The sequence below is a fragment of the Schistocerca serialis genome, chromosome 4 (genome assembly GCF_023864345.2).
Source record: "Schistocerca serialis cubense isolate TAMUIC-IGC-003099 chromosome 4, iqSchSeri2.2, whole genome shotgun sequence".
NCBI lineage: Eukaryota > Metazoa > Arthropoda > Insecta > Orthoptera > Acrididae > Schistocerca > Schistocerca serialis.
The window spans coordinates 741,681,782-742,827,662 of record NC_064641.1 but is presented as its reverse complement, the minus strand read 5'-3'; the positions used below and the strand labels follow the sequence as shown (position 1 = coordinate 742,827,662).

General features: G+C 42.7%; 3 protein-coding genes, 3 non-coding genes and 2 pseudogenes across 9 annotated transcripts; 4 read left to right on the top strand and 4 right to left on the bottom strand.

Annotated features, from left to right (window-relative positions):
• The first annotated feature begins 175,100 nt into the window (after nt 1–175,100).
• On the top strand, nt 175,101–175,218 carry LOC126476186 (5S ribosomal RNA; annotated as a pseudogene).
• Nucleotides 175,219–253,675: 78,457 nt separating this feature from the next.
• Nucleotides 253,676–289,737, top strand: LOC126473267 (small ubiquitin-related modifier-like). The gene is made up of 4 exons (XM_050100219.1): nt 253,676–253,784; nt 253,892–253,960; nt 264,577–264,654; nt 288,986–289,737. The coding sequence occupies exons 1-4, from the start codon at nt 253,770–253,772 to the stop codon at nt 289,118–289,120; spliced, it is 297 nt and encodes a 98-aa protein (XP_049956176.1). The 5' UTR covers nt 253,676–253,769; the 3' UTR covers nt 289,121–289,737.
• A 23,513-nt stretch (nt 289,738–313,250) lies between these two features.
• Trnat-cgu (transfer RNA threonine (anticodon CGU)) lies at nt 313,251–313,324 on the top strand. The gene has a single exon. It is a non-coding gene; the product is annotated as a tRNA-Thr (tRNA).
• Nucleotides 313,325–472,308: 158,984 nt separating this feature from the next.
• On the top strand, nt 472,309–1,068,207 carry LOC126473263 (integrin alpha-PS1). Of its 4 annotated transcripts, none has more exons than XM_050100212.1 (20): nt 472,309–472,571; nt 938,619–938,746; nt 942,295–942,318; nt 955,383–955,486; nt 964,851–964,978; nt 968,002–968,228; nt 985,814–986,021; nt 988,680–988,817; nt 990,207–990,348; nt 997,111–997,367; nt 997,495–997,744; nt 1,002,402–1,002,636; nt 1,010,612–1,010,760; nt 1,010,850–1,011,091; nt 1,022,357–1,022,586; nt 1,037,062–1,037,285; nt 1,044,708–1,044,802; nt 1,047,844–1,047,970; nt 1,051,998–1,052,222; nt 1,067,322–1,068,207. In XM_050100212.1, exons 1-19 carry the CDS (start codon nt 472,384–472,386, stop codon nt 1,052,214–1,052,216), a joined length of 3,315 nt encoding a protein of 1,104 aa, XP_049956169.1. In that variant the 5' UTR covers nt 472,309–472,383; the 3' UTR covers nt 1,052,217–1,052,222; nt 1,067,322–1,068,207. The 4 variants fall into 4 exon arrangements, with proteins under 4 accessions (XP_049956169.1, XP_049956168.1, XP_049956170.1 ...); XM_050100211.1 differs by having other exon boundaries at nt 1,067,235–1,068,207; XM_050100214.1 differs by having other exon boundaries at nt 472,435–472,571; nt 942,295–942,367; nt 1,067,235–1,068,207.
• LOC126476037 (5S ribosomal RNA) lies at nt 540,367–540,485 on the bottom strand (annotated as a pseudogene).
• Nucleotides 866,855–866,929, bottom strand: Trnas-cga (transfer RNA serine (anticodon CGA)). The gene has a single exon. It is a non-coding gene; the product is annotated as a tRNA-Ser (tRNA).
• Trnas-cga (transfer RNA serine (anticodon CGA)) lies at nt 868,661–868,735 on the bottom strand. The gene has a single exon. It is a non-coding gene; the product is annotated as a tRNA-Ser (tRNA).
• Nucleotides 1,068,208–1,107,879: 39,672 nt separating the features above from the next.
• Nucleotides 1,107,880–1,145,642, bottom strand: LOC126473266 (nucleolin-like). Its single transcript, XM_050100218.1, has 6 exons — nt 1,145,505–1,145,642; nt 1,145,089–1,145,200; nt 1,117,860–1,118,264; nt 1,115,149–1,115,289; nt 1,112,242–1,112,354; nt 1,107,880–1,109,311 (listed from the first exon to the last, which is right to left on the bottom strand). Exons 2-6 carry the CDS (start codon nt 1,145,191–1,145,193, stop codon nt 1,109,296–1,109,298), a joined length of 780 nt encoding a protein of 259 aa, XP_049956175.1. The 5' UTR covers nt 1,145,194–1,145,200; nt 1,145,505–1,145,642; the 3' UTR covers nt 1,107,880–1,109,295.
• Nucleotides 1,145,643–1,145,881: the final 239 nt, after the last annotated feature.

The window sequence follows — 1,145,881 nt, the reverse complement described above, 5'->3', positions numbered from 1 at the left end:
CTCGCCTCTCCCTTCACTGTCAAAATTACCTCAAAACCTACTCAATAAAATAATTTCCTGCATATGCGTAGCCATCTATAGTACTCCACATTCCTCTCCAAACAGCTAAGAAGTGCACCTCATTATTCAAACTTCTTTGGTAGGTTTTGATTTTCTGAAGTGACATGCAGTCTATTATTCTCTCCACACCACAAAGCTAAGATAATAGGAAACCTAATTCTGGACAGCTGGAGGGGACTTTGAACCCCCACTCCTCAAAAAAGGAAGCTTAGTGTATTTAATCATTATCCTATATTGCTGGGTTATCTATGAAGCCATGTTGAAAAGTAATTTCTCTGATTTTTTTTTTATGTGAAAACTCCTAAAGCTTTTTAAATAAAATGAATGTTATTAACATTCTACATTTTTATTAGTCATATCTACATATTTATTTCTCAATATAATAGAGGGAAACATTCCACGTGGGAAAAATTATATATAAAAACAAAGATGAGGTGACTTACCGAACGAAAGCGCTGGCAGGTTGATAGACACACAAACATACACACAAAATTCAAGCTTTCGCAACAAACTGTTGCCTCATCAGGAAAGAGGGAAGGAGAGGGAAAGACGAAAGGATGTGGGTTTTAAGGGAGAGGGTAAGGAGTCATTCCAATCCCGGGAGAGGCTTTGTCTTTAAATATGTCTGCTTGTGCCTGTATATGAGTGGATGGATATGTATGTGTGTGCGAGTGTATACCCGTCCTTTTTTCCCCCAAGGTAAGTCTTTCCTCTCCCGGGATTGGAATGACTCCTTACCCTCTCCCTTAAAACCACATCCTTTCGTCTTTCCCTCTCCTTCCCTCTTTCCTGATGAGGCAACAGTTTGTTGCGAAAGCTTGAATTTTGTGTGTATGTTTGTGTTTGTTTGTGTGTCTATCAACCTGCCAGCGCTTTCGTTCGGTAAGTCACCTCATCTTTGTTTTTATATATTATTTATTTCTCAACATAGTCACACTGGCCACAAACACACATCTCCCCATGAGAGATCAGTTTGTGATACTGTCACTGTAGAATTTTTAGTTTTGTTGATGGAGCGACAACCTCGCCCCTGCTTACACCACTTTATCAGTGTTGAAGTTAAGTCCTCAAAGGTGTTCTTTAAGTTTTGGAAACAGATGAAAACTGGATGGAGCCAATTTGGGACTATATGGAGGAGGATGGATAACTGTGAACCCAAAGCATCTGATTATACTGAATTCGAAACTCGATTATAGCACACTGTTTCTCTCACACCAGCATAGTTGGTTTACACACCCAACTGCTAATATGTAGATATGAAGAATAAAGATTTAAACTGCCAATAATATTTGTTTTTATGTAAAAAGCTTTGAGTTTTCACATAAAAAATTCAGATGCATTACTTTTCAGCACACCCTCGTAAAGTGTTGTAAATTAACATTAGGAAGACTCCTATAAAAGAAATATTATGCACTCTGTTCATTCTCCAGTGCACAGTGTATGTGGCATATTACATCTCTTACAGTTTTTACATAATTTTTCTAGGAGTAATGCTTCAGGAAATTTTGTTGTTCAACAATTACTGCTACGGACCCAAAATGACATAATACAAGATAATGAAAACCACAGTTTCAGACATAGGTATGCTGCTAAACCCGCTGGGCAGAACAGGTAATAGGATTGTGGAAAGGGCCAAAGGTTGAGGTCAGTCTCTCCTTCTAATTTACCATTTATTGTAATTCAATAACCTTTACAACCAAAGTGGCACACAGCTGGACCTTTACCAAAGCAACTCTTTCACAGCTCAAGGCCTCCAAACAATAAATCTTAACAAATCAATAAGATAAAAATCCAATTAAGATAGCAATAAAATAATTTTAAAAATGACCAGCAAACATATGCAAAGTGCAATACAAATGGCTGAGGGCCACAATTAAATTTCAAAATTTTAGACTATATTACCATAGACTTTTAAAGGCAGAAGGCCAGAATGTTTAGCAACAAGAAATCTTAAAAAATCAACAAGATTAAAATGTAATTAAAAGGCAAATCAAATAAATAAAAAAATGTATCACAGCTACGTGGAAAGCCTTAAGGCTAAGCAGATAGAATATACATATGCAAGGTGCAATAACAATGACTGAAGGTCACAATTAAGTTTCAAAATTTTAAAATATATTACCATAATCTTTTATAGGCAGAAGGCCGAAATGTTTAAGCTTGAAAGATAAATTTAAAAATTAATTTTGCAAAAATTTTTAAGAAGAAAAAATAAATAACCATAAGCCTAGAATTTAAAGCAGCTGACAACAGATAATTATACACTGGTGGCACTCGGAAGCCTCCAGAGAGGTCAGTCTGCCCTCATTCACTTAGGCAAGACAGGTGGTGAGCCCAATCGGAACCCAACCAGGGGACAGTCACAGACCGACCAACACGACTTCCTTCCCGTCAATCAGTACATGAGAACTCGGACCAGAAAGGTAACAAATGTGATAATCCACATTGGAGTATGTATTAGCTGTCAAAATTACACACCATGTTGGACAGTGACAATAGGTGAGGAAAGGACACTGCCTGAAATTACGTTAGTGGCCAGGGCAGGTAACTGGAACACTAACGGCCAATAGGCAGAAAATTCCGCTGGTACACTTTAATTTGAAACCCGGTAATACAGTTAACTTTACTCACAAGAAAACTGCCTGAATTTTATGTCGGTGCCCAGGGCATGTAACCAGAACACGAACAGCCACAAGATAGAAAATTCCACTGGTACACTCAAATTGTAGTCGACCAAAATAGTTAATTGCACTGCATGGCGGCTAAATTTCAGCAGTAGAAACACGCGGTGTTGCTCACAGGAAAACCTCCCCAACAGCAAACCACCGAAAAGAACCACCACAACATGAATGGACGTGGCTTGGGTAGTTGAAACCACTACTCAACTTTGATGTCCTGGGTCAGTGAACCATGAAGCTCGTAGCGATCAGACAGCTGCACCGCGCGGAGATAACTTGCCTTGTCCGCAACAACCGACCGACTCAGCTGGTCCATCCGCGACTACTGCTCCGTCGCAACTGCACTGCTGGTGCGTCTCCTACTCACTTCCAGACACACGACGGCAGAAATACTGGCTCGGACCCAACCATGCAGAGAAAAAAATGCTCACTGGCTAAACGACATCCCTGCACCAGGAACGGTGGTGGTGGTGGTGGTGGTGGTGATTGGATTCTGGGGTGCCCAACTGCGCGGTTATCAGCGCCTGTACAAATTCCCAACCTTTCCTCAGTCCAATCTTGTCACTTGCATGAATGATGATGAAATGACGAGGACAACACAAACATCCAGTCATCTCAAGGCAGGTGAAAATCCCTGACCCCGCCGGGAATCAAACCCAGGACCCCGTGCTCAGGAAGCGAGAACGCGACCGCAAGACCACGAGCTGTGGACTGCACCAAGAAAGGACCGACCCAAGTTCCGCAAGATGGTAATTGAAAGGGCCCAGAAGCACTCGGAGAACCAATTACATGTCACCCGATGAGACGACCGACTTCTCAGAGGCAGTACGCCGACAACATTTAAAACGACTTGTCAAAAGAAATAATGTCAACTGCACACACAACCTGACAACACTTGCACTGATCCCTGAATGATACCCAACAGTAACTAAGCACACACAAACACAGAGCCAACTCATGCATGATCAGCGAGCCAAAACGCGTCGTCCGTTAGGACGACCGACCGATGATCCACCAAGACCGCGGCCCGGCTCAAGTGATGCGTGGCAGCAATGGTCGGGTGAGCCATGTCGACGCAGACCACACTGCTCCAACCCGACTGCACTAGTGCCACATTGCCACTCCCCAACTGGCAGGTCCAGTCTGTGCTCCAGACACGTTCCAACTCACTGGCCGACCCGAACCCATGTCCTGAACTGCGACCAACTAACTTCCAACAGACAATGAGCAGGAAGTAATAGCAGTCGAGCAAAGATACTCTGAGAGGGGATATATCGATATACGCTGCTCACGGTCAGGCAAAGCAGCAACTCACTGACAGTAGTAATTTAATTTAACGTAGTGAGATGGAAGTACGTTAAAAATGGGGTGTAAAATACATTATGGTGGGAACAAAAGCTACGCATGGCTCAGTATGCCACAACTGAAAGCACTCCTAGGGATACTAGTCCTTAAAGCCATTCCAGAATACTACCATTACTGATAGTGACTTTCTATGAATGAACTCTATACCAGAAAAGAGTTGATGTTTGTAATTTAACAAATTTGAAATCTGAGATACCTTCATTGGAACAGGTGCAGCAATGTACATACCAGAACACACCAAATAAACTAGCTACAGGTGGTGAAAAATTGTCATTCTTCGTGACAGACAAAAAATGCACTTTGAATGAATACTACTGCTTATTCATGGAAAGCATCACAGAATGGAGAAAATCCAATGGCTGATTATTTTGTGCTGAAACTGGCAAGCATTACTTCCACTTCAAACAGTAAACCAGCTGTGCTTTTTTTCTATCATTCCACTTCACAATAAAACTCTTGCCTTTTATGAGTAGATAGTGACTGAATATTTTGGAAAAAAAATGGAGAAGAGCATTCATAATTAAACTTTGAAAATAAGTTTTTTGTGCCAAATTCATCTATTTTTGTATACTACAGGAACACTGGACCCTTTCAAAGTAAGTACAGACAAAAAAGTCATATTATGCTTCCAATAATGCACATTTCAAGAACAGAAAATTGTGTGTTACAGATATTCCCTTTGTCAGAAAAGTTCCAGGATAGTTTTTCTTTATTCCTGATTTTGCAATAGTAAAAAGGAACAAATGTTTTCATGTTAGCTGGTATTTCTGTATCATAGATTTGACGTTGGCCATGTCTCCAGCATAAACTCACTAGGTGGCAGGGCTGTGCTAAGAAGTACACTGTTTTGGCTCTTGCTGCAAGACCCGATACTGCTTTATCCATTACCAAGTATCTGGCCAGAAATTCTGTTATTGTCATGCCACATCCACCATACCTGTCCGACCTCTCGCCTTACGAATTTTTTCTTGTTTCTGTGAGTGAAAAGGGATTGAAGGGAAAGTTTCATCAAGATATCACAGACATCCAATGGGCAGTGACAAATGAGCTTACGAGCATCATAGCTGAAAATTTCCCTGCTTGCTTCCAAGACATCCAGAAACATTGGCAACTGTGTATAGATAACCAAGGGCTACTTGAATAGGAGATAGGATCATTACTTGTTAAGTGAAATTTTCTATTTTTCAAAAAGGATTGTCCTTGAACTTTTAAGACAAATGGAGTATTTCCAGTTACAGATTGAAGCAGTGGAAAACGTGAGCTGATGATGGTATTCATTCATTTATTCTTTATTGTACTGACATGGAGCTCATACATTACAGTTACTCATGATAAAATAAAGGTTATACACTGAAGTGCCAAAGAAACTGGTATAGGCATGCATATTCAAATACAGAGAGATGTAAAAAAGGCAGAATATGGCACTGTGGTCAGCAGTGCCTACAAAGGACAACATGTGTCTGGCACAGTTGTTGGACTGGATACTGCTGCTACAACGGCTAATTACCAAGATTTAATTTTCCCACACGACCATTTCACGAGTGTACTGTGAATATCAGGAATCCAGAAAACATCAAATCTCTGACATCACTGTGGCCAGAAAAAGATCCTGCAAGAACGGGACCAACAACAACTGGAGAGAATCGTTCAATGTTACAGAAGTGCAACCTTCCTGCAAACTGCTGCAGATTTCAATGCTGGGCCATCAACAAGTGTTAGTATGCAAAAAAATTCAATGAAACAACACTGATATGGACTTTCGGAGCCGAAGGCCCACTTGTGTGCCCTTGATGACTGCACGACACAAAGCATTACACCTAGCCTGGGCCTGTTAACACCGACATTCAACTGTTTATGACTGGAAACATGTTGCCTGGTCAGATGAATCTAATTTCAAATTGAATCAAGCGGATGGACGTGTATCGGTATGGAGACAGCCTCATGAATCCATGGATCCTTCATGTCAGCAGGGGACTGTTCAAGCTGGTGGAGGCTCTTTAATGGTGTGGAACATGTGTGTGCAGTTGGAGTGGTATGAGACCCCTGATACGTCTAGATATGACTCTGACAGGTGACATGTATGTAAGCATCCTGTCTGATTACCTGCATCCACTCAGTCACGTTCATTGTGCATTTTGACAGACTTGGGAAATCCCAACAGGACAAAGCAACACCCCACATGTCCAGAAATGCTACAGAGTGGCTCCAGGAACACTCTTCTGAGTTTAAACATTTCCGCTGGCCACCAAACTCAAGAGTTTCTTTGATTCTTCAGAGTAAGTTGAATCTTATTATAAGATAAATAAGAGGTCAATCAAGGATCAAGTAAAAACTAATAACATTACTTATAATTAGAAGTCATCGAGGCAACAGCGACATTTTAATTTAAGCCAGTTCTAGAACTTGGTTTTAAATTTTGAACCTTCAATACCTTCAGGTATCTTGGTAATTTATAATAAAATATTGATTCTTTTGCATATGAACTGTCTGCAGTACGGGTAACATTTCTTTACATGAGCTTCTTGTATCCACCTTGGCAACCAGCCTTATTGCTCGTTTTTGCAACAAGAAAACTCTTATTTGTGTGATTGTGAAAAGTGCCTCTTCACAATACCAAACCATTTCTTTTCACGCAAAATTTTGATGTTGGCTTGGTCAAAGGCCTTTGACAAATCAAGGTACAGACCCATTACCTTGCAACAACCAACGTCAAGCTTGTCAAGTACTACTTGCACAAACTCCAAGGCAGTTTGTACCCCAACTCACACAAAAGCTATGTTTAGATCACCCATGAATCCTCTAGATACAAAATGACCATCTATTTTGAGGACTAAAAATTTTTCAATTAATTTACTGAAGACAGATGTGTCATCGACCCATAGATTTGAACATCTGTTTTAGGTCCCTTTTGTAAATAGGTTTCACTATAGTAAACTTGTACATCTGGGAATATATCACTTACAAAGACCAAGTGAATAAGGTGAGGTAAAACAGGAAGCAATCCAGTTTTATATTTTTTCCATCAGATTTGGGAAAAATTGTCCCTCCCTGATGAGGATTTATTCTTAAGTATGTCAATGACCTCAAAAACATTTTCAGTAGTAATACCAAGTGGCATACCTATATCGATCATACTGAGGTCTATGTCATCATCTATAGTAGGCCTAAATGCTATGGGATCATTTTTTACCACATCAATAAAGAAGTCATTAAATTTGTCACAAATAATGTTGGGGCCATAAATGATATCATCATCATCATCATCATTTAAGACTGATTATGCCTTTCAGCGTTCAGTCTGGAGCATAGCCCCCCTTATACAGTTCCTCCATGATCCCCTATTCAGTGCTAACATTGGTGCATCTTCTGATGTTAAACCTATTACTTCAAAATCATTCTTAACCGAATCCAGGTACCTTCTCCTCGGTCTGCCCCGACTCCTCCTACCCTCTACTGCTGAATCCATGAGTCTCTTGGGTAACCTTGCTTCTCCCATGCGTGTAACATGACCCCACCACCTAAGCCTGTTCGCCCTGACTGCTACATCTATAGAGTTCATTCCCAGTTTTTCTTTGATTTCCTCATTGTGGACACCCTCCTGCCATTGTTCCCATCTACTAGTACCTGCAATCATCCTAGCTACTTTCATATCCGTAACCTCAACCTTGTTGATAAGGTAACCTGAATCCACCCAGCTTTCGCTCCCATACAACAAAGTTGGTCGAAAGATTGAACGGTGCACAGATAACTTAGTCTTGGTACTGACTTCCTTCTTGCAGAAGAGAGTAGATCGTAGCTGAGCGCTCACTGCATTAGCTTTGCTACACCTCGCTTCCAGTTCTTTCACTATGTTGCCATCCTGTGAGAATATGCATCCTAAGTACTTGAAACCGTCCACCTGTTCTAACTTTGTTCCTCCTATTTGGCACTCAATCCGTTTATATTTCTTTCCCACTGACATTACTCTGAAATATTACTTTGCAAACTTTCAATCGAATCTGCCATCACAACTAAGTCATCCGCATATGCAAGACTGCTTATTTTGTGTTCACATATCTTAATCTCACCCAGCCAGTCTATTGTTTTCAACATATGATCCATAAATAATATGAACAACAGTGGAGACAGGTTGCAGCCTTGTCTTACCCCTGAAACTACTCTGAACCATGAATTCAATTTACCGTCAACTCTAACTGCTGCCTGACTATCCACGTAAAGACCTTTAATTGCTTGCAAAAGTTTGCCTCCTATTCCATAATCTTGTAGAACAGATAATAACTTCCTCCTAGGAACCCAGTCATATGCCTTTTCTAGATCTATAAAGCATAGATACAATTCCCTGTTCCACTCATAACACTTCTCCATTATTTGCCGTAAGCTAAAGATCTGGTCCTGACAATCTCTAAGAGGCCTAAACCCACACTGATTTTCATCCAATTGGCCCTCAACTAATACTTGCACTTTCCTTTCAACAATACCTGCGATTATAATTAAAGAAATATTTCCCTTAGGCTGGTTTACACTATCACGGCCTCTAATGTTATTTACAAACGCCCATGAAGACTTAGGCATATTGTCAGATGAAGCAATCTTAGACTGTATACACTTAGTTTTTGCTCTTTTTACCTATTTGCAAAATAATGATTTATATCTTTTTGCAGCTAATTTCCAGTATTAAAGAGAGATCATACAAGTTACACATGTCAGATCGCAAACTAAGCGCGTAACCATCCGAAAGAATCTTACCACTTTTACTGTTATTCTTCTACAAATCCCTGTAACAGGACTATTCGTATCTAAATGCCACGTGAGAATATTAAAATAAATCCTTACAGTGACTGCCCCCCCCCCCCCCCCCCCACACACACACACACCTTGATTAGATAAAACAGTGCCCCAAATTTCTGTGGATACGCTACATTTAATAAGTGCAACTTTTGTGTCTGAAAATTTTCCCTTACCTTCAACTGACTTAAAATAATATTGAGTTGTTAAATTATTGGATTCTGTCAACTGAGCCAAGTGGTCAGCTACAAAACCATGTAGTACTGTAGCCGTAAAACAATCTATATCGGTATTGGTAATTACATGATCAATAGAAGAGGTACTACTATGGGTAATTCTAACTGGCAGATGACCAAGACAGTCAACCCGGTGTCGTACCATTGTCGTCCCTAAGAGCACATTTAAATCTCCTAATATACATACATAAACATTTTCATTTAAGACAACTTCTAGGTTATCATTAAAGACAGAAAAAGTTCCATTTGGGGTGATGCAAACCCTCGAAATGTAGAATAAAAATTTGTAAACCGTTAATTTAATCACAGCTATTTCAAAGTCAGAAATGTGGTACAGAAGACTGGCAGGAATCAACATAAAAGGCCAGGGCTGGTGTTTGTACAAGATGATAAATACCGTTAACCCAAATGCGTTCGTGGTTAACGGCCGTAACGTAATAATCATGGATGCTGCGTGCCAAGGATTGGTGAGCAACTGACGAAACTGACAAATGATTTACTCCATAAATCTGCAAAGCATCAAAAAGGAAATCACGACAGAAACTGCCGAGAAAAGTAAATCTGGGCAAATCAACTAATACAAAAGAACCCTATGCTTTGGCCAGTGCCGCTAGGCAAGGAAGACGAAGAAACGTTTTGCGAATCTTGCCATTAAGTAGCCTACATAATATGTGATTAAAGCAGGTAAAAACCGGAAGGATTGTTAACAACTTCAGTACCGAAAATGCGTAACATTATCAAAGATTCTTTTAAAATGTTATTTGTAGCAAGTACTACTCAGTGTACAAAAAGTATTTAGGTTATGCGTGTATAATTCTATTCAACACAAACATCGCCATTTCTCTATTGTGAGTTAAAATTATCTTTTATCTGTTCCAAACAACATTTATAAATACGAAGAACAGATTTTAGAAAATAAATCGTATTGCTTTTTCATCTGGTGCTTCGTCTCATCTGTTTTTAATTTTAAAATAATCCCAAAACACTAAACTCTTCTTATTCCTTCCCCCACCCATTGGCAGTAACACTGTTGCTACTAGACATGAGCAAACTGAAACACGTAACTGTTTCAAAATAAATGAGACACTACAATATAATGTTTCGAAAACAGTTTGTTTCCTGATTGTATAGGCCTACACATTATATCATATTGAGTGTCTACTGTATAAATATTGTCATATAAACACAAATTAGGTGCGAGAGCGTCAATCGCATCGCAGAAAGTATGAAAATTTCACTTAGGTGTCTTGGCAGTTTCGTATTTCCTGCAGTAAATGCGCTGCTTTCATGTCATGTGACATTCATAGTTCCCAATTGGCTGAGGTCAGAGTTTGTATGTTTGACATAGCAGATTTTGCCTAGTTTTAATAGGTTTTATGAATGATCATCTGTATGTGCTCTTGAAAGGCATATCATGGGATATAACTTATTGACATAGCATTCTGGGAAGCGAGGCTCTGGATTAACATTTATGAATGTGCTACTCACACTTTTCTTACTCACAGTTAAATTTTCCATTGTTTTCGGTATGTTTCCCGGAAGTATAAAATCCATACTAAAATTTAAAGCAATTCATACAGTGTAATGCCTTTGTGATACCTATATCATGGCAGATCTGCCTCTACACCACTTACAATTCTTGTTAAGGAAGTTTGGTGATGTACAGGTATGTGGAGTTCCCTCAAGTAGGCACAGCAAGTAGATATATTATCATTTTATTACAAACTTCCCCAGGAAATCAGAGATAAAGTTAAATTGCTATTGAAATGCAATTTTTATCATAGTATTTGGAAGCCAAAAACAAAAGTGTCAAAGTACCGTTATTAATTTGCCTGAGAATTATCTATGATACACAAGTGTGTAATAACCAAACATAACACATTTACAACACACACACACATAAATCTCTCGAACACAAATAAATAAACGTACTCAAAAAAATTAAACTCATTGAATGGTGGGCAAAAACGTAAGTGTCTTCTGCATGCAACAAATCTGAGAAAAATGTTCTTGTAAGGTAGCTACATGCAAGATTTAGTGGGCCGAACAAAATACAGTCAAATACAAATTCAGTGCACATTGGCCAGAGAAGAACAAAACCATCTGAAATTTTACTGTTTCATTTCTGAATAGATCTATTGTACCTATTCTAAGTTGTAGTTAAGAAATATCATTTTTGATACTTTTTAGCTTGAAAGACGGGATCGTCTGTTATAGTTTGCCCCTACTTTGAAAATATGCGATCACATGGAACAGAGGTGGCAATAACACAAAGAAGACGTTTCATTATTTCAAACAGCGTAGGAAACAACACAAGATTTTCTTTCCACCATAGCAATGGATCTTGTGATATGTGTATCAGTGGTATCTTCATATACTTATCAAGCTCGACTATAGTTGCAGCACGTGTATGTTATATGAGATGATTTATTTGACTGAATGTTTTTCGCACTTTTATTATTTTGAATGCGAATAGTGTGCGTTCTTTTATTGTTTGTTGGTGTTTATAAAGCGTATATTACGCTATTAGGGCAGTCAATTAGAAACGAAGCTTTATTTTCAGAAACCTTAAGCTTCGTGCTGTTGTGCCACAAAAAGATTTCGACACACTTGAAAGTGTTTCATGAAGCGAGATGTTAAAATGTGTTTCAGTATCTCTGTACTGTGCTCGGACTTCGTCCGAAACAGAGCGGAATGAAAAGTCACTGTTTAGATACAATTAGTTCGTTCCAAGCATAAGTGGACTGAAACAACGTTATTTTGAAACAGCGATACAGTTTCTGTGTCTGGCAAAAGATCGCATCTGGTCCCGGTATCCGAGACACCACTGTTTCGAAACAGTGAAACATAGCCGTTTTGATACACTGAAACAGTTCCACGTATCGATACACTGTATCGAAAAACAGAACAGTGGCCAAGTCCAGTTGCTACAATATTTATGAAGAAATATTTCGAGTTCCAGGGCGTGTTATACATCAATTATAAAATTTAAATATCTTCTTGATAATATTTATCTAAAGGTATGTCCACATGATATCTCTTTCCTAACGCTCAATCGCTGACGCGCTGAAATAAACCTCATGAAAGAAAATTGTGGAAAGAACGCACTTATTCGTGCGTGTTGTCGTGTCACGCCGTTGCCTATTGTGTAAGCGGTCTGCTATGCGGTTCCTTTGATCGGCTGTTATGTGCTGCGTTTATTGTGATGAAAAGTCACTGTGGTTAAAAAAGTATCGAAGTAACAGAGATACAAGAAATACAAAGTGACGGCGACGTTTCGTTTGCAAATTGCGGGAGGTCGCAGTGAGTTGCCTGGGAAATCGCAGCATTAAAGAGTCGCGATAACTTTTCGTTTGCTTATAACAGGCGACTTATACACCAGTTTGAACTATTTATTTAACATTTCAAAACAAAGAAATGTCAGCGATTATTCGTGGAGCTGAGAAGTACTTAACGGAGATTCTTAGTCGATATGTGAATGTCAATTGATTTTCAATACGCCATTTGTATTTTAATGTGCAAAAAAACTCATTTACAATACTTTAGTCATTAAAGAGTGTGTACAGATTAACATAAATTCGAGAATGTGACATATCTTACAATCCACTAGGGCGGAGGATGTTTTTTCTAATTCTGTATTTTTTGCATCAATGCCCTTCGTTTACATTTCTAGCAGTTTTTTGAACAGCTATACATATTCCATCGATTCTTTTTTTTTCAAATGTCAGGACCTTCAATTATTCTGTGGTGCTAAGTAGTCACAGCATGAATATTCGTCCATAGTTTTCATGTAAGCTACCCTTTCCATATAGGCTACCCTTTTCATAAATCAGTAGGATGCTGCTTCTCTGTTTTCCTATGCCGAAACTTATCTTTTTCTTTACATTAGTATAAGAGGAGACTAGTACTTGACACTAAGGGCATCACATCAAAATTTTCTATTCAGATACAGTCATGGAAATAAGTATTCATACAGTAGGTGATGACAAACTACGATGGTGTGTTGGGATAGTAAATCACCCACAGCGCCGATAAGAATAAGTACGATGATGTAGCGTCAGATAACCATGTTCTTGGTAATGAAATTTCCCGTATGCCATGAATCTATTCTGGGAAAATAAAATATGTTACACTCCGCACGGTCTACGACAGGGCAAAATGTATTCATACAGCGGACTACTTTCATCCGAACAAACGGCTGACGCAGACACGGAGTGCATGCCACACTTGTGTGGCGGCTGTGAAGCAACAGCACGTCGGACGTGGGTACCGTGGAACAGCAGAATGGGCCGCAAGGGGAAGAAACCGACCATTGAGGAACGAAACATCGTTGTCGCCCAATATCTTCAACATAAGTCGTATGCCGAAATTGCGAACATCATAGGACGAAGCCAAGCGACTGTGCAATCTGTCATTAAGCGATATAAGGACAGACATGTAGTAATAAACAGTGAACGACACGGTCGTCCGCAGACGCTTGCAACAAGAGAGACCAGAATGCTACTAAGAATCATCAAGAAAAACCCGAAAACGACAACGTCGGCACTATCCGCATATGTACATGACCACTTCCGAAAGGACATCACTCCAAGGGCAGTTCGTACCATTCTCAATCGTTCGGACTACAGAGCTAAGGTCCCGAGACGAAAGCCCTACATCAGCAAAAAGAACAGGAAGTGTCGGATGGAATTCGCGAAACACGAGCGAGAAAACACGACATCCGTAGTAAGGCCTCTTTGAAAGAGGCTCTCCTTCGAGAATGGGAAGGTATCACGTCGGAAACTACAAGAAAATTTGTCCATTCCATGGTTGCGAGAAGTAATACATCGGAAGGGTATGCATACGAATTATTAAACAGGCTTTGTTAGAAGTGTCATTTCCTGTTGGTGTATGAATACTTAATTCCCAGCGCAGTAGAGAAATTGGCAGACGTTTTTATATTTTGTTTTGTAAAGGCTTGTTCATTCTCGTTCCATATACCAGCATAGCTGCATTGGCGACTGGCCAATGTGTATAGTGCATATCCAATTAGTGTTTTTGGTTTCGTATTATCAATAAAGGCAGTTTACTTTTCCACGCTCTAGTCTATGATTTCTCTGCTTCGTGATGACTGGATGTTGTGTGATGTCCTTAGGTTAGTTAGGTTTAAGTAGTTCTAAGTTCTAGGGGACTGATGACCATAGCTGTTAAGTCCCATAGTGCTCAGAGCCATTTGAACTATTTTCCTAGTCTATGAATACTTATTTCCATTACTGTATCTTCAGAGGTGGCGTTCCAGATGAATTCTCTTTAACTGTAATCATCTGCAAATCTCTGAGTGCTTTATTTCGAATCAGAAGACATTTTTGCACATAAATCACCTAAAACATAACCCTGACATACTATTCAATTAAACATACATGTACACCCAGCTAAGTTGTCGTCGTCTGCTAAACAGCGCGAGAGATACCCCTTCTGGGCCGAGAAGCAATGCGCAATTACGCACGGCCTCATTTCGAGAAAAATTACGCATGTATGCGCCGCTAGAAATGTAAACACGTGCGCAAAGTTGAACAGAAAAAGGAATCGCGTGTATGTACCTTAACAGGTATTGAAGGTTTTTCGAAGGAAAGATAATACTGTTTTGCACATCAGTCTCACAAGACTCACGAAGGACAATTTTTTTAAAAAAAAAAGAAGTACATGCTGCAAGAACAAATTGTATCAGAGAAAAGTGTATCAACGCAAAGGATCGGTCACGCTCGCTATCCGTATTCAGTAGATCTTGCGTGTGTGGGCAGGTCGCAGCGATCAATCGCTGATCGCTCGGAATTCTCATGCAGTCAGATCAATCGCATGCAACCATAGGCGATCGCAACAGGGAGCGCTTGCCCGCTCCTGAAATATGAATACAATCTTCTTATCCATTAAAGCATTGTCGTCAAACTGCGATCCGAACGGTGCGGGCCGCGGTTATCATCAGACGTTGTCCTAACATCGCTATCTGTAAATGACATGATGTATTAATTTAGGCCAGAGGCTGATTTTTGCTTGGCAGCCACAGGACACACAGAGCATAACCAAAAGGTAAAGTACATATGTAATTTAAACAACAACAAAATCTAATGAAATACAGGGTGATTCAAAAAGAATACCACAACTTTAGGAATTTAAAACTCTGCAACGACAAAAGGCAGAGCTAAGCACTATCTGTCAGCGAATTAAGAGAGCTATAAAGTTTCATTTAGTTGTACATTTGTTCGCTTGAGGCGCTGTTGACTAGGCGTCAGCGTCAGTTGATGCTAAGATGGCGACCGCTCAACAGAAAGCTTTTTGTGTTATTGAGTACGGCAGAAGTGAATCGACGACAGTTGTTCAGCATGCATTTCGAACGAAGTATGGTGTTAAACCTCCTGATAGGTGGTGTATTAAACGTTGGTATAAACAGTTTACAGAGAATGGGTGTTTGTGCAAAGGGAAAAGTTCTGGACGGCCGAGAACGAGTGATGAAAATGTAGCACGCATCCAGAAAGCATTTGTTCACAGCCCAGGAAAATCGACTCGCAGAGCTAGCAGAGAGCTGCAAATTCCACAATCAACTGTATGGAGAGTCCTACGAAAAAGGTTAGTTATGAAACCTGAACGTCAACTACCCGAGGCGATGGATCGGCCACCAGACAGCCCGTGACAGAGCACTTCATCACTGGCCCCCAAGAAGCCCTGATCTTACCCCCTGCGATTTTTTCTTATGGGGGTATGTTAAGGATATGGTGTTTCGGCCACCTCTCCCAGCCACCATTAATGATTTGAAACGAGAAATAACAGCAGCTATCCAAACTGTTACGTCTGATATGCTACAGAGAGTGTGGAACGAGTTGGAGTATCGGGTTGATATTGCTCGTGTGTCTGGAGGGGGCCATATTGAACATCTCTGAACTTGTTTTTGAGTGAAAAAAAACCTTTTTAAATACTCTTTGTAATGATGTATAACAGAAGGTTATATTATGTTTCTTTCATTAAATACACATTTTTAAAGTTGTGGTATTCTTTTTGAATCACCCTGTATTTCCTAATGTGAATGAAATCTGTAAGTACGTATTTCAAGGAATCCCACTGAGGACGCCACATTTGAGTATTAAAAACAGAACAATAATCGTGTAGTTGCTAAACGGAGGACTGTCTGTAATTCATTTTTGTAGTTACAATTACCGTTACTAATCACTTAAATCATCCAGTCGCCCAGACAACACAAAAACACTTAAGAAGGCAATTACGTCACAACTTTGAGGTCGCTCAGGGGGCAGAAATATGAAACAGAAAAATTAACACCAAGATCTCCGAATGTTGCCGATTTTCGACGTGGTACTTGGAGGCCAGCAGCCGGCTTATGTGCCCTTACTACAGCTTGTCTATTAGGGTTCATAACATACTAATTTATGTATGTTACCAATTAAGAACAAGGTCGGTGCATATACAGCCTGAAGTGCCGCCACACAATGGCAATATTGGCTCTTGAACAAAAAGTTGCACGACCACTGCATTACAGAATTCTCTCAAATTTCTAGCAATCATTGTATGCGACTCCACTAAACTGCAGATTAAATGTTGCCAACGAAAAATGAAACTGATTCTGCTAGATAATTTGAGGATGGTATTGGGTGGTTTTCCACATTCATATACAGTGGCCATGGGCTACACTTAATCTAACCAACCTAAAACAAAGTGGCATCCACTATATATTTTGGATTTTCTTAGTTGTCACTCTGTTCATGGGAAATTATGTTAATTCCTTGGTGTGATTGCAGTGCTGATGTGCTCTCAAGATGGATATGAAACTTAAAGTAACCCGTTCTACCACCCTGGGGCACGGATTTCGTCCTAACTCAATAAACATGACCAGAGGATATAAGATGAACATCAATAAAAGCAAAACGAGGATAATGGAATGTAGTCGAATTAAGTCAGGTGATGCTGAGGGAATTAGATTAGGAAATGAGACACTTAACGTAGTAAAGGAGTTTTGCTATTTGGGGAGCAAAATAACTGATGATGGTCGAAGTAGGGAGGATATAAAATGTAGACTGGCAATGGCAAGGAAAGCGTTTCTGAAGAAGAGAAATTTGTTAACATCAAGTATAGATTTAAGTGTCAGGAAGTTGTTTCTGAAAGTATTTGTATGGAGTGTAGCCATGTATGGAAGTGAAACATGGACGATAAATAGATTGGACAAGAAGAGAATAGAAGCTTTCGAAATGTGGTGCTACAGAAGAATGCTGAAGATTAGATGGATAGATCACATAACTAATGAGGAGATACTGAATAGAATTGGGGAGAAGAGGAGTTTGTGGCACAACTTGACTAGAAGAAGGGATCGGTTGGTAGGACATGTTCTGAGGCATCAAGGGATCACCAATTTAGTATTGGAGGGCAGAGTGGAGGGTAAAAATCGTAGAGGGAGACCAAGAGATGAATACACTAAGCAGATTCAGAAGGATGTAGGCTGCAGGATGTACTGGGAGATGAAGAAGCTTGCACAGGATAGAGTAGCGTGAAGAGCTGCATCAAACCAGTCTCTGGACTGAAGATCACAACAACAGTATACGTTCCAGTCATTTGCCTCCAATTCCCACAAGAACGCCTTCACTCCTTCATTCAGAACGAAATCACAACCGTAGTTTATCAATTATCTATGGAAAAGCAACGCCCTGATGTGTTGCTGATTCTCCATTCAGTTTTACACGCCGGTGTCATTATTTTACAATTGGAAGGACACAGCAGTTCTGCATTTTGGGTAATTATACATTTTTATACCTCTAAGCCTTTTTTAAATAAACACTTCAGTCGGAAAAGGAAAATATTGTTTTCTGCGCTAGAGGAGATAGGGAAAGTAGTTTTAAATTTCAAGGGCAAAAAAGAAAAGTCTGCTCTTCAGATCTGGGACTTTCTCAAAGTCTATGGGAGCAACGCAGTGCCACGTACAATCACAGAGCTACGAATTCTGCATGCTGCACAATGATGTGATGAACGGTAGAGACGAAAATTAATTTTGTACGGCCCCCAGGTTGTTTCATCTTCGAGAATTTGAGGATTGTTTTGGAAGGTTTCCCACATTAATCTGGTCATATGGTGCCCCTGGGCTACACTTTTTCTAACCAACGTAAAACAACATAGCTTTCAAAATACTTTTTTTTTTCAGCTTTAAGCCTAGTTTACACGACGACATTGGGTTGCGCCACTCGTTGCGTGGAATGAGTTGCACGCAAATGGTTTCATACACTCCTGGAAATTGAAATAAGAACACCGTGAATTCATTGTCCCAGGAAGGGGAAACTTTATTGACACATTCCTGGGGTCAGATACATCACATGATCACACTGACAGAACCACAGGCACATAGACACAGGCAACAGAGCATGCACAATGTCGGCACTAGTACAGTGTATATCCACCTTTCGCAGCAATGCAGGCTGCTATTCTCCCATGGAGACGATCGTAGAGATGCTGGATATAGTCCTGTGGAACGGCTTGCCATGCCATTTCCACCTGGCGCCTCAGTTGGACCAGCGTTCGTGCTGGACGTGCAGACCGCGTGAGACGACGCTTCATCCAGTCCCAAACATGCTCAATGGGGGACAGATCCGGAGATCTTGCTGGCCAGGGTAGTTGACTTACACCTTCTAGAGCACGTTGGGTGGCACGGGATACATGCGGACGTGCATTGTCCTGTTGGAACAGCAAGTTCCCTTGCCGGTCTAGGAATGGTAGAACGATGGGTTCGATGACAGTTTGGATGTACCGTGCGCTATTCAGTGTCCCCTCGACGATCACCAGTGGTGTACGGCCAGTGTAGGAGATCGCTCCCCACACCATGATGCCGGGTGTTGGCCCTGTGTGCCTCGGTCGTATGCAGTCCTGATTGTGGCGCTCACCTGCACGGCGCCAAACACGCATACGACCATCATTGGCACCAAGGCAGAAGCGACTCTCATCGCTGAAGACGACACGACTCCATTCGTCCCTCCATTCACGCCTGTCGCGACACCACTGGAGGCGGGCTGCACGATGTTGGGGCGTGAGCGGAAGACGGCCTAACGGTGTGCGGGACCGTAGCCCAGCTTCATGGAGACGGTTGCGAATGGTCCTCGCCGATACTCCAGGAGCAACAGTGTCCCTAATTTGCTGGGAAGTGGTGGTGCGGTCCCCTACGGCACTGCGTAGGATCCTACGGTCTTGGCGTGCATCCGTGCGTCGCTGCGGTCCGGTCCCAGGTCGACGGGTACGTGCACCTTCCGCCGACCACTGGCGACGACATCGATGTACTGTGGAGACCTCACGCCCCGCGTGTTGAGCAATTCGGCGGTACGTCCACCCGGCCTCCCCCATGCCCACTATACGCCCTCGCTCAAAGTCCGTCAACTGCACATACGGTTCATGTCCACGCTGTCGCGGCATGCTACCAGTGTTAAAGACTGCGATGGAGCTCCGTATGCCACGGCAAACTGGCTGACACTGACGGCGGCGGTGCACAAATGCTGCGCAGCTAGCGCCTTTCGACGGCCAACACCGCGGTTCCTGGTGTGTCCGCTGTGCCGTGCGTGTGATCATTGCTTGTACAGCCCTCTCGCAGTGTCCGGAGCAAGTATGGTGGGTCTGACACACCGGTGTCAATGTGTTCTTTTTTCCATTTCCTGGAGTGTATTTGACTGTCGATACGGCGAAACCAGTATACACTTCAGTTTCGCCGTTTTGTGGGTTGCCTGAATCGTGTCTGAAATGAAAGTTTTGACAGGTGCACGTCGCAAGGATTGTGATGGAGTTAAAAATTGTCGAGTGGAATCGCTGCATAAGAGAAAAACAAGAAACGTGTTTCGATTCGTGACTGGATGTACAAAAGACGCCACCTCGGTTGCTGAACATTCTCGCTGAAGTAATTTGTAATGGAAGACCCAATAAGTTCTTTTAATTATCTTAGAATGTCACCAGAACTGTTAATGTTTTTTCTAAATAGAGTTAATTTTCCGTTCAGGAATATAGATACTGTAATGCATGAAGCACTTCGGCAGAACTGAAATTACATATCACATTACGTGCATTACAATCGATAACACTCGACATGCTATAAGATGCGGATTTAGTTGGCGATGACACTTGTTTATTAACACAAATAATTATTAACATTAACAGAAATATCTATTAACATTAACAGCAGTAATTATTCGAACAGGCTGCATTAAGAAGAGAGTGATTTGCAAACTACTGTCTTGAAGAAAGATCTGTACAGTGGCAGCATTCCAAAATTCAAACATATGTGAATGGGGAGCACTGATGCGACGTTTTAAATAGATGAATATTGAGTAAAGAATGCAGCTTCTTGATTTGTGTAGCCTTCCCTCCCGTCAACAACATTCCTTAAAAAACAAAAAAAAAAAAAAAAGTCGGCCAGCTCGAGCGATGGGATTTTAGTCTTGTAGATGAGAGAATTTCCACAGCTAGAATTATATTTGCTTGTATTTTTCTTAATTCAGGTGTGTATGTGCTTCTAATTCAATAAATTTGTCCTGTAGCTCTGATATGTTCAAACTTTCTGTGTTCTGATCGCATGTGAAGGTCTCATGAGCAGCAATATATTATTTATTTTTGTAATCAGCATCATTGAAATCGCACAAACACCTACGCTAAGCATAGATATCCAAAAAGCGAATATTCTCCGTTCCTCACTGCATATTTCAATTTGTCTACACTCTACGAACACACATAACCTCAAAACTCATTCAACTAGTGTCGCCAAAGTTGGAACACGCCGACAGTGTTTAGTTTCACCGACGAGTTGCGCAAACGCGCGGCGCGCATGCGCAGTGGCCGGTAGCGCAGTTTCCTGCAACCTAGTGTCGTCGTGTAAACTAGGCTTTAGTTATGCCAATCGATACTAAAAAATATAAATCTTGAAAATAATTTTAAAAAACCATTAAAGTGAACACATGTGAAGTTCTATTGTGCTATGGATGGCATCAAAGTTGAATAAGCCTTTTTGAAAGTTTATTTCCTGTTTCTCCACTTTGAGTGGTAATAACGTGACACCAGAGGGTCCATGCAAAACTTTCGCACTTTTATGGTTCTAAATAATAACAGTACTTGAAATAAGTGTAGTCTTGGGTGAAGAGTATTTGTGGGAAAGAAGAGAAAACATCTTTAACAGCGAACCAAACAATATGAAAAAATAATCATGAATTTATGATCCATCCTTGTACATACATTTACATGTGTCCAAAAATGTGCTATGCATTCAGAGTGTTTGTCCCAGCTTGTACGATGGCAGAGATCTGGAACTGTCAGTAGGGCCATACAACCTATAACTTTAACTCAATTATCATTTTCATGTACAGTATGCATGTTAGGCTGTAGTAGCCAGAGGTAAATCGCAATTCAATTCGACAATTACAAATACGTATGTCATTTTACTAAAAGTATATTTCTTTAGAAAAGTCAACTAGTACAACAGGCAGAGTTAATGAACTACCACAGTGGTCACAGTTATAATCTGTGACAGTGCTGTATACTAATTATCCAGTTAATAAGCACTTGAAATAAATAAAATGGAATTTATAAATAAGATAATATGGAAAGACAGTCTCTTATCCATGATTAATAAGTAAGCTTCGTAAAATATAGGTATGGAGGTTTGCATCCATGACACCCTTTTGCTGTGATAGTTAAAAATCTCTTTTATGTTTAAATTTCACACAATTAGCAAGTTTTAGGGCAAAAATGATATGCAGTGTCAGAAGCTGGTTAAAAAACTTTTCTAACAATACCGCATTCAGCCCAGTTCGATTAGTATGTGTTGAGAAAAAGGAAAATTGACTTGAGAAATGAAATGTATGATTGTTGTTGATATTGAGCAGGATTTTCCCAATCATTCTGACTTCATTCCCTATTTCAGATTTTTAACTTTCAGTTCTGAATAAATTACTTTTGTGAATATTTTCTTGCTTTATTTTGCAACTCATTGGGTATCCTCAATTAAGTCATCCAAAGATGTCATTTCAGATCACTGAAAAGAACAGCTGGCATCTATATTCACGTTGCTAACTGAAAAAGATGTACTTGTCATAAAAGACTGAAATATGCTTTCAGTATAGGAACCAAAATAAACTACTTTAAAAATAGTAAGTAGATAACTGTCACTCATATGATAAGCAATTAGTTTTGTGTACTTCTTGTCAAATTTAGTCCTTGATGCACGACATGTTTCCAAACTCACTGAATCAGGTATATAAAAAATTGTAAGTTTTGAATCGTGCCCCTCCTGGGAAAATTTCTGCAGACGCCCATGCATGGGATGTGTGACCATATGGCTGATTGGCTTTGAGTCATGTGTGTAGATATTAAGTGTGGTTGTGTAGTTTTGTTTCATTTCGCTATGTCCATATGGAGCAAGGACTCTATGCTAGAATTTATAGTTATTGACAGAACATGAACAACTGTAGAAACTGACGTTGAAGCCAGGATTGCCACTTATATTAAGAAGGCATACAAATATAAAGACATTGACACTTCCAGATTTTGCAGTGACACCCATTTTGAGACTTACAGGGTCGCCATATCCTTTCATGTCAGTAGATGCAAAACATTTTCCCCATAAATGTAGTTTAGAAAATTCTCCTCATCATTTTATCTTGTTGGTTTCTATGGCGCAATTTTAGTACCTCATCAATGTTACAAACATGAACAAGCTAACAGTATAGTCATATTAAAACCTGTATTTACATTCCCAGATTTTACGATTTCGCGCTATTTGCGTTATTTTCTGTCGGTCCCATCATAAGCTCTTTACTTTCAATTAATTATTTTCTTGCCATTAAAAATTACATATTACCCTTTTGAACAATACCAGAAGCTTCAATATCGATTTTCAAATTGATTTATGTGAAAACTACATCGTGATTCCACTCACACAGGACCTGAATGACAAAGGCGCGTATACCCATCGGCAAGAGGTGACTGTACCCCCCTCCCCTAGCTATCGGGGTAAAGGAAGAAAATACTCCATATCTCCAGGTCTAGTTCCCCCCCCCCCTCTGCCTCCCCCCCTCCCCCACCCTCAGGCGCCGTTGTGTAGAGTCTGCACAGGGTACGGTGCTCGACGCACAGCGACCAATTTTCGTCCGAAGTACTGCGCGAGTTCCTTCGTTTGTTCAGGAGAGGCCGACAGTGTTTGCCATCTTTCGGCCAGTCCGAGATGACAGAATCGAGGCGCACGCCCTACAGTCTTTCTCAAACAGTCTTTACAGAAACTATTCGGTAAAAAAATAATTTTCGCATTACTTATACCTTTATATCCCCCCCCCTCCCCCCCTCCCATGAACTATGGACCTTACCGTTGGTGGGCAGGCTTGCGTGCCTCAGCGATACAGATAACCGTACCGTAAGTGCAACCACAACGGAGGGGTATCTGTTGACAGGCCAGACAAATGTGTGGTTCCTGAAGAAGGGCAGCAGCCTTTTCAGTAGTTGCAGGGGCAACAGTCTGGATGATTGATTGATCTGGCCTTGTAACACTAACCAAAACGGCCTTGCTGTGCTGGTACTGTGAACGGCTGAACGCAAGAGGAAACTACAGCCGTAACTTTTCCCGAGGGCATGCAGCTTTACTGTATGGCATGGAGAGATGCATCAAACCAGTCTCTGGAGTGAAGACCACACACACACATACACACACACACACACACACACACACACACACACACACACACACATATACCTTTATATGTCAGACTCATGATGATGTGCTCATCATTTCGTTAATGGCCATAATTACTGTGGTAGTAACATGGAAGTAAGACACTGTGTGAAATTCTAAAAAGTTTGCAATGTAAAATAGGGATCGCTATGATTTTGCGTTTGGTGCATATTAAGCCTACATAATACGTTCTGCCTATGAAAATTAGCTACCACACTGAATTTTTCTTTAGATTTGGGCGGAGGTCTGCATCTGTCACCAGTCCCAGAAAAAAGACCTGACGTAGCACACTCATATTAGATCGCTCCATGCCAGCAATAAGGCCAGAGTGAAACATTCATAATTGTTCTCGTATTTCATAAATAGTTTGAGATCTCGAAATGACTTTGTGGCAAATGATATCACACAAAGAGGGGAGTGTTTTGCCATATGATTATTATTCAGAACTCCATTATTTATAGTGTTATTCCAGTAACTACAGACTTTGTCGATGAAAGAATGTAATTTTTAAGGGTCATCGATATCTGGTGAAACGAGATATGCTATGGGTTTTTGAACAACCTAAGTGAAGACACTACACGTTTAGTTTGTACTGGGGATGTGCTTTTTCATAAACTACTAATCTTCCTTTCCCTCACTTCCTCACTTTGTAAAATTGATAAATATTTTTTCAGAATTCTCTCGCAAACGAGTCTGCGCAACATGTTAATGAGGTGATACTGTGTAAAGTTCGCCTTGTTCTGACGGAAGGAGCGAATTTTAAATCGCAAAAAGAGAAATGTGTAGCTTTTACTCAAAATTCGGCGCTCATGATGTTACAAATGGTTAACAAGCCAAGCGAAAATAACTCGCTGCATTTCAGTGGAATCTTCTGTAGAAACTAACCAAAGCAAAGGTGACAGCTATTTTTAACTAGTCACCACGCAATTGTGGGTGTGGAAGGGCTCCATTTAGTATTTATAGAAAATGTAAACGTAAGCTTCAGTTTAAAACAACACTTTTCCCCCAGTACTCGTCCTTCCCCCTACAGCCCCAGCTGGTAACCCTCACCACTATCGCTCTCCCCATACGTGCCGTGCCGACTGCACATCTGCTGTCCACGTTATTCTGTGCGAACTCTAGGATAATGCATAACATAAAACTGTTCAGTTTGTTTCAGAATCTACACCAATTTTTACTGTATGAGAAATGTAGGTGGTATTTTTTAGGGCGCTTTCCAAATGTTCCTACAATGATTCGTCACCTGGCTGCCCTCTTCACTGCAATAAGTCATGAAAAACAGCCTTTGAATTTGAAACTACCTGGCAGATTAAAACTGTGTGCCGGACCGAGACTCGAACTCCCGAGTTCGAGTCTCGGTCTGGCACACAGTTTTAATCTGCCAGGAAGTTTCATATCAGTGCAAACTCCGCTGCAGAGTGAAAATCTCATTCTGGAGCCTTTGAATTTGTTTTTCCTCTTGAAGGCAAGTCATATAATGCACAAAACAATATGGAAGAACAACTAATTTCTGCTGAGTGCAATTAGTTTGTACTAATTTCACAGTATTCTCATTGATGAGCCCTTCTACACTCTTTGTTATGTTTATCATCACATTAACAAAATTACTTGACTTTTCAACTGCATCTTTATGACAGTCGTAATTCATTTACTTTTTTGCAATTTTGAAACTTTTTGAAATTGGTTGACAGCTTATGAATGCTCCTTGATGACTGCCTTGTGTCATACGTGGCCTGAAAAGCACACACAACTCACAAAGTGCTCCTTTAAGTGCTACAGAGTAAACCACCCATGGATATGATGACAGCCAGTCCAGCTGAAATGGGATCCATGTCAATCGTGAAATAATAATTTTTCAGGTTACTGTGGATTCAGTAACATCTTAAACTTTAGGAAAACGGAAGTGTCCTGTTTTTCAATGTAAATTCCGAAATGGGAAATGTTGTCCGGGAGCCTACTATTCTTTTATCAAAGCACATGAAGCCAACTGAGGTACTCACCACGCCTATATTTTCTCCACTGGTACAATTACTGGGATTTTTAATAGAGGTATTTGAGTTTGTGATATTCCGTCACTTCTGTTTTCGATTTTTATTCATTTAGGAGGTACAAAAAACTTACAAATATCGGCATTTTCCCACTCTGTTCACTATGCTTTTATACCTCACAATGCACAAAATTCCAAAGAAATCGCATTCATCCACCGCTATTCACTTACAACTCATTGTTGATTGTGGAAAGATTGAGAGAAAAATGGTTCAAATGGCTCTGAGCACTATGGGACTTAACAGCTGTGGTCATCAGTCCCCTAGAACTTAGAACTACTTAAACCTAACTGACCTAAGGACATCACACACATCCATGCCCGAGGCAGGATTCGAACCTGCGACCGTAGCAGTCAAAGATTGAGAGAGAACATCATTCATTCCCAACAGCACTAACACCGTACCGGTCAGTTGTGCGTTGTAGAGATGTTCATGCTCAAATGGAGTGCTTATTTCGAGTAATGATTATGAATTCATTGAATAAAGGCTGTTGTATAATAATTACTCAACAAGTACCATGCACTGTTATACTGTATAGGGTGGCAGTAGTTTCACTGATGACGAATCCCTGCTTCTAATGACAAGTACCAATATGCGGTTATGCAGTGCAGACAAACCCTCTTTCACCAAATGAAAGAAATATAACACAATACGCTTCTTTAAGTTAGCACCTGACCGTTGTTAACCATCATTTGAATTTTGAAGTACATCATCCCGTGAACCATGGACCTTGCCGTTGGTGGGGAGGCTTGCGTACCTCAGCGATACAGATAGTCGTACCGTAGGTGCAACCACAACGGAGGGGTATCTGTTGAGAGGCCAGACACACACATGTTTCCTTAAGACGGGTAGCAGCCTTTTCAGTAGTTGCAGGGGCAACAGTCTGGATGATTGACTGATCTGGCCTTGTAACACTAACCAAAACGGCCTTGCTGTGCTGGTACTGCGAACAGCTGAAAGCAAGGGGAAACTACAGCCGTAATTTTTCCCGAGGTCATGCAGCTTTACTTTATGATTAAATGATGATGGCGTCCTCTTGGGTAAAATATTCCGGAGATAAAATAGTCCCCCATTCGGATCTCCTGGCGGGGACTACTCAAGAGGACGTCGTTATCAGGAGAAAGAAAACTGGCGTTCTACGGATCGGAGCGTGGAATGTCAGATCCCTTAATCGGACAGGTAGGTTAGAAAATTTAAAAAGGAAATGGATTGGTTAAAGTTAGATATAGTGGGAATTAGTGAAGTTCGGTGGCAGGAGGAACAAGACTTTTGGTCAGGCGAATAACGGATCATAAATACAAAATCAAATAGGGGCAATGCAGGAGTAGCTTTAATAATGAATAGGAAAAAAGGAGTGCGGGTAAGCTACTACAAACAGCATAGTGAACGCATTATTGTGGCCAAGATAGACACGAAACCCATGCCTACTACAGTGGTACAAGTTTATATGCCAACTAGCTCTGCAGATGACGAAGAAATTGAAGAAATGTATGATGAAATCAAAGAAATTATTCAGATAGTGAAGGGACACGAAAATTTAATTGTGATGGGCGACTGGAATTCGGTAGTAGGAAAAGGGAGAGAAGGAAACGTAGTAGGTGAATATGGATTGGGGCTAAGAAATGAAAGAGGAAGCCGCCTGATAGAATTTTGCGCAGAGCACAACTTAATCATAGCTAACACTTGGTTCAAGAATCATAAAAGAAGGCTGCATACATGGAAGAAGCCAGGAGATACTGACAGGTTTCAGATAGATTATGTAATGGTAAGACAGAGATTTAGGAACTAGGTTTTAAATTGTAAGACATTTCCAGGGGCAGATGTGGACTCTGAACACAATCTATTGATTATAAACTGTAGATTAAAACTGAAGATACTGCAAAAAGGTGGGAATTTCAGGAGATGGGACCTCGATAAACTGAAAGAACCAGAGGTTATACAGAGTTTCAGGGAGGGCATAAGGGAACAATTGACGGGAATGGGGGAAAGAAATACAGTAGAAGAAGAATGGGTAGCTTTGAGGGATAAAGTAGTGAAGGTAGCAGAGGATCAAGTAGGTAAAAAGACAAGGGCTAGTAGAACTCCTTGGGTAACAGAGGAAATATTGAATTTAATTGATGAAAGGAGAAAATATAAAAATGCAGTAAATGCAGCAGGCAAAAAGGAATACAAACGTCTCAAAAATGATATCGACAGGAAGTGCAAAATGGCTAAGCAGGCATGGCTAGAGGACAAATGTAAGGATGTAGAGGCTTATCTCACTAGGTGTAAGATACATACTGCCTACAGGAAAATTAAAGATACCTTTGGAGAAAAGAGAACCACTTGTATGAATATCAAGAGCTCAGATGGAAACCCAGTTCTAAGCAAAGAAGGGAAAGCAGAAAGGTGGACGGAGTATATAGAGGGTCTATACAAGGGCGATGTACTTGAGGACAATATTATGGAAATTGAAGAGGATGTAAATGAAGATGAAATGGTAGTATGATATTGCGTGAAGAGTTTGACAGAGCACTGGAAGACCTGAGTCGAAACAACGCCCCGGGAGTAGACAACATTCCATTAGAACTACTGACGGCCTTGGGAGAGCCAGTCCTGACAAAACTCTACCATATGGTGAGCTAGATGTATGAGACAGGTGAAATACCATCAGACTTCAAGAAGACTATAATAAATCCAATCCCAAAGAAAGCAGGTGTTGACAGATGTGAAAATTACCGAACAATCTGTTTAATAAGCCACAGCTGCAAAATACTAACGCGAATTCTTTACAGACGAATGGAAAAACTAGTAGAAGCCGACCTCGGGGAAGATCAGTTTGGAACACGTGAGGCAATACTGACCCTGCGACTTATCTTAGAAGCTAGATTAAGAAAAGGCAAACCTACGTTTGTAGCATTTGTAGACATAGAGAAAGCTTTTGACAATGTTGAGTGGAATACTCTCTTTCAAATTCTGAAGGTGGCCGGGGTAAAATACAGGGAGCGAAACGCTATTTACAGTTTGTGCAGAAACCAGATGTCAGGTATAAGAGTCGAGGGACATGAAAGGGAAGCAGTGGTTGGGAAGGGAGTGAACCAGGGTTGTAGCCTATCCCCGATGTTATTCAATCTTTATGTTGAGCCAGCAGTGAAGGAAACAAAAGAAAAATTCGGAGTAGGTATTAAAATCCATGGAGAAGAAATAAAAACTTTGAGGTTTGCCGATGACATTGTAATTCTGTCAGAGACAGCAAAGGACTTGGAAGAGCAGTTGAACGGAATGGATAGTGTCTTGAAAGGAGGATATAAGATGAACATCAACAGAAGGAAAACGAGGATAATGGAATGTAGTCGAATTAAGTCGGGTGATGCTGAGGGAATTAGATTAGGAAATGAGACACTTAAAGTAGTAAAGGATTTGCTATTTGGGGAGCAAAATAACTGATGATGGTCGAAGTAGAGAGGGTATAAAATGTAGATTGGCAATGGCAAGGAAAGTGTTTCTGAAGAAGAGAAATTTGTTAACATCGAATATAGATATGTGTCAGGAAGTCATTTCTGAAAGTATTTGTATGAAGTGTGGCCATGTATGGAAGTGAAACATGGACGATAAATAGTTTGGACAAGAAAAGAATAGAAGCTTTCGAAATGTGGCGCTACAAAAGAATGCTGAAGATTAGATGGGTAGATCACATAATTAATGAGGAGGTATTGAATAGGATTGGGGAGAAGAGAAGTTTGTGGCACAACGTGACTAGAAGAAGGGATCGGTTGGTAGGACATGTTGTGAGGCATCAAGGGATCACCAATTTAGTATTGGAGGGCAGAGTGGAGGGTAAAAATCGTAGAGGGAGACCAAGAAATGAATAAACTAAGCAGATTCAAAAGGATGTAGGTTGCAGTAGGTTCTGGGAGATGAAGAAGCTTGCACAGGATAGAGTAGCATGGAGAGCTGCATCAAACCAGTCTCAGGACTGAAGACCACAACAACAACAACAACGCTTCTTTAAGTTAGCACCTGACCATTGTTAACCATCATTTGAATATTGAAGTACATCATCTGATGAAAAGTACCTGGACACTATTATCCAATCTGGAATTGATCACTAGATGACACGAGTGGTGAACCCCATCATAAAAGGAGACAAGGTTGCCAGGAGGAAAGCAGGACTTGCAGAATGGGTTGGTCAGGCTAAGTGACTTCAAATGTGAACTGCTCATTGGATGTCACCTAATAATAAATCCATGAGGATCATTTCCACCCTTCTAAAGTCGACTGTTGGTGATGTGACTGTGAAGTGGAAATGCAAAGGGACATCCACAGATAAACCAAGACCAGCAAACCTCATGCACTGATGGACAGGGAAGGTTCGCAGGAGAGCTTCTGTAAAGTTTGGAAGGTAGGAGACGAGGTACTGGCAGAAGTAAAGCTGTGAGTACCGGGCGTAAGTCGTGCTTCGGTAGCTCAGATGGTAGAGCACTTGCCCGCGAAAGGCGAAGGTCCCGAGTGCGAGTCTCGGTCGGGCATACAGTTTTAATCTGCCAGGAAGTTTCATATCAGAGCACACTCCGCTGCAGAGTGAAAATCTCATTTTGTGGAAAGTGTTTGTAAAAAATAGCATGAAATCGGTATAAAGAATCACTCTTGAGTTCCAAAATCCTACCAGCAGTCCAGCTAGCAAAACGATTGTGCATAGTAAGTTAAAAAGAATGGAGTGCAGAGTGCAATGGTTGAGCACTTCCTCATGAGCCAAACATTTCTGTAGTATCTGCACAGGGCATGATGGTCGGTGCAAAGTAAACTGTTTACATCTGCTGCACTGAGCGAGTTCATTCGTTTGCTCGGAAGAGGAGGCTGACATAATATGCCCGCTTTTGGCCGGCTGCGATGACAGAACTGAGGCACATGCCCTGCAATCTTTCTCAGACGATTTCACACAAACTACTCGGTAAAAAAATAATGTTTGCATTACTCTTAGCTTTATTGTCAGCTCCATGATGAAGAGCCCATCATTTCGTTAATGGTCACAGTTACTGAGATATTTGCATATGCATAAGGCACTGTGCGAAATCAGAAAAATTCAAAGAAAAACAGGGATCGCTATGATTTTGCGTTTCTAGTATGATATATACACTACTGGCCATTAAAACTGTTACATCAAGAAGAAATGCAGATGATAAATGGGTATTCATTGGACAAATATAGTATACTAGAACTGACATGTGATTTTCACGCAATTTGGGTGCATAGATCGTGACAATCAGTATCCAGAACAACCACCTCTGCCCGTAATAACGGCCTTGATACGCCTGGGCATTGAGCTAAACAGAGCTAGGATGGCGTGTACAGGTACAGCTGCCCATGCAGCTTCAACACGATACCACAGTTCATCAAGAGTAGTGACTGGCGTATTGTGACGAGCCAGTTGCTCGGCCACCATCGACCAGACGTTTTCAGTTGGTGAGAGACCTGGAGAATGTGCTGGCCAGGGCAGCAGTCGAACATTTCCTGTATCCAGAAAGGCCCATACAGGACCTGCAACATGCGGTCGTGCATTATCCTGCTGAAATGTAGGATTTCGCAGGGATCGAATGAATGGTAGAGCCACGGGTCGTAACACATCTGAAATGTAACGTCCACTGTTCAAAGTGCCGTCAGTACGAACAAGAGGTGACCGAGACGTGTAACCAATGGCACCCCATACCATCACGCCGGGTGATACGCCAGTATGGCGATGACAAATACACGCTTCCAATGTGCGTTCGCCGCGATGTCACCAAACACGGATGCGATCGTTATGATGCTGTAAACAGAACCTGGATTCATCCGAAAAAATGACGTATTGCCATTCGTGCACCCAGGTTCGTCGTTGAGTACATCATCGCAGGCGCTCCTGTCTTTGATGTAGCGTCAAGGGTAACCGCAGCCACGGTTTCCGAGCTGATAGTCCATGCTGCTGCAAACGTCATCGAACTGTTCGTGTAAATGGTTGTTGTCTTGCAAACGTCCCTATCTGTTAACTCAGGGATCGAGACGTGTCTGCACGATCCGTTACAGCCATGCGGATAAGATGCCTGTCATCTCGACTGCTAGTGATACGAGGCCGTTGGGATCCAGAACGGCGTTCCGTATTACCCTCCTGAACCCACAGATTCCATATTCTGCTAACAGTCATTGGATATCGACCAACTCGAGCAGCAATGTCGTGATACGATAAACCGCAATCGCGAAAGGCTACAATCCGACCTTTATCAAAGTTGGAAACGTGATGGTACGCATTTCTACTCCTTACACGAGGCATCACAACAACGTTTCACCAGGCAACGCCGGTCAACTGCTGTTTGTGTATGAGAAATCAGTTGGAAACTTTCCTCGTATCAGCACGTAGTAGGTGTCGCCACCGGCGCCAACCTTGTGTGAATGCTCTGAAAAGCTTAACATTTGCGTATCACAGCATCTTCTTCCTGTCGGTTAAATTTCACGTCTATAGCGCGTCATCTTCGTGGTGTAGCAATTTTAATGGCCAGTAGCGTAATATGTTGCTGCATATGAAATTTAGCTAACTTATTGAACTTTTCTTAAGACTTGGGTCGAGGTCTCATCTGCTACCAATCTCGAGAAAATTGATCTTACGTAGTTCACCCATTTGCCATCGTTATAAAGGCAGGTTGAAATATACATAACATTCCTCATATGTCAGAAACGGTTTGAGATATAGAAACGAGACTTTGGCGCATGATAGCATGCAAATATTTTACCATATGGTTATTATCCAGATTTCATTATCTACTGTGTTATTCAAGTAACTACAGACTTTTTCGATGACAGAACGTAATTTTTATAGGCCATCGATAGCTGGTCAAGGAAGAAATGCTGTGAGTTTTGGTACAACATTAGTGAAGACCTTAAACGTTTATTTTTGTTCCTAGGATGTGATTTTTAGCCGGCCGCCTTGGCCGAGCGGTCCTAGGTACTTCAGTCGGCAACCGCGCTGCTGCTGCGGTCGCAGGTTCGAATCCTGCCTCGAGCATGGATGTGTGATGTCCTTAGGTTAATTACGTTTAAGCAGTTCTAAGTCTAGGGGACTGATGACCTCATATGTTAAGTCCCATAGTGGTTAGAGCCATTTGCACCATTTGTGATTTTTATTGTCCCCAGTTCCTCACTTCATAAACCGCTATTTCAGAATTCTCTAGCAACTGCGGCTGCACAACATGTTAGTGAGGTGACATTATGTAAACTCCGCTGTGTTTTGGCAAAAGAAGCAACTTTTATCATGGCAATAGGAGAAACGTATGTTTTATTGAAAATTCTCAACTCATGACGCTTTTCTGAAAGTTAAAAATGGTTAACAAGTCAGGCGAAAGTAAATCGAGGCTTTTGTTGCAGTTTCAGCACAATTCTCTTTAGATGCTCAGCATAGCAGAGGTGACTAGATCCTTTTGGATGGTCACCATGGAAGTGTGAGCGCGGATTTTCTCCGCTTAAAATGAAAAAAAAAAAGAAAAAGTTGAGAGTAGGCGTCAGCTTTAACGGCACTACCCCTCCAGTACTCCGCATTTTTCCCCACAGCGCGCCGGGCGTCTGCCTGTAACCCCCACCACTACCAGTCACCTGATTCTACCCCTACCAACTGCGCCTCAATTGGTCATGTCATTCTACGTGCACTATAGTCAATGCTATGTAACACTTACAAGAGGATGAGTGGAGACGACTGATTTGAAATGATGAATCCCACTATACCCTGTGACAATCCAATGGACGGGTTTAGGTTTCGCAAATGTATGGAGAACATTGCCTGTCACCATGTGTGGTGCAAACAATGAAGCAGTGAGGTGGTGGTATTAGAGTATGGAGGTATTTTTGGTGGTTAGGGTCAGGTCCCCCTACCACTCTTAAGAAAACGCTAAACATTGAACGATATGAACACATTTTACAACACTGCGTTCTGCATGCAGTAGAGACACGTTTCGGAGACGATGGTTGTTTGAATGAGAATGACAATGCATCCTGTCATAATGCAGCATCAGTGAGGCAGTGGTTGGTGGAGAATAACATTCCTGAAACTGAAATCGACAGATCGATAGCCGCCCCAAGCGGATACGCGTCTGTTGTGCTCTATCTCATGTAGTTTCTGTGAGATATACTGATACTGCAGCGTTTTTCCCTGCGCGCTAGTGTAAAATGAGACGCAAAAACAGCCAAGTGGCAAATCCGTGCACTTCGCACGTTTAGTTACTTATACTTACATATACGGGGTAGTCCATTGATGGTAACCGGGCCAAATATCTCACGAAATAAGCATCAAACGAAAAAACTACAGATAACGAAACTCGTCTAGCTTGATGGGGGAAACCAAATGGCGCTATGGTTGGCCCACTAGATGGCGCTGTCATAGGTCAAACGGATATCAACTGCGTTTTTTAAAAATAGGAACCCCCATTTTTTATTACATATTCGTGTAGTACGTAAAGAAATATGAATATTTTAGTTGGACCACTTGTTTCGCTTTGTGATAGATGGCGCTGTAATACCCACAAACGTATAAGTACGTGGTATCACGTAACATTCCGCCAGTGCGGACGGTATTTGCTTCGTGATACATTACCCGTCTTAAAATGGACCGTTTACCAATTGCGGAAAAGGTCGATATCGTGTTGATGTATGGCTATTGTGATCAAAATGCCCAACGGGCGTGCGCTATGTATGCTGCTCGGTATCCTGGACCGTTTGCCGGATAGTTACGTTATTTAAGGAAACAGGAAGTGTTCAGCCACATGTGAAACGTCAACCACGACCTGCAACACGACCTGAAACAAATGATGATGCCCATGTAGGTGTTTTAGCTGCTGTCGCGGCTAATCCGCTCATCAGTAGCAGACAAACTGCGCGAGAATCGGGAATCTCAAAAACGTCGGTGTTGAGAATGCTACATCAACATCGATTGCACCCGTACCATATTTCTATGCACCAGGAATTGCATGGCGACGACTTTGAACGTCGTGTACAGTTCTGCCACTGGACACAAGAGAAATTACGGTACGATGACAGATTTTTTGCACGCGTTCTATTTAGCTGCGAAGCGTCATTCACCAACAGCGGTAACGTAAACCGGCATAATATGCGCTATTGGGCAACGGAAAATCCACGATGGCTGCGACAAGTGGAACATCAGCGGGTTAATGTATGTTGCAGCATTATGAGAGGAAGGATAATTGGCCCCCATTTTATCGATAGCAATCTAAATGGTGCAATGTATGTTGATTTCCTACGTAATGTTCTACCGATGTTAGTACAAGATGTTTCACTGCATGACAGAATGGCGATGTACTTCCAACATGATGGATGTCCGGCACACAGATCGCGTGCGGTTGAAGCGGTATCGAGTAGCATATTTCATGACAGGTGGATTGGTCGTCGAACACCATACTATGGCCCGCACGTTCACCGGATCTGACGTCCCCGGATATCATTCTGTGGGGAAAGTTGAAGGATATTTGCAATCGTGATCCACCGACAACGCCTGACAACATGCGTCCGCGCATTGTCAATGCATGTGCGAACATTACGGAAGGCGAACTACTCGCTGTTGAGAGGAATGTCGTTACACGTATTGCCAAATGCATTGAGGTTGACGGACATCATTTTGAGCATTTATTGCATTAATGTAGTATTTACAGGAAATCACGTTGTAACAGAATGCGTTCTCAGAAATGATAAGTTCACAAAGGTACATGTATCACATTGGAAAAACCGAAATAAAATGTTCAAACGTACCTACGTTCTGTATTTTAATTTAAAAAACCTACCTGTTACCGACTGTTCGTCTAAAATAGGGAGCCATATGTTTGTGACTGTTACAGCACCGTCTATCACAAAGCCAAAAAAGTGGTCCAACTAAAACATTCATATTTCTTTACGTACTACTCGAACATGTAATAAAAAAGGGGGGTTCCTATTTTTAAAAAAGCAGTTGATATCCGTTTGACCTATGGTAGCGCCATCTAGCGGGCCAACCAAGGCGCCATCTGGTTTACCCCTTCAAGCTAGACAAGTTTCGTTCTTTGTAGTTTTTTCGTTTGACGCTTATTTCGTGAGATATTTGGCCCGGTCACGATCAATGGACCACCCTGTATAAGCCGACTGCTGGCATTACTTAGAGTAAAAATCACGTATATTACACAAATTCATTTCGAAAACTTAGGTACAAAAACATGATGTGACATTTAAGCGTGTGTTCATGCTGATTTTATCAAAACTCGTGCGGATGTCGACATTTATTGTGTAGTATTCAATCGCCAGTTGTAAACATAACTCGTGGTTTTTAGGAACGTGTTATAATGTGTAGTGTTGTATCGTCAGCTGTAAGGTTATCTGCGCTTCTCAGAAATCTTGTCCATAGTATCCTTGTTCACAACCAAAAGATCCCTAATTTCGTTTCATATTTACGTGAAAAAGGTAAAGTTTGAGAAATTTCGAAAGCTTGCAAAGATTTTCACAATTTACGAATGTTTTGTGAAACCTATTTCGTAATAAATCCGTGTTTGTGATTTGCAGTTACAATGAATAAGTAACATATCGTGTCATATTAGTTCTCTCTTTTTAATGTTGTTGTTGTGGTCTTCAGTCCAGAGACTGGTTTGATGCAGATCTCCATGCTACTCTATCCTGTGCAAGTTTCTTCATCTCCCAGTACATACCGCAACCTACATCGTTCTGAATCTGTTTAATGTATTCATCTCTTGGTCTCCCTCTACGATTTTTACCCTCCACGCTGCCCTCCAATACTAAATTGGTGATCCCTTGATGCCTCAGAATATGTCCTACCAACCGATCCCTTCTTCGGCCGGCCGCGGTGGCCGTGCGGTTCTAGGCGCTTCAGTCCGGAACCGCGAGACTGCTACGGTCGCAGGTTCGAAACCTGCCTCGGGCATGGATGTGTGTGATGTCCTTAGGTTAGTTAGGTTTAAGTAGTTCTAAGTTCTAGGGGAGTGATGACCTCAGATGTTAAGTCCCAAAGTGCTCAGAACCATTTTCAGCCATTTTGATCCCTGTTATAGTACAAATTGTAAATAGCCTTTCGCTCCCTGTATTTTACCCCTTCCACCTTCAGAATATGAAAGAGAGTATTCCAATCAACATTGTCAAAAGCTTTCTCTAAGTCTACTAATGCTAGAAACGTAGGTTTGCCTTTCCTTAATCTATTCTCTAAGATAAGTCGTAGGGTCAGTATTGCCTCACGTGTTCCAATATTTCTAAGGAATCCAAACTGATCTTCCCCGAGGTCGGGTTCTACCAGTTTTACCATTCGTCTGTAAGGAATTCGTGTTAGTATTTTGCAGCCGTGGCTTATTAAACTGATTGTTCGGTAATTTTCACATCTATCAGCACCTGCTTCCTTTGGGATTGGAATTATTATATTTTTCTTGAAGTCTGAGGGTATTTCGCCTGTCTCATACATCTTGCTCACCAGGTGGTAGAGTTTTGTCAGGGCTGGCTCTCCCAAGGCTATAAGTAGTTCTAATGGAATGTTGTCTACTCCCGGGGCCTTGTTTCGACTCAGGTCTTTCAGTGCTCTGTCAGACTCTTCACGCAGTATCTTATCTCCCATTTCATCTTCTTCTACCTCCTCTTCCATTTCCATAGTATTGTCCTCAAGAACATCGCCCTTGTATAGACCCTCTATATACTCCTTCCACCTTTCTGCTTTCCTTTCTTTGCTTAGAACTGGGTTTCCATCTGAGCTCTTGATATTCATGCAAGTGGTTCTCTTTTCTCCAAAGGTCTCTTTAATTTTCCTGTAGGCAGTATCTATCTTACTCCTAGTGGTTGGTTGGTTGGTTTGGGGAAGGAGACCAGACAGCGTGGTCATCGGTCTCATCGGATTAGGGAAGGATCGGGAAGGAAGTCGGCCGTGCCCTTTCAGAGGAACCATCCCGGCATTTGCCTGGAGTGATGTAGGGAAATCACGGAAAACCTAAATCAGGATGGCCGGACGCGGGATTGAACCGTCGTCCTCCCGAATGCGAGTCCTGTATCTAACCACTGCGCCACCCCACTCGGTCTTACTCCTAGTGATACATGCTTCTACATCCTTACATTTGTCCTCGAGTCAACCCTGCTTAGCCATTTTGCACTTCCTGTCAATCTCATTTTTGAGACGTTTGTATTCCTTTTTGCCTGCTTCATTTACTGCATTTTTATATTTTCTCCTTTCATCAATTAAATTCAATATCTCTTCTGTTACCCAAGGATTTCTATTAGCCCTCGTCTTTTTACCTACTTGATCCTCTGGTGCCTTCACTACTTCATCCCTCAAAGCTACCTATTCTTCTTCTTCTGTATTTGTTTCCGCCATTCTTGTCAACCGTGCCTAATGGTCTCCCTGAAACTCTCTACAACCTCCGATTCTTTCAATTTATCCAGGTCCCATCTCCTTAAATTCCCACCTTTTTGAAGTTTCTTCAGTTTTAATCTACAGTTCATAACCAATAGATTGTGGTCAGAGTCCACATCTGCCCCTGGAAATGTCTTACAATTTAAAATCTGGTTCCTAAATCTCTGTCTTACCATTATATAATCTATCTGACACCTTCCAGTATCTCCAGGCTTCTTCCATGTATACAACCTTCTTTTATGATTCTTGAACCAAGTGTTAGCTGTGATTAAGTCATGCTCTGTGCAAAATTCTACTAGGTAGCTTCCTCTTTCATTCCTTAACCCCATTCCATATTCACCTACTACGTTTCCTTCTATTCCTTTTCCTACTATCAAATTCCAGTCACCCATGACTATTAAATTTTCGTCTCCCTTCACTCTTTTTAATAGGAGTGCATATTGTCTACATTTATCGTAAAATAACGCTGTGCTCCAACTTTCTTAAAAACATAGCCTGAAAATATTTCAGAGAAGTAACAAAACTTCTATCAAGCATTCTGTTGTCGTATAGATATCTCGTTTTTGTCTATAATTTACTTAAATTCCAAAAGACTGCTGTTAATAATTGCAGCATATCAAATTCACCAATTAAAAGAAAATCAGCAAGTTTAGTATAAAGTTACTTGTTTACTATTCTGTAAAATGCTGCACCAGGCATAAATTGCTAACTGTCAGGGGCGATTCTAGAAGTCGGTCAAGGGGGGGGGGGGGGTCTAAACGGGGGGGGGGGGGGGGGGGTTGGAGGAGTTTGAGGGAATGGAATATGTCTTAACAAAAGGAGAGTTGGGGTTCTCTACCGACAAATTGGTAAAATTTGGTGTAGCTTTAAGTAGTTCTTGGTAACTGTTTTGTTCAGGGTAAAAAATGTGTATTAATAAATAATAAGACGCCTATTTTAAGTTAAATGATATTTATTGGTTTAGGTAGCAAGCTATTTGCCGCTCTTTTGTTAAAATGTGTTTGGAATACATTGCAGCCTATAAAGTTACATAAATATAAAAAAAGATTGAATCTGTTGGAGTAGTATATTCGCTGATTTCTGAAGTCATTTTATCCAGTGTAATATGATACTCCATAGAGGGAGGGGGGGGGCTATAGCCACCATAGCTTCCCCCCCCCCCCCACCTCCCATGCCACCACCCTCGCTCAAAAGAGGAAAGGCTGCTGGTCTTGATGGGATACCAGTTCAATTTTACGCAGAGTACGCGAAGGAACTTGCCCCCATTCTTGCAGCGGTGTACCGTAGGTCTCTAGAAGAGCGTAGCGTTCCAAAGGGTTGGAAAAGGGCACAGGGCATCCCCGTTTCCAAGAAGGAACGTCGAACAGATGTGCAGAACTATAGGCCTATATCTCTAACGTCGATCAGTTGTAGAATTTTGGAACACGTATTATGTTCGAGTGTAATGACTTTTCTGGAGACTATAAATCTACTCTGTAGGAATCAGCATGGGTTTCGAAAAAGATCGTGTGAAATCAAGCTCGTGCTATTCGTCCACGAGACTCAGAGGGCCGTAGACACGGGTTCCCAGGTAGATGCCGTGCTTGTTGACTTCCGCAAGGCGTTCGATACAGTTCCCCACAGTCGTTTAATGAACAAAGTAAGAGATCAATTGTGTGATTGGATTGAAGAGTTCCTAGATAACAGAAGGCAGCATGTCATTCTCAATGGAGAGAAGTCTTCCGAAGTAAGAGTGATTTCAGGTGTGCCGCAGGGGAGTGTCTAGGACCCTTGCTATTCACAATATACATAAAAGACCTTGTGGATAACATCGGGAGTTCACTGAGGCTTTTTGCGGATGATGCTGTGGTATATCGAGAGGTTGTAACAATGGAAAATTGTACTGAAATGCAGGAGGATCTGCAACGAATTGACGCATGGTGCAGGGAATGGCAATTGAATCTCAATGTAGACAAGTGTAATGTGCTGCGAATGCATAGAAAGAAAGATCCTTTATCATTTAGCTACAATATAGCAGGTCAGCAACTGGAAGCAGTTAATTCCATAAATTATCTGAGAGTACGCATTAGGAGTGATTTAAAATGGAATGATCATATAAAGTTGATCGTTGCTAAAGCAAATGCCAGACTGAGATTCATGGGAAGAATCCTAAGGAAATGCAATTAGAAAACAAAGGAAGTAGGTTACAGTACACTTGTTCGCCCACTGCTTGAATATTGATCACCGCACCACATAGGGTTGATAGAAGAGATAGAGAAGATCCAACGGAGAGCAGCGCGCTTCGTTACAGGATCATTTAGTAATCGCGAAAGCCTTACGGAGATGACAGATAAACTCCAGTGGAAGACTCTGCAGGAGAGACGCTCAGTAGCCCGATTCGGGCTTTTGTTGAAGTTACGAGAACATACCTTCACCGAGGAATCAAGAAGTATATTGCTCCCTCCTAAGTATATCTCGCGAAGAGACCATGAGGATAAAATCAGAGAGATTAGAGCCCACACAGAGGCATACCGACGATCTTTCTTTACACGTACAATACGAGACTGGAATAGAAGGGAGAACAGATAGAGGTACTCAAAGTGCCCTCCGCCACACACCGTCGGGTGGCTTGCGGAGTATGGACGTAGATGTAGATGTAGATGTTCTGTAAAATATTGCAGTAGGCATAATGCAGTCACACCGTGTTTGCTGTTTTCAGGCGGGGGAAACTTGGTTACTATTCGTAAGCAGCTGGAAATCGCCCTGGCTGCTTCCAGGTGGCTGGAAGCTGCTGCGGTCGTTTGTGTTGGGAGGGCTACCAAGAGTTTTGTACCAGAGGTACCAAAGATACCTTAAGTACTGTAGACCCTGCCTCTCCCGCAATACACGCCACATCGTTATCGGTCCACTTGACAGTGAGTGGTGTTGTGCCGGCGATGCGGCAGAAACTCGTGAACGGCGGAAATGCGGTCACAGCCGGTACATGAAAACAGCGCCCGAGCATTGCCGGTCCGCGCGCGCAGATTTACCGTTGCGCCAAGTTCTGGCAACTGTGCGACGCGCACCACACCACACGAGACAAAGCAGGTAGACAGGGCGATTTGGACAATGCAAGACGACACTCGTTTCCGATCTTTCTTGCCGCTGACCACGTGGGTCGAGTCAACGCGACTCCCCACAAACACGTACGCAAAGTTCCGCTCATTCGTTCGTTTTGCTGTGTCTCATCCGTCCGCAAAAAGGCGACGCTCCGTGGGTTGTAGAGATGGGTAGTTCGTGAACGAACGGGCGCAAAGGAACGGTTCATCAAGATGAACGAAAGGACCGAGGAACGAATTCCAAGGAACGATCGGTTTATAGTTCACTTCGGTCGTGGCGTTCTACTTATAGTTCCCGGAAACGAGGAACGATCGGTTCATAGTTCACTTCGGTCGCGGCGGTCTACTTATAGTTCCCGGGAACGAGGAACCATCGGTTCATAGTTCACTAGTTCACTTCGATCGCGGCGGCCACTTCGGCAGTTCTCGTTCCAACCTCGATCCCGTGCTCGTCTCAGTCTCGGTCTCCCTCGGCCGCACTCGTCGTTCTTCGCATGACAACCTGTCTCATTTCCACTGCCAACTGCTCCTAGTTAGTTCAGTATCCAGTTGTTCGTTTCGTTCACTGCGCTCGCCCATTTTACATGTGTTCCAAACTGTTCTTGCACTTTGTTCTGGCTATTCAGCGTCCATGACCGGTAATCAAAAAGTATTTTTTAGTTACATGAATTACATAAAAATTACGTTGTATGTAATAGGTACCTTTTCAGGTAACAAAAGGGCATATCAGCTCACTTCATTATATCGATGAAAAGCAGAAGACATACTTATAACAAGGCAATTTTTTTTTGTTATTCGTATATTTTTTGGTTTCATCGACTTGATTTAGCAGCTAACTTTCAATAATTTGGTTAATTTTTAGTGTAAGATAATTCGTATAAAACGATTTTCGTGTATCTTTCATATACAAAACATTACATTTAGGAAGGCTCTAAGTATTTTTAAATTTGGTTGTTTCCAATTTGCATTACCTGCTAGTTAGGTTCCTTTGAAAAAAAAAAAGTAGTAAAAGCGGTGCCTCTCCATTTGAAAAGACATAGATTGCCAAAAATCGTATTTACTTATTATCTCAAAAACATTTGTTCAGAAGGAGCTCTCAAACCAAAACCTTTATTACTGCGAACTTAATTATTACTATTATTGCTACATTAACTTTAATAATTCAACATAAAAACTTAATTTTTACTAAGTGTGTGATGCAAGTATGAGAAAACCACATTTTATTTTATACTTCCATGAAGTCTCTACTTCGCCTGTGAACTCAGAGACAACGTGAAGTATATATAGGTTGTAAACGATTATTATTTACAACGTAGCATAGCTATGTAGTGGAAGGCGAAACGAAGAATTGTATACAAGACACTTGTGGTCTAAGTTGGGAAGCAGCCACCAACAGGTTTACAAGAGTACATGAGCTATAGCTCATGCGTTTCGCGTGAGGTTTTCATGTTCTCTTCTCCAGCTCTCTACACATCGTCATCGATTGTTTCTTAATTGTTGCTTGCATTAGATTGTTATTTCTTCACTGCCTAATTATTACATGTTTGTCTGTTTGTTGTATCTGCTCGTAACGGGCAACACATCGTCCGTAATTGGCGAGCAGTCTGTATTCGGGCCCGGTTTTCCGTGCGCCACCCTATATTATTTCCCTGCGATCAGCCACACAAGGCTACGGTTGGCCAAACGAGAGGTTCTGCAGAATCACAGAAATTACTTCTAAAAGTGTGTTAAGAATTCTGTAATAAATAAAAACTCTATACTCCAGGGGGGAGGCAAGTGCCCCCTCTTGGTGCCCTCCATCCTTCAGTCACCTACACTACTAGTTTTCAGTTTTTCATAAGAACCATATACCAAGCACAAATGAACGGTGAACGAGTAAAAAATGAACGGTTCCCAAAAAAGAACGATCAGCAGTGGACTAGTTCCCAAGGATGAACGAGTTTGCCCATCTCTAGTAGGTTGCGCCAGAAAACGTTCGTCCGGAGACGCGACCTTAGTTTCGCGCGGTTCACACGATCGCGCAACGTGCTTATCACTGGAGTGTACACCTTCCAAAATCGGTGTTCAAGCCGTACCACCAGTGCAACGCGCCAGTTCGGATATTAAAGATAAGAGTTTGTCTGTAGGATCTAGCGAGGTATGGCATATATATGTCCACTGGCAAAACAACTCTCATCAATTCCCGTCACGTTCCCTGTCACCAACTCTCTTCCTTGAACATAGTGCGTGGGTGCGGCAGTAAAGCCAGTTCACTGCACGTGTAGGACCATACAACACACTTCCACACTTCACTAGCGACCCCGACGTGATCTGAGAGTAACACGTGGAGACGAACGTTTGTCAGTACTGACTGACATGGAACTACATACAGGAGGACTGGCACTTACACTACCCCCTCTGCACAGTGATTCATAGAGACAAACTATCGATTTTTTTGAGCAAACATGCAGATATATATATTTTTTTCTTTTTTTGTGTTTATGTCTCACTCGCGAACTTTCTAATGTTTTTTGTGTTGTTTTATTTCCATTGTGTGCTTTCCACTTGTATGAGAATTTGACTCTAAGCCAAGATGGCGAATTTAGAAGAACTAGGAAAAGAGGAGAAGAGAAATTTGTGCCACAACATGACTAGAAGAAGGGATCGGTTGGTAGGACATGTTCTGAGGCATCAGGGGATCACCAATTTAGTACTGGAGGGCAGGGTCGAGGGTAAAAATCGTAGAGGGAGACCAAGAGATGAATACACCAAGCAGATTGAGAAGGATGTAGGTTGCAGTAGGTACTGGGAGATGAAGAAGCTTGCACAGGATAGAGTAGCATGGAGAGCTGCATCAAACCAGTCTCAGGACTGAAGACCACAACAACAACAATATAGGAAAAAATACAGAAGATCTTCTCACATGAAACCAGAGGCTCCACCAATGCTCCCTACTGGACAAGTGGTGGTCAGACTGCCTCCCTTTTGGCCCTGTGACCTAGTCATGTGGTTCAGCCAAGTGGAGGCGATCTTCATGAGTAACAACGTAACCCACAATCTCGCAAAATTAAGACATGTAGAGTCAGCTCGACCAAAATTACGCAGCCAAATCATGGGACATAACCACCATCCTGCTGACACAGTCCTCTTACAAATGACTCAAGGAAGGACTAATCCATCAGATGTTGTCGTCCGAGGAACAATGAATGCACCAATTACTGTGTCAGAGACTGTCTCAGTTCCTGCGCAAATTGCAGCACCTTGTGCAGTCCAGATTTGTTCTGCACTCGCTGTTAGGCTTTTTCTGGATGTGCATCCTAACTGTATAGGTAAATGCGGTGATAGCAGTGCAAGCAGAGATGCAGTTTGATGCTGTTGCAAGCTTGGCCAATGGGGTACAAGACACACTAGCGATGGCACCCAAATGGCGGCCCCAACTCCTCAGCAGCATGCACCTTCTGCAGCCTCCGCCATGGATGCCAACCTGCGCCAGCTGGTTCACAACCTGGCCACACAGCTGGCATCTCTCATCACACAGGTCGACCAGTTGGTGCACTCTCGATCAGAGGGCAGGACGCACGGTAGTTGCAGGCGATCCAGCCACCACCAAACCGACTCACACAACCACCGACACAGTTCCAGCGGTTCTGACGGTATTCCACTGACAGCAGAGCAGCCACTGAGCGACTTCTGCTGGTACCAAACACGATTCAGCAACAAAGTGTTATCCTTCCTGCATGTGCCCAAACGCCAGCTGCAGCTGGGCCTAGATGCAACCAGCTGCAGTTCAGTATCCAGGCATCTCTTCATAGCAGAATGAGCGGTAGGTAAGATACCAAATTGACACAGATTCAGAGCTCTCAATATTCCCCAAATCTATGCTAAGACATTGCAGGCTGGCCAAGGCACTCTCTCTCACTGCGGTGAACAATTCAGCCATTGAAATGTGTGTCACACACAACCGCAATTTAGATCTTGGACGACACCGCACATTCTCATGGGCATTTACTGTTGCCAGTGTAATGAGCCGATCCTGGGGGTGGAGTTTCTCCGCCACAAAAGGCTGCTTGCTGACATCGCAAAGGGCCAGCTCACTGGTGCGACAACAACTTTAAAGATAGTAGGACAGTGCTGGCAGTCTACGTTCTGCAGTGTAAAATCTGTGAAGCAACCTGGACCTTATGCTGACATTCTGGAGAAATTTCCTGAACTTGCCCACCCAGCTAGCACGCTGAAGAACACCAAGCATTCAACAGTGCACCACATAATAACTACACCCAGCCCATCCACATCGTGCCTCTGCACTGATTCACGCCCAATAGATTCATGGTTGCAAAGGCTGAGTTCGAGACCATGGTGCAGCAAAGCATTGTTTGGCAATCAAGCAGCCATGGTCATCTGCATTGCATTTAGTTCCAAAAAATGACAATTCATGGCACCTGTGTGGGGAATAGCGTGCCCTTAATTGATGAACGGTGCGAGATCAATATCTAGTACAGGACCTTAAAGATTTTAATCACACCTTGGCAGGCTGTGTTGTATTTAGTATGATAGATTGTGCAGCGTCATACACATTCAGCAAACGGCTATCGTCACACCCTTTGGGCTTTTTGAAAGTCTGTTTATGATGTTTGGTATTTGGAATGTTTCCCACTCTTGGCAGTGGTTCCTGGACGGCCTCCTGCAAGGGTTGGTTGCCATGTTGTTCCATGTACGTCATTGATGTCCTGGTGTTCTCAAAACCCTCCTAATCTCCACTGCCACCACCTAACGACTGTCTTTCAGCACCTGACTGAAGCCAGAATCATCAACCCAGTGAAGTGCACATTCAGCGTGACGGAAATCGAGTTCCTTGGCCATTTAATCACCCCCAATGGATCGACGCCACTACCGGAGAAAGTACAAGCGATTCTGAGCATGCTTTGTTCAAGGATGGACGAAGAATTACGCCATTACCTTACGATGTAGAGCTTTTATCACCGCCATCTGGCCAACGCTGCCGCCTGCAAGAACCTGTTACTAAGACACTACACAGTCCCAACTCGAGAGGGAAGACTCCTGTGTGTTGGACGGACACACTGGAGCAGAGTTTCACAGAGTTAAAACAGAATCTTGCAGGAGCAACACTGTTTGTGCACCTGGTACGCGGCCCAGACTTAACTGTAGTGGTAGACGCCAGCAGACTGCCATCGGCATGGCGCTACACACAATGTTGGCAGGAGATGACATCTACTCGGGTTTTTTTCTCAAAGAAGCTATCGGAATCCTGACGTACTTTGAGCACCTATGACTGGGAGTTGCTTGCAGTATACGTGGCAATGAAATACTTCCAACCGTCAGTAGAAGCTGACATTTTGTCATGTTCACCAACCATAAACTGACAGCTCATGCATTTCCAAACAATGACTCACTCGAACTGTTCACTGCGCCAACTCCAGCAATTAGAATATGTGTTACAATTTACGACAGACATCCACCGTATTTTGGGGCTGGAAATATAGTCGCTGATTGCTTGTCCCATTAGCTTGCCCCGTGTGAACTTTGAAGACATCACCCAAGTACAGGAGAGTGATGAAGAAGTGCACAGTTCCCATCATGACACCGCCACAGCCCTGCATCTGAGCTAGTGCCTATCCCTTACTCTACACAGAAGATCTGGTGCTACATTTCCACTGGCACACAACGACCGTTCCTTCTGGAGAAATTCTGGTGCAGTGCCTTCAACTGCGTCCATGGAATATCACACTCCAGCACCAACACCACTGTGATGCTCTTGGTTGTCTGTTTCTTCTAGCCCAAGCATCACAAGGACTGTCATGAATGGGTATGCACTTGCACCACATTCCAGCATGCCAAAGTTGGGCGGCACAGCCACACACCCATGGGCACCTTTCCCGACATGACACACTGACTTGCGTGTGTCCAATTAGGTCTCATCAGCCCTCTGCCCCTCTACCAGGGCAAGCGGTATCTACTAATTGTGGTGGAACACTTCACTTGCTAGTTAGAGGCGACGCCCATTAAGGACGTCACTGCCGAGACCATTGCCACAACCTTTATCAGCACCTGAGTGGCACACTTTGGATGCGGCAGCCATGTGACAAAAGACCATGGCCACCAGTTTGACAGTGTGCTGTTTACACACATCAGACTGTGTGGTGTCAGAGTATACCAACCACAAGCCACCACCCAGCATCAAACAGCGTCGTCGAATGGCTCCATAGGACTCTGAAAGCTGCCCTCATGTGCCACAGCACTGCCTGGCTGGAGACACTCCTAGTGGTACTGCTGGGCCTGGAAGTAATGCCAAAGACGGAGATTGTCAAATCACCTACTGACCGCATTTATAGACAACCTCTCGTTCTCAGGTGATTTCCCAGAGGAAGCACCACTGACACATGATGCTGCAGTATGCACCCTGGCAGAACATCTGTGCACTCACGTGGCTGGCCTTCCAGCACATGCACCGACACAGCACAGCACAGGGGAAATATTCGTCCATGCCGACCTGCAAACACTGCATGTATGTCATGTTGCATACCGACACAGAATAGTCACCTATCTGACCACCCTACTCTGGACCACAACGCATTGTCCCCTCCAGAGAAAAAACACTAGATATTAAGCACTGCGGGAAGCCGTCTAGAGTCTCAATAGACTGTGTCAAGCTGGCTTGTGTCTTGCCTGCTCCAGCAGCCACCCACTTCTTCGACCTGGCCCGCATCTCGTGGTCGTGCGGTAGCGTTCTCGCTTCCCACGCCCGGGTTCCCGGGTTCGATTCCCGGCGGGGTCAGGGATTTTCTCTGCCTCGTGATGGCTGGGTGTTGTGTGATGTCCTTAGGTTAGTTAGGTTTAAGTAGTTTTAAGTTCTAGGGGACTGATGACCATAGATGTTAAGTCCCATAGTGCTCAGAGCCATTTGAACATTTTTTCTTCGACCTGGCAGAAAATCTGACAACAGGCCACACTCCCTCTACCAGCAGTCAGACACAGCCAGCACTCATAGCCACCAGTAACAGACAGCTGCAGCCAGCTGCCATTGCACTGCCATGTGCTCCTTCCACCACCTCGTCCAGGCAACTGGCACTGCCACCTGGCTTGCACGACCACATGCAACACATTCACCCCCACCACAAACGCCAGTGAGCTATGTCAAGGGGGCCGACCACCGCATCCACTTCGAACGCCTTTGCTACATCATCAAAATGCCATACCACATAATGTAGCAAGCATACACCCCAGCTGCTGTTATGTCTTTAGAATCTGGCACCCCCCCCCCAGCCACCCTCTGCTGTAGAGACCCTGTCTCCAGCTGGCCACACCTGCAATTGGTACCTCTTGTCGAGCTCCAGACATCACCTCCCATGTTAACAAATGATTGTCCGTTTCAGCTCTTGGATTCACGTTCACGTCCCTGTGCCTAGACTGCATGGGGTATTGAGGCTGGGTTGGTGTCTACATCGGTTTTCATAATCACGTTCATTTCAAGCTCAGTCATCACCCTTCATGCTGCTGCGTTTGTCCATCACAGTTCCGGGACCTGCATTCAAGTCGCAACAACACCATACTCGCACAAGTTTATACTTATCGTGCAACCTCTATACCCTCTATACCTCTGCTGTCTCTAACGCTGAGGCTGCATCAAGTGCTGTGCCAACTGAGTCCATTGGCTAACTTGTAGGACAGTGGAACTTGTGAATGTTGGATTTGTTATTCTGAACAATTCAAATAGTGAACTTCATTCTATTGTAATGTATTAACTGGAGCACTAGTGAATGCTTTGTGTCATTATTAAGATATCAGTGCATCATCAGTCTTCGAAATGTCTTTCCAAGTGACTCACTGCTGCACACATACACCACACATAGCTATGGACAGTTTGTCGCCAGCACCAGCCGCCACTGCTGTCACTAGCCAACCATGCGAGATCACATTCACTGCATGCTCGCCAGCCCTGGGAACTGACATCATGGGTCGTCACCCTTCCACTGCTGACTGACCTACTGCCATTGCACTCACACTGATGTCATCAGGCAGCACACGAACTCTAAACACACTTGCACCACAGACTGGTTGCCGTCCTTTGTTGCAGCTATAGAGATCCACTCTCCAAGGGGGATCTTTGTGGCAGCCATACAGCAGAAGGACATGAACAACAGAACTGTGGCCATAGCTGACACAAGCAAACAGTGCCCAGCATTTGCCAGTCCAGGCACACAGATTTCCCGTTATGCCAAATTTTGGCAATGGCGCAACACTCACCAGTCCACATGAGACAAAGCAGGCAGACAGTGAGAGCTAGACAACACAATGCGACACACGTCTCTGACCTTTCTTATTGTGGACTGCGGGGGTCGAGTTAACACGACTCCCCACGAATGTGTATGTGAAGTTTTGCTCATTCCTTTATTTTGTTGTGTCTTTTGTCTGTCTGCGAAAGACTGGATGCTCCACAGGTTGCGCCAGAAACTGATCATTTGGAGACGCGACCTTCGTCTTGCGCATATCACATGGTCAAGCAATATGCTTATCACTGGAATGCGTACCCTCCAGGATCACTGATTGAGTCGCAACACGCCAGAGCAGACATTAAAAATATGAGTTTGTCTGTAACATCTAGCGAGGTATGGCAAAATAAATGTAGGTCACTGACAAAACAACTCATCAGTTCGTGTCACATTCCGTCTCACCAAGCCTCTTCCTTGGACATAGCACGTGGGTGCAGCAGTAAAGCTGCTTCACTACACATCTAGGACTGTAAGTGGCGATAACACATGTCCATGCTTCAGCATGTCAGTGTCTCTTGTAGGCGTTCTTACAGGTTAGACAAGGACCAAAGAGGACCCAGGTTGTTTTACCGTTGCCTCTAACAAACAAGTTTGAGGTGTTGTCCTTCACTGGAACTGAAATTGAGCCAGTGGTACTCACTTCAACTGTTATGGGGGAACTTGTTTTGTACCATGTCAAGAGGAGGCAAAAACAAAAGAGTAGGGGTCTACTAATCAGTTCAAATGTATGGTGAATATTGATCCCAGTTAGGGAAATGGCAGCAAGGGATGGGAAGGAACAGATGGACTACTCAGTATGTATGCCTGGAGGACTGATTCAGCATGTTGAAAAGGCTATTCCAGCAGCCATTGAGGGAACAGGGCGCAACCAGCTACAGTCTGCAGGACCTATTTGGATAAATGATGTCTGTCGTCTGGGCTCTGAGATCATGCTTGGATCATTCCAGCCACTATCAGAAAGGTTTAGGAATACTAGGCTTGCTCATGGAGTTCCAACAAAGCTCATAATCTGTAGCATTGTCGACAGAACAGATCGTTGCCCTCTGGTTCTTAGTCGAGTGAAAGGCTTAACAAGAGACTCTGACCTGTGACAAGCTAGATTGTGATTTCCAAGACTTGAACCATAGGGCCAAGAGTTGTAGGATCCACCTAAATAGTTGAGGTGTGCACTATGCATCATAGGCAACTACCCAAGTAACTGAATGTGTGTGGAGAGCACACAAGGATTTTTTAGATTAGGCGACTCTCCATCCAATCCAGATAACGATAGCTGTGGTAAACTCAAAAGTATCAGTGCAAGATTCAAAGAAACGCTTCTCATAGATGCGAATATCAAAATCCTAATGAAGCATTGTAAACAATTTGCCAGTGTTCGAAGCGCTCTCAATTAGCACCCCAAAGCCCATATAATTTTAGGCATAAAAATCCGATTAAAACATGAAGATGACAGCAGTGAGATTCTTGGGAAAAATTAGAACATATACCGAAAGGATAGGAAAATGGGAAGTAGAGATGTGTATTTGTTGCAGTAGACAAGGAACTCAAATCCTCCGAAATAGAAGTTGAAATTGCACTTGAGATTGTTTGCACAAGACTTAGTATCAAGGGTGGGCAAAAAATTGTAATACGGTTCGTCTGTCAACCACCAGATTTTCTTCCCGATGTAACCGAAAACTTTAGAGTAAACTTCAGCTCCCGTGTACATAAGTTACCGAATGATATTGTAATCATTAGAGGAGACTTCAATTATCCAACAATCAACTAAAATAATTATAATTTTGTTAGTGGTGGGCGTGACCAGACATCCTGTGGAACGTTACTACTTACAGCAGATGGTTGAGAACCCCACTAATGGTGGAAATATTCTAGTTCTAATGGCAACAAACATACCTGATCTCTTTGAGCAAGTCCACATCTAAATTGGTATCAGTGACCATGAGGCAGTTATAGCAACAATAAATGCCAAACACAAAGGGCTACTAAAAAAAGCAGAAATTTTTATAATATAGAAACAATAATGTCATACCTAAATGAGGAACTTGAAACTTTTAGTTTAGGACAGGATAATGTAGAGGAACTATAGCTCAAGTTTAAAAGAATAGTTCACCATGCACTGGACAGGTATCTACCCAGTGCGGCAACTCATAATGGGAGAGACCCTCCATGCAATGCAGTCACTGTAAAGAAGCTTCTAAAGAAACAGGGACTACTGTGTAATAGGTATAAAACAAAACATAGGGTTATGGACAGAGAGATGCTGAAAGAAACGCCTTTGGCAGTCAAGAGAGCAAGCGTGAAGCCTTAAGTGATCACTGTAGAAGAATATTGTCAAATGACCTTTCACAAAACACAAAGGAATTCTGGTCGTATGTAGAGGCTGTTATGGGCACCAAAGTTAGTGTCCAGGCACTCAAGAACGAGACTGGAATTGAGGCTGACAGTAGCAAAGCAAAACCAGAAATGCTTAATTCTCGTACCACTAAAAAGATTACAGAAATATATATTAGTGTCAGTGGCTTTGAGAAACAACTGAAATCATTAAAATTGAACACAGGCTCAATGTTCGATCGAATGTCTATCAGGTACTATACCTAATTCGCAGCTGAATTAGCTACTCTGTTAACTACAACCAGTTGTAGGTCCCTCTAACAAAAGACTGTGCCTTGTAATTGTCTACAAGGAGGGTAGTAGAGGTGATCCAGTATCCTTGACATCCATTTGTTGTAGAATCTTAGAAGAAATTCTGACCTCAAACATTATGAGGTGTCTCGAACAGAACGATCTTCTCTATGCCAACCAACATGGATTTCGAAAACATAGATCATATGAAAACCAACTAGCACTTTTCTCACATGATATGCTGAAAGCTATGGATCAAGGCGATAAGATAGCTGCAGGATTTCTCTATTTCCGAAAAGCATTTGACTATCATACTTATCTGCGACTGGATTGAGGATTTCATGGCAGGGAGGACACAGATGTAGAGTCATCGACAGATGTAGAAGTAACTTCTAGAATACCCCAGGGATTTGTATTGGGTCCATTGCTGTTCGTATTGTATATTAATGATCTTGCAGACAATATTAATAGTAACCTCAGACTATTTGCAGATGTTCCAGTCATCTGAAATAAAGTACTGTCTGAAAGCAGCTGCATAAACATTCCATCGGATCTTGATAAGATATCAAAGTGGTGCAAAGAATGGCAACTTGCTTTAAATATTCAGAAATGTAAAATTGTGCACTTCACTAAATGAAGAAACGCAGTATCCTTTTAATATAATATTGGCGAATCATAGTTGGAATCTGTAAACTCATACAAAGGTTTTGGTGTAAGATTTTGTAGGGACAGGAAATGGAACGGTCACATAGGCTTAGTCATGGGTGAAGCAGGTAGCGGAATTCAGTTTGTTGTGGAATATGAGGTAAATGCAATCAGTCTACAAAGGAGGTTGCTTAAAAATCACTTGTGTGGTCCATCCTAGAATACTGCTTAAATGTGTGGGACCTGTACAAAACAGGACTAGCAGGGGATAATGAACGTATACAGAGAAGAGCAGCATCAGAGAGTGTGATTAAGATGCTGAAAGAACTAAACTGGCAGACTATTGAAGATAGACAGAAACTTCCTGAGGAACTTTACTAACAAAGTTTTAAGAACCAGTTTTAAATGATGACTCAGGGAATATACTACAACCACCTACATAGGATTGTGAGGATAAGATTAGATTAATTACAGTACTCCATACATGAATGGAATGGAACATACCCTCAGCCATCCACTTTACAGTGGTTTGCAGAGTATAGATGTACATGTAGATGTTGAAATGGACTGGCGTGTCGTGAATTCTGATGTGAATCCAACTGAACACCCGTGGGATGACTTAGAACGTTGACTTTGCTCCAGAACCCAGAATCCAACATCACCACCTTCCCCGGTTTCAGATCTTGAGGAAGAATGAGATTCTGTTCATTCACAAACACTCAGACATCTGATTGGAAGTGCTCTCAGCAGAGTTTAAACCATCACAAAGGACAAAAGACGCACATACTCCATATCTGTGTCAAGTAATAGAAGTCTGGATACTTTTGGTATGGTAGTGTATAAGCTCCTATCGAGTGTTCACTATTATGCAACGATTTTCTTGCATCAAGAGCCAGTTGAGGTTTATGAAGATGTGCACACATAGTGACATGGGATATGGGAAGGAGACAGAGCTCTCATTGTGGATATCCTTTTTAATGGGAGCATGTACACTTGTAGTAGTCGATCAGCAGCTTCATTAAAATTTCATACAGCTTATTAGTAATTTCTTAAGTTTGTCATCATATAATCTTTCTTCCCTTATGGGCTACACATTGTCCACAAGCAATTAAACCGCTTAATATTCTGCCTTAGGAATGGAAATTTAATTTTCTGTTTTCCATTTTTAGGTGCTATACTGTACTTAATTGTTGAAGAATGATGCTATTTTTAAGATTTCACTTCATTTTTTACATGTTTGATGTTCATTTGTGGCACAACAATTCATTCTTTAAATATTGGCAAGAATGAGCAATGTATGTGCCTCTTGGAAAAATACAATAATGTTGCTCAAGAATTTACATGTACATGTTGAGAATAAAGTGAGGTTCATTGCTTATTGCCTTTGCACGTCACTTACTATTGTTAACTTGTGCCAGGTATGGGCATTGGAACAAAAATGTCGATATCTTGCATCAATATTGTACCAAACCTAATGTCCACTTGCGAAATATCATTATTCAAATGTCGATGTTTTAGATTCGCTTTTGGAACTAAAGGAAAATACCAAAGTAAACGCTTTAATTGTTTCAGAAATTGTTGAAAGAGATTCGAATTACAAGCACATGTTGTCCAACAACAGACGTTCCTTCTTTTTTGGAGAACCTCTCCATGCGGACTGTTAATACACTGCAATAGCTCTCATGTACTTATAGGGCACTTTTCGTACATCTTCAAAGAATGAGACTTATTAAGGAAAAAAGTTATGGTTTTAAATTAATTATCCTACTTGTAAATTGAGTCCCAAACCCCTATAAGGTTTTACATTACTTTTAGGTCACTTTAATTTTTTACATTTTATTGATTTTTAGGTCATATTAGTGAAAAATATTGCAGGTATTTTAGGTAGGCCTTATAAAAATCCAGGCCCTGCAGTTATAGGTCCGTTTTATATATTTGTACACAAATGAATTCTCACTAGTGGCAGTTGCCCCATTGCCCCTCACCCCCCCCCCCCCCCCCCCCCCCGCCATCCCGCACTTTGGACACACCAGGAAGCTACTGCTGCAGAAGTAGATATTCATGAGAAGTGCATAGTACTGTAATAGTCACGATACACTGGCTCCAGATAGTGATTTTAAGTTATTTTATCTTCTAAACAGAATGATGTAATAATAAGTAGCTATTTAACTGATTAGGGCAAAACCATACCAGAGTGTTAATTAAATGTCTTGTCGTTTCATGTAATTTAACTCTCCCTCATACATTTTACAACAGGATTTATGGAAACCAACACTGCTGCTATAAGATGGCCGGCCGGGGTGGCCGTGCGGTTCTAGGCGCTACAGTCTGGAACCGCGCGATCGCTACGGTCGCAGGTTCGAATCCTGCCTCGGGCATGGATGTGTGTGATGTCCTTAGGTTAGTTAGGTTTAAGTAGTTCTAAGTTCAAGGGGACTGATGACCTTAGAAGTTAAGTCCCATAGTGCTCAGAGCCATTTTTTGCTATAAGATGTCCATAGACAAACAGAGGTTTCAAAACCGTTGTGCAAATGTGTAGACTTCAGAAAAAAAGTGACATATGTCATCCCATTGCTCAACACACGTGGCACACTCTCACAACAGAGTACATGTTACGGATTTTATGCAGAGGGGTTCTTCATCTGCATCTATATGGATACTTTGCAAATCATAGTTAAGTGCCTGGCAGAGAGCCCATCGAACCACCTGCACAATAATTCTCTATTATTCCACTCTTGAACATGGTGCGGAAAAAAAACTAACACCGCCGGCCGTTGTGGCCGAGCGGTTCTAGGCACTTCAGTCCGGAACCGCGCTGCTGCTACAGTCGCAGGTCCGAATCCTGCCTCGGGCATGGATGTGTGTGACGTTTAGTTAGGTTTAAGTAATTCTAAGTCAAGAGGACTGTTGACCTCAGATGTTAAGTCCCATAGTGCTTAGCGCCATTTGAACCATTTGAAAACGAACACCTATATCTCTCCGAGCGAACTCTGATTTCCCTTATTTTATTATGATGATCGTTTCTCCCTATGTACGTTGGCGTCAACAAAATATTTTCGCATTCGGAGGAGAAAGTTGGTGACATAACTTCGTTTTAATGGTGTCCATCCCAAATCCTGTATCATGTCTATGGCACTCTCTCCCCTATTTAACGACAATACAAAACGTGCTGCTCTTCGTTGCGCTTTCTCGATGTACTCCGTTAATGGTATCTGGTAAGGATCCCAGACTGTGGAGCAGTTTTCCAAAAGAGCACGGACAAGCGTAGTGTAGACAGTCTCTTTACTAGATCTGTTACTTTTTCTAAGTGTTTTGCCAATAAAACGTAGTCTTTGGTTTGCCTTCGCCACATCATTTTCTACGTATTCTTTTCCGTTTAAACTGTTTGCAATTCTAATTCCTAGATATTTCGTTGAATTTACAGCCTTTGGATTAGACCGATTTGTCACGTAACCGAAGTTTAGCGCATTCCTTTTAGCTAGCATGTGAATGACCTCACACTTTTCATTATTTAGGATCAATTGCCAATTTTCACACCATTCATATATCTTTTCTAAATCGTTTTGCAATTTGCTTTTATCTTCTGATGAGTCTACTAGACGATAAACGACAACATCATCTGCAAATAACCTTAGACATCTGCCCAGATTGTCTCCTAAATCGTTTATATAGATATGGGATAACAGAGAGCCTGTAACACGTCCTCGGGGAACGCCAGAAATCACTTCTGTTTTACTCGAGGACTTTCCGCAGGTTACTATGAAGTGTGACCTCTCTGACAGGAAATCAGGAATCCAATCACATAACTGAGACGATATTCCATAAGAACACAATTTCACTACAAGTCGCTTGTGTGCAGTTCATATAACAGATGCGTCACAGAGTGGAAATGAAATGATGTGACAACTGGGGATGTAATTCAAAGTTGAAGTATATGGGGCAGTACGATTCTTGTTGGCAAAATGTCTATAGTGCACACAAATTTTCGATGGAATTCTGGCAGTATATGGATCAAATGGCATGTCGAGTGCAAGCAACAATTTGACAAAGGCTGCACAGATGTAATGCTGATTGGGAAGGTCATTGACATTGACCACAGACCACAATGTTGAGGAAACCGAGGAAGAACATCTGGAGGGGGAGGGAAGAGATTTTCCAACAATGAGATCGTTCTCACGGCGGTTATCGAATGGCTCCATAACCAAAGAGCAAATTTATATTGTTGAGGAACTGAATGATTCTAGAATGTTCCAGCTGTTATTGACAGAGACATGGTGACTTTGTCGAAGAATAGTGTCTTGTATCCGCCCCAGTTTGAAATACAGGGTGATTCAAAAAGAATACCACAACTTTAAAAATGTGTATTTAATCAAAGAAACATAATATAACCTTCTGTTATACATCATTACAAAGAGTATTTAAAAAGGTTTTTTTTTCACTCAAAAACAAGTTCAGAGATTTTCAATATGGCCCCCTCCAGACACTCGAGCAATATCAACCCGATACTCCAACTCGTTCCACACTCTCTGTAGCATATCAGGCGTAACAGTTTGGATAGCTGCTGCTATTTCTCGTTTCAAATCATCAATGGTGGCTGGGAGAGGTGGCCGAAACACCATATCCTTAACATACCCCCATAAGAAAAAATCGCAGGGGGTAAGATCAGGGCTTCTTGGGGGCCAGTGATGAAGTGCTCTGTCACGGGCTGCCTGGCGGCCGATCCATCGCCTCGGGTAGTTGACGTTCAGGTAGTTACGGACAGATAAGTGCCAATGTGGTGGCGCTCCATCCTGCTGAAATATGAATTGTTGTGCTTCTTGTTCGAGCCAGCTCTGCGAGTCGATTTTCCTGGGCTGCGAACAAATGCTTGCTGGATGCGTGCTACATTTTCATCACTCGTTCTCGGCCGTCCAGAACTTTTCCCTTTGCACAAACACCCATTCTCTGTAAACTGTTTATACCAACGTTTAATACACCACCTATCAGGAGGTTTAACACCATACTTCGTTCGAAATGCATGCTGAACAACTGTCGTCGATTCACTTCTGCCGTACTCAATAACACAAGAAGCTTTCTGTTGAGCGGTCGCCATCTTAGCATCAACTGACGCTGACGCTTAGTCAACAGCGCCTCAAGCGAACAAATGTACAACTAAATGAAACTTCATAGCTCCCTTAATTCGCCGACAGATAGTGCTTAGCTCTGCCTTTTGTCGTTGCAGAGTTTTAAATTCCTAAAGTTGTGGTATTCTTTTTGAATCTTTTGAATCACCCTGTATAGTGCAGCATTGAATATAAGTTACAAGACCAGCCGTAATAATATGTAACTTACTTTCTCAACTCCCCTCATACTTTTAGTTGAGCTAAAAGACTAGTAAATGAAAAAGAAATTCAGGACTTTAACAATTATTTGCAAAATTTAGTCTGGAAACATGTACACAGCACACTTGGCATCAACGAAAAATATACTGCATTTTATAATACAGCTACGATTCCCTAGAAAAGCGTTTAAAAGAAGTTCAGTAAATTCAGATTACCATTCCTTAAAAATCTATTGTTTTGCAGGCATTAATGACACACAGAGATCAGTTGCCACTTATATTAAACACAGCAGCTCATTTTACATAGCAGAACTCACGACACTGTGGCATTCGAAATACTGATAGAAATTGCTTGGCAAATAGCTTATGTGTGATGGGATAGAAAAACAAGCAACCTACCAGTGATCCGTCACCCGTGTGCATGGCGGAGGGGGAGGGGTGGGAGGTGCATTAGTATGAGAATCAAATGATAACAAAACGTCAAATTCCTGAAACAACTTGTCGTCTTTACCTGTCAACAAACTGAACAAACATTCCCTAAGAATGGTGTAGTGACTGACACCATTTATATGAAAGATTTCAATGTTTAGTTTTCGCATGATAGATTGTGTTGGTTGAAAAATGAATTAATGCTTTTTAAATAAAAATAAATCACGATTTTAGAAAACAAATTTCGCAATACATGAACAACAAAAAGCTCTACATTCCTTCGCCGTAAAAGGAAAGTAAAAGTCCTGAATCAAAAACTGTTCCATAAAATTTTCCTATCAGTCAACACTAACGAGGAAAATTTAAGTATACACACATGTAAAAAGATATTATGCATGCATCCACTCACACAATATGCATCAAGTTTTACAATATGACCAGAGTTTGTATACTGAGTAGTAAACGAATTATACAGAACAAAGAGTACAGTGCTAGAGCTGCAATAGTTTAATATTGGGTCTGCATGAATTCACGTTTACAAGGTAGTAGCTTACTAGTATTTCACTAAGAAAATAAATACAAGAAACATACAGTAACTTTTCACTTTATTAATTCAACTATATAATAGAAATAAAACTTTTCTCTGCATGGTGCCACAAAAAACTGAATACTATCATTAAATTAAGCAGTGATCTTGATTTTTCACAATATTAAAAATAAAATCCTTGGAAATAACATCTTGTATCTACAGGGAGAAACACATATACAGACTTCCGATAACACGACCTAGATTCACTACCAGTCTACCTGGAGCATTTACAAGTTTACCAATCCTATTGGCTCTCTAATCAACCCTTCATCATTTCGTTTTATTGTTGGGTGATTTAAGGTCTTCGATACTCGTTTTCTTTTCGTAGTAAACAGAAAGTGGTTTCATTGCATTCTGTTCTTGATGACGAATTCTTGTGTGCACTGTGCTCTTTGAGTTTCATTCAAAATATGTTGCTCATATCGTAAATGATTCCATATTTGTTTTTGTTTCGTATAAAACGAAACTGTTTTCATTGCATGGTGTTCTGTGGAATCACATATCTTTGTTTCTACTAATGAATCCGTGTGTCAACTGCTTGATTTAACTGCATTGTAAGTATATTTCTTCTATTTTACTTTCTTCTTGTTTTTATCCTTTTTCATACTTTCTCGAATTTAATGGAGAACTCCAAGTTAGCAACTTATGACAGAATTAGTATTCAACTTTATTACATCTCGTCACAGAATGCAAATGAGTGCGTAATTCTGCTTTGAATGCTATTGCTTCTTACCACTGAGCATGCTATGTTGTCTTAGCACTCTTCCTTGCAAATGCAAAAATTGCAACACCAGTAATGCAAATGTGACCACAAGTTACTAGGAGATACTACAAGCAATACATTTTACCAGAAACCAATGTAGAAGAATCATCCTCACAATCCGATGAAAATTTCATAGCAAATAACACACATGTCCATACTTTCATCATTGGATGTGGAAGAAACTTTTGTGTAACTAGAGTTTACTACACAGTTCAGTCATACTAATGTGATCACCGCCTATGTTTAACGTCGACATGCAATAACCACTCACACATGGCAGATGGCAGCATCAGCAGTGGATGGTACATAGAGCATGTAGAGAGGATGTGGAAAACAGTGCAATCGTATTCATAATTCAGAAACACAGTGATTTATCTGACGTTCATAAGGACATGATCATTGGTTTTCGGTCTGAGGGTGGAAGCATTATTGAAATGGCTAAGTTTCTAAACTGTCTGCATGCCACCTGGTTAAAGTGTACAGTAAATGGCAAAACCATGCTTCCCAAAACCTGGCGCCAATGCAGTTGTAGTCTACCACAGACCATAGATGACAGAGGTGAACAACAGCTGCGAAGTTGTGTATGAGAGAACAGACGTTCACCTGTTGAGCTTCTGACCGCCCAGATGAACCAAGATGCTACCAACAGCGTCAGCGAATATTACTACATATGGGCCTCCTCAGCAGATGCCCGATTCAAGCACTCTTGTTGACTGTGGCTCATTGGAGATGAAGGCTGGAATTTGCAGGCCAATACAGCAACTGGACGTTCATTGAATGACGTCAGGCGGCCTTTTGAGATTAATCACGTTTTTTGCTCCATCTGACAGATGTCAACGGGCATGTAAGGCCTGAAACATATGAAATCAAAGGATCCAGGCTGGAAGAGGGAGAGTTATGGTCTGGGGTATGTTTTCATGGTACTCCCTTGTGTCATCTCGTCATTGTGGAAGGTACAATCGAACGACACAATTATGCATCTATCCTTGTAGACCATGTCCACTCCTGTGTGCAGCTCGAAGTGTACGTGCATGGTTCAAAGAGCATGAGGATGGGTTTACCATACCCCCAGGCCACCTGACACCTCTGATTTAAACCCAGTCGACAATCTGTAGGACCACCTTGGTCAGGCTGTTTGCACAACGGATCTTTAATCGAGAAACCTAGTGCAGTTGGCCACAACATAGGAGACAGTATGACTCCACATCCCTGTCGGCTGCTTCCAGAAACTCATGGAGTCTCGCCCTGCATGTTCACACTCCGAGATGTGGTTATTCAAGCTTTTGACAAGTGATCACGTTAATGTGACTGGACTGTGTAAATGCAGTAGCGTTCAGCATGGTGGAAATATGTCCACATTGCACCGTACAATCCCATTTACAAATATGCACTTTGACAAAGAATATTTTTGCTGTGAAACAGTAGCTGACATAATCACTACGTATTTTGTCACTAAGTAAGGCTACAAAACATACCCTGTGGCACGAAAAACACCACTAAAAGCAGAATTACATACTGGTTCCGTGAGAAGATGTACAAAATTTGAATAGCAATTCTGTCAAAAACTGCTAACATGAAGTTCTCCATTAAATGCGAGAAAATACGGAAAACAGATGAAAACAAAATTAAAGTACAATACAAGTAGTATACTTACAACATAAATGCCACTCAGAATGCATTGTAGTATTGTGACAATGATAATTCAAAATTTGTTATATTAATCTGGGTCTTGCGGAATATGAAGGAATAATAAGCAACATTATCCTTTCTCTTATATCACTCAATAAGTCTGACACACTAAAAATATTGTTACTACAACGAACTGCTCGCACTGCTGGACAACAGGTGTGGCAAGTCATCTACGACGAGAAGCTCACCGAGGGAACCCCTTCATAATTATGGCGTCGTCTGGGTTTGCTAGTGAACCTAACCCTTTGGGTATTACGGATTGTCAAACTGCTGTCTCAGCTACAGTTTGCAATGATTGTACACGAGGAGGAACTGGTAGACAGGAAGTTGGTCCTAGCAGAGAGATTATTTTCAGTGGTTCAAAACAGGCAGAATACCAATTTGGGCACCCCTGCCTCCTCTGCACAGTCGGCCGACATGCATCCCGAACGCTCTCGGCGTCAGGCTACTTCACGCAAAGCTGATGTCACAAGGTCCCCTCCAGACACAGAACTGCCGATTGAACACGGCACCACTACGACTGCCATGAACATACGCCAGTTGACTGTGTCCCCTCTCACCCACAGCAATGCTGATATCAACTGCAGTATGCAGCATCCACAAGCAATTGTTGCCAGCGTTGCATATACTCAAACAACAAAAGTGGTCACCATAGGTCCACTGGCCCACACGACAACGCCAAGTCGCCTCTGTTCTACTACAGTGACTTTGTACGAGGAATGCATATACATTCAAGACCATGCCATAAGTCTATACTTCCACAATGACTCAGAGTCGGATGTGTGCGCAGTGTTTCACCTACTATCTGACCAACACACCGCAAACCTAAGAGTGCAACTACATGCAGCAACGATGCAGACATCCATGTACATGACATGTAGAATCTAGCAGTATGTCTTTCTGATGAGTTATGCTGCATTTGAACCTCCTACATCGCTGAACCGATGACAGCAGTGATCTCTACTGTGGTGCCTTATACTATAATGTCTCACAGCAGCTCATTCCAGGTATGTTTGCCCTGACGTCACATAGGTCAAAAAATGGTTCAAATGGCTCTGACCACTGTGGGACTTAACTTCTGAGGTCATCAGTCCCCTAGAACTTAGAACTACTTAAACCTAACTAACCTAAGGACATCAAACACATCCATGCCCAAGGCAGGATTCGAACCTGCGACCGTATCGGTTGCGTGGTTCCAGACTGTAGCGTCTAGAACCGCTCAGCCACCCCGGCCGGCTACATAGGTCACAAATCTTAGTTTGTCCCCACCAATGACCCACATCATGGCCTTTGCCAAAAGTGGCCCTGTACATGTGCATTACCGCATTACAAGCAACAAATACAGTTCAGCTGTATGAGACTCACATCAACTTGCAATGATTACACTCTGCCAAAGATGACCTGTGCCAATGCATGCATATGAAATGTCCCTCACACTCTCACATACATTTGACACAATACAGTGTCTCTCACACAAGAATGCAGCAGAAGCATACACGGCAGCAGTGCACGCATCCACATCCCCACCGAAAGGCAACACCTCGCTGCCACAGTCCGCCAACACCACAACACACAATGCGGCTCACAGCCTAACGATACAGGTTAGTACAGTGCTATCTTCCTCGCTTACTACTCTGCAATAAATCCATTCCAGTCCCTTGCACGACACACTAAAGGAAAGAGTTTATCAGTGCACAATTAGAAATGGCACTTTGTACCATATCAACATAACCACTGATCCACCTGTTCACCACAAGGCACACTGCCTCGCACCAGCTCTTCTTCAGGTAGCCAAGACAGCGATAGAAGATATGTTGCAAGTGGGTTTCGTCTGTCCTTCGGATAGCGCCTGACTTCGCCCATCATACAGGTACTTAAGAAAGACGATTCTGTGAGACTCTGTGGGGACTACAAGTCACTTAGTTTTCGCACGATTCACAATAACTACCTTGTGCTAAACATTTAAGATTTCACAAATCCACTCGAAGGAGCCACAAGCTTCAGTGTAATTGACTGTTCAAAATCCTGTTATCAGATTCCCATGCACCCAGATGATACCAGTAAAACACCCATCATCTGCATTCTTGGTGATACTATACTGACTGAAAAAGTGGTAAAGACGTTGAAACGTTTCATTGATCGAGTATTATTCAAGACTGATTGCTGATGATATCTTAATTTCTTCTACCGACGTCCACAGTTATGAGCAGCGCCTTGCTGCCCTCAGTGGTGCAGATGTCATCATCAATGACAACTAATTGCAGTTGTCAAAACACAAAGTTACTTTTTCTTGGCCATATCCTCGAGGCAGATGAGTCAAACCGACTCCAGACCGAGCTGAAATCGTCCACCTTCTGCCTCCACTGTAAAATTAATATGATCTTCGTTTTTATTAGTATCTTGTAATTTTATTTAATCCATTTACTTCCTGCAGCAGGAGTACAGGCCCCCTTGACCAATGCCCTCGTGGGGCCTCATGCACGTGGAAATGAAAAGTAGTGTGGGCCAAAGAAATGAAAAACGCATTCGACCACTGTAAAGAATCTCTGGTGACAGCAATGTCCATTGCACACCAAATACCAGACTTCCAGATTGCACTTACAAATGATGCCAGTGACTCATTTATTGGCGCTGTATTCCAGCAAGAGTGGGTATTATACAGCCTTTCAGGTTTTTCTCTAAGAAATGTACGATATATCAATCAAAATGTCAGCATTCAACTGGGAGTGACTTGCAATGTATGAAGTCAAATGGCACTTTCGCGGAGATATAGAGGGGATTTACGCCGACTACAAGACGTTAGCAGGAGCAATATGACACCTATAACCCCAGGCAATACCGTCATCTGGATTTAAGAGTTCAGTCCTCAACCACCGTCCGGCACTTGCACAGGGCAGAAAATATTGTTGCTGACTATCTTTTTTGAGTGCATACCATCTCCCTCGCCTTAGATTATATCGGGTTGGCAGAAGAACAAGAAGAGTACATATCAGTTCCAGCCTAGCTTAAGGATACGTTATCCAATGTCGCAATTAGATGATGGCTGATCCCTGGATCAGAGGTCATTGTCTCTTGTATCACAACATAGGATCCATCTGATCCTGCCCAGCGGCGTATGATGAACAATCTTCGATCACCTACACAACCTTGTGCACCCAGGTGTCCAAACCATGACATGGCTGGTCATCAAGTGATTTGTTTGGCCATATGTTAGATGTGATAGCCATGGCTGGATGTGCATATGCCTGACTGTCAATGAAGCAATGTGGACTGACACATCGAGCCATCACTGAGCAGTTTGAAAATACCACATGCCATGTACATCTAGACCTCATGGGACCTCTACCAGAGTCAGAGGGCTACAGATATCTACTATCCATGATAAACTGGGTTTCAAGGTTAGTAGAAGCTGTTCCTGTAACGTACATCACAGTGGAATACATGGCCAAGACTCTTATTACAGCTTGGATATTGTATTTTGATTGCCCGGATAATGTCACTATGTACTGGGAACGCCATTTCTAATCGGCACTCTTCATAGGTATTTGTAGCTTCCTTGGGATCTCTTGATATTGCAGCATCACGTATCACCCCCAAAGCAATTGTCTAGTAGAGCGATGGCACAGCAGGATGAACTCAGCTCTTATTTATCACTGGAGTGCATGGACCAAAGCTCTTCCATGGATGTTCCTCATTATCCACATGGTGTGTAAAGACAATTCTCAAACCTCACTTGCAAAGATACTCTGTGAGACGTTAGTGGTGCCAGCTGAATCTGCATTGCCAACACCCGCTCCCAATCCAATGGAACTTCCCTCGATGGTGAAACATATCAGGAACCACATTCACAATTCTCTGGTGCCTCATCCACCCTCACATATGGCCCCAAAATTGTTCATACATAAGAAACTCGCGAACTGCACGCACGTCATACTCAATGACAATACTGTACGAAACACGTTTAAACTGCCCTAAAATGGCCCATTCTAAGTGGGCAAATGGGGAACTCACGCTTTTGACATTGATGTCAGCAGAAACATCACAATGGTCTTAGTCAACAAAGTGAAACCAGCGCAGACACTTATCACAGAAGATGTGACACATAACCTACAGAATTATGACGACATGGATATGTGGCCATCCACAGGAAATCACAGTCAAGTTAGTCGAAAATCACTTATGCATAAAAAGCAAAACATACAGCTCTGCAAATCATGATCAAGGCGATGACTACCAGGCTTCTTCGGAAATTCTACCTGCAGACGACTGTGTATTTCACAGCGGTGTCGTCATAACTCTCAATTCTGAGTGAACTAACGACCACTCCTCCCTTTAACACCATAACCAGCTCATCTACCTCGAATATGCACCCCATTCACACCACAACAACTGAAAATTCAATACAGCTGTGAGTAGCAGAAGAGCAACTCGCACTTCAGTTGGTCGCATCGCCCTCTTCCTCAGTTTGCGCCTACTAGATGTACGACACCTCCTCTGTACAGTGCAGTTGATTAACACCTCGCATGCCTCACAGACGATGGTGTTCCACCACACCCTCCAGTGCCCCATCCCCACACTCTATGGGTGGGGATGGAGGGACTTGAGAAAAGAGAACCTCTCACCAGCACTGCAGAATGGGAGTATGGAGCCTCTGTGCCCTGAATACCAGTTCACACTGAGCTGTGTTAGATGGTGGATGCCTCTAGTATTATCCAAAGTTTAATAAATGTTTATTTAGACGTATTGGTGTTTGCACATAAATACACTGGTGTCCAAAATTAAACAAATGGAAATGTTGCAAGATTCTGTTTATTTTGAGACAAACCAGTATAAAAAGGTGATAGTAAACTAGAAACCATGTAAAGAATACATAACTGTAGACAAAAATGTTCTTCGTTTTTTCCAACTTAACGGATTTGCACACACATTCCTATAATTGGTTAATGTGCTCAGTAAGGGGTGCGACCATCTCTGGCAGCAATACAGACCTGACAACGTTGGGGTATGTTGTGAACGATATCGCCAATCTCATATTGAGGCAATAGCGCCCACTGCTTTCGCAAGCTTTGGAAAGTGGTTGGTGGATTCTGACATGATGTAACCTGTCTCCCTACTGCACCCCAGACATCCTCTATGGAATTCAAATCGGGAGAGCGAGTATGCCACGCCAGGCGTGCAATACCTTCCATTTCCAAGAAAACATCATCTGCCCTTGCTCTATGAGGTCGATCATTATCATCCACCAATATGAAGTCTGGGCCTGCACCACCTCGCAACAACTGCACATGAGGTCCCAAGATCTCGTCACGTTACGTGACAGCAGTTAAACCTTGCCGATTCATCCACACAACTTCAAGAGAAGGTGTTTCTTGTGGTCAACATAGTCCTTGTCCACGACTTAGGGATCCTCCTCGGTATTGGTCTCTTTCCATAATTTTTGGGTTCCGAAATCGTGTTCTGCGTTCCCTCCAGATCCTACTGCGTCGAGAATCTCTCTCCAGACCAAACTGGGACTCATCTGTGGAAAAAACATTGGCCCACTGTTCGACTGCCCAGGCGGCATGTTGACGACTCCACTCTAGACGTTCCCTTCTGTGAAGACGTGTCAGAGGTACACATACAGCAGGTCTGCAACAATAAAGGCCACTCTGCCGAAGCCTTCAGTGCATCGTTTGTCTCAACACGTCCAATGGATGTCAAATGCCAGGTGCTATGCAGTACTAAGGGGGTACTGTCGTCACCTTAGATCCAAATAACGGTTCTCTCTTTCTGAGATCACCTATGGCTGGCCCTGCCCTGGTCTTTGGGGTACTGTTTCGGTCTCTATAAATTGTTGCCACATTCAAGAAAGAACGGAACGATTCACATTAAGCCATTGGGCCACATCTGTTTGCAACTGTCCTGCGTCCATTCTTCTTTTGGCCCTCCAGTGCAGTGAGTCTGGTAGGCGTCTTCTTTGTGCCGTACTGGACCGTCAGTAACTGTATACACAGCGATTGTGGATGTGGGACTACCTGGCAAACACAACTGCATTTGGTAGGTGTCCCGACGTCATCTGTTCATGTGGTTATCCATTGACCAGAATGCCATTTTCCGGCAGAACACGATTGTACAGTGGAAGGAGTATATAGAGGGTTTATACAAGGGCGATGTACTAGAGGATAATATTATGGAAATGGAAGAGGATGTAGATGAAGATAAAATGGGAGATACGATACTGCGTGGAGAGTTTTACAGAGCACTGAAAGACCTGAGTCGAAACAAGGCCCCCGGAGTAGACAACATTCCATTAGAACTACTGACGGCCTTGGGAGAGCCAGTCCTGACAAAACTCTACCATCTGGTGAGCAAGATGTATGAAACAGGCGAAATACCCTCAGACTTCAAGAAGAATATAATAATTCCAATCCCAAAGAGAGCAGGTGTTGACAGATGTGAAAATTACCGAACTATCAGTTTAATAAGCCACAGCTGCAAAATACTAACACGAATTCTTTACAGACGAATAGAAAAACTAGTAGAAGCCGACCTCGGAGAAGATCAGTTTGGATTCCGTAGAAATACTGGAACACGTGAGGCAATACTGACCTTACGACTTGTCTTAGAAGAAATATTAAGGAAAGGCAAACCTACGTTTTTAGCATTTGTAGACTTAGAGAAAGCTTTTGACAATGTTGACTGGAATGCTCTCTTTCAAATTCTGAAGGTGGCAGGGGTAAAATACAGGGAGCGGAAGGCTATTTACAATTTGTACAGAAACCAGATGGCAGTTATAAGAGTCGAGGGACATGAAAGGGAAGCAGTGGTTGGGAAGGGAGTAAGACAGGGTTGTAGCCTCTCCCCGATGTTGTTCAATCTGTATATTGAGCAAGCAGTAAAGGAAACAAAAGAAAAATTCGGAGTAGGTATTAAAATCCATGGAGAAGAAATAAAAACTTTGAGGTTCGCCGATGACATTGTAATTCTGTCACAGACAGCAAAGGATTTGGAAGAGCAGTTAAATGGAATGGATAGCGTCTTGAAAGGAGGATATAAGATGGACATCAACAAAAACAAAACGAGGATAATGGAATGTAGTCGAATTAAGTCGGATGATGCTGAGGGAATTAGATTAGGAAATGAGACACTTAAAGTAGTAAAGGAGTTTTGCTATTTGGGGAGCAAAATAACTGATGATGGTCGAAGTAGAGAGGATATAAAATGTAGACGCAATGGCAAGGAAAGCGTTTCTGAAGAAGAGGAATTTGTTAACATCGAGTATAGATTTAAGTGTCAGGAAGTCATTTCTGAAAGTATTTGTATGGAGTGTAGCCATGTATGGAAGTGAAACATGGACGATAAATAGTTTGGACAAGAAGAGAATAGAAGCTTTCGAAATGTGGTGCTACAGAAGAATGCTGAAGATTAGATGGGTAGATCACACAACTAATGAGGAAGTATTGAATAGGATTGGGGAGAAGAGAAGTTTGTGGCACAACTTGACCAGAAGAAGGGATCGGTTGGTAGGACATGTTCTGAGGCATCAAGGGATCACCAATTTAGTATTGGAGGGCAGCGTAGAGGGTAAAAATCGTAGAGGGAGACCAAGAGATGAATACACTAAGCAGATTCAGGATGATGTAGGTTGCAGTAGGTACTGGGAGATGAAGATGCTTGTACAGGATAGAGTAGCATGGAGAGCTGCATCAAACCAGTCTCAGGACTGAAGACAACAACAACCATTATTTGATAAACTAATGGGGTTAGAAACATGAAATTTGGTCAATTTGTACTGCAGATGGTAATAAGTTATTATAAGTAAATTGAGAACCACCAAACAATCAGAAACTCTTAATGTGCAACAGAAAGTTAGATTTGACTAGTGAAATTATAAATTTTGTCTTCAAAACCATAAGAGGTATTATGTTCATTTTACTTGTAAATTGAGGCATATATATATATATATATATGCAGTAAAAATTTCATAGTTTTATCACTCATAGTTCTTTTGAAAAGTGTACCTATTCAAGGGGTAAAATAGCATTGGCAGAATAGGGATAAAAATTGCCTTCCGTCTCCCCTTAAAGACAACAGATAACATAGCAGAGACTTCAGTCGTCAACAATATATTCTCCTTCACTATTTACAACAGTATGCCAACGCGACTGTAGAAATCGTGTGATTTTTAGGCAAAGAAGCCGTCGAGTCATATTCGAAGCGCATTTTCATTCAGAAAGAAATCCCTTGAAGATTGTTTGATAGAGAGCGGAGAAGGTGAAAATATGAGGGCGCAAGATTAGGTAAATAAGGTGGGTGCGGAATGACTTCCTTAACCAACTCCTGGAAAGTGTTTTTTTGTCAGTCTAGCAGAATACAGGCGGGCGTTATCGTGGAGTACCATCACTTAATACAATCTTCCTGGTCATTGTTCCTGGACTGCGTCTACAAGACGTCTCAGTTGTTGACAATAAATGTCGGCAGTACTGGTTAAACCTCAGGGAAGCAGTTCGTAGTACATCCACCATCACTGTTCCACTAAATGCTTAACGTTGTCTTTTGTGGATGTACGCAAGTCTTTATATAGAGAGTTGTTGCTTTGTTTGGGCTCAACCATTCCTTTCTTTTCCTTATAATTAGCATAAAGACACCACTTCTCTTCACCAGTAACGATACAGAATAGGTATGGTCGGTGTTGTTCGTCATCCAGTTGATGAGGGGCAACCTGCTGATTTTTGAGATTTTTGCTTAGAGCATGTGATACCCATATACCCGATTTTTGTACCTTCCCCACTGCATGCAAATGTCGAACGATGGTGGAACGATCAAAGCTCATCACATATGCCAGTTCTCGAGTACACAGACTTGTATCATCACGGATTAATGCGTTTAAACGATCTTCGTCAAACTTTGAATGCTTCTTAAACGTAGAGAGTCACTATTATCAAAACGATATTCCTTAAAACGAGAGAACCATTTCCTTGCCGTGCTCTTTCCAATGGCGTTGTCCCTATACACGTCGCAAAGGTCACCCCTCCATCGAAAACAGAAGAGTGCGCCGGAAATTTTCCGATTTCTCTACTTGGCAGTCCATTTTCTAGCGTTCACTTACTATCCCGAAATGACAATATGTAGACTCAAATAGCAACAGTGAACTACAAATAAAAAATGACAATCGATAAATAAAAACATAGCAACACATACCAACATGGAAAACAAAATCGTTACGAACTAACGTACCGACCTAATACAATGCATTGAAATCGAACAGCTCACACACGAAATCGTAAGCAGCGAATATACATGGGTCCTCAGAATACCATCCTGTTAAGCCAACTTCCGTGTTATATGAAATAAGAAGAAATATGGAATAATTTGCTCCACTCAATATTATGGATACGAGCAAAAATAAAGTAGAATACGGGTAACACACTTTCAACGCAGCTCAAAGAGTGTAATGCACGCAAAAAATCGTAACCAAGAACACAAAATGAAAGCAGCCTCAGTTTTATCTAATGTCAGATGATTTTTTTAAGTTCTGACATGTGCTGAAGCACAAATATATCCACTTAATAATGCCACACAGTCAATATTGGGATTTACACAGAAATATTTTTATAGCCATTAGGCAACCGAAGTGTCATTTACAAAATTATAGATGACTGTGAACTCTAGCTACGAGAAGATAATCTTAGTTTTTGATTGAGATTTCTCGAATATATCAATTTTCAAGTCCACATAAACGTTTTGCAGTCACGCACTTTACCACTAGACAACTAGAAAGGTATAAATTAAAAGTACTGTCATCCAGTACTCCTCTGACCTAAAGGAAGATTAAGAATTTTCTCACCATATTTTTTGATGTGTTCGAAGTTCATCGCCAGGCTATGAGGAGTGCTGTTGTCGTACCCTGTTTCCATACTGTGACATAGGAAGTACAATGCTTATATTGTGGTGTTCTGTGCTTGTATCTTCCATATCTGTGTTGAGTGAACATTGTGGGGCGGTTTCAAGCGATTGAAAATGCTGCACCCTTCATTCCTCAGCAAATTCAAATGCTTTGTAGTAAGTAACAGTAAATCCATATCAAAATGGTCATATGACATGGTGACCACATTTTCTCCATGAAAAAAACGCGACATTTGCAAAAAAAAAAAAAAAACTAGAATTAAAAAACGGGTCAAAATGGGACATTAGACAAAAAGAAAATATTCTGCATATATGACTGCATCGCTTTATGCATACTAAAACAAATAAAAACTAACTTTATACACATAAATAGGTCTATATTTTAACAAGACACTTCAAAACATGCTTGTAATGGCACTGCATAATATGATAATTCATTGTTTCTCCAAGAACTGATTATAATTCAGTATACTCAGAAATTAATAGAATGATTTCTGACAAATGAACACTAATGTAGACATCAGAAATCTGTAGACGATTTAGCTACTGGATCAGTAACACTGCGACTAACTTTGTACTTATCAGAAAACCTCATTCAGAAGCTTTGAATTGGTAAATAGTAGTGTGTAGAGCTCCTTGACGTAAGGTCTTGATAATGAGATTTAGTTATTACAATTGCTTCAATAGTTTCAGTGGTAGAATGAGTTTTCTCATCAATCCAAAGAGAAATCACAATTGAAAATACCCTTTCCACTAGAGCATGCTTGTGCTTGGTACAGCATGAGCAAACCTTCACAAGCATCTCTAATTTTTACATTAGTTACCTGTACTTTTAAGTGTATGGAATACATTATGCCATCTCTTATCTGTTTCCAAATTAGCTTTTTCCATTCCTCAAGCTTCTTGCATGCAATGTTGTTCACACACTCTGTCTCATCAAACAATACATCTTCAATTATATGAAATGGCGCACCCGATCTGCTGTCCTAAGGATTTTCAGACAGTTTAAAAATTCAGCCCAAGAAACAGAATTTTTCAGTGTTATCCAATGAAATGATTTCAGAGGTTGAAACGGAGAAATTTACTTTTCTAAATAAGCCACAAAAGTGTCATAAAATAAATTGGTTATCGTCTCGTATTTTGACTGAAAACACCTTCCCTTTCCAAGTTGATTGGAATTGGAGACATTACTGAAGTTTACTAAACTTACTGTTACTGATTCTTTTCCTTTAAGCAGCTCTAACTCCTCTGCCGATTCTGTACCTGAAATCGTGGTTCTTTCCAACTTCTGGATTAAATGTGAAAACATTTTCAATTGGCTTTATCATCTGAAGGCTTATTTCAATAGTGGTACAAGTCCATTTTTGTTCATTCTGAGATACAGAGTCCTAAAGTTAAATGAGCGCTGAAAAATCTGCAGTTGAGATACCAGAAATGTTCAAGTGAGCGCTGAAAAATCTGCAGTTGAGATACCAGAAATATTCAGGTATATACACTTGAATATTTATTATATATATAATAGAGGGAAACTTTCCACGTGGGAAAAATATACATAAAAACGAAGATGCTGTAACTTACCAAACGAGGAAGCGTTGGTAAATTGATAGAGACAATAAAAAACACACAATTTGTGTGTGTGTGTTTGTGTGTTTTTTATTGTCTCTATCAACATACCAACGCTTCCTCGTTTGGTAAGTTACATATATATATATATATATATATATATATATATATATATATATATATATATATATATATATATACTTAATTATGGAGTCGCCGCCAGCTTGTCCAATGCCTTTTTGACAACTTGGGTCCATGGTTTCGTGGGGTCTGCGTCACATTCGAACCTTGCCATCGGTTCTTACCAGCTGAAATCGGGACTCATATGACCAGGCCATGGTTTTCCAGTCGTCTAGGGTCAACCAGTATGGATACGAGCCCAGCAGAAGCGCTGCAGGCGATGTCGTTGAGTTAGCAAAGGCACTAGCGTCAGTCATCTGCTGACATAGCCCATTAACGTCAGATTTCGCCGCACCGAGCTAACGGAAACGTTTGTCGCACGCCGCGCGTTGTTTCCTACCGTTATTTCACACAATATTGCTTTTCTGTTAGTACTGACATCTCTACGCAAATGCAGGTGCTCTTGGTCGCTAAATGAACACCACTGCATTGTCCATGGTGAGGAGTAATGTCTGAAATTGGGGATTCTCGGTACACTGTTGGCACTGTGCATTTCGGAATATTGAATACCCTAACGATTTCCGAAATGGAATGTCCCAAGTTTTTAGCTCCAACTACTATTCTGCGTTCAAAGTCTGTTAATTCCCGCAGTGCGGCCTTAATCACATCGGAAACCTTTTCACATGAATCACCTGTGTACAAATGATAGCCCCGCCAGTGCGCTGCCATTTTATACTTCGTGTACGCGGTACTACCGCAAACTGTATGTGTGCAAAACGCCATTCCTTGACTTCTGTTACCTCAGTGTCTTATCACAGTTCGTATTTAACACAATGAACAACACACCAGAAGGTAACGGGTAATCAAAAAGTCAGTATAAATTTGAAAGCTGAATAAATCACGGAATAATGTATATGGAGAGGTACAAATTGACACAAATGCTTGGAATGGTTCAAATGGCTCTGAGCACTATGGGACTCAACTTCTAAGGTCATCAGTCCCCTAGAACTTAGAACTACTTAAACCTAACTAACCTAAGGACATCACACACATCCATGCCCGAGGCAGGATTCGAACCTGCGACCGTAGCGGTCGCGCGGTTCCAGACTGTAGCCCCTAGAATGACTCGGCCACCCTGGCCGGCTGCTTGGAATGACATGGGGTTTTATTAGAACCAAAAAAATGTCCGACAGATGGCGCTTCATCTGATCAGAATAGCAATTATTAGCTTAACAAGTAAGACAAAGCAAAGATGATGTTATTTACATGAAATGCTCAATATGTCCACCGTCATTCCTCAACAATAGCTGTAGTCGAGGAATAATGTTGTGAACAGCACTGTAAAGCATGTCCTGAGTTATGGTGGGGCATTGGCGTCAGATGTTGACTTTCAGCATCCCTAGAGATGTCGGCCGATCACGATACACTTGCGACTTCAGGTAACCCCAAAGCTAATAATCGCACGGACTGAGGTCTGGGGACCTGGGAGGCCAAGCAAGACGAAAGTGGCGGCTGAGGACACGATCGTCACCAAACGACGCGCGCAAGAGATCTTTTAACGCGTCTAGCAATATGGGATGGAGCGCCATCCTGCATAAACATCGTACGTTCCAGCAGGTGTTTATCAGCCAGGCTGGGGATGATGCGCTTCTGTAACATATCGGCGTACCTCTCACCCGTCACGGTAGCAATTACGTTTTGCTGTCCAGCGCCATCTGTAGGACATTCTGCGAACTTTGTTTTTTTTTTTTTTTTTTTTGGTTCTAATAAAACCCCTGTGTCAATTTTTACCTCTCTATCTGCATTATTCCGTGGTTTATTAAGTTTTCAAATTTATACTGACTTTATGATCACCCGGTATTTCACAGTGTATTAAGTTTTTAATCAATCCTTTCATTTGGTAATACCCCTGAAATTTTTTACAGCTGAGTTGTCCACCTCTTTGTTGACTTGTCAGTCACCTATCGTGTACCGTAGTGTGCTCATAGTGTAAGCTGCTGATTGACATCTAGGTAAGGAAATTAAAAGTCGTTTAACTTTCTTGTGTGAAGAAGCTTCCTCCATCTCTCTTCCATGATTTCCGTCTTGTGGTTGCAGTTAAAAACACAGCCAACGCATTTCAACTTTCGAACGTTTCATTGGATTAATCTATTCTCCCAGAAACGTATTCATTAAACCAATACATATATTTTATAGCCCCTTTTACGCCCAAGCGAACACAAGCCGGGGTAACTTTCATTTCACACTACTTCCTGCGAACTTGAAACGTGGTGTCACATATCGACGACCGCATTGATACGGTATCGACTTTGTGACAAGAAAGAGTATGAATATTGTTCCTCGATTCACTCGCTTTGTCGAACGCTAACGAATGTCGGTAGCAGTTCAAATGGCTCTGAGCACTATGGGACTTAACATCTGTGGTCATCAGTCCCCTAGAACTTAGAACTACTTAAACCTAACTAACCTAAGGACATCACACACATCCATGCCCGAGGTAGGATTCGAACCTGCGACCGTAGCAGTCCCGCGGTTCCGGACTGAGCGCCTAGAACCGCTAGACCACCGCGGGTAGCAGTTCCTACGGTCGTACATTTTGCGTTTGCAGGACGTAGTGTGAAACGAGTGTTAAAACACAGGTCAGCGTGCCATGGAGGTATTACATCTCCATGGAACGTGAAACAGCGGACGAGAGTTCTCTCCGGAGCAAGCGGGAAGCGCGCATGCGCGGTTTGCATTCTCAGTTGTTCGGTTGGGTTCCGCTAGTAATCGATTTTTCAGCAAACCTCAAAGGAAGGCCGCGCCCTCTGCGCTTTGGACCCAGCAGTAAGAAAGCTACCGTCCGGTTTCTTGTCTACTTTTGTTGTTGTTGACATGAGTTACGTGAGCATTGGAGTGGTCCGAAGAGGATGTAATGTTTCTGACAGAAGAAATATATTTTATGTGCTTCTGGAATCCAAGAGATGCACAATGCAAATGCCGAAGGGGACGACATATGACTGGTAGAAAATAGCTGAGGCATTGAAAGGTCCTATTGGGGACGTGAGGACGATATACCGGCTGGTTGCAATTAAACTTTCCCTATTTAAACGTTATAGCGCAGAAACTAATTACCGCACGAATACCAAAGTTGGTAGCATTAATGTCCATGATTTCCACGCGTCACAGCGCCACTGTCCAGTTCCGAGTATGGCCACCATGTGCCGTGATCAGTCATCGTGATTCATAGTCTCACACACTTGACCAGTCGCAGTGCAGTTGTTGACGTGTCAACATGAGATTGGACAAAAGGAACACGGCATTATTCGTGAAGCTGTATTATCAAAACAACAGTAATGCTGCAGCTACACTTCGAGAACATCGCCGATTGAAAATGTATCGGGACGGTCTTCTTTCTCCACCTGCTGTGAGGAGCATGATCAAGAAGTTCGAATCTACTGGGGAACTGGGTGTCGCTCCAGGAAGAGCTGACGACCAGTTGCACCACAGGTAGTTGATGAAATGGCTGTTGCTATGGCAGACAACGCAGCGCGCAATTCCCGATCGTCAGGCAGTGCGTGTGCTGTGCCACAACAGTTGAACATCCTATGGTCCACTGTACGGAAGGTGCTTCGAACCATTCTCAAATGGTATCCGTACAAGATCCACATCGTACAGCAGCTTGCATCACAGGACGTACAACGACACGTTGACTTCGCTCTCCACTTTCTCGCAAGGACGGAAATTGACGAGGCTTGCCCTGGACCATCCTGTGGACAGACGAAGCTCATTTTTCTCTGACGGGTGAGGTGAACACACAGAATTGCCGAGTGTGGGGATCTTCACCTCCAGTTACTGTGTATGAAGTTCCTCTGCATGATGAACATGTCACCGCATGGTGTGACTTCACGGCTACGTTCATCATTGGTCCATTATTTTTTGAAGAGGTTGGCGCTCAAGGACCAAAAATGTACATTATGACTGGCCAGCGTTGCGCTATGCTTGGCCAGAATGCCACACCCACCCTACTGGGAGGAGACGCCTTGAACTCAACAGTTTTCATGTAAGATGGACCCCACTGCACATCGCTCGTGAAGTTCACCTGCTTCTTCGAAACAAATTTGGAAACGATCGAATTATCAGCCGATCGTTTCCAGATGTTGGCCGTAACGATCACCTGATCTCACTCCCCGTGATTTCCGGTTGTGGGGCTACCTGAAGGACAGGGTTTATCAGGGCAACATTCACACATGTGCTGATCTGAAGCGCAGCATATCAAGAGAGGTAACCAGCATATCTACGGACATGCTTCGTTCTGCTGTGCAGAATGCAATCCTGCGCTTTCAGACTCTTCTGGACACAGATGGGCGCCATATTGAGCCCCTTTTGTAGCAATAATGGTACCGGTATGAAATGGTATGATGTACCGTAGCAGCGCATTAAAAGTGTTTCAATTGAACTGATTCTGCATTATTTCTCTTCCCCATATCCTTGACATAAATGCTACCAAGTTTGGCACTCTTCCGTAATTAGTTTTCGCGTTATAACGTCTTAAATAGAGAGAGTTTAATAATTATAACCACCCGGTATTCGTTAGACGCTTGCGTCTGGCGGGAACTGAGAGAATAAGCGCAAACTTCGTAATTCTTTTTGTTAAAAGGAAAAAGCACAATAAATTTTCTTGAAAATGAATGACTAGGAATACATTTCTATTGTTGTTGTTGTGGTCTTCAGTCCAAAGGCTGGTTTGATGCAGCTCTCCATGCTGCTCTATCCTGAACAAGCCTTCTCATCTCCGAGAAACTATGCAACCTACATGCTTCTGAATCATCTCTTGGTCTCTCTCTTCGATTTTTACCCCCCACCCTCACGCTTCCATCCAATACTAAACTGGTGATCCCTTGACACCTCAGAATGTGTCCCATATCATGCACATTAAAATTAAAAACATCTGGTGTAGCACTGTTATGTAAAAGATTTTTAATGATAAACAAAAATGCTTTGACCAATATCACACTACCTGCTTTCTAACAAACAATATAACAGCTTCTATCAAGTAGTCCATGTAACAGGTTGTATGTATGTTTCACGTTTCTATGATCATTTATTAGGGATATTATCTTCCTTAAACGTTCTTTGATAAAATCCTTGAATACTTCGCGAAGGTCACTGCAGACATCGGCAACTGTCTGATACAAAGCAGCAATTGAAGAGCGAAAAAATCACTAATGTAAATGTCTTCGACTGATAATTGCCAGAGTGTAAATGTCTTTATTCAGGTTAACTTTGTCATCGGTAATTAGTATTCTGCTTTTAAATTTCCTTCTCAGTTTTAATGAGAAATCCGTGGAAAGCGTCACCTGATATATGTGCAAAATTTTGGACTAATGTAAACAAGGCTAGCTGAAGCTGCAGTTTATTGTTAACTATACTTTTTCCAGACATTTCACGTTTGCGTGCAAATTGAGACACCTTAATTCATTCTTTCCTACGGCAAACTGTACGTTTCTGTTCTGCTTAGTGACTACAATGCACTGTACGGAATATAAGTTAACCCTTCATGGTTAAAATTTATTTAGTATATATTTTAAAAACAAATAGGTCAAAACCTCTCTTCCTTTGTGATAAATGATACACTTTCATTACCAAATAAATTATAAGCCTACCGATTTTGAACATTGACGAAATGGGTGGGACACATGTGACCACTGAGCCTAACTAGATCCATGGTGTCAAGTGCACGTAGCATTTTGAGAGTTAAATATTTAATTTCAGAATGATTTTATCAGGATGACGGTTACGGAAAAAAGTATAAAAAATCTGTACCAAAACGTATATTTCTCCTGCCAATGAAAATATGAAAAATCACACAAGTTTCAAACACAATATTTGAAGATGGCTTTGACATATCACACGCCTGTGTTTTCTACATTCGATGAAGGTTTCTGGGGCACACATATCCCACTATATACAAATTATCTACAGATCAACAGAATTACTAATGTGGGTAGTAATATTTCAAAACAATGTCTATGGCGTATAAGAAAACACAATTAGTTACTTCAGACATACTTGGAATGTAAAAGATGGTGATGTGAACTAAGTTTCGTGAAACAGACACACTATAAACACACACCACACCATTTGATCGCTACACCCTTCTACGAGTATATATCAATCCCATAGCCTGTGTTTTTTTTTCTCCAAGTTCCGGAAGCATCTCGCTACATGCTAGTACTAGACAGATATGACATATTAATGTCCCAACGCTCAAAACTTCATATTACTTTAGAGGGAGATATGTGCCCCAACAATCACGAAAGGGTTAGGCAACGGTAAACTAACGTATATCCCGCTGCGTTCTTCTTTCCCTTGCGTTCTCTCCCATGTGTTCCAGTGTGAATGCTTATTCCCGGGTACAAGTCAATAATGGTGTGCACAAGCGAACCTCTGTCTGCAGTTTTCCAATGCGCATTTGAACATGTTCGCTTCATTTTAAAGTGGGATTTATGAGATACAAGAACGGTTTATTCTAAAGAAGAGAAAGTTTCATCGTTGCTTGAAAATGACGGACAAATTTATCTTCAAATGTACTGTGGTCGATTCAAGGAATGAAGGGTATGTTCTTTCCCGATTCACATGCTGTTATTCGTTCTTCTTCCTTGTGTTGCCAGTCACGTTGTGCAATGTCCAGAAATCTCAGTGAGATATACATCACGAGAACAAATATTGTGCAGTTACCCGAATCACTATGTTAGCTTGTTCTCACCACGTTTGCAGAAATATTGAGGGGTTCTGTGAGATGAGCTCTTGCTCGCGAAAGGGATGCAATATAAGAGAGTCATTGAATATTACACTGAAGCGCCAAAGAAACTGGTATAGGCATGTGTATTCAAATACAGAGATATGTAAACAGGCAGAAAAGGGGGCTGAGGTCGGCAACGCCTATGTAAGGCCGGTATTACACTATCAAATTTCTTTGTCAAAGATTTGATCAAAGATGTGATCAAATATTCTGTCAAATATATTTGACAAAGATCTTTGACGTAGCGCTAGAAGGGGTATTACACTGTCATCAAATTTTTCGTCAAAGTTCAAGATGGCCGACAACAACTTGTTATTAACCGCAGCAGTTGTACGTACCCCAATTGCATTGTGTGCACATGCGGAAAAGAAGTGGGGGAAAAAATGGAACCATACATATGAGGTTGACAGTCTTAAAAGTTCTGCGATTACAACTTGATAATAAATTCAGTTGGGAGGAGCACATCCCAGAACTGCAGAAACGCCTTAACAAATCTGTTTGCAATTCGAGTGTTGGCAGACATAGGCAACATAAAAATGAAAAAGCTTGCATACTTTCATTCCATAATGTCATATGGTATAATATTTTGGGGTAAATCTTCAAGTCAAACAAAAGTTTTCAGAGTCCAAAAGCATGTAATACGTATTATTTGTGGAGTAAATTCACGGACGTCCTGTAGAAACCTCTTCAAAGAACTGGGTATACTAACTACTGCCTTTCAATATATTTACTTCTTAATGAAATTTGTCGTAAATAATATATCTCTTTTTCCAACAAACAACTCAGTTCATACACACAATACCAGGAACAAAAATGATCTACACAAGGACTTAAAAGCACTTACTTTAGTTCAAAAAGAGGTCCATTACTCAGGAACACTCATCTTCAATAATTTGCCAGCAAACATAAAAAATTTAGTTACAAATAAAGATCAGTTTAAAAGGAGCCTGAAAGACTTACTAGTGACCAACTCCTACTCCATTGACGAAATTTTTGATAGAAACAAATAATGTATTGTATTTATTCGTACTATTAGTATCGTTATTTCAGCTTAAAAAATTGACATGTTCCACATCCACGAGGTTCTCCTCAGCACGGATCTATGGAACGAAAAACTAATCTAATCTGGGTGAAGCCGTGGGTTTTACGACGACACGATAAAAGCATTCAACAAAACTTCTTACTTGAGCTTACAGTGGAAGACGTCAAGTGGTACATCAATTACTTAAGAATAGATGAGCATACATTCCTGTATGTGCTCAGTGAAGTGTATCCTCATATCACAAAGCACAATATTCACTTAAGAACTGCTACATCTTCAGAAGACAGGCTCACTGTAACACTCCGATTCCTTGCTACAGGAGAGGGTTATGTCATGTTAGGTTAGGTTAGGTTAGGTTAGGTTAGGTCAGGTCAGGTCAGGTCAGGTCTCGTCTCCAATCTTCTTATTTTATTTTTGTATTCAGGGTGCCTCACGTTGTGAAGCGCCTCATCAGCTTCATACATCTCTATTAATTTTGTAGTTGTTGGCACACACCAATTGTATTTACCAGCAATGTTTATAAAAACACTACAGACGACAGAACGCTGCAGCGATGCTAGCGCTCCATGTGGTAACATGTCACATTGCAGTGAACAGAAGACAAGCGATTTCTTTGATAAAATCTACAGCGAGGCCCTAGATTTGATCAAATATTGGACGACATTTGACAAAGATCTTATTACTTCATCAAATATCTTTGACAAAGATTTTGGACAAAGATATTTGACAAAGAAATTTGATAGTGTAATACCGGCCTAAGACAACAGGTGTCTGGAGCAGTTGTTAGATCGGTTACTACTGCTGCAATGGTAGGTTATCAAGAGTTAAGTGAGTCTGAAAGTGGTGTTATAGTCGGTGCACGAGCGATGGGACACAGCATCTCCGAAGTAGCGAAGAAGTGGGGATTTTCCTTTCCCGACGACCATTTCACGAGCGTACCGAGAGTATCAGGAATCCCGTAAAACATCAAATCTCCGACATCACTGCGGCCGGAAAAAGATCCTGCAAGAACGGGACTTACGACGACTGAAGAGAATCGTTCAACGTGACATAAGTGCAACCCTTCCGCAAATTATTGCAGATTTCAATGTTGGGCCATCAACAAATGTCAGCGTACGACCGATTCAACGAAACATCATCGATATCGGCTTTCGGAGTCCATGCCACGTTGTGTTGCTGTATTTCTACTTGCTCGCGGAGGCCCTACACGATATTAGGCAGGTGTACCAATTTCTTTGTCTCTTCAGTGTATTTAGGTTTTCACAATATGGACGACGAAAACGTCTCCACTGCATGTACAAGGTGTTTATAAATTATTGGTGCTGTTTTAAAAATTAATAATAAATCGATTTATTACTTTATATGGACAAACCTTACAGCTCAACAACAGCAACTATCTAAGTTTTTGAAGCATTAATCACAATTCTTCAATATGTGAACCCTTTATCACAAGACAGACATCTACTCAGTAACCGAGTACTTCACATACTGAGTTTAGCATGTCCTCCTGCAGTGCATGCTTTATCCAATCACAAGCTCCTCAAGTGACAAAGGCATTGACGGTACATATGAGGTGGAATCCAAAATTTTCGGGACTAGTGCTGCTATCTGAAAAGTAAGAGTAGTAGATCTTTGCACCACTAGGTGGCGAGAGCTGCATATCTGATGAGTGCAGAGTGGCATTCAGCTGGGAAGGCGTGTTGCGTGCCTCTGGTGTGTGGCGATTTTACAATGGATCCGTGAACAGAACAGCGCGTGTGTATCAAATTCTGTGTGAATCTCGGGAAAAGTGTCACGGGTTATCACCGGCGACGAGGGCTGGATTTACGGTTATAACCCAAAGACAAATCAACAATCGTCCCATTGGAAGAGCCCGGGCTCTCCAAGACCCAAAAAAGCGAGACAGGTGAAGAGCAAAGTGAAGAATATGATCATCGTTTTCTTTGATACCAAGGGAATTGTGCACAAAGAATTCGTCGCACTCAACCAAACAGTGAAGTCCGCGTACTACTGTGACATTTTGCGACGGATCTGTGAAAACGTGCGGCGACGACCGCCCGAACTTTGGCGTCAAGGGAACTGGCTGCTGCATCACGACAACGCGCTGCCACACGTCCTTGCTCCCCAGGACCTTTTTGGCAAAAAACAACATGGCAGTTGTACCCCACCCACCGTACTCGCCAGATTTGGCACCTTGCGACTTCGCGCTATTCCCAAAACTGAAACTCAAATTGAAAGGCCGTCGGTTCAACACTCTAGAGAGGATGCAAGAAGCATCGCTGGTGGTGATAAACACCCTCAAAGACCATGGCCTCCAGAAAACGTTTGACCAGTGGCAGAAGCGCTGGGAGTGGTGTGTACGTGCAGATGGCAACTACGTCGAGGCTGATGGTGACCATTAGTCCAAAGGTAAGGTTTTCAACAGATGGCAGCACCAGTACCGAAAATTCTGGATAGCACCTTTTAAACTCAGTCTTTTACAAGCCCCGGAAAACGAAATCGCAGGATGTTAAATCCAGCAAATGGGTAACGTGTGGAGAAAGTTATCGTCCGCTATTGCGGTACAGCCATCCAGCGTTTGTGAAGAACATGATGACGAAGCTCTCGTACATTCCTGTGAAAATGGGGTAGAGCACCATCCAATTACAAAATATGATCCTCATAACTGGTGTTCAGCTGGGGTAACATCCAGGTTTCCAAGACGTCTAGAAATGCGTTACGCATCACCGTTTGTTGTTCGAAGAAAAATGGGCCATGCTCTTTATCGTGCAACATCACATGGAAAATGATCACTTTGATGCTCTGCCAATGTATGTGGTTTCTCACTTCCCCAGACACAGACATAGTGTGTGTTCATTTTGCCATTTATATCTAAAGTAGCTTCATCGCAGAACACGAGTCTTTCTTCAAAATCTGCGTCCTCCATTTTTAACAGCTGCTCGGCACAAAAGTCACATCTTTTCACTTTGTCTGCTGGCGTAAGGGCTTGCACTAATCCCACTTTGTATGGTTTGAAACATAGCTCTTAAGCAACATCTTCCACATCACAATCTTTGTCATGAATATTCCCTGCTTGCTTCACTAAGTGACTTGCGAAAACTTTGGTGAAATACCTCGCGCTCTCTTTCAGTGTTTGCATCATACGCACAAGGTCGACTAGAACTCTCCCCATTATAAATGCATCCGGTATCTACAAACTGTCAGTACCGCCTACCTATGTTATTCTGGTGTGGTGGATCTTCCCAAAACCGTGGACGAAACTCAGCTGCACTGTAACCACATATCTGAACACCTCAAAATGGAACACATGGAAAGCCTTTCCCTGTTGTGACGCCATCTTGAAAACACTCTACACCTGCTCAGTAAGCCAGGCGCGCACCCGGAAGCGCGCGACTGCTACGGTCGCAGGTTCGAATCCTGCCTCGGGCATGGATGTGTGTGATGTCCTTAGGTTAGCTAGGTTTAAGTAGTTCTAAGTTCTAAGGGACTGATGACCACAGATGTTAAGTCCCATAGTGCTCAGAGCCATTTGAACCATCTGCTCAGTAAGCAAGACAGGCGAACAGCGAGTAGCACTTCAAAAATTTGGACAGTGGCCACTGCTTTTGCTGTAAGATTTGCCCATGTAAAGCTATAAATCAATTTATTATTAATTTTAAATATGCACCATTCATTTATAAATACCCTACATATTACCAGAAAGGCAAAACAGGTAAGGCCCCCATGGGATGGGGCTGTAAATTGCAGATTTTTGCAAGCCATAAGAAAATGAGATACAAACGACGAGATAAATGGGCGATGTGATTGCTAAATTTTATTTTATAATCCTATACATCCTCCCCCCCCCCCCCCATGAACCATGGACCTTGCCATTGGTGGGGAGGCTTGCGTGCCTCAGTGATACAGATAGCCGTACCGTAGGTACAACCACAACGGAGGGGTATCTGTTGAGAGGCCAGACAAATGTGTGGTTCCTGAAGAGGGGCAGCAGCCTTTTCAGTAGTTGCAAGGGCAACTGTCTGGATGACTGACTGATCTGGCCTAGTAGCAATAACCAAAACGGCCTTGCTGTGCTGGTACTGTGAACGGCTGAAAGCAAGGGGAAACTACGGCCGTAATTTTTCCCGAGGGCATGCAGATTTACTGTATGATTAAATGATGATGGCGTCCTCTTGGGTAAAATATTCCGGAGGTAAAATAGTCCCCCAGTCGGATCTCCGGGCGGGGACTACTCAAGAGGATGTCGTTATCAGGAGAAAGAAAACTGGCATTCTACGGATCGGAGTGTGGAATGTCAGATCCCTTAATCGTGCAGGTAGGTTAGAAAATTTAAAAAGGGCAATGGATAGGTTAAAGTTAGATATAGTGGGAATTAGTGAAGTTCGGTGGCAGGAGGAACAAGACTTCTGCTCAGGTGAATACAGGGTTATAAACACAAAATCAAATAGGTGTAATGCAGGTTTAATAATGAATAGGAAAATAGGAATGCGGTAAGCTACTACAAACAGCATAGTGAACGCATTATTGTGGCCAAGATAGATACGAAGCCCACACCTACTACAGTAGTACAAGTTTATGTGCCAACTAGCTCTGCAGATAACGAAGAAATTAATGAAATGTATGATGAAATCAAAGAAATTATTCAGATAGTGAAGGAAGACGAAAATTTAATAGTCATGGGTGACTGGAATTCGAGTGTAGGAAAAGGGAGAGAAGGAAACGTAATAGGTGAATATGGATTGGGGCTAAGAAATGAAAGAGGAAGCCGCTTGGTAGAATTTTGCACAGAGCACAAATTAATCATAGCTAACACTTGGTTTAAGAATCATGAAAGAAGGTTGTATACATGGAAGAACCATGGAGATACTAAAAGGTTGAGAGGTGGCATGAGCCCCCTCTCATATTTCTATCTTACGATTCTCCTCTCTAATTGAATGCGGTGAAAAGTTGCTATTCCTTCACACGCGGACTTCCCATGCAGCGTCTCTTGTCACCCGAGTGGTCCGGTGACAGGCGGGCTCTGCTAAGCCGACGGGTGTGAGGAAGTCGAGTGAATGCTTTGCAGACGCCGACATTGTCAAAAGACACGCCCGGAGGGGTCTGAAGTAGCGGCTGGGCTAGAGGTTCCGTTACTTCGCAGTATCTTAGCGAAAACACTTTCTGGCGGGCTACCAGCGAGGCGTGGGAATGACTTGTGTACCCAGGCAGTTGTGGCGGGAAAATTCCCGCACTTTCTGCAAGATAGTAACTGTGATTGGCTTGCTCAGGGCATAGCTCCGTGACGTAGCAAAATCAGCGCAGAAATTGGCGCCAACAATCTCCATTGGTGGAATGGTAGTGCTCCGGCAATGGGGTGGAATTTTCCGCCGGTTTTCGAGTTGCTGATTGGAACGTTTAACCACGGCCACAGTCGTGGGGGCGGGAATGTTCTGTGTTCGGCCTGTACGGGTGCTCTTGTGGGGAGTCGGCTCTCGCCTTTCGGTCGAGGACGTCGAAGCAACCAGCCATCGCCTGCGGTACGCCAGATCGTGTTCTTGCAGTTAAGAAGACAGTTTGGTAATGTAAGTCCGCAGCACCGGCAGATAGGGATTTTCCTAGGTGATAATCAGAGCTCAGCAGAGCGCGCCTGTTCGTCTTTTTCTAACTTTGTTCTGTCTTGAGTAGCAGCAATTAATGTTGGGTTGGCTGTGTGTTTTCTTTTAAGATTTGAGTTGCAAGGAATTGGCTCCACATACCACTTCGTCATAATCCTCACAATCTAATTTACGGACAACTTCACATTCACAGCGTTTGTTTGAGTATCTAATTTGAGTCAATTTGATGTATTGTAAAGGTTTCAAGTGTTTTTGTTTATTATTTTGTGTTTAGTCTTAATAAATCATATTGTTATTTTGGACAAAACTTTCATTCTGTTAATCGGTAGAGCAACCCTATCATTCCTCACTATGTTAATGAAACCTTCGTTTATTTAACTTATTTATCAAATTAAATTATTGCAGGTGCCAAACTCTCTTCTACTCCACTGGCAGGGTTGATTAGAGTCAGTTCGCGTATTTTTTTTATCCTTGTGCAACAGCAAAAGTCGGAGTTAGAATAAGGGGGCTTAGAGCATCATTTACATATGTGGATTCTAGAAGAATTTAGTGTTAAATACACTTCTACCCCTGGCACCTCGCAAGGTATCAGATAGATTATATAATGGTAAGACAGAGATTTAGGTACCAGGATTTAAATTGTAAGACATTTCCAGGGGCAGATGTGGACTCTGACCACAATCTATTGGTTATGACCTGTAGATTAAAACTGAAGAAACTGCAAAAAGGTAGGAATTTAAGGAGATGGGACCTGGATAAACTGAAAGAACCAGAGGTTGTACAGAGTTTCAGGGAGAGCATAAGGGAACAATTGACAGGAATGGGGGAAATAAATACAGTAGAAGAAGAATGGGTAGCTTTGAGGGATGAAGTAGTGAAGGCAGCAGAGGATCTAGTAGGTAAAAAGACGAGGGCTAGTAGAAATCCTTGGGTAACAGAAGAAATATTGAATTTAATTGATGAAAGGAGAAAATATAAAAATGCAGTAAATGAAGCAGGTAAAAAGGAATACAAACGTCTCAAAAATGAGATCGACAGGAAGTGCAAAATGACTAAGCAGGGATGGCTAGAGCACAAATGTAAGGATGTAGAGGTTTATCTCACTAGGGGTAAGATAGATACTGCCAACAGGAAAATTAAAGAGACCTTTGGAGAAAAGAGAACCACTTGTATGAATATCAAGAGCTCAGATGGAAACCCAGTTCTAAGCAAAGAAGGGATAGCAGAAAGGTGGAAGGAGTATATAGCGGGTCTATACAAGAGCGATGTACTTGAGGACAATATTATGGAAATGCGAGAGGATGTAGATGAAGATGAAATGGGAGATACGATTCTGCGTGAAGAGTTTGACAGAGCACTGAAAGACCTTAGTCAATACAAGGCCCCCGGAGTAGACAACATTCCATTGGAACTACTGACGGCCTTGGGAGAGCCAATCCTGACAAAACTCTACCATCTGGTGAGCAAGATGTATGAGACAGGCGAAATACCCTCAGACTTCAAGAAGAATATAATAATTCCAATCACAAAGAAAGCAGGTGTTGACAGATGTGAAAATTACCGAACTATCAGTTTAATAAGCCACAGCTGCAAAATACTAACACGAATTCTTTACAGACGAATGGAAAAACTAGTAGAAGCCGACCTCGGGAAAGATCAGTTTGGATTCTGTAGAAATACTGGAACACATGTGACAATACTGACCTTACGACTTACCTTAGAAGAAAGATTAAGGAAAGGCAAACCTACGTTTTTAGCATTTGTAGACTTAGAGAAAGCTTTTGACAATGTTGACTGGAATACCCTCTTTCAAATTCTAGAGGTGGCAGGGGTAAAATACAGGGAGCGAAAGGCTATTTACAATTTGTACAGAAACCAGAGGGCAGTTATAAGAGTCGAGGGACATGAAAGGGAAGCAGTGGTTGGGAAGGGAGTAAGACAGGGTTGTAGCCTCTCCCCGATGTTATTCAATCTGTATATTGAGGAAGCAGTAAAGGAAACAAAAGAAAAATTCGGAGTAGGTATTAAAATCCATGGAGAAGAAATAAAAACATTGAGGTTCGCCGATGACATTGTAGTTCTGTCAGAGACAGCAAAGGATTAGAAGAGCAGTTGAATGGAATGGACAGTGTCTTGAAAGGAGGATATAAGATGAACATCAACAAAAGCAAAACGAGGATAATGGAGTGTAGTCGAATTAAGTCGGATGATGCTGAGGGAATTAGATTAGGAAATGACACTTAAAGTAGTAAAGGAGTTTTGCTATTTGGGGAGCAAAATAACTGATGATGGTCGAAGTAGAGAAGATATAAAATGTAGACTGGCAATGGCAAGGAAAGCGTTTCTGAAGAAGAGAAATTTGTTAACATCGAGTATAGATTTAACTGTCAGGAAGTCATTTCTGAAAGTATTTGTATGGTGTGTAGCCATGTATGGAAGTGAAACATGGACAATAAATAACTTGGACAAGAAGAGAATAGAAGCTTTCGAAATGTGGTGCCACAGAAGAATGCTGAAGATTAGATGGGTAGATCACATAACTAATGAGGAAGTATTGAATAGGATTGGGGAGAAGAGACGTTTGTGGCACAACTTGACCAGAAGAAGGGATCGGTTGGTAGGACATGTTCTGAGGCATCAAGGGATCACCAATTTAGTATTGGAGGGTAGCGTGGAGGGTAAAAATCGTAGAGGGAGACCAAGAGATGTATACACTAAGCAGATTCAGGATGATGTAGGTTGCAGTAGGTACTGGGAGATGTAGCAGCTTGCACAGGATAGAGTAGCATGGAGAGCTGCATCAAACCAGTCTCAGGACTGAATACCACAACAACAACAACATCCTACATATTGACCTTTTGATGTTGTGAAATCTATGAATGGGCTTTTCCTCTTTCATTTCTATGCAGTGTTTGTAATTTATTATGAAGACTTTGTCAGTATATCCATTGTACGTTTTGGTATGAGTGTTACTATAGCACCGCCATTATTTTTTGTGCATTACTGCAGAAACTAGCCATTCAGCCACAGTAGGTAAGTCATATGCAACCAGCGGGTGATACGGTGTCAGCATGCCGCCTGCAGCAACAGGGCTGCTCATGCATTGCGAAGCCAGCCAGGCTAACACGGCAAGCCTGCCAAAGTAGCAGTGACCTGGGGCTTTTGCAGGACAGGCCAAGCAGTTTTTAAATTGCCAGACAATGTACACTGCCAGGAAAACGATTTAGTGTAGCCTTTTAGAGGTTTCCAGTTCACTCAAGATTTATTGTTGCAAGGATGCATAAGGAATACATGAAATGATTAAATTTACAGATCAACAACTCAAGTGGTTCTGAGGTATCAGATATCAACCCATCATGAAACACCCATAACGTATGTGGTGTTGTCTACTAGCAGCAGTGCAGTCGCTGCATGCCGAGTTTAATGGGCAGTGTGTGGGCGAGCATTATCCAGTTGGATAACCTTCTTCTTGCAAGAACAGCAGGAGAATGGGCCTAACAACTTTCTGTGTGTACCAGGCACTGGTTAGCGTCCTACCAAGAAACACCAAAGTTGAATGAGAGATGTAGCTTATCGCAACCCAGACCATAAGGCCTGGGGTGGGGCCAGTATGTCTTGCACGAATGCAATCTACGAGACAGTACTCACCAGGTCTATGTTGTACGCACAGACGACCATCGCTTGTGTGCAGTCAGAGTACGCTTTCATCGCTAAGACTATGGCACACCATTCCATCTTTCACGTGGTACTCTGACAGCACCTGTCAAGGCGTGTGTGTCGATTGTGTGGTGTAGTCCCACTGCTAATAATTGGTTTGCAACAGTTCATGTTGACACATCTGGACTCACAAGCTCCCTTATCTGTGCTGAGGTAGCTGTACGATCCGCCACTGCTAGCCTTACAATACGACGAGCCTGGTGGGCATCTGTGCGGCATAGACCTCATCTACAAGTGTGAGAACGTTCACATGACTGCTGGTACCAACATTGTTGCACAACTGATGCAGCACATCCAACTTGTGTGACAATTCTCCAAAAGGACCATCCCACCACTCGGAAGGCTACAATTTGATACCTTTCAAACTTGCTCAGTGGGCTGTAGAAAGCACAACTGCATCTCCATGGCGTGGTTGCTTGCTTGCTTCATACTTTTGCACCTCACTGAGCCATCTGGCTGTGAGCATTCGTTATTAAATGGTACACACAGCTCTCAAAAAAAATAGTTCAAATGGCTCTGAGCACTATGGGACTCAACATCTGAGGTCACCAGTCCCCTAGAACTTAGAACTACTTAAACCTAACTAACCTAAGGACACCACACACATCCATGCCCGAGGCAGGATCTGAACCTGCGACCGTAGTGGTCGTGCGGTTCCAGACAGAAGCGCCTAGAACCGTTCGGCCACACTGGCCGGCCACACAGCTCTCAAAATCGATGTTGCCTATCCAGGTATACTAATTTTTCCCGCAATGTGTTTTTTATTCTGAACATGGCTGGAAGCAGCCTGTTGGCACAAGAAGTGAGTTCTTAACCTGTACATCTACCATCAGTATTGTAGCAGAGGTATCATCAGTCTGATCACGCTCTGATATGACGAGAGGGCTACGCCAGGTGCCGGACTGATATGGGACAACAAGCAGTTGCCACAAGTTTGGGCCTCCACCACTGCAGCATCTTCTAGCACCAAGTCCTCCTTCCTGGACTTCGTGCCTCTCAGCTGGTGGACAGCCTCCAGGCTTACTCCAGTGAGAACCAGACTGCTACCCTGGATGCCAACGGATTGAGATCAGAGCAGCACAGTCGCTCACCCTTCTGCACTGGTACAGCCACCCTGGCGCCAAGTGCCATCACTCGCAGGAGACAGATCCACCACTGGGGGCTGTCTCCCATGCAGATTTTCTGGGAGTCTTCTGCACCACTGACACCTCTCACAAGCAACTGTGTAGCGTCCAGTGCTGTCGAATGAGTTCCTGCCATCAGCATTACAATGTGCAAACGTCACGACCTATTGGACGACAGTGGCCATGCACCATGCGTCGTCCTCGTCGTGCTGAGAGGAGGTGTGACCACTTAAGTGCAACGCTACAAATGTAGTCGCACCAGTCTTAGTGAAATATTTGACTTTGATGTTTTCTGAGCTGTCAATGGCTTTGCCATATTCGTAATGCCAGTTCCCATCACATCACCAAAGTAAAGTGCTGTCGGTCTTGGCTAGCACTTTGACGTGTCATCATCCGAACCAGCCGAGTGCTGTTGGCAAGCGAGTGCACTCAGCCCTTTTGAGGTCAATTGGTGAGTTACTTGATTAAGAAGTAGTGGCTCCAGTCTCGAAACTGACGACAGCCAGGAGAGCAATGTGCTGACCTCATGCCCCTTAATATCCACATCCAATGATACCTAGCAGATGAGGATGACACCTCAGTCACTCAGTACTACTGGGCTTTCCGAGGCCTGTCAGGACTGAGAGGTTTATCCGAGCTGGGCTGTGAACTCTACTTGGTAATTTTACTCTTTCCTTTCATAACAGTTCATAAACTTTTGATGTCCGCCCTGATAGCTGAGTGGTTAGTGTGCCGGATTGCCATCCTACGGGCCCAGGTTAGAATCTCTGCTGGGTCAGGGATTTTCTCCAGTGGGTGTTGTGTTGTCTTCGTCATCATTTCATCCCATTCCGGCGCGCAGGTCGCCCAATGCGGCGTCAAATGTATTAAGTCCTGCACCAAGGCAGCTGGACCTGCCCTGTAAGGCGCCTCCCAGCTACTGACGCCAAACGCTGATTTCCATTTCCATAAACTTTTGATACAACACATGACAAGACTATTTGACAAAACGGGATGACAAGGGTTGGGAGAGTGTTAAACCTGGAGGATAGTTTAACTAGGAACACATGATGTTCCCAGGTTATTGTTTCAATCTAGTGATTTTTTTAGAATCACATTAAGGAATACACACTAGAAACCACCATAAACAGTTTTTGGAATTTTCTGTTTTGATTGTTGTGAGACATGTGGCTGTGTTTTGAGCAGCATTAATAAGTATTACGACTTCTACATACTTACGTGCTGTATAAAACAGAATGTAACGTGTATAAGTGCAGATATCTCTTTTGGTCACCATGTACAGTGTACTGAACAACATTACATCAGTTTTTACATCATTTGCAGAATAATAATTAAAGATATTACAAGTCGGATGTTTTTAGATTGGGTAGTACCTCCAAGCACATGTGACAAGAGCAAGCCATTAATGCTTACATTCCACTGGGCAGCAGGTTTACGTGTTGAAATTTTCATACGTGAACATAAAATTGTCAGTCTATACTGACAGGTGTTGGTTACTTAGTGGTACATTATGGCCATGCTAAAAACATCTGATCGTAAAGCTTGTGACATATTTGTAGAAAGACTGTTCAACACAGAAAAAAACGGACACACTGATGTGTATACATATTATGGTACCTCATATAAAAATATCTGCACTTATGCCTGTTACACCCTGTATATGAAAGCTATTACGAAGGTACTATTAATTCTTCAGTTAGAGATTTTTATGATGAGCAAAATACTGTATATTTTTAATAACAGTTACATAATGTGTGGACAGTAATGCCCAACTTCCTTCCTCATGCTCCATCTTGTACCTTGAAACAGAAGGTCTTCTACCATGGACCACAAGATATTTTAAATGAACTTACATTTTTTAATGTCTAAACAATTTTCCTTGCCATGAAAACGGAAATTTGCGTTGGTTGCTAATAGCATCTACTTCAAATTATTTTTAAATTCTAAAATGGTTTTTGGTAATATTTCTTCTTAATTTGATTTCACTTACTGATTATTGGTGTGTAGTAGAGCAATAATGTAACATATACACTATTAAATACGCTACTGACAAGATTTCTCGGCTCCAGTACTTTTAAATTCGAATAGCTTAGTTGTTTTTAGCTCCATGACCACATTGTATTAATAGTCAATTTTTCACGTTCGGAGAACTTTACTCTTATGTAGTAGTTTTTACGATTTCAGAAAAGACTGAAGTACACATAAAGTAAGTGCTCTCATTTCAGAGTGGAATAAGAAAATATATTGAACTTGTACTACATGCTGGCTGTGTCGTTTAGTAAGTGACACAACTACTGGTTTTTGGAAGCAAGCCAACACTTCATCTGAGAATCATGAAAGAAAACTGTATACATGCAAGAGACCAGAATAGTTCAGATAAATTATATAATGGTAAACAGAGAGTTCAAAACTGTATCTTAAAGTGCCATACATTTCCAGGAGCAGATATTGACTCGGACCATAATTTATTGATTATGAATTACAGACTAAAACTGAAGAAATTGAAGAAAAGTAAGAAATTAAGGAGAAGGGACCTATATATACTTAAAGTATCAGAGGCTATAAAGACTTTTATAAGGAGCATTAGGTAAATAATGACTGAAACCGGGAAAAGAACTATAACACAAGGTGAATGGGTAGCTTTGATAGATGAAATAGTGAAGACATAAAATCAAATAGGTAAAAAGAAAAGACCTAGCAAAAATCCTTTGATATCACAGGAAATACTGAAAGAGAAAACATAAAAATGCAGCAAATGATGTAGGCAAAAGAGAACACAGACGCCCAAAACAATGAGACTGACAGGAAATGCAAAATGGTCAAGCATAAATGGCTGGGGTGCAAATGTAAGGATGTAGAAGCATACATAACCAAAGGAAAGATGGATATGGCTTACAGTAAACTTGAAGATGTGGAGAAAAGGGAAGCAGCTGTATGAATATCAAGAGCTCAGCTGAGAAGCCAGTACTCACCAAAGATCGCCAGCCATGACGATACTATTCCACCAAGTGTGGTAGATACATGAGACAGGCGAAGTACCTTCAGACTTCAAGAAGAACGTAATAATTCGAATTCCAAAGAAGAAAGGTGCTGAAGATGTGGATGTTACCGAAGCATCACTTTAAAACGTCATAGTTGCAAAATACCAACACTAATTATGTACAGAAGAATGGAAAAACTGGTAGAAGGTGGCCTCAGGAAAGATAAGTTTTGATTAAAGAGAAATGTTAGAACAAGCGAGGCAATACCCACCCTGTGACTTCTCTTACAAGGTAGATTAAGGAAAGGCAAACATACGTTTGGAGCATTTTCTATATTTGGAGAAAGCTTTTGACATTGTTGACTGGAATACATTTGAAATTCTGAAGTTAGAAGGGGTAAAATACAGGGAGTAAAAGGTTATTTACGGTTTGTAGAGGAATTAGGTGGAAGTTATAAGAGCTGAAGAGCATGTAAGGCAAGCAATGGTTGAGAAGGGAGTGAGAGAGGTTCTAGCCTACCCCAATGTTATTCAGTCTCTGTGATGAGCAAACTGTGTAGGAAAGCAAAGACACAGTTGGAAAGGGAATTACAAGAGAAGTTTATGGAGAAGAAATGACATTGTAACTCTGTTACAGACACCAAAGGTCCTGAAAATGCAGTTGAACTGAATGGACAGTGTCTTGAAAGGAGGATACGAGATGAACATTGACAAAACACAGGTAATAGAATGTAATCGAATTAAACTGGGCAATGCCGAGGGAATTAGATTAGGAAATGAAACACTAAAAAGTAAGAATTGAGTTCTGCTACTTGGGCAATAAAGTATGGTGGCTGAAGTAGAGACGATACAAAATGTAAAATGGTAATGGCAAGAAAAGCGTTTCTGAAGAGAAGAAATTTGTTAACACTGAATATAAATTGAAGTGTTAGGTAGTCTTTTCTGAAGAGATTTGTCCAGAGTTTCACTGAAATGAAACGTGGATGGTAAGCAGTTCAGACAAGAAGGGAATAGAAACTTATGGAATGTGGCACTACAGACGAATTCTGAAGATTAGCGGGTAGATTGCCTAACTAATGTGGAAGTAGTGAACAGAATTGGGGGAAAAAGAAGTCTGTGGCATAAATTGACTAAAAGAAGGGATCAGTTGATAGGACATCAAGGAATCATCAATTTAGTAGAAGTTTAGGGTGTAAAAATTGCATAAGGAGAACATGAGATGTGTGCAGTAGGCAGGTTCAGTTGTATGTGTGTTGCATTCGTTACCAGGACATGATGGGACTTGTACAGGATAGAGTAGCATTGTGACCTGAATCAGACCAGTCTTTGGACTGAAGACCACCACCTAACAACAACAACCACAACGCTCACTTGACACACTAATTTCACTGGCAGACTACAATTCAGATCTCATCGGAAAACCAAGATGAAAAGGAAAGCAGAGCCATAAGATTAGTCTCTTGTGTGTGAATACAAGAGTGTGGTTAAATGAAGATTTATTATTATTGCTATGCAATGAAGTGATGGAATAAACGAGTTGACATTAGTATCCTATTTATGTACTTCATGTCTCATTTCTGTCATTAACTGTAATACTCTTCGGCCACTACAGTTGTCGCTGTCTCTGAATGACATGACAGGAGTGAAAGTAACATTGTTCCCCTAACACTGTTAAAAAAAAAAGAGTAAAGATAATCAGTGGCAGCTGAACCTGTCAGAGGGCCAGAGCAGTGGAACTAAATGAGGCCACTTTTCTGCTTAGAAATTGATGTATTCAAAATGCACATTTTGTAAAAAATGAATCATGTAGATGTAATGTCTCACAAAAAAATCCAGTTTTTATGATGTGTGTATTCTATGCTCTAGTAATTGTAATGTATGAGGTGAAAAATTTAGGATAGAAAGTAGCATTAAGCACACCTGCTATCAGGTAGACAGTACAGAAACAATATTAGACAGAATAAGAAAATTATGACTTGTTTTATATCTTTGGAAACAATGTTTGTGCAGTCATAATGTCAGAATACAGGATAGTAGTTGTTATTGATACTATTATAGTACATGTTTCTGAGCCTTTGTTTTACTAAAATTCTCAAGTATGTTGTTGGATCTACTTCATTTGAAACTTTTCATGCTATTGATAAAATGGTCAGTTTGTCTGGTCGTTCTTGTTTCATTGTAGACTAAAGATAATTTTTTTATTAGTTTCAGTTAAAAAACTCTCACATCATGTGACTAACACATAAATGGTAAAGAAGTATTGTATTATAAGTGATGAACAGAGCAATGATTCAGTGAAGTTCCATTTAATTATAAATGGAAGGATTTCTTGGGTTGTCCGTGTAGTAGAAAAGTTCACACTTGCATCAGTTGCACTTAGATGCCCATGACGTCTTTTTATTTCTTGCAGCACGTGCTTCTTATCAAACTCATCTTAAATTTCTACCAGATTCTCCAGCACTAGAGCCAGGGTGTCATCATAAGCTTCAAGCATAAGTTTTGTTCCAACAATTTGTAGAATTTCTGTGATTTCCTTCATGGCTATCTATTGCTGTGGCAGTTCATGTGTAAATCGGTCTATGCATTCAAACATTTAACGACAAACTTCTTTTGAGTCGATAATCCATTCTCATGAGCAGTTCACCTGGCATTGTTTTATTTAACCTCATCCTTCCTCGTCGATCTACCAGGTACGTTAATGTCCACATCATTGCATTTTAGTTTAAAAAAAAACAGCATCTTCTGTAACTGTAGTTCGTTCTGTCACTAAAAACTCATTCAGGGTTTTTAATTTGGTGAGTCCTTTATCCCAAGTAATTTTGGAGACTGTTAATACTGTCAGAGTAAATTCCCTATCTCCAGTATCGTGTGCCAAAAGGTGATATAGTTCACAAAGGTAAAATCATGTATAGCTGGAAGTAGCAAGCTTGCTGCAGACCTAGTATAAAATTTGCATTGGATGGATCTTGCATGTCTTCCAAAGTGCTAGTAATTGTCTCCATGTTTTCTTTTGTAAGTTTAACTTAATTGTAATGAACACTCCAGCGAGTATCGGACAATCATTTTCAACAGTTTTCAGGTTTTCCTACAAGTAATTCCCATCTATAAGTCAAAATGAGAAGAATGAATATAACTTTTCTACAGTTCCAAAACAGGTCACACTTGAGGGAACATATGAGAATGCATGAACTCCACAAAGATTTAAGGAATGATTAGCACAGGGAATGAACAGAGCTATTGGATTGACTTTTCGAATTTTTCGTTGTATGCCTCCATGTACACCTGTCATTCATGCGGTATTGTCATAACTTTGTTCCTTGTACAACTAAATATCCAGTCCATCTGTCTCCAACTGCTGTTGAATATCTATTGACATATCATCTGCAGTCTTTCCTCACATAAAAAGACCTAAGAAGGATTCTCGAATTTGCACAATGTTGTCTTAGTATCGATGTATCTAATTATTTGACTCATTTGGTGAGTTCTGCTTTCATTGGAATTGCTGTCAAAAATTCCGTAATATTTAGCTCTTTTTATATCTGCACTAATTTTTTCTTAGCATGTTTATCCAACATAAAAACAATTTCATTTTGTATGCTTTTTGACAAATTTGAAGGCATTCTCTTTGACCTACCAGCGGTCTCTTCAAGTTTAAACAATGCTCTTTCAATACTGTATCATATTTCGCCATCAGATCACCACTTTTAAGAAACTTACACTGTTTTATGGTGAAAAGTGTTCACGATGACCACGAAAAACAAGGTTTTTCTGTGGTATAAATGTTATGACATTTAAAAGGTGATGTAAAATATTTCTCCATGTCTTGGTCTCAGCGTTAACAATCTTCTCATTATCTGTGTCAGTGGTTTTTTTTAGATTCATCGCCATAAAGAATTTCTTTTAATTTTTCTGAATTTGATAGTTGTTCAAGCAAGGATTCAAGTTTTGATATCTTTGGATTCAGTTTCCATCACTGGTAGACTCTAAAAATAAATTTATTTTTCTTGGCGTCGCTCTCAGAGACAAATGATGGGAAGCAAAAACAGTGCAGTTTCCTTGATAGTAGCGAGTGTTGTGTTATATTTCCTTAAATATTTATTCTTATTCATATGTGAGTAAAGCTATGACGAAGTTAACAACATTGGGTTCCTTTAGTGCATTATCTGGTCTTTCTAAAGATTCAGAAGGTCCATTCTTGTTTTGATGTACTGTACCACACTTTTCAATAATAACATTTCTGATATGCTGGAGCAGGTATTGGCCAATGTGTAGTATCATTGGATGAAGAGAAGCTGAAGTTAGATGCGTCAGAAACGGATTCAGTTTCAGTAATTTTTTATCATTATTATTTTGATCATCCTTTCTCATTGTCACTTGCGTCAGTAAAATCACACACAATAGGCTTTTCATCTCTGATTGTAGTCTGAACATCAATAATTATCTATATGCTGACGCTAGACTGAACAGTTTGTTTACTCTTTCCTTCGCCATCTTTATTTCCTTCATGAGTGGAAAGGTGTTTGGATAAAGATCCAGTGAGTGATTTGACTTCTTCAGTCTTTGCTTTCCTTGGCTATCCTTTATGAGAGTCAGATGGCTGCATGCTTTTTTCTAAAAAAGGATTTGCAGGTTTATTTTGGTGACAGATGACGCCTAAAAGTCCATTTACCAATAATTTTTTCTCTCTTCATAGCATGCAGAATCATAGTAGAGAATAAACAGGTACCATCATGATTATAAATGCATTCTCATTTGCAAAGTAATGTGTCTAGCGTTTATATTGTGGCTGAGGATAAAGCCAATTTCTTTAGTGAATAAAAAGATTACTTTTATTTTACCGTATGATAAACCATTGTTTGTTTGCTAAAGGCCATGATTCTGTTATGTGTAACACATTCCTATATTACAACAAAGTATTATTTGGTGTAAAACAGAGCAAAGAAAGACTCTAATGTTTGTAAATAATTAGAGAACTTTACGTGTCCATACGTTTCTGACTTTGGTAGTATGCAGTAGAAAATTTCGAGATAATAGTAAACTAATTAGAAATGTTGGTACTTACTTTATGGGGTCTTCTTAGATCAGGGTGTCCATTCGTGCTGTTTTTGCCTGGACAGACCCTTTTCTTCCCAAAATGTTCTGAAAGATTTTTTGGAACACTCAAATGACCCCTTTTTTTAAATTCCCCTTAGCTAAAGTATTTTACGCTATTGGATGTATCTTTCACAGTTAATTACTGTGCATTGCACAAGTATATACGTTAGGAAAGTCCACTAGCACAACAGTGAGTTCACTTTTATCACTGGTAGTGGAGAAGCTGTAGTATGTAAGAGTATGTTGTGCAAATCACACATTACTGTTGACATTGTGGAAGGTCTGACGTTGTGACTCGAGTTAAGAAGAAGAAACATCACATGAGTGTTCAAACGAAAACGAACCTCTTGATGAAGTACATAAAAGTGAAAAATGTTGGTTACAGTGCCGCAGAATAATTGTAAGACGTCGTTTGGAATCACCTGATTCATGAAGCAAAGGTAAACTTCCATGTCCAGTAAATTTCGTCAGTACAATATTTTTGTCTTTCTTTTCTTTAATTGTTCCAGGTGTTTTTATAAACATTTTAAAATGTACCGCTTTTTTAATAAAAATGAAATGAACACCCCATCTTAGATACATGTCAATACAATCACTGTTTAAACTCACTTAACCATTAACCCAAAATGTGTGTTTTCTGTAACATCTACTATGAGGTGGGGTCTCTGAGAACCCTGTTTTTAAACCGAGATTTAAGGCCACAAATCATCTGAAAATTTTAGTTTAAGTTATGTAACATTAATTTTTACAATTATTTAAGTGTTGTTTAAATACTCCTTGTTAGTTTATTGCACTAAATAAGTCGTGCAGTAATTTACTTTATATAACACAAAATCACATACTTTTGTGCCTGTTTTTAAAAATAATACACATAAACGAACTGTTAGAGAACTTTATTTTACATTTTGAAAAATTGTAATGTCTCTGTAGCAAGTAAACTTTCACATAAAACTAAATTCCAGCGTTTAAACTTGCACATAAAAATTGTTCTCGACAGGTTTTTCTTTGTAACCACTCAGATCACATTTGATTTTAACTAACACTTACGTATTTTATTGGAGTAACAGAAAGGTCCATATCACAATTGTCCTCAAGTTCTTCCTCTGAATGATCCTCCGCTAGCAGAAGTGTGATCATTCTCTACTATAAAATCGTCTTTTCATCTATTTTTCTGAATTATATTACTGACATCTTCCTCCATTCACCGACTAACTATTTGATAAAACTTAGGATCGTTAAAACTGACACGTTCCTGTGAACACATTTTGTACTCTGCTGAAGAAAACAGGTACATAGTTCACTAGGCGCAGTCTAGGAGGCCTCAACACATGTAAGTAACATGTGCTGGTAACGAACGAAGAAGGCGATGATGCAACCAACAAAAAAACGTTGCAGAGCGGGCAATTTAAGTAGGCTAGGGGGAATATAATAGTATTCCGCCAGAACTGGCCTTGGAGAACGAGTTCGAAAATTTTCGTGCTGTCTGAGGGGCTGCACCTCGTGAGTTAAGGGTTAATATGCCACAACAAAAGTCAAATAACAAATTACGTTAATTAGGATTTCTAATCGAGCAATATGAAGACTGAAATGAAATGAAGTTATCACAAAACTCAAGTTATTCTAAAATGCATGCGTGAGCAGACTGTGTGGGTTTTCCCTGTTGTGGTGAGTATTCCCTGAAAGTTTCAAATGGAAGTCAAAGGGAAGTCCTGCAGCGTGAACAGGGGCCCTGTCGTCTTGGAACAGAGCATCTCTATTGGGGAACAAAAATTGTACCATGGGATGGACCTGATCAGCCAAAATGATCACATAATCCTTGGCAGTAATACGATCTTGCGGAGTGACCGTGGTACCCTTGTAACACCACGATATAGCTGCCCAAATCATAACAGAGCCCTCGCCATGTTTAGGGACGTAAACTTGGCAACAGGTTGGAGACAATGTGAAACAAGACTCATCCGACCAAGTGACTTTCTTCCATTGCTCCATAGCTCGGGTTTTATAACTTCGGCGCCACGTTTTCCTGTTACGGTCAATGACACCACTGATGGGTGGTTTTGGAATTTCAGCTTTCTTTGACTTTTGCAGTTATCATCCTCATATTTTTCCCACAATCCTCTTCACTGGATGTCTGTCACGATCACTCAACACACACATTCGTCCGCATTGTCACTTAGCGGACGATATTTTTCCTCCTTCCCTGTATGCAGTATATGTCTTCAGCTGGTGCCTCTTGAAACACCAAACACTTCAGCTAGAATGGTTATGAACCATCCACATTACGAGCTCCAATAATTTGCCCACATTCAATGCACTGAGCTCCGACATAATACTGGGTGTTTCAGAAAGGACTTTACAATTTTGAAAATTAATATAAATTAGTTCATAATACCTATAGAGGTGATTGTAGGGTAAATCTGTAGGCAAATACATCAAGTTTTGTCTCGCTTAGTTCGCTAGTGCCGAATCGCACCGTAAGGAGCGCTAGAGGCAGTTGCGTTAAAGATGGCTGCCTTCACTTGAGCTGAGCTTGCTAGCTGCGTGTTTTGGTTTGAAGAATGTAAGTCAGTGACAACAGTTCAGCGTAATTTCAGTACCAAAAAGCTAAAGATCCTCCTAGTAGGCTACAATTTATGAGTGGCATAAATGTTTTGTAGAAACAGGGTGCTCGGTAAGACTTGGGAAATCATGAGGTCGTCCAAGCTCGTCTGACGACGTCATTGAGCGAGTGAGACAACGTTTTGTCAAGAGCCCTACTTCATGCAAGACGGTGGACCACCCCACTACCTGGCTGACGTCTGGGATTTCGGTATTTTTTCAGTGACCGTTTTCCAGGTCCATGGATTGGCTATGATGCGCCAATTGCATGGCCCTCACATTCCCCAAACCTGACACCACTCGATTTTTTTATGGTGATTCATTCAAGAATATCGTGTTTATACCTCCTGTGCTGGCTTCTCTAACTGAACTTCGAGCAAGAATTTGCGCCGCCACTGAGTAAGTTACACCTGCAATGCTATAGCGAGTTTGGGAAGAAACTGATTTCCAATGGGATGTGTGCGGGATAACCAACGGAAGCCACATACAACATCTTTAGTTTAAGGTAAAAAAAAATATATATTTGTTTCCCTACAAAATAACACAAAACCCAGCTCTATATCTTCTTTCAATAAATTTATATGAATTTTTAAAATTGTAAAGTCCTTTTTGAAACACCCTGTGCACACACCGCTTCACAGAACACTGTTCTGACTGTGACTGATATATAGAAAACATACTGAGGACAGTGTACAGACGTCGTTCGTGGTCAAATATAACAGTGAAACCTGCAGGCTTGGCGAGCATCTGCGTTTACGTTCAGGCATGCGTCTCTTGTGGTGTTTCAATTCATTTGTCCAACCCCTGTATGTCGTTCCTCTTACGAAGGAAATTATCACAAAATGTCTGTTGTTCAGATGTATTATTTATGTTTCGCGCTGAATATGCCCTAGAGCAAGTGAGGTGCACCCCTTTAGGGTGCTGACTGTAACTAGATTAAGATATACGCAATATTGGATATGTTCAGCAGAAAAAAGGTTACAAAACGTTATTCTGTAATCAGTTCCGGTGTATAAAGTCTAGATTACTCTAGTGTTGATCTTCGCATCTTCTGTTGGTGAAAACCTTTGCGTAAATTTAGATGATTCTGCTCTAGTTCATCTACTGGGATTCTCAAATTCATAACATAAACTATGTAATAGTTATGTATAACCTATGAAAAAGTAATTTTAAAAAATATAATACTTCAGTTAAAAGATTAATAAATCACTTGCAAGCACTTTGCTGCAGTTACGCACATATTTTTAAATAGTACTGGGTTGGTAAACGAGTTTGTTTTTGATAAGTTTAATAAACACAACAGATACACATAACAGAGACTGTAGTCATCAATAATACACACATCAAAAAAGTTTTGCATCACCCCAGTTCCCAGAACTGAAGACAGACACTGAATGTGGATATTGTATCACAGACCAGTGCCTTTGACTGTTCAGAGATGTCACAATACCCACCCAAAGATGTAAACAACAATGCATGAGCAGTGGCTATTAGATGGAGGCGGTCCGACAGCTGATCGGTCCACCAGGAAGGAGATACACGGCTCGTGTTGTCTACAGTGCAAACCATGCCTGGACGGTCAATAACGGGGTTCGATCGTGTCCGCATTGTTACTTTGGGCCAGGAAGGGTTCTCAACAAGGGAAGCGTCCAGGTGTCTCGGAGTGAACAAAAGCGATGTTCTGTCGATGACATGCCTCGCTCAGGCCGTCCAAGGGCTACTACTGCAGTGAAATGAAATGATCGTACGGCGGGGCGTTCGGCCGCCCAAATTGCAAGTCCTTTTTAGCTGACGCCACTTCGGCGACTTGCAAGTCAATGATGATGAAAGACACACAACACCCAGTCATCACGAGGCAGAGAAAATCCCTGACCCCGACGGGAATCGTACCTGGGACCCCGTGCGCAGGAAGCTAGAACGCTATCGCAAGACCACGAGCTGCGGACACTACTGCAGTGGATGACCGCTACGTACGGATTATGGCTAAGAGGAACCCTGACGGCGACGCCACCATGAGGAATAATGCTTTTTGTGCAGCCACAGGACCTCGTGTTACGACTCAAACTGTGCTCAATAGGCTGCATTATGTGCCACTTCACTCCCGACGTCCATGGCGAGGTCCGTCTTTGCAACCATGACACCATGCAGCGCGGTACAGATGGGCCCAACAAAATGCCGAATGGACCTCTCAGGACTGGCATCACGTTCTCTTCACCGATGAGTGTCGCATATGCGTTCAACCAGACAATCGTCGGAGACGTGCTTGTAGGCAACCCGATCAGTCTGAACGCCTTAGACACACTGTCCAGCAAGTGCAGCAAGGTGGAGGTTCCCCTGCTGTTTCGGGGTGGCATTATGTGGGGCCGACGTACGCCGCTGGTGGTCATGGAAGGCGCCGTAACTGCTGTATGATATGTGAATGCCATATTCCGACCGACAGTGCAACCATATCCGCAGCATATTGGCGAGGCATTCGTCTACATGGACGACAATAATAAGTAAAGTGTGCCTAAGATTTTATTGGTACATTGTATGTTCCTCCCATGTACTAAAAATCTATATTAAGCACTTTTGTAACAAAAGACTTCGCTGTCAATTATTGTAACCACAATAAACTCATTTTGAATTATTCAGTTGATTAAAATACCACTTTGTTCGCTTTCTTGATAATGTTAATGTGTTATAAATGTCAAATTTTAAAAAAATTCTTCATTGTTATGAAACAAGTCATTTAGTTTCAAACTTTAAAAATAAAAAAAAAACAAAATTTATCTGTTTACATGTATAAAAATTTTCCCACTTTTTCCAACTAAGTTATCATCTTGCGAGAATGCATTATGAGGGTTTATTAGACAGAAGGTTGCTGTCACACCTTGTGAGACATTTGATGAACTTACGGATGCTATTCGACGTGTATTTACTGCTATCACGCCAAAAATGTTGCGGAGAATTTCACATCTTTCGCGTCTCTGTGTGAATACATTCATTTGTTAATTTGGAGGTGGCGCGAAACAGCGTCACGTCCCTACCAGACGACTGCGCTACGTCATTGGTGTGTGAATTTGGGCTTTATAAGTACCAGCAGCCGTCAACGGCAAGGAGCGAATAACTATTTCAGACGAATTTAATAATTGTTGACTGCGCGTTCAAATGCACGCAAGCTCTCGGTAGCACACAACAAAGGTTAAGACCGTTAGCGGGTACCTTTCCAATTACGTATTGATTTTCCGTCGCCCTGGACGGAGCCGAATGTTCACGAAGTGTGGCGGACAAGCCGCCTAGTGTGACGATACAAGTTCGTTGCGGAGGCTGGGCCAACACAGAAGGTGGGGCCCACTCCACCCCGGGGCCCACTCCACCCCGAAGAAAACGTGAGGCCTGCAGAAAGCAAGATGCAATTTTGTACTTGTCTTGTTCAGTAGAAGCCCATATTCGGTGGATTTTATGTTATACTTTACTTCCCATGAATATACAGTCATTTCCACAAGAAAGTGTACGCCGTTATCTCTATGAAATAAAAGACACTATTATAAATATATGTTTGCATGAAGATACGTGTTATTACTAATTGCGCAACTGCCTAATACTTAATCCAGTCGCAGCCATTATCGTTTGTAGCTTGGCACCATATTGGCATGTTTTCACGAGATTTTCTGTATATTTTCTTGGTAACGGTCTCCATATCGTCCTGATTTTACATGACACCTGCTTCAAAGTATATAATGGCTTTCCTTTAAGCTTCATATTAGTATACGACCAAACATTTCGATCGGATTTGCATCCGATGACATCGCAAGCCAATCCATGGTGAACACCCCATCGTCTTGTTTACACACTGCACATAGGCGGCTGCGATATTTCGGATCATCATCATCTTAAAGCACCCAGTTTGCCTCGTTCGAATCAAACAGCCTAAGAAGGCATTTTTGATAAACACTGCACATTTTTTCATCGTTTAAATTGACTATAAATAAGTGCAAATAGCCAACACTGCAACCGACAAAAGAAAACATTCATTTCTAACACTGTTTATGTGCAAAAGTGCACTGAGTACAGATTCGAGACCGCTACCACAGATGTCGCTGCGGACGTTACATTTTTAAATTATGCCGTACTCTTTAATTATTGGAACGCTTTGTTGTAAAAAAACCGACGGGAAACGTCATATGGGGTGTTAAAGGATTTTCGTAGTTAGTATCGTTTTATAGCTTGCTTCTTATGAGAGTAAGCCATTTTAAGGCAGTACTACATCCAAAATTGATGAAAACCGTGTCGATCTTGTTAGGGTTTACATTAATAACATTTGGCGACTATCAAGCCTATAAAGACGAGAAGACAAAACACAGAGTCAGTTGTAACAAACCTAGAGCCTTAAACCGATGACTTTGTTAAATTTGTTTCCATGTGCTACTGTTAAACACGGAATATCGTTCCTCGTTCTATGAACGCTGTAATTTATGACTGTAATTAGCTGTCACCTTATTTAAGTCATTTCGTTGTAAACTAGTCATTTTTGTTTTTGTCTTTGTGGAATAAAGAAAGAAGTAAAAAAAGAGTGGTAAGAAAAGGCACTGTGTTATAGAACCGATATTAGCACTGTAAATGATTGGAGTCCTGTTTTTTTTTCGTCTTTGGGTTTTGCAAAAGGTTGTGGGAATTTCTTATGAAATTAATACAAACAATTTCTGTAATACTTGATATTATGTTAATATACTGAAGAGCCAAAGAAACTGAGAAACTGGTACACCTACCTAATAACGTGTAGGCCCCTCGCGAGCACGTAGAAGTGCCGCAACACGACGTGGCATGGACTCGATTAATGTCTGAAGTAGTGTTGGAGGAAACTGACACTATGAATCAGTAAAAGTAAGAGGGGGTGGAGATCTCTTCTGAACAGCATGTTGCAAGGCATCCCAGATACGTTCAATTATTTTCGTGTCTGGGGAGTTTGGTGGCCAGCGGAAGTGTTTAAACTCAGAAGAGTATTCCTGGAGTCACCCTGTTCTAGACTTGTGCGGTGTCGCATTGTCCTGCCGTAATTGGCCAAGTCCGACGGAATGCACAACGGACATGAACAGATGCAGCTCATCAGACAGCATACTTACGTACATGTCACCTGTCACAGTCGTATCTACACGAACCAAGGGCCCATATCACTCCAACTGCACACGCCCCACACCATTACAGAGTCTCCACCAGCTTGAACAGTCCCTTGCTGACATGCAAGGTCTATGGATTCATGATGTTCTCTCCATACCCGTACACGTCCAACCGCTCGACACAATTTGAGACGAGACTCGTCCGACCAGGCAACATGTTTCCAGTCAGCAACAGTCCAATGTCAGTGTTGACAGGCCCAGGCTAGGCGTAAAGCTTTGTGACGTGAATGGATGCAGTTGATCAGACAGGATACTTACATACATGTTACCAGTCATAGTCGTATCAAGACGTAGTGTATCAAGGGTCCCATATCACTCCAACTGCACACGGCCTACATCATTGCAGAGCTTGCAACAGCTTGAACAGTCTCCTGCTGACATGCAGGGTCCATGGATTCATCCGCTCGATACAATATGAAACGAGATTCGTCAGATCAGGCAACGTATTGCCAGTCATCAATAGTCCAATGTCGGTGTTGACGAGTCCAGGCGAAGCGTAAAGCATTGTATCAAGCAGTCATCAAGAGTACACGAGTGGGCCTTCGGCTCCGTAAGCCAATATCAATGATATTTCATTGAATGGTTCATATGCTGACACTTTTTGATGGCCGAGCAGTTAAATCTGCAGCAATTTGCGGAAGGATTGGACTTCTGTCACATTGAACTATACTCTTCAGTTGTCACTGATCCCGTTCTTTCCGACCGCAGCAATGTCGGATCCAGATATTCACGGTACACTTGTGAAATGGTCGTACGGAAAATCCCCACTTCATCGCTACCTCGGAGATGCTGTATTCCATCGCTCGTGCACCGACTATAACACCCGTTCAAACTCACTCAAATGGTATTAACTTGACATTGTAGCAGCAGTAACCGATCTAACAACTGCACGAGACACTTGCTGTCCCATATAGGCGTTGCAGATAGCAGTGCCGTAGTCTGCCTGTTTACATATCTCTGTATTTGAATATGCAGGCCTATGCCAGTTTCTTTGGCACTTCAGTTTATGTACAGTACTGTTTCGACTACAGCTATCATATTCACTAGTTATGTGTAAAATGACGGTGAATGGTTGTTTATGGATTGCTTAGTCTATTGGCAAACTTATTGGCTAACTTAGGTATTAAGATGACCGTGAGTGTCCTTTTACTCGTAACAGCGATCATTTTTGCTGTTTTCTGGGTGAAATGGTGGTGACTGATACGATTTAGTTGTTGGATTGTTTAGTCTGTTGATGGTCTTATAAAGTAACTTAAGTGCTACAGTCAATTTGAGAGGTGGTTCAAGTATCGATCAATGTGCGTCGGTTTCCTGTATACTGAATGATCAAGCCGGCCTCCTGCCTTCAGCTCAACAAAAACATTCAAAGGATGGTAGTTTGCCATCCTTCTCCATCTCGATGGTACATTTAATGTTGGCACAGTCACCGTTCAAGTGATCGACAAACTGTTGCAGTGTGTTTGGTGAGGCCATAGCAGGAAGGTGTCATTAACGTACCTTACGAAGCAAGACGGACGCAAGTAGTGGGAGAGAGTATCTTTCACTGCATTTTGTTAGTGCAGGTTGCCTGCATCAGGGGCAGGTATGCACTCAGTGGCAAACCTACTGTACTCCTTTCATTGACAGGTACTTAATCTATTGTTCTCCTTTGATTGACAGGTACTTAAGCTATTGTTCTGTTAACTGGTTTTCCATGTCACCCCATTTCCTTTTGATTGACAGGGACTTAAGCTATTGTTCTGTTAACTGGTTTTCCATGTCACCCCATTTCCTTTTGATTGACAGGCACTTATCCTTTTGTCCCCCCACTACCTCCCCCTCAACCAACCCCCATCCCCCCCTTTACTGCTACAGGTACACTTTGAGGTCTGAGTTATTGGAATAACTCCTCTCACTCCTATCAATTTGATTGACTACTTAATTAAATTCATTAGCCTCTCACCCACTGGTAAACCCCCTCCTCCTAGAAAATGGTGGTAAGTTCAAATTTCATCAGGACAGTGCAACACACCACGTCTACCTCTACCAACCTAAGAAAATGGCGGGAAAGATATGGCAGTGCGCTACCTTCACTAACATAAGTCATCCGGCTGCCACCTCATACTAGGAAATGGTGGGAAGAGGACTTGACCTGTGCTGAATGTAAGTCTTTATTTTCAGTCTTTATTTAAACAATTAGAGGCAGTACAACCATCAAGTGTGTTCACCCCAAGGTCCAGAGTCAAACTACCGAGCGAGGTGGCGCAGTGGTTAGCACACTGGACTCGCATTCGGGAGGACGACGGTTCAATCCCGTCTCCGGCCATCCTGATTTAGGTTTTCTGTGATTTCCCTAAATCGCTTCAGGCAAATGCCGGGATGGTTCCTTTGAAAGGGCACGGCCGATTTCCTTCCCCATCCTTCCCTCACCCGAGCTTGCGCTCCGTCTCTAATGACCTCGTTGTCGACGGGACGTTAAACACTAATCTCCTCCTCCTCCTCCAGAGTCAAACTGACCTAATACACAGTACTGCCAACAGAGGGTACTGTCATCCCTTCCATGATGTAATCCAAGATGGCGGTCTGGTGGTGGTGGAGAGGAGGGATCTCATAACAGGACATTCAAGGGTACATTGTTTATTTATAAAAAATTCAGTTTGTGGGGTTTGATTTCTCTTGTTCATCATTCTCTGCTGTTTGGAAACATGTAGTTCATGTAAAAAGTAATTACATGCAGCAAACATGTTGCATAACCTAATGTTTGGCACTGTACTCTGGGTGTCTTAACCTTATGTTTGGGCCTTTGTCAGCACTTACCCTGTTGTTCTGGTTTTCCATGTCACCCTCATTTCCTTAAACTATTGTACTTCCTTTGATATCAAATTAAATAATTAGTTATGTCCTCCCACCATTTTCTGGTACATTTTTCGAATTTCACATGCTTTTGAACTCCATTTCTGGCGCTTCTTCTTCGTCAACCATCCCCTTAAAGTATTGTATTGCATTTTACATAAAAATTATGCAAATTTACGTATTGTTCTGCACTTAACCTGCTGTCCTGCTCATGTCAGTCACTCACACACACTCTCCCCTTAACTATTGTACCACTAACACCAAGTTGATAAAAAAATTATGCAAATTATTTAAATTTGTATTCTTCACATGTATGGGGTAGTTTTTCTTAATTCACAGCATCCTATTGGTCGTTGAAATCGATGGAATATAATTTAAACAAAAGAGTGTTAATGAAAAACACATGCGGCCACCCGATACCCGATGCCAACGCTGGAGTCCAGGTGCATTGGTGAGTCCTGCAAACTGGTGATGTGGCTGTCAGCTGTTTAATGTGTGTTCCAGACCTGCAATCATGATGCGGTGGCATCCCGTTCATACTTGACACCTGAGAAATTCCTCTCGAAATACACGGTCACCTAGGCACCATCTGAAGCGTCTGGACATGAGCGAAGAAATATTTACAGAGCCCAGACACTCCAAGGGCGTGCGCACGTCGATGCTTCCATGAGCCACTGCCGGATGAAGTCCAGCAAGAGCCATCGGCACAAATGCATTACTGTTTCTGGTCCGGACCTGCTTGCTTGCTTGCTTTTTCTACACCCATCACCAGACTCTAGGATTACAAGAACACATGTATTTTCGCATGTTTTGCCATAATATTATTCCATTTTCGCGGTACTTCTCGATATCAAGCACTCAGCAGTATCCTTCCAATCGCTCGCGCAACATAATTCTGAAGATACGGACCGGAAACTATTTCTCTACAAACCAGAAACTGTAGCTAGGTGGATCGTGCTGTAAACAACTGACTAACTGGAAACTTGTCACGTCTGCGAAGACATTTACATTTAGATTAGCGTCCCTTGAGATAAATGCGTTACTGTTTCTGGTTCGGACCTGCTTGCTTGTTTATACCATTTTCGTGGTACTTCTCGATATGAATCACACAGCAGTATCCTACCTATCGCTCGCGCAACGTAATTCCGAAGATATAGACTGGAAATTATTTCTCTACAAAGCCGAAACTTTAGCTAGGTGTGGTGTACTGTAAACCACAGCCTAACTAGAAACTTGTCACATCTGCAAAGACATTTACGCGGAAACTCGAAAAAATTAGAGAAAACTGGTATTTCCACTCGCGAATTCCGATGTCGGTATTCTATTGAGGTACCAGTGATACACACGACTTGACTACTGTATTTGACGCCTTTCAGGAAGACAGAGAAGCATCCGGCTCTAAACTTACATGCATCTGCGTTAAAGGATGACAGAGAGTGGACAGGATGATCGATTGAGAGGGAGCTGTAACGATGTACTATTTAATGGTACACTGATGATGCATTCTAGAGAGGGAGAAGTTGCTGTAGGTCAGTTTTTCCACTGTTCTGTCAGGATGCACCAGTGCGTGACATAGCCTGCATTTGACTCATATATAGCCATGTGTTTAGTATGTAATTTACAAACCTGTTGGTCATCGGAGGACTTCCATCTAATGTGTGATGAAACTTGACACATTCCTCTAAATGATATGATTTATGCGATGTACTCCATCCCCCTGTCGCATCTTGGCTGTAAAATCAAGACATCAGCTTCATAACTAAAATAGCGATAGATGCCTGTGTGGCACTGCAATCCCCTTTTATCTATATGCATGACAGATGTGCTGTTTACAGAGTTTGTGGCGGAATGACTTGTAATTTTCACATGTCAGACGCTGCTGCTATGTGTTTATCTGTTTCCCTGTAAGGGCTGATGCATGCATTGTATAATTTCTGAAGTGTGATCGGATGTGAACAGTGGATGCTATACATCTCTGGAAAGCTATATTGTGCTTGTATCACACAGAGCCAACGTTTTAAGGAAGTAGTTTTCTCGTTTTATGGTTCGATAACATAGTTTATCGTAGAGAAATATGGAAGAAGGATGTATGTCACATGCTTGAAATGTATTTCTTACATTGGAATATTAACAGAACTACATTCCAAGCGACCTAACATTATAGCCCGTTTTAAGTGCGGAATATTGTAGCCTTAGAAGTTCAAATGGCTCTGAGCACTATGGGACTCAACTGCTGAGGTCATTAGTCCCCTAGAACTTAGAACTAGTTAAACCTAACTAACCTAAGGACATCACAAACATCCACGCCCGAGGCAGGATTCGAACCTGTGACCGTAGCGATCTTGCGGTTCCAGACTGCAGCGCCTTTAACCGCACGGCCACTTCGGCCGGCAGCCTTAGAAGTGTATGTGTTTATGTTCTCTCTTACCAATACCTTACAGGTACTGATCCCAGACTCTGGAATAATACTTTAAAATTGATAGTTGTGATGATTTATGTAAAAATGAACGAAACTATCAATTTTAAAGTAATATTGTTGATTTACGTAAAAATGCCCCCCATGAACCATGGACCTTGCCGTTGATGGGGAGGCTTGCGTGCCTCAACGATACAGATAGCCGTACCGTAGGTACAACCACAACGGAGGGGTATCTGTTGAGAGGCCAGACAAACGTGTGGTTCCTGAAGAGGGGCAGCAGCCTTTTCAGTAGTTTCAGGGGTAACAGTCTGGATGATTGACTGATCTGGCCTTGAAACATTAACCAAAACGGCCTTGCTGTTGTGGTACTGCGAACGGCTGAAAGCAAGGGGAAACTACGGCCGTAATTTTTCCCGAGGGCATGCAGCTTTACTGTATGGTTAAATGATGATGGCGTCCTCTTGGGTAAAATATTCTGGAGGTAAAATAGTCCCCCATTCGGATCTCCGGGCGAGGACTACTCAAGAGGACGTCGTTATCAGGAGAAAGAAAACTGGCATTCTACGGATCGGAGCATGGAATGTCAGATCCCTTAATCGGGCAGGCAGGTTAGAAAATTTGAAAACGGAAATGGATAGGTTAAAGTTAGATATAGTGGGAATTAGTGAAGTTCGGTGGCAGGAGGAACAAGATTTCTGGTCAGGTGAATACAGGGTTATAAATACAAAATCAAATAGGGGTAATGCAGGAGTAGGTTTAATAATGAATAAAAAAATAGGGGTGCTGGTAAGCTACTACAAACAGCATAGTGAACGTATTATAGTGGCCAAGATAGACACGAAGCCCATGCCTACAACAGTAGTACAAGTTTATATGCCAACTAGCTCTGCAGATGACGAAGAAATTGAAGAAATGTATGAAGAGATAAAAGAAATTATTTAAGTAATGAAGGGAGACGAAAATTTAATAGTCATGGGTGACTGGAATTCGACAGTAGGAAAAGGGAGAGAAGGAAACATAGTAGGTGAATATGGATTGGGGCTAAGAAATGAAAGAGGAAGCCGTCTGTTAGAATTTTGCACAGAGCATAACTTAATCATAGCTAACACCTGGTTCAAGAATCATAAAAGAAGTTTGTATACATGGAAGAATCCTGGAGATACTAAAAGGTATCAGACAGATTATATAATGGTAAGACAGAGATTTAGGAACCAGGTTTTAAATTGTAGGACATTTCCAGGGACAGATGTGGACTCTGACCACAATCTATTGGTTATGAACTGTAGATTAAAACTGAAGAAATTGCAAAAAGGTGGGAATTTAAGGAGATGGGACCTGGATAAACTGAAAGAACCAGAGGTTGTACAGAGTTTCAGGGAGAGCATAAGGGAACAACTGACAGGAATGGGGGAAAGAGATACAGTAGAAGAAGAATGGGTAGCTCTGAGGGATGAAGTAGTGAAGGCAGCAGAGGATCAAGTAGGTAAAAAGACGAGAGCTGGTAGAAAACCTTGGGTAACAGAAGAAATATTGAATTTAACTGATGAAAGGAGAAAATACAAAAATGCAGTAAATGAAGCGGGCAAAAAGAAATACAAACGTCTCAAAAATGAGATCGACAGGAAGTGCAAAATGGCTAAGCAGGCATGGCTAGAGGACAAATGTAAAGATGTAGAGGCTTATCTCACTAGGGGTAAGATAGATACAGCCTACAGGATAATTAAAGAGACCTTTGGAGAAAAGAGAGCCACTTGTATGAATATCAAGAGCTCAGATGGAAACTCAGTTCTAAGCAAAGAAGGGATAGCAGAAAGGTGGAAGGAGTATATAGCGGGTCTATACAAGAGCGATGTACTTGAGGACAATATTATGGAAATGCGAGAGGATGTAGATGAAGATGAAATGGGAGATACGATACTGCGTGAAGAGTTTGACAGAGCACTGAAATACCTGAGTCGAAACAAAGCCCCGGGAGTACACAACATTCCATTGGAACTACTGACGGCCTTGGGAGAGCCAGTCCTGACAAAACTCTACCATCTGGTGAGCACGATGTACGAGACAGGCGAAATACCCTCAGACTTCAAGAAGAATATAATAATTCCAATCCCAAAGAAAGCAGGTGTTGTTGACAAATGTGAAAATTACCGAACTATCAGTTTAATAAGTCACAGCTGCAAAATACTAACGCGAATTATTTACAGACGAATGGAAAAACTGGTAGAAGCCGACCTCGAGCAAGATCAGTTTGGATTCCGTAGAAATGTTGGAACACGTGAGGCAATACTGACCTTACGACTTATCTTAGAAGAAAGATTAAGGAAAGGTAAACCTACGTTTCTAGCATTTGTAGACGTAGAGAAAGCTTTTGAAAATATTGATTGGAATACTCTCTTTCAAATTCTAAAGGTGGCAGGGGTAAAATACAGGGAGAGAAAGGCTATTTACAATTTGTACAGAAACCAGAGGGCAGTTATGAGAGTTGAGGGACATGAAAGGGAAGCAGTGGTTGGGAAGGGTGTGAGACAGGGTTGTAGCCTGTCCCTGATGTTATTCAATCTGTATATTGAGCAAGCAGTAAAGGAAACAAAAGAAAAATTTGGAGTAGGTATTAAAATGCAGGGAGAAGAAATAAAAAGTTTGACGTTCGCCGATGACATTGTAATTCTGTCAGAGACAGCAAAGGACTTGGAAGAGCAGTTGAACGGAATGGACAGTGTCTTGAAAGTAGGATGTAAGATGAAAATCAAGAAAAGCAAAACGAGGATAATGGAATGTAGTCGAATTAAGTCGGGTGATGCTGAGGGAATTAGATTAGGAAATGGGACACTTAAAGTAGTAAAGGAGTTTTGCTATTTGGGGAGCAAAATAACTGATGATGGTCGAAGTAGAGAGGATATAAAATGTAGACTGGCAATGGCAAGGAAAGCGTTTCTGAAGAAGAGAAATTTGTTAACATCGAGTATAGATTTAAGTGTCAGGAAGTCGTTTCTGAAAGTATTTGTATGGTGTGTAGCCATGTATGGAAGTGAAACATGGACAATAAATAACTTGGACAAGAAGAGAAGCTTTCGAAATGTGGTGGTACAAAATAATGTTGAAGATTATGTGGGTAGATCACGTAACTAATGAAGAGGTATTGAATAGGATTGGGGAGAAGAGAAGTTTGTGGCACAACTTGACTAGAAGAAGGGATCGGTTGGTAGGACATGTCCTGAGGCATCAAGGGATCACAAATTTAGCATTGGAGGGCAGCGTGGAGGGTAAAAATCTAAGAGAGAGACCAAGAGATGAATACACTAACCAGATTCAGAAGGATGTAGGTTGCAGTAGGTACTGGGAGATGAAGGAGCTTGCACAGGATAGATTAGCATGGAGACCTGCTTCAAACCAGTCTCAGGACTGAAGACCACAACAACAACATGTAAAAATACTTTGAACTCCATCTGTCTGAAGCTCCATCATGTATAAAAATCACCCGTTCCTTGTTGTTCTTCACCGCCTGGTTTTACATCACAACACTTTCAAATCTGTTACCATACATCGATAAGGAGTGCTAACCTCCGCGGCATAGCCACATCTCGAGAAATCTTGTGCACTTGGATGGGCGAGGACTCGTCGTGTACCATTCATTCACGAGACGTGGTATGTAGCAATCTACTTCTAGTCGATTACAGATTAAATCTGTAACGGTGCCGCAGGGCGGATTGGTCAATTACAGTGTGAGGGGGGGTCTTTCAGTCTCTAATTTTACCTTAAGGCTGCAAGAATGCTCTGTGCCCCCAATCGAATAGAGATAGATCGTAAATTAAGCAGTATGCTCGAAGTGTTACACATATGTAGCGCGCTGTCTGATATACTTTGATGATGTATGTGTTCGAGAATTAACAATGCATGGACGTACTGCACAGACATCTATCCACATTTGTAATGATACTTGCAAAGTGGGGAGGAGGTGGTTCAGCTATGATACTGAAATTGGGAAACATGCTGCCACATCATTGGTCGGTGTTGAAATTACTGTAAAAGTGGTAAAATTGTTCACACAATCACCTGTAATGCTTATTATTTCAGTACATTGAGGGTGTCTTTTCCATCCCATCCGTCCACTGGTATGCTGTTGGTTACCACATAATGACTGACTGACATCACTTGTTTGAGTTGGAGAAAGAGTTTTGGTGGAGGGACAACACCTTCTGGAGATGGATGGCACTGAAATAGTGATCGTGTACACGACTGCAATATGAGGAATCAGTCGAAACGGAATGTGGAGTCATCAGCTATTTCGTCACTGTGACAGATGAGTTTAAATGTAGAGGTTGTCAATCACTTTCGGACAGCAGTTTGGAAACTCTCCACAACGCTGCCAAACTCTTACAGTTTCCTTATGTTGCAACTGTCTTTTATTTAAAATCATCCAGTGTGTGCGGCGTGTTACGGTAGCCGGAATAACAGCATGATTTACACCGTGCGACATCTACTTCTCTGCGAGAGGCAATAGATCAGAAGGTGTTAATGTCAGTTTAGAACTTGACACAGACCTCGAAGTTGTGCCAGAGAAACAAAATGTATGGAAGTGTACAAAGCGTGTTACAGCAGAAAAAAAAGACGATGTTTCAGACAACGACGCAGGGTCACAGTGAGCGTCTCTTGCGACTTATAGTATAGTCTGCAGGATACAGTCATCCTTCTACAGTACAGGTGACGAAACTTTAAGCTGGTCTGTGCAGTGGATCATTACCTGTATATTTATAGGATCGTCACATGCGCTCGATGCCGGCATGCATGCGGTATTTGTTTTCGATATATGGGAGGAGAGAGATGCAGTATAAATCTTATCGAGTTCTCTAGCGTATGAAGTTAGAGGAGCTTTAATAATTCGTTATTTTTCTCTGGTGGATGGAATAGAATAACGATGACAGAATGTTGGGATGATAGATGTGAGTGGGCCCTGAGTAACATGGATCTATAGTACCTGCTTGTAGTTTGGAGAAGAACCACAATGCAGTAGCAAAATCCACGTCCGTTCCCCAGTTCCCGTACTGTCTTTTGTACTACCTCGTGTTGCAGGACCAGGCTTCATTTCCGTCGAATTATTAAAACACAGTTCTGTCGCAGTAACTCAGCTTCGCCTGTTTCTACACGGGTTGCAGAAGGTGGTAGATATAGTTTTCCTCTGGCCCCTTCTCAGTTCCGACTTACATTGGAATGATCACGTACGCAAAGCTGCAGGGATGGTAGCGCAGAGTCTGAGGGGGCAGTTGCAGGATGCATAGGGGCTACCAAAACGAGGCGGGAATTTTACTGTAGCAGATACGTTCGAGAAAGGTGACTCGTTTTGAGATATGAGAGTGCCAGAAATATGATTCACTTGTGGCTGTAATCATTAAAAGACTCCTCCATAGGATCCAACATATGTATGTGGTTGAATGGAAAGACTTGATTCCAAATCATAGACATCATTTCTAGCGGATAGCGTAGCACTAGAGATCTGAAAGGCTAGTATACATTTCTTATGACCTCAATTTCTATTTCCAGAGCCAGAGCCATCAACTGAGTGTATTTCCTATACTTTGCTCATATTCGAATGTTGTTCAACTGAGACGACCATCGTAACATTTAGTTGTAAGTACAGGGATAAAATATATATATGACCGATTTCATAGGATGATGATTCTACCTGTGTGTGCTTGGCGTGCAGCGCCAATGACCTATGCAGGGATGATTCACGTTAACGGTAGGAGCTGTCCGAATGGTGAGGCCGGTTGGAGTGTAGGAATGTACCACAGATGACATAACCATGTTGTTCTCTAGACGACCGAATTGCGAACTAATACTTAGTATGTGTTGGACAGCTTTCGTGATAACGTGGAAATTTGAGAAGATTGAATATGGAGGTCTGTTTGCACTGGACCGTTATTCCCTCCCATGTAAATGCTTCTGCACATTTCGCGCCTTTATTTAATTGAGAGAAGATCGATTGTGGTGTGTGAATCTAGCATGTGGAAGAAACGTTAGTCGGTTCTCTAGACACCTTAACTGACCTTGTAAATTATAGGGATGACTTGGCATCTGCTACATCACCGACATCGGTATTTGCGAGTTGAAATGTTAGTTTTCTCTATTTCTTTCGAATTTCCACGTAAATGTCTTCATAGACGTGACAAGTTTCCAGTTAGTCAGTGGTTTAAGCATGCCCCACCTAGCTTAAGTTTCCGGTTTGTGGAGAAATCTTCGGAATTATGTTGCGCAAACGATAGGTAGGATACTGCTGTGTGCTTGATATCGAGAAGTATAGCGAAAATGGTATAATATTATGGCAAACCATGCGTTTTTGTAATCCTAGAGTCTGGAGATGGGTGTAGAAAAAGCAAATAAAGTTTTAACAAAATGTCAGTTTGGTTTCCAGATAGGTTTTTCAACGGAAAATGCTATATATACTTTCACTAATGAAATATTAAATGCTCTGAGTAACCGGAAGTCACATGTTGGGGTTTTTCATCATCTCTCGAAGGCTTTTGACTGTGTAAATCATGGAATACTTCCAGATAAGCTCAAGTACTGTGGTATGAATGGGACTGTGCTCAGATGGTTTAAATCATACCTAACTGGAAGAGTGCAGAAAGTTGAAATAAGCAGTTCACATAATATGCAAAAAAACTGGTGATTTCTCAGACTGAGGAACAATCAAGAATGGGGTTCCGCAAGGTTCGGTCTTGGGTCCTCTTCTGTTCTTAATATACACTCCTGGAAATGGAAAAAAGAACACATTGACACCGGTGTGTCAGACCCACCATACTTGCTCCGGACACTGCGAGAGGGCTGTACAAGCAATGATCACACGCACGGCACAGCGGACACACCAGGAACCGCGGTGTTGGCCGTCGAATGGCGCTAGCTGCGCAGCATTTGTGCACCGCCACCGTCAGTGTCAGCCACTTTGCCGTGGCATACGGAGCTCCATCGCAGTCTTTAACACTGGTAGCATGCCGCGACAGCGTGGACGTGAACCGTATGTGCAGTTGACGGACTTTGAGCGAGGGCGTATAGTGGGCATGTGGGAGGCCGGGTGGACGTACCGCCGAATTGCTCAACACGGGGGGCGTGAGGTCTCCACAGTACATCGATGTTGTCGCCAGTGGTCGGCGGAAGGTGCACGTGCCCGTCGACCTGGGACCGGACCGCAGCGATGGACGGATGCACGCCAAGACCGTAGGATCCTACGCAGTGCCGTAGGGGACCGCACCGCCACTTCCCAGCAAATTAGGGACACTGTTGCTCCTGGGGTATCGGCGAGGACCATTCGCAACCGTCTCCATGAAGCTGGGCTACGGTCCCGCACACTGTTAGGCCGTCTTCCGCTCACGCCCCAACATCGTGCAGCCCGCCTCCAGTGGCGTCGCGACAGGCGTGAATGGAGGGACGAATGGAGACGTGTCGTCTTCAGCGATGAGAGTCGCTTCTGCCTTGGTGCCAATGATGGTCGTATGCGTGTTTGGCGCCGTGCAGGTGAGCGCCACAATCAGGACTGCATACGACCGAGGCACACAGGGCCAACACCCGGCATCATGGTGTGGGGAGCGATCTCCTACACTGGCCGTACACCACTAGTGATCGTCGAGGGGACACTGAATAGTGCACGGTACATCCAAACCATCATCGAACCCATCGTTCTACCATTCCTAGACCGGCAAGGGAACTTGCTGTTCCAACAGGACAATGCACGTCCGCATGTATCCCGTGCCACCCAACGTGCTCTAGAAGGTGTAAGTCAACTACCCTGGCCAGCAAGATCTCCGGATCTGTCCCCCATTGAGCATGTTTGGGACTGGATGAAGCGTCGTCTCACGCGGTCTGCACGTCCAGCACGAACGCTGGTCCAACTGAGGCGCCGGGTGGAAATGGCATGGCAAGCCGTTCCACAGGACTACATCCAGCATCTCTACGATCGTCTCCATGGGAGAATAGCAGCCTGCATTGCTGCGAAAGGTGGATATACACTGTACTAGTGCCGACATTGTGCATGCTCTGTTGCCTGTGTCTATGTGCCTGTGGTTCTGTCAGTGTGATCATGTGATGTATCTGACCCCAGGAATGTGTCAATAAAGTTTCCCCTTCCTGGGACAATGAATTCACAGTGTTCTTATTTCAATTTCCAGGAGTGTATATTAATGACTTGCCTTTCTATATTCATGAAGATGCAAAGCTGGTACTTTTCGCCGATGATAGCTGTATAGCTATCACAACAGACAAGAATTAACTGGTGAAATTATAAATGATATTTTTCAGAAAGCCATTAAGTGGTTCTCTGAAAATGGGCTCTCAGTAAACTTTGACCAAACACAATTCATACAGTTCCACACAGTAAATGGAATGACACCATTAATAAATATAGACTTCGATCAGAAATCGGTAGCTAAGGTAGAATACTCAAAATTTCTAGGTGTATGCATTGATGAGGGGTTGAACTGGAAAAAACACACTGAAGATCTGCTGAAACGTTTGAGTTAAGCTACTTATGCTATTAGGGTCATTGCAAATTTTGGCGATATACATCTCAGTAAATTAGCTTACGACACCTATTTTCATTCTCTGCTTTCGTATGGCATCATATTCTGGGGTAGCTCATCATTGAGTAAAAGAGTGTTCATTGCACAAAAGCGTGTAATCAGAAAATTGCTGGAGCTCATCCAAGATCATCCTGCAGACACTTGTTTAAAGAGCTAGAGCTCGTCACTGTAGCCTCACAATATATATATATTCACTTATGAAATTTGTTATTAATAATCCGAACGAATTCAAAAGTAATAGCAGTGTACATGGCTACAACACGAGGAGAAAGGATGATCTTCACTACTCAAGGTTAAATCTAACTTTGGCTCAGAAGGGGGTAAATTATGCTGCCACGAAAGTCTTTGGTCACTTACCTAATAGCATCAGAAGTCTGACAGATAGCCATACAGCATTTAAAAGGAAAGGAAAAGAATTTCTTAATGGCAACTCATTTTACTCATTAGATGCATTTTTCGATATAGTAAGTGGGTAATTTCCCCAACACCCACAAAAAATTAAAATTATTAAGTGTCATGTAATATTTTGTGTAATGTAATATCTTGTATAGACACCTTTTATTAACCTGACACATTCCATATCATTACGAAGTGTCATATTGATGATCTATGGAAAAAGTACTAATCTAATCAAGCAACCAAGCAGGTCTGGACCAGAAACCGTAACACGATTGTGGCGTGGGGGAACTGGGCCGAATTTGTAGAACAGTTCTGACAGTGACTTCAGTCCACTGAGGGCGCTCTGGTCACCTGTCGTGGGTGGATGACGGACGACCTCACAGGGAAATATCTAGTGCTTTGAGGAGTGTGTATGGTGCTGTCTTCTCAGTATATGTACGAATGATGTATGGTGCAAGATACGAATTGTATGTTTACTACATCGACATGGTACGTGGTGATATATTACTGGGTTGGAGATCTGTTTCGCTCTCCTTATATTCAATCCCCTGTCCTCAGTGGGAGAGCAGTGTAACTGAGTAAGAGTCTTCCCATATTTGACGATCTTTAGGCCACTTTGCAGGGTTTAATCGTCGGTGCAATATGGTGATCTGTACAAAACACAATCATAATGCTCTAGTGATTCACAAGACATCCTTTGTGCCGGGACATAGGAGTGTCTACAAACTGATTCGAGCAACATGGAGGCAAGGTATGTGTGGAAAGTTCTGAGAAAGCAAATGTTCAAAGACAACTTGAAGCAGACCATCCATCATTGGCAGGGATGCCATCTCTCATCTGCCACTGTGGCATTAGGATATCTCCACATCTGTAGCTGTAGGATACCGAAAATTGAGGCCATTTTTTCTCTTCTGTAAGACAGTGCTTCGAATTTTGTTTGAGTAATTGTTCTGATCCCCCCCACTTTCCCTGTCTCTGCTTAGAGAGAGCTCTCTTTCCAAACAACAAGAATGCTTTTATGATTATCAGCGAGCATGCACAGGCTTTTAGCAGTGAGAACGTTTAACATGTTTAAGATGTATATTGATAGCAGGATGAACATTTCGTGTGATGCTTCAGCCACGCTGGGTATGTGTGCATGGCTAGACGCAGCTCACATGTCCCGTTAGGTTCGCTAGGAACAATGCAGCCTGTGCCGTTCTGTGACATCAGTATCTGCAGGTATCACATCTCTAACGGTAAACACGTGCTGCCCAGAGGGGTCTCATGTATGGGACTGGCGTGAGCGCGCCTTGGAGTTCTGTGACGTCAGTATAATACTCAAAGAACCCTAACGGTATACCCGAAAACAGACCCCACTTTTACCTGCTCGCAGCGTGAGAGTGATGGCTCATGCCGGCAGTGGCTCGCGGTGGAGTCGACGCGTCTGCGCCCTCGAAGCATCTGTGCTCTGCAAATAGGTCTTTGCTCCCATCTGGTCGCGTCAGCAACGGTGCCTAGATGATCACGTATTTCGAGAGGAATTTCTCAGGTGTCAAAGGGGTGCCGCCACCCCATGCTTGTGGGTCCCGAACAGACACCTGTGCGTCGTTGGGCAGCTGATGGCCGCGTCTCCATTTCACGTGTCCTGTCTATGCACCCAGACTCCAGTGTCAGCCCTGGGAGTTGGGTGGCTGGATGTGTTTTTTATTAGCAATCTTTAGTTTAAGGTATATTCCATCGATTTCACCAACCATTAGGATGCAGCAAATTTAATAAAACCACCCCATACATGTGAAGAATACCGATTTAATTCATTTGCATAAATTTTTTATACCAACATGGTGTTAGCGATGCCATAGTTAAGGGGAGAGTATGTGTGAGGGGGTGACATGGAGCAGAACAGCAGGTTAAATGCAGAACAATAGATTAATTTGCATAATTCTTATGTAAAATGCAGTACAATACTTTAAAGGGGTGGGTGACAAAGAATAATGCGCCAGAAATGGCGTTCAAAAGCATGTGACATTCGAAAAGTGTACCAGAAAATGGTGGGAGGACATAACTAATTACATAATTTGGTATTGAAGGTGGTACAATAGTTTAAGGAAATGTGGGTGACATGGAAAACCACTTAACAGAACATTAGGTTAAGTGCCGAGAGAGACCCAAAAATTAGGTTAAGACACCCAGAGTACAGTGCCGAACATTAGGTTATGCAACATGTTTGCCACATGTAATTGCTTCTTACAAGACCTACATGTTTGCAATCAGCAGAGAATGATGAGCAAGAGAAATCAAACCCCACAAACCGAAATTTTTATAAATAAACAATATACCCTTGAATTTCCTGTTATGAGGTCCTTCCTCTCCACCACCACCAGACCGCCATCTTGGTTTACGTCACTGTAGGGACGATAGCGCCCTGTGGCGGCAGTACTGTGTACTAGGTTAGCTGGACCCTGGACCTTGGGGTGAACACACTTGATGGTGATACTGCCTCTAATTGTTTAAATAAGGACTGAAAATAAAGACTTATGTCCAGCACAGGTTGAGTCCTCTTCCTGCCATTTCGTAGGTTGAGGTGGCAGTCGGATTGCTTAGGTTAGTGGAAGTAGCCAAACTGCCCTTTCTTTCCCGCCATTTTCTTAGGTTAGTAGAGGTAGCCATGGTGTGTTGCATTCTCCTGATGGAATTTAAACGTAGCACCATTTTCTGAGGGGGGAGGGGGTTTATCAGTGGGTGAGAGGTTAATAAATTGATCAATTTAATTCAGTAGTCAATAAAATCGACAAGAGTGAGAGGAGCTATTCCAATAACTCAGACCTGAGAGTGTACCTATAGCAGCGAGGGGGAGAGGGGGTTGGTTTGGGGGGAGAGGGAGGGGGTGGGGGACAGTAGGATAAGTGCCTGTCAATCAAAAGGAAATGGGGTGGCATGGAAAACCACTTAACAGGCCAATAGGTTAAGTACCTTTCAATCAAATGAGAACAATAGGTTAAGTACCCGTCAATCAAAGGAGAACAATAGGTTTGCCCCTGAGTGCACACCTGCCCCTGATGCAGGCAACCTGCACCAACAAAATGCACTGAAACATACTCTGTCCCACTACAGACGCAAACCCGCCGAGTTTAGAGGCTGCTTTTTAATGTGCGCCGTGGAGAAATTCGCAACTGAACGCTGATACTTTTCACCACCCTCTAAACAAGAAAGCGGTTCTGAATGCATTAATATGTAGAGCAAAAGTTATTTCTGTTGATGACCACCTACAGTCTGACTTGGAGCACCTGAGACCAGTGTTTGCGTGGAATGGATACAGAAAGAAAGACATTGTAAACGCTTTCAGGTGCCAGTGAAGAAGGACACCTTGTGAATCAGCGGAAGAGGTCAAGCCAGCTGCTTTCCTGCCATACTGCGGCATAACGAGCAGCAAGTTAGGACGTGTGTTATAGAAACATGGACTGAGACCAGTGTTCCGGCCCACCCCCAGGATACAAGATACGTTGGACCGTGTTGAAGACAACACAGCTCTTTGTGTGCTGGTGTATATGGTGTTCTTTGCAAATGTGGCAGTAGCTATATAGATCAGACAATTCACACAGTTGCAGAGCGTTATACCAAGCACAAGCAACATATTAAACAGACGGAGCTTGACAAGTCGGCCATAGCTAAGCATTGCCTGGAAAACGGACTCGAAGTGCAGTTTGAAAACACAAGTTTTAGCTCATGCGACAATATACTGGGGTTCCATTATAAAAGAGGCGACTGAGATTGGAGTGAACAATAACAATTTTAACAGAGACCAGGGGTGTACACTTCGCAGGGTGTGGGGGCGGGCTTTGAATGTCAAAAGGAAGCAATGACGAATGATTGGCAGGGATTAAAAAACTAAGGATATGAGCATCTTGTTTGTTTAGAAGATCTAGAAACTGAAGGTGGAATAGATGTACTGTGTCTGTCTAAATATCACGTAGTCACTGACATAGAAATGGTGAATGTAAGCTTCCAGCACATGTAAGTAGAGACACTATGGAGAGAGGAGGAGTTGCAATATATGTTAATATTTAGCGTAGTGTGAAAGATTTAGAAACCAAAAAAACTTAGTGTAGAACAACATATAGAAACATGTGCGTGTGAGCATAAACGAAATACTGGTACTTTTATAATTGTAGCTGTGTATAGGTCGCTATTGGGAAATTTTCAGCTGCTTCAGAAAAGCCTGGAATCTTTGTTTTGCTGCCTGTCAGACAGATGGAAGCAAATTATAGTTTGTCGGGATTTCAATGTTAATTTTCTGAAATAGTCTGATAGAAAGCATGACCCTGAAGTATTACTAGATTTTTTCAATTTGACATCAGTTATTGATTTTCCTACTTGTGTAGTATGGGAACACAGTACACTGATAGATACTGTTTTCATAGACCAAGATAAATTTAATCAAATAAAAACTTTTCTTGTTAAGAATGGTCTTTCTGATCATGATGCACAACTAGTTACAGTATATGACATAGCTCTGTACAGTAATGCAAAGCAGTACTCCAAAATAGTGCATTCAAATAACGATTTAACAACTGCAAATTGTAGGGAAAGTTTTCAACACTTAGACTGGGAAGAGATGTACAGGGAACCTGATGCTAATTTAAAACTTAACCTATTTCATGACATCTTTCTGAGTATATTTGAAAACAGCTTCCCTAAGAAAATAGTTAAACACAATTATAAGAAACCATCTAAAAAGCCATGGCTTACTATAGGAATAAAAGTATCTAGTAAATTTAAAAGGGAAATGTATCTTATAGCTACAAGGAGTAATGATCCAGAAACAGTCAAACATTATAAAAACCTTTGCACTGTATTAAGAAAAGCTATTAAAAAGTCCAGAAGTATGTGCATTATGTCCTCAATTAGCACCTCTGATAATAAAATTAGAACAATTTGGAATATTGTTAAAAGGGAAACAGGGCAACCGAGAACACAGGAACATTGCATTTTTCTATCAGACTCAATGGAAAGTTTGTTAACAAAAGTCAGAAGTAGAAAATATTTTTAATAATCATTTTTAAGTTTTGTAGAGAAAACAGGGTCCAGTTGTTCATTAGAAAATGCAAGGCTGTGTATGGAGAGGCAATACCTACGCAGTTTGATAAAATTGAAATTCAGCCCACATCTCCTACTGCAATCAGGAAAATAATAAATTCACTCAAACGTAAAAGCTCACATGGAATTGATGGCATTTCCAACAGAGTACTAAAAGCTTGTTCCCAACAGATAAGTAGGATTCTCAGCCATATATGTAGTAGCTCGCTGAAACAGGGCATTTTTCCGGATAGACTGAAGTATGCTATTGTCAAACAATTGCATAAAATAGGGGATAGATCTGATGCCAACAACTACAACCCAATCTCACTTCTGACAGCGGTATCCAAAATTCTTGAAAAAATAATTTATTTAAAAGTAGCTTCACATATTTGTAAAAATGATGTACTAACAAAATGTCAGTTTGGTTTTCAGAAAAGCTTTTTAACAGAAAATGTTATATAAGCTTACACTGCTTTGAATAACCGAAGATCACCCACTGGGATATTTGGAAATCTCTCAAAGACCTTTGACTGTGTAAATCATGAAATTCTTCCAGAAAAACGTAAATATTGTGGAATATTTGGGATAGTTCACAAAAATGGTTTAATTCATATTTAGATGGACGAGTGTAGAGGGCTGAAATTAACATTACAGATGCAAAAATCAAATAGTTTATAAAATCAAACATATTAAAACTACCAATTAGATTAATTAAAGACAATAAAATCAAAGCTAAGTCCTCTAACTGAGGAGGTATCAAGAATGATGTCTTTGGTCCCTTATTATTCATAATATATATTAATGACTTGCCACTCTATATTCATGAAGAAGCAAAGCTAGTTCTTATTGCTGATGATACAAGTATAGTAATCATACCCAACAAACAAGAATTAGCTGATGAAATTGTAAATAATGTTTTTTCTCTGCAAGTGTACTCTCACTAAATTTTGAGAAAACACAGTATGTATAATTCTGTACACTAAATGGAATAACACCATTGATAAATATAGACTCTGAACAAGAGTCTGTTGCTAAGGTAGAATATGCAAAATTTCTGGGTGTGTGCACTGATGTGAAATTGAATTGGAAGAAATACATTGATGATCTGCTGAAACGTTTAGATACTTATACTATTATGGTTACTGTAAATTTTGGTGCTAAACATATCAGTTAATTAATCTACTATACCTATTTTCATTCATTGCTTTCACATGACATCGTATTTTGGAGTATTTCATAATTAAGAGAAAAAACATTCATTGCACAAAAGCGTGTAATCAGAATAATAGCTGTAGCCCATCCAAGATCACCTTGCAGATATTTATTTAAGGAACAAGGTATTTTCAAAGTACCTTCGCAATATATACACTACTGGCCATTAAAATTGCTACACCAAGAAGAAATGCAGATGATAAATGGGTATTCATTGGACAAATATATTATACTAGAACTAACATGTGATTACATTTTCACGCAATTTGGGTGCATAGATCCTGAGAAATCAGTACCCAGAACAACGACCTCTGGCCGTAATAACGGCCTTGATACGCCTGGGCATTGAGTCAAACAGAGCTTGGATGGCGTCTACTGGTACAGCTGCCCATGCAGCTTGAACACGATACCACAGTTCATCAAGAGTAGTGACTGGCGTATTCTGACGAGCCAGTTGCTAGGCCACCATTGACCAGACGTTTTCAATTGGTGAGAGATCTGGAGAATGTGCTGGCCAGTGCAGCAGTCGAACATTTTCTGTATCCAGAAAGGCCCGTACAAGACGTGCAACATGCGGTCGTGCATTATCCTGCTGAAATGTAGGGTTTCGCAGGGACCGAATGGAGGGTAGAGCCACGGGTCGTAAAACATCTGAAATGTAACGTCCACTGTTCAAAGTGCCGTCAATGCGAACAAGAGGTGACCGAGACGTGTAACCAGTGGCACCCCATACCATTACGCCGGGTGATACGCCAGTATGGCGATGACGAATACACGCTTCCATGTGCGTTCACCGCCATGTCGCCAAACACGAATGCGACTATCATGATGCTGTAAAAATAGCCTGGATTCATCTGAAAAAATGCCTTTTTGCCATTCGTGCACCCAGGTTCGTCGTTGAGTACACCATCACAGGCGTTCCTGACTGTGATGCAGCGTCAAGAGTAACTGCAGCCATGGCCTCCTAGCTGATAGTCCATGTTGCTGCGCCGGCCGGAGTAGCCGTGTGGTTCTAGGCGCTACAGTCTGGAACCGAGCGACCGCTACGGTCGCGGGTTCGAATCCCTCGGGCATGGATGTGTGTGATGTCCTTAGGTTAGTTAGGTTTAATTAGGTCTAAGTTCTAGGCGACTGATGACCTCAGAAGTTAAGTCGCATATAAGCTCAGAGCCATTTGAACCATGCTGCTGCAAACGTCGTCGAACTGTTCGCGCAGATGGTTGTTGTCTTGCAAACGTCCCCATCTGTTGAGTTAGGGATCGAGACGTGGCTGCACGATCCGTTACAGCCACGCGGATAAGTTGCCTGTCATCTCCACTGCTGGTGATACGAGGCCGTTGGGATCCAGCACGGCGTTCCGTATTACCCTCCTGAACCCGTAATCGTGGCTATATAAGCGGAGAACCGAGCCAGCCCTCGCAGTTAGTGGCTTTACTCTTGACGACGATGGCGAAGACAGCCATCGAAAGCACCAGAATTTTATTCGAATTTACACGCGGCTTGAAAATCGAGAAGATTTTATTCAGTGCAACATATTCTTCTTCTCGGTCAATTTCCGCTGAGAAAATGAAGAATATTCCTGCATCAGCAGTAGAGTGGTACCATGCTGGCAAACAGGCCCTCTCAGCAAGGTGGCATAAGGACATCAGATTGGCTGGAGCTTATGTTGAAAAACAGAGTTTTGTAGCCAAAGTAGTGGGCAATAATAGGGTGTATTGGAATCATCAATAAAGCCACACTGCTTTTACAAAAAATGTGTTGCATTACTTATTGAACGCTCCGCGTATTATGACGACCATGATCTGTCAGGTTGCGTTTCTGAGCAGGATAGTATAGTATAAGACGCAAGTGTAATGGTTTGGAGAACCATTTGATACAAAATTCAGACTCTTCTCCGACATATTGAGGACAGTCTGAGCAGCAATAGAAGAGTCAGGGACGTTTTAAGACGTGAAGTACAACACCTTTCGACAATGTCACATGTCGTAATTAATATTGATAACGCCTGGTCAATGCCGCAGAACGCCTGGTTACGTGAGGTGAAGGCCGCGCACTGCAGTACTTCTGTCAACAGATGGCAGCACTGCTTACTTGGCTTGTACATTCACCTGAAATGTCACCACGTGATCATATCTAGCACGTGTTGTGTTGGCAACTTGTTAGTCAAGCTGCTCCAGATCCACTAATGGCGCTTTGTGGACAGAGGTCCATTAGAAACGTTCACTACTTACACTGGGCGTCTTCGCTTGCAAGCCACATCGTTCACATGCTCTAACTACAGAATGTGGGAACTTCAGACGATAATGAATCCTCAGAGTCATAAATCACGAACAGTTCTGCGATTATAACCATTTGTGTATTGTCATATACCTAATCAAAATGGCTCTGAGCACTATGGGACTTAGCCGGCCGAAGTGGCCGTGCGGTTAAAGGCGCTGCAGTCTGGAACCGCAAGACCGCTACGGTCGCAGGTTCGAATCCTGCCTCGGGCATGGCTGTTTGTGATGTCCTTAGGTTAGTTAGGTTTAACTAGTTCTAAGTTCTAGGGGACTAATGACCTCAGCAGTTGAGTCCCATAGTGCTCAGAGCCATTTGAACCATTTGAACTATGGGACTTAACATCTAAGGTCATCAGTCCCCTAGAACTTAGAACTACTTAAACCTAACTAACCTAGGGACATCACACATATCCATGCCCGAGGCAGGATTCGAACCTGCGACCGTAGCGGTCGCGCGGTTCCAGACTGTAGCGCCTAGAACCGCTCGGCCACTTCGGCCGGCTATACCTAATCTGTGGAATAAAGTATATCGACGTCTATGTTTCTAAATTTTCACAATTACATGTGTACATTAGTATGTCTCATATTTAATACTAAAGTTACATTTTGTTAGGGATGTTACTGTAAAATACAAGCCGATGAAGAACAGCAGCAACAATACATGTCTCTTTTCAATACAGTTTCCCAAAAAATCAGTCCCTCACTAAAAATTCAGAGAGATTTTCACTCGTAAACAGGATGTCCCAGAATAAAGTATATACTTTTTGAAAGTGAACTTCTCATTAATTAAAGCTGATGTAAATAATGTTCTTGTGGATAATGACTCAGAAGACAATGAAAATCTAGGCATCAGTTGTGTTGCAGAATTGGAAATAAACATAGTGACGTTTGAAACACGGAAATGGACCCTAAAAGTTTACTGGAAAATAAAAAATGCGAGTGCCGTTCGACAACGTTGGACCTTAAAGGTTAAATATCACATGAATACGGGACAATCCTGAATTCCATGAAACGTGCGTGGTATGAATGAGGAACGTAGTGGGAGAAAGAGACGTTCAAATGGTTCAAATGGCTCTAAGCACTATGAGACTTAACATCTGAGGTCATCAGTCCCCTAGAACTTAGAACTACTTAAACCTAACTAACCTAAGGACATCACACACATCCATGCCCGAGGCAGGATTCGAACCTGCGAACGCAGTAGCAGCACGGTTCCGGACTGAAGCACCCAGAACCGCTCGGTCACAGCGGCCGGCTGACCCTGTCAGATTGCAACAGTATCGAGAATCTTCTTCTTAGCGCTATTCCTGTCTGTACGGGGTCTGCTATACAAGATTTGGCAAATTTATTTTTATTTAGCTTTGCGGCCGGATGCTCTTCCTATCGCCGCAGCCCTCATGTGCCTGTGGGAAGGAAGTCGTGTGTCCCACCTGTCTACGAATTGTGTTAAGCTCGTTCTGTGCGTTATAGTAATTTAACTGTTTCTTTACCGCATATTCTGAGGCGGAAATTGGGAATCAGGCCAGCATCTGCTTTAAACGAGCGTGGGAATACACAGGAAAACAATACTGGGCTGTCGGGTGAACTAGCCACGCCGTTAATCCACCTCGCGTATTCGATTGAAATCTGACTAACCTTCACATCAAACTCTGCGCGTTACGTTATACGAAGACGTCACAAGAATTTCGAGAATACATTTTCATGTAATTCATGAGAGCTTGTTCGATGAACGTGAAAAGCACAGGACAGCAAGTGTAACTGTTCATACATTCATTCAATCAATCATTCACACACGCCATGTATAATTAAATCCTCACACAAAAACTCCGAGTACGTGGAACATTAACAAGCAGAAACAGCCAATGCAGACTATCTCTATAAAGTACATTAACAACAAACTCACGACGGTTTATATATTATCATTGACAATTGTGGAAATTACTTCTAGATTCCCTTATCTACATGTACGAGGTATGTAAGAAAAGTAATGAGATTGACAACAATGCGAGCGATCTGGCAACGCTGTGTTGAAACTTCCTGGCAGATTAAAACTGTGTGCCCGACCGAGACTCGAACACGGGACCTTTGCCTTTCGCGGGCAAGTGCTCTACCAACTGAGCTACCGAAGCACGACTCACGGCCGGTACTCACAGCTTTACTTCTGCCAGTACCTCGTCTCCTACCATCCAAACTTTACAGAAGCTCTCCTGCGAAACTTGCAGAACTAGCACTCCTGAAAGGAAGGATATTGCGGAGACATGGCTTAGCCACAGCCTGGGGGATGTTTGCAGAATGAGATTTTCACTCTGCAGCGGAGTGTGCGCTGATATGAAACTTCTTGGCAGATTAAAACTGTGTGCCCGACCGAGACTCGAACTCGGGACCTTTGCCTTTTGTTCTGCTTCTATAGACCGGTGTGTTCATCCCTTCCAGATGCTCAGTCCGAGTTTCAGCTCCGTACAATGATCACGTCATCTTTAAGAGCGCCACCAGTGAAGTTGTATTTTCATTGTGTGTTACGTAATTGGAACAGCGGAATTGTAGAGCAGTTATGCAATCAAGTTTTGTGTTAATCTTGGGAATCCGCGAGTGTTGAAACTGGCCCATGGGGAACATTCCTCATCAAGAGCACAGGTTTTCCGCTGGCACAGATCGGGACGGAGAACACGGTGGAGACGAACCTCTCTCAGGCAGACTTTCACCTTAAAAAATCGACGAAAACGTCAAATCTGTGCACGTTCTTGTGAGACCAGGCCGACGTTTAACAGTAAGGACGACGGGTGACTTGTTAAATATTTTCACCATACATCAAATTTTGACCGAAGGTTTGCATGTGCGAAAGGTTTGTGCCAAAATGGTGCCGAAAAACCACACAGCTATGCGAAAGGACAATCCAAGAAACGTATGAGTTGATCTTTTTGAGAGTATTGTCAATGAGCACGAAAGGTCCACTCGTGTGATCAGTGCTTGATTTCTGATAGGGACTGAGGTCTTGGGGCTTGGGAAGCCAAGTATGACGGACGTGGCAGCGCAGTACACGATCCTCACCAAACGATGTGCGCAAGAGATCTTTCACACGTGTAGCTATATGGGGTGGAGCGCCTTCCCGTATAAAAGTCGTACCTTGCAGCAGGCGTTTATCATCCAGGCTGATGCTGTTCTGTAAAATATCGGCGCACCTCGCATCCATCACGCTGACAATCTGAAAAGCAAAACCCCGCATTTCGTCCAAGAAAACGCCACCTGTTGGCCGGTTTTTGCACTCGTTTTTGGTTTCAATAAAACCCCATGTCGTTTTATTCACGTATATCAGGTTTTATCTCTCTACCTACATTATCACGTGAATTAGTGCATTTTCAAATATTAACAGGCTTCTGCGTCGCCCTGTGTATAATTTTATATATAACGCTATCAACTGCATGTGTACTGGCGAAGTTAAGACCTGTTTAGTACGAACGTAAGGATTCAGCTCATTCTGGACTTGCAGACCCTTTTGATGTACAACGCTGAAACAGCGTACTGCAGCAAGCAATCAAAAACTTCCGGTACGTGAAAGACGAGATTGGAATAAGTCAGTAATGTTGTTCAACTTCATGTCGAAGTAGCAATGGTGAAACCGAAATCATCCTCCATGCTACACTGAAGCGCCAAAGAAACTGGTGTAGTCGTGCATATTGAAATAGAGACATGTAAACAGGCAGAATACGGTGCTTCGGTCGGCAGCGCCTATATAAGACAAGTGTTTGGCGCGGTTGTTGGATCGGTTACTGCTGCTACAATGGCAGGTTATCTAGGTTTAAGTGAGTCTGAACGTAGTGTTATAGTCGGCGCACGAGCGATGGAGCCTAGCATCTCTCAGGTAGCGATGAAGTGGGGACTTTCCCATACGACCATTTCACGAGTGTACCGTGAATATCAGAAATCCGGTAACACATCGCTGCGGCCGGAAAAAGATCCTGCAAGAACGGGACCAACGACGAATGAAGAGAATCGTTCAACGTGACAGAAATGTAATCCTGCAGATTTCAATGCCGGATCATCAACAAGTATCAGCGTACGAACCATTCAACGAAACATCATCGATATGGGCTTTCGGAGCCGAAGGCCCACTCGTGTACCCTTGATGACTGCACGAAACAAAGCTTTACGCCTCGCCTGGGCCAGTCAACACCGACATTGGACTGTTGCTGACTGGAAACATGTTGTCTGGTCGGAAGAGTCTCGTCTCAAATTGTGTCGAGTGGTTGGACGTGTACGGGTATGGAGACAACATCATGAATCCATGGTCCTTGCATGTCAGCAGGGGACTGTTCAAGATGGTGGAGGCTCTGTAACGGTGTGGGGCGTGTGCAGTTGGAGTGATATGGGCCCCTGATACGTCTAGATACGACTCTGACAGGTGAGACGTACGTAAGTATCCTGTCTGATCACCTGCATCCGTTCATGTCCGTTGTGCACTCCTACGGACTTTGGCATTTCCAGCAGGACAATGCGACACCACACACATCCAGAATTGCTGCAGAGTGGCTCCAGGAACACTTCTCTGAGTTTAAACACTTCCGCCGACCACCAGACTCTCCAGAAATATCTGGGATGCCTTGCAACGTGCTGTTCAGAAAAGATCTCCACCCCTTGTACTCTTACGGATCTATGGACAGCCCAGTAGGACTCATGGTGTCAGTTCCCTCCACCACTACTTCTGACATTGATCGAGTCCATACTATCTCATGTTGCGGCACTTCTCCGTGCTCGTGGGGGTCCTATACGATATTGGGCAGGTGTTCCAGTTTCTTTGGCTCTTCAGTGTAGTAATGAATGTGTAAGTGAAACGTCTACATCTAGAACTGCATTCTGCAAACCGATGCAAAGTGCTCATCAGAGGGTCCCTCCCTGTGTAGCATTCACTACTTTTTATTCTCATTTCCGACGGATGTAGAACAGGAGATGAATGACACTCCAGTCAGTATCTTCATTGTGCCATGTTCGTGTGCAGTGTGTACTACAGGATGCAGGAATTTTGAGTTGAGCAGTACATCAAGTGCTCGGCAAAGCGCGTTATCCTCTCAACAGTGACGGAATAGTGAAGGTGTTCTCCGACAGAGGGGAATGCATAGTGCGCCAGCGCTTTAGGTCAGGCGTGACAGACCAACATCGAGTATAGATTTAAGTGTCAGTAAGCCTTTTTCTGAAAGTATTTGTATGGAGTGTAACCATGTATGGAAGTGAAACATGGAAGATAAACAGTTTAGACAAGAAGAGAATAGAATCTTTTGAATTGTGGTGCTACAGAAGAATACTGAAGATTAGTTGGGTACATGACGTAACTAATAAAGAGATACTGAATAGAATTGGGAAGAAGAGAAAATTGAGGCACAACTTGACTAGAAGAAGGGATCGGTTGGTGGGGATCGTTCTGGGGCATCGAGGGATCACCAGTTTAGTGTTGGAGGGAAGTGCGGAGGATAAAAATCGTAGAGGAAGACCAAGAGATGAATACACTAAGCAGATCAGAAGGATGTAGATTTCAGTAGCTACTCGGGGATGAAGAGGCTTGCACAGGATAGAGTGGCATGCAGACCTGCATCAAACAAGTCTTTAGACTGAAGACCACAACAACAATAACAGTTTAGTTTCATATTCCTTGCTACAAATTTGTACCACATTTGAATATGACCGTTCTGCGAGGTATACTGTGAATTCACGAATCCGTGTTACTTCCGTTTGAAATTTATGCCACAGCAGTTGATCAGTGCAAACAAGAAAACATCCTCCTTACCCCACAATGAGAAATCTGGCCGTCACCGCACCCAATTTCGCCGCTGAACCGTCTGGCCGGCCGAAGTGGCCGTGCGGTTAAAGGCGCTGCAGTCTGGAAAAGCAAGACCGCTACGGTCGCAGGTTCGAATCCTGCCTCGGGCCTGGATGTTTGTGATGTCCTTAGGTTAGTTAGGTTTAACTAGTTCTAAGTTCTAGGGGACTAATGACCTCAGCAGTTGAGTCCCATAGTGCTCAGAGCCATTTGAACCATTTCTTTGAACCGTCTGGTCAATTTTTTGCGCCCCTACTGCGCTGCTCAGTAAAATTTTGGAATAAAATCGTAAAATGTTGTCTACGGTGCTAGAGGTCTCACTGACCTAGGCACTTCATGCATTATCCAGTTAGAGGCTATATATGACGGTAATATATGTTCCCGAAAGAACAGTTACCGTGGATGACCATGCAGCTTTGCTAGAAATGAAATGATAATTAAATGGACACCCTAGCTGCAAACAGGCGTTGATGTACTTCATTGGGGACATGTTGAAAATGTGTGCCGCGACCGGGACTCGAACCCGGGATCTCCCCGGTCGGGGCACACATTTTCAACATGTCCCCAATGAAGTACATCAACGCCTGTTAGCAGCTAGGGTGTCCATTTAATTATCATTTCATTTCTAGCAAAGCTGCATGGTCATCCACGGTAACTGTTCTTTCGGGAACAGATACTACCGTCATATATACACTCCTGGAAATTGAAATGAGAACACCGTGAATTCATTGTTCCAGGAAGGGGAAACTTTATTGACACATTCATGGGGTCAGATACATCACATGATCACACTGACAGAACCACAGGCACATAGACACAGGCAACAGAGCATGCACAATGTCGGCACTAGTACAGTGTATATCCACCTTTCGCAGCAATGCAGGCTGCTATTCTCCCATGGAGACGATCGTAGAGATGCTGGATGTAGTCCTGTGGAACGGCTTGCCATGCCATTTCCACCTGGCGCCTCAGTTGGACCAGCGTTCGTGCTGGACGTGCAGACCGCGTGAGACGACGCTTCATCCAATCCCAAACATGCTCAATGGGGGACAGATCCGGAGATCTTGCTGGCCAGGGTAGTTGACTTACACCTTCTAGAGCACGTTGGGTGGCACGGGATACATGCGGACGTGCATTGTCCTGTTGGAACAGCAAGTTCCCTTGCCGGTCTAGGAATGGTAGAACGATGGGTTCGATGACGGTTTGGATGTACCGTGCACTATTCAGTGTCCCCTCGACGATCACCAGTGGTGTACGGCCAGTGTAGGAGATCGCTCCCCACACCATGATGCCGGGTGTTGGCCCTGTGTGCCTCGGTCGTATGCAGTCCTGATTGTGGCGCTCACCTGCACGGCGCCAAACACGCATACGACCATCATTGGCACCAAGGCAGAAGCGACTCTCATCGCTGAAGACGACACGTCTCCATTCGTCCCTCCATTCACGCCTGTCGCTACACCACTGGAGGCGGGCTGCACGATGTTGGGGCGTGAGCGGAAGACGGCCTAACGGTGTGCGGGACCGTAGCCCAGCTTCATGGAGACGGTTGCGAATGGTCCTCGCCGATACCCCAGGAGCAACAGTGTCCCTAATTTGCTGGGAAGTGGCGGTGCGGTCCCCTACGGCACTGCGTAGGATCCTACGGTCTTGGCGTGCATCCGTGCGTCGCTGCGCTCCGGTCCCAGGTCGACGGGCACGTGCACCTTCCGCCGACCACTGGCGACAACATCGATGTACTGTGGAGACCTCACGCCCCTCGTGTTGAGCAATTCGGCGGTACGTCCACCCGGCCTCCCGCATGCCCACTATACGCCCTCGCTCAAAGTCCGTCAACTGCACATACGGTTCACGTCCACGCTGTCGCGGCATGCTACCAGTGTTAAAGACTGCGATGGAGCTCCGTATGCCACGGCAAACTGGCTGATACTGACGGTGGCGGTGCACAAATGCTGCGCAGCTAGCGCCATTCGACGGCCAACACCGCGGTTCCTTGTGTGCCCGCTGTGCCGTGCGTGTGATCATTGCTTGTACAGCCCTCTCGCAGAGTCCGGAGCAAGTATGGTGGGTCTGACACACCGGTGTCAATGTGTTCTTTTTTCCATTTCCAGGAGTGTAGTTAAAATATGGCTTCCCGGCCATTGACCATCTTGTGCGAACGCATACGCTATGCCCGAACTCGTACGGGACTTGGTAGATTAATCTGCCACGAGTAATGAGTATGATGGGCAAACATCTATTAGGCGCACTACGAATGTAGTGGTGTGGACATGTTGGGAATGTGGATCTCACGGGGAGCGTGCAAGGGATAAGTCCCTGCAGACGCACTATCCTCTGTGCCCGCGGTGGCTCAGATGGATAGAGCGTCTGCCATGTAAGCAGGAGATCCCGGGTTCGAGTCCCGGACGGCGCACACATTTTCAACATGTCCCCAATGAAGTACATCAACGCCTGTTTGCAGCTAGAGTGTCCATTTAATTATCATTCCAGTTAGAGGCTATATACTGAACGGTACTTATGACTGGCACGCCGGCCGGTTTGGCCGAGCGGTTCTAGGCGCTTCAGTCTGGAGCCGCGCGACAGCTACGGTCGCAGGTTCGAATCCTGACTCGGGCATGGATGTGTGTGATGTCCTTAGGTTAGTTATGTTTAAGTAGTTCTATGACTGGGTTACTAATGAACTCAGATGTTAAGTCCCATAGTGGTTAGAGCCATTTTTGAAGAAGGGAGTAACGTCATGTTTGCTGACGAGACCAGGATTGGTTTTCGACCGGACACTAAAAGTGTTAGGGTTTGTAGGCTAGACGACACCAGCATCTACATCTGCATCTAAATTTATACTCCGCAAGCCACCCAACGGTGTGTGGCGGAGGGTACTTTACGTGCGACTGTCATTTTCTCCCTTTCCTGTTCCAGTCGCGTATGGTTCGCGGGAAGAACGACTGCCGGAAAGCCTCTGTGCGCGCCTGAATCTCTCTAATTTTACATTCGTGATCCCCTCGTAAGGTACAAGTAGGGGGAAGCAATATATTCGATACCTCATCCAGAAACGCACCCTCTCGAAACCTGGCGAGCAAGCTACACCGCGATGCACAGCGCCTCTCTGGCAGAGTCTGCCACTTGAGTTTGCTAAATATCTCCGTAACGCTATCACGCTTACCAAATAACCCTGTGACGAAAACGCGGCGCTCTTCTTTGGACCTCCTCTATCTCCTCCGTCAACCCGACCTGGTACGGATCCCACACTGATGAGCAATACTTAAATATAGGTAGAACAAATGTTTTGTAAGCCACCTCTTTTGTTGATGGACTACATTTTCTAAGGACTCTCCCATTGAATCTCAACCTGGTACCCGCCTTACCAACAATTAATTTTATATGATCATTCCACTTCAAATCGTTCCGCACGCATACTCCCAGATATTTTACAGAAGTAACTGCTACCAGTGTTTGTTCCGCTATCATATAATCATACAATAAAGGGTCCTTCTTTCTATGTATTCGCAATACATTACATTTGTTTATGTTAAGGGTCAGTTCAGGAAGTCCATCAGTTTGCTGGCAGAAGTGTAATGTTCTGAGCGGCAATGAAGACGGAACGACAGACCTCTCCGATTCCCATCTACGGCAGTTTGACTGGTCCCCAATAGCTCTAGGAGGTCCTACAAACGATTGCACCGCTCTACAGACATGGTCGATGACCACTTCAGCCTAGTCGATGACAAGACCACACCGTACTCTAGTAGTGTCTCTGTATCCTCGAAGGCGCAATGTCAACGGAACGCATTGGGCAGCACAGTCCCCAGACGTGAATGCAAATGAGCATGCATGGGACCTGTCGAAGTTGGCCATTGCACGTTGTCCGAATCCACCTGATAATCTTCAGGACCTCACTAAAGCTGCCATTGAGGAGTTGAACCTCATATCGTAAGATAAAGTTGATGGTCTCATCCAGAGCATGCCTCGCAGAGTGGAAGAACTCATCTGTGTGTGGGGAGGACATGCTCACTACTAAATACTGATAATCATCATCATGAGATAAAGATTTTCACTTTATTTGTTTTCAATAAGTTCTCTTAGGAGACAGCCAGCTTTGTTTTGTAATGATTTTTTGTTAGGAACCTAAATCGTTTTTATTTTCAGAAGCAATTGTGTTTGTTTTCTTAATAAGGTATTGTGCAAACCTCAGTGGATGTTCTATAAGAAGTCACTGTAGTAAATCCTGTGATATCACAAATTTTTGTTGAGGTGTGTATAATTCCTCCAGTATATTTCTGATTCGACGAAGAAGTCAGGTACAACCAACAGTGGTGCACGTCGTTAAACTTCAATTAAAATCAGGTACATCTTAAAAATACTAAATGATGACGAACTGAAACCCTCAGCTGCCGACAGGTGTTGTTGATATACCTCGATGTGGACAGCTGAAAATGTGTGCCCCGACCGGGACCCGAACCCAGGATCTCCTACTTACATGGCAGACGCTCTATCCATCTCAGCCACCGAAGACACAGATGAATAGCGCGACTGCAGGGACTTATCCCTTGCACGCTTCCCGTGAGACTCACATTCCCAACTGTCCACAAGTCTACAAATGTAATGTACCTTATAGACAATTGCCCATGCACTCATTACTCGCGCATGCTTTGGCGATTCCCGTAAGAGTTTGGGCAATCTGTGCGCATTCGCACAGACGAAGGTCAATGGCTGGGTAGCCTTTAACTGTATATATATATATATATATATATATATATATATATATATATATATATATATATATATATATATGAAGACAGTAACTGTTCTCGAAAGAACACATTACTGTTGTTGACCGTGCAGCTTTTCCCTGGAATAAATGATGACGAACTGAAACCCTCAGCTGCCTCGATGTGGGCAGCTGAAAATGTGTGCCCCGAGCGTGCGCGAGTAATGAGTGAATGGACAATTGTCTATAAGGTACATTACATTTGTAGAATTGTGGACAGTTGGGAATGTGAGTCTCACGGGAAGCGTGCAAGGCATAAGTCCCTGCAGTCGCGCTATTCATCTGTGTCCTCGGTGGCTCAGATGGATAGAGCCTCTGCCATGTAAGCAGGAGATCCTGGGTTCGAGTCCCGGTCGAGGCACACATTTCAGCTGTCCACATCGTCGTGAAGAAGTTTCGTGATCATACTATTGTAATAGGGGGAGACTTCAATCTACCAGGTATAGAATGGGATAGTCACACAATCAGAACTGGAGCCAGGGACAGAGACTCTTGTGACATTATCCTGACTGCCTTGTCCGAGAATTACTTCGAGCAGATAGTTAGAGAACCAACTCGTGAAGCTAACGTTTTAGACCTCATAGCAACAAATAGACCGGAACTTTTCGACTCCGTGAATGTAGAAGAGGGTATCAGTGATCATAAGTCAGTGGTTGCATCAATGACTACAAGTGTAATAAGAAATGCCAAGAAAGGAAGGAAAATATATTTGCTTAACAAGAGTGATAGGGCACAAATCGCAGAATATCTGAGTGACCACCATCAAACGTTCATTTCTGAGGAAGAGGATGTGGAAAAAAAATGGAAAAAATTCAGAAACATCGTCCAGTACGCCTTAGATAAGTTCGTACCGACTAAGGTCCAAAGCGAGGGGAAAGATCCACCGTGGTATAACAATCATGTACGAAAGGTACTACGGAAACAAAGAAAGCTTCATCATAGGTTTAAGAGTAGTCGAATCATAGCTGATAAGGAAAAGCTGAACGAAGCGAAAAAGAGCGTAAAGAGAGCAATGAGAGAAGCATTCAACGAATTCGAACATAAAACATTGGCAAACAATCTAAACAAGAACCCTAAAAAGTTTTGGTCATATGTAAAATCGGTAAGCGGATCTAAATCCCCTATTCAGTCACTCGTTGACCACGATGGCACCGAAACAGAGGACGACCGAAGAAAGGCAGAAATACTGAATTCAGTGTTCCGAAACTGTTTCACTGCGGAAAATCGTAACACGGTCCCTGACTTCAGCCGTCGCACGGACGCCAAAATGGAAAATATTGAAATAAACGATATCGGAATTGAAAAACAACTGCTATCACTTAGTAGCGGAAAAGCATCCGGACCAGACGAGATACCCTTAAGATTCTACAGTGATTATGCTAAAGAACTTGCCCCCTTTCTATCAGCAATTTATCGTAGATCGCTGGAAGAACGTAAAGTACCTAGCGACTGGAAGAAAGCGCAGGTCATTCCCATTTTCAAGAAGGGTCATAAATCAGATGCGAATAATTATAGGCCTATTTCGCTTACGTCAATCTGTTGTAGAATAATGGAACATGTTTTGTGTTCTCGTATTATGACGTTCTTAGATAATACAAATCTCCTTCATCATAACCAACATGGATTCCGCAAACAGAGATCATGTGAAACTCAGCTCGCCCTATTTGCCCAAGAAATTCACAGTGCCGTAGACACTGGCGAGCAGATTGATGCCGTATTCCTGGACTTCAGGAAGGCATTTGATACGGTTCCGCACTTACGTTTAGTGAAAAAAATACGAGCTTACGGAATATCGGACCAGGTTTGTGATTGGATTCAGGATTTCCTAGAAGAAAGAACACAACATGTCATTCTTAACGGTTCAAAATCTGCAGATGTAGAGGTAATTTCGGGAGTACCGCAGGGAAGCGTGATAGGACCTTTATTGTTTGCAATATACATAAATGACTTAGTTGACAACATCGGTAGCTCCGTGAGGCTATTTGCAGATGACACGGTTGTCTACAAGAAAGTAGCAACATCAGAAGACTCGTACGTACTCCAGGAGGACCTGCAGAGGATTAATGCATGGTGCGACAGCTGGCAGCTTTCCCTAAACGTAGATAAATGTAATATAATGCGCATACATAGGGGCAGAAATCCATTCCAGTACGATTATGCCATAGGTGGTAAATCATTGGAAGCGGTAACGACCGTAAAATACTTAGGAGTTACTATCCGGAGCGATCTGAAGTGGAATGATCACATAAAACAAATAGTGGGAAAAGCAGGCGCCAGGTTGAGATTCATAGGAAGAATTCTAAGAAAATGTGACTCATCGACGAAAGAAGTAGCTTACAAAACGCTTGTTCGTCCGATTCTTGAGTATTGCTCATCAGTATGGGACCCTTACCAGGTTGGATTAATAGAAGAGATAGACATGATCCAGCGAAAAGCAGCGCGATTCGTCATGGGGACATTTAGTCAGCGCGAGAGCGTTACGGAGATGCTGAACAAGCTCCAATGGCGGACACTTCAAGAAAGGCGTTACGCAATACGGAGAGGTTTATTATCGAAATTACGAGAGAGCACATTCCGGGAAGAGATGGGAAACATATTACTACCGCCCACATATATCTCGCGTAATGATCACAACGAAAAGATCCGAGAAATTAGAGCAAATACGGAGACTTACAAGCAGTCGTTCTTTCCACGCACAATTCGTGAATGGAACAGGGAAGGGGGGATCAGATAGTGGTACAATAAGTACCCTCCGCCACACACCGTAAGGTGGCTCGCGGAGTATAGATGTAGATGTAGATGTAGATGTAGAGGTATATCAACAACACCTGTCGGCAGCTGAGGGTTTTTAGTTCGTCATCATTTATTCCAGGGAAAAGCTGCACGGTCAACAACAGTAATGTGTTCTTTCGAGAACAGTTACTGTCTTCATATATATATATTAAAAATATTGTTAGTTTTTATTTGTTACTGACCGGGAACACTACTCTCTTAAAGTATTACTCTCTTAAAAATGTTACCCTCTTTGTTAGTTTTTGTTTGTTACTGACCGGTTCTCTTCAGAAGCTCTTAACGTTAGTTTACGTCTTCGAATTCCGCTGTTAGTTGCTAGATACATGTTATTATAAAATACAGCTGAGAACCTCGAGCCGCACGAATACTTGATTCGGGCCGCAGTTTGACGACCGTGGTCTAACGCGTTGTAATAGGGGGACCCTAGAGAAATGTTTCTGCGCATTTTGATATTCATTTGTCGTTTATCAGCTCACTGTGTACTTTAAAGTCGTGCCAAAGGCTGTTTAAAGTTATAGTGACCTGTTTGCTCGTAAATAATGAAATACTGATTTTTCTTTTTTCTTTTTGCAGTTTATGGTGAAATGGCCAGCGAAATAACGGTATATATCCGGCGTGGTGTGTTTTTGAGTTTCACGTGTGTAGCAACTTAACAGCTGCTATGAAAAACATTTGCGATGTTTGTCTAAGTGCATTAGACGTTCGTAAATGCCAAAGGTGATTTTCTAAGTTCAAATCCTGTACTTTTGATCTTTCTGGCTCGTAGGAGCTTATGGGTTATTCCACCTTTCCGACTCGTATCGATCAGGAAGACCAACCAGTTTAGACAATGACATATTAAGGGCGGAATCCGTGCCAGACAATCGAGGAACTGTCGAACACGCTTAACCAATCTTGGTCGACCGCCCAAGAAAATTTGCAGCAGATTTGTAAAGACAAACAAAGCTAACCGAACCACCCCATACAATTTAATGCTTCAACAGCGGAATACTGGGGCGTTTTCAGATCACTTGATTACCGGAGATAAAAATATGTCCTCTATAATAATCGAAAACGCAAAAGGGAGTGGCTCTCTCCGAATGAATCGCCACGATACAGCTAAGCCAGGTTTACACTCCAAAAAGGCGCTTTTGTGTGTTTGGTAGAGTATTCACGGTGCTGTTCATTTTCAAGTGGTGGAACCAGGGCAAACTGTGAATTCAGACCTTTAGTGTGAATAATTGAATCGAATGAATCAATGTACAATTGAAAAACGTCCAGCGATCGTCAACAGAAAAGGCGTCATTCTGTAACACGACAGAGTAAGGCCGCACTGTGCAAGCTGACCTCCGGTAAAAAATAACAAACTGGGATGGGAAGTATTGCCTGGGGTTGGAACGTTTGCAGGGAGTGACACTTGCACGGAAGCCGGGGCTGTTACCGAGCTAACTGGCTTTTCACAGATCCAGGCAAACTACGAGGGTGAGTCAAATGAAAACATTAAATATATTTTTAAATATTATTTATTGTGCGGAGTGGTACAAAGCTGTATCACTTTTCAACATAATCTCCCCCACGCTCAATGTCCTCCAGCGCCTACAAAGTGCATAAATTCCTTATGAAAAAAATTCTTTTGATAGTTCGTGCAACCACTCATGCACCGCGTGGCGTACCTCTTCATCAAAACGGAACTTCTCTCCTCCCATTGCGTTCAAATGGCTCTGAGCACTATGGGACTCAACTGCTGAGGTCATTAGTCCCCTAGAACTTAGAACTAGTTAAACCTAACTAACCTAAGGACATCACAAACATCCATGCCCGAGGCAGGATTCGAACCTGCGACCGTACCGGTCTTGCGGTTCCAGACTGCAGCGCCTTTAACCGCACGTCCACTTCGGCCGGCTCCCATTGCGTCGTTGAGTGGTCCAGACATATTGAAATCACTTGGAGCAAGGTCTGGTGAGTATGGTGAATGAGGAAGACACTCACAATGCAGGTCTGTGATTGTTGCAACTGTTGTACGGGCAGTGTGGGGCTTGCATTGTCATGTTGCAAAAGGACACCTGCTGACAGCAATCCACGTCGCTTTGATTTGATTGCAGGCCGCAGATGATTTTATAGGAGATCTGAGTATGATGCACTGGTGACAGTGGTCCCTCTAGGCATGTAATGCTCCAAAATGACGCCTTTTTCGCCCAAAAGAGAGTCAGCATAACCTTCCCTGCTGATGGTTCTGTTCGAAACTTCTTTGGTTTTGGTGATGAGGAATGGCGCCATTCCTTGCTCGCTCTCTTCGTTTCCGGTTGGTGTAAGTGAACCCAGGTTTCGTCCCCAGTAACGATTCTTGCAAAGAAGCCATCACCTTCTCGTTCAAAGCGCGGAAGAGGTTCTTCACAAGCATCAACACGTCGTTCTCTCATTTCAGGAGTCAGCTGCCGTGGCACCCATCTTACAGACACTTTGTGGAACTCTAGCACATCCTGCACAATGTGGTGTGCTGACCCATGACTAATCTGTAAACATGCGTCACTCGACGGTTTTCCTTCACTATGGCTTCAACTGCTGCAATGTTCTGTGGAGTCACAACTCGTTGTGCCTGACCTGGGCGAGGAGCATCTTCCACTGAAGCCACACCATTTGCGAACTTCGTACTCCATTCGTAGACTTGCTGCTGTGGCAAACATGCATCACCGTACTGACCCTTCATTCGTCGATGTGGTTAGCACACTGGACTCTTATTCGGGAGGACGACGGTTCAATCCCACGTCCAGCCATCATGATTTAGGTTTTCAGTGATTTCCCTAGATCACTTCAGGCGAATGCCAGATTGGTTCCTTTGAAAGGTCGCTGCCGCTTTCCTTCCCCATCCTTTCCTAATCCGACCTTGTGCTCCGTCTTTAATGACCTCGTTCTCGACGGGACGTTAAACACTAATCACTTCCTCCTCCTCCTCACTCATCGATGAATTTCAATAGGTTTCTCACCTTCACTGCGCAAAAACCGAATAACAGAACGCTGTTCTCCCCAGGTGCAAGTCTCAAGTGGGGCTGCCGTCTTTATACTGATACTGCGACGGTGTGTGTGCATCTGCACTATGCTGCCACCTACAGCCATTCTGCACGCTGTTTGTAGCACGCTTACCAACTTACAGGATAACGGCGCGAAATTTCGATTTGTTATTACAGATTTAAGGTTTTCATTTGACTCACCCTCGTAGCAAATCTGGCGCAGTTAAGTGCAGCTACTCTTTCGAGCTGGCTCGCGCTCACACCACAGCAGTGAGCAACCATGTATCGCTCCGGGGTGGCTTATTAACACGTCTCGTGTCAAATTTATTTTCAAGACTGTTGTATTAATGTGAAATTGCAATGAAATTCAACATAATGAGAAATGGCAATGAAATTCAACATCTTTTTTAATATTTTGATGATGCACAGTACGGGGTGAGAAACAAGATAATTCTTACGATTACCGCAGCCTGATGATGACTGCCATCTTAGGACGATATTTAAATTAACAAACTTATATTTCATGACCATTTTATTTAAACGCTAAACGTAAAAACACAGTGTCAATGAGTATTACTTACTTTACTCTTCACCAAAGGATCTACGTCTGGTACCATGTTCTGAGTAATGCTAATTCGAAGCCAAGCTCTTAAGTCTGCCAGTGAGCTTCTGTTGCCGGTTTTCGTTCTCTTCATTACATAAAAAAGCATCATGTCCATGTAACTCTAAATGTCGACATGATCTTAGCTGCAGACTTTTACAGTCGTAAAAATTTATATTGAAGAAACAGAAGTCGACGAGACTAATTTCCCTATAAAACTACACTACTGACCATTAACATTGCTACACCATGAAGATGACGTGCTACAGACGCGAAATTTAACCGACAGGAAGAAGATGCTGTGATATGCAAATGATTAGCTTTTCAGAGCATTCACACAAGATTGGCGCCGGTGGCGACACCTACAACGTGCTGACATGAGGAAAGTTTCCAACCGATTTCTCATACACAAACAGCAGTTGACCGGCGTTGCCTGGTGAAACGTTGTTGTGATGCCTCGCGTAAGGAGGAGAAATGCGTACCATCACGTTTCCGACTTTGATAAAGGTCAGATTGTAGCCTATCGCGATTGCGGTGTATCGTATCTCGATATTGCTGCTCGCGTTGGTCGAGATCCAATGAAAGTTAGCAGAATATGGAATCGGTGGGTTCAGGAGGGTAATACGCAACGCCGTGCTGGATCCCAACGGCCTCGTATCACTAGCAGTCGTGATGACAGGCATCTTATCCGCCTGGCTGTAACGGATCGTGAAACCACGTCTCGGTCCCTGAGTCAATAGATGGGGATGTTTGCAAGACAACAACCATCCGCACGAACAGTTCGACGAAGTTTATAGCGCATGGACTATCAGCTCGGAGACCATGGCTGTGGTTACCCTTGACGCTGCATCACAGACAGGAGCGCCTGCGATGGTGTACTCAGCGACGAACCTGGGTGTACGAATGGCAAAACGTCATTTTTTCGGATGAATCCGGGTTCTGTTTACAGCATCATGATGGTCGCAATCGTATTTGGCGACATCGCGGTGAACACACATTGGAAGCGTGTATTCGTCATCGCCATAATGGCGTATCACCCAGCGTTATGGTATGGGTTGCCATTGGTTACATGTCTCGGTCACCTCTTGTTCGCACTGACGGCACTTTGAACAGTGGACGTTACATTTCAGATGTGTAACGACCCATGGCTCTACCCTTCATTTGATCCCTGCGTAACCCTACACTTCAGTAGGATAATGCACGACTGCATTTTGCAGGTCCTGTACGGGCCTATCTGGATATAGAAAATGTTCGACTGCTGCCCTGGCCAGCTCATTCTCCAGATCTCTCACCAACTGATAATGTCTGGTCAATGGTGGCCGAGCAACTGGCTCTTCACAATACGCCAGTCACTACTCTTGATGAACTGTGGTATCGTATTGAAGCTGCATGGGCAGCTGTACCTGTACACGCCATTCAAACTCTGCTTGACTCAATGCCCAGGCGTATCAAGGCCGTTATTACGGTCAGAGGTGGTTGCTCTGGGTACTGATTTCTCAGGATCTATGCACCCAAATTGCGTGAAAATGTAATCACATGTCAGTTCCAGTACAATATATTTGTCCGATGAATACCCGTTTATCATCTGCAATTCTTCTTGTTGTAGCAATTTTAATGGCCAGTAGTGTAATTCACCCAATCGCCATATTGTATGTGTACAAACTTTAACTGCAGCCGAGCTTCCACACTGTCAGCATAACCCGAAAATCAGTGAAAGTGCGCGACCCTCTGCAACATGAAAAGCAGTTTATGGTAACTTGATCTTGAAAGGAGTCTGCTGGGGCACGTTTGTACATGGCACCAGAATATGATAAGAATATTAATATAAAATAAACTAGTGTACTATAAACGATGTATGTCTCTGATAGGTTAGATGATGCGGATCATTAACTGTGCACGACTGCAGAGCCGAAATTACTGTTTTTGGTCTGAGATTGTAGTGTCGGAGTAAGAGCTGTCTGTGAGGGAAAGACGATGGAGTAGGCAGTTTCTGTGGTGTGCTGTGTGAAGCCACCAAGTGTTAGGTTAATCTAGGTATGTCAGTATTGTTGAACTTGGAAGCAGAAGTTTTCATGCAAGCAAGGTAAAGATGTTCAATAATTACGATTTTTGTTTTTGCCATCACGTTAGCATAGATGAGTTGGCTGATAATTAGTAACTGTTGAGTACCCCAGAATGTACGTAACCCGTTTCGACAAAAAGACTCGTTACAAATTTCACTTTTGTAATGTTTTTAAGATATGTTAACAGAGCTATGTGTAATTTGATGATTTGCATTTATGTTGGGTTAGTGAAGTTAGATAATACCTGCTGTTTAAATCTCATTGTTTATGAATCAATTGTTAGTAATGTATTTCGGTTGTCAGATTTTTTGAAAAGACAAACTTAACGTGCAATATAATTGTGCCAAAAAAAAAACAAAAAAACTGAGCGTTAGTAATTCACCATCATCAGTACCGCCTCCCTGGCCAGGTCATATACTTTTTTAAAGAAGTTGGATTCTTCTCAAATGTTCTCGTTTATCAGCCAAAACAATTTCATGTGCATAAGTATTATGGCCTGTATTGCACACTGCTGAGCCTGTAGCTAGCATATTTATAATTTCTTTCATGAGAGACTAGAATATATCGCGTTACTCCATTGCTACTTTAGAGGCAAGACAGTTTAATTTGTTTGTTATGTGCACAGGGACCAAAGTTATCAGTTGTGAACAGGGCCAGAGGATTCAGTGCCAAAGGGGCTGAATGTATTTTGCAGTGACTGCATTTCTTTATTGGTATTGAGAGTTGCATTGCCCAATCAATTAGTGTAAATTTTTGCCAACAATAACACAAAGTACACCACTTGCAGTTACAACACGCTACACGATAATTCTAGTTCAGTATCCATTCCGCATTCAACGTAATCGTAAAGTTTTCTCATTATTTATTAAAAGAACGTTACAATCTAACTGTAGATTCATTCGTTGAGTGTTTCTTCACAAAAAACTGTATTTTCGTAGTGAAATTGTTGAGAAGGTTACTGAGATCTTTATTTCTCTGCTCCTGTATGATGAATTCCAAGTGTCCATAATATTTTGCATGGAAGCTATTGTAATGTTGCTTTAAACTGAATTTTTTGCTGTGTTCAAAGTTTTGAAGCACTTTTATAAAACACCAAGCGTAGCAAGTTACCATTAAATAAAACAAACATATAAATTAGGCATCCTGCACTGATACACTGATTTTGATGTGTCTGACTGCTCTGAAGTTCCTAACTCGACCATTTTGCTACTTTTCATTCCTTTAAAAACAACTACATTCTCTTTTATGGGGAGTCTCCACCCTAAAACTTCAATTTCTTTGAAAAGAAATTTAATGACAATTTCACATCTTTGGAGTGTTTGGTCTTGGATTCCGAAACGATTTTGCTGTGTTCGAATTACAAGTACGTCTAAGAAATGTTTGAAATACGGTCTGTATAAGGGGGTATGGCATACTGAAAGATGCCAAAGATAATTTTTGATTCTACCACCATCAAACAGAACCAAACTTGGCATTAACTCAAAATGAGAAAAAAAAAGTCGCAAGATTTCCAAGAAAACCGAAGAGAAACAGTTGGTAGTCAGTCGTTAGAAATCAGTTCTCTTGCCTGTTGACTGTATAAATCAGAGAATACAATGAAATCCTTTGCAGTAAAATCAACAAGATCCAAGGAAACAGCCATTGGCTTACGATCAAATATCCCTACCACTGTATCTCCTCAAGAAGGCTGTAAGTGGGTTTTTATTCAGAATATTCGAGAAAAATGCTACCTTGATCTTGAAATTAAAAGAAGACGCTTCGCATATGCAAGAAGGAAAAACATTATTGTGCCGGTGAATTTTAATGGGTGTGTGTCTTGTAGCAAATTTTTTTTAAACAAAATGTTAAAACCCGTTTTACGGTAAGTTTGTTGTCCTAAGCTCAGGGCTAACTTTTTTATTATAAATATTAACCAATCTGAATGAAATTTTTGGAGGAAGTAGTCTTGATGTGTTTGCTTACTTCTATGCATTAATATTATCGACAATGTAATTTGTTTATTATATCATCACAATTACGTACCGACAATTAAAGAAAATTTAAGGCTGAAATTTGAAATAAATACTGAAACAAAACTATTAATATTTCCCATAAAATGAATGCACGGAACCGTTGAACTAAGTCTTGAGAATGTACATACAGAATCTGCCAAGTGAAGATTGTTCTGTGAGTACCAAAAGTTGGATTTCAAGTGTACCATTACAATCACATTAAAAATTCAAAACTCGTAAACCAGTGAAGTTATGTACATCTAAACTTTGGTATTGTTACATCTTTACATCGCAGACACGATTATAAAATTTGCTTGCTACCAGCAAAGCAGAACAAAATGTAAATTTTCGGGTGGTTAAGCACTACGCCATATGTACTGTGTGTTAGTATCTAAGGCTACGTCAAACCTTAACTGTGGTCATACCTCTGACGCCATTGTTTGCATTTCTCCTGCGCCACCAATCGGCCGTGCTGGGCTACGTAACGACGCCTGACCGTCCTGTTTTACCGCGAGCACTCATAGCACAGGTTCAAAATGGTTCAAATGGCTCTGAGCACTATGGGACTTAACATCTTAGGTCATCAGTCCCCTAGAACTTACAACTACTTAAACCTAACTAACCTAAGGACATCACACACATCCATGCCCGAGGCAGGATTCGAACCTGCGACCGTAGCAGCCCCGCGGTTCCGGACTGCAGCGCCTAGAACCGGACGGCCCATAGCACAGGTGGCGAGCGAGGGGTGACCGCTCTAGGCGTGCTGTAGTCTACGACACGTGTCACTAGAAATTAGTTTTAACATACAGTATGTTCAAAGCTTGCAAAAGTGCGACCAGTTAGATTTTTATGATAATTTATTTTGCCTTTGCTAGTTCCATGCTGGTTTACTCATCTTCTAACGGAGGGAGAAAGTATGGATTTCATCGTACGGCATTTGCCTGCGGTTACGCTGCAAATTTCTTGCATTCGGTGTCCGCCCACACAGATTTTGATTCTAAGAACCTCTCAGGGCGAATGCTGCGATTATTCCCTAGAAAAAGTTTGGTCTTTGAGATAGTCTTCCGGCCGGTGTGGTCGTGCGGTTCTAGGCGCTTCAGTTTGGAACCGCGTGACCGCTACGGTCGCAGGTGTCGAATCCTGCCTCGGGCATGGATGTGTGTGATGTCATTAGGTTAGTTAGGTTTAAGTAGTTCTAAGTTCTAGGGGACTGATGACCAAAGATGTTAAGTCCCATAGTGCTCAGAGCCATTTGAACCATTTTGTTTTCAGATAGTCTTGTCGGTCTTCATTAGGAAATATTGTACAAATTTCGAGAGACATTTAGCCGACTTTTTGCCGCTTCCATGGAACACCACGAGGAGGTAGTCTCTCTTCACCCCCAATTAAATTTATTTATAATATTTTCAAGATTGCCAACGATTACATTAAACTGCCTTTCAATATTTACAAATGTTTCAATGATCCTGATGTTTTCTTCATCATTGTAATTTCTGTGAGTAGGCCACACAAGTCAAAAATGATTTTAAGTTCCCGTCAGTTTGGAATTTCTTTGAAGCCTTTGCAATCGTTTCATCAGTCTCCATTGCTGACTTCTTTCTTCTGTTCCTATCAAGGTTTAAAATTAATCAGTCAATCTGGTTGCCATGGTATTCTGCATCTTCTCGAAGGTTTTTCACTAAAGAGTACACATTCAGATATACTTTTGGTATTATTCTTCGGTTCCATCCTTCTGAGACGTTATTAGTGCGATGGCGCCTTACATTGCAGTTCCACATCTCTCTTGGCATATCTTCGTTATCGAGCCTCGCCGGCCGGTGTGGCCGTGCGGTTCTAGGCGCTTCAGTCCGGAACCACGTGGCCGCTACGGTCGCAGGTGTCGAATCCTGCCTCGGGCATGGATGTGTGTGATGTCCTTAGGTTAGTGAGGTTTAAGTAGCTCTAAGTTCTAGGGGACTGATGACCACAGATGTTAAGTCCCATAGTGCTCAGAACCATTTGTTATCGATCCTCTGGTCCACAAAATAGTCATAAAAGTCCTGAAGCTTTTGGTTTTCAGGGAAGCTCTCCTGAATACAAGGCCAACCATCATCCAGCATTTCCAAGGCAAGATGTGCTAGAACGGAACACATTCTTATGTAGCGGCGTATTTCCTCGTTTTCCTTGTAGGCTGGAACTAGGCCGTAACGCATCTACGTCTACATCTACATGGATACTCAGCAAATTACGTTCAAGGGGCTGGTAGAGGGTTCATCGAACCATTTTCACAATTCTCCATTATTCCAATCTCGTATAGCGCGCGAAAAGAACGGACACCTATATCTTTCCGTACGAGCTCTGATTTCCCTTATTTCATCGTGTTGATCGTTCCTCCCTATGTAGTTAAGTGTCAACAAAATATTTTCGCATTCGGAGAAGAAAGTTGGTGATTGGAATTTCGTGGGAAGATTCCGTCGTAACTAAAAACGGCCGGCCGAAGTGGCCTTGCGGTTAAAGGCGCTGCAGTCTGGAACCGCAAGACCGCTACGGTCGCAGGTTCGAATCCTGCCTCGGGCATGGATGTTTGTGATGTCCTTAGGTTAGTTAGGTTTAACTAGTTCTAAGTTCTAGGGGACTAATGACCTCAGCAGTTGAGTCCCATAGTGCTCAGAACCATTTGAACCATTTTTGAACTAAAAACGCCTTTCTTTTAATGATTTCCAGCCCAAATCCTGTATCATTTCTGTGACATTCTATACCATATTTCGCTATAGTACAAAACGTGCTGCCTTTCTTTGAACTTTTTCGATGTACTGCGTCCGTCCTATCTGGTAAGGATCACACACCGCGCAGTATTATTCTAGAAGAGGACGGACAAGCGTAGTGTTGGATGTCACCTTAGTAGATCTGTTACATTTTCTAAGCGTCATGCCAATAAAACACAGTCTTTGGTTAGCCTTCCCCACAACATTTTCTATGTGTTCATCCCAATTTAAGTTGTTCATAATTGTAATATCTAGGTATTTACTTGAATTTACGGCTTTTAAATTGGACTGACTGATCGTGTAACCGAAGTTTAACGAGTTCCTTTTAGCACTCATATGGATGACCTCACACTTTTCGTTATTTATGGTCAAGTGCCACTTTTCGCACCTTTCAGACATCTTTCCTAAATCGTTTTGCAGTTTGTTTTGATCTTCTGGTGACTTTATTAGTCGACAAACGACAGCGTCATCTGCAAACAACCGAAGACGGGTTCTCAGTTTGTCTTCCAAATCGTTTATATAGATAAGGAACAGCAGAAGTCCTACAACACCACCTTGCGGAACGCCAAAAATCACTTCTATTTTACTCGATGACTTTCCGTCAAATACTACGAACTGTGACCTCTCTGACAGGAAATCACAAATCCAGTCACATAACTGAGACGATATTTCATAAGCACGCAATTTCACTATGAGTTGCTTGTGTGGTACAGCGTCAAAAACCTTCCGGAAATCCCGAAATACACTGAACTTGTTTCCACAAACATTGATTAAAATGATAACTGCAACCAGCAATCTCTGTTCCAGGAAACAAACCTTTAGCTGCTTGGACGATGGCAATTTCGAAGTCCATCATCAGAGATGCAGGGTTCCATTCAGGCACGTTCATTTTAATAGCTTAAAAAAACGTTCGCATGTGTCCCATGTTTTATTTGTCAACAAAGCGTAAACAACTGGAATGATGTTACTTTTCTCCCAGGAACTATTAAGGTCTGCGTGGATTACAAAAAACTGTCCAAACCGCTTACTCGAAATCTTGAACGTTCTATCCACAAAGAACTATTCGTAGTTTGATAAACATGTTTTCCCTATTCGCTGGAAAACACTAGTATTCTGTCGTTCGGTCCCCTGTTATCATCTGCAAGTAAAAAATTGCTACCATCGTTCATCAGCAAATTATTTTCTTGGAAGAATATTCCTCCAGAATCGGTGGGATCTTGCGTAGTGCCCATATATTTTCGCTTAATGAAAAGGCAAACCTACGTTTCTAGCATTTGTAGACTTAGAGAAAGCGTTTGACAATGTTGACTGGAATACTTTCTTTCAAATTCTGAAGATGGCAGGGGTAAAATACAGGGAGCGAAAGGCTGTTTACAATTTGTACAGAAACCAGATGGCAGTTATAAGAGTCGAGGACGCGGAGGAGATTAGTGTTTAACGTCCCGTCGACAACGAGGTCATTAGAGACGGAGCTCAAGCTCGGGTGAGGGAAGGATGGGGAAGGAAATCGGCCGTGCCCTTTCAAAGGAACCATCCCGGCATTTGCCTGAAGCGATTTAGGGAAATCACGGAAAACCTAAATCAGGGTGGCCGGAGACGGGGTGTGCTAACCACTGCGCCACCTCGAGAGTCGAGGGACATGAAAGGGAAGCAGTGGTTGGGAAGGGAGTGAGGGTTGTAGCCTCTCCCCGATGTTATTCAATCTGTATATTGAGCAAGCAGTAAAAGAAACAAAAGAAAAATTCGGAGTAGGTATGAAAATCCATGGAGAAGAAATAAAAACTTTGAGGTTCGCCGATGACATTGTAATTCTGTCAGAGACAGCAAAGGACTTGGAAGAGTAGTTGAACGGAATGGACAGTGTCTTGAAGGGAGGATATAAGATGAACATCAACAAAAGCAAAACGAGGCTAATGGAATGTAGTCGAATTAAGTCGGGTGATGCTGAGGGAATTCGATTAGGAAATGAGACACTTAAAGTAGTAAAGGAGTTTTGCTATTTGGGGAGCAAAATAACTGATGATGGTCGAAGTAGAGAGGATATAAAATGTAGACTGGCAATGGCAAGGAAAGCGTTTCTGAAGAGAAATTTGTTAACATCGAGTATAGATTTAAGTGTCAGGAAGTCGTTTCTGAAAGTATTTGTATGGAGTGTAGCCATGTATGGAAGTGAAACGTGGACGATATATAGCTTGGACAAGAAGAGAATAGAAGTTTTTGAAATATGGTGCTACAGAAGAATGCTGATGATTAGATGGGTAGATCACATAACTAATAAGGAGGTATAGAATAGGATTGGGGAGAAGAGGAGTTTGTGGCACAACTTGACAAGAAGAAGGGATCGGTTGGTAGGACATGTTCTGAGGCATCAAGGGATAACCAACTTAGTATTGGAGGGCAGCGTGGAGGGTAAAAATTGTAGAGGGAGACCAAGAGATGAATACACTAAACAGATTCAGAAGGATGTAGGCCGCAGTACGTATTGGGAGATGAAGAAGCTTGCACAGGATAGAGTAGAATGGAGAGCTGCATCAAACCAGTCTCAAGACTGAAGACCACAACAACAACAATATGATGTAACATTTGTTTCGCACTTCTGTAACGATGTTACTAAGTCGTAGACTCGACTGAAGAGCTGCCCTACTTCTTTAACGTAAACTGATAAAATTGTAGCGTCTGTTTCTTTCGCCCGCTTCTTTGCGCTGACAAAATGTTTTCGCATTTCGCTTGGTGCTTCATCTGGAATACGAACATGGCTGCCTTCTCCTCATACTGTGTTACTTTTTTGGATAGTCTTCCTTTGCGTTTATTCTTTTTTAAAGCTTACGCAACGCCGGTAAATCACTTCTTGTTTGTTTGTATATACTGATGCCCGTTGTAAATCAGTAAAGGCTTCCCTTTCGTGATCTCGGTGAACACCTTTGTCTCAGCGCTAAAACACGGAACACTATTTGCCAGTCATAGGTCAAATGGAGTACTGAATTCGGGTAGAAAGCCACGCACAATACGAACTGGCGCTGGGACAGGGAACTTTGCGCAGGAAATGGGCTTTCGGCTTTCCGAGAGAACGTCGCAGGTAGCGGCCGACAGGCCGTTGTAACCTATTTCTGGAACACCCTGTCCACTACATGCAGTGTACTAGTCACCTGCAATGTCAACACATTTCCTCTCCTTACAAGTGTGTCTCCGTGAAAGTGCCACAGACACGTATTGCCTCCCCCTCCACCCTAGTCCAGTATTGCGCCATCCGATTTCTATTTACTCCGATCGCTAGAATATTTTCTAAGCTGCAAAAAATTTGAAAATGTTACAGATGTACGAAATTCCGTCGCCGGATATTTTATTCAATAACCAACTGATCTATATCGATTCGGTAGTGAAAATTTACTCAGTACATTACAAAAGGGGGGTGATAACGAGGTTGATTAAGGTACATAATCGAAAAAAAACGGAAAAGTTAAATGATGCGATTAATTTACCTAAAACCATAGCAGTCAATAATGAATATACGCCTAACATAGTGGACGATATCCTCAAATAGAAAACTGCAAGAACTACTACGCTCAACACCTCATGCGCTGAAATTAACCCAAAAACGTTTTTCTATTCCTTTCGTAGGACCCATTTCCTATCAGATTCAGCGCATGCTTCGCAACAAATACAACTGCAATGTTGCCTTCTCTACTAATAATAATCTGAAGAGAAACTTCATTCGTAATTTGAAATCCATTCGCGCTCCTACAGAAAGTTCTGGCGTCTATAAGATCATCTGTGATACCTACTCCTCCTATTATATAGGGCAAACTGGACGTGCTTTCACCATCAGGTATAAAGAACATCTTTTGAGAAAGAACGGCACCAGTCCCCTAAACTCATCCTTTGCCGATCATCTCTTAATTACTGGACACGTACCTAAAGCCTTTGGCGATAGCAATATTCTGCATACCGAAAAGAAGGGGTGTAGGTCAGATGTTTCAGAGGAATTGGAGATTTTCAAACATTTATCTGGTCATGATGGCCTCATTCTCAACGAATAGCTGCAGCTGGGAAATAAAAACTTTTTCGACTCTATAAAGCCATTGCTTGATCTTTGATTCATATTTCCTCATGTAGTTTGCCGAAATGTTGTTTTCCTGTTACGTCTTTGCTGTTTTCTTGTATGTCATAACTGACTTTTTTTTACGTTACAAAATGTATCTGTTTAATGCAGATAAATATGTAACTTCATCTTATTATTATTAGTTCTTACGTTATGCCTGAATCAGCTTCATTACTATTTCATGTGTCTAATTTTGAATGTACAGTAGCCTAGTTGTTTCTGCGGCTACTAGATGGCGCTCGTAGCAACACCATGTTTACTTGCCCACACTTTCTAACGTGGGCACCACAGTTTTGTTGCAACCTTTGTTCACTCAGGTACGAGCAGTCGTTAGCGGCTCGCCATCTTAACTTATTTACAACTACTCATGACGTCGCCTTTGCGGCTTAGATTTTTAAAATGTGACTTGTAAGTACTGAATCTCTTTCCAGTCAGTACACACTTTAATTTATTAATGTCTTATATACCTATTATGTTTTAGAACAGTTAGTTTAATTCTGAAGAAGACGCTCATTGTAGCGTCGAAACCTGGTCAATTTTGACTTAATATTTGTGACCGAGGGCTTATTTGTTCTAATATAGTACGTAACTGATTAAAAATAAAAACCTTGTTAACAAATTACGTTACTTTTCAATCCCTCTAATACGTTGCATTTGAGCGAAGCAGTTGCTGCAAGTCACAAAAAGGCAACAAAGCGTGCTAAAATGCAGTGGCCTCTACAGAAATGGTGACGATAACTGTTCCTGTTTTCCATGCTTGATCTGTGTTCAGTTTTTGGCGGATTATACACTGGGCCATCTTACAATTATATCTGAGGGGGTTTCCCTTGTTAATAATATTACTCAAACTTCTGATCTAAAATCATCTTCAACATAATTCATAATCGTCGCAAACTGATGGAGAGTGGATCTGAGATACATCTCGAACCTCTATTCGACGTCGACTAAGTCGTTGTTAACCAAAGTGTTCAACACACCCTCGTTCTCTCGGTACAAAAACATATTGACAACTGTTTTTCTGCGCTTCACTTAGGTATGGAGCAAAAAATTCTCTTCTCCATCGTTCATGTGTTGTTGTTGTGGTCTTCAGTCCTGAGACTGGTTTGATGCAGCTCTCCATGCCACTGTATCCCGTGCAAGCTTCTTCATCTCCCAGTGCCTACTGCAGCCTACATCCTTCTGAATCTGCTTAGTGTATTCATCTCTTGGTCTCCCTCTGCGATTTTTACCCTCCATGCTGCCCTCCAATATTATGTTGGTTATCCCTTGATGCCTCAGAACAAGTCCTACCAACCGATCCCTTCTTCTAGTCAAGTTGTGCCACATGCTCCTCTTCTCCCCAATTCTATTCAATACCTCCTCATTAGTTATGTGATCTACCCATCTAATCTTCAGCATTCTTCTGTAGCACCACATTTCGAACGCTTCTATTCTCTTCTTGTCTAAACTATTTATCTTCCACGTTTCACTTCCATACATGGCTGCACTCCGTACAAATACTTTCAGAAACGACTTCCTGACACTTAAATCTATACTCGATGTTAACAAATTTCTCTTCAGAAACGCTTTCCTTGCCATTGCCAGTCTACATTTTGTATCCTCTCTACTTCGACCATCATCGGTTATTTTACTCCCTAAATAGCAAAACTCCTTTACTACTTTAAGTGTCTCATTTCCTAATCTAATTCCCTCAGCATCACCCGACTTAATTCGACTACATTCCATTATCCTCGTTTTGATTTTGTTGATGTCCAACTTATACCCACCTTTCAAGACACTGTCCATTCTGTTGAACTGCTTCCAAGTCCTTTGCTGTCTCTGATAGAATTACAATGTCATCGGCGAACCTTAAAGTTCTTATTTCTTCTCCATGGATTTTAATACCTACTCCGAACTTTTCTTTTGTTTCCTTTACTGCTTGCTCAATATACAGATTGAATAACATCGGGGAGAGGCTACAACCCTGACTCACTTCCTTCCCAACCACTGCTTCCCTTTCATATCCCTCGACTCGTATGACTGCCATCTGCTTTCTGTACAAATTGTATACAGCCTTTTGCTCCCTGTATTTTATCCCTGCCACCTTCAGAATTTGAAAGAGAGTATTCAACATTGTCAAACGCTTTCTCTAAGTCTACAAATGCTAGAAACGCAGGTTTGCCTTCCCTTAATCTATTTTCTAAGGTAAGTCGTAGGGTCAGTATTGCCTCACTTGGTCCAACATTTCTACGGAATCCAAACGTATCTTCCCCGAAGTCGGCTTCTATCAGTTTTTCCATTCGTCTATAAAGTATTCGCGTTAGTATTTTGCAGCTGCCATTGTTCATACTTATTAGCAAACCGAGGAGTTTACTGTTTTTCTTCCACGCGATCCCTCAATACCGTAGAGTATTTCAGAAGTTAGGTTGAAGTAAAAACGCTGTGAACTCTGTTCCCAGACAGCACTCGTGGACTGAATAGTTAACACACCTGCGCTTTGCTTTACTGGGAAAACCCAGAATCCCTGACGACGCAAAACGCAATGTCCTGTCGTGCGACGCAGAATTCCTCCCCCTAGGAAAACCCGGGTTTAAGGCTTAAAGTTGCGATGCTGTCGCGACATGTACTGCTTGTCAGTGGTCACCACACCATTTCGCTCTTCACGGCGACAGAAAATCACTTTCAAACCTTTGTCTCCCTACAAAAGTAACGTAAACAATCTGATATTTTCGTATGTTTAGATCTCTATTGCGTCTTTAAGCATGTCAAAAATCTACTATTAATTATGATTAGAGCCAGAGTTAAATTTTTTTTTTTTGGAACAGGTGAAATTATCATGTCCGAGAAACAACTTCAAAATTATCATGTCATATTTCGAAAATTATTGTAATTTTGTCAATATATAACTTTTAGCTAGTATTAAGCCTCCATCACCTAGAGACTTCACGTCTAAATTCTGGAATTCACGCGTGGTATGGATCTTTACAATACACTGAACCGCCAAAGGAACTTCACTACTGGCCATTAAAATTGCTACACCAAGAAGAAAAGCAGATGATAAACGAGTATTCATTGGACAAATATATTATACTAGAACTGACATGTGATTACATTTTCACCCAATTTTGGTGCACTGATCCTGAGAAATCAGTACCCAGAACAACCACTTCTGGCCGTAATAACGGCCTTCACACGCCTGGGCATTGAGTCAAACAGAGCTTGGATAGCCTGTACAGGTGCAGCTGCCCACGCAGCCTCAATACGATACCACAGTTCATCAAGAGTAGTGGCTGGCGTATTGTGACGAGCCAGTTGCTCGGCCACCATTGACCAAACGTTTTCAATTGGTGAGAGATATGGAGAATGTGCTGGCCAGGGCAGCAGTCGAACATTTTCTGTATCCAGAAAGGCCCGTACAGGACCTGCAACATGCGGTCGTGCATTATCCTGCTGAAATGTAGGGTTTCGCAGGGGTCGAATGAAGGGTAGAGCCATGGGACGTAACACATCTGAAATGTAACGTCTACTGTTCACAGTGCCGTCAATGCGAACAAGAGGTGACCGAGACGTGTAACCAATGGCACCCCATACCATAGCGCCGGGTGTACGCCAGTATGGCGATGACGAATACACACTTCCAATGTGCGTTCACCGCGATGTCGCCAAACACGGATGCGACCATCATGATGTTGTAAACAGAACCTGGATTCATCCGAAAAAATGACGTTTTGCCATTCGTGCACGGAGGTTCGTCGTTGAGTACACCATCGCAGTGCTCCTGTCTGTGATGCAGCGTCAAGGGTAACCGCAGCCAAGGTCTCCGAGCTGATAGTCCATGCTGCTGCAAACGTCGTCGAACTGTTCGTGCAGATGGTTGTTGTTTTGCAAACGTCCCCGTCTGTCGACTCAGGGATCGAGACGTGGCTGCACGATCCGTTACAGCTATGCGGATAAGATGCCTGTCATCTCGACTGCTAGTGATACGAAGACGCTGGGATCCAGCACGGCGTTGTGTATTACCCTCCTGAACGCACTAATTCCATATTTTGCCAACAGTCATTGGATCTCGATCAACGCGAGCAGCAATGTCGCGATACGACAAACCGCAATCGCGATAGGCTACAATCCGACCTTTATCAAAGTCGGAAACGTGATGGCACGCATTTCTCCTCCTTACACGAAGCAACGCCGGTCAAATCATGAGAAATCGGTCGGAAACTTTCCTCATGTCAGCACTTTTTAGGTGTCGTCACCGGCGCCCACCTTGTGTGAATGCTCTGAAAAGCTAATCTAAAATGGTTCAAATGGCTCTGAGCACTATGGGACTTAATATCTGAGGTCATCAATCCCCTAGAACTTAGAACAACTTAAACCTAACGAACCTAAGGACATCACACACATCCATGCCCGAGGCAGGATTCGAACCTGAGACCGTAGCGGTCGCGCGGGTCCAGACTGAAGCGCCTAGAACCGCTCGGCTACACCGGCCGGCCAAAAGCTAATCATTTGCATATCACAGCATCTTCCTCCTGTCGGTTAAATTTCGCGTCTGTAACACGTCATCTTAGTGGTGTAGCAATTTTAATGGGCAGTAGTGTAGTATAGGCATGCGTATTCAAATACTGAGTTGCGCGGGGTAGCCGCGTGGTCTCAGGCGCCTTGCCATGATTCGTGCAGCTCATTCCGTCGGAGGTTCGAGTCCTCCCTCGGGCATGGTTGTGTGTGTTGTCCTTAGCGTAAGTTAGTTTAAGCTAGATTAAGTAGTGTCTAAGCCAAGGAACCGATGACATCAACAATTCGCTCTCATAGGAACTTACCACCACCACCAACAAATACAGACATACGTAAACAGGCAGAATGCGGCACTGCGGTCGACAACTCTTATGTATGACAAGTGTCTGGCGCAGTTGTTAGATAGGTTACTGCTGCTTCAACGGCAGGTTACCAAGATTTAAGTGAGTTTGAACGTGGCGTTATAGTCGGTGCTCGAGCGATGGGACACAGCATCTCCAAGGTGGCGATGAAGAGGGGATTTTCCCGTACGATCATTTCACGAATGTACCGTGAATATCAAAAATCCGGTAAAACATCAAACCTCCTACATCGCTCCGGCCGGAAGAAGATCCTGCAAGAACGGGACCAACGATGACTGAAAAGAATCGTTCAGTGTGACAGAAGTGCAGCCTTTTTGCAAATTGCTGCAGATTTCAATGCTGGGCCATCAACAAGTGTCAGCGTGCGAACCATTCAGCGAAATGTAATTGATATGGGCTTTCGGAGCCGAAGGCCCGCTCGTGTGCCCTTGATGGCTGCACGTCGCAAAACTTTACGCCTCGCCTGGGCCCGTCAGCACCGACATTCGACTGTTTATGACTGGAAACATGTTGCCTAGTCGGATGTATCTGATTTCAAATTGTGTCGAGAGGATGGTCGTATACGGGTATGAAGACAACCTCATGAACCCATGGAACCTCCGTGTCCGCAAGGGACTGTTCAAGTTGGTGGAGGCTCTGTAATGGTGTGGGGCGTGTGCAGTTGGAGTGATATGTGACCCCTGACACGTGTAGATACGACTCCGACATGTGAATTCAAAGAAATTCCAAAATGACAGGAACTTAAAATCATTTTTTACTTGTGTCGCCTACTCACACAAATTTCAATGATGAAGCATTCTGTTTGATCACCTGCATCCATTCATGCCAATTGTGCATTACGACGAATTTGGGTAATTACAGTAGGACAATGCGACACCCCACACGTCCAGAATTGGTACAGAGTGGCTCCAGGAACACTCTTCTGAGTTTAAACACCTCCCCTGGCCACCGAACTCCCCAGACATGAATATTATTGAGCATATCTGGGATGTCTTGCAACGTGCTGTTCAGATGATATCTTCATCCCATCGTACTCTTACGGATTTATGGACAGCCCAGCAGGATTCGTGGTGTCAAATCCCCTACTGGAGTACTTCAGACATTCGTCGTGTTCATGCCACGTCGTGTTGCGGCTCTTCTGCATGCTCACGGGGGCCCTACACGATATTAGGCAGGTGTACCATTTTCTTTGGCTATTCAGTGTACATTGCTGTGTATGAAATGTAGCTAACATTCTGAATTTTTCTATTGACCTTCACATATATCTGGATTTTATGTAGTGCACTCACTTCCAGCGCTACAGTACAATGGTCATTAATAGCTCATAAAATCCATCACATTTCATAAACAGTTCAAGGTATCAAATCGAGTATTTGGCAAATAAAAGCAAGTAAATAGGAGAGAACTGGGCCATTTGGTTGGAATGCTAATCTTTCGTCCATATAGACAGAAATAGCTACTGATTTTTCTGTGTAGTAATTTGTTTCATGGCAATTTATAGCTGATGAAAGGACGAATTGTGTGGGCTTGCAGCAACATAAGTGAAGAACTTAGTTTTTTTGTACTGGCAATGAACCTTTTACAATCTGTTGACCAGTCTTGCACTCATTTTTTGTTTAATAAGAGTTTATGATCACGGTTACATACAGACTGCAACAGTGTTTATATCTTAATTAAGTTAATTTGTGTAAAGTCAACTATGTTTTGCCGGCCGTGGTGGCCGTGCGGTTCTAGGCGCTTCAGTCCGGAAACGCGGGACTGCTACGGTCCCAGGTTCGAATCCTGCCTCGGGCATGGATGTGTGTGATGTCCTTAGGTTAGTTAGGTTTAAGTAGTTCTAAGTTCTAGGGGACTGATAACCTTAGAAGTTAAGTCCCATAGTGCTCAGAGCCATTTGAACCATTTGAACTTATGTTGTTACACACACACACACACACACACACACACACACACACACACACACACACAATTTCTTCTTTCACCAGCTATTAACAGTTCTTAATTATTGCTACTGCTGTAGCGATGTATATGAAAGTTTTGCGCATGAGCAGAAGTGAGTATGCTACATAAAATCCATTTTCTCAGGATTGGAGATAGATATAGAACTCCTCCCAAGTTTAAAGAAAAATTCAATATGGTAGCTGCATTTCATGCACAGCATTGTATGACTTAACATCAACCAATCGAAAACACATATTGACTCCTTCTTCTCATTACGTTTCCAAAATTTCACAGCAACTATGCCCATTAACGAAAAGATAGACAGTTGATTATGAACCTGATATATGAGGCTAAAGTAAAGAAAGAATCAAAATTACTCACAGAATATTTTCTGTAAAATCTTTTGACGAAGACTGCAGAGTAACAGATGTGTGTGGGCCTTCGTTTGGTCAGTGTGGCGTGTCTGCCATCTGACGCAACAAAGCAGGCAAAGAATTTCGTTCATTCCGGCAACGTACCGTGGAGCGTGTCCGCTGTGGCACTGTTTTATGACAAAATAACGAAAGCATTTGATAAATATCTAGGACAACTATCATTATGAAACTGTTTAACATAAACACGGTATGACTGTAGAGTGATCTTTTTGATGTTAGATTTGTCTGAACGATCATAGTGTATTGTGTTGCAGGTAATGCCATGACACGCATCACAGAAGCAGGTAAAAAGTGGAATTCCCATACCACGCATAGAAAGTTAAGACCGCCAGTCGAACATTTACGTTTTTGCACAGTCAATTCTGCAGAGAAACAGACCTGATAAAAGTTGCAGAGGATTTTTGTTTCTTGACTTCTGGCACAAGTTTCAATGCAAACCATGCAGATTTCATCATACCTATGAAATGTCAGTGCTGTTAACTGATAATGACATACTGTAATTTTATAACGTCCTTGCAGTCTGTTACTTTCCTGTTTTGGGCAACTAACTCGAACCGCTAGTGGGAAACGACTACAATTTTGTAGACACATTGAGTTCACAGGATCCTCCCTACATGTGGTGTGGTTGCGCACATAAAAAGCCAAGGTCCTAGGTGGAGACTGACCACGGTAGTTAGTAGCAACTGTTTGGCTCTAGTTAGGGGTCAAATCTGTTCGCTTCCACAGCAGAATGCTACACGTGCTCCCTGAGTAATGCTGAATGAACAGGAACAACGAACCGCTACAACTGTCTAAGGGTCTCTTAGCGAACACATTGCAATGCTAAATCCAAAACAAAGTGGTTATTAGCTTTTAAACGACGCCATTCCTCAGATCCATTTGACGACTGGTGCAGCCGGCCGCTGTGACCGAGAGGTTGGAGGCGCTTCAGTCCGGAACCGCACTGCTGCTACGGTCGCAGGTTCGAATCCTGCCTTGGACATGGATGTGTGTGATGTCCTTAGGTTAGTTAGGTTTAAGTAGTTCGAAGTCTTGGGGACTGATGACCTCAGATGTTAAGTCCCATAGTGCTTACAGCCATTTGAACCATCTGACAACCGGTGCAAATATTGGAGTATACCAAATAAATATAGAAGGCGTAAGTCGTAGTAAAAATAAACACTTGGCGAGCGTCTAGAAGATCACGAAATTGACGTTGTCACAATTCGGGGCGCCCACACCTGACCAACAGCTCTTATTCAGAGGCAAAATATCAGGGTATAAAATTTTAGCGTCAGTCTACCACACACAGTATGTAATCGCTACAGATTCTAGAGCCGAGGCCGTAAATGCTTAGCCGGCCAGTGTGGCCGAGCGGTTCCAGGCGCTACAGTCTGGAACCGTGACACCGCTACGGTCGCAGGTTCGAATCCTGCCTCGGGCATGGCTGTGTGTGATGTCCTTAGGTTAGTTAGATTTAAGTAGTTCTAAGTTCTAGGGGACTGATGACCTGAGCAGTTAAGTCCCATAGTGCTCAGAGCCATTTGAACCATTTGAACCGTAAATGCTTCTCTTACTCATTTCCTCTCAGCCCAAGGAATTTTCCTTTTGTCTGTGAAGAAGTAACTATTGCCTCCGAACACCAGATGCTAAAGACATGCTTCCCACTTTCCCACACCCATGTATTTGTACTGGAGACGTTGACTCCCGTCATATGCTTTGGGGCTGCAAAGAAAACGATGAAGACTGAGAGAGATTAGTAGAATGGGCAGAAAGCAATACCTTAAGCCTCCTCTACTATGCCAAACGAAAGGCCACCTTCAACTTTGCGAGTTGGAATACGGGATACAATCCGAATCTTTTCATATCTACAAACCCCAGCAGATACGACGCTCATATTCCTTTACGACTTACTTAAATCAAAGCATAGACCATTGATCAGCATGATAGGTACAACTGTTCCTATAACCCACACATTACTTTTCCCCAGATGGAATTTTTTGAAAAGCCAGATGGCAACAATTTATAACACAGTTAGGACATGATATAAAGCATATACAACCTGAAGTAAAAAACTATTTCAGGGTCGCTGCAATAGTTATTAGCAGAGCAAAAAGCACTTACCCGGTGGTGTTAGAAAATCTTACACATAATGTTGGAGCGAGGAATGTAAGGAGCTGTACGCCGAACATAAAAGAACGGGAGACCTGGATGACGGTGAAGAAGTCATAGAGATACTAAGCAACAACATAACACTCAGATGGAAGGAAACACTCGTGAATCTGAACTTCACATAGCAGCCGAACAGCCTGGATCTTACTGAGAAAATTAGATTCGGGATGTGCAACCGGGACAAAGCACTGCTGCATTCCCAAACCGGAAGCCATAGCCAAACGAATAATACGGGTCTTAAAGCCGACGACCGATAAGAAGCACAAAAGGCACGTCACTTACGAACTCAACAAAATACGACGAAGCCGCCAACAAGCCGTACCAATTAAGCGCCCTATCGAAGCCAAAGAACTGGACGATGCCCTGCAACAGGTGAAGTGCCGGAAAGCAGCTGATATGGACAACATATTCCCAGAACTGGTAAAGAATACTAATCTAACAACTTGGCAGTGGCTTTTTAATTTCGACATTACAGCGACACAACAACCTCTATCTCTGTTTTAAAAAAAGCAAAGTTGCAGCTATTGCCAAACCAAGAACACATGTTACACTCCTTGAAGGCTACAGATCAGTCACTTTCTTGAGCTTATGTTACAAGATATTGAAAAGAATAATCTACACGAGACTCCTCCCATTATTGAAAAGTGCATATCCATCACCTGTCCTCTAGGAGGATGATCGCATCCCGCGGACTATACTGTAAGTCGCAAGAGACGCCCCCTGTGGCTCTGTCTTGTTGTTTGAAACATTATTTTGTTCTGCTCTAACACGCTTTGTACAGTGCCAAACACGTTGTTTTTGTGCCACGGCTTCGGGGTCTGTCAGGTTCTAAACTGATCCACTGCCTCTCGCAGACATCACCACCCCAAAGTACCGTTATCCAAGACGTCGCACTGCGACGCGATTGACGTCATTCAAGATGGCTGCCGTGACGTCAGCTGGTGACGCGAGTACCATTACCCAAGGAGTCTGGGAAGTGCCACACTCCCCTGCCAAGCCCCCCCCCCCCCCCCCCTGGCAGGAAGTTTGAATCTTGGAGGGAAGATAGGCCAACTGGGATACCTCTAGACGTCGCACTGTGTAAATCATATTGTTACAGCTGTTACCATAACACATCACACACACTGGATGATTTTAAATAAAAGTCATTTACAACATAAGGAAATTGGAAGAATTTTATGGCGTTGGCGTGGGTTTCCAAACTACATTTAAAGTCATCAGACACATTGATCGAATAGCTGATGGCTCTGTGTTTAGTTTCGAGTGATTCCTCATATTGCAGTCATGTACACGATCACTGTTTCGGTGCTAGCCATCCCCAGAAGGTGTCACCCCTCCACAAAACTCCTTCTCCAACTCAAACAAGCGCTGTCAGTCAATCATTATGTCGTAAACATCAGGCTGCCAGTGGACAGATGGGATGGCAAAGACACTGCCGATGTACTGAAATAATAAGCATCACAGTTGATACTGTGAACAATTTTAGCAATTTTACACTAATTTCAACACCGACAAATGATGTGACACCTTGTTTCCCAATTTCGGTATCATAGCTGAACCACCCTTTCTCCACTTTACAAGTATCATTACGAATGTGGATAGATGACTATGCATCGTTGTTAATTCTCAAACAAATACATCATCAAAGTTTATCAGATAGCGCTCTACGTACTTCTAACACCTCGAGCACCGTGCTTAATTTACAATCTATCTCTATGCTGATGGGAGTCACAGAGCACTCTCGCAGTCTTAGGGTAAAATTAGAGACGGAAGGGTCCTCCTCACACTGTCACTGACCAACCCGCCTCGCAGCTCTGTTATCAATTTAATCTGCAACCGACCAGAAGTAGACCGCTACATTCCTCATCTCGTGAATGAGTGGAACTTACCGATTCCTCACCCATCCAAGTGCACAAGATTTCTCGAGATACACCCATGTCGAGGAGCTTAGCACTCCTTATCGATGTATAGTAACAGATCTGAAAGTGTTGTGATGTAATAGCAGACAGTTAAGAAGAACAAGAAACGGATGATTTTTATGTCCGATGGAGCTCCAGGCGCATTTTTACGTAAATCAATCAAGTTATTAATTTTAAAGTATTATTCCAGAGTCTAGGATCAGTACCTGGAAGGTATTGGTAAGAGAGAACATAAACACATGCACTCCTAAGGGTACAGCGTTCTGCACTTAAAACGGGCTATAATATTAGATCGCTTGCGTTTCCCAACTATCAGTCGTATGGAATGTAGTGCTGTCAATATTCCAATGTAAAAAAATATATTTCAAGAGCAGTACATACATCCTTCTTCCCGGTTTCTCTACGATAAACTATATTACCGAACAGTAAAACGAAAAAACTACTGCCTTAGAACATTGGCTCTGTGTGATACGAGCACAATATAGCTTTCCGGAAATGTAGAGCGTCAACTGTTCACATCCGATCACTGTTCAGAAGTTATACTATGCCTGCATCAGTCCTATATAAAACGATCGTTAGTAACGGGGAATACCTCTTACAAGGAAACAGACAAACGCATAACAGCAGCGTCTGACATGTAAAATTACAAGTCATTCCGCCACTAACTCTGTAAACAGCACATCTGTCAGGTAAATGTATACACAGGGATTGCAGTGCCTTACCAGCACCTATCGCTAACTTAGTTCTGAAGCTGAAGTCTCAATTTTACACCCAAGATGCTACAGGGGGATGGAGTACATCGCATAAATCATAGTTCGTTTAGAGGAATGTGTCACATTTCATCACACATGAGAAGGAAGTCCTCTGATGATCAACAGGTTTACCGTTAACGATCCCAGGAAGACAGTGCTTTAAACCACATACAGAACAGATGGCTGTATATGAGCAGAACACAGGCTATGTCACGCGACTGATGCATCCTGACAGAACAGTGGAAAAACTGACCTGCAGCAACTTTTCCCTCTGTAGAATGCTTCATCAGTCTACCATTAAATCGTACCTCATTACAGCTCCATCTCAATCGATCACCCCGTCCACTCTCTGTTATCCTTTAATGCAGATGCATGTAAGTTTAGAGGCGGATGGTTCTGTCTTCCTGAAAAGCGTCAAATACAGTAGTCAACTCGGGTGTATCACTGGTACCTCAATAGACACACAGTATAATGCTGCCCCGATGCAGAAAAAATTAACTGCTTCCCTGATTCCCTTCGCTTCCATGTCGACGATTTCTCAGATTCCTCCTGCTGCCGCATACTTGTTCCCATGTACAAATTGTTCTGCACGAACCAGAAGATACGAAAGTACTTCCACAATTTCCCCGCATTTTGGTGTATATTCCGTCAATTTATACATATTCCCCTATCATTTTTCGCAATTCTATCGATTTTATGTCAGATCTATCCATGCGATCATGACATAACCTCTCGTTCTGTGTTCTAAAATTGCTTGTAAATGTAACACAGCTGCCAACACCTAGCCCACATGCACTGGTCGGGAGGTGTAGTACAGCACTGTACTCGATTGTGTCCAGTCACCTTCACATTTGGAGAGCGTTTGCTCTGTTTTCTGTATAATGTTTCAAACATCGAGACAGAGCCACAGGGGGCGTCTCTTGAGACTTACAGTGGAGTCTGCGGGATATGATCATCCTCCATGGAACTTTAAACTGGTCTGTGTAGTTGATCAATACCTGTATATTTAATAGGATCGTCACATGTGCTCGATGCCTGCACGCATGCAGTATTTGTTTTCGATACATGGGAGGAGGGAGATGCGGTAAAATTCTTAATTCTCTATCGGATGAAGTTAGTTGAGCGTTTATAGTTCGTAATTTTTCTCTAATTGATGGTACAGAATAATGAAGATAGCATTTTGGGGAGATAGATATGAATGGATTGGATCTGTAGTACTTGTATGTAGTTTGGGGGTGCACCACAGTGCAGTAGCAAAAATTATCGTCCTTCTCTCAGTTCCCGTTTCCATCGAATGGTCAAAACACAGTCCTGTCAGAGCTTAGCCTGTTTCTACACGGTATGAAGAAGGTGGTAGATACGATAGTTTCCTCCGACTTCTACTCATTTCCGACTTACGTTGGAACGATCACATGGGCAAAGCTGCAGGGATGGTAGTGCAGTCTGAGAGGGCTCTGGCAGGATGTATAGGCTGGAATTTTACTGTAGCAGACAGGTTCCAGCAATGTGACTCGGTTTGAGAAGTGAGAGTGCCAGAAATATGATTCAGTAGTGGATGTAATCATTAAAAGACTCTTCCATAGGATCAATCGCAGGTATGTGCTTGAATGGAGGGACTTGATTCCAAATCCCAGACAGGATTTCTAGCAGATAGCGTGGCATTAGAGATCTGAAAAGCTAGTGTACATTTCTTACGACCTCAATCACCACACCATCTACTGTTTGTGATCCTTCTCAATCAACCATTGCCTATAGCTCAGTGGATATATCACCGGCCCTCTGACACTGTATCGAGACAGAATGCGTTACAAATACTGGAGAAATATCTAGCGACGGCGGCGTGAGGGAGTTGCAAATACCTGTTTCATACGACGCTCCTTAGCCGAATCACTTTCAAAATTTAGCGATTTTATGACGAGGTTGCATCGTGGGCTACGTGTAACCGGACTGCTGGTCTGATAATATGCGATCACCGTCTCGGTATTTATCTGGAAGAACCACGTGATTCGTAGAAGAAAAAGAAGTATGTCAGACAAAAGATAGAGATTGTCTCGCAAATGTAATGTAGTTGCGACTTATCGTTCGAAATTTTAAAAAAATATGGATTCATGTTTTCATATAACACTCTTTTCTTGATCACCAATGGCACAGATCACAATTAGTTTTACATTTTTTCTTAGAAACAAGTAATTTTGATAACACAGGAAAAACGAGAAAAATACTAATTTGTCATTGTAGGTACGGCAGATTTCTTCCGTATGATCTTGATGTTAGTATCTACTGATTACGAATACAGTACCGAGAAAGAGTAGGAAATGGAAAAAAACTTATAAGTTACAGACAAAGCAATAATAATAATAATAATAATAATTCACATCTAACTAAATTAACAGTTACAATGCAGACCCATACACATTCCCTGATACACTTACACATGGAATAACCTATCTGAAAGCTAAAGATCAAGCAGACACAGCAAACCCAGCTAAATATCGCCCCATAACATGCCTACCAACAATATACAAAATATTAACTTCAGTCATTACACAGAAATTAATGACACATACAACACAGAACAAAATTATAAATGAAGAACAAAAAGGCTGTTGCAAAGGAGCACGAGGATGTAAAGAGCAACTGATAATAGATGCAGAAGTGACATATCAAGCTAAAACTAAACAAAAGTCGCTACACTATGCATACATTGATTACCAAAAAGCTTTTGATAGTGTACCCCATTCATGGTTGCTACAAATATTGGAAATATACAAACTAGATTCTAAACTGATACAGTTCCTAAACATAGTAATGAAAAATCGGAAAACCACACTTAATATCCAAACAAATTCAAATAATATCACATCACAGCCAATACAGATTAAGCGTGGAATATACCAAGGAGACTCATTAAGTCCTTTCTGGTTCTGCCTTGCTCTGAACCCACTATCCAACATGCTAAACAATACAAATTATGGATACAATATTACTGGAACATACCCACACAAAATCACACATTTGCTATACATGGGCGATCTAAAACTACTGGCAGCAACAAATCAACAAGTCAACCAATTACTAAAGATAACAGAAGTATTCAGCAATGATATAAATATGGCTTTTGGAACAGACAAATGTAAGAAAAATAGCATAGTCAAGGGAAAACACACTAAACAGGAAGATTACATATTGGATAACCACAGCGACTGCATGGAAGCGATGGAAAAAACAGGTACCTATAAATATCTAGGATACAGACAAAAAATAGGAATAGATAATACAAATATTAAAGAAGAACTAAAAGAAAAATATAGACAAAGACTAACAAAAATACTGAAAATAGAATTGACGGCAAGAAACAAGACAAAAGCTATAAATACTTATGCTATACCAATATTGACCTACTCATTTGGAATAGTGAAATGGAGTAACACAGACCTAGAAGCACTCAATACACTTACACGATCACAATGCCACAAATATAGAATACATCACATACAATCAGCAACAGAAAGATTCACATTAAGCAGAAAGGAAGGAGGAAGGGGATTTATCCTAGCAAAATACACAAAGCAATCACTCATATAAATACATCGGCTACACCTCTGCAATTTCATAACCACTTCTACAACCCTTTAGATCACATAACATCAACAGATACGAAGAAAGTAAATTGGAAAAAGAAAACACTACATGGCAAGCACCTGTATCATCTAACACAGCCACACATCGATCAAGACGCATCCAGCACTCGGCTAACAAAAGGCAATATATACAGTGAGACGGAAGGATTCATGATTGCAATACAGGATCAAACAATAAACACCAGATATTACAGCAAGCACATTATTAAAGATCCCAATACCACAACAGATAAATGCAGACTTTGCAAACAACAAATAGAAACAGTAGATCACATAACAAGCGGATGTACAATACTAGCAAATACAGAATACCCAAGAAGACATGACAATGTAGCAAAAATAATACATCAGCAACTTGCCATACAACACAAACTAATAAAACAATATGTTCCCACATACAAGTATGCACCACAAAATGTACTGGAGAATGATGAATACAAATTATACTGGAACAGAACCATTATAACAGATAAAACAACACCACATAACAAACCTGACATCATACTCATCAATAAAAAGAAGAAATCAACACAACTAATCGAAATATCCATAACCAATACAACAAATATACAGAGGAAAACAGGAGAAAAAATTGAAAAATACATCCAACTGGCTGAAGAAGTCAAGGACATGTGGCATCAGGATAAAGTTGACATTATACCAATTATACTATCAACTACAGGAGTCATACCACACAATATCCACCAGTACATCAACGCAATACAGCTACATCCAAACTTATATATACAACTACAGAAATCTGTAATTATTGATACATGTTCAATTACCCGAAAGTTCCTAAATGCAATGTAACATATACCGTACAGTTAAAAGGAAGTCACGCTTGATCAAGGTCCGCGTCACTTTCCATTTTTAACCAGTCCTAAGGTCTGAGGAAGGAAAGAAGATAATAATAATAATAATTTAGAGGAGTGAGGCAAGAAGAACAGTAATGTAAATGGTATAAATGGTAGGTCCAAAGGAGAGGGAATGGTTGGGGAAGAATAACATGCATCTTTCCACGTCTACCAGTAAACGCCGGTAAATCACAGTGTCTTAATTGAAAAGAGTGTGTCATATTACACCGCTGTAGGTGTTTAACGTTGCTGTACTTGTACTGTTAGGCCATCGTATGCTGACATTTATCTTTATTTCTTAATTTTAAAGGCTTTCGCTTCTAAAGGGGCTTTCAAGCTGACTCAGGTACATTTTAAGTATTGTGTTATGCAAAACTTTCATGTCTTATTTGATTAATCCTTTTGGAACATATTAAAATCTGAGACAGTCGCGCCCGCAAATACTTGCCGCCCTGGGCAATGACACAGGTCGTCCTCCTCTAGATCCGGTCCTAGTGTTGCATGAGATCTAGCGGCGTAGGCCAACTTCTTGACGCGTCTCATGCATGGAGGGAACTCAGGAAATATTAATATAAGGCGTAACAAAAAATACTTTGCCACATACTACTCGGCAACGGCCTTGCCGCAGTGGTTACACTGGTTCCCGTGAGATCACCGAAGTTAAGCGCTGTCGGGCGCGGTCGGCACTTGGATGGGTGACCATCCAGGCCGCCATGCGCTGTTGCCATTCTTTGAGGTGCACTCAGCCTCGTGATGCCAATTGAGGAGCTACTCGACCGAATAGTAGCGGCTTTGGTCAAGGATACCATCAAGAGCAGTGTGCTGACCGCACGCCTCTCCTAACCGCATCCTCCCCTGAGGATGACACGGCGGTCGGATGGTCCCGATAAGCCACTCGGGGCTTGAAGACGGAGTGCTTTTCACATACCACTCAGTAGACGTAGATTATCCATCACACAGCTAAACGAAGTAACACACTAGTTTTTTTCACCATCTAATTCATTTACAAAATAACTCACTGGACAAACCCTTTTATACAAGTAGAATTATAATTTACATATTTTAGTATGAATACTACACATTTTTCTTTAATAATAGGTAGGTAACATACAGGCAAATAGAAACTCTACAAACATGGTAAAATATGGATAGAAAGAGAAATTTAAAATTAAAGAAAATCAGTATAAAAATATCGCCAAGAAAGGTTATAGTTTTTCAACCAATCCAGTGACGCAGGCGTAAGATGGCAGATCGCTTTCAGCGACTCTGCAAAGCAGAGTATTAGAGCATTCGAAGGCTATGTGGAAGATTGTGTGTCATTTGGATTCACACTTTCCACATGAAGGATTTTCGGTCATTCTCTATTGAAACAGTAATTTACTGCAAATTCCCTGTTAAGTGCAGTCTGCGGAAGTTGCACCATACCCTTCTACTTTGTTCGAAACCGGTGACTCTGATTGTCGGGTCTTTTATGAGGTTACAGTTCCCGACTTCTTGTCTCCATTGTGATCGCCAGTGCTCCTCTGTACTCAAGTTCCGAAGTTGTGTTGCTGTACCCACTTCGGTGTTTCTTGATTTCAGTGTTAATTACATATATTCGTCGGTAAGTTGGACAGAATCAGCGTGAATATGCAATGCTGGCTAATTAGACCATCTCTGAAGCTGAGATTTTTAGAGCACCAAGACGTCTAGTCTGGGGTGATGCTATGTTGCTCAGAACGGGTAGCGACTGAGTTGTCCAGATCGTTCCCGTAGCGAATTTCATTGTTTGGTAGAGTTGCACGTCAACAAGACTTGTATGGTGGCTATTGATCCAAAAAGGTTCGCAGTACTCAGTAGCAGAATAAACCAAAGAGATGCTGCTAGTTCTCAGAGTGTTGGTATCAGCTCGCCAAGACGTATTTGCTAATTTCTGGATTGTGTTTGCTCTTGTTTTTATTAGGTGAGACATTTTCGAGAAGCTGTTTGTAGGGCAAAGTCTTTGGTTTGTTGAACGTGGACCTGATGGTTATTTACATGGTGACAATTATTGAACTATATGGAAAGAAACGTAAATTACTTCCAAACTACGGTGTGCACACTCTTTATTCAAGATGTAAACGTCACTACACATATTCGGATTTAGGTTATGACATGTTAGATATGACTGCCATTATTGGCGATGATGTAGCGCAGACGCGAAATACTGCGTGACCCGCTGAAGTGTCGGAACATCGATGCTGTCGATGACTTCCTGAATGGCTGTTTTCAGCTCAACAATGGTTTTGGGTTTATTGCTGTACGCCTTGTCTTTAATACTGCCCCACAAAAAGGAGTCGCAAGTGTTCAGATCCGGAGAATATGGCGGCCAATCGAGGCCCATGCCAGTGTCCTCTGGGTATCCCAGAGCCAGAGTGCGGTCCCCAAAGTGCTCCTCCATGGCATCAAACACTCTCCTGCTTCGATAGGGTCGAGCTCGTGTCGAAAGCAGGATAATGGGAGTGAAATCATCTTCCAAAACCTTCATGCACCGTTCGGTAGTCACCGTGCCATCGAGGAATAGCGTACCGATTATTCAGTGACTGGACATTGCACATCACACAGTCACCCATTGAGGGTCAAGAAACTTCTCGATCGTGCCAGTTTTGCTTATTGACGAACCCATCAGAACGAAAGTAGGCTTCGTCGCTGAAGCAAACGTTCCATACGCATACTGTTTCCCATCATGTCTTGTAGCCTACCGTGCAGTTTGAACGTCTTAACGCAAACTGTTCAGAAGTTATGACGAATTTATTTCATATAGTTCAATAATTGTCAGCCTGTAGATGGAAGCCTGAAAGTCCTGTTTCATTCGCATTTGGCCTAAGTCCTCATTTTTAAAAATATTTATTGTTTTGAGGTCTCGAGTGAGTGTATGCTTTGTTTGGGTTAAGTTCGCGCTTTGTGTGGCTATGGCTATATCATCTGTATATATATGATCTTTCGAGACGTTGTGGTTGGGACATCCGAAGTGTGGATGTTGAGCAAAGAGGGGCCAGATCGTAACCGTGAGGAAGGCCGTTCTGCAAGCTTCGCAGATTTTTTTTTTTTTAACTTTATTGATACAACAACTTCAACATTATGAAACAATCGAAAGAAGGTATTATGATACAAATTATTTATGAAATCAACAAACATTGTGAGATACACATTGACCCACCACCTTATGTAATTAGTGGGTCCAATTATTATGCTTGAGAAAAAGAAGCAGCTTATTCTAGTTACTAACTGGCACTTGCTATGGACAGGGTTAATCTAACTACTTGACTACTCTTGATTATTCTAAGACTAGCTACTCTGCAGCGTTACATGTGTGCCAGACAGAATACAGACCTACTAAAAACCGGCCTGCTCACTGAGCTAACCCCAGTGAGCGTGCCCCTGGCACTGGGCTGGCCTACTACTTTTAGAATCGCTGCAGTCCCTATCTATGTTAGTGATGTTAGTATTCTTATTTTACGTTATTCTGGTATAACTACTTCCTATCAAATGTGAGTGCATGTGTCAAGTCCGGGAATGGTGTTCCTGCTCCCCTGATCCGACAGCGCGGCGGATTCCAGTTGTGAGGCAACTGGCCAGTTCCGCGCTCGGCGGAATTGCAGGTGCACCTGAGTCTTCATCGGGTTATATATCTTCTAACCGTATTGGTTACTAATGAATTCCCTCAAGATCTAATGGATATTGCATTTGCCAAATTGTTGAGGACATCGAAGGTCTCGGCACGTCGCAGTAATATGTATGTATCTCTAGTTGGTAGCTGATTCCTAAACTCGAGTGCCACATCGTCATATAACATGCAGTCATAGACGACATGTTCGGGTGTTCCATCCGGAGCACCACAGTCGCACGCTGGTGTCGCCCGTTTTCCAAATCGACATAAATATGTCGGATATGGCCCGTGACCTGTAAGAAAGTGCAGCAGACCTCTACTTGGCTCAAAGTGGCTCATTTGAAGCCTTTCTCTGATGTTCGGTAGTAGCTGGAATACCCTTCTTCCTGTTTCCTCAGTTTCCCATTGCTGTTGCCATAACTCTTCGCCCCTTCTCTTTATTGCGTATCTATCGCCAACTTGTACCCCCATGATTTCCCTGGTCCTATCTATCTTTCCTTTGGAGACCCAGTACCACGCTCCCTGTTCTCTAATTTTTATGTCTAAGGGGCTCAGGAGCTTCGCAGTTTGCATTACCTTCCGTATAACATTGCTTGAAAGGTTCTGCTGCTAGGTTTTGCAATCATAAGCCGGAAAAAAGCTTTGGAGAGTGGGGTGGTGACCGCCTTGTTCCACTACTCACGTTTGCCGTAATTCTGCACAAATAAGTAAATGAACAAGTGACAAAAACTGATTCCGACTACAGTGCCTATTAGCCGGCGGTCGTAATAATGGCGTTGAATAGCAGTTCCACTCGAACACCGGTCACGAACGTAGTACACTCCTCGGAAACGAGCGCATAGTCTGACCACGTGAGCGAGGATGAACGTGTATCCGGAACGAGCGAAATTTCTGCGCAGTCGTGAGGCACCGTGTATTTCGCGTACGCAATAGAAACGAACGGAGAGCGCCAAACAAACTTCCGGACGCATCGGTAGGGCATCGCGTTAAGCTCTACCCATGTGGTCTGCTGCTTGCACAAACGGAATCCAGATAATGCTTCTGTGCTGTACGGTGACTCAGCTCGCACTGGTGTCGCTTTTTGCTGACCCGCGCCCGCGGGCGCATCACGTTGCCAGAATTTTGCCTATCGCCACGAATGCGCGCCGACAGATACCAGTCGCAGCTGAGTCGGCCGTGAGCGGCTCTGGTGCACTCTCGCATATCTGCGGCGCGGCTGCCACAATACCATCAATCTCATTAACACGTTAGTGACAGGTTTCCAAGTGGGTGAATCGTGTTGTGTGAACGGAAATAACCGGCTTGGGCGATCTCTGTCTAGCCGATATTGCGGCCATCTCACCGAGGTAACTACGGATTGTAGTAATTACTTGAGCCTGTTTGTCATTAAATTGTCGAAGTCCAATTGCTCACTGCGAATAAAACTGCCGCTCTTAAAATATTCCACACTTCTACGGTCGCGAAAATACGAAGTCAATTTCGAGATTGAGAGAGCAATATTTTGGGTCTTGTAAAATTTCAACCTGTAGGCTTGTCAGTTTAAGAATCTTATTTTGGAGCTGAAGCAACTACATTGCACTGCACGCGCTGTTTACTCAGTTTCGTCGTATTTCATACTGTTGGAGTTCCAACGATTTAATTCAGGGTTTAATTGTTAGTTTTCGCTACAGTAAGTGACAGTGACTGGAATACTCTCTTTCAAATTATGAAGGTGACAGGGGTAAAATACAGGGAGCGAAAGGCTATTTACAATTTCTACAATAACCAGATGGCAGTTACAAGAGTCGAGAGGCATGAAAGGGAAAGTAGTTGTTGAGAAGGAAGGGAGATAGGGTTGTAGCCTATCCCCGATGTAATTCAATCTGTATATTCAGCAAGGAGTAAAGGAAACAAAAGAAAAGAAGTAGGAATGGATAAGGAATAAGAACTTTGAGGTTTGCCGACGACATTGTAATTCTGTCTGAGACAGCAAAGGACCTGGAAGAGCAGTTGAACGGAATACACAGTGTCTTGAAAGGAGGATATAAGATGAACATCAACAAAAAAACGAGGATAATGGAATGTAGTCGAATTAAATCGGGTGCTGCTGAGGAAATTAGATTAGGAAATGATACATTTAAAGTAGTAAATGAGTTTTGCTATTTGGGGAGCAGAATAACTGATAATAGTTGAAGTAGAGAGAAAATAAAATGTAGACGGGTTATCGCAAGAAAAGCGTTTCTGAAAAATAGAAATTTGTTAATATCGGGCATAGATTTAAGTGCCAGGAACTCTTTTCTGAAAGTATTTATTTTGAGTGTAGCCATGTATGGAAGTGAAACATGGACGATAAATGGTTTAGACAGGAAGAGAGTAGAAGCTTTAGAAATGTGGTGCTACAGAAGAATGCTGAAGATTAGGTGGGTAGATCACGTAACTATCGAGGAGGCACTGGATAGAATTGGAGAGAAGAGGAAAGTGTGGCACAACTTGACTAGAAGAAGGGATCGATTGGTAGGAGACATTCTGAGGCATCAAGCGATCACCAGTTTAGTACTAGAGGGAAGTGTGGAGGGTAAAAATCGTGGAGACCAAGTGATGAATATGGTACACTAAGGAGATTCAGAAGGATTTAGGTTGCAGTAGTTACTCAGAGATGAAGAGGTTTGCACGGGATAGAGTAGCATGGTGATCTGCATCAAATCAGTCTCTGGATTGAAGACCACAACAACAACAAGTGGTTCAAATGTTCAAATGTGTGTGAAATCTTACGGGGCGTAACTGCTGAGGTCATCAGTCCCTAAGCTTACACACTACTTAACCTAAATTATTCTAAGGACAAACACATACACCCATACCCGAGGGAGGACTCGAACCTCCGCCGGGACCAGCCGCAGAGTCCATGACTGCAGCGCCCTTGACCACTCGGCCAATCCCGCGCGGCCAACAAGTGGTAGTGCTTTAAGAACTGCCTGTTTTGAGGCGTAAATTATGGTCGTCGCAGATCGGAAAGAACGAATTCTCGATATCTGAACACAGAAATTTTTCCTTTATGTACTATGGACACATAAAATACACTGACGCTTTATACATTTTTTCAACAAATATGTTAAGTCACTAGCTGTTCTACACTGACGTAAAAAATCCCAACACCAAGAAATAATTAATGTAACGTAATGAAATTTCGGGAACACATTTGTCTAGGTAGCAACGTTGTAAAATCCCAGCTTACTGTAAATGCAAGAAAAGCCATTGCAAACGTAAAATGTTGGTACATTTATAACCGGTGTAACTGCCGGATGTTGCTTGCAAGCATGCAAACGTGCATGCATTCTATGGTACAGGTGCCGGATGTCAGTTTGTGGGATGGAGTTCCAGTCCCGCTGCACTTGGTAGATCAGTACAGGGCTGGTTAATGCTGCTGGTGGATGACGCTGGAGTTGTCGTCCAATGATACGTGCTCGATTGGAGACAGAAGCCTCGTGGGATTAGCCGAGCGGTCTAGGGAAGCAGTCATGGACTGTGCGGCTGGTCCGACGGGGGTTCGAGTCCTCCCTCGGGTATGGGTGTGTGTGTTTGTCCTTAGGATAATTTAGGTTACGTACTGTAAGCTTAGGGACTGATGACCTTAGCAGTTAAGTCCCATAAGATTTCACACACATTTGAACATTTTTTGGAGACAGAACTGGTGATCGAGCAGGCCAAGGCAACATAGCGACACGCTGGGTTACAACAGCGGTTCCTGACCGAGCGTTATTCTGTTGGGAAACAGGCCGTGGAAAGCTGTTCATAGATGGCAGCAGAACAGGTGGAATCACCATATAAATTTACAGTCAGGTTGCGTGGGATAACCACGAGAGTGTTCCTGCTCTCATACGAAATCTGACTCCAGACCATAACTCAAGGAGTGGGTCCAGTGTATCAAGCAGGCAGACAGTTTGGGTGCAGGCGTTCAACTGGTCTACTTCGAACCAAAACACGGCCATCACCGGCATCGACGGGCAACCGGCTTCCATCAGAACACGCAACAGACCTCCATTCCCTTGCTGGCTACCACTGAAGTCGCCAGCGGTGTGGTTATGCACGCTACAGGGCGTGGCTCCGAGCTGTCCTTGAAGTAACCAATTTGTAACAGTTCGTTGTGTCGCTGTGGTGCCAACTGCTGCTCAGACGGCTGATGCAGATGCAGTACGATACGTCACAGCCATACGCCGAACACGATTGTCTTCCCTCTCGGTAGTGCCATGCTAGCCATCCGGAGCGCGGTCTTCTTGCTACCGTACACTCCTGTGACCAAAGTGTACAGTGGCTACATTCCTGCCAAGTCTTTCTACAATATGGCAGAAGGAACATCCAGCTTCTTGTAGCCCTATTACACTGCCTCATTGAAACTCAGTGAGCTGTTGATAACGGCGTCTTCGTCGTCTTAAAGGCATTCTTGACTAACATCAGCACACCACGTCCAATCTCAAAGGTAACTAACGCTCAGTAACCTTACAGCACATATTTAAAGTAGACCTGATGTGCATCCATTCTCATTATCGCAATACTAGCGCCACTCTTATGTGACTGGTGCGAAATTGGAATAGACGTCATCTTTTAGATGTAGCAATACACCTCCACACTTCGGTGCATCTCCCACAACTCCTTGGTGTTCAGATTTTTTTACGTCATTTTATTAACTTCCATACCGGAGGCATCGTACCACACGAAAACGAGGGGCGCAAAGCAGCACAAATCGGCTCGGAGAGACTCAAAATAGAGCACAAAGCTCGTAGGTGTGCAGCAGAGTTCGAGAGTGTGAGTGTGTCTACATCTACATCTACATGGATACTCTGCAAATCACATTTAAGTGCCTGGCAGAAGGTTCATCGAACCTGTAGTGTTGGCAGAAGAGCCAACACCGTGTTGCTAGAGGAGGCCGAAATGCACGCTTTTAAGCTCACGCAGATTGACGTGAGGTCTGGAACAGTTAAAGGATTTGAGTCTAGCAAATAAAGTACGTAGCTGTTGGAATACTTAACTTTAATCCACAATTGGTGTACATCTCTCGTTACTGTACAAGCTTCACAATATTAATTATCAAATGCTATGGCGCCTTGCTAGGTCGTAGCAAATGACGTAGCTGAAGGCTATGCTAACTATCGTCTCGGCAAATGAGAGCGTAATTGTCAGTGATCCATCTCTGGCAAACTCTGCTGTACAACTGGGGCGAGTGCTAGTCAGTCTCTCTAGACCTGCCGTGTGGTGGCGCTCGGTATGCAATCACTGACAGTGGCGACACGCGGGTCCGACGTATACTACCGGACCGCGGCCGATTTAAAGGCTACCACCTAGCAAGTGTGGTGTCTGGCGGTGACACCACAGAACCACCTTCACAATTCTCTATTATTCCAATCTCGTATAGCCCGCAGAAAGAATGAACACCTACACCTTGCCGTACGAGCTCTGATTTCCCTTATTTTATCGTGGTGATCGCTATATAGGTCGGTGGCAACAAAATATTTTCTCATTCGGAGGAGAAAGTTGGTGATTGGAATTTCGTGAGAAGATTCCGTCGCGACGAAAAACGCCTTTCTTTTAATGATGTCCAGCCCAAATCCTGTATCATTTCTGTGACACTCTCTACCATATTTCGCGATAATACAAAACGGGCTGCCTTTCTCTGAACTTTTTCGATGTACTCCGTCAGTCCTATCTGGTTAAGGATCCCATACCGCACAGCAGTATTCTAAAAGAGGACGGACAAGCGTAGTGTACGCAGTCTCCTTAGTAGGTCTGTTACATTTTCTAAGTGTCCTACCAATAAAACGCAGTCGGCTGGAGTGGCCGAGCGGTTCTAGGCGCTACAATCTGGTACCGCACAACCGCTACGGTCGCAGGTTCGAATCCTGCCTCGGGCATGGATGTGTGTGATGTTCTTGGGTTAGTTAGGTTTAAGTAGTTCTAAGTTCTAGGCGACTGATGACCTCAGATGTTAAGTCCCACAGTGCTCAGAGCCACTCTTTTTGAACCAATAAATCGCAGTCTTTGGATAGCCTTCCCCACAACATTTTCTGTGTGTACCTTCCGATTTAAGTTGTTCGTAATTGTAATACCTAGGTATTTAGTTGAATTTACGGCTTTTAGATTAGACTGATTTATCGTGTAACCGAAGTTTAACGAGTTCCTTTTAGCACTCATGTGAATGAACTCACACTTATCGTTATTTAGGGCCAAGTGCCTCTTTTCGCACTATTCAGGTACCTTTTCTAAATCGTTTTGCAGTTTGTTTTGATCTTCTGATGACTTTATTAGTCGATAAACGACAGCGTCATCTGCAAACAACCGAAGACGGCTGCTCAGATTGTCTCCCAAATCGTTTATATAGATAAGGAAGAGAAAAGGTCCTATAACACCACCTTGGGTAACGCCTGAAATCACTTCTGTTTTACTCGATGACTTTTCGTCAATTACTACGAACTGTGACCTCCCTGACACGAAATAAAAAATCCAGTCACATAACTTTCCATAAGCACGTAATTTCACTACGAGCCGCATGTGTTGTACAGTGTCATAAGTGTGTGTGTCTGTATGTGTGCGCGCTCGCGCGTCAAAAAAATGGAACGCCACGCCATCCAAACAGAGCAGCGCTTGAACGAACCATTTCGTTTTATGTACCTACACTGTGGAGCTCGTTCGTATTAGTGCAGGACGGCGCAATTTGACCTCCGCACGGACCGACCCGCGCTACGCTGAACCTTTATCCTCGGTTTTGCTCTGCTGCTCTGTGACGCAGGGCGGCGCGGCCGGTGTGGACACGGCTTGTGGATTTCAACGAAGTCCCGCAGGAGTATGCTGATGCCAAGCCGGTCCGGCTAGCCGTGCGGTCTAACGCACTGCTTCCCGGGCGGGAAGGCTTGCCGGTCCCCGGCACGAATCCGCCCGGCGGATTAGTGTCGAGATTCGGTGTGCCGGCCAGTCTGTGGATGGTTTTTAAGGCGGCATTCCATCTGCCTCGGCCAATGCGGGCTGGTTCCCCTTATTCCGCCTCAGTTACACTATGTCGGCGATTGCTGCGCAAACACTGTCTCTACGTACATGTACACCATAATTACTCTACCACGCAAACATTGGGATTAGACTCGTCTGGAATGAGACGTTCCCGGAGGGGAAGGGGGGGGGGTCCACTGGGAGCCGAACCGCCAATAACCCTGGGTTCGGTGTGGGGCGGCGGTGGGGTGAGTGGACTGCTATAGTCTGTTGTGGGGTTGTGTGTACCACTGAGGGCTTCCGCGGGGACGAAGCCTCTCCGTCGTTTATAGGTCCCCAATTCAATACATACATACGTGCTGATGCCAAGGCAAAGAAAATAGCTGTATTATAAAGTAAGTGTGTAAACATGTTTATGATTCTACATCTACATTTACATCTACGTGATTACTTTGCTACTCACAATAAAGTGCCTGGCAGAGGGTTCAATGACCCACCTTCATGCTGTCTCTCTAACGTTCCACTCTCGAACGGGACGCGGGAAAAACGAGCACTTAAATTTTTCCGTGCGAGCCCTGATTTCTCTTATTTTATCGTGATGATCATTTCTCCGTATGTAGGCGGGTGCCAACAGAATGGTTCAAATGGCTCTGAGCACTATGGAACTTAACTTCTGAGGTCATCAGTCCCCTAGAACTTAGAACTACTTAAACCTAACTAACCTAAGGACATCACACACATCCATGCCCGAGGCAGGATTCGAACCTGAGACCGTAGCAGTCGCGCGGTTCCAGACTGCAGCGCCTAGAACCGCTCGGCCACTCCGGCCGGCGGATGCCAACAGAATGTTTTCGCAATCGGAGGAGAAAACTGATGATTGAAATTTCATGAGAAGATCCCATCGCAACGAAAAACGCCTTTGTTTTAATGATTGCCACTCCAATTCACGTATCATGTCTGTGACACTATCTCCCCTATTTCACGATAATACAAAACGATCTGCCCCTCTTTTTACTTTTCCGATGTCATCCGTCAGTCTCACCAGACGTGGATCCCACACCGCACAGCAATACTCCAGAATAGGGAGGACAAGCGTAATGTAAGCAGTCTCTTTAGTAGACCTGTTGCACCTTCTAAGTGTTCTGCCAATAAATCGCAGTCTTTGGTTTGCTCTACCCACAATATTATCTATGTGATCGTTCCAATTTAAGTTATTTGTAATTGTAATCCCTAAGTATTTAATTGAATTTACAGCCCTCAGATTTGTCTGACTCATCGCGTAATCGAAATTTAGCTGATTTCTTCTAGTACTCAATGTGAATAACTTAACACTTTTCTTTTTTCAGGGTCAACTGCCACTTTTCGCATCATACAGGTGATTAAGTTTAGTTTTAATTTATTTATGTGTGTTATGCTTTTTCTTTTATTTACGTCATAAAGATTTGTTGTAGGGTAGGCTTATATTTGTTTTTTTCTAACGGCGAAATAGGTTAACAAATGTCACCCGCCTGTGCAACTCATTGTTGGAGGTGCTATTTCACATTCTATAGCGTACCTGTGCTTGTTGCCTGAGACCCATAGTTCTAGCCCTGCTCGGAACTCATTGACATAATTCTGAACGTTTCGTGCGTTATCTGACTTCTGCCAGTGTATGCGATCTACCACGCAGTGAACAGTCGTTCAGAGCATACAGGTGTGAGTTTGTTTCTGTGTCTTGGAGGTGTGCTACGAATATGTACTGCATGTGAAGATAAACGTGTACGCGCTTCCATGAAAATTGTCGCTCCGGCTCGTCATTTACAGCAAAGCAAGCAATCGATACGAAGCGCAGACCGGGAACGCAGGATAAGGTGGGCGGTGCGCTGTGACCAATTTTCGCCCAGAGCGCAGGGCGAGTTCATCCGTTTAAGTCAGGAAGGGGAGGCCAATAACGTTTGTCGCCTTTCGGCCGGTCAGTCATGACAGAATCGAAGCGCACGTCTGGCAGTCTTTCTAAAACGATTTTACATAAACTATTCTGTAAAAAAAAACCTCCATTTTTGCGTTACTTATAGCTTTATATGTCAGCTTCATAATGATGTGGTCATCATTTCGTTAATGGTCATAGTTATTGTGATATTTTCATGGAAACAAGACGCTGCGCGAAATTCGAAAAAGTTTGCAGTGAAAAATATGAGTCACTCTGATTTTGAGTTTCGTGCATATTACATTACATATTGTTTCGTATGAAATTTAGTTAACATATTGAATTTTTCTTTAGACTTGGGTGGAGGTCTTTAGCTGTCATCAGTCTCGAGAAAACTGAAATGATGTAGCATGCTCATTTGCGATCGCGATCGCAAGCGACAAAGCCAGAGTGTAATATCCATAACATTGCTCATATTTCATAAACGGTTTCTACAGCTGCATCTACATCTATACTCCGCAAGCCACCTGACGGTGTGTGGCGGAGGGTACCTTGAGTACCTCTATCGTTTCTCCCTTCTATTCCGGTCTCGTCTTGTTCGTGGAAAGAAAGATTGTCGGTATGCCTCTGTGTGGACTCTAATCTCTCTGATTTTATCCTCATGGTCTCTTCGCGAGATATACGTAGGACGGAGCAATATACTGCTTGACTCCTCGGTGAAGGTATGTTCTCGAAACTTCAACAAAAGCCCGTACCGAGCTACTGAGCGTATCTCTCGCAGAGTCTTCCACTGGAATTTATCTGTCATTTCCGTAACGCTTTCGCGATTACTAAATGATCCTGTAAGGAAGCGCGTTGCCCGCATCTCGTGGTCGTGCGGTAGCGTTCTCGCTTCCCACGCCCGGGTTCGATTCCCGGCGGGGTCAGGGATTTTCTCTGCCTCGTGATGGCTGGGTGTTGTGTGCTGTCCTTAGGTTAGTTAGGTTTAAGTAGTTCTAAGTTCTAGGGGACTGATGACCATAGATGTTAAGTCCCATAGTGCTCAGAGCCATTTTGAAGCGCGCTACTCTCCGTTCGATTTTCTCTCTTTCTTCTATCAACCCTATCTGGTACGGATCCCACACCGGTGAGCAGTATTCAAGCAGTGGGCGAACAAGTGTACTGTAACCTACTTCCTTTGTTTTCGGACTGCATTTCCATAGGATTCTTCCAATGAATCTCAGTCTGGCATCTACTTTACCGACGATTAATTTTATATGGCCATTCCATTTTAAATCACTCCTAGTGCCTACTCTCATATAATTTATGTAATTAACTGTTTCCAGTTGCTGACCTGCCATATTGTAGCTAAATGATAAAGGAATTGCTTTCTATGTATTCGCAGCACATTACACTTGTCTACATTGAGATTCAATTGCCATTCCCTGCACCATGCGTCAATTCGTTGCAGATCCTCCTGCGTTTCAGTGCAATTTTCCATTGTTACAACTTCTCGATATACTACAGCATCATCCGCAAAAAGCCTCAGTGAACTTCCGATGTCATCCACAAAGCCATTTATATATATTGTGAATAGCAACGGTCCTACGACACTTCCCTGCGGCACACCTGAAATCACTCTTACTTCAGAAGACTTCTCTCCATTGAGAATGACATGCTGCGCTCTGTTATTTAGGAACTCTTCAATCCAATCACACAATTGGTCTGATAGTCCATATTCTCTTACTTTGTTCATTAAACGACTGTGGGGAACTGTATCGAACGCCTTGCGGAAGTCAAGAAACACGGCATCTACCTGGGAACCCGTGTCTATGGCCCTTTGAGTCTCGTGGACGAATAGCACGAACTGCGTGTCACACGATTTTTTTCGAAACCTGTGCTGATACATAGTAGATTTCTAGTCTCCAGAAAAGTCATTATACCTGAACATAATACGTGTTCCAGAATTCTACAACTGATCGACGTTAGAGATATAGGTCTATAGTTCTGCACATCTGTTCGACGTTGAGATACTGAAATGAGATTTTGGAAAATGATAGCACACAAAGAGAAGAGTATTTTGCAATATGGTTAGTATGCAATACTTCATTATCTACTGTGTTATTCTACTAACTACAAACTTTTTTGATAAATAATGTAATTTTTAAGGACCATCTACAGCTGGTGAAGCGAGAAATGCTATGGCTTTAGGAACAACATAAGTGATGACATTACACGTTTATTTTTGTACTGACGACGTGCTTTTTCATGAGTTACTGACTTTCCTTTTGCTCAGTTCCTCACTTAAAGAACTTAATAAACCGCTATTTCAAAACTGTCTCGCAACTGCATCTGCACAACATGTTATTGACGTGTAAACACCACTATGTTTTGGCAAAAGAAGCAAATTTTAACATGGCAACAAGAGAAAAGTGTAGATTTTATCAAAATTCGTCGCTTATGACGCTCCTCTGAAATTTACGAATGGTAACAAACCAGGCAAAAATAAATTGTTGCTTTTGTTGCATTTTAAGTTTCCATTCTTTTTAGATACTAACCAAGCAGACGTGACAGATATTTTTGAATGCTCACCATCTAAGTGTTGGCACTTAATATTTACAAAAAATGTGAGCGTAGGCTTCAGTTCAGAAAGTCACTTCCCCTCTAGCGATCGACATTTCCCCTACGGCGTCTGACCATAGCTCCCACCACTATCGCTCTCCCCATTCGTGCGCTGCCGATTAGGCGTCTACCGGCTACATTATTCTACGTGGACTGTACTGGGAGACCTCTCTCTACCCAGATCCCTACTTCCCACTTGTTACACTCCTCGCGGCGGCCACGATATTCCTCCCTTCTACCGCGCACCCCAGTTTGGTCAGAGAACGAGAGAAACTGAACAGATTTTAGTTATACACTCTGCGAATGACATAACATAATTCTGATTGACATAGTTTATCTTGGAGCTAACTGAAAATGTAAGTGTTTCAGTTCTGTTTCACTGATTGGAACCCTATTCCTGACTGGTTTTTTAGACATATTCATGTCAAAAGGATGTATGAGTGAATGTGATATGTGAAAATAAAATGTCATGTACAGGGCTATTACAAATGATTGAAGCGATTTCATAAATTCACTGTAGCTCCATTCACTGACATATGGTCACGACACACTACAGATACGTAGAAAAACTCATAAAGTTTTGTTCGGCTGAAGCCGCACTTCAGGTTTCTGCCACCAGAGCGCTCGAGAGCGCAGTGAGACAAAATGGCGACAGGAACCGAGAAAGGGTATGTCGTGCTTGAAATGCACTCACATCAGTCAGTCATAACAGTGCAACGACACTTCAGGACGAAGTTCAACAAAGATCCACCAACTGCCAACTCCATTCGGCGATGGTATGAGCAGTTTAAAGCTTCTGGATGCCTCTGTAAGGGGAAATCAACGGGTCGGCCTGCAGCGAGCGAAGAAACGGTTGAATGCGTGCGGGCAAGTTTCAAAAAATGGCTCTGAGCACTATGGGACTCAACTGCTGAGGCCATTAGTCCCCTAGAACTTAGAACTAGTTAAACCTAACTAACCTAAGGACATCAGAAACATCCATGCCCGAGGCAGGAGTCGAACCTGCGACCGTAGCGGTCTTGCGGTTCCAGACTGCAGCGCCTTTAACCGCACGGCCACTTCGGCCGGCGCGGGCAAGTTTCACGCATAGTGATGTGAAAGATTCAGTGTTTAAACCTCCTCTACCAAGAAACGTGCCAGAACTGCGAGCTCGCATCAACAATGCTTTCGAACTTATTGATGGGGACATGCTGCGCCGAGTGTGGGAGGAACTTGATTATCGGCTTGATGTCTGCCGAATCACTAAAGGGGCACATATCGAACATTTGTGAATGCCTAAAAAAACTTTTTGAGTTTTTGTATGTGTGTGCAAAGCATTATGAAAATATCTCAAATAATAAAGTTATTGTAGAGCTGTGAAATCGCTCCAATCATTTGTAATAACCCTGTATTAAAGACACAGTGAAAAAGGTCGACTTTGTCTGATAATGCAACAAGACACGGGGGGGGGGGGGGGGGGGTGAGGAAAGGCGGCGTTTGAAATTTTCGCATGGAACAGCAAAATCCCTGGAGTCGACCCTGTGCAACACCACTTCCACAAGACGAAAACTGATTGTCGGGATCTGATTTTCGATGATGACTTTCCGTGTTAAGTGTTGCATCTATTGTGGCAGCCCATTCACGTGTAGGTTTGCCAGTTTTTTACGCTAATGGCTTCTGAAAATGGGTTGCCCTGATTACCTGTTACATCAGCTTGATGGCTGTTTCTCTTCACTTAAATGTAGGAGGTGGGTAACCAAACACAAACATGCAGTCCCATAACGACAAGACAGGATAATCAGAAAAAGATTAAAGAAAACACAAGATGGTACACAGTGACATACAAACACAGACTCACCCATAACATCACCAACATTTTAAGTGACAGAGAATAAACATAGCATACACAACAGACAATTCTACACAAAAACACATCCCAAAACTAACAAAAAACAGAGACATATACCAGAAAGCAGGTATATATCAACTACAGCGTAACACTTGTGAAGGCATGTACATAGTACAAACAGGTAGAACATTTGACTTCAGACAGAAAGAACACATGAGAACCTGGAAATATGGGACAAACCAGTCCACATTTGCGGAACACCTAAGAGAAATGACCATAAACCAACCACTAGAGAAGATGACATGAAAATAATTACAATCAGCAGTAAAAAACACCTCCTAACCATGCAAGAAAATTACCACATACAGAAAACCAAAGCTGAAGGGAAAATCCTGTTGAATGACCAAGTACACATCACAAGCAATTCATTATTTACACTAATAGGTAAAATAATAGAATAACGCTCCCAGAAAGGACTAATATGATAATACTGTCCAATATAATAATAATAGCACCCAACATCTTTACACTCACTCATCCATGAACCCCACCACAGAATATTGAAACGAAAAGTCCAATCAGCTGTCACCTAAGTTAAAAAAAAAAAAAAAAAAAGTCGTCGGCTCTATCCCCCCCCCCTCTCTCTTTCTCTCTGTCTCTCTCGCCCATACACCCACGCAGTATAAACAGCATGAATAGAAGATAGTCTCGAACATATACTTCGTCAGGTTGGCCACAAATACGTAAACATACCTAAGAGAAGGAATCACGTAGTGGAGTCACCGGATGGGGTGGCCGAGCGGTTCTAGGCGCTACAGTCTGGAACTGCGCGACCGCTACGGTCGCAGGTTCGAATCCTGCCTCGGGCATGGATGTGTGTGATGTCCTTAGGTTAGTTAGGTTTAAGTAGTTCTAAGTTCTAGGGGACTGATGACCTCAGAAGTTAAAAGTCCCATAGTGCTCAGAGCCATTTTGAACCTAATGGAGTCGCAATATTTACGTTTTGAAAAGCAGTGTCCGGCGAAATTGTTGTATCGAGTGACATTACTCCACAAAAAAGAGTGAGAAACGTGGTGAACAGTGTGAGGAAGGTCAGAACACAAAGTTGTGATTATATGGCAGTAATAAAAGTGATAGTGCGACCTCCAGACCAGATGTGAGGAAACGCAGACCAGCAAATCGTAAGTAGTTACTTTTATACAAAAAATCACGACGTGTACTGCTTTATAATCTAAAATTAACAAAACTGTATCGTTGTAGATCCCACTGATGATGCCTTAGAACAGGAGAAGGCGAAACGCGTATGGGATAAAAAAACTAGCAGCAGGAAAAGGCAGTTTTATTTACAAAACAAGTATGGGTTCTTGTTCGTCTAATATTTCTGCTCTTCCTTCACTGCAGAAACAAAAAATTATTTTATTCAGATTAGTCGACAGTTTTAAGAGAAAGTACAAACATGCTAATCTAAGCGCATTTCAAAAATGGTAGTCTGTTTACATGAGAGGAAGAGATCTTGCAGCTAGAGCTGCATTTCCAGAAGCGATACTGGAGTCTTTAAACGCCGAAGCAGTAGCTGTACTAGGAAATCGATTTACGAAATGCGGGTTTTGGAACCAATGCTAACTGCTGTTATCAATGTTGTCTGGAAACCCCTATGTGATGCGGAATTGACCACTAGATGTCACGAGAGACGGACCTACCATAACAAAATAAGGTGGGGAGTATCGTGTTGTCAATAGAGAAGCAGTAACTGCACAATGGATTGGCCCCCCTCCAGATCCTTGAGCGTCATGCACTCCGCCTCGCCTTCCGTATACGCCTCCCGCCCCCACGCAGATCCTCTATGACCTCATTCCTTTCCCCCATCTGCTCCTATTCCTCAAACATACCCGCATACTCTACACCTCCCACCGCCTTGGTCCCCCTCACTCCCTGGTTGCTCCTCACATCTCCCATCCCCGCCCCCTGCCACGCCTTCACTGTTGTGTCCCCCCTACCCCCCATCTCTACACCCTTCATCTCCTTTCCCCAGGTGGCTTCCATTAACTCCCCCTCCCGGATGATGCCCTCTTTCCCTCCCTCTATCCCTCCTATCAACTCTGATCCTCACCCCCCTCCTTTCCTCCATCCTTTCCCTGGGCTCCCTCTTCCCCCCCTTCCATCCAGTTTTCTCCCTGCCAAACCTCTCCCTACCTCCTTTCTCCCCCCCCCCCTGAGTCTTTTGTATTCCCCTCCTCTGCCTTCCCCATTCCCTGGCGCATCTGCCTAGCACCCCCCACCCCTCTTATGGGTCCTCATCCTCTATCGGCTCCTTTCCCCCCTCCCCCCTTCGCTTTTCCTCTCCTTACCCCTTTTTTACTTTTCCATCATCTGTCCAGTTTCCCCCCACCTGCTCTCAGCTGTGGTATCACATTTGCCAACTTTTTAGTGCAGTGTTCCAGTGAATGTTCAGTGTTGTTCGTCTTTCTAGTGTTGTGAACAGAAACCATGCTGTCGCTGGGTGTGACTTTTATGTCTTTTGCAAACAGAAACCAGACTGTGCCCGTGTGTTTTTTAATTGTCTCTCTATTATAATACCTGTCTGCTTTGTATGTATTTTATTAGCATCATCACCCCTTTGTTCTATGTTTTAAGTTCCACAATTTTTTATCCCTGTTGCTATTTAAGTCTCCAATTTTATCGCCTGTTTTTATTACTTATTCTCTTCATCTTATTCAAACAAAGTCTGTAGGCTGAAGAGGGGCATACTAAGCTGCTGCCAGCCCGCCCCCTTTGGGGGGAATCGAAATTCAATAAAGGAAAAAAAATGGGTCGGTCAGGACAGCTCAGTGACTCGAACATGGACCAGTCATTGGGTATCATCTGAGTGACAGTTCCTTTGTGGACATTGCAACACTTCTAAAGCTGCCCAACTCGACTGTCGGTGATGTGGCTGTGAAGTGGAAATGCTAAGAAACAACTACAGTTGAACCAAGATCAGTCTGACATTATGTACTGATGGACAGGAACCGTCGACATTGCGGAGGGAGATTGGAAAAAATCGCCAGATATCAGCGGAAGGAAGCACGCGTTTCTTACAAACTGTTACCACCAGTCCAGCTAGCACAATGACTGTGTAGAGGGAGTTAACAAGAATGGGTACAATGGCTGCACAGCTCCTTATAAGCCACACATTTCTGCTGTCATTGCTAAGTGACACTTGAGGTGGTGTAAAGGGCGACGCTACTAGACCGTGGATGACTGGAAAGAAGTGATCTGGAGTGTCAAAAATGTTCAAATGTGTGTGATATCTTATGGGACTTAACTGCTAAGGTCATCAGTCCCTAAGCTTACACAAAAATGGTTGAAATGGCTCTGAGCACTATGGGACTGGACTCGCATTCGGGAGGACGACGGTTCAATCCCGCGTCTGGCCATCCTGATATAGGTTTTCCGTGATTTCCCTAAATCGCTCCAGGCAAATACCAGGATGGTTCCTTTGAAAGGGCACGGCCGACTTCCTTCCCCATCCTTCCCTAATCCGATGAGACCGATGACCTCGCTGTCTGGTCTCCTTCCCCAAACAACCCAACCCACTATGGGACTTAACTTCTGAAGTCATCAGTCCCCTAGAACTTAGAATTACTTAAACCTAACTAAACTAAGGACATCACACACACCCATGCCCGAGGCAGGATTCGAACCTGCGACCGTACCAGTCGCGCGGTTCTGGACTGTAGCGCCTAGAACCGCTCAGCCACCCCGGCCGGCAAGCTTACACACTACTTAACCTAAATTATCCTAAGGACAAACACGCACACCCATGCCCAAGGGAGGACTCGAACCTCCGCCAGGATCAGCCGCACAGTCCATGATTGTAGCGCCTAAGACCGCTCGGCTAATCCCACGCGGCAAATCACACTACATTCTGTGGCAATCCGATGGAAGGCTTGAATTTGGCGAATGCCTATAGCACCTTACCCACTGTCATGTATAGTGCCATCAGTGAAATATGGAATAAGTGATATTGTGGTGGGTGTGCTTCTCACGATTAGAGCGTGATCCTCTTTTTGCGCTTAAGAAAACACTAAATGTACAAGTACATCAGCGCATTTTAAGGCATTGTGTACCCCTTACAGTAGAGGAACAGCTCGGAGACGATGGCTGTAGCAGCATGACACTGCACCCCTTTATAAAAACAGTATCTGTGAGGCAAAGTTTTGTGGACAGTAACATTCCTTAAATGGACTGCTCTGTCCAGACTCCCAACTTGAACCCAATGGGGCACCTTTGGGGTGAGCTAGGACGTCGACTTCACCCCAGATCCCAGCGTCCATCACTACCATCTTTAGTTTCGGCTCCTAAGAAAGAATGGGACTCTGGTCTTCCACAGACATTTAGGCACCTCACTGAAAGTGTCCCCAGTTGAGCTCAAGCCGCCATACAGGGGATGGGTAGATACACCCAATATTAGTGTCCACTAATTGGTATCCAGACGAGCTGTACGACAGTGTGTTGATTCACTTTCGGATCACAGCAACGGTTGTATTCGACATGGGCTTGACACACCCTTGGTAGATTTCTAGAGGTATGTGCCACCAGATGTCCATGCAGAAGTCACACAATTCCCTTACATAATGGGACATTGGTTCAAGGGCGCTTCAGGCTGTTTTCCATCAGCTTCAGATCAGCTGAATTAGGTGGCCATGTCACCAGCATGACCTCTCCCGAGAGAAGTTTGAGGGAGGCCTCGGGCATGGGTGTGTGTGTGTTGTTCTTAGCATAGGTTAGTTTAACTAGTGTGTAAGTCTAGGGACCGATGACCTAAGCAGTTTGGTCCCTTAGGAATTCATACACATCTGAACATTTTTTCACCAATGTGACTACATTTTCATGCTCCCCAAACCTCTGTAGCACGACTCCGGCCTTGTGCCAAGGACAGTTATCCTTCTGGAAGGTATTATCACCATTGGAGAACACATCAAACACGCAGGGATGGTCCGCAAGTAGCATAATGCTGCCGCCTCTCACCCCCTCCCCCCCACCCTGTCTACGTTCTTGGGTCAGCGCATGGTTCAAGCAGCCATTCGTCTGGATGGCGGCATATCTGGATGCGACTATTGGCCTGTTGAGTGAGAAGTATACGCGATCAGGTGACACGATCCATGGTCCTCTCTCGATAATCCTGTGCCCACTGTAGTCGTAACTGTCGATGTCGTTGGGTCAACAAGGGTCGTCTGCTGTGGATTCCTGCATTCAACAATGTTCGCTGAACGGTGTGCACCGAAATAATTGAGCCTGCACGAGAATGTGCTCTGTCGCCAGATCTACCACAGATCACCGAGTATCCTGCTTTAAAGAGTACACAAGTCTCCAATCTCCACGTTCTGTGATGTGGTGTGGATGTCCAACAGTTTTCACGTATTGTAGTTGAGTCGGCGTAAGTTGATCCCAGACAGTTGCAATGTTAGGCGTGGCAGCTTCGTGCGCCTTTCTCAGTCGATAACGTAACACAATTTTGTGAACATCTCTATGGCAACGCCTCAGTGTTGTCACGGCTGTATGGAAGCTGGCAACAGTGCTACAAGCTGTTAGAGATTTTCGTACACTGTCTTGACTATAGGCGTTTCACCATACTTCAGCTATTTTCGATAGACGCTTATGACAATATTATGCACTACCCCTTGTATTTACTACATTATAAACTAAATGTCGCTCTTCACAGTGGGTTCGTATTTTGTCAAGAAATTACTGTGTTTTTTATCAGATATAATTTCTTCGTAGATAATTGCATCGTCTTCAAAAATCCTGAGACCGCAGTTAATACTATTTGCTAAATAATGTGTAACATGAACAGTGATGGTTCTTTTACGCTCCTGTCGGTGGTCGCTGAACATTGTTTGTCGGAAAATCACGCCATGGAGTATGACCGCACGAGGATTCTGGTACAGACGTCGAGATACTGGGACAGCGTTGTTAGAGAGGCCATCGAAATTCGCACCAATGACGACCTCATAAACCGTGACTGTGGCTATAATCTTAGCAAGGCTTGGGAACCAGCGATCGGGTTAATCAAGAGTAAATCGAGCAAACGTATAGTTGTGACGACCACGGCGGACAGAACCATCACACCGACGTCATCTCAGACGCCGTCGCAATCTGTTCCACCGCGCGACCGTGGCGCGGGACGCGGACGGCGGAGGGAGCGCGCCGCAGGCGGAGGGTATTTAAATCGGCCGCCGCCGCGACCGAACCCAGTTCCCTCTGAGCAGCCATAGCGTACGGATCTCCGTGCCGGCACGTTCACAGGAGCTGAGTCCGTCAGTTCACCTGATGATGGCGACATGTATGATCACCGAAATATTGTGCCCGTTGGCCACTATAGACCGGCAGCATACCCGTGGATATTTTGATTACTTAAACCTAACTTACCTAAGGACATCACGCACACCCATGCCCGAGGCAGGATTCGAACCTGCGACCGGAGCGGTTGCGCGGTTCCAGACTGTAGCGCCTAGAATCACTCCGTCGCCGCTGTTATCCGTGCCAAAGTTGGACATACTGGCTCTTAGATAAGTGGTCACAATGTTCTGACTGGTCAGCGTATATCATCGTCCATCAGATGTTTTCATTGTTTTGAAAGTTTTTGTAAAGGGAATCCGTCTCGTACGCTGTTTGATACAATCGTGAATAGTAAACAGAAGATAAGGCAGGCTAATTTTTGTCATAAGGAAGAAGAACTTCTACTTAAAGTCACAGAGGAGAAACGTCACGTCATTGTAAATAAAAATGTCGATGCTGTAACGTGGGAGCGGAAAAGCAAAACGTGGCATGAAGTAGATGAATTGTTTGAAGCTCTGAGTGGCACCAAAAGACCTGTAAAAAAAAATTAAGCGATAAGTATCATAACGTGAACAAAAATGTTAAAAAGGAAGTAGCGTCCGCAGCTCGTGGTCGTGCGGCAGCGTTCTCGCTTCCCGCGCCCGGGTTCCCGGGTTCGATTCCCGGCGGGGTCAGGGATTTTCTCTGCCTCGTGATGACTGGGTGTTGTGTGATGTCCTTCGGTTAGTTAGGTTTAAGTAGTTCTAAGTTCTAGGGGACTGATGACCATAGATGTTAAGTCCCATAGTGCTCAGAGCCATTTGAAGGAAGTAGCGAATGAAAAGAAATAAATTTTCTTAGCAGAGATAGTGAGGGGGGGGGGGGGGGTTAGTAAGCCAACCATCAAACATGACAAGACTACAGAAACGTAACTGAGCCTCTGAGCCTAATGGGTACTTGCGCTGTTTGTACACGCTGTTGGACTGGATAATCCATATGATGGAGATGAAGTAGGTGAATTTATTGTCACAATTTAATTCGCTATGGCCGGTAATTTATATTTTTGTCGTTTTCTGTCACTTTAAAGAACTGATGCCTCTTTTCACCTTTGTCTTTTAAATATTCGTATGAATTGTTAGCTAATTTTGTATCTTAATTTCAGATACTGAGAATGGGACGAGCGGTGGATATGCAAAAACCTGCAACGTCGCTGAGGTCAATAACCAGCCTATAACTGAAGCTGTTGTTACTGAAATGATAGAGCAGCAGAATGAAGAACATATGTGGCCACCCTGGTCACCTGTGCACTTCATAGTCCCCAACTAATGTTTCAGGGTAGCTCTAAAAAAAATAAAAAATAAAAAAGGTAATAACGACACTTGTAACGGCAGAAATGTGTTTTATACAGAAGAACAGCGCGCTACAGAGGCATGAATAGGAAAGGGAAAGCCGGCCGGACTGACCGAGCGGTTCTAGGCGCTTCAATCTGGAACCGCTTGACCGCTACGGTCGCAGGTCCGAATCCTGCCTCGGGCATGGATGTGTGTGATGTCCTTAGGTTAGTTATGTTTAAGTAGTTCTAAGTTCTAGGGGACTGATGACCTCAGATGTTAAGTCCCACAGTGCTCAGAGCCATTTTGGAAAGAGAAAGACATGAGTGCTGGCTGTTGGACAGCGAACGGAAAATAGAACTACTGGAGAAGAAAATAAATTTGAAAATAAGACAATGATTTGTAATTGAATAATATATTTTATATTGTAATAGTATATTATTGCGTTTAATATTTTGAATAAAATGTGTAAGCACAGATGTCAAGCAATTTTTTCTGTTGTAGCAAGGTATCATTTCACAGTTGCGTGAAATAGTCTTTAGTCAGCACAGATCTCGCTGTAGCTTGCTGGATGTCTTCTGCAGTGGCTGAAGCGTGATCTGTGTAAGTTTCTGACGTAGTATTTGGCTGTAGATGAGGCTTATCCTCGCCTTGTTTTTGAGCTATATTGTGTAAGACAGCATAAACAACAATAATAATCGTGGTTGTTTGTAATTTATCTCTCAAACCTGGGTATAACACTGGAAATCTACGCTTCCAATCGCCGAATCACCTTTCTATAAGTTTCTTGTACGAATGTGAGATTCATCACAGAGTCTCTCTGTTTTTTTGCTGGGTGCATCAAGTGGCGACGATAAACAGGTTTTGAAGGGATATGCACTGTCGCCTAATATCCATGAACCCTCCATAGTTAAACTACCATTCATGAAAATGTTATCACGCGTCGAAAAGACCCACCTTGCAACAATGTTAGTGATAAGTAGCTCCGCATTGACCGGTGGTTTTACATTTATGGAAAAATAACCTTTTCTTTTCCTAAACATTTCGCCACGGTTGCCTCTAGGTGACTGAACTCTTACATGGGTGCAGCCTAATGCACCCAAAACTTTAGGAAATTTTGCTGTGCGAAAGAAATTGAATTTAGTATTTTCCATTTCTTCTTCAGTTTCTGGAAGTTTTATTAGTCGTTACCCAATCTTGCAATAGCATTGCTTAGTGTTTTTGTTGTTGAGAAGCAAGTGCTGTGCTAAACCCCATGAAATCATCAAATGCAATTAGCTTGCTTTCTAGAGAGTAAAATCGAAGGCTGAAGGTAGTTGGTTCATCGACGATACAGCATTATTACTGAAATGTAACACAAAGTCTTAGGTTTATCAAGTATTTATTAACGTTTAAAGAAGCATTGTAAAATAAATTAAAAGAACAATTAAAATCATAATAATACAGAACAAGAATTTACCTACATGTTTTGAGCTAAATTTGATCACATATGAGGCCAGGGAATAAGTATACTGTAGGACTTTTTAGCCGGAGCTGCTTAAAAAATTCCCGGTTTTCTCACGTTTCATAATATTCGTTCGGGTTTTCGCTATTTAGATCTCCCTGTTGTATCATAATTTGCCGATCATTGCTGTCTTCAGAGCCACTTTCAAAGAACTGATTGTAATTCCTTTTTTTGCCATTTGGCAAGAATCTTAAAATATGCCTCGTTTAACAGAATACTGGAAAAGTAAGTACACACTAGTATACAAAATCGAGCGGTTGTCTATAGACTTTGCAGAGGCCTGTCTGTGGATGAATAGCTAGACTATGTGTATAGACAGTCTGGATACCTGGTCTCATTTACACACTTGGTCCTCGATATTTGGTAAGCATGGCTGACCTTGGGATCGCAACTTGTGCAGTGACAATAATGGACAGTAAGAGCAATCGAAAAAGGGGATCAAACAGCGAGGTCATCGGACTAGGGAAGAATGGGGAAAGGAAGTCAGCCGTACCTTCAAAGGAACCATCCATTTGCCTGGAGCGGTTTAGGGAAATCACGAGAAACCTGAATCAGCATGGCCGGACACGCGTTCAAACCGTCGTCCACCCGAATGCTAGTCCAGTGTGCTAACCACTGAACTGTTTTGAGTAGGGGCCTCGTTTCGGCAATAAATTACTTCCGATTTTCAAAGTTGAAGATAGCATTTTTTTTCCCCAACATCTCTTACTACATATTTTTTGGCCAGCACTTTCATAGCTAACCTCTTGTTGTTGCGATTTTTATATTTGGAACTACTAACTTCCCGCCACAAATTTGAAGCCCCGTAAAAATCTTCAGTCTGGTGCAACGCCTTTTCCGTTGGCCACATCTTGATAAGTGACGTTTAACAACAAGAAAAACAAAAACAATAATTTAAAGTGTTTTCCACGTTGCGAGCACGGAAACGACATTGAGTTTTGCACTATCCCCACCACGTCGCTCACAGCTCAAACCAAGCGACCGGTGAAAAATCAGAAACGGAAGGCCAATGTGGAAGCACAATGTTTCAACAGCGTGCACGCAAACTAAGTTTCCAGGTTGGAAACAGATGATTTTTGTCGACCATCTAAAGCATTGCTGCTTCTTTGAAAATTTGCATGCTTATGTGCGAAAAATGTTTCCTCTGAGAATTACGTTTAATTTCGTAATGCTTGATACAGCATACACATACGCCATATCTATAGTACTTTGGCGCATTTGTTGTATAAAAAGGTTTTTACGTTTTGATGTAGATGTTTGGTAAAAAAATTATTCTGTTACCAAATGCAGAATGTAGTCACGTAAACTGGACCTCTGAAAGTTGCTTAAACTGAATGAACCCTATACTTCTTTACGTTTGAAGTCTTCCTGTATTAGTACACACTCTTATTCTTTTGCTGATTCCAATTGGATAATAGGAAGGGTTGATCGAAGAAAGTGGAGTCTGTCTAAAATGACTAAGGCTATTGATGTTATTCAAAAACAGGCGAGTTGAAAGGAAGTCCAGTACGCAGATTCGTATTCCAGAAACGACTTTTATGAGGTGTACAACAAGAATTACAGTACACCAGAGGAAGCAGAAAATACAAAAAGAGCCAGACCTATACTTTTGGGTGAAGATTTTGAAGAAGAGCTGGTATAGGATAATAATGTCTTGCTACGAAAACCTCTTTCTTCGCGCTTATTCGCAATGACTTGTGAAGGATAGCTATAGAACTGGCAGAGAGAAATAACACTGAACCCAGTTTCAAAGACGAAATTCCTGGGAAGATGTGGGTAGCTCTGAAATGACATAAAAACTAAACTCTCATAAATAAATTCTATAGGAATAGGGCTCTTTAATTCAGCAAAGAAAACACACAGCAATTCTATAACTCTCTGGTAAATGTTATATTACACCTACTTTGCAACTAGACAATGTTTTCTCCGATTTAACTCGTCTCCTAATTTTGTTTAGTGCTATTCGATTATTTGTACTTGGGATCCGAGCTTAGCAGCTATTTTTGGAACTAGCTAATTATTTCTTAATAACTGTTCGTTTATTTCCTACTACTAAAATGTAAATGGTGCATAACATTATAAGTAAATATTATATGCGTTTAAAAAACATTTTTTTCCTCTTTTCCGTTTGTTAAATATAAAGGAAACAGGGGTCCGCTTTTAGGCACTTTTCTTTCTGAATGTTATTGCTGCCTGTTCACTCACACCAATTTGAAATCTTGGATTCCTGGCTAACCACATCCAAGGAAATCGCGACATAATCGAAAAAGATCGTCAAATATTTGCGACAGGTTACAATACAAATATCACTGCTGGTTTCAGAATCCGTTACAAACGCAGAGACGGAAAAAAAATTGTTTTTGTTCGCCGAGTGGTGAACCTGTGATCATTCACACACTACCTTGATGTCTTCAACAACATGGCCAAACTATATGCTGACTTTGAAATACAAAGCTATTGATAATGTCGGAATCTCAGGATGTCTTTCTGTTGCTGCGTCGTTATGTTTGAATCTTCTGATGACTTTTTCCGTTGCTGTGTCGTTAACTGAGAGTTAATTACAAGAAATATTACCAAAGATTATACGTTTGTGATGAATCTTCGATGAGCCAGAAACAACTTGAGTGAGAAACTGAATATAATCATGCACGCGGGTGAAACATAACGCTTTCCGATTGGCCTTTCAGTTCTGACTTTTCATTGGTCGCTTGGTTAGAGCTGTGACGACGTGGCGGGGATAGCAGAAAGCGCTGTGTCATATCCGTTCTCGCTTTCCCCGGCGCAAAGGGAATAACTGGAAGCTTTGCCTACCAGCACGTCCACACTACGAAATGTTACACAACATTGTTGAAGAATTGTCTCAATGTCTTCCATTTCGAACGAGTCAAAAGTTATCGATTTTGTTAGTAAAGCGTGTCTCTAGACAAGAAATGTCTCTCAATTGTCTACCTGCAGAATAGCTGGATTGTGTGTAGGCACTGTCTAGATACAAAAATCGCTCGACTTTGTATACTAGTGTGTGCAAGGGCTTAGACAATGCTGCGGCAAAGAAAATTGCCCGTTATCGAATACTTTACGGGCAGATGTCTCTTAATTAGACATCATAAAATCCAACTCTTGATGAAGTTCCCGCAAAAGTTCCTGTAAAAGGTTGTACTGGGCACTTAGTCTTAGGCTAGTACTGATTACCATGTTACTCGTTTTAGTAGGGGTGCACCTGCTGAGTGGCGACAGCATGTGAAGAAGCAACTGTGTTGCACAGCTAGCGACAGATGCGAGTTAGCATCGGTTGCCGCAGTGTGTGTCTTCCCCTCAACTACTCTGCTGGGCCAGGCATTCATATTGCTTGTCCATGCGTAGCGCCTATTGCGCAACAGCATATTAAAGTTTTGATGATTTAAAACATTTAAGTCTTTACTAAAGTGATTCAGAGTAATGTACAAGTATTTAAACCAGAGTTTGAACTTCGTCGTATCAATAATTTCCACAAAAATCGATGTTTCACAAAAATTTGACATCCGCCGAAATTTTTAAATTACAAAGTTGAGATTGTATAGTAAATATGTTTTGGTGTAAAAAAGTAATACAGAAGTTTCTGTGGCGTTATGTGCAATGTTTTTCAGTTTTCTAATGAACTGTAAATTTTAGCCTAGAATGAAGTAAAATAACGCTGTTTATCAACCCAAACATAAATTTGGACCTAGGCAGTTCAGTAACACATTATGAGATAAAATAATGAAGATGAACCAAATGTCAAGGATTTGATACATCATTAAATGATACAGCGATGACAGAAAGTGCAGTTCGGAGGACACTGACTGATCGAAGTTCTATTTAGAAATTGTACTAGCCGTTTTCATTAGAAAATTAACATTTAAATAGTAGTGTTCTTTAAACACTTTTCTACTGTAGAAAAAACAGGAAGTGGGAATAATCCCAATTTAATGTGGCAAATTGGTGTTTTTCAAGCCCAGAGCTGGGTGCGTTGGCGGTCTAAGAAGCGAACGTCCCATCTGCTGTCGGCACTGAGGGCTTATAAGCCACCTTGTTTACAGCAGTCATAGTATCACGTTACTCTACAGTTGGATTTAGTTGGTCCAGTAGACCTCCGCAGTGTATTAGCTCGTGACAATAGCGACGACCTTGAGCAAGAGGCTCGGATGGCAGTATGCGGAGAAACTATTACGTGAGAAGCTGTGATTTCAAAATGAATATCGGGGTTTTAAGGCTATGTGGCATTGACTAGATTCAACTCACAATTGTAAATAAAACATCAAATGAAAGAGCAACTCCAACAGATATGTTAACTTTGCACAGGGAAGAGTACGGAATGCTCTAAAGGACCCCGTAAACGATCAAACATGATTCACAAAATCACTGTTATCTAGCCACGGAGTTGACAAGCAGGCCTGTACACGTCCAAACAATGTTCACCAGTCTGACCTCACTTTGAATCAGACGCTATTCTGTTTGTGTGTATTTTGAGCGTAGTGTGTACGGCCACAAATTTAGACAAAGCAGTCCTGACATTGATATTGGCGTTGTGTTTAAAGAAGAAGAAGAAAACAAGACTCTGGTCCAGTGAAAGGCTTAAAATGAGAGATTTACCCATGAAAATATGCTAAAGGAAACATTACTCTCAGAACCTGATAATTACATCAACTTTCTTCGAATGGACAATAAAACTTTTTAAAACTCATTAAATCCCTCCTAAAAAGCAAACTTGGCTGTCAAGTTCGCTCTTGTCTAGCCACGGATGTGTCAAACAAGCCCTTACACGTACTATGAAAGCTTGTCAATTTAATCTTCATTTTGATGCAGACACATCTCGTATTATGCTGTATTTTGGCACTGGTGGGAAAACAAGACGCTGGTCCAGGGAATGATTTAAAATGAGAAATATGCAACTGGAATCATGTTAATGGAAATGTTGCACTCAGAACGCGATGATTGCATCAACTTTCCGTGCATGGAGATTGAAACGTTTAATAACTCGTTTAGCATTACTTCACCCTCACATTGCAAAACAAGACACAAGTATGCGAAAATTTATTTTCTTCAGCTTGGTCCTCTAATGACACCTCATTAAAATACCGCAACACGGGAACATATAGACTACATTGTCCGGGGAAGAACAGGTGCACTTCGATAACTTTTATTTCATTCCATTCAACTTGTACGCCAACGTTTGCGTAAAATATTTATTTTTTTCATAACCTCTTCATGCGCAATATATGGCTGTGGAAGATGTGGTAACTCTACCATTTTCATAACTGTCAGTGCTATTTTGTTTCTATACTGGATTATAGTTTCCATGGTAATGGAAACTCACGATATAGTAAGATAAATCGTAATGAAACAGTTTTTCACTATACATATGCGACAAAAAACATTAACACAAACAACGTCCGCCATCTTGTCATACTTTCTATCGATCAAACTTTCTCTCAAACACGATCTATGCGTGACAAACCCGTCAAATGCACCGTACACACTACAAGAAATTAGAACGGAGGACTAGTTATGAATTAGACACTTTTAAGGAGACGCTGACAACTACGTTCTTATCGGCTGCAGTTGTTATGGCCTCTAAAGCCTACAGACTACAGTTAGTGCCAGCTTTAGAAACGAAACGTTGCTGTATGAGAATCATGATTTACTGAGTTGTGTTGTCGTCAGTTATGAGTCGACACTTCGCCTCAGTGGAAATGTGTGCATCTGGGAGCCAGAAAATCCCCACGAGTTGGTACAGCTGCAACGAGACTCCCTTAAATTCAACATTTTTGTGCCAAATCCCAGCGGAAAGTTTATGAGACTTTATTTGTCAGTGAACCAGCTGTAACTGGTGTTTTTTATCTTGATGCGCGAGAACTTCGGCGATTTCCTCAATTGGAAGACGCAGAATCACAAACGTGTGGCAGCAAGATGGTGCACCACCCCAGTGTCGTAACTCAGTCTGCGATTAGCGAAGCGAAGTTGTACCCGACCGCTGGATTAGTCACAAGAGACTGCATGACACTGCTGGTTTCGCATGGCCTCCACGCTGTCTCGTTTAGACACCATGTGATTTTTACTTTCGGGGGATAGTGAAGGATCACTGCATGTGCCAGCTGAGCTACCCGACTTAAGAAACAGGATTGAATCTGTTATTGCAACAATTACTCCAGACACAAACTGATCAAGGTTTGGGAAGAAAACTCCTATCGACTTGATGTGTGGCATTTGAAGAACAGTGCTCACAATAATCACCTGTAAGAAAAACTGTTTAAGATGCTCTTTCGTTTGATGCGTTATTTATAATTGTAAGTTGAATGTAATAAATGCTGCAAAGCCTTAAAATCCTGATATTCATTTTGGAGCTCCTGGTACATCATTCGCATTGTACGGAATTGAATTTTCGTGCGAACATCACTTATTTGCCTCTTCCATTTCTTTTCAGGAGTTTTTGTGTACCGCCCTTATTCAGAATCCGTGTGACGAATGGCTTATTAGTTTATCCAATTTTAGGCGAGTAAAGCTGTCTCTGACTAGTCCGCCGACTTATAATGTAGACAAAAACAGATGTTAATGGAGGTTTGAATAGAATTTTGTATCCGATATGTGCCAGGTGCTGGGGAAACAACACAATTCGTGAGGACTGTTAATATTTTGTTTAATGTAGACAAAAACAGTAGTTATTGGAGCTTTGAATAGGATTTCGAATCTGAACTATCTCTGACTCGGCTGGTCGACATGTATGGTAGAGAAAAGCAGTATTTAATAGAGGTTTGAGTAGAATTTTGAATCTGAACTTGCCAGGTGCTCGGGGAAGAACACAACTTATGTGGAATGTTAATATTTTGTTTGTGTGAAGCAAAGGAAATTTGAATACATGCATTTTCTCTTAAAACAGCGGTTAGATAATTTCAGGAACTATTTTCTCGTTACTTCACATTATCGAGTAAAAGCTCTTTCTCAGCTATGGGCAGCTGGAAAAGTCAGCATACTACAGTAATGCGTTTATAACTATTTCTAGTTAGCTACCTTAGTAGTTCACAGACCCTTGTTCCATGGATTGCCAATATACATTGCCTGACAAAAAAAGTGAAATACTCATGATTAGAATTGAAATTGACTGTAATAGACAGAACAGCCACTAGAGTGCATTAGTGTTGTTTGTGTTTAGAGTTGCTACCAGGCCTGATAGGGTGTACAGAGGCCGTGAACCATGTCAGATGTTGAGAAACCGCTGTGAAGGACACAAGGATGCCACACAATGGTGTGACATAGCGTAATCAGCTCCTAACTGAATTTGAAAGGGGCCTCACTACAAATCTCCATTTGGACAGCTGGTAGAATTTTAAATATCCCGTTTTTTGTGGCATTCAGTTTTGACAGTGGCCTGGGAACATGAAGGCAGGCATACTAGTTGTTAAGATTCTGGTAGACCAGGTCCGACCATCACATGAAAGGATCGCCATATTGTATTCCGAGCACATCATAACTCCTTCACATCTGCGACTGCCATCTGAGAAAAAGTAATGGACAGCCCACAACATTGTGTCATTATGTACCATTGGTCAGAGACTAGCAGCACGTTACGTAATTACTGTACCGGTGAATGATGTGTCATAGTGAGCAACGATGAATTGTAGTTAAGCACTACCTCGGATAACCGGCCGAAGTGGCCGTGCGGTTAAAGGCGCTGCAGTCTGGAACCGCAAGACCGCTACGGTCGCAGGTTCGAATCCTTCCTCGGGCATGGGTGTTTGTGATGTCCTTAGGTTAGTTAGGTTTAACTAGTTCTAAGTTCTAGGGGACTAATGACCTCAGCAGTTGAGTCCCATAGTGCTCAGAGCCATTTGAACCATTTTGAACTACCTCGGATTAACATCGACGGCCAATACGGCAGTGACCTAGTGTGAGGTACCACTCTTTCAATGTTTTGGAGATTCTCAGTAGTATTTTCCTGTCCTCATGGTGTAGGCAGGCATCGAGTGTAGCTTCAGGTTCTGCGTTGTATTGACTAATGGAACTCCATTGGCACAGCAGTACATCTCAGGCATCCTGCATCCTCATGCGTTACCTCTCATGTGATTTTATTGTGATGTCATTTTGCAACAGGACAATGACCATCCCCACATTGCACGTGTCTCTATGAACTGTCTGCATTATGTTGAAGTATTTTTCAGCAGGACTATGTTCATTCACTCGTTGCACTTGTCTCTATGAACTGCCTGCATGATGTTGAAGTACTTCATTAGCCAGCAAGATCCCTAGATCCACCCTCGATAGATCATGTGTGGGATCAGCTCAGATGTCAACTCCTTCCCACTGCAATATTCAGGAATCAGAGACTGCTTACAACTGTTGTGGGCCAGTTTGCCTCACGAGAGGTTACAATGGCTTTATGACACCTTTCTTAACCGAATCAGTGCATGCACACAAGCCAAATTCTTTATAAATTTGATTTGACATTGTAATCACTGTCATAACATCATGTACCATCTCAAAAGGTGAAGTTCGTAATATGGCTAAGACTGTTCTTCCGCAGTATGCGTTCTTGTCTGATCTCCATCTCCCCATCACCCCTTTGACATCGTGCACAATTGCAATATTTCTCCGTTCCCCTCCCCCTACTCCCCTGATGTAGGCAAATTACCCCATGAATGAAATAACAAGTCATTAAAAAATTTGTGTGAAATTCAAAATTAAGCAATATTACCAGAGGGCTTCCTCCAGCCTTCTGCTGTCACTGTGGAAGTAAGGTGCTTCTCTGATGTGTAACTGCTGGGAAATTAAAAAAATCGAAGGTGGGGTGCATTGTCCTATTGACTGAAAATCTAAAATGGCAGGTTTCAAATAGTAGCACAGCCCTATAACGTCATAATCCAAGATGTCGAATCTGAGGATACCAACACAGCCATACGACATCAGAATCCAAGTGCCAGAGGTAATTTGATGCTCACAATAGTGAGTGTCAGATGGTGTGATGTGAAATGACAGAAGGTCTCACTGAACTTTTCTCAACCCGTGACAGATACTGTTTTAGTGACAACAAGATGAGACTCAAGTGCTCATGTTGCGCATGATGAATAGCCTCTTACAATCTTATCATTTCCCCTCTCTTGTCCCAGATGCAGTCTGCTAGTGATTGCAGTGCTCTTGTCATGGTGACTCTTGCATATGTTACTTCTGCTTGTGCTTGAATGACCCTAAGTCTCAGTTCATAGTGGTGTCTGCTGCCTTTCCATAGTCCCAGAGTGTATGCAAGTTATTTAATACTCTGCTCTCCAAGCTCTCTATCCGCTTAGTATGCTACTTCGCCACCTCAGCCAACTGCTTCTCGCTTCCATGGTCCCGTTTAGTCCCCTTATGTCCCAAGCATTTGGTATTCCAAACACAGCCTTCAAAATGTTTTCCCCAGCATCGATCCAAACTCTCTTCTGCTGTCATAGTGAAAGCATCACCGCCTCCTCTATTTGCTGTATCTGTCCTCGCAACTGCCCATTTGTTCTACACAATTTCTCGCACTTCCCCCAAATTACCCCAAATACTTCCCTGTTTTTGGCTACTGGTCGCAACCCGAAAAGTACCTCCTCCAGCCTCCTCATTTAATCTCGGAATTTCCACCTCTTAAATACTAAACTCAGTGTCCATTGATGGCTAGTAATCACCATGTCGTTGGGTCTGGCCACAGAACTCCTTCCTTCATATGTTGGTTTCACAGCGCTCCATTCTGTCCCAGGCGAAGTGGTACAGCACCAACATTACCAGCCACCTTCCTGCTTAATGCGTCTGCATATCCATGTTTCATTCCTGGCTTGTGAATTACTTTGTAGTAGCATTCACTGAGTCTTAACGCCCGCCTCGTTAATTGGTTGGATGGGTCTTTTGACCCTAAGAAGCATTTCCGATCAGCACGATGGGTCACCACTTTAAAATTTTTCTCATACAGATAACATCAAACATACGTCACTCCACATATATGAAGCTAAGCACTTCTCTCCGTCATTGAATAGCCTCTTTTGGTTCTGTCAAGTTGTCTCAAAGCAAAAGCAATTGGGTGCTTCTCACCGTTGATCTCCTGATGCCCAAGAGCATGATTAGATGTATCACAGGACAATACAAACTCCCTGTTGTAATCTGGAAACACCAAAACTGAACTCGACGTCAAAACTCGCTTCAGCTCTTCGAACACCCCTATGCATTCCTTTATCCACACAATTTCTTCACCCTTTTCCAATAGTTGCGTGAGTAGTTGAACTACACTCATGCTCATAAATTAAGGACAATTGCAGAGTGTGGTGCCACCCAACGTGGCACTACACACAAATAGCGCTGATAGCATAGGCACATAGGAAACACACACGACACAGATCTGTAAGTCCACGGTATTGGTGATGAGTTGAGAAAATCGTCCCAAAACACTTGTGCTACAAAACGCCACTGTTTCCTGCGCAAGTACCCCAACATCAATATGGGATATGATCACCATGCACATGTACACAGGCCGCACAACGTGTGGGCATACTCTGGATCAAGTGGTCGCCTCCCATTCTTGCAACATGCATGTCGGAGCTCCTGAAGTGTCGTAGGGGTTTGAAGACGTGCAGTGATACGTCGAACGAGAGAATCCCAGACGTGCTCGATGGGGTTTGGGTCTGGAGAACAGTCAGGCCACTCAATTCGCCTAATATCTTCTGTTTCAAGGTATTCCTCCACGATGGAAGCTCGGTGGGGCCGTTTGTTATCATCCATCAGGAGGAAGGTGGGACCCATTGCACCACTGAAAAGGCGGGCATACTGGTGCAAAATGACATCCCGATACACCTGACCTGTTACAGTTCCTCTGTCAAAGACATGCAAGGGCGTACGTGCACCAATCATAATCCCACCCCACACCATCAACCCACGACCTCCATACACATCCCTTTCAAGGACATTAAGGGATTGGTATCTGGCTCCTCGTTCACGTCAGATGAAAACCCAGCGAGAATCACTGTTCAGACTATATCTGGACTTGTCCGTGAACGTAACCTGGGACCACTGTTCCAATGACCATGTACTGTGTTCTAGACACCAGGCTTTACGGGCTCTCCTGTGACCAGGGGTCAGTGGAATGCACCTTGCAGGTCTTCAGGTGAATAAACCATGTCTGTTCAGTCGTCTGTAGACTGTGTGTCTGGAGACAACTGTTCCAGTGGCCGCGGTAAGGTCCCGAGCAAGGCTACCTGCAGCACTCCATGGCCATTCGCGGGCACTGTTGGTGAGATATCGGTCTTCTTGTGGTGTTGTACACTGTGGACGTCCTGTACTGTAGCGCCTGGACACGTTTCCTGTCTGCTGCAATCGTTGCCATAATCGTGTGATCACACTTTGTGGCACATGGAGGGACCGTGCTACGACCTGCTGTGTTTGACCAGCCTCCAGTCGCCCTAGTATTGTACCTCTCATAACGTCATGAATATGTGTTATTTGAGCCATTTTCAACACACAGTCACCATTAGTACGTCTGGAAACGTCTGCACACTTACTCGCTGCACCATACTTTGACATGCACCAACACTACTCTGCTTATGTGGACTGCTGCCAGCGCCACCGTGCAACGACTGCATGTCAAGTGCACCACATGGTCATACCCCGAGGTGATTCAAACCCGCAAACCGCCCACCAGAGCGTTGTTTCACCATGTATCAGCATTATCCTTAATTTATGAGCATAAGTGTATATCAGTAAATCCTCTTACGAACTTTCTATAACAGTTCGAGATTTCCGGGAACAATTGTAGTTCTTTGCTCGTCTTTGAAACTGGAAAATTCTCCACTGCGTATACTGATCTTGGATCTGCTCTCACCCCATTTTTCCTAATCACATGCTCTAAGTAACTTACTTCCTACAATGACAATAACATTTCTCCATCCTCAACGTCAGATGTGGAGCCCACAACCTCTTAAATACCTCTCTCAAATGATATCTACGTTTCTCTATGTCCCCTGAGAACACGGTTATATTGTCCAGGTAAACTAGACACTGGCAAGAATCCAAACCCTTCAGCTCTGACCAACAAATATTGAAACGTCGCAGGAGCATTCTTAGCCCCAACATGATGAAAAAGTTGTCTTCGATTAGTTCTCCAAAAGGATCCCCAGCTGATGAGATTCACTTCTTAAATCCATGTTAGAGAAATACCAACACTGTCCCAAGCTATCAAGTTATCAACGGTCTCTTGAGATATTGAGTATGCATCTGTTACAGTCTTACAATTAAGAAGGCGGTAATTACAGCAAAATCTATGTTCCTTGGAACTGCCTGATCACAATTCCTGCTCCCCATGGACTATTTCTTCTACCGTCCCATCAGTCGACTGCTGGTTAATAAACTCGCCATGAATCGGTTGCAAACACTGAGGTATTCTATATGCTTAGTAGCACAATGGTACTTCATTCCCTGTCAGAATTCTGAGTTGTGTAGTGTGGCCCATAGGCGACAGATTCCAAGGAAACAGCAAATCCTAAAATTCCAACAATAGTCCCTCCATCCATGTTCTCTCCACTCCCTTTAGATCCTCCACCTTCTTAGATAACGCAAAGTAAGTGGCGTTCAGTGGCTATTTATGATTTATGCTTAACACCAGCGATGCAGCTATCCTCCTCTGCCAGAATGTCTAATCTTGCTGCCAACATCGCCTTTGTCCACTTCCTCAGCGCCAAAACTGTCAAGAGTGACGAGTACCACTTTCCCACCGTCCATGTCCCATATGTATATGATACGCCTATTAACTAGACAAATCACTAAATCGAATACATCGTTTCATTCGAGCAGTTCTATTATGCATATCACATTGACAGGTAAACCTGACTCCAGGCTTGACCAAAGCGACTTCCCATTGCCACATGGTACACAATCACATGAATCAAGCCTTAATGCATATTATGCTGTTTAATCGTATCGCCCACTATGATGGATGCATCTTGTGACAGATCTGCATTGGCAACAGCTTCCTCTAGCTGGAATGTCGTCCAGCTTAGCTCCACCACACTTCGCTGAAGGTCAACTGTGACATTATATTAATGCAAAAAGTGTAGCTCCATAATCATGCTGAGCTCTTGCTTACATGAGGCACTACTTCCACACATTGCTTAAATCTGACTGCCTGCACCCGAAAATCTGTTTTCAGTGGCCCCAATGGCCTTATGTCATTATCCCTCATCCCATGCATTCTATAACATGGTGGCTTCCATCTCCTCTGACTAGATCCCTACTGGATGCTGCCACATGCACCCCTGTATGTATTAAAAATTTATACTTCCTTCCATTTACAGCAACCACTTTTACGGATTTCAACTCTGTATACGTACTGTTGCATTTCATTTTAACAGGAACGCCTTTTGCAGGGCTTCAGATTCCCTCTTGCATTTAAGAGCTGCTTGTTTCCTCCTTGTCCACCACTGTTACCATTACCATAATCTGTTGATGATTCACACCACCCCTATTCCACGGAGACCGGCGTCATTGCTTTTGTACATGCCCTGTACACCCACTATTGTAACACTTCATATTTTCAGAAAATATGCCACACCTATCCCTCACCCCCATCGACACATCAATCTCCTCACACTCCATCACTAATCTCACACACGAATTGAGATCCTTAGGCACCCCTGTGCACACCCTCCCCAACATATCCAGAAGCGAGCCCCTTAGGGTATCATCGAGGACTCTTTGCTCGGCCTCCTGCAGCAAAACTTTATTTGTTTCGTCATTCTGGGTCGGTTCATATGTTCCATACATTCACTTTTCGTATTCTGCAAGCCAAATCTTCCACAGTTTCCTCTTGCCTCTTCGTAATAATGCTCAACTGCTCCCAAAAGACTGTCATGCTGTTCTTCTTCTTGTACTTCTGTAGAAGCCACAGTTTCAACTTCCCAAGTGTCTCCACCTTATGCACCATGTTCGTGCATCTCATAAAATTCTTCACCTCTCAGACCTACCCCCAATACTCGGTGACGTTTGAAGGTCATCCACCAACGACATCATATCCTCAGACGACCTTCCAGAAAAGAGACTGGCTAAGTTAGCGAAAAAAGAAAAAAGACAAAGAAACCCCATGATCAGGCCCTGACGACCACACAACAGTCGAACGACCGTCGTGTTAGCAGCAGCTGGATCTCTTTTAAGGGTCGGTACCCTGAACAACACTAACTCCCCATCTCCAGCAGTTAGCTTGTTGACTCTGCCATTGCTACACCTTTATCCTTCATTCATATATAAAACAAACACGCAATAATTATCAACTAATAAAAAGAAAACAATTAGACCTTGCGCCATATCATCAACCATCAATACTCCTTACATTGCTTCGGAATATGACCAAAACAATGGCGCATTAAAACAAATTACAGATACATATTCAGCACACAGTGTGGAAAACTCAAGCAAATTACACTGCAAACATCTCAACAGCTCTAAACACTGTTTTTATTGCTGGTATGAACATCAGACACGTTATCCAGTTCTTCTGGTCTAAACAAAGTAACTGTCAAGTTTGATAACACACTGTCTTAGATCCCATGCCTGTCATACACATAAAAAATAACAAACAGTTTCTACATGAACCCCACCACGTCGATACCACAGATCGCTGTGCACCATCTGCTGCTCACTGAAAACGACATTAGTACTATTGATACCGCTTTGTAACCGAAACTGAGGTCATCTACAGGGTAAGGTGGTGGAGTTGCCTAGGGTTGAGACTGGATGGCAGGCCAATGAGGCCCAGGAAAAAGTGGATTAACACTTTGTTTCCAATTTATACATCGGTTCTGCGGAATCTTGAGGATGCCTCCATGCCTCTGACACCCGAGAATGGGCTTGTAGTCGCTCAGCCAGATCTAGTGTTCATCGAGCTGGCTGCAAAACGTGCTGGCTCTGCGCCTGGCTGGTGGCTATCTCGCATGAGTCACACCACCGACGTCAGTGGCAAGTACTGGAGTCTTGCAGAGGTAGCCTCTCTTCAGTGAATGACCACACCCAGGTGGCCAAGGCGAGTGGCAAGGCATGCACCCACACCCACTGCATTTTGGAATGTGACCTGCTGCCTCCTGGTAGGAGCCTTGGTGACGCTGGAGTGGTCTGGGAGGCCCGCTGCACTGTGACGCCAAGTCTAGTTGACGGACTTAGTGCAGGAAGCAGACAGGGACTCAAAACTCCGACTGCAGCTGGTGGCTCCAAGTCGTCTCCTCATCTGGCATAGATCTTGCGTCCTGGCGGTACTGCTGGACAGTGAAATAATCTGCTACAAAATCAATGGTTATTTGTACTGGATGACAGAGCGTTTGTGCTCATACACCACTCCTGGATATGTACTCCACAACACCACCAAAACTCTGATGATGGAGACCTTGTATCTGCTTTGCATTACCACTGTACTAGCAAGTTACACTGTGTGAGGCTAGCCCATCTTACAGTAATTTCACATGCTTGCTGTCTTAACCCAAACTGTGACACACCACTTAAGCCGGTCATTGATGGCTAATACAGTGTACTATCACACCTTCCCACAAATTATACTCTTAACCTGGATGTGACAGTGAGATTATGTGGCGTGATTAGGGCAGTCTCACTCCATCCTACAGGCATCTTTATGCGTCACCTATACATACTTTAACTCTAATCTGTTTGATACAAATAATTCCAGTTATGCACGACTGTGATTTGTCTTATCACAAGGTACAGGAATGTGTTAGGTGAGAATACATAGGATAAACTTTTTGCCACACGAGATCTTACCATCTTGGATTTTTGAGTATGTGTAAAAATCCTTAGCTCATGAATATAAATTTTACTTTGTCTACCAATGAGAAGAAGAAGAAAGTGCATTTTGCAGGGAAAATGTTAGTCAATTCACAAAATAGATGCTTGAGATTTAGCCTCTTGTGCCACATGTATTACTCCGTGGGAACAGGCCTTTCATGATCATTGTCACTTCCATAGACATATAGGAACCCTGTGCAAAACTTTATCACATGTTCTGAATGAATGCCATATAGTTCACAGACGGAGGAAATTTCATGAAAAAAATACTTTATGGGTATTAATTACAGGAAATTTTAGGAAGCTGTCATAGCTGTTGGTCCTAATGCATCATTCACATTGTCATCTGAATGGAATGTGAATATGACAGTTATCAACAATGTTCACCTGTGTCAAATCTGTTTCCTTGAATAGATGGTAGTATTATTCCTTCCATGCCGATACATAGAGGTTAGCATTAAATGTGTAGCTTCCATTTCATCGTGTTCTGTGTGCTAGAATCCTGTTTTAGCTAGGGTAAGATCATTTTGTCGTAATAAATCCGGTATAACAAACAGTTTTCACATATAAAATGTTAAATTGCGTTACTATTAAGTTGAAAAAACTGAAAAATGTCTTACATTGCTAAAGCTGAGTTGTTGAGTTTCATCTCATGTAAAAGTATGCAAAGTCAGCTTAAAATTGCAACAAATAGGCTGTATATATATATATATATATATATATATATATATATATATATATATATATATATATATATGGTGTGTATTAGATGGCTATGGGAAATACCATTTTATTGTTAAAACATGTGTTTCTCTTTTTTCAGTATCACCCCTATTCATCATTCTGCACTATTGTCCAATTACCTGGTTTAAATATGCTTTAAATTCAGCTTGTGTTGCGCTCAAACCAACTGGAGCACTAATAGATTAATATACCATCCATAAACTCAGATTGTATGGAATTTCTGTTTATAACAGCAGTACTGGTTGACTTGAGTGTAGGACACATACATTAATTTATACATTTATCTACCTCCACTTCCTCATCATGAACTTTTATGATCCAAAACATGCTTCACAGCATTATTGAGGAGCAGTTTAACATACATCTGCCATAGTTTGAATCCATATTGCAGTGTACAAGCTGCACAAGATCACAACACTTGGACACTTTCAGTACAACCATTGTGCAGGGACTTGAGTTGTTAACTTCATTGTATCATATCCAAATATGTCGACAATGGTTGCACTGTTCCTGCCAAAGATATAAATGTCTCACATTAGTGGGCTGTAGTCGTTTGTCATTCAGTTCTCGAGTATATTTCCGCTTGCTGCACAGTTTATGCTACTCCACATCACTAAGCGGCAACTTTGTACTCCACCAGATAATCTCTTTTTCTACTATGTATTCAAAGTCTATGTCAGATATTAAACCGACATTTCGATCCATTGGCGGTCAACTGGTAACCAAAATTGAGCAGTAGCGTTTTGAAACTGCTTAGATGATGTGCAACAAGTGATGCACATGTTGGATGTAGTGGAAACTCAAAATCTGGGAAGAATACTGTGTCCTGCTACAACATGTGGGACACTGCATCAGAGAGTTTTGCTGCATGTTGACTTAGTGATATAGGTGATGGATATAGTGGAAACTCAAAATTTGGAAACTGTTCTGCATACTGATTTCCACACCAACATGTCAGATCTGCATCATGTATTGTGTCTGCATTCTTACTTGGTTACTGTCACAGCTACTCAAATGTATCTGGCACTGTGTTGTCTACATCACAGAGCTGTTGTGCTGAGGTATAAATAAAGCAAAACCACGAGAACACACATCACACATCATGAATAATAATAACGAACATTAATAGATAAATCAGTTAGTACTGACACCTGAAAGTGTGAGTCAGTTTTGTCCATCTGGAAGTAGTAAATCTCTGATCACACTTCAAGATGATGATCAGTCTTTCGCTGTAGTGTACAGAGCACATGTGATGATTCTTTTTGATGGTTAGTAAGCCTGGGCGCTGTGGATGAGTGGTGAGGTTAAGCAACTGCAGTACGACTGAAATTGGAACAACTGTTTCAGGCTAGTTAAGTTGTTGGGTGCAGTCATATATGCGGGTTAGCCACATTGATTCGGCATCTTAGATTCTGACGTCATAGGTGACATCCTGGATCACCATCTTGAATTGCGACCTCGTAGACGCGCTGTCTAGGATTTCCATCTTGGATTTTATACTTAATGGCCAACTTGGATTCCATACTTAACACAATCGACCTACTTCCACATTGGCATCACTGAAAACTTCATTAGGATGCAAGTATGTTGGAACTATCTTCAGTAACAGCATCGAACACTTGCAAGTTACAACATTGCATCTATTAAAAGCCTCCATATCAGTGTAATCTGTTTGTTTGTAATGCAGTATTTGTACCAAGATCTTGTGCTGGATCTTTATTCTGTCCTAAATCTCACAGTACTGGTGCCATAAGGTCAGTTTTACTTGTTTGACATCGCATATGTGAGTTTCTGAAAGATTAATGCTCAAACTCTTTGCTCCCATATGGCTGTATGCTTGTTCAGCTATTACCCGTCTTGCTTCTGGTATGGTTGGAGTTATGTGCAGATCATTATAGAGAACAAAGTGCGTAAAACAAATACCACACTTTCGATAATGTTGGATTCCTGTCAATGAGATCGAATTGGACAAAGTAAATTGACTTATAATACAAGTATGACATAAGAATAACTGCATTTTTACACAAGTACATTTTCCGATTGTTAGGTGTATAGTTTTGACCTCAGCTTCATATAGAATAAAGGTGTTTGTTTTGCAACTATCATAAGTGAAAAGTTGAAAAAAAAAAAACATTTCTTTATGGTTGAAGGATTTTTTTTTATTTTGTTGTTGTAAAGTTTAAGAGTTCACAACAACATGGTCGTAAAATCCTTACATCATTAAAGTACCTGCACTACAGTGGTAGAAGATAAATATTTTTGGGCTGCACATTATATACTTAATACTAACAATAACCTCTGAGGGAAAAAAATACTGGAATGGAACAATGACAGAATAGCATCGTGTGGTGGGAGTTTCAGGCTGAGAATATTCAGTTTACCATATCATTACATTAATGGAGTTGTATTTGTTTTTACCCATCATGTGATAGATGGTCACTTCTTAGGCCACGAGTAGGCTATAGAATGGGTATCCCTACTATAAGTGAAATAAACAGAAATTGTATTACTAAAAGCATTGCACTGTAAGAACAATTGGGATTTAATACCTTTTGTTGAGCAGTAGTCTGCATATAAAACAGAAATTCTATAAATAAATATTAAATATATAAAGATATCCAAAACAAATATATGAAAGCGAATGAGTTCCTATCCCTCTCTAAGGTATCGAAAATAAATTTATAACTTTTCTGACGCTTACTGCCCTCACCAGATATAAGAGGGCAAGTTTGCAGTCCAATCCTAAACAGTAATATCAATAACAAACATTGTTCATCAAGTAAATGATAGTGATATCCCAAAAGCATAGTACACTGATGAGTTTTCCTGGTGGAGAAGAAATGCGTACATCAGACTCCAGTCTCCATTTCTGATCTATATTATGAGCACCTTGTCTCGGCAGTGGACAATGGGAGGAACACCATGGTCAAATAGCATTACTGACTGTAACTACACTGCTTGCCAGTAAAACTGCAAAACCAGAAAGACTAGTAAAGATCGAAATTTTACTTATTTTGCGCACACAGCACAGTTGCAAAAAAACATGATAAAATCTGTAGGTGGTTTAGGGATATACAGACAATATAATTTAGAAAGCTCAGCTTCCATCTCTAGTAGCCACAATGACTGTGACCCATCTTCGCAGTGAGTTGAACTAAGCGTGGTCCATGCTGTTTCAACTGTATGTTTGAGTTCATCTGCCATAATGGCTGACATGTGATGGTGTTTCACTGTCTCAGCATTCCATAACCAAATATTTTTTGGAGCACATGCTGTCCAGGACAAACGTTGAATGCATCCATATGCAGGTGCGGTCAGGGGGAACCTGGACCAGTTTATCTATAAATCACAAAGTTTTAATTCGTTTAAATTTGTGACATTAAAAGCCATGAACCTTGCTTGTGATGTCAACATGATAATGTCACAAACCATACCCCTTTTTCAGTCACGTGATGTTGGTGGGGAATTTAAAAATTAGGTATAGTAGACAATGGAAAATTTTACAAATTAAAGAAGGTGGATGGCAGGAAATTTGAAAATTAAAGATGGAAGATGGTGGGAAATTTAAAAATTAAGGATGACAGATCCTGGGAAATTCAAAAATTAAAGATGGCAAGGGTGGAAAATTTAAAAATCCAAGAAGGCAATAGTAGTAAATTTCAAAATTGCAAGATGACGCTGGCGGGAAATTTTTTTAGCTCCTGTTAAAAATGAAATGCCCATTACAGTACTTAAAATTCTAGATGACACTGGTGGGGAAATTTTAAAACAATACTTTTAGCATCATTAAAATGAAACAATGTGTGACAGTGCAGTACTTTTGTCAAACATTAAAACGAAACAAAGATGTTGCTGGTGGAAAAATTATAAAAATTTGTTTTTAGTATTTGTGAAAAATGAAACTGCCAATAACAATGCAGCGTATTTTTTAATTAAAATGGAAGAGCCAATGAGTAGTAGCCTACCATATCTAAACATGTGTGATTATACTTTAGTTTTTCCACACGCAACTTCACCTGAATTTTGCACTATATTCAAAAATATTCGACTATTTATCAAAATTAAGTTTAGCGTGGACATGCATACTCATAAGCGTCTTCACCTGAATTTTGACTCATGTTCCAAATTATTTATCAAAATAATCATGAGCACAGACGTGCGCAGCCAAGTATGAATGCATGCACATACACAAACACACACACACACACACACACACACATCTGAATTTCTTTGTCATGTTCAAAAATCATTTGACACTATGGTGTCACAGAGTGGAATCATAAAAATTTGCTTCGCATACTCATTCACCTATACCACTTTCCTGTTGCAAATAGTAGACTGTTGCGTGAATATATGTTCAACTGCTAAGCTTTCACCTTCTGTGATGCTCAGTTTGTAATTTTGGTGCTATAATTCGATCTATATTTTCAATTCTCCTCTAAAAACAAATATGATCCCATGCAGTTTCCAAAGATCCAATGGATGAAGTTCGATATACAAAATCCCTACCAATAATTGTGTGAACTGTTTCTAAACCTTTCGAATTTACGAAATAAACCTTTTATATATTTCTATCATCTCACGTAATGTTCTCATATACAATATCCCTCTCTACATCAGTATTTTGGTGTATAATTTGGGACAGCTGTCATAAACTTCAAACAATGATCGATGCTTGTTGAAGTTCCTCTTCAATAGATATTATTTCATATGGATAGAAACTGAGAATTACTATGCTTTCAACTACCTAGTTCAAACTACTTTTCCTTGCAACACAAGTACCTGTTTTCATCTAGTCTGCAAGACTGTTACCCAAAAGACATATAAATATGGTGCGGGGGCTCATATTGGTGTGGTTCCTGTTGATTATCTCAGTAGGATTATCTCAGTAGGTGGGACTATACCAGGCACGGCCTACATCTCAACAGGAAAGGGAAGGGGAAACTGGCTGGGGTAATAGCAGGAAATTTAAGGGGGGGAGGCACTGCCATGAATGGTAAAATACCAGTGGTTACAGGTGTTGGAGCAGCACCTTTTTTAGGATAGGTAAGACAGAAAGATGTCAAGTTCTACGAGAGGTCAAGATTGAAACAAATCTTCAGTTTAGGAAAGAAATTAAACAGCACAATTCTAGCACATTGGATCACCAATCACAGCTATCAATTATAAATTTTCACCAATCACCAGAAATTTTATCTCCACCAAGTTGTATCTCAGTCCTAGGTAATTGCATTGATGAATTAAAGTCACCCAACCCAGTTGACATAATCTGCCTCTCTGAACACCATGTGACCACTGGTATAGGAACTAGGCCTAAGCACAATGAGAAACTCAGACAGGAGAGTAATGCAAATGTTAGAATAAGGAAAGGTTCTCATAAAAGTATAATTAAAAATAATGTAAGTATATTTCATCAAAATATTGGGAGTTTAAAGAATAAAGTAGATGAGCTTCTGGTTTGTTTAGAAGATTTAGAAGCTGAGAATGAAATAGATATACTATGCCTGTCTGAGAATCACATTGTTACTGATATGGATAAGGTAAATGTAAGTGGTTATAAGCTCTCTGCACATGTAATGAGAGAAAATATGGAGAGAGGAGGAGTTGCCATATATGTCAAAAGTTATCATTGTGCAAAAAGTATAGAAACAAAAAAGTTTTGTGTAGAGAAACATATAGAAGCATGTGCCTGTGAGCTTAAATTAAATAAAGACACATTTATAATTGTAACTGTATATAGGTCCCCATCAGGAAATTTTCATCTATTTCTGAAAAATTTGGACTCCTTGTTGTGCTATCTGTCAGACAGGGGGAAGCAAATTATTATTTGTGGGGACTTCAATGTAGATTCTCTGAAAGAGGGTAATACGAAAAATGACCTTGAAGTATTACTCGGTTCTTTCAATTTGACACCCGTTATTGATTTTCCTACTCGGGTGGTAAAGGATAGCAGCTCACTGATAGATAACTTCTTTACAGACCAAGATAAGTTTAACCAGATAAATGCTCAGCCTGTTGAGAATGGTCTTTCTGATCATGGTGCACAGCTAGTTACAATATATGACATAGCTCCATTCAGCAATACTAAACAGTCCTCCAAAGTAGTACGTTCAGTCAACAATTTAACAATTGCAAATTTCAGGGAAAGCCTACAGCAGTTAGACTGGGATGAGGTGTACCGTGAACCTGATGCCAATTTAAAATATAATTTATTTCATGACATTTTTGTAAATGCATTTGAAAACTGCTTCCCCAAGAAAATAGTTAAATATACTCGTAAGAAACCTTGTAACAAACCATGGCTTACTAAGGGTATAAAAATATCTTGTAACCGGAAAAGGGAAATGTATCTGACAGCAAGAAAGAGTAGTGACCCAGAAACCATCAAAAATTATAAAAACTACTGTGTTATATTAAGAAAAGTTATTAAAAAATCCAGGAGTATGTGTATCATGTCTGAAATCAGCAACTCTGATAATAAAATTAAAACAATTTGGAATATTATTAAAAGAGAAACAGGTCAACCAAGAGCAGAGGAAGACAGTATTACCATCAAATTGAATGAAAACTTTACGAACAAAAAGTCAGAAATTGAAAATATTTTTAATAATCATTTTCTAAATGTTGTGGATATAATAGGATCCAGGTGTTCATTAGAAGATGCTAGGCTGTTAATGGAAGAGGCCATACCTATGCAATTTGATACAATTGAAATCTCACCCACTTCTCCCTCTGAAATTAGGAAAATAATAAACTTGCTTAAAAGCAAAAACTCACATGGAATTGATGGCATTTCCAGCAAAATACTAAAAGCTTGTTCTCAACAGATAAGTAAGATTCTCAGCCACCTGTGTAATAGCTCTCTGGAACAGGGCATTTTCCCTGATAGACTGAAATATGCTATTGTTATACCTTTGCATAAAAAGGGGGATAGATCTGATGTCAACAATTACTGTCCAATCTCCCTTCTAACAGCTTTATCCAAAATTTTTGAGAAAGTAATGTATTCAAGAGTAGCTTCACATATCTGTAAAAATGAAGTACTAACAAAATGTCAGTTTGGTTTCCAGAAAGGTTTTTCAACAGAAAATGCCATATATGCTTTCACCAGTCAAATTTTGAATGATCTGAATAACCGAACACCACCCATTGGGATTTTTTGTGATCTCTCAAAGGCTTTTGATTGTGTAAATCATGAAATTCTGCTAGACAAGCTCAAGTATTGTGGCATGAGTGGGACAGTGCACAAATGGTTTAATTCGTACCTAACTGGAAGAGTGCAGAAAGTTGAAATAAGTAGTTCTCGTAACATGCAAAGATCAGCACATTCCTCAAACTGGGGAACTATCAAGAATGGGGTTCCACAAGGGTCAGTCTTGGGTCCTTTGTTGTTCTTATTATATATTAATGACTTGCCATTCTATATTCATGAAGAGGCAAAGTTAGTTCTCTTCGCTGATGATACAAGTATAGTAATCACACCTGAGAAACAAGAATTAACTGATGAAATTGTCAATACTGTCTTTCAGAAAATTACTAAGTGGTTCCTTGTAAACGGACTCTCACTGAATTTTGCTAAGACACAGTACATACAGTTCCGTACAGTGAATGGTATGACGCCATTAATAAATATAGACCTTAATCAGAAGCATATAGCTAAGGTAGAATATTCCAAATTTTTAGGTATGTCCATTGATGAGAGATTAAATTGGAAGAAACACATTGATGATCTGCTGAAACGTTTGAGTTCAGCTACTTATGCAATAAGGGTCATTGCAAATTTTGGTGATAAACATCTTAGTAAATTAGCTTACTACGCCTATTTTCACTCATTGCTTTCATATGGCATCATATTTTGGGGTAATTCATCACTGAGGAATAAAGTATTTATTGCACAAAAGCGTGTAATCAGAATAATAGCTGGAGTCCACCCAAGATCATCCTGCAGACATTTATTTAAGGATCTAGGGATATTCACAGTAGCTTCTCAGTATATATACTCTCTTATGAAATTTGTTATTAACAACCAAACCCAATTCAAAAGTAATAGCAGTGTGCATAACTACAATACTAGGAGAAAGGACGATCTTCACTATTCAAGATTAAATCTAACTTTGGCACAGAAAGGGGTGAATTATACTGGCACTAAAGTCTTTGGTCACTTACCAAATAGTATCAAAAGTCTGACAGATAACCAACAAGTATTTAAGAAGAAATTAAAAGAATTTCTGAATGACAACTCCTTCTACTCCATAGAGGAATTTTTAGATATAAATTAAGAAAAAAACAAAAATATTAAAAAAAATATAAAAAAAATAAAAAATAAAGAAAAACAAAAAAACACAAAAAAAAATAAAGTTGTTATATTAACTTAAGTATGTTGTTAAATTAACCTAATTATGTCATGTATTGGAAAATTCGACTCGTTCCACATCATTACGAAATATCGTATTCATGATCCATGGAACTAGTATTAATCTAATCTAATCTATCATCATAGAGAGGAGATGTTTTAGGATTTTTGGTAAGGAAACAAATATTCTTGTACAAAATTTTTATTTATTTATGCATATACATATGGAAAACAACTTTCTTTATTTTTGTTACGTTTAGTTTTAATAACATCTACCTAATTTTTAACTTCTAATTTAAATCTGCATCTGTGTCATCTAATTCTTTTGACAAATAGAGAAATAGTATATTCTTATTTCTAATACATATCTATGTTTCCCATAAACTATCTCCTTTATAGTTTTAGCAGTTAACTAGGTCCGTTCTTGCAATTCTTTAAGCTGAGAGCATTCAGAGATTTTAATTTTGAATTTTATTTCCTGCATTACACTATTGTTAAAGCATTCCACATGTGTTTTGGTGTCTACTGTCAACTCTTTTCCATCACATTCTTGTGGAATTTCCTTATGAAATTTAAAGTTTACAATTTTTCCAAATGAATACTTGTTGATTGTAGATATTCCATAGGTTTTTAATTCTATGAATGGTTTTTCTGTTGTCAGATGTACAATGACCAGTACAATGACCAACCCACCACGTTTAGATACAATGTAACCATCCTTGTTAACAGAAATGTTTATAAACAGATTTTTCGTGTGTCCTTTAACGTAGTAAACATTCCCGAATCCATCATTTTCTATGAGTACTCCTATACAATGCCACTTTCCATTGGAATTTACACTAAAATTAAATGCTTGCTTTTGTATTCCCCTGTTGTATCCAGATTTTTCCACATACTGTGTTTAAAGTAATCTGTAAGCCTTACTTCTACATCTACATTAGCTTTTTATTTTTCCTGTAGTTGTTTACAGGCTCCCTTCACAGCAATTTTTTCGTTTAATACTACTATTTTTTTTACTCCAATGTCCTTTATTTCCAGTTTTTTCATATATCTCATGCTCATCTATGCTTAAGGGAGTAATTTCTTTAATAGGAGATGGTTGTAACTTTGTGTGTAATACATTAATTTTTTCTTCGGACCCATGAATATCATTATTCATGGGAACCAATCCTAAATTCGCAATATCTCCATTTTATGGTACTCAGGAGGACAAGGTCCTGTACTAAGAAATGGAAATGTGTGGTTACTTAACATCAAATGACAACTTCTGTGTGCAAGGAGATGACTAAGAAAAGTACACTGTAATTGTGAAAAACGATATGACTGCTGAAATAGATTCTTTAACATGGCAGAGCTGTAGCTGTGAAATAAAAACATATAACAAATTCATATGTTATATCACAAGCCCAGGAGTGAACAACAATTTCGATAACCAACTCATTGGTTTTATAAAGTGTCCAGACATGTTGTTGTTGTGGTCTTCAGTCCTGAGACTGGTTTGATGCAGCTCTCCATGCTACTCTATCTTGTGCAAGCAACTTCATCTCCCAGTACCTACTGCAGCCCACATCCTTCTGAATCTGCTTAGTGTATTCATCTCTTGATCTCCCACCACGATTTTTACCCTCTACCCTGCCCTCCAATACTAAATTGGTGATCCCTCGATGTCTCAGAACATGTCCTACCAACCGATCCCTTCTTCTAGTCAAGTTGTGCCACAAACTCCTCTTCTCCCCAGTTCTATTCAATACCTCCTCATTAGTTATGTGATCTACCCATCTGATCTTCAGCATTCTTCTATAGCACCACATTTCGTCCAGACATACATCTATGAAAAACTCTTATATGTTACATGGTATTACCAGACTGGAAGCTATAATATTCAACTACAGAATGCAATCATCTACTGACAATGGGGAAGACTAAGATTAAAACCAATGAAGTAGCAACATTTAACAACTACTTTTTGCTAAAATTTGAGACTTAAAGTTTTATATGGTAATTCTACAAAAATGTGGTCAACAACAGATTTAAATCTATAGTGTGTGGAGAATCGCTTGTGCAGATATTGAGTTAGATCATAATGACACAAACATCTCAATATGAGTGTGCACTATGTGTATCTTTATCATTTCCATTTAATGATAGTAGGAGAATAACATTAATATCAGATGCCTGTATGGAGGTAGAACACATCTTTGATAATATTGCATACACTTATTAGGCTAAAGATATAAACAAGAACTTAAATTGTACCTATATTTGACCTTTACTCACTGGTCCTCAGTGAGAGCATGGGAGAAGACAGTTACAGTTTTTTTGTATTGAGATGTCGAGAAATAAAGACGTCTTTTTTAAGAAAACCAGAGTGATGTTATGGTGATTACTAACAAAATAATAACAAAGTTGAACATTATTATAAAAGGGGCTAACCTGTTATATAAAAAATGAGCTGTTTATAATATCTACTATTAATTTGTTTGAACTATAATTTGTTACAAGAGGAGGAAATGCCTGATTTTTGAGATAGAGGAAATACACAGGTAGCTTGTATTTTCATTGTGCTATTTCCTTTGTAAAAATTAAGTTGTTATTGTGCCAATGATTATTATTATTGACAATTTAAAATTCATAATTTGGTTGGTTGTAATTTATTTGGTCTATGTTTCTCAATATTGCAAGAGACTTTAACCTATGTAACTATGCTTTTAATTCATGAAAGGAGATGACATAATAGAAACGTCCTCCATTAGTTGTAATCCCAACCTGGATGTCTTTCAAGTGGAGAATTCCGTTGGTGTTGTCAGAAAGTGTGCTACTTACGTCATTTATCCCTCACTTTGCATCTGCTGAGATGGGCATGCACTACTTTTATTTGAATGAGATTGCTTTGAATACTGTTCCAGTAGTTGGAATGGTACAGTACCTTTTTGTTACTGTGACCCATTAGATCATCAGTAGCAGAAGAGCACTGAATTCCAAGTAGCAGGGGAGTACCGAATTCCATTGCTTCTCTCACGGTGTGTACTGTTTATTTTCTTTGCAGCTTACTTGGATATTTCTGGAGGCTTATGTCACGTTTCAACTATGGCGAATGTAACATTTTCATTTCAAAGTATCCTTAATGTATCCTAGTATCTGGCAGATGTCCAAATACATAATTGTTTGCTTATTGTTGCAGCATGAGCTTCAGGCAGGCCTCCAGTCAAGGGATATCTGGGCTGTTCACTAATGTAATTCTACAGCTGGACAGTGTAGTGCAGCGATCTGCTGTCAGTCGTTGGTTGGGCTTCTGCGTGATGCAGCAATGCATATTGTTCCACAACCAAACATTTGTCACACTACATCTGGTTGGAGGGAATATAAATACTCCCAGCAAACGCAGTAACAGCATTCATTTGGCATTATGCATTCGACCAGCTCAGTCTTTGTGGCAGTTATTGGTCAATTATGAGTCACATATTAAGATCAACCCCCATCTAATAGTTTCCATACTGAGCCACATTCCGCCCAGTGGTCTTCGACGGAAAGCAGTGCTTTGTATTTTATCTAATATTGTACTTAAAAAACCCACAATAAATAAATTGGTCAAATGCATATCTAAGCAGCATCAACTACTAGATGAAGCCGCTAAGCTACAATCCATTAGCTAGCTCTGTTATTATCAGGCTTTGAAGTAGATCTGTGTAGGCAGTGGCGCTCAGTGGGTGCCATCGCCTGACTCCAGCCAGTCTATAAGGGTACTGGGTTTGACATGGGGCCTGTGCATTTGCCGCCATCCCTGAACAAAGAAGATTATGTTAGTTATTTATATGTGTGGTGCCTGTTCTTTTGGACATGTCCAAAAGAACAGACACCATTTTGATTCTGTAGCCACTATGAATCAAGACACAAAGTAATTAAAGACAATAGCTACCAGAGGGCAAGTTGAAAATGTGTATTGGATCAGGATTCGAACCGGGCTCTCCTGCTTACTAGGCAGATGTGCTGGCTACTACACCAATTGGACATGGTGGTTAGCACAACCGCATGGACTACCCTTGCTAGCTCCCAATGGACCCAAATTCTCACCTTATACCACATATAAATGACATGGTAACCCTGCTCATTAACCTCATTACATCTAATGTCTTTAATTCCTTTGTGCCTGTAGTTACATTGGGTAAGAACTCTAATATGTTAATTATAACAGAAGGTCTCTGACATGTAAAATGCAACTGTTCCTTGGGGGAACACACATGGGCACATGCCCATGGGACATCCTTGCAATGTAGCCATATATTCAGAAAGTCGTCCTCACTGGGTGTACTCAGTGTAGAGGTATTGCCACCAGCAATAAATGGGGATGCTCAAGGGTAGCAGACCAACTGAAATTACAGAACAGTGGGGTACTAATAGACAGTGAGCATGTGACATCTCATATTCCATGGTTCATATATATGACTCAAGTAATGATGTGAAATGAGTCATTTTACATCTCATCACACATTTATTTGTAAATATAGCTACATGCTGGCAATTTACAAGCTTTTTTTTAAAAAATACAGATGTGGGTTTGTAATTCCTAAACAACTACGAAACTAGGACTGATGTTCTGGGTACAAGCAAAGTACTAGGGACTATGACTGAAAATAATGTACCATCTACTGTATACGCATGATAATCTTTCGAAATCCTGCCAATCAAGTACCCAACCTACTTGAATTTTGTCCTTGATCCCATCATACTTAATTTCCTTGATGAGTTGCTGTCAGCACAAGTGGACGCATTAGTGGAGAACAGTTTTTCAGCATATTCAGAAATACTGCATAGGATACAAGCTCTGCGTCATGGTAATGGAAATTTCGTCCTCAGAAACTTTGTTAATCTTGATTTTCACTCCTGTAGCTTAAGCTCAGTCCACCATTGACAGAGAACCATCCGTCTATCCAATCTCCTAGTACATTACCTGCCAACCCAACGGGTTCACCACAAAGTCTGACCAACCTAAGAGAACATTCTAGGGGTACTGGTCGCCAGATGCCATGTGATGAACTGTGGAGGGAAGAATAACAAACAATATGTAAAGTGTGCATAATGCTGTGTGAAAGAGGGCAGTGCTGAGGCACAGGGAAACTGTATACACAGTAGTTTCGTACTGCTTTAGTAGTTCACAGGTTCAGCAGATATGGAATTCGTAGGACTAAATTCTCCTAAGAGGAGAGGAAATAGGTTTTGGGCCTGCCTTTGTAACCAGCCAAGGAATATCTGGACCATCCACAAATATAATTCTGAAGTTGGGTTTTATAATAGTTCTGGAACAGCACCCTGCAGTGTGACATTCTGCCAGCAGTGGTTGACTAGGTTGCTACAGGTTGTTGCACAGTGCAGCGATTCCATGGCTGACTTCTTGTGAGAACCATACCTCCTGTTATAATACACCCGACAGGAAAGAGTATAAATGCTCCTAGCTCAGGTGGTAGCAGCATTCCTTCGGTGTTATGCATCTGATGAGTGTACTCTCCTTGCCAATCAATGGCTAGACATATGACGAATCTGTTGCAACAAAAGCCTCATCAAACAGCTTAAACAACTACAGTAAACCACTGCTCTACAAGCTGTCAGTAAATCCTGATGGTACTGGGCTTCAAACTGGATCTGTCTAGGTGAGGCCATCCAGTTACTGCCATCAACTGACACTCCAGCCAATCTTAAAAAGTCCTGGGTTTGATATTTAATTCTGGCACCGCTGTTTCCATATCAACTCCCTTGTGTAAATCTTCGAAGCACACATCGACTCTACTGCGAACAGAGATTTCTTACAGTCGATCTTCCTGTCGATACAAGTAGATTACTTGAGTTTATTTATCTTTTCTGCAGGTGTTCAAGTTGTTAAAATGTTATTAGTAGTAGGGAAAGGAGGGTATCGCCCCATGTTGCATTGTTGCCAAATTTATTCAAGATGGGGGATCCAAAATGGCAGCTGTAGATGTGGCCATGTTTCAATGACAACATGGCAGGACGTTCAAACTTTAGTAGGAAAATAGATCAGTTGGGCTACCTCCACTAACTAACCCTATCCCATCCCCACCTCTCCTCCCTTCCTCCCCAAACCTTCCCACCTGGAAATTAGCGAAAAAGGACTCAGTTTTTATTTATTTATTTATTTACACATCAAGTTCCGTAGGACCAAACGGAGAAGCAAATCTCCAAGGTCATGGAACGTGTCAGTACATGAAATTAAGACATAAAAGTAATAACAGATAAAAACAAAATGTTTTTGAATCCGAAAAAAGTCAATCCATAATTTTAAGCAAACGCAATCAGCAATATGAGTAGAATCAGCTTAATTTTTCAAGGAGCTCCTTGACAGATTAGAAAGAGTGGCCCATGAGGAAACTCTTCAGTTTCGATTTGAAAGCATGTCGATTACTGCTAAGATTTTTGAATTCGAGTGGTAGCTTATTGAAAGTGGATGCAGCAGTATACTGCACACCTTTCTGCACAAGAGTTAAGGAAGTCCAATTTAAATGCAGGTTTGATTTCTGCCGAGTATTAACTGAGTGAAAGCTGCTTATTCTTGGGAAGAAGCTAATACTATTAACAAGAAATTACAGCAAGGAATATATATATATTGAGAGGCCAACATCAAAATACACAGACTCGTGAACAGGGATCGACAAGAGGTTTGTGAACTTACACCACTTATTGCCTGAACTGCCCTTTTCCAAGCCAAAAATATCCTTTTAGAATGGGAAGAGTTACTCCAAAATATAATACCATACGACATAAGCGAATGAAAATAAGCAAAGTAGACTAATTTTCGTGTCGAACGATCTATCACTTCAGATACCATTCAAATAGTAAAAATGGCAGCATTAAATGTTTGGACAAGATCCTGAATATGTACTTTCCATGACAGTCTGTGCTGAGCTGCCGGATAGGACAGACTTAATACTGTATTTTGTATGTATTGTTCCCCACCTGTCCCCCATTTAGAAATTGGCAGAAAAAGGAGTCAGTCTCTGCTGTATAGGATGGATGTAAGTCTTTATTTTGCAAACATTGTTTACATAAACAATTTCAGTTGTCATAGGCAGTAGCTCCACCCAGTGTGTTCACTATGAGGTCTGGAGTTCAACTGACCTTGTTCACAGTACCGCCACCAGATGGCGCAGTCGACCTCCTCCTCTCCCCTCCCAAGACGTAATCCAAGATGGCGGTCTGGGGGAAAAATTACAGGAAAAGGACTCAGTCTGTTTCTAGCTACTGGACTGGGACGACGAACATAATTCTTTAATGCGTTCAATGGATGAGATGCCTGTGCAGGAGTAGGAGGTGTATATTAGCATCTGAGGACTGTGTCAACATTGATATTTGGTGACGACTGATATGGGATAATTTACGCTACGCAACTCATACTGATGAATGCATGTGCTGTAAATGAAGATCATTCGATAAAAGTGCAGTCAGTCTTCTGATGTGCAAGAGGGAAGATGTTCACCCACTCCAGTGCATGGCCTCTTCCAAAGGACCCAGGGACTCGGCCAGGCAACTCATCAGGCTACCTGACCCAAGTCTGCATGATAGCTTACAACATGGTCACACAGCAGGTGCTAGGCACTAACTGTCACGTAGGAAATACCTGCGGCCACCTCCCTTCCCGTTCCTGGCTAACAGGTACCATTTGTCATTGAGCACGAACTGTTTCAAGAAAGATGGGCGGAAGATGGGTGGAAGACACCTTTGCCGGTTCTCTATACATGAGATACACATTAGCTGACTTTGTAAATTAGAAGGATGATTCGGAATCACTTATATCACCGACATCGGTATTCGTAACTGGAACTATCAGTTAACTCTATTTTTTCGAGTTTTAACGTAAAGATCTTCCCGGAATAGTCAAGTTTCTACTTCTCAGAGGTTTACAGCACTCTCCACCTCGCTACACCTCGCTAAAGTTTTGGGTTTCTAGAGAAATAATTTCCAGTCTTTATTTTTGGAATCATACTGTGCAAGCGATCGGGGGCTTACTGCTAGGTGCTTGATATCGAGAAGTATCACATAAATGGTATGGTATCCTGGCAAACCATGTGAAAATACATGTGTTCTTGTAACCGCAGAGTCTTGATATGGGTGAGAAAGCAAGCAAGTTGGGGCCAGAAACAGTAATATCTTTGTGCCGAGGGAAACCAGCCCAGCCTTTGTACAACAGTTCGGAGAGTGGCTGCGGTCTACTGAGGGCGCTCTGGTCCCACTTCGGGCCAATGTGTGTGTGGGAGCTGATGACTCGTGACTGTTGGCTGCAATGGGTCACTGAGCAACCTCTCGGGAAATCTATATCTACTGCTGAGAGGACTATTTACAGTGTATGTGTTCATGTCTGTCTTTGTGGTAAATGTACCAGTGTTGGGTGGTCGATAGCTATATGAGGGATGCAGAAGCAATGCTTTTGTATGGTGCAGGATACGAATTGTTTTTACTACTGCATCGATGTAGTATGTGCTGATATAGCCAGGTTGGAGATTGGTTGCACACTGCCGGCCACTGTGGCCGAGCGGTTCTAGACGCTTTGCTGCAAAGGTCGCATGTTCGAATCCTGCCTCGAGCATGGATGTGTGTAATGTCCTTAGGTTAGTTAGGTTTAAGTAATTCTAAGTCTAGCGGACTGATGACCTCAGACGTAAAGTCCCATCGTGCTTAGAGCCAATTTTTGTTGGCTCCACGCCGAAATGTCCAAGCTTTCCTCTACAGTGCCAGAGCAGCGTAATTGAGGAAGTGTCATTCCGTATTTCATGATCTGTAGACCACTTTTGCATTTTTAGCTGTCAGTGCAATATGGCTGCTGTATGTTTTTTTCGATCTCTACTAAACAGTTGTGCCACTGAAAGTCTCGTAGTTTGTGTGTCTGCAAAAAATATATATATATATGGCGGATAGTGCTCCCACTCCGGCAGCAGCGGCAGTTTGGCAGGTAAATTAAGTAAGAGCCAATCAGAATGCTCCATTCATTCACAAGAAATCCTTTGTGCGGGGCATAGGGGCCTCTACAGACTGGGTCAAACAAGACAGGGAAATGTATCTACGGAGAAGTCTTAGAGTAACGTGATGTCTTCTTTGTTCGAGTCTTCAGAGACAAGTTCAAGCAGACCATCTAGGTCTAGCGGGAATTTGTCCCTCAACCGCCATTATGACTTTAGAACATCTTGAGGACAGCAACTGTAGTACACCGAAAATTCCAGCCATTTTTCTCGTCAGCAGGACACTGCTTCGAATTTGTTTGTGCAATGTTTTGATTTTCCCGTCTGTGCTTAAACACCAGTGTGTGCTTCGAGAAGTGAGGAAAAAATAATGTCTCTGACTCCAACAGCAGCAAATATAAACTAAGCCCACCGTTTCAGAAAAGTGAAAAACACCACAGCAGCTGTAGGGCTTAAAAGCTTTCTCTATCTCTGGCAGCGCCTTCAAACAAGCAGCTAAAACTCGGCAAGTGGTGAGCGTCCTGTTTAGAGTCAGAGAGATATTTATTTCGACTTCAAATACCATCGTTTTGGTGTGTAAAATCAGATATTGCATCTGATATAGGTTTCGGGATCTGTTTCCCACAGAAGCATGTGAAGTATCTCAGGGTAGTTTCACGACTATATAGTGATCTGTTTGCAGAGTCCGTGATCGAGTGTGGCAGTATATATCGCAAAACTGGTGCAAACTACCGTGCAGCAATCTTTTTGAAAGCGCGTGTAGAGACATATTCAATTGGATTTAGTAACTGCTGAAACAGCTCCCGCCCAAAGATAAGTGTATTTCCCACAAAAGTATGTGAAGTGTCTCTGGGACAGTTTCACAAGTGTGCCGCAGTCTGATTTTAGAATCTGCGCTAAAATATGTCGGTATACACCGCAAAACTGAGGTAATCTACTCTGCATCGATCTTTTTGAAAGTGTGTGTAGAGGCACATTCAGTTGTATCTAGTAACCCCTGAAGCAACTCGTGCTCAAAGGCAAGTGTTTTTCCCACAAAAGCGCGCGAAGTGTCTCTTGGATGGTTCCACAACTGTGTCGCGATCTTTTTATTTTAGAGTCCATGTTCAAGTGTGGTGGTGGCGGTATTCCTCGGACTAAAACATGTAATTGTTTAAATATTCTCGCGTTATCTGCAAACTGTTCTCTCTCTCTCTCTTTGTGCAATGATACTTTTAGTTGGTGCATCTTCAAGCCATGTATGAGACAATATTCCACAACACCAGACGTAGTAACTCCTGAAGAAGTTCATGTTCAATGGCAAAGGGTATCCGTGCAACGGAAATGGGAAGGGAGGAGACCGCAGATATTTCCAACGTGACAGGAAGTGCTTAGCAGCTATCGTGAAACTGTGCCATAAGCTTGTGAGAAGACCTTGGGCAAATACTCCTACTTCTCCAGCATATACATCTCGTCCACTGAACACAGTAAACAGTTATGCATTCGTCCTCCCAGCCCAGTAGCTAGAAACAGACTGAGTCCTTTTCCTGTCATTTTCCCCCAGACCGCCATCTTGGATAATGTCACAGGAGGGGAGAGGAGGAGGTACTACAGCGCCCTATGGTGGCGGTATTGTGAACTAGGTCAGTTGAGCTCTGGGCCTTATGGTGAACACGCTGGATGAAGCTACTGCCTATGACAACACAAATTGTTTATATAAACAATGCATGCAAAATAAAGACTTTCGCCCATCCTATCCAGCAGACCAGCACAGGCTGAGTCCTTTTCCTGACAATTTCTAGATGGGGGAGGGGAGGGGAGCAGTACATAAAAATACAGTATTACGTCTGTGCTATCCAGCAGCTCAGCACAAACTGAGTCGCCACACAGGATTAGCCGAGCGGTTAAGGTGCTGCAGTCATGGACTGTGCGGCTGGTCCCAGCGGAGGTTCGAGTCCTCCCACGGGCATGGGTGTGTGTGTTTGTCCTTACGATACTTTAGGTTAAGTAGTGTGTAAGCTTAGGGACTGATGACCTTAGCAGTTAAGTCCCATAGGATTTCACACACATTTGAACATTTGAACAAACTGAGTCCTTTTTCTCGCTAGCTTCCAGATGGGGAGGTGCAGGAGGTGGAGAGGTGAGGTGGGAACGGGAAGGGGTTGGTTAGTGGTGGTAGCCCAATTGACCTATTTTCCCACCAAAATTTGAACTTCCCACCATGTTGTCACTACGACATTGCCACATATGGCGCCATCTGGGATCCACCATCATGAAGAAATTTGGCCACAGTGCAACGTGGGGCGATCCCCCCCTTGCCCTACTATTATTGTTGTGTCTGCAAACTTGAATAATTTTATATCTTAAAATGTCAAAAATGAAGAATTTTAATTGCAGTTGTAAATTTTATTGTAATCAACACAAGCATGTTTTTTAAAATCGTAAAAATGAAGAAAATGTTACGCTACTGTGAAGTGAGGTTGGGTCTTAAAGTTCAGAGGGAAGTGCTTCAGAATGCACGTTGAAACCTCTTACCGAAAATGAAAACTGTGTTGGTTTTGTAAATAGTGAAAAAAGGGTTACATTTTAATCAGTAAGTGCAAGCTTTCAGAAATGCTTTTGTTTGTTGCTAAATGTAAATACCATACAGTGAAAAATTCCTTACATGTAGGTAGGACATAAGTAAGAAAACAGACCTATCCAACAAAACTAGTGGAATATCAAGTGTGTAAAGTACAATGACATCTCCTGTAACATGCACAAAATATAATGAACGTTTGTCCTACTTAAGCCCTGAGGTATACTGGGAAAGGAAGAAAAGCAGCCCGGATATTTTATGCGATGATAAATCTCCCACCAGAATCTCTCAAATTTAAGATGTATTATAAACATTTGTATAACACTCTAGCAGAAGTCAGTCAAACATCTACATAGAGGGCAGCGAAAGGAACCGTAGATATTTATTAATCTACTGATATTGTTGCTCCACTGGACAGTACCTGGCGAAAGAGAGACCATACATGGCTGAATAGAGATGTCACAGTTATCACTATAGGTACAGGCAAGGTGCGGGACTAGTTAAAAATCAATTTCTGATGATGTGGTAACTGAAGTTGAGTTCAAATAAGAAAGCAGAATTAATAGAGTTATCAGATAATGAAACTAATCTCAATATTTCTGAAATTCAACTACGTCAGGGAATGCTAGGAACACCTTTAAAAACGGTGGAAATACCAAGTGGCAAGGTAGAGGCTCCAAACTAAATACAGTTACTGTTTTTTAAACTAGTATCATATCATAAAGAACTAAACAGTAAGATTGAATCCAATAGTGAATAGTTATGCAGTCACATTGAGTCTGGTAATAAAGAACTAAACAGAAAGACTGAATCTACCACTTAAAGAGCTAATGGATGAAATGATCTCAAAAATGAATAACTTAAATTATAAAATTGATTGTAACCACCATCCAAAGCCAAAGTACGGCAAAAGCTAACTAAATTGCATAGTATTTTCAAAACCGAAATTGATAAAGTTCGCAAAGATTTCAAACATGCAGATATCTTGTGGAAGGGAGGTTGTCAGAAAGAATAGGCAATGAGTCCAAACTTTATTCTAATTGATTTGAGGAAATAAGTAATAGAGTAAATGCTTGTCGGGAGGATATTAAGAAAGTAAAATCTGACATTGTGAAATTATATGAGGATGTTGACAAAAACTTTTCTGACTGGGTGGAGGCAATAGAACTACAAGGAGAGGAACTAAATACTAGTACTACTACCAGAGAAAATAGAGTAACTTCTGGTAGCTCTTGTACTACTACCATACAGCATGCTGCTTCAGTTGACACCTTTTTCATTGGATGTTGTCACTTTTTACATTTTGATCCAGGCAAACAAATTCACCCATTAGAGTTCTGGACTGATTTTGAGGATGTTTTGTGAAATGCATGGTCAGAACGAGAGAAAATTTCTTTCATAAGAAGTCATTTGTCGGGAGATGCTTCGCGATGGTAATGGTAATGATTAGATGCAAAACTCTTTCTGAATTTAAAACTGCAGTTTTTAATAAGTAAAGGTCACACAACAAACAAAACGACGTTTTGAGAGAATTTTGGAGTGGTAAAAGGTTTACTCCAGGTCGTGAATCAGTAAAAGAGTTCTCTAGAAAGTGGGCTTCACAGGTATCACATCCGAGAGAAAAGATGAAGCCAGAAATGATTAATATGGGACTAGAAGGTAAGCTACCTTGGTATCAGCAGAAATAACCATTTCTGCTCCTAGAGATAATGTGGATAGGTTCATTGAGTACCTGGATGGAGTGGAAAGAGTAGCTGCTGTTGAGGAGCAGGTGCAGAATAATAATAGGTCCTCTAACAGGCCTGTAAACAACCAAAAGACAGGGGAAATGTGAATGTTAGAAGTATAGAGGTTCAGACTACACAACCTAATTATTGTGGTCAAGAGCATACGAGAGGAAGAGGAGGTGTGGGACAAAGTGATTAACACCTAACTCTGCATTGTTACCAAATTTATTCAAGATGGCAGATCCAAGATGACGGCCATAGATGTGGCAACTTTGCATTGAGATCATGGCGGGAAATTCAAATTTTGGCGGGAAAACCTAACTTCACCCACCCCTACCCATGAAAATGGCGGGAAATTAAAAAAACGGTGAGAAAATCAAATTCATTGGCGGTAATATAAAATTTTGTGTGTTCATCTAGAGGTTTGGAGACCACCTGAGATAGTTCACTGCGCCACCACCAGAAGGCGCTGTTTGCCCTTCTCCACATACCCCTGCCCCTTTCCTCTACTCCCACATCTTCGCACAGTTTGTGTCAAATTACTGGACAGGGATGACCCCACAACAGTATCTTAATATACTGTGTACAAGGCGTTGTTTAAACAACTTGTTTTAGAATATTGTTTATTTATTTCTGAAAATTCAGTACGCCTCGAAACAGACGCTGGTGTTGAAAAAATTTAGGCAATGTTAAACAATAGCGGTACTCTTTTTATTCCGATAGCGATAGGAAACACTTAATTACACTGTCACAGATCACACTAAACATATCTGCAAAACTTTCTCACACATGCTCCATGTACTAGTGTCGCGACCACTGGAAGAAGCCTTGCGCTGGGCCGTTCTACACTACCGACCGGCCACTGGCAACTGCAGCCCCACGCTAAGCACTCTTGCCACGCGCAGAAATACCGCAGCCTTCCTCCTCCACCCTGGCACATTTTCTTCGTGGCACACTGGTACCCCCTGTCGTTGAACACGAACTGCTTCAGGGGCTATAATACTGCGAAATATTGTCACATATCTTCAAGATGTCACAGGAACTAAATGAACCACTGCACAAAGACAGAAAGCTTTGCAGATGACGAAAAAAATATTTAAACAATTTGAATACTGGCACGCTTGAACACGGGCTCTAAAAAGATCGGGCAGGTTCTGGCACACTTGTGAAACCTCTCAGTCTTCGTCCAGTCTTCCTCCCTGGGGCACTTCGGTCGCTTTTGTTGGAAATACCACAGCCTACCCTTGTCTTTGAGCATGAGCAGCTTCAGGAGTTATTAAAGTGAAATCGTCTCTAAATGCACTTTCAAAGAGACCATTGCACAGTAGTTTGCTTCAGTTTTGCGATGTAATTACGCTTCTTATTCCGAGGTGTACATCGACACTTGAACACTGACCATAAAAAGATCGCGGTGGGTTCAGGCACACTTGTGAAATCTCCTGCTCTTCATCCAGTCTTCCTCCCTGAGACACTTCAAGCGCTTTTGTGGGAAATAGATCCCGAGACCAATACCAGCCGCAATATCCGATTTTACACCCCAAAACGGTGATATTTGGAAGTCGAAATAAATATCTCTGTATCCCTAAACAGGACGCTCACCACTTTTAGAGCTCTAGCTGCTTGTTTGAAGGCATTGCCATAGAGAGAAAAATTTCTGAGTCCTACAGCTGCTGTGATGTTTATCACTTTCTTGAAACACTTAGTGGGTTTGGTTTATGTTTGCAGCTGGCATCAGGGATGTTAAGCACTCCGTCGTCAGGCCACGAGTGGCCTACCGGGACCATCCGACGGCCGTGTCATCATCGGTGGAGGACGCGGATAGGAGGGGCGTGGGGTCAGCACACCGCTCTCCCGGTCGTTATGATGGTGTTCTTGACCAAAGCCGCTACTATTCGGTCGAGTAGCTCCTCAATTGGCATCACGAGGCTGAGTGCACCCCGAAAAATGGCAACAGCGCATGGCGGCCCGACAGCGCTTAACTTCGGTGATCTCACGGGGACCGGCGTATCCACTGCGGCAAGGCCGTTGCCAGGAATGTTAAGGATCTTATTTTTTATTTTCCTCAGTTTCAGAAGCACATTTGTGTCTAAGCACAAACGGGAAAATTAGAACAATTACATATGTATAAGTTCATGACATATTTCGAATCCCACAACTGATCGTGAAAGAAAAACAAACACGAACAGAATTCGAAGCACTGTACTACAGACGAGAAAAATGGCTGGAATTTTCGGTGAATTTTCTATGTCCTCCAGCTGCTGGTCTGGATATGCTCCATAGCCACAATGGCGGGTGGGGACAGCATTCTACCTATCTGAACCAGATGAGGATGGTCTGCTTGGACATATCTCTGAACAGTCGAATGAAGAAGACATCGCATGATTCCCAGAGGTCACAGAGCTTTCTGTAGCTATCTTGTCCCTATCTTGTTCGAACCAGTCTGTAGAGGCTCCTATGCCCCGCACAAAGGATGTCTTGTAACTCTCTGACGCCATGGAACTTCCTGTAAATAGAGCATTCTGATTGCTTCTTAATGAATTTATCCAGCAATTTGCTGCTCCCAGTGTGGGAGCACTGTCAGCCACTTTCTGCGCATGGACAAATTACGAGACTTTCAGTGGCAAACTATTTTGTACAGATCGAAAAACATACAACAGTCATATTGCACTGACAGTTAAACCCTGCAAAAGTGACATCTTCAACTTTTGTAGTCCTGTCTTCCTCAGTTGCGTGTAATATTACGGTATATTGATAATTTTTACTTGTGGACCGTCTGACAGCAACGGAATAAAATAAAATTTTAGTGTCATACGCGTTTCGCCTTTATTTTCTGCAAGGCATCATCAGTGGCAGGTTGCGTGGATAATTTCTTACATATCACGCTCCTGCTGCATTTTTGGTGTTCTTCTTCTTATGAATGTGTTCATAGTGCTGTGGAATGTGGGGAAAAAACCGCAAATTGACACCTTTATTGAATCTTCTCAAATTTCCACAGAGGATACTCACAACACAGGCGATCACGAAGGCTGCCCAATACATATTATTATTTCACTGTCTGCAACTCGTGGTCTTGCGGTAGCGTTCTCGCTTCCTGCGCACGGGGTCCCGGGTTCGATTCCCAGCGGGGTCGAGGATTTTCTCTGCCTCGTGATGACTGGGTGTTGTGTGTTATTCATCATCATTGACTCGCAAGTCGCCGAAGTGGCGACAACTAAAAAGAACTTGCAATACGGTGGCCGAACTTCCCCGCGTGGAGCCTCCCGGCCAACAATGCCATACGATCATCATCATGTTATTCACTCACCTAGATGGCAATATGGTTAGGTCAGCTACATAATTGTGCCCCACCTGCCCAGTCTGGGCGGCTTAGCAACGGCTCCCGCTGTAAGCCGCCAATGCCATTCGTTCCGTCCACAGGCTACCTCTGCCACGTAACCGTACATCATCAGGCATAATCGTCCTAGGAAACCAGCCGTACAATTATCACTGTAATTACAATTAAATATTACCATTGCAGCCGGAATCTGATGGCATTTAACAATGAGTGAAGTATCGGAAATATCTTCTCCTGACGCCTGTGGCTCCGGAAATATCAATAACTGTACCATTCTTATGACTGGACACAATTTTCCACGTAAAACTTTACACCTCAACACTGATCACAGCGAATCTATCACGCATCCCCTATTTAGTATAATTCTTTGCCAGTAACTGAATGCTGGTGACACCACATAATCTTGAGCGAAAATCCGGATGGATGGACAAGTATCATTTGTTTTTCTTGAGAGTGGTGCCGGTGTATCTTAGAAAGAGAGATGTAATCGTTTTATACGCGACCAGTAATTAAAAACACGATCGCAACGGCTATGTTAATGTCACCCTGCATAAAAAGCGGTCTTGGTTAAACAGGCACACAAAAGTATTGCTAACGATATTCAGTTAAAAACCATACAAGTTTTATAAATCAAGGTATGGTATTGCTTCCAAATGAAGTGGTCTTTCACACAAATATCGTGACATTGAATACAAATGGTGATCGCTGGGGTGGGTATTAACAGACCGAAAGCGCGGGTGCACGTCGCCGGCGGTGTAGGCTCCTAATAAATTCACCATTCTCACCGAATACAGAAAGTGATTCGGCTAATGAACGTGGTATGAAGCCGCTATTTGCAACTTCCTCTTGCCGCCGCTAGATATTTCTCAGGCTAACAAACAGTATCTGTAATGCATTCTATCTTGATTCTTTGTGGGGTTCTGCAATATATCCACTGTGCTACAGGCGAGGGAGGATTGAGAATGATAATATACAGTAGAGAGTGTGCTATGTAACGAATCATTTAAAAAATGCATCGCTAGATTGAAGTTATAAGAAATGAACAAAATCCTACGACCAGTACACCGACTTTTCATATCTATAGTGTTACGCTTTCTGGTACATATGTTTTCTGTGATTTGAAATCAATTCTATCCATTGAACCCCATACTTGCGTTGGATCCTGTGAAGATGTCTTTTAATGGCTACAGCCACTAGTGAATCACATCTGTGGCACTCTCATATCTCGAAACGAGCCACCTTTTTTTCACGTATCTGCTAAGGACACTGTACAGCAAAACTCCATTGTGGCATTAGACAATCCCTCTGCATCTTGTAAGGTTTCTCAGTCTCTGCCATGTGATCATCCCCACTTAGTCGGAACTGGGCAGAAGTCGGAGATCGCTATATCTACCACTTTCTGCAGCCCATTGAGAAACAAGGTTAGCTGGTATAGTGTGGCAGGGCCCATGTTCTGACCATTCAGTGGAAATGGGAACACGTCTTAGCTCCACCAACCATGCACAGTGTATAAGGCCAGTGCCAAACGAAACTTTCTGCTGCAACACTAGGTAGTAGAAAAGGCAATACGAGCAAGTATGGTGGTGTTTCTTATTGGGAAAATTAGGAAGAATCCAAATGATATGGGAACTGGAAGAAGGACGAGGATTTTGTTACTGCAGTGTAGTGTGTTTCCAAACAGTCTAATGAAGATGTGCATCCCTCAAGGTGCATTCATGTCTGTCACTCAAACATTCTCTCTGTCATCATTATTTTGTACCATCAAACAGAAAAGAACTATGAACTGTAAAAACCCTGCTAACATCATCCAGTAGACCACTTGATAAGATTTTACCGCATTCTCACTTTCGATATATCAGGAAACAAATACCGTCTGTGTGTTGACATTGACCATATGTGGTGATCCCATTAAATATACATGCACTGGTCCGCTGGAGCAGGTGCCCAGTAATCAACGTCGTTTGTGCAACCAGTGCAAAGTTTCATTGCCTGTACTGTAGGAGGACCATATCCAACAGACTATCAGTTACAAGATACGGTCCCTATGTTGTTGTTTGGTACATTATTTTTCTGCTGTAACATATTCATGCAGTGTAAGACTACAGCTGTGTACACAGCTATACATTTTGTTTTCCACCATGACTTCGAGGTCCGTGTCAGGCACAAAACCAACATTAGCACATTTCGATCCATTGGCTCTCACAGAAAACTGAACAATGCACAGTGTAAATTATGCTGCTGCTCCCACAGTACACAGGATAATTGAAATAAAAGACAGAGGCGGTGTTTATTACTGACGAAAATGCAGAAGATATCATAACATATGGAAACTGGAAGACTTTGAGGCATTGCAGAGCATTTGCAGACAGCTGTCCGAAGGTGATAACCTCTACATTTAATCTTATCTTAGCAGACTTCTTGGTTTTTCATTTTGATTGATTCTTCATACTGCAGTCATGCACACGATCATTGATTTGGTGCTGGCTGGAAGGTGTTGCTCCCACCAAGACTCTCTCCATCTGAAACAAGTGGTCTGAGTCAATCATATGTTGTAATCAACAGCGTACCATTGAGTGGATGGGATGAACAAGACACCATCAATATGGGACAATGTACTGTAAAAAGCACCACAGATGGTAGTGCGATCAAGTTTATCAATTTTATCGGTTTTTCCGTAATTTCAACGCCGACCAATGACATAGCAGTACGCTACCCAATTTCTGCATTATCGCTAAACGCCCCTACACTACTTTCCAAGTACCATTGGTAGAGCACTTGCCCGCGAAAGGCAAAGGTCCCGAGTTTGAGTCTCGGTCGGGCACACAGTTTCAATCTGCCAGGAAGTTTCATGTCAGCACACACTCCGCTGCAGAGTGAAAATCTCATTCTGGTACCATATACTAGATTGCGAATGTAGAAAGATGACTATGCAGTACATCCATTCAATATTAATTCTCGAACATATGTACCAAAGTATACCAGACAATGTCCTACTCCGATGCAGTTAGTTTATCTACATACGAGGGCAGTTCAATAAGTAATGCAACACATTTTTTTCTGAAACAGGGGTTGTTTTATTCAGCATTTAAATACACCAGGTTATTCCCCAATCTTTTAGCTACACAACACTATTTTTCAACGTAATCTCCATTCAATGCTACGGCCTTACGCCACCTTGAAATGAGGGCCTGTATGCCTGCACGGTACCACTCCACTGGTCGATGTCGGAGCCAACGTCGTACTGCATCAATAACTTCTTCATCATCCGCGTAATGCCTCCCACGGATTGCGTCCTTCATTGGGCCAAACATATGGAAATCCGACGGTGCGAGATCGGGGCTGTAGGGTGCATGAGGAAGAACAGTCCACTGAAGTTTTGTGAGCTCCTCTCGGGTGCGAAGACTTGTGTGAGGTCTTGCGTTGTCATGAAGAAGGAGAAGTTCGTTCAGATTTTTGTGCCTACGAACACGCTGAAGTCGTTTCTTCAATTTCTGAAGAGTAGCACAATACACTTCAGAGTTGATCGTTTGACCGTGGGGAAGGACATCGAACAGAATAACCCCTTCAGCGTCCCAGAAGACTGTAACCATGACTTTACCGGCTGAGGGTATGGCTTTAAACTTTTTCTTGGTAGGGGAGTGGGTGTGGCGCCACTCCATTGATTGCCGTTTTGTTTCAGGTTCGAAGTGATGAACCCATGTTTCATCGCCTGTAACAATCTTTGACAAGAAATTGTCACCCTCAGCCACATGACGAGCAAGCAATTCCGCACAGATGGTGTTCGGTTAGACAACGAGGGACCCAGCGGGAACAAACCTTTGAATATCCCAACTGTTGAACAATTGTGACAGCACTACCAACAGAGATGTCAAGTTGAGCACTGAGTTGTTTGATGGTGATCCGTCGATCATCTCGAACGAGTGTGTTCGCACGCTCTGCCATTGCAGGAGTCACAGCTGTGCACGGCCGGCCCGCACGCGGGAGATCAGACAGTCTTGGTTGACCTTGCGGCGATGATGACACACGCTTTGCCCAACGACTCACCGTGCTTTTGTCCACTGCCAGATCACCGTAGACATTCTGCAAGCGCCTATGAATATCTGAAATGCCCTGGTTTTCCGCCAAAAGAAACTCGATCACTGCCCGTTGTTTGCAACGCACATCCGTTACAGACGCCATTTTAACAGCTCCGTACAGCGCTGCCACCTGTCGGAAGTCAATGAAACTATACGAGACGAAGCGGGAATGTTTGAAAATATTCCACAAGAAATTTCCGGTTTTTTCAACCAAAATTGGCCGAGAAAAAAAATGTGTTGCATTACTTATTGAACTGCCCTCGTATTTCTAGCACTTCGATCATAGTGTGTAATTTACGATTATGATTGCCTCTATGTGGATGGGAGTCACAGACCATTGTCGCATTTTTAGGATAAAGTTGGAGACTGAAAGGCCTTCTTTCATTGTCTTTGACCGAACCTCCCTGCAACACTGTTGCCAATTTAATTTAAGCTGACCAGAAGTAGGAAGGTACTGTACCTACTACACTCCACATCTCGTTAAGGAGCAGAGTGAGCTGAGTCCATAACTGCTGTTCACTGAAGACTGTTCTGCACGAACCTTACTCACAGCACCCATCCAAGCGCACAAGATCTCTCCAGATACGCCCATGTCGATGAAGTTAACACCCCTCATCGATGTATACTAGATATGAGAGTATTGTAATGATATAACAGATGGTTGGGAAGAAACATGTGGTTTATGCATAATGGAGCTCGAGATGAACAGAGTTTGAGGCATTTTATGTAAATCAACCTAAAGTATTGTCCTAGCATCTGGGGTCAGTACCAAAAAGGCATTGGTAAGAGAGAAATGGTCCTAGAACATAAACACATGCACTCCTAAGGCAATGTATTCCTGCACTTAAACACACTATAACGTTAAAGCCAGATGGTTTCCAAAGTATTAGTCATGCGGAGTGCAACACTCTTAATACTCTAATGCAGGACATGTATGTCCAACATCTGACATACATGCACTCATTACAGTGACAAACATTAAGATGATAAAACTACTTTCTTCTACACCAAAGAAAAAAACGTAGATTCTTTGTGATACACGCACAATGTAGCTTTCTGTAGGTGTATAGCACTCACTCTTCATCTCCGATCGCAGTTCAGAAATTATACTGTGCTCTCATCAGTCTGATAAAAGCAATGGGGAATATATACTGTGACGAAAGAGACAAAGATATAGCAGCGATGTTTGACAAGTGAAATTACATGCCAGGCTGCCACTAACTCAGTAAATAGAACATCTGTCAAATAGATGTATACACAGGGATTGCAAATTGTTTAATTATTCTTTCATCATCTGCAAAGCTCTCTCTCTCTTTGGGCAGTGGTACATTTAGTTCCTGTGACATCTTCAAGACATGTATGTGACAAAATTCTGCACATTGCTTGCACAACAGACTTAATAAGTCCTGAAGCAGTTTGTGTTCAACAACAACAGGTACCCAGTTGCCATGAAGGCTGCAGTAATTCCCAGCATTGAAGGAAGTGCTTAGGTGGCCCTGGCTGGTGGCTGGTGTGGTGTGGCCTAGCATGTGGCTTCTTCCAGCAGCCATGGCTCTGGTGCATGGAGTGCCCACAACAAAGCTTTTCACATTTATTTAGCACGATATGTGACAGTATAATTACATTGTTCATTTCACTATCAGAATAAAAAAAATCTGTAATTGTTTAATATTGTGTAAAGTGTTTAAACACCAATCTCAATTTTGAGGTGCATTGCTATTTCAGAAATAAATAAACAATATTCTTAAACAAATTGGTTAAACAAAACCTCGTGCACAGTATACTAGCCTACCAATGTGAGATCCTCTCAGTCCAGCAACTCGACACAGACTAAACGTATTTCCCAGCAGTTTCCAACTAGGGGAAGGGGGGGGAGGAGATGGGGGAGGGACTGGGGACCGCCAACAGCGCCCTCTGGTGGTGGTGTTGTGTACTAGGTCATTTGTTCCCCAGACCTCAAGGTGTAGACACAAAATTTGATATTCTCGTCAATAAATGTAAATTTCGGGCCATTTTTGAATTCCTGCCATTTCCAGGGATAGAGGAGGGTGGAGTTAGGTTATTGGAGGTAGCCCAATCGTCCTATTACCTACCAAAATTTGAATTTCCCTCCATGACGTCAGTGCCAAGATGCCACACCTATAGCCGCCATCTTGAATAAATTTGGCACCATTGGATAATGGAGTGATGCCCATTTGTCCCACTATTGAGACAGACAAGACAGAAATGTGAATAATATCCCAGTGAGACAAGACGAACACTACCCGATCTGAGTCGAATGAACACAATAGAATGTGGAAAATTTACTCCCATCTATGGGGAAACTGTCGCTCACCAGTCAGAAACATTAACACAGCCAGTAACAAAAATGCAGCTCACACTCAGTAAGCATACGCAAAATGACAATAGGGATGATGTAACAGGAGCAGACAGTACCAGTGACCTGCTAAACCACTCTTGTTATGTAATTGACAGTATGTTGGACACATTAGCAAAATGGGTAAAGAAGGAAAAGGAAAATGCTACATGCAACAGGAAGGAACAAATCAGACAAGGATGAAGATGATGCAAAGGCTTACACCTTTGACAATAATGACAGTCTGAAGGCTAAAGTTTCAGCAAAGGAAGTAGAGTCAGTTTTGCTAAGTTTTGAAGAGGAGGAATTGTTGAAATAAGGGGATAGCAATAATAACGCGGTCAAGGTCAAGGAACCTATTAGCTGTGTTTACTTGCCACAAACTGTGAAATTTCAGGACAGCGTTATAGATAACAATGTTGTGTGGGGACGCAGTTGCTCAGAGACAGAGAGTTGTGTAGCTGACTTGCAACGAACGAAAGTAGAGAACATCATCAAGTGCTTTGATTTAAAATTGGTGGACCGATTGGAAAAGGCAGCTGGGAATGTAGAGATCGATGACCCTATGAATCAAAGTATAAATGTACTTGGAACTGAACAAAACTATTTAACCTGGAAACAGACCGAAAAAAAATTTATTAGATGACTTTTATGAGGAACCTGTTCAGACACGAGTAACTAATCCTATTATAAAAACTAACTTCTCAAGAGTAACAGTGCATTATTTTCTTGATAGTTTGATTCTATTTCTAACAAGAATGAGTGAACAGTCATGAAAGTTACTGGTGTAAGACTACTAGATGGTACAGGAAAACTTCCTAGTGCAATACAGCATCAAGCTTTGACATCAACTGGTATAGGTGACGTACTAATAGATCATTCTTGTTCAATCGTTCTCAGTTTGAGTACTGAGATGTTAATTGGCACAGATTTTTTAATGAACTATCAAAGAAAGATCGTCTTTGACCAGAACCACTTAGCATTAACTTTATCGGATTCTCGAGTGATTACAGAGCCTTTCATTGGAAATTATGTAGGCAGTAATAATGAAGCATGGGAACTACCTATCAGAGTAATGAGGAGTGAGAGATATTTTCGGCAAGATACTGAATTTAGGAATAATGTGCAAAATGCTAATGTGGAAGAGAACTATATCCTCAAAGAAATAGGAGCTAAAGGACAATCGACAGATCAACGTTGGACAGAAAATGACAGCATATCGCCAAATCTTCCCCCACTAGCTTCAACATTGGTGAACTAGTGTTAGTCAAAACTAAAGAAAAATCTAAGAAAATTTCAGTGGAAACAAAGAAGATTACACATGTTTATCAAGGGCCATTGAGGACAATAATAGGTAGGCCTCATGCAAACGCAGAGTGTTTGAAGTACCTGAAAAGTAAGAAAAAGCTAGGTCTATGAAACACAGTAGATCTGAAGCCCTTCAAATTGATACTGCAGGATTCTGTAGGGAGTCTCCCACTCTTTGGTGGGTACGCAGTTTGGCATACTGTGGAGTTCCAGCTGAATGAAACTTTATTGCCCTTCCAGGTTTCATTATCTTCTTTTGTCCTATCTCTACTAAGTTCTGTAGGGAGTCAAGAACTATTTGGCAGATACACAGTTTGGTGTACTGTGGGGTCCCAGCTGAGTGAAACCTTATTTCAATTTTCATTCTCTTCTTCTGTCCTATCTATACTATATTTTGTAGGAAGTCTGCCACTTAGTGGGTAGACAGTCTGGCATACTGGGTGGTGCCATCTGGATGAAACTTTTCTTCCTTTCCAAGTTTCAGTCTCTTCTTCTGTTCTACCTTGAGGAAGTAAGGAATATAATCCTTCATATTGTGCATATGCTGTTAGTTAACAAAAGCTTTCTAGTAAACAAGAACGATTCACAAAAATGACAATACCTAAATGATGACTTATAAAAGAAAATGAGAGTTATTTTGCAACAGTAAATTCTAAATGTTAAAATAGCAGTGAGTAAATTATGAGTGCCCATGATAGAAAAATAATGACTAAAGCCCATAAATAATAAATGAGATCCACAAAAAGGATTAGTAACAGTAAAATACCGACACTTTGCGTTAAGAGAAGTAATTGAATCTGGTAATTCGTAAATTCTGAAACAATAAACTCTGCATACATTAATAATTTTCAGTTGGGAGTAAGATTGTCTGTAGGTAAGAGATGGTAATAAAATGATGCCATTAGAGGCAAGCCAGAGCGTTTTGATATGAATTAAAGTAGATGTATGGAAGTAATTTGAGGATCACACCAAAATTATAAGTACAAATTAGGTCAGTAAGCTGATTAAGATGGAGAAAGAAGTCTCGAAAAATATGGATAAATGAAAACAGGGAGAAACAGGGAAATGAAGTCAGTAGGCTGATATATATGATAAAATGCTGGAAAACTGGTGAGTAATTCCCTCACATCACGTAAAAGGGTTGAGAAATGCGTAATCTTAGTTAAGGCTGATGGTCAATATAAATATTGCCACATACAGACAACAGTAGAAGTAAACAAATTTGTTAAAAATGTAGACTGTAGAGTATTGGTATGTTATAATAAAAAGCTTTTTGTTTATGTGTGTGATAAAGCAAAGTAACCGCTATCAAACAAATAACTTCTTTAGCATACTAATCATGCAATAACATGTTTTGGAAAATGAGCATAAAATTGCATTTCACTATATCTCCGAAAGTGTGAGGGATAATGGTTTTGGAAGCTATAAAGATCAAAATATCTAAGAATATGCCCATTGATAATGGTGGCTTGAAGCTGGGTACAATATGAACCTGACAATTTTGACAGGCAGACACAGACTGAAGATGTTATGACAACTGAGTGGGCATCTGTAACATTACAGCCAGCATTATACTATTTAGGAATGAGGGTAGCAACCTCCTGGTAGGCAGTTGACACTTTACCATAACCAGAGTACCAGCATCTGAATTTATAACTATTCGAAGAAGGTATAAGGGCAAAAAGAAGTAATTCAGCTTAAGAATTACTTTGAATGTAACAAACAATTAGACAGGAGAAATGAGGAAATTTATTTACTGAACTAAAACTAAACTCCATCCAAACAGGTCTTGGAAGACCCTAATGGTAATGACTGACTGCTGTGTCACCCTCAACCTATACGCATCACTGGATGCAGATATGGAGGGGCATGAAGTCAGGACACCGCTCTCCCAGCCATTGTTAGTTTTCGTGATTGGAGCTACTCCTTCTTAATGAAGTAGCTCCTCAATTTGCCTGACAATGGGTGAGTGCAACCTGCTTGCCAACAGCATTCAACAGACCCAGTGGTCATCCATCCAAGTGTTAGTCAAGTCCAACAGCGTTTAAATTCAGTAATCTGACAGGAACTGATGTTACTACTCCAGCAAGAGAATTGGTGGAAAATTTATTTAAAGGTAAATAATAAAATGATCAGTTAATAGCTTTTTCTTTAAGCAGCAAATAATTTAGGTCTGAACACTTGATTAATAGATAGCCTTCAGTTTATGGAAACAGTAGTCCTCAGAAAGTTTGATGAAATTCAGCTACTTGTTATGTCTTCAAAAGCAGTTTTGAGTGATATTGACTCTCTTAAGAATAAATATTTGAATATTTCTGATAAAACCAGTGACAAAGCAATAAAATGTTTTTGAGTTGAATTGTGCATATAATATTATATATATTTTCAAGATGGTATTTCCCCAAACAAATTTAAGCATACTGTTTCGAGACACTCACAGAAAATGAAAGAAAACATGAATGAAGAATTACTATCCCATCTCATTATCCCCAATGTTTTCAAAAAACTGAGATGATAATGGACAATACGCTTTTGAACACTTAGTAACAGTTTTAACTAAACAGGTCATATTTACCTTGTTCGGTGTTACATTACAACTAGCAGCAATCAGATATAGTGTGCTGCATGATCCTCTCTTATGTCTACTGTTGTTTACAATACATATAAATGACCTTCCACATGTTAAAAGGTGTAATTGTTCTCCTTCCAAGAATGAAATAAATGAAAACATCAAGAGCTGGTTTCATTTAAATGAATTGTCATTAAATTTTGGACAAGGCTCGTTTTATGTGATTCAGTACTTCACGAAGAAGTTCGTTATCTTCATTACCAATAAAGGTCTTACACTGGAACAGTGTAAATGAAGAAATTGGCAACTTAATAGTTTAAAGACTGTAAATAAATTACTACCTAGGTGGCATAATCCATATCCTAGAATTAATGAAGAGCCATTTTTCGCCTGTATTTGCAGTAGTTATGATGAACAGTACAGGTGATATAAAAATGAAGAGACTAGTTTATACTATATGTTTACTTTCATTAATAAGATATGTAATATTTTCATGGCGAATTCAACTTAGAGGAATAGTATTTTGATAATTCTAGAAGTGTGTAAGAATACTAAAATGTATAAGAATTTCATGAGGTATTAGACATAGAATATCCTGTTGACTGCCTCCACTCTCTCTTCCTCATTAATGTTTTTTAATGATATAACCCTAGCATCAAAGAATACCTCTAGAAAGACCTCAATAGGGTCACGTAATTTGGTTAAGTATCAGATATATAGGCTGATATGTACTTTAGATCCTAGATCCTGCTAGGCAACTCCTACCTCATTGAAGAGCAATTTCGTAGAACCTTGTAAGATTATTGTTTTCGACTGTTTTATGATTAATAGTCGCACTGTAATGCAGTTATGTTTCATCATGTCCATCCATTCGGTTATATTACGCCTAAATAAAACATATATCTTTGACTTTTTTCCACGTCTTAAGAGGCCCCACATGGGGGGGAGTAGACAGTGACTTATGTAGACTAATATGATGTTATGTTAAACAATATTTTACGTCAATGTATTGTGAAAGTATTATCATACGCTGCCTATAATTATTTTTTTGTTAACTTTCAATGCAATTTTTGTATAGTATTTCATTCTTATGGAAGAATAAATTCGATTATTTCGATGTAATAGTTTTGAGTTTTTTGTGAAACGTTTACGAGAATTATCAAGATGATGATGAGTCTGTTATGAGGAGCGGATTTTTATAATGAATTTTTCCATCTGAATTATGTACTCATTACATCATCAGTTTAACTTTAGTGTTTTAAACTGATACTCAGTTCTGTACCGTTGACGTTTATCATTTCGTTTCGATATATCGTTAATATTTATTGGCTACTGAACGCACTTCGATAACGTTGTAGAACTTACAAATACTGGCTGGGTCTTTGACAAAGCTTGGCGCCATATTGTGGGTTGAAGTTTTCTGGCGCGTGGATAGTAACGTTTGTGGAAGATGTCGGAAAATCAGGTATTTGATGTAGTCATGTGATTATTACATAATTTGTAAGTTAATGAGATGCTTTCTTGGATATATAGTTGTGGGTGTGGTAATGATCTCTGGGATCGCGTTTTTAGGAACAAAAACCTGACGCCGGGCCTGGAGACGGCAACTCAGAATACATAAAGTTGAAGGTTGTGGGAAACGTAAGTGTTGACTCTGTGGTACTATCCACATTTTTATACCAGAGACTTTAGTTTCGTAACTTCCATTTTGTGTTTGTAGTACACAAGATGCAATTCATGTGTAGGCTTTTGCAGCAACATGGTAATAAACGTTGCCAATCACTGTAATTGCATTGAGCAGGTGTGCTTATGTGTTAGCTACATTGCTTGTACTTTTATTTTTGAAGTAGTTTACTGTTGAGTTCTACGAAGTTCTCCTTAAAGGTGTACGTTATGTGTGCATTAATATCAAACAGATTTTGTGTCGTGGTTTAACTATGATGCGTTGTTTGAACGTATATAGACCCAACGACAAATTCAACTTAACCTGTTCAGTGCTGCATTGAATTTGTGAACAAAAGAGTTAAGAATCTTGCAGTTTATTGGAGTATTAACCATGCTCTGCGGATATTGCGCGGATTTAATTGTTTTGTCTTTGATAGTACCCTCCCTTTGTTTACTACCGAGTCGGTGTTAACAGGCCAATCATCATTATTGCAGTGCTAAGGTTAGCGTTGTTAAAAAATGTACGGATTGGCAATGTTGATTTGAATTAAGAAGCTATTTTGCTACAGTTGTTCGTCATGCTGAAAAGCAGTACTATCTACCTTCATGGGGCTTGGAATATATGCTAATGATGGAAAAGAATTTGATGGGTGAAATTGTTTCGTGGCCTGCGATCATTGTTGAGGTGAGGTGGAGTTAAACGAATGGTAGGTAGACCAGTGTACCTAGGGTCACCTTGTACCTAGTCACATTATTTAGGAAAACATTATGGACATGGGAGTTTTTTGATATTCATTTGGTTGACAGTTCTTTGAACTATTGGAGGGAATTTGACTGCTATTACGATAGAGCTTTTCCCCCTGTTAAATTATTTTCTTTTCTGCATTTTTTCCTAATGATGTAGCTACTCAGTTTTTACAGTGTGTACATACAACTTTAGTCATGTTTTGTACTTTAAGGTTGTCTAGTAAATGGAAGTTATTTGTCACGTTCACATATTGTAAAGATCAGAGGGTCACTTCCAAACCCTGTGACTAGATGCATGGATCTAGGTGGGGATCACTGTAAAACTTTGAGGCAGTTCGTAATCTTTGTAGCAAATACAAAATATATAAATTAACTTTCAGTTGATGAAATTGTAGTCCAAAAATCTTGTCTAAAATGCTTTTAAAAAGTTGATGGCGTATACATTTGTCATGATTTGCTTGGGATATGTCGATCTATCTAATATTGCAGAGAACTTTTGCAAAGCTTACCAGAACAAAAGGAAAGGCATCTGGTCAACTCATAGAAACGTATTCACTTCTTTATGCTTAACCTCTGGTGTAAATTTTACTGTAAATATATTGTACTTCATTGACTCAGCTGTACTGCAGCATGAGGTGGAAATTGTAAATTTATACACAAAATAAATCACAGAACTGATGATGTACCAGTCCTTTCCATTAGTTTTAAGCTAATTTCCAAAAGCTCTAATAAGTTTTCTTTTGACTCTTTCAGGATAAAGTTTTTTGGAAAATGTTTGTCTCGTGAACTGTTTGCTTGACAAATTGTTAAGCTACATTAATTAAATCAATCGCAATAGAAGTGGCCCTAGGTACATTGGTCTCACCATTATGCAACAATTACTCTCCCACCCTTTGTAGTCAGAGCAGTATGAACATTTGACAGTCAAATCATGCTGTTCAGCTTGTGATTTGTAATGGTGCACTTGGGAATTAAAATTTATGGTATTTTGTTACTCATGTTACAGAAGAATCTATTGTAGGTTTTGAATTTTATTTAAATTTGATTAAACACTAATGTCCTTCATGTTTTCTTTTATAATTTGCTCCCAAATTGTGATGTAGAATAGTCCGTATCAACTTAGGCAGGATAAGAAAAAATCTTACCTTAATAGTCTTGAATGTTAGTAAATTTAGCATCTTTTCAAATGAAGGACTAAGTAAGGATCACAGATTTGATTTGTTTAGTTTTCTGCAATGAAGTTTCTGCTCAGAGATACAGCCCTCCAAAGATGGCACTGCACATACTGTGTTGAAGATGGGAATTTTGGGGAAAAAATGTAAATGCTGTATCTCAGAATCAGTTCTAGATTATTTTAAAGCGAATTGTTTTATTATTACAAAGAAATCCTCCATTTGGATTTATGTCATTTTACTATAGTCTTCTGAATTTTTTTATTCTATTTATTTTTTATTTTTATTTTTTTTTCTCCCTCTCTGGTGATTAGTACCATGTAGTTCTACATTCCCTGAAAAGGAGATCTTTCACTTTTGGGTTGAATAGGTTTTATAAACAATTGAAATTTTTTGCCGTACATAAAGCCTGTTATATTACCACATTATCACATAACAGGCTCATAAAAATCAAAACCTAGCCTTATTTAACATAATTTTAGTTTCGAAAGATGAGTAAGACTTGTTTCTCAAGCATTTTAAATGGTTCCAACATGTATGTGAAAGGTCCAAAGACTTCAAGGTTTCAGTTTATGCAACTTCTGTGGACTCTGTTTTGTACTTAAATTAGCCAGTTAATGAACTAAAAATGTGTTCCACTACTTCGGTATCTTTCTTTGATACAGTGATGCATTCCTGTTGAACCAATAGGAAATGGAGCACTTAAGTCTTCAAAACATTGTGAACAGGAAGTAAGCACTGATGGCATTGCTGCTGTCATTCAGCGTGAAACTTATATCTAGCAGCTGGTCCATGTGGTAGCATAAAGTTCATTACAGTTTCGTTTAACTCCTAACCACTGTCTGTAATCTCTGCAATTCAACAGTCACAGCAGTACACACTTGCCACAAATGGCCCCCTTCTCAGCTTGTGAATCTGAATATTAGCCTGCTATTTCTAAGGTGCTTTCCAGACAAATTGAGATGACTTCTTTCTTGCTCTTTAAAGTCGGGGCAATATGAGTTTGCCCATCATTTGAAATCCAAAAATGTCTTCTGAATTCCTTTAACATGTGTAGTTTATTTGGCCTGTTCTTTTTCTGCTCACAGAATTCTTTCCTCTTGGGACAAAAAATGAGGGCGGTGTATGTGTAAGATTTCAAATTTCTTGTAAAATCCTCAGCATTCTGAATTGCAGCTGTATTTGGTCCAGAGAGATTGTTTTATAGCATGGTGCTTACACCATCACAAGGCCCCTTCCTGTGACCAGTAGCACAGTATGCCCAGTCAGTTGACACAAGTGACTTAATCAGTTGCTGGTAATGATTTTAAGATGACTAGGAACACCATTAGAAATGATCTTCTCTGCCCCTGTTAGCAGTTGAATCTTGTGCATCACTAGCAAAGCATGTGCTGAGTCATGTCCTGTGCCACCACTTAAAAATGCAACACTTGTGGTCTTGTTTTGAAAATGTCACTCCTGTAAAAATTGAAATGTGGGCATTACTCCAATGATACTCTTGTATTTCTTGTGGGAGAATTACAGACCAGTTCTCAGCAAAATCACATTGAAGCACTAAACATAGTTCTTCAGCCTGTACACACCCTTTCACTTCTCCAATGTGGTGGTGGTGTTTAAATTGCTTCAGATGCTGGTGTGTTACTGCTTTCACTGACCGTTTACAAAGTCCATCAATGAAGCTGTCTAAGGCAACAGTTTTTTTAATTAGTTTATTTTCCTCCTATGTCGAATATGTAATTTCTGCAGTGTTATCTGCTACGTCTTCCAGGCCAAGTGTCTGTAAAGACACTCCTGCGTTTCCGGGGCAGTCATCACATTTTTAATAGAAACAAGTCTCTTGCTTTACATTACAGACTTCTAATGACTACACATGCCCAACCGAGGTGTCTTATGTCACGTGCTCCAGGAAGTTCTTCAAAGTTACCACACAAAGTTCAAAATTTGCGCAGCACACATATAAACAGACATCTCTAGGCGGGTGTGGAACTACCCACTTAGGTTGCAGTGCATAAAATTTTGACCTTCCAATATGTGAAGTTGTTTAGTTGCTCTTATAAATTGCAAAAGTTTCTTTAATACTGCGAGTCGTGTACCTCTTCACTTTCACAACTTTTTTACATTTAACTGTTATAGTGTCTTTTGTTGGCACTCTGATGAGAACAGTCCCATTTATCCTCCAGATAAGACTGCACTATTCGAACTTACACTGCTTCTACAGGATGACCATAATAGGGATCTGGTCTTCCAAAGACTCCTTTTACAGACCTCATATTTCTTGATTTGTCTAAGATGTGCGTTGATGCTGATGGAACGTGATTCTGAATTTTCTTTGAAAATCGCTCTGGAATTATAGTTAAAACTTGCACCTTTTCACTGTGGGGTGTACACAGCTAAATTGATATTTGTGAAAAATTCCTGGCAAATAGTGCAAAAGTGCTTTCTCTTCTGAAGATGGGATGTTGACTGGTTTGGGGTATTTAATTCTTCCTCTATTGATGCAAAATCTGCATCTGCCCCATTGGGGGGCTTCACCTTGTTCAGATATGATCATTGTTATTCTGTCAAACCATAAAGAACACAAAAAGTGATCACTGGAAACATCTTCAAATGAGAACACTTATTCCCAACCGGAACAGTCTGTTTTTTGTCTTACATGGGGGTTGAATTAAAACTAATGCCTCCACCTTTTGTTAATTGGGTTTGGATGGGAATATTTTAATAAATAAAGTGCAGAAATAATCCTTAGAATGTAATCTTTAATTGCCAATATTCACTTTTCCACATAATCATCAGTTAGTTGGACACATTTCTGCCAACAAAGAAGTTCTCTAAAGCTGTCATGGGAAAGTCGACACTGTTTACGCAACCAGTCTTGCAGTTCTCTCAACATCACCAGAAGCATAAAGATGTCCCCGCAGATGGAGAAATGTCGTCTTCATTCTCATAATGCGAGAGCAAAGCAATAATGTGACACACGTGTTCTTGTGAAAAAGCCAATTGTGCTTGCAATTTCTAAGTGATAAAACGATTGTACTTAGACAGTCAAGATTTTGCTTGTGAAATTCTGGTTGCCGTCACAGGATGTCCAACACTGTCACGCAGGGCAGATGTTCCTGCCTCAACATCTTTAAACATACTTGCCCAATGATGTACAGTACTCACATCAACACAATCACCATAAACTGCTTTCGTTCTGTGATGAATCTCCTGTGGGGTGACACCTTCTGCTGTCAAGAATTCAATGACTGCGCGTTGCTTAAATTGCATTGACTGACCGTCTGTGTAGGGTTCTATACTTCACACTGTAACAACACAATTGTTAAGTCCAAAGGCTTCCACCAACTGGAGCTGTAGAGAAGAGGCTGCAGAACAAGCCAGTACCTGCCACATACCAATGCTGCCAACTGTTGAAAGTTACGAAGGTGAAGGCATTAGTTTTATCAGGCAACTCTCGTATATCACTCTTTTTATGGATATGCAAATAGTCAGCACAGTTCTCGCCCGTAGCCCCAGTCAGAAGACATTTCAGACAGTCCTTTCCACAAAACTCGCTGCAACTGTTTCATCTGGCAAATTCCTCACGAAAACACAGAGCTTGTTGGATGGTTCACATTTCTTAGAAGCCTCTTAACTGAACAAATAAGCACTGAAGAACTACAATAGATAAACCTGCAATGAATGAACAAAGAAACAGACAAGAAAGTACAACAAAGTGAAGAGAAATAACTGCAACAAAGAAAGTGAAAAGAAATAACTGCAACAGACAGTAGAAATAAACCTGTAACGAAGGAATTAGTAAGAAAAACTTCAGTGAAAGTTAGATTTTTAAAATAAAACCATGGTACTAATCAACAGAAAATTTCTGTGAATTATAAAAAAAATTTCAAAAGGTGACACTAAAAGACCTTTCACGGATATGTCCAAACTGAGGGTACTATTGTGATCATACAGCAGTTATCTTTCAAATAAAAAACTTTTATAAAATATCTAGAACTGTTAGATATTCAGCATTTTTAATCCAAAATTGGCATCTTCAAAATGTTCAGTGTCATCTTTGGAGGCCTGTATCTTGGGGCATGAATTTTTTTGGAGAAAACAAAAATACATGTTTCTTATTTCTGAATTTTAACGTGTTAAATTCAATAACATCAGATACTATGAAGGTACCCTCCCTGCCTGAAGTGATAGGAATTATGCTTGAATGAATTTTAAGCTATTAACATAATCGGGTCATTCCACGTGAAATCTACAAATGAAACCATCGTCTTCTACCTTACCCTCTTGGATTTAAATGAAATTAAATATGCCTGTAGTGCTCATAAATAGTACCACAAATTAATTTTTTCACATTTTTCTGATAAGAAGTTACTGAGTAATGGACTTTCAAAATTTGAAATTACTTACAAATTTTTTGACTCTTGGAACAATGTTGTTTTCTTTATAACTTGTGTTCTAATTAAGCTAGAACAATAAAATTTACTTCATTGGAAAGCTCTTCTAAAGAGCTTTCCAATGAAGTAATTAAGTTATCGAATTTTGAAAAACTGTATTTTTAAAATTCTCAAAGTATATGTGAAAGATACACTTTACATCTACATATTCTGAAAGTTTCAACTTGGGATGAGCATGGGATCACTATCAAAAGCAATTTTATGTTTACCACTGATTCTCCAAAATCAGTCAGATAGGTGAATTTCTATTTTGCTACACATGAAAATATTAGTGTTAGATTTTGTTACATGGCCCACAAATTGTACTTTTGAAACGAATAACTGCTTATCAAACTTTAGTGCTAACTATTTATTAATAGCTGTAAAACCACGAGGAAAAAAAGAAAAAAAGGAAGCTCTCATTTTAAGGATTATATATAAAATGATTCTTTGGTGTTACTATCTGCAATCTATTCAGTATTTTATCTCTGGTTAATATTGTCAGCAATTTTCACCTATTGTTGAAAGTGACCCCACACATTCTTTTGTTGTGAGGCAGCTGTAGTGAAATGTGTTTTTGAATCTAGCTTAAAGCTACTTTTGTACCAGCCTCACAAGAGTCTGTAAGTTTGTATGCCTACAACCAGTTAATGTTTTCATACTATTAACATAACGAAATATTTTTTTTTTTTACAGGAAGTGAAAGAATAGATAAGTAATATTGTGTAGTATTGAATATAGAAAGCTGGGGCATTCAAATTCAAAAACATTTTTTAAATTAGTTTGTTCGCTTGAGAAATATAAAATGCCTAAAATTTCAGCTTTGTGCTGTAATCCATTTAATGAAAGGGCCACAAGAAAAACTTACAGCCTGTTTCACAATGGATGATAGCAAGAAAACTTTCTTAACTTTAAACAGAGAAGTGTGTGACAACTGCCGTAAAAGAAATAGTAGAAATTTGTGATACGTCTAGCACAGAAAATGATGATGATGATCTACTGTATTCTGTGGTGAAACAAGAAAGCAAAAAGGTTTTATGTGATAGTGACGTACAAGACATTGTAGCAAGTGAGGCATTAGAAAGGTTGTATGCTTCTTTGCAGTCCGTTGGTGAATCGCCAATTAAGAAGAAACGACTGTGTGAAGCAAAATATCCTAAGTAAAAACTAATTAAATTTACCTCAACAATTCAAACAAAGGTGTTATTGCTTCCTTCTGAAAAAAGAAGAGGTAAATGATCCTGCAGAATCTGAGATGATCAGTCAGCTAAAAGATAAATTTCGTATATGTACATCATGATCAGTCAGCTAAATTTCGTACGTGTACATCTCGAAAAACAGATGGAAATTCTTACCATTTTGCCTAAAAGCTGGAGAGTTAAGAAGCTTCAAGATGACTTTAACATAACAAATTACATGGCTCGAAGAGTAAAAGATTTGGTGAAGGCAAAGGGAATTTTGTCTTCACCAAACCCAAAACCTGGCAAGACTCTTGATCAAACAACTGCTGATTTTGTTAGAAACTTTTATTGTTCTGATGAGATAAAGCAGGGCAGTGCCTGGGAAAAAAGATTGTGCTTGTGAGAGATAACGGAGAAAAACTGCAAGTACAAAAACGGCTAGTTTTAAGTAATTTGAAAGAAATTTACGCGAACTTTAAGGACAACCATCCAGAGCTCCACATTGGTTTTTGAAGTTTGCAGACTTATGTCCTAATAACTATTTTAGCTGGAAGTAGAGGTACACACAGTATCTGTGTGTGTACTGCCCATCAAAACTTCACTCATGCTGACTGGATGTAACATTCCTCAGCTGACAAAGGATGAAGATAATCCAATAAAAACTTAGACTGCATTGCAAGAGTTGTATGTAATCAGTCATTACCTGCTTGTCATTTTGATGAATGTAAATTCTGCCCTGGCCCAGAAACATTTAAGACATATTTACAAGATTTGTTGAATACTAATGATATTGATAATATAACTTATCAGCAATGGGTTTCCGTTGATCACACATCTCTAGAAACAATCATAAAATCATGTGACAACTTTTTTTTTAACATAAATTAAAATCACTTAAACAACATTCATTTGTTGCTAGTCAACCTTCCAAAAGAGACTGAGAAATGAACTTAAAGAAGGCGAGGTCTTAGCGATCTGTGACTTCTGAGAATTACTCCTTTGCCATCCAGGATGAAGTTCAAGGCTATCACTAGACAAACATGCAAGCAACGATTCATCCCACTGTTGCTTATTACAAGGATGGGAGCAAATTCGAGCACACAAGTCTTGTAATCATATCAGAATGCCTACACATGACACTGTTGCTGTCCATTTGTTCGTCGTACTTGATGGGCTTCCTGACTGTTAAATTCGGTAGAAAACCAAGAAAAATATATTATTTCTCTGATGGTGCAGCAGCTCATTATAAAAATAGGAAGAACTTTATCAACCTGTGCCATCATGAATATTTCCAAACTGAAGATGAATGGCATTTTTCAGCCACCTCGCATGGGAAGGGAGCTAGCGATTGTGTTGGTGGAACAGTTAAACGACTTGCAGCTCGAGCTAGTCTGCAACGGCCATACAGTGATCAAAGAATGACACCAAAACAACTTTATATGTTTGCCAAGGATAACATAGACGGAATGAACTTCAAGTATGCTACTAAAGATCACCAAAATGTAGAAATGAAACTTATGGAGAGATTTGAGAAATGCTGCAAAATTGTAGGGACACAAAAACTTCACACTTTTATTCCTTTCAGCAAGGACAAAATAAGAGTATTCAAACTCTGATGATAATAAAATTGAACTGGTGACAGTTTCTGACAGTGATAAAATACCGTTCAGACATAAAAGGATATGTTGCTTGTGATTATAATGGACACTGGTGGTTAACCTGTGTGCTTGAAAAAAGTCAGGAGAAGGATGAAATCTCAGTTTCTTACATCCACATGGACGGTCACCATCTTTCACATTTGAGTCATCCAGACATTCTTTCCATAAGCAGTAGGGAAGTAGTGGCAATTGTGAACCCTCAAACTGCTAGAGGGCGAACATATGATATCCAGTGCAGAAATGTTGATGTGCAACAGACTGATTAGTTCGAAGTATGAAGAAGTGCACTAACAGGACTACTATTTGTAAATAATAGTAATTACTAACTGAATTTAGGTCTGATCTCAGGTATTCACCTTTCTGTGTTTTTTATTTATTTTTTAAGTTTTCATTTTGTATTTATTAATTGCAGAAGCATAAAACATACGTTCTTTTGTCATTTATAAGTTATTTTTAATTTCCACATTTTACAGCAACATACAGCTAGTGAGAATTAGGCCTAATATCTAAAATAAATTAGTTTTTACGAATTTTTAAAGCACCACCCTTAACGTAAAATTGCTTTTGATAGTGATCCCATGCTCATCCCAAGTTGAAAATTTCAAAATATGTAGATGTAAAGTGTATCTTTCACAAATATTTTTTTGAGAATTTTAAAAATACACTTTGTCAAAATTCAGTTAATTCAACGTTTTTTAACAATTTGTGTATATATATTAAACTAATGATGTTTGGTATTATATAAAAGCTCTTTAAAAGAGCTTTCCAATGAAGTAAGTTTTATTGTTCTAGCTTAATTAGAACACAAGTTGTAAAGAAAACATGGTTCCGCGGGTCAAAAATTTGTCATCTTTTAAATTTTTGAAGCTCCATTACTCGGTAACTTTTCATCAGAAAAATGTGAAAAATTAATTTGTCATGATTTATGAGTAATATATGCATATTTCAAAAAAATCTGAGGGGGTCAGGTTGTAGCACTTGTTGATTTGACGTGGAATTGCCCAATCAGAAAGTTTTCGTCAGTCTTTTGATCTGTGCATCTGAGATCAGGCAGTTAAATGCTAGGCATGTGATTGTCACCTGATTATTTTATAATCATCTTTATGATTTTTGTAAAACATGTTTAATAATCCTTGGAAATGCTTTTGCCACTGTAATGTAGTACATGTAATCATCAAATTGTATTTCTTGCCCAAAATAGCACTACTATGTATAAACCCCAAGTTAAGTTGAAGAGGGTATACACAATAAAAACAGATACTGTCAGTAAAGAAGTTGTGGGTGGCAATTGAATGGTCTTTTGGAGTGCAGTAAGTTCAGCCCCAAATGTTAGATTAGGAAAAATGTAAGATATTTCATAAAATACTTTAAAGGATTTTTATAAACAGAAAAAATGTGTTACAGGATTCCAATGAAATTCACTTCCGTGTGAAGATGACAACACAAATGGGGAAGCTGAAGAAAAGCTACAGTGAGAGAGTGGTATGTGTTGTATAATTAACTGTGGAAAATTTGATTCTTTGTGAACTCAAGACTTCCATTGTATTTTGAGTACTATGTATGGTATAGTATAGTTCTTTTCAGTTTGCAAAAGAAATATGGCTTTTATTAATCTTTTCTGCTGAGGCCATAAATTTATTTGAAATGAAGTGTTTCTTTCCACACAATTGGTCAGTTTCAACTGTTCGCTGAATTTAAAGTGCAAATTTTCATCTTCTGGCACGTATACCATTATAATGAACCAAAAGGAGACAACACAGTAATGGTACTCCAGGAAAAATTGGCTCCCCAAAAACCATGCTGAAAAGCTTTTGCAGAATTTTGCACATCTGCCTTCCATGAAATGCAATGTTTTTCCATCCAAAGACATGTTTCTACTCTTGTCTAGTACCAGCTGTGGGCTTGACATTATTTCTTATGTAGTGTTGTTCCTGTCTTAAATTTACAGAATGCAATTTTTCAGTAACTTATAGCCTGTTAGCCTGTGTTTTATCATTCCAACTTCCCACATGGGTTTATATGGACAGTACTTCTCTAGTAGAATATAAATTGCCAATCATAGTTTTCTTGGCTTAACTAGTAACCTTGTTATGTTTTATACTGTTTGAAAAGTCATGAAAAGCTTGTCCTTAGTTCTGATGCATACAAACAACTGTTTTTCATATTTTTGGAAGAAATTTGTTGCTTTGTATTAGCTTTTTGCAGTGCAGTGTGGATGTAAACTTGATTGGAAGCTCATGACACTAGAGCATAAATAAAACAAATTGTTAGTCACATAGCAAAATATTAGGTGCTTTGAATTGTCAAATTTTTGCATTCCTTATCTGGAGCAAACACACAGCACGGGCTTGCTACATCATCGTTGCTGCATATGTGCAATAATGATGGTCCTCTGGCAACTCAAAACGAACCTATTTCTAAAAATTCAAGGGAAATATTGCGAATGGTGGTTTGAGAAGCATTACATTCAAAGTAAATGTCCTTTTATGCAAGATAAATTGTGATGAGTGAGAATATGTGATTAATGTTTAAAATCACAGTGTTGGATTTTAATTAAACTTAAGTTTGAGAACCATCCGCTTAAAGAAATTTTGGGTTCAGAAGACTTGTAGTTAAGCTACGTTTATTAATTTAAACAATGAACAATCACAATATTGCTCTCGGTGCATCTTCGTAATATGGAAGTATGCAGGGTACATGTTGCTGCGCATTCAAAGATGTTTACAAAATGTGGTTTTTTGCTGAGTTTAGTTTCCTAAAGTGTCTGGAAGTTCTGTGCCAGTGTATGAAACTTTACCACTCACAGGATTGATACATTTTGCAGTTCTGAGGCAAATTACAGTGTTATTTAATGCAGGAAAAAGTGTGTTTTTAACTGGGAAATACAGGAAGAATCTGGTGTGTGCACAGAATACTGTGGCCAAGTGGTGTATGGTCACTTAGGCTTTGGTTAGTATCGAAGGAATTCAGCTGAAAATTCAGTAATTTATTTTCAGCTGGCCTTTTAACCATTAGAGAAGTGTCAAAGAGTGGTGAATTTTAAGTAAAACTTGCATATTTCTCTCATTGCCATGTTACAATTTGATTATTTTGCTGAAACTCTGCAGAGCTTACACAGTCTCACCTTACTAGTATGTTTTGCAGAAGCAATTGCAAGAGAATTCTGAAACATTGGTTTATTAAACTTCACCAAGTGGGGAACTGAGGAAAGGATTATTCCACGATAAATCACGCAGATTGTCACCCATCATCTCCGGTGTTCATGAAACTTTGCATATTTGCTTATACTTATAATGTAAGAACTTCCGCAAGATCTTTTTGTTCTCAGACTAAAACTTTTTTCATATAAAAGTTCAAATGTGACATTCTGATAATTAGGATCTGCAAGAATGTCAAAGCAAAATAGTACTTATCTACATAAATGCCCACAATTCAGTTGTCTATGAAGCTGTTGATTTGGAATTTTTTTCACATAACAAATATGTAATTATTTAAGCAGTGAAGTGACAGAGAACAATACAAAAAAATTAATGGCTCTCTTCCCAAGGTCTGGAAACAGTACACACACATTGAAAAAATGCTGATAAAATTTCCCCAACCTAGTGGGAACTTAATAATTCGTCTAAAGTAATTCCCAAGATTTTACACATTATTATAAAATAAAATTATTGATAGGTTTTCTAAAAATGGACACACCAATCTGAAATCACAGTACTTCGTGTATATCACTTCATTGTTCAGAATATCATTCATATCAGATTATGAAAGTGCAGAGCTGGAAAAAAAAGTTAGCACAATTATTCTAGCCTCACTAGTGTTAATTTAAGATCCCTGAAACAATCATTGAAACTTTTTTAGAGCATCTGTTTTTAATCCACTGTCGCAAATTGTATTCTGTTAACTTCACATCTTTTTCATTAAAGTAATACATTCTGCCTAATGATGTTTATTTAGGTACACCAACAGCACATAAGTCTTCCTTCTCAGGCCAAAAAAATGACACTGGTGGTCCAGGTGGGTGGAGAAAAAGTAGTTAAACATCTTCTGCTCCTGGCGAAGGCAAAGTACCACCTGTCATCATATACAGCTGCTAAAAAGAATTTTGTTGAGGACGAGGGCATGTCCAGTATGGATTTTTTTTACAGAATGAAAAAATCAAGGAAAGCTTTTCAGAAGAAGTTAATTTTCTAATCTCTAAAGAAAGACAAAGTGGGTTGTAAAGGTGAAAATTCCCGGTATCAGGCATTGTGCGGGTGGTCGATAATCTCTTCTAGGTTCTTGTGTAGGAAATCTATTTTGACTTTCTCTAGGAAGTAAAAAAAAAAACTTCGACAATTTTAGCTTTGCAGAAATAGTACACACCTGATGCAGTTACTTGTGCATCATCTGCTAGTTGAAGACTAGCTCTTCTCAGTATAAGTTTTCTAGTTCCTCCCAAACAATCACAGTTTTAGCATGACTGGTAGCAAAAAGGAATACATCAATAGAAAAATCATTTTTGTGCTCACACAAATTTTTAAAGCTTTTTATGTTCTTATAATGAGCAGCACATCCGTCAGTGAAATAATACCCTTTCTTGGGTAGTGCTCTGCCAGCCACTTAACCAGTTATTAATGGACAGCATTTAAAAATCCTAATCATGTTCCATATCATCACTTATAAAGCAGTGGTTCATTATTACCAATTTACTTTCTTCATTTACCACATACAAGCAATCACAAAGGTGGATTGTATAATTGCTTCTTGTTCAGTGGTAACTGGTGGTTCTTTCTGAATTACAAAACTGTAGTTATCAGCTAAGTCCATCAACAGAATTGCTTTTTCCAGAATTACTTACTTTCAATTTTTTTCAGTGGTTGTGATTGACACAATGGTTGTGAGTGTGGTTTAAGTGCCTGTAATTTTGTTACAGACAAGTCTTATGTATTCACCAATGGTTGCAAATAGCTTTACCAATTTTTCCTGATCATCTGTGTTTATATCCACTGACTGAACCCAATTTAATCATCAGCATCTTTACAATTTCTGTTTTAATAATTCTGGCCATTTGTCATCACCAGGATAGTTACCACAGTGACTCAGTTGTAGTTTTCAAAGTCACATGCAAGAAAGTAAGTTCTTTGTGTTTTTCTTCAATGTGTCCACATCCAAAAGCAGTTATACATTTTGGTATCTCTCTCTCTCTCTCTCTCTCTCTCTCTCTCTCTCTCTCTCTCTCTCTCTCTCTCTGTCTCTGTGCTGGCGGCAGCATCAGCTAACATACACCACTTTGGTAAGTGAACAAAATTGAAAAAGGCCAATGTTAATATTTGGATTCTTTCATTATGTTGCAAAGGATGAGTCTTTTCTGCATATACATATTCTTCTGAATGCTAACTTTCTTTTGCTCCTGGTAACATTCAAGTATATTCATCATTTTGGTAGAAGTCAGTGACTAACTTTACCACTTCATCAGTGATAATTTCCTCCTTTTTGGTTTAGGAACTGATAAAATACCCATTTCTGTTCTGTTTCCTTGCTTGTTGAACCACATACATACTAACATTGAACTCTGACATTGTTTTCTCTTTGCCAATAGGATGGAGCTAAAGATAAAATTTGAATTTTTTTCAGGTACTCCTACAATTAGCCAATTTTTCTTTCATTGACAATATCGTGGCATCAAAGTCTTTGGATTTCTTAACAATTTCATCATCAAATTCTTCTTATCTATTTTCAGAATCTTCAGCACTGCAATCTAATGCCTGACACACTTCTCTTTCCAAAACATTCCTCACTTTTTCTAGCTTCTTTTTGCCATATGAAGCCTTTCTGTGATTTGGAATAGTGAAGTTTTAAGGGAGAGCACCCCAAATCATTAAAAGTTTGTTTGCATCCCCAGTACTTTGACTTTTTAGTACTGATTCGTGAAATGTCACCTTTAGGTCATCTGCATTACTTGTAATTTCTATCACTGATGTCAGTTTTTTATGTTATGCATGTTTTTGGCCTGGTATTGCATAGCTTCTTTTAGCACTTAATGTTTCAGACAAATACAAGCAAACTGATCCCAAAGATTTGTTAACTGTTTGTGTTTTTTGAAAGGATCACAAGAAGTTCAGAGACTTTCAAAAATTGTAAGTACTAGTATCTACAGGTGATGTTCCCATATAGTAGCACTAGCTTGATCTTCTGGAAAGCTTGTATTGGATCGTAGAAATATCAAATTTCTTTGGTCTTCAGTCAGCTCTTCTATTTTTTGTAGAGTTTTTACAAAGGTATAGGTTGTCAAATGGCATGGGGTCTTTAGTAATTTTCCAATAGTGCAAAAATTCACATTGCAATTAAAACATAGTTGATTAAAGTGGAATGTTGGGGCCACACCACAGATAGATATGAACTGTCTCATCACAGAAAGATTAAGAGCAACTGAGGCCTAATAGACTAATTGTTGCATGCTATTTATTTTCAACAATGTATTTCAGAAATTGTTGCATTGTTTTCTTGCCTACAATGGTTGCAAACAAGCTACTGCTGTCTAAGAACACTTTATCACTGTGAGCAGGTGATTGGCTGAAACTCACAAATCATATAATATAGTCTATAAAAAATTACTGAATAAGTGTAACTTGCATGCCTAGAATGAGTTATACTTAAATATGCTAATTTGGTACCCTTGCATCTGAGGCAGTGAGACAATGAGTGGATGAACTTACTTAAAATGACCCTTTTCCATCACAGCAAAAGTATTCAGATTTCAGATGTGTATATCAGTTAGCAGAAGACCCAGAAAAATTCTTTTATTAGAAAGCTTACAATCTAGGGAATTATTTAAGACCAAAATCAGGTCCCCAGCAGTTTAGAGAGATGTGATATAAACATTTTTTCCACATCCTCAAAATTTCACTGAAATCGAAAATTGACTTACATTAATGTTTTTTAAAAGTGTCTTTGTAACTTTAGTGCTTCAATTACTGGATAGCTGTTAACGTGTACCTTAGTTAACTTAAATTCCAAATCAAAAGCTTTGTAAACACCAGAGTTATGGGCATCTAGGTAGATATGTACCATTTAACATTGACATTCTTGCAGAGCCCAGGTATCAGAATATCACATCAGTTAAGACTCAATATAAAATAAAATATAGTCTCAGACCAAAAAGATTTTTCGTAAGTTCCTATGTTATTCGCATAAGGAAATGTGCAAAATTTTGTGAAAATTTGAGATAGAGGGTTACAAATCCTTGAGTTATTGTGATTTGACGTGGAATGATCTGAAAAGTAAGATCAGCATCTTATGAAAAACACATCAGTACAAAATAAATGTGTAATGACTTCAATTCTGTTGTTCAAAAACCTATAGCATTTCTCATTTCATCGGCTATCAGTAATGGCCCTTAAAAATTATTCTTTCATCGAGAAAGTGTGTGGCCCACTGTTAAGTGTTGTGCTAACCCTTTTAAACCACAGTGTGTTCCATTTATCTGATGGCCGCCTGTGTGGTGCAGTATGTGCAAATAAACTCAGTGTTTTATCAGAAGATAGCAGCAACTTTGTAAACATTGAAAATGAACATTACATCCAACAGGAAAATCAAATTAAAATGGCAAACAGTGAAATCAGTCACTGGGAATCGTAGGCAGCAGGCAAAGAAATGCAATGTGCTTTTTCTAGTGGACAATCATGGGAGAAAGCTAGCTACTATTTTACAGGAAGTGAATAGATTTGTGTGCAACTGGCATTGTGAAACCCGGCGTGACTACCAAGAATGTTATTGAAGGTCTCAGAACACAGGAATACGCTGAAGAACAGTGACATTGTTTGTGGGATGAGTACCAATGATGTAGCTCATAATGAAGCCGGAAAGTGCATAAAAGGTTTGAGGGACTTTTTAAACATAAATATTATGGAAAAACACTGTTGTTGCGACAATACCTCATAGACATGACCCCTTGTATAATGCGTGTCTGAATAAAGAAATCCGCAAAACCAACACTAGAATAAAACAATTATGCTCTACTTACGCAAAATGCAATGCAGTAGATATTAACAGACTGGCAGAAAAATCTGCACACTGAACACAGTGAGCAAATTTGTCAAGAAATAAGAAAAATTACAAATGGAAATAAAAGAACGCAACATTGGTGAAAATAAATGAACATGCAAGACCTTGTGACATCAAAACACCTTTCTGTGCTGATAACAATGCCCTCTTTCTACATATAAATATACAATCACTTCGCAGCAAAATCAATGAACTGCAGTACTGGCTTGATAAAATTAACTGCAGTATATTGTGTCAATGAACATTGGAGTAAACAGTCTGAAATAGACTTGGTGTGTTCCTCAGAGATATTTGCTAGTTGCGAGCTATTGCAGAAGGAGCATTTCACATAGTGCAGTCTCAATCTGTTAGAAGCAAATTAGGTTTAGATTATTCAGTAGTAGACCTTAGCAAAATGTGCCTTGAAGGCATATTTGAAGTTGCCGGTAATACAGGCACAAAAAAATTTTAATTGTCAGTATATCGAACTCAAAGATCTGATGATTAAATAATATTTATAGAAAAAAATTAACGCACTAATTTTGCAGTTGTCCAAATATAAAAAACATAAAATTATAGTTGTAGGTGATATTAACGTAGATATAAGGGCAAAGAAGAAAAATGTTATCTATGTGGTTAAGTCTTTGAAGTCATTGAACTATTGTTGTCTTAATGAAAAGCCATGATACAGGGGACATCCAGGAAAAACCTGGGAATTTTTTCATCCGGAAGAAAACCTGGGATATTTTTAGAATTCTGGGAATTTTTCTTTGTTTCAGTTTCCAGTTAAATTTTTGCAATTGACTGGTAAGAACTGATACTCTAACAAAGGATATTACTGTATCCCGCTACTGCAGAATAACGCTTCAACAATAAAACATAAACGAGAGAAAAAAACGAAAATAACTTAAATTGCAAAGGAAATGTGCCATATACGACGACACACAGTGCCCATGCAAACGTCTGCCAATTGAAAATTTTTCAAAGGCTTTAGGAAGACTATGCAGTGCTTCATAACAACAAATTGCCTCCAATGAGCATGAAGTCGCAACTGTTTACATTCGATTTGTTTTAGCAGTTAAAAGCGGGTGCATGCGCAGATGAGTCACGTTTGAGTAGTAGATGCTACCGGGAAAAGGGGGTGCCAAGTTCATATTCTTGAGGGGGAAAATAGACTTTGTTTCACAAAGCAACTAGCATCCAGCGCACATTTGTCAATCTATTATTGTGCCCAAACTCTTTGCCTCTGTGTGTGTGTGTGTGTGTGTGTGTGTGTGTGTGTGTGTGTGTGTGTGTGTGTGTGTGTGTGCGCGAGTGTATACCCGTCCTTTTTTCCCCCTAAGATAAGTCTTTCCGCTCCCAGGATTGGAATGACTCCTTACCCTCTCCCTTAAAACCCAAATCCTTCGTCTTTCCCTCTCCTTCCCACTTTCCTGACGAAGCAACCGTTGGTTGCGAAAGCAGTATTTTGTGTGTATGTTTGTGTGTCTATCGACGTGCCAGCGCTTTAGTTTGGTAAGTCATATTATTCATATGATTTTTGAAATGCTTCCCTGTTGGTTTTTGTACATCTTTGAACACATTTTAATTGGGTTTGTGAATGATCAACATTGTTATAATTACTAGCGAAATCCATAGATTCAGACTAACACAATGGAAATAAACAACTGACAGAAATAATGGGTGAGAAAGAATTTTAGGCCAGATCGCTACACTTGTAAGGACCAGTAGTACAGTCCCCAGCTAGCAGCCACGTAAGTTCTATTCTGGAAGTAATGCGGAAAACGTTTCGTCGAACACTTAATAACGCCTAACCGGAAAATAATTGCGGGATAACTAAAACTGACATTCTGGCAGGGTTAGTAAAGTTAATCGGCGAACAAATTTTGACAGTGGCAGCAGTAGCTACGGAATTGATGATAAGATTGTTTGTTAGAACGAGGAAGGAGAAGAAACGGGGACATCACACAAATTATGGAAGAATAAGACCATTCCAAATTTATAAAAAAATTCGTAATATTACTTTTCGATCTCGTGCTTGAGAAGCTGGTGCGTACGAATGAAATATGAAATTATTTCCTAACAAAGCTTTTTGCGGCGACTCAAAAGATTGACTGAACCAGCTGATCCACACAGCAAAGAAGCAAATGCAGTTATCTTTTCTCGCTCCATTGCAGAACAAGTATTCAGGCGAATTAAATTCGCACCACCATAAGGTCAGACAAAACCATTGTCTACATATCTGGTTAAAACAAGCCAGTTTTATTAAAAGTTTCCAGTAAAACTAATTACTTATGAAATTGGCACATTCAAAATCCTGAATAGCATACTTAAGTGAGACAATTTGATTAAAGTTTCAATATTTGAGTGTACATACACACTTTATGGATACTTCAATGAAAATTGGAAAATGAATAGGAACAGTTATTTGCAGGGGTGCGATAAGAGCAAATGTAAGAACCCAGCTTGGTCTATATCATTTGGTAAGCATGTGCCACCTTTGCCATGACAGCGATTTGAACCTAGGCCTTCAGTGGTTAACTTCATTCTGTTTTGTTTAGTGCTGAATTCTAATTTTCCTTGTCCACTGACATCTTCCTCCCACCCTAACTTCGGATTCTGTTTCCTTTAAGCACAGCATTGAATATTTTCATTATTATTCCCTTACTAGATCTTCATGCATATAATGCCTGTTGTATGCAAGTGAACATCTCCGGTAAATTATATAGATTAGGCTATTATGTAATTCATAATGTAATCTCAACTCAAATTCTTCCAGTAGCTCAAAAAATTAAGATCTTTCTTTCAAATATGCAAACTTCTCGTTCATTGCATTTCATTGATGTCCATGTTTCAGCACAGTCTGTTAGCTCTGCCCTCGCTAGAATTTCAAACATCATAACTTTTAGTTTTCCTGAACAGCAGCTTAGACTTGAGTTTCTTTAAACAAGGTTCATTAGGATAACCTTAGTTTGTTATATACTCAGTTTCCTATTCATTTATCTGTAGGTTCATATTTCTAGCAGCTCTTTAGAGGCTGCTCTTGGTTTTGGCTTTACATTGTCATACAGCCATGTACAGGAGGTTCCCCTTGTATTGATGTCCACATTTCCTATATTTTCCAAAGCAGTGAATCTCCCTTTTGTACTATAGTTCTTGTGGTCAAGGTACTTGATAAAATAGTCCATATCTTAATGTGACTTTGGTGTTCTCAGAGAAGTTTCCACAAGGATGATAAATTTATTAGGAATATCTAAAACTTCTGTTAGATACAGCACTGTCAGTATTGTCAAGTGATTATCTGAAGTGTATCAAAGCATGTGCCTCTAAACTGGATTATTCCTGTGACAGTTTTCATATCTGAATATTCTCTCCAGCAGAGCTTCTAAAGTGTCTTTGCCCATTCAAGAACTTAGCTTCCCCCATTACCAGTGGAACACTGCAAAAACATGTTCAGGTATGTCACTGGCAGTAGGAGTGAGAAGTTGTGTACAGTGGGTGAACAGAGTAGTTAAATTTGTTAGATATATCCTTGTGTTGTACATAACTATATTTATGAAATTTCTGAATAGGAGGAAATGAATGGTATTAGTGTTAGTCGTAGAAATCGAAATGCATTTAATCTTGGAATTGTGATCTTAAGAAATTTGCTTAAACTGAAAGCCACTATTCTAATTAGTCTTTGGAGATCTGGGGGATTGTTGCAATTTTGGTATAGCTGAAGTAGGTTATTAATATCCTAATAATAAAATTTATGTATATGTTCTTTGTCCATTGACTAATAGTGAAAATATGCCTTGTGGTACTGCGTGTATTGGGTGTTGAATTAATAATAAACTATTCTTAGCCACCTTCACAGTGCTAATGCTCTGTGCAGAACTGTTAATTTACTTAAGAGTTTAAAGGTTTGCGTATAACTTAACGTTGACTGCTGTAGTGCTTAAAGAGGTTAGCTATAGCCCATAAAGGTCTTCTTGTTGTCCTACAGCATTGTCAGTTTGACAATGTCAGATGTTAGTAAAAATTATGAAATAAATATTTAACATAATTATTTTAGTGTGGAACAGTATGCAGCATTTGCAATAGAAAATTATTGCCAGCTCCTACAAAAAGCAAAATAAAAACTAAAATTATGAGAAACATTGACAAAAATCTTTTCGTCGGCTGGTGGAAAAAAGGAACTCTTGACATTTCTTATAACATTGGTTACAATGACAAACTATCAATAACGTCATGATTTCTGCGCACGACCATATTCCTCGTGAGGAACATATTTCTGATCCTTGCTTAATACGTCAAATGTATATGCTTGTGCCTTGTACATAAAATCATTTTCAGCCTTAGTTAGCTACAAGATTTTCTGAGAGTCAGTATACTATAAAAGGAAGTGTGTTGTAATGTGGCAACCTGGCATATTCTTCTCTGTCCTTCCATGACCAAAAGGTGTAGTAAAGACGCCTCACCTCTTCGTCAACCTAGCACATTCGTACTACAGTAGTGGTGACAATAACAGAATTTGTCAACAGTGCACTTGTCAGTTTCCATATCAATTTGTTACAAAGTGCACACATTTTAGAACAGCATGAAAAACAAGTTTTAACTGTGGAAGAAGGAGTGAGTCAGGGAGTAGAGAATGAAGCTAAAAAGTGACTTTCATCGTCAATTTTGCCTCATAAACATAAATTCCACAGTTCAGGCGATGTGGAAGAACAAGGATAAAATTGTTACTATGTTTGAACAAAATGGATCTAAAACTTAGTAGTTCCGAAAAGCTAAATGGGGGCAATGTGGATGAAGTGCTACTCAAGTGGTTTAAGTGACAGGGAAGCATAAGTGTAGCAATTAATAGGTCCTATCCTTATAGTGAAAGCAAAATAATTTTCTTAGAAATTAAAAGATGAATTTGTGTGCAGCAGTGGCTGGATTGACAGATTCAAACAAAATCATGGCATTACTTTTCACAAAGTGAGCAGTGAAGGGAACAATGTGAATACTGAAACAATCCAACAATAGCTCACTGCAGTGTGGTGAATTCCTGAGGGATATAGACTGTGACATCGTTAGCATAGGCAAGACTGGCATTTTCTTTAAATTGACGCTTGATAAATCAGAACTGAGAAGAAAAATTGCCTGTGGTACGTAAACAAACACCTAGTGCACTACAGTGCTAATAAAATTGTGTGACCTATCTCTTGGAAGCTGAAATAAGATGTTGAGATCTGGAGCTTAGAAGACAGTGGTTTCTTGTTGACAACTGTCCAGCACATCCTGCACTTTGTTCTGCAAAATATTACGCTTGTCCATGGACCAAGGGATAATTGGGAGTCTTCAATGCCATGAAGTTGAGTAAAACTTTTTAATGCAGTTTTGTGAAGGCAAAGTTTTCTTGAAATACACAAGACTATTCTCCTCAGCACACATTCTTGCTGCTGCAGTGTCACTTCATTACATGAAAAATGTATGCCCATTATCCTTCCAGACTCAAATAAGGTTGAGGAGGAGGTCTCTGGGCCAGAATAATTAATTTTTTTCACAGAGATCACTGTATTTATCTAGCCATCGGGATACTCTACTGTTGTTGTATTGAAGTACAGTTCTACACACTAACATTTTCTCAAAAATTGTCAAGTTCTGTTATCTTAATTTGTATCCTGTTCTTGGAGAATCAATGCACCCATCTAGAGATTCTGCCAATGTTACTAACCCTTTAATATGGAATGCAGTCTATTCGGAAAAACAGGATTTTGTCATTTTATGAACTTATGTAAAATTACAATTTTCCTCTCTTCTTCACTATTGACCAGATTAGCAAAAAATCTTCAGTAAGTTAGATACAAAATGTCTTCATGCACACAGCTCGGAGTAACACTACACACTTGCACTTGCTCACAACCAAATGCACAACACAGCACCATTCCACAGAAGACTGAAACCATGTATGAACATTTGATATTGCATGGAAACGCACAGCTTTAGCTGGCACTGCCATAGTGAACTGGTAAGGGAGCATGCAGCAGCAAAGATCAGTCACGAGTGAGTCTGTGTTTAGTGCGGGTGGGTGGCAGGGAGTGGGTACGACTTTGAGGTATCAAATTTTGTAATTGCCTCTCCAGTAAGGTGAGGCCATTCATGATTGAAATATGGTAAATGAGGGTGCCAGGTTTTTCATTTAATAATATTGCAGAAAGCATTGCAGCAGGTAGTTTTCCTCAACTTGCACCAGCACATTAATACAGTTACAAATGGGTGCATTATTCCTGCGTAAGTGGCTACATTGCATAGGTTTTGGATGATGTGGGATTTGATAAATTGCTGTCCCTTGTTAGGGCATTTCTTTGCTTTAATAATTTCATGCATCAGTTATTTCAGAATATTAAGTAGATTGTTGGTATTCCTCATGGTACACCTAAATAACAAATAATGCAGTTACACCATTATTTTCAAGATAGTGTTCATTGTTGAAGTCACATTTACATTGACATTGCAGATAAACGGAAACATGAAATTGTCTGCTGTGAACAAACCTAAGAATGCTCAGTATTGTGTTGTTGTTAACATTAGTATTGCAATCTCTCCCATTTTCTCAAGGGGCTATCCAAAGTGGTAAATAGTGCACAATTACTGAACTACGTAATTGAGTAATGCTAGATGGAAGAAAGGTTCTGTAGATCACTAGTGTTGAAAATAAGGGATCAGTCCATATCGGAACAAAAGTTTTGTTTTAACACTTAACAATACGTGTGCTCACGCACACCTACTAACGGATAGTGCAGATACTAACTTTTGTCTGTGCCATTTTTAATTTTTAGATTTCAAAATGTGGAAAATTGTTAGCTCTTCAAAATTTAACTTTAATCAGAATTAGTTGATTCAGGTGGCAATTTATTTTTGACCTATGTATTGATAAAAAATATTAGGTAATTGAGAGATCAATCTTACATTTTAAAAATTGAAGGTTTCTTTTCAAAAACCAGTTTCCTTTTTTATTTGTTATTCTGAAGATAAAAGGTGGCTTTAAAAAGAAAAGAAATTGTAAATATAGTATTTTGTATGTCCCAAGTCACATTATGTTCTCTGTATATGCCTGTTTACACATAGTATTTTAAAAACTATTTATGTTGCAGTATTTCTTTACATTGTATGAGATTTTCTCCAGGGTTAGGATTCTGTTCATATAAAAACATGCTGTGGGGACTTCAAGTAAAAGTTCTAAACAACTACAGAGCTATGAAGTAAATGGAGATGAAGCTGATGATTTAAAATAATTATTCCACCCAATGCAGATGAAATAAAATGAAGGCATTGAAGAAAACACTGAAAAGACTGTACTGTAAAATGTGTAGCAGGGCTTTAACTAAAAGCGATGAAACTAATGTTACTGATCTGATAACATGGTGTGAAAACTGGTACACCCACAGACCTCAATTGTGAGTGATATACATGAGCAGTGAACATTTTTGCAGAATGTCTAGCAAATAAGTGCCCTTGGTATTCAAGAAAATTTTATGAGGAAGTAGTGACTACTATTACAGATCAAAGCCAAATCTGTTTGCCAGAAAAACTCCAAAATACAGAAGTGACAAGTTGTAAAAACAGAGGCTGTATACCGAAGGAGGAATTTTGTAAATTAGGTATATGTGATTCAGACCTGTCAATTGATGACATGTTAGTATGGCAGATGTTTAGGTACAGATGTTCTGTGAGGGGAAAGCCTATCAAATTGGGATATAAAAATTCGTGTAAGATTCCAGTTGTTTTCTTTGATTTTTTTGATTTTTCACCATACTGTGACTAGACAGCAAACTGAACCTTTAGCTGCAATGGTAATAAACAAGCTAATCTGCAGTATTCCTGAAGTACCTGAATCACATGCTTTTCTTTGACATCAGTATCGGCACATTCATTACTTTGGGAAAGAGCAAAATAAAAGAACTAATGCATGCCATTTGCTTGATACAAAAAGCTAAAGAAAATGAAAAAGCTTATGTAACTACATGTTTGACAAAGATTATGAAGTTCTAGTAGTGAAATGGATAGACCACAAACCAGTATGTGTAGCCACATGTTAAACTAGTGTTAGTTGTATGAGTGGTGCTAAAAGATACTCGCGGGCAAAGAAAAAAGAAATCGTGCAATGCGACATATCATAAGCTAAAGAAGTGGTGATGGCAGCTGTTATTCACACAGTTCATTGACATCTGTGTGGTAAACCAAATTGCTAACCAAATGAGCTCTTCTTATTTTTGTATGTCTGAAGGAGAATAGTTATGAGATACCTTTCGAAGGAAACGGGATCAGCACTAAAATGTAGAGGTCCACAAGGAAGCAAACCAATTGGGGATTAGGTGAGCACAGATGTGAGACTAGAGCCAGGAAACTGCTTTGTGCCAAATAAAATGGAGATGTGCATATTATAAGCAAAATATAAACATGGCAGTTAACAATGTTGGTGTACATGACAACTTGTTTTTATGATGACTAGACAATATCACAACGTTTTTATTTTGTTCGTGATGATATAGTTTTGCATTGATGGTAATATTGCATATTTTGATATCAAGTTTTTCCAGTGTCACAAATTTCTATAGTAATACACTGATACTTTTAAAAACAACTATTCTTACTTTTCAGACATTAAATTTAAAAAAAAAATTGGCTGATAATGGGTTAAGCAGTAAAATATGGCCATTGGTGAACACTTCATTGTTTGCAGTGTACTACAATAAGGATAGCAGAATTCAAATATCTGATCATCTGTTCTGACTGCTTAATTGTTTATTGCAGTGCTGACTGGGGGTTGTGGGGGTTGTTCCAGGAGGAATGGTCAGGAGTCAGGAATATGACAGGAACAATAATTTGAAACAAAAAAGTTGCACTGTGCTTTTTTATATAAAAGTACAATTAAAATTCAATGTATGTAACTCTGTATAAACAGGTATAAGTTTGTCACTATATGGTACACTTGTCATGCCTGTTAGTGTTACTCTACAGTTTAATTGGTCCCTGTTTGCTATTGCACCTGAATGAGTTTTCCAGCACAAAATATTTAGTATACCCATAAGCACTTTGTTGTAACTCGTGACTTCAAAGATTCCTTACCTGTTAATGGCTTGCTAATACGTATTTGTGAATTTTGAAAGTCATAATAGTATATGGGAGTAATAAGTTACTTGTTTTTCTGCGTAAGTGCAGTTAACAGAAATTGAGCCTAACAATACTTTCACCGACCTAATAGTTTCTTTAACTGTGGTAACCTAATTTCTTTTAAAACTGGATACGTAGTGTGAACAATATCACAGACTGGTGCCGGTGTATTATCGGAAAATCTATTTGGGTTATGGCCATTAAAAAAGGTTTTATTTTTAATGCCCATTTTTGTTTCTATCAGGTCAATATCGGTAACAAAAACTAAAGTATCTTGTGAACTTTCTTCCAGTGAAAATTATTCTTTTGGCCTGCAAAATTCTTATCAAAGACACAGCAATTAAGCTACATGCCTAGTAGACGATATATTTTATTACCTACATTAGCTGTCTCTTATTTTTTGTCTGTTATGACAAGCGAGATAGTGATATCCTTTGCTATTTATCTTTGCCAAATACAATTACTTTTTCATCTTCAACTTTTGTAGTCCTGTCTTCCTCAGTTGCGTGTAATATTACGGTATATTGATAATTTTTACTTTCATAATATCCATAATGTTCAAAATACAGTAAAACTCCTTTGTAACAAATCTGTGGTGGCCCATACATTTTTTCTTAAGTCAGAGGGTTCCCTTAAATGGTGTTTTGCCAGACTACATGGAAGGTGTTACCCAGAATCAAACTAAAGCAGGTTTAGGTCATATAAGTGCTGTTTGATTACAAATATTATATGTTCAAATTTAAATGCTGTAAATATAAATTATTAAACTTTTCACAGAACATATCCTTTATTTTTCTTAAAAATTGGGTCTTGTTTATCCTCTAACATTCTAGTGAGAGCATTGTCACTCAGCTTTTTGATAAGTTAGAACTGATTCATCTACATTAAAAGAGAAAAAGAAATTCATACAGTGTTCTCTCTGTGCACAGCAGCAGTGAAACTTGATGCAATGTCCTGTGTTCCTTTACAAGTATTTAACTTGCACCATTCAGGTTTGGAAGTCAGTGCAGGGCATTTATCATCATAGAAATGTCCTGGAATCTTAAATTTTCAGAAGTATTGGTTTTGCTAGTCCATCCTACTTCTAGAACAATGTTTCTTCAACTGCAAATAATATACCACAGCTGTCCTTTGTGAAATGATTTAACAGTGCATGTTGTGTTACAAAATTCCAGGCACCAGTAAACATATGCACAGCCTGTACAGGGCTTAGTATCACTTCCTTCCTCTCAAAGAATGACATTGACTTCTGAACAACTGCTATTCCGTATTTGGCAAAATGTACATTCCTCAGAAATTGTGTGTGTGTGTGTGTGTGTGTGTGTGTGTGTGTGTGTGTGTGTGTGTGTGTGTGGTATATATGGGTCATAGGTCAATAAGCCAAGTTCGTTCCTGCTGTACCCATTTACCCATTGTGGCATCTAAATGCCTGAATGTTGTACAGATTTGACATCTCCAGGGTTTGCTGTTGTACTCGTATGTCTAAAGTAGTGTTTTTATGTTTTGGGACTTCATTGTAGAGGCAAGGCTTCCTTCCATCACTATTTACACACAATAGCCTTGCTACCCTTCTTTAATTTTATCTTCAGCTTTTTTTTAATTTTACAGGATGTAAATTATAAGACACCAGTTTCATCAGTGTTGAAAATGTTTCTGTACAGTAGATTCTCGATAGTTTGTTTTTCCAATAATCCTAGCCTCTTTTATAAAAAGGTTGCAACGATCTACTTTCTTTTTTTACTGACATGATAAATAATGAAAACATCATTGCAAAAGATACTACAGCTCAGTGACAAAGCAGACAACAATGCAATCAACACCGATTAGCTCGCTGCCTTGTTGCGTGAACATCTGTTGTCAGTATGGCACGAAATACCCTGGCTGCTACCGATCAAAACTGGGGTAGTTCCCACTGCTGTAGTTCCCAGTACCTGTACTGTACAGTGTTGTGTGCCGTTTTGTTTGTTGACTGTGTGTTCTGTTGTACACCTTACAAGGATGAGTGCTGTAACAAAAAAGAGGAATTTGTGCCTTTGCATCTAAAATTAGAAGCACTGAGATGACTTGACAAAGGATAAACAATAAATAAAAACTCGCTCTCGAATATGGTGTCGGTGAAGTTACTGTTGGTGACTGGCGAAGAAGCGGACTTGAATTGGAACAGTTTTCTTCAGATATACTCACACGAATCTGTCGCAGTAGTCTAAAGAATTCAGATTTCGAAAAGTGAGGCTTTGTTCATGTGGTTTACTCAACAGACAAAAGGGTGCTAAGATTTCTGGCCCAATCTTGCAAGAAAAAGCTTTGTTTTTCAGAAACCAGCTGCAGGAAGGAGATGACAATTTCGCCGCTAGTGTGGGCTGGCTCGACAAGTGGAAGAAGAGGTATGGAGTCCGTCAACTAGACGTATGTGGAAAAAAACTCTCTGGTGACGCTTGGGCCGTTTCAAAATTTATTGTCGAGTTTAAAAGAATCATAACTGACGAAAATTTGTCTAATGAACAAATATATAACTGTGACAAAACTGGGCTAAACTTTAAAATGTTACCAGTGAAAACACTTGCTTATTGTGAAGAAAAAAGTGCTCCTGGGCACAAAAAAGCAAAGAGCGGCTCACAGTTATGGCAGCTTCAAATGCAACTGGAAACAACAAACTAAAACTAGTTGAGTGGGAAGTCTGCCAAGAAAAGAGCATTCAAGATTTTATCCATCTCAGCTCTTCCGGTTGTCTATATACATCAGAATAATGCCTGGATGAATCAGGAAATCTTCAAGAACTGGTTTTTAACTCATTTGAACCTGACTGCAAGAATTTTTTAAAAGAAGGGGGACTGCTATGTAAAGCAATTTTGCTCATGGATAATGCGTCCTCACATCAAAGTGCAGGAGAACTGCAGTGCATCGGTACCTGCGTCTTGTTTTTCCCACCAAATGTGACCCATCTCGTGCAGCCCATGGATCAGGGCGTTCTGGAATGTCTAAAAAAAAAAGTATCGACGGCGGTTGATAGACTCAATCCTGCATTCCGAAGACAACGAAAGCATTGTAGGAGCTTTCAAGAAAGTGACTTTGAAGGACGTCGTGTACTGGATTAGAGAATCTTGGAGCGAAATAGTCGCACAATTTCTAAGTCATGAAGGAAAATTCTACAGGAAAGTGTGCCAGACACAGAAACTGAAGATTTAACAGATGAGGATGATCAACCATTGTATAATTTAATCAGAAGATTGCCGAGGTGTGAAGAGATGGAAGTAGCGAGTGGCTAAATTCGGATGAACAGTTGGAAGTGCTAGAATCTTCTGTAATTGACGTCTGTAATTGACATGGTTAACATTCCATCGCAGTGTGAGAGTGACGAGGCAGAGGTTGCACCGATGAGTCACACCAATGGCTACGCTGTTCTCGAGGCCGCCATATGCTATGTGGAACAACAGCCTGAGGCGACACCAACTGACCTCCTGCTCCTGAGATGGTGGCGTGACATTGCCACGAGGAAACGTTGCAGCTTCGCCGAACACTTCGCTATTACTTGTCTAAATAATTATTGTTATTCTGCCAATGCAAATGCATATGTAAATACTTTTATTTTAATAAAGTTCATATTTTGACCTGTATTACTTACAATATCATAATATTTCTTTTTCCCATTTAAATTTTGACACTCAGTTTTCGATAGTTCAAGGTGGTTCCGGTCCTGTTCACCTCGAACTATCAAGACTCTACTGTAATGTTAAGTTCTTCCAATTATTTGTTTCCTCCGACCAGTTCCACTTTCTATATTTACATTTTGAAATGATAGATTGTGATTTTCTTAAGGAAGATTCAACTAGGCATTCAATGAATTCAAATTTCCATTGTCTTATCTTCAGAGTGATTTCACGAACCTTCTCTTGCAGTATGTTTACACTTACAGGAGTGCATCATCTTCTCAGTCCTTGAAACTAAATTTCAGTATTTTCACATCATTGAATGTTGGCATACAAATATTTCTCCTTTAAGGATACATAGGAATTAATTTTTTCACCATGTCAGACGTATTTGTCATTCATGTCGCGGATGATAGGTTTTGCTGGGCTGCAGACTTCAGCATTTGCAGGCTATAACTCCACAAAAGTGAAATTGATAACTTTGACAATTAAGTACACTACCTACTGCGCTTCATAGTCGGTGGCTGTGACATCACATCAAATAACCATAGCCTCGTGGAAAGAGTCTTTAAAGTGGTATCACAACAAGAGAAGTAAAGTTATTGACTACAATCTACTTACATGTCAACCATTGAGTACAATTCACTGCATTATACGACCTGTGTGAAATGAAAGGCAGAAGCACTCACTTGAACGTGTTAAGAATAATGTAAAAACGTATTTCAATGTGCAAGATTTTTAAACCATGAAATAGGACTTCAAGAAAGTGTGGAGAAGTATTATCATTATGGGAGCTGTGCCCGGACCGATGGAAAAGGTTTCTTGAAAATTGGGTTTGTTAGTTTGCTGCTTCGATTTTTTAAGACCATTAGTGTAGTAAACACTTCAGTGTGCTTGAGAATTGGCAAATTTGATGAAATGCAATCATTTCACCATCATGTGACATTTGCATGCAATGGGGAAGGTTTTTTAACAACAGGGTCCTTTTGCAATAGTTAATATTTCTAATCTGTGTGTGCTGTATGTTGAAGATAAAAGGAGAGGATGAATCCCAGTGCCAGCACATAGCTTATTCTTGACAGATAACACCAACTGGGCTGCCAAGCTTAATGTCCTCATTTGACGGACAGATCACAATAAAGCGTCACATTCCCTCACATCGTGACACTGTGGGGAGGTTTGGTACTTAAACCAGGACATTGGCATAATGTCTGATTAGGAATTTACACCACCTCTCCACTCCTTGCTGGCTAAATACTGGCAGTGAAATTTTCTGCCTCCAACTAGAACCGACTTACCCCGGGTCAAACATCACTGCACAAGCATGCATTTGTGACCTCAGCCACTGAGGTGGGTAATAGGGAAGGCTAAAATATCAGGTGTATAGGTATTGTGTGCACTAAGCCAAAATTGCAAAAATCAGTGGGTAGCTGTACATCCATCTCCCCTTGCTAGGGGTAGCCATACATGCATCTCTGCTTGCTAGTCGTCAGTTGACTCATGAAAAAGACCAACCATTCCTATTCTGTATTGTTACTGGTGACGAGAAATGGTCTGTCTGCTAACGTCAGGAAAAGAAAGGAATGGTTGAGCCCAAACAAAGCAGCAGCTCTCTGTAAAAAGGTCGCACATGTCCACGAAAGATAATGTTAAGCATCTGGTGGAACAGCTGGGTGTGGTGTACTATGAATTGCTCCTTGATGTGTAACCGTCCTGCTGACATTTATTGCCATCAACTGAGATGTCTTGTAGATACAAGCAAAGAACAACCAAGAAGACTGAAGTTATGCTACTCACAATAACTCCTGCCATATTTTGCTAGAGTGACAAACTATAAGGGTTGGATTGGTAAGTCATTCCACACCCACCTTATTCACCTGATCTTGGCCCCCTCAGGTTTTTAGCTTCTCTGCTCCCTAGGGAAGGACATTCAAGGAACTTACTTCCTGGAAGGCTTTCGGTTTTGCTGCCAAGACTTGTTGTGCACTTCTGTTGGTGTACCATTCACCAAGAACCAGAACTTTATCTCAACAGCCGACTACTCAGTGTGATGGGGACTCACTTTCTCAGACTAGTTTTAGATGTTCAGTTGACATGGATTCCCCATCTTCACCAGCTTAACTGAAACTGCTGGCTGCACATTAATACACCTTGCTGCCTGAGTAACATCACCTGGGGTGCTGATTGCACTACCCTTCTGCAGCTTTACAAAGCCCTACAGTATTATGGCAGTCTGGCATATGGTTTGACATCTCCATCAACATTGCAGATACTGTATCCAGTACACCAATGCAAGGTTTGAACTTGACAGGAGTCTTTTGAACTAGCACTGTAAACAGCTTACTCGTGGAGGATGGAGTCCTTCCATTGCAGATCAGACACCAGCAGCAGCTTGTCAGTTATGCTGCACACATTCACAGCTCCCCTAAGCATCCAAACTTCAAACTTGTCTCCTCTTTTGAAACAAAGAAATCCATCTTCTACAACAGTGGCCCAGACCAAGTATTATGTTCATAGTTTGCATCTGGTCCCTCCTCTCTGAACTCCAGTTGTTTCCTCTACCATCCCTCCTCTCTGAACTCCAGTTGTTTCCTCTACCATCCCTCCTCTCTGAACTCCAGTTGTTTCCTCTACCATCCCTCCTCTGGGCCCACTCATGAACACTTCCATGGTGCCTCCCTTGGCCACAACTTTGTCTTGATGTATCACAAGGTACAGAAGACTCGGTTCAGCTGTAGGTCATCTTGTGCCAATTTTTTGTAATCCTTAGCCCAGCCCAGGGATTCAGAAGTCGTCTATACTGATGGCTGTAAGGTCGCTGGTCATGTAGGCTTTGCTTATACTCTTGTGGACCATACTGAACTAAGTTGTTTGCCAGATGGCTGGAGTGTTCACTGCGGAGTTAGTAGCCATCTCTCGTGTTTTGAACGTATCCGCACCTGCAGTGGTGAGTCCTTTCTCATCTGCAGTGACTCCTTGAGCAGTTTGCAAGTTGTTGACCAATGTTACCCCCACCATCCCTTCATCATGACTGTCCAGGATTCCTTATATCCTTTGAACAGTGTAGATGCTCAGTGACCTTTGTCTGGAGGCAGGGCCACATTGGGATCCCAGGGAATGAACTTGGTGATAGCTTAGCCAAGCTGGCTACCAGTAAGCAGACTTTTGGGATCAGTATTATGGAAACAGACATCCAGTTGGTATTACACCATCAAGTTTTAGGGATCTGGAACATGGAATGGCTCATCCTGGCTTCAACAAACTAACTACAGGTGATAAGAGATTCAGAATCTGTGGAGGTCCTCTATGCATACCTGTCACAAGGACTCTATCCTCTTTGCCAGCTCTGCAGTAGGCACACTTAGCTGACTCGTGGTCATCTCCATTGCAAGAACCCACCTCACTGTTGTTGTGGTTCCTGTTAGCCACCCTCATGCGGATTGTTTTTCTTAGTGACTTAGTGGCTGACTGTGTTAAGTTTTTTTCATGGTGGAATAATGACCACTCTTTGAGGGAGGGCCATTTAACCCGATCAGTGATCCACCCTGGCCCTCACCTTACCTGCTCTTTTACTGTTCATTGCCCACTCTTGTGTGGTCCATTTGACTTCATCTGATGTGTATCTGTTCTTCTCTTGCCTTGTGTGTGGTGGTAATATCTCCTAAGGACTTGAGTTTGGTACCTCTGGTCCCCTCATTGCATTCTTTCGGAGCCTTCTGGCTGCTCCCTAGATGGAGCACCTTTCCTGTTTTCTCCTTATATCGTCTTTTTTCCCCCACCCTTATTTAGTTTTTTTTTTACCTTTGATAGACCTTGGAGTTTTCTTCCCCTGGGGTTTTTGCAGTGGGCCATCTCTTACTACATACAATCGTGCACACCTGTCTGTTAGTGTAAAAAGGTACTAGTTTGGTCTCTCTAATCATCCAACTAACCACAAGACTGGTTACAATGTTACAAAATGGCCCTTTTTTGCCACAGCCAGTCATTTTTTTTGACACAAGTCACAACTGTAAGATTTTGCTCAAGAAACCATTGTGGCATACATTTTGAACTGTTCACAACATAAGAATACTAGCAGAATAAAGATGCCCCAATTCAGTTACTCACCTTCCAGGGGAACAACTCTACACATCATTCCAGTGTCTGAATTTCGCAATGTAATTAAACCATAATCCTTGAATTTTAAAAATATGTAGTCATTTCAGATGATTAGACTCACTGAAACTAGATTAATACATTAACCATTGTCATCAAAATTTGGTAGTAGATAGCTTACATTTTTGAAAATACTGTTATAAGAAGTAGCCAGCTGTTTCTTTTTTATCCTTATGTAAAACCTAAAAATCTGAAACCTAACTACTTGTATCTTCAGAAAGATTAAGCTCAGGAAGATTGATTATTGATCATGACTGACAGAAATTCTATAAAAAGTAATTGAAAAGTATCCTACAGGTAAGACTTGATGCATCATTAACAAAGATTGTCGATCAGCTTTATTTGTCCATTGGAACAACTGCTGCGAACACATACAGTGAAGATAGGTATTGTTTGTTAGTCATTCTTATGTAGATGGTTCTGTTTCAGGTCTCTGTCTTCAAATTGGACATACATGAAAAACATTTTTAGAAAAATTTTTAGATATTTTCTGAATAATATTTGGTTTCCAGTAAAACCAAGCAATGTGCAAACATTGTTATGTATCAATGGCCAACCCAAAACCTTTATACTGACATTGTTTTGTTTCATGGCACTCTCTGAAAAACTAGCAATTTTAATGTTTAAAAACAAATCCTGTATGCATTGAAAGTGCAAGAATTTTTCTGCTTTGTGAATTATGTGGATAAAAAAAACTAAATCTGATGCAGTGAAGTCCAAACCTTTGTGTTAATTGATAAGGTAGCCGCTAAGGTACAATTATCCCCCTAAAGGTTATTTATTTATTTTTTAGATTTAATGTAGAATTAGTGCTTAGCTGATTCCTTGCATATTTTATTTTTCAGGGGGTTCCTGTTACATCACTAAGGTTTCTTTTTGATGGTCGGAGGATAAATGATGATGAAACTCCAAAACAGTTGGAGATGGAGAATGATGATGTGATTGAAGTGTACCAAGAACAGACAGGTGGAATGTTTTGAACTGTGCTATTCAACTTAAATGTTGAAGCCTTTTTATAAAGTAAAACAAGCAATGGGGAAATGGACACTGAAGGCTTTCCCATTTGCACTCTTCCATCAATGAAGCAGCACATTCCTTGTAGTGAAATTTTTGTTTTTCATCAGTTTAGCTTTACAAAATTACTTATTTTCTGTGGAGCATGGCAGAAAACAAATTATGTAAGAAAAGCATCTCTTGCACAGAGGTTTTGCCTCTGACAATCCACATAATGTTCTGCTAAATTTAGTGTACATTGAGAAGTGACAAGGGAAGAACCTTAGTTTCAGATTAATTCACCTCATGGTTTGAAGTGCTGCGTGTTAAGAAATGTGAATTGTGGACTTTTTAAAGCTTTGTAAAGATGCTGCAGGAGACTTAATATGTAATATTTGATATCTTGTGTGTTCCGTTAATTATACATTAAGTTTTCTGTATTTGAAGTATGTATTTAATACTCTTGATGTTTTAATGTAAGGTGTCAACTTTCTCAACAATTTTGTTTATGAAGTGACTGGAAACTATTCTCAAGAAGTGATAATATGTATGATTGTAAAAGAACATAGAATCTTAATCTAAATAATAAAATCATTTAAAATTTTTTGTAGTTACAGTTTTAATCCATATCCAGGTACATGAAAGCGGGCAGCAGAATTAACTATTACAATCCATTAGTGATTTGCTTAGTTGCATGTCTGTAATGGTATCAACATAAATGGCATTTGATGCTGTTAAAATGAACGTCATCAAGAATATCAGCTGATGGTTTTAACAAAGCTAACTTAAATAGCTGCTGTTGCAGAAGAAAAGGTATTAGATCAGGAAAGAATACGATGGGTATACTTCTAATCACTTCACATCTATTGGGTCAGTAAATCATTAGCCATGAAAGGGAGGATGCTTAGCCAAAGAAATTTAAGTACTAGTCCCTCATATGGAAGTATTACTAACCACTTGATCAATGTCTTACACAGCCAATGCACTGGCTATTTGTGAGAAGTTTTGTATAGTGTAATTTGAAGTAGGTGCATCCCTTTGTATGTGTGTGTGTGTGTGTGTGTGTGTGTGTGTGTGTGTGGTGTACAGTGAGCTAGCATTTGAATGCTAAATTTCTGTTTTGAGAAATTACAGTAGGATAAGTTTTGCATTGTTGATGATTCGCTTGTTACATACGGAAGAGATCAGGAGTGCAAAGCTTTGCTTTCTTGTGTTGAGGACTGTGTAGTACCAAAGAACACTATTTTGAAAGAATTATGCCTAACAGTAGGATCTGGAGAAATGTTTGTAGAACAGTTACATTGAATGGTGAGAGGGGGAGGGAGACTAGTGCAGATTCCTACATTCTTCAGTTGTTAGAGACAATGGGGTTGTTCTCTGAAAGCTAGTTGTGGATCTAATTGGAAATGAACTTTCCAGGCAAACATCTTATAAAGTGCTGATAAAATTCCAAATGAGGCAGTTTCTTCAAACACACATCTTAGTGGGACATAAATTGTCAAACAATAATGCATAATTTTGATGTAATTCATAAATAATTGGAAACATAATCACATTTGAGAAATGGTTACTTTGTTTTAACCCATTACTCGCCACGAGTCCCCCACCCCTGTCCTTCTCAGTGGGCCCAGGGGCTAGAATAGACTCGAGGTATTCCTGCCTGTCTTAAGAGGCAACTAAAAGGAGTCACTCTCCTTTCGGCCTTCGTGATGGTCCCCTTTACGGTTGGACCTCCATTTTCAAAATTTGCCCAAAGAGTGAGCCAGTTGGAGAAGGGCACATTCCCCATCGGTCCATCGTGCATCGAGATCCTTAGCCCACTTTCTTCGTGTGGTATTGCAGTCCCGCGCATCATCAATCTCTTCAGCGAGGACGCCTTCCTGGGTGCATTTTCCTCCTCCCACTATGCAGTGTCATTTTATGTGCCGACGATGGCCATGGAATTCTTTGCACCTCATATCCAGCACGGTAGCTGGTCCGTTATGGTGGAGCTGCCCTGTACCCTTTTGGTTGTAGCCCCCCCCCCCCCCTCATTACACAGGGATGGCACTGGTGATGCCTGCACCGTTAACTCCCCATGTATGCCAAGGAGTAGATGCCCATCACCCTGGAGCATCGGGACTCCCGGCAATGGCCATCCTGCCCTTTGCTGTGACTGGGTGGCATCTGTGGGGAGGGCCCCTGGTCGGAGCGGGTGGCAGCAAGGCAGATTAAGTGCGATGAAGTGTACTGTATCATCACTTGCTGATGATCAAATTCTAGTAGCTCCAAGTCTCAGTACAATGTAAGGAAGTTTGATTGTATATTTTTCCTCTCCTGGCCACACCATGGGAGAAACACCAGGCTAAGGATGGCAGTGAACCTTATTCGCCCCGGTACCTCATATGTACGAGAGCTCATGGGGACGCCTTTGTCTCAAAGCTTCAGATTTTTGCAGAGCATTTAGAGGACAAGTTTGGGTAGGTGGAGGGCTTGTCCAAAATGTGGTCAGGGTCAGTCTTGATAAAAACTGCATCCTCTGCCTAGTTATGAGCATTACTTGCTTGCGACAAGCTGGGGAATGTTTCAGTTACTGTCACTCCTCATAAGAGCATAAATATGGTCCAGGGCAGGGGTTGGCAACCTTTTAGGTAGTTTTTAAAGAGCCACAAGAATTTTTCTTGCCAACGATAAATAGTACTTTCAAAAATAGTTTTTATGAAAAACTAAATATTCATTCATAAGAAAAATATTTATTCATATACTATAAGTAGTGTTTTTTCACAACAAATTAGATAATGGTATTATTACATAATCACTTATTAAAGTAAAATATTAAAACAATTAAACATTCACTTACAACACTAACTTGTACTTCAGTAACAAACAATTGAGCAAACAAATTCATTGGGAGCAATGGCTTTGCATGGTTATTAAAGTAGAAAATTTGAACTTTACTACACAATGTAACATGTACTTACAAATGAAAAAAATAACATACATTCGAGTGAACAAATTCAGCTTTGCATGGTTTCAGAAAGTTTGGATAAATTTGGCTCGTAACTTGTTTTGGGTTTCAAACAAGACTATAAATTTTCATTTGTTAGTTGGCTCCTTACTTTTCTTTTAAAGCTGTCCACTTCTGTTGCATTAAGTACATACATTTCTGGACTTCCAATTTGCTTTTCAACTCTGTGTATTTTAGACTCCACAAAGCTTTACTTTTTAAATCGATCAATTGCATCTGTAGAGATCCACTATAAACTCCAAATGGCTAAATGTGGATTTTGTTACTAGGGAGAATTTACTATGAATGCTAGAGTGGATTTGTTGGCTTTGAATTGCTGAATTGTCAGCAAATTCATCTTTCATTTTTTTAAAACTGCGAGTCAACAGTTGCACTAGTATTATCACGATATTGCTTTAGAAATTGAAAATGAAGTAATTAACCGCTCTGAATATCTTCTACAAAAATAATTAATTTTTATTTGAAACAAACCAATTTACCAAAACAGGTTGGGTTTCCTTTTCATTGCAGTTTCAGATTTAGCTCATTTTTCGTCATATCCGCCATAAAGTAAAATTTTTGCAGCCATTTGCCGTTATCTAATTCAGGGTGATTAATGCCTTCTTTGAGGAATGTATTTACTTCATTCAAGCACAAAGCAAAATGTTTCAACACCTTACCCTTGGAAAGCCATAGCACTTCATTGTGAAGGAGGAGATCCGAATACTGAGTCAACATTTCGTTTAAGAATTTTTTAAACTGATGATGGTAGAGTGCTTTTGACAAGATGCTGTTAACAATCTTGATTACAAAATTCATGACCTCAACTATTTCGGCCAGAAATGTGTGCACACAAAGCGCTTCTTTGTGCATTATGCAGTGAAACGCAAGAATTTCGTGGCTTATTTTGCTCTGAAGAATTGTTGTCACTTTATTTTTTCCTGTCAAACTTTTGGCTCCGTCAGTTGCTATTGAAACGATTTTATTTGAATTGATCTTATTATTGTAGAGGCATTTCTGCACAGCAGTCGCTATGTCTCCCCGTCTAGTTTGTCCCAAGAGCGGTAGCAATCCTAGAAGTTCTTCTTTCGGACATTGGGAAGACATATACCTCACAAAAAGGGCAACTTGTGCCGTATCTTTTATATCGCAAGGCTCATCCATAGCAAGCAATAAGGCAGAAGCCAGTTGAATGTCTTCCACCTGCAAATGTGTTATATTTGAAGGCATTTTACTTTATCTTGTACTGTTTTAGTGGGTAGTGGCAAATCTTTGATTTTTCAAGATTTCTGGTTTGTTTTTGAAATCATGAAATAGTTCAGATGCACGTATGAAGCAATTTTTGAGATACTCGTCATCTGTGAATGGTTTGCCTTTTCTAGCAATTCCTAGTGACACCACGAAGCTTGCCAGATTAACATTACTTGTAGATTGCGACCAGTTACTTAATGTGGGACTTGATTGCTGTACTTGTTCTGGAGCTCGACACTTCCCCCCCCCCCCCCCCCCCCCCCCTCCCTTCCCCCTTCCCCCCCGCTGCATATTTACTAGCAAACTGTGTGTGTTTTGTAGTGAAGTCTCTCTCTAAATTTGATTTCTTATTAGGAGTTTTTCGTTGCAAATGACAGTGGAAGGCCATCTGAGTTGCATGTGAAAGCAAAAGATTGAATTCTTGATGCTCTTCTTCAGTTTTTTGTCACGCTTGTGGTGAGCTGTGGTAAAGAACTTGTAATCATTATTCAGGTATCCAAAACAGCAGATGACAAGTTTTGCAATTATTTATGATGTCAACGTATACCTACGTAAATGCATACAAAAAGCTGGGATTTAAAATATAATCTATAAAAAACATATTTCCCAATTAAAAATACCTTGATAGAATAATCTTCCAATTATTTGATTGTTAAAATGAATAATTCAGACACAAAACAGTCTCACTCTGTGGTCGCCACCGTGTGCGGTGACCGTTGACTGGCATGAACGGAGTTGTCAGAATTCAGAACGTGCTTATTGCGGTGCGACAGTGACGAGTGTCACGGGGGAGAGGTGCAGTGAAAAGTGAAAACAATGGGCTGATTGTGAGGGATAGAAATGGTGCCTAATCCTCGTTAACACTTTCGCTGCGGCTAACGATTGTCACAACAAGCCACGAGCCAGTGCAGCTGACTCTTATAAGCGTCCACACTCACTATTGGATTACTCTAGTTTAGTTGCAGTGTCTAAGCTAGCATCATAGCGTGTAAACTTTTGTTATGTGTGGTCAGTTATCAAACTTATATTGTTCGTAATGGTGGCTAATGAACATTTGAATGATGCCTGTGTGACTCCTATAGGTGTCAGGAGGCAAACAGACTTTAGAACATGAGCACAATACAGTCGAAGCTTATTTGAAGTAATGCATCTAAGGTGTCATCAAGTCAGTATAGAACATGATCCTACAGATCTTACAAGGTCTTGACGTCAGCCTGTAGCTCAGGTGTGCTTAGGAGCGTCGGTTACGAGTGGTACCTGCCGTTTCAGAGTGTTACCGGCCCGCACTTGCACGTTGCCGGGCCGCACTGGAGTGTTGTGCGCTTGCACCGATGCCGCAGCGAAAGTATTAATTGATTCAGAATGATTGAAAATTTTTTCGTATAAAATAAATAATATCTGCGTATGGAACTAGTCGCGGTGTCACATCCAAAGAGCCGCTTGTGGCTTGTGAGCTGCAGGCTGCCAACCTCGGGACCAGGATATTATATTCCACAGGTACCTTCTCCTGCAGTCTGATGATGAGCTACATGCCAACTTAGAGCAGCGAGAAGTTCATTTTGTCCGGTGTGTCTATTGGGGTCAGAGGGATAATCAGGTTGCCCCTGGTGCCTTTATCTTGGCCTTAGAAGGTGACACATACCCGAGATCAAGGTGATGGTCTACTGCTGTGATGTCAAGCCATGTATACCTCCCCCAATGCGGTGCTGGAAGTTTGGGCATTTCTTCCTGTTGTGCTTCCAGCATCAAATGTTGAGTTTTTGGACATCCGTCCCATCGCAATACTCAATGTGCCACACCTCCCATCTGTGTCCATTGCAGAGAGCATCATTCCCCTTGCTCACCAGACTGCAGGATTTTACAGGGAGAAAGGAAAATCATAGAATACAAGACCCTGGACCGACCTACACTGAGGCCAAGAGGAAATTTGAGCTCCTGCATCCTGTGGCTATGGCCTCTTATGCTGCCGCTACGAGAACAGTTGTAGCCCCATCAGTTTCGCAAGTTTGTCGGCTTTCAGTGCCGGAAGACTACACCTGCCCCCTTGATAGTGGGGGGCACTTCCCTCTCTATTGCTCCTTCACCAACTAACTCGGGAGCATTGTCCCCCAACCATTGGGGACACCAGTCTCCTTTTCTCAGACAGAGAAGTGTAAGTCTTCTTCGGCTCCTCTCACCAGGAAGGGGTCCCTTGGGTCACTCCATTCCCAGGTTTCTGTTAGTGGGAAAGATGACACCCACCAGTGGCTGAAGTGCCCAAAAGCAGCTGGTTGTAGGGCTTCATGATACTCCTCCGTCCCAGAGACTGAATCAGTGAAGCCCTCCCAGCCATAGAAACCCAAGGATCAGTGAGAGAAGTCCAGAAAGAAGACCCCCAAGACCAAGGGAATTTTGGTGGCACCCACACTACTGCTGCCTACAAGATCTGCATCTGTGGATGAGGTGAAGATTCTGGCACTCGCTGAGGACCTAGATCTCGCCAGAACCTCAGACTCAATGGATATAGCCTGTTCAGGAAATAAGTATGTGGCAGCAGGGGACTCCGAGGTGTAAACTGCCTCTTTGAGTATTTCATGCCTTCCCAGTCTAAAGATCACGTCATCCTCCAGTGGAATTGTATCTGATTTTTTTTTTTTTCTTCCCCCACCACCCGGCAACTGTTAAGCTTTACACCTGCTTTCTGCATTGCCCTCCAGGAAACCTGGTTCCCAGCAATGTGGACCCTTGCCTTTTGCGGCTACAGGGGATATTACAAGAACTGTACTGAATATAATAGTGTCAGGTGGAGTCCGTGTCCTGAAGTTGATACGTAGTGAACCTGTGCCCCTTCAAACTCCTCTTGGAGCTGTGGCTGTCAGGATACGGACGACACAGGAAATGACTGTGTGCAACGTGTATCTCCCTCCAGATGGTGCGGTACCCCTGAATGTTTTGGCTGCACTGATCAATAAACTCCCTAAACCTTTCCTATGTTTGGGAGATTTTAACCCTTTGACTGCTGGAGGCGCACGATCCGCTTGTCACGCTTCATCCATATACCTGCGCTAATGTGCCTGACCCTCGAGCTGCCGCCCCTCTATGCCCCACCTGCCCTGTTCTGAATATTTCTGCAGTGACTGTGAATCCACACGAAATATTGTGTCCTCTTACGGCTGATACAGAATACTCGTAAATGCTCTCACTACGTAGTTCCCCTGCAGGTGAATTACCACAGAATCTGTCTGGTAAAACTATTTTCCGTCACCAAGAATGATATCTTACTTGTAGTTTTCTTGCACTATTTTTGTAGATTATGCCGAAAGCGACGTGATTCGTTAGCAGCTTTACATCAACAGTATATTGCTCTTTCTTGGATACCCGTTTATAATTTCTGCATTTATCTGTGTGTCCCTCACTGTACTAACTCAAGAACGAATAAAATAAGCCATAGATTATAGATTACTGTACGTTATTTTTGTTGTTCAGAACATCGTATTACGTCGTTTATAGGAGAAAGCGACATAAAGATCCTTTCATATCGCACTACAACCTCGGAAATTACTGTGAGCAACTGTAAGAACGATTTTACTTCATGTCGTTAAATTCGTATTCTGGTGTCATGAGAAATTTAACATGGCCTATTGTTTGTATCGCTAAATTGCCCGAATATTTGTTGCGCTTTGTAATTACCCGATTTTGCGTAATTTTCTTTGACGAAATTTGTACAATACTTGATTGTTGCACTTAAGTATTCAACAGATTTTCGAACATTTGATAGCTGTGAAATCTCTTCTTTTATTAACACATTAAATTCACTTACAGAGAAAATTCAAAGTCATGAACTGTAAATTTAGGCGTTACTTTTAAACTTTGTGAATATGTTTCCCATACTTCTTTTTGATCCGGGCTTTGCACCGGCACTGGCGAAGTTAAAAACATTTTTATTTTGTTTTCCCTTTTTATAATTTTTCGTTTTCGAAGTTTTTTCTAATAGCATTATTGTATTCGTTCTATGCTGCAATTAGTAATTCTGTTTTGTGTGGTATTTTTCAAAACAGCGTACGACACACAGTGGTACCTTGCAAGCTTTACATTCGTACCTGCTTTCTCGACGCACTTTCTGTTCCCAGCAAACAATGTATCTACGCTTTAATGCACTTTTCTTGGATTGCTCACTTGTTATGTCTGGAAAATGCCTTCCCACAAATCTTAGAGGGTTATCATCGGAACACCTTCCTCTGCCAGCTTTCCTGCGACAGATGAAACTCTGCTATCGTCATTTTACGACCTGTTAGTGATCTGTGTAGGACTTGAGCATTTAAAAAAAAAACCGATCTAGAACGTGAAAAAATAACTTTTTATACCACTTCTTTGTTTTCCGTATACATCCGACAGATCTAAGCAGCATATCAGAACGGTCAACTGCTCCCATATTCGCGTTATAATCTACAATGCTTTGTGGTTTCTTAATTTTTTCTCCAGTATTCCTGTCAATCTTTCCTGTGTCAACCATTTCTGTGGTGTTACATGTGGTCAACATCCACACTTCCCTTTTGTCACACCACTTTATAGCAAGCATAGTATCAGTACACATAAATTGAATATCTCCATGTTCCAGTTTCTGTTGCATCTGTTCTTACAGATAGTACCACATGCGTTCGTCCCATGACTGTGAAGCCAGGCAAACAAGTCTGGGCTTGAATGAGATTTTCACTCTGCAGCGGAGTGTGCACTGATATGAAACTTCCTGGCAGATTAAAACTGTGTGCCGGACCAAGACTCGAACTCGGGACCTTTGCCTTTCTCGGGCAAGTGCTCTACCAACTGAGCTACCCAAGCACGACTCACACCCCGTCCCCACAGCTTTACTTCTGCCAGTACCTCGTCTCCTACCTTCCAAACTTTACAGAAGCTCTCCTGCGAACCTTGCAGAACTAGCACTCCTAAAAGAAAGGATATTGCGGTGACATGGCTTAGCCACAGCCTGGGGGAAGTTTCCAGAATGAGATTGTCACTCTGCAGCGGAGTGTGCGCTGATATGAAACTTCCTGGCAGATTAAAACTGTGTGCCGGTTCGACAGGACTAAAGAACGCTGATGTAAATTCCGATGAACAGTGAACTGTAGTGCGAAGCCTAGGCTCACAACGGACAAGCCAGTGGCCAGAACTGCAAAAGGCTACTGAGACATGGGAGGGGAAGTCTGCTGTCCGAGTTATCTCGTTATCAGCACTCAGGTAGCGGCACACCTATACTCATCAGCGCTCAGGGGAAAACCAGCGGCCGTGACTATACTAGTCATTAGCACCCAGGGAGCGGCACACAGCACGACGAGTAAACTCGTCAACAGCAGTCAAAGGGTTAATGCCCATAACCCCTTGTGGGGTAGCACCATGCTTAGTGGTTGTGGCCGAGATGTCCCAACTCGACCTGTGCCTCTTAAATACTGGGGCCGCCACATTTCAGTGTGACTCATGGTAGTTACTCAGCCATGATTTATCAATTTGCAGCCCAGGATTTCTCCCATCTCCACTGGAGAGCACATGATGACCTGTGTGATATTGACCACTTTCCCATCTTCCTGTCACTGCCCCGGTGTCATGCCCACGGACACCTATCCAAATGGGCTTTAAGCAGAGCAGACTGGGCAGCTTTCACCTTTGCTGTCTCCGTTGAAAATCCCCCATGTGGTGCCATCGTTGTTGTGATTGAGCAGATCACTACAACGATAATTTGTGCAGTGGAAAATATGATCTCTCATTCTCTTGGGTGGCCTCAGGCGAAAGAGTCCCTTCGTGGTCGCTGAGGCGATTACAGTGTCTCTCTGCGAGCTCTACAGTGACATAAGCTGCACCCTTCCCTAGAGCACCTAATAGCCTTTAAGTGGCTCCATGCCCACGTTCACCTGTGTACAAAACTGCGGAAATAGGAGTGTTGGGAGAGGTACATGTCGACCATTGGGTGCCATGTCACCTTCCCGTCTGGACAAAGATCAGACGTCTGTTTGGGTACCCCAACAAGTGTCCCTGATGTTAACACTAATGGTGTGCTCTCTATCGACACAAATGCAATTGCTGAGCACTATGCTCGAGCCTCTGTGTCGGAGAACGACACACACACACACACACACACACACGGCCTTTTGCAGTGCGTATTGGATATCCACAGTCAGATGATTAAACATCTCTCATCTGACTAAAAGTGATATCTCCTCGTCATCTTCAACCGGATGTGGTGTGATGGCGTCTTTCCACACAATGGTGGGAGAGCACCATCATTCCAGTGCTAATCCCCGGTAAAAATCCACTTGATGTGGATAGCTATCGGTTCATCAGCCTCACCACTGTTCTCTGTAGAGCATACGGTGTGTCAGCAGTTGGGTTGGGTCCTGGAGTTATGTGGCCTACTGGCTCCATGTCAGGGCAACTTCTGTCAGGTCGCTCTACCACTGATAATCTTGTGTTCCTCGAGTCTGCCATCCGAAAAGCCTTTTCCAAACGCCAACACCTGGTTGCCGTCTTTTGACTTGCGTAAAGCATACGAAATGACCCGGCGACATCATATCCTTGCCACATTGTATAAGTGGGGTCTCTGGGGCCCACTCCTGATTTTTATCCAAAACTTCCTGTCGCTCCGTACTGTCCGTGTCCTAGTTGGTGTCTCCCATAGTTCTCCCCATATTCAGGAGAATGACGTTCCACAGGGCTCCATATTGTCTCCCTTTTTAGTGGCCATTAACAGCCTAGCAGCAGCTGTAGGGTTGTCGGTCTCCCCATCTCTGTGTGCGGATGACTTGGAAGCCATCCAAGAGGCACTGTCTTGGGCTCAAGCCCACAGCTTCCAGTTTCCAGTTGCGAAGTCATGTATCGTGCACTTGTCAGCATCGTACTGTTCATCCGGAAGTTGAACTTTATCCTAATGACAATCCACTCACTGTGGTGGAGACGTATTGATTCCTAAGACTGGTTTTCGACACCTGATTGACTTCGCTACCTCACCTTCGTCAGCTTCAGTGGGAGTGCTGACAGCACCTCAGTGGCCCCTGCTGCCTGAGCAACACCAATTGGGGTGCATATTGCTCTATGCTGCTGCAGTTCTACAGTGCCCTTGTTCAATCCCACCTTGACTATGGGAGTCTGGTTTACAGTTCAGTGGTGCCCTCAGCATTGCATTTACTTGGCCCAGTGCACCATGGGGGCGGTTTGCCTAGTGACGAGAGATTTTAGAACGAGACCAGTGTTCTGGTGGAGGCCGGAGTCCCTCCTTTGTGGATATGACGTGTACAACTGCTTGCCAGTTCTGTTGCACACATTCATAGTTCTGAGCATCCGAAATAGTCACGTTTTCCCACCCGCAGCAGTTCGTCTCCCACATCGGCGGCCCAGGTCAGGGCTCAAGATTGCAGTTCGTGTACGATTCCTTCTCTCTGAACTTGAGTCCTTCCCGTTACCACCTCTACTTTAGGTTCATTCACGTACACCTCGGCCAAAGCTTCGTCTGGACCTTTTGCACGGCCTTAAGGACTCTGTTAACCCCCAGCTCTCAGCTGTCACTTGATCTCGATTCTTGATGTGTTCCGGGGCTCTGAAGTTGTTTACACTGACTGCTCAATGGCTGATGATAATGTTGGTTTTGCCATATTGAACAGCATTCCTTGCCCGCTGGCTGCAGTGCATTCACTGCACAGCTTGTGTCCATGTCTCATGTACTTCAGTACATTCGTTCCTGTTCTGGTGAGTCGTTTCTTCTCTGTTCTGACTCCCTGAGCATCTTACAAGCTATCGACCAGTGCTACTCTCGCCATACTTTCGTAGCGAACATCCAGGATTTCATCTCTGCCCTGGAATGGTCCAGTTGTTCAGTGGTGTTTGTGTGGACCCCAGGACATGTCAGAATCTCAGGCAATGAACTTGCTGACAGGCTGACCAAACAGGCTACGTGGAAACTGCTCCTGGAGGTGGGCATCTCTGAAACTGACCTGTGTTGTCTTATGCCGCAAGGTTTTTCAGCTTTGGGAGACAGAGTGGCATAACAATATGCACAACAAACTGCATGTCATTAAGGAGACTGCGAATGTAAGTAAGTCTTCCCTGTGGGCTTCTTGCAGGGAATCAGTTGTCCTTTGTCGGCTCTGCTATGGCCATACATGGCTCTCACATGGTTACCTCCTCCGTCGTGAGGACCCACCTAAGTGTTGCTGTGACTCCCAAGTGACAGTCGGCCACCTCTTGCTGGACTGCCCACTTTCTACCGCTCTGCAGTAGACTTCTTTCCCAGCACCCTACCTTTGGTGTTGGGTGACAATGCCTCAACAGCAGCTTTAGTTGTATATTTTATTCGTGAGGGCAGGATTTATCATTCGATCTGAGTTTTAGCACATGTCTGTTGTTCACCCTAGAGCTTTTAGGGTGGAGGTTTTCATGTGTTGCAGAGTGGCTGGCTTCTCCTATTTTACTCTCATGGTCAGCCAGCCATGCTCATCTTTCTTGTCTCTCTCAGGTTTTCTTTACCTGTTTTGTCCGTTGTAGTGTGTTGTCCTCCTGTCTTTTTTTCTGGTTCTTCCTTTGTCTTCTTATTGTGCCGTACGTTGTCTTTTTCTTCTTTCACTTGGGTAATTGTTCTACTGGGAACAGGGGACCGATGACCTCGCAGTTTGGTCCCTTACACCCCCCCCCCCCCCGCCCCCCCTTTAAACCAACCTGCTGTGATCCCCAATTGGGGATTTGTCTTAATATTTTGCATTGTTGTAGAGACATTTAAGCTTGTGCATTGTTAGTAGGATGTTGTTAAACGAGATAACTGCACAGGTTTATTTATGTGAAATAATACAGAGTTAGTTGGACATTATGAAAACAGCATAAGTTATATTAATAAATGTAAATAGCTTCCAGCAGCTATGTATAGCCCATGCAGATACAGTGGCCAATGCGCAGGGGCAGGGGTGCATATTTATATTCCATGTTGGTTTTTGTCCGCCCCTCGTGGTCTTGCGGTAGCGTTCTTGCTTCCCGAGCACGGGGTCCCGGGTTCGATTCCCGGCGGGGTCAGGTATTTTTCCTGCCTCGAGTTGACTGGGTGTTGTTGTGTTGTCTTCATCATCATCATTCATCCCCATTACGGTCGGAGGAAGGCAACGGCAAACCATCTCCATTACGACCTTGCCTAGTAAGGCGGTGCAGGTCTCCCGCATCGTTCCCCTACGCTCTGTAAAGAAGCATGGGACTTCATTTCACATTCCATGTTGGTTTTTAACATTTTTGAGAACCTTTTAAGTTGATTTCTGAATGAATGACTCAAGGTGATTTTTGAATGCGTACATAGTGTACGTGATGTCTGTCAGGGAAGTAATCGTCGTATCTAGAAATAAACTTTCCTGCAGACAAAAGGGGACGGGGCTATGCGAGCTGAGCGGAATAAAGCCGAACGGATGAACGCCAATCGCTGTCTGATTACGCTGTTGACTGGGTATGCGAATAATCATCGTTGTTACATTTATTAGCGGAAAACATAGATTCAGACAACCAGAGGGAAAATAAACGACTAACAGGTAAGAAAGATTACGTATTATCTTCTCGTTGTATCCAAGAAAATGAAATGTTGACAGAAAATTTTTGGCCAGATCGCTACACTATAAGGGCCAGCTGTACAGTCCCAGGCTAGCAGCAGCTTAACTTCTGGTCTGGAAGCAGTGCGGGAAACGTGTTCTACGAACATTTAACAACATCTGACCGGAGAATAATAGCGGGATAACAAAACCGATGATTCTGACAGGATTAGTGAAGTTAACAGGCGAATAAGTTTTGACAGTAGCAGGAATAGTTAGAAATTAGTGATAAGATTGTTTGTTAGAACATGGACGGAGAAGAAAGGGGGACATCACACATTATGGAAGAATATCACGATTCCAAATTTATATAAAAATTTCGTACAACTACTTTTCGATCTCATGCTTGAAACTGGAGCGTATGAATGAAATGTGAAACTATTTCCTAACAAAGTTTTTTGCTTGTAGTAGGCCTAACAGACATTAGATATTGATACTTCGTGAAACGTATTCTGTTATAATAATGAATATTTGTGTCAAAACAGTTTCGTTTATTTGGTGTATGTTAAAATTGCTGCATATTACGAAGGCCTATTTCGTTTTATCGAGCAGATGGTGACATGGACGTCATCAGATTGAGAAACCACACAAATCTTAGATGCTATTTGTATTAACAGTTTTGGAAGTATTAGACATTTCGATTTTTCATGTAGCAAAACATTTGACGAACTTTGATGAGGTAATAGATCCTTTAGCAGAAAGGAAAGCACGCCGTGTAAAGCTGTAGCACGATTAGAGAGAATAAATGTGTAATGTCTTGTTTGTCTCTTAACTGGTTTTATGTATCCTACATGTAATTTTGTCACACAAAACAGCAAGTTATTAGCTAATTGGCAACAAAGAGTGCAAATTTTTTGAAGATTTTTTTTTTTTTTTTTTAAGAAAGAGAAGAGGGGGTCAGGATGTCGGACCAGCCGACTGGGAGCAAGAGAGGCACCACTGGGCATTTTAATTTCCACTATCCTGAATATAGTTTGATGGCATCCATTACAAAATATACATGTTTCGATTCCACAGAGCGAAATACAGTGACGTGATAGAAGAATGCTGTCTGAAGAGGCGTGGCACTGCACTTTAGCGCACTTAAGATCAAATAACGTGTCTTACATATCCTCGAACACACGTTTTATGTATCAGATTCTTCAGAAAGATGTGCGCTACAAAATGAACATATTTTTGAAAACTTGATTTTTAAAATTTTTGACCTATCTCAAATTGCTCGTCGGAGGACGGTGGCAGCTATCAAGTATTGTCCCGGTTCTCTCTGGCAAGTGTTGAAACGCTCCTATTTATAACAGGTCGCGGGAAAATATTGCAAATGGTGATTTGAAAAGTGATACTTTGAATGTAAATTTCCTTTCACGCAAGTTGAACTATGTTCGAGAATGTACGATGAATTTCTTAAATCACACAGTGTTTGACTCGCATTTAAAAATCAACTCTTTGATGACGAGCCATTCAGAAGAATTTCGAGCCCAGAAGATCAGACATTTATCTCGTTGTTAAAAATTTTACCGGCGCATTTGTGTGATATATCTTGAAGTGTAACATGGGGAGATTAACATAATATGTTGAAGCTTGGCTTATCTTGCAGCTTATTAACCTTAGAGACCAATATTATATGTGAAAGCTGTGCTTTTCTTGTAGTAACACTATGTATATCAATTTAAACCATTAACTTTGCTTCTTTGTGTGTTCACGCTACTTAACGCTGATGTTGCTAATTGGCTGACTACATCACGTGTCCTATGCTCTGAATATCCGATGTCATCGGATGGTGCGATCACGTGACATGGGCTATGTCTGGCTTACAAAAGTGCATCGCAATCTCGATTACAATGCTTGGGAAAGTGACATGCAGTGTTTGATGGAATTAGAATTTATACTTTTGTATTACGAAAGTATGGAGGGTACATATTGCTTCACATCAAAGATCTTTCCAAAAAATGTTTTTTTTTTTTCTTTTTTTTTCTTTTCCTCCTGAAATCCGTTTTCTAAAGTGCCGGGAAATTATACGCCCGTGTATAAAACGATAAACCCATAAAATATAAATTTTACATTTCCGACGGAAAAGTCAATAACACAGAAAAAGTGTATTTTTAGTCAGGAAACTTGGGAATTATTTTCCCTTGTCTGCATATACACCCTGAAACAAAACAAAAAAAAGTTAGAGTAGGCTTCAGTTTAGGATGGCACGTCCTCTTCAGTGCTCAGCATTTCCCCCACGCCTGCCCGTAAGCCCCATTACAAGCAGGTCTCCTCATGTGTGCGCTGCTGTTTGCTCATTTGCCGGCCATAACGTTCTGTGTGGACTGTACTAGCATGTTCGATAATGGTTTTAGATTGTGTTTGTCGATCTTCTCTCGCACCTCCCCCATCTGCCCCTCCCCCCTCATTGTTGTTGTTGTTGTTGTTGTTGTTGTTGTTGTTGTCTTCAGTCCTGAGACTGGTTTGATGCAGCTCTCCAGGATACTCTATCCTGTGCAAGCTTCTTCATCTCCCAGTACTTACTGCAACCTACATCCTTCTGAATCTGCCTAGTGTATTCATCTCTTGGTCTCCCTCTACGATTTTTACCCTCCACGCTGCCCTCCAATGCTAAATTTGTGATCCCTTGATGCCTCAGAACGGTCCCTTCTTCTTGTCAAGTTGTGCCACAAACTCCTCTTCTCCCCAATTCTATTCAATACCTCCTCATTAGTTATGTGATCTACCCATCTAATCTTCAGCATTCTTCTGTAGCACCACATTTCAAAAGTTTCTATTCTCTTCTTGTCCAAACTATTTATCGTCCATGTTTCACTTCCATACATGGCTACACTCCATACAAATACTTTCAAAAACGACTTCCTGACACTTAAATCTATACTTGTTGTTAACAAATTTCTCTTCTTCAGAAACACTTTCCTTTCCATTGCCAGTCTACATTTTATATCCTCTCTACTTCGACCATCATCAGTTATTTTGCTCCCTAAATAGCAAAACTCCTTTACTACTTTAAGCGTCTCATTTCCTAATCTAATTTCCTCAGCATCACCCAACTTAATTCGACTACATTCCATTATCATCGTTTTGCTTTTGTTGATGTTCATCTTATATCCTCCTTTCAAGACACTATCCATTCCGTTCAGCTGCTCTTCCAGGTCCTTTGCTGTCTCTGACAGAATTACAATGTCATCGGCGAACCTCAAAGTTTTCATTTCTTCTCCATGGACTTTAATACCCACTCTGAATTTTTCTTTTATTTCCTTTACTACTTGCTCAATATACAGATTGAATAACATCGGGGAGAGGCTACAACCCTGTCTCACTCCCTTCCCAACCGCTGCTTCCCTTTCATGCCCCTCGACTCTTATAACTGCCATCTGGTTTCTGTACAAATTGTAAATAGCCTTTCGCTCCCTGTATTTTACCCCTGCCACCTTCAGAATTTGAAAGAGACTATTCCAGTCAACAGTGTCAAAAGCTTTCTCTAAGTCTACAAATGCTAGAAATGTAGGTTTGCCTTTCCTTAATCTATTTTCTAAGATAAGTCGTAGGGTGAGTATTGCCTCACGTGTTCCAACATTTCTGCGGAATCCCCCCCACTTGAAGGTTTATTTTATTTTTCCATGATGGCTCTCCAAATTTTTATCTCCAATTGGGGCTCATGGCAGGTCCCACCTAAAACATCTGGTTTTCTTTTCTCTCCAGCAACTTATATAAGGGAAGTTCAAGAAATTGTAAATGTGACCCAGTTTCATGGTTGCTTTTGAAGATGAGGGTGAAGTGAATGACACCTTTGACATTATTGAGCTCCCTCCAGAATAGAATCCCACCCTCCAGAATAGTATCCCAGCTGACAAGAGAGAAACTTTTCAAAAATGGTCCCTTAATGAACCTACTGAATAAGAATGTCATGAAATTTGTAGTTCCTTTCCTGACAGCCTGAGCATTGATGGGTAAATAGATAATACAGGCTCCATTATCTGAAACAGTTCATTAATAGGAATCAAGTGAGTCGGATTCATTGTACTGTGTGCTCTATCTGAAGTGGTTACTGCTATCATATATCAGCCTATGAAGAAAAATTGAAGATTTCAAGTGATGTTTCAGTTTTAGGAGTTGGCGGATCAGTGTAGTGATTGATTTCTTTTCAGCAATATCCTGAACTCCACAGAATCCATTTTGATAACCAACTGTTTCACGAATTTGTTTGATGAGAGCGCTCTGAAATGAAAAGGTGAATGGTACTGACTGAATGAATAACTATTTTGTTGAAAATTAGATCAGCATGAAAAAGGAACATGGATACAACGGCAGTAATGTGGAAATATAAGTTGTGTAAAACTCCATCAAATGAGACATTTCATCCAGTTTTCAAAGAGATGGAAACAAAGCTGAGAATCATAAAATAAGTCTGGACAATACGAGTGAAATGTGCAAAAGTACCTTGTGAGAATTGGAGGGAAGAAATATTACTTTCCATTGTTCACCAGTGCAGTAGATGCAGCTCTGATAAAGGTCCATGTCAACTAATATTCCAGGAATGGAAAATGTTCTGCTTCAGTGGAGAAGGGTGGTAAGGACATATCTTGCTTCTGATCCAGAAATGGCAGGATATTTGTCATACTTGAGAGCATCTACTTCTGAATGCATGACAGTGGGTTAACAAAGAGAACGTGGAATTAGCATGACAGCTGTGACCTGTGTGCAATATGGGACTCAATATTTGAATGCATTCTCTGGCACAAAAATAAAACAGAAAAGGAGTGGCACGTGCCATGATCCCCATTTAGGGATCGACTAAAATATTGCATTTATTTCAATGTTGTTCATTTTTCTTCAACATTATTTTTCCCAATCTCTTTGTCAGTAAGGCAATCAAGAAATAAATGTAGATTCAAGAAAAAAATTGTTAGTAAATGGGTTCAATAAAAGATTGTACAGGTTTTGGAGCAGCAAACTACAAACAAAGTACTTAGAAATATAATGGCCAATCAAATGAAGAAAGATGGGGAAAAGTAAACAATTTTGTTACCTAAAAAGTAGTTGCCAAAACTGATTATACATTTATCCTGCTGTGAGAAGAGCTGGTCAGTGTGTGCTCCTATTTCTGCAAACAAATAGATGTCCATGAATGTCTTCCTTCAGGGCTCCAAAAATATAGGGTTTGTAGTCCATGAAACAAAATGTCATGGTTCCGTAGACAACCACAAACATTTTCCTGTGAAGGCATTGACCTATTGGTCTTACAGTGGGATAAATATATAAATAGTTAATGGCTTTTACTTCTCAGATGATAAACAGTTTACTTTTTTTTTTCATCTATCTTGTTTTCATATGGCTGCTCCTTTTTCATATGTTTAAGATAGTGATAATTCAGTTTACTCATTTATTAGGAGTACAACACATTGCGTATGAACAATAATAAATCTACATAATTATTCATCATGTGAAATTCTAATAACTGTATACGAAGTTCTCTTGAGTTTCACAATATTTATTGATTGGCTCCAGTGGAGCCATTTGTTCCTCCAGTATTAGATGCAAACATATTCCTGTAAAAAGCCAGTTGTTGATTCAGCTTTGACTCCAATCCAAAATGTTTTTCTAGTAAATGCCCTAAGTCCTGAATCTCAGCTGAGATCAAGGATAGTCTCCATGATATAAATTTAGAACAACTGTAGCTAGGCTTAACTGTTGGAATACCACGGCCAAGTCTTCAGTGTTTGCAAATTCCATCTTTATTGCTGCAAACTGACTGTTGATGTATAAGGGGCAGTCAAATCAAGATAGACCCTCCAGAAATGCAATCTATTTTACAATATGGTTCTCCTATTCTGTCATGTTTCCTTCAGAAGTTTGTGCAAAATGAAGTGCTTAGCTGAGACAAATTTAAACTGACAGCTACATGGTTTCTTCCTTTCTTCTGCAGCCTCCTTGGAGTCGCTAACTGCACAGTCTACTAGAAACTTAAGCATGTGATCAACAATGTCTTGGTACTCTTCCAGACCACAAATTACTGGCTTGAACCCTAATGTCGTCTGGTATTTGCCCGAATACTCTGTCCAATGGCGGAAAGGAGTATCCTAAGATGGGAAACAGTTCAATACACTTTACATGTGACGTTGTAGAGCTTAGATTGTGCATTACGAAACCACCTACACAATGTCGCAAAGCCGAGTAGTTAGACAAATCACATATAGAAAGCCTTTCAGATACTGCTGAAGAATCTCATTTGATCTGTTTCCACATCTGCATTCTAGAAACCACTATAAAGTGCATGGCAGAGGGTACATCCATTGTACATTTATACTGGTCATAAGATATTTTTTTTATGTTCCATTCACGTGTGGAGTATGGACAGAATGATTGAGTCTCTACATGCTGTAATTAATGTATTCTTGTCCTCACAATCTCTACGGGAGCAATATGTAGGGGGTAGTACTATATTCCTAGTCATCATTTAAAGCTGGCTCTTGAAACTTTGTAAGTAGGTTTCCTTGGGACAGTTTGTCTATCTTCAAGGGTCTGCCAATTCAGTCCCATCATCATCTCTGTGATAACTTTCCCACAGGTCAGATAGTCCTGTCATCTTTGTACCCCTATTAGTCCTACTTGGTATGGATCCCATACAATTTAGCAATGCTCTAGGATGGGCTGCAAAATTGATTTGTAGTTGCATTACAGTCTCCCCAGTATTCTATCAATGAACCATTGTCACACCTGCTTTAAAAGTGACAGTGTATGTGATTGTACCATTTCATATCCCATTTAACTTGACATATTTCAATTGTTAGTAATAAGATACAGGTTTTCATTCTTTGAAGTGCACAGTTTTACATTTCTTAACATTTAAAGCAAGTTAGCAGTCTTTGCACCACTTTGAAATATTATCAAGGGCTGACGAATATTTATGAAACGTCTTTCAGACAGTACTTCATTACAGATGACAGCACCATCTGCCGAAAGTCTGAGGTTACTGCTATTGTCTGCAAGGTATTTAACACTATGGCTTCCGAATACCTAATCGGGATTCTTTTGTTTTGCGCTGGTAGGACTCACTCCAATCACGTCACTTCTCGCCGGCGTATTGTGAAGGTCCTCAGGAGATGATATATCCTCAAGTTTTACTGATCCCATTTTCAGTTCCCAAGAGGTCTCAATACTGTCTCTCTTATTTCCCCGAAGTTTTGGGAATAAACAGTCGAACCTGTTTTTATGTGGTCCCTTTTTGTGCAATTTTCTTTGCACTAATTGTTTTGTGCTATTCTTTTTATGCAGTCTCTCTCCAGTGCATTACAAATTCCTTTACTATGTTTTAAACAATTATTTGTTATAACTATTTGTGCAGTTTCTGAATAGTTTTTTTTACCATTTGTTTATGCGATCCCAATCTACAGCACAGAAACTTAAATTTGTTTTTGTAATTTTTTTTTTTTTTTTTTTTTTTTTTTTTTTTTTTTTTTTTTTTTTCGTACATGGCACCTTTGTTATCTTTGTTCGCTATTTTCGGAAATCTGTGTGCCAGGAAAATGTGTTGACTGCATTATGACTGGAAGCACGCGATGTAGTAGTGACAAAGTTCTCTTCAGTAGCAGGTAAATGATCCTTGATCAAAGATTTGCATAACTGCAACAAAAAATCATGATACTGGAGACTCTTGAATCCTGGACTGTGTGAATGCGTTATATAAAGTGCAATTAAACACTTTTTGTAGTTTGCTTGTATACAGGATAGTAACCAGGATTGGTATGCCCTATCCACTCATTCTTCATATATTTTTTATAATCCAATGCAATTTCACATTATTGAGTTGTGTGATTGTTTTTCTACATATTTTTTGTGTGTCAACCAAATTGGCATTACGTATGGTGGAAATTATTCATATTATTTTGGTTTTCGATGTTGTCTATAATTGTGTGAGTACTTCACCTTTTTGTTGATATTTAGTTTTATGTTCTTTAATTTTGCCGGAAATTCTCTATTTTATCACAGCATTCCATTAACCCGAATTTTCTTCATAAGCAAATGCTCCACAAGTTCTAAAGAGTTGCAGTACATATCCATTTACAGATAATGCCATTTTCACAAACATGTGAATAGTTCCAACATTTTAACCTTAAAGGCTGTCCAATGCCCGAGTATATTTTGAATGAGGAAGTATCCCATTATGGAATCTTCTAACGTCCAGATGAGTATACCACATTTTATAATTTTCAATAGATTATAAACTTTAAAACGTAATCTTCCACACCACAGTATCATTCCTTCATTGATCAAAATATTTTTACCTAGATTAACATTTTCTTGAAACTTTTTAGAGAAATATCAGTTATAGTTTGCACCTTGAAGAGTCTGTCTGCATTATCCAGTTTACTGTTGTTATCCAAAAATATGTAAAAATGATATTTGTTGAAATCTATTACGGGATATTGTTTTGCGAAATTTGGTCTTTCCAATAACCAATTCGTCAACCAATAATTGTCCATCCATGGTTCTTATGATTCCCATAAGAATAACAAACCCAAACCATTTTCTAAGTGTGGACGCCTTCATGCCAACAAATTTGGGACTTTTTTTTCTCTGTCCCTGGTATCCTCCAGTTTGAATTAAGATTGTAGCACTTATTCATTTCAGTACTAATAAGTTGAAACTAATTTTTCCCTATAAACTATTCAACAACATCCTTGATGTTCTGCGTATCCTGGGAAATGCATTAGGACCCGGAAGTCCTTCAGATTGGTTATTGGTCCCTGGTAAATCAACATCTGACCACTCTACACTGTGATCCTCATATGATTCTTCCACATCACTTGACAGTGGCAACGTTTGCCGATTTCTCCATCAACTTATTTCAGAGTCATCTGAAGATTCTGCTTCACTTTGTTTTTCTCATGATGTTAGTCTTCCGTTTCTTTGCAATCCTCAAGTATGACAGAAAACCTGTCAGCACAACATCACCCATAACTATATCATCTCCTTTGTTTGCTATTGTCAAAGGGCAAGAGTTTTTATAAAAACATATAATGTGCTAGTGTGTCTGTACCTTACTGTTCCTTGACAGAGAACTACTTCTTCTACTTCTTCTTCTTTTCTTCTTCTTCTTGTGTTACGACCTCTTTAGGACCACAGGTAGCCCCTTCGTGGATTGCATTTTCCTCTTCTTCTCCCAGAACCTCTTCATTCTTTCTCTTCTCCTCTCCCACTCTTCTTCCGAGATCTTCAGTTTCCGTTTCTCCTGGCGGCTCCACTGGTGACATTCTAATCTTTTCCTGTATTCTTCTCTGTCATTGGCCAGCCGGTGTGGCCGTGCGGTTCTAGGCGCTACAGTCTGGAACAGTGCGACCGCTACGGTCACAGGTTCAAATCCTGCCTCGGGCATGGATGTGTGTGATGTCCTTAGGTTAGTTAGGTTTAAGTAGTTCTAAGTTCTACGGGACTGATGACCTCAGATGTTAAGTCCCATAGTGCTCAGAGCCATTTCTCTGTCATTGATCTCCGGCATATTGGTCGGTGTATATTTGTTCCTCCAATTTTCCTTTCCTTCGACCTTGATTCCCAATTCCAACCAGTCCTTCCGAAGTTCAACAATCCACTTGGTTCCTGTCTTTCCCCTTGTCCTCCCTGTTGTTTCCTACACTCTCTTCATCATTCTGTCCATCGTCATTCTTCCTAACTACATGCCCAGCAAACCTTGCCCTTTCGAGTCTGGTTTCCCCGGATATTGTTCTCATGTTCCGGTACAATTCTTCCCGAGGTCTTCGCATCCACCTCTCTCCACCTCTTTTGGGACCTAGTATTTTTCTTAGTATTTTCCTCTCTTCTTTCTCTAGTTGCTCTGCCCCATTTCTTCCTAGTGTCATCGTCTCAGCAGCATATAATACTGCATTCCTCACTGTAGTGGCTTATCTTTGCCTCTGTGGATATATTCTTTTTATTGTATACCTCTCTCATCATGCAGAAGGCTGACCTCATCTTCTTTATCCTCTCTGTTATTCCCTCCTTGCTCCTGTTCCTTCCTGTTATTTCATTGTAATTTCATTCTAACGAGCTGCATGGTCACCGATGGCATGTCCAAAAGAACAGATACCATCTTAGTATATATAGTTAAGGCTCACCGGCCACTTGACCATCTTCTTCTTCTGGGCGAATGCACAAACAGTGCCCGAACTCTTGGGAATTGGCAACGCGCCGCGAGTAATGACTATAATGGGTGGGGGCACTACGAATGTAGTGCGGGACAATACATTGAGAATGTGGGTTTCGCGGAAGGCGTGCCAGAGATAAACCCCTGCAGTCACGCTATCCTCTGTGTCCTCGGTGGCTCAGATGGATAGAGCGTCTGCCACGTAAGCAGGAGATCCCGGGTTCGAGTCCCGGTCGGGGCACACATTTTCATCTGTCCCCGTTGACGTATGTCAATGCCTGAAAGAATTGGTACCTAGCTGCCACCACATTCACTTCTTGGTCATAATACTTAGTTAGCGAATCTACAACCTGATTGTAGGAAAGTTCATTCGGAGTGGCATTAGAGAACAGTTTCTGAATGAGGCGAATGACTGCACTTCCTAACCATTGACAAAAGGTAATGGAGTTCCACAGTACCTGACACGTTGTGGGTGATTACTTGGGCTTCGTACTGTTGCGACCAATCGAGCCATTCCTCTTCTTTTTTTGTTAAACTGGTGAAAAGGCGGTATGGCACTCGGGGCTACAGTTGTTGCAGTTGTGCAGCATTGGTAGACTGGTTTGTTAGCAACTGCTGTAGTGTGTTTAGTAGGATGGCTGTCTGCTACATCTGAAACTGAAACATCTGTGTTCACTGCATTGCATCTATTGCTTGCAGCTGTGGTGCCTGAGCGGCGGGTAAAAGATGTGGGTTCCTCTTCTTGGAACAGGCAAACGCAATTAACAGACAATGCAAGCAATAAAAATAAGCATGCAAGCAAAGAAAATTTTTGCAATGCCCCCCCTGAAAACACTGGATAGAAAAACACTATAAGAAACACTGTTAAAAGATGTAAACACACCCCTGTAAAGAAAAAAAAAAAAAACAAGGTAGAATTAAGGCGCAAAAACACAAAAGCCCATGACAAACAAAACTGTGGCTGCCAGGCTCTGGGCTCTTTTTACACCTTCTTGCCAAATATTATGTCCAGCCTCGTTGTCAAATATGTGGTGTGTAGAATCCTCCATACTTGGTTCGCTAGACAAACGTTCAAACAATTTGTATTAATGAGTTTTATTACAAAAATAAAATCATAATACTTAACTTTGGTAACTACACAGATGTGTTGCAAGCAAAGGGTGACATACAAAATAGTAAATCTTCTTCAGTATAGACAATTCCAAGTCTGTGCTACATAGAGAATACAAGCGAAGTGATGTAGCGTTGACGCTGCTATGCAAGTCACTAGTCTTGAAGCTGTCACCAGTCGGTCACAGCGCTTATGTCCTCTTTGCATTGGGACCGCTGCTGTTTTGCTGTCATCCTGGAGGGAGGTCCAGTGAGCTTGCGATTGACTGATGTCTTCTCACAGCCATCTCTTCCCTATCGTTCCCGACTGGCGTGCCAGCACTTGACTTTGCGTCGCAACAGTAGCAGTCTCTTGTTTCCTAATACTGGTGACAAGACTGTAAAAGTTAGATTTACGTTAAAGATAATAGGATAGAAAAAGTAAAACAAACTGCTTTAGGGAAAATGAAATATGGAAGTCTAAAGCAGCTGTCTCGAAACCTGCTGGTTGTCAGTCCGCCGCATCTGCGAGGATGGCAGGTTCTCCTCATAGTATGAACTTCTTTAACATGTCGCTATTGTATAATCCCTTCTCCTGACTATCTCTGGGTCTGCTAGGAATACCACTTTTGGATGAGGCAGACCCAACACCAGGAACGATTCTCTATAGCATGGAAAAAATTTTCTTGTTTCCTTTTTCAAATTAGGAATAGGATGAAAATCTCTTACTGTTACAAGTCATCAATCTGGGATTGTGGTGTAATTGCTTTTTTTGTGGTTCAATATCCTGCTGTGCACTTATTTTTGCAATTTTTTTCACAAAATTGTATAATTATACTGCAGGGAGCCATTTAAATAACTTTATTAGTGGTTCTCCAATGAAAGTTTTATTCATAATCTCTACTGGTGATAAGCCATTAGACATATGTGGTAATTCATTCAAGATAACCTGAAAAGTTCGGAGTAAGTATTAAAATCCGTGGAGAAGAAATAAAAACTTTGAGGTTCGCCGATGACATTGTAATTCTGTCAGAGACAGCAAAGGACTTGGAAGAGCAGCTGAACGGAATGGACAGTGTCTTGAAAGAAGGATATAAGATGAACATCAACAAAAGCAAAAGGAGGACAATGGAATGTAGTCGAATTAAGTTGGGTGATGCTGAGGGAATTAGATTAGGAAATGAGACACTTAAAGGAGATTTGCTCTTTGGGGAGCAAAATAACTGATGATGGTCAAAGTAGAGAGGATATAAAATGTAGACTGGCAATGGCAAGGAAAGCGTTACTGAAGAAGAAAAATTTGTTAACATCGAGTATAGATTTAAATGTCAGGAAGTCGTTTCTGAAAGTATTTGTATGGAGTGTAGCCATGTATGGAAGTGAAACGTGGACGATAAATAATTTAGACAAGAAGAGAATAGAAGCTTTCGAAATGTGGTGCTACAGAAGAATGCTGAAGATTAGATGGGTAGGTCACATAACTAATGAGGAGGTATTGAATAGAATTGGGGAGAAGAGGAGCTTGTGGCACAACTTGACTAGAAGAAGGGATCGGTTGGCAGGACATGTTCTGAGACATCGAGGGATCACCAATTTAGTATTGGAGGGCAGCGTGTAGGGTAAAAATCATAGAGGGAGACCAAGAGATGAATACACTAAGCAGTTTCAGAAGGATGTAGGTTGCAGTAGGTACTGGGAGATGAAGAAGCTTGCACAGGATAGAGTAGCATGGAGAGCTGCATCAAACCAGTCTCAGGACTGAAGACAACAACAACAACAACAACAACAACAACAACAACAACAACCTGGAACTCTGAAATCATTTGAGACCATGTGGTCTGTCCGAAAAGTATATTCTATACAGCTGTCGCATCTCTTTCATCACTCGTTCATGATGGTTGGATTGTGGGTGATATTTCAAAATGGCTATGTGTTTTATCTCTTCCCAATCTAGAAATTCTTTGAAGTTATTACTTGTAAATTGTGATCTGTTATTCATGAGGAGTTGATAAGGCTTACCTACATCTTTAGAATAGCCTCTCAAGCACAGTATTACTTTAACTGTGTTGGCTTGTTTGATAGGACAGAGTTTTATATACTTTGACCAATATTCTATTGGTACAAAGGTATTGTGACACCATCATGACTTACAGACAGTTGTACAAGGGAAAAACAGTCAGCAGCTGTTAAATCATGTAATCTTTTGGGTATTATTGGATGTAACTTATATTGTAGCTGGTTGTTATCATCTATAAGCCTTAGGCGTAGTTCATAAGATCAAAGTAGCTTCACTTTTTATCGACTTTGGGGTTTTAAAGCAATAAAATTTATTCATATGCCTAATGCACTTGTGAACACCGAAATATCTGTATCACTTAGCAATAAACCATATTAGATCTTCCTCCACACTTCACGGTATGCACAATTTTCAATTCGATGCTTTATTCTTTATTGGCCATAACGAAATGCCATCAATAATTGTCCACAACTCCTCCTCAGCTTGTAAAAACTTTGCTTCTTCACATTACTGAATTTCAGTCTAAAATATTCATCTGTCTATATTCCCTGCTTTATTCTTAAGGCTCGAGAGTCCTTATCTCATTATTGGTATAGCCTGTGGTCACGAAATTGATTGCGAAATGGCACTGGGTCCCTGGGCTTGTTTCATTTCATTCAGACCTAAAAATGTAATCTTGACAACACATCTGGAATTTGGTTCTGAGAACCTTCTATGTAGTTAATTTCTATTTGGAACTCTTGTAATGATCTACTTACCATCAAGAGCCCTAACACTTGATGGTCGGTATAAACAATTATTTTTGATTCCTAAATCAATGCTGGAATTTTTGAAACAATAACTAGTAACTCTTTCTATGTAGCTGTGTAATTTAATGCATGCTTGTTCAGGCTTACACCTGGGAAAATGATAGTCTTTTGTTCCGTGGAATGGATTCCAGTCCCCATGTAACAACTCTGCAGCAATACTGTCTTCTGAAGCGTCTTTCACTAATTTAAATGGCTCATGTATTACAGATTGTTTTGGTGAAGATGCCTTTACAAATGTCCGTTTAATATTTTTAAAAGCTACTGATGCTCCCTCATTCCTAATCCATTTTGATCTTTGTTTTAATGATGTTAACAATCAAGGATGGTTCAGCACTTGGTCATGCACGTAGTGACAATAAAAGCCCACTAATCTGATAAAAGGACATAACTATTTCATACTCTATGGTGCCAGACAGTCTTTTATAAATCCTATTCTTTCAGGATTGGGTCTGATTCCATGGACCCATACCAAATGTCCTAAAAATGTTAGTTTCTCCATGCCAAAATAACATCTGGATAGTTTAATACTTTTTCATGAAACCTCTGCAGAGTGTTTGTTAGAAAGGTGCTATGCTCTTCCCAGGTTATGGACACTAGTAAAATGCCATCTAGCCTACATAGATATTCATTTCCTGTAATAATTATTTCCCCAAGGCTTCATCTAAGGCATCTGGTTTCAACAAAACTCCATGTCATTCCAGTCATGTGTCAAGTTTTACCTCTCTACCTACATTATTCCATAAATTAGTGCATCTTCAAATATTAACAGTCTTTTGGGTCACTCTGTGTATGTGATCACAATAGTCTGCATACCAATTTTAGGTTCTTCCTTGCTTAGCAATTTCACATTTACAATTAAGTGTTAATTTTTTACCAATACATTTCATTTATTTGTTGCCGGACTCATTTTAAAAGGTACTACTACTCGATAATGGTCAGTTTTCCAGAACAAAAATTGTGCTTTAAAATCTAAATTCACTTTATACTCAAGTAATCAACCTATTGCAAATAGCACTTGTAAATTAACATTGGGAATTATTAACAAAGTTTTATATAAATTGAAAATTTCCTACACTTATAGGTATGCTGATTTCTTGTTTAATTAATTTCCCTATGTTTCCAGTAATCGCTACAATGTTTACAACAGGCGGTATAGGACACAGGTCTTTATTTCTCATTGTCTGTAAAAAATGTTGTGAGGTCAGTGAAATCCCACTACCTGAGTCGATATAAATATCCACTTTCTTTTCATATATTTCCCCAACTATTATGGATTTTTGTTGGCTTTCTTCAATTTTGTCACTCTTGTCTAGTGACCATTCTCATGTAGGTATCTCAAGTGTAAAAGTAATGAATTTTTCTATGTACAAGACTGTTGTTGGAATGCCACATCCTAGATCTGTCCCGTCCCAGGACATTCCTCATTTTTCGCTGTAATTACTGGATAATTCCCTTTTATTACCCCGTTATGTGATGCAGATGTATTTATAGGTACTGTATTATCTGTACCGTTGTTGACTCTGTTTGGTACAAACACCTATGACCGTCTTTTGAATTACTCCAATTGGTACTTTGGATGTGACCACGAAATAAATCAGTCTTTCGTCTCATCACAAATTAGTTGGGAAAATGCTTACTCTCTGAGCTACTATTTCGCTTGGTTTCCCCTTCAGCATTTTCACTGTACTCCCTATTTTAAGCATCTAGTCCTTCCACAAAGTCAACAAGTCATTAACAGTTGTTCGCCCTCTATACCAAATTTTCTTTCACACACAAAATGGTAATCTACCCATAGTTTCACAAGGTGTGACTCTTCTAATGGGATATTTAAATATTTAGATCATGCTTAGATGTCAATCCGTATCTGCATCCAGTGACATCTGTGGGCTGAGGGTGACACGGCGGCCAGTCGGTACCATTGGACCTTCCAAGGCCTGTTTGGTTGGAGTTTAGTTTAGTTACATGTCACTCAGTATATTTCTTATAAATTCCCCAAGAACTGTTATAATATATTGGGTCTATTAATTCCAAGCTTATCATTACCTGTGTGCTGGAGAACCAATACTTCCTCTTGAACTTTTGCTGATTAGTCATCCCAAGATGTAAAATTCTCTGAATGAGCAGTTCCCTGTTCTGCCACATTCTCTAGCAAACAACTATTTTCTTATGGTCTTTCTATTTCCTGGGTAATGATCTAGAAAATACTCATAAAAATGTTTTTGATGTACCTCCCCAATAGATACTTGAAATCTGGAAATTGTTTTGGTAAATTCATACCATTTCATGGTTGCAGTTCTTTTATTAAATCACTTGACACACCAGTAGTACTGACATTCGTTTTCTTACTAAGTTCTCGCTGGGTATTGTCTAATACTTTCTGATTTTTTTCTGATATCCTACAGCATCACACAAAGAATTAATGGTATTGCTTGTAGACTCAATTTCATCTTGCGCTTTTTGGTCAGCTAACTCCAAATTAGTTAAAGTATTTTGGACATGAATTATTTCACCAGATTCTCTACCTTGTTTTGGCACAATTATTCTGCTTTGTGTTTCTCAGATTTGACTGCATATACTTTCCAATCCCTGATTTGACAATTCCTATGTTGGTCACATTTCTCATTTACATCTTCAAACTGTTCTTGAACCTCCTTCCTTTCTTTGTCAACCTGTAACTCCTTATGTAAATTTCGTAAGGTCTCTGTCCCAGTAGAGGTGTTATCTACTTTCATAGTTACCTCTTCCCCTTGTTTTTTAAATCTGATAAGACTTGTCCTTGGATTGTAATACTATTAGACAACCAGACTAATTTTCTTAATTCCTCCTCTTGTTTTTTTTTATGTCTTTCCCTCGTGTTTTTAGTTTCTCCTCTTGAGCCTTCATGAGAACCATTAATTCTTGTTTTGCGGGTAGTAAAAATCATACAGAATAGACAACAGTATATACAATTAATAGTCCTTAAATAACCTTACGGTGTTTTAAAAAAGTCGATGCTGTTTACAGCTCACGTAACCAGCAGCAATATGCTGCCAATGTAAAATGTGTGTACTAAGTAATGCAGCAATGAGTTGCTGCATAATCGTTGGGTAACCACCTGACCATCCCTTGCACTGCAAAGTGAAGATATGCTGCTGTCATACTAGTTGTCAGCTGCAGGGATGACATCAGAGATCGCTGCTGCAATCGCCATCCCGAGATCACCACGTGAAATTCTTCCATGTTGTCAAATCTTCATACTTACATAGCAAAATGTACTTAAGAACACAAATATTCTTGCTTGTTGATCCTGTTTCTATGGTCAACTCATCTCCTTTGTCCAACACGTTGTAATAGTTAACACTTCTTTAGTCTGTCAACTTAAAATTGTTTTTTCTTAAATATTTAATTTAATTCAGACAACACCACTACAAGTGTCTGTTCTGTGTGTTATTGAGTTTCTGTTGCTCTAAGTAGTGCCATGCCTTTTTCACATTTCTTCAGTAAAATTATAATTGTTGTTATTATCATTATTATTATTATTATTGTTATTAAGGTTTTCTCTTGTCAGCACCTCTAACTTGCATCCTGCACTGGGGCATCGGAATGGAGTGCAACTGATGTTGTGATGTGTTTTAACACTATCTGTCAGCCGGTTGCATGTGTGTCAACTTTACCTTCCAAGTAATTTTTGGTCATCGTTCTCAAAGTTAATTGGTCTAATGGCCCTACTATGCAATGCCATTAAACTGAAGAGAACTCTGGTCTATTTAAGCTACTGAAATAACATAATCAGGTTTGCGATAACTCCTCTGTGTTATAACAGTGTTTCATTTATATTATTGCTGGTGCCTCTTTTCCCCTATACTTCCATGGCACTGCCAAGTCACAATGCCAAAGTGTAAGTGAGCCTTCACAGCAGCTTCTGATTGGTCGGATTATGATTGGTCGGCGATTACGTACTGGTGTCTCAGACGGTGTCACCGTGTGTGCCGGTGGCATCACCGCTTCCGTTTGAACGTAAACCTTGGAAGGAACGTCTCTGCCGACCAATCAGAAGCCGTCTTCAGGCTATATAGAGGCTACCATAGCAGAAGTGGAGACAGTCAGCTCCTGACGATGACGATGGAGGCAATCGTCAAAAGCTCGAGATTTTATCCAGAACTGACGCGGCAAGAATACCGAGAATGTTTTATACATAAGTGCCACCACGAAAAACTTCATTCCCATATTACTTTCCACTACAGGGAGAACGTCGCACACCAGGTTCGTCAACTGGAGAAGCTGCGCGTCAAATATGCACGGTAATTTGGCATTTCTGCAATGCTGTCGCGATAAGGAGATTGTGCCCAAGTTTGCTGTGGTTAAACACCATATCAAGTCGGTTGGAATGAAGAATATATTACAGAAGACAAGCCGGGCGATCGTCAGAGAAAGATTACAACACACAAGGTATGAACTGGATCTTAATGCACGAAGCTTATACAGTTGCCATCTTTTGTTATCTACAGTTCTCTCGCCGTTTGACTGGGAGTGGGTCAATATGATGACGGCTGTTCATCAAAGAGCTCATCTTAGCAATACATCTGCTAGACAAGTAAAGAAATTGGAGCGTCTTGTAGCTGTGCAAAGATCAGAGTCATCGTATGAAACAGCACGCACTGTTGTCAACCTGTTGGGCAAGAACCTGGACAAAGGAGCCATCTCGGCCCTTAATAAAGGTTTGAACTTTGCTCCTACACCACGTACTATACCCATCGTGGATCTTATCAGTGGAGTAGAACAGGCTGTGCGGCATCTTGCACAGGACGATGCCGACAAAGTGAGACTTGTTACCAGTCGCTTTTTGGCCTCAGCTAAGCCTCCGAGGTCTAATATCAGTAGAGAGGAGAGGGAGGGGCTCCATTTACTTCGGAAGGATGAAGATCTTGTCATATTACCAGCTGACAAAGGAAATGCCACCGTGGTCCTTAATACTACCAAATATCATAGAAAAATGACTTCACTGTTGGAGGACAGTGTCTTAAACGGGACCCAACTTTGACGTACAACAGGAAAACCATGAAGTTACTGAAGAATTCTGGGCTGCCAGACGGTATTACAAAAAATCTCAGAGTCCGAGCTCCTAGACTGCCCAGATTGTATGGACTACCGAAGCTCCATAAGGATAATGTTCCTATGAGACCTATTGTCAGTGCAATTGGTTCTCCTACTGATAAGCTGGCCAAATACCTAACAAAGTTGATGACTCCTATAGTTGGCCGGTGTGAACATCACATCAAAAACTCCCAGATGTTCATTGAGAAAATCAAAGATATTAGAGTTGGTCCAAATGACATTTTAGTCAGCCTGGATGTGGTGTCGCTGTTCACAAAAGTTCCTATGGAGGACACTTTGAAAATGCTGGCAGATCTTTTTCCTCCTGAAACTATAAAGTTGTTCCAGCACGTGATGATGACCACCTACTTCTTGTATGGTAATAAATTTTATGAAATGACAGACGGTATGGCAATGGGCTCTCCGTTGTCTCCATCACTGGCTAACTTTTTATGGAGAATTTTGAAGGACTTGCACTAAATTCGGCTCCCCTCTGTCCATCCTTATTTTATCGTTACGTTGACGATACATTTATGATCTGGCCACACGGGAAAGAAGCTCTCAAATTATTCATGGAACACATGAACAGCATCCATTTGAACATCCAGTTCACTGTCGAGATGGAGAAGGAAGGGAGACTGCCTTTCTTAGACGTTTTAGTGCAGCAACAGGCGGACGGGCGTCTTGGCCACTCTGTATACCATAAGCCGACGTATACCGATTTATACCTGAATGCACAGAGTTTCCATGATCCTGCTCAGAAGAGAGCCGTTTTGAACACGTTGGTATATAGAGCCAAAACTGTTTCTGTCGAGGACCACTTAAGGTCCGAGATTAATCACCTGAAGAACGTGTTCCGAAAGAATGGCTATGGTGCACACGATATAACGGCAGCGTTCTCCAAAAGAAGGAAATGTGGAAATGCTGCCACCTCACAGGATGAAACACCGATTGCGGTTCTTCCTTTTTGTGGTGCAGTTTCCAGCAAAATAGGAAGAGTCCTGCGTAGACGTGGTATAAGACCGATTTTTCGTCCTCCTAAGAAAATTAAGGAGTTGATGCGACCTGTTAAGGACAATCTCGGCCTCAGGGTCCCTGGAGTTTATAATATACCCTGTGAGTGTGGAAGCAATTATATAGGTCAGACTATTCGTACCGTTTCCGACCGCTGTGCAGAACACCAACACCATATTAAAAATAGAGAGCTGGAGAAATCGGCAATTGCAGAGCACAGCCTCACGTACAAACATAAAATATTGTTCGATGAAACTAAAATTCTGTCCCATGCCTCCACGTACTGGGATTCTGTTATTAAGGAGGCTGTTGAAACAAGAATGAGCCAAAAGAACTTTAACCGCGATAGCGGATAGCATCTGAGCTGTGCGTGGAAACGAGCGCTTGATCTAGAGAAGCAGCAGAGACGTTCCTTCCAAGGTTTACATTCAAACGGAAGCGGTGGCACCACCGGTGCACACAGTGACACCGTCTGAGACAGCAGCATGTAATCGCTGACCAATCATAACCCGACCAATCAGAAGCCGTCTTCGGGCTATATAGAGGCTACCATAGCAGCAGTGGAGACAGTCAGCTCCTGACGATGACGATGGAGGCAATCGTCGAAAGCTCGAGATTTTATCTACAACTGACGCGGCAATAATACCGAGAATGTTTTATACATACTAATTTCATTATGCCTCGCAGCCAACTGTGCAGTTTGTATGTCCTAACGCAAACCATTCAGAAGTTATGATGATTTTATTTCACATAGTTCTATAATTGTCACTGTGCAAATGCTGATAAATCGTTTCTGGCACACTTTAGCTTGAAACTTATTGACATTGGCAAGTTTCACAAAATACTAAATAACAGCACTCTTCCTACTGCTACCTTCTTTTGCAGTTTTATTTCTTTTAGGCTTTTCTGCTCCCAGATAATACAGGATGATAGCGTGTTGCTCAATTTCATTGGGAGAGCTGTATAAGTTCTTATGGAACTGTTGAATATCGCACATCCTTAGTTTGCTGCAGTTGTGTGTTGGCTCCTTATGCCTGCTTGGTGGATACAATGGTGATTCCATAGGCCCATGCCTGTAACAATACAGTCATAGCCTGACAGTTATTCTCGACATAAATGGGAATTGAAAAGGAAGCTAATAATAAGTGCCGAATGCGGTATTTGATTAAATCAGAATAATGTAATTATTAATGTATGTTTAAATGCCAACTTTTATTCATTCATTGTAGTGAACACCATGCAAGTATTAGTTTTTCTGAATTAGCATTGACCCCACAGCCTAAACTAATCACATAAGCTGCGAGTGGTCCCATCATGCTTAAAATTTCTTGAAGTTTGACAATGGCATAAGTCAGACAAAATCTTCACAGATAGCAGAAAATCTTCATAGACTAAAATTCTAAGTACAAAGTGAAAGCCCAAATACCAAACAGTGACTGTATTTATTAGCTACAGAACAAGACAATAACAGTATTACATTGAATTTTGGTAGTTTTGTAGAGATTATTTCTTATAGCATTAACCAATTCATAACATTAACCAATTAAAAAAATGCTGATTATTGTTGGGAAGCCCAAACCAGGGAACTTTGTGAGGAGGGTGCAGCGCATGGCATTGCAGACTCCAAGGAAATATTGGGGATGATGCAGGCACATCAAATGAAGACCTTGTGTCGCTGCACGACACCCCAGGAATACCTCAAACATAAAAAATCTGACCAACCAAAAACGGTATCATACTCCTATTTCAACTAATAAACACTAACTTCATTTTTGATTAACCATAAATTTAAATGATCACCATTTGCTCAATTTTGAAAGACATTCAGGGTAGTACTGCCGCCCTAACTCATTTATTTCATAAAATGTCCTTATGCCCTCACATCTGCCAGCCTATAATTGAGTAAGCACGAGAAATCTTAAAGTAATTACTTGCTTACCTAATTTATTACAAAACATCCAATTGAACTTCCATTTTGGACTAGCTGACAACTGGTACAGCATTACAACATGCTATATCGCATTACAGCCATGTAATCTAGATAACTGCTAATTAACTAAAGTAATATTCAAGTTTCTCCCTTTTTGGGCTGGATGCAATTACAGGTTAAAATTCAGATAATGTTATCATTCATCTTATTTCTAAATACTGTTATTTACAACTTTCAGTATTCAATCTTTAAAGTCAGAGTTAGCTGTATAAACTACTCTGGATGATGATATCAGTATAGATATGAAATAAAATGCAACACTTCCAGAGGGTCATTAGTCGATTACTAATAGACACGTCCTTCCACGATTATATTTCATCGCAGGTAGATATGCAGTGCTCTTTTATTAATAAAGAGGTTGATTCTCTCTCTCTCTCTCTCTCTCTCTCCCTCTCTCTCTCTCTCTCTCTCTCTCTCTCTCTCTCTCTCTCTCTACTATGAATGTCAACTTGTTGGTTTAGTGATAGTCAATGTAAACTAGTTACCAAAATTCATCAATCTATAAATACAATACAACACATTACACTAATATTGTTGGAAGCTTGCTTTATTGGCATCACCTCAGACAATCCGTCGATAACTGGTTAAGATAAACAGAGAAAAGATGGGCTCTCTCAATAGAGCTATTATATAGTGGACTGAGAAAAAGATAGAATGGTATCCCTCATAGGGGAAATGAAAAAGGAAATGGAGATTAGGAATGCTGGGACTAAAAAAAAGAAAACAACAGCTGAAGGCAGATACCGTTCCCACACCAGAATCCCAGACTGGTTGACGGAGAATAGTGATGACCTTTGATTCTGCAGAGAGGTCCCCTCTAGCTTCAATCCCACATGCCCCAAAAAGGTTGATTCTAGCACCCTACTATGGAGAGCATAGTGGATAAACCTAAAACTTCTGACTACTTAATACTATTCTACTGGGAATATTTTGATCTTGTTGATGCTAAAATAAGAAAATTTAAGTTTGTTTCCCAGTTACCAACTAATACCAGCAAATATAACCAATTATTCTACGAACTACCACCTTCCCACAGAGAAAAAATCATGCAAACCCAAACGCAGAAATCTGACTCATTCAAAAAGATAGAAACTCTTTACGCCATAAAAAAATAACTCACTACTAAGTAGATAATGATTGTAGCTCTTTGTCTATTCATTATTGTTACTACTTTGTCACAATAGCCGTTGAAATTTTTCTTAGGTGATTAGTGCCTTAAGTACAAACTTGCCTCATAGTGTACATTCAGTGCAATACAGTGAACCTTACGAGCATGTAGAGTCCTCAGTAAAAATAATTACGTCTCTTCCACACCAAAGTTCCAACTTGGAAGAGGAAATCTTCATCATCAGGAGCAACCCTGTGCTCTACATAGAGAGCAAAACAAATTACTATATTCAATAAGAGAATCACCATGCAGTAGAACCAATAATGTCCTACTGTACACACTTCCACTAATGACCATGAACTATTTCTTCTTTGTACTAATATTCAACAAAATTTCTTTCTAGATTCTCTCTCTGAGGTCAACCTCTTGCCATTGGCTGACTACCAAATTCATATTGCTTCCTCAATATGCTGCCTCTTAGGTAGGGCACCCAGTTACTCAGAGGGAGAGGGGGGAAGGACCATATCAGGGTTATTTTAAATTAGTTACATAAAAGTAATGGTAAATAAGCTTGAAACCATTGACTTATTATTTTCTTGGAGCACTTCATACCTTGCTGTGTTGTCAAATTTTGATCCTGCGCCTTTAGTGTTGCTCCGTTCACTCTTTATGTGGAAACAGTACGTAGCTACAGTAAGAATGGAGACACATAATAGTGTGGAACATGGTAAGTACTGCTTGTGGCACCATAAAATGCAAAGCAGTGGCTACGTACACCACAAATTTATTTGACAATAATGCTGTGCCACATTTTCGCCAAGTCTTCAAGTGTCAGCAAAAATGGATTACTATAGATAGTTTCCTAGTGAAAAAGAATTAGCTGTGTATCATGAATAATAAAGTACATAATACTGTATCTACTACTACTACTACTACTACTACTACTACTACTATTACCTCTCCAACTCTGTCTAGACCTCTTATTTCTCTCCTCAGTATTTCCCGGTCTTGTGTTCCTTGGTCTTATAGTTGTTACCATTCCTATTTTTGTTACCACTTTGTACCATGCTGCCATTCGAATGCCATCTTTCTGACTGATTTTCTACAGTATCTATTTGCCCAATGTAATTGTTAATTTTCTCCTGTCTTTACCCAGAAGTTTCTCTCTTGCTTTCGAAGACAGTTGACTGCTCACTTCCAGTAAATGTTCCTCATGGATTGGATCATCTAGATTCTTGGTCTTGTCTAATTGGTGCTCCAAAAAGTTTCTATACCATTTGATTTATTACTGTTATGAGGTTTGAACCATGATAATTCTAAATATAATTTTTTCTGAGCTCTTTCACTCCAGTATTTTGATTTGGAGTCAAGTTCTCAAAATTAATGCTTGTTTTAAATTTATCAATCTTCAGGATAGCCCATTGTGCTGCATTACCTGTTAAATTACTAACAAAACCCTTATTTTACTACCATCTGTCAAAGTGTACAGTAAGCTTTTAAGAAAATATTGGGGTGTATGTAACCAGATGGTGATAATTTGGGAAATTTATGATTTAATCCTCTGCTTAACACTGCCATAAATCATCTCTGTTATAACAACTTACTTCTAATTAACTCACTGTCATGTTTTTTTCCTTCTCCTCTTGACCTGTATAGTCTGACATCCCATTTGTTATATGAGTTGTCTGCATGTTATCATTAGTATCTTGTCTCATTGCTGTTTCACTTACTGGTGTTGTGCCAAATGGTGAAACTGAAGTGGGTTTCAAAATATTCTTATTCTGACTATGGACATTGTTATTCACAAGTTCTTTCCCACATTCTACTTTTTGAATTCTAGGTTCTAAATCATTAATAATTGTCATTATTGTATCTATGTTCTTCTTGGACTCTTTTTGTGAGCTGTTTTTTGTTTCTAATAGTTATTTTTCTAAAATTCCTGTTCTTACAATGAAATTGTTTTGAACTGATTTTATAGTATGTACACTCATGCTCATAAATTAAGGATAATTGCAGAATGTGATGCCACACAACGTGACACTACACAAAACTGGCACTAATACCATAGGCACATAGGGAACACACATGACACAGATCTGTAAGTCCACAGTATTGGTGATAAGGTGAGAAAACCATCCCGATACACATGTACTACAAAACGCCACTGTTTCCTGCGCATGTTCTCTGACATCAATATGGGATATGATCACCATGCACAGATAGACAGGCCACACAATGGGTTGGTATGCTCTGGATCAGGTGGTTGAGCAGCTGCTGGGGTATAGCCTCCCATTCTTGCACCAGTGCCTGATGGAGCTCCGGAAGTGTCTTAGGGGTTTGAAGATGTGCAGTGATACGTCGACCAAGAGTATCCCAAACATGCTCGATGGGGTTTAGGTCTGGAGAACAGGCAGGCCACTCCATTCGCCTGATATCTTCTGTTTCAAGGTACTCCTCCACGATGCCATCTGGAAAGGCAGACATACTGGTGCAAAGTGATATCCTGATACACCTGACCTGTTACAGTTCCTCTGTCAAAGACATGCAAGGGCGTACATGCACCAATCATAATCCCATCCCACACCATCAAACCACAACCTCCATACAAGGACATTAAGGGGTTGGTATCTGGTTCCTGGTTCACGCCAGATGAAAACCCGGCGAGAATCACTGTTCAGACTATACTTGGACTCGTCCGTGAACATAAACTGGGACCACTGTTCCAATGACCATGTACTGTGTTCTTGACATCAGGCTTTGCGGGCTCTCCTGTGACCAGGGGTCAGTGGAATGCACCTTGCAGATCTCCGCGTGAATAAACCATGTCTGTTCAGTCATCTGTAGACTGTGTGTCTGGCTGTCTGCGGGCACTGATGGTGAGATATCGGTCTTCTTGTGGTATTGTACACTGTGGACATCCCATGCTGTACTGCCTGGACACGTTTCCTGTCTGCTGGAACTGTTGCCATATTGAGATCACACTTTGTGGCACACGGAGGGCCCGTGCTACGACCTGCTGTGTTTGACCAGCCTCCAGTCGCCCTAGTATTCTACCCCTCATAACGTCATCAATATGTGTTCTTTGAGCCATTTTCAACACACAATCACCATTAGCATGTCTGAAATCATCTGCACACTTACTTGCTGCACCGTCCTATGACATGCACACCTCTGCGTATGTGCACTGCTGCCAGCACCACTGTGCAAAGACTGCAGGTCAAATGCACCGCATGGTGATACCCCGAGGTGATTTAAACCTACAAACCACCCACAAGAGCATTGTTTCACCATGTATGAGCATTATCCTTAATTTATGAGCATGAATGTATATGTTCTAATTTGTTGCCATGCTTGTTATCTACTAGTTCAAGTTGTATATCTATTTTTTTCTGTGTTTAAATTACTTGACTAATTTTTGTTGTAAATGATCCATTCTACCATTTATCTGAGATGTGTAACCAGACATTATGTCTATTTGCGTTTCCAAATTCATGGATTTGTTATTTGTGAAAATTGCTCAAATTCTGCTTACATGATTACCTCCATTGCCATACTTTCTTCTGTGAAAGGAATGTTTGCTCAGTAAATTGCCAACACTAGTGATTTCAACCAAACTTGGTACACCCATCACTTACTGTCTAAAAGTATTCATTGTGGGGTTAAGAACCATCTACCCATAAAAGGTGTGGCAGTGGGAGAGAAAAAGAAGTAAAGCCCACAATGCCGTAATACCTAGACTTTATTCATCTAGAGTTTGAGAATGGAAACATTTAGTGACTTGCAACAAACTTAACACATAATTTCAAACATTTAGGAAACGTTTTCTCACTGAAAGCCCCACAAAAGGATGAAAACAAAAGTTTGTCACATACTACTGTATATTTTTGCTGTTCATGCAGTAAAACTGCCACATCAGGCTTTACATTTAAATTTATTACTTCTTTGCTGCTGACACTGTCCACATATACTGCTGAAAGTACCAACAAAATAACTTGATTGTATGGCACATAGTTCAATACATGATGTCATAAACTTTGAGCTGCGTGAAAACAAAACTGCAGGGTGAAACTCGCTAGATGTACTAATGAAACATGTTAAATATATGTGAAATGTATATGCATGCAAAGTTGCAAGGAAAAAAAAAACTGGGGGTCAATTTCAACCAAACTTAATACATATGTAACAAACTGTCTGGAAAGAAATACCTGGGAGTAAGTACCAGCAACTTCCTACTGAAGTGGTTGTGATAATGTGGAGTGAAGACGGGGAGGAAGGGATGAAGAGAGGGAGAAGAAGAAAATAGGCAGAGAGAGAGGAGACGAAATGGACATGGAGAGGGTGGAAGAGGAGATGCACAGAGGAAGGAAAGAGGAGGAGATGGATAGAGAGGGAGAGAACAGGAGATAGATTGGGAAGAGAAGATCGGCCGTGGGTCAGGGAGGAGAAAATTGACAGAGAAAGGGAGGAGGAGATGGACAGAGATGGGGGCAGATGGACAGAGAGAGGGGGGGGGGAGGAGATGGACAAAGAGTGGGGAGTAAAGGAGGTGGACAGAGAGAGGGGAATAAGGAGATGTACATAGAGGGAAGAGGAAGAGGAGGACAGAGAGAGGGGGAAGGAGACGATGAACTAATAGAACCAAAATAAATATATACTCGAACAATGCTGGGAACTCAATTAGTATTAATACAAAATTATTTGTAGTAGCTATTAGCCAATGTGTTTTATGATTTGTGTACACTTTTCTTAATCAAGTGTCTACTAAAGATGCAGCTAGTCAAATACACCAAGCAATGTACTGCATGTTACTGTTCACAGAGCAATCTAATTGACCCACTGGATAGCTTTATGTGAATTATTCTGATTGCTTTATCAGCTAAGCACTTTATTCTGTGTTGAGGTGTTGGACACTCCAGCATGGCATTGTGGAATGAGGTACTGGATATCATGGAACATTTACCAATAATAGTTGAGATATTCACTGACAGTAGCGGCATGTGGTTGTATTCAGAGTTACTGAATCATCTTAATCAAAATCAATCTCGATGTTATAGTGCAGAACAACTTTGTAGATACTAATTGGCTGTATTAGCAACTGTTGAATGAAATTAAAGCATGTAATATCAAATAATTATCTCCAAAATTGTGTTGTGATGGCTTGTTTAATTTTGTTGATATACTTGGTAACCACTTATTTACTGATGTTGTCAAGCTCAAATCCCTCATATTTTGTGGCAAATGAATTGCACTCAGCAGGTGGAGGGGGAGGGGGGGGGAGGGCGGGGGGGGGGGGGGGGGGGGTGGAAGAGCAACACTTGAAATTCGTATTAAATAATATCACAAGTCACACCACTTCCTTAGAGGAGTTGTTCATAGTAAATTTTCTCAATATTATTTCATGCTCCTCTGCTAAGTAATTTGCAAATATTTTTCTTGTATAGCGGTTGCCACCTGCAAGGCTGCAACAGTGTGACTTATTATCTTCTACTTGTTGTATTGTAATTATGGTGTCAGCTTGTATATTTAGCGTTGGTTGACAGCAGTTGTACATTCTTCCAGTTCAAAAGCAGTGTCACCACTTGTGAGGGATCTCATCATGCTGAAAATTTCTTGAAGCTTCACTTTGGCATCAATCAGACAGGATATTGGTAAATACCAGAAAATCTTTGCAGAATAAAAGTATGACTATGAAGTGAAAGCCCATAGGCTAAACATTGACTAGATTAATCCACAGAATAACTCACTAACAATTTTACATAGCTCTTAATGGTTTGTTGGCTTTGTACATACTCTGAATGCAGACTATCTCATTTCTTGTGATGTACAATGATGTGTTGATTGTTGTTGGGAAGCCCAAGCCACAGACCATCACTTGGAGGGGCACCATAGCATGGTGCATCACATTGCAGACTCTGAGGAAATACTAGTGATGACGCAAGCATGTCAAATAGAGCCTTGCATTCTACAGGATGCCCTTGAGAACTGAAAAAAAATGCCCAACGAAAACCAGAATCATACTACTTTTTCAACTAATAAACACTGACTTCATTTTTGGTGAACCCTAATTTGAACTGATCACACTTGCTAATAACTTAAAAATCCATTGAGGCTACAAATCCCACCCAAACCCTCATTTATTTCATGAAATACCCTTGTACCCTCACAAATCACAAAAATGACATTTCCTTGCCTTTTATATTTTTACTTTGTTTTCTTCCATAACGCAGGATCACTTTAGTGACACCTTTCTGTACCTTGTGGAGCTGGAGTAACACTTTTTCCATCATAATCATATAATTTCACAAACTTGCATACATCTTCAGACCTCATTGGCAACAGCTGTAAAAAATGGGGAAATATGATGTGTTTCCTTTGAAAGGAAAGTGATGCATTTCATTGACTGGTAAAATAAGGCAACTATTGGAATGACACTTCGAGTAAATAGTTCTTTCCAGTTCCACAAGGATGCTGTATACATTAATACAATATCGTGCTAAAAAGCAGTGCCTCCAAATAGTTTATGCAAAAGCTCTTAAACCTTTTTAAATAAAACAAATGTTATGTGTGTTCTTCATGTCTACATATTTATTTCTCAACTTAGTCACCCTGGTGACGACCACATTTCTCCCAATGACAGACCAGTTTGTTGTACCATTACTGTAGGATGTTTGACCTTGTTTACAGAGCCACAACCTCACCTCTGCACTGCTTCATCACTACCAAAATGAAGTCCACGAAGGTGCTTTATAAGTCCAGGGAACAGATGAAAATTTTATGGGGCCAAATCAGGACTATATGGAGGACAAACGATGACACTGAACCCAAGGTGTCGAATTGTTGCAGATGTCACAGCACTTGTGTGTGGTCTGGCAGTGCCATGTAGGAATGGACTTTTTGAATGCAAAACTTGATTACAGCCCACTGTTTCTCACACACCGACATAGATATGTTACACACAGCTGTACAGCTGTGTTACATGCTACAATTCAGAGTCCTCTAGTGACAGTAAAGAATAAAGATGTAGAATGTTTATAACATTGGTTTTATTTTAAAAGCTTCAATAGTTTTCACATAAAAAATTTGGAGGCATTACTTTTGGCGCACCCTCATATTACAGTTTTTACTCTAATAGACAATAAGACACGTGACTTAAGGGAACATGAAACTGAAATTTTCAGTCACACAGACTACTCTAGGTATTAGACAAGTGTGTGTTAGACTGGGATTCAAGCCAATATATCTGCCTTTTGGACAGATGGTGCTTCAGCTTTTCACTCACCTTTTCCCTATCTTTCCACAGCACTGTTGGAAAGCTGCAATGTTTAGAAAAGCTTGGGGAGGGAGGCGCCAGTGACAAGTTTAAACTGTCTGTTGGTGTGTAGCATGCTCATATACTACAATCAGTGCGGTATTGTCTGTGAAAAGCAGGCACCAGCAATTAACTCCCTTTCTGACACATACAACCACGGCAGCAAATACTCCCAGCTGCAGCAAGTCTTGCTGTACCCCATCCACCTCTCTCGGTCTTGACCTTCCAAATGCTCTGCTGCCTGATGAGATCCAACCCATTACAATTTTGGGTCATCTCATTCTTCCCGTTCTCAGTATATGTTCAGTTCATTGAAGTTTTTTTCATTTTCATCACTCCAGTGATGTTAGGGTCCTCATATAGTGCTCCTAGTTTTGTATTGTGGTGCCTTCTCCATTCTCTGGTAATTGGGTCTCAAGACTGGTCCACGTATTTTTCTAAAGACCTCTCTCTCAAATACAAGGAGTCACTTAAGATCTTGTTTTTGTGTGCTCCAGGTTTGACAACCGTATAGTACTGATGTCGTTATTAACATTTTATTTAGTCTCAGTTTTAGTTGTTGTGATATATTTCTACATTTTAAGACCAGGTTTAGTGACTAATAGCATCTGTTTCCCACATGCCACCTTGCCTTAATCTCTGCTTCAGTTGATGTTGCTTCAGTAGAAATCAATCCAAGATATTTATTTTCTTTCTCTGTTAAATTTTGGGAGTTATGGAGTTTTCTTCCTGTGGTCATGTACTTGGTCTTTTCAGTACTAATTTGTAGCCCAAATTTTGATGCCACTGATTCCAGGATCTGAATACTTCTTTCCAGTTCTTCTTGTGTGCATGTAATCAGGGCAATGTCATCTGTGTAAGTCAAATAGGTACCATTTTCATTGTTAATTTGAATGCCCTGACAATTCTTTGTTGAACTCCTGCCTTACCTTTTCAAGTGCCAGTTGAAAAGGACAAATGATAATCCATCTCCTTGTCATAATCCTGTATCCACTTGGAAACTCTGCAATTTTATTGCCTCTCTCCACCTTAAGTTTTGTGTCATTTAATCATATTGGCACAAGTCTCACCAATTTCGTCGGTATGCCAAATCCCGTCGTGGTTTTAATTGAATTCAATAAACAGATACTATCATAAGCCTTCCCAAAGTCTACGATGAAAAGATGAATTCTGTAGATAGTTGGAGAAGGTCTCATGTCAGTTGTTTAGTTGCACTATATCCCTGTAGTTGTCACATACTGATTTATCTTTCTTTTTGTGTCTGGGGCATATCACAGACTCCATCCAGTTCTGTGGTATTGCTGTTTTCAACTAGCTTATTGATGTTGGAGCAGAGAGATTTGTCTCCAGCTTTGAGAAGTTCAGTGAGATTTCCTTCCTCTCTTGGACTCAGGCCATTCTTAAGATTTTTAATCTATTTTCTCGTCTCCTTGATGGAGGGTGGAGAATTTTGTGGATCTCCTGTTGAGGCCCCTGAAATATTCCACCCATTGTCTCCAAGCCATTTGTTCTTAAGTTAGCATCCTTCCATGGGCATTTTTTTAATGGATTTTCATTGGTGGTTTGGTCCTCCTTTAAACCTCTTCACTTTCCTATATAGTTCTTTAAATCATATTCCCTAAAAGTCATGCTGAGCTTCCTCCATAATGTTTCTTAGGTATTTTCTCTTTGTTTTCATTAGTGTGGCATGTATTCACTCTCATATTTCTTCAAACTTGTATTTTCTGTCTTATTGCATAGTAGTTTGTGTCCATAATAATTGGCCTGATTTCTGTCTCAGATAGCTTGCTCGCAGTCCTCATCAAACCATCTTTGTTTTACCTTAGTTTGCTTTGGAAATACTTCTTAGGCTGTTTCTTTAATGGCATCAGCAATAATCTTTCAATTCTGATCCATCTCAGTATTTCTGACCTCTTCATTCTCCAGTGCTTCAACATTGTTAGTCAGTTTGATCTTGATAGTGCCTCTTATATAATCTTTGTTCAGATCATATTGAGTGATTTTTTTCCCCACTCCTTTGCTCTTTTTGGGTATCCAGATTGCTTTCATCACTAATCTTACAATGAAGTGGTCCAATCCATATGCAGCAACTCCTGCCATCTTGATGTTTTGTATCCACTTCTTTATTCTTGTCCATACCAATACATGGTCAATTGGTTCACTATCTTCCCATCCAGAGATACCCAAATTCCTTTACATATTCTTTTCCTGCTAAATTCAATACTACTTATGAATTCCCTTTTGAAATTAGGCAACTTTATGTTGTTATCATTGCTCACATCATGTAAGCTGTGTTTTCCAGTGGTTCCCTTGAAGGTTGCTTGTTTCCCTACTTTTGCATTACGACCGCTCAAGATTATTTTGTACAGTTCATTTTGTACATCATAAAAGAAGGCCTCTAGTTCCTTGTAAAATGTGTCCATCCATATAGGCTCATCTACCAGATGGGCCACAGATGGCAGATATCATGTGGCACTCAGATATCGGGGTTAGCTGAATGAGTATTGCTGGACTGAGGCAGCAGGATCAGGAGATGCAGGAGAGTATTTTATGGTGGAGCTACACTCCGTAAACACCAACAGAGGCTCAATGCTGTGGAAGAGAGGGAGGGAGGGAGAGAGGGAGAGAGAGAGAGAGAGAGAGAGAGAGAGAGAGAGAGAGAGAGAGAGTACATGATAAAGTGATGTGGGCTGAAGGAGATGAGATTGAAGATGAAGGCTGCAGAGAGTATGAGAATAGATTAATGGGATGAAGTGAGACATGCGGATGATTTAGAAGTAGAGATGAGAAATGAGATCTGTATACTCATTTTAAACTCTCCAGCAGGTTGTATGACATCTGTGAACTCTCCTTGTCCATATGCTTGGAGACTCAAAAACTATCCCACCTCCACCATGTCCATTACACTAAGAACCCATGTTGTCATGCACAAGCGGATTATATAAGGAGAACAAGTATAAAAGTTTGTAAGTATAAATGAGGACACATGACTTGCTGCTAGATACACACCTGTTTTGGTCACTTAAGATTATTATAATGGGCGATCGAAAAGTTTCTGTTCAAAGGACTTTCACTCCAGAATTGGTAAGCCAGTCAGAAAAATTGCCATGAGCATTGAAGCAATCATCCCACCTGGTTGAAGATAACTGTTCGGCAAAATGTTATGTCCTGCTCTGTGAAGAACTTTATAACTGTCTCCTGCACATCCAACAGGAATTGCTGATCCTTTGAGACCATTTTTTAAGAGGCTGAAGGCATGACAATCACTTGGGGAGAGGTCAAGGGCCTCCCGCTTGAGTTGGCATAACTTCTGTATTACAACATTTGTGATATAAGGATGTGCACTGTCTTGAAGTAATAGCACCCCTCAGTGCACCATTCCACAACAATGGTTTTTGACAGATATGCTGCCCCATACACGTTCTTCATTCTCCAGTGGATGTCTTCCAGTGTTTGTCCTTTGAAATATAATGTAACTGGATAGATAAAAAAATCTACTCTCCAAGCAGTGTCAGGATAACATGCATATAAAAGGTATAAAATATTGGTCATGTTTGAACACATTTGATAATAAAGTCGCCATATTTCACATTTCTGCATTTACTGCATGCACATCAGAAAGACGTGAATGTCACTGTAATCCCTGGCCTACATGTCATTGCTTATATAATCACATTGGAGTTACATTACCTTGCATATACACTGCAGCAGGGCCCTCAAATGGAAACTTTCTGGTTGTCCTTATATTTAACAATACAGTGGCAGAATGAAAAGCATTGAATATTGTTCTGTTTATAAATATCTGTCATTTCTGAAGAATGCTGTAAATTTACTTTAATATTTAATTACTATTCGGGGAATGTATAACAACTGGACAGTCTGTGATGCCATTACAGGAAAAAATGCAATACATAGGATTCTACGAGTACTTTGCACACCATCAAGACTGCTATAAAATGCCTGTTCCTAGGTGTCTAGGATAAAAACCAGCCATGCATCGTTCAAGGCATTGGTTGCTATGAGGCTTCAGCAGAGCCTCAAGCCTGATGCCATGGCCTGGGCTGATGGTCAAACATCCATCCCTTTGAATGTGTCAGTTGATGTATTATGGAGCATACAAGTAATTCAGACACTCTGCATCATTGGTTATTGATATGTTAAGAAACTTCTGAGAGAAAATGGTCCATTAGCTGGATGTTTCTAAGCAACATGTCTTAATAGTACTGAATAATATTGGCATTAATTAACCTAAGGCACAAGTATTTAACAGATCATTGTCACTATGAATCAATAAAATGGCATCTGCGACATTAAACGTCCAGATGACTGTTATGCTTGGTAACAACCAAACCCACAGCATTGACATTCCTGTCATCAGGCTGGAATACGCAGTATTTTCTTAGTTACACAAACCAAAGAAGGTACTGTCTTTCACCATCTTTCCACCATTCGAGAGTTTCAGCTTCTGCCTCTGCATACTTTATGGTAGCAGTAATTTAGATGTACTGGGATATTTCTTGGTGTTTGTTGATGTCATTCAGACATCTCACATACTTCTGGAAATTTAGCAGTTGTGGCATTTTCAATGAGTGTGATGAACTTTTATGTGAACCAACAGAAGCTAGAAATAATTATGGTTGCGACTTGTAGCAACCTTGATGCATAATAATGGTCAAACATAATAGACTAATAGATGTATACAGTTGTTCACTCCCCTGAAATGCTTACACACAGGGCAGGCATAACATTATCCCTGTCTTCAGTATTTAGCATTAAAAGACGTCATATAGGGGAGAGAGAAATGTTGCAACCTTGTGGTAAAAGTACAATTTAATCTTATCACCCTTCTGTCCATGTGAACCCTGCATGTTAATTTAAGTATTGCCATGGCGTCACTATTTTGTTAGAGCTCAAATGATCCTGCATACATTTATACCACTAGAGAAGTACTAAATGGAGAATTGGTAAGTCATCTCTTTCTACACCAATAGAGCTCTTCATCTATATTCTGAATTCTGCTTAACCCTTTTTAATTGGAGAACAACTTGATCTTGATAAAGAGTATCATGTATTGAAACCAGCATGCCTAACAAAGTGTTCATCAGACCTAGACTCTTGCCTAAGTCATTTTGTGAGTGTCTCTGTAACTCTAATTCTCTTGCAATATGCCATTAGCACTTTATGTGAGTTTATTGTCTCTCCTACATGTATAGTTATGGCCCCAATGCTGAAAACTAAGTCTTAAAAAGTATGTATAAGCAAAGTACTCAGACAGTGACAATTTCAAGGAAGCCTGCATCTATATTAAAAACTTGGCTTACAAAAGGTGTTGACTTCATTTAAGTCCTCAGGAATTTGCAAGAAATTGAGAGATGTACAAGCTCCAACAAAATGTTAGCTGTCGTTTTCTCCTCATTGGGAAATGAGGTGATAAACAGTACTTGGCACTATATGCCACATTTCATTAATAGTGGATACTGTCACTGTAGTGTAGATTATTTTATTTGCATCATCCATCCATTTATCAGTTTGAAAAACAGCTCTGTTTTCAGTACTAACAGCAGTAACTCTTGGTACCAGCACCTTTTTAAAAGTGTATGCAGTTGAGGTTTCCTGTTTCTTAACCGTAGTCAAACAACCAGTTTCATACCCCACTTCAGTTCCTACACACAAGAGTGCTTGAGGTATCTTTTTGAAATTTGACCCGTTAACCATACTGAATGTCTGATTTTTGCAGTGAGAGTGCCATTGAATCACAATTTTTGGTAGTTGGGACATAAGTGCCATTGCTCTGTGTCCTGTTTTTATTTGATGGAGCGCACAAATTTTCTCATGGCAGATGTGAAATAACCAAGAATGTAACCATATTGTTTACATTGAACAAATGTATATTTTCCATATGTGGTGTGGCATCGATGAGGTCGACACCAGTATCAATCTGAGTATCGTCTTTGAACTAAGCTAAACATTATCTTTGTGCAGTTCCGCCATGTTAGTTCTGTGTAAGCCTTTGATGTGTTCAGGTGAATAAACGAACTACTGAAAAATGGGAGTGTTGTTTGGTGTAACCGACCTGAACTTCTCCCTCACTGGTGACCCCGAGTTGTAACGTCTTCCGTTTTCGCCGTTTTACTGTGTCCGCAACCTCCGTGTCAGTTATTTTCACGTGTATTACATCGACACAACATTCGAACAATGACTTCGGCCCAACACCTGACGCCGGATTTTGTGATCGACATTCATCATGTTGCGGGTGATGTACACCCGACAGGACTGCAACACGATGCCTCTCACTCGACGATTACGCCGATTTCGCCGGACGTTTTCGAGCCTGCAAAAATAAGTGAGGTTAGAAGCGTGCATGGCTCTGGCTATCAAACGCCTTTGTTCCCATCACATGCCCCCCCTCATCGACTGTGCAGATACCTCTTACAGATCTCCGTGCAGTGCGGGACCAATACCGATTTCTGCAAATGCTTCGTTGGACAACCTACCACTGTCAGGACAACAATTTGCTACACTGCAATCTGTGCCGTACCACGCGGATACCTGCCATGTGACCGGAACTGCTTTGTTCACAGGTCAACCTCCTCAGCATTCGACCACGCCCGCACCTGCCTCGGTTCAGCATCAGCACAGGCCTTCCTACTTCGATACCTCGGACTGCAACACGAACAATAACTTGTTCTCTGTGCCTGACCTCCACCTCCGTCCCACTGCTACGCCTCAGTGTTTTGTGCCACGACATTCACCTTATCCGCACACAGCTTTTAGTGGAGTGACTATGAACAATGAACATTCGCACATTCTGTCCTATGTTCGACATCATTTCCCACACTGTGCTTCCGGACAGCCTGCACCTCCGCAGCCTCCCTGCAACACAGGTGGCCCTGGCTCTGATCAAACATCGAGCTTTCCCCGGACTAACACACGTTCTCAAAGTTTGAGCTTTTTCTCACCTGTTGCCCACGCTCCGGTTCCAGTCGAGCTTCTGCTACCATTCTCGGGGCATCTCGGTGCCTCATCTGCATCAGTCTTCCGCAACCCGTCAACCCAAACACACCCACAATGTGTTGAGCTTCCGCAACTGCAATCTACACATTATGGTGTCTCACCCGCATTGGCCTTCTGCGTCGCGACGGATCATGCTCAACCACAACGTGTCACCTTCACGCTGCCTCCCGAACAGCTGTCGTTGCCACATCCCCTGGAGGCACACTCTCCTGGAATATTACAGCAACAACAGGTCGTTTCAGGCAGTGCCCCGATGAACTCAACTCAACCTGTTCTTCCGAATATTCTACAAAGCTTGCCGACGCTGCCACTGTTTAATCCCGACAGAGCTACAACCTGGTTCAAAGTTGCAGATAAAGTGTTCGACCATTACAAACTCGACGAGTCAACCAGGTTTCTTTGCCTCATCACCCACCTGCACGACCAGGAGGACTAGATTGCTGACCTGGTCGACGCCCCGGACTCATCTACCCGGTTCACTCTAGCCAAAGAGACAGTTCTACGTTGGCTTCCATGCTCAACTGAGGCAGCAATACAGCAAGTGCTCCACGTCGAGCAACTAGTCAACAACAAACCTTCCCAGCTCTGGAGATGGCTATGTGTTCTGGTCAGCACCAAACTTCTCTCTGACACAGCTCTCCTTGCCATCTGGTCAGATAAACTATCTCCTCACATCCGCTTTGCTCTGGCTCAGAGGTCTCTCGAACCTGTCAAGCAAACAGTGACAATTGCTGACAAGCTACATTATGCATCACTGCTCTATTTCGCCAGCCACTGCCTACCTGACAAGTCTCAGGTTCAGGCTCATCGTCCTGCAGCTGGACGCAGATGGGGCTTCGCTGTGCTGACTGCCCCGCTCGCTCCGGGAAGCAGTAAACACGCTACTGGGACATCACCGGCTCCGCCCATGGTCACGCCCCCTCCTGCAACTGGGCCTGCTGCGGCCACCGAACCTTGGCCACCGCCACTGGCAATGAACGTTCCGCAGGAAATGCAACCGCACCACCTGTACTGTTACTTCCACACACGGTTTGGTGAGGCAGCACGGAACTGCAGACCACCCTGCTACTTCCCAAACGCATCTCGCACACAACATGACAGGCACCCTCCAGTGCTACATTCTGTCCGGGAACGACCGGATAATTGCGGACAACTTTACATTAAAGACATTTTGTCGGGATACTTATTCCTAGTGGACACAGGCACCGATGTTTCGCTGCTGCCTATGTCCTTAGTGTCGTCGAACATCCCCCCCTCATCATACTTCACTGCAGGCCGTGAATTCAACTAAACTACAATGCTCGGGTTCAACTTCCCACGTCGTCTCACTCTCCACAAACTGCAAACTCGAGTAGACTTTTTTAGTGTGTGAAATTGACGAACCTCTACTAGGCATTGACTTCTTGCGACACCACAAACTTTCGCCGGACCTAGTGCGAAACTGCGTGTTTCATCACCCATCCAACACTCACTTCCCCTGTGCTCCGTCAAGCAAACACCCCGTGACAAATTGATCCGGGCTCATCTCATCCGTACATGCTCGTCTCTGTCGATGACGTTACAAGAAACCACTCATAAGTGCCTTGTCGAGCTCGAACACATCACCCGCCTACACAAGGAAAACTTCGAGCTCTCCCTCCGGCTCCATGAAACGCAGCTCCAGCTCTCTGATGGAGCAAAGGAATTACAGACACTACAGCAAGGTCAGTAAGTGCGCCGAATCTGCTTGCAATCCCAGAAATCGAGCTTCCGTGTGTTTACCTCCCGCTACCCCCTTGCAACTGTGCTATCAAGACTGCCATAACTTGTACTGACAGTTCTGCAGGGCCACACCCTCCTAATACGGCAGTGTTTGACACTCGGGCAGACACAAGTGTGCATGCGCAACGAGCGTCACATGTTCCTGAACTGACAGCTCCTACACCCGCCCCCCCTCCCCTCCCTCGCGGACAGCACCTCAAACAATGCAACTTCGGCTCCTGCGCGCCACCGTGTGATCACCACTGACAACACAAACAGTGCACTCGCACCAAGGGTTTCGCCCGCGACTGTGCTGCCACAGGCCGTGCCCTCGAACAGTGGTCTCACTAACGCTTCATAAGCTCTACCGAGCTCACCCAACCACGGTGCCACAGCTTCGGGCCAGCAGCCATCTTGTCAATCTTGTCACGTTGACTCCTGGGACACTTCCCCACCTTGGCTCCTGTTGGATCTGCCGAGTGGCTCCGAACACCACGACCACGCTTCGCCGGCACTGCCCGCTCCACATTGTAAACAAACCGCCTCCCATGCCGCCAGCAACATTTCCGTCATCACCAATGTCACAGTTCACAAGCTTTGCCTCACGCCAGGCCCCCCGATCTCCAGTAAACCACGTCGACTTTGTCCTGAGCGCCTCTCCGACCTTAAAAAACAGATTTCTGAACTACTAAGCTCCAGCATCATTGAACCCTCTGCCAGTAGCTGGTCTACACCCATACACATGACACCCAAGAAAGACGGGGCGTGGTGCATGTGCAGAGAGTACCATCGACTTATCACTCGAACAGTTATGGACACCTACCCCACACCCAACATTGCTGACTTTACCAGTTCCCTTGCAGGTGCGACCATGTTCTCTGTCATTGATTGCAAACGAGCCTACCACCAGATCCCCATGGCACCTGAGGACATCGAGAAGACAGCAGTCATCACCCCAATCATGTTATTTCAGTTTCGATTCATGCCCTTCGGTCTGAAAAACGCAACCCAGACCTGGCAACACTTCATCAATGAAGTGCTATTCGAACTAAAATTCTGCTTTGCACATCTTGATGACATTCTTGTGTTCAGCTCCTCCGTCAAGGACAACATTCGACATGTGCAAACTGTTATGAACATTCTCGCGGCAGCAGGCATCAAGACCAACCAAGACAAATTGCAGCTACAGCAACCCGCTGTAACTTTTCTTGGTTTTCAGGTCTCTGCCGACGGCATTTCACCGCCCCCTGGGAAAGTACAAACAATACTAAACCTACCCAGATCTTCGTCATTCAAAGAGCTCTGGCGCTTTCTGGGGATGGTTAATTATTATCGCCGACATCTACCTCGGGCTGCGGAGAATCAGGCTCCACTGACGGATGCCTTGGCGGGTGCCAACACTTCTGGATCTCGGCCCGTTCCATGGACCCCTGCTATGACTGCCTCTTTCACTGCCCTCAAAAATCTTCTTGCCGAGGCCTGCACCATCGTGCATCCTCATCCCAATGCGCAGCTTTTCATCACCACAGACGCAAGCGATACTGCCATCGGCACTGTCCTTAGCCAGACAGTCAATGGCCAAACTTCGCCTCAGCAGTTCTTTTTGCGCAAGCTCACCAATGCACAACGGGGAAATATTCCGCGTTTGACAGGGAGTTGCTCGAGGTCTACGAAGCAATCAAGCATTTTAAGACTGACATTGAGGGACGCCCTTTCTATGTTTTAACGGACCACAAACCCCTGGCTGCGTCCATTACAAACCCGCCAGCTGACCCGCCTCCTCGCCGCCTCAGATACATGGACTTCATATCTCAGTTCACCACCGACGTCAGACACGTAAAGGGTGCTGAAAATATAGTTGCTGATTTCCTTTCATGAGATGACACCATCCATTCGCTGTTAGACCTCTCTGAACTGCCTAACCTCCAACCCGCTGACGAGGAAACACAAAACCTTATTTAAGACTCCATTTCTTAACTACACTTCATCCGCACCACCTTCCCCGGCATTTCTGGTGAGATCTGGTGCGATGACAGTACGGGCATGTTACACCCCAGCATCCGAACCATGCTCCATCGAGCTGTCTTCAACGCATTGCATAATTTAGCCCATCCCGGTGTTCGTGCATCCCACCTCGTAGCGAAGCGCTTTGTGTGGAGAAATGTCAACAAGGACTGCCAGCAATGGGCGCGCTCCTGTGTCGCAGTCCAACGCTGCAAAGTGCACAAGCACACTTCACCCCCCCCCCCCCCCCCCCCCTCAGCACCTTTTTGATCCCTCCTGGGAGTGTCCAGCATATTCATGTTGACATTGTTGCCCCCCCCCCCCCTCTAATGGCTATTGTTATGTTCTCTCGTCTATCGGCTGAACAACTCGCTGGGTCGAGGCTGTCCTCCTCCCCAATGTTATGGCAGAAACTATTGCTCAAGCTTTTGTTGAGTCATGGGTATCGCGTTTTGGATATCCAGCTATCATTATGACTGACCAGGGCAGACAATTTGAGTCAGCCCTGTTCAACAAGATTTGCAACATTTGCGGCATCCAGCCCATCCATATCACAGCATATTACCTGCAAAGTAATGGGCTAGTTGAGAGCTAGCACCGCACTTTCAAGGCGGCTCTTCGATGCCATGACACTCTATGGACGGAGGCCCTTCCCCTTGTGCTACTCGGCATTCTTGCGATCTATAAGACCTCAAGGGCACAATAGCCGAGTTCGTATATGGCCCGAACATTGTTCTCCCTGGCGAACTTGTGAGCCCTTCCTCTTCTCTCCCTAGGTCTGACTTACCTTCCTTCGTGGACCGCATCAGACACCACTGCATCAACCTCCATATCCCTCTGCCTGCCAGCCACTCCCACCCTAAGGTTCACATCCCGAAATCTCTGGACAGTTGCGAATATGTCATGCTCCGAGATGACACTGTCCGTGCTCCCCTCCAACCGTACCAAGTCCTCCGGCGCTCATCCACCGCCTATGACATCCAGATAAAAGATTCAGCTGTCACAGTCTCTATCAACAGACTTAAGCCTGTCCATGTCGAGCCTTCTTCTACCCGCCTTCATACCACGACCACACCGCTCACTGTCGTGGCTCACGGTCGGACTTACACACTCAGTCGAGTGACCTCCAGCTCCATTCATCGAGCTCACCTCTGACCTCACTCCCTACTCCGGTCTCACGCACTCCGTCGAGTGACCCCATGCTCCCCACATTGAGCTTACCTACAATCACGCCGTCACCGCCAGGCCCTTCGACCTCTCCCCCGTCGCCTGCCTCACCCTGTCAAGGTATCTCAGCCCCCCCCCCCCCATCTTGAATGTACCCTCGCTTGAGGTGTTTGTGCCCGTTACCCTGGACATAATCCACGACATCTCTATAATACTACACAATGATACACTGTTCGTCGTCTGTTTCCCTTCATCCAGTGCTCATGACACAACCTCCGCCATTCCCTGCCACCTGGTGAAATGTGTTCCCCTCTCGCCCAACATCAACCTGGACATGCTTCGTGTCTTCGCCACGCCCACCGGCAACATTGTCATCGTCACTCTGTTCCACCCGCAAACCACTGGCCTACCTGTCGCCGCACGACCAGCACGCCCAGTACAATGCCCGGCTCACTTCAACGATTTCCAGGTTCGGTGGCCGAACCTTCCTTCACGACACCTACCGACACAGCTCCCCAATGATGCTGTTGAGCTGACCATGGTCCAGCTCCCACGGACCACTCCTGCCAACGCCATAGTCACCCGCCCCCACCCCCGGCCTCTCAAGAGTACTCCGTACTGTGGGGGGGGGGGGGGCCTATGTGGTGCCGATGAGGTCGACACCAGTATCGATCTGAGTATTGTCTTTGAACTAAGCTAAACATTATCTTTGTGCAGTTCCGCCATGTTAGTTCTGTGTAAGACTTTGATGTGTTCAGGTGAATAATCGAACTACTGAAAAATGGGAGTGTTGTTTGGTGTAACTGACCCAAACTTCTCACTCAGTAGCATGGACTGTAGCACCATACTTGTTCCAGACATTACTCTTCCTCTTGTGGAACATATTTCTAATTGTAGCAGACATGCTTCATGATCCATTACCTGACTTGATGATTTATTGAGAAGTTAGGATCTTAAGTGCCCAGATTGTATTATAGAAAACTTAGTAATTGGAAAAAGTGTGTGCCTGTGAAGGCAAAACAGTCATTAGCAGGCATCTGTACTAGATTTACTTATGTTATGCAGAGACCTAACTCTACTTCTGTTACCATAGCTGCTTGTTGGACTGCATATGGGTCCTAACAAAGATTGAAATTTGTTGGTTTGTGTGCCCTTATGATAGCTTTTGGGACTAGTGTTCCTGGAATACATCAACACAGTGACTGCCAATGGGCACTGCAGAGGTTCACATCTCATGCCGTGTGCCTGCCAGCAGCCACATATGCCCACTATTTAGTAGAGTATGTCATGCAGTACTGTACATTAGCTTTTATTTCTTAACTGAATTGATGCCAGGATGCAGGAAATCAAGTACAATATCTTGTTCAATGTTTTGAACTTTGGTTTTTGTTACTTTAGTAGTATTCAAAGATATATTCTATCAAACAGAGCGAAGCATGTGGGCAAATTGCATCAGGAGTGAATCTCTGCTGTGTCCACTGGTGGCCTTATAGTGATCAGCATGTTAAGGTATGCTTCCTCCTCCTTAAGGTGTGGCCATTTATCCCAAGACCCACAAAGGTATGCTTCCTCCTCCTTAAGGTGTGGCCATTTATCCCAAGACCCACACAGTGTTATAAATGCTAATACAATGGCTGTATTCCACTTGTGCGCAAAGCCCAGGAAGTATGGAAGCAGCTCATGCACCAAAAAATTATTTGTCATGTAAAGTTTATGTAATTGCTTATTTCCGGCTGATAACGTACTGTTTAAACTAAAACAAGGAAAAGCATGAAAGGGATCAAGTTCAAGAGAAGGGATACAATATCCAAACCAATGTTAATGAGTTCAGAGATTCCATAAAGAATGAATAACTACAGAAAAGAAAGGATGAGGATGGCATAGATCTTCAAGCAAATAGAAGAGCCAACAGCAATAACCCTCACCACACTCCAAAAGATCCAATACATTACATGGCAATGAATATGGGCACACAGCAAAGAATTGTTACAGCAAAAACAAGACAATGACAAAAAATGTAAGGCTTTCTTAATAACGCCAGCATCAGGTAAAGATTTACATGCAGACTGGAGCATCAACACATATGAGAAGCAACTTTTCAAAACACAATGTGACAGAAAGTAAAATTTTATTTATTTATTTAAATTTTACATGAACTACTCAGGTAGGGTTGTTGACGAAAAGGTGTTTGTTATGAGGTATATATTTTTTTCTTTAGATATAAGGATTTTGTGTTGCACTAAGTGAGGTTTGTTGTGTTTTCTTTTTGATTTCTTCTTTATTCATCTTCTTGTTCCACAATTCATTTCCTCTCAAAATGTCACACATCAACACTCTATTACACTCTGAATTGTAACAGAATAAAGTTTTTACGTCTGACTTCTATATTTCAAACAGACAGAATGGAAAAAAAAGAAACATATGCAACAATGTTGTAATACTGAAAACGAATACCAGTTGGACATTATTAGCCAGCTAAAAGGTTTTACTTCACTCCACCAGTCTTACATTTTAGTTAACATTCCTTAATAAAACAAAAATATAAAATAAATTGATGTACTTTATGCAGTTTGATTCATTCATAGTAGAGGACAAAATGCTATTTGTTGCTTTCACTACTTTTGAAACCTTGTTTTGCAAATTTAAAATGGGTTTTGGTGGGATCTGATTGTAAGAGCATATAGAGCGAGTTAGAAAATATTCAATTTCCTATCAAACTCAATTTTGTCATCATGCATTTTGAAAAGTTGCGCCTCACGTGTTGAAACAGCCTCGTGATTTGAATTTCACACCTTTCATGGGACATGGGGCATATAGTTCCCACTAACTGTGTCTCTTTACTGCATTTATGGGAGAATGTGTTACCATTTCTGTATGCTTCTGGCATCTAGTGGTAGTTCGCTGCACCTGCTATAGTTTGTTTGTTGTAAAATATAACTTTTAGAACTGTGGTATGTATGTGTCCATATACATGTGGTGCCTGTTCTTTTGGACATGTCTGAAAGAATGGACACTCTATGTGATCCAGCAGTTACACAAATACTATTCAGAGGTTTTTAATGATGTTACGTGCATTTGAGCATTGAAATGAATGAACAGCAGCAGGTGAAAATTTGTGCTGGGTGAGGACTCGAACCTGGACCACCCCCTTTAATGCAAGTGAGCCATCTTAACCGTCTTGGCCATTCAAGCGCACTTCCCATCCTCCCCAAATTCCCAGCCTATTGCATGCTATTAGCATAGCATCACCTCTTACCCACCTGTTTAGATTACTGCAAGAGATTGGTCATGGCATGCATCTGCACTGAAAGAATGGATCTTTAACAACCATACAAATGCTATACAAAGATTTTCACAGACATTAGCTGCATTTTGGCACTGAAATGAATCAACAGCAATAGATGAAAATATGTGCCAGAGTGGGACTCAAACCCAGATCTCCCACTTAATGTGAGGGATTGCCTTAACAGCCTCTCCTATCTGAACATGTTTCCTTCCTCACCAAAATTCCCAGCCTGTTGTGCACTACTAGCATAGGATCACCCTCCCATGAATCCCTCACTCAGCATTTCATATTCCCACAGGATATCAGGTTTGGTGTGCATCCACAGTCGAATGAATGGATCTTTAATCATAATTCTTCGTGTCACCATTGATTCATTTCAAGTGTGTGTGTGAAACATCATTGAAAACTTTTAAAAGTACAAATCCCTCCAAGTAATGGTGTGTTGAGGGTTCTTGGGAAGTATGCTTACCACCAATTAGTTTCTGAAAGGGGCTTGTGAAGTATACTTACTACACATGCCTTTTGTGGTACTTAGCAAGCTTACTTACCACACAATTAGGGATATCCCAAAGCTTTTGGAAATGTGTCTCACCAGCTTGGTATGTACCTGACACCTTGTAGTAGTACATTACATCAGGTGTACAAAAACTGCTACAACAACCAGTTTTTGTTTGTTGTGAAATCACTACTGTTGTTGGAGCACTTTGCTTCACTTCTGCGGTATATGTTATTGTGTGCCAAGCAAAGTTTCTAGGATTGTTTTCACACTGTGGTAAATACAAAAAATGGATCTGAGCACTATGGGACTTAACTTCTGAGGTCATCAGTCCCCTAGAACTTAGAACTACTTAAACCTAACTAACCTAAGGACATCACACACACCCATGCCCGAGGCAGGATTCGAACCTGTGACCGTAGTGGTCATGCAGTTCCAGACAGTAGCACCTAGAACTGCTCGGCCACCCCGGCCAGCGGTAAATACACTTTAATATCAGTAACAAATATAATTTGGAAATTTGTTTATCATTTATTGTTCACCCCACAATCACTCTTTAACTTTTGTAGCAAAAATGTTAAAGGTGCATGGCTGTGCAAAGAATTACACATCAGAAGAAGCATTGGAGTTGCTAGTTTCATTCTGCAGGGACTGTGAGGATTATGAAACCAAAAGTGATGAAGTTAAAGAAGTTGAATTCTTTTCAGACATTGTGCAGGACCCTGATCAATGTTTGGTTTCACAGCCTGATATCAATGATAGTGGAAACAGTTGCTGCTCTACGGATGTTGAGATTTCTTGTAATGGAGCAGAAGAACCATCAGCAGAAGAAGAATGGTCAGATGACACTGCTGGTTTCAATTTGCTTCATTTTTATAAATAAGGAAAACAATTTTCAACCACCCACTGACACGACACAGCACAGAGAAAGATTATTTCCTTTCTTTATGCGACACTTAGATGCTAGAGCATGTGGTTCAGCAGACAAATTTGTGTGCAGAGCAATTGAAACAAAAATGGCAATCAGGATGGACTATACATAAGGTTACAAACTACAGGACAAATTTATCTGTAGATGAATTACAAGCCTGGATTGGATTTCATTGTGTTGCAAGAGCTGTACATACTGGAGTTCAGAACCTGCTTTAGGTCAGCCTTATATATCAAGTCGCATGACATGCAAACCTTTCAAAAAGATATGTGAAACTATTCACATAAATGGCAATAGGCTGATTCCTCCGATAAACTTTGTAAGGTCAGACCTTTCATAACCTTTCTGAACAACAAAATTAGTAAGCCATACACTGCCAGCAAGGCATTGGCTGGAGATGGACATCAGTCAAGCAATATATGCCTTGAAGCTAACCAAATTAGTATAAAAGGTGTGGTGTATAGCAGACTCAAAGACAGGCTGTCACAAAATTTGATGTTTACAGAGGGAAATCAAATAATGCAGCTACAGAAAATTCTCTGGGAGAGCCTGTAGTCATTAGCCTGATCCAAGACTTGAAAAGAATTGGCAATGTTGTAGAATTTGACAACTTCTTCACCACTGTAAGTCTAACGCAAATGCTGCAGAAAAGTGGTATCTGTTCTACAGACACTGTGAGAGCTAACTTGAAAGGGCCATCTTCAGTCATAAAAGAGAAATGTACCCTGAAAAGAGGAGATTTTCAGTTCCAATGCAAATGTGGTATTTCAGCTACAGAATAGATGGACAACAAACCTGTCAATATTTTGACAACTTCAGACAACCGTAGAGAGAATATGGGTGGTACTATCAGCATTATTACTTGTCCAGAGCTGTAGCAACGTACAATAATATAGTGGGAGGCATAGGTCACTTTGATCAACTTAGAGAACATTATGCAGTAGGTGGCACAGGATTCTCTACTTCCTCATAGAGTTGGAAACTGTAAATGCATTTATATTGTACAAGATGAATAAAAGACAATACCCATGTGAAGATTAATTGAACTTTGAATTAGGACTTGCAAATAATAGATAGATGTCTTTCAATCCCACACAAAGAAAGGCTGTCCAGTAACCATTTTAACCAAGAACAACATCATACCAGATCATGTAGAAGAACATGTGCCTGCTTTTGAGAAAAATATATAGACAGTGCTGGAAATATTCTACAAAAGCTCAAGACAAGACAAGAGAACAAAGTATGTATGCTACTCCTGCAAAGTGTTACTATGTATCGAACCTTACTTCCATCAGTTTCATGGAAAATAAAAGAAAAAGTGACAATCATTTGAACATTTGTTTGAGAAAGAAGTGTTACATGTGTACTGGCATCAAACTGTGTCCACTGAATATAAACCACTTGTAAACATATAATGTAACATTTTTATATGAAGTAAAATAAAAACAGAAAACACTGTTCTTTATTTTTTATGTGTAATGGTAATACATAACAGCCCACAAAGGGGTGTGGGAAAGCCATTTACCACAATAGTTTAATAGTCCATAAGGATGAATTGTTTGGTTCTGAATCATAAATATAAAATTATCAAAAATAAATATAGACAGTTTATCACAATTCTAACACAATACCAAAAAAAAAAAAAAATAATAATAATAATAATAATAATAATAAAAATCTTGGCTGAAATGCTACAAAAAATGTGCATGTGCACATGGAAGGGTTAAAGGAACAGGTCATAAGCAAATTGAAGTATTTGCAGGCAGACAGAAAAAACAAAAATCAGGGTGACAGATGTGCTCTATGTCCATCAGTTGAGTATAAAGTAATGGAACAGGCCACTCAGTCTTCTTTTCCTCATACAGAGCCTCACATTCATCATGAGAAGAAACATAACCACAGCATTGTTAATTAGTGGAATGTATAAACTGGATTGTCAAGTGATCATATAACAATAAATAACAATAGTATCTTGGATGCCATCAGAACGCAAAGAGCTAAGTCTGCATCCTTGTCTAATCATAAAAATCTGTGTCATAGAAGATTAGGCTGTCTTCACCCAGATGTGATGGATGAATTATGAAAAGGTCTGCCCTGTGGCATCAGATGAAGAGCACCCAATGATACTCCTTGTGTTACAGGCATTGAAGTAAACAAACTACATTTCATCTCCCACATTCCATTTCTAGTGCTTTAAGGATTTTGGAATTACTGTGCCTAGATTTATGAGGAGGTCCAATACAAATAACATCATTGGGGGGGGGGGGGGGGGGGGAATATTTGCTAACACAAAATGAAAATTTTTGAAAAATATTTTTCATACACTCTCAGTAATAAAAACCAAGTACCGTATCTGAAATTATTGATGATTTTAAAAGGTATACAGACAGACACACAAGTGGAAGGATTTATATCTCGCAAACATATAAAGGAAAGGAATATGTAAACTGTGGTGTCTTGTCCTTTACATTGATACTCAGTCCTATCACAGACCTGAGCCCTACATGTGATGATTTTTTGGTGTTGAGGCATTGGAATTCCTGTTTTTTATTTGGGTGTTATTTAAGCCTGATGCAAGTCTGTCATTTTCAGAATGAAAAGAAGGAACACTGTTGAGAGAAAGTGCAGGTGGGTCAGCAGGACAGGAAAAAAACAGTCTGCATATTACAACCTACCATCAGATTTCTCTACAAACAAAAGTACAATTTTGACATAGACATTATGTATAATTCCAGATCCTTCAATCATTTTCTCTGTAGAAAACGAATTTCTTGTATCTGGTATAAATAAAATATCCACTGTCGATTTTCTACTACTCAAATAATCTTGAACAAGTTTCTGTAGATGCAACAGATTTGGCAAAGGTCTTAAATTTCTGTCAGCAATTAGTTTACAAAAATTTTCTCTGTAGGAAACAACTTTCTTTGTATCTGGTAAAAATAAAATATCCACTGTCAGCTTTCTCGTGCTCAAATAATCTTGCTGTAGACACAACAGATTTAGCAAAATGCCAAATCTCTGTCAGCAGTTAATTTACAAAAAATACTCAGACTCCTGTTGCCGTAATACTGTGCTGTGTTTTCGGCAAAAACTTCAACACTGCTCTTTATTACACATTTGACTATACAACAAGATGTGTAACTCTCAAGGGTATAGCAAATATTGACTAAACTTTTGTTATAGACAAAAAGCAAGTGTCATTAACAATAACTATTCATTCTTTTTCATAAATTCTGTGGACATCATGGGCACTTCTTGGAGTAGTGACAGCGTTTGGGATGCGTTCATTAATGGCGCAAGTGCATGGTCCTACTCACTCTGGTAAAATGACCCATGTTGCTCACGTTGTTCAGTGACATGGAACAGAAAAATAATACTGGCTCCTGCGGTAAAATACACAAAAAACAAATTCAAGAATAAATGCAATGCAATGGACAAACAACACACTTTTTCGAACAATCCATTAAACAAACCAAAAATAAACCCCACATTCAGACAGATACAATAAGCTGGTGTCTGTAAAATTTGCAAAATGAAAGACTAATGAAATTCTAGAGGACAAAGAAGTTAAACATCAAACCACAGTTTCCCTCTCTCCAGAACAAAATAAAGTAGCCAAGAGGTATGATAGAATGATTGTGGGAAATGCAAGGTGTTTATTTCTTGATGCGAAATTACCAATGAAATCTTAGAGAAGCAGTCTCTACCAATGCTTATCATATACACACAACAACAACAAAAGCTCTGAACGATATAATATCAGGAGATTTATAAAGGAAGAAAGTAGACCTTCACCCTCTGAGATAGGCTATTTAGCAGTAAGGCATAGGCACCATACTGATAGTTAACAGGTGCAAATAGGACAAATTGTGCACTGAATGCATCATTGTTACATACTGCAAAGATAGGAAGGCATTCCAATTGTTCCATCACATTAAAAACTCATAAAAAGTATGGATGTAATCTTTAAAGGAGAAACAGTTTGGAAGAGTAATGACAGCCCCAAAACTTCTGATCATTTGCTGGAACCAAATGGAATACTTATACAATTCACAGAAAGGAGCAGAATCATTTAACTCAATAGCTTCTCAGAAGAATCACACTGAGTCAAAACAAAAAATGTTGCTGAACCATCTTCACAATCTTTAGTACTCAGAATATCTTCCTCAACACAAAGACCAAAGAAGATGGTTGATTATGTATCCAATCACATTAAAGATTCACAAGAACTAGAGCCATCAACTTTGGAAGAAGCATTGCAATCCAAGGACTTACATAAATGGTGTCATGCAATTCAAGAAGAACATGCAAATCAGCAATTCTGCCTCCAGACAAAATAGTGATTAAAACATCTGCATGCAGTCACTTCTCATTTTGCTACCAAGTCTTATTCTTAATGAAGTTTAAAACATTTTCTTTTGGGGGCCTACAGATGATTAGTCTCTTACAAAATATTGATACAAAACTGCACAACCTAGTGGAAGCCCACAGGAAGGGTAGTCACATCTGGGAAGAGAGAGTTTTATTTCATTCAACAGATTAGTTCTTATTATGATTTAAAGGCGCACAACAAACAATCATGCTAAATTTTTCACATCATCATAAAAAAGGCTAAAGCCCTGTGTTGTATGCCACATTGTACACTATGGTAAGGATAGGTGGGCTACAGAGTGGTGCAGCAGCTGTCGTCATTCAAAGCTGGACAGGAGCAGAAATGATTAGCAAACACATAATACAGTAAACAGAAGTTTTACTTAACTTATAGCTTTCTCCAAGAGTTGTGAAGAAAATTTAGAAAACAACAAAGAGCAATGATGTCCAGCTATTACCAAAAGGAAAGAATGTTGTACAGAGTGAAGCTTCTGCTACTAATGTACGAAGGAACTGTTGGATGCTGGCTATGGACTTAATATTCATACACCTGTATGCATTTGTCTCACCAAGCATTTTGTGTTGACAATACTTAACTATATAAAGTAGTAAGAATGTGAAGAAGTTAGTCTCACTTCACTGTAGTAAATCACGAGTTTTGCTCAAAGACTGCCACAGAGACATTACCCAACAAAAAACTTGAAATATGATATCGTAGTGTAACATTTCACAACAGTTTTATTTAATTGAGATTATATAATTTTTAATTCTTTGTTGTCAAATGAGTAAAGTTAAACTGGTAAACTGACTGAATATGACTGTGAATTGTTCTGATTAGCTGCTGCATAGTAATGTCAACTTCTTAATAAGTATTAATAGTTATTTTGAGGTGGACCTGTTGATGATAGCTCCTCTCTAATCACGAAACACTCACTAACTGCACATTTCGCAGCAGTAACAAAATGACTGAGGCATTTTTCAGCCGTATTTCTCCACATTCATGAGATTTAATTACAGCTACGAGCATATCAGACATATAGTCAGCTTCCTATTCTTTATCATTATTCACAAGTAATGTAGCACAGCCCAGATAAGTTGGTTGACATTTTTCTCATTTGGTGTGGACAACATATTACTTATGTTTAGGTTACTAGACAAGTGTTATTTTGACACATGTTTCTCTTGATGGGACATCAACTACTGTTATTTGTTGTCATTGATAAAATCTGCTGCAGTTGTAAAAATTACTTATTTCTAAAAGGGAAAGCACTCTGATTTCAGGTCATATGTCCCATTTTCAGGTGCATATTAAAACACGAGTCCACAAAGGATGTATAAGTAAGGTTAAAATATGTTAAAACAGTGTATCTCTGGTACATGCCATGCAAGAGAATATCCTCTTCAGTCCTAGATCTGCCAGAAAGCCTCTCACAGACTGTTGTCCTCTTCTTCAAGAGGCTGCCTGGCAGACCTAGGATTGAAGAGGATGTTCTCTTGCATGCCATGTACTAGGGATGCAATATTTTAACATATTTTAACCTTAGTTATGCATCCTTTGTGGACTCGTTTTAATATGCACCTGAAGATGGGTCATATGCCCTGAAACTGGGTAGGGCTTTCCTTTTTAAAAATAAATAATCATAGATCAGATTGTCCCCATTATTATTTTGACAATTCCTGCAATGTGTTTGATATTTTATTGCAGTACATTGAGTGGCAATATTACATAGTACAGGATTTTATGTTTGTGTTTAAATTAGATGTCCTTGCAGTAGCATATTTGAGGTGTATTGATCTCACTGAAATGCACTCAATGGCCTATTAGTACGATCTTGTCAACATATTATCTTGGTATCTCCTATCCCTATTACTATTTCAACTTTCAAAACTACCTGTTGAAAGGAAACAAATTTTGACTGTGTTATGGCTCTCAGGCCAGCGAGGTAAAACATTTCATGACAAGGTGTAAATTTAATTTTTAATTTGCCTGTATTTTAACCTTCTGTCAAAATATGAAATATACCTTGTTTGTCATTTCATGTTATGTTCTCTGGAGTTGTCATTTCTCTACCACATCACTCATTTAAAGCTGAATCAGGAGTTTTATTATCATAAAATGTAATTTCAATTGTTAGTATTAATTTCCCTAAATTTTGTTTGGTGGTTCACTAGCTGGATGCCTTTGGTTGTGTGAAAGATATTCTTTTGAAAAAACCTATTTTCTGTGTAAAATTTGAAACACTTGTATGTAAACTTTCTTTTTTATAGTTGTTTTGCCTCCATAATTAAGCCCATCCTATTGTAAGAGATACCCCCAAGGCATTGTTTTATGACTGTCATGCCAGTGTTACAGGAGATCGAACACTGTCATCATTTGTGATTCCCATCTGCTGTAGTTCTGTGGCCTATGTATGCTATCCATCTACAACTCTGCCACCTCAAGAAACGAGAGGTGATGACCCAGTCCAGTTGTGCCAAATCTGAAGGAAAGAAAAAAAAATATGATTTTTGTAACAACCATCTTGAAATATGATTGTACCAATTAATTCTAGCCCCCCCCCCCCCCCCAACCCTTATAGTTGCTCTTGTCTGTAACATCATGTTTGCCTTCCCTTAGTGATTTAAGTCACCCATCTGGGCAATCTACCTCTCCATGAAATTATATGGAGCTATTAGACAAGACGCCACCTCTTCCATGAAGACGCCACCTCTTCCATGGAAAGGGGAAGGGTTGTACAGGCCACCACCCATATGGAGGAATTAACAGGAGTATTTTGTCAGCATGTATCAGCAACTGAATTTTTTTTTCTTGTTCAACACAAACATCCCAACTTGGTGTAGTTTCTGTGGTCAACATGCCCAAACTGGTCTGTATTTCCAATCAGAAGTGGTCAGCACCAGTTAGAATTGCTGACAGGTCACAGTTTGCGAGTGATGCCTGTGGTGACCAATAAGAAGTGTGGGACAGATGTCATGTGCTATGCAGGAGGATTTGAGCAGGGTGTGAGCTGGAGGAGATGATCTCTCTCTGCTCTGAGAGACTGGGCCAGCAGCACGCATCACTCCTTCCCAGCCCTATCATACTTTTCAGACTTTGGTCCACTTCTTATCAACTGTGATGGCTTCTCCAGACAGCTCATCACACATACACTATCCCTAGGGCATGCCCCATGTACCCAGTTTTGAAAATATGTTATGATTGTACCTAATAAACCTTGTTCCTCATTTAAAGCAATCTACAGATGCTCACCTCATTTTCCATGTCCTGATGTATTCTCCCTACTTAGCCCCCCCCCCCCCCCCTCCATTAATCTGATTTGTATACCTGCTACCATTCAATAAGCTCAAGGCCCTCCTTAATCAATAACTCTTGTCACAATTTGTTGTTAATATACTACATCAAAGCAGACTGCAGTATCTTCTTCATACTGTTAATTTTTAACTTGACTCATTGCACATCCCTGGGCTCTTTGTCATTATGGGATTTATGGAATACAATGTGTGAATGAATGAGTGGAACATCAGATAATACACTACTGTAATAGTGCTGTCAGTATGGTATTAATTTGGGAAATTCGCTAGTCCTGAGCAGGAACAACAATATGTGAACTTCTGAGGGATCCTGAGTTCCAGGCAGAGAGACAGTAAAGTAGTAAATGCTACAGTACATAACAGCAGTAGCATGGACAGATGAAAAAGTGGAGACATTCAGCACTCGAAGTTAGGTTGGCTTGCTTAATTTGGTTTATAACACAAAAGAGCATGATGGATTTATAACATATGCTTGTACTAGAGTGATTCATTTTGTCATTTTAGTGCAACATGGCCTGTCTTCAGATGCCTATTGATAAATTTCAAACAGAAATCCAGCAGTAAAAATCAGCTGAAAATGATTATTCCCTTGTGAATGAGTTAGTGAATGATAGTTTATACACAATAACAAATGAATCATTTTTGCCCCATGTGTTAGTGTTTAGTGTAGAACCTGAAGAGGATGTGAAAACTGCTAGAACATAGTACATTTATATCGACAGTATTGACTGTGTTGATAAGGACCTCAGCAATGAGTGTTATATTTTTACTGCACAACAGTTAGTCAGTTAGTTCCATGCCATGAATGTGTTCACCACATAAATACAGATGTATTTGTATTTACCTTTCTGTAAATAAATATTCTGTACATGGTGGCAGTTGTTGGTTGTAAATTAAAAAAGAAAAGTGTCGTTTGGAAAAGCAGTGATTGGTTGTGAATTAAAAAGAAGACTGTCATTCAAAAAGTGTGTTTTGTGAAATTGGACATGGCTGACACTAAGATACTGGTGTCTGATGGAGAAGACTTTGGCAGCTGGAAACAGTGAATGGAAATGTACCTGAAAGTGAAGAAAAGCTATACAGTGGCAACAAGACTGGAAACAAGCAAGTGCAAGGTGGATACTTTGGATGAAGAAAATCTGACTGCAATGAACTACATATATGGAGCAATCTCATGAGTGATAAGGAAACTGCATTTCAGATAGTGACAATGTTCAATAAATTATACTTCAGAGAAGCAACAGCACTACAAATCGTGTGCAGAAACAAGTTGAACAAACTGAGGTTAAAAGATTATAGTGACAAAGCAAAATTCTTTGGTACTTTAGAAAAGAACAGTGAATGAATTAAAATTAGCAGTGCAAAGGTGATAGAAAAGGAGGAGATAAACTATTTGTTGAGAACCTTGCCAGAATCTTTGAGCTGTATTGTATATGTGATTGATGTTTTGAAAGAAGAGCAGACAGCTGCATATGTTAAAAGTAAATTTCACATGATATAAAAGACAAGGACGGAAGTGAAACTGTAAAATCCAATGCATCTCACACTGAAAAGAGAACTGATATGAGGTACTAGGAGCAGTTGTGTTATGGATGCGGCAAACTGGGACTTTTCATGAGGGACTGTCACCAGTTAGAAACAAGCAGAGATTCATGGACACAAGGCGGACATCATTAAGGAGTTGGGCATAGCAAATGGCAACATGGACAAAGTGATCAGGACAGTGCGGACAACAACAGTGGTCATGTAGTTGGAATAAACATTATAGTTCAAGAGGCAGTTTTCACCCAGAATGTCGAGGATGTCAACACGATGGAAAAAGCATGAGCAGTTTTGTAACAGAGGTACAACCTACAGTGGTGTTAATACTGTTGAGCCAGGTAACTATGTACAAATTGATTGGTTATTGGATAGTGGCTGCACAGATCATGTTGTTAATAATGAATTTTTTTTCTGAATGCGTAACCTTAAAAGAGCCTGGGAAAGTAAAAACTGCAAATGGTAAAGTTTTGCAAGCTAAAAAGCTAGGAAATGTAATTAGTTATTTTACACTTTATAATGACACGATTTCAGCTGAAATGAAAAATGTATTTTATGTCAAAGGCATGGACAGAAATTTGATTACCTATGCTTAAGTAATAAAAAAAACATAAAACTGTATCTGCAGAGAATATCTTAAAGATTTTTGATAAAGACAACAACTGACTTGCAGTTGTTTGAAAGAAGACAGGCTGTATAAAATGACAGGTAAAATTTAAAAGAAAGAGATTAATGTAAATAATGTTGTGTAGATAATATGTCAATAAAGGAAAAATGGACTTGGACATGTAAATTTTAACTATTTGAATATGTTGTGTAATATCAGTTAGCAGATGGTTTGCCAACAAATTTAGAGTCAGAATTCATGAAATTCAAAATTTGTATTGAAAACAAAATGCACAACTTATCTTTTGAAAATAATAGAAGCAAAACAAAAGAAACATTAGTGATTATTCATACGGATTTGAATGGGCCACACTCAACTCTTGGCATGTGCGGGGAAAGATACTTCCTCACTTGTGTCGATGATCATAGTAAAGAAGCAGCAGAGGTTACACTATCAAATCTAAAAATCAAGTTTATGATTGTTTTGTGGAATATCTCAATGAAATCGAAAATGTAACTGGTAAAACTATTAAGAAATCGAGATGCGACAATAAGAAAGAATATTTAAATTCAGATGTGTATAAATTTATAAGACAGAAAGGAATCATTTAAATGAATGTGTTCCCTATGTACATGATTTAGATGGTACACCTGAAAGGTACAACAGATCAGTTATGGATATGTCAAGATGCCTGTTAGCTGAAGCAAGAGTAGATAGGAGATTTTGGCCTGAAATAATTTGTGAAGCTGTATACCTTGAACACAGAACTGTAGCTAATACTACTGAAAGCAAAATTGGGAAGAAACCTAATGTTAAACATTTAAAGTTGCATGGGCTTAGGGTTTTTGTATGTGTGCTAGATTAGCTGAGAAAATGAAAGTGGGATGGGAAAGCAGACCTGGGAATTTTAATAGACTACAGTAAAGTTGGATACCGAGTACTGAGTAACAACAAGTTATGATTGGCAGACATGTTGATATTGTGGAAGATGATGTCAGATAAATTGATATTAATGACTCTGTTTCATGGCGTGAACATTTTAGTGATTCTAAGTGCAAAAGCGTAGACAGTGAATCAGTAATTGAGCAAATGGAAGAAAGTGATATCAGAGTGTGTCCAAGAAATCATAAACAAAAACAGGAACAAGAGTTGAGAACATCAACTAGAGAACATAGAATGTCTGATGGATTTAATGATTACGTCATGAGTAACTTCATGTATATAAACTTCCGTTATGCTGAAAGACCAGAAAATTTTGGAGTCACAATGAATAGCAATGAGTCAGAAATTTGGAAGTGAGCAGTGGATAATGAAACTGAAAGTTTAAATAAAAAGAAAAGCTACAAACTATAACTAAGCCAGCAAATGTAAATATTCTTGATATAAAGTGGGTTTCTACAAGAAAATCAGATAATACTTGTAATGCAAGATTGGTGGTGAGGGACTTTCAACAAAAGGAAATTATGGGTGATATTTAATATTTTCCAGTCAGTATGATACAAACATTGAAAGCTTTTTGTCATTCTGTTGTCAAAAGGGTTTAATTGTGGAAAAATGGATGTACATATTGCATTTTTTAATGGTAAAATTTTCTCAGAAATTATGTGAAGCAACCTCCTGGTAACAAGGATGGAACAGAAAGAGTTTGTATGTTATTTAAGGCATGCTATGACTTGAGGGGAAGTCCTAGACTATGGTATGGTTGTTTGGATGAGTTTTTAAAAGATCATGTTTTTAAAAGAAGTAAATATAATTATTGCCATATATCTGACTGAAAATTATGTGATCTATAAAAAATAACTCTGCATCAGGAAAGCTATATTGAATCTCTAGCTAAGAAATATCAGATTGAGCTTCCAGAGTTGTACAGTATTCCAGCAGAAGTAAATTTGAAACTGGAAATAGCACAAGATGAAAGTTGTGATAATTAAGTACAGGCACTTGATAGGCGCTCTCATGTACTTTAGCTCAGGAAAACAGCCAGATATAAGTTACAGTGTGAACTACTTGAGTAGATTTCAAAACTAGTACAGTGATATTTTAATACAGAAATATTTGTATCAAATGAAAGGTTTGAAGTTAACATTTGGGAGGGCTGAAAATATCATTTCTTATATTGTTTTGCAGATGCGGGTTGGGCAGGCAATGTAAGTGGATTATTTGGAAATGTATATTTTGGAAATCTAAGAAACAAGGAAGTGTTACAAAATCTGCTTCTTTTGCTCAGTATGTAGCATTGTCAGAAGCTGTCACTGAGATTAAGTTAATCTGATAAGCTTATTAAAGTACACTAAGACAACTCAGGGACAGTCAGTATCGCCAGATAAGGTAACCTTACTAAAAATTCAAAGTATATTGAAGTACACTACAATTTTGTGAATGAATGCTGTATGGATGGCTTTTAGTCATTTGTAAATTAAGATTCAAGAAGTGATGCAGCAGACATTTTTACCTAATCTTTGAGCAAGGATAAATTTGTATAATTTCAAGAAATGTTGAATGTAATTTTATTGTGATATAAATGTAATGAGGTGTGTTGGAATGTGGTACATTTATATTGATGGTATTGACAGTGCCAATGGCCTTGCTGCAGTGGTAACACCTATTCCCGTCAGATCACCGAAGTTAAGCACTGTCAGACTTGGAAAGCAATTGGATGGATGACCATCCTGTATGCTAAGTGCTGTTGGCAAACGGGATGCAGTCAGTCCTTGTGAGGCAAATTGAGGGGCTACATGATTGAGAAACAGCAGCTCCAGTCATGAAAACTGATAACGGCCAGGAGAGCCGTATGCTGACCTCACGTCTCTCCATATTCGCATCCAGTGATGCCTAGACTGAGGATGACAAGGTGGTCGGTCATTCCCATTTGGGTCTTTCAAGACCTGTTCAGACAGAGTTTAGTTTAGTTTCAGTTTAGTACTAATTATGTTGATAGGGATCTCAACAATGCGTATTATATTTTTACTGCACAATAGTTAGTTAGTTCTGAGCCAAGAATGTGTTCACTGTGTAAAAGCAGATGTATTGTATTTACCTTTTTCTAAATAAGTATTCTTAACAAAAATAGTCTTTCAAAAACTTGGAGGTGCTGCCCTGTTGGTTTCATGGACTGATCCAGTAAGTTAAATTGTGCAAAATTTAGGATATAGGGAATTGCACGGCTCTTTATTACTGCTGAACCCACCTCCATAAAAATAAAAGCTTATGATGAGTTGAAATGAACAGAATGTCACAAGTTTCTGAGATGGTGGGAGCTATAGGCCTCCACAGGAATTGCTGTCGGCATTCCTTTGTCCCTTGCATACATGAAAATATGCAAATGATTAGGAATCAAGAATTGTATGTGAACCCTGATTCAAGAATACAATATGGCAAGAAACATCCAAGAACAGCAATCAGAGGCTCAAAATGCCATAGCATGGAATAAAAAAGCGCTTGGTTATGTTCCAAAGCAATCTTCCCTTGTCTGGTTTGTTCAAGAGCCCCTGCACCCCTCCCCCCCCCCCCCCCCCCAAAAAAAAAAAAAGCATTTGGAGTGTAATGGAGATGCTCATCAAATTCAATGGCAGATTTTTAGATTAGATTTGATTAGATTAGATATATTTTTCGTTCCAGTTGATCTACAGTGAGGAGATTATCAGAACATGTCAGATAAAAGAACATGCAATAAAAAGAAAAACAAATATGCTAATGTACCTTCCACAGATCCCAAGTGAAATGGACCTGATGAATGTGGAATAAGCAAAAAAATCTTAAACATATTTCCATTTGAAAGGTAATAAATAACTTATCATAAAACATGTAAATGTTCAGTACTCTGAGATCCATACAATTATTCTTAGGCTACTGTAGCCATGCGTCATTAAATAGAAAAACCATTTTGCAACACCTGTTTACCTCGATTGCATTACTGAATTTGAACAGAATACCTACTACTATTAGTGACATATACACATCAGTTGGTTCTACTAAGAAATTCTCAGTGGGGCAGAAGGATTTGGCCAGCAATACATCCTTTACACTCTTCTTAAACTGAACTTTATTAGTAATTAAACCTTTTATGGTTGTTGCCAAGTAACTGAAAATCTGTGTTTCTGAATAATGGAAACCCTTCTAGACTGAAGTAAGTGACTTTAAACCTTTGTGAAGATTATTCTAATTTCCACAATCTGTTCTACAAAAGAAGAATTACAGATGCTACAAGCTGGTATAAGGCCTAAGGTGCCAAGCTGAGAGGAGCACCAGAGTTACCACAACTGTGAGATGTCAATATAGGTTGTGTCTCAGTTAGTAGTGGCCACTTGGGATGCCAAGCTGAGAGAAGCACCAGGTGCGCACAAGTACAAGATTTGTATGCAGTATGTATGAAAATTAATAATGAAAACTGACATGGGTGAAAGTGTACAAGAGAAAAGGGGGGTTGGGGTCCCAAATGATAAGTTGCTGGAGTAGAAAAATGTTCTCAAACTGACCCTGGCTACAGGGGAAGAATAACGTATCGTGGAGAAACTGTCTGTAAAAAGTGGGAGCACACAATTCTAGAAGGGTTAAGTCACAGATTACTTCTTCGAACACATACCTCACAAACTGATAATGGGAGTAAAATCAGAAAAAAATTCGATTTCCTATGGAGACTTCCTGTGCACCATCCATGAACTGAACAGTAAAGGCAGGACATACCCTCCACTACACACTATTAGATTTCTTGCAGAGTGTAGATGTAGCATCTGTATAATCATTAGTGTATAGGATAGGCTGTAGCAGTACTCATGCAGAAACACTGCACATTACCTCACTGCCACCAATGCAGAGCCACCAGTGATAGCATACATATGAATTTCCATTGCAGTATAAGGCATTTGTAGTTGCTAGACAGTGGAAAGTGACATAATGAGAATGTGTCACCGATAAAGAAAACTTAATGGCAAATTATGCATACATAAGAAGGGTCATGCTTGAAGCTTACAATAATATCCACAGCAGATCTTGGCGAAAGAACTATCAGAAAAACCTAGGAAGTTATGGTCACACACAAAGATAATGATCACGAGCAGCCCAGACTCACAAATGAGAGATACGGATGGTAGCACCCCTGATACTGAAAAACAACTGAGACTATTTAAAGTGAACATAGCACCAAGTCCTTACAAAATTCCAGTTAGACTTCACACTGAATACTTGTGGAATTATCCCCTCACCTAGCTTGCTTTTAGCAGGAATCTCTCGCACATTGAATACTGCCTTGTGACTGGAGAAGAGTGCCAGTCACTCCTGTTCCTTATTAGGATTATGGAGGGCTGGAGCTGTGGAATCTATGGCTGTCAGTACGGCATGGGACAGAGTCCAGGGGCAAGGATCTGTCAGATGACTGAAAACGCTAGTAAGACATTGTTAATAAAACACACATTTATGGTCTGTGGATATACAGTTGTCTTCTCTAAAGTGGCCAGTAGCCAGGCGAGCAGGTGAAACTCAATAAAGGCCTGTGCACCTCACGGCTGCTGCAGTGATGGGGCTGCACACCAGGTGGGCAGTTATGTCACAGGAGATTGCCGGCCAAATGCAGTGTGGATGTTTCCTGTCTGGTCCAGTTGGCCAACAGCATGTCTAGCAGGCTATTACGCTGCTCTCTTTGATATAGTAGATGGCTCCCCAGGAAAGGCACCCAACAGCTCTGCATGAAGTGGCCACAGTTGTGAAAAGTTACATCACGGCCTCTCAGCGAGAGAACAGCCAGCAGCACGGGTGTCAGCTCCTAGATGCACGTCGGGGGCTGCTAGTTACTGGGCTCCGTGATGGTAGTTTGGCAGCTCACCAGGCAGCTAGGCCTCCAGGCATCTTTTGGGTGGAGGCATCGCAGTCTTCTCATCAGCGAAGGCAAAGATGAGGTTTCAGCACCCCTTTGCAGATGAGTCCTTCAGGCTGCACTGGCTGTTGTATCATAGTTCAAAGTCATGTAGGAAGTCTGTGGAGGGATCATCACAGGTCCCACCTTGAGGGTGCAAACTGAGAACTGGGCTTTGGAAGTCAGAATATTTGTACCGGTCAGTCTATGCCAATGACATTATCATGTGGCTGAAATGACTGAGCATGCCCTAGTCTTCTGAACCTGACAACACTACATCATGCCGTTGTGTCACAACTCTCCTCTTCACGCTGTCAGGTTGGTTATCTATTTAGTGCTGTGTGCTGAAAGCCACTCTTGCATTGTTACTTCACTGTCTCTGGTCAACAGAATGAAGCTATGCCCCCTTCCCAATGAGGTCACTCTGCTGCATTGGTACCTCGATCCTCCAACTAACTCAGTGATGTGCCCATGCTGCATGCAATATCAGCTGTTTTTCTTTGTTGGCATTCCACACATGTTAGCCTGCCTTGGTTTCAGTTCTGGCGCTGGCGCCGCCAAGGGGTAACTTTAAAAATTTTCATATCCACCCAGAATATCATTCTGGAGGGGCAACAGTGTACAGAGAATTACTGACCAATACTGCTGACGTCCATTCCTTCCTAGAGGCAAACGAACATGGATTCAGGAAAAAGAATCACTGTGAAACACAGCTTTCTCTATTCATGCAAAACATACACTGAGGTGACATGGGTCATGGGATACCTACTAATATCGTGTCGGACCTCCTTTCGCCTGGCTTAGTGCAGCAGCTCGGCGTGGCATGACTCAACAATACGTTGGAAGTCCCCTGCAGAAATACTATTGCCTCTATGGCCGTCCAAACTTGCGAAAGTGTTGCCGGTGCAGGATTTTGTACGGGAACTGACCTCCCGATTATGTCCCATAAATGTCCGATGAGATTCATGTCGGGCAATTTGAGTGGCCAGATCATTTGCTCAAATGATAACCATGCAGAATGCTCTTCAGAACAATCACAAACAATTGTGGCCAAGCGATATAGCATCCATAAAAATTCCATCGCTGTTTGGGAACAAGATGTCCATGAATGGCTGCAATTAGTCTCCAAGTAGCCAAACATAATCATTTCCAGTCAACAATCGCTTAAGTTCCACAAGGGGACTCAGTCCATTCCATGTAAACACACCAATGTGGAGTCACCATCAGCTTGCGCAGTACCTTGTCGACAGCTTGGGTCCATGGCTTTGTGGGGTCTACACCACACTCGACCCTACTGTCAGCTCTTACCAGCTGAAATCGGGACTCATCTGACCAGGTCGCAGTTTTCCAATAGTGTAGGGTCGAAACAATATGGCACGAGCCCAGGAGAGGGGGCTGCAAGCGATGTCATTCCTTTACAAAGGCACTGCATCGGTCGTCTGCAGCCATAGACTGTCAACGCCAAATTTCGCCGCAAGGTCCTGACGTACACGTTCGTCGTACGTCTCACATTGACTTCTGCGGCTATTTCACGCAGTGTTGCTTGTCTGTTAGCACTGCCAACTGTGTGCAAACGACACTGCTCTCGGTTGATAAGTGAAGGCTGTCGGCCACTGTATTGTCTGTGGTGAGATGTAATGCCTGAAATTTGGTATTCTCGGCACACTCTTGACACTGTGGATATCGAAATATTGAATTCCCCAATGATTTCCGAAATGGAATGTCCCTTGCGTCTATCTCCAACTACAATTCCGGATTCAAAAGTCTGTTAATTCCCGTCGTGCAGCCATAATCACGTCGGTCACCTTTTCACTGGAATCACCTGAGTATAAATGACAGCTATGCCAATGCACTGCCTATTTATACCTTGTGTACGCGGTACTTCCAACATCCGTATAAGTGCATACCGCTATCCCAATACTTTTGTCACCTCAGTGCATTGCAAACAGTAGCTTCAGGCGAACTCGTAGATTCCGTTTTCCTAGTTTTCCGAAAGGCATTCGACACTAACCAAGATATGGTCACATAGATGATCTTCGCGCATATACGGCTGCATTGGTGAATTTTTAGTAGTAGTAGAATCCATGGCGTTTTTCTGGGCAGCGAATCTCCTGCAGAAACGAAAGTAACATCCGGTTTGCCCAGAAGAATCGTAACAGGACATCTAATGTTTTCAATATGCCTTGTGTTCCTCCTAAGTGTCACCAGGCGCATTTCTCTGGTATTTCTACAGATATTTACAAATTCGTTTTCGTAATTTGTAGCTGGAGTCGCACCAAACAATCACTGCTCATCGCGTCTTTCATGCGATACACATTGTCTACGTAAAGCGTCGGTTTGTTTACCATCACAAAAAAACTGATTCTTAAAGCCCAATTTTACGTGCTCATTCGATAGAGTGCTCCAAAATTGTTGTATTGCGATATTTGTTTTGTTGATATCTCCTCGCGCTGCAGTTCGGCGACAGAAGACTGTCGCTACTGAAGCACTGGTTATTCTTCGTGTATTGTTGTCTACACGCCAAAATTTTTCGGGAAATGACTAGAGAAACACTAATTTATATAGTATTTTGCAGCGTCTGTGTTTTGTAGCGTACTACACAATACCCTTCAGACGAGCATGCATTGCAGACTCCACCACAATATACAGATGTATGAAAGAGAAGACGTATTCGTACTTGCTAATATGATTAGACTTCACCAATAGGTGACATATGAAAATGTGTGCCGGACTTGGATTCGAACCTGGATGTCCCGCTTTGCACGAGCAGTCGTCTCAACAACTTCGGCTATCTGACTGTGCCTCCCAGATTGACCAAACCCCCATAAGTCACTGTGTGTCCACGCCACGCACTCGTATACGAGGGTGGTTTGAAAAGTTTTCAGAATCACCACGAGAGGTCAGCGATAGCGCAACGAGTCGTTCACGTGATATTCACTGGACTGTTGCCTGTAAACACGTACCATGTCAGTGCTCTTGGAAGAAAGCTGTGGCGGTGACGTGGTTCTGTTGTTGTTCCCGCGTAGTGATTTGCGAAGATAGAAATAATCGAGATTCGAGCAGTGATTAAGTACTTCGTAAAGAAAGGTACGAAAGCAAAGAACAATCATGCCGATTTCCAGAATACACTAGGGGTCTCTGCCCCTTCATATTCAACTGTTGCCAAGTGGACAACTGAATGTAAATTTGGTCGGGCGAGAGATGATGATCTGCGCAGTGGTCGGCCAAGATGTGTCACTACTCCATAAATCATTGCAAAAGTGCGCAAAATGGTCATGGAGGATCGCCGATTGAAAGTGCGTGAAATTGTTCACGCTTGCCAGATGTCATCTGAAAGGGTATATCACATTTTAACTGAAGAATTAGAAATGAAAAAACTCTGCACGATGGGTGCCGCGACTCTTGTCGCTCGCCCGCACCCATGTGTCGTCGCCATGGCAAAATTACACGAACTGAGGCACGAATTGTTGCCACACCCGCCTTATTCACCTGATGTGGCTCCGTCAGACTTCCATCTCTTCCCAAAGCTGAAAATTTTTCTTGGTGGACGAAGATTCACTTCTAACGAAAAATTGATAGCCAGGGTTGACAACTATTTTGCAGGCCTGGAGGAAACTCATTTTCGAGATGGGATCAAGGCACTGGAACATCTATGGACCAAGTGTATTAATCTGCAAGGAGACTACGTTGAAAAATAAAAAAGCATCAGTGATGTAAGTACTTTTTTTCTATTCCATTCCGAGAACTTTTCAAACCACCCTTGTAGTTCCTGTGATTCCCACACTGGGAGAGACTTTTTTATTATTGTCACAGCCAGTATATACATTTTCAAATGTCACCACTAAATTGTGCAGCTGAACTCTAATCGTACTTGCAAATTGATTTCGTCTGTTTCGTACAGCTGTAGGTCATGGCAGTGACTGTTCCTTCAAACATGCGTGTATGTCTGAAGAACCTTGCGTAGTACACTGTAAAACACAGACACTGCAAAATAGTGTTACATGTTTAGACAGGCTGCGACAATAATAAATACACTCCTGGAAATTGAAATAAGAACACCGTGAATTCATTGTCCCAGGAAGGGGAAACTTTATTGACACATTCCTGGGGTCAGATACATCACATGATCACACTGACAGAACCACAGGCACATAGACACAGGCAACAGAGCATGCACAATGTCGGCACTAGTACAGTGTATATCCACCTTTCGCAGCAATGCAGGCTGCTATTCTCCCATGGAGACGATCGTAGAGATGCTGGATGTAGTCCTGTGGAACGGCTTGCCATGCCATTTCCACCTGGCGCCTCAGTTGGACCAGCGTTCGTGCTGGACGTGCAGACCGCGTGAGCCGACGCTTCATCCAGTCCCAAACATGCTCAATGGGGGACAGATCCGGAGATCTTGCTGGCCAGGGTAGTTGACTTACACCTTCTAGAGCACGTTGGGTGGCACGGGATACATGCGGACGTGCATTGTCCTGTTGGAACAGCAAGTTCCCTTGCCGGTCTAGGAATGGTAGAACGATGGGTTCGATGACGGTTTGGATGTACCGTGCACTATTCAGTGTCCCCTCGACGATCACCAGTGGTGTACGGCCAGTGTAGGAGATCGCTCCCCACACCATGATGCCGGGTGTTGCCCTGTGTGCCTCGGTCGTATGCAGTCCTGATTGTGGCGCTCACCTGCACGGCGCCAAACACGCATACGACCATCATTGGCACCAAGGCAGAAGCGACTCTCATCGCTGAAGACGACACGTCTCTATTCGTCCCTCCATTCACGCCTGTCGCGACACCACTGGAGGCGGGCTGCGCGATGTTGGGGCGTGAGCGGAAGACGGCCTAACGGTGTGCGGGACCATGGCCCAGCTTCATGGAGACGGTTGCGAATGGTCCTCGCCGATACCCCAGGAGCAACAGTGTCCCTAATTTGCTGGGAAGTGGCGGTGCAGTCCCCTACGGCACTGCGTAGGATCCTACGGTCTTGGCGTGCATCCGTGCGTCGCTGCGGTCCGGTCCCAGGTCGACGGGCACGTGCACCTTCCGCCGACCACTGGCGACAACATCGATGTACTGTGGAGACCTCACGCCCCACGTGTTGAGCAATTCGGCGGTACGTCCACCCGGCCTCCCGCATGCCCACTATACGCCCTTGCTCAAAGTCCGTCAACTGCACATACGGTTCACGTCCACGCTGTCGCGGCATGCTACCAGTGTTAAAGACTGTGATGGAGCTCCGTATGCCACGGCAAACTGGCTGACACTGACGGCGGCGGTGTACAAATGCTGCGCAGCTAGCGCCATTCGACGGCCAACACCGCGGTTCCTGGTGTGTCCGCTGTGTCGTGCGTGTGATCATTGCTTGTACAGCCCTCTCGCAGTGTCCGGAGCAAGTATGGTGGGTCTGACACACCGGTGTCAATGTGTTCTTTTTTCCATTTCCAGGAGTGTAAGTCTCTTCCTGTGTGAGAATCCCAGCAACTGTGCAAGTGCAGAACATGGACACATGATAATATGGGGGTTTGCCCTGGTCTGGGAGGCATGCTCGAATAGGCAAAGTGGTTAAGGCGACCGCTCGTGTAAAGCAGGAAATCCACGTTTGAGTCCTGGCACAATTTTTTATGTCATCAATAAATTGTCGAAGTCGAATTGTACAGTAGAGTCCCGTTAATCTGAACTAATTGGACCGGACCTTGTACTGATTACCAATTTGTTCGGATTACGATGATGAGTTTCTAGAATGAAGTATACCAAGCAAATAAGTAGGTGCACCATGGTAACAAATGGGAACAAGTGTGGGAACGATGGCTCACTCACACTCCCTTCCCTTGTTGTCGTGCATTGTTGAGACCTTTGTAGTGTCTGAGGTCAATGCACTGCCAGTTGGCTCGCAAAGCACTTGGTTATGTTAATTATAGATCGCTGACACGCGTAACAGTTGTATTGTATTCATTCAGGTGTAGTTGTGTATATATTTTCGTCATCAGTAAACGGAAACATACAACGTTAGCCGGCCAAAGTGGCCGTGCGGTTAAAGGCGCTGCAGTCTGGAACCGCAAGACCGCTACGGTCGCAGGTTCGAATCCTGCCTCGGGCATGGATGTTTGTGATGTCCTTAGGTTAGTTAGGTTTAACTAGTTCTAAGTTCTAGGGGACTAATGACCTCAGCAGTTGAGTCCCATAGTGCTCAGAGCCATACAACGTTAACTCTCAAAGAAAAACTGAATGCTTTGAAGCGGATAGACAATGGCGAGAATGTATCTAAACTGGCAATGGAGTTGGGTATTGGTAAAGCAACCATTTGTGATTGGAAGGAGAACAGAGTGAAGCTTGAACAGTGCTGTGCAACGTCTTCGGGAAACACACTAGAAATTCGGCAGACTTTGGAACAGTCCCAGTATGATAAAGTGGATGAAGCTCTTTTCCTTTGGTTTACACAGGAAAGAGAAAGGGGAACTCCTTCGAGTGGAACACTGGTTCAGGAGAAGACTGTTTTCCTGAACAATTTAATGAATGGTGATGCGAGTACGGGTTGGTTGCACAGATTCAAAAAACGTCATGGAATCCGTCAGCTAACAATTACTGGAGAGAAGCTTTCTTCTGACCTTGATGGAGCGAAGGAATACTTCGGTGAGTTTGAAAAAATGATAAGAGAGGGAAAGTATTTTCCCCAACAAATTTATAACGCTGAAGAGACTGGCCTTAATTTTAATCCATTGCCAACAAAAAGCCTGGCATCAAAAGCAGAAGGCCATGCTCCTGGTATTAAAATGTGCAAAGATCATGTGACTTAATTAGCGTGCAGCAACGCTGCTGGTAATCACGAGCTGCCTTTAATGCTGATCGGCAAATCTGGTAGGCCCAGAGCTTTTAAAAACTGCAACATGAAGTCCCTGCCCGTATATTATCGCAACCAGAAAAAAGCGTGGATGGATGGTAAGCTGTTCAGAGAATGGTTTCACGGCCAGTTTGTTCCCTCTGTTCGATCTGATTGATAACTCGCCATCTCACCCCAGTACTGAGGAACTATGTGACGGAGAAATTGTGGCGAAGTTTTTGCCGCCGAATGTTACACCGCTTCTACAGCCAATGGACCAGGGCGTACTGCAAACTTAAAAACTGATTTACAGAAGACAATTTTTAAGAAAGCTGATCCAAGATGATAGCATTCCTTTAGTGGACAAAATAAAAAAGACCAATGTGAAGGATGTTGTTTATTGGGCCGCTGAGGCATGGCAGAATATTTCAGAAAATACTGTGAGAAAATTGTGGAGAAAACTGTGGACATCTCTTGAATTTCAGGATAACCTAGTTGAAAATGAAGAACAAAATCTACTACAAATGATACAAACAAACCTTGGATGTGAAGAAGCTAGTGAAGGAGACGTAGATGAGTGGATGGCAGCGGATGGGGCATGTGTGGAGAACCTTACTGACCCTGATTTAATTGCTGCTATGACTCAAGACCAGGAAGAAGTTGGACTGCTGTGACAGAAGTGACGAAGGAGAGCTGGTGCCACACAGTGACGCAGCAGAAGGGCTTCACCTCGCGCTACGTTATTTGGAGCAATAGCCCACTGCTACATCCGTTGATTTGATGTTTATGAGATGATGGCGCAACTATGCGTCATATAACAGACTGTCTTCATTACGCCAAAAACAAAGACTGAGTTTTCGTCATCTAAAAAGTAAGGATAAAATGTCCGCTGTATTTTAGTGAGTTTGACAGCTTTTCTTTCATTGTTATGCATTCTTTAAACCTAATGTTTTCTTGCCAATTTTTCTAATACATGTTTACTGTACTGTGTAAATTACAATAGTGTGTATGTACAGCAGTTTACCGCACCGTTTTCCATACTTAGACTAACATTTTTCATGCTCGGATTAACCGCACGTTCGGATTACTGGGGTTCGGATTCGTGGGACTCTTCTGTATTCACTGTTGTGAATACATTTCTTCCACTAATTTATATAATTTTTTTCCCAATGAGTCTCGAACAGCAGGCTGCTGCTGTGTCCCCTGCCTTAGAAAACAGTCTTTCAGAAACAACAGAGGTAGCACTGCTCCTAGATACTCATGCACCACCCTGTGCAGAGGAGGATACACTGCCTCATTGTCTTCAAAAAAAATGGCTCTGAGCACTATGCGACTCAACTTCTGAGGTCATCAGTCGCCTAGAACTTAGAACTAATTAAACCTAACTAACCTAAGGACATCACACACATCCATGCCCGAGGCAGGATTCGAACCTGCGACCGTAGCGGTCGTGCGGTTCCAGACTGAAGCGCCTTTAACCGCACGGCCACACCGGCCGGCCATTGTCTTCCCAGAATTGCAGAGTAGATGATTTTCGGTTGATGAGCGAGATGACGTATTTTCTAGCACAATGGATCCGCGTCCAGCCGTCCTGATTCAGGTTTTCCGTGATTTCCCTAAATCGCTTCAGGCAAATGTCAGGACGGCTCCTTTGGAAGGGCATAGCCAGTTCTTTCCCTATCCTTCCCTAATCCGAACATCTGCTCTGTCTCTAATGATCTCATTATCGATAGGACGTTAAATACTAATCTGCTTCTCTTTCTCCTCGAACTTCAGAGATTAAATCCTGGCTGTTTACTGCTAATATGGTATAGCTCTGCTCCTACTGTATTGAAACTAATGTCTGATGAATGCTCCACATATCATGCTCTTGAACTTGTAATTCCTGGACTTCGGCTACTTTCTACTCCTTCTGACAATGGCATTTGACGTGCTAATGGCAGTAGTTACTCCCAAGGGACCTTGAAGTGAGAATCTGTAAGGGGCAGTCAAATGAAAACCGAACGTCCGCTACAATGGGACCACAGAATGGTTCAATTCAGAAGCCATTACCACACGCATTAAGACGTTTATTCCACTGGGAGATGAGACGCTTAATTCCTGTTTCGTAGACTGCGGTCAGCCGCTGACAGATTCACAACCACACTCACTCTCCCACTTCCTTTCCGGCTGAAACCGACGTCCATGTGTACATTTCTTCAGGCCGATAAAGATGTAAAAAACACATGGTGAAAGATCTGGGCTGTGCAAAGGATGTTGCAGCGTTTTCCGCCTCAGTTGCTGAAGTGTAGCCTTCATTCGATTGGCAGTGTATGTGTATGTTTTGGGGTGGAGGTGGAGGGAGGGGGGGCAGGGGTTATTGTGCAACAGGCTGGTTCTGTCCGACGACATTCCTGGGCGTTTTGACTTTATGGCGTGTGGCAGTTTCTGTGAAGTGTCTTCATAGTGGTGTGCATACACTGTGGTTCCATGCTCGAGGAACTCGACGAGCAGAGGACCTCTGTAGTCGAAGAAGGACATTATAACGTTACAGGAACTTGTGTGAATAGCTTCGGATTTCTTTGGCGGGAGAAATGTGGGATGTTTCCACTGCCAGCTTTCCCATTAGCAATCAGGCTGTCAGACTGCTATTGGACAGAATCATCCTGCTGCCCCCACACTGCCAATCGGACGAAGGATACGCTTCAGCAATTTGGATTGAAATCGCTGCAACACACTCCATACAGCCCGGATCTTTCACTGTGTGATTTTCACATCTTTTGTCACCTGAAGAAAGACATGTGTGACGTCAGTTTGAGCCGGGCGAGGAAGTGCAAGTGTGGGGCCATCAGCGGCGGGCGGCGATCTACGGACGCTTCCTAGGGTATAAATGTCTTAATGTGTGTGGTGATTACTTTTGAATGGAACCATTCCATGGTCCTGTTGTGGCCAGTGTTGGTTTTTCATTTGACTGCACCTCACAAAGTCGAACACAGGGCCAACAGTTTGGTCTTCTCAACGCTCTGGAAGCGGTTTTGGTACTGATCTTGCATACTCTCTTTTACCCATTTGCATTCTGGTGCCGAAATTTTTGTGTTTATTAACGTTTCACAGCCTTGAAATATAGCTTACATCTTTGTCACTTTTCTCAAAATATTACCAAACTACATTTTTTCCCATGATTTTAATTTATCGCTTTTATACACGCAATAACTTGAAAAGTGGACGCAACGATAAGGCTTGGTTGAGGATGGAAGGTCTACAGAATTATAGGCGGGCGGGAAACAAGTACCACGTGGTGAGGAAACGTTAAATGGGGAATGTTGTGATATTTCTGTCCAATGCTAACAACTCAGTAGCTATGGTATAAATTAGGACAGAAGTAACAAGCTTTGGTGAAACCACATTATAGATATTTCTAAATAGCACCTCCTTGCCCACACCGGCATGATGGCCAACACAAAAGGTCTACTGCCATCTCTGCATATTGGTTAGTTTTCACTAAGTGAAGTTTCGCAGGATGTGGGTACTGCAATGTTTGCGTGTGTCTGGTTATGATTAACCATTAATACGCGATCATCTGGAGATAGATGGGGTCTAAAGTTGAATAAAGGGTAGCGGTTTGAAGGGCAGAAGAAAAAAGTACCAAGGCAAGAGCCAAGGGAAAAAAATACCTCTGTGATGGTTGGGTCTGGTTGTAAGAGCAGTAGCGGTTTTATTGCTGCCTGCGACAGATCATGCATGGTTAGGCTTTGTTAGTGGCGGGTATCATGCAGCGGTGTTACTCGGTGGCTGCAGCTGGGTACTGCTGTTGGCTTCTTGGTCAGCATCAGCATGCCTGTAAGAGTTGGGTTCGTTTTCGTTTAGTGTTCGATAGGTCCTATATCGGATTATACAATCAAGGCTTTCACGACCGAATGTTTCAGATGCCGAGATTTCTTCCGGACTGTATGGCCGTGGTCCGTGGAACTCTTCAACTCCTGGTTGTGCACAACCAGGAGCACCTACAAAGATGTCTAACATTTCTCTTCAGTCTGGAACCGCGCGACCACTACGGTCGCAGGTTCGAATCCTGCCTCGGGCATGGATGTGTGTGATGTCCTTAGGTTAGTTAGGTTTAAGTAGTTCTAAGTTCTAGGGGACTGATGACCTCAGATGTTAAGTCCCATAGTGCTCAGAGCCATTTGACCCAGCCATAGAAGAGTTCATTGGACCACTGCCATACAACCCGGAAGAATTCTGGGTAGCCTATATCGGATTCAGAAAATGGCTCTGAGCACTATGGGACTTAACATCTGAGGTCATCAGTCCCCTAGAACTTAGAACTACTTAAACCTAACCAACCTAAGGACAGCACACACATCCATGCCCGAGGCAGGATTCGAACCTGCGACCGTAGCGGTCGCTCGGTTCCAGACTGTAGCGCCTAGATCCGCTCGGCCACTTCGGCCGGCTATATCGGATTCACAGTGTAAGATAGTGTTTGTTTGTGCGTCAGTGTGCGAGGTTCTCGGCTTCCCTGCTGCAGCCTGTTGGTCGGCTTTAATAGTAACTGGCATATCCAGTCAATGTTGCTGGTTTGCAGGGGCTTGCTGATGTTGTTGCTTGTGAGTATATGTTAGCTCGCCTTAGGTGGTTATGCCCTAACTAGTAGTGTGTTTGGCCACTTATGCTTCCACATGTGGTCGTGATCATAGTTTCCCAGAGGAAGGATGAAAGGATTTTTCGATTGTCTCGAGTTCCTGTAAAGTCACGTGGCGAGTTTTTTGAATACTTCCTTGAGGGTTTCAAGGCAGTATTAATTGTGAAGACCCACGGTGGGGGTGTAGCGTGGAGCGTTGCTAATGATGAGTAGCACTTCGTTCTGTATGATCTGCTGACGGCGCAGGCGTGTAGGATCTGTATATGTCCAGATGGGAGCTGTGTACCTCATCAGAGGTCTAATCAGTGTCATGGATATGGGCCTCGACACCCTCCTATTTAGCGTGTTTTCCCTGTTGAGCATTGGGTAGAGCAGTTTGAGCCTCACGTGCACTCTGTTGGCAACGTATCCTATTTAGTCCACCCATGTAAGTTTCCAGTCCAACCAGACACTGAGGTATATGACTTTCTCTCGGAAACGTATTCCGTGCTTATGTAGTGTTACCTGTCAACAGTGTTGATGTTTGCACTTTAGCTTCGGTCTGCTTGTGAACAGAACTACTTCGCACTTTTCGACTTTTACTTTAATACGCCATCGTTGCAACCAAGGCTCGGCAGTTTGGAGTATCATCTGTAGTCGTGAATTTATGTTCGACGGTTTCCAGTCTTGCACAAGGATGGCTGTGTCACCCGCGTAGATGACTAACGTCGTGTTTTGTGTTGCTGGAAAATCATTAATGTAGAGGTTGAACAAGATGGGCCCCAGAATGCTTCCCTGGGGTACTCCAGATTGGATACCGTGTTGTGTCGATTGTTTGCCCTGCACGTCAGTGTTGAAACATCTGTTTGTGAGATATGAGTGTGTGAAATGTACGAGTCCGTCGAGGATGCCAGCATCGCTTTGTTTGCGTATGAGGCCGTTGTGCCAGAGACGGTTGAAAGCTTTCTCGATGGCTAGGAACACGACCCCTGTGGCTTTGTCGTGTCGTAGCCGTGTCTTGTATATTCGACTACACGGAGGAGTTGTTGTGTTGTTGAGTGGTGATTTCTAAAACCGAATTGCTCCGGTCTTAGGGTGTCATCGCCGATGCAATGCCTAATGACACGTTTTAGTATTATCTGCTCAACGATCTTGCTGAGAGAGCACAGGGAAGTGCGGGTGTTTCAAGATGCCATTCGTTATGTGTACAAGGTATTCTACGGCTCTATCCCTGAACTCCAGAAGGACACGGTTTTGAATGCCATCGGGCTCAGGGGCTTTCCTAGCAATGGTACACTTGATAGCCGAAGTAATTTCATTCGTACTGGTTCGTCTGATTTCGTCTCGCGTGAGCTGGGCTACGAGTCGTGTAACCTCCTGGTCCATTTCAAGCGTGAATACTGGATCTGAAAGAGCCAGATTCGGCAAGAAGGACACTGCGGGCGTTGTGCCCGTAAGCTCTGCCTTTTCCTCGGAGGAGTATGCAGGGCCTTCTGGTCCTTGTAGATTAGGAATCTAATGTTTCTCCCTGGTGAAGTGCCTGGCTAGCTTCCACACGCCAGGACGTGTGGTATCTAGCCCTGCGAGTTTCTGTCCCCGTTGCTCGTTCAGTGACACTTGTTACTGACACGCACAACATAAGACGTCGCCACGCCATTTAAAGAGTCTCCACTGTTAGATTGCTGATGTTGACAGCAATCGTGAACAGAACACAGTTGAAATGTAATGTTCCGACTTTGCCGACGTTACATGATGAGTGCTACGGGACAGTCGGATCTCTTTCCGTAATCAAGCTACAGACAGCTTGCCTTTAAAACACCAGAGAAAAAATTGAAATAACTAATTTTAAGAACAATTAATTATGTAAAATTATCTGACGTGAAAGAAATATCGGTATACACATAACCGATTACCAGAACAATTGCGATTAATCGCACACACTTACCCGTCACAGCATACATCCCGTGGCGCATGGTTGTTTCCACGGCTATGGAAACAAGAAGGCTGTCACTGCTGCTGTGAACCCAAGTCACCTCTTTTGTGATCTGGGCTGGGAACACAACGCACGGGCCAGTAACCTCATTTACGACCTTCCTCTGCTTGCTGCTTCTGCCGTAAAAGCATGCCCTGCGCGCAGCGAGATGTCGTGGCATGACGAAGCAGTTTCTCACGTACCGAACTTCCCCGTACGAGCTCTCACATTCTGGTAATGCGCCTTTTGACATCGACAAACTCTACCTGCGTTTATAAAACTATAACTGAAACGCAGTTAGTCATTGACATCGTGATCGCAGAAATATACCCGTGAAACTTACACTACATATGTTGAAATATAACTTACATAGGTATAAAAAGACGTCATTTTCAGAAATTAAAGGCTTTATGAATGCCTTGAGACTGGTTGCGTCATTATTTTAAATGGAAACCGGTATACCCTGGGCAGGCTCCAATCACTACATACTCTTTACCACTTCGGACTAACGTAACAGTAGAATCTATTCATACACTACGTGATCAAAAGTATCCGGACACCCGCAAAAACATACGTTTTTCATATTAGGTGCATTGTGCTGCCACCTACTGCCAGGTACTCCGTATCAGCGACCTCAGTAGTCACTAGACATCGTGAGAGAGCAGAATGGGGCGCTCCGCAGAGCTCATGGACTTCAAACGTGGTCATGTGATTGGGTGTCACTTGTGTCATACGTCTGTACGCGAGATTTCCACACAGCTAAACATGCCTAGGTCCACTGTTTCCCATGTGATAGTGAAGTCGAAACGTGAAGGGGCACGTACAGCACAAAAAATGGTCAAATGGCTCTAAGCACTATGGGACTTAACAACTGAGGTCATCAGTCCCCTAGACTTAGACTACTTAAACCTAACTAACCTAAGGACATCACACACATCCATGCCCGAGGCACGTACAGCACAAAAGCGTACAGGCCGACCTCGTCTGTTGACTGCCAGAGACCGCCGACAGTTGAAGAGGGTCGTAATGTGTAATAGGCAGACATCTATCCAGCCCATAACACAGGAATTCCAAACTGCATCAGGATCCATTGTAAGAACTATGACAGTTAGGCGGGAGACGAGAAAACTTGGATTACATGGTCGAGCGGCTGCTCATAAGCCACACATGACGCCGGTAAATACCAAACGACGCCTCGCTTGTTGTAAGGAGCGAAAACATTGGGCGATTGAACAGTGTCAAAACGTTGTGTGGAGTGACGAGTCACGGTACACAGTGTGGCGATCCGATGGCACGGTGTGGGCATGGCGAATGCCTGGTGAACGTCGTCTGCCAGCGTGTGTAGCACCAACAGTAAAATTCGGAGGCGCTGGTGTTACGGTGTGGTCGTGTTTTTCCTGGAGTGGGCTTGCACCCCTTGTTGTTTTGCGTGGCAATATCACAGAACCGGCCTACATTAATGTTTTAAGCACCTTCTTGCTTCCCACTGTTGAAGAGCAATTCAGGGATGGGGATTGCATCTTTCAACACGATCGAGCACCTGTTCATAATGCCCGTCTGTGGCAGAGCGGTTACACGACAATAACATCCCTGCAGTGAACTGGCCTGCACAGAATCCTGACCTGAATCTTATAGAACACCTTTGGGATGTTTTGGTACCCGACTTAGTGCAGCACTCCGTGAAAAATGGGATGCATTCCCCAAGTAACCTTCCAGCACCTGATTGAACGTATGCCTGCGAGAGTGGAAGCTATCATCAAGGCTGAGGGTGGGCCAACACGATATTGAATTCCACCATTACCATGGAGGGCGCTACGACCTTGTAAGTGTGCGCAAACTGAAACCTTACACTGAGATAATAAAAGTTACGTGATACCTGCTAATATCGTGTCGGACCTCCTTATGCCCGGCGTACTGCAGCAACTCGACGTCCCATGGACTCAATGAGTCGTTGGAAGTCCGCTGCAAAAGTATTGAGGCATGCTACCACTAAATCCGTCCATAACTGCGAAAGTGGCGCATTGTCAACTATAAAAATTGAATCGTTGTTTGCCAACAAGAAGCCCATGAATGGCTGCAAGTGGTCTCCAAGTAGCCGAACATAACGATTTCCATTCAACGATCGGTTCAGTTTGACCAGACGACCCAGCCTATTCCATGTAAACACAGCCCACACAATTGTGGAGCCACCACCAGCATGCGCAGTGCCTTGTTAACAACTTGGCTCCATGGCTGCGTGGGGTCTGCGCCTTACTTGAACGCTACCACCAGCTCTTACCAACTGAAATCGGGACTCATTTGACCAGGTGTTTGACGCCATCTGAGGTGCAGAATTGTTCGAAAACCATGATGGTTCATGCAAGTAATTCGACAGTGAGAATCTAGACGAGCACATTACTTGTGTCGTCAGTTGAGGGTGAACACCATGTTCATTACATGTGTATAGTGCATATCGCTATTGCTGAATCCTGCCAAGTTTTCGAATATGGGGTGACTTGGAAACCTGCTTTCTCGGTTTGCTAGACAACAATTCAAGCAAATCGTATTAATGAGTTTCATTACGAAATGAACAGTGACAATACTTAACTTTGCCGGCCGGGGGGGGGGGGGGGGGGGGGGGGGCGAGCGGTTCTAGACGCTACAGTCGCAGATTCGAATCCTGCCTCGGGCATGGAGATGTGTGATGTCCTTAGGTTGGATAGGTTTAAGTAGTTCTAAGTTCTAGGGGACTGATGACCTTAGAAGTTAAGTCCCATAGTGCTCAGAGCCATTTCAACTTAACTTTGACAACAACACAGAAGCGTCGCAAGCAAAGGGCGACATTCAAATAAGACATCTCTCAGTATATACAATTCCAATGCAAGTGCAGTAATACATTTGACTCTTCTATTCATGTCGCTAGTCGTGAAGCTTCTGTAGTACGGGGCCATGGCCAGTCGGGGGGTGGCGCTTATGCTCTCTTCGCATAGAGGCCACTGCCGTCGCGTTGTCGTCCTGGAGAGTGATTGGTCAGTGAGCAATTGGCTGACATCTTCTTCACAGCCCTCCCCGACTGGCGTGCTGGCGCTTGACTTTATGCCGTAGCAGCTATCTCATGACTCGTGTAAATCTAGCCTTAGGCAACTCATATGCCACAGATTTATTAGATCTAACAATCTGTCCCGGCTTCATATGGATAGCCCTCTGTATCTAACATGAGGCAGCTTGTCTGGTGTAGCAGTAATAAATTATATGCACCTACTATGGTGCCAGAACCTGATAAAACTGGGATTGAGTCAAGAACCTGCAGAAACTGGCTGACTGGCCAAGGGCCATCAACAGCCAGCTGCCGGCCAGTGCTGCAGTAGCGAGGCTAGCACTCACATATGTAGCAGTGCTGTCTAGCCATCGTCAGCGAGTTCCAAGTACTGCAGTGGGCTTTTAAAATCGCTGTATCTGAATACTATATCCCTTCTCCTTGAAATAGGGATGGATGGGCGGAACCTACCTGGATGATGCTTTGGAAGGTGAATTTGTGCCATGGTTGGTGTTCCGGTTCTCAAGGCTGACAGGGATGTCAGACAATGTGCTGGAGTGTGGTGGTGTGGCCAATTTCGACCAAGGGTGTGGAGACTGCAATGAGACCTCCATCTCTGTGACCATTTCCATGGCAGCCATCTATCCAACTCTGTATTGCAAGCTATACCTGTTTCGTTGTGGAGCCTGCAAAGATGGACTTTCCAGATCTGACTGAGTCACAAACAACAGTGCAGTCTGTAGGCATGGACAGAGTTGGTTGGTATGACGACGCTGTGACCCTTTCAGAGTGTCAACTGTTGTAAGGCATTGTCCCATGAGTGGTAATCACCATATTCGGCGTCCACGCGTCTCTTGCCCCAAATAAGGGTGCCCTGACTGCTGTGCATGGTGGACGGCACCAGGGATGCCAGGTCCAGTGTTGCTGGGGTTGTGGGAATAGGAGTTGGAGGAGAGTACACAGATGCTGTACATGGAGAAGCTCCACCGGGCTACGCTCGTGGGTGGGAGCGGTCCTCAAAAACTTTGTGAACACAGCTTCGTGTTGGTGGTTCTCACTGCTTTTAACATATGCTGTTTAAGAGTGCACCATACACTCTACTTCGCCGTTTTAGGATGAGTGAAATGGCAGACTAAATAGGTGTGTGACACCATCTGAGGTGCACAATTGTTTGAAAGCCGTGATGGACATGATAGTTCATGCAGATGTTTCGACAGTGAAAATCTAGACGAGCACGAGAATTGTGACGCCATGTTGATTACATGTGTGTGGTTCAAAAATGGTTCAGATGGCTCTGAGCACTATGGACTCAACTGCTGAGGTCATAAGTCCCCTAGAACTTAGAACTACTTAAACCTAACTAACCTAAGGACATCACACACATCCTTGCCCGAAGCAGTATTCGAACCTGCGACCGTAGCGGTCACGCGGCTCCGGACTGTAGCGCCCAGAACCGCACGGCCACTCCGGCCGGCTGTGTGTAGTTACCATAACTTTCCAAGACAGTCATATAGAGCCCAGAAAGAGGCCCACAGAGTCCAAATCAATGCGTTGCCAGTAGTAACGGGGGATGGGCCGGGGGGCAAAAGATATGGGGCGAAGTGACCTGTTGCCAGATGCAAGCAGAACAACCACGCACCATGACTTTCATGTTCTTGCTTCATCCTGGCCAGTAGGTATTTTGCACTGCGAGAGCTTTCGTCTGTGACCCTACCCCATTGGCTGTGATGGAGGACTTGTAAAATTTGATACCACAGATCAGTCGAGATGACGATACAGTGCCCCCAGTGACAAGCAGGAGAACATCAGTAATGATCTACAACAGTGCAGGGAGTGAGCCCAGGTATGGAGCTACCATTGTTTGAAAAATATGTGGGCTACCCATGGAGCATGTAGCGCATGATGCGCAATAAGATTGGGTCACAGAGCATGTCTGCAACTATGAGAAACATGTCCAACATGTGTTGCCGTTCCATGTCTGTGTGGAAACGTGAGATTTCCTGGTGGTCAAAGTCTGGTTATGGTTCCATTGGTAGGCGCAACAGTGTATCTGCATTTGTGTGTTGCTGTGGGCTTGCATTTAATGTTATAATTGTAGAAGCTGAGGATAACTGCTCAAGACCGTGGCCATTGTGCTGTCCGCTCTGGATGCTGGGAGCATGGTCTGAAGAGCAGTGGTTTGTGGTCCATAATGGGAGTAAACTTGACCCTGAAGTGGTAAACATAGAAATTCTTAATTGCAAAGATAATCACTGAAGCTGCTTCTTCCATCTGTGAATAGTTGTTTTCAACAGTTGTCAGCATCTTTGATGCATAGGCAATTGATTCCTCGTTATCGGCACCATTCCTATGCACCAACACTGCACCAGTGTCATATGGAGAGGCAACCACAGCCAAAACCAGTGGGCATGATGGGGAAAAGTGTGTAGAGCTGTTCAAGCACAGCAGGCGCTTCAGCTGTGTGAAAGCAAGTTCACAGCAGCTGCCCTCCCCTTACTGAACACCTTTCTTCTATAAATGTTTTTTTTTTTTCTTTGAGTCTTGTTTGATGCAGCCCACCACGAATTTCTCTCCTGTGCCAACCTCTTCATCTCAGGGTAGCACTTGCAACCTAAGTCCTCAATTATCTGCTGCATGTATTCCAATCTCTGTCTTCCTCTACAGTTTTTGTCCTCTACAGCTCCCTCTAGTACCATGGAAGTCAGTCCATGATGTCATAACAGATGTCCTATCATCCTGTCCCTTCCTCTTGTCAGTGCTTTCCACGTATTCCTTTCCTCTCCAATTCTGCGCAGAACCTCCTCATTCCTTACCTTATCAGTCTATCTAATTTTCAGCATTTGTCTGTACCACCACATCTCAAATGCTTCGATTCTCTTCTGTTCCTATTTCCCCACAGTCCATGTTTCACAACCATACAATGCTGTGCTCCAAACGTATATTCTCAGAAATTTCTTCCTCAAATTAAGGCCTATGTTTGATACCAGTAAACTTCTCTTGGTCAGGAATGCCTTTATTGCCAGTGCTAGTCTGCTTTTGATGTCCTCTTTGCTCCGTCCGTCATTGGTTATGTTGCTGCCTAGGTAGCAGAATTCCTTAACTTCATCGACTTCGTGAGCATGAATCCTGATGTCAAGTTTTTCGCTCTTCTCGTTTCTGCTGCTTCTCATGACTTCCGTCTTTCTTCGATTTACTCTCAGTCCATATTCTGTACTCATTAGACAGTCCATTCCATTCAGCAGATCCTGTAATTCTTCTTCACTTTCACTCAGGACAGCAATGTCATCAACGAATCATTGATACCCTTTCACCTTGAATTTCAATTCTTCTCCTGAACCCTTCTTTTATTTCCATCTTTGCTTCTTCGTTGTACAGATTGAACAGTAGGGCGAAAGACTACATCCACGTCTTACATCCTTTTTAATCCGAGCATTTCGTTCTCGGTCGTACACTTTTACTATTCCTCTTGGTTCTTGTACATATTGTATATTATCTGTCTCTTCCTATAGCTTATCCCTATTTTTCTCAGAATTTCGAACCATCTTTCTGCAATTTACATTGTCGAACGCTTTCTCTAGGTCGACAAATCCTATGAAACTGTCTTGATTTTTCTTTAGTCTTGCTTCCAGTATCAATCACAAGGTCAAGTTGCCTCTCTGGTGTCTTTACTTTTGCTGAAGCCATACTGATCGTCATCTAACTCATCCTCAATCTTCTTTTCCATTCTTCTGTATATTATTCTTGTCAGCAACTTCGATGCATGAGCTGTTAAGCTGATTGTGCTATAATTCTCGCACTCATCAGCTCTTTCAGTCATCGGAATTGTGTGGATGATGCTTTTCCGAAAGTCAGATGGTATATCGCCAGACTCATATATTCTACACACCAACGTGAATAGTTGTTTTGTTGCAACTTCCCCCAATTATTTTAGAAATCCTGATGGAACGTCATCTGTCCCTTCGGCCTTATTTGATCTCAAGTCCTCCAAAGCTCTCTTAAATTCTGATTCTAATACTTCTAAATCGACTCCTGTTTCTGCTTCTATAACATCAGACAAATCTTCCCCCCTCATAGAGTCCTTCAGTGTGCTCTTTCCACCTATCCGGTCTCTCCTCTGCATTTAACAATGGAATTCCGGTTGCACTCTTAATGTTACCATCCTTGCTTTTAATTTCACCGAATGTTGATTTGCCGGCCGCCGTGGCCGAGCCGTTCTAGGCTCTTCAGTCCGGAACCGCGCGACCGCTACGGTCGCGGGTTCGAATCCTGCCTCAGGCATGGATGTGTGTGATGTCCTTAGGTTCGTTAGGTTTAAGTATTTCTAAGTTCTAGGGGACTGATGACCTCAGATGTTAAGTCCCATAGTGCTCAGAGCCTCAGAGCCATTTGAACCATTTTTGAAGGTTGTTTGGCTTTCCTGTATGGTTCCGACTATCATTTCTTAACATATTGGAGATTCACACACAAAAAAAAAATGGTAGCTCCCGTGTCCACCTGGAAATGGATGATCTGATGCGAAACTGTGACGTTGATAAACATCTTGGTAGCACAGGCATCACCCTGTGTAACAACTGCTTGCAGTTCACCTACTGTTCCTTCATGCATATAGGAAACGGAGTCCGACAATTATGACAGTTTATGGCAGACAGTTTGGATGTACCCTTCTTTCAACAATGGACACAGTGCGCCCAGCAATCCAGACAGTCTGCACGCAGGTGAGCTGTGAAGCAATCAGGATCCCAGAGGCCGTCGACGGATCATAAATCGATGAATCATAACGCCGCCGTCGGGTAAAAAACTTACGAGCAATCTGATCCCCCCCACCCCCACCCCTTTCCTTTGCATTGCAGGACCATTGCTAATTGCGGTCGAGGTAGGAGGTGTTCATCTTCTGACTCTGCGATTTCCAAACAGTGTGCGAAATGGTTCAAATGGCTCTGAGCACTATGGGACTTAACATCTATGGTCATCAGTCCCCTAGAACTTAGAACTACTTAAAACTAACTAACCTAAGGACATCACACAACACCCAGTCATCACGAGGCAGAGAAAATCCCTGACCCCGCCGGGAATCGAACCCGGGAACCCGGGTGCGGGAAGCGAGAACGCTACTGCACGACCACGAGCTGCGGACAAACAGTGTGCGAGTCTCAACGTGCAAGGAAGGGACCTCCAACTTTTAGGGCCACAGTGCATGCTTCCAGATCAGGAGTGAACTGGACCATTACAAAGAGTCTGCATATGAGAATTTGCAAGCTGAGTTCACGCAAACAAAATCACAGTGCGGCTCAATCCTTGAAAATCAGTCATTCACAAGTGGTACGACCGACCGTGTTGCTTGTGGTGTTTATAAACTTGAACCACAATGCGGCCACATGGGATCATTGTGAAGAATAATTCGAAAGCAATGCACACATCTCCTCGAAGGTGAGGGCGACTGGATTCGAGATGGGAGCCTTCTTCAATATGAAAAATGTCCGTGGAAAAGCCTATCAAAGGAGGAGTGACAGTCGGAGAGCATCATCAGGGACTGGAAAGGCGGTGAAATGGTTTCAGCCACTGCAGATACGTGTCCCAATCCTCTTTGTCATCGCTGAAAGGCGGAAACGCGGGTGGATGACAGTCCGGCTGGGAAGTGACCACTGGTTGCGTAAGGGGGCTAGCCTGCACCTGCAGCTTATCCAGAAAAAGATGGATTCCCTGGCGGAGTAATTCAGTTTGCTGCTGCTGTTGTTGAAACTGCTGTTGGAACAGCTGCTGCAACTGCTGCTATAGCAGCGGCTGTTGCTGCTGCTGTTCCATTAGCTCCACAGCCTTTGTGTCTATGAGACGCTGCTAGCCTTTCACCTCATTGCCAGTTATAGTAACTTGAAACTGAGAAGACTGGGAACGACTCAGGAACCCGTAGAAACTGGCCGACTAGCCAAGGGCCGTCAACAGCGAGCTGCCAAGTGTGAAGCGCAGGACAAGAGGAAGTCGGGCAAGGGTGAAGGCACGGCAGAAAAGTCCAACGAGCAATACAAGAGCGAAAACTAATAGAAATTCGTTTGTCAAGAAAAACTATAAACCCTTTGGGATATTGTTATCACAGCACAGTGAAGGGGTAGTAAGCGTGCTTCTGATGTGATCGGATGTATTTTTGAATTTTGGGCGAACAATGTAATATTTGCTTTGTTAAAGTGAAAATTCAAAAAGACTGTGTGATATATAAAATGGAACAAAATATATTAATAAGTCAAAAATCCGACTCAGCTGCGAAATGTTACTGGTCTTTACCCAGGTTTCAGCTACAGTAATCAATCCTTCTTCAGAATCATAAAATAAAATAATATATGCCAGAATAAGGCACAGTCAAATATAAAAAGCTAAAGTATGAAGGTACCATGTCAAGCTACGTTACTTAGCTAAGGAACAGCCCCAGCCTCACTTCGTGGAAAGCGGTCGGTTAGCCACGGACGCTGCGTTGGAACTGACTGTGGCACGCGGTTATGTACCTAGCAAGACGATGGATCACGCGCATGCGCGCACGGAAAGTCAAAGGTGCCTGCCACTGGCTGTCTTTATGTTATGTACTGGGAAATTACCTATAATGTTAAACCGTTAATTTGTGAGAGAACAGGGCACTAAGTAGATAGAATCGCGATGAGCCTTAACTGTAAACCGAGACCTTATTAACTGATAAGAAATTTACTTAGACGTTAACTTAAGCTAGTTAGATTAAAAAAACCACACATGATCACCACTATGTTCTATGGTTCCGCACGATCTCATGAGGGGATGAACAAGGTTATATGTCCGTAACGGGAGAACTTCTCAGGAGTAGGAGACGTGTACTGGGTGGTCCACTGATCGTTGTTGTTGTTGTTGTTGTTGTTGTGGTCTTCAGTCCTGAGACTGGTTTGATGCAGCTCTCCATGCTACTCTATCCTGTGCAAGCTTCTTCATCTCCCAGTACCTACTGCAACCTACATCCTTCTGAATCTGCTTAGTGTATTGATCTCTTGGTCTCCCTGTACGATTTTACCCTCCACGCTGCCCTCCAATGCTAAATTTGTGAACCCTTGATGCCTCAAAACATGTCCTACCAACCGATCCCTTCTTCTAGTCAAGTTGTGCCACAAACTTCTCTTCTCCCCAATCCTATTCAATACCTCCTCATTAGTTACGTGATCTACCCACCTTATCTTCAGCATTCTTCTGTAGCACCACATTTTGAAAGCTTCTATTCTCTTCTTGTCCAAACTGGTTATCGTCCATGTTTCACTTCCATACATGGCTACACTCCATACAAATACTTTCAGAAACGACTTCCTGACACTTAAATCTATACTCGATGTCAACAAATTTCTCTTCTTCAGAAACGCTTTCCTTGCCATTGCCATTCTACATTTTATATCCTCTCTACTTCGACCATCGTCAGTTATTTTACTCCCTAAATAGCAAAACTCCTTTACTACTTTAAGTGTCTCATTTCCTAATCTAATCCCCTCAGCATCACCCGATTTAATTTGACTACATTCCATCCATTCCATTGATCGTAACCGGGCCAAATATCTCACGAAATAACCGTCAAACGAAAAAAACCACAAAGAACGGAACTTGTCTAACTTGAAGGGGGAAACCAGATGGCGCTATGGTTGGCCCGCTAGATGGCGCTGCTACAGGTCAAACGGATATCAACAGCGTTTTTCACAAATAGGAACCCCCACTTTTTATTACATATTCGTGTAGTACGTAAAGAAATATGAATGTTTTAGTTGGACCACTTTTTTCGCTTTGTGATAGATGGCGCTGTAATAGTCACAAACATGTATTAGTTTATCTTATGATTCTGAAGAAGGATTGATAACTCTAGCTGAAACCTGGGTAAAGACCAGTAACATTTCGCAACTGAGGCGGATTTTTGACTTATTAATTTATCACAGTTGCTGACAGGGCTGCAACATGTTAAAAATTCTTACAAAATATATTAACGTCACAACAAAAATTCCGCAACAACAATCTTCAAATTTTTTTATCAGTTAAACCATGACGACCTAGAATGTGGGAATTTCAGCTTCAAGAGTCAGACCCCTAGACAGAAAGTATTGGAGCCAACACTACACAAAAAGTTAAGTAAACTAGAAAGTTTATTGTAATCTTCGCTCCTCTCAAATTTTTCATAAAAGACTTTGCTTATCGCGGACAATAGGTGCTACTAGGAAGGAGGGGGAGATTACAACTGCTAGTTTTGAAGTGCGGCCACAAAGCATTAAATGCAAGGGGAGGTGGCCCCGCTCTGCAGCCCGAGCTGCAGCGACAAGGTTAGCGCTCAAACGGGTAGCAGAACCGTCTAGCTCTCCAGCGTGCTTTCAAAATCGCTGGGCTGCGATACCCTACAAACCTTTCTCAGGGATCATTCTATCTGTTAGTGAAAACAGTATCAAAATTTCTGCACTAGTTCATCAGATTAGCCTCACATGGAAACAGAAAAATGCGTCAGACCAATCTTGACTGTTCAAAATGGTTCAAATGGCTCTGAGCACTACGGGACTCAACTGCTGAGGTCATTAGTCCCCTAGAACTTAGAACTAGTTAAACCTAACTAACATAAGGACATCACAAACATCCATGCCCGAGGCAGGATTCGAACCTGCGACCGTAGCGGTCTTGCGGTTCCAGACTGCAGCGCCTTTAACCGCACGGCCACTTCGGCCGGCAATCTTGACTGTTGTTCGTCATTCTGCGACCTTAATCAAACTTTAATCAAAATATGCACTGAGCTGACAGAAGTCGTGGGTTATCTCCTAATATCGTGTCGGACCTCCTTTTGCCCAACATAGTGCACAAACGCGACATGGTATGGACTCAACAAGTCGTTGGAAGTGCTCTGCAGAAATATTGAGCCATGCTGCCTCCATAATTGCGAAAGTGTTGCTGGTACGGGGTTTTGTACAAGAAACTGACGTCTCGATTATGTCCCATAAATGTTCCACGGGATTCGTGTCAGGCGATATGAGTGGTCAAACCATTCGCTCTTCCCACGAACGTCTTCGATAGCGGCCACGCATTGCCGACCACCACGTCATCCAAGACGGTCAGTAAACGAAACGCCAATGATTGCTGCCAGAGACAAGGTCCTGCTACACAGGGGGGCTGCCTGTACTATAAGTGGCAAAAAAAAGAAACTGTAACCCACCATGGCAAAATCATCGCACATAGCTGCTTCATGCAACATGCTGTCTGACATGTGTAGTGCGGTGCTTTCGTGTGACAATTGTATATTTATAAAAAAATATTTTGGGCTCCCTAAAGACCTTTGAGAAGGGAGCTGTAGGAAGCTTTGTTCTGATTGTTGCTTTATGTATGTTTCCTTTTTTATTTTTACGTGTCTAATATGTGCCTTACTGTTTCCATCGTACACATTTACATGTTTTCTCTATGTTTTATTATCAAGTTTTATTTTTGTTAATGGACTCATGTACTATTTTTGGCATTTAGTGTAAAGTTTCACTTGTTTTATGACACTCATATGTTGTTTGGTTGTGTTGACACTTATATCTTTAGATTTAAGGGACAGATTTACACATTTTAGATAAATAAGAAGCACAGATAACTCTCCAAAGTTAACCTAACCTAGTAATAGTTTCTTTTCTGATGAATGTGAGAGTGTGTCTAATCAATGTTCTGTCAAGGACTGAATGTAGCCATGTGTATAATTGGGCAAGGGTAGTAATTTTTCCAAGGGGCAGAGAATCCTCAACACCATAATATTATATTCGAGTTAGGGAATAACCTCCTCTGACCCCAAATTCAGGATGAATGAATAGATAAATGTCTGCATGGACCTGTAACCGTTTAATAATTGTTATTTAAATCTGGGTCTTCAAGAATATGACCTGATGGGATACCCATCACACTTCGTTTTTTATTTATTTTTCTGGGCATGCAGCAGAGAGCATATGGATGACCTGCGTTGAATGTGGTTAAGACAGGGTATAACACTGTGCTGGGATTTATGGTGTAGAAAGATTGATTCATATTCATTTCTTGGATAATGTCTCTACTAAGTGCCAAAATTTATTTTGTTCTGTGTTACACTAATCTTTTAAAGTGCGACACTCCCCATGAATAAATTTGAGAGGAACGGGGAGGTTGTGAGAGATTGCAGGGCACTCTCACTTCTGATTCAGTGTAGGGAATACGATATTCAGCGATTTGACTTCATACATTGGGATGAAATGGTGGGCAGCAGTTTATGGCCTTGTTTGCATGCTCTAGGGAAAGAAATACGGTAAGCTTTACCTGCGTTCAAAAGAACAGGGTGCTGAATTAAATGACTGCAGTAAAAGTACGGTATTGGTGGGGCGACAAAGCGCGTTTTTGCTGGAGAACGATGAAGAGACATTTCCAGACGGCCCCGTGCCGCGGTCGAATTGTGCAGAAACACATTGAGCTTGGCGCCATGGACAGGGGCAGATGTCCAGGTATACGGCCTAGCGCCAGAAAGTCGATTGTAGGCCTTGTTAGCGAGTAAGCCACCAAAAGAAATGTAAACGTTCTGCAAATGTCTGTGGGACAGGAAAACTGGCTCCCAGATGTGCAGACTGTTTCAAAACAGGTTTTGTCAATGCTAGTTTATGGCCGTTCTTTGCAAACTTTGAAATGGACGGAACACGGGAGATAACAAGCTGTTTATGGAGGTCTGTGCTTCCACCCTGTATTGTGTTAGCAAAAGACATGGCAAACGTGTGGGAAAGAGGCCGCGAAGCTGAATTTTTTTCCATTTTCTGCCAATTAACTTTAAGTCTCTGTTGGTCAAATCGGTTTGCAGTGCAAAGACCATTCACCGTGCTTAGAATGCCGGGCTCCAGCTCATAATTGGCTTGTGCGAAATTGGGGGAAAGCAAAAAAATGTGCTTTTGGAACCGAGCTGAGGAGGGAACACGGAAAGGGAGATCGTCTCACTTGTACAAGTCTCTTGTACCTGCACTTCGCTAGTAAAGAACTGCAGGTCTCTACCTAAACGGTGAGATTTGTGTCCTTTGCTAGGGCGCGACTTAGAGCCTGTGCCAGTCACCTTCTGAACCGTCAGAGGTACTGCTTATATCATCACGGTCACAACGAGTGACGCGTGGGTGTACTTATTTGTCTTGAGTCGGCCACCTAAAACATTTGACGTATTCCGACATGCGCAGTCATGGCACGGAGTCAAATTGGTGTGGCAGACCAGCAAACGGGTCCACCTGCACACTGGAATCCGGCGGGGTTTCAGAGGCTCTTAGGGAAGTACCTGCGTTCTGAATTAACCGAACGCGAGACCGCGTACTTGCATTTTTCTGGACCGCGCATTTAATAACAGATTGCCGCCGTCCATTACTTCAGTCGCCGAACGCATCGTAGTGTGCCGCCTTGGCCCGTAGGATGGTACAGTATTCACTGCTGCGAAGTAGGGCTATAATATCTTTTTCTCAGCGCCCTGTTCTTTCGAACCATATTTTTCCTTTTTTTTTGGTATGGTAGAATATAGATGCTTGGTGGTGGCGTAGTTTGATGCCATAACCTGGATTCACGTGTATGAAGTGAGATAGAGTGAGTAGTGTTCTGGGTAGTGTCGTGGGTCGATCCCCAGCAAATCACTTTGTCCACCATACACCCCATTTTGGTAAGGCTTTTGTTAAATATTTGTTGTGTGATGTTTTTGTTGTCTTCTCTTGTTTAAGATCAATAAATCGATAGTGAATTAAACTTCTCCCTGAGTTCTGATTAACAGTTCCTTCGCATTTTTATAGCAGTCTGGATCAGAAACATAAGGAGTAGCTTTTTCATTTGGTGTCCACTGCGTGGATCTTTTACTTCATTAACAGTAATCGTCTTTCACGTTCTTCAAATCGTTCACGAACAATTGTGGCCCTGTCTCATGACTCACTGCCATCCTTAACAATTCCATTGTTGTTTGGGAACATGAAGGTATGAATGGTTCAAAATGGTCTCAAAGTAGCCGAACACAACTATTTCTGGTCAATGATCAGTTCATGTGGACCAGAGAACCCAGTTCATTTCATGTGAACACAACCTACACCATTATGGAGCCACCATCAGCTTGCACAGTGCCTTATTGACTACCAGAGTCCATGGCTTCGTGAGGCCTGAGCGACACTCGAACCCTACCATCAGCTCTTATCAACTGAAATCGGTATTCATCTGATGTGGCCACGTTTTCCAATTGTCTAGAGTCCCAACCAATATGGTCACCAGTCCAGGAGAGGTGGTCAGGCGATGTTGTGCTGTTAGCAAAGGTACTAACATCGGTTGTCTGCTGCCATAGCCCATTAACACTAAATTTCGCCGCACGTACTAACGGATACATTCGTCGTACGTCCCACATTGATTTCTGCTGTTATTTCACGCAGCGTTACTTGTCTGTTAGTACCGACAACTTCACGTAAACGCCGCAGCTCTCAGTCGTGAAGTGAATGCCGTCGACCTCTGCGTCCGTGGTGAGAGGTAATACCTGATATTTGATATCCTCGGCACACTCTTGACACTGTGGATCTCGGAATACTGAATTTCCTAACGATTTCCGAAATGGAATATCCCACGCGTCTAGCTTTGACAACCATTCCGCATTCAAAGTCTGTTAATTCGCGTTGTGCGACCATAATCACGTTGGAAACCTTTTCAAGTGAATCATCTCAGTAATAATGAGAGCTATGCGAATGCACTGTCGTTTTATAACCTTGTGTACGCGATACTCTCGCCATCCGTATACGTACATATTAGTATCGCATGACTTTATAGACACTTGAATGTATGAATAGATGCTGAGGAAGCGTAACTCACGCCCGAAAAATAAAACTTTCGTCAGACTAATTCTTGACTATTGTTAAACATTCTTCGACCCTAAACAACATATATCAACGAAAGAGACTGAAACGATTCAAATGAGAGCTGCACGATTCGTCGTTGTTTTATGCAGACTCAGTGAGAGTGTCGGAAATGCTCAACAAACTACAGAGAGGCGATGTGCAACGTTGACAGACTTTTTTTACTAAGTTTAGAGGACCCGGTTTCCAAAACGGCTGAAGAAACATACTGCATCTTTCAATTTGCATCTCTCGTAATGAACATGAGGTAAAAGTTAAATAAATTCGGGCATACAGTGAGTCCAAAAAATATTCGTCTAGCTGCATATCTTTTAGAAAACAAAGTCTGTGTAACATGAAAAGAAATGTATACAAAATCTAAAGAGTCGATCATGTAAGAAGTACCTCACCTCGGTAAGTCATTTTTGTTGAAAAGCAAGGAAAGAAATACATCCAAATCGACAGCAAGGCTAACAAGATAGAAAATGTAACACAAGAGCTAGTTCATAAAGTAGTCGTCCACCATCTGAACATGCCGAAATTCTGCGCGCAGTGATTAAACTATAACGCTGACCCACGGCACACACTGGAGTTAAATGTGCGCGGCCCCACTCTATGGCCGGTATTACACTATCAAATTTCTTTGTCCAATATCTTTGTCAAAGATATTTGATGGTGTAATAGGGGACTTTGTCAAATGTCGTCCAATATTTGATCAAATCTAGGGCCTCGCTGTAGATTTGATCAAAGAAGTCGCTTGTCTTCTGTTCACTGCAACGTGACATGTTACCGCGTGGAGCGCTAGCATCACTGCAGCATTCTGTCGTCTGTAGTGTTTTTATAAACATTGCCGGTAAATACAATTGGTGTGTGCCGACAACTACAAAATTAATAGAGATGTATGAAGCTGATGAGGCGCTTTACAACATCAGGTGCCCTGAACACCAAAATAGGATAAGAAGATTGGAGACCTGAACTGACCTGACCTAACCTAACATAACATAACCCTCTCCTGTACCAAGGAATCGGAGTGTTACAGTGAGCCTGTCTTCTGCAGATGTAGCAGTTCTTGTGAATATAGTGCTTTGTGATATGACGATACACTTCACTGAGCACATACAGAAATGTATGCTCATCCATTCTTAAATAATTGATGTACGACGTCCTCCACTATAAACTCACGTAACAAAATTGTTGAATGCTTTTATCGTGTCGTCGTAAAACCCACGGCTTCACCCAGATTAGATTAGTTTTTCGTTCCATAGATCCGTGCTGAGAAGATCCTCGCGGATGTGGAACATGTCAATTTTTTTTAAAGCTGAAATAACAATACTAATAGTATGAATATATACATCATTTGTTTCTATTAAAAATTTCGTCAATGCAGTAGAAGGAGTTGGCCACTAGTAAGTCTTTCAGGCTCCTTTTAAACTGATCTTTATTTGTAACTAAATTTTTTATGTTTGCTGGCAAATTATTGAAGATGAGTTTTCCTGAGTAGTGGACCCCTTTTTGAACTAAAGTAAGTGCTTTTAAGTCCTTGTGCAGATAACTTTTGTTCCTGGTATTGTATGTATGAAGTGAGTTATTTGTTGCAAAAAGAGATATATTATTTAGAACAAATTTCATTAAGGAATAAATACACTGAGAGGCAGTAGTCAGTATACCCAGTTCTTTAAGAGGTTTCTACAGGACGTCCGTAAATTTGCTCCACAAATAATACGTATTACACGCTTTTGGACTCTGAAAAGTTTTGTTTGACTTGAAGAGTTACCCCAAAATATTGTACCATATGACATTATGGAAAGAAAGTATGCAAGCTTTTTCATTTTTATGTCGCCTATGTCTGCTAAGACTCGAATTGCAAATACAAATTTGTTAAGGCGTTTCTACAGTTCTGTGATGTGCTCCTCCCAACTGAGTTTATTATCAAGTTGTAATCCCAGGAATTTAAGACTGTCAACCTCGTATGTATGGTTCCTTTTTTTCCCCACTTCTCTTCCGCATGTGCACACAATGCAATTGTGGTACATGCAACTGCTGCGGTTAATAACAAGTGGTTGTTGTCAGCCATCTTGAACTTTGACGAAAAATATGATGAAAGTGTAGTACCCCTTCTAGCGCTACGTCAAAGATCTTTGTCAAATATATTTGACGGAATATTTGATCACATCTTTGATCAAATCTTTGACAAAGAAATTTGATAGTGTAATACCGGCCTATCGCCTATTGTGGATCTGAACGGCGCCGATACAGTGCAATTAGCGCCATGGGCCGTAAGGGTAGTGGGTCGACGCTCATCGAAAGGAAACTTATTCTGCGCTTAAATAATGAGTGCAAATCTTCTTACGAGATTGCTAAAGAAGGCGGTAGACCTAGATCGACGGATCAGTCGATAATAGATCGTTTTTGCGCAAAAAAATCATGAAGAAACCAACCACTTACCGGACTCCCTCACACTTTGACTGATGCAGATGTGAGATCTATCATGGGGGAAATGAAGAAGAAACCTAAAATCAGCGCTGCTAAGTTGGCTGGGGAGTTAGATTCAAGAGGAAAGAAGGTATGTGCCAACACAATCAGGAAAACCTTCTAAACTTATGGGTATCACGGCCTCGTAGCGCGCAAGAAATTTTGGGTCAGTGACCAGAATCGAAAGAAACGTCTTCATTTTGCGATGGAACGTAGATTTAAAAAGGAAGACTTCTGGAATAAAGTAATGTTTTCTGATGAGAGTAAATATAGCGTATTCGGGTCGCATGGCAGGCGAGTGGGGTGCCGTAATAAGTATGCGGAGATGTTGCCACGCAATCTTGTGCCAACGGTTAAACACAGTGGTGGCTTCCTGATGGTGTGCGGCTGTATGAGTGCTGCAGGTGTTGGAAAATTACTTTTCATAGAAGGTACAATGGATCACCATAATGTATATCAACATTTTAAAGGGCAATCTGAATCCTAGCGCCGAAAAATTAGGCCTGCAAGGAAATAACATTTTTCAACAAGATAACAACTAAAAAGCACACGGCTCTAAATACAAGGCTGTGGCTCCTGTAGAATACCCCAAAACAACTTAACATCCCACGTCAGAGGCCAGACATTAATCCTATTGAACACGTTTGGAATGTACTGGAAGATAAGCATCAGGAGGAGACACAGAAGAGAGACCTAAAAGAAGCACTTCAAGACGAATGGGACAAAATTCCAGCCTCTCTGACGGAAAACTTGGTCAAGTCGATGCCCAGACGACTACAAGCAGTAATAGCTGCGAAGGGAAACCCCAGTAACTATTAATTTTTGTAATTGAAATCATATTTTCAGATTGTAAATTAAAAAAAAATGAGTGGACGAATACTTTTTGAAGTAGCCCTTGAATAAATCTCCATTTTGTCAAATTTGTTATCGCTGTGGATGTATTTATTTCCTTGTCCATCAATAAAAATAACTTACCAAGGTTCGTTGCATATGACTGGATATTCACATTTTATGTTCCCTTCCTTTCACGTGACATATACTTAGTTTTTTTAAAAAGATTACAACTAGACGAATACTTTTTGGACTCACTGTATGTAGGAGCTACCGAAAGCGTCTCTTCCCGTGTCACATCCATTCATGTACCAGGAATGGGAGAATGCGAGACTAATACGCTATGTTCCCTCCGCCATACACCATAACCGTGACTTCAGAACTACAGATGTGGATGTAAATCTACGTTTTCCTACTTGTTTGTTAATTTGAATTCAGGCCGCTACGACCCGTCAGGCAAGCTTACCGTGTACAAGCGTCAGAGGCGTGTTTCCCACGCAACGCAACAGGTGTGTGCCGAGGCAGTATCGACTACCAAACTGGATCATCGGCGAAGTTTCGCGTGAGTCTGCAGTGGGGAATCCGCGGTTTAGAGCTCGCGTGTCATGAAAGAGGGGTCTCCAAGCTCGGGAAAGGCGTATGGTAAAGTTCATATTTCAATTCCGAAGAGGATTCGTTTTCTAACAGTGGCTTACTGCGATGGCCCAAGATTAAATGAACCGAGCGAACGGTGTAATTAAAATCCTTAAGAACCTTCGTTTTAATGCAACTGTCTGTATATGTACGATCACTTACTAAGACAAAATCAGGGCTGTTAAGGTTGAAGCACACTAGGCCAGTAAATCATTCGAGGACATGATTAAATAACTCTAGAACGAGAAAGCAGCTGGTTTATGAGTGTGATTTCACACACTGTATAGTTGATTGCTGTGTAGCGTGTATTGCAAAATGATTCGGAGAGCGAGGCCGAATCAGTGAATACATCTTGTGGCAAATCTTGTCCTGTAAGAGAATTACAAAGAAATTAAAATACAAAGATGAGAAAATGGTTACGAAAATGGATTGCTTGACGGGATTCGGACATGATATTCAATGTGCTCCCTAGAGAACTCTCATGAAACACCCAAAACAACACTCTTCCACAATGAGAATGTTGGAAAGTTTCTTCTGTTTGCTGTTACTGAAATCCATCGCACCAATACTCATCTAAAAAGAAGCCTTTCCTTCATCAGCAAAATTGTACCGTAGGCAGTGTGTACCTTCTTGCTACTGAGTGGAGTTAAGGACCCAGAGACATTTTTTTTTCGACTAGAGAAGCCATCTGTTACTGTATTCCTCACTTGATATTTTCAATTTTCTATTTTCTTTCCTTCTCTCGAAAATCACTAGTCCAATCGCTTTTTCCATCTCAGCGACAGTCTTGATTTGGGTGGTGTATATTTGCTAACGGAAAAACGGGGCTTTCTTGTATGTTGAGTTATTTCAATGAAAGGTTTCTCAGCGAACGATTTTGCACAATATTGCTAATATTATGAGACTTCAATTAAATTAAGTATCGAAACAAGAATGCACGTTCCAATGACGGTGGGCAAAATTCCTTTTGCGGAAACACCATAAGGCGCAAATAAGTTGACAGCTTTGAAAATGAATTCAAATAATACTCAAATTTACCGCTTTCAAAAAGTGTGGGACCAAGTGACCAGTGATTATGCTGGGGGACGTCATCGTTCGATGACGTCTGACCAATCAATTGAGAACAAATCTCACGTATAAAATTACGTGAAACCAAAAGAAACGGTCGAAGAACCAATCTCAGTGGGTTCTGGTTTTTATTAAAGAAGAATTAATGGTAGAGTAGTGTTCGATCGCTCCATCATCTAACAATCCTTTCCCAATTTCACACCGAGGATCGCTGAAAAATATATAGATAGAATGAAAATTATATTGACAACAAGGGAAATGAGGAAAGTAATTCATTTTGCAATAATTACACACGATTGCAAAATGAATTACCTTCCTCATTTCCCATGTTGTCAAAATATACTCCTTCCACCTTTCTGCTTTCCCTTCTTTGCTTAGAACTGGGTTTCCATCTGAGTTCTTGATGTTCATACAAGTGGTTCTCTTATCTCCAAAGGTCTCTTTAATTTTCCTGTAGGCAGTATCTATCTTATCCCTAGTGAGATAAGCCTCTACATCCTTACATTTGTCCTCTAGCCATCCCTGCTTAGCCATTTTACACTTCCTGTCGATCTCATTTTTGAGACGTTTGTATTCCTTTTTGCCTGCTTCATTTACTGCATTTTTATATTTTCTCCTTTCATCAATTAAATTCAATATTTCTTCTGTTACCCAAGGATTTCTACTAGCCCTCGTCTTTTTACCTACTTGATCCTCTGCTGCCTTCACTACTTCATCCCTCAAAGCTACCCATTCTTCTTCTACTGTATTTCTTTCCCCCATTCCTGTCAATTGTTCCCTTATGCTCTCCCTGAAACTCCCTACAACCTCTGGTTCTTTCAGTTTATCCAGGTCCCATCTCCTTAAATTCCCACCTTTTTGCAGTTTCTTCAGTTTTAACCTACAGGTCACAACCAATAGATTGTGGTCAGAGTCCACTTCTGCCCCTGGAAATGTCTTACAATTTAAAACCTGGTTCCTAAATCTCTGTCTTACCAGTATATAATCTATCTGAAACCTGTCAGTATCTCCAGGCTTCTTCCATGTATATAGCCTTCTTTTATGATTGTTGGACCAAGTGTTAGCTATGATTAAGTTGTGCTCTGCGCATAATTCTACCAGGCGGCTTCCTCTTTCATTTCTTAGCCCCAATCCATATTCACCTACTACGTTTCCTTCTCTCCCTTTTCCTACTACCGAATTCCAGTGACCTATGACTATTAAATTTTCGTCACCCTTCACTATCTGAATAATTTCCTCTATTTCATCATACATTTCTTCAAATTCTTCGTCATCTGCAGAGCTAGTTGGCATATAAACTTGTGCTACTGCAATAGGTGTGGGCTTCGTATCTATCTTGGCCACAATAATGCGTTCACTATGCTGTTTGTAGTAGCTTACCCGCATTCCTATTTTCCTATTCATTATTAAACCTACTCCTGCATTACCCCTATTTGATTTTGTGTTTATAGCTCTGTAGTCACCTGACCAGAAGTCTCGTTCCTCCTGTCACCGAACTTCACTAATTCCCACTATATCTAACTTTAACCTATCCATTTCCCTTTTTAAATTTTCTAACCTACCTGCCCGATTAAGGGATTTTACATTCCACGCTCCGGTCCGTAGAACACTAGTTTTCTTTCTCCTTTGATAACGACATCCTCTTGAGTAGTACCCGCCCAGAGATCCGAATGGGGGACTATTTTACCTCCGGAATATTTTACCCAAGAGGACGCCATCATTATTTAATCATACAGTAAAGCTGCATGCCCTCGGAAAAAAATTACGGCCGTAGTTTCCCCTTGCTTTCAGCCATTCGCAGTACCAGCACAGCCAGGCCATTTTGGTTATTGTTACAAGGCCAGATCAGTCAATCATCCAGACTGTTGCCCTTGCAACTACTGAAAAGGCTGCTGCCCCTCTTCAGGAACCACACGTTTGTCTGGCCTCTCAACAGATACCCCTCCGTTGTGGTTGCACCTACGGTACGGCTATCTGTATCGTTGAGGCACGCAAGCCTCCCCACCAACGGCAAGGTCCATGGTTCATGGGGAGGTAATCGTGTGTAATTATTGTCGAGGGACATGAAAGGGAAGCAGTGCTTGGGAAGGGAGTGAGACGGGGTTTTAGTCTCTCCCCGATGTTATTCAATCTGTATATTGAGCAAGCAGCGAAGGAAACAAAAGAAAAATTCGGAGTAGGTATTAAAATCCATGGAGAAGAAATAAAAACTTTGAGGTTCGCCGATGACATTGTAATTCTGCCAGAGACAGCAAAGGACTTGGAAGAGCAGTTGAACGGAATGGATAGGGTCTTGAAAGGAGGATATAAGATGAACATCAACAAAAGCAAAACGAGGATAATGGAATGTAGTCGAATTAAGTCGGGTGATGCTGAGGGAATTAGATTAGGAAATGAGACACTTAAAGTAGTAAAGGAGTTTTGCTATTTGGGGAGCAAATAACTGATGATGGTCGAAGTAGAGAGGATATAAAATGTAGACTGGCAAAGGCAAGGAAAGCGTTCCTGAAGAAGAGAAATTTGTTAACATCGAGTATAGATTTAAGTGTCAGGAAGTCATTTCTGAAAGTATTTGTATGGAGTGTAGCCATGTATGGAGGTGAAACATGGACGATAAATAGTTTGGACAAGAAGAGAATAGAAGCTTTCGAAATGTGGTGCTACAGAAGAATGCTGAAGATTAGGTGGGTAGATCACATAGCTAATGAGGAAGTATTGAATAGGATTGGGGAGAAGAGGAGTTTATGGCACAACTTGACCAGAAGAAGGGATCGGTTGGTAGGACATGTTCTGAGGCATCAAGGGATCACCAATTTAGTATTGGAGGGCAGCGTGGAGGGTAAAAATCGTAGACGGAGACCAAGTGATGAATACACTAAGCAGATTCAGAAGGATGTAGGTTGCAGTAGGTATTGGGAGATGAAGAAGCTTGCACAGAATAGAGTAGCATGGAGAGCTGCATCAAACCAGTCTCAGGACTGAAGACCACAACAACAACACACGATTAAATGTAATTAACTTTTGAATTATTACTAGCAAACAGTGCTACATTGACACTTACATCCGCTCTCTCGGGGCCCACGGAGAAGAAAGATACAAATGTAATGATGAGATAATTGAAGATCAGTGTATTCATTTGTATCAGTGACATAAAGTAAAAGTTCTATGGCATTCTAAAGGTTTTAAACAATTTTAATTTTATTATGAAAGTAGAAAATAAAAAATAATACATCTGTTTTTTGCTGTCATTTCATAAAAACTTTTTTTTTACATAATTACAGTTAGGAATTCAGTACCCTTTTCTCACAGACAGAGTTGTTCAGAGATCGCTTTTGAAAAGATAATGCGTAAACAGTCTACACATCAAGCATCATATCATTTGGCTTACTAACTTTCAAAAAAGCAGAAATCATTCAAAGAATGAAAATGTTTGTTAGACAGATTAGTTATGAAATTCACAGTTGCAATGTTTGTCGGCCATCAACGTACGTTTTGTGGAAGGAGCATGAAGATAAGATTAGAGAGATTAAGGCTCGTACGGGGCCATATAGATAATCGTTTTTTCCTCCCTCTGTTTGCGAGCGGAACAGGAAAGAGAATGACTAGTGGTGGTACAGGATACCCTCCGCCACGCACCATACGGTGGCTGGAGGAGCATGTATGTAGATGTGAATGTAGTATTGCTACAATGTAGTCGAAGAAACAGCTGACAGTCTCACGTATGGTCGGAGAGGCAGCTCCTCTTCAAACAGCTCGTCATAAGATGGTATGAAACAGTCGAAGGGGCAGTATCGTTTTTATATAAAAATTTGGCATACGCTATGCAGTTTAAGAATTAAGTCTGATTAATACATTGATTTCATGAGAAAGTTTAATTTTCTTAATATACAGGGTGTACCAAAAAGAATCATCCGATTTGGCACTTCTGTATTTCCGAAACTAATAAACATGTACAATGAATTTTGTTTTTTGATGAACGGGGAACTCGAAAAGCTTTTTATTTTACATACTTTTTCATAGGTGTTCAACAAGTCCTCCTTGAGATGCACGGCATATGTCAATGCGGTATTCAAACTGTTCCCACAGTGCAGCAAGCATGTCTTGAGTTACAGCTTCCACAGCGGTGTTATGCGATGTCTCGGTTCATTCATTGTGTAACGGATGGACATAAACAGAGACTGTTATAAACCCCCACAAGAAATAATCACATACAGTCATGTCCAGTGACCTTGGAGGCCAGTAATGTAAGGCTGAATCATTTGGTCCAGTGCGACTGATCCATCGTTCAGAATTAAAAATTCCGGTACGTCCAGATGCCTGTATAGCGATGCCCCATCCTGTTGGTAAATGAACTCGTTCCAAACAGTCTCAAGCATATCAAAATATGGGCTTGCAGTAACAGCGTTCTCGCCAAAGAAAAATGGACCATACACCTTTTCCCGTGAAACTGCGCAAAACACATTAAATGTTGAAGAGACCCTCTTATGTTGTACAACTACATGTGGTTGTTCCGTACTCCGTATTCTCACATTATCACGGCTCACCTTTCCATTTAAAAGGAATGTTGCCTCGTCACTAAAAACTAAGCGTGAAGAAAACCGTTACCGTCAACCTTGCCAAGAACAAAATTACAAAACTCCACACGTTGTTATTCGTCACCTTCAGGAAGATCTGGCAGCTGAATTTTGTATGACGTGTAAACGTCGACGCAACACGCAGCAGATGGACATTGGGGGCGTGTTGGGCTGTCGAGCTACACGGCGAACGGATTTCTGCGGACTATGCCGGATGCGTTCGACGTCTGTGTCAGACGCTCGGGGACGGCCCAGCGATTTGCCTTTACACAAACAACTTGTTTCTTGGAGTTGTTCATGCCATCGTCTAATGCTCTGTGCTGTCGGAGGATCCACATCATGCCTAGTACAAGAGTCACGCTGAACAGTTATTACTGACGCGCGCTGCGCAAAACGTAAAACACCAGACGCTTTCTGTTGTGCCGACACCATTTTTACTAAAACGAAGTGGGCGCACACTGCTGCTACGTAGCGGGAGCCATGTAAAACTCGAGAGTTTGGTCTTTCCAACAGTACGTTGTTCACGCACATATCTCAAACAACATAATAGTTATGGAGCCGTCGTAAAGTTAGCTTTGAACAGCGCGCCGCAGCGGGTATCGTGAAGCAGTCGCCCTCCGTTTTCTGGTGGTGGCGCCCTTGTCATTGAAGACTTCGGTGTCTCCCACTAGTGGGAAAGGGGGGAAAGTGGGCTGTTCGCGAGGGTTTAAGAAGTAGCTGTATGGGCTCTCGTGGAGAGTTGGCAGTCGGAGCATCGAGAAGCGACTTCTCTCCCACTGCTAGAGGGACAGCACGCAGACCGCGGCATCAGCGTAAGCGACGCGAGCAGCGGCTCCGTGATTTGGGGCGTTATAGTCTGTCGGTAAACTGAAGAGCGAGCGAGCGAGTCCCCACTCTGCCAACCCAGCTATATCACAGTGAACTTCTGCAGGCTGTTTCACAACGTAGTACCGTCCCTGCTCCGGCGCGCGCTTTAAATCTGTGGTGACACTGTGTACAGATACGTCTCGGCTACGTTTATTTTTAGACAAATGCATTAAGAGCATAAGGAATACAAAATCGTTGGCTTCTTCCGAAACACAACATTATAGAGTAAATAATATTAACATAAGAACGGAAGTCAGGATTCTACTACAAACATAGAACCAAATGCCTGCTCATGTGAAAGTATGTTCCTCTATTGCTATTCGTAAAACGAACCCCATATAATGCAGTCAGTCTGTAGAATTTAAGGCTTGTTCTTATTTCGTGTTTCTACTAAAAAGTAGAAGTTTTCTTTGAAGGACTGCATTGAAACTTAACAATTCTTGCAACACGAAGAGTGTTTGAAAAGTGAACAGAAATTTATAATTTTGTGTGTTGTATTACTACGATCTGCACTACTTTTTTGTCACTGTCTTTGTAAACATGCCTCAAAAGTATGTGTACTATGTTATGCATTTTGGGTAGTGACTGTGTTGTCATCTGTCAGAAAGGTTGTGTGTGTTTTGGTAGCATCAACGATTATTTGTTTAAATTAGAGAATCTGTATTAAATTTTGTTATAACAATGGAATAAAGTGAATGAAATTTTTAGAAATGATAAATATTGCTTTTGGTGAGGCTGTTATGAGTAAACCAAGGGCAGACAAGTGTTATGAACATTTCAAAGCAGGTCTTAAAGGACAGCGCTTTTGCAAGCATGGATGAGATTAAAAATGCACAGTTAAGAGACCTATGAACTATCCCGAAGAAACAGCTCCTAAACTGCTTCGGGAATTGGGAAAAGCACTGGCATAAGTGTATAGTAGGTATTAAGGAATATTTTGAAGAGGATAACATTGCTGTAAATTAACAAATAAAGTTCTTACCAAAAAATAAAAATGAATATGTGAACGCATTTCGAATGTCAAGCTTTTTGCTTAGAAGTCCAAAATCGGTGTACATGTTTCGAAGGAAATTTCAGCAGTGTTTAGAATAGCTATTGCGCACATGTTTTAATCAATATGTCTTATAATCAGGCGAATAGTGACCGATACAGATTTAGTGTTCCATAAGCATAAAGGGTTTTTATGTCTATAACGATGGGTATCCTCCCAAAATTATTAGTTTTTCTTCGTGGCGATTCCAGTAAACCATGCGGCTTATTTTTCCGTTCCTTACTTATGCGTCCTATTAGGTGAGGCTGACGTTTACATAGATTGCAGCCCTTTGATTGGGACTTACAATATTAGCCAACAGTTATTTTTGGGTCGTCTCTTTAATACACGCTGTAATAACATTAGAGACGATCGAACGCTCGTTACTCCGCAAATACCTCCACTTCTTCGTATTCTGCACATTTTCTTGCAATGCTGGACGATTATCCATCACTTCTGGATGTCTAAGCATATCAGTAAGTATGCAAAGTTAACTCACTGACACTGACAACTAAGATCCCACAAACAGAAACGACGTACATCACTGCACGCCGATCTACACGGGCAACAGATTTTGGGTGCCCCTGTAGGCCGGTGGCAGCGTTCTTCCGGGAAAGGTAACTTCCCCCACCAAAAGCGTTGCTCGCTCTTGAGTTTACAGACTATAACTGCTCGTCGCGAAAGGAATCTGCATTTCGGCCGTATGCTGTCGACCGGCGTGGAGGTTCTGAAAATCGGCGCGCCTTCCTGCGTCCGTTGAAACGGCTGGCAGCGGGAGGCTCGGCAGAGCATTTGGAGGTGCTGCGTTGGTTCAGTCCTGGGAGTCGTAACGCACCAGAAGTTGAGTATTGATTGTTAACAGATTTTATGAAGTTTAATTGAATTCAATTTACTTATTCTTGTTAATTATACCAGCCGTGTTTTTTTGGGAGGGGGGGGGGGGGGGTTCCCGCCATTCATTCTCGTCTGCCCAGCCGCGGGAAGGTGGTAATATTAGAAAGGGTAGTCCGTTTGTCCACTTTTGAGGACGAAACGGGGGGGGGGGGGGAGTCAGAGTAAATCTGTGGTTCGGATTGCTTCTTTCCCCTCCCAGCTTACCTACGGCTCTATTCGACTGTTGGCTTTTGCCATGTCTCTGAAAGTCTAAGGCACCAATGGCTGTACTAGTATTACTAGACTCACGTGTAAAAGGTACTCTAAGAAATAAGAAAAATTCCATTTGCCTCGTGGTAAGAACTAGTCAACTGCATAACGAATTCTTGATCTGGAAGCTGTAACTTACGTAAATTTGTGTTTATGTATATTTGGCTATAAAAGGCAAGGTTGTTAATGTACGCCGTAGTGGATTTTTTAAATATTTTTTCTAGTCAGCAAAAACTGTTGTGTGTTTTTCCAATCCAATACCTTTTAAGGCTTTTACTCAACGTGCTTATGTGTTTTATACAGGTAGTTGGTTATTAGTGTGTTTTCTTACCACGCAAAAGTTTGCCATTTCATTACGGGTAGAAATTGTTGCCTTGAAAGGAGAATGTTGTAAAAGCTCGCAAGTCCTACCTGGCGAGTGTGTGTGTTTGCGTAAGTTAACTGGCAGAAATTTGTTAAATTTGTTTTTTTATATATTTTGGAAATGTTAATGTTATTAACTGTGAGTGTCCCGCCCCCCTCCCCATGTGCATGACTCATGCGTTTTGGTTTTTCTATTTTGAGAACTTTCGTGAACAGGATTGTCTTTATGTGTTGCAGACAAATAAGATTCTGCGCCATTTAATGAATGGAGTGAAATTCACTTGTAATTTAGCTGAACTTGAAATGTTATACAGCGTCGCGTTGTATATGTTAAATTGCTTGCCTATACTTGCCTTTTACTGGCGTGAAATTTTTTATAATAATTTAATAATTTAAAAGTCATTTCTTATCGTAAATTGTGACTTATTTATTAAATGATTGTTGGATTTTTTTAAATATCGTAAGGTCTTGCACCAAATTTCAATAAAAAGTGTTACTCAAAATTTTGTGTAATTTCACCAGTTATTCCTTGGCACCTACTTCCACTTTACATTTTGTGTGTTGATTGAGATTAATAACCTTTGGTGCACCAGTAGTAATTTTACGGTTCAGTTATGATTTTTTTAAATCGGATGATTCTTTTTGATGCATTCCTTACATTAGTACGAACCACTTTCGTTGGAGAATTTTCTTCTGATTGTTAGCTGGTAGCCCTCTTTGCTGGCTGTAAGTTACTACATCATTTCATACAAAACCGTCTCTCCCAGTTGTAGCATAGAACACAATTCACTAACGTTTATTAGTTACACGATTGCCCACCACATGCATTGAGTGAGTGTCTCTGTAGTACAGTGAGCGTGCTTTCCACACTCTGAAATTTTCCACGTTACTCATGTACTCTGACACGCAACGGTAATTGGGGATGCAGCGATCATTATTGCTAGTCGCAGACGCGGTGGTCGTTCAGTTCGCTGCTGCAGTAATACAGTTCTGGCACGTACTTAAAGGTGCATGGGCTCTGAATCTGCTTACTGTATTCATCTCTTGATCTCCTTCTACAACTTTTACCCCGCACACTTCCCTCCAGTACCAAATTGGTGAGTCCTTGATGCCTCACAATGTGTCCTTTCAACCGATCCCTTGTTTGGGTCATGTTGTGTCACAAATTTCTTGGTCCCCCCATTTCTATTCAGTACTTCCTCATTAGTTACGTGATCAACCCATCTAATCTTTCGCCACTTCTGTAGCATCAAATTTCGAAATCTTCCATTCTGTTTTCATCTAAACTGTTTATCGTCCATGTTTCACTTCCATACATGACTACACTCCCGACAAATACCTTTAGAAAAGACTTCCAAACAATTAAATCTATATTTGATGTTAACACATTGCCCTTCTTCAGAAAAGCTTTTTTTGCCATTGCCAGCCTACATTTTATATCCTCTCTACTTCGGCCATCATCAGTTATTTTGCTGCCCAAACAGCAAAACTCATCTACTACTTTAAGGCCGACGCTACAGTCTGGAACCGAGCGACCGCTACGGTCGCAGGCTAGAATCCTGCCTCGGGTATGGATATGTGTGATGTCCTTAGGTTAATTAGGTTTAATTAGTTCTAAGTCCTAGGCGACTGATGACCTCAGAAGCTAAGTCGCATAGTGCTCAGAGCCACTACTACTTTAAGTGTCTAGTTTCCTACTCTGAGTCGCTTAGCCTCACATGATTTAATTCGACTACATTGCATTATCCTTGTTTTGCTTTTGTTGATGTTCATGCTAAATCCTCCTTTCAATACACTGAGCATTCCGTTCAACTGATCTTCCAAGTCGTTTGCTGTTTTTAATGGAATTACAATGGCATCGGCAAACATCAAAATTTTTATTTCCTCTCCCATAACTTTAATCCTATTTCAAATATTTCTTTGGTTTGAACGTTCCTGGCAAATTAAAACTGTGTGTCGGACCGAGACTCGAACTCGGAACCTTTACCTTCTGCGGGAAAGTAGAGCACTTGCCCGCGAAAGGCAAAGGTCCCGAGTTCGAATCTCGGTCCGGCACACAGTTTTAATCTGCCAGGAAGTTTCATATCAGCGCACACTTCACTGCCGAGTGAAAATTTCACTCTGGATTTCTTTAGTTTCCTTACTGCTTGTTCAACGTACATATTGAATAACATCGGGGATAGGCAGCAACCCTTTTCAACCACTGTCTCATTTTCATGCCCCTCGACTCTCATAACTGTCATCTGGTTTCTGTATAAGTTGTAAATAACCTTTCGCTCCCTGTGTTTTTACTCCCGCTACCTTCAGAATCTCAAAGAGAGTATTCCAGCCAACGTTGTCAAAAGCTTTCTCTAAGTCTACAAATGCTATAAAAGTAGGTTTTCCTTTCCTTAACCTATCTTCTAAGATAAGTAGTAGGGTCAGTACTGCCTCGCGTGTTCCTACATTTCTCCGAAATCCAAATTAATGGTCCCTGAGGTCGGCTTCTACCACTTTTTCCATTCTTCTGTAAAGAATTCGTGTTAGTATTCTGCAGCCATGACTTATTAAACCGATAGTTCGGGTAATTTTCGTAGCTGTCAGCAACCGCTTTCTTTGGAATTGGAATTATTACATTCTTCTTCAAGTCTGTCTCGCACATCTTGCACACCAGATGGAAGAGTTTTCTCATGGCTGGTTCTCCCAAAGCCATCAGTAGTTCTGATGGAATATCGTCTGCTCCCAGGACCTTTCAGAGCTTTGTCAAACTCTTCTCGCAGTATCGTATCTTCCCTATCGTATCTCTCCTCTCATCTTGATCTACGTCCACTTTCCTTTCTGTAACACTGCTTTCAAGTTCGTCTTCCTTGTACAGAGCCTATATATGCTCCTTCCGCCTTTAAACTTTTCCTTCTTTGCTTAGGACTGGTTTTCCATGTGAGCTCTTGGTATTCATACAGCTGCTTGTCTTTTCCCCAAAGGCCTCTAATTTTCCTGTAGGCGATATCTATCTTTCCCCAAGTGAAACATGCTTCTAAATCCATACGTTTGTCCTCTAAACATTTCTGCTTAGCAATTTTGCACTTCCTGCCAATCTCATTTTTAAACGTTTGTATTACCTTTAGCTTGCTTCATTTGCTGCATTTTAAAATTTTCTCCTTTCATCAATTAAATTCAATAACTCTTGTGTTATCTAAGGATTTCTACCAGGCCTTGTCTTTTTACCTGCTTGCTACTCTGCTGCCTTCACGATTTCATCTCTTAAAGCTACCCACTCGTCTTCTACTGTATTCTTTCCCGTTCTGGTCAACCGTTCCCCAATGTTCCCTGTGAACGTATCACAACCTCTGGTTCTTTCAGTTTATCCACTTCCCATCTCCTCAGTTTCGTACCTTTTTCCAATTTCTTCAGTTTTAATCTAGAAATGAGGCCCGCACCGCCGTAATAGGCAAGGTCCTAATGGACGTGGTTTGCCGTTGCCTTCCTCCGACCGTAATGGGGATGAATGATGATGATGAAGACGACACAACACCCATTCATCTCGGGGCAGGTGAAAACCCCTGATCCCGTAGGGAATCGAACACGGGACCCCGTGCTCGGGAAGCGAGAACGCTACCGCGAAACCACGAACGGCGGACAGTTTTAATCTACATAAACAATAAATTGTTGCTGGAGTCCACATCTGCCACTGGTAATGTCTTACAATTTAAAATATTCGGTATATCCATTGTGGATGACGAAGTGAGACTGTGATTTAAATTGACGTTTATCTGGTAATAAATCTGCAACCAGTCGCTTTTTTACGATTTATTCAACCATGAACATGTTTTCGAGCCACTGCAAGCTCATCTTCAGATGGAGGTGTTACAGAAACATTACCTCATCGCTAGTGTGCCATCTATAACACTACATTCAAACTCACTTCTATCTTAATAGCCTGCCTTTGTATCAGCAGTAACCGCTCTAGCAACTGCGCCACACACTCGTTGGATTACATAGGCGTTGCCGACCGCAGCGCCGTATTCTACTTGGTTACATATCTCTGTATTTGAACATGGATGCCTGCACCAGTTTCTTTGGCGCTTCAGTGTACATAATTACGTTTGCACGGAACTCTCAGTGTGAATCCTACTCGCACTTATCCGATTTTTTTTTTTATCTCGTGAATTTATTAAACCATAAATTACATAGTCGAAATATGTAACAAACCTTTCAGATTTTAATTCGAAAACTGCTCTAGAATGTTGTTTTTGTGGGTTGGTTGTCAAAAAATTTTCCCTGGCAAGGGCCGCACATGTTCAGCCTAGACATCTACAGATCGAAAACACGGCGCTGGTAGGAGCTGTTGTTCGGAAAGGCTGCAGTCAACGGCCGAGCGCGCAGTCGGCGCGCCGCATACCATCGCGACATTGCCGGCAATTACGCCTGAGCCAGCGGATGACACCGCGGTCGGTCTCTAGGTCGTTGTCCTGTGTGGCGCTAGCCCTCGCTGGGGAGTTCGATACTGATTCTCTTCGGGAAGTTGTGCAGCGAAGCCTACACTGCCAGTGAGCGTCAATGCGTCGAGTCATACATGTCGAAGGGTCGAGTCACAAATGGCGAGTACTGGGAGTAGCAACTCCACTTGCTCGCAGTGTGAAAGTCCAGTCCACACACGGCGACAACGAAGCGATAATGACGCACGAGTACTAGAATTGTAGGCAGCCAGCATGAACATAATTAGATGGAAGTAGGCAGTGATCTACAATACAGCAGTGATTATACAGAACCGGCTGAAATACAAGATTATACGACGGGTGTTCTGTACGTAATGCAACGTATTTTTTCTCGACCAGTTTCGGTTGAAAAAATGCGAAATTTGTCGTGGAATATTCCTGATTCAGCCACTACAGTTTCATGAAGTTGAGATAGGTGGCGATGCTATACGTCGTCTTCAAAATGGCGTCTGTAACATAGGAGCATTCCAAGCAGAGAACTGTCACTGAGTTTCTTTCTGCGGATAACCAGAGCACTGCAGATATTCCTAGGTGCTTGCAGAATGTCTGTGCAGACCTGGCAGTGAACAAAAGTACGGTAGTCGTTGGGAGAAGCGTCTGTCACTGTCGCGACAAGGTCAGGGAATCCATGGAGTGCCCACCACATCATCTCTCCTCCACAGGTCAAATCCGTTGCCTCAGCCGATAAAGTCGTGGCGACGGTCTTCTAGGACTCTAAATGGGTTAATCTGCATGATGTCCTCCCTCATGGTGCAACAGTCATCTCTTAAGCGCACTGTGCTACCCTCAGGATACTGAAGAAACCACTTCAGCGTGTTATTCGCCACACAAATTCAAACGAACTTCAACGTGACAACGCAAGGCTTCACACGAGTCTGCGCACGCGAGCATAACTCACAAAACTAAACTCATGCTCGTAAATTAAGGATAATTGCAGAATGTAGTGCCACACAACGTGGCACTACACAAAACTGGCGCTAATAGCATAGGCACATAGGGAACACACACGACACAGATCTCTAAAGTCCACGGTATTAGTGATGAGTTGAGAAAACCATCCCGAAACACGTGTGCTACAAAACGCCACTGTTTCCTGCGCATGTACTCCGACATCAATATGGGATATGATCACCATGCACACGGACACAGGCCGCACAACGGGGTGGCATGCTCTGGATCAGGTGGTCGAGTAGCTGCTGGGGTACAGCCTCCCATTCTTGCACCAGTGCCTGTTGGAGCTCCTCAAGTGCCGTAGGGGTTTCAAGACGTGCGTCGATACGTCGACGTAGAGCATCCCAGACGTGCTCGGTGGGGTTTAGGTCTGGAGAACAGGCAGGCCACTCCATTCGCCTGGTATCTTCTCTTTCAAGGTACTCCTCCACGATGGCAGTTCGTTGGGGCCGTGCGTTATCATCCATCAGGAGGAAGGTGGTACCCACTGCACCCCTGAAAAGGCGGACATACTGGTGCAAAATGACGTCCCGATACACCTGACCTGTTCTAGTTCCTCTGTCAAAGACATGCAGGGGTGTACGTGCACCAATCATAATCCCACCCCACTCCACACCATCAAACCACGACCTCCATACAGGTCCCTTCCAAGGACATTAAGGGGTTGGTATCTGGTTCCTGGTTCACGCCAGATGAAAACCCGGCGACAATCACTGTTCAGCCTATACCTGGACTCGTCCGTGAACATAACCTGGGACCACTGTTCCAATGGCCATGTACTGTGTGCTTGACACCAGGCTTTACAGGCTCTCCTGTGACCAGGGGCCAGTGGACTGCACCTTGCAGGTCTCCGGGCGAATAACTCACGTCTGTTCAGTCGTCTGTAGACTGTGTGTCTGGAGACAACCTGACAACTGTTCCAGTGGCTGTGGTAAGGTCCCGATCAAGGCTACCTGCAGTACTCAGTGGCCGTCTGCGGGCACTGATTGTGAGATATCGGTCTTCTTGTAGTGTTGTACACTGTGGACGTCCCGTACTGTAGCGCCTGGATTCGTTTCCTGTCTGCTGGAATCGTTGCCATCATCTTGATTTCACACTTTGTGGCACACGGAGGGCCCGTGCTACGACCTGCTGTGTTTGACCAGCCTCCAGTCGGCCTAGTATTTTACCCTTCACAACGTCATCAATATGTGTTCTTTGAGCCATTTTCAACACACAGTCACCATTAGCACGTCTGAAAACGTCTGCACACTTACTTGCTGCACCGTACTCTGAAATGCATCAACACACCTCTGCGTATGTGGACTGCTGCCAGCGCCACCATGCGACGACCGCAGGTCAAATGCACCGCATGGTCATGCTCCGAGGTGATTTAAAGCCGCAAACCGCCCACCAGAGCGTTGTTTCATCATGTATCAGCATTATCCTTAATTTATGAGCATGAGTGTGTATTTGTTATTCCTCATCCATCCTACAGCACCGATCTCGCACATTCTGACTTCCATCTGTTTGCCCAATGAGGGATGCACACTGCGGAAAGCGGTACATGGATTGTGGAAAGGTTATTGATGTAGAAAGACGTTCGCTCCGAAGTCGACCAATAGAGTGGTACCATGTGGGCATACAGGCCCTCCCAGCAAGGTGGCGTAAGGCCGTCTCGTTGCACAGAGATAATTCTGAAAAGTAGGGTTTTGTAGCCAAAAGAGTGGGGTATCATATGGTGTATTGGAATCCTGAATGAAACCAACCTGCTTTCAGGCAAAAATGTGTTGCATTTTTTGTTGAACGCCGTTCGTATTGTAAATTGTGATTATTGACTGAAGATTTGTATAATCAGATGAAAGGGCACTCGCCTGGGAGAAAAATATTTGCTGGTTAGGGCTATTTTTAGTGCGTTTGTGGCAGGTGTGCGAAGTGACACTTGTGCAGAGGTGGAATGTGCTGACATTTTTGCGGAGCGTAAGAGAATGCAGACGGCTTATTGCGTTCACATTTGTTGGCTTCCCCAAATCACAAGCAGACCATCACATCCCAACATAACCTCTGGCTAAGCTACAGATCATTCTATCAGCACAGCCAGGTTTTTTGCTTTCACAGTCGCTGGTTTCGCTAATTCACAACCGAAATGTCACATTCCTGCTCTAGCCAGACCTAGTTTGAAACTGGTAAAAGCAAAATAAATCATCACAAAAAAGTGAAGATATCACAGTTTTTTCAGCCATTTAACATATCAGCGGAAAAATTTTCCTATCGGTCCACAAAATAACCTGAATATATTCCTGTTTATTTAAAAGACTCTAACTGAGAAGTGGGGTACTAGCTGTCTCGTTCTACGTTCCTCAGCATTTAAAATTTTTTCCAAAAAACTTGGCATGCGAACATATTTGCGATTTTTCAACATGCAACTCACCTCAAACTCCCAAAAGGTCCCCTGACTGTAGCTCACTCACACCCACTAGTCCACCGCTGTAAGTCGTTCGTACTCATCCACTCCCAGTTAGTCTTTCTCACCCACCCATTCAGCCCAGCTCTATGTCTCTCTTTCATTGTCTCCTGTGTCACACCACATTCCCCTTTGTCCTGTCCTACGACTGCAGTCTCCTCTCAGTGTCACTGTCTCAATTTCGCTGTTTCTTATTGCTAATATCTCATTCTTTATATGAAGACAGTAACTGTTCTCGAAAGAACAGATACCATTGATGACCGTGCAGCTTCTCTAGAATAAATGATAATTAATTGAAACACTCATCTGCCGACAGGTGTTATTGATATACATCAATGGGGACAGCTGAAAATGTGTGCCCCGACCGGGACTAGAACCGGGGATCTCCCGCTAACATGGCAGACGTTCTATCCATCTGAGCCACCGAGGACACAGAGGAATAGCGCGACTGCAGGGACTTATCCCTTGCATGCCTCCCGTGAGACCCACATTCCCAACTGTCCACAATCTGCATACGTATGTTCCTAATAGATATTCATCTGTGTCTTCGGTGGCTCAGATGGATAGAGCGTCTGCCATGTTAGCGGGAGATCCCTGGTTCGAGTCACGGTCGGGGCACACATTTTTACCTGTCCCCATCGAGGTATATCAACAACACCTGTCGGCAGCTGAGGGTTTCAATTAATTATCATTTATTCTAGAAAAGCTGCGCGGTCATCAATGGTATCTGTTCTTTCGAGAACAGTTTCTCTCTTCATATATAGTTAAGGGCTACCTGGCCATTGACCTTCGTCTGTGCGAATGCACACAGATTGCCCGAACTCTTACGGGAATCGTCACCTTAGTTGGTGCGAGTAATGAGTGGATGGGCAAAATATCTATTAGAAACATTACGTATGTACATTGTGGACAGTTGGGAATGTGGGTCTCATGGGAGGCGTGCAAGGGATAAGTCCCTGCAGTCGCGTTATTCCTCTGTTTCCTCGGTGGCTCAGATGGATAGAGCGTTTGCCATGTAAGCGGGAGATCCCGGGTTCGAGTCCCGGTCGGGGCACACATTTTCAGCTGTCCCCATCGAGGTGTATCAACAACACCTGTCGACAGCTGAGCGTTTCAGTTAATTATCATTTATCTCATTCTTTTCTTCCTACTGCTTCTGTCTCTTCTCACTGTCACTATCTCTCTCTTCCTCGTTGTCATTGTCATATACTCTGTCTGTGATTATCACTGGCTCTCACTTTCTTTCTCTTTATACCTCCCTCCCCCCTAGCACTGTCTGATTCACTCCCTTCCTAGTACTGTTCTGTTACTGTCAACTACGTTCCACTGCCTCTGTGTTCCTCTCTTCCTCTAACACTGGCGTTGTCTCCTTTGCTCTTTCTATAACATGCCCATTGTCAACTATCTACCAGCATTTATTACCTTTCCGTCTCTTTCCCACTGCCACAGTCTTCTTCTCCCTCAGCATTAAAAAGCGCGAATATGTTCGCATGCTAAAACTTTTGGGAAAATTTTAAAAGGAACTTTTAAATGAACAGGAATATATTCGCATTTTTTGTGCTTCGATGGGAGCATTTTTCCGTTTGTTCCTTTCTTTTCCCTGCTACGGCAGGGCATGTGACTCATATGAAAAGAAAAGTATAGATCAGTAAAATTTTGATAGTTTTGTACATGACATTGAATTAACGCAAAACAAGTTGTACACCTCAAAACATGTTTTACGTGAAAAAAATTGCATTTGCTTCAGTACTACAGAATGGGATTTCTAGATAATAACGGAGACATTTTATAGCATATTCCTCCGTGCTGCGTCAATTTATAAATACGTTTTTGCCTCACACCTGATTTTACGTGCGAATTTTACATGTACAGGTAAGGTAACTTTGAACCTCTGTATCTCGGAACCGGATAAAGAGAAGAAGAAAATTTTCAAGGTCGTTCGAGATCGGGATCATATAAATACATCATTAAAATTACAGCCATTTACAGTGTATAACCGTCTCGGAATGCGCGGCTGGGTTTTGCTACACACAAACAGTTTTTTGGTGTGTTTCTCGATAACGGATAAAGATTTTTGAAAATGGGGAGATAGTTCTTTCAGATAAATACCTAGAGAATACACGGATAAAATTTGAGCAATATGTTGTGGTTATTTATTATTTAGATTTCGCCTCATACCGAATTTTACAAGTAGGGTAGCTTTGAACCTCAGTATCCTGGAAACGGATAAAGATATCCACATAATTTTCAACTCTATTTGAGATTGCTACCTTAGGAATATATCGAAACAATTTCAGCGATTTACTGTGCATAGCTGTCTTGGAACCCTCGGCTAGGCTTTGGTCCGCTGGTGACGGAAAAATATAGTAAAAACATACTTTTGTGGGGTTTTCCAAGGAACTGCACATGAACTAATGGTGCCTCCATAAGTTCCATGAAGCCCACCGTAGGCCACATCAAATGCAAAAAGAACCAATCGATTTGCTCCATTTGCCTAAAGAGGAGCAAGTGTGTAATATTCATACTTCGACCCTGTAGTGTCGGATAGTGACACTAAGACAATCCTTCTGTTTGGCACACAAATGGTCCCTAGCCCAAGGGATATCCAAAACATTTGACCCTACTTGTTTATCGCCAATACAACCCGATGTACGAACAACGAAAAATCCTGTATTTATCCGCGATGTTTCGCAATGTATGTGGTACTCATGCTGCCGCTTGCATACCGATACTCCAACTAATTCCCAGTGACATGTGTCCTAGACTACAGCACAACCTGCAACGCAGATACACAGGAAACATGTTCTTTGTACGCCCGCGTATTACCTGCGAAAAGCCGCTTGTCCCAGCTAGCGCCCCAGACTCCACATAAATGTCTCTCCTCAGAAGTAACACTTCGCAAAAGTCTTCCAGTCCCGTTTCAAACTTTTCGTGGCCACGTTTGAGCAAGAACGTCACCACCAGAACACAAACACAAAGAGTTTGACAGTGTTGCTTGCCCATATCATTTCCCTCGTAATCCGGTTTCACAGCGAAACCCTCACAAGACGTCGCACACTACTGAAGCCACGCGGTTCTGTTCTTATTCTGATGATGATATTCCGCACTAGATCTGTCCCACGACAACTGATGCTTCACGGCGATCGACGAGATCACTGGAAGCAGCGGTGTTTGGCGAACACAATTCTCTCGTTACGTATTCGCGGCGAGTTGGCAGCTTTACTGGGTGGTTCCATTGTTCCACACACCCTGCAAAAACGCGCGAGAACATGACGCTGCGTGCTCGAGACACTAACTCGCTCGTGTTCATCGAGCCTAAGTTCAAAATGGTTCAAATGGCTCTGAGCACTATGGGACTTAACTTCTGTGGTCATCAGTCCCCTAGAACTTAGAACTACTCAAACCTAACTAACCTAAGGACATCACACACATCCATGCCCGAGGCAGGATTCGAACCTGCGACCGGAGCGGTCACGCGGTTCCAGACTGAAGCGCCCAGACCGCACGGCCACACCGGCCGGCGAGCCTAAGTAGTTGGGCGGTCAACTATAGAGGACACCGAGATGATTACATCCGAAAGTGGACGTGGATGAACGGACGTCATTTGTAAACAATACGAGGGGTGTTCAGTAAGCAATGCAACACTTTTTTTAATTTTTTTGTTGGGCGACTTCGGCTGGAAAAAATTGAATTTATTTTGGGACATGGTGGAGTGTTCTCACTTCAGCCCCTAATACACTACTGACCATTAAAATTGCTACACCACGAAGATGACGTGCTACAGATGCGAAATTTAACCGACAGGGCGAAGATGCGGTCATATGCAAATGATTAGTTTTACAGAGAATTCACACAAGGTTGGCGCCGGTGGCGACACCACAACATGCTGACATGAGGAAAGTTTCCAACCGATTTCTCATACACAAACAGCAGTTTACAGGCGTTGCCTGGTGAAACGTTTTTGTGATGCCTCCTGTAAGGAGGAGAAATGTGTACCATCACGTTTCCGACTTTGACAAAGTTCGGATTGTAGCCTACCGCGATTGCGGTTTATAGTACCGCGACATTGCTGCTCGCGTTGGTCGAGATCCAATGACTGTTAGCAGAATATGGAATCGGTGGGTTCAGGAGGGTAATACGGAACGCCGTGCTGGATCCCAACGGCCTCGTGTCACTAGCAGTCGAGACGACAGGCATCTTATCCGCATGGATGTAACGGATCGTGCAAGCCACGTCTCGGTCCCTGAGTCAACAGATGGTGACGTTTGCAAGACAACAACCATCTGCACGAACAGTTCGACGACGTTTGCAGCAGCATGGACTATCAACTCGGAGACCGTGGCTGCGGTTACCCTTGACGCTGCATCACAGACAAGAGCGCCTGTGATGGTGTACTCAATGACGAACCTGGGTGCACGAATGGGAAAACTTCATTTTTTGGGATGAATCCAGGTTCTGTTTACAGCATCATGATGGTCGCATCCGTGTTTGGCGACATCGCAGTGAACGCACATTGGAAGCGTGTATTCGTCATCGCCACACTGGCGTGTCACCCGGCGTGATGGTATGGGGTGCCATTGGTTACACGTCTCGGTCACCTCTTGTTCGCATTGATGGCACTTTGAGCAGTGGACGTTACATTTCAGATGTGTTACGACCCGTGGTTCTACCCGTCATTCGATCCCTGCGAAATCCTATATTTCAGCAGGATAATGCACGACCGCATGTTGCAGGTCCTGTACGGGCCTTTCTGGATACAGAAAATGTTCGACTGCCGTCCTGGCCAGCACATTCTCCAGATCTCTCACCAACTGAAAACGTCTGGTCAATGGTGGCCGAGCAACTGGCTCGTCACAATACGCCAGTCACTACTCTTGATGAACTGTGGTATCGTGTTGAAGTTGCATGGGCAGCTGTACCTGTACACGTCATCCAAGCTCTTTTTGTCTCAATGCCGAGGCGTATCAAGGCCGTTGTTACTGCCAGAGGTGGTTGTTCTGGGTACTGATTTCTCAGGATCTATGCACCCAAATTACGCGAAAATGTAGTCACATGTCAGTTCTAGTATAATATATTTGTTCAATAAATACTCGTTTATCATCTGCATTTCTTCTTGGTGTAGCAATTTTAATGGCCAGTAGTGTATTTTATGTCACTGTGATAAGTGGCAAAGCGATACGCAGTCCTCGAGATAGCGTGTCCCAAGCAGAGAGCTCTCACTGAGTTTCTTTTGGTGGAAAACCAGAGCACTGCAAATATTCGTAGATGCTTGCAGAATGTCTACGCAGTCCTGGCAGTGTACAAACGAGGCGTCTGTTGTCATCGCAACAAGGTCGATCAAACCTGTCCCATCTTCCGCGTGACAGCCTGCCGCACACAGCTGTGAGTCCTGCAATGTTCGACGTGCGGACACTCTCATTCGAAATTATCGACGGATCACATTCAAACACCTCGCTGCCCAACTGGACGTCTCTGTTGGTAATGCTGACACACTCGTCCACCAGTTGTGTTACTGAAAGGCGTGTGCCCGCCTGCAAACAGCAAAGAAAGACCACCTGTGCGGAATTCAAAAACTTAACTTCTGAGGTCATCAGTCCCCTAGACTTAGAACTACTTAAACCTGACTAAATTAAGGACATCACACACATCCATGCCCGAGGCAGGATTCGAACCTGCGACCGTAGCAGCAGCGCCTAGAACCGCTCGGCCACAGTGGCCGGTCGTGTGCGGAATTACTCGCGTTCCACAAGGCTGATCATGACAATTTGCTGTCGATCATCGTCACAGACGATGAAACATGTGTTCGTCACTTCGAACCGGAACAAATCGGCAATCCACGGACTGGCGGCACACCACCTCTCCTCCGAAGAAAAAGTTCAAAGCCGCACCCGCAGCAGGCAAGGTCATGACGACGATCATCTGGGACTCTGAATACGTTGTTGTGTTTCATGTCCTCCCTCATGGTGCAACGATTAACTCCGAGATGTCTTGTGCTACACTCAGGAAACTGAACTACTTCATGTGTGTTCGTCGCCACAAAAATGCAAACCAACTTCTCCTCCTCTATGACAACGAAAAGTCTCACAGAAGACTGCAACCCGAGAGGATCTCACAGAACTTCATTGGACTGTTCTTTCTCATCCACCCTACAGACCGGTTCAAATGGTTCAAATGGCTCTGAGCACTATGGGACTCAACTGCTGAGGTCATTAGTCCCCTAGAACGTAGAACTAGTTAAACCTAACTAACCTAAGGACATCACAAACATCCATGCCCGAGGCAGGATTCGAACCTGCGACCGTAGCGGTCTTGCGGTTCCAGACTGCAGCGCCTTTAACCGCACGGCCACTTCGGCCGGCCCTACAGACCGGATCTCACACCTTCCGGCTTCCATCTCTCTGGCCCAATGAAGGATACATTCCGGGGTAAGTTGTACTTGCATGATGTGGCGGTTATTGATGCAACAATACGTTGGCTCCGACGTCTATCAGTAGGGTGGTACCACACGGACATACAGGCACTCTCAGTAAGATGATGATAGGCCTACGCATTGTACGAGATAATGTTGAAAAATAGGGTTTGTAGGCAAAAGAATAGATTATAATATGGTGTAATGGAACTCTGAATAAAACCAACCTGCTATTAGAAAAAAAGTATGTTGCATTAGTTATTGAACGCTCCTCGTTTGATTATCTCATATTCGAAACATACGAAGGTCAGTCCAAAAGAAATGCATACTATTTTTGTAAAAATACAGTTTTCATTCTGCATTTGTGAAAGTTTTACAGTGTGCAGATACATCCTTCCCGCTTGTTTTCAAACTTAGTTCAAAATGGTTCAAATGGCTCTGAGCACTATGTGACTTAACTTCTGAGGTCAACAGTCGCCTAGAACTTAGAACTAACTAAACCTAACTAACCTAAGGACATCACACACATCCATGCCCGAGGTAGGATTCGAACCTGCGACCGTAGCGGTCGCCCGGTTCCAGACTGTAGCGCCTAGGACCGCACGGCCACTCCGGCCGGCAAACTTAGTTCAACTTGTTCCCGTGAGTGGTGCCGTCACAGCATGTCTTCAAGGTGGCTGTTACACTTTGCGTTCGTCAGAAGCAACGTGCTGTCATAGCATTCCTGTGCTGTGAAAACGAGACAGTGGGAAACATCCACAAGAAGTTGAAAAAGGTGTATGGAGGTGCTGCTGTCGATCGCAGTACAGTTAGTCGGTGGGCAAGCAGGTTACGTGATGAAAGCGGGCACGGCAATATTGAGGATTGTCCTCGCAGCGGCAGGCCTCGTACTGCACACACTCCAGACAATGTGCAGAGAGTTAACGAATTGGTGACTGCTGACAGACGCATCACTGTGACTTATTGTCACACTACGTTGGGACAGGGGAAGGAAGTGTTTGCAGAATACCAAAAGTATTGGCGTTAAAAAAGGTTTGTGCCAGGTGGGTTCCCAGGATGTTGACAGTGGCTCACAAAGAAACAAGAAAAACGATATGCAGCAAACTTTTGGAACAGTACGAGAATGGTGGAGATGAATTTCTTGGAAGAATTGTGACAGATGATGAAATATGGCTCCATCATTTTTCACCAGAGACAGAGGCAATCAATCATTGGCATCATGCAAATTCATCGAAGGAAAAAAATCAAAACCACACCTTCTGCTGGAAAAGTTATGGCTATAGTGTTTTTCGATTCCGAAGGACACTTGCTTGTGAACATCATGCCAAGTGGAACCACCATAAATTCTGATGCATATGTGACGACACTGAAGAAACTTGAGGCTCGACTGAGTCGTGTTCGACCACATCGGCAAAAGCATGATGTTTTGCTGTTGCACGACAATGCACGGCCACATGTCAGTCAAAAAACCATGGAAGCGATCACAAAACTCGGATGGATAACACTGAAACACCCGCCTTACAGTCCTGACCTGGCTCCATGTGACTATCATCTCTTTGGGAAACTGAAAGACTCTCTTCGTGGAACAAGGTTTGTAGATGATGACTCTCTTGTGCACGCTGTCAAAGAGTGGGTCCAACAGGTTGGTCTAGAATTTTACCGTGCGGGTATACAGGCGCTGGTTCCAAGACGGCGTAAGGCGTTGAGGGGTATGGAAATTACGTGGAGAAATGAAAATATTGTTCCTAAAGGATGTATCTACACACTGTAAAACTTTCAAACATGTAGAATAAAAGATGGATTTAAAAAAAATAGTGTACATTTCTTTTGGAGTGACCCTCGTATTTGTGCAAAGCGGAAAGATCAGTAAATAGAAGAAAGTTTTTCAATTGATTGTGTAGGGTCCCTAGTTTTTGTTGTATGAGTAATTTTAAGATTACGTCTGTACGCTACAGAATAAATACAGTTTATATTTTCCACACGCTTTTGTCTAAATTTATGTGAAGCAACGTCAGTGGCCTGAAAACGTGTGTACACCACAGGTGACTGAAATTGCTTGAAATAAACAGAGAGGAGTAGCGTACATAAAAACAGAAATGTATATTTATTTTAGGCGGCTGAAGGTATTTTCAAACCACATATTACCACTTGTAGCTGATTGTTCTTCTATCTGCATCCTGTTACTGTCAGGATATTTGCATTACACATATGTTTACCTTATCGTCCTTTACATCTGCTCGTTCAGGTTACCGCGCAGTGAGCTAGCTTTTGACACAGGGGAGGTGACTCAGATCCATATCGAATCTCTGTGGCGAATTAGCAACACCTACGTGGTGGAGCGATCAATAGGTAATGCAACACATCTTTTTTCCGAAAGCAGGCTGGATTTATTCGGGATTGCAATACGTCATATTGTTCCTCACTTTTTTGGTTCCAAAGTCTATTTTTCAACATTATCTATTCAATGCGACGGCTTTTGCCGCCTTACTTGGAGGTCCTGTCTGCCTGCGTAGCACTACTCTATTGGCCGACGTCGGAACTAACGTCTTGACGTCTTGCTGTATCAATAATCGCCCCGTCATTCACATACTGCTTGTTGTGGAATGCGTCCTTCATTGGTCCAAACAGATGGAAGTCGGAAGTTGTGAGATCCAGTCTGTAGGGGGGGATGAGCAGGAACAGTCCAATGAAGTTTTGTGAGCTCCTCTCGGGCGCGCAGTCTTCTGTGAGGCCTTGCGTTATCATGGAAAAGGAAAAGTTCGTTTGCATTTTTGTGGCGACGAACAGGCTGAAGTCGTTTCTTCAATTTACTGAGGGTAGTACAATACATTTCAGAGTGAATCGCTACATCACGAGGGAGAACATCAGAGTTATCCCTTCAGGGTCCCAGAACACCATCGGGATGTCTTTATGGGCTGAGGTGCAGCTTTGAACTTTTTCTTTTTTTTCAGAGAAGAGGTGGTGTGGTGTGATTTCATGGATTGCCGTTTCATTTACGGTTCGAAGTGATGAACCCTCGTCTCATCGATGTTCGACAAAAAACTGTCACGATCAGCATCGTAACTCGCAAGCGGTTCCGCGACAGATGGTCCTTCGTAGCTCTTCATGGTCTTCTGTTAGGCTGCAGGGAACCCAGCGGGCACACGCCTTTCAGTACCACAACTGGAGGACGAGTGTGTCAGCACTACCAACAGATACGTCTTGTTGAGCAGCGAGGTGTTTGATTGTGATCCGCAGATGATCTCAAATGAGAGTGTCCGCACGTTCCAGCACTGTAGGAGTCACAGCTGTATGCGGCAGGCCGGCACGCGGCAGGTCGGACAGGTTTGCGCCGCCGTGTTGCGATGATGACAGACGCCTCGTCCACCGACTCACGGTGCTTTTGCTTACTGGCAGTCTCTGTAGAAATTCTGCAAGCGCCTGTGAATATCTCTGGTGCTCTGGGTTTCCACCAAAAGGAAACTCAATGACAGCTCTCTGCATGGAACACACCTTTGTTAGAGACGCTATTTTGAAGGCTGTGTATAGCGCCGCCACTCATCGGAACTATAGGGGCTGAAGTGGGAATATTCCACGATGTCCCACAAGAAATTCCGCATGTTTTCAACCGAAACTGCCCGAGACAGAAATACGTTGCATTACTTATTGGACGCTCCTCGTACAGCTACACCTATACTCTGCAAAGCATTGTGAAGTGCACAGCCGCAGGTATCTCCCATTCTACTGCTTCTTAGGAGTCCTTGTACTGTATTGTATTGTATTGTATGTTAACCGGAGACCTAGAAACGACGAAGCAGCTCCGTCCCCGCCGCAGCCGCAGTGGTCCACAACCCCACGACGACTACTGCAGTCCACTTCAACCCCCCCCCCCCCCCCCAACCGCGCCCCACACCGAACCCAGGGTTATTGTGCGGTTCGGTCCCCGGTGGACCCCCCAGAGAACGTCTCACACCAGACGAGTGTAACCCCTATGTTTGCATGGTAGAGTAATGGTGGTGTAAGCGTACGCGGAGAACTTGTTTGCGCAGCAATCGCCGACATAGTGTAGCTGAGGCGGAATAAGGGGAACCAGCCCGCATTCGCCGAGGCAGATGGAAAACCGCCTAAAAACCATCCACAAACTGGCCGGTTCACCAGACCTCGATACAAATCCGCCGGGCGGATTCGTGACGGGGACCAGGCCCTCCTTCCCGCCCGGAAATTAGGAGTCCTTACCGTTCCTTTTATGTATTTACCAAGCTAAGAGTAAATGCTTACATACCTCTGTGCACGTTTTAATTAGTCTAATCTTGTACGTGCAGTCCCTACGGGAGAGATAAGTAACGGATTTTAGTATATTCCTAGAGTCGTGTAAGTAGGCTTCCTCAGGATAGTTTACGTCTTTCGCCGCGCGACTGTCAGTTTATTTCCTTCAGCATCTCCGTAACAATCTCCTAATCGGTGTGGGTCCCATACACTAGGATGGGTCACACGAGTATTTAGTGTGAAATATTCTTTGTAGACTGACTGCATTTTCCCAGTATTCTACCAATGAATCGAAGTATGTTACCTGCCTTACCTACGACTGACCCTATGCGACAATTGCATATCATATCCCTACAAATAGTTACACCCATGTATTTATACACCGAAGAGCCAAAGAAACTGGTTCACCTGCCTAATATCATGTAGAACAAACGAGCACGCAGAAGTGCCGCAACACGACGTGACATGGACTCGACTAATGCCAGAAGTAGTGCTGGAGGTAATTGACACCATGAATCCTGCAGGACTGTCCACATATCCATAAGAGTACGAGAGGGTGGAGACCTCTTCTGAACAGCACGTTGCAAGGCATCCCAGGTATGCTCAATAATGTTCATGTCTCGGGAGTTTGGTGGCCAGCGGAAGTGTTCGAACTCAGAAGAGTGTCCCTGGAGCAAGTCTTTACCAATTTTGGACGTGTGGGGTGTCTCATCGTACTGCTGGAATTGCCCAAGTCCGTCGGAATGCATAATGGACATGAATGGATGCAGGTGGTCAGACAGGATACTTACGTACGTGTCACTGTCAGAGTCGTATCTAGACGTATCAGGGGTGCCATATCACTCCAACTGTACACCCCCCAGACCATTACACAGCCTCCACCAGCTTGAACAGTCCCCTGCTAGTAAGCAGGGTCCATGGATTCACGAGGTTGTCTCCATACACGCACACGTCCATCCGCTCGATACAATTTGCAAAGAGCCTCCTCCGACCAGGCAACATGTTTCCAGTCATCAACAGTCCAATACCGGTGTTGACGGGCCCGGGCGAGGTGTAAAGCTTTGTGTCGCGCAGTCATCAAGGGTACACGAGTGGACCTCCGGCTCCGAAAGCCCATACCGATGATATTTCGTTGAATGGTTCGCACGCTAACACTTGTTGATGGCTCAACATTGAAATCTGCAGCAACTTGCGAAAGGGTTGCACTTCTGTCACGTTGAACGATTCCGTTCAGTCGTCGTTGGTCCAGCACTTGCAGGAGCTTTTTCCGGCCGCAGCGATGTCGGAGATTTGATGTTTTATCGGATTCTTGATATTCACGGTACACTCGTGAAATGGTCGAACAGGACAATCCCCTCTTCTTCGCGAACTCGGAGATGCTGTGTCCGGTCGGTCATGCGCCGACTCTAACACCACGTTCAAACTCACTTAAATCTTGATAACCTGCCATTGTAGCAGCAGTAACCGATCTAACAGCTGCGCTAGACACTTCTTGTCGTAATAGGCGTTGCCGACCTCAGCGCCGTATTTTGCCTGTTTACATATTTCTGTATTTGAATACGCATGCCCATACTGAGGTGTTGGCAGAAGAGCCAACACCGTGTTGCTAGAGGAGGCCGAAATGCACGCTTTTAAGCTCACGCAGATTGGCGTGAGGTCTGGAACAAGGTAAATTAATTATCCTATAAAGAAAAGAACGTAGTTCTTGGAATACTTAACTTTAATCCATAATTGTAGAACATCTCTCTTGACTGTACATGCTTCACGATATAAATATCAAATGCTATGGCGCCTTGCTAGGTCGTAGCAAATGACGTAGCTGAAGGCTATGCTAACTATCGTCTCGGCAAATGAGAGCGTATTTGTCAGTGTAGCATCGCTAGCAAAGTCGGCTGTACAACTGGGGCGAGTGCCAGGACGTCTCTCTAGACCTGCCGTGTGGTGGCGCTCGGTCTGCAATCACTGACAGTGGCGAACGCGGGTCCGACGTACACTAGCGGACCGCGGCCAATTTAAAGGCTACCATCTAGCAAGTGTGGTGTCTGGCGGTGACACCACATTCCTCCCCCGCAGATCGGCGAACGGTTGTGTTATAAGGCTTCCGCCCGCCGTGGGGAGGACCCCATGTTGACGTATGCGACGAGGTGGGGAGCCTAACAACAGGCGAGGCTGTGCCACCCGCACCCGGCCATTCGGTCCGAGGGGAGCTAGGAAACGCCTGAAAACCTAGTCCAGGGTGCACGCCAGTTGCGGTGTATGCGCCCGTAAAGAGACAGGAGGGGCCGAAGATTCGACCTCCATCGGGGCGGGGCAGCCGACGGGCGAAGACGACATCTGGTCGGGAGCGGGCAAGAGGTCCATGTCGGAGGACAGCTGGTCACGGAAAGTGATCGGCGGCGCGTGACCCAGGGAGGCGCTTGGCGGCTGCAGCGAAGCGTCCACTGCGGGCGTCGCCGGCGGGAGAACAGGCGGCGGCGGCGGCGCGTCGCCATGGGGCAAAATGGAAGGCAGCGTCGGTAACACCTGGGGATGAGGCGAGCCAGTAGATGGGTCCCCAGGGAGCTGACCGGACGGCACCGTCGCTGAAAGCAGACGGGGAGCGGCAGAACCCGTGCGACGACAGAGGCGCAGCTGATTGAGATGCCGACGCACCTCACCGGAGGCCCCCAAAACCAGATACATAGCGCAGCCGAGGCAGCGAAGAATGCGCCCTGCGAGCCAACGCCGTGAACCTCGATAGTTGCGATAGTATACAACGTCGCCTGGAGCAAAAGCAGGTGGCTGCCGTTGCACAGGAACCTGATGCGGCGGATGCAGCAAAGACATCAAGTTTCGATGAGGACGACCGTGGAGCAACTCAGCCGGCGAGCGACCATCTCGGGGCTGAGAGCGATACGAGGTCAAAAAGAGCAATAACGCGTCCTCCCGAGAATGCGACTCTTTCAACTTCAACATCTGGGACTTGAAAGTCCGGACCAATCGTTCAGCGGCACCGTTTGACTGAGGCGAAAACGGCGCGGATGTCAGATGTTGAATACCATTGGCCTTGCAGAATGACTGAATTTCTGCGGACATGAATTGTGGACCATTGTCGGAAACAATAGTCTGTGGAAGACCTTCAATGCAAAAGATGGCGGATAACGCTTGGATGGTGGCAGATGACGTCGTGGAAGACATCTGGACAACAAAAGGAAAATTACTGAACGAATCTACCACAACCAACCATCGAGCATTCCAGAATGGACCAGCAAAATCGATGTGCAAGCGTTGCTAAGGGGAAGTGGCTTTTGGCCATGCAAAGAATTTCCGCGGTGGTGCGGATTGTTGTTCGGCACACGCCATGCAAGAAGAGCACATTTTCGTAATCGCAGCATCGATTCCGAACCAAGTAATGTGCTGACGAGCAAGTTGTTTCGTTCGCACTATACCCCAATGTCCTTAGTGGAGAAGCCGTAAGACAGAGGACTGGAACGAACGTCGGACCACGACCCTGGACTGATCATTATCAGAACGCAACTGCAAAGCACTACGTCGAACAAAAAGTCTCTCCTTGTGAGCTAAAAATCGGCGAACCAACGGATCCTCGATCCGTGACTTTGACAAGGGCCATTGCGTAGCAACGAAACGCAGAACGGTAGCAAGGACAGGGTCGGCAGCTGTGGCCGTAGCTACACGACGAAAATCAATCGGAAACGAATCGACCACGTCATCGGTTTCCGCATCAATGAACATGCAAGCAAGTTCGGAAGAATCGAACGCTCTATCCTCAGCAACAGGCAAACGGCGTTTCCGTGCTTAGCAGTGGACCGATACAAGATATCGTAGCGGTACTGCGAGAGGAAAATAGACCAGCGAATGAATTTCTGCGCTGTACGTGGAGGTACAGGCTTGTTCGGATGAAAAAGCGACGTCAAGGGTTTGTGGTCTGTGATGATGGTAAAGTGACGACCATACAAGAAATCATGAAACTTAGTAACACCAAATACGAGAGCCAAAGCTTCTTTCTCTATCTGTGAATAATTTCTTTGCGCAGACGAGAGCAATTTGGACGCAAAGGCAATAGGGCGATCGCGTGAACCATCTTTGTGCGCAAGCACAGCACCGATCCCGAAATCCGATGCATCTACCATCAACAAAAGGGGTTTCCGGGGATCGAATGGCGTAAGGCAAGTATTTAACAGCAACGCCGATTTCAACTGGCGAAAGGCGCGTTCGCATTCCGTCGTCCAGACGAACGGAACACCTTTACGGCGTAAGCGATGAAGCGGAGCTGAAATGGAAGAAGCGTGTGGGATATACACTCCTGGAAATTGAAATAAGAACACCGTGAATTCATTGACCCAGGAAGGGGAAACTTCATTGAAACATTCCTGGGGTCAGATACATCACATGATCACACTGACAGAACCACAGGCACATAGACACAGGCAACAGAGCATGCACAATGTCGGCACTAGTACAGTGTATATCCACATTTCGCAGCAATGCAGGCTGCTATTCTCCCATGGAGACGATCGTAGAGATGCTGGATGTAGTCCTGTGGAACGGCTTGCCATGCCATTTCCACCTGGCGCCTCAGTTGGACCAGCGTTCGTGCTGGACGTGCAGACCGCGTGAGACGACGATTCATCCAGTCCCAAACATGCTCAATGGGGAACAGATCCGGAGATCTTGCTGGCCAGGGTAGTTGACTTACACCTTCTAGAGCACGTTGGGTGGCACGGGATACATGCGGACGTGCGTTGTCCTGTTGGAACAGCAAGTTCCCTTGCCGGTCTAGGAATGGTAGAACGATGGGTTCGATGACGGTTTGGATGTACCGTGCACTATTCGGTGTCCCCTCGACGATCACCAGTGGTGTACGGCCAGTGTAGGAGATCGCTCCACACACCATGATGCCGGGTGTTGGCCCTGTGTGCCTCGGTCGTATGCAGTCCTGATTGTGGCGCTCACCTGCACGGCGCCAAACACGCATACGACCATCATTGGCACCAAGGCAGAAGCGACTCTCATCGCTGAAGACGACACGTCTCCATTCGTCCCTCCATTCACGCCTGTCGCGACACCACTGGAGGCGGGCTGCACGATGTTGGGGCGTGAGCGGAAGACGGCCTAACGGTGTGCGGGACCGTAGCCCAGCTTCATGGAGACGGTTGCGAATGGTCCTCGCCGATTCCCCAGGAGCAACAGTGTCCCTAATTTGCTGGGAAGTGGCGGTGCGGTCCCCTACGGCACTGCGTAGGATCCTACGGTCTTGGCGTGCATCCGTGCGTCGCTGCGGTCCGGTCCCAGGTCGACGGGCGCGTGCACCTTCCGCCGACCACTGGCGACAACATCGATGTACTGTGGAGACCTCGCGCCCCACGTGTTGAGCAATTCGGCGGTACGTCCACCCGGCCTCCCGCATGCCCACTATACGCCCTCGCTCAAAGTCCGTCAACTGCACATACGGTTCACGCCACGCTGTCGCGGCATGCTACCAGTGTTAAAGACTGCGATGGAGCTCCGTATGCCACGGCAAACTGGATGACACTGACGGCGGCGGTGCACAAATGCTGCGTAGCTAGCGCCATTCGACGGCCAACACCGCGGTTCCTGGTGTGTCCGCTGTGCCGTGCGTGTGATCATTGCTTGTACAGCCCTCTCGCAGTGTCCGGAGCAAGTATGGTGGGTCTGACACACCGGTGTCAATGTGTTCTTTTTTCCATTTCCAGGAGTGTAGTTATGATAATAGTTGATTTTTCCCAGCACACACTGTAGCTGCTTCAAATTCTGCGGCGAAGGCAAGTCTTGTATGGCACGGAGGTGCTCTGGACTGGGATGTATGCCTTGGGCATTGATTACATGTCCCAAATATGGTAAGTCACGAGCAAAAAACACACATTTGTCCTTCCGCAAGCGAAGACCATTTTGTCGCAAGACCTGAAATAATGTTCTGAGATTGGCTAAATGTTCTTCTTCTGTCTTTCCGGAGATCACAATATCGTCCAGATAGTTTGCTGCAGTAGGGACCGACGCACAAACAGTTTGTAAATATTGCTGAAACAAGGCAGGGGCGGATGCACACCCGAATGGCAGTCTTTTGAATCGGTACAAACCAAGATGCGTGTTAACCACCAAAACGCGCTGGGATTCTTCGTCCACCGGTATTTGCAAGTACGCATCTGCTAGGCCCAACTTCGAAAAATATTTACCCGGGCACAGTTTGTCAAAAAGATCTTCCGGGCGGGGTAAAGGATAAGTTGCAATCACTAGTTGTGGACTCACGGTTGCCTTGAAGTCCACACAAAGTCTCAATTTTCTGGAAGGTTTTGGCAAAATTACTAAGGGTGAGGCCCAGAGAGAAGCCTACACACGTTCAATTACACCTTGTGATTCCAAATCATGTAATGTTTTTGCGACCTCATCACGCAATGCGTGGGGAACATTGCGCGCTCTGAAAAATTTCGGTTGCGCGTTTACTTTCAGTTCCAAATGTGCTTCATAGTTCTTAGCGCAACCAAGGCCCGGTGCAAAAATGTCTGCAAATTCTTCACATAGACGAGAAACACTGTCTGAAGGCACAGTCTGGTTCACTGATAGGACCTGATTGACTATAGACAAGTTAAACAACTGAAATAGAAGAAGAACGAAGGACGTAAAATGACACAAGTTTTGTTTGTCCCTTGTATGTTGCAAGAAGGCTGCACTGTCCTAACACACGGATATTCTGACCTGAATAACTATCTAACTTAACATTTGCGGCACACAACGGAGGTGTGCCCAGCTGTTTGTATGTGTCTTTATTGATCAGAGAAACTGCAGCTCCGGTATCGAGCTGGAATGGGATGACCTTGCCATGAATGTCCAAGTCTACAAAAAGTTTATTGTCCTGCTGACGACAAGAGTGACTGTCTCGTGCAACGTGAACAGCCACTGGGACAGAAGCACTTGCGACTTGACACGATTTCGGGCGATGTCGACGCACACTATTTGTGGGACGAACACAGTCACCGTTAGAGAGAGTGGCACTGGGCGGAGTGGAATTAACTACATGAATTTCCATGGGCGAAGGTTCACGAGCCTGAGTATTCTTGGTTCGTTTCCGATTCCGGCGCGAAGCAAAGGGCCTGGAATGGTTGTTAGTGTCCGATCGAAGCTTTTTCTGGCAAACACTCTGAACATGTCCTTTTTTATGACAGAAAAAGCAAATAGCTTGGCGTGACGGGCAATTCTCACGCGAATGTCTAGTAGCACACCGTGGGCATGACTTCACTGCATTTGCTTGCTGCCGCGGGACACGTGGTTGAGAGCTTGGCGGCAGCTGCGCGGACGGGCGCGCGGGCTGTTTACTGTTCCGTGCAGCTCGCCCGGCGGGCCAGTTAATGTGACACACGGCTGGCGAAGTTTCAAACGATTCCAATATGTCTATCACTTGTTGAAGGGACGGATTGACTAGTTTCAAAATCTGTTCCCCGATACGAACATCAGAAACGTTCTGTGCAATTGCATCACGCACCATAGTATCTGAATAAGGGAGTCCACATTCACGCTCAAAAGCACAATCCCCAGTAAGGCCTTGCAAAGTTGCAACCCTCTCCCGATTAGTTTCACCGGCCGTACGTTTTGTACGAAAGAATGTATACCTTTTTGCAACGACATTGACTGATTCCTTGAAATATGCATCTAATGCAGACAAAATTTCGTCGTAGGACAGAGTTGCTACATCGGGTCGGGGAAATAATTTCACTATCACTCGGTACGTGTGCACCCCGACGGATGCTAACAAAAAAGGCTGTCGCTCGTTACCTTGAATTCTGTAGGCAGCGAGATGGAATCCAAATTGGCGTGACCACTCCGTCCAGCTTTCCAGTGCCGCATCAAAAGGACTAAAAGGTGATGCAACAGCATGTTGTGGCTGCGGTAGTGGTGGAGCGGCGGCTGCCGCATCGTTTTGCATCGCACGTTGACCCTGGATGAGCTGTCCAAGGGCATCCAATAAGGCCTGCAAGCGATAAAATTCGGACAGTACATCTTGAGATTGTGGCGAAGCCATGACACAAGTAAATTAGAGCAATACGACTGTTAAATCTTCGTCGCCATTTGAGGTGTTGGCAGAAGAGCCAACACCGTGTTGCTAGAGGAGGCCGAAATGCACGCTTTTAAGCTCACGCAGATTGGCGTGAGGTCTGGAACAAGGTAAATTAATTATCCTATAAAGAAAAGAACGTAGTTCTTGGAATACTTAACTTTAATCCATAATTGTAGAACATCTCTCTTGACTGTACATGCTTCACGATATAAATATCAAATGCTATGGCGCCTTGCTAGGTCGTAGCAAATGACGTAGCTGAAGGCTATGCTAACTATCGTCTCGGCAAATGAGAGCGTATTTGTCAGTGTAGCATCGCTAGCAAAGTCGGCTGTACAACTGGGGCGAGTGCCAGGACCTCTCTCTAGACCTGCCGTGTGGTGGCGCTCGGTCTGCAATCACTGACAGTGGCGACACGCGGGTCCGACGTATACTAGCGGACCGCGGCCGATTTAAAGGCTACCACCTAGTAAGTGTGGTGTCTGGCGGTGACACCACACATACCAGTTTCTTTGGCGCTTCAGTGTATGAGTCTAACGGCTTCAGTTGTGACTTATTGTAAGTGTAGTCATAGTATACTGTGAAATGCAAAAATTTTCTGTTTCTGAACATTTAAAGCATGTTGCCAACACTTTAATATCTTATCAAGATCGAACTGAATATTTGTGTAGCTTTCTCAACCCCTCGTTATACGAGGGCTGTTCGGAAAGTAAGGAACGATCGGTCGCGAAATGGAAACCACAGTGAAAATGAAAACTGTTTTATTCACAACAGTTAGCTACACCTGTCAGTTATTTCTCTACACAGTCGCCTCTCCGTCTTAAGTCATCTGTCGTAGCGCTGTACCAACTTTCCAATACCGTCGTCGAAGAAGGCAGCCTTCTGTTCTTTTAGACAATTTTCTGCGCTGGACTTCAACTCGTTGTCTGCGCCAAAATGTTGTCTTCACAGCCAACGATTCATTTGAGCAGAGATGAAAATAAGAGGGAGCCAAGTCCAGGCTGTATGGTGAGTGATAAAAAATGTTGCAGGTGCATCTTCACTACCCCTGCAGTTTGCAGCTCAAAAATATCACAAAGAGGGAACTGCACGACAGTTACGGTATGCAGGGTTGCATGAAATCAGGAGAAATCTCTCGGTAGACACCCATACTTTGTGGGGGATACTCCCTTGTCTAGGTTTGTTTAGCCGGCCGAAGTGGCCGAGCGGTTCTAGGCGCTACAGTCAGGAACCGCGCGGCCGCTACGGTCGCAGGTTCGAATCCTGCCTCGCGCATGGATGAGTGTGATGTCCTTAGGTTAGTTAGGTTTAAGTAGTTCTAAGTTCTAGGGGACTGATGACCTCAGCAGTTAAGTCCCATAGTGTTCAGAGCCATTTGAACCACTTTAGGTTTGTTTACGCGCTCACTGTGCGCTCAGATCTGAAAAGAGCGATGTGAAGCTATCTGTGAGCAACACTTCTGTGCAAAGCTTCATCGAATTTTTCGCTGTGGTTTGCATTTCGTGACCAATCGTTCCTTACTTTCCGAATAGCCCTCGTAGTGAACGCATCGTCAGCGAACAGTCTAAGGCTGCTATTAATACTGCGTGCAAGGTCCTTAATTTACAGCATTAACAAGGGTCCCAACACACTTACTGGGCCACACCTGAAGTTACTTCTACATCTGTTTATGACTTTCCATCCAAGAAAACATGCTGCGTCCTACCTACTTATCTTTAATCGAGTCACAAATTGCGCTTGATTCGCCACAGTACTGAGTCAAATGCTTTTCGTAGATCAAGGAACGCTGCATTTACTTGAATGCCTCGATCCATGAATCTCAGGATATCATGGTAGAAAAGGGCATTTCGGAATCGATGCTAGTTGGCATTGAGGAGGTAATTCTGTTCGAGATACGTTATTAAGTCTGAGCGCAGCATTTGTTCTTAGATCCTACAGCAAATCGATGTCAGGGATACTGGACGGTAGTTTTCTGGAATACTTCTTCTACCTTTGTTCTCGACGGAAGTGACTGTTTTCTTCCAGTCACTGGGCACAGTTTTCTGCTTGAGGAGTCCACTGCATATTATGGATAAAAGAGCAGCAAATTCGGTATAGACTCTGATAGTAATTCTCACAATATATATTACTCATCTTTGCAGTTGTGCGAGAACTAAATAGGGACGATACTCCTGGATCTTCTCTTATAAAGGAATGTTTTTAAATGGAGTTCTGTATTTTTGCTGACTTTTGCTAATTTACAGGGTGTTCCATTTATCTTATCCGTCAGGGGGACATCAATCAGCATGATTCCCTTCGTTGTAGCTTTGTTTTTTACAAAGATGTGAACAGCGGTATGACTTTTTTTAAATGGCACCCTGTACTTTTTATTCGGTAATTCATTTCCTCTCCTAAAGACCTATTCAAAAATGTATCACAGTGTACCATTCACTGAAACACAGCGTTATTAATTACATAACACAACACTGACTTTGACGCTCCCAGCGCTTAATGCAGGTACTCAGGATAATCGAACACATCCACGTGCTGACGTTGAAAGAGGTCAAATGTAAACGTAAGTAGAATGCATACCCGTCAACCATCGTCAGTTGAAGAGTTGTGTGAATAGAATGTACACCAACGAAGAGAAGGTAGAAATGCTACTCATTTATAGGGAATGTAAGTTAGCAGAACAGTAATTGCAATACTGTTTTGTTATGTATTGGTACATTTAGTACAGAAGTTCTTTTAAATACTGTTGTGTAGAGTAGGCATACAATAAAAGCTGTCCTTCCTACAAACTGCATCGACATAATGTTTCTTTTATTGTTGTTGTTGTTGTTGTTGTTGTTGTTGTTGAAGGTAGGCGAAATGCTACGCAGGCAGCGGAACTGTACAGAGAGCGATATCCTGACAAGAACCCATCTTCCCGACGGATGTTTTCTCGTCTTGTTGCGACGCTTCACGAAACGGGAATCGTCGTAGCACTCGCACAGACGAAGCTGCAGAAGTCACTGTTCTCGTTTCAGTAGCTATGAATGCACATGTGAGCTACGACAGCTTGAACACGAGACTGGCATTCCTAAAACCGGTGTATATCGTATTCTTACACGTCACCGGTTCCATACTTATCGTGTACACCTACATAACGAATTGCATGGGAATGAGTTCCGGAATCGTGTACAGTTCTGTCAGTGGGCACAGCAGTAAATCCTCGCCAACACGAACTTCTTCTCCAATGTTCTATTTACCGATGAATGTTCCTTCTCAAACAAAGGATAGGTAAATACAAGGAACATGCATTATTGGTCTAGTGACAACCCACGATGGCTTAGATAGGTGGAACATCAGCGTCAACGGAGAGTTAACGTATTGTGTGGGATGCTTGGTACTACAATTATTGGCCCTTATTTCATCAATGGTAATCTAAAAGGGACAGCGTATGCCAGATTCCTCAGACGAATTCTTCCTCCCCTTCTGGATGAAATGCCGCTAAGAACCAGAATGCTTATGTGATATCAACACGATGGATGTCAAGCACATCCTGTTCTGAATAGAAGGTATCGTTCCAGATGGATTGGTCGGGGAGGAACAGTTACTTGGCCTGCTAGGTCTCCTGAAAAAATGGCTCTGAGCACTATGGGACTCAACTGCTGAGGTCATTAGTCCCCTAGAACTTAGAACTAGTTAAACCTAACTAACCTAAGGACATCACAAACATCCATGCCCGAGGCAGGATTCGAACCTGCGACCGTAGCGGTCTTGCGGTTCCAGACTGCAGCGCCTTTAACCGCACGGCCACTTCGGCCGGCTAGGTCTCCTGATTTAAATCCTTTTTTCTTTGGGGATGTATTAAAGACGTTGTCTATCGCGATATTCCAATAACTCCAGAGGCCGTGCAGGAACGTATCGTGCTTGCTTGTAATTCTCTTCAGCAAGCAACACTGGAAGAAGTAAATAATTCTTTCATTCAACGAGTGCACCAGTGTATCGGTGCCCAGGGTCACCACTTTGAGCACCTTTGAATGTTATACTCCTGGGCAATGGTACAGGAGAGTCAAATTAAATTTGTGCTATGTTTTTACTTGGTTTTCATTTGTTTTCTGACAACTCCAGCAAGTGGACGAGTTTGTGATCCCGGGCTCAAAGTCAATGTTGTGTTATGTAATTAATAACATTGTGTTTCAGTAAATGGTACACTGTGATACATTTTTGAATAGGTCTTTAAGACTGGAAATGAATTACAGAATAAAAAATACACGGTGCCATTTAAAAAGTCATACCGCTGTTCATATCTTTGTAAAAATCAAAGCTACAACGAAGGCAATGATGCTGATTGATGTCCACCTGACGGCTAAAGAACATTTGCTAGAAACATTTTGTAATTTGCATCTGAACAAACTGTTATTTAGGGTCGTCAAGATAAATGGGACACCCTGTACAATAATTTCAAACCTTTTCGAAACTTTTTCTATTGGACCCGCCCTAGATAATTATGAAAGGACTAAAGTTTATCGCATACTACATTCTTCCTGTTCGTAGAGTAAAACTTTGGCATCAAGCATTACGTCTTTCAATTTATTATTTCTTTGAAGCTGTTTCATACATGGGATTTTGAATCTTTAAAGAATTGGAGGAGGTTACTGGTTTTGTCACTATCTGATCAAGTTCCACAAATGTTATGACGCTGAAGTGCTCTTCGAAGGCTCTTTTCAATGTCACAAGAAAGAATGTAGTTCCATTAAGAAGGAGAAAAAAATAAAATAAAAGAACGTAGTCGCTGTCATATTTCGGCAGATAATTTAAAAGTTACTTTCGTGCGTCATAAAATTTACCACATTGTCTTCTCCAACTCATGGAATATCGTATCCTGATTTATTTAGTCGTTCTTGATATACACTGAAGAGCCAAAGAATCTGACACCTGCCTAAAATCGTGTAGGGGCCCCCGCGAGCACGCAGAAGTGCCGTAACACGACATGGCATGCACTCGACTAATGTCCGAAGTACATCTACATCTATACTCCGCAAGCCACCCAACGGTGTGTGGCGGAGGGCACTTTACGTGCCACTGTCATTACCTCCCTTTCCTGTTCCAGTCGGGAAGAACGACTGTCTGAAAACCTCCGTGCGCGCTCTAATCTCTCTAATTTTACATTCGTGATCTCCTCGGGAGGTATAAGTAGGGGGAAGCAATATATTCGATACCTCATCCAGAAACACACCCTCTCGAAACCTGGCGAGCAAGCTACACAGCGATGCAGAGCGCCTCCCTTGCAGAGTCTGCCACTTGAGTTTATTAAACATCTCCGTAACGCTATCACGGTTACCAAACAACCCTGTGACGAAACGCGCCGCTCTTCTTTGGATCTTCTCTATCTCCTCCGTCAGACCGATCTGGTACGGATCCCACACTGATGAGCAATACTCAAGTATAGGTCGAACGAGTGTTTTGTAAGCCACCTCCTTTGTTGATGGACTACATTTTCTAAGCACTCTCCCAATGAATCTCAACCTGGTACCCGCCTTACCAACAATTAATTTTATATGATCATTCCACTTCAAATCGTTCCGCACGCATACTCCCAGATATTTTACAGAAGTAACTGCTACCAGTGTTTGTTCCGCTATCATATAATCATACAATAAAGGATCCTTCTTTCTATGTATTCGCAGTACATTACAAGTGCTGGAGGGAATTGATACCATGAATCCTGCAGGGCAGTCCGTAAATCCGTAAGAGTACGAGGGGGTGGAGATCTCTTCTGAACAGCACGTTGCAAGGCATCCCAGATATGCTCAATAATGTTCATGTCTGGGGAGTTTCGTGGTCAGCGGAAGTGTTTAAATTCAGAAAAGTTTTCCTGGAACCAGTCTCTCCCAATTCTGGTCGTTTGGGGTGTCGCATTGTCCTGCTGAAACTGCCGAAGTCCGTCGGAATGCACAGTGGACATAATTGGATGCAGGTGATCAGACAGGATGCTTACGTGCGTGCCACCAGTCAGAATCGGATCTAGACGGATTAGGGGTCCCATATCACTCCAAATGTACACGCCCCACTCCATTACAGAGGCTCCACCAGCTTGAACAGTCCCCTGCTCTCATGCAGGGTTCATGGGTTCATGAGGTTGTCTCCATACCCGTACACGTCCATCCGCTCGATACAATTTGAAACGAGACTCGTCCTACCACGCAACATGTTTCCAGTCATTAACAGTCCAATGTCGATGTTGACGGGCCCAGGCGAGGCATAAGGATTTGTGTCATGCAGTCTGCAAGGGCACACGAGTGGGTCTCCGGCTGCGAACTGGAGACCCTGGTTCAAATACCGGCGTTGGTACAAATTTTATTTTTTCAGTCTACATATCTCCGCAAAATTATCTTCTGTATCAGGAACCTGAGATTAGAATGGTATTCTCCAAAAATCAAAGAAACTGAATTCGTTTCAAACTCCAAAAGACATCCATTATGCCAGTTTCTGTCATAATAGTTGTCTCTGTCATATACTTGTCTGCAATCGCTTTTCTCAACACCCCTCCCCCACCACTTGTCCCATTCGTTGGCACAGAGTCCGCTACTAAAAGTCTGTTCTCTCTTAATAGCCATTGTCACTATCATGCCAGTCTTCTCCTCGTCATTATCACTTCTGTTTCTGGCGATCCAAAACGGGGCTTCAAATGTGCTGAAATAATCAATGCTCTTTTTATTATTAATGTTCGTTATTATTATTATTAATGTAATTTATTATAATTATTCACTGTTATTATTTGTTTTGGCAATGATTTCTCAGATGTACAACTTAACCAGAAGTATGCTTAGAAATTGAAAATGGTTTGGTAATTTCTTCTGTAAGCTGTTTCTGGTTTGATCAAAGAGAGGGTCTAAAGGTCCTAGTCTACTCAGAATAGCCGGCCGCTGTGGCCTAGCGGTTCTAGGCGCTTCAGTCCGGAACCGCGCTGCTGCTACGGTCGCAGGTTCGAATCCTGCCTCGGGCATGGATGTGTGTGATGTCCTTAGGTTAGTCACGTTTAAGTAGCTCTAAGTCTAGGGGACTGATGACCTCAGATATTAAGTCCCATAGTGCTTAAAGCCATTTGAACCATTTTCTTCTACTCAGGCTAAATAAACAGGAAATAAATAAAGAAATACGTGGGGCGACCTGTCCTAACTGCCTCATCTTTTGCACGAGCTGAAATAAATTCACTGAAATTATGATGGGTGGATTGGCAAGAAATCAATGAAGATGCAATGACACGATATATCAGTGCTCAGGTGACCGATGGTAGAGGTGACTGCTCACGAAAAGCAGGAAATTCGAATCGATTTCGGTCTTCAGACTCGTTTACATTGCAGGTACATCATTTCTGAACGGTGTTTGCGCCGATATCATTTCGCATCATTTCATCTTCACTGATGCAGTGGCCATGCGGAGGTTTGGACAAGGCCTGTTGTAATGTAAGCCACGAGTCACAGGGGAAGTGTGAAAGGTGACATGTAAAGACCACGTGGCTGATAATTACTGTTAATTTGTGCCATAGAATGTGAGTCGGTGCGAACCGGACGCAGTGTGGGCGGCTAGAACGAGCTGTAGTTAGCAACAGCTGACGGAGGTCCAGTCCATCTCATCAAGACCCATTACGGGTGACTTCCATCTCAACATTCCATACTGCGTGTGTAATGGCACTCGCGCACTTCTTCTTTGCGGATAATATGACAGAATATGTTATTTTGGCGATTTATTTGGGCATAAATATGCAACCAGTCGCTCTTTTTGAATTTTAGATTCGATTTATTGTACCATTAACTAGTTTTAGGTCCACTAGAATCTCATCATCAGATGGAGACGTTACAGGAGCATATAATGATCGCCTAGTCGTAGATATTGCTATAATCGCGCTATTTCTCTCCCATTTACGGAGCTTGTTAGCACTTGATGTTAGGTTGGCGCCATTAAAATGCATTGTGGTAATCGCTGGTGCTTGCTGGATCGCTGCTGTGTCTCGATGCTAATGCTGGCTCTAAATCTGGTTGTCTAGGGGTAAAAAAATGAGGTCCCGTGTTTTTGATGTGCTTTTGATGAAAAATAATGAGCGAAACCAACAAATATTTAAACTTCAAATACTTATTACTCTGGTGGCCATCTTAATTCCACTGTCCACCAAAGACAATGACACAACACAAAGTAGCACTTCTTTTACATGTTCTTTGCAATGTTTATCCACCTCGAACAATAACACACATACACTTTACCAAAGTGCTATTCAGACTCCGCTCCCGACCCTTCTTGCTGCTTGTATTTATAATCTTGTCAAAGAACTACTAAAAAGAGATATAGTTTATAAGTCACATGTACATCTGTTATCGTAATTTGTGCAGAAAAGTTATTAATTTATATCGAGTGACATAATTTAACAGGTTATTAAAATAACAGACAGATTTGTTGACTTGACAGAATAATTCTTTGTAACAAAAAGGCCGTTTTTTAGAAGTTTGTCAACTGATTTCTCTAATTTACATAAATAAGCACATAACATGAATTATTAAGAATTACTTTGGTTTTCGTCTAAAATAGGAGTGTTTACGTGAATACTGAGTGAAAACGGTCCCAGTGAACAAATAGGTTTCACTGGGTGATTTTTATTTAAGGAGATCCAAAATACGTAAGTTGGCCACTATTTTTCGTACTTCATATTAATTATTTAAGATGAACTTAGTGTTTTTACATGATAACATTTGCTGTATCAGTGATCAAGTGATATTAACATTTGTGTGGGTCAGTTATTCAGTATAATTTAATGGGTTGACTGTTTATGGAGACATGTTATGCAATCATTGTAAGCATACACAAAAACTTTTCTATAATCATAAATACTCGTTAAACTGGTTGAATTTGGAGGGTATCGCATACTTCGGTAAAGTAAAGCCTTTAATAGGTTCCGTTACAAGCATTACATCGCGCATCACGTGTAGCTAGACGCTGTGGTGATGGGGCTGGCGAAAGTACGGAAAGTTAGTAATGAAACGGAGATGCTACGTTTTGGGTGGTTGCAGTGCACTGTATCGTGGTATCCACAGCAAATCCATTCCCAAAATGTACATCATCAGGTGTACACACAAATATACACAATTTTTAGCTGCATTTGGTTTCATATTGGATGCAAATACAAAGAATATGCTTACAATAGATATAACACTTTCTTGCATTATGATCTTTCACCTGAAATGCATTGTATTAGATTATAACAATTTACAAGTAGAGATGATGTACAGTTTGAACACCAATAAAATCAACAAACTGCAGGGACGGAGTCCTGGCTGTTATGGAGGAAACAGAGTCCTCTGAAAATGTGTCTGAAAATGCATCGTTGCCGCGGAAGATAGCGCTGACGAATGACAGTTCCTCTGGCCACGTGCCGTGTGTGTCTTGTGTGTTGCAGGCTGTGTGATAGTCGCAGCGTACTGTAAGCGGCAGAATGGTCCGGCATTCATGTCGAGAATAAGCCGGGGCGGTGTTTGTGCACTGCCAAGTAGATGGAAACGGTGGGGAGCCAGCTATATCAAAACAAGTACCAGCTACATCACACAACATTTAACCCTTTTTGGTCGTTTTTGTGACCATGGGCCCTCTCAGAGGGAGGCGGTTGACTGTGCGTATACCAGGTTTGGAGGACCTGGTTCTACAGGGTATTACAATGAAATGAACAACCTTAGCTGCTTACAGGCGTCGACATACGTCAACGGGGACAGATGAAAATGTGTGCCCCGACCGGGACTCAAACCCGGGATCTCCTGCTTACATGGCAGACGCTCTATCCATCTGAGCCACCGAGGACACAGAGGACAGCGCGACTGCAGGGATTTATCTCTGGCACGCCTCCCGCGAAACCCACATTCTCAACGTATTGTCCCGCACTACATTCGTAGTGTCCCCGCCCATTATACTCATTACTCGCGGCGGGTTGCCGACTCCCGTTAGAGTTCGGGCGCTATTTGTGCATTCGCACAGAAGAAGAAGATGGTCAAGTGGCCGGTGAGCCTTAACTATATATATATATACTAAGATGGTATGTTATTTCGGACATGTCTGAAAGAACAGATACCATCGGTGACCATGCAGCTCGTTAGAATGAAATTACAATGAAATGAACACCCTTAGCTGCTTACAGGCGTCGACATACGTCAACGGGGACAGATGAAAATGTGTGCCCCCACTGGGAATCAGCAACGCGCCGCGAGTTATGAATATAATGGGCGGGGGCACTACGAATGTAGTGCGGGACAATACGTTGAAAATGTGGGTTTCGCGGGAGGCGTGCCAGAGATAAATCCCTTAAGTTGCGCTATCCTCTGTGTCCTCGGTGGCTCAGATGGATAGAGCGTCTGCCATGTAAGCAAGAAATCCCGGGTTCGAGTCCCGGTCGGGGCACACATTTTCATCTGTCCCCGTTCACGTATGTCCAAGCCTGTAAGCAGCTAAGGGTGTTCATTTCGTTGCAATTTCATTCTAACGAGCTTCATGGTTCAAATGGCTCTGAGCACTATGGGACTCAACTGCTGAGGTCATTAGTCCCCTAGAACTTAGAACTAGTTAAACCTAACTAACCTAAGGACATCACAAACATCCATGCCCGAGGCAGGATTCGAACCTGCGACCGTAGCGGCCTTGCGGTTCCAGACTGCAGCGCCTTTAACCGCACGGCCACTTCGGCCGGCTAACGAGCTTCATGGTCACCGATGGTATCTGTTCTTTCAGCGCCAGCGACCGTGGCAACGATGCATTTCCAGACATGTTCAGAGGACCTTTCTTCCTCCATTTCCAGTCAGGAATCCTTCAGTGCTGTTTGTCGGTTTTATTAACGTTCACCTTGTATTTAAATGAATCTTGCTAGCTGCAGGTGTGTTCTTGTATTGACGATATACAAGTGATATGGACTGAAAAGATACACATCAGATAAACAAATATGGACTGTGGACTATGTAATTAAAGAATGCGTGAGTTCTAGCATGTCATAGTTGTTACGACAGTAAGAGAGTGAAATGTTTACTACGTAATCAAGGACTGACTGAGTTTCAGAGTGCCATAGTCGTTACAAGACTGAGAAAATATAATTTATGCAAGAGGATGAGTGTGTCTTATTAGTGTTACTTCAGTGCCAAGATGTCTTGGAAATCCTGAAAGAAAAAGTTCTACGTTGTTTCAGTTTGTTCGTCAAGGATTTTCTGAGGTGATTTTAGTTTGTATACGTCAATCCGTAATTGTTCAACGAGACCGATCTGTAACCCTTTTTTAGAAATGTGTAGAGTAGAAAGATTGTCATTGATATCACCTCAGAACAACTACGGCATTCTGAACTCAGTCGCCTCTTTATTACATAGTAAATATTTCAGTTTCTTAGTCTTGTAACAACTATGACATGTTTTATCTCATCCACTCCTTAACTACAAAGTAAGTATTTCACTCTTTTTGTTTGTCTTATATATACTCCATATCAGTTATATGTTATCTATATAAGAACACACCTGTAGCTAGCAAGAGTCACTTAAATATATTATCTATACAATCTGATAGATTTTAATAACGATATATCAATCTTTGTACAAAAATACTTTAATTTCGTTCAGACAGATTTTTCGAAAAAGGAACATCTGTACTTACCTTGTTGAAAACATTTCAGTTCTTTATAACTAAAAACATGTAACTTGAATAAGCATGTGTGTGTATCGATATAACATTTCTTAGGAACTGTGCCAAATTAGTCACTCTGCCTTGAAAACTTTGGACTTAATGAGGGTTTTTTTTTCCAAAGTATAGCAACTTCGCATACGTCCCCCCTTGAGTGAAATTTGGGGACCTCACAATGACCACGAAAAACACCACCATACTGTAACACTACCAACTTCTCCATACTGCTCTGTTGACACTATACGTGACGGCAAGTAACGCACTCCAGAAATCGCCAAATCCAAATCCCTTCCACCGGATTACAACAGGCATAGCATGATTCATCACGCCAAATCACTCGAATCCAGTCATCCACTGGCCAATGACGTCGCTCCACACCACCTCTGGCGTTGTTTAGCGGCCGCTACAGAAATGTGCAGCTTATGAGGAGCTGCTCGACCATAGTACCCCATTCTTTTGAACTCCCTACGCTCAGCCATTGTGCTAGGTGGACTGCTGGTACCACTTTGGCACTCAAAAGAGATACCTTCCAGTGATTTCATGTGATTTATTTCAATGACCCTCCGCAACGCTCGACGACCCCTTTCCATCAGTCCGTGATGTGTACCTAGTCTTGGCATAGGCTCTTCCTTCGCATTTCCATTTCGCTGTCACATCTGCAATCAGATGAGATGGGTAGCTTTAGAAGGGTCAAAATATACCTGGTGGATACAAACTCTTGTGGCATCCACTGACTACACTACTGACCGACCCACTCTGCTGTTACTGCTTCTCAACTGGCAACACAATTTATGCAGAGTGTATCAAACAGAATCATCCAATTTGGCACGTCTACACTACTGGCCGTTAAAACTGGTACCACACGAAGATGTGCTACAGACGCGAAATTTAACCGACAGGAAGAAAATGCTGTGATATGCAAATGACTAGCTTTTCAGAGCATTCACACAAGGTTGGCGCCGGTGGCGACACCTACAACGTGCTGACATGAGGAACGTTTCCAAGCGATTTCTCATACACAAACAGCAGCTGTCCGGCGTTGCCTGGTGAAACGTTGTTGTGATGCCTCGTGTAAGGAGGAGAAATGCGTACCATCACGTTTACGACTTTGATAAAGGTCGTATTGTAGCCTATCGCGATTTCAGTTAATCGTATCGCGACATTGACGATCGCGTTCGTCGAGATCCAATGACTGTTAGCAGAATATGGAATCGGTGGGTTCAGGACGGTAATACGGAACGCCGTGCTGGATCCCAACGGCCTCCTATCACTAGCAGTTGAGATGGCAGGCATCTTATCCGCATGGCTCTAACAGATCGTGCAGCCACGTCTCGGTCCCTGAGTCAACAAATGGGGACGTTTGCAAGACAACAACCATCTGCACGAACAGTTCGACGACGTTTGCAGCAGTATGGACTATCAGCTCGGAGACCATGGCTGCGGTTACCGTTGACGCTGCATCACAGACAGGAACGCCTGCGATGGTGTACTCGACGACGAACCTGGGTGCACGAATGGCAAAACGTCATTTCTTCGAATGAATTCAGGTTCTGTCTACAGCATCATGATGGTCGCATCCGTGTTTGGCGACATCGCGGTGGACGCACATTGGAAGTGTGTATTCGTCATCGCCGTACTGGCGTATCACCCAGCGTGATGGTATGGGGTGCCATTGGTTACACATCTCGGTCACCTCTTGTTCGCATTGACGGCACTTTGAACAGTGGACGTTACATTTCAGATGTGTTACGACCCGTGCCTCTTCCCTTCATTCGATCCCTGCGAAACCCTACGTTTCAGCAGGATAATGTACGACCGCATGTTGCAGGTCCTGTACGGGCCTTTCTGGATACAGGAAATGTTCGACTGCTGCCCTGGCCAGCACATTCTCCAGATCTCTCACCAACTGAAAACGTCTGCTCAATGGTGGCCGAGCAACTGGCTCGTCACAATACGCCAGTCACTACTCTTGATGCACTGTGGTATCGTGTTGAAGCTGCATGGGCAACTGTACCTGTACACGCCATCCAAGCTCTGTTTGACTCAATGCCCAGGCGTATGAAGGCCGTTATTACGGCCAGAGGTGGTTGTTATGGGTACTGATTTCTCAGGATCTATGCACCCAAATTGCGTGAAAATGTAATCACATGTCAGTTCTAGTATAATATATTTGTCCAATGAATACCCGTTTATCATCTGCATTTCTACTTAGTGTAGCAATTTTAACGGCCAGTAGAGTATATTTCTGAAACTAATAAACATTTTGATTAACGGGAAACTGAGAATTTTTTTTCATAACTTTCCATAGGTGTTCAATATGCCCGCCTTGAGTTCCACGACATATGTCAACGCGGTATTCGGACTGTTTCCACACTATAGCGAACACGTCTGGAATTACAGCTTCCGCAGCTACTGTTACGCGATGTCTCATTTCATTCATTGTTGTTGGTAACGGAGGCACATAAACAGAGTCTTTTTAAACCCCCACAATAAATAAGCACATATAATCAGGTCCGGTGACCTTGAAAACCAATAATGTAAGGCTGAGTCATTTGGTCCAGTGCAACTGATCCATCGTTCAGTAGTCCTCTGATTTAAAAATTCCCGCACTTCGAGATTCCAGTGTGGCGGTGTACCACCCTGTTTGTAAGTGAAGTCGTTCGGATCAGTCCCCAACTGTGGAGAAAGAAAGTTCTCAAGCATATCGAGATATGTGCTTCCTGTACCAGTGTTATCGGCAAAGAAAAGTGGACCATATATATTTTGCCATAAAACTGCGCAAAACACATTAAATATTGAGAGTCCCTCCCATGTTGTACAACTTCATGTGGTTGTTCCGTACCCATATTCTCACATTATGACGGTTCACCTTTACATACGTCAGACGGACATCGAGGGCATGTTGAACTGTCGAGCTGCACGGCGAACGGATTTTTGCGGACTCCTTGTGAAACTGTGGCTGATGCATTCGACGTCTGTGTCAGGCACTAGGGACGGCCTGGCGATTTGTCTTTACACAAGCAACCTGTTTGTCGGTATTGTTCTGCCATCGTCTAACGCTCTGTACTGTAGGAGGATCCATACCATACGCTGAACAGTTATTAGTACCTCACACTGCGCAAAACGTAGAACACAAAACGGTTTCTGTTGTCCCGACACCATTTTTGCTAGAACTCAAGTGGGCGCACACATCTGTTACCTAGCGGGAACCATGTAAAATTCGAGAGTTTGCTCTTTCCAACACTACATTGCTCACGCATATATCACAAATAACACAATAGTGATGATTTTTAAAAATCGGATAATTCTTTTTGATACTCCCTGTATATGTATGGTATCTGTTCTTTCGGACATTAAAGATCATTTCCGTGCGGATCCACTCTCTCGATCGGACTCGTGGAATGAGCGCGAGGCTGCGAGCAATGACTTTGGTGGACAGGGAGCGCTGCGGAAGTACTGTGCGGCATGTTTGGAATTTGGGTTGGGCGGGAAGCGTGCAAGGACAGCCGTAGCGGCTAAGGCGACCATTCGCGTAAAGCGGAAATCCGGCTTCGAGTCCCGCTCTCCCACAGATTTTCACTTGTCGCCACTGAATTCATTTCAATGCCCGGTTGCGATCGATATCAGAATTTCTATTTCATTTCATAACTGCAACACAATACTCTGCGCCTCCTTCTCCCCTGGTGGCCAATGCCGCGTTACACACTGAAGAGCCAAACGAAGTGGTACACCTGCCTAATATCGTGTAAGGCCCACGCGAACACACAGTACTGCCGCAGCACTACGTGGCATGGACTCGCCTAATGTCGCAATAGTGCTGGAGGGTACTGACACTATGAGTCCTGTAGGCCTGTCCATAAATCCGTAAGAGTATGAGGGGTGGAGATCTCTTCTGAACAGCACATTGCAAGACATCCCAAATATGCTCAATATTGTTCATGTCTGGGCAGTTTGGTGGCCAGCGGAAGTGTTTAAACTCAGAAGAGTGTTCCTGGAACCACCCTGTACCAATTCTGGACGTGTGGGGTGTCGCACTGCCCTGCTGGAATTGCCCAACTCCGTCGGAATGCACAATGGACACGAATGGATGCAGGTGATCAGACAGGATGCTCACGTACATTTCACCCGTCAGAGTCGTATCTAGATATATCAGGGGTCCCATATCGCCTCAAATGCACACGCCCCACACCATTACAGAGCTTCCACCAACTTGAACAGTCCTCTGCTGACATGCAGGGTCCATCAGATTCATGAGGTTGTTTCCATACCCGCAAGCGTACACGAGTGGACCTTCGGCTCCGAAAGCCCATATCAATGACGTTTCGTTGAATGGTTGGCACGCTGACACTTCTTGATAGCCCAGCAATTTTCGGAAGGGTTTCACTTCTGTCACGCTGAACGATTCTCTTCACTCGTCGTTGGTCCCGTACTTGTAGGATCTTTTTCCGATGTTGGAGATTTGATGTCTTACCGGATTCCTGATATTCACGGTACACTCCTGAAATGTTCGTACAGGAAAATCCCAGTTCATCGCTACCTCGGAGATGCTGTGTCCCATCGCTCATATGTCGACTGTAACACCACGTTCAAACTCACTTAAATCTTGATAACCTGCCACTGTAACAGCAGTAACCGATCTAACAACTGAGATAGACACTTGTTGTCTTAAGCCTAGTTTACACGACGACACTAGGTTGCAGGCAACTGCACTACCGGCCACAGCGCATGCACGCAACGCGTTTGCTCAAATCGTCGGTGAAGCTAAACACTTTCGGCGTGTTCCAACTTTGGCGACACTAGTTGCATGAGTTTTAGGTTATGTGTGTTCGTAGAGTGTAGACAAACTGAAATATGCAGTGAGTACCGGAGAATAATGTTCGCTTTTGGGATATTTATGCTTTGCACAGGTGTTTGTGGGATTTCAGTGATGGTGATCACAAAAATAAGCAATATATTGCTGCTTCTGAGAACTTCACACGCGATCAGAACACAGACAGTTGACAGTATCTGAGCTGCAGGGCAAAATTTATTGAATTAGGAGCACACATACAACTGAATTAAGAAAAATACAAGCAAATAAAATTCTAGCTGTGAAAATGCTCTCGTCTACAAGACTAAAATCCCATAGTTCAAGTTGGCCAACATTTCTTTAAAGGAATTTTGTTGACAGGACGGAAGGCTACACAAATCAAGAAGCTGTATTCTTTATTCAATATTCTCCTATTTAAAACGTCGCAGCAGTGCTCCCCATTCACATATGTTTGAATTTTGAAATATTGCCACTGTACAGATCTATCTTCAAGAGAGTAGTTTGCAAACCATTCTCTTCTTAATGCAGCCTGCTTCGAATATTTCTACTGTTAATGTTAATAATTATTACTGTTAATGAAAATAATCATTGGTGTAAATGAAAAAGCGTCATCAACAACTAAAACAGCATCATATTGCATGCCGAGTGTTCTCGATTGTACTGCATGCAATGTGATACGTAATTTCATTCTGGCGACAGTGCTTCACTCATTACAGTATCTTTATTCCATATCGCATAATGAACTCCATTTAGAAGAAACGTGAACAGTTCTGGTGACATTCTACACTACTGGCCATTAAAATTGCTACACCACGAAGATGACGTGCTACAGACGCGAAATTTAACCGACAGGAAAAAGATGCTGTGATATGCAAATGATTGGCTTTTCAGAGCATTCACACAAGGTTGGCGACGGTGGCGACACCTACAACGTGCTGACATGAGGAAAGTTCCTACCCGCTTTCTCATACACAAAAAGCAGTTGACCGGCGTTGCCTGGTGAAACGTTGTTGTGATGCCTCGTGTATGGAGGCGAAATGCGTACCATCACGTTTACGACTTTGATAAAGGTCGGATTGTAGCCTATCGTGATTGCGGTTTATCGTATCGCGACATTGACGCTCGCGTTCGTCGAGATCCAATGACTGTTAGCAGAATATGGAATCGGTGGGTTCAGGACGGTAATACTGAACGCCGTGCTGGATCCAAACGGCCTCGTATCACTAGCAGTCGAGATGACAGGCATCTTATCCTCATGGCTGTAACGGATCGTGCAGCCACGTCTCGATCCCTGAGTCAACAGATGGGGAAGTTTACAAGACAACAACCATCTCCACGAACAGTTCGACGACGTTTGCAGCAGTATGGACTATCAGCTCGGAGACCATTGCTGCGGTTACCGTTGACGCTGCATCACAGACAGGAGCGCCTGCGATGATGTACTCGACGACGAACTTGGGTGCACGAATGGCAAAGCCTCATTTTTTCGAATGAATCCAGGTTCTGTCTACAGCATCATGATGGTCGCATCCGTGTTTGGCGACATCGCGGTGAACGCACATTGGAAGTGTGTATTCGTCACCGCCATAGCGGCGTATCAGCCGGCGTGATGGTATGGGGTGCCATTGGTTACACATCTCGGTCACCTCTTGTTCGCATTGATGGCACTTTGAACAGTGGACGTTACATTTCAGATGTGTTACGACCCGTGGCTCTACCCTTCCGAAACCCTACATTTCAGCAGGATTATGCACGACCGCATGTTGCAGGTCCTGTACGGGCCTTTCGGGATACAGAAAATGCTGAACTGCTGCCCTGACCAGCACATTCTCCAGATCTCTCACCAATTGAAAACGTCTGGTCAATGGTGGCCGAGCAACTGGCTCGTCACAATATGCCAGTCACTACTCTTGATGAACTATGGTATCGTGTTGAAGCTCTGTTTGACTCAATGCCCAGGCGTATGAAGGCCGTTATTACGGCCAGAGGTGGTTGTTCTGGGTACTGATTTGTCAGGATCTATGCACCCAAATTGCGTGAAAATGTAATCACATGTCAGTTCTAGTATAATATATTTGTCCAATGAAAACCCGTTTATCATCTGCATTTGTTCTTGGTGTAGCAATTTTAATGGCCAGTAGTGTAAGATAATTAAAAGAACTTCTTGGGTCTTCCATTACAAATTATTTCAGCAAGGATGCTGAGCAACCAAGCTGACGTCTTTTCTTCATCCAGTCACGAATCGAAACACGTTTCTTATTTTTTTTTTTTTTTTTCCTTATGCAGCGATTCCACGCAACAAGCTTTAACTGCATCACAACTCGTGCGACGTGCAGCTCCCAAAACTTCTATTTCAGATACGACTGGTTTCGCCGTGTCTACAGTCAAATATGAAACCATTTGCGTGCAACTCATTCCACGCAACGAGTAGCGCAACCCAATCTCATCGTGTAATCTAGGCTTTATATAGACGTTGCGGACCGCAGCGCGGTATTCTGTTTGTTTACATATCTCTGTATATGAATACGCATGTTTATATCAGTTTCTTTGGCGCTTCAGTGTACAGTTATTATTTTTATTTTGTAGGCAGTAGAACGTTCTTCATTATAATCAAAGGCAAGACTTTCCTGTTATTATTGATAAATGTGAAAGTTGTTTATGAATAACAGAAACATGTTTTATAATAGATCGACGAAGTATTGAAGCTATGTTTGATACATATCTGTTTTGTGTTTTCTTTTTATTGTACCTTTTTGTGAGGAAATTGTATTTTATAGCGCTAAATGATAAATCCGTGTCGTCTTCTTTATTTTCACTACAATATACTTCTGTTTTACGCTATAAATCAACAATTTTCAAGTAAAATCTGAATTAATAATTGAGAGTTTGTTTTGCTATAGATATTGTTTATTTTGAAGTAACGTACAGGATGATAACTATGTATATAAAAATGTTTCATAGGGTTGCTCGTCCCTCTATATATCCTTATTCAGTTTCTAGATGGTTCACGGCTTTTGGTTCTCAGGGGAATGCGGTAAGACATTAATCGTATACGTTAAGAATGCGATCGTTATGAGGTAACGCTGATAGGTTGGTTGGTTGGTTGGTTTGGGGGGAGGAGACCAGCGATGTCATCGGTCCCATTGGACTAGCGAAGGAAGGGGAAGGAAATCGGCCGTGCCCTTTCAAAGGAACCATCCCAGCAATTGCCTGAAGCGATTTAAGGAAATCACGGAAAACCCACATAAGGATTTCCGGACGGGGGCTTGAACCGTCGTCCTTCCGAATGCGAGTCCGTCGTGACCCGATAGGTGTACAACTCATCTAGGGTACAAGTAACGCGGTTACCACCGTAACTGACCAAAGCTACTAGGAAAACCACTGTGCTCTACACTTACTTATGGCAGTCTGTTGTAGCCTACAGTAGTTTTACTATTCTAGTTATACGATGAAAATAACTGACTACTCCCATGATAAGCCGCGCGTGTTAAAGCGCTGCTTTCGGAACAGGGAACTTCACCGGCCCCAGACCGAATCCTCCCGGCAGATTAACGAAGAGGGTAAACGTGCCGGCTAGGTTGGATATGGTTTTTAGGTAGTTCCCCATAACCGGATAGGTGAATATTTGGTGATACCGACGTCTCGTCTCACAATGGATCCGTGCCTACTCGTCATCGCCGATTTTGTCCAAATTTATGGAATATGCAGGGCCTTGCCTGAAAGTGACAGAAGTCGGAGCTCTAGATGCCCAATCGTTCTGAAAAAATGTTTTTGACCCAAGTCCGGCAAGATTTCAGTCATTTATGTTAGAGTAGTTCCCAGGTAGCGGTTAGCCCCAGATATCGGCGCGGTAGCTCACCGGCCGGCACGGTAGCTCAGCGTATTCGGTCAGAGGGTTAGTTACCCTCTGTAATAAAAAATAACTGAGTGAATGGATCAACGAAGAACCTGAACGGCTGTCATTAGACGTCCAACCTGAACAAATTCAACAAACAATAACGAGCAAAATGAAATAAAGAAAAGTGGAAATAGTGCAGAATAGTAATCCGAAGGTCATGGTGTCGAGGCCCCAGTGGGAATTCTTTTTTTATTTTCAATTTTTACTTTACTTATAACGCAAATCAACAGAAATAATGCTCAATATATATTTATTAATATTTTCACAAAAGGCATAAAAAGAAAGGTCAACGAAAATTTATGATTACAAATAAATTTCCAGGAAGGGAACGTAAGGCGTACATGAGAATATGTATACAAAATTAGATACTTTCACTATTTTACAGGTGATAGTTTACACGTGCTGGTGTGATATTTTTCGAAAAAAAGGCGAGTAGTAATTTTCTCTGCATACTGGACAACTTATAAATGCTGCATTTTTACGATCCTAATTTTAAATTTTCTATAGAAGAACACACTTGCTTTACATTAATAAAAGGTTCTCCGTCATCGCACAGAGTAGCAGCAAACACGTGGGAACGCTTCGCTTCAAATGGTTCAAATGGCTCTCAGCACTATGGAACTTAACATCTGAGGTCATCAGTCTCCTAGAACTTAGAACTACTTAAACCTAACTAACCTAAGGACATCACACACATCCAGGCCCGAGGCAGGATTCGAACCTGCGACCGTATCGGTCGCGCGGTTCCAGACTGAAGCGCCTAGAACCGCTCGACCACACCGTCCGGCGAACGCTTCCCTTCATCAAATATATACAATGGAATGTATTTTGATGCAATCTTCTCGGGATGTTATTTCTTTTTCTCCCCCGATGAGATAAGAGCAGTTTTTAAGTTCTTTGATCAAATTCCTTAGTTAACGATAAAAACAGACAACACAGGATAGCGCAGTCGGGAGTATTTGGGGGGAAATCACTTTAATACTGCATGCTGGCAATCCTTCTTCGTCTTGAAAACCGCTCGTCGTATAATTGTGGATTTTTTTGGTCCTCCCCACGAGTTAATTGACAGAAGAAATTTATTCACCTGCACGTAAGTCTTCATTACATCAGCCCAAAAAATTTTTGTATTTATTGTAAGTTCCCCAGATTTTGAAACAGTAATGACAACGTTCCCATATTCTGCCACATACTCATCCACCAAATTTTCCTTTGCCTTTCCTTTTACGAAAATATTAACAAATACAATACAGTGATTCTTTCGGTTTATTTGCAGTGTAAGTAAGTAAAAAATTTTAAATATAAGAAAGCTGCGCATAGTACCGTACCTCACCACCTACGGATAAACGTTATGTACTAACCGCTGCCTGGAAACTATGCTAATGTAAAAGACTCACGCCCCGCTCGACCTGCTCCAAAAGTGATATTTCTTTCTAAATGCTTCGCATCTGGAGCTTCAACTTCTGTCACTTTCATTTTTGTCCAAGCCCTGTATCTATCTGTATACGGGGTGAATATTAATAAAACCGACAAACTGTAGGGACGGGTTACTGGCTGGAAATGGAGCAAAAAAGGTCCGATGAACATTTGTCCGGAAACGCATCGTTGCCACAGTAGATGGTGTTGACGAATGAAAGATCCTCTGACCACGTGCCATGTCTCATTATGTAAACTTATGACGCCAGTTTTGGTAAACGTGGCTTCATAGGTAAACAGGACTGATTACAGAACTACCATAATCGTGACGTTTAGAAAACTGTCGCTCACTTCCACAGAATAACACTATACTGAACCTTTAGTCTTTGCTTAGACTGCCGAAAACGTTGCAAAGTCGCCGTCGGAGTATAAACGGAGAATGTTAGCGTTTTCACGGATCTCGAAATTTATCTGAGAGCAGTCGGATTGCTACTGGGGCAGTAATCAGTTTTTTAAAACCTTCCTTAAATCTTACCTCCAGTGGCTGAGTACAACTGTGGAATTAAGTCTCTTTTTGTGGGATCGCGTCAGTCGCAAAGACATGGCATTCGTGGTACTTAGCATTGACTATCGCGATATCGTACTGTTAAGAGGAGAAGCGGATTGGAACAAATTTTTGGCAGTTCAGTTCCTCAAGACAGCACAAAAACTTACTTGTTTTCGAGCTTCGTTTGTTATCGGTTTTCAGCAGGCGATCGTACTGATGTTGCCCCTTCCAATCGTCGAACGAACGGCAAAACGACAGATACCAAAAAAAGTGCCTGCACGATAGAAAATCAAATTAAAATCGCTCATTAGTCACTCAGTGGGACACATACGATTCTCCATATTGTAAGCGAAAGAAGTTGCTCCCATTTCAGCAGAAGTCTACGGTAGGACGCTCGAGGAACGAAGCGTTAGAGTGACTGGAAGAACGCACTGGTATTTAGAAGAGTTGCCGAACGGGCCCACAGAACTGTATTGTCAGCCTGATGCAGAATTTTAGAGTACTTTTTATATTCGCATATTATGACCTTTCTGGAGACTGAAAATCCCCTCTACAGGAACAAGCATGGATTCCCCAAACAACGATCGTGGGGCATCCGACTCACTCTGCTCACCACGAGATCCGAAAGACAAAGAAACTGGCGGCTAGGTGAATGCCACGTTTCTTGATTTCCAGAAAGCGTCCGATACAGCTATGCACTGTCGTCTAACGAACAAAATACCAGCGGACGGAGTGTCAGTCCAGCTTTGAGACTGGATTGAAGAGTTCTTTGCAAATAGACACATACGTCATCCTTAACAGAAAGATATTTTCAGAAGTAGAAGGAACTTTGGGAGCACTGCAATGAGGTGTTACAGGACCATTAATGTTTACAACATAGAGGGTGGTCAGAAACGTCTGAAAAGCTTGTAAGGGTTTTGCAGAGTAGGTTGTGCTGAAAAATAACTGTTAAAAAACTGTATATGTTACGCCATTTCAAAGTTAGGTAACATTGAATTTAGCCAAGGAGGCCGTATCGCGTGAATTCAAGCGGCCCATAAAATTAGCGTCAGTCGTTGTCGCAGCGCAAATGACAGCGCATGAGATGGCTCAGCCTTTAGCTCACGTTTAGAGCTGTAAAACTAGTGTAAGCTACTGTAGACTATCAGAAGTAAGCGAAGACTACGGGAGTTTTCCTAGCAGCTTTGGTCAATTAAGGTCAATATGCATTACGTGTATGTTAGGTGGGTTGCATACCTATTGGGCGTTACCTCGTAGCAATTGCTTGCTTTCCATATGCGACCAGTGTCTTAATATGTTCCCCTAAAAACCGGAAGCAGTGAACTGCCTTGAAATTGAGTGACGATACATAAAGGGCTGGGTAACCCATGAGACATTTTTTTCTTCATAGCTATCTTCCTGTCTGTTACTTAAAAGTAGATAGGATTTATAGCAAAATTGAAATTGTCAATGTTTAATTCCGGTTTTATTCGACAACTGCTGATTTGTAATATGAAACAGAGGTATGTTGTGGCAAAAATAAAGAAAACAATACATATTTGTCATATAGCACTAGCAAACGGAATTTCCTCAACAAAAAAGTAAAATAAAAAAACACACAAAAAAATATCAAACATCAATTCAGTACTTCCTCGAACTTACATAAAACATGTTACTGTTATTCATCAACAGTTTTCGTATTTATCGATAGCAAAGAAAACTCTTGCTTTTGATCTTAACAAGAATGTTCTACTAAGTACAAAAAGCAATAATAATTATATTTTTTTGCGTGTAAAATGTACTTGCATCAAAAATAATTGGTTTGGTTACACAAAAAATGCAGAAGTTATGCGATCGAATGTTTTTCACTACTTATAAAATGCAATTTATATTGTGTAACGATATAGGTGGTGGTGGTAAGTTCCTATGGGACGAAACTGCTGAGGTCATCGGTTCCTAGGCTTACACAATACTAAATCTAACTTAAACTAACTTACGCTAAGGACAACACACATACCAATGCCCAAAGGAGAATTTGAACCCCCTACGGGAGCAGCTGCGCGAACCGTGGCAAGGCGACCAGACCACGCGGCTACCCCGCGCGGCTCGTAAGGATATAAAACAGACTGACGCTGAATGATGTGCGGTTCTAATTATGCACAAAACAACAAAAAAAAAGAAAGATGTATTGTCGGCTCCCAGTTTCTCTCTTGCATCTTCGTTTATGTGTCTTTCCCTACCAATGCTACCAATACTACCTTGTAATCCTACCATTTGCTACGTCATGTATTTGGTGTACCACAATTACCGAACCGCAGTTTCGATAGAGCGCAACTCTACACGTGATCGACCCTTGCTACTGTCACATGTCTAATTTTTGTACAGCTCTTTTGTTCGGTTTTAGGAAACCAAACGAAGAACACGTTTGGCGACACCATTTCTGTTGGGCCGCTTGGACTTGCGCTCGCAGCGGCCTGGTTGGCTAACTTTAATGCTAATTAACTGGGAAGACGGCGAAACGTATCGAATTTTTTTCTTAATAATTATTTCTCCGCACAACCCACCCTGCAACACCCTTACAAGCTTTTCAGACTGTTTCTGACCACCCGATATATAAACGATCTAGTGAATAACGTAGGAGGGTCCATGATGCTGTTTGCGGAGTATGCTGTTAAATACAGAGGAGTCGCAAAGCTAGAAAATTATAGCGAAATACAGGATACCTTCCACCGAGCGAGGTGGCGCGGTGGTTAGACACTGGACTCGCATTCGGGAGGACGACGGTTCAATCCCGCGTCCGCCCATCCTGATTTAGGTTTTCCCTAAATCGCTCCAGGCAAATGCCGGGATGGTTCCTTTCAAAGGGCACGGCCGACTTCCTTCCCCGTCCTTCCCTAATCCGATGAGACCGATGACCTAGCTGTCTGGTCTCCTCCCCCAAAACAACCAACCAACCAGGATACCTTCTCAAGACGACGCTTTGTGGTTGGATTGGCTGTTGACGCTGTGTATAAACAAATTTAAAGTATTGCGGTCAAATTGGTGAAAAGACTCGTTATTGTATGATTTACAGGATTGCCAAATGGTCAGTGCAAGCAGTCACATACTTTAAACATCTGAGACTGTGCGTACGAAGCGATTTAAAGTGGAACAAACATGAGCTGTGCGCGGCTCGCACTCGTGCCGTTTATTGCTCGTCATCTTGTTTTTGTGGTTCTGTCGCCTCATTTTTTCTTTAATTCGATTTACTTGCGTCATTAGGTTGCTGGTTTGCTTGCCCGTCAGTGGCAGAAGCAGCGCTTATCGATAAGTGCACTGTCGTACCATCTCTGGAGCGACCGCTAGTATTTCCGGGTCGTCGTCTGTCTGGAGTTCAATTGTGAGTTCAGTCCGGACGCAGCAGCAGTGAAGTCGGGGAAGGAGCAAGAGTTGGGACGGAGCGCCAGTGAGGCCCGAACAGCCAGTACTCGCCGACCACTGGCGACACCCGTGAACTGTCCGACGGAAGGAGATTAGAGTGCGACAACCGTTGGTCGGTCGGTCAGTCGGTCGTCTCATCGGACGACGTGCATTTGGTCGCCGACCGGTTGTGGAAACTCTCTGTGTGTCGAACTGATTCGTCCTTGTTGTTCCACAGTGACTGCTTGTACGATTGTTCGAGTTCTTGTGCAAGTGTGTATACATGGAACCGTGTGTAGCTTCTGTGATTTCAACTGAGCAGATAAATGCTGTGTGCGTACTGGAGTAAACAGTTGGTCGGTTGTGACAGAAGGAATGACAGAAGGAATTGATTAGGCTGTTGGTTGGTTCTTCAGCCGTCCCTAGGTCGTGTTGCCACCCGATTCTTTAGTGTTACGCTTGGCTGCCTCCATCCCCAGGCGGACCCTTGGAACACTTCTGACAAGGGAACCTCCCCATCGCACCCCCCTCAGACTTAAGTATAATTTGGCACAGTGGATAGGCCTTGAAAAACTGAACACAGATCAGTCGAGAAAGCAGGAAGAAGTTGTGTGGAACTATGAAAAAATAAGCAAAATATACAAACTGAGTAGTCCATGGGCCTCATATGCAACATCAAGGCTATTATGGACACGGGCGCGCCGTGGTCCTGTGGTTAGCGTGAGTGGCTGCGGAGCGAGAGGTACTGGGTTCAAGTCTACTCTCGAGCGAAAAGTTTACTTTCATTATTTTTGCAAAGTTATGATCTGTCCGTTCGTTCATTGACGTCTCTGTTCACCGTAATAAGTTTAGTTTCTGTTTTGCGACCGCACCGCAAAACCGTGAGATTGGTAGACGAAAGGACGTGCCTCTCCAATGGGAACCGAAAGCATTTGATCCAGCAAAACACGTCTGATATATTCTATACGACACTGGTGACGGCATGTGCGTCACATGACAGGAATATGTTGTCGACCCGCCTAACTTGCACACTTGACGAATGGGTAAAAAGATTCTTCTACCTTGCCCGATTTAGGTTTTCTTGTGGATGTGATAATCACTCCAAAAAAAGTGATGAAAACATAAGAGTGTGTCACATAGACTGCAACAAATGAATGCAACAGTTTCACAGTCGCACAGTTTTCTTTGTGCTCTGTCAAAACATATATTTTTAACGTTTTCAAATTTTTCCGTGTGTAGACCGTCAAATCCTGCATATGTCCAAGCCAATCTGAACATGTCCTGGAATTTTGGAGAGTGATTATGTGTGAATGCCTGAACTCTGATAATTGTCTGAAACTAAGAATTTAAACTTTTTACGGGAGGGAAGGCTTGAACCAAGGACCTCTTGTTCCGCAGCTGCTCACGCTAACCATGGGACCACGGAGCTTCTGTGCACACATCATCCTTGATGTTGCCTATGTTGCCCATGGACTACTCAGTTTGTATATTTTGCTTATTTTTTCGTAGTTCCAACTTCTTCCTGTTTTCTCGATTGATCTGTGTTCAGTTTTTCAAGGCCTATCCACTGTGCCAAATTATAACTAAATGTGAGGGTGGTGCGATGGGGAGGTTCCCTTGTGAACACCAGTGTCTGTTGTTTGTGATTGTCATTTATTTGGTCGCAGGTGCTGTGCCAAGCCTTCAGCCGTGTATTAATATCGTCTGTTTCATGTTTAGTATATGGCCTTCAGCCGAACTTCACAACATTAAGTCTTCAGCAGTGTTTCATTTAAAGTTTTTGTTGCTCTGTATTTAGGCCTTCGGCCCCTTTTGTCTTAAAATCTGTGGCTTTACTATGTAAATCCTTGTCTGTAAGGTTTCTCTAATTATCTTGAATTCTTGAACCGGCCTTCAGCCGTGTTCTGTAAATGTTTATCTTAAGGTTGTCTTTAATTATTTTTGAGTAATTGTTTGGGCCTTCAGCCGACTAGATACTTCAAGTTTTCTTAATATGTTTTTCTATTGTATTGTGTAAAGGCTTATATTTAAAGTCTCTCTTTTATTATGTAAAGAAATTTTTTTTAACTGGGCTTTCAGCCGACAAATTAACTTCAATTTTCCTTAATATGGCCTTTAGCCGGAATTTGTAAATGCATGGCTTTTAAAGAATTTCCTTAGCTGATCTGAAATATTATTTTGGTTTTAGCCAAGAAGATATTGTAATTTTACTTAAGTTACTCTAAATCCCGATGTTTTAGAGGGAATCATTTTAAACTTATTATGGAGAAGTCACTTGGGCCCTCAGCCGTGAACTGATCTTTGTTGTTTTAAAGAGAAAACTGTGCTTTGGTTTGAGCAATGAAGTTGTGTGTTCTTGTATAACTAACAGTAATTGACCTTGGACCCTTTGCACAACCTGATCCGCTCTGTCGTGCGAAGCCAGATTTCAAAACACGTTAAACAAATCCTATAAAACCCAGATGCCAGACTAAATATTAATTGGAAGAGTTCTCAGGGAGTATAGTCCACCCATGAAGGATGCAGCTTACAAAACCCGTCATTCACCCCAGACTTGAGTATTGCTTATCACCTAGAGACCCTCACCAGGCTGACTTGTTAGAATTAATAAAAAGGATCCAATGAAGAGCAGGGCATTTCGTCACAGATTTGTTCAGTAAGTGGGAATGTGTCGCGGAGACGTTCTTCCAACCTCCCCCCCCCCCCCCCCCCCATTCCCCTCCGTCCGGTTGCAGACATAGCAAGAGAAAGGTTACTGATGAAATTCCGAGAGCGTACATTGTTAGAGTAGTCAACTGATAGACGGTCCAGTCTTACGTTAATGTGGCCACCTGTCAAAACCCCGAATAACCACCTTTTGCAGCGCGGGCGTGCAGGAAGATAGTCAATGAGCATCTGGAAGGTAGCGACAGGGATGCAGGTGGATTCATGCCGACTCCAGCTACGTTAGGTTTCTCGGTTTAGGGTTCATGGTGCGAAGAGCCCAGTCGAAGTGGTCCCACGATTCTCGATTATGTTTAAATCCTAGGAGTTCGGTGTCCTGTGGAGTGCGGTAAACTCAACCTGGCGCTCTTCGAACCATGTAGGTACACTGTGAGCTGTGTGACACTTTGCATTGCCCTGCTGCCGTAGTGCCGAGGAAAAAACAAAATGCACGTAGTGATGGACATGGTCCCCAACAATAGATGCGCACTTGTGTTGATCCATTGTGTAACCAGAATGACTAGATTACCCATGCAATACCACGAAAACATTCCCCAGACCAGGGCTTCCCAACGTGTGGTCCGCGGACCCCTTAGGGGTCCGCCGGCTCTTTCTAGGGGGTCCGCGGCCACCTTTCACCAAATCTTGTAAAATAATGAGTAAAATTATTGAATAAAAATGTGAAAATCAAATTCATCACCATTGTTTTTTTTCGTGTGAAAAACATGTGTACTTTTACTTCAGGTCGTATCCCCAAGCAGCCTTTGCGGTTCCTAAGTGAGAACGATACACAGTATAGTGCCGGAGAATGCTTCTTCTCTGATCGACTGTTTAGCAACAATACGGGGGTCGTTTGTGCGCTGGCTCACGGCGCTAGATGCGCTGAAACCTTTTACGCATGCGCGGAGCTAGCTTTGACGACCAATCACAGCGCTCGTTGGCACGTATGCGGCCCCAGGCATCATTAAATGTTAAACTTGCCTTGTCAGTGCACTACCTGTTTCATAAGTCGATTTTTGACCAGTTTATTACTTCTAACACGGATCGGTGGCTGAAGTCAGGATCATTGAAGAAGGCTGCAGTTTCTCCATCGCCTTCACAACAAGAGAAGTTTCCAGTTGAAATGAATGAGGAGGGAGGACGACCAAAGGAAGACTTTATATACATTTGAACATTTTTCTTCGGATTTCACGGAAAACCACACACACACACACACACACACACACACACACACACACACACACACACACACGCGCGCGCGCGCGCGCGCGCGCGCGCGCGCGACTGTTATGAAATATGCATGCTCCTTACACAACAGTGGGCAAATAGTGGAAGTGAACAGACCATAAGCGGCAGCTTGTCAACAACGAACAGTTTGGACGTGACGTTGATTGCTCTTGGAGGAAGACAGCTCCATCGTGTGAAATTTCAGTTACCAAGTAATTTTAATCAGGCTATAGTGTGTTGAACAAAGGGAGTAAATCCACTAGTAAGTGTCTGGATACAGTGGGAATTCAAATTGGATCGTTGAAATTAAAAAAAAAGTTGTTTTCATTCATCTCTAAACCAAAAACTATTGATACCTCGAGGGGGGGGGGGGGGTCATTGGGAACATGGCACCTGCATTAAGAAGCTTTCAGTTCCCATGGGTTTCGCTCTGAAATTTCAAGTTACTGTGCTCTTGACTGACTAGGGGTCCGCCATGGATTTTCGACTGAAGAAGGGGTCCGCCAGCTGAAAAGGTTGGGAAGCCCTGCCCTAGACCATAAGCTCCCTCCTCCAGCCTGGACCCTTTCGACGATTGGTTCAAGATGTCTATTTCCAGTCCGATAGAGCATAAAAAGTGCTTGATTTGAAAAGGCCGCCTGTCGCCATTCCGTGGACGTCCAGTTGAGGTACTGACGTGCAGCTTCCAGCCTTCGTCGCCGATGAACAGCAGTCAGCATGGTGCATAAACCAAGCGTCTGCTGCAGAGACCCATACGCAGCAACGTTCGATGAACGGTCGTTGAGAAGACACTGTTGGTAGCCAGTTGCTCAACACCTTCTCATCTATTGGCTCGCTCACATCTCCGCAGCCGTCGTTCACCTCTGTCGTCTGCGGCCCGAGACGCTCCACAGTTGCCTCGGCGCCGGTTTTGGATGATGATGATGATGATGATGATGATGATGATGATGATGATGATGTTTTGTGGGCCCTCAACTGCGCGTTCATCAGCGCCTGTAGAAAGTCCCGATCTTTACACAGTCCAATTTAGCCACTTTAACGAATGATGATGAAATGATGAGAACACACAAACATCCAGTTCCAGGGCAGAGAAAATCCTCAACCCGCCCGGGAATCGAACCCGGGGCCCCGTGAGCCAGAGGTAGCAACACTAGCCATTAGACCACGAGCTGCAGGCCCGGTTTTGGATAGCTCCATTCTGCCATGCACGGTATAACCACAGCGCTACAAGAACAGTTTACAAACTTAGCTGTTTCGGAAATGGTTCCACCGTTGGCCTGAAAGCCAATGATCATGCCGTTTTGGACGTCGGGTAAATCGCTTCGTATCCGCATTACGACAACGACTATACTGTTTTCCCTCTTACCCCAACATGCTTTATACACGGTATCCCCCCCCCCCCCCAAGAAAAACACCGACAAAAAGGAACAGGTTCCTTGCACCAAAACAAGAAAAAAATGTCCGATAAACATGAGCTCTAAAGCGCATTCCTTGAGAACATGGTTCGAATGGCTCTGAGCTCTACGGGACTTAACATCTGAGGTAATCAGTCCCCTAGAACTTAGAACTACTTAAACCTAACTAACCTAAGGCTATCACACACATCTATGCCCGAGGCAGGATTCGAACCTGCGACCGTAGCGGTCGCGCGGTTCCAAACTGAAGCGCCTAGAATCGCTCGACTATTGCGGCCGGTATACCTTAAGATTGGTTGGTTGGTTGGTTAGTTGTTTGGGGGGAAGAGTCCAAACAGCGAGGTCATCGGTCTCATCGGATTAGGGAAGGATGGGGAAGAAAGCCGGCCGTGCCCTTTCAAAGGAACCATCCCGGCATTTGCCTGGAGCGATTTAGGGAAATCACGGAAAACCTAAATCAGGATGGCCGGACGCGGCATACCTTAAGAGCTGTGAGCACTTGTTCACCTTCGATATTGTCGAACAGATCTCTTCTACTGCAATGACTTTGTTTATCATATTTTGGCAAGAGGTAGTATGGATAAAACCGTGAAAAACATGTTTAGTTAACATGGGGTCTCAAACACAAACTTTAAGAGCGATGAGCACATGTCCATCTTTGCTGGTGTGAAACACATCTCTTCTACTGAACAAGTGCGCATAGCTCTTAAGGTATGCGTTTTAGAGCCCATTTTTTTTTCCTTTTTTGATATAAGTATCCAGTCCCTAAATCTTGTCGGTGATTTTTCGGACAAGCTTAAATCCGGACAAATTTTAGTTTGTTTCCCACTATATAGTAGGTCCGCCGAAGATTGCGATTAATGGTGTTGCAATCCATAGGCATCTAGTAAACAGTCAGTGCTTCGGAGAAGTCTGGGGTTCACATTCCACGTGTTGTGTTTAGTGAGGGTGATATCATGCCGCCACGCTTCTTTGAACTGTGGGCTTGGGGAGACAATGCGTCTTTCAACAGGACGGTGCACCTGCTCATACGAGCCATGTAGTCCAAAACTGGGTCTCGGATAACGTTGACATATTCTGGTCAAAGCAGTCCAGATTTGAACCCTCTCGACTACTATGTTTGGAGCATAGTCGAAAGAGTTAGCAATAAGACGAAGCAGCCTAATGTCGCATCTCTAGGCACCGCTATAGATGTAGCATTCGCGAATATGGACAGCGCTGTTCTAAAGAGTGCGTTCGATCGCTTCAGGTCAAGATTGGAGGCGGTCATTGCGGCTGAAGGGGATTACACCGAGCAATGTTACTCTTGAAAAATACCATTATTTATATGTAAAAGATTTTTCATATTTTTTTTATTTTGTTTTAATAAATTTGCTTCTAAAAAAAAAGAAAGAAGTATCGTATGTCCGGATTTCAGTTCCGCACCCTGTATACCCACCACTGCGAATGGATATTACGGGTTGACGTCGAACATAGGTGGTGGTCACATGCATGTGATTTTACCATCTATATGCTTCTGCCTATCTCGCGGAGAGATCATAAAGGTGAAATCAGAGAGAGTCGAGCTCACATGGAAGATTACCAGTAATCGTTTTGTCCGCGCACAGTTCGCAAGTGCGTCAGGAAAGTGAGAAATGACAGGGGTACACAAAGTACCGCCACCACACACGGAAAAGTGGCTTCCTGAGTTTGTTTATTATTCAGCCTATGGCACCTAAATACATTTGAATGTTGAATTACATTACGTTGTTGCTAAACACATTTAATCTATGTATATAAAAGGCAATGTCCTCACTGACGTCCTCGGCCCAAACCGCTAAGGACAGAAAATTCAAATTTGGGGATGGTGTTGATCTTATATTACAAGCGTCGTCTAAAAAGAGATTTTTCGGAATTCCACCCTAAGCGGGTAAAACAGGGAATCCAAAGTTTTTTTGAAAATATGTCTCTATTAAGGAAATTTGAAGTTAGACAAAGGAAGAGTGGTATTTGGCTTTTCGGTCAGAAATAATGTTTCTGCATTTTTGGAAATTCAACCCTTATGGGGGTGAAATAGGGGACGAAAGACTTACAGAAATATTTTATTATGGAAGCATTTTTAAGCTAAATCTATGAAAATTTGTATTTTGATTCTCTGTTGGAAATAAAAAATACACGTTTTACTGTTTTTGGAAATTCAACCCTTGAGAGGATGAAACAGAAGGTGAAATGTCCTATGAAAATATTTCATATGGAAAGAATTTTTCAAGCTAAATCTTTGAAACTTGGTATTTGCCTTCCTGGTTACAAAATAAAAATTACGTGTTTTACTGTTTCGGAAATTCAGTCACAAAGGGGGTAAAAAATGGGTGAAAGTTTTTTGAAAATAATTCATTATTATACAGCTACTAAAGCCTTTTAAAGCTACATCTATGAAAATTGGCGTTTGACTTCTCGCACAGAAATTAAAAAAAATACTTGTTGCAGTATTTTTGTACATCCAACTCCCTCAGGGAGTGAAATAGGGGATGAAAGTTTTATCAAATTGTTTCACCATGAAAGCAATTTCAAAGCTAAATCTATGAAAATTTGTATTTGGCTTCTCCGTTAGAATTAAAAGATAAGTATTTCACTGTTCTTGGAAATTCATCTCCTTAAGGGGGAAATATGGGACGAAATTTTTTAAGAAAATATTTAGTTATATAGAAAAATTGTTAAAGCTAAATCTATGAAAACTGATATTTCACTTCTCGTTTAGAGATAAAGAAATGTGTTAGGGGATGAAAGTTTCAACTGAAATATTACCACAAGAGCGCACAAGCCATGATTAATAAAAACCTCGGCCTGCTACCGGTATCGCTTTTTGATCAGAAGTACATGGGAAAAGACCATGCTTATATGGCCGTAATTAGCGTGAAAAGTTTATAAGGTGTTGAAAGTTGTATTCGACATAAAATTGTGTTAAAGAAAACAAAAAAATTTCTGTGCAGACCGCACAGTCTATGCGAGCGAAGCATCGGGTGCTAAGCTATTTCTTGTATGTATTTGACGGAAATTGGGGTTGCCATCAGGAATTCATCATAACCCCAGTCTACATGCTCTGCTTCTTCCATAATGTGATGGGTGGTCTGCCTCGGTGAGCTGTAGTCATATGCTGGCGAGGACAAATTTTACCATTTAAAAAATGACTGCATGTCGTCCATATTCTGTTCTTTGTCGATTGAGAGTTGAACATACCCTGCGGGGTAGATCAAACGCGGGAGCTGTCTCAGTAATACACAATTATAACTGGCATGTTGCTGGGACATTCTGGAGTCATTTTCTCATGCAAGAATTGGTGATGTTAACTTCAGCGAGACTGTTTTCAAGTGCAAGAGGAGGATGCCTTGAACGGATTTTGTTGATTCTGAGATTAGTAATGTCAGAGTGCACCGTTAGTCTAAAGTTTGCTAGGACTTTGTTGTATTCCCTGATTCAGACTTCCTTCTTTGGCAGATTTGGGGGTGTTGAGTGACTCAGAACAGGCTGCCAGGTAGAGGGAGTAGATCTTATTGTTCCCGAAATGATACGCATAGTATTATTACGCAAGACATCAATTTTGTTTACATGACACCGGCCGAAGTGGCCGTGCGGTTAAAGGCGCTGCAGTCTGGAACCGCAAGACCTCTACGGTCGCAGGTTCGAATCCTGCCTCGGGCATGGATGTTTGTGACGTCCTTAGGTTAGTTAGGTTTAACTAGTTCTAAGTTCTAGGGGACTAATGACCTCAGCAGTTGAGTCCCATAGTGCTCAGAGCCATTTTTTTTTGTTTTGTTTACATGACGCTGTTCATTCACACCTGCGCCGGTAGGATGTTGATATAGAAGAGACGGTTGTTGTAGTGGTTCTTAAATTGCTTGCAGGTTTATGGGCAACCATATAAAATAATCGGCAACACCCACTGCTGTCTCAGGGATCGCTGCTTTACCGTAAAGAAAATATGTCATTCATAAGAGATATGTACAGCGTGTTAATTACAAGTAGTTGCCCTGTTGCAATTTGGGGGGGGGGGGGGGGGGAGCGGTTTGTGGGAAGCGGAAGAAGCAAGTCTGATACCCACTTGAATCGCCACTGGGTATGTGGCCAGCACGAGGCGGTGGTTGGGGGTGGTGGGGGGGAGAGGGGGGCTGGGGGGTCACAGGGAACAGAAACACTACGAAATGAAGAGTGAAGTACGAATAAGCAACTCAGCAGACAACAATGGCTCTCTCATACAGAACTATCAAATAGGTGTCAGTAACATTGCCTACCAGCCAAACCCTTCCGACATGTACGCATTATATAAGGTTGCCATGACTAGCTGGGACCTCGTCGGGACACTGTGAGATGGGGATGCTGAAATTAAGCAAAAAGTTGATTTACTATAATTATTTTTATTTAGAATATAATGACATGGAACATGTTGGTGCAGAAGTAGTTGGTACACCACATTTTTCGGAAGATTTCACCTTTTTCAGCAACTCTTTTTTCCCGTCTGCATATTGATAAAACTCCGCGCAAGTCAGTTTGCATTTAAACTGGCACTGTAAGATTGGTTCTTCAGTCCGTGGCAGCAGTCGATTTCTTTCCTCAGTGCACTGAGACGGTATCAGAGAAACTACTCGTTCCATTGTGAAGTTGTGTACGGGAATAGTGAACAGATACTCGCATGATTTTTGCAGTTGGCATTTGCGTTCAGGATTTTCGGTTTCCGTTAGGAAGTAAATCCACCTTTCCTCCACAGACTTAAATTCGTCCGAATCATGCTTAGTTTCTGAAAAGCTCTTCAGATACATATATTCCTGAAAACAATTGTCGTCTGAAATTTCACACCATTTTGAGTCAGGTATATAATAGTGGTTTCAATCATCACCCAGTCTGTGATTTCAGATAGCATAGTCCATACTTGACTTTTATTAAAATACATAGCCTATTTCCCTAACAAGGGGAGGCCACGACGTTTGGAACGTGGATTTACTGCCGACTTCGTACACTCGTAGTACTCCATGAGGACAACAAAATGTGTAAGCAGTAGCGCGTACTTCTAAAGTAGTAAGTAATCAAATGCTATGGTGTAGAAAACCATTCTTTCTTCCTCAAATTCCGAAATCAAATTAACTGTTTCTTGGTTAGGTCCAACACTGTACAACTGGAGAAGTCTGGTATTTTCTAGAATGATGGTGCTAGATCTAGAAGGTGCTTGCATCGTCGACACAGGATACGCAACATGCAACGTCATCTGTGAGATGACCTTGTCAACATAAACTTGTTGACACAAATAAAACTAACTTAGACTGCATTTACATGCTGCAAACAGATGGCGTTACTTCAATACTCCAGCCAAGCCCATATCAATATTTCGCAAAATCGGGATAAAACTGAGTCTTGTCGGGATGTCAGGACAAGAAGATACATAAAGGTGACAGTCCTGATATGTCAGGACGGATGGCAACCCTAGCGTTATACCGATTCAGGACTAGGGGACTTGTCGGAAGACACGTTGTCTTTGCATCAGTTGAAGCTGCTTAGAAGCTACACCTACGTCATATTCGTCATCGCCCTAGATACAGCTGTAGAGGCATGCTGTTTTTCCAGTCACCAACTGGAGTCGACAGTGCTTAGATAAGACCGAATTTTACGGTAGGATTCTTGAAATACGAAACTGTGATTCTCTACACTTTTGCTCGCTGAGCGCAGATTTTCCAGTCTTGTCAAACTGCACCTGTTAAGTTTTCAAAGACCTGTATATATTAACTATGTAACGCAAGGATATATCCCGTACTCGTGTAAGACAGATCGACAGACGAACAAAATAAATTACTACTGCTGCTACTACTACCCATAAAATCTAGAGGACTCTAGACGATCGATCATTACGGGCTTCACCGAAAATTGCATCAACATCCTAACACCCGTATTCCATGCATTTCTCATCTTCGACGGAGTTGATATCGCTGAATCTTCTATTCTAGACAGTCTCTGCAATCCATCAAAGATCAGTCAGTCAGGGGCACAACGCCTTACGCTAATTTCTGTTGCAAATTCTGAGGCGGAAGACAATGATTTACGTGCACGCATACTAAAATTCACACAGAATAGACTAACAGTTTTTTTTTTATTTATCAAGCGTTAATGACGCTGCGCGACCATACTTCCGAGTCAGTCTCAGATGGAATTATAATTCACTTTCTTCCTAGAATCTCATGCAACTGACATAAGGTAGTAGACCAACATTTTCAGAATAGTTTTGAACACTGAGTACCTCACTACAACTTTGAATACACTTCAACATTTTTTAGGAGACAGTTGACATGACAAGATTTTTAACTTTTTATTGACGAATACACATACTAAAGAAAAGACGAAAAGTTTTACGACTTACCTTAAGTGCTGTATTTCTAACAGAAAAAACAAATTCCAGCTAAAAAAGCTGCTGCTATCTCACGTTTCTGAAAGAAACTGTTACAACAGTGCTGTTACAGTGTTGTTCTGCTCGATGTACTTTGGCTATTCTTGAAGAGTGTTATATTCTCACAACTCAAGCGCTTTGATTCGACAACAGCGCGCTCTACCGGCTGCCGCAGGAACTCCTAACAGCCCGAGCAACGCGCAGTTGGAGTTCAGCGGCGGGAAGGGTCGGTTGTGGGTAGACAGTTTGCGCGGGTGGATGCACGCGAGCGTTATCACCACCGTATCAACATGAAGCCTGGTGCATGTGTTTATCTCAGGATTGTTTTGACAGCGTGTTGCGTCGTCTGCTGCGCGACGTTCAATTTAGAAGCGCGTATTCCAATCATAAAGCGAGGTGCCATTGACTCCTACTTCGGATATTCTGTCGCGGAGCATCAGGTTATAAACGAAGCAACCGGTGTCATAGAGGAGAATTGGTAAGTTGGCACAGAAAGTTTACTCACCGTAGCTCGTAGTTATGTTGTGTCTCTTGGCATCACACCGGTAACAGTGTGAAATATGAATGAACAAAAAAGGGATTCCCAGAAACGTGCTTCGAATTTAAATGAAAAATAAACATTATTTTTTACTTTAGTTTCCTGTTTGAATTCAGAGAGAAATTTAAGAAAATGCACATTTTTTTGATATTGCACTTATTGCTGCTTACCCACTGAAACTAGAAGACAGTTGTTTATTAGTGTACTACGTGTTTGTTACGAGACGCTCTTCAATAGCTGTATGAAGAAAGTAAGAAAACTAGCACCAAGTGCTTAACATTCCCTATTTTTACAAGTAAAATGTATCTGGCACTTTGATCCTGCAGTTTTTCTTCAGATTGATATTTCTCCAAGCCAGAACACAGTGTCTCATGAAATGTGGGACATGCACTATTTTGTTATGGTACTGGTAAACTGTTGACGCTCTTTGCTCCCCTTGAACCCTTAAATATGACACAACAGCTAACTTGAAAGTGTTAAGTTTAGTACGCACGAGCTGCGCATATGGAATCAACAGGACATTGAAAAGTAGAGGCCATGTATCAAAATTTTTTTACTCTGAGATCTACTGGAGAAGATTTTCAAATCACAGTATGATTCAGAAATTATCACCATTCACACCGTGCGTATTTAGAGAAACAACGTGGCTTGCTAGACAGGCAGTGGAAACAAAAATTCACAGACGGCTTACTTCGGCTTTCATTAGACGTCAAATTAATTATTTGGCTTCACTTACCACTCCGTTGGCTCCGATTCTCTGGAGGTCAGAAAGGATGCCAAGGGGTCAATGTGCCTTGACTCAGATGCCGAAAACAGAACGCGGCGGTAACCTGTTTCTTATCGCTAACTAAACCAGACCGTCCTCGTTTTTCTCGGGAAACAATTTTAATATGCAGACCTGATGACTAGAGAGCGTAAAGTGGCAATGATATCTTTTATTTGTAAAACGTACTTGAAATCGTTTCTTGCCCTTTGGTTATTATGATAAGGTGCCTGCACTCACATGTCGCGAAAATTTTTAAATTAACGTTCTCAGCGTCAAATTGTAGTAAGCTTGCACACAAATCTCGGCCACATTCGTAAAGAATCATAGGAAAATCCAGATAGACCATGAGAGTCATATAATGAACAAGCACACGGTTTGTCTATCTTAAGTGACTAGTTTTTCCAGGATGTTTCACCCTCGAGATTATCACCAAGCGTAATCAAGATCACGGCGGTTGATTTTTTTCGTTTTTATGCCTTCTTAAATTTCGATAAGAATTGTTTCCTTTAGACACTACTAACCCGCTGCCATTTGTGAGGAATACAAACAACTTTTCTCATAACATTGCACTTACACGAATTATACTTGCTTCGTACATACATTGTGGAATCCGGGGAAAAATTGTACTTTTTGAGCCCTGCAATGCGTACTCCCTTTTGTAAAAGCCCATAACGTGTATCAAAATACTTCATTCGGGAAAGTAACATTTCAGCAAAGACGTAGGCAAGTCTAATATTGTACGGGCCTATTTTAAAACTATAATTTATTGTGTAGCCGGCCGGATGACTTAAACATCCGTATTCGTTGTGCTGAAGAGTACATGAGATACTGACTACAGTTTAAAGAAAGTTATGACTTGATAAGGGTCATCGCATTGACTTCGCCCTGACAGGCAGAGATTATCAACTTAGCACTTCAAGAAAGAGATGCAAGTAGCTATTCAGTAATATGATGTCACAGTATATAGTAGTCAAAATTTCTGGGACAGATGTAAATTTTCAAGTCTTTGTCTTATTAATGTGCATGAATGTACGGAGTAAAATCGCGATGTATTGGACAGTCACTTCTATTTAGATGTTCCTATTTGTACATCTTTCTGTGTTGTTGCTTATTTGAGCTCAGCAATTCCTCGAATGAAGATGATGTTTAACGACCTCGTATGATGCTTTACAATTACGTCATTTCAGACTGATGAAGTGAGTTTCGACTGAAATGCGGTTCGCAGAAACCGAGATATCTTATATTTTTAGATGTGCAGTGCGACGAATTGCTATATATATTTCACACGTGCAAAAATTCTTGAGTGTTACGTTTTCTATTAGTAGCCTGTAACCAGGTGTATATAGCCACATTTAACACTGGGGCAGTAGATGTTTTCCATTTTATGCCAAAGGCGAAGAGAGCAGGCTTGAGTTGTGTTAAATCCTGACATTCTTCTTCGAGTAAATAATATTACGATCAATATCAAAATTTATAAGACATCTTAGATATGTTTTCAAAAGAAAACATGAAAGTCAGTAGAAACAGACTGGCGTATAGTCTGCGGCATACTTTGGATAGGAAAAACTGGATACGTTTCCAGAGTGTTGCTATATAGATGCTAAAAATGAAATCAACAGATAGTGTACGAAATGACGAGATTAAAGAGCAGCGGAAGAGAAGAAAAGTTCTTAGAAAACGATTTCCAGCAGAGGAGACCTATACTATGTCATGCGGGTACAGCTAACTTGAAGCTAGAACGAGTAATACATATAAAAGCCAGAAAAAAATGTGTGCTACCTTTTAGAGGTTTCCAATTGACTGAAGATTTCTTATTGCAACAGTGCATATGGAATACATGAAATAATTACATTTACAAATCAATAGCACAAGCTGTTCTGAGCTACCATGTATCGACCCATGCTGAAACACTCCTAGGAGTACTTTGTAGTCTCGACGGGCGGCAATGCAGGCGCTGACGCTGGTATCCAGTCGATAGTACAGATGGTGAATACTGACGTGGGATACGTTATTCCACGTCTGCTCGACCTGTTCACGTAGTTCTGAAAGAAAAGAAATATACATATAATAAATTTCAAAGTTCCTGTTTGGAAAGACAAATGAACGCCAAATACTTTTAGCTTAGAATGAAATTTTCACTCTGCAGCGGAGTGTGCGCTGATATAGAACTCCTTGGCAGATTAAAACTGCCCGCGAAAGACAAAGGTCCCGAGTTCGAGTCTCGGTTCGGCACACAGTTTTAATCTGCCAGGATGTTTCACATTTAGCTTAAATTTTTAAAATATTGTACAGTAAAATTGCCTTTATCACACTTAATGTGGTGCTTTATTAATTTGTATTTTTGTTCTCTTGGCAATAATTTCTTTCCTCGTGAGTATCGAATTGAGAGACCAAGGATGCCGCGTGGAAACACTTACTGAATCAACCATTATCAGACGCCTTTGATTTTGCAGCCCATGTCTACTGCCATACCCATTCCGCATTTTTCTCCAGAGAACGTTGCCACAGTGTTTGACGCTCTTCAGCTGTACTAAAAGAGCGAGGCACGAATCCCAGTCCATGTTCATATTTTTCTTTTCTTCTCAATATCACTCCAGTCGAATGCCAGAGAGATTTCTACAGAATGGTCATCCTTGTCTAACAAAACTTGATTTGAATCTTAAACAGCTCAGTTGTAGACGAGGCTGAACTAAAAACCCCAGTGCTCTGCTTATATAATATGCTGCAGCAGTCAGCGATTGGTTCGACTCTATCCGAATTAGCGAATCGCTCTGGTGCGCAGCTGCGGGTCTGTGGCTTTGTCTCGTTCATCCTTTGTGACCCTTCCACCCACAAAGGACCTCCCCCGACCTACCGTCTGTTTTGCGTGGCAGTACTTTGGCCAATTTCTGTGTAATGCGTGACAAAGAGGGTTGAGTGTTTGGCGCTGCAGTCGTCGTCAAACAAAGCACCCCCAGCTTCCCGCACCTCGCTGGCGAGTGTAATGTCTTTCCAGCCGCCGTCTCTCGATCATTTGGAGTAACACCCAAGTAAATAGAATGAGATTTTCACTCTGCAACGGAGTGTGCGCTGTTATGAAACTTCCTGGCCAATTAAAACTGTGTGCCGGACCGAGACTCGAACTCGGGACCTTTGCCTTTCGGGGGCAAGTGCTCTACCATCTGAGCTACCCAAGCATGACTCACGACCCATCCTCACGGCTTCAGTTCTCCCAGTACCTCGTCTCCTACCTCCCAAGCTTCACAGAAGCTCTTCTGCGAACCATGCAGAACTAGCACTCCTGGAAGAAAGGATACGGCGGAGACATGGCTTAGCCACAGCAGATCTGCCAGAAAGTTTCATATCAGCGCACACTCCGCTGCAGAGTGAAAATCTCATTCTGGAAACATCCCCCAGGCTGTGCCTAAGCCATGTCTCCGCTGTATTCTTTCTTCCAGGAATGCTGGTTCTGCATGATTCGCAGAAGAGCTTCTGTGAAGTTTGAGAGGTAGGAGACGAGGTTCTGGCAGAATTAAAGCTGTGAGGACGGGTCGTGAGTAGTGCATGGGGAGGTCAGATGGTAGAGCACTTGCCCCCGAAAGGCAAAGGTCCCGAGTTCGAGCCTCGGTCCGGCACACAATTTTAATCTGCCAGGAAGTTTCACCCAAGTAAGTAGTTTTGAGTCCCATATCTTCCAATATGTTGTGCCTCACTACACCACATATTTCATAGGACATAAATTACTGCTGCCGTGCACTATGGTTGTGTAATACACGTTTACATTCAAGCCTGGCGAAACATTTTCCCGTGACGTTTTTATACATCCTCGGTACTACATGACATATTCCTCAAGAAGAATGAATTTGTTTATGGCCCCAAATTAAACTGGTTGTGATTGGTGATGATGCTCATATAGCACTAACGTCGTAAAATTCATAAAGAAGGTCTACCTTCACGGCCAATAGTAAAGATGTCGGCACACAGACTGTGCTTTCGAACGTGAAGTTGAGCGTGCGGAGTTGAACGTGCTGCTGATCGCTCAATAACGATGCGGCTTCTGCATACGGTACGCGTGCCTCAACGTGCTTTACGTGATCGCGGCGCGCTCCAAGGGCAGTTGTTGGCGTATGTGCCTCACAGATCACGCAGTTTACAAAATGAACGGCCGTAAATTTCGTACATTACCTATTTTAAAATTCACATACCCTCCCTTGTCCATATGCTAGTCATACAATATTTCGTCAGCGCAACTGACCGACCTCTTCAGGTGCGACGAACACACTGCTAAGGCAGTTTTTTTTCTTTATTGTGATTTTGAGCACCTTACACAAGGCGGGCTGTCAGCAGCGGAGTACGCCGCTCTTCAGCCATGAGTTTTACAATAAGTAATACATATAGGTGGCACAGAGAATACAATCAAAACGGCGGGCAAAAAATGTAGACACTAAAAAACAAAAAACATGGAGCCATTCACGCTGGACGAGAAACATCACTAACACTAGTTGACTCGGCGCACATAACATGGATGATGGCGACGGTACACGTGAACAGTGGTGGCGTGACGGCGAACAAACACTAAACACCAACGAAGGCACACACACGAGACACTGATGGCGATGATCTCCGGCGCGCGAAAGTCCACGTGGCGTGTGCGAGTCCGGGGACCTGCCAAGAGAGGAGGAGAGGGGTGGGAGAGGGAGAGGGGAGAGCAGAGATGCCATGGGCAGAGGAGATAGGAGGAAGGGGGAGGGGAAGCCCGGAGGAAGAGGGATGGAGGAAGAGGGATGGGGGGAAAAGGAGAGAGAAGGGAGGGAGGGTGCCTAAAGGAAAGGACACCGGAAGTGGGGGGGGGGCAGGATCAAAGTTGATAGGAGGTGTAGATGGAGGGGAGGAGGACATCATCAGGGAGGGGGAGCTGGCGGAAGCCACCTTGGGAGAGGGTAAGGAGGGTGGAGAGATGGAGACCAGGTGGGATGTGGGAATACAGGCGCAGCAGCGGGCGGGGGTGGGAGAGGATGAGCGAGACAAGCGGGTGAGGAGGATCAAGTTTGCGGGAGGTGTACAGGATCCGTATCCTTTCAAGGAAAAGGAGGAGGTGGGGGAACGGAATGAGATCGTACAGGATCCGCATGGGGGAGGGGAGACGGATGCGATAGGCGAGGCGGAGAGCATGGCGTTCAAGGATTTGAAGGGATTTATAAAAGGTAGGGGGGGCAGAGATCCAGGCCGGATGAGCGTTACAAAGGATAGGGCGGATGAGGTATTTATAGGTGTGGAGGATGGTGGAGAGGTCCAGACCCCACGTACGGCCGGAAAGGAGCTTGAGGAGACAGAGTCGGGAGCGTGCCTTGGCTTGGATTGTCCGGAGATGGGGAGTCCAGGAGAGGCGACGGTCGAGGGTGATGCCAAGGGTGGGAGTGAGGGCGATTGGACGGCCATAGATGGTGAGATAGAAATCAAGGAGGCGGAAGGAAGGGGTGGTTTTGCCTACAATGATCGCCTGGGTTTTGGAGGGATTGATCTTGAGCAACCACCGGTTACACCAAGTGGTGAACCAGTCAAGATGGGATTGGAGAAGGTGTTGGGAGCGCTGCAGGGTGGGGGCAATGGCAAGGAAGGCGGTGTCATTGGCAAACTGGAGAAGGTGAACGGGGGGTGACGGCGGCGGCGGCGGCATGTCCGCCGTGTACAAAAGGTACAGAAGGAGGGAGAGGACGGAGCCTTGGGGCACACCGGCGGAGGGGAAAAAGGTGTAGGAATCCGTGTTATGGATGGTGACGTAGGAAGGACGGTGGGAGAGAAAGGAACCGATCAGATGGACGTAGTTAATGGGAAGGGCGAAGGTTTGGAGCTTGAAGAGGAGACCGGAATGTCATACGTGGTCATGAGCACGTTCGAGGTCCAGGGTGAGGAAGAATGCGGAGCGACGGGAATTAAGCTGTTCGGAAAGGAGATGAGTGAGGTGAAGGAGAAGGTCGTCGGAAGAGAAGGACGGTCGAAAGCCACACTGGGTAACGGGAAGGAGGCGGTGCTGGCGGAGATGCTGGTGGATGCGTCGGGTGAGGATAGATTCCAGGACCTTGCTGAAGACCGAGGTATGGCTGATGGGACGGTAGGAGGAGACGGCGGACGGGGGTTTGCCAGGTTTAAGGAACATCAGGGTACGGGAGGTTTTCCACAGGTCGGGGTAGTAACCGGTGGACAGGACTACATTGTAGAGCCTGGCCAGAGTGGAGAGGAAATGAAATGAAATGTCGTGTGGCTAGGGCCTCCCGTCGGGTAGACCGTTCGCCTGGTGCAGGTCTTTCGAGTTGACGCCACTTCGGCGACCTGCGCGTCGATGAGGATGAAATGATGATGATTTGGACAACACAACACCCAGTCCCTGAGCGGAGAAAATCTCCGACCCAGCCGGGAATCGAACCCGGGCCCTTAGCATTGACAGTCTGTCACGCTGACCACTCAGCTACCGGGGGCGGACAGTGGAGAGGAAAGAGACAGGAGCTTCACGAAGGTGGCGGTAGGTGACACGATCGTTACCAGGAGCGGTGTTGCGTTTTGTGCGGAATGTAGCAATGAGATCCTGTGTAGTGATAGGGGCATTGAGTTCCATGTGTGCAATGTTGTCCAAGTACTGGAAACCAGGAGCGAGGGGAGGGACAGAGGTGTCAGTTCGATCGCGGACATCCGGGAACAGGGAGTAATCGAACTGGGGATCATCGGGGATGGAAAAACATCGGAGAAGTAGGAGGCAAAGTGATTGGCCTTACTAAGGGTGTCAGGGAAGGGGTGATCGTCATGGAGAAGAGGATAGTAGGGGGAGGGTTTAGTTCCGGTAAGGCGACGAAAGGCTGACCAGAACTTGGACGAGTTGATAGGTAGGGTAGCATTTAAATGGGTGCATGTCTGTCGCCAGTCCCGGCGTTTCTTAGCCGCGAGCAAATTACGAATGTGTCTCTGGAGTTGCCGGTGGCGTCGTAGTGTGTCCGGGTCACGCGTGCGGAGGAAGGCACGGTAGAGACGGAGGGATTCACGGAGGTGCTAAGGCAGGACCAGGGCCCACTATTTATGCCAGTTTTATGCAGGAAGTGCGCATGCCTGGAGGCGCCAAATTCGATGGCCGATAGCGACGATATCAACTGATAGCTGGAAGGACAGTAACGCCACCTACAGGATGGAGAACCAAATACTTCGGCGCACGCGCGGAGGCTGCCGCCGCTGCTCTGCGCTGCCATCGGCAGCCCCAGCGACCTCTGTCGGAAGCCGCAAGCAAAACTGCGCGTCCACGTAGGCGCCTTGATTATCCTCCCGTTGTCAACAGAATATTTATGTTGCCGGCGAATCGTCGTCCGTCTTATGACCAATAGTATTCCTCTCTGCTCGAAGCAACTTCAATATGGCCAGTGCTGGATCCCATGCTGAACTAAGATGATAGCCCGTGTCTCAGTTTACAAGATTCGTCGAGCTACGTATTTCCACTGCTTCCTTAATAACACTGTCCCAGTACGAACTCGTCGATGCGAGAATTTTTGTATGTTGATAATTCATAGAATGGCCTGTACTGAGACAATGCTCGGCCACTGCAGACTTTTCTGGTTGCTCCAGACGAGTGTAGCGTCGGTGTTCAGTGCATCTCTCTTCTACAGTGCGACAAGTTTGTCCGATGTACGACATGCCGCAGCTACAAGGTATCTCGTAAACACCGGGTCTTCTTAGGCCAAGGATGTCCTTAGATGAGCCCAAGAGAGCTACGAGTTTTGCCGGCGGACGAAAAACACGTTTAACTTTATGCCTCTTCAATAGTCTTCCTATTTTTGAAGAGACACCGCCGATGTATGGCAAGATGACCATTCCCCTTTGTTCTTCGCCTTCTTCCACTCTCCACGTTGGGTAACCCGCTTTGGTTGTAAGGCACGGTGAATCTCCCGTTCGGAGTATTCATTTTGTTGCAAAATGGTACGCAGATGGAGAAGCTCATTGGATAAGCTGTCTGAGTCTGATATGGCTCGTGCTTTGTGGACCAACGTCCTCAGTACGCCTTTTCGTTGCGAAGGAGGGTGACAGCTGGTGGCCTGTAAGTATTAGTCCGTGTGCGTTGGTTTACGGTACACTGCGTGACCTAATGTGCCATCTTCTTTTCTCTGTACCAACACGTCCAGGAATGGAAGTTCGCCGCTTTTCTCCATCTCCATCGTGAACTTGATGTTGGGATGAAGCGAGTTAAGATGCTCAAGAAAAACATTCAGCGATGCAATGCCGTGAGGCCAGATAAAAAAGGTGTCGTCCACATATCGCCAACAACACGTAGGTTTCACATCCGACGTCTGGAGCGCTCTCTACTCGAAGACTTCCATGAAAAGATTAGCCACAATGGGTGACAGGGGACTAGCCATTGCGACGCCGTCAGTCTGATCAAAGTATTGTCCATTAAATGAAATGTATGTCGAGGTGAGCACATGTTGGAATAAGTCTAAAAGTTCCCCATCCAGCTTCTCGCTAATGAGCAACAACGATTCCTGCAATGGTACACGAGTAAAAAGTGAGACTACGTCAAAACTCACGAGTATATCTGATGGTGCGAGTCGTAAGTTCTTGAGCCGACGAATAAAGTCTTGTGAGTTACGGATATGATGCTCACACTTTCCTACTAAAGGGCTCAATTGCGCTGCCAGATGTTTCGCGAGATTATACGTTGGTGCCCCGATATTACTCACAATAGGCCGCAGTGGCACATTATCCTTGTGAATTTTGGGCAATCCGTACGGGCGCCTGTGTACGTAGTCTCTTAGCAACCACATCGGAGATCGTGCTGTTTTTGAGGAGCTCCAAAGTTTTTCGCTGAATTTTTGCTGTGGGGTCCTTATTTAGTGTGCGATATGCAGAGTCGTCCAGAGGCTGGTGCATCTTGCTCAGATACATCGACGTGGAGAGGATAACAGTCGCATTTCCCTTATCCGCCGGCAAAATCAGAATATCAGGATCTTCTCGTAGGGATCGAACTACTGACCTCTCTGCAGCTGTCAGATTGTTCTTAGGCACTTGAGCCCGTGTCAGAGCACGGCAAGTCTCCCGCCGGATCTCCTCGGCAGATTCCCTGGGAAGTTTTAGGGTGCCTTGTTCGACGGAGCTAATGATATCCAGAACAGGTGGTGTCCTCGGAGTGGGTGCGAAGTTCAGTCCTTTCTCCAGGACAGATACCGCCGCGGCAGGCAAAGGTTTGTCCGCTAGATTGTATACAGTTCGTCTACGAACTTCGTTGTTCTCTTCTTGTGGTAAACGGTCCCTGAAGCGATGAAACTTATCAATTTGACGTGCTGCGTCTTGTTGTCGTTTCCAGTCTGAGAATGCCCAAGTAGCGCTATCAACCCACGTCCAAGAATCAGCGGACAGTCTTGACGATATCTTCAAATGAAGTGCCGAGAGCTCTCTGGATACGAAGTCCAGTTCTCGCCGAGTATGGTGAATCCTTTCTCTTACCAGTGCGTGGCTTGCTCGATTTTTTATCCTTTTAGCGGCTGCAGAGGTTATGAAGTGCGTCACCTTAGCGAACGTCGGAATAACTCGATGATCTCGGCATCTTAATAAAAACGTAAGGGCACATAGCAGTCTGCTCTTCTTATTCCGTAGCTTATCAAAACTGTTAACTTCTTTTACCATCTCCTCCCCGTACAGGTATCGGATGTGTTGTTTGAGGCTTTCCCGACGGACATGTTGTATATATGGTTCTCGGGCGAGACGTCGGATGTCATAGTGAAACCTCCACAATATTTCGTCAGCGCAACTGGCCGACCTCTTCAGGTGCGACGAACACACTGCTAAGGCAGGACCAGGGCCTCCTATTTATGCCAGTTTTATGCAGGAAGTGCGCATGCGTGGAGGCGCCAAATTCGATGGCCAATAGCGACGAAATCAACTGATAGCTGGAAGGACAGTAACGCCACCTACAGGATGAAGAACAAAATACTTCGGCGCACGCGCGGAGGCTGCCGCCGCTCCTCTGCGCTGCCATCGGCAGCCCCAGCGACCTCTGTCGGAAGCCGCAAGGGCGGAGGCTGCCGCTGTTACTCTGCGCTGCCATCGGCCGCCCCAGCGACCTCTGTCGGAAGCCGCAAGCAAAACTGCGCGTCCACGTAGGCGCCTTGATTATCCTCCCGTTGTCAACAGAATATTTATGTTGCTGCCGAATCGTCGTCCGCCTTATGACCAATAGTATTCCTCTCTGCTCGAAGCGACTTCAATATGGCCAGTGCTGGATCCCATGCTGAACTAAGCTGAAAGCCCGTGTCTCTGTTTACATGGTCCGCCCCCGGTTGCTGAGTGGTCAGCGCGACGGACTGTCAATCCTAAGGGTTTCATCCCCATCGACGCGCAAGTCGCCGAAGTGGCGTCGAATCGAAAGACTTGCACCAGGCGAGCGGTCTACCCGACGGGAGACCCTCGTCGCACGACATCATCACCATCATCATCTGTTTACAAGATTGGTCGAGCCACTTATTTCCACTGCTTCCTTAATAACACTGTCCCAGTACGAACTCGTCGATGCGAGAATTTTTGTATGTTGATAATTCATAGAATGGCCTGTACTGAGACAATGCTCGGCCACTGCAGACTTTTCTGGTCGAATTTGGCGCCTCCACGCATGCGCACGTCCTGCCTAAAACTGGCATAAATGGGGGGCCCTGGTCCTGCCTTAGCAGTGTGTTCGTCGCACCTGAAGATGTTGGCCAGTTGTGCTGACGAAATATTGTGGAGTTTTCACTACGACTTCCGACGTCTCGCCCGAGAACCATATATACATCCATGAACATGTTATAAGACAAAAAGGAAAGTACCATGTCCCGTCAATAAGGACATCGGCTTATGAAAGTTCCATTACACGTATTGCTATACATACAAATTTATTATATTTCCCCAGATTAGATACAAATTATTTCATCATTCTCACTTTTTAGTAAAATCCGAAGAGCATTCTTATTTGATGACTGTTCCTGCACAGTAGCAGAATCTTTGCAGCATGTGAACTACAGAACTTGAAACAAGAAAGTGCAAAATATCTTACTGCAAGTACTACAAGCTGTCTTGTGGATAAAGCCAATCGAGCAAACTCACTCCTCATAAAGAGCGCACTTGCATTTACATAACATCGAGTATTACAGAATATATTTCTATTAAGCTAATAAGAAAGTATCAGTACCTCGTAGGAAACGCGAAGGTTTGCAAAAAATATTGGGATCCAGTGAGACACGAACCAGAAACACATCCACTTTTCTACGCATTACTCTACGCCGACCAGGAATTGTTTACAACACATTCTGTATTACCAGCTCTTGGAAGCTCTGATCGTAGACATGTTGCTAACTGACATTCAATGCAAATTTACTAAGAACAACGCATTTTTGATGGATCCTCCAAGTGCCGTTGCCTTGAAACAGCATGCTTCCATAACACGAAAGTACAATAGTTCTATAGCCACCCACATAAAGTTTCTCGTCAGTTTATTACGAGACGTCGTACAATTAATGATGGGTTTTCGGAATATGCTCAGTTCGATGGTGCTTGAAAACGGTATGTATATATTTGTATAATATGGGCTTCAACTGAAAGCCATTTGTCGTCTCCCGACTGTGTGCTGAAAAGAGATGACGTCATGTGATGTAGGTATCATTCTTCCCGCTCGAAAAGACTTCCGAACGTGTTTTGTCAACGCTATGCCATCAGAAACTGTACGTTCAAAGATTACATGCACGGTCCGTGTGCTGATGGCTTAAGCAACATGGGTGCTCCTACATATAATTTAGCAAACATTTTACTTCAGTGCTGGGACCATTGTTGGGCAAACGCTCAGATGATATACGTGTCTCGGCCGATTTCATCAATGCAGTAAGGTCTATCCTTCTAAGCAGTTAGCTTTGAAGGAGTAAACATTTTACAAATGCCCTTGTAGCAGATTCTTTGGCACTAACATCTCTGCGTTGTTTCTCCAGCCTATTTTATTTTCAGCCAAGAACATTTTGAGTAGACTGACGGAGTCGCCACGGGCAGCACTCTCTCCCCCAGTGGCCAACTTTTCTATCCAGGACTTTGGAGTGAGTGCTGGAATCAAAGGCTCTTAAGGTCCCGAGTTCGAATCTCGGTCCGGCACACAGTTTTAATCTGTCAGGAAGTTTCATATCAGCGCACACTCCTCTGCAGAGTGAAAATCTCATTCTGGAAACATCCCCCAGGCTGTGGCTAAGCCATGTCTCCACAATATCCTTTCTTCCAGGAGTCCTAGTTCTGCAAGGTTCGCAGGAGAGCTTCTGTAAAGTTTGCAAGGTAGGAGACGAGGTACTGGCAGAAATAAAGCTGTGAGGACGGGGCGTGAGTCGTGCTTGGGTAGCTCAGTTGGTAGAGCACTTGCCCGCGAGAGTCAAAAGGTCCCGAGTTCGAGTCTCGGTCTGGCACACAGTTTTAATTTGTCAGGAAGTTTCATATTAGCGCACACTCCGCTGCCTGCAGAGTGATACCATCATTCTGTGTATAGCGTTGTTTAACATTGTAATTAAGTAACAACACAGTTGCACTCTAGAAAGCGTCATTTCTGCCTGATCGACTAGAGCAGTGGTTCCCACTGAAAGATAGAAACTAAACGATTCGATTCTGTTTCAGTCACGAAACTAAATTATTTTCAAAATATCATTGCTATTATCGCAATTTTTAAGACTTCAGTATTGATTATATAAGTTATTAGTAATTACCTTTTCTCAGTTAATAGCACTAATGCTGCAGAGGTTACAGGTTCCTCACATAGTCCACTCACTATACACGTATGTTGTGCTTTGTCCCGTACATCGCTAAAGATGAAAGTGAGAGATATATGTAACAAATGCTAAATATTTCAAGTTGTACATAGTACCCGCAGTAGTCCAGAAATTGCTTCATTACTCGCTTTGAAACAGGTGTATGAATTAATTAACAGCAGGACACAGCAGTAGCTACATAAGGGCTATTATAGTGCTGTACACAGTATTATTATTATTATTATTAGTATTAGTGGCTGTGGTCAGACACAAACAATTAACAGCCTTAATTCTTCAAATTTCTGCCAGTTCAGCAGTAAGGAGTGCAGCAATGAATAATAAGTATAATGCACACATTTTATCTGGGGTTGCTTTGTGTAGGTACAGCAAGTGGTGTAACAGAGAGGAGTAATGCAGCGAAAGTGTGTTTTGTAACAGGTGTCGATCTTCACTGTGGGAAGTTCGCAATTCTTATCGGAGAAGATGTGGGTAGCACTTGAGATGCACCTCGAACTCTTTCGTCATTCATTCTAAAACACACACACGCTACATATCATTCTTCTTTCATCATTTTAAAAATAAAAGTGTACCAAGAAAAGTCTTTCATTTTATAGTTTAGTTAGGTGCTAAAGTTGGTGATAATGTGGGGGGGGGGGGGCGGGGGCGGGGGCACTAGCTAAATGTCTGATTGCCCTCAGGGTAATGGCTTAAGAAAGGTTGGGAACGACTAGACTGGATGTAGGCCGGATTACTAACAGGCCGACCAACTGAGGGCTGTATTAGCGACAGTTTAGTGGGTTTTATCAGCAAAACACGAAATTTCTGTCGCCATTTTACGTGTTGTATCAAAAGAAATTTGTGTTTTAACATGTCCTGAACGAGGAAAGCATGACCATAACATGAAGAAAAAAAAAAAAAAAGAAAAAAAGCCACGAGAAGCAGTATAACGCATGGTAGATACAACACACACAACCACCAGCGTCATGTGAGAAATAAAATAGATAAAAACCCACTAAAGGGGGGTAGGACGTCAAACGGGCCGACTTGGAACAGGAAAGGCACCACAGGACGTTTTGATTTCCACTGTCTGTACTTTTACAGATAAATTCATAAAACTTTGTCAGCGTGACCAGAAAGGATTCACAACTCATACTCATAGCAGTGGAAGTTCAAGAACATAACAAAATAAATTTTTTTACATTTGAAATTTCATAAATTTTTTCACTCACTGTTGGCAGCATTTGTTGCTATAGGTACACTTTTCTTCATAAGTAAGAGAGATTCTTCGATGAATTTTGCACTGTTTGTTAAATACAAACTCCTTAACGTAAAAATCTAGAATTTTCCAAATCTATTAAAAACTGTGGTAAAAATTGAGGTAATTAACTATGAAAATTGATTTTTTTTCTAAACATGAAGTTTAAAATATAAAAGCTCATTCATTTTTTCCTAAATTAAATAACTTCTAGGGTTTCAGACGCATGTAAGTATGGTTTACATGCTGTGCAAAATTCATCCAAGAATCTTTCTTACTTATGAAGAAAAGTGTACCTCTAGCAACAAATGCAGCCAATAGTAATTGAAAAAGGGATGAAATTTCACGTTTACAAAAAAAATGTGTTTTATTATGTTTCCGAACTTCCACTGCTATGAGTGTGAATCCTGACTCATTCCTGGTCATGCGCCGGCCGGAGTGGCCGTGCGGTTCTAGGCGCTGCAGTCTGGAGCCGGGCGACCGTTACGGTCGCAGGTTCGAATCCTGCCTCGGGCATGGATGTGTGTGATGTCCTTAGGTTAGTTAGGTTTAATTAGTTCTGAGTTCAAGGCGACTGATGACCTCAGAACTTAAGTCGCATAATGCTCATAGCCATTTTTTGAACCTGGTCATGCTGACAATATTTATGAATGTGTTTGTAAAAGTATAGACAGTGGAAATTAAAATGTCCTGTGGTGTCTCTCCTGCTCCAAGTCGGCCCACTTGACGTCCTGACCCCCTTAAGATAGCACGAAAAGTGCTGAAAAGTGTTTGGTTAGAACAAAACTGATCAAACGGTGTCTTGCATAATGCGAAATTTCTCTCCCTCTGACTATACTAAATTTAAGGTAAATGCTGTGGTGCTTCTCGCTACAAGACGTCTTTTCGTCGTCCTTCACCAGTTCTTTACCTCCAGCGGACGCGACGTGAAACGTCAAACTTACCTCTTCGTTCTCCCCGAAGGGTAAACACAACAGGTGTGTTGATGTTTACACGAGTACCGCCACTTCATTGAAAACCGGTGAGTGACTGAGAGTTGTGCGTTATAGCACGGGAGTTGAGGTGCATCGTGTGGTAGCCAGCCGGTAGAAACTGGCCCACCCTGTCGTCTCTCGTGTTACGGGCTTATTCATGGGTCGGCGCGCGGCTAACTCAGACGCCCCCTCGCGCCGTCCGTATGCACCAAGACAAAGGAGCGGGCCCCAGCGCGCATGGGCGGCTCTGTAATGAGACGAAGAAAGAAGAAAAAGAAGAGGTATCCGGGGAGGCGACCGGGCGCCGCCCTTCTCGACAGGGTTAACTCTGAGCGCCTGTGGAACTCGCCTGCTCTCTCCCTTAACACTTGTTGAAGCTCACAGCACGCATGCGTTAAATTGTCACGGATTCTGACTCGTCTGCGCTTGTTCGTTTCCAACTGTAGGTAACTAGTAAAACAGGTTCAAACATCTGATTACCTGCAAATTAATTGATGTTGATCATGGAACACCTTTATGGTTTTAACAAAAGCTAGTTTCTCAGGCGTCTCAATGTTTATGACGTCATATATCCTGAACCGTGCGTCGTAAATGATATACCGGATGATCAAAAAGTCAGTATAAATTTGAAAACTTAATAAACAACGGTGTAATGTAGATAGAGAGGTAAAAATTGACACACATGCTTGGAATGACATGGGGTTTTATTAGAACAAAAAAGTTCACAAAATGTCCGACAGATGGCACAGGACAGCAAAACTGCTACCGTGACGGGTGAGAGGTACGCCGATATGTTACGGAATCGCATCATCCCCAGCCTGGCTGATAAACACCTGCTGGAACGTACGATGTTTATGCAGGATGGCGCTCCACCCCATATTGCTAGACGCGTGAAAGATCTCTTGCGCGCGTCGTTTGGTGATGATCGTGTGCTCAGCCGCCACTTTCGTCATGCTTGGCCTCCCAGGTCCTCAGACCTCAGTCCGTGCGATTATTGGCTTTGGGGTTACCTGAAGTCGCAAGTGTATCGCGATCGACCGACATCTCTAGGGATGCTGAAAGACCGGCCGGAGTGGCCGTGCGGTTCTAGGCGCTTCATTCTGGAACCGCGTGACCGCTACGGTCGCAGGTTCGAATCCTGCCTCGGGCATGGATGTGTGTGATGTCCTTAGGTTAGTTAGGTTTAATTAGTTCTAAGTTCTAGGCGACTGATGACCTCAGAAGTTAAGTCGCATAGTGCTCAGAGCCATTTGAACCATTTGATGCTGAAAGACAACATCCGACGCCAATGTCCACCATAAATCCGGACATGTTTTACAGTGCTGTTCACAACATTATTCCTCGACTACAGCTATTGTTGAGGAATGATGGTGGACGTATTGAGCATTTCCTGTAAAGAACATCATTTTTGCTTTGTCTTACTTTGTTATGCTAATTATTGCTATTCTGATCAGATGAAGCGCCATCTGTCGGACATTTTTTAAACTTTTTTTTTCTCTAATAAAACCCCACGTCATTGGAAGCATGTGTGTCAATTTGTATCTCTTTATCTACATTATTTCGTGTTTTATTCAGTTTTCAAATTTATACTGACTTTTTGATCACCCGGTAATACTGCAGCTGCATTCATTGCTATATGTGGATACCAACTGCAAAATATGTTGGGAATGGAGTTATAGATTAAAACGTCATGCGTGATGGTGAAATTTTACTGGACGAACGGCAAAAGTGCACCAAGCGCTGAACGTTTTTCCTTTTATTATTTCGTGGGGGCTCCCAGGGAGAAAAAGTATCGAAAAGTTTTTGTTGGAAGTCGCTAAGTGCTTCATTCTCAAATACTGGTGAATATAGTCTGTGTAATATGCGCGCAATGAGTTATGCTTGCTCAAGATATGCACTGAGGTGGCCAAAGTCATGGGATAATGATATGCACATATATAGATAGCGATAGTACCACGCAACAAGTTATAAAAGGGCAGTACATTGGCGGAGCTGTCATTTCTTCTCAGATGGCTCATGTGAAGAGATATCCGACGCCGATTATGGCAGCAATTAAAATACTTTAAACGCGGATTGGTAGTGGAAGCTAGAAGCATGGGACTTCCATTTCGGAAATGGGTAGGGAATTCAGTATTTCGAGATCCACAATCTGAAGAGTGTTCCGAGAAAAACAAATTCCAGGCTACCTCTCACCGCAGACAAGGCAATGGTTGACTGCCATCACTTAACGACAGAAGGCAGCGGCGTTTGCATAGAGTTGACAGCGCTAACAGACAAGCAACACTGCGTGAAGTAACAGTAGAAATCAATGTGGAAAGTACGACGAAAATTGGTGTCAGTGGGCTACGGCAGTAGGCGATCGACGCGAGTGCCTTTGCCAACAGCACGACATCGCCTGCATCGCCACCTCTGGACTCGTGACCGTATCGGTTGCACCCTAGGTAGCTGGAAAACCGTGACCAGGTCAGATGAGTCCCGACTTCAATTGGTAAGAGTTGGTGACAGTTTTCTAGTGTGGCGCAGACACCACGAAGCCACGGATCCAGTTTGTTCAAATGGCTCTGAGCACTATGGGACCTAACATCTGAGGTCATCAGTCCCCTAGAACTTAGAACTACTTAAACCTAACTAACCTAAGGACATCACACACATCCATGCCCGTGGCAGGATTGGTGGTGGCTCCTTAATGATATGGGCTTTGTTTACGTGGAATGGTTTGTGTCCTGTGGTCCACCTGAACTGATCATTGAATGGAAATGGTTATGTTCGGCTACTTGGAGACCATTTGCAGCCATTCGTGTACTTCATGTTCCCAAACGACGACAGAATTTTTGTGGATGACGACGCGCCCTGTCACCGGCCTCAGCTGTTCGCGACTAGTTTGAAGAACATTTTGGACAATTCGAGCAAATGGTTTGGCCAACCCGATCGCTCGACATGAAGCCCATCGAACTTTAATGAAACTTGATCGAGAGGTCAGTTGATGCACAAAATCGTGCACCAGCAAAACTTTTCAACCATGGAAGGTAATATAGCCAACTTGGCTCAACATTTATGCAGGAGACTTCGAACGATTTGTTGAGTCCATGCCACGTCGAGTTGCTGTTCTTCGCCGGACAGGAGGAGATCCGACACGATATTAGGCGATGTCCCATGACTCTTGCCACCTCAGTGTACATCTCCGCCGGTCCGCTGTGGCCGAGCGGTTCTAGGCGCTTCAGTCAGGAACCGCGCTGCTGCTACGGTCGCAGGTTCGAATCCTGCCTCGGGCATGGATGTGTGTGATGTCCTTAGGTTGGTTAGGTTTAATTAGTTCTTAGGGGCTGATGACCTTAGATGTTCAGTTCCATAGTGCTTAGAGCAATTTGAACCATTTTGTACATCTCCGTATGGATCCGAAGGTCGGACTGTGGGGAAGATTGAAATAGTAAGGTCGTATGGCATTGTTGGCTGTAATACCGCGTGGATAGAGTAAGGTTCAGTGCCAAACACTGGTAAACAATGATTTTTTTTTTAATCTAAAAGGTTTTGGTGGATGCCGATTTCAGGGAAAGTACCTGAAATGTTCAATCTCGTACGCTTATGATACAAATTGAGAACTTCCGTGAGGTGTATACAGTTTACCTAACTAATCATCAAAATAGCACCAGTATTGTTTTGTGGTGTTTTACAGCGTTACCTGCTACAGAAAGTTGTATTATTTTGTACTGTCTGATGCAGCTAAAGAAAAATAAACTACTCACTGCGAAATTTGCTTTTTCGTTGTCGGAAACAATCTATGGCTAAAGTGTTGCATAATGTGCGATGCACACACGACAAAATATTCAGAACTTTACTTTAAAGGAAGTCGTTCTTGAAAAATTAAACTCTGATTGTTGTGAAAAAAGACTATGCAAAGACACTATCAATTACGAAATTACCTCAATAAAAAATTACAGACATTGCAATCAATTGCGTTTTTTGTGATGTATTGAATACAAGGAGATCAAATTAATATTAATCATGAATATCATTAGTTCTGTGAGGGAGAAAGATTTCCTTCAATTAATAGTCCTTACAAACAAACATTTCATTCGGGCGTGTGCATTGGGTACCTTCAAAAATTCCTCCAGAAAATCTCCATCAGTAGAATCAGTAACATGTGTTTACAAACAAGTTTTCATCTCGATAATGAAATATTTCAGATAATTTATCTCAGATTCACAAATACAAAATCTGTTTTTCTAAAAACTCGACTGCTGGCTACTGTGTCTGCAATAAGAATGCCCCAGCGCTGCCCAACTGACTGGCGACAAAGCGAACCGCAGGTAAACAGAATCAAGGGTGTTATAACAACTTGCACAGCTGGCTCGTTCATATTTGTCCCAATACAGTAAAATTGAATTACTTACAACGGCAGAAAACATGCGAAAACCTTACAATAAGACTGCCTGACAGTAGTTCTACGCCATCTACAGTTCTCCAAAGCGATCAGTGTGCTCTTTTAAGTGGGCACGTAATATTTTGTCCCTTGAGGTTAGGTTATGGGTGATAGAAAAAGGCAGCAGTGATGTTAAGACGAAGAAACTTGCAGATGTGCATCAAACTAACCAACCTTATGGGTGATGAGCAGAATACCGTCCTTGTGGAAAGAGATGGTGCACTGTTTTAGAGAGGTTTGCTGGTGTGCTGGGCTGTGCGCCGGGTGTTGGCGGAACAGGATGCAGTTGTCACAGTGCAGTGGGCTGGGAGGAGGCGCGGTTCACGTAGCCATCTGATGGTCGTTGATGTCAGCCGCGCTAGCATTCCCCTTCCAGCGCCCACAAATCGATCTGATACGCTCCTGCAGGCTTAATGGTAGGTTCTCTTCCCAGTTAGTCACGACACGCTCTGGTACTACTGCTTTCAGTGTCCTACCTCACGCTGTATTTTGTTCCTTGATATGAAGTCATAACTTCACGAACATGGGTTGAAGTATGATTCTTGAAATTTTCCGTGCATAAAGAGTATTCCACGAAGTTTCGGGATTGCAGCCGTACGACATAGACTTCTTGCCACGATATTTCGGCTGCCAACCATTCTACAACCTTCAGGTGAGTGTTCTGCACCGGAGATTGCTAGTTTACGTCGCTTACTTTATACCAAAAGTTGGCACGTAGCCGCATGCGCAAAGGCAGCCGCTGCGTGGGTGACGTCTGTCCAATTTCGCGCCCTCTCGAGTATGACTCCATCTACAGCCAGTAGGGATCGCAGGAAGTTAGCCATAGCCAAGTGTATTTCACACTTCGACCATAGATACTAGTAGACTGGCGTTGCTGTGCAGAAGCTATAGGGCTGGTGTGGCTCCAACATAAACCACGTGACTGTTGGCAAAACGTGGCGGGATTACAAATCAGCGGTCTGCCATCCTATGTTTGTATCGTATTTTACCCACATTTCTCAGTTGACTGCCAAACGCTTCCAACAAAAATTACTTTTTTATTTGCAAAAAATTATGTCAGAACTACATTTGACCTGGATTTGTTCACAGTACCATTTATAAAATCTAACAAATATATCGAACGCCCCTCTGGTGGGCAGCGGGACGAAATTACTATAAACTATCAATTAAAGTAAAATGTCGTTAAAATTCTTTTAAACAGTAAGAGGGGCTCGTGTCAAAACTTTAGACATTGGATTCGCCGCGTTTTGAGCTCTACTCACTTATAAAAGAAAATGGGATATGGGAATTATGTCAACTACAGGTGCCAAAATTGTCGACTTTAGGAGCAGGTCCATTTTAGAGTATCAGTTTTAGGTGCACTTCAAAGGTTCAGTTCCTACTATTTTTACAAAAGTTTAAACTATCAGTTTAAAAAAATGTATTTCAGATGAAAGGTGAGACTTTGAAGTTTCAGAAATTTAATAGTATTAGAAGGTAGAAAAAATTCTCCTCATGTGTCGACTATAGGTGCTCTTACCTTATTATTATCTCACTTGTATGTACAAAAAGGCGCGTATGTGCAGATGGCTTAAAGTTTTTCCGTTTCAGGGCCTGTATCCAAAGCTGCCTTCAGTTTTCATCCGTCGGGAACCTATGAGTAGGAACGAGAAACAGTTATACTTACTTCTGTAACCGAATTATCACAGATACTTTCCAAAATGTAATATGAGTCTTACTTTACAGGCATCACTTTCAACACTTTAATTTACGTGATACTCCTTTTCAAGTGTAAAAAACATCTAAAAGTCACGTCAGCAGATTTCAATAAACGCATCTGCACTATCAAAGACACATTTATACGTGAAATGTAATGCGATTTCCCCCGACAAAACGCTGAGTACAGCCATAAGCGCACCACGAAACAACCATGTTTTGCCAACATTCACGTGACTTTAGCCCAGAGCTGTTGAAGCCACGAAAATGACGCCAGGGCCAGTCTATTGTATTTATGGTCGAATATTTCACAGGACATTCTACGGGCCATTCTGCCACGGAGATCTTGGCCTCCTCCTGGGAATCAGTTATGTAGGAATCGGTGAAAATACGTTTGGCGAAAGATCTTATTAATCGTGATGGCGGCTTTCAGCTGTATAATGGGGCTCCATTAATTAAGTTAATTTTTAAAAAATTTTGACCCCCTTCCCACTAGGTGATTTTTGGTGAGGTTTGATGTCCCCCCTCTCTCCCTCACGCGAGAGTTGCCCTAATATATATATATATATATATATATATATATATATATATATATATATATATATATATATATATATATATTTTAACGGATTCCAAAAATGACCTCTTGTTGATATGTTAAGTACATTAAATGTCGTTGAATCTTTGCTTACTTTGCACATGAAAGACAGCACCGTACCTTCCTTCGAACCGTAAAATTACGTAGCTGCTCAGTCTCTTGATGTATATGATCACTAAGAGGATTTTGTCTGTGAACTTCGGCTTACCTTCCTTCCACAAACAAATTTTTGCTCACACGTATGTGTTTGGACTTGTCGACATGCCCCTAACATATACTGCATACTGTAAAAGTTTTGATACACATTCATGCTCAGTACTATAACATCGGCTTCGTAGGCATTGCAGAATATCACGACTGACTCACTGACTGACACGCGGGGATTTCGACCGATGCGGCAGGGAAAACTATTCGAATGAAATCTGACACTTGTGCGGGCACTTGTTTCAAATTGGGGAATCCCGGGTATGGACACATGAAAAGAGTTCAGTTCATTTCAGTTAGACCATAAGGATTGATGGTCACTTTAACATCGTCAGTGCCAGAGATTAATTTTATAAAATAAAATATATAGGAATGTACACTGAAGTGCCAAAGAAACTGGTATAGGCACGCGTATTCAAATACAGAGATATGTAAACAGGCAGAATATGGCGCTGCGATCGGCAACGCCTATATAAGACAAGTGTGGTGCAGTTGTTATATCGGTTACTGCTGCTACAATGGCAGGTTATCAAGCTTTAAGTGAGTTTGAACGTGGTGTTATAGTCGGCGCACTAGCGATGGGATACAGCCTCTCCGAGGCAGCGATGAAGGGATTTTGCCGTACGACCATTTCACTAGTTTCCCGTGAATATTAGGAATCCGGTAAAACTTCAAATCTCCGACATCGCTGCGGCCGGAAAAAGATCCTGTAAGAACGTGACCAACGACGACTGAAGAGAATCGTTCACCGTGACAGAAGTGCAACCCTTCTGCAGATTGCAGGACATTTCAGTGCTGGGCCATCAACAAGTGTCAGTGTGCGAACCATTCAACGAAACATCTTCGATACCTGCTTCCGGAGCTGGAGGCCCACTCGTGCACCCTTGATGAGTGCACGACACAAAGCTTTAAGTCTCGCCTGGGCCCGTCAACACCGACATTGGACTGCTCCTGACTGGAAACATGTTGCCTGCTAGGAGGAGTCTCGTTTCAAATTGTAATGAGCGGATGGGGTGTACGGATATGGAGACGATTCATGAATCCATGGACACTGCATGTCAGCAGGGGACTGTTCAAGCTAGTTAAAGCTCTGTAATGCTGTGGGGCGTGTGCAGTTGGAGTGATATGGAATTCCTTATACGTCTGGATATGACACTGACAGGTGAAGCGTACGTAAGCATCCTGTCTGATCTCCTACATCCATTCATGTCCAGTGTGCATTCCGACGGACTTCCAGCAGGACGATGCGTCACCTCACAGGTCCAGAATTACTACAGAGTGGCTCCAGGAACACTCTTCTGAGTTTAAACACTTCCACTGGCCATCAAACACAGACATGAATATTATTGAGCATATCTGCGATGCCTTGCAACGTGCTGTTCAGAAGAGATCGTAGTCTTAAAGATTTATGAACAGGCCTGCAGGATTCATGGTGTCAATTCCTGCTAGAACTACTTCAGACATCAGTGGAGCCCATTCCACGTTGTGTTGGTACGCTTCTGTGTCCTCACGGTGCCCTACACGATATTAGGCAGGTGTACCAGCAGTTTCTTTGACTTTTCAGTGTACACTTTCTGAAAATAGAAGTTGACGTGAGGTCGTGAGGTTTTCATCCCCCCCTCCCTCCTGCTTCTTTAAATGAAATTTGGTGAGATTTTGACGAACTCCTCCTTACAATTTTGACCTCACGTAATTAGTGGACACCCCAGAGGCGTCGGACTCTGATATTTTTTTTTTAATATTTGCGGAAAGGAAATATTTTATGTCTAGTGACACATCTAGCTACAATTAACTGCACAAGCCCGCATTCCGATAAAAAGCGTTTATGTAGTATTACCATTACAAATGCTCCTGAGCGCTGCAGGTGGATCATACTCGAAGAGGGCGCGAAACTCGACAGAGGTCGCTCATGTAGCGACAGCCTTAGCGCATGCGTCTCACTGCCGATTTTCGATACAAAGAAAACGACTTGTACTAGCAGTGTCCGGTGCAAAAGTCTCACCTCTAGACAGATGGGTGAATGGTTATCAGTCGAAATATTGTGGGAAGAGGACGAAGTTATCTGGCTGCAATTCGGAAACTTCGTGGAATTGGTTGAAGTTATTGACAATGGTAATAAATGCCTGCCTCTACTACCACATCCAACGGCTCAGATTCTAGGAGTGCGAGGATTATCTTCGTTCGCAGTTTTTTTAACACGTAATAAGTCATATGTTTATCAAGCTTGGATTAAATTGCAGCCGGCCGCTGTGGCCGAGCGGTTCTAGGCGCTTCAGTCCGGAACCGCGCTGCTGCTATGGTCGCAGGTTCGAATCCTGCCTCGGGCATGGATGTATGTGATATCATTAGGTTAGTTAGGTTTAAGTAGTTCTGAGTCAAGGGGACTGATGGCCTCAGATGTTAAGTCCCATAGTGCCTACAGCCATTTGAACCATTTTGATTAAATTGTGCTCCCTATTTCATAGTTATGTCTATGTTTACGTTCCACCCATCGTATAACGTTAGTGCACGTTGGGAAATTAATTTTGTTTTCATTGTGTTACAGTAGGGTAGAACATGGCTGTAACACAATATTTTTGGAGATCAGGCCCAAAAGCCAACTTAAGCCTTCCAGTGTCAAAATCGTCTAGCCAGCATAACAATAAAATACATGTCAGTGTACACTCTGTCGAAATAGTGATCACAAAAAGTGCCCAATATTTATTATGTATTGTCAAGTGCAACATGAGTTTTGGGGTGTTTAATATTCATAGCAATGAATCAGAAATACGAAATCACATATGATAGTTTCACTGGTCCGTTTGAAAGCGTTTGCAAAAAATTATCAATGTCAACTCCCGTTACTGCTCATCTGCCGTTAGGAAGAAAGACACATCACAAAGTAAGAGGGTTGACAACCAGCTCTAGACCATGGATATAAATCTACATTTGCAGCCACTTTAGTATGAGAATCACTGTACTAATTTCCTTAACGTGCTTCTTCACGCACAGGCACGCTACCTGCTTCACCTTTACTAGACGTTTCACCAAAAGGTCGAGTTGACACTGTGGTGTCACCGCCAGACACCACACTTGCTAGGTGGTAGCCTTTAAATCGGCCGCGGTCCATTAGTATACGTCGGACCCGCGTGTCGCCACTGTCAGTGATCGCAGACCGAGCGCCACCACACGGCAGGTCTAGAGAGACGTACTAGCACTCGCCCCAGTTGTACAGCCGACGTTCGTAGCAATGGTTCACTGACAAATACGCTCTCATTTGCCGAGACGATAGTTAGCATAGCCTTCAGCTACATTTGCTACGACCTAGCAAGGCGCCGTATTCAATTGATAATTAATATTATGAAGCATGTATCATCAAGACAGATGTTCTACAATTGTGGATTAAAGTTAAGTATTACATCATCTACGTACTTTATTTACAATTCTCAAGATGTTGTCGTGTTCCAGACCTCACGCCAGTCAGCGTGTAATTAAACGCGTGCATTTCGGCCTCCTCTAGCAACACAGTGTTGGCGCTTCTGCCAACACTACAGACACTGCGTTGCCCAGACTACCAAGAGTTACTGTATTAGTTTTTTTTAAGCGTAGAGATAGTAGATACGTCGTCTGCATCAGTCATTTCCAAATTCTGAATCTTCCGCCTGCTCTTCTGTAACCTATTCCCAGCAGTTCAATGCTCGATCGGCCGAAGTTTCGTCTCCCATAGACGTAGCCATCTCCATGAAGTCATTCTTATACAGGGTGTTTATAAATGAATATCGGTGTTTACTATATTAAACTTACAGTTATAAATGATATGTCAAATGAAAGTGCAATTCGAACAGCTTTAGCAAGAACCTTATAGATGTTCAATGTGAGCACCATTTGTCACACGGCACACATCAAATTTATAGCCGAGTTCTTCCCAAACGTTGATAAGTGTGTCTTCAGTGATTGTAGCAACAGCTGCTTCAATCCGGTTCCTTAATTCAGGGAGGTCTGCTGGTAGCGGAGGCACGCACACACGATCCGTGATGAAGCCCCAAAGGAAAAAATCGCATGGCGTTAGGTCGGGTGAACGTGGAGGCCATGCAAAGCAAGCCCTGTCATTGGGCCCCTTGCGGCCTATCCAGCGGTTGGGTACAGTGAAGTTCAACCAATCGCGTACTTCGCTGTGCCAGTGAGGTGGCGCACCATCTTGCTGGAAAATGTAGTTCTCTGGCTCATCTTCCAGCTGAGGGAGGAGCCATTGCTCTAGTGTATCAAGGTAATAAGTGCCCACCTCCTTCTGTTCACTAGTCGCCATCTTCGCTACTACCGCTGTCTAGCGGACTGCGGCGGAAACATTGCGCGCAGCGCATACGCACTGGTGCCAAACACAACTGAGTTCCTCTTTCATTTGACATATCATTTATAACTGTAAGTTTAATGTAATAAATATTATAAAGCGTTAAAACCCCGATATTCATTTATAAACACCCTGTATGTCTAGAATAAATATTCTGGAATGTCAGTATGGTTCCTCTAACAATAACTACCAACCAAAAATGAGTAATTAATATGCTTGTTACATTTAAGTGTGTGTGTGGTCGTCTGCACAAACGCCGTAATCGAGGTGAACGGCGGCTCGTAACGGGCAGCGCACCACGGTGGGAGCAGTATTATGCTATGGAAGACACTGTCTTGCGCTTGCATAGCACCTGTGGTAGTAATGGAAGAGGTACTGACAAGCTGCGAACCACCCGCATATCTTCATGCTTGATGTCTTCCCGATAACGGTGTCATCTTTCAGCCGTATAATTATCCGCGTTTCGGAGCCAGAATCGTGGTGCAATGTTTCGGAGAGCATTATAGTGAACTCACGGTGATGTCTCGGCGGCTAAATTCGCCGGAATAGAATCCTATGGAACCCGTCTGGGTAGCTATCGGAAGCCATCACTGCATACGCACATCAGCGGCCCGTTATTTACGCGAGTTCCATGACCTTTGCGTAGACGTCTAATGCTACATACCTACACGAACCTACCAACAGACTGTCGGATCCGTGCTATGCAGAATCAGTTACGTATTTCGTCCCAAAGACAAATAAATAAGCTATTAAGCAGGTGTTCATAATGTTTTGGCTCATCAGTGTACATACGTATAGCTAATATAAAAGGGAATACAGCGTAGAAATTCGTGTAGTGGGAATGGTGCAGGGAGCAAACTCGTTATCGTAGGGACAGTTCGGAAATTCGCTTTCGAGCTCTAGGACTCATCGAACATTTAATACACCAGAGAACGATTACTACATGAGTGTGTATGCGCATATGATTTTGCGAGTACCCTTCTTCACTCCCACTTGCAATTCCGTCCAGTTATTGGTTACCTAGAACTAAAAACGATTGTTGTTTTACTCCTTGGTTCTTCGCAGCCGGCCCGAGTTGGCAGATGTCCTAACCTCTTGTGTAAGATTCAAGAATAGGTCGTTCCAGAATCTCGTAGCTACTGGCCTTCACAGAGGAACGACGTCCTTCTACCCTACTCTCACGTCAGTTGTAAACTAACATCACAGGCGGTTGACATCACCAGTTTAAGGTAACTTCATACGCTTGTGGCAAAGGTTAAACCGAGTTGGCAGTTCGCAAGTGTAGCTGCTGTACTCAGATTTCTTTCGTGCTAAGCCACAGCTTGACATCTCAGCACACTTCCGTATGTTCTATGTGACTGCTTAGACCTCTACATCAGTGGTGTCTGTACTACCTAGACGTAGAAGTCTCCATCTTTGATAATAGAAACTCTGCCTCTCTGCAGATTCCTATGGTGTGTTTCATCGTCGGCCGGTGTGGCCGAGCGGTTCTAGGCGCTTCAGTCTGGAACCGCGCGATTGCTACGGTCGCAGGTTCGAATCCTGCCTCGGGCATGGATGTGTGTGATGTCCTTAGGTTAGTTAGGTTTAAGTATTTCTAAGTTCTAGAAGACTGATGACCTCAGATGTTAATTCCCATAGTGCTCAGAGCCATTTGAACCGTGTGCGTCATCCACCTTGTTGTACTGAAGCAAAAAGTTGCAATCTGTCTGTATGTGATTAAGGATTATTTACTTGTTTCTGAAGAACGAAGGTAGGAGACGAATTACTGTCAGGAGCAAAGATATGACGGAGGGTTACGAGTCGTGCTCGGATCGCTCAGTCGGCAAAGCACTTGACTGCGGAAGGCAAAGGTCCCAGGCTTGAGTTCCAGACAGGCACACAGGTTTAATCTGCCAGAAACTTACTTATAAACATAACGTCATTGGCTTTAACAGTGTTTCGAGCAGCACACAATTCTTCAACAGGAGACCCTGACATAACGACAGTAATTCCTTCTTTTACACAAACTACGAAGTTTTGGAGTCCCTGTTGTGGTTTGCGGTAACAGAAAATTAGTGCTCCAGAAATATTTCGTGTCCTTTGTGTTTTTGCTGTATATACCCTGCAGGAAAGACACACATTTGCGATACTATTTCCGAAATCCATTATCTGTCTCCTTGAACATGTATCTCTCTTGGCAAAATAGACAACATGTAGTAGAGTGAAGTATTTTTCCTAAACATTCGATATTCATGTAAGTCTGCAGGCTTTCGTGGCCGTTGTCACTGAAGTTAAAATCTTCTGGGTTATTAGGCCGCGTCATGTTTCTTCTAGAATGTTCGACGATGGACCGCCAATGGTATCCACAGGAGACGAGCTCCCAACGCCCCATCTTCTGCATCAGAGCGGGGATATTAGCCTATGACAATGGCCCACCAATGGTAGCCATATGAATTTTACCAACACTATCACTTCTCCAGCACGAACGCCAGAAAACTCCCCCTTTATAAGTGGACGCGACACTCATCTCTGATAGTGTTCTAGCGGTAGTGGACACCAAAAGATCCTGAGGAAGATCCCAGCAGAAGGGTCGAAACGTCTAACATTTTAGAAGAAACATGACGCGGCCTAATAACCCAGAAGATTTTAACTTCATTCGATATTCAGTTCGCCTATTGAGGTATTTGTGACGTTTTTAGTGAGCGTTTCTGTGACACTGAGTGGTGACAGAAATGTTGGTGGGCAATGCATTGCTACAGATGGCAAGCATGTAAAACTGTATTTCGCTTTAGACTGAGAAGCAGGTGCCCTTCGTATTTTGATGTCAATTTATACTTCATGAACAGTTGCTCGGTTCTTTCTAAATTTGTATTATCTGAGCAAATGATATGGACTTTTGCACTATGTTATTTCTGGCTGCCACTTTCAGTTTGGTGTTTAGGCAATGCTTTTTGTATGTTAGCGCGCGATCCAGAGTTACTCCAAAATATTTGGGAGTAGGATTATGTTCGAGTACGATGCCCCCCCATGGGGTGCTAAACCATGTACTGTGCGCTCAAGCGCGCTTGCTCTATGTTATTCCACTGCTGAATATGCATGTTCGGTATGGTACAAGTCCAGTCATGCCAGGAACGTAGACGTGGCTAAATGAGTCTTGCCGGATTACACGGGTTGCTTAAGACCTACTCCTGTGGACAAACTTCACTGCCTCGCTGCCATAGCTCCTCCTGGAATCAGACGCGAGGTAGTTGCGAGATATGAGAAAAGTAAGGCCACAACGAAGGAAGCCCATCCACTATATAGTCGTCAGCCCGCCCATCTTAAGCTGAAATCAGGAAAGAGCTTCTTGACAACTACTGAGGCTGTCATCGAGAACCCACATACGGCAAGGATCTCGCGATGGCAGGAGAGACGTCGGTATTTGGCAGAATGGATGGTTCCAAAGGAAGAACTTCCTCCTGGACATTCGGAGAAGGTCTCTCAATAGATTACGATCAAACACAACGAGATGCGAGACCAGTCTGAGGACTTGGGATTTCTCTGTGGACTCAGTTCTTTGCCAGTGTGGCGTTGAGCAGACTAACAGCCATTTCCTTCAGTGTTTCTCATCACCAATCATCTGCATCATGCAAGACCTTACGAGAGCTACACGAAATGCACTTGAAGTGTCCAATTTTTGATCTTCTTTTGTGTAAAATTATGTGGTCAGTTGATCGTGACCGGGCCAAATGTCTCACGAAATAAGCGTCAAACGAAAAAACTACAAAGAACGAAACTTGTCTAACTTGAAGGGGAAATCAGATGGCGCTATGGTTGGTCCGCTAGGTGGCGCTGCCATAGGTCAAACGGATATCAACTGAGTGTTTTAAAATAGGAACCCCCATTTTTATTACATATTCGTGTAGTGCTTAAAGAAATATGAATGTTTTAGTTGGACCACTTTTCTCGCTTTGTGATAGATGGCACTTAATAGTCACAAACATATGGCTCACAATTTTAGACGAACAGTTGGCAACAGGTTTTTTAAATTAAAATACAGAACATATACCTTTGAACATTTTGTTTCGGTTGTTCCAATTTGATACATCTACCTTTGTGAACTTATCATTTCTGAGAACGCATGCTGTTACAGCGTGATTACAACATTAATGCTATAAATGCTCAAAATGATGTCCGCCTACCTCAATGCATTTGACAATACGTGTAACGACATTCATCTCAAAAACGAGTAGTTCGCCTTTCGTAATGTTCGCCCTTGCATTGACAATACGCTGACGCATGTTGTCAGGCGTAGTCGGTGGATCACGATGGCAAATATCCTCCAACTTTCCCCACAGAATGAAATCCGGTGACGTCAGATCCGGTGAACTTGCGGACCATGAAATACGCTATTCAATACCGCTTCAACCGCACGCGAGCTATGTGCCGGACATCCATCATGTTGGAAGTACATCGCCATTCTGTCATGCAGTGAAACATCTTGTAGTAACATCGGTAGAACATTACGTAGGAAATCAGCATACACTGCACCATTTAGATTGCCATCGATAAAATGGGGGCCAATTATCCTTCGTCTCATAATGCCGCACCATACATTAACCCGCCAAGGTCGCTGATATTCCACTTGTCGCAGCCATCGTGGATTTTCCATTGCCCAATAGTGCATATTATGCCTGTTTACGTTACCGCTGTTCGTGAATGGCGCTTCGTCGCTAGATAGACCGCGTGCACAAAATCTGTCATCGTCCCGTAATTTCTCTTGTGCCCAGTGCCATAACTGTACGCGACGTTCAAAGTCGTCGCCATACGATTCCTGGTGCATAGAAATACGGTACGGGTGCAATCGATGTTGATGTAGCATTCTCAACACCGACGTTTTTCAGATTCCCGATTCTCGCACAGTTCGTCTGCTACTGATGTGCGGATTAGCCGCGACAGCAGCTAAAACACGTACTTGGGCATAATCATTTATTGCAGGTCGTTGTTGACATTTCACATGTGCATGAACACTTCCTGTTTCCGTAAATAACGTAACTATCCGGCGAACGGTCCGGACGCTTGGATGATGTCGTCCAGGATACAGAGCAGCATACATAACACATGCCCGTTGGGCATTTTGATCACAATAGCCATACATCAACACGATATCGACCTTTTCCGCAATTGTTAATCGGTCCATTTTAACACGGGTAATGTATCGCGAAGCAAATACCGTCCGCACTGGCGGAATGTTACGTGATACGTCGTACTTACACGTTTGTGACTATTACAGCGCCATTTATCACAAAGCGAAAAAAGTGGTCCAACTAAAACATTCATATTTCTTTAAGCACTACACGAATATGTAATAAAAATGGGTGTTCCTATTTAAAAAAAACGCAGTTGATATCTGTTTGACCTATGGCAGCGCCACCCAGCGGGGCAACCATAGCGCCATCTGGTTTCCCCCTTCAAGCTAGACAAGTTTCGTTCTTTGTAGTTTTTTCGTTTGACGCTTATTTTGTGAGATATTTGGCACGGTTACTATCAATGGACCACCCTATACATATACTGTATAAACACGACTTCGTTGAAGAGGCGTCTTCGTTGTTTACGCCACTCGATTTTACGAATCACATATCGTTACAGACTTGGCAAATACACTATGTATTAGGCTGGGGCAAAAGATCGTAGCGTTTTTCCCTAAGTTTAATAAACATAACATGTACATATAGTGGAGACTTTAGTTATCAATAATATGTTATCCTTCACTATTTACAATAATCTGTAAACACTGGGGTGACTTTCCGATTCCGCGACTGTAGAAATCACTTGGTTTTGAGTCGAAGAATTCTACGAGCCATGTTCGGAGCGCATTTTCATCCGTAAATGGAGTTCCTTGAAGATTGTTCGATAGAGAGCGGAAAAGGTGAAAATATGGGGGCACAAGATCAGTGAATAAGGTGGGTGCGGAATCTCTTCTCACCCCCAACTCCTGAGTAGTGTTTTTTGTCAGTATAGCAGAAGGCGGGCGAACGTTATCGTGGAGTAGCATCACTTCACGCAGTCTTCCTGATCGTTGTTCGTGGACTGGGTCCACAAGACGGCTCAGTTGTTAACAAGGTATGTTAGCAGTGATGGATACACCTCGGGAAAGCCATTCGTAGCACACCACACCGTCGCTGTTCCACCAGATGCATAACATTAGCTTTTGTGGATGCGTGCAGGTCTTTGTACAGGGAGCTGCTTCTTTGTTTGGGTTAAACCGTTCCTTTCCTTCCCTTAAGTTAGCGTAAAAACACCATTTCTTGTCACCAGTAATGATACAGGATAGGAATGGTCGGTGTTGTTCACGGTCCAATTGATGGCGAGTGTCCGCAGCTCGTGGTCGTGCGGTAGCGTTCTCGCTTCCCGCGCCCGGGTTCCCGGGTTCGATTCCCGGCGGGGTCAGGGATTTTCTCTGCCTCGTGATGACTGGGTGTTGTGAGCTGTTCTTAGGTTAGTTAGGTTTAAGTTGTTCTAAGTTCTAGGGGACTGATGACCATAGATGTTAAGTCCCATAGTGCTCAGAGCCATTTTGATGGCGAGTAAGCAGAGATGCACTTATGGCCACCAGATGATTTTCGTGATTTTGGCTTGGACTATGCGGCACCCGTACGCCCAATAATTGAACATTCCGCATTACATGCCATTGTCGCACGATGGTGGAACACAGTTCATTACATTTGCCATTTCCCGGGTGCGCTGATGGAGATCATTTTGGATTTATTGCATTTAAACGCTCTTCATCAAACCCTGGAGATCTTCCTGAACATGGAAAATCATTAATGTCGACACGAGAAAACTTTCCTTTTCCGTGACCTGTCCAGTGGCATTATCCCTATGGACGGCGCAAATGTTTGTGGCTGCCTCCGCTGCTGTCACCCCTCTGTTGAACTCAGACAGCGGAATATGTCGAAAATGTTCCGATTTCTCCACTTGGAACACCACTTTCTAGCGCCCACGGCACTACTCGCTATCACCAAATGACAGCATGTGAACTCAAATAAGAGTGAAGTACAATTAAAAGATGACAATCGCTAATTAAGCTCGTAGCTACCGGAATACCAGCGTACAAAACAAAAACGCTACGGACTTACGCACCAACCTAATAATTTAATGACTTCTGTTGCATTCGTGTCCTTGTTATCAACAATAAAGAAATGTATGAGTTAAACGTAAGTGTAATAATGCACAATCTACACTACCTGATAAAAGTACTCAAAAAATGGTTCAAATGGCTCTGAGCACTATGGGACTTAACATCTGAGGTCATCAGTCCCCTAGAACTTAGAACTACTTAAACCTAACTAACCTAAGGACATCACACACATCCATGCCCGAAGCAAAATTCGAACCTGTTGTGTCTAGACAAGACAGCCTAGACACAATGAGAGGAAGCCGAAAGGCACGCGCTAAGCTAAAGCAGGATGGCGGGAGGTCTGAAAGAGGATACGTAATGAATGCTATAAAGAAAAGTACGTAGGTTCTGGAATACTTAACTTTAATCCATCCTTTTGGTACATCTGGAGATTGTGGCGATACAAGTGAGACTCTTTAGATACATGCAATGTTACTAATGGCGCCTTGCTAGGTCGTAGCCATTGACTTAGCTGAAGGCTATTCTATCTGCTCTGCAAATGAGCGAGGCTTCGTCAGTGTGCATCGCTAGCTACGTCGTCCGTACAACTGGGGCGAGTGCTAGTCAGTCTCTCGAGACCTGCCTTGTGGTGGCGCTCGGTCTGCGATCACACAGTGGCGACACGCGGGTCCGACATGTACTAATGGACCGCGGCCGATTTAAGCTACCACCTAGCAAGTGTGGTGTCTGGCGGTGACACCACAGAACCTGCGACCGTAGCGGTCACGCGGTTCCAGACTGAAGAGCGTAGAACTGCACGATAAAAGTACTGAACACCCCTATGTAATGCGGAACTGACCCCTAAATGTCATGAGAGGAGGACCCGCCATATAAATGGAAGTAGGGAGAACGGTCTTGTCGTCAGAGAAGCAGTAACGGTAGAATGGGTTGGTCAGGAGAGCTCCTAATGTGGACTAGTCAGTGGATGTCACCTGCCCCTTTTAAGCCTGCCGATGTCGACTGATGGTGATGTTAAGAGGAAACGCGAAGGAACAACCACAGCTTAAATCGAGACCAAGCAAACCTCATTTACTGACGCGCAGGAATCATCAAGCGTTGCGTTGCATGAAATCAATGAAAGGAATCAGTCGTGAGTTCCAAAGTGCTATCAGTCCCTAGCACAATGACTGTGCACAGGGAACTGATTGGTTAGTTGACTTGGGAGGAGGGGACCAAACAGCGAGGTCATCGGTCACACCGGATTAGGGAAGGATGGGGAAGGAAATCGGCCGTGCCCTTTCAAAGGAACAGTCCCGGCATATGCCTGAAGCGATTTAGAGAAGTCACGGAAAACCTAAATCCAGATGGCCGGACGTGGGTTTGAACCGTCGTCCTCCCGAATATGAGTTCAGTGAGCTAACCAACTCTCTCGGTGCAGGGAACTGAAGAAAATCTATGGAGTATAGAGCAAAGCTCGAAGCACGGTCTACCTCGCTGCTTCCCGAGCGGGAAGGCGCGCCGGTCCCCGGCACGAATCCGCCCGGTGGATTAGTGTCGAGGTCCGGTGCGCTGGCCAGCCTCTGGGTGGTTTTTAAGGCGGATTTCCATCTACCTCGTGAATTCGGGCGGGTTCCTCATATTCCGCCTCAGTTGCACTATGTCGGCGATTGCTGTGCAAACAGCGTTTCCACGTACGCGTACACCATAATTATTCTACCACGCAAACATGGGGGCCGAACCGCACAATAACCATGGGTTCGGTGTGGAGCGACGGTGGGGTGGGTGGACTGCTGTTGCCTGTTGTGGGGTTGTGAACCACTGAGGGCTACGGCGGGTCGAAGCTTCTGCGTCGTTTTTAGGTCCTCGGTTTAATACATACATACATACTTACATACAAAGAGCGAAGCTACTGGCAATTGTATGACTGGAAACGAGTGACTCGGAGTGATGAATCGCACTATACCCCCTGGCAAACCCTTCCCATGGAAGGGTTTGGCAAATTATTTTTCGTGGTTGAGGTGTGGCTCCATTATTTCGCTTACGAAAACGCTAAATACGGAAGGATATGAATACATTTTACAGTATTGTATACTGCGTAAATTAGAGGAACATTCGGAGATGGTGATTGTATCAGCATGAAAATGTACCCTGTCGCAAAGCAGCATCTGTGAGGCAATGATTTTCGGACAGTAACACTCCCGAATGTACTTACCTGCCCAGAGTCCAGACTTTTCGAATGAGTTGGCACTCCATGCCCGTGTGGCCGAGCGGTTCTAGGCGGTTTAGTCCGGAACCGCGCTGCTGCTACGGTCGTAGGTTCGAATCCTGCCTCGGACATCGACGTGTGTGATGTCCTTAGGTTGGTTGCGTTTAAGTAGTTCTAAGTCTAGGAGACTGATGACCTCAGATGTTAGGTCCCATAGTGCTTAAGTTTTTATTGGCACTTCGGCTTCACTCTAAACCACAGCGTCCAACATCTCTACTCTCTGTGCCTTCTGCTCTTGAGGAAGAATGGCTGTCATTTCTGCACAGACATTGACACCTCATTGAATGTGTGACCATCAGAGTTCAAGCTGTCATAAAGCCAAAGGGTGGACACAGCTCATGTTAATGTCCACCAACAGGTGTCCCGATACTTTCGGTTAGTATTTTCTTTTTTTTTTTTGTTCAGCATGTTAATGTACGTATAACATTAGGAGTTTGAAATGATGCAGTGAGAACAACAATACTGTCATCGTTTCATTATTTTTCCATTGCTTCTAAAACAGTTAAATTTGTTCTTCTCCACAAATCTGCCACATGCGGTGTAAATAGGCTGGAGTGGGTGCAGAATCGGAAAGTATTTTTATTTTATTTTTTTTTTATTTTTTATTTTTTATTTATTTTTTGCCTTCTAGTGATACTTCATGACCGCCAATTTATAGTTAGGGAAGAAGCAAAGTTTGAGGTTCTTTATCCGGAACGCCTTGATACGTAGCGGTCACTTCACTCCTGTAGATCAACTGAAACGCCTCCGTGGCCAAGGTAGCCGACAGGCACGGTAGCTCAGCGTGTTCGGTCAGAGGTTTAGCTGCCCTCTGGAAGGAAAAAAAATAAAAAATAAATAAATAAAACTTGAGTGAACGAATCAAAGGTGAACTTCAACAGGTGCTATGGGACGTCCGCCCCGAACAAATGTAACGAACAATAACGAACGATATGAGTTCAACAATGCACGCTAGCGTCTGGTGTGGAGGCGCTCGCCCCGAAGGCAGACCTGTTCGAATCCTGGTTGTGGGAAAAATTTTCGCTGGCAATATTTGCTCGGCAAGGGGAGGAGATGTGACGCAAAGTTCCCGATCACCAAACGTCGCGCAAGTGTCTTCGTTTAAATACCAAACCTCTCCGCAGTGTTTCGTGAAATGTGGCATGTGACTGTTTTAATAGTGATCCGTCCGTCGGATGGGTACGCTATACTTGGCGGCCCCCTTGGTGCTATTGGCGACACAATATATATACATCTAGTATTACAAATATTGCAGTGGAGTGTGTTACAAATAAATAAATAAATATTAACAGGAAAAGAGCGAAAAGAATCGGAGACAGTGGTGTTCCCAGGAACAGTGCTGCATACTGACACGTGCTTTTCTGTTCCTGGAACAGTCCTGATTACCCTTCTAAAAATATCGCAGACGCAAGAAGGAATGCACCCTCACCCGCCGAGGCACATTTCGTCTATTAGACTGCCTCCAAACAGGGCATTAATCGGGACAAGCGAGGCGATAACTCTACTTCTGGGAAGATGCTCGGAGCCCGTTTTTCACTTTTGCCTTTTTTTTTCGAGCGCTCTCTCTCTCTCTTTCTTTCTTTCTTTCTTTCTTTCCGCGGATCCACATATTCGTTACAGAGGACGCCCCTCCCTTCTTTTTAACGAGTCGGCGGATTTCGTTAGGAAATAATTGCGCGCCGTCCACTTCGCAACGCGGGCCATGTTTTTCTGACGCGAGAAGAATGCGACACGGGCAGGAAGAATAAAAAACGAGGAGGATGAGGACCGGGAGAAAGAACCAGTCGTCTCGTTAGGGCAGTGACGAGCGGCGGTGATTTAAGGCGTGGGTTGAGGGGCGCTGGCCGCGTATCTCGTTAAGAAGGGACTCAACACACGGCTGGAGCAAGGCTCTGGGCCCGCATCTGCAGACAGTGAAGCAAGCACCTTCTGCCGGTGGGGTGGCACGGCACGCCTGCCTTTGGGATTTGTATTCCGCCGGCGTTCTGCTGACATTGACGTCTTCTGAGGTGCAATATTTCTTCTCGGAATTGATTCGGTTCCCAGAAGAAACAGGGGTTTGGCCAACCATACGAATTAGCGCACGTGGTCGCGACGTCTCAAATTCGCGTGAGCCATCGAACGAGGTGAGTTACGAGGAGAACACGGCACCCGATTTCACAGAAACTTCGCTCAGTGGAAGAGGAGTCGAAATACGCGAATACATGTCTCGGAGCGAACACACGTCTCGACTCATCCGTGGATACTCGACGTGTTTGAAAAAACGACGGTCATAGTTTTCGAGGTATTTTATGTGAATTTTACCGTGTGATATCCTTGGAAGAAATGATGGCACTGTTATTAGCATCACGGCTTCTAATTTTGTGCCCCTTTCTCGAAACCCGATTTTTAGTTTAATTTTTGATTTTGATGTATATACCCATGTTTGTGAAGGAATACTTCATGTAGTTTTCCAGTATATATTGATGTGACGTTGTCCTTACTCGTCTACTAACTGTTATGTCACATGAATAAATTTAAAAAACAGTGAGAAAATTATTTGAAATTTTTTTCAGTGAAATTAGTGTAGTTTACCTTGACTCATAATCATTTGCAAGCGACAGTTTTCGGAAAAGTAATCCGTAATGCATTGGTTTGCCGTCCCGAAATTATTACTGATGCGCGAAGTCTCCAGCAGTGTTAACGATATTTCTTTCTCGAATGAGATTGATGAGAAGAAATGCCACCTGTGGCAAACCAACTTTCGCGCGATGCTCGTGGTATTAGGAATATGTGTTCCAAATGTTCGTACTATAGGTACCATCCAAGAGAATGCACCAAATCTTCCTGAACAATAAACCTATCAATATCACTAAAGTATAAGAATTAATATAAGAACTTATAATATGAGAATTTAAAATGGTTGTAACCACTCGACGTGCATTATATAATAAATGTATGACACTTACTGTGAAATAAAGTTGTAATTTTTGCAACAAATAAAATGTCCTTGTATCCCCTTGTGGGTAGATAAATAAAAACAATAAAAATAAATAAAAACAACAATCGGATTTCGAACACGGGGAGCAAAATTAAGAAGCCACGACTTTAACCACTGTACCACCATTTCGTGCAGTAAAATGCAAGTTAAGTACCTCGAAAGTAGCACGCCCGGTCGGCCGTGCGGTCTAACGCACGGCTTTCCGGGCGGGAAGGAGCGCCTGGTCCCCGGCACGAATCCGCCCGGCGGATTTGTGTCGAGGTCCGGTTAGCCGGACAGTCTGTGGATGGTTTTTAGCCGGCCGGGGTGGCAGTGCGGTTCTAGGCGCTACAGTCTGGAGCCGAGCGACCGCTACCGTCGCAGGTTCGAATCCTGCCTCGGGCATGGATGTATGTGATGTCGTTAGGTTAAATTAGTTCTAAGTTCTAGGCGACTGATGACCTCAGAAGTTAAGTCGCATAGTGCTCAGAGCCATTTGAACCCTTTGATGGTTTTTAGGCGGTTTCCCATCTGCCTCGGCAAATGCGGACTGGTTCCCCATATTCCGCCTCAGCTACACTATGTCGGCGATTGCTGTACACACCCGTACACCACCATTACTCTACCAAGCAAACATAGGGGTTACACTCTTCTGGTGAGAGACGTTCCCTGGGGGTCCACCGGGGGCCGAACCGTACAATAACCCTGGGGCGGCGGAGAGGCGAAGTGGACTGCGGTAGTCGTCGTGGGGTTGTGGACCACTGCGGCTACGGCGGGGGCGGAGCCTCTTCGTCGTTTCTAGGTCACCAGTTAACATAACATATCATAACCTCGAAAGTACCTCGAGAACTTCGACCATCGTTTTTTTCAGAAACGGTTGAGTATCTAAGGATAAGATAAGACAAGTGTTCGCTAATTTTGACCCATCTTCCACTGAGCGATGCTTGTGGGAAATCGGGTGATGGCACTTGCCTTGTTCTCCTCGTTAGCGCCTAACCCTAGCAATACTAATGCATTTGCAATGACGCATACTCCTGGGGAAGGGGGGTGGGGAGTACTGTAATCACCACAAAAATTAAAGGAATGCAAATTCCTATATTTGTTGTTGACTTTAATAACGCCATACTTTCTAAAGCGATACTGATGTGTGAGTAGGGTGCAGAACCTGAAATTACCTTTTTGCGCTGTCTTCAAAAAACGCATTTTTACCGCCTACTGAGTCATTTAAGTTTATTTAGCCCCATTTTCTTGAGCAGTATTAATAGTAAAAGTCGTTATAGAACTCTTAGTAGAATTAAAAAATATTACAAATATTTAATGTAAAGTAAAAATAGCTTACGTAACATAGTCGCTGAGAAAAATTATTCATCACTTTCTTCGCTATCTACTTCACACTCTGAACATATAACAGTTTTCTTAACTGTGTTTACTGCATTCGTGTGTGTCTTACAATTGTTACAGATATTTGTTGTTTTGTTCTCTTTGTTGTACATTTCTGCTTTTGGCCGGTTTTCACTTGGTCACAATAGATAGTTAAGTATATCTCCGCTCATCATCTTCCATTGCACCGAATTTCAGCATGATTTTGCGTACCAGACATCTCCCTCAATGTTGACATCGTTGTTGCTCTGTCTGTAGCTGAGATGGCCTAAGATCCGTTGCCGACTGCAGAATTAGACCTTAATTTTTGGATTAAGTATAACTTAAAAATTTAAAAGTGTGATAGAATGAGGTGGAGTAATTCATTAAAAATAATAAATATTTTTTGCAAAATTTATTACACAATTTACAAAAAGTTGCGCATATAGTTCCCCCTTCCTCCTCTCCAACCGTTGGTATTACTAAATACACTTTCCTCCTCCTCGAGTTAAATACTAAGTCCGTCTTCACACATGTGGTGACGAGGTCGTGTTTTCAGTAATTTTTTTTTATTAAAAATGAAATTCTTCCAGCTGTACTTAAAATTTTTTATTTACCTCGCTACTAGTTTCGACGTTGCGTCAACGCCATCTTCAGGCCCATACACTTGATGAAATCAGTTGTATGGCTCAGTCTAGAAGTCCGCGGTGAGACCAACACGTGCTCCACATGGATGGCGGGCAGTAAAGTATGGAGAGTGGATTCAATATATCGACAGGGAATCCCATTGACTAGAGTAGAATTGTCTTCGGCGAAGAGACCCGCTTCGAATTGAGCCCCGCTATACGTTTCGACAACCAGGAGTTTGATCTGGGATGCCGTTTTATTTCATGGCAGGACCCCTTTGGTTGCCATTCGGGGAACCCTTACGGCACTGCGGTACGTCGACGGTGGTCTACCTCCCACTTTCTTGCCGTTCATGGCAAGCCATCCGCGTCTTATATTTCAGCAAGATAGTGCGAGCTTGCGTACGGAGAGGGTTTCTACTGAATTTCGTGCTTGCCAAACTCTGACGTGGCCAACAATGTCGCCGGATCTCCCACCAACTGAGAACGTTTGGAGGACTGTGGGCAGGGCCCTCCAACCAGCTCGGTATTTTAATTATCTAACGCACCAATTGGACAGAATTTGGCACTGCATCCATCAGGAGGACATCCATCAACTCAATCAATCAGTGCCAAGCCGAATGACTGCTTGCGTAAGCGCCAAAAGTGGACCAACACTTTGCTTACTGTCTCAATTTGTAAAGCTTTTTCTCTCGAACAAATCATCCAATTTTTCCTGAAATTTTAATCATATGTTTGTCTGTGCAAGTACATCAAATTTACAGATTTTCGTCCCATTTGGACAATTTTTCGTGGTGCGTCTTTTTTTTCTTTTTCTTGGAGTGTACTTTCTCCGACGAAATTAAGTTCGGCGACTCTCATTTCAGTCGGATCTATTCAGCAATCAGCTGTAATGGAGCAAATGGTGTAAGTGGTACGCTGTAGACGTTTACCAATGTTTTCTGTCTTCGTATTAGTCGACAGTTCTCTGCCGTCTGAGGCCAAGTTCATAGTGACACCGATAGCGATCGCCAGAGGCCGTCGCCAGAATTCATACGATGTTTTCGGCGGGATCAGGGAGGTTAAGTTACGTTAGAATCATTTCTCAAATGGCTCAAATGGATCTAAGCACTATGGGACTTAACATCTGAGGTCAGCAGTCCCCTAAGAACTTAGAATTACTCAAACCTAACTAACCTAAGGATATCACACACATCCTTGCCCGAGGCAGGATTCGGAGTGCCTAGAACCTCTCGGCCACAACGGCCGGCTTAAATTTTGGAGTAGGAGGCTCTTAACACTTGAAGCACTGAAACGTTTACATACGCCACAGGTGTAAACATCATCATAAAACACCACCCAGCTGGTACAGAAATCCCAGTTAGCTGTAATAATGATTAGTAGACAGCTATTGTTCTCCTAGCACAAACGAAACAATAATTACTACAGTAACTAGCGTTGACATATGCCAGCTTCCTCACTTGAACACACAATTTTTGATGCTATAGTCTAGGCCCAAAATTCACGGTTTAGTTTTTGCATGTGTTGCAAATTGATATGCTACGGTAAGTACAGTCATGAGACTAAAATCACTAGATAGTCACAGAAAATGCTTAATCCACACATATTTATAAAATAGGTGTGTGTGCCAGCGGCGGTGACCGAGCGGTTCTAGGTGCTCAGTCCGGAACCGCGCGACGGGTACAGTCGCAGGTTCGAATCCTGCCTCGGGCATCCATGTGTGTGATGTCCTTAGGTTAGTTAGGTTTAAGTAGTTCTAATTTATAGGGGACTGATGACCACGGATGATAAGTCCCATAGTGCTCAGAGCCATCTGAACCTGAATATATATATATATATATATATATATATATATATATATATATATATATATATATATATATGTGTGTGTGTGTGTGTGTTTTCCATATCTCCTCTTGAACGAGTGGAGCGATTTCAAGCAAACTTGTAACCCATGTATCTTGCTGTCAGGCAACAATTGCTGTGGGGGTAAAAATCACCTATTTGTTATAGTTCAGGAGATATGACGCCATAAACAATGAGATGTGTTAGAAACTGCCGCACGGTCCATGGTGCATAAAATTATTACGTCTTTTCTACCATATTGATTCGCAGCATATTCCGCAGACAGTATCCGTATATGTCGCTGAACGCACCTACAAATTTACATCATTGTATGACTCACAGATCAGGAGACGTGACGTCATAAACACTGAGATTCGTGAAAATATGCCGCATCATGCGTGACTGTTAAATTTATTCCGTCTTTGCCACTAACTCTATTCGCAACAAATTTCACAGTCAGTATGTACTATGCCGCTGAATGTGCATACATAAGTATATCATTGTACGACACATAGTTCGAGATACGATGTCATAAACACTGAGATACGTGTAACAATGCTGTCTCTTCCATGAAGTTTTAACACATTTATTTTTTATTACTAAGACACTCCTACAGTCGAGTCAACTTACAGAAATCAGTGACACCTGACAGCGCTTTTGACACCTTTCCACTGCGAAGTGTAAACGGCGGTAGACCAAAACGATAGCCGTCTATAGAGCTATGAAGAGGCGTTACCATAGACACCTTTACAAAAGTAGGCACGTGAAGCAGCTGTGCCTGGTAAGGAGAAGCTGTTCGGGATTAGGTTTCTTAATTTTGATTCTGTGTTTAAACATTTATGCATTATACATATTTCTTTGTACGACTATTTCATAATTTCAAAGATGTTTAAACGAATACGTGGGAATGAAATTCACTACAAAACACAGTTCATTTTTGTTTTCGCTCCTAATAGAAAATAGGCTAATTGAACACCCGGCCAACGCCGAGTTTGCCAACTGGTGTAATATAAGGCAACGTTCAATAAAACATTAAATTCTTAAGTTCCTGTGGCTTCCAATAAAGTGATGAATTCAGCCCATGTAGATTCCGAGACATTTTCCTGTTACCAGCTTTCTCATCCGCAAGATACGGCAAATTCCTGCTTTCTTGCACCAAACTTAAAAACTTCTCACAATCCATGTTTTGCGTGTGGCATCGTCGCCCGAAGAAAACAGACTTACTTGAACTCGACGACCGTCGTCCGAAATCTGTAAGTCCAGGCGTTTAGGTCAGTTGCACTGACACCGCACACGCACTGCCGTAACGATTTGAAAAGACCCGCCGTCTTCGGCCGATGTCGGTCGTCGGCAGAATCTCCTCTTTTCGGTGATATTGTGACCACAGCCTGAAGCCGTCCTCTCGTGGGACGCGCGTGGAGGAGGGGCTAGTGGCTTCACAGCGTGGAATTCCACATTTAGCTACAGTGTGAAGCGTGAAATGAAGTCTCGCATGACAGATTTTTGCTTCGTGGAGAGGAACGTGGCCAATGAGATGCGGCATCGTTTTTACGTCACAAGCACGTCGTCGTGGCATCCGTCCCGCCCAAGAGGATTAAAAGAGTCTCTAACCTCCTTGACAGAAATTTTTCTGACGTAACGTTATCTCCTTGATCCCGTCATATCGTATAAAGTTAAACTTCGTTTTTTTTTTCGTTATATAAATAGTGGTACGAATATAAGCTGTTTCAAAACATTAGGAATTTAATATCTTTCGAAGACTCGTCGTTTTTGTTACGATTTGTTACAATAAAATGACACGAAACTAGGCTACATAGCGGTATTTAAAAGTTCAAAAATTTTTAACATGTTGCAGCCCTGTCAGCAACTGTGATAAATTAATACGTCAAAGATCCGCCTCAGTTGCGAAAAGTTGCTGGTCTTTACCCAGGTTTCAGCTAGAGTAATCTAGCCTTCTTCAGAAGTATAAAATAAACTAACACATGCCAGAATAAGGCACGGTCAAAAATAAAAAGCTAAAGTACCGTGGTACCATGTCAAGCTACGTTACTTAGCTGAGGAGCAGCCCCGGCCCCACTTCATGGAAAGCGGTCGGTTATCCTTGGACGCTGCTTTGGAGCAAGTAACCACGGTACTTTAGCTTTTTATGTTCGACCGTGCCTTATTCTAGCATGTTTTAGTTTATTTTATGCTTCTGAAGAAGGCTAGATTACTCTAGCTGCAACCTGGCTAAAGGAGTTAAAGGTTTACCGTGTTTGATGTTTTTAATGTTATAACCTGTGTGCTAATGAAAGTACACCGTTTCAATTCTATAGCACAATGATGATCTATCAAAAACACCGTCCTCTTGTTAAAATTTGCCGTAGTAAAATGTCAAATAATGACATTTATAGATACAGTCATTCCACAGTGTATACCTTATATGGAGGGCCGGCTGCCAGGTGTAAGCCGTAGCGTAGTTGATAGTGTCATGAGCTGTGAGGAGAAAGGTAGCAGATTCGCGACCACCTCCTTTTCAGTGATGATGAGCAGTCTCTAAAAAATCTCCACTTTCATTCAAATATAATTAGAAACGAATCTCGATCTTGAAATCTATGTGATGAAACACGTTACTTCAGAGTGTTAGTAGTCAACTGAACATCGAGAATATGAAAATTATGCATGTGCAAACTGAAATTAGACATTATGCAGGGAGATTTGGTAGATATCATTTTGTAGCAAACAGCCTCAAGTTTCACACAAGACTGTCATTTTGCTTCGTTGTGACTACCATTTTTTATGCCGACAAACATCCCACCGATAACTAATTTCCCACACTCGTTGCAGCAAATCGGGCGTAAATTGTGAAGTGGCACCGCAGATTTGATTTTTGCTGTCGGCTAAATTGTTTGGTTGGGGAGGAATATACACGCTGTTTTTAATTAAACCCCAGAGAAGTTGGCCGCGGTGGCCGAGCGGTTCTAGGCGCTTCAGTCTGGAACCGCGCGACCGCTACGGTCGCAGGTTCGAATCCTGCCTGGGGCATGGATGTGTGTACTGTCCTTAGGTTAGTTAGGTTTAAGTAGTTCTAAGTTCTAGGGGACTGATGACCTCAGATGTTAAGTCCCATAGTGCTCAGAGCCATTTGAACCATTTTTGAAACCACAGAGAAACATATCCAGTCGTTTGAAGCCTGGGGATCGAGGTGGCCAGTCCACCGACCTGGGAAGCGATTATCGAAGAAACATCGAACTTCCGTGAGGAAAGGTGATGGTGCACCGTCTTGCTCGTAGTAAACCATCCCATCTCGGTCATCTTCATCGGTGTGTGGAATTAAAAAGTTTCAAGCACATCCAGATACAAAATACCAGTAGCAGGTTTATCCATGAAGAAGGAAGGGCCGTACGCTTTCAATTTGCTAAGTGCACCAAACACATTCACTTTGGGGCTGTCGCAAACATGTTCCGGGATTACAAGTGCATTTTCGATGCCCCATATTCTGCCGTTGTGGATATTCGCCATGCCACTGATATGAAATGTTGACTCATCTGTGAAGATTACTGTTCTCAGTAATATTTTGTCGTCCTCTATCCGATGCAACATTTCCGCACAAAATTGCCCATGAGCAACCTTATCTGCATTACTAATGTGCTGTGTCATTGAGAATCTATATGGACTCAAGCGTAAACGTTGAGACAGTACTAGACAAACAGTCTTTTGTAGAATGCCAGTCTCGCGAGACGCACGTCGCGTTCACTTTTGTGAACTGCGGGCAAACCTCTCCCTAACTATTCGACATAATCACCAACATGCGGGCGGCCTGGTGATTTATCATGTCGCAGTGAACAACACGTCTCAACAAAGTTCTTGTGCCAACATTAAATTGTAGGCATGCTTTGAGGTTCTTTAGCGTATTCGATGCGAAATTTACGCCGAACAGTTGTTGCAGAGTTCGTTTCATTAAACTAAAACAGCGAGCATGCTCCGCACCAGTGAAAGTAGCCTAGCCATTTTAAATGTGCACTACGGTGGCGCCTCGGTGGCGCAACGGGCTACTGATGCAGTACGTGAATTAAACCTGAGGGTGTTTGCAACAAAATGACACATCTACCGATTCTGTGAGTTATCTCAATAAATTTCTATATCATTGCAATGTTGTAAAGTCCTTTTTGACTCGCCCAGTACTTTAACTATATTCAATTTAAAATCGAAAATGGAACGAAGATTCAATTGAGTAAACGAATAACTTCTACTAGCATGTGTCTCCAATTGTTGCTACAGCATTATGTAGTGTTCCTCTAACAGCAAATCGCTGACCAAGCGATCGACGAGTCCAGAATCTTCTTCGCGATTTTCTCCGCTCTTCTTCGACAATCGCTATCAGAGCTAACGCGGCTATTTTACGCGTCCAGCAAAGACTGTTGGCCTCAAGATAAATACCGGCAAAACAAAGGAAATGAGAGTAAATTCAGGGAACATGGAGGTGTCACTGTTAATAGGTGAGCAGCGGGTGGAGACTGTCAACTCATTCCTGTATCTGGGTTGCATAGTGACGGAAGATGGGAGAGCTAGAAAAACCGCATTAAAAAGGCAAATGCTGCCTTCATACAATTGTATCCGATAAGGAAACATAGAAATATCACGTGCAGAACAAAAATCCGTATTTTTAATACAAATGTGAAGGCTGTCCTTCTGTGCGCCAGTGAAAGCTGGAAAATGGATAAAAAGATAACATCCCAGTTACAAAGATTCATAAATAGATGTCTTCCACGCATCATGAGTATCCGGTGGCCAGAAAAAATATGTAATGATAAACCCTGGCGAATAATAAACCAGATACCTATGGAATGCCAGATACGAGAGAGAAAGTGGGGTTGATTGGGGCACACCTTGAGGAAACCAGATGGAGCCATCGAGAAAAAAGCATTGGAATGAAATCCCGACGGAACAAGGAAGAGAGGAAGACCAAGGGGCACATGGAAGAGGGCAGTGGAAGCGGAAGCAAAAAGAGTTGGCAAGACCTGGGCAGAATTGAGGCAAATGGCCTCAGGTCTGAAATCAGACGGATGGGTGACTTCACGATCCAGTGGGCAGGGTGCAGAGTGGGGGTACCTGCGCACATCTGCTGAGTTATTTTGCGAGCGGATCTGCAGGCTCTGCTATGCGTTATTAGGATAGTTTACGAGTACTGAGCGTATCTACACATCTGTGTGATGTTTTATTTAGTAGCAGTTTGCTATAGTGTGTACTGAAATTATGATTGGGTGCGTGTCTGTGGGCTGTGCAACATGGTCCAGGGCACATCTGGGATTGGTGTTTTGTGATAGCGTGATAGATACACTTTATAGTTAAATAAGTTGTTCGAAAAAAATAGTGTTCTCAATGATTACACGCGCCTGCAGCGCAGATCAGAGTGATTTGGTTTTTCCGTCACCATCTCGGTTGCATGCGAGTAGTAAATGTTTTCCCGGCCGCGTTAATCGAGTGTGTCAACGAGCTATGAGCTATTCTGAGAATAGACGTGAAGGCAGGTCCAGACCTGATACGCCGGCGGTATACATGAGAAGAACAATGCAGCTTTCACATGTGTCGGCTGTCACGAGCGCTCGGAAGAGACAAAGACGGATGGCGAGTTCTCCTGGATGTCCTATGCCCCCATAGGGGTCAAAGGAAATAAGTCAAGTAAGTCTTGTTCGGTAAGAGATTTACGCGCGTCAGATGCCAGGAACTGCCTCTGGAGAGCGCCGATGTCGCAAATCGCGATGGGAAGCACGTTTCGTGAGATGAGATGTAGCAGGTCGGAGCGTGCAGCAACCACGACGGACACCAAGTCTGGAAACACGTCCCGTGTGAGGACAGCTTGTGGCTGACCAATTGGGCGGGCAAATACGGTACCAGCGGACGCCCAGCCTTAGCTGCAGCAGGAGTGAGCTACATCAAAGGACGCCGCCGCCGCGCTGGTGCGAACTACCGGCCTTCAACGGCGTCCCCCGCTGTCGTGCGGTGCCGCCCAGCACTGCCAGCACGTGAAAGTTAAGCGAAACACAAAAAAGCTGACATCAGCTTCCTAAAAATATCGCCGCCTCACAGCGTCACATCTCCCCCCCCCCCCCCCTCTCCCCGTCTCGTTCCCCACCAGTCAACATCTTCGGTGACCTGGCGTCCGCCGAAAAAACTGCCCGACCGGGGCTTGGCAGCGGCTCCACGTCCCGGGCTTTCCTGCCCACCGGTTCCTTGAGGCTCGTACGATCGCTAGCTCGTCACCACGAGGATCAGCGCACTCTGCGCTCCTGAGTGAACATTCATTCTGGCAACACTCCTCTTGCTCTCACTGTCTTCTCGATATCCTTTCTTCCAGTCCCGCAAGTTATTCAGGACAACTGCTCTGAAGTCTGGGAGGTGGGAGAGAAGTGCCGGCAGATGTAAGGCTGTGGGTGCGAGTCGTGAGTGCTGCTTGGGGTGCTCTATATTTGGAAAGTTGTCTGCGAAAGGCAAAGGTCTCAGGTCAGAGATCTGGTCCAGCCTACAGTTTTAACAGGCCAGGAAGTATCAGATCGGCGCACACTACGCTCCAGATTGAATATTCGTTCTAGGCGCTTCAGTCCTGCTGCTACGGTCGCAGGTTCGAATCCTGCCTCGGGCACGGATGTGTGTGATGTCCTTAGGTTAGTTTTAAGTCGTTCTAAGTCTAGGGGGCATTAGATGTTGTCCCCCATAGTGCTTAGAGCCATTTGAATATTCATTCCAGTCTACACCTTTGCGAACGCCCTGACAGAGACATCTCTTTCATCAGATTTTAAAATTTGCCTCTGCTATCTGGTAATTGCGTCGGTATTGCCATAGGAAGGTGAGACCCGAAATTTCAGAAAGAAGAAAATTACAAAGAAATGTTTTTTAGAATCTTCGTGTGTAACTGCTGCCGCGAATGGAGGTTTGGCGGAAATCAAGAGCTACGTATGCTGTACGAGTACGGCAATATGGTGGAGGTAATGGAGAAGAGAAGAGTTTATTGAGTTGGTCGCATAGCCTGGATGCTAGAGAACACATTACTATTTGTGCTACTGTTGAGAGTGCCGTAGGGAAGTGTGATAGGACCGTTCTTGTTATATATGTACATTAACACTCTGTCCGCCCCCGGTAGCTGAGTGGGGCCGGCACGGTAGCTCAGCGTTTTTGGTCAGAGAGCTGGTTGGCCTCTGTAATAAAAAAACTGAGTGACTGAGTGAAAGGATCAACAACGAACTTTAACGGATATCATGTGACATCCGCAACGAACAAACACAACGATAAAAAAAAAAGTGGTCAATGCGACAGAATGTCGATCCTAAGGGCCTGGGTTCGATTCCCTGCTGGGTCGGAGATTTTCTCCGCTCAGGGACTGGGTGTTGTGTTGTCCTAATTATCATCATTTCATCCCCATCGACGCGCAAGTCGCCGAAGCGGCGACAAATTGAAAGACTTGCACCCGGCGGACTGTCTACCCGACGGGAGGCCCTAGTCACACGACATTTACATTTTTTTTAACACTCTGTGTTATAGGGGGACCAGCAATCTACGAGTAATTAAGTATGATCTGAAAATGACATGAAATACAGATGTTACAAATGTGCTTGACAATGACGCTTAGTCGAAATGAGCTAATCGCACGATTAAATAAACATCGTATTACAGCCTACTAAGGAGCATGTTTATGTTTACTACGACTGTTTGCTGGGACCTTATAGAACACGAGAAAGTGCTGTTGAGTGTTTGTAGGATGATACAGGATGACCAAGAATCTGTGTTTGCTATGATAAACGGCAGTTTACTGTAAAATGTAAGTTAAGGTAGATGGCAAAAAAAAAAAAAAAAAAAAAAAAAAAATCGGTAAAATTCGGAGTAGTGAGTTGTGTGCTGGTTGACACGCGTCGATTAAATGTCTAGGCGTGAAGTTGCGCGCGAGACGATATGATATGCGACGTGTACTTACTCTTATGTCGGTAGCAGTTGGGAATGTGAATGGTCGACTTAAGTCAACTGCGAGAGTTCGGAAAGTGTGGGTCATCTGTTAAAAGAGAAAGCGTTTAGAACACTAGTGCGACCATTCTTGGTGTTCGCGTTTGGTATCCCCATCAGGTCACATTAAAGGAAGACATCGTAACCAATCAGAAGCATGGTGTTCGATTTGTTAGCGCTGGGTTCGATCAGAACGCCAGTATTATGGAGATGCTTCAAGACATTAAAATGGAACCCCTGGAGGGCGTACGTCTCTTCACGAAACACTATTGAGAAAATTTAGAGAAACGGCATTTGCGGCTTACTGCAGAAGGAATCTGTTGCCGCCGATATACATTTCACGTAAGGATGTTGCTTACAAGATAAAGGAATTTAGGACTCGTATTAAAGTGTATAGGAAGTTGTTTATCTCTCGCTCGATTTCCCAGCGGGATAGGAAAGCAAATGACTAGTAGTTACAGGGTACCCTCCCAACATTCACATTTGCGGAGTATGTGCAGGCTTTGGGCAAAAATACTGAAACACCACGAGAAATGCAAGCTTGAACATAATTGCAGATGCTAGCCAAGCCTGCAGCTTGCGTTGTTTTACGAGGGGCGTTTGAAAAGTCCGTGCAAAAATAAAAACTACTTTATTTTACGACATAGTATCCTTTTAGACTTATACACTTCGTCCAGCGCTGTTCTAATTTGCTGATCCCTTCCGAATAATAGGAATTGTCCAAGTCTGCGAAATAGCTATTAGTTGCGGCAATCACCTCCTCGTTTGAATAAAATCTTTGTCCTGCCAACCATTTCTTCAAATTGGGGAACAAATAGTAGTCCGAGGGAGCCAAGTCTGGAGAATAGGGGGGATGTGAAAAGAGTTGGAATCCTATTTCCATTAGCTGAGGTGTGTTCTGGTGCATTGTCGTAATGGAAAAGGACTTTTTTTGCCGCCCAATCGACGGCATTTTTCTTGCCCTCAAACGGTCCAATAACGATGAATAACATGCATCTGTATTAGATTAACCCTTTTCTAGGTAGTCGATGAGGATTATCCCTTGCGAATTCCAAAAGACAGTCACCATAACCTTTCCGGCCGAAGGAATGGTCTTCGCCTTTTTTGGTGCAGATTCTCCCGTGGTAAACCATTGTTTAGATTGTTGTTTGGCCTCATGAGTATAGTAATGTATCCATGTTTCATCCACAGTGACGAAACGACGCTTAAAGTCCTGCGGATTCTTCCTGAAGAGCTGCAAACAATCCTTGCAACACTTCACACTATTCCGTTTTTGGTCAAGCGTGAGCAATCGCGGAACCCATCTCGCGGATAGCTTTCTCATGTTCAAATGTTTATGCAAAATATTATGTACCCGTTGATTCGAGATGCCCACAGCACTAGCAATCTCCCGCACCCTAACTCTTCTGTCATCCATCACCATATCATGAATTTTATCAATGATTTCTGGAGTCGTAACCTCCACAGGGCATCCATAACATTCAGCATCACTTGTGCCCATATGGCCACTCCGAAAATTTTTAAATCACTTATAAACTGTTCTCATCGAAGGTACAGTCACCGTAATGTTTATCAAGCTTCTCTTTAGTCTCCTGAGGCGTTTTGCCTTTCATAAATTAATGTTTAATAACCACACGAAATCCTTTTTCGTCCATTTTTTTACAATCACTCGACTCTCTTGATTCAGACGAATGCCAAACACAAAGAAAAAGACCAATAAGGCTGAAACTTGGTGTGCGTTCTTTACAAAGATGCTACGAACTGAACATGACCTCGATACATGCCGGTGTTGCCATCTCTCGGACTTTGCACGGAGTTTTCAAACGCCCCTCGTATTTGAACACGAACGCTACCTATGCAATGCCGTCAATACATTGCAAATGTTTGTCATGGTCGGAACAGTATTCTCTGTAGTTGTGAGTGCATTATCTCAGAGCTATGTGAATTATAACGAGGGCATGTTGTTGGTGCTCGTTTGATAGATGCTTCGGTAATCCAGGTAAGTATTATACCGCATGAAGGGAACGCGAAAAAGCTTCATCTGCTAAGCAACTACGCGGACGAAAGTGTTTTTTCAGTGGTCGTGACAGACGGTCATTGAAGAGGATTCTGACGAAAAATTAGAAAACGACAACTGCAGAAGTCCTGCAGAACTCAGTGTTGCAATCGCGAACCCTTTCAGCCGAAGCCATAAAACCTGGGCTATGAAGCAAAGGAAGAATGGCCTGTTTCGCGGTGCTTCCAACTTCTGCTCGAAGCTACTTCCGAAGAGTCAAACATGGCGGGGATTCAGTGATTGTCTGGGCAGCCATATCGTAGCAGTCCACGAGCCCCGTGGCAACCCTGCAAGGCTGCGTTACTGCCGAGTTGTATGTGAGCACTTTGGCTGATCATGTCCATCCCATGGAACAGTGTTTGTTCCCCAAAGGTGATCCGTGTTCCAGGACGACAGGACATCTGTTCAAACAGCTCGCATCGTCCACAACTGGTTCTGTGAGCACTACAGTCACCAGATCGCAATATTATTGAGCCTTTTTGGCCTACTTTGGAGTGGATGTGATGCGATCACTATCCACCTCCATCAGCCTTACCTGAACTTGTCATTGTTTTGCAGGAAAAACCGTATAAAATACCCTTAAAAACCATCCAGAACGTGTATTTATCCATTTCGAGACGAATGGAAACTGTTCTGAATGCCAACGTCTTTCCTGTCTTTGTGGTGTTTCGATATTTTCGTCCACCCCGTGCATGTATTAATCGCGAAAACAGAGTTGACATTCGGCGCGGTGGTTGATGGGAGCGACTGTAAATGGGAAATGCCTTTACGGTAGCTTCTTTCAGCCACCGCGCCAAGTGTCTCGAACAGTAGATGTAGACGACGATCTGGTGGAATGTGGCCACCGATGCACGTGACATATAAAAGTAGAACAAGGTGAAGTATCTACATCTATATCTACACTCCGCAAGCCACCCAACGGTGTGTGGTGGAGGGCACTTTACGTGCCACTGTCATTAACTCCTTTTCCTGTTCCAGTCGGGTATGGTTCGCGGGAAGAACGACTGCCGGAAAGCCTCCGTGCGCGCTGGAATCTCTCTAATTTTACATTCGTGATCTTCTCGGGAGGTATAAGTAGGGGGAAGCAATATATTCGATACCTCATCCAGAAACGCACCTTCTCGAAACCTGGACAGCAAGGTACACCGCGATGCAGAGCGCCTGTCTTGCGGAGTCTGCCACTTGAGTTTGCTAAACATCTCCGTAACGCTATCACGCTTACTAAATAACCCTGTGACGAAACGCGCCGCTCTTCTTTGGATCTTCTCTATCTCCTCTGTCAACCCGACCTGGTACGGATCCCACATTGATGAGCAATACTCAAGTATAGGTCGAACGGGTGTTTTGTAAGCCACTTCCTTTGTTGATGGACTACATTTTCTAAGGGCCCTCCCAATGAATCTCAACCTGGCACCCGCCTTACGAACAATTAATTTTATGTGATCACTCCATTTCAAATCGTTCCGTACGCATACTCCCAGATATTTTACAGAAGTAACTGCTACCAGTGTTTGTTCTGCTATCGCCGACCGGGGTGGCCTAGCGGTTCTAGGCGCTACAGTCTGGAACCGCGCGACCGCTACGGTCGCAGGTTCGAATCCTGCCTCGGGCATGCGTGTGTGTGATGTCCTTAGGTTAGTTTGGTTGAAGTAGTTCTAAGTTCTAGGGGACTGATGACCTCAGAAGTTAAGTCCCATAGTGCTCAGCGCCTTTTTTTCTGCTATCATATAATCATGCAATAAAGGATCCTTCTTTCTACGTATGCGCAATACATTACATTTGTCTATGTTAAGGGTCAGTTGCCACTCCCTGCACCAAATGCCTATCCGTTGCAGATCTTCCTGCATTTCGCTGCAATTTTCTGATGCTACAACTTCTCTGTATACTACAGCATCATCTGCAAAAAGCCGCATGGAACTTCCGACACTATCGACTAGGTCATTTATATATATTGTGAAAAGCTATGGTCCCATAACACTCCCCTGTGGCACGGCAGAGGTTACCCGTTGAATTAATGCGTCGTTGCGTCGTACATCACTGTACGAGGTGCGGCGAGAAAAAAACCGGACTGATGCTGGAAAAAATATTTATTTACAATTATTTACAATTTCATGTTATCTCCTTCAATGTACTCTCCTCCTCGGTCTCTACACCGCTCCATACGAATTTTCCACTGTTCATAGCAATGCTGCAGATCTTTCGGTAAGGCCATACATTACTTCCGTCGCTTTTTCTTTTACTGCTTCAACAGTCTCAAATCTAGTTCCTTTCAAAGCTGACTTGACTTTAGGGAAAAGAAAAAAGTCACAGGGGGCCAAATCAGGTGAGTAGGGTGGATGATCTAAGATGGGAATGTTGTGTTTTGCCAAAAACGTCTTCACTGACAACGCACTGTGAGCTGGGGCATAGTCTTGGTGAAGGATCCATGACTTTTTTCTCCACAAATCGTTCCGTTTTCTCCTTACTCGCTCACGTAGGGTAGCCAGGACGCTAATGTAGTAATGCTGAGTCACTGTTTGTCCCTCTGGTACCCAATCAATATGCACAATCCCTTTGATGTCAAAAAAAACAATCATCATTGCCTTGAATTTCGATTTTGACATTCGTGCTTTTTTTTGTCGTGGAGAACCAGGAGTTTTCCAATGCATCGATTGGCGTTTAGTTTCGGGATCGTAAGTAAAAATCCACGATTCATCGCAAGTAATAACATTTTGTAAGAAGGTGGGATCACTTTCAATGTTTTCCAGGATGTCAGAACAAATCATTCTTCGGCGTTCCTTCTGTTCAATTGTGAGACACTTTGGAACCATTTTTGAACACACTTTGTTCATGTTGAAACTTTCATGAAGAATCTGCCTAACACTTTCCTTGTCAACTCCTGTTAACTCAGACACTGCTCTGATTGTTAAACGGCGATCTTGTCGAACAAGTTTACCGATTTTTTCAATGTTTGCATCAGTTTTTGCTGACAATGGTCTGCCAGTGCGAGTGTCATCACTGGTGTCTTCGCGGCCATCTTTAAATCGTTTAAACCACTCAAACACTCGTGTTCGCGATAAACAATCATCGCCGTACACTTGTTGTAACATTACAAACGTTTCACTTGCAGATTTTCCTAGTTTGAAACAAAATTTGATGTTAACACGCTGTTCTTTCTGTACACTCAACATTTTCCGACGCACAGACAAAACGTCAACTACTTAAAACAGACGCCACGGGCAGACTGAGTGCAGGAGGCAGATGAAACTCGAGCAGTAGGCGGAGCGAGAGTCGCGTGGCCTGTCACGTGACTCTCGCCTTTCAGCCTTATTGCATTCGTTTTATTGTTTCACCAGTACTAGTCCGGTTTTTTTCTAGCCACACCTCGTATACCCAGACAAAGTAGCGCGTGCCCGTACAGCTCAAACGGTTTGCAGAATTGTGTAGCCTGCGGTTACACAGCCGTGACTGATCATCCTCTCCGTAAGCTTCGAGAATAAATATGACTCTGCTGTGAGAGGCTGCAGGACGCCTGACTCACGCTGTAACTGTTGCTTTCTCATGCGGAAACTCTTATTTCCGGTTGCGGCCTGCATTGCATACTACACCGTCTGCAGGTGATAATTGTTTAATAAAATCACCAACCTTCCGTACCTGAACAGTTATGAATACAAGTTTTACTCGTGCCATTGGGAACCTTTTGTAAATTTCCAATGCTGTGGCGAGGTCACTAGGAAGGCACCGCTTGCGAATCGGCTGCCTGCTTTCTAGTCCGCTGAGGAACAAGTTTCGCACGAAGGTCTACGAAGACGTAGTAGGGCCACTATTACGCTGCAAAATAACTTTATCGAAGATTATTGTAAAACACGTTTTATAACCTGTTTGACAGTGTACTGGAGTACTTTTGAGATACGTTTTTTTATATAAGTTACGGCGTGGTCCTAGCTTTTTGTAAAGGAATTGTTGAGGATCTTTCACTCTGTAATTCTGATCAGGGTGGGCAAGGATTAAGGCCTGCAGAGGGGTTCAAATGGTTCAAATGGCTCTGAGCACTATGGGACTCAACTGCTGTGGTCATCAGTCCCCTAGAACTTAGAACTACTTAAACCTAACTAACCTAAGGACAACACACACATCCATGCCCGAGGCAGGATTCGAACCTGCGACCGTAGCAGTCGCACGGTTCCTGACTGCGCGCCTAGAACCGCGAGACCACCGCGGCCGGCCCTGCAGAGGGGGATTCGTCTGTGGCCTTGTTAAAATAACTACACCAGCAATAGTGTGAAGCTACTGTCAGAGACTGTAGAGAATCTGAATTGGTACGACTGGGGCACCAACCGTAGCTTGCTCCTTGCGAGTGCGATTTTCATGCTTTACTGCACCTTACTCGGTTTCGTATTGGTCTGCATGAAAGATAAGTCTACTGCTTGGCACCATCTTTGACCTTCACTTTTTTAAGCGAATGAAATGAACTGTTATTAGGATTTGTCGTCCAAGTTACTTTCAATTTTTATTCGTGTTTTCGAAGTACGATTTCTTGACGTATCCACCTTCCACAAAACAACAAAATTGTTTTCTTTCCTTTAGTTATTCGGACAAGTTTCGCCGCCAATGTACCCATCCTCTACTGGTGTGACTTGATTTCTATAAAAAGTACAGTATGGTTAAATTATCATCATTTGGGAATGCAAGTTTGCTCGACGAATCTCGATGATGATTTCTCGGGTTATCAGCAGACTCCAGGCGTCGTCCTGCGACAACGTTTCGACCAGTTCCCTGCTCATCATCTTCAGACGAAGACTTCGCCCGAAGATGACAAGCAGGAAACTTGTCGAAACGTTGCTGCAGCACGACGACTTGACTCGGGTGATAACCCAGAAAACTTCATTATTATGACTGACGGCGTAAACCATAATGTGTTGTGTTTTTTGTTTTTGTAGCTGCTCACTCACATGACATGCTCTCATTTACGTCGTAGATTTGTAAGGTGGCGTTCTTTGGTAGTGTCTGGATTAACAGCTCTCACTAGTAAAGCAACTATGGTAAAGCACACTTTTACAACTTTTTCGAAGTATTTCAAGAGTATCATTACTGATCGTGTTGTCCTTCATCAGTGTGGTGCATTATTTATTATTATTATATTATTATTATTTCCGAATAAGCCCATTGGAACTATGCACAGTACTTAAAGGTGGGCATTTGCCTTGTTTTCTGCCCAATTTTTTTCTCCTCTTCTTGTGGGCTTCCTTTCTCTCTTCTGACCATGTTGTTCCATTCTTCTTCTTCTTCTTCTTCTTCTTCTTTCGTTTTTCCTGTTAGTCAATTTTCCGTTCGTGAATTTTAGACCTGAAGATTTCGCGATTTTGGACATTTTCTGGTGTAACTCCTGCCAGGTTCACATCAATGTTGATCTCGGCAATCCATTTCATCGTGTCCGTTTCGGCTTTATGCCTGGTATCAAAGAAGTCGACTGCTTGTTTTGAATGTATATCTTGGTTAATTCTTTTACTGTGTGCGTGGAATCTGAACCTGCGGTTTGTAATGTCACTATGGATGTTTCCGCATAATTTGATTTTCTGTTTTCCCCTGTCAGTATTCTCCGTCTTAAAAATTTGGACCTATGATTTTTCTTATGACTTTGCATTTCTTGATATCATTGTTTTTAATGTCTATTTTTCTGTTTAAAATTGGTGTTTCTGATCAATAGAGTTATTCTGCTTTAATTACTGTATTGTAATGTCTGAGAAAATCACGAATGACGGACAAATTGCACCGATACAGCCACTACATGTAAAAGGAGACAACTGTTAACAATTATAGAGGCATTTCCCTGCTTCCTTTCCCGTAAAAAAATTCTCTCTCAATATCTCCTGGACCCAACAACATCATGTTCGTAAAACTGGCTAACGTTAAGCATGTTTCAGACCAAATATATTTTACCAAGGACAATTTTTAGTTCTGAAACTAATTCTGAAACATCAAAAAATATAAAGTGGGGAATTGGTTTGTACCTTTGTAAATTTTTAAAAAGCTTATGACTTAGTGGATCTTAAGTATTCTCAAAGAACAAGGTCTGGGCCACCAAGACAAAGTAATTATTAGTGAAACGCTAAGTGGCACAAAATCTAAGATAAAATACAGAGGAGAACTTTCGGAACATTTTGAAATTAAAACAGGATGGCGGCAATATGATGGACTTTCTACGTGAATTTTCAACTGTCTCTTAGAAAACGTAGTCCAGAACTGTCAACAGCTAAAACCGGAGTTTAAAATTCACGAACCTTTCAAACTGGGAACAACGTCAGTATCAGGATAGACAATATCAGGATATAGTCGCCTCGTATTTGTGTTACGAAGAGCCGACCGGTGTGGCCGAGCGGTTTTAGGCGCTTCAGTCTGGAACTGCGCGACCGCTACGGTCGCAGTTTCGAATCGTGCCTCGGGCATGGATGTGTATGATGTCCTTAGGTTAGTTCGGTTTAAGTTGTTCTAAGTTCTAGGGGACTGATAACCTCAGATGTTGAGTCCCATAGTGCTCAGAACCATTTGTACCATTTTGTTACGAAGAGACTATCCATTATCAGTTGCAGGTTGCCAATCTAAGTGCATCCAGAGGCAACAGAGCCTTGGTTTTCAACCAATCGCATAATTATCTGCCATATTTAGCCATCTGAGGGGGTACTTGATTGAGAAGTAGCGGGACCGGTCACGAAAACTGACAACACATATGAATAGGGCCTATATGAAGATGGTGTCTGTTTTTTCGGACATATAGTTAAGGCTAACCGGCCATTGACATTCTTCTGTGCGGATGCACACGCATTGCCCGAACGCTTACGGGATTCGGTAAGATTGTCTGCCGCGAGTAATGAGCCACTACGAATGTAGTGTGTGGACATTAAGTTGGGAATGTTTGTCTCACCGGGAGCGTGCAAGGGATAAACCCCTGCAGTCGCATTATCCTCTGTGCCTTCGGTGGCTCAGTTGGATAGTGTGTCTGCCATGTAAGCAAGAGATCCCGGGTTCGAGTCTCGGTCGGGCCACACATTTTCAATTGTCCCCGTTGATGTATATCAACGCCTGTCGGCAGCTTAGGGTCGTGATTTAATTATCATTTCTTCAAAACTGACAACGGCCGGGAGAGCGGTATGCTGACCACATGCCCCACCGTGTCCGCAACCGGTGACGCTTAAGGGTGAGGATAAGACGGTGGCCGGTCGGTACCGTTGGGACCAAGGCCTGTTCGGACAGTGTGTGTTTGTTTTGTTTGTTCTCAGTGAAAATGGTTCAAATGGCTCTGAGCACTCTGGGACTTAACATCTGAGGTCATCAGTCCCCTAGAACTTAGAACTACTTAAACCTAACTAACCTAAGGACATCACACACACTCATGCCCGAGGCAGGATTCGAACCTACGACCGTAGCGGTCGCGCGGTTCCGGACTGAAGCGCCTAGAACCGCTCGGCCACACCCGCCGGCCGTTGTCAGTGAATTGAGTGGTATGGTCCCTAAATTATTACGCAGTGACATCTATCCTCTGCCAGGAATTTTTTACTGATTTTCAGAAGAAATGAAACATGTAATGGATCCCTATACTTTTTCTAGATCCCACACAGTAATATAGTTTTGTAACAGACGCCATGCTTACACAACCGCTACTTGATGACAGGCGCGTTCTTCAGAACATGATGAGCTGTCCCCGGAACTTTATGTGTGTTCGTTCCGGGAAGAGTAGTAGGCTTTCAGCAAAAATAACGTAGCCAGAGGAAGGAGCTACTCTCCTCCATCTCGTTGCACATACGTCTCTGTCGTGTCATGACGTATGTGTGGCTAGCCGCTTCCGGTTAAGCGCCGCGGAGGGAATTTAACGTGATAATGAGACTCGGGAGTTCCTTCTTTTTGCTGTTGCTGGCTGTCCAGGCTCTCCCGGAGTACCAGATTTAACGTTTCTCGCGTAACTGTAATTAGCTGGCTGACATTATCGAGATTGCAACCCGGGAGCTAATCGTAACGAACTTTTCTTCCAGCTTACATTTGTTAGCGTGTGTAATTCCAGCACCACTGTTTTCTTGTTACAACGGCTTATGTAGCAAAACATTTACTAAGTCTACAACTTTGCTTCCTCCGTTTTTCCTCGAAGTTTGGGGCTTTATTGTGAAAACCTTACAAAAAAATTATGATTCGTAGTATTGCCCATCGCTGGCCACAACATTCTCATTTCGGATAACATACGAATTCCGGCCCGGAGTAGACAATATTCCATTGGAACTACTGACGGCCGTGGGAGAGCCAGTCCTGACAAAACTCTACCATCTGGTGAGCAAGATGTATGAAACAGGCGAAATACCCTCAGACTTCAAGAAGAATATAATAATTCCAATCCCAAAGAAAGCAGGTGTTGACAGATATGAAAATTACCGAACTATCAGCTTAATAAGTCACAGCTGCAAAATACTAACACGAATTCTTTACAGACGAATGGAAAAACTAGTAGAAGCCAACCTCGGGGAAGATCAGTTTGGATTCCGTAGAAACACTGGAACACGTGAAGCAATACTGACCTTACGACTTATCTTAGAAGAAAGATTAAGGAAAGGCAAACCTACGTTTCTAGCATTTGTAGACTTAGAGAAAGCTTTTGACAATGTTGACTGGAATACTCTCTTTCAAATTCTAAAGGTGGCAGGGGTAAAATACAGGGAGCGAAAGGCTATTTACAATTTGTACAGAAACCAGATGGCAGTTATAAGGGTCGAGGGACATGAAAGGGAAGCAGTGGTTGGGAAGGGAGTAAGACAGGGTTGTAGCCTCTCCCCGATGTTGTTCAATGTGTATATTGAGCAAGCAGTAAAGGAAACAAAAGAAAAATTCGGAGTAGGTATTAAAATTCATGGAGAAGAAATAAAAACTTTGAGGTTCGCCGATGACATTGTAATTCTGTCAGAGACAGCAAAGGACTTGGAAGAGCAGTTGAATGGAATGGACAGTGTCTTGAAAGGAGGATATAAGATGAACATCAACAAAAGCAAAACAAGGGTAATGGAATGTAGTCTAATTAAGTCGGGTGATGCTGAGGGAATTAGATTAGGAAATGAGGCACTTAAAGTAGTAAAGGAATTTTGCTATTTGGGGAGCAAAATAACTGATGATGGTCGAAGTAGAGAGGATATAAAATGTAGGCTGGCAATGGCAAGGAAAGCGTTTCTGAAGAAGAGAAATTTGTTAACATCCAGTATTGATTTAAGTGTCAGGAAGTCATTTCTGAAAGTATTTGTATGGAGTGTAGTGTAGTGTAGTGTATGGAAGTGAAACATGGACGATAAATAGTTTAGACAAGAAGAGAATAGAAGCTTTCGAAATGTGGTGCTACAGAAGAATGCTGAAGATTAGATGGGTAGATCACGTAACTAATGAGGAAGTATTGAATAGGATTGGGGAGAAGAGAAGTTTGTGGCACAACTTGACCAGAAGAAGGGATCGGTTGGTAGGACATGTTGTGAGGCATCAAGGGATCACCAATTTAGTATTGGAGGGCAGCGTGGAGGGTAAAAATCGTAGAGGGAGACCAAGAGATGAATACACTAAGCAGATTCAGAAGGATGTAGGTTGCAGTAGGTACTGGGAGATGAAAAAGCTTGCACAAGATAGAGTAGCATGGAGAGCTGCATCAAACCAGTCTCAGGACTGAAGACCACAACAACAACAACGAATTCCGTGGCGGAAGAAGTGGGCGTCTTTTGTGGGGATCCATGAATCGATTCAATTTTGCACTTGCTCATATGATCGGAAGTTCAGGTCAGCCAGAATGTATGCCACTGATCGCAAAAGATGGCAGTCAGAGAGAGCAACGTATGGAGAATACGGAGGGAGGGATAGGACTTCTCATTCCAACGTTTCCATGTATATTTTGACGGGTTTTGCGACATGGAGTCGAGCATTGACCTTCTGCCAAATTACCTTGACGTGTCTATCGCTGTATTGTGGCCGTTTGTGTTTCAGTGTTGGGCTCGAACGCATCAGTTGCTTTCGATAATGGTGTCCTGTGACTGTCTTGGTCTGTTTCAGTAGCTACGAAAACGTTCTGTCATCCCCCCGCCATGCCGGTCTTCGATATGAAAATCATCGTTATTAAGGCGCTGAAAACATTCTCTGCTCGTTCTTTCACTAATAGTTCCCTCACCATTGGTCTTACCCAGCATTTTAAGAGCCACAGCCGCAGATTTCTTCATGTTAAAGCAGAAAAATAAAAATTCTCGCAAATGGCGAGAAATGGGTACGTAGGTTGACGTACTTAATCGAGAATAACATTATGATGCAGTCACAAATCGCCTAATAGTTTCATGGCATTATGTTATTGATGCCTAAGCTTATTGTATTACATCTATGACCAACTACCTGTACCCCACTTGCCGCTGCTGCCGTCTGTTGCAAAACGGCGGAAGCAAAGTTGTAGACGTAACACATGCATATAACAAAGTGCAAGTTAGTGAACATAGCAATGTATTACTTCTGCTTTTACGTGTCGCATTGCGTGAGTTGCCTCATGCTTGGTATGGTGCGTGCTGTGCGACTTCCGCCGCGGTGTAGCGGTTGTGGTCGCTGGCTAACGATGGGCAGGTCACTGGTTCGATTCCAGTCTCCTGTAATCATTTATGATTTAATGTTCGGGAGTACTTTAAAGCTGTGGGATGTATATATTTATGTAATATTGGAATTTGCTAGAGCGTTGCACATAGTCCAATCACATTAATGTGACCACTGGCTATGTTCGACGTCAACGTGCAGTAACCACTCACAGACGGCAGGTTTTACCGCATACGTTTCGGTATATAATGCATGTTAAGGGGGGAGGAGGGACGCAAAAAACGGTTTAGTTGCAATGCAGCAACGGAGCGATTTATCTGACGTCCAAAACGGCGTGATCATTGGCGTTCAGGCCAAGGTAGGAAGCATTTCCGAAACGGCTAAGCTGTTCGTGTGCTACCATGGTTAAAGTACACCGTGCGTGGCAAAATTGCACTATCCAAAACGGGCGTGAAGGCAACCGTGGTGCATCGCGGGTCACAGATGATAGGGGTAAAGGCCAGTTTTAGAGACGCCTATGGGCAAGTGTTGAGCAACTGTCCGCCCAGGTGAACCAACAATGTCTCCTCAACGATTGTTCAGCGAACGTTTCTGCGTATAGACCTCCGCTTCAGGTGCCTGGTTCGTGCACCCGTGCTGACTGCTGTTCGTCGGCGACGAAGGCTGGAATTTCCACGCCAGTTCCTCAACTGGACGTCCACTGAGTGGAGATAGGTGGCCTTTCAGAAGTAGTACGTTTTATGCTCCATGGCTGTTGGCCTGTACGGCGTGAAACGTCTGTAAGCAAACACCCTGCAACAGTCGTCGGAGTATTATGATTTGGGGACTATTGTAGTATTATTTCCTGGAAGATCTCGTCATTCTGGGAGGCACAGTGGATCAACACAAATACGCACCTATTCTTGGGGCACACGTCACATGATGAGGAACTATTTGAAGGAAAACCAGCTATTCAGTCATCATTCCCAGAAGACTGACTTGCTAATCATACATTTCTCTTTCACTGCCATCCGATGACGCAATAGATCAAACATGAACCAGTCGATAGGCCCTGTATCGTATAGGGTGATACCAGTTGAATTAATTTAACTGGAATTATTCGAATGGGATCAATCAGGATTTGATAACTGAAATGATACCTCAAGTCTGTTGGGAAATACTGAAACCATATTTTAATAAACATGTCAGGAATTTAAAAAAATCTCAGATCTAAACTCGAACCCAGAACTCCTGCTTGTCAACCGCCATCCAAAAACGTCGCCACGACCCATTCAAATTTTATTGTATTTTCCTAGGTACGAATTGGGTATAAACTTGAGACTTACGTAATCGAACGTGGAAAACTGGCTAAAAACAACACTCAGGGTAGCCGGTGCACCATACCAACTGTCGTTAAAACACCACGCGAAAGCGATCCAGATGTAACCCATCTACCGTCTCGTAAGCTAGCATGCGTCATGTTGTGCTGTACGAATAGGTCAGCAATATACTCGGTGTGCAAAATGAAAGTGACCTGGAAAAAAAGGTTCATGCTTCATAAGGTAGGCAACGCAACTTACATCGTCTGTATTAGGTGCAGAAGGTGTAAATTTACAGCATGAGATTTTCCCTCTGCAGCGGAGTGTGCGCTGATATGAAACTTAAAAAATTGCTTTGAGCACTATAGGACTTAACTTCTGAGGTCATCAGTCCCCTAGAACTTAGAACTACTTAAACCTAACTAACCTAAGGACATCACACACATTCATGTCCGAGCCAGGATTCGAACCTGCGACCGTAGCGGTCGCGCGCTTCCGGACTGAAGCGCCTAGAAGCGCTCGGCCACTCTGGCCGGCGATATGAAACTTCGTGGCAGATTAAAACTGTGTGCCGGACCGAGACTCGAACTCTGTGAAGATCGGAATGTAGAAGACGAGGTACTGGCAGAACTGAAGCTGTGAGGACGGGTCGTGAATCGTGCTTGATTAACTCAAATGATAGAGCACTTGCCCGCGAAAGGCAAAGGTCCCAAGTTCGAGTCTCGCTCCAGCACACAGTTTTAATCTGCCAGGAAGTTTCAGGTGTAAATTTGGTTGCGTGTCTCAAGGTGCACGAAATATTTTCCGGACCACTTTAATTTGGCACTCCCTGTGTAACCACAATATTCAAAATGGCTCTGAGCACTATGGGACTTAACAGCTGTGGTCATCAGTCCCCTAGAACTTAGAACTACTTAAACCTAACTAACCTAAGGACAGCACACACATCCATGCCCGAGGCAGGATTCGAACCTGCGACCGTAGCAGTCGCACGGTTCCGGACTGCGCGCCTAGAACCGCGAGACCACCGCGGCCGGCAACCACAATATTTTCAACCTGAACAGATCACTGAGTATTGACGAAAAATGTTACTTTACGTGTAAATCTGTTTTTGGTGACTATATCAGGATTCATTGTTTGTTGCCTGTAATAGTAATGTGCACAAATGACAAATCACTCATGAGTCTCATAAATTACTTCTCCTTGTTTCAGGTGAGTGCCCTACCGCCATGTAACGAACTGCAGTACATCGTAAGTAAGTGACAGCAGCATACTAACCTAAGCTTCATTTCGCTTTGATGCTTACTCCTGTTGTGGAATGACTACCGGCAGCTTCAGACCAGCAGAACGACGTGTATTCCCAGATCTGAATAAATTTCTCCATGGAACAAAAAAATCCAAAACTATGTTGTTGTGGAAGTACCCAAAATACTTAGGAGGTGATAGACAAAACGTCACAAGCGTTGATGGCTTCAGACAGAAGATAGACCTACCAATACTGACGTTCAGAAACAGTTGAGTGATCTCTATAGACATGAAAGTGCCGCGTACTGATGTGAGACAGCGTTATCAGCACTTCAAAAAGGGCCTCATTGTGGGCGTCTATTTGGTCAGTTGGTAGAGTCGTCCGAATCCCAATTTGTGAGACATTCGAATGTGACAGTTACCCGATTTTGGATTGCATGGGCACGTGAGGGCAGCCGCATGTTTCGTCAAGGTTACGGTTGACCACGTTCGACCACTACAAGAGAGGAACGTCGCATTATGCACGAAGCACATGGTAACCCCTTCACATCTGCTTATGGCATCTGAGAAAAAGCAGCATTCTGTGTCATCCTGTAACATTGGCCAGATATTTGCAGCAGCTGGACTAGGAAATTGCCGATCCTCTTGTAGGCTACCGTTAACACAACACAAACGGCTGCTTTGAAGCCACGGCGTGACCAGGTAGCATAGACTGCCGATGAATGGCCTGGCATTGTGTTCAGCGACGAATCGCGTTTCTGCACTAGATAAAATGACCATCATCAGCGAGTATGGTGGTGACATGGGTAGAGGTCCCATTCTTCCAATGTTCTCAAGAGGCACAGTGGTTTCACTCCTGGTGTCATGGTATGCGGCATGAGTTGAGGTCATGGCTGGCAGTCATTGAGGGAAATCTAACAGCACAACGATAAATCACGGAGAACCTATTTCCTCATGTTAACCTCTCACATCCGAGATATTGGAGTGCCATTTCCAACAGTGCAATGCTCTTCCGCGTATGGCCCGTGTTTCTAGCAACTGATTGTTGACGTGCTCTCGTGGCCGGGAGATCCTCAGATCTGCCCCCAAACTGGACACGTCTGGGAAAAGTTCGGATGTCAACTCCAGTCCTGTGCCAGTAACAAGAATTTGACGAACCACTTTACACTAGCTGTGGGCCAGCTTGCCTCGGGAGGAGACACAACAGCTTTATGAGACCCTTTCCGAATTAGAGCATGCATCCAGGCCAGAGGGGATGCAACGTTTTACCAAAAGAGAGAGAGAGCACCTTTCGAAGAGGCCTTGAAGCCCCAACGATACCGACCGGCCGCCGTATCATCCTCAACCTTTAGGCGTCACAGGATACGGATACAAAGGGGCATGTGGTCAGTTTTCGTGACTGGTGTCGCTACTTCTCACTCAAGTAGCTCCTCAATTGGCCTCACAAGGGCTGAGTGCACCCCGCTAGCCAACAGCACCCGGCAGACCCGGACGGTGACCCATCCAAGTGCTAGCCTAGCCCGACAGCACTTAACTTCGGTGACCTAACGGGAACCGGTGTTACCACTGCGCCAAGGCCGTTGGCCGCAACGTCATACAGATACTGACAAGTTATTTGTAAATCTCAATCGAATTTGGTGGGAGACTGAAAGGCTGCAGGTGTCAGACGACAAACAGCGGTCGCTAAAATCGACCACAAAGACTTGGCGGACTTCGTGTAAAAATTGGTTCAAATGGCTCTGAGCACCCTAGAACTTAGAACTACTTAAACCTAACTAACCTAAGGACAGCACACACATCCATGCCCAAGTCAGGATTCGAAGCTGCGACTGTAGCGGTCGCGCAATTCCAGAATTCGTGTCAGCCTCGCCGCTGGAAGGAGGTTTTGCTTACCAGACTGCGCATCGGGCATAGCTTTTTCACAAATGAATTCCTCCTCCGGCGGGAGGATCCACCATTCAGTGAAGTTTGTGGAGTGCCGCTTTCAGTTCAGCATATTGTGGCTACGTGTGTCCTCTATACTGATATTAGGGCAGACCTCGGTCTCGCTGGAGATCTGCCCACCATCGTCGCAGATACCAATACCAGTGTTAAATTTGTGAACTGTCAGGCCTCATCCCCAAACTAGTAGGGAAGGGCGGCAGACTTTATTACGTTATAAACTGCTCCGCATGTGGGGACACAGCCTCCGTCCCCACCCTTGAGATTTCCTGTTGACTTTTCGTCAGGGCGCTGATGACCATGATGTCGAGCGGCCCGTCAACCCAAATCATCACCAGCATCATCGATTTTGGTACCACCGGAATAACATCACACACCCTCTCAAACCGTGAACTTTCTTTTGGTTTCCGCCTCTTCTCTATATCACACTCTTTTGTCAGGTGGTGTGTTTAAATAAAAGGTTTTTCAACAGCGAGCTACAGAAACTCTGCCTCTAACAAGTATTACTTTCATGTTGTAGGATGTTTCTTGAGTAATAGAATGGCAGCTATTACAAAGAGATAGCAGTGCCGTTCCAGATATAAAGCAGTCAATCCCTCAGCTCACCTGATGATGGTAAAGTGGTCTCTAGTCGAAATATTGTCCTCATTTGACACCGACATCTGGTCGATTACCCGTGAACTGTTTCGTCATGAATTACGTCAGGAGAAGCTGATGAGTCACAACTACTACACGACTCTGAGATTTCAATCCTTGTGATGTGCCCCACCTCGCATAGAAATTTGTCGCATCATTTTTCTGTTAGTTTTAAAGTATGTTTGGTATGTAGAAAAGAAATTATTTTTAAATTCAGTCTTTGTAATTTAGTTTTTTGTTTTTATGTTGTTGTTTCTGTAGATCTGGCTACAAGTAAAAATATTGTGACTGTGTCCAAAAGAAAACAACTATCATCACTTCCGACTGTAAAAATTTCGGCAGTACAGTTCTTGGTGGAACATATTCAGCGCTATTCACCGGTACACCTCACGTCATCTGCGTTTCCGGCAAGTTGCGTAGTTTGGTTTGTTGGTTCATCGGATTAGGGAAGGACGAGGAAGGAAGTCGGCCGTGCCCATTCACAGGAACCATCGCGGTATTTACCTGAAACGATTTAGGGCAATCTTGGAAAACCTAAATCAGGATGGCCGGACGCAGATTTGAACCGTCATCCTCCCAAATGCGAGTCCAGTGTTCTAACCACTGCGCCACCTCACTCGGTGCGTAGTTTGGACGGCGGGGATTAGTGAACGTTTCGTCCACCTTTTCCGGGCGCCAGTTTCACTGGGCACAAATTTCAGGCCGCGCGGTCTCAGGTGTCTTGTCACGGTCCGCGCGGTTCCCACCGTCGGAGCTTCGAGTCCTCCTTCGGGCTTGGGTGTGTGTGTTTCCATAGCGTAAGTTAATTCAAGTAAGATTAAGTAACGTGTAAGCTTAGGGGCCGATGACCTAAGCAGTTTGGTCCCGTAAGATCTTACCACAAATTAAAATTTTTTTACAGATTTCAGTGGGCGCAGATTCCAGATCACCGATGTTGACGGTTCGTTCGAACACGGTTAATTTTATAAAAAGGTGATGCGGACGACAAGAGCAACAGCGGCGGGTGCTGTCTGCTGGTGACGTCGCGGCATTGTCCACGACTCGGCGAGGGTCGCGTGGGCAGCGAATTCTTTCCCCCCATTGTTTACTAATGTCGGGCAGTGCCACGTGCGGCGGGCGGGTGAGGGCATACGTCACCGCGGCGGTTTATGGCCTCCGTCTAATGAACCCAGCAAAGTGAGATCCAGCGTGCGCCACGGTTGTCTCGTATCTCTGGCTTCGCAAATTTAGCCTCGGGCAGCCTCCTGTAACTTCACATCATCTCCTCAACTCCCCCGAAGGGGGGCAGTGCTGAATTTGCTTAGAACTCGTTGTCTCCAGCAATCGCAGAATCTCATCTTTCCATTTATTTTGCTCTATATTTTTTCTGTTCTTGTTTAGTGATGCCTGAATGTATGTGCTTCGGCCTATTACAAATCTGAGGAATGTAGTAGCAGATGCTTATATTTGTACAAGGTCTTTTCTTCCGTTGGAGCCCAGTACATCGACCCATTCATTAGTGTAGAAATTGTCTCACTTTGCCCTATTTAATTTGGATCTGTTTTATCGCTTTCTAGGCGCTTCAGTCCGGAAACGCGCTGATGCTACGGTTGCAGGTTCGTATCCTGCCTCGGGTATGGTTGTGTGTGATGTCCTTAGGTTTGTTGGATTTACGTAGCTCTAAGTTTAGGGAACTGATGACCTCAGATGTTAAGTCCGATAGTGCTTAGAGCCATTTGAACCATTATCGCTTTCCCTTCGACAGTTCTTACGATGATATGTCGTATCCTCTGTCAGGTGTTAGTCATGTTAATTAAAACTCTGTTCTTCTCGGAAGTTATAACATACGCGGTGTTAATTATTGAATTACAGCTAGTCACAGAGGCCCAAGGTCGTCGAAGTTTGGTAGCTATTGTAATGCGTTAATGCGGAACTGATTTACTCCGGAAAAAAGTTCCAATTTTGGCCAGCAGTTGCAGATCTGGCGCTGTGAATGCAAGAAAGGCGTATAGAAAAGTTTATATAGGTAATGGATTACCTATATAACGAACGGAACGTGGGCAGAAAAGGTCAAACAAATGAGACAGGCATTATGTTATTTGTTAACCGGGGACTTAGAAACGACGGAGAGGTTCCGTCCCCGCCGCAGCCGCAGTGGTCCACAACCCCACGACGACTTCTGCAGTCCACTTCACCCCTCCGCCGCCCCCACACCGAACCCAGGGTTATTGTGCGGTTCGGCCCCCATTGGACCCCCTAGGGAACGTCTCACACCAGATGAGTGTAGCCCCTGTGTTTGCGTGGTAGAGTAATGGTGGTGTACGCGTACGTGGAGAACTTGTTTGCGCATCAATCGCCGACATATTGTAGCTGAGGCGGAATAAGGGGAACCAGCCCGCATTCGCCGAGGCAGATGGAAAACCGCCTAAAAACCATCCACAGACTAGCCGGCTCACCAGACCTCGACACAGAGCCATCGGGCGGATTCCTGCCGGGGACCAGACGCTCCTTCCCAGTCCGGAAAGCCGTGCGTTAGACCGATCGGCTAACCCGGCGGGCGGCATAATGTTGATTTTATAATAAACCGCCACTTACAAAATTTGTTCAGTATGAGCACAGGAGACGTCGAAGAGATGCTGCATCCGTAAAACGACGTGATCAACAATTACTCGCAGCACTTCCGGTGGAACCTGAGCAACGTGTTCTTGTATACTGGTCTTCAGATCAGGTAGAGAGCGAATGTGTCCCTGGTGAACGCGTTCTTTTAGGTATCCCCAAAGCGAAAAGCCACATGGGTTCAGGTATTATTGCGAGCTATCCAACTGGAAAACATCGGGAGATAACAGGTTCGTGGGAAGTTGCATTAAAGAGATACTCCTCTGGGCGAGCGACATGAGCTGTTGCCTCATCTTGCATGAAAACAGTACTTTCTGCAGAGTTGCGCTCTTCCAAGGCAGGAATCACATGATATACAAGGAGGGCTCGGTAAGGTGCAGAGGTGACGGTACACCAGACAGGCCCTCTGGGTGTACTCTTTTTCGGAGAAGAACGGACCGAGAATAAAGGTGCTTGTGAAACCACATCACACAGTCAAATACTGGAAGTGAAGTGGCTCTTCGTGCGCAACTAGCGGTTTCACAGCACCTCAAATTCGGCAGTTCTGTGTATTCACTGCAGCCTGGGGTGTAAAATGTGTCTCTTCACTCGGTAGAATATTGCCCGGCCACGTGTCATCAATGTCGATCCACGCAAGAAACAGAAGAGCAAATTCGCAGCGTTGCTACGGGTTATGAGGTTTCAGTTGCTGCTCCGTCTGGATCTCGTACGTGTACCTGTGTAAAATAAACCGCTAAACTGACCATAGCTTTGGCCATAGGGTGGACAATTGTCGCGACACTCCACGAGCACTAGTACTACTCGTGATACGTGCTGCATGGTCAGTTACAACAGCAGCATCGTCAATAGCTTCCACAGGGATAGGATGCCTTCCTCTCTCAGGTGCCACACCAAGTTCACCAGTGTTCTAGAATTTCATTTAAACTATTAAATGACATCAGACCTCCTCAGACCTTTCAGTCGGCGATACTCCCTCAATGCAGCACTGTAATTGCTGGCGTTCACACAAAACAGTTTCACTAACAGCGCATGGTCTCTCTTCTCGAGATTCGTACTGTTCACTCACTTCGTGGCTTGTCAAATGAAAGCGTGGAAGTCATACCGCCATACAGTGTAGAGCGCCAGATATTCACCTGGTGGCCAAAACTAGAACTAATTTTTCCGGCGTAAATCGGTTCCTCATTAACGCATAAGCGTATCTACCAAGTTTCGCTTCCATACGATAGTTATAACCCACATTGGACCTCCTTGAGAACAGCTGCACTTTAATTATAACCGCCCGGTACGTAGCGTTACGAAAATATTTTATTTACCTCGGTATCATACAGTGTATGTGGAATTTTGGTTGAAGCGATTTGTTTAGCAAGAACGTCATTCGTTTAGTTTCAGTGATTGAAATCGAAGCTAACTGATGTTGACAGTGAGTTCGTACTTTCTTGCATTATAACGTGTTTGGCGGAACATTTAACAGCCAACTGCCAACTGAACAGTGTTTTGCTGCCACAGCCATTTTCTACTAGTGAAAGTCTTATAAAACTTTCCATTCTAGAAAATGAGACTTGGATCAAAGTACCCACTGGTAAGGGCGCAAAGGTGATGAAACTTTTTGGGCATTGTTTGCGTAATAGGTGGACATACATTCCCACAATAAACTGGCAAGGAATCTCAGGTTTCGACTTTAAATTATTGTCAGAAATTAGTGCTCCACTACAGTACGTAACTTTTTCTGAGGCATATAACAACCTACTAACGTGCTAGTGGGAGATACAGAAACACCAACGAACAAAGCGTGACATGCTTCAGAAATAACTATGAAACGACCGTATGGCATTGTTGGTCGGGATGTCCTAGTCGGGCCCATTTCAGTCGGCGCCACATTGGGCGACTTGCGGCCTATGATGAGGATGAAATAATGATGATAACACAACAGCCAGTTCCCGGGCGGAGAAAATCTCCGACCCGGCCGGAAATCGAACCCGGGCCCAGTGCATGGGAGGCAAGCACGTTACCACCTAGCTAAGCTGTCGGACAGAAATAACTATGATATGATGATGAAGTCCCATGCTTTTTGACAGAGCGTAGGGGAACGATGCGGGAGATCGCACCGCCGTACTAGGCAAGGTCCGAGTGGAGGTGGTTTGCCGTTGGCTTCCTCCGACCGTAATGGGGATGAATGATGATGATGACGACACAACAATACCCAGTCGTCTCCAGACAGGTGAAAATCCATGAGGTCGCCTTGAATCGAACCTGTGCTCGGGAAGCGAGAACGCTGCCGCGAGACCACAAGCTGCGGACAACTATGATATAGTGGGACTCAAATTAGTTGAACTGTGTAAAATTGACGCCATTCGTGAAAATCTGCTGATGACTTGTCGAAAACGCTCGCGGCAATAAAATAGCGTTCAACATGGGCAGCCTTGTAATTATTATAAACTACGCTCGGAACGGCATTGCATGTTTTAGTAATTATGGACAAAACAATATAACAATGCGTTCCTCAATCTGTAGTTTCCATTTTTCACCCACATCAGGGTGTTTCTTCCTTCCCGATTCCCCTGCCTTATTACCTGGTTTACTGTATCTTAGGTAACATGTATTCTAGTCTCCGTTACGATTCTTGTGATGTTATAGACAATGTGGATAACTTAATGTTTCGGGTAATCCTTTCTTTCACACTGTCTATATGCCATCGAAAATTGTCTGAATAGCAAGCGTATTTCCAAATTACTACTTCTTAATTTTCGTGCAAAATAGTAGTTACTAACAGGGAACAGCAATTCTTATTTCGATCAAATTTGGTGCATATGTCCTGCACTGCTGTATCTGATGGAGTCGTCTAGTTTGGAATAGTTGTGCAGTGGCGGAAAGAATTAAAATGAGACTGGATTTCATTTGACATTAAAAATTTAGTCGGCGAAGAATCGTCACAACTCCATAAATAATAGCGATTCTAGTCCCGAATCTTTAGGAGGGTTAGAATCTTCCACTGTCTTCGAACGATTTCGAAAATATAACTTTTCGTTTATGAGTTCACGGCATAAGTACGACGCGGAAGGCGTTGGTGCGATATTCTCTCTGCAATATTTTCCCGCGCAGGTACATTTGTGTTTCCATATCATCCCCCTCCCTCCCTTTCGTATTTATAGTGTGTTCTTAAATCGACGGTGCACGTATTATTTACTGACCAGAGGCTGTAAAGCTCATTTCCCCCTAACTGAATGTATACTAAATTGAGCAAAACCTTCCTCAGAATGCACACATTCATTCTGCAGCTTCTAAACTGATCAACACATATGCTGTTTTTTATTCGGTAATGCATAACGTTTCCATGCGACAGTTAACGTAGACAGCGTGTAGTAAGAATAGTACTGGGAAACGAGACACAGTTAAGGAAGTTGTGACGGTCAATGATGTTATCGCCGGCTCGTTTCGTGTTGTATTTATGGCCCGATAACCTTGTTAATGTGGGTGTACCAGAGCGGAAGCTGTTCCTGTTGGAATGGCTCGCATAAAGAGAAATATTGTTTCACATCGTATAATTACTGTCCGTAGAAAGGAAAGTCAACATATTGTAAGCCGATCGGAAACCGGAGAAATTTATATATTTACACTCGGCAGCCGCCAAGCTACGGAGCAGAGGTGAGACGAAGTGGAGCAAACAGCGGTCCCCAACCCGAAGATTGGTTTGAGCATCTCAGTTCGTTACAAGGACTCGTCCTATCCGAGGTATATGCCCTTGTTTTCCTCCGATATTTTGAGTTGACTTACCCAGTTAGTTTAGTAGGACCTACGATTTAATGTTGACTCCGAGCGACGTACAGTTTGGCGTTTCTCACAGTAATAAATATTGCCAGATTTGAAAGAGGCGAACGCTCCTTGCGTATTGTGTGCATGGGTTAAGGTACAGACTCAGTCCATGGGGCGCACCCCCATAGGGAAGCGTGAAACACTAATAGAGTGGGACTAGCTAATTGAAAAGAAAAAATTACGGATTCAAAAATCAATTAACTTACTGAAAGGAGAGTAAAGCGAAATACATTCTGACATTATAAAAAATTTAACTAAAATTACATTGCTATAACCCATACATATTATAAAATGTGTGTGTGTGTGTTTGTTTGTGTGTGGTGTGTGTGTGTGTGTGTGTGTGTGTGTCTACCGGTCATAGTTCAGGAGACATAACGTCACAAACCCTGAGATGCGTAAAAAATGCCGTGTCTTGCATGTAGTTTTAATACATTTGTTCTTTACTACTAAGACACTCCTACAGGCGAGTCAGCTTAAGGAAATCCCTGACATCTGGCAGTTCTTTTGACAGCTTTAAACTGCGAATCGCAAACGCCTGCAGGCGAAAACAATAGCTGTCTATAGAGCTATGAAGAGGCGTTGCCGGAGAGATATCTACAAAGTCGCGTAGTAGGCAAGCGAAGCAGCTGCGGCTAGCTGCCTCGACATGAGAACTTGTATTTTGCGTACTATGTTTCTCAATCTGGATACTATACTTACACATTTGTACATTATGTGTATTTATTTCTGCCACTGTTTGATAAATTTAGTGGTGTTTCCACGAATACATGGAAATATTTTCCATATTACTCTACAAATGCAGGTAATTTCTTGTTTTCATTTCTAATAGAAAATTGACAAAATGAATACCCGAATAATGTCTGCTTTGTCAGCTAGTATACTTATTAATATGGCGGTATGTATATTGCGCATTGAATTTAATAATTAACTTTCCAATTCTACACTGATGAACCAAAGAAACTGGTACACCTGCCTAATATGGTGTAAGGCCCCCGCGAGCACGCAGAAGTGCTGCGACACGACGTGGAATGGACTCGACTAATGTCAGAAGTAGTGCTGGAGGGAATTGACACCATGTATCCTGCGAAGCTGTCCATAAATCCGTAAGAGTACCAGCACATTGTAAGGCATCCAAGATATACTCAAACAGGGTGCTTACGTCCGTGTCTCCTGTCAGAACCGTATCTAGGCGTATCAGGGGTCCCATATCACTCCAACTGCACACGCCCCACACCATTACAGAGCCTCCACCAGCTTGAACAGTCCCCAGTCAAATATGCAGGGTCCATGGATTCATGAGGTTCTCTCCATAGCCGTACACGTCATCCGCTCGATAAAATTTGAAACTAGACTCGTCCGACCAGTCCAATGTCGGTGTTGACGGGCCAAAGCGAGGCGTAAAGCTTTGTGTCGTGCAGTCAAGGGTACACGAGTTGGACCTCAGCTCCGAAAGCTCTTATTGATGACATTTCGTTGAATGTTTAGCACGCTGACACTTGTTGAAGGCCCAGCATTAAAATCTGCAGCAATTTGCGGAAGGGTTGCACTTCTGTCACGTTGAACGATTCTCTTCAGTCGTCGTTGGTCCCGTTGTTGCAGGATCTTTTTACGACCGCATCGATGTCGGAGATTTGATGTTTTACCGGATCCCTGATATTCACGGTACATAAGTGAAATGGTCGTGCGGGAAAATCCTCACTTCATCGCTACCTCTGAGATGCTGTGCTCCATCGCTCGTGCGCCGACTGTAACACCACGTTCAAACTCACTTAATTCTTGATAACCCGCCATTGTAGCAGCAGTAAGCGATCTAACAACTGCACCAAACACTTGTTGCCTTACATAGGCGTTGCCGACCGCAGCACCGTATTCTGCCTGTGTACATATATCTCTGAATACGCATGCCTATACCAGTTTCTTTGGATCTTCAGAGTAGTTTAGTAATTATCAGTGATTCCCTTTGAGCCTGGCATGCAGAGAAAAGCTTTTCGAAGGAGGGTTTATTATTAGAAATATACACTCTTGAGATCTTTTTGTGAGTTTAGCTGAGATCTATATTCTGTCTACGAAGCAGTCAACACAGAAAATCCGGTTTCGCAAAGGTAGGATGTTGCAAACGGTAATGGTATACGATATGCTCTTGTTGTCAGAGCAGCAAAATTCGTCATGCATCCCTGCCAAATTTCAAAGAAAGCTTTATTACTGAATTGCTTTTGATTTCTCCACTTTCTGTGAAGTCCATCAAAATATTCCCGAGCATTTTGAAACGGATCCCTAACGCACTCGTAACATGGTACCATGTTTTCGTCAGTAGTAAATATACTTGTCCTTGGTAATTTATAAGGCTTCTAACGTTGCAGCTCTAGCGCCAAAATAGCGTATCAGGAAGAGGGGGAGGGGGGGATGATGAAAATTGTTGTTGAAGGATTGGGAAACGCTGGGCTATTTATGACTATGTTGAATCCTCTCAGCAGAGAAGTGTACTGAAAGTTCTTCACAGCTTAAAACGGTGCTCGCGAAAGGTAAAGGACGTTCTATATTTACAACGTCCTGCGCCGTCATAGCCGCCGCTGGCTATAACGTGCCTCGTTACCCTTGGTACTGAGTACCATAATCTGGGGAGCGTTAGAAGTGCACCACTTAGCCTCTAATGACCGGATACCTTCAATCAAACCCCTTCCTCTCTCCTCTACGGGAAAGTATGATGATATCATACTCAGTGAACCGGCGAAAAATATTGCGCGCCCATTATGAATGCTCTCTGGTCACAGAGGTCGAATTGGACGTGTAATCTGTTTCATTTCAACTACGCCATCCGCGATACGGCATTGAGGATATTGATGGAACGGTGACGCAAAGAAGCTGCGGGACCCTCGATACGACTGTTGTTGTTGTGGTCTTCAGTCCTGAGACTGGTTTGATGCAGCTCTCCATGGTACTCTATCCTGTGCGAGCTTCATCTCCCAGTACCTACTGCAACCTACATCCTTCTGAATCTGCTTAGTGTATTCATCTCTTGGTCTCCCTCTACGATTTTTATCCTCCACGGTGCCCTCCAATGCTAAATTTGTGATCCCTCGATGCCTCAAAACATGTCCTACCAACCGATCCCTTCTTCTAGTCAAGTTGTGCCACAAACTTCTCTTCTCCCCAATCCTATTCAATACCTCCTCATTAGTTACGTGATCTACCCATCCAATCTTCAGCATTCTTCTGTAGCACCACATTTCGAAAGCTTCTATTCTCTTCTTGTCCAAACTAGTTATCGTCCATGTTTCACTTCCATACATGGCTACACTCCATACAAATACTTTCAGAAACGACTTCCTGACACTTAAATCTATACTCGATGTTAACAAATTTCTCTTCTTCAGAAACGCTTTCCTTGCCATTGCCAGTCTACATTTTATATCCTCTCTACTTCGACCATCATCGGTTATTTTACTCCCTAAATAGCAAAACTCCTTTACTACTTTAAGTGTCTCATTTCCTAATCTAATTCCCTCAGCATCACCCGACTTAATTTGACTACATTCCATTATCCTCGTTTTGCTTTTGTTGATGTTCATCTTATATCCTCCTTTCAAGACACTGTCCATTCCGTTCAACTGCTCTTCCAAGTCCTTTGCTGTCTCTGACAGAATTACAATGTCATCGGCGAACCTCAAAGTTTTTATTTCTTCTCCATGCATTTTAATACCTACTCCGAATATTTCTTTTGTTTCCTTTACTGCTTGCTCAATATACAGATTGAATAACATCGGGGAAAGGCTACAACCCTGTCTCACTCCTTTCCCAACCACTGCTTCCCTTTCATGCCCCTCGACTCTTATAATTGCCATCTGGTTTCTGTACAAATTGTAAATAGCCTTTCGCTCCCTGTATTTTACCCCTGCCACCTTCAGAATTTGAAAGAGAGTATTCCAGTTAACATTGTCAAAAGCTTTCTCTAAGTCTACAAATGCTAAAAACGTAGGTTTGCCTTTTCTTAATCTTTCTTCTAAGATAAGTCGTAAGGTCAGTATTGCCTCACGTGTTCCAACATTTCTACGGAATCCAAACTGATCTTCCCCGATACGACTAGGAAATACAAACAATATGTTGCTCGTTGTTGAAACTTTGATGGCTCAAAAGCTGCGGTACAATCGAAGTCGTAAGATAACGAATTTATAAAATAGGTACCAGCCACTAAACACATGTAATACGTGGATACTTGTATTTTTATTGTCTGGCGCCATTAGCCGTATAGAACGGAGACAGAAAATCTTAAGTTGTCTACTGTGCATTTAGAAACGAGTATATACTACAGTACAGGCGCTGGCGATAGCATTCAGTCGATAGTACAGATGGCGAATACTGACCCCTTTACTCCATCCTACCCTACCCCCCCCCCCCCCCCCCCCCCCTGTCCCTAGTTTTCCACGCTAAGCACGAACAGTTTCGCAAGATGCCTATATGGGTACTACCTACCACTATCTCCCCTCCAATATTTTAACGTTGAGACATCATCATATGGCGACGGAGTTAACGTGTAACGCTGTAACCAAGCACAACATTATGTAATTTTTTTATGTAGACCTATACACTGCAAACGACTGTATATACACTGCCGGAAAAAAATAGTACACTCTTTTAGTTCACTGAAGATGTATTGTTGCAACAGTGCATATGGAATACATGAAATGATTACATTTACAGATCGATATCATAAGCGATTTTCTGGTACCAGGTATCGACCCATGCTGACACACTCATATAGTACGTGGTGAAGCCTCCACTGACAGCGCTACAGGTGCTGGCGATGGCATTCAGTCGATACTACAGATGACGAATACTATCCTGGGATACGTTATGCTACGCCTGATTGACCTGTTCACGCAGTTCTGTAATAGTTATTGGTTGAAGTCGCACGAGTCACTTGTCATCCCATCATATCCCGCATGTGCTCGATTGTAGATAAATCCAGAGATTGTGCTGCTGGCCAGTGAAGTTGCTGCACGTTTTGGAGAGCACGCTGAGTTTCACGGGTAGTGTGTTGGCGAGTATTATCCTACTGGAACAACGCAACACCCTCATGTTGCAAAAACAACAAAAGAGGAGGTCTAACATTCTGCACGTGCCGAGCTCTGGGTAGCGTCGCCTCCAGAAAACCCAAAGATGAACGGGAGCTGTAGCTTGTCGCACCCCAGGCCGTAAGGCCAGGAGTGGGGCCAATGTGTCCTGTACGAATGCATTCTACTAGACAGCACTCACCATGAGAGTACGTCGTACACGCAAACGACCATCACTAGCATGCAGGCGGAATCTGCTTCCATCTGACGGCAACTGTCCAGCCACGCACGTCGATGGTGTCGCGTGAGTGGAAGACGTGCTAGAGGTGTGCGTGCCCTTAGTCACGCTGCTAATAACCGGTTCGCTGTAGGTCATGTTGACACGTATGGCCTCACACACCCTCTTATCCGTATTGTGTGTGGTAGCTGTACGATCTGCCACTGCTGCCCTTACAATACTACGAGGGCAGTTCAATAAGTAATGCAACACTTTTTTTTTCTCGGCCAATTTTGGTTGAAAAAACCGGAAATTTCTTGTGGAATATTTTCAAACATTCCCGCTTCGTCTCGTATAGTTTCATTGACTTCCGACGGGTGACAGCGCTGTACGGAGCTGTTAAAATGGCGTCTGTAACGGATGTGCGTTGCAAACAACGGGCAGTGATCGAGTTTCTTTTGGCGGAAAACCAGGGCATCTCAGATATTCATAGGCGCTTGCAGAATGTCTACGGTGATCTGGCAGTGGACAAAAGCACGGTGAGTCGTTGGGCAAAGCGTGTGTCATCATCGCCGCAAGGTCAAGCAAGACTGTCTGATCTCCCGCGTGCAGGCCGGCCGTGCACAGCTGTGACTCCTGCAATGGCGGAGCGTGCGAACACACTCGGTCGAGATGATCGACGGATCACCATCAAACAACTCAGTGCTCAACTTGACATCTCTGTTGGTAGTGCTGTCACAATTGTTCACCAGTTGGGATATTCAAAGGTTTGTTCCCGCTGGGTCCCTCGTTGTCTAACCGAACACCGTAAAGAGCAAAGGAGAACCATCTGTGCGGAATTGCTTGCTCGTCATGTGGCTGAGGGTGACAATTTCTTGTCAAAGATTGTTACAGGCGATGAAACATGGGTTCATTACTTCGAACCTGAAACAAAACGGCAATCAATGGAGTGGCGCCACACCCACTCCCCTACCAAGAAAAAGCCGGTAAAGTCATGGTTACAGTCTTCTGGGACGCTCAAGGGGTTATTCTGTTTGATGTCCTTTCCCATGGTCAAACGATCAACTCTGAAGTGTATTGTGCTACTCTTCAGAAATTGAAGAAACGACTTCAGCGTGTTCGTAGGCACAAAAATCTGAACGAACTTCTCCTTCTTCATGACAACGCAAGACCTCACACAAGTCTTCGCACCCGAGAGGAGCTCGCAAAACTTCAGTGGACTGTTCTTCCTCATGCACCCTACAGCGCCGATCTCGCACCGTCGGATTTCCATATGTTTGGCCCAATGAAGGACGCAATCCGTGGGAGGCACTACGCGGATGATGAAGAAGTTATTGATGCAGTACGACGTTGGCTCCGACATCGACCAGTGGAATGGTACCGTGCAGGCATACAGGTCCTCATTTCAAGGTGGCGTAAGGCCGTAGCATTGAATGGAGATTACGTTGAAAAATAGTGTTGTGTAGCTAAAAGATTGGGGAATAACCTGGTGTATTTCAATGCTGAAAAAAAATGTGTTGCATTACTTGCTGAACTGCCCTCGTATGATCCCGGCGGGCGTCTGTGCTGCGTGGACGTCCGGAACGCCGTCTATAGGTGTGAGAATGTTCACGTGACCACTCATATAAGAATTCTTGCACAACTGGCACAGCACGTCCATATTTTGTGGCGAAAGGACCATCCCGCCACAGGGAAGGAGACAATTTGAACCCTTTCAAACTCGCTGACTTGGCTGTAGGAAGCACGAGCGCGTCTCCATGACATGGCCGCCTGCTTGGTTCACACATCTGCACCACACTGATCCTTCTGGCTGTGAGCATTCTCTGTTAAAGGGTAGACACTGATGACACTCTGGTAGCTATGCCACTACGCCATTTGTTGGCGGGTCACGCTCAAACCATTATCAGTATATCTACTATCCCCCAGGTGGCATATGCCATCATCGCATCAAAATCAACGTCGATGTTTGGAAAACATGGTTGTGGAGTAACAGCGATTGATATAAAAAATTAACTAAGTGTTAAGAAAACAGTCTTAATCGCGTTTTTTGTTTGTTTAGTGCCGACTGGTTTCAGCCCATCGCAGGGGCCATCTTCAGGGCGAACATACCGCTGGTCGATTGCTGGTGGCGTCACGTCACCTGGCACCAAGGTGTGCCAGGTGACGTGACGCCAATTTCACAATTGGCGGCCTCCCCTTGTTAGTATTAAGAAAACAGTCTTAATCGCGTTTTTTGTTTGTTTAGTGCCGACTGGTTTCAGCCCATCGCAGGGGCCATCTTCAGGGCGAACATACCGCTGGTCGATTGCTGGTGGCGTCACGTCACCTGGCACCAAGGTGTGCCAGGTGACGTGACGCCAATTTCACAATTGGCGGCCTCCCCTTGTTAGTATTAAGAAAACAGTCTTAATCGCGTTTTTTGTTTGTTTAGTGCCGACTGGTTTCAGCTAATCGCAGGGGCCATCTTCAGGGCGAACATACCGCTGGTCGATTGCTGGTGGCGTCACGTCACCTGGCACCAAGGTGTGCCAGGTGACGTGACGCCACCAGCAATCGACCAGCGGTATGTTCGCCCTGAAGATGACCCCTGCGATGGGCTGAAACCAGTCGGCACTGAATAAACAAAAAACGCGATTAAGACTGTTTTCTTAATACTAACAAGGGGAGGCCGCCAATTGTGAAATTCAGATTCGATTCATACTGCGCATAATAAAAGCTCATGGCCAGAGGTGCAATGTGGCAAAGCACCAAGATGCACTTCTCAGCCGTTGTCGAGAAAATAGACAGTTAAAAGAAACCGTTGCGGTGAAATACTCTCTACGATTTACAGTTTCCTACAGCGTCGTGGCGCAGCGGTAGCTCGGGTTCGTAATCCGAAGGTCGCCGGATCGAATCTCGCGCCATGCAACCTTTTTTTTAGTATTTGTTTCTTGTAATTTATATATATATATATATATATATATATATATATATATATATATATATATATATATATATCGTGGGGTCTCTACTCTAATTCGAACGTTTGAATTACACTATACGTATTCGTTTCGGAATATCGTTTCTATGTCTTGTGTTAACTACACGTGTAAACATTACGAAGACAATTAATAACTTTTGTGAAATACAACTTTGTTTGCGGAAAACATAATCATGTTCGAAGTCGCCAGTTTTTCCACAACAAATGACTTTCAACAACTTATTATATGCATAATTGTTGCAACTGATTGCCGGGAATTTTATATATATATAATAATGTATATATATATATACATATATATATATATATATATATATATATATATATATATATATATAATTACACAGGTGAGCAGCAACAGTAAAGAAAATTTCTCTTAGAGCGCTTTGTTTCACATTTCTACCTTTATATGTTAGTGTAAGAAATGAAAGTATTCCTGTTCCTTTATCCGTTCAGTGATCCCGGCCGCGCGGGGTAGCCTCGCGGTCTCAGGCGCCTTGCACGGTTCGCGCGGCTCGCCCCGTCGGAGGTTTGAGTCCTCCATCGGGCATGGGTGTGCGTGTTGTCCTTCGCGTAATTTAGTTTAAGAAGCTAGATTAAGTAGTGTGTAAGCCTAGGGACCGATGACCTCAGCAGTTTTGGTCCCATAGGAACTTACCACAAATTTGCAATTTTCATTGTTCTCCATAAATCCTTTCGTCGCTGATTCTGCGGAGAGCAGTCACGTTCCTTTCCGTATGATGCCAACTAATTTTCAACACTTTTCTGCGGCCCCACATCTCAAGCGATTCTATTTTCTTCTTTTCCGGTTTTCCCACAGTACATGATTACTACCGTCGAATGCTGTGCTCCGAAAACCCACATTTTCAGAAATTTATTCCTCAGAAAGATGTTCGACATTAGCAGACTTCTCTTGATCAGCGCTGCCCTCTTTGCGTGTGTTAATCCGCTTTTTATGCCTTCCTTGCTTCGTCCGTCATGTGTCCCTTTGCTTCCAAGGCAACAGAATTTATTACCTTCATCTGCTTTATGGTCCCCAGCTTTAATGTTAAGCTTGTTGCTAAACTCATTTCTGCTGCTCCTCATTACTGTCGTCTTTCTTCGGTTTATTCTCAATCCATATTCTGTTCAACATTTTCTGCAATTTTTCTTCACTTCCACTAAGGATAGCAGTATCATCAGCGAAACCTATCGCTGATAATTCCAGTTTGTCCACTTGAACAAAGAACTCATACAAGACACATCACTTAAAAATCCGTATACAGAGGACTGTTCCGCAGATGGAGCTGACACACTTGTTACGCCTTTGTACCAAATCTACCTGTAAAGGAATATAACTTCATCGATACGAACGCAATTTCTGTGCGGGGCAGAGAACTTTCTACTTTTTGTCACATAAGGAGTAGAACTGTTTGATCAAAAAAATTCTATATATATCAAGGATATTTTCTTTCCCGATACATCGATGTCAAAATGCCAATATCGAATGCCGATATCTTTTTTTTTTCTCGAAACTTTTGGTAAACATTTGTAATTGTTCTTTTGAAATAGCAGTAGAAGATAATTTTATTTTCACTGGGTGAAGGAGTCTTACTATTTTTTTGAGCTTTCATCACGTCCAGTACGAAGTACTGTAATAGTCCGATTGCACTGGGGAGGTGGGGGGGGGGGGGGGGTGAATAGAATAACAAGACTTCCGATGTGAAGAATAACACACCAGTTGAGTTAAAAAACAATTTGTATCGCAACTAGTGTGCTATTTCTCCACGTCGGCATTCTTCGAAAACAGTTGCTGAAAATTATGAACAAGAGTCTAAATGACAAGACTGGTCTTTGCAGTGGGCGGAGACGTGTGAGGGAAAATGCTGACGTAATCGGCGCTCGGCGCTGACAACAGAAACTGCAACGTTTACCACCACCACGCAATTTTGACACTAAAACTGCTAGTTCGCTGGCTTACGCAGAAATGGAGAGACGGGGAAATGGACATTAAATGTCCTGGACAAATCCGATACTTGACGAAATCGAACGACAAACCATCGGACTCGTCTTACTGTGCCATTTACAGTTACCATTGTTGGCGAAGTTGTTATCGCCAGGCGTGAACGTGCAGCGTTTTACTTTCAATTCTTGCTCGAAGGGGGATAAGCAGGCTGCTAACTTGTTGATGTACGGAATATCTAATAAAAAATCGGTACTTACGTGATCCGCCAGGTTGGCCGAGAGCGCTAATGCGTTCTTCCTGGACTCGGGTAGGCACGCCGGCCCCGGATCGTATCCGTCGGCGGCTTAACGACGGAGGCCGGTGTGCCAGCCAGCCTGGATGTGGTTTTTAGGCGCTTTTCCACATCCCTCTAGGTGAATATCGGGCTGGTCCCCACGTCTCGCCTCAGTTACACGGCTTGCAGACATCTGAACACATTCACACTATTCCATGGATTACAATAGACACAGACAGTTGGGGTGCACTAATTCCGGGGGGGGGGGGGGGGGGGTACGGGGTGGCGGCAGGAAGGGCATCCAGCCATCCCTTAAATTAACCTTGTCACATCCGATTAACCACGCCGACCCTGCCATTGCGGGAAAAAGGCGCAAGCGAAAGAAAGAAAGAAATCGGTACTTACGTGTACAGCTCCAAAGCTGGCAGTTTAATTACGAAATTCCGTCGAAAAATCGGTATATAGATAACTTTCTTCGATATATAGACGGCTGATAGGGAGATGTTTTTAAAATATCGATATATCGGATACCCGGTATTTTTAAAAATATGAACAGTCCTAGTAAGGAGCTCAGTGTGTACGACTTGTTGGTCTGGAGATGCGTTCACGTACAGAGCGCTCCGCTCGTGAGCTACGAGTGTTTACGCTCGGACGGCAGCTGACTCGGCGCAGCTGCGAGGTCGCGAGCCCGCAGGCGATAAGTGAGCGCAGCTTGTGCTACGGGGGGATTGAGGACACATTCTCCGGCATCCGTCCTCCACACTTTGCGCGAGACACTGCCGCGTGAGCTGCACTACCAGGAGTCCGCTAATCTGGAACTACCCACGATTCTTTAATGAATCGAAGTATAAAACGGCTTCAAAACATGTGATTAGTTTAAAAATGAGTTAATTGTTAAATATTTGACTTTAAGCATATAAGCGATGAAAAGTTCAGAAAACGTTTGGAATTGTGTTTAAAGTTTGTTGGAATTCGCGAAGTGCTCACTTTTTGAAACACTGCGTGAATTTCTGCCCGGCCGACAATCTTACGCTGTCTAAACTCTATCCACCATCGGGGACTACGTCTGGCGACTGGAGCATTCTACACCAGCCCTGTTGAGAGTCTGTATGCCGAAGCTGCCGAATTACCGCTAAACTACCGGCGCGATATGTTGCTTTGTCGGCACGCCTGCCGACTGATGTCGATGCCCGACCACCAATCATATTTCTCCTTCTTTGACGACTCTCTCGACCGTCAATAGGGGCTGTATGTCTCTGCCTTGTTACCTCCTGGAGTTCGCTTTCGTCGCCTGCTTCAGCAACTTGATTTTACCCTCCCTATGACTTTTCGAGTGGGTGGGAGCCCGACGCCACCTTGGCTCCAGGCTCAGGTTCGCGTTCACCTTGAACTCAGCTCGCTACCAAAGGAGAGGACCGCGGATTCGATATACCGCTCGAGGTTTATCGGACTTCGTTCTAGGCTCGCTAATAACTGTCTTTATTTACACAGATGGCTCCAAGACTACTGCTGTCGTCGGATGTGCCTGTGTCATTGGGGATGATACCTTTCAATACCGGCTCCTTGACCAGTGTTCAAGCTTTAAAACTGAGCTTTTTGCTCTATATCAGGCTGTTCAGTATATCCGCCGCCATCGTCATTCTCCCTATGCCATCTGCTCTGATTCTTTGAGCGCCATTCAGAGTCTCCGTGACCCATATTCGGACCACCCTCTCGTGCAACGAATTCAACGGTCCCTTCAGTCGCTAGCTGATACCGGCGCTCCTGTCCTTTTTTCGTGGATTCCTGGCCACGTTGGTGTGCCTGGGAACGAAGCTGCTGATGCTGCGGCCAAGGCTGCTGTCCTCCTGCCTCGGACAGCTTCCTTTCGTGTCCCATCAACTGATATTAGTGGGGCTCTTTGTCGGCGCGTTTCATCATTGTGGCATGAGGCTTGGTCCTCTCTCCACGAAAATAAGCTTAGGGCCATCAAACCGATCCCGACGGCTTGGACGACCTCCTCACGCCCTTCCCGGCGAGAGGAGGTCATTTTGGCCAGGTTGCGGATTGGGCATTGCCGATTTAGCCACCGCTACCTGTTGTCCGGTGACCCCGCCCCGCAGTGCCCCTGTGGTCATCCATTGACAATGCGCCATATTTTATTGTCCTGTCCCCGTTTTATTCACTCTCGTGTTGTCCTGTGTCTGCCGTCTACCTTACAGGATCTTTTAGCTAATGACGCTCGAGCAGCTGCTCGTATCCTTAGTTTTATTACATTGACGGACTTGTTCAAAGAGATCTAATTCTCTTGTTTATCTGCGTCTTTCTAAGTACTTTCTGGTGTTTCCCCTTGCGGTTTTTTTTTCTACGCTATTAGTGCACTAACGTTTGTGACTGGGCGCTAATGACCTTAGTTGAGCGCCCTAAACAAAAAAACTTCGTGAATATAGTCTGGGAATTTGCGCTCCATTTTTCGCGAAAGCTAGTTTTTCACGGACCTCAGTGTTTGGTCAGAGAATGACAATTATTGAACTATATGAAAAAGACGCAAATAAGTTACAAACTACTGCGTGCACACAATTTATTCAACATGTAAACGTCACTACAGATATTTGGATGTATGTTATGACATGTTCGATATGTCTGCCATCGATGGCGTTGATGTGGCAAAGACGAATAGCGAAATTCTGCATGACCCGCTGAAGTGTCGGAACATGGATGCCGTCGATGACCTCCAGAATGGCTGTTTTCAGCTCAGCAATGGTTTTGGGTTAATTGCTGTAAATTTTGTCTTTCAGTATGGCCCCACAAAACGGAGAATACGGCGGCCAATAATTGAGACCCATGCCAGTGGCTTTTTGATCCTCCAGAGACAGTTTTCGGTCCCCAAAGTGATTCTCCAGGACATTAAACACCTCCAGCTTCGATGGTGTCGAGCTCCGTCTTGCGTGAACAACATCTTGTCGAAATCAGGGTCACTTTGGATAATGGAGTTGAAATCATCTTCCAAAACCTTGATCTAACGTTCGGTAATCACCGTGCCATCAAGGAATATTGCACCGATTATTCCGTGACTGGAGAGAGCACACCACACAGTTGAGGGTGAAGAAACGCCTCAATCGCGAAATTTGCATTCTCAGTCCCCCAAATGCGCCAATTTTGCTTATTGACGAACCCATCCAAATGAAAGTGGGCTTCCATTGTGTAGATAAGGTCTTCAGTATTGTTAGAACATTGCAAATGGTTCAAATGGCTCTGAGCACTCTAGGACTTAACTTCTGAGGTCATTAATCCGATCCGTAGAACGCCAGTTTTCTTTCCCTGATAACGACATCCTCTTGAGTAATCCCCGCCCGGAGAAACTACTGAAACCTAACTAACCTAAGGACATCACACACATCCATGCCCGAGGCGGGATTCGAACCTGCGACCGTAGCCGTCGCGCGGTTCCAGACTATAGCGCCTAGAACCGCTCGGCTTAACCGACTGGCGTTAGAACGTTGCACAAACATTTAAAAAGTAAATATAGATAAAGGTATGCGCTTGGCGCCAAGCCTAGTTGGTGAATCACCTCTCTCTCTCTCTCTCTCTCTCCTCCCCCCCCCCCCCCCCCCCCCCTCTCTCTCTCTCTCTCTCTCTCTCTCTCTCTCACTCTCTCTGTCCAAAAAGGCACTGCTTCCTGGCCATCTGCCCTATGTGGGATTGGTAAGCTCATATACGACGTCTGTTCTAAACATGCCGAAATTCGTAATTTCGTGTCAATGCTGTGTTGGAGCGAAATGCGGTTGGCTTACCTGCACACGCCTGTGTTTAATGTGTACTGCCGAAAGTTTCATTGCTGTATGTTTGTTACTTAATTGTTCAGTACTGTATCGAGTAGAGCGTTGTGTCGTATAGTTTGCGAATTTCGGGATGGCAGAGTTAGAGGAGCAACGCGTCTGCATTAAATTTTGCTTGAAAATCAAGAAAACCGGTACAGGGGGTCACCAAATGACGCAGGAAGTCTACAGCGACGAGTACTTAAGCCGTACTCGGTTTTCACACGGTTTGAAAATGGCCGACGATGCTCATGTCAGGAACGTCAACGAAACTGTGCGTATCAATCGAAGACTAACTGTCCGAGAGATTACAGAAGAATGTAACATTTCAATTGGATCATGTCACGAAATCCTGACACAGCATCTTGGAATGCATCGTGTTGCCGCCAAGTTAGTACCACTGCTCATGAATAAAGACCAGAAAGACCGCCGCGCAGGGCCGGCCAGAGCGGCCGATCGGTTCTAGGCGCTACAGTCTGGAACCGCGCGACCGCTACGGTCGCAAGTTCGAATCCTGCATCGGGCATGGATGTGTATGATGTCTTTAGGTTAGTCCCATAGTGCTCAGAGCCATTTGAACCATTTTGAACCGCCGCGCAGGGTAACCGAGCGGTCTGAGGCGCCTTGTCACGGTCGGCGCGGCTGCCCCCGTCGGAGGGTCGAGTACTCCCTCGGGTGTGTGTGTGTTGTCCTTAGCGTAAGTTAGAGTGAGTAGTGTGTAAGCTTAGGGACTGATGACCCTAGCAGTTTGCTCCCATATGACCTTACCACAAAATTTCAAATTTCCAGAAAGACCGTCTCGCAATCTGTGAAGAGATTTTGGATAGCGCAAATGAGAACGAGATGTGCCTTAACAGAATCTTAACTGGTAATGGAAATGTCGTGTGGCTACGGCCTCCCGTCGGGTAGACCGTTCGCCTGGTGCAGGTCTTTCGATTTGACGCCACTTCGGCGACCTGCGTGTCGAATCTTAACTGGTGATTAGGTATAGGTCTGCGGTTATGATGTTGAGACCTAGGTTCAGTCTTCACAATGGGTCGGGAAAGGTTCTCCAAGACCAAAAAAAAGCTCATGTCAGGTGAATTGCTATAATAATAATTATAAAAGGTGTCAATTTTATTTACGCACTGTCTTTTAAATATAATGCAAAGAAACGTACTGATGCTAAAATGCTTTAAATTCTTGCTATGATTTAATCTTTAAAATTTAATAATTCTCTTCCTGTTAATATTTAATTAATTAAATTACGTCGTTCAGATTTCGTAACGCTGACGGCGTTAAAATTTGAAGTTGTTCAGTCCCTGTTTTGTTTTCTTTCAATTGTTGCGAGCCAGCGATGGTGCAATGCTGTTCGCTTTCAAGTCTACACATTTATAAAAATCAGGTCCAGGAAACACTTATGTGATCACGGTTGCGATTTAGGCGGTATTCGCGTAATTGTACTGATTAAGAGTTATCGTTTCCGAAAGATGCAGGTTCGATTAAAGCTGTGTGCACTTTTGCGCGTATAATGAAAATATTCCTAACACGTCGCGTAACAAAAAGTAACATGCGAATCACAACCGTGGTCAAACGAAGAAAATATATGATGACATACATGTTCTTCGCTGTTATGCAGGACAGGTTTAGATTAAACACCGCAATTTTCAGTCTTTGAAAATCACAAGACGATACACTTTAGAGATATTTGTTTTGAATAACTTGTCTTTACCTTTTCTTATACAATATAGTGATTGTCCGCAAGGATTATCTCTCTCCTTTTTATAGCCTTTGTACATCCACATTACATAGATCGATTAAGAAACTTTTCTTTCTCTACTGACCAGTACGAGAACAAAATCCGCCCAGACAAAATGTCTTACATAAAATCAGTTCTCACTTAATCATATATAGTTTCGTAGTACAAACAATGCTACTTTATTCCGTGCACTAGAAAGTCTTTGATTCACTGAGCACAAAAATTAAAATAATAAAATTATAATTACATTTTTAATATCGTGAATTCTTCTTTATATCATGAAAATAAGGTTTGACATCGTCGTAATATTATTTTTCATCGTTGTAGCACTATACAGGTCAAATGTCAAAGCCATGCTGATAGTTTGACTTCGAAGGATTAGTTCACCATGAATTCGTGCCACAGGGACAAACTAAACTGTTTCGATGGTACTATCGGGACGTCTTGCGACGCCTGCGAGAGAATTCATGGCTCTTGCATCAAGATAACGCACCCGCACATTCATCCCCGTTGGTGTCTGACTGTTTCACAGAAAATGAAATCACTGTGCGACCTCATCCTCCGTACTCTTCAGATCTGCCCCTGCAGACTTCATTTTATATCCAGTGTTGAAAACCCTGTTGAAAGGGCGAAGATTTGCAACGATAGGCAAGATAAAAAGAAATTCACAGACGGTGCTTCGCGCGATGCACCAAAAGAGTGGCAACACTGCTACTGGAAGTGGAAAAGGCGTTGTAAGCGATGTAGCAATTATGAAGGAGATTATTTCGAAGGAGATCATGCACAGTAAGGGTAGAAAAATTTTGTGGACCTAGGTCCGCAATTTTTGAACAGACCTCACACTGTACGATAAAACGTGGGCTAAAATGTGGGGTAAAATGCCAGAGCGTGTGTAAATCACTTTGTGACGATTCTTTCTAGTAGGACATTATATAAATTCTGTTCCATTCTTCTATAACTGAGCAAGTGGTCCGTCTCTAATAACTCGACATCGTCGGACCCTTAGAATCGTATCCTTTGCCATTATTTTCCGCCGGTGATCTCCGGCAGGCTACCGAATTTGGGACGCGATACTACCTTGATATTCGATGGAGACGAATTGCTGGAAGGTGAAAGGATACAGTTGCTTCACGAGACACGAGCGGGGGACCGCCAGGAAGCGTGAGAGAGGGGTGTCATGAATGATTCCGATCCTCTCAGGGTCTGGCTCAGGGTACCCCGGCGCCTGGCCAAGGAATTCTGTGCTCGTCATCTCAAATACGTGCGCGGACTGGAAACTGTCATAAAGGTACTCCGTGGTGAGCTGCTGGAACATCATCCTTATGGTTTGGCTTTTTAAGCTTAATGCTTAGCGCAGGAAAATGTAGACTACATACAACTTTTACACCTAGATTACATGCATACTTCAGAGTAAATCAGATACAGTTACATCTCATAACTCGTTGTCCATGGAGCTGAAATGACGTAAGTAGGGCTGTTGTATTGTCACAGTTCACAAAATATTACAATGTCGAAGAATATCTTTCATCACGTAGTCTCGTGCACACGAGTTGGTATTCTATAACAGTTTTGTGTGCTTGCGTGAGAGATTTTTTCGCAAATATGCTGCCTTCAAGAATTAGTAAGAAGTTTATTATGCGGCTGTAACAAACCCCACATGTTATTAAGTCTGTGCATGGAGTTTACAGCAAAGAAAACTAAGGAGAAATTTGAGAAGAGAATTAAGCTTCAGAGAGAAGAAATAAAAACATTTAGATTTGCCGATTGCACTGTAAAAGTGTCAGGGACGGCTGAGACTTTTTAAGCAGTTGAACGAGTGAACAGTGCCTTGAAGAGTAGTAGACGTGTTTTGTTACCCTGGCAGCTAAATTACTGACGGCGGTAGAACTAAAGAGGATATAAAATCTAGACTGAGACTACCATGTAAAGCTTTCCAGAAACACCGTATGTTAACATCTAATATCAAAGTAACTAGAATGTCGTTCCTACAATTATTTATTTGCAGTGTTGCCCCATATGAAAGTAACAAAAGTGGAGTATAAGCACCAAAGACGAGAAGAGATCAGAAGCTTTTGACATGTGATGTTACATGAGAGTGAGAGTGTTGAAGATTAAACTGGCAAATCAGATAACAAATGGGGAGGTACTACATCGAATTGGGGAGAAAAGTACTTGATAGCCAAACTTAAATAAAAAATGTCTGCATTGGCAGGACACATCCAGAGGCAAGGAATTTGGTAACGAAGGGAAGTGTGTGTGGGTAAATATAGTAGAGGGCGCTCAATGGATGACTGCAGAAAGCAGGTTCAAATGGATGTAGCTTGCAATACTGACTCAGAGATGAAGAGGGTATCACATGATAGACTACCGAGGAGAACTGCATCGAACTAGTGTTCGAACATCTGCATATATACTTCACAAGCCGTATGGCGGAGGGTACTGTACATACCACAGTTGCGAATGGTTCGAGGGCGGAACGATACTGTATATACACTCCTGGAAATTGAAATAAGAACACCGTGAATTCATTGTCCCAGGAAGGGGAAACTTTATTGACACATTCCTTGGGTCAGATACATCACATGATCACACTGACAGAACCACAGGCACATAGACACAGGCAACAGAGCATGCACTATGTCGGCACTAGTACAGTGTATATCCACCTTTCGCAGCAATGCAGGCTGCTATTCTCCCATGGAGACGATCGTAGAGATGCTGGATGTAGTCCTGTGGAACGGCTTGCCATGCCATTTCCACCTGGCGCCTCAGTTGGACCAGCGTTCGTGCTGGACGTGCAGACCGCGTGAGACGACGCTTCATCCAGTCCCAAACATGTTCAATGGGGGACAGATCCGGAGATCTTGCTGGCCAGGGTAGTTGACTTACACCTTCTAGAGCACGTTGGGTGGCACGGGATACATGCGGACGTGCATTGTCCTGTTGGAACAGCAAGTTCCCTAGCCGGTCTAGGAATGGTAGAACGATGGGTTCGATGACGGTTTGGATGTACCGTGCACTATTCAGTGTCCCCTCGACGATCACCAGTGGTGTACGGCCAGTGTAGGAGATCGCTCCCCACACCATGATACCGGGTGTTGGCCCTGTGTGCCTCGGTCGTATGCAGTCCTGATTGTGGCGCTCACCTGCACGGCGCCAAACACGCATACGACCATCATTGGCACCAAGGCAGAAGCGACTCTCATCGCTGAAGACGACACGTCTCCATTCGTCCCTCCATTCACGCCTGTCGCGACACCACAGGAGGCGGGCTGCACGATGTTGGGGCGTGAGCGGAAGACGGCCTAACGGTGTGCGGGACCGTAGCCCAGCTTCATGGAGACGGTTGCGAATGGTCCTCGCCGATACCCCAGGAGCAACAGTGTCCCTAATTTGCTGGGAAGTGGCGGTGCGGTCCCCTACGGCACTGCGTAGGATCCTACGGTCTTGGGCGTGCATCCGTGCGTCGCTGCGGTCCGGTCCCAGGTCGACGGGCACATGCACCTTCCGCCGACCACTGGCGACAACATCGATGTACTGTGGAGACCTCACGCCCCACGTGTTGAGCAGTTCGGCGGTACGTCCACCGGCCTCCCGCATGCCCACTATACGCCCTCGCTCAAAGTCCGTCAACTGCACATACGGTTCACGTCCACGCTGTCGCGGCATGCTACCAGTGTTAAAGACTGCGATGGAGCTCCGTATGCCACGGCAAACTGGCTGACACTGACGGCGGCGGTGCACAAATGCTGCGCAGCTAGCGCCATTCGACGGCCAACACCGCGGTTCCTGGTGTGTCCGCTGTGCCGTGCGTGTGATCATTGCTTGTACAGCCCTCTCGCAGTGTCCGGAGCAAGTATGGTGGGTCTGACACACCGGTGTCAATGTGTTCTTTTTTCCATTTCCAGGAGTGTATTACTCTGTGATCTCGAATTTTACTTTAATGTTCGTTTCACGCCATATAGATAAGTGGAAGCAATATCTTCGTTGACCTTCGAGGAACGTACACTCGCGAATTTTAAAAGTGAATCACTATGTGATTTACGATCTTTCTCTTGTAGCGTCTGCCACTGCAGTTGAATGAACATTTCCGTGACGCTTTCGCACTTACGAAACGATTCTGTGACGAAACGCTCTACTCTTCTTTGTGTACATCCTGTATTTTCTCTACCAATCTTATGTGGTTAAGGGTATTCAAGTATCGGTCGAACGACGGTTTTGTAAGCAATCCACTACGAAGGCCGCCCACATTTCCTCAGGTTGTTCCAAAGAACTTTTTTCCGGAAATGTATATTGTCAGAAGTCAATGTGCAGTAACACTCCTTTGGGGGACGCCAGAAGTTACTTTTAAATCTGCAGATTTCTCTCGTTTATGAACCACATGTTTTGTTCTGTTTGCTGGGGACTCTTCGATCCAGTCACACGACTGATCTGGTACTCCGTACGCTCGTATTTTGTTTATTAGGTGACAGTACGAAACTGTATCGAAAACCTTTCGGACGTCAAGGTATACGGCATCAACACGGACCCTGGAATATACTGCCTTCTGAGTATCGTGGACGAACCGAACGCGCCTGAGTTCCACGCGAGCATCGTTCGCGAAATCCGTGTTGATTGCTACACACTTAGGAACTTGCCCCCTTATTCATTATAGAACTCTCTTTTCTAGAAATGACAGTCTGTGATGCTGATATGACCGCACTACTACGTATCAAACTTAGGAGACGAAGACTATACTGACTCAGTCCTAGGCTGTTAAGAGTCGCTTCTGCCGGTCTATTTCGGGGTTGTTTTGGAAGAATTCTCGTATCTGTCTCTTCAAATGCTGGCTCTGGATTGCATTTTGCCTAAACAACCCCAAATTATGTAGCTTTTGTAGAACTTTTATTATGACAATCAACATTAAAGAATGGAAGTCATGAAAATATTGAAATAAGTATATTAGCATTATCAGATGTGAAGTTTTGTAACAAAAAAAGGATGGCTTAAAAGCTGAATAAGGGTTTGTTTAATAAGTTTATTTCATTTTTCTCCACCTAAAGGGGAATCAAGGGTCAGTTTTTGCTGATGCCCAATAGGATTTCTTCAGTGGATATGATTCTTTTTCTAATTCTTTTAATTTTCTGTATCAACCAGGCATTATTGAAGAACGAATAAGAAGTACTTCGCAAATATTTTCGAGCTTTGTTTCATAACTCTTTGGATTTAGTGACATTAAAGAAAAGTGTACTTCGCAGATACTAATGAAACAGGCTTACACGCAATATGTTTTGTACACTTCGTATGAAATTTAGTTCCTAGGGCACTACATGTTCTCAAACTTTCAGGATTCCAATTTCAGAATTTTGTCCCCTCTTGGATTAATTTTTGTGGACGCCTGGGGCTATACAAAAGATATTCCGATCTTCAGTCTTCAGGTGGTAGCTTAGTGTGCAAGTGGCTGGTTGGGTAAGTGCTAGTCCACAGATTCAAAGATATGTGGCTCGATCTGCAGCCAGCCCTAGGATTTTTATCTGTCATTTGCCATATCTTTCACCTCTGATAATGGTTGTAGGTGTGAAAAACGCAGTCTCACCGCGTTTCGGAGTCCACGTTAAGCTGTCGTTATCCTTACACATCAGAGGTAGGAGGAAGGCTAGAGCTGCCATTTCCTATTGGACTTACGTAATGAAGCACAGTGGTGTTCAAAACAAGTATTGAGTCGTAGGTTTTCCTAGTTTTTCCTCATTGCTAGGCTAATGCCGGGTTTCTCCTTTAGAAAGGCCTTATCCATGTTTCAGTTTTCGTAGCTTACACAGTAACGCTATTGCCATGTACCCAGCGACCTCGACGTCGGCGTTAAACTGTGACCTTAATTTTACATCGACATACAAAGTCAGCAAGCCACCATACGGTGCATGGCGAAAGGTACCTTCTACTACAACTAGCCACCCTCTTTCATGTTCCACTCGTAAATAAAGCGACCCCTGATTTCCTTTATCCTGTTTTCGCTGCCCTTACGCGAAATATGCTGTGGCGACAGTAGAATAGTTCTGCAATCTGCCACAATTGCCATTATCTATATTGTCTCAATAGTGTTTCGCGAAAAGTACCTCGCCTTTCCTCCAGGGATTCTCTTTTGAGTTTTCCGTAATATTCAAGTGTTGATGGAACACACCGGTAACAAATCTAGCCAGTACGCCTGTTGATTACTTCGTCTTCCTTTAATCCGGCCTGATACGGATGTCAAGCACGCAAGCAGTAATCAAGAACAGGTCACCCTAGGGTTCTATATGCGGTCTCCTTTGTACGTCACCTACAGTTTCCAAAATTCTCCCAATAAACCGAAATCGACCACACGCCTTGCCTACTACCGACCTTACATGCTCGTTCCATTTCGTACCACTTTGCAACGTTACGATTAGATATTTACTCGACGTGTGTGAGTGAAACAGCACGCCACCAGTACTGTATTTAAACATTGTGGGACTGTTTTTTCTACTCATCTGCATTAACTTACATTTTTCTACACTACTGGCCATTAAAATTGCTACACCAAGAAGGAATGCAGATGACAAACGGGTATTCATTAGAAAAATATATTACACTAGAACTGACATGTTGATTACATTTTCACGCAGTTAGGTTGCATAGATCCTGAGAAATCAGTACCCAGAACAACCACCTCTGGCCGTGGCCTTGATACGCCTGGGCATTGAGTCAAACAGAGCTTGGGTGGCGTGTACAAGACCATGCAGCTTCAACACGATACCACAGTTCATCAAGAGTTGTTGTTGTTGTGGTCTTCAGTCCTGAGACTGGTTTGATGCAGCTCTCCATGCTACTCTATCCTCATATAGTAAAGCTGCATGTCCTCGGGAAAAATTACGGCTGTAGTTTCCCCTTGCTTTCAGCCGTTCGCAGTACCAGCACAGCAAGGCCGTTTTGGTTAATGTTACAAGGCCAGATCAGTCAGTCATCCAGACTGTTGCCCCTGCAACTACTGAAAAGGCTGCTGCCCCTCTTCAGGAACCACATGTTTGTCTGGCCTCTCAACAGATACCCCTCCGTTGTGGTTGCACCTACGGTACGGCCATCCGTATCGCTGAGGCACGCAAGCCTCCCCACCAACGGCAAGGTCCATGGTTCATGGGGGGTCATCAAGAGTAGTGACAGCGTATTGTGACGAGCCAGCTACTCGGCCACCATTGACCAGACGTTTTCAGTTGGTGAGAGATCTGGAGAATGTGCTGGCCAGGGCAGCAGTCGAACATTTCCTGTATCCAGAAAGGCCCGTACAGGACCTGCAACATGCGGTCGTGCATTATCCTGCTGAAATGTAGGGTTTCGCAGGGATCGAAAGAAGGATACAGCCACGGGTCATAACACATCTGAAATGTAACATCCGCCGTTCAAAGTGCCGTCAATGCGGACAAGAGGTGACCGAGACGTGTAACCAATGGCACCCCATACCATCACGCCGGGTGATACGCCAGTATGGCGATGACAAATACACGCTTCCAATGTGCGTTCACCGCGATGTCGCCAAACACGGATGAGACCATTATGATGCTGTAAACAGAACCTGGATTCATCCGAAAAAATGACGTTTTGCCATTCGTGCAGCCAGGTTCGTTGTTGAGTACACCATCGCAGGTGCTCCTGTCTGTGATGCAGCGTCAAGGGTACCCGCAGCCATGGTCTCCGAGCTGATAGTCCATGCTACTGCAAACGTCGTCGAACTTTTCGTGCAGATGGTTGTTGTCTTCCAAACGTCCCCATCTGTTGACTCAGGGATCGAGACGTGGCTGCACGATCCGTTACAGCCATCTGTATAAGATGCCTGTCATCTCGACTGCTAGTGATAGGAGGCAGTTGGGATCCAGCACAGCGTGCCGTATTACCCTCCTGAACCCACCGTTTCCATATTCTGCCAACAATCATTGCATCTTGACCAACGCGAGCAGCAATGTCGCGATACGACAAATCGCAATCGCGATAGGCTGCAATCCGACCTTTATCAAAGTCGGAAACGTGATGGTACGCATTTCTCCTCCTGACACGAGGCATCACAACGACGTTTCACCAGGCAACGCCGGTCAACTGCTGTTTGTGTATGAGAAATCGGTTGGAAACTTTCGTCGTGTCAGCACATTGTAGGTGTCGCCACCGGCGCCAACCTTGTGTGAATGCTCTGAAAAGCTAATCGTTTGCATATCACAGCACCTGCTTCCTGTCGGTTAAGTTTCGCGTCTGTAGCACGTCATCTTCGTGATGTAGCAATTTTAATGGCCGGTAGTGTACACTCAGAGCAATGTGTCATTCATCAGACGAAATAAAAATTCTGTCTAGTCATATTGTATGCCTTCAGTCACTCAACGACATTTTCCTGTACACTGCAGCATCATGACCAAGCTGTCACTGACTGCTGCTCCCATTATCCATCAGATCGTATGCGTATACAGTGAGATTCAACTGCCCCTGCCTGTGCATTTTATGCAACCTGCAACGCCTTCAAATATAACATGCAAGATTTTCATATTCTCTTGCTCACTACATGCAAACTTATTAGTGTTACAGAAAATATGAACAGGACCTTTTTTCAGAAAATTCAGCGTAGTTAAATTTCGTACTGGTATAAGTTTCCAGTGGAAGCCACGGCTTTCCAGTTATTCAGGGAAACGTGTGGAATGTCACTTTCGTACGTTTTCGGAAACTACGGTCTTTAGCGAAAATGCATCACAGTACAAAATGCATCACAGTACAAAATTTAGAAAAAGGTCCTGTTCGTTTTTTCTGTAGAACTAATGGTTTGGATGTAGTGAGCGCCGGCCGTTGTGGACGAACGGTTCTAGGCGCTTCAGTCCAGAACCGCGCGACTGCTACGGTCGCAGGTTCGAATCCTGCCTCGGGCATGGATGTGTGATGCCCTTAGGTTAGTTAGGTTTAAGCAGTTCTGAGTTGTAGGGGACTTATGACCCCAGATGTTAAGTCCCATAGTGCTCAGAGGCATTTGAACCATTTGAATTTGATGTAGTGAGCGAGAGTCTATGAAAATCTTGCGCATGGCATTTGAAGGCGTTGCGGGTTGCATATACCCCAGCGATAGGGGCAACTCAATAAACCTATATACAGAGCGGTCCTATCACACTTCCCTCTTGCGCCATCAAGGACAACATAAGGGATTCTATTACTTAAGAAGTCTTAGAGCCACTCAGGTCTAAGGAAACCTATTCCCTATGTTCGGACCTTCGTTAAGTCTTCAGTAGGTCCAGTTTTAAATACTTTCCCGAAGCCTAGAAATATAGAATCTGCCTGTTGCCTTTCATCCAGGGTTCGCAGGATACCGTGTGAGAAAAGGTCAACCTGGGTTTCGCAGAAGCTATGCCATCTGAATCCGTGCCGATCTGTGGACAGAAGCTTTTCTCTCTCAAGGTAATTTATTATATTCGAACTTCCAGCAAAGTAACGCTGTTCTGGCCGCTGCAGCTAAGACAAGAGTAGTCAGACCGCGTAGTGAGAGCAGTTGGACTCCGGAGAGCCGAAGAGCAAAGAAGAAAGAGCGTGAAAGCTAAACGCGACTGTTTTAACGGCGTTTTAACGAAGGCTTCTCGCTGGCGTGGAGAACACGTTCGCCGGAGCAATCCATAACACTTAGTCCAAGTAGAATGGCTCGGCAGGCGGCGGAGGGAAGCCGTCAGTGGAGGAAGTTTGAGTTGTCGCCTTTTTATGACGTCGATCGCCTCGTTGCCGGGGAGCCCAAGACAAGGGTGCGGAAATTGATATTATATTCCCCGCAGCAGGCGGCCGGCGTGGGAGTCCCCTGTGCCAGGGCTGACTCACTGGCAGTCCTCAGATCGATGGCCGACTGCCGTCGAAGGGGCAGACGCGGTACAGCGGGTTGTGGTGTGGCTGTAGTAATCCGGAGGTACACAGTAGTGGTAGCCCGCCAGCAAGTGTAAGGCGTGTCAACTACATCTGTAAAGGGTGTTTTTCTTTTTTAAATGGCCAGGTGTCTTGAGCACTAAGAGTTCCGTACAAACTTAATTATCTATATACAGGGAGTTACAAAAAGGTACAGCCAAACTTTCAGGAAACATTCCTCACACACAAAGAAAGAAAATATGCTATGTGGACATGTGTCCGGAAACGCTTACTTTCCATGTTAGAGCTCATTTTATTACTTCTCTTCAAATCACATTAATCATGGAATGGAAACACACAGCAACAGAACGTACCAGCGTGACTTCACTTTGTTACAGGAAATGTTCAAAATGTCCTCCGTTAGCGAGGATACATGCATCCACCCTCCGTCGCATGGAATCCCTGATGCGCTGATGCAGCCCTGGAGAATCGCATATTGTATCACAGCCATCCACAATACGAGCACGAAGGGTCTCTACATTTGGTACCGGTGTTGCGTAGACAAGAGCTTTCAAATGCCCCCATAAATCAAAGTCAAGAGGGTTGAGGTCAGGAGAGCGTGGAGGCCATGGAATTGGTCCGCCTCTACCAATCCATCGGTCACCGAATCTGTTGTTGAGAAGCGTACGAACACTTCGACTGAAATGTGCAGGAGCTCCATCGTGCATGAACCACATGTTGTGTCGTACTTGTAAAGGCACATGTTCTAGCAGCACAGGTAGAGTATCCCGTATGAAATCATGATAACGTGCTCCACTGAGCGTAGGTGGAAGAACATGGGGCCCAATCAAGACATCACCAACAATGCCTGCCCAAACGTTCACAGAAAATCTGTGTTGATGACGTGATTGCACAATTGCGTGCGGATTCTCGTCAGCCCACACATGTTGATTGTGAAAATTTACAATTTGATCACGTTGGAATGAAGCCTCATCTGTAAAGAGAACATTTGTACTGAAATTAGGATTGACACATTGTTGGATGAACCATTCGCAGAAGTGTACCCGTGGAGGCCAATCAGCTGCTGATAGTGCCTGCACACGCTGTACATGGTTCTCCCGTAGCACTCTCCATGCAGTGACGTGTCAACGTTACCTTGTACAGCAGCAACTTCTCTGACGCTGACATTAGGGTTATCGTCAACTGCACGAAGAATTGCCTCGTCCATTACAGGTGTCCTCGTCGTTCTAGGTCTTCCCCAGTTGCGAGTCATAGGCTGGAATGTTCCGTGCTTCGAACGTCTTCCCGTCGGGACACCTTCGTTCTGGAAATCTGTCTCGATACAAACGTACCGCGCCACGGCTATTGCCCCGTGCTAATCCATACATCAAATGGGCATCTGCCAACTCCGCATTTGTAAACATTGCACTGACTGCAAAACCAAGTTCGTGATGAACACTAACCTGCTGATGCTACGTACTGATGTGCTTGATGCTAGTACTGTAGAGCAATGAGTCGCATGTCAACACAAGCACCGAAGTCAATATTATCTTCCTTTAATTGGGCGAACTGGCGGTGAATCGAGGGAGTACAGTACATACTGACGAAACTAAAATGAGCTCTAACATGGAAATTAAGCGTTTCTGAGCACATGTCCACATAACATCTTTTCTTTATTTGTGTGTGAGGAATGTTTCCTGAAAGTTTGGCCGTACCTTTTTGTACCACCCTGTAGATAATAATAATGACTTCATGTGGACCATGTCTGGTCCATTAGAACGGACGCCACTTCGGCGAATTGCGTGTCGATAACCTAACCCAGTTTGTAGTGTAACGACGCGTATGACTCAATGATTTTTGTTTGAAATATGACTATGTGCAGACTTCGTCACCTGCGTCGTTTACAAAACACTTCAAAAAAATTATTTAAATTCTTTTAAAGTTCTCTATAAGAGATTCTTGAACGAAACTGTAATTAAAACGCCTTCATTTGAGTCGTTTGTGCAAAATTACGTCACTCAGTCCAACTGGTTTGCGCAAACTTTTGAAATTCAGATGTTTGTTTCTTCTTGGAAATTATATTCTTGCAAGTTATCTTATTTTTCCCATATCAAAATCAGACTGTAAAACCTTTAAGGTTCAAAAAATCGAAATCAAACTCTTCTGGAAATTAATATCTTTGAAAAATTCAGTAATAATTCTTCCTCAATGTAACTCTTCATAAATAATTCTCGATCACGTATTTAAGCTTTAGAGCATACACTGTTTTATTTTCTTCGTATATGCTACAAACGGATTTGAACATCAGACTCGACAAAACAGGACTGAACAAAATAAAACATGAACTAAATATTCTGTGACGTCATTACTATGGAAAATTACAGATTTTTATTTATTTTAATGTTGGAGGTTCGACGCAACAACTCGGTCACAGGATCTTCTGCTGCTCTTTGGCCGTTGATCCGCGACGTCTAGTGGCCAGCAATTTTCTTTCTGGTTCCGGCAGTGAAGATGCTGTTTCCGCGAGTTGCGCTGCTCTCCCCAAACATGAAACATACAAAACAAAAATACAAAACTTTAAATATTTTACAAACATATCAAAATATTACAAATACATAAACAAAACACTAAATTAAACTTATATTTACCTGCAAACTGAGCTGATCCTTGTGGATGGGTGACGCTTTAATTTCGCGTCCCATTACAAGCTATCCTTTCGGAGAAATGGGACCTATAGTCAACGTGGAATCTGAACCAAGCGCTGTTTCTGCCGACTCCTCACATCGTTGAAAGGTGAAGTGTAGGTTAAAACGAAGACTGAAAAATCCGTGGTCCGATCGAGATTCGATCCCGCAACCGGTTCCTTGCTGCTTCAGTAATTAACCGTTCTTCCTACACTATGTGATCAAAAGTACACGGACACCTGGCTGAAAATGACTTCAGAGTTCGTGGCACCCTCCATCGGTACGGTGTTGGCCCACTTTCGCAGGCGTACGTTCAGTCAGGTGCTGGAAGGTTTCTTGGGGAATGGCAGCCCATTTTTCACGGTGTGCTGCACTGTCGGTCGGTGAGGCCTTGCACGAAGTCGGCGTTCCAAAACATCTCAAAAGTGTTCTATAGGGTTCAGGTCAGGACTCTTTGCAGGCCAGTCCATTACAGGGATGTTATTGTCGTGCAACCTCTCCGTCACAGACTGTGCATTATGAACAGGTGCTCGATCGTGTTGAAAGATGCAGTCGCCATCCCCGATTGCTCTTAAACAGTAGAATGCAAGAAGGTGCTTAAAACATCAATGTAGGCCTGTGTTGTGATACTTCGACGTAAAACAACAAGGGTTGCACGCCCACTCTATGAAAAACACGAACACACCATAACACCACCGCCTCCAAATTTTATTGTTGGCACTACACACGCCGGCAGATGACGTTCACCAAGCATTCGCCATACCAATCCCCTGCCATCGGATCGCCACATTGTGTACCGTGATTCGTCACTCCACACAACATTTTTCCATTGTTCAGTCGTCCAATGTTTACGCTCCTTACATCGACCGAGGCGTCATTTGGCATTTACCGGCGTGATGTGTGGCTGATGAGCAGCCGCTCGACCATGAAATCCAAGTTTTCTCACCTCCTGTCTGTCACAGTACTTGCAGTGGATCCTGATGCAGTTTGGAATTCCTGTATGTTGGTCTGGATAGATGTCTGCCTATTACACATTGCGACCCTCTTCAACTGTCGGCGGTCTCTGTCAGTCAACACACGAGGTCGGGCTGTACGCTTTTGCGCTGTAGGTGTCCCTTCACGTTTCCACTTGACTATCACATCGGAAACAGTGGACCTAGGGAAGTGTGGAAATTTCGTGCACAGTCATATGACACGACACACAATCACCTGAACACGTTCGATGTCCGTGAGTTCTGCGGAGCGCCCCATTCTGCTCTCTCACAATGTCTAATGACTACTGAGGTCGCTGATATGGAGTACCTGGCAGTAGGTGGCAGCACATTGCACCTAATATGAAAAACGTATGTTTTTGAGGGTGTCCAGATACTTTTGATCACATAGTGGATCCAGTCTTCAACATTATTCTGTAACATTACCTATCAGAAGCTTCTGTTCGCTTCTCGCCTGCACTGTTTTTGTCCACTTTCATCACAACCGTTGGTCATAAAGAAGCCATCACTTATGAATCAACGAGACACTAACGAGGTGTTGTACGTAGACTGTTACTTCGCAAGACCTGCGCAGGAGACTATACGAGTAGAATTAACCTGAACGTAGTAGAGTTTTTTCTTTATTTTTACTTAAGATAAGCGCCTCTAACGTAATATGATGAGAGAACTAGAATCCTTAAAGTTACATCCATGTATTTCCAGACAAGCATTTCGCGCAAATTCTCTCATGCTTCCCGGCACTTCTAATGATGTAGCCCCCTCTCTAGTATGTATAAGTTAAGTAAAATACTGTTAACAGCAATATAGTCGCTATATTTTCTAGTGACGCCTCTGTCGTTGCTGATGTACTGATCCAGAACTTTATACTGATTGCTTGGAACGTTGGTAGCTAGCTCGCTACGTTCTAAGCCCTGTTTCTTTTTACCCCTTAGTCATAGACGGATTGACCTCAATTAGAAGTGGCTCGCCGTTGACACGGTCTTACAGCTGTGTACCAACAGCCTGTCACTCTCAATCAGAACGCTACGCCTAAGCACAGCCGGGGCAGTGCACATTGATCTCTCTCACAAGACGCCCGTTTTGTTCCATTGCCGGGCTTCTGAGGCGGCTAATCGTGAGAACACACACACACACACACACACACACACACACACACACACACACACACACACACCTGTGCATTAAATTTATCTGTGTGTGTGTGTGTGTGTGTGTGTGTGTGTGTGTGTGTGTGTGTGAGAGAGAGAGAGAGAGAGAGAGATATAGAGGGGGGGGGATAATCCCAGATTGAACTGTGTGCATGTGATTTACAACTTGGAGAAAAGTACAGGATGCAGGGCGGAGAGGTACATAAAACTCTGTAGGAAATGCTGGAGCATTTTCAGAGAGACCTGCTACTGATAAGATGTAGCGTAAAGAAAAAAAATAATGCTGTGGCGTGAGACACTCCAATACACAGTTGTATTAGAGTGCGGCTGGGTAGCATAATTCTGGAACACTGGACCGATTACCTTCAGACCCTCAGTTACTCAGTTGGCGATGTTACTGTCGAGCCGGCAGTATACTCTATCGTCGTTAGGGGTGGGCGTAAGAAGTTTACTGATTAGGACCACTGAATCTAAACCTTATTGTAGAAACCAGACAATTATTAACTATTACAGAGGGCTTCTGTTGTATTTTAGGTACTGCCGAAACAATTCATCGAAAGGCCTGGGTTGAACTGTCATGCTGGTTCTCATAAGTCAAACACCACGTAAGCTAAACCAACGAATTAAAATTACTGCCACGGCCAGGACTTCAACCCACTGTTGCTTACTGGGTAGACCGTAGCGTTGTGGTTACAACAGCTGCACGGACTACATCAGTCCAGTGCCCTCCCTAACGCAAATTTCGATTTAAACCTTCAGCCCATTTTTCCCCTTCTCACATCGTCACTGTTGCCAAGGCTTTCCCGACATTGGAATAGCACACCAGCTTTGTACGAAATGGGTTCAAATGGCTCTAAGCGCTATGGGACTTAACAACTGAGATCATAAGTCCCTAGACTTAGAACTACTTAAACCTATCTAACCTAAGGACATCACACACATCCATGCCCGAGGCAGGATTCGAACCTGAGGCCGTGGCAGCAGCGTACGAAATGGGAAAATTATGCCTCTAGCCCTCGAAGATAAAGTTGAGACTCATATGTCTCCGGAAAAATCTTATTCCATCTAATCAGATAAACGTTACCTAATGTCCCTTTGTGTGGACACCAGTCTACGGTCATTTCTTTTTTATACCAACGTGCGCATGTTCTTGTTCACGAAACAAGAGCCTTCATTTCTACATCATGCTGGGTTAGCTGGACTGTCCTTCTCCAAACTCGTCTTGAACTTTATGAAACATCACGGGGATGAACAACAGCTTCATCAGAACAGTTTTCCCTAATACCCAACAGCTGGTCACCACGCTTCAGGAAGAACGGTAAGAAGTTCCGCTTTCAGTGTAACACTTCTTAATGGAGAACCAACCCCCTGCACTGAATTCTGTAATATTAGTGAAAAGAGTACTACATACTTTAGCTTACATGATATCTTCACTGATACATTCCAAAGCACTTTTTAACACAGCCATTACACCACAACATTTTTGAAACTTCCTTAAGCGTCATTCAATTAACCAGCTCTAGGAAGGCTTTCTTGTCGCCATCATCTGTTTGGCACAACATACCGAAAAACTGTCTGATGAAAAGTGAAGTTTTCAGTGTTCCATTCCATAGTGTTTATTCCCGGCCATTTTCCCATTTTAAATTTCGCAGTAGACCTAGTTCCCTCCAATTTGCGGCAGATTCAAAGCAATGAGAGGTTCATCTCTTAGAAGAGTTACATGAAGGTTTGCCTAGAACGTGTATGTGCACGAAAAGCCCGTGAATCTCGATTTTCGAAAACTGTCTTCCACGGTAGGAGTGGTTCGCACTGTATACAAGGCCAGGGTTATCGTATAGCTGAGCGGGTATAAAAAGGCGTGCCCTCTGGCTCTGATAATCAGCTTGTGGGAAAACAAATGAACTTGCGACAGTGTACACAGGTGTTTACGCAGGTGTCTGCACGTAAGTCGCTGCCGTGGCGCCCGCTGCAAACGGCTCGTTAACCCTGTGGCCGTGAGTGTACGGCCGTTGAATGGGGCATACGCGACATGTGCGCGAAAGTTTATCCTCCAGCCAGTGAGTGGCGCTCTGTTTGCCTTAACGCGCTGCCGGCCGTACGAGTGGCGGGGGCGTACTGGCACAGGCGTGCCAACTGTCGTCTGCAGTCAACGCCGCACGTGTGGCCGTGGCTAATGGCTGTGGGTCTCATAACCGCCTCTACAGCCTATCACAACCCCAACTGACGCTGACTCATTCCGCTCTGTCAGTTTTCGTGTCCTAAGGGAAGCGGCAACGTGTACCACCATTCCCAAAATCACACTGTTTTGTGTATACATAGGAAGGAATATTTCTCTTTGCCCAGATACATTACATGCCAACTTTTTTATTCATCCATAGATAATTACCAAATTCTATCAGATATGTGATCTAATAGAAGTAAACCTTTTTTAACCAACTAATTCAAGCATACGGTCTTACTATCTGGTGTAGGTCTAACTTAAACTGTTGTCTTGCTAATTTTGAGATGTTGTGTACAGTATTTGTATACATGTTTGCAAACAAGTTCACAAAAATATTACATTTTCACTATTCGTTTGTACCGCATCAGTGGTAACAATCTCTCTCTCTCTCTCTCTCTCTCTCTCTCTCTCTCTCTCTGTTGGCATCAAGACCTTCGCGATACTTCCGCCATTCTATTGAATTCTTCGTGTTCCCTTAGGCTGTCTCAACAAGCCGAGTCAACTCATCACAATGAAAGAGATGTTGACCCAGGAAAATGGATACAGCTTAGAATTATCCATCACAGATCCTGGGCATAGGATTTTGCCGTAAGATTCATTAAACTACAACGGTTAAAAAAAATGGTTCAAATGGCTCTGAGCACTATGGGAGTCAACTTCTGAGGTCATTAGTCCCCTAGAATTTAGAACTAGTTAAACCTAACTAACGTAAGGACATTACACACGTCCATGCCTGAGGCAGGATTCGAACCTGCGACCGTAGCGGTCTCGCGGTTCCAGACTGCAGCGCCTAGAACCGCACGGCCACTTCGGCCGGCTACAACGGTTCAATGTGTAATGATGATAATGATATTTTTACTATTCCATGCTGTGTTATCTAAACAATCCTTGACTTTGCAGTGTGAATTATTTACGACGATGCTTTATCTGACTTTTGAAATGTTTGAATTCTCTCTTCGATGTCTTTCGGCAGTTTTATTACCTTACATAAAATTATTATTTTTTTCTTTTATCTTAACAAATTTAAGTTTCGTTTACCTTTTGTTTCGTGATCATGAATGTTTCTGTTTATGAGATGATTGGTAATGATTATCTTCATGTGATGTGCTTTTCAGATTGGTAGATGCACTCACTTGTCAAAGTTAGCACCCCAGCTGTTTGGACACGTCTTTACAGGGACGTCCGTTACTATTTTCTGTTATTATTCTAATGTCTTACTCATTTAATATTTTCACAAGGCTTTATCTGTAATTTCACTCCAGGTTGCTTAATTACTCTCTATGTTTACGCATTGAGCACTGAAATTCACTAATTCGTGAAAATCACTTTTATTACCTTCGCTGGCATTTTCATACTGAGTTTCTACTTATGACTTAGTCGAACAGAACTTCGCCTTATATACTCTGAGACTGAGTGGTCTTGTGTTTCATTTCTTCCTGCTGCCCTATTCATTTACTACGAAAGCTGAACTTCGCCTTATGTACTCTGAGGTCGCCACATCGGTCACACAATGTAGCGAAATTTTATTGTTTTGGCAGCGTGAAAAACGGACAGATAGGAATCCCCCCCAAGTGTACAGTCTGAGGAAGACTACGTTGATAAATTAACTTTTTAAAATTGTTTTTGTAGGCTTGTGTCTGTCCTCGTAGTTCGGCAAGGTGATTCCAACTTAATGACCAGCTGTCGTAAATACCCAGACAGGAACAAAGCAATGTTCTTGATTATGTTTAGCCCACAGTTGACAGTGTTAATGATTAATGAAAATCTCCTCAGCCGTATTTTAGACATTTAATGCGTTACGACCGGTTTCGTTTATTTGATTTCAGCACTACTCTGCAACCAGAAGATGTTCAAAGAAACGAAACCGGTACAATAAATGTGTAGAAATACAGCTGAGTGTTTTTCATTAATCATTAACAAAGTAAAGTTATTGAAATTAAAAGATAGTATGGCATTATTGGCCAGGAGATCCCGTGTAGCGTTATTCAGCCGCCTTGTGCAAGTGTGCTGCGAAAAGGTAATGCCTCCGAATTTTTTATGCGAAAACTCTTAATAGAACCAACTTTGCTGGAGAGAGCAACCACAGCTCAGAGACATTGTGAATAATTATAAAAAAACCACCCACCACTCAATAACCATTCAAATTACCACAAAAATCGTAACAGTTAAAAAAGTGAGGAATTATGTGGTGTTTCCGAAAGCCACATAGCTGTATGAAGGTGCTTTATTCGCAACTACCGGTTTCACGCCAATACAGATGCAACGTTAAGTTTAAAATGGTTATATTTTCGTATCGTAGATGGACAGTTACGGAGTCCCAGCACTCGGGAAGTTATCTACGTTAAGAGTTGACAGAGACCCACCCCCACGTCTGCTTGCACAGCTTCATCGCTACGAAAGTGAAGCCCACGAAGGTTTTCTTTAAGTTTTGAATGGTTGAAATGTCTCTAAGCACTATGAGACTTAACAGCTGAGGTCATCAGTCCCCTAGAACTTAGAACTACGTAAACCTAACTAACCTAAAGACATCACACACATCCATGCCCGAGGCAGGATTCGAACCTGCGACCGTACCGGTCGCGCGGTTCCGGACTGAAAAGCCTAGAATTGCTCGGCCACAGACGCCGGCAAAGTGACTCAGAAAGAGTACAGTCATTGCTTTAAGGACGTGGTTCATCGAATGCAAAAACGTATAGATGTTAAACTGAAATATTTTGGAAAACAATAAAACATTTAAAAAATTCTTTCCCTGAGACTTGTTAGATTTCTTAAAATTTTCAGTGTCGCCCTCGTATATCCAGCAAATAATCGGAATCGGTGAGACAAGTGCTGCTCTGAGAGGAAAAGATTGCCACAGGAAAGGATGTCGTGGGAGTCAGTCAGATGAAAAAAAAAATTCAATCAGCATCGCTGTTCGCTGGAAAGAATTTCGAAGAAACTGAGAAACTGACTGGCGTCGGCAAAGGGGCAGAATACATCTACATCTACATCCATACTCCGCAAGCCACCTGACGGTGTGTGGCGGAGGATACCTTGAGTACCTCTATCGGTTCTCCTTTCTATTCCAGTCTCGTACTGTTCGTGGAAAGAAAGATTGTCGGTATGCCTCTGTGTGGGCTCTAATCTCTCTGATTTTATCCTCATGGCCTCTTCGCGAGATATACGTAGGAGGGAGCAATATACTGCGTGACTCCTCGGTGAAGGCATGTTCTCGAAACTTCAACAAAATCCCGTACCGAGCTACTGAGCGTCTCTCCTGCAAAGTCTTCCACTGGAGTTTGTCTATCACCTCCGTAACGCTTTCGCGATTACTAAATGATCCTGTAACGAAGCACGCTGCTCTCCGTTGGATCTTCTCTATCTCTTCTATCAACCCTATCTGGTACGGATCCCACACCGGTGAGCAGTATTCAAGCAGTGGGCGAACAAGTGTACTGTAACCTACTTCCTTTGTTTTCGGACTGCTTTTCCTTAGGATTCTTCCAGTGAATCTCAGTCTGGCATCTGATTTAGCGACGATCAACTTTAAATGGTCATTCCATTTTAAATCACTCCTAATGCCTACTCCCAGATAAGTTATGGAATTAACAGCTTCCAGTTTCTGACCTGTTATTGTTGTTTTTGTTGTTGTGGTCTTCAGTCCTGAGACTGGTTTGATGCAGCTCTCCATGCTACTCTATCCTGTGCAAGCTTCTTAATCACCCAGTACCTACTGCAGCCTACATCCTTCTGAATCTGCTTAGTGTATTCATCTCTTGGTCTCCCTCTACGATTTTTACCCTCCACGCTGACCTCCAATACTAAGTTGGTGATCCCTCGATGTCTCAGAACATGTCCTACCAACCGATCCCTTCTTCTAGTCAAGTTGTGCCACAAGCTCCTCTTCTCCCCAATTCTATTCAATACCTCCTCATTAGTTATGTGACCTACCCATCTAATCTTCAGCATTCTTCTGTAGCACCACATTTCGAAAGCTTCTATTCTCTTCTTGTCCAAACTATTTATCGTCCACGTTTCATTTCCATACATGGCTACACTCCAAACAAATACTTTCAGAAACGACTTCCTGACATTTAAATCTATACTCGATGTTAACAAATTTTTCTTCTTCTGAAACGCTTTCCTTGCCATTGCCAGTCTACATTTGATATCCTCTCTACTTCGACCATCATCAGTTATTTTAGCCGGCCGTAGTGGCCGAGTGGTTAAAGGCGCTACAGTCTGGAACCGCACGACCGCGACGGTCGCAGGTTCGAATCCTGCCTCGGGCATGGATGTGTGTGATGTCCTTAGGTTAGTTAGGTTTAAGTAGTTCTAAGTTCTAGGGGACTTATGACCACAGCAGTTGAGTCCCATAGTGCTCAGAGCCATTTGAACCAGCCATCAGTTATTTTGCTCCCCAAATAGCAAAACTCCTTTACTACTTTAAGTGTCTCATTTCCTAATCTAATTCCCTCAGCATCACCCGACTTCATTCGACTACATTCCATTATCCTCGTTTTGCTTTTGTTGATGTTCATCTTATACCCTCCTTTCAAGACACTGTCCATTCCGTTCAACTGTTCTTCCAAGTCCTTTGCTGTCTCTGACAGAATTACAATGTCATCGGCGAACCTCAAAGTTTTTATTTCTTCTCCATGGATTTTAATACCCATTCAGGACTTTTCTTTTGTTTCCTTTATTGCTTGCTCAATATACACATTGAATAGCATCGGGGATAGGCTACAACCCTGTCTCACTCCCTTCCCAACCACTGCTTCCCTTTCATGTCCCTCGACTCTTATAACTGTCATCTGGTTTCTGTACAAATTGTACATAGCCTTTCGCTCCCTGTTTTTTACCCCTGCCACCTTTAGAATTTGAAAGAGAGAATTCCAATCAACATTGTCAAAAGCTTTCTCTAAGTCTACAAATGCTGGAAATGTAGGTTTGCCTTTCCTTAATCTTTCTTCTAAGATAAGTCGTACAGACAATATTGCCTCACGTATTTCAACATTTCTACGGAATCCAAACTGATCTTCCCCGAGGTCGGCTTCTGTTTTTCCATTCGTCTGTAAAGAATTCGCGTTGGTATTTTGCAGCTGTGACTTATTAAACTGATAGTTCGGTAATTTTCACATCTGCCAACACCTGCTTTCTTTGGGATTGGAATTATTATATTCTTCTTGAAGTCTGAGGGTATTTCGCCTGTCTCGTACATCTTGCTCACCAGATGGTAGAGTTTTGTCAGGACTGCCTCTCCCAAGGCTGTCAGTAGTTCTAATGGAATGTTGTCTACCCCGGGGGCCTTGTTCCGGCATAGGTCTTTCAGTGCTGTGTCAAACACTTCACGCAGTATCATATCTCCCATTTCATCTTCATCCTCTTCCATTTCCATAATATTGTCCTCAAGTACATCGGCCTTGTATAGAACCTCTATATACTCCTTCCACCTTTCTGCTTTCCATTCTTTGCTTGGAACTGGTTTTCCATCTGAGCTCTTGACATTCATACAAGTGGTTCTCTTATCTCCAAAGGTCTCTTTAATTTTCCTGTAGGCGGTATCTATCTTACCCCTAGTGAGATAGGCCTCTACATCCTTACATTTGTCCTCTAGCCATCCCTGCTTAGCCATTTTGCACTTCTTGTCGATCTCATTTTTGAGACGTTTGTATTCCTTTTTGCCTGCTTCATTTACTGCATTTTGTCTACCGCGGGGGCCTTGTTCCGGCTTTCTACTAGCCCTCGTCTTTTTACCTATTTGATCCTCTGCTGCCTTCACTGTTTCATCCCTCAAAAGCTTCCCATTCTTCTTCTACTGTATTTCTTTCCTCCATTTCTGTCAATTCTTCCCTTATGCTCTCCCTGAAACACTGTACAACCTCTGGTTCTTTCAGTTTATCCAGGTCCCATCTCCTTAAATTCCCACACTTTTGCAGTTTCTTCAGTTTTAATCTACTGACTTGTTATATTGTAGCTAAATGATAGAGGATCTTTCTTTCTGTGTATTCGCAGCACATTACACGTGTCTACATTGAGAATTAATTCCCATTCCCTGCACCATGCATCAATTCGTTGTAGATCCTCCTGCGTTTCTGTACAATTTTCCATTGTTACAACCTCTCAATACACTACAGCATCATCCGCAAAAAGCGTCAGTGAACGTCCGATGTTATCCACAAGGTCATTTGTGTATATTGTGAATAGCAACGGTCCTACGACACTCCCCTGCGGCACACCTGAAATCACTCTTACTTCGGAAGACTTCTCTACATTGAGAGTGACATGCTGCGTTCTGTTATCTAGGAACTCTTCAATCCAATCACACCTTTGGTCTGATAGTCCATATGCTCTTACTTTGTTCATTAAACGGCTGTGGGGAACTGTGTCGAACGCCTTGCGAAGTCTAGAAACACGGCGTCTACCTGGGAACCCGTGTCTGTGGCCCTCTGAGTCTCGTGGACGAATAGCGCGAGCTGGGTTTCACACGATAGTCTTTTTCGAAATCCATGCCGATTCCTACAGAGTGTCCAGAAAAGTCATTAGACTCGAACATAATACGTGTTCCAAAATTCTACAACCGATCGACGTTATACAGGTCTATAGTTCTGCACATCTGTTCGACGTCCCTTCTTAGGCTGTGGTGGCTTTGGTGCCTCGTGGCACGCTAAATAAGCGGGCCGTGTGCCGCACTCCGCAGTAACAAACAGGCCGGGCGAGTTTAAATCCTGCTTTCCGCCTCGTGCCTGCGGCGGCCGATAGCGACCGACCGCTATCGCCTTCCTGCAGCGGCGTCGGCCTTCTCGCGAAATTCGCCTCCTGCTCTGCACTCGACCAGGAAACAACTTCACGCAGATAAACAGTTCTCGATTTCATGGTCGCGTTTCAGCAGAGCAACCGTCAACAGGGAACATTTCGCGGATAGTTCTCTCTCAACCCTTCGAGTACCCGTGGTTTGCGCCTGAAGCCAACTATTCCTTTCACTTTTCTAATGTGACAGTGCCTTTAGCAGGAAACCACCGATGCTGCCCCTAGACAGAAACATCTCGTGGTACACAGACGTAATTCCATGAATGTACTCCAGTGTAGCAGTCAAAGCAATAGTCGACACGGAAACGTTTTAGCTACGTGATTCTAGCAGATTGTGACTTGCTGGTTTTTTTTATATATACAGGGTGGTCCGTTGATCGTCGCCCGGCCAATATCTCACGAAATAAGCGTCAGACGAAAACATAACAAAGAACGAAACTTGTCTAGCTTGAAGGGGCAAACCAGATCGTGCTATGGTTGGCCCGCTAGATGGCGCTACCATAGGTCAAACGGATATCGACTGCGTTTTTTTTAAAATAGGATCCCCATTTTTATTACATATTCGTGCACGTAAAGAAATATGAATGTTTTAGTTGGACTACTTTTTTCGCTTTGTGATAGATGGCGCTGTAATAGTCACAAACATATGGCTCACAATTTTAGACGAACAGTTGGTAGCAGGTACGTGTTTTAAATTAAAATACAGAATGTAGGTACGTTTCAAAATTTTATTTGGGTTGTTCCAGTGAGATACATGTACCTTTGTGAACTTATCATTTCTGAGAACGCATGTTGTTACAGCGTGATTACCTGTAAATACAACATTAATGCAATAAATGCTCAAAATGATGTCCGTCAACCACAATGCATTTGGCAATACGCGTAACGACATTCCTCTCAACAGCGAGTAGTTCGCTCTCCGTAATGTTCGCACATGCAATGACAATGCGCTGACGCACGTTGCCAGGCGTTGTCGGTGGATCACGATGGCAAATATCCTTCAATTTTCCCCACAGAAAGAAATCCGGGGACGTCAGATCCGGTGAACTTGCGGGATATGGTATGGTGCTTCGACGACTGATCCACCTGTCATGAAGTATGCTATTCAATACCGCTTCAAGCGCACGCGAGCTATGTGCCGGACATCCATCATGTTGGAAGTACGTCGGAATTCTGTCATGCAGTGAAACATCTTGTAGTAACATCGGTAGAACATTACGTGGGAAATCAGCATACACTGCACCATTTCGATTGCCATCGACAAAATGGGGGCCAATTATCCTTCGTCCCATAATGCCGCCCCATACATTAACCCGCCAAGGTCGCTGATGTTCTATTTGTCGCAGCCATCGTGGATTTTCCGTTGCCGAATAGTGCATATTATGGCGGTTTACGTTATCGCTGTTGTAGAATGACGCTTCGTCGATAAATAGAACGTGTACAAAAAATCTGTCATCGTCCCGTAATTTCTCTTGTGCCCAGTGGCAGAACTGTACACGACGTTCAAAGTCGTCGCCATGCAATTCCTGGTGCATAGAAATATGGTACGGGTGCAACAGATGTTGATGTAGCTTTCTCAAAACCGACGTTTTTGAGATTCCCGATTCTCGCGCCGTTTGTCTGCTACTGATGTGCGGATTAGCCGCGACAGCAGCTAAAACACCTATTTGGGCATCATCATTTGTTGCAGGTCGTGGATGACGTTTCACATGTAGCTGAACACTTCCTGTTTCCTTAAATAACGTAACTATCCGGCGAACGGTCCGGACACTTGGATGATGTCGTCCAGGATACCGAGCAGCATACATAGCACACGCCCGTTGGGCATTTTGATCACAGTAGCCATACATCGACACGATATCGACCTTTTCCGCAATTGGTAAATGGTCCATTTTAACACGGGTAATGTATCACGAAGCAAATACCGTCCGCACCGACGGAATGTTACGTGATACCACGTACTTATACGTTTGTGACTATTACAGCGCCATCTATCACAAAGCGAAAAAAGTGGTCCAACTAAAACATTCATATTTCTTTACGTACTACATGAATATGTAATAAAAATGGGGGTGCCTATAAAAAAAAAACGCAGTTGATATCCGTTTGACCTATGGCAGCGCCATCTAGCGGGCCAACCATACATGTCCTAGAGAACAGACATCACGCATTCACATAATTGATTCGCCACGATGCACAATTAACCCACAACCTTCAGTGCGGATGCTGCGCATTCACGTTCGACCTCGAGCGGGAATATAAAATAGCGAGATTGGAGGACATGGACGAGGACTGCGCATAGGTAGCGCTAGGTGGGAGTGCGCTTCGGCCGAGAACGTACGGAAATAGTCCGCGCATTTGTGATAAACAACTGTGTCCGTGTGGCACAGCGGCGAACGCAATTGCGTAGTAAGCAGGAGATCCTTGGTTCGAGTCCCGGTCTGGCACAGATTTTCAATTAGCGCTGCTGATGTACACAAAGTTTAGATGCTGTTGATATTTCTTCCTTCCCTTTCCTTTCATTTCTCCTCTTTCTTCTCCATCTTCAGTTACATAAAAGTTCTTGTAATGTTAATTGGGTTTGTGCTGCTGCTTTTACGAGTAGTTTCGAAATGAAACCACGGGGGCAGTATGTACACTCATGCTCATAAATTAAGGATAATTGCAGAATGTGGTGTCAGACAACGTGGCACTAGACAAAAATGGCGCTAATAGCATAGGCACATAGGGAACACACACGACACAGATCTGTAAGTCCACGGTATTGGTGATAAGTTGAGAAAACCGTCCCGAAACACATGTGCTACAAAACGCCACTATGCATGTACCCCGACATCAATATGGGATATGATCACCATACACACGTACACAGGCCGCACAACGGGTTGGCATACTCTGCCTCAGGTGGTCGACCAGCTGTTGGGGTACAGCCTCCCATTCTTGCACCAGCGTCTGTCGGAGGTCCTGAAGTGTCCTAGGGGTTTGAAGACTTGCAGCGATACGTCGACCGAGAGCACCCCAGACGTGCTCAATGGGGTTTAGGTCTGGAGAACAGGCAGGCCACTCCATTCGCCTGATATCTTCTGTTTCAAGGTACTCCTCCTTCACGATGGCAGCTCGGTGGGGCCGTGCGTTATCATTCATGAGAAGGAAGGTGGGATCCACTGCACCCCTGAAAAGGTGGACATACTGGTGCAAAATGATGTCCCGATACACCTGACCTGTTACAGTTCCTCTGTCAGACATGCAGGGATGTACGTGCACCAATCATAATCCCACCCCACACCATCAAACCACGACCTCCAAACAGGTCCCTTTCAAGGACATTAAGGGTTTGGTGTCTGGTTCCTGGTTCACGCCAGATGAAAACCCGGCGAGAATCACTGACTATACTTGGACTCGTCTGTAAACATAACCTGGGACCACTGTTCCAATGACCATATACTGTGTTCTTGACACTATGCTTTACGGGCTCTCCTGTGCCCAGGGGTCAGTGGAATGCACCTTGCAGGTCTCCGGGCGAACAAACCATGTCTGTTCATTCGTCTGTAGACTGTGTGTCTGGAGACACCTGTTCCAGTGGCTGCGGTAAGGTCCCGAGCAAGGCTACCTGCAGTACTCCGTGGCCGTATGCGGGCACTGATGGTGAGATGTCGGTCTTCTTGTGGTGTTGAACACTGTGGACGTCCCGCACTGTAGCGCCTGGACACGTTTTCGGTCTGCTGGAATCGTAGCCATAATCGTGAGATCACACTTCGTGGCACACGGAGGGCCCGTGCTACGACCTGCTGTGTTTGACCAGCCTCCCGTCGCCCTAGTATTCTACCCCTCATAACGTCACAATATCTGTTCTTTGAGAGCCATTTTCAACACACAGTCACCATTAGCACGTCTGAAAACGTGTGCACACTTAATCGCTGCACGGAACTGTGACATGCACCAGCACACCTCTGCGTATGTGGACAGCTGCCAGCGCCACCGTGCGACGACTGCAGGTCAAATGCACCGCATGGTCATACCCCGAGGTGATTTAAACCCGCAAACCGCCCACGAGAGCGTTTTTTGCCATGTATCAGCATTATCCTTAATTTATGAGGATGAATGTAGTTTTCATAATAATTTTAAGCCCGCTTCTGCTTCTAATTTAGGACTATAATTTGTTTTAGACATTATGAATTCTTGAAAGTTTCGAGATATGGGGTTGCGTCTAGGAAAAACACGAATTTGCACTCAGAAACATCATATGATACGATGGATGGCTAAGAACTGAGTGTCCTAGTGGTTCCAAGTTGAAATCACCTGCTTAAAACCATTGTTTTCAATTTCGTCATACATACGTTGCATACTATGACGATAAAGGTTAATTTTGTGAAAAATTTTAAAATTATATTCCAACGCTATACCACCATCTTAAAACAATTGAGGATTTACTTTTTAGCAATTTCTTCTTGTATACGTTGGCCACCATCATAATAATGGTTGCTTTCATGAAAAATGTTAAAACTGTATTTGTCTTTATATTGTTGAGGCTCAAAAGGTTAATGAAACAGTTAAATATTGTGAAGCTTTTATGGGTCACATCGGCAGATGGTATTTATTATTTAAATGGCGCCAGACAACCCCCCACCTCACCCCCGATTATTTAAACAATCCAAACCCTCACGCATAAAACAGCTTCAAACTTATGGTTACTTTTCAAATGAGTTAATGTGTTAAATACTTGAAGTTAAACATATAAGCGATAAAAAGTTTAAAATGTTTTGAAACTAAGTTTAAGTTCGTTGGAAGTCGCTTAGTGTTGTCTTCATAACACACTGGATGACTACAGTCTGTATAATTTGCGTGTCAATTTAAGCAAAAGTTAGTTTTTCGCTCCTCACATTGTTTGTGATACCATATCTGCATAGTTATGAGCTGTAGAATGAAATAATTTTGCAGGTACATTCAGTGATATGTGGAAACTGTCTGGAAAACACGTTGCGATTAGAGTTAGTAGTAAAGAAGTAAGAAGTGATGTTAAAAATCTTACTGCATGGACAGCGAAAATATACTAAGCGATATTATTATTTTTCCTTTCATAATTTGGCGAGGAAAAGTTTCGTAGAGGTTTGAAGTTATGTGTAAATTTTCTTGGAAGTCGTTCAGTGCTTTCATTCTCAAATACTGGCTGACTATACTCTGGGTAATTTGTAAGCTGTGAGTTATGCCGACTCACGACGTATACACAGTTTCTAACTGTAACACTTGACTTACTGTGTTAAACCTTTAACATAAAGTTACAGCTATGAATGATTAGATTATGGGAGTATTTAAATTTTTATATTCGTCAATAACTGTTGAAAATCAATATTTTGTTGCCCCCGGCAACCTTTAGATAGGCAACCTGCATGGGGACTGTGTCCTAGGTTAGCCGTTTAGTAATATCCACTGCGAACGCAATGAAGGGGTCACTTTTTTGAAACCCCGAAATTGCCTCCCGTTGTGACGTAGGAAATCGAAATTTGGGTGGCTTTAGCATACTTCACTGTGTAATGGAGTAGTAGCAAGGCACCATGTGACGTTACCCTCGGGCTCGCCAAAACTCCAAACAGGAAAGTGTCGACACATAACGGGAAAAAGGCCAAAGCTCAGAAGTTCATGTGAGCTGTAAGCCGGGTTAATGGCGTCACATTGGCACGAAACTTCCCACAATCCTGCCTAACTCCACCGTGAACGTGTCACACGGTGGAAAGGTCATCACGCCCTCTCTTACCCACATCTCACCCTGTTCTCCTGACGCCTCTGCGATGGAGGTCAGAATCGCTGCGCTCAGTGTTGAAATCACGCTGTTTTCTTATGGGTGGCTGAGGAAAACATTTCAGGCATACCGCCGCTGAGAATCAACACGAAAAGGCCTCAGGAGATGGCATAGAGGGCGTCAATGAAACCACCCCTTTGCTCGGAGCGTTCATTTACACACATTTCACGGCCGAATACAGTTTGCAACGCGATCTGCAACCGAACGACGTTCTTGACAAGCTTGGATGCTGCTGACACCGCCTAGACTATTCAATCCTGTTATAAGGGGGACATTGTGGGGCTCAATCCCATTGAACGAGATCTGACCCCTTTGGAATGAAGCATGACCGCAATATCTTTTATGATACACAGGGTAAAACAACTACCGATCTTTCAAAACCGTTTGACGAAACTTGAACGTGATCCAAAGTAACAAGTAAAGCATGCGAAATGTTACATAACAAACAAAATTGTAAGAGAAAAGAAAAACCATATTGTTACAGTGACCACTGAAGATGGTTTAAAATAAAGCGAAACGCATCTGGTCTTAATAAGACCTCTATTACACTTGCTAAGGTGGCAGTTAACATATACAACTTATAACAAACATTGTTTATGCATTTTCAGCCCCCCTGTTTTCAGCGCTTCTGTGGCATATCACGGGTGTTCGCGACATTTACACGTTCGTGATTAAGACACCAAAGGGTTCCTCAAAAATCCCCCCTCCCCTCTCCTAGTTCGGCAACGCCTTTTGTGCCACCCGCGCACTTTTGTTGTACACTTTAAAAATGTCTCTGCGACGAGACACGTATTCACTGATGACTATATGGTGGCAGAAACACGCAACACCATCGACACAACCTCTGCTGAGTGTCGCTTTATTGCTGTAAAGTGCATGGTGGCCGCATGCGAAATCTGAGGATTGTCAAAAGTCTTGACTATCCCCCTGGCGCTTCCCACTGGCGCTTAGTGTCTGTGTAGGGAAATTTTTAACGTGTTCAAAAAAGGTTTACTTTCTTGCCGTCAGTATGACAGAGCACACGGCCGCGTCTCCTGTATGCGTTTCCACACAGATTGGAGAAGCGATCACTATGATACGATTTGTTTTGGACCCATCCACTATACTGAAATTTGTCAGTTTTTAATCCATAACGTACCGTCTTTTAGCGGTGTTTCGTACTTGACAGACAACGAATTTTGGGAAAAAAGATTCCGGACTTTTCCGCTCTAATGTTTTAATCATATGTCACCTGAAGATGTGGTTTTGACGCCACGAAGCCGGTAGTGGTACATTAATAAAGGACCAAAATATAGCTGAAGCGATTATTATCACCCAAGATGTTCATAAAAGGCGCGCAAGTGGTACCGAGTGGTCGCCAAACACGGGGTGCCTGAGGGACCTTTTGGTGTTTTATTCATTTATGTTTAAATGTCGGACACTTCCAAAACGGGAGGACTGAAAAAGGATAAATGCTCCTTGCTGCTTTGAATCACGTTCAAGTTTCGTTAAATGGCTAGTGGTTCCACCCTGTATACAAGAACAGAAATTGCTGTCGTGCTACGTCCCAAGGGGGTCAGATCCCGTTCAGCGTTGCAGCTCCACGATGTCCTTAGGTTGAATCGTTTGGTGTGGGTGTCAGCAGCATGAAAGGTCGAGAACGTCGTACTGTTCTGTCGTTTTTCACCCCGAAATGTGTTTAAATGAACGCCTCAAGGGAAGGGTTGGTTTTATTGACGCCCTTAATATCACTTCCTGACGCCTTTTCGTGTCGACGTGAGCGGCAGTGTAAGTGAAATGTTTTCCTTGGCCATCAGTAAGAAAACCACATGATTTTAACCCTGGGCGCCGCTGTTCTGACCTCCATCGTAGAGGCCTCAAAAGAAGGGGTGAGTTGTGGGTAAGGGGTGAGACGATCTTACTATGACGTGACACGCTGGACAGAATTTTGGTGAAATTTAGTACCAATGTGAAATCATTAACTCATCGTACAGCTTACATCAACTTCTGAACACTGGCCTTTTGTCCGCTTTACAGCTTGCTGTTGGAAGCGTCGCTGAGTTCGAGGATGACGTCGCAGGACGCCACGTTTTTTGCACCGTTACAGGGGAAGTCTGTAGGCCCCGTCGAGCCAAATTTCGAACTTCTGCATCACACTGGGAGAAAATAGCGGGGTTTCAAATTGCGTTGCGTAGTGTTGATTCTCTGACGATTCCCGTAATTAAAAAATTATGTGACAGACAAGGAAGATATTCTTATACTATTCCCAATATGGCGAAAGAAAATCCCAGACGTCTCGTTGCACCATTATCTGTTTTCAACCGCTAACCGCGCACGACTGCTGAAACACTGATTGTAAGACTCAAGTGCCTAGAGTTGCAACTGCACTGATTGTTGCCGTAGATACGTAAACAAGATTTTGTCACGTGATTAGTCGTGGTAGAACTCGTTAAGCAACCTCGCCAAGCCCACCTTGTCAGGGATCTGCTCTTGCCGTACAGATTACAGACGTTAAACGAGGAAATGAAAAGCATAACAAATGAAGGAGAGATGTTTGAGGTTCAAAAGTAATCGGTGAATCATAAAAAAAATCTCACTATAATATTATTACTGTGAATAAAAGTATGGTTTACTGCAAACCTAAATACAAGGCAGTTTAATCTGTCAGCAAAACTCATAACGGCGCTCTCCACGTTCCATGGCGCAAATCTCATTCTTGCACTTGCTTTGTATTTTTACACTTAAGTATCATGAAAGCAGTAATGCCTGAAAATGGATACATTTATTTCCTTTTCCTTTTGATTACGATGTTACGTCCAAAGAAACAGAAAATAACTTGCACGAGCACATACATGCCACGCACGCCCAACCCCCCCCCCCCCCCGCCCAATTCCACCCCCCCCCCCAACACACACTTTATTACTGCCCACCCCCTGAAAATAAAGTGTAGTTAATAACTGTAATCGAAGTTAATTTTTCAAAGAGACCAGTAAATCACTAATTGTCACCTGAATATTACTGTTTAAAGTTTAGCTATTTACATGGAACTTACTCAGAATGTAAGAAAAATACTAACCGTGTTTTGCGTAATGGATAACGAAACGCGGAGGGGAGGTTGGGAACATTACTCATGTGCACACTGAACATTTAAGACTAATACAATGGTGGCAGGAACACGCAACACCATCGACACAACCTCTGCTGAGTGTCGCTTTATTGCTTTTAGCGGTGTTTCGTATTTGACAGACAACGAATTTTGGGAAACAAGATTCCGAGCTTTTCCGCTCTAATGTTTTAATCATATGTCACCTGAAGATGTGGTTTTGACGCCACGAAGCCGATAGTGGTACATTAATAAAGGACCAAAATACAGCTGAAGCGATTATTACCACCCAAGATGTTCAAAAAAGGCGCGCAAGTGGTACCGAGTGGTTGCCAAATTGGACAGCAGATCAGTAAGTATCCGTATAATAAACTCGTTTCGATCAAATGTCACTTTCACTTCGGCTGTTTAGCACATTTCTAAAATAGTGACTGACTCAAACGTCACAGTTAGCATGTACTCGTATTCCTAACCGTTCATGCACAATAGTATTATCATACATGAAATGGGTAGGAACGTAACGCTAAAACCACGTCTGTCTGTACAATCTGTTCCTTCACACGATAAATTCCAAGTAATATATCTTCCGTAGAGAAAAACGATAAAGTAACATTCTCTAAAGTGAGTGATAGTTGTACAACTGTTATTGACCAGCGCTAACACTTTACGTCAAAGGCAAAATTTCACTTTCACTGTCTGTCCAAAATTGTTACCCTTGTTGATCGGGTAAAAATAGAGAGATTATAAACTTCCGTTCACTACGTCAACAAGAAGTCGGGAATAGGTTATTTCCATCAGCATAGACCACATCCTCGTATTTCAGATACTATATTGAATTTACCACAGTACCTTCGTTTACAGTAGAGAGAATTTCCTCTTCCTCAGAGTATTTCGTTCTCTCGTTGCAACTACAAGACAACACATGTTTTTTCTTTTCATCAAATGCGTTTCTGTTTTTTGAGGTAAAGCATCAGTTGTCTGTAATTAAAGACATTTGTACTTTCATTTGTTTTTAAGATCGAAAAACAGTTCGTTAACAATATGTTGCTTTCTACCGACGGTGACTTCCGCTAGGTTTTTCGCCTACATCTGCAATGCCGTTTCCTAGTACGTCTTTGGTGTCTTTCTTCGTTAGACACTGATGTTTGTTGTTTAATTTTTAGTTGCTCTGCAGAACTATGCATTTCTCACGTTTAACACACCACACATTGTCGCACACCATTGTTTTTTTAAGTATGTATTGTGGTTTGCGTTTTGTAGTGTTGCCAACATAACATTGCCACTATTTGTTTCTGACCTATACTCTCTTTTTGTATTTTAATTAATTGTATGTATGTACTTCTATTTAATTATGTTACTGTGTATTTATATATTGTGTAAGAGTAGTGAAGGAGCAGTGATTTTTTTTTGTTTTTTTTTGTGGAGGAGGTGCTCAGAGCCATTTGAACCATTTTTTATAAATATCTTTAATTACAGACCACTGATGATATTTACCTCAATAAAGCGAAACGCGTGTGCTGAAAAATACACGCATTTTCTTTCAGTTGCAAGGACAAGAACTGTAAAGCAGCTACGTACAATATGGCCACACAAATGAAGAATAAAATTTTCTATCTCACTCTCTCGTTTCTTTCGTCACTTCTTGTATCTTCATTTTTTTGTGTATCTTTAATAAAGAAAATTTTCATGTTTCCGAGTGAGCTGGGAACTGTTTGTTAGTGCACGGCAGATGATGCTCTCATTCATAATACGAACATTTTTATTTTCTAATAAATAATATAGAGAATCACAGAAATGGTTACAGTATTGATGTGAACTTGTGGGTTGAGGAAGTTGAACTTGCAATGTTTAACTGGTGACTACAATAAATACAAAAATTGGCTCCACACATACTGTCCATATTACATGTGGCCATAAACGTCTTTACCCCCCCAGAGCCCGTAGTCTAGGGGTAGCGTCTTTGATTGGCGGCCGAAGACTTCCGGCATAAGAAGTCAGCCTCATTCTGCCAACGGCCTTGTCAAAGAGGGCGGAGGAGCGGATAGAGGTTCAGGGCACTCTCTTGTCCTAGGGGTAGGAAATTGCCCCTAAAGGCGGAAGAATCAGAAATGATCAACGACATGAGGACGCAGAAGGCAATGGAAACCACTGCATTAAAGACACGTAACGTGTATCCACAGGACATGTGGCCTGTATTCGAAGAAGTGTCATGATGATCTCTCCATTGGCAAAAGATTCCGGAATAGTCCCCCATTCGGATCTCCGGGAGGGGACCGCCAAGGGGGAGGTTAACATGAGAAAAAGATTGAATAATCAACGAAAGGATAACGTTCTACGAGTCGGGACGTGGAATGTCAGAAGCTTGAACGTGGTAGGGAAACTAGAAAATCTGAAAAGGGAAATGCAAAGGCTCAATCTAGATATAGTAGGGGTCATTGAAGTGAAGTGGAAGGAAGACAAGGATTTCTGGTCAGATGAGTATCGGGTAATATCAACAGCAGCAGAAAATGGTATAACAGGTGTAGGATTCGTTATGAATAGGTAGGTAGGGCAGAGGGTGTGTTACTGCGAACAGTTCAGTGACCGGGTTGTTCTAATCAGAATCGACAGCAGACCAACACCGACAACGATAGTTCAGGTATACATGCCGACGTCGCAAGCTGAAGATGAACAGATGGGGAAAGTGTATGAGGATATTGAAAGGGTAATGCAGTATGTAAAGGGGGACGAAAAACTAATAGTCATGGGCGACTGGAATGCAGTTGTAGGGGAATGAGTAGAAGAAGAGGTTACAGGAGAATATGGTCTTGGGACAAGGAATGAAAGAGGAGAAAAACTAATTGAGTTCTGTAACAAGTTTCAGCTAGTAATAGCGAATACCCTGTTCAAGAATCACAAGAGGAGGATGTGTACTTGGAAAAGGCCGGGAGATACGGGAAGATTTCAATTAGATTACATCATGGTCAGACAGAGATTCCGAAATCAGATACTGGATTGTAAGGCGTACCCAGGAGCAGATATAGACTCAGATCACAATATAGTAGTGATGAAGAGTAGGCTGAAGTTCAAGACATTAGTCAGGAAGAATCAATACGCAAAGAAGTGGGATACGGAAGTGCTAAGGAATGACGAGATACGTTTGAAGTTCTCTAACGCTATAGATACAGCAATAAGGAATAGCGCAGTAGGCAGTACAGTTGAAGAGGAATGGACATCTCTAAAAAGGGCCGTCACAGAAGTTGGGAAGGAAAACATAGGCACAAAGAAGGTAGCTGCGAAGAAACCATGGGTAACAGAAGAAATACTTCAGTTGATTGATGAAAGGAGGAAGTACAAACATGTTCCAGGAAAATCAGGAATACAGAAATACAAGTCGCTGAGGAATGAAATAAATAGGAAGTGCAGGGAAGCTAAGACGAAATGGCTGCAGGAAAAATGTGAAGACATCGAAAAAGATATGATTGTCGGAAGGACAGACTCAGCATACAGGAAAGTCAAAACAACCTTTGGTGACATTAAAAGCAACGGTGGTAACATTAAGAGTGCAACGGGAATTCCACTGTTAAATGCAGAGGAGAGAGAAGATAGGTGGAAAGAATACATTGAAAGCCTCTATGAGGGTGAAGATTTGTCTGATGTGATAGAAAAAGAAACAAGAGTCGATTTAGAAGAGATAGGAGATCCAGTATTAGAATCGGAATTTAAAAGAGCTTTGGAGGACTTACGGTCAAATAAGGCAGAAGGGATAGATAACATTCCATCAGAATTTCTAAAATCATTGGGGGAAGTGGCAACAAAACGACTATTCACGTTGGTGTGTAGAATATGAGTCTGGCGATATACCATCTGACTTTCGTAAAAGCATCATCCACACAATTCCGAAGACGGCAAGAGCTGACAAGTGCGAGAATTATCGCACAATCAGCTTAACAGCTCATGCATCGAAGCTGCTTACAAGAATAATATACAGAAGAATGGAAAAGAAAATTGAGAATGCGCTAGGTGACGATCAGTTTGGCTTTAGGAAAAGTAAAGGGACGAGAGAGGCAATTCTGACGTTACGGCTAATAATGCAAGCAAGGCTAAAGAAAAATCAAGACACTTTCATAGGATTTGTCGACCTGGAAAAAGCGTTCGACAATATAAAATGGTGCAAGCTGTTCGAGATTCTGAAAAAAGTAGGGGTAAGCTATAGGGAGAGACGGGTCATATACAATATGTACAACAACCAAGAGGGAATAATAAGAGTGGACGATCAAGAACGAAGTGCTCGTATTAAGGAGGGTGTAAGACAAGGCTGTAGCCTTTCGCCCCTACTCTTCAATCTGTACATCGAGGAAGCAATGATGGAAGTAAAAGAAAGCTTCAGGGGTGGAATTAAAATACACTCCTGGAAATGGAAAAAAGAACACATTGACACCGGTGTGTCAGACCCACCATACTTGCTCCGGACACTGCGAGAGGGCTGTACAAGCAATGATCACACGCACGGCACAGCGGACACACCAGGAACCGCGGTGTTGGCCGTCGAATGGCGCTAGCTGCGCAGCATTTGTGCACCGCCGCCGTCAGTGTCAGCCAGTTTGCCGTGGCATACGGAATTCCATCGCAGTCTTTAACACTGGTAGCATGCCGCGACAGCGTGGACGTGAACCGTATGTGCAGTTGACGGACTTTGAGCGAGGGCGTATAGTGGGCATGCGGGAGGCCGGGTGGACGTACCGCCGAATTGCTCAACACGTGAGGCGTGAGGTCTCCACAGTACATCGATGTTGTCGCCAGTGGTCGGCGGAAGGTGCACGTGCCCGTCGACCTGGGACCGGACCGCAGCGACGCACGGATGCACGCCAAGACCGTAGGATCCTACGCAGTGCCGTAGGGGACCGCACCGCCACTTCCCAGCAAATTAGGGACACTGTTGCTCCTGGGGTATTGGCGAGGACCATTCGCAACCGTCTCCATGAAGCTGGGCTACGGTCCCGCACACCGTTAGGCCGTCTTCCGCTCACGTCCCAACATCGTGCAGCCCGCCTCCAGTGGTGTCGCGACAGGCGTGAATGGAGGGACGAATGGAGACGTGTCGTCTTCAGCGATGAGAGTCGCTTCAGCCTTGATGCCAATGATGGTCTTATGCGTATTTGGCGCCGTGCAGGTGAGCGCCACAATCAGGACTGCATACGACCGAGGCACACAGGGCCAACACCCGGCATCATGGTGTGGGGAGCGATCTCCTACACTGGCCGTACACCACTGGTGATCGTCGAGGGGACACTGAATAGTGCACGGTACATCCAAACCGTCATCGAACCCATCGTTCTACCATTCCTAGACCGGAAAGGGAACTTGCTGTTCCAACAGGACAATGCACGTCCGCATGTATCCCTTGCCACCCAACGTGCTCTAGAAGGTGTAAGTCAACTACCCTGGCCAGCAAGATCTCCGGATCTGTCCCCCATTGAGCATGTGTGGGACTGGATGAAGCGTCGTCTCACGCGGTCTGCACGTCCAGCACGAACGCTGGTCCAACTGAGGCGCCAGGTGGAAATGGCATGGCAAGCCGTTCCACAGGACTACATCCAGCATCTCTACGATCGTCTCCATGGGAGAATAGCAGCCTGCATTGCTGCGAAAGGTGGATATACACTGTACTAGTGCCGACATTGTGCATGCTCTGTTGCCTGTCTATGTGCCTGTGGTTCTGTCAGTGTGATCATGTGATGTATCTGACCCCAGGAATGTGTCAATAAAGTTTCCCCTTCCTGGGACAATGAATTCACGGTGTTCTTATTTCAATTTCCAGGAGTGTATAAGGTGAAAGGATATCAATGATACGATTCGCTGATGACATTGCTGTCCTTAGTGAAAGTGAAGAATAATTAAATGATCTGCTGGACGGAATGAACAGTCTAATGAGTACACAGTATGGTTTGAGAGTAAATCGGAGAAAGACGAAGGTAATGAGAAGTAGTAGAAATGAGAACAGCGAGAAACTTAACATCGGGATTGATGGTCACGAAGTCAATGAAGTTAAGGAATTCTGCTACCTAGGCAGTAAAATAACCAATGACGGACGGAGCAAGGAGGACATCAAAAGCAGACTCGCTATGGCAAAAAAAGGCATTTCTGGCCAAGAGAAGTCTACTAATATCAAATACCGGCCTTAATTTGAGGAAGAAATTTCTGAGGATGTACGTCTGGAGTACAGCGTTGTATGGTAGTGAAACATGGACTGTGGGAAAACCGGAACAGAAGAGAATCGAAGCATTTGAGATGTGGTGCTATAGACGAATGTTGAAAATTAGGTGGACTGATAAGGGAAGGAATGAGGAGGTTCTACGCAGAATCGGAGAGGAAAGGAATATGTGGAAAACACTGATAAGGAGAAGGGACAGGATGATAGGACATCTGCTAAGACATGAGGGAATGACTTCCATGGTACTAGAGGGAGCTGTAGAGGGCAAAAGCTGTAGAGGAAGACAGGGATTGGTATACGTCAAGCAAATAATTGAGGACGTGGGTTGCAAGTGCTACTCTGAGATGATGAGGTTAGCACAGGAAAGGAATTCGTGGCGGGCCGCATCAAACCAGTCAGTAGACTGATGACCAAAAAAAACCCACCAAGTGTGTACTTGGAAATCGGTTCTTTTTCGGCTTCCGTACCTCAGTCGGGAAAACGGAACCCTTATAGGATCATTTTGTTGTCTGTCCGTCCGTCTGTGTGTCTCTCTGTCCGTCCGACAGTTTGAAACCCTTTTCCTCAGGATCCGGTAAACGTATCAAGTTGAAAATTATCCCACATACTAAGGTCTACGGTTCCTTGGCGGTGTAAAAAACTGAAGCTTCTACGTCAAAATTGTCAGAAGATACGGCTATTTACATGTCACATATTTTGATGCTCGCACACCTACTCATGAAAACATACAGGCTACTTCGTGTTGACCTAGAATCGTGAAACTGGGCAGGAAGCAAGGTTCCACAGTAAAAGCAAAGAAAAAAAAACACGGTAATTGTTAATTTGTGTCACACGAAAAAAATGTTTTTTTTTGTCGTTTGGTATCCGGCTCTCTCTCCGACTGTTAAGACCCATTTTTCTCAGAACGGATGTATGTACCATGTTGAAATTTATGTCACGTGTAAAGTCTACGGTCACTTTGCAGTGTGAAAAATTTAAGCTTCTACGTCAGTGCAATCAGAAGATCTAGCCGTTTGTGTGATATATTTTGATAACTCGCCAGTATCAATATCGATAACAGGCAAAATTCGTCAAAATTCTCGATTCCAAGGAAGCCTCGGTGCATGAATCCGACTCGCACGTATGAAGATTGTTAGTAAGTTGTGTGGCAGATTTTTTTTTGTCATCAGTCTACTGACTGGTTTGATGCGGCCCGCCACGAATTCCTTTCCTGTGGTAACCTCTTCATCTCAGAGTAGCACTTGCAACCTACGTCTTCAATTATTTGCTTGACGTATTCCAATCTCTATCTTCCTCTACATTTTTTGCCCTCTACAGCTCCCTCTAGTACCATGGAAGTCATTCCCTCATGTCTTAGCAGATGTCCTATCATCCTGTCCCTTCTCCTTATCAGTGTTTTCCGCATATTCCTTTCCTCTCCGATTCTGCGTAGAACCTCCTCATTCCTTACCTTATCAGTCCACCTAATTTTCAACATTCGTCTATAGCACCACATCTCAAATGCTTCGATTCTCTTCTGTTCCGGTTTTCCCACAGTCCATGTTTCACTACCATACAACGCTGTACTCCAGACGTACATCCTCAGAAATTTCTTCCTCAAATTAAGGCCGGTATTTGATATTAGTAGACTTCTCTTGGCTGGAAATGCCTTTTTTGCCATAGCGAGTCTGCTTTTGATGTCCTCCTTGCTCCGTCCGTCATTGGTTATTTTACTGCCTAGGTAGCAGAAATCCTTAACTTCATTGACTTCGTGACTATCAATCCTGATGTTAAGTTTCTCGCTGTTCTCATTTCTACTACTTCTCATTACCTTCGTCTTTCTCCGATTTACTCTCAAACCATACTGTGTACTCATTAGACTGTTCATTCCGTCCAGCAGATCATTTAATTCTTCTTCACTTTCACTCAGGACAGCAATGTCATCAGCGAATCGTATCATTGATATCCTTTCACCTTGTATTTTAATTCCACTCATGAACCTTTCTTTTATTTCCATCATTGCTTCCTCGATGTACAGATTGAAGAGTAGGGGGCGAAAGGCTACAGCCTTGTCTTACACCCTTCTTAATACGAGCACTTCGTTCTTGATCGTCCACTCTTATTATTCCCTCTTGGTTGTTGTACATATAGTATATGACCCCTCTCTCCCTATAGCTTACCCCTACTTTTTTCAGAATCTCGAACAGCTTGCAGACCTTTTTATCCAAGTCAAATCCCTTAGTTTCTGATCACAGTAACCACTGTGTGCTAACTTTTTTTCCCTCCATAAACACAGCTGCAGTATGAATGCTTGTTACCTTCACGCCATAATACAACTGTGTGTCGAGACAGTTCTCGTAGTCGTGCGAAAAACCAGTTGAACGAGCATTCTAGTTACAACAGGGACATAGATTCACTTGAATTGGTAACTTACAACTGATGCCAAGATAAACGTTTAATTTCGATGCGTAAGTTACAATTCTCCAGTCATGTGGGTGGTAGGAAGGGAAATTTAGAGTGTAACGTTAACTCGACATCTAGATTATTAGTGACGGGGCACAAGATCGCATTGTTTTAGTGATAAGGAAGAAAATCGGCCGTGTCCTTTCAAAGGAACTTGCCTGGAGCCATTTAGGGAAATCACGGGAAACATAAATCTGGGTGATCGGACATGATTTGAACCGCTGTCCTCCCGAATGCGAGTCCAGTGTGCTAACCAATGTGCCACCTCGCTCGGTGTAGGTTGTAGAGTGAAGTCGCATAAGTCTTTTGGAAACATCCTCTACTCTTGCAGAAACTTGCTTTCTGAAGCATGTCTATAAATTTGTGGCATACGTGAGGGAAATACAAAAGCCAGCGTGAAACAGTAACGTGTCACCACTTCAGGGACAATAGAATCAGGATACCCACACAGAAAAAAGGTTTTTATCGGGAGGGATATTCCTGACTTATAAATCAGTAGGGCAGCGGTGACGATAGCGTCCGGATAACGCGTTGAGAAGTGGCATTCACCGCGGCTTGGACAGACGTGAGACTGGATAAGAATAATATATGCGCTACTTTAAATGCGAAGATCGCGATGCACGATCGTCGCCGAAGTAAAAAATGGAGCAGTGACGATATATGCGCATCTTAAAATGGGAAGATTGCGCTTCGTGATAGCTCAGCTGTGGATAAAGTGAGAAATGGTGCACTCGGAGAACGAACAAATAACACTATACCGTAATGACGTCACTGACTTAGTCCAGTTCACTGAGAGTGTGGGACGTATATTGTGGTGGAATAGCGTGAGGTGCTACGAGGCTAGAAAATAAGTAGTAGACCCTTCCAATCATGTTTGTAGCTCGTGTTCTAGTGGTTAGCGTTGCTGCCTCTGAATCACGGGATCCCGGGTTCGATTCTCGGCCGGGTCGGAGTTTTTCTCCGTTCGGGAACTTTGTGTCTGTGTTGTCCTTATCATTTCATCACCATTCAGGAAACTGGCGAGACTGTAAAGTGTAAAGACAGGGAATCTGTACGTGTGCTGATAACCACGCTGTTGAGCACCCCACAAACCAGAATCATCATCATCATTCCAATAATTAAGAAGGTTACAACACCGAAGCGCAGAACTATGAGAGCATTTAACTGACGTCAATTTATTCTAGAATAATGGAACTAGCCATGACAACTATTCCACGTGATTTACAAATTATGTAAGACTGGTGAAATACCGCCATGCTTGCAAAATACTGACACGAATTATTTATAGAGGGATGAAATCTAGTGGAATGCTACATTGGGGAAGATCAGTTCGAATTGTGGAGAAATGTAGGAACATGCAAGATAATACTAATCATACGATTTATCTTAGAAATTAGTTAAAGAGAAATCTGTATTTCTAGTATTTGTAGATTTAGAGAAAGCTTTTGACAGCGTTGACAAGAACACACTCTTTCAAGTTCTGAAGGTTGCAGATATAAAATACTGGGAGCAAAGGTTATTTACAACTTGTACAGAAGCCAGACTGCAGTTGCAGGATTCAAAGTACACGAGACAGGAGAAGATGGTAATGAAGGGAGTGAGGCAGTTCTGTGGCCTATCCTCAATATCATTCAAGCTGTACAGTCATCAAACAGTAAGGGAGTCTCCACCCCCCCCCTCTCTATCTCTCTCTCTCTCTCTCTCTCTCTCTCTCAAAAATTGAACTTGCCATCAGTTCGACTTTTAATGTGCCACTTATGCCATGATTATAGTAGTTATCTGTTATATATATTTATATACATATATAAAACAAAGTTAATGTATGTGTGTATGTTCGGGATCTCCTTCCAAATCCCTGGATCGATTTCAACCAAATTCGCCTTAGGAACATCAGGCCTTATTATCATCAACACTGTGGTGTTTATAATCTCGTAGTTCCGATAGGATCAGAGATAAGGGCAAAAATGTGCTTTTTCAGTCCCTGGTGTACAAGATGCCCTGCATACAGGCATATCGTGTGGAAACAGGATTGGCCTGCCAAATTGTTTTGGTGGGCAGTCTATATGTTGGGGGCAAGAAATGGCCTTCCAGGCCCTGAAATGTAGGCTGCCCTGCATGAGAGGTGTGTTGTATTGTTTGCCCTGCATGACAGGTGTGTTTTAGGTGTAGTATTGGCCTGCTTTATAGAACTTTTTTGCAGGGTCTGCATGTGCTGACTGAGCATCACTGCAGATAGTTTGAGATGGATAGAGGAGGGGACAGAAGGAGGAAGAGGGAATGGACAGAGAGAGTGGAGGAGGGTGCATGATGCAGATGGAAAATTTAGGAGTAGATGGGAAAGGAAGAGGAGAAGGTGGAGATGATAAGAGGGGGGGGGGGAATTTGGTCTTTGGAGGGGGGCGGCAATATTTGATAAGAGAGAGGGGGGGAAGGAATGGACAGAAAGAGAGAGGGGGGAGGAGATAGATAGGGTTTGGAGGATGAGGCAAACAAATAGAGCAAGAGGTGGATACAGGGAGGGAGTAGGAGGAGGTGTGTTCACTACATGTATCGATCGCATACATGGGCGAAAAATTATAATAATTCGTTTACAGAAGTCCTTCGTACATCATATTTTCGCCATTGGGACGCAGGTGTGCAGAGTGTGGTTATGCGAGTGTGTAAAAAGGGGGAATGCTATTTTATTCAGTCATTTATTCCTCTATTTGAGGAAGTCAGTCTTTCTCTTACTATTTTTGATGTGTGTGGGGGTGATGGGGGGAGGGGGGGAAGGAGTGGACTTTCTCTTTCTGTTTTACTCAACTTCCTGTGGTTTTTTCGTCTTACCTGTGGATTCTCGAACAGAGTCGGGATTCTTCCTGATGGCAAATTCTGAATGGGCGCACACACCTGATTGGAGCCAGCGACCTTCCGTCATTGAATACACCACTTCTCCTCAGATCTCGTAGGGCGTGGCGAGTACTTGGATGGGTAATCGCCTGGGTGTGCCATGTGCTGTTGGCTACTTTCCCATTAGCCTTTACAGCAAACGGTGGGTGTAGAGGTGGTGGCGTAAAGGTCCTGACCGCCAGTCTTTGCGCCTTTGTCGTGAATTAAATTCCATACCTCTCCGCAGTGTCTCATGAAGTGAGGAGTGATCCGTCAGTCAGATGTGGACGTTAAACTCGGCGGCCCCCTGGGTGCAAATAAAGAGGGTTAGGCTACGTGACAGCACCGCGTTTCACCCTCTACCTTCTATCATCATCATCATCAGCAGCAGCAGCAGCAGCATGAGCATGATCAGCATCATCATCATCGTCGTCGTCGCCGTAGTCATCATCAAACATAATCACGACACCACAGTTCACATAACCATTACAACGAACTATACTTAGGCTATACACTTAAAAACACACAAATCTCTCACTTCGCGAAGGAAAGGTGTCATTGTGTACGAAGGACGGGAAAAACCTTTCAGTGAGGCGGCTGAACCTGCCCTTAGGGTCCCCCATGCGCCAATCCTATACGATCTTTTTTAACCTGACTTCAATGTTATCCACGCGCAGATGCATGCCTAAAGAAAATGAAAAATATACTTATGTCAAACATAGCTTGTAATTTTCTGCAGTTCCTAGCAACTTTCGAAATTATTAATTTTCATGTTTGTATACTGATATATGTAAAACATCACTTCTTACGTTTTTCTGTGCGAAGGGGCTCAATGATGGCTCCAATAAGCCGTCCTATTGTCCCTTGGATACTTGCCAGATCAAAGTAACCTCGCAGATAATTTGTTAGAAACTCCTCAAACACCTTTTGGACCTGATCCTTTGACTTAAACATAATTTTGTCGCTCATCGGTAAAACAGCATTATGAACAGCCATATACACTGAGATGGGATCCACCCTAATATCGGGTCGCACCCCCTTTTGCCCGACGTAATACAGCAGTTCGACGTGACATGTACTCAACAAGTCGCTGGAAATCCTCTGCAGAAAAATTCAACCATGCTGCCTCTAGAGCCGTCCATAATTGCGAAAGTGTTGCCGGTGCAGCATTTTGTGCACGAACTGGCCCTTAATTATGTCGCAAGAAAGTTCGATAAGGTACATGTCGGGCGTTCTGGGTGGCCAAACCATTAGCTTGAGTTGTCAAGAATGTATTTCAAACCAATTCGAATAATTGTGGTCCGGTGACCTAGCGAATTGTCATAAATAAAAATCCCATCGTTGTTTTGGAACATTGTGTCCATGGATGGCTGCAATTGGTCTGCAAGTAGCTGAGCCAGAGGACCCAGTCCATTCCACGTAAACACAACCCACACCATAATGCAGCTACCATCAGCTTTGTCAGTGCCTTGTCGACAACTTAGGTTCATGGCTTCGTGGGGTCAGCGTCACACTCAAACCCTACCATCAGCTTTTACACTGAAATCGAGACTCTTCTAACCAGTCCACGGTTTTCCACTCGTCCAGGGTCCAACTGACAGTTTCATGAGCCGAGGAGAGGCACTGCAGGCGATGTCGTGCTGTTAGCAAAGGTACTCAGGTCGGTCGTCTGCTGCCATAGGCTATTAATGCCAAATCATATTACCGTAACGGCCCCGTTCGTCGTTCCACATTGATTCTACGACTATTTCACACAGTGTTGCATGTCTGTTAGCACTGACAACGCTACACAAACGCCGCTGCTCGTGGTCGTTAAGTGAAGGCTGTCGGTAATTCCGTTGCCCGCGGTGAGAGATAATATTTGAAATATGGTATTGTCGGCACTGTGGATGGTGCAGTATTGAATTCTCTAATCATTTCCGAAACGGAATGTCCCATGCGTCTGAACTACCGTTCAGCGCTGAAACACTCTTTAGTCCCGACTTGCGACCATAATCACGTCGGAAGCCTTTTCACGTGAATCATCTGGTTACAAGTGACAGCTCCGCCAAAGCACTGCTCTTTTACGCCTTGTTTACGCGATATTACCGGCGTCTGTAAACGTTCATGTCGCTATCACATGACTTTCGTCAAATCAGTGTAATTCTGAAGCTGAGCTAGGGCGTCATTAGCCAGGTGTAGCATAATCTTTATACTTTTCTGACTGGTGCCTCACGAAGTAGTGATTACTCGTGCAGCAGTGAAGTTCTGGGTAGCTTACTCCCTCATTTTGCATGTGCTAAAAACTGCCGTTTGCACGGGCTCGTGCTAATACGACAGCGGTTGGGCTCAGTTAGCTGCCTCGTGCTATTTCCTTTGCCGCGCTCCAGCTGCGAGGGTTCAGCGGTGTCGTCCCTTCCGTAGTTCCCACCACCACTAGCAATTCATATAATATAACGACCGCATTTGAGAATTATTAGATGTCTGAGTGTTTTGGAAAAATGATTTCATATTAATTAATTTGTCTAACTCGAAGGGATTGTTGAATCGCTTGGTGGCACCACAGACGACACCTCCGAGATTGGTAATAACGTTTTTCAGCCACTGACTGTCGCATATACGTCTTCTTCACAGCATCATATCAGAGCGTGGATTGCCCTAAGCCGAATACACTGACGTTACTGAAACCATCACAGATCACGCTAAAAGTGTATGCAGTGTGCATTGTGATGTCAATAGTAATGGGGTACCTCCTAATATGGCGTCAGACCTCCTTTTGCCTCGCGTAATGCAGCAAGTCGACGTGGCAGGGACTCAAAAAGTCCTTGGAAGCGCCCTGCAGATATACTGAGCCATGCTGCCTCTGCACCTTTCCATAAGTGCGAAATTGTTGCCGATGCAGGATTTGTGTACGAAGTGACCTCTCGATTATGTCTCATAAATGTTCGATGGAATTCCTGTCGGGCGATGTAGTTGGCCAAATTATTCGCCCGAACTGTCCGGATAGTTCTTCAAGCCAATTGCGAACAGTTGTAGCCTGGTGACATGGCGCATTGTCATCAGTAAAAATTCCATCGTTGTTTAGGACCATGTAGTCCATGAATGGCCTCAGACGGTCTACAAATAGTCGGACATAACCATTTCCAGTCAAATCTATTTAATGAAAATGCAGCACAAACCATTATGGAGCCACCACAAGGTTGCACAGTGCCTTATTGACGACTTGGGTCCATGGCTTCGTGGCGTCAGCGCCACACTCAGAACATACCATCAGCTCTAACCAACTGAAATCGGGACTCATCTGACCGGGCCACTGTATTCCAGTCGTCTAGGGTCGAACCGATATGGTCACGAACCCAGGAGGGGCGCTGCAGGCGATGTTGAGCTGTTAGTAATTGCACTCGCGTCGATCGTCCGCTGCCATAGTCGATTAACACCAAATTGCGTCACAATGTCCTAACAGATACGTTTGTCGTACTTCCCACATTGATTTATGCGGTTATATCAGGCAGTGTTGCTTGTCTGTTAGCACTGACAACTTTACGCAAACGCCGCTGCTTTCGGTCGTTAAGTGACGGTTGTCGGTCACTGCGTTTTCTTGGTAATGCATGACATTTGGTGTTCTCGGCACACTCTTGACACTGCGGATCTCGGAATATTAACTTCCCTAACGATTTTCGAGATGGAATGTCCCAAGCTTCTAGCTCCAGTTCTGATTCCATGTTGGAAATCTGTTAATTTCCCTCGTGCGGCCATAATTACGTCGGATACCTTTTCACATGAATCACCTTAGTATAAATGAAAGCTCCGCCAATTCACTGCCCTACTATACCTTGTGTACGCGACACTACCGCCATCTGTATATGTGAATATCGCTATCCCGTGACTTTTGTCACCTCAGAGTATGCCGAAACCTGTAAGCGGCGAGTCTAAGTATGTAGGCCAGACTAAACAGCACTATTTCCCAAGTCTTCAGTGAAACCGTTTGCTCGTCGTGATGACGTTAATTTCCAAATTTTTCCTTTGTTACCTTCGCAGCTTGCTGAGTTACAGTTTGAATATCGCCCGGGAGGCTACAGTCTCGTTTACTCCCTTTTCAACTCCGAGTTTCACGTACTTTGATTCTTCCAACTGCAATATGGTTTATATTGAAGTTGTAAATGACCTTTAGGTCCCTGTATTTTATCCTTTTTACCGACAAAATTTCAGAGAGTGTAGTCCAGTCACTATTGTCAAAAGCTTCCTGTAAATCTAGAAAGGCTACAAACATTGATTTGCCTTCCTTCAATCTATGTTTCCAGATAAATCGTAGGGTCACTATTTCACTGTGTATTCATACATTTCTCCGACACTCAAACTGATCGTCCCCAAGATCAGACTCTAGTACAGTCTTCAATATTGTGTAAATAATTCGTGTCAATATTTTGCAACCATGACTTGTTAAACAAATTGTTCAAAATTAGTTACATCTCGCACCACCTGCCTTCTTTGGAACTGAGGGTACTTCGCCTGTCTGATGTAGCTTTACACCAGGTAGAATAATTTTGTCATGGTCGCCTCTCCCAAAGATCTCAGTAATGTTGAGGAAATGTCGTCTGCCCCAGGGGTTTTGTTTCGACTTCGGTCTTTCAGTGCTCCGTCAAATTGTTCTCGCAGTAGCATTTCTCGCATCTCATCTTGACCTACTGCCACTTCTCTTTCTACAATATTATTCTCAAGTTTGTTCGCCTTATATGGAGCCACTATACAGGATGTCTGACGAGGAATGGTTAATACTCAGCGGTATAACAGGAACGATCATTTGAAGCAAAAACTTCCATGTGGTCATATGCACTATTCACAATGGTTTCCGAAGTAGAATACATTTTATGTACAATACAATGTTTTTAATTTTCTGTATTATTTAATACATTGCCAGATTTACACATCTACAACAGTTAGTAAACATCACAACAAGCGTTTCACGAGTATAAATTTAAAAATACGTACTTTTAACACATTCATCTCCAAGCATTATCGTATACGTACATCACATTACAGATGCTCTGGTAAATGAACCAGTCTACGATGCACCATTTCTGCAATGCGTTTCTGTTCCTGTATAGATTGTTGAACTGCACTTTCAGAAGAAGAATGGGAACTTGGAAGAATACCTGTTTCACGCAAAGTGCTGAAAACTCTGGTAAACACTCAACGATCAGGAATTCGAAGTGTCGAAAAGTGCCGACGGTATTCTTCAATAGCAGCAGGAGCACCACCATCGCAGAAGCCGTAAACGTACATCATATCCGCATAGTCTTAATAGTTGTAGATGTGTGACGTTTTAACCAAAGCGTATACAAAGACAATTAACCCATTAACCTACGATTTTGCTTTTGGCGAGGGTCCGCCTCGAGCGAAGCACAAGTTTTATCTTTCCTTTTGTTTCCTAGACATATTTCACAGATGTTTGAGCACCATCAGTGGGCTGTTATTGTCTTTCTTTATAACAGGAACAATGCTCTTTACTACTTGTACGAGGACTGTTCGGAAAGTAAGGTCCGATGGTGTGCGAAATGGAAACCACACTGAAAATCCGGTAAAGCTTTGCACAGATGAGTTGGGCAGTGCGTCTAGTATGCCTGTCGATCGCGTTACGTCGCTCTTTTCAGTTCTGAGCATATAGTGGGGACGTAAAGATGTCTAGAACAAGTGTCTCCCGCCAAGTATGAGAGGGTCTGGTGTGAGATTTCGCCTGATGTCGTGCTACCCACATAACACAGCTGTTACGCATTTCCCTATGCATGACAATTCTCGGCCGCACTCTGCAGGGGCAGTGAAGATGCCCCTGCAGCGCTTTCGATGGGAAGTGTTTGATCACCCACAATACAACCTGTAATTGATTGTCCCTGAGTTTCATCTCTGCTCACATGAACCGCTAGCTTTGAAGACAACGTTCTGGCACAGACAACGAGCTGTAGACCAGCGTAGAGAATTGGCAGGAAGCACAGGCGGCTGCCTTCTATGACGAGGGTATTGGAAAGGTGGTACAACGCTTCTACAAATGTCCAAATCGGAGCGGCGACTGTGTTGAGAAGTAACTGGGTGGTGTAGCGAACTGTTGCAAATAAAACATTTTTAATTTTCACGGCCGGCCGCTGTGGCCGAGCGATTCTGGGCGCTTTAGTCCGGAACCGCGCTGCTGCTATGGTCGCAGGTTCGAATCCTGCCTTGGGCACGGATGTGTGTGATGCCCTTAGGTTAGTTAGGTTTAAGTAGTTCTAAGTCTAGGGGACTGATGACCTCAGATGTTAAGTCCCATAGTGCTTAGAGCCATTTGAACCATTTGATTTTTGATTTTCACGGTGGTTTCCATACTGAGACCGATCGGATCTCACTTTCCGAATAGGCCTCGTACACATAAGAGTCTGAGATTTTAAGATAGTACGCACAAATTTGAAATACAGGCACAAAGTTTTGTATGTATACCTCATTAGCACGTGCTGTGGTTTTCGTGGAATTTTATGACTTTTTATTACAGTGGTTTACTTTCACAATTTGTCGTCTGTAGTTATATAGAACTTAATGTAGAACAAAACTTCCTGGCAGATTAAAACTGTGTGCCGGACCGAGACTCGAACTCGGGACCTTTGCCTTTCGCGGGCAAGTGCTCTTTGCCCGCGAAAGGCAAAGGTCCCGAGTTCGAGTCTCGGTCCGGCACACAGTTTTAATCTGCCAGGAAGTTTCGTATCAGCGCACACTCCGCTGCAGAGTGAAAATCTCATTCTTAATGTAGAGCAGTTATTTACTTCGAAATTTTCAATCCCTAGCACTACTTTACTCACAACGCACCGTAGACCACCGCGCATTCAACGGGACTGTTTATTGGGAGAAAGACACCACGAGCAAAGAGGTTAGAAGCAACAGGTTGGGCTGTAATAAAATTACAAAGAGGTCGGGTTTGTAAGACACATACGTGTGTTCGAGTAGCCCAAAAACAAATGGGCATTGAAAGTATTCTATCTCGGAAACCATTCAGAATAGGGCATACGTCCATGTTAAGTTTTTTTGCTTCAAATGAGCGTTATTGTCACATCCCTGGACATTGACCATTCTTCCTGGGCTGGGACACCCTGTATATTACTTCCACTTTTGGCTTTCCCTTCTTTGCTTAGTTCTCGCTTTCTGTCTGAGCTCTTGATTTTCAACACAGTTGCTTCTCTTTTCTCCAAATTTCTGTCTCGCGCCCTAGCTCTGCGTGCTTCCACAGCGTTGCATTTGAATGGCAGCAACGGCAAACCACGAGGCGCGCCCACGTTTGTGCGGAGTGGGCTTCAGTCTCGGTCGCAGAAGACGTGCAGGCCGCGTGGCATTCCTGCAGCGGAGCGTCCTTGGGCCGTGTGTGCAGGTAGAGCTGGCCTGGCCTCCTACTGGTACGGCTACAGGCCACAGGTACGCCAGAGCCAGACCAGTTCTGCCCACGCGCGGACGCTGACCGCGCGCCCGGCGAGCGAATACTACCGGCTCCACACGCTCCGGCTATCCGCTTGTTAAACCAATACACCAGTCACTCTCCCAACGTTATTGTGTTGTTGTTATCGTCGTCTTCTTCAGTCCGAAGACTAGTATCATGAAATCCCGTGGTTGCTTATCTTGTGCAAGTCCTTTCATATCTGCATAACTACTGCTCTTTACATCCACCTGAAATTGCTTGGCCTCCCTCTACAACCACCCTCCAAACTATTCCTGAGAGCCACCCCTGTGAACCTATCCAATCCGCCTCGACGCAGGGTTGACATGACTCTCAACGGATTTGCCATAGTTAATTTAAGGGACGCCTGGATGTCCTTACTGTCGCCATGTCGTCTGTTCGAAATTTGTGGTGAAACATCTACATCTTCATTTATACTCCGCAAGTCACCCAACGATGTGTGGCGGAGGGTACTTTACGTGCCACTGTCATTACCTCCCTTTCCTGTTCCAGTCGCGTATGGTTCGCGGGAAGAACGACTGCCGGAAAGCCTCCGTGCGCGCTCGAATCTCCCTAATTTTACATTCGTGATCTCCTCGGGAGGTATAAGTAGGGGGAAGCAATCTATTCGATACCTCATCCAGAAACGCACCCTCTCGAAACCTGGACAGCAAGCTACACCGCGATGCAGAGCGCCTCTCTTGCAGAGTCTGCCACTTGAATTTGCTAAACATCTCCGTAACGCTATCACGCTTACCAAATTACCCTGTGACGAAACGCGCCGCTCTTCTTTGGATCTTCTCTATGTCCTCCGTCAAACCGAACTGGTACGGATCCCACACTCATGAGCAATACTCAAGTATAGGTCGAACAAGTCTTTTGTAAGCCACCTCCTTTGTTGATGGACTGCATTTTCTAAGGACTCTCCCAATGAATCTCAACCTGGTACCCGCCTTACCATCAATTAATTTTATATGATCATTCCACTTCAAATCGTTCCGCACGCATACTCCGACATATTTTACAGAAGTAACTGCTACCAGTGTTTGTTCCGCTATTATATCATCATACAATAAAGGGATCCTTCTTTCTATATATTCGCAATACATTACATTTGTATATGTTAAGGGTCGGTTGCCACTCCCTGCACCAAGTGCCTATCCGCTGCAGATCTTCCTGCATTTCGCTGCAATTTTCTAATGCTGCAACTTCTCTGTATACTACAGCATCATCCGCGAAAAGCCGCAAGGAACTTCCGACACTATCTACTAGGTCATTTATATATATTGTGAAAAGCACCTCTTTATCTCTTTCGTTACGCAATCTTCCCTTCTACAATAACCTATGAAACCTTCCCTTAGGATTTCTATCTCTTGGTTAATAATAGCAAAGGAACTCTTCCCTTTGAAATTAATTCTCTTTCTCAATCTTTGCATACAAATTTAAATGCTGCTTATTAAAAGTGATTTGTCGTCGTCGAGGCCCTCAATCGTTACCTCCAATAACCCAAAACTGTTCCTTACCTTTTTTTACTGTTACTGGATCGCCATCTAACTGCTAAATCGAACTGCGACATGAATATACTTACTCTGTTTTACTATATTAGCTGCTGGTGGGCTGTCATAAGTGGCTGTATTTATTACCAAAGCTGACGTTATTCTTTAATAGCAAATCTTGCTTTATTCTTTAATTAATTTGACTGAAGTTACGTAATTCATAGTTAAACTTTTTCTTGACAACAATAAAATTTTGCAATGTTTTACGTTGATGGTTTTTGGGATGGATTATAATCAGTAATGCAATATTGCTGGCAAAAATTAATTATATTCTGAATGAAATGATTTTACAAACTTTCAAATGGACTCACTTTTTCTAATAATCTTACAACTAGCATTGCGCAAACATACCCTCAGTAGCCTTGAGTTTCTCAAAAATATAATTCAATAATATTAGTTAGCTGATGTCTCTGTACGTCCGTTTATAATCTCTTGTAAATCATAGCTGGTGGCTGGCAGGCACACCGCTCCTCTCAACCTCTCGCTTCAGACCTGCTACCGACTCGCTTCACATCTCGTTTACTACTGACTTCCTACGGAAGCTAAAGTGCGGTCACTCCCGCCAACAATGCTTTCTGGTGCAGACAATCCCTGCTACCATTACAAAATGTATCAATGCGCGGTCTTTCCCGCTCTTTTCTTAAAATGTATCCATACACGGTCTCTCCCGCCCTTTTGAAAATTATATCGATGTGCGGTCTCTCCTGCCAACAATACTTTGGTGCAGACATTCCTTGCTACCACAGTTATTGCCAACATGACCAATATTAATTATTCCTACTTAATCCTATTAATAAAATATAAACATCTTTCATAAATTGTGATTTGATAATAGAAATTTTTACAGTGGTAAGTTATGGGACCAAACTGCTGAAGTTATCGGTCCCCAAGCTTACACACTACTTAATCCAACTTACCTACGCTAAGGACAAAACACACAGACACACACACATATATATGCCCGAGGGAGGACTCGAACCTCCCCCACGGGGGGAGCCGCGGCGTGGACCGTTGCAAGACGCCTGAGACGGCACGGCATATTGTCTCTCTCCCCTTCCCCCCCCATTGGGAAGGAATACGTTCACCCCACCTATTTGCGTGTAGTGTTATCCATGTCAAAGTAAGCGAAAGTTTTCTAAATGTTTGTGAATCGTGTAACTGGTGGGGATTTGGGTACTAGCCCAGCATTCACGTAGTAGGATGTGGAAAACCGCATAAAAGCCACATCCAATGTAAAGATTGAATAACATCAGGGAAAGGCTAATAATCCTGCCATACTCCCTTCTCAACTAAGGATTTCATGCCTTCGATTCTTATCATTATAGTCCGGTTTCTGTACAAGTTGTAAATAAACATTCGGTCCTTATGCGAGGGGCGTTCAATAAACAATGTAATTTTTTTTCTGAAAGCATTTCGGTTTTATTTATGAGCCCAATACACCATATTATTCCCCACTCTTTTGACTACAAAACCCTATTTTATCAACATAATCTCCGTTCAATGAGCCTGCCTTATTCCACATTACTGAGAGGCCATATATGCCCGCATACTACCGCTCTACTGCCCGACATCGGAGCTAACGTCTTGCTTCATCAGTAAAATGGTTCAAATGGCTCTGAGCACTATGGGACTTAACTTCGGAGGTCATCAGTCCCCTAGAACTTAGAACTACTTAAACCTAACCTAAGGACATCACACACATCCATGCCCGACGCAGGATTCGAACCTGCGACCTTAGTGGTCGCGTGGTTCCAGACTGTAGCGCCTAGAACCGCTCGGCCACTCCGGCCGGCCTTCATCAGTAACCTCCTCATCATCCATATACTGCTTCCCGTGGACAGCATCCTTCATTCGGCCAAACAGAGGGAAGTAGAAAGTTGCATGGTCCAGGCTGTAGGCTTGATTAAGAACAACAGTCCAGTGAAGTTTAGTGAGATCCTCTCGGGTGCGCAGACTTGTGTGAGGCCTAGCGTTGTCACGGAGAACGAGAAGTTGGTCTGTATTTTTGTGGCGACGAACACGATGAACTCGTTTCTTCAGTTTCACGGCACACGTTTGCGCAACCTCGTTGCGATGATAACAGATGCCTCGCCCAACGACTCGCCGTGCTTTTGTTCAGTACCAGGTCCCCGTAGATATTCTGTAAGCGCCTGTGAATATCTGCGATCTCTTCTGGTTTTCCGCCAAAAGAAATTCAGTGATAGTTCTCTGCTTGGAAGGCAACTTTGTTACAGACGCTATTTTGAAAGCTACATTTAGCGCCGCCACCTGTCGGAATTTCATGAAACTGTAGAGGCTGAAGCAGGAATATCCCACCGTGTCTCACAGCAAATTCCGCATTTTTTCATCCGAAACTAGCCGATAAAAAATATTTTTCACTACTTATTAAATGCCCCTAGTATTTTATCCTTGCTACCTATAAATTTCCAAAGACTGTAGTCCAGTCAACAATGTGAAAAACTTTCTCTAAATATGGAAATGATATAAACGAGCTTCGTCGACCACCGGCCCGGCGTATTCGATCCTATTTCGGCACATCTCCCCGTCCCGAAAGCTGTGCTTCAACGCGCTCGGATATCCGGGCGGGTCTCGTTTTTTTAATAGCAATGAGAAAGGAAAGTTTAGTGCTGTAGAAGGGCAAACGAGAAGTCTGATTATCAAGCCAAAAGGGAAAAGAAATCGACCATGAGACTGAAGTGATGTAAAACAAAACGACGGTGAAAATGCATAGATACTGAAAAGTAAATATCAGTATTCAAATTACTTTTGTTAAAGATATTCGAGCAGCATTCCTGAGAAGCACAAGACGCCCGTTTTAAGAGGCATATCTATGCAGAACAGTTGCTGTAGACGGGACTTCTCTTGTCGTTAACGAACAGCGTGTTCCCTTTTTCTCCCGACACCCCGGTTGCTTAGCATTCAAATTGTTATGCCAGGCGCCAAAGGAGCGCTGTTTAGTAACCGTAGTGTGAGGTCTCCGAGACGTCAACGTGACAAACATATAGCTGCTTCTCTTCCACCTAGACACTGCCTTGAAACTTTATTAGCACCGTCTTGCCGTGGTGCACACACTGACGGCGTCGCAGAGGGAACTTCATATTTGTGTCACACATTTGACTTTCCTTGAGCGGTTATTTGTTGAGACAGTTTCTTAATTTCTTTCCGCTCGATTTTTCCAATTCGTTGTCATGACCGGTCCGCCTCTGTAGCTGAGGTATCCAGTGCACATTTGTGCGGTGGTCCACGACTCTTGAAGTCGAATCCTGATGGTGGAAGAAATTTTTACCGCCGCTATTTGATCAACAAGCGGAATTGAGGTGGTGGCGTAAACACTCAGATCAAGCGAACTTTGCGCCAATGTCCTCGGTTAGATTCCTAACGTTCATATAGTTTCTCCTGGAAGGAGAACATGAGAATTCGTGCGTAGGATGAAAGTGTTAAGTGGCATGGGGATGAGCTATTCTATTGTGATGTTCCAACACTGCTGTCAACTCTTGTGACTGTATGAAACACACGCCTGATTCTGAAATCAACTCATGTATCCTTTTCCGATTCTTGTCCGCGTTAATCTATTTAAGTCATATAGCATTGTTTACTGGGAGACCCCTAAGGGAAGGTTCAACCGCATATTTGGAAAGGTTTTTCTGTCCTTCGCAGACACCGTCTCCTTTCCTTCGCAAAGTGTGAGAGTTATGTGTTTAAGTGTGTCTACTACGTACAAGTGACTGTAATGAGTGTGTATAATGTGGTTGTTGCGCACGATTTCGTCCACAACGGTAACGAGATGTGGGTACAGAGTGGTGCGGCAACTGTAGTAGTAGGAATGCTGGACAGGAGCAAAAATGATTAGCGAACAGGTCACACAACAAACAGATTCCCCCCCCCCCCCCGTACCCCCCACCCCCTTGTGCCTCTTCCTTTAAGCTTTTTAATGCCATACAACATTTCAAGTCATCTTCTCTTCTCTACAATCTTCTCTGCGATGAGCCTACATTGCAAGCAGTGTGTGTACAAGCGGTATGTATCCCAGCCAAGATATATTCCTACTTTTCTTTCTTCTCCCAGTCCTGAAGTACGAGGGTGAGTCAAATGAAAAGCTTAAATTTGGAATAACAAATCGAAATTTCGCGCCGTTATCCTGTAAGTTGATAAGCGTGCTACAAACAGCGTGCAGAATGGCCTGTAGGTGGCAGCATAGGGCAGATGCACACATATCAGTATAAAGATGGCCGCCCCACTTGCTACTTGCACCAGGGAAAAACAGCGTTCTGTTATTCGGTTTTTGCATAGTGAAGGTGTGAAACGTATTGAAATTCATCGACGAATGAAGGTTCAGTACGGTGATGCATGTTTGTCGCAGCAACAAGTCTACGAATGGAGTAGGAAGTTCGCAAATGCTGTGACTTCAGTGGAAGATGCTCCTCGTCCAGGTCAGGCACAACGAGTTGTGACTCCACAGAACATTGCAGAAGTTCCAGCCATAGTGAAGGAAAACCGCCGAGTGACACTGAATGACATTGCAGCATGTTTACAGATTAGTCATTGGTCAGCACACCAAAATGTGCATGATGTGCTCCAGTTTCACAAAGTGTCTGCAAGGTGGGTGCCACGGCAGCTGACTCCTGAAATGAGAGAACGACGTGTTGATGCTTGTGAAGAACTACTTCGACGCTTTGAAGAAGAAGGTGATGGCTTCCTTGTAAGAATCGTTACTGGGGATGAAACCTGGGTTCACTTCCACCAACCGGAAACGAAGAGAGCGAGCAAGAAATGGCGCCATTCCTCGTCACCAGAACCAAAGAAATTTCGAACAGATCCATCAGCAGGGAAGGTTATGCTGACTCTCTTTTTGGATGAAAAAGGCGTCATTTTGGTGCAACCATGCCTAGAGGGACCACTGTCACCAGTGCATCATACACAGATCTCCTAAAAAATCATCTGCGGCCTGCAATCAAATCAAAGCGACGTGGATTGCTGTCAGCAGGTGTCCTTTTGCAACATGACAGTGCAACGCACCACACTGCCCGTACAACCGTAGGAAGAATTACAGACTTGCATTTTGAGTGTCTTCCTCATCCACCATACTCACCAGACCTTGCCCCAAGTGATTTCCATATGTTTGTACCACTCAAAGACGCAATAGGAGGAAGAAGTTCCGTTCTGATGAAGAGGTGTACCACGTGATGCACGAGTGGTTGCGCGGACTACCAACAGAATTTTTTTCTAAAGGAATTTATGCACTTTGTAAGCGCTGGAGGACTGCATTGAGCGTGGAGGAGATTATGTTGAAAATTGATACAGCTTTGTACCACTTCTGCACAATAAATAATACTAAAAAAAATATTTAAGGTTTTCATTTGACTCACCCTCGTACATTAGCACGTGCAATTGTATAAGTCCATTCCACTTTGAACATTTTTCTCCATAGCTACATTTCAAAACAATGCAGTTGTTTTTCCTCTTTGTGTAGCTGTCCGTGGTTGGCCTCCATGTGTACTGCACTCCACACAAAACACATGGTGGATCTGTGTCATAATATGTCGGAATTCTTTTTGCTGCCGTGAAACCTTTCATCTTTGCAAAATCTCTTTTACCCACAGATATTCTACTATTAATTTCCTTCGCAAAGCTTGCATCGTCTGTCGCCAAACTTCATAAGTACCCATTTTACTTATTCCGTGCTCTTTCTTTCCAATGACGTTTTGAGGGAGTCTTCGAGTTTGCTGATTGTCATCACTTTCCCCATATTTATCCTTATTTCAACTCTTTATCCCCTTTTACGAGGGAACCCACTCTCTGGTCACGGAGCCATTCGAGAAACCGCTGTGTGAATGTCCTCACGGTTGGAAAACCACCTTCCCCGCATACGGCTGGAAAACCACCTTCTTTCTTCCTGCCGAAGACATGGAAATCGCGTGGTGCAAGATCTCATCTTCCCGATAAGCACCACCCGCGTCTGTGCGGTCTTGATGATGATGATGATGATGATGATGATGATGATGATGATGATGATGATGATGATGATGATGACGACGATGACGATAATGATGGTGGTGATAAGTGAGGGAGTAAAACACGGTGCAGGCACATTGCCTCCTACTCTCGAACAGCACCAAGCGGGCTGGCGTTCCCCTTCCGACGGATGGATCTCCATCAACAGTGTCACATGGTCTCACCTGAAGAGACAGTGTAGAGAGGTTTGGAATTTAATTCAGGACATTGACGCACAGAAGGGTGATCGGGAACTTAACGCCACCATCTTTCCTCTTCTAACTGACCAAATATTGGCAGTGAAAATTTCATCCACCACCAGAATTCGAACCAGTTTACCTCCGAGTCCAGTGCCGTCGCACAGGTGTGCTGCGTTAGTGACCTCGGCTACGGAGACGGATGACATAACTATACTCAACAACACCGTCGATTCTCCAAACGCTAGGCAATCACGTAAACTGGTTTCTTTGTGACCTAATTACTGTTTATGTTTCGTTTTCTTCTTTCCTCCTCATTTGCTCAGTAGATTTCTCCACACTCCAATTATTATTTCCAAAACGTTACAGAAACGCTGTGAAGACATTCCGTAAGCTTGCCAGATAGCTGTTTTGATGTCGAATGGTTTGAGACCAACATCAGTGAATTTTGTATTCGATTCTGTTTTTCTTAGACTCGGTGGAAGCTATTGTTTCAGTAACTAATAAAAAAACTCGGAGGTCTCCGAGAGAACAAAACAGTTTTATTACGAGGGTGAGTCAAATGAAAACCTTAAATAGTTTTTAAAAATATTATTTATTGTGCGGAAGTGGTACAAACCTGTATCACTTTTCAACATAGTCTCCCCCACGCTCAATGCAAGTCCTCCAGCGCTTACAAAGTGCATAAATTCCTTTAGAAAAAAATTCTTTTGGTAGTCTGCGCAAACACTCATGCACCGCGTGGCGTACCTTTTCATCAGAACGGAACTTCTTTCCTCCCATTGCGTCTTTGAGTGTTCCAAACATATGGAAATCGCTTGGGGCAAGGTCTGGTGAGTATTGTGGATGAGGATGTCACTCAAAATGTAGGTCTGTGATTGTTGCAACTGTTGTACGGGCAGTGTGAGGCCGTGCATTGTCATGTTGCAATAGGACGCCTGCTGACAGCAGTCTACGTCGCTTTGATTTGATTGCAGGCCGGAGATGATTTTTCAGGAGATCTGTGTATGATGCACTGGTGACAGTGGTCCCTCTAGGCATGTAATGGTCCAAAATTACGACTTTTTCGTCCCAAAAGGGACTCAGCATAACCTTCCCTGCTGATGGTTCTGTTCGAAACTTCTTTGGTTTTGGTGATGAGGAATGGCGCTCGCTCTCTTCGTTTCCGGTTGGTGGAAGTAAACCCAGGTATCGTCACCAGTAACGATTCTTGCAAGGAAACCATCACCTTCTCGTTCAAAGCGCCGAACAAGTTCTTCACAAGCATCAACACGTCGTTCTCTCATTTCAGGTGTCAGCTGCCATGGCACCCATCTTCCAGACACTTTGTGAAACTGGAGCACATCATGCACAATGTGGTGTACTGGCCAATGACTAATCTGTAAACATGCTGCAGTGTCATTCAGTGTCACTCGGCGGTTTTCCTTTAGTATGGCTTCAACTGCTGCAATGTTCTGTAGTGTCACAACTCGTTGTGCCTGACTTGGGCGAGGAGAATCTTCCACTGAAGTCACAGCATTTGCGAACTTCCTACTCCATTCGTAGACTTGCTGCTGTGACAAACTTGCACTACCGTACTGAACCTTCATTCGTCGATGGATTTCAATAGGTTTCACACCTTCACTACGCAAAAACCGAGTAACAGAACGCTGTTCTTCCCCGGTGCAAGTAGCAAGTGGGGCGTCCGTCTTTATACTGATACTGCGACGGTATGTGTGCATTTGCACTATGCTGCCACCTACAGGCCATTCTGCACGCTGTTTGTAGAACGCTTACCAACTAACAGTATAACGGCGCGAAATTTCGATTTGTTATTACAAATTTAAGGTTTTCATTTGACTCACCCTCGTATGAACGACACTACCAAATTCATACGAAATTCACTTCCAACTGAACAAACACAAACCCTACCCAGGACTGAGGAGCGAAATGAATCTCACAGACGTATCTTTACACATGTCGGTGTTGGCTGGCAGACAAAAAAAGCGAACCGAGACGAAGCAGGGACTGCCAACATAAATTCCCCACATTGGCCTCTGGGGTCTGTCTGGAGCCAGTAGTTTATGCGTCTGTTGGAGGCTGCGCGTCATGAGTTTAGGGAATTTACGACAGGCCGAGTGTTTGCAGTGGCTGTGACGCACACGTCACCTGCGGCTTATCGCAGCCGTCTGCTTCCCCTCTGTCGCAGCCATGTTTATGCCCGTGTATTGAGTTACACGCTTCTTCTCCGTAGATGTTTATGCAGATACATCGAGTTACCGGACGCCATTAACTACACAGGCGAGGTTCGTACGTGAATGTAGAGTAGAATACTTCGTTCCAAGAAACATATTTTATTTCCCCGCGCCGTTGGACAATCTAACTTCGATAGGATACGCTGCGTTTGTAAGTTCTGTGCATGTGAATGAGCGACACAACCTTACATTCTATCATAAACATTCATTTATAATTAGTTCACCTTATGCAACAGCCTCTCGCCGATCAGTAGAGCCAGTTACCAAGCACTTGTATACAGTGTGGTCCATTGATCGTGACCGGGCCAAATAGCTCACGAAATAAGCGTAAAACGAAAAAACTACAAAGAACGAAACTCGTCTAGCTTGAAGGAGGAAAATCAGATGGCGCTGTGGTTGGCCCGTTAGATGGCGCTGCCACAGGTCAAACGGATATCAACTGCGTTTTTCGTGTAGTACGTAAAGAAATATGAATGTTTTAGCTGGGCCACTTTTTTCGCTTTGTGATAGATGGCGCTGTCTTTTTTTTTCTACTGACTGGTTTGATGCGGCCCGCCACGAATTCCTTTCTTGTGCTAACCTCTTCATCTTAGAGTGCACTTGCAACCTACGTCCTCAATTATTTGCTTGACGTATTCCACTCTCAGTCTTCCTCTACAGTTTTTGCCCTCTACAGCTCCCTCTAGTACCATGGAAGTCATTCCCTCATGTCTTAGCAGATGTCCTATCATCCTGTCCCTTCTCCTTATCAGTGTTTTCCACATATTCCTTTCCTCTCCGATTCTGCGTAGAACCTCCTCATTCCTTACCTTATCAGTCCACCTAATTTTCAACATTCGTCTATAGCACCACATCTCAAATGCTTCGATTCTCTTCTGTTCCGGTTTTCCCACAGTCCATGTTTCACTACCATACAATGCTGTACTCCAGACCTACATCCTCAGAAATTTCTTCCTCAAATTAAGGCCGGTATTTGATATTAGTAGACTTCTCTTGGCCAGAAATGCCTTTTTTGCCATAGCGAGTCTGCTTTTGATGTCCTCCTTGCTCCGTCCGTCATTGGTTATTTCACTGCCTAGGTAGCAGAATTCCTTAACTTCATTGACTTCGTGACCATCAATCCTGATGTTAAGTTTCTCGCTGTTCTCATTTCTACTACTTCTCATTACCTTCGTCTTTCTCCGATTTACTCTCAAACCATACTGTGTACTCATTAGACTGTTCATTCCGTTCAGCAGATCATTTAATTCTTCTTCACTTTCACTCAGGATAGCAATGTCATCAGCGAATCGTATCATTGATATCCTTTCATCTTGTATTTTAATTCCACTCGTGAACCTTTCTTTTATTTCCATCATTGCTTCCTCGATGTACAGATTGAAGAGTAGGGGCGAAAGGCTACAGCCTTGTCTTACACCCTTCTTAATACGAGCACTTCTTGATCGTCCACTCTTATTATTCCCTCTTGGTTGTTGTACATATTGTATATGACCCGTCTCTCCCTATAGCTTACCCCTATTTTTTTCAGAATCTCGAACGGCTTGTACCATTTTATATTTTCGAACGCTTTTTCCAGGTCGACAAATCCTATGAAAGTGTCTTGATTTTTCTTTAGCCTTGCTTCCATAATTAGCCGTAACGTCAGAATTGCCTCTCTCGTCCCTTTACTTTTCCTAAAGCCAAACTGATCGTCACGTAGAGCATTCTCAATTTTCTTTTCCATTCTTCTGTATATTATTCTTGTAAGCAGCTTCGATGCATGAGCTGTTAAGCTGATTGTGCGATAATTCTCGCGCTGTAATAGTCACAAACATATGTCTCACAATTTTAGACGAACAGTTGGTAACAGGTAGGTTTTTTAAATTAAAAAACAGAACGTAGGTAAGTTTGAACATTTTATTTCGGTTGTTCCAATGTGATACACGTACCTTTGTGAACTTATTTCTGAGGACGCATGCTGTTACAGCGTGATTAGCTGCAAGTACCACACTAATGCAATAAATGCCGAAAATGATGTCCGTCAACCTCAACGCATTTGGCGATACGTGTAACGACATTCCTCTCAACAGCGAGTAGTTGCATGTTCACACATGCATTGACAATGCGCTGACGCATGTTGTCAGGCTTTGTCGATGGATCACGATAGAAAATATCCTTCAACTTTCCTCACAGAAAGAAATCCGGGAACGCCAGATCCGGTGAACGTGCGTGCTTCGACGACCAATCCACCTGTCATGAAATATGCTATGCAATACCGTTTCAACCCCACGGAAGCTATGTGCCGGACATCCATCATGTTGGAAGTACATCGCTATTCTGTCATGCAGTGAAACATCTTGTAGTAACATCAGTAGAACATTACGTAGGAAATCAGCATACATTGCACGATTTAGATTGCCATCGATAAAATGGGGACCAATTATCCTTCCTCCCATAATGCCGCACCATACAGTAACCCGCCAAGGTCGCTGAGGTTCCACTTGTCGCAGCCATCGTGGATTTTCCGTTGCCCAACAGTGCATATTATGCCGGTTTACGTTACTGCTGCTGGTGAATGACGCTTCGTCGCTAAATAGAACGTGTACAAAAAATCTGTCATCGTCCCGTAATTTCTCTTGTGCCCAGTGGCAGAACTGTACACGACGTTCAAAGTCGTCCCCATTCAATTCCTGGTGCATAGAAATATGGTACGGGTGTAATCGATATTGATGTAGCTTTCTCAACACCGACGATTTGAGATTCCGGATTATCGCGCAATTTGTCTGATACTGATGTGCGGATTAGTCGCGACAGCAGCTAAAACACCTGCTTGGGCATCATCATTTGTTGCAGGTCGTGGCTGACGTTTCACATGTGGCTGAACATTACCTATTTCCTTAAATAACGTAACAATCCTGCGAATGGCCCGGACACTTGGATGATGTCCAGGATACCGAGCAGCATACATAGCACACGCCCGTTGGGTATTTTGATCACAATAGTAATACATCAACACGATATCGACCTTCTCCGCAATTGATAAACGGTCAATTTTAACACGGGTAATGTATCACGAAGCAAATACTGTCCACACAGGCGGAATGTTACGTGATACCTCATGCTTACACGTTTGCGACTATTACAGCGCCATCTATCATAAAGCGAAAAAAGTGGTCCAACTAAAACATTCATATTTCTTTACGTACTACACAAATATGTAATAAAAAATGGGGGTTCCTATTTTTAAAAAACACTCAGTTGATATCCGTTTGACCTGTGGCAGCGCCACCTAGCGGGCCAACCAGAGTGCCATCTGGTTTCCCCCTTCACGCTAGACATGTTTTGTTCTTTGTAGTTTTTTCGTTTGACGCTTATTTCGTGAGATATTTGGCCGGTCAATGGACCACCCTGTATATTTCTGTCAGATAATACGCAGTAGTCGGAAGCATCTACTACAAGTAGTTATTCTCTTTCGTGATCCGACCTAGCGAGGTGGCGCAGTGGTTAGCACACTGGACTTGCATTCGGGAAGACAACAGTTTAAACCCGCGTCTGGCCATCCTTATTTAAGTTTTCTGTGATATCCCTAAATCGCTTCAAGCAAATGCCAGGATGGTTGGTTTTTAAAGGGCACGGCCTACTTCCTTCCCCATCCTTTGGTCCCCTCCCCCAAATCAACCAACCCACCTTTCCTGTTCCACTAGCAGAGGGAGGGACAGAAAAGTGGCTGCCTATACACCTCCGTACGAGCCCTAATTTCTCTTATCGTTTCTTCGCGTTGCGACGCGAAATTTGCGTTGGCAGCTGTAGAATCGTTATGCTCACAATAGCAAATGCCATTCACTAAATTTTCTCAGAGTTTCGCGAAAAGAACGTCGTTTCCCAACAGGGATTCCCATTTCAGTTCACGGTAATATTCGCGTGTTGGTCGAACCTACCAACCTCTGAATTGCATCGATGTCTTCCTTCACTCCAACATCGCTGGGATGCCAAACGCTCGATCAGTACTTAAGAATGAGTCGCACTAGTGTTCATTACGCTGTCTCCTTTATAGGTGAGCTATTGTCTCCTAGAATTCTCCCAATAAACTGAAGTCGACCATTTGCGTTCCCTACCAATAAGTTCTCGTTCAATGTCGTATCGCTCTCCAACTTTACGCCTAGATATTTAATCGACATCAAGCAGTGCAGTCCTATTGTATTCGAACATTACATGATTCTTTTTGCCACTCATCTGTATCGGCTTACACCTTTCTAAATTTAGAACAAGCTGCTGTTCATCACAACAAATAGAAATTCTGTCTACGTCATCCTCTATCATCTCACAGTCACTCAACGACGGCACTTTCCCATACATCACAGTGTTACCAGAAAACAAGAGTGGTCCCATCACACTTCCCTGGGACACTCCGGACGATATCCTTCTCTCAGATGGCCAGCTGCCGTCCAAGACAACATACTAGATTCTATTGCTTAAGAAGCCTTCAAGCCACTCACATACCTGAGCGTCCATTCCGTATCGTACGCTCGGACCTTCGTTAACAGTCTGCAGTGAGGCACTGTCAAACGCTTCCTGGAAATCTAGGGATATGGAACCTGCCTGTAGTCCGTCGCCGCGTGGGATTAGCCGAGCGGTCTAGGGCGCTGCAGTCATGGACTGTGCGGCTGGTCCCGGCGGAGGTTCGAGTCCTCCCTCGGGAATGGGTGTGTGTGTTTGTCCTTTGGATAATTTAGGTTAAGTAGTGTGTAAGCTTAGGGTCTGATGACCTTAGCAGTTAAGTCCCATTAGATGTCACACACATTTGAACATTTTTTTGTTGTCCGTCATCCGTGGCTCGCAGAAAGTCGTGCGAGAAAAAGACAAGCTGAGTTTCGCACGAGTGATGCTTCCAGATCGGTGTGAATCATCTATATAAATGACCTGGGTGACAATCTGAGCAGTCCTCATAGGTTGTTCGCAGATACAATAGCTCCCTACTTAGCAATCATATACAACCGCTCGCTCACCGATAGATCTGTACCTACAGATTGGAAAATTGCACAGGTCGCACCAGTGTTTAAGAAGGGTAGTAGGAGTAATCCATCTAACTACAGACCTATATCATTGACGTCGGTTTGCAGTAGGGTTTTGGAGCATATACTGTATTCAAAAATTATGAATCACCTCGAAGGGAACGATCTATTGATACGTAATCAGCATGGTTTCACAAAACATCGTTCTTGTGCAACGCAGTTAGCTCTTTATTCGCACGAAGTAATGGCCGCTATCGACAGGGGATCTCAAGTTGATTCCGTATTTCTAGATTTCCGGAAAGCTTTTGACACCGTTCCTCACAAGCGACTTCTAATCAAGCTGCGGGCCTATGGGGTATCGTCTCAGTTGTGCGACTGGATTCGTGATTTCCTGTCAGGAAGGTCGCAGTTCGTAGTAATAGACGGCAAATCATCGAGTAAAACTGAAGTGATGTCAGGTGTTCCCCAGGGAAGCGTCCTGAGACCTCTGCTGTTCCTGATCTATATAAATGACCTGGGTGACAATCTGAGCAGTTCTCTTAGGTTGTTCGCAGATGATGCTGTAATTTACCGTCTAGTAAGGTCATCCGAAGACCAGTATCAGTTGCAAAGCGATTTAGAAAAGATTGCTGTATGGTGTAGCAGGTGGCAGTTGACGCTAAATAACGAAAAGTGTGAGGTGATCCACATGAGTTCCAAAAAAAAAACCGTTGGAATTCGATTACTCGATAAATAGCACAATTCTCAAGCCTGTCAACTCAACTAAGTACCTGGGTGTGAAAATTCTGAGTTGGAAAGACCACATAGATAATATTGTGGGCAAGGCGAGCCAAAGATTGCGTTTCATTGGCAGGACACTTAGAAGATGCAACAACTCCACTAAAGAGACAGCTTACACTACACTCGTTCGTCCTCTGGTAGAATATTGCTGCGCGGTGTGGGATCCTTACCGGGTGGGATTGACGGAGGACATCGACAGGGTGCAAAAAAGGGCAGCTCGTTTTGTATTATCACGTAATAGGGGAGAGAGTGTGGCAGATATGATACGCGACTTGGGATGGAAGTCATTACAGCAAAGACGTTTTTCGTCGCGGCGAGATCTGTTTACGAAATTTCAGTCAGCAACTTTCTCTTCCGAATGCGAAAATATTTTGTTGAGCTCAACCTATAGAGGTAGGAATGATCATCAAAATAAAATAAGAGAAATCAGAGCTCGAACAGAAAGGTTTAGGTGTTCGTTTTTCCCGCGCCCTGTTCGGGAGTGGAATGGTAGAGGGATAGTATGATTGTGGTTCGATGAACCCTCTGCCAAACACTTAAATGTGAATTGCGGAGTAATCAAGTAAATGTAGATCGACGCCATATTGAAAAATGAACGCCATACTGAAAACAAGTGCCACTGCGTAGAATCTTTGGTGGCCTGTGTGAACGGTAGCTTGCAGTATCAAATGGTTCAAATGGCTCTGAGCACTATGGGACTTAACATCTGAGGTCATCAGTCCTCTAGAACTTAGAACTAATTAAACCTATCTAACCTAAGGACATCACACACATCCAGGCTCAAGGCAGGATTCGAACCTGCGGCCGTAGCGATCGCGCGGTTCCAGACCGAAGCGCCTAGAACCCCTCGGCCACTTTGGCCGGCTTGCAGTATCACTGCAGTATCCCTCGACCCTGCCAAATCTCACGATTTAGGCGGAGACACCCGACTTTCCACTATTTCTCCCGCTTCTCAATTATTTGCACATTTCTCCCGATTTTTTGCCTAATTATTGTGAAACCTGGCCATTTGCTTTGAAATCCGGCCATTTCAGTTTGTTTGCAAATTGGTTGGAAATCTTTCGCTCACTAGCCGTTTTTAATCGACATACATATCGAAATGAGAAAATAGAAATCAAGAAATCGGGCGCTACCTGTATATCGATTCTTATTTTCCTCTTTCCGGCGCATTTTGTATGATGTATACTCGTATTGCTAAGAGTCTTGCGCTCTGCTTGGATTTGTGTTTGCGTATTTGCATTGTGCTGAAGTAAACGGTAGGAGTCTGTAGAGTGGATGCTTAAGAGTGTTATTTTCGTTCTTGAATCTCTGAACGGCCATTTTTGTGTGTAAACTGTTATTTCGTCTTATTCGTAGTATTCTTTCTTTTCTTGAAGTAATATTCGGACTCATTTCCATCCATTATTGATTCTCGGAGAAGTTCATTATTTGCACTTTGTACTCATTGCCGATGTGACAAGAGGTTTATTGTTTGGATTTCGTAGTCTTTGCCGATGAGAGAGTTGTATATCACACGACGGAAAAAACGGTGTTTCAAAATACGTGTAAAGAAAATCAAATCAGCGTTTTGGGTAGTTCACTTTTGTTTTTATAACCGGTATATAGATTTGTGGCGTCATGGGGAAAGGCTCACATTAGTTGTATACTGAACATAGGCCTCGATTTTTGATCATTCGCACCTCCCTATTTTTGAAGCTGAATCTCCCTAAGCATAATTACTTGTGGTCATATAGAACCGTGACTGTATGAAATAGATAGTTACTTGTGTTTCCTGATACCATAGTGTAAGCTAGTTTAAGTTAGATTATGTATTTTTTAAGCTTAGGGACCGATGACCAAAGCAGTTTGGTCCCATAAGATAAAAAAAATAACATATTGCAACGCGTTTCAATCATGTTCTCCCAATCTTCAGGCGTTTATACATATAGAAAATTGTCACTTAAAAATAAAATGTTTTAAACTAAATGAACATGGGACTTCCTGTTCATTGTTCACTGCTGGTGTAGTTGTTGGGGTAATTGGAGGGAGGGTGGCAGCGGTTGGCAAGAAAGTGGATGTTCAGTAAATGTCTTCCTCTGGTGTGGAGCTGTGACTCTTTGTTTATTATAGCTGACACTACAGCTTATGTGGGATGCAGATAGTTTTGCATCCGTTGTTATGGTGGGTAAATCGTGTGTTACACTTTATTACCTGACAGTTGCTCAATTTTAGGATTTTGGCGTCCCAAAGCCTCGTTTGCATCATTGGTACACTGGTGGAGCTGTTGTGAGACATTACACTATTGCACTTTGGTACTGTTTTTCGACGTAATTCTCTGCACAAGTTTTGCTACGTGTATCTACCTGTGTACACTATACACTTGATACAATATGGGGGTCTTGCAGTGTGTGAATAACGACTATAGCATTTTACATCGATATTCGCGCTACTGGCAGTCTGTTAGTCGTTTGTTTCCCATCAGCACATCTTGAATCTGTTGCATTAGAATGGCCTAAGACTACTGAAGAATTTCGAGTTCTTCGATTATTTCATTCATAATATTATCTCTATATTTTGTAGTATGATGAGAATTTTCATTTTTCCCGTGATATCCATTCTTTTGCTTTTTCAGATTTTGCGCAAAATTTCGAGATAGCTTTCAATTTTTAGAGGATGGTCTGTGTCATTAATGTGTGTTGCTAATGCTGTTTCGTTACTTTATCCAGTTTAAGACGTTTTATTTTTAAGTAACAATTTTGTGTATGTATAAACACCTGAAGATGAGAAGCACCTGTTTGAAACACCTTGCAATATGTTAAATTAAACTTAAAAACAAATACAAGTGATAGGTCGCAGAAAATACTAAGAAGTAATGAAGGTTGACTGATACGTGTACGTTTCGTTGGTGATCGCAGTCAAGCACGGTGCCCTACCACAAGTAGAGTGTATTGACTAGAAATTCGTTCGTGTAAAACGGACTTAAATCTGCCGTTACACTCGGCAAGGAGTGAATCTCTGCGGCCCTAGCAGGCAGCGCGATCCGTGGGAGGTTCTGTTTTCGACCTGTCCCTACAGCCTACACAATAGCACCGTACCTGAGCTGGAGGAACTGGAGAACAATGGCGGCGCAGGTAAAGACCAGCGTCCACTGGAGACGCCCAGCAACCGCCATAAAGTTCTCTCCAGCTCTCCAGACCCAGGAAGCAGGCGGCCACACGCGCCGTGCAGACAAAACATTGTCGTTAGGCTGAATTAAGCGAGTAAACGCTGCAGCTGCTGGTAACAACTGTGCGACGGAAGCAGAGAGTTCACAACAAAGTCAAGGTTCCACATATTTACGACAAATAATGAAGAGTCAGCGAACCAACGACGGAAACAGCACCAAGACAGGAGCGTGGCAAGACTGAAAATTATGCACACTGCTCACGCTGTTTAACGAGGAATAATAGGAACCCAAGAGTTTTTTTACAGACGTTGCAGTTACGTATAATGAAGTAGCATTAAAAAAAGAAGTTGCACAAACCGTGATAAGACTTCAAAGCGGCACAAAGACTGACATATTGCCTTAAATGTTCAGAAGAGTAAACTTCCCCGCTTCGCGAAACGAAAAGTCGTGGTATGGCTACATCGAAGAGTGACAATTGTGATCATTTAACCCGTACAAACAGCTGGGTGTAATAATTGGCAGCGATATAAAATGGAATGATTATAGGCAAAGTCATAGCCAAAGCAGGTGCCAGACTTCGGATAATTATTAACATACCGGTGAACGTTATCAATCTACAAAGGAGACTGCTTACAAAATTGTCGCAAAAGTGTGAGAGACCCGTATCTAACAAGACTAACAGGGGATATTGAACGTATGCAAAGAAGATCAGGATGAACGGCAGCTGGTTTGTTTGATCCATGGCAGAGCGACACGGGGATGTTGAAAACTCTGGACGTAGATGCAGCGGGAAGAATGCCGCTATGTTTGAGGCTACTGTTCCAATTGCTGGCACGCGTCTTTACGTGAAACAATGAGGAAATCGGAATACGGAAGCTCTGTAAGTACCGATTTCCCTTCATTGAAGGTGTCCCTTGAAAGGCCATCTGTTACTTTTTGTCCCACTTTCACAGCTTGAGATGAACGGTTGTTATTTTCTTGTTTGGCTTTCATTAGTAATTCCGCCACGCCATAAATATAGCTATCGATATGAGATTTCCATTTGTGACGCTATAATTGCTACGAAGCACTTCGAGTCGGTAACAGTGAGTGATTTACTTCACGACTAGGTAGCAATTAGTGATTTACTTCATTTGTGAGCAGAAACATAACTGCTGTTTTAACTGCAGTTACTTCCACAATACATACATTACTTTGGTAATCAAGCTCTTGTCACTATCTACGCCACAGGGTAATAACATGTGCAACGAAGTCCATATGTATATTGCATCCCTCATTATATACCCTGTGTCTCTCCAAGTAATTCATTTTCTCTGGTGTTGTAGGCAAATACACTACTGGCCATTAAAATTGCTACAACACGAAGATGACGTGCTACAGGCGCGAAATTTAACCGACAGGAAGAAGATGCTGTGATATGCAGATGATTAGCTTTTCAGAGCATTCACACAAGGCTGGCGCCGGTGGCGACACATACAACTTGCTGACATGAGGAAAGTTTCCAACCGATTTCTCATACACAAACAGCAGTTCACCGGCGTTGCCTGGTGAAACGTTGTTGTGATGCCTCGTGTAAGGAGGAGAAATGCGTACCATCACGTTTCTACTTTGATAAAGGTCGAATTGTAGCCTAACGCGATTGCGGTTTATCGTATCGCGACAATGCTGCTCGCGTTGGTCACGATCCAATGACTGTTAGCGGAATATGGAATCGGTGGGTTCAGGAGGGTAATACGGAACGCCGTGGTGGATCCCAACGGCTTCGCATCACTAGCAGTCGAATGACAAGCACCTTATCCGCATGGCCGTAACGGATGGTGCAGCCACGTCTCGATCCCTGAGTCAACAGATGGGGACGTTTGCGAGACAACCACCATCTGCAAGAACAGTTCGACTATGTCTGCAGCAGCATGGACTATCAGCTCGGAGACCATGGCTGCGGTCACCCTTGACGCTGCATCACAGACAGGAGCGCCTGCGATGGTGTACTCAACGACGAACCTGAGTGCACGAATGGCAAAACATTTTTTCGGATGAATCCGGGTTCTGATTACAGCATCACGATGGTTGCATCCGTGTTTGGCGACACCACGGTGAACGCACATTGCGTGCATTCGTCATCGCCATACTGGCGTATCACCCGGCGTGATGGTATGGGGTGCTATTGGTTACACGTCTCGGTCACCTCTTGTTCGCATTAACGGCACTTTGAACAGTGGTCGTTATGTTTCAGATATGTTACGACTCGTGGCTCTACCCTTCATTCGATCCCTGCGAAACCCTACATTTCAGCAGGATAATGCACGACCGCATGTTGCTGGTCCTGTTTCTGGATACAGAAAATGTTCGACTGCTGCCCTGGCCAGCACATTCTCCAGATCTCTCAGCAATTGAAAACGTCTGGTGAATGGTGGCCGAGCAACTGGCTCGTCACAAAACGCTCTTGATGAATTGTGATATCGTGTTGAAGCTGCATGGGCAGCTGTACCTGTACACGCCATCCAAGCTCTGATTGGCTCAATGCCCAGGCGTATCAAGGCTGTTATTACGGCCAGAGGTGATTGTTCTGGGTACTGATTTCTCAGGATCTATGCACCCAAATTGCGTGAAAATGTAATCACATGCCAGTTCTAGTATAATATATTTCTCCAATGAATACCCGTTGACCATCTGCATTTCATCTTGGTGTAGCATTTTTAATGGCCAGTAGTGTATTTGTGATGTTATTTTTGGACGTGTAGTCAGCACGAACAAATCACTGCTCGTCAAATCTACCTTTTGACGCCTAGTGTCGAGGGAAAACGTCGATTTTTTCGGATTGTAAACGCAATTTGATTATTCTGAGCGCAATGGTTAGCACACTGGACTCACATCCGGGAGGATGATAGTTCAAACCCGCGTCCGGTCATCCTGATTTATGTTTTTCATGATTTCCCTAAATCATTTTAGGCAAATGAAAGGGCACGGCCGACTTCCTTCCCCATCCTTCCCTAATCCGATGGAACCGGTGACCCTCCCCCAAAAATCAACCAACCAAAACACGAAGGATCTCCAGTAGCGACTGAGTAGCACTTCTGCATAGCAGCGACAGACAGTGCGATGCGTCCCGGCGTAAGATACGGATCAAAGCGGGCAAGGAGAGTGGCGAACAAATGTATACCAAAATGAAGAGTGATTGAGAACACTCCGGCAGGCTTTCCTTTAATCCCAAAGCTTAGTGAAACACAGGAGATGTCATTGTGTTACGGATGTTTGGAAGTCTGGGCACCAGGCCGTTCGGCGAAGCTGTACAGCGCTGTTCCGGTACTGGGACTACAAGGCGTCCTCTGATCAGTCTCTATTCCAAACAGAGCTTACAACAGACAATGCAAGTTCTCCAGATCTTCCTTGCCATTGCCCCTATACTCTGTACATCCTAAGTTCAACACAGAAGCTAACATTGCGGTATGTACTCATCTGCGTTTGTTGCTATCTCTCGCGGAACGTTAATCGCGTCCTGTCGAATACAGTCTCGTGCTGTTACGGTACGTTTGTGCTGCAGCCTGGCACATCACCTTTTTTAGGTTGGTTTCAGACGACGCCAGCGAGAAGCGTTTCTCTGCAGCGCACGGAGCCTACACGTGGCAACACGCGGCTCCCCGCCACGCAAAACAGGTAGCGTTCATCTCACGCTAGGTGAGGAGAACCCTACTTCATAGTGACGTAACGCTACGACATCGTGACGTAAATAACCCAAATCGACTAGATGAGTACGTATACCGATCTCTGCTGGTGTACCGATAATGTCAAAGCTAAATGTAAATACATGTGTACAAAGGAAGTGACAGGAGTTGTGTGATATGTTCATCCCAGTGGAATGAATTATTAAATGTAATCCCAACAGTTTGAGATGGCCGGCCGCGGTGGCCTAGCGGTTCTAGGCGCTTCAGTCCGGAACCACGCGACTGCTACGGTCGCAGGTTCGAATCCTGCCTCAGGCATGGATGTGTGTTGTGTGATGCCCTTAGGTTAGTTAGGTTTAAGTAGTTCTAAGTTCTAGGGGACTGATGACCATAGATGTTAAGTCCCACAGTGCTCAGAACCATTTGAACCAATTTGCGATGTTATTGTGTGTTTCATGAACGTAATGAATGTGTGAATGAAGTAACCGTAACGAAAAAAAAAAAAACCTTGAAATTTTTTTAAAATCCGATGAATCTTGCATAAATCGTGTGGACAGAAACGTGAAATGATTAAGCTGCAATCCAAAGAACGTGGGATGTTATAGTGTGTTTCATGAACATAACAAATATCTGGATGAAGGTTCAAAATGGTTCAAATGGCTCTGAGCACTATGGGACTTAACATCTGAGGCCATCAGTCCCCTAGTCTTAGAACTGCTCAAACCTAACTAACCTAAGGACATCACACATATCCATGCCCGAGGCAGGATACGAACATGCGACCGTAGCGGTCGCGCGGTCCCAGACTGAAGCGCCTAGAACCGCTCGGCCACACCGGCCGGCCTGAATGAAGGAATCATACCCATAACGAAAGTTTAAAAAGGTGTCTAGTCATTATTTAATCTGATTAATCTTGCATAAATCGTGTGGATAAAAATGTGAAATAGGGATTGATTAAAGCCAATGAATTTACATAATTCATCTGGGCAGAAACGTTAAACTGAGAAATTGAAGTGGTTCCGAAGATAATTCCGGATATTGCTGAAAATATTAAACCATCTAGTTCCATTTAATTCTGCCGTCATGTTGTAAATCAACTAAGAAAGATCGCGAAATCTTTCAGACTATCTTTATGGATCTTCTCGAAAGCTTTGTCATCTCCGTTAGAGCCCATGTTCAGAACGACGTACACGCTAGCAACACCGGACAATACGACAATGAAAGCACACAAACAAAAAACAATGCAGATTCAAGACGAACACAACAATCGATATATCCAGATTACACGCAACAGTCGATAGGATAACACGTGAAACTCATGATGACGCGTAGGATTCAAATCTGGCTGATATTGAGAAAGTCTGAACACTTTACGACTATGTTCGTTTAAAATACTTCCTATTTTATAAGTTATAGGGCCTCGTTTGTTCATTTTGATCAGTGAAGCCGGCCGAAGTGGCAGAGCGTTTCTAGGCGCTTCAGTCCGGAACCGGGCGACCGCTACGGTCGCAGGTTCAAATCCTGCCTCGGGCATGGATGTGTATGATGTATGTCCTTAGGGTAGTTCGGTTTAAGTTCTAGGGGACTGATGACCGCAGATGTTGAGTCCCATAGTGCTCACAGCCATTTGAACCATTTTGTGACTTCCTGTCAGAGAGGTCACAGTTCGTAGTAATTGACGAAAAGCCATCGAGTGCAGCTGTTGTCGCGGAGCGCAGCTGTGATGCTGTCGCCGCTGCTACGCCGACTGCAGTCGTCGTGTTACAGCTTCGTCAGAGTGTCTGACGTCGAGGCTGCCTTCCGTTTATTTCGCTTACTGAATGAGAAAAAAGGAGGTAATTTGAAAAGAACTTGTGTGACAACCTTCAGCATGACGACGGGAAGTTGTTTCTGTATTTTCGAATTTCGCAGCGAACCTTTGACAAACAAGTGGAGAATTTTTCATCGACTTCCCAATATGTGTTGCACAATTTTGTGCGTGATTCATATGGATACGGATTTTAAGACACTTGAATACTTGTGGCCTACACGAGATGTTAAAAGACCCATCACAAACGGAAAGAAATGGGAACAGTATTCATGCCATATTTGCAAACCATTGTACTGTCACAGATGGGCGTCTACCATGGTAGTTTGAAAAAATATTAGATTACCTCGCTCAAAATCTCTTTAAAACAAATTTTGCATGCTGAATCGTGTAGTAAAAACGATAATGTGGTGTACATTTTAATTTGTTAATCATTGTTGTTACGACACTCACCAATTGTCTTGTTGCCTCTCAAGACTGGTGAGTACTTGGAAATGACTGCTCCCACGCTTGAATCTTCTCCAGTTTATTTAAAGATCCTTCACACTCCTCGTTTCACATTCATGCATGTTTTTCACAGATGAAATCTTCTGTATTGACGTCCATCTCAAGCCAACAGTGTGACCTCCAAGACCGTACTATCAAATAACAATGACCAGCGATTTCAGTACGCCACGAGTCGACTGTTCCATGTCCGGCGTTAACCAGTGCTAGTCGTGTCAGTAGCGCCAATGAGTGGCATCTTGCGAAGGCCGCTTCTGGAAGCAATGTTCCGCTTCTGCTTCTATAGTTCGCCACTGAACGCCACAGACCCGCGATGGCTTCGCCAGCGGAAGTCCACTGAGAAGCGCTTCTGACAGTGCGTCTACAGTTGTATCATTAACGTATCGTAACAGCCCAGCTACAAAACATCAAATTCCCTATATGCGTCATTCGTAAAAGCGATGAACATCAGGCAAACTGTGTAACTTTCAAGTACCATCTAGTACAGCTTGACGGAACGATAAACAATAGGCGATAAAACTCTGAAGTGCCCTTCATAAGGGATAAGGCGGAAATCGAAACTTACGAGAGAGAACGAGTAGCAGAAAAATCTGTCAGAAAAGCAGGATATTTTATCCGCGTCGGTCGAGTGTAATGTAAGAGCCGTATTGCCGAGATATCGCCGTATAACGAAATAGTGAAGCCACAGAAGGTAATACTGAAGGTTAGGCGCCTGGCAGTCTCTCAACTCATTCCATATCGGAAGCAAGTTCACAACTGAAGCTGTCCATTGATGAGGAGCCGGTCTACGACGACGTCCATGAAACCATTCAATTCTCCTGCTTGCACCTTCGACAGCACAGTATTTTTCAGAGAATCTTAGTATACTCCTAACATAAACGAATGTCGCCCTTTCGTATTGCAGTGACTAGACGTTTTACCTATGTCCTGTTTTTCTGTCCTTGCACCTTCTACGCTCGACACAGCAGCTCTAGTAAAATCTGATGTTTTATCTGAAATCCACCATATCGGTAGCGACGGACTTTTTACTAAAAATTGCTCGACGGCATTAAGCACAGCGTGTTAATTCACCCCAAAGTATCCCTTTTTGACCGTTTTGTAAATTTCTTTGACAGAGATCTTTGATCAAAGTCCTTTGGTCAAATCTTTGACATTGTACTGAGGAAGCTTTGATCTAAGATTTCTCTGATCAAACTCTGTCAAAGTTAGAGCGTGGGCCTAGCTTTGATCAAAGTTCGCCATATTGCACACTTCCTTTTACTCACTTCAGTTGATTCTAACCTTCAAAGTTTACTTGGTTTGTGGCTAGCATCAAAAATGGTTCAAATGGCTCTGAGCACTATGGGACTCAACTGCTGAGGTCATTAGTCCCCTAGAACTTAGAACTAGTTAAACCTAACTAACCTAAGGACATCACAAACATCCATGCCCGAGGCAGGATTCGAACCTGCGACCGTAGCGGTCTTGCGGTTCCAGACTGCAGCGCCTTTAACCGCACGGCCACTTCGGCCGGCTGTGGCTAGCATCATCATCATCATCATCATCATTATTTAAGACTGATTATGCCTTTCAGCGTTCAGTCTGGAGCATAGCCCCCTTATACAGTTCCTCCATGATCCCCTATTCAGTGCTAACATTGGTGCCTCTTCTGACTGATTATGCCTTTCAGCGTTCAGTCTGGAGCATAGCCCCCCTTATACAGTTCCTCCATGATCCCCTATTCATTGCTAACATTGGTGCCTCTTCTGATGTGGCTAGCATAACAGTGATAATTTTGAATTATGAAGAAAGCGACATTCTCCGTAACACCAAACACATTGATCCTAAAAATCTCGATTAGCTGTTAGACTAAGAAGTAACTGCAGCCATCAGCTGCATTCGAAGTGGCTGCGCTGTGAATGGTTAATGAAGAAATTAATTGGACTAAGTTGTGTGTGGTGATGCGGAAATAAATGTTGTAAACAAAGTGTACATCAGTGAAACAAATGTATTTATTTGTTACTCCAAATTGCGTAACCTAAACTTCATAAATTCCTCCTTGAGTCGTCAATATATTGATTCACATGTTTTTGGAACAATACCTGAAGTTTTACACTGGGGGATGCGAGTACTAATTTGAATGCTCGAACAGGTTTCGCTTGCAAATATGAGGGCTACTTTCATAAGGACAAAATGAAATGTTTATTGGTCCATTCTCAAATCTACATCTACTTATACACATTTTCATAGCTCTTTAAATCCTCGCACACCACCTCACGAAACAAACGCTGGTGAACGCTTCAAGCATTTCTTCTCGCTATCCAAGGTTTCACACAGAATCGTTTCCTTTTCTCTTTCTTTTTAAGCAGTGGGCTCGTCACCAGTATTATATTAAATATTACTGTACATACGATTAACTGTTCAGTATCCATTCTCCAATCCAACAACTATGACGAATAAATTGACAATAGTGTAACAGGTCCAATGAAGCAGTTTGATGAAAGAATTTTGACAAAATCTTTGACAAAGATCTTTGGTCAGAGAACTTCGACAGTGTAATCTGGGCCTAGGCACAGGCAAGAGGAAGCCAGCACATACAGCAGTGTGCGTGGAAAGCCCATCTCGCATTCATCGACGCTCACCGCTGCTTTCTCTCCCAAGGAGAACGCCCGCGCGTCTTCGCGGCCCACACGAATCTCTCATGGCTGCGCGCAACGGGGTGGAGCAGCATTTAGGATCACGGACTCGTTTCCTGGACGGGCGGCTTCCAATACTTGTCCCGTCATGCTGGCCAGCTTTTCGTTGTTTTCATAAATCACATGCTTGAAAATGCAATGATCAGCATTTAAACACAACCCAAGCTAGAAGCAACGCTATCTACCTTCTGTATATAAGGGAGAGACTGCGCCCTGGGTTCCTCGTTCAGAAATTGCATTTGTATGTTGGTTGTTAAATGAGAATACTGTGTTATTGCTCGAGTAAACAAGAGAAATATCTAGCAGCAAGCACGTGTCGAAATTCGACAGTGTCATGATCGTGACCTGTCCGCCTCCGTAGGTGAATGGTCAGCGTATCTGCCTGCCATGCGTGGGACCCTGGTTCGATTCCTGGTCCTCCCGGTGATTTTTCTATTGTGGGAGGACTCGAACGGGGTGAAGTAAGTCTCCCGACGCCAACTGAGGAGCTGCTTGAATGAAAAGTAGCGACTCGTAAGGTCTCTGAAGTTGAAAATGGCGAGCGGTTTGTTGACCGCACGCCCGTCCATACCATAACTGTATGAAGCCATTGGCTGAGCCTGACATGGCGGTAGGTCAGTCCCGATTGGCCAATCTCGGATAGAACGCGGAACGCGCTCTCTCTCGGAGAGAGAGAGAGAGAGAGAGAGAGAGAGAGAGAGATCGGGACCTATCGACACTGAGTGTTGTCGTAACGATATTGTTGCTCGCGTTGGTCCAGATCAGACGATTGTCATGCGAGTATTGAACCGGTTGGTTCAAACGGGTCATGCTCAAAAGAATTCAGAAGCCTCAAGGATCCCACGCGACTAGCGCCCGAGAGGACCAATGTAATTTTCGTTCGGTCATCCAGGTTAGTTCAGCCTCGCCACGTAACTTGAGGTAGGAAATTCACTAGTTTCTAGTAAGACAAATACTCACACGGGCAGTGCAACGACATCGGGGATACGACGGACAACACGGCCATCCAGATTTAGGTTTTCCGTGAGTTCCCTAAATCGCGCTAGGTAAATTCTGGGAAGGTCCCTTTGGAAAGGGCACAGCCGATTCCTTCCCTATCCTTTTGCATCCCGAGCTTATGCTCCGCCTCTAATGACCGGAGTGTCGACGGCACATTAAACTCTGATCTTTCATTCTTTTCTTCTCCGTTTTTGCGTCTCTCGTTGACGCTGCAGCAGAGGTATGCAGACAGTGCTGAGCTCAACGACGTCACTGAACACCACTCTATCTTTTGAGACGAGTCCTGGTTCTCTGTGCAGCATCACATTGGACGTATACGCCAGTTGAGGCTGCGATGAGAACGAACGTTGTCAGACTGCAGTCGTCGCCGTCGTCATACTGGTCCAACACGTGGTATGATACTTCCTAGCAGATTAAAACTGTGTGCCGGACCGAGACTCGAACTCGGGACCTTTGCCTTTCGCGGGCAAGTGCTCTACCGCCTGAGCTACCCAAGCACGACTCACGCCCCGTCCTCACAGCTTTACTTCTGCCAGTACCTCGTCTCCTACATTCCAAACTTTACAGAAGCTCTCCTGCGAACCTTGCAGAACTAGCACTCCTGAAAGAAAGGATATTGCGGAGAGATGGCTTAACCACATCCTGGGGGATGTTTCTAGAATGAAATTTTCACTCTACAGCGGAGTGTGCGCTGATATGAAACTTCCTAGAAGATTAAAACTTTGGAGCGATTTCGAGTCTCGGTCCGGCACACAGTTTTAATCTGCTAGGAAGTTTCATATCAGCGCACACTCCGCTGTAGAGTGAGAATTTCATACGTGGTATGATGTTTTTGTGTGCCATTGGGTGTACAACGCGATCACGTTTGGTTCGCATAGCGCGTAATTTCGATAAGGCGGTGCATTTCTGGTGAGTCATGGCCGGTGGCTATGCAAGGGCTCAAGGACCCCACACGAATAGCGCCCGAGAGGACTGACAGGAGTTTTCGTTCGGTCCTGGAGGCTTTTTCAGTCTTGCCACGTACCTCGAGGTAGGAAATGCACTTGTTTACAGCGAGACAAATATCCACACGGACATTGCGACGAGGTAGTGCAAGATGCATGTTTTCAGTGTGTCCTGATTTACCTCGGTACCGGTACACTCTTTGACAACTGTCCTGTCGAGCACGTTCTTCAGATATCTCACCCATTAAAAACGTTTGGTCAAGGGTTTCCAAGACACAGGCATGCCACCACTCGCTAGCCACCACGATTGGTGAAGTATTGCATAAAGCTGAAGCACAATGGAATGACGTACCCGGTTCTGCCATCCAAACTCCACTCAACTCGATTCCCAACAGGATCGGGTCTATGAATTACATTTCACACTCTGTATTATTACAGTAAGTACACTGAGTTGACAGGAGTCATGGAATGTCGATATTCACATATAGAGATGACGGTAATATCGCCAACACAAGGTATAAAAGGGCAGTGCATTGGCGGAACCGACATTTGTACTCAGATGATTCATGTGAAAAGAAACACACGTAATAATGGCCGCACTGCGGAATTAATAGACTTCGAACGCAGAATAGTAGATTGAGCCAGAAGTGTAGTACATTCCATTTCGGAAACGTCAGGGGATTAAATATTCCGAGATTCACAGTGTCAAGAGTGTGCCGAAAATCCGAAATCTGAGGCATTAACTCTCACCAAGGGCAACGCAGTGGTCGACGGCCGTAACTTAACGAGCTGGAGCAGCGACGTTTGCGTAAAGTTGTCAGTGCAAACGGCTAAGCAAAACTGTGTGAAATATCCGCTGAAATTAATGTGGGACGTACGATGAACCTATCTGCGGTGAAATTTGGCGTTAATGGGCTACGGTAGCAGACAACCGATGCTTGTGTCTTTGCTAACAGCACGACTTCGCCTGCAGTGCCTCTCCTGAGCTCGTGGCCATATCGCTTGCATCGGAGACGCATGGAAAACCTTGACCTGGTCAGATGAGTTCCGATTCCAATTGGTACGAGCTGATTGTAGGGTTCGAGTGTGGCGCAGACCTTACGAAGCTATTGACCCATGTTGTTAGCAAGGCACTGTCCAAGTTGCTGGTGGCTCCATAATGGTGTGGGTTTGTTTACATGGGATGGACTGGGTCCTCTGGTCCAACTGAACCAATCGTTGGGTGGAAATGATCATGTTCGGCTACGTGGAGACCGTTTGCAGCCACTCCTGGGCTTCAGGTTCCCAAACAACGATGGATTTTTTTATGGATGACAATGCGCCATGTCATCGCGCCAAAGTTGTTCGTGACTGGTTTGAAGAATATTCTGGACAATTCGAGTGAATTGTTTGGCCAGCGGTGACATGAATCCCATCGAGTATTTATGGGCCATAATGGAGAGGTCAGTTCGTGTACAAAATCCTTCACCGTCAACACTTTCGCAATTATGGACGTCTACAGAGGCATGGCTCAGTATTTCTGCAGGGGACTTCCAACGACTTGTTGAGTGTCCATGCCAAGTCGAGTTGCTACATTATGCCGGGCAAAAGGAGGTCCGAAACGATAACCGGGGGCATCCCATGACTTTCTTCACTTCATTGTATTTCGTTATTAGATGTGCTTACTGGTGTCGTAATATTGATGGCAAGCAGTGTGCTCAGACCATAAAGTGTTACTGTACACTAGTACTATCACTGACTATACTTTGTTTGGGAAAATGAAATTGACGCAACTGGTTAAATAAACAGTGACTGTTGCCCGTTACATGTATACAGTTTTTTGCCTCAGCAACGTCCTTATAAACAGTAACAAGGACCATTTCGAATCGTACCTACGAAAGGACTGGGGGAAGGCTTCGCTCAACACGGACGCCGCATATCGGAGTGCTCTGCCACCTGCTAGCTGTCTGGGGAGCAAGACGCCTGACAGGCTGTATGTGTGTGAGGTAGTGGCCACACTGTGGCTGCTTGGAGCGCAGGTTCTCTTGCCGCGGGAAGATATTTGTTTAGACTGCGCCACACAGTGTATAATGAAAGCGCGTCTCGCGAGAGGCTGTGACGAAAGCGCTGACGTCGAATGCGGCCGCCCGGCGTCCCTGCCGAATGCGGCCAGCCTCGCGAGAGACAACACGCGCACATCCAGCGAGCGATAACCTGCAGCATCACCAGTTTTTCGCGTTCATGGCGAAAGTTCGATGGTGTCTACGCACCAGAAATACGAGAGCTTCGAAATCCTAAAGCGAACCGAACTGTCTTGTTTTCTAAACACAGCGCCAACATTATTCAGTAAGCATTTCGGAAGCAATGCCGAAAGGTTCTAGCGAATCGAAACGCTGTTGTAAGTTCTCCTCGCGCCAACCAATGAAAAGCAATCTGCCTCAGATCCGCGCATGCGCACTGCAGTGCCACAGCGGCACGAACTCGAAGCGGCTAGCAGCCGACATAGGCATGCCATGGCTGGTTCAAATGGCTCTGAGCACTATGGGACTTAACATCTTAGGTCATCAGTCCCCCTAGGCATGCCATTCTTCAAAGTACCGAAAAGTGTGGTTAGAGTACGTAATACTGTTCAAATTTTGTTGACCACAGCCGTCCATGAATACATGATAACGATAGAATATTGTCTGTGTTCTGGAAACTGTCGTAAATGTCACATTATGTTATTTTATTCTCATTCACATCCACGTCTTGCTTTGGATCTTTCGTTTCGGAATATGAGTTAGGAATGGAGTGTAGTACCACATTGCACAAATACATGTATAGAAACACCCGAAAAATTCGTCATTTTTTTCTGTTTTACTTCGTTCCTTAGTTGCTTCTAAAATCATTGAGGTACGTTCCGTCTATGCAACTAACTGAAGGCTGTTTGTTTATTGGCATACACGTTTCACTTCCTTTATTCGTGATGATGGTTCAGAAATAAAAGAGGCGAAGCCCGTATAGCAATAAACAAACTGCCTTCAATTAGTTGGATAGACGGAACACATCTCCACGAACCCGAAAAATTGTTTAATAGAGTGTCAAAGAAAAAGAAGACGCGTAGAAAGTGGTTATAGCTCGCTCCTAGAGATCCAAATGATGGAAGTAGCCTACTTCCCTATATGATACATCAACGATTTGGTTGATTTCGAGAGCGTGTGGAGAGTGCAGGTATAGAAGTTCGTTCTAGTTTAGAACATGCATCTGATGAATTAAAATGTTTCATTCTGAAAATATTGTGACGGGAACCTTTTACCTCTGTCTACTGTTAAGGATTCGATCGCAGAGAAATACTTGTGACAAGTTAGTTTCATTTGCAGTAATTTAAGTTCCTGTTTGACCACACTCTCGGAAATATATTTCGAAAAAAATGGTGAATTATTTGCGACAAGTAGTCTAAATGTCACTGTCAGTTGTTTCACGCACAGTAATTTCATTTCTTAAACATATGAAAGTCACGAAATCGGAGATACTCATTGCATAGAAAGTGCGTTCTTTTGTGTAAATTACAACGAATATTTCAGAAAAATGCTTAACTTTGACGGTTAACTAAGTTTCAGAATGTGTTGCAAACAAAAAGAGCAAAAGACATATTTTCTTATCTAGCGGTATACGAACCTACGCTCTTTGTCACGTCGGTTCGTCACCTTACGAACTTTGCTACTACAACTCGCATGCTGTCGGCGCTTTATTTTATGTAATTCCAGTCGAGAGAGACGCAGGCTAACTTCGTTGCCGAATGATGCGGGCGTAAGCCGTAAATGCATGAAATTTTGGAAGATTTCCTTTATCAGACTTAACAATATTCCTTTGCATTGTCATTTAAAAATTAAACGCGTTTCGATAATTAATAAGTAAACCATTTGCGGAAAAGAGTACGCGAAGTCAGTAACACTCATGTAATATACGTAAGCAGAGCCGATGTGTTGATATTTAATGATCTTTAAACTCTTAATTACATAAAAATAACAGGTATTTTGAAAGAATATTGACTGAAAACTTTTTTTAATGTTGTAATCATTCATAGTAACAACCTAACCTAACCATACTTCTAACAAAGGAAAATAGTCTATTATAAACTCACTTTCCAACTGGACGCGTCCTGTGGTGATTCTTTAGTAAGACAATCACTAAATCCAAAGCTAAAATCACTCAATATGTTTAAAATAACAAATTATAGGTGTAAATAAGCCACAGCTAACCGAACGACAAGACAATGCCGAAATCCAAAACCTCTCGGTACAGTTGTCCAAAAATCGGTGGGAGGACCGTTCGGTCACAGATCTCAGAAGCTTACTGAATAGGAAATTCGGATAAAGAACCGAAAATGACGTCACTACCGAGACTAACCTACTGCACCGATCGGCATGAACGATATAGAATAGGGCCCCAGGACGGGTACCGAAAACGTCGATAATGCGAAACCCATCCAGCTTATCTCTTCGCTTGACATCCTGAACGTCGGAATCACGACAAGTCATATGGATGTAAAGCATTTGACTCTGTTCCACACCAGCCTTTATTAATGAAAAGCGTGACCATTAAGGGGTACAAAGAAATTTGTGACTGAATTGAGGATTTCTTGGTAGGCAGACTGCAGCATGTTACCATGGACGAGAATCATCGACAGAACTGGAAGTAACAGCAAGCGTGCCTCAAGTCTGTCGGGACCGTTCATGTTATTCATTAACGGCCTGGATGATGATACACTCAAAAAAACCGACACACCAAGAAAGAATTATCCGTATTGGACGGAAATTAGTAGATGTGATGTACATGTGCTGGCAAACAAGTGATTACAATTTCAGAAAAACTTGATGACTTATTCAAAAGAAAGAGATTCACAAATTGAGCAAGTCAATCCTCCTCGGCCCTTACGGAAGCAGTTATTCAGCTTGGCATTGGCCGATGGAGCTGTTGGATGTCCTCCTGAGGGGTATCGTGCCAAATTTTGTCCAGTTGGGCGTTAGACCGCCAACACCCCGATATGGCTATTACACTATCATATTTCTTTGTCAAAGTTGATATGTCAAAGAAATTTGATGGTGTAATAGGGAACGTTGTCAAATGTCGCCTCTCGTCAAATAAATATGATCAAATCTAGGACCTCGCCGTAGATTTTATCATAAAAGTCGCTCATCTTCACTGCGCTGTGAAATTTAACCGCTTGGAACGCTGGGGTCGCTACCGCTATTTGACGTCTCTGTAGTGTGTTTGTAAATATGGCTTCAAAGTTGGTGTGTTCCTTCCAATCTTTTTTTATTATTTTATAATAAACTTGCCTCGACAAGGGTGGTTGTCCGAAATAAAAAATAGCTTTCCATTCTACTTTGTTTATTCTTGAACTGTAGATACCACAAGTTAAAAAGCTCTTCATCTGTTTCGTACTTTTTATTAATTTTGTAGTTGTTGGAACACGGCCAAAGTCTGTGGGATCTATACCAGATAGGGCTAACACAAGGTACTAAATATACACTATCTGATCAGAAGTACCCGGACACATATTAGTGGACCTTAATATGAGGTGCATCCATCCTTCCCCTTTATGAAGGCTTGAACTATGTTGGGTACATTTTGACTGAGGTATCTGAATGTCTGTGGAGGAATGGTAGCCTATTTATCCTCAAAAGCCGAAGCCAGAATAAGATTGTGATGCTGGACGTTGGGATCGAGTGAAGTCGGCGTTCTAACCCATCCCAAACATATTCCGTTGGATCAATTTCGGACCCTGAACAGCTTAGTCCGTTTCAGGAATGTAGCTGTCTTCAAACTATTGCCTCACAGATGACAGGGTGCATTCTCATGTTGATACACTCCCTGATGACAACACAATACTCCCCGCCTCCTTGTACACTAGAGGGTTCGCCTCTTGTGACTTCTGGTGGCCAATTCCCCGTTGCATAAGGGTATTCGGATACCTTTCATCGATAATGTATGCGGAGTAGGGCTGCACGAATGGTCACAGGTTTGACCCACGGCAGAGTTAAACCACTGACTTGCCATACATTTGAAGGTGGACGCCAAATTTCCCGCGAAAGACAGCTTGCGAAGATTCTAGAGATATTCCTCACCTCCTCCGTATCGCTCCCACGTGGACTGCGAAGACAAGATAAGCCTAATTACAGCGCATATAGAGACTTTGAAGCGTTCATTATTCCCGCGTTTAGCGTAAACCCCGGATGGTGCTCCATTAAAATAATTGCAACAACATCACAAAAATCCTTACAATCGATGTATTTTTGCTTAGCAATTCTTTGTCGGACGTACAAAAGAGTTATATCGCTGAATTTGTAACATATAAATCTGCTTATTTACGTAAAAATACGATTTAATACAAATAGCTAATGCATCTCGGCGATCAATCAAGTTGCAAAGACGCGTCGCTTTGAGCTCTTGGTTTTCATAATATTTAACGAATCAAAAATAATTTGGGAGGAAAAAGCTGGTGCCTCACCCTGTATTTATTCGCATGACTGGAGCAAAAATGGTAAAACTTCAACGCTGTCTGTCCGCAGCTCGTGGTCGTGCGGTAGCGTTCTCGCTTCCCGCGCCCGGGTTCGATTCCCGGCGGGGTCAGGGATTTTCTCTGCCTCGTGATGACTGGGTGTTGTGTGATGTCCTTAGGTTAGTTAGGTTTAGGTAGCTCTAAGTTCTAGGGGACTGATGACCATAGATGTTAAGTCCCATAGTGCTCAGAGCCATTTCAACGTTGTCTGTGGCACGCAATGCGTCAGTTGTCACTGTATGCGGTCAGACTTGCCGACCGTAACCATCACGTGACGTGTGGGTGGTCTCACGTAGCGACTGGCTGTATCAGTGGGCAGCTGTAACACCGGAATGGACGACGTGCCTGGAAATTACACAATTCGACCACCTGGCCTTACAGAGACGCGCATTGCGACCCGTTCCAAACTCTGTCACGTGCCAGTACTGTTGTATAACGCGTCTACCAAGTGTTTCTGTGTGACGTCAACACCTGGTGCTATCCACGCCCATTAAAAGCATCTCATGCACGCTGACGACCTTCATTTAATCGCAAATCGAACAGACGTATGCTCAACCATCCAGCATGTAAACGCTGACTGACTTGCATTATCACAGCAGGCTCTGGGGCACAATATACACTGAAGCACCAAAGAAACTGGTATATGCATGCGTATTCAAATGCAGAGATACGTAAACAGTCAGAATACGGCGCTGCGGTCTGGCGCAGTTGTCAGATCGGTTACCGCTGCTACAGTGGCAGGTTATCAAGATTTAAGTGAGTATGAACGTGGTGTTATAGTCGGCGAACGAGCGATGGGACACATCATCTCCGAGGTAGCGATGAAGTGGGTATTTTCCCGAACGACCATTTCACGAGTGTACCGTGACTATCAGGAACTCAATAAAACATGACATCGCTTTGGCCGGAAAAAGATCCTGCAAAAAAGGAACCAACGACGACTGAACAGAATCGTTCAAAGTGACAGAAGTGCAGCCCTACCTCAAAATTGCTGCAGATTTCAATGCTGGGCCATCAATAAGTGTCAGCGTATGAATCAGTCAACGATACATCATCGATATGCGATTTAGGAGCCGAGGGCCCACTCGTGTACCCTTGATGACTGCAAGACACGAAGCTTTACGGCTCGCCCGGGCATGCCAACGACATTGGACTGTTGACGGCTGGAAACATGTTGCCTGGTCGGACGAATCGCGATTCAAATTGTATCGAACAGATGGACGTGTACGGGTATGGAGAAACCTCATGAACCCATGGACCCCGCATATCAGCAGGGGACTGTTTAAGCTGGTGGAGGCTCTGTAATAGTGTGGGGCGTGTGCAGTTGCAGTGATATGGGACCCCTGATATGTCTGGATACGACTTCATCAGGTGAGACGTACGTAAGCATCCTGTCTGATCACCTGCATCCATTCATGTCCATTGTGCATTCCGACAGACTTGGGCAATTCCATCTGGACAATGCGACACCCCACACGTCCAAAATTGCTACAGCCATCCAGAGTGGCTCCAGAAACACCCTTCTGAGTTTAAACACTTTCTCTGGCCACCAAACTTCGCAGACACAAACATTATTGAGCATATCTGAGATGCCTTGCAGTGTCGTGTTCAGAAGGGGTCTCCACCTCCTCGTATTCTTACGGATTTATGGACAGCTCTGCAGGTTTGATGGTGTCAGTTCCCTCCACCACTACTTCAGTCATTGGTCGAGTCCATGCCACGTCGTGCTGCAGCACTTCTGCGTGCTCGCGGGTGCTCTACACGATATTAGACAGGTGTACCAGTTTCTTTGGCTCTTCAGTGTACGAGGTGCAGTCAAACGAAAACGAGACAGATGGAGGAAAAAAATAGGTAAACTGTTTATTATTTCAAAAGTAATCGCCGTAACTGTTGATACATTTACTCCACTGTGAGACAAGATGGTCAATACCTTCACGGATAAATGTTTACAGTTGCCTACGGAACCATAACTGTACACAGGGGTGCACTTCTTCCTTAGTAGACACTGGTCGGACCCACGTGTTACCAAGGTTGTTTCGACTAAGTTGCAGAAGCTTCGCTGGAAAGCCATTACATACCCTCCATGTAGTTCCGATCTCTCCCCGTGCGATTTCCATACTTTTGGGGTCCCGAAGAAAGACATAAGTGGCCGTCGATTTGTTCCGGACGGAGCGGTGCCCGCATGGGTACAGTCTTGATTCCGTAGGCAGCCGGCCGGTGTGGCCGAGCGGTTCTAGGCGCTACAGTCTGGAACCGCGCGACCGCTACAGTCGCAGGTTCGAATCCTGCCTCGGGCATGGATGTGTGTGATGTCCTTAGGTTAGTTAGGTTTAAGTTGGTCTAAGTTCTAGGGGACTGATGACCTGAGAAGTTAAGTCCCATAGTGCTCAGAGCCATTTGAGCCATTTGGTTCTGTAGGCAACCGCATGGAGGCATTGACCGTCTCTCCTCACAGTGGACTAGATGTATCAACAGTTACGGCAAAACCGCAAGATTTTAGTCTCTCATAACAAACGGTTTACCCGTCAATTCAGAGAATCTCTTCCACTTTATTCGATATGGTACTGGCATACATTTTCCTTCCTTCTGAGGATAAGTCTGGACCATCTCTTAGATTGCAGTGAATGTACGACTGCAATCTGTAAGAAGGTGCCAGCGTCTCTCCATTCACTACAGATTGTGAAAAACTATTTCCTCTCGAGGAACTCGTAGAATTATTACTACTCCCAGTTCATCTAAGTATTTCATATGGAGAGCTCATGCCGGATAAAATTGGAGATGAACGCTTGTGTGTCTACGAACAATTATCATGACTTCATTCAGAAGAACGGTTAATACTATCATACCCTCCGTTTACTCTACCAGCTGCTTGATCATTGCACTCCGCGTTATTTATCAAGTCTGGCACTTTTGTCCGAATGTAATAGCACAAATACTTGTCTCAACAAAGCAAACGCCTCTCTCCAGCACTACATAATACACCCATCGTCTCAGATCATTTTCTGTATCAAGAACACGTCTTTGGAACTTATCTTCCTCAAAATATATGAGAAATTTAACTCCTTCCCAACATTAAAAGATACGCTAATGGTCCAGTTTCTCTCGCAGCAGCTATCCCTACTACATACTTATCTGTAGCTCATTCTAGCCACGGACCCTCACCCAACACCACCTTCACATTTCGCTTTGAGTCTGTCTAATCACACTATCTGCTCTTTCTTAACAATATCTGTCACCGTCATTTGTTTCATCACCTCTGTTGTTAACCCTTCTGTTTCTGATTAGTAAACACGGCCTGAAAAGTGCTCAACTAATTAATAATGTTGTTATCCTTAATCTCTGATATTATTGTTGTAATTGTCATCATTGTCATTACCATCATCCTTTTTACAATAGTAAACACAGAAAATGAGATCACTATACCGAAATTCATATTTTATCACTAGTAGGCCATTTCCCAAGCGCCTGGGACCGCTCGATGTAGCGAGAGGCGCATTGTGGAGATCGCAGTAAAGTGGCTTTTTGTACGAGTAGTTGCCTGAATGATATTTTTGTCAGTGCAAAAGGTTTTCATGTGCTCACTAAACTCTTTTGGCACTGCTTCCAGTCTACTGAGAACCACTGGGACCACTTTCACTGCTTTACAGCAGAGTCATTTGATTTCAGTTTCAGTTTTCATATCTGACAAGTTTTCGAGTTGTTTCTTGTTGATGCTGCAGTCGCTTGGCATGGCAATTTCAATGATCCACACTTCCTTTTTCTCCACAGTTGTGATGTTTGGTGTACTGTGTTCGATCTTACTCGTTAAAAGCCATTCAACAGCCAAAATCGCATAAAATATTTTTGTATTTAAGACAACCGGGCTCAGCAGACTATGCTGTCATTTTCATGTCTTTATTATTGCTATTATTACAATTATCATTATATCATTCACATTATTCGTATTGATAATCATAAATAATCTCGCAATAATATCTCAGATATACATAACTGAACTCTAAGTATTCAATGGAAATGATAATTCTTTTTAATGTTTTTTTAGTACACGTAGTTCCCGCTCCGATGTAAGACAGGGCCGTAACCTGTTGACGCTAAATAAAGCAGAAAGTAAATAAATAATCCATTACGTCATGTACTGATTACAGTGACCCATCGTGGCGCCGCTGATACAAATAATTCGAGTCGTTTCTTACAGAAATTCAGACAGCGAATATTCCATCTTTAATTTTGCCAATGCAGAGCCGTAACCGAACGTCATAGAGAGCGAGCTGACACTGTGATTAAGACTCAATTTTGGAAGCACTGGGCTTCAGTTCCCCGTCCGGCAGTATAAATATAAATTTCCCTCGGATTACCTTATCGCGGGGTCAGCAACAGTAACTGCGAGCCACATTGTCAAAATCAGTATGTATTGTGGGCCGTAAATTTTTATTTATTTTATGTATTGTGGACCGAACATTTTTGCAACTAAAATTTTTTAAGGCCACTGAAATTCCAAAGAATGCATTAAAATTCAACAAACTTTTTTGTTTCGTAATTAGATTGTTACAAATAATTGTTGGGACACGAAAAAATTTAGTGAAGAAAATATATTGAATGTTTTAAAAAAACAATTTTGTTTAGTGCTCTTGTAGTATTCGACTAGAAAATACTGGAAAGAAATGTGCGTTATTATACGGCCAGAGGTGTGTAGCAAGTAATAGCCAACAAAAGCTGCTCAGAACATGGAAAATGATAAAGAGATAAATGCTGCTTCGTTAGTCTAGCATGCTGCCTTAATTTGCGGTTTTTTCGAAACTAATGACTCCCACGCGCCTTCGTAATAACGGAAAATTGACGCCGCGTAAGGTCAAACCGTCTGCTTGGTTGTTATTGCTATTTGTCTTGTTTTTTTGTACATCAGAAATGTGTAAAACTGTTTTCATTTCTGTCGAACAAAAATAAGAGTCAAATACGGTTTTTGGGTGAACAGTGTGTGATGTCAGCAGCACTAAATAAAAGCTCACTGCAATTATCTTGTCTATGTCGAATATTTGTTGCTGTTTTACAGGGGACACGTCCTAGGATAGCTATTGCAGCCAATGTTTAACTATTTAGTTTTTTTCGTCCTACTTGAAAGTTGAAATTTTTTGTGCTCTTCGAGTGTCTGGTATTATCCAGGGCAGGACCCGCTTCTACGTCAAGTGCTGTATCATATACACTAAGTCCTATTGCTCTTACTAGATCTTCGTAGTTAGCGCCTCTTCATTTGGACCGTTTTTGGGCATTGTGTCATTTGGTTTGTTTAAATGTAACAGAACTTCTGGAAGACGAAAACTGATTTCGAAAACCGCCTTTCGTCGCCGTGTTCATATGTTTAGGTCTGAACTGGTTCGCTATTCCGATCAAATGTCGATTTTAGAATCGTCAGATATTTGTTCAGATTTTTTCGATTTAGTGTAGGAGGTAGAGATTTTCTTGCGCAGTGTAATACTTCAACTCAGTGTAATATTTCAGCTTCTCTTTCGCTGTTAGTTATTAAGTCCAGATTAACTGACATGTTTAAGAACAAAACAGAACCTGACAATCTAATCACATTTGAAAATCCTGTTGAGTATTCAAAATCAGTACTGATTACTTACATGACAAATCAGTTTACGAATACCTGATTTAGAAGCCGCATGAAAAAAATTAGCAGTTGTATGTTCTAGGGTACCGATTTAAGTGCTGCTGCATCCGCAGTTTCCTTTTTATTTTCTGAACGTTGTTTATGTACAGTCCGTATCCTGTCAGTATGTGATTAGTCTTCATCTAAGGGGGTAAGGTGACTCATTTTTCCACGTTCCTTGGCATCCGTTAGAATACTGTACAAACTCTTATTCGTGCACTGGTACTGTCTCGGATTTGTTGCCATTTCTTTGACAGTCATTACTTAAGCTCTTGTCTTTTCATTATTATTAGGATAGTTGTATGTTGTATGTTAACCGGGGACCTAGAAACGACGGAGAGGCTCCGTCCCCGCCGCCGCCGCAGTGGTCCACAACCCCACGACGACTACCTCAGTCCACTTCACCCTTCCGCCGCCCCGCACCGGACCCAGGGTTATTGTGCGGTTCGGACCCCGGTGGACCCCCCCATGCAACGTCTCACACCAGACGAGTGTAACCCCTGTGTTTGCGTGGTAGAGTAACGGTGGTGTACGCATACGTGGAGAACTTGTTTGCGCAGCAGTCGCCGACGTAGTGTAGCTGAGGCGGAATAAGGGGAACCAGCCCGCATTCGCCGAGGCAGATGGAAAACCGCCTAACAACCATACACAGGCCGGCCGGCTCACCGGACCTCGACACACGTCCGCCGGGCGGATTCGTGACGGGGACCATGCGCTCCTTTCCGCTCTGGAAAGCCCTGCGTTAGACCGCTCAGCTAACCGGGCAGGCATTAGGCTAGTTAGTTTGCTAACAATGTGAATTATTACCTGTTCGGAACCAGTTATCCACTCCTGTTCGCCCTTCACAGGGCACAGGGCAACCAGAATTCCATCGACAGAAATCGATGTTGTTCAGGGATGTTTTCTGAGTATTTGAATACAAAGGCCTAGTGATCTTCGGTGGCTCTTTATAGAGTAACCATTGCACGACTACACCCGACTTTTTAAAGAGCAAATGTATTGCAAATCGAGTCACTAGTAAATAAGTAATACATTAAAACGTAATACCTGATGAAGTTTTACTACATGAAGTTTCGAAAATGCAATCAGGGATAGCATTTATACTTTTATTATTTTGTCGAAGTAGAGGGGAGGGGGGGGGGGTGCCAGGAAAAAGGAATTACAGAATACTTTGAAATTATTATGTTTCAAGTTTGTTCGACATTGCTAAGTGTTCCCATTTTTAAATAATGGATGAATATAGTCTGGGTAATTTGTGCGCCATGAGTTACACTGCCTCAAGACGTGAATGAGGTAAGATACACGCTATACACACTACAGTCAAATGGTACACCAAAGATTATTCATGCACTGGACGGCTTCTTCCGAGATATTGTGGATCTCTTTAATTCCTGGTGGTTCATAGCTCGAAGTTCACTGCACTGATAGAAAGAATAATTCGCAAGATCCCACTTTGTCATTATGCTTTTACAGCAACCCGTTACAGTCCTAATTCTGTTTAATCGTATCCAGAGTCTTCGTGGAAGATCAAAGCAGGTAACTGTTTGGTCGCGTTAGCAGTAAGAGATCCATTTTGTGGGGTGTTCCTTCGCCATTGTTCCTGCCAATCCCTTTCTTCCGCAAAATCTTTTGATCTTTAGATGGTTTTCCAGACTGGCGTCCTTGACTTCAGTCGACCCTTTCTGTGTAAATGACGATTAATTGGGAGATGGCAATGATTTTGATGTGTTCTTCTCCTGTTGTGCTACTGCCGCTTTGCATCTGATATTTGGTGGTTCGATATTGGGTGACAGTGAAGCCAGGTTGTGGGTGTCGGTTTCAGGGAGTCATTCATAGACTTTTGTGTGTTATCTGGTTTATAATCATTTGTGCTGTTTTCTCTGTGTGATGTATTTTTACTCTGTGGTGCATTGTTGTCTTCGCCTTGTCGAACGAATTTATATCAACATGCATACATTTTTACCTTTAATACGTGTCTTATTTTGTTAAACTTTCCACGTAAGATTATCCTTCTTATTGTGGGGATTATGACAGCATTTCAGACTTTTATGAAGTATAGAAAATCGAATTTTTGTTGCTCCTAGAAGCAGTTAGATAACAGCCTCTGATACCGGCGACCGGTTCAAACGTTCAGTAAACAGTTAATGTGAGTGTGATTTATATTTTGAAATTTTGAAGAATCAGCCTCAGTTGATCAAATTTTTTGGTCTTTACCAGGTTTCGGCTAAATTAATCTAGCCTTCTTCAGAAGCATAAAATTACTATAACATGCCAGACTAAGGCACAGTCAACATTAAAATTAAAACCTATAGTACCGTGGTACCATGTCGAATTAAAACTACTTAACTGAAGTCCAGCCCCGGCATCTCTCCACCACGCGGTCGGTTGTCAGCGGCAACTACGTTGGCACTTTATGCAACATGCTAAAAATTCTTGACTGTGATTTATTCATTTTGTTATCCGAGTTACTTTTTTCTGTGAAAGTAATTTAACAACAGTGAAGAAGGCTATATTACTAAATCACGATAACACAGAAGGATCAGGTTTCTCGTAGGCGCTAAAGTATTGCGATGTGCCGGCCGTCGCCGCGGGGACAGCTCAACGTAGCGTCGTTGTGACGATCTTCCATTGCAGTCATACACAAGGAACACGTCGGCCACACCTCTTTATCAATAAACCTACCCATGCTGCTGTATATCACTGTTAAAGCACAACTAACACTACCACAAAAAAAACCGAGGCAGAACCAAGCTGTGGTGAATCAAATCTTGATGACGAAGAGTAAAGTAGGTTTTACTCTTGTCAGCACTAGATACTGGGTGCGAATGGAAAGGTTTTGTTTCCAGATCGGGACACACAGCCTGCAACGTAGACAAATAAAAGGTCCCAGAATGAAATTTTCACTGTACAGCAGAGTGTGCGCTGATATGAAGCTTTCTGGCAGATTAAAACTATGTGGATGACCGAGACTGGAACTTGCGACATTTGTAAAGATCCTCAGTCCGAGTCTCTGTCTTCCAAACAGTTTTAATCTGACAGGAGTTTTAAAAATACAAGTTGCCTATAACGAGCCACCAGAGGCCATGAGTCCCTTATGCCAAGATGCTCAGAAAATAACCTTGAACGACTGCCGAAATTATGTCGACGGACTTTGGTGCACTCTTTATAGACATACACAATGAGGTGACAAAATCATATCGTGCCGGACCTCGTTTTGTCCAGCATAGTGCAGCAACTGGACGCCGCATGGACTCAACAAGTCGCTGGAAGTCTGCAGCAATATTGAGCCCTGCCGCCTCTATAGCCGTCTGTAACTGCGAAAGCGTTGCCGGTGCAGGATTTCGTGCACGAACCGATCTCTAGATTATGTCCCATGAATATTCGATGAGATTCATGTCGGGCGATCTGGATGGCCAAATCATTCGCTCGAATTGTCCAGAATGTTCTTCAAACCAATCGTGAACAATTGTGACCCGGTGACATGACATCATTGTTTGGGAACATGAAATCCACGAATGGCTGCAAATTGATTCCAAGTAGCCGAAAATAACCGTTTCCAGTCAATTATCAGTTGGACCAGAGGACCCAGCCTATTCCACGTACAGACCACACAATTATGGAGCTACTACCAGCTTGCACAGTGTATTGTTGACAACTTGAATCCAAGGCTTCGTCGGGTCTGCGCCACACTCGAACTCTACCATCAGCCTTTACCAACTAGAATCGGGGCTCATGTGACCAAGCCACGGTTTTCGAGTCGTCTAAGAGTCCACTCTATATGATCACGAGCCTAGGAGAGGCACTGCAGACGATGTCATATTGCCAGCAAAGGCACTCGCATCGGTTCAGTTGGACCTGTGGATCCAGTCCATTATATGTAAATACAGCCCGCACCATTATGCAGCCACCATCACCTTGCACAATGCTTTGTTGTCAACTTGGGTCCATGGCTTCGTGGGGTCTGCATCAGCTCTTACCAACTTAAATCGGGACTCACCCGATCAGGCCACGGTTTTCCAGTCGTATGGCGTCCAACCAACATGATCGAAAGCCCAGGAGAGGTGGTGCAGCCTATGTCGTGCAGTTAGCAGAGGTACTAGCGTCAGTTGTTTGCTGCCATAGCCCATTAACGCCAAATTTCGCCGCACGGTCCTTACGGATACATTCGTCTTACATCTAATTTCATGCAGTGTTGCTTGTTTCTTAGGATTGACAACTCTACGTAAACGCCGCTGCTCTCGGTCGTTAAGTGAAGGCCGTCGACCACTGCGTGGCCGAGAGGTTCTAGGCGCTGCAGTCTGTAACCGCGCGACCGCTACGGTCGCAGGTTCGAATCCTGCCTCGGGCATGGATGTGTGTGATGTCCTTAGGTTCGTTAGGTTCAAGTAGTTATAAGTTCTAGGGGATTGATGACCTCAGAAGTTAAGTCCCATAGTGCTCAGAGCCATTTTTTATACCTTGTGTTCGCGATACTACCGCCATCTGTACATGCACTTATCGCTAATCCTCAGTGTATAATTGCGATCCTAATTACAAATGGAATGAAACAATGAACTAAAGTATACTTCCGCTGTAGCACAACCCATCCTACTCATCATTAAACCTAAAATTTGCACCTCATGGCAAACTATGGTGATAATCGGCACTACTGCCATTCAGGTACTGTTATTTTACACACAGCAGATGCAAATAGATCACGTTGCTTGCGGACAATTTACGGAAGTCAGTTCCATCGGAGTGAAATTATCGTTACTAATAATGAGACACTCCTCAACTTCAAAGCATTTCGAAATGTGGCGGGGAGACAGCAGTGTGCTGAAACAGCAATCGGGGCAAGACTTCTGAGGTGATAACGTTTATATAGCTGACAGCTGACAGATAACTGTAAATCACTGACAGCCACTCGACGACGGGAATGTTTTCATTCATCCCAATTTCTTACTTGCTAATGGGCTCCCAATCTCGCGAAAAATACAATCTTCCAATTAAAAATCTTTGATAACAAGAGGAAGAGCAATGTAGCGATAACGAGATATGTACCGAAGCATAGACTGCTGAAAAATAAAATGGTTCAAATGGCTCTGAGCACTGTGGGACTTAACATCGGTGGTCATTAGTCCCCTAGAACTTAGAACTACTTAAAGCTAACTAACCTAAGGACATCACAAACACCCATGCCCGAGGCAGGATTCGAACCTGCGACCGTAGCGGTCACGCGGTTCCAGACTGAAGCGCCCAGAACCGCACGGCCACTCCGGCCGGCTGCTTAAAAATAAACACTCTAGTGAATAAGGCACCAGAGACACGCGTTCCTCGTACCAAAACTGTCGGTATTAAAAAAATACTTTGAAAATATCCGTGAACAACATTCAACAATGGATATTCAAGGATGGTATAACGACAATATTATCAAAATGATAGACTGCTACTCACCATATAGAGGAGACGTTGACTTGCAGACAGACACAACATAAAGACTGCTATACATTTAAGGTTTAGGGCAAAAGGGCTTCTTCTAAAGTAGCGCGCGCACACACACACACACACACACACACACACACACACACACACACACACACACACGGCAACAGTCTCTGACCTCAGAGGCCAGAGACTGTGGTCGTGTTGTGAGTTGCGTTCGCGTGAGTATGTGTTTGTGTACGTTGTGTTATTCAGCCTTTTGGCCGAAAGCTTAAATGTATACCAATCTTTTTGTTGTGTCTGGTCTGCGAGTCAACTTCTGCTTTGTGTGGTTAGTAACCCTCGCTTTTTGCCCACCTTTTGAAAATGTTATAATCTAGTTATGTACTTTATATTTTAACAGTTTGAAAAAATATAGTTGTTGTTTTTAATGACTTGTTGTAGTAGGTTGCGGAATTATTTTGAATTTGCAGCGAAACGTAACCCATAAACTTAAGTCTTAGTAATAAATGTGACTTTTTGGAACAAATGTCGTATTCATACTTTCAAGTAGAGCTGTTGTTAAAATATCAGTATATCGATATTTTTCCCAATAATGTTGGTATACATCGGTATCAAAATGAAAGTATAAAGTGCTGACATTTTCATTTTATGTTATATTTTTTCACAGTTTTCAATACATATTTGAAATTATTGGTTCAAAATGGCTCTGAGCACTATGGGACTTAACATCTATGGTCATCAGTCCCCTAGAACTTAGAACTACTTAAACCTAACTAACCTAAGAACATCACACAACACCCAGCCATCACGAGGCAGAGAAAATCCCTGACCCCGCCGGGAATCGAACCCGGGAACCCGGGCGTGGGAAGCGAGAACGCTACCGCACGACCACGAGATGCGGGCTTGAAATTATTCTTTTGAAATTGTAATAGAAGATAATTCATTGTGTGAAGGGATCTTACTAATTTTTGAGCTTTCTTTCCCTTTGACTGTGTGAAGCAAGTATAAGTGGCACAAAAGTAGTAGTCCGATTGCAGTGGTGACGGTAGGGGGGGGGGGGGGGGATGGATGATTGGAATAGCAATATTTGCGATGCGAAAAATAGCACACCAGTTGCTTAAAAAACATTTTAACGCAACTAGCGTGCTATTTCTTCCCATCTACATTCTTCAAAAACAAACAAAATTCTGAGTTTTGACATTGCAACTGCTAGGTAGGTCTCTGGGATTGGCAATAATGAAAAAAGAGGGAAGTCGACATGAAGTGTTCTGGACAGATCCGACAAGTGACGAAACTGAACGACAGACCCATCAGACACCTTTTATTATACCACTTACATGCTGTTACCATTGTTAGGAAAGTGGTTATCGCGAGTGTGAACGTGCGTAGTTTTCCTTTCGGATGTTGCTGTATGATGTATGCAGTCTGCTAGTATGCTGATGTACAGAATATCGAATAAGAAATCAACACTTAAATATACATCTCTAAAACCGGCAGTAGATTTACATTTTTATGGGCCGGTACGTCGATATTTATCCGTCGATGTACTTTACATTTTCTCGATATATCGAGAGCTCATAATTATATTTCCTTAAATAATAAATAAAGGCTTATGATTCAATAGATAGACAAACATTATTCCACACTTCACAGGAGTTCAGGATTGAAGGGCAAACAAGATCAATTATTCAACAGGCATTAATAGATACAACCTCCAAAGTTATATTCATGGGGGAAACATATCCATACTGGTGTTCGCCAAGGAGATGGAATGTCCCCCTTTCTACACTACTGGAAATGGAAAAAAGAACACAGTGACACCGGTGTGTAAGACCCACCATACTTGCTCCGGACACTGCGAGAGGGCTGTACAAGCAATGATCACACGCACGGCACAGCGGACACACCAGGAACCGCGGTGTTGGCCGTCGAATGGCGCTAGCTGCGCAGCATTTGTGCACCGCCGCCGTCAGTGTCAGCCAGTTTGCCGTGGCATACGGAGCTCCATCGCAGTCTTTAACACTGGTAGCATGCCGCGACAGTGTGGACGTGAACCGTATGTGCAGTTGACGGACTTTGAGTGAGGGCGTATAGTGGGCATGCGGGAGGCCCGGTGGACGTACCGCCGAATTGCTCAACACGTGGGGCGTGAGGTCTCCACAGTACATCGATGTTGTCGCCAGTGGTCGGCGGAAGGTGCACGTGCCCGTCGACCTGGGACCGGACCGCAGCGACGCACGGATGCACGCCAAAACCGTAGGATCCTACGCAGTGCCGTAGGGGACCGCACCGCCACTTCCCAGCAAATTAGGGACACTGTTCCTCCTGGGGTATCGGCGAGGACCATTCGCAACCGTCTCCATGAAGCTGGGCTACGGTCCCGCACACCGCTAGGCCGTCTTCCGCTCACGCCCCAACATCGTGCAGCCCGCCTCCAGTGGTGTCGCGACAGGCGTGAATGGAGGGACGAATGGAGACGTGTCGTCTTCAGCGATGAGAGTCGCTTCTGCCTTGGTGCCAATGATGGTCGTATGCGTGTTTGGCGCCGTGCAGGTGAGCGCCACAATCAGGACTGCATACGACCGCGGCACACAGGGCCAACACCCGGCATCATGGTGTGGGGAGCGATCTCCTACACTGGCCGTACACCACTGGTGATCGTCGAGGGGACACTGAATAGTGCACGGTACATCCAAACCGTCATCGAACCCATCGTTCTACCATTCCTAGACCGGCAAGGGAACTTGCTGTTCCAACAGGACAATGCACGTCCGCATGTATCTCGTGCCACCCAACGTGCTCTAGAAGGTGTAAGTCAACTACCCTGGCCAGCAAGATCTCCGGATCTGTCCCCAATTTCCAGGAGTGTATTTAACATGGTTCTGGAAAAAATTGTGAGGACATGGGAAAAGAAAATAAAAGGAATTTAGCTTGGGTTTAAAAAAGAGCAGAGAATCAGGGTAAAGTGTCTGGCTTTCGCGGACGATCTTGCCATTCTGACGAACAAGAGAGAGGAAGCCAAACTTGCATTGGAAAAACTACACGCAATCTCAAAGAAAACTGGACTACAAGTCTCCTGCGAGAAAACACAGTGTATGGAAAACAAACCTGTAGATAATCTCTCCCCATTACTACCAAATACGGGAAAGTGGCGCAAGTTGCCCACTTCAGATGTATGGGAGAGATAATCCAACCATCAGGACTAAATAGCCAATAAAGACGGAATCTCTAGATTGCATAAAGCGTATTAGCTCACTTGGAATCACTATAATAAGAAATCTATTTCTGCCAATGCGAAACTAAGGCATTACAACACAGAGGTCGTACCAGCAGCACTTTATGCTGGAGATTCATGGTCATACGAAGATCAGAGAGATTGAAAAGCAGGATAGAAAAATTCTGAGGAAAATATATGGACCAGTGTTTCGGGAAGGAATTTGGATGAAGAGGCCGACTAGAGAGATTTACAAAGACAGAGAAACAATAACAGACACCATTAGAAAGAGAAGGATGAAATTTTATGGACATATCAGCAGGACGAATAAAAGCAGGCTCACAAGGTGAATCTTTGAGATGGTAAACAAGAGCAAAAAGAAGACAAAGTGGATCACTGAAACAGAACAAGACATTAAAGAACTGGGGATCACACAAGACAACATAAACAATAGAGAACAGTTTAGAAACATCATATAAAGAAATACATATTTAAACAAGAACACACGGAGAACAGAACGGGAAAAAGAAGGTCGGAAGAACGCAAGAGAGATCACAGTGAATGTATGAAGATAATTTGGAAAGAACGAAGAAAGAAGAAGAAATCATGACTACTCGAGTTCAGTCGCTCTCTTAGAAGGGGATAATCGAAAGTAATATATATATAAGTACGTGTAAATAAAACTTGACGATAATTAACAATATCTGTATTTTTAAAAAACTGTTTGCGGTGATCATACAGGACCCCCTCATCTCTGTGTTCATACTGCGGAGAATGTGTTGGTACTTCTCAGAGTATGCTAAGATATTTTCAGGTTCTGGTCACTTAAACACCAGTACCTATGTAAAAAAGATATTGTTAGTGAAAGCTAAAAACAGTTAACAAAATTTGTTTTTTAAATTTTTTTGGTGGGCATAAATACTCTGCAGTTGGCAGTGCACTTTATGAAAAATACGTTGGTATTGCTAAGGTTAAATAACGTTGTATTCATTCCTGAACAACATTCGAAATTTAATCGATGGATTCCTTCTTGACCGCATACAACCAACACTCCTTCCTCCGAGGTTGCCTGTAAGCACCGGAAATCCTTATAATAAAGGCAGCCTGTTACGTCCTTCGGGGGATAATAAAGAGTGCCGTAAAATAAACTGCCGCTTCCCAGCCGGCTGTGCGACGTCGGGTGCGCGAGCACATTATGGAAGGACGGGAGAATGAGCGATAGCGGTCCGTCTCCAGTATACAGTATAGCGAGTACAGTAGCCCCGGCCGTTGCCGTATCCGTCCATTCTTTTGTTCCTCGACTTCCCTCGCATCCGGCCCTTTCACTGCACAGAACGGATTCCCTCCTGGTCCGTCTGAAAGGCGCCGCTAGAGTTGGGGAGTCATGTTCCGGCCATCCGGCTGCCTGTAGTTGCTATAGCCTTTCTACAAGAAGCGACCTGGAAATGTTACAAGCGAGACATAACAAGCAATACTTTATTTTTCTGCTGATTCTCTAAGTCGTCAAGAGCTATTTTACATTCACTGGTGGGTAAAGGCCTCGCCTAGACATCTCCAAACACCGTCTTACTCCTGGAATCCTGCAAAGAACTTCCTTGCTCATGTACAGTTTTGTTGTTGTAAAAATTTGCTGAAATACAATGAGCGAAAACGTTGTACAAATGTTGATACAAAGCTTAACCGTTACCAACACGTCCTTCAAGTTAATTAAATTAAAAAGATAAAGCAGTTTTCGAAATAATAAGTCCAATGCACATTTCGGTATGCCAAAGGAATGTTTTTTTTTTTTTATGGATTCCGTAGAAATGTTGGAACACGTGAGGCAATACTGACCCAACGACTTATCTTAGAAAATAGATTAAGGAAAGGCAAACCTACGTTTCTAGCATTTGTAGACTTAAAGAAATCTTTTGACAATGTTGACTGGAATACTCTTTCAAATTCTGAACGTGGTAGCGGTAAAATACAGGGAGCGAAAGGCTATTTGCAGTTTGTACAGAAACCAGATGGCAGTTATAAGAGTCAAGGAACATGAAAGGGAAGCACTGGTTGGGAAGGGAATGAGACAGGGCTGTAGCCTCTCCCCGATGCTATTCAATCTGTATATTGAGCAAGCAGTAAAGGAAACAAAAGAAAAGTTCGGAGTGGGTATTAAAATCCTTGGAGAAGAAATAAAAACTTTGAGGTTCGCCGATGACATTGTAATTCTGTCAGAGACAGCAAAGGACTTGGAAGAGCAGTTGAACGGAATGGTTAGTGTCCTGAAAGGAGGGTATAAGATTAACATGAACCAAAGCAAAACTAGGATAATGGAATGTAGTCGAATTAAGTCGGGTGATGCTGAGGGAATTGGATTAGGAAATGAGACACTTAAAGTAGTAAAGGAGTTTTGCTATTTGGGGATGGTCGAAGTAGAAAGGATATAAAATGCAGACTGGCAATGGCAAGGAAAGTGTTTCTGAAGAAGAGAAATTTGTTAACATCGAGTATAGATTTAAGTGTCAGGAAGTCGTTTTTGAAAGTATTTGTATGGAGTGTAGCCATGTATGGAAGTGAAACATGGACGATAAATAGTTAAGACAAGAATAGAAGCTTTCGAAATGTGGTGCTACAGAAGAATGCTGAAGATTAGATGGGTAGATCACATAACTAATGAGGAAGTATTGAATAGAATTGGGGAGAAGAGGAGTTTGTGGCACAACTTGACTAGAAAAAGGGATCGGTTGGTAGGACATGTTCTGAGGCATCAAGCGACCACAAATTTAGCATTGGACGGCAGCGTGGAGGGTGAAAACCGCAGAGGGAGACCAAGAGATGAGTACACTAAGCAGAATCAGAAGGATGTAGGCTGCAGTAGGTACTGGGAGATGAAGAAGCTTGCACAGGATAGAGTGGCATGGAGAGCTGCATCAAACCAGTCTCAGGACTGAAGACCACAACAACAACAAAAACAAATTAATTGAAACTTTCTATTGATAATACTCCTTTGGCGCTGAGTTGATGTATAGGTTGAATTGGCTTCGGATATCAAGTGACCATTCAGCTAATGGGGCGGACTGTAATGGGGATATTCGTGTACATGCTTACGATGTCGAGACTTGATAGATTCATATCACTGGTTACAGTTACATGTTTGAGGTATGTAATTAAGTCTTCTCTGTTCCTGATGGCATGATTATAATGGAAAAAAATGCTTACTGAGGAAACTTTGGAATTCCTTAGCCAATAAGTAATCTGGGGCATTAATAGCGTTGATAATTGGCCTTAAAGGATCCTGTGGCTTATGAAGTTTCACGACGCCCTTGAAAATGGGCGTTCTCGGATTAATCGGTATTAAAGTTTTTTAAGAAATGGGGCGAATAACGCATCTGTTTCTTTAAGTGCCTTCTTACTTTCCGAAACGAGCTTAGCTGTGGAGTTAAATGAGTATGTTTTGAACAGAGGGCTGGAGAGGAAATCCTGTGCTTTTCGTACGTAATCGGCCTCGTATAAAACTACTGATGTGTGGCCTTTGCCGGCCCGCACAATTATGGCTTGGTTCTCCTGCAGCTTCCTGTTAATGTCGCGCAAATGGATTGGTCCCGTACGTGGACATACTTCTCGTGGGGATCCCAGTGTTTCTGATTGTTATGATTTATGTGCCAAGTTCTAGCGCAGTGGCTTTATTCAGTTTTTGACAGACGGAGATTTTTTGTGGGATTATCTGATTTAGCCTGCTGTAGGGCAACGATAGTATGGGCCATCGACGAAGAGGCCGTATTTTTATTAAATGTGGATCGGAGACTATGGGCTAGCCGTTTATTTAGAAAACACATTTCCTCGTGATTAAGAACGATGCTAGTTTGGTTTTCAACCGTATGGTAAAAAATAAAATTACATTTAGGAGCTACTTCTAAAGCAGAGTCAAATCTCACACCTAATCTTTCCAGCTTCCTGACATGAGAACTAGTAATATTACCACTTAGACAATCAGTGAGCTACATAATATACGCATATGCGTCGTCAAAAATAAGTATAAAATGGGTCAGCTCCTTAGATAATTTAAGATGCGTTACATAGGCTTTCTTATTTAAGACATCTTTTTTTTTTTTTTTAATGTTGTTGTTGTGTTCTTCAGTCTTGAGACTGGTTTGATGCAGCTCTCCATGCTACTCTATCCTGTGCAAGCTTCAGAAATTGTTAATATGTTACAATTGCCGTGCGTGGCATTTTACTACCAACAATCCTGTTGGAAGAACATCCGCAACTGAGTATTATAGTAGAGGTTGAAAATACCGCTTCAGTTGTAAATTTCAGACCGGGCTTATAAACATACTTGATTTTCAGGCTTAGTTTCTAATCTTAACTTCCCGCATTTGTGCTTCAAATTTGTTTGCACTTGATGCTTTTCTGAAACTTGCACTGCTTAGTTCGTGAAATATAGCTGTGCTAGTGGTCCTTCTACACATAGCTACATATAAACTCAAATGCAACGTGTAATACAATGTACCTGTTATCTGATTTCATATTTCCGCCCCCCTCCTCTCTCACATTTGCTACCAGACTGTAGAACTGTGTATGTCTACGAACTTGCAGGAGATGAAGTACCAACGCTCAAATTACGATGAATAAATTAATACTGCAGCAACTGAGGGTTAGAAGCATGATCATCATCAGGTAGATATTGTACACAATAAAAAATTTAGACCTGTAAAAGTCGTGAAAGGTTCAATAAAACAATATCTGCGCAAATTCGTATGTCTCTTCTCAAATGATATCGTTGTGGCTCCCTATGAGTTTCTGTTTTCCTAAAGGAAAAGCAGAAATTTCCTAAAGGAAAGCAGAAATTTGCAAGATATTTCTACCTGTAACATGTTATGTTAGCACACTGCCAACTCAGGGTAATATTTTCGAGTCTTCTGGCTAGACAATGGACCATAAATCATTGCCCTAAAAAAAACTTTTAACACATGAGATTTAACTAATTTGTGTGTCACAGAATGACTTATTGACACTACCTGGTAGATTAAAATTGTGTGTACCGCTCCGAGACTTGAACCTGATACCTTTCCTTTGCGGACAGACCTTTCCAGTAAAACAAAGCACGCGTAGTTTTAATCTGGCACGGAGTTTCAAAACAGGTCACATTCGGCTTCAGTTTATTATTTGCAGTGGTAGTCGTCTTCTTCATCTAGTCATCGTCGTCGTCTTCTTCTTCCTCCTCCTCCTCCTCCTCCTCCTCCTCCTCCTGTGGGAGGACTGGATAGATGCAGCTCTCCACACTAGGATGTCCTATGCTAACGTCTCCATCTCTGCACAACTATTGCAGATTATGAGGGACGATCAAAAGGTTTCCATCCGAAGGCCGCACAGTCCAGAATCGATATGCCAATCACCAAAATCGCCTTGAGCATTGATGTGCTCATCCCACCAACGCACCAGGTTGAGGATACTCGTTTGATAAAACACCGTGCCCTGCTTCGTGAAATAGTCCGTAACTGCCTGCTGAACATCTTCATCCGACAGGAATGAATGCGTGACAATCGCAGCCTAGTAAAACGCTGTTTGCAAGGCAAACAACGCGATCGAAATAAGGTAACGCCCAATAGGTATGCAACACACCGAACTTGCGGGTAGTGCGGTTACGATTTTAACTGACCAAAGCAACAAGGATAACTACTGGTGTCTACGCTTTCTTATGATAGTCAACGATAGCCTATAGTAGTTTTACAGCTCTAATCGTATATGATTATGGTGTGGTGAAGTTACTGATGATATCGCTACCAGATGCCTGCTGATGTGATTCGAATGCTGTATGTCCTCGTCGACTACTTAATCACTAACGTACCTGAAGACTACATACAGTTTCATGGTACCTGCTTCAAACACAAGCCCCTTTGATTACCGACAGTTCGTCTCAGAGAACATAGCTAATCCGCTGCCTGGAAGGTGTGTACTTTACGAGTTTTTTGTTGCCACAGGGAGACACGCAGCGGAGTTTCAGAGTCTCGTCATTTTCCTCGTATTTGTAAGCTGTATGTGACGGTGGAGCGCACCGTGTCCTTCCAGGGTGACCTCAGCGCTATTATCGGCCTACTTGCTAGCACTGCCTTATCTAGGTCCAACACTGCCGGCGCCACGGCTTACCAGTATTGAGAAAGCGCTTTGTGAGCCTGCTCAAACATTCTGTTCCTGTGTGTGTGTGTGTGTGTGTGACCGTGGACTGAATGAAGCCGTGCTCGGTGCCCACCAAGCATGACGCTATATTGTCCGAATCTTACAGAGACGAATTTAGACGTTAAATCAGATGAATTCAAGGAAAGTACGTAAGTTAAGGCCTTAAAGTTCAATCGACGTCAAGATCACCAGCGTCAGAGACCCAGTTCAGCAGAAGTTAGATGCTAAAAGTAACCAACTGTGGCATATTAAAGGACCAGGCTAGCATTAACCTACGTTTTAGAAAGTACTGAGTTATTTTTATCGTCTCGTGAGGACAGTGTTTGTTTAAAAACTAAAATGTTTCTCTCTTTTTTTAATGTTTCAAAATAATCAGTTATCTTTATAGGTGACCGATTTTGACTGTCTACACGGACATCTTCAGATGTAAAAATAAAAATGAAACCTTCTATGTAATTTGAGATGCCACAAGTAGAACACGTTTAGTATCGTAAAATAAAGAGAGAATAAAACTGCCGTAACCGGTTCCTCCGCAAGAGTACCATGTGCTGTCACTAAGAACGCGTCCTACGTGAGTGACAGAAGCAAGCGACAGCGCACGTCTGGATGCGCAACTTTCCAGCTAAAAGCAGCAGCATCGACCAATATGCTCTTGTTACAAGCAGCAAACTCCCGCGACAAGAGACGAATGGTCTGTAGTGTAGCCCTATGTCTGCGTATGCGCCACGTCTTGGCGTTAAAGCCCTGTACAAACGGAGACATTTCTTGCGCCATGACTAGCGTAGCGAGTAAATTGCTTCGTGTGAACAGTAGAGAGTCTGTATGGGGAGAGTGTGGCCAACCGGACGATACGGCGGCCATTTTTCTGCCAAACTGCGGGCGAGACTTTTGAATGGCCAGTAGTGGAGTACACACTCACCGAATCAAAAGCACAGGACAATATGGCGAAATCATTCGTTAAATGCCTTCCTTTATAAGAATAATGTGTTATAATAATTTTAACACAGCCAATTTACAGGTCTGTTTTCAAATTTAACTATGTATATTGCCAGTTGTTTCATATGTAGTAAAAAGCAAAAACGACTTACTTCGCACAGGCAAGAGTACTTGGTTGGTTTCCACAAGGCTCCTGTTTGATTTATGTCAGCCCTGTTGACTGCGACTACCCACTGTTTTCGTCTTTCTTCATTGCGTGGAAATGCTAACATGCGAAATCCACCTTCGCCTCTATTGGAACAACCAAATGCAACACAACGTGGCATCGTTTACGGAACTTCTGCAGAAGGAATTACAGATGTCAAAAACAATACTGTACAATTACTAACGTGTTTACTTCAAACATGTAGGCCTACCGACTTCATCACAAAACGCTTCATTATTTCAACTCGTATTTAAGATTGCAAGCGCTAATTACGTACTAAAAACGATATAAAAGTAAATCGAACATGCATGCACAACGCATAACAAGTCTCTCAATAATTCAGATACCTTTTAATCGTTTCCGAAAGTCCTCTGAACTTCAATTCAGCTCAAAAGCACGGCGAACATAGGAAGCGCGAAAGACGTTTGGCGCCATTTTACTGCCAAAGCTAATCGACCAATCACGGGCAACTTCACCTATGGCCACTCTCTCCCTATACAGGCTCTCTAGTGAACAGTTACCTTCCGTGCCATCTGGTGGCGTGCCATCGCATTGCTAGTAAAAGGCACGCAACCCAACGAAGCTATGATCCGCGCCATATTGATGCCATTTGAGCGCGTACGTCTGTTTGTTTTTACTGTCAGTAGTGCACTTTGTGATAACGGAGTGGTCTAACGAAGCTTCAGAAATTCTTATTGAACCATAGAGACACGAAACATGTCTTTATGACACAATATCATCCACATACCATAACAAACACGCCAGGAAATACTCACGCGACATAATAGTTGATTCATTGAATAAGGTTAGGTTTTCGTCTCATGCTGAAATTATAGAGAAGTTTATGCACAACGTTTGCCTCAGAGCCTAATAAAATAAAAGTTTCTATAAAGATTGGTATGGGATCTGCGGACGAGTATTAAAAAATTGTGTTGTATTTTAAGATTGCAAGGAAATGAAAATTAACTGATAACTGGTTTGTCTCGGCGAACTTCACAAGATACATTATACTAACAAATATGCAATGCATATGAATAGCTCACTTGGCTGATGCGTTTAGTTTACAGTTCGAAGATTGTGGTTTTGAACCACACTAATATCATTATTTTTTTTTCATTTGTAACTTAAAATTAAAATACGTTGTGAAGCTGAGTTCGTGGCCCATTATCTTGACCAGTGTCTTTTCAGGAAGACTGTCTTATCGGATCCCAGAGTCTCCCATTTATTTAGTGAAGATTTCTTAGTTATAGACAGCTAAAAACAGGGGCTTAGAGAAAGGTCCATAAAATACGAGAGGCAACGGAAGAAAGGAAGAGTGCTCACAGTCGAGAATAAAATGCTGTTTTGAAAACAGCTGACAATATACTGATCAGCTTAAATTAACCCCAAAATGCTCGAAGTGATGTTGAAGTATTTGTTTCATATGTTGCTGCTCCTCTACAGCTAACAAAAAGTAGAGCTCTGTTGATGAAAGAGAGAGATATTTAATATACTTTGTGCTGTACAAGAGGAAGACCTGGACAATAATGAGTAACAAGACGTTTCATTTGTTTATTTTGAGTAACAAAACTGCTTATTTCTCTGAGTAACAAGACTGTTTATTTCTTTGAGTAACAAGTCTGTTTATCTTTTTATTTTCATTAAAATGTAATTGCTCAATATCTATAAAATACAAGATGAATACAATGCTTTATCTTGAATGTGGAGTGTAATTATAGCAAACTAAAATTACAAAATTTATTGCTATTACCAACTAAGTTAATTTATAAATGTCATACAGTCTCCTGCATACCATATTAACTTCTTAGTCGTAGTCAATATTTGGCACTGTATCAGTACTGAAATTTTTGTACAGATTCCCACTGCCACTGTACATACCCAGTAGCGCTGAAATATTCCTGAAGAGTGTCCCTCACTTTCCTTGCTTCTTTGGCTGACTTGTGTTGACCTAATCTTCCTATCCTCATCAGATTACTTTGTAGTCATTCTCTTAGAATGATGATAGTGATTTGTGTCCTCTTTCGCGTCCAGTTGTCCAACATAATTCTTCCCACATGTGTCCAGTAAAAAATTATGTAGCATACAAGTAGACAACGTGATTTTTCTCTGCAGTTTCAACAGGTAGCTCCATTTTGTGAAGGAGAATCCTGAACGTATTACTCAATATTCCAAGACAATTTTCAGAAGTCTTGTTGCTCTGCTCAAACGGTAATTAAATACACTACTGGCCATTAAAATTGCTATACCACGAAGATGACGTGCTACAGACGCGAAATTTAACCGACAGGAAGAAGATGCTGTGATATGCAAATGATCAGCTTTTTCATAGGATTCACACAAGGTTGGCGCCCGTGGCGCTTTTGCTTTTCTCCATAGTTCTGGTGTTGTTTTTAACTGCCATTTAAACATGTTCTACTGGACGGCAGCACGAACTGAATCGGTGTTTTGGTTGATACTCTATCGACATATAACGTTTGGTACCGATCTGAGTGTGGAGGTTTGGGTGAGAGGTTGTCTGACACTGCGTGTCCCGGCGCTGCGGCCGTGCCGGTTACGGCCCATTGTAGTCTGGCGCCGGGCAATAAAGGTGTTGTTCCTGCTCGACCCATAAACGCAGCCCGGCCCGGACGGGGCCCCGCTAGCGAGCGCAGCCGCAGACAGAGGGGCTTATCTCGGCCGAGCGGTCACGTCACTGCGCGTCGCGGTTCGCCGTGATCTGCATACGCTGCGCCGCCGGACCGTGTCACTCGCCCACGCAGCTGCTTCACCGATACCAGCTGTTCCAGCTCCCGTTACATCTCACGCGCCGACGCCTCTAGACGCCGACATGGTTTATATGCGCGCGCAGTCTTTCGCTGCGTCGTCTGAGGATAAACTGTTACTATAGTCCGATTGAAATTACTTCATAGTTGACACTTCACGCGTTGTAACTAGTATCCTCCAATCAGTTCTCAGCGTCAGGCGTAGACCGTTCGCCGATGCCAAACTGTCCACAACAATTAGTCCATTTCCAATTACTTGTCCGGCTTCCTTTCTTGATGTGTTTGGATCCCGAATATTGGGTGTGACCCTTATACACTGCAGAGCCAAAGAAACTGGTACATCTGCCTAATATCGGGTAGGGCCCCGGCGAACTCGGAGAAATGCCGCAACAAGACGTGGCATGTACTCCACTGATGTCTGAGGGGAACTGACACCACGAATCCTGCAGGGCTGTCCATAAATCCGTACGAGGGGTGGAGATCTCATCTGAACAGCACGCTGCAAGGCATCCCAGATACTCTCAATAATTTTCATGTCTGAGGATTTGGTGGCCAGCGGAAGTTTTTAAACTCAGTATTCTTGGAGCCATTGTGTAGCAATTCTGGACGTCTGGGGGGTCGTATTGTCCTGCTGGAATTGCCCAGGTTAGTCGGAATGCACATGAATGGATGCAGTTGATCACACATGATGCTAACATACGTGTCACATGTCGTAGTCGTATCTACACGTATCAGAGGCCCCACATCACTCCAACTGCTCACGCTCCACACCATTACAGAGCCTCCACCAGCTTGAACAGTCCTCTGCTGACACGCAGGGTCCATGGATTCCTGAGGTTGTGTCGATACCCGTACAGGTCCAGCCACGTGGTACAATTTGAAACAAGACTCTCTGACCAGGCAATATGTTTCCAGTCATCAACAGTCCATTGTCGGTGTTGTCGGGCCAAAAATGTTTAAATGTGTGCGAAATCTTATGGGACTTAACTGTTAAGGTCATCAGTCCCTAAGCTTACACACTGCTTAACGTAAATTATCCTAGGGACAAACACACACACACACACACACACACACACACACACACACACACACACACACCCATGCCCGAGGGAGCTCTCGAACCACCGCCGGGACCAGCCGCACAGTCCATGACTGCAGCGCCTTAGAACGCTCGGCTAATCCCGCACGGCGTTGACGGGCCCAGACGAGGCGCAAAGCTTTGTGTCGTGCAGTCCTCAAGGGTACATGAGTGGGCCTTCGGCTCCGAAAGCCCATATTGATTATGTCTCGTTGAATGGTTCGCACGCTGACACTTGTTGATGGCCCAGCATTGAAAACTGATGTTCACGGTACACTTGTGAAATGATCGTACGGGAAAATTCCCACTTCATCACTACCTCGGAGATGCTGTGTTCCATCGCTCGTGCGCCGACTATAACACCACGTTCAAACTAACTCAAATCTTGATAAAGTGCCATTGCAGCACCAGTAACTTATCTAACAACTGCGCCAGACACTTGTTGTCTTGTGTAGACGTTGCCGACCGCAGCGCCGTATTCTGCCTGTTTGCATATCGCTGTATTCGAATACGCATGCCTATACCAGTTTCTTTGGCGTTTCAGTATATTTTGTATTTCATCACACATGATAACCACATTAAAAACTAGAAAACAAAAAAAAAACACATACACACACACGTTTTATACACATCACTAGCCAAACACTACTGCATTCTTCCGCACAAGATTCGATTCAGCGTCACATGTACAGTTATCATAGATATCAGCATACATCAGACAAGCGTCGCATGACATTGTGTGAAACCGTATCTTTGAGTGCTTCAATTAATCGTAGCAACAGGGCTACCAGAGTCATAAATACCACCACGTTCCTCAGTGTAATGACGTAGCGTAGTGGTTAGTGTATAAATATACTATCTGGAAGGACGTAGGTTAGAGTCTCATGAAATGCAGCTATATGTTTTGTTCTTCTAAATCTAATCAAAAGACTTTGATTATTATTTTTATTCAGTTAATTTCTTTAAATGTATTTTCGTAATTACAATACTTTGCCGCCTTATTTTTATGATTGAATTGCCTTTATTTACATGTTGTCTTCTTTCTTTTCGCCCTCTTTTTTCCGCAGTTGCACATAAAGTTGTATAAGTTAATTTCAGTCTTTAGCTTTATTTTAAAGCATCTTCAATGGTTAAGTTTTTTTGTTGTTTATTGCATTCTTCTTCAACTTCCGCGTGTATATGTAGAGTATTTGCAGTATTTGCACATATGACTTGACTACAATTAACACCTTTATACTTCTGTGTTGGGAAATATCATTGTCCTCTCGCCATATTAACGCAAATCTGCGTAATACGCTATTATGGGACTGCAGTAAGAAATGCACAGTCCATTTGGTACTGTAAAAATGGCGCGACTTCTATTGGAACGGAGGCATTGTTTGCACCGTGGAACGACTCATCATTCAGCAGTGCGCGACCTGGTAACTAACTCCGGAGAAAGAAGTACGAATACGTTACAGGTGCAAACTAAACTTGTGCAAGTTTTTATATTTGACGCCACATCGGCGAATTGCATTTCTTTGTGATGAAAATGCGATGAAATGATTAGAACAACACAAGCACCCAGTCCGCGAGCGACGAAAATCTCCGATCCAGCTGAGAATCGAACCGGGACCTCGCGATCTAGACCACGAGCTCTGGGCAGTGTACACATAAACAAACACTCTTACACGTACAGGAAGCCTCAGTATTTTCCAGAAATAAATAAAAAATGGATTTCATACCCTGATTCTGACCAAGATTTTTGCAAGGTTTCTCTTGGTTGTGCAGCAAATACCGAAACCGGAAATCTCGTCCCAAAATATGCCCAATTTTTACTCCCTCTACCATAATACCAACGCGCCTGATAATTGACTGCAGAGACCGTGACGAACAGCCCACTCTACATCCTGATGTAAAGAATCAAAACTATTAAAATAAATGTGTAGACAAGCTCGCGACCCGGCATGGCCCGAGCGAGGTGGCGCAGTGGTTAGTACAATGGACTCGCATTCGGGAGGACGGCCGTTCAAATCCGCGTCCGGCCATCCAGATTTAGGTTTACCGTGATTTCACTAAGTCAGTGTAAATGATGTGATGCTTCGAAAGGGAACGGTCGATTTCCTTCCACCATCCGTGCGTAGTTAGAGTTTGTGCTCTGTGTCTAATGACTTCAATGTCGACGGAACATTAAACCTTAATTTACTTCTTTTCTGTTGTTCATATGTACAGACTTTTTTCATATTGCATTTGAACTACTAGGATCCGCCATCTAATAAGTTTTGTGCTGGCCGTAGTGCTCCATTCAGTCCACTTTACGCGGGACCTACGGTCCCCACTGCACCGCACAGCTCTTATGCTACACACCCGAGGCCGTTGGCTCCATTGTCCATGCAGCTCATCGTGGAGGCGGAGCCTCGTGGAGATGTTTTGTTCTCTTTCCTTGTGTAAATAGCAGCTGTATTATACTTACAATAATATTATGCATCAGACTGGAAATGGAAAACATAAAAGAAAAATTTTTGATCGAAGAAGAGCGACACAAGAAGAAAGGGTAGAGTAAGTAGTACAGTGTGGGGCAAATAAAAGTGACCGACAGAACAGTGCTCCAGGGTACAAAGAAACGCAGCAGACGCAGGGAAATACTAACCTGGCTATAAAAGATGTTGAAAGTTATCACCATTCATTTGTTGACACTTTTGGGCCCTGGTCAGCAAGTTGCAGAGGGTGAATCGAAGCTAAACTGCTGGAATTACTGAAATCTCATCCTAAATGTTCTGCTGCAGTTCTTGGTGGCTAGGAGAGTTGTTGCGATACACCTTAGACTTGAGGGCTCGCCATACAAAGTAATCTCACAATGACAGTTCAGGTAACCTGGGTGGCCAGCTAGGGCCGCGACGAGACTGACCTGTGCTATCAACTCTGTCTGACGTGAAGATTGTGTAAATATGCTCCAAGGTTCGGGCGCCTGTATGAACAGTTGCTCAGTCCTGTTGGAAGTAAGTGTAGGTTATTTCCTCCTCAGTCAATGCGTCCAGTCGTATCCAGTAGTCCGGGCCACTTTTATTTGCCCCTCCCTGTAGATGTCCATTCACCTGCGCTGCCCAGGAAGGTGGTCTCTTACTAAGGTTTATTGATATGCTAGTCTACTTAATTCTAGGTTCTACATAATGTTCTGGTAGTGTCCATCCAGGAGTCCATCTATGCCCTGGAACGGTCCAGTCGTTCAGTGCTGTTCGTCTGGACCCCTGGTCACGTCGGAATCGCAGGAAATGAACTTGCTGACAGGCTGGCCAAACAGGCTACACGGAAACCACTTCTGGAGATGGACATCCCCGCAACTGACCTGCGTTCGTTATTACGGCGCAAGGTTTTTCAGCTTTGGGAGATGGAATGGCAAAATCTCAGTACGCACAACAAACTGCGAGCCATTAAGTGGACCACGAATGTGTGGAAGTCCTCGATGAGGGCGTCTCGCAGGGACTCATTGTCATTGATTTTAGCAGACAACGCCTCATCGGCTGATTATGTTTTACGTTTCATCCGTGAGTGTGGGTTTTATCATTCGATCTGAGTTTTAGCGCCTGTCCTTTGTCCCTCTGTGTCCTCCACCCTAGTGCTTCTAGTGTGAAGGTTTTAATGTGTTGCGGGGTGGCTGGCTTTTCATTTTTATTTGCGTGGTCGGCCAGCTACTGTAATCTGCCTCATTGTTTTACTCTCCTCTGTTTCTTGCATCTCTCTGATGTTCTCTTGTCCTCTTTCTTCCTTTTAGTATTCGTTGCCTTTCCTTCGTTCTTGTGGTCTTTCCCTTCTTTCCGCTTTGTGTTACATGTCTATTTTATTCTCACACTTGTGGCATTGTTTTATTAGGAACAAGGGACCGATGACCTCGTAGTTTGGTCCCTTCCCCCCTCTTTTAAACCAACCAACCAACCAATCTACATAATGTTTGTATACTATGTGATAAAAGATTACTGTTGATGTGTGTTATATGTGCTACGCGTTCTCTTATTCTAAGTTATGCTATGTACTACAAATCGGATTACGTGCATTTGACTAAGCTAGCGTGGAAAAACGCCAAATGCCAGAATGAGGGTGGCTGACACAGCAGACCAACGGTCGTTAATCCGCCACAGCTCGGCTCGTTTGGGGCTCACTTCCGTGTGTCGCAGCTAGCGCCCCGCGTGTTAAGCCATACGAACAGGCCAGCTAGCTGACAATATAATCATAAGAACTTCCAACGTTACAATTTAGATTAAGTTGTCAAATCCTCTCGTAATGAAATCAATTTTATTGTGAAGTACCAAATGAACGGATCTTCGGAGATGGACGAAAAAGTTGTTGTTCTTTTGGATAATGATACCACAGTGCCTTGATTGCTGCCTGTAGTTGCGTCTTCTAATGAAAAACTGCTCATTAGTCTCATAAACTGCTTCTCCTTGTTTCAGGTGAGTGCCCTACTGCTGCCTGCCTACTGGAGTATATCGTAAGATCGTAAGTAACTGATAGCAACATACATTCCGCGGGCTCGTATTAGTTCCGTTGTTTTCCACACTACTGGAATGGCTGGACGATAACGGTATAATAAATAAAATAGAAACAAATCTCAGCGGAACGGCATACACTCCCACATCTATTTACTCTTTGCTGAGGTCTGTCTGTATGGTCGGTGTTACGTAGTGCTAAAGTTGTATAACAGTTATTTTATCATTCAACTGAAGACACTTCCTTGAAAATGAAAGAAGTAAATGCTAGAGCTCGACAGCTACAGAAACGATTCCTCTCTGGATAGCTGTTCAAAAAAGACCTATTTGAATCCTAGTTTTTAATTTTTTCGTTATTAACACGAAGGTACGCTTATTGTCTACATGTATTCCTTCGCTTATAGCTATTTCAGTCAATTATGTAGTTCTATTGGGTTCTATCTATGTGGCCTATTCTTGTTAGGTATCGTAATACAACTAAGATCTAAAAGAAGAAACAAGACAGTGACATAATGACCTTTCTAGACTCTGAGAAGCTCATCTACAGAAACCAGCACGGTTTTAGGAAACAGCGGTCGTGAGAGACACAGCTGGCCCTCTTTGTGCATGATATACAACAGGCTCTAGATACCGGCTCCCTGATTGATTCCATATTTCTCGACTTTCGAAAGGCGTTCGACTCAGTTCCGCACTGTCGCTCGCTCCAAAAAGTGCGCGCTTATGATCTATCGGATGACATATGCGGTTGGATAGAAAGTTTTCTAACAGACAGGGAGCCGTATGTCGTCCTGAACGGGGTGACTTCAACAGGAACAAGCGTAACTTCAGGTGTGCCCCAGGGCAGCGTAATATGTCCGCTGCATTTTACGATTTACATAAACGATGTGGTTGGTGGTATTGACAGCGGCATTAGACTGTTTGCCGATGATGCTGTACTTCACAGGAAAGTAGTATCACACGGAAGTTGCGAACATATCAATGAGGATTTGCAGAAAATAAATGCGTGGTGTAATGACTGGCAGTTATCTCTCAATATTGGTAAGTGTAACCTACTGCGTATAACAAGGCGAAAATCCCCATTAATGTACGAGTACAGAACAAATGCCCAGTCTTTGGAAGCGATAACATCCGTCAAGTATCTGGGTGTGACTATTCGAAATGATCTCAAAAGGAATGGTCAGATCACACAAGTACCGGGTAAGGCGAACTCTAGACTGCGGTTTATTGATAGAATCCTGAAGCGATGCAGTCCTTCAAGAAAGGAAATTGCTTACGATACGTTAGTTCGTCCAGTCTTAGAGTATTGGTCGTCTATATGGGACGCTTACCAGTTGGGTCTGATTCAAGAAATTGAGAAGGTCCAAAGAAGAGCGGCAACATTCGTGACTGGTACATTTAGCCATAGCGAGAGCGTTACAAATCTCATAGAAAGTTTGAAGTGAAACACACTTGCAGATAGACGACGCGCTAAACGGAAGGGGCTGGTCGCTAAATTCCGAAATCCGATCTTCTTCGAGGACGTAGAGCGTGTATTATTCCCACCAACTTTCAGATCACAATTCAAAGATAAGTGAAGTTAGGGCTCGTACTGAGGCGGTCAGACAGTCGTTTTTTCCTCGCGCTATCCGCGGGTGGCACAGACGGGGGGTGGGAGTGGGGATGGGGGGGGGGGGGGGAATATGACTTTGGCGCGAATTGTGCCCTCCGCCACACACCGCTTGGTGACTAGCGGAGTATGTATGTAGATGTAGACTTTACCTTTCATTATTCCTGGTTTTCTTTATGTTAATTGATACAACGTTATCTATTAGTTATTATGTAAAAGGTAAAAGGTGGAAGTATTTTAAATTTATATAAATTACACGCTCTTTTAGTTATTGCATGGCAGAGGACGTATTGGAACGGGAGGGTTTTGTTGCTGGATGCAGAGCTGCCTGCGGACCAACAGCGCCAGCGTTTAATTGATGGTCTCCCGTGGCTTCCTCATTACTTTACGAGCGCCGCTAACTGCTGGATTCCGTTGCCGCAGTTGCACGCTCCAGGAATGCACGGACTCCAGAGAGTCACGACCGCGCGCGCGACGAATTCGAAGCAGCCGTCTATTGCGTTTCTGCCCCGGGACGATCAGCTGGCGGAAACGAGTGGCTGGTTGTGCCGATAAGAGACTTTGTAAGCTTACGGGACTTAAACGTGACCAAAATGGTAGTGTGTCCTGGTTTGGTAAGGCACTGAGCATGAAGAAAATAATCTTCATATTTATTCATTTACCACTTTAAGTTACAAAGAAAAGTAATACATTGATCAAGAAAAACATTATGATCACTGCCCGCCGCGACCCAGGATGGTGTCGGTACGTGACACAGTGACAAAAGTATGTAACCGGAGCAGACACCAACGGGAGATCACCCTTGTGAGGATACGGGCTGCAAATGGGGAAATCCGTTGTGATACGCGGCTTTGACACAGGGTAGACTATTATTACGCGGAACCTGTGAACGAGTATCTCGAAAACCGCGAAGCTGGTTCAATGTTCAGGTACGAATGTCATGAGGATCTGCGGAAAGAGGTAGGACGACAGAGAAACTACCAATGAGCGTTAAATGTTCGACGTTCACGTCCCTTCACGGAAAGTGGGTGCCAATGTCTGCTCTCTAAAGTAGCATAAATGGCCATCCGTGGCATCTCTGCCGAAAGAGCACAATGCCGGTTCACGCACAAGTGTTTCGGAGCACTCCGTTTGTCGTACATTGTTGAACGTGGAGCTCCGCAGCAGACCAACCCTAGGTATTCACATGTTGACTCAATCGTCAATTACGATTTTATTGGGGAAAGGACCTTCAGGGTTCGACTGCCGATCAATGGAAACGTTTCGGCTCTTCGGGTGAATCTTATTTTTGCTGCACTTGGTCGATGGTCGTCTCCTCAAACGCCGTCATCGAACTGAACGGCGGCTCGAAACGCGCAGCGCGCCACGGACGTAGGGTGGTGGGAGAAGTATTATGCCATGGGAGACATTCTCCTGCGCTTGCATGGGACCTGTGGTAGTAATCGAAGACACGGTGACAGCTGCGAACCACCTGCGTCCGTTCATGCTTGATGTCTTCCCCGAGTGCGGTGTCATCTTTCTGCAGTATAATTGTCCTTGTCTCGGAGGCAGAATCGTTCTACAGTGGTTTGAGGAGCATTATAGCCAACTCGATATGTCGGCGACCAAATTCGCCTGATGTACAACCTATGGAACCCATGTGGGTCGCTGTCGGGCGCCATCACCTCGTACGCATATTAGCTACTCGTTATTTACGCGAATTACATGATCTGTGCGTAGACATCTAAGGCCACAAACCTACCAAAAAACTTTCGTAGCACTGGTTCAAATGGCTCTCACCACTGTGGGACTTAACATCTGTGGTCATCAGTCCCCTAGAACTACTTAAACCTAACTGACCTAAGGACATCACACACATCAATGCCCGAGGCAGGATTCGAACCTGCGACTGTAGCAGCAGCACAGTTCCGGACTGAAGCGCCTAGAACCGCTCGGCCATAGCGGCCGGCTTTCGTAGCACTGATAACGCAGAATCAGTGATATATTTCGTTGAAAAGCCGGGCAAAGGGATACTTCCCCGCCCCATCATGTACGAAATCTTCTGATGTGCGACAATTTTTTAACACATCAGTGTACAATGTGCAGTATGTAGAAGAAAATAGTATAAACACAGTTACGCATATATTTCGGGGCACTGATGTTGCCTTTCAAATAATAAAGGCTAAACGCGGGTCCTAAATTTTTTTGATTCAGTTACGATGAGACATATCCAAAGTGATAATCTTCACCATAACATCGCATGCAATTAAGAACGGAAGGACAACAGAAGTTAAATACACTGAAGCGCCAAACAAACTGGTATAGGCATGCGTATACAAATGGCTCAGATGGCTCTGAGCACTATGGGACTCAACATCTGAGGTCATCAGTTCCCTAGAACTACTTTAACCTAACTAACCTAAGGACATCATACACATCCATGCCCGAGGCAGGATTCGAACCTGCAACCGTAGCGGTCGCGCGGTTCCAGACTGAAGCGTCTAGAACCGCTCGGCCACAGCGGCCGGCCATGCGTATACAAGTACATATATATGTAAACAGGCAAAATACGGTGCTTCGGTCGGCAACGCCTATATAATACAACTGTCTGTCGCAGCTGTTAGATCGGTTACTGCTGCTATAATGGCAGGATATCATGATTTAAGCGAGTTTGAACGTGGTGTTATAGTCGGCGCACGAGCGATAGGAGACAGCATCTCCGATATAGCAATGAACTTAGGATTTTCCCGTATGACCACTTCACGAGTGTACCGTGAATATTAGGAATCCAGTAAAACATCATATCTCCGACATCGGTGCGGCCGGAAAGAGATTCTGCAAGAACAGGACCAACGACGACTGAAGAGAACCGTTCAACGTGACAGAAGTGCAAACCTTCCGAAAATTGCTGCAGATTTCAGTGCTGGGCCAGCAGAAAGTGTCAGCGTACGAACCAGTCAACGAAACATCATCAGTATGGGCATTTGGAACCGAATGCTCACTCGTCTACCCTTGATGACTGCACGAGACAAAGCTTTACGCCTTGCCTGGACCCGTCATTGGACTGTTGATGACTGAAAATGTGGTGTCACCGCCAGACACCACACTTGCTAGGTGGTAGCCTTTAAATCGGCCGCTGTCCGTTAGTATACGTCGGACCCGCGTGTCGCCACTATCAGTGATTGCAGACCGAGCGCCGCCACACGGCAGGTCTAGAGAGACTTCCTAGCACTCGCCCCAGTTAGACAGCCGACTTTGCTAGCGATGGTTCACTGACAAATTACGCTCTCATTTGCCGAGACGATAGTTAGCATAGCCTTCAGCTACGTCATTTGCTACGACCTAGCAAGGCGCCATTACCAGTTACTATTGATGCTGTAAAACATGTACCGTCAAGAGCGATGTTCAAAAAAAATGGCTCTGAGCACTATGGGACTCAACATCTTAGGTCATAAGTCCCCTAGAACTTAGAACTACTTAAACCTAACTAACCTAAGGACATCACACACACCCATGCCCGAGGCAGGATTCGAACCTGCGACCGTAGCAGTCCCGCGGATCCGGACTGCAGCGCCAGAACCGCTAGACCACCGCGGCCGGCAGCGATGTTCACCAATTATTCCAACAGATGCGTACTATTTTTGCTAGTCTCACATCCCTGACCTGTTCCAGACCTCACGCCAGCCTGCGTGAGCTTAAACGCGTGCCTTTCGGCTTCCTCCTAGTGGATTGGCTGTCTTGCCAGTCCACAACAGAAAACATGTTGCCTGGTCGGACGAGTCTCGTTTCAAATTGTATCGAGTGGATGGACGTGTAAAGGTATGGAGACAGCCTCGTGAGTCCATAGACCGTGCATCTCAGCAGGGGATTGTTCAAGTAGTGGAGGCTCTGTAATTGTGTGGGGCGTGTGCAGCTGGAGTGGTATGGGACCCCTGATACGTCTAGATACGACTCTGACGGGTGACACGTACGTAAGCATCCTGTCTGATCACCTGCATCCATTGATGTGCATTGAGCATTCCGACGGACTTGGGCAAATCCAGCAGGACAATGGGACAGCCCACACCTCCAGAATTGCTACGGAGTGGCTCCAGGAACACTCTTCTGAGTTTAAACACTTCCGCTTGCCACCTAACTCCCCAGACACGAACATTATTGAGCACATCTGGGATGTGTCGCAACTTGCTGTTCAGATTGGATCTCCACCCCCTCGTACTCGTGCGGATTTACGGATAGCCCTGCAGGATTCATGGTGCCAGTTGCCTCCAGCACTACTTTAGACACTGGTCGAGTCAATGCCACGTCTTTTTGCGGCTCTTCTGCGTGCTCGCGAGGGCCCTACACGACATTAGGCTGGTGTACCAGCTTCTTTGGCTGTTCAGTGTATGTTTACCATAAAGCGTTATTTGCGGAGCGTGTCATGATCCCCTGAGTTCCCGCTCTCCCCTCTGCCTGGGATCCGCACTTGACGTCTTCCACGACGAGCACGAGTGCGGAGGTGTTGTGGGAACAAGGCGGCGTGCTCCAGGGACGGAGCGGCGCGGCCAAGGCCGGCCTCCAGTGCGGAACACTGAACTGAACGAACGGAGCCGCGGCGCCTGCTGACTCACCGGAACCTGTTGGCCGGCGCTGACAGCCGCCCCGCAGATTTTGCCTATATATAGTCGTCAGCGCGCAGGAAGCCGATCCTCCCTGGCAGGTCTGAGCAGCACCCAGGCCCCAGCCACGCGCTCCGCTGGGATCGGCGTCGCGTCTCGTTTACTTTGTCCGAGGAGGCGCGCGGCGTATCGCTTCCAATCGGTGATCTCTATCGGAACTGCAGCTGCCTAAAGCGACCTCTACACTGTCAGTTACTGCTCAATACTGTCGGATGTCCGACAGTACCGAACGTGTCTGGGTAGTTCGAAAGCTTGTGCAGTAATATTGAACAGAACGAAAAATTTTGAAACACGATGTTTCTTCACAGAAGTAACGAGAAGTTTGTAATTTCGCGTCTCGTATTAGAAAAAAATGGTTCAAATGGCTCTGAGCACTATGGGACTCAACATCTGTGGTCATAAGTCCCCTAGAACTTATAACTACTTAAACCTATCTAACCTAAGGACATCACACACATCCATGCCCGAGGCAGGATTCGAACCTGCGACCGTAGCAGTCGCTCGGTTCCTGACTGAGCGCCTAGAACCGCTAGACCACCGCGGCCGGCTCTCGTATTAGAGTCCCTCGATTTTTCGCTGTTGTGTTAATGACCATGTCATTAAAGTGTCTGTACAGGGTTACCAAAATCGGATATTTAGTCTGCAGTCGGCTGTCAAAAGATTGTGTGTGTGCGATTAATAACTTTTTATACTGTTATTAAATTCAGCTATTCTTTTTCTTCTGTCCTCCTTCCCTTTTCTTTCTCCTCCTCCTTCTTCTTCTTTTAGTTACCGTTAATTCCCATCTACTGTATTTGTTGTTGTTGTTGTTGTTGTTGTGTGGTGGTGGTCTCAAGTCCGAAGGCTGGTTGATGCAGCTCTCCATGCCACTCTATCTTGTGCAAGCCTCATCATCTCCGAGTAACTACTGCAACCTACGTCCTTCTGAATTTGCTTGGGCTTCCTCTACGATTTTTACCTTCCACGCTTCCCTCCAGCACTAAATTGGCGATCAGTTGATGCCTCCGAACGGGTCCTACAAACCGATTCCTCCTCCTAGTCGGTTGGTCCTGGCGACGGTTCGAGTCCTCCCTCGGGCATGGGTGTGTGTGTTTATCCTTAGGATAATATAGGTTAAGTAGTGTGTAAGCTTAGGGACTGATGACCTTAGCAGTTAAGTCCCATAAGATTTCACACACATTTGAACATTTTCCTTCTAGTCAAATTGTGCCACAAATTTCTCGTCTCCCCAATTCTATTCGGTACCTCCTCATTAGTTACGTGATATACCTATCTAATCTTCAAAGTCTTCTGTAGAACCACATTTCAAAAGCTTCTCTTCTTGTCTACACTGTTTATTGTCCATGTTTCACTACCATACATGGCTACACTCTATACAATTACTTTCAGAAACCACTTCCTGACACTTAAATCTATACTCGATGTTAACAAATTTCTCTTCTTCAGAAACGCTTTCCTTGCTATCGCCAATCTGCATTTTATATCCTTTCTAGTTTGACTATCATCAGTTACATCGCTGCCCAAATATCAAAACTCATCTACTACTTTAAGTCAGACCCACCATACTTGCTCCGGACACTGCGAGAGGGCTGTACAAGCAATGATTACACGCACGGCACAGCGGACACACCAGGAACCGCGGTGTTGGCCGTCGAATGGCGCTAGCTGCGCAGCATTTGTGCACCGCCGCCGTCAGTGTCAGCCAGTTTGCCGTGGCATACGGAGCTCCATCGCAGTCTTTAACACTGGTAGCATGCCGCGACAGCGTGGACGTGAACCGTATGTGCAGTTGACGGACTTTGAGCGAGGGCGTATAGTGGGCATGCGGGAGGCCGGGTGGACGTACCGCCGAATTGCTCAACACGTGGGGCGTGAGGTCTCCACAGTACATCGATGTTGTCGCCAGTGGTCGGCGGAAGGTGCACGTGCCCGTCGACCTGGGACCGGACCGCAGCGACGCACGGATGCACGCCAAGACCGTAGGATCCTACGCAGTGCCGTAGGGGACCGCACCGCCACTTCCCAGCTAATTAGGGACACTGTTGCTCCTGGGGTATCGGCGAGGACCATTCGCAACCGTCTCCATGAAGGTGGGCTACGGTCCCGCACACCGTTAGGCCGTCTTCCGCTCACGCCCCAACATCGTGCAGCCCGCCTCCAGTGGTGTCGCGACAGGCGTGAATGGAGGGACGAATGGAGACGTGTCGTCTTCAGCGATGAGAGTCGCTTCTGCCTTGGTGCCAATGATGGTCGTATGCGTGTTTGGCGCCGTGCAGGTGAGCGCCACAATCAGGACTGCATACGACCGAGGCACACAGGGCCAACACCCGGCATCATGGTGTGGGGAGCGATCTCCTACACTGGCCGTACACCACTGGTGATCGTCGAGGGGACACTGAATAGTGCACGGTACATCCAAACCGTCATCGAACCCATCGTTCTACCATTCCTAGACCGGCAAGGGAACTTGCTGTTCCAGCAGGACAATGCACGTCCGCATGTATCCCGTGCCACCCAACGTGCTCTAGAAGGTGTAAGTCAACTACCCTGGCCAGCAAGATCTCCGGATCTGTCCCCCATTGAGCATGTTTGGGACTGGATGAAGCGTCGTCTCACGCGGTCTGCACGTCCAGCACGAACGCTGGTCCAACTGAGGCGCCAGGTGGAAATGGCATGGCAAGCCGTTCCACAGGACTACATCCAGCATCTCTACGATCGTCTCCATGGGAGAATAGCAGCCTGCATTGCTGTGAAAGGTGGATATACACTGTACTAGTGCCGACATTGTGCATGCTCTGTTGCCTGTGTCTATGTGCCTGTGGTTCTGTCAGTGTGATCATGTGATGTATCTGACCCCAGGAATGTGTCAATAAAGTTTCCCCTTCCTGGGACAATGAATTCACGGTGTTCTTATTTCAATTTCCAGGAGTGTATTTCTCTGAGCATCACCTGATTTAATTCGACTACTGTCTTTAGGATTTGACAAAATGATTTTATTTTACTTTCCTGCCGGATGGCCTTTCCTGTTGCCGCGAGCGCCAGTTACGTGAGGGAGGGTGGTCTTGTGCGTCACATCTGTGAATTGGGTAAACTTAGTCCTGTGTGAGATCATATTTTCACTGTTTCTGTATCGTATTTTCAAAGCTGTTGAGGACAGGTAATGAGACATGCTTTGGTAGTAGCACTTGCCTGCGAGAGACAAAGGTCCCGAGTTCGAATCTCTGTCCGGCACACAGTTTTAATCTCCCTGGAGGTGCCAAAGAAAATTAACGTTGTGTTGCAATAATAGACACCACAGGTCTGGCTGACCACTTTTTTACGATCTAACAATATTCTTAGCGAGTACAGAGAGCTGCCCCAAAATAAACCATAGGAAATAATAGTGATAGAAGGCAAAGTGAACAAGGCTTCTCGTTTCAATGTCAAACACACTGGAGGTCATCCTTATAGTGAAATTTGCAACATTCATTTTATGCATAAGAAGTGTAGTGTCGGCAGAAGAGCCAACACTGTGTTTCTAGAGGAGGCCGATATGCACGCGTTTAATTACACGCTGACTGGCGTGAGGTCTGGAACAGGACAATATCTTGAGAATTGCAAATAAAGTACGTAGTTGATATAATACTTAACTTTAATCCACAATTGTAGAACATCTCTCGTTACGGTACATGCTTCATAATATTAATTATCAATTGAATACGGCGCCTTGCTAGCTCGTAGCAAATGTAGCTAAAGGCTATCTTAACTATCGTCTCGGCAAATGAGAGCGTAGTTGTCAGTGAACCTTTGCTATGAACGTCGGCTGTACAACTGGGGCGAGTGCCAGGACGTCTCTCTAGACCTGCCGTGTGGTGGCGCTCGGTCTGCAATTACTGACAGTGGCGACACGCGGGTCCGGCGTATACTAATGGACCGCGGCCGATTTAAAGGCTACCACGTAGCAAGTGTGGTGTCTGGCGGTGACACCACAAGAAGACCATACTTTCAAGAGAGCTTTTCGCCATACCGTCAGCACTAACAATTTAGAATGGTCGACTTCACTGGCTGTTTCATCACTTCGGGAGGAAATGAAAATGGTGAAGGAAGCACGGAAATTGGGAAGTGGCTTGCTTGAAATATATGGACTAAAGTAGTGGTGATTTTAGTGATTGTGGGAGTGAAGTATGTAAATAAAAAAATGAATAAATAAATGGTACCTTAAGTTGATTCTTAACTGGCCAGTATGTCCCACGAAACTCGTGTTTAAATATCGAAAGTGATGTGTTAAGTAAAATAAAATAATTTGTTGTAACAAACTGACATGTAGATACACGCCGCGTGGTCTGGGGCGTCTTGTCACGGTTTGTGCGGCTGCCCCCATCGGAGGTTAGAGTCCTCCTTCGAGCGTGGGTGTATGTGTTGTCCTTAGCGTAAGTTAGTTTAAGTTAGATTAAGTAGTGTGTAGGCTTAGGGACCGATGACCTCAGTAGTTTGGTCCAATAAGATCTTATCACAAATTTCCAAAAATTTGTAAATCCAGTTGCGTGTTATATAACGATTCTTTTGACCAAACAACACTTATTTTCAGAATGAGATTTTCACTCTGCAGCGGAGTGTGCGCTGATATGAAACTTCCTGGCAGATTAAAACTGTGTGCCGGACCGAGACTCGAACTCGGGACCTATGCCTTTCGCGGGCAAGTGCTCTACCAACTGAGCTACCCAAGCACGACTCACGCCCCGTCCTCACAGCTTTACTTCTGCCAGTACCTCGTCTCCTACCTTCCAAACTTTACAGAAGCTCTCTCGCACAGTTTTTTTTAAAAAAAGTCTTGGTTTAAAAAAAAATTGTCTGTTGTTCGGCACAATGGCATATAATTTGAAAATGAAACTAATTGTTGAAATTATGTGACCTTTTTTTGCAAAGTGTTCTGACGTGATAAATATAATTGCTTTAAAATTAAACTCAAATATAAATGCTGACATTTCATATTTTAGTGATTATTAAGGGAGTTATGTTTAATACATCAGAATGCAAGACGCAAAACGAAATTTTGTCCAGTGTCAGAGGATGGTCCACAAACACCAAGCCGGCCGGAGTGGCCGAGCGGTTCTAGGCGCTACAGTCTGGAACGTTCTAAGAGCACGAGGATGAGTTTACAGTATTCCCCTCGTCGCCAAACTCAGTCGACAATTGTGGGCCCACCTCAACCGGGTTATTCGCAGCTCTTGCGAGAAACGTAGCGCAGCTGGCAACGCCACAGGTGTCGGCTTGGCTCCTCATCTCTGTCCTTACCTTCCAGAACCTCACTGACACGGCTTGCATCGGTTCGCGGTGCAAATGGCGGTATTCACGCTTTCGACAAGTTGTCACATTAATGTGACTGTCCAATGTATAAACGTGTCTTTCATTATTCACTGACGTCTACTTCACCACCTAAATGTCGTTCTTCCCAAGAAGTGCTTGGGTTTATCGGAAATAAACCGAGTATCGCTAGAGAATCGTCGTTTGAGGCCATGATGAACCAATAAACTGACAGGCAGAGCATGTGTGCTCTGCATGCGACCAGCTGAGCTGACATGTAAATTTGTTCAGGCGCACTTATATATCTAACTACATTTTTCGCTCATCAGTTAAGCAGGAATTCGGATCCCAGACCGGTGTCGAGAGCGAAAATAGTACGTACAGGCTGACAATTATTGAACTACACGAAATAAAATGGTCATAACCTCTGAACGATAAGCGGCAGAACATTCAAACTGAACGGTTGACCGTGGGGCATGATGGGAATTATTATGGGCTTTGTTGTTTAGTTTAGCGACGAAGACCACTTTCATTTGGATGGGTCCGTCAGTAAGCAAAATTGGCACATTTTGGGGGACTGAGAAACCGTATTTCGCGATCGAGAAGTCCCTTCACCATCATGGGTGACTGTGTAGTGTGAAATGTCCAGTCACGGAATAATCGGTGCGATATTCCTTGCTGGCACGGTGACTACCGAACGGTACGTGAAGGTTCTGGAAGATGACTTCATCCCCATTGTCCAAAGTGGCCGTCATTTCGACAAGATGTGGTTCATGCAAGACGGAGCTCGACCCCGTCGAAGCAGGAGAGTGTTTGATGCCCTGGGGGAGCACTGTGGGGAGCGCATTCAGGCTTTGGGATTCCCAGTGGTCACTGGCATGAGCCTCGATTAGCCGCCATATTCTCCGTATCTGAATACACGCGACTCCTTTTTGTGGGGCTGTTTTAAAGACAAGGTGTACAGCAATAACCCCAAAGGCGTTGCCGAGGTGAAATCAGCCATTCTGGAGGTCATCGACGGCATCAATGTTCCGACACTTCAGCGGGTCATGCTGAATTTCGCTATTTCGTCTGCGCCACATCATCGCCAATAATAGCAGGCATATCGAACGTGTCGTAGCCTAAATCCGAATATCTGTAGCGACGTTTACATGTTGAATAAAATGTGTGAACCCCGTAGCTTGTAAATAATTAACGTTTTTTTCATAATTCAGTAATTGTCACCGCGTAAATATCGTCAGTAGCGGTCTCGCGCTACTTTCGCTCGCAAGTCACTACCCGCCAGGCAGCAAACGCTGAGTGGACGCAATAAGCGCTGTGCAGCGTTTCGGGCGGCCGGTGGCGTCCTGCAGACAGCGCGTGCTGCTCGCTTTGTCCGTTGACCCCGGCGCGAGACGCTTCATTGGCGCTACACAAATGACTGGGTCAGGGGGGGGGGGGCAGTGGGGGGCTAGCGGAGTGGGAGGGCGCTTTGCTCGCAACACTGCGGCCGCGCCACGCTGTCGCTAAAAATACGCCTCCGCGCCGGACGTCAGCTCCGCCTTTAAAAAGACAGATCGCCCATCCGCGGATTAAAGTTTCACTCGGCCACGCCGTCCGAGACTGTCAATGGCGGATGTATAAAGTGACACTGCAGCAGTCATTATCCCACGTATGTAAAGCACCGAGAGGGGGAGCCCAACCGTTAATACTCCTTATTGAGCGAGGTGACGCGATAGTTAAAGACACTGGAAACGGATTTCGGAGAGTGACTGTTAAAATCTCCGGCCGGTCATCCAAATTTAGGATTCCATTAGTTTCCCTAAATCGCTTAAGGCAAATGCCAGGTACCGCTGCCATGACTGTCTGGTTACATGTGTGAGAAGGCCTAAAGACCCTAATGTTCACAGGTGAAATAAAAACATAAATAAATATTGCTGCGGCGTCAGGCATTACATCTGATATCACTCACACTTTTTCAATATTTCGTTGCAACACTGTCTTCTTCAGGCTGTGGTGTCTATACAATTAGCGTGATATCACCATACCTTAAATTGCGATGAAACGCGCGAGTACGTAAGCAGAAAGCTGTTTTCAGTCTAGTGAAATTTTGCGCGCATACAAAAATCTGTGAAATTTGCGCCCAGTATTCCTGGAAATCTACCTGTTTAATAAGTCACCTGCGCCTTGAGACTCGTTGTCCACCGCAAACGCTCCGTATGTCCGCACTGAGGCGCTACTTGTCCGAGCCGCGTCAACACCGCCATGCAAATGACCGATAACGTGAACATCCTACTGCCGGAAGAGCGAGATGGATGACTTAACATGCCCTATTACGTGCACATATTGAACTAGTTGTAGTTGTTTCAACGTTTAAATCCTTCGTTTTCCTGCTTCTAAGGTGCATACTCGTCCAAATATGAAACGTCATTATGAATTTTCACCTTAAATTTTTTTTATTATGTTGTTACGGGAGTTATTTGATGATGCATACTCTGTCATTTTGAAGTAATTATATCTTACTTAACACAAAACAATGTAGGAAAAGACAGATCGCCACTTATCGTAAAGAAGAACGTTAAGTTGCAGACAGGCACAAGTAAATGACACTTACATTAAGCTTTCGGCCACAGCCTTCATCAGCAAAAGAGAGGCGCGCACGCACGCGCGCACACACACACACACACACACACACACACACACACACACACACACAAGCATACCTCATGCACACATGACCCCCAACTCCAGCATCTCGGGTTGGAATGCTGAAGTTGCCAGTCATTTGTGCATGACGTGTGCTTGCTTGTGTGTCTGTGTGTGTGTGTGTGTGTGTGTGTGTGTGTGTGTGTGTGTGTGTGTGTATCTTTTTACTGATGAAGGCCGTGGCCGAAAGCTTTATGTGTCTTTTAATGGTACGTGTCTGCAACTTAACGTGTCTTCTTTACGCTAAGTAGCAATCTGTCTTTTCCGACAACATTGATATTCCTACCTGGAGTTTCCATTGTTTACTTAATACGCAATTTGATTAAAGCTCAGATCTATGCTATTTGGAAATAATGAGAATGATATGCAGAACTGTAACTATAAAGAAAACTTTGTTTTTAAGCCACACACATATATAGGAGGCGGCCATATAGCGCTAGGAGTGGGGAGAAAAGCTATGTACAGCATATGTCACCTATATATCGTGATTTTTTGATTAGTACGACAACGCATCTTATGAATGTTCTATCTACAATATAATGATCCTCGGGTATGGACCATATTTTACGTTGCTTAAAGTGCGAGGTTATTAGTTTCACCACAGCGCGGGACATTTGTGTGCTCCTTTGCTGTCTCAGAGGCGCTCATTAACCGCCCTAAAACCCCTTTCAGCGCTTGGTCGCGAGAATTGCTCGTAAAAAGTCTTTAAGTAAGAGGGGGCGGCAAGTTGTTGAGTCGACACGACGCCAAACACTGTCTAAGAGTTATTCATACATTCGCCCGACTCTGTTTCTGTCGTCGTGTCATGCATAGAATACTTTCGCTACTTTGATCTTCAGTTGACAAATACTACTGGTAGCTGCTGTGACGTTCGTGCTGTGTCAGCAGATCTCCAAACATTCTAAAAATACTTCTCTTCTTCCACATCAGAGAGCTTGGGTTCCCGTTGTTCGAACTCTTTTTACATCTACCTCATAATTTTCCGGATGAGCATATTGCAGTTAAGCACATTCACGCTACAAACGCAGTTATTCATTAAAAGAAATGTTGATGCTAGACATTTGGAAGGGCATGACACAAAGCATGACCAACCTGTTCAGACACGTGACAATATTGTTTCGCTTGTGTTCGATGGCTCGCTTTTGCTAGCTCTGGACTGTAACTTGTCACTGCATGACATAGGTCGTCTTGTCTACATCCCGACCCACATGAACTAATCAGTATAGCACTGGACTTGTACTCCGAAGAAAGATTGTTGAAATCCCTGTCCGGGCATCCATTTTTATATTTCTCGTTGTTTCACTAATTCGTTTAAGGGGGGGAGGTGTTCATGAGACTGACCGACAATGTCAGTTTTCAGTTTACCTTTTATTTATTAGTAGAACTCATGGACGGTAAGTTCCCAAAGTTCCAATAATGAAATCGCGTGCGAAGTGCCTGAAAAATAATTAAATGTTTGACGCGACCTTCCTGCCACGTCCAATTTTTGAAGCAACACTTCAATGCTAGCTCGGTTAATGACTATTCCGTGGATTACTTTCAAGTAAACTTGTATTGGATGCATATAGAAGGCTGTGATATACACTCCTTGGTTTTATAGATCATCTATGACTCTGTTCCGTATCTTAGAAACAAAACCCAGAATCCAGTCACCAAATTCACTCATATGGAAACGTCTACTATACTTGTCAGAACTGAAACTTATGACGCAGTTCGTGTATTTAATGAGGGGAACGTAGGAAAGATAAAGGTATTAGAAAGAATGGGCTTTAAGATAGTAAATTTCGCTCAAACCATCTTGAGAAATGTAGATTTGCAACGCCTCTCTGCAGCTGAAAAGTCAGTTGAAGACCTGGTAAAGGGAAGAAGGTAGAAACAATAAACCAGAAGAAAAGTATTGAAGAGAAATAGGACACTAAATGCCGGCCGCTTTGGCCGAGCGGTCCTTGGCGCTTCAGTCCGGAACCGCGCTGCTGCTACGGTCCCAGGTTCGAATCCTGCCTCGGGCATGGATGTGTGTGTTGTCCTTAAGTTAGTTAAGTTTAAGTAGTTCTAAGTCTAGGGGACTGACGACCTCATATGTTAAGTCTCATAGTGCTTAGAGCCATTTGAGGACCCTGAATACAAATCTGGGGCTCTCTGAAGCAAGTTAATTGGAAATTTTAATTGCATTTCCTGAAAATTATCTTTTTTGAAGTTTATGTAGCTTCTTCATAGAACCTTTGAAGGCTAGAGTAATGAAATTTTGTGCACATATTTCTATAAACCCAATAAATGTTGTCTTAAGAGTAAATTTTGAAATTCTGAGTGAAAGCTGAGATATGGGCAAAGTGCTTGGAATTTTGAATGCCTTTAATGTTATAATTACAGAATTATAATCAAAAAAATATCGAAAGGTTACTATACGGATAGAGATTAAATAGAGAAAATTTTGTAAAAATATCTTTGTTTCTGAGAAAAAAATTGCGTATATTACTTTTTAAATAACATCTTTAAATTCCATAAGAAAGGTTATATATATAAACAGTAGATGTGTTAATTTTATATAAAGCGTGATGCAAAATTTCACTGTCATATCTTAAAAACTGTTGATTTAGTGCATCTTTTAAATAGTGTGTGTTTTTCATAAACTTTTCACTTTAAGTCTCTGTCTCAGATTACCTCATCATACACGGAACGTTAAATCCTAATCTTCCTCTATTATATTCACATTATCATGAATGACGTTCGATTCGCGCGTTTTTTGGTTGGAGTGCATGGTTTGCACTCCTTGTCGTTTTCTTTTCGGCGGAGTTGTTTGCGCGTCGGTGGGCAGTTAGTTTCTCCCAGCATTTATTCCTGTCGCACTGATGTCTCTTGCTTTGTTAGTCATTCATTTGACTATCTTATACCATCGTCCATCTGTTCGTATCTACTATATCCACTGTTCTTCATAATCTATTTTACGTACTCTAATCATTGGCTGCCTCTTCAATCTTCCTCCTCTGAAACTGCCTTCGCTGCTAAGGTAACTGTTTCTGCAGGACATTACCGGGTGTCTAATCAGCTTTTGTCTCCTAATGGATTTCTTTAGACATTTTCCTAGTCTGTTCTTTATACTACTACGTAATTTCGCACATGCTGCGTCCTCGTAATTTTTGCCATTCTTCTACTCCACCACCTTCAAATGCTTCAGTTTCTTTTTTTTTTTTAATTTCTTCTTCTCTGATTTGTTCAGTTATAAGTTTCACATTCATACAGTTCCTGTTCTGGACCATCAGTTTTAGAAGCAATAAAATAGGGATATTCTATTACTTCTCTATTGTGTTGTAAACAGTTTTCATAGCAGCTAAATCGATATTCTTCTCTTTACTAACGTTCATCAACTGCATCGTTTTTTTTTTTTTTTTTTTTTTTTTTTTTTAAATCCTTAACGCAGTTGTGAGCAGGGTATTAGGTTGATGCGTTAAGTTCGTAGCATTTTTGTTTTGCATGTTGGTTCGTATGGGTTTATATATCGATAGTCAGTTCACTGTTGCTGTTTGAGTTTGAATATTGTCATTTGGTGATAGTGAGCTGTGGACGCTAGAAGATGGAGTGCCAAGTGGAGAAATCGAACATTTCAGACATGTTCTTCCGTTCGGGTTCGATACAGGGTTGATAGTTGTGGAGGCAGGCAGAAACATTTGCGCCTGGCACGCTTTTCCATTTCTCAATCACATCACCGACATCCAATTTGGGCAGCTGTAGAAGGACTGTAATGTTCCTGATGGATTTGTTACTCTGACGACATTCACTTTCGGAGTCAGTGAATTCACCTGACCGTTACTGCTGTTACTGCTTCTGTATTGACAACGCAATATTCCGTGCCACTTTTTTACTGGTGGGGCTGCCTCTCGTGAAATCTAGTTGTCAGTTTTATGTTACACAGAAATATCTTGGTACTTTTGATCATATGGTGAATATCGTCAAAAATTTCAACAAAACATATGCTTCGCACTAGCGGAGAACAGTCTGCATCGATACAGTGAGGCTGCGTTGTTCCACATGCACTGAAGCGCCAAAGAAACTGGTATAGCCATTCAAATACAGAGATATGTAAACAGCAGAATACGGCGCTGCGGTCGGTAACGCGTACATAAGACAAGAAGTGGCTGGTGCGGTGGTTACATCGGTTACTGCTGCTGCAATGGCACTTTATCAAGATTTGAGTGAGATTGAACGTGGTGTTATAGTCGACGCAAGAGTGATGAGACACAGCATCTCCGAGGCAGCGATGAAGTGGGGATTTTCCCGTACGACCATTTCAGGACTATACCGTGAATATCAGGAATCCGTTAATCAAATCTCCGACATCGGTGAGGCCGGAAAAAGATAGTGCAAGTACGGGACCAACGACGACTGAAGAGAATCGTTCAGCATGACGGAAGTGCAACTCTTCCTCTACTTGCTGCAGATTTCAGTGCTGGGCCACCGGCAGGTGTCAGCGTGCGAACCATTCGACGAGACATCAGCGATATGAGCTTTCGGAGCCGAAGGCCCATTCGTCTACCCTTGATGAATGCACGACACAAAGCTTTACGCCTCGCCCGTCAATACCGACATTGAACTGTTGATGACTGGAAACATATTGCCTGGTCGGACGAGTCTCGTTTCAAATTGAATCAAGTGGCTGGACGTGTACGAGTATTGAGACAACCTCATGAATCCATGGACCCTGCGTGTCAGCAGAGGACTGTTCAAGCTGGTGGAGGCTCTGTAATTGGGCCGTGGGAGTGATGTGGGACCTCTGATACGTGTAGATACAACTCTGACACGTGACACGTATGTTAGCATCCTGTGTGATTACCTGCATCCATTCATGTCCATTGCGCATCCCGACTGACCTGGGCAATTCCAGCAGGACAATACGACACCCCAGACGTCCAGAGTTGCTACACAATGGCTCCAGTAATACTCTTCTGAGTTTAAACACTTCAGCTGTCCACCAAATCCTCAAACGTGAACATTATTGAGCATATGTGGAATGCCTTGCAACGTGCTGTTCAGAAGAGATCTCCACCCCTCGTACTCTTACGGGTTTATGGACAGCCCTGCAGGATTCATGGTGTCAGTTCCCTCCAGCACTAATTCATACATTGAGTTCAAGCCACGCCGTGTTGCGGCACTTCTGCATGCTCTCGGGAGCCTTGCACTATATTAGGCAGGTGTGCCAGTTTCTTTGGCTCGTCAGTGTGTAACTGAGAGACGTCGTATTAAGTGGCAGAGAAGTATGATCTCAATAACACAGCGGCCACCGACTGTATTGGGCCAGCTGCGTCCAACAGGCCCTGACAGGATGCGTCACGTAGGCCTCGTGCTCTGGCGAGGAGAACAAGAGCGGAGCTGTCGCCGGGCAGGGCGGACGGGCTTATTAATGGAGTGGGCTGACAGGGTGCACGTGAGCGTGCGGTCGGTTGTTTGTTTGTAGTCGAAGCGAGAAGGCAGGCACAGGGCGTGCGCGAAGCTCTACCGAGCCGATGACGAGGGCTGCGGCCGCCCAGACACTGCCGTCGCGAACCACCCGCTGCGCGCGCTGATGGGGGACTACTTCTGAACCAGGGCGTGCGCCGGTGACAGTCGGCGCGGCGGCACCACTGCTTGCCAGACAAGTCACGCCCAAATAACCCACATCCCACAAAAGTTTTATCGGGTCGTAGAGCACACGCGACTATCGGAAATGACACTGAGGTTACAAAAGTCATGAGATACCTCCTAATTTGATGATTAGATTAGATTAGATTAATACTAGTTCCATGGATCATGAATACGATATTTCATAATGATGTGGAACGAGTCGAATTTTCCGATACATGACATAATTAGGTTAATTTAACAACATACTTAAGTTAATATAACAACTTTATTTTTTTGTGTTTTTTATTTTTATTTTTTTATTTTTTTTATTTTTTCAATGTTTTTTTTCCTTAATTTATATCTAAAAATTCCTCTATGGAGTAGAAGGAGTTGTCATTCAGAAATTCTTTTAATTTCTTCTTAAATACTTGTTGGTTATCTGTCAGACTTTTGATACTATTTGGTAAGTGACCAAAGACTTTAGTGCCAGTATAATTCACCCCTTTCTGTGCCGAAGTTAGATTTAATCTTGAATAGTGAAGATCGTCCTTTCTCCTAGTATTGTAGTTATGCACACTGCTATTACTTTTGAATTGGGTTTGGTTGTTAATAACAAATTTCATAAGAGTGTATATATACTGAGAAGCTACTGTGAATATCCCTAGATCCTTAAATAAATGTCTGCAGGATGATCTTGGGTGGACTCCAGCTATTATTCTGATTACACGCTTCTGTGCAATAAATACTTTATTCCTCAGTGATGAATTACCCCAAAATATGATGCCATATGAAAGCAATGAGTGAAAATAGGCGTAGTAAGCTAATTTACTAAGATGTTTATCACCAAAATTTGCAATGACCCTTATTGCATAAGTAGCTGAAAAACGTTTCAGCAGATCATCAATGTGTTTCTTCCAATTTAATCTCTCATCAATGGACATACCTAAAAATTTGGAATATTCTACCTTAGCTATATGCTTCTGATTAAGGTCTATATTTATTAATGGCGTCATACCATTCACTGTACGGAACTGTATGTACTGTGTCTTATCAAAATTCAGTGAGAGTCCGTTTACAAGGAACCACTTAGTAATTTTCTGAAAGACAGTATTGACAATTTCATCAGTTAATTCTTGTTTCTCAGGTGTGATTACTATACTTGTATCATCAGCAAAGAGAACTAACTTTGCCTTTTCATGAATATAGAATGGCAAGTCATTAATATATAATAAGAACAACAAAGGACCCAAGACTGACCCTTGTCGAACCCCATTCTTGATAGTTCCCCAGTTTGAGGAATGTGCTGATCTTTGCATGTTACGAGAACTACTTATTTCAACTTTCTGCACTCTTCCAGTTAGGTACGAATTAAACCATTTGTGCACTGTCCCACTCATGCCACAATACTTGAGCTTGTCTAGCAGAATTTCATGATATACACAATCAAAAGCCTTTGAGAGATCACAAAAAATCCCAATGGGAGGTGTTCGGTTATTCAGATCATTCAAAATTTGACTGGTGAAAGCATATATGGCATTTTCTGTTGAAAAACCTTTCTGGAAACCAAACTGACATTTTGTTAGTACTTCATTTTTACAGATATGTGAAGCTACTCTTGAATACATTACTTTCTCAAAAATTTTGGATAAAGCTGTTAGAAGGGAGATTGGACGGTAATTGTTAACATCAGATCTATCCCCCTTTTTATGCAAAGGTATAACAATAGCATATTTCAGTCTATCAGGGAAAATGCCCTGTTCCAGAGAGCTATTACACAGGTGGCTGAGAATCTTACTTATCTGTTGAGAACAAGCTTTTAGTATTTTGCTGGAAATGCCATCAATTCCATGTGAGTTTTTGCTTTTAAGCAAGTTTATTATTTTCCTAATTTCAGAGGGAGAAGTGGGTGAGATTTCAATTGTATCAAATTGCATAGGTATGGCCTCTTCCATTAACAGCCTAGCATCTTCTAATGAACACCTGGATCCTACTATATCCACAACATTTAGAAAATGATTATTAAAAATATTTTCAGCTTCTGACTTTTTGTTCGTAAAGTTTTCATTCAATTTGATGGTAATACTGTCTTCCTCTGCTCTTGGTTGACTTGTTTGTCTTTTAATAATATCCCAAATTGTTTTAATTTTATTATCAGAGTTGCTGATTTCATACATGATACACATACTCCTGGATTTTTTAATAACTTTTCTTAATATAACACAGTAGTTTTTATAATTTTTGATAGTTTCTGGGTCACTACTCTTTCTTGCTGTCAGATACATTTCCCTTTTCCGGTTACAAGATATTTTTATACCCTTAGTAAGCCATGGTTTGTTACAAGGTTTCTTACGAGTATATTTAACTATTTTCTTGGGGAAGCAGTTTTCAAATGCATTTACAAAAATGTCATGAAATAAATTATATTTTAAATTGGCATCAGGTTCACGGTACACCTCATCCCAGTCTAACTGCTGTAGGCTTTCCCTGAAATTTGCAATTGTTAAATCGTTGACTGAACGTACTACTTTGGAGGACTGTTTAGTATTGCTGAATGGAGCTATGTCATATATTGTAACTAGCTGTGCACCATGATCAGAAAGACCATTCTCAACAGGCTGAGCATTTATCTGGTTAAACTGATCTTGGTCGATAAAGAAGTTATTTATCAGTGAGCTGCTATCCTTTACCACCCGAGTAGGAAAATCAATAACGGGTGTCAAATTGAAAGAACCGAGTAATACTTCAAGGTCATTTTTCCTATTACCCTCTTTCAGAGAATCTACATTGAAGTCCCCACAAATAATAATTTGCTTCCCCCTGTCTGACAGATAGCACAACAAGGAGTCCAAATTTTTCAGAAATAGATGAAAATTTCCTGATGGGGACCTATATACAGTTACAATTATAAATGTGCCTTTATTTAATTTAAGCTCACAGGCACATGCTTCTATATGTTTCTCTACACAATTTTTTTTTTTGTTTCTATACTTTTTGCACAATCATAACTTTTGACATATATGGCAACTCCTCCTTTCTCCATATTTTCTCTCATTACATGTGCAGAGAGCTTATAACCACTTACATTTACCTTATCCATATCAGTAACAATGTGATGCTCAGACAGGCATAGTATATCTATTTCATTCTCAGCTTCTAAATCTTCTAAACAAACCAGAAGCTCATCTACTTTATTCTTTAAACTCCCAATATTTTGATGAAATATACTTACATTATTTTTAATTATACTTTTATGAGAACCTTTCCTTATTCTAACATTTGCAGTACTCTCCTGTCTGAGTTTCTCATTGTGCTTAGGCCTAGTTCCTATACCAGTGGTCACATGGTGTTCAGAGAGGCAGATTATGTCAACTGGGTTGGGTGACTTTAATTCATCAATGGAATTACCTAGGACTGAGATACAACTTGGTGGAGATAAAATTTCTGGTGATTGGTGAAAATTTATAATTGATAGCTGTGATTGGTGATCCAATGTGCTAGAATTGTGCTGTTTAATTTCTTTCCTAAACTGAAGATTTGTTTCAATCCTGACCTCTCGTAGAACTTGACATCTTTCTGTCTTACCTATCCTAAAAAAGGTGCTGCTCCAACACCTGTAACCACTGGTATTTTACCATTCATGGCAGTGCCTCCCCCCCCCCCCCCCTTAAATTTCCTGCTATTACCCCAGCCAGTTTCCCCTTCCCTTTCCTGTTGAGATGTAGGCCGTGCCTGGTATATTCCCACCTACTGAGATAATCAACAGGAACCACACCAATATGAGCCCCCGCACCCGATCCAAGCAGCCGTTCCAACTCCATATTAACTCTCCCAACAGAAGAGTTCAAATGAGGCCGGTCATGGCGTCTCAGGACAGATACAAATTCAACATTGGTGTGTCTCGATGCTGACGCAATCTTTACCAGGTCACACTCTATACTGTACCCAGGATCTCTGTCGATGCTGTTCCCTGGCCCTCCCACAATAACCACGGTGTCTTCCCTGGTAAATCCTTTACAGAGTGAACCTAAATCCTCTGTCACCTGATCCAGACTAGCACTTGGTTTGAAAAAATTTGTGACCTGGTATTCTGATCCTAATTCCTCCTGCAGAAGTTGGCCTACACCTCTGGCATGAGAACTGCCTAACAACAAAACTTTCTTCCTTTTCGATGACTTTCCTACATTCTTTTTCAATTTCCTATTGAAAGTTTGTTGTGTCCTGTCTACACCTACCTCTGCTTGAGGCTCATCAGTTTCTAACTGAAGCAACAGGTCAAACTTATTTTTGACATTCACCACAAAACTGTCAGACTTAGTTCTAGGCCTATTCCTTCTGCTACCTGTTGCCACTTCCCACCTCTCTTTGCCCTTCTCCCTCCTTAACCTGTCCAGATCTTCCCTAGCCTGATCTAGCTCAGCCTGAAGGGCAGCAATTTTCCCCTCCTGTTCCACTATCTTCCTATCTCTGCTGCAAATCCTACATAACCACTGATGAGCCTGATCCACTTTCCCAACACCCACGCCACTGCAGTCCCCCCAGTGAAAAAAACTACTGCATCCATCACACCAAACCCCGGAACTAACAATTCTACGGCAAGTCAGGTACTTCTCACTCATGGCAAAAATAATACTTTAGCTAGAATAAATCAATTAAATTACCGAAAATCAAAAAAGACGTTACAAGAATTAAGCCTATTCACAAATGTATATAAGCAAGTTTCTGATTTAAAATTCCGCTGTTTTTCTGAGATCTGTATTAAAACAACGAAGGTATACGCTATTTATTATATATTTCACTCGATGGAATGAAAAAAAGGACAATTAAACGAGATACTTTAACTTTGATTCTCCAAAAACGTTACGAGAATTAGGCCTATAAACAAATGTATATAGGCAAGTTTCTGATATAAAGTTACGCTGTTTTTCTGAAATCTGTATTAAAACAATGAAGTTATACGCTATTTACGGTAGTTTACTTATTTGTTACCGAGAAACTAGTTAAATTACCGTGAAACAAGAAACAAACACGTTTACAAAATTTAAGCCTAAGCGCGACTTCGCGAAGTTACGATCTTTTCGTGTTTTCTGAAAAAATACGCAAAGAAAAGTCAAACCTTTAACGGCAAGACTAAACGATACACTAATGCACGTATTTAATTTGTTGTCGGCGTTAAACTAAATTATATTCCTGTCTAAATCACTTAACTTTCTGGAAATGGTTTCTGGCGTCACTTACTCGGCGGCCATCTTGGAACATAATGTCGGACGGATCTCCTTTTGCCCGGCATAGTGCAGCATTTCGACGTGGCATGGACTCAATAAGTTGTTGAAAATCCCCTGTGGAAATGTTGAGCCATTCTGCCTCTACAGCCATCAATAATTGCGAAAGTGTTGCCGGTGCAGGATGTTGCGCACGAAATGTCTTCTGTGTCTCAACGACCCGCCGTGCTTTTGTTCACAGCGTAGCCATTCTTCAAGCGCCTGTGAATATCTGCGATGCTCTGGTTTTTCACCAAAAGAAAGTCAATGACAGCTCTCTGCTTGGAACGCACGTCCGTATTGCCGCCATATTTACGATTACGCGTAGTGTCGCCACCTATCGAAACTTCATGAAATTATAGAGGCTGTAGCGGGAATATTCCACGACTTCACACAACAAATTCGTAATTTTTTTCAACCGAAATTGGCTAAGGAAAAAAACTATGTTGCAACTGGTATTGACGCCCCCCCTAATTTATAGCTCGAACTTCGATATCACTATTCCACTGTCAGAATACTGATTCTAAGTTCTTCTTGTGCGCATGCTATTCGGGGAATGTCATCTGCATAGGCTGAGCAGCTAACATTTTCACTGTCGATTTGAACACTATGGAAGTTTGCAAGCGTATTGCCGGCCGGTGTGGCCGTGCGGTTCTAGGCGCTTCAGTTTGGAATCGCGTGACTGCTACGGTCGCAGTTTCGAATCCTGCCTCGGGCATGGATCTGTGTGATGTCCTTAGGTTAGTTAGGTTTAAGTAGTTCTAAGTTCTAGGGGACTAATGACCTCAGATGTTAAGTCCCATAGTACTCAGAGCCATTTGAACCATTTTTTGTAAGCGTATTGTCATATCGCTGGCTTAGTTGTGGAGTATCTTTGCGGGCAGCCGCGACTGCAGAGTCGAGCGCGGGACACGGTATTGTGATGTTGTGTAGTGTGTAGCTCTGCATGTGAGAGGCTTTGTTAGTATTCAGGTTGAAGCGTTGCTACAAGTGCTGTTACAGTAAAGTGATGAAATATGGAAGTGATTCAGAGGAAAGTGCGTCAAGATGTAATTAAAAAATGAGCAGTGTCGTCGATAACGTATTTGTGTATTCTCTCGTTGCGCGTCGCACAGCATCGATCATCCGCGCCGTGTTCGGTCTCCCAGAATGAACCAATGTGAATCAGTAAAAATTAGTTACCGTAAAAGAGTGCAGTCAAGTGCCAGAGTCTTGTAGCGAGCGTGAGAACGTGCGTTCGATCATCGCGTTCCGCATCATCAACAATCAACCGCGCACGCTCGTACAAGTGAGAACTGGAAAATTAACTTTACGAACAGTGTTATATCATTACTAGTGACAAGGAGGACTATTACCAGATATCTGTGTATGCGTGACGAGCTTAAGAACTTTCGAGCGAACATTCGGCTTCCGCATCATCAACAATCAAACGCGTCGTGTCGTTTACGCGTACGCTCGTCCGAATGATATTGTCGACTGTTAATCATCCATTAATTGGGATAACACATGTGAATTAGAATTTAAACAGTGCAATCTGCGATTTCCTTTAATCATCTCAGAATATAGTTGTTCATACCAGACGTCGAACAGTGTTGTGTTTCAACGTTGAGTGGCTCCCCTAAACCCGCTTGCATAGTTCGATAGATAATTTCAAGCAAGCCAGCAGCAGTGTGGAGCAGAACAGTACGACCGCCGCGGGTTTATCAGGTTCGTGGTGTGGACAGGTCGCACGGCCAAGAAAAGCAGAAGTGGAGAGAACCAGTTTAACGTACCCCACCCATTTGTACTCCCGGGCGTGTTACAAGTTCTCTTTATTGAACTCCGGATTAACTGTCGAGTGCCAGAGTGAAAAGCACAGTTGATAACTCGTCTCCTTGTCTCAGCTCTGTTTCCCCTCGTAAACTTTGCCATTTTATTGCCTGCCTTAACGTATCCTACAGCAGCAGTTATTGCATCTACCTGTGTACTGCCGAATATGAGCAAAATCGGTGCATCACTCGTAGTTTCGCGTCCGCCTGTGCCGCTGTGCTGACGGTAAGTGGCGACTCGCCGTTTGGCCAGGTTTCTGCTGCCTTACAAGGCGACCGCCGTTCTGCCCTGACTGTAAGCGCCCTGCTCCCGGGCGGTCCTCCTTTAAAAGGCCGTCGCCGACGCAGCCTTTAAGTCAACTCGGGCCGAGGCAACACCGACTCAAAGGAAGGCCTCGGCGCTTGTTCGTGACGTCACGTCAGATAGGCACGGCGAACTCCAGGTCTGTTGCAGGCGTACTCATAATGGTTGTGTCTCCCTCTCTGACACAGGGAAATGTGAAACTATTGGCGGTAATTGACCAACACACATTGTTCTCAGAGATTTCTGCAATCAATTGATTGTGCAATTCATTACACTTCTTAACAAATAGTGTACTACTGGACTTAAATTTCCACCTGTTTTAAGGATTGACATACAAAAACAACTTCATGGTCGAGCAGCAACAAAATTCGTGCTTCTTTACCTTATTTGTAAATCTGAGGAAGTTACGTTTGTACTGGGTTGCTTTTACAAGAAACTGTGAAGATATTGCTGCTCTTCTTTAGGTATCTTGGTTGACTATGGGGTGAGGAGAACTGAATGTTAATGAAATATCTTGCGATTGTACACCTTGGGGGAGGGGGTGGGGGACAGAAGAAGAGGCAAAAGAGAGATACTTGTTTTATTAAACAAAATTTTTTTATCTTATAAAGTTTCTCCTTTCGGTTGCAAGAGGGGAATATTTATCTTTTCTAATGTGCATGTTTAAAAAAGTTTAAGCTCAGCAGTATTTTCGATGTATGAAGCTATTTTGTTTCCTGTTTAGAATTCCTTTCGTTGAAAACGACTGTAATCCAATGACTGGCAACAGTTGGACATTTACACGTGTAAATTAGTCCACATTTCCAGTGACGATGTCAAGCGAAAATAAATAAATAAATAAAAGAAACGAGTTAATTGTAAGGGGGTTGGGGTAAGTTTCGTTAACAAAATGGATCAAGTAAATATAGTTACTTGAATGTAAAATTTCCCGAAGCTAGCAATGGGGCAAAGGATCTTCTCATATTGATCTACGGTTGTTTCGACAGGATTCAGTAATACAGAACTATGATCTTCATTTGTAACTTTACGATAGTAAGAAAATCTTTCGTCTAAATAAAATTGCAGAATCCAAAACAATACCAAACATTTTGTCCAAAAATAAGAGATTTATTGTGTTAAGCACGCCCAGGCGTTTCTGCCTGCAACAGACCTAGCGTTCGCCGTGCCTAGCTGACGTGACGTCACCAACAAGCGCCGAGGCCTTCCTTTGAGTCGGTGTTGGCCGAGGTCGCCACGTCCGTTCGGAAGCTCAACATTAGTTCTGCCTCTGCGCTGTCACTGAGGACTCCGATAACATTCTACACTGCTGGAAATTGAAATAAGAACACCGTGAATTCATTGTCCCAGGAAGGGGAAACTTTATTGACACATTCCTGGGGTCAGATACATCACATGATCACACTGACAGAACCACAGGCACATAGACACAGGCAACAGAGCATGCACAATGTCGGCACTAGTACAGTGTATATCCACCTTTCGCAGCAATGCAGGCTGCTATTCTCCCATGGAGACGATCGTAGAGATGCTGGATGTAGTCCTGTGGAACGGCTTGCCATGCCATTTCCACCTGGCGCCTCAGTTGGACCAGCGTTCGTGCTGGACGTGCAGACCGCGTGAGACGACGCTTCATCCAGTCCCAAACATGCTCAATGGGGGACAGATCCGGAGATCTTGCTGGCCAGGGTAGTTGTCTTACACCTTCTAGAGCACGTTGGGTGGCACGGGATACATGCGGACGTGCATTGTCCTGTTGGAACAGCAAGCTCCCTTGCCGGTCTAGGAATGGTAGAACGGTGGGTTCGATGACGGTTTGGATGTACCGTGCACTATTCAGTGTCCCCTCGACGATCACCAGTGGTGTACGGCCAGTGTAGGAGATCGCTCCCCACACCATGATGCCGGGTGTTGGCCCTGTGTGCCTCGGTCGTATGCAGTCCTGATTGTGGCGCTCACCTGCACGGCGCCAAACACGCATACGACCATCATTGGCACCAAGACAGAAGCGACTCTCATCGCTGAAGACGACACATCTCCATTCGTCCCTCCATTCACGCCTGTCGCGACACCACTGGAGGCGGGCTGCACGATGTTGGGGCGTGGGCGGAAGACGGCCTAACGGTGTGCGGGACCGTAGCCCAGCTTCATGGAGACGGTTGCGAATGGTCCTCGCCGATACCCCAGGAGCAACAGTGTCCCTAATTTGCTGGGAAGTGGCGGTGCGGTCCCCTACGGCACTGCGTAGGATCCTACGGTCTTGGCGTGCATCCGTGCGTCGCTGCGGTCCGGTCCCAGGTCGACGGGCACGTGCACCTTCCGCCGACCACTGGCGACAACATCGATGTACTGTGGAGACCTCACGCCCCACGTGTTGAGCAATTCGGCAGTACGTCCACCCGGCCTCCCGCATGCCCACTATACGCCCTCGCTCAAAGTCCGTCAACTGCACATACGGTTCACGTCCACGCTGTCGCGGCATGCTACCAGTGTTAAAGACTGCGATGGAGCTCCGTATGCCACGGCAGACTGGCTGACACTGACGGCGGCGGTGCACAAATGCTGCGCAGCTAGCGCCATTCGACGGCCAACACCGCGGTTCCTGGTGTGTCCGCTGTGCCGTGCGTGTGATCATTGCTTGTACAGCCCTCTCGCAGTGTCCGGAGCAAGTATGGTGGGTCTGACACACCGGTGTCAATGTGTTCTTTTTTCCATTTCCAGGAGTGTACATCTACACGGATGAGCCAAAACATAGCGGATTCGATTGATTTGGGGGAAGAGACCAAACAGCGAGGTCATCGGTCTCGTCGGATTAGGGAAGGATGGGGAAGGAAGTCGGTCGTGCCCTGTGAGAGGAACCATCCCGGCATTTGCCTGAAGCGATTTAGGGAAACCACAGAAAACCTAAAACAGGATCAGCGGACGCGAGATTGAACCGTCGTCCTCCCGAATGCGAGCGAAACATTGTGACCACCTGCTTAGTGGCTTGTTGGTCCACGTTTCGAACGAAATACACGGCGGTTTTGCGTGGCTTGGATTCGGCAAGATCATATAGATTTCCAGAGGTATCTGCCAGCAGACGGCTACGCACAGGTCAGACAGTATTCCCTTAAGGGGACTTGGAGGTCATGAGGGCCCAATAAATGGAAATTTTTTTGATTCAGTAAAATTCTATGATCCTACCTTCTTCAAAAATTTATGCTTTATATATAGTACACTGAAGCGCGGAAGAAACTGGTACAGGCATCCGTATTCAAATACAGAGATATATTGTTGTTGTTGTTGTTCTGGTCTTCAGTCCTGAGACTGGTTTGATGCAGCTCTTCATGCTACTCTATCCTGTGCAAGGTTCTTCATCTCCCAGTACCTACTGCAGCCTACATCCTTCTCAATCTGCTTACTGTATTCATCTCTGGTCTCCTTCTACAATTTTTACCCTCCACGCTGCCCTCTAATACTAAATTGGTGATCCCTCGATGTCTCAGAACATGTCCTACCAACCGATCCCTTCTTCTAGTCAAGTTGTGCCACAAACTCCTCTTTTTCCCAATTCTCCCCCCCCCCCCCCAATCCTATTCAGTACCTCCTCATTGGTTATGTGATCTACCCATCTAATCTTCAGCATTCTTCTGTAGCACCACATTTCGAAAGCTTCTATTCTCTTCTTGTCCAAACTATTTATCGTCCATGTTTCACTTCCATACATGGCTACAAAAATGGTTCAAATGGCTCTGAGCACTATGGGACTTAACATCTGTGGTCATCAGTCCCCTAGAACTTAGAACTACTTAAACCTAACTAACCTAAGGACATCACACACATCCATGCCCGAGGCAGGATTCGAACCTGCGACCGTAGCAGTCGCGCGGTTCCAGACTGCGCGCCTAGAACCGCTATACCACCGCGGCCGGCATACATGGCTACACTCCATACAAATACTTTCAGAAATGACTTCCTGACACTTAAATCTATACTCGATGTTAGCAAATTTCTCTTCTTCAGAAACGCTTTCCTTGCCATTTCCAGTCTACAATTTATATCCTCTCTACTTCGACCATCATCAGTTATTTTGCTCCCCAAATAGCAAAACTCCTTAACTACTTTAAGTGTCTCATTTCCTAATGTAATTCCCTCAACATCACCCGACTTAATTCGACTACATTCCATTATCCTCGTTTTCTTTTTTGTTGGTGTTCATCTTATATCCTCCTTTCAAGACACTATCCATTCCGTTCAACTGCTCTTCCAAGTCCTTTGCTGTCACAGCGATATGTAAACAGGCAGAATACGGCGTTGCGGTCGGCAATGCCTATATAAGACTACAAGTGTCTGGCGCAGTTGTTAGATCGGTTACTGCTACTACATTGGCAGGTTATCAAGATTGAAGTGAGTTTGAACGTGTTGTTATAGTTGGCACATGAGCGATAGGACACAACATCTCCGAGGTAGCGATGAAATGGAGATTTTTCCGTACGTACGTTTCCCGATTGTACCGTAAATATCAACCCGGTAAAACACCAAATCTCCGACATCGTTGCGGCCGGAAAAAGATCCTGCAAGAACGAGATTTTGTGCAAATTGTTGCAGATTTCAGTGCTGGGCCATCAACAAGTGTCAGCATGCGAAACATTCAATGAAACATCTTCGATATGATCTTTCGGCGAGGAAGGCCCACTCGTGTATCTTTGATGACGGCACGAGACACAGCTTTACGCCTCGCCTGAGCCCGTCAACACCGACATTGGACTGTTGATGACTGGAAATGTGTTGCCTGGTCGGACGAGTCTCGTTTCAAATTGTATCTAGCGGATGGAAGTGTACGGGTATGGAGACAACCTCATAAATCCGTGGACCCTACATGTCAGCAGGGGATTGTTCAGGCTGGTGGAGGCTCTGTAATAGTGTGGGGCGTGTGCAGTTGGAGTGATATGCGACCCCTGATACGTCTAGATACGACTCTGACAGGCGACACACACGTAAGCATCCTGTCTGATCACCTGCATCCATACATGTCCATTGTCGATTCCGACGGACGTGGGCAATTCCTGCAGGAGAATGCGATACCCGACACGTCCAGACTTGCTACAGAGTGACTCCAGGAACACTCTTCTGAGTTTAAACACTTCCGCTGGCCACCAAAATTTCCAAGACATAAAAATTATCGAGCGTATCTGGTATGCCTTGCAATGTGCTTTTCAGAAGAGATCTCCACCCCCTCGTACTCTTACGGATTTATGGACAGTCCTGCAGCATTCAAGGTGTCAATTACCTCCAGCACTACTTCAGACAGTAGTCGAGTCCATGCCACGTCTTGTGCACTACACGATATTAGGCAGGTGTGCCAGTTTCTTTGGCTCTACAGTGTACGTCTACATGGATGAGCTGAAACGTTGTAACCACCTGGTTTGTAGTTCGCTGGTCCAGCTTTAGAACTGAATACAGCAGTGGTTTTGCGTGGATCGGACTCGGCAAGATCTTGGTAGTTTCCAGAGGTATGTGGAGGCAGGTATATGTGCACAGGTCACGCACTATCGCCATAAGATGTCCTGGACTTCACGAGGGCCCAAAAAATACAAATTTTTATGTAGTAAATTTCTATGATTCTTTCTGCATAGCACCTCATCATTTTCCTATTTAAAAGCCTTTTTTAAGTAGATGCGGTGCGTGTATTTTAAATGCCTAGCTGTCGCGCTACTGTCATCACAAAACCTTGCCTACAGGGTGTCGTTATTTAATTTTGGCGCCAGTATTTCCATCATAGCTACTTGGTTTTATTATATCCTTGAAGAACATTCCGCCTGTACTATGAGCAGGGATTTTTTGCAATTGATCTTTTTGCCGATAGAATAGTTGTATTTGGGAATGCTTGCCAAAAACTGTTGTTGTAGGCATGTCAGCTTTTATGATTGGTGTGATGGACGCCGTAGTATATTTTAATGATCGAGCAAGCAAGTAAAGAAACGTTAGCAGACTAGGCATCAAAATTGTGGACAACATAAAAAGTGGGCTGCTGCGGGTGGAGAGGCAACGTGTCGGAGAAGCTGACAAAGCTGCTGAAAGCATGACAGAGGAAGGCAGAATAACACAGAAAACTGAAGAAGATGAAAAAGACAACAAGTTTATGTAATTGGAATGCTTTGATATGTCATCATTGAGAAGAGAATGACATGCAAATCTTTTGTTTCAATTTCTCGTAATCAGTTTTTTTTGGATATGTGCCCAGTGGCAGAACTGTACACGACGTTCAAAGTCGTCGCCATGCAATTCCTGGTGCATAGAAATATGGTACGGGTGCAATCGATGTTGATGTAGCATTCTCAACACCGACGTTTTTGAGATTCCCGATTCTCGCGCAATTAGTCTGCTACTGATGTGCAGATTAGCCGCGACAGCAGCTAAAACACTTACTGGAGCATCATCATTTGTTGCAGGTCGTGGTTGACGTTTCACATGTGGCTGAACACTTCCTGTTTCCTTAAATAACGTAACTATCTACATCTACATCTACATTTATACTCCGCAAGCCACCCAACGGTGTGTGGCTGAGGGCACTTTACGTGCCACTGTCATTACCTCCCTTTCCTGTTCCAGTCGCGTATGGTTCGCGGGAAGAACGACTGTCTGAAAGCCTCAGTGCGCGCTCTAATCTCTCTAATTTTACATTCGTGATCTCCTCGGGAGGTATAAGTCGGGGGAAGCAATATATTCGATACCTCATCCAGAAACGCACCCTCTCGAAACCTGGTGAGCAAGCTACACCGCGATGCAGAGCGCCTCTCTTGCAGAGTCTGCCACTTGAGTTTATTAAACATCTCCGTAACGCTATCACGGTTACCAAATAACCCTGTGACGAAACGCGCCGCTCTTCTTTGGATCTTCTCTATCTCCTCCGTCAGACCGATCTGGTACGGATCCCACACTGATGAGCAGTACTCAAGTATAGGTCGAACGAGTGTTTTGTAAGCCACCTCCTTTGTTGATGGACTACATTTTCTAAGCACTCTCCCAATGAATCTCAACCTGGTACCCGCCTTACCAACAATTAATTTTATATGATCATTCCACTTCAAATCGTTCCGCACGCATACTCCCAGATATTTTACAGAAGTAACTGCTACCAGTGTTTGTTCCGCTATCATATAATCATACAATAAAGGATCCTTCTTTCTATGTATTCGCAATACATTACATTTGTCTATGTTAAGGGTCAGTTGCCACTCCCTGCACCAAGTGCCTCTCCGCTGCAGATCTTCCTGCATTTCGCTACAATTTTCTAATGCTGCAACTTCTCTGTATACTACAGCATCATCCGCGAAAAGCCGCATGGAACTTCCGACACTATCTACTAGGTCATTTATATATATTGTGAAAAGCAATGGTCCCATAACACTCCCCTGTGGCACGCCAGAGGTTACTTTAACGTCTGTAGACGTCTCTCCATTGATAACAACATGCTGTGTTCTGTTTGCTAAAAACTCTTCAATCCAGCCACACAGCTGGTCTGATAGTCCATAGGCTCTTACTTTGTTTATCAGGCGACAGTGCGGAACTGTATCGAACGCCTTCCGGAAGTCAAGAAAAATAGCATCTACCTGGGAGCCTGTATCTAATATTTTCTGGGTCTCATGAACAAATAAAGCGAGTTGGGTCTCACACGATCACTGTTTCCGGAATCCATGTTGATTCCTACATAGTAGATTCTGGGTTTCCAAAGACGACATGATACTCGAGCAAAAAACATGTTCCAAAATTCAACAACAGATCGACGTCAGAGATATAAGTCTATAGTTTTGCGCATCTGCTCGACGACCCTTCTTGAAGACTGGGACTATCTGTGCTCTTTTCCAATCATTTGGAACCCTCCGTTCCTCTAGAGACTTGCAGTACACGGCTGTTAGAAGGGGGGCAAGTTCTTTCGCGTACTCTGTGTAGAATCGAATTGGTATCCCGTCAGGTCCAGTGGACTTTCCTCTATTGAGTGATTCCAGTTGCTTTTCTATTCCTTGGACACTTATTTCGATGTCAGCTATTTTTTCGTTTGTGCGAGGATTTAGAGAAGGAACTGCAGTGCGGTCTTCCTCTGTGAAACAGCTTTGGAAAAAGGTGTTTAGTATTTCAGCTTTACGCGTGTCATCCTCTGTTTCAATGCCATCATCGTCCCGTAGTGTCTGGATATGCTATCCGGCGAACGGTCCGGACACTTGGATGATGTCGTGCAGGATACCGAGCAGCATACATAGCACACGCCAGTTGGGCATTCTGATCACAATAGCCATACATCAACACGATTTCGACCTTTTCTGCAATTGTTAAACGGTACATTTTAACACGGGTAATGTATCACGAAGCAAATACCGTCCGTATTGGCGGAATGTTACGTGATACCACGTACTTATACGTTTGTGACTATTACATTGCCATCTATCACAAAACGAAAAAAGTGGTTCAACTCAAACATTCATATTTCTTGACGTACTACACGAATATGTAATAAAGAATGGGGATTCCTATTTTAAAAAACGCGGTTGTTATCCGTTTGACCTATGGCAGCGCCATCTAGCGAGCCAACCATCGCGCCATCTAGTTTCCCCCTTCAAGCTAGACGAGTTTCGTTCTTTGTAGTTTCTTCGTTTGATGCTTATTTCGTGAGATATCAATGGACCACCCTGTATATGCTGTGTGGTTGACGCAGCATACTGTAAGCGGCAGAATGTTCCGGTATTCATGCCGGGTAAAAAGCCGAGATGGTGCTTGCTTTCGGCTAAGCAGATGGAAACAGTCGAGACGCAGTACGGCTATTCCAAAACAAGTACTTTCACATACACCAGCCACGTCACAGAACATATCGATCCCTTTTTGGGCTTCTGTGTGATAAATGGTCCTTTCAGACAGGCAAACGTGGAGAGAGGCGGCGGACTGTGCGTACACCAGATTTGGAAGATGTACTGGATTCGATTCAGTACCCTTTAGAAACCAGTCATCCGCACCATCTACCGTGGCAACAATTTCACGAGCGAGGTGGCACAGTGGTTAGCATACTGGACTCGCATTCGGGAGGACGACGGTTCAAACCCGCGTCCGGCCATTCTGATGTAGGTTTTCCGTGATTTACCTAATCGCTTCAGGCGAGTGCCGGATTGGTTCCTTTGAAATACACGGTCGATTTCTTTCCTCACCCCTTCCTGATCCGATTGTATCGATGACCTCTCTGTTTGGTGCCCTGGCCCCAAAGCCAACCAGCTAACCAAAAATGCATTTCCGCACACATGTTCAGAGGACCTTTTTTTCCTCCATTTCCAGTTAGGAATCCGTCCTTGCAGTGTCCGTTTTATAATGTTCACCCTATACATGCGCCAGTAATGGCGTCTTCCATGAGTAGGCCTAATGTAACTATGGAAGTTCAACTCGCTCTACTTCCGAAACCTACTCCTGTTTAAGCCCAAAAATAGCACTAATTGCCGGTTAGGAACAACTTACAAAAATCACCTATTTTGGCGAATCGTTTGCGTTCAATAAAAGCAAAACCATTTACGTTTCTGGTAGGCTTGAAGCAATAGTTACTGAATATAGGATCCATCTGGCTCGCGAGTTTGGTAACTATCGTCTTGTTTGTCCTTAGGCGCCCTTGAACCTGTAGACATCGTCGATGTTATTAAACACAGCCTATTGCTTATCCTACTTCAAAGCATAGCGAATGTTGTTGAAAGTACGAGGTGAACATGACGTACGTAAGCATTTTTTTCTTTAAGCTTTAGCAGCAGACGTATTTTCGATGATCTGTACTTGGCAATAAAATAACTTCTCTAGTCCGTTTAAAATTCCGAAAATACTCGGACCTCCGAAACTCTCCATTTTTCAAATGTGGCATGTAATGGTAAACTGCGACCTCGGACAAGTTACCGAGATCGGATGTGAAAGCTGTCCGACAGAGAATCTCCAAAATATAATGTTATATGTAGTGTCTTCTTAATTAGTGAGCTGCCGGCCGAAGTGGCCGTGCGGTTAAAGGCGCTGCAGTCTAGAACCGCAAGACCGCTACGGTCGCAGGTTCGAATCCTGCCTCGGGCATGGATGTTTGTGATGTCCTTAGGTTAGTTAGGTTTAACTAGTTCTAAGTTCTAGGGGACTAATGACCGCAGCAGTTGAGTCCCATAGTGCTCAGAGCCATAATTAGTGAGCTGCTCTGTCTGACTGTTTTGCCGGCCGGAGTGGCCGTGCGGTTCTAGGCGCTGCAGTCTGGAGATGGGCGACCGCTGCGGTCGCAGGTTCGAATCCTGCCTCGGGCATGGATATGTGTGATGTCTTTAGGTTAGTTAGGTTTAATTAGTTCTAAGTTCTAGGCGACTGATGACCCCAGAAGTTAAGTCGCATGGTGCTCAGAGCCATTTGAACCATTTTCTGACTGTTTTGTTCCTAGTTCTCTCTCTGATCAAGGGCTAAATGAGTTAACAGAACGCTCGTTTATATTTCATGGTCCTGCAGCTTTGTGTTATTCCTACGTGTTTGGTATTTAACTGTAACGGGCTATTTCGCATTTCCATGTGTCTGTTTATGGAAATATATGCAAGATTTTACCAGATCTATCCGACTTCTGGTCTATAGAATTCTGCTGTTTCTTGCTACAATCCTTTACTTAATAATCAGAAACCCCTGCCAGAAGAGATGTAGTCCGATGTGGGCCACAGGCAAAAGATTAGGAGGTAGGGTTAAATTTACTTGTTCGTTGGGAATCAGAACTCAGTCACCCATTTTAATCTCTACCATCCCCATCGCCACGTTCGTTCCTTTAAAAAGAAACTGACGGAAGCTGCAACATCTACACTCTATCCTTTGTAAAAATTTTATCCCAGTACGAAGACGCCCTCTTCAATACTAAACAGTCTCTTCGAATTTTCTCCAGTCGCGGATAAAAGATGAATTTGGGCCTGTAACGCTGATACGAGCAACAGGTGACCACAACACGGTAGTGGACCAAGGTAGCGAGGAGTGTCTCATTGAACTGTCGGGCTAGTCTGATTTGCATTTCAATGTCGAATCTGTACGGCGTTATCTCGGTGGACGATCGATGAGAGGATACGAATAACATCTCGACTCGGCATCTGACATCGTGACTCGTTTTGTAGTCGTACAGGTGATAGGCGAGGAGAAAATGAACCGGTGTGTGGGCTGTGTGTTACTTGCCACAGTATTTGCATAGGGAGGGGCAGAGAGCAGTATCGGCGGTCGCATCTACGTTTGTACTTTGTAATCCGCCGCCAAGCTATTTGGCGACCTTGCCGCTGAATATTCAGTTCCATATAATTAGCGGGTAGGCGGGTCCAGAAATACTTTCATAAGCACTTGCGCAGACTACCCGTCCTCCAGTCTGGTGTGAGCGTATTAATGCACAGCTCCAAAGAAAAAGCGTCGTGTTATTTTGAAGTACCTCTGGATGGTTTGAATATGTGTACGTGTAGGTGAGATGCTTAGTAATTTTTTTGTCTTTCACTGTTTCAGACCAGTACATATTTTTGAGTATAAAACTTAGTCTTTCCTGAATAAAATTTTGCCGAAACGGTCTCTTTACAGGTGACTAGTTATACCATGTAAAACTGCCCTAAACCCGAAGGTTTGTTTGAAGACCGCAGTACCTTACTAGGTGTGGTTCTTACGGGACTTGCATGTCGTTGCCTTCCACAGATTTGTGAACTTAGTTACCCAGCGGATTTAGGCGTGTCTTTCGTTCAACTGGATTCTGAATCGCTTTGCAACGTAGAATTTTTACGTTAATATACCATTAACAGAAGTGAAAGAAGCTGTAGGGAAAAACACTAGAACCGATAGAGAATTGAATCCTGTACCCTTAGAATTAGCCAGCGAGCCAAATTAGTTTGAGTATCCCATGTTCTTCATTCCTGTCAATAAAATCATGTCTGACAAAGAAAGTGAAGGACCTGGAAGTGGAGGAAATGAAACTTCTTAGGTTGTGACAGTATGAGATGTCACTTAAAATATTACTGCTCAAAAGAAGAAATTAATGTTTCAAGTTGATAATATTAAACTCGTTGTTATTGGACTAGTGTGTGCAGTGTCTGTCTGTATCTCTGTGACGGACAATATCCCACCGCGTACCTAATTTCGTGCACGTAGACAAGTTACTCTCGTGATGTAGAAGCAGCTGCCGACTCCGACGGTCGCCTGTAAAATCCTTGAAATGTAAGAGAAAGAAAACTTCTGTAGGATCTTCTCGAACTGGAACACTGCCATTCGCATTTGGTCATTCGATGATTGTCTGCGAGTGAAATGAGTTCGTTTTAGCAGAGAAAACTTTCTCTGTGCTTTTGAGCGTGTTACTGAAGAAAGTTCTATAGCAAACATCGACTACCAAATGTTCAAAGTCCTATACAAGTTTGTAGTACGTAACAGTTCATCGCAGAATCCTTTGATCGTAATTAAATACGCACAATTACCTTTGAAATGCAAGAGACTGTATTATGGCCGTTACTAAACCCCACATTAACGTTACATATCGCTTGTAAATCTCAAAAAAACAATATGACGGCTAACTATGACTGTTTAATTGCACATACTTCACACACGTCCTCTCGTTATACTGTCTCGTAACAAAGTCCCGTCACATTCCGATTTTCTTACTTTTCTTCGCTCACCATGGAGCAACGCCAAGTAAAGGATTAAATGTTTCACTTGCGCAGGTGAAACACACCATCTCGCGGTTTATACTAACTTTAAACCAATAACAAATGGAAGGTCGTTGAACCGGTTACCTGATCGATCCACGACTCCCACCCGCCAGCATGGGCCAAGGGCTATTATATACTTAAGCGGCTATGAAATCGAGTGAAGTGTACGAAGAATTTGATAACGAGCCCCTCATCAGTATGACGCCGCCCCCTCCGCTCTGCTCCCCCCCCCCCCCCCCCCCCCACTCTACGCAAGCCTGACCATAATTGGTACAACTGGTTCACGACATCCTGGATACTAATACTGATACTGAGACGGAGTTGACGTGCGAGTTGGCCGCACAGATGCTCTATTGGGGACAGATCTGGTTCTTGCTTGCCACGGGAATACCTCGACGTCACGCAGGTAGTTCATAGAGACACGTGCCATGTGTGGACAAGCATTGCCCTGTTGGAAAATGGCACCACGATACTGTGGCATGAGAGGCACCACACCAGGACGTAGGATACCCGTGTCGCACCGCTATGACGTCAGAGTTCCGGCAACCACTATAAGACGTGACCTGAAGCATGCCCAATGGCTCTCCATACCTTGACACTAGGAGTAACGCCGCTCTGCCTCTCCAAAACGCCGACGATGTTCATGCAGGGGTAGTGCAACGCCTTGCTTCGTCGCTGAACACATTGCGACAAAATTCATCAAATGTCCATACCGCCTGGTCACAGCACTACTCCAAACGCAGGCGTTTGTGTCGCGGTGTTAACGGCTGTCTATGCATGGGACGGTAATTCCCCAGCCTGGCTGCTTCTAATCTCCAGCCAATGGTGTGGAGTGACACAGAACGTTGCAGGGGGTCCATTACTTGTTCCCGGTCAGCAGGCACAGATCGAAAGGGGATACGGTGTACTTAGGAAGTTTCATATCAGCGCACACTCGGCAGCAGAGTGAAAATCTCATTCTGTAAACTTCCCCCAGGTTGTGGCTAATAGATGTCTCCGCAATATCCTTTCTTTCAGGAGTGCTAGTCTTGCATGGTTCGCAGGAGAGCTTCTGTAAAGTTTGGAAGGTAGGAGACGAGGTACTGGCAGAAGTAAAGCTGTGAGGACGGGGCGTGAGTCGTGCTTGGGTAGCTCAGTTGGTAGAGCACTTGCCCGCGAAAGGCAAAGGTCCCGAGTTCGAGTCTCGGTCCGGCACACAGTTTTGATCTGCCAGGAAGTTTCATACGGTGTACTGTACGGCGATCCTCCTTCGTGGTGGTCAGACGTGATCGACTGAAACCTTGACAAACGCCTTCCCAAATTCCTTCACCAAAGAAAAGTACATTGAGGGTGTTTCGAAAAGAACTTTAAAACTTTAAAAATTCATATAAATTTGTTGAAAGAAGATAAAGAGCTGGGTTTAGTGCTATTTTGTAGGGAAACACATGGAGTTTTTTTTATCTTAAACTAAAGTACGAGGTGCGACAATAAATTAATGAGACAGATGTTGCTTACCGTTATAGTCAGGTTTAGTGTTGTCTCCTTCAAAGTAGCAGCCAAGTTAAAATAATCTCCTTCCGGCTGGAGGGCCGAGAGGAGATCGTGCAAGGCGCTGGGAGAGGCTTAATAAGCCGAAGCTTTTTCCCATGAAGGGAAGACCATTGGCGATGCCAAAGGGACACCACCTCCTGACAGACGGCAACGCAGATATCATCGGAGGGAATAGAGGTACTCGTGGGCTAAGGTACGAGGACTGCAGCCTTGGCAGCAGCGTCAGCAGCCTCGTTTCCTGGCAGACCGACATGGCCAGGGACCCACAGAAACATGACACTGGCTCCACCAAAAGTGAGCAAGTGGCAGTTTTCCTGCACCCGCTGCACTAAGGGATGAACAGTGTACAGCGCTGTCTAATTTATCAGCCGTTTTAGCGACTGACGCGCGGGCTGTCGACCGCGTTTTACTTTTTATCCGCCGAAGCAATATGGCGAAGGCCATTTAAGTTTTAGTTTTGGACCTCCATTTCTGTATGGTGCTTTTTTAGCCGTTTTTCCACGTACCTGCTTTTAGCTGTCTCCTATTCTGTCCATTGGGTCTTTTAACTCCACTCTGTCTTCGTGTTCTATAGTTTTGACTTGGGCGCTTATGACCCCAGTTGTTTGTTGCGCCGTAAAGCACAGCAAAACAAAACAAAACCTTAGCACCTATCTAAACTGTAGAATAAAAGACTTTTCTTGGAACACTTTTATTTTTAAAGTAGTGAAAGATGGAATGATATTTAGTTCGTGTGTGTGTTAATCTGAAGGAATTCGTCGTGCATCGCAGATGCTACCCACAACTCCCCAGAAAACAAAGCTAACTGTCCACAGTGAGGGTAGACATTTGTTACTAAAGATACTTCCCCTGCATTACTACTCTCCGTTGCTGCACATGCTTGACCTGCACACGGCAACCTTATTTAAAGTCAACCAAGTTAAAGTGTGTACACTAGTAATAGTCAAAAAACTACGTAAACGGATAGATTCTTGTAACAATTCCTGACAAATGCTGCGGCCAAAATAAGAAGTGGTTCTGTTCTGGCAGTACATAATATCATCTGGACGATTTCAAGTGATTGAACGCCACTTACCCGTCAGCGGCCATATGTTGCCGTCTGATGGAGATTTTGCGGCAGTTGAAAATTAACCTCCCCTCACACCGACAAGTACAGAAGTGTACATTCCAGAAGAGTGGTTTAATATCATCCAGAAATCAGCCAAGAAGAATCCATTTATTTTTGTAGCCTGAAAAGGGAGCATTTATTTCAAATAAGACACATGAGAGAAGCAATTTTCTCCATAATGAAAATTGTCGACGATCTGGCTGTCATCCTATCAGCGGAGACATTGTCGCGACATCTGACACCAAATAAGTTTCAGGAAAAGTGGGAGACAAGGCCCAGTTCTTAATCTTCGATTAAAATACGACTTTTAAAAGAAGAACCTATGCCAACGCCCAATCGCTCTTAGATTACGGCCTGCTGGTCATCATGGATTTTTCATTTCACTAAAACCAATTCGTTTGGACAATGGACACATCAGTGATGTGAGTGGTAAGTGAAGAAGTACTTTCAAGCAACGAGCTGTGCAGTTAAGTCTTTAACTAACTCTTCATAAATATTCTCATATGATTATCTATGTTTACGTCCTGTTGTTACCGTATGTAATTTGGGTAACGTAATGGTTTCTCTGCAACAGTAATGTGTTTATTCTTGAATATTTCTATTTATTGTTTTTTATGTCTATATGGAAGAATATAGGTATTAAAAGCAATCCAGAACAAAATGTTTGTACAATAAAATTATTCAGATTTCTGGATCAACCTGCGGAGTTTCGAGTCCTCCCTCGGGCATAGGTGTGTTTGTCCTTAGGATAATTTAGGTTAAGTAGTGTGTAAGCTTAGGGACTGATGACCTTAGCAGTTAAGTCCCATAAGATTGCACACACATTTTTTTCTTTAATTCTCTGTGCCTTCAAACTTATTTTGGCACTTACCCTTTTGTTCCTCGACCAGCATAATTTCGGAAGACGTAGTCCAGTACTTGGCCCTCCATTCCGACATATTCCGTTTCGCCACATGATCAATGTGTCACTGAACACATGACTTCGATCCGTTGATTGAATTAATTTACACCATAACTTCTAGGGTTTTCATCAGCACGATAGGTCAGAAACTTTTAGATGTTCTGAGGAGGATACAAATTAACTTGACAAACTGATGTGCAGTTCACATAGGATCCCAAAGACAAAGTAAGAGTAGGAAGTGAGGTGACAGAATGAATTGAAATTCGGAGAGGGATTAGACAATGCTATTATTTTTATCTAGTCTCTTTTAGTTTCCCCTTAGGTGACGCAGTTGAAAACTACTTCCAACAAAAGAGTAGCGTGACTATACAAGGAAGGATAACGAAGTTTATAACATTTGCTGTGACGTGGTGGCACTGGATAACTAACTGAAAATGAAAAGGCCATCAGCAGTGTATTAGAACTGAGCGCTATTTGTGAGGAATATTAAATGCAAATAAACGTGAAGGACACTAAGGCAATGGATTTTACAAGGCAATCGAGGAATGTGAAAATGAAAATTGTGATGGCTTAATAAAACAAGTTGACAGCTCCATATACCTCGGATGCAAAGCAAACAGTAATATGACGTATAATTGGGAAATAAAAATAAGGAAAACTATTGAAAAATGAATGTTTTACAGAAGAATGAATATTTTCACAAGTTTACTAAATAAACAATTAATGGAGACCCTATTGAAGTGTTTTGTATGAAGTGTTGTCCTTTACGGTGCCCAAAGGTGGACTGTGTGATGGAGAATAGGGAAGCGAGATTTTCATCTGGAGATGAATAGGTGTGAAACGGACATATAAAATAAGGAATAAGGTTGTGTTACACAGAGCGAATGAGGAAAGAGAAATGTCAGAAGTAATTAAGACTAGGACAAAAAATTGGCTAGGACAGTGGAGGGGTTAAGGACCGCATAATGAAGAATGCACTGGAGGGAATGCCCTCTCGGAAGGAGGACAGATTTGGAGGAAGATCCCAGGAAATTGTCGACATCGAGATAAACGCATCATACGCAGCTACCGAAAGAAAGGCGGGAAACCGGGAGGTGTGCAGAATGAACATACCTGTACGGTGATAAGCCTCCATAATGGGAAGAACACATCATAATCGTCATCACAGCATTTATTAACGAATCGTGAGTTGGTAACGTGTCATAAAAATATTTATAACTGACCATGTGTTATTTGTTTTTCTATCAATTTAAAGTTACCTTTCATGTTGAGGGTGGTTCGTAGGTGTGGATCACAATGCTGAAACATGAACAGGTGCATAAAACTAAACTTTATGGTTAAGTACACACATCAAAAAAAGTTTTGCATCACCTCGGTTCCGAGAGTTCCGGAACCTGTACTGAAAATTGGAAGAGAGATCAACGTAAACATCATTTCCGCCCTTTTTATTGCGCATGAAAACCACACATCGCATGTTGTACCACCATACAGCGAGACCCTCAGAGGTGGTGGTCCAGATTGCTGTACACACCGGTACCTCTAACACCCAGTAGCACGTCCTCTTCCATTGATGCATGTCTGTATTCGTCGTGGCGTACTATCCACACGTTCATCAAGGCACTATTGGTCCAGATTGTCCCACTCCTCAACGGGGATTCGCCTTAAATGTCTCAGAGTGGTTGGTGGGTCACGTCGTCCATAAACAGCATGTTCGATAGTTTTCATGTCTGGAGAACATGCTGCCAACTCTTGATGTAGTTATCCTGAAGGAAGTCATTCACAAGACGTGCACGATGGGGGCGCGAATTGTCGTCCATGAAGAATACCTCGCCAATATGCTGCCGATGTGGTTGCACTATGTGTCGGAGGATGTCATTCACGTATGGTACAGCCGTTACGACGGCTTCCATGACCACCAGCGGCGTACGTCGGCCCCACATAATGCCACCCGAAAACATCAGGGACCCTCTACGTTGCTGCACTCGCTGGACAGTGGGTCTAAGGCGCTCAGCTTGACCGGGTTGCCTCAAAACACGACTCCGACGATTGTCTGGTTGTAGGCATATGCGACACTCATCGGTGAAAACGTGATGCTAATCCTGAGCAGTCAATTCAGCATGTTGTTGGTCCTATCTATACCGCGCTGCATGGTGTCGTTGTTGCAAAGATGAACCTCGCCATGGACGTCGGGAGTGAAGTTGGGCATCATGCAGCCTGTTGCGCACAGTTTGAGTCGTAACACAACGTCCTGTGGCTGCACGAAAGGCATTATTCAACATGGTGGCGTTGCTGTCAGGGTTCCTCCGAGTTATAATCCGTAGGAAGCGGTCATCCACTGCAATAGTAGCCCCCTGGGCTGCCTGAGTAAGGCATGTCGTCGACAGTTCATGTCTCTCTGTATCTCCATGTCCGAACAACATCGCCTTGGTTCACTCCGAGACGCCTGGACATTTCCCTTGTTAAGAACCCTTCCTGGCACACAGTAACAAGGCGGACGCGTTCGAACAGCGGAACTGACAGTCTGGGAATGGTTGAACTACAGTCAACACGAGCCGTGTACCTCCTTCCTGGTGGAATGACTGGAACCGATCGGCTGTCGGACCCCCTCAGTCTAATAGACGCTGCTCATCCATGATTGTTTACATCTTTGGTTGGGTTTAGTGACATCTCTGCACAGTCGAGGGGGGAAAGGAGCTGTATCTGTGATTATCCACAGTCAACGTCTATCTTCAGGAGTTATGAGAACCGGGGTGATGCAAAACTTTTTTTGAAGTGTGTACTATGAGATGAGAGAGGAGTAAAGGTTGTGAGGATATGTCACCAACATGGAAACCAATTCGGAAGCCTCCATATTCGTTACAACTATAATTTCCAAATGGGAAAGGAATCGTATACAAATGAAACAGGCAGAGAACTGCACGAGAAAGACGATGGAATCTTTCGTTTGAGTATCGCTTTATTCAGTCTCGAATTATGGCTGATGTTTCGTTCTTACAGCCAATGTGAAAGCTTAAAGCGTTAACACAGAACGCATTTATATTGTCCTGATATCGGGAAGGAGGAGCACCTGTGTTATCGCAAGCTTGGGAACGAAGAGTAAAGTGAGCAGTAGTGTAGTCAGCAGGTTGTGCTAAGAACAGCGCACGCGCACACACACACACACACACACACACACACACACACACACACACACACACACACACACGACCGAGGGAGGGGAACAGTTTTGTTTCTAAACCAGACACAGAGCGCATACCGTCGACATTTGCACTGGTATGCATATATTTTGAGTGCAATACAGCTACAAAAATAACTGGTGTTACAAATTAAAAGAAATGCCATAATTTTGTAACGCACAACCGGAGACCATGGGTAATTTATACGAAAATATTCTTAAACAACCGTCGAAAATTTCCTGGTGGTGTTCGTATCACTCTATGCAAACGTATAATTGCGATTCTAACTTAAAATGTCATAAGAAAGTCAACTAAAAACATACTGCACTAGAGAACAGCCCCTCCTGCTCTTAGCGAGCGAGTTGGTGCAGTGGTTAGCACACTGGGCTGGCAATCGGGAGAACGACGGTTCAAACCCGCTTCCGGGCATTCTGAATTAGGTTTTCCGTGATTTCCCCAAATCGCTTCAGGCAAATGCTGCGATTGTTCCTTTGAAAGAGCACGGCAGATATCCTTCCCCATCCGTCCTGAATCCGAAGGGACCGATGACGTCGCTGTTTGGTCCCCTTCTCCAAATCAACCAACCAGTCGTCAGTAAATCTGAAATCTGCGCCTCATGAGGAGCTATGACGGATGGCAGTCGGCTTCACCGTCGTAATAATGCCAGTAAATCAGGTTTCTACTGGGCAGTTTACGAGAGACGGATGGAAGGGAATAATTTTATTTTCTAATAATGACACACAAACTTCAAAGCATTCCGAAATGTGGTGGAGATGCAGTAGCGTGCTGAGACTGGAATCTGGAAAAAACCTTTGACGCGATAACGTTAATATAACTGACAGCTGACAGATAAAACAGCTTTACGACAGTCATTTTGTAAACCATTGACAGCCATTCTATGGCGATAACATTTTCATTCATCCCAGCTTGTTCCCAGCTAACTATCTTTTCAATCCCACCAAACTTTAATTTTCCGATTAAAAATTGTTGATAACAGGGAGGGTTGGGCCAATGTCATCGACATACCTGCCAAGGATAGACTGTTTAAAAATCAACACTCTGGTGAACAAGGCACTACTGCGACTTATCTCGACGGTTCATTTTGCGACTTTATTCGACGCTTGAGGCCACGTAGAAGGTATTTGGCTGAAAGGCGCAGTTTGTCCTCTCTTACCATCTGGCCCGTTACTTGGTTCTTACCCCGACAGGTATTAAAAAGTGTTTCACAGTTGTGCATCAAATAATATAAAAAAAAGCGATGGTAGTTGTGAGAAACAACTCAAGGAAGCTACAAATTAAGTAATGTGCACTTCGGTAATGATGTAGGCCGAAGCAATGATTTAAAATTTGTACCAGCACCAAGATTCGAACCCCAGTCTCCTGCTTACTAGGCAGATGCACTAGCCATTATACCACACAGGCTCTGCGGTTACTACAGCTGCACGGATGCCCTAGTACGCCTCACTCCCCGATATAAATTCCAGTTCAGACCTCAGCCCGTTTCTATTCCGCTTCTAAAATCGCGTCAGTATTGCCAAGGCTCTCCAGTGTGGAATAGCCCCCTAGCAATGAGTGAAATAGGGTTAATTGTGCCTCAATATTAAGATTCTATGGTAGTATTCTAATCGTAAACCATAAATACAACTTTCCTGTTTACTAACTGTGTTTCACTATTGTATACTTTATATTAACTATTTAGTCTAAATGTATCTAAACGTTTATTACAGTAATGTGTAAAAATATGAAGTAAATCGGGAAGGTACATTATGAGATGTTTGGTAATAATGTTTTACACACACACACACACACACACACACACAAACACACGCTCGCGCGCGCGCGCTCGCACTGAAGCGCCAAAGAAACTGGTATACGCATGCGTAGTCAAATTCAGAGATATGTACTAGTCAACAGGCAGAATACGGCGCTGCGGTCGGCGACGCCGATATAAGACAATACGTGTCTGGTGCAGTTGTTAGATCGGTTACTGCTGCTTCAATGGCAGGTTATAAAGATTTAAGTGAGTGTGAACGTGGTGTTACAGTAGAACGATGGGACAAAGCATCTCCGAGGTAGCGATGAAGTGGGGATTTTCCCGTACAATCATTTCACGAGTGTACCGTGAATATCAGGAGTCCAGTAAAACATCAAACCTCCAACATCGCTGCCCCTAGAAAAAGATCCTGCAAGAACGGGACCAACGACGATGGAAGAGAATCGTACAACGTGACAGGAGTGCAACGCTTCCGCAGATTGATGCAGGTGTCAATGCTGGGCCATCAAAAAGTGTTAATGTGCGTACCATTAAACGAAAAACATCGATATGGGCTTTCGGAGCCGGAGGTCCACTCGTGTACCCTTGATGATACACGACACAAAGCTTTACGCCTCGCCTGGGCCCGTCAACACCGACATTGGACTGCAGATGACTGGAAACATGTTGCCTGGTCGGACGAGTCTCGTTTCAAATTGTATCGAGTGGATGGACGTGTACGGGTATGGTGACAACCTCATGAATCCATGGACCTGCATGACAGCAAGGGACTATTAAAGCTGGTGGAGGCTCTGTAATGGCGTGGGGCGTTTGCATTTGGAGTGATATGGGACTGCTGATACATCTAGATACGACTCTGACAGGTGACACGTACGTAAGCACCCTGCCTGATCAAATGCATCCATTCATGTCCATTGTGCATTAGGATGGACTTGGACAATTCCAGCAGGTCAATGCGGCACACCACACGTCCGGAATTGCTACAGGGTGGCTGCAGGAACACTCTTCTGAGTTTAAACACTTCCGCCGGCCACCAATCTCACTAGACACGAACATTGTTGAACATATCTGGGCTGCTTTGCTACGTGCTGTTTAGAAGAGATCTCCACCCCCTTGTACTCTTATGGATTTATGGACAGCCCTGCAGGGTTCATGGTGTCAGTTCCCTCGAACACTATTTGAGACATTAGTCGAGTCCATGCCACGTCATGTTGCGACACGTCTGCGAGCTCGCGGGTCCTCCACGATATTAGGCAGGTGTACCAGTTTCTTTGGCTCTTCAGTGTATGTATATTAAAGACATAGGTACCACCTAAAACACGCCTGTATTAGAATGGCACGTTGTGTCAAAAGTTTCAAAGCAATCGGTCAACAACTTTCGGAGGTACATAATTTGAACAAACTGAATTTTTTTTAGTCTGTTACTCGCAAACGAATGGGTGTGGGTCGTGATATCTGGGACCCTAACTTACACCACGATGTAGATGATTTCGAAAAGTCGATCTCACCCCTGAGGAGATCTCGTTGTACGAAAATAAAGGTCTGTCATGACCCCTTTTTAATGCAGTGTAGTCTGTTACATTCCGAATACGTTACTTAAGGTAGAACATTGTCATAATTACTAAAACGGCTTTTTAAATTTTCTGCAGTATGTTTCCTCAAAATGGGGAAGTCAAGTGAAGTCATATTACAAGCAGTCGTCGTTCTTGCAAAATGATATTTGTTAGCCATGCAGATCGTTTATCGGTTGCACGTTATCTTACGACAATGTTACATCATGTTAATTTCTTATACTTCTCACTGCAATTTGTACTTGTAAATACGTTTATATGAAACTTCCATACATTCACTGATTCTGTGTGCAAAAGTATTTATGTCGTGATACGCAAACAAACAGAAGACATAGATGTACCGATGATTCCAGTCCATATACTCGTATGTGTCCTAGAACACTCTTCTCATTGCTTTGTGGCAACTTTCGTTAATTATGTAAGTGTCATCTGTTAATGGAATGACGAGAATAACTTAGACGTAAGGCAGCTGCTAGCACGTTGGGAAAAAGGACGCATATGCAATTCTGCGGAAAATTAGGAAGAACACCATGTCGCCTTTAGCCGTTGCAGATGTCAACAACGCATATACTGGCTTCTCAATGCAGCACTAACTTAAAAAATAATAATTTTTATTTCCAATAGCTTGTGACGTAAAAATTATCTAAAAACGTGATACGGCCACTGTCCTTTAACTTTTAACCACAAAGTAATTGTTATTACGGATATCTGTATACAGAAACGCGGCAATTCGCAACGGCTCAGACTTTTATCCGCTTTTATCTTCATGTGGTTGTGGTTGCTTGACACAATTACGTGGTCGTCACGGAAGGCGGATGGAGGCACAGACAAGTGAAATTAAGCCGTTTATCCCCTAAGACGAAGAGCCTCGTGCGGGCTCGTGCGATAAGCTCTTCCAGATTCAGCAGAGTAATATTTGTCAACAGCGGAAATGAGAGAGAGAGAGAGAGAGAGAGAGAGAGAGAGAGAGAGAGCGCGTGGGAGGCAGGGAGGCGAGTCTGCCAGACCGGCATCGAATCCGAGCGCTGGATTAATGACCGTAACCAGTACACTGGTCAGACAGGGTGCTGTTTTTTAAGCCGTTTTCTACGTTCGCTTGGGCATACGATGTGTGTGACAAAAGTCGGTCAACAACGAGATCTCCTCAGGGGTGAGATCGACTTTTTATTTTTTTCTGACGTCAATATTGTCCCCTTCGAAGTAGTTCCCTTCGGCAACTATCCAATTGCGGAGTCGTTGCTCCCAGTCTTGACAGCAGCGCTGAAAGGCTTCAACTGGTAGGACCTTCAACATGTCGGTCACATAACTGGGACTTCTGCTTCGAATCCCGGCGCTGGTACAAATTTTAACTCACTGCTTCGGCGTTCATCATTATTGTGGATAAAGGTGAGACTCAGTATGTCTCAGGAACATCAACTGTATATGACGGATATATCAGTTGGGAGGAAATGGACATAAAAAAACTAGGAGGAGGAGTGAAGCGACGGTACCAGGAGGAGATGGAGGCAGAGGGGGGGAAGAGACAATGGACAGAGAGGGGGGGGGGGAAGGAGAAGGTGAGACAAAGGGTTACTAACAGTAATGAACAGCCCGGGTGGCTGACTAGTGGGATAAGGATATCATGTAGAACAAAGCGGGAATTATATCAAAATGTTAAAAGTAGTCACAATCAAGCTACAGCAGTTCATAACAAACGGTATTGTAAGGTGCTTAAAAATGTTATTAGGAAGGCAAAGAGAATGTGGTATGCAAATAGAATAGCTAATTCACAGGATAAAATTAAAACCATATGGTCAGTTGTGAAGGAAGTGTCTGGTCAGCAGCACAAGGTCGACGATATAAAGTCAGTTCGCAGTAAAAATATTTCTGTTATCGATAAATCAGATATATGTACAGTATTTAACAATCATTTTCTGACCATTGCTGGTGAATTAAATAAAAATTTAGTTTATACAGGAAATCATATAACTTTCTTGGCAAATGCCTTTCCGAGATTGGTGTCTGAAATACTCCTCTGTGATACAGACAAGAGGGAGATTGAGTCAATAATTAAATCACTAAAGACTAAGGACTCTCATGGTTATGATGGAGTGTCTAGCAGAATATTAAAGTACTGTGCTGCACATGTTAGCCCTGTATTTAGCCATATTTGTAATTTTTCCTTTAGGAATGGTCAGTTTCCTGAGCGATTAAAGTACTCAGTAGTAAAGTCGCTTTATAAAAAGGGAGAAAGGGATAATGTAGATAATTTTATACCTATTTCTATGCCATCAGTGTTTGCAAAAGTTATTGAAAAGGCTGTGTATGTAAGGATAATTTATCATTTTATATCATACGATTTGCTATCAAATGTGCAGTTCGGCTTTAGAAGTCGTTTGACAACTGAAAATGCTATATTCTCTTTTCTCTGTGAGGTACTGGATGGGCTAAACAAAAAGTTTCGAACGCTTGGCTTATTTTTTGATTTAACTAACGCATTTGATTGTGTTGATCACAAAATATTGCTCCAGAAGTTGGACCATTACGGAATACGGGGAGTAGCTCACAATTGGTTAACCTCTTACTTTAGCAACAGGCAGCAAAAGGTCATTATTCACAACGTTGATAACGGCTGTGGTGTGGGATCTGAGTGGGATACTGTCATGTGGGGGGTGCCCCAAGGATCAGTGTTGGGGCCGCTCCTGTTCCTTATTTATATAAATGATACGCCCTCTAGGTAACTCTAAAATATTTCTGTTTGCTGATGGCACTGGCTTGGTAGTAAAGGATGTTGTGTGCAACATTGACTCGGTTTCAAATAGTGCAGTACATGACCTCAGTTCATGGCTTGTAGAAAATAAACTAACGTTAAATGACAGTAAGACTCAGTTTTTATAGTGTCTAACACACAGTTCAACAAAACCTGACGTTTTAATTTCACAGAATGGGTATATGCTTAGTGAAACTGAACAGTTCAAATTTCTTGGGGTTCAGATAGATAGTAAGCTGTCGTGGAAAGCCCACGTTCAGGATCTTGTTCAAAGACTTAATACTGCCATTTTTACTATTCGAACGGTATCAAAAGTGAGTGATACTTCGACACGAAAATTAGTCTACTTCGCTTATTTTCATTCACTTATGTCGTATGGTATTACATTTTGGGGTAACTCTTCCAGTTCTACAAGGATATTTTTGGCTCAGAAAAGGGCGGTTCGGGCAATAAGTGGTGTAAGTTCACGAACCTCTTGTCGACCTCTGGGTATTTTGACATTGACCTCTAAATATGTATATTCCTTATTTTCGTTTCTTGTTACCAATATTAGTTTATTCCCAAGAATAAGCAGCTTTCACTCGGTTAATACTCGGCAGAAATAAAACCTGCATCGAACTTCCTTAACTCTTGTGCAAAAAGGTATGCAGTATACTGCTGCATCGATTTTCAATAAGCTGCCACTCGAATTCAAAACTCTTAGCAGTAATCCACTCAAATCGAAACTGAAGAGTTTCCTCATGGGTCACTCCTTCTATTCTGTCGAGGAGTTCCTTGAAAAATTAAGCTGATTCTTATTGTGTTGCTGATAGCGTTTACTTAAACTTCTGGACTGACTTTTTTCAGGTTCATGAACATTTATTTTTATCTGTTATTACTTTTATGTTGTAATTCATGTACCGACACATTCCATGACCTTGGAGATTTGCTCCTCAATTTGGTCCTACGGAACTTGACGTGTAGATAAATAAGAGACGGACAGGGGAGAGAGAGAGAGAGAGAGAGAGAGAGAGAGAGAGAGAGAGAGAGAGAGAGATTAGGATGTATATCCAGTTCCAATATGCATTAGAAACGTGTCCTTTCTCTTTCCTTTCTTTTCCGTTTAACCAGACTGTGACACAGCAAAACGTGACCTGGTACAGGTAGTATTATAATATGCTAAGACTTGCAGATGAGGGTGTAACTGAAGATAAGGGACTTGTGGATGCAGCATTTTTCTTTCCACGCAGACATCAAACCGCTTGTCTTTTTTCTTGCCCCCATTCCACACACTATTGGCGTGCGGTACGGGATGTGACTTGGGAAGTACTGGCTGCTCTGTACGCGCGAGGCGAGATGTGTAGCAGCAGCGTGCGGTGTGGGTGAGGGCCAGTTCACAGCTCCGGCATGTCCGATGCGGAAGCGGCGGGCAGACAGCCAAGAATGTGCTCCGCTAGCGTGCTGACTGCGGCTCGGCTGCTGGCAGGGTCCGCAGCGTAATTCCCACTTCCACAGTGCGGACGCAGCCACTGCTGCCACCACCAGTTGAGTACTGCTGCCAGGGCTCGACCGATAGTTGGAAGAAAGCACAGATCACACTCCTTTACAACAAGGGCAGCAGAAGTTATCAACAAATCTAACGCCCAATATCTTTGACATCCATGTGTTTTAGAATCTTACAACGAAAGTCAAAAGTCAAGGGATATGTCCTAATATCGTGTAGAACCCCTTTTTGCCCGAAGTAATGAAACAACTCGACGTGGGATGAACTCAGACGGTGGAAGTCCCCTGCAGAAATATTGAGCTATGGCGTCTCTATACCCGCCATTGTTGCGAAAGTTTCCGGCGCAGGATGTTGTGTACGCCTGACCTCTCCATTATGTCCCCTAAATGTTCAAGAGATTCGTGTTGGGCGATCTGGGTGGCTAAATCATTCGCTCGAATTGTCCAGAATGTTATTCAAACCAGTCGCGAACAATTGTTGACCGGTGACACGGCGCACTGTCATCCATAAAAATTCCATCGTTGTTTGGGAACATGAAGTCCATTAATAGCTGCAAAAGCAGAACATACTCATTTCCAGCCAATGATCCGTGTAAACACAACGCACACCGTTATGGAGCCACCACCAGCTTCCACAGTGCATTGTTGACATCTTGGAGGCGTGATTTCGTAGGACCTGGACCACACTCTCACCCTACCACCAGCTCTTACCAACTGAACTCTGGACTCATCTTACCAGGTCACGGTTTATCAGGCGTCTCGGGTCCAAACGATGTTGTCACGGGCCCAGGCTAGGTGCCGAACTTGTCGCAAAACGGATACGTTCGTCGTGCATCCGACATAGGTTTCTGCGGTTATTTAAAGACTTTGCCGGGAAAAAAAAGCTTTAGAGGAATTCTTTTGTTATTTAAATAGTATAAATCCTAAAATCCAGTTTACCATGGAAATGGAGAAAGACAATGCATTATCCTTCTTGGATGTCTTCGTTATAAGACAGACTGATGGCAGCTTGAAATATAGTCTTTCGGAAGGTTACACATACAGACAGATACTTGCATAAGGATTCCAATCGTCATCCACAACAGAAAAGAGGTGTAATTAAAAGTCTAGTGGACAGAGCTAAAAGGATTTGTGTGCCGGAATACCTGGACGCCGAGTTAAAACATCTAAAGCAGGCTTTTGAGAAGAATGGGTACTCTAGTAAGGAAATAAATAGAGTTTTGCTATTGAATAGCCAGCCGCTGTGGACGAGCGGTTCTAGGCGCTTCAGTCTGGAACCGCGTAACTGCCACGGTCGCAGGTTCGAATCCTGCCTCGGGCATGGATGTGTGTGATGTCCTTAGGTTAGCTAGGTTTAAGTAGTTCTAAGTTCTAGGGGACTGATGACCTCAGATATTAAGTCCCATAGTGCTTAGAGCCATTTGAACCATTTTTAGCTTTGTTTGTTACGAAACATAAGCAATTCTGAAGGTGGCAGGGGTAAAATACAGGGAGAGAACGGCTATTTACAATTTGTACAGAAAGCAGATGGTAATTATAAGAGTCGAGGGGCATGAAAGGGAAGCAGTGGTTGGGAAGGGAGTGAGACTGGGTTGTAGCCTATACCCCTATGTTATTCAGTCTGTATATTGAGCAAGCTGTAAAGTAAACAAAAGAAAATTCGGAGTAGGACTTAAAATCCATGGAAGAGAAATAAAAGCTGAGGTTCGCCGATGACATAGTAATTCTGTCAGAGACAGCAAAGGACCTGGAAGAGCAGCTGAACGGATTGGACAGTGTCTTGAAAGGAGGATATAAGATGAACATCAACAAAAGTAAAACGAGGATAATGGAATGTAGTCGAATTAAGTCGAGTGATGCTGCGGCAATTAGATTAGGAAATGAGAAGCTTAAAGTAGTAAATGAGTTTTGCTATTTGGGGAGCAAAATAACTGATGATGGTCGAAGTAGAGAGGATATAAAATGTAGACTGGCAATGGCAAGGAAAGCGTTTCTGAAGAAGAGAAATTTGTTAACATCGAGTATAGATTTAAATGTCAGGAAGTCTTTTCTGAAAGTATTTGTATGAAGTGTAGCCTTGTATGGAAGTGAAACGTGGACGATAAATAGTTCAGACAAGAGGAAAATAGAAGCTTTCGAAATGTGGTGCTACAGAAGGATGCTGAAGATTAGATGGGTAGATCACATAACTAATGAGGAGGTATTGAATAGAATTGGGGAGAAGAGAAATTTGCGGCACAACTTGACAAGAAGGAGGGACCGGTTGGTAGGAAATGTTCTGAGGCATCAAGGGATCACCAATTTAGTATTGGAGGGTAATAGATTTGGAAAATTCTAGAGTTTCATACATCTGTAACTACTGTTTGTATGCTATGAAGTCCGCAGCTCGTGGTCGTGAGGTAGCGTTCTCGCTTCCCACGCCCGGGTTCCCGGGTTCGATTCCCAGCGGGGTCAGGGATTTTCTATGCCTCTTAATGACTGGGTGTTGTGTGCTGCCCTTAGGTTAGTTAGGTTTAAGTAGTTCTAAGTTCTAGGGGACTCATGACCATAGATGTTAAGTCCCATAGTGCTCAGAGCCATTTGAACCATTTATGCTATGAAAAATTCATCGAAGAATCTCTCTTACTTAGGAAGAAAAGTGTACCTATAGCAACAAATGCAGCCAGTAATAAGTGAAAAAATGATGAAATTTCACATGTAAAAAAAAGGTATTTTGCTACGTTTTTGAACTTCCACTGCGATGAGTGTGAGTCCTCAGTCCTTCCTGGTCATGGTGACAAAGTTTTATGAATTTATTTGTAAAAGTATAGACAGTAGAAATTAAAATGTTCTGTGGTGACTCTCCTGCTCCAAGTCGGCCCGTTTGACGTCCTACCCCCCCTTAAATCATAAATCGTAAAGTAAAATTTTGTGTAATTTACTAAGAAACACTAGAAGCTACGTTACATAATTGTAATTAAAAGCCTCGCGGAGTGGCCGTGCGGTTAGAGGCGCCATGTCACGAATCGCACGGCCCCTGTTGGAGGTTCGAGCCCTCCCTCGGGCATGGGTGTGTCTGTGTGCGTGTTGTCCTTAGTGTGTAAGCCTATGGACCAATGACGTCAACTGTTTGGTCCCTTAGGAAATCACAAACGTTTGTACATTTGTAATTAAAAACTGATCTAAAATGCTATTTTTGTGGGTTAATTAATTACAGTTTTCGCTGGTGTGGTTCACGGGACGCGGGTTCAGCCTAGGGGTTACAGAACCAAAACACGGCCTTTGGGAGGAACTGACTACGGTCAGAGATGGACGAAACCCGTCGAAGAGCCAATGCTGACCTCCGAGCTGCTTGTGCTACGTATCGCTCTCGCTGCCCACCCTTCCTCCTTGCCTGATCGACCGGCTGCCCGTGTCGCATTTCCGCTCACCAGTCGCCACTGCCTTTAGGAAGCAGGCGCTATCGCGTAGGCAGGAAAAATAGCCCTCCCCCGCACACACAGGCGAGCGGGGACCCGCCCTCTCGAGAAGCCTATCTCGTGCTGCCTGTATAAATAGGCACGCCCATTCCGTGCAGAAGGGAGGCGGACCAGGGGGAGAGAAGTGAAGCTTCCTGTGTACCTTCGATAAGCCAGCTATCGCCGCGGACGTCGCTGTCATGTGTCCCATCTCACCGTCAGCGAAGCTTATTTTTAAGACGAGCGCGCGAGAGGAGACACGTCTCCCTTCTGCGCCCGACCCATGTATGGTCACGGTATCCGAAGAAAAATGTGGATACCGGTACTATACAGACGGGTAGTATCGTAAGAAAGCCGGCCGCTGTGGACGAGCGGTTGTAGGCGCTTCAGTCCGGAACCGCGCCGCTGCTACGGTCGCAGGTTCGAATCCTACCTCGGCCATGAATGTGTGTGATGTCCTTAGGTTAGTTAGGTTTACGTAGTTCTAAGTCTATGGGACTCATGGCCTCAGATGTTAAGTCCCAAAGTGATTAGAGCCATTTATCGTAAGAAAAGTATCGTACCTATAAAAGTGTCGTAGGTATCGGAACTTATCTTTGATAAAAAGATTACAATAGATACTACGTGTCAGCTCCAAGCTCTCCATTTTAAACTCTATCTGTGATAAAGAGGGATAGCCAATTTAAACAAATTTTAAATACAGTGAAGAGCCAAAGAAACTGGTAGACCTGCCTAATACCGTGTATGGTCACCGCGAGCACGCAGAAGTGCCGCAACACGACGTGGCATGGACTCGACTAATGTCTGAAGTAGTGCTGGAGGGAACTGACACCGTGAATCCTACAGGGCTGTCCATAAATCCGTAAGAGTACGGCAGGGTGAAGATCTCTTCTGAACAGCACGTTGCAAGGCATTCCAGATACGCTCAATAATGTTCTTGTCTTGGAAGTTTGGTGGCCAGTGGAAGTGTTTAAACTCAGAAGAGTGTTCCTGGAGCTACTCTGCAGTAACTCGGGACGTGTGGGGTGTCGCATTGTCCTGCTGGAATTGCCCAAGTCCGTCGGAATGCACGATGGACATGAATGGATGCAGGTGATCAGACAGTATGCTTGCGTACGTGTTACCTATCAGAGTCGTATCTAGACGTATCAGGGCTCCCGTATATTCCAACTGCACACGCCCCACGCCATTACAGAGCCTCTACAACCTTGAACAGTCCCCTGCTGACATGCAGGGTCCGTGGATTCATGAAGTTCCCCCATACCCGTGCACGTCCATCCGCTCTATAGAGTTCGGAACGAGGCTTGTCCGACCAGGCAACATGTTTCCAGTCATCAACAGTTCAATGTACGTGTTGACGGGTCCAGGCGAGATATAAGGCTGTGCGCCGTGCAGTCATCAAGGTTACACGAGTGGGCCTTCGGCTACGAAAGGCCTTATCGATGATGTTTCGTTGAATGGTTCGGACGCTGACACTTGTTGATGGCCCAGCATTCAAATCTGCAACAGTTTGCCGAAGGGTTCCACTTCGGTCACGTTGAACGACTCTCTTCAGTCGTCGCTGGTTCCGTTCTTGCAGAATTATTTTTCCGGCCGCAACGATGTCGGAGGTTCGATGTTTTACCGGGTTGCTGATACTGTACACTTGTGAAATCGCCATACGGGAAAATCCCCACACCATTGCTACGTCGGAAATGCTGTCCCATCGCTCGTGCGCCGACTAAAACACCACGTTCGAACTCACTTAAATCTTAATAACTTGCCACTGTAGCACCATAACCAATCTAACAACTGCACCAAACACTTGGTTTTGTATATTAGCGTTGCCGACCGCAGCGTCGTATTCTGCCTTTTTACATATCCCTGTATTTGAATCCGCATGTCTGTACCAGTGTCTTTGGCACTTCCGTGTAGATTAACACAAGCGTTAAAACAAGCAATTTTTTTATCATTTTCATTACGGATTTTGCACTTCACTATAATCCAGTTTATCAAAAACTCTTAGTAGACACACATTTATTTTCTGTGCCATATATAATTGAGTCAGAAATCAAAACGACTGGTCGCATATTTATAACCAAATAAACCTTCTACAATGCTTAGCCCGTGTTTCCTCGTGGAACACCGACGCGAAAGTGTTCTTCGTACCTTAACTCCTACAAACGCTAAGTATGAGACGTTTAACGGTGCGTCCAGGTCTGGGACATAAATACAAGGTGTACCGAAGTTTTAGAGTTATTAATTTTTGCAGATGGTAGAGCGACCTATACCTGTACTAACTATTTCGATATAAAAATATGAAATAACATTTCACATTGCAATTTATTTTCGTTCTGCTGGAGGTTACCAATTTCGGTTATACCATCATCAGACCAATATTCCAGACCACATGGGGAGCTCGTGCCCAGAGTCACTGTACAATACCGTAAGGTATGCGTCACGAACCATTAACTTACAGCTCGATGCCAAAAATTCAGATTACTTTGAGATAAAGCAGGAATGGGTGGAGGTTTATTAATTTTCTGCTCGACGCGATGTGGAAAATAATTTACATCATGAAGTGCGTTTCTCGTGTGCTATGACTTCTTCAGTTGTAATGTTTCCGATGTATAAGTCGCTGCAATCTTCTAGTGACTTGACTGTAATATAAACACGCGTAATTTTGTATTTATTGCCGTATCTTTCTCTATAGATAATGCCGAATTTAGAAATAACTTTTAGAGCGATTTTTTCCCCTCTATTGTAGAAACACACATTATACACTACTGACGCGGAACGGCGTACACATTGAAAACTGAAACGTAGATAAATTATCACAATGATGACACCACTTGCAAAACTTTTTCCTGTATATTCCATTCGGCATTCCAGGCGATACTTCCTGCTGCACCGTACATACAGTTTACATGTGTGCAAGTTCCTGTGATGAATAATGCTCTCTCATCGGGTTCGATGCGACTAGCTTTGTTTGTTACGAAACATAAGCAATTTACAAACTCGTGCCTCAATCAATACTTCGTGTAGCGTGAAGTATCCATCTTCACCCAATTCCATCGAGTGAGCTGGCGCAGTGGTAAGCATACTGGATGCGTATTCGGAAGAGCGGCTGTTCAGTTCCATTTCTGGCTTTCTACTTTTAATTTTTACGTCTACGTCGACATCTACACTCTACACGCCGCTTTATGTTATGTGGCGTGGGGTACTTTGTGAACGACTGTGCCTTCTTCCATTTCGTCTTCTAGTCGCGAATGGTTGTTGGGAAACCTCATATGAATCTATAACGAAAAGCGCTATTCTTCTTTGGATCTTTTCTGTTCCCTCGAGAAATATTGTTTGGTTAAGGTCCCAGGCTGACGAGCAGTATTCAACTGTTGGTAGAACGACGTTTATGTAAGATGTCTCCACTATGAGTGGACTACGCTTCCTGAGCATTTTTCCGATGAATTTCAACCTGGCCTCTGCCTTACCTGTGATTAGATTTATGTGGTCGCTCTACTTTAAATCACTTTGTACGCATATTCGTAGATATGTACTGGATGTAACTGCTTCCAGTAGTTTTCAGCATTGGATGATACCATACAAAAATGGGCTTTTCTGACTATTCGTAGCCAGAACCCCCGATACCCTAAAGAATCGAACTCTCATGTATAAAACAGCTTTAAACTTATGTTTGCATTACAAATCAGTTCCTCTGTTTAATATTTGAAGTTACACATGTAAGTACGAAAAAGTCTGAAATTATGCTAAAAGTTTGTTGTAATTCGTCAAGTGTTCTAATTCTCAAATACTGGACGAATATAATCTGGATATTTACGCGCGGTGAGTTACCCTGGGTCAAGACATACATACAGTTTCGAACTATAATACTTGTCTCATGAGACCGTTTCAAATATCTAAGTTCCATCAGTAATTACATGAAATAATAAACAAATTTTTGTGCAGTGGAAGCCGTTAGATACATGACCAACAAGGGGGATCCGGAGCCATGAATCGGGATAACCGTTTACGTACATTTATGTTGAGGGTCGATTGCCAATCACTTCCCAAGCTTCGATCCTTTGCAAGTCTTGATGCATTTCGCTTCACGTTTCTAGCGCTGCAACTTTTCTCCATACAGAAACATCATTCGCGATAAGGCTTAAGCGACTTCCGACGTTGTCCACTAGGTCATGTACATATATTGTGAAAAGTAATTGTCCCAAAACACGCCCCTGCGGTTCACCTGAAGTTACTTTTATGTCTGAAGATTTCTTGCCTTTAAGAATGACAGCAGTTTTCCGCGATCTCCCTGAATACTACGAGGGTCGCCCACAAAGTTAAGTTCCGTTTGGTTATATAAAACAAACGTGTACAGATACGGAAAAAAATGTGTATTGTACAAAAATCTACAACTGTTAAACTACTTTCCTACATAGATTCCGAAATTTTAGAGGCGCTTGTCATAGCGTGGCACAAGTTTTTGTATGCCTTCTTCATAGAAGGTTGCCGCCTGTGTATTCAGCCATGTGGTAACATGTTCTTTCAGCTCGTCATCATCGCTGAAGTGTTGACCACCAAGGACAGATTTTAGGTGTAAGAAGAGATGAAAGTCGCTAGGAGAGAGGTCCGGGCTGTACGGAGCATGATCAAACGCGTCCCAGTGAAATTCCCGTAAGAGTTGTTTGCTCACATTCGCCGTGTGAGGTCGGGCATTATCGTGTAAAAAACACCACCTTCTAACCATTGAATCACTCGTAGCATTTTGTCCGTAAACCTCGCAGATTTGCCGACGAATTTCCTTTGGTTTAATTTTCGTTGCATTTAGAAAACGAATCACAGATCTAATTTCACACGCGGCGGCATTTTCAATTACGGCTGACATAAAGAAGCACTACAAAGCACACGTCGGCAGCAGCGATCTGAAAATGGCGTACATGTCTTCTTGAGTCAGAGTAACTGCCGCGCATGCTCGGAACTGCGGTCGAAGCGTTGCCGCGGACAGAAATAAAAACGTAACTTTATTTTGTGGACGACCGTCGTATTAAGACGATTACCGGGATGGTTCCTTCGAAAGGACAGGGCCGAATTCCTTCCTTATCTTTTCCCAGTCCGCGTTACTGCTCCGTCGCTAATGATCTCGTTGTCGACGGGACGTGAAACCAAAATTTTCCTTCGTTCCTGTTCCATGGGTCACGGTGCCTGCATTCCGGCACGTTCCTTGTAAAGAGCTACGGCCAACAGGCCGCCCCTGTTGGTTATGCTTCCTTCCACGCACATCAAAAGCAAAGACGCTCTGTGTGATGCTGTTGTTTCTTTTTCAAATTGACGTACGCAAGCTGCAGTGCTCTCCTGCAAGCGTGGAATTAGTGCAGTGAAACAACAGTTGGATGAGGCTTGCCGCAGCACCAGCGGCGGCAGCAGCAGCGCCGGCTACACACAGCACCAGGAGGTCCTTGAACCGACGCCGCGCGCAGACCAAAAAGGAAAGCGGAACCCACGGCGGCACTTACCTCTGGCGGCGCATCCCAGCACTCTCGTCTGCACACCGCACCTGCGCCATTAGACTGCGTGAGAGCCACGCATATAGACACGGCCACACTCCTGTTGTCTACGGACACACTAGAGAGACAAGTCCACTGAAAAGCCTCGCCTCAGATTTTACGCCAGGCAGCTCAGTTTTGATGGAATGTAAGATAAGCAGATGGAAGAATACAAATTTTGATCTCAATGCATTTTATTTTGAAGCCCGTTTCGATCTGCATGCTTCTCATCAGATATTTCTAGAGTACATGAAAAGAATGTGTATAATTATCAGTGGGAGCGATACATTAACGTACAACGTTTCTGGAAGTAGCATTTACGTAATTGACATCACAAGTAGCAAAATTTCTTCACAGGACAACATACACTACCGGCCATTAAAATTGCTACACCAAGAAGAAATGCTGATGATAAACGGGTACTCGTTGGACAAATATATTATACTAGAACTGACATGTCATTACATTTTCACGCAATTTGGGTGCATAGAGCCTGATAAATCAGCACCCAGAACAACCATCTCTGGCCGTAATAACGGTCTTGATACGCCGCGGCATTGAGTCAAATAGAGCTTGGATGCCGTGTACAGGTACAGCTGCCCATGCAGTTTCAACACGATACCACAGTTCGTCAAGAGTAGTGACTGGCGTATTGTGACGAGCCAGTTGCTCGGCCACCATTGACCAGACGTTTTCAGTTGGTGAGTGATCTGGAGAATGTGCTGGCCAGGGCAACAGTCGAACATTTTCTGTATCCAGAAAGTCCCACACAGGACCTGCAACATGCGGTCGTGCATTATCCTGCTCAATTGTAGGGTTTCGCAGGGGTCGAATGAAGGGTAGAGCCACGGGTCGTAACACATCTGAAATGTAACGTCCACTGTTCAAAGTACCGTCAATGCGAACTAGAGGTGACCGAGACGTGTAACCAATGGAACCCCATACCATCACGCCGGGTGATACTCCAGTATGGCGATGACGAATACACGCTTCCAATGTGCGTTCACCGCGATGTCGCCAAACACAGATGCGACCATCATGATGCTGTAAACAGAACCTGGATTCATCCGAAAAAATGAAAAAATGACGTTTTGCCATATGTGCACCCAGGTTCGTCGTTGAGTACACCATAGCAGGTGCTCCTGTCTGTGATACAGCGTCAAGGGTAACCACAGCCATGGTCTCCGAGCTGATAGTCCATGCTGCTGCAAACGTCGTCGAACTGTTCGTGCAGATGGTTGTTGTCTTGCAAACGTCCCCATTTGTTGACTCAGGGACCGAGACGTGGCTGCACGATCTGTTAGAGCCATGCGGATAAGATGCCTGCCATCTCAACTGCTAGTGATAGGAGGCCGTTGGGATCCAGCACGGCGTTCCGTATTACCGTCCTGAACCCACCGATTCCATATTCTGCTAACAGTCATTGGATCTCGACCAACGCGATCGTCAATGTCGCGATACGATTAACCGAAATCGCGATAGGCTACAATACGACCTTTATCAAAGTCGTAAACGTGATGGTACGCATTTCTCCTCCGTACACGAGGCATCACAACAATGTTTCACCAGGCAACGCCGGTCAACTGCTGTTTGTGTATGAGAAATCGGTTGGAAACTTTCGCCATGTCAGCACGTTGTAATTGTCTCTACCGGCGCCATCCTTGGGTGAACACTCTGAAAAGCTAATCATTTGCATATCACAGCATCTTCTTCCTTTCGGTTAAATTTCGTGTCTGTAGCACGTCATTTTTGTGGTGTAGCAATTTTAATGTCCAGTTGTGTACCAGTCTTGAAAAAGTAGTATACGAGGTCTGTTCAACAAATTGCGGAACAGTGTAATTTCGCGCCAATGTTGTGTTGGAGCGAAATGCGGTTGGCATCCCTGCAAACGCCTGTTTTTAATGTGTAACTGCCGGAAGTTTCACTGTTGTATGTCTGTTAGTTGCTGTGCAGTTCTGTATTGAGTAGAACGTTATGTCGCACAGTTTGCGAACTGCGTGGTGATAGATTTAGGGGAACAGCTCTTACGCATTATGGGAGGACTCATTCACATTCTGCGTCTTCCCATGTAAACACTTCTTTAGTAGCTCAGGATTTGCTAAACCACTGTAAATAGATTTGATTGCCTCCATTACTGCCAAAGGAGGAGAATGATTTTGTATAAATTCATGCAGAGTGCCAGAAACAACAAGCAGCTCATTTCATAGTATCAAAACTAGAAATAAGAATAATCTAAATAAAGATTTAAAACAAGCCACTTTGATCCAGGAAGATGTCCATTATTTAGGAACACAAATTTAAAATTAATTCTCAGAAGCCGTAGAAAGTTTAGCTTCTTATAAAGTTCAATTTAAGAGAACCTAATGCATTTATTGGTCGTCAAGTCTTAATCCATTTACAAATTTCGTAGTACAGCCAGTTGATATCTACATATTATTAACAATATAAGATAACAGTTGTGTCACGTAACGTATGATTTCTGCTCATGTTCAGTGCTGCGATGTGGTCAGTGTAAATAAGTGTTATAAGCTTATTTCTGTTTGATGATGAGTGGCTACAACAGCCGAAAAATATCGTAATGCGTCTCAGTGCTTTATACATTTACAAGTTTTGTGAAAAGTTTATTATCTTTTAAATGAAAATGTTTACGATTTTTTTTATTTATTCCACATTCACTATTTGACGAAGGATCAGTGGATGAACTATATTTCTTTCTTGTATACATGTTGTTCAACCATGAGGACATTTTCTCTTTTCATTTGTATAAAAATGTATTATACATCCAATGTAAACGTAACAAACGTTGTTAAATTCACTTGGACACCTTCTTTTGTTTTAAAAAAGTGAGTAGGTATTGCACTTCCCGCGTTGTTGCTTCTGCAGGTGCCTCTGACTATGACTGCAGACGGTAATTACACTAGCGAAGTTATGACTTCCGCTGCTGCGTTTATAGTCTTTTGTGCATGCGCCGCAATTCCTACATCAGCTCCCACAACGGCCTCCCACACGGCTGTGCTCGTGGTCGTAAGTACAGCAAACACTGTCTTCTGTATGTCTGCAGACGAGTATCAAAATAATTCAAAGACCCGAATGAACATAATTCCCAGACGATATACCGCTTTCGTGAGATCAATCGCACATTCTAACTGTGCAATTACTGAATCGCCTAAAGAGGTGTTTCGCACCGTTCGTCGTGCATTGCAGAACTTGGTTGCGTCGGCGATAGCGCCGAAGGAAAGTGACATCTGAATCTCCATCAAAAACCCGCCGCCATATACTCTGTAATCTCCAGATCATAGCTGAATGATGAATTTCACGCCGACGTTTGTGTAACAAAGTATTTTCATTGGAGGAGACTACCGTATGGTGCGTGGCGGAGAGTACCCTGTACTACTTGAACCGTGATTTATTTTCAAATAATATTCTTAAGAATTTATTTTATTTATTAGCGATTCATTAAGAACATTAACACATTTAATCACACTGTGTAAGCATGGAAGTAGTTACCAGGGAGTAACTGATGAAATCATAACCAAATTCCTTTTAACAAATGGGAATTTTATTCACTTTAATAGTGCCTAAAAGCCTTTTTAAAAGAAACAGATTTAAAATTATAATCAGAAAGCACCCTCTAAATATCAAAGTTACAATTTATTCAGAGGCAGAAAGAAACAAGTTTTGACTGTATGAGCTTTCGGGCAGAGAACCTTGGCGCTCCCTTTTGACACGGCCGTAGTTACGACCGCTCACAACAGCCTCTGAAAGACTACACTGGTGCAAATCTGCAACACACCAGATAACTTTAAACGAAGAGTTTTAACAATTTACACAAGCACACAAACTATGCACCCCCCTCCTCCCTTGGAGGGATGGAAATGGTACAAAACACTAACAATTAAAATATTAACCTTGCCACCGAAGGTGCAACTTGATTTTAACTTCTAAGAAAAGTCTTAAGGTGAAAGGGTAGCAACTTTATATACTAAAATGATCATTTAAATAAAAGCCCATGAAATGCAATCTTATATAACATTCTACAAGATTGGCCAAACAATAGTTAAGATGCTCTACAGTACACAGATACCGCCTCTCAAGATCATAGGCAATAATATCAAAGTTTCCAAAGATCAAAGCATATTTCAGGTATTAGGCCGTTACACTCCAAGCAATAAATTCGTTAACACACCAAATCCGACAAACATGACAGAGGCAGCTACTAACGTACGGTAGATTGATAGGGAGATTACTGAACAACCCGAACCGCAGGTTGCTCTAACCCGCCCTCACTCCACAAGGGAAAAACGGACCACCCAATTTATAAACAACCACTTTCCCGCGGGTGGGCAAACGGAGAAGAATGGTGGGACGACCCCAAAACAAAACGGCTGGTGACTTCACCAAGAAAAAAAGTAGAATTTAATAAGAATAAATCAAACAAGATATCACCAATCACTTAACTTCTAATTAACTGCGATGTCTGGCGAAGACCTGGCGCAGCACCCCCAAAACTCTCTTCCGAACCGTCCGCTGCCACGGACGCAGGAAGGCGCGCCGATCTCCCGTCTCACGGCGTCTCAGCTCGCACCGGCCAGACCGATGTCGTGGGTTGCTTCCCGTTGCTCTCGTGTCGACCGCGAAGTGACTACCCCTCGCTATACGGCGCGGCCCACTGGACTCACGTGGCGACCTCACATGCGCCGACGCTCAAGACGGACAAGTCATCTTGTGTCTCAGTGCGCGACCGACCAACCGATCGATCCAACCGCCAATGACCATTGCCTGAGCAAACTCTAGCAGACTGGTGGCCTAACGCACAGACTCAGATGCAGGAACTAAGCCCCGACCGGGCGACCACTCGCTGAGTTCTCTTACTGGCGGAGTGGAGAGACTCATTTTGCCGGCTTTAAAGGTTGATCCAAACGACAGACAGACAGACACCAACTGCCTACCAAATGCGGACGAGAGAGAGACCCAGACTGACCGACTGCCGAGCTCATAGCGCCCCTTAAATGCACGTGAACAGACAACCTTTACCTTTTTCCACCAGAGGGAGACACCAAAGCTGCGATTGCGACAGCGGCGCCACCGCCAGAAACGGAGGGCGACTGCTTCACACTACGCGCTGCGGCGCGCTCTTCAAAACAGCAATTTTTACCACGGCTCACTACTACTAGTCATTCCCTTTTATGTCCCACTCGCAAACAGAGCGAGGGAACAATGACTGTCTATATGCCTCCGAACGTGGTAAACTATGCGTTTAGAATTCTTTGTCGTAATTCTTCCTTAGAGAATACAACCAGCGGAATAGCATGACACTTGTGTCTACGCACTAACAAGATACACTATCTGATCAAAAATATTCAGACACGCATTAATAATGCATCCTTCGCTTTTATGACGACTTGAACTCTGCTTTCAATGAGGTGTCTGAATGTTTGTCGGGAAGTGGCAGCCCATTATTCCTCGAGAGCTGAAACGAGAGAAGGTAATGATGGACGCTAGGGTCTGGGAGAAAGTCGATGTTCCAACTTATCCCAAAGCATCGTAAACCTTCCGCGAAATGTTCGTTGGCCGCAGTAGAGTAGTTCCGCAAACATCCTCAAATGCCGGTTCTCTAAAATTTCTTTGTGCTCCTCGAAAAGAACGTCGCCTTTCCTCCGGTGATTCCCATTTGAGTTCCCGAAGCATCTCCGTAGGCAACGGCCTTGCCGCAGTGGATACACCGGTTCCCGTGAGATCACCGAAGTTAAGCGCTGTCGGGCGTGGTCGGCGCTTCGATGGGTACCATCCAGGCCGCCATGCGCTGTTGCCATTTTTTGGGGTGCACTCAGCCTCGTGATGCCAATTGAGGAGCTACTCTACTGAATAGCAGCGGCTTCGATCAAGAATGTCATCATAACGGCCAGGAGAGCGGTGTGCTGACCCCACGCCCCTTCTATCCGCATCCTCCACTGAGGATGACACGGCGGTCGGATGGTCCCAGTAGGCCACTCGTGGCCTGAAGACGGAGTGAAGCATCTCCGTAATACTTGCATGTTGTTTGAATCTACCTGTTACAAATCTTTTTCGAATCTACCTGTTACAAATCTAGCAGCTTACCTCTGAATTGCTTCGATGTCTTTCTGTACTTCGACCTGATGTAGGTCCCAAACACTCGAGCACCACTCTGCAATGGGTAGAACTATGTCCTATATGCCGTGTCGTCTACAGAGAAACCACGTTTTCCTAAAGCTCTCCCAATAAACCGTACCCGACCATTCGTCTTCCCTGCTACAATCCTTAAATGCTCATTCCATTTCATATTGCTTTGCAACGTTACACCTAGACATTCAATCGGCGTGACTGTCAAGCGTCACGCAACTAATACTGTATTCGAACATTATGGATTTGTTTTTCTTAGTCATCTTCGTTAACTTAAATTTCTCTATATTTAGAGCTAGTTGCCATTCATCGCAATAACTAGAAATTTTGTTTAAGTCATCTTGTTCCTCCTACAGTCATTCAACAACAACACATTCACGTACACCACAACATCAGCAAAAGGCCACAGTCTGCTGCTTACCCTGTTCGCCAGATCATTTATGTATTTAAATAATAACAGCGGTCCTGTCACACTTCCCTGGGGTATTACTGGCGACACCCTTGTCTCAGCTGAACACTCGTCGTCGAGGACAACATACTGCGTTCCCTTACTTAAGAAATCTTCGAGCTACTCACATACCTGTGAGCCTATTCCGTGTGCTTGTACGAGGCGTATTCAGAAAGTAATGTCCGATCGGTCGCAAAATGGAAACCACACTGGAAATCAAAAGTGTTTTATTTGCAATAGTTAGCCACACCTTTCGCCAACGTCTCTACATAGTCGCCGCTCCGTCTGAGACATTTGTCATAACGTTGTACCAACTTTCCAATACTCTCGTCATAGAAGGCAGCTGCCTGCACTTTTCGCCGATTCTCTACGCTGATCTGCAGTTCGTTGTTTGTGCCAAAACGTTCACTTCATAGCCATCGGTTCAAGTTAGCAGAGATGAAAATCAGAGGGAGCAAAGTCCGGGCCGGCCGTTGTGGCCGAGCGCTTCTAGGAGCTTCAGTCTGGAACCGCACGACCGCAGGTTCGAATCCTGCCTCGGGCATCGATGTGTGTGACGTCCTTAGGTTAATTAGGTTTAAGTAGTTCTAACTTCCAGGGGACTGATGACCTCAGATGTTAAGTCCCATAGTGCTCAGAGCCATTTGAACCAAAGTCTGGGCTGTATGGAGGGTGATCAAACGCTTCCAATTGAAAACGCTAATGGAACGTTCTCATTGCCCCTGCAGAGTGCGGCCGAGAACTGTCATGAAGAAGGAAATGCGTGACAATTACGTTGTGAGGGATGCATCAAATCAGGCGAAATCTCTCACGGGCACTCATACTTGGCGGGAGACACTGCTTTCTAGTGTTCATTGTGCGCTCAGAACTGAAAAGACAGTCGTGACACGATCAATGGGCATATTAGAGACGCTGTCCAACACACCTATGCAAAGCTCTATGCAGTTGTTGTTTGTTGTTGACAAAAAAAAAGAAAATCTATGCAGTGTGGTTTCCATTTCACGATCGATCAGACCTTACTTTCGGAAAACGCCTCGTACTTTTGTTAACAGTCGGCAGTGCTACACAGTGTCAAATGCTTTAGTGAAATCTAAAAATATGAAACCTTCCCGTTGTCCTTCATCCATAGTTCGCACTACATCATATGGGAAAAGAGCAAGCTGAGTTTCACACGAGCGATGCTTTCTAAAACTGTGCAGATTTGTGGACAAATGCTCGCCCCTCCCCTCTTAAGGGAATTTATTGTATTCGAACTGAGAATATGTTCAAGAATTCTGCAGAAACCCGATGTTAAGGTTATTGGTCTGTAATTTTGCGATTCCATTCTTTTACCCTTCCTACATACGGGTGTCACCTGCGCTTTTTTCTATTGGTTTGGGACTTTGCGGTGGGCGAGAGATTCACCATTAATGCAAGCTAAGTAAGCGGCCAATCCTGCAGAGTATTCTTTGTAAAACCAAATTGGGATCCCAGCAGGATTTGGCGACGTATTTCCTTTCAGCTCTTTCAGTTGTTTTTGTGCGCCAGCGATGCTTATTACTATGCCTTCCATACGCGAGTCTACGCCATGGTCAAACGACGGTATGTTTGTACGATTCCCCTGCGTGAACGATCACTTAAATTTGAAATTTAAACCTTCGGATTTATTTTTGCCATCTTCTACTGCTACACCTTGGCAAGAAATTGGATATAGACTCGATATTCGTCGTGTTACAAATGGTCCACATTTAGAGGTATATTGGTGATAAGTAAATAAATTCTTTGAGATGCTCCACAATGTGGTGCATTTTTCATTGTTATATCTACTGTGTTTTTTTCCCTGGGTCTTTGAAATCAGGGAGATTTGAGTGGGACACCCTGTAGAATAGAGTTTTTGTTGCGCGCCTATTGACCGCGTTTCGGAGAGGGCCTTTTCTTTTCCGTCCACGTACGTTCTAACATTCTGCGTGGTGTCTGTTTGTTCTAAGTCGTGTCTACCTACCACTTTCGCGCAACGACGCTCTGAGCGTGTTTTTTAGGGAATTGACTAGTTTGAACCTGGGACGTGTTGCTGGTAAGGAGACGCCAGACCGCACATGACATGTAGAGTTCAGAAGAGTTCAGTGATGATATAATCAAATACTTAATGATTTCAGCGTCAGCTCCACTGCACTCCCTGTAAAACAATCTTAATACTAACTAAATTTAGTGGAGGGGGTTCAAGGCTTTACTGTTCTTAGTTAGCTGGTAAAATAACGTCGAAAAAGCAGTTAAGTTTACCACTGGAATTTTTATTCTACTCACAAAACATTGTTTATAAATTGCACTATTGATAAAAGGAAATATTTTAATACAGGATGATAAAAACCAACTGCGTTCAACAAAAATGTGAACGAATATTCCCTGAATGGGTTTCCAAGTTCTACAATGGATCGAAGGATGACCTATGCCATGTCACATCTATAATCTAGATTGAAGTTAAGTTTCATAAAATAGAAAACTATCAACATGGTCTACAGAGACCCTCAATTATCTTTAATTACTTATCTCACTTGTCGTAAATTACAGTGGCTGATGTGGCTTCTCAATAATTATATAACAGAAAAATCATCGCGTTTCAGATTTTTACTTCAAGTAGCTAATGTGAACACCATGAGATTTAATTGACGATCGACACTAGTATTACGTAAAAAGGGGATGTAACAGATGAGACTTCTGCAGTTCTGAGTGAAGCCTTATGCGCCCAAAAATGCGGCATCGCGTGCGTTCATTACCTTGTCGGTGTTTAGGCAGCGTCAGGGGGCGGCGGGCGGCACATCTCCACGCACCTCGCCCTCTCGGAAGCAACTCTCTCCTAACTTCTCTTTACTACAACTTATCGAAGTTGGTTTAAAAAAAGCTATCTTGACTGTGTTTTCAACTGACCAATCAGGGTCTCTATGTTAACCTTAAGCTCCACCTACAAAATTCTGTCTATCCAGTGAGAAACGTTATACTCTTCGTGGTGGGGCAATGTTTTTAACGTTTGCAACATAACAGAGATGCGAAAAAGTCTGACGCTAAGACTTGCAGCTGGTGTGGCCCTTTTAGTGTTATCGTAAGATCTATACTGTTCTTCTGGAGGGCTCTATCTTTTAACATGGGCTGGGGGGTGGTCCTGGGTCAGCTGGCGACGTGGGTGTCCGTCCCTTGTCGTAGGACCTCCTAGCCTACACGATTCTGCTCTCGGCTTCTGTTCTCGTTTCTCCCCTCGGAACTGCGTCTGTTTCACGGTTGGAATGTATGACATGCATTTAGGCGTTCTTGTGTTAGTCTGTAGTATTCCATTTGCTCACTCGTTGATCGTATTACTTTGGGTAATTCAATGTCAGGATTTATTTTGAAAACACAGCCAGATGGCTTTTTTTAAACCCCACAGTCGTTTAATGAACAAAGTAAGAGCATATGGACTATCAGACCAATTGTGTGATTGGATTGAAGAGTTCCTAGATAACAGAACGCAGCATGTCATTCTCAATGGAGAGAAGTCTTCCGAAGTAAAAGTGATTTCAGGTGTGCCGCAGGGGAGTGTCGTAGGACCGTTGCTATTCACAATATACAGAAATGACCTTGTGGATGACATCGGAAGTTCACTGAGGCTTTTTGCAGATGATGCTGTGGTGTATCGAGACGTTGTAACAATGGAAAATTGTACTGAAATGCAGGAGGATCTGCAGCGAATTGACGCATGGTGCGGGGAATGGCAATTGAATCTCAATGTAGCCAAGTGTAATGTGCTGCGAATACATAGAAAGATAGATCCCTTATCATTTAGCTACAAAATAGCAGGTCAGCAACTGGACGCAGTTTATTCCATAAATTATCTGGGAGTATGCATTAGGAGTGATTTAAAATGGAATGATCATATAAAGTTAATCGTCGGTAAAGCAGATGCCAGACTGAGATTCATTGGAAGAATCCTAAGGAAATGCAATCCGAAAACAAAGGAAGTAGGTTACAGTACGCTTGTTCGCCCACTGCTTGAATACTGCTCAACAGTGTCGGATCCGCACCGATAGGGTTGATAGAAGAGAGAGAGAAGATCCAACGGAGAGCAGCGCGCTTCGTTACAGGATCATTTAGTAATCGCGAAAGCGTTACGGAGATGATAGATAAACTCCAGTGGAAGACTCTGCAGGAGAGACGCTCAGTAGGTCGGTACGGGCTTTTGTTAAAGTTTCGAGAACATACCTTCACCGAAGAGTCAAGCAGTATATTGCTCCCTCCTACGTATATCTCTCGAAAAGACCATGAGGATAAAATCAGAGAGATTAGAACCCACACAGAAGCATACCGACAATCTTTCTTTCCACGAACAATACGAGACCGGAATAGAAGGGAGAACCGATACTCAAGGTACCCTCCGGCACACACCGTCAGGTGGCTTGCGGAGTATGGATGTAGATGTAGATGTATTCGGAGCTATGTGACGTACTGCCGGATTTGCTATCATGTCAGGGTTTTCATGGAAGGTGTTGGATTTGCCTGACACTTTACAACGTGCGGGCCCGCAGCGGATGCGGAACAGTAACCGTTGATTGGAGAGGACAGGCCAGGATAGGAGCGGGCAGATGGAGGAGGCGTGCCGCCCACCTGAGCGCGCGGCGACGGCCGGCGGTGACGCGCCAGGGGCGTGTTCGCTGTCGGCGTGGGTGTGCGTGCGCCGCCGCTATCTGCGCGCTGCGCGCATTCCGCCCCGCCCTTATCTGACACCCGCGGCCGCCTCGGGCTGCAGTCGGCGGGGATCCGCCCTTTCCGCGTCCCGCCGTCCAAATGCCAGCCGCCGAGGCGTGCGCCGCCCCTCGCCACCACCAGCCTAAATAACGACGGCCCGAGGCGGAGTGCACTGCAATACACATCACCATTAGTTGGTTTACACATTGCTCAGTATAGTGGCCTCATTTCATCATTCACTTCTTAACTGATTGAGTCTTCGGCTAGTCGTCTCTATCCGCAGCGATATTCCGCCCTTCTTAATACACTACTGGCCATTAAAATTGCTACACCAAGACCAAAAGCAGATGACAGACGGGTATTCATTGGACAAATATATTATCCTAGAACTGACATGTGATTACATTTTCACGCAATTTGGGTGCATAGATCCTGAGAAATCAGTACCCAGAACAACCACCTCTGGCCATAATAACGGCCTTGATATGCCTTGGTATTGAGTCAGAGCTTGGATGCCGTGTACAGGTACAGCTGCCCATACAGCTTCAACACGATACCACAGTTCATCAAGAGTAGTGGCTGACGCATTGTGACGAGCCAGTTGCTCGGCCACCGTTGACCAGACATTTTCAATTGGAGAATGTGCTGGCCAGGACAGCAGTCGAACATTTTCTGTATCCAGGAAGGCCCGTACAGGACCTGCAACATGCGGTTGTGCATTATCCTGCTGAAATGTAGGGTTTCTCAGGGATCGAATGATGGGTAGAGCCACGAGTCGTAACACATCTGAAATGTAACGTCCACTGTTCAAAGTGCCGACAATGCGAACAAGAGGTGACCGAGACGAGTAACCAATGGCACCCCATACCATGACGCCGGGTGATACGCCAGTATGGCGATGTACAAACACACGCTTCCAATGTACGTTCACCGCGATGTCGCCAAACACGGATGCGACTATTATGATGCTGTAAACAGAACCTGGATTCATCCGAAAAAATGACGTTTTGCCATTCGTGCACCCAGATTCGTCGTTGAGAACGCCGTCGCAGGCGCTCCTGTCTGTGATGCAGCGTCGAGGGTAACCGCAGCCATGGTCCCCGAGCTGATAGTCCATGCTGCTGCAAACGTCGTCGAACTGTTCGTGCAGATGGTTGTTGTCTTGCAAACGTCCCCATCTGTTGACTCATGGATGGAGACGTGGCTGCACGATCCGTTACAGCCATGCGGATAAGATGCCTGTCACCTCGACTGCTAGTGATACGAAGCCGTTGGGATCCAGCACGGCGTTCCGTATTACCCTCCTGAAACCACCGATTCCATATTCTGCTAACAGTCATTGTATCTCGACCAGCGCGAGCAGCAATATCGCGATACGGTAAACCGCAATTACGATAGGCTACAATCCGACGTTTATCAAAGTCGGAAACGTGATGGTACGCATTTCTCCTCCTTACACGAGGCATCACAACACGTTTCACCATGCAACGCCGGTCAACTGCTGTTTGTGTATGAGAAATCGGTTGGAAACTTTTCTCATGTCAGCACGTTGTAGGTGTCGCCACCGGCACCAACCATGCGTGAATGCTCTGAAAAGCTAATCATTTGCATATCACAGCATCTTCTTTCTGTCGGTTAAATTTCGCGTCTGTAGCGCGTCATCTTCGTGGTGTAGCAATTTTAATGGCCAGTAGTGTATAAGCACTGGAACCTTGTTAAGGGATAAAGTGTGTTTTGGGGGCGTAACAGTGTGGTAAGGCGGGGGTGGAGCATAAACTCTTGGCGGAAGGCAAGTCGCCATATTGTGTTCTGGCACTTCCCTCCTACATAGGTCTGGAAAATGAACAGCGAGCAGGTAGTTCCTCGTCCTCTCTACCTCACTACGCGACAAAAAGCTGCTACACGTTGTTTCACATCATTATACCGACCCTTTCGCAGCTCCCTTTATGAATCATTGGCGATGTAGTGCGCTGACACTCCCGGGTTGTGGTCGTGGTTTAGGGTTGGGGGGGGGGGGGGGGGAGGGTTCTTCACAAGCACTTTAATACAGATATGAGTTGCTAATAATACCAATACAAGAAATGCATATGGACAGAATCTCCGTAAATCTCAACTGTTCTACGCTGTAACGGAGAACCTGATTCGTAGTAATCCTTACGGCAGTTGTAACTTTCTTCCGGGAAATGCGACTTCCTCTACCACGGGCCCTGCTCGCTTTTGAATTTTACATACAGACTACGCTGGGGAGACAAAAGACATGGGATAACTCCAAATGTCGTGTCCTCGGAGTCTTTCGCGACGGCATACTTGAATACAACGTTCTCGGTTTTCCAGCCACGTCAATTCGAATAAAATCCTCGAGCTTTCGATGGCCATTTCCGCCATCGTCGTCAGTTCACTGACTGCCGGGGCTGCTATTGTTTCTGGCTTATATAGGCATGATGACATCATCAGCAGCCAATCAGATCGATCCAATGTGGCGCGCGCGTGTAAGTCGACCCGGGCAGCTAGCGGAGCTATGGGATACCTCCTGTGATACCGCGTCGGACCACCTTTTGCCCAGCGTAGTGCAGCAAACCCACGTGGCACGGACTGAACTGGTTGTTGGGAGTCCCATCTGCAAGTTTTGAGCCATGCTACTTCTATAGTCGTCCATAATTGCAAATGTTTTGCCGGTGCAGCAGTTTGAACACCAACTGACCCCTCGATTACGCCCCATTAATGTTTGATGGGATTCATGTCGGGCGATCTAGGTGACCAATGCATCCGCTCGAATTGTCCAGAATGTTTTCCTAACTAATCGCGAAGAATTATGGCCTGGTGACAGCCATGTGCGGCTCGTGGTCGTGCCGTTTATTGTTTGAATCTTGTCTTTGCGGTACTGTCGTCCCGTTTCGTATTCGATTTACTGGCGTCACTGAGTTGCTGGCTTGCCTGCCCGTGAGTGGCAGAGCGGATCAGGTTATGTTTGTGGAAAGGGGCCAGAAGCGCTCAGAATACCAAATACACGCGACCCGATGAGACGGCCGACCGAACGACCAACCAACGGTCGCCCCCGCTCAAGTCTCCTTCCGTCGGACAGTGCATTTGGGTCGCCAGCGGTCGGCGAGTTCTGGCTGTCCGGACCTCCCTGGCGCTCCAACCCAACTCACCTCCGACACACGACGACCCGGAAATACTAGCGGCCGCTTCAAATATATATTACGACAGTGCTCTTATCGATAAGCGCTGCTGCTGCAAATCACGCGCAGGCAAACCAGCAACTCAGTGACGCCAGTAAATCGAATAAGAAACGGGACGGCAGTACAGCAAAGACAAGGTGTCAAGCAGTAAACGGCTCGAACACGAGCTGCATACGACTCAGTGACATGTTTGCGAACATGAGGTCCGTGAATGGCTGCAAATGGTCGCTAAATAGCCGAACGTAACCATTTCCAGTCAATGATCAGCTCATTTGGACCAGAGGAAGTGGCTCTGAGCACTATCGGAGGTCATCAGTCCCCTAGAACTGAGAACTACTTAAACCTAACTAACCTGAGGACGTCACACACATCCATGCCCAAGGCATGATTCGTACCTGCGACCGTAGCGCCTAGAACCGCTCGGCCGGCCGGCGGACCAGATGACCCAGTTCATTCCATGTAAACACAGCCGACACCATTATGGAGCCACCACAGGGGTGAACAGTACCTTGTTGACAAGTGGCTTGGCTTCGTGAGGACTGCGCCACACTCGAACCTTACCATCAGCTGAAACCGAGAGTCATCTCACCGCCAACGGTTTTTCAGTCGTCTAGTGTCCAACAACACAATCACGAGGCGCTGCAGTCGATGCCGTGCTGTTAGCAAAGGCACACGCATCGGTCATCTCCTGCCATAGTGCATTAACGACAAATTTCACCGCAACGGATATGTCTCACATTCATTTCTACGGTTGTTTTACGTAGCGTTGCTTCTGTGTTAGCATTGATAACTCTACACAAAAGCCCCTGCTCTCACACAGTAATTAGGCAACGGCCTTGCCGCAGTGGATACTACGGTTCCCGTGAGATCACCGAAATTAAGCGCTGCCGGGCGTGGTCGGCACTTGGATGGGTGACCATCCAGACCGCCATGAGCCGTTGCCATTTTTCGGGGTGCACTCAGCCTCGTGATGCCAATTGAGGAGCTACTCGACCGAATAGCAGCAGCTTCGGTGAAGAATGTCATCATAACGACCGGGAGAGCGGTGTGCTGCTGACCTCACGCCTCTCCTATCCGCATCCCCCACTGAGGATGACACGGCGGTCGGATGGTCCCGGTAGGCCACTCGTGGCCTGAAGATGGAGTGCTTTTTTATATAATCATTGGTAGAGTCTTACAGAACTATGACAATAGTAATGATGTTTTGAAAATAATTTAGTTTAGTGGCTGAAACAGAATCGAATCTTTTAGCTTTTACCCCTCATAAAATTTTATTTTGCCCCTCAGGGGTTAATTACCCCAGGTTGGGAACCACTGCACTAGACTAATTTGGAGCCGTTCTACACTACTGGTCATTATAATTGCTGCAGCACGAAGATAACGTGGTACAGACGCGAAATTTAACCGACAGGAAGAAGATGCTGTGATATGCAAATGATTAGCTTTTCCGAGCATTCACGTAGGATTGGCGCCGGTGGCGACACCTACAACATGCTGACATGAGGAAAGTTTCCAACCGATTTCTCATACACAAACAGCAGTTGACCGACGTTGCATGGTGAAACGTTGTTGTGATGCCTCGTGTAAGGAGGAGAAATGCGTACCATCACGTTTCCGACTTTCATAAAGGTCGGATTGTAGCCTATCGCGATTGCGGTTTATCGTATCGCGACATTGCTGCTCGCGTTGGTCGAGATCCAGTGACTGTTAGCAGAATATGAAATCGGTGGTTTCAGGAGGGTAATACGGAACGCCGTGCTGGATCCCAATGCCCTCGTATCACTAGCAGTCGAGATGACAGGCATCTTATCCGCATGGCTGTAACGGATCGTGCAGCCACGTCTCGATCCCTGAGTCAACAGATGGGGACTTTTGCCAGACAACAACCATCTGCACGAACAGTTCGACGACGTTTGCAGCAGCATGGTCTATCAGCTCGGAGACCATGGCTGCGGTTACCCTTGACGCTGCATCACAGACAGGAGCGCCTGCAATGGTGTACTCAACGACGGACTTGGGTGCACGAATGCAAAACGTCATTTTTTCGGATGAATCCAGTTTCTGTTTACAGCATCATGATGTTCGCATCTGTGTTTGGCGTCATCGCGGTGAACGCACATTGGAAGCGTGTATTCGTCATCGCCATACTGGCGTATTACCGGTCGTGATGGTAAGGGGTGCCATTGGTTACACGTCGCGGTCACCTCTTGTTCGCATTGACGGCACTTTGAACAGTGGACGTTACATTTCAGATGTGTTACGACCCGTGGTTCTACCCTTCATTCTATCCCTGCGAAACCCTACATTCCAGCAGGATAATGCACGACCGCATATTGCAGGTCATGTACGGGGCTTTCTGGATACAGAAAATGTTCGACTACTGCCCTGGCCAGCACATTCTCCAGATCTCTCACCTACTGAAAACGTCTGGTCAATGGTGGCCAAGCAACTGGCTCGTCACAACACGCCAGTCACTACTCTTGAACTGTGGTATCGTGTCGAAGCTGCATGGGCAGCTGTACCTGTACACGCCACCCAAGCTCTGTTGACTCAATGCCCAGGCGTATCAAGGCCGTTATTACGGCCAGAGGTGGTTGTTCTGGGTACTGATTTCTCAGGATCTATGCACCCAAATTGCGTGAAAATGTAATCACATGTCAGTTCTAGTATAATATAATGTCCATTGAATACCCGTTTATCATCTTCATTTCTTCTTGGTGTAGCAATTTTAATGGCCAGTGGTGTATCTAATGGGTACATAAAATTTAACTTATAAAAGCATTTGCTCGTAATGAGAACAAATCGACGTTTTCGTCAACATTGGGCGTCGCATGTAACACGTGTACAGCAGTATATATTTAGAATGACTCTGCGGAAGTGCAGACACTACCAGAACATCCAATAAAATATACGCGGCGACTTTCTCTCTTCTGAGATACGTGAGCGCGCCCAGAGAGCCAAATGGCAGCTCAGTTCGTGACGTGCAGGTGACGAGGCTGCCCCGCGGCGTGGGTGGTGTGGGAGGGAGTGGATGTCGTGCTGAGGCGGCAACACGAGCTGCGAAGCGAGGGGGCGGCGAAGCACGGCAGGGATGGGCGGGGCCGTACGCCGCCTGAAAGGCAACTCCACTCGCCTATGCCTGAGTACACCGCTGCAGTCCGCGCCTCACCTCTTCCCGTGTCTTGGCTTTTGACCCCCACCCCGTGAAAGCTGCAGTAGGTCATCTACAAATTAGCACACTTCACCGCTACCGTGGTCTGCTAACAAGGGAACCTCCCCATCGCACCCCCCTCAGATTTAGTTATAAGTTGGCACAGTGGATAGGCCTTGAAAAACTGAACATAGATCAATGGAGAAAACAGGAAGAAGTTGTGTGGAACTATGAAAAAAAATAAGCAAAATATACAAACTGAGTAGTCCATACGCAAGATAGGCAACATCGAGGATAGTGTGAGCTCAGGAGCGCCGTGGTCCCGTGGTTAGCGTGAGCAGCTGCGGAACGAGACGTCCTTGGTTCAAGTCTTCCCTCGAGTGAAAAGTTTACTTTCTTTATTTTCACAAAGTTATGATCTGTCCGTTCGTTCATTGACGTCTCTGTTCACTGTAATAAGTTTAGTGTCTGTGTTTTGCGACCGCACCGCAAAACCGTGCGATTAGTAGACGAAAGGAAGTGCCTCTCCAATGGGAACCGAAAACATTTGAAAACAGGAAAACACGTCTGATATATTCTATACGACACTGGTGACGGCATGTGCGTCACATGATAGGAATATGTTGTCGACCCACCTAACTTGTACACTTGGAGAATCAGTAAAAAGATTCTTCTACCTTGCCCGATTTAGGTTTTTTTGTGGATGTGATAATCACTCCCAAAAAAGTGATGAAAACATAAGAGTTTGTCACATAAACTGAAAATAAAAAATTAAACTTTTCACTCCACGGAAGACTTGAACCAAAGATCTCTCGTTCCGCAACTGCTCACGCTAACCACGGGACCACGGCGCTCCTGAACTCTCTCTTTCCTTGATGTTGCCTATCTTGCGCGTGGACTACTCAGTTTGTATATTTTGCTTATTTTTTTCATAGTTCCACACAACTTCTTCCTGTTTTCTCGATTGATCAGTGTTCAGTTTTTCAAGGCCTATCCACTGTGCCAACTTATAACTAAATCTGAGGGGGGTGCGATGGGGAGGTTCCTTTGTAAGATTCCGCGGTATCTCAACATCACTATTTACACTGAGGTGACAAAAAGTCATGATGTAGTGGTATACAAATAAACACAAGCTATAAAAGGGCAGTGCTTTGACAGAGATGTCATTTGCATTCGGATGATTCATGTGAAAAGTTTTCCAATGAGATTATGGCTGTTAAACAGACATTGACCGCGGAATCGTTGTTGAAGCTAGACGCATGGTACATTCCATTTCGGAAGTCGTTTGCGAATTCAATATTCTGAGATCCACGGTGTCAAGAGTGTGCCGCGAATACCAAATTTTAGGTATTACCTCTCACCATGGACAAAGCAGTGACCAATGGCACTCACTTCACTACCGAGACCAGCGGCATTTGCGTAGAGTTGTCAGTGCTAACAGATAAGCAACACTGCATGGAATAACCGCAGGAATCAATGTGGGACGTACGACGAACATATCAGTTAGGACAGTGCGTCGAAATATGATGTTAATGGGCTATGGCAACAGACGACCGATGCGAGCGTGCATGTGCCTTTTCAAACGCCACGATATCGGCTTATGACCATGTCGATTGGCCCTAGACGAATGGAAAGTCTTGGCTTGGTCAGATGGGTCCAGATTTCAATTGGTATGAAACAATGGCTCTGAGCACTATGGGACTCAACATATGAGGTCATCAGTCCCCTAGAACTTAGAACTACTTAAACCTAACTAACCTAAGGACATCACACACACCCATGCCCGAGGCAGGATTCGAACCTGCGAACGTAGCAGTCACGCGATTCCGGACTGAAGCGCCTAGAACCGCACGAATTGGGTAGAGCTGATGGTAGGTTTCGAGTGTAGCGCACACCCCACCGAGCTATGGACCTAGGTTGTCAAGAAGGCGCTGTACAAGCAGTTGGTTCTCCATAATGGTGTGGGCTGTGTTGACACGGAACAGACTGGGTCCTCTGGTCCAATTGAACCGACCATTGACTGGAAATGGTTATTTAGGGCTATACGGAGACCATTTGCAGCCATTTATAGTCTTAATATGCTTGGAACTTTTATGGCTGACAATGCGCCATGGCACAGTGCCACGACTGTATTGGACTGGGTTGAAGAACATTCTGGACAATTCGAGCTAATGATTTGGGCCCATACAGACCGACATGAATCCCATCGAACATTTATGGGACATAATCGAGACGTCAGTTTATGCACAAAATCCTGCTCAGACAACACCTTCGCAATTATGGACAGCTGCAGAGGCAGCTTGGCGCAATTCTTCTGCAATCGACTTGCGAAGACTTGTTGAGTCTATGCCACATCGATTCTCTGCACTACGCCGGGGAAAAGGAGGTCCGACACGTTATTAGTAGGTATCCCATGACTTTTGTCGCCCCATTGTGAGCCTACTATGTTATTTTGTGACCTGTCAACTATATTTACACCTTAAGTTGAAACCTTTTGCCTACCTCTTTATAGCGTGTTGGCTCTGAGCACTATGGGACTTAACCTCTAAGGTCATCAGTCCCCTAGAACTTGTAACTACTTAAACCTAACTAACCTAAGGACATCACACACATCCATGTCCAAGGCAGGATTCGAACTTGCGACAGTAGCGGTCGTGCAGTTCCAGACTGAAGCGCCTAGAACCGCTCGGCCACACCGGTCGGCTATAGAGTATTGGTTCAAATGGCTCTGAGCACTATGGGACTCAACTGCTGAGGTCATTAGTCCCCTAGAACTTAGAACTAGTTAAACCTAACTAACCTAAGGACATCACAAACAACCATGCCCGAGGCAGGATTCGAACCTGCGACCGTAGCGGTCTTGCGGTTCCAGACTGCAGCGCCTTTAACCGCACGGCCACTTCGGCCGGCTATAGAGTATTGATTCACCTTTGGAACACAATACAGCAATCGTTCCGCGTGATTTCAAAAGTCCTTGATAAGTTTTTGGAGGTATGTTGCACCAGATGTCTACGCAAATGTTGCACCAGATGTCTACGTACTTGTCACGCAGTTCCCGTAAAGTACGGACCAGTGGTTAGTTGGCGCGGAGCTGGGGTCCGATACCATTCCAGATGCATTCCTTTGCGTTCATATCAGTCGAACATGTTGGCCAGCACATCAACGTGCATTCAGTGACAACTTAGATTACTACCACAGGAAGCCCCGCTGAGTATACACAGTAGTCACAAAACTCGTGGGATACCTCCTAATACTAATACCACGTCGGACCTACTTTTGTCCGACGTGATGTAGTATGTCGACGTGTCAGAACTCGGCATGTCTTTGAAAGACCCCTGCAAAAATAGTAAGCCATGCTGCCTCTATAGCTGTCCACAGTCGCGAAAGTGTTTCCAGCGCAGGGTTTTGTGCACGAATTCACTTCTCGATTAAGTGCCATAAATGTTCGGTGAGATACAAATCGGGCAATCTAGGTGCCCGGTGACATGGCGCACTGTCATCCATAAAATTCCATCGTTGTTTGGGAATATGAAGTCCATGAATGGCTGCAATAAGTGTCCAAATAGCCGAACACAATCATTTCTAAAATGTCGGATCAAAACACGTTCAGCAGTCTAAATTTCTAGTTTTACTTCATATTTTTTGTGCAATCAGTTTCAGAGTTATATTATGCCATCTTCAGGCCCGCTGACCGATGTGTAGGAAGAATCCCGCCTCTTGTCCAATCGAAATAGGAGCCACCATTCAGTGACTGCCGTACGTAGACTTCTTAACACAGCGATCCCTTCGATTATCACGTACTCAAACCAACTTCCAGAAGTCCTCTCCAAAAAAATTCTGCTCTCACTGTTTCAGCCAGGCCAGATTTGATATTTATAAGCATGCAATTCCTGATATGATTGCTTTGTTAAGTATCGTTGAAGGAGACTGCAACCATACACAGATGCTTATTCCAGCTTACATTTTATAGCCATAAGTGATTTCGAGCCGGTATCCCAGCTTCAGATAGCTACACTTCCGTCTGTAGAGAATGTCTTAATACGATGTGATCGTCTGCTGCTTTGGTATACACTGAAGCGTCAAAGAAACTGGTATATACCTGCGTATTCAAATACAGAGATAGGTAAACAGGCAGAATACGGCGCTGCGGCCGGCAACGCCTATATAAGACTAGAGTCTGGCGCAGTTCTTATATCGGTTACTGCTGCTATAATGGTAGGTTATCAAGATTTAAATGAGTTTGAACGCGGTGTTATAGTCGGCGAACGAACGATGGAACTCAGCATCTCCGAGGTAGCGATGAAGTGGGGATTTTCCAGTACGACCATTTCACGAGTGTACCGTGAATATAGGCAATCCGGTAAAACATCGAAACTCCGACATCGCTACGGCCGGAAAAAGATCCTGCAAGAACGAGACCAGCGACGACTGAAGAGAATCGTTCAACGTGACCGAAGTGCAACCCTTCAGCGAACTGCTGGAAATTTCAATGCTGGGCCATCAGCAAGTGTCAGCGTCCGAACTATTCAACAAAAAATCATCGATATGGGCTTTCGGAGCCGAAGGCTCACTCGTGTACTCTTAAGGACTGCACGACACTAAGCTTTACGCCTTGCCTGGGCCCGTCAACACCGACATTGGACTGTTGGTGACTGGAAACATGTTGCCTGGTCGTACGAGTCTCGTTTCAAATTGTATCGAGTGTATGGACCTGTACGTGTGTGGAGACAACCTCATGAATCCATGGACCCTGCATGCTAGCAGAGGACTGTTCAAGCTGGTGGAGGCTCTGTAAAGGTGTGGGGCCTGTTCAGTAGGAGTGATATGGGACCCTTGATACGTCTAGATGCGACTCTGACAAAGGATACGTACTGAAAAGGGACACCTACGTAGGCATCCTATCACCTGCATCGATTCATGTTCCGACGGACTTGGGAAATTCCAGCAGGACAATGCAACACCCACACATCTGGAATTGCTACAGATTGGCTCCAGGGACACTCTTTCTGAGTTTAAACACTTCCGCAGGCCACCAAAATCTCCAGATATGAATATTATAGAGCATATTAGGGATGCCTTGCAACGTGCTGTTCAGAAGAGATCTCCACCCTCTCGTACTCTTACGGACTTATGGACAGCCCTGAGGGATTCATGGTGTCAGTTCCCTCCTGCACTACTTCAGACGTTAGTGGGAGTCCATGCCTCGTCTTGTTGCGGCTCTTCTGCGGGCTCGCGCGGGCCCAACACGATATTAGGCAGGTGTACCAGTTTCTTTGGCCCTTCAGTGTATGATGATTATGGTTCAAAAGGCTCTGAGTACTATGGGACTTAACTACTGAGGTCATGTCCCCTAGAACTTAGAACTACTTAAGTAACCTAAGGACGTCACACACATCCCAGCCCGAGGCAGGATTCTAACCTGCGGCCGTAGCGGCCGCGCGGTTCCAGACTGTAGCGCCTAGAACCGCTCGGCCACTCCGGCCGGCTATAATGATTATTTTCGTGTTTAGCACTATGCTTGATGAATCCCCTACAATTACATCGATAATTCTGTTTGTGCCATTCATTTCTGGCAGATAAAATATTGTAAAACTATTTCTGATACTCCCTGTAGAATCAGCTTAATGAAGCGGGGAACAGTACAAGTAAATGTGCATATTTTTTGCACAATTGACAAGTCAATGATACTGGAGTCCTAGAGAATGTCATGGACCATCATTTATCAATTCAGAATGTTTCAAGGGGTACGTAATTGTTGCAACCGAATTAGATATCAAAAAATCGTTCGTATTTTAGTGTTGTTCACTATGATCGCTGCTTTTTTTATCTGTTTGTTTTGCAAATTATCTCCGTTCCTGTATTTGGTGGTGTATTAGGTGCTTCTTAAATTTTGTTGTAGGTTTTATAGTCTAGACACTGTATAGACGATTCGAAATAAGTGATGCGATGGTTTTGTGTTACCCTTGCCTGACTTAATCAGTTTCGATATAGAATCGAGTGGAAAATGTACCTTCCAAGATCGCTGCACGCCATGAACGACGACGACTCGGATGGAAGAATGGACTACTGCGAGTGGCATGCTTGAAGAGGATGGACTGACAAACATGTCAACCTACCGGGTGTCAATCTGTGGTGTGGTCTGTCATCGCGCGGTTGAGTGGCCCATTCTTCTTCGAAGGTACAGTAACTGGTGTAGCGTATCTTCATATGCTAGAAACATCGACTGTACCAGCCATCCGAGAGGTGTTCGAAATGAAGTATTTTACCTATAAGACGACGCTCCACCTCACTACCGTAGAGATGTTAGATTTGGAGCCGGCCGCTGTGGCCGAACGGTTCTAGGCGCTTCAGTCCGGAACCGCGCTGCTGCTACGGTCAGGTTCGAATCCTGCCTCGGGCATGGATGGGTGTGGTGTCCTTAGGTTAGTTAGGTGTAACTAGTTCTAAGTCTAAGGGACCGATGACCTCATATGTTAAGTCCCATAGTGCTTAGAGCCATGTGAATCATTTGACTATCTGGATGAAAATCTACCCGGACGCTGATTAGGTCGAAGAGGAGCTATTTTATCCACTGCGGTCTGCAGATCTTACACCGCTTGACTCTTACCTATGGGGGACCTTGAAGAATGAAGTTTATCAACAGAAGCCAGCTACACTTAGCGAGCTACGACAAACTATCGAGGTGTCCTGTGCGGATATCAGTCCGTTAACAGCTAATCGACATCGTTGTTTGGCTGCTAATGGGGGCCACTTTGAATACACAAAATAACCTTCCTCCCGTTCGAAAATTGTAACGATATGTCGTTTTGTTCCATGAATATTGACTGTCAAAAAGTGTCTACATTTTTCTGGACCGCTCTGTATCTGTGTTTCTGTCACGGTACATATTCTGGTGCCTTGCACGCGTCAAAGGCCGTTAATAGTGGAAGAAGTGGACGGTCTTGTTGACACTACAAATGCCGTGGACTGTGGACAGTGCGTGTGCTGGCATGTTGTTTATGCAGTGTGTGTGTGTGTGTGTGTGTGTGTGTGTGTGTGTGTGTGTGTGTGTGGTTGCGACATTCCATGCCTCGCTCTTGATGCCACAGACACAGAAAAACAGTATAAATGAAGGTCATCAATCCAGAGGTTGGTTAGAGGTGGCCCCAAGTTCAAGAACGAGTTAAATAATATATCACTTCCTCCAGCATACAAGTGCGTGCGTGCGTAAGTGCACCAGTTAAAGAAATTCCACAAAAGATTACTTAATGCGTAACACATTATTGTCCAGTGCACGGTCATTGCGGTTGTAGTTTTCCATACCGTACCTCAGCTTTGCGACGATGTGTGAAATATGTGTGTGTGTCTTGTGGATGGCGGTGATAGTGTCAATGCTGAGTAGAATCATGTCTGTGTTATGTGTAAGTACGAAACAGAAGCAAGGTAGAGAGTCAAATGCGTTGTCAGAATCTGGCGTACTATTTTTGAGTAACACCAGACAGGTAATCGATTTTAATTTCTCCATCCGACGAATGTTTCACCTCCAACAGAGGCGCATTCCATCTCTCCATGAGACAGTGCCAAGAAGTATGGAATGTAACTCACGACGTTGGAGCAATTTCTGATGCACTTCTACATCTCCCCTCCCTTGCCGGCCAAATACTGGTGATGGAGATTTAATTCAACAACGAAAGTCGAACCAGCATTCTCCTGATCGGGCTCCACCGCATTATGAAGTTGAAAAAGTGTATTAATTCGTGCAATACTTTTGTTTCAAATGGCTCTGAGCACTACGGGACTTAACTTCTGAGGTCATCAGTCCCCTAGAACTTAGAACTACTTAAACCTAACTAACCTAAGGACACCACACACATCCATGCCCGAGGCAGGATCGATCCTGCGACCGCAGCGGTCGCGCGGTTCCAGACTGTAGCTCCTAGAGCCGCTCGGTCACCCCGGCCGGCACTTTTGTTTCCCGAATATCTTTATGAATTAATCGCTCACGTGGTAGACGCAAACGCAGTCGAGATTCCTCTTCCGTATTTTACGCAGCTGTTTTAACAGAACTGCCGTATTTTCACGTGGTAAGCGTCTAGCTGATGTGATTGATGCTTGTGTACGTGTTAGTAAGAATAGGCAGTAAGACACGCAGTAAGACGTGGCAGATAATAACTTCACCGCATTGTACTGCTGTAAGAACAACGCCTTTCCGCTCCGGAGATAGTGTCATTTGTCTTTTGAGTCACAGCACACGGCTGTGGTGACACACCTTTACTGGCTGATGTACGTTGAGAAAGCTTGCAATCGTCTCGGCTGACATGACAACAGCCTCAAATAGCCTTAGAGCGATCTCTACTTCCGGTCCACAGGCCGAGATACAATGGCGTATACCGCATACTTCTTTGTCTCAGTTCTAAGAAAGAGATTTGTTGAAGGTCCTCACTTCATTTACAGTACTCGAGAAGCAGAGGAAAATAATTATTCACAAGAAACGTACATTTTTGATGATGGGGGAAGTTCAAAAAATGGCTCTGAGCACTATGGGACTTAACATCTATGGTCATCAGTCCCCTAGAACTTAGAACTACTTAAACCTAACTAACCTAAGGACATCACACACATCCATGCCCGAGGCAGGATTCGAGCCTGCGACCGTAGCGGTCACGCGGTTCCAGACTGAAGCGCCCAGATCCGCACGGCCACAGCGGCCGGCGATGGGGGAAGTTTTTCAAGCTTTTCGTTCACTTTACATCCGCTACAATAATGTCGATTCAATTAAGCTTGTTCTTGTCCGCTCGCGTAGAATGACGGTTAGTGATTGCGACATTCCATGCCTCGCTCTTGATGCCACAGACACAGAAAAACAGTATAAATGAAGGTCATCAATCCAGAGGTTGGTTAGAGGGGGCCCCAAGTTCAAGAACGAATTAAAGAATATACCACTTCCTCCAGCATACAAATCTGCGATGACCAGAAAGCTAAAACTACGGAAATGCAGGCACCGCAAGTCTCTTCCTGCGCACACTCGTCGATTGGAATAGGAGGTAACGATTTTGGTACATTTGCGTTGTTTTCCAGCTTAATGGACTGATGATGGTAAAACAGAACGGAAAATGGCTGCAGATTAAAATCTCTGAAAACAATTGAAAAATTATCCAACTTTCCGGCAGACATCCGAGAAAAAGGACACATCCATAGACTCCCAGAATCAAGACTTACCCACAAAATTTTAACACATACTGGACGATTGTAAACTATACCTTGCATTCGACAACTGGAAAAAGACACAGAAAGCTCTAAGATAAATTCCTTGAAAAATTTAGACAGAAACTCGTACAGAGAAAGTAGCGGCATGGAAAGCGCAGTCGGAAATCGGAAATGCGAAGAAATCAGGAACAAAATGGACTGAAGAAAGCAGCATAATTCACGGAGAAAGACTGAGAACTGCTTAGAAACTCGGAAAAGTGAATCGTAAAACTTTTCAGAGTTTAATAGGATCCAATCGCACCTGATAGTAATACTAGCAATAAAGAAACAAAAATCCATTGAAAAAATGTGTATTACCACGCACCGTACGGTGGCGTGTGGAGTACATATGTAGACTCGAAGCGCTTGCATCAACATACTAGCCACACAACTAGCTGTTCACACAGACTGTTGAAGCTATTTTAGAGGCCACAGGCATCTTGCCATTTTGTACAAATACATAATTCTACGAATGCATATGGTGGAAAATGTTGCAGCAACTACATTGCATCAACTAATTTTGAAGACTATGGAAAAGAAGCTAACATTGCAATGCTCACTACGCGAAACAGTCGATTTCCGTTCGGAGACCGTAAATAATAATGTAAGACTATGCCTAGTGGTAATAGAAGACAGCAAAAGGAGAGTTGAAGTTTTAAATTTCGTGCTTAAGAAATCATTCACGCAGGAAGAGCGCACAAACATACCGTCGTTTGACTGTCGCACAGACTCACCTGTGTATGACGTAGTGACAGGCATCTCTGGCGTAGAGAAGCAACCGAAGGAGTTGAAAACAAATATGTCACCAGATCCTGATGGTATACCAATTCGGTTATGTAGGGAGAACTCTACGGCGTTGGCCCCTTGCTTGGCTTGCATTTCATTTATCACGAATCTATAGCCCAGTGCGAAGTCCCAAGAGACTGAAAAAAAAGCACAGGTGACGCCTAAATATAAGAGGGGTAAAAAAAATAAAAATAAAAGAAAAACGGACTCACAAAATTGCAGACTAATATCCTTAACATCGGGTTGCTGTAGAATTCTAGAACATTTTCTCAATTCGAATATAATAAATTTCCTTGGGACAGAAAAGCATCTGTCTACATATCAGCCCAGATTTAGGAATCAACGCTCGTGTGAAACTTAGCTTACTATGTTCTTACATGATATCCTATGAACAATGGATGAAGGGAAACATTTAGATGCTATTCCGGAAAGAGCTTGACGCAGTGCCGCACTACAAACTGTTTAATGAAGGTACGAGCATAAGGAATCCCAGAAATGCGAGTGGCTCGAAAACTTCCTAAGCAATAGAACCTAGTTCGTTGCCCTCGAGGCAAGCGTTCATCAGAGACGAGAATATCGTCAGGAGGGTGTTAGGGAATTGTGACGGGACCTCTCTTGTTCTTACGATCTCACGGACAGGGTGTGCAGCAATCTGCGGCTGTTTGCTGACGATGCCGGAAAGAGCTTGACGCAGTGCCCCATTACAGACTGTTAATGAAGGTACGAGGTCGAATTAAAGGAAGACATCGAAGCTGTGCAGAAGTGGGTTGCTAGATTTGCTACCGTAGTTTCGGTCAACGCGTAACTATCGCGGTGATGCCTTATGAACTCAAAAGGGATGTCCTTTTCGCGAAACACTATTGAGAAAATTTGGAGAACTAGCGTTTGAAACTGACCCCCAGAACGATACTACTGCCGCGAACGTACATTTCGCATAAGGAGCACAAAGGTAAGAGAAATTACGATTTGCATGGAGGAATATAGTCAGTCTTTTTCTCCCTCGCTCTATTGGCGAGTGGAACAGGAAAAGAAATAACTAGTAGTGATACAAGCTATCCTCCGCCATCCACCGTCTTGCGGAGTATCTATGTAGCGGTGAACCATTAAAGTTTTTGAAAGTTGGAACATTGTGAAGTAAATATGCAAATGATATGCAAGGCTGGGTGCAGTATGCAAATTACAGTCGTGTCCACACCTTAAGGGAACTTCGTCAGCCTTTGCGGACAAAGCAGTGGTAGGAGAATGGGGGAAATACGTAACATATACTGCTGGCCTTAAAACTATAGCACCATACAGACAACCGACATGCAGGAAACGTCACATTGGTAAGAAGTATACTATGTGCTTGGATACGCAAATGATCAGCGTTGCAGCTCAACCGCGCGAAATACGTAGGAGTAACGCCATCTGAATTCTGTATATGAGGAAGGATTACAAAGCGGGGTTCGGTTCAGAAACCGCATTTGATCGTTCGTTGTTTGCGAGGAGATCGTTTTCTGCCTCATATAGCGTGGCCAGCGAAGGATTCCATGGTTTCAAAATCAAATATCTCGAAAACTAAGATAGAAGAGTGCAATACGCGTTTTGTTTATTGTGAAAGCTGTAACAATTTTGCCGGCCGAAGTGGTCGTGCGGTTAAAAGCGCTGCAGTCTGGAACCGCAAGACCGCTACAGTCGCAGGTTCGAATCCTGCCTCGGGCATGGATGTTTGTGATGTCCTTAGGTTAGTTAGGTTTAACTAGTTCTAAGTTCTAGGGGACTAATGACCTCAGCAGTTGAGTCCCATAGTGCTCAGAGCCATTTTTTTGTAACAATTTTATACAGATGTTTCGAAATAGTTCGATGAACTATTAAGAGATGGCACTGTAATCGCAATACGTAGTACGTATAAATACTGCGCCGCAGCTCAGAGTGATCAGTTCCATCGTTGAAACGTGAAATGAGGTTGTAGTACCGAGGAAGAGGTTGAAATTACGTAGTCCATTGAACAACGTGTTTTTCTGGTACTGGGAGGACCATGGGTTAGAACGCAATCCTACGGCAACAGGGCGCAGCTTTCAAACCCGACTCAACGTTCCGAAAGGACCCGATGCGAAAACCATTTGCAAGCTCTTCGTCACACTCCAACGGGCAGGCAGCGTGGCTGATGATCTAGCGGGGACTGTTGTCCCAGACAAACTATAGTTACTCGTGAAAATGTCGCCACCATTTCTACAATTATTGTTTCCATTCAAAATCCAAAGCCAGCAGGCCACATCCGTACGAGAATTTCTATGAGCTCAGCCACCCTCCGCCCTCCATTCCCCCCCCCCCCCCCTCTCCCCCACACCATCAAAATCCTGGATCCGACGCTGCTGTACTGTGATAAAAGCAGCGTGGGTGGGATAGTGCACCGTATGCTTCCAGATCACCTACAAATTTAGTTCCTCCAAGTAAGAATGCGTTATTTGCTATCCTTTATAGTGCTGCATACACGGCGCCCCAGCGTAAGAGTGCGTAGTGTGTCTGCGCGCTCGGTCAGAGTTGTACGTTAAGGCGCGTTTACACTGAGTGCGCAACATTGTTCCCAACATTGTTCGCAACATTGTTCGTGGCTAGTAATGGACTACCGATGTTCGCAACATGTTCGCAACACGAAATCAGTGTTCCACGGCTGTGTCGGTAGAGATCAAAGAAACATTGTTCGTGGCCTGCTACCGCTAAATTCCGCTACGCAGCGTTAGTGTTCGTTTGCTCCGAGTGAGTGTTTTGTTGTTCGTTTTGCTGGAGTGTAGTGGTGCGTCTATTTTATGTCCATTTTTATTTGAAATGGAGTGATCACGAGACAAAATTTTCCAGCCGATGCCGCTCTATGAGGCAGAGGAGTGCCTGTGGAATGTACGTTGCGCAGGTTACAAAAATACTGCAATCAAACATGATTCATTACAAAAGGTTGCTGCGGCGCTTGGCACCAGCAGCAGTGACGTGGACAAAAAAATTAAATCTCTCTTATCTCAGTACCGACGAGAGAAACGAAAAATAGAGGAAAGTAAAAAATGTGGATGTGGTACTGACACACTTTACGAAACGAAGTGGTTTGGATTTAAATATCTACGTTTCCTGGATGATATGGAACTATTTGGAACAATTTGAGATATGGCTGGCTTTGATAGGAGTCTCCTGATGCCAGAAAACGAAGAGTAATAGCAAGTCTTTGGTTCGCAGGGATCGCTTTTCTGAAATTTGTAACTTTCTTTGAAACAAATAGTCCCATAATATTCAACAACATTTCAAAATCTGACGGCGACATCCTACTGAAGTTGCGAAAGCCAGAACCGTCTTCTAAATTCAGCTCACAAAGAATGTCATTCCCGCCACGTCTTCTATAGTATGTTTTGGTCCACCGACGACGACTACATCGTTTTCTTCGTCTGTTTATTTCGTTAAGTATTATTAATGCAGCACCAAATGTCATTAACTCTTCCTCTTCACTTGACATTGCGTATCTCTTGATGTGAATACACAAAGTAACCTATCAGCTCACCACAGCAGACTATGCGAATACGTAGAAATGTTGCTCGCTAGTGTAAACGGGAATGCGAACAACGTTGCCAACATGTTGAGGGAACAAGTTGCACACAATGTTCCGAACAAAAACATGTTCTGAGCTCAATGTAAACGCGCCTTTAGCTTACAATTGCGCCACCGCCCGATTGCCTGACTGCTCAGCGTCCGCTGTTTGCTCTGCCCTGCCTATATGTACCCGCGGGCGCCCGGCTGTCCAGTGTAGGCACTCGATCTGGAACAGCCAGGTCTGCACGGTAACCTGTTGCACAAGTTGTGTGTGTCTTTTTCGTGGAGCAATTGGATCTGGGTTCTATCTGATGTTTGATAATGCCTGACCACTCGTGGCTTTCCAGATGGACGAATATCCGCAAGACAGGCGTGTCAACGATCAATACAGACCGGCACTAGCTCCTTAGTTAAAACCGGTTGGACATGTGTGGTATGTAGTAGGCTACAGGCCTGCACTAACAAGGTCACCATGAACCATTGCTAACTTCACGAGTGTTTTTGCCAGTAATGTGATATCGGAAGCAGTGTGGTACGGCCTAATCCACTAAATAAAGAACAGTTGTATATCCTGTATTCCCTTGTGAGGTCATCTCACCCCCATACTGACGTTCTGTCACAGTAAGTACCATTCGGGTGTATGATCGGTTGTCCGGTGTATTCCTGTGACAGATGGTACAATATTGTCATATCAGCCTTTGTGCGTCGGTTATCATGTTGCATATGTTATCGGATTTGTCTCACATCGTTTCGTGACTATGGAAGGTCCATTAACCAGCAAACGGGAATTTGGTAGCACTACTAAGCCGGAGTGCGCTTGTGTGAGCTGAGAAGCGTACTTACACCACATATGTTAAGCGTGCCTCGTAAATGGCTGTAGTGGAGTGTTCAGCATGTATCATGCAAGTTAATTCGTGCAAAACAAGTAAACACAACACCCAGACACCGTTAATAATGCTATTTACTAACAAGGGAACCTCCCCATCACACCCCCCTCAGATTTAGTTATAAGTTGGCACAGCGGATAGGCCTTGAAAAACCGAACACAGATCAATCGAGAAAACAGGAAGAAGTTGTGTGGAACTATGAAAAAAATAAGCAAAATATACAAACTGAATAGTCTATGCATATGATTGATATACAACATCAAGGACAGCTTGAGCTCACGAGCGCCGTGGTCCCGTGGGTAGCGTGAGCAGCTGAAGTACGAGAGGTCCTTGGTTCAAATCTAACCCTCGAATGAAAATTTTAATTTTTTATTTTCAGACAATTATTATCTGTCCGTCCGATGCGATCACTTTTTTGGGAGTGATTATCACATCCACAAGAAAACCTAAATCGGGCAAGGTAAAAGAATCTTTTTACCCATTCGCCAAGTGTACAAGTTAGGTGAGTCGACAACATATTCTTGTCATATGACGCACATGCCGTCGCCAGTGTCGTATAGAATATATCAGACGTGTTTTCCTGTGGAGGAATCGGTTGACCTATGACCTTGCGATCAAATGTTTTCGGTTCCCATTGGAGAGGCACGTCCTTTTGCCTACTAATCGCACTGTTTTGCGATGCGGTCGCAAGACACAGACACTAAATTTATTACAGTGAACAGAGACGTCAATGAATGAACGGACAGATCATAACTTTGCGAAAATAAAGTAAGTAAAAATTTTAACCCGAGGAAAGACTTGAACCATGGACCTCCCATTCCGCAGCTGCTCACGCTAACCACGAGACCACGGCGCTCCTGAGCTCACTGTATCTTTGATGTTGCTTATCTTGCACATGGACTACTCAGTTTGTATATTTTGCTTATTTTTTTCATACTTCCTGTTTTTCATTCTTCCTGTTTTCTCGATTGATCTGTGTTCAGTTTTTCAAGGCCTATCCACTGTGCCAACTTATAACTAAATCTGAGGGGGGTGCGATGGGGAGGTTCCCTTGTAAGAACATTCAGCTGGCACCGGCTTCAAACTGACAAGTTCACCGTCAGAGGGATTATCACGTTTACAGTTATACTTAGCTTAAGCTGTACATGTAATGTTAGCTGTTTGTGGTGAAAGCCGTATTGGTGCATTCGGAAATTCATGTTATTTTGTGCAGTATTGGCTGTTTTTGAAATAGTTCATATTTACATGAAGTGTATTCGCAGTTGCGTATACGAACAACCGTCAGCTGCATAATGGAATGACGACCGTGAAAATTTGTGCTTGACCGGGTCTCGAACCCGGATTTGCCAATTTACGCGAGCTGTCGCCTTTACGCCTTGGCTATCCGTGCACGACTCGCTGTCAGATCCAAACTTCCATATGTCGTCGTTCCTGCATCACAAACTGTATCGTACACACATTATGTAATTCCTGTACAGAGGACATCTTAATTCCAGCCCGTGATCGAGTCCCGGTCCGACACAAATGTTCATTGCTATCACTCCCTTATACAACTGATGGTTGTTCGTATTCGCAACTGCGAAAACATTTCATGTATTTCACAACCGCTGTAGTCGCAGCAGTGCCTGTTAAACACAGGCAAGAATCGTTAGTTCTCCGTACTCTCATGACGCAGGCAATGTTGAGCACTACAGAGACACAAATATTTTGACCGCACAATATTTCGACACATCCACGGTCTCGCCACATCAAGTTTCGACAGAATATCGTACAAATCGTGTCTACCAACGATAAACCATACACTTATCGCCACCATTTGACCAAGACAACATTACAATATCAAAATTACAGACCAATATCCTTAACATCGGTTTGTTGCAGGATTCTAGAACATATTCTCAGTTCGAATATAATGAATTTCCTTGAGACAGAGAAGTTGCTGTCCATGCATCAGCTTTAGAAAGCATCGCTCCTGCGAAACGCAACTCGCACTTTTTTCACATGATATCTTGCGAACCATGGATGAAGGGCATCAGACGGATGCCATATTCCTTGACTTCCGGAAAGCGCTTGACTCGTTGCCCCACTGAAGACTCCTAACTAAGGTACGAGCATATGGGATTGGTTCCCAAGTATGTGAGTGGCTCGAAGCCTTCTTAAGTAATAGAACCCAGAACGTTGTTCTCGATGGTGAGTGTTCATCGGAGGTGAGGGTATCATCTGGAGTGCCCCAGAGAAGTGTGGTAGGTACGCTGTTGTTTTCTATCTACAGAAATGATCTTTTGGATAGGGTGGATAGCAATGTGCGGCTGTTTGCTGATGATGCTGTGGTGTAAGGGAAGGTGTCGTCGTTGAGTGACTGTAGGGGGATACAAGATGACTTGGACAGGATTTGTGATTGGTGTAAAGAATGGCAGCTAACTCTAAACATGGATAAATGTAAATTAATGCAGATGAATAGGAAAAAGAATCCTGTAATGTTTGAATACTCCATTAGTAGTGTAGCCCTTGACACAGTCACGTCGATTAAATATTTGGGCGTAACATTGCAGAGCGATATGAAGTGGGACAAGCATGTAATGGCAGTTGTGGGGAAGGCGGATAGTTGTCTTCGGTTCATTGGTAGAATTTTGGGAAGATGTGGTTCATCTGTAAGGGAGACCGCTTATAAAACACTAATACGACCTATTCTTGAGTACTGCTAGAGCGTTTGGGATCCCTATCAGGTCGGATTGAGGGAGGACATAAAAACAATTCAGAGGAGGGCTGCAAGATTTGTTACTGGTAGGTTTGATCATCACGCGGGTGTTAAGGAAATGCTTCAGGAATTCGGGTGGGAGTCTCTAGAGGAAAGGTGTTCTTTTCGTGAATTGCTACTGAGGAAATTTAGAGAACCAGCATTTGAGGCTGACTGCAGTACAATTTTACTGCCGCCAACTTACATTTCGCGGAAAGACCACAATAGTTGTGGTACGAGGTACCCACCGCCACGCACCGTATGGTGGATTGCGGAGTATGTATGGAGATGTAGAAGATGTGATGGGTTGATGTCGGTATGACGGCGTTGCTTATAGTATTCCTCTATAATGACGAACAAGTAGAATCGAAGAGTTTTATATAAATACAAACGCTGCTCTATTAGTAAGCCATACCACGCGCAGATGCTGATCGTAGGTGGGTGAGCATTTCCGCAGGAGGATGACGCTGAGATAACGTCAACAATACATGACGGAACCGGACGCTTCATGCCGTATCGATGCGATCTGACGAACCTCCCAGGCTTTTGATTATACTCCTGTCACGTTCTGCAGATTCTATTGTTCCTCTGGCTGACGTCTTCACTTTGTCTACGAAACTGAGAGACCAAATTTTTACGGAAAGGGTTGTCCCATTTGACGACGTGCCTTGTGTGACGCGCAAATGTTGTGGTTATATGTGGCGTACGTCGTTAGTCTAGACACGATATCAGAAACGTCTGTTAGACAGGTGTCTAGTGAGCATGGCAGCACGTCGCTAGTTAACCGATTTTGAACGTGGGATGATAATCAGTGCAAGGAGCATGGCTCATAGTGTATTGTGGGTTATATAACAATTCAGGTTTTCGAGGTCAACAGTGTCTAGACTGGACACTCACAAGGGGAGGGCACGACGTGATCACAGATTTACTTCAAATTTTTTACGCCTTTAGTAAGTCATTAAAACAACATAGTGTCCATGTAGTAAGGTGCACTACTCTGCCAACTCCGAGGAAATCGGAAGAGAAGTTTTACGGATCTGTTGTTGTTGTTGTTGTTGTGGTCTTCAGTCCAGAGACTGGTTTGATGCAGCTCGCCATGCTACTCTATCCTGTGCAAGGTTCTTCATCTCCCAGTACTTACTGCAACCTAAAAAATGGTTCAAATGGCTCTGAGCACTATGCGACTCAACTTCTGAGGTCATCAGTCGCCTAGAACTTAGAACTAATCAAACCTAACTAACGTAAGGACATCGCACACATCCATGCCCGAGGCAGGATTCGAACCTGCGACCCGCCCAGAACCGCAGGGCCACTCCGGCCGGCCACTGCAACCTATATCCTTCTGAATCTGCTTACTGTATTCATCTCTTGCTCTCCCTCTACGATTTTTACCCTCCAATGCTAAATTTGTGATCACTTGATGCCTCAGAACATGTCCTACCAACCGGTCCCTTCTTCTTGTCAATTTGTGCCACAAACTCCTCCCCAATCCTATTCAATACCTCGTCATTAGTTATGTGATTTACCCATCTGATCTTCAGCATTCTTCTGTAGCACCACATTTCGAAAGCTTCTATTCTCTTCTTGTCTAAACTATTTATCGTCCATGTTTCAAAAAATGGTTCAAATGGCTCTGAGCACTATGGGACTTAACATCTATGGTCATCAGTCCCCTAGAACTTAGAACTACTTAAACCTAACTAACCTAAGGACATCACACAACACCCAGCCATCACGAGGCAGAGAAAATCCCTGACCCCGCCGGGAATCGAACCCGGGAACCCGGGCGTGGGAAGCGAGAACGCTACCGCACGACCACGAGATGCGGGCCGTCCATGTTTCACTTCCATACATGGCTACAATCCATACAAATACTTTCAGAAACGATTTCCTGACACTTGAATCTATACTCGATGTTAACAAATTTCTCTTCCTCAGAAACGCTTTCCTTGCCATTGCCAGTCTACATTTTATATCCTCTCTACTTCGACCATCATCAGTTATTTTGCTCCCCAAATAGAAAAACTCCTTTACTACTTTAAATGTCTCATTTCCTGTCTAATTCCCTTAGCATCATACAAATTAATTCGACTACATTCCATTATCCTCGTTTTGCTTTTGTTGATGTTCATTTTATATCCTCCTTTCAAGACACTGTCCATTCCATTCAACTGCTCTTCCAAGTCCTTTGCTGTCTCTGACAGAATTACAATGTCATCGGCGAACCTCAAAGTTTTTATTTCTTCTCCATGGATTTTAATACCTACTCCGAATTTTTCTTTTGTTTCCTTTACTGCTTGCACAATATACAGATTGAATAATATCGGGGACAGGCTACAACCCTGTCTCACTCCCTTCTCAACCACTGCTTCCCTTACTTGCCCGTCGACTCATTATAACTGCCTTCTGGTTTCTGTACAATTTGTAAATAACCTTTCATTCACTGCATTTAAACCCTGCTATCCTCGGTTTGCCTTTCCTTAACCTGTCTTCTACGAGAAGACGTAGGGTCACTATTGCGTGTCATGTTCCTACGTATCTCTGGAATCCAAGCTGATCTTCCCCGACGTCGGCTTCTACCAGTTTTTCCATTCTTCCGTAAAGAATTCGTATTAGTATTTTGCAACCATGACTTATTGAACTGATAATTCGGTAATATTCACGCCTGTCAGAACATACTTTCTTTGGAATTGGAATTATTATATTACTCTTGATGTCTGAGGGTATTTAGCCTGTCTCATTCACCTTGCTCGCCAGATGGAAGATTTTTGTCACGGCTGTCTTTCTCTCTCTCTCTCTCTCTCTCTCTCTCTCTCTCTCTCTCTCAAGGCTATCAGTACTACTAACGGAATATTGTCTACTCCAGGGGCCTTGTTTCGACTTCGGTGTTTCAGTGCTTTGTCAAATCCTTCGCGCAGTACATGTCTCCCAGCGTATCTTTATCAACGCCCTCCACCGTTTCTATAATGTTGCCCTCAGTTAAATCTCCCTTGTACTAACCCACTATATACTCCTTCCATCTTTCAGATTTCCCTTCTTTGCTTAGCTGAGCTCTTGATATTCATACAGGGTGTTTTCTTTTCTCTATAGGTCTCTTCAATTTTGCTGTAGGCGGTATCTATCTTTCCCCAAGTGATATATGCTTCTAATTTTCTACATTTGTTCTCTAGCCATTCCTGCTCAGCCATTTTGCACTTCCTCAGTTTTAGACGTTTATAATCCCTTTCGTCTGCTTCATTTACTGCATTTTTATATTTTCTCTTATCATCAGTTAAATTCAATATCCCTTTTGTTACCCAAGGATTTCTTGTAACCCATATGACTGTACTTACTTGATCCACTGCTGTCTACGCTATTCTCAAAGCAAAGTAGAATTTAGTATTTCAGCCTCCATTTTATCATCATACATTTTTTGACAACTTAGTTGATAACTACTCATTGAAAGCTTCTCTTACAGGTGTGTGTTAAAAAGAACGCTCTACTGACGTACGTGGTTAGGAACGCACTCATAAGTTAGCGGAGATGCCATCCATCCACCGCTAAGAGATTACGCGCTGCTTTTAGAAGCTGTGGTGATGGCTTGTAGGATAGACTGACGACCTGCTCGTCAGCCGGAAGCACCAGTGGCTATCGGCGGAGGCCGGGGTGGGGGCGGGAACCCACCAGCTTTCAGGGAAATGAGCTCTCGACTTGAAGCGGGTCGCTGAGCAGATATCATCTCCCCATGATTTATGGAGCCATGTCGGTCCGTGATATTGCTCTGAAACGCCTCGGCGCACGCTTCCCTTCCTGAGTGCGAAACAATTTGCGCGTCGAATCTTCCCTCTTATCGACCAGCTGTGAGATCTCCATTTGTATATACTAGTACCATTTGGTAAATAAACTTAAAAGGGGAGACAGGATCGTAGCTTATCCCTGATATTATTCAATCTGCACATGGGGTAAGCAGTAAAAGAAGTCGAAAAAAAATTGGAAAAGGAATTAAAGTCCAGGGAGAAGAAATAAAAACTTGGAGATTTGCCGATGACGTCGTAATTCCGTCAGGGCTCGGAAGAGCATCTGAACGGAGTGGATAGTGTCTTGAAAGGAGGATATAAGGTGAACATCAACAACAGCAGAACGAGAATAATGGAATATAGTCGCATTAAATCAGGTAATGCTGAGGGAATTAGATTAGGAAATGAGACACTAAAAGTGGTAGATAAGTTTTGCTATTTACGTAACAAAATAATAGATGATGGGCGAAGTAGAGAGGATATAAAATGCAAACCATACAAATTGGCTTTAACAAGAAAAGCATTTATGAAATAAAATAGAACAGTATCGCATTGTTTGTTTTGTAATTCATACAAATCTAGTGTTATTCCGATCTTGATCAAACTTTTCACACTTTGCATTTAAAATAAGAGGAAGATCTCTGTCTACGTAAGATTTTGTAATCTGACTTGAAACACATATGCATATTACACTGAAGAGCCAAAGAAACTGCTTCATATCATGTAGAGCCCCCACGAGTGCCGCAACATGACGTGGCATGGACTCGACTAATGTCTGAAGTAGTGCTGGAGGGAAATGGCACAATGAATCCTGTCCCTAAATCCCTAAGAGTACGTTGCAAGGCATCTCAGATATGCTCAACAATGTTCATGACTGGGGAGTCTGGTGGCCAGCGAAGTGTTTAAACTCAGAAGAATGTTCCCGGAGCCACTCTATAGCAATTTGGACGTTTGGTGTGTCGCATTGTCCTACTGGAATTGCCCAAGTCCGTCGGAGTGCACAATGGGCATGAATGGATGCAGGTGATCCGACAGAATGCTTACGTACGTGTCACCTGTCAAGAGTCTGCTTATTTTCCCTTACATTGTCACTACTGCCGGGGCTCTCCGACATTGGAGTAGCTGGGGTGCTATTCCAATGTTGGAGAGCCCTGGCAATAGTGACAATGTAAGGGAAAATAAGCAGAAGATATGAATTGAAGTTTGTTTTGCTGAGGGCATTCAACTTGGGTAGTTCGTGCAGCAATGTTGACCATTGTACTGCGGTGGTGCAGTGGTTAGCATATCTATCAAGTAAGAAGACCCGGGTTCGAGTCCCGTCCGCAGCACACACTTTAATTCATTTCTTCTGCGACTTAAAATGTCTCAGGGAAACATTTAATTATAATAACGTGAGCAGTTACACCTGCGTGCACGCATCAGATACATTTATTTGCACGAATCTTTTCTACAACAGAAGTTAAATTTACACTGAGATATTATGTTTGAATAGTTAGACTGTTAGAGGATCATGGTTGCAGTTTAACTATATTTTTTTAATGTCGAAACACCTTTTATTGTTTTATTCCATTATGAAAGTTGGTCACTACCTCACATTTCACTAAAAGTTGTCAGAATGCGTTGTCGTTTGTTACGCGTTGGATTACGCGTCAGATTTCATATAAAAGAAAATATTTTCAGACTATTAAAACCGAAACTTAATATACATCGAGGTGACAAAAGTCTTGAGATTGCGATATGCACATGTACAGGTGGCGGCACTATCGCATACGCAAAGTATAAAAGGGCAGTACATTGGCAGAGCTGTCACTTGTCCTCAAGGGATTGATATGAAAAACTTTTCCGTCGTGATTATGGCCGTACGACGGGAATTAACAGACGTTGAACGCCGAATGGTAGTTGGAGTTGGCACGTGGGACATTGCATTACGGAAATCGTTAGGGAATTCAATATTCCGAAATCCACAGTGCCAAGTGGAAACACATTTTAGGCGTTACTTCTCACTTCGGACAACGAAGTGGCCGACGGCCTTCACTTAACGACCGGGAGCAGCGATGTTTGCGTAGAGTCGTCAGTGCTAACAGACAAGCGGCATTGCGTGAAATAACCGCAGGAAGCAATGTAGGACGTACGACAAACGTATCGATTAGGAGAGGTCGGCGTAATGCGTTAACGGGCTATGTCATGATACGACTGACACGAGAGCCTTTGCTAACAGCACGAGATCACTTGCAGCGCCTCTACATCTACGTCTACATCCATACTCCGCAAGCCACCTGACGGTGTGTGGCGGAGGGTACCCTGAGTACCTCTATCGGTTCTCCCTTCTATTCCAGTCTCGTATTGTACGTGGAAAGAAGGATTGTCGGTATGCTTCTGTGTGGGCTCTAATCTCTCTGATTTTATCCTCATGGTCTCTTCGCGAGATATACGTAGGAGGGAGCAATATACTGCTTGACTCTTCGGTGAAGGTGTGTTCTCGAAACGTTAACAAAAGCCCGTACCAAGCTGCTGAGCGTCTCTCCTGCAGAGTCTTCCACTGTAGTTTATCTATCATCTCCGTAACGCTTTCGCGATTACTAAATGATCCTGTAACGAAGCGCGCTGCTCTCCGTTGGATCTTCTCTATCTCTTCTATCAACCCTGTCTGGTACGGATCCCACACTGCTGAGCAGTATTCAAGCAGTGGGCGAACAAGCGTACTGTAACCTACTTCCTTTTTTTCGGATTGCATTTCCTTAGGATTCTTCCAATGAATCTCAGTCTGGCATCTGCTTTACCGACGATCAACTTTATATGATCACTCCATTTTAAATCACTCCTAATGCGTACTCCCAGATAATTTATGGAATTAACTGCTTCCAGTTGCTGACCTATTTTGTAGCTAAATGATAAGGGATCTATCTTTCTATGTATTCGCAGCACATTACACTTGTCTACATTGAGATTCAATTGCCATTCCCTGCACCATGCGTCAATTCGCTGCAGATCCTCCTGCATTTCAGTACAATTTTCCATTGTTACAACCTCTCGATACACCACAGCACCATTTGCAAAAAGCCTCAGTGAACTTCCGATGTCATCCACAAGGTCATTTATGTATATTGTGAATAGCAACGGTCCTATGACACTCCCCTGCGGCACACCTGAAATCACTCTTACTTCGGAAGACTTCTCTCCATTGAGAATGACATGCTGCGTTCTGTTATCTAGGAACTCCTCAATCCAATCACAGAATTGGTCTGATAGTCCATATGCTCTTACTTTATTCATTAAACGACTGTGGGGAACTGTATCGAACGCCTTGCGGAAGTCAAGAAACACGGCATTTACCTGTGAACCCGTGTCTATGGCCCTCTGAGTCTCGTGGACGAATAGCGCGAGCTGGGTTTCACACGACCGTCTTTTTCGAAACCCATGCTGATTCCTACAGAGTAGATTTCTAGTGTCCAGAAAAGCCTCTCCAGGGCTCGTGACCATATCGGTTTGACACCAGACGACTGGATAACCGTGACCTGGTCAGATGAGTCCCGATTTCAGTTGGTAAGAGCTGATGGTAGAGTTCAAGTGTCCAAGTTGTCAAGAAGGCACTGTGCAATCTGGTGGTGGTTCCGTAGTGGTATGTCGTGTGGTCACATGGAGTGGACTCATCTGGTCCAATCGAACAGATCACTGACTGAAAACTGTCATGTTCGGCTAGTAGGAGACTATTTGCAGCCTTTCACGGACTTCATGTTCCAAAACAACGATGGAATTTTTGTGGATGACAGTGCGCGATTGCTTTGAAGAACGTTCTGGACAGGTCTAGCAAATAGTTTTGCCACCCAGACCGCATTTATGTGACATAATCGAGATGTCAGTTCGCGCACAAAATCCTGCACCGGAAAAACTGTCGCAGTTATGGATGGCTATAAAGGCATCATAATATTTATGCAGAGGGCTTCCTGCGACTTAGTGAGTCCAAGCCATGTACAGTTTCTGCACTACGCCAGGCAGGAGGTGGTTCCACACGATACTAGGAGGTATCCCATGACTTTTGTCACCTCAGTGTACTATGACTTAAAAGTTAAAGTTATATGGGGTGGTGGCAGTTTTCAGTAGACAAACTGTAATATTGTCAGAATGCAAACACTCATAAATACATTTTTCTTGTTTCAGGTGAGTACACATGCCGGATCCCAACTCCAAAAGTTTGTAAGTAGAAAATAACGTACCTCGGATTGACTTCATTGGTCTTCCAACCATACATCCGTTCTTTGCTTGATGAATTATGTACATATTCTCAGACTTTTTTACATGTTGCTGCATTCACTTGGCCTCATCACTCTACATTATTTTAGATATTTGTATTGGGCTTCCTGTATACTTATATTTTTTTCATTCTTGTGCTAGGAGCCGTTATTTTAGTAGTAGTAGTAGTAGTGGTGGTGGTGGTGGTAGTTGTAGTTGTAGTAGTAGTAGTAGTAGTAGTAGTAGTAGTAGTAGTATCCAAAATAAGTATTTCCCTTAAAACAAAGTTACAAATCGTTGGAACACATTAAGTTTTCAAAAAGCAAATCCTCCTGGCCTAAACTATCCTATATAAAATATATTATCGGCTATAATTTTTGTAATGTTCTTTCATTTAAGATATTCTATATTTAAATGAATTGTTCTTAGTAATTTGACGCTATATACTGCTTGTACGGTTAGTGGTTAATGAAAGACGAAGAACCTACAGCAATGGTCCTATGTGAATGAAGTTTTATTCACATGGTATACCTCTTGTATTCCCTATATGATCATTATCAAAGTTTCCTGGTCAAATTTTGACTTATGTTGCAGCACTGTATCAAAACTATAGAAATACATAGGATAATGCATAGGGACGATCATAACAGTGTCACATGGCATTTTCTACGTCTACAGATCAGTAAGTCACGTTATGGTGTGTACAGAGATACTTCAGGAACAGCTCTCCCTTAATTTTCGTGTTCTATTCGCGAATGGTAGCGGTTATGAAGAGCGACTGTCGGTAAGACTACGCGTAAGCCCTTATTTCTGAGACTTTCGCATTGCGGTCGTTTCACGAGAACTCTGTAGAAGGAAGCAGAGCGTCGCCTGGCTCGTCTTGGAGAGAACGCTCTCGGAATTTTAACAGTAATCTTGTCTGTGATGCACAACGCACCTCTTGTAGTGTCTGCTACTAGTGTTTGATGGTCACCTCCGTGATGAGCGGTACTCAAGAATCGATCGAACAAGTATTTTGTAAGCCCCATCTTTCGTGAATGAATTGCATTTCCTTGTGATTCTTCCTATGGATTTCAACGTGCCGTATGCTTTTTCTATAAGTAGTTCACACTCGTTACACATCGGTCCTGACGGTTTGCTCTAGGTATTTTCCGGTTGTTACTGTTTCCAGGGATTTATCATGTATCGTGGAGTCGAGCAGTAACGGGTAATTACGGTTATTTACGCATAATACAACGCATTTATTTGCGTTGCTGCTCAGCTGCTTGTCACCACACCAGTGGCTGGTCCTCTGCCAGTCTCCCTCCATTTCGCTGCAGTTTCCTGTCGTTTCAGCTTTCCCATATACGAGACTGTCGCCCGCGACCATCCTCACGGAGTTTTCAACATCAGATCGTATCATTTACATACACTGAAGAGCCAAAGAAACTGGTGCACCTGCCTAATATCGTGTAGGGCTCCCGCGAGCACACAGAAGTGCTGCAACACGACGTGGCATGGACTCGAGTAATGTCTGAAGTAGTGCTGAAGGGAATTGACCACGTGAATCCAACAGAGTTGTCCATAAATCCGCAAGAGTACGACAGGGTGAAGATCTCTTCTGAACAGCACATTGCAAGGCATCCCAGATATTCTCAATAACATTAAAGTCTGGGGAGTGTGGTGGGCAACGGAAGTGTCTAAACTCAGAAGAGTGTTCCTGGAGCCTCTCTGTAACAATTCTGAACGTGTGGGGTGTCGCAGTGTCGTGCTGCAATTGCACAAGTCCGTCGGAATGCACAATGGACATGAATGGATGCAGGTGACAGAGAGGATGCTTACGTACGTGTCACCTGTCAGAGTCGTATCTAGACGTATCAGGGGTCGCATATCACTCCAACTGCACACGCTCCACATCATTGCAGAACCTCCATCAGCTTGAACAGTCCCCTGCTGATACGCAGGGACCATGGACTCATCAGGTTGTCTCCTTACCCGTACACGCCCATCCGCTCGATACAATTTGAAACGAGATTCTTCCTACCAGTCATCAACAGTCCAATGTCGGTGTTGACGAGACCGGGTGAGACGTAAATCAAGGGCACACGAGTGGGACTTCGGTTCCGAATGCCCATATCGATGATGCTTCGTTTAATGGTTCGCACGCTGAGACTTTTTGATGACTCAGCATTGAAATTTGCAGCAATCTGCGGAAGGGTTGCCCTTCTGTCACGTTGAACGGTTCTCTGCGGTCGTCGTTGGTCCCGTTCTTGCAGGATCTTTTTCCGACTGCAGCGATGTCGGAGATTTGATATTTTGCCGGATTCCTGATGTTGACGTTACACTCGTGAAAAGGTCGTACGGGAAAATACCCACTTCTCGCTATCTCGGAGATGCCTGTCCATCACTCATGTGCCGACTATAACACCACCTTCAGGCTCACTTAAATCTTGATATCCTGCCATTGTAGCAGCAGAACCAGTCTAACAACTGCACTTATTGTCTTACACAGACGTTACCGACCGCAGCGCCGTATTCTGCCTGTATACATATCTTTGTATTTGAATACGCATGCCAAACAAGTTTCTTTGGCGCTTCATTGTATATCGTACAGTAACAGCACTATAATATTCCGTTGGGGTACTGCCGAAGTTACTTTCACACATGAATATTTCGCGCTGTTAGAAACGACATTTAGAGTCTCATCTGGTAGAAAGTCTTGAATCTAGCAAATCACTGGCACCCGTGAAAAAGCTGATAAGTGACAAGAAACTCTGATACCAGCTGGAGAGCAACCGCCGACTTTTACTCTTTTATTGTCACCCACTAAGACACCGAGCCCGACTTGTAGCTTTCAGTCGCCTATTCGAGCCTATATATTTCCATTACCCGCAGTTGATCAAAAATATGCTCAATTTGTAAACTGAAGAAAATTCGTATAGGATCATTGGTTGTGAGTCCATCAAGAGCGATCTTCAGCTGCTGGTTTGCAAGTTCTTTCGATTGGATACCACTTAGGTGCTTTGCCCGTCGCTAACCCGGTAATACTATCAGGGAAAAGAGATCCACAGTTCAACATGGAATCCTGGTACATCTTTACATCATTGAGATGTGAAGGCTAGCCTAATGCCCGACCTTACGGTTTCCAGGCTTACACTTTACCATTATATAGACAACCAAGTTCGGCATCCGACGTACTATGTAGTGTGTAATGTAGCCTAAATGAATAAGTTGTCACATATCTTCTAATATATGACATAGTCTTAAACACCCATAGGTATTACACATTACTTTGATGTGAATTTGTGAGTACTAAGCATACATGTATCGGCTGGCTACTCGTATAATTGGACTGCATTTACTCACAGAGGCCTATTGCAACCTGTAATTATTGTATGGCAGCGAAACTACGTAGGGGTACTAATGCGTTAATGCGAAACCGATGTTCGCTGGAATAAATTCAGTTCCAATTTTGGCCACCAGGTGCAAATCAGGCGCTGTACATTGTTTCTGTGACGGTATGACATTCATGCTGTCATTCGATAAGCCATAACGTGAGTGAACAGCGTGGCTATCTAGAAGAGAACAGTGTGCTGTTAGTGGTTGGTTGTTTTGGGGAAGGAGATCAGACAGCGAGGTTGTCGGTCTCATAGGATTAGGGAAGGATGGGGAAGGAAGTCGGCCGTACCCTTTGAAAGGAACCATCCCGGCATTTGCCTGGAGCGATTTAGGGAAATCACGGAAAACCTAAATCAGGATGGCCGGGCGCGGGGTTGAATCGTCGTCCTCCCGAATGCGAGTCCAGTGTGCTGTTAGTGAAACTGTATTATGCGAACGGCAGCAAATACGGTGCTGCATTGGGATTGTATCGCCGACTAAAAGGTCTGGGAAGAGGCCCGATGTCATTAAATACTTTAAAGAAAATCATAATGTTAATTCAAAACCAGGGGTGAGCTTGGTGTGGCACCTGGAAGAGCGAGGCATTGACGAGGTTGCTGTAACTAATCATGCAGCATCCATCCCGTTTAATTCTAGTGTTCGTGCAGTGTCACGAGAATTATCCGCCCCATGGTCAACAGTACGTAAAGATTCGTGGTCTGTACTACACTTGTACCCGTACAAATCCAGATGCTGCAGCAACTGAAACATCATGTTCCGCAGCAAACTTCTGAATTTGCTCTTCGATTTCTTGCTCTGAAGTTGATAACACGTGGCCGAGCAGTATTCTGTGGAGTGAAGAGGCACATTCTACACTATAGGATGCAGTGACTACGCGGTACTGCCGAATCTGGGGTACTGTTAAACCGTGTGTTGCGCGCGAAGATACATTGCACTCGCCTTCTGTGACTATGCAGTTTGTATTCCCCAGCACATTTATTCTCGGTCCGTTCTTCTTTGAAGAAAGTACACCCAGAGAGCCCGTCAGGTGTACCGTGACGCCTGCACGTTACCGAGACCGTGTACAGCGTGTAATTCCTGCTTTTGAAGCAAGATGGGGCAACACCTCATGTCGCTCGCCCATTGAGAGATGTGCTTAATGCAGCTTTCCATGCACATACTATCTCCAGAGGTTTTCCAGATGCATGGTCTGCAAGATCACCTAATCTGGATCCACGTGACTTCTGGCTTAGAGGATATCCAAAAGAACGCGTTTTCTAAGGACACCTTCGGTGTCTACTTGATCTGCAGGCCAATATACAGGAACAGGTTGCTCAGATTACACCGGAACTACTGCAACCAACTGTTGATCACGTCGTTTTACGGATGCAGCATCTCGTCGACATCTCCGTTGCTCATACTGGATGAATTGTATTAGCAGAGGTTAATAATACCTCTAAAATCAACATTATCCCCCTTCCTCAGTTGTTTGGCTTTTTGTGCGACGTACCGTTCCAGTCCATTGCATATGGAAACGTTTCTTTCGTCTTCCTTGCTTTGCCGGCCGGTGTGGCCGTGCGGTTGAAGGCGCTTCAGTCTGGAACCGCGTGACCGCTACGGTCGCAGGTTCGAATCCTGCCTCGGGCATGGATGTGTGTGATGTCCTTAGGTAAGTTAGGTTTAATTAGTTCTAAGTTCTAGGCGACTGATGACCTCAGAAGTTCAGTCGCATAGTGCTCAGAGCCATTTGAACCATTTTTTTTCCTTGCATTCACAGCGCCAGATGTGCACCTTGCGTCAAAATTGGAACTTTTTATATATATATATATATATGCAGCCGGTTCCGCATTAACGCATTGTAATATCTACAAAGTTTCGGTGCCATATGATAGGGATGGTATCGATTTGATAAAATAAAGGAAGATTAGGTTCGTGTGTAGTTGATAAAACTGGTGTCCACGTGTTTTTTCTTCAATTATTTTTTGCCGTTCTGAAGCGCTTTCTACGTAAAGGACTGTGCAGCATATATCAGGTCTTGTTTTTCAGTGTGTAACGCCCCAACGACCACCTTAAAGTCAATTAAAAAAGAACATGAAGTAGGCAAAGTTATCTTGGCAGTTACGACATCTTTGCCGATGAGCTAACACGAATGAGTTTTGTTAACAACTACATTGTACACCACTGAGCATATTTGTTAGCGAAAGAGAAAGAAGAAACATAGTATTTCAGCAATTGACAAATATCCATGTGACAAATGTGAAATTAATATCTCAAAAGTTAAGTCCAAAGTAATCTCATCAGAGATAACTTTTATGTGGAAGAGAGTTGTAAGCGCAACGAAGAAATTCAATGCGCTTACAATGCTCTTCCACAGAAGAAGTCACTTGCTAGAACTCATCCAGTGCAGACGTACGACAGCAGTTCTGATCTGAATTATTGAGATTGCGAATCGTGCCGAGATTGTTTTCGAGTTTAGAAGTGTTTGTTGAGTGACGGGATTCACGGCTTAAGAAACTGATTTTATGAACTGAGACAGGAACAGATAGACTCATTTAACCGTGCACTACGGGTTAATTGAAATCTAATAACGGAATTAGTGAACATTGGACTTGACTTTAAATTAGTTGGACCTTAAGGAGAAGTGAACATTCTGTGAAAGAATACACGCAGTTAGTCTTGAGTAGGACCCAAGTACACGACATCATAAAGATAAAACAATTACGCTAAAGTGTTGAGTTGTGGTAATTGCCAAGAAACTATAACTCAGTCGGACTGACTTAACTAAACTATTCCGTGTGCGTGTGGTGCGGGAGTTATAAGTATTTAGTGACAAAATAACAATAAACTGTTCGTTACCAGTTAAATACCCGGTGTGGACTACATCATTAAATAGTTTGCTAAATGACTAAATCAACGACTACTCATGAAAGACTATTTCATTGAAGTGCAAATATTCACGTCATTAGTTGAGAAGTGAACTTTAAAATATTTTCGTATTGCGACACAATCTTACAAAGACCGAATCAAAGAGTATCTCTGGAACTCGCTGCATACCGGCACAATAATTCCATAGCAACGAGGCAACAGCGTAAGAAAAAACTGTTAACTAAAGTATTTCCTCGCAATCAGTGGTGTATGCTATGCGAACGAGAGAAGAATTAATAACAACTGCAAATCCGGGAAATTAACAATACAATATTAATAATAAAAAGCATCAATTATACGAGTTCGCATAAGTGGAAACGCTGCGGACTTGTAATTGAGATACAACGACTACGCGAGGAACGCCTTTTCGGAAGTTTTTCAGGTTTTTTCTCCCCTTAATCTACGGGGACTGACGTTATATCGCATCGTGTCTCTACTCTGCCGCGAGAGCTGTGGCAGTAGCAGCTCTACGGCGTCGACTACATCAGCACGCGGTTGGAGTCCGGGGGCACGCGCCACAAGTGTTATGCCAAACTTGCGCATCGGTTGAGGACAACTTTCAGACGTCGCAGATGCTGCAACTTCATTAGAGTTGTAGTCTGAGAAGAATCATTTGCCGGCCGGTGTGGCCGTGCGGTTCTAGGCGCTTCAGTCTGGAACCGCGTGACCGCTACGGTCGCAGGTTCGAATCCTGCCTCGGGCATGGATGTGTGTGATTTCCTTAGGTTAGTTAGGTTTAAGTAGTTCCAAGTTCTAGGGGACTGATGACTACAGATGTTAAGTCCCATAGTGCTCAGAGCCACTTGAACCATTTTGAAGAATCGTTTGGCATCCCAACATTTCTTTTAGTTTCCCTAAACGTTTTCAACCAAATAGCGGACTATTTGCTTCAACAAGGCCAAATGATTGCTCCTCTTCTCTTCCTATTCTTCATGAATGTCTCAGTGATGCGTCAGCAGCGATGTGGAAGACGACGAAATAGTAAATCATAATGGAGGAAAAAAATGTATGCTCCGCGCATAAGATAGTGATTAGAAAGCGTGAAGTTAAGCATTACTCGTGATTGCTGGCATTAAAAAGAGGGGCGGACGCGACCGCACGCAGCGACTATTTCCCGCCTCCACGTCGTGGTCATTAACCAATCAGGACTCAGCGGCGGCGACCCTGCAGCCTCCATTAGTAGTCGAGTGGGGCCCTGCTGGGCAGCGGTACAGTACATCTAGAAGAAGCAAGAGCCCCTCTCTGGTGTCGCATAGTAATACAGGCACTGGAGAAAGTATGCCAGATATACGCGGCGTGAAACATTCTGGCAGATTAAAGCTGTGTGCCGGACCGAGACTCGAACTCGAAACCTTTGTCTTCCGCGGGCAAGCACGAACCACGGCCCGTCCTCACAGCTTTACTTCTGCCAGTATCTTGTCTCCTACCTTCCGAACTTTACCGAAGATCTGCGAACATTGCAAGACTAGCCCTCTGGAAGAAAGGATACTGCTGAGATATTAAGTAGCCACAGTCTAGGGGTTGTTTCCAGATTGAAATTTTCACTCTGCTGCGGAATGTGCGCTGATATGAAACTTCCTGGAAGATTAAAACCGCTATATGAAGTTTGATCAGAAAGTAACGGGAAATTTTTAATTTTGTGGTCATTATACAGCCGATTTTCAATTTTTTTGTCTTGTTAGTACATATGTTCTAGCTGCGTATTTGCATTTTCAGCTGTTTCGAATATTTAGTTCATTGCTGACATTCGAAAAGGTTCTACTCGTTTTCGAGTGCTACGAAAATTTTTAATTTAGAGGAATTTTCCTGCAAAATGCAGTAATATACAGCACCGCATTCGAATTGTTGAGAGTGGTTTTTGGCGAATCTGCTATGAATAAGACAAGAGTTTACCATTAGTATCAAAGTTTCAAAGAGGGTCGAGAAGATGAAGACGACGACCGCCCTTGGATGCCCTAGCACATCAATTACTGACGACAATGTGGAAGAAGTAAATAATTTTTTAGGACGTTTTGGGCATAAAACGTGTAACAGTAAAGTTTGTTCCAAAGTTGTTGCATTTCGACCAAAAACGATGTCGCGTAGACGTCGCTCACGAATTACTGAATCAAGTCAACGGTCCAGAACTTCTAAAGGAGGTTATAATAGGTGACGAAACATGGGTAAATGGGTATGACGTCGAAACAAACGCCCAGCTGTCCCAGTGGTAACTGCCTGAAGAGCAAAGACCGAAAAGGATTCGACGAGTTCGATCACATGTGAAGGTTTTTCTCACTGATTTCTTCGATTACAATGAGGTAGTACATCACCAGTTCCTGCCTTATGACCGTACACTCAATAAAGAATACTACGTGGAAGTTATGCGCCGTTTGCGTTAAGCAGTCCGAAATAAACGATCAGAATTGTGGCAAAACCACTCGTCAAAATTACATCACGATAATGCTCCAGCTCACACGTCAATACTTGTTCGTGATTTTTTGGCAAAATTCAAAACCACTATATTGCCGCAGCCGCCGTCTTCGCCGGATATGGCCCCCTGCGACTTCTTCCATTCCCGAGGCTGAAGAGAACCATGAAAATGACGTCATTTTGCCACCATGGATGAGATAAAAACAAAATAGCTGAACTAGGTGAACACCATAATGAGAATTGAGTTCGAAAAGTGCTTCCAAGATTGGAAAAGGCGCTGGCACAAGTGTATTACACTTGTGGGAGATTACTTTGAAGGAGACAAAGTTGCTGTTGATGAATAAATAATGATAAAGAAGAACAGAAATTCCTGTTAATTTTTGATCGCACCTCGTATGTAGTAATAATGCACACCATTTTTTAAAATCCATCTTTTATTCTACATGTTTTAATGTTTTACAGTGTGTAGATACATCCTTTAGGAGCAATATTTTCATTTCTCCACATAATTTCCATCCGTCTCAACTGCCTTACGCCATCTTGGAAACAGCGTCTGTATACCCGCACGGTAAAATTCTGGACCAACCTGTTGGAGCCACTATTTGGAAGCGTGCACAAGGGTGTCATCACCTTCAAACCTTGTTCCATGAAGAGAGTCATTCAGTTTCCCAAAGCGATGATAGTCACATGGAGCCAGGTCAGGACTGTAAGGCGGGTGTTTCAGTGTTGTCCGTCCGAGTTTCGTGATCGCTTGCATGGTTTTTTGACTGACATTTGGCCGTGCATTGTCGTGCAACAGAAAACATTCTGCTTTTGCCGATGTGGTCGAACACGACTCAGTCGAGCTTGAAGTTTCTTCAGTGTCGTCACATATGCATCAGAGTTTATGGTGGTTCCACTTGGCATGATGTCCACAAGCAAGAGTACTTCGGAATCGAAAAACACCGTAGCCATAACTTTTCCAGCAGAAGGTGTGGTTTTGAATTTTTTTTCCTTGGGTGAATTTGCATGCTGCCACTCCATTGATTGCCTCTACGTCTCTGGTGAAAAATGATGGAGCCATGTTTCATCACCTGTCACAATTCTTCCAAGAAATTCATCTTCACCATTCTCGTACTGTTCCAAAAGTTCGCTTCATGCCGTTTTTCTTGTTTCTTTGTGAGCCGCTGTCAACATCCTGGGAACCCACCTGGCACAAACCTTTTTTAGCGCCAACACTTTCAGTATTCTGCAAACACTTCCTTCCCCTATCCCAACGTAGGGTGACAATTCGTTCACTGTGATGCGTCTGTCAGCAGTCACCAATTCGTTAACTCTCTGCACATTGTCTGGAGTGTGTGCAGTACGAGGCCTGCCGCTGCGAGGACAAGCCTCAATATTGCCGTGCCCGCTTTCATCACGTATCCTGCTTGCCCACCGACTAATTGTACTGCCATCAACAGCAGCATCTCCATACACCTTTTTCAACTTCTTGTGGATGTTTCCCACTGTCTCGTTTTCACAACTCAGGAATTCTATGACAGCACGTTGCTTCTGACGAACGTCAAGTGTAACAGCCATCTTGAAGACATGGTGTGACGGCGCCACTCACGGGAACAGGTCGAACTAAGTTTGAAAACAAGCGGGAAGGATGTATCTACACACTGTAAAACTTTCACACATGGAGAATGAAAACTGTGTATTTACACAAAATAGTGTGCATTTCTTTTGGAGTGACCCTCGTAGTTGTTGTTTTTATTATTGTAACTAAATAAACATTGGTGGAAATGCGTTGAAAACAACTTGTCCCACTTCTAGCAGCAGTGCGTCGTAGGTTTCAAGAGGAGTGAACATTCCTAATGATTGAAAAAAAAAAGTTCATTTCCGTTTTCTAGAAGAGTCGTCGAACGGACGCACAAGACTACAGGCCTATGTCTCTGACGTCGGTCTGTTGTATAATTTTGCAATATTTGCAGTATTTTTTATACTCGCGTATTATGACATTTCTCCTCTGTACAAAGCAACATGAGTTCGGAAAACAACAATCGTGTGAAAACCATCTCTCTCTGTTCGTCCACGAGATGTGGAAAGCAGTAGACGCGGGGGCTCAGCTAGATGCTGGGTTCCTTGACTTTCGGAAGACGTTCGGTACAGTTCCACATTGCTGTGTAATTAACAAAATACGAGCATACGAGATATCAGACTAACTGTGTGATTGGAATGAAAATTTTCTAGCAAACGGAACAAAGCTTTCTGAATGGAGACAACTTGGGACGTACACCAAGGGAGTATTATAGGATCAACACTTTTCACAGTACATATAAATGACCTAGTAGGTAACGTATGAAGTTCCGTGAAGCGTTTGCGGATGATACTGTTGTATATAGGGAAGTCGCCACGCAAGAATATTTTAACGAAAATCAAGAAGACCTGCGGAGAATCGGCGCTTGGTGCAGAAGTGGCAACTGACCCTCAACAAAAATAAATGTAGAGTTTAGCGAATACATAGAGACCCTTTATTGTATGATTACACGATTTCAGAACAACTACTGGAAGCAGTTACCTCTACAGAATCTGAAGGACTATGCGAACGGAGCAGTATGAAGTGGAATGGTCACTTAAAATGAATCGTGAGCAAGGCAGGTTCGAAACTGAGATTCATTGTAAGAATCATCAGGAAACATAGTCAGTCAGTAGAGGAAGCAGCTTGCAAAACACTCGTTCGGCCAATACTTGAATATAGCTCGTCAGTATGGGATCTGGACTACGTAGGACTTATAGAAGAAATAGACAGGATCCAAAGAAGAGCAGCACAGTTCGTTACAGGTTCATTCAGTAAGCGCCAAAGCGTCACGGAGATCCCCAGTCAACTCCAGTGGCAGGCGTTGCAAGAGAAGCGTTCTGCATCACGGTATGATGTTCTGCTAAAATTGCTAGGAGTGTACTTCCTAGAAGAGTCAACCAGTATATTGCTTCCTCCTATGCACGGTATATCTCACGAAAAGACTATGAATATAACATTAGAGAGATTAAAACTCACACGGGGGCTTTTTTCCCGCGAAACATAAGAGACTGGAATAGAAAGAGAGAGAAGTGACACTTGCACACGAAGTGTCCTCCGCCACACAACGTGATGTGGCTGGTGGAACAGAGATGTAGGTGTAGAGATAATAAGATGAACATAAAAAAAGGAAAACAACCGGAGTGGAATGTAGTCGATTCGAATAAGGCGATGCAGAAAGAATTAGATTAGGAAGAGAGACACAAAAAATAGTACAGGGGTTTTGCTATTTTGGCAGCAAAATAACTAATGATGGCCAAAGAAGGAGAATACTGAAGATTATATGTCTGAGAACTAATGAAGTCGTAATGAATCGAGTCATCGAGAAATTAAGTTTATGGCGCAATTTGACTAACATAAGGATAAGTGTATAGGACATATGCAGAAGCATCAGCTTGGTAGTGGTCTTAAACGGGGGGGTGGGGGGGGGGATAGGTTGTCAGTCTAGTAGAATGCAGGTGGGCGTTATCTTATCGGAGTAGCATCACTTCTCACAGTCTTCATGGTCGTTTTTCTTGGAGTGCGTCTGTAAGATGTCTCAGTTATTGACAATAAATACCGGCAGTGATGGTTACACCTCGAGGAAGCAATTCTTAGTAGAGCACGCCGTTGCTGTTCCACCTGATGCAAAGCATCATCTTTCGCGGATGCGCGCAGGTCTTTGTACAGGGAGTTACTGTTTTGTTCGGGCTCAATTAATTCTTTTTTTTTCTTTATGTTAACATGAAGACACCATTTCTCGTCACCAGTAACGGTATTTAATAGGAATGATTGGTGTTGTTCAGGAGCCAGTTGGTGGCGAGCAATCAGAGGTGCACATATGGACACCCGCTGACTTTTGTGATTTTGGCTCAGAGCGTAATTGTGGATTAGCGTGTTTGAGGTCTTCCTCAACGTGGAGAGTCACTAATGTCAAAACGATCCTCCTGAAAACTACAGCCGCCGACCGCTGTGGCCGAGCGGTTCTAGGCGCTTCAAAAAATGGTTCAAATGGCTCTGAGCACTATGGGACTTAACTGCTGTGGTCATCAGTCCCCTAGAACTTAGAACTACTCAAACCTAACTAACCTAAGGACATCACACACATCCATGCCCGAGGCAGGATTCGAACCTGCGACCGTAGCGGTCGCGCGGTTCCGGACTGTAGCGCCTAGAACCGCTCGGCCACTCCAGCCGGCTAGGCGCTTCAGTCCGGAACCGCGCTGCTGCTACGGTCGCAGGTTCGAATCGTGCCTCGGGCATGGATGTGTGTGATGTCTTTAGGTTAGTTAGTTTTAAGTAGTTCTAAGTTCTAGGGGGCTGATGACCTCAGAAATTAAGTCCCATAGTGCTCAGAGCCATTTTTTGAACCAATATGCAAAACAAAAACGCAAGGAATTCAGCACCACCTAATAAATTATAGTAATAATACTTTTACCTTGGAACTCTTCCATTGGTCCGTGTTTGCATACAAAAACAACAATATGGGATTGTAGGTCCGCTTTAATGCAAATTACTTTCTTTGTTTATTCCCAAACTAGTTTCAGCGACCAATAGCGCCATCATCAGTGCGTTCTTCGATTCTTATTTACTATACGTCACGGATGGTGGCGATATTTATTACTGAAACTAGTTCGGTAATAAAGTATAAGTGTTTTGCATCAAAGCGGACATACAATCCCATATCGTTATCAAATTACAGTACGTCATTTGAATCTGAATTTTGTTGTATAAATAAATTTTAACTTTCATTGGGAAATAATATATGCTATTGAAAATGCAAGATGATGATCTATAAAAAAAGTATGGATTTTCATAAAAAATGTCTCTTTGTACTATGAGAATAAGAAGTTAAATTTCTGTGAAAAATCAATTATTCACAATAACAGTGCGTTACTAAGGAAAATATGCGACTAACATGGATACCTTCGACAACCAATTTGCTGCGAATTTCAGCACAAAGATATGAAAATGCAAACAAAGTGTCATGCGTTGTTTCGAGCAACCATGTTCGGTGTTACAGTCCGGGAACCTGTGACAAAAAAAGTGTAACTATTTTATATTACTTGGTGTTTTAATGTGTTATTGACGACTTAACAATAAAAGCTCATTATCATAAAGTTTGGATTCTGGGACATGCGACGCCCACGCATTTTCAAACGTGTCGTAAATGTAATGTCGGTAGACTACCTTATACTAGATAAGTCTATTGTTAGTAATATAAATTGTCGATAGAACAAGTCAGCAAGCAGCTGGTGGGGATTTACTCTGTCAGCAACGTTCCAGAGGTGTCAAAAAGGTGCAACCGTTGTATGCTCTGTGAAATTTTGTCTTTGTATTTTTCTTCCGTTTTTCAGCATATTATAAAAAAGTTCGAAAACAGAACTTCTGGAACTCGGACACTCTGCAACGCTGAAATAGAAAAACGCATATACGCTACGCATCGTTATTTATTATGCAGCATTTTTCACAAAAAATAAACTATATAATATTATTCATCATAATAAACAAACAATTTTTCGAGCTAATACATGCAAATATGTAATAATTAATCGCTCTCATCCCCACTAGGGTCGCTCTTATCACGGAACTACAAAGGCTTTCACTTTCTTCTTCGCAATCTTTTGCAAAAACATAAACTCAATAGAAAAAGATATCAAACAAATATTCATAGCTTAATTGTATAAGAATATATACCTAATGGCTGATCCGGTTGAATGAAAACATCGTTTATTGAGGTCGGTATTTGGTTCACATCGAACCAGTGGCATTCACATGAATTATTAACTTATCGCCATCCGTTATTATAGGTGATTCAAATGTTGGAATTTTCAAATGAATATTTCACCATATACACGAGATACACCCAGCTCTTTCAATTTCTTTGTCGAGTTCTTTCTGGCAGGATGGAAAATTTGAGGCATCAGCATTCGTGGGTATAATTTTTTGAAGCTATCGTTGGTACTTTTTAAATTGCAAGTTTTTCTAAAAATGTGTTAATCTGGCGTCTTTAATAAAACTGAGATTTTTGAAATCGTACAGATAATACACACAATTTTGTAGAGTCTCAGAAACTACACGAACCACAGGTAAATGGTTTCTAATTTTGAATGCCACTTGATAATTTTCTGAATTTCTTAATATAGTCAAGGGCCTTTGTCCCTTTTCCGTAGAATGCAGAGTCAAAATCGTACCATGTGCATGCATGGAAACCAGCGCGTGATCTAACAGTGACCCCTATTTTTCGTGTAATATACCGAGGTCAGTGTATCTTTGTGCGTTTCGCACGCCCATTTCCATCCAAATTGTGAGATTACTTTTCAAGTAGTCTATATTGCTTAACACGATTATAAAAATATCAGCATCGGAACATCGAATCAAAATATTAGTCATTATTAATATTGCAGACATGATACTTAATTTTGGTTTCCGCTTGTGTGCACTGCATTCGAAGTTATCTATTACTGTTCTTACAATTCGCCCTTCAGACACATGATATTCATAGCATTTGTCGTAATTTTCGGTCGTTTCGTACCAAGGAGTGGTATAATTTCGTAGGGGGTCCGGCGATTGATTTAACAACCGCCTCCATGAATATAAATTTCCTCAATTCCCTGATATTCCGAAGGGCTATTTTGATTGGTACCTCGAATATGGTAATCTCGTAATACAGATGTTGCGAAGACAGTGCTTCACGTCTTCTACAGAAGGCGTTTTGTGGTAATCCAAAGAGTACGATATTACGATTTGTAAAATTTGTTATGAAACAGTGCCGAAAATTTGTCGCTCATGTTAAACGAAAAAACCGTCAATTAAATTGACATCAAAGTCTGGCGGTGATTACTATCGATACTCATAGTAAGCGCTTTACAAGAGCGAATATCTTTATTTCACACATTGTTGCATCTACGTGACACATTTTCAAAAGCATGGGTATGTTAACGAGTACAACATTATTTTGATTAAATCAATTTTTTATTCGACTGTGAGAGCGAGGAGAATCCTGAGTAGATCACGCTGCATTCTTACGTCTTGTAATTTGCCATTAACAGTAATTTTTCTTGCTTGGAGCATTCGCAAACAATCGTCATTACTATTTTTTTCAAATTTCCATCTATTTTCAACGCATTGAGTTATAAAATTAACTTTTTCTTCGTAGCCAAAAACAATTTTTGTACATTTAATCTGGTATCAACGGAATTTGCATGTTCATCAATACCTCAAGTCTGTCTCTTAACTGCGAATAATTTTTTTGAATTCTATGTTTTTATAAATCAGGTAATGTCTTCAAGAAGTCCACACTGCTCAAGTATATGAGATTACTGACGATCCTTTGTCTAACTCGTGGTCTACTGGCTAGCGTTGCTGCATCTGGATCACGGGATCCCAGGTTCGATTTCCGGCCGGGTTGGGGGTTTTCTCTGCCCGGGGACTGGGTGTTTGTGTCGTCATCGTCATCATCATCATCATCAGCATCACCATTCGTGACAGTGGCTGGATTGGACTGTGTAAAAACTGGACTGTGTACAGATTGGGACTTTGTACGGGTGCTAATGACCGCGCAGTTGAGCTCGCCACGAACCAAGCATCATCATCTTTGTCTAGGTGCAGTTGTATTAGTAAAATGTAGAACGCCAGTTTATACATTGCTGCACTGCGTTAATTGTTTGCTCAAGCGTTGAATCAAGTGGCTGTCTGGAACTCGTATAAAAACATGAGCGAACAGCTGCTCTGTTATGCTACTATATTCCTTCGTAGAAACTAGTCTATATACTTAGTTTAGAACCCAAATAATATTCATTGTAACGAATTTTGTTAATAATAGCAATACTGGATTGTAAATATGAAAAGATAAATTTATATTAATAATATATTTGTAGTATCATAAATATTTTAAACAAACTACAAAAAGCACTGCATAAATACAAAGACTTAGAATTAATAACAGTAAAACGTAGGCGCGAGGTACATAGAGCGCACATTTTCACTTTCAGCGTTGCTGACTGTCCGGGTCCCAAAAAATTTTCCTTTTCTAATTTTTTTATAATAATATGATTAGAAACTAAGCAAAAAACGAAAGTTTCAAAGAGCATAAAACGCTTACACCGTATACATTTTTGACATCTTTGGACGTTGATGACTGTGTTAATCCCAACTAAGTGCTTGTTGACCTTTTCTGTCAACAATTTGGGTTACTAATAATGCATAAAAATGTTTTATCTAGTGTTCTGTAATTCCCATACATTACATTTTACGACACGTTGTAAAGTGCATGGATGTCGCATGTCCCAGAATCCAAAATTTGTGAAAATGAGCTTTTCTTTGATAAGTCGTCAACAACAACGTATTTAAACTCTAAGTAGTATAAAATGGCTGCACTTTTTTGTCACGGGCTCCCGGACTTACTGATTCTGCGGAAAGGTGAGAAGTGACATTTCCAGCCAATTATTAGAGTCATTAACTAGATTAAGGAGAGAGCGTTATGAATGTACGAGGGTCCTCGTTTTGGCTTGCGGTGAGACAGGTGTTAGCTCGGGTGCTGAGAAGTAAAGATGAATGACTCAGCCACAGGCCTGAGTCGCTAAGTGTGCTCGTCATCATGCCAGCGTCATCATCATCACGTGCATGATGACGACACCCACATTTTTATGCACAGAAATATCTAAGAGGAGATACACAGTGGAATCTTCCTCTATTCTTTCCTCCACTTGACTTGCGTAAGGACTGTGCGGCTGATCCCGGCGGAGGTTAGAGTTCTCCCTCGGGCATGGGTGTGTGTGTTTGTCCTTAGGATAATTTAGATTAAGTAGTATGTAAGCTTAGGGACTGATGACCTTGGCAGTTAAGTCCCATAAGATTTCACACACATTTGAACATTCTTTTGAACTTGCGTAAGACATTTCAGTCCAGTGTGATTGCTTCGAAGCATGGAAGAACAACGGTGTTGGTTTATTGCTTTACACTGCAATATCAAGCGAAAGTAATTTGGAAATAATAAAATAATTCGAGAATTTGGCGCAAAGTCTAAACTGACAAACATAATCGGTGAAACACTTACATATACGGTCGGTAAAGTAAAATTTATGGCAGAAATTTCACCGCCTTTCACAATAAAAACAGGTATACGACAAGGTGACGGCCTATCCCCAAATATTTCAATAGTGTTTTAGAGAAAACAGTAGAATTTGGCACGAAAAACGTATTGAACTCAAAATCTCGCCTATAAGGTTAGGAATAGGAATCAAAAAGATCGAAATCAATTGTCTTGCATTTGCAGACGATTTTGCTGTACGAAAATGTGGCATGTGCTATAACACAAATAAATCTCCTGGAAGAAACATCCAGCAGAACTGGCTTAAGAATTTCAGCAGAAAAAACAAGATTTGTAACGAATGTTAAGGATGCTCCAAAATTCCTGAAAATAGGTGTTGGCCAAATAGAGAGGGTAAAAAAATTCAAATATCTGGGGGAGATAAGCCAAGAAAATGCTTTGGAAAAATCTGCAGTAGAGGAAAGGTTGCATAAAATGGGGTGAGCATATGGTATCACCAAAGGTCTCCAAAATAAAACAGTGCCTATCCAGAAATGCAAGAATAAGGCATTACTAGACAGCAGTGAAGCCAGAATGCTTACACGCAAGCGAATGCCTGACACTGAACTGTAATTTTGATAAATTAGAAGTACTAGGACGGCGAATTATAAAGAAAATGTTAGGGCCACGAAACACAGCGGAAGGTTGGAAATCACCAAGTAATATTGAAATATATCAAAATATAGAAAATATTTCAAACGTAATGAGAAAAAGAAAATCCTTTTTTTTTTTTTTTTTGGGGGGGGGGGCATTTATTTCGAATGTAAGACAGTAGATTAACTAATGAGATTTTCAAATATCTGAGGTGTAGGAAGTTCACAACAAGCTGAGTTAACAAAGTAAAAAAGGGTTTAGGAAGAAACGATATAAAAAAAAGACTGGTTCAAAGTAGGCTGAAGACAGAAAGAACAAACATAGTGAACAGATAAAAGCATACTCTAAGAAAAGAAAACAACAAAGAACGAAGAATTGAAATTGGAACTTGGTCCTCAAACGGCCTGTTCGCAGTAAAAAAAGAAGGTGATGCTATTTTTTACTGTTAATGATGTAAGAAAATACTGTTGTGGACGATCGTGACAAAAATCACCGGCTAAAAATAAGTGTTTAGTGGAACTATTGTGAACTTCCCTCACGAAGTCGAATGAAAGTGGCGTTTGAGTTTCTTGAGTACTTTATGAGATTCAAAGACCATAGTTCATTCGCTTTCTATTCTGGAGGTCACTGATGGGTCTGTTGCCGAATGAGAATAGATGGAAACTCGCAATTTGCAGCCTATTTGACAAACAAAATGGCCAGAGAATGCACGTCTGCTTGTATTGATGATTAAGAATCCCAGCTTTTTTTGCATTCGCCATTACGGAATGCAGAAGGTAATAACAGGATGCAAATACCACACAATTACGAAGCTGTTTTGTCAGTAGTTGACAATTTGAGTTTACAGCGGGCTAAGGAAAGATAAACGTTAACACTGCGACCAACTACTAAATTGATGGCCTGATTTTGAAACGTTTTATTGTATTTTGCAATCACTAGTTAACGAACGTTTCGTTCAGCAGATGGCTGGATTGCATTTACAGGACGAATTACGCGTCTTATGATGATTACTCCACACACAGACAAAAGTGTTGCGTCATCACGATATGTCGTGCAGGTGTACTACTATTCTGGATGTTCTGTACCGATCGAAATGTCATTCCTGACATTGTTCGTAAACATGTGCACACAGTTAATGAGCGCTACCAGGAGAGACGCCTTAGACGTATCTATGGAACAGCACAGTGAACATCCATCACACCAGAAAGGACAATCGGACCAGTGCTCGGATCAGTACCATGTTACGCTCAGAAGGTTTTTCACCCAGCGAAGGAGTTCGATGTGTGCACCTGAGTGAAAGTGGCGTGGTGTAGAGATGGGTCGTTCGCGAACTAACGGGCCCAAAGGAATGGTTCACCAAGATGAACAGAACGAGCGAGGAACGAATTCTAAGGAACGGTCTTTCATAATTCGCTTCGGTCGCGGCTCTCTACTTACAGTCCCCGGGAATGGGAAACGGTCGGTCTCGTTCCCGAACGGCACGTCGGCCGGTCTCGTTCCAGCCACGGTCCCGTTGCCGTCTACCTCGGTCTCGGTCTCGCTCGGCCGGACTCGCCATTCTTCGCGTTGCCACTCGTCACACTTCCATTGCCGACTGCTCATAGTTCAGTATCAGTTTTTATTGTTCGTTCCATTTACTTTGCACGCCCATTCTAGATCTGTTTCAAACCTTTTTTGAACTCTGAACTTCTGGTTCTTTTCGTATTCTATTCAGCGTCCACGACCGGCAATTAAAATGTATTTTATAATTACGTAAATTACAGAAAAATTACGTGGTGTGTAGTACATACATCTTTTCAGGTAACAAAACGGCGTATCAGCTTGCTTCACCATTTCGATAAACAGCAGAAGAAATACTTGTAAAAAGGCAATATTTTTCGTTATTACACATGCAAAGGACGTTGGCACGGCACACACGAATGGCCATTTTCCGAATTTTTTTGATCCGAGGTAAAAGGGCATGTTCATTGTTATGGAAGGCAGATCTACTTAGAACCGAATGAAGCGCGCGCTTGGTAATCGAGTTCAAATGCTTCAAATGGCTCTGAGCACTATGGGACTTAATTACTGTGGTCATCAGTCCCCTAGAACTTAGAACTACTTAAACCTAACTAACCTAAGGACATCACACACATCCATGCCCGAGGCAGGATTCGAACCTGCGACCGTAGCAGTCGCGCGGTTCCGGACTGCGCGCCTAGAACCGCTAGACCACCGCGGCCGGCGGTAATCGAGTGTATGGTGTTACATTTTATAAAGAGAATATGGTAACTCCTACAATATTATTTCAGTGGTACTAGGTGGCGCACGAAAAATCGGCCCCGACTTCTAGCTGCTCATTGTCGCTTACCAATCGTCACATATTGTTACGAAGTTGTTTGCATTAGCTTACTTGTTATTTCTTCACTGCCTAATTATCATATGTTTGTCTATTCTGCTCGCAGCGGTCAACAAATCGTGCGTAATTGCCGAGCAGTCTGTACTTGAGACCGGTTTTTTCGTGCGTCACCTTATATTATTCCACTGAGATAAGCCACATAACGCTACAGTTGGCTAAACGAGATGTTTTGCAGAATCACGAAAACTACACGTACGTGAGAATTCTGTTATGAATAAAAACTCTGTACTCGAGGGGGGAGCAAGTACCCCCTCTTGCCGCCTTCCATCTTCAGTCACCTATTCTACTAATTTTTAATTTATCATGAAAACCATATACCAAGCACATTGAACGGTGAACGATTAGAAATGAACGGTTGCCAAGAAAGAGCAATCATCAGTGAACTAGTTCCCAAGGATGAACGACGTTGCCCATCTCTAGTGTGGTGCGGACATTGAATCGGTTCCAATTGACAAATAGTGTTGAGAACTTAGACCACACAGGCAGTCGGCGTTCGACAGGTACACAGGATGATACATTTCTGTGACTATTGAGTCAAAGAAACCATGGGCTGTGTGTGCCAGAATGTAATTCGGCGTTCGTAGAGACCACAGGACGTCATGTATCGCTTCAAACAGTTAAGGAGACAACTGAATGATGCGAATCTCCGGACGATCCTGGGGAGCATCACGTCGTACACAACACCACCGTAGCCTCCATTGCAGATGGCAAGAAATATTGCAGAATGCGCTTCCCAGGCTTGGCGTCGGTTGTTGTTTACGGGCGAAACTCTGATCCGTTCCTACCCTGACAATCGCAGACAACGTGTTACTTAAAATCCGTCTTGATTGCAATTTTTTTTATTCATATGACCGGTTTCGGTTCATTCAGAACCATCTTCAGATCTGATATTTCAGTTACAGGAGTAACCCGTCCAAATCCAGCAACTTTCACATGCTACGTCACATAAAATTACGATTTTCTTTTATCTTTTTTTTTTGTTTTTTTGCTACCGAAAATTGATTGGAACATTCCTCTTTAATGTAAACTTTGAATTATTGTTCTACTCGCCTTAGAAGCGGAGTTATTACCATTTTCCCCCACGCCTGCAGAGGAAATGGGCGGCCGCTGAATGCATCTAACACCCTCTCGTGACTTCCTGGCGAACTGCTTGGGATTTTCTCGGCCTTTTACGCATACAGCGCCTTATGTTGCGCATACAGCGAGTGTGCAAGGGTTGGCTACATTGTTTTCTGTGACAAATGAAGCGCTAAGGCCGGTATTACACTATCAAATTTCTTTGTCAAAGATTTGATCAAAGATGTGATCCAATATTCCGTCCAATATATTTGACAAAGATCTTTGACGTAGCGCTACAAGGGGTATTACACTGTCATCAAATTTTTCGTCAAAGTTCAAGATGGCTGACAACAACTTGTTATTAACCGCAGCAGTTCTACGTACTCCAATTGCATTGTGTGCACATGCGGAAAAGAAGTGGGGAAAAAAATGGAACCATACATACGAGGTTGACAGTCTTAAAAGTCCTGGGATTACAACTTGATAATAAATTCAGTTGGGAGGAGCACACCACACAACTGCAGAAAGGCCTTAATAAATCTGTAGTTTCAATTCGAGTGTTAGCAGACATAGGCAACATAAAAATGAAAAAAGCTTGCATACTTTCATTCCATAATGTCATATGGGATAATATTTTGGTGTAAATCTTAAAGTCAAACAAAAGTTTTCAAGGTCCAAAAGCGTGTAATACGTATTATTTGTGGAGTAAATTCACGGACCTCCTGCAGAAACCTCTTCAAACAACTGGATACACTAACTACTGCCTCTCAGTATATTTACTTCTTAATGAAAGTTGTCGTAAATAATATATCTCTTTTTCCAACAAACAACTCAGTTCATACAGGGTGTTTCAAAAATGACCGGTATATTTGAAACGGCAATAAAAACTAAACGAGCAGCTATAGAAATACACCGTTTGTTGCAATATGCTTGGGACAACAGTACATTTTCAGGCAGACAAACTTTCGAAATTACAGTAGTTACAATTTTCAACAACAGATGGCGCTGCAAGTGATGTGAAAGATATAGAAGACAACGCAGTCTGTGGGTGCGCCATTCTGTACGTCGTCTTTCTGCTGTAAGCGTGTGCTGTTCACAACGTGCAAGTGTGCTGTAGACAACATGGTTTATTCCTTAGAACAGAGGATTTTTCTGGTGTTGGAATTCCACCGCCTAGAACACAGTGTTGTTGCAACAAGACGAAGTTTTCAACGGAGGTTTAATGTAACCAAAGGACCGAAAAGCGATACAATAAAGGATCTGTTTGAAAAATTTCAACGGACTGGGAACGTGACGGATGAACGTGCTGGAAAGGTAGGGCGACCGCGTACGGCAACCACATAGGGCAATGCGCAGCTAGTGCAGCAGGTGATCCAACAGCGGCCTCGGGTTTCCGTTCGCCGTGTTGCAGCTGCGGTCCAAATGACGCCAACGTCCACGTCTCGTCTCATGCGCCAGAGTTTATACCTCTATCCATACAAAATTCAAACGCAGCAACCCCTCAGCGCCGCTACCATTGCTGCATGAGAGACATTCGCTAACGATATAGTGCACAGGATTGATGACGGCGATATGCATGTGGGCAGCATTTGGTTTACTGACGAAGCTTATTTTTACCTGGACGGCTTCGTCAATAAACAGAACTGGCGCATATGGGGAACCGAAAAGCCCCATGTTGCAGTCCCATCGTCCCTGCATCCTCAAAAAGTACTGGTCTGAGCCGCCATTTCTTCCAAAGGAATCATTGGCCCATTTTTCAGATCCGAAACGATTACTGCATCACGCTATCTGGACATTCTTCGTGAATTTGTGGCGGTACAAACTGCCTTAGACGACAGTGCGAACACCTCGTGGTTTATGCAAGATGGTGCCCGGCCACATCGCACGGCCGACGTCTTTAATTTCCTGAATGAATATTTCGATGATCGTGTGATTGCTTTGGGCTATCCGAAACATACAGGAGGCGGCGTGGATTGGCCTCCCTATTCGCCAGACATGAACCCCTGTGACTTCTTTCTGTGGGTGTACCGCCAGAATCCAGAAACAATTGAACAGCTGAAGCAGTACATCTCATCTGCATGTGAAGCCATTCCGCCAGACACGTTGTCAAAGGTTTCGGGTAATTTCATTCAGAGACTACGCCATATTATTGCTATGCATGGTGGATATGTGGAAAATATCGTACTATAGAGTTTCCCAGACCGCAGCGCCATCTGTCGTTGAAAATTGTAACTACTGTAATTTCGAAAGTTTGTCTGCCTGAAAATGTACTGTTGTCCCAAGCATATTGCAACAAACGGTGTATTTCTATCGCTGCTCGTTTAGTTTTTATTGCCGTTTCAAATATACCGGTCATTTTTGAAACACCCTGTACATACAATACCAGGAACAAAAATGATCTGCACAAGGACTTAAAAGCACTTACTTTAGTTCAAAAAGGGGTCCACTACTCAGGAACACTCATCTTCAATAATTTGCCAGGAAACATAAAAAATTTAGTTAGAAATAAAGATCAATTTAAAAGGAGCCTGAAAGAGTTACTACTGGCCAACTCCTTCAACTCTTTTTAATAGAAACAAATGATGTATTGTATTTATTCATACTATTAGTATTGTTATTTCAGCTTTAAAAAATCGACATGTTCCACATCCACGAGGATCTCCTCAGCACGGATCTATGGAACGAAAAACTAATCTAATCTGGGTGAAGCCGTGGGTTTTACGACGACACGATAAAAGCATTCAACAAAACTTGTTACGTGAGCTTACAGTGGAAGACGTCAAGTCGTACATCAATTACTTACGGATGGATGAGCATACATTTCTGTATGTGCTCAATGAAGTGTATCCTCATATCACAAAGCACAATATTCACTTAAGAACTGCTACATCTTCAGAAGACAAGCTCACTATAACACTCCGATTCCTTGCTACAGGAGAGGGTTATGTTAGGTTAGGTTAGGTCAGGTTAGGTCTCCAATCTTCTTAATCTATTTTTGTATTCAGGGTGCCTCACGTTGTGAAGCGCCTCATCAGCTTCAGACATCTCTATTAATTTTGTAGTTGTCGGCACACACTAATTGTATTTACCGGCAATGGTTATAAAAACACTGCAGACGACAGAACGCTGCAGCGATGCTAGCACTCCATGTGGTAACATGTCACATTGCAGTGAACAGAAGACAAGCGGTTTCTTTGATCAAATATACAGCGAGGCCCTAGATTTGATCAAATATTGGACGACATTTGACGAAGTCCCTATTACACTATCAAATATCTTTGACAAAGATATTGGACAAAGATATTTGATAGTGTAATACCGGCCTAAGAGCGTCTCTCTGCTGTTTACCGTTTCGGCTTCGAAGGCTCAAACAAACTTTGGGTTCAAGTAAGCTCAGTGGTGGAAAGACAATAGGAGGGAGAGGCAGGCTTACTGATGAGGTGATTAAACGTCTACAGAGATACTATGGGTATGCTATAAGGCAAAACACTAGTAATGTTAGTGACATGCGAAAAGCAGTGTGGGCATTGTTCCTTCATACTGCCTCTTCCAATGAATACCCTCAACACAGCCTGTGCCCAAAAGATTCCTGGTGAAAATATAATGCAAAAAAGGACTATGATCACAAACATGGTTTGCCAGCAGCTGTGATAAATGCAATAAAACCAATTTTTCATGACTTAGCACAGCCAGAATTGTTACACAAATGTCTACACGGAAAGACGCAGAATCCTAATGAGAGCGTAAACAATTTGATTTGGAAAGTGATTCCTAAAAGGGTGTTTGTAAGCATAAAAACACTGCACTTTGGCATTTATGATGTAATAGCAACCTACATCCAAGGGAACAGTGTGAAGTGTGAAGTTCTGAAGGCATTAGGATTTACAGCTGGGGTGAACACTGTACGAGCACTAAGAAATATTGACAGAGAAAGGATAAGAGGAACAGAAAGAAGAGAAAGGCATATGAAGTACACTCCTGGAAATGGAAAAAAGAACACATTGACACCGGTGTGTCAGACCCACCATACTTGCTCCGGACACTGCGAGAGGGCTGTACAAGCAATGATCACACGCACGGCACAGCGGACACACGAGGAACCGCGGTGTTGGCCGTCGAATGGCGCTAGCTGCGCAACATTTGTGCACCGCCGCCGTCAGTGTCAGCCAGTTTGCCGTGGCATACGGAGCTCCATCGCAGTCTTTAACACTGGTAGCATGCCGGGACAGCGTGGACGTGAACCGTATGTGCAGTTGACGGACTTCGAGCGAGGGCGTATAGTGGGCATGGGGGAGGCCGGGTGGACGTACCGCCGAATTGCTCAACACGTGGGGCGTGAGGTCTCCACAGTACATCGATGTTGTCGCCAGTGGTCGGCGGAAGGTGCACGTGCCCGTCGACCGGGGACCGGACCGCAGCGACGCACGGATGCACGCCAAGACCGTAGGATCCTACGCAGTGGCGTAGGGGACCGCACCGCCACTTCCCAGCAAATTAGGGACACTGTTGCTCCTGGGGTATCGGCGAGGACCATTCGCAACCGTCTCCATGAAGCTGGGCTACGGTCCCGCACACCGTTAGGCCGTCTTCCGCTCACGCCCCAACATCGTGCAGCCCGCCTCCACTGGTGTCGTGACAGGCGTGAATGGAGGGACGAATGGAGACGTGTCGTCTTCAGCGATGAGAGTCGCTTCTGCCTTGGTGCCAATGATGGTCGTATGCGTGTTTGGCGCCGTGCAGGTGAGCGCCACAATCAGGACTGCATACGACCGAGGCACACAGGGCCAACACCCGGCATCATGGTGTGGGGAGCGATCTCCTACACTGGCCGTACACCACTGGTGATCGTCGAGGGGACACTGAATAGTGCACGGTACATCCAAACCGTCATCGAACCCATCGTTCTACCATTCCTAGACCGGCAAGGGAACTTGCTGTTCCAACAGGACAATGCACGTCCGCATGTATCCCGTGCCACCCAACGTGCTCTAGAAGGTGTAAGTCAACTACCCTGGCCAGCAAGATCTCCGGATCTGTCCCCCATTGAGCATGTTTGGGACTGGGTGAAGCGTCGTCTCACGCGGTCTGCACGTCCAGCACGAACGCTGGTCCAACTGAGGCGCCAGGTGGAAATGGCATGGCAAGCCGTTCCACAGGACTACATCCAGCATCTCTACGATCGTCTCCATGGGAGAATAGCAGCCTGCATTGCTGCGAAAGGTGGATATACACTGTACTAGTGCCGACATTGTGCATGCTCTGTTGCCTGTGTCTATGTGCCTGTGGTTCTGTCAGTGTGATCATGTGATGAATCTGACCCCAGGAATGTGTCAATAAAGTTTCCCCTTCCTGGGACAATGAATTCACGGTGTTCTTATTTCAATTTCCAGGAGTGTATGATGGAACAACAGGCCAGAAAAGAAGACAGAAGAGGAAGCTTTTGGAGGATAAAGAAGAATACCCTGATAATCCATCCTATAGTGCAGGAATGTATTGAGAAACTTTGATAGCCATTTCCCGTAAATTAGAATTTTTCGAATATAAGGAACATTTTCTCAAAATCCACTCAAGCTAGAGAGATGAAATTTTGACACAGCACTCATAGTGGTCAAACTTACATTGTAACACAGTCATTTGGCAATATGTTCAGTAGTTTCATTTCAGTTTAATCATAAAGCAATTATTTGTAAAAAAATTTGGCTCAATAATAAAAAAATAATTGGAAGGAAACTAGAAAAGATACTCCAAAATCCCTCTGTCATAACTGCAATACTAAACCACTCTATATGTAAAAAAAAAGTTCAAATTTTTCTATTTGGTAGTTTATTCATAAATGTCCCTCAAACTTAGTGATTTTAACATGGGCAGCATAGGCACCTCCGGCTCCCCTTAAGAGAAAACGAAGAGGGTAGCAGATGACAAGAGTGCGTATGTGAAGACCTACCCTAGCCCAGAATAATGATGATGATCCTCTTGAAGGGGCTGCCCTGGGCTCTACAGATTCGTCTTCACTGGCCATCGCGACTCGTTTCGAAGCGGATCACTGAATTCTACTCAAGTCAGTGAGACTCCAGGCCGAAGAAGTGTCTGGAATACGCCCCCGATAGCGATGGGATACCAACCTGATTGTCGCCAGCCGTACGGCTCTACAGCCGGGAGTGATGGTCTGGGGTGCCACGTCATTTCATAGCAGGACCTCTTTGGTTGTCATCCGCGGTACCATCCATGGATCACTTACAGCATAGCGGCTCGTCGACGATATTCTGCGCTCCATTCGTGCTTGCCAAATCCAACCCTGGCCAGCAAGTTCTCCGGATCTCTCCCCCCACGGAGAATGTTTGGAGCGTTATAGGCTAATGGTTCAAATGGCTCTGAGCACTATGGGACTTAACTACTGTGGTCATCAGTCTCCTAGAACTTAGAACTACTTAAACCTAACTAACCTAAGGACATCACACACATCCATGCCCACGGCAGGATTCGAACCTGCGACCGTAGCAGTCGCGCGTGGAGCGTTATAGGTAGAGCCCTAAAACCAGCTCGGGATTTTGACGATCGAACGCGCCAGTTGGACCGAATTGTACTTCAGGAGGACACCCAACAACTCTATGAATCTTTCTTTCTTTGTCTGAAACTTGTGCCACAGTTTAGCAGGGTCGGCCATGGTTAATCGGATTTGGCATGGTAAGTTGAAGGGGTGGCCGGATGCCCTTCCTGCCGCCACCCCGTACCCTCCAGGAAGGAATTAGTGTACCCCGGCTGTCTGTATCTAATGTATGCCATGGAATAGTGCGAATGTGTTGCAGATGTCTGCGAGTAGTGTAACAGAGGCGGAACGTGGGGACCAGCCCGGTATTAACCTAGGGGGATGTGGAAAACCTCCTAAAAACCACATCCGGGCTGGCCGGCACACCGGCACTTCGTCGATAATCCGCCGGACGGATTCGATCCGGGGCCGGCGTGCCTACCCGAGTCCAGGAAGCAGCGCGTTAGCGCTCTCGGTTACCCTGGCGGGTCTCCAATAACTCTATGAATATCAAGGCGAATACGTTTTCGGGCCGTATGGCGTACGATAATTAGGTTGGTATCCCACCGCTGTCCAGATGGTGTCCAGACACGTTTTCACTGGTCATCGGGACTCATCACTGAAGACAATTATAATCCAGTCAGCGAGATTTCAGGCCGAAGATTTGTCTGCTGATCCCCCGAACAGCAATGGAATACCGTCCTGTCACCCGCCATACGCCTTGACAACCAGGAGCGATGGTCACGGATTGCCACTTCTTTTCATAGCAGGAACCCTTTTGTTGTCATTCGCGGCAGCCTTACAGCAAATCCGTTCGTCGACAATAATTTTCGCCTTGTTTTGTTGCCCTTCATGACAAGCCATTTGCACTTACGTTGCAGCAAAATAATGCCCACTCGTACACACGATGATAGTTTGTTCTGATTTTCCTCGTGCTTGCGAAACGCTACCCTGGCCAGCAAAGTCGCCAGATCTCTTCCCAGTTGAGAACAATTGGAGCATCATGAGCAGGGCTCTCCAACCATCTCGGGATTTTGACGATCTAACGCCACAAAATGTGGCATGGTATCCTTCAGCAGAAGATCCAACAACTCTGTCAATCAACGACAAGCCGAATAACTGCTTCAATGAGGTTCAGAGATGGACCAACGTGTTATTGAATTGCTGGATTTGTGAAGCTCTCTCTCTTGATTTAATCATCATATTTTTTTGAAACAGTAATCTTTCGTTTGTATATGTACATCAGTTACCGATTTCAGCGCCATTCGGGTAATTCCCTCCTTGTTCGTCAAAGATTACAGACAGTTCCTTTGGACGACTTCCCAGGAAATGTAATCTGTCTACAAAGGAGATCGCCTGCAAAACACACTTTCGGCCAGTACTGAATATTGCTGGCCTGTCTGAGATCCGTATCAGACATGACTCGTAGAGGAAACACAGAAAATCGAACAAGAACATTGGCGTTGATATCTTCGCTGTTGAGCGCCCGTAAACTCCACACACACACACACACACACACACACACACAGGTTCGCTTAGAAGCGACAATGCGTCACGAAGATACTCGTCTAACTCCAATGGCATTATTGTGACGTTTACTGTAAAAGTTCCGTGAACGTACGATCCTAGAAGAGTCCACTAATCTTCTACGTACGAGGATCGTCCACAAAGTAAGTTCAGTTTCCATTTCTATCCCCGGCAGCGCTACGATCGCAGTTCCGAGCATGCGCGGCAGTTACTCTGACTCACGGAGAAGACAAGTACGCCATTTTCAGATCGCTGCTGCCGACGTGTGCTTTGTAGTGCTCCTTTATAATGTCAGCCGTGATTGAAAATGCCGCTGCGTGTGAAATCAGATCTGTGATTCGTTTTCTAAATGCAATGAAAGTTAAACCAATGGAAATCGATCGACAAATCTGCGAGGTTTACGGACAAAATGTTATCAGTGATTCAATGGTTAGAAGATGGGTCAGACTGTTCAATGAAGGACGTGAGCAAGTGCAGGGTGAAGAACGAAGTGGACGCCCGTCTGTGGTTACTGATGAACTGGTTCACACAATTGAAGATAAGATTAGCCGGCCGGAGTGGCCGGGCGGTTCAAGGGGCTTCAGTCTGGAACCGCGCGACCACTATGGTCGCAGGTTCGAACCCTGCCTCTGGCATGGTTGTGTGTGATGTCCTTAGGTTAGTTAGGTTTAAATATTTCTAAGTTCTAGGGGACTGATGACCTCAGATGTTAAGTCCCATAGTTCTCAGAGCCATTTGAACCATTTTTTGAAGATAAGATTAAGCACAAGAAGTCCTAGCCACTTTCGTCTCTTCTTACACCTAAAACCTGTCCTTGGTGGTCAACTTCAACGATGATGACGAGCTGAGAGAACATGTTACCACATGGTTGAATACATGAAGAACGCATAAAAAAAACTTGTGCCACGCTATGAGAAATGCTTACAAAATTTCGGAAGCTATATAGAAAAGCAGGTTAACAGTTGTAGATTTTTGTATAATAAATACTTTTTTCTGTCTCTGTACATGTTTGTTTTATATAACTAAACTAAACTTCCACTACTGGCCATTAAAATTGCTACACCACGAAGATGACGTGCTACAGACGCGAAATTTAACCGAAAGGATGAAGATGCTATGCTATGCAAATGATTAGCTTTTCAGAGCATATACACAAGGTTGGCGCCGGTGGCGACATCTACAACGTGCTGACATGACGAAAGTATCCAACCGATTTCTCATACACAAACAGCAGTTGACCGGTGTTGCCTGGTGAAACGTTGTTGAGGTGCCTCGTGTAACGAGGAGAAATGCGTACCATGACGTTTCCGACTTTGATAAAGGTGTGATTGTTGCCTACTGCGATTGCGGTTTATCGTATCACGACATTGCTGCTCGCGTTCGTCGAGATCCAATTACTGTTAGCAGAATATGGAATCGGTGGGTTCAGGAGGGTAATACGGAACGCCGTGCTGGATCCCAACGGCCTCGTATCACTAGCAGTCGAGATGACAGGCATCTTATACACATGGCTGTAACCGATCGTGCAGCCACGTCTCGATCCCTGAGTCAACAGATGGGGACTTTTGCCAGACAACAACCATCTGCACGAACATTTCGACGACGTTTGCAGCAGCATGGACTATCAGCTCGGAAATTATGGCTGCGGTTACCCTTGATGCTGCATCACAGACAGGAGCGCCTGCGATGGTGTACTCAAGGACGAACCAGGGTGCACGAGTGGCAAAACGTCATTTTTTCGGATGAATCCAGGTTCTGTTTACAGCATCATGATGTTTGGCGACGTCGCGGTGAACGCACATTGGAAGCGTGTATTCGTCATCGCCATACTGGCGTATCACCCGGCGTGATGGTATGGGGTGCCATTGGTTACACGTCTCGTTCATCTTTTGTTCGCATTGATGGCACTTTGAACAGTGGACGTTACATTTCAGATGTGTTACGACCCGTGGCTCTACCCTTCATTCGATCCCTGCGAAACACTACATTTCAGCAGGATAATGCACGACCGCATGTTGCAGGTCCTGTACGGGCCTTTCTGGATACAGAAAATGTTCGATTGCTGCCATGACCAGCACATTCTGCAGATCTCTCATCAATTGAAAACGTCTGGTCAACGGTGGCCGAGCAACTAGCTCGTCACATTACGCCAGTCACTACTCCTGATGAACTGTAGTATTGTGTTGAAGCTGCATGGGCAGCTGTACCTGTACACGCCATCCAAGCTCTGTTTGACTCAATGCCCAGGCGTATCAAGGCGGTTATTACGGCAAGAGGTGGTTGTTCTGGGTACTGATTTCTCAGGATCCATGCAACCAAATTGCGTGAAAATGTAATCGCATGTCAGTTCTAGTATAATATATTTGTACAATGACTACCCCTTTGTCAACTGCATTTCTTCTTGGTATAGCAATTTTAATGGCCAGAAGTGTGTAACCAGACGGAACTTACTTTGTGGGCATACCTCGTATATCCCGACAAAATACCGTAAAAGCAAAATGAGAGAGATTGGAGGTCACACGGAGGCTTACCAGCAGTCTATCTTCCCGCTAGTCATTCGCAACTGGAATAGGAAAGGAAAGGGGTGGAGTGACAGTTGTCAGTTTTACACAAAGGAACCTCCACCCCCACAACCGTAGCGTGGCTTGCGGACTGTAGACGTAAACGTAAAAGAGGACGCTCGGAGGCTTTCTGCTTTCCCGGGTGGTCTGGGCGAGGCGTGAGGCTCGGTTAGCGGCAGTATACGAATCAGCCGCTCCGGAGGCTGCGTCGTTCCAGGAAGGGCTGAGTGGTCCGCATCTGAGGTCACAGCTCCGTAGCGGCGCGGCGCCGCGCGTCACGTAAGCGTTTTACTCGGCCTAACTGGCTTGCGCGCTGCGTACGGCGCCTCTGAATCAACGTCCGGCCCTCGGTGTGACTGAATCACCGCCCATCCGCTGGCGGAGCGCCACCTCGTCTGCAGCCTAAGAAAAGCCCGTGGCGGTGTGGCATCGCAATTCAAGTGCTTGTCATTAAAATAGCTGGCGGCGTGCAATAGACGTCACTTTGGCGTGAAGTGTACTTCGTGCGTGGATATGCGAATGATCAGCACTCTAGACCAACGTGAAGGGGTACTTCGTACCTTTGCTGACAGAGCCCATGGTCATCTTGGAGCCTTAGAGTTTGTCAGCTGAGTTAGCCCATCTAGAGGTCACCTTTTGTCAGAATCGTTACCACCATCTAAGATCTGGGTGCTTCTATTCTTCGCAAAGGTTTATCTTGCTGTGCGTAATGCGGATGTCTACCGTATTCCGTTCAGCTGTGGCATCTCGTAAATTGTTCAGACTTTCAGCACCGTGGAGGACCGGTGTACAGAGCATAAGCATCACACCGGCTTACAACAGCATAGCAAATCCGCCGTTCCAGAACGTTGTCATGGCACCGGCCATCCTATGGAATGTAACAACATGGGGATTCTGGCATGCACTTCAAGCTATTGGGGTAATGTTATTAACGAAGAAATTGTGATTTTTGTTTAAATTCTGCATGAAATCCTGCTCTCTCTCTCTCTCTCTCTCTCTCTCTCTCTCTCTCTCTCTCTCTCTTTCTTCTCAAAAAAATGCAGGGACAGAGATAATACGTCTATCGTCTTTGGTTTGTGATGGCGTTATTGGTTACTGTGTGTGTGTGTGTGTGTGTGTGTGTGTTTTACCTTTTTGGAGTTTCTCTGCAGAGTGGTTTTAAATTCCATTGCACAGCGCTTACTTGCTGCAGTTTTGTCTTAGACATGGCAGGGTGGGCTCTTGTCGAAATATCAGCGGCTGTCGACGACGCTACCCGGCTGCATTCCCGTAAATTATTTTAACAGTTTCCGCCGTGGGGGGGGGGGGGATGGGGAATGGTACGGGTACACTCAGTTTCGTAAAGTCAAACTGAGGAGCTCCTTTACCGACTAGTTGCATCTCCACGGTCGGGATAGTGTGGAAAACGCTCAAAAGAACGGTGTGCTGACCACGCACCCCTCCATACCGCATTCGCATAAAGCCGCAAGGCAGATGATGACCCGGCGGCCGGTAGACTTCCCTTGGTCTTTCACAGCCTTGGCAGGAGCTCGTTAGTCTTGGAGGAAAGGATATTGCTGAGAAAGGGCTTTACAAGAGGACCGTACGAACTTCCCCTCACCGATTTGATCCGTACTGACATGGATCTACGACACGAATATAATATACGTAAACAGTAAGACGCAATTGTCAACCCTTTTTGAGAAAATCAGGTTCGAAAATTACAGGCGTCCTTCTGCTGTATGCTTCGTAGGGGCCGTAGTGTTCACGGAGTCAACAGCCAAGTGAGTACTCGCTTAGTTTTCATAAGCACGAGGTCTCTGCATCGAATCTCGCTGCCAGTAGATTTTTTTTTTTTTTTTTGTTCTTTCCAACGTAATTCTGACAACAGGTTTATTATAACCATGCAGAGTATCAATACTTAATCAGTAAGTTATTATATTCTTAGCCTTCAACTTGAAAAAGGGAGACAATTTTTTTCCTTAAGGAGACTGGAAATAAAAAAAGGATACACGAAAACATTTAAATAAATCAGTTTAGTCAATTTATCAATATTATTGTATTATGATAATCTGTAACCTCTGCAGTACTGCGCAAATCAGGATGATACTGATCATAGAAACAAGGAAAATAACAATTATTGCGAATACAGCAGATGTAATGAACGTGGATCCAAAGAAGTCGCGCCGGTGAAACTAAGCGCTTAGTAACTCGGCTGCGCAATCCGTAAACACTAGGGGCCCTACAAAGCATAGAGCACAAGCACGCCTTGTTGTTGTTGTTGTTGTGGTCTTCAGTCCTGAGACTGGTTTGATGCAGCTCTCCATGCTATACAGTAACGCTGCATGCCCTCGCGAAAAATTACGGCTGTAGTTTCTCCTTGCTTTCAGCCGTTCGCAGTACCAGCACAGTAAGGCCATTTTGGTTAGTGTTACAAGGCCAGATCAGTCAATCATCCAGACTGTTGCCCCTCCAACTACTGAAAAGGCTGCTGCCCCTCTTCAGGAACCACACGTTTGTCTGGCCTCTCAACAGATACCCCCCCCCCCCCCCCCCCCCCCCCGTTGTGGTCGCACCTACGGTACGGCTATCTGTATCGCTGAGGCACGCAAGCCTCCCCACCAACGGCAAGGTTCATGGTCGATTATCTGAAGCACTGTTGAGAGTTGCGCTTCCCTATTCACATATGTTGAAAACCTAGACGTACCCTACTCACCCTGTCAATGGGAATTACACTGACGTGACAAAAATTATGGAACACCTGCTAATGTCGCGTCGGACCTACTTTTGGCGGGCGTAGTGCAGCAGCTCGAGGTGGCATGGACTCAACAAGTCGTTGGAAGTCCCCTGCAGAAATATTTAGCCATGTTGCCTCTATAGCCGTCCATAATTGCGAAACTGTTGCTGCTTCAGGATTTTGCGCACCAACTGATCTCTCAGTTATGTCTCATAAATGTTCGATAGGATCCATGTCGGGAAATCTAGGTGGCCAAATCATTCGCTGGAACTGTCTAGAATGTTCTTCAAACCAATCTCGAACTAGTGGGGTCGGTGACATGGCGCATTGTCATCCATGAAAATTCCATCATTGTTTGGAACATTAAGTGCATGAATGGCAGCCGGCCGCGGTGGTCTAGCGTTCTAGGCGCGCAGTCCGGAACCGCGCGACTGCTACGGTCGCAGGTTCGAATCCTGCCTCGGGCATGGATGTGTGTGATGTCCTTAGGTTAGTTAGGTTTAAGTAGTTCTAAGTTATAGGGGACTGATGACCACAGTAGTTAAGTCCCATAGTGCTCAGAGCCATTTGAACCATTTTTTGCATGAATGGCTGCAAATGGTATCCAAGTAGCCGAACATAACCATTCCAGTCTGTCCCATGTAAACGTTGCACACACAATTATGGAGCCACCACCAACTTGCCCAATGCCTTGTTGACAACTTGAATCCTTGGCTTAGCTGGCCGCGGTGGCCGTGCGGTTCTAGGCGCTTCAGTCCGGAACCGCGCGACTGCTACGGCCACAGGTTCGAATCCTGCCTCGGGCATGGATGTGTGTGCTGTCCTTAGGTTGGTTAGGTTTAAGTAGTTCTAAGTTCTAGGGGACTGATTGACCTCAGGTGTTAAGTCCCAGCCGGCCGGAGTGGCCGTGCGGTTCTAGGCGCTACAGGCTGGAACCGCGTGACCGCTATGGTCGCAGGTTCGAATCCTGCCTCGAGCATGGATGTGTGTGATGTCCTTAGGTTAGTTAGGTTTAAGTAGTTCTAGGGGACTGATGACCACAGCAGTTAAGTCCCATAGTGCTTAGAGCCATTCGAACCATTTTTTGAATACATGGTTTGCTGAAGTCTGCGCCTACTCGAACCCTACCATTAGCTCGTAACAACTGAAACCGGGACTCGACTGGAAAACCGTGGCCTGGACAGATGAGTCCCGTCTAGGGCCAAACCGATATGACCACGAGCCGAGGAGAGACCCTGCAAGCGATGTCGTGCTCTTAACAAAGGTACTCGCGTCGGTCGGTTGCAGCCGTAATCCGTAAACGCCAAATTTTGCCGCACTGTCCTAACGGATACGTTCCTCGTACTTCCAACATTGATTTGTACCGTCAATTGACGCAGTGCTGCTTGTCTGTTGGCACTGACAACCGCTTCACTCGGTCGTTAAGTGAAGGCCATCGGCTACTACCTTGTCCGTAATGACAGGTAATGCATGAAATTTTGTATTCTGGCCACGATTGTGACACTGTGGCTCTCGGAATATTGAATTCCCCAGGCGATTTTAGAAATCGAATGTCCCATGCGTCTAGTTCCAATTACTATTTCGCATTCAAAGTTTATTAATTCCCGTCGTGCGGCCATAATCAGTCGGAAACCTTTTCACGTGAATTACCAATGACAGCTGCCCTTTTATATACGTTGTGTATGCGATATTACCGCCATCTGTATACAGGGTGGTCCGTTGATCGTGACCGGGCCAACTATCTCACGAAGTAAGTGTCAAACGAAAAAACTACAAAGAACGAAACTCGTCTAGCTTGAGGGGGGAAACCAGATGGCGCTATGGTTGGCACGCTAGATGGCGCTGCCATAGGTAAAACGGATATCAACTGCGTTTTTTTTTTGTAAATAGGAACCCACATTTTTATTGCATATTCCTGTAGTACGTAAAGAAATATGAATGTTTTAGTTGGACCACTTTCTTCGCTTTGTGATAGATGACGGTGTAATAGTCACAAACATATGGTTCACAATTTTAGACATAAAGAACGTAGGTGCGTTTGAGCATTTTATTTCGGTTGTTCCAGTGTGATACATGTACCTTTGTGAACTTATCATTTCCGAGAACGCATGCTGTTACAGCGTGATTACCTGTAAGTACCACATTAATGCAATAAATGCTCAAAATTATGACCGTCAACCTCAATGCATATGGCAATACGAGTAACGACATTCCTCTCAACAGCGAGTAGTTCGCCTTCCGTAATGTTCGCACATGCATTGACAATGCGCTGACGCATGTTGTCAGGCGTTGTCGGTGGATCACGATAGCAAATATCCTTCAGCTTTCCCCACAGAGAGATATCCGGGGACGTCAGATCCGGTGAACGTGCGGGCCATGGTATGGTGCTTCGAGGACCAATCCACCTGTCATGAAATATGCTATTCAATACCGTTTCAACAGCACGCGAACTATGAGCCGGACATCCATCATGTTGGAAGTACATCGCCATTCTGTCATGTAGTGAAACATCTTGTAGTAACATCGGTAGAACATTACGTAGGAAATCAGCATACATTGCACCATTTACGGTCGCAGGTTCGAATCCTGCCTCGGGCATGGATATGTGTGATATCTTTAGGTTAGTTAGGTTTAAGTAGTTCTAAGTTCTAGGGGACTGATGACCTCAGAAGTTAAGTCATATAGTGCTCAGAGCCATTTGAACCATTTTTTTGCACCATTTAGATTGCCATCGATAAAGTGGGGGCCAATTATCCTTCCTCCCACAATGCCGCACCATACATTAATCCGCCGGCCGGCCGAAGTGGCCGTGCGGTTAAAGGCGCTGCAGTCTGGAACCGCAAGACCGCTACGGTCGCAGGTTCGAATCCTGCCTCGGGCATGGATGTTTGTGATGTCCTTAGGTTAGTTAGGTTTAACTAGTTCTAAGTTCTAGGGGACTAATAACCTCAGCAGTTGAGTCCCATAGTGCTCAGAGCCATTTTTTACATTAATCCGCCAAGGTCGCTGATGTTCCACTTGTCGCAACCATCGTGGATTTTCCGTTGCCCAATAGTGCATATCATACCGATTTACGTTACCGCTGTTTGTGAGTGACCTTCGTCGCTAAATAGGTCGCGTGCAAAAAATCTGTCATATTCCCGTAATTTCTCTTGTGCCCAGTGGCACAACCGTACTCGACGTTCAAAGTCATCGCCATGCAATTCCTGGTGCATAGAAATATGGTACGGGTGGAATCATTGTTGATGTAGCATTCTCAACACTGACGTTTCTGAGATTCCCGATTCTCGCGCTATTTGTCTGCTACTGATGTGCGGATTATCCGCGACAGCAGCTAAAACACCTACGTAGACATCATCATTTGTTGCAGGTCGTGGTTGACGTTTCACATGTGCCCGAACACTTCGTGTTTCCTTAAATAACTTAACTATCCGGCGAACGGTCCGGACACTTGGATGATGTCGTCCAGGATACCGAGCAGCATACATACCACACGCCCGTTGGGTATTTTGATCACAATAGCCATACATCAACACGATATCGACTTTTTCCGCAATTGGTAAACGGTCCATTTTAACACGGGTAATGTATCACGAAGCAAATACCGTCCGCACTGGCGGAATGTTAGATGATACCACGTACTTATACGTTTGTGACTATTACAGCGCCATCTATGACTAAGCGAAAAAAGTGGTCCAACTAAAACATTCATATTTCTTTACGCCCGCCGGGGTGGCCGAGCGTTTCTAGGCGCTACAGTCTAGAACCGCGCGACCGCTACGGTCGCAGGTTCGAATCCTGCCTCGGGCATGGGTGTCCTTAGGTTAGTTAGGTTTAAGTAGTTCTGAGTTCTAGGGGAGTGATGACCTCAGAAGTTGAGTCCCATAGTGCTCAGAGCCATTTGAAACATTTCTTTACGTACTACACGAATATGTAATAAAAAATAGGGCTTCCTTTTTTAAAAAAACGCCGTTGATATCCGTTTGACTTATGGCGGCGCCATCTAGCGGGCCAACCATAGCGCCATCTGGTTTCCCCCTTCAAGCTAGACGATTTTCGTTCTTTGTAGTTTTTTCGTTTGATGCTTATTTCGTGAGATATTTTGCCCGGTCACTATCAATGGACCACTTTATATATGCATATCGCTATCCCTTTAGCTCCTCGGCAAGGGGGAGTTAGTACAGTCCTCTGATTAGCCATAACCTGTATTAATCATCTCAGAATGAATTTTTGCTCCGCAGAGTTTGGAAGGTAGAAGAGATAGATGACTTTTCTCGGTTCGGCACACAGTTTTAATCTTCCATGAAGCTTCGGAAGTAGTTGTTGGTGGGTTGCGGATTAGTCCAGAATGAAAACTTCCTGGCAGATTAAAACTGTGTGAAGGACCGAGACTCGAACTCGGGACCTTTGCCTTTCGCGGGCAAGTGCTCTACCAACTGAGCTACCCAAGCACGACTCACGCCCTGTCCTCACAGCTTTACTTCTGCCAGTACCTCGTCTCCTACCTTCCAAACTTTATAGAAGCTCGACTGTGAACCTTGCAGAACTAGCACTCCTGAAAGAAAGGATATTGCGGTGACATGGCTTAGCCACAGCCTAGGGGATGTTTCCAGAATGAGATTTTCACTCTGCAGCGGAGTGTGCGCTGATAAGAAACTTCCTGGCAGATTAAAACTGTGTGCCGGACCGAGACTCGTACTCGGGACCTTTGCCTTTCGCGGGCAAGTGCTCTACCACATCTTCTAGGCTGTGGCTAAGCCAGGTCTCCGCAATATCCTTTCTTTCAGGAGTGCTAGTTCTGCAAGGTTCGCAGGAGAGCTTCTGTAAAGTTTGGAAGGTAGGAGACGAGGTACTGGCAGAAGTGAAGCTGTGAGGACGGGGCGTGAGTCGTGCTTGGTTAGTTCAGTTGGTAGAGCACTTGCCCGCGAAAGGCAAAGGTCTCGAGTTCGAGTCTCGGTCCGACACACAGTTTTAATCTGCCAGGAAGTTTCATATCAGAGCACACTCCGCTGCAGAGTGAAAATCTCATTCTAGTCCAGAATTCTGGCTGATTTAGTTGACCATCATAGAGGAGCGCAGAGAGTTCTGGCAGGGCAGCCACGCTCGCGCAGGCGTCGTCTGCTGCTGCCCACGCCAGCCGAGGGCGGGGCCGGCCGTGCACGGGGGGCTTTGTATTCCTGCCAGCGGCATTCCCAGACGGCTTCCTGGCGCGGCTAATAACTGAACTGTCGCCGACGCGGCGCGAGGACGCGACCCCTCTGAGGTCGCCTACCCAATTCCCTTCATTTGCTCCAGTTCTGCCGGAGCTCTTTCGCGACGTCACTCCCTTGTCGCCTCGCTGCCCCTCCGGCTGCAGGAGCGAGGGAGGCAGAAACAAAGAGCGAGAGAGAGAGAGAGAGAGAGAGAGAGAGAGAGAGAGAGAGATAGAGACAAGTTTAGACATGACGCCGACTCCTGCCGTTGGCAACGTCGTAAGCACCACTGCCACTTTGTCGCGGTTGGCCGAGCTCCTAACCAGCCAGTCACAGCATTCACGCAACTACACTGACGGAAAAAAATCGCAGTACCAATAAATAGGCCGGCCGGGGTGGCCAAGCGGTTAAAGGCGCTACAGTCTGGAACCGCGCGACCGCTACGGTCGCAGGTTCGAATCCTGCCTCGGGCATGGATGTGTGTGATGTCCTTAGGTTAGTTAGGTTTAAGTAGTTCTAAGTTCTAGGGGACTGATGACCTTAGAAGTTAAGTCTCACAGTGCTCAGAGCCATTTGAACCATTTTTGAACCAATATATACGAGGGTAAATCAATTATTAACGTTTAGTGACCGAGCGAGGTGGCGTAATGGTTAGCACACTGGACTGGCGTTCGGGAGGACGACGGTTCAATCCCGCGTCCGGCCATCCTGCTTTAGGTTTTGCGTGATTTCCCTAAATCCCTCCAGGCAAATGCCGGGATGGTTCCTCTGAAAGGGCACGGCCGACTTTCTTCCCCATCCTTCCCTAGTCCGACGAGACCGATGACCTCGCAGTTTGGTCTCTTCCCACAACCAACCCAAACCCCAACGTTCAGTGGTCCGTTTTTTTGTGGTCGGAAGGCGTATCTGGGCCCCAAATTCATCGAAGACTTTCGGTGCAATACGGGAACAGTGTTTTGTCACAATGGAGTGTCTACGAATGGATTGAAAAATTCCGAAATGGTCGCACAAGTGTTGCGCACGATGAAGGAGCCGGATGACCGTTTACCGCCACAAATGAAGAAACCATTGAGCGTTCAAGTGAAATGATTCTCTTAGACGGTTAACTACTGACGTAGTGGCACATCGCCTGCAAATTAGTCTCGGTTCTGCCTACGAAATCATCCACAACAGACTTGGGTTTCATTAAGATTGTGCAAGATTGGTCCCAAAACAACTCACACAGTTGCATAAACAAACGTTGGATCGCTATCTAGGCGCCACGATTCTAGGCGCTACAGCGTGGAACCGCGCGACCGAACGGCAGAGTATGGAATGGAAACATCCAAATTCGCCGTGCAATAAAAAGTTCAAGACCCAGCCGTCCGCAGGAAAACTGATGCTTACTGGTTTTTGGGACGCACGAGGTCCAATACTGGAACATTATGGGGAAAGGGGCACAACAACAGTGTACGTTACAGTGAGGTGCTTACTGCCAGGCTAAAGCTTTCAGTTCCAAGCAAACACCGAGGATTGCTGTCAAAATGTGTTGTGTTGTTGCACGAAAATGCCCGTCCGCATACTGCTGCCCGCACTGCTGAAACGCTCCAGAAACTCAAATTTGAGGCAGTGGATCATCCTACGTATAGTCCCGATCTTCCCCCGTCTGACTATCACTTCTTTGGTCCACTCAAACAGGCATTAAGGGGCCGTCGATTTGCCTCGGACGAAGCAGTGAAAGAAGCGGTGCATTCCTGGCTCACAGCTCAACCGAGAACCTTCTTTTATGAGGGCATCAGGAAGCTTGTACAACGATGGACCAAGTGCGTTGAAACGCAAGGAGACTATGTCGAAAATGATGTTCTTGTTAGGTTCCTATTTGATTACAATAAAATTTTATAACTTTTTGCGGATAATAATTGACTTACCCTCGTACTTAATGTAGAGTGATAAAATTTCGGGAATATACACTCCTGGAAATTGAAATAAGAACACCGTGAATTCATTGTCCCAGGAAGGGGAAACTTTATTGACACATTCCTGGGGTCAGATACATCACATGATCACACTGACAGAACCACAGGCACATAGACACAGGCAACAGAGCATGCACAATGTCGGCACTAGTACAGTGTATATCCACCTTTCGCAGCAATGCAGGCTGCTATTCTCCCATGGAGACGATCGTAGAGATGCTGGATGTAGTCCTGTGGAACGGCTTGCCATGTCATTTCCACCTGGCGCCTCAGTTGGACCAGCGTTCGTGCTGGACGTGCAGACCGCGTGAGACGACGCTTCATCCAGTCCCAAACATGCTCAATGGGGGACAGATCCGGAGATCTTGCTGGCCAGGGTAGTTGACTTACACCTTCTAGAGCACGTTGGGTGGCACGGGATACATGCGGACGTGCATTGTCCTGTTGGAACAGCAAGTTCCCTTGCCGGTCTAGGAATGGTAGAACGATGGGTTCGATGACGGTTTGGATGTACCGTGCACTATTCAGTGTCCCCTCGACGATCACCAGTGGTGTACGGCCAGTGTAGGAGATGGCTCCCCACACCATGATGCCGGGTGTTGGCCCTGTGTGCCTCGGTCGTATGCAGTCCTGATTGTGGCGCTCACCTGCACGGCGCCAAACACGCATACGACCATCATTGGCACCAAGGCAGAAGCGACTCTCATCGCTGAAGACGACACGTCTCCATTCGTCCTTCCATTCACGCCTGTCGCGACACCACTGGAGGCGGGCTGCACGATGTTGGGGCGTGAGCGGAAGACGGCCTAACGGTGTGCGGGACCGTAGCCCAGCTTCATGGAGACGGTTGCGAATGGTCCTCGCCGATACCCCAGGAGCAACAGTGTCCCTAAATTGCTGGGAAGTGGCGGTGCGGTCCCCGACGGCACTGCGTAGGATCCTACGGTCTTGGCGTGCATCCGTGCGTCGCTGCGGTCCGGTCCCAGGTCGACGGGCACGTGCACCTTCCGCCGACCACTGGCGACAACATCGATGTACTGTGGAGACCTCACGCCCCACGTGTTGAGCAATTCGGCGGTACGTCCACCCGGCCTCCCGCATGCCCACTATACGCCCTCGCTCAAAGTCCGTCAACTGCACATACGGTTCACGTCCACGCTGTCGCGGCATGCTACCAGTGTTAAAGACTGCGATGGAGCTCCGTATGCCACGGCAAACTGGCTGACACTGATGGCGGCGGTGCACAAATGCTGCGCAGCTAGCGCCATTCGACGGCCAACACCGCGGTTCCTGGTGTGTCCGCTGTGCCGTGCGTGTGATCATTGCTTGTACAGCCCTCTCGCAGTGTCCGGAGCAAGTATGGTGGGTCTGACACACCGGTGTCAATGTGTTCTTTTTTCCATTTCCAGGAGTGTATTTGACTGCGTAACACACTTAAGTGATTAACATTGCAAGATCACAAGATAATGTAAGCACCAGATAAGCCATAGCAAAAGTAAACTGTTGCTACATTAATAACTAGTGTAGCCACCAGAATGTTGAATGCAATCATGCTAACGTACATGCATTGTGGTGTACAGTTGCTGGATATCAGTTTGTGGGATGGAGTTCCGTGCCTTTTGCACTTGGTCGGTCAATACAGGGTCGGTTAATGCTGTTTGTGGATGACGGTGGTGTCGTCGTCGATGATTTCCTGTATGTGCTGTGCTGGAGACAGATCTGGTGATCGAGCAAGCTAAGGCAACCTTATGTGGGTGAGCGTTATCTTGCTGGAAAACACCCCGTGGAATGATGTTCATGAATGGCAGAACGACAGATTGAATCACCAGGTTCACGTTCACATTTGCAGTCAGGGTGCGTGGTATAGCCACGAGAGTGCTCCTACTGTCATACGAAATCGCACCGCAGACCATAACACGAGGTGTAGGTCGTGTTTAGCACGCAGAAAGGTTGGATGCACGCCCTCAACTGGCCTTCTATAAACCAAACCACGGTCATCGCTGGTACTGTGGCAGAACCAGCTTTTATCAGAAAACACAGCAGACCTCCACTCTGCCCTCCAATGAGCTCTCGGTTGAGACCACTGAAGTCGCAAATGGCGGTGGTTTGGGGTTAGTGGAACGCACGCTATAGGGCGTCTGGCTCTGAGCTGTTCTTGATGTAACCAATTTGTAACAGTTCGTTGTGCCATTGTGGTGCCAATTATTTCTCAAATTGCTGCTGCAGACGCAGTACCATGCGCCAGAGCCATACGCCGAACACTATGGTCATCCGTATCGGTAGTCCCTCGTGGCTGTAGGAAGCCCGGTCTTCTTGCGAACGTGCATTCCCGTGACCACCTCTGCCAGCAGTCATGTACAGTGGCTGCATTCCTGCAGTATCGCAGAAATAACATCCGCCTTCTCGTAGCCCTATTACACGACCTCGTTCGAAATTCAGTGAGGTATTAATAATGCCGTCTTTGTCGCCTTAAGGGGAGACAGAAGGCAATTTTTATGCCTATTCTGCCCAAGCTATTTTACCCTTTGAATAAGTACACTTTTCAAAAGAACTATAAGTGATAAAACAATGACATTTTTACTGCATTTGACCAAATTTCATGTTTCTAACCCCATTAGTTTATCAAATAAGAGTACCTGCAAGTAAAAAAAAATGTAGTTTTGAGAAAAATCCATTTAAAGTTTAATATTGCAATTCTAGTATAGTTATTCATGAGAATTACTTACCACTAATATTTTCTTGCACCATACTGAGCATCATCTTCATCATACTGATCTCCTTTTCTTCTCTTGGTCTTCTTTTCAGTCTGGCTTCTTTTGTGCATTTTAAATTAGCAGTACCCGCTTCGCGTGTTCTTTCTTTATCTATTTGCACCAAGGATTTTGCAGTATTTCCTCTAGATTTTATGCCCAATAATTCCAAAACATCCAGTTTTCTAATAACACCATCATTGAAGCATAAAATAGCTTGATAAACACCAAATTTGAGGGTTGTAAGCTGAACAAATACAGTTTTCGGTAACCCGTTCCAAATGACATACAATCATTAACCCTCGAAAACAATAACAAACACGATCTGAAAAACGTGTATCGATAGTGGATACTGGGTAGGAAAGATTGAAGCGATATAACAGTAGAAGCATGAAATAATATATCTCGCGTGCGTCGGCCGTCGTAATTTAATATATTATTATTGTTATTATTATTTTTTGATTGTTGCCGACTTACGTAGTGGGCCTTAATAAAAATGATATTTCATTCAATTTTGATTTACGGTTAAATGGTTCAAATGGCTCTGAGCACTATGGGACTTAACATCTACGGTCATCAGTCCCCTAGAACTTAGAACTACTTAAACCTAGCTAACCTAAGGATATCACACAACACCCAGTCATCACGAGGCAGAGAATTTACGGTTAAATGCTTTTGTGAAGTTCTCCTTTTTAACAATATTAATCTTAAATTGTTTGTTACGTTAATGAATGTTAGACTCGCTGAATCTTAAAACATGAGCACACAAGTTGAACATTGGAATAAACTCTTCATATTAATTTCCTCGGCTAGTCAGTTCACTTTAAAGCAAAAGATCTTTAGTTATAAATTACAATTGCGGCCCACACACGCGCGAGAGTATTTTTTCTTACCTCCGTTAACCATTGCATTGTAATCGGAGTCCTGGCTCTGGCTCTCGGCTATGGTACTGAAAATAAGTATCTTAAAGCTACGTATTTTCTGCAACGTCGGGAGGCTGTGGAGAAAAATTAATATTATGTTAATAGCGGGCGAGTTTTTCGCTTCCGCTAATTTTTCATAAGTTAATATCGCCACTTAATGGCGTCGTTGGCTGCATCGGCCGCTGCGATTGTTGAACTGTAAATTACTTGAATGCGGGTTAATTCGAGGAAGGCGGACATGAAATCGGGATCACCTCTTACAAATTAAAAGTGCACAATAATATTAAATCAATATATTATCTGCTTAACTCATACAAATATGCTTACATTTGCCAGCACTCGCAAGATGTCCGTCTACCCACAACCGAGACAAGAGAAGTAGTGAAGACGACTAAAAAATTAACAAAAGAGCGTATCTTGTCGTCTCGTTAGATCATTTTGTTATATTTCTTTGCACTCGAAACTTACACAGAGAAATTATTATTTTAGCGGTACATTATTAAAAAAATCTGTATCATTCTTCTTTATAAATACTGTTTTTTAAGTGTTTTCTTAGTACCTCACTGGGGACGCTATATATACAAGGAGTAAAAGAATGCCGTGCATTATTTCGGCATGGCGCAAAAAGAGAGACGTGGCATTTAAATGCCAAATTGCACAGAGCATCAGGAAAACCATCATATCTCACGAAAAAATTGTCGTATTTATATAAAACAAAAACTGTTTCACGCAGGAAAGACCAGGCATTTCAAATATGCCAAAATCTAAAAATCGAATTTTTGAAGCCCACTTGCCTTACGTCTCCCCCAGGCATTCTTGACTACTATCAAATCACCACGTCCAACCTCAAAGGTAACTAACGCTCACGACAGTTTCAGCGTGTATTTAAAGCAAACCTGATTTTCATCCTCGTAGTGGCGCGACTGGCACGAAATTTGAATAGACATCTTTCAGATGTAGAAACGCGCCTGCCAACATTCACTTATGTCGCACAACTGCTGCTTGATGTTGCGAATTTTTTTTTCTCCAGTGTGAGAAGCTAAATTGCACTTAAAAATACTGGAGCTAACCACACTTTTCTCTGTATGATTTTTTTCACCGTAACTGTTCTGAGGCCTGAGCTGATCGTGAGACGGCAGCGAGGACTTCGTATACAATTCCACGTTATTTTTGCCTTTCAGTACGTGGTTACCATGAAACGATTCATTCGTTTTGACGGTCCTATATTTTCCTTAATAATAAATGTACGGATATGACTGATACGTGAATAGAATCGTAAACTCAGTGTTTGCAACGCGCCCACCATTTGGAGTTACGAGTACAGTGCCTTGAGAAAATGGTGACAAAGCAACAAAATAGTTTGTGTGTGTTGGAATGTGCGACATGTGTATCCGTCGCAACAGTGCAACGTGCATTCAGAAGGAATTACGGGAAAGAACCGTCATGTAAACAGAGAACTGCCCATTGTTATCGACAATTTAGAGACAATGGTTATCTCTATAAAGAGGAAGGTACCGGACGACCAGATGCAACATGAAAAAGATTGAGGGGGGGAAGTTTCGTAACAAAAAAAAAAAAAAAAAAAATCAACGGTGCGCATAAGCCAAGAACTTGGAATACCGGGGCAAACGGCAACGGTGGCTACGACGGCGGTTACGTTTCAAATCGTACCGTATGTAACTCGTTCATCAATTACTATGACCAGCGCCTTCAGTTTTGCGTCACAATGCAGGAAACACTTGAGAATGAACATTTCGCCTCCAAGCTGATATTCAGCGACAACGTAACCTTCCATTTAACCGGAAAGGTTCGCAGGAGAGCTTCTGCAAAGTTTGGTAGGTAGGAGACGAGGTACTGGCAGAAATAAAGCTGTGGGGACGGGGCGTGAGTCGTGCTTGGGTAGCTCAGTTGGTAGAGCACTTGCCCGCGAAAGGCAAAGGTCCCGAGTTCGAGACTCGGTCCGGCACACTGTTTTAATCTGCCAGGAAGTTTCATATCAGCGCACACTTTGCTGCAGAGTGAAAATCTCATTCTGGAATCATTCCGTAAAGGTTAATCGCTACAATGTGAGAGTTTGGGGCACTAAAATTCCTCGTGAAATTATAGCGCATGAAAGAAATTCGCCGAAGGTTAACGTTTCCTCTGCAGTGTCAAAGGCGAAGTTGTATGGGCCGTTTTTCTTTTGCTGGAACTCTGTTGTTCTGATATATTGCAGTTGTGGTTGTTTCCACAACTGGCGGCTGATTCTGAGAATCCTGTCTTCCAAAAAGATGGGGCACCCCGGTCGCTGAAGCATCCATGCTTGTCGCTACCTAGACGACGAACTTGTTCTGCAAGGTTGGTTTTGGGTTGGGGGTGAAGATGATGTGACGCTGTTCCCTTGGTCCACCAGGTCGCCTTACCTAACGCCTTGTTACTTCTTCCTTTGGATTACATTAAGGAGCGTGATTGCGCACCCCCACTGCCAACAACAATAGAACAGGTCAGACAACGTGTCAGGTCTACTGTGACGATCGTTGACAGAATGTTGCCACATAAGGTGTGGAACGAACTTGACTTCTGCTTGAACGTGGCCGTGTGACCAGAGGGCATCCAGAAAACATTTGTACCGTGCAAAGTGGTGAGTTTACCGTTCTGTTCATGCATCAGTGATATTTGTACATGTAATATTTTGGGAATTATAGAGCTCTGAAAACGAATCATTTGTAGTAGGCCTGTATAAGTGAATGTTCGAAATCAAACGATGGAAAATCCAGGATGGGATGTAACAGTATTATGAAAAGTTACATGACCACAGACCACAATTTCGGGCTTCAATCTCCAGAGACTGTGGTCATGTGTGCGTTGAGTTGCGTTCGCGTTTAAGTGTGTGTGTGTGTGTTTTGTCAGTTTTCGACAAAGGCCTTGTTGGCCTTTCTACAGTCTTTTTGTTGTATCTGCGACTCAGGTGAGGAATACAGCAATAAGTCATGACGCTGAAATGTTTGTTATTGGTTATAAATTCCGATATTTTTTTTCTTCGTGTTACCAGACCACCTCTCTTCGCCTTTGAATAGGTGATCATTCACACGACGCGCAGTTTTCCGCGCTAATGGCCCATCCCACTGTCTTTCGTGCGGTTCTGAGCGCTGGATGTCGCGAGTTCCCTTGTTAGCCTAAGTGGTGATACATTCAGCCTTTAAATATCGTGACATTGTGAAGGGCAACCTTTTTATATGAATTTTTTTGTACCAACAAGTTTTCACTTTACACTGCAGGTAAATGTTTAGCGTCCATCCCGATGTAACTTGACGAAAGTGAATATTTTCAGTAATACACAACATAGCTGTAGAAGTATGCCATTATTGCACCCTCTTGTTCTTTGGTAGAACGGAATCACTAGCTGGCGTGTTGTCAGGTGCAGTCAGATTCTGCCGTCTTGTGTTTTACCCAAGTTGATATTCAGCGTACCCCATATCAGTGATGCATACACTAATGCTGCAATACATACAGAATAACCTTCCCTCAAGTAAGTCAAGTGTGAAGACGTTGCGTATACTGTAAAAGTTTCCTTAAACAAGAAAATCATGAATATTCTGTTATATTAATAATATAAAATTTGTACAAAGATCCTCAATGCGTCTGACTGTGGGTGGGCCCGAAAACAGTGCGAAATAAGCCTTCATCGGAAAGTGTGGCTGGTTGCAGTTTTTTTTTCAGTAATTTTTACGGAAACAGCCGTGGGGTTCTGAAACCTTCTTGGATAAAATAATGACAATGAAGCTTGCACTATTTCATAATTCCGTCTCGCCATTGAAAAAAAGATAGATAAAAAATGACACATTATAACGGACCCTATTCCGTCCAATTTCGAAACAAATTTTATCCTACAATGCGATCAGCCTCAAACGTGGCAGTGCGTAGGCTGCTACTAACGCAAATAGCCCCTGAGAGTTACGTGCCCCTTAACTTTTGATACTTAAGTAACTTCGCAAATTCATACCAACGGCGAAAAAAAACATAATCACTACTATTAACATTTTGTGTTACCAATTGTACTCTAATAGAGTGACTGTGGAATACGATTTTATATATTACTGCGATTTTTCGGAATCGATCACTTTGTTTATACTGTCATTTTTACAGTGTTATTATTATTATTGTTTTATTATTATTATTTATTGCGTTATTTATTTCATATACAGCGAAACGAATTTTTAATATTTAAGTTGATGATGATTGACAGCCGTTCGAAATTGGATCGAAATAAATTCGCTGAATGCGAGTGACTTGACGTCAGCTGCGTTATGTACAGAAGCTCTTGTTGGTGGTGACAGTGAACATTTGTGCCGGACCGAGGCTCGATCCCGGATTTCTCGTTTATCGCGAGCGGGCGCCTTACCATTAGGCATCCGTGCAGGTCTCCCGCAACCGACCCTGACTTCCGTATGTCACATTGGCTACATCCCTACCCCATATTAAGTTTGGGTCGCTTTTCGCGTTCAGCGAATTTATTTCGATCCATTTTTAATATCCAGAATGAGATTTTCACTCTGCAGCGGAGTGTGCGCTGATATGAAACTTCCTGGCAGATTAAAACTACGTGCCCGACCGAGACTCGAACTCGGGACCTTTGCCTATCGCGGGCAAGTGCTCTACCAACTGAGCTACCAAGCACGACTCACGCCCGGTACTCACAGCTTTACTTCTCCCAGTATCTCGTCCCCCACCTTCCAAGCTTTACAGAAGCTCTCCTGCGAACCTTGCAGAACTAGCACTCCTGAAAGAAAGGATATTGCGGAGACATGGCTTGGCCACAGCCTGGGGGATGTTTCCAGAATGAGATTTTCACTCTGCAGCGGAGTGTGCTCTGATATGAAACTTCCTGGCAGATTAAAACTGCGTGCCCGACCGAGACTCGAACTCGGGACATTTGCCTTTAATCTGCCAGGAAGTTTCATTTTTAATATGTTTGACCAGCTTCTCGCGCAGTCGTTAAGTGTAACTGAGCGTACGGAAGGAGGCACTAAAAACTAGTCGTCATATACAATCACTCATCTAAGTTTATAGAGCGTACAGATGGAGGCACTACAAACTGGTCGTCATATAAAATCACTCATCTAAGTTTATAACATGAAAATCATCTCAGCGTGAGTGGCGGAGCGTACTTCTCATAACTATATCATCATCCTCTTTCGCGTCCCATTCGGGAATGCTGCCGGATTAGAAGAAATGTCTGTAAGCATCTTTATAAACTCTTGAATTTTCTTTCTCGTCGTAGTCATTTCGCGACACGTACGTCGGAGGAAATAATATGTTGCCTGACAATTCTTGGAACGTATGCTCACGGAATTTCAACAGCAAACGACTCCGTGACGTACAGCGCCTCTCTCGAATCGTCAGCCACAGGAATCCGATGAACAGCTCCTTTACGCTCTTCCGGTCACCAAACGAACCCGTGACGAAACACACCGATGTTAGCTAGATCTTCTTTTTATCTTTTACTGGTGATCCAGCGTAGCGGTGATAATTTAATTACACAAATAGTCCTAGTGTATTTGTCTATTTATTAGGTTGGTGCGTAACTTCGTAATGTTTTCGTTTTGCATGTTGGTATTCCGGTTGCTATGGGTTTATTTATCGATTATCTTTTTTTTATTTGTAGTTCACTGTTTCTATTTGAATGTACAAAAAAATGGCTCTGTGCACTATTGGACTTAACTGCGGAGGTCATCAGTCCCTTAGGACTTAGAACTACTTAAACCTAACTAACCTAAGGACATCACACACATCCATGCCCGAGGCAGGATTCGAACCTGCGACCGTAGCAGTCGCGCGGTTCCGGACTGAGTGCCTAGAACCGCTCGGCTACCGCGGCCGGCATTTGATTGTACATATTTTAATTTTGTCAATGAAGTGTGGAGCTGTGGACACTAGAAAATGGAGTGCCAGATGGAGAAATCGAAACATTTCCGACATATTCTTCTGTCTGAGTTCAACAGAGAGGTGACAGCAGCCGAGGCAGTCAGACATATTTGCGCCATGCATGGTGATAGTGCCAGTGGATAGAGCACGGCAAGAAAACGGTTTTCTCGTTTCAAGGAAGAAGGGTTTGATATAAGTGACTCTCCACATTCAGGAAAACCGTCGGAGTTTGATTAAGATCGTTTAAACGCATTAATCCACAATTATCCATGTCAGCGTACTGGAGAAATGTCAGATGTGATGAACTGTGATCGTTCCACCATCGTGCGACATTTGCATGCGATTGGAAAGGTTCAAAAATTGGTTGTATGGGTACTGCATACTCTAAGCTAAAAGCAGCGTGCATCTCTGCTTACTCATCAATTGGCTCGTGACCAACTCCAACCATTCTTATTCTGTATCGTTACTGGTGACGAGGAATGGTGTCTAACAAAGAAAAGAAAGGAATGGTTAAGCCCAAATGAAGCAGCAACTCCAATATGCGTCTTGTGGAACAACGACGGTGTAGTGTACTACGAATTGCTTTCCTGAGGTGTAACCATCGCTGATGTCATTTATTGTCCGAAGACGTTTTATAGCCGGAATCCAAAAACAAAGACCAGAAAGGTTGCGTGAAGTAATGCTACTCCACGACAACGCCTGCCCGCATTCTGCTAGACTGACAAAAAATACTACAGGAGTTCGGTTGTAAAGTCATTCCGCACCCATCTTACCTGATCTTGCACCCACAGATATTCACCTTTTCCGCTCTCCATCGAACAACGTTCAAGGAACTTCTTTTCCGAATAAAAATGCGCTCCGAATATGGCTTCGCCTCGAAACCACGTGACTTCTGCAGGCGCGGAATCGAGAAGTTACCCCAGCGTTATCAGACCGCTACATGTGAAGGAGAATATATTACTGACCACTAAAGTCTCTTTTTAGTGTATCTGTTGTGTTTATTAATTTTATGGAAAAACGCTTCGAACTTATACTGATAAGCAGCAACTCCCTATACAAAGATCTGCGCGCATCCACAAAATATGCGTCTTGTGGAACAACGACGGTGTAGTGTACTACGAATTGCTTTCCTGAGGTGTAACCATCGCTGATGTCATTTATTGTCCGGAGACGTCTTATAGCCGGAATCCAAAAACAAAGACCAGAAAGGCTGCGTGAAGTAATGCTACTCCACGACAACGCCTGCCCGCATTCTGCTAGACTGACAAAAAATACTACAGGAGTTGGGTTGTAAAGTCATTCCGCACCCATCTTACCTGATCTTGCACCCACAGGGTGTTTATAAATGTATATCAGGGTTTTAACGCTTTATAATATTTATAATTTTAAACTCACAGTTATAAATGATATGTCAACTGAAAGAGCAACTCAAACAGTTTTACCAAGAACCTTATAAATGTTCAATGTGAGCACCATTTGTCACACGGCACACATCAAGTCTATAGCCGAGTTCTTCCCAAACGTTGATAAGTGTGTCTTCGGTGATTGTAGCAACAACTGCTCCAAACGGAGGCACGTACACACGATCCTTGATGAAGCCCCAAAGGAAAAAATCGCATGGCGTTAGGTCGGCTGAACGTGGAGGCCATGCAAAGCAAGCCCCGTCATTGGGCCCCTTGCGGCCTATCCAGCTCTTGGGTACAGTGAAATTCAATCAATCGCGTACTTCGCTATGCCAGTGAACATTTATAAGGTTCTTGGTAAAACTGTTCGAGTTGCTCTGTCATTTGACATACCATTTATAACTAAGCGTTACAACCCCGATATTCATTTATAAACACACTGTATTAAGACCATTGCCCACAGCGACGTTGGATGCCGCTTGGTAGCATCGCGGTCACGTGACGAGGTTACGAAAGTATGTAAACGGAGCAGACACAGATGGGGATCACCCTAGGGAAGATACGGGCTGCAAATGGGGAAATCCATTGAGATAAGCGACTTTGACAAAGGGCAGTTTATTATTACGCAGAGCCTGCGGACGAGTATCTAGAAAACAGCGAAGCTGTTCGAATGTTCACATGCCACTGCCGTGAGCATCTACGAGAAGAGGTATAAGGAAAGTGAAACTACCACTAGGCGGTATAAATGTTTGGACGTCCACGACTCTTCACAGAACTTGGGTTTCGGGGGCTTGTATGCTCTGTAAAGTAGGAGGGATGGTGGTCTGCGTCATCTCTGCCGAAGGAGCAAATGCTGGTGCTCGCACACGTGTTTCGGTGCACTTAGTTCGTCGTACATTGTTGAAAATGCAGCTCCGCAGCAAACTACCCTTACGTGTTTACGTGCTGACCCAACGACATAGTCAAGTACGATTGCAGTGGGCACGGGACCAGGGGATTCCACCGTCGATCAATGGAAACATGTCAGCTCTTCGGATGAATCACATTTTTGCTTAATTAGGTCGACAGTCGTCTCCACAAACACCGTCATCGACGTGAACGGCGGTTTGAAATGTGCAGCGCACCACGGACGGTTGAAATGTGCAGCGCACCACGGACACGGGCTGTTGGAGCAGTATTATGCCATCGGAGACGTTTTCCTGTGCTTGCGTGGGACCTGTGGTAGTAATGGAAGACACGCTGATAACTGCAAACCACCTGCATCACCTCATGCTTTGTCTTTCAGCAGTATAATTGTCCGTGTCTGGGAGGCAGAACCGTGCTACAGTGGTTTGTGGAGCATTGTAGTGAAGTCACGTAGATGTCTCGGTGACCAAATTCTCCTGATGTAATTCGTATGGAACTCATCTGGGTCGCTGTTGGGCGCGATCACCGCGTACCCGTTATTTACGCGAATTGCATGACCTGTTCGTAGACGTCTAATGCCACATATCTCCACAAACCTACCAACAGTGTCCGATCCGTGTTACGCAGAATCAGTGATGTATTTCGTTCCAAAGACGAACAAAAAATGGCTCTGAGCACTATGCGACTTAACTTCTGAGGTCATCAGTCGCTTAGAACTTAGAACTAATTAAACCTAACTAACCTAAGGACATCACACACATCCATACCCGAGGCAGGATTCGAACCTGCGACCGTAGCGGTCGCTCGGCTCCAGACTGTAGCGCCTAGAAGCGCACGGCTACTTCGGCCGGCAAAGACGAACAAAGAAGCTATTTAGCAGGTGGTCATAATGAAACTTCCTGGCAGATTAAAATTGTGTGCCGGACCGAGACTCGAACTCGGAACCTTTGCCTTTTGCGGACAAATGGTCTACCGACTGCCAGTACCTCGCCTCCTACCTTCGAAACTTCACAGAAGCTCTTCTGCGAACCTTTCTGAACTAGCACTCCTGGAAGAAGGATATTGCGGAGACATGGCATAGCCACAGCCTAGGGGAATGTTTCGAGAATGAAATTTTCACTCTGCAGCGGAGTGTGCGCTGACAAACTACGTGCCTACGGAGTATCGCCTCAGCTGTGCGACTGGATTCGTGTTTTCCTGTCAGAAAGGTCACAGTTCGTAGTAATAGACGGAAAGTCATCGACTAAAACAGAAGTAATATCCGGCGTTGCCCAAGAAAGTGTTCCTGATCTATATTAACGACATAGGAGACGATCTGAGTAGCCGTCTTAGATTGTTTGCAGATGATGCTGTCATTTACCGCCTTGTAAGGTCATCAGATGATCTAAACGACCTGCAAAATGATTTAGATATCTGTATGGTGCGAAAAGTGGCAATTGATCGTGAACAAAGAAGAGTATGAAGTTATTCACATGGGTACTAAAAGAAAAAATTTCGATTACGCGATAAGTCACACGAATCTGAAGGCTGTAAATTCAACTAAATACTTAGGGATTACAATTAGAAATAAACTAAATTGGAACGGTCACGTAGATAATATTGTAGGTAGAGTAAACCAAAGACTGCGATTCATCGGCAGAACACTGAGAAGGTGCAACAGGTCTATTAAAGAGATTGCTTTCACCACGCTTGTCCGCCCTATTCTGAAGTGTTGCTGTCCGGTGTGGGATCCGGATCAGGTGGGACTCACAGTTGACATCGAAAAAGTACAAAGAAGAGCAGCTCGTTTTGTATTATCGCGAAATAGGGGAGATAGTCTCACAGACATGATAAGTGATTTGGAGTGGCAATCATTAAAACAAAGGCGTTTTTCGTTGCGATGGGATCTAATGTCTATCACCAGTTTTCTCCTCCGAATGCGAAAACATTCTGTTGGCACCCACCTACCTAGGGAGAAATGATCATCACGATAAAATAAGAGAAATCAGGGCTCGTACAGAGAAATTTAAGTGCTCGTTTTTCCCGCGTGCCGTTCGAGAGCGGAACGGTAGAGAGGCAGCTTGAAGGTGGTTCATTGAACCCTCTGCCAGGCACTTTATTGTGAATAGCAGAGTAATCATGTAGATGTAGATGTAGACATGAAACTTCCTGGCAGATTAAAACAGTGTCCCGGACCGAGACTCGAATGATTCCGTAAGAATCTTTCAGTGAATCTCAGGCTGTCATCTACTAATCCTACAGCGAGTTTTAGGTGGTTATTCCAGTTTAGGCGTGTCTTGGAGGTTGCCCCAACGCATTTTAGTTATATTGTTTTCACTTATTTATTTCAAAATATATAATCGAACCGTGATATCGGCAGCTGTTAATGAGCCTCACAGTGTATTTATTGACTTTCTGGGTAAAGAACCACTCCGTGCTCCGACCGCTGTTTGTTGACGAAGAAATTTCTGTTGTTTAATTTCATTTGTGCTTTGCATAATTTGATATCTACTTCTATCTTCTGTTCTGCACATAGAGTTATTTTTATTGATCTTTAAGACAAACCTCGAAGCAAAGTAGATGACGTCGAGACAGATAATGTGAAATAAGACGTATGGGGCCGCAAATGTCGGGAAATGTCCCAAAAGCGGGTGACAGATGTTGAACTTGTGACGTCACCAGTTGACGTACCTCACCCCACTTGCAGCAGTGTGGAGCCTGTCGGCCTGTCGCGCCTGATCGTCCCAATCCAAATCAAGTATTCACGTCGGTGTGGCTCCGGAAACAGGTGCGCGACCTCAGCGCGTGGGGCTCAGGGTTCGAGTCTTGCGTCTGGCAAGCAGTATCTTTCGTTGTGCTGTACAGTTATGTGTTAGTATTGAGGTAATGTCCGCTTCCGTAGCGTAACGGTAGCGTTACCGCTACGGATTCCCGGCAGAGGACTCGGTGTTGTGTGTCCATCACCATCATTTTCACCATCATTGACTCGCAAGTCGCCGAAGTGGCGTCAACTAAAAAGGATTTGCGATACGGCGGCCGAACTCCCCCGAATGGAGCCTCCCGGCCAACAATGCCTACCATGAGGTAATATTCATTATTTTATTTACCGGTCTAGCGGTCTCTGATGATTAATTACAAAGTACAGTTCAACAAAACTTACCGTAATGCGTCAAAAGTAAATAAGTATAAACATCTAAATTGCATCTCAACCGGCGGCCCCTGTGGCCGAGCGGTTCTAGGTGCTTCAGTCCGAAACCGCGCTGCTGCTACGGTCGTATGTTCGAATCCTGCCTCGGGCATGGATGTGCGTGATGTCCTTACGTTAGTTAGGTTTAAGTAGTTCTGTGTCTAGGGGACTGATGACCTCAGATGTTAAGTCCCATAGCGCTTAGAGCAATTTGAGCATCTCTACCAGTAAATGACCTACGTATCTTTTACTTAAATTTGTCTATAAATAAAAGAAAAGGAACACACAATAAGAACAGCTTTTACTTGGTTACAGCGAGGACAACTTCTGCGCTTACAGCAATTTAAGATTTACCAAACGTGTTCGGAAGCAGAGCAGACTAGGGTAGGGATGTTAGGCACTGCCTCCTACTGGCGAGGGTAAGAATCCACAAGCCCAACCACTGCACGAGCGGCGAGGTACGCCACGTGGTGACGTCACATGTTCAACATTTGTCATCCGCTTTTGGGACACTTCCCGACATTTGCGGCTCCATGTGCCTTACATTAAATAATTTGTTTCTGCTTCATCTACGTCGCTTCCGGTTTTTTAACGTTAATAAGAATCACCCTGTATATAAATTGAATCGTGCAAATTGGCTGAACTGTGATGAATTAGTGTCTCGCCGCTGTGACCCGACGCCTTTCGCATTTAGCGATGACTGGCAGAACACCTTGGAATTGCGGCAGCTCGCGTAGTGCTCCATTCCAACGTCACGTGACTGTGGGTGTTTGGTACCAATGTTACGTCTTGAAGGATGCCTCATACCGCTGTTGAGTAGCAGATGATGCTCCGTAACACCGTTGGCGTAACAGAAGGTGCGTCCCATTGAAGTTGCGCTGCAGTAGATGATTCGTACTGGCTTTGTGTGGCAGAGATAACATAGTACAAGTGTTGGGTGACAGAGGGTGCTGTATATCAGTGTTCTGTTCGTTGCAGAGCATGTTAAGTATCGATGGGGCGGGGCAGAAGGTCGTCATATTAATGTTCCTTGGCAGAAGGTGCATCCTACTGAAGTTATGTAGCTGAGAGTGGCGAAAAGCCACTTCCAATTTTTCTTGCCCTTGCTAAGTTAGGTCCTTTGTTCAAAACATTTGGATTTATTATTTCACTTGTTGTTGTTGTTGTGGTCTTCAGTCCTGAGCTCTCCATGCTACTCTATCCTGTGCAAGCTTCATCATCTCCCTGGCCGTGCGGTTCTGGGCGCTACAGTCTGGAACTGAGCGACCGCTACGGTCGCAGGTTCGAATCCTGCCTCGGGCATGGACGTGTGTGATGTCCTTAGGTTAGTTAGGTTTAATTAGTTCTAAGTTATAGGCGACTGATGACCTCAGAAGTTAAGTCGCATAGTGCTCAGAGCCATTTCAACCATTTTCAACCATCATCTCCCAGTACTTACTGCAGCCTACATCCTTCTGAATCTGGTTAGGGTATACATCTCTACGATTTTTACCCTCCACGCTGCCCTCCAAAACTAAATTGGTGATCCCATGATGCCTCAGAACATGTCCTACCAACCGGTCCCTTCTTCTTGTCAATTTGTGCCACAAACTCCTCCCCAGTTCTATTCAATACCTCCTCATTAGTTATGTGATTTACCCATCTGCTCTTCAGCATTCTTCTGTAGCACCACATTTCGAAAGCTTCTATTCTCTTCTTGTCTAAACTGTTTATCGTCCATGTTTCACTTCCATACATGGCTACACTCCATACAAATACTTGCAGAAACGATTTCCTGACACTTGAATCTATACTCGATGTTAACAAATTTCTCTTCCTCAGAAACGATTTCCTTTCCATTGCCAGTCTACATTTTATATCCTCTCTACTTCGACCATCATCAGTTATTTTGCTCCCCAAATAGCAAAACTCGTTTACTACTTTAAATGTCTCGTTTCCTAATCTAATTCCCTCAACATCACCCGACTTAATTCGACTACATTCCATTAACCCCGTATTGCTTTTGTTGATGTTCATCTTATATTCTCCTTTCAAGACACTATCCATTCCGTTCAACTGCTCTTCTAAGTCCTTTGCTGTCTCTGATAGAATTACAATGTCATCGGGGAACCTCAAAGTTTTTATTTCTTCTCCTTGGATTTTAATACCTACTCCGAATTTTTCTTTTGTTTCCTTCACTGCTTGCTCAATATACAGATTCAATAACATCGGGGAGAGGCTACAACCCCGTCTCACTCCCTTCCCAACCACTGCTTCCCTTTCATGTCCCTCGACTCTTTATAACTGCCATCTGCTTTCTGTACAAATTGTAAATAGCCTTTCGCTCCCTGTATTTTACCCCTGCCACCTTCAGAATTTGAAAGAGAGTATTCCAGTCAACATTGTCAAAAGCTTTCTCTAAGTCTAGAAATGCTAGAAACGTAGATTTGCCTTTCCTTAATCTAGCTTCTAAGATAAGTCGTAGAGTCAGTATTGCCTCACGTGTTCCAACATTTCTATGGAATCCAAACTGATCTTCCCCGAGGTCGGCTTCTTCCAGTTTTTCCATTCGTCTGTAAAGAATTCGCGTTAGTATTTTGCATCCGTGACTTATTAAACTGATTGTTCGGTAATTTTCACATCTGTGAGCACCTGCTTTCTTTGGGTTTGAATTATTACATTCTTCTTGAAGTCTGAGGGTATTTCGCCTGTTTCATACATCTTGCTCACCAGATGGTAGAGTTTTGTCAGGACTGGCTCTCGCAAGGCCGTCAGTAGTTCTAATGGAATGTTGTCTACTCCCGGGGCCTTGTTTCGCCTCAGGTCTTTCAGTGCTCTGTCAAACTCTTCACGCAGTATCCCATTTCATCTTCATCTACATCCTCTTCCATTTCCATAATATTGTCCTCAAGTACATCACCCTTGTATAGACTCTCTATATACTCCTTCCACCTGTCTGCTTTCCCTTCTTTGCTTAGAACTGGGTTTCCATCTGAGCTCTTGATGTTCATGCAAGTGGTTCTCTTATTTCCAAAGGTCTCTCTAATTTTCCTGTAGGCAGTATCTATCTTACCCCTAGTGAGATAAGCCTCTACCTCCTTACATTTGTCCTCTAGCCATCCCTGCTCAGCCATTTTGCACTTCCTGTCGATGTCATTTTTGAGACGTTTGTATTCCTTTTTGCCTGCTTCATTTACTGCATTTTTATATTTTCTCCTTTCATCAATTAAATCCAACATTTCTTCTGTTACCCAAGGATTTCTACTATCCCTCGTCTTTTTACCTACTTGATCCTTTGCTGCCTTCACTACTTCATCCCTCAAAGCTACCCATTCTTCTTCTACTGTATTTCTTTCCCCCATTCCTGTCAATTGTTCCATTATGCTCTCCCTGAAACTCTGTACAACCTCTGGTTTAGTCAGTTTATCCAGGTCCCATCTCCTTACATTGCCACCTTTTTGCAGTTTCTTCAGTTTTAATCTACAGGTTATAACCAATAGATTGTGGTCAGAGTCCACATCTGCCCCTGGAAATGTCTTTCAATTTAAAACCTGGTTCCTAAATCTCTGTCTTACCATTTCATAATCTATCTGAATCCTGTCAGTATCTCCAGGCTTCTTCCATGTATACAGCCTTCTTTTATGATTCTTGAACCTAGTGTTAGCTATGATTAAGTTGTGCTCTGTGCAAAATTCTGCCAGGCGGCTTCCTCTTTCATTTCTTAGCCCCAGTCCATATTCACCTACTACATTTCCCTCTCTCCCTTTTCCTACTACCGAATTCCAGTCACCTATGACTATTAAATTTTCGTCACCCTTCACTGTCTGAATAATTTCTTTTTATTTCATCATACATTTCTTCAAATTCTTCGCCATCTGCAGAGCTAGTTGGCATATAAATTTGTACTACTGTAGTAGGTGTGGGCTTCGTGTCTATCTTGGCCACAATAATGCGTTCACTATGCTGTTTGTAGTAGCTTACCCGCACTCGTATTTTTTTATTCATTATTAAACTGACTCCAGCATTATCCCTACTTGATTTTGTATTTATAACCCTGTATTCGCCTGACCAAAAGTCTTGTTCCTCCTGCCAGCGTACTTCACTAATTCCTACTATATCTAACTTTAACCTATTCATTTCCCTTTTTAAATTTTCTAACCTACTTGCCCCATTAAGGGATCTGACATTCCACGCTCCGATCCGTAGAACGCCAGTTTTCTTTCTCCTGATAACGACGTCCTCCTGATTTTCACTAACATATTTAAATTCTGCGGCCGTTTCTATTCTTCCATAATTTATTTCCATGTATTTAATATTGTTGTTGTTGTTGTCTTATTACATTCGGTAGACATGCATTATCATCATCATCCCTGTCGTAATTTATTGTCATTTGTATGTGCATCAGGATACGGAAAATATATCACTCAATATCACAAAAACACAATCATTTCAGTTTTGATTTTAAATAATAAATATACAAGAATAAACAAGTTGTGTGTCCTGAGCGTTATTTCTTTGTTCGTTGAAGAAAAAAGTATGTATTGAACAACGTGTCTGTTGGTTTGTTAATGAAAATTTTGAGACAGATAAACTGTGCTGTTGTCAGAATTTAAATATACCTCTCATGTGATTCTTTTGCTTGTTTCAGGTAAGTTTGCATATCGGATCACAACGGCAAACATTCGTAAGTAGTTACTAAAAAATAAGACCTCACATTCATTTTACTTCTATTTTATACTTATGTTATTTATATGATGAGAATTATGTTTCTTCGTAAGTGTTCTGTAATAATGAAGCTATCAGCATCGTCAAAAAAACTGGTAGGTCATTAGTAAAAATTTTGAAATTTGTGGTAAGTTGCTATGGGACCAAACTGCTAAGGTCATCGGTCCCTAGGCTTACACACTACTTAATCGAACTTAAACTAACTTAGGCAAAGGACAACACACACACGCCAATGCCCGAGGGGGACCCGAATCTCAGACGGGGTAGCCGCGCAAATCGTGGCAAGGCGCCTAAGACCGCACGGCTACCCGCGCAGTGGTCATTAGTAGATTAGTATGTCTTTGATAGTGTGTTGAGGCTGCAGACCTGCATACATAGGAAATATTCAATAATAATAATAATAATTATTATTATTATTATTATTATTACTATTATTATTGAGAAGATACCGTCAGAAATAAATAAATAAGTAAATAATAATGATGAAGAGTCTCTGTTTAAAAAGTAATTTCTTCTGCCCAAAAAGTTTCTCGTTTTTTTATGTACTTATGACTTGATTATGATATTTCATTTTACGAGCATATTTTCTTACAAAATATTTAATCAGAAGAACATCCGCATTTAAGGATCGTGTTAATGGAATAAAAATCCCCTTCAATTCGATGTAATTGTCATTTTTTAAAATTTTTACATAATCTGCTATAGGCCTACGGCTAGAGACTAAAGTAGAAGAAAATGAAAAATAGACATATTGAAAGAATGACTATTTGTGAATTAAATGTGTCTCATATTATTCACATTGTGCCCACGATATGATCATAATCATATCGATGATTTTAGTGGTATCGTATGTTACCTTTTAAAATAGCTTACTGTAAAAATTCCATCAGCAACGAAGACCGTCCTCAATTTTTCACAAGTGTCCATTAGGTGATGTGACATTACAGGTACTGTAAAATTCTCATTTGAAGAGTGGAAATATCAAACGTTCTAAATTAAATATCTCACATTTGTCAGCAGGCTCAAATATCAACGTATCTCTTTTTGCACGTAACTGATTTATATCCAAAGAGTTGGGAAGGTATTCTGATACCACAGAAATATTATGCTCACCACATCACTGGAAAAATGACGAGGCACATTCGGCTATAAATAATTTATAAGAACGTTCTAGGTGCCATACCAGCAAATGATTGTTCTATGTGCCAATAATAAAGAGTTTGTTTCAAGTGCCATTAATACTGAGGTCCTACGTTTTATTTGTGTTAAAGCAAGTACAGGAATACAGCAGTAATGTTTTTAATAATAGAACTGTAGTCAAGAAAAACCATTCTTCATGTCTTTTAAATTTTTATAAGAGAATAACAAAATTAAATTGAAGGAAAAATCTTTGCTGGCCGTTGTGGCCGGGTGGTTCTAGGCGCTTCTATCTGGAACCGCGCGACCGCTACCGTCGCAGGTTCGAATCCTCCCTCGGGCATAGATGTGTGTTATGTCCTTAGGTTAGTTGGGTTTAAGTAGTTCTAAGTTGTAGGGGACTGATGACCTCAGATGTTAAGTCCCATAGTGCTCAGAGCCATTTGAACCATTTTTGAAAAATCTTTCAATATTGACTTCGGTTTCCAACACAAAATTCCATTCTTGGGATGAGATGCAGTTTACTGTGGAATTGTCAGTGCTGTTTGAGCAAGAAATGGCAACATCAACAGATCTTTCTGTTTTGCTTCCGATAACCATGACTGGTCTTTCAGATGAAGTATGGCTTGACATACACCAGACATGGTGTATCCTCTTTTAAAAGCATTGACATTTTTGCAGTCTTCTGTTGAGCTATTTGAAATGGATGAGTCTGAATCACATCGATCTTATTGCATTTAAATCTTATATGCCTGCATTGACAACATCTTTAAAATCTAAGAAGCCATTTGTATACATTGGAATTAGATAAAATCGGTTCATAGCTTTAGCCGACCCAACAATCTTGCTTACCTTTCTTCGTTTCTCCATAATCGTAAAATGTCTGTCACAGCTGAAAAAGCAGCGTCTCTCTTCAGAGCATCGCAGGCTTACCAGAAACATTAAAAACACAACCGCACTGTTTTGGCCAGGACAGTTGTCCGACCGGATGACAGGTTTCACATGTAAATTACCTCCTCCCATTGCAAGGACCCCTAGTACTATAAACAAAAGCTTACACCCACCCAGCTTACTACACCAGCTGTGCATCAGCTAAATGGAAGAGACCTTGGCGCATCATAGTTCTTTGAACTCTTGAGCGAAGGAGTGCTTGGCACAAAGACCACGTGCCATCTAGAAAGCTTAGTGACATGCAACGGAGTACCTTTAGAACGTTTGAATTTTCCACTCCACATTTGTTAGTGGTGGACCAAAGACGGCTAAGAAATGGGCCGAATGGTTTGTTTACAGTGCGAGTTTAATTAAGGAGATTTTCCAGTCTCGAGGTTTTAGTCTTTTACATTATTTTGTTTCCTTATAGTCTTAAGAATATCCGATCAAAAGTTTTTTGTCAGGAAATTATTCTTTATACCCGACAATCACGTTTCAGTTGAAGTGTGTATACGGCCGCTCTCGGCGCTTCGGCCGTTTGCGACTCAAGTCGATATCTCTTTTTCTGTAAAGCTATTGTAACATTATAGGTCGAAGAAAATATCGACATTAGTATTGTACATGCCCACCAGATGTCTCAAGTATATGCTTTAGACAAAAGTGAGATGAAAAAAACGCATATGGTTACACTTTATCACAAGAGTTCAACGAATGACCGATTTTGCAGTTTTCTGTTTTTTCTCCCACACGGAAACAGTGACATCTTATAGTGAAGAGGTTGAATGTGTGGGCTGCAAAGACGCGTTTTACATTTTCTGCAGATAAAATTTACTTTGTGTGTGTGTGTGTGTGTGTAGCTGAGAAGCCAGTGTGTGTGTGTGTGTGTGTGTGTGTGTGTGTGTGTGTGTAGCTGAGAAGCCAGAACACAGAAAGCACTGAAAATCTTAAAGTTCCTAAGCCACAGGTTTTGGGAAGCGGAAAGGGCGCGTCTGCTCCAGTTTTATAAGCGGTGCGATCGCGGCTAAACTATGCTGCAGTTTATGGATCAACGAGGCTTTCTCTGCCGGCTCTGCATCAGCCACGCTTCAGTGCCCCTTGGTTTATCTCCTGCGCCGCGAAGACCCACCTCAGTGTCGGTGCGGCGCCCGGTTGACAGTGGCCCATATTCTGTTGCGCTGCCCTACTTCGGTGCCCTGCGACATAATCTTCGGTTTCCGGGCTCGTTACTTTAATTTTAACTGACGACACCTCATCGGTCGATTTAGTTCTACGTTTTATACTGGAGGGGGGTTTCATTCTATCTAAGTTTTAGCGCATATCCTTTGTGCCTCTGTGTTCTCTACCCTATTGCTTTTAGGCTGGAGGTTGTAATATGTTGCAGATCGGTTGATTTAGTTCTACGTTTTGTACGTGTGGGGGGGTGGGGGAGGTGTTATCATCCAATCTAAGTTTTAGCGCATATCCTTTGGTCCTCTGTGTTCTGTACTCTAGTGCTGGAGGTTTTAATTTGTTGCGCGGTGGCTGGCTTCTTCATTTAATTCTCGTGATCAGCCAGCCGCGGTCATTTGCTGTCTTGTTTTAATTCCTTCTACCTGTTTCTTGCGTCTCTCTGTGGTTTTATTGTCCTATTTTTGTCCATTGTAGTATTTGTTGCCCTTGTGTCGTTCTTTTGGTTCTTTCTTTCTCCCGGTTTTGTGCTGTAAGTTTCGTTTGTTTTATTCTTTCCCATGTGGAATTGTTTTTAAAGAAACAAAGGAACGATGACCAAGCAGTTTGGTCCCTTCCCCATCCCCCCCTCTCCTCTTTTTAAACAAACCAACCAACCAACCGTGAGAGGATTATGATGGCCACGGGTGCTTACCGGACAGCTCCATAACCAATGTCTGCGCTGAGGCTTGGAAATCGCCACTCACCATCCGGGGGAACTCCTAATATAAGATCCTCGCTGCTCCAAATTCACCGGCGTACTGTACTGTTGCTCGTCCACCTATGAAACGCCTTTTCTCCAGTTGTCTACGAGCAACAAGGCCGTTTGTTATCAATGAAGCCTGAGCCGGAGTCACTTAGTGTGGGGCGAGCACAGATCCAAATCCAGGGTTTTAAACGACTGCCAAACTGATTACTACAGAGGTCCAGAGTAATGTTGGATTTAGTACTCGCTAAAGTCCTCGTCCGTTCCGACTCCCTGAGTGCCCTTCAGTCTCTACAATACTTGTATCCAGCAGATACAGTAGTACAGCATATCCACGACGCCATTCTCCACTTACAAAGGCTGGGGAGGATGTGCATTTCAGCTGGGTGCCAGGGCACATTCGTATAAAGAGGTAGGAAATTGCGGATGTAGCAGCCAATGAGGCGTGCCGCGATCTTCACTTCGTTCAGTGTGCCATTCCTCTGCATACTGTTACCTTATTTTTGAGGTGCAGAGTCATGCGTCGATGGGAAGAAGAGTGGCTCCAAGTGACAGACAGTAAACCGCGTCTGATTGTGATGTCCACAAGTCGGCTATGGCATTCCTGTTTCCAACCACCAGACGGGATGAGGTTCTCCTTACCCTCTTCGTATAGGAAAACAGCCCTACGACGCTTGGCTCCTACTTGACTTAGAATGGGACATTGCCCATTGGCACATGGTTTCCTCTCACGTCGGGAGGAGCCCGCAGTAAGAGATGCGGGACACAGCTGTCAATAGACATATTTTACCTAAGTGTATTTTATATGACGCCCTGAGGGTTGAATTGGATTTCACACAGGATCTGCCCCCCATATTAACTGATAACGAGGCTAGTGGTGTTCCTGTTTTAAGATTTTATGTTGGCTTTCCGTAATTCTTCCCAAAATATTCTTTAACTGTGTTTTTACAGCTATTTTATCTATGGTTTTATCGAGCTATTCTGCTGTGTCTCATTGGGATTTTAGTACGGGCTTTTCTGAAGCTCACCTCATTGGGGTTTTCTTGCGATTCTTGTGGGGCTGAAACTTGGTTTTCCGTTTTAGTGACCTTTTTTCGTAGATTTTCACCATCGTCATCGGTATATCATTAATGCAAGGGCGCTGAATGCCTTGCTGTTTAGCGCCATGAGCCCTAAATAATAATAATAATCATTGTCATCGAGCGAAAGGTCCTTCCAATGTATGGTGCTTGCTGGCGTACAGATCACAGTGCGTCACATTTTAGTACACTGTATTTTATTTTCTGGCAAAAGGGCAACAGCGCACTTGTCGCCCGATTTGCCCTCTATTTTAACTGACATTCAAATGAATGTCGTACGTATTCGTATGTTGTGTTGTGGAATGCCCGATCTGTTCCCTAAAATTTTAGGACGAAGCTTCCAATGCGTTATCAGGATGGCTGGATCATCTGACCGGTATTTTATTTCTTTTCATGTGTCTGTTAAACCATTTTAGTTCTCCTCTTGTTTTACTTGTGTTTTAATTGACAGATTTAGAACATCTTACCATTTTAGCGTCTTACAGAGTGTGACCTAGTGTGATAGTGTGGGTGGTTATGGATGAGACTGGGAGAGAGCGAGAGCATTTTTATCTGAGATTGCTTCTCACCTTCTTACTTCTTCGAAATATCGCATTTTCTACATTTAACCACATTCATTAGGACATTTGTTCGTATGTGCGCTGATAACCTCGTCCTTGAGCGTCTCTAAACCACACACACACACACACACACACACACACAGTGTTCTCTTCAAAGGAACGATGCATTGCCCAGTTGATCTATCACTTGAAAATGGTCTAATAGGCTCTAATACCAATCGCGGTGAATAAATACGAGGGCGTGCTGAAAAGTAATAAATCTGAATTTTTTGTTCTGTTCTCAGTATCAGTTGAGGTGTTGTATGTTAACTGGGGACCTAGAAACGACGGAGAGGCTCCGTCCCCGCCGCAGCCGCAGTGGTCCACAACCCCACGACGACTACCGCAGCCCACTTCGCCTCTCCGCCGCCCCACACCGATCCCAGGGTTATTGTGCGGTTCGGCCCCCGGTGGACCCCCCAGGGAACGTCTCACACCAGACGAGTGTAACCCCTATGTTTGCGCGGGGGAGTAATGGTGGTGTACGCGTACATGGAGAATTTGTTTGCGCAGCAATCGCCGACATAGTGTAACTAAGGCGGAATAAGGGGAACCAACCCGCATACGCTGAGGAAGATGGAAAATCGCCTAAAAACCATCCACAGACTCGCCGGTTCACCGGACCTCGAACCGGCCAGTGTGGCCGTGCGGTTCTAGGCGCTTCAGTCTGGAACCGCGTGACCGCTACGGTCGCAGGTTCGAATCCTGCCTCGGGCATGGATGTGTGTGACGTCCTTAGGTTAGTTAGGTTTAAGTAGTTCTAAGTTCTAGGGGACTGATGACCTCAGATGTTAAGTCCCATAGTGCTCAGAGCCATTTGAGCCATTTTGAACCGGACCTCGACACAGGCGCTCCTTCCCCCCCGGAAAGCCGTGCGTTAGACTGCACGGCCAACCGGGCGGGCGTAGTTGAGGTGTTACATCTCATGCATATTATTCGCTCGACGTCTCAACTTTGCCGAAGCAACTCTCAGCCGCTAGAGAGCTCCGAATCGTAGCGTGTAAACATGGCGGCGCGTAACCTAATTATGTCGCTGCGTGAGAAACACCTTTGCTGTAATTGAGTTTCTAACCGGAGAAAAAATGCCTCCAACTGAAATCCATAGAAGAATGAAATCTATGTGACGGTTGCATCGACAACAGAAATGTCCGACGGTGGGTTGTTCGTGCTCGTAATGAAGGATACGGTGGTGCTAACCTGGACGTGTGACAGTGCTCGGAGTAATCGACCGCGTGGGGCAACAGACAAGATTCATCGGTTGTCCACTCCGAACTCTGTGACGCACGTTGAGGCTAGCACCACCATCTCATTCGTTACGAGCACGAACGACCGACCGTCGCACATTACTGATGTCGTTACAATCATTGCCTTACACAGATTTCATTCTTCTATGAATTTCAATTGGAGGCACGTTTTTTTTCGTTTGCAAAGTGGAATATAGGAAGCTGTTTGTCAAGCACTGACATGAGTATGTTATACACCGCCAAATTACACGCTACGATTCGGAACCATCTAGCAACTTGAGTCTACGAAGTACGGACGTTGACCGAGTAATATGCATGAACGTTATATTACAACCGACACTAAGAACAGAAAAAATATTCTGAGCCACTGCTTTTCAGCACGCCCTCGAACATCAACCGTCCAGGTAGAAAATGTTGTCCAATTGTCAAACAATCGGTTATTTGGCGGAGAAATACATCGAACTTTTCATTGCCCATACCCACCAGATTTATCCGTAAACAAGTTTTTTTTGTTCTGTTATCTCAAACCAAAAGTACATATTCTTTTTTTCTTCAGTGGCTTGTAATATGTGGACCTCGCTTTTCACCACCTCAAGAAGCTGGAGAATACTTCAAAAATCCTGTTTTCTGAGGAACCAGATTCAGAGCAGGGAAAATGCTCTGAAGAGCCAAAGAAACTGGTAGCACGCGGAAATACCGCAACACGACGTGGCGTGGACTCGACTAAGGTCTGAAGTAGTGTTGGAGGGAACTGACACTGTGAATCTTGCAGGGTTGTCCATAAATGCGTATGAGTACGATGGGGTAGATACATCTTCTGAACAGCATGTTGCAAGGCATACCAGATTCGCTCAATAATGTTCATGTCTTGGAAGTTTGGTGATCAGCGGAAGTGTTTAAACTCAGAACAGTGTTCCTGGAGCCACTCTGTAGGAATTCTGGATGTTTGGGGTGTCGCATTGTGCTGCTGGATTTGTCCAAGTCCGTCGGAATGCACAATGGACATGAATGGATGCAGGTGATCAGACAGGATGCTTACATACGTGTCACCTGTCAGAGTCGTATCTAGACATATCAGGGGTCCCATATCATACCAACTGCACATGCTCCACACCTTTACAGAGCCTGCACCCGCTTGAATAGTCCCCTGCTGACATGCACGGTCCATGGATTCATGAGGTTGTCTCCATACCTGTACGTGTCCATCCGCTCGATACAATTTGAAACGAGACTCGTCCGACCAGGCATCAAGTTTCCAGTCATCAACAGTCAAATGTCGGTGTCGACGGGCTCAGGTGAGGCGTAATTGCAGTCACCAGTGGTACACGAGTTCGGCTCCGAAAGCCCGTATCGATGAAGTTTTGTTGAACGTTTCGCACTCTGGCACTTGTTGATGGCCCAGCATAGAATTCTGCGGCAATTTGCAGAAGTGTTGCACTTCTGTCACGTTGAACGATTCTCTTCAGTCGTCGTTGGTCCCGTTGTTGCAGGGTCTTTTTCCGGCCGCATCGATGTTCGAAATTTGATGTTTTACCGAATTCCTGATGTTCACGGTACACTCGTGAAATTCTCGGAGGTACTGTGTCCCATCGCTCGTGCGCCGACTGTAACGCCAAGTTCAAATTCACATAAATCTTGATATCTTACCATTGTAGCAGCAGTAACCGAGCTAGCTGCGCCACACTTGTCTTACGAGGGTGAGTCAAATGAAAACCTTAAATATTTTTTTAAATATTATTTACTGTGCAGAAGTGGTACAAAGCTGTATCACTTCTGAACATAATCTCCCCTACGCTCAAAGCAAGTCCTCCGGCGCTTACAAAGTGCATAAATTCCTTTAGAAAAAAATTCTTATGGTAGTCGGCGCAACCACTCATGCACCGCGTGGCGTACCTCTTCATCAGAACGGATGCTGCAATGTCATAATTAGGCGGTTTTCCTTCACTATGGCTTCAATTGCTGCAATGTTCTGTGGAGTCACAACTCGTTGTGCCTGACCTGGACGAGGAGCATCTTCCATTGAAGTCACACCATTTGCGAACTTCCTACTCCATTCGTAGACTTGCTGCTGTGACAAACATGCATCACTGTGCTGAACCTTCATTCGTCGATGAATTTCAATAGGTTTCACACCTTCACTACGCAAAAAACGAATAACAGAACGCTGTTCTTCCCTGGTGCAAGTCGCAAGTGGGGCGGCCATCTTTATACTGATACAACGGTGTGTGTGCATCTGCACTATGGTACCACCTGCAGGTCACTCTGCACGCTGTTTGTAGCACGCTTACCAACTTACAGGATAACGGCGCAAAATTTCGATTTGTTATTACAAACTTTAGGTTTTCATTTGACTCACCCTCGTATATAGGCGCTGCCGACCGCAGCGCCTTATTCTGCCTGTTTACATATCTTTGTATTTGAATACGCATACCATACCAGTTTCTTTGCCGCATCAGTGTATTTCCAGCCGGCCTGTGTGACCGAGCGGTTCTAGACGCTTCAGTCTGGAACCGCGCGACCGCTACGGTCGCAGGTTCGAATCCTGCCTCGGGTCGAATCCTGCCTCGGGTATGGATGCGTGTGATGTCCTTAGGTTAGTTAGGTTTAAGTAGTTCTAAGTGTAGGGTATTGCTGACCTCAAAGTCCCATAGTGCTCAGAGCCATTTGAACCATTTGTATTTCCAGAACTGGTATAATAGCATGCAAAAACGTATACACTTTAAATGCGAAATTTTTTTAGAAGCAAGACTATTTGTAGGAAAAATATTTACTTTCGTTGTTGTTGTTGATGTTGTAAAAATTTAAAAGGCGGCCCTCGTAATGGGTTGATGACGGCCGCAGACTGGTTCATAGGAGGACAGTACTGTGAGAGATCAGACTCGCGCAGTTTGCCCCCGTACGCAGCGCTCCTGGACTCACGTGTAGGCCGGCTGCGAACACAGCATCTTTGTGGCGGTTGCCGGCCGAGACGCGGGGGCCGAACAGAGCGGCCGCTTCCTGCCGCCCACGCGCTGCGCTGGCCGCCTGTTTTTGTTTCTGTTTGTGCCGCACACCCATTGCCCAGCAGGCCGGCCGGCCGACGCTGTCTTTTTCGTTGTGGACGGCGCCAGTCCGCGGCACTCTCTTCATTAACCGCCGCAATACTTCCGCGTACCTTCCCCGATCTCTGCTTCTCGGAGCTGCCGCCGTGGGCAGGCGTGGAACAGCCTCTGCATTCAGACCAGCGCCTCGATTTTCGGGGAACTTCGGTTTCGCGTATTATTTTTCCTGTTCCCGCGTTGTGGCGTGAATATGTAGTGGTGCGCTGGCCAAATTAACGATGATGAGTCAGGGCCGCTGACGCTACCGGTCAGCAGAGCGTCGCTATATTGGCCTTGATCCGTGGAGCACGGGCCTAGGGTCCGCGAGCGATCACTGCTAGAAGACACACCAGGCACCGAACCAGTGGCTCTACGAAACACATCGTTAGCCTTCCAGTAAGAGAACAGGGTCGCCCTAAAAATAAAGCAAGCTCGTAAGATGCCAATAGACGAAGTCCTCAGCCCTCACCGTGCGAACAGCAAGCAATACCTTAACCCTCGCATGGCATCAACTCTGGAAAACGTGTGTTAAGGGTCTTTTCTGACCCCAAAGTGATTCTAGTATCTTTAAGGTGATAAAATGTAAAAATATTTCCACAAAAATAATAATAATTTATTGAGTGACCTATGTTGTTGTACGAGGGTCACTCCAAAGGAAATGCACACTATTTTTGTAAAAATACAGTTTTCGTTCTGCATGTGTGAAAGTTTTACAGTGTGTAGCTACATCCTTCCCACTTGTTTTCAAACTTAGTTCAACCCGTTCCCGTGAGTGGCGCCGTCACAGCATGTCTTCAAGATGGCTGCTACACTTGACGTTCGTCAGAAGCAACGTGCTGTCATAGAATCCCTGTGCTGTGAAAACGAGACAGTGGGAAACATCCACAGGAGGTTGAAAAAGGTGTACGGAGATGCTGCTGTCGATCGCAGTACAGTTAGTCGGTGGGCAAGCAGGTTACGTGATGAAAGCGGGCACGGCAATATTGAGGCTTGTCCTCGCAGCGGCAGGCCTCGTACTGCACACACTCCAGACAATGTGCAGAGAGTTAACGAATTGGTGACTGCTGACAGACGCATCACAGTGAAGAAATTGTCACGCTACTTTGGGATAGGGGTAGGAAGTGTTTGCAGAATACTGAAAGTGTTGGCGTTAAAAAAGGTTTGTGCCAGGTGGGTTCCCAGGATGTTGACAGTGGCTCACAAAGAAACAAGAAAAACGGTATGCAGCGAACTTCTGGAACAGTACGAGAATGGTGGAGACGAATTTATTGGAAGAATTGTGACAGGTGATGAAACATGGCTCCATCATTTTTCACCAGAGACGAAGAGGCAATCAATGGAGTGGCATCACGCAAATTCATGCAAGAAAAAAATTCAAAACCACACCGTCTGCTGGAAAAGTTATGGCGACGGTGTTTTTCGATTGCGAAGGACTCTTGCTTGTGGACATCATGCCAAGTGGAACCACCATAAATTCTAATGCATATGTGACGACACTGAAGAAACTTCAAGCTCGACTGAGTCGTGTTCGACCACATTGGCAAAAGCAGGATGTTTTGCTGTTGCTCGACAATGCACAGCCACATGTCAGTCAAAAAACCATGGAAGCGATCACAAAGCTCGGATGGACAACACAAACACCCGCCTTACAGTCCTGACCTGGCTTCATGTGACTATCATCTCTTTGAGAAACTGAAAGACTCTCTTCGTGGAACAAGGTTTGAAGATGGTGACTCCCTTGTGAACGCTGTCAAACAGTGGCTCCAACATGTTGCTCCAGAATTTTACTGTGCGGGTGTACAGGCACTGGTTCCAAGATGGCGTAAGGCAGTTGAGAGGGATGGAAATTATGTGGAGAAATGAAAATATTGTTCCTAAAGAATGTATTAACGCACTGTAAAACTTTCAAACATGTAGAATAAAAGATGGATTTAAAAAAAAATAATGTGCATTTCTTTTGGAGTGACCCTCATAGTTGTTGTTTTCTTCAGTTCGAAGACCGGTTTGACTCAACTGTCCATGCTAATCTATCCTGTTCAAGCCTCATCGTCTTCTAATAACTACTTCAACTTATATCCTTTCGAATCTCCTTACTGTATTCACCTCTTGGTCTCCCTGTACGATTTTTACCCTCCAAACTTCCTTCCAGTACTAGGTTGGTGATACCTTGACATCTCAGATTGTTTCCTATAACCGATCGCTTCTTCTAGTCAGGTTGTGCACAAACTTCTTTTCTCCCCAGTTCTGTTCAATACTTTGTCATTAGTTACGTGATCTACCCACCTAATCTTTACCATTCTTCTGTAGCAACACATTTCAAAAGCTTCTGTTCTCTTCTTGTCCAAACTGTTCATCGTCCATGGTTTCACTTTCATACGTGACTACACTCCATACAAATACTTTCAGGAAAGACTTCCTAACACTTAAATCTATATTCGATGTTAACAATTTTCTCTTCTTGGGAAACACTTTTCTTACCATTGCCAGTATACATTTTATATCCCTTCTTCATTAGCCATCATTCGTTATTTTTCTGCCCAAATAGCAAAACTCATCTACCACTAAGTGTCTCGTTTCCTAATGTAATTCCCTCAGCTTCACATGATTTAAGTCGGCTACATTCCATTATCCTTATTTTGCTTTTGTTGACTTTCATCTTATATCCACCTTTCAAGGCACTGTCCATTCCGTTCAACTGCTCTTCCATATCCTTTACTCTCTCTGAAAGAATTACAGTGTCATCGGAAAGTTTTTATTTCTTCTCATTGAATCCTCAGTCCTTCTCCGAGCTTTTCTTCGGTTTACTTCAAATGGCTCTGAGCACTATGGGACTTAACATCTGAGGTCATCAGTCCCCTAGAACTTAGAACTACTTAAACCTAACTAAACTAAGGACATAACACACATCCATGCCCGAGGCAGGATTCGAACCTGCGACCGTAGAGGTCGCGCGGTTCCGGACTGAAGTGCCTAGAACCGCTCGGGCACACCGGCCAGCTTTCATCAGTCTCCTCAACTGCTTGCCCAATGTACATATTGAAAACATCGGGGATAGGCTACAACGCTATGTCCCACCTTTCCATGCCCCTCTTCTCATATAATTGCTATCTGGTTTCTGTACATGCTGTAGATAGCCTTTCTCTCCCTGTATTTTACCCTGTTACCCTCAGAAGAGAGTATTCCAGTCAAAATTGTCAATAGCTTTCTCTAAGTCTACGAGTGCTACAAACGTAGGTTTGCTTTTTTTTAATCTATCTTCTTAGATAAGTCGTAGTTTCAGTATTGCCTGACGTGTGCCCACATTTCTCCGGAATCCAAACTGATCTTCCCCAAGGTTCTACCAGTTTTCCTATCTTCTTTTGTAAGGAATCCGTGTAAGTATTTTGCAACCACGACGTATTAAATTGATATTTCGGTAATATTCACATCTCTCAGCGCCAGCTTTCTTTGGACTTGGAATAGTCGTCTTGATGTCCGAGATATTATATATATCTCGCACACCAAGTAAATGAGTTTTGTCATGGCCGGCTCCCCCCAAGGCTGTCAGTAGCTCTGACGGAATGTCGTCTACTTCTGGACCTTTTTTCGACTTAGGTATTTCAGTGCTCTGTCAAATCCTTTACGTAGTATCATGTGGCCTATCTCATCTTCTACATCCTCTTCCATTTCTGTAATATTGTCTGCAAGGTCATCTCCATCGTATAGACCTTCTGTATACTCCTCACACCCCTCAGCTTTCCCTTCATTGCTTAGGACTGATTTTCCATCTGAGCTCTCGATATTCATGCTGCTGTTTCTCTTTTCTCCAAAGACCTCATCAATTTTCCTGTAGGCAGTGTGTCTTTCCCTTACTGGTATATGCTTCTAACCCTTATATTTCTCCTCTAGTTATACCTGCTTAACCGTTTTCCACTTCTTGTTAATTTCAGTTTTTAGATGTTTGTATTCCCTTTCGCCTGCTTTATTTGCTGCATTTTTTAATTATCTCCTTTCATTAATCAAATTCAATAATTGATTCATTATCACTGTCGCTCTTCTGTAAAACTGCTTAAGCCTGCTCCAGACTGTAGTCCCTTTCAAAACTTATATCACCATTCATGACGAGTGAAATATAACCCCATGTCTTACTTCGGCAAAACGCAATTCCTAACTTTGAATGTGACATAACAGTGAACGTGTTTGTCTTTTCTACGAATTGTTTACAACAATGAACATATAAATATCGGTTTAGAAGGTGCATTGTTGCCAAGTTTTTATTTCGTAATGAAGTTGCAATATAACACTGAAAATTACATATAGTATATCAGGGGCATTGTCTCACCCAATTGCAAAAATTTCGATTTTTTTATACTAATAACCGTTTTATAACCATAAATGTTTTACCCAGTTATAATAAAAAGTCCATCAAAAGCGTATCTGGAAGATGAGTAATCTACATCCGCATTACGACTATCTTTGCAATGAAAGAAGGCTTGGGGTCTAAAAATACGCCAGACACTATGCGAAGGTTAAGGTGGTTCAAATGGCTCTGAGCACTATGGGACTTAACATCTGAGGTCATCAGTCGCCTAGACCTTAGAACTACTTAAACCTAACTAACCTAAGGACATCACACACATCCATGCCCGAGGCAGGATTCGAACCTGCGACCGTAGCAGCAGCGCAGTTCCGGACTTAAGCACCGAGAACCGCTCGTCCACAGCGGCCGGCGAGGGTTAAGAGGGTAGACTTTTGTGAACGCATGAAAAATAGGTCATTTTCGTTGATTTTTTCAAGTATAATAAAAAGTAGTGCTAAATCTGAAATTTGTCATATTCCTTACATTTTTATCTTTAAATCATTTTGTGTCCACATCGGATGTTCTCTGTAACTGCCGCACCAGATGGAAGGACCCTGTTAGCCCAAACGTTGGTCATCGGCGGGAATTCCCGGAGCTCTTCTATTATACCTGTAAAATAATAATACTGTATTTGTCATTTTCAGTATTTTATCTATCAGCGTATATATCATAAGTGAAAAATAAGTTCTCACAAAATGCCGAGGTACTGAAAGAAGTATCATTTTCCCCGCCCAAAGAATCAAGTTAAAAGCATGCACCGACAATAGACTTTTTAAGACATCGCAGGGCAACTACATACGCGAATAGAGAATTCAATGTAGAACGCCGGCACTAAATCTCGATCAAAGTCGTATGTTCCCATATCAAATTATGTTTCCCGCCAACTTGAAAAATACAGGTTCGACAAAAACGCGTTTAATGTTAACATACCTCTAGCCAGCGATCCCTGGGCCATACAGTAATCCTCCCAGATCTAAAACGACGACCTTCACTCTCGTCTTCGTGGTCCTGGTGATCCTGCGGGCCTGTTTGGCAACTTCTGACATCCACTGTTCCTATGCTCGCTCTATATGGTTTTCTTCCAGTTTTGTCCAGAAATTGTAACAGGCTGGTCCGATATCAAGTTCGAGCACGTTAATAATTTCCATGATGCCTACTAGGCTGTCGCCGGCCGCTGTGGCCGAGGGGTTCTAGGCGCTTCAGTCCGGAACCACGCGGCTGCTGCGGTCGCAGGTTCGAATCCTGCCTCGGGCATGGATGTGTGTGATGTCCTTAGGTTAGTTAGGTTTAAGTAGTTCTAAGTCTAGGGGATTGAGGACCTCAGATAAGTCCCATAGTGCTTAGAACCATTTGAACCATTTTGCTTGGTTGTCATTGAAGTTACACGCTGCCATCCTGGTCGCGATGTCGATTGTTTTTTCCCGGCGTGAATTATTTTCGGATGAACTTTTTCACAGATTGCCATGTAATTTGATAACTTGGGATGAACACTACAATATAGTAGAAATCCCAGAGACCTTCTGAAGCAAAAAAGTCGATTTTTTTAAAATTCTCAAAGAAGACTATCCCTTAAAGGTAACAAACTGTATCCCACAGATTGAGATGTAGCGTGTGCGAGATTTACTGGTGAGTCGAAATGAAAAGAATTGATTTGGTTGACCTATCTGTTGCACTGCCCTGCGGTGAGATAAAAAGTGTCTTACTTGCAGATCGTCTGTCTCCTGGCTGTGGCAACATCGGAGGTGGGCCGAACAGCGGGGTTTCCGTCATAAAAATGTTATACAATACGGGACAATGTGAAGGCTAAAAACGCAAAACAGTGATGAATTAGTGGAATGTGAATTCGATACTGAACTTTCAAGAATAAGATTCAGTGCGAAGTAGCGTTGTTACGGCATGGGACGACATCAATCCAGAGCTCTGAATCATTCGTTGGATAATCGGTCCTCCATAGGAAATGAAAGCAGCATGAGAAAGTACTCAAAAAAGAAATAAAAGTGCGTGCAACCCCTAGAGATTCCAGACTAGTGTTATGTGATAAACTATCAGCAGGAACGTAAATGAGAAACTGTGACTGATCATGAGAGACAGGAAATAGTGATACAAAGGGCGGTAAGAGTGGCAACACACAGTCCGCACAGAACAACGTGGCCGGTGGATGCGAAGCCGGTGGGGCATGGGTGTCGAGACAGGTGGTGGTGAGTTTTACGGACGTGCCCTGTATGGGAAATGCCGAGAGCCGTTCTAAACTGCAGCCTATACTCACATTTTTTTTTAATATTAAGAGGAGCCCCTCCACTCCCACACTTGAATAGTGACCACTCAAAAAGATCTACTGTCACTTCTGCATTTGGTTAGTATCTAGAAATAATTCCACTGAAAATCCCAAAAGCAGCGATTTATTTTCGCCTGGCCTTTTAATCACTTGTAACTTTCTGAGAAGCATCACGAGAGGCGAATTTTGAGTGAAACCTACATTTCTCTTGTTGCCATGTTCAAATTTGCTTCTTTTGCCAAATACAGTGGAGGTTACACAGTTTCACTTCACAAACATGCTGTGCAGACGCAACTACAAGAGAATTCTGAAACCGTGGTTTATTAAGTGAGAAACTAAGAGAAAGTACGGTCAATAGCTTGTGAAAAAGCATATTCTTGGTACAAAAATAACCGTGGTATGTGTTCACTTGTGTTGTTTCAAAAAACTAAAAACTTCGACCGAACAGGCCACGAAGATCCAATGGTACCGACCGGCCTCCGTGCCACCCTCTTAGCCCACCTGCGTCACTGGATGCTGATACGGAGGGGCATGTGATCAGCACACCGCTCTCCCGGCCGTATGTCAGTTTACGAGACCGGAGCCGCAACTTCCCAATCAAGTAGCTCTTCAGTTCGCCTCACAAGTGCTGAGAGCACCCCACTTCTCAACAGCGCTCGTCATATCGGATGGTCACCCATCCAAGTGCCAGCCCTAGAGAGCCAGTATACAGGTCTCTAGCCAGTCGGGACCTTTGCCTTTCGCGGGCAAGTGCTCTACCAACTGAGCTACCCAAGCACGACTCGCCCCGTCCTCACAGCTTTACTTCTGCCAGTACCTCGACTCCTACCTTCCAAACTTTACAGAAGCTCCCCTGCGAACCTTGCAGAACTAGCATTCCTGAAAGAAAGGATATTGCGGAGACATGGCTTAGCCACAGCCTGGGGGATGTTTCCAGAATCAGATTTTCACTCTGCAGCGGAGTGTGCGCTGATATGAAACTTCCTGGCAGATTAAAACTGTGTGCCGGACCGAGACTTGAACTCGGGACCTTTGCCTTTCGCGGGCAAGTGCTCTACCAACTGAGCTATCCAAGCACGACTCACGCCCCGTCCTCATTGCTTTACTTCTGCCAGTATCTCGTCTCCTACCTTCCAAACTTTACAGAAGCTCTCCTGCGAACCTTGCAGAACTAGCATTCCTGAAAGAAAGGATATTATGGAGACATGGCTTAGCCACAGCCTGGGGGATGTTTCCAGAATGAGATTTTCACTCTGCAGCGGAGTATGCGCTGATATGAAACATCCTGGCAGATTAAAACTGTGTGCCGGACCGAGACTTGAACTCGGGACCTTTGCCTTTCGTGGGCAAGTGCTCTACCAACTGAGCTACCCAAGCACGACTCACACCCCGTCCTCACAGCTTTACTTCTGCCAGTATCTCGTCTCCTACCTTCCAAACTTTACAGAAGCTCTCCTGCGAACCTTGCAGAACTAGCATTCCTGAAAGAAAGGATATTGCGGAGACATGGCTTAGCCACAGCCTGGGGGAAGTTTACAGAATGAGATTTTCACTCTGCAGCGGAGTGTGCGCTGATATGAAACTTCCTGGCAGATTAAAACTGTGTGCTGGACCGAGACTTGAACTCGGGACCTTTGCCTTTCTCGGGAAAGTGCTCTACCAACTGAGCTACCCAAGCACGACTCACGCCCCGTCCTCACAGCTTTACTTCCGCCAGTACCTCGTCTCCTACCTTCCAAACTTTACAGAAGCTCTCCTGCGAACCTTTCAGAACTAGCATTCCTGAAAGAAAGGATATTGCGGAGACATGGCTTAGCCACAGCCTGGGGGATGTTTCCAGAATGAGATTTTCACTCTGCAGCGGAGTGTGCGCTGATATGAAACTTCCTGGCAGATTAAAACTGTGTGCTGGACCGAGACTTGAACTCGGGACCTTTGCCGTTCGCGGGCAAGTGCTCTACCAACTGAGCTACCCAAGCACGACTCACACCCCGTCCTCACAGCTTTACTTCCGCCAGTACGTCGTCTCCTACCTTCCAAACTTTACAGAAGCTCTCCTGCGAACCTTTCAGAACTAGCATTCCTGAAAGAAAGGATATTGCGGAGACATGGCTTAGCCACAGCCTGGGGGATGTTTCCAGAATGAGATTTTCACTCTGCAGCGGAGTGTGCGCTGATATGAAACTTCCTGGCAGATTAAAACTGTGTGCCGGACCGAGACTTGAACTCGGGACCTTTGCCTTTCGCGGGCAAGTGCTCTACCAACTGAGCTACCCAAGCACGACTCACACCCCGTCCTCACAGCTTTACTTCTGCCAGTATCTCGTCTCCTACCTTCCAAACTTTACAGAAGCTCTCCTGCAAACCTTGCAGAACTAGCATTCCTGAAAGAAAGGATATTGCGGAGACATGGCCTAGCCACAGCCTGGGGGATGTTTCCAGAATGAGATTTTCACTCTGCAGCGGAGTGTGCGCTGATATGAAACTTCCTGGCAGATTAAAACTGTGTGCCGGACCGAGACTTGAACTCGGGACCTTTGCCTTTCGCGGGCAAGTGCTCTACCAACTGAGCTCCCCAAGCACGACTCACGCCCCGTCCTCACAGCTTTACTTCCGCCAGTACCTCGACTCCTACCTTCCAAACTTTACAGAAGCTCTCCTGCGAACCTTTCAGAACTAGCATTCCTGAAAGAAAGGATATTGCGGAGACATGGCTCAGCCACAGCCTGGGGGATGTTTCCAGAATCAGATTTTCACTCTGCAGCGGAGTGTGCGCTGATATGAAACTTCCTGGCAGATTAAAACTGTGTGCCGGACCGAGACTTGAACTCGGGACCTTTGCCTTTCGCGGGCAAGTGCTCTACCAACTGAGCTATCCAAGCACGACTCACGCCCCGTCCTCATTGCTTTACTTCTGCCAGTATCTCGTCTCCTACCTTCCAAACTTTACAGAAGCTCTCCTGCGAACCTTGCAGAACTAGCATTCCTGAAAGAAAGGATATTGCGGAGACATGGCTTAGCCACAGCCTGGGGGATGTTTCCAGAATGAGATTTTCACTCTGCAGCGGAGTGTGCGCTGATATGAAACTTCCTGGCAGATTAAAACTGTGTGCCGGACCGAGACTTGAACTCGGGACCTTTGCCTTTCGTGGGCAAGTGCTCTACCAACTGAGCTACCCAAGCACGACTCACACCCCGTCCTCACAGCTTTACTTCTGCCAGTATCTCGTCTCCTACCTTCCAAACTTTACAGAAGCTCTCCTGCGAACCTTGCAGAACTAGCATTCCTGAAAGAAAGGATATTGCGGAGACATGGCTTAGCCACAGCCTGGGGGAAGTTTACAGAATGAGATTTTCACTCTGCAGCGGAGTGTGCGCTGATATGAAACTTCCTGGCAGATTAAAACTGTGTGCTGGACCGAGACTTGAACTCGGGACCTTTGCCTTTCTCGGGAAAGTGCTCTACCAACTGAGCTACCCAAGCACGACTCACGCCCCGTCCTCACAGCTTTACTTCCGCCAGTACCTCGTCTCCTACCTTCCAAACTTTACAGAAGCTCTCCTGCGAACCTTTCAGAACTAGCATTCCTGAAAGAAAGGATATTGCGGAGACATGGCTTAGCCACAGCCTGGGGGATGTTTCCAGAATGAGATTTTCACTCTGCAGCGGAGTGTGCGCTGATATGAAACTTCCTGGCAGATTAAAACTGTGTGCTGGACCGAGACTTGAACTCGGGACCTTTGCCTTTCGCGGGCAAGTGCTCTACCAACTGAGCTACCCAAGCACGACTCACACCCCGTCCTCACAGCTTTACTTCCGCCAGTACGTCGTCTCCTACCTTCCAAACTTTACAGAAGCTCTCCTGCGAACCTTTCAGAACTAGCATTCCTGAAAGAAAGGATATTGCGGAGACATGGCTTAGCCACAGCCTGGGGGATGTTTCCAGAATGAGATTTTCACTCTGCAGCGGAGTGTGCGCTGATATGAAACTTCCTGGCAGATTAAAACTGTGTGCCGGACCGAGACTTGAACTCGGGACCTTTGCCTTTCGCGGGCAAGTGCTCTACCAACTGAGCTACCCAAGCACGACTCACACCCCGTCCTCACAGCTTTACTTCTGCCAGTATCTCGTCTCCTACCTTCCAAACTTTACAGAAGCTCTCCTGCAAACCTTGCAGAACTAGCATTCCTGAAAGAAAGGATATTGCGGAGACATGGCCTAGCCACAGCCTGGGGGATGTTTCCAGAATGAGATTTTCACTCTGCAGCGGAGTGTGCGCTGATATGAAACTTCCTGGCAGATTAAAACTGTGTGCCGGACCGAGACTTGAACTCGGGACCTTTGCCTTTCGCGGGCAAGTGCTCTACCAACTGAGCTCCCCAAGCACGACTCACGCCCCGTCCTCACAGCTTTACTTCCGCCAGTACCTCGACTCCTACCTTCCAAACTTTACAGAAGCTCTCCTGCGAACCTTTCAGAACTAGCATTCCTGAAAGAAAGGATATTGCGGAGACATGGCTCAGCCACAGCCTGGGGGATGTTTCCAGAATGAGATTTTCACTCTGCAGCGGAGTGTGCGCTGATATGAAACTTCCTGGCAGATTAAAACTGTGTGCCGGACCGAGACTTGAACTCGGGACCTTTGCCTTTCGCGGGCAAGTGCTCTACCAACTGAGCTACCCAAGCACGACTCACGCCCCGTCCTCACAGCTTGACTTCTGCCAGTATCTCGTCTCCTACCTTCCAAACTTTACAGAAGCTCTCCTGCGAACCTTGCAGAACTAGCATTCCTGAAAGAAAGGATATTGCGGAGACATGGCTTAGCCACAGCCTGGGGGATGTTTCCAGAATGAGATTTTCACACTGCAGCGGAGTGTGCGCTGATATGAAACTTCCTGGCAGTTTAAAACTGTGTGCCGGACCGAGACTTGAACTCGGGACATTTGCCTTTCGCGGGCAAGTGCTCTACCAACTGAGCTTCCCAAGCACGACTCACGCCCCGTCCTCACAGCTTTACTTCCGCCAGTACGTCGTCTCCTACCTTCCAAACTTTACAGAAGCTCTCCTGCGAACCTTTCAGAACTAGCATTCCTGAAAGAAAGGATATTGCGGAGACATGGCTTAGCCACAGCCTGGGGGATGTTTCCAGAATGAGATTTTCACTCTGCAGCGGAGTGTGCGCTGATATGAAACTTCCTGGCAGATTAAAACTGTGTGCCGGGCCGAGACTTGAACTCGGGACCTTTGCCTTTCTCGGGAAAGTGCTCTACCAACTGAGCTACCCAAGCACGACTCACGCCCCGTCCTCACAGCTCTACTTCTGCCAGTATCTCGTCTCCTACCTTCCAAACTTTACAGAACTTTAGAGCACTTGCCCGCGAAAGGCAAAAGTCCCGAGTTCGAGTCTCGGTCCGGCACACAGTTTTAATCTACCAGGAAGTTTCTTATCAGCGCACACTCCGCTGCAGAGTGAAAATCTCATTCAGGTCTCTAGCCAGCCCAGGCTGACAGCTCCATCAGACGGGAAACAGTGTTAACACTGCGGCAAGGCCCTATGTTATTCGCAAAACTCGCAGCATTTCTCGTTTCACCAGCTATTGATGGCCGTTAAAAATTAAATTATCTTATTGAAAAAGTCTGTAGTTAGTGGAATAACACGGTAGATACTGAAGCTTTTTATAATAACTACACAGCAAAACTCATCCGTCAAGTATCTGGGTGTGACTATTCGAAATGATCTCAAATGGAATGATCAGATTACACAAGTAACGGGTAAGGCTAACTCTAGATTGCAGTGTATTGGTAGAATCCTGAAACGATGCAGTCCTTCAACAAAGGAAATAGCTTACAATATGCTAGTTCGTCCAGTCTTAGAGTATTGTTCGTCTGTATGGGTACCTTACCACCAGTTGGGTTTGATTCAAGAGATTGAGAAGGTCCAAAGAAGAGCGGCAAGATTCGTGATGGTACATTTACCCATCGCGATAGCGTTACAAATCTCAGAAAGTTTGAAGTGGGACACACTTGCAGATAGAAGGCGCGCTAAACGGAAGGGGCTGCTCACTAAATTCCGAAATCCGATCTTCACCGAGGATGTAAAGCATATATTATTTATTACCGCCAACTTTCAAATCGTGCAATGATCACCATTCAAAGATAAGGGAAATTAGAGCTCGTACTGAGGCGTTCAGACAGTCGTTTTTCTCTCGCGCGATCCGCGAGTGAACATTGGTGGAGGGGGGGGGGGGGGAGGAGGGGGGGGGGGGGGGAAATATGACTTTGGCGCGAACTGTGTCCTGCGCCACACATCGCTTGGTGGCTAGCGGAGTATATATGAAGATATGTAGATGTAGAAATAATAAACAGTTTACTTACTATCTTTCCATCTCTCTCCTTTCTATTTAAACACCGCCCTATGCGTGGTCTGTTCATGAAATTCCGGAACTTCGTTCACAAAATTATTCTACGCTTACCTTTTCCTTATTGTGCATGGTCTCCTTCGAAATACTATCCTCCACAATTATTGATGCACCGTTCCCAACACCATTTCCACTTCCGGCAGCAGTCTTGATACGCCTCTTGGCGGATCGTACCGATCGCCGTCTGCGAATTTTCTTTTATCTCTTATAACTTGCAAATCTTCCTTTCAGTGGGGGTTCTCAACTTTGGGAATAAAAATTAAAGTCCGCAGGGACCAGGTCTGGAGAGTACGGAGGATCAGGCAGCGCAGTGATGTTTTTTTGTGCAATAGTCACGAACCAGCAGGTATGAATGTGCGGTAGTGTTGTTGTGATGCAAGAGCCATGATGTCTGGCCGCATTTAAGGCCGTTTCCTTCTCACATTTTCTCGCAGGCTTCGCAACAGGTCCCGATAGTACCGTCGATTAACTGATTGTCACTGCGGCCCGAATTCATGCACTAATCCTTCAAAGGCGAAGAAAACTATCAGCGTGGCTTTGACATTTGACGTGACACGACGAGCATTTTTTGGTGTTGGAGAACCTTTCTCGCCCATTGTGAAGACTGAACCTCCATCTCAACATCGTAACCGTAGACCCACGTCTCATCACCAGTTATGATTCTCTTAAGGAATGTGTCGTTCTCATTTGTGCGATCCAAAAGCTCCTAACAGATTGCGAGGCGAAGGTCTTTCTGGTCTTGACTCATTAGCCGCGGGGCGAACTTGGCGGCAACATTACGCATTCTGCCGGCCGTTGTGGCCAAGCGGTTCTAGGCGCTTCAGTCTGGAACCGCGTGACCGCTACGGTCGCAGGTTCGAATCCTGCCTCGGGCATGGACGTGTGTGGTGTCCTTAGGTTAGTTAGGTTTAAATAGTTCTAAGTTGTAGGGGACTGATGAACTCAGAAGTTAAGTCCCTTAGTGCTTAGAGCCATTTGAACAATGTATTCCAAGGTGCTGTGTCAGGATTTCATGACATGATCCAACTGAAATGTTACATTCTTCTGCAATCTCTCGGACAGTCAGTCTTCGATTGGCACGCACAGTTTCGTTGACGTTCCGGACATGAGCGCCGTCGGTAGACGTCCAAGGTCGCCCTGAACGAGGGTCATCTTTAACTTCCGTTATTTAACCGTGTTAACCATTCGTAACGCCGAGTACGGCTTTAAGCACTCATCACCGTAGGCTTCCTGCATCATTTGGTGTGTCTCTGTAAAGGTTTTCTAATGTTTGACCTAAAATTTAATGCATCTCTGCCATCTCGAGATTCTTAATCCGTGCAACACATCGTTCTACTCAATACAGAACTGAACAGCAACTAACAGACATACAACAATTAAACTTCAGACAGTTACACATTAAACAAAGGCGTGTGCAGGGCTGCCATCCGCATTTCGCTCCAACGCATCATTGGCCTGAAATTACGAATATTCTGGAATTTTTTGAAGAGACCTGTCATTATAGCAACGTTAAATATGGTGACCAACTAACAGGAACAGGATAATACTGGTAGTGATATAACTTGACACAGCTCTTGTCCTAATCTCCTCTACCTCTTATCATACACAGCACCCCTCTTCTCCCCTTCCCCCCTTCCCCCCTTCTCCCCACCCCATTCCACAAAGTTTCCTTAACTACAATAAGGCATTCCATTATATAGTTTTAAAATGCTAGAAGAAAAACGGTTCTCAACTGGAGTTTGCGTTTAGCATTGTAGTGCATTACTACACCCATGCTCATAAATTAAGAATAATTGCAGAATGTGGTGCCACACAACGTGGCACTGCACAAAACTGGCGCTAATAGCATAGGCACATAGGAAACACACACGACACATATCTGTAAGTCCACGGTATTGGTGATAAGTTGAGAAAACCGTCCTGAAACACATGTGCTACAAAACGCTACTGTTTCCTGCTCTTGTACCCCGACATCAATATGGGATATGATCACCATGCACACGTACACAGGCCACACAACGCGTTGGCATACTCTGGATTAGGTGGTCAAGCAGCTGCTGGGATATAGCCTCCCATTCTTGCACCAGTGCCTGTCGGAGCTCCTGAAGTGTCTTAGGGGTTTGAAGACTTGCAGCGATACGTCGACCGAGAGCATCCCAGACGTACTCGATGGGGTTCAAATGGTTCAAATGGCTCTGAGCACTATGCGACTTAACTTCTGAGGTCAACAGTCGCCTAGAACTTAGAACTAATTAAACCTAATTAACCTAAGAACATGACATACATCCATGCCCGAAGCAGGATTCGAACCTGCGACAGTAGCGGTCGCGCGGCTCCAGACTGAAGCGCCTAGAACCGCTCGGCCACTCCGGCCGGCGCTCGATGCGGTTTAGGTTTGGAGAACAGGCAGGCCACTCCATTCGCCTGATATCTTCTGTTTCAAGGTACTCTTCCACGATGGCAGCTCGGTGGTGTCGTGCGTTATCATCCTTCAGGAGGAAGGTGGGACCCACTGTACCCCTAAAAAGGCGGACATACTGGTGCAAAATGACGTCCCGATACACCTGACCTGTTACAGTTCCTCTGTCAAAGACATGCAGGGGTGTACGTGCACCAATCATCCCACACCATCAAACCACGACCTCCATACAGGTCCTTTTCAAGGACATTGAGGGGTTGGTATCTGGTTCTTGGTTCATGCCACATGAAAACCCAGCGGGAATCACTGTTCAGACTATACCTGGACTCGTCCGTGAACCTAACGTGAGACCACTGTTCCAAATGACCATGTACTGTGTTCTTGACACCAGGCTTTACGGGCTCTCCTGTGACCAGGGGTCAGTAGAATGCACCTTGCAGGTCTCCGGGCGAATAAAACATGTCTGTTCAGTCGTCTATAGACTGTGTGTCTGGAGTCAACTGTTCCAGTGGCTGCAGTAAGGTCCCGAGCAAGGCTACCTCTAGTACTCCGTGGCGGTCTGCGGGCACTGATGGTGAGATATCGGTCTTCTTGTGGTGTTGTACACTGTGGACGTCCCGTGCTGTAGCGCCTGGACACGTTTCCTGTCTGTTGGAATCGTTGCCATAATCTTGAGATCACACTTTGTGGCACGCAGAGGGCCCGTATGCACTAGCGCCGACAAGTTACCCGTTAATCTCGGTCGCCACCTACGACCTGCTGTGTGTGACCAGCCTCCAGTCGCCCTAGTATTCTACCCCTCATAATGTCATCAATATCTGTTCTTTGAGCGATTTTCAACACACAGTCACCATTAGCACGTCTGAAAACGTTGCACACTTACTCGCTGCACCGAACGCTGACATACACCAACACACCTCTGCGTATGTGGACTGCTGCCAGCGCCACCGTGCGACGACTGCAGGTCAAATGCATCGCATGGTCATACCCAGAGATGATTTAAACCCGCAAACCGCCCACCAGAGCGTTGTTTCACCATGTATCAGCATTATCCTTAATTTATGAGCATGGCTGTAGTTCTAGGACTTCTGGTCTTATTCTAGGTGAGAATCCCTCGGGTTCTTCTATCCTATAAACTGACGTATCCAGCCAGATACAGGGTGGCGCACGAAATGTGTTACCAATTGTTTCTTTCACAATTTACGACGCACATTAGATATCCCGCTGGGATCTCTAAGCAGTACCAGCAGAGCTTGGAAAAATAAATGAGTTACGAAATGACGTGTAATTCACAATACTGCCGCTAGGGAACTAGTAAGCAGCAATGGCTGACAATGGAAGACTGACGACACAGCAACGATCGGCAATTGTGTTACTTTTTCATGAAACGGAATGCCTTGTTGTAACTCAGAGGCGTTTTCGACAACAGTTTAACGCACGATGGGTCCCTTGCAAGAAGACCATCCACAGGTTGTACGATAAATTTGTACAGGAAGGAACAGTATTGGAAGCGAAGCGACCCCGGCCTAAGCCTGTTTGTTCGCCGGAGAACATTGAAGCGGTACGAGTTGCTGCACAGAGAAGTCCCGGGAAATCGTGTAGAAAGGCAGCAGTGCAACTAGGAATATCCAGACGCTTCGTTCAACCCATTCTTGAAAGTAACCTCCATATGTACCCACACAAGATGACTGTGCACAGAAGCTCACTGAAGAACACAAACAGCAGAGACTACTGTTTGCTCAGTGGGCGGAGGATAGGGGAGAAACTCTCTACGACGTTTGGTTTTCAGATGAGGCGCATTTTCATTTAGACGGCGTGGTTAACAAACAAAATGTACGCTTTTGGGCCACTGAAAACCCACAAGTGCTTCATGAACGACAACATTATGCTCCGGGGATTACAGCGTGTGCAGCAATTTCCAGTCACGGACTTTGGACCCTTTTTCTTTGAAGAAGCTGTGAACAGCGAGCGTTATTTGAGCATGCTTCGCAATAGCTTCATTCCACAGCTTCTTGCTACTGCGTTGCCCTTGAACACGCCGTGGTTCATGCAAGATGGAGCAAGGCCACATACTGCAAACACTGTGTTGGAGTTTTTACACGAGCATTTGGACATGCGGATCATTTCACTCAGGTTTCCAGGTCGCTTCAATGACTGACAAAATTTTCCCCCCCAATAGTCCAGACCTCAATCCATGTGACTTTTTTCTTTGGGATACCTAAAGGAAAAAATTTTCCCGAAACGTCCACGTGATTTAATGGAGCTCAGAAGACTTATTCTTCAAGCTTGCAGTGAAATTACGGAAGACATGTGCCGTAGGGTAATCACTAACTTCAGTGTTCGTTTGAAGGAAATTAGGAAACGAAATGGTGGACATATTGAGCCTGTGCTGAGTTAGAACAAATCTACGTGGACGGCTCTTCATTGTAGTATATGTTCCTTTCAAATTGTATTGACAATAAAGTTTATATACAAAAACATAATGGTAACACATTTCGTGCGCCACCCTGAACATGGAGACCAACTGTGTAGCGTGGGCTCGGTGTTGTTTGGCAATTTTCACATGCACAAATTATTCCCAGAGGTGAACGAAGTAATTTTAAGTGACAGAAAAAAATCCTGTGGTTGACGATTGAATCGCAACAGGACCTTGCACTTACCTACTAGGCCACAAAATGCTACAAATGTGTAATGATATATGTAGTATGATATGAGGCGAGAAGTCTGACGTCCGTAGCCAAGGATGGCCACGGCGGCTGGACAGGCAGCCTGTGCCGCTTGCAGCTGGTCCACGTGACGCAGCGGCGGTGTCCCGCGAGAGTTGAACGAACTGGTTCGTGACTAACGGCCGATAAAAATACCGGCCAGTAATTCGGCGCCGAGCGACAGAGGGAGCTAATGTACGGCTCACTAGTTGGCGAAGCGGACCGTTAGGAGCGGCGCAGCGGTTTGCGTGGGCGGCCGAAGCGCTGAGGGGGAGGGAGGAGTGGGGGGAGGGAGTTGGCCGGCTGCCAGCGTCCGCCCTCCACGTGCTCAGAGACCACCTGCTGCGCATCGGCGGGGGTAGCACGTTCGTGTCTGCGCTTTAGCGATCAGAATGTAATGTATGCAGTAGCGCCCATGAGTTGCCTGTTAATCTCGTTCGCCACCTACGACACATTCTCGGAAAAAAAAAGCACAGGATCCACAGTTAGAGTAAGCCACTGATCTCTCCACTACCTGAATGGAGAACTCTGACATTAGAGCATAGAATTTCCAACTATTTGATATCTACTAACGCAGATGCAGGGACTCTGAAAAAATTTACACCGCGATGACTGGCAGAACCTTTGTTATAGCTCGTGCACGATATGGAGGGCGATGCCCAGTGATCAGTTTTCGTCCAAAGCGCTGGGTGGGTTCATCCGTTTGTGCGGAAGGGGAGGCAGATAAGTGTTTTCCATCTCTTGGCCGGACACCAATGACAGAATCGAGGCGCGCACCATGCAATCTTTCTCAAACAACTTTACAGAAATTATCCAGTAAAAAAATTATTTTTGGTTTTCTTATAGCTTTATATGTCAGATTCATGATGAAAATAAAACTATGGCATTTCAGTCTTTGATCGCTATTTTTTACTGTCAATAACCGGTTTCAGGCTAGCTGCCCATCTTCAGATCATATAATGCAGTTACTATTGGTTCGCTGTCATAACTATGTTTAGTTATGACACCGAACCAATAGTTCTGTAGTGACAGGTATAGTCTGAACATGGGCAGCTAGCCTGAAACCGGTTACTGAAAATAAAAAATAGCGATCAAAGACTGAAATGCCATATTTTTATTCAAAGAACGGTCGCGGCAATCCCAATAAGACAATCATGTATAGTTTTAATAAAAGATTCATGATGATGTGCCCATTATTTCGCTAATGGTCATATTTTTATAAGATTTACGTTAAAGTAAGACAGTGCACGAAATTCGGAAAAGTGTACAATGAAAAATAGAGGTCGCTATGATTTTGCGTTTGGTGCATATTACATAATATGTTGCTGCGTACGAAATTTAGCTAACATATTGAATTTTTCTGTAGACTTGGGTAGAGGTATCTGTCTATCATCAATCTCAAGAAAATTTATCTGATATTGCACACTCATTTGCGATCGCGCCGCGTAAGCGATAAAGCCAAAGAGAAATATCCACAACATTACTCATATTTCATGAACAGTTTCAGATATCGAAATAAGGTTTTGGCAAATGATAACACGCAAAGAGGAGGGTATTCTACCACATCATTGTTATGTAAAACTTCATTACCCATCGAGTTATTGGAATAACTATAGACTTTTTCGGTGAAAGAATGTAATTTTAAGGGCAATCAATAGCTGGTGAAACGCGAAATGCTATGGGTTTTGGAACAACATATGTCAAGACATTACACAATTTTTTCGTACCGAGAATGTGCTTTTTCATACTGACTTTACTTTTCCTCAAGTCCTCACTTAATAAACTTAATAAACGACTGTTTCAGATTTCTCTCGCAACTGTGCCAGCAGAACACGTTAGGGAGGTGAGGCAGTGTAAACTCCGCTGTGTTTTGGCAAAAGAAGCAAAATTTGACATGGCAGCCAGAGAAATGTGTCGGTTTTACCCAAAATTCGCCACTCACAACGCTTCTCTGAAAGTTACAAACAGGTGACAAGCCGGGCGAAAATAAATCGCCGCATTTTCGGCGCATTTCTTTTTAGATATTAACGAAAGCAAAGGAGACAGTAGAATTTTTTAAGTGGTCACCATACAAGTGTTGGTGTGGCGGAAGCCCACTTAATATTTACAAAAAATGTGAGTATAGGCTTCAGTTTAGAACTGCACTTCCCCTCCAGCGCTCGGAATTTTCTCTACAGTGCTCTGAGCGATCCCCCGTAACTGCCGCACCCCTCATACTTCCCCAGCCGACTGCACATCTAGCGGCCACGGTATTTTGGACACACTATATCTGCATCTAATTTATTATTCTGCAAGCCACTTCACTGTGCGGTGCAGAGATACGAGGTGTGGCTATAAAATAACGGGACTGATGCTGTCACAAAGTACACATGTGCCAGAGATGAACGACCAATAGCTGTGAAGCGTGTAGCCTTCTCAGTCGAATACGACACCTCTGGTGTCTGTAGACAAATCAGCGTGGCCGTCGCCTTCGTTTGTGCAAGAGCTGTTATCTTATTTTGCCAGAAAAATAGTAAGTATAATAATAGAGCAACGAATTGTCGTGAAGTTTCACTTGAAACATGAAAAAACCTGCTACTGAACCTATCTTTTACTAAAAGAGGTGTGTGGCAAGTATTGTTTATTACGTACTCGAGTTTTTGAATGGTTCGCCGGCCGGAGTGGCCGAGCGGTTCTAGGCGCTACAGTCAGGTTCGAATTCTGCCTCGGGCATGGATGTGTGTGATGTCCTTCGATTAGTTAGGTTTAAGTAGTTCTAAGTTCTAGGGGACTGATGACCTCAGAAGTTAAGTCCCATAGTGCTCACAGGCATTTGAACCAATTTTTTGAATGGTTCAAGCTTTTCCAAAATGTCCGAGCAGACTTTGGTGATGACTCACGCGCAGGAAGCTCTTCAACATCAAAAACAGAAGAAAATATCGAGAAGGTACGTAATCTGATTCGATCTGACCGTCGGTTGAGTAATCAATCGATTGCTGAAACTATAGGAATTGACAAAGAATGCATAAGGTAAATTTTATGTAACCAATTTTACACGAGAAAAGTGCGTGCGAAACTGTAGCTAAAAGCCTTACAATGGAACAAAAGTAAGCTGGTAAAAAAGTTTGTACTGACACTTTAAAACCATTGAAAATGATCCTCATTTCTCGGAAAAAGTAATAACATGTCACGATTCTTGGTTTTTCCCTTACGAGCCAGAAAGTAAGCGCCAGTCCATCCATTGGAACGGGCCAACTTCACCAAGAGCAAAGACAAGCTCGAATTAGCAAATCAAGATTCGAAGCAATGATGAATGATTTTTTTTTCATGGAATTGTGTATTTTCACTGGATTCCTGAAGGTCAAATTGTTGATCAACGTTGTTACCTTGAGGTTCTTGCTCAACTTCGTAATGAAAATAAGAAAAAATGAGTCGAACTGTGGAAGAACCAGGCTTGGGTTCCGCATCAAGACAGCGCACCGGCTCATACCGCATTGTCTGTTAAGTGGTTTCTAGCGAGGTACAATATTCCAGTGCTAGACACCCGCCTTAGTCGCGTGACATAGCACCACGTGATTTTATCTATTCCTCAACGTCAAATCTGCATCAAAAGGAACAAGATTTCATTCCTGAAGAAAACTTCCAGCATTCCATCACTGGAAAATTCGCGTGGTGCGTTGTAAGGATAGAGGGGGAGGGTTTTATTGACGGTGACAATAACGAGATATGTATGTTTTTGATATAAAATTTTGTACAGCAGTATAATCCCGTTATTTTATTGCCACGCCACGTACAACATATCGATATTATCACTTTTCTTTCCTGTTCTATTCACTTATTGCTCGAGGACAAAATGAGCTTTTCGCTCTGTACGTTCCATTATCTGTCTTATCTTTTCCTTGTGATCCCTACACAGGATATATATAGTAGCTGCATAATGGTAGAATAGTCTTTGAATCGCCTTCTCTAAATTTACACAACTCGGTATCGCAAGAACTACGTCATCACTCTGTCAAGGACTTCTATTTAGGTTTCCCGAGCATTTCTGTTACGTTTTCGTTGGGCTACACCGACACAGGGCGCTAGTAATTTTGCTGTTAACTGCCTTAAACATACACGCACACGTCCCAGATTTTTAGATGCATTGTATTTTCATAGAGCCCTTCCAACAAATCTAAGTCTACCATTACCCTTCCATAATACTGATTTTAACTATTCGTCCCATTCCACATCACTTTTTAGTAATACTGCTGAATATTTATACGATGTGATTTGCTCACGATGTTCACCACTAATCTTGTATACTGTGGAGTTCTTTATCTTTTAGGCACCGCAGTGATATATTTCTGTGTCCTCATTAAACTCAACGCAATCCGACGAATCGCTTGCAGCAGTACGGCTGACTGGCTGTTAAACAGGGACGCCACCTTTCAAGAAACCGTGGGCTGGACAGCCTCTCGATCATACGGGATGAAGAAATGCTAAAAGTTTACCATAAATATCATAAGAACAAATTTGTTGTGCCTATAATTTTTAAACATACCAAAATTCATTGTTAATATTGTGTTAACAGAAAAATAAATAAGAAAATCTTCTCCTTTTCATTATTATTTGTAATTTATGGATATACCAGCAAAACATAAATTGAATTTTTAAAAGAATATTCACTGGCAATATAAGAAATTCAGTCCTAAATTCATATAAAAAAAGAGAAAAATCTCGAAGAAAATATTCATCTGATATATGCCTATTTTATGTTGCTGGTTTCACTTCCGATCATATGAACAAGTGCAAAATTAAATCGATTCATGGATCCTCACAAAAGACGCCCAGTTCTCCCGCCACGGGATTCTCATGCTATCCGAAAGATGGGAGAATGTAGTGGCCAGCGATGGGCAATACTATCAATCATAATTTTTTTGTAAGTTTTTCACAATAAAGCCCCGAACTTCGAGAAAAAACGGCGGAACAAAGTTGTAGACCTAGTAAATGTTTTGCTACATAAGCCGTTGTAACAAGAAAACAGTGGTGCTGTAATTACACGCCCTAACAAATGTAAGCTGGAAGAAAAGTTCGTTACGATTAACTCGCGGGTTGCAATCTCGGTAATGTCAGCCAGCTCATTATAGTTACGCGAGAAACACTAAATCTGGTACTCCCGGAGAGCCTGGACAGCCAGCAGTAGCAAAAAGAAGGAACTCTCCAGTCTCTTTATCACGTTAAATTCCCTCCGCGGTACTTAACCGGAAGCGGCTAGCCACACACACGTCATGACATGACAGAGACGTATGTGCAACGAGATCGAGGAGGGTTGCTCCTTCCTCTGGCTACGTTATTTTTGTTGAAAGCCTACTACTCTTCCCGGAACGAACACACATAAAGTTCCGGGGACAGCTCATCATGTTCTGAAGAACGCGCCTGTCATCAAGTAGCGGTTGTGTAAGCACGGCTTCTATTACAAAACTGTATTACTGTGTGGGATCTAAAAAAAGTACGGGCATCCACTACACGTTTCATTTATTCTGAAAATCAGTAAAAAATTTCTGGCAGAGGATACATGTCACTGGGTAATAATTTAGGAACCGTGCCACTCAATTCACTGACAACGGCTGGCCGTTGTGGCCGAGCGGTTCTAGGCGCTTCAGTCTGGAACCGCGCGACCGCTACGGTCGTAGGTTCGAATCCTGCCTCGGGTATGAGTGTGTGTGATGTCCTTAGGTTAGTTCGGTTTAAGTTGTTCTAAGTTCTAGGGGGCTGATGATCTTAGATGTTAGTCCCAGAGTGCTCAGAGCCATTTGTACCATTTTCACTGAGAACAAACAAAACAAACACACACTGTCCGAACAGGCCTTCAAGTCCTAACGGTATCGACCGGCCACCATGTCATCCCCAGCCCTTGAGCGTCACCGGTTGCGGACACGGTGGGGCATGTGGTCAGCATACCGCTCTCCCGGCCGCTATCAGTTTTGAAGAAATGATAATTAAATCACGACCCTAAGCTGCCGACAGGCGTTGATATACATCAACGGGGACAGTTGAAATTGTGTGCCCCGACCAGGACTCTCCTGCTTACATGGCAGACCCACTATCCATCTGAGCCACCGAGGGCACAGAGGATAGTGCGACTGCAGGGATTTATCCCTTGCACGCTCCCCGTGAGACCCACATTCCCAACTTAATGTCCACACACTACATTCGTAGTGCCTTATTACTCGCGGCAGACAATCTTACCGAGTCCCGCAAGAGTTCGGCAATGCGTGTGCATCCGCACAGAAGAATGTCAATGGCCGGTTAGGCTCAACTATATGTCCGAGAAAACAGATGCCATCTTCATATATTCATATATGTTGTGAGTTTTCGTGACCGGTGCCGCTACTTCTCAATCAAGTACCCCCTCAGTTGGCTAAATATGGCTCATAATTACGCGATTGGTTGAAAACCAAGGCTCTGCTGCCTCTGGATGCACTACCTTCCAAGCTTCACAGGACTTCTCCTGCGAAACTTTCGCAGGAGACGAGGCACTAGCGGAAATAATGGAGTGACGACGGGTCATGAGTCGTGCTTGGGTAGGTCAGTTGGTAAAAGCACTTGCCTACGAAAGGCAAAGGCCACGAGTTCGAGTCTCGGATAGACACGCAGTTTTAATCTGCCAGAAAGTTTGATATCAGCGCCCTCTCCGCTGCAGTGTGAAACTTTCATTTTAGGACAGTGCAGCTTTCGAGTGATATAGTGCAGCTTTCGAGTGATTTTTAACAGAGGCTGGAAAACTTCTGGGGTGACGATAGACTTCGACGCAGTAGATAGCTTGAAATGGAGCATCAGACTACGGTAATTGTCCACAACAGCATGAATTTCTAGCGTCAGAGGTAGCCTTGTCGCTAGTGGTACGGCGTCTCCGTATTTTGTATTTACCCTGGCTACCACTGGCCCAATAAGCTAAAGCAGTACTTCGTAATCACGAATTCAGTTATTAAATCCCATGTTCCTTGCCATCTTCATCTATTCCATCACGCACACTCAAAAGGCATAAATTGTCTCAGCTTTTTTTTTTACGATTTTGTCTTTGTCTCAAGGAATACCGGCTGCGCTGACAGTTGATGCCGGTCGCGGACATCTTAATCACTGGAATAGAGTGCCCACATACCTCTGTTGTAGCCCAACATGCTCCACAGTGTGTCGATATGTTGCGTTGACCTGCTCGATCACCAGACCTGTCTCCAATCTAGCACATATACGACAGTATCGGATGACAACTCCAGCGTCATCCACAACCAGCATTAACCGTCCCTCTATTGACGGCCCTGATGCTACAGGCATGGAACTCCATCTCACAAACTGACATCCGGCACCTGTCCAACACCAAGCATGCATGTTTGCATGCTTGATTCAACATTGTGGCGGTTACACCGGTTATTAACACTTTGCCGTCCGCACGTCCCGTACAAATTTTTTCGTTTGGCGCCGGCAGCGCTAATTCGTATTACTTGGCTTGTCGCTGGCCTTTCTTGACAATATCGGGGGATTATAAAGTTTACGTTTTACTAATCTCATCGTTAGTTCTCATAAGTTCTCAACCCTGTTCCCCTACTTTCAAAAAAAAAAAAAAAAAAAAAAAATGTTTCAAATGGCTCTGAGCGCTATGGGACTTACCTTCTAAGGTCATCAGTCCCCTAGAACTTAGAACTACTTAAACCTAACTAACCTAAGGACATCACACACATCCATGCCCGAGGCAGGATTCGAACCTGCGACCGTAGCGATCGCGCGGTTCCAGACTGTAGCGCCTAGAACCGCTCGGCCACTTCGGCCGGCTCCCCTACTTTCATGAAATTTCGAAGATACACATACGTAAATAAATACAAAATTTGTTTATTTCATATATTTGTTTATTTGCATTGTCTTTGGTACTTAATATTTCTCTTTCATATGATATGCAGCAAAACAGTCTCCGAAGATGTAACGCAACACCACAAGACTTGCACATCATTTTTGTTGTTCTTTTTTTGTTTTTGTGACATAAATGTCAGTTTCTTCGTTTTCGTTTATTGGTTTCGGGAATACGTAGGACTATTAGTTGGTGGCCGGCCGCGGTGGCCGAGCGTTTCTAGGCGCTTCAGTCCGGAACCGAGCGACTGCTACGGCCGCAGGTTCGAATCCTGCCTTGGGCATGGATGTGTGTGATGTCCCATAGTGCTCAGAGCCATTTGAACTATTAGTTGGTGTTGCTTTACGTGACCGGAAAGTCTTGTCAACCGGATCATGATGAGACGTACGCGATGTAGTAGCAATCTCCGAGTTTTGCTCCGCGCATTCATCGTAAATAATCGTATTGTCTCTTTCGTCCGCCATGATGAAAGGGCACAAGTACGTAAAAAAAAACTTGTTGACGTGTGTAACTTATTGTTACCTCAGCAAAACACCAACAGAATGCAAAATATACTAAAGTGGTGTCACCGGCCATTGCGTGATACTATGCTCACGACACCACTCTGGTGTCGCCGGACGTACGGAGGTTATTGCTGAAACAACCAGCTTTCGGCTATATCGATTTTTCTCAGAGCTATTTCACCTGTCCTTCAACACTGTCCAAGATAACCGGTTTCTGAAATAACCGGTTTTTGGTTTTTTATTTCTATATTGCTTCTAATAAACGTGGAATTCGAAAAGAGATTGAAAAATTTTGACTCCCTCGGTTTCAAGATACGTAGAATCAAGATATTAAAATATAAAATAAAGCTTAGTCCATCCACCGTTCGCTGCTTTTCTCGAAAAGTGATAAGTGGTTGAATACTAGAAAAAAATCACCAGTACTCTCCTTATGATTCTAATTTTTTGCAACTCTGCTCAAAAATTATGTTGTAATCAGTGATCGTACTACTATTTGAACATTACGAGTACCGAGTTCTAAATAGTGAAATTTTTCGTATTAATTTGCCAGTTTTCAAGGGCTACAAGCTGATACAGGTAATACACAGGAAGCAGATCAGCTATTTTCTATTTTTGTTATAAACTACCAATGAATTGTTACCCAGTTTTTTATTTATTACCGTTAGCATAATTTCCTTCCTCTTTTGTTATTTCATAGAAACTGGAGACAAATGTTTAATCTCTTGAAGGAAACGAAACATTGGACTTGATGGCTGCGTCACTTCGTAAGATATTTCCAGACTAGGGTTAGTGCTATTCTGATATACAACGGATGTCCGGTGAAGACAGTGAGAAACTACCGTTTAGAGCAGTCCTGCGCACTGTACACAGGGTGCTCCATTGATAGTGACTCGGCCAAATATCTCACGAAATACGTGTCAAACGAAAAAAACTACAAAGCCCGAAACTTGTCTAGCTTCAAGGCGGAAACCAGATGGCGCTATGGTTGGCCCGTTAGATGGCGCTGCCATAGGTCAAACGGATACCAACAGAGTATTTTTTTTTAATAGGAACCCCCATTTTTATTACATATTCGTGCAGTACGTAAAGAAACAGGAATGTTTTACACAATAAAGGATGGCAGCCAAAAACAGTTGCAGGATAGAATTTTTTTATTAAAATTCTTGACCAAGGTTTCGGTACATATAAATATACCTTCATCAGAAGTACATTTCTAAAATTACATTACATCATGCACTGGAGAATAATGAAACAATTATGCCAAAAGGCGTCGTCAGTAATTAAAATATCATCTCCATTTGTACAACATGTGTAATGGGTACAGGATCAAAGCGAACAGTTTAACAATGTTACTGTTTTTGGCTGCCATCCTTTATTGTGAAGAATTTCAACAGTTGCTGCTGCAGCCATGTTTAAAATCTAGGAATGTTTTAGTTGGACCGCGTTTTTCGCTTTGTAATAGATGGCGCTGTAATAGTCACAACATATGGCTCACATTTTATACGAACAGCTGGCAACAGGTAGGTTTTTTAAATGAAAATACTGAACGTAGGTACGTTTGAACATTTTATTGCGGTTGTTCCAATGTGATACATGTACCTTTGTGAACTTATCAACTCTGAGAACGCATGCTGTTACAGCGTGATTACTTGTAAATACCACATTAATGCAATAAATGCTTCGCATTCGGGAGGACGACGGTTCAATCCCGTCTCCAGCCATCCTGATTTAGGTTTTCCGTGATTTCCCTAAATCGTTTCAGGCAAATGCCGGGATGGTTCCTTTGAAAGGGCACGGCCGATTTCCTTCCCAATCCTTCCCTAACCCGAGCTTGCGCTGCGTCTCTAATGACCTCGTTGTCGACGGGACGTTAAACACTAACCACCACCACCACCACCACCACCACCACCACCAATAAATGCTCAAAATGATGTCCGTCAACTTCAATGCATTTGGCAATACGTGTAACGACATTCCTCTCAACAGCGAGTAGTTCGCCTTCCGTAATGTTCCCACTTGCATTGTCAAAGGGGTCACGCATGTTGTCAGGCGTTGTCGGTGGATCACGATGGCAAATATCCTTCAACTTTCCCCATAGAAAGAAATCCGGGGACGTCAGATCTGGTGAACGTGCGGGTCATGGTATGGTGCTTCGACGACCAATCCACCTGTCGTGAAATATGCTATTCAATACCGCTTCAACCGCACTCGAGCTATATGCCGGACATCCACCATGTTGGAAGTACATCGCCATTCTGTCATGCAGCGAAACATCTTGTAGTAACATCGGTAGAACATTACACATGAAGTCAGCATACATTGCACCATTTAGATTGCCATCGATAAAATGGGGGCCAATTATCCTCCTTCCCATAATGCCGCACCATACATTAACCCGCCAAGGTCGCTGATGTTCCACTTGTCGCAGCCATCGTGGATTTTCTGTTGCCCAATAGTGCATATTATGCCGGTTTACGTTACCGCTGTTGGTGAATGACGCTTCGTCGATAAATAGAACGCGTGCAAAAATGTGTCATTGTCGCGTAATTTCTCTTGTTCCCAGTGGCAGAACTGTACACGACGTTCAAAGTCGTCACCATGCAATTCCTGATGCATAGAAATATGGTACGGGTGCAATCGATGTTGATGTAGCATTCTCAACACCGACGTTTTAGAGATTCCCGATTCTTGCCCAATTTGTCTGCTGCTGATGTGTGGATTAGCCGCGACAACAGCTAAAACATCTACTTGGGCATCATCATTTGTTGCAGGTCGAGGTTGACGTTTCACATGTGGATGAACACTTCCTGTTTCCTTAAATAACGTAACTATCCGGCGAACGGTCCGGACTTTTGGATGATGTCGTCCAGGATACAGAGCAGCATGCATAGCACAAGTCTGTTGGGCATTATGATCACAATAGCCATACATCAACACGATATCGACCTTTTCCGCAATTGGTAAACGTCCATTTTAACACGGGTAATATATCACGAAGCAAATACCGTCCGCATTGGCGGAATGTTACGTGATACCACGTATTCATATGTTTGTGACTATTACAGCACCGTCTATCACAAAGCGAAAAAAGCGAACCAACTAAAACATTCATATTTCTTTACGTACTACACGAATATATGGTAAAAAATGGCGGTTCCTATTTTAAAAAACGCGGTTGATATCCGTTTGACCCATGGCAGCGCCATCTAGCGGGTCAACCATAGCGCCATCTGGTTTCCCTCTTCAAGCTATACGAGTTTCGTTCTTTGTAGTTTTTTCGTTTGATGCTTATTTTGCGAGATGTTTGCCCCGGTCACTATCAATGGACCACCCTGTATACACACGGACCTTTTAATAGACCACGCCGTGTGGTAACAGGGTACTTAACTGTCTCAGTAATGCTGTGCCAATTCTTATGTCATGTGTTTGTTGCTCGTTTTGTCGGCATTCTCATTAAAATAACACCGATCGCTTTTCCCATTTTCTGTAAAAATGCAACCTTTCAAAGGAGTGCAAACTTTACGAATAAAAATTACTCTTTTTTTAAAATGTTTATTTAAGAACGAAAAAATTAGCGCCGGTTCTACGGCTATTTGATATTTCGTTTTATTACCCGGTCTTAAGTAAAAAATAAACACCTTATCATAACGGAGACCTAATAAACACTGTAAAATATCGGTTATTCGGAACTAAAATATCGGTATTCCTATAATGTACCTGCATTTCACATTTGCAATGGTTTATTTCGCCCTCTAGATGGCTCTGAGCACTATGGGACTTAACTGCTGAGGTCATCAGTCCCCTAGAACTTAGAACTACTTAAACCTAACTAACCTAAGGACATCACACACATCCATGCCCGAGGCAGGATACGAACCTGCGACCTTAGCGGTTGCGCATTTCCAGACTGAAGCGCCTAGAACCGCTCGGCCACAACGGCCGACTCGCCCTCTAACACGAATGGAAAAACTGGTAGAAGCCGACCTCGGGAAATATCAGTTTTAATTCTGTAGAAATGTTGGAAACGTGAGGCAATACTGACCCTACGACTTATCTTAGAAAGTAGATTAAGGAAAGGCAAACCTACATTTCTAGCATTTGTAGACTTAGAGAAAGCTTTTGACAATGTTGACTGGAATACTCTCTTTCAATTTCTGAAGGTGGCAGGGATAAAATACAGGGAGCGAAAGGCTATTTACAATTTGTACAGAAACCAGATGGCAGTTACAAGAGTGGAGGGGCATGAAAGGGAAGCAGTGGTTGGGAAGGGAGTGACACAGGGTTGTGGCTATCCCCGATGTTGTTAGATCTGTATATTGAGCAAGCAGTAAAGGAAACAAAAGAAAATTCGTAGTAGGAATTCAAATCCATGGAGAAAAAATAAAAACTTTGAGGTTCGCCGATGACATTGTAATTCTGTCAGAGACAGCAAAGGACCTGGAAGAGCAGCTGAACGGAATGGACAGTGTCTTGAATGGAGGATATAAGATGAAAATCAACAAAAGCAAAACGAGGATAATGGAATGTAGTCGAATTAAATCGGGTGATGCTGAGGGTATGAGATTAGGAAATGAGACGTTTAAAGTAGTAAAGGAGTTTTGCTATTTGCGGAGCAATATAACTGATGATGGTCGAAGTAGAGAGGATATAAACTGTAGACTGGCAATGTCAAGGAAAGCGTTTCTGAAGAAGAGAAATTTGTTAACATCGAGTATCGATTTAAGTGACAGGAAGTCTTTTCTGAAAGTATTTGTATGGAGTGTAGCCATGTATGGAAGTGAAACAAGGATGATAAATAGTTTAGACAGGAAGTGAATACAAGCTTTCAAAATGTGGTGCTACAGAAGAATGCTGAAGGTTAGATGGGTTGATCACAACTAAAGAGGAGGTATTGACTAAAATTGGGGAGAAAAGAAATTTGTGGCACAACTTGACAAGAAGAAGGGATCGGTTGGTAGGAAATGTTCTGAAGCATCAAGGGATCATCAATTTAGTATTGGAGGGCAGCGTGGAGGGTAAAAATCGTAGAGGGGGACCAAGAGATGAATACACCAAACAGATACAGAAGGATGTAGGTTGCAGAAGGTACTGGGAGATGAAGAAGCTTGCATAGGATAGAGTAGAATGGAGAGCTGTATCAAACCAGTCTCTGGACTGAAGACCACAACAAACAACATTTCGCCGTAACATTAAACTGTGATCTTGCAATATTAATCACTTAAATATGTTACCTAGACAATTGTACTCCCGAAATTTTTACCCTACATTATATATTTTCTGGTGTTGCGATTTTTTCCGCCATTTTAGATGCCAATTTCATTGCATGGAGGCGGTCATAATAATTGGACTCTGTATTTTGAGGCTTCAATCTGCTGCCGTTTGAAAATCGCCTCAATTCTAAAACCATTCTTTGAAAGAAAAAGCCTTATATTATGCACTTGGAACGTGAGCGTCAGCCGTGGCTGCTGCTTCCATTCTTCCGAGGCAGAGGATTCATCAAAGTCAGACGCGTATGAAATGACGAGGTGGTTTGGGCACAGCGTGACTCGTCTCAGCCTCCGCAAAAAAAGGGGAAAAAAGTGTGTGCGGCAGGTAATGCGGGCTGCCGGAGGCTGCTCCTGTTGCACGTGCTCGCTGCGGCGGCCGGTCTGCAGCTGCTCGGCATTGCTGTCACGTGTCTCTCGCTGCCATTGAGGGCCGGCGCCGCGCGCAACAGGTGGACCGACCACTTCGTGAATGGACGCGGCGTCGGGTTCTTTGCCGATTCGACGCGAGCTGCGAAATGTCCGGCCGGTCACTGCCTCATTGCTCCGCTCTCTCTCTCTCTCTCTCTCTCTCTCTCTCTCTCTCTGTGACGTAGATTCACACTGGAGTAATCCATCGAACTACAGGCCTGTATCATTGACGTCGGTTTGCAGTAGGGTTTTGGAGCATATACTGTATTCAAACATTATGAATCACCTCGAAGGGAACGGATCTATTGATACGTAATCAGCATGGTTTCAGAAAACATCGTTCTTGTGCAACGCAGCTAGCTCTTTATTCGCACGAAGTAATGGCCGCTATCGACAGGGGATCTCAGGTTGATTCCGTATTTCTGGATTTCCGGAAGGCTTTTGACACCGTTCCTCACAAGCGACTTCTAATCAAGCTGCGGGCCGATGGGGTATCGTCTCAGTTGTGCGACTGGATTCGTGATTTCCTGTCAGGAAGGTCGCAGTTCGTAGTAATAGACGGCAAATCATCGAGTAAAACTGAAGTGATGTCAGGTCTTCCCCAGGGAAGCGTCCTGAGACCTCTGCTGTTCCTGATCTATATAAATGACCTGGGTGACAATCTGAGCAGTTCTCTTAGGTAGTTCGCAGATGATGCTGTAATTTACCGTCTAGTAAGGTCATCCGAAGACCAGTATCAGTTGCAAAGCGATTTAGAAAAGATTGCTGTATGGTGTGGCAGGTGGCAGTTGACGCTAAATAATGAAAAGTGTGAGATGATCCACATGAGTTCCAAAAGAAATCCGTTGGAATTCGATTACTCGATAAATAGCACAATTCTCAAGCCTGTCAATTCAACTTAGTACCTGGGTGTTAAAATTACGAACAACTTGAGTTGGAAAGACCACATAGATAATATTATGGGGAAGGCTAGCCAAAGGTTGCGTTTCATTGTCAAACACTTAGAGGATGCAACAAGTCCACTAAAGAGACAGCGTACACTACACTCGTTCGTCCTCTGTTAGAATATTGCTGCGCGGTGTGGGATCCTTACCGGGTGGGATTGACGGAGGACATCGACAGGGTGCAAAAAAGGGCAGCTCGTTTTGTATTATAACGTAATAGGGGAGAGAGTGTGGCAGATATGATACGCGAGTTGGGATGGAAGTCATTAAAGCAAAGACGTTTTTCGTTGCGGTGAGATCTACCTACATAGATAGGAATGATCATCAAAATAAAATAAGAGAAAGCAGAGCTCGAACAGAAAGGTTTAGGTGTTCGTTTTTCCCGCGCGCTGTTCGGGAGTGGAATGGTAGAGAGGTTGTATGATTGTGGTTCGATGAACCCTCTGCCAAGCACTTAAATGTGAATTGCAGAGTAATCATGTAGATGTAGATGTAGATGGGCGTAAATGGAACGGAAGAGAACATCAACGTTACTTGGCAGTGTGTTCGCGCTACATGGAACATCCACTACACGTCACTTCGTGTATCCCAACACTAAACCGCGAAAATGAGTTTGTAAGGTGCTTTTTAGGGTCCCTTATCCCAATCAGTGAAAACGGAACCCTAATAGGATCATTTCGTTGTCCGTCATCTGTTTTTATTTCCGGCCGTTAAAAACTGTTAAGTAGGCTGTTTAGTTTTTTTGTTTGCGTGCCTCAGAGATACAGATGGCCGTACCGTAGGTGCAACCACAACGGACGGGTGTCTGTTGAGAGGCCAGACAAACGTGTGGTTCCTGAAGAGGGGCAGCAGCCTTTTCAGTAGTTGCAGGGGCAGCAGTCTGGATGATTGACTGACCTGGTCTTGTAACACTAACCAAATCGGCCTTGCTGTGCTGGTACTGCGAACGGCTGAAAGCAAGGGGAAACTACAGCCGTAATTTTTCCCGAGGGCATGCAGGTTTACTGTATGGTTAAATGATGATGGCGTCCTCTTGGGTAAAATATTCCGGAGGTAAAATAGTCCCCCATTCGGATCTCCGGGCGGGGACTACTCAAGAGGACGTCGTTATCAGGAGAAAGAAAACTGGCGTTCTACGGATCGGAGCGTGGAATGTCAGATCCCTTAATCGGGCAGGTAGGTTAGAAAATTTAAAAATGGAAATGGATAGGTTAAAGTTAGATATAGTGGGAATTAGTGAAGGAAGAGCAAGCAGTAAAGGAAACAAAAGAAAAATTCGGAGTAGCTATGAAAATCCATGGAGGAGAAATAAAAACTTTGAGGTTCACCGGTGACATTGTAATTCTGTCAGAGACAGCAAAGGACCTGGAAGAGCAGTTGAACGGAATGGACAGTGTCTTGAAAGGAGGATATAAGATGAACATCAACAAAAGCAAACCGAGGATAATGGAATGTAGTCAAATTAAGTCGGGTGATGCTGAGGGAATTAGATTAGGAAATGAGACACTTAAAGCAGTGAAGGAGTTTTGCTATTTGGGGAGCAAAACAACTGATGATGGTCGAAGTAGAGAGGATATAAAATGTAGACTGGCAATGGCAAGGAAAGCGTTTCTGAAGAAGAGAAATTTGTTAACATCGAGTTTAGATTTAAGTGTCACGAAGTCGCTTCTGAAAGTATTTGTATGGAGTGTATCCATGTATGGAAGTGAAACATGGACGATAAATAGTTTGGACAAGAAGAGAATAGAAGCTTTCGAAATGTGGTGCTACAGAAGAATGCTGAAGAGTAGATGGGTAGATCACATAAGTAATGAGGAGATATTGAATAGAATTGGGGAGAAGAGGAGTTTGTGGCACAACTTGACAAGAAGAAGGGGTCGGTTGGTAGGACATGTTCTGAGGCATCAAGGGATCACAAATTTAGCATTGAAGGGCAGCGTGGAGGGTAAAAATCGTAGAGGGAGACCAAGAGATGAATACACTAAGCAAATTCAGAAGGATGTAGGTTGCAGTAAGTACTGGGAGATGAAGAAGCTTGCACAGGATAGAGTAGCATGGAGAGCTGCATCAAACCAGTCTCAGTACTGAAGACCACAACAACAACAACGCCACGTAGCGATCTGTATGAAAATCACTGGCTGTACTGTGTGCAGTCTGTGGCTGGTTTGCATTGTTGGAATTTTCGCTATTGTAGCGTTGGGCAGTTGGATGTGAACAGCACGTAGCGTTGCGCAGTTGGAGGTGAGCCGCCAGCAGAGTGGATGTGGGAAGAGAGATGGCAAGAGTTTTGAGAGCTGACGATCTGGACATGTGTCCTTCAGAAAAACGAAATTTGTAAGACTGGATGTCATGAACTGATATATATATATATATTATGACTTTTGAACACTATTAAGGTAAATACATTGTTTGTTCTCTATCAAAATCTTTCATTTGGTGACTATGGCAATCAGTAGTTAGTGCCTTCAGCAGTTAGAATCTTTTATTTAGCTGGCAGTATTAGAGCTCGCTGTATTGCAGTAGTTCGAGTAACGAAGATTTTTGTGAGGTAAGTGATTCATGAAAGGTATGGGTTATTGGTAGTCACGGTCATTCTTTTGTAGGGATTATTGAAAGTCAGATTGCGTTGCGCAAAAAATATTGTGTGTCAGTTTAGCGATGATCAGAATAAGTAAAGAGAGAAATGTCTGAGTACGTTGAGTTTTGCTCAGCTGTTTGAATATCAAGTAACATAAGAGGTTTACCAGCATAGTAATTCATAAATTTTTCTAAGGGGATGTTTCAAAACCCTTTTCCTCAGGAATTGGTAGAAGGTGAAATTTATGGTACTAAGTTCTACGATACCTTCGCGGTTTAAAAAATTGAAGCTTATAAGTGAAAGCAGTCAAAAGTTACGGCCATTTATGTCATATAGTTTGATAAATGTAAACTCACTCACTATGGTAGAATCATGAAATTTGGCAAAAATCAAGGTTTCACAGTGATCACACGAAATATGTTTTTGGTCATTTTTGATGAGGCAGTGTGTCCGTCCGTCTGTTAAACCTCATTTTTCTCAGGAACGGGTCGACTTATCAAGTTGAATTTTATGTCATATACTAAAGTCTATTTTTCCTTGACGATTTAATAAATGCAACATTTAAGTCAACGCAACCGTGAGATACGAACATTTGTATCACATATTTTGACACTCGCAAGCTCATTCATCAAAACCTATAGATTACTTGCCTTTTATCTTTAATCATGGTCTTCGGCAAGAAGAAAGGTTTCACTATACAAGTAAAGAGAAAAGCCCGAAATTGTTAATTTATAATTATAAAAAAAATATTGGTCATTTATTATCCGATTGTCTGTCTGTACCTCCGTCTGTTGTTGTGCTTGTGGTCTTCAGTGGAAAGACTGGTTTGATGCAGCTCTCCATGCTCCTCTATCCTGTGCAAGCCTCTTCATCTCTCAGTACCTACTGCAGCCTACATCCTTCTGAATCTGCTTAGTGTATTCATCCCTTGGTCTCCCTCTGCGATTTTTACCCTCCATGCTGTCCTCCAGTACTAAATTGCTCATCCCTTGATGGACATGTCCTACCAACCGATCCCTTCTTCTAGTCAAGTTGTGCCACAAATCCCTCCTCCCCCCTCCCCCAGTTCTATTGAGTACCTCCTCATTAGTTACGCGATCTACCCATGCATATGAATGGAACCCTGGAAAGTAGAGGTACCAAGAGAGTTGTATCAAGATCGACTAACGTCAATGCGTTAACGAATTCACATACAATTATTGTTAATCTGGATGGTAAATTGGCTGGGAGATTGTTTATTTTGCTGAGAGAAGTTGGAAGTTTTCTGCCCCCTACGATTCTTTTTCGTCTGCGTTATCTTGCAAGGGCAGCAGGGAATATTTATGTTACATCAAGCAAGATTGTGAAAATGGGCGGAAGAGCATGAGCACTGCTTTTGGCCAATAGATGGTCTAAACTAACTTGCTTTTGCTTGATTCCTGGGCTGCATATAAAAATCATGCTTTTTTTAGAGCAAACTATTCCTCCTGAGAAGTGTGTGACATTGCGATTCATAACACTTTGAATCACCGGACAAATTCAGCTACTGGATGTTTGGTTTTACCGTGCTTATAACACATAAATTCGCGCTATCTGCAACTACTCCTTTAAGGAAGCCAGTTTCACGATAAGATCCACAACAGACTGTCTCGCATTCGATTACATGCCGTCACATTCCATCAGTTCTCATTGCCCCGTTGCACCATTATGATTCTATATCCATTCTTTAAGAGTGGATATCTAGCTTAAAGTGCTGCACGGTTTGTAACTCCCAAGGATTTTGCCTTCGATCGTGATGTTGCGAACCTTTGTCATCCTTGTGGCGCGCCATTTTTCATTCGGTGTTCACGGTGCAAGTTAGTGGTTTGTTTTGAAAATGTCCTGAACGTCGACGATGTCCATTTTCTGAAATGTAATGCACACATCTCATAGGAGCTTGATGCACGTAGTGAGTCATGAGCAGCTAATAGTTTTCCTGTCATAATTGTTAATACAACTGTTTCGTTGCCGTTGAGTCAGGCGTTTGGTTCCACTAGTAAGGCCTATACAACCACTCCGTCTACAGGCCACAAGTAGCCCATCGGGACCATCCGACCGCCGTGTCATCCTCAGAGGAGGATGCGGATAGGAGGGGCGTGTGGTCAGCACACCGCTCTCCCGGTCGTTATGATGGTATTCTTGACCGAAGCCGCTACTATTCGGTCGAGTAGCTCCTCAATTGGCATCACGAGGCTGAATGCACCCCGAAAAATGGCAACAGCGCATGGCGGCGCGGATGGTCACCCATCCAATGCCGACCACGCCCGACAGCCCTTAACTTCGGTGATCTCACGGGAACCGCTGTAGCCACTGCGGCAAGGCCGGTGATTAGTAAGGCCAAGTTGAAGATGCCACCAGTACAAATTAAGTTAAAGGACAAAGTTCTTCATAGTTGAACACATGAAGTGCTTGCAAATGTCTTTCAGTTTATAAAGAAAGAAGCTGTGATAGGTGCTCCATTGAAGCGAAAATCCTCATTGAAAGGGGTGGCCGAAGCGACTGGTTTATCGTTTACTTCCGTTCGACGAATCAAGCGAACACTGGAGGCAGGTTCGAAGTTTTCAACACTCATAAGGAAAAACCCACAAGATCTTGGAAAGTCAATTTAGATAGTTTTAATGAGCAAATCGTTCGCCGTGAGATGAATAATTTTTTACTTTGCAGATAAAAGAAGATCCACTTAGAAGAAAATTAATAAAAATTTACAGAATTTAATAACTTTTGAAACAAGTACAAGCACACTTTGTTACGTTCTTCGCACAATGGAATTTAGGTGGAAGAAGATGGCGAATAGCCGAAAAGTTCACCAAGAACAAGTACTATTAGAGCAAAATGAAAGCTTGCTTGGCGGCTCGAGTGGCCGAGCGGTTCTAGGCGCTACAGTCTGGAACCGCGCGACCGCTACGGTCGCAGGTTCGAATCCTGCCTCGGGCATGGATGTGTGTGATGTCCTTAGGTTAGTTAGGTTTAAGTAGTTCTAAGTTCTAGGGGGCTGATGACCTCAGAAGTTAAGTCCCATAGTGCTCGGAACCATTTGAACCATTTTTTTGAAAGCTTGCTAAAAAAGTATCCGAGAATACAGACGTGAGTGTCGTCCAGTTGTCTATATGGAGGAGACATGTGTTCACACTTGTCACACAGCATCTTAGGCATGGAGTGACAATTCACTACGGGATATGTTGAAACCTGTTTCGAAACGAAGCAGAATGATCATTATCCATGGTGGCGGGGAGGACGGTTATGTACCGAACGCAAGCGTAAAATCTGACCAGTAAACAGGGGATTATCACAATGACATAGACTTCTCAAATCATGAAAAATGGCTCAGGGAGAATCTACTGCCTCTTACTGTCCCCGTCATAGATGGCGCTCCGCACCGCAATAAGCAGCTGACTCGTTCTGCAAGGTCAAACTCCATGAGAAGAGAGAGATCCTACTTAACAGAAAAGGGAATTCTTTTCCTCAAGAGTATGCTGAGACCATAGTTGTATTCACTGATCAGAATGAACAAACCAGGCCATATAACTTATAAAATAGGCAGTACTTTAACCGAACATAGTCGTAAGGTGTTAAGACTTTCTCCATATCAACCAGATTTGAATTCTAAGAGGCGTGTTTTTAAAGTAAGTACCGTTTTGAAATTAAAAAAAGACGTGCTAATATGTCTCAATTTTTACATGAAAGCCTGTACCTTAATCTACACACTGACGCCATTACAGTCTGATTCTTCCTTGTTTACGTTGTATTATGAGTGTTTAAGTTGCCTCCGATAATCGTGAGTCCCACCGACTGTGATGGACGGGCTGTTATAAGATTTCTTAGTGCTAAAGGCCTAAAAGCGATCGATATTCATCGTGAGATCGGTGCAGTTTACGCAGAAAACATTATGAGTGATGGAATGGTAAGAAAGTGGGTGAGAGCATTTAAAGTTTGCTGCACAAATGCGCATGATGAACAATGGAGTGGTCGTCCTTCGGTCGTTAATGAAAGTTTGGTGCAGGACGTGGACAATAAGGTGAGAGAAAACAGACGCTTTACGATTTCCTCCTTGCGGGATGCCTTTCCTAATGTTTCTCGCAGTGTTTTGCATGGCGTGCATTGACTTTACTTGAGCGGTACCACAACGACGGTGATGACGTCATAAGGCAAATTGTTACGGGCGATGAAAAATGGGTAGCCTACGTCACAACAGAATCAAAGCAACAGTCCATGGAAGTTGAGCAAGAGCATCGTTTTGCTGCAAGACAATGCCCGTCCGCATGTGGCGAATCAGACCAAAGATCTCATCACATCTTTTCGATGGGAAACTCTAGATCATCCTCCATACAGCCCCGATCTTGCGTCCAGTGACTACCACCTGTTCCTGCACTTGAACAAACATCTGGGCGGTCAACGTCTTCAAGACGCTGACGAAGTCGAAACAGTGGTGAAGGAGTGGTTTATAAGTCAGGTGGCAGATTTCTATCAGGAGGATATTCAGAAACTGGTACAACGTTATGACAAGTTCCTCAATATTGACGGTTATGTAGAAAAGTAGATTAAGGCACAGGCTTCATGTAAAAATAAAATTATTGAGATACCTTAGCACTTCTGTTTTTAATTTCAAAACGGTACTTACTTAAAAAAACACGCCTCGTATAAAGCTGATATGGGCAAGAGCTAAGAACGATATTTCTGAACGTAGTGTGACATTCAGAAGGACACGCCTTTAAAACTTGTACATGTACAAATTGTTTCCATAACAAAAGAAGACTGGAAGAAACGCTGTATGCATGTAAAGAAAATTGAAGAGGATTTTCTTTCAAGTGATAGTTTACTGTACCAAGCGTTGGAGATGATCATAAAAGTGGGAAGTGGAAGAGCATTTTATTTCAGGTGATGGTTTACGGTACCAAGCGTTGGAGATGATCATAAATGTGGGAAGTGGAAGAGCATTTTATCTCAGGTAATGGTTTACCGTACCAAGTGCTAGAAATGATCATAAATGTGGGACGGCCGACATGATTGTCTCCATGAAGGATCGCGCGGTACTGGTAAATCTTTTTTACAAGAACGGTGACTGCGTGCAAGTAGCCCTGCAGAAATTCTGAACGCTCACGGGTGAGACTAAAGACATTGCTTCGATATTTGCTAAGGGTCTGGAGAAGATGATTGCAAAATTCGTTAAGATAGGTTCCTTTGAAGGGTGATGTGGCAGAGGGAGGAAAGCAGTTGATCCGACACATGTCGAAGATGTGGCCACAGCGCTGCAAGAGGGGTCGACCGGTGGTGTGCAACCATGCAGTGCACGGGGAATTACCCAAACGCTGGACATGCCTGTGAGCACAGTGCATAAAATCCTACGAAACATTCTGCATTGCTATCCATGTAAAGTCACCCATGTTCAGGAGTTGCTCCCTGCTGACCTGTCACCAAAACACACGTTCGATCTGGAATTTCTGTCCGCATGGAAGTGGACAATGAATGGCCGTGGAACGTTCTGTGGACAGGCGAAACCAATTTCCATCTCCAAGTACATGTCAGTATGTGGAACAGCAGAATATGGGCAACGGAAAACCCACACGCACGTCATCCGGTACCAATTCATTCTGCAAAGGTGACTGTGCGGTGTGTGTTGCCGGCATCTTTTCTCGTAGGACCGTATTTTTTTCAACGAAATGAATCTTGCGGATCCTGTTACCGATACAGTCACTGGTATACGCTATGAGAGCCTTTTGTGCACAAACCCTTTTTATAGATTACTATGACATGGGTCTTCTTCCAGTCCCGTGGAACTTTCCGCTTTTCCAATGATCTCTGCTAAATGATGGATAAAAATACAGCACCATTCTTATCCATCATCTATCAGAGATAACTGGAACAGCGGAAAGTTCCACGGGACTGGAAGAAGGCCCAGGTCATAGCAGTCTATAAAAAGGGTAGAAAATCGGATGCACATAATTATCGGCCAATTTCACTGACATTGATTTGTTGTAGTATCATGGAACATATTTTGTGTTCAGACATAATGACCTTTCTAGACTCTGAAAAGCTCATCTGCAGAACCAGCACGGATTTAGGAAACAGCAGTCATGCGAGATACAGTTGGTCCTCTTTGTGCATGATATACATCAGGCTCTAGATACCGGCTCCCAGATTGACGCCATATTTCTCGACTTTCGAAAGGCGTTCGACTCAGTTCCGCATTGTCACTTGCTACAAAAAGTGCGCGCTTACGCTCTATCTGATGACATATGCGGTTGGATTCAAAGTTTACTAACAGACAGGGAACAGTATGTCGTCCTGAACGGGGTGACTTCAAACAGAAACAAGCGTAACTTCAGGTATGCCCCAGGGCAGCGTAATAGGTTCTCTGCTTTTTACGATTTACATAAACGATCTGGTTGATGGTATTGACAGCGGCCTGAGACTGTTTGCCGGTGATGCTGTACTCTACAGGAAAGTAGTATCACACGAAAGTTGTGAACAAATTAGTGAGGATTAGCAGAAAATAAATGCTTGGTGTAATGACTGGCAGTTATCTCTCAATATTAGTAAATGTAACCCACTGCGTATAACAAGGCGAAAATCCCCATTAATGTACGAGTACAAAATAAATGCCCAGTCTTTGGAAGCGGTGACATCCGTCAAGTATCTGGGTGTGACTATTCGAAGTGATCTGAAATGGAATGATCAGATTACACAAGTAACGGGTAAGGCGAACTCTAGATTGCGGTTTATTGGTAGAATCCTGAAGCGATGCAGTCCTTCAACAAAGCAAATTGCTTACAATACGTTAGTTCGTCCAGTCTTGTTCGTCTGTATGGGACCCTTACCAGTTGGGTCTGATTCAAGAGACTGAGAAGGTCCAAAGAAGAGTGGCAAGATTCGTGACTGGTACATTTAGCCATCGCGAGAGCGTTATAAATCTCATAGTAAGTTTTAAGTGGGACACACTTGCAGATAGATGGCGCACTCAACAGAAGGGGCTGCTCACTAAATTCCGAAATCCGATGTTCACCGAGGATGTAGAGCATATATTATTACCACCAACTTTCAAATTGCGCAGTGATCACCATTCAAAGATGAGAGAAATAAGAGCTCGCACTGAGGCGTCCAGACAGTCGTTTTTACCCTCGCTCGATGCGCGAGTAGAGCAGGGGGGGGAATGGCTTGGGCACGAATTGTGTCCTCCGCAACACACCGCTTGGTGGTTAGCGGAGTGTGTGTATGTGTAGTAAAAACGTCATTCCAACCCTTCAGTGGCGTGGATAGGATCATTTCTATGCAAGATGGCCCTCCTCCGCACGTTTCACAGCCGGTGAAGCGGATTCTGCAGATATATTTCCCTACAGCCTGGGAGTCCAGATAACCTGATCCTAACGCGTGTGACTTCTGGCTGCGGGGTTATCTGAAGATGTTGTGTTCAGTGCTCCAGTTGCGAACGTAGCTGAATTGAAGGCACGCGTTGCGCAACACATTCCGAACATGAACCCTGAGACACCCCTATCTGTTTTAGAACATGCTGTTTCTCGATTCTAGCTTGTGGCTGAAAACGGTGGACAGCATAGTGAACCTGCCTTGTGACAGTCTCACGACAATTAGAAACCGATTTTTATACTGTTTTCGCCTCAGGACATTTAAAAAGCGGCGTAGTTTTGCTTTTTACTCGGTTTTTGGCCTCAGGGCAATTAAAAACCGATTTTTCGCATCTGATGCAGTGCGACCTTGGCGGGGGGGGGGGGGGGGTATGGGTTTACCTAAGAAACAGAACCACAACTCCAGAATGAGATTTTCACTCTGCAGCGGAGTGTGCGCTGATATGAAACTTCCTGGCAGATTAAAACTGTGTGCCGGACAGAGACTCGAACTCGGGACCTTTGCCTTTTGCGGGCAAGTGCCCTACCATCTGAGCTACCCAAGCACGACTCACGCCCCGTCCTCACACCTTTACTTCTGCCAGTACCTCGTCTCCTACCTTCCAAACTTTACAGAAGCTGTCCTGCGAACCTTGCGGAACTAGCACTCCTGAAAGAAAGGATATTGCGGAGACACGGCTTAGCCACAGCCTGGGGGATGTTTCCAGAATGAGATTTTCACTCTGCAGCGGAGTGAAAGGCAAAGGTCGCGAGTTCGAGTCTCGCTCCGGCACACAGTTTTAATCTTCCAGGAAGTTTCAGTGCCACAACTGTTGATTGCTGCTCTTGCGCAGTCACGCGCACTGAACAGTACGGATGTTGTAATGTGCAACTCAAAACGTAGAGTCGTTTTGCAATTCAGCTGTTAAATCTTCGTTTTTTCCCCCACGACTTTTGCCCCTGCGTCAATAATATGCTGTTCAAATTTGGCGTCATTCGGAACAGTGGCTCTCTTTCTACAGCGCTCTGAAACTGGAACTTTAATTATGGACAACTTGTATCTGTCTGTATCATGAGTCGAAAATAGATTGCGCCTTAAATAATAACTGTTAATTGTTCGTTAAAGCTACAAACCACGTTTGACGGAAGGCGCGGCGTATTTTTAGCGGACGCTGCAGCATCGAGAAGATTTAACTGGAGTGGCTGCCGGCTCAGAACAGGTGCGCGCGATCTCGTAGCGGCGTCATCGCCCGGCCGTGCTTTGGGGACCGGGGACCGGTGTTGTATACGGCCTGAACAAATATTTACTGTACTTCTCGTCCCGGCTTCTCCCATTAGACGCTCACTCGCCAGCCTGGTTGAGGGGACACTTAAATACTTAAAAGCGCACTTTGAAGAAACCTGCGGTGGTTGTTACAGCGCCCGTAAAATCTTCGAAGCTAGACGCTAATGGGACAGGGCTCTGCGCGAATCTGGCATATGAGGCTGTGCAGTCGAGCGACTGGTTTCGCTCCTTCCTAAGGCTCTAAACCCGGTGAAGTGACACTGGACTCGCATTCGGGAGGACGACGGTTCAATCCCGTCTCCGGCCATCCTGATTTAGGTTTTCCGTGATTTCCCTAAATCGCTCCAGGCAAATGCCGGGATGGTTCCTTTGAAAGGGCACGGCCGATTTCCTTCCCCATCCTTCCCTCACCCGAGCTTGCGCTCCGTCTCTAATGACCTCGTTGTCGACGGGACGTTAAACACTAATCTCCTCCTCCTCCGGTGAAGTGAGGATATTTAATTACATTTAATCTCTGCTGAAGTGAGGATATTTGAGTACAATTAATCTGACCTTACTGGGGCAGGTGCTGATGGTCGCCAGCATAACTAAGTGAACGAGACAGTGAGAGTTATTAAATCTTGGGTCTAGTGATTCCGAATGGAGTAATTGAGGCCAATATGTCATCGCATCGTTTGCACTGAAGCGAATGAAAGTCGGGTCGGACGTTGTGGGCGAGCGGTTCTAGGCGCTACTGTCTGGAACCGCGCGACTGCTACGGTCGCAGGTTGAATCCTGCCTCGGGCATGGATGTGTGTGATGTCCTTAGGTTGGTTAGGTTTAAGTAGTTCCAAGTTCTAGGGGACTGATGACCTCAGATGTTAAGTCCCATAGTGCTAAGAGCCATTTTTGATTGGAAGTCTTGCTGGCAAAGACAAAGATTCCGGCAGTGTCTGATTACAAGATTAATGTAGAATATATTCGTCATGACACTTACTATAAATGTTTAGTTGTGATGCTGAGAAGCAACATGAAATTCAACGACCTCGTAAAACACGCATTTGAGAAGGCAAATGAAAGTTATGGGCAAGTGCAATCATCAGTAAAGCAAATCGCATACAAGACGCTAGTAAGGCCAATTTTGCATCTAAATCTGCATCTATACTCTGCGAACCACTGTGAAGTGCATGGCAGAGGGTACGACCCACTGTACCAGTTCTTATGCCTTTTTCCTGTTCCATTCACGTAAGGTGCGCGGAAAATGATTGATTAAATGCCTCTGCGCGTGCTGTAATTAATCTAACCATATCCTCACGATCCCTACGGGAGCCATATGTAAGGGGTTGTAGAATGTGCCTAGAGTCAACATTTAAATCCGGTTCTTTAAGTTTTGTCAGTAGAGTTTCTCGGGATAGTTTCCGTCTATTTTCAAAAGTCTGCTAGCTCAGTTATTTCAACACCTCAGTGATTCTCTTCCGCGGGTCAAACTAACATGTGACAATTCACGCTGTCCTCCTCTGTATACGTTCAATACCCGCTATTAGTCCTGTTCGGTACGGGTCCCACACACTTGAGCAACATTCTAGGATTGGATTGCACAAGTGATGTGTAAGCAGTCTCCTTTGTAGACTGATGGCCTTTGCATGGTATTCTACCAATAAACCGAAGTCTGCTACCTGGTTTACCCACGACTGAGCATATGTGATCGTTTTACTTCATGCCCCTACAAAGTTTCCAGAATGAGATTTTCACTATGCAGCGGAGTGTGTGCTGAGGCAAAGGTCCCGAGTTCGAGTCTCGGTCGGGCACACAGTCCCCTACAAAGTGTCACACCCAATGTTAGTATGAGTTTACAGATTCCAACTGTAACTCACTAATATTATTTTCATAGGATAATATGTTTTATCGTTTTGTACTCGCCCGGGTAGCCGAGAGCGCTAACGCGCTGCTTCCTGGACTCGGGCTGGCGCGCCGGCCCCGGATCGAATCCGCCTGGCGGATTAATGACGAGGGCCGGTGTGCCGGCCAGCCTGGATGTGGCTTTTAGGCGGTTTTCCACATCCCGCTAGGTGAATACCGGGCTGGTTCCCACATTCCGCCTCAGTTACACGCGTCGCAGACATTTGAAACACGTCCGTACCATTTCACGATTTACACTAGATGCAGACAGTTGGGGTACACTGATTCCGTCCTGGGGGGGGGGGGGGGTGGGGGGTACGGGGTGGTGGCAGGAAGGGCATCTGGCCATCCCTAACACTAACATTACCACGTCCGTTGTAACCACGCCGACCCTGCGATCGCTGCAGGACTACGGCGTAAGCGAAAGAAAGAAATATTTTTTATCGTTTTGTGAACTGTACAATTTTACATTTTTGAACATTTAACGCAAGCTGCCAATCATTGCACCACTTTGAAATCTTATCAAGGTCTGACTGAATATTTGTACAGCTTCACTCAGATTGTGCTTCGTTGTAGATAACCGTATCATCCGCAAAAAGTCTCAGTTAACGATGAATGTTGTTTGCAAGATCATTAATATACAACATGAACACCAAGGGATCCAACACGTTTTCCTGGGATGCACTCGAAATTACTTTTATAGCTGTTGATGACCCAAGATAATATGCTGCGTCTCCCTATTAAGAAATCCTCAGTCTAGTCTCAAATTTTGCTTGATACCCCTTATGATTGTAGTTTTGACAGTAAGTATAGGTGTGGTACTAAGTCGAGGGATCTACGATAGATTATAAATTAACAGAGGGGCTAAATCATCTGCGAACTGGATGTAGAAACTGATTGGGATTCCATCGGGCTCTGGGGCTTTGTTCAGTTTTGACGATTTCAATTGTGTCTCAACGCCACTGACACAATTCTAGAATATTGCTCCCGTGTTTGGAGTCCTTACCAAGTAAACATGACAACAGAGGTTGAACGATTTCAGAGACTCAATGGTATGTCCATAACATATCAGTTTAGGCCATACAGAAATTCTCACGGTACTTACATGGCAATGCTTGGAAGAAGACGACGAAATTCGCAAGAAATCCTGTTGGGTAGATTTTGAAAATCTGTATACGAAGATGACTGTGCGACCATTATGCTACCACCATTGTGTATCGTACGTATGGACTGTGAAAGATAAGTGGGATTAGGTGACCTGACATTTTTGGTCAAATGTTTGAGCGAAATGAAACCGTGTCTTCATAGAAATTACAAATGGATTTTTATCCGAATTTTCGTAGCCAAACGAATCGTGCGAAATGGACAAACAGAGTAAAAAATTATCAGGAGCAACCATAGCCTGCAGGGGAAGCGATTGTTAAAACTAAGTTTTTGAAAACAGCCACAAGTCGGTCTCAGTATTTTTTATTTACCGGTGTCGCTCTTCAAATGAACAAGAGCATCATCAGAATACACGCTGTAAAAGATACAAATTGAGATAATACGGAACACTTACACTGACGTTAGGTAAAGTACACATTCCATTTACAGTCTGTTGACTTACGTTTAAAGTTGGCTGACAGCCCTAAATATTAGAATGGCGCCAATGATTAAATTGAGTGTACAACAGTACTTGTACGTCCATAGTATAGTGTATCCAAAGACAATTTACAGCTTCAGAAAACAAAATTTACATTTTAATCGCCTCTTTTATGGGCGTGTGTATGTCGACATTTCATATCTGTACGTACCTGATTTTCTTTCGCAATTCGTCTGTGGAAATAACAATATTTTTCAAAATACTGTATTAAAAATACGCATTTAAAAAGTCTTTACAAATATGCATTCAAAATAACCGTTTTTAAAAATATTTCTGTTAGGAGAAGCAACGAAAATATAATACGTGGCATATTATATTAACAGAAATACTTTTAGAAACGGTAATTTTGAATGTATATTTGTAAAGATTTTTTAAAAATATGTATCTTTATTAATGTATTTTGAAAGATATATTAAATTTTACAGATATATTTTGAAAGATAAGCAGAGAGACGAGACTTCTATACACAGGTCCTTAAAAGAGACGATTAAAATGTAAATTTCGTTTTCTGTGGTTCTAAATTTTCTTTAAATACGCTATACCGTGGATGTCACAAGTAATGTTGTACAGTCAATTTAATCTTAGGCTCTGTCAATGTCATCATTTACTACTGCACTTTAAACTTACTTAAAGCGTATGTTTAAGTTCTTTAGTACAGCCAGTTTAATCTTTAATGCTGTCAGCCAACTTTAAACGCAATCTGTAGTGCTATCAAACAACTTTAAACGTAAGTCACCATACTGGAAATAGAATATGTACTTCATAAACGTCGATGTAAGTTTTCTGTATTATCTCAATTTTCACCTTTTACAATGTATACTTGGATGATGATCTTGTTCATTTGAAGTGCGAAACCAGTAAATAAAAAATACTAAGTACCACTCGTGGCTGTTTTAAAAATCTTAGGGTAAAAATTGAGCAGCGTGAGGTGTCAACATGAGATTTCAGGGAAAATTGAAATTGTTCACGAACAGCTGCTGCTAGCTATGTAAATGAAGTGGCACAACGCTCGTCTATTCAATGCAAAGCTGTTTCACGCATAAAATGTTACATTTGTCTAGAAATTGTGGAATTGTTTCGTTCATGCTCAAAAAAGAAAATAAAGATCAAATTACATCATAAACTGAAACTTCTTTGCTTTCACTTCGTCTGTATATCCTTAACAATAATAATATGGTTCAAATGGCTCTGAGCACTATGGGACTTAACATCTGAGGTCATCAGGCCCCTACAACTTAGAACTACTTAAACCTAACTAACCTAAGGACATCACACACATCCATGCCCGAGGCAGGATTCGAACCTGCGACCGAAGTGGTCGCGCGGTTCCAGACTGTAACGCCTAGAACCGCTTGGCCATCGCGGCCGGCAATAATAATAGAATACCGATCAATATTTAAATATATTTCACGCTTTCTGGTCAGAATTTAAAAATAAAAAAGGCAGTCATATGTTTTGTAATATGATTTGTCCAAAAATGAGAAATAAATTAAAGAGACATTAGACGCGCCTTTTAACGATGCTTGAAATCACGTACAGCAAATTCTTTCTTTTCTTTCACTAGTGCCATGTGCCGCGCTGACGCAGTGTCTTGTTAAGAACGGTTTTGGCAAGGTAAGTGGAAAGGGGTGGCCGGATGCCCTTCCTGCCGCCACCTCGTACCCCCCGGGACGGAATTAGTGTACCCGTACTGTCTGCGTCGAGTTTAATTAATGGAATAGTGCGAACGTGTTCCGATGTCTGCGAGTCGTGTAACTGAGGCGGAACGTGGGGACCAGCCCGGTATTCACCTAGCGGGATGTGGAAAACCGTCTAAAAACCACATCCAGGCTGGCCGGCACACCGGCGCTCGTCGTTAATCCGCCTGGAGGATTCGATCCGCGGCAGTCGCGCCTACCCGAGTCCAGGAAGCAGCGCGTTAGTGCTCTCGGCTACCCTGGCGGGTAAATCACGTACAGCAAATGAGGCACATCAAATTTGTCTCATTTATTGTACTTACTCTTAGCGAAATCGTGTTACAAAACATTTGACTTTTATTTTTTCAATTTTATCTTTCCTCGGTCAATACGGGAACGGATCGAAAAGAAAATCGATAACATTGATACGATGTACCTTCCGCCAAACAATGGACAGTGGCTTACGGAGCTAGACCGTAGGTGTAGATACGCCTGTGGACCACGCGCGTTATCGGACTCCCTGGCCAATAGAAGCGACTGGTTCTTGAGTGAGGCAGGATAGGGTGGCACTGGCGCTTTCAGCCAGACGTAAGTGGCAGCCGTCAGGTCAGGCGTGGAGGCTGTTTTTAGCGGAGCATGGCGCCGCCGCTACAGCTGGTTCCGGCTTAGGGCGCACTGGAAGGGCAGCCTTCCAGCTGGCACTGCCTCCCGACCACGCTTGACGTCTGTGTCGTAATGAAAAGTACGTGACGTGGACTCAGCTCAACGATGACCTGTATTCGCATACGCGATTGCGTTTTCATTTCAGGCCGCTTTCAACATCAGAAGGCCGACACCTCTTAAATCATCGACAACAGGACAGCTCATCTGGAACAGTATTGTCAGTATGCATGCAACAGTATGCGTACCTAACAGGAACCATTTGTACATCCAACAGAAGGATCGTCTTAGTGTCACTATCCTGCAGTAGAGGTTTAAAGTGTGAGTATTACACACTTCCTCCTGCTTAGGCAAGTGGAGCAAATCGGTTCGTTCTTTTTGCCCTTGATGTGGTCTATGGTGGGTTTGATGGGACTTACGGAGGCACCATTAGTTCATGAGCAGTATATATGTATGGCTGAAATTTTTGCGATATACTCTTGAGATCCCGATAAGGAATAACTTTGAAAATTTTCTTGATATCTTCATTCGTTTCCAAGATAGAAAGGTTCAAATTTTGCCCTACATCCACACGTAGAATTCGGTATGAGGCAAAATCCAAACAATTAATAATCGCAGCAAATTGCTCAAATTTTAATGGCATATTCTGTTGGCATTTGTATAGAGGAACTATCCGTTTTCAGAAGTCTTTATCCGTTATTAGGAAACACCCCAGGAACTTGTTTTTTGGGTACCAAAACCCAGTCGTGGATTCCGCGACGGCTATGCACAGCAAACCACTGTAATTTATTTCGCTGCGTTCCTAAGATTCCGATCTCGAACCACCTTGGAACTTTTTGTCATATCTCTATCCATTTCCAAGATACAGAGGTTCAAATTTACCCTGCTTGTACACGTAAAATACGCGCTTGGAACTGTCTTTGAAATAACCGATTTGTAACAGTTCGTTTTGTCACTGTGGTACCAATTGCTGCTCAAATTGCTGCGGGAGATGCAGTACGGTGCGCCAGAGCCGTACGTGACCATCCGGAGCCCTGTCTTCTTGCGACTGTATATTCTCGTGATCACACCTGTCAGCAGTCATGTACAGTGGCTTCATTCCCGCCAGGTATTTCTGCATTACCGCAGAAGGACCGTCCAACTTCTGATAGCCCTATTACACGACCTTGTTCAAACCCAGTGAGGTGTTGACAATGATATCTTTGTCGCCTTAGGGGCATCCTTCACTAACACCGACTCACCACGCCCAGTCCCAATGGTAACTAACATTCACGCTCGTTGCAGCGTGTATTTGAAGCAAACCTGATTCGCAATCTCATAATGGCGCTACTAGCGCCACTTTTATGTGACTGGCGTGTAAATGAAATAGTCACGGTCTTTCAGATGGAGAAACACGCTTACCAAATTTCGCTCGTGTCACAAATCTCGTTCTTGGTGTAACGATTTTTTTTTGCGTCGGTGTATGAAAAGCTTTGAGTTTTATCGAGTTCATTGTTTTTGCGTCAGAGACAGCAAGGACTTGGAAAAGCAGCTGGACAGAATGGCAAGTGTCTCGAAAAGAGGTAATAAGATGAGCATCATCAAAATTAAAACAAGGGTAATGGAACGTATTCGAATCTCCTACTCAGAGTAAGAAACGAGGCACTAAAAGCAGTAAGTTTTGATATTTGGGCAGCAAAGTAATAGACGATTGGAGGAGTAGAGAGGATGAAAAATGCAGACTTGCTTATAGTAAGAAAAGCATTTCTGAAAAAGAGGAATTTGTTAACATCGAGTATATATTTAATAGTCAAGAAGTCTTTTCTGAGGGCATTTGTCTGTATTGTAGTTTTTTACGGAAGTGAATTGTAGACGACAGCACTTCAGGCAAGAACAAACAACATGAAATTTATTCAAAATTGCAAATACAAACAACCATCAGTTGTAGAAGGGAATGATGATAATGAAAATTTGTGCTGGACGGGGACCCGAACCCAAATATTCCGCTTTCCTCAAGCGGTCGCAGTATCTCTTTGGCTATCGGAGGACGATTCACGACCAGACCCAAATTTCCATATGTTGTAGTTGCTACGTCACAGCCTGTACTCTACACGTATTATATAATTCCCGTACGGGGGAGGACATTTTAACTGAAAGTCATTGCCCCGTATCGGCAGATAAATACAAGATTGCACGCATGCACCTCCGAAGGAAGCTTTGGGTCTGGCCGTGAGTCGTACACGGATAGCCAAAGCAGTTAAGGCGCCCGCTCGCGTGAAGTGGGAAATCAGGGTTCGAGTCCCGGTCCGGCACGAATTTTCACTGCCATTCGTTTATAGAGCTGATGGTAAATTTTATTAGCAACCACGAATACATTTCATGTATTTCATAACGGCTCTTGTCGTCACAGTGCCTGTGCACGTCTGAAGGAACGTTGCATCGTTCTTCTTAATGACACACTGCAATATCGTAAGAAGAAGAAGAAGAAGAAGAAAGATGAAGAGGATGATGATGATGATGATGATGGATGATGATGATGATGACCCATACTCCGAGGAGCGTAGGGAACGATGCGGAAGGCCCGCACTACCGACTAGGCAGGGTCGTAACGGAGGTGGTTTGCCATTGCCTTCCTCCGACCGTAATGGAGATGAATGATGACGATGATGAAGACAACACAACACCACCCAGTTATCTCGAGGCAGGGAAAAGCCCTGACCCCACCGGGAGTCGATGACTGGGACTGATGACCATAGCTGTTAAGTCCCATAGTGCTCAGAGCCATTTGAACCAACCCACCGGGAGTCGAACCCGGGACCCCGTGCGTGGGAAGCGAGAACGCTACCGCGAGACCACGAGCTGCGGGAAAGGAGCAGATAGAACTTTTTGAAGTTTAGTGGTAAAGAAGGCTGTTGGAGATTAGTTGGCTAGATCGAATAGCAAGTGAGGAAATACTGAATTGAATTGGAAGAAAAAAGAAATTTATGCACAACTTGATTTAGGGTCGGTTGACAGGACAAGTACTGATGCATGAATGTATTCGCAGGCTGGTGATGGAAATGCGGGGGGGTAAAAATTGCAGGAGGAGACCAAGGTTTGAATGCAATAAGTAGGTTGAAACTGACGTTCGTTACTGTACTTACGCAGAGATGAAAAGACTTGAACATGATAGACCAGCATGGAGAGCTGAATCAAAGCAGTCTTCGGACTGGAGGCAACAGCAACATCCACACTAAGACATACAATCATTTTTCCCTGTCTCATTACGTGAATGGTGCTGAACAGAAAACTGATAATAAGAGGAACTTTCAACAAGTAATACAACACATTTTCTTCTCGGCCAGTTTCGGTTGAAAAAACGCGGAATTTGTTGTGGGACACAGTGGAAAATCTCCGCTCCAGCCTCCAAAGTTTCATGAACTTCCGATAGGCGGTGGCTCTACACGTAGCATCAAAATGGAGTCTGTAACGGAGGTGTGTTCCAAGCAGAAAGCTGGCTGGCATTGAGCTTCTTTTTGGCGGAAAGCCAGAGCATCGTAGATGTTCACAGGCGCTTATACGATGTCTACCGAGATCTGGCCGTGAATAAAAGCACGGTTAGTGGTTGGGCGAGGCGTCCTTCATGAAGGATGCGCTGCGCCATAAGGAGTACGTCGGTGATTGGGAGGTTATTGATGAAGCAAGACGTTGGCTCCGAGGTGAGTGGAGTGTTACCACGCGTGCATACAGGCCCTCCCAGTAAGGTGGTGTAAGGCGTCGCACTGAACGGAGATTGTACAGAAAAATAGGGTTTTGTAGCCACAAGAGTGGGGAATAATATGGTGCATAGGAATCCTGAATAAAACCTACCTGCTTTCAGAAAAAAAATTGTTGCATTAGTTATTGAACACGCCGCGTACTAGCACGGGGGACCTGCGTCACGCATTGTACGAGGGGCGTTTGAAAAGTCGTGCAAAAATAAAAACTACTTACATGTTTGGGGTAAACCTTTTTTTATTTTTCGACATAGTCACCTTTTAGACTTATACACTTCGTCCAAGGCTGTTCTAATTTGTTGATCCCTTCCGAATAATAGGAATTGTCCAAGTATGCAAAACAGCTATTAGTTGCTGCAATCACCTCCTCGTTTGAATAAAAACTTTGCCCTGCCAGCCATTTCTTCAAATTGGGGAACAAATAATAGTCCGAGGGAGCCAAGTCTGGAGAATAGGGGGAGGTGAAACGAGTTGGAATCCTATTTCCATTAATTTTGCGACCACAACTGCTAGAGCATTATCGTGATGGAAAAGGACTGATCCGCACACCTTTAACGTCTGCTACACTGCATAACAGGCAAGGCGACCAAGTGCTACCAACATACTATGCATAGGTGTGAAATTGAAAAACTATCCGAAATTTGTCAGACTGTTTTCAATCATGTGTAAGACTATATTAATGCTGATTAATGTGTTAACTACATCATCTAAATATAAGATAAAAATGAAAGAAGAAACGCTAATTAGTATGAGCTGTACTAAAAAAAAAAATAATTTCGGCTTATCGAGATAGCATAACTGTTACTAATTAGCAAAATATTATGCACATTCAGCCGCGAAATGGTCTGTGTCAACGTTCAGACCAGTCATACTGGATTATCATTGGTGACCTACCATGAAAGTGTGCAAATTTAGCAGTGCGTGAAGATTTATAACGAAAGTCAGTTAAAAATCATTCAGTGCCACACTTAAGTCAATTCAGTTATAGACAGAAGCAGAAAAAATAGGCAGTAACAAGTATTAAATTCTACAACAGTTTCATATCGACATCCACAGGGCGCCGGTACAGAAAAAGGTAGCAATAAAACATATTGGGGGCGCGAGAATTTCTTAAAATTCCTTTATTGATAGTCTATCTGCATCCATCGAGATTAGAACCGAAAACAAACCAGACCTCCCTTACAGTAGCAAACACCTTTCACTACGGTAGCAGACAACCCAGGCAAACAGCCCTCTATTATTACCCCAGACATTAATAAACCGGCAATTTCGCAATGGAAATGGCAAAATGATATGCAGTTTCTGTTGCATAGAGCTTTCTGGACTCAAAAACATGAATTGTCTACCTTTATGTCGCCGCTTATGTGGCAATATTCGGGATGTTTATCGAAATAACAAAAAAAACTGTTATTAGCGAGTAAATTTAGTAGGATAATTCTGCACCCCCCCAAGGAAATAAACGGCGACGTAGCTCTCAAAAGTATTCTACAATGTTTCGAATTCTCCATTAGACGTGCCCCAGCCAGAAAACGTTCATTAACCGAAGTGTTCCTTAAGGTAGCTAGCAATGGGAATGCTCGCACATCTAAAACGCGGTGGCATTAATAGTGGTATCTGAATTACCACGTGTATAGGCAAATGGATTTTATTTGCATTCCTGTAAACGTGATTTGGATCGAAAGCGTAGCTACGATTAATATGCTGTTGTATCAACTGCATCTGGAACATTTCGAATAAAGAGTAGGGGAAATTATTATGCGGCCCTCATCTTCAGTAACTGTGGTAGCTATTTTCGTTGTTAGGATTTCGTCACGTAAATCGGTAAAAATGGAGCCCTACTAGTCTCACTTTCTTGACCGTCTATCTGTCTACCCAACCCTTAAAACCCGTTTACCTCGAGTACGGGTGGACATAGTCAGCGGAAATGCATCGCACTTCCTGTGGTTTACGGTCCCTTGGTGATGTAAAAAAGTGAGCTATATCAACGCAATCTAAAGTCATGGCCGTTTATGTAAAGAAAATTTATGCGAAAAGTCAAAAAATGGCTCTAAGAACTATGCCATCAAACAGCTTAGGTCGTTAGTTCCCTAGATCTAGAACTACTTCAACCTACCTAACCTAACACACATCCATGCCCGGGGAAGGATTCGAACTGACGGCGCAAGGAGCCGCGCGGTCCGCGAATAGACGCCGTTGAGCGCACGGCTATCCCGCGCCGGCAGGGTGTTAATATCATCTGTTGTTGCTAAAAAGTTATTCACTTCTGGTGAATGATTTTCTGCGCAGTTCATTTAAGAAAAAATAACTAAAATATATTTGATGTTACGGAAGAGGAAGGACGCCCAATTGATTTCCCCTTGTCTTTATCCATCATGTTAGATTCGCAATCTGAGCATACGTACTATCCATAACCACACTTTAGATCCAATTCATAGTCACAGATATGTGAATACAACACATTGGCTTATACTTGAGGTATTTCGTTTTCCACGAAGTGGTGGCAGACGATGCTGTGGCGCCTTCGAAGCGCGAGTTTCTCCAGTGCTAGCTATCTCAGCACCATCAGCTGAGCGAACTTGCATAGTATGTTGGTAGCACTTCGTCGCCTTGCCTGTTATGCTGTGTAGCAGACTTTAAAGCTGTGCGGATCAGCATGACGAAAAGGCGAGGGGTCTCGCTCGTTTTGTCCACGACTGTACATAGAGTTATATTGTGTTTGTGTTACATTAGAATGATAGAAGGGAGTGGGTGAAACTGAGCGCTGACAAAGATAAAATGGGGAAGCCCAGATTAACGTTCACATCCGACGGACGGGTCTCCATCAAATGAGTCACGTACGTACCCACGTCCAGTGAGACTCTGTGGAGAGCTTTGGAATTTAATCCAGGACATTGGCGCAAGGTCTGGTGATCAGAAACCTTATGCCTCCACAATTTTTTTTCCCCATGAGCTTTCGAACCGGCTCACTTGGAGTCGGGGACGCCACCGCACGGGCGTGCGTTAGCGACTACCTTCGGAGATTATACAATATATTAATGTAAACCGATTTGATTCTCATTTTCTCCGAGTTGCGGTAGCGCTGAAGTGAATGTTTGAAAATTACTGTCATTTTTTAGACCTCCCTGCCTCAATCGATAAAGACGGAACCCTTAGAGGATTACATTGTTGTCTGTCTGTCTGTTAAAAACTGTTTTTTCCAGTAACGGGTAGACGTATCGAGTTGAAATTTATGTCACATAGCCAAAAATTCGAAAACTGTAAATCTGTGATTATACTACGTGACAAAATTTTTGTTACACTACTGGCCATTAAAATTGCTACGCCAAGAAGTAATGCAGATGATAAACGGGTATTCATTGGACAAATATATTATACTAGAACTGACATGTGATTACATTTTCACGCAGTTTGGGTGCATAGATCCTGAGAAATCAGTACCCAGAACCACCATCTCTGGCCGTAATAACGGCCTTGATACGCCTGGGCATTGAGTCAAACAGAGCTTGGATAGCGTGTACAGGTACAGCTGCCCATGCAGCTTCAACACGATACCACAGTTCATCAAGAGTAGTGACTGGTGTATTGTGTAGAGTCAGTTGCTCGGCCACCATTGACCAGACGTTTTCAACTGGTGAGAGATCTGGAGAATGTGCTGGCCGGGGCAGCAGTCGAACATTTTCTGTATCCAGAAAGGCCTGTAGAGGACCTGCAACATGCGATCGTGCATTATCCTGCTGAAATGTAGGGTTTCGCAGGGATCGAATGAAGGGAAGAGCCACAGGTCGTAACACATCTGAAATGTAACGTCCACTGTTCAAAGTGCCATCAATGCGAACGAGATGTGACCGAGAGGTGTAACCAATGGCACCCCTTACCATCACGGCGGGTGATACGCCAGTATGACGATGACGAATACACGCTTCCAATGTGTGTTCACTGCGATGTCGCCAAACACGGATGCGACCATCATGATGCTGTAAACAGAACGTGGATTCATACGAAAAAATGACGTTTTGCCATTCGTGCATCCAGGTTCGTCGTTGAGTACACCATCACAGGCGCTCCTGTCTGTGATGCAGCGTCAAGGGTAACCACAGCCATTGTCTCCGAGCTCATAGCCCATGCTGCTGCAAACGCCGTCGAACTGTTCGTGCAGATGGTTGTTGTCTTGCAAACGTCCCCAACTGTTGACTCAGGGATCGAGACGTGGTTGCACACGATCCGTTACAGCCATGCGGATAAGATGCCTGTCATCTCGACTGTTAGTGATACGAGGCCGTTGGGATCCAGCACAGCGTTCCGTATTACCCTCCTGAACCCACCGATTCCATATTCTGCTAACAGTCATTGGACCTCGACCACCGCGAGCAGCAATGTCTCGATACGATAAACCGCAGTCGCGATAGGCTACATTCCGACCTTTATCAAAGTCGGTAACGTGATGGTACGCATTTCTCGTCCTTACACGAGGCATCACAACAACGTTTCACCAGGCAACGCCGGTCAACTGCTGTTTGTGTATGAGAAATCGGTTAGAAGCATTCCTCATGTCAGCACGTTGTAGGTGTCGCCACCGGCGCCAACCTTGTGTGAATGTTCTAAAAAGCTAATCATTTGCATATCACAGCGTCTTCTTGCTGTCGGTTTAATTTCGCGTCTGTAGCACGTCATCTTAGTGGTGTAGCAATTTTAATGGCCAGTAGTGTATTTGTTGGATTGCGATTTTTTTTTTTTCGGAAAGTGTATTTTTGTGAGTCTGTTCGTCGACCCTTCATGAGGTTTAAACTTCCGGTAACCGAAGTCTAACAATATGGAACACGCACGGCAAGGTGTGAGTGGCAGCGGAGAGTGGTGGGACGGGATGCTGGCCGCGGACCGTGGCCTGGCACGCAGCCTGGAGGCGGTGTTTGTTTTAGGAGCCACGGAAGGGCCGCCAACACTCCGGCCCTTGTGCTCCGCCCTCAACGCCCCCACTGTGTCCCGAGAAACGGATCCACCCGCCGCGCCGCGCCGTCCGGGAAACCGGAGGGCCCCCACACCGACAGTCTCTACGCATTTATACACACTTGCCGCCTGCAGCTCTTCGGGAGTTTCCGTGCTTTTCATCCACCCATTCGTCACTGTCTTTCGCAGATCACTCTGTGAGGCAGAACGTTCTGGGATGTGTAACGTCAAAATGTAGACCATCGGAAGAAGTCGTTGGCATAGTCAACAATTCTGAAGACTCATCCATATTACTAAATGACTAACCCGGTACGTGCAGCATCCCAGCAGCAGGTCGCCTTTCCAACTATAGTGACCAGCTCTCCCGTATTTCCCAGGATCCATCGTCTTTTAGTAAAATTTTCTTAATCCTTGGCTCCCTTATTGACCACCGGTTTCTCCCGCATATTCCGTCCTGTACCTGTAAACGCCATCCAAGCTCTGTTTGACTAAATGCCCAGGCGTATCAGGGCCGTTACTACGGCTAGAGGTGATTGTTCTGGATACTGATTTCTCAGGATCTATGCACCCAAATTGCGTGAGAATATAATCACATTTCAGATCTAGTTTAATATATTTGTCCAATGAATACCCGTTTATCATCTGCATTTCTTCTTGGTGTAGCAATTTTAATGGCCAGTAGTGTACATTTGTGTGGGTGACATATTTAACTGATTAACATTGCAAGAGCACAGGTTAATATAAGTGCGAGATAAGCCATTGAAAATGTGAAATGCTGGTATATTAATAACCGGTGTAACCGCCAGAATGTTGAATGTAAGCATGCAAACATGCATGCTTGGTGTTGTACAGGTGCCGGATGTCAGTTTGTGGATGCAGTTCCATGCCTGTTGCATCAAGTCCGTCAATAGTAGGACGGTTAATTCTGTTTGTGGATGACGCTGGAGTTATCGTCCGATAATGTCCTGTATGTACTCGATTGTAGACAGGTCTGGTGATCGAGCAGGTCATGTCGACACTCTGTACAGCATTTTGGGTTATAACAGCTCTACACGCGCGAACGTTATCTCATTGGAAAACACCCCCTGGAATGCTGTTCATGAATGGCAGCACAACAGCTCGAATCACCAGATTTCGCAGTAAGGGTGCGTGGAATAACCTGAACGGTGGTGGTGGTGGTGGTGGTGGTGGTGGTGGTTCGGAAACGCTTCCAACTTTTGCCCAAATGTCGAAGATCATGCCGTTTTGGACGTCAGATATCTCGCTCAGTTTCCGCATTACGACAGCGGCATCTCGCTCAGTTTCTGCAGTACGTCAGCGGCTGCAGTGTTTACTGCCCGCTCCCCACCCACCCCCAACCCCTACACCCTTTATATACCCGACACTGCTAGTGCTGCCACCCGCTGTCAGTGATTGTTGCACGTTGATGTCGTACATAGGCCATGGTCACATTAATGTGAATGGACCGTGTATTAGATTCATGTTTGTAATGGTATCCGTCTAGCGTTACTTAAAAATCTGAACCTGCTTTTGCTGCCTTTTAACGGTTTTCCGCGCCTGTGTTTCACTACAGAACACGAGGCAGCTTCATAATTTTTCGTTGCGAATACTGATACCACTTGAGCACGACTAGTGCGGACACAGAAAGCAAACGTCCAGTGAGATTTGAAACCAGAACTACAAGAGTTAAGTACAGGGCGTTTTAAAATATATATACGTAATACAAAGAATTGTTTTGTCCAAACTATCGATCGCTGCGCCTCGGCTCGGCTATTGGAGAAACGAGTACATAGTCTAGTTTATATTAATAGCTGCTAGATGTCAGTTGTCTTCTGTTTTGTTTGGTAACCCTCACATGTTGGAAATGGCTACTCCGCAGCAGAAATCATTTTGTGTTCTCGAATATGCGAAGTGCAATTCCGTGATTACAGTGCAAAGACATTGCAGGTTGAGGTACCAAACTGATCCTCCGAATGGATGGAACATTCGCAAATGGTATCGACAATTTCTAGATACAGGATGTGTATGTAAAGGAAAGAGTCCTGGCCGCCCTCGTGTTCCTGAAGAAAATGTTGCACGAATTGAAACTTCTGTCCAACGTAGTCCTTCAAAATCAACTCGTCGTGCCAGTTGGGAGTTACAACTGCCTACAACAACAATTTGGCGTGTTTTGAGACGTCGGTTCGTTATGAACCCGTACAATTTACAGCTGTTACAAGCTGTGTGTCCTGATGACAATCGCAAACGTTTGGCATTTTGTAACGAGATTCTTGATGCTATTGACGATGATAACACTTTCACGCAACGCATGGTGTTCAGTGATGAAGCGACTTTCCATATTAGTGGTCAGGTAAACAAACACAATGTTCGAATTTGGGGCCTACAGAACCCACATGCAGCGATTGAACATCAACGAGATTCACCCAAAGTCAATGTGTTTTGCCGGCCGTTGTGGCCGAGCTGTTCTAGGCGCTTCAGTCTGAAGCTGTGCGACCGCTACGGTCGCAGGTTCGAATCTTGCCTCGGGCATGGATGTGTGTGATGTCCTTAGATTAGTTAGGTTTAAGTAGTTCTAAGTTCTAGGGGACTGATGACCTCAGATGTTAACTCCCATAGTGCTCAGAGCCATTTGAACCATTTATCAATGTGTTTTGTGCGATATCCCGATCATCTGTTTACGGTCCATTCTTGTTTGATGGAAACACGGTTAACGGTCAGCAGTATCTCGCTGTTTTACAAAACTTGTTGGTTCCGAGGCTGCACGAAGACTTCATTTTTCAAAACGACGGGGCACCCCCTCATTGGAGTCGCCAAGTGCGTGAATATCTGAATGAAACTCTACCGAACCGTTGGATTGGTCGTCAAGGAGATGGCGACTTAACATGTCTCAGCTGGGCTCCACGGTCATCGTATTTGACACCCTCTGACTTCTTACTGTCTAATTAAAGACAACGTTTATGTACCACCACTACCACAGAACCTGGCCGAGTGGTTCTAGGCGCCTCAGTCCGGAACCGCGCTGCTGCTTCGGTCGCAGGTTCGAATCCTGCTTCGCCGGCCGCGGTGGTCTCGCGGTTCTAGGCGCGCAGTCCGGAACCGTGCGACTGCTACGGTCGCAGGTTCGAATCCTGCTTCGGGCATGGATGTGTGTGATGTTCTTAGGTTAGTTAGGTTTAAGTAGTTCTAGGTTCTAGGGGACTGATGACCACAGCAGTTGAGTCCCATAGTGCTCAGAGCCATTTGAGCCATTTTGAATCCTGCTTCGGGCATGAATGTGTGTGATGTCCTTATCTTAGTTAGGTTTCAATAGTTCTAAGTCTAGGGGACTGATGACCTCAGATGTTAAGTCCCATAGTGATTAGAGCCATTATTAACTTGTGGCAGTGTCAAATGCACTTGATAATGGCCCAACACAGGTATAAAGGCAGAAATTGGTCGTATGAACTTAGAAAAGTTCTAAAAAACTAGAGCGGCTTTTCATTATTTGAACATCGGTTGTGGAGTCAGCAACATCATCCAGACGTGAAAAACTTAGTAGTTCCACTTTAAATCGCTCCGTATGCATTCTCCTAGGTATTTTATAAGTGTGACTGTTTTCTGCTTATTGTATGCCGTACATTCGCTTATGACGAGTCTCAGTTGATGATCACTGCACAGTGTGTCGATCCTCTGCACGCCTATCTGTATTTCTCTACAATTTTCTAGCACAGCTGTACACAACAGCATCATCTGCGGAAAGCCTCATGGAAATCCGCCACGTCATTTACATATGTTGTAAAAAGTAACAGTCCTATAAAGCTCCTTCAGGGCACGCCCGAAGTTTCTATTACGCCTGAAGATTTCACTCCCTTGAGAGTGACATGCTTTATTCTGTTTGCTAGAACCTCTTCAGTCCAGACACACAGCAGATCTTACATTCCGCACGCATATATATTGCTCATTAGATGGCAGTGTGGAACTGTGTCGTACACCTTCCTGAAGTCAAAGCTGGGGAGCCGATACCTGCTGCTTTCTGGGTTCAAATGGCTCTAAGCACTATGGAAGTTAACATCTGAGGTCATCAGTCCCCTAGACTTAGAGCAACTTAAACCTAACTAACCTAAGGACATCACACACATCCATGCCCGAGGCAGGATTCGAACCTGCGACCGTAGCAGCCGCGTGGTTCCGGACTGAAGCGGCTAGAACCGCTCGGTCACAGCTGCTTTCTGGGTGTCGTGGACTAAAAGAGGGAGCTGGATATCACACTATCGTTTTCGGAGACGTGTTCATTCCTGCAGAGATTTTCGTTCTACAGAAATGTCATAACACGCGAACATAAAACATATTCAAAAGTTTTACAGTAGACTGACGTCAGAGGTACAGATGACGGAAAAAAAATCGCTATACCAAGGAAATGTGCTACATAAACGAAAGTTCGTAGGTGTGTTTCTACAACTGAAGGATGATTTGTATTAAAATTTCACCCCAGTCGCATAAGAGTGGCGTTAGTAGAGCCACTATAAGGATGCGAATCAGGTTTGCTTTAAATACACGCTGGTACGGTTCTGAGCGTTAGATACCTTTAGACTGAAATTAACGAGGGTGTTAGTGAAATGATCGTATGGCATTGTTGGCCGGGAGGCCCCTTGCGGGGAAGTTCGGCCGCCGTATTGCAAGTCCTTTTTAGTTGACGCCACTTCTGCGACTTGCGAGTCCAATGATGATGAAATGATGAAGAACACACAACACCCAGTCATCACGAAGCAGAGAAAATCCCTGTCCCCGCCGGGAATCGAACCCGGGACCCCGTGAGCGGGAAGCGAGAAGGCTACCGCAAGATCACGAGCTGCGGACAGGGTGTTAGTCAAGAATGCTTTTACGAACAATGTCGCCATTACCAACACCTCACTGAGTTTGAACAAGATGGTATAATAGGGCTACGAGAAGCTGGATGTTCCTTCTGCCATTCTGCAGAAAGACTTGGAGGGAACGTAGCCACTGCACATGATTACTGACAGCGATGGTCACGAGAATGTACGGGCTTCAGACGGCCATGTGGCACAACCGAGAGGGAAGAAAAAAATGGTTCAAATGGGTCTGAGCACTATGGGACTTAACATCTGAGGTCATCAGTCCCCTAGAACTTAGAACTACTTAATCCTAACTAACCTAAGGACACCACACACATCCATGCCCGAGGCAGGATTCGAATCTGCGACCGTAGCGGTCGCGCGGTTCCAGACTGAAGCGCCTAGAACCGGTCGGCCACACCGGCCGGCCGAGAGGGAAGGCTATTGCGTTCGGCGTAGGACTCTGGTGCATCATATTGCATCTGCAACAGCAATCTGAGCACCAGTTGGCACCACAGTGACACAACGAACTGTTACAAATCGATTACTTCAGAGAGAGCTCCGGGCCAGACGCCCTGTGGCGTACTTTCCACTAATATCAAACCACCGTCATTTGCGACTTCAGTGGTATCAAGCGAGAGCTCACTGGAGGGCAGGCTGGAGGTCTGTTGTGTTTTCTGATGAAAGCTGGTTCTGCCTCGGGCCAGTGATGGCCGCGTGTTCGTTAGGAGGCAGCCCACTGAGGTCCTGCAACCAACCTGTCTCCGTGCTAGACACACTGGACCTGCATCCAGGGTTATGGTCTGGCGTGCAATTTCCTATGACAGCAGGAGCACCGTCGAGGTTCGTCTGCAGCTCGTGGTCTAGTGGCTAGCGTTGCTGCCTCTGGAGCACGGGGTCCCGGGTTCTGTTCCCAGCTGGGTTGGGGTTTTCTTTGCCCGGGTACCGGGTGTTTGTGTTGTCCTCACCATTTCAGCATCATCCGTGACAGTGTTAAAAGATTAGACTGTGTGAAAACTGGGACTTTGTACGGGCGCTGATGACTGCGCAGTTCAGCCGTCGTCGACAGTATCGAAGTTTTGCGGTCTATATTACACCACGGTAGTACCCGTTCAAGATACAGATGGTTCAACGACTGAAACCTCATGATCTGCAGCAACATTCTGTACCTGCTCTTCGGTTTTTGGTAAGGATTGAAGTTGATGACATGCTGTCACGCAATATTCCTTGGAATGACGAGGCTCATTTTACACTACAGGATGCTGTAAAGACACAGAACTACCGAATATGGGGTACTGTTACACCGAGTGTTCTGCCCGAAGAGCCATTGCACTCACCATATGCGACTGCGTGGCGTAGATTCATATGCACCTTTATTTTCAGTTCATTTTTTTTTTGAGGAGACTACACAGAGGGCCTGTCAGGTGTATTTTGACGTCTCTACTTTTTCGAGACCACCTTGTACAGCATGTCATTCCCGCTTTTGAAGAGCGCAACTGTGTGGGAACCACTGTTTTCGTGCAAGATGGGGCAACTCCCCATGTCGCTCGCCCAGTGAAAGATCTGCTTAATGCAACCTTCCACGAACGTGTAGGTTTTCCACATCCATGGCCTGCAAGATCGCCTGATGTGAATCCATGTAACTTTTGGCTCTGGAGAACGCATTTACCAGAGACATGTTCAGTCTTTGCCTGATCTGAAGGCTAGTATAAAGGATCATGCTGTTCAGATTCCCATTCCTAATCCATTACATATGGAAACATTTCTATACGTCGTTCTTGCTTTTTTATCAGCGCCTGATTTGCACCTAGAGGCCAAAGTAGGAACTAATTTGTTTTCCAGCGTAAAAAAAAAAAAAATGCATTAGCGCATCTACGAAGTTGCACTGCCATCCGATAATTACAGTCCACTCTGGACTTCTTGTAAGTAGCTGCACTTTAATCATAACCATCCGGTATAAATGTTCCCACATTCCATTGTACTGGTTGACCACATTTGCCGTTTATTTTGTCCGTAAGACATAGCGGTCTGTGCCAGTACTCACTTCTGTATTGTACATTCTTATACATAGTGAGGTAGCGCAGTGGTCAGCACGATGGACTCGCTTTCGGGAGGATGACGGTTCATATGCGGATACGGCCATCCTGATTTAGGTTTTCCGTTATTTCCCTAAGTGTCGGGAGTTCCAGGCGGCTTTTCGCGGATGATGCTCCAGTATCCAGAGAAGTTGCAGCTTTAGAAAATTGCAGCGAAATGCAGGAAGATCTGCAGCGGATAGGCACTTGGTGCAGGGAGTGGCAACTGACCCTTAACATAGACAAATGTAATATATTGCGAATACATAGAAAGAAGGATCCTTTATTGTATGATGATATGATAGCGGAACTAACACTGGTAGTAGTTACTTCTGTAAAATATCTGGGAGTATGCGTGCGAAACGATTTCAAGTGGAATGATCATATAAAATTAACTGTTGGTAAGGCGGGTGCCCGGTTGAGATTCATTTGGAGAGTCCTTAGAAAATGTAGTTCATCAACAAAGGAGGTGGCTTACAAAACACTCGTTCGACCTATACTTGAGTATTGCTCATCAGTGTGGGATCCGTACGAGGTCGGGTTGACAGGGGAGATAGATAAGATCCAAAGAAGAGCGGCGCGTTTCGTCACAGGGTTATTTGGTAAGCGTGATAGCGTTACGGAGATGTTTAGCAAATTCAAGTGGCAGACTCTGCAAGAGAGGCGCTCTGCAACGCAGTGTAGCTTGCTGTCCAGGTTTCGAGAGGGTGCGTTTCTGGATGAGGTATCGAATATATTGCTTCTCCCTACTTATATCTCCCGAGAAGATCACGAATGTAAAATTAGAGAAATTTGAGCGCGCACGGAGGCTTTCAGACAGTCGATCTTCCCGCGAACCATACGCGACTGGAACAGGAAAGGGAGGTAATAACAGTGGCACGTAAAGTGCCCTCCGCCACACACCGTTGGGTAGCTTACGGAGTATAAATGTAGATGTAGATGAAATCACTTAGGCTAATGCCAGAGCGGGTCCTTCGAAAGGGCACGGCCAATTTCCTTCCCCATCTTTTCGTAATCCGAGCTTGTGCTCCGTCTCTAATGATCTCGCTATCGACGGGACGCTACACCACACTCAATTTCCCTTTTGTTATTTTTTATGGTTCTGTTGCGTCCCTCTGTAAAAAAAGAACAGTTATAGGGTGGCTTTGTTGTCCGTCTGTCTGTACGACTGTTGAGAAACCTTTTTCTCAGGAACGGGTAGACGTATCTAACTCAGTTTTGTCACACACTAAAGTCTGTGATCCCTTGGAGGAGCAAAAATTTTAAGCTTCTAAGTCAATGCAATCAAAAGTTACGACCATTTGTTACATATTTTGATACTCCCAAACTCACTCATCATAATCTATAGGGTACTTCCCGTTGACGTAGAATCATGAAATTTGGAAAGGAGCAATGTTTCACAGTACATGTAAAGTAAAAAAAAATCTGAAATTTGTTATAATATAACATAAACATATATTTTTGGCATTAGAACATTGCATAATGTCCATCAAAAGCATAGTAGACGAACATTAATGAATGCAAACATAAAATGAAAGTTGTAGTCTTGTTGTAGTATGTAAATAAAAAATATTATATTAAATCTTCTATACCTATACCTTCTATGGCTAGAGGACAAATGTAAGGTTGTAGAGGCTTGTCTCACTAGGGGTAAGATAGATATTGCCTACAGGAAAATTAAAGAGACCTTTGGAGAAAAGAGAACCACTTGTATGAATATCAAGAGCTGAGAGGGCAACCCAGTTCTAAGCAAAGAAGGGAAGGCAGAAAGGTGGAAGGAGTATATAGAGGGTTTGTACAAGGGCGATGTACTTGAGGACAATATTATGGAAATGGAAGAGGATGTGGATGAAGATGCAATGGGAGATAAAATACTGCGTGAAGAGTTTGACAGAGCACTGAAAGACCTGAGTCGAAACAAGGCCCCGTGAGTAGACAACATTCCATTAGAACTACTGATGGCCTTGGGAGAGCCAGTCATGACAAAACTCTACCATCTGGTGAGCAAGATGTATGAGACAGGCGAAATACCCACAGACTTCAAGAAGAATATAATAATTCCAATCCCAAAGAAAGCAGGTGTTGACAGATGTGAAAATTACCGAACTATCAGTTTAGTAAGCCACAGCTGCAAAATACTAACGCGAATTCTTTACAGACGAATGGAAAAACTGGTAGAAGCGGACCTCGGGGAAGATCAGTTTGGATACCGTAGAAATGTTGGAACACGTGAGGCAATACTAACCTTACGACTTATCTTAGAAGAAAGATTAAGGAAAGGCAAACCTACGTTTCTAGCATTTGTAGACTTAGAGAAAGCTTTTGACAACGTTAACTGGAATACTCTCTTTCAAATTCTGAAGGTGGCAGGGGTAATATACAGGGAGCGAAAGGCTATTTACAATTTGTACAGAAACCAGATGGCAGTTATAAGAGTCGAGGGGCATGAAAGGGAAGCAGTGGTTGGGAAGGGAGTGAGACAGGGTTGTAGCCTCTCCCCGATGTTATTCAATCTGTATATTGAGCAAGCAGTAAAGGAAACAAAAGAAAAATTCGGAGTAGGTATTAAAATTCATGGAGAAGAAGTAAAAACTTTGAGGTTCGCGGATGACATTGTAATTCTGTCAGAGACAGCAAAGGACTTGGAAGAGCAGTTGAACGGAATGGACAGTGTCTTGAAAGGAGGATATAAGATGAACATCAACAAAAGCAAAACGAGGATAATGGAATGTAGTCAAATTAAATCGGGTGATGCTGAGGGTATGAGATTAGGAAATGAGACACTTAAAGTAGTAAACGAGTTTTGCTATTTAGGGAGTAAAATAACTGATGATGGTCGAAGTAGAGAGGATATAAAATGTAGACTGGCAATGGCAAGGAAATCGTTTCTGAAGAAGAGAAATTTGTTAACATCGAGTATAGATTTAAGTGTCCAGGAAGTCGTTTCTGAAAGTATTTGTATGGAGTGTAGCCATGTATGGAAGTGAAACATGGACGATAACCAGTTTGGACAAGAAGAGAATAGAAGCTTTCGAAATGTGGTGCTACAGAAGAATGCTGAAGATAAGGTGGGTAGATCACGTAACTAATGAGGAGGTATTGAATAGGATTGGGGAGAAGAGAAGTTTGTGGCACAACTTGACTAGAAGAAGGGATCGGTTGGTAGGACATGTTAGAGACATCAAGGGATCACAAATTTAGCATTGGAGGGCAGCGTGGAGGGTAAAAATCGTAGAGGGAGACCAAGAGATGAATACACTAAGCAGATTCAGAAGGATGTAGGTTGCAGTAGGTACTGGGAGATGAAGAGGCTTGCACAGGATAGAGTAGCATGGAGAGCTGCATCAAACCAGTCTCAGGACTGAAGACCACAACAACAACATACCTAAATATATGAACTGAAGTCCCCTGCTCGCCTCTTTTTGTATGTACGTGCCAGTCTGAGAAACTACTGTAGAGATTTTGATATGGTGTTGAAGTTCCCGCGACCGATGTCTTGCCAGTATCTATATCGAACAAGGTGGAATAAGCGCCGTAGATTAACTGAAGGGGCCCTGGTTCGAGCGCCGGCTGGCTCGGAGATTTACCAGGGTACGGCTTGGCCATAATGAATATTCTGAATTCTCGAAACGCACTGTCGTCCCTTCCACTGTTAAGATGGAACTGACCCTGATGTCTGCAATATCTGCTTGGTCTTAAGTTGTCTGAAGATTGCCTAAAAAGTCGAAAACCGGTTCACAAAGAGCTATAAAAGAAATAATATTGTGGAATATCAAGACTGTGTATTTCAGTTTTTAAAATGTGAAGTGTTCTTCCAAGTACCGACGGAATATTCTATAAATGTAAAATGGAAAAAAAATCAGTAAAATCGATCAGTCGAGGAAATCAAAGTTGGGTTTGGAAATTATTCTTAGTCATTTTAATTCAAGTGACGTCTACCGATTCAGCACTAAGGAGGCTAGAAGCCAAGAAAATGTGGACACACTATATTGTGATTGAAGAGACGAACTTGGTTCAAATGGCTCTGAGCACTATGCGACTTAACTTCTGAGGTCATCAGTCGCCTAGAACTTAGAACTAATTAAACCTAACTAACCTAAGGACAACACACACATCCATGCCCGAGGCAGGATTCGAACCTGCAACCGTAGCGGTCGCCCGGCTCCAGACTGTAGCGCCTAGAACCGCATGGCCACTTCGAAGAGACGAACTGCTCTGGCACAAAGACGAAGCCCTTATTTAATTATACATAAGCACTAACATGTAAATGTTAACAGCTGAACGTATGAAATGCGCCTATAATTGTTATAAAATCAAATTATCTATTATATGTGCACAGGAAACACGAGTTTCGAGACACCATGGTGACACACACGACTTGTCGTACAATGTTTGTAATGAGTGAATACAGAAATTACTTCTCACAGAAACTTCCTAGGAGAATGTATCGTTTGTAGTACTTCGTCTGTAAAGTTCGATGCGGTATTCCTGCGGACATGCATGCTTGCTTGCATGAATGCCCGAAGGCATATTGAATTGAACTTCACAGACACTGTCTAATACAGACACTGTCTAATACAGACACTGCAGTAATGTATTTCATGCCAAAAGGAAGCAGTCTGGCGGTAAAACTAAATGTCTCCACCAGTGCGGGAATCACATAATTGTGCGAGCACTATGGGCAGCAGACAATGGGACACACGGAAATTCGGTTGAAGCATGTTCAGATAGCTGAAGCTATTACGGTGGCCGCTTCCGTAAATGGGGAAATCGGGGCTCGAGACCCGTTCCGGCAACAATTTCATTTGTTTCCAGTAAACTGTACAGCTGTGGAGGTCCCGTATTCGCAGTTTCCGAACACATTTCCTGACGTGGTAAATAGTCTGGATAACTCGTTTATAAAATCAAATAGCTCTAAATATAATTGCAGTGTCGACGATATTCGTATTCATTAAATATACGTGCCTGTGAGCTTTTATGTTACGCATCCGCAGAAAGTTCACTGGATTTGACGCTAGTGTTGGCGGTGCCGCGGATTCTTGGAACTCAGATATTTGTCGATGGCTTACCTCCTGAATGCTGTCGTTGCTCCGTGCTCTTCATTACTTCACGGTTTTCTTACGGTTTTGCTGGATGGCGACGGAAACATTCGTGTTGCTAGCCAGTCGCCTCGTCTCAAACTGTTGCTCAGCAACGGCCTGTCCACTGCAGAGACCACTGTATTGTTGGGAACAACGATATGTTTTTACTGTCCTAAGAGGATATGCGTAAAATAATCATCACAAGAGGCCTTACGCACGCACCCACCGACCGCCAAAACTTGACATGTGTAGCCGTTTCGACGTCCGACCGACCGACCAGCTTTCCTTGTCGGCATATCGGACGGGTAAGACCACCCGAAAGCCCCCCCCCCCCCCCCCCTCGATCCCCTCCCCCTACCACTCCACCCAACAAATTGTGCCGTGTGTAGCACTGCCGTGCAACCGTCCGACAAAAGTTCATCGTTCGTTTTTTGTCACTGCGCGTGGGATTAAATGCTGTTCTGATATACGTGACAGGGTGCGAGGAGGACGAAACTTTAAGGACAGAGTTTCTGGAGAAATTTAAAGACTGCAGATGTTTGCGGAACATGTCGTGCGAGAAGTATAGCAATATAGTTGCAAGAAATGAAACACTTTCTTAATTTTTTCAAAAAATCCGTAATGGTTTCTTGTGGCACATTGAGAGAAGAAAAGTCCACCGACCTTCTGTATTTCTGTTTTTAGATTTTGTTTGCGATATTTATCGGAAATGAAAAAATTGACGTATGGACGTTAATGAATAAAATATAGTTGCTTCATTGTTATAAGCAGTTAAAAGAAGCCCAACTTGTATCCAAGCTCTCTCCTATGAAGAGCGGAGTGTGGGGTTTCTAACAGTTGCTAAAAGCTTCATTTTTTTATTGTACCTGTTGTCGTACTTATTGGACGGTCTGCGCCACCACCATGTGTAGTCTTTCTTCTTAGAATATGAAATGAGTTTCTTAAAACTTACTGATCATCTAGTGTGTTACATACATACATAAATAAATTTATAACATTTGCATGAGCATCTTTTGTTTTATTTATTTTGCTTTATCATGACGTATGTCCTCTGTCAGTTATGAAAAGCGTTGCACGTTTCAGGAATCATTTTAGTTAATAATTGTGGGGATACAACAAGCACTGAATTTGAGGTCCTCTTTAACTTCTGCCAGTGGCTAGAAATCGTAATGCGGCTAACGGCCTCTCCTTGCAGCTTGCAGCCTCTCTCATGACTGTATTCCTTTTCGTTACGAATGGTTTGATGATGATCATGTCCGAAACGCATGATTCATCCATCCTTAGATAATTATCATAATCATCGGCTTCCAGCTCTCTCTCTCTCTCTCTCTCTCTCTCTCTCTCTCTCTCTCTCTCTCTGTTTGTGGGTGGGTGGGTGGGTGGGTGGGCGGGTGGGTGGGTGTGTGTGGGTGGGTGTGTAGGCGCCTTTAAGGAAACTATCCACGTATAATAGCAAGAACGTAACTACGTTGAGACAACTGGGGCAATGACTCTGTGGACAAGATGCCTCTGGGAAGAAGGAAATAGGGAAAAAATAGAATGGGAAGGAAAAATGGATAAAAAGAGTAAAGTCGATCAGTCAAGAAAAGTATTTTGCCGTGTTAATGAAAGCTTGTTTTTGACATCTTTCTGAAGTAACGGTATGCAGTTATTCCCCCTGCCTTACCCAAGTCGAAGATCAATCTGCATTAGGATACGAACATAAGTTATCTGAATAAGTAGAACTAAAGGAAGATGGGTACAGCTTTTTCGGCCAAGGTAATGAAACGGATCATCCGTCATGAGTGGTGTATACAAAGGTGTGCAACAATGAATCAGGTTACAATTTACATTGAGACCTTAAACGCGCTGTAGAGCCTACGAGGCTAATCGAGATCCGTCATGAGTGGTGTATACAAAGGTGTGCAACAATGAATCAGGTTACAATTTCAATTTAGACCTTAAACGCGCTGTAGAGCCTACGAGGCTAATCAAGAATTTCGAAACAGTTGTGAACATTTAAAAATTTTCTTATGATTACTGCTTGCTAGTTAGGTAGGTAGGTGTGAGACACTATCGGTACTGTGTGGGGTGTTTCAAAAAGTCGCTCCGACCCCCGGGACCCTCTCCTTGTAGGACTCGTTCCAGATGACAAAAGTTATAAGTCACAGAAGTGGGCACACCGCACGCCAGTCGTTATCGGCTGGGTCCCCAGCTACATTTGTGTGGAGGCGCCTGTGCCAGGAGCGGTGTTTGCGTACCGGGGGCTTAGTTTGAGTGGCCCCCTGTGTGCAGGTGAACGGCGCCTAGATAAGCGCCCACCTAAAGATAAGGCGCGTCCTACGACTGCGAGGGGCTCTCCGGAGGGTAACACCAGTGGAGGCAGCGGCTTCTCCGCCTACCTAAATGCTTTCTTGCTCACCTATCCGCTGTACCTTCCTCAAAAGTTTGAAGCCATCAAGCAAATAACCCTCCAATACTGAAAAGGAAATATGTAAGGTAAGGGACGGCTACCAGATGAAAAGTACTGTGGATCTGTATGACAAGAAGTGTGGTCAAAAGTATCTGGACACGATATTAGTGGATACTGATATGGCGTCTGTCCACCTTTCGCTTTTATTACGGCTTGAACTCTGCTGGTGACACTTTCAGTGAGGTGACACGAATGCCTGTGAAGAAATGGCTGGCTATTCTTCCTCAAGCATCGAAACCAGGGAAAGTATTGATGTTGGACGCTGGTGTCTGGTGCAACGTCGACGTTCTATCACATCCCAAAGGTTCTCCATTGGGTTCAGGTCGGGATTCTGGGCAGGCCTGTCCATTTCAAATGCCTCTGAGCACTATGGGACTTAACATCAGAGGTCATCAGTCCCCTAGACTTAGAACTACTTAAACATAACTAACCTAAGGACATCACACAGATTCATGCCCGAGGCAGGATTCGACCCTGTGACCGTAGCAGCAGCGCGGTTCCGGATTGAAGCGCCTAGAACCGCTCGGTCACAACGGCCGGCCCTGTCTATTTCAGGAACGTTATCGTCCGTAAGCACTGTCTCACATATGCTGCTTTATGACAGGGTACATTTTCATACTCACGCAATCAATCATCCTCCCTTATCTGTTGCTCACACAATGCTTGAAATGTATTCATATCCATCTGCATTTAGCGTTTCCTTAAACGCAATGAGGAGTCCACATCCTAACCAAGGAAACCATCCCCAAACCATAACACGACCTCCTACGTACTTCATTATTGGCACTGCACATGAAGGTTCCTGAGGCATTCGCCAAACCCATCGTATTGTTATGGGGGTACAACGTGATTCATCACTCCAAATCACTCAGTCATCCACTGTCCAGTGGCGTCCTGCTTTACACCACTTCAAGCATCGCTGAGCATTGACTAGAGTAATGTGTGGCTTATGAGGAGCTATTCAACCATTGCACCCTACTATTTTCAACTCCCTACGCGTAGTAATTGCGCTCGCTTGACAGTGGTAGCACTTTGGAACTCGCGAATGAGTCCTTCCGATGATTTCATCCGATTTTTACGACAACACTCCTCAATACTTGACGGTCCATATCTGCCAGTACAGCCTGCCTGCTTTTGGTTAAGCTGCAATTGCTCCTTCAGCGTTTGCTCTTCACAATCACATCAGCAATAGTCAACGTGTGCAGCTGTAGAAGGGCTGAAATGTTTCCGATGGATTTGTTATTCAGGGTTTGAAGTCGCTGATCTCTCCTGATTGACCCATTCTGCTGCTGCTGTTTTCCTACTGACAACACAACGCTCCTCGCCTCCTTTTATACTGGCGGATCCACCTTTCATGACCTCTAGTGGTCAACACCGCATTACATAGTGTTTGTGCAGATAAATCATTAGTCGTGTCTCTTAAAAGACCACGCTGGTCGCTTTGGGGCTATCGCTGGTCGCTTTGGGGCTGTATAGATAGTGTGGACTGGTGTGTGTGTGTGTGTGTGTGTGTGTGTGTGTGTGTGTGTGTGTGTGTGTGTGTGTGTGTGTGTGCGTGTGTGTGTGTGTGGACGAGGGGGGAGGGGGTAATGTGACCCTCCACTGGTGACGTAAAGTGGTGTGTATGTGCCAGTTGGTTGAACGGAATCAGTGCAGTAAGATGGTTTGACGTGGAGAGGTGGTAGAATGGAACTGGAGGCGATTGATACGCCTTGTCAATGACAATCGCTTTCAAATGCGAAAGCAATGGTATGCAGTGGACATTTGTAGGCCATACCCCGCAAAGGCGCACAATGTGACAAAGCTACGTAGTTCAGTGAACTAAAGAACATACAACTGGGCACTAGGTGAGTGGAAACGCGTAGTGTGTGGTTCGACGAGCTGCAATTTTTCTTCTTTTCATATGATGCAAGGTGTCGAGTGGAACGACGGCCCGGTGAGGTGTTCACCCCCCGTGTATGGAGGCTTTAGTTCAAGCCAGTGCTGGTTCTTTGAAAATCGGGGATATTTTTCGTACGATGACATCAGCTACTCATTCAGGTTGCAGTGGTCGTAAAACACAATATTTAGTCAACAGTAGCTTAGCTTATGAAAATTTTTATCTTCTCTTTCACTCTCTCCTTAGGGGTTGAATTTCCAAAAACACTGAAACACCTTTTGTTTACCGAGAAGTCAAATACCAATTTTCTTACTTAACTCGTTTTTAGGATTCTGTGCCTCGGTCTGTAAAAACGAAATCCATACAAGATCGCTTTGTTGTCTGTCTGTCCGTCCGTGCGACTATTAAGAGCCGATTTTCTCAGGAACGAGTAGACATATTAAGTTCAAATTTATGTCACATATTAAGATCGGTGGTCCCTTAGCGGTGTAAAAATCTTAAGCTTCTAATTCAATTTAGCCAAACAATACGGTCTTTTATGTCACATATTTTGATACGTGAAAACTCACTGAGCGGAACGTATAGGGCACTTTCCGTTGACCTAGACTCATGAAATTTGGTAAGAAGCAAGGTTTCACATAATAAGTGAAGGGCAAAAATTCGTGGGAGGCATTATCAATCATTAGAAGCAGTGGTGAAGGCTGCGGAGGCGATTTTGAAGCACCCCTCAAAAAATGGTTTCCAGCATGTATTTGAAGAAACGTTGGGGCAAGTGCATCGCATACGTGGGGGACTACTTTGAGGACCATCAAAATTATGAGGGTGAGTAAAGGTATGTTGAAAAAAAAAGTGATCATTCTTTATTGATCAGCCCTCGTATATGGATCTGGAGCATGACTTATGTTGGTGGTGGTGGCGGTGGTGGTATGGGGACGGGGGAGGGGTTAGTAGGTGATATCTGATTGCACTCGGGAGTAATGGTCTCAGAAAGGGGGAGCTAAAAAGAATGGACCACAGTGGTCGAATAGCTCCGTATAAGCCACATATTGTCATAGTCGATTCTAAGCAATCCTTGAGGTGGTGTAAAGAGCAACGGCACTGGTCATTGGATGAATGGAAGCTAGTGATTAAGTGTGATGAATCATATTGTACCGTTTGGCATCCGATGGAAGAGTTTGGGTCTGGCGAATGTATGGAATATTTTACTTGCTTTCATGTGTAGTACGGAGGAGGTATGTTACAGTTGGGGGTGTTTTTCGTAGTTAGGACGTGATTTTCCTATTGCGCTTAAGAAAACGCTAAATGCGGAATGATGTGAAGACATTTTACGGCATTGTGTGCTGCGTAGAGTGGAGGAACAGTTAGGATTCGATGATTGTTTGCATCACCGTGACAGTACACCCTGTCATAAAGCAGCAACTGAGCGAGGTGACGCTGTGATTAGCGCACTGGACTCGCATTCGGGAGGACGACGGATCAAACCGCCATCCGGCCACCCTGATTTAGGTTTTCCGTGGTTTCCCTAAACTGCTTCAGGTGAATGCCGGAATAGTTCCTGTGAAAGGGCAAGGCCGACTTCGTTCCCCATCCTTCCCTAATCCTATGGGACCGATGACCTCGCTGTTTGGTCCCCTCCCCCGAATCAACCAACCATAAAACAGCGTCTATGAGGCAATGGTTTACTCGGTGGTACGTCTTTGGGATGAGCTAGAACATGGACTTCGCCTCAAAATCCCGGCGTCCAACATTATCTTCTCTGGTTTCGGCTCCTCAGGAAGAATGGGCTGTAATTCCCCCTCAGACATTCAATACCTCATTGAATGTGCCCCCAGCAAAGTCGTCATGAAAGCGAAGAGTGGACACAACCCATATTAATGTCCACTAATAAGCGTCGAGACACTCTTCATGAGGTAGTCTAGCATATGTTGTAATCATAAATTTGTCGTATTTGGTATTGTAGTCAGTATAAGATATATGTTCGAACATTTAAGAATTTGTGAAAGAAAATTTCTCATACAGCAGGGACTTACTTGTGGCAACAGGAGGGTAAGTATGCTGTGGCTCTTTTCTGTCATTGTCAGGTCTCGATGTAGCCCCACTTTAATTCGCTGATTCCATACAACGTATGGGCACACCCGTGCGCTCTTTGAAGGTTTTCGCTAATATTTTGTCTGGTGAGCTTATTACCATATTCTTCAGGTGGGTTATTGACCTTTCGATTACATAGTTATTTGTTTGTTGACATCTGTCACGTGTAACAACAGTCAGCTGTACGTTGGTTAAGGCCGTGTCAGACAGGGAGCTGGCTTCGTATTCTGACATATTGGAGTGGGACGGCGCTGGCCGAGCGGTTCTAGGCGCTACAGTCTGGAACCGCGCAACCGCTACGGTTGCAGGTTCGAATCCTGCCTCGGGCATGGGTGTGTGTGATGTCCTTAGGTTAGTTAGGTTTAAGTAGTTCTAAGTTCTAGGGGACTGATGACCTCAGAAGTTAAGTCCCATAGTGCTCAGAGCCTTTTTTTGAGTGGGACAAAGATGACGCATGTGCGGAGAGAGCCACTCGGAGTGTTTATGGATTATTTATTCTACCACAGTGCGAATCCAGTATTTACTCGTGTGCGCGGTTTCTGAAATTTTAAAAACAATTGCTACACCATCTGGTGAAACTGGACAGTTTTTACGCTCAAATATTGTGGAGATACAATAATTAACAGCGAGCGAAGTGGTGCAACGATTGGCACACTGTACTTGCATTCTGGAGAACGACGGTTTTCTGTGATTTCCCTAAAACACTTCAAGCAAATGGTTGCCTTGAAACGGCACGGCTGACTTCCTTCCCCATCCTCCCATAATGCGATGGGACCGATGACCTGGCTGTTTGGTCTCCTCCCCCAAATCAACCAAAATAATAAAATCCAGGCGGTAAACCTAAGAACTGTATTTTAAATTATTACGTCCAAAAAGCCTCAAGAGAAAAAAAAAATATTGATGTGACTCATTTTACGATATGCTTCGGGAACTGACTGAAAAAGCATAGTTTTAAGAAAGCTCTAGCTGTGAAAGTTACTCGAGCCCAACATCGGAGCAATCTCAGATTTGTCGGAGCTTATGCAAAACGTCATGTGTCATAAAGAACTAGAGACACATTATTAGGACTAAGATTCGATATAAGGCAAAGTTATAGAAACACATTTATTATGCGCCTGTATACCTGCATTAGATACATTTTATTCATACACACATACCGTTACGTACGTACCCAGACATTTATAAATTAGTAGCTTGCTATTCACCATCCCTCGTCATAACAAAAACGTTGATTTGTGAGCGCAGCTACGGGTAACACCTAGCAATTATAATGAAACAGATAAAAATTAATATAACAATAATAAGTTATTTATATCAGTGCTTAGTACATCGCCTGCGCACAACTTCCAAGAAATTGCAGTTCAGAGAAATACATCACGCATCATGCAAAGCATTTGAGAATTCTGGTAGCCGCAAAATTTTACTACTTTGGTAACTTAGAAGTTTATACGAACCAGAATCGAAGTGTGCTCTCACCATTATAAGCATTTGCTCTTGCAGTACAATTGTGCACACAAGTTTACACTGGCATGTAAATGGGAGAATGCCGTTTCTTTTCTCCGACATTCGGAAAAGACAGTCTTTTTCTCTCTCGAGTCAGGCTTAAGTCCACATGGGCAGGCCCCCAGGCAAACAACTGAGGAGTACCTCGTGAGCGCGGCATTAGCCGAGCGGTCAGGGGCGCTGCAGTCATGGACTGTGCGGCTGGTCCCGGCGGAGGTTCGAGTCCTCCTTCGGGCATGGGTGTGTGTGTTCGTTCTTAGGATAATTTAGGTTAAGTAGTGTGTAAGCTTAGGAATTGATGACCTTAGCAGTTAAGTCCGTAAGATTTCACACACATTTGAACAGTACCTCGTGATAAACATACCTTGCAATTTTCTAGAATCCCCGCCATTTCCGTGATATTTAGTTTCCGTAGTGCTTTTCTGAAACTTGAGAAATTGGCGTATGTAAAAATATAAACGCTTATAGTGGTATTTTCTTTGTGTTGGGGGGAAGATGTTATGACATCTCCCCCTCTACTAACTCATTCTTCCATGTTCGGCAACAGTGTCAGGGAAGCTTCCTCTGTTCCAGGATACTTGTGGGGGCGCCTCAGGGAGAAAACCTTCAGCCAGGTACCAACCGGTCAGGGGCGCTGTTCAAGTGTCCCATCAGCACCCGTTCTGATGACTGCGAGCAGGTCGTCACCGACGGAAAGAGAAGTGAGTGCACCGACACTAGCGCCGCCAACTGGGGATGCTGTGCGGCAAACTGGCGAACCTCTTGATGCCGTTCACACGACACAGGAGTGGACGAATGAGCTACGATGTGCGTGCTGTTATCTGGCGTATAAACTGGCCACCGCGAGACCTACGTCTGGGTGCTAAAGATTCGACATGGATATTGGCCAGTTTACACGTCAGCTACCATAGGCACCATCGAGTTTAGTCGCTCCCATGTTGTGCGAAATAGCTGTTATCCTATTTCAGTATCCTTCCTCCTACTCCTGCACTTATCTTCAGTAGCTGAATTTCGTATAGTGAAAAATTACTCTGTTCTGGGACGAGTACTTGCAAATGATACTAGTGAGAGTACAAAACTTTTTTTCTTTTTTTTTGTACCCAATACATGAACTCACCTGGCAATATAAAAGAAAGTAAAATTCACTACATTAGTGTTAAGTTCTTTTGCTCAGTAAGTTGTTTGACCGAAAACCTTGCGATTCCTGCTGTGACGCACAACAATGAGACGAGTTAGTGTGTGTTGCGGTATTCACCTGAGAGAAAACTTCACATTTCTTCTGATTGATAACAAAAGAACAACATGGATGTCCTCACAAAGCAGGCACGCATTATGTGCAGTAGATACAACCATGCAATGTCATTCTATGGCCTGAAGGGAGAGGGTAATAAATTGAAGCTTGAAAGTCCTAGTGATGATTTGGTCATCAGGGTCATATCAGAAGCTCAGATACGATAAGAAGAGGGAAGGAAATCTTTTGTGCCCTTGTCAGAGAAACAGCATGATGTGGCTCCGTAAACTGTCCTGGCATAGCAGTTGATGATGTTCATATTGGGTCTCCACCTGGACTATATCATCATCTTGATACAAGATGTTTCAGCTGGAGACACGATGTGGATATCATTGCATTTGCCTTAATCAGTTTGCGGAAGGGGGGGGGGGGGAGTAAATTTGGAGACACATGCACATCATATTTAAAACTCTTAGCAAATGACCTTTGTTGTTGCATTGACTAATTCATGTGTGAGGTCCAGGGAATTTTTTATTATCCTTCTATCAGATGGAAATGAGCATACGGCATTGTGGGCCAGGAGTATCCCATTTGGGGAAGTTTGGCCGCTGAGGGGAAGTACTTTTTGCATTCAATGCCACATTGGGCGACTTGCATGTCAGAGATGGGGATGAAATGGTGATGAGGACAACACAATGCCCAGACCCAGAGCGGAGAAATTCTCCTGCCCCAGCCAGGAATCAAATAACGCGTTTTATTCAAGTTTGAGGAATACTGGCAAATCCTGCTTTTCCAAAAACTTTTTCTTTAAAATGTGGGACATGTTACACCTTTTGAACCACTGAATGAAGACTCCATGATAGTACACCCTGCTGCATTTTTTCTGGAGAATATCATAGTCAGGGATAGCTGCTTCCAGAGGTTGAAAACTATGTTCATAATTTTGTTTATTTGTTTTTGGGAAAAGAGAGAAATAGCATGTTGCCACATTTTGGCTATGAAGTTGATCTTCTTCAAGAAATACTTGTGTTTTACTGACCATGTGAGAAGATGAGATGTTCTGTTACTTTGGAGAAGCACTTTTGATCATTTCTTTGAGACTGCTTCGAAAAGTTATGATGGTGTATTCTGGTATACCCTCCCTCCCCCCCCCCCCTCTCTCTCTTCCTCTCTCTTCCCCCCCTCTCTCCCCTCCTCTTTCTCCCTCCCCCTCTCTCCCCCTCCTCTCTCTCCCTCCCCCCCTCTCTCTTTCTCTCCCTCCCTCCCTCTCTCTCTCTTGTACCCAGTTTCTGTGAAGAATGTATGCACTACCCACAGTCCTTGTTTTCTCCACATTCTGTAGGTAATCGCCATTGGCAAATGTCCAGGCACAGCTCAGCAACACACTGGTACAAACTGAATGATGTGAGATTGACTGGCTGCAACCTTTTCTGATACAAACAGTGTGAAGTAGAGATGACTGAACAGCTGCTCTCAGTAGTACGAGGAATGTTCAGATGGGTTTATTGGTTGTTATATTTTCTGGTTTATTTCTTTCAAGTAATCTGTAGTACCGTCATTCACATACATCATTAGAAAGTAATGGTTACATGTTGCAGATACCATCTATTCTGTTAGTTGTAAAACAATACTTTACTCATCTTGCTGAAGAGAGAACTAATGTTGTTTGACCTACAGTCAGTGGGACTGTCATCTTTGAGTTATTTAGCACAACATATCTTTGAAAAATGCAAATAAATTACCATACTGAAAGTCAGGCATTTAATCACAGAACATAGATTCTGATATTTTTCTGAATGGACTGGAGGGGGAAAAAAATTAAATAAGGAGTATGAACACTTTTCTGTTACGTTTACTTTTGATTTACCATAATGTGGATGTTGACCAATGAGAATGGTGTACATATTTTAATTGGTTTGGTTGTGTTCATCAAGCAACAAAAAGTATTGCTTTGCTTCATTTCAGTAAGTAAAGTGGCACACTCTACTGCACATGGTGATGAGGTATGTCATGTAGGCTCTAGAACATCCTAAGATAATCTAGCATTGTTGTCATTAGATGTGTATGTGGTCTGTGTATGTAGTTTCTAATTTTATTTAAGAAACTGTTCTGTCGTACATATTTGATATTAGCTGTACAGGTGAAAAGGATATACAGCAACACTTCCATTCAAAATAGATACCTGAATGCTTTTGTTCTTCATTGTGTGTTCTCTTGAGTTGCTGATCGTGTACTATATGTTAATAATTGTAGTTGCATAAGTGTTTATAGATTGCATTTAGTGCCTGAGTATTTGTTAGCAATTGTTGGTATGTGTCATTATGATAATTTCTTTGTAGTGTTACACTTTCTCCTTAGTCTCTGTGCTTTTCAGACTGCTTATTGGACGTTTTAATTTTTTTAAAGATAAGTCATTTGTGCTGTCCGGCATTTGAGTAATTCAACACCCATTGTGGACTGATAATTCATTGTGTACATATCAATTATTTATTTGGCCCAAATGTTATACATTCCGTACAGTAATAAATTCTGTTTTTAGAATGACATGAAAAAGACTCCGCAAACAGTTGGTGCAGACTTATAGATTTTGTTTGAAGTTATGAGGACTAGAGACAGTTGCATAAAATAACTTTTGTACACCTTATAGTGAGTTAAAGATGTTTCTTTTAGTGGGGAAAGACATTGCAGCTTGCAGAATGTGTTTTCTGGTGTCAGATCCATATACCTATAGAAAACATATTTGTCAGTATGCAAATCATCTTGAAACTGATGCAGTCTGAAATCTCTGAAACAACAGAGTAGTTTATATGTATGTGGTGGAAAGGCCATTCATAGTTTATATTATTAAATGTTTCCTGACCTGTATTAGTGTAGTCTAGATTAATATTGTTTATTTTACCATGTTATTCAGAATTGTTTGTTTAGATATGCAATAGATGTTGGATGCCATTTTTTATCTCATTTATCAACCTTTTGTATTTTTTGTTTTCTTTTTTGTTTTGGCCGTGTGGTTTGCAGACTCAGATGGGCAGTATGACTCGTGTAAGTGGTTGCCTACCTCCCCCTGTGTTCCCCTTCTCATTGCTCGGAGGTTGGTTGCTCTTGCACTTCGCTTTGCATGAGTGACTAATGCTGCATGCTGCATGGGAATGACTAACTTCTTGTCTTTCACTGTCACATGATTGTTGTTATTTAAATCAAGAAAGAATAAAAGGAAATGATTTGTATGTATGTGTGCGTGTGTCTGTGTGTTTCAGTAAAGAACTGCTGGGAAACAGTGGTGTGCGCATGTTAACGAGATGATATGTGGGTGTGGGTACCACGTCTCAGAAATTAAAATTTTTTTATATACTGCTCCCTTTCCCATTGATGTTGTGGATCAACAATCTCTTCAGTATTCAACATACTACGTCATAAGAAATTACTTTGTTCTTTATTATTGCTAAGAAAAAGAAAGAATACTATTTCTGTCACAAGTTGCACACATACATTATCACACTTATTTTGAAAAGCAGGGTATTTCTCCATATTTCCTGACCATAATTATTGTAAGTTTAAAATACAATCAGCGATTTTTCTTGCACTGTGAATTATGCATTACAAATCTCCAAGATATCAAAAATCTCTAAAATAAGGTAATCAAACACTGAGATGCGGAAACAATAAAAATAACATTGAAGCATTTTAAATTAGTACCCTAAAGTCTGTGTAAAATTTATACACAAATACCTAAACAGATTATACAATTTACTTCTTCTACAACTTAGGTACTATGCACTTCCAAGATTAATCAAACTTTGAACTGAACTATAATGGCAATGCTAAATGTTTATATAAAAAAAGCAGAGGTGGGTTAAATGTTTTCCTCATAGCTGTGCTTTTCCACATAGCCTGGGAATTATCTTCTGTCTTATTGCTTTTGGCTGTATAGTTACCAATTGGTTTTTAAAAAAGATTTGATATGATATTATTTGTTAAGATCTTTTCTTTCCTTCAGCATTTCCGGAATTTTTTAATTTCTTAGTTTATTTCCTTCCCGTAATACACAAAAGTCAATGCTAAACAAACAAAAATCACATATAAATCAGCCAAAAAGTCCGAATCCTAGTAGAATTGAAAGATTTTGGACACACTTTCTGTAGATATCAGTGGCGAAAGTATATCTTTCTCAGTTTCAATCTTTAATGTGTCCATATGATAAAATCTTTTGTTGGCTATATCCAGCCATTGAACTTGATTGATTTATTCATGAAACATATGAGAAGTGAATAATTAAACTAAATAGGAGAGAGTAATACTATTACCAAAAGCAGAATTGTGTATGATGGAGCAGGGCAGATACAAACATTAAAGATAGTAAGAAATAAACAATATTCATTTGTCTGAAGCACCTACAGAGATGTGACTATGTAGACTTTCCTGGCGTATCAACTGATGATATTCTTGTTCAGTCTGCAGCCACACCATGCAGTCATCTAGACACAATGAAACTTCCTGGCAGATTAAAACTGTGTGCCGGACTGAGACTCGAACTCGGGACCTTTGCCTTTCGCGGGCAAGTGCTCTACCAACTGAGCTACCCAAGCACGATTCATGCCCCGTCTTCACAACTTTACTTCTGCCAGTACCTCGTCTCTTACCTTCCAAACTTTTTTAATCCGCCAGGAAGTTTCATATCAGCGCACACTCCGCTGCAGAGTGAAAATCTCATTCTGGATCTAGACACAATATTTCCACAGTCCATCTGGCTATCATCTTCAGGTGAGAGTGACGTTTGCTAATCTCACCAGAACTTATTCATACCATGAGCAACAGCCCCTTTAAAATAGCATGGAACACAAACACCACATGCACCAAAAATCCTCACTGCTGCCCCTGATGCAAGTAAACATATGGTACCCCAGTGGAGATACCTGGCAAAAATGATGAATCAGTATTGAGTACCACTGTTGCTACATTCTTCTGGATGAATCAGTTACTGTTATTTTTCAAAGTCAGGTAAAAGAGGGTACCAGATTTTAGTTAAATGGTTACACCTGTCACAATTTGTAATGTTGCCTGCCAGTTTAACACTGATGGATTCTTTTGAAACACAGCCCCTATAGTGAGACACAGGGTCAACCATTAATGTCTTGTCATATGACATTGTGTCCACCAGTAAGACAGTACTCCATCACCCCAGATTTCTCAGGCTGCAACAGTTGTGTGTGGTGATGGTTCTCAATAAATCTGATGTGAATTGTGCAAATAGTTTGGACAATGAATGTTTTCCCACAATGGCAAGGGATTTGGTAAACACTGGTGATCCTCAATCATAAATCATCTTTTGCTAAGCCAAGGAGCTCTCTTATCTGGGCTGGCAGATGATGTACACTTTTGACATTACATCTTTTTAAAATCTGTCATACCTTTGAAGATATTCCTCCAGTATGTGGTAGGAAAGCCACTGATCTACATGCTTTTTTACTGGTTCCTGTGAAAGTCCAAACTCGAAGGCATGATTGTTTGTCTGTGTATCCATTGTGCATGAAGACGGGCTTACAGTGTTCGAGCACTTGTGTCAAGCTTACTGCAGCTGAGATGGAGTAAAAGCCCTTTTGCCATCAGCAGGATTCCCTTTCATTGATATGGTGGATAACAAGTCATTGAATGTAGATATCAGTCTATGTGCCTCTATTATTGGGAAACACTGTTTCCCAGAGTCCCATTGTCCTTTCTGTAGATCAGTACATGTAGAAAAGGATGTTTTTCATCTTTTTTACCTCTGTTGAGAACAAATTGATGGAGTGGCTCTGGGAAGTCTATTAGTCCCCAGAGTAACCAATTTATTTATGGAAGATTTGATGGACAGGGCCTGCCTGTTTTTGAATGTATGTCAGTGATATGTTTATGATGTGGCCACATGAACCGTTTGCTGAATCATTTTAAAAACCTTCATTCTAGCATCAGGTTCATAACAGAGTTCGAAAAGGATGGAAAGCTTCCTTTTCTGGATAGATTAAACTACAGAAAGGACACTGTCACTCTTTATTGGAAACTGATGCATAAGGACTGGTATCTACATGCAACGAGTTGTCATCCACTGTATCAGTGTGTGGGGATCCTGTGGATGTTGGCAGAGAGGCTGTCCTCCACCTCAGATGCAGAAAGCTTCACAGAAGAGCTGGGACACTTTAAGCTCTTGTTCAAGCAGAATGGCTACACAGAAAAATAGATCTGTCATGATTTTGAGTTTTGATCTCCATTGGAATCACTAGTAGACACATGTATATCAGTGCCTTCTCTACTATACGCTGGCGACATAGCTTCAACGATAGGACACATTTTGAAAATATACAATACTGAAAGTTTATTTTGTTCACCAGCCAACATAGGGAACTCCTTGGGCCAGTAAAAGATGACCTAGAATTGAGGAAGTCCAGTGTTTACCACATCCATAGCCGTAGTGGGAGAATGTAATTGGCCAAACTATTTGTACTATTGCCACAGCCTGAGAAATCTGCAAAGGCAGATCAGTCATACTGAGGAACACAGAATGTCATATAATATGACACACACAGTTGCCCCTGCGTCTCACTTTAGGGACGGTGTTTTAAAAGAATCCATTGAAATTAGACTGGCAGATAACATTATAAATAGAGACAAGGATTACTGTTTAAGTAATTTTTGGAAGCATCCTTTATCTGACATTAAAATACAATGGCCGCAAAATATATCGACAGAGTGGCTCATAGACTTTGCCAGTGTTCACTACTAGGGCACTCTACCTTCACATGTCTTAGTGGATATCAGAGACAATTTCTCGCATACACACTGTTGTTGGTCTGTGGCATATAAAAGGGCCACTGCTCACTGTGTGAATCAGTTTCTGCAAGATTAGTAAACAGCATACTCACCTGAACATGGCAGCCAGATGCACCATGGAAATATTGTATGTAGATGATCGCATGATATAATTGTAGACCCAACAAGAATATCAGCACATACAGAGATGACAAGTAAAAACAATGAGACAAAATTAAAGCACTGTTTTAGAGTTTTCACAACAGAAGCTCTTTATTCATCTGAAACTATAAAAAATTGCTGGAATGTCTCAAGTAGGAAACAGAAAAGGAAACTCTTCAGGAAAATTTTAGGATCAGAGTGCAGAAATGGAAACTGAATGAAAAACAAATTGCACAGAATTTATCAAATTACAGAAAGAGTCATAGATACTCTCTGGATATGGTGACTACAGCTTTATAGTCACATAGATGGTATGAATAAGAACAGGCTCACAAAGAGAATTCTAAAACTTGTCTTTCTAATGAAAAATCACACCAAAAAATTAACAGAGGCTTAAACATTTGGCATTCTTGAATTAATCATACAACATAAATCAAAATTTAGAATTATAATTAATAACAAAAAATTCTGCTAAACTCCCCAAACAAAACATAGAGTGGATTTGAAGAATATATGAAGAAACATTGCAAACAGATGAATTGATATGAGGATGAAAATAATTAGAGTACTAGATAGTTTAAAACAAACTCATTAGTTGTGTGCAATGAATAAATAAATAATATAAAAATAATTTAAAAATTGATATTTAATTCATCAGAAATAAACAGGCAAAGTAAGAGGTAGGTGTACAAGGAATGTTCAAATGACAAGGTACAAAATTTTTTAACAACCAAACTGGTTGACAGTAGTGAGACAACTAGGGACACACATGCAATGGAAGCATGCATCGTCACCTCCCCCTAAAAAATTCAAAGCTGTGTCTTCAGCAGGCAAGGTAATGTTCTCTGTATTTTTACATGTCCAAGATCAGATACAGGCATGGAAAAACCATTGACAGTGACGTGTCACTCGGCAACCTATGCGAGTCCATCAAGAGCAAATGGTCTCTGCTGCTCATGAAGGAAGTGTTTCTAATCCATGATAATGCACATCCAGACATCTCCAAGGTCACACAAATGGCCAAGTTCAAGTGGGAGCGGCTTGAGCATCTGCCCTAAAGCCTCAGCATGCAACTTCTATGTATTTGGTCCACTAAAAAAAGCATCTCAAAGGGAAGTGCTACAACTTGGACAAGGAAGTGAAGGACACCGTGGAGGACTGGCTCCTGTCACAGCCACAAGAAGTAAGGGAACAGGGAATCCTTCAGCTTGTGAAACAGTGAGATAGTCAAGCCTCTGGTTATTACTTTTGAATAAAGACTTCAGTTATACCCAAAGTGATGTGTCATAACTTTTCTTTTGAACATCCCTCATCCATTAAAAAAACTCAAAACTACTTATAAACACTAAGGTAAATATCAGAATTAAAATAAAGAAGCAATAATGGCAATCAATATAGTGAATAAATTTTATTTAATTGAAAAAAAATATTGAGAAGGCTGTATAACAATGAATGTAACAACAAAATTAGTTTGCTTTCCATCACATAGTTACATCTATACCTGAGATTTGATACTTGTACCTTATATTTCATAAAATGGATTTTAGGAATAAAGAAGTTTAGTCTATATTTTTTGTTAACGATATCACTAAAATAATACTATTGACTGGAACTCGAGAGGTTATGGTTAACATGTATAAGCTCTTCATATCGGAGATAATGAAAATTAACAAACTAAAGAACATATTCATTCACACACACACACACACACACACACACACACACACACACACACACACACGCTGCTTGGGAACTGACAGTGTTGTTCATGTGGTCAAGCTGTTTTCTTCTCTTAGCACTTTCCAGCATATTAACATACCACATAACACAGCTAATAATCATTAAAATAACATCACAGAAAAATTTTAACAGTAACGTCTGCAGTAGAGGCCTAATATTTTAGAGGGCTTTGGTAGCTTTTAATATGAGATAGCATAGGAGACAAAGGGAATATTATTGGGAATAAGTGAAATGTTTGGTGCTAGGTGCTGTTATTACAAATTTGTGCCTCATCTGTTATTTAATAATTGGTATCTGTACGAGTTCTTTCCCAATTACTAAGGCAGATAACATTTGAGCTTTATATGTAGGAGTCTAATACCTGCAAGAGGTTGATAAGGCAAACTACCCTTAATGTCTCACCTCTTTTAAAAAGATGCTTGGGGATAATGAAATATTACATTGCTTTATTTACCATTTGTATTCAGAAGCAGTTATAACTGTTGGACTTTCCAAATAATGAACACTTTCATTGAGTTGTGCACTTACCGTTTCTTTGGACTAGTACTTATAATTTTCCTTTCTGGTGCGCACTAACATAATTTCAGTAGTATGAACAAGTCTACTCTTCTGTGTAGTAAGTCCTTCACACCTGTGTGTCCATTTCCTTGTCCTGCCCTTTGCATTCTGCCCAAATGTTGATCTGGGAATGTATATTCATTAAAGGAGACACAATTTTGATGACAGTTTTCAGATGGAATTTAAAAGCTGCAACAGTTGTGATGGATGGCAAGATGTGGAGCATGTGAATTTTCAGCACTGTGTGGGCTTAAAGAAATACAGCTGTTGTGTTTTAAGAGTGTGGTTTGGTATGTAGTGAAATGTCTGGCTGAATTTGCATCATGGTTTGTAGTGTAGATACAGCTGTGTGTGATGCTGAGTGGTTTGTTTATTATGAATGTTTGTGCTCAAAATACTGGGTTAAAGAAAGCAAAGCTGCTTAAAAGCTGAGATGAATTGTTTTGCATTTTTCCACTTTTTGAACTGTTTCCTTTTTCTTCTTGCACAGACATTTTGGACATATATTTTTCAGTGATGTTTTATTTAATGCTTGTGAGAGTGTTTTTTCTGACATTAAAAATTTAATGGCTTTTCACAGATGATTGATGTAAACTAAAATCAGATAAATATATTATGAATAAAATATTATAATTGCCACTGAGCATGCATGTATTAAAGATCAACTTGAGTAATTACTGATTTGTTTTGAGACAGCTAAAGCAACAAGTTAAATATATCGTTAATGTGAATGACATAGTTCATGATATGAAAAATAAAATACAAGTGAAAACTAAAGCTATGAGCTCTACTTGGTTATGTACTGACTGAAATCAGAAAAACTGGCAGGGTTAAAAGTAACCTCTAGTTTACAGAATCACGAGCTCCTGCTTCAGAAAATGAGGTGGAGAAAATACACAGATTGGCAGGAGCTGTAATAAAAGAAAGAATAAAATGGTCGTAACTGTGTGTCAAGAGACATGTGCAAATTGTAGGAGAGCACCAGAGTACAATAGTAAATGTAGATTTGATTTTGTTTCTTCCAAACCTTGCCAAATTTTCTGATTTTCGCACATCCTTATATATGTTGTAGAATTTTATGATTTAAATGTTTTTTTTTAATGTTGATTTAAAATTAAAAAAATTAGGACAGTTTTAGCTTCAGTTTCAACAATGTGAAAATTACACTTGAGTTTTGTTTTCATTCAGGGCATAAAATAATTTGAAATACTGGTGGGGAAAAACCTCTATTAAAAATAATATTAAAAATATTTGTGACAAAAAAGGAGCATCTACTTATTAACATCCTTGACTTACTCCTGTTTGGTCTGGAGCACCCTGTACAGCACTTTTCTGTGCTGAACAGGGATCACTTTTCAAAGAATTACTGATTCCATTGGGAGTTGAAGTATATACAACTTGTTGCATAATAATATTGTAATTTTCAGTTAAAGAAGTCAAGTAGAAATGACTTATTTACACAGGGTTGACATCATACAATAATGAAATATGTCATTCATGCCTATATTGTTTAAGGCCTTTTTACTGATTTTTTGTGGTGTGAAGTGTTCCAGCATGGTTTGGCTATATAAGTATGATGTGCACATTTGAAAAAAAATTTTTTTGTTCACACTGTAATGTTATTTTACATATTTTACAAAAACAATCTAACTCAAAGTTTCTTGAAAGCATTGTTTTCATTAGTACATTGTAAGGTACTGGATATTCCTTACTTTACTTAATTTAATGTAATCATACATGTAACAATTATAAAAATGATAGCTGCTACTCACCATATAGCAGAGATGCTGATTTGCAGATAGACACAACAAAAAGATTGTCGAAAATTGAGCTTTTGACCAACAAGGACTTTGTCAAAAAGTCGGCCATACAGACACCACAGAGATTGCATCCCCGGCTATGGACAACAGTGACCAGTATCAACTTGGGCCAGCCACCAAACTGTCTCACTCACATTGGTGGTCCAGACGTGAAGCTGCTGCATGAACCCGACCGTGGCAGGTGTGGGTGCAGGCCGCAGAAAGTGGAGGATCGTGCGTGGCTGCTGGCCGTGAAGCAATTCAGTCAGGCTCCACTCCCCCATAGGCATGAAATGATGGGTGCTCAGAAAACAGAGAAGGGCATCATTTGGCAAAGAATCCACAACAAACTTTTTCATTTAGGACTTGATCATATGCACTAGTCATTCCACCTTGTCAGAATGGCAGAGCTGTAATGTGATGAATGCCTTGATGGCATCAAAACAATTCGAGACGTGAGAAATGAAATGGAGCCTATTATCAGAAACTGAGGTACAAGGCAACCCCTCCATAGCAGAAAACCCTCAAAAGCATATGAACTGTGACTCCAGCCAATGTTGATGCACACCGGAGAATGTAAGGAAATTGGGAAAATGCATCTACAACCAAAAGCGAACAGGAATTCAAGAACGGACCCATGAAGTCTACATGAATGTGGGCGTAGAGTGGGCCAGGGAGACAAAGATGGCCTGGGAACTGCTTTTTGTTGGGCATACTGCTCACAAGCAGTGAAAAAATGGACCATTTTGCCACTGATGCCTGGCCAAAAAGCACGTATCCTTGCTATCAGTTTACTGCACAAAACTCAATGGCCCTGGTGGAGAAGGCATAAAACCTTGAACTACAGTGCAGAAGAAATGACTACTCTGGAGAGAGGTCTTCCATGGACAAAAGCAGAACACCGTCAAAAGCAGAGAGGTGATACCATAAGGAAAAATAGTTGTGCAGGTGGTCTGAAGCCCAACCCAGCGGTTTATCTGGCCAGCTCTGTTGAACAAAGTAAATCACCTGGCAGAAAACTGGGTTGACAGCAACAGCAGCTGCTAAGTGCGAGTTTGTAATCGAGAAACTGTTCACCATGGCCTGCATTTCAGTATCAAGATGAAAGCAAAGCAATTCTGAAGATCAAAGTCAGGATCAGAACCCACAGAAAGGCAGGGCAAGGCGTCCAATTGGAATGTTTGGACATAGTCCAAATTGTATTTTGCGATGGTAGTGAGACAAGAACAGCACCCAGTATTGCTGGCATTGTTCTGTCTTGTCAGGCAAGGAAGTGCGAGGGTTAACCAGTGAAACTTGGAGCCGTACAAAAAAGTGACACTTCTGGAGAGCATAGACTATGGCAAGAGCCGGTTTTTCCACATGAGAGTAATGCTGCTAGACTGAAGTGTGAGGTTTAGAGGCGAAAGCGACAGGTCACTCAGAGTCATCGACATATCGGTGCACTAGAACTGTACTGAGGCCGTACTGTGAGGTGTAAGTCACCAAAACTATTTGCTGGTCCTGAGAGAACATAGCTTAACAAGGGGCCGATAGTAGTTCAGATTTCAACATTTGAAAAGCATGTTCACAATCCAGGCTCGAGCATAACAGGGCATGCAACAAGTGGGACAATATGGCTGCCCCCAGCAGGAATTTGTGTTAGTTGGGTATCATCTCTAGGAAGGTCTGAAGCTCCTTCATGAACAAGGGATGAGGCATAGGTGTAATGGGAGAGATGTGGTCTGGCAGAGGGTGAACCCATTCTGTGAGACCTCCAAGTGCAAATAAACAATAGAAAGTCGAAAAAACTGTGATTTTGCAAGGTTACACCATAAGTCTGCAGACTGTAAGACAGAAATCAAAGTATGCAAATTTTTCAAGTGTTTGGCCATGGAATAATTAATGTAACCTGGGATAGACATAGTCAGTTGCTCTAAAAATCATTGGAAAATACCAGGACCACTAGTCTCACCAAAAGGAAGACATGAATATTGATAGAAACCAAAAGCAATATTCAAAATCGAAACTTGCCGAGGCTCTTTGCATTGACAGTAGTAGTGAAGTGATCACAGAGGTGATGTTTCCCTGACAGCTTCCAAACTACAACATGTGGAGATGACCGTTCAATAGCCGTAAGAGGTTCCAATATCCCTACAGATTGAAGTCTGTTATCCCTACAGATTGAAGTCTGTTCAGTTCTGCTTTCATGTGATCTTCCAGGGTGACAGGAGTAGGACATGCACAGCAAAAATGAGACTGAGCCAAAAATTTCAAAGAAATCTGAGCAGAAAAATTTGTAGCATACCCTACACCTTCTGAAAAAAAGTCTGAAACCTCCTCACACAGTGTTTCCAGTTGAGAATATAGTACCAGATGGGACACAAGGTGAACTGCATCAGTGATAGAAAAATCCAAATGCCTGAAATACATCTGTCCTGAACAAGTTCTCAACACCGGTATCAGAACTACTAAAGATGTAATGGAATGAACCACTGACATGTAAGAGGTAGATGCCATAAGTTGTCCCAACAACTCAATGTTCTGTTTGTTATAACTGACCAGCTTTCGCATGACTGGTGTCAATGGCAGCGAGTCTAAACTCATGTAGGTTTGAAATTCGATAATGTTGCTGCAGCGCTGGTGTCTACCTGTAGCTGGACCACTTGGCAATAAACACTTAACTTGATAAACAACACAGGAGAAGTAACAAGCATTAGAGTCACACTGTTTATGTCCATATCCTGAGCAACATTCACTGAACGACACACAGAGATGATGTGACCTGTCTTCTGGCAAGAATTACAAGTAGCCCAGTGCTTAGGGCATGCCGAATGTTCATGGTGGAAAAAACAGAAAGGACAAGACAGGAACAGAGAATGCTGACAGTGGTGTTGTGGCAGTCATGACTGTTTGGGGCAGTCTTGGTGTGCTCAGCACTGGGCCTGCATGTTTACTGCTGCTACTGCCACTTCCTCATGCAAGTTAGCTGTTGTCCTAGTGGACACATCTCGTGACAGTACTGCCGCATTGCCCCACTCTTCAGTTTGGCCACCCACTGCCCGAAAAACTTCAAAAGATTGTGCTACTTGCAAAACTTCTGCCAATGGGGATTTTTCATAAAATAAAGCCTTCTAGTGCATTTCCTTGTCCAGAGCTAAACGGATAATTGCATCACACACCATAAAGTCTACTCACGAGTCATTATGGGCACCAGTAATGAATTGACACTTATGGCTAAGGCTGTGAAATTTGGCTGTCCAGGCCCTGTATGACAGGTTTAGTTTCTTGCGGCATTGGTGGAGCTCAACTCGTGCCACTGTGACATATGTTATTTTGTGATGGTTGTTGGACAATAAACTCTACGTTTGGTCAAAAGTAAGAGCTGTCGGTTCTTGTAAAGCTAACATAGTAATTGATACACCTTAGGTGGAATCCACGAGAGGAATAAGGCTTTGCATAAATTCCAGTCTGTCACACCGAAAGCCAAAAAATGCTATCTGTCTTTTTTCTAGATTTGCCCAACCCTCAGCTCAATCATCATACAGAGGAGAAGTGGGTGGATAGACCAGTGGAACAGTACCCTGTCTGTTAACGGAAGCCAACAATGTGGTCACTGCCAAAACAAGCTATTCAATCACTGCCAGTTCCACAGTGTCCATAATGAGTAAACCCGACAAAATGGCTCTATAAGCCTGTAAATGCGGAAACCATTCCAAAGCTCATCACCAGGCGTGTAGTAACCAAGTAGTACACAAAACCAATTCAAGTAACACAAATATAGCTATATTCATCTATCTTAGAGCAATAATGGAAAAAAGCCTCTTGTTACTCCACTTGCAATAAGACTAAAGAATCATACAGAAGGTGCAACGCAAGCGATACACAGAAGAACTGATATGAGAGCACAAACTGAAGAACATAGTGCCAGTGAATCAGCACTGCTCTGTGTGTATATATGCACGAGTCACCAGTAGATGGTGCAGTGGAGACCATGCAATGTGCATGCTTCCTACAAGAGGCCTCTAATGGCCGGCTTGCACTGATACAATTGGCATTTGATTTAAGTACCCACGGCAACACTACACTTGGCGCACTCACTCTCACATGCACTAGTAGCAGGATACAGCAAGGTGAACTGTTTGGGTTCCTAAATCACAACTAAATATGTGAACAAGAAATAAGGAAAAGCAACCACTTATTTCCAGTTAAACAACATTCTTAAACAGAATCACAAACACACTCACTCTCACGCTCATTGTTCTCTTCTATCTGACATGCTACCTCCTACCCCCAACACCAATCATTTATAACCAGTTAATGTTTCCATTGCTCATTTTCTGTTTACTCTTTCATTTGCAAAATTTTCAGAATTGTATTGACATAAAATAAATGTGTGTTATGCCAGTATTTACTTGCTTTAGTTTCTGTGAAAGATCATCTTTGGATTACTGTCTGTCTGATTACTAGTCCATGGTGTCTTTGTTAATTTCGTGACTACAGATGTGGATATCCTTGTGTTTTATGCAATACGACCAACTCAGATTCATCTGCAGTGGTGAAGTGTGAAACAGTGCCCAACCAGCCTTATGACGTCAACTGAGAAGATACTTAAAAAAACATACGTGTAGCAAACTTGGAGCTGTGTCACAAGATTGCACAAGGCAGTGAGCCATATAAAATTATTACTGTTTGTCGTAATGAATTATATCTGTAGTCCTCTGTGATAATAGTTCTACAAAGTACTCTGTCATTATGAAATTATTTCCATTCAGTTATATCTTTTTTTGCAATTTCTTGTTGCATAACAACAATTATTTTACGAAAATTTTACACTGTTTCAGGATATTATAATATTTCTGAGAAATTGTAATAATGTTAACATTAAACATGCTTTATTTAGCTAAAGGCATATAAAATAACAATTGGGAATGGGCCATATGCATCCCAGGTTAATGTTTTTTTGTCTGTGATGACACAAGTTGATTATGATGAGCTGTAGAATCTGTCACATATTCTGAATTGTTGTGCATATGGCATTGTTCCCTTCAAAATGTATTCCTCAGTGTTGTTGTATGATTGCAGCCATTGATTCAACCGATCTCTTTCCACCACTTAAGGATGAAATCAAAGATGGTCAGTGGCTTGGAGTCACTGTGAGAAGCCAAGGACCTGGTGGGAAAGTCATGGTAAGTATCTCTTCGAAGAAATGCAACCTCTGTCAAACAACTTAACCTACAACAACAGATGTTTTTTAAACTCCTTCACCTTCTGGAACAAAGATAAATTTATAAATTTTAATAATTTAAAATTTAAATATAATAATTTTTTTTGCATCGGGTAGGCTTTTTTGGAGATAAGTAGACATTTGTTACAGTAATGTTACATACATCCAAATCAACAGTAATGTTCAGTATTCAGTCTTACACAAAAAATCACAGAAATACAATTTGTAATGTTTCTTAGGAACTGCAGTCAGCTCAAGACAGATAACCTTTAGTAACAGGTGTTAACAGCCACTGCGGAAGATGGGCACACAAACAGATTGTGGAAGTGCAGTGTTTAGTGATAGTGCTCATGAACCATGTGAAAAGCAAAAGGATCTTGTAGATAAGCCAGAGCAAAAGAATTCGTTGACGCAAAAAATAAGAAATCCGACGTAAATTTAGTAAACAAACATCTGCCGACCTTATGTAGTTCCGATGGATTACCGGCTTGTGTGAAAAAGAAAGAGGAAATAAACAGCTCAGTTAGGCCTACATTTTGTAGCTCCAAAACAATTACAAAAATCGAAATATATTCAGACAGCCAAGTGCGAAACATAGCTACTGACTTTCGTAATAAAAGCAATGTGAACTTAACTTCCATGGTGAAATCAGGTGCGAAATTCTGCACAGCAACTGCAATAAGCCACGAAAAAATTCCCACATTAAGCAACAAAGACTTTGCCGTTTTCCTAGCGGGAACAAACGACGTCGCAAGAAATGAAAAACAAGATCTGTTGCTTTCATTAAAAAGGCGACTGTATGAACTAAGATGTACTAACGTCATTGTATTTTCAGTACCACATTGTCATGAACTAGCGGAATGGTCCTGCGTTAACAAAGAAGTGGAAAGTGCAAATAGTGAGATGAAACAGATATGCAAACGATTCGAAAATGTGACTTTCATTGATATAAGCAAACTAGGAAGGAGATTCCATACTAGACATGGTTTCCACTTAAACAGATTAGGAAAAAATTTCGTAATTGCAAAAACAATAGAAATAGTAAATGCCAAAATGAAAGTAAGTTGTGGCACTTCAAACGTAATTCCCCTCAAGGACAAGACCCACAAACTACTTGGTGAATCTGAAAATGAAGCATCACCACTACAAGACAAGTGTGATGTTCTGACATTGAAAGAAAACACCCCAAGTACTAGCAGTTCACAAGGAAGCATATCAATAACAACAGAACCAACACCTGTAGTATCAGAAACAGATACACCATCATCAACAGCAACAACAGAAATGACAGCATCAAAGACACCGGGAGCTACACCAGCAGCAGCAGCAGCAAGAAACTCACCATATCCCAGTGAACGACCTACAAGGTGCAGAAAACCTGTCCTTCTGGAGGATTTTTGGTACCTCGCCAGGGCAAGGAACGGAGTATGACACCACAAAATGTAAATAAAAATGTAACCAGTTCTCATCCTCATCACCTGCAGATTCTAAGCTTAAACATTCAGTGTCTTAGAAATAAGTCATTAGAACTTGAGGTAGCTATGAACAGTGCAAATATTGACTGCATGTGCATTGTGGAGCATTGGTGCAGAAGTTTTGAACTAAGTAGCATTAATATTCATCCGTTTAAGTTGGCAAGCCAATATTATAGAAAAAATACCAAAAATGGAGGTGTATGTATATTTACCAAACCAAGTATCAGCTATAAAAGAAGGTGTGAAGCTGAATCATTGAGTGTGGAAAATCATTTTGAAGCTGCAGCTGTGCAGTTGAATGAAATACAGGGAAAAGTCATAGTCATAGCAATATACAGACCACCTACTGGTGATGCAGACATATTCTTTAACCAATTAGAAATATTGCTTAACACTCTGTTCACCGATAGAGCCACTGTAGTTGTGTGTGGGGACTTCAATATTAATCTTATGAGTGAAAGTAGGCTAAAAGATAAGTTCCTAAATCTGTTATGTAGTTTCAACCTGCTTCCACACATACACACACCCACAAGAATAACAAATAATACAGTCAGTCTTATTGATAATATATTTTCAAATGTACGACGCACAGAAGTTGAAGTGACAAATACTGATTTGGGATTATCAGACCACAATGTTCTTGTCCTCAAAATCCCTTCAAGGCCACTGAAAGAGAGAAAAACACACTTCATGTATAAAAGAAATTTTTCTACAGAGAACTGTGTAGAATTCATAAATATGCTAACTAATGAGGCTTGGGCAGAAGTACTATCCCTAACAAATACAAATGATGCATATAACACATTTTCTTCCATTTTCATGGGATATTTTGAAATGTGTTTTCCAAAAAAGCTGTCAAAAATCAGGTCACATGGTAATACAAAGCCAAGTTCTTGGATCACAGCAGGCATCAAAACTTCCTGTGGAACTCTAAAGAGACTAATTTCCAAAATGAAAACATCCACAGACCCACAATTCATAGAATATGTCAGGAATTACAAGAGGGTATATAGAAAAGTAATTGCTAAAGCAAAATTCATGAGTAATGATAGTTTTATAAGACAGTCTGAAAACAAATCAAAAGCCATATGGGGTATTGTGAAGACTGAAACGGGGAAGAGTTGTGAAAACCAGGACATTAGCCTCAAAAATTTTAAAAATGTCAATATTAATAAACAAGATTTGCCAAATTATATTCACAATTATTTCATAAATGCAACAACTTCATTAAGCTTGAAATTTACAAATGAAGAAAAACCTGAATATCCAAAAACAGCTTGTAGGATGAGGGTAGAGCCAACAAATGAGGGTGAAGTGTTGAAAGTGATACAAAGCTTGAAACCCAAAATGTCGGCTGGCATAGATGAGGTGCCTGTGTCAATCATAACAAGGACAGCACCACAAATTGCAAAGCCCTTTGCACACATAGCCAATTTATCATTCAGTGAAGGAGCTTTTCCAGAACGGCTGAAAATTTCAGAAGTGAAGCCATTATTTAAAAACGGCGACAAGTATAAGGTAGAAAACTATCGCCCAATATCTCTCCTCACAGCATTCTCAAAAATATTAGAAAAACTGATGAAGCACCGAATCAACACATATCCAAATGACCATAATTTACTTAACAGAAATCAGCATGGCTTCCAAGCACGTAAAAATACCGAAACAGCAGTAATGTGCTACACTGAACAAATAATCAAAAATCTGGAAAAAGATTATAGTGTAGTAGGAGTAAATTTAGACCTCTCCAAAGCTTTTGACACGGTGAACCAGGACATTCTCTTAGAAAAAATTGGAATCGTTGGGTATACATGGGATAGGAAAAAAATGGTTTGAATCATACCTAAAAAACAGAACACAGGTTGTAGGACTGACATCAACTTACTCCAACCACAAAATAAATTCAGTATCAGAGGCAAAAAATGTAGAAATAGGAGTACCACAAGGCAGCATCTTAGGGCCCCATATTGTTTCTTGTCTATATAAATGATTTTCACACCTCAGATGATGCAGCCAAAGCAATAATATTTGCAGATGATACTAGTGTGATAATAAGTGCACCAAAGCAGTTGCTACCAACAACTGCTGATAAAGTACTAAATCACATCCACTCTTGGCTCAATGCAAACAGGTTGACATTGAATGTAAATAAAACAAATTATATGCAGTTTGGGAAAAGATGCCAAAATGTAAATCTTGATCTGGTGTGGGGTGATAAAGCCTTAGACAGAGTGACATCCACAAAATTGCTGGGGATTCATGTGGATGAAAACTTAAATTTTAGTGAACCCGTAATAAAACTTGCACAGAAACTTAATTCAGCCTGTTTTGCTCTCAGAATTATTGCAAATGTTTGTACCTCAGAGGGTGCCAGAATGGCATATTTCGGCTATTTTCAATCTCTTGCCACATACGGAATAATATTTTGGGGTTCCACAACAGGGTGCCTAAAACAAATTTTTTTGTTGCAGAAGAGGGCCATCTGAATAATAACTCACAGTCATCCACAGATACACTGCAAACCCATATTCATAAAGCTTAGAATACTTACTATACCATCATTATACATATACAAATGTGTATTGTATATCAGGACCCACATTGCAGATTTTCAGACAAATGCCGACTTTCATAACTACAATACCCGTAATAGCGCAGCACTCCATACTCAGCGAACAAAAAGAACGAATACACAAAGGCATGTGAGCCATATCGGTGCAAAACTGTACAACGCACTGCCAGTCAACATCAGGAAGTTAGAAGATGATGACAAATTTAAAACAGAATTTAAAAAATTTCTAGTAGAACAATGTTTTTATTGTGTAAATGACTATGTAGCTCAATAAATATTTTCTGATGATATTTATAAAGGCAAAATGTAGGCCCTACCTAATCATTCATTACCTAATCATTCATTATATTACATACTTAAAGGACAGCTGTTGTGTGATGTAAATATATACTTAAGCAGTGTGGTGTATATAAGGACTTGCCGTTTAGGGAGGACAAAACGAAAGCCTTATGAAAAACAGACTATGCATTTAAAATAACAAGCAGGGATGTATATAGGCTATATTACTTACATAGTATTATTATTAACCTCATTGTATTATTTTGTTTTGTACTTTTTTACGTATATATTGTTTGTGTCCATTTCTTTGAAATGGCTTGACAACATCCATACAATATTTATTGTCAACGGATGGATAAATAAAATAAATAAATAAATAAACAAACATATTCTTAGGAATTTTGTACTATTGGCTGGCTCTCTCGTTATCTAGTATAAATCAGTTTGCCTCCAAACCTATTTTACATTGTCGCTCATTCACACTTCATATCCTGTAATCTCCCAGTATGAAGGAGAATCTTGAGTTGGACCTCAAAAGTCAAGTGACAAATTATTATTAGAGAGTTGTAAGTAAACTACGTGTAATTTTATATGCTACGTTAGCTAGTAACAGAGTCATGGATAGGTACATAAAAAGACTGATGATTTTGCTAAGCTTTCAAGTGAATAATCCTTCTTCCAGATACAGAGTAAACATACACACACACACACACACACACACACACACACACACACACACACACACACACACACGTGTGTGCCCTTGCACAGCAATGTTGTCCCCACTGACAGCATATTTTGGCACTGCAACTTGACTGGGGTGAGGGGTTGTGTCAAGTACAGTGGATAGGGAGAGCAAGTTGGTGGGGAGGGGAGGGAGGGCACGAAGAAAATGTGACTAGGAGGGAGACGTAGCAAGTGTACAAGATAGGAATGCGGCACCATAGGCAGTGGGAAGTTGAACAGGGCTTACAGTGATGTAGATGAGGAGATAAAACATAGAAAGAGGAATACTGCAGAGAGAAATGTGTGATTTTAGAATGACTGAAGTGGGGCTCCGATGCAGGATAGAGGTGATTGTCGCTTAGGAGTTAGTGGAGATTGAGACTAGGTGGATCATGGGATAGAAAGATGTATTGCAAAGACAGTTCCCATCAATGTAATTAAGAGAAGTTAGTATTGAAGGGACAGTTCAGATGGGACAGGCTGGAAAGCAGCCATTAAAGTGGAGCGTATTTTACGCTTGGCCGAATGTTCCACAAGTGGGTGATCAAATCTCCTCATGGTGACAGTTTGATGGTAGCCATTCATTTGGGTTTGACAGCTGGTTTGTAACCACGCACCTGGGTTCTCCAGGTGGTATCACCTGTGTGGCAAAGTGTAGGGAGTAGATTTTGTTGAAGGATGACTACGATATATTGTAGAGAAGGTGCAGTGGAATATGACTTTGGGAGAGAGATGATAGATTTTGGGTAGGATGTTCCTCAGTTCCAGGTGCATTATTAAGTAGTCAAAGCCTTGAAGAATATGATTAAGTTGTCCTAACCCAGGATGAAATTGGGGTTTGTCGGAGGATGTGTGGAAAGCACAGGAAATTTAAAATGCTTTTTTATTCCAGTCTCTGATCACAATATGAATTTTTTAGACGATGCCCGGTTTCAGTCTGTAATGACCATCCTCAGATCTTTTTTACACCATCTCCTAAAGTGATACGATTATGTCGCAGTTGGTGACACATGAAATTTGCTTGCAGCTAGGTTTGGAGGCTAATGCCTGTCAGTGAAGGCCTTAGCAAGACCTTGAGTGCACTGGGTGAGGGATTTTTTGGACTCTCACTATAGCTGCGCTGTTCATGTGTGATCAGACTGTAGAGGAGGCCATTTTTAGTGTGGAAGGGATGTCAGCTATCAGAATGCAGGTACTGTTGATGGTTAGTGGACTTGATGTGGATAGTAGTTAAGTTTTTAAGGAGCCATTGGAGATGTGGATGCCAGATGACAGGGAAAATGGCAGCCTGAGGTGAAACAAATGACAGAGGTGTTGTGACCATAGAGGGATAAGGGTAGGCTCTCTTGGCCATGGATGCATATTATGTTATCAGTGACCCTAAACCAGACAAAATTGGAGAATTTGGGTGGGTAGGTAAGTTCCTCAGGTGACCCATAAACAGGTTGCCTTTGAATGACATCATGTCGGCATTCATGGCCATGTTGCAATAATATTTTTATGTGCTCCCCTCGAAAAAGAAATATTTGTGGATAAGGGTGTAGTTTTGCACAGATCTCACTAAAGGCCTTCGTAGACAGGTATTATCTTCCAAAACTAGTCCTTAAATGGATTTTCCATGCTATATAAACACAAGCCATAATTCTCTGACTATCTCATGAGTCAGTTGCACTGGGGTGTTTTCTTCATTGCCCAATACCACCTTGAACTTAACAACTTAGCCGTATCCTTCTCACTGATTTTTTACTATGTATCATTGTGCCTGGAAATAAGGAATATCCCCCCCCCCCTTACAAGCTTTTCACCCCTCCTAAAGTCACATTCCATCACCCACCCAGTCTCCAGTACTCCAGTATATCATAGCTGTCCTTACGCCACACCTGCTCTCTACCTTTTACAGCAAGTGTTGCGCCATAATGGAACACTCAGGTATAAGACCTGCCTCATGCACCAACCCAGCAGATCCTACTGCAGTTCCATCACCGGCATATCATATTCTATCAGAGGCAGAGCCACCCAAATCAAAGTCATGTCATATGTCAGCTCTGCTGCAACTTCTGCACAGCCTTTTATATAGATGTGACCACCAACCAGCTGCCTGCTTGTGTGAGCAGCCACTGCCATACTGCAGCCAGGAGCGGAATTGATCACCCAATGGTGGAACATGCTGTTGAGCACATTCTGCTAGGCTTCAATGGCTGTTTCACAACCCATTCCGTCTGGTATCTTCCCCCCCCCCCCCCCCCCCCCCCCCCTCCTTCCTCAATACCAGCTTCCCTGAATTACGTAGATGAGAGTTGTCCATATGACAGATCCTTTGATTCCACCATCACTGCTTTCACCTCTGACAATGTTTGTTGATGTGAGAAGTGGTAATGTGCCTAGCAAGGCACTTTACTGTTCAAACTAATTTTTCTATTTATCGCTGTTTTACCTTAAATTTATTGATGGTTCTGGAAGATCAGAGAAAATGTTAACTGGACTCTCGTTTCTAGTGAACAGCTCCTGAAATTGTCCATCATGTTTCTTCCTTTTACATCACTCTATTAAAGAAAAAGCAGATAAAAGTTAAAAAAATGAAATTTTAAGGCCAGTCTAGGTTTGTCACAGATGAACAAAATCTTTTCTCACAAAATTAAAGCCAGCCGGAGTGGCCGAGCGGTTCTAGGCGCTACTGTGTGGAACCGCGCGACCGCTACGGTCTCAGGTTCGAATCCTGCCTCGAGCATGGATGTGTGTGATGTCCTTCAGTTAGTTAGGTTTAAGTAGTTCTAAGTTCTAGGGGACTGATGACCTCAGATGTTAAGTCACTTAGTGCTCAGAGCCATTTTGAACAAAATTAAAATATTTTAGTAAATCATTCAGGAGAAATGGCTAGGGATTTAATGAAACTGAATATTTATGTGAATTCCAAGTAAGACTGGATACCTACAGCAGCCAAGAACTTGTAGCAGGTTTCTTGGTTTTAGAGATCTCTGACCACTAGATCAGCCAGATGCTGTCAAAGGACATAAATTCACTCACACAGAATACAGATTCTTGCACATGCCTAAAAATCGCTGTAATTTAACTAGGTGAAAGTGTGCCTACAGATCTTAGCAGTGGTGGTAGTTAACAGCTGTAGCTGATGAGCACTGATTGGCCAGTACTGAAGCATAAGGAAGCCATTTCATTTGGCTGTGAGAGAAATTATTACAGCATAAGCTCCCATATCTATAAAGAAGTCTGTGAACATTGGACCAGTCAGGTTTCATCCTCTGATGATGATAGTGGCTGTGATCCTCAAAAGCGTTAATTGTAACTTTAATTTGATGTGGCTTATTTTATGAGAACTTTTGACAAACAATTATTTTTTGGTAATGATTGTGACCACATTATCTGCTTCCACTGTGTATATTTGAAAGTTTCAAAGACTTGATGATCATTCCTAGATGTGTCTCTAAACATAATGTAATTGGGTAGACAAAAAATCTGCTCACCAGGAGAATACATGTAAAAAAAAATGTTTTACTTATTCAAGCTTTCAGAGCCAGTGGCTCCTTCCGGCAGAAGGATTGAAGGGGAAGGAAGAGGGTTGAAGGAAAAGGACTGGAGAGGTTTAGGAAAATGGATAGAGTTTGGAAAGGTCACCCAGAATCTCGGGGTCAGGGAGACCTACCAGATGGCATGAGAAAGAAAGACCCAACAGTCTGTCTTTCCTTCTCATCCCATCCAATAAGTCTCCTTTGACCTGGTATTCTGGGTGACTTTTCCAATCTCTACCCATTTTATTAAACCTCTCCAGTCCTTTCCCTTCACCACTCTTCCTTCCCCCTCAACCTTTCTGGCAGGAGGAAGAGCCACTGGTTCTGAAAGCTTGCATAAGTAAGCTATTTTTCTTATGTGTGTGTTCTCCTGCCACTGTTTGGTGAGTAGATTTATTTTTATCTGCCCAATTACATTATATTGTCAAAATTGATTATTTTTATTGTTATATGTCACTCTAAACAGTATCACTAGCTACCAACAATGTATTAGTAAGGCTCTTTTTAATTCCAGTTTTATGTCTTGAAGACATTCGTATTTCATTCCCATCTATCTGTTCCTTCCCCTTTCTGTTGATGTTCCTCTTTTGTCCTCTTTCCCCCTGTCTTTCACTGCCCACTCACATTATTCTGCTCTCAGATGTAATCTCTCAGTGTCAACATGTATTGCCTTTGCAATTGTTTTGCACTATTACTTTAATGTTTCATTCTTACAGTTTGTAATTCATGTGACGTTTTACATGACTGCAGGTGTGTGCACATCGGTATATGAAGAATGGAACTGACTACCAGTGGGGACAAGGATTGTGTTACACATTATCACAGTACTTGGATTATGACAACAGCTGGGATCCTTGTAAAGGACGGCCAACTAACAAGTATATGCCACATGATATTTATGATCACATTGTTTAGAGGCTAATAACGATTAAACACCCTTTTAACATAACAGGCAAAATGAGTAGACTTGGAATGAGTGGTCATTTGTTGTATCTGAAAGGGCAACAAAATATAGGAAAGTGTTCTTTATGTAGTGACTGTAAAAAAATTTTCATCAGCAGCAATTTAAATTGTCATTTGATACTTTTTAGTCACATATTACATTGTTAAAAGAAGCAAATACATTTATGTTCCTTTTAATGGCTTACTCTTATTAGCATCACTTGTGAAAAGCACATCTGAATTATGATTCTTCAGAGGGATATTGATTAAAGGTGTACATTACTTTGTAATAATATAATAATTTTCATACAACTACCGAATCCAGGACTGATGTAAAAAAAATAAGTTTTATTTAAGAATAGATTAAAGCCAAGTTCTTCATCTGTGTTTTAACACTGCAGAGTTTTATGATAATTATGATCATTATACTCCACTGAATGAAGGAGAATATTGATTTTGTAGCATGTTTGGCTGTAGCCACACAGAGAGTAATACAAAGTCATTGCCAGGTGTTCATGTAGTAAATAATGTTAACTAATTTGTGTAATATTTTGATATCTCTTATTGTTAGTGGGTTAGGTTTGTATGAATGTGAGTAATTGAAAGTAACTAAGCTGTTATTCACAGAAGCATCAAATAATTTTAGATATATAATTATCAGTTAGAAATGATAGCTTAGAGAGAGAAAGTCTAGTCAACTGGGAACCCACTCTGTGGAGCTGGAAGATTGTGGAACATGTGGCAATGGAAAAGCACAGAGGATAAAATATTTACTACACAAAAAGTTAAACAAAATACTTCAACAGTGTCCAAAGACACATTTAATATGTAATTGCTCGTGTCATTTAGTCACTGTTTAGTCACTCAGCATTAAACATGGAAACGTAGACACAGAAAAGGACAGTTACTGAATGATTAGCTTTTAATATGGGAAAAATCTGTTGTAAAGATAAGAATACTGAACAAAGATGGTGTTATAAAACCTGAGTGGAAAATTAATGATTGTTCAGTTTTTAAAAGTGCAGCTACAAAAACAGTCAGCTTCTACTGCAACAAAAGACAAGTTAAAATAAGCCACAAGAAAAGAAACTTATGTAAAGATACAGTCTTTAAAATAAATAATATATTTGTAACTTTTGTGCCAGTATTCTCTGTGGAAACTACATAAAGGTAAAGGGATGCACCAAATAAGCAAAAAAGATATTATATAAAAATGTAAAATGCGATACTACGCAGACAAATGAGAAAAGTGGGCAACAAGATCTATGAGAAGATATGGCATCCATATGGTGATTATACACTGAGGTGACAAAAGACATGGGATAGCGATGTGCACATATACAAATAATGGTAGTATTCCTTATACAAAGTATAAAAGGGAAGTGCATTGGTGAAGTTGTCATTTGTACTCAGGTGATTCATGTGAAAAGATTTCCAATGTGACTATGGCCAAAATAATGGGAATTAACAGATTTTGAACGCAGATGGTAGCTGGAGCTAGAGGCATGGGACATTCCATTTCAGATATTGTTATGAAATTCAATATTCCAACATCCATAGGTTCAAGACTGCTGAGAATACCAAATTTGAGGCATTACCTCTCTCCACAGACAACTCACTAACTGCCAGCCTTAGCTTCATGGCCGAGAGCAGCAGAATTTTCCTAGAGTTGTCAGTGTTAACAGACAAGCAACACTTCATAAAATAACTGCTGGAATAAATGTGAGACGTACGATGAACATATCGGTTAGGACGGTGTGGTGAAATCTGGCATTAATGGGCTATGGCAACAGACGACCCACACAAGTGCCTTTGCTAACAGCACATCGTCAACTGCAGCGCCTCTTCTGGGCTTGTGACCATAATGGAAGACCCTAGATGACTGGAAAACTGTGGCCTGGTCAGATGAGTCTTGATTTCAGTTGATAAGAGGGCTCAAGTATGGCACAGACTCCATGATGCCACAGGCCCAGGTTGTTAACAAGGCATTGTGGAAGCTAATGGTAGCCCAATACTGGTGTGGACTGTGTTTACATGGAGTGGACTGTGTCCTGTGGTCCAGCTGAACTGCTCATTGACTGGAGTGGTTATGTTTGGGTACTTGGAGGCCATTTGCAGCCATTCGTGAACATCATGTTTCCAAACAATGATGGAATTTTTATGGATGACAGTGTGTCGTATTACCAGGTCACACTTGTTCATGATTGGTTTGAGGAACATTCTGGACAGTTAAAGTGAATTGTTTGGCCACCCATATCACCCGACATGAATCCCATCGAATGTTTATGGGTCATAATTGAGAGGTCAGTTCGTCCATAAAATTCTGCACCAGCAACACTTTCACAATTATGGACAGCTGTAGAGGCAGCATGGCTCAATACTGTTGCAGGGGACTTCAGATGACTTGGTGAGTTCATGCCACATTGAGTTGCTGGACTACGCTGGGCAACAGGAGGTCCGACAAGATATTAGGAGGTATCCCATAACTTTTGTCACCTCAGTGTATGTCAGTGGCCATGTGACTAATCTGCAACATAATAGTAATAATCTTAGTGATGATCATGGCACGATGTTATATTTCTCACTCTTAAAACATGTCTCCCCTTCCATATTTTCTCACTTATCTCACATGGGATTCATCCTTTGTAACTTGATATATCTTTTTCATTGAATATGTCAGCTCTTTATCTCTTAATATTTTTGTAACTTAACCCTGATTGTTTAGTGCCATTTCTTATTTCATTCATTTAAGGTTCCACTTGTTTTGTTCTGAATTAACTCATTACAACTCAGTGAAATTTATTTTTAGGTATTTTTCAGGATTGACAAGGTTTTAAAGATATAGATTTAAAATTTGATATATGGCCTGAAAATCAAAATTAAAAGTAGAATTTAATTTTGGCATTAGATGTGTGCATGTGTCATTTACTTAATTTTAAATTGCCGCTTATGTTTTCAGGGCTCATGAACAGTTTGGATATTGTCAAGCTGGCACAAGTGGTCTCCTTCTGGAAGATGACACAGCTGTGATTGGCACTCCTGGGCCATACACATGGAGAGGAACAATATTTGTAATGAATATATCAGATGATTTTCTTAATCGAGACAAGACGTTTTACTTTGCACCATTGCAAGACAGTGGAGACAAGGACGAGATGTCACCTGTTGCCAAATACAGCTATCTAGGTGCATTATGATATTCATATGTAATTTTAATAATTATAAAGCATTCAGAAAAGTGTAAGGTCTTAGGCTTTCATGGCTAGTGTCATTTAGAATAAAATAATTTTGGGTATTGTGCAGCATCATTACAAACCGCTAAAGCAACTAAATTGCCGATGTTTTGAGTGACTCACTGCGGTCCTCTTCAGGAGGATTCACTGCCCTGGAGAGGGCTGCAGCAAGTTGGTGAAAATGCCAAAAATTTTGTTGCTTCAGTAGTTTATAATGTTGTGGCCCCATATCCAAAATCATTATTCTCAAAATTCACAAACACTTGAATAACAGAGATGCAATCAACATAATTGATGATCATAATTATCCCAGCAGGCACTTTAATATTGAAATATTGAGGTATGTTTAGAACAGTGAGACAGAATATCAGTGACAAACAAAAAAGTGTTATTTGCCATCATAATGTCTTGTTGACTTAGATACTCCCTGTCCTATCAAATTCTGTCAAAAATCCATATCTTCATTTCTGTTTTACAGACAGAGAAATCATAGGTTCACCAATATCAACTTTTCTGTGGCCCTATCATTGCATGTGTGATAGAATAACAAGTGATGATATGGAAAACATTTGCATTATCACTGAATTTGTGCTGATGAGTATATTATTCCTGGGGGTACTTTCGTTCCATCATTAGAACTACAAGAAAATGCCTGTTTTTCTCACCAGGCACATTTTGCGTTGTTGAGGCAAAACATCATCAGTGGTCTGTAATTAGAGATATTTACCATTTTATTTGCTTTTAATATCAAAAACAGTCCATTAACAATTTGTTGCTTTTTACTTACAATGATTTCTGCTTGGTTTCTCTCCTACATAAGGAAATGACATCTGCTAGCACATCCTGATGTAGGTGAGAAACCAAGCAGAAAACACCATAAGTAAAAGCCAACAAATTGTTGATGAACTGTTTTTCAATCTCAAAACCAAGTCAGATTGTAAATATCTTTGGTTACAGACCACTAATGATGCTTTGCCTCAATAAAGTGAAATCTGTCTGGCAAAAAAAAAAAAAAAAAAAAGAAAAAAAAATGCATTTTCTTGTAGTTGTAATGACAGAATGAAATTACTATCAGCAATTGGAAAGCACCTACAGACAATATGGCTATAAAAATGAAGAATTTAAAGACAATATTTTTGAACAGAATTTTGGATTGAAACTTCCTGGCAGATCAAAACTGTGTGCCCGACCGAGACTCGAACTCGGGACCTTTGCCTTTCGCGGGCAAGTGCTCCACCAACTGAGCTACCGAAGCACGACTCACGCCCGGTACTCACAGCTTTACTTCTGCCAGTACCTCGTCTCCTACCTTCCAAACTTTACAGAAGCTCTCCTGCGAACCTTGCAGAACTAGCACTCCTGAAAGAAAGGATATTGCAGAGACATGGCCTAGCCACAGCCTGGGGGATGTTTCCAGAATGAGATTTTCACTCTGCAGCGGAGTGTGCACTGATATGAAACTTCCTGGCAGATCAAAACTGTGTGCCCGACCGAGACTCGAACTCGGGACCTTTGCCTTTCGCGGGCAAGTGCTCCACCAACTGAGCTACCGAAGCACGACTCACGCCCGGTAATTTTGGATTGTTCCTCAACAGCAGCTTCACATTCGTTTTATTAACTTTAGTAGGGTGGTCTTTGTTACAGTATTTTGTATGATTGTATCGCCTGATAAAAGATGTCAGTAGCAGCTAGCATTGAATTGATTGTACAGTGAATTTGTAATACCTTTGGACTGGTAGCTTGTAGCATTGTAGTGAAATTGCCTTTGAAAATAATGATTTTGAATTCAAATTGTCTTTCACATTTAGTTTCAATCCTGAGCAGTTTAATTAGACCCACCTCCGCAAAAGCTTATATCACCCATTTCCATCCCGATGATAGCAATGATTGAACATGACCCTGGCTTCAACAGGCGCTGTAAGCATCAAGAATCTATCATGATCCATAACTACGCAACAGTGACTCACAAAAGATTGGTTGTTTCATAGTGCAAAATATTTTGCACACCCCTTAATGGCATTCTGTGTGTCCTCCATGGAGTTTATATCCCTCATTCTCACTGTACTGTCCATGCCAGAGCCCACAGAACCAGTCTGCTACTACAGAAGATATACTTTCTGTCATCAGTTTCTTTCATGAAGTTAACAACATACTTGGAAATATTATCTTCTGTCACCCAGACTAGGAAAATATGATAAATTACACTTCAGCACTATTTGGGAGTTGTGATATTCATAGCCTTTGTTGGGCTGGCTGCTTTACCTACTGCCCGATGCTTAAGTAAAGCATATTGAATCTAGCCTGTCTAGTGTACAAAATATAAACACTTGTACAGGAAATGAAGAAATTTGATTGCTTGGCACAGAAAATAGAAACTTATTAAGAGTCAGCTGCTTCAGAGAATTTTTACAAATGTGTAGAATCTTCTCTTCAGGTACAACTCTGATTTAGTGTGAACCAAGTAACTAAATGACTCAGGAACGCCTCTCTGAAAAGCAATAGATAACAAGTCCAAGAATAAGTATATTCCTAGCAGAAATAAAACAGCACCTCTGGCAGATAGTACGAAAAATGTTTTCATAACTGCGATGTAAACAAACACACATACGCAACACAACATGACAATGCACAAGGGAGACAGTAATCTTGGTCGCTAAATCAGCCCCCCTCCCCCTACCCCCACGCCCTCTCAACCTCCTCCACCTCCTCTGGAAAGGCAGAGTGCCAAACAGAAAGCGTGCTGGGAAATGCATGCATCATCCTGATCATGTATTGCATTCTGGAAGAGGATCTGCATTGGGTGGTGTAGGTGCTGACACCGATGGTGATGCTGGTACTGGTGAAGCAGGTTGTAGCCATGGTACTTCTTTTGGTCGTACTTCCTGGAAACCTCTACAAGTGTGATATGTCTGTAGAAACATTAGAGGACGTACTGTGTACTAATAAGTCCAGAGTGTGTGCTCCTCATTGTAGGACTCTGTGTGGACCTACATACAGTGGCTGAAATGACAAGTTGATTTCATCCGTATGGAGCATGATGTGTATACATGTTACCAGCTGGGAGATGTGCCTTGTCACGAAGCTTGGCAAAGGTGGATCTATTAAATCTATTCCCTCAGCTGACAAGCAAAATCACAGTAGTTGTGGAAAGCCGGAAGGGCTACACATCTGCAAACTCTGAAGTCACAGTGCTTTGCTGTAAATTAGTTCTGCCATGAGGAATCTAAGTCTGGCTTGTACGTACTCCATAGAACAAGTAAACTATTGGTAGAGCCGACACTGTTCTCTAAAGGCTGTTTCGTGACTCATGAGTGCAGCCTTTAGAAAACAGTGTCGGCATTATATTATACTGTTATTTGCTGGATGGTAGCATGTGGTCTTGTGGTGAACAGAATTTCAGAATTTGTTGATCTGAGCAAACAGATCTGATTCAAACTGGCAGCCACGATCCATTGTGACATATAGTGGACAACCAAATTGAGAAATCGAGCTTGAAATTAAAGTGGAGGCTAAGGTTTCTGTGGAGATATTATCAGCTGGCACTGCTTCTGGCCAGCAAGTAAAATGATCAGTCGTAGTTAGAATGTAACATTGTTCTCATTCCATGTAGCCTTTCACGACCGGCGTCTTTATCAGTAAACTCTTCCGGGCTAAGTTGCCGTGGTCGATCTGTAGAACTTCTTCTCCCTGACCTTTCATTCTCAACTACGGAGAACATCTTCTGAGGTGAGTCGACGACTGGCTGCTAGGAGCTGGGGCCGCTGCTTATATAGAGATCGTAGGTGGCACCACCACACGTCATGTGGCGTTGATGTGCAGCTATCTCTGGCTATCGTCTGTTCTCTCGATTGCAGGCAATCGATTGTCACGTGATTGATGCAACGTCGACCGCCATATCTTATCCAATTTTAATCCTTCTTCTTTACGATTAAAATTGTATGGATGTTTGTGGATTCCAATTGCCTCTCTACACATACGTGTATAATAGTGCGACGTCCTCGCTAGCACGCTTGTTTCACCAAATTTTATTTTGTGATCTCCATTCTTAAAAACATGTTCCGCTACTGCCGATTTGTCGATATGTCCCAAACGACAGTTTCTTTTGTGCTCCGTCAACCGTGTATTGATGCTTCTTTTTGTAGTTCCTATGTAAACCCTGCCACAACTACACGGAATTTTATATACCCCTGGGGTGGCTAGGGGGTGACGAGCATCTTTTGTCGATCTTAGGCATTCACTAATTTTCTTAGTAGGTCTAAAAATGGTCTCTACCTGAAACTTGGCTAGTGGATAGGGCCAATAAGGATTGTGAACCAGGCTACTTACAAGAAGAACTAAATCATTTACGAATGGCCTTTGCGAAAAATGGTTATACGAAAAACGAGATTAACCGAGCACTTCACCCAAATAGAAAAATGCCTAAAAATAAGAGACAGCAACAACCATCAGCTGGAAAAGTATTTCTTCCGTTCATCCTTAATATCACGGATCACATTGGAAAAGTACTAGCCAAGTTTCAGGTAGAGACCATTTTTAGACCTACTAAGAAAATTAGTGAATGCCTAAGATCAACAAAAGATGCTCGTCACCCCCTAGCCACCCCCGGGGTATATAAAATTCCATGTAGTTGTGGCAGGGTTTACGTAGGAACTACAAAAAGAAGCATCAATACACGGTTGACGGAGCGCAAAAGAAACTGTCGCTTGGGACATATCGACAAATTGGCAGTAGCGGAACATGTTTTTAAGGATGGAGATCACGAAATAAAATTTGGTGAAACAAGCGTGCTAGCAAGGACGTTGCACTGTTATACATGAATGTATAGAGAGGCAATTGAAATCCACAAACATCAATACAATTTTAATCGTAAAGAAGAAGGATTAAAATTGGATAAGATATGGCGGTCGACATTGCATCAATCACGTGACAATCGATTGCCTGCAATCGAGAGAACAGATGATAGCCAGAGATAACTGCACATCGACGCCATGTGACGTGTGGTGGCGCCCCCTACGATCTCTATATAAGCGGCGGCCCCAGCTCCTAGCTGCCAGTCGTCGACTCACCTCGGAAGATGTTCTCCGTAGTTGAGAATGAAAGGTCAGGGAGAAGAAGTTCTACAGATCGACCACGGCAACTTATCCCGGAAGAGTTTACTGATAAAGACGCTGGCCGTGAAAGCCTACATTGAATGATTCGACGCCTCTACGGGGAGGAAATGTCAACTAGGGTATGACGACTGGAGAACCTACACAAGAAGAAAGGTCAACAACTTTTCTCACTCACTTTTCTGCTACGCTGTCGTGATACCGGTATAGTTCCCAAGTTTTTAAAAGTGAGAAGAATGTTTCATTCGGTACAAGCTAACCGTATTTACTCTCGTATGGAACTGGCATTTCTACGTGAGCAGATACATCAGACACGACGAGGACTGGCGGTATGTGATGGCCAACTGCTAAATCTTCATTTACTTATTAGCAATACTATGCAGTTTTGTCACTGGAACAAAGAGGACAGTTTAACATTTAGATCTATGGAGATTAGTGCAGAAGTGTCTTCCAATAGGCAGAAGGAGAAGTTTGGTCATCTACAAGAGGGTCAACAGGAAACACCGATTCCAAACAATTCCCAAACAGTTATTAATTTATCGGAAAAAGAATTGTCTAAGGAAGTACTTTCTATTCTGTCTAAAGGAGGGAATTTTGCAATAACTCCATCCAATATTCCTGTGGAGGACATTATTGCTAATATAGAGGCAGGAATTCGTCAGTTACCATAATATTCTGCTGATGAAATTAGAATGGAAACCTCCAGGATATTACGCAAAGCTAAGCCACGCAGCAGCAATCTGTCTCAAGGGGAAAGGAAGGCACTGCGGGAGGTCAATGCAGACAAGAATGTTATTATAGTTGCTGCTGACAAGGGAAATGTTACTGTTTTAATGAATACTGAGGATTATCACAAGATCAGTGATCTCCTGGAACTCAGCACATACAAGAAGTTGAAAAAGAATCCCACAACGAATGTGCTGAATGCCACCAATTGTCTGATAAAACAGTCTTCCATTCCTACAGAAGTTAAAAAGTATCTTTGTAAACGGAGGCTTATCCTCTGAGATTATATGGATTACCAAAGATACATAAACCTGATGTTCCTTTGAGACCAATAGTCAGCGCAATTGGAGCTCCTACCCAAGAACTAGCCAGACACCTTGCTTCTTTGTTACAACTTTACATAGGCAAAACTGAGAGTCATATTAAAAACTCTCTACACTTCATTGAGAAATTGAGGGAAATTACTGTCGGTCCTAATGACATACTTGTCAGTTTTGATACAGTATCTTTGTTCACGATGGTTCCAGTTGATGAAGCTCTCTCCCATATAGCTGATATGTTCCCTACTGATATAGTAGCCTTGTTCCAACACTGTCTATCCTCAACCTATTTTCAGTACAATGGTGAATTTTATGATCAGATTGATGGGGTAGCCATGGGAAGCGCCCTAAGTCCCGCAATTGCAAATTTATTCATGGAATATTTTGAACATCAAGCACTGCAGTCGGCCAAAAATAGCCCCTCGAAGTGGTATCGGTATGTGGATGATACCTTTGTAATATGGAATCATGAGGAAGAAGACTTGAATGATTTTCTGGTACACTTAAATAGCATCAACCCAAAGATTAAATTTACTATGGAGAAGGAGAAGAATGGACAACTTAACTTCTTGGATGTATCAGTTATCAAACAGGCGGATGGGACCTTAGGCCATAAGGTCTACAGGAAAGGTACACATACTGATCGCTACCTCCATAAGAACTCAAACCACCACCCTAAGGCAAAAGAGGGGGGGTCATAAAAACACTAGTGGATAGGGCCAATAAGATTTGTGAACCAGGCTACTTACAAGAAGAACTAAATCATTTACAAATGGCCTTTGCGAAAAATTGTTATACGAAAAACGAGATTAACCGAGCACTTCACCCAAATAGAAAAATGCCTAAAAATAGGAGACAGCAACAACCATCAGCTGGAAAAGTATTTCTTCCGTTCATCCTTAATATCACGGATCGCATTGGAAAAGTACTAGCCAAGTTTCAGGTAGAGACCATTTTTAGACCTACTAAGAAAATTAGTGAATGCCTAAGATCAACAAAAGATGCTCATCACCCCCTAGCCACCCCCGGGGTATATAAAATTCTGTGTAGTTGTGGCAGGGTTTACATAGGAACTACAAAAAGAAGCATCAATACATGGTTGACGGAGCACAAAAGAAACTGTCGCATGGGACGTATCGACAAATTGGCAGTAGCGGAACATGTTTTTAAGGATGGAGATCACGAAATAAAATTTGGTGAAACAAGCGTGCTAGCGAGGATGTCGCACTGTTATACATGAATGTATAGAGAGGCAATTGAAATCCACAAACATCAATACTATTTTAATTGTAAAGAAGATGGGTTAAAATTGGATAAGATATGGCGGTCGACGTTGCATCAATCACGTGACAATCAATTGCCTGCAATTGAGAGAACAGATGATAGCCAGAGATAGCTGCACATCGACGCCACGTGACGTGTGGTGGCACCCCCTACGATCTCTATATAAGCGGCGGCCCCAGCTCCTAGCAGCCAGTCGTCGACTCACCTCGGAAGATGTTCTCCGTAGTTGAGAATGAAAGGTCAGGGAGAAGAAGTTCTACAGATCGACCACGGCAACTTAGCCCGGAAGAGTTTACTGATAAAGACGCTGGCCGTGAAAGCCTACATGGAATGATTCGACGCCTCTACGGGGAGGAAATGTCAACTAGGGAACGACAACTGGAGAACCTACACAAGAAGAAAGGTCAACAACTTTTCTCACTCACTTTTCTGCTACGCTGTCGTGATACCGGTATAGTTCCCAAGTTTTTAAAAGTGAGAAGAATGTTTCATTCGGTACAAGCTAACCGTATTTACTCCTCGTATGGAACTGGCATTACTACGTGAGCAGATACATCAGACACGACGAGGACTGGCGGTATGTGATGGCCAACTGCTAAATCTTCATTTACTTATTAGCAATACTATGCAGTTTTGTCATTGGAACAAAGTGGACAGTTTAACATTTAGATCTATGGAGATTAGTGCAGAAGTGTCTTCCAATAGGCAGAAGGAGAAGTTTGATCATCTAAAAGAGGGTCAACAGGAAACACCGATTCCAAACAATTCCCAAACGGTTATTAATTTATCGGAAAAAGAATTGTCTAAGGAAGTACTTTCTATTCTGTCTAAAGGAGGGAATTTTGCAATAACTCCATCCAATATTCCTGTGGAGGACATTATTGCTAATATAGAGGCAGGAATTCGTCAGTTACCATAATATTCTGCTGATGAAATTAGAATGGAAACCTCCAGGATATTACGCAAAGCTAAGCCACGCAGCAGCAATCTGTCTCAAGGGGAAAGGAAGGCACTGCGGGAGATCAATGCAGACAAGAATGTTATTATAGTTGCTGCTGACAAGGGAAATGTTACTGTTTTAATGAATACTGAGGATTATCACAAGATCAGTGATCTCCTGGAACTCAGCACATACAAGAAGTTGAAAAAGAATCCCACAACGAATGTGCTGAATGCCACCAATCGTCTGATAAAACAGTCTTCCATTCCTACAGAAGTTAAAAAGTATCATTGTAAAACGGAGGCTTATCCTCTGAGATTATATGGATTACCAAAGATACATAAACCTGATGTTCATTTGAGACCAATAGTCAGCGCAATTGGAGCTCCTACCCAAGAACTAGCCAGACACCTTGCCTCTTTGTTACAACCTTACATAGGCAAAACTGAGAGTCATATTAAAAACTCTCTACACTTCATTGAGAAATTGAAGGAAATTACTGTCGGTCCTAATGACATACTTGTCAGTTTTGATATAGTGTCTTTGTTCACGATGGTTCCAGTTGATGAAGCTCTCTCCCATATAGCTGATATGTTCCCTACTGATATAGTAACCTTGTTCCAACACTGTCTATCCTCAACCTATTTTCAGTACAATGGTGAATTTTATGAACAGATTGATGGGGTAGCCATGGGAAGCGCCCTAAGTCCCGCAATTGCAAATTTATTCATGGAATATTTTGAACATCAAGCACTGCAGTCGGCCAAAAATAGCCCCTCGAAGTGGTATCGGTATGTGGATGATACCTTTGTAATATGGAATCATGAGGAAGAAGACTTGAATGATTTTCTGGTACACTTAAACAGCATCAACCCAAAGATTAAATTTACTATGGAGAAGGAGAAGAATGGACAACTTAACTTCTTGGATGTATCAGTTATCAAACAGGCGGATGGGACCTTAGGCCATAAGGTCTACAGGAAAGGTACACATACTGATCGCTACCTCCATAAGAACTCAAACCACCACCCTAAGGCAAAAGAGGGGGGTCATAAAAACACTAGTGGATAGAGCCAATAAGATTTGTGAACCAGGCTACTTACAAGAAGAACTAAATCATTTACAAATGGCCTTTGCGAAAAATTGTTATACGAAAAACGAGATTAACCGAGCACTTCACCCAAATAGAAAAATGCCTTAAAATAGGAGACAGCAACAACCATCAGCTGGAAAAGTATTTCTTCCATTCATCCTTAATATCACAGATCGCATTGGAAAAGTACTAGCCAAGTTTCAGGTAGAGACCATTTTTAGACCTACTAAGAAAATTAGTGAATGCCTAAGATCAACAAAAGATTCTCGTCACCCCCTAGCCACCCCCGGGGTATGTAAAATTCCGTGTAGTTGTGGCAGGGTTTACATAGGAACTACAAAAAGAAGCATCAATACACGGTCGACGGAGCACAAAAGAAACTGTCACTTGGGACATATCAACAAATCGGCAGTAGCGGAACATGTTTTTAAGGATGGAGATCACGAAATAAAATTTGGTGAAACAAGCGTGCTAGCAAGGACGTCACACTGTTATACATGAATGTATAGAGAGGCAATTGAAATCCACAAACATCAATACAATTTTAATCGTAAAGAAGAAGGATTAAAATTGGATAAGATATGGCGGTCGACATTGCATCAATCACGTGACAATCGATTGCCTGCAATCGAGAGAACAGATGATAGCCAGAGATAACTGCACATCGACGCCATGTGACGTGTGGTGGCGCCCCCTACGATCTCTATATAAGCGGCGGCCCCAGCTCCTAGCAGCCAGTCGTCGACTCACCTCGGAAGATGTTCTCCATAGTTGAGAACGAAATGTCAGGGAGAAGAAGTTCTACAGATCGACCATGGCAACTTAGCCCGGAAGAGTTTACTGATAATAACATTGTTCTTTTGATAGCTATAACGGGCGTACAATTCAAATATGTATGTGTGAAAAGCATGTAGTTGTGTGAGGGAAGTCTCTCACTGGTGCATGCACGTGCCAGGAAACTTTGTTTTGTTGACACATGACACATGGATGAGTCCAGCCTTGGCAATCTTTTTGAATTCCAGGCCAAACAAATCATTGCAAGACCAAGAAGAATGCTCGTCTGACACCAGGATGACACACATTATGCAGACTGTCAAAGGCCTATCTTTGGTGTGTAATAAGCAAGAATGGATGTGCTTCTCACAGTAAAGTACTGTGGTCACAGTACAGTTTAATATCTGCACCAGGAATATCGACTACTTGTAATTCCAAGCTATTCTGGAGGAGGTTCTGGACTTCTTGGTCAGTCTCTTGTGCCTCGGAGATTGATGATGCTTGATATGCTGTTGACATGGGGAAGACAATCAGCTATTACACTATCAATTCCCAAAATACATAACATGTCTGTGTTGAACTGGGTGATGAATACCAGTTGTTTATATTGATGTGGTGAGCAATTGTTATTGTTCTTAATATTTATGGAATATTCCATCAGTTCTTGGGGGAATGTGGACATATTAGAAACTTGAACACACAGTATTAATGTTCCACAACAATATTTATTTAATAGTTTGTTATTAACCATTTTCCAGCTTCTTAGTCCATTGTCAGGTAATTTAATAACGAACTATGCAATAAATTTTATTAATTCTGTGTATTCAGGTATTTAATAATTATTATTGTTTCATTGGAATGCGTAAGTGAGCAGTTAATGATCTGGGAGTATAGTAAACTCTCTAGCTCCCAGTTATGAATGGAAGTATTTGATAGCCTTGTAGATGGCAAGAAGTTCTCTATTGTGTGAGCTCCACGTTTGGTGTGTTGGAGACACCTTGTGTGAGTAAAAAGCCAGTGGCTGCCATGTACCACCGTGGAACTGTTGTAACACAGCAATGATAGCAACCGATTTGCCTTGTATCTACGACTAGTGCAAGAGGTTGCATCCAGTTCAGTTTGAGTGAGAACTGCTACATCCTCTATGCACTGTTTTGCCACTTTGAAGGCAAAGCTCATGGCAACCACCCACTAAATCAGTGGGTTGCCTTTTTGGATCAACGAGAGCCCCAGTCAGTGGTATTTGTAGCTCAGCTGAGTGTGGCAGATGTCAATGGTAGAGGCTGAATATGCCAAGAAAGTGATGTAATTCTCTAGCTGTATTTGGGCAGGCAGTTTGTAAAGTAGTTACCACTTTTTCAGGCAATGGTAGTGACCCCTTTGATGAAATCTGGTGATTTAGGAAGTTAACTTGTGACTGTTCAAATATGCTGTTGACGGTATTTAGAACCATGCCATACTGTTCTAATCATTGGAAGACTGCAAGTGAGTGTTGTTTGTGCTGCTCTACAGTGGACGAAAAGACAAGAATGTCATCCAAGTACACAAAACAGAAAGGAAGTCCTTGAAGTACTGAATCAATAAATCTTTGTCATGATTGCACAGCACTCCTTAGGGTAAATGTCATAAAAAGGCTCTCAAATAACCCAAATGGGCTGATGATGGGTGTCTTCAGTATATCTTCTTCTACCACTGCCTTAGTACAATTGAGATGTAGCACATAAAACGTAAGTATAATAACGTAAGAAAGGTACAGAGTTCCAGTCTGGCACGGTTCAGGCGTTGAGTGTATGATAGTCTCCACATGGACATCACACAAAATGTTCCCACACTTCTTTGGCACAAGGTGCAAAAGAGACGGCCACTCGCTACTGGAGGGATGAATAATACCTTCCTTTAGCATGGCGTTAAGTTCTGCCTTCGCAATGGTGAAGTGATCAGGAGATATGTGGGTCTGCATGAGACAGGCAGTCCATCAGTAGTTCTAATATGATGTACTGTGTTGTGGCGTATCTCTTAGGCACTCCAGGTGGTCATGTCAAGGCTGGATATTGCTGCAATAGTCCTGTGTACTTGCTGCAGTCTACTTGCACAATCTTGGCCAATCAAACTGCTGTGCTACATTGGAAATCCAAAGCTGTCATGCTATTAATGCTGTCGGTAATTCATGTGTTGGATATGTCTGGTAGCAGGTAATAGTATGCTAGGAAATCAGCTCCAATGATGAGCTCTGTTGCATCCAAAATCATGAAATCTTGTGCGAAGACTAGATACAGCCTCAGACCTAATTCCATTCACTGTGTACCGTACATTGGTATAAAAGAGTTGTTTGCCACAGACAAACCAAAAACGTTGATGCCTGTGTAATAGGGTTCAAGGAAATGTACATAAATCTGATGCAGTATGCACTAAATACTGCCGACCTGACTTCTGTTCACTCATAAACAGGAGTTGCAATTTTGCACAGCAATTGGATGATACACCTATTTTCCAGTTGTCACTGGCACTTGGATAGGTGCACGTGATCCCCAAATTTATGATGATACCAATAAATGGAGTGTTGACCTTCCCCAGAAGTTGAAGAGGTCATTTTAAGAGTAACTTCTTGACCTCTTGCGGTAGTTGTTTCTGTCACTGCTATGATTGTACTGAGATAACTATTCACTGAACCTTACCTGCAAGACCATCAGAGTCTATGTGTGTTACTGTTGTTGGCAATATGCTGATACACTGTGCTTACTGCTGTGGTCATCATTTCACCCATTATCTTGTCAGCCAAGCCAGCGTCTGCATTGGAGGGCATCTCAGTTAGTGTGACTATAATTGCCTATACTTACAGTGGTAAGTGACTACTCCATAAAATCTTACAATCTCTTTGCAAAGATGCCAATCAGGGCCATAGAATGTTGTTTACTAATAGCCTATTTCTATGGAGTTTGTAAGTGCTTATGTCTTCATCGGTTTTTCTGGATTCAATATGATTATTCCAAGCTGCTTACAAATAAATTCTAAAATTCTGAACACGTTAGCACTTGTTTCGTTATTTATAGTGACTATATTAGTACTTATATTAAAACAAAACTTGTCTGCTGTGGTCCTCTTGAGATGCCAAGACTCGAAGCGTTTCTCACAAGAGTTTGTTGCAGATGGCATGGTTATCACACCTTCAGTCACTGCATTGTACCGATGATCTAGTTGACTCACCACTCTTGCAAACTCCATACAATCTGTTGTGATTCCTAAATAGTCAAAACTGGCCTGCACTTGTGAAATCACGGCATAGGGTTGTGTGGCCAGAAAGGTGGTAATCGCACGACAATTCTGGATATCGATGCTTCTGTCGCATCCGATGTAAAAGTCCTGGTAGGAAGCTTGAGTTCTTCCTGTGCTGCAGTGTAGGATAGAACATGACAGGCTCACCAGGTATCATGATGGCAGGCCGGCCGCGGTGGCCGTGCGGTTCTAGGCGCTCCAGTCCGGAGCCGCGCTGCTGCTACGGTCGCAGGTTCGAATCCTGTCTCGGGCATGGGTGTGTGTGATGTCCTTAGGTTAGTTAGGTTTAAGTAGTTCTAATTTCTAGGGGACTAATGACCACAGCAGTTGAGTCCCATAGTGCTCAGAGCCATTTTTTATCAGGATAGCTTTTTTATCTAAGTTACACATCTTGAGGTGTAGCCCAACTAGTGTAGGAAATATGAACTCTCATACAGGGAATAAATGAGCTCTGTTCATACCTCAGAAAACAGAAGCTTATTACAAGTCAGCAGCTTCAGAGTTCTTTTACGAACTTGTAGAATGTTCTCCTGAGATACAAGAATAACTCTAATCTAATGCATAACCAAATAACTAACTGACTCGGGAATACATCTCAGAAAAACAATAAATAATAAGTCCAAGAATAAGTATGTCCCTAATAGAAATAAAATAGTGCCTGTGGCAGCTGGGATAAATTTTTTTTTGACATCTGCAATGTAAACCAACACACGTGTGTGACAGAACATGACACAACACAAGGAGGACTGTAATCTCAGTTACTAAACCTTTGCATATGTCTCTGCCAGTATGCTTTTGCAAACAAAGTGATGTTCGTGATCTGCCAGCAGGTTCTCATGTCATCTGCTTGTGAGAAGTAATGCCAGGTATTACAGGGGTCATATTTCGTCTTGTGTAAGCCCCCCCCCCCCCCCCCCCCCCCGACCCCTTCCTCTCCCCATGCTAGGATAAAGTTCAAAGCATGTAATGACAATTTGTTGGTGCTCATCATTTAACTAGTCATTAATACAGCAGTTGTCAGAAAGTTCAAGTGAAGAGGTGCTAATAGATCCCCTTCCTCTTTTCTTTTCTTTTCCCCCCCCTCCCTTCACACTTGAAGTAACAATTAAGATTACACGAACTGCATTAGGAGGAAATGCTTATGTTTCTACTTGCTGTATCAAATTGAAGTCTCTTCTAGGCAATATTGTTGGCTTAGTTAAACAATGTCAAAATTGTGATTGAGACAACTGAATTGTAGATAGATGGATTTTTTGTTTGCAAATAGCTGATCATAGGGATGGGAATTAGACATCCTTCACACTTGATTTTGTAGTTATGCGTCTATAGTATCTCCTCAGTTGTGCGATTGGATTCTTGAGTTCCTGTCAGAAAGGTCACAATTCATACTGGTTGAAGGAAAGTCATTGAATGAAATAGAAGTTTCTCAAGGAAGTTTCATAACTCCTCTGCTGTTCCTCACATACATAGACAATATAGGGGACAATCTGAGCAGCCCTCTTAGATTATTTGGAGATGATGCAATCATTCACTGTCTTGTAAAGTCACCAGATGATCCAAAGAAAGGTGTGAAGTCATCCACATGAGTACTAAAAGAAATATGCTAAATTTTGGTTGCACAATAAATCACACAAATCTAAAGGCTGCAAATTCAACTCAATACCCAGGGATTTTAAAGAACTTAAACTGAAACAATCGCATAGATAACATTGTGAGGAAATCAAACCAAAGATTGCAACTTACAAGAAAATGCATCAGGTCCCCTAAAGGTCCCTCTTCCGGAGCACTGCTGTGCGGTGTGGAATCCGCATCAGATGGTAATGATGGAGAACATCGAAAAAGTTCAGAAAAGGGCAGCTCATTTTGTACTATTGTGAAGTAGGGAAGAGAGTACCATGCACATGATATGTGAATTGGGGTGCAATCATTAAAACATAGATGTTTTTGTAGCAACAGGATCTTCATGAAATTTCAGTCACCAACTTTCTCTTCCAATTGCAAAAATATTTTGTTGGCGCCCACCTACATAGGAAGAAATGATCATCGTGATAAAATAAGAGAAATCAAAGCTCACACAGAAACATTTAAGAGTTTCTGTGCACCATTCATTGGTGAATCAGTAGAGAAATATCTTAACTGTGAATTGCAGAGTGGTCATGTAGATGTGGAAGTAGTTATCAGAAAGGTGTATGATACTATTTTATTGAAATGGATGTCATTCATACTGGAATCTTAGGAAGTACAATTAAAACATGATTTGATGGAAAAAGTGAAAGCTGAATGATTTTATACTAATCTAATGGTTACAAATAATGTTACAAGTACTAATATTTTCAGAATTTTAGAATTCATAAGTGGTTTGGAGTGATCATATTCAGTCCAGAAAAACCCATGAAGACTTAAGCACTTACACATTCCGTAGAAAGAGGCTGTCAGCCAACAACTTTCTTTTTCCCTAATCGCCATCTATGCAAAGAGACTTTAAGAATTTATTTACTTTCTTATTGATGAAATATGTGTACATTTCTTGTTGATGTATGAAAATTAAGTATTGACATTGACCTCTTGGAGAAAAATGGTAAATGTTTGAGCTTAACACTAAAAGAATAATTTTAACTTAGCTCAAAAGAAGGAAGTGAATTTCTCCTTTGGGAAAGTGGTGACATCTGTTGGTGGCAATAAGACACCTCCAGTTCTAAGATATTAAAAAAAACCACAGCCTGTGTCATCCTTATGTAGGGCTATTTTAAAGTAAGATCAAATCACAAGGCTGAAACTAGCAATGTTTTTTAAATGAAAATGTTAAAACTGGAGCTGCTGTTATTGCCACCATGTATTTCTAAACTGCTTAGGTCTTGGAAACAAATGTAAGAGCAGTGGGTGCTTAGGGACAGTGATGGCCACACAAAGTGGCACTGATGTGTCAGACAAAGAAATAACAATTTGTGGAACAAAGGTATTATGATAAACGATTTCTTACCTGGTCTTAACAAAAATTTCATTTTGAATGAAATGTTGATTTTCATATGTAACTGATGCTGTTGCTTTCAAAGAATGCTCATTCTTGCTGTCCCTCCAGGAGGCAACACATTTTTTCCCAGTACATGGAGAAGATGTAGATATTGTATGTCAATAAAGATTATTAAAGCATATATTGTAGAATGTTACTAAACTCTGCATTTTGTTGATGGTATTCAGTGGGAAGTAAGGATTTTGTCTTTTCTTTTCAACATAATAAAGGGTTCACAAAAAATTCTGTTTACTGGAAAGAAAAATCATTACTGATTTGTTGTGTTTGGAATAGAGACTCTTTCAAATAACACATCCTAGTGCCATTCAGTAAGGTAGACTTAACTGTGGTTTTTTCCCCCAGCAAACAGAATTATTGGAACATATTTTTGAAAGTATGCCAATTGCATAGAACACCACATCTGTCAAAACATGTCCCATATATTCTTAGTGGGATTCTTCACTGGTAGTTCTGTCACGTGAATGTGTAGCCTTAACATGACATTCACTGTGGTACCCACTACCTGGGGCAAGATGTTATTGTGTGTTAAATGTAGCTGTACTGGTTTGTTTGTTTTGTGTGTGTGGGGGGGGGGGGGGCACATGCGTACACTTGTATACTAGCTCAAAAAAGGATTCACTGGAATACTGTCGAAGTTTTCAGTTTGAACTGAATTGATATGACTATCTGTTTGCTGGGGGTGAGGTGAAAGTTAACTTTGTGAAGTTATTTTTGTCTTGTGGAGGAGGGGGGTGCCCTGCCTTGCCCTTCACAGGGTACACCTGTGCACAAAATTTTTGTTGTCTGAAGTAATGCAATACAGTCTCGGTACTTACAGCACTACAGTCTCGGTACGTACAGCACCCAACAGAACTACCATACCAGACTTTCAAAAATATGTTCCAAGATGTGTGTTGGTTCTTTTTTTTTTTTTAAAAAAAAAAAAAAGAAATAGATTAGCTGTATCGATTATCGTTTTCTAATTTGGAAAAAAAAAAAAATGCTTATAGGTATGTCTGTAGCTGCTGGCAAATTTTTTGGAGATAAGATGTGCTATGCGGCTGGAGCTCCACGCTCTGATGGCACTGGTCAAGTTCTCATTTTCAGCAAAAGACAGCAGTTTGTAAACCCAATGGCATTACGACTCATTTTAAATGGGGAACAGTTTGCTTCAAGTTTTGGCTATGAAGTTGCAGCAGCAGATGTTGATGGTGACAAGTAAGTTGTCTTTACATTTTATATCTTTATAAAAAGCTATTAATACAACTTTTTATGGCAATTTTAAACCTTATTTCCTATTTGTGACTGTGAATTGAAGTAAAAAGCCACTTATTTAGCATGTCACACAGAACTGTTGTGATTATAACTACTTGTTATTTGATTTCTGTCCTGTGGCTCTACAGCTTTGCTATATTGCCTGTCGCATGTGTTTGCCTAAAGCTTCAAGAACAGGAGCTGGCTGCCAACACGGGATGAAAATGTTAGTGCTAGGACATTTAAATGACCTGCTTTTATTGCCCAGTAATGCTGCATGGCTTTACTTCAAAACTCTGACTCAAATGATGCTTTGCTCTGGCCCACTGATTAAAGGAACTGAGGTTCAAGACATGAAGTGTAACAAGCAAAGATTTAGTCATATGTTATGTGAAAGAATGTTATATTTTTTCTGATTTTTGAATAACCTGAAGTTAAAAAAAAATGTGATGCTGGAAATTATTAACATGCATATTTTACAAGACTACTGTTTAATGTAACAAATATCAACATTAGCAAAGGTATATTATTATGGCAGCTCAGCTGTTGCAAACAACTAAATTTGCTAGAAATATGAGGCAGTCCACTGAAAATTAATTTTTGAGCTAGGGCTGGAAAGCAAAGGTTTTAAGGACGTTACTGGTTGAAATTTTTAGTGGTGCATGTGGGCAGATGTCAACTTGGATAATAAATCAAAGATCCTGGAGATTTCCCAAGGTGAAAGCGCATAATCTTCATTGTCCACAGCATTTGTGCTAGATCAGGTTACCTCAAGGCATTTCTCAGTAACACCATCAAGTATCCCTGCACGGCTGCCTGATACTCATTCCAGTATTGTATGAAGCTGTGTGTCACATGCCGTTCGGTGTATTGGAACTGACAAAGCCAGATCTTACTGTCTTGCTTTGATCTTACTCTTTGGATACTTTAGGTTTGGCTGATGAGGACTTGAACTTTGTACTGGTTTCCTTTTTCCTTGTTATTGGCTTTCATGACTCAGCACGTTGCTGACTTAGCAGCCTGTGATGATTACACGCTTGCCACACCTTTCTGAACTTCCTGTTTACAGTTCTGCTACTAATGCCATTGGTCCTTGTGCACATGGTATTGTCACTAACATAGCAGGAATGACCAAAACACCTCAGCAAAGGAATGGACCTGACTTACAGATATTTTTTTCACTGTATCACCGTCACTGCCATAGGTGGTGTCCTCCTGTTAACCACAGAGGACCAAGAATCCCATTTTGTGATAGCAACATGCTCGCCTGCCCCTTCTCCCCCCCCCCCCCCTCCCCCTCCCCCCAACATTTTCCAGCTGCCCAACACCTAACACTGTCAGATGTCACATAGATGGAAGCATTGACATGCAGATACGTTTACTGGCCTCAGTATGGCCATTGAGCATGCTGTCTAAGACTGTTTCCATCCAGTTTCTAGCTCAGAGGTGGAGTAGATAGAATTTTCAAGGCTCAAATGTGGAAGGCCATGGTGTAGTCACCATCCAGAGAAGCTCTGACCAGTTCCTTGGTTACATACCATTTCACCATGGTCAGTGTATGCAGTGTGGCCAAAATTCTGCACAGTCACAGACAACAGACTCTACATTACATCATTATCATTACTTGGACTTTGAATACTGCCTAGTACCCTGTCTCCCCCCCCCCCTCCCACCCCCACCCTCTCTTTTTCCAGAGTAGTGCCACACACAAATCTGACCACATGCTAGCAACTCCAACAGTCCTCATGCCAGCAGTTTAATCAGACACTGATATGTAGGAAGCTATGGAGGAGGATCCCATGATCAACCTTACCACCCTCTCCCGTCAATCCCAGCAGCATCCCAGCCGTTTCTGGACCTTTTTGCTCTTTAAATTGTTGAGTTATTCAGTATCATATGATATTGATGATGACTCAGATGATAAATCATAGTTCCTAGGGGTATCAGAATCAACAATCGTATCTATATGCAGCACTTGCACTTGGCCAGGTGATCACAAGGTGTTTCGATGTAACACTGTTAAGCTCACAGCAGCTGGCAGTCATTCTCCAGTACAGCATGAAACACACATTTGTCAGACACATCAGCATCATGGAACCAACTCAATTTCATCTCACTGTCTTTCTCCTTAGGTATTTTGTGTTTGGTGATGATGATTTGTGCTTCACACTGGTTTCCAATTTGTGAGTTATTGTCTTTACCAGGTCAGTACATCATTTGCACATTTTGCGGTGCCAGTCATGAGCCCAGTGATAGCAACACTGCTTCAAACATTGCTGTTTACAGCTCCACTGCTACTTGCAGTGTTCTGTCTGCCAAAGCCATGCTGATGCCATTTATTGCCACTTTTCTATGGTACAATTTTGCTAGGTACATAAAATTACATTTTTACCAAATAATTCTGCAGAAAACTGAAGAGATGTTACTTTTGAGTAGAGTAATCCTTTTTCACTTTTTTAATGTTAATGTTAGCAAAGAACTGTTTGATTCTCCCATTTTGCTGTCACTATCTCCTAATGGCTGTGAAAACTGTCAAATATACTGCAGTGGATTTGCACAACTTGTTCTCACAATTAAAAGTGACATGATTTTACAATAATCCATTATGCTGTCTTTCCTCAGACGAGCTGACTTGATTGTCGGAGCTCCATTCTACTTTTTTAAAGAAGATGGAGGAAGAGTGTATGTGTACACAAATCTCAGAGAAGACTGTGAAGATTGCAACAAACCCGTTACACTAACTGGTCAACTTGAATCTAGGTAAAGTATCATGCTGGATAGTAATATGAAACAACTATATAGTTTAATGTAATATTCTTTCTACTCTTTCTAGTGTGGATAGCCAATGTGTTATTTCAGGAGATCAGTCACTAGATACACATAGATAAGAAATTAATAACTAGGAGATGCACAATCCTGGTGTTAATCAAAACTGTTACTTTCTGGGTGCATTTGAAGCACAAGCCAATTCTGAATTATATCCAGAAAGAAATTTTTGTGTGCTGATATTTCGTAGAAAATGAAAAGTTATTGCAGAACTTCAAGGAAGTATTTATTTTTATCTTACTATTATGTTTTGCCAAGTATTGATGGAGAATCTAGGTAAGCAAACACCAAAAACTTTCAGCTTATACATAGCAAACAGTGGAAAATCCAGGATGGAATGTAACAATGTCATGAGAAGGAAAGTTGCTACTCACATTATAGTGAAGATACTGAGTTGCAGATAGGCACAACTAATCTCTGCCTCTCTGCAACTCAGCATCTCCACTATATGGTAAGAAGCAACTTTCCTTCTCATAAATTTATACATAGCACATGACACACAACAATCACATTACATTTTTACTTTTGTGGACACCATTGGTAAGCTTTGTGGGCTTTCAGTGACTTCCATTGTCATTGCAGGTAAAAACATCAACACCCTGTACATATGGTAAATTCGTGGAAAGCAAAAAGTTTTTGAAATGTTCCAAAGGTGGGGCGAGTAATATGAAGGTCACTGGAAACTAGTCAGGGCAGTTAAACACTGCTTTTGCTTCCGCTTCCACAGTTAGTGGGAATTTTAACTTGTTTCTGAAAGTAAATCTCTGCTACACACCTCCCACATGCCCCCCCCCCCCCCCCAAAAAATCCCCTGTACCTTTTATGTAATTTTAATCTCAGTCTCTGTCAAAGCTGTTGCTATAGAGCTGAATATTGTCATTTCTCTTGTTATGGAACCACAGTATGAAATGGTGTGAGATGGGATCTTTGTTTTTTGGAAACTATTCTTTTTTTTTCCCCAGTCTGTGCTCCATCTGCACAGACTTACCTAGACTAATTGTGTAAGTGACATACATCTACCTCACAGTGTTCAGCCACAGTCTGAATTGTTTGACCAATTGAATCAACACATTTTCATGGAAGACACAAGTTATTTACTGGTCGCAATGTGGAAGTGGACACAGGACACACAGAGGCAAATTTGAATAGCAGTAAATTGTGGCAGAAACAGTAGCAGTGGCGTGTCAAGGCTTTGACAAAACATAATCTACATTAAAAATAAATCGTATGGTATTTATTGTTGTTATTCTTAATCATGATATTGATATTTTGTTCACTGCTGTAGTAGTGAACTGTTATGAGTGCTCATTTCATTTTTTGTAGGTTTGGTTTTGCTATTACCAACCTGGGAGATATCAACAAAGATGGTTTTGATGACATAGCTGTAGGTGCTCCATATGATGGCAATGGAGCCGTTTTTGTGTACTTGGGGTCAGAGAAAGGAATCATCACAGAGCCAGCACAGGTATGCAATTGTTGCAGTGTAAACATTTATGTGTTTTGTTGAATAATAACAGGTTGCTTCTTTTAAGAGAGAAGGAGAATAGTGAGGAGAGAGACTGTACGATATGAGACTCGTTTGTTCTTAACGGCAAGTGCAAAAGACAAAGTGCTCAATATGTAAGGGTTCCAGATAAGTGTCAGGCAATTAAATTTGTATGTGTTTATAAATTATTCAAAAATGACACATTATAAAAACAATACAGTGAAGTGATTAACTTCCTGGTAATAAATGTGCTTACATATTTGATACAGCTTGAATAAAATGACTTTGTGGTTAACAAATTGCTGTGGTGGTGGGCTGTATTGCCGGTGTGCAGCCAGCTGTGCTTGACTAGGCTCTGCATGTACATAAAAAAACAGCCAACACACCAACCATATGGTACTGACTGATGGCTACCACTTGACTCACTCAATCATCTGTCACAAAGTTATTTTAATCAAAGTGTAATTCCCAGTCTCTAGTGATTATGTACCATTTACTGACCTACAGCTTGAAAGTAATTGGCCTGTTCACTACTTTCACTTCATTTGTAGCTACAGTGCTGTTGCATAGTACAGCAGTTTCAAGTTTAGACAACATTTGTTTTAAATAATTCTGGAAGGAGTCTTTGACTCTGACCATCACTTGCTGCAAGTGAAGATTAGGCCAAGCTCAAGAAACAGAAAGGCAATACAGAACAAAGAAGATAAAAAAAAGACAAAATTATTGAATAAATTAATCAAAATGCAACAGAAAATTGGACAGACCTCGCAAAGACAATTCAGAATACAGCGTCTTGGGCTCAGCATACGGTCAGGCCACCGAATGTAGAATCCAGGCATGGAGGAAGTTTAACAGTAACGGAACAACAGAAACATGGCATGGTTTCCAAAAAGTCCAAAAACAATGCTCAAAAGATATTAGATGAATGAACAGGACGTACAGCAAAAGTACACTAAATGAAATCAAGGAAGATTTCAAGAGAAATAATATGAGAAATTTTTACAGAATACTCAGTCAAAATATAAAGGATTATCAGCCTCCAAATATCCATTTCAAAGAACAAATAACAAAGAAAACTGCAAAAAAATACTTTGATAAACTCCTCAGATGTGAGAAGCCTAAATAAAAATTACACTTCATGGAAACAATACCAATTCCAGATTTGAAACTGCCTACAGTCACAGAGGTAGAGGAGTTTACCAAAAAAAAAAAAAAAAAAAAAGAAAGAAAGAACAGAGACCTAGGATGAGAGGGTATTATCTCAGAGATCAGGAAACTCAGGGACCAAAACATCACAAAGAAAATTTGTAAAAGTTTCATGGAAATAGGGATTACAGAGAAAATTCCACAGGAATGGAAATGTGCATTGATGTATCCGCTCCACAAAAAGGGCAACAAGACAGACCTTTATAGTTATGAGATACGTTATTATTACTGGTCACTTACAGAATACTGTCCAATCTGTTACTGAACAGAACAGACTAGAACCAGAAGCTGATACAAAGACAGGTGAATACCAAGCAAGCTCCAGAAAAGGAAGATCCTGTACTGAACAGGTTTGGAACCTGTGAATGCTCCTAAAGGTCAGACAGACACAACACTGTAGTCGCATTCATGGACTTTAAGATGCTTTATGACTCCATAGACAGGCATACTCTCTTTGACGCACTAGAAGAATATGGGATAGGCAGAAAAATTATGACACTCATGCAACAGCCTTTCACAGTCACCACATCCAAAATGAAATTTGTGGGAGAAATCTCAGTACTATTCGAGATACATACAGGGATGAGACAAGGAAATAGTCTTTCACTGTTTTTATTCAACATGGTCTTGCACAAAAGAAGAAAAGGTAAAAGGGATTCTGTTGGAAAGAACATGTGCAAACAAGACAATTGTAAAATGTCTGGCACGAATTGGCAATATTCAGGAACAATAAATAAGAAGCACTGGAATACTTACATAAAATCTCTCCCAAAACAGGTCTACAAATATCATAAGGAAAAATGCAATACATGGAAAGAAAGAACAACAACACACAAGGCATGCACACAAAATGCATAAAGGCTAATGGAATGGAAAAATTGAAATCTCTTGGAGAATATATACAAATAGGGGGATCAAACAAGGCATCCAACATAGAATGAACAGAAAAAACTTCAGAAAGAGTTCAGATTGACATGGATGTCCTGGAATAAAAGAAACATTTCAAACGGGCCAAACTCGGGTACTACTTCACAGTTGTACTTCCAGAGACACACTATGCTTCAGAAATGACCATAATTAGATCATCAGGCATCACAGGGACAGTAAAATAGAATGTAAAATACTCAGAAAAGTTTTTGAAGCAGTACACAGATATGGTATATGGACGAAGAGAATAACCAAAGCATTATGCGAGCCCACAGATGTGATTGGAAACACCAACCTAACATTCTATGGTGCGTAAAATGAACAATGGTAGACTTACAAAGAGGATTTTTGATGTAGTAAACAGTTCAATAAAAAAAATAGTTTCAAAAATAGAAGAACTAAAACAAGCAGGAATTAGTAGGGAAATGATAAGTCTTTGTGTCGATATTTCATAGACTTGCCCAGAAAAAGAACTTCAAGATGCAGCCCTCAGCTGGAAAAATCATAGCCACAGTGTTCTTGGATACAGATGGTGTTATCCATGTTGATTTCCTTGATCGTGGAACAAAAATAAAATCAGTGTGTTACATCACAACGCTGCAGTCTCTGAAACGATGGCTAAAAAGTGTCCAAAAGGAAAAGGGAAATGTTTTCCTGCAGCATGACAATGCCACACCACACACTTCACATGCCACCACAGCAGAACTTCAGAATCTGAACTTCGGCCTCCATACAGTCCAGATTTAGCACCATCTGACGTCTGTCTGTTTCTGATAATGAAAGATGATCTGTGGGGACGTCATTATGCTTCTGATGAAGATGGTGAGAGAACTGTGAGACTGTGTTTGTGGAAACAGAGTTTCAACTTCTCCTATGATGGCTTCAGAAAACTTGTTCATCGTTGGCAGAAATGTATCCAATTGGCTAGTGATTATGTGGAAAAGTGAATATTGGTAATTAAAGCTCACATTCTAAGGATTATTTCTTCATTTGATTTATTAAAATATTCCCATCCAAACCAAATTAATGAAGGTGGAGGCATTACTTTTCATTCAACCCTCGTAACAAACAAAAACACATAAACATGCATGGATAAATTATCCTGGCTTGACTACTTTGTGTTTGCGCTATATCTGACTGGGGTGATGGATTGTGTTGAGAGGAATGGGTGAGAGGGGCAAGGAGATGTGGAACGGAAGGGACAGATGGAAAGAAGGGAAGCTGACACCTAGGAAGGAGAGATCATAAGAAAGTGGGAATAGGAATGTGCATTGGTGGGCTCACATGGTGCAGGCAAAGAAAGAAATTGTGTATGGCACACAGAGAAGGGGAGTAGGTGGTTGGGGAAAGGGGGTAGACAGGGTAGAGGAAAAGGGAGACTGGAAAGAGAAAAATGTGCAGGTTAATGAAGTGAAGTGGGAGATGGGGGGACAGTGGTGGAATTGAGTGTAACTGGCTATGAAAAAGGGGCTAATGAATATTAAGGTTAACTTCATGGTCACTCTGTTGAAAACAATTACGCACCCGAGTCAGCAAAGATATTTGGAGAATGTTGTGGTAGAGAGAGAGAGAGTTTATTTTCATGTACAACTTGTTTATGGGCATATCCTGTATCAATTTTACCTGGGTGCAGGTATTTATGATAGACTTTTGGTATGGTGGCAATTGGAAAGACCGGGGCCTTCATGACGCCGTGATGCAATACTCAGATACATCATGTCGTACACAGCTTGTTTGTCACTGAGTTAGCCAATACAAGACATGACAACATAACATTAATGTACCATCATTCCATTTGCCATAGACAGAGGGAAAACTAACGCCTAAACATAGCAGCTACATCTAATTCATTTAGTCGCCTGTGAATTTCTTCTTACTGAGAAGAAATTTACACAGATGAGGAAGTTGCAAATGCATAACACAAAATGCTGTTAACATTATGCTATGGAACATAGCAGAATGATTCTATGTATCTGTATCACTTACTCTGTGAATTATAGCTCCCTCTCAGTATTAGTGCTTCTGTTGGGTCAGGGGATACAATTTGTAAGACAATGGACTCCGTTTTGGAAGATATGAGTTTAATATCCTCATTTAGCCATTCTGTTTGAGAGTTTCCTGCATTTTATCTCAACCAGTCGTGCAAATATCAGGATAGGTTCTTCAAAAAAATTGTTGTCACTTTCATGCTCCACCTATATTTTTCACAGGTTCTATGGATCAGTGCAAGCCAGAAAACATCAACCAAGTGACTACATAAATCACAAACGTTGGTAATAAAAATGGTAAAAATTTAATAATAACCCAAAACAAAAGTTTTGTATTTTTACGTACATATTTTCAGCCATGCTGGAAACTGATTGAAAATGAAATCTTTGTCTAGTATTCACTGGAGTTTCTTTAGTATGAATCTATGCAGTAAATCATGAAGCCTATGAGGGAATTCATATAGAGGAGTGGCAGTGTTTGGACATTGACGAGCATGAAGTTCATGGATTAACATTAGAAGACATTCAGATTGCTCATTCTGGACTGTTTATATCCTCTGTGAATGCACATAGGTCTCACTAAACAGGAGACAATGGGAGAGAATATAATGAAACTAAAAAAGTAAATAAACTTTGATGTTTCATTGTTGGTGGAACTTATTCACATAGTGAAGACATTGGCACTCACAATCTGCACAAAAGTGTGAGTGTGACAATTCCTAGAAGGCTTTTCATCCATTTTCAGTCTCAAGAATTTAAAATGCTTGGCTTCAATGATTATTTGAAGTTCATGGAATAAAAATAAAAGAAAATTAAAGAAACTTGATTTTTATGAAAGTACTGTATTGAGATCTGAATTGTGTTTTGTTGCAGTTAAGTGACATTCTGTTCTCTGTTAAGTCATGAGCCGATATTATCCACTACCCTATTACTTAAACACATATGTTATATCTGTCATCCTTCACAGTGGCACTTGAGCCATCTACAAATATAAGAATTGTTGAATCAGCTGTTCTGTTTAATGACAAGTCAGTGACATATATTAAATAGTACAGTGGACCTAGAACGAAACCCTGAGCCTCATCAACTTCACATGACTTCATTCAGATTTACATTCATTCCCCATTTGTTGACACTTCAGAACAACCTTATGCTTAATGTTTGATAGAAAAAGAGCCATTGGCGATTTTTTTCTTTATATCACAATTCTCCAGACCACTTTCATCAGATCAAAGAAGGGACCTCAACTTATTATCTAGTTCTGCAGTGGCCTAACAACTCAAAAGAATAAGTTACATTTCTGTTGCTGCTCCACTCATGAAGCCTTATGCAAATTATGTGAGATATGTTACTGTTACCACTCTTTTACATGTAACCGTTTCAAAGGCTTTGAAACACTGGTATTATAAGGGGCTCATTCTGTAATTGTCTACCTTATCAGTTTCTCTCTTTTTGTAAAGTGGTTTTACTTCAGAATATTTTAATGTCTGGAAACAGACCATTTGTTAAACACCTTCAAAAGTGTACTTGATGTTTCATCATATTCATTTGAGTTTTTACTTTTCAGTGATTCCTGCAAATGTATGTCACATAACTGTGTAGGCATACCAGCTTGTAAAAGTTTTCATGCCACACATTATAAGTGAAACTTTAATTTCACTTGCCAGCTGTCAACAGGAGATGGATATTAAATATTGTGCACGGGTTTGGTAGATCACTAGTGACATGTTCCCATAAAAAGAGTTCACAACTCATCATAGTGTTTTAATTTTGCTTTGAGAGCTTCCTATGCTCCTGGAACTATGCAAGGATTCTTCAGTGTTCTAAAGTATTCTGTGCAGTGAAATCATGTAACTGAGCTGTGACTGTTTTTTGTACCATAATAGTTCTCCACTTACTTCATACACTATATTCTGATACGATTGGTTATCCAAACTGGTAGCTTATCTTTGTACAATCTGAACTTGGATTCATCTGTAACAATCCTGACACAGGTATAGTGTAAACCCTTATTCTCCTTTCCTTCGTACCTTTGTCAAAGTGACTGTATGTTGGAGACAGGAATGGGCTCTCTTAAACATAGTTAACTCTCATACTCAGTCTGCCTTTGGTTTATGTGATATACCACAACCATTGTTTGTTAGGTCTTAGACCTCTCACCTCTAACCCCCCACCCCACCCCATTCTCCATCCCTCTGTGCCCTTCTATTATTCTTAGGATTCTGTTCTAAAAAAACAATACTTGTTATTTTTAATACTTTTTAATATAATTTATTTTCAAACATTTGTTGATAAACTATTCATGATATCTTTCGCTAATAACACTCACATTATTCTTTATTATTTCTTTCTAATAATGTATTACAAAAGATTTTTAGCAACTTTGTGTGTGTGTGTGTGTGTGTGTGTGTGTGTGTGTGAAAGAGAGAGAGAGAGAGAGAGAGAGAGAGAGAGAGAGATGTATGTTATTAATCGACAGCATTTGCACTGTTATTTTCATAGTGTGTAGCTTTAAGAATGTTAGTATGTACGGTAAGACACTTACAGGTATAGTGTGCTTGCTTTACTTCAGTATATTCCATCATTCCAACTTAACTGAAAAATCACTCATGGTTTATAGGTACTGCGTGCTGAGAGTCTTCCATCCAACGTTCTGCCTATGCGCACATTTGGCTACTCTTTGAGTGGTGGCCTAGACTTGGATCAGAATGGATATCCTGATCTGCTGATAGGTGCTTATGAGCAAGATAGCATTGTACTGCTACGTTCACGGCCTATTATTGATATTGTTACAACTGTCGAACCTGAACGGAACTTGCGCAGTATTGACCCTAACCATCTTGGCTGTAAGCGATACCCAGATGCTAACAATACCTGGTAAGATTTATTTTTATGCTTTATGATGGTTTTAAGATGGAAATATAGGAATTTACTAGTAACATAAGTGTACATTATACGATGTGCTTGAGAGTATATGAAATGGTAGACTGTTTATTTTTTCCAGCTTCACCTTCCGAACATGTTGTACTATAAAATCATTGGTAAAAAATTTTAGTCGAGGGACTCAGAGTGTAACACTCAATTATGCTATAGAAGCTGAAACATTTAACAACAGGAAGAAGTTTTCACGTGTGTATTTTGCCCCTGGGAGTTCCAAAAAATCAAATGTAAAGAAGAGACAAATTGTACTGAAACCAGATCTGTCCCATAAGGGTGATCTCAGACATTGTGAAGAGGAAACTGTCTTCATCAAGGTGAGTATACATAAGTATCAAATTGTGAGGTTTTCTTTCTGAAACAATAAACTGATGAAGGCTTATGAAATAGTACGTGTTTCAAAAACAAGTTTTGTACTTGAAAGAGATAAATAAATTAAAAATGTTTGTAATATGGGTAAACACTGAGTGTCAGAAGAAGAGTCCTGTGAATTTCTTAGGACCGTATGGGTACATTGTCCTGGATGATTGTGTTGTGCCGACCGACACTACAGCTCATATGGCTGGGGACATATAGATTGTTCCCTGGGGCAAGACACAGGTGCAAGACTTATCCAATGTGCCCACACAGCACATCCTACTCCAGTACCAATACTTGGTTGGACAGTGCCGCCTGTGAAAGCAGTTATGTCATATTCCAGATATGCTGCAATTTTTGCACAGTGTTTAATGAAGGTATGACCACCAACCAGCTCTCTACCTGAATGAATAACTACAGTCAAAACGTGGCCTAAGGTGAAGTTGATCTCCCATTGAAAAAACATGTGACTGATCATAATTGCTTGATTTCAGTGGCTGCTACACATCTTGTGCCATGGGATACTCTCCTACAATGCTAGTGTCTCTGAATTACTAAGGGGCTGCCCTTGCAACATTGGAGGCAATTCTGTAATCCTTCTGGCCTCAATCTGTGCTATCCCCTGTCTCACACCTACCTCCATCCCTTGTGTGAATCTTTTCATTGCGCCTATCGTGACTCAGCATCTCCGCTATGTGGTGAGTAGCAACTTTCCTTCTCTGGTATTGCTATCTCCATCCCTGATTCATGACCCTAACTTTACTTCTCCACCATCTCCTCCTTCTTCTGTTCTAACCACCCCTACTTACCTTTTCCTCCCAAATCAACTGCTCTTCGTCATTGTGCACTACACACAACTGCCCCTCCATGCAGTCAGAATGAGCTCGTTATTGTCACATTCCTATCCTGTACACCTTTTGCCTCTCCCTTTAATTGTCAGCCATCCTTTCCAACCCTTCCTCCTGCCCCTCACCTCATTTCTCGTCTCGTGCAGTCCAACTGAACACAATCTATCTCCTAAGTTGAGCTGCAATGCCTGCACACAATGTACAATGTAGTGTGCTGTAAAAATGTGGCAGGTGTGTGTGTGTGTGTGTGTGTGTGTGTGTGTGTGTGTGTGTGCAGTGCAGTGCAGTACAGACTGTTCAGTGAAAGAAAGTGGGAAGAATGTTCATGAGAGCGTCAATCTGAATGGCCTAGTGTCATCAGTGAAGAGTTGACAGAAAAAGTAGATGAGAAGATCCATGAAAACAGGTGCTTCATTATTCACGAGCTTCAGCAACCTTCCACTTAAGTTTTGAAGTCCATAATTTATGCAGTAATGTGTGTGAGATGGATCCAAAGAATGTAGACGAATGACTACTGAACAAGTGTTTCACATGTGCTTTGTAATTTTTGGAGCTCTATGGCAACTGTGGTATGAGTTCTTGAGTCAAATTGTGACTGGTGATGAAACATAGATTGCTTACTCCACTTCAGAGACTAACCAAAAAAATTCTAACCATCTCCATCAAATTGGAAAAACATGGCCACAATTTTGTAGGCCCAAAAAGGCATCATTTTGATTGTCTTCCTGCCGAGAGAAGTGACAGTAGAAAGTGTTGTGAAACCTTATTAAAGCTTAGGCACGCCATTCAGAACTGCCGATGGGGACTACTGTCAAAGGGCACCATTTTGCTTCATGATAATGTTCGGCCTCATGCTGCAGCAAATGGAAGGGCACAACTCGACAAGTTTGGTTGGGAATTATTGTACCACCTTTCCTACAGTCGTGATCTAGTACTCTCAAACTTTCATTTCTTTCTAAAACTTAAGGAATTTGTGGGTGGGTGGTGACTGGAGAATAATGACATGTTGAAAATATCTGTAACTGACTACATAGCAGCAGAGTTTTGTGATGATGGTATCCCAGAGCTGGTGCCACAATGGAACAAGCGTTTAGACATAAATGGTGACTATGTAGAAACATAAAATAATGTTCTTATTTTAATGTCCTAAAAAGTTGTGTCCATAAATAAAATATTTATTATGCTATTATAAAATTTTGCTTACTTAAAAAGAACCCTCGTAGATGGTCAATTTCTTTCTTCACCTTCCCAAATACCAGTTTGTGCTCTATCTCCATTGACTTATGTGGCTCCCTCTATCCGGCTGTTCCTCTCCTTTTTCTGGGGGGGAAAAGTGCTTGGTTTCAAAACTTAGCAAATTTATGTCTTTGTAAACATTTTCTTCCTCTGTTGCTTGATTAGCAACTTTTCTCATACCAAATTATAAATTTTACAATCACAGAAATACCAGGATAACAACAACTAAAAAAAATTATTGGCTCATGGCACATAGACGCATGTAACAGCCACCAATCCACATTGTGCTAGTGGTTGGTTTTCATCACTTTGTTTATTTTTTATAATACATTAGTATCTGTGGATAAATGAGATAGAAACTCAAACCATTCAAGTTAGGAAATTACTGTAAGAAATTACAGTCTTTTCCTCTTGACTAAGTATGTGTGAAACAAGTTTCCTGTAAAATTAACAAGCGTTTCTTATTCCAGTGGATGTGATGGTTTTCTTGTGTTAGGTGTACAGTATATATGAATTAAGCACTCTTACTTTTCAGTGCTCTGTAAATGGCAGTCAGAATAATCTGACAGTAAAAATCAAACAGCTTATTTGCCTGAATGTGTACAAATATTAACTCCGACAAATTACCTTGTTGTAATTATTTGAGACCTCATGAGAGTAGTTTCTTCATTGAAACATGCAATAGGCACAAAGTACAGACTGTAATAATTGCAGTGCATAAACTAATGTTTATTGGTGATATTCTTAATGAAGTGGATTGTTTCTCTACTTTTCATTTCTATGATATGCATACACTTGTGGTATTCCCATATTCTTTAGAGCTGGTCTGTTTTGCATAGGAGACATAAATCAGTATCTTTCACCAATGTAAACAATGTCAATTGTGACTCATTCATTCATTCATTCAGTCATGATGTTTTGTGAAGTTCATTATAAAAAGGAACAAAAAGAAGCAGCTATTATAATCTGTAGTAATAATTAATCTGGCTTCAGTAGCCAGAAATTGTGGTGAGTTTGTGTGTGTGTGTGTGTGTGTGTGTGTGTGTGTGTGTGTGTGTCTGTGTGTGTGTGTGTGTGCGAGCGCGCGTGTGCATTTTCAACGAAGGCCTAGTTTGTCAAAAGCTCACTTTCTGACAGTGTTTTCCTTTTCATTGGTGACTCAGCGTATCCTACGTATGGTGTGTAGCAACTATCCTGTTCACTTGTGCTTACTCAGGCAAAGTTAACATGAAAATCAGCTTTTCTTGTGTGTGTGTGTGTGTGTGTGTGTGCGTGTGTGTGTGTGTGTGTGTGTGTGTGTGTGCTGGCTGCTACTTTCTCATTTATAATAATAATGTGCTGTTTATCTGGTTCTGTAACTTTAATAGCTAAACTGAAGACATTAGATTTGAATTGTCATATGAATCTTTCTACTGATTTGGGAGGTGTGACAACTATCCATTCATCTGATGTAGGCCTAAAAAGATAACAGCTGCAAACTGTAGCTCATAGTTGTGTTCACTCAGCATTTAATAGACTGTATAGGTTGTAACAACTATCCATTTGAAAGAAATTCTGACATTCCTTGCAATGGTTACCTTTTCTGATGAATCTAACACCGGATCTGTGTTCATCAATTTTGATAGTTATAAATCCTGCCAGTTGTTGCGTTACAAAAATTTTTTAATGAAAGATAGTGGTTATGGGGTTTCTATATATGATTATTTTGTCAAAACAGTTCATAAATTAGAGTTTTTAAGTGTTTGTGGTGATATACAATTTTAAATAATCATTAAATGCCTAGATATCTCATTAACAGAATAGACAGAAAAAAGTTATAATGATTTTAGGGGGCACCTTGAACTAAATAATTTAATTAACAGGTGTTATTTGAAAAGTGATAAGTTTATTGCTGTAAAAGCAGAGATTATGTTAATGTACATCTATGGCATAACTCTAGTGAAGCCTACAGCTAAATGAGATTGATGAGCAAGACTCAAGAACTGATTGAGTGATGTCTTTGTTAGCAAACCGTAATAACTTATCAGAAAAATTTCATAGAAGCTATAACTTTAGCACCACTGAAGGACAAAAAGTTAATGAGATGCACTGGTGCAAGGTATTTCTCACTATTTGACTGTCTCTTAGGTTCAAGTGTGCTCCTACAAAAGCTCAAAAATTAAATTCTAATAAATCCAAATTTGTAAATAGCAACATCCAAACAATTAATTTTAGTGACTGTAGGAGCACTTCAGTAATGAAACATTATTTCTAAGACCATTGACAATATTAATGTGCCCTACTATTTACTTTTGAAATAGCTGCACATTACAATTTTATGAACTTGACATCTAATTTCTTTTAGCGTTTTGCAGGCTTAGTAGAATAATGATTATGGTTGTAGGTGACAAATTAATTTCTGCATTTCATTAATTAATTATCCTTATATGTCCTTCAGTTACCATGTAATTTTGTCCTTTATCTTCTTTATACAATGAAGTTGTGAATTCTAATAACTGTTCAGAAGTTACTTATAAAACATATCATTTTGCAGGAAAATACACGTGACATTCAGTCTCCAATCAGCTTCCGTTTAGCATATACTCTTGTACAAAGAGAACCAAGACAAGCAGAAGAAGGTCAGCCACTACCTACAATTGACAGCTTTCCCATTCTGAATCAACAAGAGGCTTCAAAAGTGATTCATGCAACATTTCAAAAGGATTGTGGTGACAATGATATCTGTGAGAGTGAACTTGTTGTGGATGCAAGACCAGTTCTCACACAAGGTAATTTACATTTAAATTCTTAATTTATTTAACTTGAAGGAAATAATATTTTCTATTTCCATCTAGTGTAACACCAGCTATTTTCTATTTATATTCTGTGCAGATGAAAAGAATTTGATTGAATATTTGTTTCTAGTACTATACAAAATTTTTTGGTGGTTTACTTATTTTTTTATTTTATTTTATTATTTTCATATCAATTGGCTATGTGTGTGTAAATGAATTATGCAATCATATCAAGTCATGAAGTGACACTTCAAAACAAAAGTTCTCCCTGCGCAACGACAGATACATGTATACTGACAATACATTGGCAGGCTGAGGCTTTGAATACCCGTTGGAATAATTAGTTGCCTCCAATGGGAAATACAGCTGAAAACAATGTGACTTGAGCTCTAATTTAGGTTCAGTGTTAATAAATGAGGACACTTCACAGTACAGTGAAAGTTAAAGTTTAGAAGCACCACACCTGTTCGCATTTATGCGTCACCAGTGAGTTTTATTTAGAAAAGAAATAAAGATGAGTAATACACCAGCATGAAAAGTGATTGCTGCTCTTCATTTTGCTTAAAAGATGAATTGTTTCATCTTTTGCAGTCAGTGGCTTCCCCATCTACTGGAAGGAAACAGGGGGAAGTGAAAGAAGTTTCTCTATGTGTGGCATTTTTGGATAACAGTCTTTCATTCTTTGATTTCCTCCCAGGGGTTTGACTCTTTGGCAAGTTTGTACTTTGCAGCATCTTTTCCATTCAGTGCTGCTTGTCTGTCTTCTTACTATTCTTTTTCTCCTCCCTTGAGGAACATGTCTGGAATGTTTTGGGGAATGTGATCTGCCTTTTCAGTGGCCAACATCAGAACAATCTCTCCACTGGTTTTCGTTCCTTTTTTCTTTCTTCATTTTCCTTGTTGTATCCTTCCTCTGCTTCAGTGTTTGAGGTTCCTCTTTTTCCTCTTCCTCTCTGTGCACTCCTGAAGGCTGGTCCATGCATCAGATGTACAACAGGTGACTGGGTAATGGGTAGTTCCCAGTCTCAGGTAAACAGGTAGGGTTTGCACATACCACCTGATATAGGCCAGGCCCAGGGAGGGGTGATTGCTTGGGCTGCTACCTTCCCAAATTGCCAATTGGACCCTCTGTCAGGTGTTTGGGAGGTGTGACCTGAAATGTAAACCAACACCTAAGATGAGTGAGCCCACTCTCTGAGGGCGGCCCCCAACTGGAAGGAGCACACCGTCGGAGATGCTGGCAATCATGGGGGATTTTCAGAATGAGATTTTCACTCTGCAGTGGAGTGTGCAGCGATATGAAACTTCCTGGCAGATTAAAACTGTGTGCCAGACCGAGACTCGAACTCGGGACCTTTGCCTTTCACGGGCAAAGGCTCTACCATCTGAGCTACCCAAGCACAACTCACACCCCGTCCTCACAGCTTTACCTCTACCAGTACCTTGTCTCCTAATTTCCAAACTTCACAGAAGCTCTCCTGCAAAACTTGAGAGCTTCTATGAAGTTTGGAAAGTAGGAGACGAGGTACTGGCATAAGTAAGGCTGTGAGGACAGGGCGTGAGTTGTGCTTGGGTAGCTCAGATAGTAGAGCCTTTGCCTGCGAAGGGCAAAGGTCCCGAGTTCGAGTCTCGGTCCGGCACACAGTTTTAATCTGCCAGGAACTTTCATATTAGTGCACACTCCACTGCAGAGTGAAAATCTCATTCTGGAAACATCCCCCAGGCTGTGGCTAAGCCATGTCTCCACAATTTCCTTTCTTTCAGGAGTGCTAGTTCTGCAAGGCTCGCAGGAGAGCTTCTGTAAAGTTTGGAAGGTAGGAGACAAGGTACTGGCATAAGTAAGGCTGTGAGGACAGGGCATGAGTCGTGCTTGGGTAGCTCAGATGGTAGAGCACTGGCCCGCGAAAGGCAAAGGTCTCGAGTTCAAGTCTTGGTCCGCCACACAGTTTTAATCTGCCAGGAAGTTTCTTGGGGGATTTTCTCGCAATGGGCCAAACATCATCTTCACAGTCAATATCTTCTACTAAATGTAAACAGAATGAGGCTCACAATTCAAAGAACCCCTCAGCTGCTGCACGGTTCTCATGGTTTCACATACTAAAGACCATCAGTCATTTGCTGTGGTGAATCCGTTTATTATTCAGAAAGGTGTTGGTGCAGTTGCCAGCCCTGTGAAGTCCTGCTCTCGTTTATCCAATGGCACTTTGCTTTTGGAGACTACTTCTGATTCTCAAGCACAACAACTGCTTGCAGCTTTGCTCCTCCATGGCTGTCCTGTTCATGTCGAGGTCCATGAAATGTTGAATTCTTCCTGTGGTCTATTTACACTAGGCTGTTTGATGGTCTGACCAAGGCAGAAATCCAAACATACCTCTCCGATCAGGATGTCATTGCAGTTCATCGACTGATGAAAAAGGTAAATGCATCCTTAGTACCCACACAGATTCTTCTTCTCACTTTTGACAGTTGGTGCTTCCATCAAAGACCACAGCAGGCTATGGAGTTATCACAGTCCGATCGTATGTTCCAAAACCAATGTGCTGCTACCAGAGTCATCATTACAACCACACTTGAATGTCCTGTGGACACCCGGCCAAATGTGTAACCTGTGGTAGGGATGCTCATGAGGGCAATTGTCCACCTCCTCCTCCCTGCTGTATCAATTGCAATAGTGACCATGCAGCTTCCTCCTGAGATTGTCCCATCTATCTCAATGAGCAGACCATCCAGGAGATCTGGGTGAAGGAAAAAGGTCCTTATCCTGTTGCTCGCAAGTTTTTGGCTAGTTGGAAACCCTGCTTTCTACCATCTGGCACTTACAGTACTGTTCTTGCTGTGTCTCGCTCCTGAGGACAGCATTCCATCTCATGGGAGGGCCATGCTGCTCATCTGGGATGATATTCAATGTCAACCCATCTCCCTGATTACCCAACTTCAAGCTGTTGCAGTCCGCATTTTCCTTCCTCACTTCACCTTTTCCCTTTGTGCCATTTACATCCTTCCATCATTGTGTCACCAGGGCAGACTTCTTCCAGCTTCTGAGGCAACTCCCTGACCCCTTTCTGCTGCTTGGTGACTCTAATGTGCACCATCCCCTTTGGGGTTCTACCAGAGCCTGTCTGAGAGATACCCCTCTTGGCTGACCTTCTCAATCAACTTAATCTCATTTGTCTTAATACGGCAGCAGTCACGTTTCTTTCAGATTCCTCGCACACCTATTCCCATTTGGACCTCTCCTTCTGCACTGCCCAGCTTGCCTGTCGTCTTGAGTGGTCCATTCTCTCCGACATGTACTTGAGCGTCCATTTCTGGTGTGCTGTCCGATTGCTGACTCCTATCCCACCTATGTGCACACCCACATGACAGGTTTCTGGGGCCAACTGGAGGCTTTACTCCTCCCTGGCAAGCTTCAATGAACAACATTTCCTCAGTTTTGATGGCCAGGTAGAATATCTCACAAACATTATCCTTACTGCTGCAGAACATTCCATTCCTTGCACTACCTCTTTAGTGCACTGTGTCCCTGTCCGTTGGTGGACTGAGGCATGCCACAGCGCAATTTGCACCTGGAGACAAGCTCTCTGAATTCTTAACCATCATCCTACAATGGCAAACTGCATTTGTTATAAACAGTTGCATGCACAGTGTCATCGCATTCTTCAGGATAGCAAAAAAACTAGCTGGATTTCATTTACTAGTTTTTTAAATAGTTCCACTCCATCTTCCACTGTGTAGGCCAACCTATGATGGCTCTCTGGGACGAAGGTCCTTTCCCCAATTTCCAGCCTGACCAAAGCAGATGATGCCATAGTGGAACCTATTGTTATCTCCAATACCTTGGATAGCTATTTTGCAGAGATTTTGAGCTCCACCCACTATCACCCTGCCTTCCTCCATCAGAAATGAATCCCAGAGGCTCGGGTGATACCCTTCTCTTTTCAGAATCATGAGCGCTACAACACTGCCTTCATTATGAGGGGGCTAGATCATGCTCTCACTTCATCCTGATCCTCTGCCCCAAGGCCGGACAATGTTCACGTTCAGATGTTGCAGAACCTTTCTCTTGCAGGCAAGCACATTCTCCATCATACATACAATCACATGGGGTAGAGGGCATGTTTCCCAGATGCTGGCATGGAGCCACTCTCATCCCCATACCTTAGCCCAGTAAGGACAAACACCCTTCTAACTACTGCCCCAATTCTCTTGCAAGCTGTGTTTGCAAGATGATGGAACGTATGATTCATGGCCAGCTGGTATGGTGGCTTGAGTCTCACAATTTACTAACCACCACACAGTGTGGATTTCGAGTGCGCCATTCTGCAGTTGACCACATTGTCACTTTTTCAACCTATATTGTGAGTGGTTTTCTATAGAAGTACCAGTCTGTGGCTGCGTTTTTCAGTTTGGAGAAAGCCTACGGCACCTGCTGGAGGACTGGTATCCTCCGTACATTCTACATGTTGGGTTTCCAGGGCCACATGCCATGTTTCCCACAGGAATTTTTAAAAGACCAAGTTTTCAAGGTGTGTGTGGGTTCTGCCTTGTTGGACATTTTTATCCAGGAAACAGTGGGCCTCAGGGTTCCATCCTGACCATCATCCTCTTTGTTATTGCCATTAACCTTGTTACGGCCTGACTCCTCTCGGGCATCTCCGGCTCCCTTTTCATTGACAATTTTGCCATATGTTGCATTTCTCCATGGACTTGTCTCCTTGAGCAGCATCTTCAGCATTGTCTTGATTGTCTTTACTTCTGAAACATCAACAATGGATTTCACTTTTCCACTAAAAAACCCGTTTGTATGAATTTCTGGTGGCACAATTGATTTCTTCCACCATATTTACATCTTCAACCTGTTGCTCTTCTGTTTGTTGAAACTATGAAATTCCTGGGGCTCATGCCCAATAAGAAACTTTCTTTGTCCTCCTGGGTGTCTTACCTAGTTGCCGACTGTACGCGGTCCCTCAATGTCCTACGTGTCCTCAACGGTACTTCCCTGAGAGTGGATCAGACAACTCGCCACCATTTGTACCGGTCCCTCGTCTGTCCGAAACTAGACTATGGGTGTTTCATTTATGCATCTGAATGTCTGTCCGTCTTACGCCATCTCAATACAATCCACCATCATGGCATCCATTTGGCCACTGGTGCCTTTTACACTAACCCAATTGAGAGTCTGTATGCAGAAGGTGCTGAACTGCCATTGTCATACCGCTGTGATTTTCTCCTCAAAATATATGCATACCATTTGTGTGCCATGCCTGCCACCTATCCTAAGCCTCCTTCTTCAATGATTTCTTTGATTGCCAGTATGGAGCGTGTCCATTTTCTCTGTTACCTCCTGGAGTTTTCTTTCATATTTTGCTCTGGCAGCTTAACTTCATGCTACCTGCCACTTTCTTGATAGGTGTGAATCATTCACCACCTTGGCTTCATGTGGTGGCACATGTTCACCTACAGAATTTTGCGATAGTACCTTTGCGTACACTGATGGCTCTCAGACTGACCTTGGTTTTGGGTGTGCCATCGTCATTGGCCCGACGATTTTTAGTATTGCCTTCCAGAACACTGCTCAGTATTTACAGCGAAGCTCTTCACTCTGTATCAGGCCACACAGTACATCTGGTGACACTGGCTTTTCAATTGTCATCTGTTCCAAATCTCACAGTGCTCTTCACAGTCTCTGTGTGCTGTACACCATCCATCCCTTAGTGCAACGGGCCCAGGAAAGGTTTTGCTTGCTCGCTTTTGATGGAGCCACTGTGATTTTACATGGGTCTCTGGTCACATTGGTCTGATAGAAAACAAGGCCGCTGATGCTGCTGCCAAGGCTGCAGTCCTCATACATCGACCTTCTTGCCATGAGGAGATCATGTTGCGTATTGGGCACTGTCTTTTTAGCCATCACCATTTATTAAATTATGATCCCCCACCACTTTGTGCTCATTGCCCTCAACCTTTAACGGTTTGCCATTTCGTGATGGAATGCCCATTTTTAATGACTTATGTTGTCATTTATGTTTGTCGTCTGAGTTATTGTCTGTTTAGCAAATGATCATAGGCTGTCAACTGCAATATGATGAAGGACATTTAATCTTTGGCTCAGGAACTCCATTCTCTCTATGGCATATTTTGTGGAACTTTCTCCAAGTCCCTGTTTTTAGCTGTCTCTCCTTCTGTTGATTGGGCTTAACATGTAGTAGTTTTTAACTCCTTTTTCATCTTTGTGTTCTACGGTTCTGACATGGGCACATATGACCCTTGTAGTTTTTGCACCCTAAAACAACCCTTCATGCTGATGGTTTTACTGCCATCGAACACTACCTGTCTCAACATCCTCCAAAGTCTGCACCCACTACCACATTCCCCCATACACCTTGCCAACTGTATACTGAAACACAGCTACTTTTACTTTGAGGGCGAGGTATACAAACAAATCCATGGCACAGCCATGGGAACCCACATGGCAACCTCCTATGCCCTATTTTTTATCAGCCATCTATAGCAACCATCCTAGCCTCCCAAAACCCCAAACCCCTTGTCTGATCCAGGTTCATTGATGACATCATAATCCGGACTCATGGCCAAGACACCCTATCCTCATTCCTCCATAACTTGAACACCTTCTCTCACATCTGGTTCATCTGCTTATCCTCAACCCAGTGGGCCATCTTCCTCAATGGTGATATCCAACACTCTGATGGTTCCATTCGCACCTCTGTTTGCATTAAACCCACTAATACCAACAGTACCTGCATTTCAACAGCTGTCATCCCTTCCACACCAAGAAATTCTTCCTATACAGCATGGCAACAGTATGCTGAAGGTCCAACAAGGGACTTCACAGAGAGACACTCACCCCCCCCCCCCTTCCTCCGCCCTCTCAAACATAGCCACAAACAGATTTCCCGTGCCACATCCTCACACATCCTAAACCCCCCCTCCTCCCCCCCCCCCCCTTCATCACCAATAATCAGCTTTGAAGGGCACCCCTGTCATCTTCCAGTATATCTGTGCACTGAAAGAGTTGACTTTTGCCAGGGCTTTGAATATCTATCATCCTTCCTGGAAATGGACGTCCTACCCAAGATCCTCCCTACTCTCCTTAAGTGGTACTCTGCCACCCACCCAATCTACATAACATTCTGGTCCATCCCTATGCCACTCCCCTTGCCCATTTGCAAGATCTGGCCAAACCACCTGCCCAGCACCTCCTACTCCAGTCCTGTCACAAGCTTATCCTACCCCATCAGAAAACAGGGCCAACTATGACAGCGAATTCTACTGCAATCCTTGCAGATGTTTTTATGTTGATATGACAACCAACTAGCTGTCCACCAGGATGAATGACCACCATCAAACTATGCCCAAGAACAAAGTACGCCAACCAGTGGCACAGCATGCAGCTGAAAACAACATGTTTGATTCCAATGGCTAATTCATAACTCGCACCACCGGGATACTTCCGTCCACCACCAGCTTTTCTGAACTAAGCAGATGCGAGTTGACCTTGCAACATGTCTTCCACTCTTATGACCTTCCTGGCCTCAATCTCTATTAACTCACTGCCCTACACCTTCCACCTCATTGTTTCCCCTTTCTCTGTTCTGTCAGCCCCTCCTGATCCAAGTCTCCAAATCACTTTTGTGCGCCATATCCCACTAGCTCCAGTACCTATGCACCACTTTTGTGTGTGTGTGTGTGTGTGTGTGTGTGTGTGTGCGTGTGTGCGCGTGTTAGAGAGAGAGAGAGAGAGAGAGAGAGAGAGAGAGAGAGAGTGGGGAGAGGATTTATTCTGAAAGTTACTAATTTTCTTTATCTTTTGTGCGTGCCTGTCAGCAAATAATCGCTTCTGCTATTCAGTTAGTGGTCTCCTTCACTCCTAAATATTTAATTTCTAAATACACAATTTACACCACCAGCTCATTTTGTCACAATGTTAATTTCTTTACATTTTTTGTTTCAGGGGAATCAGGTGCATGGGACTTAACCCTTGGGCGAGATCAGGAGATGAAGTTAGATATACAAGTGAATAACTACAGGGAATCTGCTTATGAGGCACAACTGTTTATATCTCACCCTGCAAGTCTCAGCTACATTGGACACAAAACTGAAGTAATGATGATTACATCCTGATAAATAATATTGTATTTAATTATTTTGTATTTTAATGCCTAAGTTTATTTTCTTCTTTCTTCCCCCAGAACAAGAAGCTTATATGCAGGCCATACAACAGCACATTGGTATCATGTAGCTTGGGAAACCCTTTCAAGAGAGATATGCCTGCAAAATTGACAGTCCGATTTGACCCAAGAGGTCTGGATGATATTGAGTCATTACTTGAATTTAGGGTATTTGCAAATTCTACATCTACTGAAGTAAACCCACAGGATCCTCTGAAACTTCACATTGCTGTCATCAGAAAGGCAGAGTTATCAATAAGAGGGTAAGAGACTTCCTCATATTTCTTCAGTCATATGTATTATATGTGCAAAGTTCCCCTATAAGTAAGGGACTTCCTCATGTTTCTTCATTCACATTTGTTATTTGTGCCAAGTTTATCTGTAAGGAAATTTTTTTTATCAAAGCTAGCATATTATCAAATATGGTACTGGAAAGTCCTGGGTGGAGTGCAGCATTAGAAGTAGTAAAAGTGACCATCAATGTATAATAGATATGTTGAACGACTGACTGGCACTTATATGAGATTGAAATTAAGGGTAAGCTTTTGCTCCTCAGAGATAACTAAGAGGAAAACACACACACACACACACACACACACACACACACACATGACTACAGTATCCCAGTCGTTGGCATTGTGCCATTGCTGCAGCAAACTAGAATAAAAAATTGGATTGGGCAGAGAATTTCGGGGGGGGGGGGGGGGGGGGATGCAGCCATGGGGACTGAACCTGAAGCTTTGTCACACAGATATGGTCTGGTGCCCATAATGTTAGTACAAGATTTTTTTGACAGTAGTTATTTGTTAGTTGGTACATGACATCACTTTTTCACAGATATGTCTTTCTTTCGTGGAGTAGATACCTGTGGTGGAACTGACCTAATCATTATAGTAGGCAACTCTTGGTATCGCTCTACAATCCCCCCCCCCCCCCCTCTCTCTCTCTCTCTCTCTCTCTCTCTCTCTCTCTCACACACACACACACACACACACACACACACACACACACACACACCTGCATTACCAAATTTGTGATTCCTTGATACTTCATGATGTACTCTATCAACCAATCTCTCCATATTGTCGAGTGGATGGAGTGCACTGTTGGAGGATGGTGGATTGGGATGTGCCAGAAGCTGCTTGCAAAGTAGCAGAATCCCTTTATTAATGTATTACAAGCTCAAGCTTTTATTTAGTGGCAACTGGAAGGTGGGCCTCAAGCCACTGACACTGTGGTAGTGAAGCGTTGTAGTATGATACCGGCCACCGTTACGCTCAGCACAGCCAATATTTGGCATGACCTGGCATCACAGATAGTGCTGGCTACTGGCCTGGCTGTGTCAGACTGATACTGCCAGTTGAGTGTGAGATGCTGAGTCCTGCCGCACAGTGGCATGTGGTGGGTGCAGAAACCCACCGAGTGAACCCCCAGACCAGTGACAGTGACTGGGTCTGGCAAGAAATCCTGTGATCAGTGGCCAGGAGGGCCTCTGTTCAACCCTTAGCCCATCAGGCAGGCAGGCAGTTCTGTCTGGAAGATGGCACAGTGGTGGTCCACATCAAGTAAGAAACAGATTGCTCGTCCTTACAGCTAAACAGGCAAGTACATAAATAATTTTTCTGTCGGACAGCAAATACTATAGGTGAATACAATGTTTGTTGTGCTATACATGTCATGGAATTGGCATCACTGTTTCTTCAGTGAGTTGTCATGGACCATGGGATTAAGTTTCTTGTCGATTAGCAGAAGTTGGCTCAGCCAGACTGCTCCAAGCCAAGTGCGTTTTCCTCATGACCAGCTGTAGCCGAGGATCGGCAGTCTTTTTTACAGGAGATTTTTCTTAAATTTTCCATCGGTGAATGTAGATGAGCTCCTGTAATTCTATGAACAAATTTTGTTTCTACTGTTGGGATACTTCTTAGTTACAAGCAGGAAACAAAATACAATGAAAAGTAATGCTTTTACATATTTCTCATTTCTCATGACTTAGTGTTGAAATGCAGGCTGTATTGCAATAAGGGCTTTCAGATAAATTTTTGGATTGATGCTGTCACACAGTTTACGCACTCATTGATCTCAATGTTGTGCAGCTTTTTTTTGATATGGAGTATAGTGTAATAAAATGTGCTTTGCAGACAAATATTAAACACATATCACCTTAAGCCAACTATAAACAAACAATGGTTAACTTTCTGAAGCTGAATTGGTTTTGAGTTCAGATCGTTTTAGAAAATTTGATCACAGCTATTTCAGTAATTTGTTTCCAGCTTTGCTCATCTGCTGTTGTTAATCACTATCCAATATGGTTGTAGTGATTCCATCTGATTCCTGTTAGCATCAGTGTGAATAAATTTATGTGAATGTAAGCAGTCACCCATGACCTACAGCACTACACTTGTGGATGGCACAAGCATACAGACACCCACTACTGTTCTATTTATTTATTTATTTTTCCCATAGCCGACTATTTCTGCCTGATGTTACGAAAGACATCGACAACAAAACACAGAGATTTCACTGCATCACACAAAACTTTAACTGATAAATAACAGGTGTAGAAGGCTCATTACGACTGATAATCAAGTAAATGAATAGAGCACGGCTTCTCTGTAAATAAAACTTGGGTATGACTGGGTATCATGTCCTGACACTATGGATATAATCTTTCATTTTGCATAGTGCACATAGGAATTAGCTAAATTATAACAACAATATATTTTTCACACTGAAACATGATGTAAATACACTACATATTTTTTAATACCATAAGTTTTTAGAGAGTTTTATGAAACTTGTCTTTGAATATTGTTCTGCAACTGTTATACAGTTTGCATTCAGCAAGATGATTTAATATACTGTGTTTTGCACATTCCTCATCATCCTGCCTGTGAAATATTTCAAGTGGAAATTCATGTAATTAAAGATCCTAAACTTACATTTCTCCTATAAATAAATTGTACAAAACAAGACTCAATGCCTTTGCTGAACTTAGTAGTTGGAGCTGTGAGTCCAACTGAAAAATCACACAAACTGCCAGTTACATAACTTTTGCATTCACTACAAGTTGTTGCTCACTGTAAATGCACTAAATTATGTAATGATCTGGAAACCCAAAAATCTGAAGTCCAACAAAGCTTGAAAATAAATAATTCCCTCTTCTTTTGAAGGTTGTTCATACAAGTAAATGTACCCTTACATCTGAAACAACCATGCTACTAGATGCATTTCTATGCTAAAACACAAACTAAGTTGACACACTGTGAAGACGCTTCTGGGAGAGACTGCAAATCATAAATGCCTTTACAGTCACTCCCACCAGCCACAACACTGAGTGTGTATTAGCCAGTAAAACATGAATGAATCACTGTTCAGAAGGAAGCTCTTTCTGAGACGAAGAAAGGTACTCTTCAGCCTCATTAGTACTCCTTTCTTCATCCACTGGGGCTGAAGACCTCACTGTTTGGTCCCCTCCCCCAAATAAACCAACCAATTTTCTTCCAGAGAGGAGTGATTTCAACATTTCCAGAGCTCTCCAACAGCTGATGTTCATCGTCTTCCTTTCCAACATGTAATTGTTCAGTAACAGTATCTGATGTGTCTTCCTCACAGTTTGAAGTGCCAGAAGGCTTCATAAGTGTGTTAATAGTATTTGTCAAGAACAAGCACCTTTGTGTTCTTGCTGGTGGACTCCAGTTGTAGCCACCTTTCTGATGGCACACTTTATGGTATCTTGATTCACATGCTAGTCAGAAAAAATGTAATGCTAATGGTTTGTTCTTTTACAAAAAACTGAGCAATAGCTTTAGCTGTCTATATCCTGTAATTCATGGTGGTGGTGTGTTTTTGTGTGTCTTCTTGTCAACTTTATGGATTGTACTTAAAATTTTCTTTTGCCCTTTCTGTTGTTTCCATTACTGCTGGGCATTGTTCTGATAACGCACACCAACATGGTTTGGTGAAAAATGCTGTCCTGATATTCAAAATGTCAAGTTGTTCATGAATTCTGCGAAACAAGCTGTGTTCTCTGCTATATCACTCTGCACTTCTTTAATTGCCATAAAAGTTCTGACAGCTGGAGCAACAAAGGAGCTGAGGACCTAAAGTGCTACTTTTACATTCATTTTCAGGTATTTGCTAACAGAATTCTTTAATTACAAGCTTTGTTGGACTTCAGATATTTAGGTTTCCAGATCATTAAATAATTTATTGCAAATTTGCAGTGAGCAACAACTTAGTAGCGAATTCAAAACTGCAATGATTACAGCCGTGCAGAGTGGCTGTGTGGTCTGAGGTGTCATGTCATGGATTGCGCGGCCCCTCCTGCTGTAGGTTCGAGTCCTCCCACGGGCATGGGCGTGTGTGCTGTTCTTAGCATAAGTTAGTTTAAGTAGTGTGTAAGTCTACAGACTGATGACCTTAGCAGTTTGGTCCATTAGGAATTCACACACATTTGAACAGTTTTTGCAATGTATATAAGTGTCAGCATGATGAAATTCTCATACTGTTGCATTCCCTTCTATTCACTACTGAGTAAATGCTCATGCAACAGACACTAAGTGATACAAAAGAATGGCAGAAAGCACAGGTTGCTCACTTATGCCTGGTTTCCACCTCAGCAAATAAAAATGACTGAGAATTCCCTCTGTTGTAACTGATGGGTGAGCAGGAGAAAACATTTTTTCATGTTCAATATGCATTCGTTAGTGTTCACTCGTGTTGTCAGTCTTTTATTGAAGCATTAAAGGAAGCTTGTGTCCTTTCTGCTTCTTCACTAGTAGCTGCTTTCTATGCAAACTGCTTTATGTTTCTAAATGTCAAGTAATACTATGCTTTTAAATTTCCTCTTCAAATGTAGCGAGGAGCGTCATCAACTGACATGTATAAAGTTTTGGAATAACACTATAGAAGTCAGGGGCTATGATCCAGTTTTAAGTGCACTAACTCTACACATTTCACGAATATTTAGAAATTTAGAAACCTTCAGTCTTTTTTTACTTACTCCATTTTGAATGTTTTATGAAAAACAGTGGATAAAATACTCCTGTCTCAACATCAGAGATTTAAATTGTAGCTATAATTAGTGTTGTTATCATGTGAAACATGAAGATTTTTACAGGAAAAATGATGATGATAATAATAACAATAATAATAATAATAACACACAGTGTTAATAGTGTTGGCACACTATACTCATTCTCCCATATTCTCTTCCTTTCCCTCCAGTGATTTCATTTAAAAATGGTATCATATTGTTCCTGTGCAAGAAGCACAATTACCACATTATATCAATATCTATGACTGATTCAATTTAGACAGGATTGGGTGCTTAGGGCTCTTTATTAGTTTTTAATCGTCAGTAATATTTTTATTTAGCTGAATTCAGAATCAGCTTCCATAACCTTTCCTTATGTTTAACGGAAACTCTGAACATTTTTAGTACAGGATTTGTCTGTCTGCTCGTTCAACAGTTGATGTACTCGCAGGCACTCAGCACAACAACTCCATCCACTGCGGTGCTATCTCAGAAAGAATTGTTCTTCTTCACAGATGCCGGACAGTGGCAATTACTTGAAGCTGATTATGCTCAGGCACAGTTGCCAAATATTTCATTCAATGAAATGCCATCTAGTCGCTGGTGCTACAAATAAGAATGTAACACTGTTGCCACCTGGTGGCCATTTCCTAAAGAGCGTTGCCTGCTAGAGCAAGCAGACAGTCAATCTGTTTCTTATGTGATCTCGGGTGATGGTGACCTGACAGCTGAGACTAGCTGCTTCAACACACACTCAGCCTGGCAGGTCAGCCAATATTTATTCATGCCAAAGTGAATTTGTTATAGTGTCACAGCTGCAGAAGTTGTGTATGGCACATGTAAAGTACCGATTTACTCGAATCTAAGCCGCACTTTTTTCCCGGTTTTTGTAATCCAAAAAACTGCCTGCGGCTTAGAATCGAGTGCGAAGTAAGCGGAAGTTCTGAAAAATGTTGGTAGGTGTTGCCACAACTAACTTCTGCCGTCAAATATATGTCGCGCTACACAGGTGTGCTTTGCAGGCACAAAGATAAATACTGGCGCCAAAACCTCTGCGTCAGTAAATAAGTTAAAAGGGACAAGAATGTAAACATTATGCCATGTATTCTTTTGTGTTTGCTGCTATTTCATTTAAATCCTGTCTGCCTAATAAACTAGGAAACTAGAACAGCAAACGCGGATGAATATACGTATCATGTCATGTTTATATTCGTATTATTCTTATGGTGAATAGTGATACAGTCAGAAACTAAGCACGGCAACTGACTAGATTTTTAAATCTAAGATGACCCTAATTTCTGTCCAGAATGTAATGTACTAAAGAGTCGTCTCTACAGATTTTCAAATGGAGAAAAATTTTCGCTAAACTCTCTTTCAGAACATCTTCTATCATATGCAGTCTATTATTTGGTTCTTGTTTATCATTATCAAAGAAGCAAGACTCTCGCCATTGTTTCGCTTATGAGACAATTCGTCTATTTTTTTTTTTTTAATTGTAAGCCGCAGTAGCGCGCACAAAAGCAAGCCTTGCCGCAAGCGGCGACAGGTCGTAAACACGCATTATCAGAATGTAACAAACAATGCATGACACAGTACAATAATGCATTTTCAGCTTGGAGTGACATAAACACCTGTAACAAAGAGAACGGCACTTATCAGATCAAAGCAAAATAAGCAATCGATTCAAACCAGACGAAGCACGCGAAAAAGGAAGGGTACCCGTATAAATACGGACGGAGCGCCTGACACATAGCAATGGCTACCTGGTAAAGCTTAACTGTTAAGCTTACGACTCGAACCAAACTACTGTATCTGTATCTTCATCCATTCGACCTCAATTGTGTTTCACGTTACAATGGACCAACTGTTTTTCGATTTGGAGGGGCGGTCTAAAACTTTTCTCTCACCTTGAATTTTGAGTCTCAAATTTCAGGAGCGGCTTAGATTCGGGAAAATTTTAGTTCCTTGATTTCGAGTCTCATTTTTCGGGTGCGGCTTAGATTCGAGTGCGACTTAGATTCGAGTAAATACGATATCCCTGGTTTCAGTAGCCATCAGGGCACTGACTGGCAGACAGATGGTGGCACGCAGAGAATGCCATGGTGCAATGTGGTGTCAGCCTATTGCCATAAAGGGCTTACTTATGGCACAGATACCATCTAGCTGGGCTCGTGTCATTACTTTATGCTATGTTCCATATACATGCTTTCCATAAAGATTTTTCCTGAAATTTAAGTTTCACATAAAATAATTGCTCTTTCTCGAAATGCTTCCTTTTTCTTTCTTTCTTTTCTTTTTCTTTTCTTTCTTTTCTATTGCCAGTGTACGTTTTGTATCTTCTTTTCTTCAGATGTTATCTGTTATTTTGATGTCCAAATAGCAAAGCTCATCTACTGCATTTTGTTTTTTCCTTGTGTTGATGTTCATTTTAGAACTTAATTTCAAGACAACATCTGTACCATTCAAATTATCTTCCATGTTGTTTGTCATTTGTGATAGACTCACAGTGTAACTGGTAAATATTATAGTTTTTATGAGGGACAGACAGTAAGTAATGCAACTGTTTTTTTTTTTTTTTTTTTTTTTTCCCTGAGATGAGATTGGTTTTATTCAGGATGCCAGTACACCATATTATTCCCCCTCCTTTCACATCATAACTCTATTTTTTACACTACCTTACTGGGAGGGCTTGATGCCCGCATAATACTAGTCTGCTGGTTGATGTCAGAGCTGTCTTGCTGCATCAGTAACCTCACTATCATCCATGTACTGCTTCCTTGTGAAGTGCATTTTTCATTTGAGCAAACAGATGGAAGCTGGAAGGTGCAAGATCCGGGCTGTAGGATAGATGAATAAGAACAGTCCAATGATGTTTCGTGAGCTCCTCTCAGCTGTCCAGACTAGTTTGAGAACCTTGCATTGTCATTGAAAAGGAGAAGTTCATTTGCATTCTGGTGGCGATTAACACACTGAAGTAATGTCTTCAATTTCCTGAGGGTGTGTACGGCTGTCTGCCATGTGGGAGATCGGACAGGTTATCGTGACCTCATCGTGATGATGACAGGTGCCTCACCCATCATACTCTTGTTCACTGCCAGATTTCTGTAGACATTCTGCAAGCACCATGAGCATCTGTGATGCTCTGGTTTACCACAAAAAGAAACTGAATGACAGCTCTCTGCTTGAAGTGCACCTCCATTACAGATGCCATTTTGAAGGTTACATATAGTGCTGCCACCTATCAGAACTTCATGAAATTATAGGGGCTGAAGTGAGATTATAACACTATGTCTCTCAAGAAATTCCACATTTTTTCAATCAAATGTGACCAAGAAAAAAACATATGTTTCATTACTCATCTTAAATACCCATTGTATTTCTTATCCCATAACTTTAATTCCTATTCCAAATTTCTCCTTGGCTTCCTTCACTTCATGCTCTGTGTACAAATTGAATAGCATGGGGGATTGGCAGCAACCCCCACGCCCTCTCTCCCTCTCTCTCTCTCTCTCTCTCTCTCATTGCTGTCTATGTTTCATCGTCATTGACTCTTACAACTTTAGTCTGGTTCCTGTACAAGTTGTAAATAACTTTTCACTCACTGTATTTTTTTGCCAATAACATTTGAATTTCAAAGAGCAGCTTCCAGCGAACACTGTTTAAGCCTTTTTCTAAATCTACATATTCTATACATTTAGCTTTGCCTTTCTTCTAAATCATGATCAACCACAATTTGCCAAAGTTCAAGTGGGCTGGGTGTGATCCACAGCTCAATGTCTCTCAGCTTCGCACTCGGTACAGTGCAGCATTTCATTTAGTATTGCAATGCGACATTATTTGGTTGACACAACTCTCTTCAGTTAGAATCATGTTGTCAGTGTGATGAATATCTTCACAAGGATTATAGCTCATAACTCTGTCCGCATTATAATTGTACAATATCCATGTATCTGAGTAACAGAAAAGAAAAAAAGAAAGAAAAAAAAACTTTGACTCTTTCTCCATCCCAGAGACTCCTCTCCAAGGGATCCACAGAAAATGATAAATGTAATGTAATGTTAACTCTTCACTATTTGTTTGTGGTATGAAGGACATCTAGTGATCTGTCATCACAATCCTTTAAAAATGATATTTTGACTAAAGTTCAGTCTTGATCACACCATTTATGTTTCAATGACATAGGTAACCGGTTTCGGTTATTTTTACATAACCATCATCAGACCCATGGCTCCCTTAGGATGGTAGGCGGAGCTCTCCTCAGCTGCTACGAAGTCAACTGCTGACACTTGCTGTTGGTGCAGCATTGAAATCTGCAGCAATTTGCGGTAGGGTTGCACTTCTGTCATGTTGAATGATTCTCTTCAGTCATTGTCATTCCCTTTCTTGCAGGATCTTTCTCCAGCCACTGCGAGATTTGACATTTTACTGGATTTCTGGTATTCACGGTACACTCGTGAAATGGTCATATGGGAAAATCCCCAATTCATCACTATCTTGGAGATGCAGGTCCCGTCACTCATGTGCTGACTATAACACCATGTTCACACTCACTTAAATCTTGATTACCTGTCATTGTAGCAGCAGTAACCAGTCTAACAACTGCACCAGACACTTGTTGTCTTCTACAGGCATTGTCAACCACAGCATTGTATTTGAATATGCATGCCTATACCAGTTTCTTTGGCACTTCGATGTACATATGCACACATATATACATACTCCGCCTCGTTAAAGGATTCGCTCAAAAACAAGTGAAGTTTAATTTTTTTGTGTGTGTTTGCCTATTGACAACTTGATGCTTCTACTATTGTGACTTATCACCTATACTCCTGAATTATTTACATTCTACCAGAACTTTTCTTGCCGTACAAGATGCAGTCAAATGAAAAATGAGACAGTTGCAAAAAAAGTTAAGTAAACTATTATCCAAATGTAATCATGATAATTGTTAATATAGTATCCCACTGAGACAAATGGCCAATGCCTTCATGGAAAAATGTTTTTGGTTGCCTACAGAACCACAATTTTGCCCACATATGCACCTCTTCATCTGAAGCAAATCAGCGGCCACAAATGTCTTTCTTCAGGGCTCCAAAAGTATGGAAATCGCCTAGGGAGAGAATGTGTGAGGTATTCCCAGTAAAACTTCTGCATCTTAGTTAAAACAGTTTTGGCAGAATTGGATGGTCTTTGGCTACAAGTCTGTGAAGCTTTCCACCTCATGATTTGTTAGCATATAGGACTTTCATGATTATGTCATCTGAAGTGGTGAAAAGAACTGACGAGTCAGGGAATTTCTTTATTGATAATTCTGTGTGTGTTTGGACTTGTCACATATGTAAATTTTCAAAAGATGACACACTATCTGTATTTGTCAGGGGTCATGGGATTTGTATGATGTCTAGTTGGTTGGTAAAATGACACTGAATAATAGTATTTAAGTGCAGCACATCTGTAAGTGGTGTGGTAGTACTGAGATAGGGTAGTAACTCTTTATAATTGTTGTATCTCATTTCTGATTAAGTGGTTTAACAATAACAAATTTAAGTTAGTCTAAAAAAAATATCAATATGAACAGATATATTGCATAAATAACTTTATAATATAAAGGTAAGATAGATATTGCTACTTACTGTAAAGATGACATGATGAGTTGCAGAAAGGCACGACAAAAACACACTTACACACTTAGCTTCCAGCCAAAGCCTTCATTAGAAAACCTCTGCTCTGAACGGTAGGGGATGGTGGTCATGTATGCATGAGGTGTGCTGGTTGTATGAATGAATCTGTGTGTGTTTCCTTTTCTGATGAAGGCTTTGGCTGAAAGCAAAGTGCCTAAGTGTGTTTTTGTTGTTCCTGTCTGCAACTTAACATGTCATCTTTATGGTAAATAGCACTCTATCTTTCCCTTACATTGTTGAGATCCCAACCTGAAGTTTCTATCATTTAACTTCGTAACACATTAAATAATGCATGGGTAAACAGAGTAAAACAAGAACTCATGTTTTGCTCAACGTACAACCCTCAAGATACATTAGTTGTTCAAGAAAACATACTGAGTATTTCTGAAGAAAATTGCCCAAAGGTGTGGAAACTACCAAGATAGACCAATATAATAATGCTTTTGTCTTGTGCTGGGAAAGCGCGCACACACACACACACACACACACACACACACACACACACATATGTTTATTTTTACACACGCTTAAGCATACACATGTGTGTGCGTGTCTGTGTCTTTTATTAGATCACACGAAGGGCATTATCAAATAACTTAATGACTATTTCTATATTGTTTATATGCTTGTTGGCCTTCAACATCTCAACTATACATTGAGTGTTTATCTCCTTCTTGCATTATTTGTATTCTGTTTAAGACTTTCAATTACTGTAATAATGTTTCTTAGTGCCTTCTTACTGTTTCTTATCTTTGCACATATCTTTGTATATCTTCAAAATTAGTCCAACATTCACTTTTCTATGCTTTCAGATTGGTACAACCTGACCACATGTTCTACAGTGGCCCTGTGGTAGGGGAATCTGCTATACGTTATCACGATGAAGTAGGTTCACGTGTTTTACACTTGTACAAAGTTTACAATGAAGGTCCCTGGCGAGTAGCACAAGTTGATGTGCTTGTGGATTGGCCAATACAAGTAGCCAATGATAAGCCACAAGGAAAGTGGTTACTCTATCTCATAGAACCTCCATCCGTTGAAGGTAGGATTATTCATATAATTTGTAGTATGTTAACTATTTTTTAGAAACTGAAACCCTGAAAGTGATTTAAGCATAGTATTAAAAAATGCTACTAGTTAACAACAATATGGAAAGGATCAATTTCTGTTCACCATATAGATGAGGTCTTAAGTCACAGACAGGCACAATGAAAAAGAATGCTAGAAAAATTGAGCATTCAGACTATGTCCATGAGAAATGCAAATCTCTCATACATTCACACAAGCACAAATCCAACACACATGTCCACCTAGCCGTCCTGTCCTGTCCCTACCATATCCCTGTATGTTCAGACAGGCAACCCTGCCATTTTCCCCCCACTCCTAACCCGATATCCCACTCTGTTCCGCAGTGGTTAACACACTGGACTCGCAGTCTGGAGGACGACGGTTCAATCCCATCTCCGGCCATCCTGATTTACGTTTTCCGTGATTTCCCTAAATCGTTTCAGGCGAATGCCGAGATGGTTCCTTTGAAAGGGCACGGCCGATTTCCTTCCCAATCCTTCCCTAACCCGAGCTTGCGCTCCGTCTCTAATGACCTCGTTGTCGACGGGACGTTAAACACTAACCACCACCACCACCACCACCACTCCGTTCCTGCCCCAATGCCTCTTTCATATCCCCACTACACAATGCAGTTAGATTGCTGCTCACCTCAGACACAATTGCAGTCGGGCATTAAAACCTTGTAATGGCAGTGGCCATGTGTGTGTGACTAGTGAATGTGTGTGTGTGTTTTCCACTTCTGATGAAGGATGTAGCTGGAAAGCTGAATTTTCATTGTTCCTGTCTGAGCCTCAGTGCCACATCTGTGTAGTAAGTAGCAAACTGTCTCTTTTTTCCATGTTGTTGTTGTTATTCCATCATGTGCTTTCCATTGTTTGATTTCTGCTATTTAACTATTCATGGTTATTTTTAATCAATGGGAAGGTAAGAATACTCCAATTTATTTTATAGTGCACATATTTTGAATAGAGATGCATCTTGCTACATATTTTTGTTAAAAGGTTGTCATTTATAACAGTTTTAATTACTAAAAGTGACTGTAGAACTGTGCAGTACATTTGAAACTTGAGGCTACAATTGACAGAAACTCACAAATTATTTACATGAGCTGCACAAAATCAAAGCAAGAGAGTAAGGAATAAAATCAGAAAACATACCTACATTTTGATGTAGTTCTACTTTTCATTGAACTAGATTGCCCTCATTATTACAATTGTTTGCTCATTGCTGTTCGTAACCTAAAACTACCAATTCAGGGATTAGCACACAATCAAGAAGAGCAGTGTTGTTTCTTATAAGGCTAATCAGATTTAATTTTCTATTGTTTCTTTATTCAAAGAAGGTGATTGCCAGGATCCTTCCTTTGAAAAGGACACAAACACTTTCCTTCCCAGTCCTTGTCTTATTCAGACTGACATTCCATCTCTTTTGACTTTGTCTTTGATGTCCAGCACCACGATTACCATCATCATCATCATCTTCTTCTTTTTCTCCTCCTCCTCCTCCTCCTCCTCCTAATCTCTTTTTTATCTCCAAATATAAGCAGCTCATATACTTCTTCTTGTTCTCTTCCTCCTCCTCCTAATGTCTTTTTTAACTCCAGATATAAGCAACTCATATACTATTTCGTAAGAGCTTTATCCTTTTTGGTCTCAGTCATGCAGCTGAAATTACATTTTGAGTAGCTAGCAACTTTTTAGTTTCGTTTACCGCAATCTTTATATCTTCTAAACTTTGATTTTGATCTGCATACGAAACTCGGATACCTTTCTCCTTATTAATTCTTATTTAATTTGATATACACTCCTGGAAATGGAAAAAAGAACACATTGACACCGGTGTGTCAGACCCACCATACTTGCTCCGGACACTGCGAGAGGGCTGTACAAGCAATGATCACACGCACGGCACAGCGGACACACCAGGAACCGCGGTGTTGGCCGTCGAATGGCGCTAGCTGCGCAGCATTTGTGCACCGCCGCCGTCAGTGTCAGCCTGTTTGCCGTGGCATACGGAGCTCCATCGCAGTCTTTAACACTGGTAGCATGCCGCGACAGCGTGGACGTGAACCGTATGTGCAGTTGATGGACTTTGAGCGAGGGCGTATAGTGGGCATGCGGGAGGCCGGGTGGACGTACCGCCGAATTGCTCAACACGTGGGGCGTGAGGTCTCCACAGTACATCGATGTTGTCGCCAGTGGTCAGCGGAAGGTGCACGTGCCCGTCGACCTGGGACTGGACCGCAGCGACGCACGGATGCACGCCAAGACCGTAGGATCCTACGCAGTGCCGTAGGGTACCGCACCGCCACTTCCCAGCAAATTAGGGACACTGTTGCTCCTGGGGTATCGGCGAGGACCATTCGCAACCGTCTCCATGAAGCTGGGCTACGGTCCCGCACACCGTTAGGCCGTCTTCCGCTCACGCCCCAACATCGTGCAGCCCGCCTCCAGTGGTGTCGCGACAGGCGTGAATGGAGGGACGAATGGAGACGTGTCATCTTCAGCGATGAGAGTCGCTTCTGCCTTGGTGCCAATGATGGTCGTATGCGTGTTTGGCGCCGTGCAGGTGAGCGCCACAATCAGGACTGCATACGACCGAGGCACACAGGGCCAACACCCGGCATCATGGTGTGGGGAGCGATCTCCTACACTGGCCGTACACCACTGGTGATCGTCGAGGGGACACTGAATAGTGCACGGTACATCCAAACTGCCATCGAACCCATCGTTCTACCATTCCTAGACCAGCAAGGTAACTTGCTGTTCCAACAGGACAATGCACGTCCGCATGTATCCCGTGCCACCCAACGTGCTCTAGAAGGTGTAAGTCAACTACCCTGGCCAGCAAGATCTCCGGATCTGTCCCCCATTGAGCATGTTTGGGACTGGATGAAGCGTCGTCTCACGCGGTCTGCACGTCCAGCACCAACGCTGGTCCAACTGAGGCGCCAGGTGGAAATGGCATGGCAAGCCGTTCCACAGGACTACATCCAGCATCTCTACGATCATCTCCATGGGAGAATAGCAGCCTGCATTGCTGCGAAAGGTGGATATACACTGTACTAGTGCCGACATTGTGCATGCTCTGTTGCCTGTGTCTATGTGCCTGTGGTTCTGTCAGTGTGATCATGTGATGTATCTGACCCCAGGAATGTGTCAATAAAGTTTCCCCTTCCTGGGACAATGAATTCACGGTGTTCTTATTTCAATTTCCAGGAGTGTATTTGCCAGACCACTACAATTCAGATACATTCCTCTAATCTGCACCTTTGGAGTAAGTCTCAAAATCTTTAGTATTCTACCTATGTAGAAACTACAAAGGGCAGTCAAATGAAAATGAGACAGATGGAAAAAAAGAAAGTAAATTGTTTGTTATTCCAAAAGTAATTGCCATAACCATTAATGCTTTTACCCCACTGTGAGACAAGATGACCACATTCTAGGAAAGATGTTTGTGGTTGCCTGTAGAACCATGATTGTACCCAGGGATGCACCTCTCCCACATCCACACCGGCTGTTCAAAGCATCCTCCTACAGGCCAACTGCAAATTAGAACAGCATGCCACCCTCCACGTCAAAAAACTATCCAATCTCCTGGTTTCCCACGTCCAGAAAGGCAACTCACTCACCCTTCACAACCTTTCCAGCAAACCTCAACCTCCTCTCATTGCACACAAACCCAGTCTCTCCCATCTACTCAATCTCCCACTTCCAGCTCCACTCCCTCCAAAACCTCAAAATTCCAATCAACACAATCTGGAACCACAACACCCTAATTCAGTAGTTAACCTTTCCTCCAAACCTCTCTCCCAATCCGAAACCTCTGACCTATCCAAAGGCCTCACCTTCAGCCCCATTCCCAGATTCAACCAAACAGCCCTCGTCAAAGATTTACTGTCCTACTCTCGTACTCTCTGCTGGAAATATTACTTTGTCACATAGAAAAATGATCCTACTCCTACTCCTAATGATCCAACTTCCTAAGACACTATCCAAATTGAACCCTGCCTGGAACAGTTCCGTCCTCCATCACAGCCGGACCCACCTCCTCTTCCTCAAAATCACCCTCTTCAAACCTTCCAGGAATTTCTGACTTCCAGCCTTGCCTCTCAATCCTTCTTAAAAAACCTTAATCCTACTCCCAACATCACCACTGCTGAAGCCCAGGCTATCCGTGATCTGAAGGCTGACCGATCCATCGTCATTCTTCCGGCGGACAAGGGTTCCACTACCGTGGTACTTGATCGTCGGGAGTATGTGGCTGAGGGACTGTGTCAGCTTTTAGACAACACCACATACAAAGTTTGCCTGATGTCCAGGCGGAGCTTCAAGGAATCCTCAGAACCTTAGGCCCCCTACAAAACCTTTCACCTGACTCCATCAACCTCCTGACCCCACCGACACCCCGCACCCCTACCTTCTACCTTCTTCCTAAAATTCACAAACCCAATCATCCCGGCCGCCCCATTGTAGCTGGTTACCAAGCCCCCACAGAACGTATCTCTGCCTACGTAGATCAACACCTTCAACCCATTACATGCAATGTCCCATCCTTCATCAAAGACACCAACCACTTTCTCGAACGCCTGGAATCCTTACCCAATCTGTTACCCCTGGAAACCATCCTTGTAACCATTGATGCCACTTCCTTATACACAAATATTCCGCACGTCCAGGGCCTCGCTGCGATGGAGCACTTCCTTTCATGCCGATCACCTGCCACCCTACCTAAAACCTCTTTCCTCATTACCTTAGCCAGCTTCATCCTGATCCACAACTTCTTCACTTTTGAAGGCCAGACATACCAACAATTAAAGGGAACAGCCATGGGTACCAGGATGGCTCCCTGGTCCGCCAACCTATTCATGGGTCGCTTAGAGGAAGCCTTCTTGGTTACCCAGGCCTGCCAACCCAAAGTTTGGTACAGATTTATTGACTACATCTGAATGATCTGGACTCACAGTGAAGAAGAACTCCAGAATTTCCTCTCCAACCTCAACTCCTTTGGTTCCATCAGATTCACCTGGTCCTACTCCAAATCCCATGCCACTTTCCTTGATGTTGACCTCCATCTGTCCAATGGCCAGCTTCACACGTCTGTCCACATCAAACCCACCAACAAGCAACAGTACCTCCATTATGGCAGCTGCCACCCATTCCACGTCAAACGGTCCCTTCCCTACAGCCTAGGTCTTCGTGGCAAACGAATCTGCTCCAGTCCGGAATCCCTGAACCATTACACCAACAACCTGATAACAGCTTTCGCATCCCGCAACTACCCTCCCGACCTGGTACAGAAGCAAATAACCAGAGCCACTTCCTCATCCCCTCAAACCCAGAACCTCTCACAGAAGAACCACAAGAGTGCCCCACTTGTGACAGGATACTTTCCGGGACTGGATCAGACTCTGAATGTGGCTCTCCAGCAGGGATACTACTTCCTCAAATCCTGCCCTGAAATGAGATCCATCCTTCATGAAATCCTCTCCACTCCACCAAGAGTGTCTTTCCGCTGTCCACCTAACCTTCGTAACCTCGTAGTTCATCCCTATGAAATCCCCAAACCACCTTCCCTACCCTCTGGCTCCTACCCTTGTAACCGCCCCCGTTGTAAAACCTGTCCCATGCACCCTCCCACCACCACCTACTCCAGTCCTGTAACTCGGAAGGTGTACACGATCAAAGGCAGAGCCACGTGTGAAAGCACCCACGTGATTTACCAACTGACTTGCCTACACTGTGACACATTCTATGTGGGAATGACAAGCAACAAACTGTCCATTCGCATGAATGGTCACAGGCAGACAGTGTTTGTTGGTAATGAGGATCACCCTGTGGCTAAAGATGCCTTGGTGCACAGCCAGCACATCTTGGCACAGTGTTACACCGTCCGGATTATCTGGACACTTCCCAGTAACACCAACCTATCCGAACTCCAGAGATGGGAACTTGCCCTTCAATATATCCTCTCTTCCCGCTATCCACCAGGCCTCAATCTCCGCTAATTTCAAGTTGCCGCCACTCATGCCTCACCTGTCATTCAACAACATCTTTGCCTCTGCACTTCCGCCTCAACTGACATCTCTGCCCAAACTCTTTGCCTTTGAATATGTCTGCTTGTGTCTGTATATGTGTGGATGGATATGTGTGTGTGTGCGAGTGTATACCCGTCCTTTTTTCCACCTAAGGTGAGTCTTTCCGCTCCCGGGATTGGAATGACTCCTTACCCTCTCCCTTAAAACCCACATCCTCTCCTTCCCTCTTTCCTGACGAAGCAACCGTTGGTTGCGAAAGCTTGAATTTTGTGTATGTTAGTGTTTGTTTGTGTGTCTATCAACCTGCCAGCACTTTCTTTTGGTAAGTCACATCATCTTTGTTTATTTATATATATAAACAAAGATGATGAGACTTACCAAACAAAAGCGCTGGCGGGTCGATAGACACACAAACAAACACAAACATACACACAAAATTCAAGCTTTCACAACAAACGGTTGCTTCATCAGGAAAGAGGGAAGGAGAGGGAAAGACGAATGGATGTGTGTGTGTGTGTGTGTGTGTGTGTGTGTGTGTGTGTGTGTGTGTGTGTGTGTGTGTGTGTCTATATATATATATATATATATATATATATATATATATATATATATATATATATATATATATATATATATATAAAAATAAACATTCCACATGGAAAAAATATATCTAAAAACAAAGATGATGTGACTTACCAAACGAAAGCGCTGGCACGTCGATAGACACACAAACATACACACAAAATTCTAGCTTTCGCAACCAACGGTTGCTTCGTCAGGAAAGAGGGAAGGAGAGGGAAAGACGAAAGGATGTGGGTTTTAAGGGAGAGTTATCATTATATCTCCTCTAATTATGTACTTGGGGTAGTATATCACTGTAGTGCAACAACACCAAGTGTCCATGCTAACATGTCTCTTTGTGAAGTAATAATACTGGTAAATTTCTACAAAGGGAGGAAAAATTCCTTGTGAATTAAACTGATGGAAAAAAGAAGGATCTCACTAAAAGGATTACAGAATATGGAAAGAGACAGAATAGAACTGGTACCCATTGCGTGAAGAAAGAAATGATATAAAGATCAGGAATGTTGAGATCTAAGATGAAAAGATGACAGCTCCAAAGTCAGATACCCTTCCTTCTTACCACTCCCCCGCCCCAATCCATGCACACATGCGTGTGCCCAGACACACACACACACACACACACACAGAAAAGTCTAGAACTCTTCCAAAGGGGGTGGGGTGGGGGAGTGGGGGGAATATTAGTAGTCAGTTGTACAGAATAGACACCACGAGTTTGAATAAAAACACTCAAGCTTTTGACAGCTGTCTTCACCATTGGCATCAGGGCTAGCACAGCGTTCTGCTTATTCTGCAATAGTAGCATCTGGAACACTTGTCAGGAGGCAAGAATGACAGTTTAAAATGTGACACCAACCCCTCGCACCACCTGACGTCACTCGGTCTCACAGAAGGATGGAGCTGCCCATCTTTCCTCCCATGCGTGTGTCGTCGTGATCCTCTCTGGAAGGTTCCAGATGCTGCTACTGCATCTATAGAAGCAGAATACCATGCTAGCTCCGGCAGTCAGTGATTTTAACTTATGAAGAAGAAGAAGAGGATGATGATGAGGATGATGATGATGATGATGAGGATGATGATGATGATTATGATGATAATGACAGAGACAGTTATCAAAAGCATGAGAGTTTTGTTCAAAGTGATGTGACTTTTAAACTAAGAATATTTTTTTGATGCATACCACCATGAAAGACTCAGAGGTCACTACCAATTTTGCCCCACAGGTGCCGAAAAGTGATCTCAAGATCCTGCTCTTTCTGATCAATGGTGATTACCTTTTCATCAGAGAGATATGTTTGTTTAAAAAAGAGTTAATGAATTCTGTTATGCAGCCTTCATTTTATGATTTACTTGTACATCATCTCAATATAACATGGATGAAATGTATGTAAAGCACATCATATCTGCATCTGTTTATAATATTTTTTGTGCCTCCTTCTGCACCTCATTGCCCATTTTTATTCTAACCCAGGGCAACAAGTCAGTAGTTTATATAGATGATTATGAAGAACGTAAGCCAACCACATCTTCATTAATAATCTATAAGTTTGTGGAATACAATCAAGTTACGATGTAATTAAATTCTTTGTCACTGTCCAAATTCTACACAAAATCTAATTTTTTTTTAAGTATCCTTATGACATACAAATTAGGTCAGGATAGATGATTAGCTCACAAAAAGAAAAAAGATGTTAAAAAAGTCATGAATTGCTTTTGCAATATTTATTGACATTATAACTGACAATTACTTCTGTAAATAATCATTAATAAGCTATGTGACATTACATCATCATGAGTTTTGTAAGTGATATAAGTGATCCTCAGTGATCCTCAGTGTTTCTACTAGCATAATCATTACCATTTAATACACACACATCGAAAAAAATGTAGCATCACCCCGGTTCCCACAACTCCTGAAAATAGATGTTGACTGTGGGTATTGTATCACACACACAGTCCCGTCCCTTTGACTGTTCAGAGATGTCACCAAATCCACCCAAAGTTGTAAACAACCATACATGAGCAGTACCTATTAGACGGAGGAGATCCGACAGCGAACTGGTTCCATTCATTCCACCAGGAAGGGGGACATGGCTCATGTTGTATGTAGTTCAACAGTGACTAGATGGTCAACACTGTGGTTCAATTGCGTCCGCATTGTTACTTTGTGCCAGGAAGGGCCCTCAACAAGGGAAGTGTCCAAGTGTCTTGAAGTGAACCAAACCAATGTTGTTTGGGCATGGAGGAGATACAGAGAGACAAGGGCTACTACTGCAGTGGATGACCACTACCTATGGATTATGGCTTGGAGGAAGCCTGACAGCAACACTACTATGTTGAGTAATGCTTGTCGTGCAGCCACAGGACATCATTTTGTGACTCAAACTGTGCGCAATAATCAGCATGATGCATAACTTCACTCCCGACATCCGCAGTGAGGTCCATCTTTGCAACCATGGCACCGTGCAGCGCAATACAGATGGGCCCAACAACATGCCGAATAGGCCGCTCAGGATTGGCATCACGTTCTCTTCACCAATGAGTGTCACATATTCCTTCAACCAGACAATTGTTGGCGACGTGTTTGGAGGCAACCTGGTCAGACTGAACGCCTTAGACACGCTGTCCAGCGAGTGCAGCAAGATAGAGATTCCCTGATGTTTTGGGGAGGCATTATGTGGGGCGACGTACGCCAATGGTGGCCATGGAAGGGGCCACAATGGCTGTATGATACGTGAATGCCATCCTCCGACCGTTAGTGCAACCATATCGACAGCATTTTGGTGAGGCATTCGTCTTCATCGTGCACGTGTTGTAAATGACTTCCTTCAGGATAACGGCATCACTCGACTAGAGTGGCTAGCATGTTATCTAGACATGAACCCTATTGCACATGCCTAGGATACATTGAAAACAACTGTTTATGGATGACGTGACCCACCAACCACTCTGAGGGATCTACGCCGAATCGCCATTGAGGAGTGGGACAATCTGGACCAACAGTGCCTTGATCAACTTCTAGATAGTATGCCACGACAAATACAGGCATGCACCAATGCGAGAGGACGTACTACTGGGTATTAGAGGTACTGGTGTGTGCAGCTATCTGGACCACCACCTCTAAAGGTCTAGCTGTATGGTGGTACAACATGCAATGTGTGGTTTTCACGAGCAATAAAAAGGGTGGGAATGATGTTTATGGTGATCTCTATTCCAATTTTCTGTACACATTGCAGAACTCTTGGAACCGAGATGATGCAAAACTTTTTTGGATGTGTGTATATCATCTCCAATCATCAAAGGTAGTGAAATATTGAAAGAATCTTATGAAGTGTCTTAAACAAACTACATGACCTTCCATTTTCATGGATAGTATAATAGAGAACTATTTAGATCAAAAATTTATGTAACATATGTGTTCTTAGACCATAAGTTGCATAAGTGTCCTCAAATCATTGTAAGTAGTATAAAATGAGTAATTTTTATAAAAAATAAATAAAAATCATCACCAACATCTGAGATATCTATATACTAAGATAGTATATAGGTAAGGCACACCGGCCACTTGACCATCTTCTTCTTCTGTGCAAATGCACAAACAGTGCCTGGACTCTTACGGGAATCGGCAACGTGCCGCGAGTAATGAGTATAATGGGCAGGGGCACTAGGAATATAGTGCGGGACAATACGTTGAGAATGTGGGTTTCACGGGATGTGTGCCAGAGATAAGTCCCTGCAGTCGCACTATCCTCTGTGTCCTCGGTGGCTCAGCTGGATAGAGTGTCTACCATGTAAGCAGGAGATCCCGGGTTCGAGCCCTGGTCAAGGCACACATTTTCATCTGTCCCCGTTGACGTATGTCAACACCTGTAAGCAGCTAAGGGTTTTCATTTCATTGTAATTTCATTTAAACCTGAGATATCATTTCCTCACAAGTATCATATGTGACATTAATCTGTCATAGTGCAAGAACAAATGAAATATGTAAAGGACAATAAATGCCATACATAACATTATTTAATCACAGATAGCCCAAAAGTGATTGCAATATTCAGAATACCATAAAACACTTAGCATTATTTAATCACAAGTAGCTCAGTGGTGAATGTCATATCCAAAGGATCATAAATCCTGTATGTAATATTATTTAATCACTTGTATCTCAACTATGATTGAAATATGCAAGTGACCATAAGTGTCAAATGCAATGTTACTTAATTACAGATACTTGAAAGGATCATAAATGCCATATTTGTTCTTCTCTTGTATGGGGTATTAAGTACACCACCATTGAAAAATATACATATCACTATTCTTATGGTTTAACAAGAGATGTATCATTTTCTGCTCCTATGTTAAAGTGACCCAAGCCCTTTTTAATCATTGTGTATTCAGTTTTTAGTCCTTTTACAGTTGCCGAGATGACTGCTTGCACAGATTCTAGCTTTGTATCTTATAGTGGAAAGTATTTGTAACTGCAGACTGTTGAACATCCACAGATCTGTGTCTCATGCAACAAAATATTCATATGTACTGGGACACTGGTGAACACTTCCAAAGTTCTGAACTTTGACCTAGTTTGTCAAACAAAGATTGGGTAAAAGTCATAGCTGTAGTCACTAAAAGGTATAGTCAACAAAAACACAAAATTACAGCTATTCAGCAAGGATTATGTGTAATGAAAGATGGCGAATAATGCCTGTGAGAGAGGATTATTTCTTTGTTTTAGCTGAAGCATGTGACCAGTTAAAATATTCTCTCAGTGCTGATGTTATAGTGTCATGGCCTCAGCATAATGAAGAAGGATAGTAAAAGAAAATGTCTGTTTTTAAAGGGGATAGAATACTTCACTTAATGTTAACACTAAGTTATTAGTACACAGTCTTATGTAAACATCACACATCAGATAAATAGACATCAAATGCCACTGGGCAACAAAAATCCAAACATTTCTACAGTGCCAACAAAAATCTGTCGCATAAGTGTCCCATCAGTTCAGCTGATGTGGAGTGTTAAAATTGAATAACTTTTCCCAAACTGATTGCACACATCATCTGATGAAAGAGATGTGTCGACAGATAATGTAATATTTTGCTGACTCTATTGTTCAAATAAATCGTTGACTCACACCTATAAGGCTACAAAAATACAACTTAACATTGCAGTTACTTGTAAATTTTTATTCTGCTCAGACACTTTAACCTGATTATTTTGTCTGAGATTTGTTTAGGTATTTAATTAAATTCTTATCAGTGAAATATGTAATCCATTTTAAATCCTTATTTATTGTTTAAACTGTTCATTGACCTCATTTTTCAGTACGTCACACTGTTGTGAAATAAGCATTAAATATCAGAAAAATTGTTTTAGCATCTCTGAAAACTGAATCCTGGAATTACAGATTTGTAATCTGACACTTGGGCACTGAGGTACACACAGAATAATGTAGCATTTTGCTACTGTTGACATTTTTAAAAAGAAAGATGACAGTTTGATGTCTGGGAGCTAAACAGTAGTAAACAATGTGGAGTTAGCACATACCAGAGTAATTATGTAGTTACCTACTAATATTTATTACTACACAGTTTGCATTGTGCATTGATTTAGGAATGAACATTTTGAATATAATGGACAGAGTTTCCCGGAAGAATAAAAGCCCCTACTTAATTTGATTGTATTTGCATTTGTTAACTTCTTCTACACAAGCATTAAGTTTCTTTTGAAGTGCCTGTTGCCAGTGAAGCAAGTGAATAGAACATTCTGTTAACAATAATAATAATAATAATAATAAGCTGTACTGCTATATAAAGTCAAGATGATGCAACCAAAAATCTCAAAAGTTCTTGACCAAATTACTTCAAATTTTTACACAATACTCTAATAACTAATTGGGTGGACATGATATATATTTATATGTATAATATATACAGGAGAAACATTGTTAGCAAACATCTCGAAAAGTTCTTGTCTGATTTACTTAAAATTTTTTACATAATACTCATAAACATTTGAACAGACAAAGACTAATTTTTTTTAATATACAGGGTGTTTTTATTAATGTTTAAAAATCCCCTAAGTGACAATAAGACAAGTAATTTAATGTAAGACACAGGGCCACAAATGTTGGTAAATACCCCAAAAGCGGGTGACAGATGTTGAACATGTGACATCAGCAGATGATGTACCTTGCAACATGTGCAGCAGTGGAGCCTGTCAGACTGTCACACCTGATCATTCCAACCCAGGTCAAGTATTTTGTGAATGTTGTAACTTGTTGTAACTTCTATCTTTATAACAGATTACATTTACAAACGGTGTTTGGAAACAGAGTAGCCTAGCAGAGCAATGTGTGGCACTGCCTCCTGCTGGCAAAGGTAGGATTGACAAGCCCAATTCCTGCATGTGTGGCAAGGCAAGTCATCTGGCGGTGTCACATGTTCAACATTTCTCGGCCACTTTTAGGGTATTTTGCAACATCTGTGGCCCCCAAGTCTCTTAATAATAAATTACTTATCTCAGCATCATCTATGTTGCTTTAGGGGTTTTTAAACGATAATAAGAATTACCCTATATATAAAAGGGAAACATTGTTAGCAAAAATGTCGAAAAGTTCTTGAGTGATTTACTTGATATTTTTACTAGGTTTTATATATTTTTTAAAAACAATGTACAGGTGTTTTATTAAAACTGTCTATGAGAAAGAAAATGCTGCAGTGTGAAAATGTGTGGTTTCATTTCCTTTCTCATAGTCAGTTGTAACTTCTATAGCAATGTGCCGTGTTATTTTCTTTTTCTCAGTCGTTTTTAAGAGAAACCAGGAAAGCTTTATTTATGGTTTGTTCGCTTATGGTTGGAATACTATCATGGAATCTGAATTGTCCAAAAGTTTGTAATCCTACCAGTTTTCAAATTAATACTATGTAAAATACTGTCATTGAAGCTACTATCCTCACAGATTTAGCAGTTGGAGAGATCTCTCTGATACCCCATGTACCAAGAGTGCCAACCAATTTGCTCTTTAATTTAAGCATCTTCAATTCTCAATCGAGATTTTGTTTGCTATGACAATAAACAAGGCTCAAGGTCAAAGAGAGAGGGAAAGAGGATATGGACAGGGAAGGGAGAGAGGGGAGGAAATGGGTAGAGAGAAAACAAAGGAGGGTATAGACAGAGACAGGGAAAAAGGAGATAGAGGGCAAGGGGGGAGGAGGAGATGGACATGGAGTGGGAAGAGGAAGTGATGGATTGGGGGGGGGGGGGAGCAAGAGAAGAGGAGAAAATGGACAAAGAGAGGGAGGAGGAAGAGATGTCAGAGGAAGGGGGGAGAAGGAGGAGAAGGAGATTAGGACGTACATCCGATTACCATACATATTCAGCAAATGCGAAGCATAGCCTAGTTCCCCAGTAATAAAACATGTTCAGCTTTGAAATAAGTGAGTACAGCTCCTAAAAGCACATAATAGTGTCTGATCATTTTCCAGGGGTTCCAGAATTTCACTCATTCATTCATTAATTCACTATATTCTGTAGATAGCACCATGGTGGTGGAACTTAAAGGAACTTTTACATTAACAACATAATTTGCACCAAGATAACTGTATAGTTATCACATAGTTTTGACTTACGCAATCTGTCATAGGTAATTTTGAACATTATGAATATATAATGCAAACTTTAGATAATGCAGTAATGGAAACTCAAGTAACCATTCAATTAACTGTATGGAACACATTCTTTTAATGCCAAAGGTACATGGAAATTCTGTTGTTAAAATTGCTAGTATTATTATTATTATTATTATTATTGTTGTTGTTGTTGTTATTATTTCAGCAATTGGTGGAGGACAGTGCTACATGGAACCAGAACAAGTTAACCCTTTAGGGCTTGTCCAGAGACCAGGTGTTGATGAGACACCACTGGAGGCTCTTATTATGATATCAGACAATGAAGCCAATGCATCTGCCAGTACACGGAGAAAGCGTGATACTGAAATGGTTATCCGCGCAGAACTTCAAACTGATAAGGATGGAAGACAGAGACAAATAGTAACTATGGTCAGTGTAAAACAATTAGTCTGCTTCTTTCTCAGTCACTTACATCTTTTTGCTTTGGTTTCTTCTGCTGATGGAATTGCCTAAAATTCTGAAACCTAAGGATTTAAATTGTGTTTTTATTCATTTGTATGTGGTGTTTTCTTTCACTTGCCTTCCCATAATGGAGAAAGCTGAAATTATTGCCACATTTAAGAGCAAGTGCTCACTTATTCATAACATTCCCATTGTAGTTTTAAAGAGCCCATGAACTCCACTTTAAGTCAAATCAGGGCATCTGGAGCAGCTGACATTGCATCAGAATTACTAAATCTTTGGGAGAACCAACCATGTCAAAACTGTCCCACTTGGAGTATGTGGACATATGCCATAAACTAAGCATACTTTTTTGTGTGTGAACAAAACCATCTAGATTGCTTAACATATTTATTTAGTACACAGTTTTTATGCTTCCATCATCATATACAAATAAGACTTGGAACTTGCAAAACAATGTTCAGTGTATATATTAAAAGCATGTGCCTAATCTGGAAATCAACTAACAACTTCCTCTCAGACTTTAGAGGGAATGCAATAATCCCAGTACCAAAGAAGACACTGGCAGGAATATGAAATGTTCCCTGCAACTGTTAATAATATTCTGCAAGATATCATATTAAGCAATATTATTGACCATTTGTGAATGAGATTGAATGTTGTGAAAGATGTTTATTTATTTATTTATTTACACATCAAGTTCCTGAGGACGAAATTGTGGAGCAAATCTCCAAGGCCATGGAACATGTCAGTACATGAAACTACAACATAAAAGTAATAATAGATAAAAATAAAATGTTCCTGAACCTGAAAAATGTCAAGCCATAATTTTAAGTAAACACAATCAACAATACAATAAGAATCAACTTAATTTTTCAAGGAACTCCTCGACAGAATAGAAGTAATGACCCATGAGGAAACTCTTCAGTTTAGATTTGAAAGTGCTGGATTACTAGGATTTTAGAATTCTTGTGGTAGCTTATTGAAAGTGGATGTAGCAGTATACTGCACACCTTTCTCTACAAGACTTAAGAAAGTCCGATCCAAATGCAGGTTTGATTTCTGCCGAGTATTAACTGAGTGAAAGCTGCTTACTCTTGGAAATAAACTAATACTGTTAACAAGAAATAACAGTAAGGAATATATATATTGAGAGGCCAATGTCAAAATACCCAGACTCGTGAACAGGGGTTGACAAGAGGTTCGCAAACTTACACCACTTATTGCCCAAACCACCCATTTCTGAGTTAAAAATATCCTTTTAGAGTTGGAAGAGTTACCCCAAAATATAATACCATACAACATAAGCGAATGAAAATAAGCAAAGTAGACTAATTTTCATGTCGAATGATCACTCACTTCAGATACCATCCGAATAGTAAAAATGGCAGCATTAAGTCTTTGAACAAGTTCCTGAATGCGGATTTTCCATGACAGTTTACTATCTATCTGAATACCTAGAAATTTGAACTGTTCAGTTTCACTGATCATATGCGTATTCTGTGAAATTAAAATGTCAAGTTTTGTTGAACTGTGTGTTGGAAACTGTAAAAACTGAGTCTTACTGTGATTTGGTGTTAGTTTATTTTCTGCAAGCCACGAACTTATGTCATGAACTGCACTTTTTGAAACTGAGCCAATGTTGCACACAACATCCTTTACTACCAAGCTAGTGCCATCAGCAAACAGAAATATTTTTGAGTTACCCGTAATACTAGAGGGCATATCATTTATATAAATAAGCAACAGGAGTGGCACCAACACTGATCCCTGGGGCACACCCCACTTGACTGTACCCCACTCAGACCCAACATCACAGCCATTCTCAACACTGTGAATAATGACCTTTTGCCGTGTGTTGTTAAAGTAAGAGGTGAACCAATTGTGAGCTACTCCCTGTATTCTGTAATGGTCCAACGTCTGGAGCAATATTTTGTGATCAGCACAATCAAACGCCTTAGTTAAATCAAAATACCTAGTGTCCGAAACTTTTTGTTTAACCCATCCAGTACCTCACAGAGAAAAGAGAATATAGCATATTGAGATGTTAAACAACTTCTAAAGCCGAATTGTACATTTGATAGCAAATCGTGTGCTATAAAATGATCAATTATCCTCACATACACAGCCTTTTCAATAACTTTAGCAAACACTGATGGCACAGAAATAGGTCTAAATTTGTCTACATTATCCCCTTCTCCCTTTTTGTAAGAGGCTTTACTACTGAGTTCTGTAATTGTTCAGGAAACTGACCATTCCTAAAGCAAAAATTACAAATATGGCTAAATACAGTGCTAATATGTGTGGTACAGTACTTTAATACTCTGCTAGGAACTCCATCATATCCATGAGAGTCCTTAGTCTTCAGTGATTTAGTTATTGACTGAATCTCCCCCATGTCTGTATCACAGAAGAGTATTTCAGACATCAATCATTGAAAGTCATTTTCCAAGAGAGTTATATGATTCCCTGTGGAAACTAAATTTTTATTTAATTCATCAGCAATGCTCAGAAAATGATTGTTAAATACAGTGCATATATCTGATTTATTAGCAACAGAAATATTTTTACTACAAACTGACTTTATAACATCGACCTTGTGTTGCTGACTGAACACTTCCTTCACAACTGACCATATGGTTTTAATTTTACCTTGTGATTTAACTATTCTATTTGCATACCACATACTCTTTGCCTTCCTAATAACATTTTTAAGCACCTTACAATACTGTTCGTAATGGGCTACTGTAGCTTGATTGTGACTACTTCAAACATTTTGATATAATTCCCACTTTGTTCTACATGATAACCTTATCCCACTAGTTAGCCATCCATGCTGCCTTTTACTGCTGGTACCCTATTTAGAACATTCTAATGGAAAGCAACTCTCAAAGAGCATGAGAAATGTGTTAAGGAAAGCATTTTATTTGTCATCTATGTTATCAGCACTATAAAAATCCTGCCACTCTTGTTCCTTGACGAGGTTTAAAAAACTCTCTATTGCTGTTGCATTAACTTTCCTACATAGTTTGTAATTATATGTGACATTTGTTTGAGTACAAAAGCCTTTTAGTGTTAAAATTTGAGCATCATGGTCTGAAAGGCCATTCACCCTTTTAGTAACAGAATTGGTATCTAGTAATGAAGAATGAATAAAAATATTGTCTATGGCTGTGTTACTGTTCCCCTGCACCCTAGTTGGGAAACACAGTCTGCATCAGATCATATGAATTTAGGAGATGTACCAACGTCCTTTTTCTTGCACTATCATATATGAAATTAATATTGAAGTCACCACATATAACTAATTTCTGGTACTTCCTACAAAGTGAATCAAGAACCCCCCTCTACTTTGAGCAGAAATGCTCTGAAGTCAGAGTTAGGGGACCTATAAACAATATCAATTAGAAGTTTAATTTCACTAAATGCAACTGCCCCTGCACAACATTCAAATATCTGTTCAGTGAAGTGCCATGATACGTCTATGGACTCAAATGGAATTCTGTTTTTTATGTACATGGCCACTGCCCCACCCCGCAAGGAACTCCTTGAAAAACAGCCAGCTGATCTGTATCCTGCTAAAGGAAGCCTCTGAATTGTCAAATTTTGTGCAATACATTGACAGATCTACTGAAATCATATTTTTATTGCACGAACTGGTTTTTGGTGTGTGCAGTCTCTAGCTGATACTGTATGGTAAACAGTTCATTTTGTGTGATTTACTGTGTTGTGTAAACCAAATTGCGGAAATGACTTCGAAGTAGATGGAAAACATGTTCATTTTAGAATTATTTAAACATATAAATGATTAGTCAGCCTTATGGTACGTAAAATCAAATGAGTATAATAATCATCAGAAGAAAAACAACCAATATTGTCTCCATTGTTGTCTATATATAGGGAGATGTACACAGAAGCAAATAAGCTTCAATTAGTAAAGAGGTTAAATTCATTTTGGACAAATCATAGGAAGGTGCCGCCTTGCAGGAATAGTGTCTCACAATTGAGTGCCCTTTTTCTTAATTATTGGTGGAACTGCTTGCAAAAGTACATCAAATGAGCAATTGTTCATCCTCAAAAAGTTCCAATAATCACTTGTCACACTTGTGCTTAAGTCACTTTGTAAATTTTCAAGGTTCAGTCTTCCTCTCTACTTACACCACTGCCTCACCCAACTACGCCTCTTCTCTTCTTTCCATGAGTGAAAAGCAAGCCCAATGGCCAAATAATAGCTGGTGTCCGTATGCAGCATGTTTTCAACTTCATGAGTTGACATGTATTTTTTGCAGTATCACTTTGCTGTTTGGAAACTACTGTCAATACATTGTAGAATATTCTTGCCCAATATTATTGATAGTCTAGGGACCACTTTGTTAAACTATACATTAAAAAGTCTTGGTTGCAAAATAGAATACTGACATGAATTATCTATAGAAGGATGGAATGACTAATACAGGCTGACCTGGGAAAGATCAGTTTCAGTTCCTCATTAGACAGGCTGGAAAAAAAAGGCAAACCCGTATTTACAACATTTGTGGCTGTAGAGCAAGCTTTTGATCAGTGTTGACTGACAAAAACTCTTCAAAATTCTGAAGATATCCGGGATAAAATACCAGGACAAAATACTATCCTCAACATATAGAGAGATTTGCTTCATAGAACATCCACGACTGAGAGGCGTGATAATTAATTTAGGGAGATCTACTTCAGATGTATTAAATATTTATTCAAACCATGACTGGTTTCAAGATTTTGAAATCCAATCTCTCTACCTTAATCAACAACTTATAAAGGGCTGAAGGGCATGAAGGAGAGGCATTAACTGAGGAGGCAATGAGAGAGGGTTGCAGCCCATTTTTCTGTCATCCAGTCTGTACATAAAGTAAACAGAAAACAAGGAGCAGTTTGGTACAGGAATTTAAGTTAGGGAGAAGAAATAAAAACTTTGTTTGCCAGTAACATTGTAATCCTCCTAGGCATGTCAAACAACTTGAAAAATTGATTGAATGGAATGAATAGTGTCTCGGAAAGAGGTTATAACATAACCAGTAATAAAAAAGAGAACAAGACTCAGTTCATGCACAACAGTGTGTGGTACCAATATGTTCCAAAAAGCCGCATCAGAAAATGTGATTTTTCAGTGGGTCATCTCAGGATCTGTTGAACACAGAGAGGAGGGGTCAAGTGTTTTGGAGAGCCCTCGGCCTTGCGACCATTTGTATACCTATTGGAAGAATGGTAATATTCTAGCTATCTTACAGCACAGTGTCAAAGTTTAAACATTAGACACTTCCACCACCCCAGGCAAATTGAGCAAATCAGTTGGTTCTTTTTCATTAGGTATGATCGATGGTGGAACTTAGGTGGCTTATAAAAGCACCATTTTTTCATGAGCAGTACCAAAGTACCAATTGTGGGATGGCCACTTCTATACTATGAATTCATGACAGATCTTCAAAATTTTTACCATATGTTCGTAAGGTGATGGTCTCAGGGAACCTTCATTCTTTTTTCAATATTGTTGCCCATTATCGAGAGCCAGAGGTGAGAAAAGTTATCAGAAAAAAATAAGCAAATTATTTTGTGCTCGCCATATGTTATGCATACCTATCTTGTTCAGATAGGTAAAAATATATAACTGTGTCAAAGTATACAAACAAACTGTAAGAACTTTACTGATCTATGGAATTGGTTTCATGTAAGTAGCACACACTTCTCTCAGAGCAAAATGGGGAACCAGCTGCCTCAATACTCATTCTGCCATCAAGATTTTGGTGCCCGAACATATTCAGCTTTTTTGTGCCAAAGAGAGTAACACAGAGACAGTGGCAGTGCAAGAGAGAGGAGACATTGCCAGTGGGAGAGAAAGAGGTGGTAAACAGTGATTATGTCAGAGAGAGAGTGCCAATGGAACAGAGAGATTGATGAAGACAATAGAAATTGGAGCAAAAGAGAGAGGAGATATTGATGGCCACTGAGAAACAGCGGCAGAAAAAGAAAAAAAGAGAGATTGATGGAGGTAGAAGCAGTGGGAGCAAAAGAGAAAAGAGACAGTGGAAATGAAAAATACAAATGAGTGAAGAGCATACATGGGGTTGGGGGGTCTGAACCCTGCTGGACCATTGCATTGTAACACATAGATATAGAAGAGGGTGCAATTTGGAATGAAATTTGAAACACATGGGGGTAGAGAAAGAAAGTAAGTTAGGTCCCCCAGACTTTTTGAGTTGCCGAGGTACGATGGAGACAGTAGCAGTGGAAAAGTATGACAACAGGAGACAGTGTAAGTGAAAGTAAGTTAGAGAGAGGTGACTTTGGTAGTGGGATACACTGTAAATCAGTGGGAGGAAGAGGAGACAGAAACAATATATAGGGTGAGTAAGGAGACAAGGTACATGCTTTGAGGTTTGGTAGTATCAGTGATTCTGATCAAAGATGTTCATATGGACATTTGCCCTATTTCAAATGGTTTCCAAGATTGGACACATTTAATATCACTTTCGTACGTTTTTCTTTAGTTACTCGAAAACCACACCCTACAGTGAAAACGTGGTGCATTACAAATGTATAGTACATTAAATTTTCTATGAAAAAGGTCCTATTCATTTTCTCTCTAGGATAGTTTGCATGAAGAGAGTGCGAGAATATTGGAAATCCCATGTGACACTCTTTGGAGATAACCTGTACACATGTAATAATTACTGTGGGACAGAACTGGTGACAGATCATTCACGTACAGTGAGAAGATCATTGGACCTAACACCAAATCCTGAGACATGCTTGATATTATCTGTCTCCATTTTTCACTTTTTGAGGAGATTTATTAGATCACTCACAACACTACAATAAAAAATAATAATAAACTACTCTTGGGCAGTTTAGTTTCTTCTTGGAGACAGATATATAAATCAGTAGGCCTTTGTCCTGCTGAAATACGTTCTGAAGAAATATACACTGAATTGTACTGAAGTATCTGCTTTCTAGCTTTCTATTTTATGGCCTTTCTGTATGCAATTAAGGGACCCCCAGTGGCTTTGTTGAGTTATTAAAATTTCAGCTGCTTGTCAACATTAATTGAAACAATGGCAGTGCCACTTGTCTTTGCAGCAGTATAGTGATTCATGGTGGGAAGCTTCAGTTATTTCCTTATAGACATTCAAAGACAGAATTCAAACTTCTAGCTTTTATTTTTCTGTTTTGTATTTCAGCCTCTGGTTTGTCAACAAGTGTCTGTATAGTAATTTCAGTATCATTTAGCGTCAAAAATAAAATTCAGATCCTCAACAAACTGTAACAGTTGAAGTCTATGTATTCACAGACAAATAAAATTTGCAATATTTTAATCTAACTGATGTGGTAATGTTTAATATTATGCATAATCTTTTTCAGAGTTGTTCCCAAGGCTCTGCCAAATGCATCAGATTTCGCTGCTCAGTAAGAAACCTGCAGATGAAACAAGAAGCTGTTATCAAAATAAGATCCAGGTGAAACCTGTTATATTTATGATACAAGTAAATACAGTAATTTAAAAATATATCTAAAAACAAAGATGGTGTAACTTAGCAAACGAAAGCGTTGGTATGTTGATAGACACACAAACAAACACAAACACACACACAAAATTCAAGCTTTCGCAACCCACGGTTGCTTCATCAGGAAAGAGGGAAGGAGAGGGAAAGACGAAAGGATGCGGGTTTTAAGGGAGAGGGTAAGGAGACATTCCAATCCCAGGAGTGGTGGGGTTCTTCTTCACTGTGAGTCCAGATCATGAAGATGTCATCAATAAATCTGTACCAAACTTTGGGTTGGCAGGCCTGCGTAACCAAGAAGTCTTCCTCTAAGTGACCCATAAATAGGTTGGCGTACGAGGGGGCCATCCTGGTACACCTGACTCCCAAATTCAACCAAACAGCCCTCGTCAAAGATTTACTGTCCTACACTCGTACTCTCTGCTGCAAATATCACTTTGCCATGAAGAATAATAATCCTAATCCTACTCCTAATGATCCAACTACCCAAGACATTATCCAAATTGAACCCTGCCTGGAGCAGTTCTGTCCTCTGTCACAGCGGGACTCACCTCCTCTTCCTCAAAATCACCCTCTCCAAACCTTCCAGGAATTTCTGACTTCCAGCCTTCCCTCTCAACCCTTCTTGAAAAACCTTAATCCTACTCCCAACATCACCACTGCTGAAGTCCAGGCTATCCGTGATCTGAAGGCTGACCAATCCATTGTCATTCTTCCGGCGGACAAGGGTTCCACGACCGTGGTACTTGATCGTCGGGAGTATGTGGCTGAGGGACTGTGTCAGCTTTCAGACAACACCACATACAAAATTTGCCAAGGTAATCCCATTCCTGATGTCCAGGCGGAGCTTCAAAGAATCCTCAGAAACTTAGGCCCCCTACAAAACCTTTCACCTGACTCCATCAACCTCCTGACCCCACAGACACCCCACGCCCCTACCTACCACCTTCTACCTACTTTCTAAAATTCACAACCCCAATCATCCCGGCCACCCCATTGTAGCTGCCCCCCACAGAACGTATATTTGCCTACGTAGATAAACACCTTCAACCCATTACATGCAGAATCCAATCCTTCATCAAAGACACCAACCACTTTCTCGAACGCCTGGAACCCTTACCCAATCTGTTATCCCCGGAAACCATCCTTGTAACCATTGATGCCACTTCTTTATACACAAATATTCCGCACGTCCTGGGCCTCACTGCAATTGAGCATTTCCTTTCACGCCGATCTCCCGCCACCTTACCTAAAACCTCTTTCCTCATTACCTTAGCCTGACCCAAAACTTCTTCACTTTTGAAGGCCAGACATACCAACAATTAAAGGGAACAGCCATGGGTACCAGGATGGCCCCCTCATATGCCAACCTATTTATGGGTCGCTTAGAGGAAGCCTTCTTGGTTACCCAGGCCTGCCAACCCACAGTTTGGTACAGATTTATTGATGACATCTTCACAGTCTGGACTCTCAGTGAAGAACAATTCTAGAATTTCCTCTCCAAGCGCAACTCCTTTGGTTCCATCAGATTCACCTGGTCCTACTCCAGATCCCATGCCACTTTCCTTGACGTTGACCTCCATCTGTCCAATGGCCAGCTTCACACATCCGTCCACATCAAACCCACCAACAAGCAACAGTACCTCCATTATGACAGCTGCCACCCATTCCATATCAAACGGTCCCTTCCCTACAGCCTAGGTCTTCGTGACAAACGAATCTGCTCCAGTCCGGAATCCCTGAACCATTACACCAACAACCTGAAAACAGCTTTCGCATCCCGCAACTACCATCCCGACCTGGTACAGAAGCAAATAACCAGAGCCACTTCTTCATTCCCTCAAACCCAGAACCTCCCACAGAAGAACCCCAAAAGTGCCCCACTTGTGACAGGATACTTTCCGGGACTGGATCAGACTCTGAATGTGGCTCTCCAGCAGGGATACTACTTCCTCAAATCCTGCCCTGAAATGAGATTCATCCTTCATGAAATCCTCTCCACTCCACCAAGAGTGTCTTTCAGCCGTCCACCTAACCTTCGTAACCTCTTGGTTCATCCCTATGAAATCCCCAAGCCACCTTCTCTACCCTCTGCTCCTATCCTTGTAACCGTCCCTGGTGTAAAACCTGTCCCATGCACTCTCCCACCACCACCTACTCCAGTCCTGTAACCTGGAAGGTGTACACGATCAAAGGCAGAGCCAAGTGTGAAAGCACCCATGTGATTTACCAACTGACCTGCCTAGACTGTGAAGCTTTCTATGTGGGAATGACCAGCAACAAACTGTCCATTCGCATGAATGGACACAGCAGACAGTGTTTGTTGGTAATGAGGATCACCCTGTGGCTAAACATGCCTATCTTGGCACAGTGTTACACTGTCCGGGTTATCTGGATACTTCCCACTAACACCAACCTGTCAGAACTCCAGAGATGGGAACTTGCCCTTCAGTATATCCTCTCTTCCCGTTACCCACCAGGCCTCAACCTCCGCTAATTTCATGTTGCCGCCGCTCATACCTCACCTGTCATTCAACAACATCTTTGCCTCTGTACTTCGACTGACATTTCTGCCCAAACTCTTTGTCTTTACAAATGTCTGCTTGTGTCTGTATATGTGTGGATGGATATGTGTGTGTGTGTGCGCGCGAGTGTATATCTGTCCTTTTTTCCCCCTAAGGTAAGTCTTTCCGCTCCCGGGATTGGAATGACTCCTTACCCTCTCCCTTAAAACCCACATCCTTTCGTTTTTCCCTCTCCTTCCCTCTTTCCTGATGAAGCAACCGTGGGTTGCGAAAGCTTGAATTTTGTGTGTGTGTTTGTGTTTGTTTGTGTGTCTATCAACATACCAACGATTTTGTTTGGTAAGTTAATCATCTTTGTTTTTAGATATATTTTTCCCACGTGGAATGTTTCCCTCTATTATATTCATATCAGTAATTTAAAAATACATACAGAGTTACATTGTTTTTCATTACACTTGTTCTCTGGTTCAGGCTCTGGAATTCAACACTGGTTGAAGACTACCCAAAAGTTGACTCTGTGCGAATACGTTCTCATGCCAGGATAGAGCTGCCAGAGAGTCCAGCCATTCATCAAAATACAGCTGATGATGAAGCAGAGGTTTGTATCTCTCCTTGAAGTGCAGAAAAAGTGTTTGTGTATGTGTGTGTGTGTTTGTGTGTGTGAGAGAGAGAAAGAGAGAGAGAGAGAGAGAGAGAGAGAGAGGGGGGTGAGGGTGCTGGGGGGAGGGAGAGGGGGAGGGGCGAAGGGAGGGGGAGAATTACAGTAATATCAGAAAATTGAGTCCGCCTTGATGCAAAACACCTTGTTATTCGTTTATTTCTTTGTTCTCCCAATCTAATTTATTATATGTTACAGCAAGTTTTAAGCAATTATTGTTGCTGTTTGCGACATATTTTCTGTGCGCTTTTTTTCTGTTGCCGTTTATTACTTAGCAAACATCATGCAGAATTATTTATGCACTTATAGCACCCTCCGTAATTTTTCAGTTTGATGTTGATCGAGCTATAGAGTTCATTTATGATAAATGTAGATAATATATATACTCCTCTTTAAGGCAAAACTAAATGTAATGCAATATGTTTGTTAGAATATCTGCTACAATAACTAAATCTCAAACTCCAATTTACTACAAATTAGATTGTGCACAGAACAAAGATAACTTCTCAAAAAGGCACTTTTATTTGCATCGATTTACAATCAAATTCAGGTTGATCTATTCTTTTGTATTAATACTGAATCACAATCACTGATTTGCTATGAAATAAATTACCTGAAAACACTCATACCGGCAACTTACGAAATTATAGTTTTGCAAGTGTCCAAAAATTCTCATAAATAACCTTCTTCTCACATAATTATACAATACAATTAGAGGTTTTGAATGAGGATAGGCCCACTATTCTCAAAAATTTTATAAGACCACAAATAAGTTTAAGCCTACAAGTGACAAGAACAGTAGGAATTTATTGCAGCACTCGCGAATATTCGAAGTTTCACAATACATATGGGTATTGATACAGTCAGTGAAAGATTATTCAGAAGTGACGTTTACAGTAAAATATGCAAATCTAGAATTTGAAATCAGCACACGAATCTTGCAAACACAGTCTCATACTAAAGAAAATGCCAGTTGGCTTTTACATACAAATAAACATGTGAATAGCACAGATTTTTACTTAGTTATGTCTTTGCTGTAGAAGAATACTGCAGCGTAAGTTTATCTCAGTCAGAATCTAGAAAAATGTGCAGCATCAACAAAGTGGCTAACAATGCAATGTGTCACAGAGTGAAACCTTTCTGTTTCTATTCTGTACAGAATTAATGGACATTCTAAATGAGTTTTTCATTTTGAAATTCTATTACATTTGTAGTATCTTCAGAAGTTCTCCATTCAGTGTATTTAACTATATAATCAGTAGACATTGTGCAGCATGTGTTAACTACAGTGGTGTTATTCAAGTACATACTATACTGAGCTCACAGGAGCTTACATGACTACCTCCACTCTCCAGCCCTTGGCAGCTCTTGCAGTATTTGCCACTAGTAAATATACTTGAGATGGATATTAATACAATGATCAGTCTTTATTTCTGCTTCTCTTTTGTTAATTTATACCTTGACCTATTTCATACTCCTCCTTTATCAATGGTTCTACTGAACATGATGAATGGAAGAATGAAATCTTTTCAGACTTATACAAGGTGTACAACTTTGCTTCCGCTGTTTGCCGATAGGTGGCGACAATGGTAAGTAAAGGTCTAAAGAAACAGATCACAGATGTCAGGCAGTTAGCTTGGACCTTGGTCAATATAACCTCATTCAAACATTAGCCGATTTGTGTCTGCATCATAAAGTTGTTCTCATTTGAAAATGTCAGTTTACGAGCCTAATTCTCGTCATTTGGAGGACGTGTTTCTGTTTTGTTCGATATGAAGAAAACAGCAGCTGAGTCTAATTCAATGCTCTCAAGTATGTATGGTAAGGGTGCTATTAGTGAAAGAACATGTCATGAGCCATTTCGGCACTTCAAGAATGATGATTTTAATGTCATAGACCGGCATAGAGGTGGAAGAGAGAATGTTTTTAAAGATGCAGAATTTGAGACATTGCTTAGTGAAGCCTCACACCAAACTCAAGAAGAATTGGCACAGTTAGTGGGAGTGACACAACAAGCCATTTCAAAATGTCTCAAGGCTATGGGCATGATTCAGAAAGAAGGAACTTGAGTCCCGCGTGTGCTGAAACCAAGAGATGTTGAACGGCGTTTGTGTGTTTGCGAACAGTTGCTTCAGAGGCAAAAACGAAAGGGACTTCTGCATTGCTTTGTGACCAAGGATGAAAAATGGGTTCATTACAATAACCCTAAATACAAAAAATCATGGGAATATCCCCGCCATGCTTCCATGTCGATGACCAAACCGAATATTCACGGTTCCAAGATCATGCTATGCATTTGGTGGGATCAGCTCAGCGTCGTGTACTATGAGGTGTTAAAACAAAGTGAAACAATCACAGGTGCTTGTTATCGAATGCAATTAATGTGTTTGAGCAGAGCATTGAAAGACACGCGGCCGCAATACAGCAAGCGGCATGATCAAGTGATTTTGCAGCATGACAACGCTCGAGGCCATGTTGCAAAAGAGGTCAAAACGTACTTGGAAGCATTAAAATGGGAAGTCCTACCCCACGCACTGTATTCTCCAGACATTGCTCCCTCTGACTATCACCTGTTTAGATCAATAGTGCTTGGCCTGGCTGACCAACACTTCCAATCTCATGAAGAAGTTACAAATTGGATAGATTCGTGGATCGCTTCAAAAGATGAACAATTTTTCCGACACGGGATTTGTACACTGCCCGAAAGATGGGAGAAAGTAGTGGCCAGTGATGGAAAATACTTTGAATGATATATGTATAACTAATTTGTTTCATTAAAGCCTAAAATGTTGGGGAAAAAATGGCGGAAGTAAAGTTGTACACCTTGTAGTTGGGAATAATGAACTCACTATCAGTAAGGTATGGATTTTATATTACTCTGCTGTACATTTTCAGAGCATGACATATTGAATTGGGTGCTGAAGTGTTTGATAACAATACTTCCCTGAATCTACCCAGTTACAGAGATTTCAGTATTCTGATCTGGTCAAACTCCTCAAATGCATTTCTGACTGGTAGCTATTGATGAAGCACTTCCCAACCAAAGAAGAAAATTAGTGAATTGACTAGAATTTTGCTGAGGGTGGCATTTGTGGAAAAGCTATATAGTACAAGCCCCGTTGCTTTTACAATTGTTTTCCTCCCAATATAGCATTGTGCTACAGTGAATTGCAAAAACCTCATTCTTGAAAATCAGTCAAGTTAATTTAATTTGTAATTTTTTATGTCTGTCATACGTAACGTTACAGTACTTCTGAGCATATTTTGTTACAGTATGCGATGTTTTTCATTTATCGATGTTCAGCATCATCATCTGTAAATCTTAATATTAAATCAAATTTTTTGAACCATCATTGTATAGTCTGTTTATTTACTTTGTTAATTTAAAAGTTGTGTTGACAGACCTGACTGTCTTTGACATGGTGCAGTTACGTTTAAACGTATCACGTATCAGAAAAAAGTAACAGTATCTCGCATATATTTGCTTAGTGAGAAAAGAATCACGAACTGAGGATGTTAAAACATCTTGGCTGATTAAAACTGTGTGCTGGACTGGGTCTCAGATCTTGGACCTGTGCCACGAGCAAGTGCTCTACTGACAGGTATGCAAGCACAACTCAGTACCTCATCTCCTACTTAGAAACTTCACAGAAAATCTGCCGCATACCTTGCAGTCCTAGCAATCCTGGAAGAAAAGATCACTTGCCAGTGAAAGGGAAATATCCTAGGCTGGAGTCCAAATCTGTCACAGTTTTAATCTATCATAAGTTTCAAATCGGCACAGACTCCATTCCAGAGTGAAGCTTCATTCTGGGTGCAAACCAAGGATGTTTGCCCACTGCTTCCCAGTATAGTGGTGCAACTTACACATTCTTTGGAATGTCAGTATAAAATTGATTTAATATGCAGCAAAAGGATATTTTGCCCATACATAATTTTGTTTGATATTGCGTATGAACTTTTGCAGGCTGAAACAGAAGCTTTCCCAGATAAACTGGAACAACAAGAGGCAGAATCTGTACCAGTATGGATTATTATAGTAGCCATTGTAGCTGGACTACTGCTACTCATTCTGCTAACATTGGTTCTGTGGAAATTGGGCTTCTTCAAGCGTCGGCGACCTGATCCAACACTATCTGGCAATCTTGAGAAACATCGTGATGAAAATGGTGATTATGCATCATAGTAAAAGGTATGAAATGGAATTTGTAATTTATTTTTTAAAACTAATAACACAGTGCCTGTCTTTAATGTAACATGAGGAGTTGTAACAGTAAAACTTGTAAAAGGTGATTCCAGGACATAAATAAGAAATGGAAACCAGGAAACTATGCACATGCACACAGACAGACAGACAGACACGCGCACGGGCACATGCACACCCATGTGCACATGCGCGCGCGCACGCACACACACACACACACACACACACACACACACACACACACACAAAGAAGTGGTAATTTTATTGAGGATAAGTGTGATTTTTTTCCCAATATTTTGCTGAAGCTCCAGCAAACTGATTAGAGTTTTGATAGAGATTGATGGAAAATGTCTGGATTAAAAGTGATTTCACACACAACAGAATAGTAAAATATTGCCATAGAAATGAATATTTTGCTGTTTTGGTTTGAAGTATGTGCTGTTTAATTTCAAAACTGGTCAGGTTGTACAATGCGTGTGGTAAAAGCACACAGCCCATGGGCCATTTTTATAGCGAAAACATATTACACAATAAGGAAAGTAACTAGGAGAATCTCTTTGAAAATCGTGAAAAAGATAGCATCAGTAAAAGTGTGACTAATAATAATTGTTTTCTGAATGACAAAAATATTCGAACAACTCTTTTTAAGCATGTACTGAGTGCCCCACAACCTCTGTATCAATTATTCTTCTCAAACTCTGTGTATCCAATTTCTATCGTCTAAAGTGTAATGATGGGGCACCCTTAACGTCCATTTGACAACTAGGTAATTAGAGATGGAGCACAAGCTTGAACTGAGGAAGGAAATTGGCTGTACCTGTCAGAGGAGCCATTATGGGATTTGCCTTAAGTGATTTATGGAGACCACAGGAAACCTGAAGCTGGATACCCAGATGGGATTTGAATTGCCACCCTTCCAAATAAAATCCCAATTCTTTAACAGTCATGATGCTCCACTCAGTGCTGGGAACCTTAGGACACAAAGTAAATGTCAGAACTTCAAATGAGATGATGATACCAAATTATTATACATGGGGCATCCAATAAGTAATGCAGCACTTGTTTTTCTGAAAGCAGGTTGGCTTTAGTCAGAATTCCAGTACATCATATTATTCCTCACTCTTTTGGCTACAAAAAACCTATTTTGCAACATAATCTCTGTTTTCTGTGACAGCCTTGCACCACCTCACTCGGAGGGCCTGTATGCCCCCATGGTACCACTCTAGTTTTTGACATTGGAACCAATAATCTGCTGCATCAAAAAAAAAACCATCATCCACATACTGTTTCCTGCAGAGTGCATCCTGGGGTGAACAGATGGAAGTCAGAATGTGTGAGATCAGGGCTGTAGATTGGATGAGGAAGAGCAGTCCAGTGAAGTTTTGTGTGCCCTCTTAGATGCACAGACTTCTGTGAGGCCTTGCATTGTCAGGGAGAAGGTGAAGTTCATTTGCATTTTTGTGACAATATTCCAACATTGCAGGAGTCATGGCTGTATGAGGCCAGCTGGCATGTGGAAGATCGGACAGATTTGCGCGAACTTGGTGCTATGATGGCAAGACTCGTCACCTAATGACTCACCATGCTATTGTTCACTGCCAGGTCTCTGTAGACATTTTGCAAATACATATGTGTATCTGTGATGCTCTAGTTTTCCGCCAAAAGAAAGTCAATGGCAGGTATCTACTTGGAATGCACCTCCATTACAGATGCCATTTTGAAGGCTACATATAGTGCCACCATGTATCAAATTCTCATAAAACTCTGATGGTTGAAGGGGGAATATTCCATTATGTCCCACAACAAATTCTGCATTTTTCAACCAAAACTGGCTGATGAAAAAAAATGTGTTCCATGATTTATCTGACACCACTTGTGATTGAAAGAAGCTCTCAAAATGGAGTTTTTTGTCTGGAAAGGTTTTTTGGTTATGTTCAGATAGTGTTATATCTTCATAAAGTATTTTTAAAATGATACGTGCAAAAAAATTGTTCTCTTTTTCATTTGAAATAAGCATATCTTTTTCTTGTTTTCAATATAGAAAACTAAAATAATTTTTTATTTAAATTGTTATTCTTCATAGGAAATAATTAAAGAACGCAAGTTTTCTTATGTTCATTTTATCATCTGTTGAAAAATCTATTTATAAATAAACTATCTGCCTTTTTCTAACTCCAGTCATACTCTGATCTCTTACACATTGGGTCTCTCAAAATAAGTCTGCTGCGGAAACAATCAGTGTCCTTCCTAAATTCAGTTTCCATTTTAATTTTTTTTAAAGGGACTTGTTGACACTGTGAATTTTTTACATTTCCTCCAGGTTCCAGTCAAAGTTAGAGTCACCATTTAATTTGTTTGTTTGATAAAAATGATAGGCACTGTTTTCACTACATACGTGAAGTCTGTTCAAAAAATAATTTTAGCTGTTTGTCTACATCAGTGTTTTCCCTTCACACTAGGTGCCATTAGATATTATACACTAATTCCAGTACTTTTTGCAATCACCGAAACACTTCTGCAACTTTCTCAGTGACGGGTTTTAGCTCACTCAGCTTTGTGTTTTCAGTGTCTGTAAAACAATGGCCCTTTAACTTTTATTTTATTTCTGGGAACAGTAAAAAGTCACATGGGGCTGTATCTTGCAAATATGCAGGCATGGAGGCTGGGATATCATTACAGTATTGTTTTTGGTGAAGAATCCAAAACAAGCAACGAAACATAAGCAGGTGCTTTGTTATGGTGCAAAAACCATGAATAGTTTCACCACAAATCCATTTCTTTCTAATTGCCTTAGGAATACATTATTGAACTTCCATGTAACACTCTTTATTGATTTTCCAACCTTGTGGCAAGAATGCATAGTGCACCATGCTGTTTGAATAACACAGTGAGTATAACCGTCATATACAGATGGTTTCCACTGGGACAATTGAGCCCCTGCTTTGACATTATATCTTAAAGCCCATGTTTCATCTCTTCTTGTGACATATTTCAGTGGGTCAACATTGTTGTTGACTTCTTCTAAAGGCTCCTGAGAAAACTCTCCAAAAACAATGTTTAAAATTTCTAAATCTTTCCTGTATTTTTATTCCACTCTAATTACAAAATTTAATGGAAATATCCTTATTAATTTTTATACAAAATAAATAATCACCAGTACTACCAAAACATACGTAATCTTATTGACAGCTGACAGCAGCTACTTTTCAGACATGTTTGCAATACATATTGGTTGTTGGATTTTGTGTCAGGATCTTAGTGACATCTGTGTAAAGATTTTTCTGACACTTCCTCAGCATTGTGGCATTGTCAAAGTGGCTGGCATTGTCAAAGGTTCACCTTCCATTGCTGGTGGTGGACTAGAGTTGAAGTCCTTGGCTGAAGATTCTATGTACTTATTGGACCAAAATCCAAGGGCTTTTTCTACCTTTTACAAGTGTGGTTCCCCTTTTCCTGGTCATTAACGTTGTAAGACTCCTCTTGTTATCTGCACCAATCAGCATGTAAATCCAGGATCCATTTACCTTGAGGCTCTCTTCTTTCTTGTTAAAACTATTGCCCTGTTTGTGAATTTCTATGTCTTCCATGAACATAATGCTAGCTTATCTTCACAGTCTTGCATGTCAGCAAATTTTATTATGTGGTCAGTCTCGTACTATGTGGTTCGATTCCTCCACTTGTTACAGTCTGCAGTACTCTCTATGTTCGATGATTGTGGGATTGATGGATCCTCCAGTCATTCTAGCATAGACTTTTCCACATGGTGTATCATGACATACAAGTGGGTCCCTTTTCTCCTGCAATGGTCTGCGACACTGTTTGAACTTCTTGTTTTGTTTGTAAATAGTCTTTACATCATGTTTGCACAATATACAGATGATTGTCTCTGTTACCCTGGTGATGTATGGCAGAAAGGCCTTACCTGGTGTTTCATCTTCTGATGTGATGTGTCACTGGGTGTGGTCTTTCAGGACACTTATTATGCAACTGATGGAGTACCCATTGCTCCTTGCATCTCGCATCTGAGATGCTGTGGCTCACATATTTGCCTTGCATGTGTTACATGTGTATTAATCATTCCTCATTTCTGGCTCAAGTGATGCTCTGAAAGCTTGTTTAGGTATTGATTCATACGTGTAAGTTTTCGATACACACCATAGCCCAGATTCTGACTATTCCTCATAACAAGCACCACCTGCAGATAACAAGGGGAGAACAGCAGCAGTAATGCCACAGAAAAGCCCTTTGACACTGGTGTGACAGGTACAGATGATCTCCAGCCACTGACTTGATTCCAGTCCTCCACTAACAATGGAGAGTAAACCTTTGACAAACCCAGCCACTCTTGCTGTTAAAACATCAGAAAATCGTTAAACAAATGTTGGACAAAAATCTCAAGATCAAAGCCAACTGGCAATAGTTCATCAAATGGCCATGAAAGCTTCAAACATTTTGGCAAAATAAATAAATAAATAAATTACTATGCACAGTGGTGTAATACAACAAGTGAAATTACATTACTTTTTGTACACATCTTGTATATATTCCCAAAAAGTGTAATGCAACTGTCGTGTTACTGTACCTGGAACATAATGATCATCCTCTAAAGTCTTGCTAACCTAAAATATTGACGCTTATGAATATTGGCAAAGCACTTGATATTGTCAGCTTTGATATCTTACTTGCAAAAGTAAAACAGCTGAATTTTGAGGTAATCTTTTGAAGTAGTTTGAAAGGTATGTCACAGATGAAAGTAGTAAGTTATCTGTGAAACTGAAGTGCACCTGGAAGTTAACTAGTGGTATCTTGTCTTTTTTGCTCTCTTCTTAATTTCTACGGCATTGCTCCCACCTACATTGAAGTACTAAATCTGGAAAAGGAAACACTACAATTGAGCATACCATGAACAACAAAATTATCATTGTTTTTTGCAGGAGTTTTGAAACAGTACGTGTTGTTCTTATGCAGAAATCTGGAATATGTGGTGTAATAAGCTTATATGGGTGCAGAATTGGAAATTATTTTCTATTGCATTCTAGTGAGACTTTATCACCACCATATTGCAGTTGGGCAAGATATAAAGTATAAGGACCTTGTGTCAACATGCTTAGACAGTTGAAGTTCAATCTCCAGTTTATATAGAGATCACTACTGATATGATATGCATTGCAACATATTACAAAAAAATTAATGGTCTTCAGTTGTATATTAATAACATGTGTTTGAAAAGTTCTGTGGAATAGTCTCAGAAAATAAATACTTTCTCTGGCCTTTAGAGTAATTGCCATTAGCTACAACACACTTCTTACATAGGTTGTGAAGTTGTTGGAAACTGTCAGCAAGTGCTTCTTGCAGAATCACTCGATGCACTGTGGCCATGCATACATGTGTGGCCATGCATACATATCTGCATCATTACTGGGGATGAGACCTGGTGGGGAAGATGATGAACATCATGCCATGACTGTCACTGGGTCTCTGGAATGTATTGGATCTGCATCATTACTGGGGATGAGACCTGGTGGGGAAGAAGATGAACATCATGCCATGACTGTCACTGGGCCTCTGGAATGTATTGGTAGCACCAGTTCTTATCTCATCTGTAATGATGCAGATATCTAAAAGCACATGGCCACAGTGCTTTGACTGACAGTTTTGCTAACAGTTTTGCAACTGATGTCAGAAGTGTGATGTAGCCAATGATGATTACTTTAAAGGCCAGTGAAGGTGTTTTGTATGTAACTCCCATTTTCTGGAACCATCCACCAAACTTTTCAGACAAACCTTGTAGTTATCATTCTTATTGTTGCAATCAGTATTATGTTCATATGAGATGTAATTGCAATTTTTAGCATTAGTTTTAATGTTTTAGTGAGGTATTTTACTTATAGTAGAACTATTAAAGTACATCTGATCAGATGTTCCTAACCTTCTTCCTTTTAGGAAGTAATTTTTTTTGTAAAATACCTTTGTGTATAATATTCACGATTTTAAATATGAAGAAAGTTTGGCAACAATAATTACTTTCACATGAAAAATTATTCGTAACTAGGTACTTACAGTGCAGTCCACTTTCTTGTGGACACCTCACTACAGAAGGCTTTCTGCTTGTTTGAACTTAAAAAACTGTTGTTTGGTTATCACAGAGTAGCAAAAATTTCATCAGTGGTACAGTCGAGCACTTCCAAATGCTAACATCCATAAATGGCATCAGCAGTTCGAACACATAAGATGTTTGTGGAAAGAAAAAAGTATTGGCCAGCCATGTGTATCAGCACTAAACATTGGAAGAATTCACCTTTTGTTTGAATGTTGCGCATAGAAATTGATGTACACAGCCAACAGTGAACTACAAATGGGAAAAACATTGGTTTGCCATTTTCTCAAAATAAAGCTGAAAATGAAATTGTTGTTGTTGTTGTTGTTGTTGTGGTCTTCAGTACAGAGACTGGTTTGATGCAGCTCTCCATGCTACCCTATCCTGTGCAAGCTGCTTCATCTCGATGTACCAACTGCAACCTATATCCTTCTGAATCTGCTTAGTGTATTCATTTCTTGGTCTTCCTCTATGATTTTTACCTTCCACGCTGCCCTCCAATACTAAATTGGTGATCCCTTGATGCCTCGGAACATGTCCTACCAACCGATCCCTTCTTCTAGTAAAGTTGTGCCACAAATTCCTCTTCTCCCCAGTTCTACTCAATACCTCCACATTAGTTATGTGATATTCAGCATTCTTCTGTCATGTCACATTTCGAAAGCCTCTATTCTCTTCTTGTGTGAACTATTTATCATCCATGTTTCACTTCCATACATGGCTACACTCCATACAAATACTTTCAGAAAATACTTCCTGACACTTAAATCTATACTCGATGTTAACAAATTTCTCTTCTTCAGAAACGCTTTCCTTGCCATTGCCAGTTTACGCTTTGTATTCTCTCTACTTCGACCATCATCAATTATTTTGCTCCTCAAGTAGCAAAACTCTTCCACTACTTTAAGTGTCTCATTTCCTAATCCAGTTCCCTCAGCATCACCTGATTTTATTTTTTGCTTTTGTTGATGTTCATCTTATATCCTCCTTTCAAGACACTGTCCATTCCGTTCAGTTGCTCTTCCAGGTCCTTTGCTGTCTGACACAATTACACCATCATCGGCAAACCTCAAAGTTTTAATTTCTTCTCCATCGATTTTAATTCCTACTTAGAATTTTTCTTTTGTTTCCTTTACTGCTTGCTCAATATACAGATTGAATAACATCGGGGATAGGCTACAACCCTGTCTCACTCCCTTCCCAACCACTGCTTGCTTTTCATGCCCCTCGACTCTTATAACTGCCAACTGGTTTCTGTACAACCTTTCACTCCGTGTATTTTACCCCTGCCACATTCAGAATTTGAAAGAGAGTATTCCTGTCAACATTGTCAAAAGCTTTCTCTAAATCTACAATTGCTAGGAACATAGGTTTGCCTTTGCTTAATCTGTCTTCCAAGATAAGTCGTAGGGTCAGTATTGCCTCACGCGTTCCAGCATTTCTGTGGAATCCAAACTGATCTTCCCCAAGGTCGGCTTCTACCAGTTTTTCCATTCATCTGTAAAGAATTCATGTTGGTATTTTGCAGCCATGACTTATTAAACTGATAGTTCGGTAATTTTCACATCTGTCAACACCTGCTTTCTTTGGGATTGGAATTATTATATTCTTCTTGAAGCCTGAGGGTATTTCGCCTGTCTCATACATCTTGCTCACCAGATGGTAGAGTCTTGTCGGGGCTGGCTCTCCCAAGGCTATCAGTAGTTCTAATGGAATGTTCTCTACTTGTTTCAACTCAGGTCTTTCAGTACTCTGCCAAACTCTTCACAAAGTATCGTATCTCCCATTTCATCTTCATCTACGTCCTTTTCCATTTCTGTAATATTGCCCTCTAGTACATCACCCTTGTATAGACCCTCTATGTACTCCTTCCACCTATTTTCTTTCCCTTCTTTGCTTGGATCTGGTTTTCCATCTGAGCTCTTGATATTCATACAAGTTGTTCTCTTTTCTCCAAAGGTCTCTTTAATTTTCCTGTAGGCAGTTTCTGCCTTACCTCTAGTGATACAGTATCACTCCGCTTTTATGTTCCCGGAATTAACGTTTTCCCGCTGTTTATGGCATTTTTTTATCATTCCCGTCAAATTTCCTATGTCCACAATGTTAATTTGCACCCAATTTTGCGTCAACATATTTATAATTTTCACGCGATTTACGCATTATGAAAAAATATTTGTCGAGAAAAAAAATGACACTGAGGTGATGTTGACCATCCAGTAATGTTTACAAATATTATGTGGTTAAGTCTCTTGACACCAGGGCGCTCTACTCAGCAGATTTGAACAGGTAAACTTGTATAAAAGTTGGTACAATTTGTGCCGTGCCCCCCGCCACTGCCAAGCACTACTTGGCATGATGGCTGATCGGAATAACTAGGTTCGTTCGAATAAAGATACCATGACCATTCTTAACTATTTCCAAATTCTCTACCATGCAAATGCAGTTTTGTGATTGTTGTGATCATTGTGACACCTTTGCTTAACTATTTCCAAACTCTCTACCATGCAAATGCAGTTTTGTGATCATTGTGACACCTTTGCTTAACTATTTCCAAACTCTCTACCATGCAAATGCAGTTTTGTGATTGTTGTGATCATTGTGACACCTTTGTCAAACCATATTTAGCATGTAGCGCTAGTTGACAGTATCATTCACTTTACGTTGCTCAAGTGTTTTTAGTTTAAACACAACGCTGGCTATGAATTTTTTTCATGCTGAGCAAAACGTGTTTCAAGAATTTATTCTCATTGTCTGGTGCAGTATTTTCGTATTATTTTGTGTGATGTTACACAAACTGTGTGAGTGATAGCTTGCATGTGTGTGGCTTTCTACATAAGTGACGAGGCACACTACCTGGTAACCTCAAAAAGATGACTACAGTGCATAAGAGGCAGAATAACACATATTCAAACACCACACATAATACTTATGTACATATTTGCACTTGACAATGAGAAAAAATTCATGAAATGCGTCGTTAAACATGGAAAAACTACATAACTAGTGCAGTATTTCATTATTTAAGTAATTAATGACAGCTGTAGGCTTCCCAAAACATCGATTATGACGTTTGAAATTAAAAATTCTCGAAACACATCTTCAAGCTTGAAAAATACGTGACAAGTGCAGTATTTCATTATTTAAATAATGAATGACAGCTGCAGGCTTTCCAAAAACATCCGTTATGATGCTTGAAATAAAGTCAGACATTTCTACTTCCCAGACAATTATCAAATCCAGTTACATCAGTAGTTTTTATTAGATAATAACTATTATTGATGCCTGTTGTGTACATATATCATACATAAAGTGTGAAAATGCCAGGGGCTACGCTATACGTAACTTTTACAGCTTAAAATGTTATTTCCCACATTTTACATTTTCACACATTTTACATAACTTTTTTGAAGTCCCTTGAAAAGTGTTAAAGCGGGGTTTCGCTGTACATGCCTCTACATCCTTACAATTGTCCTCTAGCCATCCCTGCTTAGTCATTTTGCACTTCATGTCGATCTCATTTTTGAGACGTTTGTATGCCTTTTTGCCTCCTTCATTTACTGCATTTTTATATTTTCTCCTTTTGTCAATTAAATTCAATATCTCTTCTGTTACCCAAGGATTTCTACTAGCTCTCGTCTTTTTACCTACTTGATCCTTTGCTGCCTTCACTATTTCATCTCTCAAAGCTACCCATTCTTTTTCTACTGTATTTATTTCTCCTGTATTTATCAATTGTTCCCTAATGCTCTCCCTGAAACTCTCTACAACTCCTGGTTCTTTCAATTTATCCAGGTCCCATCTCCTTAAATTCCTAACTTTTTGCAGTTTATTCAGTTTTAGTCTACAGTTCATGACCAATAAATTGTGGTCGGAGTTTACATCTGCCCCTGTAAATGTCTTACAATTAAAACCTGGTTCCTAAATCTCTGTCTTACCATTATATAATCTATCTGAAACCTTCTGGTGACTCCAGGCCTCTTCCACATATATAACCTTCTTTCATGATTCTTAAACCAAGTATTAGCTGTGATTAAATTATGCTCTGTGCAAAATTCTACCAGGCAGCTTCCTCTTTCATTCCTTACCCCCATTCCGTATTCACCTGCTACTTTTCCTTCCCTTTCTTTTCCTGCTATCGAATACCGGTCCCCCCATGACTATTAAATTTTCATCTCCCCTCACTATATGAATAATTTCTTTTATCTCATCATACATTTCTTCAATCTCTTAGTCATCTGCGGGGCTAGTTAGCTTATAAACTTGTACTACTGTGGTAGGTGTGGGCCTCGTGTCTATCTTGGCTACAATAATGTGTTCACTATGCTGTTTGTAGTAGCCTACCCACACTCCTATTCTTTTTATTCATTAATAAACCTAATCATGCATTACCCCTATTTGATTTTGTATTTATAACCCTGTATTCACCTGTCCAAAAGTCTTCTTCCTCCTGACACTGAACTTCACTAATTTCCCAGTGGTTAGCACACTGGACTCGCATTCGGGAGGACGACGGTTCAATCCCGCGTCCGGCCATCCTGATTTAGGTTTTCCGTGATTTTCCTAGGTCACACCAGGCAAATGCCGGGATGGTTCCTTTGACAGGGCACGGCCGACTTCCTTTCCCATCCTTCCCTAATCCGAGCTTGTGCTCCGGCTCTGATGACCTCGTTGTCGACAGGACATTAAACACCAATATCCTCCTCCTCCTCCTCCTCCTCCTTCTCCTCTTTCACTAATTTCCATTACATCTAACTTTAACCCACCAATTTCCCTTTCTAAATTTTCTAACCTACCTGCCCGATTAAGGGATCTGACATTCCATGCTCCAATTCATTGAACACCAATTTTCTTTCTCCTAATAACGACATCCTCCTGAGTAGTCCCTGCCCAGAATATTTTACCCAAGAGGACGCCATCGCCATTTAACCATACAGTAAAGCTGCATGCCTTCGGGAAAAATTACGGCTGTAGTTTCCCCTTGCTTTCAGCCATACACAGTACCAGCACAGCAATGCTGTTTTAGTTAATGTTCCAAGACCAGATCAATCAATCATCCAGACTGTTGCCCCTGCAACTACTGAAAAGGCTGCTGCCCCTCTTCGGGAACCACATGTTTGTCTGGCCTCTCAACAGATACCCCTCTGTTGTGGTTGCTATCCATATCGCTGAGGCTTGCAAGCCTCCCCACCAATGGCAATTTCCATGGTTCCTTGGGGGGAGGGGGAGGGGGGGGGGGAATGAAATCGTACATAATTAAAGCCTTCCTGTAAAATTTTAATTAAATCATACATAATTAAAATTTTATAAGAAGACTATGTCAGGTGTACATCACTCAGGTTCAGGATTTTAGTGGGTATGAGGCTGAGCAAGTGAGGTGGTGGCGCTACATGTGTAACAGTCAAGCTCAGGGAGCCGGCAAGTGTGGCTGTTATATGGCTCAAGGCATCATTTAAATGGCATTGCCTGGAAATACATTTGTTGTTCACGATTTTACAACATGGACTGTTTTTTCAGTGTGGTGAAAGATACAGTGCGATGCACCCCGTGCATGGTGAGGAATGTGAATCCGGCACTCTGGAAGCTGCAGGCATTGGCATAGGTCAGGACCCAAAGTGATGTGCAATTAGTCGGATCAGGGTTCTTCATGCAAAAGCATACAGTGGCTCACCAACAGTGAGTGCAGCACACTCCAGCACTCCTATGATGGACATGCACTAAGGCATATACTGTGACAGCATACTATGGAAGGCAGAAGCCCAAATGCATCCAGCAACACAGTGTACAACCAGGGAGGCGGTACCACGTACAGCCATGCAGGCAGTGCCTCACCCTTAAGGTTGAAGGTTGCAGCTTGCAGTCACCTGATATGGCTCTTTACCAGGGGAAGGCACAGGTTGTCTATATCTTCTGTCTGTCAAAGATGTGACCAAATAGCAGTGGCAATATGCAGCAGCTAAGTCCGACCAGAGGCAGCAGGCAACACGTCTTATGATCTGCCACCCAGTTTACCCAGTAACTAGTGAGACGGTTATTCTGTTGGATTCCTTCTGAAAGGGTGGTACTTAAGCTGGACACAACATCACAGTGGCGAGCAGTCATCTGCCCTCATTAACTGGACATGTCAGTGGTGTTGTCCCCACTGTGGTGTCACAGTTACTGTCAGTTTTCTGTACCTTTGCACTTTCCATCAGTACTAGGATCCCATGGAGTGGCTGAGCTCAAATGTTACAAATGCATGTTATTGTTCTGTACTGTGATGCTTGCAGAATGACATATTGGTTGCTGTCACACTATGCCATTTGCACTCCTTGCTTATGGCTTGGCTCAATGTGTCAATGCATTGCCAATGGCACCTTGCCTTCTGCAACATTGATTGTGTCACGCTATATTAGCCAGACTTGGTCCTCTGCCATCTGCACCAAGTAATAATTTTGAAAATGTATACATGCACCCAGGAATTAGATCTGCTGTGCAACAGTATGAATTGTGCTATGACAGTGCTGGAAGCCATGAAGGAAGAAACATTTTGTATACATCTCCCTTTGTGATGCATCAACCTTCCACACATGTGGCAAGATTAAGTGGCACATGTGTATAAAGAATACAGAGAAGCTTATTTGGGTGATCGAACATCGGTGTGACTGCTAAAAGCTAGGGTGTTCTGTGTGATGTCTGTACAAAAACTGTATGGCATAGCGTTCTTCACTGAGCCAAGTATTTCAGTAGTCATTTACCTGGACAACTTTGAGATATGGCTGTTCTCACAGCTCGGTATAGATTCCACAGATTACATATTTCAGCAAGATTGAGCACCCTCACCTTATGGTGTGGAGGGTTTGGATATTTTTAAATCAATGTCTTCCAAAGCATTGGATTGATCATACTGGACATGGCAATGCTATGTTCTGCTCTTGGCCACCTACATCTTGTGTTGACACCCTTTGATTTCTTTTTTATAGGGTTATGTGAAAGACTTTGTGTTTGTGCCTAATTTTGGTAAAAATATTTCCAGAACTCAAAATGCATATTTTTAAAGTGCTCAAACTGATGACTCCACATATGCTTACGATGTAAAATGAAATGGATTATCAATTAGATGTTGTTTGTGTGACCAAGTGGAGCTGTCATAGAACAAATTTGAAGTTCATGAAAAAAATTCTTGAACTTTGTTACATTCTCTGTAATTCTTATCATTGTATTGCTACACATTAATAAGAGGAGCCACAGTGTTGGGATCACAGATTTACTTCAAACTTTGAACACCTTTAGTAGGCCAATAAAACAACATAATGTGGAAGTAGTGAAGTGCACTACTCTGGCAATTCCGAGAAAATCGCAAGAGAGGTTTTACGCATCTGTTATGTAACTGATCTAGCTGTGTGAATGTGTTGGGTGTAGCAGGTCATTGTGGGCAAGCGGTTAGTGTGTATTGTAAGCGGGTCTTGGAGGAGGCAGTGGTTCGAATCCTGCGACCAGGTATTTCCATAATCAACATTTTATTCATCAATTTGCACATTATTCAATTTATATGACATTTGAGAGATAATATAATAAAAAAAACCACATGTATTTGCTTGAATTTCAGTTTGTTTTCAATGTCTGTGTGAGAAATACCACCCTGCAACCTGTGATGTGTAGAACAGTTCTACACAGAGTAATTCTGCATTACTCTTGTGGTCTGGCAAATTGTGACTTACTATATTGCTGATTGTGAATAATGTTATTCGCATAATTATTTATCATGGTTTGACTTGGGCTTTCTGAGCCTGTCCCTAATCCTTGAAAATGTTATTACAAATAGTAAAGAGTCAAATAACATATGAAATTCACTACATCATCATGAAAATACACGTTTTTTCCATTATATTACCTCTCAAATATCACATAAATTAAATAACTGACCAGTGATGAAAACAAATTGATCAAAAAAGTTAAGCTGTGGAATAATTCAAACCGCCACCTCCTCCATGACCTGTTTGCAATGTGCGAACGCTAACCGCTCGACCACAATTACTTCTTCCAACCGGCACCTTCACACAGACACATCAGTTACATAATAGAAATGTAAACTTCTCTTGTGATTTTCTTGGAATTGCCAGAATAGTACACCTTACTACTTTCACATTATGTTGTTTTAATGGCCTACTGATGGTTTACAAAGTTTGCGGTAAATCTGTGATCCCAATGTCGTAGCCTCCCCTTGTAAGTAGTTATAGCCAGTTGTGCTGAGAAATAATTGTTAAGAAAAAAGTCAACACATTGCCATTTCTGAGTTAATTAGCATTGAAATTAGCCAATCAGGTTATTGCACACGCAATTTCAAGTGGCCCGACAGAGACAGTATTACCAAACATTTTCTTCGTTCAGTTTCCTAAAACAGAACAAGAGAGCAATATAAAAACTGGACATGGGGAGGTAGTAAGGACTGATCCCAAGACAAAGGCTGAGCAGTATTGTACACCATCATCTATACTATGAGAGCAGGTAACACTAATTGTTTCTGGTGGGCCACTTGAATTTGTCTGCTCAATGGCCTGATTGGATAACTTCAGTGCTAATTACTCAGAAATGGCACGACATAGTAATTATTTTTCATAACAGCTATTTTTCAGCACAACCTACTCTGCAGAACAAGCTCTTCAGATGTTTCTGACCACCCTGTATGTGTCATCTCCTTCAGTTTGTTCACAACCTTTTGAATTGCCCTATATAACCAGAAGAATAGTCAGCAATTTCATTTCAGAACACATTAATGTGTTTTACTAAAACAAAGTAATTTTATTTGTTGTCAACTACCTTGATGTTTTATTATGATCTGTTATCAGCTACATGTGCTCTGTGGAACATACCTTTTCTTAATTTATCATTTTCTTGATATGTCACAAATGCTGTTAATGTTACAGTGTTATCTAAAGCTGTGATACCCACAGTAACTGTTGTTGCTGAGGTGGATCCATCATTGCTGAAGCAGATGCGCTTCTGTCTCTCAGATGAAGAAGAGAGAAGAAGAGGAAATGAAGTTAGTGTTGCTGTTGCTGATGCTGTGCAGACTGTGATAAAACATTTTTTAAGCATGATTGTGACAGGACACTCATTGGTGTACACTGTGTGCTTATAGAGTCCATTATTAGGTAATGGGGCACAATGAAGACTGTTGCAACATTTCTTCCTTTGAGGAGAGCATAAATTTGTGGAACTGTTAAGCATGGAAGCAGTTGTCAAAAGACTACAATATATTTAATTGCCTGCTTCAGTGTTTCAACAGATCGATAAATTGTGTGAAGAAAACTGCTGCACCTAGGAAGTGTGCAATATTTTTTTGATGTACTTTATAAGTGCTTTTGGATTACCTTTCTCAGTAAGTGTATTGGAAACACACTGTTACACTGCTGTTTTGGAACTGATATAGTGAATTTCCTACACACTGTGCACTAAATGCTGTTTAGGAAAGGGAAATATTAGGCACCTGAATTACATATGAACACAAAACAATTTTCTTATAATAATAACAGTGAGAGTTAAAAATTTCAAAACTGCAGTTAGAGAGGTAACCAGTAAATTTTCTAGGTATACATTACTTTTTTTTATGAGGCCTCTAAACTGGAAACTGAAGTTCTCCAGCTTATTTAATTATTCATCAGTTAGAGGCATGAAGATATCAACCATGAGCAAAAAATGCAATTGAAATGATGGTATGCTGTTTTTACTGTGCCACTGTGTGGCTGTTGTACTGTGAAAGCTCATATGTGCCTAATGAATCTCACTTTCAAGACTTTTGTAAAGTAAAAAAAGAATAATTTGTATGTATTATGTACATATGTATATGTAATTTTACTTGTGAATATCTTATTAAAATTTTGTAATTATTGTTTTAAATATTTTGATATTTTTTCAGTGGCTGTAAACTTTGTTTTTATTATACTGTAAAGTCCTGGATGGAATAGGGGTAATTTAAGAACCACACACTCTATTGTTTAAGCAATGAATGATCAGCTGGCATGTAAATAAGACTGGAAACATCACTGAGATTTCAGTGTGTCCTCCTTTGGCCATATAAGCATGGCTATACAGTGTGTTCAGAAATTCCCTTTACAAACTTCTAGACTTGCAAAGGAGAGTGAGCATATAACACTTTGAGTAGGAACTCATGTCCAGAAACATACTGTTTCCATGCTACAGCCATTTGAAAATGTGTTTGCTTGGTAGGTATGCAGCAGGATAGTCAAGTTGGGGAATGGTTATATCCGATTCGCTGATGTCATTTCATGCCTATCCTATCTCTCTGAACTAGTTTGAGTATCATTCACATGCCCATGAGTTTAGAGCAATATGGTTGAGTACACATTTGCAGAATTCACTGTCATGGTCCTTGTGAATGGCAAAGCTCATGGTAATGGAAGAGCTGCTTGTCACTTTTATCAAAATCATTCACCACAATGTATGACTCCATTGCATACCTTTTTTGCCACAATTATGCAATGGCTTTGAGAAAGGGTACCTTCAGTGTCAGCAAGCACGACTGTGGTTCTCCGACGAGATGCCACACCCCTAAATTGGAAGAGTCTGTACTGCATCACATTGAAGTGAACCCGTCAACAAGTACACAAGCAATTTCTTTGGTTATTAACGAGTGAAATTGTAAAACAAGTGTTGTACTGGGTCACGTCTTATCAATTACTTGTAAAATTGGTCATGTTACCAATGTCTTTTCAATTAGTGGTAGCACAGAAGTAGTACGTTTACAGAGATGGGTTTCAATTCGAAACATTATCTACTCATTCTCCTCTACAAGTCCTAGAAGTTTGTAACAGGAATTTTCGAACAACCTTTATTGTCCTGGCCAACTGAAATGGAGTAATTAAAAGAGTTCAGAAATTGGGACATTGAACTACCTATAAGAAAGGAATAGAGATTTCAAATAAAGTAAAGCTTAGGATGTAGAACTGTACAGGGTGAAGAAAAATTCGCACACCCTGAATTTGCAGTGTGATTCGTCAAATACTAGCAATACAAAAATATCTCTCACAAAATTTTGTCCTCTGCATATTTCCAGCAGTAAATGGATGTTAAAGATCTGCAATCTGGCAACACTATAATCACATGTACCTCTAACAGCATGTAGGAGTGCTATGTAGTGGAAAGTGTTTTGGGATAGCATGAAGGAGGTCGAGGGTTGGATTCTGGATCATGGCTTATTTGTCTTTAACTTCCAATTGCATTCTGCCGTATAATCCTGTAGCGTACACAGTTTCTTAAGCCACTTGTATTGAAACATTTACATATTACATGTTTGGAAATTATTTGCGAAGCACGTTGCTAGTCCTACTTGTGACATAAGGCCATTATGGAATATAATGGACCTGAACATGGCAAAAATAATAGTAGTTACTAATCGATGAGACCATTGGGGGAACACATAAAACCGGTTTGGAATCTAGCCGATGTAGTGATGTGAAACAATTTGCATCCATGACGTACAAAAGGCTTATTTCAAAGCTGAGCAGTAAAACGATTGTAGTTCCATTTCTGTGTTCATTGTATGTAATTGCAAATATTTTATAGAAGACTGACTGTGATCGCTGTATGACAATTAAGACATCAAATACCGTACCATGCAGACTACATGTAGCAAATAAAAACAAATACACTTCAACCCAGAATCGAAACTTTGACCTCCTGCATGCTAACCCAAAATGCTATCCGCTGCACCAACTGTGTAGCTCTGCTCCTATATGCTGACAGAGGCAGTTACCATACACGTGACTACAGTGTCGCCAGATCGCCAATCTGTAACGTCCATTTACTGCTGTAAATATGGACAGGACAAAATTTTGTGACAGACATTTTTGTTTTGTTAGTACTTGAGGAATCATGCTGTGAAGTCAGAGTGCACAAGTTTTTCTTCGCCCTTTATTTTCTAAGATTTTCCAGACACATTTCATGTGTCTCAACCTCAAAAGAGTGTTTCTTTCACAGAAGGTGGTGTAGGTGAAGAAAGCAATGTGCAAGCAGGTGTTCAGAATGAAACATCCTTATAAATAGCTGTATGACATTAACAATAATACACAGGTCATTGAGAGTTCAAAAGGCAGTGAGTGTGCATAAGACAATCGCTAACAGTGCTTGAGGAAGATGATGGTTTACTTTCAAAAACTTATACAAAAAAGTGGAGGTGTCAATTCAGCTGGACCCCAAAAACATATCAACTAATAAGAATATTGTAATGTAAATGGATAGATAAAAAATCTACTCACCAAACAGCAGCAGGGAAACACATACACAAAAGGGTTTATTTTATGGACATGCTGGTTACCAAGTTTCTATTATCCTGTCTAATGTGAAATGATGGGAAATTAGATTTTATATGAAGTCCTGGCTATTTTGTAGAATGAGAAATACTTGGACTTCTTTCAGTTGTATGGCATGTGCATGAAAAATAACTCCGATGCAGATCTTAACTAAGATATGTTTATGTATTTGAGAAAAATCACCACTAAAATATGTTTCAACATTGGAAATAGCGGAAATGGAAGTAGTCATGTGAAAAATGACAATGATGTTACAATCACTTCTAAGGTCTTGGAATTATTAGTCAGGTGAATTTCAGTTTACACTACAATCATAGTTCAAGAAACAAAAGTAATTTCCTTGTATACTGTGGCTGTTTGTCTACGGGTTGAGTGTGATGTTCTATGTTCTTGTGCGAATGTCTCCAACACATTTGTCGCAGAGACAGTATGTATGTAACTGGGAGTCTAAGAGTAAAGAAAGAAAAAGACTAAACCATAATGCATTAGTCACATACATAAATCATCTAGATTTAAGAATTTACTGTTGTTAGCAGCATGGCCAACAGCTTCTTTACCATGAACAATACTCTATTCTTGCAGTATATACAGGGTGTCCCACATGAAGCCGGTACACCTCACGTACCTGTTAATCACCTCTAGTATAATTGCTTGAGATGTGGGAACACTGCCTCAAAAAATGGCTACACTGCATTGTATCAGAAAGTTGAGTGCAGCTGTGTTTTCATGTGTCAGCTGTTGTAAGAAGCTCGCATTGTTGAATTGTTACAGAAATGGAGCAGTTTGCATTGGAACGGCGAATGGATAATGTGGAGTGTTACGTAAAGGCAGGCGCCATCAAGGAATGCACAGAAATGTTTCAAGCAAAGTATCCTGGTAGGAAGCTCCACGTGACCAGCACTATTAAAGAACTATACAACAAATGGAGGGCTGTAGGACCCATTTAGGATGTGCAGAGGAATAGGCAATTGATAGTGAGGACCCCTGAAACTACTGACACAATTCACATGGACATTACAAGAAGTCCCTGCAAGTCAGTAAGGAGGTTATCACAGCTGGTCGGTACATCTCATACGTTGTGTAATCGCATACTAAAAGACATGAAATTAAAAGCATATTGTGTGAAGGTAGCGCAAGAGTTGAACTCTGAGGATCAGGGAAAAATGCGTTCGTTATTGTATCTGGCTGTTAACATCAGGTGCTTATTGTTACTTGGGCCGCCTGCTTTGCTTTGTCAAATGAGGCCTGCTTTCATTTTTTAGGTTATGTAAACTCCCACAATTGTAGATACTGGTCACAGGACAATCCACATATTCTGCATGATGAACCTCTACACTCGTGTAAGATAGGTGTTTGGTGTGCATTTTTTGGCATGTGCAATATTGGCACCATATTTTTCAATTACACCTTAAACAGTGCCAGATATTTACAGATTTTTTACTCTTTCTGTGCACAATTAATAGATAAGAGAAGCTGTATGCAATATTCCAACAAGACGGAGCAACTGCTCACACATTCAACCAAAGTACGGCCCACAACACTAACGTGTTTCCTGAAGACTGACTTGTCAGTATAGACCTCTGGCCCCCAAGTTCCCCAAAGTTAACATTGTGTGATTATTATTTATGGGGCACACTAAAAAGCAAAGTGTATGCTGGCAATCTTAATACAGTAGACAATCATAAATGGAACATTACAAGGCGACCACTTCTAGCATCTTTTATAAACAGGTAACTACATGCTTTTTAACATTAGTATTATCTATTCTTTTTATTTAGTTCATTGTTGCTTGAATCTCAGGCATGAGGTGCAGGGGTTTTATGTGGGGCACTCTGTAGAAGGGTCGTATTGCAAGTATTGAGCAATCCTTTGTCATGACTGCAATGTATAAAAGAAGCTACATTATCAAAAACATACTTCACATTATGTGTTTACGTATTGTGAAATCAGTAACTTGTATTACTTGATCACAGGCTACATTTACAAAAGAGCTGACATCAAAATTCTGACAGCATGCTGTCATTGAACTCCTCGTTAAAGAAGAAAAATCGGTTTGTTGAAATTAATCTGAAACTCCATTGCGTATTGGAAATGTGCGTACAGGTGCCACCAGTGCAAAGAGATGGGCGAAACACTTCAAAGATGGGAAGACTGGCGTCCAAGATGAGTCTAATAGTGGTTGTCACTGAACTGCCGTCCATTCGAGAAGATGGGCACGTCATTGCAACTGAAATTGTAATAAAATCAGCAATAGGACAGAGTGCTGAGCAGGAACTGATTGGATCCTATATTAGTGACCAAAGACCAGAAAGTTAAAAATGAAGATGATTTTTGTAATGAGTATCATGACAGGCAATGAAAACTGATTTCATTATTCAGACACTGAAACACAACTACAGTGTGTGGAGTTTCACCTTAAGGATTCATCATCAAAAAAGAAAGCAGGGGCAGTGAAATCTTCTGGGATAAATAGGGTTGCATTCTGGTTTATATTCCTCAACCTGGACAGATCATAGATGCTTTCTGTTACATCCAGGCACTTACGATACTCTGCTGTGATAACTGCCGTCCGAAGAAGATCATTCTGTAACAAGGTAATGTGTGGCCTCATACTGCTCCTTTGCATAGAGAAAGTGCTCTTAACCATCCACCTACAATATTTTTGGTTGTGTGAAAGACCAAATGCAAGACCAATACTACAAGATGCTGTAGAACGTCCAGAAAGCAGTGCGTCAGTGTCTTCGGGCAACCAGGACAGATTTTTACCACAAGGGAATTTTCAGATTTAAAAGGTAATGGAAAAAATATGTACCAAGGAATGGAAACTACAGGGTGATTATAATTAAAGTTAAACTTTCAAAACGCTGTAGAAATAACACCACTGGTCAGAAAGACATTAAATTGCAACAGAATATTATTGGAGAAGGGGGAAAACGTATGGCAGAAGAAAAGAAATGGTGTGAAAATTGATCAATAGATGGCGCTGTATGTGTCAGAATACATAAATGAAAACACCTGTCATGTGCACGACCCATTGAAGTTGGTATAAACACACTGGGTACACTGCTTTTCCTCCTTTCACATCTGCGACGTTCACCATGACTGTCTCAATGCAGGATTGTGCTCTGCTTGTAAAGCTGTGTTACAAGAATGATGACTGTGCACACATTGCTCTTTAGAAGTTCTGGACAATTAAGGGTTTGAAAAAAGACATTGGTCCGATGACTGCTGCGGGTCTGGAGAAAATTTTTCCGAAATTTGAAAAGACGGGTTCTTTCGGTGTGCAACCTGGTAGAGGGAGGAAACGAAGTGATTCAATGTCCCTGGAAGCTGTGGCCACAGTAATACAGGAGGAGATGAGTGGTGGTGTGCAAACGTGTAGTGCATGGAGAATTGCCCGAACATTGGACATACCCGTGAGCACAGTGCATAAAATTCTACAAAACATCCTTCTTTGCTATCCGTTCAAAACTACCCATGTGCATGAGTTGCTTCCTGTTCACCTGCGAGCAAGAGAGATCTTTGCTTTAGAATTTCTTGCTCGCATGGAAGTGGACAATGATTGGCTGTGGAAGATTTTGTGGACAGACGAAGCCCACTTCCATCTGACAGGATATGTCAATATACAGACTTGTCGAATATGGATAACGGAAAGTTCTCACACAAATCAACCAGTACCACTTCATCCTGAAAAGGTCACTGTGTGGTGCAGGTTTATGACGTCATTTACATAAGGCCATATTTTTTTGAAGAGACAAGTGCTTCCAGTCCTGTTACCTGTACTGTCACTGGTAAGTGCTATGAGTGTCTTTTGCACAACCATGTCATTCCAGCTCTCCAACAGCGTGGATGGATCATTTTTATACAAGATTGTGCACCTTTTTACATTGTAAATCCAGCTAAGCAACTGCTGAAGTGCCATTTCGGAAATGCTAGAATTATCAGCTGCCATTTCCCTACAGCCTGGCTGTCCCGGTCACCTGATGTTAATCGGTGTAACTTCTGGCTGTGGGACTATCTGAAAGATGTTGTGGTCAGTGTTCCGATTGCAAACTTAGCTGCATTGAAGGCATGCATTGTGCAACACATTCCGAACGTGACCCCCAGAAACAGTTCAATCACTTGTGGAGCATGCTGTTTCTCGATTTCAACTTGTTGCAGAAAATGGTGGACAACATATTGAACATGTTTTGTGCCAGTCACATGGAAATCAATAATCCGATTTGATTTTGATTGATGCTTTTTATGTGGTTTTTGGCCTCAGGACAATTAAAAAAGAGATTTTTCCCATCCGATGTGATACGACCTTGCCTTGTTGGAGGGCTTACATAACTAACAGTATCACACCTTTACACCCATGCATACTCAGTAGTGCAGTTTAACGTCAAACGTACACCTTAGGCATTGTTGTATGATTCATTTGTCATTTGTAGTCAACCAATATTAAATTATTATGCTTACAGTACCATCTAGAGCTACATTTTGTAACTATTTATTTTTCTTGCGCCACACGTTTTCCCTCTTCTCCGATAATATTCCATTGCAATTTGACATCATTCTGACTAGTGGTGTTATTTCTACAACAGTTTGAAAGTTTAACTTTAATTATAATCATCCTGTATATTGAAAAGTGACCAACATCTTAAGTACAAAATGATTTACATGGCTTCTCTAAAAAATATTCATAATAATATGTTGCTCAAGACTTAATATCACTCTTTCTGATAACTTGTTCTTTGACAATTATCAAAGTAATTGTGTAAACATGAAGCATGCATTACTGTATGAACAGCAGTTTTTGTACCACTTATATCTCTGCATATGTGTGTGGGCTTCGATTTAAGGGGAACAGGGAATTAAAGAATAAACCTTATAAAACTAACAAATAACTTTACACAACAATCAAAGTAAAGGCAGCCTGTTCCAAATTGATTATCTTTGTACATAGGGGAATGAAAATTTTCGTATGCTGCACATTCAAAATTGTGTCACTCCACCTTCTGCATTTGAACATGCTTGGATCCTCCTTGTCATACTGTCCACAATCCTGTTCCAGCCCTCGAAGTTGGTTCTCCAGAGGTCATCCACTAAGTGATGATGTGTTGCACAACAAGTTTCAGCTGGTTCCAAGCACGTTCAATTAGACATGTGTCAGCAGATGTTGCAGGCTGTTCTGTACAATTGATTCCTGCCTCCTGGAGGAAGATGTTCACATGGGAGGCGATTATTGTACTCTTTCATTATTGTCCCAAAGACAAACTGATCACTGAAACATTGGCTGTAGGACTGAACAATATGTTAAAGGATCCTGTCCTGTCCTCAGATTATCCTCACAGTGATGAGAGGCATCTCGACACCTTTACATGACAACACACCTCAACATGATGAACCAACCTTCCTGCAGAACGCATGGGATTACATGCCTGAAATGTGCACTGATACCTGGCCATCTCCACCTTCTCCTACGAAGATAATTTGGAATTACACAAATTCTGCACAAGTCGCTGAACAGAATTCAATGCCATTAATTCAGATTCCATTTCAAGGGCTCGATCAGTTGTGTAATGAAAATTCATAAGGGATAGGAAACCTTTGGGTTTTTTTTATGGTTTTTTAAAACATTTCAATGAACACAATTCAGCTGTCAGTCCTGCAGTTCCAAGTGTTCCCTTGCCCACCTTTGCTCACTATGGTGCTGGCGGGATTTGTACTGTTGTTTGTTTGTAATGGATGTCGAGAGGCCAAATTGAAGATGTGGAGATGTCTGCATATTATCTGGGTTGACACAGCCCTCCCAGTTACCTACGAAAGCCAGCTCACACTTGTGTTGCATACTCTTTGGAATACCTACAAACCATAACTTGTTGGTAACAATCATCATGTGATGTTGACCACATGCACTCACAATGAGCCAGATCATCAATGTTTTGTGTTTCACAATGGCTGTTAAGTGTTCAAATGATGTCACAGCAGTGTACGCCACTCATTTTTGCAACTTCCTCTGCTAACAGTCTTTCTCACCTTAAAGTGCCCATGCATTCTTACTTTAAGCTGGAAATAACACTTCCAGTTGTATTAATCTGAACTGTGTACAGATAACATGTTGTTCAGTTTACAATTTGCATGAATGTGGTACAAAACTTTTCTTTTGTGATGTGGTGAAGTGACATATAATACAATACTAATGTCTCTGTGGCTAACTTTTCACTATGGAGCATACCAACACTGATAAATGTGTTAACATGATTTTGTGGTCTAGACCATAGACAACACTTTTTGTGTGGTTACTTTCCTGTGCATGCCTTGCAGCCTTTGTTTTTTGGGTAGAAAATTGCTCAACTGAGTTTCTGAACACATTCATGGCCACCACTTGAGAAAGAACTCCCACGGAAATCAGTATTTAGTCATCAACTTAGTCAATAATACACATAATATTTTGTAATGATAATTACTAATCAACATTTTAAATAGACTTACAATATTCATTTAATAAGCATTACAGGATAAAATATAAAACGTATTTGTCTTCAGAAAAACCGTAAAGAAGAGGCCACCCAATTTTGAAAGTAAAGCAGGATTGTTCAACTAGCTGGAGTCATTATGGTACATTAATTACCATAAAAAGCACTCTTTCGGAGGAGTAACTAAGGTAACAGCACTAGACTATCTGAATGCAGAAGGAGAAATACTGAAAGATAATGTCCCCATACTGAAGCCATTTGGTTCAACAGCAATTTAAATTTCTTGCAAAACTTACACTAATCTCTAATCTTACAAATGGTTTGTACTGAAAACCATAAAACCAACACCTAAGATTTAAATACAGTTTCCATCCAGAAGGAAACAATGGCCCACAGAGAAATTTACGGCCATAACAAGATTGACTGTTGCAGCTGTTGTGACCACCAGTGAACTCAAACGACTTGCTTGCCTCTACAGCAGGACAACTTTACAATACGAAACTAGTTAGTTTGTCACGAGGATTATATAAACAAATTATTTTTGTTAAATCATTTTTTAATGTTTTAGTTTCAGATAGATCTATCTGACAGGAATTATGCACTGTAGGCTGCCTACGTGTTACCCATTTTTCAGAGGCTGTGCTCAGATTTGTGTTTCCAAACAAAACTGATTATATGCAAAATAGCTTCTGTTTAAGAAATATTGGTCATAGGACAATATGAGTAGTTACTACAGCTTTCCCTTACGGAAATGAGAGCAACAGATACAAATGATCTCCTTGTGCACAAAGTTTAGTTAACTGGGTGCAAAAAACTACATACAGCTTGTGCTACATGTTGGAAAGTACGATACCTGTCTCTGAGGCTATACTTGTATTTCCCCACAGAATGACATAAAATGTTGATATGCCAAACTTACTCTCAGGATAATAAAGCATTCCTAAAAGGCAGCAGACTTCACAAGATATTAGGCACAGAAACGTCGCTAAAACCCAAAAGCCGGCCGCGGTGGTCTAGCGGTTCTGGCGCTGCAGTCCGGAACCGCGGGACTGCTACGGTCGCAGGTTCGAATCCTGCCTCGGGCATGGGTGTGTGTGATGTCCTTAGGTTAGTTAGGTTTAAGTAGTTCTAAGTTCTAGGGGACTTATGACCTAAGATGTTGAGTCCCATAGTGCTCAGAGCCATTTGAACCATTTAGCCAAAACCCAAAATCGACAGCAGTAGTGAGATTTTTGGGGTAAACCTAAGCATGTCTTTAATAATGGACAAAACTTCTCTAGCACACACATATATTTTTACCTGCAGCTTCTGCTGAACCAAAATATGGTGTCAGTGAGCTGAGACTGGACATTCTTTTTCCTAAGAAAGGATTTGGCAGTAGTTGAGTACTTTTTACATTCTCCACCAGTGTCAGTAAAACAAATTTTTCCTTAGTTTCATATTTTATGAGCAAATTCTTGTAATTTGGGTGTGTTTAAAATCAGTTTCTGCCCTGAATTATCTTCTAAATATTTTTGAATTTTTTGTAACCAGGAGCTGTCTATCATGTTGATGGGTTTTAAGTTGCGGAAGTCTGTGGTGATAGAAAATTTCCCGAAGAAAAATTTTGCATAAAGTTACAACAGATAAAAATTATGTTTCTAAAGGAAGATATATCTTTTTAATACAGATTTTGTTTCTTGGGAGGGTTTTTTTCCCCACTCCTCTAGCTCAGCATTGGCTGCTTACAGTGTTAACTAGCACCATACTTACTGCTGAACTCTCATCATGTTGAGGATAAGTAATTGATTCAGAAACTACATATGGGATGTGGTTGGAAAACCTTTTCAAAGCAAACTTACCAATATTCTGAACATTTATCAGATGAAATATGAAATTGTGATAAGGTGTTTTTTTGCTTCTGTAGGTGTACAAACTAGCAAGGCACACAATCTTCTTAAAGAGTTCTCTCCATGACATTACTGGAATTGATCTTGAAAGAGGTATAACTTGAATGTGAAAACTGCCTTTGTCATTTACTTAGCATTCATTACAGCTCACAGTATACAACGTGATATCCTGTATTTCAGAATACCACCACTTAATTCCAAAAGTTCTCTGTAACCTTCTCTCAAGACTTCATTACTACCAGTCATGTAAACATTATTGTCAAGTTTTACTTTGCCCATTATTAGGCTGAAAGTTTGACAGCTCTGGACACGAAAAAGTAAAGTTAGTATTGTCAAGTTTTGTCCAGGTTTCTGCAAGTCTTCTGGAAAGCACCATGTTCGGACCAGTGATCAAAACAACTCAAAACCGTTTTGTCAGGAAGATAAAACATATCACAAACCATGTTTTTAGTATGTGTTGAATCTGTATTTAGTCACTTTGCACTACTTGTTGTCATACCACAACAAAGTGCTGAATTGTGTTGGTTACATCTCACTTCACCACTGCTCTGTACAACAAACAAGGTAATACAGGTTGGCTGAACTGCTTGCAGAAAATATACTGGGAGGGGGTGCGTCATCTATTATCACAAAAAGCAAGGGACATGTGGTTACTGGTGTCAGACATACTTTAAATTAGAATCAGGGGAAACTAAATATAAAAGATTACAATCTATCATCTTAATTGTGTGGAACTGAACTAATATGGAAAGAGGAGGAATTGTTACATATACTTACAATAGCATGTCCAATAGAGGCCAATTGACCATTTTTTTAAATTTATTTTTTATTTTTTTGAGATATTAATTTCTTTGCTGTTTAAAATAGTCTGTTCCTGTGGCTTTGTGACTTAATAGTTTCATTGGTGGTCTAGTTTTCCTTAAATTTGTTACTTTGTAACAACAAATTTTTAACATAATTGCACATTTACTATTGGTTCCCAATGGCAGTCAGTTGACTTCTCATACAAACACATTTTACCTGGATTATATGGCTCTTGCATCAGCCAACAGTGATGAACTTCATACAATGGTGCACGTAACAGTTTGTGTGTGTGTGGGGGGGGATCACTAACAGTTCAACTGTTAACGGTAATGAATTGCTATGGCAGTCATGGCCTTCCTGGAGCTGAAAATAAAGTACAGGCTGCTCACAGATGATTAAGTTAGACTTATTCTGAATGATTCTCCTTATTCAGGAACAGATGAAATGGGACCTGCAGACACTAGCCTGGGAATACACATTACACTATGTCTCTTGGAAACTTACTTGCAAAAGGAGGGAAATGTTGCATCAGACAGTCTCTTCACTTCTCTGAAAACTGGCAAAAGTGATAAAAAAATCAGAAGGGAAATGCCAAAACCTGTGAGAAAAGACTCTACCTTCTCTCAATGGTCTTTCACAATGAAAAGTTGTAGAACAATTAGTGGCACCAATCAGGAATTCTCACTCTCAACAACTATGGATGTATTTTGACTGCCAACAGAAGGTGGAACATTTAATTGCGTTACACGAAAAGCTTACAAAGCTGGATCGTCCAATAAAAACAAAACTAGAGAATTTATTTACATATAAAAATCTTACATGCAGTTCATGCCCAAGCAAACGGATATGCAAAATGTTCAAGACTATACAGAGTTCTCCTTATATGTGTGTCTACTATAACACTAACTATTTGTTACAGGATGAAAGTGTAATTGGTGAATAGCTAAGCAATTCTATGTTATCATTAGTCACCTACTGCTATTTGTTGAAAAATAAAAACACTACAAATATAAGCAATTTTATGTACTTCTCATACAGTATCACTTGTTTTTGTATGGTGCAACATAAGTATAAAATTTAGCAGGTTTAGAGAAAAATGTGTCCACATGATATTCATACTTGGAAAAAATAATTACAGAATATCAAAGACAACACAAAACACGATTACATTTTTTTAAAAAAAAGGTTAAAATTCAATAAAACCTTAAAGGTCAATTAACCTGTAAAAAAGGTTAAAAATGCAATAAAATCTCTTTGAGACAAGTAGATTTTGTATTGATCAGCAAATACAAGAATGTGCTTGTGAATTAATACTGAAAACTAGTTCACTTTTAATTGTAGCCACATATACATCATCACATAAAAATTTTGAACTGTTTGTGAGGAATATGGAGACCTTACTATATTATCTGTCAGGCAGCAGCAACCCGTTAATAGTCTGTGAAGAGTTCAAAGTATATTTTCTAAGGGATTCAGACAGGAAAAATTATCTGAAAACTAGAGATCAGGAATGAGCTCTGTATACTCGTCAGCGAGTCCTATGACAACTCTCAATTCACTATCTCTGTGTGCTCAGAGACTCAACTCAATAGTCTCCCCCACTGCTCATTTAAATGAAAACTCATCACGTAAGTGTTTTTTGGCACAAGTGGACTTGTCCTGCATAGAAAGGAGAGCAAGCACACAAGTTTGCGAGTGTAATCAAGCATTACTGCTACATACAAAACCACAGGGCATGAAAATTATTATATATCAACACAATGACTGACCAGTTGGCTGTAGTTTCGTTTACACACACACACACACACACACACACACACACACACACACTCTTCTTTTTAACACTTTTGTAAAATCATTTCAATATTTAACCTCTGTTCAGAAAACAATAACATTGATGTCAGAAAACAATAACATTGATGTACACACACAAACTTTCAACACATTACTGAGTATGCAGCCATATCACAAGAAAACATGACACAACAATGAAGTGCATTCTCTAAATGACAGTCAATTATTAAAACAGATTTATAACAGTCTTCAAAAAAGTTACAGATATGAATAAGAAGCTACACAATTTGCTGTTAGCCCATAAACACAATTTGCCATGACAAAAAGAATACAGAAATATTGCGCTTTAGGGTCTCAGGGTGCTCTGTGCCCATTTTTCATTTTACAGTAGTACATGCACTAAGTGATGACAATAACATTGATGTCAGAAAACAATAACATTGATGTACACACACAAACTTTCAACACATTACTGAGTATGCAGCCATATCACAAGAAAACATGACACAACAATGAAGTGCATTCTCTAAATGACAGTCAATTATTAAAACAGATTTATAACAGTCTTCAAAAAAGTTACAGATATGAATAAGAAGCTACACAATTTGCTGTTAGCCCATAAACACAATTTGCCATGACAAAAAGAATACAGAAATATTGCGCTTTAGGGTCTCAGGGTGCTCTGTGCCCATTTTTCATTTTACAGTAGTACATGCACTAAGTGATGACAAGTATCCGGACACCTGGGTGAAAATGACTTAAAAGTTCATGGCACCCTCCAACAGTAATGCTGGAATTCAATATGGTATTGGCCCACCCTTAGCCTTGACAGCTTTCATTCTCACAAGCGTATGTTCAATCAGTGCTGGAAGATTTCTTGGGGAATGACAGCCCATTCGTCATGGAATGCTGCACTGAGGAGAGCTATCGCTGTCAGTTGGTGAGGCCTGGCACGAATTCGGTGTTCCAAAACATCCCAAAGGTGCTCTATAGGATTCAGGTCAAGACTCTGTGCATCTAACACTAGTTGAACAGTGGTGCCTTGATTTCAGACATATGCAACCCCCAACATTAGATTCGTACTTGCTCCATCTCTGAACTCTACTGGAAACATTTTGATCCCAGTAATTAACTTTACAAGACAGGTGGATATAGACAGTAGGACTAAGTGATAATGTTTTCTTTGATGAAGCTCAAAGTTAGAAAATAATTGTATACCCAGTAACAAATGCTCTCCCTGAATATGATGCACAGTTAGTTGGAGACATAAGGTAGCTTACAGTGCAGGAACTCGTCAGTGAAAATCAGAATAATTAATGAGTCCCAAACAGCTTTTAAGAATAGTATACAGCAGGTGACATTGGATTAAATTTATTATGGACTAAATGTAGACAAAATTTAATCCATTCCACACTATATTCAAATCATTATTTAAAAACAGCTTTCAGCATAAGCTAATCAAAGGACATTAAACAGTCACACAAAAAGCCATCCATGTATCACTATAGGGATTAAAGTATCATAGGAAATGAAAAGTGAAATTTATCTGTTGGCAAGAGCAGATAAATATCCTGCAGTAGTTGAACACTACAAAAATTACTGTAAGTTACTAAGGGAAGTTATTTAAAAATCAAGGAACTAGCCCACTATGTCAGAAATCATCAATTTCAACAACATACTCAAGGCTACGAGACATGATGACAGGACATTCAGCAGGGGCGTTTTTCTGGCCTGTGGAGGCCAGAAAACAGCCCTACTGAATTAAATGGAAGGGGCCCTATATGATCAGTCACAGATAGCAGATATGTTTAATACTTATTTGTTGAACATAGTAGAAAATATAAGGACAAACAGTTCAAGTGAAAAAATCACAACAGTACGTAAAAAAAAAATAAAGAGGGGGGGGGGGGGGGTGACTGTCATAAAATTATGTAAGAAATGAACATATCACCAACTTCTGAAATTAAGAAAATTACGTATTCTCTCAAGATTAATAGCTGACCTTGATTTATTGGTGTTTCCAACAGAATAATAAAAATGTGTTCCTGTATAATAAGCCCTGTCTTATCTGAAATATGTCATGCATCACTAACTCACGGCATTTTTAGAGATTGAAATATGCCCTTGTAAAACCCCTCTGGTCTAGGGTAGTGTATTTTATCAGTGATCAAAATGTCTTCGGTCCCCACCACTGCTTAAATTTTGAATAAAAATCATCAGCAATGGGAGCCAAAGACTCCCGACTTAAGAATTTATCCTGGTTCTACCAATGGCCTTGTCAAAGAGGGCGGAGGAGCGGACATAGGTTAAGGCACGCTCTTGCCCTTTGGTTGAGAAACTGCCCCTAAAAGGTGGAAGATTCAGCACTGATCAACAGCATGAGGATGCAGAAGCCAATGGAAACCACTGCATTACAGACGCTTATTGTGTATCCACAGGACATGAGCGCTGTAATTGAAAAAGTGTTTTGATGATCTCTCCATTGGCAAAAGATTCCGGACTAGTCCCTGATCGGATCTCCAGGAGGGGACAGCCAAGATAGAGGTGACCATGAGAACAAGATTGAATAACCAATGAAAGAATTATTTTCTAAAAGGCAGGACGTGCAATGTACGGAGTTTGAATGTGGTAGAGAAGCTACAAAATCTGAAAATGGAAATGCTAAGACTCAATCTACATATGGTGGAGTCAGTGAAGTGAAATGGAAACAAGACAACGATTTCTGGTCAGATGGATATAGGGTAATATCAACAGCAGCACAAAATGGTACAACGGGAGTAGGATTTGTTATGAATAGGAAGGAGAGGCAGAGAATCAGCTACCGCAAACAGTTCAGTGAAAGGGCTGCCCTCATCAGAATCAACCAGCACCGACAAAAATAGTATACATGCCGACGTCGCAAGCAGAAGATGAAGAGCCAGAGAAACTATACGAGGATACTGAATGGGTAATTCAGTATATAAAAAGGAGATGAAAATCTTATAATCATGGAGGACTGGAATGCAGTAGTAGAGGAAGGAGTAGAAGAAAGAAAAAAAAGAATATGGCTTTGGTACTAGGAATGAGAGAGGAGAAAGACTAATTGAGCTCTGCAATAAATTTCACTTAAAAATAGCAAATACTCTGTACAAGAACACAAGAAGAGGAGGCATACTTGGAAAAGGCCAGGAGATACAGGATGATTACAGTTAGATTACATCATGGTCAGGCAGAGATTCCAAAATCAGATACTGGATTGTAAGGCATACCCAAGAGCAGATTTAGACTTAGAACACAAATTAGTAATGATGACAAGTAGGCTGACGTTTAAGAGACTATTCAGGAAGAAACATTGCACAAAGAAATGGGATACAGAAGTACTAAGGAATGAAGAACACAATTGACGTTCTCTGAGCCTATAGATTCTGTGATAATAAATAGCTCAATAGGCACTTCAGTAGAAGATGAATGGATATCTCTACAAATGGCAGTAACAGAAGTTGAAAAGAAAAACATAGATACCAGGAAGGTAAATGTGAAGAAACCATGGATAACAGAAGAAATACTTTAGTTTATCAACAAAAGAAGGTAGTACAAAAATGTTCAGGAATACAGAAATACAAGCCACTGAGGAATGAAATAAGTTGTTGTTGTTGTGGTCTTCAGTCCTGAGACTGGTTTGATGCAGCTCTCCATGCTACTCTATCCTGTGCAAGCTTCTTCATCTCCCAGTACCTACTGCAACCTACATCCTTCTGAATCTGCTTAGTGTATTCACCTCTTGGTCTCCCTCTACGATTTTTACCCTCCACACTGCCCTCCAATGCTAAATTTGTGATCCCTTGATGCCTCAAAACATGTCCTACCAACCGATCCCTTCTTCTAGTCAAGTTGTGCCACAAACTTCTCTTCTCCCCAATCCTATTCAATACCTCCTCATTAGTTACATGATCTACCCACCTTATCTTCAGCATTCTTCTGTAGCACCACATTTCGAAAGCTTCTATTCTCTTCTTGTCCAAACTGGTTATCGTCCATGTTTCACTTCCATACATGGCTACACTCCATACAAATACTTTCAGAAACGACTTCCTGACACTTAAATCTATACTCGATGTTAACAAATTTCTCTTCTTCAGAAACGATTTCCTTGCCATTGCCAGTCTACATTTGATATCCTCTCTACTTCGACTATCATCAGTAATTTTACTCCCTAAATAGCAAAACTCGTTTACTACTTTAAGTGTCTCATTTCCTAATCTAATCCCCTCAGCATCACCCGATTTATTTTGACTACATTCCATTATCCTCGTTTTGCTTTTGTTGATGTTCATCTCATCTTATATCGTCCTTTCAAGACACTGTCCATTCCGTTCAACTGCTCTTCCAAGTCCTTTGCTGTCTCTGACAGAATTACAATGTCATCGGCGAACCTCAAAGTTTTTACTTCTTCTCCATGAATTTTAATACCTACTCCGAATTTTTCTTTTGTTTCCTTTACTGCTTGCTCAATATACAGATTGAATAACATCGGGGAGAGGCTACAACCCTGTCTCACTCCTTTCCCAACCACTGCTTCCCTTTCATGCCCCTCAACTCTTATAACTGCCATCTGGTTTCTGTACAAATTGTAAATAGCCTTTCGCTCCCTGTATTTTACCCCTGCCACCTCCAGAATCTGAAAGAGAGTATTCCAGTTAACGTTATCAAAAGCTTTCTCTAAGTCTACAAATGCTAGAAACGTAGGTTTGCCTTTTCTTAATCTTTCTTCTAAGATAAGTCGTAAGGTTAGTATTGCCTCACGTGTTCCAACATTTCTACGGAATCCAAACTGATCTTCCCCAAGGTCCACTTCTACTAGTTTTTCAATTCGTCTGTAAAGAATTTGCGTTAGTATTTTGCAGCTGTGACTTATTAAACTGATAGTTTGGTAATTTTCACATCTGTCAACACCTGCTTTCTTTGGGATTGGAATTATTATATTCTTCTTGAAGTCTGAGGGTATTTCGCCTGTCTCATACATCATGCTCACCAGATGGTAGAGTTTTGTCATGACTGGCTCTCCCAAGGCCATCAGTAGTTCTAATGGAATGTTGTCTACTCCCGGGGCCTTGTTTCGACTCAGGTGTTTCAGTGCTCTGTCAAACTCTTCACGCAGTATCTTATCTCCCATTTCATCTTCATCTACATCCTCTTCCATTTCCATAATATTGTCCTCAAGTACATCGCCCTTGTATAAACCCTCTATATACTCCTTCCACCTTTCTGCCTTCCCTTCTTTGCTTAGAACTGGGTTGCCATCTGAGCTCTTGGTATTCATACAAGTGGTTCTCTTCTCTCCAAAGGTCTCTTTAATTTTCCTGTAGGCAGTATCTATCTTACCCCTAGTGAGACAAACCTCTACATCCTTACATTTGTCCTCTAGCCATCCCTGCTTAGCCATTTTGCACTTCCTGTCGATCTCATTTTTGAGACGTTTGTATTCCTTTTTGCCTGCTTCATTTACTGCATTTTTATATTTTCTCCTTTCATCAATTAAATTCAGTATTTCTTCTGTTACCCAAGGATTTCTATTAGCCCTCGTCTTTTTACCTACTTGATACTCTGCTGCCTTCACTACTTCATCCCTCAGAGCTACCCATTCTTCTTCTACTGTATTTCTTTCCCCCATTCCTGTCAATTGTTCCCTTATGCTCTTCCTGAAACTCTCTACAACCTCTGGTTCTTTCAGTTTATCCAGGTCCCATCTCCTTAAATTCCCACCTTTTTGCAGTTTCTTCAGTTTCAATCTGCAGTTCATAACCAATAGATTGTGGTCAGAATCCACATCTGCCCCTGGAAATGTCTTACAATTTAAAACCTGGTTCCTAAATCTCTGTGTTACCATTATATAATCTATCTGATACCTTTTAGTATCTCCAGGATTCTTCCAGGTATACAACCTTCTTTTATGATTCTTGAACCAAGTGTTAGCTATGATTAAGTTATGCTCTGTGCAAAATTCTACAAGGCGGCTTCCTCTTTCATTTCTTCCCCCCAATCCATATTCACCTACTATGTTTCCTTCTCTCCCTTTTCCTACTGACGAATTCCAGTCACCCATGACTATTAAATTTTCGTCTCCCTTCACTACCTGAATAATTTCTTTTATCTCATCATACATTTCATCAATTTCTTCATCATCTGCAGAGCTAGCTGGCATATAAACTTGTACTACTGTAGGAGGCATGGGCTTTGTGTCTATCTTGGCCACAATAATGCGTTCACTATGCTGTTTGTAGTAGCTAACCCGCACTCCTATTTTCTTATTCATTATTAAACCTACTCCTGCATTACCCCTATTTGATTTTGTATTTATAACCCTGTAATCACCTGACCGAAAGTCTTGTTCCTCCTGCCACCGAACTTCACTAATTCCCACTATGTCTAACTTTAACCTATCCATTTCCCTTTTTAAATTTTCTAACCTACCTGCCCGATTAAGGAAATGCAAATACGCTAAGGCAAAATGGCTACATGAAAAATGTGAAGGAACTGAGAAAGAAACAGCCAGGAGGACTGACTCAGAATGCAGAAAAGTCAAAACAACAAATTAAAAGCACGGGTGGTAACATTAACTGTGCAACTGAAATTACACTGTTAAATACAGTAGAGAGAGTGAATATAACAATATTATGAAAAGGAAAGTTGCTACTTACCATATAGCAGAGTTGCTGAGAGTGAATAGGTACAAGTAGTACACTGAAAGTCTCTATAATGGGGAGGACTTGTCTCATGATGGAATAAAAGAAGAAACAGGAGTCAATAGGGAAGAGAGAAGGGATCCAGTATTGGAATCAAAAACCAAAAAAGAGCTCTGGAAGACTTAAGATCAAATAACACAGAAGCGATAGATAACGTTCCAACAGAATTTCTAAAATCATTGAGGGAAGTGACAACAAAATGACTATTCATGTTGGTGTGTAGAATGTATGAGACTGGCGATACACCATCAGGCTTTTGGAAAAGCATCAGCCACACAGTTCCCAAGTTGGAAAGGGCCAACAAGTGCGAGAATTATTGCACAATCAGCTTAACAGCTCATGCATCCAAGTTGCCGACAAAAATAATATACAGAAGAATAGAAAAGAAAATTTAGGATCTGTTAGATTATCATCAGTTTGGCTTTAGGAAAATTAAATGCACCAGAGAAGCAGTTGCTGTTGGAAATGGAAGCAATACTGAAGGAAATTCAAGACACATTCATAGGATTTGTCGGCCTGGAAAAAGTGTTCGACAATGTAAAATGATACAAGATGTTCAAAAATCTGAGAAAAATAGGAAGAAGCTGTAGGGAAAGACAGGTAATATACAGTATGTACAAGAAACAAGTGGGACTGATCAGAGTGGAAGACCAAGAATGAAGTGCTTGGATTAAAAAGGGTGTAAGACAGATATGTAGTCTTTCATCCCTACTGTTCAGCCTGTACACCAAAGAAGCAATGTTGGAAATAAAAGAAAGATCCAGGAGAGGGATTAAAATTCAAGGAGAGAGGATATCAATGAAAAGTTTTGTTGATGGCAATACTAGACTCAGCAATAGCAAAGAATTACAGGAGCTGTTGAATGGAATGAACAGACTAATGAGAACAGAGTATGGATTGAGAGTAAATCGAAGAAAGACAGAAGTTATGAGAAGCAGTTGAAATGAGAACAGTGAAAAACTTAACATCATAATTGGCAATCACTGAGTAGATTAAATTAAGGAATTCTGCTACCTAGGCAGGAAAATTACCCATGACGGACAGAGCAAGGATGATATAAAAATCAGACTAGCAGAAGCAAGAAGGGCATTGCGAGCCAAAAAAAGTCTACTACTATCAAACAAAGGTCCTAATTTGAGGAAGAAATTTCTGAAGAAGTTCGTTTGGACCACAGCATTGTATAGTACTGAAACATGGGCTGTGGGAAACCCAGAACAGAAGATTATTGAAGTGTTTGAAATGTGGAGCTACAGCAGAATGTTGAAAATTGGGTGGACTGATAAGGTAAAAAATGAAGAGGTTCTCCACAGAATTGGCAAGGAAAGGAATATGTGGAAAATGTAGACAAAAAGAAGGGCCAGATGAAAGGACATGTGTTAAGACATCAGGGAATAGCTTCCATGGTGCTAGAGGGAGCTGTAGAGGGTAAAAACTGTAGAGGAAGACAGATTGGGACACATCTAGCAAATAATTGAGGATGAATGTTTCCAGTACTACTCTGAGATGAAAAGGCTGGCACAGGGGAGGAACTCGTGGGGGGCCACATCAAACCAGTCACAAGACTGAAGGGGTGGGGGTAGAGGTGGGGGAGAAAGAGAGAGAGAGGTGATAGGAGAATGTCAGTAATGACCCATTTCGCTACCAATATCATTTTCAAAAATTGTTAAGAAGCTGATGTATTTTAGAATGGTATCCTACTTGAGTAACAAGATCCTCAGTAAATGAGATTGGATTTCAACTGAGAATGCCATTTACACATTCACTCACCACATTTTACAAGCATTAAATTAAAAAAAAAAGCACCAGTTGGAATTTTCTGCAACCTATCAAAAGTAACTGAATGTATGAATCACAATACTCTCCTACAAAACCTGAGGTTTTATGGAATTTATGGCATAGCCAACCAATAAATGTTATATCCAACCAAAAGAATGCAAAACATTGTACTTAGTAATTCAACCAATGTAAACAATGGAGATTCTTCGACTGAGGAGAAATCGCATATGGCTCAACGTCAAGTCTGTAATTGTTCCTCATATATGTAAATGATCTTCCATCTAATATACAACAAGCAGAATTAGTTCTTTTTGCAGTTGACACTAGTACCATAACCAATCGAAGCTTTTCTACAGCAAAAGAAGAAATTGTAAACGATGTTCTTAAAAGTATCATTGACCTGTCTTTACTCCCAATTTCAAAAAGACAACTCATTCAGTTCTGCACATCTAGAGGTATTATGCAAATGGTAAGTGTAACACACAGTGAGGAAATAACAGAGTGGAAACTTCAAAATTCTTAAATATTTATAATGATGACAATTTAAATGGGAGAAAGCACATTTTGGAACTCCTAAAACAACTTAGTCCAGCCATATTTGCACTTTGAATCATTGCAAATATTGGCTACTGAAAGCAGTAAGTTGACATATTTGTGAATTTTCATCCAGTAATGTCATGTGGAATAATGTTCTGAGGTAACTCATCTTTAAGAAAGAGTGAATTCATTGCCAAAAAAATGTACTGTAATAATAATATGTGGTGCTTACCCACAATCATCTTTTAGACATCTGAATTAGGCACTTTATTGCTGTTTCATAGTATATTTAGTCTCTTGTGAAGTTTGTTGTAAATAATTCACTGCATTTCAAAAGAAACTGATGTATATAGTTGAAATACCAGAAAAAATTACATCTATTATGTCACATTAAGATTTTCTTTAGCACAAAAGGGGGTACATAACGCTGCAACCAAAATTTTTGGTCACTTACCCAGTGATACGAGATATCTGCCAGTGATGTAAATTTTGTGGCGGCGTTCGTAGCGACAAGCAATTCGCTGTAGAAACGGCTTACGAAGTCACCGCCACACTTTTAATAGCGGGCCGACCAGTCCGCTGGAACAGTGAACAGAAAGATGAAAACCCAAACACTCTGATTAAATAAAAGTCGGTACTTATCTTTATTAACGAAGATACAGAAACACAGTAGTGAACTCCGTGTCTACAGAGATCTGTCTAGTTCGAGTCGGAGCGGCTAGGTCAGCGTCGGCTGACGACAAACAACAACTCTGCTGCGATGAACACACAACTGACTAGCAAGTACACAATTCGGTGGCGAGTATACAACTGAGCGGCGAATACAGAACTGTCCTAGCGCTCGCGACTCCAGCGCTTAAGAAGCCAGAAGCCAGCGGTGGCGCGCACAGACTTGCGGCGATTTCCTGTCTCGCTGGCGCTGCTTATGTGGACGGCATCCGGACTTTGATGCTGCCAACCTTTTGGCAGCGGGCTCGGGTGGCATTACTGGCTAGGATACAACACTCCTCCCCCCCCAAATCGCCGCACCGTCGTTGAATAATGACGTGGCGAGCGTCGACGGCGGGGGAGGGGTCTGGCCGCAGGCGTAGCAGAAGAGACCGGGGCGGAGACTGTTGTCGGTGGCAGTCTCCGGTCCGCACCCCAGCATCGGCTGCGCGGGGCCTCGGGAAACACCGACTGAAAACCGAGGTCAGGGTGCATGCCTGTGACCACGGGCGCAGCTTCTGGTACTGGACGCGACGGGGCGTTGGGACCCACGAAGAGAGGCAGCGTCTCCTGACGCTGTGTCGACGGCTGCTGAGGGGGCGCCGGACAAGGCGCTGCGGTATCAGACTCCTTGGGGGTGCCCAAGGAAAGCGGCTGCAGGACAGGCTGCACAGCCACCGCTTGGGAAGGCGGCCCGGCTGAGGGGTCGACGTCCATCAGCTCCGAAGGCGGTGGCGACTGAAGAGGGACCGCAGGCGCCGGAGCGACCACCTGGGGCGCTCCCGGATGAAGCTGCGTGGGAGGCATCAACGGGACGGGCTGTCGGCGTGGTAGCGGCGACGGCTGCTGCTGCTGCCCTGGGGGCGGCAGCGAAGTCGGAAGGCGCGGCTGGAACCCGCCGTGGACCAAATCTGTGGACAAAGAACGAGCGGAAGAATCCGGGCGGCCAGCGCGGCGCAACTGGTTCTGATGCCTCCTGTGCACCCCAGTAGCACCTTGAACAGTATAAAAACCGTGACCCTGGACACTTATCACGGTACCACGTTCCCAACGACGGCGACCGTGATAAACTCTGAAAAAAACGGCGTCGTTGCGCTGAAAATGCGTGCGATGCTCAGAAGCGGCAGGTCGATCCGGGGGGTGCAACAACCGTAGTAGAGTGCGATGACGACGGCCGTGGAGAAGCTCCGCAGGCGAAGGGCCGTCGCGTGGCGTGGTCCGGTACGACGACAGGAACGTGATGAGGGCCTGCTGACGAGAGTGCGTAGCACGAAGGCGGTCCATATGATCCTTGAATGTGCGTACAAAACGTTCCGCTGCACCATTCGATTGAGGGTGGAACGGCAGAGTAAGAACATGGCGAATGCCATTGGCAGAACAAAAACTTTCAAATTCAGCAGAGGTAAATTGTGGACCATTGTCAGACACTAAAACTTCTGGAAGACCCTCAATACAAAAAATTGAAGTCAATGCCTGTATAGTTTGTGCAGACGTTGTAGACTGCATGGGCACAACAAACGGAAAATTACTAAATGCATCTATCACAATGAGCCAACGAGAATGCCAATATGGACTAGCGAAATCAATATGTACTCGCTGCCAGGGACCGGCAGGGCGTGCCCACTCAAAATAGCGTTGAGGCGGAGCAGCTTGGTGTTCGGCACACATCGAACAATCTGTAGACATCTGCGTAATCTGCTTATCAATGCCGATCCATGTACAATGACGGCGGGCAAGCTGCTTGGTGCGGACCACTCCCCAATGACCTTGATGCAACAAGTCGAGGACCTTGGATTGGAGCACTTGGGGAAGCACTACACGAAGCTGGTCATTCTCGGTGCGTAACAGCAAAACTCCGTGCGAAACAGACAACAGATGACGTTGCGGATAATAGCGACGAACCACAGGATCCGATATGTCCTTTGCCTTGGACGGCCAACCACGTTGAACAAAACGTAATAGTAAACTCAGATGAGGATCCGTAGCTGTCTCACGTGCCACCTGACGATAATCAATCGGAAAATCCCGGAGGGATTGATGCTCATCGGCGTCAATCTGATGGCAAGAGTCGTCAGAGGAATCGAAGACATCATCCGCAGCAATCGGCAATCTAGAAAGCGCGTCAGCGTTTGCATGCTGAGCTGTAGGGCGATACAGTATCTCATACTGGTATTGTGATAACAAAAGAGCCCAACAATGTAGTCTCTGAGCTGTCCGCTGCGGAACTGGTTTAGACGGATGAAACAGTGACGTCAGGGGCTTGTGATCTGTTACTAAATAGAATGGTCTACCATAGAGGTAGTGATGGAATTTTGTGACACCGAACACAATAGCCAACGCTTCCTTGTCCAATTGGCTATAATTACACTGAGCTTTGTTTAGCAATTTAGATGCGAACGCAATAGGACGTTCGGTGTTACCGACTCGGTGAGACAACACAGCACCGAGGCCGAAAGAAGAAGCATCACAAGCTAACACCAGAGGCTTGTTAGGGTCGTAATGGACCAGACAACGATCATTCAATAAAGCCTCTTTAAGCTGCTGAAAGGCTGATTGGCAATCAGCTGACCACACAAACGGAACATTCTTATGGCGGAGACGATGCAACGGCGCAGCAATCTGTGATGCATTAGGTATAAACCTAATATAATATGTCAATTTGCCAAGAACTGCTTGCAATTCATGCAGATTGCGAGGGGCGGGAAAATCACGAATAGCTGCTAAATGTGACTGGGAGGGATGAATGCCTTGAGCATTAATAACATGTCCCAGATACTCCATCTCCGTAAGGAAAAATGAACATTTATCGATGTTGTAACGTAGGCCTGCCTGAGACAACACTGTAAACAAACACTCCAAATTACGGAAATGTTCAGCAGGCGTCCGACCGGACACAACAATATCGTCTAAATAGTTGCAACACGATGGCACATTAGCCAGAAGTTGTGACAAAAAACGCTGAAAAACAGCTGGAGCTGACGCACAACCAAAAGGCAAACGCAGAAAACGGAACAACCCCAACGACGTGTTTATGACAAAATACTGTTGTGATTACTCGTCGAGGGGCAATTGCAAATACACTTCACGGAGATCAATTTTGGAAAAGAAACGAGCTTCCCCTAGCTTATCCATCAGCTCGTCCGGTCTAGGCAAAGGAAAAGAATCAATGACAGTCTGAGGATTAACTGTCGACTTAAAATCAGCACACAAACGTAACTTGCCAGACGGTTTCTTTATAATAACTAAGGGAGAAGCCCACTGGCTCGCTGAAACGGGTTGAATAACACCGTTGTTTTGCCAACGACGAAGTTCATCTGCTACAGGTGCCCGGAGGGCGTGAGGCACTGGACGAGCACGACAAAATCGAGGCTGAGCATTATCGTTTAATGTAATATGAGCGGCAAAGTTCGCAGCACAACCTAGTTCGTCTTTAAATATGTCACTGTATTGTTTACACAAATCGGTTATGCTGTCTTGAGGAACAACAACAGAATTAATTTGCAACACATTGTCTTGGATAGACAGGCCAAACAAGTCAAAACAGTCTAATCCGAAAATGTTTACACTGTCTGTAGCGCGGAGCACTGTGAATGAAACTGTTTTTGTATTGCCATGGAATGTGGCTGGCACGCTACATACACCTAACACAGGAATTTGTTCTCCACTATAAGTAGCCAAAGAATGTTTTGCCGCTGAAAGTTTAGGGCGGCCGATAGCCGCATACGCAGCACTATTTATGAGAGTCACAGACGCACTAGTGTCTAATTGAAAATTGAAGGTCTTATCCTGGATGCGTAGCTTCACAAATAGTTTATTACACTGTCTCTGGATCGGTGCAGTGGAGGCGGAAGACACAAAATCAGCGCGTTTAGCGCGTGTTTGCTGCTTACGACAACTCGTGGGTTGGGCGGGTGGAACAACAACTCCCGCTTCACTTGCAGTCTGTACATTACGTTTTACAGCGGTTGAATTACGCTTGGGTCGCATAGCAGAGGGCTGGGTGGGTGGCTTATTGCGAACAAGTTTATTACCCACACGAACCGTGGAAGAGTCTTTAAACGCGACCGTCTGGACGGGCTGGCGTTGAAGAACAGCACTAGAATTGTTCTTGCGTTTACGCAAACAAACAGTCTGGATGTGTCCTTTCCTTTGACAAAAGTGACAAACCGCGTTTCTTAACGGGCAACGTTCACGAGGATGAGCAAGAACACACTTATGGCAAGACTTAACTCTATCATTTTGCACACGTGGCTGACGAATGTGTTTAACATGACGTGGCCGGCTAGTGTTTACAGTCTTGACTCTGCCGGTGGGGCCGCGGGCGTGACATAACTTGCTTAGCACAGGCAATTTGAGAAATACATGGCTGATCTAACTCACACTCAGCATAGTCAAAAGTATCTTGGGCTTCAATGATGTTCATCACAGTCTCTAACGACGGGTCAGGCAACTTTAAGATAGCAGCACGAATACGAGAATCTGCAATGTTTTGAGTAATAGCGTCTCATAACATGACATCACTGTAGGAAGCTCCACACACACAATTAAATCGGCACTGATGGGTGAGGCCCCGTAAATCTGTTAACCACTGTTTATTAGATTGATGTGGCAGTTTCTTTAATCTGAAGAACTTGAATCTGGCTGCTGCCACATGAACTCGCGACTCGAAATACTCAGCAAGCTTGTTAACAACAACGTCATAGTCTAAAGCTTCTGGCTTGGATTCCGGGAACAACTTACAAAGTAGTCGATAGACTTCCACGCCTGCAGTGGAAATTAAATAAAGCTGCCGCTCAGTACCCGTGATTTTGTAGACTGTCATGTGCGCCTGCAACTGCGCGAAATATTCTCGCCATTCTTCTCTTGATGCATCAAAAGCACGGAAAGGTGGTGCTGCCTGTGCTTGTTCCTTTTGTGTTGGAGGATTAGCCGCTTCTTTGGCGATTGCTTCCACCAGACTTTGTATTTGCTGACTCTGTAACAAGATCAACTGTTGTAATTCGGCAGACATAGTGAACACAAATTAAACCAGCCCCCAAAATTTTATCGCTATAATTAGTATAACCAGAAACAAGCTGAACCAGCCCTGCACACGAGTTCGGAAGTCCTCGTCGCCAGTTTTGTGGCGGCGTTCGTAGCGACAAGCAATTCGCTGTAGAAACGGCTTACGAAGTCACCGCCACACTTTTAATAGCGGGCCGACCGGTCCGCTGGAACAGTGAACAGAAAGATGAAAACCCAAACACTCTGATTAAATAAAAGTCGGTACTTATCTTTATTAACGAAGATACAGAAACACAGTAGTGAACTCCGTGTCTACAGAGATCTGTCTAGTTCGAGTCAGAGCGGCTAGATCAGCGTCGGCTGACGACAAACAACAACTCTGCTGCGATGAACACACAACTGACTAGCAAGTACACAATTCGGTGGCGAGTATACAACTGAGCGGCGAATACAGAACTGTCCTAGCGCTCGCGACTCCAGCGCTTAAGAAGCCAGAAGCCAGCGGTGGCGCGCGCAGACTTGCGGCGATTTCCTGTCTCGCTGGCGCTGCTTATGCGGACGGCGTCCGGACTTTGATGCTGCCAACCTTTTGGCAGCGGGCTCGGGTGGCATTACTGGCTAGGATACAACAGTAACACTTAAAAATGAACTGGAAAAATTTCTTCTTGACTATTGTTCCATATACGTATTTCTATAATAGTTCTGTGCAAACAGTGATAGGTAGGAATTACTAATTCACATCCATACATTTTTTAAAGAAAGCTTTTAAATGATCAGCAAGTAGTCATATTTACAAATTAAATTGTGATTTGAATGTCAAAGACGTTCATGCAACTGATCCATGGAACATAAAGGTAATGAGATTCCAGTGACTCCCAGCAATTACTCCTCACCTTAAAAAGTGACTACTGTTGCATCTAATCACCTTTTCAACACCAGCTTTACATTGTAGTGCAGCACTAGTTTTTTTGCAGTCATCTTTGGTGTGGTAAGCGGTATCTCTTATATTAAGGGCCAATTGTATAAATATCGCTGACTAAATATCAATTTTATGTTAGTTCAGAAACTAAATTCTGTGCAGGACTCCACTTTATTGTATTAAAGCACACCTGATAAAGTTACTATGACCATCAAGGAAAAGATGTAACTTTCTTTCTTTTCTTTAATACATTGTTAATAAATTCTGCTCTCATTGCCTTGTAACTCCTGTTAGCTTCATTTTCTTTTGGTTCTGGACTTCCTTCATAGAAATATTTTCACCCTCAAGTTACATGTGATGCTTTTGCACATTTTAATACACTCTGATTAAGCTTAGCATCTGAGATTGCTTGTACATTTGACAAAAACAATCCTTATTATCTCTGCACCTTGCCACCAGGAGATATGATTGGGATATGGGTACCGTTCACAGCACCAATAACACAAGGAAAACAGGATATTAGATAAAAACCATGCTGTGTTTTTGACATGTTATTAGCTTCCATAGGTATTTTGATGAATTCTTTCTTCAGTCAGACAATGTAGGTCAATACCTTGAGGACAACTTTGAAAGCTTCATGTAGAACAAAATCTTCGTCTTAAAATGTAGCATGCACATTGGAGTCAGTGGTGTTTTTTTTTCATGGTTTCAGCATAGTTGTAACACGTGTGCAGAATTTTTAAGCTTGAATGATTTATTACTTAATTTCGAGTAGTAGTTCACCCTTTGTTGTCCACAACACACGCATCGGAACACTCAGATATCTGCAAAATGAACGAAAGGAAATAGTAATTCACATCTTGTGTAAGTTCTCAATGGAGATACGTCTACAGACGTTAAAGTAACCTCTGGTGCACCACAGGGGAGTGTTATGGGACCATTGCTTTTCACAATAAAAATAAATGACCTAGTAGATAGTGTCGGAAGTTCCATGCGGCTTTTTGCGGATGATGCTGTAGTATACAGAGAAGTTGCAGCATTAGAAAATTGCAGCGAAATGCAGGAAGATCTGCAGCGGATAGGCACTTGGAGCAGGGAGTGGCAACTGACCCTTAACATAGACAAATGAAATGTATTGTGAATACATAGAAAGAAGGATCCTTTACTGTATGATTATATGATAGCAGAACAAACACTGGTAGCAGTTGCTTCTGTAAAATATCTAGGAGTCTGCGTACGGAACGATTTGAAGTTAAATGATCATATAAAATTAATTGTTGATAAGGCGGGTGCCAGGTTGAGATTCAGTGGGAGAGTCCTTAGAAAATGTAGTCCATGAACAAAGGAGATGGCTTACAAAACACTCGTTCGACGTATACTTGGGTATTGCTCATCAGTGTGGGATCCGTACCAGGTCAGGTTAACAGAGGAGATAGAGAAGACCCAAAGAAGAGCGCCGCGTTTCATCAGAGGGTTATTTGGTAAGCGTGGTAGCGTTACGGAGATTAGCAAACTCAAGTGGCATACTCTGCAAGAGAGGCGCTCTGCATTGCAGTGTAGCTTCCTGTCCAGGTTTTGAGAGGGTGTATTTCTGGTTGAGGTATCGAATATACTGCTTCTCCCTACTCATACCTCCCGAGGAGATCACGAATGTAAAATTAGAGAGGTTCGAGTGCGCATGGAGGCTTTCCAGCAATCGTTCTTCCCACGAACCATACACGACTGAAACAGGAAAGGGAGGTAATGACAGTGTCATGTAAAGTACCCTCTGCCACACACCGTTGGGTGGCTTGCGGAGTATAAATGCAGATGTAGATGTAGACACAGGATGCTGCCCACCACAGTGGTCCCAAACGGCCGGAAAACGGAAAGAGTTGTGTGATTTCAGAACATAGTATTGTTATAATTATCTTATGGCTAACACAGCAGAGAAAATAGTATACTATGAAATAAAAACATTCTAAAATTGGCTGGGATCTGAACACAAGTTCCTTCAGACGAGATTCAAAATTGCAAGCTCTGAGCGACCGAAACTGTTGTACAAATAGTACCTAATAAATACGAATTGCTTATTTCTCCTTTATTTATCAGTGCTCATGCAGTTGCCATAGCAGTTTAATCATGAATTTGATAGTTTAAAAAGTATACATTTTGTATAGTTACTGCTGCTAGAGCTGAGACAGCACATTTGTAAGAGATGTTCAATCATTACTTGCAGTTGTCATTGTCAATATATGTAATTGTTCATGGCAAAAATTTCGAATTTTGCTTTCTTACTCTGACTTTTGAGTGTCTATAAAATGGAGTCCAAATTAATCACACAAATTTCAAGACATCTAAGAATTGTTACGAGACAAATTATTATCTGCACTCATTGTGCGTGTCCCTTAACAAATATTATAGATCGAAAAAAATATTTCGAGCTTCAGCAGTATGGGAATGGCATAGTAACATATTTGCGTTTTAATAACAACTTCTTTATTATTTCAATTTGGATTCACACAAAACAAAAGCGTTGTTTTGTAATGTCATAGCATTGTAAACTGACGATTACACTTGAACCTGACTTTGATCTGCCTATTTTCGCGTCAGAGTTAATCCTACTTCACTGCGATATCATTTGGAATTAACATTTATACTTTTTCTAGCTAAGCTAGATCTGAGGTCATTTTCTGTGTTAATCTAAGGTCAAATGCTTTATACAATTGGCCCCAAGGACACCAAATTTCTTATGGTAATTTTTATGCACAATAAATCGTTACCGAGTGAGGTTGCCCAGTGGTTACCACATTGGACTTGCATTCGGGAGGATGGTTCAAACCTGTGTCCGGCCATCCTGATTTAGGTTTTCCGTGATTTCCCAAAATTGCTTCAGGCAAATGTTGCAATGGTTCCTTTAAAAGGGCATGGCTGACTTACTTCCCCAACCCCCTCTAATCCAATGGGATTGACGGTCTCATTGTTTGGTTCCCTCCCCCAACATCAACCAAAACCAACCACAATAAATCATTGGGGAAATATCAAGCATGTAATAATTGTACCAATATGAGAGAGAGAGCACATATTAAAACTGTATTCTTTTTTTTTTATGACTACCATGAAAATGCATCAATGAACTCACTAGAACTGTCTGCCTAGGAGATACCCAGCACGCAGTTGTTAATCACACATGACAATGATTCTTGGGAAACTAGTGCCTGCTATATCTGCATTGGCTGGTTCCTCCCATCTAGTACTAGTTTTAAAAAAAACTGGAGATGGTAACATTCTCATCAGCATATTCACACATCCTGTTATTTTCAGCTTAAATTGTCGTTAACACATCCTTCCCCCTTATTCTTTTTGATATATTTATTTATTTAAACAATAATTCTTAAAGAAAAGTGGTATCAATAAGTTACTGTTCAGTCTTGCATATGTATCTTTACTCCTTCCATTGTTTCTACCTGTTACCATTTCAGTAGTATGAGTTTTATTTTTTGGCAATAGGAGGATATGCCAACATTAGGTAAGAAAGTACAACCCTAAATTCTGTAACAGCCATTGTATTTACATGACTGGCAGAGGCAGGACTCTACAGCACACATCTTTTCCCTGACAAAATTGGTACCATTATTATTATTATTATTATTATTACCATCATCATCATCATCATCTTCTTCTTCTTCATCAGCCCAAAGACCAGTTAGACACAGCTCTCCCCACTAGTCTACTTATCCAAATTCTCTCACTGCATAACTACTGCAACCCACATCCAATTACAGTATTCATACCTTGTCTCCCTCTACCATATGTACCCCTCACACTTTGCTCCAATACCAAAGTAACAATTCCTTGTTGCCTCAGAATGTGTCATATCAACTGATCCCGTCTTTTAGACAAGTTGACAAATTTCTTTCTTTCACCAAGAAAAATACCTCTAATTTATTATTCGATCAGCCCACCTGATTTTCAGCATTATTTTGCAGCACCACATTTCAAAAAACTTCTATTCGCTTCTTGTCTGAATTGCGTACCATCCACGTTTTCCAAACAAGCCTACACCCCAGACAAATACCTTCCGAAATTATTGCTTAACACTTTAATTTGTACTAGATGCTTTTCTTACTTTTACCAGTTGCATTTTACATCTCTACTTCAGCAATCATCAGTTACTTTCCTGCCCAAAGAGCAAAATAGCTCAACTACTTTCAGTTTCTCATTTCCTAATCTAATTTCCTCAGCATCACCCTATTTCATTCACTTACACTACATTACACTTTTTACTTTTCTTGGTGTTCACCTCACAATTTCTTTTCAAGACACTATCCACTCCATCCAAATCTTCCAAACCGTTTGCCGTCTGATGATTACAATGTCATCAGCAAACAAAATTTTAACTGTTCTCCATGAACTTTATTCCCTTTCCAACTTTTCTCTTGGTTTCCTTTACTGCTTGCTTAGTGGGATGGGCTACAACCCTGTCTCACTCCTTGTCAACTACAGCTTCCCTTTCATGATATTAGACTATCTTATCACTGCAGCCTAGTTCCTGGACAAATTTTAAATAACCTTTCACTCACTGTATTTTATCCTTACTACCCTCAGCATTTCAAAGACTGTAGTCCAGTCAACGTATTCAAAAGTTTTCTGTGAATCTAAAAATGCTATAAAAGTAGGTTTGCTTTTCTTCAACCTATCTTCTAAGGTAAGACATGGCATTGCTTTTGCATCATATTTTTACATTCCTCCAGAACCCAAACTGATCTTCCCTGACAACAGCTTCTGATAGTTCTTCCATTCCTCTGTAAATAATTTGTGCCAATATTTTGTAACCATGACTTATTAAATTGTAGTATTCACACTTTTCAGTACCTGCCTGCTTCGGGACTGGAATTATTACATTCTTCCTGAAGTCAAGAGTATTTTGTCTGCCCCATTTATCTTGCACACCAAGTGGAATAATTTTGGCAAGGCTGGATCTCCCATTGATGTCAATAATTCTCAGAGAATGTAGTTTATTCCTGAGGCCCCATTTCAACTTAGATTTTATACCTCTCCTCTCATTTTCACCTACTCCCTCGTCTCTTTCTATAAGCCTGCCCACATTTTTTTTCCCTTAGATAGACCCTCTATATATTACATCTACTGTTCGCTTCTTTGTGTAGTACTCACTTACCACCTGAGCTCTTAATATTCATATAGCTGCTTTTCTCCAAAAGTGTGTAATTTTCCTGTATGTGGTATTTAGCTTCCCCTTATTTATGCATGCCTCTACAGCCTTGCATAATGTTTTCCAGCCATTTAGCAATTCGTCAATCTGTTTTTGACATTTGCATTCTTCTTCAACTACTTTATATTTTCTTCTCTCTCAGATTCAACGTCTCCAATATTGAGGGATTATACTTGGAGTTGCCTTTTTTACTTATGAGATCATCTGTTGGTTTCCCTATTTCACCTTTCAATGCTACCCATTTGCCTTCTACTGTATTCCTTGCACCCCTCTCCCCCCCCCCCCCCCCCCCCCCCCCACACACACACACACACACACACACACACACACCAGCCTAACATTACCTAAAGCTCCTTCAAACTCAACCACCTTTGGTTCTTTTAACTTATTCAGGTCTCATTCATCTCCTTTAATTTATACCCATTATCAGAATCCACTTCTTAGCCTGGAAATGTCTTACATTTCAAAATCTGTCACACTATTAGAAAATTAATATAAAACCTTCCACTGACCCCTGGTCTCTTCCACCTATGTGACCTTATTTCATGACTCTTAAAACCAAGAGTTAACAGTGATCACATCACACACAGTGAAAAGTACTAGGGGACTTCCCTTTCATAAGGTGCCGCCCCCCCCCCCCCCCCACAACCATGTTCCCCTACCATTTTGTATTTTCTTCCCTTTTCCTACAAATGAATTCCATTCCACCATCACCAATTTTCATCTCCTTTAACTACCTGAATAATTTCTTTTATCTCATCATATATTCTTTAGTCTTCTTCATCTACAGATCTATAGGATCTTAAAGTCTAATATTTTGAAAGGTGGTAGTACCCAACAAAACAAAGCAAGAAGTCCAATAAACAGACCCTCTAAAATGCATACCTTGTGACGTAAGAGCACTAGTTTACCCTTGATACTGTGAAACATCTCTTCTATTGAAGTGCTCATAACTCAAAGTATGCATTTTAGAGCCCATGTTTAATGGACTTTCTCCTGTTTTAGTGGGTACTATAACCTATCAAAATATTCAACTTTTTTTTTTTTCAACATCCTGTAGTACATGTACCAAGCGTATCTTGGCTATGATAATGCATTCACTATGCTGTTCACAGTAGCTGACCTGCATTCCTTTTTTCTTATTAATTATTAGGCCTACTCCTGCATTACCCCCATTTGATTTTGTGTTAATAATCCTGTAATCATCTGACCAGAAGTCCTGTCCTTCCTGTCACCGCACTTCACTAATTTCCACAATAATCCAATCCGTTGCCCCTGCAACTACTCTTCAGAAGCTTGGTGAGGCACACAAGCCTCTTCACTTTAGAAAGGTCTATGGTCCAAGGGTGGATGACCACCACCATTCAGCAAGCTGCACTCTTACACGAGGATGAAGGCCAGATGGACTGCTGAAATAGTGTGTCAAGATAACTACATGATATTCTTGCAGACCCAGGGAGAATACAATGAATCAATAAGCCAGAGAAGTTTACGTGGTCACGTCAGGTTGGTGGGGAGTGGGGGTCAATTACATACAATAAAAATTTTATTTAGATTGTGGTGTTATTTTAAACTAAGCACTACACTTGAGAACAGGAACATTTCACTACTTATCAAGTTCTGTATATTCTTTGTTTTTCAGCGTTGATTATGTTTTGATTCTCAGCAAATCAATTACATTAAATTTACTGAAGCCACACTTCACATTTATTTACAATATTGTAAAAAGAGCAATTGCTAACCCTCATAAATCTCACCTATTAAAGAAAAAGTAACTCTGCAGTCATCAATTAAGGAACAAGTACTCTGCAACCAAATTCTGAAATTTTTCAAAAGCATCATCAACTTCCAGATTTGCTTTGGAGTCAATATACTGCAAATCAGTTAACATTTCACTTCAGTATGAAGACAGTTTGTAGAGTATAAACGGGAAACAAACCCCTTTCAGCACAACAGCAAAGACTTGACAATATCCAACATTTCTTGTTAGCATGACAATTTGCTTTCACCAAAGTCTGTATAGATTTGTCTCCTTGCAAAATATCTATACTTCTGACACTTGTCACATTCCAGATACACCCAATATCTTTGGCTGTGTCAGGAATAATCATCTTGGGCTGTAAACACAGACAGTACTGGATCTGTAGCCATAAGAGTTTTCACCCTAATTTTAAGGTTATTTCCACTGCATTACAAACTTTTCTTTACCTCTGCCTGTCTTTTAACAACATCATTTCAAACTGGAAACATTTCCCGCAATAATGAAGCCACTCTGAAGCAGTTTTAACTTGAAGACACAATAAACTGCACAAAGGAAAAAACATTTTTAAGTGATATTTAGTATGGCACATCAATTAAATGGCTAGTTTTCACAGTGCTCAAGTATAAACACGCAATCCACAAATTCAACATTAAAGTAGACAACTTATAGTCTGATTTAAAGTAGTTGTCACTTGACAGGCAACGGGCTGCAGGGCTCCCGCCACCAATAAACCAATGGCAGCCGGCGCTGTCGGCTGCCACAGCGTTGCCTCTTCGCTCTGCTGAGCTGACTAAGGCATTGTGCCAGCCAGTCCTCAGTGTGCCGTTGTAGACGTGCGGGTGAGAGATTTGAGCGACTTGTAGCTTCGCGTGTTTACGATGTCTAATGAAAGCAGTCGCAAGAGAGGGAGGTCGAGGCTGCACACTCCTCGGAAATCTCCAAAAAGTGGCTGACATGGCGTCGTTATACGCAGCCAGGCGCGTGAATGCGTGTGTTCCTTAAGGGAGCATTTTGAGAGAGAGAGGGATGCAGGAGGGCCTCTCGTTCCTTTGGATAAGGTGGTGGAGCAAACTGCAGCTGCTCTGCAAGTTAGCGAATGATCAGTAATAAGAATCTACAAGGAGAAATTCACGAAAGAAGGCTCAAGTGAATCATCTAAATTGGATACACCTGGGAAAAAGAGGCGACTAGAGAAGAGGGTCACAAAACTTGACTCTTTTCAGGAAGATGCCATTCGTCGTCAAATATACGCATTTTATTCGAGGAAGGAGTATCCAACACTCAAAAAACTACATGCTACCCTCACAGCGGCTGACCTGTTTCAGTGTAGTAAATAGTCTTTGTTACGAGTCGTGAAAATGGTAGGATTCCGCTATAGATCCATCTCTGGCAGAAAGTTACTAATGGAACGCCAAGATACTGCAGCCTGGTGATGCCGCTTTCTTAGAGAATTAGTGGGGACAAATTTTGATGATCGTTTGGCTTGATGAAACGTGGGTGAATGCAGAACACAGTTTAAAAAAAAGGCTGGACAGACGGTACCATCAGCGGAAGTATGGCAGCTCCGATCGGCAGAGGAAAAAGGATAATTGTAGCACATGCCGGAAATTCAAAAGGTTTCATTCCAAATTGTCTGCTGCTATTCAGTTCAAATAAGACCTCCGACTACCACGAAGAGATGAACCACAATGCTTTTGTGAAATGGTTTGAAGACTGTGTGCCCCAGAACTTAACAAAAAACTCTATCATTGTTATGGATAACGCTCCTTATCATTCAGTAATACAAGACAAAGCACCCACAAAGGCAACGAGGAAAAAAAATACAGGCATCAAGTGCTCAGATTGCCTCCTTTCCATTGCCATTTCAATGCAATAGAGCTGATTTGGGCTCAGGTTAAACGGCATATTGCTGCAGAAAACAAGAAATTCACATTAACCGAAGTGGAACGCCTTTTGAAAGAGGCAGTTGAAATTGTGACATTGGAAGACTGGCATAAGGTAGTACATCACGTGAAAGGAGTGATACAGGACGCATGGAACAATGAAGGTATCTTACAACAAAGTGTCGAAGACTTGATTATATCTGTCAATACGAGCAGCGACATGGATAGTTCCACTGACTCTGACTCTGAATTAAGCGGTGTTTTCGCATTGTCTGATTAGTGTGTAGTGTACTTACTGCCATTAAATATTGTGTTTGTGAATTTATTTCGATTAATTCTTATTTTTGTTGTGAGACTAAGAAATACTGTTTGGCCAGCTCTCGTCATCTCCTTACGGTAAGTTAGACTGAATTTTAATTCTATTTCATTTTGTATATACACCAAGATGTTATTCAATGTGTGTACTAGTTTTCGAGATTTGCAATCTAAAGAAAATATGGACGTGAAAATTTCTCACACTTCAATAGTTAATGTAACAACGACCCTAATTAAAATTAAGAAAAGATATTTGATTTGCTTATAGATACCACTGAGACCGATACTGTACGTAAATTTCAAAATATTTACGTAATATTTATAGGAGAGTTCAGTACTGATAGCGTTGCTTAAAAATGCTGTTTTCAGAAACTTATATACAGGAAACGTGATGCACTACGAAAACTTTTAAGGATTCTTTGCCGAGTGTATTATTTTGGTAATGAATGGAAAAAAAATATTTTGCTGTGACACCAATAGTTTTTCAGTAATGACATGATAAGTTAGAAGTTGTTTGCGAAATCGAGAATTTAAAATGGTATCAAACAAATTAACGTAACTCTTGTCTTAATTAAAATTAAGAATAGATATTTGACTGATTGAGAGACATTGTAGAGATATACATCATATGTAGATTTGAAATTTTTTACTTACTTTTTGTAGAAGATAAAGGCTTTAAAACGATTTTCTATTGCCGGAGGTAGCGATGCCCTGAGGCGGCTGCCTCCAGTCAGAGCTCAACGTGACAACGCCGTAACTTCGCAGCGCAAACGTCAAGTGACAACTACTTTAAATCCGACTATAATAGCAGAAGACACACACTTGTGTTCACAGTTAGCAAAGTTTTCATTCTTTTTGTGAGCATCTTGACAACACAAAGTTACTTCTATTCAGTGAATTTTCTTCCTTATTGTTAATTTGTTTTCACTTTGCCAGAACTTCCTTAGTCACATTTAAAACCACATCCAGTACTTTAACCTTACAAACCAATCAAGGTTTGGTTCCAGAAGCCAATAACAGCAGAAGACAAGAAATACTGCAAACCTGTTTTTAACAGTGCAACGGAACACAGTGTTTATTTCAATATTTATTCAATGTTATCTTTACTACTTTGTGGAATGAACCTTGTGTCCGCACTATGACCTGAAGCACAACCCTAGGTCTAGATTAGGTGGAGATTTGGTTGCGAGTTGGCCAACCCCAGAAACGTGTTCCATCATAAGCTGGTATTTGCAGGAGGTATGCAACATGTGACCCTGTATTTCTGTTCCCATGTTGCAGTAAAGGGGCAGTTAATTTACAAGAAGTTCATCAGCAGTTACATCACAGTAAATACATTACAGTGTGGGTTGCCGCTTCAAAATAGGCTCATATTTGTTCGAGGAGACAAACAGCAGGAACAGCAACATTTGAATGATATGTTTTAAAGCTTCCTGCTAATAAAAATGAACAAGCATTGTTCCAATCAAATTTAATTCCACGCAGTTGTTACAATTCACAGAGTAAGAATTTTCAAGGATGTTCTTTTGAAAAATCTTTCCAGGACGTTTTCTTTTCTAACATGGCAGTATTCCCTTGCAATTACATTCACCTGAACTAGCCAGTTGTGATATTTTTTGAGGCTATCTCAAAGATGGCAGATCATACATTTGAACATATTCAATTACAGAAGTCGAGCACACTGTTTAATAAGAGACTGCAGTATTTTCTCAATCAGTGATGGTACAGTGCACAATGTTTCAATGAGTATACGAAGAAAGAGGTGAAGCTTATGACAATCTTCAAGTAAACAATGAAATATTTCAAGTCAAACAGGCAGAAACTGAAATTTAACTTTACATAAGCTATAAAATACTACAAAATATGCATTTGTTATTGTCCTTGCAATATTCTTCCACATCACGTACAAACATCTTTGGCTGAAAAATTATTATTCAATTTCTCTCTCTGCACGCACGTGCGATTGTGCGTGCAAGGGGTGGGGGGTGGGGGAGGTGGCGGACAGGGACGGGAAGTGATGGGAGTCAGTATGTCAGGATCATCATTATGTATGTGGAATTTAAATATTCATATACAAGCATTTGGAGTGATTTGTTGCATTATTCCAGTAATGGTATGTTAATTTGTCCAAGAAAAAGAGCCAAATAATATACAAAATTACAGAAAGAGAAGTTTATTACAATAGCATTTGGCAATAATGTAACTATGGAATAATAATCAATTACATAAGACAAACCTAAATTACTATCTTTTTAAATTCAGTCAAATTCGGTGTCTGAATAATAATAAGTGCATATAATCAACATGTTAAATCATACAGAATAGCACAACTGAACAAAGAAATGATCACTGATTGCAGACAACTGTATACACCCTCAGTCTCTACAACTAGTAGTATTATAGTAAGCAAAAGAACTTAAACCTTTGATTACAATCGTCAATTACATCTCACGTAATTGCCACTGACTGATGAGACCAAAAATAATGTAAAATTTTGTAAAACTGTACTAAAAGAGAGGCTACTGATATAATGATGATGTCACATTTACATTTTCTTCATGGAGTTTCTAAAATGACATGCATTGGAAAAATGCGAAAAATTACAGAAAAATGTCTTAAAACTACTGAAACTTTGAATTCTAACAATCACTTAGTCACAATGAAAAGATTAGAGTTTTAAAGGTATAACTGTAGTCACAAAACCTACACTGACACAGACCTCAACAGTTGTCCAAATGAAACAATTACCAGATGGTATGTGTTTCAAACTCATTTGTAAAAAGGAACAAAATTTTGCTACACAAATTACATGCTTTACATAAAAAAGTAACTGATTCACCAAGACACGTTGTCCATTCTGCCATGGATTTTCACTCACTATCTTCCCTGTGAAAGAGAAAACAAGCCATTTAAGATATGAAAATCTAATGCACTGTTGTGGGGAGGGGGAAAGCTGTACATATGAAAAGAAATAGCGAAAGTGCAGACTGCTGACAATTATGAATGCAACATGTAACAATACATTTTCCTCATTTTTACATTTTGCTGATAGCACAGATACTATTCAGTGCAGACAAATCCTGTACATTTCACTTTACTGAGCTTCATGTTCTGAATACTACTACTTATTCATTTACAAAACTATCTTGTTTGCTAGAGACAAACAGGCAAATTACTGCAGAAGAATGATATACACAACTATTTTTGTACCACAAGGAAATCAAATATACACCAAACATATTCCAAATAATCATTCTCTCAGAGGAGAATTATTAACATTGGTGTTATACTACATACAAGATATCAAAGAAAATAAAAATTACTCCATATCCAAGATTTAAAACTAAACTAGATGTATTTCTAACAAGGAATTACTTTCCTGTGAGAATTTTTGAATATGTACAAATAAATGTTGGTTAAACCATTAGATTGTAAGAACAGGTATCTAATTTTAATTTTCTTACTTATATCACTGCATCTTTAGTTTGACATGTCCTCAAATAATTACTGACAAACTTAGATAATAAGAACCCACCAACTTATTTTCACTTCTTTTTCATTAATTAATAAATACAGCAGACTCTCGACTATCACAAAAGCATGGTAAGCCGGAGTTCTATAAATTCCCTCTTCCGACGCCAGCTGTACTACTCAAAACCCATTTTTAAACTATTTTTGACTGCTTACATAAAACACACTAGTTACTGGTGTTTGTTATGTACATACTGCATGCTTCACAAAATCACAGGCAACATGAAACTATCTGTTTTTTAAGTATGAATGTGTGATTACACAAGTGAACACCCAGGTCTTACAAGGTTCGAGATTTTAAACAAAGTCTTCAAAAGACGACATTCTTCCTCCTTTAGTCCTCTTCTGTACTGTAATGTCTCTCCACGTATGCAAACAGATTATATCTGCTGGTGTTGCTTCCTCTTGCTCACTAATGTACCGCAATGCTGCCTCAGTGGTATGAAATTTCTCAACTCATCTAAGTTTGCATTCTCTTCTTGTGCTACTTCCCTGTCACCATTTCCACAATACTGCTGTCAATTAGTTCTTCAACTTCATCTTTTGCCACCCATTCTAGGATCTTAACATTGACATCCTTAGAGCCTAGTAGATTTTTGAGCAACAAATCAATAATATTTCCATCTTTGACTTTGGATTCACACAGAAATTCAAAGTTAAAATGTGTACCTTCATGGTCTAAAAGAACTTTCCAAGACCATACAAATAATATGTACGGAATCTCTTCCCATTCTTCAGCCATCAGCTTATGACCTCTAGCAAGACCATTCTCTTCAGAATAGTTACACAGTCACCTTCATCTTGATCAATCAATGATACCAATAAATTGAGCAGATGGCACTGATGCTTCTTAAGCAATTCAAGGTTGGCCTGGTCCACAGACTGTAAAGAGCACTTACATTTGGTGATGCAAATAAGGCTTCGATATTTTTATCTGGGAGCTAGTCACTGGCAGGGTGCGAAGGTGTATTATCAAAAAGTAGCAGGGTTTTCCAAGCAACATTGTTGTCTGTCCAGTATTTCTCACAGCTGGTACAAATTCATTTTGAAACCTCGTTTAAAGATTTCTGAATTCATCCCCACTTTCTTTTGGCGAGTAACATAAGGGAAATGATTCCTGATTTTTCAGGTTTTTGAAAGCTCTAGGTTTTTATGATTTCTCTATTAATGTAAGCCTAAGTTTTTGGTTGTTGCTCGCATTACTGCGAACCGATATGGTGACTCATTCTTTAATTTTCTTGTATTTAAATGTTCCCACTTCCTTTTTGCAGCAAGTGTTTTTGTAGTGAGCATCCTGTAATTATAATGGAATCACAACTGTATAACTGCTTGCCAGAAATTCCCTCCTCATCAATTAACTTAAAAAATTGTCTAAACAACAGTACAGACTGACAGCAGATAAAGCCTCTCCACTAATGGTAATCTGCCACATGAATTGTTTTCCACCGATCCAACCATTCATCACTGACAGTGAATTCTGATAATCTATTTGCTGCTGAAATTGCAGAGCTTTTTCCTGCAATATCGGCCCAGTACCAGGTAAATCTTTTCCTCTTCAATGTTCATGCCACAAAAATAAAGCTTTGTCAACTTCATTATCCTCACTTTTCAACATTATCTTCTTTCTTTTACTCCAGTTCCATTAGCCTGGGAAGCTTACTACTATTGAATTTCTGATCTATCTTTACAGTACTTTTTTATGCCCCTAGCTCCAAAGCAATAGTTTGGGCTGCTACCCCATATCCCAGTCGCAATACGGCATGTAGCCCCCGATCCACAGAAATACAAGTTTTTTCATTTATCAACCATTTCGGACAGTTTACTTTAAAAACAAAAGATTGCACAAAACAATAATTTAACAATGCACATACTTTGGATGTCTAATATGCAGCTGAGGAAACGAGCACAGGGTTGCCAACAGAGCTGCTTCCATTGCTGTTTGTGAGCACTGAGAGAGGGCTTGTAAGAGTTATTTGATGAAGAGTGTTTTCGGTAATTTATTCAATATTAACAGTACACTGTATACTTTAACTGTGACTCCACATGTGCTAGAAGTGCAAAATACAAATAAAACATTTTGAAAGGCTGCACTCACTCACTAAAGCTTTGGAAAAGTTCAGCAGTACAGTAAATTACTCCTCATTCTATCATGGAGAAGTACTGTGATAATTAGGTCCGATAGTCAACAGCCAGATAGTATAGAACCTATCGTACAAGTAAACTGTGCACCTTATGGTCTATGGTAAAACTGAAAAATCAATCAAAGAGTGACTAATAATACTTACACTTTAATCTTGTCTCTGAGAAATTCAACTACTGTTTCCTTTCTGTTCTGCATCTTAAAAGCAATTTGGGCAGGATAGTATCTATCCTTAAGTACCGTAGACCAACCAGAATACTGAAAAGAAGCATACAATAAGCATTTTAAAAAAGTCCACCTGTGTGTGACCAGACTGCTAGTACTACACTCAAATCCAGCATTGTTGTGCCACAAACAGATCAAATCCCAATCTCTCTCAATATTTACACCACACTACACTTGATCTAAAACTGCACTGCTGATTTGTGTGTAAATACTTCAACATCTCTTCCCACAACTTCTAGATATAGAAATTTACAAAAAATGGAGGTTTATTCAGTATTACACTTCATCATGACTTAAAATAATTCCTCTCTTAGCAACTCTCTTTATATGCAAGTTAAATCAACTTAACTACAAATGTTAATTCCTGCTAGAAATTTAGAACCTAATAACCTAAGGGTAGGGCAGCAATTCTCAAACATGTAATCCAGTTTTCTACTTGTGTATCAAGTGTGGTTCTTGCCAAGACTTCAGACCAGAGTGACAGAAAATGGAATAATTTAACTGCATACCACTCCAATGAATCATGTATTTGCCTTGTTACTTTTCTTTCTGTCCCACTGTTTGCTCATCTTAGACCACATTTCCGTTAATATTCTAATGATCTCCTTATGCCAGATCAAAATGTAATGTGTATTGTTAGCATCACTTCTTTAATTTCATGAGAAGTTAAGTCTTTTTGTTACCTTTTTGTCTTCCATCTGTCTTCACATAAGGAAGCAATTTTTCTTGCTTATGTGATTTGGTATAATAAGAGGTGTACAACTTTGCGGTTTGCCAATGGGTGACGACAACGTTAAGTAGCGGTTGAAAGAAACAGATCGCAGATGTCAGGCAGTTAGCTTGGACCTCGGCCAACATAACCTCATTCAAACATTAGTCGATTTGTGTCTATACCATAAAGTTGTTCTTGATTGAAAATGTCAGTTTACGAGCCTAATTCTCGTCATTTGCGGGAGGTATTACTGTTTTGTTTCAATGTGAAGAAAACCGCGGCCGAGTCTCATCAAATGCTCAAGTACGTATGGTAAGGACACTATTAGTGGAAGAATGTGTCTTGAGTGGTTTCAACTCTAAGAAAGGCTATGGGCATGATTAAGAAAGAAGGAACTTTGGTCCCATGTGAACCGAAACCAAGAGTCATTTAACCGCATAAACGGAAGGGATTTCTACATTGCAGTGAGACCAGGGACAAAAAATGGGTCCATTACAATAACCCTAAAGGCAAAAAAATCATGGGGATATCCCGGCTGTGCTTCCAAGTCGACAGCCAAACAGAATATTCAGGGCTCCAATATCATGCTCTGCATTTGGTGGGACCAGCTCAGCGTCGTGTACTATCAGGTGTTAAAATCACGTGAAACAACCACAGGTGCTCATTATTGAACACAATTAACGTGTTTGAGCAGAGCATTAAAAGACAAACTGCCGCAATACAGCAAGCGGCACGATCAAGTGATTCTGCAGCATGACAACACTCGAGGCCATGTTGCAAAAGAGGTCAAAACGTACTTGGAAACGTTAAAAATGGGAAGTCCTACCCCACCCGCTGTATTCTCCAGACACTGCTCCCTCTGACTATCACCTGTTTAGATCAATGGCGCATGGCCTGTCTAACACTTCCGATCTCATGAAGAAGTCACAAATTGGATCGATTTATGGATCGCTTCAAAAGGTGAACAATTTTTTCGACGCAGGGTTCGTACACTGCCCGAAAGATGGGAGAAAGTAGTGGCCAGCGATGGAAAATGCTTCGAATGACACATATGAAACCAATTTGTTTCATTAAAGCCTCAAATGTTGGGGAAAACGGTGGAAGCAAAATTGTACACCTTCAAAGATTACTTAATTTAAAAATGTTTGTGTTTACTACTAAAGGGATTAATATCCTTTACTAATCATGGATAAAAAAATCCTTTATAATAAAGCTATCTAATTACACTGAGAAGTGACTGGTTTGGTACCATGTCAACTCCGCACCGTATGTGCATTTGTTTTTTGCAAGTCGAACCTTCCAATCTAAAGTTCTTATTACTGTTTCTGTGTGAATGCAAATCATTTGTGGCATTACGCCTCATATTATCAAGGTCCACCATCACCAAGCTTATCCAGTCCCTAATGACAGTTCTGCACCTGACTAAAAGAAATCCAAATCTGGCATGTAATGGCACTACCTTTGGCCAAGTAGGAGTTTTAATGCAAGTTCACATTATAAATTCTGATTAGCCATGTCTTTTAATGTGTCCCTGCTGTGGCCACTGATGTGCCACATCTCCGAACAATTAGCATTCGGCAGGATTAAAGTCCATTTTGTTACACATTCATTCTATTAATAGGATACATTACAATATCTAGTACCTTGCCATTTATGATTATTCATATCTCACTGTGTTCTATTACTGCATGCTGTTATAGCTGACTGAATATTCATTACAGAAATTAAACCTTTGATGTTTATGCTTATTGTCTACCTAAAAAATTAATATACTTCAATTACTTGCTTTCTCGGGATTTTTATTTTAACTTTTCTCTCAGGTTTACATTTTACATTTCTGGTGACTGCATTCTTATCAACTTTAAGCCAAAAGTAGTTTCAGTATGAGCACATTTGTTGTGTAGTCTTGGATTGGTCAGATGAAGTATGCTATGAATAGTGAAGAAATATTTCCTGTAAATCCCACAAAAGTGCCAATTTGGCACACACTACTACTTCATCTCTTGAGTTAGTTTTGGGAAAAAAAGATATCCTGCAACATTCACAAACTTACATTAAATTAAATTTCTCCATTTGATTTAATCTACAAAATAAATATTTATGATATCTACTTACAGTGGATGTATTCCTGTACATTATTTTTCCATCTTGTTCAAATGGAACATATTTCTGCAACAAGGCTTTTCCATCTATCTTCCATATAGGAGGATCCTTCTGGTTCTGGAAGTCTGCCTTCAACACCACAAAAGCTCCAGACTGCAAAAATCACAAATTTCCTTGTCTAGCAATAAACATCATGTGGGCTTTGTACAAAATATTCAGATTCTATAAACCTGTGTTGCCTGTTGCTTGCATGATTGAAAACTACTAGAGGTTTAGTTACGGGTGACATTTGTTTTATCAGTATTATGAACTGTACGAAGTCCCAAACTACTGTTTACAATTGAAGATAAGATCTAAGTATATACTTCAAACAAACCATGTACAGACTGCAAAAGTTGCATGCGTCAAATACTGGAAGAATAGTTGCTAAATAAATTTACCAAGGTAAAATAGTTGGGACAAAAATTTACAGCTCCTGATACATGCCGTTGTTTGGGGTCCAGTGTAAGAAAGAATGACAAAATTGTATAAAAGATAACAAATGCACAAGACCACATACAGTAGTAACATATTAATTTAACAGGATAACAATGAAATAACAAAATGTGCCATCAACATTCTACAATACAATTTCACAGCTAAAATTTCTGCTAGCAAATGAGTTTCATTAATGGTGCATAATGAAAAATAAGCAATGACTTATTTTTCAGAACAGAGAAAGATACCATACCATTCGGTATTTCCAGTTAACTCTCAGTTAACATATACAGAAAATTTTCACTCAATCACTAGTCATCTGCATATTCTGGGCACAACAAAAGTGGAAGAGTGAATCTAATAATGCAGATTCAAGTATAATGTACAACTGCATAGTGGATGGATGAAAGATACCAAGATGAGACAAGGAAAAATGTTATCATAAGGTTTCTGAAGACTTGAGCTGTTTAGAAGTTTTAAATGAAGTGGTGTCATTTTTATGATACCACTAATGTCACTAGGTCATCTAAACTATGTGCACTACATTGCACTCCTTATTTCAGTTGCCCATCTAACCTGATATTATTGTCGTTATAGTTGTCTAAAAAACAGTGTTATATTTCCACAAGATGCTTATGTAAAATTAAAGAGTAATAATTGCAGCACCTCATGAGCAAAATTAACAATTTTCTGTTTTATTTGCATATTTAAAGAGGAAAATCTAACCATTTGTACACCTTGGTATACACCTTAGTGTTTGACTCTAAAGGTCACAAAATATACATTCATGATACCAGAACAATCACACAGTCTTCATACACAAGATCTCTAAATGTACTAAATAGGGTACCACAAACAGCAGTGCCACTTTTTCCAAAGACTGCTATTTTAAATTCCCTAAGCATGCACAGAATGAGTGCAAACTGACAGATATAAGGAATGTAACTAAAGACAGGACCACCAAACCATTTGCCACAGGCCTGGTTTCTTAAGCAAATATGCTTCACAATAACTTTTTGGCCTCATTTTCTTCCCGACCCTATCATCATAACATGTTTTCATACCACAATATGGAAAGCTAAATAAAAACATAGCACACAAGCTTATGTTTCTCTTTTTATGTTTCTGTTCCAGCACAGCTAATACACTGGAACAAGTGACTGTACTTATGGTAACATGTTCTTTCTCCAGGGAAGAAGGAAAGAGGAAATATTCCTATGCTGGTGAGGAAGAAAACTTTCAGATCTCAAGTTAAAAGTGACCCCCCCACCTATGAGGAATGAGGAAAATATGAAAGGAAATGTAGCAGAATGACTGGCTCCAAAAAAAAAAAAAAAAAAAAAAAAAAAAAAAAAAAAAAAAAAACGTGTAGCTCCAAAGACACTGTATTGTTATTTACTTTTATGAGTCGGCTGTATTGGGAGTTTTACTCCTAGAGATAAGTAAACTGTGAAACACTCAAACATTTAGTATATAGGCATATTATATTCAGCTATTGTTTGTCAAACAGCACAATATATTTCCATTAAGAACAGGAAACCAAGCACTTTGACTTGTGAGATTCATGTAACAGCAATACACAGAATGTATGCATTTGCTATGTGTCAGAACAATCAATACATGCACAACCTACAAATGGAAAAAGCCCTTGGATACATTTATACTGTATAAAAGTCATCAGCTAGTTTATACTGGTAGACTGTAACATTTGTTCAGAAAATACAAAACAAACTAATTACGACATAACTTAACTGCTGGACTTTTTCCCAATAAGCCAACCTCTGCATTGTTGATATTACTAAAATATCCTGCATCCTCATAACCAATTGCATCCAGCTTCAAGGAGTGAACCACTTGACACAGCTAGTAACTCAGGAAGAAAAGTACTTCAAATTATAACAACAGATGTTAAGAACACACAACCATATGAAAAGAGCTGATGTCAAAATTGGAAACACGCAGTCACTATCTTCTCAGTCGTAACTCGAAATGAGGAAAGCATTAATGGCATGTATGTTCCTCACACATGACAAGAAACAAAATAACTTTTTACACAGTTAATGCAAAGAAGGCCAAAGTGTACATGCACACTACAGCATTAGAATGTCCAACAAAGCAACCCTTACACCATGTTACAACATTAGCAATATAAGGAAGTGCAATTCTAATATTTCTAAATTATATAATGCGGTCATGAGGGAAAAAATATATTTCACATATCAGCCACACAAACTCCAAATACTTACAGTGAATTCTTTCTCCACTGGTGTTGGTAATGCATTTTCTGATCCTGTTGTAGAGGAAATATCTGTTTCAGCTCCCTTGTCCTTTGCAAAAGCACATGGTGGTATGGTTGTGGTAGTATTTTTTTTCCCACGACCTCTTCCACCTCGCACAGCGGTGTTTCCTCCACGGCCTTTCTTCTTTTTAGCTTTATCATTTTCTTCGTCACTCTCTGGTTGACTTTCCTCCTCTTCATCTTCCTCCTCATCTCCTCCTTCCTCTTCATCTTCCTCATCTCCTTCTTCTGGTTCTTCCTCTTCCTCCTCCTCGTCTTCGTCTTCACTGGTTCGTGGTTCAGCTAGTCTGGGTTTCTTGGCACTGACTGGTGTACGTCCACGACGTGACGATTGCCTCCGTCCTCCCCTTGCCTAGAAAATAAAGTAACTTTTTATTGCAACAGACTATTTACTGGAACTGATGGCATTATACAAACCATATAAATATTGTGCTGTTGTAAAAAGTTTTTAATAAAGAAAATTAGTTTTAACGAAGACAAATGACACTAATATATAATATGCAGAAGCGCTACTGGTTTGACACTTATGAACAAATACACGAGTAGCAAGACAGCCGTCATGATATCCCAACATCCTGCAGACTAACTTCTGCGCAGTATGTATCCAAAAAAGGAGTCTTGTAACCAACAGGGCTACAAAATTATTACAAAGTTAACTCTTCAGCTCTGTCTTTATATAATTAAATTTTGAAACAGGTAAACAGCAAGCATAAAAAATTACAATACCTAACAAACATCTTGCTTGCTCAATTTGCAGTGGAATATGTGAACCAAACATCTGGTGCATGGAAGTGCTGTTTCAGGTGAGGAACATTCGCAAAGTTCAATGATTATTATTCACAAAATGCTTATCTTGCACACAATACAGAAAGGATGTTGGCGATATGTTATCAAATCGAGCTGGAATCTTCAAATGGAAGAACAGCATATGACAGCCAATAACAATCTGTTAACCAGAAGATGTAAACAGTTTTTATAGATTTTATTTAAAAATGACATCATCACTGCCAACAGACAATCTAAAGTATTGTGAGCTTGATGAATGATGTATACACAAATGGGCAAGAAACAAAGTGTGTTATATTGGTTAAAGCAAATGTATTGAACTCTTGACACATTCCCAAAATATAAAAATAAAATTTAAAAATTGGATTAAAAAATGAAGACGTTGAATCAATGCTGGGCATTATAAGAAATAATAGTAGTTACCTACATTAACCTTGTCAGAAGATACTCTTATTTCACATAAAGGAAGAGGGTGCCCCAGCCTTTGCAGTTTTAAGTTGGTGTGCTGGGAACATTAGCAGTGTGAGAGAAGAAGACAGAATATCTATTTTTGTGAACCATGTAAGGGTATTAGTGCCTGTATGTGTCCTCTCTGCAGGAAGGGAGAGAAATTGCTCATCACCAATGGTGTGCCATAGAAGGAAAGCGAAACTGTGGGACATGGACATGGTAGGAGCTGTCTTTGTGATGGTACTGTTAGACACTTAAAGAGATTTGGGTTTTTATGGAGGGGTTAAAGATGCAGTGATTGACAGCCAAGACGATGGCTGGCTGAGCCAAAGAGACAGATGTTATGGTTATGAAGTAATAAAAACATTGTTTTTGGGTCACTGGGCCAAGATTCTCCCATCTGTGTCCGGGCTTATCTCCTGAACAGTAACTGCATTCTTTTAATTTTTCCATGCAGTTACACCAGCAAGTTTCCACAACGACACACCCATTGCATCAAGGGACAACTAAATGAATATGTTCTGTTGAACTCACCCACAATTACACTTTTAGCCCAAGCTAACTGTATGTGTGAACCACATAGTGCCTATCAAAATCTTCTTGCCATTAATTTCCCATATTTATTGTAACATTTCATATACTTAGGTCTGCTTTTTCAAGCCACAATGATCAAATCCCAGTTCTAAGCAAAGAAGGGAAAGCAGAAAGGTGGAAGGAGTATATAGAGGGTCTATACAAGGGCGATGTACTTGAGGACAATATTATGGAAATGGAAGAGGATGTAGATGAAGATGAAATGGGAGATATGATACTGCGTGAAGAGTTTGACAGAGCACTGAAAGACCTGAGTCGAAACAAGGCCCCCGGAGTAGACAATATTCCATTGGAACTACTGACGGCCGTGGGAGAGCCAGTCCTGACAAAACTCTACCATCTGGTGAGCAAGATGTATGAAACAGGCGAAATACCCTCAGACTTCAAGAAGAATATAATAATTCCAATCCCAAAGAAAGCAGGTGTTGACAGATGTGAAAATTACCGAACTATCAGCTTAATAAGTCACAGCTGCAAAATACTAACACGAATTCTTTACAGACGAATGGAAAAACTAGTAGAAGCCAACCTCGGGGAAGATCAGTTTGGATTCCGTAGAAACACTGGAACACGTGAGGCAATACTGACCTTACGACTTATCTTAGAAGAAAGATTAAGGAAAGGCAAACCTACGTTTCTAGCATTTGTAGACTTAGAGAAAGCTTTTGACAACGTTGACTGGAATACTCTCTTTCAAATTCTAAAGGTGGCAGGGGTAAAATACAGGGAGCGAAAGGCTATTTACAATTTGTACAGAAAGCAGATGGCAGTTATAAGAGTCGAGGGACATGAAAGGGAAGCAATGGTTGGGAAGGGAGTAAGACAGGGTTGTAGCCTCTCCCCGATGTTGTTCAATCTGTATATTGAGCAAGCAGTAAAGGAAACAAAAGAAAAATTCGGAATAGGTATTAAAATTCATGGAGAAGAAATAAAAACTTTGAGGTTTGCCGATGACATTGTAATTCTGTCAGAGACAGCAAAGGACTTGGAAGAGCAGTTGAATGGAATGGACAGTGTCTTGAAAGGAGGATATAAGATGAACATCAACAAAAGCAAAACAAGGATAATGGAATGTAGTCTAATTAAGTCGGGTGATGCTGAGGGAATTAGATTAGGAAATGAGACACTTAAAGTAGTAAAGGAGTTTTGCTATTTGGGGAGCAAAATAACTGATGATGGTCGAAGTAGAGAGGACATAAAATGTAGGCTGGCAATGGCAAGGAAAGCGTTTCTGAAGAAGAGAAATTTGTTAACATCCAGTATTGATTTAAGTGTCAGGAAGTCATTTCTGAAAGTATTCGTATGGAGTGTAGCCATGTATGGAAGTGAAACATGGACGATAAATAGTTTGGACAAGAAGAGAATAGAAGCTTTCGAAATGTGGTGCTACAGAAGAATGCTGAAGATTAGATGGGTAGATCACATAACTAATGAGGAAGTATTGAATAGGATTGGGGAGAAGAGAAGTTTGTGGCACAACTTGACCAGAAGAAGGGATCGGTTGGTAGGACATGTTCTGAGGCATCAAGGGATCACCAATTTAGTATTGGAGGGCAGCGTGGAGGGTAAAAATCGTAGAGGGAGACCAAGAGATGAATACACTAAGCAGATTCAGAAGGATGTAGGTTGCAGTAGGTACTGGGAGATGAAAAAGCTTGCACAGGATAGAGTAGCATGGAGAGCTGCATCAAACCAGTCTCAGGACTGAAGACCACAACAACAACAACAATGATCAAACTCTAAATAAGAGATACCTCAAATTTCTTCTCTGTAACACAAAGACAGGAGCAACATAACCTGCCTTTGTGGTACTCAAGGTCTCACTTTCACATAACAATACTAGCTCAATTGCAATAACGCAACATTTTAGAATTTCTGAAGGGAGTAATATCAACCTGTTCAATACTGAAACAGGTTCTGGATGGAGTAATAATACATTATTTTATCTTTAGTTTTATATTGTGTACCTGGGTGATCAGGTACCTACTGTACACTAAATTCAACTACACATTTTCCATAAGGTATCCTGGGAATGAAATAAGGAATTATGCCTATTCCTCTGTTTCCAGAATATGTCACTTGTGCATACAGTCTTAGTCAATCTCAATTTCTCAACCCGGAGAAAGCTGCTGTTCTTAGCACCTTTGGCAAGCATCATTACTTTCAGACGTGAGTAAGAATCCTATGACGAAAACACCCTGCTACTAACTGCCAGTCTACATTAGTCTGGTCAATGCAAAACCATGTATAGTTGTCAAGTGCCCTTCCAACAACTGGGATACTTCTGAAATTTCCAAGGAAGCACTGAGGGTCACCTGTTTGACATTTCTTCTCTGAAACTTAAATAAACCGTGTCAATAGAACCGATGACACCCATATTGGCAGCACACAGTACAATGCCCACATCTGAATGGACCACCAGCAGGTGGCAGTGAGCTAGTCTATAGACAGGCTTCCTGTATTCCAATGGATGGCCCTACAGACATCACCCGAGGACACTGCCTTCGCTTCCACTCACTGCATTCAAATTTATCAGTCTGTGCATCTTTTTAAGATCTCTGAAGACCTGCAGTGAGACTACTGCAAATCTTGCACAACACTATTAGTAATAAAGTCCATATAATGATAGACGTTTCTGAGACATTGCTGGACTGAATTCTCATTGACTGCCAGTTACATATATATTTTATTATTCTGTACATATTGAAAATAAATGTGTTGATGTTTTATTCATTTACTGAATGTCTGGAGTTTTCATAATTTGCCAAGCTACCTCATACCAACTATGGACCAACAAATCCAAACAGAAAACAATGGTTCCCAAGTTGCTTAAATCAAGGATGGTAGCAGATATGAAGCTAAAATTTTGGAAAAGTGGTCAAAGATGTCGACATGGCTGCTTTTGAATTGTACACAAGAAAGCAACTGCTACTTCAAGAACTCAAAATAACACTGGAAACAAAAGACTTAATGATAACTGAATACCGAGTCATTCATGTCAAATATCTACTTATCAACTCAGAGTTTGTTGATAATTGGTACACAGCTGCCTGTATGTTTTTAAGTAATTTCAAAAATTCTTATCTCTCAATACTTAATACTTTGACTTTAGAAGACCACAGTGAAGGTTTTCAAAATTTTGCAAATGCTGATGCAAAAGTTTTAATATCTGAGGCGTTGTCTTTCATTAACTAGTGAAGCTATATCCCCGAGAGTTTCTACACTAGTCCAGTTGTTTGGATAATATAAGGTATACAAGTGTTAAAGAGGTTTGAGATAGTGCTCACTGCAGCATAGCCACTTAGTCATCAATAAAATTCACTGGAACAAGAAACATTTACTGTTCATGCAGAATTATTTTCTGGATTCAGTTTCATACTGCTCATAAAAGAGTTGATTTTCTTCTAGTTTGTGTGTGGGACATCTGCGAGGCAAACCTTGGTACTGAAATTTTTTCCATTCTATGTATTCAATTTAGAGTGAGCATCATGTTCCTAAAGTGAAATCACACAAATGTTACTAATGCATCAGCTGCTGCCTAACGCATACGACTTCAGACCCATTTCTGTTTTGATGAAGAAGAATATTTCTTTCAAGCTGCTAAGCACTGAGAATTTTAGTTCTGGGCCTTTCTTCCAGCTACTGAAATAATAACAATAATAATAATAATAATAATAAAAACAGTGTATGTAGCCTGTAAAAATTCTACGAGGGCAGTTCAATAAGTAATGCAACACAGTTTTTTTTCTGAAACAGGGGTTGTTTTATTCAGCATTGAAATACTCCCCCATCTTTTAGCTTCACAACACTATTTTTCAACGTAATCTCCATTCAATGCTACGGTCTTACGCCACCTTGAAATGAGGGCCTGTATGCCTGCACGGTACATTCCACTGGTCGATGTCGGAGCCAACGTCGTACTGCATCAATAACTTCTTCATCATCCGTGTAGTGCCTCCCACGGATTGCGTCCTTCATTGGGCCAAACATATGGAAATCCGACGATACGAGATCGGGGCTGTAGGGTGCATGAGGAAGAACAGTCCACTGAAGTTTTGTGAGCTCCTCTCGGGTGCGAAGACTTGTGTGAGGTCTTGCGTTGTCATGAAGAAGGAGAAGTTCGTTCAGATTTTTGTGCCTACGAACACGCTGAAGTCGTTTCTTCAATTTCTGAAGAGTAGCAAAATACACTTCAGAGTTGATCATTTGACCATGGGGAAGGACATTGAACAGAATAACCCCTTCAGCGTCCCAGAAGACTGTAACCATGACTTTACCGGCTGAGGGCATGGCTTTAAACTTTTTCTTGGTAGGGGAGTGGGTGTGGCGCCACTCCATTGATTGCCGTTTTGTTTCAGGTTCGAAGTGATGAACCCATGTTTCATCGCCTGTAACAATCTTTGACAAGAAATTGTCACACTCACCCACATGACGAGCAAGCAATTCCGCACAGATGGTTCTCCTTTGCTCTCTATGGTGTTCGGTTAGACAACGAGGGACCCAGCGGGAACAAACCTTTGAATATCCCAACTGGTGAACAATTGTGACAGCACTACCAACAGAGATGTCAAGTTGAGCACTGAGTTGTTTGATGGTGATCCGTCGATCATCTCAAACGAGTGTGTTCGCACGCTCCGCCATTGCAGGAGTCACAGCTGTGCACGGCCGGCCCGCACGCGGGAGATCAGACAGTCTTGCTTGACCTTGCGGCGATGATGACACCCGCTTTGCCCAACGACTCACCGTGCTTTTGTCCACTGCCAGATCACCGTAGACATTCTGCAAGCACCTATGAATATCTGAGATGCCTTGGTTTTCCGCCAAAAGAAACTCGATCACTGCCCGTTGTTTGCAACGCACATCCGTTACAGACGCCATTTTAACAGCTCCGTACAGCGCTACCACCTGTCGGAAGTCAATGAAACTATACGAGACGAAGCGGGAATGTTTGAAAATATTCCACAAGAAATTTGCGGTTTTTTCAACCAAAATTGGCCGAGAAAAAAAAGTGTTGCATTACTTATTGAACTGCCCTCGTATTAAATCCTTGATCTTCAAAAAATATCATAACCTTTTACCTAACATTACAGGTTTAAAGGATCTACACATTTATGTTAGCACTCTTTCGTTCCACAGTAAATTCTTGTAAAATGATGTGAAATACGATAAGGAGAATGTTCAACTCTAGGAATTTTGATGGGGTATATATGCGCACAAGGGGGATGGGGGGGGGGGGGGGGGGGATCCCAGATTTCCTGGCTAAAAACACACTTTCACAGATGGAATACACATTTTTTCCACATTAAAATACCCTTGTTTTTCATATTTTTTACATTACATTACTAATTGTTCACAACTGAATTTCCCTTGTGTTCATCTTTATAAAATTAACGATTGTTTCACAAATACATACAAAATTGTTTGGAGAAAAAGGTGAGGTCAATTCATGAAATAGGTGTTCGAGGCTAGTGTAACTGTCACCTGTTGCTAAGAATTGCAGCAAAAATGTCAGCCTCCCTTCTACTGATATGGATCATTGCTAACTTGCATCTTGCTTTGAAATCTTCGATTCAATAGCAGCTAGGAGAAGGTGAAAATCGTCCATTTCGAATAAAGCAACCGATTGTCGGAGCTGTAAATCACAAATCAGGGCAAATCCACCACTTCTTTCATGCCCACACAATAATTCAGAGCCTCACAGTTTTCTGTGTCTATGTCATTTTGCTTTTATGACCAACAGCGCGGTATGCAAAATAAATCAAGCTGTATGTTTCCTTTCTCCAACACGCTGTATTGAACACATGTTAAGCAACTTTTCCACAATGATGTTTTAATCCCAAAAAGTGAAACACATCATATGCTCTCTTCTGTTTGCTAACTATAAACACTTATTCACAGGTACAAGTAAATGATAGTGCATGATCGAACCCTCTGCACACTACTTGCGAAAGCACATTTGGTTGTGTTTGCTTTGGTGTAAAGCAGACTTAAATGTAAACAGTTGTGACGTCACACTCATCAGAAAGAGTGATTTGTTATGTAGTATCTCATAGTCTTTGTCCTAAAGCTTTTCATACATTTTGCTGTCTGCGGACACTTCTGCCCGCATGCTGTGTTTTGTTGTAAATGCATTTTCTTAGGAACTAAAGTTTTATTTTGGCGTTCCTTTTTTTTTTATTATTATTATTATTATTGTTGCAATATCATTCTGCAGTAGCATGCTAAAGTAAAATTATATGATTGGGTGGTGTGTGGTTTTCGGACATGTCTGAAAGAACAGACACCACGTAGAATCCGCAGCTGTGAAATGTTAAATGTAAATTGAAGAGGATCACTGCTATCAGCTGCAGTGGAACATAATGCGGAATCAGTGGCAACAAGTGAAAATGTGTACCAAACCAGGATTCAAACCCAGGTACGTTAACCACTGCGCCATTGAGGACACAGCATTATTGCAACTGCATGGACTGTCTCGGTAAGCCTCACGGCCGATCCACATTCCCATCTACTGCCACCTATCTGCAGTTCCTGTACACTGACTCCATGTTCGTTACTCTGAGATACCCATAGGAGATCTGATGTATTTGTGCATCCTCACTGAAGAAGGTAGATCTATTGCCCAGCTTTGCATATCAATTTTACATGACTGCATGGTGTCTGTATGGTGTCAGGAACTGGCAAATAAAAAATGGGACTGATGCCTGAAGACCTCACTCTTTGAGTGTAAGTAGGACGTGTCGTAGGCCTTACGAAGATCGAATACAACTGTGACAAAATGTTGGCACTGAGAAAAGGCCTGCTGACTTGCAGTTTCCAATTGAAACTGCTGATTGGAGACCTTCCCTCCCAAAAGCCGCACTAGTAAGGAGATAAAGGTTCTCAAGACTTGAGGACCCAACTGAGCCGATAAGCCACCATCCATTCAAATAACTTGCAGGGGACATTGGTCAGACTGATGGGCCGTTAGCTATCAAGGGACAATGGATTCTTGCCGGATTAGGAACAGGAACCACAATAGTGTCTCTCCATTGAAGGGGAAAATGCTTTGGAGCCACATGTGGTTATACACCTGGAGGATCAATTGTAATCGTGAACTAAGGTAGGTGGGTTGGTCGATTTGGGGGAGGGGGCCAAACAGTGAGGTCATCTGATCTAGGATGGCATAAATCAAGAGAGGAACAACATAAACAGCACAGTCTGGTCAATGCAGAAACAAAGAGGGAAGAGAAATGTCAGAGCAGCAGGAAGAGGAAAAACTGAAGAGGGAATGGGTGGAAATGGGGAGAGCAGGGGCACCCCAGAAATGCTATGCGTGGTGGGGCACTAGCACTGCCACCAACCTATCCTGACACCCACACCATACCATACCATTATCATGATACAATGGGAACAATATCAGAGAAAGAAAACAAAGAAAAGGAGCATAACAGACCAGACCAGACAAAATGTAAGGAAAAGGCAAGTAGAACCTGGTTGGCATGGAGGCCTTCATAACCCATGCCTACACTAAATTAGGGAGTAATTCCTGAGGAAGATCCAAGAACTTACACCTAAGAGTACAAACCACTTTCAGGGTGGAGGGGAGGGGGCAAAGGAAGAGACGTAACCAAGCGAGGGGTGCCATCTAACACCTGAGACAAAGAATGTGGGAGGGCATATTTAGAGTGAAAGGTCAAAAGACAGATGCAGTCCAGCAAAATATGGATCACCTTGAGTGGACCTCCACAACTACAAAGGGCGGGGAGGCTCATTGCGGAGTAAAAAACTACACGTCAACTTAGTATGGCCTATATGAAGATGGACAGGATGGTAGATTCCTGCAAGGAGAGGCAGAAGTAAGACTGCCACATGGTGAGAGTCTTCTTGATGATGCCATGTTTATTAGACGAGGGTGTAGCCTCCCCTGAGTAAGCCCACAATTGAGCAAAAAGGGATTTGATGTAAACCAGTAAATCCACCCCCAGACGGGTTACAGAGAACAATGGGGGTAGGGGTAGGTGGTCGTCAACCCCCCCCTCACCCCCACCAGCCGAATTATCAGCAAGTTCATTGGCCGAGATACCTGTGTGGCCAGACACACAAATGAACTCAACCAAACAAGCATCATCATCGTGATCAGCAAGAATGTTTTGGCTGGCAGAGACCTAGGGATGGCGGGAATGATACCAAGTGAGATTCTGAAGGCCACTCATTGAGTCCTTACATAAAAAAGCTCTGGTGAGGCAGGATTGTTTAATAGAACACAGGGCCTGATGGATGGCCATCAATTCTGCAGTAAACACCCCACACGTGGCTGGCAAGAGGTGGCATTCTGTGCCAACAGTCGATATGAAGGTATACCCAACATGATCAGTGGATTTAGAGCCATCGGTATAAAAAACAATGGCATCCTGAAACTCTCTTAAGAGTTTGTTCAGAACGAACAATGAAACACTATTGGAGTGATGGAAGCTTTCGATCACCGGAAAAGATCCATTCCAGTCCATGGCCAAGGAGAAGAGAGGGAAGTCATGGTTGACAGAGGTGAGGTGGAGCCCAACTGGTAAACCCACTGAGAGCAGGAAGTGGATGGGTGAGGGCATAAAGCTGCGAATAGAATAGAATAGGAAGTGTGAGCAGGGAAGAATGGATAGTGATCGTACAGGAAACCAGGATCTGGGACCACCGAATCGAAATGGAAGGGATCCCAGCATCAACCACAAGACTATCAACAGCACTAGAGCGAAAGGCACCCTTGGTTAAATGTATACCACAATGGTGAACCGGTTCCAGGAGAAGCAATGTGGAAGGGGCAGCTGATCCAGAAACTTGACAGCCATAGTCCACATGGAACAGAAACTAAGGCAGAGAAAACTCAAAAGATCCACACCCCAACAGGTGTGAGCAAGGAAGTGAAAGACACTGAGCTTAAACGTACAGCAAACCTCCAGATTACAAATATGGGGCAACCAAGTAAACTTGTTGTCAAAAAGAAGACCCAAGAAACCGAACTGGGTGACAACAGGTGACAGCGAATGGAGCTCATGAGGTGGATTATTTTGTCAGACAGATCACAAACAACTTCATCAATGCAACCTGATAATGAAGGTGGAAGCATGAACTGGGAGGCATATAAGCATGAGGTATATAAGCACGATGGTAAGCCCAGTGGGGTAAACTGGTCATCGAGAGGCAGGAAGGGAACAAGGGAATCAACAGGAATGGGTTGCTATCACACAGGTCATCGTATGATGACCAGGGTCAAGAAGCAAGAAGGGGAGGGAAAGAGAGCGAAAGACCAACAGCAGAGAGATGGCATATACAACACTAAAATGAGTACACGAACCATATTTAAGAAGGAACAGGTCATTGTCCACAAGAAATTGGTCAATGAGGAGCCTCCCAGACTAGATGAAGTGCTGCCCCACAAAGGCTGATGGGCACTAAAATCCCCAAGGAGAAGGATGAGAGGGAGAGTTGCTGAAGAAGGGCAGTTAGGGCAGCAGATACAGGTGGCCTGTCAGGACAACGATAGAGATTGCGAACTGTGACAGCAGAGTCCAAGCCAATCCAAATGGACCAACACCTATAAACCACTGTACATCCTTAAAGGGCCGACCCGCTTCCGACAAAGCACAAAACCCATAAAGGGATGATGAGTTAGTATCATTAAAATGAGATTTCTTGGGAACGACATAAGCTGCTGAGTAGTATTGCAACTCTGGGAGGTGACATTAGTAGCAATTACAGTTCCATTGAATGATCATGGAGCGGGTATCCAAATGGGCAGAGAATGGGTTGGAGCCAATCACACCACCGGGTCACCATCCATCACCAACAAGGATAGACGACAGACTCAGGTTGCGAGGGAGAAAGTGGCACCTCCGGATGTGCTGGGGAGGGGGAGGGGGGCGGCTTTTCCTGTGACTTCTACTTCTTCTTCTCCTCCTCCTCCTCTTCTTTTGAAGGTTGAGGAGGGCAGGGCACGGAGGGAGAGCAGGCTTCTGCAACATCTGGAGAAAAAGAGAGAACGTGACCATGGGGCACACAAATTTTGTGTCCCTTGGCCACATTATGGCAGCAGGCCTCCAGCCTGAGAAATGCCGAGGGGAGGGTTCCAGAAGGAAACCCCATCATTGGCAGGTGCTGGAGCAGGGGTGAACTACTTTGGCCAGGGAGGGGGAGCAGAGGGCATGGGAACTGCAGGGGAGGGGGAGCAGAGGGCATGGGAACTGCAGGGGAGGGGGAGGGGGAGAGCAAAGGGGGGGTAGTACTGGGGTAAGGAAGAGGTAGGAGGGAGAAAGGATGTAACAGAGGCTAAGTCGGTCATATTTTTGACGAGCCTCAGAATAAAATAAGATGATCCAGGGGATTTGTTTTCCTGTATCTCTTTTCTCTCTTGTAAACTGGGAAATCTGGTGAGTGCGGAGAGTAATGGTTGTGATGATTACGCACAAGGTGGAGGAACACAGGAGCTCCCCTCATGGAGTGGACGTCCACATTCACCGCACAGAAGCTCCACTGTAAAGTCTGAAGACACGTCCAGTACACAACCACTGAAAACATCGCATGAGTGGCGGGACGTACGGCTTCACGGCACACCGATAACAGGTAACCTTGACCTTCTCCAGAGGGTATCATCCTCAAATGCCAGCATAAAGGGGCCAGTATCTGTGTGATTGTCCTTACGACCTTTCGGAACACACCAAACAAACTGAATACCCCATAATTCCAGATTGGCCCGAAATTCCTTGGTTTGAAGTATGAGGTCCCTATGTAAAATAACTACCTGAACCACCGTCAAAGACTGGTGACCAGTAACGGACATCGGGATGTCGCCAAGATGGTCACAAGTATGAAGGGCTGCAGAAATAGTTTTGATCAACAGTGAACCTGACTCCATCTTATTGAGACACCACTTCACCAAACTTGTCCTCAATATTTTCCACAAAAAAATCTTTGTGGCAATGAAAGTGTCCCCATCAGTCCTAATGCACACCAGGTAGTGGGTAAAGTGCATCACCCCAAGCCAGAAAGTCTTGCCCTCCTCCTAGGGTGTATCCAGAGAAGGGAAGGCAGCCGTATTAAATGATCCCTTACCAACCGAAGAGTTGATCGTAGAAGAACAGTCAGTTTTTTTGGAGTTTCATACACAAAGCATCTGCTCCGATACCACTCTGATCATGAGCTGTGGGAGTCAACCACCCACAGAAAAAGCCCTCTGACATGGCAGCCACTGCCAGTTCTGATACTCCAAAATGATAAGCAACCACTCCTAGGCACACATGGAGAGGTAACAGCTCAGGTATGAGAAGTGTGATCCCTGTGTTGTCAGGGGGCTCAGCCAGATGGGCATGTAACAGCCCCATCACACAGACAGGCTACACATGCTGCTGATCTAGCAGGGTGGGATGGGGCAGGGGGCAACATGGAGTCAAACTGGAAGGGGGGCGGCGGGGGGGGGGGGGGGGGGGGGGACACAGGAAGAGGAACTGTTGGATGGAGTGTGTGGGGACAGTGGGTTAATGGAGATCAAGGCCAGAAGGGTTACATGACTGACTGATGTTTACAAGGATAAATTTCATCAGAAAAGGTGGTCATGGAGAGAAGTATCCACGTGGCCCGGGTTGTGTAGCAGGCACCGAAATTGAGTATGTTGTTCTCAGTTACACATTATACCACTGGGTGGTCAAATTCATTCTTGGCCACAGTTCTGTGAGGTGCACTCATTCTGACGGACAACTAGTTGGTTGTCATACCAATATAAAAAGCTGCGCATTGACTGCAGCAGATTGCTATATGGCACAGCTTCTTTCACAGGTGGCCCTGCCTCTAATGGGGTAGGATAAGCCTGCGACCGGACTGATGACTTAAGTCCTGGGTGGGTGGATTGAGCAGGTCTTGCACCTGGATCTTCAATAGGAATATGATCCCTGTGGCCAGGAGTTTAGGAATGAGAGGGGTGTAGGGATAGACCAAGACAATGTGTAGTTTGGGTGGGTGACAAAATACCACTAAAGTAGGGATGGGAAGGCTCTTGTTTAGGATGTGGCAAAGGATATGGTACAGTTGTTCCAGTCAAGAGTGATGCTGGCTAATGGAGGGAGGGGGCACACACTTGCAGCCAATTCTTAGGGACAGTGGAACGATCAGGGATGGGTGAAGATGAAACACAGGATATCTGTTTGTATACTAGGTTTCAGGGGTAAATACTTGTCTGCGAGTGTAATCATGAGAGCTTCAGCATACTGTATACTGCAGATACGCCATTCATGGGTGGCGAGGGTATATGGGGGTGATTTTTTAGTGTGGAAGGTTGGTTGGTTGGTTGCTTGCTTGCTTGCTTGGTTGCACGACTAAAAGGACAAAACTACTAGGTCATCAGCCCTTTTTCCTCAGTCATATAGATCTGCCTGTTTGAGGAAAAAGGGACTTATGACCTAGTAGTTTTGCACAAAACCCAGTGGAACAAAGTTCCAAGGTCTACGAAAGATCAATAATGGCTAAATAAGGGACGAAAAGGAGAAAGAGGAAGAAAGGCAGGCAATGTGTCCTATGCACGGAGCAGCTGGAAGCAGAGTGCAACAAGGGGACATATATCCTCCAGTCCCTGCCACTTACCAGAGGTATACCACTCACTCAGAGATTGCCTAGGAAAGACTAGTAACACAGACAGGGCGCAGCCACAGTCTTGTCTGGGCAAAGGAGGTAACAGTGTTCTCCCAACCCATCAATGGGCTGATAAGGTTAGGTAGCCCTCCCTTAAAGAGTGGTTAAAAGTCACCTTCACAAATAAAGCATAAAACTAAGTCAGTCACTGAGGCGTCATCTCCGAACACTAGGGGTTGTGAGTCATGGGAGATCAAAAATCTCCTGCAGGGCAGCTAGGTTGGGACAGTCCATCAAAATGTGGGCCACCAAATGGGAAACTCGATGACAGTGGGGTGGGTCCTCATGACAGAGGACATGACTATGAGTCAGCCAGGTATGGTCGATGGAGAGTCAGCAAAGGACTGCAGAGTCCTAGTACGACGCCTGCATGGAGGACCTCCAGATTTGTAGTCTCCTTTATCACCAGTAGCTAGTTTGGTGAAGTCAGAGCAAGCCATTCTGATTTCCAGTTTCCTGCAACTTGACGGCGTAATATGGATCAGAGGTCTGTTTCAGGAATACCGATCTCAAGAGTCAGTTAACTGGTAGCCAGTTTGGCCAGGCTATCGGCAAGTTCATTCCCCGGGTTTCTGATGTGGCCTTGAGTCCACATGAAAGTCACTGAACATCCACATTGTTCAAGGGCATACAGGGAATCCTAGATAGCAATGGCCAATGGATGGCAAGGGTAACACTGGTCAAGAGCTCACAAACTGCTCAACTAGTCGCTGCAGATGAGAAAGGACCCATTGGTGCAGGAACAGATATGCTGAAGAGCATGAGGAACGGCTACCAACCCCGCAGTGAAAACACTACAGCCACTTAGCAAGGAACGCAGTTCAGTATGTCCCTTGCGAGCATAAGCACAGCCCACGTGACCAGCAACCATTGAGCCATCAGTATAGACTACTTTTGAATCCCGGAATGCACCAAGGATGGAGAAAAATTGGTGGCAAAGGTCCTCGGGAGACAGAGTCTTTTGAGCCTTATGGTACGTCAACACGAAGCTCTGGCCGAGGGACACACCATGGAGGTGAACCTGAGTGGGCCACCGGAGATTTAAGAGAAAACAAATGGAGTTCAGAGAGGACGGACTGGATACAGATTACAATCATAATCCCTGATCTGGAACACTGTTGTGAGAGATGGATTTCAGTGTCTGGGAAGACATGATGGTAGTTCGAATGCTTATGGGAGCTGCGAATGCGGGTAGCACAATTGACAAACTGTTGTTGGCACCTGATCCGCAATGGAGGGACCCCAATGCCCACGAGTAAGCTGTTCACAGGGCTAGTTTGAAAGGCTCCTGTCTCAAGTTAAATACAGCCACTGGTGCATCAGATCCAGTATCCGAAATGCTGAGGGCAGTGCTGAACAGTATCTCAGACTCCCATAATCGAGATGGGATTGTATCATAGCTTTGTAAAGCTGCAAAAGGATAGTGCGATCTGCACTCCAGCTAGGGCAGGTGTTACTCAGACAGCAAAGTGTATTAAGGTGCAGTCTGTAGTTTTGCTTAAGTGGGTGAAGACAAGGAATCTACATCAACCGAGAATCAAAGGCCAGTCCTAAAAATTGTGGGGTACGGTGCAATGCAGACAGAATTGCATGAAGTGAGTCTTGGCAGCTGGAAACCGAAAGTCATGAGTGACAGCCCATGACTATCTTTCATACGGTGCCTTGCAGTCGACGTTCAGTGACTCCCAAGCTACAGGAGCAACAGAGAAGGCAAAAGTCGTCAGCGTAAAAGGAGCGTGATACTGAAGATCCCACAGCTGCTGCTAGACCAATGACAGCTACTTGTAAGAGCGACACTCCATAGATATCCCTGCAGGACCCTAGTCTCTGGGGTATGCGGGGTACTGTGGGAATCATCAATTCAAACTTGGGACGTACAGTGCAACAGGAAGTTTAGGATAAAAATCGGGAGCAGACACCAGAGACCCCACCTGTGTAAGATAGCATGAATACGGTGTCATAAATAAGCCTTTTGCAGGTTGAAGAAGACATAAATAAGCCTTTTGCAGGTCGAAGAAGACAGTTATAAAGTGTTGATATTGGGCAAAAGCTGTTCGGATAGCAGACTCCATGTAAACCAGATTTTCAGTAGTGGAACAGCCATGGTGGAAACCATGCCCTGAAAATCAAGGAGCCAACACAGCCACCAGCTCACCATGTGCTCAAGCAACTTACAGAGAACATTGGTGAGACTGACTCAACGATACCTGTCAATCTCCAGAGGTTGCTTACCTGGTTTCAGTACTGGGACAATGATGCTTTCTCATCATTGTGCTGGACACTCATCCCCACTCCAGATGCAGTTAAAGATGGCAAGGATACGGTGCTGACACTCCACCGGTGGGTGCAAGATCATTTTGTTGTGGATGCGGTCTGGGCGTGAGGCTGTTTCAGGGCAGTGGACTAGGACACTGAAGAATTCCCACTCACTGCATGGAGCATTATTTGGCTCTAAGTGGTGTAGTAAAACATAATTGCTTTGGCTCTGCTTTAAAACCTGAAAGGCAAGCTGATAATTCTCAGACTCTGAGGCTCAAGCACACTGCAGAGCAAAATGTTTGACGATGGCATCAGGGTCAGTGTCAGTGTAGACAGTGGCATTCAAGATAATACCAGGTACACCTGCAGGTGTCTCACGTCCTTAGAGATGTCTAATCATCACCCAAACCTGCGAAGGAGAGATACATGGTCTGATGGCTGAAACATACTGTTCCCAGAAATCTCGCTTCCATCTTTTTATTGGGTGGTGGACCAAGGCAGAAAGCCACTTAAAGCAACGAGGTACTCCATCGATAGGTGCCGCTTATGGCATTAGGGAGCCGACCTACGATCTCTAACAGCCTCTGCGATTTCTGATAACCACCAAAGTTCTGTCTTCCATCAGTGTAGGCCCAAGGAACAGAGGATCGCTAATCAGCTGTTGAAAGGATGGTCGTGGTTGTATTCTGGATTGCCTCGCCGATACTTCCATGCAGCAGGTAGCCAAGGAGCAGAGGCCAAGCATCCCAGTCAGCACTGTTGAGAGACCATATGGACTTGTGTCCAGGGTAGTGATGCTGAGGGAGGGTCAGGAAGATCGGGAAGTGGTGACTACCACAAGGGTAATCAAAAACTCTCCAGTGGATGGATGGGAGATGACAAGGGCTGCAAATGGAAAAGTCAATGGCAAAGGAAGTTCCATGCACCACACTGAAATGTGTGGGGGTATCAGTATTCAAGAGGCAAAGGTCAAGTTGTGCTAGTAAATTTTCTATGTCTTTCCTGTGGCCAGTGATCGTTGTTCCACCACACAGAGGGTAACAGGTGTTGAAATAATCCAAAATTAGGAAATGTGGTGAGAGTTCTGAAACCAATGCAAACAGTATGTTGTGAGAGACTTCATCATCGGGAGGGAGATAAACATTGCAGATGGTAATATCCCAAAATGCCCTTACCCAAACAGCCACAGCATCTGAAGGTTAATTAATAGGCACCAGTTCGCTATATAGTGTGTCCAGAACATACGCGCAAACTCCACCCAACACCCTGTCATACACAGCACGATTTATAAGTAACACCCCCAGTACCCACAAAGAGCTGAGGTCTGCATTGCTGAAAACCAAGTCTCTGGAAGCCAGGGGATGTGCTTAAAAGATGATGTACCTTATCCAAGTGGTGGAAAAACTGCTACCATTCTACTGGAGAATAATATTGTTGACGCACAGTGAGGAAATGAAGGGATCAAAGAGGCAGGTTATGCCTTAGTGTCACCTGCTGCCACTGGTTGAGGGTTTATGGCATCAATACACATGGGTTCCACTGGGTGGTGCAAACCATGGCCTTGGGGGCCTGTGTGAAAGGGGTGATAGCAATCCAAATGCAGGTACTGTTGGTGGTTGGTCAGTTTAATACAGTCAGGATGGAGTCGTCATAGGTGGTGCTCAATGTCCAGGAAGGTGGAGTGTTGGATTGAAGAGAACCAGGCGAAGCTGAAGGTGTTAAGGTTATGAAGGAATGAGGGTATGGAGTTTTGATCGTTACACCATATTATAAAGAAACCATCGACGAACCTGAACCAGATGATGGGTTTGGGAGGCTAGGAAGGTTTTCTGCAGATGGCATATTAAAGGTTGGCATGTGGGTCTGATGTGTGTATTCATTGTTTACCTGTAAATAAATCTGAGGCATAGCCATGGGCATCAGCATGGCACCCTCCTATGACAATTTTATGAGCAATCTAGAGGAAACTCCTCACCCCTCAAAAAACCTAAAACTCATTACCTGGTTCAAAATGTGCAACCTTCCTGGATGTTGACCATGTCTGATGGCTTCATCTATACTTCTGTCCATATTAAACCCACTAACCACCACGACATCTTCATTTTGACAGCTGTCAACCCTTCCATACCAAAAAATAGCTCCCATACAAGCTCTTCGCTTGTGGATGTCTTATTTGCAGTGACATGAATTCCCTTGCCCATTATACTGTGGGCCTCATGCGAGCTGTTACAGACAGACACTACACCCAAATCTAGTCTGCAAACCAATTTCACAAACCATATCCTCCCCCCCACCCCACAAAGAATCGGCTACAAAGCAACATCCCACCTCATCACCCAATAGATCCTTCCCACTCCTACTTAAGTGACGTTACTTACCCATACAACCTACACAACATCCGGGCCCCATTTTATTCCAATTACACTCTCAACCCACATGACACATGGACAGCCAGGTGCAAGACCCGCCCAATCCACCCACCGAGCACTCGCTACGCCAGTCCAGTCACAGGCTTATCCTAGCACATCAAAGGCAGGGCTACCTCTGAAAGCAGCAATGTCATATACCAATTCTTCTGCAGTCATTGCACAGCTTTTTATATTTGTGTGACAACTAACCAATGGTGTGCCAGAGCGAATGGCCACTGCAGAACTGTGGGAAAAAGGGACCATCCAGTTGCACAGCGTGCTCAATTGCAGTGACTGTCTTACAACCCAGGCCATCTGGATCCTCCCCTCCACAGTCAGCTTTTCAGTACTATGCAGACAGGAGTTACCCTTGTAACACACACCCTTCAGTCTCTTGACCCTTCTGGCCTCAATCTCAATTAACTCACTGTCCTCACACACTTCCCCCTACAGTGTCCTCTTTCTCTGTCCTGTAACCCCCTTCCAATCCATATCTCGACATCAAATTCATGTGCCACTCCCCACCAGCTTCGGTGCCCATGCATTACATACCTATCCTGCTCACCTGGCACTCCTCCCTTCTGAATTCTTAGCCAGTAAATGTGCTGCCTACCTCCAAGCCACCAACTTTTCACTCTAAACCCCTCTTCCTACCTCCATCCCCCCCCCCCTTTACCATCACCACCCGACATATCCCTTACACCTAGTCTACATATTGAAATGCAATCGCAGCACTGTTTCCAGTTGGCTCAATGTGTGTGTGTTTCTCTAAATTTAGAAAGTTTTCTTCCTCTTTTGTGTGTGCCCGTCTACTCAATGCTTCTGCTATTCTGTGAGTGGTGGTCTTCTCCACCCCTCAATTATTTACTCACTGACTGACATAACTAAGACATTAACCTGTAACTAGGGCAATAGACTGTCTTGGAACCTGTAACTCACAGATTACTATAATTCAATTGAACACTGAATGGAAATGGGAAATTGAAGTATTATTGGTTACTAAATTAACAAAATGTATTTAAATGTAGGCCTCCTGACAGGACTCCCCAATTTAAGCAAATTCATGTAACTTTAACTGAAATTACAACGAAACCAAAATAGTTGCATGTAACAGACTTAAATCTGAGCATCTCAGTGGTGCAAAATACGTGCGGAATTTGGTACAACTGGCATTTTTGGTAACAGAGGTAGATATGGTGAATATAGTTCAAGAGAAGGTCAGAATTCACTCCTTTTCTGACAGGGAAACGGAGAAAGCATTGAAGTAATGTTTCCAGTCTTTCTTATAACCTATTCCTTGTTTAAACATGGGAAAATATCTGACAAAATACGTCTAGGTGGAGAGATTGTGCTACATGCATTGCTATCTTACCTCTATGCTAGTTCTGTAAGTGTACATAAAGTTGCCTTAACGGCAAAAGTTACTATCACAGCTCCATTTGGTGAGGAACAACAGCTTACCAAACATTTTTCACTGGTTCCAAAGAAAGTGGTCCTCGTAAAAATGGCTCTAGTAAGTAACCTACACCAAGTTACAGATAAAGCTTTGTACCTTACATATATTCTGTACCAGTTTCAACAAAACTGAAGACTGTCTAGCTCGATTCCTTGTGTCACTCGAAGAAGAAGAAAAAAAAAAAAAAAAAAAAACCCTACAAGAAACTGGTTTCGTTAATAGCCATGTTTGTAATGTAAACTGTATACAGTTCATCTTAACTACTGGTAAGTACAGTACAGCCCCAGTTAACTTAGGTCAACTGAAACTTAGGTTACCCAAAATGTCTCCTAAAATCATAAACCTAAAAATTAAAATGGTACTACAAGGAAATAATTCAAGTGTGTTCCAGGCTGTAGCTAGAGAGTAGAGGTGAGTGCCCAATCCTGCTTCCCCAGCCACCAACTTTCCAGCCTAAGTATAGCTACACTGCCAACAAGATTGCATTCAAGTGGTTTACTTCCATTGTATGTGCATTTTTGTGTCACAGCAACTAAGCAGAATAATGTTAAATTACTTTCATTGATTAGTTCTTATCAAAGAAGTTGAAAGAGGAACTTTATTGAAAACTATAGCACTGGTTTTTCTATCATTCCAGAATGAGTGAAGTCTATATTTCTAGAGCAAGATGTGAAAAATCTCTGCAGAAAAACAATGAAAAACCTGACTTTCAAAATGGTGCTATCTTCAGTTCACCCAACAATGAGGAAAAAGACTTGGCTCTCACAAGTCCAATAACACAAGGAAATGCTAAAAAAATGTTAACAGAGTTGTTAAGTGAAGAACAAAAAGATTCTTTTTTCAAGCTCTGGGTGGGTAGACAGATTTTAAATCAACATGCCAGTCGGCAATTTAATGTATGTGGAGAAAAGTTATCTGCAGACCCAGATGCAGGTCATGGTTTGAAAATTAAGTCTGGAGATTACAGCCGAGGCTAAACTAAGCACCATGCTTATAGTGCTCCTGAAATGGGTGTTAATTTTATGACGTTGCCTACTAAATCCTTAGCTTCCTTAAAAGAAATGCCTACCTCCAGACACGAAAGGAAAAAGAACGGAAAACTGTTCTTTTGGCATCAAACGTTTCTTACACGTACAGGTATTCATAGAGCCCACAACGCTTCTTTGGTGTTTTGTGAACTCTGACAAATGTTCTAGTGATTGCTTGTACCAAGGGTTGCAAAGTTTTTAGTTAAAAAGGTCTACCTAAGAAAGAACTTACTGACAGTGCAACTACGCATCCTTGTGAGTTTAAAAAGTGTCGACTACTTGTGAATTTCCTTCTCCCAAATGTTACCAGTGTGATTCAGTCACTGGATCATGGTGCAATGGTGACATTTAAATGGCACAATTGTGGGGGAAAAAACAATAATCTTTCAAGATTGTGGCATGCAAAAGAAAAAACATGAATTCCCCAGTGAAGGCAATAAATATGAGAGTTTGCCAGTTTGCCCAAGCCTGGAATAATGTGAAAGCAGAAAATTATCAAAAGTGTTGGAGAAAACTGCATGATGCTGTGGAAGGAGAAAACTCTCAGAACTTGACAAATAGTAAAAAGAATTCCTGGATCCGAAGACTTTGATACATTCAAGGCAGAGGAGTGGATTGTCACACACTATTTGTAAGAAATCACAAACCAAGAAATTTTAGAAACTGTTTTTCGCTTTCAAACCCTTTAAAAATTTGTTCTGCATTAAAACAAAATACTGTAGTACTTACTGCGTGTTCATGACTTAACCGAAAGAACTGTTATTCAAAATGTCTTCCCCCTTTAGTTCAGTCAACGAGGATTGTATTGCAGTTATAAAATGGTTTTGATTAAAGAAAGAATACATTAATCCCACAGAAGAGCAACACAAGGTTACTCAATAAAAGTAAGTCATTCCATTAGTCTCAAAACATCATCCAATCTGTTACTTGCCCTATATCATTACATTTTCTGAAAGTTTTTTGTTCGGACTAAATATATATTCTAGGCCGATAGTCCACAAATGCCGTGACAGGCCACCAGAAACGAATCAAACTGCCCACTTCTTAAAAGCATTTCTAACACTTAAAGAGTACACTGATTCACAGACCTGTAGCACATTTCACCTTCTCTTGAGTGACGTATTCCCACCACTGCTTCTATCATATTCCAATATATCAATAAATCTGTGAAATTTAACATCATTAAGTTCTGCAAGATTAAAAGCATTCCTCTTCAGTCTCAGGAGTTTAAACCTTTCTTTCCCTGTGTTTATGTCGATCCTTGCTATACTTAACAATCACTGTCAGAGTTGAAATTGTCTGAAACAAAGACATCTTTAATAGTATGAGGAGAATTTCACAATATCATGTCTCATCTTTAACAATGAAGTTGGGGGCTTCTCCATGTCTATTTCCAGGCAATTCCTACACAGATTCTGAAAACAACAATCTTACTCTGTCTTCACGAGGAGTACCAGTACATCCTAGTTCAAACAACATACATGAAGTGCCAAGTGCAAGACCTGCCCAGTTCACCTACCCAGCACTTCCTACCTCAGTCCTGTCACCAACTCATCCTAACCCACCAAGGGCAGGGCCATCTGCGAATGCAGTAATGTCACATGAACTCTGCTGCAATGACTGCACAGTTTTATGACAGCATGACAACCAACCAGCTATCGACAAGAATGAATGGCCACTGCCAGAGTGCGTCTACAAACCAAGCTGCCCACACAGGAGCACAACACACTAGAATTCAATGGCTTCAAAACCCAGGCCATCTGGATCCTTCCCCCCACCACCAGCTTTTCTGAACTATGTAGGTGGAAGCTTCCTTGCAAGACACTTTCACTCCTGCAATCCTCCTGGCTTCCATCCCCGCAACTCACTGGGCCCACAGCCCCTACTCAAAAGTTTCCCTTCTTCTGTCCTGTCACCTTCTCCCAATCCATGCTTCCACTTCATCATGTGTCACACCGCACCGGCTCTGATAACCTGCGTAGCATTTGCCTAGACATTGTGCACTCGCCAACCTTCCTTCCCTCATTCCTAGCCAGCACACCTGCTACCTCCCGCCACACCTAGCTATCCATTCTTCCAAAAGCTAGTAAGTTTTCAGTACCTTGTAATGGCAACTGTCATTTGGCAAGTGGTTTCCTTTACTTCTAAATTACTTGCTGGGTCATTCCATGCCAAGTGGTCTAGAGGTTCCCATATAACCCTCATAGATTATGATGAAATTATACATGAACATTAACATATGTTCAAAATAAGCATTGGTACAGTTTCACGGTCCTTAATTCAGTACTTCTAAGACATATAGTAATTTGTCTGACCCACAGCACAGTGCACCAGCGAGCTTTCCACAACTTCGATAGATAATGTCTCCGACAATGCCATTTTGCACTCTTAAGCAAAATGATAAAGATTTACTGAGCAATTTTCATGTGGATAATTGAAAGTAAAGTTGGCCAAAAAATTTAAAAAATGTGAAGTTAGCTTTTTATTATACCTCTGGAAATAATTGTGGGATAAACCTGAAACTTTGCACATAACAACATACCAAAACAAGGACTTCAAATACAAAACTTCAATCTCCTACTGCTTTCCACTAGTTTACAAATTGAAGGCACAGCTGATTTTTGCAAAAACGCCGAAAAATGGCACCTTTTGGCTCACTTTTAGAAAAAAATCTGTGGCAAACTCAAGCTATTTTCACTAGAAAGGCCATGTTCTAAACCACCTAAAAACTGGATTTGGTTTAGCAATGCCTGCATATAAGCTCCTAAAAAACAATGAGGTGCATTGAAAAATGGGCCCATATTCCAATGGCATTCAAATTAAATTAGACATTTTATTAGGTTATACAAGCGTTTAGTACTCTAGGGAAGCAATATCAAAAGTTGACTAAGAAGTGAGATAACGTCCAAATATCTTTAAAAACTTAAAAAAGAATTTTTTTTGTCACAACTCAATGTGACATATTTCAGTCTGTTTTTCTGCTGTAATTACAAAATCAAACTGGTTATAAACTTCCCAATGTAACTGTGCATTACCAAAGACAGTAAAATTGTTGCATAAGAGATGGAGCACACACTATGTTAACAGCCTTCAGGTTTTAAGCCATTATCGCATTGTGTAATTTTTAGTGAAGTTGAAAGTTGACAGTGCCTGACATTTTATGGAAAGGGGTTGATGTTACAGAGACTTGTTAATATGTCTCTATTCTGTAATGCTATACATATGCTATTTTATAGAGTACTTTGTATCCGCATACTTTGCAGTTTATGTGGAACACTAGAGTACTTATGAAAAATTGTGTAAAAGTAAACAGTTTTTGATGTTGCTGAGCAAGTCATATAATAATTTCTCAATGAACACACCGCCACTTGACTGTGTTATTGTTTATTTAATTATAGCCTTTAAGCCCAGTTTATGCCATTTAACATATTTTACTGGACATAAGCTCAAAATTGCCCATAAATTAAGAAAGATCTTCACTCCCCACAAAATGCCAGGTGTAAAATCATGAAGTTGTAAAAAGATCAGTAAATAATAGTGAGAACATATATTTAATAAAAACAGGTTTACTTTGGTATATAAAATATGAACACAGGTCCTTGAGTCACTATCATTATGACTCACGGACATGTGTTCACCTTTTACGTACCACAGTAAACCTGTTTTTAGTGTTGCTATAGTCCACGATGGCTTCTAATGAACATGCAGAGTTTGCAGATGACTTTTTGCAGAAGTACACCAAAAATAGCCATTTTTGGCATTTTTTAAAAATCTTTGCCCTGAATTTGCTAAGTTTTGATAAGCAGTATAAGAATGAAATTTCATATTTTAAGGCCCTGTTTTGCTAAGTCATTACGCGCAAAGTTTCACGTTTATCTTGCAATTACTTCCAGAGAGAATAAGCTAAAGTTCACATTATTTTCAAGAAAATATTTTTTGGCAGACTTTGCTTCAAATTATCAATAAGAAAATCGCTTACAGAATCTTCTTCATTGTTTCCTTCAAAGGGCACAACATTGTAGAGACAGCCTAGTTTGTTTCTTTCAGGAAAATATTGCCGAAGACATGTCTCAAATTCTCAGAAAACCCACAGGTGCACTGTTGATAGTTGCACTATGGGATCAAACAAATGACTACCTCCGTAAGCATTGAATAAGTTTTCTCCAAATGTCTCCAGGAAACAAACATCTATATATACCTGATCAGTACAAGTTACGACTGCTGGCACAGTTACAACAAATGTGTCCTACCTTGAAACCTAGTTAATACGAAAAAACCAATCTGCAGCATAGATCGAGGTCTCAGTTAGGCAGCTGAAATTTTTTATGTGAAACATTATTTATGCAACTGATCTATGGCATAGCCCGAGGTCTGCATTCCTTCCATACTTACTAACGATAAATATCTAAAATTGCGTAGCATGTAAGTTTTATTACATAGTAGATAAATCACCAAATAGTATTTTGGTGCAAATTACGTAACCTCGCGTCTGCACAAACACACACATACAAAGTACAGAAACTACGTAAGATAAGATACATGAGGGTGGATAGTTCTCCTCAATGTGTAAGTTACAGCTGGTCAATAAATAATCTGTTGATATCTAATGGCTTCACAAACTTCATAAAAATTGTGTGTGGAGTTCACAGATTTACATCTTGTTGGTCCACCTATCCAAGCATCTAGTAATATCAACCACAGCCTCACAGTACATTTATTCACTTATGAATATGTTACCAACAATACATCAAAGTTTGAGATTAACATATTCGCAAGTACGACACCAGAAGGAAAAAATATCTTCAGCAAAGAGAGGTGTGAAATATCCAACTATAAAACTACTGACAATCTACCCAGAGGAATAAAAATGTGACATAGCTGAAGCGTTTTCAAATTAGATTACAGAGGTTGCCCCATAGCTAATATCACACAGGAATTCTTGGGCAGAGATGTTTAGCCATAGAAAGTTCAAATGGCAAGCATGCAGCCAAATAGAAGTTCATTATTTTTTCAGTTGTATACATTTGTTCTGTTGACATGTTCCCTCATCATAAAGCTTACTGAGAATTTTAACTATGGAACAAGTAAATAACATTTGCAAAAATACAAGTAGGCCTATCATAGATAATAACTTGGGGTCTCAATTTCATCTGACATTATGGTGTCTGTGTTGATGCTAAGACAAGTCTCTCATTTACCACCTAAACTCGTGTTGAAACATTTCAATGGAATTCAGCGTTTAGCTACATTTATTTGTTATACTAAGATAATCGCTAAATAATTCGCAGGTCTTGAAAATGACTCCATATTCGATGACAGTGATACACAAAAGACAAAAATGTCAATTCAGACACAAAACGTACACAAGAATGCACTATCTGATAATGGACGAAATTCGAAAAGAATACATTATTCCAAAACCACAAAGTTTCGAAATATACTGAATACAGGTTCTGCACTTTAATTGTGTGAACTTTTTACGTATTATGACTTTACAATACACTATGAAGGATCCAGCCCCTAGTTACAAACGCCGGCATTACGTACCTCACTTGCTGCCGGAGTCCAGTCGTCATCAGATTCTTCTAATTCTTCAGGTTCGTCAACAGAAAACTCATTTTCCGAATCGTCTTCCGCGTACTTTTTCTTCATTCTTACTCTATGGAAGAAAATAATTGTCTTCTAACATGTAATTAATCACACGAATATTTACAAAAGGTTTAACTACCAAACTTGAGGCCACTACGTAAAATAATTGTACTGCTAAATCTGACAAACAATTAACATTTAACACTATGATTTTACTGGCATACAATACCAGTATGTCATTTCTGTACGTAAACAAGGAAAAGGGCGCGTAGATAATTCCTTCGTTTGAATCCCCATTGCTTGTTCGGATTCGTTACTCAATGAATGGTTTAAAACGCATAAAATAAACGCTTGGTACTTTTGTAACTACTTACGCTCCACTGCACCACACGCACGTAGAACAAATAAACTAATGCCGAATACACAATTTCTTAAAGTCCCACACACATTACCAAGAAGAAGGACGCTCTCACAAATTTCTCCTTGTGTATCATGCAAAGCGCTTCGAAACGACAAACAAAGACTAATATCGACAATCGATACATTGAAGACAACTAAGAGACACGATGACTAAATATTTTCTAGGCAGCTGGCGAGAAGCTCAAAAAAGCAGATATATATCCTCTATATATATGAAAAAATGCTCTACTGCGAATTTATTCAAGCTAAAATTACAAAGATAAATAATCGAAACATTTGGTCATGAGTTAAGATGGTGGCGCGCGAGTAGATGTTAACGTCCCTCAGAAAT

Excerpts from the sequence above, each read along its gene's own strand:
- LOC126473267 (XM_050100219.1), top strand. Across the intron at positions 253,961-264,576 it reads AGTTGAAGGTTGTGGGAAAC|GATTCCAATGAAATTCACTT; the intron begins GTAAGTGTTGAC and ends AATGTGTTACAG. Across the intron at positions 264,655-288,985 it reads AAAGCTACAGTGAGAGAGTG|GGGGTTCCTGTTACATCACT; the intron begins GTATGTGTTGTA and ends TTTATTTTTCAG.
- LOC126473263 (XM_050100212.1), top strand. The coding sequence starts at position 472,384 with ATGAAGCCTGGTGCATGTGTTTATCTCAGGATTGTTTTGACAGCGTGT. Across the intron at positions 938,747-942,294 it reads CGTCACCGACGGAAAGAGAA|ACTCAGATGGGCAGTATGAC; the intron begins GTGAGTGCACCG and ends TGTGGTTTGCAG. Across the intron at positions 955,487-964,850 it reads GACCTGGTGGGAAAGTCATG|GTGTGTGCACATCGGTATAT; the intron begins GTAAGTATCTCT and ends ACATGACTGCAG.
- LOC126473266 (XM_050100218.1), bottom strand. The coding sequence starts at position 1,145,193 with ATGAAGAAAAAGTACGCGGAAGACGATTCGGAAAATGAGTTTTCTGTT. Across the intron at positions 1,115,290-1,117,859 it reads CAGTGGAGAAAGAATTCACT|TCTGGAGCTTTTGTGGTGTT; the intron begins GTAAGTATTTGG and ends TGATTTTTGCAG. Across the intron at positions 1,112,355-1,115,148 it reads TGTACAGGAATACATCCACT|TATTCTGGTTGGTCTACGGT; the intron begins GTAAGTAGATAT and ends GCTTCTTTTCAG.